The sequence below is a fragment of the Pinus tabuliformis genome, chromosome 1_2, assembly GCF_031772625.1.
Source record: "Pinus tabuliformis cultivar Carrire ecotype Pingquan chromosome 1_2, CPIR1, whole genome shotgun sequence".
Lineage (NCBI taxonomy): Eukaryota > Viridiplantae > Streptophyta > Pinopsida > Pinales > Pinaceae > Pinus > Pinus tabuliformis.
This window is the reverse complement of record NC_142298.1, coordinates 1,303,101,002-1,304,254,434: the sequence shown is the minus strand read 5'-3', so window position 1 is coordinate 1,304,254,434 and position 1,153,433 is coordinate 1,303,101,002. Positions and strand designations below refer to the sequence as shown.

Genomic DNA, 1,153,433 nt, shown 5'->3' with positions numbered 1-1,153,433 from the left:
AAAGGCTACATTGATCTTTGGAGTCACCAGCTCTGGTTCATTGTCCAGTTGGTTAATGTCTAAGGCTTGAAAGTTTGCTTCTGTCATTAGTTTGGCCAAACCTTGCCCTTTTATCAGTTTTGTAGGTTTTATTTCAATATCAAATTCCAAGATGTTGGCAATCCATTTGCCTCTTCTGCCCTCTAGGTTTTCTTGAGTGAGTATGTCTTTCACAATGGGACTTGGCACATAAGCTATAACATGGGAGTATAGGATGTAAATCCTAAAGTCTTTGATGGCCTTGACCAAAGCATAAGCTTGCTTCTCCATGATCTGATATTTCAGGGGTGCATCTCTAAGAGCTCTACTAAAGAAAGCAATAGGTTTTTCATTTCCTTGGTCATCTTTCTATAATAGGACAGCAACAATGGTATGCTGGGAGGCAAAGGAGAAAATGATAAATTCTCTGTCAAATTGAGGATTTGTTAAGACTGGTGTTTGGGTAAGGGCCAACTTTATGCCTTCAAAAGCTTGATTTGCTTCCACTATCCATTTTACTTTTGAATCCTTCTTTAGCATGTTATTTAGTAATCTGATCAACTCTGCTAAGTTTGGGATGAACCTCCTTAAGAAGTTAATCTTTCCCAAGAAAGCTTGTAATTCTTTGATATTTCTTGGGTGGGGCATTTGTAAGATAGCTTGTATCCTGTCTGGGTCAATTCTAATGCCATCCTTTGAAATGATGTGACCTAACAGCTTACCTTCTTCTAAACCAAACAGAGATTTCTTAGGATTTAAGGAAATTCCGTATTTCCTACATGTTAAGAATATCTGTCTCAAATGCTTCAAGTGTTCTTGGTTAGATTTTGAGAAAGGTGTGAGGTCATCTAAATAAATAACAAGGAAGTCATGAATCTCTTTGGCAAAAGCAATATCCATTGCTCTTTGAAATGTAGCCCCTGTATTTTTCAATCCAAAAGGCATTTTTACATATTTGAAGGTTCCCCATGGGGTTGTGAATGCGGTTTTGTCTTGATCATCAGGGTGTACTAGGATCTGATTAAAGCCTGAGAATCCATCAAGTAGTGAAATCCTGGAAGCCCCTACCACTCTTTGGAGAATGTGATCCATCTTAGGTAAGGGATAATTATCCTTTAGGGACACTTGATTTAAGTTCCTTAGATCAACACAGAGTCTTATCTCACCAGTTTTCTTTCTTGTGGGCACCAAATTTGAAATCCAGTCTGAAAACCTGATAGGTGCTATGATACCCGCTTTAAACATTTTTTGTACCTCTTTCTCAATTGAAGGGAGAAGCATAGGATTTATCCTTCTCAATTTTTGCTTGAATGGCTTTTGATTAGGCTTGAGAGGGATGGTGTGTTGGATAACGGAGGTGTCATAGGATTTTAAATCCTCATAACTCCATGCAAAGACATCTTGAAACTCTTTGAAGAGGTCAATGTATTTAGGCTTCTGATTAGGAGGTAAGGATGCAGACAATTTTATTATCTTGGGCTTTTCAACAGTTCCAATGTTGCATTCTTCAATGGCAGCATTAAGGGGCTGCATTTTTGGTTTTCTAGGGACATCATTTGAGTCAAAAATATCCTCCAATGGAGTTAGGCCTGTTGGAAGAAAATTGTCTTTCAATTGTATTACTTCAGCTTCAGCATCAGCCACTTCTTCACAACTGATTTGTTGAATTTCTTGTATGTTGTCTTTGTTAAAAATGGTTGGATGTAGCATTTGGTTAGCTGTTTTTGGCGATACAGCTATTTGGTCTTGTTGACATATGGTTTGTGACTCACTTACAGCCTCTGCATCAATATTTAGTCCTGAAAATTCTTGCTGTAAAGTCAAAAAATTGTTTATTTGTGTGTCATCCTCAAATACTTGCCAATCCTTGCATTGTTTGGGACAGAAGGCCTGTGTTTAATTTCAGCTGTAAAGCAGTGCTTGGGTTCAAAAGGTAGTTTACATGTGCTTGCAAATGTTGCCAAACTGTGAGCATGGAGATTGTGAGTTCTAGAAATTTTGGTAATTTGAAATTCAGTGAAGGAACTTAGTATTTCAACAGCAGCAGACCTATAAGATCTCAGTCTTTTGTCATTAGTGACAAAATTTCCCTTCACTTGTTGGATAATTAGGTCTGAATCCCCCATGACTGAAAGTTTTGTGGCTTGTAAGGATTTTACTAGTTTGAGGCCTAGCAAAAGAGCTTCATATTCTGCCATATTGTTGGTGCATCTGAAATTTAGTCTATAGGCTCGACCTTTTGCATGATTGTTTTGTTTGTTATGTATCCAAACTCCTGCTCCTGCCCCTAATTTGTTGACTGACCCATCAAATTCAATGAACCATAGGATTTCTTGGTCAAGGGAGGAATTGTCAACCACTATGGGGCTAGGCATCAACAACTTGAGATCTTGGCTTACACTTGGTTTTTCTTCTTGAACAATTTTGTTTATTGATTTCTCAACCATTATTTCCAGAGCAGTAGTTTGTTCATTTATATCCTGATCTTGTTTGAATGTCTTAGTTTCATCATCATTTGTAGAACCTGTATTGTCATTGAAGAGAATATAGGAGTCTATGTCAGAATGGACAGCATATATGGGAAAGTTTTGAGGTTTTTCTTCACTGCTTACCATGTATTTCATCAGTGTTTCTCTGTATAGTCTCTTTGGTTGCCCAAAGACAGATATGGTGGCATAGGACATGTCTAATTGAAGAGAACCTTGAAGTTTAGCCCCCCATGATCTTGATAACAACATTCCATATTTAGGTGGAATATCAGCAACTACAACATCCATCAAGATTGTCTTATTGGGGTATTGAACAAGTGAGACACAAAGATCCTTTATCAGGCCTAAACACTTGACTTGGCTGGAGTCAAATGAGAACAGGTCCTTGTATGGTCTTGTAATATCTAGATTTAATCTTTCCATGACCGATTTGGGCATCAGGTTGTGGGAAGCACCTGAGTCAAACATTGCATTGTGTAATATCTTATCATGAACATGCAGGCTGACATAAAAAGGTAAGATTCCTGTAACTGCTGTCTTTCCATCAAACTCTGGGCCGAAAAGTAGTTCTGGAGTGTCATCTAGCACATTAACATCATCTTTGTTGTGAGTAAGCTGAAGGGATCTCTTGATTTGTTGTTTATAGATGTCATGTTTGGCCAACTCTGAGAGAGGAATGGCTATTTTCAATTTCCCAATTTCAGCTTCCAAGTCAAAAGGTTTTTCAGATTGGGTTTTGGTGTTCTGGTTAACAACCTTTTCCCTTTCTATGGATTCCTTAGAGCTTTGTTCTTGATTCACATTTTGATCTTGGGGTTTGTCCTTTTTACTCACCTTTTGAGAAATATTGTTGGGTTTATGCTGCAAGGATGATGTCACCACTGGCTGTTGATTTGAGGGAGATGCTTCAGTTATTTCTTCCACTGTTACTTCTTTTGTGATTGGATCAGTTTTATCAATTGGCTCTGTGACAATAGCCTTTTCAGGTTGTGGAGTTCCCTTTGTTTTGTCAGGCTGTGTCACGTTTATTGTTCTACTTCTCAATTTATATTGCTTATGAACCTCATAAACAGCTGTATCATAGCCTTGTTTGAAATCAAATGACTCACCTGATTTGGTTTGGAACTGCTTGATATCATCATCCTTATGATCTTCTTGTGTTAAAAAAACTTGATTCCCACTGTCAAGACCCATTAGGTTGATGTGAGGATTGTCATTGGGCTCACTAGATGTGGAAGCCTCAGCATAATTCTCTTGGAAAGGAGGTCTGACATGTTGGTCAGGATCAGTTCTTCCCACATTGGGATTTTGATTCTTTCTAAAGTTTTGGTTTCTTACATTGCTTGTTTGCCCTTCCCATGATGCCTTTCTTTCTATGGTTTCCACTCTATCCCCAAGTCTATCCATACCTTTGATGATTGCATCTAACTTCTGCTCAAATGCTGAAGGTTCTTCCTTAAAGGTAGTTCTTCTTTCAGTTCTGGCTCTATTTCTCTTGGCAATCAGATTTGCCTCTACACTTACTGATATGTCTTGCATGTCTGCCAAAGTTGCAGGGGCTCTTTCTCTTAATTGATATGCCATATCAGCATCAAACCCATCAGGGAACTTTATTAGTGCTAAATCAGGTGGAGGTCTAAGGTTTTGAGGAATAGCACTATAGATAGAATTGAATCTTGTGCAATAGTCCGAGACAGTTTCTTGTGGACCTCTCTTTATGGTGTCATATTCAGATAAAATATGTAGAGGGTCTTTTTTCTTTTCCCATCTGTTTAGAAAGGATTGGTAAAGAGCAGCCGAATTAGCTATAGAGTTTGCAGCCAGTGCTCTGAACCAAGTTCTTACTTCACCTGTCAGACTTTGTACAAAAATTTTCATTCTCACATCATCATCATCTATCTCATAGTTTTCAAAGTAATCTTGCATTTTCTTGGTATGTTGTAAGTCAGTGTATGTACTGGTTCCATCAAAATAAGTGATTTTGCCTTGGTAATCCTGAGGCATGGCCCCAGGATTGTTGGGCAACTAGAGGGGTGCATAGCGATTAGCCATATTTGGTGGGATAAATGGGACAACTGGAACAACAGGGAGAACAATAGCAGTTTGTGTGTTAGGTGTTGACAATATATTTTGTGAAGTGGATGATGAAGAGGGGGAGGAATGAGTTGTATGGAGGTGAAAAGTTGGATTAGAAGGGGTGGGAATAAAGGTGTGCTGAACTGCCTCAGGGCTAGATTCAGGAGATTGCTCTGGTTCCTTTTGGCTGTTCTGAGTTTTATGGATCAAATTTGGATTGTCGAAGATAGGAGGAGGATTTGGGTCAGGATTTGACCTGGTGTACCTAGTCTTCCTTTTGGGAGCCAGCTTCTGAACTTCCTTTTGGTATTTTAGGATATTTTTAGAACTATTTCAAGGGACTGCTCAAGCTGTTTCTAGAACCACTGTCTAAAGACAGACAACAGTTTGAAAAAATATGCTCGTTCCCAGTGGAGTCGCCAATTATGTTACCACCCAGGTTGTTCCCTTTGACTCCCAAGGGAATACGGCCGGGGTAACCACTAACCAAGCTTTGGATTACAGTTCCTAGCCAAACTGTAATCAGAGAGGGCTCTCTCTTTAGGATTTATCTCTGTTCTGTGAGGATTTTAGGCTAGTTATGAGTTCAGCTTTTGTTTAAGGTTTTGGTTGTGAACTGTTGATTGAGAAGGGCATGAAATGTTTGAGGGATTTTAGTCCATTGGGCATATGGAGTCAGAAATTGAGTAGGTCCTGATGTCTGTGATGGAGAAGGATTTACTGTAGAGCTAGACAGCTATTCATGATACAAATTTTGGTTTATAAATGAAACAGAGTGAAATGGAAACTTATATATAGTGTGAGTGTAAGTTAAGAAAGGCCATTTCTATTCAGTAGCATCTAAGAATTACTGCTGTCAAAGATTTATAGTAATTTGGAGCATTTAAGAATTCCAATTTAACAGATAAACCTGAAGAAAACATTTATAACAAGGAAAGATTGAATTCAGGGTGTCTCCATGGACAAATCCTGAGTTATTCTTCTTCTTTCTTGTTGAGATCATACCACATATATGAGAAATGAAACATACAAAATAAAACACAGACAGAGATAGAGAAACTTATTGTATCAAGCTATAGCACTAGAATTCTTGCAGCATTCAATGGTTCCAACACAGCATACATCAGAAAGACAATCTCTGAAATCCCGAAAGCTTCTTTGTATTATCTCCAAAAATACAGCCGAGTTCTCTTTTTGAACAAGTAACAACAACCTCTGCAAGTTTATGCGAGGGGGAATATATACAATCGGTTCTACAAATATCTGAACCGCTGAGTCATTTTGATAATTAAATACGCTCACCAACTTTACAAAATAGCAGATAAAGAAGTTATTACTGCTCTTAAATACAAAATGAATGCTCTTTAATTCTGTCAGAAGTCCTTTTTGACCTTTGGAGGCCACTGAGTCGGTTGAGCGTTCTGCATAAATGCTGAATGATGTGTCTTTATGCTTTGTCATGCTGTAGCTTTCTCGGCCCTGTCATCTGTAACTGTCAGTGTTGCTTTAGTGGCCGAATCTTTCTGCTGAGTTGGCTCAGTCCATCTTTCTTCAGTCATGCTGGATGCATCGGATTTTCCTGTACATGATGACTTATGTTTTTTGATGAAAAACTTGACCAAAGGCCCTTGATTACAGTATCAACTGTATCATTTTGGTCCACCATTCCTGAGTGGGCAATTGATGTCTCAAAATTGCATCTAAGGTCTCATCTGCCTCTGTATATTTGTAGAAATTTGGAGGCACTTCAAATAGATGCTTGATCTCATTCATAATAAAAAATAAATTCTCTACTCTATCATAGAGATTTTGCCCAGATGTTGGCCCTGTTTCTTCTGAAGTACTTGGTCTTACAGTGATCTGATCTGTAGCAAATGTGTTGACCCTCTTTGCATAGTTCTCATGTGAAAGTAGCCTCCCTGCGCTATTCAGTAAGCTAGGAAGACCTCTGCTTTGTAATGCTGCAAACTTGTCCATGAACCTGTTGACTTCTGTTTGAATGTCCTGGGTTCTTCTGTCTAATGTTTGTACCAGGCTTTTCAATGTGAGGACCCTCTTTATCAGCTGGATGGTTTCAGTTCTATTGGAGATTCCCATTGCTGCCAGCTGAGGGCCTGTACGGTTATTGAGCACATTAATCATTCTATTGGCTACCTCAGGCATGTTGCCTAGAGATGCCCTTGCTCTCTGGACTTCTCTGTGTGCTTTTCCTATGAGCTCCATTTGCCCATGAATAGTCTCAATGTACTGCCACTGATCTGTGATTGATTGGCCAATGTTGGCCCATAAAACTGTCTTAAGCTCAGCTATCACTTTGTCAAGGGTGAGCTCCTTCTCCAACTCCTTTATCTTCTCCTTAAGGGCCTTTATTTCCCTTCCTTTTTCTGCTACATTTTGTTTTGACTTGTCATATTTTTCATTGAGCTTAGCCAAATTCTCCCTGGCTTCATTTAACTCTGCCATTTGGGCTTCTAAGGCCTGAATTTCATTCTTCAGCTTCTGCATATCAAGGCTTGGAGCCTGCTCTGTTGTTGGTGCAGGTGCTGATGTCGATGGTATTGCCTGAGCTGTCTATTCTGTAGGAGGAGCACTAGTTTGAGGGGGTTCCTCAAGGTTGATTATTTGTGGAGGGGGCTGTGATGTTTGGCCTACTTCCCTCTGTTGTAGGGCTGCCTGCAGTGCCGCCTCTGATTCTCCCAATTTCTCCTGTGTCTGGATCAGCTGTTTGTATAATGATACCAGCATAGTTGCTGCATCTTGGTCATGTCTCAGTTGGGCAACCTCTTCTGTCTGGGGATGAAGAGTTGCTGGGATTTCGATCATTTTTGTCAATGCTGCCATGTCTGCATCTCTCAATTTCAACAGTGCTTGTACAGCCTTGATGTCCTTGGGATCATGCCCAAGTTCTATGATTATATCCTCTAAAGCTTTGATTCGGTTGTCCTTTGCTTGAGAGGATGCTTTCTCCAACTCAAGTTGGGCAGCTGTGTTGTTTAGGCTATTTTTCAGCCTAAGTTTTACCAATGTTTTGTCTGCCAAGGTGGCATACACCATCTCACCCGTTTGCTTATGCAATTCAATCTGATCCATAGGGTGGATGTCTTTTGCAAAGACCTCAAGGTTGGTCTTTATATAGTCTGCAGCTGACTGTGGCTGCAGCATAGTTGGCATGAAATGACTCATTACCATTTTGCCCTCATATACATCGTATGCAGACATTAACCTTTGTTGGTTTGTAGGAGCCATTTTCAACAAGTGATTGTAGAGCTGTATCTTGAGTGGCTCATTCCTCCTTTTGATATCAATAAATTGTTGTTTGATGCCTGCTTCAGCTCCCCTTTGGTGGCTTGAGGAGCTAACTTCTCCTCCAACTGTCCTTTCATGTTCCTGGTGAAAGGAACTTGCAGATGCTTCCATGCTTGGTGGGCCCATGCCCAAAGATTGCCCAATAGGCATTTCTTCCTCAGAGAGGGGATTCATTCTGTGCCTTTTCTGCCCTTGACTTGTGGATGTGGTGAGGGGAGTCTCCAGCTCTCTATCCCTCTTCTTCCCTTTTTCTTCTTGTTGTGGGGTTTGTAGTACTGAGGCCTCCACCGTCTTTTCTTGCCTAGGGGGCAGATTCTCTTGAGCCTGTTGCTCAGTGGATATTGGGGCTTCAGGTATTTGTTCTTGCTGCTGTATTTGCTGCCCCTCTTTTTGCCCTTCTTCTTGCTGTTCTACCTGTTTTTCTGCTTGCTTTTCTGCCATAGGAGGTGGTTGTTCTTGCTGATGTGTTGTTGAAGATGATGCAGCTGCTCCAAGCTGCCTTTGGTATGAAGAGGAAACCTGTCCACAAGTTTCCAAGTCAGCCTCCTTTTCAATATTCTTTGCTTCTCTTTGTAGCATTTGCTCTCTAGTAATTTCCTCTTCTAGGGTGCCTTCTTCCCAACTTAGTAGATTGGCATATTTCTCAATATGAGGCAATTTAATGTGAGCATAGCCACCCAATTTATGTTTTATCCTCCTGAGAGAAATGAAATGATTAGGGTCATAAGGTACCCATTTGAAACTAGTTTCTAATCGGAGGCCCTCTAGGATCATATCTGCTTCCTTCCATCCCTCCTCCCTTATGTTGTAAAGAAAAGGGCCTAGCTGGTTCCTGACTTTTAGCTGCACTTTCTTGTTTTTACTATGGAAATGGATGTGGTCCGCATTTCCAAACTGCCTGAAATATTCCAAGGCAAATAGTCTCATAGGGACATATCTTGGCAGCCTATAAGGGTTCAGCTCACAGCCATATACTCTGATCACTGTATGGTGTTGGTAAAAGTACCAATCACCAATGTTGTAGGACTTAGAGAGATGGAGAATTCTTTGCATTTCCTCGGTTAATCTTGGAGGAGGAACACCATATAACAAAGTCATTGCTGGATGAATGAAAAGGTCTATGAATTCACAGTATGTGTATGGTGAACGGGAGGTGCAATGAAAAACTGAGGTCCAAAACACAACCGACCTTGGGTTTCCCTGGGCATCAAGTTTCTTGAGAGGAATAGGGAAACTGTCAGGTTGATAAAATAAGAACAGATGATATATGTATGAGGTGTATCTAAACACCTTTTCCCTTTCTAGATTCATTAGTTGCTCATGAATCTTGTTTGCAATATATTCAGCATAGTCATAGTGCACAGCAGGAGGCTTCCCAGGAGAAACTATGGACAACATGGCCATTATGGTATCATCAACATCTTCAACTCCCTTGTAGCCCAGGACATAGCTAATCAAATCTACCAGCATCCTCCCCAAGTCATTGAGATATGGATGTCCAATAGGAGGTGTTCTCAAAGCTTCAGAGCTTGGCTGAATGAACAACTGATTAATTTTGATGATTTGGGCACTGGACAAGTTTCCCCCCTTCTTTAATAAATCTAACATGGAGAGAGGAGTCAATGGTCTTGCAGAATGAAAGTTGAGCATTTGATTTATGGCCTCAGGGGTAATATGAAACAAGACTGAGCCTGTGGGATTAAGAACAACTCTCTGACATGGATCATAGCATTCACAGCATCTATGGATCAGGTCTGGAAGGGCATTGACTTGAGGGAGGTCGCAAATGGGCAAGTTGGAGTCCCAGATCCCTAAAATATCAGCTCCACTGAGGTGTTGAGCTTTTAATTCATTTAGCATATGAATATTAAACTTAGAATTTATTGGGAACCAGTCTAACATCTGATAATCTATATCTCCTAGGGCCTTCCATTCTAACTCTCTTTGTGGGGCATTCAGAGGTTGAATATTCAGGGCTACTGGTGTTTCCATGGTCAAGTAGTGCTATGACTTGTATTAGAACTGATGTTACTAAACAGAGAAACACAGAGGAATATCTCTTGGAACAAACAGGTGAATTGCAGAGGAAAAGAGGGTAAATGGCAGTGGCAGCAATTGAAATACTGTACAGAGGACTGATAGAGTAAATGCCAAGCCTGAAAAACTTTCTTCACGGTGGATTAGAGTGGCTGGGTCTTGAGTTCACGAATGCGCGAACTAACTGTGTTTTTAGGTAAATTTAGCCAAATGCAGGTTCTACAAAGGAGTTTTCGACCCAACAATTGAAAATAGGTACTGGTACCAGGGATTGATTGGTAAATACAGCGTTTTCTCAGTCTTTTTAACTAGCTTTGGAGAATTATGGAGAAAACCAGGCGCAGAGGGAATAATATGGATAAATACCTTATGAATTGCCGGCAATAGTTACAAATGCAGGTGTAATGGACGCGCCCACGGTCTTTGTAGCGATTTCTGCAGGTTGGCGCTTGTTTGGTCGTAAAATGCATGCAGGGGGAGCAATAGTTGTTTTTGCAAAAAGTGAGAAAAAACGCAATTTTCGGCGAAAATATGGACTTTTGGGTCATTGGCGCCTTTTTTGGATGACGTCAGCATGACGTCATCAGGTGGGGTCAGGGTCGGGTGATGTCAGCATGACGTCATCGGGTGAGGTGGCAAGCTGTGAGTGGTCCACGGGGATGCGTAGGTGGCGGACATGTCAGAGTGCTGGCGGGCGAGGGCGGTGATGCGGCGGTGAAGTGGCCTGATGTGGGCATGACGTAGCAATGGCGTGGGCGCGGTGGGACCAGCGGTAAACCAGAAGCGGTAAATGGTTTTTCTTAGACCGCTATTGATACGGTCGTGGATTTGTTAGAGGGCGACCCGAGAGATTATGGGGGCGACGGGTGGCAGAGGCCTGACGTCACCCTCTGACAGTTTCTCAGGCGATAAAGGCAGTACATCGGGACCGACCCGATATGGATATGGGCCGTCGGATGAAGATCCCCGGATCCGATGGTTGACGGGTCATTGAGATGTCAGGGCGATACGGCAGCGGGCGGGAGAATAAAATAATATTCTTTTGTGAAATGCGCGCCCGGCGGAAACTTTAGAAAAGTGGGTTTTTGACTGTGTTACGGGAAAAATGTATTAAGCGAAGGTTTATTAACAAAGCCAGATTAAGGTTATTAATCCAAGCGGATCTTGGATTAATCCCAGGATTAACTTTTTGGCGCTCTATGGGTCGCACTCAATGGTTTAGCGCTTTAAACCATTCAAAACCAAACTTAGAGCTATAATGCTCGGGGAAGGGATACATAGGTATTTTGGGGTTTTTTGTATAATTTTACATAGTAATAGGGGAATAGGGTGTATAGGGATTTAGATAGTAAGGAGTTAGGGGTTAATATGAGTGAAAGAGGTGGATTGAGAAGTGGAAACACTAAGTTTTATATGGAATCAACTTAGTTTAGGAAGTAGATCAAAATGAAAAGAATTTTAGATAAGAAATGTGGCTTTTAAAGAAACAAGAACCAACACAAGACCTTGGTTACTTTCATGAACACAACTGGTGTAGGAATGTTAGCAATGAATGTGAAGGGGGGAAATTAGGAAGTTAGACATGCTCCATTGAGTTGCTGCAAAATGATAGAGGAGAGGACCTTCTCTATCCAGTGATGTTTCCTTTATGTTAGACCAGCAAAATTCAACTGAAAGGAATAACATTTCTGCAACCCCATCTACTTACCTAGCATTTTTTGTTTCTTCATGGAGGGTGCACTTGGAATTGCAGACCCTCATGTGCCTTTTCTTTTCTTTTGGCTTTTTCTTTTGATTTTCTATCTAGAACTACCCTTATTGCTTCCAAGGCCCCAGATTAAGCAGTTGGGAACCTTAATTCTCTACCTAACTATTGGTCTGCCAAGATTAAACAGTTTGGACAGACTTCTTTCTCTATGCTACAACAGAAAATTGAAACATGGCATGATCCAGATTAGGTTGTTGGATCACCCATCAAAATTGGGTCAACATTAAGCTATGTACACACATTGTCTTCTTTTGGAAATATGGGATCTTTGCATCACCAAAGCAGAGCATATTTGGAACTTTCATTTGCCAATCATGAAATATGAAACCTATTGGTATAGGTATCTAACAGGTAGCACCACCTATCACCATCTCTTTGGTTACTATAAAACAATGCAGTAAGCTCATTTCCAAAACTAGGAAATTTGCTTTCCTGATGATACGCCCTCAAGGAAAGAAGAAGACGGTGGCCGTGGCCTCCAGATAGGGCCCCTCTGCATGACAACTACAGATGGACAAGGTCGTGGAGGAGTACAAGGACATCTTCACCTCCCCCGTAGGAGTTCCTCTGCACTATCAGGTCAAGCACTCCATTGATCTGACCCCAAGTGCACTGCTACCCAATGGACCAATTTATCGGCGCTCCGTTCTGGAGAACTATGAAATCAAGAGTCAGATTTAGGAGCTCCTATAGAAAGGTCACATCTGTCCAAGTTCATCACCTTGTGGGAGCCCGATCGTGTTTGTACAGAAGAAGGATGGGACTTGGAGACTCTGTATTGACTATCAGGTGTTGAACAAGACCACTGTCTGTAATAGGTACCCGATCCCACAGATTAATGACCTCCTGGACCAACTAAAGGGGGTGAAATATTTCAACAAGATCGATCTAAAGTTAGGATATCACCAGGTACCAATCAAACCCTCTGATGTGTGGAAGACTGCCTTCAAAGCCAAGGAGGGCCTTTTCGAATGGTTGGTTACGCGTTTCGGATTGACGAATGCTCCTGCAACCTTCATGAGGCTAATGGATGACATCTTGCGACCATTCACCAACTCATTTGTAGTGGTATACTTGGATGACATTCTGATCTTCAGCCAGAGTTGGGAAGAGCACCTCCACCATATCTGATAGGTTCTCTAAACACTGCAGCAACAGAAGATTTGTGCCAATTTGGAGAAATGCACTTTTGGCATGACCCAGGTTCAATATCTAGGATACATTATTGATGAACAGGGGGTGCATGTGGATCCAGCCAAGATCCAAGTCATTCGAGATTGGCCATCTCCAACCACTCTGACAGAGCTTCGCAACTTTCTAGTTCTTGCCAACTTCTACCACAGGTTCATGTTGGGGTTTTCTCATACACTTGGCCCTTGAGTCAAGTCACCAAGGGAGGAGCGAAAGCGAAATTCTTTTGGTCTGAATCTCAACAGAAGGCATTCATAGAATTGAAAGATCGCCTCTGCACAGTACCAGTGCTCGCGTTACCAGATTTACAAAAACAATTTGAGGTCGAGACAGATGCCTCTGACTATGCTATTGGGGCAGTCCTTACTCAACACGGGCATCCAGTGGCATATCACAGTGAAACACTTTCAGACACAGTTCGGAAGTATCCCACTTACGATAAAGAGATGTATTCCATTGTGCAGGCCTACCGATAATGGAAGCATTACATTTTGGGGAAGGAAATGGTCATCCACACAGACCACCGACCCCTGCAGTTCATACAGACCCAAGGGAAATTGCAGAATAATCGCCATCAGAAGTGGTCTACATACCTACAACAGTTTCGTTTAAATATCAAGTATAACAAGGGTAGCACCAATAATGTTGTATATTGCCTTAGTCGACCACCGATCATGGCGTTAACCACTGTGCTCAACTCTTGTGGGCACGAGACTTTTGATTGGCCACTTCTCTACAAAAGAGACCCAGAATTCGGCAACACATACCAGACACTCTTGGAGGGTTGGCATGTTTTAAATTTTCACCTCCAGGATGCCCTGTTATGCCACCTGGGTCACCTTTGTGTTCCTTCAAGCGAGCATGCCAAGATGATTTGGGAAGCACACTACAGTCGGGCTGTTGGGCATTTCAGGGTCGAGAAAATGGTGGCAGTACTGCAAAAGTATTTCTATTGGCCAAATCTTCGACAGGATGTTGGGAAGTACATCAGATCATGTACTGCCTGTGCCATTACCAAAACGACCATCAAGAAGCAAGGCCCCTATGCCCCACTGCCTACCCCTAGTCAACCTTGGGAATCCATCTCCATGGATTACATGTCAGGCCTTCCTTCCACTAAGCATGGAAATGACTGTGTTTTTGTGGTCGTCGACAAGTTCTCGAAGATGGTTATTATGGAGGCCTGCAAGAAGAATATCACAGCAGAAGCCACTGCTAAACTCTTCTTTGAACGAGTGTGGGTGCACTTTGGGATCCCATAGTCCATCATCTCAGATCAGGACAGTTGGTTCCTCAGTACATTTTGGTCCAGTCTTTGGTCAATGCTGGACACCAAACTCACTAAGTCCACAACCTTCGATCCTCAAACTGATGGCCAGACAGAGATTGTCAATAGGATGATTGTGCACATTCTGTGCATGTACAACTCAAAGCATCCACACACATGGGAATAGAGCCTCCCCTATGTTCAGCACAGCTACAACCGAGCTCTTCATAGCTTGACTGGCCACAACTCTTTTCAGGTGGGCTTGGGATTCTAGCCACTATGCCCCATTGACGTTGCCATGCCACTTGCAGCTACTCACATAGATTTGGCTCATGTCCAATCTGAAACAGATAAGGCAACCAGCTTCATTGAGCACATCCAACATATTCGCCAACAGGTCCATGACATTCTAGATAAATCGAATGCCAAGTTCAAGTAGCGACATGATCAACATCGGGTGCCACACAAGTTTCAGGTGGGCAACAAAGTCTGGTTGCATTTGCAAAAGGAACGCCTTACTGGAGCCTATCAGAAACTAAGACCACTCCAATATGGTCCTGTTGATGCCCCGAAAATCGTTGTATCAACATTTGGGATAACCACCCGGTCCGGACCTTAATATAGCTCCTTTTCTGTTTGGAATGGTGGCTCCGACTGGATATAATGGGACCAGTTTCCCAATAATGAATAAAAGGGGTGGATGAATGATTGATTATCTAATCTATATATAGGTGAATAACTTAATCTATTAGCAAAAATAAAAGAACTACTACTAATCCTAGGAACTATTATTCTTTGAAATGTAGCGCTTGATGATCTTTGTCTATTGACAGGCATATAGATGACTCTATCTAATAAACATAGACATTTATTCATTCAATGATTACTTTGTTTGAATAGTTAAAAAAAGTGATTAACAAAATATTTCTACACTTATCATTTATATTATCGATACATATATGATCAAAAGGAAAGCATACTATAAACATCCAATAATGGAAGGAATAAAGAATACTGTTTAAAACACATGCATATATCCGATAATAGCAAAAGCGATCAAATGACAATTCATATAAAAAGAATGAACTCAGACATAGATAATAGTACCATATGAGCTGCTAATCACTCCCAATATCAATCACTATTTGAAATTCTTCTTCCGACTCAGAAATACTTTTAAACAAAGACAGTAGTGCACATCCGCATAAAAGCTTCTTTGTCAAAATGAGAATGATTGGCCTAGTTTTATAAAAGAATATGCCTGAAGTACAGTAGTGTAACTTCAGGTTTTAAGTCATATACAAAACTTACGACCCTTTCTAAATACATGAAAGGGTCTATAAATACTTAATTAAGCTAACTACCTATGAAACTAAAATCCTAGTTAATTGGTATCATTTGATTCTGAATATCTCCTTCATGGAAATCTGGCAGGCGGCGGCATGAATCATCATTTAGGCTATTTGCCTTTAAACCTGAGCTGGCATATCGCAAGAATTGGCTCCACTTCTGGTGGTCTGTTGAGACGAGAATTGAGTTGGGCAGCATAGATGGCATCCTGTATATCGGGAATGATATACCCAATTGCATCTGTGAGGCATTTGAGGGCGGCTCTCTGGCTGTATGGTTTGACTAAGAAGAACCAATAGGTGTCCCATGTCAAACTGTTAATTCCTTGCGATTAAACTCCCATTTTTCTCTAGTTCTAGATAACATGACTGCTCCAATGTTTTAGTTGCTGTCAATTTACCTGGAGTACATTGAGAAATCATGTTAGAGAAGTAGAGAGTATTATTAACCAATTCAACCAAATTACTTGTGGTTAATTTGCATCTTGAAATTGCTCTCTCTGCTTTCATTAACTAGGACTACCATTCCGTAAATAATATCTCCTTATGTCATTCCAGGATTTTTGGTAAATTAGCCACCTATCCCTGATCGGTGTCTTGCCACTCAAGAAAATTAGTTAGTGTTTCATCGGCTTGATCCAAGTCTGTTCTAGCTTTTTCCGATTTTTCACTTATTGATGTCGTCAAATCGCATAACGGTTCCGCCTGGGCGATTTGTTGACATAAAATCTTTATCTGTGTTATCAATGCCTTGTTTATCTGTAATGCCTCTTCTCTGAATTCAGCTAGCTGTGGAAGATTCTTTGTTTTCTCTAGCTGGGCTGATAGTTGAGCAATTTGCTCATCTTTCAACTTCAGCATTTTTTCATTCACTGCTTTTAGTTGTGCCAATGCCTCAGATAGCTCTTTCTGCTTTTGAACTGCACTATAATCAATCCTCTGTTTCTCTTCCTGCAATTGTTTAGTCAATTGATTATTTATTTGCTGTTGTGTAAACAATTGTCGTTCTGCTTGCTCCACCTTTTGCTGTGCCTCCGATAGTTGTGCTTGTAGTGAAAAGATCTCATGGTCTTTTGCTTTTAATAAATTACTCACCTCTGATGCCTTTTCTATTGTCGCTGCCGAATAGGCTCCAGCATATTGGGATAGTTTTGTTAGGTCATCAGAGGGGTCAAATTACTCTTTCTAAACCACGTTGCCCGTCACTATTTGTTTAGGGAATAGGGAAGGTTGATCAGTCCTTCTCCTTTTCCGCTGTCGTTTTACCACAGCCTTGTGTCTTCGGCTATAGAAGACATCTAAGGGAGGAATTTCTTCTGCTTGCAAAATAATTTGATCGGAGGGATCTTTAGGGATTATCTCTACTTCTTTAGAACTGGGTAGGCCGTTGGTTCCACTTGGAACCTGTTTTGAAGTTTTCTCTTGTGTGTCAGCCACTTTTGACGTCTCGGCTTCCTTAGAGCACTCAAGATTGCTGATGATTGAGTCGAATTGCTGCCATTCCTGGAGCAATTTGGGGTCAATCTGAGCATCTACATTCACCTCTATGCTGCTCTGTTCTTGCTCTTTCATCTGGGTTTCCTCTTGTTTTTTCATATGCACTTCCTCCTGTTCTTTTGATGTAATAGGAGGTTCCTTAGTGACTCGTTGCTTAGGCTCGCTTGATTCTGTCATTGGGGTTGTTGCTAACAGATGTAGAGGCAGAATTTGCAATCTCTGTTCTCTAAGTTTGTTGAATTCAACTAACCCGTCATCTTTATATTCCATTCTGGCCAGCGATTTAACTTGGGACATTGACTCGGCTGAGGAGAACAGGTCATCGAACTTATCTTCTTTATGATAAAACTTTGTCAATTTTGCCTGTTCAAGTGCATTATAGGCGACTTTATTTGGATCAAATCGCCTATTAGGAATAGTTGCTAGACTTAATGCCTTCATTTTTTTAGCTTCTTTCTCTGCATGTTTAAAGTCATGCAGAGTGTAGACATCGCATCTTAGAGGAAAAGAGGGCCAAACCTGCTTCTTATTTTTCTTTAGAGTTTGTGTAACTCCTTCGGACATAATCTGATAGGCTATCTCCCTAGCCAACAGTTTATTAGGTATGTACAAAGGGAGGACATGAGGTTTAGCTTGGCTGCCGAAAATTCTTATATAAGTAAATTTTTCCTCTCTGAACCATCTTCCTATGAATGTCAAATCAACCCCTGCTTGGTAGGAAATCTTAGGAGCAGGTTTATCAAAAATAGAGTAGTGAATGGGTAACATAAAGCCATTGCAGACTTGGTATAAATGGTGCTTATAGTAAGTTTTCCACAACTTCTGATGGCATATGTGAAAGGGCATGGGGTCTTGTGGAGTCCACCTCCATCCAAGCACGGGAAATTCATAATTAAAACATAGGGTGTCCAGGATATAAGCACTGTAGTAGAATGGGGGAATAAGCCTTTGAGTGACGCGGGTTTTGCTTCTAAAATCAAGAACTACGGTTGCTAGCTTATCTGACAGTATAGTTGCCCAATCCATTATTTCACTATTACATGCCGCTTCCATCAAAGGAACCATTTCTATAGTGAAATTAGCGAAATCATGTAATCCCCACAACCTACACATCATTATCCCAACATAACAATAAGGAGAACACAGAGAATCAACAGAGTACTTACCCGAAGACTCATGCTTGTGTTTTGCTAGATTCTGCCTCCAATCCCGAATGGGTTCGGATTCAATTTCATTCTCTTCTCTGAATTTCTCCAGGAATGCCTTGTTGTACTTCTTCTTTGGTACAGGCAAATGATACATTTGCCTCAAATCATTAGGTTGAAATGAACCGAAGATTCTCCCATCTATGGTGCAAAAGGTTCTGTCTGTGATTGGGATTTCCTCAATTGCCCACCTCACTACATCTGTATATGGGAGAATTTGTTCTCGGGCTGCTATCCGATGAAGGAAAGAGTCGGCTAAATCCTTTAGAGTAGCATCAAATTTTCGAGTGGTATCTACTGTGGCTTGTACTGCTGTCACTTTGGGTTCTTCGGCTTCAATCAAATTATAGGTACTTTGCCAAGTAGTTTTACCGATTCCTAGACATGTAGTGTCGGATATCAATCCTTTTCTTTTAGTTCCTGGATCAGTGATGAGTTGTCTTGTGGCTGGCGAAGTGGAGGCTATTGCAGTCTTCTTAGACTTCTTCCCCGTTTTGCTTAAATCTACTGCTTCGGAAGAGTTCTGCACAGAAGTGAAAATGAACGTAATACAGAGAATTGGTAGCGCAAACCAAAATTGAGCGAGATATATTAATCAATGCATGATGAAGGATTAACTTAAAGTGGCCGCGGATATAATCTGTGAAAAGATTTTTTAGACTTACTATTCCATTAAATGGCCGTTAAAACCTGTCAATCCTTTAAATGCCCATCATATCGTTTATTGGCCGAATGATTTGTTTAAGCGTGCCTTGGATGTTTTGGGGGTTGAGCGCAGGTGAATCGCTATTGGGAAGATGAAGCCTTTAATACGAATTAATCGTAATATCCTTTCTTTATCAATTCTTTGAAATTTGCGCTTTTAGCTTTATCGCAATCGGCCATGGGGAAAAACTTAAATCGTTATATTGGTTCCTTTTGGAATCCCCGATTGCTGATAGCGATATCACATCGCATCGGGAGTATTAACTGAGAACTTTGAAAAGCATGCATGGTACATCTCCGATCGCCGATAGCGATATCGCATCGCATCGGAGCGAAAGGGACTTTTGTTATGATAACTCGTTATTGCCGATATCCGATAGCCTTTTGCGTGTTGTCGCGTCGGAGAAAACCAATGGGTCTTTAAGTTATGCCTCCTTTGTCATTGCGACATGCGATCTGGAGATTACTTTATCGCAATGATAAAAGATTACTCATTTATATATTATAAGACCAATTAATTAGTTTTACAAAAAGGTTTTGTAATGTTTTCATCTTGCTTTTGGATCTTTTTGAATAATACTAAGTTGGTACCAATTAAAATAAAAAGGGGCCCATTTCATATTATAGTTTTGAGAATAAAAATGATATGAAATGGGGGTTTGTTGTAGAGCACAACAATTGCCTATTCGCTGGAAGAAACAGTTATCTCTGAAAAGTACGGAAATACTTAAACTTTTTCAAAATAGGAATCTCATCAAAGGGGAAAATTCTATATAACTAGGTATATATGCATTCCAAATAAAATGAAACCATCTTTGCTAATTTCCTCTCTTGTTTAAAATTAGATACATTCTAAGTTTTAAATTGGCCTCTATTGGTTGATAATGATAAAACAAAAAACCTTTCCAAATCAGCTTTTGGAATTGACTCCTTTGTCATAGGTAGAGCCTCTGCTACCAGCAAACGTTCATAGTTTCGACAGGGATACCTTTTAACCATGTTATTGTCCATTGTCCCATTCATTTCAGAGTATGATTAACAGAATGAATTCAAAACATGCTTTTCACATTCTGCATTTCTTTTCTACTTTTCTGTTATTTTGTAAGATAAAAAAGTCGTTGTCCTGGTTTGGTGACCAGCTGAGTGACAATGCCATTCACTGGTAGTAATTTAACCGAACAAGCTGGCTCATGATGAGACCCCTTGTCTTATAATCCTAAGACATTACCCTGTTTTGGTCTGCAGTATTGGTAATGTCGGTTAAACTATTTCCCTATGATCATGGTAAGTAGGCTTGTAATAAGACCTCTTATCTTTTATATCAAATATTTTAGAATTACACTCTGAGTAATCATAAGCTTTGGTGAGTGGGACGGACAATTTTCTCCTTAAGAGTAAATGGATGACAGGGTAAGAGTTAAAGATGCTGAAGTTGGATTAGTTCCTGTTTTGATATTGATAACCTTTTTGTGACCAATTTGAAAACAAAAATGATTTACAATACTTCTAAACTTTGAGAAGCATTCACAAAAAATTGAAGTGTGGTTTCAGAATGCAATTATACCTAGTTTCCTAGAAATTATCCCTTTTGTTTAAGACTTCTATTATTTTAAAAGCAAATATCAACACTACTTCTTTTGAACAACTTTTAAATACAGCAAAGGTCAATGGAAGATACCTTACAACTTTATTTTCTAATGGTCCTACAAACTACAAAATTCTATTAAACTAAAAAGGAGAAGGGGTTACCTCCTCAATTGAAGAATTTTTTTAAGATAAGGCCATTAACAGGGAGAGAATCTCTCAAACCTGATAAATCTTGTAATATGAAGGTCGAATGGCCTATCTTCTCACAGATCTGAAATGGCCCAAGCCACATCTTCTGGAACTTGGTGTGTTTTCCCTTATCTTCATGGGCTTTGTCCCATTTCAGAACTAAATCACCGACTTGAAATTGTTTTGAACCGGATGAGGCTGAATCAAAGGATGACTTGATAATTTGCTGATGTTTTGCATGAATAACCTTGGCTTTTTCTCTTTCCTCTTCTAATTTTAGAATTTGGTCATGTCTAAGTTGAATAGAAGAAGAAGGGCTTTCCTCAATAAACTGAACTAGGGCTAGAGAAGGAAGGACAAGATTTGTTGGTAGCACTGTTTCTTTTCCATACACGAGATTGAATGGAGAAGAACCTATGGAAGGCTTCTGCGTTATCCTATCAGCCCATAGTGAAAATATTAAGGATTTGTGCCATTTTTTATGATTCTGTTCGATAGTCTGCTTAATAATTTTAATCATATTTTTATTTGTGGATTCTGCTAAACCATTACCCTGGGGATAGTAATTAGTAGAATATTTTAATTTAAATCCTCTTTTAATAGCGAAATCAAACATAGCATTGCCTGAGAAGTAAGATGCATTATCAAAAACAAGAGCATTTGGGACACCAAACCTGGTAATGATGAATTGATCTATGAATTCTATAATTACCTCAGAATTTGTTATCTTTAAAGGAATTGCTTCAACCCACTTAGTAAAATAATCAGTAGCGGTAAGGATATACTTATGCTGTTTGGAAGAATGTGGAGTAATTTCTCCAATGATGTCCAATCCCCATCGCTCAAATGGTTGTTCAATGTTGACTGGTTGCAAAGGGAAAGCTGGTTTTCTTTTTCTTCCACTAGAAATTTGACAATTTCGGCATTTCCTTACATATTCATGAGTATCTCTAAACAGAGTGGGCCAATAATATCCAGCATGAATGATTTTGTGGGCTATTGTGTCAGCTCCAAAATGTCCTCCTGCTGGTCCATCATGTAATTCCTGCAAAACCTTTTGTGCTTCAGGTTTTTCTAGGCATCTTAATAAGATTGAATCATAATTTTGCCTAAAAAGCACATCATCAATAATTGTGAAATTTTTTGCTTTTAATCTAATGGCCCTTTTGTTTTTGTAAGACAGGTTAGGAGGTGCATATCCATTTTTCAAATAAAAAATTAAGTCAGCATATTGTGATTCAGAATCAGTAATACTTATCTAGTTGATCTCTTCGGTTTGATCTGTATCACCTGATTCTTGAATGTTGGATGCTCCTGCCAATAACCTGCAAAAACCTTGGCCTCTAACAATCTTTGCTGGTTTAATTTCCAAGTCATATTCTTGAAGTGTTGTAACCCAATTTTCCCTTTTTTCACCTAATTCCCTTTGGATTAATAGTTGCCTTACCACAGGGAAAGGAACTATAACTTTTGTATGGGCTTTTAAAAGGAAGGGTCTGTAATGTTTGACAGCTTTATATACAGCAAAGGCTTGTTTTCGTACTTTAGAGTAATTCAATTCAGCACCCTGAAGATTTGAACTATAGAATGAAATGGGTGCTTCTAAGTTGTGATTGTTAATCTGTGTGAGTACTGCTGCATAAGACAAATCGGATGCGATAGTATACAATGTGAAATGATTAGAAAAATTAGGAGTATTTAAAGCGGGGGCATTGATTATTGATTGTTTGATTAAATCAAATGCTTCCTTTTTTGCTGATCCCCATCTAAAGACTTAATTTTTCTTAATCATAGTTTGAAGTGGCAAAATGATTTGAGAAAAGTCTGGAACGAATCTTTTGACAAAATTGATTTGGCCTAGAAATGACTGCATGGATTTTTTATTATGAGGGAAAGGGATTTCAGAGATTTCTTTAATCCTATCCAGATCAATATAAATGCCATCTTTAGAAACAATAAAGCCTAAGATCTTTCCTTGGTCAAGAGCGAAGAAGGATTTTTTGGGATTAAGTGAAATACCTTACCTTTTTCAGCGTTGAAAGATTTGATTTAAATCATGCAAATGATTGGATTTCTTTTTAGAAAATATAGTAATATCATCTAAGTAGACAACTACTGTTTTACTAATCAACCCTTTAAAAGCTATATCCATCGCTCTTTGGAATGTGGCTCCTGCATTAATAAGTCCGAAAGGCATTTTCTGATAAGCATAAGTTCCCCATTTTGTTCTGAATGTGGTTTTGAGTCGGTCATCAGGATGGACCAAAACTTGGTTATATCCTAAAAAACCATCTAAAAAGGACATCAACTCAGAGCCTGCCACTGATTGGAGTATCTACTCCATAGTAGGTAATGGGAAATTATCTTTTAGGCTCGCCTTATTCAAATTTCTGAAATCTATACAAATCCTGATGTCGCCATTTTTCTTTCTGACAGGCACCATATTGGAGACCCAGTTTGAGTGCCGAACGGGAAAAATAATCTTAGCTTTCAAGAGTTTATTGAGTTCTGATTTTATTTGACTCTCTAAGTTCGGATGTATTTTTCTCAACTTCTATTGAATTGGTTTCTATTCGGGAAGCATTGGAATGGTATGTTGGATGATGGATGTATCGTATGTCTTTAAATCGTCATATTTCCAAGCAAAAACATGTTTATTTTTCTGTAACAGTCTAATGAATGCTTCCTTTTCTTTGACGGAAAGTCATAATCCTAAATTAATGTTTTGAGGATTTTGCTCAATGCCAAGGTTTATCAATTCAAACCTTAAGGTGGAACTTTGGAGCTTTGTATTGGTCACAGGTTTAAACCTGTCTTTAATATCATAAAGATCCTCAAGCTTCACCATAGGCTTTGGGATTGAATTTTCCTCGTGTTTACCTCTCATTTGAAGGTCATGCTCGTTTTCCTCAATGATTTGATCATCATAGGACTTTTCAGAAGTTAAAAATTGTAATATGTCTTCATCGTGGTTGAATACTCTCCAATTAGTGACAATGTCAGGAATTGATGGCATAAAAAGTAATTCTACTGAAAATCTATCTAGGCTATAATCTTCGGAAGGTAGGAGCTTGGAAGCACCATTGGCTAGCAAGTCGGCTGCTGAATTTTGAGACCTGGGGATGGAAGAAATATTGAATGCAGAAAAGTGGGAGGTGAGTTCCTGTACCAGCGACTGATAATGTTTGAGATGGCTAGAAAGACAATGAATTGTATTCCTTACCTGTTTAATAATAATTTCAGAATCTCCAAACACTTTCAAATATTGAACCTTGAGGCCAATCGCTTTATATAGTCCTTGGACTAAGGCCTCATACTTAGCTGTATTATTCGTGCATTCAAACTCCAACCTACAGGACAACATTGTTTTTTCTCCCTGAGGTTTAACCAAAATACATCTTGCTCCCGAGCCCTCGCTAGACTTAGACCCATCAAAATATAGTGACCAAAATAAAGAAGTATTAACAATTTTATTTACAGTTTCCTCAGTATCATTAAAACATCTTGACCTATCTGTTTGTGAATAATTTTTGATCTGAGATGTAGAATTGTTTACTGAGAAAGGAGATAGTTGGGCAGTGAAGTTGCCAAAGAATGACTCAGATGAATAATTCCCCAAAATGCTGTTATTAAATGCTATTGGTTGGTTTTCTTGTTCAAATTCTGTAACTGTATGGGTCATTTGTTTCTCCCGATCGATTTTTATTTGATTTGGCTTTCCCTATAGGGAAGCCACATATGGGACCAATCGGTAGAAATATACCCATGGAGATTTTCAGACCAATCCCTACTCAAGATCAAACCATAAAATTCAGGTATATCGGTGATTAAGATATCAATTCTTTGAACTACTCTAGGATCAGCTGATAGCCTGATAGTTACTGAGTTGATTTCCCCTAAAACCTGTACTTTAGTCCTGTCCAACTGCATAATATGAATAGCGGACTTTTTGGGTTCAATGTTCAGTTTGGAACAAACTGAAGCTGGCATTATATTAGAGGATGCCCCTGAGTCAATCAAACAGTTGTGTAGGTTTCTATTGTAGATCTCGTAGGTTAGAAGGAAAGGTGGAGTATAATAATTTGATCTATCTCCAATCAGAACTACATCAGTAGCTTCGACCATACCAGAAGATGGTTGACCTGCATCATTTGCAGCTTTAGCACTGGGAAGGGGTGAAGTAGGAACAACATTTAATTCTTTGAGAAGAAATTTTTGCTGATGTTTCAATTTACTAAGTTCAAACATGGTAATGTTTGCCTTAGTCTTTTTCATGTCATCAACAATATTGTAATCCATTGAATCAGATACTACCAATGTTTTAGATGTTGACGGAATATTTGAGGTTGAAGGTTGGTTTTGTGGAACTGTTGCGGGTGGCTTCTTTGGGGGTACCTTTTCCTTTGTTGTAGTAGCACCTGCACTCCTTTTCTTTGAAGTTGTCTGAATAGGTTCGGAGGTACTTTTACTCCTAGTAGTGACAGGAAACGCTTCTTCTTCATTTTCTGTATCGGAGTTAGGTAATATAAAATCCCACATTCCATGACATTCAACAACTTCCTCCTCTTCATCAGTTGGTGAGACTGTTTCTTCTTCTCCTTCTTCAAGATCTGAATCTGCATTAGATATAACATTCGGTGGTTTTGATTCAGTTTTCTTGTAATTCTTAAAGGGCCTTTTGGTTGAGGTTTCAGCTACTTGTTTTTTGATTTCAACCATTTCATTTGACATAGTTTTGAGGACCTTTTGTAGACCCTCCATGTCATATGGATCTTTAAGAGTTTTCTTCTTTGAATCATCTTTAAAAGAAACCTTTTTGGTTTTTCTATCTTCAAGAGCAGCGTTCTTCTCTAGAGCATTAATACGTTTCTCCACAGCAAGTGCTTCTTTCATGTTTTTAGCTAAAGTTGGTTTTCCAGCCCTGTCTACAAAAATAGCTATATTGGTAGGTAGGGCAGTTATATACCACTCGCTTCTGATTTGCTCACTTGGTTTGGAGGCTGTTGGGATTTTATTCAAGAGTTTATTGAATCGTGCATTAAATTCTTTAATCAGTTCCCTATGCTCTATCCTAAGATTGGAGAGACCATTTATTAATGTAGCTAAAGACCTATCATCACCATACTTAGTAAGAAATTGTTCTTGGCAAGTCGTCCAACTGGTAATTGAACCAGAAGGCAAGGAAAAATACCAGGATCCTGCTGATCCTTGCAAAGTATAAGGGAAAATCCTAATGACAACATCTTGCTATGTTACTCCCTTCAAATTAACCGCTAACATGAAGTTATTAATATGTTCCTCAGCTTGTGCTCCATCATCTGGATTAAACTTGGGTAGCCATTTCTCAGGAGCATTAGGTAATGCATGTAATGCTGCAGGCATGTTGACTGCACCAGGCCTGGTCCATGGATCTGCCATTGTAACCGCAGTAGTGGATGATACTACTGTTGAACTTCCAGATGTCTAGGAAGGAGTTGATATTGAGGATTGCATAGGTTGGGATGTTAAAGTTGCTAATCCCTGATGAACAACAATGTGTGATGAGGGAGTGGATGGTTGACTTCGCACTGGGGAAGGTGAGATGGAGGATGTGGATGAAAGTTCTTCACTGTCAGATCCTTCAGTGTTTTTCTTCGCCTTTTTCCTTTTGGGTAAAGGGAACTCAGTAGGTTCAATACCGAGCTTTCCACTCTGAAGTCTGGTGAGAGGGTGAGGTAAATTGAATTGCGAAGTCGCACTGCTTTGAGATACCTCAGATTTCTGTGGTGATATTGAGAAGCTCTGAAGTTTATGGATGAGAGACTGAACTTCAGGAGATTCAAGACTTAATTGTTCTGGAGTATTATGAGTTTGAGCAGTGGTAGTTGATTCCTCTTCTTCTTGTTTGGATACTGGAGGACCAGCATGCAATTGGGAAGTACGAGGTGATGTGGAGGGAGAATTACTCTTAGAATGGTCTGTAGATTTAGGTTTGCTTGCCATTCAAAGTTGGGCCCTCCTTCTAGCGCCAAAAATGTTGATGCCCCGAAAATCGTTGTATCAACATTGGGGATAACCACCCGGTCCAGACCTTAATACAGCTCCTTTTCCATTTGGAATGGTGGCTCCGACTGGATATAATGGGACCAGTTTCCCAATAATGAATAAAAGGGGTGGATGAACGATTGATTATCTAATCTAACGATAGGTGAATAACTTAATCTATTAGCAAAAATAAAAGAACTACTACTAATCCTAGGAACTATTATTCTTTGAAATGTAGCGCTTGATGATCTTTGTCTATTGACAGGCATATAGATGACTCTATCTAATAAACATAGACATTTATTCATTCAATGCTTACTTTGTTTAAATAGTTAAACAAAGTGATTAACACAATATTTCTACACTTATCATTTATATTATCGATACATATATGATCAAAAGGAAAGCATACTATAAACATCCAATAGTGGAAGGAATAAAGAATGTTGTTTAAAACACATGCATATATCCGATAATAGCAAAAGCGATCAAATGACAATTCATATAAAAAGAATGAACTCAGACATAGATAATAGTACCATATGGGCTGCTAATCACTCCTAATATCAATCGCTATTTGAAATTCTTCTTCCGACTCAGAAACTTTCAAACAAAGACAGTAGTGCACATCCGCATAAAATCTTCTTTGTAAAAATCAGAATGATTGGCCCAGTTTTATAAAAGAATATGCCTGAAGTACAGTAGTGTAACTTCAGGTTTTAAGTCATATACAAAACTTACAACCCTTTATAAATACATGAAAGGGTCTATAAATACTTAATTAAGCTAACTACCTATGAAACTAAAATCCTAGTTAATTGGTATCATTTGATTCTGAATATCTCCTTCATGGCAATCTGGCAGTCGGCGGCATGAATCATCATTTAGGCTGTTTGCCTTTAAACCTGAGCTGGCATATCGCAAGCATTAGCTCCACTTTTGGTGGTCTGTTGAGATGAGAATTGAGTTGGGTAGCATAGGTGGCATCCTGTATATCGGGAATGATATACCCGATTGCATCTGTGAGGCATTTGAGGGTGGATCTCTGGCTGTATGGTTTGACTAAGAAGAACCAATAGGTGTCCCATGTCAAACTGTTAATTCCTGAGATTAATCTCCCATTTTTCTCTAGTTCCGGATAACATGACTGCTCCAATGTTTTAGCCGCTGTCAATTTACCTGGAGTACATTGAGAAATCATGCTAGACAAGTAGAAAGTATTATTAACCAATTCAACCAAATTACTTGTGGTTAATTTGCATCTTTAAATTGCTCTCTCTGCTTTCATTAACTGGGACTGCCATTCCGTAAATAATATCTCCTTATGTCATTCCAGGATTTTTGGTAAATTAGCTGCCTATCCCTGATCGATGTCTTGCCACTCAAGAAAATTAGTTAGTGTTTCATCGGCTTGATCCAAGTCTGTTCTAGCTTTTTTCGATTTTTCACTTATTGATGTCGTCAAATCACATAACTGTTCTGCCTGGGCAATTTGTTGACATAAAAGCTTTATCTGTGTTATCAATGCCTTGTTTATCTGTAATGCCTCTGCTCTGAATTCAGCTAGCTGTGGAAGATTCTTTGTTTTCTCTAGCTGGGTTGATAGTTGAGCAATTTTCTCATCTTTCAACTCCAGCATTTGTTCATTCGCTGCTTTTAATTGTGCCAATGCCTTAGACAGCTCTTTCTGCTTTTGAACTGCACTGTAATCAATCCTCTGTTTCTCTTCCTGCAATTGTTTAGTCAATTGATTATTTATTTGCTGTTGTGTAAACAATTTCCGTTCTGCTTGCTCCGCCTTTTGTTGTGCCTCCGATAGTTGTGCTTGTAGTGAAAATTTCTCCTAGTCTTTTTCTTTTAATAAATTACTCAACTCTGATGCCTTGTCTATTGTCGCTGCCGAATAGGCTCCAGCATATTGGGATAGTTTTGTTAGGTCATCAGAGGGGTCAAATTCCTCTTTCCAAACCACGTTGCCCGTCACTATTTGTTCAAGGAATAGGGAAGGTTGATCAGTCCTTCTCCTTTTCCACTGTCGTTTTACCATAGCCTTGTGTCTTGGGCTATAGAAGACATCTAAGGGAGGAATTTCTTCTACTTGCAAAATAATCTGATCGGAGGGATCTTTAGGGATTATCTCTACTTCTTTAGAACTGGGTAGGCCGCTGGTTCCACTTGGAACCTGTTTTGAAGTTGTCTCCTGTGTGTCAGCCGCTTTTGATGTCTCGGCTTCCTTAGAGCACTCAAGATTTCTGATGATTGAGTCGAATTGTTGCCATTCCTGGAGCAATTTGGGGTCAATCTGAGCATCTACATTCACCTCTATGCTGCTCTGTTCTTGCTCTTTCGTCTGGGTTTCCTCTTGTTTTTCATATGCACTTCCTCCTATTCTTTTGATGTAACAGGAGGTTCCTTAGTGAGTCGATGCTCAGGCTCGCTTGATTCTCTTGTTGGGGTTGTTGCTAACAAATCTAGAGGCAGAGTTTGCAACCTCTGTTCTCTAAGTCTGTTGAATTCAACTAACCCGTCATCTTTATATTCCATTTTGGCCAGCGATTTAACTTGGGACATTGACTCGGCTGAGGAGAACAGGTCATCGAACTTATCTTCTTTATGATCAAACTTTGTCAATTTTGCCTGTTCAAGTGCATTATAGGCGACTTTGTTTGGATCAAATCGCCTATTAGGAAGAGTTGCTAGACTTAATGCCTTCATTTTTTCAGCTTCTTTCTCTGCATGTTTAAAACCATGCAGAGTGTAGACACCGCATCTTAGAGGAAAAGAGGGCCAAACCTGCTTCTTATTTTTCTTTAGAGTTTGTGTAACTCCTTCGGACATAATCTGATAGGCTATCTCCCTAGCCAACAGTTTATCAGGTATGTACAAAGGGAGGACATGAGGTTTAGCTTGGCTACCGAAAATTCTTATATAAGTAAATTTTTCCTCTCTGAACCATCTTCCTATGGATGTCAAATCAACCCCTGCTTGGTAGGAAATCTTAGGAGCAGGTTTATCAAAAATAGAGTAGTGAATGGGTAACATAAAGCCGTTGTAGACTTGGTATAAATGGTGTTTATAGTAAGTTTTCCACAAATTCTGATGGTATATGTGAATGGGCATGGGGTCTTGTGGAGTCCACCTCCATCCAAGCACGGGAAATTCAGAATTAAAACACAGGGTGTCCAGGATATAAGCACTGTAGTAGAATGGGGGAATAAGCCTTTCAGTGACGCGGGTTTTGCTTCTAAAATCAAGAACTGCGGTTGCTAGCTTATCTGACAATATAGTTGCCCAATCCATTATTTCACTATTACATGCCGCTTCCATCAAAGGAACCATTTCTATAGTGAAATTAGCATAATCATGTAATCCCCACAACCTACACATCATTATCCCAGCATAACAATAAGGAGAACACAGAGAATCAACAGAGTACTTACACGAAGACTCATGCTTGTGTTTTGCTGGATTCTGCCTCCAATCCCGAATGGGTTCGGATTCAATTTCATTCTCTTCTCTGAATTTCTCCAGGAATGCCTTGTTGTACTTCTTCTCTGGTACAGGTAAATGATACATTTGCCTCAAATCATTAGGTTGAAATGAATTGAAGATTCTCCCATCTATGGTGCAAAAGGTTTTGTCTGTGACTGGGATTTCCTCAATTGCCCACCTCACTACATCCGTATATGGGAGAATTTGTTCCTGGGCTGCTATCCGATGAAGGAAAGAGTCGGCTAAATCCTTTAGACTAGCATCAGATTTTCGAGTGGTATCTACTGTGGCTTGTACTGCTGTCACTTCGGGTTCTTCGGCTTCAATCAAGTTATAGGTACTTTGCCAAGTAGTTTTTCCGAGTCCTAGACATGTAGTGTCGGATATCAATCCTTTTCTTTTAGTTCCTAGATCAGCGATGAGTTGTCCTGTGGCTGGCGAAGCGGAGGCTATTGCAGTCTTCTTAGACTTCTTCCCCATTCTACTTAAATCTATTGCTTCAGAAGAGTTCTGCACAAGAGTGAAAATGAACGTAATACAGAGAATTGGTAGCGCAAACCAAAATTGCGCGAGATATATTAATCAATGCATGATGAAGGATTAACTTAAAGTGGTCACGGATATAATTTGTGAAAAGATTTTTTAGACTTACTATTCCATTAAATGGTCGTTAAAACCTATCAATCCTTTAAATGCCCATCATATCGTTTATTGGCCGAATGATTTGTTTAAGCGTGCCTTGGATGTTTTTGCGGTTGAGCGCAGGTGAATCGCTGTTGGGAAGATAAAGCCTTTAATACGAATTAATCGTAATATCCCTGCTTTATCAATTCTTTGAAATTCGCGCTTTTAGCTTTATCACAATCGGCCATTGGGGAAAACTTAAATCATTATATTGGTTCCTTTTGGAATCCCCGATTGCCGATAGTGATATCGCATCGCATCAGGAGTATTAACTGAGAACTTTGAAAAGCATGCATGGTACATCTCCGATCGCCGATAGCGATATCGCATCACATCGGAGCGAAAGGGACTTTATCGCATCGCATCGGAGCGAAAGGGAATTTTGTTATGATAACTCGTTATTGCTGATATCCGATAGCCTTTTGCGTGTTGTCGCGTCAGAGAAAACCAATGGGTCTTTAAGTTATGCCTCCTTTGTCATTGCGACATGCGATCTGGCGATTGCTTTATCGCAATGATAAAAGATTACTCATTTATATATTATAAGGCCAATTAATTGGTTTTACAAAAAGGTTTTGTAATGTTTTCATCTTGTTTTCGGATCTTTTTGAATAATACTAAGCTGATACCAATTAAAATAAAAAGGGGTCCATTTCATATTATAGTTTTGAGAATAAAAATGATATGAAATGGGGGTTTGTTGTAGAGCACAACAAGTCCTTACACCATTACTAAGGCTGTGGGAGATAATGCATTTGAGCTCAGCATTCCGCCATTCCTTGGCCTGCACCCAGTGTTCAATGTGGACTGCCTTTGGCCATACTTTCCACCATTGCTAGACACATTCGACATTGCAGAATAGCTCACACCCACAGAATTAAATCCAGACTGCATGGAACAAGCTACAACTGATCGGATCATGGAAACATAGATCAAGAACACTCGCCAATAGAATATCCAACTGTATCGAGTTGTCAAAGCAAGCCAACTCCTTCACCAGGGCAAGTGGCTCACCAGGGACCAAGTTTAGCAAAAGTTTCCTCATTTCATGGAGGAACTCAACGCAATGGGGACCATTGCTTCCTAAGGGGGTAGGAATGATCTAGGTGGATATTGGTGGCCACTTGCCAAGTCCACCTGGACCCCCACCATTGTTTCTCTCAGCATTTTTAGTTTCCTTAATTGTAGCACAACTTACTATTTTTAGCAGGTTTTTGGATCCTGAACTTCTGCAGCCATTTTGAGGCCCTAAACGACTTTTTTTGGGAAATTTGGGGGAAAATGTGTCCATGGACCGATGTTTCCCTTCCCAAAGTGATTGTGCTCAGATATATATTTCTAACGAGCTATTGTACGCATCAAACGGAGATCGTATGCCAAAGTTACGACCCCAGGAAGTTGATGTACCAATTTACCCAAACGGGCCCTCAGTGTGGCATTTCATCTTCTAGGGTTAGGTTTTGGAATGTTAAGGGTTTTCCATTGTTTCTCAACAATAAATAGGCCTTGGAGCCTCATTGTAACACAGTTCAGAGGCATGTAGCCACCACATCTCTTCTCAGAAATAAGCTACCATCGCCCTAGCTGGTTTATTTCCACTACTGTTTTGTAAGCATATTTCAGTATTTTACATTTATGAATTGAAGTATTATTTCCACTGCATATCCGTATTTATGGTTATCTATGTAATTTGTTGCGTTCCTGTTTAAGTCTGGATGCAACAAAGTATAGAAAACTTGTAGGAAGTCTCAACTAACTGACTACTACCATACCAAACATTTAGTTTTCTATTGGAATCATCTCCAAGTTTATGAAAAAGCCTTGTGAGGGACATTGGTTTGCTGCAAAAAGAGTTCTAAAGTACTTGAAGGGAACTCAAGACTTTGGACTCAAGTATACATAGGTGGGCGACTTTAGCTTGATTGGATACTTTGATTCAGACTTTGATGGAGACAAATAAATTGAGGTATCCACTTCTGGTTATGCTATGAGTCTTGGATTAGGAGTTGTCTCCTAGAGATCACACAAATAGTCAGCTCCAACAAATTCCACAACGGAGGTAGAATATGTGGCAACAACTGAGGCAACAAAAGAAATTTTATGGCTCAAGAAAATTTTGGAATATTTGCAGGTAAAACAAGTACATTCGACTCCACTCATGATTGAAAACACCTTTGTAATAAATTTTGCCAAGAACCCAAAGTTCCATGATCGAAAAAAGCACATCAATACAAAATATCATCTGATTCAACATCATGTTGAGGCCAAAACAATCCATCTTCACCATTGTTCCACTAATGAGCAGATTGCAGACATCTTCACCAAAGCGCTTGGAAGAGAAAATCTTGAAAGATTCAGAACGATGTTTGGACTCACCAACATCCATTCATATTAAGGGGGGAATGTTGACACCTAATCATAGGGATTGGGTGAACAATTGTAAATAGTGTAAATAATAAATAAGGGAAAATGAAGAGTCATCGGGAGATGAAACTGAAGAGTCACTCCCTCATGTATATAACTATGAACAACCGAAATGAATAAATATATTCTCATTTCAGGAGTTACCTCCTGGCCTGACAATTCTCTCCACCTAGATTCAATTCTTATTAGTGACAAGTTAGACCCTTAATGAGTATATTGTTGTAATGACCTTAATTCTCGCGTCAACAAAAATTCTATAAAATCTTGTTTACCCTAGATACAATCCACAAAATCAAGGGAAGTACTTTGTGGGTTTCACTGAGATATGTATTTCATGGACAAAAGATGATGTTCTCATAGGCACATATTCAACATTCTTACATATACACAAGTGACACAATTACATACAACAAGTGTATGTGGCTGTGTCTCTTGTGTGTGTGTGCATGCATCACTTAGGTGGGTGTGTAGGATATGCATGCAAGTGTGATGCTTATGTATGGGTGTGATATCACTTATGCATGTGACTATGTCTTATGTTGAATACATTATTTATATGCGTGAGCATGTCAATTATGCGTGTACATGTGCCACTTATATATGTGAGCTATTTAGATTTTTGTGTGAATGCATGCTTATTTATACCACTTATGTACATAAGTTAGTTGCACAAAATTTCATTTCAATAATTCAAAAATATTTTGTTTCACAAAATATTGAAAGTTGGAAAATCACTATGTATGCTAAAATAAAATCTTAAATACACATTAATTTAATCTTTCTCTATGCGGGGGATATGGGTCTTAGTCCATTACTAAGAATCACTATGTGTGTTTTCTAATGGCATATCAAACATATGAAATAAATATCATATGCATATGTTATGGATTTGATCAGTTAATAAATAATTGTAGATTATATCTTAAGAATTTTAATATCCTAACATTTACCAATTATAATAGTAGGATAATAAATAACTCACTAAATTAATTATTAATAGTCATAAATTCAAATCTTTAATGAATATCATATAAAATCCACAAATATAAAATAAATAATTATATAATAATACTGAAATATTTATAATTAATAAATTCCATACACATATAAGTGTCTATTTTTTTCATCCTTAAAAGTTGGAGAAACTAAAAAACAAAAAAATATAATAATGAATATAAATTGCAAGTATTAAAATTTATATAAATATTTTTAATAAAGAATGATATCTTTTTTAAAAACCAAAATATAAATCTTGTTGTCATATAAAATATTTTCAACACAAACATAAAATATTCAAACTTCACCCTAAATTGTCTTATAATCTTCCACTTGCCAATTCTCTTTTCTCGATTTGAAGATAAATACAAATTTCAAAATGGCCTCCACTTAGATTGTTGTTGCCATTGTATTAGATCCATTTGCTACAAATGAATATAATATTGGCTAGAAAATAATTAAAATAAAAAACCTTATTCTACCACAGTGCAAAGTGTCACCGAGTCACTTAGAATATACCTACAAAACCCCTCTTCTAAACCTTGGCTCTGTAATTTCCTTGAACCTTTAAATTCACTCTATCCCCCCATAGTTTTAAATAAATGCATCTCTTATTACATAAATGCATGAGTATATGATCCTCATATCTTATAAAATCTATTTATAAGATAGAACCTTGAAGCAAGCCAATAAAAGCTTCAATGTATTCTTAACAAAATCCCTCATTTGGAAGTATGGCATTTGCTTTAATAATTTGAAGATATTATCCTCTTGCCTTATCTTAATTTATAAGATATAACCTTGAAGCAAGCCAATAAAAGCTTCAATGTATTCTTAACAAAATCCCTCATTTGGAAGTGTGGCATTTGCTTTAATAATTTGAAGATATTATCCTCTTGCCTTATCTAAATAAATTAATGAAAAGAAATGAATCTTCCTAACAAAAACACTAAATCCAATGTGCTTGGGACATTGAACTATTAAAATTGGGAATCCATGGCCTGACATTAAAGCCCTCCATTTAAATATATATTTCAAAAGGGGTCTTTACATCTTTTTATCATGTTTCTATTCTATTTATATTATAATATAATATAATATAATATAATATAATATTATATTATATAATATTATATTTTTAAATATATAATATAGTAATCTCTCCATTTTAATATATTTTGAAAAAAAGTCATTATATCTTTTTTATCATGTTTGTTTCTATTCTCTACATAGATAATATAATTTAATATAACATAAAATTATACAATAGGAAAGAATATATATGGTAGAATATAATTTAATATAACATAAAATTAAACAATAGGAAAGAATATATATGGTAGATTTTGTATTGGTTTATATTTATATATAATTATAATTTTCAATTTTATTAAAGAAAAGTGAAGAAAAAATATATAATTTAATTTTATATTTATTTATATATAATTATAATTTTTAATTTAATAATCTATTTATTATTTAAATAAATTTTAAATAAATATATAGATAGATGATATAAATGTTACAAAAGGTTTACACCATTTTCAATTTCAATGTAATTAATTTATGATAAAAATATTTGTTTCATAATATCTAGACTTAAAGGATGTGATGAAAAAATAAAAAGTTATAAAATGACATTAAGAGATAGAAATGCTCAATATGTTGTCAATTATAAAAGACTATTTTAAATAAAGGGATATTGTAGTAATATTAAGACAAGGTATACTATGTCTAGAAATTGATAGTCTATATTAGATTCCACTAAAACATTATGGTTGAAGGACACTTTATAAACTTATTTGATGCATAATGCGATTATAGAAAAGAATTAATGAATATTGTGAATGCTTTATCGTAGAATGCTAGTGTATAAGTTCCCCATAATGCATCTGATATTATTTTGAGAATAATAGTAATATATTCAACTTCAATTTGTCATTAATTAATGGAACAATTCAACACATGAATGATATGAAAAAATTCATAAGAAAAGTTAAAAAGAAGAAGAAGAAAACATAGGAAATGTTTCATGTTTCTCCCCTCATCACTCTTCTCCCAAAAAAAACACCTCCAACCTCACCATCACAAATGTTCCTCCCTCATAAATTTGTGAAAATAATTGAATTAGTTGATGGTTTATTCCAAACAAATCTAATATGGACCACCATAATTCAAATCATCCATATTTCCATATTTGCTCAATAAGTCTCAGTATTGAAACTTGGCTTAAATTGAACATGTGATTTCTTAGTAAACCACAACACATATAACACTTGTATTTCACTAATTATTGAAGTTTGTACCATCATCAAAATGTTACATGATTGTAGGTTTTAACCTTGTACAACTAATTACTACAAATAGATTCTTAATAATACAAAAAAGATGCAATGGCAAGCGCGCTCACATGCACACACACACACACACACACAAATTTACCCTGGAAACCTAATATGGGAAAACCAAATATTAGAGAGAGAGAGAGAGAGAGAGAGAGAGAGAGAGAGAGAGAGAGAGAGAGAATATTGTCCATAAACCATGCAATCATCATCTATAAATTCTCAATCCATTTACCCTAGATTAGAATAGAACCATAGTTCCTTAACTATAATTAAAAAGCATGGGCTAAACTACCATGTTCCATGTTACCCACAAAAAGTGGGTGACCCCTAGGAGAAAATTTTCTCTTATTCATATCTTCCAGTTAGTATCCAACAACCCCTAAGAGCCACCTAGTAGTCTATGTGACATGTGTTGGGCATCCAAATTAGCATACACTTTCACTCCGTTTTAACCTTTATCCTCATTTTGTCACCTCATTTCATCACATTATCATTATATTTCCATTACCATATAGGTTCATGTTTTCATTTTCCAAAGTTAATTATTTTATGAATTTAAAGTGAATTTATGAATAGAAGTTATAAAGATAACATGTATTTGCTTATACATAAAGGTGGAATGAGTTTGGTGACATGTGTAGGTGATTTGGAAGGTTCCAAGACACTCTTATGTGGCCTCCAAGACTCAAATTCGAATTCTCTTGAAGATGTGAAGGAGATTTGGGATAAGGGTCAAGCATATCTCATGGAGAAATATCATGGATAAAGGAATATGTGTCTCATATTGGTTGTAACCATATGAAGGATTTTTGGATCTAGGAGGGATTACTGGATCCTCATTAATGAGTTAGTTGCTTATGTTTTTGTATAAATAAGAGTACCTCCTCCATTCCAAAGGGAGGACTGTTGGAGCATGTATCCTAACTTATGATGGAATAGAATAAAGCTTTCTTTCTATAATTTTAGATATAAATTGTCTTAATGTAGTATATGAATTTATGGAATAGTTTGTCACTTTGTTCTTAAGAGAATTGAGCTCACTCTAAAAGGATCAAAGAAACATTTTATTTCATTATAGATTTTATTTTCATTTAATTACTTAGATGTTTGAATATTTTTCATTATTAATATATTAATTTTAGTTTAAATCTTATCAGCATATGAAAGGACAAACAAGGGTCTAAGTTATGCTCTCTTCCATTTGATATGAGATATAATTGAAATTCATTTTCTTTTTCTAGTTTCAAGTGCTTTTCTAAATTTCCAGTTTTCCAACAATTGCATTAATGATGAATGAAATTTTAATGAAGAATAGCAAGCACCTCCTTAGTTAGGAGCCTCTTCTATTATTTGTTTATGCATCTTAAGCTATTGTCCATTAGTGATTTTTGATTTTTGTTCATGAAGTAGTATTTTAGAAGAAGGACAAATCTGGTTCCCCTAGGTTAAGAGCCACTTCTCTTGCTTATTACATAATGAATTAGAAATTACTTAGTTAAATTTTCTATTTGTAATATGCACTTCTAATTAGTTTATAATTGCATTCCCTTCAGTTTCCACTTCTAAATTTGATTATAGTTGCATCTGAGGTCCCATATATTTTGGTTTGCTTCTAAGTTTTACGAAACCCCGGGTTGACAATTAAATAATAGGGATTTAACAGACAATTAAATCACCCAACAGTTTTGAGCCATTGTCGGGGAAGCAAACTTAGATATAACTAAGTTAGGAGGATTGTTTAGAAAACATTTTCTTTTAAGGTAATTTTCATTTGGGGTTAGATGCATTTAGGCAATTTTCATTTAATTTTATTTGCATTTGCATATAGAAAACAGAGAACATTATAATCAAGAACCCCCATTCATTAAAAATAAATAAAAAAACCAGTTGTAAAAACAAGATCTGAAGAGCTTCGTGCTATGATAGTTAAAGAAAAAAAATAAAAATAAAGATCACATTCAAATTTGGTTTCAACTAGTCAGTCATCATCATCATGTCCAAGAACTCAATACAGTTTACTTTTCAAACTTGGATATGAACCTACTCATGATCTTGTTGCACAAATGGATGCATTGGAAATTCTCTTCTTTTGTTGAAGCAAGCGCCGATCATTCTAATTAATTAAATCAAAAGAAAAATTACATATTGTACATAAAACCCGATCCTTTACAAGAATTCGGGAAAAAGGAATTCCTACCAATGATCAAGACCCCCCAAGCTACTATAGTGATCACCCAACTTTTGAGAAATAAACATGGAAAGTCTACAAAAGCCCCCACCCACACTTCCGGATAAAACATACTTCCTAAAGCCAACCTACGACCATAGACACCCCCGACCATGCAAATTCCACACACCACGAAAGAGGGAGAAAATGCGCCAAACCAGACGAAAGGACCGAGCCCACTTGGCCCCACAAAAACAACATGATCGATCCCAACTGTTGATCCTGGCTGTTGGATCCAATGGCCAGAAATCATATCGCGCGGCCTAACATGACTGAGAGATAGTGTGCGATCGAAGGTGGTTTCAAAGTCAAACAACCTGCCATGTGTTACAATCTCTATGGAATCGCTCCCGAAACTGCAAAACCATAAATCGCTTATGAATCACGTGCTGTAAAACCAACCATGTCATGGTTTGCAAGCTCGAAAGCGGAAAGGGGGAGAATTCTAGCTGCCGTAAAAATGAACCATGTATTCTGTTTATTCCCGCTACAAAACCGGACTCCTATATTGTGCTTATTTGGGAAAAGACCATGCAACTTATCTGCCAATGAACTGAGAACCTCGTTCAATTGACTCCAAGATAAAAAGAGACAAACATTTGCTTGCCTTTCTACCGAGTACATACAGATAGGAAAAATAAAACTAGCCAGAGAAATCAATTCATGCTATTCAACCTGGCCTGATATCTTAACACTTCTTTGTCTTTTACAGCTTGTTCTTCGCAAAGAACCTTTAAATGGTTTTGAGGTATCTCCTGCCACTTTTTCACCATTCCGCCATCAGCATTATTCACCCCTTGGTTGGCCAGAAGGTCTGCTAGTTTATTGGCAGATCGACGAACATGGTTGAAACTCACCATTCGAAGCTCCTGGAGGTGAACGTGGATTCTTTGGTAGACCTGGATTAGTTTCCAGTGAGTGGAGACTTTCTCTGGCTGAGTACCACAATTGATTTCTTTCACAGAGTTAATGAGAATCTCTGAGTCCGCTTCAACAATGACATTTGAGCCATGGTACTGGATCAGAAACTCTAGACATTGTTCCAGAGCCATTAATTTTTCCATATTATTTGTGGCTCTTCCCAAATGGCAGTGGAAGATAAAGATAATGCTGCCCTTATCATCTCTTAAAACTCCTCCAAAACCAGCTATTCTCGGGTTACCTTTTGAAGCCCCATCGATGTTATATTTCAGATAGCCTTTCGGTGGAGGTTGCCAGAAATCCTTCTTTGTATCCATAGTTATGTTCTTTTTTATCAGTCCTTGGGGAATAATTCCTTTCATTCCTAGTTGTCTGAGAATTATGAGCTCAGTCTCAGAAGGGGTATTTTTAGGGAGATTGCGAACTATGATACTAACTGTCTCCCTGAGCTGTTTTAAGATCAGATCAAATAGTCTTAGAGGAATAACCTTTTCATTCTTAAAAATTATTTTATTTCTTTCTTTCCAAACATTCCAGATAATGAGGCTTGGCGTGAAGGCCCAGGCCAAAGGGAACTCATGCTCTGAATAGTTTCCTCTCCACTTGTTTAGGTTATTTGTGATACTACTTCTGTCCCTATCTATCTGATGGAAAATGGTAGAGAAAAAATCCCACAACTAGGTGGTGTGAGAGCAACTGTTAAGAATGTGCTCCATGGCCTCCTCCTACTCTTCACAGAGCTGACATCTGGAAGGCCCCATAACCCCCCTTTTCCTAATGTTGTTCCAAGTTAAAATTTTCTTATGATGAACCAACCACATGAAAAGGTTGATATTTATCCAACCTTGGTGGTTCCAGAGGTGCTTCCAGGTATTTTTTGGAACACTGGAATCAAGCTCAAGAAGAATACCTTTAGCTTCCTTAAGGTTAAAGGTGCCTTTATTGTTATTGTCCCATCTCAATTGATCCTGCCCCTCTGTTACTAAAATCATTATTTGTTTAAGCAAGCTCCCAAGAGCCTCTACTTTAATTTTAATGGGGCTATCATCTCTGCAATCAATTTTCCTCCAGCTTCTCCACTTTCCAGAGTTTTGAGCAGGATCCTAGAAATCCTTAACTTTGTTTAACCCTTGGCAAACTATTTCCTTCTTGAGGCTTAAAAATTCCTCTATTAACAACGTTGATTCTTGTTGCCATTTGTCCTCCCAAAAGAGTGCAAGATCTCCTGCTCTGATTTCCAAAAAACTATTTTTTTGAACTAGGCTTCTATTTTCCCAAGCTTTGTTCCAGATGTGAGATCCTTTTACATTTCCAGACATCCTTATGAGATCATTAGTATGCCAAGAGCTGGCATATTTCTCTTTCTAGATCCTTTCCCACTGGGTTGTTGGCTCCTGAACCCATCGCCACCAAAGCTTGGCTCCAAGCACTTTACTGAGCATCTCTTGATCATCCAGGCCTAGACCCCTATGACTCTTGGGTTTACAGATTTTTTCTTGAAACTAGGGCCCACTTCTTCTTTGTTTCTTCCTTACCCTAGAGAAAATCTCTTTATATATTCATAAATTTCTCTAAAACCCCTTTGGGAGCTGGGAGGGCTGATAACATAAAAACCAGGATGGATTGCAAAACCGCCTTTGTCAAAACCAACCTGCCTGCCAAGTTCAAGACTCTGAAGGTCCAATTTTTGACTCTGTCCTACATATTATTAAGCACCTATTCCCAGGTACTCTTGTGCATAGGTCTGGCTGTGAGAGGGATTCCAAAATACTTTGTGGGGAGGGAATCCCTTTGGAAGCCAAGAATTCCTGAGATATTTCTCTCAATAGCAATATTAGTGTTAAAGAAGAAGATTTTTTATTTAGAGAGATTGACTTCCATACCTATAGCCATGGCAAATTCCTTCAGGATTTGATTGTAGGCTGAAGCTTCTTTGACTGTGGGGATTCCTTGCAGCATGGTGTCATCTACAAATTGTTGGTGAGTCAGAGCTTGACCATTCTAAGGTAATTTAAGACCTTTGATTTTTCCCGAATCCTTGGCATGCTTAATGGATCTGCCAAGTCCTACCATCATGAGAATAAAAAGAAAGGGAGAGAGCGGGTCTCCCTACCTGAGGCCTCTAGAAGGAATGAAAATCTCTAAGGGAGAGCCATTCACCAAAATTGAAAAGCTGGATGAAGTCACTAGAGCCATAACCCATCTAACCCAGTTGTGATCGAAACGAAAAGAAGTGATAACCTTCTTGATGTAAATTCAATTCACCTTCTCATATGCTTTGGAAATATCCAATTGCATGATCATCCCCACCTAATTTTTACTAGTGAGTGTGTGAAACACCTCATGGGCTTGAATAATGTTATTTAAAATTTGTTTGCCCTCCACATAACCTGCCTGTTCCTCTGACACTAAGTAAGGAAGGAGAGGTCTTAGTCTATTAGCAACAACCTTGGATATTATCTTGTATACTACATTACATAAAGCTATGGGTCTGTAATTATTTGTAGTTTGAGTTGACTCCTGTTTGGGGATCAGGGAGATGAAGGAGGTGTTTAGGGCTTTCAGGATGGCTTTGCTACACTTGGAATCCTCCACCACATTAAGAATATCCTGTTTGAAAATATGCCAACAAGATTTTAAAAAATCTACATTGAAACCGTCTGGGCCTGGTGCTTTTCAATTCTACATGTCTTTGAGAACCTCGCTTACTTCCTCTTCAGTAACAGGTCTATTGAGGTTAAAATTGTCCTCTCTAGACACCAACTTAGGGATATGCCTTATAATTTCCTTGATGGATTTTTCCTTGTTTGGATTGTTTTCTCGAGTGATGTTTTGGAAATGCTTAACAAGCATAGCTTCAATATTCTTGTGAGTGTTCTGAAGCTCCCCATTCTTGTTCTTTATCGAAGAGATTCTGTTGTGTGCTCTATTAGCTATGGTGGATCTGTGGAAAAATCTTGTATTCCTCTCTCCTTCCTTGAGCCATTGAACTCTAGACTTTTGCCTCCAAAATATTTCCTCTTGTTTGCATAAATTTTCCCATTCTTGATGATGTTTGTCAGCCTGATCACTTTTGACTTTGTCAAAGCCGTCTTGGATCAATGCCTGGTTGAGTTCCTAAATTTTGATCTCCAAAGATTTTTTGTTCACAAAAATGTTTCCAAAATCCTTCTTGTTCCATTCTTTGAGCCTGAACTTGACATGTTTTAGTCTTTTATGAAGGAGGTACATTTGTGATCCTTGTAATTGCAAGTCTTCAGACCACCATTTTTCAATGTTACTGATGAAATCCAGGTGGGAGAGCCAAATATTCTTGAATTTGAAGGGCCTATTTCTGGGAGAAACCATACCCTTGATTTCCAGTTGAATCGGCTAGTGATCAGACCCTCCGAAGGGAAGGATTCTTGTTGTTATTTCTTTGTCTATAATCATCAGCTCCTCCAAAATCATGAACCTATCTAATTTAGAGGCTACCTATGCCTCACCTCCTCTTTTGTTGTTCCAAGTAAAAAAGCCATTGCTTAATTCTGAATCAACCAATTTCATATCCTTTGTGAATGATTGGAATGCTAAAGAGTCTTTGGCTAGCACTCTGGTTCCTCCTTTTTTTCCGAAAGAGACTTGATCATATTGAAATCACCTCCCAAGATCCAAGGAATCCCATCTTGTCTATTCCTGAGATCTATTAGGGAGTCTATCAATTTGAGTTTGTCATCTATTTTTTGAGGGCCATAAACATTTGTGACCAGGAAGGTTTCCGAAACCCCCACTAGTTGCATGACCACTGATAAGTAATTTCTGGATGCTTCAACATCTATTATGCTGATTTTCTAGGGATTCCAAAGAGTTAGAATGCCCCCCGCTGTGCTTTCAGCTTTAACTTCTAAAAACTCAAATCTGTTGAGCCATTTGCTATGAATTTGTTTTATTTTCTGAATGGAACATTTGGTTTCCTGGATGAAGATCATATCCAGCATTTCTTGTTTCATTCTGTAACTTAGCATTCTTTGTTTTCTTTTACTACCTAGACCTCTAATATTCCAGGATGTGAACTTCATAATTCAAGATTTGTAAAGGAGTAACTAGTTAAGTCTTTCATCTTACCTGAGTCTATCATTAACTTTCCACACTCCATCAAGAGGTCCTTATGCTTTTTCCTACCTCTTTTCTTTCTTGCATTTCTGGTAGCTAATCGTGGAGTTGATTTAATTCATGCCTTTGTACTCCTAGTCATCAATTGTTTTTCCTTTATCTAATCCATTTTCTTGAGTTTTCCATAAAAACAATTGTTGAATTTTGTTGCAATCTTCTTGGGGTAGTGAATCTATCCCTCCCATGGTTCCCTGCATCAAGAACCCTTCTAGATCTAGGTGCTCCTTTTCTAGAATTTCTTGAAGTTCATGGTCCTCTAGATCTATTTCACTCTAAGTCATTTCCTGATCCATCTCTAGTTCTGTTTCACTCATCATAATTTCTTTCTTATTACTAATCTCTTGTGTTGTGTTGTAGTTTTCTTCCTTTTCCTTTTCATTAGGGCTGTCCTCCATAGATTGATCTTCATTTTTCATTTCTTCATTCTCTTCCAATGCTTGATACTTATTTTGACTGGCCTTTTGACCCTCATTAAAAAGATTCTTTGGTCCTTTTTTGCCTCCTTTTCCTCTACTTACCACTTTCTCAAAGCTCTTTGTGTCCTTCATTGCATTTTGTTTGCTTCTATTGTCTACTCTACTAAGAGGGCAATCTCTAAACAAGTGTCCATGTTCATGGCATTTACAACATCTAAATGGGATATGCTCATAGTCCACTGTTTGCACCCAATCCTCATCAAAAACTTCCAGGATGACTTCGACCAGAAGGGCTCCTGATAGATCCATTTCTACATAGATTCTTGCATAGGAAGTGTATTTTCCCCTTCTTGTGGCTTCCAAAGCTTTGACAAAATGACCTAGTTTGTTGCCTATGGTAGCAAGCGATTCAGTTTGCCAGTAATCAAGAGGTAGAGAATAGAGCCTTACCCAGACAGGTACCGAAGTGAAAGTCTATTGCTCTGGAACAAATTTCATCATCCAGGGCCGCATATAGAGGCCAGCTGCTGCATAAAAGTAGGGTCCTCCTTCGAATATTCTGTCTTTGTCTTCGATACTTGTGAACACCACGGTGAAGAATCCCTTTGACCCAAGATGCAGATTGATGCTTCCTTTGGGTTTCCAGTGGTACTTGATCCACATCTGTAAAGCCTTTTCCATGGGCCATAGTCCCATGAATTTGCAGATTATAGTGTAAGTCCCCATGTGTTCCTTGTGTGCCTGCAGTGTAGGATTGTTTAGCACTACTCTAGGAGTAGTCTCCATTTTGGGTCTGCATGGTCCCTTTTGTTTATTGTCCCTTGTTCTCTGGCTTTTGTCTTCTTCCTCCTTGTCTTTAGTGCTAACATTTTCCTTGGGCCTGACCCCATCTGTCTCCTTTTCATTATTATTTTTTTCCTCTTCCCCAGAACCTCTGACATTACCCAGTGGGGATTTGCCTCTACTGGCTACGGCCTCCTTGTAGGAGGGAGTGGAGCTCCCTCCTCTGTGGCCCTCCATTAGGAGCAACACTGAAACACTTAGAAACCGTAGCTACGCATTTTTCTCCCGCCCTCCGATTCACCGACTCCACCACCCATTGGAAATTCTCTTATACTTAAGAGAATGTTTGATTTATTTTTCAATAGAATAGGACTAACAAATAAAAAACAAGTTTTTGTGATTTTTAGGACAAATTTGTAATTTTGTGGTGTAGTAAGAACCACCCATTTACTAACCCTTGGCACGAAAAAATTACAATAAAACAAACGGTTGTGAACAAAGTGCACAAGCGAAGATTGAAGAGCGATAATTTCAGGTGTGAGATTGTTTCTTTTCATTTTATTTTCTACATCCAAATTTAAAAAAAAAATGATTAATGAAATCTCGAGTATGCTCTCCTCTTGTGCTTTGTGTGACTTGGAGGATCAGAAAAAGAATTTTCATGTTAGTATATCTTTTGTTAAAAAAAAAAAAAAATTTCTCTTTCATTATTTGTTTATTTTAATATATATATATATATATATAGATATATAGATATATAAAATGGAATACAAATTTTTTTAATGTTTATATATATATATATATATATATATATATATATATATATATATATATATATATATATAAAGTGAACATAACACATGTAAATTAAAAAAAGAAAACAAAAGAGATTTGCTTATTTAAACAAATTTGAAATAATTAAATAAAAACACAAAAAACTTAAATGAGAATAAAGTAAATTTAAAAAAAAAATTCATGGAAGCCAACAAAACGAATTTCTGCAAATGTTATGTATGATTTTGAAAAAAATGAAAGATAATTGTGCATTTTCCTCAGTTTGAAAAAAAAAGAATTTCACCTGGCAGTTACCTGAGCAGAGACAAAATTTGAAGACGTTAAAAACATCATTTTTTAAAACGCAGTTTGTGACCAAATGAGAATGAATTTCAAAAATATAAAACATGGTATTTTCTTAGAACGGGGTGAATTATTTTTAGCGCGAGATATTTTCTCAAATTTCGTAACCGTTTGAGATATTTTCAGGGTTCTCTGGAGCCTTATTTGACAGATTGTTTGAAAAAACGGTTTTCAATTAAAAGCAGCAACAACCAAGCCCACAGCCACGGCCATCTAATGGCCTAGCCACAGAGCCATGGCCAACCACCTAGCAGCATTGCCAAGCTGCAGAGAAAAAAAATCAATCAATAAATAAATAAAATTGATAAAAATAAATAATTAAATAATTAAATAAAAAAAAAATATTAAGAAAAAAAGTTCTTACTGCAAAAATTTCCAGAAGTGATATATCTCCATGTCTACAACCTATAAAAAAAAAATAAAAAAAAATCATAAACATTTCTCAATCTTTTATAGAATTAAAGTTGGTTAAAAAATCTACTTTCTAGGCAAAAAGGATGAGTTCAAAAAATATGAAAAATGATTTGACAAATATTTTGGAATCCCATTTTCCTAAAAAACTTGGAAATGATGAATTCAAAAGATAGAAAGAAAGAAAGAAATTATTTTAACGTCCACGAGGCTAAAGAGAACCATGGCCAGCCACCCAGCAACGTTTCCAAACTGTAGAGAAAAAAAAATCAATCAATAAATAAAAAAATTTGATATTTATCTTGTGGTATATGTAGATGATCTTTTGATGACAGGGAACAATGAGAGCTACATTTAATCCATAATGAAGGAATTGAGGAAAGATTTTGAAATGACTGATTTTGGCTATGTTCATTACTATATTTGTATTGAAGTAACTCAATGTCCGAAGTCTATATTCCTGTCTCAAAAGAAGTACATTGGGGATCTGTTGAACAGGTTTACATGACTGAATGCAATCCTCTAACTACTCCATTGGACCAAAACTTAAAGTTGACATCTATTGAAGGAAAAGAATTTGAGGATGCAAAAAAGTATAGACAACTTGTAGGAAGTCTCAACTAACTGACTACTACCATACCAGACATTTCGTTTGCTGTTGGAATCATCTCCAAGTTTATGCAAAAGCCTTGTGAGGGACATTGGTTTGCTGCAAAAAGAGTTCTAAAGTACTTGAAGGGAACTCAAGGCTTTGGACTCAAGTATACACAGGTGGGCGACTTCAGCTTGATTGGATACTTTGATTCAGACTTTGATGGAGACAAAGAAATTGAGGTATCCACTTCTGGTTATGCTATGAGTCTTGGATCAGGAATTGTCTCCTGGAGATCACACAAATAATCAGCTCTAGCAGATTCCACAACAGAGGTAGAATATGTGGCAACAACTGAGGCAACAAAATAAATTCTATGGCTCAGGAAAATTCTGGAATATTTGTAGGTAAAAATTTCCTGGAATATTTGTAGGTAAAACAAGTACATTCGACTCCACTCATGATTGAAAACACCTTTGTAATAAAGTTGGCCAAGAACCCAAAGTTCCATGATCGAACAAAGCAAATCAATACAAAATATCATCTGATTCGACATCATGTTGAGGCCAAAACAATCCATCTTAGCCATTGTTCCACTAATGAGCATATTGCAGACATCGTCACAAAGCGCTTGGAAGAGAAAATCTTGAAAGATTCAGAACGATGTTTGGACTCACCAAAATACATTCATATTAAGGGGGGAATGTTGACACCTAATCATAAGGATTGGGTGAAGAATTTTAAATATTGTTTAATAATAAATAAGGGAAAATGAAGAGTCATTGGGAGATGAAACTGAAGAGTCACTCCCTCATGTATATAACTATGAACAACCAAAACGAATAAGTAGATTCTCATTTCAGGAATTACCTCTTGGCCTGACAATTCTCTCCACCTAGGTTCAATTCTTATTAGTGACAAGTTAGACTCTTAATGAGTATATTTTTGTAATGACCTTAATTCTCGTGTCAACAAAAATACTATAAAATCTTGTTTACCCTAGATACAATCCACAAAATCAGGGGAAGTACTTTTTGGGCTTCACCGAGATATGTATTTCATGGACAAAAGATGATGTTCTCATAGGCACATATTCAACATTCTTACGCATACACAAGTGACACAATTACATACAACAAGTGTATGTGGCTGTGTCTTTTGTGTGTGTGTGCATAAGTGCGTGTGTGCATGCATCACTTAGGTGGGTGTGTAGGATATGCATGCAAGTGTGATGCTTATGTATGGGTGTGGTATCACTTATGCATGTGACTATGTCTTATGTTGAGTACATTATTTATATGTGTGAGCATGTGAATTATGTGTGTACATGTACCACTTATATATGTGAGCTATTTAGATTTGTGTATGAATGCATGCTTATTTAAATACCACTTATGTACATAAGTTAGTTGCACATAATTTCATTTCAATAATTCAAAAATATTTTGTTTCACAAAATATTGAAAGTTGGAAAATCACTATGTATGCTAAAATAAAATCTTAAATACACATTAATTTAATCTTTCTCTATGCGTGGGATATGGGTCTTAGTCCATTACTAAGAATCATTGCGTGTGTTTTCTAATGGAATATCAAACATATGAAATAAATATCATATGCATATGTTATGGATTTGATCAGTTAATAAATACTTGTAGATTACATCTTAAGAATTTTAATACCCTACCATTTACCAATTATAATAATAGGATAATAAACAACTCACTAAATTAATTACTAATAGTCACAGATTCAAATCTTTAATGAATATCATATAAAATACAAAAATATAAATAAATAATTATATAATAATACTGAAATATTTATAATTAATAAATTCAATACACATATAAGTGTCTATTTTTTTCATCCTTAAAAGTTGGAAAAACTAAAAAACTAAAAAATATAATAATGAATATAAATTGCAAGCATTAAAATTTTATATAAATATTTTTAATAAAGAATGATATCTTTTTTAAAAAACAAAATATAAATCTTGGTGTCATATAAAATATTTTCAACACAAACATAAAATATTCAAACTTCACCCTGAATTGTCTTGTAATCTTCCACTTGCCAATTCTCTTTTCTCGATTTGAGGATAAATACAAATTTCAAAATGGCCTCCACTTAAATTGTTGTTGCCATTGTATTAGATCCATTTGCTACAAATGAATATAATATTAGTTAGGAAATAATTAAAATAAAAAAAAACCTATTCTACCACAGTGCAAAGTGTCACCAAGTCACTTAGAATATACCTACAAAACCCCTCTTCTAAACCTTGGCTCTGTAATTGAAACCTTTAAATTCACTCTATCCCCACCATAGTTTTAAATAAATGCATTTCTTATTACATAAATGTATGAGTATATGATCCTCATATCTTATAAAATCTATTTATAAGATAGAACCTTGAAGCAAGCCAATAAAAATTTCAATGTAATCTTGACAAAATCCCTCATTTAGAAGTATGGCATTTGCTTTAATAATGTGAAAATATTATCCTCTTGCCTTATCTAAATAAATTAATGAAAAGAAATGAATCTTCCTAATAAAAACACTAAATCCAATGTGCTTGGAACATTGAACTATTAAAATTGGGAATCCATGGCCTAACATTAAAGCCCTCCATTTAAATATATATTTCAAAAGGGGTCTTTACATCTTTTTATCATGTTTCTATTCAATATATAATATAATATTATATATTTAATTACATATTTTTATCATGTTCCTATTCTATATATTCTATAATATAATATAATATTATATTATATTTTTAAATATATAATATAGTAATCTCTACATTTTTATATATTTTCAAAAAAAGTCATCATATCTTTTTTATCATGTTTGTTTCTATTCTCTACATATATAATATAATTTAATATAACATAGTAGGAAAGAATATATATGGTAGATTTTGTATTGGTTTATATTTATATATAATTATAGGGGAGAAAAAATATATAATCTAATTTTATATTTATTTGTATATAATTATAATTTTTAATTTAGTAATTTATTTATTAATTAAATAAATTTTAAATAAATATATAGATAGATGATATAAATGTTAGAAAAGGTTTACACTATTTTCAATTTTGATGTAATTAATTTATGACAAAAATATTTGTTTCATAATATCTAGACTCAAAGGATGTGATAAAAAAAATAAAAAGTTAGAAAATGACACTAAGAGATAGAAATGCTCAATATGTTGTCAATTATAAAAGACTATTTTAATAATAAAGGGATATTGTAGTAATATTAAGACAAGGCATACTATGTCTAGAACTTGATAGTCTATATCAAATTCCACTAAAACATTATGGTTGAAGGACACTTTATGAACTTATTTGATGCATAATGCAATTATAGAAAAGAATTAATGAATATTGTGAATGCTTTATCGTAGAATACTAGTGTATAAGTTCCCCATAATGCATCTGATATGATTTTGAGAATAATAGTAATGTATTCAACTCCAATTTGTCATTAATTAATGGAACTATTCAACACATGAATGATATGAAAAGTTTCATAAGAAAAGTTAAAAAAAAAAAAAAAAAATTAGGAAATGTTTCATGTTTCTCCCCTCATCGCTCTTCTCCCAAAAAAAAAACCTTCAACCTCATCATCACAAATGTTCCTCCCTCATAAATTTGTGAAAATAATTGAATTAGTTGATGTTTTATTCCAAACAAATCTAATATGGACCACCATAATTCAAATCATCCATATTTTCTCAATAAGTCTCAATATTGAAACATGGCTCAAATTGAACATGTGATTTCTTAGTAAACTGCAACACATATAACACTTGTATTGCACTAATTATTGAAGTTTGTACCATCATCAAAATGTTACATGATGATTGTAGGTTTTAACCTTGTACAAGTAATCGCTACAAATAAATTCTTAATAATACAAAAAATACGCAATGGTACGCGCACTCACATGCACACACACACACACACACACACAAATTTTACCCTGGAAACCTAATATGGGAAAACCAAATATGGGAGAGAGAGAGAGAGTATTGTCCATAAACCATGAAATCATCATCTATAAATTCTCAATCAATTTACCCTAGATTAGAATATTATTTGGTTGGTCACGGTGTTAAGTCTTGGCCCTTTCTCCTTATTTCCTTGGCCCCTCAAAGAGCTAGATCAGGTCAAGGAAGAGGTATGACCTGAGTTAGCTCTACTTGGTAAGGTGATGGTCCTCCCTAAGAACCATAGTTCCTTAACTATAATTAAAAAGCATGGGCTAAACTACCCTGTTCCATGTTACCCACAAAAAGTGGGTGACCCCTAGGAGAAAATTTTCTCTTATTCATATCTTCCATTTAGTATCCAACAATCCCTAAGAGCCACCTAGTAGTTGATGTGACGTGTGTTGGGCGTCCAAATTAGCACGCACTTTCACTCCATTTTCACCTTTATCCTCATTTTGTCACCTCATTTCATCACATTATCATTATATTTCCATTACCATATAGGTTCATGTTTTCATTTTCCAAAGTTAATTATTTTATGTATTTAAAGTGAATTTATGATTAAAAGTTATAAAAATAACATGTATTTGTTTATACCTAAAGGTGGAATGAGTTTGGTGACATGTGTAGGTGATTTGGAAAATTCCAAGACACTCTTATGTGGCCTCCAAGACTCAAATTCGAATTCTCTTGAAGATTTGGAGATTTGGAATAGGGGTAAAGCATATCTCATGGAGAAAAATCATGGATAAAGGAATATGTGTCTCATATTAGTTGTAACCATATGAAGGATTTGTGGATCTAGGAGAGATTACTAGATCCTCATTAATGAGTTAGTTGCTTATGTTTTTGTATAAATAAGAGTACCTCCTCCATTCCAAAGGGAGGACTGTTGGAGCATGTATCCTAACTTATGATGGAATAGAATAAAGTTTTCTTTTATAATTTTAGATATAAATTGTCTTAATGTAGTATATGAATTTATGGAATAGTTTGTCACTTTGTTCTTAAGAGAATTGAGTTCACTCTAAAAGGATCAAAGAAACATTTTATTTCATTATAGATTTATTTCGTTATAGATTTTATTTTCATTTAATTACTTAGATGTTTGAATATTTTTCATTATTAATGAATGAATTTTAGTTTAAATCTTATCAGCATATGAAAGGACAAACAATGGTTTAAGTTATGCTCTCTTCCGTTTGATATGAGTAATAATTGAAATTCATTTTCTTTTTCTAGTTTCAAGTGATTTTCTAAATTTCTAGTTTTCTAACAATGGAATTAATGATGAATGAATTTTTAATGAAGAATAGCAAGGACCTCCTTAGTTATGAGCCTCTTCTATTATTTGTTTATGCATCTTAAGCTATCCTCCATTAGTGATTTTTTATTTTTGTTCATGAAATAGTATTTTAGAAGAAGGACAAGTTTGGTTCTCCTAAGTTAAGAGCCACTTCTCCTGCTTATTACATAATGAATTAGAAATTACTTAGTTAAATTTTATATTTGTAATATGCACTTCCAATTAGTTTATAATTTCATTCGCTTTAGTTTCCATCACTTATCTTCTAAAGTTGATTATAGTTGCATCTGAGGTCCCATATATTTTGGTTTTCTTCTAAGTTTTGCGAAACCTCGGGTTGACAATTAAATAATAAGGATTTAACAGACAATTAAATCACCCAACATTTTGGCGTCATTGTTGGGGAAGCAAACTTAGGTATAACTAAGTTAGGAGGATTGTTTAGGAAACATTTTCTTTTAAGGTCATTTTCATTTGGGGTTAGATGCATTTAGGCAATTTTCATTTAAGTTTATTTGCATTTGCATATAGAAAACATAGAACATTAGAATCAAGAACCCCCATTCATTAAAAATAAATTAAAATATCCAATTGCAAAAACAAGATCTGAAGAGCTTCGTGCTATGACAGTTAAAGAAAAAAAAAAACTAAAGATCACATCCAAATTTGGTTTCAACTAGTCAGTCATCATCATCGTGTTCGAGAACTCAATAGAGTTTACTTTTCAAACTTGGATATGAGTCTGCTCATGATCTTGTTACACAAATGGATGCATTGGAAATTCTCTTATACTTAAGAGAATGCTTGATTTATTTTTCAACAGAATAGGACTAACAAATAAATAAACAAGTTTTTGCGATTGTTAGGACAAATTTGCAATTTTGTGGTGCAGTAAGTACCACCCATTTACTAACCCTTGGCACGAAAAAATTGCAATAAAACAAACGATTGTGAACAAAGCGCACAAGCGAAGATTGAAGAGCAACAATTTCTGGTGTGATATTGTTTCTTTTCATTTTATTTTCTGCATCCAAATTAAAAAAAAAAAAAAACGATTAATGAAATCTCGAGTATTCTCTCCTCCTGTGCTTTGTGTGACTTGGAGGATCATAAAAAGAATTCTCATGTTAGTATATCTTTTGTTAAAAAGAAAAAAAGTTGATTCTTCTCTTTCATTATTTGTATATATATATATTAAAATGGAACATGAATTTTTTTAATGTTTCTATATATATATATATATATATATATATATATATATATATATATATATATATATATATATATATATTAAAAGTGAATAGAACACATGTAAATTAAAAAAAAAACAAAAGAGATTTGCTTATTTAATCAAATTTGAAATAATAAAAATAAATAAAAACACAAAAAACTTAAATGAGAATAAAGTAAATTTAAACAAATAAAAAAAACATGGAAGCCAACAAAACGAATTTCTGCAAATGTTATGTATGACTTTGAAAAAAATGAAAGATAATTGTGCATTTTCCTCATTTTGAAAAAAAATGAATTTCACCTAGCAGTTACCTGAGCAGAGACAAAATTCGAAGACGTTAAAAACGTCATTTTTTAAAACGCAGTTTATGACCAAATGAGAATGAATTTCAAAAATATAAAACATGGGTTTTTCTCAAAACGATGTGAATTGTGTTTAACATGAGATATTTTCTCAAATTTCGTAACCATTTGAGATATTTTCAAGGTTCTCTGGAGCCTTATTTGATAGATTGTTTGAAAAAAATGGTTTTCAATTAAAAGCAGTAGCAACCAAGCCCACGGCCACGACCATCCAATGGCCCAGCCACAGAGCCATGGCCAACCACCTAGCAACATTTCCAAGCTGTAGAGAAAAAAAAATCAATCAATAAATAAATTAAATTTATAAAAATAAAAATTTTAATAATTAAATAACAAAAAAAAAAATTAATTATGAAGAAAAAAAAATCTTACTGTAGAAATTTTGAGAAGTGATATATTCTCCATGCCTGCAATCTACAAAAAAACAAAAAAAACAAACATAAACATTTCTCAATCTTTTATAGAATAAAATTGGGTTCAAACATCTACTTTCTAGGCAAAAAGAATGAGTTCAAAAGATATGAAAAATGATTTGACAAATATTTTGGAATCCCATTTTTCTAAAAATCTTGGAAATGATGAATTCAAAAGATAGAAAGAAATAAATAAATAAATTATTTTAATTTCCACAAGGCTAAAGAGAGCCATGGCTAGCTACCCAGCAGTGTTGCCAAGCTTAGAGAAAAAAAAAACAATCAATAAATAAATAAAATTGATAAAAATAAAAATTTTAATAATTAAATAACAAAAAAATATTGATTACTAAGAAAAAAAAATTCTTAATGTAGAAATTTCTAGAAGCAATATATTCTCCATGCTTACAGCCTACAACAAAAAAATATGAAAAAAAAATCATAAACATTTCTCAATCTTTTATAGAATAAAAATTGGTTAAAAAATCAATTTTATAGGCAAAAATGATGAGTTCAAAAGATATGAAAATGATTTGGCAAATATTTTGGAATCATATTTTCCTAAAAATCTTGGATTTATATTAGCCACTTGTCAAACTGTTGTTTCAATTTTCATTTTTAGAATAATTAGAATTTCCAAAGTTCCATTAAATTAATAAATGTGACTTGTGATCTATTGGTATATTATTCAAATTACATAATAGAGGTCATGGGTTCAAATCTTGTGGGGATTGGAATTTGTTAATTATTCTGTAATTTTGACACAACATTAATTGAACAACAATTTTGCCACCACATGGCAGCACAACATTGGCCAATATTTCACATTCATTGCCACATCATTAGTCAAACAGTCAAAATGTCACATCATCCATTTGCCATGTCACCCTATGCCACATCACTATTACATAGTCACCCTCCATCTGCTAGCTCATTTTTGAACACTAAAAATGGATCAAGAAGAAGAACAATAAGGGTGCTTCATCTACAGGATTATTGTTTTGCAAAATGCCTTGAAGAGAATCATGTAGATGGAAGATTGTATCCTGTAGACATGCGTTTTCGTTTCATAAAGTATTTTTATATGATCAAGTTTCTTTGAGTCTTGCAAGTACAGAAGTCAACGAAATCAAAAACTAGAAAACTTTATGTCATGGCTCAGCCAAAGAAGATAGACAAGATTTTTAGATGCAGGAAGGGCGCAATCCTACAACTGAGAAACCTTATGACAATCTTTAATGTTTCATCCAAATTTCAAATAAGCACAACTTTCTCATACGACATTGGATTTTGATGATTCATGCATCATTGGAAATATCTCGACAATATATACACAATGAGAAGGATATCATCAGAATTTGAAACATTTAAAGAATGAATAAATTGCTGACAAGATATAGCACGTAAAATGAAGCACTAGTTTAGACATAGGTATAAATTCTTTCGGTTTTTCTTTCACAGAATTGTTTTTTTAGTACCAATTCTCATTTTCTTTTTGTAAATTTCATAAATATAGAGATTAATCACCTCTCTCTTATGATAAATTTACATTTCATTGCAAAAAAAGTACTAAGTTTTTGCAGGTTCTAGGAAGATAAACAAATGACCACAAGCAAACATTGTCTTTTAAAGATGATGCAGGAGAATCTAGCACCCTTAGTCAAAGGGAGGAATCCAAAGCGGACCGAAGAGGAGCGTGTGGACCAGGGGAGAAAAAAAAACAAACAAACAAAAACAAAAACAAAATCTGTTTCAAAATAGATTTAAAGATGGAAAAAGATGGATAAAAGTCTCGAGGAGACTTATCAATATATATTATGCCATATGCATGCATGTACCAAGAGCTTTAGGGCTTTTGTAAGAGGAAATCATGGAGAAATTGATCGGATCCTTCCGTGATCCGATCCAACACTTCTTATATATACAAACCTACGCGTTCAAGAGGGATATAGGGTAGTAGATAGACAAGATGTAGTAGAGAGGAGAACTGTTGTTAAGGCTGAAATGCCTTAGAAATTGTAACTGTGCTGTGTTAATCTAATATGCGTGTGTTTCAGTGTTGATTGTGTGTTGTATGTATTTCATATATGTATGTGTGTTAATGGCTTGGAATCCAGTGTTCATATGTGTGTGCCGAGGGTTTAAATCCCAATTTTGATGTAATGACTGACCATCAGGCGTGATGGTGATCCATTGATTTAACCAGGTTAATTGTGTAATGAAATTTATGTGTGCATGGCATACTGTGGCGGAACTATGTTTTAACACTGAATTACTTCAAATGGCGGATGAAATCGCAGAGGAGTAAAGAGCTTTATCACATTGGCAGAACCATTACAATGGTATTGGAACTAACCTTTCAATATAGCAATAGTGAAATGTGAATTAAATCAAAACCGTCGAATCGAGGGTCCAGATCGACAGTTTATAAGTGATCGGTGATCACATGTCAGAGAGGTCAAAGAGCAAGGAAGAGGGATGGCCAATACACCGATGGCGATATCGTTGATAACCTAATTGGTGATCAGAGGATTTGGATCTTCGAAGGAGTATCAAAGATTGGTGCAGCGAAGAGCGATAGGAGTGGACCTGCCAATATTTATAGAGGTGGGTCTATAATTGTTGAAGTCCAGTAGGTGTTCTAGAGCGGAGGTTTCATGGGTTTTCCCATGTATTTCGTAATTTGTGTTGCCTGAAGGGTTAAGGCTTGAATGCCTATGTGTAATGATTCTGATAATATTAAAAAGCTTCAATATGTGTGGTGGTCTAATTGTAAAGGCTTATAGCCTCAAACGCTTCTGATAATGCTTGTGGGCCATAAACCACAGGCCTCAGGATCAATTTCTTTAGGGAAAGGGATTTTGATTAAACCCCCAAAATCTCATTCTTATCAAAAGACCCCATTTGAAGCATGAGGACATGCTTTTGGGTAATCCAAGGGGGAGAATGTCATCATATCTATAAAATCATTGAAAAGCCTCTCAAAGACCACATTTCTTTCACAAGAAAATGTTAAAGTAGCAACAAAGATGAAACAACAATGCATGAGCACATGATGTCAGATCAGATCCAACACTTGCAAGCCTTTCAGATGACATTGTCTCCATTGTATCCATGCTTCTTCAGTCAATAAAACATTCACCTCATTTCCCTTTACATTCATCATTATGTTCCTCCTTTTTTATTAAATAAAACCTTCATTGCATTCTCACTTTTTCAGTCAATAAATTTTCCTTCACAGTCATTTTCCTCCCTCACTTTCACTAACCTGTAACCCATCAATAAAAACATTCAGCTCCTGTACAAAGCTAATTCATTCCATTTCCTTTTCATTTTTCCAAGTAAACCTTGATCCACTGCAAAATTTCTCATCCATAATCCTTCAAAATTATTTTTTCATGCTCGATTTAGATGATGGAGGATTCCTTAAGGCCTCCCTTCTAACAAGTCTTGGCCTATCGACATCAACACATTATCTAGGTTCAAGGTTATAGTTCTTAGTAGTACCTTGAGGCTTGTATGCCTTAATGACAGGCTCTCTTGCCAACAATCATGGGAATACACCAAGGCCCCTTGATTGTTTGATCTTGCAAGTGGCTCGACATCATCTCATCATTCGCCCTTCGCAATATGTACTTAAGTACCTTGCCACTCATTGAGATTAATGGTGAGTTGCCTCGCATAGGTTAACAACATGAATCAATTGTCGATAATCCAATGACTTCTCTTCATGCTCGACATCGACACATTTATTCACATGATTACAATTGTATCAGGTGTTGTAACGATTGATGACTATATCATTTTAACAGTTTGCAACAGATCAATTTGTTATAGCAGCAATAAAGATCCAAACCTTGTTGTCAGCAAAGAGAATACAGAACAAGATCCATATTCGTTTGTTTACATACTCCATGATCCAACAGCATTAGCAACCACACTCTTTAGCATCCACAAATACATTGAGGGTAAGTGAAGGTATTTGCTTTTCCAATTTTTAGTCATGCAATTCCTTAAAATGCTTAAAATTGTAACTTTGGAAAGTTCCTCACTTCTTTTTTCACATTGTCATATCTCTAGTTGGAGGGGGAATTCATGTTCATACCTCATATTCACATTTTGCTATATATATCACATTCATATTCCATTATCACCTTTCATATGTCATATATGTCCTTTATACACATGCCATCCTAACCAACATACTTTTCCAAACAACTACTATTGCATTATGATTCAAAACGTTACATGTTTTGCAAATGATGATCATAGAATGAATGGTTGATTAAATGTTTTCAAAGTCTTTTGATGCAACACAAAAATAACAAAAGTATTGTTACACAAGAACCAATACTAATAAAAGTTGGTTTCCACACAAGAACCAACCAAAGTAATATGTTGCAATCAAATATTTTTCAAAAGGACACTTTGCAAAAGGAACAAATTTATCAAATGATTATGTGAAGATGAAAGAAGAATTAACATTAGCCAAAGTTCATATAAAAGGAAGACAATTCAAAAGATCAAATCATGATTAAAGTAAATCAATGCAATATATTGCATGAGGACATGCAATAACTTAAGTTGGGGGGTATGTTGGGCTGCCAAATTAGCATACACTTTCACTCCATTTTCACCTTTATCCTCATTTCATCACATTATCATTATATTTCCATTACCATATGGGTTCATGTTTTCATTTTCCAAAGTTATTTATTTTATGTATTTAAAGTGAATTTATGATTAAAAGTTAGAAAAATAACATGTATTTGCTTATACCTAAAGGTGGAATGAGTTTGGTGACATGTGTAGGTGATTTGGAAGGTTCCAAGACACTCTTATGTGGCCTCCAAGACTCAAATTCGAATTCTCTTGAAGATTTGAAGGAGATTTGGGATAGGGGTCAAGCATATCTCATGGAGAAAAATCATGGATAAAGGAATATTTGTCGCATATTGGTTGTAACCATATGAAGGATTTGTGGATCTATGAGGGATTACTGGATCCCCATTAATGATTTAGTTGCTTATGTTTTTGTATAAATAAGAGTACCTCTTCCATTCCAAAGGGAGGACTATTGGAGCATGTATCCTAACTTATGATGGAATAGAATAAAGTTTTCTTTCAACAATTTTAGATATAAATTGTCTTAATGTAGTATATGAATTTATGGAATAGTTTGTCACTTTGTTATTAAGAGAATTGAGCTCACTCTAAAAGGATCAAAGAAACATTTCATTTGATTATAGATTTTATTTTCATTTAATTACTTAGATGTTTGAATATTTTTCATTATTAATGAATGAATTTTAGCTTAAATCTTATCAGCATATGAAAGGAAAAACAATGGTCTAAGTTAAGCTCTCTTCCATTTGATATGAGTAATAATTGAAATTCATTTTCTTTTTCTAGTTTCAAGTGATTTTCTAAATTTCCAGTTTTCCAACAATGGCATTAATGATGAATGAATTTTAAATGAAGAACAACAAGGACCTCCTTAGTTAGGAGTCTCTTCTATTATTTGTTTATGAATCTTAAACTATTGTCCATTAGTGTTTTTTTTTATTTATGTTCATGAAGTAGTATTCTAGAAGAAGGACAAATCTGGTTCTCCTAAGTTAGGAGCCACTTCTCCTGCTTATTACATAATGAATTAGAAATTACTTAGTTAAATTTTATATTTGTAATATGCACTTCTAATTAGTTTATAATTGCATTCCCTTCAGTTTCCATAACTTATCTTCTAAAGTTGATTATAGTTGCATCTGAGGTCCCATATATTTTGGTTTTCTTCTAAGTTTTACGAAACCCCCGGGTTGACAATTAAATAATAAGGATTTAACAAACAATTAAATCACCCAACAACGTGTCATTCATATCTTCACCACCCGCATTAGTCATATGTATTATCAACCATTTTCTAAGAGCACATGTTGGAAGGCAGGCTTCTCATCAAAAGGTGCTTTATTCATTTTTTAATTGAGTGATCATGGTTGTTTGTATTTGGACATTTTGACATGGATTATCAAGTAACTTAGAGGAAAGAAGGGTCTTGGTCGTGATCTTGTTTCCCTCACTTTCAATCGAGGGTTAATTTTCAATCCTAGTCCAGTGGGACCTCCCCTAATGGCCCTTTGGGTGTAGAAATTTCACCTGTATAACAAACCACCATATGTAATGTCCTAAAGCATAATACTTGTTCTACTTCTACAAAACATTAAGAGGAAGCATAATCGAATTCATCAGCAACATGAAGTAGAAACATGCATAACTGATCAAGAGAAATAATCACACATAACACAAGATATATCTAGGGGAAAGCACCAGCATAAAACCCTAACCATGTATTATCAATCAAGTGGAAATCCTCTTCACAATACAAAAAGAATTAGCTCTCAAGCTATTCAACTCTCAATGAACTATGAAGATATGAAGATATGTCTCTTGAACCAATCAAGCCCTGTATATAAAGGCTTTACTATGGTCCAATCCCTATTTCCTTCCGTAGTTTGCTTAGGAAATAATAGAAAAAGCATATGCAATTAATTCCAAACATACCAAGTTAACCAATGGTCCAACTACGCAATCCTTGAGGACACTAGTTCCTCAACCATGCAAAAACTACTTACTAGAAATAGTCAAGCATATGATAGTACACTGTCCCACATCTAATCTCAACTAGGTCTCTGACAGAACTAACATGCAACAATTATCCATGAGTGAATCCTCAATTATCTAAAATAATAGTTTTCACATGCATGCAAGCATTAACAAACTATATTTTATTATTTTAGCAACTTGTTAAAATAATATAACTGGACTTGACTAGTTAGAACTAAGTCAATTTATTCTCTCATTATAGAACTCATACTTATTCCCTCAATTAGTGGAGGAAATTAAGGATAAATTCCTAAATCAGTGGGACAACTCATGTGCATGCTCACAAAGACTTCAAATTCGAATTTCCTTAACTAATTAACTCAACTGAATTAATTAATATTTCCAACTGCTGTTGAGACCAGAATTAATTTTACTTCCTATAGATAGACTAGGGACTACTATAAATAGGAAGGGACCCAGAAATGCTATTTTTAGCAATTTCACCTCTCACCAAATGTGGTCAATGACCTCACTGGCCAAACTGCTATTTTTAGACATGCTATTTTTAGCAGGTCTATTTTTAGCACATTCTAAATTTAACATTTCTTGTTGCACATTTTTCAACACTCCCTCTCAACGAGAAAGTCTTTCTCTCGATCCCAATCTTGTAACTCTGGAATGTTTTGCATGCAACACATCTACTCGGTCCACTTGCTCCAACAACACTTGGAACAAAAACACTCCCAACTGACCACTCTGTTGGACTAGGAACATATTTTAATGTTGAAGCTCTACTTGATGCTGGTAAGTGCACCCTCTCTGACATCTGTGCTACTGCAACATTTCCATACATCTCGCACCATTGCACACCTCTCTGTGCCACCTAGCACTATGCAAAACACTTGTGCCTCTTGCATTGTCGCAACCTGCTAGCTATGCGTTGTCCTGGGATTCCCTGCACTATCGCTCTCTTTGCTGCTCCATTTGCATCTGCCTCTACCCAATCAGTCAGTTCCTGCTACTCCATATTGGGGTTTCTATAGCAAGGTCTCATCCAAAAGGTTGGGCACCTCAAGGATCCTGCCCCTCCTCCTTGGGACGATCACTCGATATCGCCCCACCTCCTACCTGGAGGTATGGCTACATGTGATCCCTCAGCCCACCTGGCTCGAAGTTTCCCCCTACTAGAGGTCTCTGCATGAGTAGATGTCTCTACTCATTCTCCTCTTAGCTTCTCTTGTTGTGGCTGCTCCACAACCTCCTGAAGCTGCTACACCAATCGTGGCTCCTCCACAATCGTCTGAGACTTCTTCTGACTCTACATGTTGAGAGGTAATATACCCTCCCTCTCAACGACCAAGTCTCCATCAGTTGCCCTACTGCTCAAGGCTTTGCATGCATCTTGAACCTCAAGAGCATACAGGTTCTTGACCCGTGAACCAATATGCTTCACCTATCAAGTGATGATGTGTCTAAGGAAAACCTTTCCCTTACTAAAGACTACATCATAGCCTCTGTCTTCCAACATTGCAATCGACGCCAAGTTTCTCTTTAGTCCTGGTACATACTTGACATCGGTCAAGGTAAGGCAAGCTCCATGCTCCCTCTGAAAGATAACCGTGCCTACACCTGAGACACTATACTTCTCATCATTACCCATCACTATGAGTATCTAGGGATATTTCTCCTCCAAACTACTGAACAAAATCTTATCGCCGATCATGTGGAAAGAAGCTCCACTATCAAGAAACCAACCGCTTCCCACCATGGATGAAACCATGCATGCGACGAGTGTGAAATCCAACTCAAACTATGAAGCAAGTGCCTCACCTTCAGATTGTTCCCTGGATCGCTTCTTGGATTTCCTCCATGGACAATTTGCAGCATAATGGCCCACCTCATGACAACGAAAGCATCACACTTTCAATTTTTCAATCTTCTTCCCATCATTGGAAGAACTGGATTTGGAAAGCGAAACCTTCTCCTTCCCCTTCTTTGCCTTACTCGCTAAGGCACAATTCTCCTCATCATGCATGGATGAAGAATTATCTCTGGTGCTCCGTCTGATCTCCTCTTGCATCAAATCCGATCATAGTCATTCCCAATCGGGTAGTTTCTCCATTCCATTTACCAATTCCTAGTAGCTATGCCAACTCTTAGGAAGGGCAAGGAGTGCTAGACTCACCATATCCTCATCCAATGTCATGACCCCTACACTTGCAAGCTCATCCATGCATGCGATGAGCTTGGTCAGATACATAGAGATCGTCTCATCCCTTTCACACTTGATCTTTCGAAGTTTGTCCTTTAGTGCCAACTTCCTCTGATCACTACTGTTATGATGTAAATATTTCAATGCTTTCCACATTGCATGCGGAGTCTCCTTCCCATGGAGGCTCGAGACAATGTGATCTTGCACTCCCTCCAAGAGAATTCTCCTAGCTCTAGCCACACACTTCCTCCATTCCACCTACTCAGTGTTGTCAGTAGGCTTAGGGATTTCTTGATCAATGAAATCCTTAAAACCATTATCTTCCAAAACTACCTCCATGCAATCCTTCCAAGCTATATATTTTGAGCTGCCATCAAGGGCATACTCAAGCCTCAAACCATAGAACACCATCGATGAAGTAGATGTGATAAGGACTTGAGATCTATATCCCAAATAATAAACTTCAAATTTCTCCTACTAGTATATTGTTCTTTCTTGATCACTTGTACTCCCATACCATGTAGAAATTTCACCTGTAGAAAAAATTGATATATGCAATGTCCTAAAGCATAATACTTGTTCTACTTCTACAAAACATTAAGAGGAAGCATAATCAAATTCATGAGCAACATCAAGTAGAAAAATGCATAACTGATCAAGAGAAATAATCACACATAACACAAGATATATCCAGGGGAAAGCACCAGCATAAAACCCCAACCATGTATTATCAATCAAGTGGAAATCCTCTTCACAATACAAAAAGAATTAGCTCTCAAGCTATTCAGTTCTTAATGAACTATGAAGATATGAAGATATGTCTCATGAACCAACCAAGCCCTGTATATAAAGGCTTTACCTTTGGTCCAATCCCTATTTCCTTGCGCAGTTTGCTTAGGAAATAATAGCAAAAGTATATGCAATTAATTCCAAACATACCAAGTTAACCAATGGTCCAACTACGCAATCCTTGAGGACACTAGTTCCTGAACCATGCGAAAACTACTTACTAGAAATAGTCAGGCATATGATAGTACACTATCCCACATCTGATCTCAATTGGGTCTCTGACAGAATTGACATGCAACAGTTATCCATGAGTTAATCCTTAGTTATCTAAAATAATAGTTATCACATGCATGCAAGCATTAACAAACTATATTTTATTATTTAACAACTTGTTAAAATAATCTAACTGGACTTAGCTAGTTTGGGAAAATATGCCACCAAGAACGCATTAATGAACTAGAATTGGAGGGAAAGATCGAATTTGAATTCAAAAAGCACTATAAAATACAAAGGGCTGCCTAGCAAACAACACTTGGTCATTTGCGAATTGAGCGATTTAGCAAAGCCCTGAGTATTGTGAGTCGAGCATTGATTAAGCCCCTGAATTCACATGTGATAGATTGTTGCAAAGCTATAATGATAGCAACTAAGGATGGTATGGGGATAAAAGAGGTGACCGTCGGTGGGGCCGCGCAGGCCCTAACTATGGGGGATGTTCCAGAAGGTGTCGGGATTGTAGCAAAGATCTCGAAATCACTGCACACGCCAAGAACCAAGAATGATAAACAAGAAATGGCTCTTGTACGCATGTCCCCACCGAACCTGCTGCGTAGCTGTTATCAGGAAATCTAGTGTCTATATAGAGCTGCTAGTCCCACTAAGGTTGGTAGCTACCTTAGAAACAAACAAACTAAAACCACTTTTGTTTTCCTTTATGAGAAGTAGATAAGAGGGGGAAGAAGGAGACCAACCTCTGTCTTGCGCTTGGTTCCTTACTTGATTCCTCTCCCTTCTGATAGAACTTTGCCGCTTGCTTCCTCGTTTACCCAGCTTCAAAGAGCACCTGTAGAATCAAAGAAGTATAACACTATCCAAGAACAGAGATCTACTATCATAAACAATATAGGATCAGATATATATTGACCACACAAATGCATATATCTTCAATCATACAAGAATGTGGAGGAAAACTCGAATAGCTTTATTAATAATCAAGAGTAGAAAAGAGGATTACAACCGATTTTTCTAACCCAACATCATCCTCTCAGCAAGAAATCCCTTCTTCACCTCATGAAAAGCTTAGATCACCCAACACTATGATGTTACACCAAGAAACCAGCAGCACTTCCTTACAAGATATAAAATTCTAGCCTCTGGATCTCTGGGATGAGGGATCCATATATAGATGTTTGCAAGGGGGGTGAGTCAGCTTTTGAGATTTGATTAGTTTCCTCTCTCTGATAGTTCTTGATTCCACTTGGAGATTGATGATCCCTTACTCATCCCTGGGCGAATGCAGAGAGGCAAGTGTCACAGGAGAAGTTTCTGGAAGATTCCATGATCCTCCACCTTGCAGATTGACCTTGCCATTTGTCCACTCTCACCCATCACACCCCATAGAAGGTATTTTCAGTATGCATCGCACCTCCCGTGTGTATTTAGGTGGGATGCAATGCACTTTTACCATGGAGCAGGTGATATGGTCCAGTTTTGACTTGTTCTGAGTAGTTTTTCATGGAGAACTTCTGGGAGAAGATGTAATCAGTTGACCTTGTCCTTTTAGGGGTTGGAACAACACTTTTAGGGACTTAAGAGCCCTTGGTTTATGGACATTTATGATTGGGGTTGCAGTGCCCAAAAATGTCTATAACAGTTTCCCCCTAAAGCATGAAGTCGTTAATCTGTTGATGTCGGGTGAAATGCTTTATCATGAGGATCTGAAGTTTTTTCGAGTTGGAAGGCGACCTGTAATAAGATACAATACAATACATTATCTTCATAATATTTTCATGATCTAGTTGAGGTGGGCATTCCCATGCTCAAATTTATATTTTCATTTTCATGTACATAAGACAAACAATCGTCTGAGTGTAGACTGATGATTCTGGTAGAGCCATCATCCCTTAGATTGGATGATTATCTGTGCAGTAATGATGTACATTTGATGTCTTTATTTTCCTAAATATATATCACAGCCCAGATGGATGAAACTAGATCCGGGGTCTTCAATCTCATTCGATCTTCACTCAAAGTACAAGTCGATCCATGTGAGAGATGTTCTGGAGTTGAACATGGAAAGACATCGCCTGATTACCAGCCAATGATGTAAGCTGTTAACAGGCACAAGAGGAATCACCGATAATGATGATGACCCTCAAGGTACTACAGTACAATTTACGTGGTGTGAATAAGGGACTTGGCATCCAACACCACGCAAAATCTTTCGGTCGAAGGCCATTGATGTAAACCTGTCGCCAGAAGTGAGAAAATTGCCATTGAGGCATGCAAGCTTCAAAGTACTGAAAGGGTTGTTCCTAGATCGACTTCTTGGATAATGAGCTGATGTCAACAAGAAGCGATCCGTCATAGGAGGGCCTTAGTGAATCCCACAACAATGACACGGAACGGAGCAAATGATTTTAATGGAGGTGAAAACGATCTGATGATATAAGGTTTAGGGTGGCTGTCATGAAAGGATGAAGCATAAATGTATTGCAGTGGATGAGACACAGGTGAATTCTCTGAGCGACTTCTCTTGAACATATCGGCGACACTAACATGATGGATTGGTAGAGTTAACCCCAAATATGGATGGTGAGATGGACCCATGGTGATGTGACTAGCGAATGGAACAACCCAACCCGACTCGGATGCGGAGTGAAAGTGTCATGTTCAAGAGCGACTTACTACCAATAAAGTTTCTTCAAGTTTTCTTCCCAAATTTTCCCCAGTAATTGCTGACCAGTACCTCTTTATTTTTTTCAAGCTTGAGGAGGATAACATATGCTTGTTCTATAATTTTCCCTTCGGGCAAACCCATCGCTATGTTTTAACGAGCCTAGCGGTAGTGAAACTCGTTCTTGTCTGTATGGACAAGTTTGTCGCTATTCGGTTTTAACGAGTTTAACGACAAGGATAACTTGGTCCTTTTCAATTTTAGAGAGTCTGAAAAAGGGACATAAAGAAAACTACAATAATCCTTTTTCGTCATATAATCCCTTGAGTCCGAAAAAGTATAAAACAATACAAAAGGGATGAATTTTCGGTACTTTTAATGAGCCGAACAAAACAAGCACTCGATCTTTTTGTGTAATAATCCCTCAAGTCCAAAAAGATTAAAATCTAAAGGAGGGATAACACTTCCGGTCACTTTAACGAGCTGGAGAGGCCAATTGCTCGACAATCTTTTCATATTTTACGAGTCAGTTGAAAAGAGCTTAAAGGAGACTCATTTTTTGAGGAACGAGTGATAAATTTTGGTAGCAGCTAATTCCAGGTAAGGTTTGGAATTTTCCAATCACGGCAGTGTCACAAGGATGGCTAACAGCATCACTCTTCGCCGCTGTTCCTCAAAAAGGGTAAACAATCAAATGTGGGTGAATGATTGGCCAATACAGAGTGGAGGTGATGATGAGAACACGACCAAGGCTTCAAAGGCTGATGATAATACATTCACGATGGTTATTTACCGGAAATTGGTTCATTTTTTAATTAGCTTAAACTTTGGGGGAACATTTGCTCATTGCTTATGTTTATTTTTTAACGAGCTTGAATTATGCGTTAAAACTGCTCGATCCAGTTGTATAATAAGGATGTCTCATCTAAAAAATGGCATTTTTTAAAGCTTTGCCCCACATCCTTTCTTTATGAAAGTTAGGAAACAACCAATCCTACGAGTTTAAAGGGTTAGAGGACCTACAAATTTAAAAAAATAAATGGTCGCTCTTCGCTTGCATGCCAAAAGGTTTGCATGCCCCCAGGTATAGTGAAGTAGAGTTTCCAGGTTACCCCTCAATTTGCAGACAAAACATTTGTTTTATCGAGAAAGGCCTATCCTTTAACAAAGGTATCTTATTCCGGTCTAACCCCATTTTCCTAAATGGACGGGTGTGTCAACTAGTCATATATCCTTCGTGGAAACCTACCCTATACTTAAGGTTTTCCGGTCGAAACAGGCCAGGGTGCATGCCCCCTGGGTTTCTGTCATATCCTCCGAATCACTTGCTTTCATCAGGAGGACGGACTGGGGATTGATGAGACATTCCTTGCGTGAAAAGACCATTCAGGGATGGTATATGACTATTTTCTCTGTGTGAACCGGGGAATGAAAGCTGGTCTACGAGCTTGACCACTCTTCCTTCATGCGGAAATCACATTACTCTAAAGAGTGAGGAGACAATGGCTCCCATGCAATAAATATAGTCGCGTCCAAGAAGTAGATTATAATCCAGGGGTCCTTGGACTACCATTACATTCATGTGAATGGTTTTCCTTCTCAATGTTATCAGCACATTGGGAAGGATCCCTAATGGTCGACTGGTTCCTTTGTCAAAGCCCGTTAGATTTCTCATTTTAGGAAAAAGCGATGGCGAACCAAGCGCTTCCAAGCAGTTGAGGAAAGGATACTCACAGAAGCCCCTTCATCTATGATGGTACCGGCCATGACCATTCTATATATTTGAGCAATGATTCGAAATGGTACACTAGCCAGTAAGCGGGGTCTGCCTAATAGATTCCAATCGAAGGAAACAACTAGGTTGCTTGGAGGTGGGACTGAATAGACAGTCGGATACGACTCTGACGAAATTCCTTCCTGCGGTAAAGGAATGGGTAGACTGCCCCCATGTTCATCGGAGTCTGTGCTTACGAAGAGAATTTGGATGGTGTCGTTCTTGTTCTCTTCGGTGAATGTATCATCTGAAGATGGATCCTCTGAAGGCAAGACTGGGTCAACTGCTGCCTTGACCTTTTGACTTTCATCTGGTGTGGATTCAGATGGTTTATTTTCAATGATAGATGCTTCGCCTGACCATAATAGCGTGTCAGCTGTATTTTCAACTAGTGACGGACTCGGCAAGAGCTTCTTATATCCAGGTGGAAGCCGTAACAGTGAAACCGGACGGTCATCCAAAACTCTTTTAGCCTCATCTAAGAAGGGACAACGGTGGACGGCGTGATCGCCTTCACACAGTTTACAAGGAAATTTACATCTTCCTTTTTGTCCAGGGGCTTCACTTTCACTAGTTGACGGTGTACTTTCAACATGATCATCAGAGGTTGATGACACCGGATTGTGCAAACGAGGAGACCATTCCCTTAAGATCCGAGGGATGCAAGGACAATCTCGATGATAGTGGTCTCCTTTGCAAATGACACATGGCGATTTAGGCCTGGACGGTGCAGTGTGTGGATTTTCGTTAGACGATGCCTGGTCGCCCTTTTTTGCCTTTGGTTCCTTCTTCTTCTTCTCCTTCTTCTTCTCAGTTACTTAATTTTTGGCTTTACCGACTTTATCAAATGAAGAGGAAGGAGGAGAGGGAGAATTGGACGAAGTAGAAGGTTGGGGGGTAACTTTGGTATCATTTAGTTGCTGACTTGATTGTTCAGGAATCATGGTGTTCTGAACAACGGAGGTCTAGAAGAGCCATACAGGCAAGCCGATTGTCAATCCTGGAAGCGACAATGTGGCCATATGGGTGCACCAACATCTCCCTAAGAGGAGAAAGTACTAGGATTTCCTCCAAGGGGAACTCCTTGGTTGGTGGACTCCATTTTTCTCAACCTAATACCAACGTAGGAAAGGTGATTTTTATTCCGATTAAAATAAATTTTAGACGCTTTGACACATCTTGTTTTTTCAATTTTTAAGAGTCGAGAAAAAACAAAAGATGACTCTAGTCGCCTTAGATTTTTAATGAGCCTGAAGTGACAAGTGTTCAGATGGACCTTTTCCTTTAAGGAGTCTAAAAAGGAACGAAAGAGACTGCTGTGGAAATCTAGACAAAGGGATTACCAAACCAATCACAAAATTGCAGAATACTTTTTGCGGTACGGCAGTCAATCTTCTCGAATGCTGTGTTCAGTGCATTGCGATCGATAGGGCGACAGACATGGCTTCCTATGGATAAAGGATAAAGCCTATTATGGTCTCCCAATATATACTCGACGGTACATGGGAGCACAAGTCCGTACTGGCACTTATCGTCTCAAAGTGGAGGAATCACCCAACCATCAATGAAAACAACAGTTACCAGGCTTTACGACGCTGGAATATGTCTCTAGCCTAGACTTCTAAATGTTGTGCATTAGGTTCCAAAGCATTTTTAGATTCATTAAATTTATTTTACAGTTGATCTTGATTAAGAAATTTGCCTTTCAGGTTCACCACATGATGTAGATGTACAATTCCTAAAATTCAATCTAAGATGATAAACAATCGTTTAGTCTTCTTTTTGCAATGAAAATCCTAGCTACTAAGGAAAGAGAGATGATATTCTTTCAACATAGAGCAGAGAGCGCACAATATATGCACTATCCTAAATCAAACCAACAAATAGTCTAAATGAAAATGCACATGCATGTATTTTTTTTCAGCCTTCTTAATGTGTGAATGATAAAAAGAAAGCTAAGTGCAAATCTGAATTATTTTTCAAAGCAACATTACTAACAAGTTTCTTTTCAAGACAAAATGAAGGCAATGATGATACTTTGTGATTCAGAATTGAAAACTTGCTTTCGACACTTGAAAAACTACTAATTCAAATAAAATACAAGAGTAACAGTGTAATCGACTATCAAGAACAATCGGATTCTCTTCTATGACTGAAAATGACACTTGCGACACTTTCAAATCAAGAAACGCCAATTCAATTACGCTACTTCTTTGTAAAAGAGAACTAAAAATGGCTAAAAACACATAAAAACATTTACAGTTCTTTGCACAATGGAGGCGGAATAATTGCAAGGAAGGGGGTTTCAACAGAGGTATACTGACTACAGACAGCAAAACTCCTGAATAGAGATGAAAAGAGTGAACACAGAAACCAAAATCTAAGAGCAGAAGAGGTCTTGTCTGATCAACGCACCTGTAACACAGGGAAAGTGAGATGCAGCGCACCTACTACACTCGGGAAGTGTGATGCATCCAGATTCCAAAGAATAGATAGTGCGATGGTCCAGGGACAAGACTTCAACTGGGTTCCGGGTCACAGTTTGCATCTCAGTTCAGGGATTTAGGCCGAGCAAGTGGTAATCAGTAAATAAATCACAGGGGTAGATCTAAGGAGGTTACTAGAACCACCACAAGGGCAATTAGAGAGCTTGTAAATCGATTGTTCAGTTCATAAAAAAAACCCAGAGATATACTGAAGTAGCATTGATCTACTTTGCACTTGCATAGCAAATGCAGTTCGAAGGCTAGCTGGCTTGACTTCAGGCTCCGTCTGTAAGTTCATAAAGCAAACAAATATAGACAAACAAACAATCTATTCGCTCCCCAGCGGAGTCGCCATTTTGTTATCGGGAAATATAGTCTCTATGCAGAGCTGCTAGTCCCACTAAGGCTGGTAGCTACCTTAGAAACAAACAAACTAAAACCACTTTCGTTTTCCTTTATGAGAAGTAGATAAGAGGGGGAAGAAGGAGACCAACCTCTGTCTTGCATTTGGTTCCTTACTTGATTCCTCTCCCTTCTGATAGACCTTTGCCACTTACTTCCTCATTTACCTAGCTTCAAAGAGCACCTATAGAATCAAAGCAGCATAACACTATCCAAGAACAGAGATCTACTATCATAAACAATATAGGATCAGATATATATTGACCACACAAATGCATATATCATCAATCATACAAGAATGTGGAGGAAAACTCGAATACCTTTATTAATAATCAAGAGTAGCAAAGAGGATTACAACCGATTGTTCTGACCCAGCATCATCCGCTCAGCAGGAAAGCCCTTCTTCACCTCATGAAAAGCTTAGATCACCCAACACTATGATGTTAAACCAAGAAACCAACAGCACTTCCTTACAAGATAAAAAATTCCAGCCTCTGGATTTCTGGGATGAGGGATCCAATATAGATGTCTGCAAGGGGGGTGAGTCAGCTTTTGAGATTTGATTAGTGTCCTCTCTCTGATAGTTCTTGATTCCACTTGGAGATTGATGATCCCTTACTCATCCCTGGGCGAATGCAGAGAGGCAAGTGTCACAGGAGAAGTTTCTGAAAGATTCTATGATCCTCCACCTTGCAGATTGACCCTGCCATTTGTCCACTCTCACCCATCGCACCCCATAGAAGGGCTTTTCAGTATGCATCGCACCTCCTGTGTGTATTTAGGTGGGATGCAGTGCACTTTGACCATGGAGTAGGTGAGATGGTCTAGTTTTGACCAGTTCTGAGTAGTTTTTCATGGATAACTTCTAGGAGAATATGTAATCAGTTGACCTTGTCTTTTTAGGGGTTGGAACAACACTTTTAGGGACTTAAGAGCCCTTGGTTTATGGACATTTATGATTGGGGTTGCAGTGCCCAAAAATGTCTATAACAGTAGCAAACTATCGATGGAGGAGAAATGGAAAGCTGTCACTATAAAAACAGGTGAAGAAGAAGAAGATATGCATGCCCTTATCATCACAGAGGAAGAAGATGAAGTCATGGAGGTGGATACTCAACCTACGCACTCTATGACAAAACTACCTGCCTATGTCGCCCCACAAAAAGGGTTCCAAAGTGCCCAAGGACCTAAACGAGACCAATAGTTCACTCCAGACCCCGCTCCTCCTAGATGGAATTATGTTTGAAGGCACACACCTAGGTCACGTTCCGACCATGAAATTTGAATATTTGGACCTCACTGACTGTGAAAGGTTCCCTCACCTTGAGACCGAAAACCTCATGAAGTAGAACACCACAGGGGTGGTAACAACATTAGAGTCGTGGAAGTGGTTGCGCGGTGTGGAAAATGCCGAGCTACTAAACCTACTATGGGTGCTGAATTTCCATCGTGCCCCAATAACCATTTTTATCATTAGGCAGCTACTCTGCCTGGTGCATGATGGGTATTTATGGCTAGAGGAGCCCATCCCCATCACGACAGACTTGATTCATCATGTTTCTTGACTTCCTTAAAAAGGAAATGACCCCGGGACCATATTAGAAGGGAAGGGTAGTGGTTTGGCCCTCGCGGAGGCCATGAAGACGAAGTACAATTTGGAAAAGAAGAAGAGGGGCTACGCCATCCCCAGCATCAAGGGCAAAGCAGTACACGTGGAAACCCAAATCCTAGTAGGAAAAGTTATGCGAAAGTGTCGCGCATACGAGGTACCTACGCCAGTGATCGCACTGGCCGAGTAGTGCACGGAGGGGGTCCAGTTTAACTGGTCTAAATTCCTCTGCAATTTTTTTTTATAAAATTGCCATGAAGCCCTGGAACAAGGAAAAAAATCCCACTATGCATGGCTGTTGTTGTCCATAGTGCTTGTAGCAGGTGAATTTCCAAAGGACAGTCAGTTCCCCATAATTGACAGAGATTTACCAGAGGCCGAAAAGTATGCTTCGCTCTAGGCCACAAAGGATGCTACAAGGATACGTGACAACAAGATATTTTCGGTGCTCATGGAGATGAACATCCAAATTTGGTTCAACCATAAGCCACGGTTGTCACCCATGGTTTACAATAGTCTGCAGAGTTTTGCAGAATTTAAGGTAGACATGCATAACATATATATGAGGGCGCACAAGGATCTGATGAAGTAGGGGACAAAGCTACCCTTTGTAGCCACTAACGACAACATTTTCAATGTCTTGGAGGCATGGCCTCCAGAATGGCACACCCCAGACATTGCAAAACTCGAGAGGTCGGTAGCACAAAAGAAGAAAGACGATGCCAAGCTGTGCATCGCACAATTGGCCGAAAAGCGACGGAAGGAAACAGCAGCAGCAAAAGCGCAAGAAGCGGCACAGAAAGAAACCGAGCAGGAAAAGGCCATAGTAGCAGCAACATCACAAGAAGTAGCCACAAAGGTGGCTGAGGGCCAAACAACACCTTCGCAAGGATAGGCAGTAGAGGAAGCAGAAACAAAAGAAGGAGGCGTGGACCCATGAACCACGTCCACATAGCTGAAGCACCAACACCCAACAGAACAGGTAGGATCATGGAAAAAGGTTAAGGCTTTGAAATTGTCCATTAATTTAATCACCCTAACTGAGGGTGATCTGCATGACATCAGTGAAATGGTGAGCGATGTCACAAATGAGGCTCTACAAGATTTCATGCAGGAGAACCAGATTGTGTTGGGGTTCCTCAAAGCACACTTGCAGGACTTACAGGCACACCCCCCTCAGGTTGGTACCCTTTCGACCAACCTCAAAGTTGGATCCACGGCAGCAGAGCAGATGTTGCGCGCATGGACGACGAACATAATAGTCTTGCCGGAAGGGGCTTTAGGGACATCAAATGAGGCCGACAAGTTTTTGGTTAGCATGATGAAATGTCTCAATGTTAATCTAGCTGCCCTTCCGCACGAGACATTATATCTATTGTAGGATGGGATAACGATAGAGCTATGTGCTAGGGAGAGTCACATGCTCCAAGTCCTCAGCGAGCAAAAGATAAATATGGAACAACTCAGCTTGCAGTGTGACAAATTGGTGTCGCAAAATCAACAGCGGGTGCAAGTGATAGGTGACGCTTTCCGAAGTGTCCGGAGCTATCCATCCCAGAAGATCTACCAGCGGAGGTGCATATCCATAGGTTAGTAGCAGAAGTCTGTGAGGCCAGGGAAGAAACTAAAAAGGTTCAGCTGGAGCTTAATCTTTAGATCATTGAGATGTGGTTAAAGGTGCAGCCATCCACTTCCCTGAAAGTCAGAGAATAGCGCACTAGGGCTATCACAGTGGGATTGGAGAAAATCAGAGGTGTGGTGCAAGACTGAACCTGCATGTTGGAAGAATCACTTGAGGTCCTCATAACACTGTCGGAGGACACCAACATCTAGTGCTTAGAGACAGAGGCATGAGAACTCCAGCAACAGTATGACAATGTTCAAGGAACTGCATAGGTAGTGGTCCTCACCCAGCATCTTGTGAGGATGCAGCAGGATAAAGTACTGAAGGAGCAGGTGGACGCGGCACGACACAAGAAGGTAGTTCTAAAATCATGCGTCTAGCTTTGGATCAACGAGGCCTTGACAATCACAGTAGACATCGAAAGAAAGCTCACACACATATAGGGGATGCACACATTAATGTAGAAAAGCACTCCAGACATAGAGGTCTTAGAACAATGCATGCAGCAAATCTAGCAAGAAGTAGCTCAGTGCACTGCTGACCTCCACGGAGTTCAAGAACAGTTGGAGGGACTCTGTGCAAAGATCACCACGCCGACAAAGTGACTCGAGGGAGAGTCACAATGTTTGTGTTGGGGGCTTGTTGGGCATGGAATCCCCCTAAGGCATGTTTTGGGGCTCAAAACCCAAGTTTTAAATGAATCTTGTTGTAAATCTTCGTGAATTGCGGGCGTAGAGCACCAAAAGTATGATAGAGTCACAGGGTTGTCCGCCCTAGTTTTGTAATGTAATGTCGGCTTGATAGACCTACCCTTTGTCCGCGAACCATGGGATTGTATAAATAGAGTGAGGCTCTAAATGTAAGAAAAAAGAAGAAAAAGAGAGATAGGGGAAGAGTCTAAGTGACTAAGTGAAGTGTGCCTTTGGGTCGTAGTGTAGGAGAAGGCTCTGCAGCTGAGTGCACAAAAGCCTAGTAGTCCACAGCTGAGTGCGCAGACCCTGACAGTTGAGTGCATAGGATGGAGTGAAGTCTGTAACCAAGGAAGGAATCAATAAAGAGAAGTTTTATCATAATTTTGTGTATTTGTTCTTGGGTTAATGCATGTTTGATATAAATTGCAAATATAATTTTTATTTACTACGCACACCTGTATGAATGGTTTATGTTGTTAAGTATAACTTAAAGCATGCAAGTAGGCTACAATAATCAACTAACATTGTAATACTAGTAAGATCTTGGGTGATAACACAGAGCGTGATGCTCAACCCCTGAGTAGGGCTGCGCGAAGTCAATATATCAGGTGGCGAAGGACGGGAAAGTTCACGAAGGAACTTTCACACAAGGTCAAACTGCAGACCACTTAAACTCATCAGACATCTCCAGGGTGCAGAAACCTAGTTCTAGCACCCTCCCATACTACTTCGGGTGAGACCTCAGTCAGTGGTCCACGAACTATTACCAAAAGGGCCAGTATTACCGAGATTTGTTTGGCTAAATTAACTCTGAACCTGGATCAAACCCCAATAAGCCAACACACGACTCCCATTGTCTTCATCAACGAGCCCTATCTATCTTCAACAATGCCCCCTCCAAATTACTTCATCAATGACAACTTTGTCTTCTTAGAAGGTGTCATCACTGCTCTTCATGTCACCTGTTGTCACTCAAGGCATTATGAGTCTTCATTTGTCCTAACTGACAAATAGAAATGACTTTTGAAGCCATTTTTCAAACCTCAGAAACCCACAAAGCTAAATTGGACCCTCTCCATTGCATAGTACTACGAACAAGCTTTGTAATGATATATGGAAGTCTCAAAATGGACTTCTGGATCAGAAGATATGGCCTGTTAAAGTTCATAGATTTTTTTGCCTTTAAAGTGAAGGAGAAAAGCATATCGGAGGTCTGGGAGGTCATCAAAATCGCAAATCAGTGTTATTTTGAAGTATCAAAATGGAAGAGCAACAATATTTGTGATCAGCAACCACTGATATCACAAACCACAATCGAAGGTTCCTGCGATCTTGCATATCAGCAATTGCACATTGCAGAGGTCCTATGTAAATCACAATTGGAGTTCCTGTGATCTATGTTAGAAAATTATTTATTACGGAGCAATGGAATACATAAAATAATGCAGAAATATAAACACATAAAATGCATAAAACAAGAGAGACACAGATATACGTGGTTCACCCAGTTTGGGCTACGTCCACCCCAAACAGCCAATCCTTCCTTTCTATTATCCAGCAAAATGAAGAGACACAACCTACAGCAAATCCGTTGTAATATCCTCTGTTTTCTCTCACAGTCTCAGCTCTCTGTTTCTTGCTCACACAAAATACACGTCTATCACACAACCTCAAATACAATGCCCTCATACAAAGAGAGGGGTTGCCTTCTAGGGAAAGAAACCCTAAACTAAACATAAGTTCTACTGTCAGATCATCCGCCTAATGAACGGCCCAGATTGACTAGAAATTACTATACTTTTACAAGGCAATTTTACATTTATTTTTGGCTTCGGGGGCGCTGTCCCCGAGCCCCCGCCAGGGGACCGCTGGCCCCCGGACCCCCTAGCCGGGGGGGATGGTCCCCCTCGGACCCCCGCGAGGGGGACAAGTCCACCCTGCTGTTATAGACATTTTTGTGCCTTACAGCATTGAGCATGAAATGTCCATAATCTAAGGGATCCAAAGTCCCTAAACATGTTGTTCCTACCCCTAGAGGAACAAGGCTAACAAACCACAGCAATTCACAGAAGTTCTCCACCTGAAATTGCTCAAAAACAAGTCAATTCAAGATCATGTCAACTGCTCCACTGACCATCTGCGCTGAATGTCAATGGCTCCACTGGCTACCTGCGCTGAATGTCAACTCCAACACTGGCTACCTACGCTGAGCGAGATTGGACATGTGGCAGACTCATTCCTCAAGGTGGCAGAACCCAGGAAGCTTCCAAAATGACACTTCCCTCAGGGAATTCGACTGGTGATGAGTAAGAGGTTCCAAATCTCCAAGTGGAAGCAATAACCTCCAAGTGGACTCAAGAACTAACAGAGGGAGAGGACACTAGTCAGATCTCAAGCTGACTCATCCTCTCTCCAAAACATCTATATATGGATCTCTCCTCCATGAGATCCAGAGGCTAGAATTTTGTTATTGCAAAGAATTGCTGTTGGTTTGAGACTGGAATCATTGGGTGCTTAATGCTTTGAAGGGAGGTGAAGATAGGAATTCCATTCTGCTGGGAAGGAGATGCTGGATTGGAGCCCTCTGGGTTGTATCTCTTCCTGAACCTTGTTATTTATCAATAAAGCTATCTTGGTTTTCTCCTATATACTGATGTATCTTTGATGTATGATTGCATTAGTGTATTTGATTTATTTCTAATCCTGAATCATTTATGAATATGAATATCTGCCTTTGTGTTGTGTTCTTCTCTTGTCTCAAGTAGCTGTTCTCTTGTCGCAAGTAGCTGTTCTCTTGTGATCTTGCAGGAAGGCAAGTAGCTGTTCTCTTGTGGTTTTGCGAGGAGGCAAGTAGCTGTGAACACCCAAAGAGAAGAGGATCTAGATCGAGGGACAAATGGAAGACACCGGTAAGTCCATTGATCTCTCTTCTTTCCCATTTCATAAAGGAAGAAACCAGAATCGCTGTCTTTGTTTGTTGCCAAGGATAATTTTAGGGGCGAATGTTCGCCTTTTGGCGAAATTAAGGGATTTTAAATTTTTAGTGGGCGAATATTTTGTATCATATTACATTTTTACAAATCACCTCAAATAGCCCACCTTATTTTAAGGGAGAGGGTAAAAAAGGTAAATTTAGCCCTTGAAATTAGGACTTACAACCTTCCATTCGCCCATTTTCAAGAATAGGTTTTATTTAAGTGAATCCATTCGCCCATTTTCAAGAACAGGTTTTATTTAAGTGAATCCTATGGGCCAAATACCATTTTTATAAAAGAGGTATGGTAAATTAATAAAAATATAAATAAATGAGAGGTATGGTAAATAAATAAAACATTTTTTATATTTACTCCATAAGTCACCTTATATACATGTAAGGGTGTAAAAAAATAAAAATATAAGTAAAATGGAGGTATGGTAAACAAATAAAACGTTTTTTATATTTACTCCATAAGTCACCTTATATACATGTAAGGGTGTAAACAAATAAAAATATAAGTAAAGTGGAGGTATGGTAAAAAAATAAAACGTCTTTTTATACTTACTCAAAAGGTATGGTAAATAAATAAAAATATAAAGAAACTAGACGTATCGTAAATAAATAAAACCTCTTTTTATATTTAGTCCATAACCCTCGTTCTATTTATGAAGGCTCAAGAAAGAGGTTTTATTTAAGTGAATCCTATGGGCCAAATACCATATTTGTAAAAGAGGTATGGTAAATTAATAAAAATATAAATAAACGAGAGGTATGGTAAACAAATAATTTTTTTTTATATATTTACTCGATAAGTCACCTTATATTTACGAACACTCAAAAAATGGGTTATATTTAGGTGAAACCTATGGCCAAAATACTATGGGACAAATACCATGGACTAGATTGTTATTAATACCATGCAAAAAACCATTATTAACCCTAATATTAGAATTAATAAAAACAAAAATGGCACATGGTATTGACCCATGGTATTCACCAAAATGGCACATGGTATTGACCTATGGTATTCACCAAAATGGCACATGGTATTGACCCAAAAATGGGTTATATTTAGGTGAAACCTATGGCCAAAATACTATGGGACAAATACCATGGACTAGATTGTTATTAATACCATGCAAAAAACCATTATTAACCCTAATATTAGAATTAATAAAAACAAAAATGGCACATGGTATTGACCCATGGTATTCACCAAAATGGCACATGGTATTGACCTATGGTATTCACCAAAATGGCACATGGTATTGACCCATGGTATTCACCTGGAATGTAGCCTATTTAAATGGGGGAATTAAACTAGCATGTAGCCTATGCTAAGATTCACTAGGACTTTACAAAGTTTTATTATTTAGTGAAAGACTCGCCAAGATCTTACAAGATTTTATAATTGAGTAAAATATTCGCCATGCCGGGTGAGAGATTCGCCAAAAAATTATATATACATATTATATTATTGATAAAATCGCCTTCCATTTTTCCTATATACCATGGAGATTCGCCCATTTATTATATTTATAAATTTAGGGGGGGTTCTTAAAATTTTCCCTATTTGTTGCTAAGGCACTGTCACACCTTAGGTGGATAGGATCGTCCTGCATAGGCATTTTTCCCCACAACACCCGCATGGAGGGGTGTACAAAACTTCCTGGGGTATACATCCGGCTGAAACAAAGACCTCTGAACAATCATGCTCCACACACACAACAATCTCCCACTTGGAGAATGATTGTAGCAACTCCACCGCTGCTTCATTTGCTGGACAATGACTCCTCTTTGGACCTGGATGTTTCTCATCTTCATCATCATCCTTGAAGACTAATTGAAACTGAGCATGTTCTCAGTTTCTCCCTGGTTACAACTTTTGTTAGCATATCTGCAGGATTCTGGCTAGTGTGTATCTTTTCCAGCTTCAACTCTCCATCTTCCAACACTGATCGTATGAAATGATACTTGAGCTGTATGTGTTTAGTCCTGGAATGAAATGTCGAGTTCTTTGCAAGATGAATGGCACTTTGGCTATCACTGTATAACGTGCCCATATCATGCTTCTTACCCAACTCACCCATAAACCTTTGTAACCAAATCATTTCTTTACTAGCCTCTGTAGCAGCAACATACTCTGCTTCTGTTGTTGAAAGTGCAACAACACTTTGGATTTTTGAAACCCAACTGACAGTTGTTCCTCCAACAGTAAATACATATCCTGTAGTGCTCCTCCTGTTATCTCTGTCACCTACCATATCTGCATCAACATATCCTTGTAGGGAGATGTTTGAACCACCAAAGCATAATGCTTGATTTGTGGTACCTTTCAAATATCTGAGAATCCATTTCACTGCCATCCAATGTTCATTTCTTGGATTGTTCATGTACCTGCTTACAACTCCTACTGCATGTGCAATATCAGGCCTTGTGCAGACCATTGCATACATTAAGCTTCCAACTGCTGATGCATATGGAACTTTAGACATATAATCCATGTCTTCTTGGGTCTTTGGGCACATTTCCTTGCTAAGTTTGAAATGGCTAGCAAAAGGTGTACTAACTGGTTTTGCATTGTGCATGTTAAATCTTTTCAACACCTTTTGTATGTACTCATTCTGAGACAATGTTAATTTACGGTTTTTCCTGTCTCTAGTTATTCTCATACCAAGGATTTGTTTTGCAGCTCCCAAATCCTTCATTGCAAATGAATTTGCCAATTTTCTTTTGAGCACATTTATTTCCTGCATGTTAGATCCTGCAACAAGCATTTCATCTACATACAATAACAATATAATATAGCTGCCATCATTTTGCTTTTTCAAATAAACACAATGATCAGAGTGACATCTAGTATAACCTTGTTCAGACATAAACTTGTCAAATTTTAGATACCACTGCCTTGGAGCCTGTTTTAAGCCATACAAGCTCTTCTTCAACCTGCACACTAGTTTCTCCTTCCCTTTCACCTCATATCCTTGTGGTTGTTGCATATATATCTCTTCCTCCAAATCCCCATGGAGAAAGGCTGTCTTTACATCTAACTGCTCAAGATGCAAATCTTCAGCTGCTACAAGACTTAAAATAGTTCTGATTGAAGTCATTTTAACAACAGGAGAAAATATTTCATCAAAATCAATACCTTTCTTCTGTGCAAACCCCTTCACCACAAGTCTAGCTTTATACCTCTGTTTTCCTCCATATTCTTCCTTCAGCCTGTAAACCCATTTATTCTGCAATGTTGTTTTACCTGCAGGCAACCTGACTAAGTCCCAAGTCTGGTTATGTGCTAAGGAGTCCATCTCTTCTTTCATGGCTTGCTCCCACTTCTTCCTGGTTTCTACCTACACTGCTTCTTCATAACATTCGGGTTCACCAGAATCAGTCAACAATAAATAATATAATGAAGGAGAGTAACGTTCAGGGGGTCTACTTATCCTGGTAGATCTTCTAACACCACTTTCGGGTGTTTGGGGTGCCTGTTGCTGTTGTGGTGGTTGCTGTTGTTGTGGTTGTTGATTATTATTATTTTCAGGCACCTTTACTTTTTCAGTGATTTCGTCAAGAACTGTGTATTCCTTGTTTTCTTTTTCTTGCTTCTTTTCCTGCAACTGATTCTTATACAAGACCTTTTCATTGAATATTACATCTCTGCTCCTAATGATTTTATGATTTTCATAATCATATAAGCGATAACCAAAATCATTAACACCATATCCAATAAAGGTACATTTCTTTGACTTTGCCTCAAGCTTTGTTCTATTTTTTTTATCAATATGGACAAAGGCCTCACAACCAAAAGGCTTTAAAAAAGAGTAGTTTACCTTTTTACCTGTCCATGCTTCCTCCGGAACACCACCATCCAAGGAACTTGAAGGCCCTCTGTTCATTAGATAAACAACAGTATCTACAGCATCTGCCCAAAATTGTAAAGGCAATCCTGCATGCAATCTCATGCACCTTGCACGCTCCATGATTGTTCTGTTCAACCTTTCTGACACACCATTTTCTTGTGGTGTTCTTGGAACTGTCTTCTCTCTGCGAATTCCGTGCTCTGAACAGTACCTATCAAACTCTTTGCTACAATATTCACCTCCATTATCTGATCTAAGACACTTCAATTTATTTCCTGTCTCAATCTCAACCAAAGCTTTCCATTTCTTGAAAGTATCAAATACATCAGATTTATTCTTAATACAATAAATCCAAGTTTTTCTAGTTACATCATCAATAAAAGTAACATAATAACGAGAGCCACCAAGAGATGATACCTGAGCAGGTCCCCATACATCTATATGCACAAGCTCTAATTTTACATTCTTCTTTTCTTTCCCAACTCTAAGAAATCTGACTCTCTTCTGTTTTCCATAAATGCAATTCTCACAGAAGTCCAAATCAACATTCTTTAAACCCGGCAACGAATTCCTTGAGTGAAGAATCTTCATCCCCTTTTCACTCATGTGTCTGAGCCTATGATGCCATAATGCTGCATCTACTCCTTTGGAAGTTAAAGCATTAACAGAGTTAGAAATACCATTGCATAAATACAATATACCAACCTTTTCGCTTTTTTCTATTACAAGGGCTCCTTTGGTTACCTTCCAAGCTTTATCTGTGAAAGTTGTCACACAACCTTCACCGCTTAACTGCCCTATTGAAATCAGATTTTTCTTTAGATCTGGAACATGCCTTACCTCCTTTAATAGCCATTGGTTTCCATTCTGCTGTTTTACAAGAACCTTACCCATTCCAACGATTTTACAGGGTTTATCATCACCCAAATGAACTTGTCCAAAATCTCCTTGAACATAGTCATGAAAGTATTTATTATCAGGTGTGGCATGGAATGAAGCCCCTGAATCTACCACCCAGGAATCAGTAATATTTTCGAAAGAAAGAATCAAAGCATCTTGTAACACCTCACCTGTCAAATTTGCTTCATGATTGTTTTCTTGCTATGCATCTCCTTATTTTCCATTCCGAGATCTACAGTCTTTCTTTAGGTGTCCTTTCTTTCCACATTTCCAGCACACTATCCCCGATCTGGACTTGGATCTGCCTTTCCTTGATTTACTGCGATATCCTGAGCTCTTTCCTCTTTCCATTTTTCTTCCTCTAGACTCTGCACTCAAAGCATTTCCCGATGTCTCACCAGAGCTTTTCCGTCGCATTTCCTCGCTAAGGATAGCACCAACAACATCATCAAACTTTAAAGTACTAGATCCAGAAACGGAGTTACTAATGGCCATTACCAAACCATTCCAACTTTCTGGTAATGAGCACAAGAATAACAGAGCTCTAACTTCATCATCAAAGTTTACCCCTACAGAACTTAACTGACTTGTAACTGTATTAAAATCATTTAAATGGTTTGCAACAGATCCACCTTCCGACATATTCATATTAAATAGTCGTTTCATAAGAAATACCTTGTTTGAGGCCGAGTGTTTTTCATATAGTTTCGACAACGTCTTCATCAAACCCTCTGTCGTGGTTTCCTTCGAAATGTTGAAGGAAACTGACGCAGCAAGGCACAACCGTATTGTTCCGAGTGCCTTTCTATCGAGAAGGTTCCATTCTTCATCTCACATACCCGTCGGCATCTTTGTTTTTCTGCCCAATGGTAGGTATGGATCTTTCTGATACAGATAATCTTCCATCTGCATCTTCCACAGCGAGAAGTTTTGGCCATTAAATTTCTTGACCCTAAACTTACCATCTTTTGCCATTGCTCCCACTCGAACCAGGAACCCTTCTTTCCTGCGAGTTTATCAGCCAAATAGACCTTCGGCTCCGATACCAGTTGTGAGAAAATTATTTATTACGGAGCAATGGAACACATAAAATAATGCAGAAATATAAACACAGAAAACACATAAAACAAGAGAGACACAGATATACGTGGTTCACCCAGTTTGGGCTACGTCCACCCCGAACAGCCAGTCCTTCCTTTCTATTATCCAGCAAAATGAAGAGACACAACCTACAACAAATCCGCTGTAATATCCTCTGTTTTCTCTCAGAGTCTCAGCTCTCTGTTTCTCGCTCACACAGAATACATGTCTATCACACAGCCTCAAATACAATTCCCTCATACAAAGAGAGGGGTTTCCTTCTAGGGAAAAAAACCCTAAACTAAACATAAGTTCTACCGTAGATCATCCACCTAATGAACGGCCCATATTGACTAGAAATTACTATACTTTTACAAGGCAATTTTACATTTATTTTTGGCTTCGGGGGCGCTGCCCCCGAGCCCCCACCGGGGGACCGCTGGCCCCCGGACCCCCCAGCCGGGGGGAGTCCCCCCCGCGTGGAGGGGTGTACAAAACTTACTGGGGTATACATCCGGCTGAAACAAAGACATCTGAACAATCATGCTCCACACACACAACAATCTAGGCATTTTGGCGATCAACGGGTCTAGGGCATTGTAAATCGGTGATCGGTGTGACATCAGGGTTATAACTCCAAAACATTGCAATATCGCAATGTTGTGATATGATAGTGGAAAGCATTGGGAGGGCCGAAAGATATTTAACAAAGGATTGTTGTGAAAAACCAAAGGCAGATGAGCTCTTTCTCTCTCCTCCAATAGGGCCACGTGGTAGCATAGGATTTCTCCCAATAAAGACACATGGCAGCTAATGTTAACATGACATCATGGTATGGAGGAAACGTGGCATGCAGATTTAGCATTTTAAGGGGTCAAATGGGGCCAAAACAGGATGACAAGGGTCACCACTCACAAGGTGACACGTGTCCATATATGACATCATCTCGCAAATTGGAAATTGGTGGTCCCCGCTTATCGAAATCGTAAAATATAGGAGGGTGGAACTAGATACATGGTTTAAAGTTGCGATCGTCAATCTCAGATATTCAGCTAAGCACTAGGTCACTGCCCCCATATGAGAAGGAATGCAAATAGGAGTTGAACCATACAGGTCCTAAACGGGATTGAAACTCACATGTTTTATGTTGTGTTTAAGTGTAAGAGGTTGATGGTGAGAACCCCTTATTCAATGATAAAATAGTATTATGGGGCATCTCAGGGCTCTGATAGTGTTTTACACGGAGTCTGGAAGGGAGGATGAATTGACAGTTGACATCTAAGTCTGTTATGGCCATTACGTGTGTCACTCCCGGTTTCTACAAAAGAAGAATTAAAGTGGTTCAAGCAGAAATCAATAGGGAACTCACCGAGAGAATGAGACATAATTTAACAGAGACACAATTGCAAACAGAGGCTAGAAAAGAGGAGTGGAGTGGAGATATTTACAGGACCGCCATTTCAGTTCATTTCCAAATTCTATTTTTATGTTTTTGATCGATTTCGTTATTCTGTTTTAGTTCCAAGAAAGGAATCTTTCTATTGAAATAATGGGAGACAATAGAGCCAGCATGCTGAGACAGCTAGCCATGTTGGCAGCTGGAAGTTCTCGTGAGATATTTTGTAATTCTGTGTTTCTCCCTCTCCTTATAAAAGGGAGGAAGAAACACTTAACACAAGTTTTGAATTCTGAAGAAAAAACCACATGTTATTTCTGTGATTGTATTACTTCAAGATTTGCATCTTCCACAATATTAATGAAAGGTTGGTGATTTCTACATTTGGGCACTATGATATGTTTTCCCATTTGTTAAATTCCATTATGTTTATGTTTCCTCTCTGTGTTGTAGCTTCCAGAAATGTTTCATATGATTTTACAGATTCATTTGTGTTTACTTGTTAATGCACATGCCTGTATGTGACTTTGAGATTATATCTTTAAATTGCACTCCATGAATCATAGCATCCATTTCCCCTTTATCCATTATGTCTACCTGTAATTAAAACAAGTGTAGAACTCTTGAAGCTCCAAGCTCTATGTGATAAATATAGAATTCTCGAAGATTCAAGCTCTATATGATGAGTTATTCTATCTCCCTTTCTTCTCGCATTTCTCTACTAAATTTTATTAAGTTGTAGGTCCTCGAATAACTCATCCTCCACTAGTTTATACCTATATTCCTGTGTGTTGTATATGTGAAAGGATACCATAAATACATGGCTTATGTCATTGGATGAAGGAACCAATCCATGTTCTTTATTGTATATTTATATTTACTATGCGTATAAAATTTATATGATGTCTTTGGTTTCCTGAAGATCATAGAAGACACATAAAATGTAGATGTTACCAGGCACTGGTCTTGTAAGCAATCCAATGATGTCTCTGAAACCAACAACATCCCTTGGTGTCATTATCGAGGAACGTATTGAAGGATTTTTCCCCTGGGATACGACAAGTTAAGCACTTTTTGTGTAGGTGACAAAAAACGTTCTGATTGTATCCTCATCACCTTAGGGACTCCACAAATCTCATTGTCATTTATCATCCTGCCTTTTAGAAAGCCCCACTGTTATAGACATTTTTGTGCCTTACAGCATTGAGCATGAAATGTCCATAATCCAAGGGATCCAAAGTCCCTAAATGAGTTGTTCCTGCCCCTAAAGGAATAAGGTCAACCAATGACAGCTTCTCCCAGAAGTTCTCCACCAAAAACCACTCAGAAACAGTCAATTCAGGATCAATTCAGAAGCTCTTCTAGCTGCCTGCGTTGCAGTGCACCCCAGTACACTAGCTAGGTGCATTGCAACACACCTAAAAGCACTACCAGAGTGCGCTGAGCGAGAAATGCCAAATGGCAATTTCATTCCGCGAGGTGTACAAACACTCGAAGCTTCCAGGATCTTCCTCAATGACACTTGCCTCAATGAATTCGACTAGTGATGAGTAAGAGGCTCTCAACCTCCAAGTGGAAGCAAGAACTGACAGAGAGAAGCCACAAGTCAAAACATAAGTTGACTCATCCTCTCTGCTTACATCTATATATGGATCTCTCACCCAGAGGTCCAGGAGGCTGGAATTTTGTACTTTGCAGAGAATTGCTGTTGGTTTGAGATTGAGATTAGTACATTGGGTGATTTATGCTTTGTTGGAGGAGAGGAAGGGATTCCTTTGCTGGGAGGTAGATGCTAGATCAGGACTCACTTGGTTGTATCTCCTCTTGGACTTTCTTATCATATCAATAAAACTATTTGAGTTTCTCCTATATGCTTGTATATCAATGATGCTTTGTTGTATTTGCATATTTAGTTTATATCTGATCCTAAACTAGTTATGAATGTAAATCTATGTCTTTTGTGTAGTTTTCCTCTCTTGTGATCTTGCAGGAACTGGGTGAAGCTGGACCAGTGAAAGAGCAGGCAGCGGGAAGCGAACAAAAGAGAGAGCGATTGGATCGACAAACTAGCGGAAGACACCGGTTAGTTACATCCTTCTTCTCTATTTACATTTCATAAAGAAGAATACGAAAATAGTTTTCCTTGTTTGTTGCTAAGGCACTATGACACCTTAGAGTGGGATAGGGGCATTCCGAATTGGATACTTTTCCCAACAACAAATTTGCGACTCCGCTGGGGATCGTATCTAGTTAGTTTATTTGTGTTTCTATTGTTGTTCTTCTCATAAACTCAAGAGTGTCGAATCGAACTGCATTTGCCATTTTCAAATGCAAAGTAGAGATCTGCTGCTCTAGTCCATTCGCTGGGCCTGTTTATGATCTGAACAGCTGATCCACAAGTGCTCTAACAGCCCTTTGTGATAGATCTTAGTCCTCCTTTAAATCATCCCTCTAATTGTACCTAATTGATAACTTTTATCCGGCCAAAAACCGTAGATTAAACTGCAAACCGTGACCCAGAACCCAGAAACAATTCTCGTTTCTGCTTCAGCGCAGACTCTGTGAAGAGGTTCTGCATTTCAACGCAGGTCCCGAGAAGGCTACCTGCGCTGAAGTTCAGTTTCTCTGTGCTGAGGGTGCGCTGATCAGCCTTTGCCTTGTGCAGCTGTGGTTCCCTGCTTCCTTTTGCTCAGTTTTATCTCTGTTTTTTGCAGCTTGTTATCAGTGTGTGTACCTATCTGAAACCCCTTTTCTTTGCCTCAATTCCGCCTCAGTTGTATAAAGAAACTGTATTTGTTCTTTGTGTATTTGTTACATCATTTGCAGTTTCCCATTACAAAAGTAAACTAGTCATACTGTCGCCCTTAGATCTAGACCTGTCGTAAGTGTCGTTTTGATCTTAGGAGTGAGTTTGTTTGTTGTTCACAGTTGATTACGCTTTTACTTTTGTCTTTTGGTTTGAATTTATGAATTTCTAGTGTTGAAATAAGTGTTTACTTCAAAATCATAAGTTTCGTAATCATCTTTTTGATTTCGAAAGAGGCTTGTTTGTGTTTTTCACTTGAAATCGAATTCAAATTTGTACAACAGCTTTCTTTTTAGGCATCAATATAAAGAAAGTGAAAAAAAATACATGCATATGTGCATTTGCATTTTAACAGTTTGTATGTTGATTTAGGAAAAGTGCATTTACAGTGTGCTCTATGCTCTTTGAGAAAAGATGGTGTCTTTCTTTTCCCCTTGTAGCTAGGATTTTCATTGTTGAAAAGATATAAAAGCTTGCTTATCATCTTTAGACTGCATTTAGGAATTGTATCATACATCTTGTGGTGATCCAAAAAGGCAAACTTCTAAGAAAGATCAACCTAAAATAAATTGAATGAACTTAACAACGCTTTGTAACTTAACGCACAACATAGAGGTCTGGGCTAGAGACGTGTTCCGGCGTCGTAAAACCTGGTCACTGGTCGCCTCACTGATGGTTGGGTGATTCCTCCTGAGAGACGATAAGTACCAGTACGGATTGTGCTCCCACGTACCGTCGAGTATATATTGGGAGACCCCTATAGGCATAAAACCTTTATCCATAGGAAGCCGTGTCGGCCGCCCTACTGATTGCAATGCACTGAACACAGCATTCGGGAAGATTGACCGCCCGTACCTTAAAAAGTATTCTGCGGTTTTGCGAAAAGTTTGGCACACCCTCTACCTAGAACTCCAGAGCAGTCCCTTTCGTTCCTTTTCAGACTCCTTAACGGAAAAGGTCCATCTGAGCACTTTTCACTTCAGGCTCATTAAAAATCGAAGGAGACTAGAGTCATCTTTTGCTTTTTCTCGACTCTTTAAAATCGAAAAAGCAAGTTGTGTCTAAGCGTCGTTAAAATTTATTTTAAACTGAACAATCACCCCTTTTTCCTGCGTTGATCTTTAGGTTGAGAAAATGGAGCCCACCAACCAAGGAATTCCCCTTGGTGGAAATCCTAGTCCCTTCTCCTCTTGGGGAGATGTTGGTGCGCCCCATATGGCCACATTGTCGCTTCCAGGACTGACAATTGGCCTGCCGGTCTGGCTCTTCTCAACCAATGTCGTTCAGAACACCACTATTCCTAAACAGTTGAATCAACAATTAGACGAGTCCAGAATTTCCCACCAACCTTCTACTTCCTCTAATTCTTCCTCTCTTCCTTCCTCTTCGCGTGACGGGACTGGTAAAGCTAAAAACCAAGTTCCTAAGGAGAAGAAGGAAAAGAAGAAGAAAGAGAAAAAGAAGAAGGAGCCAAAGGCAAATAAGGGAAAACAAGTGGTGTCTAATGAAAATCCACACACAACACTGACTAGGCCTAAATCGCCATGTGTCATCTGCAAGGGAGACCACTTTCACAAAGATTGTCCTTGCATCCCTCGGATACTAAGGGACTGGTCTCCCCGTTTGCACAATCCGGTGTCATCAACCTCTGATGGCCATGTTGAAAGTACACCGTCAACTAGCGAAAGTGAAGTTCCAGGACAAAAAGGGAGAACAAGACCTCCCTGTAGACTGTGCGAAGGTGACCATGCCCTCCACCGTTGTCCCTTCTTAGACGAGGCTAAAAGAGTCTTGGAAGATCGTCCGGTTTCACTGTTACGACTTCCTCCTGGATATAAAAAACTCTTGCAAAGTCCTTCGTTAGTTGAGAATCCAGCTGGCTCGATCAAGTGGTCAGTTGAAGCGTCTATCATTGAGGATAAACCGACTGAATCCATACCAGACAAAAGTCAAAAGGTCGAGGCGGCAGTTGACCCAGTCTTGCCTTCAGAGGTTTTATCTTCGAATGATACAGTCACTGAAGAGGATAAAGATGACACCATCCAAATCCTCTTCATCAACACAGACTCCGACGAACATGGGGGAAATGCACCCATTCCTTTATCGCAGGAAGGAAGTTCATCAGAGCGATACCCGGCCGTCTATTCGGTCCCACCACCAAGCAACCTAGTTGTATCCTTCGACTGGAACCAACTAGGCAGACCCCGTTTGCCAGCAAGCATACCATTCCAAATTATCATTCAAATATACAGAATGGTCATGGCTGGCACCATCATTGATGAGGGGGCGTCTGTGAGTATCCTTTCCTCTATTGCTTGGAAAGCGCTTGGTTCGCCACCACTTTTGCCTGAGATGAGAAATCTGACAGGCTTCGATAAAGGAACCAGTCGACCTTTAGGGATCCTCCCCAATGTGCCTATCACATTGAAAGGGAAGATCATTCAAATGAACGTGATGGTTGTTCAAGGACCCTTGGATTATAACCTACTCCTTGGACGAGACTATATATATTGCATGGGAGCCATCGTCTCCTCACTCTTTAGAGTAATTTGTTTTCCGCACGAAGGAAGAGTGGTCAAGCTCGTGGACCAGCTTTCATTTCCCGGATCACACATTGCAAAAAATCATATACCATCCCTAAATGGTCTCTTCACGCAAGAAATGTCTCAACCCACGGTCTGTCCTCCCGATGAGCGCGAGTGATTCGGAAGGATATGACTGGAACCCAGGGGGCATGCGTCCTGATCTGCTTCAGCAGGAAAACTTTGGGTATAGGGTAAGTTTCCGCGGGAGAATATGACTAGTCCGTACCCCGTCCGTGATTGGAAGAGGGGTTGTTCTAGAATAAGATTCTCTTGTCAAAGTTATGTGTTTGGCGCTCGTTGTCACTCACCTTTGTCTACCTCGGTAGACATCGCCGAAGAAGTGTTTTGTTTGAAAGATTAATAGAACAATCTTTGGGTGACCTGAAAGAGGTAGGCCTCTCCCGGTTAAACAAATGTTTTTCCTGCAAATTGAGGGGTAACCTTGAAACTCTATTTTATACCTGGGGGCATGCAAACCTTTTGGAGTGCAAGCAAAGAGCGGTTATTTATCTGTTTTTTGGGTTAGTCGTTTCCTAACTTGCATAAAGAAAGGATCCGGAGCAAAGCTTTGTAAGGCGCAAGCTCCATAAAAAATGGAATCTTAAATGAGACATTCTTATCATATGACTGGAATCGGGCAGTTTTAGCGCATAGTTCATGCTTGTTAAAAAATAAACATAAGATCGAGCAAGTGTTTCAATCCGCGTTTAAGCTCGTTAAAAAATGAACTACCCGGTAAATAACCACCGTGAATGTAACATAATCAGCCATTAAAGCCTTGGTCGTGTTTGCACCATCACCTCCACTTTTCCATTGGCCGATCATTCACCTCCATTTGATTGTTTACCCATTTTGAGGAACAGCTGCGAAAAGTGATTTCACTAGCCATCCCTGTGACACTGCCGTGCTTGGAAAATTCCAACCCTTACCTGGAATCAGCTGCTACCCATCTTATCGCTCATTCCTCAAAAGACGAGTCTTCTTTAAGCTCTTTTCATCTGACTCGTAAAATATGAAAAGATTGCCGAGTTTTGGCCTTCCAGCTCGTTAAAGCGACCAGAAGTGCTATCCCTCCTCTAGATTTTAATCTTTTTGGACCTGAGGGATTATTGCACAAAAAGATCGAGCGCTTGTTTTGTTCGGCTCGTTAAAACTATCGAAAATTCATCCCTTTTGTATTGTTTTATACTTTTTCGGACTTAAGGGATTAGATGACGAAAAAGGAACTTTGGAGTTATCTTTATGTACCTTTTTAGACTCTCTAAAAATGAAAAGGACCGAGTTATCTTTGTCGTTAGACTCGTTAAAAAACATTAATAGCGACAAACTTGTCTTTAGACGAGAACGAGTTTCACTATCGCTAGGCTCATTAAAACATAGCGATGGGTTTGCCCGAAGGGCAAATTATAGAACAAGAATATGTTATACTCCTCAAGCTTGACAAAAATAAAGAGGTACTGGTCAGAAATGATTGGGGAAAAATTGGGAAGAAACTCAAAGAACTTTTATTGGTAGCAAGTCGCTCTTGAACATGACACTTCCACTCCGTGCCTGAGTCGGGTTGGGTTGTTTCATTCACCGGTCACATCACCATGGTCTCGCCATACCATCCACCTTTGGGGTAAATGCTACCAATCCATCACACAAGTGTCGCCGATATGTTCAAGAGAAGTCATCCAGAGAAGTCAACTGTGTCCCATCCACTACCATACATTATACTTCATTCATTCATGACCGCCACCCTGAACCATATATCATCAGATCGTTTTCACCTCCATCAAAATCATTTGCTCCGTTCTGTGTCACTAATGTGGGATACATCAAGGCCCTCCTTTGACGGATCGCTTCTTGTCGACATCAGCTCATTATCCAAGAAGTTGATCTAGGAACACCCCCTTCAGTACTTTGAAGCTTGCATGCCTCAATGGCAAGTTTCTCACTTCCGGCGACAGGTATACATCAATGACCTTCGATCGAAAGATTTTGCGTGGTGTTCGATGCCAAGTCCTCTATTCACACCACGTGAATTGTACTGCAGTACCTTGAGGGTCATTATCATTATCGGTGATTCCTCTCGCGCTTGTTAACAGTTTACATCATTGACTGGTAATCAAGCGATGTCTTTCCATGTTCGACTTCAAAACATTTCTCACATGGATCGACTTGTACTTAGAGTGAAGATCGGACGAGATTGAAGACCCTGGATCTAGTTTCATCCATTCAGGCTGCGATATATATTCAGGAAAAATAAATACATTGACATGTACAGCATTGCAGCACAGATAATCATCCTACCATAAGGATGATGATTTCATCAAAATCATCAGTCTACCATCAGACGATTGTCTGTTCTATGTACAGAAAAATGAATTTATAAAGATGAGCATGGGAATGCCCGCCTCAGCTAGATCATGAAAACAGTATGAAAAATAATGTATTGTATTGTATCTTATTATAGGTCTCCTCCCAGCATTGAAAGAACTTCGGATCCTCCTAATAAAGCATTTCACCCAATAAACGGCCTCATACTTTAGGGGGCCACTGTTATAGACATTTTTGTGCCTTACAGCATTGAGCATGAAATTTCCATAATCCAAGGGATCCAAAGTCCCTAAATGAGTTGTTCCTGCCCCTAAAGGAACAAGGTCAACCAATGACAGCTTCTCCCAGAAGTTCTCCACCAAAAACCACTCAGAAACAGTCAATTCAGGATCAATTCAGAAGCTCTTCTAGCTGCTTGCGTTGCAGTGCACCCCAATACACTAGCTAGGTGCGTTGCAATGCACCTAAAAGCACTACCAGGGTGCGCTGAGCGAGAAATGCCAAATGACAATGTCATTCCGTGAGGTGTACAGACACTTGAAGCTTCTAGGATCTTCCTCAATGACACTTGCCTCAATGAATTCGACTAGTGATGAGTAAGAGGCTCTCAACCTCCAAGTGGAAGCAAGAACTGACAGAGAGAAGCCACAAGTCAAAACATAAGCTGACTCATCCTCTCTGCTTACATCTATATATGGATCTCTCACCCAAAGGTCCAGGAGGCTGGAATTTTGTACTTTGCAGAGAATTGCTATTGGTTTGAGATTGAGATTAGTACATTGGGTGATTTATGCTTTGTTGGAGGAGAGGAAGGGATTCCTTTGCTGGGAGGTAGATGCTAGATCAGGACTCACTTGGTTGTATCTCCTCTTGGACTTTCTTATCATATCAATAAAACTATTTGAGTTTCTCCTATATGCTTGTATATCAATGATGCTTTGTTGTATTTGCATATTTAGTTTATATCTGATCCTAAACTAGTTATGAATGTAAATCTATGTCTTTTGTGTAGTTTTCCTCTCTTGTGATCTTGCAGGAACTGGGTGAAGCTGGACCAGTGAAAGAGCAGGCAGCGGGAAGCGAACAAAAGAGAGAGCGATTGGATCGACAAACTAGCGGAAGACACCGGTTAGTTACATCCTTCTTCTCTATTTACATTTCATAAAGAAGAATACGAAAATAGTTTTCCTTGTTTGTTGCTAAGGCACTATCACACCTTAGAGTGGGATAGGGGCATTCCGAATTGGATACTTTTCCCAACAACACCCACACCCACTCAGATACCTCTCAGTAGAAAACCCCTTCTATATTTGACCCAAAGAAATTAATTTTCAAGAGGGTCTAGAAGGAGAAAATTGTTGATCAGTGGTTATCATTGATGTCAACCCAAGCAACACTAGGGGCTACCTTGATCTTGCATGGGAATTTTGACTTGACAAATTACTCTATTATAAGCCAAGGATATTCTATATGTATTCTACTCGTCGAGATGTTTCCATTGATATATTGAACACCAATTAATTCTTCATGATTTGAGAGATATTCATGTTTGAAGTTAGTAACCCCGGTTAATGGGCTAAAACCATATGGGGTTATGGAATAACACTCGTAATTGGTTGTGGTAATTCAATAGTCAATAATTAATAATGTTTTTTTCTCCTAAAATTGCTCCAATTTTCACTTGTTAGGACCCTCTCAACTCAAGACATTCATGTAAATAATGACCCTCATATCCTCTTCTAGTAGGGATTTTGTGTCTTCAAACATCTCATTGTGTAATTTTCGCTATAATGTTTTTTCTGCAAAGCTTGAGAAGATGAAATTAAAAACCATTTGATCTGAAATCTTTGTGAACCTCGTTACCAAATTTTAGATCTTGGTTCACTATAGTTTCAAAGATATGATATGAGGAAGTTAGGGTTTTTGCAGGCTCCCGAATTCCATGTGAAACAAGTGACATTGGGAAAATTTTCATAACTTTCCCTTTGAGAATTAGATTATAATTTTGTAAATAGTGACAAATATAGGACATACTGTAGTTTTTTGAGTATTTTTTCAAGGTCGAAGGTTGCAACAGGGACATGTGGAACTTCGTACAAGTTTTCTCTATTGAATCTGTCTATAATCTGGTCATCATGGGATATTGGGCATAACTCATTCTTTAAGAATCCAATCTTAATCAGACCTGTGGGGTTGGAAATAGGACTCATAGGGCTACCCCAGGACAACATTTTAGACCCTAGTGATCCTAAATTACATATATACAACATATTCAATATCGAGCGCCTAGAAGGCAAGAAAAAACATGCATTCAAGGATCACTGCAGTAAGGACCACACATAAACAGTCAAGGGTAAGTTTCCTACAAAAAGGTATGTATGATTAGTGTTTGCATTTTAATTTTGAATATCATCATTGACATATGTTTTTTCAGTTCAACATAAGTATATACAAGGTCATGCTATATCTCTATGTCTCCATATGTCACAATTAGTTTTGATACCACATTTCGGATGTCCTATTCTTGATACTACACATTTGATGCTACACCAAGTCTACTAAATCTATATGATGTTGTAAGTTCATGTTACTTTCCTTGTCATAGGTTATAGAATGGTCTATGTTGTTGTACTTAGAGCTTGGTCCATCACAAGTCTAGGGTTTGTCATTAGTTTTTATTGTATATATCTTTAGGTCAGTTTTGGATATAGTCTTGCATAGAGTCCAGGGCTATATCAAGAGTGGGAGTCTTTGTCTACTGCTGCAACAATTCAACAACAACAGTGACAAGCACACTTCAAGTACACATTGTAATTTTAATTTGTATTTATTCATTATTATGCATTTACATGTGTTTTGCAGGTAGAGGTAAGTTGAAGGGTATTTTGTTTTGTTTTGGGTTTGGTTTTGCTGGGAAAATTTTGCATAGATTCAAGAATAGCATCAAGCAAGAATTCAAGGGATGAATTATCAAATCAAAGGAAGCATTACAATGGGACGTACTTTGAAGACATGAAAACCATCTTCATGAAGAAGTATCAAGGCCAAGAGTCATCATTGTAAAGTTTTAAAAGAGTCATTTTTCCTAGAGTCGAAGAAGCACTGTTGGGAGGTATAGGAGTCACTATTGGGATGATGTCATGGTTGGGTTTCAGGTCATAAAGTTATTGGGTATTTGGTCAAGTACATGAAAATAATTGTACATGTTATTGTATTATGGAATGTTGTCTCTCGTTTCGGAATCCATAGTCTTGTCTTATTTCAGTCATTATATGGTGGAAGGGAGGTGTTAGGTAGGTGTATGAAGTCACCTACAGGTTGGTGCTTGTGAACACTTCAAGGTGGTAGGGTGCTGCTAGGGAAAGTTGTGGCTTACTAGGGTGTTGGGGTATCCATTCAGTTGATTATTGAATAAACCAGGGCGTTGGGGCATCCTTCCAGTGGGAGCTGGAGAAGAATTATTTTCAAGAATTCTAGGAATTTGTTGCTTTCAATTCAGTTGGTGCTGAAGATTAAAGAATTTATTAGAAAAGTGTTAGGTGGTTTTTGACCTGAAGGGGGTTTTCCACCTAAAATTCTTGTGCCTACCGTGTTCTTTAATTTACTGATATTACTACATAACTTTAATAATAATTGAAGATTAACTAATGCTCTAAATTTAAAAGTGTTAATTGCTAAGGAATATTGATTCACCCCCCCTTTCAGTATTTCCAACAATTGGTATTAGAGCTTGGTTCCTTCAATAGCAATCTAACAACTGGAAGGAGATCATGGAGTATACTAAAAATATAGTTCCTTTGTTCAATGGAAATAACTATGCACTTTGGAGTGGAAGAATGCAGGTCCATTTGTTGGTGCAAGGATATGAAGTATGGGAATCGTTGAAAAAGGCTTTACACCGACCCATGATGAACAAGGTAAGAAAAATATGGTATATGATTCAAGAGCTAAAGATCTTATTATCAGTGGGCTTATCGAATCTATTTATCTTAAGGTATTGAGTTGAAAAAATGCTAAAGAGGCATGCGGCAAGCTTGAAAATATATATGCAAGTGACTCAAAGGTGAAAAAAGGAAAGCTTCAAATTTTCAGGGCAAATTTTGAGCAACTCAAAATGAGGGAAGATGAAGATATTGCTGCATACTTTCAGTGTGTTGATGAAACAACAAGTACATTGGAAAGTTTGGGAGAACCTACTTAAACAAAAAATTTGTCTGAAAGATCCTCAGAACCTTGCCAGCAAGATTTAACCCTAAGGTATCCGTCTTGGAAGATAGATCAAATTTGACCAATATCAGCATAGATGAATTGCATGGAATTCTTACGGCATATGAAATGAGAATTGAAGAATAGGATGGCACATATCACTTAGAAACAACCTTTTTTTCATCCAAGAAGAATGGTAAGGACAAGAAGACTCTGAAAGAAAAAACTTTCAATTGTAAGGATGAGGAAAATGAAGATGAAAAAGAATTCTCAAATAAAGAGTTTGCCTACCTCAGGTGGAAAATGACAACAGGTAAGGGAAAATTCAAAGGTAAACATCCATTAATATGTTTTTATTGTGGTGAGGTTGGGAATTTTGCAGCCAAATGTCCTCACAAAAATGAGGTTGTTACAAAAGAAAAGAAAAGTCCTATGAAGTTCAAAAAGAAAGGCAAGAAGAAATGGTTTAAGAAAAGTTTCTTCTCCAAAGAAGATAGCTCCTTATCCAAAGAAGCCAGTGATAATGAAGAAGAATTCAAGGGAAGAGTATTGTTTATGGCCAAGCACAATAAGCAAGAGGCACATGATGAAGAAGGAGATGAAGAAGAAGAAATGACTGAGGTTGAATTTCAAAAGAAGTAATTAGGGTTATCAAAGAGCTTAAGGTCGAGAAGAAGCACGTCAACACTCTTGAAGACGAATTAAAGATAGAAAGGGAACAGGTACTAAATCTTAAAATCAAGGTTAAGGAATACAAACGAATTGAAGAATCGCTTAGGAAAGAATTAAAGGAAAGAAACAAGGAAAGAGAAGCATTGGAAGCTGAAATCATTTATTTATGAAAGGAAGTAAAAAATGGAAAAAAACTTCAAAAATATGCCAACAACTTTGAGGCTTTGGATGAACTCATCAACAACCAGTGATCATGCAGCGAGAAGACCGAACTTGTTTATAAAGAAAAAATCGAAAAGGAGTCAAGTATTTCTATGAAAACTAGGTAAGATGGATATGCAAAATCTACTGTTGGGTGTAGGATCCCCTAAGAGAAGTTTTGGGGCTTAAAGCCCAGATTTTGACCAAATCTGATGTAAATACTCCACGTTTTGTGGGCGCGGAGTGCAAATATTGTAAATGATTCATAGGGTTGCCCACCCTCATTTTTGCAATTCAATGTTGGCTTTAGAGATCTACCCATGGTTTGCAGACCATGGGATTGTATAAATAGAGCGAGGCTCTAAGTTGTAAATCACCAAAGAATGAGAAGTGGAAGTAATAGATGGAGAATTGACTCTTATCGAAGTGTAGAGTCAAGTCGTTGGATTGTAGAGTAGGAGAAGGCTCTGCAGTTGAGTCCATAGAGGCCTAGTAGTCTGCAACTGAGTGTGCGAACCCCTGCAACTGAGTGCGCGGGGCAAGTCAAGTCTGTAACCTTTGGAGAAGTAATAAAGAGAAGTTTTATATCATTTCTATGTATCTTTTTCATGTTTTTTGCATTGAATGTATCATATATAAATTGCATTTCTATTGTTTATATGATGTGCAAACTTATATGAATGTGTTGATAAAGCGAATATAAGATTAAGTATCTATTTACACGAAGATAACTAACTGTTATAAGAAGATAAGTAAGATACGCAATGTAACTTGGGGAAGTAGTGCAGATCGCTACTAGGGAAGCGCAAAATCACCTCAGTCCTTGCTTAGGGCTCGCGAAGGCGATTATAACAGATTGTGAAGGCATTGCAGGTCAAGATAGTGCATGAAGCAACTTGCGTGAAGGTATTCACAGTTGGACTAAAACAACCCCTCAGACATCTCAAGGGTGCGAAAACTTGGTTCCAACATCCCCCCATACTACTTCGAGTGAGACGTCGGTCTGCACTCCGCGAGCTGTTGCTGAAATGACCAGTAGTGTAGGTATTTGTTTGGCTAATTAACTCTAAACCTAGGTTAGGCCCCCTCAAGCCAACAAATGGTTTCGTTTCCGTGACTAGAATCTTCATAGAGATGTTTGATTTCATATCATTCGAATCCAACTAAGAAGGAAATTGAAGGTTGGTTGGATAGAATAATTCACGAGTTCATGGCGTAGGAGAATAGGAATCCACAACTAACAAAATAAAAGTGGTTAGACTTCTACCTATACACAGAGATCCATGAAATCTTCTTCACGTCTTTCCCTACTGAGTTGTATGAGTGGATCGCGGAGATAGCAGATAGCCAAGGAAGGTGGAGACTCAACAATCCTATTGTGTGGACCCCAGAGTTGGTGCATATATTGGAAGCATTAGAGGATAAGATTGTGCATGTTGTTGATAACTGGCACGATCTAATTATAAGAGGATTCATTACTAAGTTTGCGATAGATACTTCAGTCAACTATAGTGAGGCAGAGCGACGCTTTCTCAAAGGACCGCGAGGTAAGTACATAAAGTCTCTGAATACTTGGATTAAAATGTTATTGTGTGAAAAGAGGTTTATGCAATTACCTTGATGTCTGAAGCTACGTGAAGTGGAAAAACCTACAGAAACAAAGGAAGTAAGGGACCATAGAATAGCCCTTTGATTTCACCTCCGCAAGGGGGCGAGGAAAAGCTTGCGAAGGTCTCGCCACGAAGTGCGATCCATTTGATAAGGAAAAGGATCTTTTGCATACCACCCCCACCCACACCACCACCAGTTTCACCGCCTTCACCTCCATCTTCGCCTGTACCACCTCTGCCACCACCACAAGTCAATATGCCAAGCGCGATAAAGTTGCCTGCATTCAAAGGAGTAGGAAATAAAGATCCATACCAGTTTTGGTTTGTGATAAGAGCCATATGGGAAGTACAGGGAGCTATAGATGATAATATAAATAAAGTGACACTGGTCAGTGCTCTGCAGGATCACGCACTGACCTAGTATATTAAGCATTCTAATGACAATCCGAATGCGAGAATCACGAATATCCAAATTTCTCTAAACAAAGAATTTAGCAAGCCGAAGTCAGAAGTGCAGTCGATCATTGGATTCAAAGAGATCATAATGATACCAGGTGAGACTCCTTGGGAGCTGGATCAGAGACTGAAGTGCATGATTCGCGAATCTAATATGACTTTGACGGATGGACAACATCACGAATGATTTGTAGCATCGCTAACACTGCATTTGAGGAACACAATCTTGCAACAAAGGTTAATGACTCACGCAGAGGCCTTGGAGATTGTGATGAGGCTACATGAGACCCCGATCCAGGATCCTAACTTAGGAGTTCAGCAGATCCACGCACAGTTGAAAAACTTGTGCCTTGAGGTACAGATTCTGAAACAGGATAGGACAGCCTGACCAGAAGTTCGCAAAGAGGTGTGGTGCATAAAATGCAAGGGTCATGGTCATGATATGAACCACTGCCCTGTGTTCATGAATTACCTCACAGGAGGAGGACTAATTCCATTAAGGCCAGAAGCGAAGCAGGACCTAGCAGGACACCTGCTTTGTGGTGCGCGATTTGTCAAATAAGAGGAAATCATGTTATGGACAACTGCCATTTGTTACAGAAGTACTCGCAAAATTCACAACAGTTGTTCTATAATTTTTGCAAATAAGTTTGACACAATGAGTGCACTTGTAGAAGGTATGAACTGATGATGGATAGAACTCCCACCTAAAGAGTTCAGGCTGAAACGCGGCCCCCAGATCTGAATGCAGGAGTGGTGTGAACCAAATTTCAGGGGCACGAACGAGGTCGAGGTGGAGGAGGACCTAAAAGAGGTTGCGGGTAGCTGATATGCTACAATTGCGGAGGGCTAGGACATTATGCCCATGATTGTACGAACCCAACGCATCCATCATGCCCATATGGTACCTTGTTTGATCATGAGACGGAGGATTTTCCTACACTGATAGTTAATATACGTGACAAGGGAGTGCTACCACCTCCCCCGACTTAGAACTTGCAGATGATGAGGTTTGAGCCACACGAGGAAGACCCAAATGTGAACATTGTGCTCCGAAGTGGAATCGCGATGAGAGATGATAAAGTAAAACAAGTCAAAGATAGCACTTGCATTCGCAAGGCTCCGATGAAAGAAACCGAGTTTGATTTGGAGCGCACTAAGGAAACCTTCATGGAATCTAAGAGATTCATTGATGCTCCACTTTAGAAAGAAAATATAGACTAGATTCGAACATGGACCCATCTATGCTTACGACATTCCTGGAAACATGCATGAAGGTACTGCAAGACAGTAAGGATGTAAAAGGATTGGAGGAACTCATTAACAAATGTGTTGGGACCGTGCCAGGAGAACTATGCGTAATCCAGAAGATTGGAAAACACAAGACTAGGACAGGAGAGAAAAGAGGCTAACCATGTAGACTGGAGAATATGAGATGGACCAAGTAATTATGGATTTATGATCGAATGTGAAAATTCTACCAAAGTAGACATGGGAGTGCATGGGGAGGCCTATGCTGCAATGGTCTCCTATCCAACTACGAATGGCAAACCAGAAAAAGATAATACCTATGGGGAGATTGTAGGGAATCACCATGCATATTAAGGGAGAGAGCATGCTAGCAGACTTTGAAGTAATAGAGATTGTTGATGACAGTAATCCCTACCCTGTGCTCTTAGGAATCGATTGGGCCATTGACATGAACATGGTGATTAATTTGAACAAGCGCAAGATGATTTTTGGGAATAAGTCTCTGCATGTAGTTATACCCTTGGACCCTACAAAGGGATCGTGCTATACAGAGCTGGTGCGTGACTATGAAAGTGATGATGATTTGGAATACATCTACAAGATAACCGCACGAGAGAAAGACTAGGTAAATCCCACTGCAGAAGAACAGATCTCATGGGAGCGTGAAAGCTCCTGTATGTCGGATTCTGATGAGGAGATAGAGCGATCGTAGAACTAGTTACACGAGGTAACCATGCTAAACTGTAATATGATGACAAGATCATTGCACTGCGTATCTACTAAAGTGAGGGGTCTACCTACTTATGATGGGTTAAGTGAGGTAGATACTTTCCTAGATAAGTTTGAAAGGGAGTTGCTGGAAAAGCAATGTTTTCAGGCCTTGAATTGGGTATTGTGCGCTACACGCGCAAGGTGGTGGGGTACACACAAAGGGAGATTTGAGGACTAGTTCAAATGCAGAAGAATGATGTGCACGTGGTTTTGGAAGCTTGGAGTGCGATTGACAGATAAATGCAATGGGAAAGTGTTATCGGGAAAACTAGTGTCTATGCAGAGCTGCTAGTCCCACTAAGGCTGGTAGCTACCTTAGAAACAAACACACTAAAAACTACTTTTGTTTTCCTTTATGAGAAAAAGATAAGAGAAGAATAAGGAGACCAATCTCTATCTTGCACTTGGTTCCTTGCTTGATTCCCCTCTCTTCTGGTAGGTCTTTGCCACTCACTTCCTTGTCTACCCAGCTTCAAGGAGTACCTGTAGAATCAAAGTAGCATAAAACTATCCAAGAACATAGGTATTTTACCATAAACAATATAGGATCAGATGTACATTGACCACACAAATGCATAAATCATCAATCATACAAGAACGTGGCAGATAACTTGAATAACTTTATTGATAATCAAGAAAGAGCAAAGAGGATTACAACCGATTGTTCTGACCCAGCATCATCCTCTCAGCAAGAAAGCCCTTCTTCACCTCATGAAAAGCTTAGATCACCCAACACTATGATATTGCACCAAGAAACCAACACCACTTCCTTACAAGATACAAAATTCCAGCCTCCAGATCTCTGGGATGAGGGATCCATATATAGATGTCTGCAAGGGAGGTGAGTTAGCTTTTGAGATTTGATTAGTGTCTTCTCTCTGATAGTTCTTGATTCCACTTGGAGATTGATGATCTCTTACTCATCCCTGGTCGAATTAAGAGAGGCAAGTGTCACAGGAGAGGTTTCTGGAAGATTCCATGCTCCTCCACCTTGCGGATTGACCTTGCCATTTGTCCCTTCTCGCCCATCGCACCCCATAGAAGGGCTTTTTGACATGCATCGCACCTACTGTGTGTATTCAGGTGGGATGCAACGCACTTTGCCTATGGAGCTGGTGAAATGGTCCAGTTTTGACCAGTTCAGAGTAGTTTTTCATGGAGAACTTCTGGGAGATGCTGTAATCAATTGACCTTGTTCTTTTAGGGGTTGGAACATCATCTTTAGGGACTTAGGAGCCCTTGGTTTATGGACATTTATGCTTGGGGTTGCAGTGCCCAAAAATTTCTATAACAGTTGCCCCCTAAAGCATGAGGTCGTTAATCTTTTGATGTCAGGTGAAATGCTTTATCATGAGGATCCGAAGTTTTTTCGAGCTGGAAGGCGACCTATAATAAGATACAATACAATACATTATCTTCATATTATTTTCATGATCTAGCTGAGGCGGGCATTCCCATGCTCAACTTTATAAATTCATTTTCATGTACATAGGACAGACAATCATCTGAGTGTAGACTGATGATTCTGGTAGAGCCATCATCCCTTAGATTGGATGATTATCTGTGCAACAATGATGTACATTTGATGTATTTATTTTCCTGAATATATATCGCAGCCCAGATGGATGAAACTAGATCCGGGTTCTTCAATCTCGTTTGATCTTCACTCAAAGTACAAGTCGATCCATGTGAGAGATGTTCTGGAGTCGAACATGGAAAGACATCGCCTGATTACCAGCCAATGATGTAAGCTGTTAACAGGTGCGAGATGAATCACCAATAATGATAATGATCCTCAAGGCACTGCAGTACAATTCACGTGGTGTGAATAAGGGACTTGGCATCATACACCACGCAAAATCTTTCAGTCGAAGGCCATTGATGTAAACCTATCGCCGGAAGTGAGAAACTTGCCATTGAGGCATGCAAGCTTCAAAGTACTGAAAGGGTTGTTCCTAGATCGAATTCTTGGGTAATGAGCTGAAGTCGACAAGAAGCGATCTGTCATAGAAGGGCCTTAGTGAATCCCACATCAATGACACGGAATGGAGCAAATGATTTTAATGGAGGTGAAAACGATCTAGTGATATACGGTTCAGGGTGGCGGTCATGAAAGAATGGAGCGAAAATGTGTTATAGTGGGTGAGACATAGGTGAATTCTCTGAGCGACTTCTCTTGAACATATCGGCGACACTGACATGATGGATTGGTAGCATTAACCCCAAATGCGGATGGTGTGATGGAACCATGGTGATGTGACCAGTGAATGGAACAACCCAACCCGACTCGGATGTGGAGTGAAAGTGTCATGTTCAAGAGCGACTTGCTACCAACAATGTTTCTTCAAGTTTTCTTCCCAATTTTTCCCCAGTCATTGCTGACTAGTACCTCTTTATTTTTGTCAAGATTGAGGAGGATAACATATGCTTGTTCCATAATTTTCCCTTCGGGCAAACCCATCGCTATGTTTTAACGAGCCTAGCGATAGTGAAACTCGTTCTTGTCTGTTATGGAAAAGTTTTTCGCTATTAGGTTTTAACGAGTTTAACGACAAAGATAATTCGGTCCTTTTCAATTTTAGAGAGTCTGAAAAGGGACATAAAGAAAACTCCAAAAATCACTTTTCGTCATCTAATCCCTTAAGTTCAAAAAAGTATAAAATAATGCGAAAGGGATGAATTTTCAGTAATTTTAACGAGTCGAACAAAACAAGTGCTCGATCTTTTTGTGTAATAATCCCTTAGGTCCAAAAAGATTAAAATCTAAAGGAGGGATAGCACTTCCGGTCACTTTAATAAGCTATAGAGGCCAATGGCTTGGCAATCTTTTCATATTTTACGAGTCAGTTGAAAAGAGCTTAAAGGAGACTCGTTTTTTGAGGAACGAGTGATAGATTCAGGTAACAGCTGATTCCAGGTAAGGTTTGGAATTTTCCAATCATGGGAGTGTCACAAGGATGGCTAACAAGATTACTCTTTGCAGCTGTTCCTCAAAAGGGGTAAACAATCAAATGGAGGTGAATGATCGGCCAATACAGAGTGGAGGTGATGATGAGAACACGACCAAGGCTTCAAAGGCTAAAGTACTACATTCACGATGGTTATTTACCGGAAATTGGTTCATTTTTTAATGAGCTTAAACGTTGGGGGAAAGACTTGCTCATTGCTTATGTTTATTTTTAACGAGCTTGAATTCCGCGTTAAAACTGCTCGATTCAGTCGTATAATGAGGAGGTCTCATCTAAAAATGGAATTATTTCAAAGCTTTGCCCCGCATCCTTTCTTTATGCAAGTTAGGAAACGACCAATAATGGTTGTTCTTCGCTTGCACACCAAAAGGTTTGCCTGCCCCCAGGTATAGTGAAATAGAGTTTCGAGGTTACCCCTCAATTTGCAGACAAAACATTTGTTTTATCAAGAAAGGCCTACCTTTTCAGTTTACCCCTCAATTTGCAGACAAAACATTTGTTTTATCGGGAAAGGTCTACCTTTTTCAGTTTACCAAAGATTGTTCTATCTGTACCACAAAAAAAACACTTCTTCGGCGATGTCTACCGAAATAGACAAAGGTGAGTGGCGTAGATGCCTCCACTCACATAACTTTGACGAGGGAATCTTATTCTAGCCTAATACCCTTTTCCCAAACGAACAGGTGTGTCAAACTAGTCAGATATCCTTCGCGGAAACCTACCCTATACCTGAATTTTTCCTGTCGAAACAGGCCAAGGTGCATGCCCCCTAGGTTTCAGTCATGCCCTTCGAATCACTCGTGCTCATGAGGAGGACAGACTGGGGATTGATGAGACATTCCTTGCGTGAAAAGGCCATTCAGGGTTGGTATATGACTATTTGCTATGTGTGAACTGGGGAATGAAAGCTGGTCTACAAGCTTGACCACTCTTCCTTCGTGCGGAAAACACATTACTCTAAAGAGTGAGGAGACAATGGCTCCCATGCAATAAATATAGTCTCGTCCAAGGAGTAGATTATAATCCAGGGGTCCTTGGCCTACCATTACGTTCATGTGAACGGTTTTCCTTCTCAATGTTATCGGCATATCGGGAAGGATCCCTAGCGGTCAACTAGTTCCTTTGTCAAAGCCTGTTAGATTTCTCAATTCAGGAAAAAACGATGGCGAACCAAGCGCTTTCCAAGCAGTTGAGGAAAGGATACTCACAGAAGCCCCTTCATCTATGATGGTACCGACCATAACCATTCTATATACTTGAGCAATGATTCGGAATGGTACACTAGCCGGTAAACGGGGTCTGCCTAGTAGATTCCAGTCAAAGGAAACAACCAGGTTGCTTGGAGGTGGGACCGAATAGACGGCCGGATATGACTCTGAAGAACTTCCTTCCTGCGGTAAAGGAACGGGTAGACTGCCCCCATGTTCGTCGGAGTCTGTGTTTACGAAGAGAATTTGAACGGTGTCGTTCTTGTTCTCTTCGGTGACTGTATCATCTGAAGATTGATCCTCTGAAGGCACGACCGGGTCAACTGCCGCCTCGACCTTTTGACTTTCATCTGGTATGGATTCAGATGGTTTATCTTTAATGATAGACGCTTCGGCCGACCACAAGGGCGTGTCAGCTGGATTTTCAACTAGTGACGGACTCGGCAAGAGTTTCTTGTATCCAGGAGGAAGCCATAACGGTGAAACCAGACGGTCATCCAAAACTCTTTTAGCTTCGTCTAAGAAGGGACAACGGCGGACGGCGTGATCGCCTTCACACAATTTACAACGAAATTTATATTTTCCTTTTTGTCCAGGGGCTTCACTTTCACTAGTTGATGGTGTATGCTAAACATGATCGTCAGAGGTTGATGACACTAGATTGTGCAAACCCGGAGACCAGTCCCTTAAGATCCGAGGGATGCAAGGAAAATCTCGATGATAGTGGTCTCCTTTGCAAATGACACATGGCGATTTAGGCCTGGTCGGTGCAGTGTGTGGATTTTCGCTAGACGATGCTTGGTTTCCCCTTTTCGCCTTTGGCTCCTTCTTCTTCTTCTCTTTCTTCTTCTCAGTTACTTGATTTTTGGCTTTACCAGCTTCATCAAGCGAAGAGGAAGGAGGAGAGGAAGAATTGGATGAAGTAGAGGGTTGGGGGGTAACTCTAATATCGTTTAGTTGCTGACTTGACTATTCAGGAATCACGGTATTCTAAACGACAGAAGTTGAGAAGAGCCATATGGGCAAGCCGATTTTCAATCATGGAAGAGACAATGTGGCCATATGGGGTGCACCAACATCTCCCCAAGAGGAGAAGGGAATAGGATTTCCTCCAAGGGGAACTCCTTGGTTGGTAGACTCCATTTTTATCAACTTAAGATCAATGTAGGAAAGGTGATGATTATTCCGTTTAAAATAAATTTTAGACGCTTTGACACAACTTGTTTTTTCAATTTTTAAGAGTCGAGAAAAAAAAAGATGACTCTAGTCGCCTTCGATTTTTAATGAGCCTGAAGTGACAAGTGCTTAGATGGACCTTTTCTATTAAGGAGTCTGAAAAGGAATAAAAGGGACTACTCTAGAAATCTTGACAGAGGGATTACCAAACCAATCGCAAAACTGCAGAATACTTTTTACGATACGGTAGTCAATCTTCCTGAATGTTGTGTTTAGTGCATTGCGATCAATAGGGCGGCAAACACGGCTTCCTATGGATAAAGGATAAAGCCTATTGTGGTCTCCCAAAATATACTCAACAGTACGTGGGAGCACAAGTCTGTACTGGCACTTATTGTCTCAAAGTGGAGGAATCACCCAACCAACAGTGAAAACAACAGTTACCAGGCTTTACGACGCCGGAATACGTCTCTAGCCTAGACTTCTAGATGTTGTGCGTTAGGTTCCAAAGAATTTTTAGATTCATTAAATTTATTTTATGGTTGATCTTTCTTAAGAAATTTTCCTTTTAGGTTCATCGTGTGATGTAGATGTACAATTCCTAAAATGCAATCTAAGATGATAAACAATCATTTAATCTTCTTTCTACAATGAAAATCCTAGCTACTAAGGAAAGAGAGATGGCGTTCTTTCAACAAAGAGCATAGAGCACACACTATATGAACTTTCCTAAATCAAAGAAACAAACAATCTAAATGCAAATGCACATGCATGTATTTGTTTTTAGCCTTCTTAATGTGTGAATGATAAAAAGAAAGCTAAGCGCAAATCTGAATTATTTTCCAAAGCGACAATTACTAACAAGTTTCTTTTCAAAACAAAACGAGGACAATGACGACACTTTGTTATTTGGAATTGAAAACTTGCATTTGACACTTGGAAAACTACTAACTCAAATCAAATACAAGAGTAACAGGGTAATCGACTATCAAGAACAATCAGATTACCTTATATGACTGAAAACGACACTTGCAACATTTTCAAATCAAGAAACGACAGTACAATTACGCTACTTCTTTGTAAAGGAGAACTGAAAATGACTCAAAAATACATAAAAGCATTTATAGTTCTTTGCACAATGGAGGCAGAATAACATCAAGGAAATGAGTTTCAAACAGAGGTGTACTGACTACAGGCAGCAAAGCTCTTGAATAAAGCTGAAAAGAGTGAACACAGAAATCAAAATTTAGGAACAAGGCCTTGTCTGATCAGCCCACCTGTTACACAGTGAAATTGAAATGAAACAGACCTACTACACTCGAGAAGTGCGATGCATTTGAAGTTCACAGAACAGACAGTGTGCTGGACCAGGGACGAGACTTTGATTGGGTTCCGGGTCACAGTTTGCAGTTCAGTTCAGGGATTTAGGCTGAGCAAGTGGTAATCAGTAAATCAATCACAGGGGTAGATCTAAGGAGGTTACTAGAGCCACCACGAGGGCAATTAGAAAGCTTGTAAATCAATCGTTTAATTCATAAACAAAACCCGGAGATTGACTGAAGCAGCGTTGCACTTGCATAGAAAATTCAGTTTGAAGGCTAGCTGGCTTGACTTCAGGCTCCGTCTGTAAGTTTATAAAGTAAACAAATGTAGATGAACAAACAATCTACTCGCTCCCCAGTGGAGTCGCCATTTTTTTATCGGTAAAACTAGTGTCTATGCAGAGCTGCTAGTCCCACTAAGGCTGGTAGCTACCTTAGAAATAAACACACTAAAAACTACTTTCGTTTTCCTTTATGAGAAAAAGATAAGAGAAGAATAAGGAGACCAACCTCTGTCTTGCGCTTGGTTCCTTGCTTGATTCCTCTCTCTTCTGGTAGGTCTTTGCCACTCGCTTCCTTGTCTACCCAGCTTCAAGGAGTACCTGTAGAATCAAAGCAGCATAACACTATCCAAGAAAATAGATCTTTTAGCATAAACAATATAGGATCAGATGTACATTGACCACACAAACACATAAATCATCAATCATACAAGAATGTGGAGGAAAACTTGAATAGCTTTATTGATAATCAAGAAAGAGCAAAGAGGATTACAACCGATTGTTCTGACCCAGCATCATCCTCTCAGCAAGAAAGCCCTTATTCACCTCATGAAAAGCTTAGATCACCCAACACTATGATATTGCACCAAGAAACCAACAACACTTCCTTACAAGATACAAAATTCCAGCCTCTGGATCTCTGGGATGAGGGATCCATATATGGATGTCTACAAGGGAGGTGAGTTAGCTTTTGAGATTTGATTAGTGTCTTCTCTCTGATAGTTCTTGATTCCACTTGGAGATTGATGATCTCTTACTCATCCCTCGTCGAATTCAGAGAGGCAAGTGTCACAGGAGAGGTTTCTGGAAGATTCCATGCTCCTCCACCTTGCGGATTGACCTTGCCATTTGTCCCTTCTCGCCCATCGTACCCCATAGAAGGGCTTTTTGACATGCATCGCACATACTGTGTGTATTCATGTGGGATGCAACGCACTTTGCCTATGGAGCAGGTGAAATGGTCCAGTTTTGACCAGTTCTGAGTAGTTTTTCATGGAGAACTTCTGGGAGATGTTGTAATTAGTTGACCTTGTTCTTTTAGGGGTTGGAACAACATCTTTAGGGACTTAGGAGCCCTTGGCTTATGGACATTTATGCTTGGGGTTGCAATTCCAAAAAATTTCTATAACAGCAAGATAAACCACACACACATCTAGCCAGGTGGATTCGACATATGGAAAACAACCTACGTGGATGCACATGAACTTTGCGTTGGGAGATATGGTCAATAAGAATGTGTTTGGGTAGGGGGTGGGAATTGTGCAAACGGCTCCTCAAGTTGGAATGAAAAAATGTAGAGAGAACGACCATGCAGAAGGTTATCCATGCACAAGCATTTAACAAAGTGTGTGGAGTGCTAAAAAGGTATATAATACACAACAAAGTGATTGGGACCTGCACGTACCAACAATTTTATGGGCTTGTAGGGCGAGGTGCAAAAAACTGATGGAACAGACGCCTTCTAGGCTGGTCTATGGAGTGAACACTATAATGCAGCTAGAGTATATCATGCCTAGTCTGCGCATAACAGCGCCCATGGATATGACGGATTGCGGAGCCTTAGAAGACGAGATCGTGCAGTTGGAAGAACTCGAAGAAGAACGCTTCGGACTTGATGAGGAGATTCAGCAGAGTGATCTTAGGCTCCAAGCACTCATGAATGAAAAAGCTCAGTTGAGGGAGAAAAGTACCATGCTTGAAGAAGAAGTCAAGAAGCTTGAAAACTGAATAAAGAAGGACTTTCTTGATAAGGAAACTGTGGTGATAAAACATGATGCACACGATTACGTTGACAAATTTGGGGGCTACCACCAAGAGTTGATCAATGTGATGCCTTGGATCATATCGTATATTACTAAAGGGATCATCGATGGTGGCGCGATGCAGATGGTAAAGTGTCGATGCAGATAGTAAAGTTAAAAGGTAGACTTTTCCTAGGAAAAGTGATTGATGGTCGGTTAAAGCCATATAGAGGTGGCCCGGCCACCTGACTAACTGTGGGAAGCATAGTTTTAGCACTCTGGGCCATTGACAAGAGGCGTGGGACTATAAAATACTCTACTCGAGAGCTGCGCGATGACAGGAGTGCGCACAGGAGCGAAGCGTCACAAGGTCCGCCATAGCACAAGGGTAGTTGTGCTGTTATGCTCTTGACCTGTGAGAAGATACTAGAATACCAAATATGCGAAGAAATATAACCTAGAATACAGAACAATGAGAAATAATAGCATGTATTTTATTATTCAGAAAGGAAAGAAATGTTCACTTGCCTCTTGGAGGGGGAAACCTCCAATAAAGTAGGGCTTGATTACAAAATAAGACATGACACTCCTCAATGGGGAGTCTCTATCCTTTATATAGGATTCATAAATGCAATACTATGGGTCAGTACCATGGTTCTTATTAATACCATCTATCTAATACCATGGACCATTTTCAACTAACTGTGGTCCCTTCTTTAAATGTGGTTCAACCACTTATAATTATTAATATGGGCTTTGTTGACTCTTTAACTAACTATAATTATGACTCGACCCTATTACATAAATAAGGGGATTAGGGTTGGAACCTAACATTTGCTACCGCACGGGTTGGCTGGAAAGTGACCGTTATAGTCACTATTCATGATGTGATGCTTGGTTTGAGACCAAATGGAGTGGGCGGCAGGCATTTAAGGCAGGCTTTATGGGCTATATTTGGGAAAATCTGCTGCCAAGGGAGCATTAATGAACCGGATTTGGGGGGAATGGTCGAATTCGAATTCAAAAGGTGCTATAAATTACAAAGGGATACCCAGCAAACAACACTTGGCCATTTGATAATTGAGCTATTGTGCGCCCAGAGATCTATGAACCCAGATCTGTTTGATCTTTTGAAGTCGAAGGCATTGTTTGAGAACTTACCTGAGCTATTGAGAGATTTGTGGAACAACAGTATGACCACACCAGAAGAAGCCATGGATATTAGTGAAATGACCGCTGAAGAGGCCACGCAGGCCATGACTATAGGAGATGCCCCTGAGAGTGTCGGGATAGTCGAGGAAATCCCTAAATCGCCACGCATGCCAAGACCCAAGAAAGATAAGCAACCCATGGTCCAGGCGCGCGTGTCCCCTAGAAAATTGCTCTGAACTAAATTTACCATGGAAGAAAAGGGGAAAATGGTTAATCTGGAAACTAATGAAGAGGAGGAAGACCTTGAGGAAATCCTTGTTGAAGAGTAGGAGGATGAAGACGTGGAGGTGGAAACCAAGGGCGTGGACCCTCTAACTAGGTTGCCCATGTATGTTCCTCCGTGGAAGCGAAAGGCAAGGGTGCCCAAGGACCTAGATGAGAGCAAGATCTCTCTATAGACTCCACTGTTACCTGACGATATCATCTTTGAAGGATCACACTTGAGACATGTGCTGAGTCTAAAGTTTGAATATTGTGTTCTCGTAGACCATGAAAAGTTCCCACACTTGGCAACTGCATAGCTCATGAAGTTGAAGAAAAACACTATGTTGGGAGTCATAGAGTTGGAGCTGAACAAGTGGTTGTGCGGGGTAGAGAAAGCAGGGTTGTTGAACCTACTCTGGGTGCCGCATTACCATCGCACCCCAGTAACTATCTTTGTCATCAGGTAGCTACTCTTCTTGGTGCATGATGGGTGTTTGTGGCTGGAGGAGCATGTCCCCATCACAAACCACTTGTTTCATAGAATTACCTGACTCCCTTGCAAGGGGGAGGACCCAGTGGATATTTTGGATGGTAAGAGCACCAACTTTGCCATCGCGGAGGCCATGAAGGAAAAATTTAAGCTAGAGAAGAAGAAGAGAGGGTACCCAATCTCCAATATCAACAATAAGGTAGTCAAAGTTGCAAACCAGATATTGGCTATTAAGGTTATGCGGAAGTGCCACGCAAATGAGGTGCCCACGCCAATGGTAGCACTTGTCGTGTAGGAGGGCATCTAGTTTAACTGTACGGAGTACCTGTGCAAGGAATTCTTGGAGAATTGCCACGAGGCACAGGAACTGGGGAAGACCTTCCACTATGCATGGCTTCTATTGTCCATAGTGCTGGTAGCTTGGGATTTAGGATAGCTAGTTCCCCACAATTGCATCGGATATTCTGGAGGCAGTGAAGTACACTTTTCTATGGGCCACTAAAGACGCACAAAGGATCTGAGACAATAAGATATTCTAGGTGTTCATGGAGATGAACATTAGAATGGGATTAACTACAAACCATGGTTATCGCCCACTATCTACAATAGCCTACAAAGCTTCAAGGATTTCAAGGTTGTTATAGACATTTTTTGGCACTGCAACCCCAAGCATAAAATGTCCATAAACCAAGGGCTCCTAAGTCCCTAAAAGTGTTGTTCCAACCCCTAAAGGAACAAGGTCAACTTATTACAGCTTCTCCCAGAAGTTCTCCATGAAAAACTACTCAGAACTGGTCAAAACAGGATCATTTCACCTGCTCCATAGGCAAAGTGCGTTGCATCTCACCTAAGTACACTCAGTGGGTGCGTTGCATTTCAAAAATCCCTTCTATGGGGTGCGATGGGTGAGAAGAGACAAATGGCAGTGTCAATCCGCGAGGTGGAGAAGCATGGAATCTTCCAGAAACTTCTCCTGTGACACTTGCCATTCTGAATTCGACCAAGGATGAGTAAGAGATCATCAATCTCCAAGTGGAAGCAAGAACTCTCAGAGGGAAGACACTAATCAAATCACAAGCTGACTCATCTCCCTTATAGATATCTATATATGGATCCCTCATCCTAGAGATCCAGAGGCTAGAATTTTGCATCTTGTAAGGAATTTCTGTTGGTTTATTGAGGCAACATCATAGTGTTGGGTGATCTAAGCTTTGCATGAGGTGAAGAAGGGCTTACTTGCTGAGAGGATGATGCTGGCTCAAAACAACTGGTTGTAACTCTCTTGGCTCTTTCTTGATTATCAATAAAGCTATTCAAGTTTTCCTCCATACTCTTGTGTCATTTATGTTTCATGCATTTGTATGGTCAATTTACATCTGATCCTAGATTGTTTATGATAATAGATCCATGTTCTTGTATAGTGTTATGTTGCTTTGATTCTACAGGTACTTTGTGAAGCTGGGTATACAAGGAAGCAAGTAGCAAAGGACTATCAGAAGAGAGAGGAATCGAGCAAGGAACCAAGCGCAAGACAGAGGTTGGTCTCCTTTATTCTTCTCTCATCTATCTTTCATAAAGGAAAATGAAAATAGTTTTACTTTGTTTGTTTCTAAGGTAGCTACCACACCTTAGTGGGATTAGCAATTATGCATAGACACTTTTCCCTGTAACAAAATGGCGACTCCACTAGGGAACGACTAGGTTGTTTGTTTATCTACATTTGTTTATTTTATAAACTTACAGACGGAGACTGAAGTCGAGCTAGGTAGCTTTCGAACTGCATTTGCTATGCAAATGCAAAGTAGATAAATGTCGCTTCAATCAATCTCTGAGTTTTGTTTATGAATTAAACAATCGATTTACAAACTCTTTAATTGCCCTTGTGGTGGCTCTAGTAACCTCCTTAGATCTACCCCTGTTGTTGATGTACTGATTACCACTTGCTCGGCCAAAATCCCTGAACTGAACTGCAAACTGTGACCCGGAACCCAAGCAAAGTCTCGTCCCTGGCCCAGCGCACTCTCTGTTCTATGAATCTAAAATTCAGGGCACTTCCCGAGTGTAGTAGGTGCGCTGCATTTCAAATTCACTATGTTACAGGTGCACTGATCAGACTAGGCATTGTTCCTGAATTTTGGTTTCTGTGTTCATTCTTTTCAGTTCTATTCATGAGTTTTGCTGCCTATGGTCAGTAAACCTCTGCTTGAAGCCCCTTTCCTTGCTGATATTCCACCTCGATTGTGCAAAGAACTGTAAATGTTTTTGCGTATTTTTTGAGTCATTTTCAGTTCTCCTTTGAAAAAAAGTAACGTAATTGTACTGTCGTTTCTTGATTTGAAAGTGTCGCAAGTGTCGTTTTTAGTCATAGAAGAGAGTCTGATTGCTCTTGATAGTCGATTACCCTGTTACTATTGTATTTGATCTGAATTTGTAGTTTTTTAGTGTCGAAAGTAAGTCTTCATTTCCAAATCGCAAAGTGTTGTCATTGTCTTCATTTTTTATTTTGAAAAGAAACTTGTTAGTAATTATCGCTTGAAAAGTAATTCAGATTTGCTCATTAGCTTTCTTTTTATCATTCACATATTAAGAAGGTTGAAAACAAATACATGCATGTGCATTTGCATTTAGACTATTTGATTGGTTTGATTTAGGACAGTGCATATAGTGTATGCTCTTTGCTCTTTGTTGAAATAATTTTGTCTTTCTTTCCTTAGTAGCTAGGATTTTCATTGCACAAAGAAGATAAAAGACTGTTTATCATCTTAGATTGCATTTTAGGAATTGTACATCTACATCACATGGTGAACCTGAAAGGCAAATTTCTTAAGCAAGATCAACTATAAAATAAATTTAATGAATCTAACAACCCTTTGGAACCTAACGCACAACATCTAGAAGTCTACGCTAGAGACATATTCCGGCGTCGTAAAGCCTGGTAACTATTGTTCTCACTGTTGGTTGGGTGATTCCTCCACTTTGAGACGGTAAGTACCAGTACGGACTTGTGCTCCCACGTACCGTCGACTATATTTTGGGAGACCACAATAGGCTTAATCCTTTATCCAAAGGAAGACGTGTCTGCCGCCCTATCGATCGCAATGCACTGAACACAACATTCGGGAAGATTGACTGTCGTACCATAAAAAGTATTCTACAGTTTTGTGATTGGTTTGGTAATCCCTCTGCCTAGATTTCCAGAGCAGTCCCTTTCATTCCTTTTCAGACTCCTTAACAGAAAAGGTCCATCTGAGCACTTGTCACTTCAGGCTCATTAAAAATCGAAGGCGACTAGAGTCATCTTTTGTTTTTTCTCGACTCTTTAAAATTGAAAAAACAAGTTGTGTCAAAGCGTCTAAAATTTATTTTAAACGGAATAATCATCACCTTTCCTACGTTGGTCTTAGGTTGAGAGAATGGAGTCCACGAACCAAGGAATTCCCCTTGGAGGAAATCCTAGTCCCTTCTCCTCTTGGGGAGATGTTGGTGCACCCCATATGGCCACATTGTCGCTTCCAGGATTGACAATTGGCTTGCCTGTATGGCTCTTCTCAACCTCTGTCGTTCAGAACACCACAATTCCTAAACAATCGAGTCAGCAACTAGACGATTCCAGAGTTACCCCCCAACCCTCTACTTCCCCCAAATCTTCCTCTCCTCCTTCCTCTTCGCTTGATGAGGCTGGTAAAGCCAAAAATCAAGTACGAGAGAAGAAGAAGGAAAAGAAGAAGAAAGAGAAGAAGAAGAAGGAGCCAAAGGCGAAAAGGGGTAACCAAGCGTCGTCTAGCGAAAATCCACACACTGCACCGACCAGGCCTAAATTGCCATCTGTCATTTGCAAAGGAGACCACTATAATAGAGATTGTCCTTACATCCCTCGGATTTTAAGGGACTGGTCTCCTCGTTTGCACAATCCGGTGTCATCAACCTCTGATGATCATGTTGAAAACACACCATTGACTAGTGAAAGTGAAGCCCTAGGACAAAAAGGAAAATATAGATTTCCTTGTAAACTGTGTGAAGGCAATCATGCTATCCACCGTTGTCCCTTCTTAGACGAGGCTAAAAGAGTTTTGGACGATCGTCCGGTTTCACTGTTACGACTTCCTCCTAGATATAAAAAACTCTTGCTGAGTCCGTCACTAGTTGAAAATCCAGCTGACCCGCCCAGGTGATCGACTGAAGCATCTATCGTTGAAGACAAATCATCTGAACCCATACTAGACGAAATTCAAAAGGTCGAGATGGCAGTTGACCCGGTTTTTCCTTCAGAGGTTCTATCTTCAGATGATACAATCACCGAAGAGAACAAGGATGACACCATCCAAATTATTTTCATAAGCACAGACTCCGATGAACATGGGGGAAATTTACCCATTCCTTTACCGCAGGAAGGAAGTTCATCAGATTCGTACATGGCTGTCTATTCGGTCCCACCTCCAAGCAACCTAGTTGTTTCCTTTGACTAGAATCAACTAGGCAAACCCCGTTTACCAGCTAGTGTGCCATTCCGAATCATTGCTCAAATATATAGAATGGTTATGGCTGGTACCATCATAGATGAAGGGGCTTCTATGAGTATCTTTTCCTTGACTGCTTGGAAAGCACTTGATTCGCCATCGCTTTTGCCTAAGATGAGAAATCTAACAGGCTTTGACAAAGGAACCAGTCGACCGTTAGGGATCCTTCCCAATGTGCCCATAACATTGAGAGGGAAAACCGTTCATATGAACGTAATGGTAGTCCAAGGACCCCTGGATTATAATCTACTCCTTGGACGAGACTATATTTATTGCATGGGAGCCATTGTCTCATCACTCTTTAGAGTAATGTGTTTTCCACACGAAGGAAGAGTGGTCAAGCTCGTAGACCAGCTTTCATTTCCCAGATCACACATAGCAAATAGTCATATACCATCCCTAAATGGTATTTTCACACAAGGAATGTCTCATCAATCCCCAGTCCGTCCACTTGATGAGCGCGAGTGATTCGGGGGACATGACTGAAACCTAGGGGCCATGCACCCTGGTCTGCTTTGGCAGGAAAACTTCAGGTATAGGGTAGGTTTCCGTGAGAGATATATGACTAGTCTGTACTCCCGTCCGCGATTGGAAAAGGGGGTTAGAATGGAATAAGATTCCCTCGTCAAAGTTATGTGAGTGGAGGCGTCTGCACCGCTCGCCTTTGTCTATTTTGGTAGACATCGCCGAAGAAGTGTTTTGTTTGCGGTGTGAATAGAACAATCTTTGGTAACCTAAAGAGGTAGACCTTTCCTAATAAAACAAATGTTTCGTCGATAGAGTAAAAGGTGACCTTGAAGCTTTATTTTATACCTGGGGGCATGTAAACTCGTAGGATTGGTCGTTTCCTACTTGCATAAAGAAAGGATGTGGGGAAAAACTCTAAAAGTTGTCGTTTTCATATATGAGACATTCTTATTATACGACTGGATTAATCGAGCAGTTTTAACGCGGAATTCATGCTCGTTAAAAAATAAACATAAGCAATGAGCAAATGTTTCCCCCAGCGTTTAAGCTCAATAAAAAAATAACCAATTCCTGGTAAATAACCATCGTGAATGTAGTGCTTTAGCCTTTAAAGCCTTGGTCATGTTCCCATCATCACCTCCACTCTGTATCGGCCGATCGTTCACCTCCATTTGATTGTTTACCCCTTTTGAGGAACAACTGCGAAGAGTAATCCCGCTAGCCATCCTTGTAACACTGTCGTGATTGGAAAATTCCAAACCTTACCTGGAATCAGCTGCTACCCAATTTTATCACTCGTTCCTCAAAGACGAGTCTCCTTTAAGCTCTTTTCAACTGACTCGTAAAATATGAAAAGATTGTCGAGCCATTGGCCTCTACAGCTCGTTAAAGGAACCGGAAGTGTTATCCCTCCTTTAGATTTTAATCTTTTTGGACCTGAGAGATTATTACACAAAAGGATCGAGCGCTTGTTTTGTTCGGCTCGTTAAAAGTATCGAAAATTCATCCCTTGTGTATTATTTTATACTTTTTCGGACTTAAGGGATTAGATGACGAAAAAGGATTTCAGAGTTTCCTTTACGTCCCTTTTCAAACTCTCTAAAATTGAAAAGGACCGAGTTATCTTTGTCGTTAAACTCGTTAAAACCTAATAGTGACAAACTTGTCCATAGTAGACAAGAACGAGTTTCACTATCACTAGGCTCGTTAAAACATAGCGATGGGTTTGCCCGAAGGGAAAATTATAGAACAAGCATATGTTATCCTCCTCAAGCTTGACAAAAATAAAGAGGTACTGGTCAGCAATGACTGGGGAAAAATTGGGAAGAAAACTTGAAGAAACTTTGTTGGTAGCAAGTCGCTCTTGAACATGACACTTTCACTCTGCATCCAAGTCGGGTTGGGTTGTTTCATTCATCGGTCACATCAACATGGTCCCATCACACCATCCACATTTTGGGTTAATGCTACCAATCCATCACGTCAGTGTCGCCGATATGTTCAAGAGAAGTCACTCAGAGAATTCACCTGTGTCTCACCCGCTGCAATACATTTATGCTCCATTCTTTCATGACCGCCACCCTGAACCTTATATCACCAGATCATTTTCACCTCCATTAAAATCATTTGCTCCGTTCCGTGTCATTGATGTGGGATTCATTAAGGCCCTCCTATGACGGATCACTTCTTGTCGACATCAGCTCATTATCCAAGAAGTCGATGTAGGGACACCCCTTTTAGTACTTTGAAGCTTGCATGCCTCAATGGCAAGTTTCTCACTTCTGCCGACGGGTTTACATCAATGGCCTTCGACCGAAAGATTTTGCGTGGTGTTCAACGCCAAGTCCTTTATTCACACCACGTGAATTGTACTGCAGTACCTTGAGGGTCATTATCATTATTGGTGATTCCTCTCGCGCCGGTGAACAGCTTACATCATTGGCTGGTAATCAGGCGATGTCTTTCCATGTTCGACTCCAGAACATCTCTCACATGGATTGACTTGTACTTCGAGTGAAGATCGAATGAGATTGAAGACCCTCGATCTAGTTTCATCCATCCGGGCTGCGATATATATTCAGGGAAATAAAGACATCAAATGTACATCATTGCTGCATAGATAATCATCCAATCAAAGGGATGATGGCTCTACCAGAATCATCAGTCTACACTCAGACGATTGTCTGTCCTATGTACATGAAAATGAATTTATAAAGCTAAGCATGGGAATGCCCACCTCAGTTAGATCATGAAAATATTATGAATATAATGTATTGTATTGTATCTTATTACAAGTCTCCTCCCAGCTTGAAAGAACTTCAGACCCTCATGATAAAGAATTTCACCCGACATCAAAAAAGATTAACGACCTCATGCTTTATGGGGCAACTGTTATAGACATTTTTTGGCACTTTAACCCCAAGCATAAAATGTCCATAAACCAAGGGCTCCTAAGTCCCTAAAAGTGTTGTTCCAACCCCTAAAGGAACAAGGTCAACTGATTACAGCTTCTTCCAGAAGTTTTCCATGAAAAACTACTCAGAACTGGTCAAAACAAGATCATTTCACCTGCTCCATAGGCAAAGTGTGTTGCATCTCACCTAAGTACACTCAGTGGGTGCATTGCATTTCAAAAAGCCCTTCTATGGGGTGCGATGGGCGAGAAGAGACAAATGGCAGTGTCAATCCGCGAGGTGGAGAAGCATGGAATCTTCCATAAACTTCTCCTATGACACTTGCCATTCTGAATTCGACCAAGGATGAGTAAGAGATCATCAATCTCCAAGTGGAAGCAAGAATTCTCAGAGGGAAGACACTAATCAAATCACAAGCTGACTCATCTCCCTTACAGATATCTATATATGGATCCCTCGTCCGAGAGATCCAGAGGCTGGAATTTTTCATCTTGTAAGGAATTGTTGTTGGTTTCTTGAGGCAACATCATAGTGTTGGGTGATCTAAGCTTTGCATGAGGTGAAGACGGGCTTACTTGCTGAGAGGATGATGCTGGGTTAGAACAACAGGTTGTAACTCTATTGGCTCTTTCTTGATTATCAATAAAGCTATTCAAGTTTTCCTCCATACTCTTGTGTCATTTATGTTTCATGCATTTGTATGGTCAATTTACATTTGATCCTAGATTGTTTATGATAATAGATCCACGTTCTTGTATAGTGTTATGCTGCTTTGATTCTATAGGTACTCTGTGAAGCTGGGTATACAAGGAAGCAAGTAGCAAAGGACTATCAGAAGAGAGAGGAATCGAGCAAGGAACCAAGTGCAAGACAGAGGTTGGTCTCCTTTATTCTTCTCTCATCTATCTTTCATAAAGGAAAATGAAAATAGTTTTACTTTGTTTGTTTCTAAGGTAGCTACCACACCTTAGTGGGATTAGTAGTTCTGCATAGACACTTTTCCCTGTAACAAAGGTGGACTTCCATCATGTATACATCAGGACAGGCAAGGACCTGCAAAGAAGTGGAATGAACTGTCAGACCTAACCACGAATGATGTTATATTCACCGTGCTTGAGTCGTGGCTGCTGAAGTGGCACGCTCCAGCCATATTCGTGACGGAAACAGAAAATTTTGCTACACAATGGAAGAAGGAGGAGGCAAAACTACAAATGACACAGTTGGTAGAGAAGAAAAGAAAAGAAGCAGCAGCAGCAAAGGCATAGAAGGCACGAGACACCACGAAGGCAGTAAAAAAATAGCACAAGGTAGCCACAAAACAACAATAGGTAGTAGAGAAGGAGCACGAGGGCCATAAGTCATCATCGCCCAAGGAAGAGCCCAAGACAGACGAAGGTGGTGTAGATCCAGAAGTAACATCCACACAGTTGAAGCACCAGTGCACAAGAGAGCAAGTGGGGCCGCAAAAGAAGTCGAAAACTTCCAAGACTTCTTTTGACCTGATCACCCTCACCGAAGGAGATCTCCATGATATAGGGGAGATGGTGTGCAACGTCACTGCAAAGGCCCTCCAGTAGCTCATAGAGGAGAATCAAAATGTGTTGGGGGCCCTCTGGGCACAGATATAAGTGTTTCAAGTGCGCACTCCTCAGGCTAGTACTCTCTTGACCAGCCTTGCAGTAGGAATGACCACGACTGAGGAAATACTGTGCGCCGGCATGACCAACACCATAGTGCTGCTAGAGGGGGCACTGGTTACAGAGAATGAGGCTAACAGGACTACGGTTAGAGCGTTGAAGGGAGTAGGGATAAACATGGTTGCGCTCCCTTAGGAGACACTCTATGTCCTACAGGACGGAGTGACTGCAGAACTACAGGAAAGGGAGGGCCGCACACTACAGGTTTTGAGCGAGCAGAAAATTAATATGGAACAACTTAGCCTGCAGTGCGATGAGGTAGTGGTTTAGAACTGGAAAATGGTGCAGGTGGTTGAGGAGGCCTGCCAGATGGTCCCTGAGTTGTCCATCCCAGCAGAGGCACACATCTAGAGGTTAGCATCAGGGATGCGTGAAGCACGAGAAGAAATGGCTAGGGTTTAGCTGGAGCTAAACCTTCAGATTGTAGAGCTGCAGTTGAGGGCATAGCCTTCAACTCCTCCTGAGGTAAGGGAACAACACGCCAGTGCCATTACATCGGGGATGGAGGAGATCAGTAGTGCAGTAAAGGACTGCACCAAAATGTTGGAAGAGTCATTCAAGGTCCTCACCACTCTATAGGATGATCTAAACATAAAGAGCTTAGAAGCAGATGCGCGTGAGCTGCAAAAAAGATATGATGATATAAAAGGGACCATGTATATTGTGGCCCTTACATAGAGGCTCACACAGATGAAATAGGCCAAAGCACTTAAGGAGTAGGTAGACGCAGTGCGACATAGAGAAACGATTTTGAAGGCATGCATATAGCCTTGGATCGATGAGGCATTCGTCATTACAACCTCGATTGAAGCCAAGCTCATGCAGATGTAGGGAATGCAGGAGTATATACAAGGAAGTAGTTCATATACAACAGTCTCTAAACAATGCGTGCAGGAGATACATTAGGTAGCTGCTCAGTGCGTTGTGGATCTTGTTGCAGTTCAGACAGAGTTGGGAGGTCTCTACGCGAAGATCTCCGCACTGACAGAGTGACTCGAGGGTGAGTCACGATGTTTGTGTTGGGGGCCTGTTGGGCGTCGGATCCCCCAAGGGAAGTTTTAGGGCTTAAAACCTATATTTTGACCAAATCTGATGTAAATACTCTGCGTTTTGTGGGTGCAGAGTGTGAATATTGTAAATGAGTCATAGGGTTGTCCGCCCTCATTTTTGTAGGTTTTACCCCGTACAAAAATTACCTGCATACGAATTCTAAAACACAGAAAATAAACAATGCGAGATCATAACACATAAAACACATATACATAGAGATTTTCCCCTAGATCCCAAAACTGGGACTACCAGCTTGATTTTTCATTATAATCCTTTCAATGTTAAAATACATATTTATACATGCCGAAGCATCCAATACCATGGACTGAAAAACCATCGTGTCCAATACCATGGACCGAAAACCATCACGTCCAAAAACATGTGCAAAAATCATGCACAAAACCATAGGTGGGTCCACCCAACCTAACATAGGGTCCAAAACCAAAATTTTCCGAGGTGTTGCCCTAGACCCCATAAAGTGGGGTTACGGGTACACCTCAAACCCCATGTGACCCTCCCCGTCTAACCCTTGGTTAACTACGTGGGATAGTCGTGGAAAGAATATAACACAACCCAACACTCTCCCACTTGTTGTTTTCTTTCCATAGGCGGCCACAAGAGAGCTTAGTCATTTTTCCAGCCTTGAAATGCCCATTATCTCTCTACACCAAGAGAACTTCTCAGAGCTCACTGATTTTGTCAATGCATCTGCAGTATTCTTCAAACTGTCCACCTTTACCAACAACACCTTTTTGTCTTCTATCATATCCCTCACAAAATGATACTGAACATCAATGTGCTTTGTCTTTGAATGATATGTCGGGTTCTTTGCCAAGAAAATTGCACTTTGGCTGTCACAGTCTATCCTTATAGCTTCCTGTACTAACCCCATACTTGAACACAATATCTGCAACCAAACTGCTTCCTTGCTTGCATGAGTTGCTACCATGTATTCTGCCTCTGTAGTTGATAGTGCCACTACAAATTGTTTCTTACTCATCCAACTGACTGCACCTCCAAATAGGTTAAACACATACCCACTCATAGATCTTCTCTAATCTAGATCTCCAGCCCAGTCTGCATCAACAAAGCCATGAATATCCAGCACTCTGTCCAATCCTAGTCTTCCTTGGTAGCACAAACCATAATCACTAGTGCCACGCAAATACCTGAAAACCCACTTCACTGTTGTCTAGTGCTCCTTTCCTGTTTTTGACATAAACCTGCTCAATACTCCCACTGCATGTGCAATGTCTGGTCTAATACAAGCCAATGCATACATCAAGCTACCAACTGCACTTGCATATGGAACACGAGACATGTCCTCTTCCTCTTCTTATGTCTTGGGACACTGTTCAGCAGATAACCTCACACCTACAGGAATAGGAACCTTCACCGGTTTACTATCCTGCATATTAAACCTCTGCAGTATTGTCTCAACATACTTCCTCTAGTTTAACCAGAGCTTCCTCTTTGTATTGCCTCTTTTAATTTCCATGCCCAAAATATAGTTTGCAACACCAAGATCTTTCATGTCGAATTTGGAGGAAAATTGGGTCTTCAAATCTTAGATAATTTCTTTGTCATTTCCAACCAGCAACATATCATCCACATACAAGACCAAATAAATAACATGGTCACCAATTAATTTAAAATACACACAATGATCTGCTTTGCTTCTGGTGAAGCCAAGTCCCCGTATAAATGTATCAAATTTCTGATACCACATCCTTGGTGACTGTTTTAACCCATACAGAGACTTCTTTAACTTACACACCAGTTCTTTCTTACCCCTCACCGCAAAGCCTTCAGGTTGCTTCATGTAGATCTCCTCTTCTAGATCCCCATGAAGAAATTTTGTCTTCACATCCATCTGTTCTACCTCAAAATCAAAAGTAGCAACAACAGATAAAAGTAATCTAATAGAAGTTACCTCGGTAACAGGAGAAAAAATATCACCAAAATCAATTCCCAGCACCTGGGAATAACCTTTTGCTACCAACCGAGCTTTGTATTTCTCCACTTTTTCTTCTACATTTGTCTTCTTTTTGAACACCCATTTGCTGCCAATGGGTTTCCTTCCAGTCAGAAACTCCACCAGATCCCAAGCCTCATTTTTGTGCAAAGATGCCATTTCATCAACCATGGCCTCTTTCCAGAGTTTTCCATCCTCTGAATCCACAGCTTCCTTCATAGTTATCAAATCGCCATCAGTAACAGACAAAGAAAAATTTGAACAGAAAGCAGATGGACTATACCTTTCTGGCTGCATTCTTTCTGGAACTGATCTTCTCACAGCTAGAGTTTGTGGCTCTTCATCTTCTGATTCCTCCTCTACTATAGAGTCTGATTCTTCCTCCTTTAGCTCAAACTCTATCTTATCAGGTTCCTTTGGTTGGACTTCATGTTTAATAACATATTTTACCTCTAAACACCACATCTCAACTGTACACAACCTTCTGTGTGACTGGGTTCCAAAGCTTATAACCCTTTAAACCATCCTTATACCCATAAAGATGCACTTTTCAGATTTACTATCCAACTTGGTTCGTTTCTCCTTTGGAACATGTGCATATGCATCACATCCAAATACCCTCAGATGTGAAAGAGAGGGTTTCTTACCAGTCCATACCTCTTGTGGAGTCTTATCCCCCAATGTCGATGAAGGTGACCTATTGATCAGGTAACATGCAGTATCCACTGCCTCTGCCCAGAATTCTTGTCCTAACCTGGCACCACTGAGCATGCTTCTTTCCCTTTCCATCAAGATGTTGTTCATTCTTTCTGCAACTCCATTTTGCTGAGCTGTATATGGAGTAGTCTTCTGCCATGCTATACCACACTTCTTGCAGGATTCTTCAAATCCCTTACTGTTAAATTGGCAACTAGGGAAAAACTCCATGTGGGTCGGCTTATTTATGGCAGCTGATATTTTTATTGGATCCCTCTCGTCGAGAGGTGTAGGATTGATTCAAAGATCATCCGATTCCGATAAGTATTTATGGAGATATGAATTTACTTTGTTTATGTAATTATAGTCAAGCCGACCAGCTCTTATGTAGGCTCTAGAAGCCCAACCGACGTGTCTATTCATCATCCTTGTTTTGGTATAAATAGATGAGGATTTGATATTATTTGCACACACATGTATTCTTGAGGTGATCTCCTCTCCACGTCTTGGGTTTTTGGAGAAGGAGAGAACCAAAAGAATACGCTGGCCTAGAAGGAGCCCTAGCTGCAAGATGATGCCCTTATCCTACGTTGAGCATGGAGACAAGTCATACGCATGGAGACAGTCATTACACAAGACAGTCAACATATCTGCTCCATTGGAAGAGCCGCAGTACAATCTTGACGTTGTTCCGCAGGCACTTATACGCTGTCATCTATATGTACAACAATGAAGAATATATATACATTCGTTGCCATGACTATATCACAATATACGCACAATCATGTAAATGCCCTAAACTCTATGAAGATATACGCACAGCATTCAACGGATACATACGCAGCTATGAACAACATGAAAACCTCAAATCTAGCCGCAATGCTTAATACGCTGGTTAGGAAGACACTATGTACGTTGGACATATATACGCTAGTTATGAAGACACTCCACGCAGATGTGAAGACTTAATCCAACACAGTTCATGAAGACCTTTGGACGCTGTTCATGAATACGCTGTTCTTAGAAATATTTATACGCAGTCAAAAGTCAAGAAGATCCGCATTTCAGATCTAGGGTTCAGTGCATCAGAATCTGGGCTAGTCTACTCTCAGGATAGTTATGATCTGAATATTTAAATGATAAAGCGAAGTTTCTATCTCATTCTGGGCATACCTCTCGGATAAATGAAGCAACAGAAACTGCTATGGAAAAGACGCAGCCAAAGGCAGCATTACCAATGAATCTTTATACACAACAAGACACACTCATGGATGGAAACTTTATACGCAGTTGTGGAAACATTTATACACAGGTCCCAGGATCTAACTGCTATAATAATGTCTAGCTACAGTCAAAGAGATCTGGCCCTTATGGTAATCTGTAGCTGTCAAAAGGAATACCAATACAGATAGATGCATCGCATGACAAAGAGCAGCCTCAACATCTGATCTCGCATGATAAGGATCAGTCTCGGCATATAGATCTCGATGGTTTTCTTGTGGCAGTTTAGATGCGATGAACAACAGTAACTCAGATTACCTAAAGAAGATCTACTCTTTTGCACGTTGTCTCGGCTTAATGAGGATTAATGAGGATTACGTTGGGTGTCATCTCAGTCTCTCATATGTATATGTTATTGTCTTGGCATAACCACAATGATGAAGCAGGTTTCAGTATTGATCAAGAGCTTCTCGGCATACCTGTAAAAGGAGACATACAGTGTCAATAATCATCACAGTATTCAGATCTAGTATTCTTGATATGAATAAGTATCTCAAAGGCAATCAAGATGATAAGGATCATAAGTAGTATGATCATTACAGTCTCAGCATGATGAAAGAAGCAATAATCATCAAGTCAAGGAGAGTCAGCTTTGGCTAGGAGCAGTGTATAGGATCATGATCTCACAATGATCTCATCCTACAATAATGTACAGTCGTGATCTTCATAGGTGCAGAGATCATCTCAGTAATAATCTCAAGGAGAAGTCATGGTGCAGCAATGATGCTCTCAAGAACCTTGCGTAATGAAGTTCTTGATGCAGTAGTGATGATCTCTGAGGTGCTGCAAGGATGATGATCCCAACAGCATGATGATGAATGAGACAACATGATGATGAATGATGATGGGCATGTTAGTAAGGAACAACATAGTGTTTGATGGGAGCAGCTCAGTGACCAAGTGTAGCACAATGACGGGTGCAACATGAGTACGAGCTGCAACACTATGAAAGGTGAAGCAGTCACCTTGAAGAATCAGTTGAAGCAATATGTCTTCAACTGATCTCATGCAGATATCAAAAGTCAAAGTGTTGACTTCTATTGTAAATGTACTATCTCTCTCTCTCTCTCTTTCTCTGCTGAACTTTGAAGAACATAAAAGAAGAATTGATCAAGGGTTTCCCCACATTGGGGTTTGTCCCTGGCTTGCGCCACATCCTGTGTCCTCTTGTCTTGGCTTGTCTTCTGCGTTTTATATTTATGTTCTATCTGCAGTTTATCGTAATGCTGATGTGATTGCTAACTGTGAAAATTTAAATAAATTGCTCTAGCATAGAACATACCTAATCTTAACATGGTATCAGAGCTGAGGTGAAGACAATGCCCAAGCAAGAGTGAAAGAGCAATCACCAAAGACAGTTGGGACAAGACAGAAGGATCAATGGGTCCCTCATAATTCACTTAGGGTGAAGTCAAAGTAGAGAATTTTATCAGAATGGCGCAGCGGAAGATTCTGATGGTCCATCTTAAGATCACTCCATTGGGAAGTTCGGATCTAAGGGTGGAAGGAAAGGCGGATGCCTTGTTGAAATAAGTTCGGTCGTTATGCAAAGGAGTGTCCGAATGGCAGAGACACATCTCCTAATGAAGATAACAATCATTCCTGGGACATCTTCAATGATCAAAAGAATGACTGGTAATGCAGGTCATCAAGAAAAAGATCGACTCTTCCACAAAAGCAAGGAACCCCAAAATCTCTTTTATGTACCTGATCAAACCTGATGTCCATCTCGGAAATGGAAGTCAAAGGTTATAGGGTGGCACTTATCGATGGAATGGTACGTCTTTGAAAATAGATTTTTTAAAGATGTTTTTGAGTTCAGGGTTGTATCAATTTGCAGGAAGTCCACTAGGGACCATGTCCATTAACTCAGCACCGGAGGTCTGTGAGTCAGATGGTGACTAGGATGCCTGAATTCAAAAAGAAGCATGAAGGTACATGTTTGAAATGTATCGAAGGAAAATATCATAAGGGGACCATTCCCCTCATGCAGCAGGTTCACAAGTTTGGAACAACCCGAGGAGTTTGAGAATCATGATCAAGGAATCTCATGTATTCAAGTGGAAGAAAGCCATCTATGGCTTGAAGAAAAACACGTCAGGCATAGTATGAGAGGATTGATAGCTGTCTAATGCAGCTCAGATTCACTAGGAGTGAAACCGATCCAAACCATTACTCGAAGGTTGTGAATGATAAACCTCTTTTACCAGCACCTATGTCTGACAGGTGCAAACCCTCTCATTTATAGGAGACAGAGGGAGTTGGATTTTGAATGTGAGAAGATAAGCTACAAGCTTGTGACTGCCTCAAGGATCTTAACTTTCAGAAGTTATATGGTAATGATGTCGGACCAAATTTGGGAAATGCCTCTGAGTTTTATAAACTCATTCGCATTGATGTTCTTGGAGAACCTCTGTCTGGACATCTGTGTTGCAGTTAGCATGGTGAGCTCATATTTGGTTGGGCCTCACTAGATTGGTGCAAAGAATATTCTAAGATATCTTCAGGGCACAATATCTCATGAATTGAGATACACTGCCGGAAATATGAAACCACATGATTATTTGAATGATGAGTGGGCAGGCAGTATGGAGGATCACTAGAGCACTTCTCAGTGTTGTTTCTCTTTGGAATCTGCCTCAATATCCTGGATGAGCAAGAAGCAGAAGTCGGTGACTCTGAGTGGAATACATTGCTGATAGCATGGCCTTCTGTGAGGCAGTCTAGTTGTTGAAGCTCTTCAGTGAGCTGTTTGTACACGTGATGAATGCCACTGTGATTCTCTGTGACAACCAGAGATGGGATTCAATTATTGAGGAATCTCGTATTTGACAATTGCTCCAGTAGATAGACATCAAATACTGCCTTACCTGGGATATGGTAAGTCAATGATCATGGAGGCTCCATCGCACTCAGATGATGTACAGGACAGAGCCTTGAGGAAAGATCAAATTTGTGATTTTCTCGAACGACTTGGAGTCGTCAAGAGACCTTTGTAAAAGGGTCCTGCACGTTGCATACATTGAGCTCTGGGAGCTTTAGGGGCTTGCAGTTATATTGGAGCAACATACGTCCACAGGGTGACTCACCCTCCCCTGGTGGTGCGCACTGGAACAAGATGATTCGCTCTCTTGTGGGACAAGATGATTCGCTCTCTTGTGGAACAGGATGATTTGCTCTCCTGTGTAGCAGGATTGATGTGTTCTCCTGTGAGGCCTGGATTGATGGGTTCTCCATGGCGGCCTGGATTGTTCTCCATGGCAATTGTAGCAGGATTGATGTGTTCTCCTGTGAGGACAGGATTGATTAATTTCTCCTGTCGAGGCATCCTACCCATGCAGTCTGGGACTCATGGGAAGTACCTCTCATCTGATCAATGAGCAGGGAAATGAAATTAGGGACCATAGTAGTACCGATGGATGCATCATTGTATCTACCGTACTCCCTACGCTAGGATGTCCTCCATTGATCTGGGATCAATAGTACTGGTCTGGGACTAGTGGTAGGAGTTGTACATACTATGACGCTGACTTCGGGTCGGCTGAGACTGGTCTGGGACCAGTGGTACATACTCCGAGACTGACTTCGTGTCAGTGCAGGACTGGTCTGGAACCAGTGAGAGTGGTACATACTATGACGCTGACTTTGGGTCAGTTGAGACTGGTCTGGGACCAGTGGTACGCACTCTGAGTCTGACTTCGGGTCAGTGGAGAATGGTATGAGACATTCTCGATCAATTCTTCTTCTTCATAGTCCAACAGAGCCAACAGAGCAGAGCTAGCAGAGCCAACAGAGCTTAGCAGAGCAGAGCTAGCAAAGCCAGCAGGGCTGAGCAAAGATGGGCAGAGTAGTGCAGGGCACTGATGGCAGAGATAGTACAGTCGGACATATGGATCAACAGATGGAGTTCCCCCTAGTTGAGAGGGAGTGTTAAATTGGCAACTAGGGCAAAACTCCATGTGGGTCGGCTTATTTATGGCAGCTGATATTTTTATTGGATCCCTCTCGTCTAGAGGTGTAGGATTGATCCAAAGATCATCCGATTCCGATAAGTATTTATGGAGATATGAATTTACTTTGTTTATGTAATTATAGTCAAGCCGACCAGCTCTTATGTAGGCTCTAGAAGCCCAACCAACGTGTCTATTCATCATCCTTGTTTTGGTATAAATAGATGAGGATTTGATATCATTTGAACACACATGTATTCTTGAGGTGATCTCGTCTCCACGTCTTGCTTTTTGGAGAAGGAGAGAACCAAAAGAATACGCTGGCCTAGAAAGAGCCCTAGCTGCAAGATGATGCCCTTTTCCTACGCTGAGCATGGAGACAAGTCATATGCATGGAGACAGTCATTACACAAGACAGTCAATGTATCTACTCTGTTGGAAAAGCCGCAGCACAATCTTGACGTTGTTCCGCAGGCACTTATACACTGTCATCTACATGTACAACAATGAAGAATATATATACATTCGTTGCCATAACTATATCACAATATACGCACAATCATGTAAATTCCCTAAACTCTATGAAGATATACGCACAGCATTCAACGGATACATACGCAGCTATGAACAACATGAAAACCTCAAATCTAGCCGCAGTGCTTAATACGCTGGTTAGGAAGACACTATGTACGTCAGACATATATACGCTAGTTATGAAGACACTCCACGCAGATGTGAAGACTTAATCCAACACAGTTCATGAAGACCTTTGGACGCTGTTCATGAATACACTGTTCTTAGAAATATTTATACGCAGTCAAAAGTCAAGAAGATCTGCATTTCAGATCTAGGGTTCAGTGCATCAGAATCTGGGCTAGTCTACTCTCAGGATAGTTATGATCTGAATATTTAAATGATAAAGCAAAGTTTCTATCTCATTCTGGGCATACCTCTCGGATAAATGAAGCAACAGAAACTTCTATGGAAAATACGTAGCCAAAGGCAGCATTACCAATGAATCTTTATATGCAACAAGACACACTCATGGATGGAAACTTTATACGCAGTTGTGGAAACATTTATACACAGGTCCTGTTATCACTCAGGTTGTCCTTAAGCTCCAGAAAAGGATACGGCCGAGGTAACCACAAACCAACTTTGGACTGCAGGTTCTAGCCAACCTGCAATCAGAGAGGGCTCTCTCTTTAAGGATTTAGCTTTGTTTGAAAAGGATTTTAGGCTAGGTCTCGAGTTCAGAGGGTTTTTGTTTTGTTTTTGGTGGGAAAATTGATTTTTCAGATAGAGAGGCAGAGCATAGTCTAAGGGTTTCGAACCATTGGGCGTGGAGTCGAGGAGAAAAACTACTGGTGCTTTTCCTTAATAACAGTGAGGGAAAATGGAGCAAGATAGCTGGGCATGAAACAATGTTTCAGGTTAAAGGGATGGAAAGAAATGCTAAGTAATGAGAGGCAATTAAGAATCTCTCAATTATGCTTAACAGGGGAAGATAACTAGGCGCTACCTAGGGGCATTTAAGAATCCCTAGATAGTTGGCAAACACAGGTGAATTGGGGTAAACATGAGCCAGAAGGAATTCATATTCATAACCAATTCAATCAGAAGAAAACATAAAGAAATAGCAGAAATTGAGCATCGAGAGTATTTAAACTAATTCTAGGCTATTCTTTCTTCCTGCTACTTAGATAGTGGTAAACAATAAACATAGGTAAGATGCACTTATTGCTTCAGGCTACAGCACAAGAATTCCATCTTCATATTTCCGTAAACATTCATTCACAACAGACAGTTTGCTCTCCAAGCTTTCGGCAATCTTTGATTATGGAAAAACTTAGGTATACACAGCGAGTCTCTAGTGAACTTCTCAATTGACCAACCCTTAAAACTATACAGAGGGTGGTATATATAGGGCAAAACTATCTACAGAGTTCTTTATTACATTTTGACCTAATCAGGTCATAATTAACTAACCTAACTCTACCAGAAATAAATGCATGCAATAACTCGGGCTGCGTTGTGGGCGACCATATCAAAACTGAATAAATTATGTAGTCCTTGGTGCAGTATCTTTTGAAATAAATGTGCATGGGTTTCTACTTTTTTGCTGTCCTGTGCTTTGAATGCCTTAATAGTGATTTGAGGGTAAGGATGGGTTGATGATGCCTGATTTGACTTTCTGGGGGCTTCATTAATATACAGGTGCTTCGAGCCCCTAAAAAATCTTTGCTGATACACTTTGGCGTCCTTTCTTCCTTCTGATACTCTTTGACAAAATCTGGACTGCTGTTCTGATGTGCTGCGGGTCTAATCACGCATTGATGGCCACTGTTCGGCCTCTGTATCCTCTGAAATTGTTTTCTGCTCCTTTCGGTATGCTCTGCGAAGAAAATGGATCATTTTATGGCCTTTCGAGCTTCCTCGGGACTGCGTGACAAAAGATTCCCTGAAGATTCTCCATTTCGGCCTAAAAAATCCTGCGATGAGCGATTTGCGCAAATCGCTCATCAAAAACTGCCTCAGAATCAGATTCCGGGCTCCGAAGTGCGATTTTCGCGCCTTTGCGCCCAAAAAGTGCTGATGACGTCAGCTTGATGTGACATTGTACGGCGGGTGACGTGGGATGTGATGTCACGGGCGGTAAGCGGTTTTGGGGCACACCGCTTATGGACGCCGGTGGTTTTGGGGGGAGAGGGCTCCGCCACAGCCCGACGCTTGATGCGTGGTGAGAGGTACGGCGGTAATACCGCCCAACTCCCGGACGCTAAACGTCGGGCAGGTCGGGGATGGGACGGCCCGCCCACCATTGATCTGTGGGGCGGGCGATCCAACGGCTAGCGGGGAGTGTGATATGACGGAGGGATAAGGGGTGACATATGCGCAGGAATATTCCTTTAATTTTTTGTGCGGGTGGGTTTAAACTTAAGAAATGGGGGTTTTTATGTGTTAAAAAGGCACAGGTTGATATATTTACATTCGGACTTAGGGACAAGGGTGGAATATGGGTTTCTTGACAAGCGGGGTTAATATTTTATGTACAGAACGTAGGGAACAGGTGCAAAAAATGGGTTTTTTTAAGGTTTTTAATGGGTTTTTGGGCTAGGGGAGAGGTTACTAGCTGACCAGATGTCAAACTAGCTCCTTAATGACTCGGATAGGCTAAAGACAGCCCTAGATGGACTGTGATTTCCTGGACTCAGTAGAATTATGGCTATAATGCCCGGGAGGGAGTATTTACATAAGGGAGTTTTATATACATGATTTTAATAGGGAAAGGGAAAAACTGATAGGGAGTTTATATAATAAAGTTAGTAGTTAATATGGAGATGAACAGAGGGTGCTAAGGTATGAGACCTTAGGCTTTGTTGGGAAAAGAAGGCTCACAGAAGATGAGTGAGCAATCCTTGGGTGAAGCAGATCCTCACCAAGGCGAATGTCATGGAGATGATGAAACTGAGAGGCTCAAGGAGATCTTGACCTCTTGGGGGATGTTAGTAAGTGACTTGGGGGAAAAGAGAAGAAGGGGAGGTTAGTGAAATCCAGCTTGAGTACCTCCTTTGAAATAAAACTGCCTGATAATTGTGATCTGAAAAGATAAGACATTGCGAGACACAAAATTTATCATCAGTCATCATTCTGCCACCAAACAGCTACCTACCCAGTCTATTGTCCTAACATTCTTTCTTCTTTTCTGAGTAGGGTGCACTTAGACTTGCAGACCCAGAATTACAATTTTTCTTTTGAATGTTTCCTATCTAAATCTACACTTATTTCTTCCAGGGCCTAGATTAAACAGTTGGGTCCCTTTGGTTCTCTACCTATCTACAAATCTAACCAAGATTAAACTATTTGGACAGATGCATTCTCTATATTCTACAACAGGAAATTGAAACCTAGGGAGACCAAGATTAGACTGTTTGGACCTCCCTTAAATGAAAACTCTTCACAACTGGAACAACTCATCAAAATGGGACCTCGGCAGTGGCATTTGGACTAGCACACTCTCATGGTATCTTCTGGAAATATGGAACACTGCAGCTTGCCAAGTATGACATATTTGGCATGTAAAAATTTCAATCATGAAAAATGAAACCCTGTTGCAACAGGAGGCTAACAGTGGCTCCACTTGGGGATGGCCTTCCCTTGTGGAAGGCCAAGAACAGCAGGTCAGACTGCCTTGTTTTTCAACTGCTTCTGTACTTAAAAAAAAACCTTTCCTCTTGGCTGGATGCTTTATTGTATATATTACGACAGGGTTGAAGAGCTTAGGGCCTTCACTTCGGGCTTCAACTGCATCAAGCTGCTATACAAATAGAAAAATCAAATCCTACCTACCTACCCTAATCAGCACTTGTTTGCTGGCTAGGTATAATGAAACAACCAGTGCAACCACTTGAGCACCAGCAAAAAGAAGCAAACGGTTTGACTGATAGTTGGTGAAATCAGAAACATTGTCTGGTCATGTGCTCCAATAATCACGATTGTGACATATGAAGGTATTTGCTGAATGTCTTGGTCTTCATAGAGACAATATATTAAATATTTTGAGTTGAAAAGATCCTCCATGTAATCAGCTACAGGATCTATAAAAGCATTATGTGTGAGAGTTTCTTCTAGACTAGCTTTGTCTGATGGAACAGTTTCATCCTCAGTAACCACCTCTGCAGCCGGTACATCTTTCTTTCTCTTGAAAGCATGATTATCTTTAATTTGTAAGTCAAAAGGTAATCCAATTTCCTTGGGACTAGGAGAAGGAAGATTTTGGAAGAACTCTTTAGGATTAGGAAAATCATACGACCGAATTTGAGAATGCAAAAATTCAATCTCAATCTCATGCTCTTCAACCACTAGGTCTAAAAGACACATTCTGATCTGGGGCTGCTCTATTGTTTTGACTTTCAACAGCACAAATCTAACAAAATCTTCATCAAGCTCATATTCTGATAATAACTTTCTGAATTCATTTGTAGCTTGCTCTGTTGCAAGATCTCCCATACACCCAGTCATTTGACCTGACTATTAACACTGTGGAACGGGATTATTTGGTTGTAAAGCCACTCAAAACTTTGAAAAGTTTCCTCTCAGGTTCACTCCTCCAGTGGAGCCTTGATTATGCAGATGATGTGGAGCCGCCAGGTGGATGATCAACTTTGGAGTGCCTGATCTCTGTCCACCATCAAAGATCAGAACTAGGCTTGAAAAAATGGTTGTGAAGGTTTGGTTCCTCCTAGTGGAGCTTTCCAACTTTCTTTGTGACACTTTGTGAAATTATCTGAGGAAGGTCCCCAGCGGAGTTGCCATTATGTTATCACTCAGGTTGTCCTTAAGCTCCAGAAAAGGATACGGCCGAGGTAACCACAAACCAACTTTGGACTGCAGGTTCTAGCCAACCTGCAATCAGAGAGGGCTCTCTCTTTAAGGATTTAGCTTTGTTTGAAAAGGATTTTAGGCTAGGTCTCGAGTTCAGAGGGTTTTTGTTTTGTTTTTGGTGGGAAAATTGATTTTTCAGATAGAGAGGCAGAGCATAGTCTAAGGGTTTCGAACCATTGGGCGTGGAGTCGAGGAGAAAAACTGCTGGTGCTTTTCCTTAATAACAGTGAGGGAAAATGGAGCAAGATAGCTGGGCATGAAACAATGTTTCAGGTTAAAGGGATGGAAAGAAATGCTAAGTAATGAGAGGCAACTAAGAATCTCTCAATTATGCTTAACAGGGGAAGATAACTAGGCGCTACCTAGGGGCATTTAAGAATCCCTAGATAATTGGCAAACACAGGTGAATCGGGGTAAACATGAGCCAGAAGGAATTCATATTCATAACCAATTCAATCAAAAGAAAACATAAAGAAATAACAGAAATTGAGCATAGAGAGTATTTAAACTAATTCTAGGCTATTCTTTCTTCCTGCTACTTAGATAGTGGTAAACAATAAAAAGAGGTAAGATGCACTTATTGCTTCAGGCTGCAGCACAAGAATTCCATCTTCATATTTCCGTAAACATTCATTCACAACAGACAGTTTGCTCTCCAAGCTTTCGGCAATCTTTGATTATGGAAAAACTTAGGTATACACAGCGAGTCTCTAGTGAACTTCTCAATTGACCAACCCTTAAAACTATACAGAGGGTGGTATATATAGGGCAAAACTATCTACAGAGTTCTTTATTACATCTTGACCTAATCAGGTCATAATTAACTGACCTAACTCTACCAGAAATAAATGCATGCAATAACTCGGGCTGCGCTGGGGGCGGCCATATCAAAACTGAATAACTTATGTAGTCCTTGGTGCAGTATCTTTTGAAATAAATGTGCATGGGTTTCTGCTTTTTTGCTGTCCTGTGCTTTGAATGCCTTAATGGTGATTTGAGGGTAAGGATGGGTTGATGATGCCTGATTTGACTTTCTGGGGGCTTCATTAATATACAGGTGCTTCGAGCCCCTAAAAAATCTTTGCTGATACACTTTGGCGTCCTTTCTTCCTTCTGATACTCTTTGACAAAATCTGGACTGCTGTTCTGATGTGTTGCGGGTCTAATCACGCATTGATGGCCGCTGTTCGGCCTCTGTATCCTCTGAAATTGTTTTCTGCTCCTTTCGGTATGCTCTGCGAAGAAAATGGATCATTTTATGGCCTTTAAGGCTTCTTGGGGACTGCGTGACGAAAGATTCCCTGAAGATTCTCCATTTCGGCCTAAAAAATCCTGCGATCGCTCATCAAAAACTGCCTCAGAATCGGATTCCGGGGCTCTGAAGTGCGATTTCTGTGCCTTTGCGCCCAAAAAGTGCTGATGACGTCAGCTTGATGTGACATTGTACGGCGGGTGACGTGGGATGTGATGTCACGGGCGGTAAGTGGTTTTGGGGCGCACCGCTTATGGACGATGGTGGTTTTTGGGGGAGAGGGCTCCGCCACAGCCTGACGCTTGACGCATGGCGGGAGGTACGGCGGTAATACCGCCCATCTCCCGGACGCTAAACGTCGGGCAGGTCGAGGATGGGACGGCCCGCCCACCGTTGATCTGTGGGGCGGGCGATCCAACGGCTGGTGGGGAGTGTGATATGACGGAGGGATAAGGGGCGGCATATGCGCAGGAATATTCCTTTAATTTTTTGCGCGGGTGGGTTTAAACTTAAGAAATGGGGGTTTTTATGTGTTAAAAAGGCGCGGGTTGATATATTTACATTCAGACTTAGGGACAAGGGTGGAATATGGGTTTCTTGACAAGTGGGGTTAATATTTTATGTACAGAACGTAGGGAACAGGTGCAAAAAATGGGTTTTTTTAAGGTTTTTAATGGGTTTTTGGGCAATGGGAGAGGTTACTAGCTAACCGGATGTCAAACTAGCTCCTTAATGACTCAGATAGGCTAAAGACAGCCCCAGATGGACTGTGATTTCCTGGACTCAGTAGAATTATGGCTATAATGCCCGGGAGGGAGTATTTACATAAGGGAGTTTTATATACATGATTTTAATAGGGAAAGGGAAAAACTGATAGGGAGTTTATATAATAAAGTTAGTAGTTAATATGGAGATGAACAGAGGGCACTAAGGTATGAGACCTTAGGCTTTGTTGGGAAGAGAAGGCTCACAGAAGATGAGTGAGCAATCCTTGGGTGAAGCAGATCCTCACCAAGGCGAATGTCATGGAGATGATGAAACTGAGAGGCTCAAGGAGATCTTGACCTCTTGGGGGATGTTAGTAAGTGACTTGGGGGAAATGAGAAGAAGGGGAGGTTAGTGAAATCCAGCTTGAGTACCTCCTTTGAAATAAAACTGCCTGATAACTGTGATCTGAAAAGATAAGACATTGCGAGACACAAAATTTATCATCAGTCATCATTCTGCCACCAAACAGCTACCTACCCAGTCTATTGTCCTAACATTTTTTCTTCTCTTCTGAGTAGGGTGTGTTAGAGTCGGTCTAGTAGCCCCCCACCAGAGATCAAAACTCTTTGCATTTCATAATTAGGTGTCTCATCAGTGTGGTCATGTTGCATCCCATTAGGCATGCCATAACCCTAGTGGAGAAGCTTATGTCTTTTATTCCCCTCTTGTTTGGCACTGCTGGATCATGTTTTCCTGAGTAAATAAAATCTTCACAAGGTCATTTCCCTGTTTTCAATGTCAAGGTCTTAGGTCTAGGGTTGAGTCAAGCTTTGTATTGAGATGTCATAAAGGACCAGCAGGCCAGAGGGATGTCCGTCATAAAGCATCATTTTGATAACTCTTATCATTGTACAGCTAATTTTTACCTTGTTTTCAAAAACCCTGTTTTTGAAGACAAAGGTCATTATCTCATTTTTGTAAAAAATTGTAAAAAATTCAAATTCTCCGAAAGTTGGCATGCGGCCTTGGTCTCCTTTGCCAAGACATCTCCAAAGCTATCCCTGCAAAAATTTTCAAGAGAAATCATCATTTCAACCAATCTATTTTGAAAAAGGAAACCAGAAGTCAGCAGCAATTAATTCAAAAAGTGTCATTTCAAAAACATTATAAAGTGGGTTTTGGGCAAATTAAATTCAAAAGTGAGCCTATAAAAGCCCCTCCCTCCTCATTGGTAACTCATTTGCCTCTCAACACTTCAAGAGAATACTTGTCAAGTCGATTTCAAAGTTCATTGGGCGAATTGGGCAATTACAGTGGCGCGCTACGCATCAGAGGAGGCGCGCTACGCGTTGGGGGCGCGCTACGCATCAGTGCGCATTTTCCAGTGCTAAATAACTCAGGCGCTACGCGTTGGAGGCGCGCTACGCATCAGGCTGGGCGCGCTACGCGTTGGGTTTCTTGCTCAGGAAATCGCCAGCAAGCCACCAAAACTACTTCTCTCTCAAAATCTTTTCAGGTAGGCCTCTAATCCATGGTGATTTTGGTTTGGCTAAGATGAATGAGCAATGAACATGCAAAAAATGCCATGCTAATATGAAGTAAAAACCCTACCTTGCTGTATCAAATTTTAAAAATGCAAATGTGCTAGGGTTTCATTGAAATTTGCTGCCCAAGGTTACCCATTTTCCATTCCTCTTTCCCCATATTTTCCTCACCATTTTCCTTGACATTTTTCCATGCAAATCATATAATTTCCCTATTAAAAATCATTAAAATCCCTAAACCCTACTAATTCCTAAAACCCTATGTAAATTTTCTAAACCCTACTTCCCATTAAAATCCCACAAATTATGATTATATGTTCCATGTTCCTTTCCTAAAATTTCCTTTCACATTTGTTTTCCCTAATCCCCTCAATGTTCCCTTTTCCCTAACATTTCCCATGTGTGTTTGTCCCCTTGGTAACAGCATTTAAACAAGTCAAAACAGCAGTTCATTGGGTGCACAGTCAGCATTATTTTTCAGTCACTTGCCTCCAAAACCATGTCAGAAACCAAAACAGATTATGAGCAAAGTGATGACCGTGAAACAACACCAGAGGTAGAGGTGCCAAGGAGGCATCACAGGGGTGGTAAAGGTGGTTAGCATGTCAGGGAGGAGCCCACCTCTTTGGCTTATCTACAAGCTTGTCCACTTGCAGTGTCATGTTTCCGATATCAATCATGCTATGAATATTGTGAGAGAATCTCCCAAATTCAACACCACAAGGAATTGGCCCGCTTGTTTGTCCTACATTTGCACAATGGGCATGTGAATCTTGCAGGAGTGGACTTCATATTGTCACCCGAGATTGTTGCTCAAGCAACAGGGATACCCAATATTGGAGAAGAGTGGAACAAGCGCCAGCAGTTGGACAGATCTCATTATGAGCCATATATCAAACCTGTATATATGAGGCACCTAACTGGTGTTTTTCCCTTCAGATTCTTAAGAGACGAGTATGCACCTTTGATGAGGATCATCATTCGCTATTTCACTTGCGAGGGCAGATTTTCACGTTTATATTCGTACCATATCCGTTTGTTGATGCATTTCACACGGGTACGAATGATGAACATTCCATTCTTCATGTGCCGAAATATAGAGAGGATGGTGCCTTTGGTGCAAAGAAAGAGCCCAGCACAGCAACACAAGAGCATCTATCATTATGCACTGATCAAGATTGTGGTCATGCATCAGTTGGCACAACAGGGTATTCCATGGGAGGATTTCATTTCTCGTGACTTGTTCACAGTGCCACAGCCACCTCCTGAGGTTGTTCGTGATGAGGGAGGGCCTTCACATTAGTTTGATATTCCAGAGCCCAAGCATGTCAGCACTCCTCCTTATGTTACATATCAGAGAGGCCACAGGGTCTTATTTGCATCTGCACGGCGAGTATTATGTCCACATCAGGTGGAAGGGGTCTCGCCTTCTTCATCAGCACAGTGAGTGTTATCTCCACATCAGGTGGAAGGGGCCTCGCTTTCGACAGCAGTACAGGTACCAGAGAGAGGCAAGCAGCCCAAGATTGATGAGGGGCCATCAGGTGTTCCATGCATAGATGTTGTTGACCTTGATATCATTTCTCCTAGCCTGGAGTCAAAGGAGATCATCCAGCAACTAAGGGCTGAAAATGACTTGTTGCAGCAAAAATTGGAGATGGAAAATTGGACAATTACTTATTTAGAGCAGCGCAACAAGCAATTAGAGGATGAACACTCTCTTGATGAGTTGCGGAGGATCCATGAAGACCGCAACTTGGCTCGCAAGAGACCCGATGATTTGACACCCATTGAGCGAGAGGCTATGCTCATCCGGGTCAATACTCATTTGGAAAAGTTGCTGGCCAAGGCAAACACGGAAAAAGGCATGCTCCGACACATGAAGAATCACTATTGGGCTCGAATGCATGTGTGTAAAGCAAGAATGAAGGTGCTCAAAGGACAGTTGGCCAAGGCACTGAAACGGAGGAAAAGGCCCGATCCCCTTCATATTTTGGCTGAGGCTTCCTTGGAGGAGCATGGCACTAAATGACACACCTTCAGCTCAAATTTCAGAGAATTTGGAGCAATTTTGGTCATTTTTTAATTTTTTGGTCAAAAAACAAGTTTTTGCCCTCAACGCGTAGCGCGCTGTGCGCTACCCTGAAGATGGGCAAGTCCATTTCTCAAAAACTCAGCATTTTTGGATTTTTCATGACAAATTACACTTGCTCAGCAATTTCCAAGACATTTCATCAAGTTTTGAGCCCTTAGAAGGTCAAACAACATGCAAAAAATGACTTTCTGCCACTTTTTGGACACACAGGAAGTAGTCTTGGGAGATTGCAATTTTGGAGGGGCAAATGGACACCAAATTGAGACATTCCACTTGGGTTGGAAAGTATACATCTAGACCTTTCCAACAAGCATACTTTTGCCTCATTTGGATGCCGGGAAGTGCCTCAAACTGTGGCTCAAAGGCGCACTACGCGTTGAGAATTAGGGCGCTACGCATCAGGGAAATTTGCCAGATTTTCACCTACAGCTCAGCAAAACGCAGATTTGACTAGTTTTGACTTTTTGGAGTGATTTTTCATCCTCCTTGATGTAATTGATGTAATTTTATGATGTCATGGCACTTATTTATCTCTTCTAGAAGATTCATTCATAAAAAGTCAAAAATTTAATGAATGAATTGGTTTCCTAGCTTATAGAGGCAAGTTGTTTTGATTGCCTAGATTGTAGTGCTCAGTTTAGAATTGGTTGAAACATCTCCTAGGATGATGAGCTCAACCCCTAGAGGAAAGGAAAGGTGTTAGCTTGCCTATATTATGTATTTTCTTAGTCATTTTCATGGTTGGACTCTAGAGGGATAAGCTTCTATTGTATTACACTTTGTATCTCTGCAATTTCGGCAAAGGAAAGACCAGGGCTTTGCAGCACTATTTGGGATTCCTGTGGTTATTTGTGTTGATGGTGTGCTTTTCTCATGTACTTGTAAGTGTGTTATGTGTATCATTTTCCCACTTTTATTTTCTGCACATTAAGTAAATGAAGTGTTAAGGTAGAATTCATAATTTATATGCTCTGCCTTTAAGTTTGCTTAATATCTATGTTTTCCTCTGTCTAAAGAGAACTCTCGAAAGTTTCTTGCTCTCTTTAGCTCCTCATCGGTCATTCCTATCCATTCACTTAAATTAAAGGCATCAAGACAATCTCCTACCTTGCCCCAAAAAGACCTCTGCAAAAGCTGTGTCCCATTCCCGCACCCAAAATTGCTCTCCCCCTGTTTTCCACCAAAACCCTAAAAATCTGAAATCAAACCTTCTCAATCAGTTTACTAGCCTAAAATCAGTGTTCTTTATTGGTCATCTCCGCCCTTTGAAGACCTTTTGCTGAGATAGACCCGGAGAGAGCCCTCTCCTGCCCCGTAGGGCTAACTACGAGGCTAAGTGGTTTGATGTTGCCTTGGATTTTGTCTTTTTAAGCCTGAGGCCAAATTCAAGCGCTAACAGGGTGCACTTAGACTTGCAGACCCGGAATTACAATTTTTCTTTTGAATGTTTCCTATCTAAATCTGCACTTATTTCTGCCAGGGCCCAGATTAAACAGTTGGATCCCTTTGGTTCTCTACCTATCTACAAATCTGACCAAGATTAAACTGTTTGGACAAATGCATTCTTTATATTCTACAACAGGAAATTGAAACCTAGGGAGACCAAGATTAGACTGTTTGGACCTCCCTTAAATGAAAACTCTTCACAACTGGAACAACTCATCAAAATGGGACCTCAGCGGTGGCATTTGGACTAGCACACTCTCATGGTATCTTCTGGAAATATGGAACACTGCAGCTTGCCAAGTATGACATATTTGGCATGTAAAAATGTCAATCATGAAAAATGAAACCCTGTTGTAACAGAAGGCTAACAGGTCCCAGGATCTAGCTGCTATAATAATGTGTAGCTACTGTCAAAGAGATCTGGCCCTTATGGTAATCTGTAGCTGTCAAAAGGAATACCAATATAGATAGATGCATCGCATGACAAAGAGCAGTCTCGGCATCTGATCTCGCATGACAAGGATCAGTCTCGGCATATAGATCTCGGTGGTTTTCCTGTGGCAGTTTAGATGCGATGAACAACAGTAACTCAGATTACCTAAAGCAGATCTACTCTTTTGCACATTGTCTCGGCTTAATGAGGATTAATGAGGATTACGTTGGGTGTCATCTCATCATATGTATATGTTATTGTCTTGGCATAACCACAATGATGAAGCAGGTTTCAGTATTGATCAAGTGCTTCTTGGCATACCTGTAAAAGGAGACATACAGTGTCAATAATCATCACAATATTCAGATCTAGTATTCTTGATATGAATAAGTATCTCAAAGGCCGTCAAGATGATAAGGATCATAAGTAGTATGATCATTACAGTCTCAGCATGATGAAAGCAATAATCATCAAGTCAAGGAGAGTCAGCTTTGGCTAGGAGCATTGTATAGGATCATGATCTCACAATGATCTCATCCTACAATAATGTACAGTCGTGATCTTCATAGGTGCAGAGATCATCTCAGTAATAATTTCAAGGAGAAGTCATGGTGTAGCAATGATGCTTTCAAGAACCTTGCGTAATGAATTTCTAGATGCAGTAGTGATGATCTCTGAGGTGCAGCAAGGATGATGATCCCAACAGCATGATGATGAATGAGACAACATGATGATGAATGATGATGGGCATGTTAGTAAGGAACAACATAGTGTTTGATGGGAGCAGCTCAGTGACCAAGTGTAGCACAATGACGGGTGCAACATGAGTATGAGCTGCAACACTATGAAAGGTGAAGCAGTCACTTTGAAGAATCAGTTGAAGCAATATGTCTTCAATTGATCTCATGCAGATATCAAAAGTCAAAGTGTTGACTTCTATTGTAAATGTACTATCTCTCTCTCTCTCTCTTTCTCTGCTCAACTTTGAAGAACATAAAAGAAGAATTGATCAAGGGTTTCCCCACATTGGGGTTTGTCCCTGGCTTGCGCCACATCCTGTGTCCTCTTGTCTTAGCTTGTCTTCTGCGTTTTATATTTGTGTTCTATCTGCAGTTTATCGTAATGCTGATGTGATTGCTAACTGTGAAAATTTAAATAAATTGCTCTAGCATAGAACATACCTAATCTTAACACTTACTGCAAAACTCTCCACCATTATCTATCCTCAACACCTTTATCTTCTGCTCTGTCTGGTTTTCCACTAGAGCCTTAAATTCTTTAAACCTATCAAAGACTTCAGATTTCTTCCTAAGGAAATATATCCATGTATTCCTTGAGAAGTCATCTATAAATGATACATATTATGTAGACTTACCCAGTGATGGAACCTTCATAGGTCCAAACACATCATTGTGCACAAGCTCTAGTATGTGTTTTGTCCTCTTACCACCAGAGGGGAAATTCACTCGATTCTGCTTCCCATATACACAATTTTCACAGAAATCAAAATCCGGAGAGCTATTACTCATACCTTCTACCATAACTTTACCATGAAGTATTTGAAGGCCCTTCTCTCCAATATGTCCAAGCCTTTGATGCCATAGCATGGTCTTCTCTCTAGAGACCGCTAGATTTTCTGCTCCACTTTTAGGAACCATAGAACTATTGCACCCATCAATAAGAGTGCTACCTTGCAGCTTGTACAGAGTTCCAATCCTAAATCCTCGCACCAATACTAGTGCTCCCCAAACCATTTTGCAGGTATCCTTCTCGAACACTATTTTTACACCTGCATCATCCAGCTTTCTTACATAAATTAGATTTCTAGCTAATGCAAGAATATGTAGAACACCTGGAAGCGTTCTAACCCTTCCACCTTGCAACTTCAACTTTACTGTTCCGTGACCAATGATTCTAGTCTTCCTGTCATCCCCCAAGAAGACATCAGCACCATCATATTTCTCATACTGGCATAACCACTCTCTATGGGGAGTGAAGTGAAAGGATGCACCTGAGTCAATCAACCATGCCTCATGATCTGCATGTGTACTTGAAGAAGCCAAGTACACGTCCCCACCTTCATCTGAGGTGGTTTTTTCCTCTACAGAAGGAGCTTCATCAGATCCCTTTCCTTTGTCAGGAGCTTTAGATTTACAGTCCCTTTTGAAGTGGCCTTCCTTTCCGCATTTCTAGGACACCACCTTTACAAGTTTTCCTAGAGATTTAGATCTCCCTCTAGATTTAGATCTCCCACTCGATGACTTATTTTTGTTTCTATTCTAGGACCATCCTCGTATAGACAAGGCATCACCATTTTGGCTCTCCATATTTTTCCATCTCATCTCCTCCGTTAGCAAGGCTGAGATTATTTCATCAAACTACAATGCAGTTGCATTGCTACCTACTGCAATAACTAGACTATCCCACGAATGTGGTAGAGAACACAACAAACTGATGCACTTATCTTCATATGAAATTTTAATATCAACAGATGCTAACTGACTTACCACAGTATTAAAATTGTTCAGATGCTCTGTCACCGAGTCTCCATCTTTCATCCTCAGGTTATACAGCTTTTTCCGCAGGAACATTTTATTCACCAGAGACTTAGATTGGTACAAAGTCCCTAACTTGTCCCACAAAACCTTCGCCATAGCTTCCCCTGATACATTCAAAAATACTGAATCTAAGACACATAATTGTATTGTGCTCTTTACCTTCCGATCCAACTTCTTCCATTATTCATCGGACACTCCCGTTGGTTTAGTACCTGGATCTAACATGATCCACTGATCTTTATCCACCAACAGATCCTCCATCTTGAGTTTCCACAACTCAAAACTCTGACCATTAAATTTCTTGATCTCTATCTTTCCACTGCTCGCCATCTTCTTTCACCACTAGAATCGATCTCGCAGATCTCCCACTGAACAGGGTCTACCACAGGCCCAAGAAAAACCCATCAGGAATAAAGGCATCCCCTTGAAGCCAAATCTGCTCTGATACCAAATTTAGGTTTTAACCCCATACAAAAATTACCTGCATACGAATTCTAAAACACAGAAAATAAACAATGCGAGATCATAACACATAAAAAACATATACATAGAGATTTTCCCCTGGATCCCAAAACCGGGACTACCAGATTGATTTTTCATTATATTCCTTTCAATGTTATAATACATATTTATACATGCCAAAGCATCCAATACCATGGACCAAAAAACATCGTGTCCAATACCATGGACCAAAAACCATCATGTCCAAAAACATGTGCGAAAATCATGCACAAAACCATAGGTGGGTCCGCCAAACTAACATAGGGTCCAAAACCAAAATTTTCCCAAGGCGCTGCCCTGGACCTCATAAAGTGGGGTTACGGGTACACCTCAAAACCCATGTGACCCTCCCTCTCTAACCCTTGGTTAACTATGTGGGCTAGTCGTGGAATGAATATAACACAACCCAACAATTTTTGTAATGCAGTGTCAGCTTTAGATATCTACCCATGGTCCACGAACCATGGGATTGTATAAATAGAGCGAGGCTCTAAGTTGTAAATCATCAAAGAAAGAGAAGTGGAAGTAATAGATGGAGAATTGCATCTTATCTAAGTGTAGAGTTGAGTCATTGGGTCATAGCGTAGTAGAAGGCTCTGCAGTTGAGTGTGCAGAGGCCTAGTAGTCCACAGCTAAGTGTGCGGACCCCTGCCGCTGAGTGAGCAGGGCAAGTCGAGTTTTTAACCTTTGGAGAAGTAATAAAGAGAAGTTTTACATCATTTATGTGTATCTTTTTCCTGTTTTGTGCATTGAATGTATCATATATAAATTGCATTTCTATTGTTTATATGATGCACAAACTTATATGAATGTGTTGATAAAGTGAAGATAAGATTGAGTATCTTTTTACACAAAGATAACTAACTATTATAAGAAGATAAGTAAGATACATGGTGTAACTTGGGGAAGTAGCGCAGATCGCTGCTAGGGTAGCACGAAATCACCTCAACCCCTGGTTAGGGCTACACGAAGGAAATTATAATAGATCGCGAAGGCCTCGGAGGTCAAGATAGTGCACGAAGAAACCTGCACAAAGTTATTCATAGTTTGACTAAACCGACCCCTCAAACATCTCAAGGGTGCGGAAAATTGGTTCCAGCATCCCCCCATACTGCTTCGGGTAAGACCTCAGTCCACACTCCACGGGCTGTTGCCGAAAGGGCCAGTAGTGTAGGGATTTTTTTGGCTAATTAACTCCGAACCTGGGTCAGACCCCCTCAAGCCAACATTTACTAAGAAGGTAGATATCCCAGCTAGATCAAGAGATCAAGATTCGAAGGAACAAACTTGGAAGGCAATTCCTCGAAGAAGATTTCCTCCTAGGTATCAACCTATCTTTTATGGTCATTGTTATTCATGTGGAAAGCTTGTACATAGAGCTACAGAATGTCACATGTATGTTTAGAATGAATATAATTCCAGGAGATCTCTCAGAAATGGATATTCCAGAACTCAGCAGAATATCAATAGATATGATCATTTGAGAGATGACGTCAAATGTTACAAATGTAACAATGATGGACACCTAGCCAAAGACTGCAGACTTGGAATCTCTTCAAAGGAATTCTCAAAAATTCAAAATGAACAAGTATGGAAAAGGAAGACTGAAAGGTGTCCTCTCTCTCTCAAGGCTCAAAACAATAGAAATGTATGGTATGTTGACAGTGGTTTCTCAACGCATATGACTGTAGATAGAAATAAGTTCATATTCTTGAAAGAAAAGAAGGATGGAACAATTTCCTTTGGAAATGACGGGTCTTCAAACGTCATAGGAGCAGGTACAGTCACTCTTGGAAGCAAGGATGCATTAGCAAAGGATGTGTTCCTGGTTGAAAATATGAATCAAAATTTTCTCAGTGTTGGATAGATGTGTGATCAAGGGCACACGATGTTATTCAACTCGAACAAATGTGAAATTAGGAAATGAAAGTTTGGTAAAATTGTGACTACAGGAAGCAGAGCTCCAAATGACATATATATTTTGGATGAGACACCTAAAGGGTTTTTCTTGGAAAAATAAGATGAGAGATGGTTATGGAACAAACGAATGGGACATGCAAATTTCAACAATTTGGTCAATATCAGTAAAAAGGAAGTAGTTAGAGAAATGCCAAAAATCTCAAAACCTACCAATACGATATGTGATTCTTGTCAGCACGACAAAAAGACAATAGTCGAGTTCAAGGCAAAGGAACATTTTGCGTCATGTCCATTGGAATTGATAAATATTGATCTATGTGGTACTATGAGAACACAAGGTTTAGACGGTGAATTATACTTTATGTTAATGATAGATGATTACACTAGAATGCTAGCCATCAGTTTCCTGAAGCAAAAAAATTTAGGCATTCAAATGTTTCAAAATATACAAGGAATTGGTCAAAAATGAAAACGATTTGAAGATAAAATGTCTAAGATCAAATAATGGCGGAGAATTCACGTCCAAATAATTTCAGCAATACTATGAAGAACATGGAATAAAAAGGCAATTCTAAATAGCTAGAAAACCACAACAAAATGGAGTAGCTGAAAGAAAAAATAGAATTGTACAGGAAATGGTTAGAACCATGTTAAAAGACTCAAACTTAGACGATAAATTATGGGTTCAAGCAATTGATACTTCCGTATTCAGTATAAATAGAGGCCCTCTCAGGAACAATTGTAACATGATTCCGTATAAACTATGGAAAGGAAGACTAGCTAACATCAAATACTTCAAAATATTTGGAAGTAAATGCTACATCAAAAGAGAAGACAAAAAGTTAGGCAAGTTCAATTCCCATGTTGACGAAGGTATTTTCGTTGGTTATTCATGCAAAAGAAAGGCTTATAGATGCTACAATCTGAGGCAAAAAAAAATAGTTGAAAGTATAAATGTTACTTTTGATGAAGACTGTGAGATCGTCTCGTGAAGAAAATATAAGGGGCTTTAGGTAGAATATGTGAACGATGAAGAAGAATCTCCAGAACAAGACCAATCAAATAAGGAAATAATAGTCAACCAAGAAGAAATAAGAAATGATTAGTAGGATGTACAAGAAGTTTCTCCAAAATTTTCAAAATAATGGTATCAAAAGAATCATCCATTGAATCAGATCACCGGCAACATAAATGAAGGAATTGGAACCAGAAGAAGTTGACAACTTCATTCATCACAACAAGCCCATCGTGCCCTTTTAGCAACTTTTGAGCCTAGTAATTTGAGGAAGCTAGTGACAATGAACACTGGGTAACATCTGTGAATGAAGAACTTGATAAAACTGAGAAGAAAAACACTTGGTAATTGGTTCCACAACCAAAGAATAAAAATGTTATTGGAACTATATGGGTCTTCAAAAACAAAATGAATGAGGACGATAGGTTACCAGGAATAAAGCAAGATTAGTTTGCAAAGGATATGCACAAATTGAAGGAATTGATTTTGAAGAAACATTTTCTCCCATTTCTAGAATGGAAGCTATCAAGATGTTTCTCGTATATGAATGCTCGATAAAAATCAAGGTCTAACAAATGGATGTTAAGTTATCCTTTCTAAATGGTGAATTGGAAGAAGTTTACACTGAACAACCCGAAGGTTTTTTTCTCACTGAAAAAGAAAAATAAGTTTGCAGATTAAAGAAGGCACTATATGGTCTCAAGCAAGCTCCTACGGATTGGTATGCATATCTTGATATCCATCTACATCAACAAGGATTCAAGAAAGGAAGCGCTGACAAAAATCTCTATGTGAAAGTGGATCAAGATAACCTAATGATTATCAAGGTATATGTGGATGATATAATCTTTGGAAGCAATGATGACAGATTAAGTAAAGACTTTGCCACAAAAATTCAAAGTAAGTTTGAAATGTCTATGCTTAGCGAGCTATCATAATTTTTGGGGCTTCATATTTTTCAGTAGGATAACGGAATGTTCATATATCAAACCAAGTACATCAAGGAAATGCGCAAAAATTCTAGATGGAATATTGCAAGCCAGTCCTTACCCTGTTGATAACAGGTTGTAAGTTAAGCTTAGAATATTCATCAAAGGATGTTGACCAAAGGTTGTATAGATCCATGATTGGTAGTCTCATACATGTGACAACCTCCCAATCTAATGTGATGTAGGCAGTCGGACAAGTAGCAAGATTCAAAGAAGCACCAAAAGAATCTCATATTATTGTCGTCAAAAGAATTCTTCGATATCTTAAGGGCACAACGGAATATGATCTATGGTATCCCAAAGGAAATGATCTGGTTATCCAAGCTTATACAGATGCATATTGGGCAAGAAGTGTTGAAGATCGTAAGAGTACCAGTGGAGCAGCATTCTATCTAAGTGGTTTTCTTGTTTCATGGTTAAGTAAAAAGTATTCTTCAATCTCATTATCCACAGCAGAAGTAGGATATATCGCAGCAACAGCTTGTTGTACACAATTTCTCTGGATGAAGAAAACTTCGCAACATCTTCAAGTCAAGTTTGATGAGCCTATTCCCATATTTTTCTATAACACCGGCACCATCAATATCTCCAAAAATCCTGTGATGTATTCAAAAAATAAGCGAATTCCGATTAAATATCATTTCGTGAGAGAGAAGGTTTACAAAAAGAATATCAAGCTTGAATATGTTGGCACAAAGGAAAGAAATTTCAACATATTTACCAAACCATTACCTCGTGAAGCATTTGAGTATCTTTGCTAGAATCTTGGGATTCTCCCAATTTTTCATTAGAATCTCTCTCTTATCAAATCGAGTAGAAAGGGGAGGAGAGGTGTGTACAGGTCCGTAGGATGGTTGTTTGTTAGGGGGAGTTACCATTTTCCATTGATGAAAAAGGGGGAGAGAAGGTAGTAGGAAGAGGTGTCATGATCACAGGGGGAGTACTTGTGTTGCCATCAATTCCAAAGGGGTAGATTGTTGATCAGTGGTTATCATTGATGTCAACCCAAGCAGCACCAGGGGCTACCCTGACCTTTCATGGGATTTTTTACTTGAAAAATTACACTATTCTAAGTCAAGGATATTCTAGATGGATTTTTAATTGTCAAGATGTTTCTGTTGATATATGGCATGCCAAGTAATTCTTCACAATTTGAGAGATATTCATGTTTGAATTTAGTAACCCTAGTTAGTGGGCTAAAACCCTATGTGGTTGTGGCATGACACTCATAATTGGTTGTGGTCATTGAATAGTCAATAATTAATAATGTTTTTTTTTTATCATAAAATCCCTCCAATGTTCACTTGTTGAGGACCCTCTCATCTCAAGACATTCATATAAATAATGACCCTCATATCCTCCTCCAGTAGGGATTTTGTGTCTTCAAAAAGGTCATCGTAGAATTTTCGCTATAACTTTTTTTTATGAAGCTTCAGAAGCTAAAATTAAAGCCCATTTGAGCCAAAATCTTGATGCACCTCGTGATTGAATTTCATATCTTGGCTCGCGATATTTTTGGAGATATGATCTGAGGAAGTTAAGGGTTTTGTAGGCTCCAAAATTTGTTAGAAAATTATATATTATGGAGCAATGGAACACATAAAATATTGCAGAAATATAAACACATAAAAAATGCATAAAACAAGAGAGACATAGATATACGTGGTTCACCCTTTTTGGGCTACATCCATGGAGAAACAACCAGTCTTTCTTTTATTATATTATCTAGCAAACTAAAGAGATACAACCTATAGTAGATTTGTTGTAACACCCTCTTCGCTCTTAATCTCCTCTCTCTTCCTCACTCAGAATACAAATCTATATAGATGCAATACAATTACCTCATATATATTGAGGGGTTGCCTTCTAGGGTAAAAAAACCTAAATGAAACATAACTTCTACCGTCAGATCATTCTCTTAATGAACTATCCAGATTGACTAGAAATTACTAAACTTTTACAAGGAAATTTTACATCTATTTTTAGCTTCGGGGACGCTGGCCCCGAACCCCCGCTAAGGGACTACTAGCCCCCGGACCCCCCAGCCGAGGAGGATTTACCCCCACGGGGTGGAAAAGTGCCCCCCACGTGGAGGGGTGCACAGTCTTCTTGGGGTATACATCCGGTTGAAACCTTTGAATACAGAAGATAATCAGGCTCCACACCCAACAATCTCCCACTTAGAAACTAATTATAGCAACTCCACCACTGCTTCATTTGCTAGACGATGACTCCACTTTGGACCTAGCTATTTCTCATCTTCTTCATCATACTTGAAGACCAATTGAAACTGCGCAGATTCTCAGTTTCTCCCTGGTTACAAATTTTGTTAACATATCTACAGGATTCTGGCTAGTGTGTATCTTCTCCAGCTTCAACTGTCCATCTTCCAATGCTGACTGTATGAACTGGTACTTGAGATGTATATATTTATTCTTGGAATGAAATGTAGAGTTCTTTGCAAGATGTATGGCACTCTAGCTGTCACTGTATAACCTGCCCAACTCCTGCTTCTTACCCAATTCATCCAGAAACCTTTGTAACCAAATCATTTCTTTACTAGCCTCTATAGCAGCAACATACTCTGGTTCTGTTGTTGAAAGTGCAACAACACTTTGGATTTTTGAAACCCAACTGACAGCTGTTCCACCTATAGTAAACACATACCCTGTTGTGCTCCTCCTGTTATCTCTATCACCTGCCATATCTGCATCAACATATCCTTGTAGAGTAATGTTTGAACCACCAAAGCATAATTCTTGATTTGTGGTACCTCTCAAATACTTAAGAATCCACTTCACCATTGTCCAATGTTCGTTTCTTGGATTGTTCATGTACCTGCTTACAACTCCCACTGCATGTGCAATATCAGGCCTTGTGCAGACCATTGCATACATTAAGCTTCCAACTACTAATGCATATGGAACTTTAGACATATGAGCCATTTCTTCCTGAGCCTTGGGACACGCCTCCTTACTTAATTTGAAATGGTTAGCCAAAGGTATACTAACTGGTTTTGCATTCTGCATATTAAACCTTTTCAACACCTTTTCTATGTACTCTGAGACAATGTTAATTTGCGATTTATTCCTGTCTCTAGTTATTCTCATACCAAGGATTTGTTTTGCAACACCCAAATCCTTCATTGCAAATGAGTTTGCCAATTTCCTTTTGAGCACATTTATTTCCTGCATGTTATAACCTACAACAAGCATATCATCTACATATAATAACAATATAATATAGCTGCCATCATTTTTCCTTTTGAGATAAACACAATGATTAGAGTGACATCTAGTATAACCTTGTTCAGACATAAACCTATCAAATTTTAGATACCACTGCCTTGGAGCCTGTTTTAAGCCATACAAGCTCTTCTTCAACCTGCACACTAGTTTCTCCTTCCCTTTTACCTCATATCCTTGTGGTTGCTGCATATATATCTCTTCCTCCAAATCCCCATGGAGAAACGTTGTCTTTACATCTAACTGCTCAAGATGCAAATATTCAGCTGCTAATAGACTTAAAATATTTCTAATTGAATTCATTTAACAACAGGAGAAAATATTTCATCAAAATCAATACCTTTCTTCTGTGCAAACCCCTTCACCACAAGTCTAGCTTTGTACCTTTTTCTACCTCCATCTTCTTCCTTCAGCCTATAAACCCATTTATTCTGCAATGTTGTTTTACCTGTAGGCAACTTGACTAATTCCCAAGTCTGGTTATGTGCTAAGGAGTCCATCTCTTCTTTCATGGCTTGCTCCCACTTCTTCCTAGTTTCTACCTGCACTACTTCTTCATAACATTCTGGTTCACTAGAATCAGTCAACAATACATAATATAATGAAGGAGAGTATCATTCAGGGGGTCTACTTATCCTGGTAGATCTATTAAAACCACTTTCAGGTGTTTGAGGTGATTGTTGTTGTTGTGGTTGTTTTTCTGGCTATTGATCATTATGATTTTCAGGCACCATCACTTTTCCTGTGATATCGTCAAGCACTATGTATTCTTTGTTTTCTTTTTCCTATTTCTTTTCCTGTCGCTGATTCTTATACAAAACTTTTTCATTGAATATTACATCTATGCTCCTAATGATTTTGTGATTTTCATATCATATAAGTGATAACCAAAATCATTAACACCATATCCAATAAAGGTAAATTTCTTTGATTTTGCCTCAAGCTTTGTTCTATTTTCTTTGTTAATGTGGACAAAAGCTTCACAACCAAAAGTCTTTAAAAATGAGTAGTTTACCTTTCTACCTGTCCATGCCTCCTATGGAATACCACCATCCAAGGAACTTGAAGGCCCTCTGTTTATTAGATAAACAACAATATCTACAGCATCTGCCCAAAATTGTAAAGGCAATCCTACATGCAATCTCATGCACCTTGCATGCTCCATGATTGTCATGTTCATCCTTTTTGACACACCATTTTATTGTGGTGTTCCGGGAACTGTCTTCTCTCTACGAATTTCATTCTCTGAATAGTGCCTATCAAACTCTTTGCTGCAATATTCACCTCCATTATCTGATATGAGACACTTCAACCTTTTCTCTGTCTCATTTTCAACAAAGCTTTCCATTTCTTGAAAGTATCAAATACATCATATTTATTTCGAATACAATAAATCCAGGTTTTTCTAGTTGCATCATCAATAAAAGTAACATAATAACAAGAGCCACCAAGAGATGATACCTGAGCAGGTCCCCATACATCTGTATGCACAAGCTCTAACTTTTCGCTCTTCTTTTCATTCCCAACTCTAAGGAATCTGACTCTCTTCTGTTTTCCATAAACACAATTCTCACAGAATTTTAAATCAAAATTCTTCAAAACTGGCAAAAAATTTCTTGAGTGAAGAATTTGCATCCCTTTCTCACTCATGTGCTCGAGCCTATGATGCCACAATGTCGTATCTTCTCCTGTAGAGGTTAAAGCATTAACAGAATTAGAAATACCATTGCATAAATACAATGTACCAACCTTTTCTCCTTTCGCTATTACCAGGGATCCTTTAGTGACCTTCCAGGTTTTATCTGTGAAAGTAGTTACGCAACCTTCACCTCCCAACTGCCCTATTGAAATCAGATTTTTCTGCAGATATGGAACATGCCTTGCCTTCTTCAATAGCCATTGATTTCCATTTTACTGTTTTATGAAAATTGTACCCATTCCAACGATTTTACAGGGTTTATCATCACCCAATCAAACTTGTCCAAAATTTCCTTGAACATAATCATGAAAATGTTTCTTATCAGGTGTGGCATGGAATGAGGCCCCTAAATCTACCACCCAGGCATCAATAATATTTTCTAAAGAAAGAATCAAAGCATCTTGTAACACATCACCTGTTACATTTGCTTCATGATTAGTTTCTTGTTGCGCATCTCCTTCTTTTCCCTTCCAAGACTTGCAGTATTTCTTCAAGTGTCCTTTCTTCCTACATTTCCAGCACATTATCCCCAATCTGGACTTGGATCTGCCTTTTCTTGACTTACTGCGATATCCTGGGCTCTTTCCTCTTTCCATTTTTCTTCTTCTAGTCTCTGCAGTCAAAGCATTACCTAATGTCTCATCGGAGCTTTTCTGTCACATTTCCTCGCTAAGGATTGCACTGACAACATCATCAAACTTTAAAGTACTAGATCTAGAGACAGAGTTACTAAAGTCCATAACTAAACCATTCCAACTTTCTAGCAATGAGCATAGAAATAACAGAGCCCTAACTTCATCATCAAAATTTACGCCTACAGAACTTAACTGACTTGTAACTATATTAAAATCATTTAAATGGTCTACAACAGATCCACCTTCTGACATCTTCATATTAAATAAACGCTTCATAAGAAATACCTTATTTGAGGCCGAGGGTTTTTCGTATAGTTTGGCCAGTGCCGACATTAAACCCTCTGTTGTCATTTCCTTTGAAATATAAAATGCTATCAATGTTGCTAGGCATAGCCATATTGTTCCAAGTGCCTTTCTATCCAGAATATCCCATTCCGTGTCTATCATACTTGTCGACTTCTTTGTCTTTCCGCTCAATGGTAGGTACCGATCTCTCTGATACAGATAATCTTCCATTTTAGGGAAAATTTTAAGAACCCCCCCTAAATTTATAAATATAATAAATGGGCGAATCTCCATGGTATATAGGAAAAATGGAAGGCGATTTTATCAATAATATGATATGTATATATAATTTTTTGGCGAATCTCTCACCAGGCATGGCGAATATTTTACTCAATTATAAAATCTTGTAAGATCTTGGCGAGTCTTTCAATAAATAATAAAACTTTGTAAAGTCCTAGCGAATCTTAGCATAGGCTACATGCTGGTTTAATTCCCCCATTTAAATAGGCTACATTCCAGGTGAATACCATGGGTCAATACCATGTGCCATTTTGGTAAATACCATGGGTCAATACCATGTGCTATTTTTATTTTTATTAATTCTAATATTAGGGTTAATAATGGTTTTTTTGCATGGTATTAATAACAATCTAGTCCATGGTATTTGTCCCATAGTATTTTGGCTATAGGTTTCACCTAAATATAACCCATTTTTTGAGTGTTCTTAAATATAAGGTGACTTATGGAGTAAATATAAAAAAATGTTTTATTTGTTTACCATACATCTCGTTTATTTATATTTTTATTAATTTACCATACCTCTTTTACAAATATGGTATTTGGCCCATAGGATTCACTTAAATAAAACCTCTTTCTTGAGTCTTCATAAATAGAACGAGGGTTATGGACTAAATATAAAAAGAGGTTTTATTTATTTACGATACATCTAGTTTATTTATATTTTTATTTATTTACCATACCGGTTTTATTTATTTACGATACGTCTAGTTTATTTATATTTTTATTTATTTACCATACCTTTTAAGTAAGTATAAAAAGACATTTTATTTATTTACCATATCTCCACTTTACTTATATTTTTATTTGTTTACACCCTTACATGTATAGATGGTGACTTATGGAGTAAATATAAAAAATGTTTTATTTATTTACCATACCTCTCATTTATTTATATTTTTATTAATTTACCATACCTCTTTTATAAATATGGTATTTGGCCCATAGGATTCACTTAAATAAAACCTATTCTTGAAAATGGGCATTCGATTCACTTAAATAAAACCTATTCTTGAAAATGGGCGAATGGAAGGTTGTAAGTCCTAATTTCAAGGGCTAAATTTACCTTTTTTACCCTCTCCCTTAAAATAAGGTGGGCTATTTGAGGTGATTTGTAAAAATGTACTATGATACAAAATATTCGTCCACTAAAAATTTAAAACCCCTTAATTTTGCCAAAGGGCGAACATTCGCCCCTAAAATTATCCTTGTTCCATTTGCATCTTCCACAGCTAGTAGTTTTGGCCATTGAATTTTTCGACCCTAAACCTACCATCTTCTGCCATTGCTCCCACTTGAACTAGTAACCCTTCTCTCCTACGAGTTTATCAGCCAAACAGACCTTCGGCTCTGATACCAGTTGTTAGAAAATTATATATTACGTAGCAATGGAACACATAAAATATTGCAAAAATATAAACACAAAAAAAACGCATATAACAAGAGAGACACAAATATACGTGGTTCACCCTGTTTGGGCTAGGTCCACGGAGAAACAACTAGTCCTTCTTTTATTATATTATCCAGCAAACTGAAGAGATACAACCTACAATAGATCCGCTGTAACACCCTCTTCGCTCTCAATCTCCTCTCTCTTCCTCACTCAGAATACAAATCTATATAGACGCAATACAATTCCCTCATATATATAGTGAGGGGTTGCCTTCTAAGGAAAAAAACCCTAAATGAAACATAACTTCTACTGTCAAATCATCCGCCTAATGAACGGCCCAGATTGACTAGAAATTACTAGACTTTTACAGGGAAATTTTACATCTATTTTTAGCTTCGAGGGCACTACCCCCGAACCACTGGCCCCCGGACCCCGCAAGGGGGATAAGTTCCCCCCGCACCCCCCCACGTGGAGGGGTGCACAGTCTTCCTGGGGTACACATCCGGCTGAAACCTTTGAATACAGAAGATAATTAGGCTCCACACCCAATAGAATTCCATGTCAAACATGTGACGTTGGGAAAATGTTCATAACTTTTTGTCTAAGAATTGGATTCAAATTTCATAAATAGTGACAGAAACAAGATGGACTATAGCTTTTTGGGTATCATGTTTAGGGCCGAAGTTCACAACAGTGACACGTGGCACTTCGTATGAATTTGGTCTACCGAATCAGTCTATAATCCAGTCATCATGGGAGATTGGGAATCTATTTCTTGAAGACTCCAATCTTGATCAGACCTCTAGGGTTGGAAAGCAGACACATAGGGCTACTACAAGACAAAATTTTAGACCCTAGAGATATGAAATTACATAGATACAACATATTCAATATCGAGCTCATAGAAGGCAAGAAAACGCATGCATTCAAGGATCATTGTAGTAAGGACCACACATAAATAGTCAAGGGTAAGTCTCCTACATAAAGCTATGTATGATTAGTGTTTACATTTTAATTTTGAGTATCATCTATGACATATGCTTTTGCAAGACAACATAAGTATATACAGGGTCCTGGTTATATCTGTATGCCTCTATATGCCATAGTTAGTTTTGATACCACATTTCGGATGTCCTATTCTTGATGCTACACTATGTTTGCTAAATATATATGATGTTGTAATTTCATGTTACTTGCCTTGTCATAGTTGATAGAATGGTCTATGTTATTGTACTTAGAACTTGGTCCATCACAAGTCTAGGGTCTATCATCAATTTTTATTGTTTATATCTTTAGGTCAGTTTTGGATGTAGTCTTGCATAGAGTCCAGACCTATATCAAGAGTGGGAGTCTTTGTCGACCGTTGCAACAAGTTAACAAAAAAAGTGACGAGCACACTTCAGGTATGCATTGAAATTTTAATTTGTATTTATTCATTATTATGCACTTACATTTGTTTTGTAGGTAGAGGTAAGTTAAGGGTATTTGGTTTTATTTTGGGTTTGGTTTCGCTGGGAAATTTTTTATAAATTCAAGTACAACATCAAGCAATAATTCAAGAGCTGAAGTATCAAATCAAAGGAAGCATTGCAGCGGGACATCCTTTGAATACATGACAACCATTTTCATATTGAGAATAAGTATCAAGGCCAAGAGTCATTTGTAAAGGAGTCATCATTGTAAAGTTGTAAAAGAGTCATTTGTAAAAGAGTCATCATTGTAAAGATTGTAAAAGAGTCATTGTTCCTAGAGTTGAAGAGGTGGTGTTCGAAGGTATAGGAGTCACTGCTGGGACGATGTCATGGTTGGGTTGCAATTCATAGAGTGATTGAGTATTTAATCAAGTACACAAAAATAATTGTACATCTTATTGTATCATGGATTGTTGTCCCTAGTTCGGGAATCCACGGTCTTGTCTTATTTCAGTCATTATAGGGTGGCAGGGAGGTTCTAAGTAGGTGTATGAAGTCGCCTATAGGTTGGGGCCTGTGAGCACTTCAAGGTGGTTGGGTGGTGCTAGGGCAATTTGTGGCTCACTAGGGTGTTGGGGAATCCATTCGGTTGATTACTGAAGAAACTAGTGCATTGGGGTGTCCTTCTAGTGGGAGCTAGAGAAGAATGATTTTCTAGAATTCTAGGAAGTTGTTGCTTTCATTTTAGTTGGGGCTGAAGATTAAAGAATTTATTAGAAAATCGTTTGGTGGTTTTTCACCCGGAGGGGGTTTTTCACCCGGAGGGGGTTTTCCACCTAAAATTCTTGTGCCTACTATGTTCTTTTATTTATTGTTATTACTGCATAAACACTAATAATAATTTAAGATTAACTAATACTCTGAAAATATTTAAAAGTGCTAATTGCTAAGGAATACTGATTCACCCCCCCGGTATTTCCAACAAATACTCCTACTACTTATGCTACTGCCTCATCATTCTTTGAAGCTTCCTCCTCCATCTCCCAACACATTGCCATCCACTGCTTAGATTTTACTCCTAAGGTCCTTACATACCCTGTAGAAGATGAGCTAGAGCATTGTTCCCCCAAATCATAGATTGAAGATAAATAAATATTAGTTACTACTCCTTTCGTTCAGCTCCTCCTCATGCTAAAACTGAAAAAGGTAAAGCTATCCTCAATAATAGAAATATCCACTATACACTCAGTCACACTACTCTCAGCCTAGTTACTCCAACCATTGTGGTTTTGGCCCAAGTTCTTCTTGTAAATCTTAATCCTCCCCCATTAATCTAGATGGTTGTTACGGGCTTCTTACTAAATAAATATGCCCCTCTTGATTTACCTCACCCCTAAGTTCTATGCCTCAGGACTACCTAAAGCTTTTGCCTAGGTTCTATGAGGAAGATGAAGGCACTGCAGAGAGACACATTGAAACCTTTTGTGCTTTTGTTGAGAATCTAAATGTTGAACAATTGGATGTGGTCTTGAGACTCTTTATCAAATCCCTTGATGGAGAAACTAGAAAGTGGTTTAAAGCCCTACCCAATGCATCCATCACCACAAGGGGAAGAACTCGAAAGCTCTTTCACACAAAAGTGAGGTGAACAAACAGATCATGAGTATGTCTTCATAGAGTTCAATTCTATAAGGAAGAAGCCAGAAGAGGACATTTCAAAATTCATAAAAAGATTCAATAAGGAGTATAATAAGTTAAGAAAAATCTTTCGGTGGAAATCATAATCAGCTTGTTGACATAAATCCTCCTCAAGCTGATGCTCGTGTAGTATTTGTGGGAGCCCTTGAGTCCAAATTTGTCTTTACCCTAAGGGAGAGGAAGTATCATACTTTCGATCAACTCCACATGGATACTCTTCAGGTGGAAGTAAATTTCACCTCGGTAGGGAAGTCAAGAGGAAATAATAATCCTCATGAGAAGGAAAAGGGGAAAGAAGAAGCATCCTCCTCTGGTCAAGATTAAAAATTACTAGATATGAAGTGGGAAGAAATGGATAAGCTCATTAAGAGTTTTTTGCACAAAGTAGTGAAGCTTGAGGTTGAGAACAAGAATCTCCCTAAACAGAATGCTCAAGGTAACAACCGAGGTTATAACCCACAGTACTAAAGTCCACCATTGCAGATACTACAAAGGGAAAGAAAATATCAACTCGATCATATCCCTCCTCCTTTGTATTTAGAAAATGATCCAAATGAACGAACACCAGATACACATGAGACACAAGAAATCTTGTATTCCTCCTCCTTTGAAGAGGAACATGAAAACATGGCTCACCATGAGATGTGCCCAGATAAATAAGTAGTAGTAAATGAGGAGGTCATAGGGGATTATTGTAAACAATTTGTATATTTCATGCAAGCACAGATACATTGAGAGTATGATCTCAAATCTTCATAAAATAGGTCAAGGGAAACTGAACAGCAAGAGGAAATTTCTCCCCAAAATATTCCCCAAGTATTAAATAAAGGAAAAGGGAAGCTAAACCCTGACTCTTCTAAAGTAAAAGCCTCCTTAAATAAGGAATGAAATAGCTTTGAGGAACATAGAAAAGAGAAGGCACCCATTTTGATGAAAACTACCAGCAATAAAGAAAGAGAGGTAGAGATGGGAGGCGTAGAAAAGGGCCAGTCTGCATTCAATCTTCAGAAGGAACTCAAGAAGGTAAAGATCCTTGTTCCCCTAACTAAACTTCTAAAACAACCCACTTATAAAGCTGAAGCCTTCTAGTTCATACTCCCATCCATCGCAATACCGACCCATGATTGTTTAAACCTTCAAGAAGAAAGACCAACGGTTATTTTTGGGCCTCATGTTTAAGAACTTGATTCTTCCATTACACCCTTCTATGTGACCCTAGTAATCCATGACCTCTTATTGCATAACTGTATGTTGGACTCTAGAGCCTCACATAAACTCATGCCTTTAGCCGTGATGGAGTAACTTGGCTTGCAGATCACCAGACCCTACAAGGACCTATACTCCTTTGACTCTAAGAGAGACAAATGCTTGGGAATGATAAAAGATCTAGTGATAAACTTGTCTTAGATCCATGTGAAGAGTTTAGTGATGGACATAGTAGTGGCAGATATTCCCCCTAGATTCAGCATGCTCCTATCTAGGTCTTAGGGTTCCAAGGTGGGGGTCTCTATAAAATTCGATCTAACTTATGCCACTATTCCCACTTTTGGAGGCGAAGAAAGGAGGTTATACAGAGAGTACAGATTTGTAAAGACCGTGACCCCAGCTAAAGACTCTACAAATTCTCCTGTATATGGAAAAGAAAGTGACCTCTCTTGCCTGGCCTTAGAAGAATATGATACCATCTTAGAAGAAATGCAGGTACATCTAACGATTTGGTTAGACGACCAACATACAGATAACAACAATGTATGGAAATTATACTTTGATGGAGCTAATTCAAAAGAAGGAAATGGAGTAGCAGTATTGTTGGCAAGTCCTAAGGGAAACTTGATACCCCTCTCATTCAAGCTAGATTTTGAGGCAACCAACAACGTGGCGGAGTATGAAGCATTAATCCTTGGGCTGCAAATAGTAAGGAATATGAATACTGAATGCTTAATTGTGCATGGAGATTCTGAGATGACTGTAAAGCATATCCAAAATCAGTGCCAAGCCAAACACCCAAGATTGAGGACTTACTAGAATGAAATATGGGATTTAATTGATAATTTCTTCCTGACCTTTAATATCCAATTTCTTTCCAGAGAAGAAAACAGAATGGATGATTCCCTTGATGTAGTAGCAAGAAACTTTAAATCTCCTCAAAATCTACTTCTCAAGTACGAGGTGGAGGTCAGGCACAAAACCTCTATACCCGATAATGTCAAGCATTGGTAGGTATTCGAGGACGATGAGCAATTCAAGTGGTTTATATAATTAGTTGTGGAGTTCACTAGCTCAACTATTGACCAGGAAGAGGAAAAGGAGGCAAATCAAGAACCAAATTCATGGGAGAACATGGTGGCCGGATAGAAAATTCTACAGTTGGAAGGGAATACTATTCCTTGTGGGCTAATTCCACTAGAAAAATTATTTAACCAGAATGACATAAAGTCCCAAAAAATGGCTCCATAGATGGATGAGCAAGTAGAATATTACAATATCAGCCTAGAAGATGAACCCCAGATGGTCTGGCTATCAAAGTGAATCCCCTCATGATACAAATAGAGGTATTTAAATATTTTCAAAATCTATAAGGATGTTTTTGCTTGGTCTTATGAGGATTTAAAAGCATTTGATACTAACGTCATACAACATAAGATTCCTTTGAAGAGTGGAATAAAACCATGCAAACAAAAGCTCAGGTAGATTAATCCACTCTTACTCCCATGTATTGAAAAATAAGTGAGGAAACTTCTACATGAAAAAATCATAGTGCCTTTAAGGTACTCGGAGTGGGTGGCCAACCTAGTCCTAGTTCGAAAAAACAATTGGGAAATAAGGTTATGTGTATATTTTTGTAACCTTAATAGGAAATATTTGAAAAACAATTATCCACTTCCCAAGATGGATTACATATTACAAAATTTGGTGGGATCATTTAGAATTTCCATGATGGATGGGTTCTCTTGTTACAACTAAGTGGCAATCCACCCCGATGATCAAAAGAATATTGCTTTCACCACCCCTTGGGGGACTTTCATGTATGCTTGCATGCCTTTCGGTCTTGTGAATGTAGGGGCCACTTTTCATAGAGCTATGGATAAAGCTTTTGTAGGGGAGAAAGACAAGTTTGTAGTGGTATATTTGGATGATAACACAATCTTCTCTAAGACCAATGAAGAACACATCCTCCACTTGAAGCTCACCTTGGAGAAATGCAAGAGGTATGGTTATCTTTAAATCCCAAGAAGTCTTAGTTTGCCTTTAGTGAGGAGAAGCTACTAAAACACATAGTATCACAAGAGTAAGTGAATATTGACCCTAAGTGAGTTAAAGCTATTAGTAAAATTTCACTACCTAGAAATAAGAAAGAGGTCCAAGTATTCTTGGGAAGAATCAATTTTTTGAGAAGGTTCATACCCAAGTATGTAGAAATAGTGAAGGGTATCATTGATATGCTAAAAAAGGAGAATAAAGTCAAATGGAGCCCTAACCCTTGAGAGTCTTTTACCAGAATCAAAGAACATTTTGTTGGAGCACCAGTAATAGTCAACCCTGACTACTCTGTACCTTTTTATATCTTTTCTTTTGCTTCTTCACATATTATTGTTGCAATTATACTATAGAAGAATAAAGATGGTTATGAGAACCCCATGGCCTTATTTAGCCAAGTCCTAAGGGATGTTGAGCTAAAATAAAACATCTTGGAGAAATAAGAATATTCACTAGTAAAAGCTCTGAAGGCATTTTGAGTGTATGTGCTACAGTAAGAAATCACAAGATTTGTCCCAACGACAATGGTCAAGGACATCCTTGTGCAAGGAGGCAATGAATTAAAAAGAGTTAGGTGGATAGAAAAGATACATGAATATGATTTGGACATAAAGTCTACTAAGCTCATAAAAGGTTAGGGGTTGGCCAAGATTTTATTAGAATCTAACCGCCAAGCTTTGGGAATAAACCTGATAACAGAGGAAGGCAGAACATAAGTTCAGCAAAATGGGGTTAAAACATCACAGAAAAAGATCTGTGCTAAATATGAGGAGTCACCTTGGTAGAAGAATATCATCCATTACCTCTTGTTCCTGAGGTGACCACTAGGGATAGATAAATCTAAGTACAGGACTTTGAGACTACAAGATCAAAAGTATATCATATCCAATGGCCAACTCTACTAGAAGGGCCCGACAGGAGTTTTTCTATTATGCTTAATGGAGGGTGAAACCCATAAAGTGATTGAAGAATTTCATGGGGAAGTTTGTGGAGGTCACTACATCTGGAAGACCACAGCTCAAAAGATCCTCAAGGCGGGATTCTACTGGCTTACATTGTTTGAAAATGTGCTTTTACAAGTCAGGTCTTGTTAGAATTGACAAGTCTTTGCTGAGAGACAAAAACTCTCTCCTTTTTTCTTGATTCCAGTGCACATGGACGAACCTTTCAGGCAGTGGGTACTAGACTTCATAGGAGATATAAACCCACCTTCTAGTGGCCAGTATAAGTGGATATTAACGACCACAAATTATTTCACCAAGTGGGTAGAAGTCATCCCAGATAGAAATTCTAAAAACTTAGTGATAATTAAGTTCATGGAGGATAACATATTATCACGTTTTGATTACCCCATCAAAATCATCATTGAAAATGTCCAGGTCTTCAAATTGGAAAAATTCAACAACTTTTGTCAGAAATTCAATATCATCATAGGGAACTCAACTACTTACTATACCCAAGGAAACGGTTTAGCTGAGTCCTCAAATAAAACTATGGTGAGAGTGTTGAAGAAGACTGTCACTAAAAATAAGAGGAATTGAGACACCCAATTGAAATTTCCACTCTCGGCCAACCGAGTAACTCCAAAATGCTCCACTGGAAAATCGCCTTTCGAGCTTGTGTATGATAAGGCTGCAGTCTTCCTAATCCAATTAGTAATGCGAGTGGTGAAGTTACTACAAGAATATGAGGAGGAGCCAAGTGCTTTAACGTGAAGGATAAACCAACTGGTTGAGCTTCATGAAAATAGGGAACAGGTGGGGGTTAAATTGAAAAATTACCAACAAAAGATGAAATATCTATTTGATAAAAATGCCAAGGATCAACCTCTTCAGCCAAGAGATTTAGTTCTTTGATGGGACATCCGACAAGAGGAAAAGGGTAAACATGGAAATTTTGATTTCCTTTGGTTTGAACCTTTCAAAATTTTAGAATAAAAAGGAAATAATACTTACCTACTCGAGAATCTGGAAGGTGAATCATTGGAGCTACCAGTAAATACTGGTGTGTGTTGTAATTATCATATGAAATTTCTAGTTTTTTGTTTAAAAGTTCCACTTTCACAAAATTTTCACTTGTTTAAGATGACTCCATTCCCAATGGAAAGAAGGCTACTAGTTTGCAGGTTCTCAACACCATGCCATCAAGGCACTGCCCCCAATTGGAGCCAATGTTGTCACTCACTGCATTGTGAGTTTTCAGTTGTCCCAAGTTCCAATTAGTCGTGAATTTTGAAGCCATTTTTCAAACTTCAAAAGCTCTGAGAGCTAAATTGGACCCCCTCCATTGCATATTTCTCGAAATGAGCTTTCCAACAGTATATGGAAGTTTGAAAATGGACTTCTAGATCAAAAGATATGGCATGTTAAAGTTCACAGGTTTTGTTGCCTTTAAGGTGAAGGAGAAAAGAATATCAGAGGTCTGGGAACTCATTGAAATCGCAAATTGATGTTTTTTCTAAAGTAGCAATAGGGAAGAATCGTGAGATCAGCAATTAGTGATCACCGATATCGCAAATCGCAATCGTAGGTTCCTGCAATCTCGCATATCAGCGATTGCACATTGCAGAGGTCCTGTGTAAATCACAATTGGAGTTCCTACAATTTAGGCATGTCAGCGATCAGTGGGTCCAAGGCATCACAAATCGGAAATCTATGTGACGGTAGGGTTACAACTCAAAAACATTGCGATATCGCGTTGTTGCGATATGATAGTGGAAAGTGCTAGGAGGGCCGAAAAATATTTAACAAAGGATTGTTGTGAAAAATCAAAGGCAGGCGGACTCTTTCCCTCTCCTCCAGTAAGGCCACATGGTAGCATAGGATTGTTCCCAAGAAAGAGACATGGAAGTGAACATTAGCATGATGTGGTGGTACAGAGGACATGTGGCATGCATATATAGCCATCATCTCGCAAATCGACGATTGGCGGTCTCTGCTCATCGCAATACCAAAGGAGAGGAGGGTGCAACTAGAGACATGGTCTAGGAAAGTTGTGATCGCCGATCTCCGATATTCGACTAAGCACCAGGTCACTACCCCTAGTCATATGAGAAGGAATGCAAATAGGGGTTGAACCATACGGGGCCTAAAGGGGATTGGAACTCACCTATTTTATGATGTGTTTAAGTGTAAGAGATTAATGGTGATAACCCTTGATTCAACGATAAAAAAAATATTATAGGGCATCTCAAGGCTCCGATAGTTTTTACAAGGAATCTAGAAGGGCGCATGAGTCGGAAGATTTGATCTGAGCCTGTTATGGCCATTACGCGTGTCACTCTTAGTTCCTACAAAAGAAGAATTTAATCAGTTCAGGAAGAAAGCGACAAGGAATCCACTGAGAGAATGATTCATAATTTATCGGAGACACGGTTGCAACTAGAGGCCAACAAAGAGGAGTGGAGTGGAGATATTTACAGGACCATCATTTCAGTTCATTTCCGAATTTTGTTTTTCTGTTTTTGATTGATTTCATTATGTTGTTTTAGTTCCAAGAAAGACATATTTTTGTTGAAATAATGGGAGGCGATAGAGCCAGTGTGCTGAGATAGCTAGCCATGTTGGCAACTGGAGGTTCTCCTGAGATATTTTGTAATTCTCTATTTCTCCCTCTCCTTATAAAAGGGAGGAAGAAACACTTAACACAGGTTCAAAATTCTGAAGAAAAAAACACATGTTATTTTTGTGATTGTATTACTTCAATATTTTCATCTTTCAAATTATTAATGAAAGGGTGGTGATTCTTACACTAGGGTACTATACTATGTTTTCCCTATGTTAAATTCCATTATGTTTATGTTTCTTCTATGAGTTCATAATTGTAGCTGCTCGAAATGTTTCATATGATTTTATAGATTCATTTGTGTTGACTTGTTAATGGACATCCCTGTAGGTGGCTTTGAGATTATATCTTTAAATTGTGCTCCATGAATCATAGCATCCATTTCTTCTTTATCCATTATGTATACCTATAATTCAAACAAGTGTATCACTCTTGAATCTCCAAGATCTATGTCATCAATATAGAATCCTCAAGGTTTCAAGCTTTATATGATGAGTTATTCTATCTCCCTTTCTTCTCCCATTTCTCTACTAAAGTTGATTACGTTGTAGGTCCTCGAATTACTCAAGCTCCACTAGTTATATCTATATTCCTGTGAGTTGTATATGTGAAAGGATACCAGAAATACATGGCTTATGTCCTTGGATGAAGGAACCAATCCATGTTATTTATTGTATATTTGTATTTACTATGTGCATAAAATGTATATGATGCCTCTGGTTTCCTAAAGATCATATAAGATACATCAAATATAGATGTTACAAGGAACTGGTCTTGTAAGAAATCCAAGGTCATCTTTGGAAACAACAACATCACCAAAACAATATCTCCAAAGTCACCTCATGATTTCTTCAACGCATCATGGTCTCCAATAATATCTCCAAGACCTTCAAGGTGTCTTCAATAGGCAGCCCAAGTTTTGCACCTGCTCTAAGCCTCTTCAAGGGCTTCTTCAAGAACTCTCCAAGGGAGTCTTCACAATGCTTCAACAACAAGATATTTCTCCACAAGCTCTTCAATAGGTGCTCCAAGATGTCTACAATAACTGCTCCAATGGACTAATACAATTAGTCTCTAAATGCACCAGATGTTCTTCAAGGCTACTTTCATGAGTACTTTTCTATTCATGAGTGCACAAAGGTTTCAAGTTTGAAGTGTCACACATAATACTGCTACAGGTATGAGATATAATTGGTCCAAACCTCCACCGATCAAGTCACCATAGTTCTGAGCTTATGTATCCCACAGTTCCACAGGTCGAGCTATGTAAGCCACTAATCTGAATGGTATGCAAACTACAAATCTGAATTGTAAGCCACAGGTGATTCTCCTTAAAGTATTCACAGATCTGATGTGTAGTTTGAGCTCCACAAGTTACTGTAACTCCGAGCCTTTAAGCTACAAGTCCGAAATATTCTTCAACCTTATTATCTCTAAGCCTCCTCTAGTAGTCTTAAGAAATAACAGTCCTTCACACTTTTATATTAAGATCTGGGCTCCACCAAGACTGCACTCTCCATGAATTTGTGCTCCACTGAAAATGAAATGTCCCACAAATATGGGCTTCATCGAAACTAAAATGTTCCTAGATCTGAGCCATTGGTATTCTACAGATCTGATTTCCGAGCTCTAGAATAGATATCCCCAAACAATTTGATTATTCAATTTCTTCTCAGTGTTCCTAGTTCACGAGTTATGAACTATAATAATTCTCTTTAATAGATCTTCACCAAATCAATGAGTTTAAATGAAGGTTTAGACTTGTGTTTATATTGATTTCGTTTATAACTGAAGGGACATGTCTATTTGAAGTGAGGCTGACTTGTTTCAACTATCCACGTCAAAAAATTATTTTTCTTTGTATTGGTATCAAAGGTTTGTATCAAAAGATTTAACATGAAATGACGTGAAAATCTTGTGATATAGGAAATTTCCAACGAGACTGATGTGATATTATATTAAAAACGTTATGATAAAACCAATTGGGTCCACAATCATATCGACAATCACAGATTAGGTCTTATTGGAGGTTCCATTCAAAAGTCCGGATAAAGAGGCGGATGTGATTAGATAATTAAATCATTAAATTAAATCAATTCGGGTCTGCATATCAGAAGTCGGAGATCAGAGGTCCATATCACATATTGAAGATCAGAGTTGGAGATCAAAGATTAGAGATCAGAGTTGGAGATCAGGGATTAGAGTTATGACACATAATAAAATATGTTGATATAAAAACCTCGATATGATATTTATCTAGCTTGGTTTTATTATATGTGTTGTGATATATTCTGATAATGGATTATTAAGGTTTCCAAAATCTATTACTCTGATAACACTACTTTTTCCTTTTGGCTCTTTCTCTTGGGCATATGCGATCTTCTCTTGGATATGCTCCTCCTTGGCTTATCTTGGCTCCTGCTCTTGGCTTCTGATGGCTTTCCTTTGGCTCCTGATGACTTCTCTTTGAACCACTTCTCACTCTTCTCTTTGGTATTGCTCCTCTTGCGCCTTGGGTCCAAAGCTTCTTGGGATTTTGTTTGTATATATATATATATATATTCGTTACTTATGATATATTAAATCCATATGGCCATCAATGACAAAACTAACATCTCACCAATATCCCCCTTTGGCATCAATGGCAAATGGGGTGCTCAACAATTTCTTAATAAATGTTACTACCTATTTGAGGGACATTTCAACAAAAGTTATGTTTCCTTGACCTGCTTCTCTTTCTTATCGTGTTTATTGGACAGTTTCTTGTACAAACCCCCCAAGCCTGTGCTCCCTTTTCTATCATTATCATGCTACTCAGTCACCTCTTTCACTTTGTTCTATAATTATCTATTGGGTCCCTATAATACTAGTAATTACCCCATTACTATTGTAGTTGTACCACTTATTAATATTTTTGTGCCCCTATTTTCCCCATATTGTTATTACTGTGCCCCATAGAATCCCTCTATTATTATTTTTGTGGCTTTATATTATTATTGTTAGGTCGGCTGGGTTATATTGTGACTCCTTAGACTCCTATATATAGAAAGGAGGTTTTGTCATTTGTATCATCCAAGAATTGTTCATTTATGTAATGTAAAGGAGGTTGCCCCCTCGAAGAGGCTGAATTTTAAGGCGTTGATCTATCTTTTCTATCTTTTTCTTAAGCTGGTTTCATAACATTTGGTATCATAGCTTTGGATTCTAGGGTTTCGCTGCTCCAAACAGGTCATCGTGGAATGTTCGCTATAACTTTTTTTCTACGACGTTTCAAAAGCTAAAAAAAAAAACCATTTGAGAAGACATTATGTTGAAGCTCGGGTCCGAATTTCAGAGTTTTTCATGCTATATTTGAGGAGATATGATTGGAGGAAGTTGGTCTTTTTGCAGACTGCTGAATTACATTCCAAACAGGTGACCTGGGGAAAATCATCATAACTTTCTCTCTGAGCATCGGATTGAAATTTTGTAAGAAGGTAAAGAAAGAGGACGGACTGTAGTTTCTTGTATATATTTTTCAAAGCCAAAGGTCAAAACAGGGACACGTGGCATGTCGTACAAGTTCGCTCTACTGAATTAGTCTATAATCAGGTCACTGTGGGAGATTTGACATAAATCTTCATTGGAGAATCCAATTGGGGTCAGAATGGTGGCATTGGAAAGAGGACATAGAGGGATACCATAGGTCGCAATTTTAGAATTGGATGATCCGAAATTACAGAGATACATCAAAGGCAATATCGAGCTCCTACAAAGTGAAAAAAGGTGTGTAGATTTTTTAAATTTTTGCTTAAGCTTGGTTTGAAAAATTATTTTGAAGGAATTCAAAGGGCATAGTAGAGAATTAGTATCGGTAACTGAAGCCCCGAGGAAAGAAAATGCAAACATCTAGTAAGCAATCTGAAATCTCTAGCATGACTCATGAAGAAGAGGAAGAAATGCTACATGATATATCAAAATTACAAGACGAAGTGCAACAAATTTCACTCTCACAAAAGCTAACAGAAGCTAAGATAAATGGAGTGGAATCTAAGATAAAGGGCGTGGAAGCAAAGATTGACGATTTGAAGATAGATTTGAAGGCGTATTTGACAAAGTTTCTACAAGAAATACTTACTAATGGTGAAAGGGGAGGAAAGGAAACTCATGATGCAAACAAAGGAAATGTTAATCATGATTTCATAGACTCTAATGTTGGATCGAAGACGCACCATATTCCAAAAATAGATATGAGGAAGTTTGATGGCAAGGATCCCGCAACATGGATATTATAGATGGAGCAATTTTTTGATCTCAATAATGTACAAAACGCACAAAAGGTACGTATTGAAACATTATATTTGGAACCAAATCAGTTTGTATGGTATCAATGGCTTTGCCCTCGTAAACAATTTATCACTTGGGCAATTTTTACAGAAGAATTGATAACACATTATGAGGATACAAAAAGCAACACTTTTTTTAGCCAATTGATAAGTCTCAAACAAAAGGGTTCAATAATAGAGCACATTGAGGAGTTCCAAAAATTGAACATAAGGGTAAAAAATATTCCAGAGGAGCATAGGATTGATGTGTTCATAGGGTCTTTAAAGGATAATATCCAACATGATGTTCGCCTTTGGGAACTTGATTCATTAGAGAAGGCATTCAGGTTAGCAAGAAAAATGGAAAGCAAAATTATGGCAACCAGGAAGCATACCACTCACAACTATAAAGATGGAAGTGTTGTTGCCGCTAGTATTCCACAACCTATAAGGTTGACACCACAACAATTGGAAGAAAAAAGATCAAAAGGGATTTGTTACAGTTGTGATAGCAAATAAACTAAAGGTCATAAGTGTGCTAAGAAGAAATTATTCTACATAGATTGTGAAGGGGAATAAGAAAAGGAGAAAGAAAGGTCAAAAGAAGAGGATATACTCCAGGAACAAAGCCTAGATGAAGAACAAATGAATCCGACCATATCTTGTAATGCATTGGCGGGAATTACCACTCCTCAAACCATCAAGAAAGAAGGACAAATCAAGAAGAAAAAGGTAATAGTGTTGATTGATTTAGGAAGTACCCACAATTTTATTCATTGTAAGGTAGCAAAAGAATTGAATTGCTTCTTATATCCAGCACCAGAGTGTCAAGTGATGGTTGCAAATGGAGGAAAAATAAATTGCTCTAGAAAGTGCCATAATATCAAGCTATCCATGGGAGAATATGTATTGACTAGCCCAATGGTTTCCATTCCAATGGGAGGTGCTGATGTTGTATTAGGAGTCCAATGGCTACAATACTTGGGTACAATAGCTTTTAATTTTCAAGAACTTTTCATGAAATTTTCTATGGAAGGAAAGGAAGTTGAATTAAGGGGTATTGCAGGGAAACCGAGAAAGATAATCAACTCTAACGGTATGACAAAGCTTCTAAAAAAGGAACGAAAAGGTGTAATTACACAATTATGTTCGCTAGATGTTTCCACATTGGAATCATCTATTTCTCTAGGTCTCCAAAAAGTATTGGATAATCATTCCAAGGTATTTGAGACTCCCAAAGGTCTCCCACCTATTCGTGATCATGATCATTCTATTCATCTGATTATAGGAAGTGTTCCTCCAAACATCAGGCCATACAGATATCCCTATGCCCAAAAGAGTGAAATTGAATGTATGGTTGCAGAAATGCTAGAGGCTGGTATAATTCAACCGAGTTAAATTTCTTTCTCTGCTCCAGTAGTATTGGTGCACAAGAAGGACGGATCATGGTGCATGTGTCCGGATTATAGGGAGCTCAACAAGCTCACTATTAAAGATAAGTTTCCCATTCCTGTCATTGATGAATTACTGGATGAAAAGCATGGATCAATTTACTTCACCAAGTTGGATCTTCGTTCAAGATATCATCAAATCAAAATGGAGACTGAAGACATTCCGAAAACAACATTTAGAACTCATGAGGTTCATTATGAATTTTTGGTCATGCCTTTTGGCCTTACCAATGCACCCTCAACATTTCAAGGTTTGATGAATTCAATTTTCAAACCATTCCTTAGAAAATTTGTGTTAGTATTTTTTGATGATATACTAATCTACAATAAGTCTTTGAAGGATCATGTTGAACATGTTGACAGGGTGCTACAACTATTAGAGGAGAAACAATTATATGCAAAAAGATCCAAATGTTTCTTTGGAGTACAAGAGGTGGAATATCTGGGTCATATTGTATCTCATGAAGGAGTTAAGGTGGACCCTAGAAAAATTAAAGCCATTAAGGAATGGAAAATCCCCACATCCGTAAAGCATCTGCAAGGATTTCTCGAGTTGACAAGGTATTATCGCAAGTTTGTTAAGAATTATGGGAGAATAGCAGCACCTCTAACAACACTATCGAAGAAAGATCCATTTTCATGGACTCCAGAAGCAACAAAGGCCTTCGAACATCTTAAAGAGGAAATCTGCCAAGCACCTGTCTTAGCTACATTGGACTTCACAAAAACCTTTATTGTGGAATTTGATGCTTCAAGAAATGGAATTGGTGCTGTTTTAATGCAAGATGAAAGACACATTGCTTTTGAAAGTCGTCCAATCAAGGGAAAGTTTTTACACAAAGCTATTTATGAGAAGGAAATGTTGGCAATAATCCGTGCACTTAAGAAATGGCGACCCTACCTAATGGGAAGACACTTCAAGGTAAAAACGGATCATGATAGCCCTAAATACTTTTTAGAACAAATATTATCCTCTGAAGAGCAAAAAAAGTGGGTCACAAAGATGTTGGGTTATGACTCTGAAATCATATACAAAAAAGGGAAGCAAAATGTGGTGGCAGATGCACTCTCATGAAAGGATGAGGATGTGGAAGCATTGTTGTGTGCCATTTCTATTATCCAACTAGATTGGATAAACAAAGCAAGGGAGGAAGGGAAGAATGACGAAGAAGTGTGGGCACTTATTCAAAAGTTACAACAAGATTCCAGTATGTCGGATACATTTAGCTGGAAAAATGATTTGTTATGGTACGAAGATCGCTTATACCTCTGTAAGAATTCCCAGCTAAAACAAAAGATTCTTATGGAATTGCACACTTCTCCCTTAGGAGGGCACTCAGGATTTTTAAAAACTTAGCACAGGGTTAAGAAGGAATTTATTTGGGATGGCCTTAAATCAGATATTCAAAAGTTTGTGGCGGAATGTTTGGTTTTCCAACAAAATAAAGTTGAAACAATTAAGACACTAGGTCTATTGCAACCTTTATCCATTCCAAGCCCCAACGTTGGGAGGAGGTTTCAATGGATTTTATCATAGGTTTACCCAAGTCTGAGGGAAAGAGTGTCATCATGGTGGTAGTTGACAAACTTACCAAGTATGCACACTTTTGTGCATTATCACATCCATTTAAAGCCAGTACAGTTTCTACTGCATTTATGGAAACAATTCAAAAGCTACATGGAAACCCAAAGATTATTGTAAGTGACAGATATCCCATTTTCACTGGAAATTTTTGGACAGAATTATTTTCTTGTCTTGGTACTCAGTTAGCTCATAGCTCATCTTATCATCCTCAATCTGATGGGAAAACTGAGATAGTAAACAAATGTTTGGAAGGATATCTTCGTTGCTTTGTATCTAATAAATAGACATAATGGGTCAAATGGTTGCCTCTGGCTGAATGGTGGTATAAAACTTCCTTCCATACAGCAACAAAAATGACCCCATTTATGGCACTTTATGAGTATCAGCCACCATCCATCACATCATATTTAAGAGAAAATTCTAAGGTTCAAGCAGTGGAACATTACATCAAACATCAACAACAAGTCCTCCAACTCTTAAAGGATAACCTCATGTTGGCACAAAATAGAATGAAACAACAGGCAGATCAACATCGCAGCAAAAGAAGTTTTGATGTAGGTGATTGGGTATTCCTACAACTACAACCATATAAGCAAATGTCCCTCAAGCAAGCTAATAAGGATAATAAATTATCACCAAAGTATTGTGGTCCATACAAGGTGTTGCAAAATATTGGTACTATGGCATACAAATTGGAGCTTCTTGCAGCGTCTCGATTGCACCCAGTTTTCCATGTTTCATGTTTAAAGAAGGTTATAGGTGATAAGCTCCCAATTCAAACAATATTTCCAGAACTTGACGAGGAAGGAAAAATTATATTGGAACCAGAAGCAGTCACAGAAACAAGAACTCAACAGCTATGAAATCGATCAATTTCAGAGTATCTTATCAAGTGGAAGAACTTATTTGCTAAAGATTCCACATGGGAGGATGAGAATTTTATACAGAAACATCCAGAACTACTCAAGCGTTGAGGACAACACATTTTTGGAGAGGGGCATGTTGGGTCCCTATAATACTAGTGATTACCCCATTATTATTGTAGTTGTACCCCTTATTAATATTGTTGTGCCCCTATTGTCCCCATATTGTTATTACTGTGCCCCATAGAATCCCTCTATTGTTATTTTTGTGGCTTTATATTATTATTGTTAGGTCGGCTGGGTTATATTGTGACTCATTAGACTCCTATATACAGAAAGGAGTTTTTGTCATTTGTATCATCCAAGAATTGTTCATTTATGTAATGTAAAGGAGGCTGCCCCCTCGAAGAGGCTGAATTTTAAGGCATTGATCTATCTTTTCTATCTTTTTCTTGAGCTAGTTTCATAACATTATCCAATGATGATATACTAATCTGGGTTTGTTTTACTCCATCCGCCAAGTATTATAATATTTGGTTGTATATTCTTCTTTGCAGAGACTCAAATACCAGTTCAAATACTTTGTGGTTGTTTGTATATCCTTATTATTCAACTGTTGTCTACTTCCACAAATATCATTTCAAAATTTTAGCTCTATTTCAAAATCTTTTGAGATCAATCTTTACCAAGAAATAATTGCCTTTTTCTATTAGTCTGATCTCAACACAAGCATCCCATAATTTTCCAATGCTAGTGACTATCTACAATTCAATTGTAGATGATCAATCAGCTCCCCCTGCCTGCATAAACTCCTCTAGCTCTTCTATTTTCTTCAAAAGGGAAAGATTGTGGAGGATATCTTCAATCAATGGATGATTTTCTTCAATGGAGTTCCTTTCGGGAGATGATCTATCAGGAGATATGCCTCATAGCACGATTGTCCATATGTGACTCGTCAAGTGTCTCATAGGGCTCTTCAAACATATCATTTGCAAGAATAGTTCACAACCATAAGTTCCCCCTAACAGTATGCATGGCCTCTTCTTGGAAGAATATCATCATCAAAATCTGTTAAAGATGTATTCACCATATCAACAACATGTGTTGTTGTCTTGAGTGTTCAAAATGATTTCTTATCCAACCTGCTTCTTTCTCTAGACTTGTGTGACTTTACTTTCTGGATTGGTAGTTATGATTTAAGCTAGGTTAGGGACCCGATTCAAATTACAATTACGAGCCATATGAAAAATATTATGAAATTTGAAGAATTCAATTTTGTACATAAACGAGGAAACATAATTTCCTCCTACAAAATTTCTTCCGAGAAACTGATGGGGATAATTATATTTTCCCTTGTGGTATGCCCTACAATTCTTTTCCATGTATCCAAAATTTGTACAAGAATAGCAATAAACATGAAATAAATTTTGATCCCTGGGAAATTATGATTGCCTTGATGAACTTTTGGAAGCATTATGCCTTGGAATTCTTTGAAGGTATCCATTTTCTCTTGCATCCTTGACACTTTCTGCACAGTTTTGTCTCGATGTACTTCTAAAATTATTCTGACTTGGAAGCCTTTGATCAGAATTATTGTTTCTTGCATTCTTTACACCATATTCACATCTTATTAGGGCATGGTTTCTTCCAATGTCATATTAACGCTTCTCTTTTCCTTTGTTGGAACTGAGGATATCAATATTTCTTGCAAGTTTCTCCACATCTATGTTGTTTGAATCAATAAGAGTTGCTTAACTTTTGTTTGAGGATTCACCTATATAACTAAGACCTGTTTTATCAAATGGAGATCTATGATGGTTGATCATGTCATCCAAGGCTTAAGAACGTTTCAAGATTTTGTTCAACAATTCTACTTCTTTCCATAGTGAAACAATCTCTTCTTCCATTTTTCCAAAGTCATTATTTTTCCGAGCTATTTGTTTCTCAATTTCTTCCTTAACTCATGTTGCTTCATTAGCTTCTACTTTAACGGAGATGATAGCTAATTTCATATTGAAGACTTTTTCATTCTCCTTTGCTAGACTGATCTACATTCCTTCCTTCATCCTTGTTGCTTCACATGTTTCGTCTTTCAGTTTGGAGATCTCTTCATCCTTTTCTTCTAGTAGGATTTTCATGGCATTTATTTGGTTTTCTACATCATCAACTTGTCCTTCTATGAGTGCCAAAGCTTCCATCACCTTCTCATCTCCTTGTGCATGTTTCTTTGTTTCTTCTAGTTGAGATCTAAGGGAGGAGACCTCTTCCTTATATTGACCAATTTCTACTTCTAGTTTGTTCAAGATCTTGTGTCTTTGTTCAAGGTGGCTAGACAAAGTTTCTTCACTTTTCTTTGCCTTATCCATTTTATTTGTCATGGATATGAATTCTTCATGATTCTTTCTCTTGTTTTGATGAAAATAGTCCTTAAGCTTGGTAAGCTTCTCATCTCTTTCTTGAACTTGAAGCTTTAATGGTTTAACTTCCTTCCTTTCCTTTTCAAGGTCATGGTCACCATCTTGTGATTGCTTCTTGAGCGCCTCATTATCCTTTTTCAAATTTCTTATCTCTTCTAGGGAAGCTACAAGCTTCGCCATGAGATCTTCTTCGAAGTCATTTTTATTTTCTTCATCTTCTAGGTCTTCCTTGGCCTTGATGTCTTCACTCTTGTTTTCAGCTTCCTTATGTTGGAAATAATAAGCAAGGGGGGTTGAATCAATATTCCTTTTCAATTGTTTACTTTTACCAGTTATATCACATATATTTAGAACACAAAATGAACAATAAGAATAAATACTTTTATTAACCTCGATAAATCAAGTACAATGTTTGAGTAGGGATCCAACCCTAGATGAAGACACCAATCTTCAATATCTTAGGCTCCAACTTGTATTTTCCAAGCACCAACTTGATCTTTTGTGAGGCTCCGACTTCTAGGGCACCGGCCTTGTGTGTAGAGGCTCTAACCTCTAAATGCACCAACCCTTCTTTAGTACAGGCTCTAACCTGGTTTCTTGAGGATTCTGATCCTCTAGGGCTCCAACCCTATCCTTGAGGACACCAACCTTTTCTTTTCGAGGCTCCAACATCTTGGGCTTCAACCTTCAGCTTCACTTCGTTAAGATATATTCAATTGTACTTCATGGCTCCCAAGGTCTTCTTCACCGAGCCTTGTCAATCTTCGTCTTTACTATAGTCTCCACATTATGTCATCAATAACAACCTTGATCTCTTCACATGAAGGTGTCTCTGCTGTCCTTCATGGTACCCAATCAGATTCTCCAAGTCACCTCATGATGGTTTATGCATCATGGTCTTCAAAACAACTCCAAGAGTATCTCCAATGAATATTCTTCGCAGTCCAATACTTCACTGTCAAAAAACACCAAATGCTTCTCTATCCAAGGTTCCAAATACTTGACTGTTCAAGTGTCCAAATGCTTCACTGTTCACACTCACTGTTTCAAAATGATTACAGGTTCGAGCTTCAATTCATAAGTAGTTGTTTAAGAACTTGAAAGATATTCACCACCTAAATTTGTTGCTATAACCTTGAGACTGTAATTTCTGCAATCCTAAAACTGTGGTATCCTAGTTGTAGTGATAATTATCACTGGTCTGAGCTCCTTTGCACAAGTCTGCAATGTAGTCTGAGCTTGAGACTGAGATGAGGTGAAGTATGAATTGTTGTCCAAGTTTCAACAAGTCTTCAACAGGTCAGAGCTCCAATCTGCAATGTAAAGCTACAGGTCAGAGGTCTGGACTTCTTCCACTGGATGTTGGTTGTGATCACAATTCACAAGCAGAGGTCCGAGCTTCTAGAGCCTTCACACAAGACTGCCACATGTCTGAGCTACAGCAAGGGGTCTTCAATCGAACACAGTCAAAGTACAAGCATTCGAATATATCTGAAGTTACACCACCCAAACACTACTAGCATAGATTACACTTCTTGCTCCTCATTTCTGTGTGCACAGGATTAACAATTCAGAGATATGGGACCCACTCCATTGAACTTGGACAATCTTATGCATTCATAATAGATGATCCAGGAGGATCTATTGATTCAATTGTACAGGTGTTCAAGTGTTGTTCAATGTCGTCGTCGCCTCAGTTTATGGGTGTTATTCAGTTTCGACAGTGTTGGTTATGATCAAGTTGTTCAGGTAATGTTCATAGGTTTTCATGGCATTCAACGGAGATGGTTTAGTGCCTGGTTGTTGACTTGAGTTCATCGACAGTTCCCCAGGGTTTGGTCGACGACATGTTTTTTTTCGTTCGAAAAACAGGATTGGTGTTGACATGGTTGTGTCATCCATCACAAAGGTTTGATATGTCGTCAGGGTGTCGTCCATGGCATAGGTTCATCGTCAAGGTTGTCATTGCAAAGATAGTTGGAGTCGACGATAGACATGTGGTTTTATGTCACATTGTGATGAAATATTGTAAAAGGGTTTTTAAAATTCTAGACCTAAACCCTAATCCTACATCTAAATCCTAATGACCAAAACCTAACCTAAAAACCTAAATCCTATGATAAACCTATTGTATCAAATCCATTACAAAACCATATGCCAAACCTAAAATGCTACATTCAAAATACATTGAAAAATTATGTATTAAAACCTAAACCTAACCCTAAGCCTAAAGTCCTAACTCTCGGGCTATATGTTTTAACAAACATTACAAATAAAATGTTATAACAGTCCCTAACCGCAGAGGAGACCACAGCGGGACCGCAAACATGTGAACGCGACGTTGTAAAACCGTCGAGGTATGTGCTGGCAGTTTTGGAGTTGACTGCCACCTAAACTATTAACTAAACCACATCGGAATCGTGTCAATGTGAGCGCTGTAAACAAACCGCCAGAGTATATGTCACGGTGTTCAGAGGTTAGCCGTAATAGTCAGAGAACACAGACACATGAAGCGTCTACCCGCATTGTCAACTGGAACCACCGGCGTACTAACTGTGGGTTAGTTCAAATGTTCACATGAGGTGTCACCCTCCTCCACCCGGTTAGCTGCCAGCTAGCAGTTTCGGGCTATCCCAAAGTCATTTTTGGGTTTATTGTTGTTAAATTGTTTTAAATTAATTCAATGACCTTGTGACTAAACCCTAAGGTGTCCCTAGTGGATTAGACCAAACCATATGAACCCTTCAAGTCAGCTCATACACCTCAAAAGTAGTCAAGGAGGTTTCCATGTACTTGTAGGCCTATAAGAGGAATTTTTTCTCATTAAATAATAGCTTGGTGGTTTTGGGTTTTTATGTGCAGGTTCTGGAGGGATAGAGGTGATTTTGTTTTCAGTGTTTCGGGAGCATTCGGGGTCGGATTTGGAAAATGTAAGTGGCATTGGAAAGCTGGTTCAGAGGGCTACCTAATGGAAGTGATAATAATTACCTATGTGCACATTCAGTCTGGTCTTTTCTCTGTGTAATAAACACCTTCTTCTCATTCCTAATAAAAATAGTAACCCATCTTGAAAGCGGGCCCAGAGACGTAGTCCATCAGGGACAAACTCCATAATAAATCTTGTTGTCTAGTATATCTATGTAGTTGGTTTTTTCACTTTAGTTTTTCATCTTACTTATGGTTTATCAGACTTTAGTTTTTCATCTTACCTATGGTTTGTCAGTTGCCTAAAGTGTTTTGCTCAAACTGTTTGCCTTGATTCCCGTGTTTTCAATTAACATTCAACTCATTAATGGCTAATCAATTCTACATCAGTATTTAGTTTATGGTCATTTCAAATCAATAGATCCGCTCAAATTAACTAGCGAAACTAATATTCCAAGACAAATGCCAAAATAGCTCGATGCTCCACAGAGTCGAGAATGGTCCTTGATAAGATAATTCTCAAGAATTACCAACGTATATCAAAAGCAGATTCGAACTATGCTTGGCCGCAGAGATATCACAGTTAATTTAGCATTGATTCACCTCAATCTGGGCAACGATAAACCTAAAAAATGTGCTCAAAATATCACCCTTTAACCATATCGCTTACTTAGAAAATATCTCAGCGAAAACTTTTTTCAATCTCTACTTGTTGCCTCACGGGTCCTTGAATTGTTCCTTCACCAAATTTTTCTGGTCATCTTGTCTGAGTTCTCACTTCAGATATTTCTTCAGCTTTTTTTTTTTTCGAATGAAAACGTCCCCTTTTTATTTATACACATTGTTTGTGCCAAGGGACACATCAGTTGGATGAGAAGGCCAACCTGTGCGGCTAGGAGTGCTGGAACCGACCATTGTCGTAGTGAAAGAACTTATGCATGTTTTTAACCTCAACGATACGATTTTGTTGAAGGGCCCACTTGAACTGTATTTAAAGTTTTTATTTAAAGGCAACCGACTAGGAGAGTTTTATGTCATTTTTATGTAATTTTAAAGTCTAGTGACAAGTGAAAGATTTAAAGGATTTATTATTTTTATTATTTTTTTAATATGGGACATGTGGAGAGTTTAAGATAGATTTTAGTTTTAGAATATTAGCAATATCATATATTAGGAGTTATGGAAAGAATTTATGTATATGGAATTATAATTTATAAGGAATTAGGATTTCAAGAATTAGGTAGGAAAAGCTAGTTTAAGTTATATGCTTTTCATGTGACTTTTATTGGAACTAGGTATTATAGTCAAACATGGGGATTAAGGTTAGTAATTTAATGGTTCTTTATATTAGGCATGCCATCGTTTTAGCAATCCATTTTGGCATTAGGGTTTTATCATCATAGTTAGGGTTTCATGTTAGGGCTTCTAGGATAAGAACTAGGGTTTCTTTAGTCATCATCTTTAACAATGACATCAAGGTTTAGGGTTTCTATATCAAGGCTAGGGTTTCATGTTAGATTATTCAACCAATGTTAGATTATGGTTAGGACATTATTAGGGTTTTATCCATTTTCAAAAATTCCATATTGAAATCAATGACAACCTTGACTAACACCTTAAGGGGTTCTATATTTCCTTCTTGCTTTTCATCATCTTCTTGACTAGTAGTCATGGTCAATGCTCCTTTTGAGTGAAGATCTTGAAGTTTTTCCCACGTACCTTTTTCCGATGAAAATTTCTCCACTTTGTCTTTATAGAATTTGGTAGCCCATTTAATATTTCCTTCATCGCTTTTGTATTATATTCCTTGGATTATCCTTCCATCATGCTTTCAGTAATCATCGATTACAAAACTTCAATGCCTTCAGCCATTAATAAATTCCTCATTCTCATCTTCCATATATCAAAGTTTTCATTGAACAGTGGAACTTACCCAATTTGATTGTCTTCAGTTTTCATGGATGAGGAAGAGACATCACTAGAAGGATTGGAGGCTTTCTTCCTTGGCTTTGACATTTTTGTTCAAGGATCAACCTTTAAGTTGTTAGGATTTGAGTGAAGGTACTTGCTCTAATACCAATTGTTGGAAATACTAAGAGGGGGTTGAATCAATATTTCTTTTCAATTGTTGTTTTTACCATTCAACTCACTTATAATTAGAACACAAAATGAACAATACGAATAAATACTTTTATTATTCAGAGATAACAAGGACTCCAATCCTCTTCTTTATAATAAATCAAGTACAATAATAGTTAGGGCTCCAACCTATAGTTTTCCAAGCACCGACTTTGACTTACCAAGGCTCCAACCTTATCAGTTTGAGGCACCAACCTCTAGGGCTCCAACCCTTAGCTTCACTTTTTCAAGATAAGTTTAGTAATTATTCACAGCTCCCAATGTCTTCTTCAATGAGCCCTGTCTATCTTCAACAATTCCTCCTCCAAATTAATTCATCAATGACAACCTTGTCTTCTTAGAAGATATCACCACTTCTCTTCACATCACCCAAATGTTGGAAATAATACTCTGGGGGGGTGAATCAGTATTAGCAAATAAATAACTTTTTCATTTCCATAATCAGATTCATATACGCTACTTCAGTTAAGGAAACTCGCATGTACACGCAATTGTGTTTAATGCAACTAGCGTATACCCAACAAACTTATGATTCAATTAATTCATCATATGTTGATCTTTAAACAGTGCATCAGAACATCATTAACCATATAAACAGTAATCAAGTGCAGTAAAAACATAACAGATCATCACACATAAGAGACACACATGAACACCATGATATAAGGTGGAAACCCAATGCGGGACAAAAACCACCTGCTCTTGTTTTCTTTAAGATAAGAAAAACCTGTTTACAATCTTGTACTCGCACAGACTCATACCAGTACATAGGCACCCACCTGTAGAAGGCTACAACCTTCTCTCATTCTCCAGCTTCTACTGGAAGGGAGCTACAACCCCCTAGCTCTTGTACTAGTCAATACATTGACTAGTACGTAGGCGATGACCTACAGAAGGCTACGACCTTCACTTTTCTTCCAGGGACCATGTTTCATAAATTTTTAGACTGGATCCATCAATACAAAATCAGTCACCACTGCAATACGACCATCAACTATATCTACATCATCAATCTCTGAATCACCCAACAACTGAATCACTGAAACTCTGTCGTCAAAACACAGTCACCAGAACACAAAGAAGAACCGAGAACTCTGCAACAACCACTAGAACCAACATCAACCTCAAATATCAAATCTCATAATGTATACGCTACTTGGTTGTCTCGAACCAGAGTGTATATGCCCTTTCACCAAAGGGAACCAGCATAAAAATCTGAAAATAATTACTTATACCTTCGCTACAATTTTCTACTTCAGATATACCCAGATCATCAGATATAAAGGATAAGACACGCGTCAGTATTTAGATATGAACTATTCATGATCATACCATATAATGATAATCCATTTTAGTCTTCATGATCCCAGTCCACCAACCTTCATTCACCACATAGGTGCATCCTTAGCAAAGCATCACATACCCATAACCTGCATACTAGATCTGACACTTCATTAGGTATTTATCACTTGCACACTTGCACTTTGGCCTAATGATCTTCTTCTCCTTCTATAGGTTTAGGCCTCTTGTTTGGTCAATTTAGTGTGTCCTAAATTGCGATATAAATTTTCAATCTGGGAGTCGTAAACTGCTGAAGTGAAGTGCACTATATATTCAAGATAACTGATTTCTTACTTCTTTGTCGTTTTTTATTTTTGGTTTGTTTTTGGGTTTATCTTTTGTTGATTCCCTATGTGAGATGGAAAAATTAAAAGTCAAGTATGGATATAAGTGTTCAAGGCAATGGTGACCTCTACAATGATTTCCAAACTTCAAAGTTCTCAAAAAGGTTTTAAAACTTGCAATGATGAAATCAATTCCTAAGAGAAAATAAAAATGTACCTAAATTCTAATTAAACCAAATAGTGAGCTAGTGACTATGAAACCCGGTATCCTTGCTGCTGTATAAAAAGAAAACTGAACTCAAAGAAATTTAAAAACTGCAAGAAAAGTAAACTAAATCATATTACATCAACTCATATTCTGACCGCTCACCATTCGACTCACTCTGGCTATAGGAGGTAATCATAAACAAATTGAGTAATCTGATGTCTAAATTGCATAAAATGAAACTAAGATCAAACTACACATTCATACTTCAATCCCTCACCATTCGAATCGCTCTGGCTATAGGACGTAACTGAAATGGACATGAGTAATCTAATCACTAACTTGCAGAAAAATAAACTAATATAAAACTACGCATTCATACTTCAATCCCTCACCATTTGACTCGATCTGGCTATAGGAGGTAACTGAAAATGACATGAGTAGTCTAATATCTATTTTGCAGAAAAGTAAATGAACAAAACAAAACTTAAAGAAATAAACAGTGCTGGAATTAGAGCTTAAGAAAATAAATCAGCAGAAGGACAAGATAATTTCATGTCATTAGTCATTAAAAAGCTATGTGCAATTTCCCAGGCTGTCTATTAGAACCTGAAAGAAAAACACTGATCAGTTAACAGTCATTAGAAAGCACAAAAGAAACTATGGACAAAAATCAATATGAATACCATAAGCAGTGTAATATATACAAGCAAACGGTTATGGCATCAAGAACGTAAAGGAAGAAAGCATGAAACTATATAATAATTATAGAACCTTGGTGTACAGGGGCCCTCTGCAACCTTGGCCAATCAGCAATCAATCACAAATTGAGCTTAAAAACACTGTCTTCTCATGTATTAAAATACAGTCATAATATAAGAATAGAGTCACGGCACAGTGGGCTCATAAAACAGTCGAAATTACATACACAAATCTAGCTAATATGTGTATGATAACGCGTTATTTATAACTGAGGATGATACAACTACTTCCTAAAATCTGCGCTGATAAACAAACACGTGAATAACCACGCCTGGAAATCTAGCAATATGGTAGCTGTGAAAATTAAATCCAAGGAAGGTGGTTGTTAGATTTGGTTCATGGAGTAGTCCACATGTGTTAGCACACCTCCTGAGATTTAGGAATTTTCCATGCAAGTCTTCACTTGGTGAAAAACATAGTTCTGCCACCGTAAAACTCTTAGGTTGACCACTGCTTTAACTGTCCTTGACCATGGCCTTTTGTGAGGGATTCGGCTGAACCAAGGGGACACGTTCCATGTCCACATCATTTGCAGCTCACCCATGTGGTCGGATTCTCCAGTAGACACCTGTAACATAGACTTCAACAAAAAGGTTGCGGAAAGTTGAGCTGGCTGCAGAAAGTGACAAGATTCCGCAGCTAACTGAGTAAAAATCTAGATCAAACAACAGTCACAAGACATAGTTAGGAAACCATTTTATATGCTCCTTTTAAACTAATATGTAATGATTTGACAGCTTGGTGGTTCAAGTAACTGAAAAAAAGGCTAAAAAGGTGTATAGGGAAGATGCAAGTTTGGGACTCAACATACCCCCACTGTGAAGGTGTTGCATGTCCTCATGCAACCAAAATTTTGGTTATCCCCTTTAGTCCATGTGTTCTAAAGCTTCTGCTAGTACATCCAGTCCTCTTCTCTTCTTTCTTGGTGCTACCACCATCCTGGGCTTCCTTATCAAACATCTGAATTTGAGATTGATTAATTCCCTGCTCAACTTTCTGCATTTTTCTTTAGTTTCTTGTTCTTTTTCTGCCACAGTCCTAAATGTAGCATAGTATTATCATGAATGATTTTATCCACTTTTATTTGCTCCTTTAATGCTTCATTTTCTTGTTTAATGTGCCTGTTTAGAACCTCTAATTCAAACACTTCTCGTTTCAAGGATTGGACTTGTGCATCTTGTGTTATGTGAGGCAGAGTGGATGATGTGCTTGGGCCTGTAGCTGTCTTCTCTAAGGATTCGAGGTAATCATACACCTCTTGCTGACTTGGATCTATTTTGGGTGTTTTCCTTGGGCTGACTTCAAAGTCTTGTTGAGGAGGAGGACTGCTTTCTAATTCTGGATGAGAAGGACTTACATCAATATCTGGAGGACTGGTTTCAATATTTGGCTGAGGATGAGATGGACTACGACCAGCTAGAGGTTTCTCGAGTGTTCCCCACCCAAGTCGATGAAGTGGGGTCCTTTTACTTGTGTTTTCCTCCACTTTCCTTTAAGCCTGCTGCTTCTTCTTAAATACTGTGGGCTAGTACTCTCTTCTTCCATGCTCTGTTTTCCTTTTTCTTTCTTCTTGGTTGTAGTAGCTTGTTTTTGAAGATGCACTAGTCTCTCAGACAACATTTGATACTCTTCCTCTATAGATGGCTCTGGTGATTGGTAGACATCTTCTATGTTCCTTTTTCCTTTCAATTTCCTCTGTTTTTTGTCTTTAGTTCTTTCCTCCTTCTCTTTTTGACCAACTTCTTTAGTTTTGCTAATAGGAGAGTCTTAGATTATGGCACTTTTTTCTTTTCTCCTACTTCTTCTTGGTGTCTTTGGTGTATTGCTTTCAGGTGCCTCAGATGGCTCTTGAAAGTAATTTCTTACTAAAAACGTTCCCAGGTATCTTTGTTTTTCTTCAATTGGTCTTCAATGAGAATCCTCACAAGTCCATGATGATATAAATGAGGTTCTATTTCTCCTATGTTCTTTTGGACTGTGGTGCTTATCTTTTCAAGCTCAACAATAAGAAATAGGGCAGATTAAGGGTTTGATTCTCTAATAAGTTCATCAATAACCTAGTATGATACATGTACATTGCTCCAAAGCGGCCTTCACAAGTGATGAACTTTTGAATGATTAACAGTAAGCTGGCCCACTCTTCTTTTAATGCATGAACATGAATTCCTTTTGTAAATACAATAATGTCCATACCTGGGTTATGTAATATGATTCTCCATGCCTTCTCGTCCAAACTTTTGTTTTTAAACCAACGCTCACCTTCCTGGGGCAGGTCTATGGCAGCTGCTATTGATGCTTCAGTGACCGTGAACTTCAGGTCTCCAATTTCCACCATATGGTCATTGAAAGACCTTGCAAAGGCTTTTGTTACCTCCTTATTGTGGCCCTTAAATTTTTGAATGAAGCGTAGCCATTTTTCCTTCTTCAGCAAATCTTTTACTTGAGGGTATCCTTCTGAGAACTTAGGCCCTTCTGGTTCTACCCTTAATAATCGTCCCATCCTTTCCTCTGTTTGAAATTCAACTAAAATTCAGCTGCGTGTGAGGGTTTAGCAGAGGTAAGATGGCTAGGTTGTAGGGTTTGTGGAGAAAAAAATAGTGGTTGCAATTGGAAGAAGGATAACATGTAACAGGAGTGTTTAGGAACTGTAAGCGGAAACAGAGGATGAGCAGCCGAGGTGAGTTCACAAAATGGAGTGGAGACGTATGTGAACGAGGTGGTAATGTAGCCATGGTTTTAACAAAATGGTAGGGTAGTGAAGTGAAGTCAGAATTTTGAATTGAACGACTGCGTACGAGATGTTACACGTTTATGAAATGGCTGCGAAAAATGCGGTGGAGAGGAGCCGTAATGAAATAGGTCACATCTCATGATTACAAATGGAGTGTGAAAGTGCAGTCAACTACGAGTTAAACCCGAAAATTAATCATGAGACCGTTTAGGGAATAAATGCATGGTTTATGGAATAATGTCGTGGAATGGTAATGGAGCTATTGTGATAATAATTGCATATAGTGGAGCTTTAAGGTTTAATAACTATGCAAAATTGTGCTTTTGATTGCTATTTGAAAGAAATTTTTACTCGTACCTTGGAATCCTTGTCATTTGTTGTCCATTAGCTTTTAATCAACTGCTCCTTATTGATTTCTGTAGATGCTCCTTGTCTTCATAGCATATGCTCAGTCATACCTGCATTTTCAGTATTATTGCACTAACATCTTGACTATAAATTTGAAAAACAAAGTGGTGGCTGCAGAAACTGCTTCTGGCTGCTGAAACTGATTCCAGCTGCGGAAGATAACACATCACCCACTTGGCTGAATAAAGATAGTTAGATAATAACTAACTGAATGGAAATGGTCATGAAAGAGACTTTTATTGATGAAATGGAATGAAATGGATGAAATGGAGTGAGATGAAATGGAGATGGAGTGGGATGGAAATGAAGTGAAGTGAAAATGGGAAAGGAGAGATTTTTTTTATTTTTTATTTTTTTTTGAAAATATAGAGTGTCAGGTGTCCCTAATTTTCACTCTACATTTTCTGTATAAGACTGCCAATCAGTGATTGGTTTTCAGGCTTATACATTTTTTTTAACAGAAAGGAACAAAGGCTAGGCTGGTGGGGAAGAAGGATTCTTCTTCACCAGCCTTATTGCAAAATTCTCTTGAAACATTTTGACAAATTCCTCTCTTGAGAGTGGCTTATGGTAAATCTTTAATCTATGTCCATTCACAATAACAGTAGTTTGAAATTCATCAATGGTCTTGATTCTTACTGCTCCATTACTAAAGACTTTGTCAATCTGATATGGCCCAAGCCAATGGGTTTGAAATTTACCATTGAAGTCTTTAAACTTGGAATCAAATAGTAATGCCCAATATCCCTCTTGAAACTTTTTCTCTTTGATGTATCTGTCATGCCACTTAGCTCTTTGATGTTGAACTAGATCAGTTCTTAGGATTGCTTCTTGTCTAATCTCATCTAGCTCATTCAGCTGCTCCATTCTGTGCTTTTGGGCTTTTGATAGATCCATCCCCAACTGAACTGCCATCTTGAAAGTTTTTACTTGAAACTCAATGGGGAGCAACAATTCTTTTCCATAAACAAGTTCATAGGGAGAATGTCCTATTGTATTCCTCCATGTAGTTCTGTAGGCCCATAAGGCTTCAGGAAGCCTTTCTGCCCAATCTCTTCTATGTGTTATATATCTAGGGGGGATAATATGGGGTACCAAGGGAGGTACCCAAGGTAATAATGTAATAATGGGATGGGCCATAGTAATAAATAAGGTGGTTAACCCATATCATGTAAGGGACCACAAGTAGTTAATAATAATGTAATGGGCCCATGGTATTAGTTGATGGTATGAGGGAACCATGGTAATGACCCATGGTATTGTATGTATGAGGCCTATATAGAGGCTAGAGACTCCATGTGAAGGAATATGGTCAAGGATTATTGTATGAACGAGCATATGGCTTGTGGAGTGTTCTCCTTCCTTAAGGAGTGAATGTATGGTGTTTCCCTACCATAAGGGTTTGATCAATAAAGAATCATTTCATATTATTTCTGGGTTTATTTGCATTGTCTTATATTTTTATATCAGATCTATAATATTCTTGGGTCAGATCTATAACAAGTGGTATCAGAGCTATAACACTGTGTAGATGAACAGTTTTGGTGATGATACTTTCAATAACTTTGTTTGTAGACTCCACTTGGCCATTTGCTTGTGGATGGTAAGGAGTAGATTTTTTGTGCTTAATTTTGTATTCTTCCATCAGCTTCTCCATCATGTTGGATGTAAATTGACTTCCCTGATCTATCACAATTTCTCTTGGGACACCAAAGCGAGTAAACATATCCTCATAAAGAAAACTAACAACTGAATTTTCAGTAGCAGAAAGTAATTCTTTGGCTTCTACCCATTTAGTGACATAATCAGTGGATACCAATATATACTTCTTCTGTTTAGATGGTGGATTAATGGGTCCAATGAAATCTAAAGCCCATTTTTCAAAGGGTTCAATGAGTACCTATGGTTGTAATGACATTTCATTTGAAAGAGTCGATTTCCCTACTCTTTGGCAGCTGACGCAACCCAGGCCTCTGCTAGGCCACCCTACCAGGATCCTTCCTCTCTCTTCACGCATATGATGCTTGACTTCCTAAAAGAAACCATGGCCACGCGCACCTATTTACTTACACAACTCTCTTATTACAAATGTTATCGCTCGGTTTTTACCTTTCTGGTACAGAGTTACCATAGAGAGCTTTTTCCCACGCTATATTTTCCCTGCGCAATTAGTTTCTATATATATATGTGACAGGCAGATATATATTTTATGAACGGTTTCATAAACCCTGCAAGCAACCACATACAGCAATTAGGCAACTAACAATATTCAAAAGGAATTAACTTAGAGAATGTATACATTCACTTACGCCATGCGCTCCTCCATTTTGACATCGCCCCACTAATCATACATATGACAGTCATAACGAAGCTTCAACCATTATTAACGCCATTCGAATTACCACTAAATAGGATTACCAAAGAGTGCGCCTTACCTTCTATTTCCTCAGTGATGGTTATATAGCTGGCCTGATGTCATATACACAGTGTCATCTGGATATATCGCCCTTAGCCTGGCAATTTTTCCTTCAGTGCAATATGTATAGATATGTCTTCATTATATTATCCACCTCCAACGATGGTCACGCTTTGACCCTCTTATACAATCATAGTTATATGTATATAACAGTCACATGCATCCAGATTCAAGCATAAAATAAAGAACGAGTCGCAGCAGTTTTGGTTATCGGCGTTGATGACTGACCTGTCCGTTATTATAAACACCAGCTTATATCCTCCAACATTAGATATACAAGGACTAACCTCATCAAACGCTAACTGTAGGCAGTTCTCGTCCTTAAATTGTGAAGGTCGATGGCGCTACCATGTACACAGGCGCAGCTTCTTCAAGAATCAATTGCCACATCTATTCGCACCTCCACTTCCGATCCTCGTCCCTGTGGCGCTATGATTCGACTGTCAAATAGGCATCGCAACAATCTACTCTGATCTTCATCATCATTCATCATACAGTCAATACATATATCAACTGCGCACTAGAAACACCAATCGGCTTCTGCTTCCGCTTAGAGCTCTCACTCTCAAACTAATACGCTGACTGTGTATTTCTGTCGATGTATATTCATTTGTAACATTTCCCATCAAAATGACACGACTGTTATATTCCAACTATTCGTTCCTCCTCAGGTATCCGGATGCCTGGTCGCCTGCTCCAAAGTTTCAACCACGCTAATCCTTCTCGGACAATAAGGTTTCAACCTCAAATGCGCCAATACGTCCAGAATAAACCTCTGCAATTACATGGATAGAAATTGCAATTTATAACATTAGCCGGATCTCTTCCTTACAATCGGTGAACGCATGAACATATAACTACAGTTACATTATTCACTTCCACTTACGGTCCTCGGCCCCTGTCCTTGATACGGATATGAATGGTTAAGCCTTCGAACAATGATGCGTTCACATGAGGTATCGATGTTTGCTCTGCAGTTATTAAATCTTTGTCAAACGAAGGTTCAACTCTCGCGCCACATCTTCAAAATCTGCAAACCTTCAAATAGTATAAAGTCGATATTACAACATCAATCCTTTCAACTACGTACAGAGATTCTTCTATTACAGAGTTTATCATAAGAACGGATCCAGGACTCAACATCTTCCTACCAATTTGACCAAAATTACAATGCAAATCAAATTCTTCATAAATAAACCCAAATGAGATCAATTACAAAGATCCTTTACACGACTAGATTTTCAAATCAATGGTCCTCAACAAAAGCCCGTAGGCCCCCATGTCCACTCCAGACTCTCTCTAATTATATAAGGAAAACCTAATTGATACAAATACATGGTTTCATGAATCAATTCTGATTCTGAACCAGAAATCTCTCAACCTCTCCTAAAAAATCTCTTCAATTCCTCAACAAACCCTTCAATCTCTCAACATCCCTAAAAGATAGATTCTCATCCCTAAAACTTAGAACCTAATTCCAACTTAGGCTCTCTTATTAATCCTAAATAATATAGAAACTAATTTCTCTCACATTTACAATTTCTCACAAATAATTAATTAATCACTCAAAATAATATTAATATTTACATGAAATTTTAATATTTCTTCAAAACATGAAACCCCCCTAGCTTAAGTAAAATACAAGGTGTTTTTCGGAGACGATGCTCCTACATCAGACTCCCCATGTAAGAAAATTCATGACCACCTGGTCATAATTCTGGATAATTATTTCCTCCTGGATCCCAAATTTTATTTTGTAAATCTTCTGTGCTTGTCAATTGCTTTACTGCTGTTGTCATCTGCTGTTGTCTTCCAGGTTTCCATATTTTGTGTTGTAGTGCTCCACTTGCTCTGCTCTTGCAATCTTTCGCTGTCTTTCTCTTGTTGTCTTTCATTTTCTTTCTTGCTGCTGCTGGTCGTTTCCGGGATTCTTTTGTCATCAATCTTCTGATATTTTCAATCTCTCGGTCTAATAAATCTCCCGGTTGTTGATTTCTAACTGTTTGCTGAGCTAAGACGGCTTGCTCAATTTTTACTTTCTCTATCTGTACTGTCACTTGTTGTCTTCTTACTTCGTTGCTTGTTTCTGTTCTGACTTGTTCAGTCTTCATCGCCACCCAATCATCTATGCCCTCTTGTTTTCTAGAACAGAAAACTTCTTCTTCCTTCATTTGACTTCTCAATTGAGTCAAATGTTCTGCAACAATACCTGCATTCACAAAACACTTGTTAGAATAAAAATCAGAAGGCATCAGTGCCTTGTCCTCCTTTGCCAGCACTTCAGTATGCTGTCCTGAATTTTCCATCTCAACCAGCACATCAGTATGCTGATTCTCTTTGCCCAAAGAATCCTCTGAAGAATTCTCAAGACTGTCAACCAGTCTTTCTCCCACATCATCTGCTTCCATGATATCTTTTTGCACTCGTTCACTGTACTGAACTCTTTCTTCTGCCATTTCTCTGTCATACTCCGAATTTTCCAACAAATATTCTAGCAATGCAATTTCTTTGTAACATTGCTGAAGCATAACATCACCATCACTTACAGTCCCTGCATGCATACACAACTTGTCAGTTTGAAAACTACAAGTTTCAACAACCTTAACCGTTGGTTCATATACCAGCTCTTCCAGCTGATCCTCTTCTTCATTCACATGAACTTCCTCTTCAACAAAACCTGTAATCACATCACAACTGTCAGCTATAAAAACACAAGAGTTCACATTATCCAGTTGATCTGGATCTGCCCAGTAATTCAAGAAATCATCAATGATCTCCTCCTTTGTTTCATCAATGGAAACCTCCTTTTCTAACTCAGCTGCTCTGAGTTCTTCACGTCTCAAATGTACATCCATCATCTGCTCGAGCTTTCTCAGCTCTTCTGTTAACTGCATGGTTATCTGTCGATCTCTTTTCTGTTGTAGCTTATGCCACTTCACTTTCTTTCCCTTCAGTGGAAAGATCCATCCTCTATTCTGGTTTTCCTGCTCTTGCAGCCATTCCTCTAGTACCTGCAATTGCACTTTCATTACTGCAATCTCTCTTCCTCTGACTTCTGCAGTCATCTCATCGTTGTGGCATTCCTCTAAACCTCTTCTTTGATCCTCCATGATCATCTTCTCACTTGCCATGAGTTGCACTAGCCTCTGCAACAAGCTCTCCTGTCTTGCCGCCACTTACCTCACCAAGCTCTCCTCACTCAGTCTTTTGGTAAGTACTTGGTTCACTGCCTCTGGAACCTCTTTGAGCAATCTCCTCTGCTCACTCTTCAGGCTATCTCTTCAACTCACCTTCTTCTTCAGGACACTGCAATTGTCCTCCTTATTCAGCCTTCAGCTGAATGCCAGGTTCAATGCCATTGTCTTTTCTGCAACCATAAATCTCAATCATAAATTTCAAATCTAAAAAAAAAATATCTCACCTTCAAGATCCTATTGATCTCGCTTCATCTCCCACCTGCACGACATCTCTGTGCTGCAACATTCATCAGTCTCAAAATCTGATCTTATCACATGCAATTAAAAAAAACTTCCTCCTTCAAACAGAGCTATTCCGGCTTTGATACCAAAAATGACGCAGCCCAGGCCTCTGCCAGGCCACCCTACCAGGATCCTTCCTCTCTCTTCACGCATATGATGCTTGAATTCCTAAAAGAAACCATGGCCACGCACACCTATTTACTTACACAACTCTCTTATTACAAATGTTATCGCTCGGTTTTTACCTTTCTGGTACAGAGTTACCATAGAGAGCTTTTTCCCATGCTATATTTTCCCTGCGCAATTAGTTTCTATATATATATGTGACAGGCATATATATATTTTATGAACGGTTTCATAAACCCCGCAAGCAACCGCATACAGCAATTAGGCAACTAACAATATTCAAAAGGAATTAACTTAGAGAATGTATACATTCACTTACGCCATGCGCTCCTCCATTTTGACATCGCCCCACTAATCATACATATGACAGTCATAACGAAGCTTCAACCATTATTAACGCCATTCGAATTACCACTAAATAGGATTACCAAAGAGTGCGCCTTACCTTCTATTTCCTCAGCGATGGTTATATAGCTGGCCTGATGTCATATACACAGTGTCATCTGGATATATCGCCCTTAGCCTGGCAGTTTTTCCTTCAGTGCAATATGTATAGATATGTCTTCATTATATTATCCACCTCCAACGATGGTCACACTTTGACCCTCTTACACAATCATAGTTATATGTATATAACAGTCACATGCATCCAGATTCAAGCATAAAATAAAGAACGAGTCGCAGCAGTTTTGGTTATCAGCGTTGATGACTGACCTGTCCGTTATTATAAACACCGGCTTATATCCTCCAACATTAGATATACAAGGACTAACCTCATCAAACGCTAACTGTAGGCAGTTCTCGTCCTTAAATTGTGAAGGTCGATGGCGCTACCATGTACACAGGCGCAGCTTCTTCAAGAATCAATTGCCACATCTATTCGCACCTCCACTTCCGATCCTCGTCCCTGTGGCGCTATGATTCGACTGTCAGATAGGCATCGCAACAATCTACTCTGATCTTCATCATCATTCATCATACAGTCAATACATATATCAACTGCGCACTAGAAACACCAATCGGCTTCTGCTTCCGCTTAGAGCTCTCACTCTCAAACTAATACGCTGACTGTGTATTTCTGTCGATGTATATTCATTTGTAACATTTCCCATCAAAATGACACGACTGTTATATTCCAACTATTCGTTCCTCCTCAGGTATCCGGATGCCAGGTCGCCTGCTCCAAAGTTTCAACCACGCTGATCCTTCTCGGACAATAAGGTTTCAACCTCAAATGCGCCAATACGTCCAGAATAAACCTCTGCAATTACATGGATAGAAACTGCAATTTATAACATTAGCCGGATCTCTTCCTTACAATCGGTGAACGCATGAACATATAACTACAGTTACATTATTCGCTTCCACTTACGGTCCTCGGCCCCTGTCCTTGATACGGATATGAATGGTTAAGCCTTCGAACAATGATGCGTTCACATGAGGTATCGATGTTTGCTCTGCAGTTATTAAATCTTTGTCAAACGAAGGTTCAACTCTCGCGCCACATCTTCAAAATCTGCAAACCTTCAAATAGTATAAAGTCGATATTACAACATCAATCCTTTCAACTACGTACAGAGATTCTTCTATTACAGAGTTTATCATAAGAATGGATCCAGGACTCAACATCTTCCTACCAATTTGACCAAAATTACAATGCAAATCAAATTCTTCATAAATAAACCCAAATGAGATCAATTACAAAGATCCTTTACACGACCAGATTTTCAAATCAATGGTCCTCAACAAAAGCCCGTAGGCCCCCATGTCCACTCCAGACTCTCTCTAATTATATAAGGAAAACCTAATTGATACAAATACATGGTTTCATGAATCAATTCTGATTCTGAACCAGAAATTTCTCAACCTATCCTAAAAAATCTCTTCAATTCCTCAACAAACCCTTCAATCTCTCAACATCCCTAAAAGATAGATTCTCATCCCTAAAACTTAGAACCTAATTCCAACTTAGGCTCTCTTATTAATCCTAAATAATCTAGAAACTAATTTCTCTCACATTTACAATTTCTCACAAATAATTAATTAATCACTCAAAATAATATTAATATTTACATGAAATTTTAATATTTCTTCAAAACATGAAACCCCCCTAGCTTAAGTAAAATACAAGGTGTTTTTCGGAGACGATGCTCCTGCATCAGCAGCTGTCACACCTTTTGACATATTATTTTGTATCTTTGAAGAGAGAAGGCCAATAATATCCTAAAGAAAGGATTTTATAGGCTATCCTTTTGTCAGCAAAGTGTCCACCGCATAGTTCATCATGACATGCCTTGAAGATGTCAGGTATTTCATCTTCCCTAACACATCTTCTGATCACACAATCTGGCCCTGTTTTAAACAATTCGTTAGAAATCCATGAATATTTTGAACTCTCCTGAATAATTCTTCTTTTTTCACTAGGAAATAGATGTGGAGTTAGCTTCCCCGTAACCAAATAGTTAGCAATATCTGCATACCAAGGAGTCTTAGTAGTTACTGCAAATAAATATTCATCTGGAAACTTATCCTCTACAGGAGAATCTTCGTTAGTATTTTGGATCCTAGACAAGAAATCAGCTACTGTATTTTGTTTCCCTGGTCTATCCAACACAGTAATATTGAATTCTTGTAAAAGTAAGAGCCATCTTGTAACTCTGCCATTAGTAACAGGTTTTTTCATTAGATATCTAATCGCAGAATGATCAGTATGGACAAAAGTCTCATAGCCTGTTATATAATGTCTAAACTTATTGATTGCATGAACAACAACTAAGAACTCTTTTTCAGTCACAGTATAGTTCAACTCAGTGGGAGTAAAATTTTTACTGGTATAGAAAATGGCATAAAGAACTAAATCCTTTTGATCCAACACAACTCCTAGAGTTGTATCTGAAGCATCTGTAGAAATATGGAAAGGAAGTTTCCAATTTGGCCCTCTCAAAATGGATGCTTCAGATATTCTTGTTTTCGAAGTTTCAAATGTTGATTGATAATCATGATCCCATTTGAATTCACAGTCTTTTGTAAGCAATTTGAAGAGTGGAGATGCTATTTTGGTGAAGTTTTCTATAAATCTTCTATAGTACCCAGTAAATCCCAGAAAACTTCTAACATCTTTTTGACAATTTGGAATAAGCAACTTGGAGATGACTTCAACTTGTGATCTATCAACTTTAATCCCATCCCCTGAAATGTGATGTCCCAAAACAATACCTTCAGTAAACACCATAAAGCATTTTTCATGACTCAATGAAAGTTTTGTTACTTTACATCTTATAAGTACTTTTTCCAAATTCTCTAATGCCTCTTCAAATGAATCACCATAAACTGTAAAATCATCCATATAAACCTCTACACAATCATGGATTAGATCAGAAAAGATTCCTAGTACTGCCCTTTGAAATGTTGTGGGTGCATTACATAATCCAAAAGGAAGCACTCGGTAAGCAAAAGTTCCCCATGAACAGGTAAATGTGGTCTTATCTTGATCTTCAGGTGCTACCTGAATTTGATTATAGCCACTAAAACCATCCAAAAATGAAAAGTACTTTTTGCCTGCTAGAATATCTAATACTTGATCAATAAAGGGTAAAGGAAAGTGATCCTTCAAAGTTGCTTTATTCAGTTCCCTGTAATCAATGCATACCCTCCATTTACCATTCTTTTTAGGTACTATAACCAAAGGGGAAACCCATCATCTATCTGAAATTGGATAAATGAAGTTTACATTGAGTAGTTTTTGGAGTTCTTCTTTCACTATCTCCCTAAGGTTTGGATTCATCCTTATATGAGGTTGTATGATTGGTATATTGTTTTCCTCGATGTAGATGTGATGAATGCAAGTCTTAGGGTCAATACCTTTCATATCAGTATACTCCCATGCAAATGCAGTAGAATGTTTTTGCGAGATTTTGGTTAGCTCTCTCTGTTGTGATTTTTCCAAGTTTTTGTTGATATTCAATGTTTTACCTGGAAAGATCTCAATGGCGGAACTACCAAACTCTTCCATAGAGTAAAGAGACATTTCTCTAGATGATAGATACTCAATGTCAGAATCTAACTGAAATTGTGTGTGGTCATATTCTGAATATGTTTCAAAGTTTTCTAATGTATTCAGAATTTGACTATCTTCACTGATTTCAGAAATGGTAAAGACAGGTTGTATAGTGTCCTCATCATCGACCCATTCATTATCTCCTACTTCTGTAATTTCTTTTGCTGGAGGATACAGATTGAATTACTTTGTCGAATTACCATCAAAAATATACATATCCCCAGATCTACAACTGATAAAAGCATCAGCTGTGGCTAGCCAAGGTCTTCCTAAGATGAGTGGGTGCCCTCCTATATTACTCTTGGGAGTTAAAATCATGAAATCTACTGGATATTCCCAAGAATCTAAGGAGACCAAAATGTCTTCTAATACACCATCTGGTTTGATAATTGATCAATCTGCAAGTTGCAGTAGAGTAGGTGTAAAAAGAAGATTAGGAAGTTTTAGCTGTTCCATAGTTTGTCTACTCAAATGTTGATAGCGACCCCTAAATCAATCAAAGTATTTGGAATTCCTACCCCATTGATATGTGTTTTGACAATTGGACTACCAAGATCTACATACTTCTGCATGGTAATTTTTCCCATCATGATATCTGCAATCTTTCCTACCAGGTGGATTCTTCTTGTATCTCTTGGTTTCCTTCCTAGTCTTTTGAGACTCAACTCCTTTATTGTTTTTTCTAGAATAGGAATCTCTCTAATGGCTTGTAGCAAGGGAATCTTGATACAGATATTCTTTAATTCATCTAGGAAATCATAGTCAGGCAACAAGATTTGTTTTTCCACCCCTTTTTCAATTTGTAATATTTCAAGAAAAGGAGGTGTGGATGAAGATGCAGGTTGCTCAACTATAGGAGTTGTGGGGGTTGACTCTTTTTCTTTTTCTTTTTGAGTGCTTGGGTTTTGAAGAGATGCTTTAGAACCTTTATTGGCTTCAAGAGAATCTTCCTCAGAAATGCTTTGCTTTTAAGCATCTATAGAAGGCTTTTCTAAAACTCCACCAGATCTGAGTTGTACATCATTGAGAGGAACAATCATATAGGTAGGAAATTGTTGTCCTTCTACCATGTAAGCATTTTGAGGGTTTTTATTATTGGGATTTGGCAATGGCTGGGAAGGTAGTTGATTTCTCTTTTGTTGGAATGGAAGTAAGAGTTGGGAATTTGGATTTTGTTGAGAAGATTGTTGTTGTTGTGGAAATGGCAATGAAAGTTGTGGATTTTGATTTGGAAGTTGTGGAGCTTGTTGGTTTTGAAAAGATGGAGGATATTGATAAAATTGAGCAAATCTCCCATAAGGATTTTGCATACCTTGTACCCATGATTGAAATGGATTTTGAGGTTGGGACCAAGGTTGTTGCTAAGGATTCCAATTTGGTGGGGGTTGAAAGTTCGTGGGGTTGTTAAACCCTTGATTTTGTTGCCCCTGCCAAGGTCTCCTTGAAACAAAATAGAGGGACTCAATTGAATTTGGGTCTTCTTGAAAGACAGCTTTGAGCCCAGGAATTGAAGGACAATCCTTGGTCTCATGGCTTTCTGAACAAATCACACATGTTTCTACAACTTTTGCATCCAAGGGGCATTCCCTTAGAGCATGTTTCTTCCTACATTTTGGAAAAAAGATGGCTAAAGCTTCAGCTTCTTCTTTCTGCTTGTTTTGTATCTTAAGGGTGTCTAGTTGCTCACTAAGACTCCCTAAAATATCAGTTTTAAACTCATCAAGCATGTTGCCAATCTCAGCCCCACTTACTGATCTAGTTGCAGATTTGTTTGCTCTAATGAGAGAAGGATCTCTAGGCCCTTTTCCAGTTTTAGATTTTCCCCTTGAGAGATGGACACATAGCTCTGCTATATCATGAAGTGGAAGTTGAGATATATCTCCTTTTCCCATCATGTTCAAAATATCTATCCATTCATCTCTAATGGCTTTTAATAGAAGGGCTTTCAAGGTTTCCTCATCTAGGTTATTCATTTTTGCTCTTTTCAGGTTGTATTGAAATCTTTCAAGCAAATCCTCCAAGTTTTCATCTTCTTTTTGCACCATTTTGAATACCTCATCCTTATGAATGGTGGGCATACAATAGTCCAGGTATCTATCCAAAAATGTTTGTTTCATATCATTCCAAGTCCTAATAGATTGAGTGACTAATCCCATGAACCATTTTAGAGCAGCTCCCTTCAATGTTGAAGGAAACAATTTGAGTTTTTGAGAGTCTTCCATATAATCATAAGTTCGGCATACGACTTCAAACTCAAATAGAAATGTTTCAGGATCCTCACTTTGCAACCCATAAAAGTTTGGGAGGACAGATGGTGAGATGTTTTTCATTGTTGTTCGGGATTCCTCATCAACTATAGGAAATCCAAATGAGTTATCTCCATCCCTATTTCCCCCGTTGTTACCTCTACCTCCTCCATTGTTTCCTCCTCCTCTACCTCTACCTCTACCTCCTCCAAATCTGTTTACTACTTCCTTTGTCATGATAGTTTCCTCAGAGATTTCAGAGTCCTCTGGTTCTTCTACTAATGGCGAACGAGGAGGAATTTCTCCCTTTTCTTCTTCAGGTGATTCTACTTCCTCAAATACGATGTGTTTTCCTGTAGAAGTAAAGAAAGGATCTTTTCCTAACTCAGATTCGGTAGATAGTGTGGGAGAGTCTCCTAATTCAGCTACTGCCTCTTGAATTCCAGGAATCCTAAGGCTAGGAGTGTGAGTTGGAGACGATGAAAGTGTATCTTGTCTATACCTTGAAGTAGATGGAGTTGTAAAAATCAAACTCTTGGCCCTAGCTATAAACCTTCCCCTAGAATCTCTCGCTCTATGCATGTCATTTTCTTTTTATTTTTCTTCAAGTCGGGCTAATAATTCTCTTTCTGATCTTCCAGATCACTCTAGGTGCAAGAAGAGAGCATAGTCAAGAAATTATTGAACCAATAACTCTCTTTTTTTATCCTCCAGGTCACACTAGGTGCAAGAGGAGAGCATACTTTGAGAAGTCATCAATTTTTACCTTCCTTGAAATTTTCTTGTTTTTTTTTAAGAAATTGGCTACCTAGTTTCACTTCCCCGGCAATGGCGCCAAAATGTTTGGTCAATTTAGTGTGTCCTAAATTGCAATATAAATCATCAATCCGGGAGTCGTAAACTGCTGAAGTGAAGTGTATTATATATGCAAGATAACCGATTTCTTACTTCTTTGTCGTTTTTTATTTTTGGTTTGTTTTTGGGTTTATCTTTTGTTGATTCCATATGTGAGATGGAAAAATTAAAAGTCAAGTATGGATATAAGTGTTCAAGGCAATGGTGACCTATACAATGATTTCCAAACTTCAAAGTTCTCAAAAAAGTTTTAAAACTTGCAATGATGAAATCAATTCCTAAGAGAAAATAAAAACGTACATAAATTCTAATTAAACCAAACAGTGAGCTAGTGACTGTGAAACCCAGTATCCTTGTTGCTGTATAAAAAGAAAACTGAACTCAAAGAAATCTAAAAACTACAAGCAAAGTAAACTAAACCATATTACATCAACTCATATTCTGACCCCTCACCATTCGACTCGCTCTGGCTATAGGAGGTAATCATAAATAAATTGAGTAATCTGATATCTAAATTGCATAAAATGAAACTAAGATCAAACTACGCATTCATACTTCAATCCCTCACCATTCGACTCGCTCTGGCTATCGGAGGTAACTGAAAATGACATGAGTAATCTAATCACTAACTTGTAGAAAAATAAACTAATATCAAACTACGCATTCATACTTCAATCCCTCACCATTCGACTTGCTCTGGCTATAGGAGGTAACTGAAAATGACATGAGTAGTCTAATATCTATCTTGCAGAAAAGTAAATGAACAAAACAAAACTGAAAGAAATAAATAGTGCTAGAATTAGAACTTAAGAAAATAAATCAGCAGAAGGACAAGATAATTTCATGTCATTAATCATTAAAAAGCTATGTGCAATTTCTTGGGTTTTCTATTAGAACTTGAAAGAAAAACACTGATCAGTTAACATTCATTAGAAAGCACAAAAGAAACTATGGACAACAATCAATATGAATACCATAAGCAATGTAATATATACAAGCAAACGATTATGGCATCAAGAACGTAAAGGAAGAAAGCATGAAACTATACAGTAATTACAGAACCTTGGTGGACAGGGGCCCTCTACAACCTCGGCCAATCAGCAATCAATCACAAATTGAGCTTAAAAACACTGTCTTCTCATGTATTAAAATGCAGTCATAATATAAGAATAGAGTCACGGCACAGTGGGCTTGTAAAACAGTCGAAATTACATACACAAAGCTAGCTAATATGCGTATGATAACGCATTATTTATAACTGAGGATGATACAACTACTTCCTAAAATCTGCGCTGATAAACAGACACGTGAATAACCACGTCCGGAAATCTAGCAATATGGTAGTTGTGAAAATTAAATCCAAGGAAGGTGGTTGTTAGATTTGGTTCATGGAGCAGTCCACAGGTGTTAGCATGCCTCCTGAGATTTAGGAATTTGCCACGCAAGTCTTCACATGGTGAAAAACAGAGTTCTGCCACCGTAAAACTCTTAGGTTGACCACTGCTTTGACTGTCCTTGACCATGGCCTTTTGTGAGGGATTCGGCTGAACCAAGGGCACACGTTCCATGTCCACATCATTTGTAGCTCGCCCATGTGGCCGGATTCTCCAGTAGACACCTATAACATAGACTTCAAAAAAAGGCTGCAGAAAGTTGAGCTGGCTGCGGAAAGTGACAAGATTCCATAGCTGACTGAGCAAAAATCTAGATCAAACAGCAGTCACAAGACATATTTAGGAAACCATTTTATATGCTCCTTTTAAACTAATATGCAATGATTTGATAGCTTGGTGGTTCAAGTAACTGGAAAAAAGGCTAAAAAGGTGTATAGGGAAGATGCAAGTTTGGGACTCAGCACCTCTCTCAATACCATGGTCCAAAACCACGTAGGATCGATACCTTGGACCGAATACCTGGGGTCAATACCTTCGACCAAATACCATGGATCAATACCAATACCATGGTCCAAATACCACGGACCAAAACTTAGTTTTCCAACATGTACGCGCATTTCTTTCTGTGAAAGTGTGTGTGTACATTATACACGCCTTTGTATATAGTGAACCTGTGTGTATATGCGGCTTGGTCAATGGTGAACCTATGTATACCTTTCATTTGTTGTTTGCCTGCTATACCGTGATCTTTCATCTGAGATAGTTTCCATCAAGGACAACACTTGTGTCAAACCTGTATCATAATTCCAACAATCTCCCCCTTTGGACTTGATGGCAACAACCACACCAAGTCACTCTCCCCCTTTGACATCAAGGGCAAAGGGTGGACCGAGATATTCTCTCCCTTGATATACATTTTGCTATCCATACTCCTCTTGAGTACATGCTAAAATCTCTAATTGAGCTCCCCCTTTGTACATGTTAAGATGTATCAATCCATCCATGCTCCCCCTGAGCACATGCCAAGTCTGCAAAAATATTTTTCAAAAGAATAACATGACTCTACAACTCAACTAAGTGAGTAAATCTTCCTATCACCAATGACTCATACATACATCAATCTCCCAACTAAGTGGGGATACACCACTTTGACTCATCCACCCAACCAAGTGGGGGTATACCAAATCTTTATACATTGTTGAAATAGAAATTATTACATCATCCTTCCCATGCATTTTGGGGGTACAAATTAGGTCTTTGCAATACCTTTACACCAAATGATATTCATGACTTTTATAACAAAGACCAGCAATCTAAACAATACCATGATAGTCATTAGCAACTATCGTACACCATATATGATCTGCACCATAAGCATCTGTCACCAGCATCCAGACCTGTAACCTGCAATACCATTCTCTTGGTCAACCAACAATAAGTAGCAAGATGTATCATTTAGCCACATAAGCATCATCACCAAAGACTTCTTTTTTTTTTCTCGGTAAAAAGGCTAATCTATTAAATATGTACAGAGTTCAAAATTACAACAGGTGAAACCAGTAAGCTCTTGCCCTCACAGGGGCATCAGACAGAGACAGAAACTAAGACTGATAAAAACCAAGACATAGTTCCCCACAGCAAGCCCGCGCAGGGGTTGTAAACTGAAATACCAAGACTGCCCATAGACGAAGGCCCTCGCAGGGGCCTTAGACAAAAAGATGCCGACCAAATCCTCCCGCGCAGGGGAGACAATTCCTGCTTTCGTTAATAACACAAAATACCCAACAGCTATAACACCCCAGAAAACACTAACTGAACAGATAACAAAACAGAAAACGATAACTGGACCTTGAGCGACCTGGTGAAGCATGAGCACTGGCGCCGTCATTCGTTCGGTTCGTCCGGTTGCTCTTCCACAATTGGGCACCACCCATAGTAGTCCGGCTCAGCTTCAGTAGGAGAGGTCGCTGCCTCTTCCCCAATTTCCACGCTTGGAGCATTCTGGGTATGCTTGGCTTTTTCCTTGTCAGTAACCCGGCCTTTTGCTTCCTGCTCCGTCTCAGCTGTCGGAGCCTGCTCTGCTTCCCCTGGGTAGTCTTGCATCCCTTGCTCCCGAGCATCTATGGGGTCATCAACCTCTGGAGGATTCTCAATGAACAGAATGGAAACATGCGCGCTGATGCGTGGGTTTATTGTTGAGCTGGTGAAATTGAAGATGGTAGAACCAAAAGCTGGCAAGGTGGCCGAGCCTGAAGCCCCTGCATCCATGTGTTGACCTGAGTGTAGGGGGGTGGCTCCGATGGAGCTTGCAAGATTGCAGTGGCAACAATGCCCAACACTATCCCTTTCAGGTCTGCGCGAGTCCCCTGGTGAGCTCCAGTATTGTAGCAATAATGCTACAACTCCTCGGGCTTCCTGTCTCTCATTTTATCAACCCGGTAGTTCGTACAAACTTGGAAGCGATGGTGCTGTATGCACAAGTACTAGCTCTTGTCGCAGCTGTCACTTGGTCAGCTGGCACAAGTCCGCTAGGGCTCAAGCCAACTTCTATAGGCTCACAGAAGAAGCTTTATCAACGATGGACGAAAGCTAGCTCAAAGGAGACTAATCTACTTGACAAAAATGAACTGAAAGCAAATCAAAGCATGTAAACCTAGGAAACCCTAATTTAACTAGTCTAACCTCTATAATGCAAAGAATGTGAAGGAAACTTCTACCAATGCTGCTGTTACCTCTAATAAGTGAAAATGCATGGATCTAAGCTGCTTGCATCATAAAAGACATGTTTTTGTATTTTTCCTTTAAGTGTGTGGAATGATTGTGATTGTGTGCTAATTAGGGTTTGGTTGTGCAGATGGAATGGAGAAGGAAGGAGAACGTGGGACAGGTTGGGAAGGCTAGGAGAGGTCCCTAGGGATCCTTAGCATCCATCCACAGAGGTTCCTCACATTCAGGAGCTCAGCAACCGAGTGAGTGGCCTCCTACAGGATGTCTGCAGGGGATCCTACAGGATACTTAGAGGTTTCTACAGGATGTCTATAAACTGCTACAGGATGACCTACCGTGAGTGTTTGGCGTGATGGAGGAGTGATGAAATGGTAGGGGGAGATGTGTAAGGTAGGAATGAGGCTGGTGATGGCTCTAGAAGTGGAGGAATGAGATGAGAAATGAGTGTAGGGAGTAGGTTGGAAGATAGAGGGCTAGGTCAACAAGAGGCTAGGAAATGAAGTTACGTGAGGAGTGGAAGACTTTGGGAGATAACAGAGCGGGGTAAAGGTCGAGGAGATGTGTTGCATGCGTGATCAAGATGGAGAATGAAGTAATGGACGAGAGAGGGCAGTGCAAGTGAAACAAATGCTTGTGACTGTTACCAAACCGAAAATGCATTACCCTAAACTACCTGTGCTTGTAAATTCAATGAACATCAATCCAAAACGCGAAGGAGAATGTGCATGAAGCTGTGGTAAAGGAGTGTGGTGCAGGTGTGAATGACAAGGAAGCATCTAACATAACGTGACTGTGTTTGCAGCAATCATGAAATAAAGAAATGCGTGTTTTTGGTGGTTAGTCATGGACTGCACCCCAATCCCAAATGAGATGGTAGTGAGCCTTAACAACCTTTTTGTTGGAGCTCCAATGGACTATATCTATCCTCTGCTACACTAAACAAGTGGAAACAAAGTCATCATAAGCAACTCCTATCTAACTCATGAAAAAGACCAACTTAACAACCTGTAATTCGAATTGCATGTGCAAATGAAAAGCTCAAAGTGCTGAAATGAAATGGAAACAACACTACAGCAGAGGGGATCTATGGCTCTCAGGTTGGGCCCTAACCTGAGAGCTATAGTCTCCTTAAGAAAACTCAGAACTAGATCACAAACTGCCTTCTTTATTCATAATCTGATGTCATGCCAAATTGGCTTACAAAAAGGAACGAAAACTGAACTGTGCTCCAAAATTACAATAGCAATACGAGAGTTTCAACAACCTATCCAAGGCTAAGGCCTCTATACTTATACAAAAACGATGATCCAACAAGTATCCTTGATTTTAGGAGCTCGGCTGTCCAACTTCGAGTTTAACTGCTGATCCTGTAGGACAGTCATAACTACTGTTCTTGTAGAATAGTTATAACTGTTGTTCCTGTAGGACAGCTGGCTGCTTCTTAAGCTCGGAGGGGAGATGGATTGGAGCTCGGAGTTCTTGGTGGGAATCACGAGGAATGTCCCCAAGACCGTGGACATCCTCTCCTAAAAGTCAGTAGTGCCACCTCATTGTTTCCTTGTCTCCTTTTCGTTGTCTTTTGCTCCCTTTTAATGCCAAAACCTGGAATCACAATGCATTAGTCACATAGATAGAGTGCCTACCCTTCTTCCTACAAAAAACATGAATAAACTAAGAAATGCATGCATAAGCAATAAAAAATGAATGGTTTGAGCAAGTAGAATAGGCCAAAATGAGCCCAAATTGTACCAAAATTGGGGCTCATCATCACCCCCCAGCTGAACCATTTGCTCATCCTTGAGCAACTTAGTCAAGATCCTCATCCTTCATGGCTTTCACTGCTCCCCTTACATCCCAAGCTTCTGTGGTGATGTCTTCTTAGTCGATATGAAACCCTGCTGCGTTTTCCACTTTTTCCCATTGTGCCTGGTCATCCTTTCCTGTACTTCCTTCAACCAATCCTAGCAGCAATGGAGGGCTGAGTTTAAGGCCAATCCAGCTGGCCTGAAGTCTTTGCATGGATTTCTTGTAAAGGTCCACTCTTGCCAATGCTTCCCTCATTCTGGTCGGGGTATGGTATTCCCGGATCTTCAAACTATGTGCCAAGGCATGCCACCTACGTGCACAAGCCTGGGCAGCAGTTTCTCCCAATAATCTGTCCATGTCTTCAAAGTGGGCTATTGATTGGGCTTGCTGGTCCATAAATTTCAAGGAAGCTGTGGGATCATTGGATAACTGTTGGCGGGCTGAGATGAGGGCAATCGGATCCTCTGGTTCTGCCCGAATGTACAGTGGCTCACTCACTTCTCGGCTCATGACCGATTTTTCTCCAGTGGCTCTCTGATCCTCATGATTCAGCCACGAAGCAAAAGCCATCAACTGCAGATCGCCCAAGGCGATATTGGGATCCCAAGAGACTTCATTAGGCAAAACTAGATTGTGGATGTAGAATTCTGCTAGCTTGGCTTTGTCCCCTGCTGAGCTAGTATTGCATATTTTAGCAAATTGCTGTGGGTTATGGATTTGCTCAATACCTCTTTGTGCTAGTGTGTTTATCTAGAACTGTAGCCACTGATCCTTTAAGTACAACCCATAAGACTTTGCAGGATGTCTGCACTGCAGGGCCTCCATGGCCCAACTGGCCATGCAAGCCAATTGTGTTTCCTTTTGTTGCAGCTGTTCCTTTAAGGCTTGCACTTCAATTCTTATCTGCTGTTCTTCTTCCTGTAGAAGTGTCTTTGGCCCTTCAAGATTGGTGGTCAGCTCCTTCTTGCCTTCTTTTTCACTTGTGATGCCCTTGGAGGATGTTTCTGCCCCTGCCTTGAGTTCTTGTAGCTGCAACCTTAACTTCTGGTTTTCTTCCTGTAGAAGTGCCTGCTGGCAACTAGCCACATGTTTGGCCATGGTGAAATCGCTCCTGACCTCCCTGAGCTGATCTTGTAGAGGGCCTATGTCCCCCACCCCCTTTGATTTGGCAATTTGCATCCATGTATGGGAGCGGACTCTTTCTTTCTCTAATTAGTAAATTTTTGTGGGATGACCTTGCCCGCCTCCAAGAAGGTATAATATGAATTCAGATTGGGCGAAGGGCTAGGATCGGGTATATGTTCTCTTGTTGTTTCTTCAGGTAGTTCTGCCTCCTCCGCCCTTGGTGATGAGGGTCCTCCTTCTTCTCTTTGTTCGGTTTCCTGTAGTCGAGCCAAGGTATCCTGTAGGACGTTTTCAGCTTCCTGTAGCCTGGTTTTCTCGTCCAACAGGTCCACTCGGTCTTGCCATGTGCTCTTCTTCGGGCTTCCCTTTTCGTAGGTAACTGTGACCTTTGAGGGGGATTTTTCTTTGGGCGAAGAAGGGGTGTCCTCAATGACAATTGGGCTGCTGGACTGCTGCTGTGGCTTCCCTGTTTTTATCCGAACACTTCTCCGTGCTTTGAAGTAGAGAGGAGGGTCCCTCTTCCTCTTTCCTTTTGGCTTAGGTGGCGTACTGAGGCCAGCTAATACAGCCGCTGCCTCTCTGGCTAAAACATCCACCTTCTGCTTCTCAGATTTTGGTTTTGCATGGCTTCCTGTAGAAGCCTATTTTTGCACTTTTGTGCTTCCTGTAGAAGCTGTTATCGGGCTTCCTGTAGAAGCCTTGGTTTTTGCTTTTGGGCTTCCTGTAGAAGCCTGCTTCTCACTGATCTTCGTGCCTCCTGTAGAAGCTCGCTTCTCCTTTCCTGTAGTGGTAGGTGTCTTTACTTTTACTTGCTTTGCTGCAGGGGTTTGATCCTTTTGTTTGCTTGTGAGTGCTGAAGAGGTAATTGGGCTGACATGGCCTGCCCCAACTTTGTCTCTTCTGCTTTTTGACCTTCTTTCTCGTGCTGACAGGATGGGGGAGTCAGCTTTTTCTTCAGCCTTCTTTTCCTCAGCCACCGCTTCCTCGTCTTCAGTGCTGGAGGAGCCACTATCTTCGATCAACATTTTAATGTCCCCATCTCGTGTTAGATTCCTAAACGACTCCCAGGAGAGGGGAACTTTATATGAGTGCAGTGCATCCTCCACAAGCAATTTTATTAACCCATGATGGGCTATCTGATCAGGGATGCCCTGTCTTAGCTTTGTAGCACACTCCATTAGGGACTGCAGGAGATAATAAGGGATGCTTAGTTTTTGCTCTACAGGAAGGTCAATTCCGTGTCTTAACTCAGTGAGGAGCCGGAAGTGATATGCATACACGATACTGAACCGGCCTTCACAAGTAATATATTTCATAATGTGCAAACTGACTTCGTTCCATGGTGGTGACAGGCTGGTCCTCCTCACCCCGTTTTTATCCTCAGAGAATTCTTCCTCAGGTGGGAAGAACTCCTTCTTTGCTTGCTGGCTCTGCTTCCGCTCTTCTTTATCCCACGGCAGACCCATGGGCAGTTCTGTGATTCGACTTATATGCTCTGGGGTGAGTTGGAGGCTGAGACCTCTGAAGCTTACTGTGGCCAGTGTCTGGGACTTAGGCTGCAGAGCCTGCAAGAATTCCTCGGCTACTTCATCATCGTAGCCCTGTAGTTTATCACAAAAAGGCATCCATTGTGCTCTAGTGAAGAGCTCAACCACTGCCGGATTTCTTCTTAGTGTATTTGAATCAGTGGGCTCTCGCCTGATAAACCCACCAGGCATGATGAACACAGTGGTTTTGACCAAAGGCGGTAGATACAAAGGAAATTCGGTCTTATAGACAGAGCATGCAATGAATTCACAGACCACAGTCTAATTATACTGCTATCCTGTAGAAGCGATAGTAGAGGCACGGCAATCCAATATTTTTTTATGACCAGACTGTGAATAATGACCTTGCCACCTTTGAAAGCCAATTGCGGAAGGAGTTTCAGGGTTACCTCTTTTCTGCCACCTTTTCTTACGTGAAGACTTCACCTTCCTGTAGAGACTGCTTTCCTGTAGATACTGCTTCCTGTAGGACTGCGTTCCTGTAGAAACTGTTCCTGTAGGAGCAGTGCGCAGACTTCGGGGGGAGCTATAGTTGGACAGCGGTTGAGAGGTGCCTTACAAGCGTTCAGGTAGCCGAGAGCTTGGCGTATCAACATGCAGAGGTAATCAGAGGAGCTACTCGAGTTTTGAAGTGAGGTTGATGGATATACATGCTTAATCGAGCCGATTAGATTTTGAATCGGCGCAGCTCGTGGCGCGGGGGGTGAGCTGTCCCCGCCGGACCGTTGGGTGACGTCACCCATCATCCGCCTGCACATTCGCTTGCTGCCGCATTCATTCCCATAGATCTGCCGCCGCCCTTTTCGGTTAAACTCGTTTCACGGTTGACGGGACTAATCTTCACGTGCGTGCTACGTGTGTCTTTTGTCGTGGCTGCCACCTCATCATCTGACTATCCTTTCACTAGCCGATGTGGCCAGTCAACTGGCCTTACGGCCGCTCAACCATTCACCTTTATGCCATGCAAAACAAATCAAAGTAATATCCATGCGATTTGATGGAGAGAAGGATTAGAACACTTACCTGCGCGCGGCTGCACATGATTTCCAGTTTGTGGACGATGGATTTACCTGCTGCACGCGGCTTACACAGACCCGGAGGCACATGGCTACTGGTTGCTGACGCTGGAGTGGATGGTCTCGCGTTCATGCGCCCGTGTTTTATCTCGGATGGCGGTGCTGTGGACGGTATTCACTCGAGCAGGTTGAACTGTTACAGGATCCCCGCGAGGGGTCTTGTCACAGTCCTTTCTCCTTGGGTACATGCTGCATGCTGGTGGTTCTGGCTTCTCGATCACGATCCCAGCGCTTCTGATGCATAATGTGGATGTGGTATGGCTCTCGGTGCTTGGTTTTTCTTTGACAGATGTTTTTTCACGAGAACTCATTGCTTTGTTGTGCTGCTGCAGGGATCTTGGTTGCATGGCGAGGAGGATGGTGGAGCAAGATAATAGCAATGTTCAGGGGTGCCATCAGTGGCATGCCTGCGTTCAATCCACTCCTCAGTCGCTAGATCTTCACTTGAAACACATTTCGGCCGTCGCAACCTTCTACATGAAGTTTCCTGTAGAACACAGAGCTTCCTGTAGAAATTTTGCACTTTCCTGTAGAAGATCCGCGTCTTCCTGTAGGAAGACTGTCTGTTCCTGTAGAAAACTGTATCTTCCTGTAGAAGATCCAAATCATGATAAAAATTGCACATACCTTGAAAAGCATTGTTATTCTTGGAGGAGGTGTTGATGACATCCTTTGATAGCATGATGAAGGCCCCTGGCTTGGAGTGGAGAGGCTTCTTCTCCTCCATAGAACATCTGCATGCAAAACTTTTATTGTGCTTATTGTTTTTTTTTCTCTCTTTTTTTTTGAAAAGATAGCAGGGGCGCCCCAAAGAGGTTTTCACCCTTGCTACCTGCCCTGAGCGCCTCAAAGAGGTTTTCACTCAAGGATCTTTTTTTTTTTTTTAACTTTCTTCTTTTTTTTTTTTTTTTGAAAGACAATAGGAGCGCCTCAATGAGGTTTTCACCCCTACTGCCTGCCTTGGGCGCCTCAGAGAGGTTTTCACCCAAGGATCTTTATTTTTTCTCTCTTTTTTCTCTTTTTTTTTTTTTTTTTTTTTTTTTTCTCTTCAGGGTATGCCCAAAGTGGAGGCAGAACCCTTCTCTATGACCAAAACAGATTTCTCCATAGTGCTGATAAACTCTTGTCTTGAGAGAGGTCTTCTGTAGATCTTCAATCGGTGCCCATTGACAAGCATGGGAATGGCTTCCTCATCAATGGTTCGAATGAGGACAGATCCATTGTCATGGCACTGTTCCACTACATATGGTCCTAGCCATCTGGTTCTCAACTTCCCCTTGAAATCTTTGAATCTGGAGTCATACAACAAAGCCCAATCTCCCGGCTGGAACTGCTTGTCATGGAGATGTTGATCATGCCACACCTTTCTCTGAAGTTGAACCACTTCTGAGTGAAGGAGGACCTGCATGCGGTGCTCATCCAGTCCATTCAGCTGCAATAACCTTTCTTGCTGTGCATGGCTGAGATCTAGGTCCAGCTGAGCTGTCATCCTCAAAGTGTTATACTCAAACTCAATGGACAGCAAAGCTTTCTTCCCATAGACCAGCTCATAAGGTGTGAAGCCGGTGGTGGTCTTCCAGGTGGTGTTGTAAGCCCATGTCGCCTCAACCAGGCGATCTGCCCAGTCCTTTCTGCTGCTGCTCACCACTTTGGTCAAGATCCCTTCTAATGCTCTATTGGTGACTTCCACCTACCCATTTGCTTGAGGGTGATAGGGGGTGGAAGTCCTGTGCTTGATCTTGTGATGAGCTAGAAGATCTTCAATCAAGTTGGATGTGAACTGGCTCCCCTGATCGGTCACCAGCTCTCTTGGGTAGCCAAACTTGTAGAAGATGTTCTCTCTTAAGAACTCGACCACCTTCTCTTCTGTTGCTGCTTTGATTGATTTAGTCTCTGCCCACTTTGTCAAGTAGTCAGTACACACAATGATGTAGGATCTCTGCCTCGAAGAGGGATTGATTGGACCCATAAAGTCCATGCCCCACTTCTCAAATGGCTCAAGAGTCACTTGAGGTTGGAGAGGCATCTCATCCCTTTGGGTCGGTTTCCCCATTCTTTGGCATTGGTCACACTGGCTGACATATCTTCTGACATCTTGATGAAGTGTGGGCCAATAGTAGCCTGCTTGTAGGATCTTGAAGGCAGTTCTCTTTGCTGCAAAATGTCCTCCACAAGGCCCGTCATGACAGGTGAGGAGGATGTCAAAGACTTCCTCTTCCCTTACACAACGCCTTAAGATCTGATCAGGGCCAAGCTTGAACAGGTTGCCCCCGATCCAAGTAAATGAGGCACTTTTTCTGATGATTTTGCTCTTCTCTTTTGAAGAGAGGTGCGGAGGGAACTGAGCTGAAACAAGGTAGTTCGCTATATCAGCAAACCATGGAGAGAGTACTGAGATAGCAAACAGATGCTCATCAGGCATCTGGTCATCCACCATCCCATCTTCATCTGCAGACAAATCCAATCTAGACAAGAAGTCAGCAACAACATTTTCTCTTCCTGGTTTATCAACAATGGTTAGATCAAACTGCTGCAATAAAAGTAACCATCTAATAATACGAGCATTCACATCGGGTTTATTCATCAAATATCTAATAGCAGCATGGTCAGTATGTACAAATGTTTGATACCCGGTAATGTAATGACGGAACTTGTTTAGTGCATGGACTACAGCTAAGAACTCTTTCTCGGTTACAGTGTAATTCAGCTCTGCTTTGGACAAGTTTTTGCTGACAAAGTAAATGGCATATGGAAGTTTTTCCTCAACTTGTCCTAAAGCTGCACCTACGGCTTTGTTCGAGGCATCAGTGTGGATGTGGAAAGGTAGGGCCCAGTTTGGACCTCTCAAGATTGGTGCTGACACCAACTTGTCCTTTAACTCATTCAAACTCTTCTGACAATCGTCAGTCCACTTAAACTCCACATCTTTTGCCAACAGGCCAAACAATGGCGAGGCTAACTTGCTGAAGTCCTTAATGAATCTCCGGTAGTATCCTGCTAATCCCAAGAAACTCTGGACATCCCTTACTTTTTGAGGAGGTGGAACCCCCTTGATGAGAGCAATTTTGTTAGGATCCACCTGCAATCCTTGGGAAGAAATGGTATGGCCTAGCACGGTCCCTTCAGTCATTAGGAATTCACATTTTTCAGGGTTGAGGGACAAGTTCATCTCGGTGCATTTGGTTAGGACTTTCCCCAGGTTGGACAATGCTTCCTGGAAGTTGGCCCCATAAGGAGTAAAGTCATCCATGTATATTTCCACTGCATCATGGACCAACTCCGAGAAGATGCTCAAGACAGCTCTCTGAAAAGTAGCAGGAGCATTGCATAGCCCAAAGGGAAGGACTCGGTAGGCAAAGGTACCCCAAGGACAAGTGAAGGTGGTCTTATCTTGGTCTTCCAGGCTGATTTGGATTTGATTGTACCCGCTAAACCCATCCAGGAAAGAGAAGAACTTCTTTCCTGCCAGTCCATCCAACACTTGATCTATGAAAGGTAGAGGGAAATGGTCTTTTTTGGTAGCTTTGTTCAGCTCACGGTAATCTACACAGATCCTCCACTTCCCATTCTTCTTGGGAACCAACACTAGAGGGGACACCCATTCACTATCTGAGATGGGGTAGATGAATCCGGCATCCAACAGTTTCTGCAATTCTTCCTTGACAATGTCCTTAAGGGCTGGATTCATTCTCCTCTGGGGTTGCCTAACTGGTTTACAATCCTCTTTGATGTATATATGATGGGTACAGACCGAGGGATGGACTCCTTTCATCTCCTTATAGCTCCAAGCAAAAGCATCTAAGTGGCTGGCCAATAGGCTACACAACTCCTTCTCCTGGGAAGGAGATAGGGAGGAGCTGATCTTTAATGCTCTCTCAGGGCCGAACTCCACACTTTTGACTCTGGGAGTGACAGGGCTGGTTGTACAAAGGTCCACTGAGGTGCTAGCTTGGGCATCCTCCACCAACTTCTCTAAAGATAGTGCACTGGAAGGTGGATTCTGGATCAGGGTCTCAATCAAATCATCCTCAGTTGGAGGATTTCTTCTAGTGGTATCTAGGGTACACAGAGGTGCTGAATACACCTCGTCTTCTTCTCCTTCCTCCAACCAGAGTGGTAAATCATGCTCTAAAGAAGGTTGGGCAAGAGGGTATAGGACTAGTTGCTTGGACATGGGACCATTTTTGATGGTCATGTTTCCTGCCCGACAACTTATGTAAGCATCTGCAGTAGCTAACCAAGGCCTTCCCAAGATGAGAGGATATCCAGTAAGCTTTGCCTTTGGTTGCAGAACCAGGAAGTCTGCAGGATACTCCCAAGAGTCAATAGAGACCAAGACATCCTCCACAATCCCTTCGGGAGTCACAGTGGAGCGATCTGCTAATTGCAGTACTGTCGAGGTCTTCCTCAAGGAACCTTGAAGATTGAGCTTGAGCATGGTATCCCTGGTCATTACATTAATGGCAGCCCCCAGATCAATCAGGGTGTGGGGTATGATGGTGCCATTGATGTGGACATCTACTACAGGACTTCCAGGATCTAAGTACTTTGGGCAGATGACTTGTCCTAGCATAAGGTCAGACAGTTGTCCTATGACATTGATAGTTGAAGCATCTTTCTTCCGTCTGCCTGGATGTTTGAAACACTTCTCCTTAACCATCTTGTTATAGATTGGCACATCCTTGATGGCCTGGAGAAGGGGTATCTTCACACACAACTGCTTGAGCTCTCCCAGAAGCTCATCTTCTTCCAGGTTGGGTTGTGTGGTGGCTGTAAGTCTCTCAGGAAAGGGTGGAATAGGCTTTGGTTCACTTTCCTAATGGTCTTCCTCATCCTCTGGGGGAGGAGGTTGGCGATCTGGAAGAGTCTTCCCAGATCTAAGATTGATCTCCTGGATCTCCACAGCATAGGTAGGGCATGAGGTCTCCCCAGTATATACCTGCTGAGCCTGTCTATTGTTGGGGTTCGGGTTCGGTTGAGCAGGCATCTGAGGTTGCCTTGGAGGAGCAGGAGGTAAAGGCTGAGGTTGAACTGGTGGTGGAGGCAAAATGGCAGGAGGAGTGTTGTATTGGGGCCTCCACCCCGACTGAGGAGCACTCCATTGAGGCTGCGACTGGGTATGTGAGTGATATGGATGAGAAGTAGGTTGAGTAGGGTACTGAGGTGGATAAGACCATGGAGGAGGCATGGACCAAGAAGGATGAGCAGGGGGACCCCAGGAAGGCATGGGAGTCGAGTGGTTGGGGTTGTAATAAGCTTGAGATGCCCCTTGCATCCCCTGCTGATAAGGTCTAGATCCTTGAGGCCTCCTTTGGTTGATGAAGTAGAGAGGTTCAGTGGGGGCTTCAGTCCCTTGGTACATGGCTTTAAACCCAGGTAAGGTGGGACACTGATTGGTAGGATGGTCCTCCTCACAAACAAAACACACTTCAACCGAATGCAATGGGCATTCGTTCTTAGGATGTCTTCTTGTGCACCTAGGGCAGAAGACAACCAGGGCTCTCTTAGCTTCTTCTTTCTTCTGCTGGATCCTGAATGTGTCCAGCTGCATGGCAATGGTCTGTCTCACCTCACTCTTAAGATCTTCTAATTGGTTTGTAAACTCATGTTTGGAGAAAGGGACACCAGTGGAGAGGAGATTTCCTCTACCTCGTTTCCTAGCTGCCCTAGAATGATTTCTAAACACAGTTTTGATGTCCTCATAAGGCAGTTGGTAAATGTCCCCCCCAGCTAACATGTGAAGGGTATCTAAGAGTTCTTCAGGTACTCCTCGGAGCAGAACCAACTTAAGGGATTCAGGGTCAAGTGTGCACCTGGCCCGCTTGTAACTAAGTTGGAACCTTTCCTCATAATCCTCTAAAGACTCATCGTTTCCCATGGTCATCCGAAAGATTTCCCCTTTCGTTTCCTTGGACCTACAATAATCCCGGTACTTGGTGTTGAAGGCTTGCTGCATCTGAGCCCATGTGGTGATACTATTCCCAGGCAAACCCATGAACCAGCGTAATGCTGCATCCTTGAGAGTGGAAGGGAAAAGTTTTAGCTTTTGTTCATCTTCAGTATAGTCATAGGTTCTACAGAGGACAGCAAACTCAAATAGGAAGGTATCAGGATCCTCAGTGGTCAGTCCATGGAAGTGAGGCAAAGCAGAGGGGCTAATGTTTTTCATTTTCATCTCTCCATTGGTCTCTCGGATGGGGAAAGCTCCTTCTATTCTCTCATCTTCTCTCCTATTATCAGCCATGGCTTCAGATGGAGTGGTCTCTAACTCTTCTTCTTCTATAGGGTCTTGGTATATCTCAGGACGTTCACCTATAGGTTCCTCTGGGTCACTGTCACCACCGAAGAGTGAAGAGTGACTAAGTGATGTGGTGGGGGTGTTAGGTAGGAATTTGCCTGATCTATCTCGGTTCCTACGAGGCATGAAATGGGAAAGACTTTTCTTTTTTTTGATTGCTTTTGATTTTTCTTTGGTACCTGCAAAACTGAAACAAAGTGATCTACAACTAACTATATTGCTCAAATGAAATTGCAGAATTGGAAAGCTAATCTAGGAAAGCAAGAAAAATTACTCTAAGAAAGCAAGAAATATTAGTCTAGGAAAGCAAGAAATATTAATCTAGGAAAGCAGGAAATGCTATCTTAGGAAAGCAGGAAATGCTAAGCTACTTTTGCAGAATGGAAATGAAATAAACTACTGAGCAGAAGTAAGAGTACGAAAGTAGAAGAAAAGCAACAATTACTAATACTCTGACGCTTCCCAGGCAATGGCGCCAAAAAGATGGTGAGCTCCAGTATTGTAGCAATAATGCTACAACTCCTGGGGCTTCCTGTCTCTCATTTTATCAACCCGGTAGTTCGTACAAACTTGGAAGCGACGGTGCTGTATGCACAAGTACTAGCTCTTGTCGCAGCTGTCACTTGGTCAGCTGGCACAAGTTCGCTAGGGCTCAAGCCAACTTCTATAGGCTCACAGAAGAAGCTTTATCAATGATGGACGAAAGCTAGCTCAAAGGAGACTAATCTACTTGACAAAAATGAACTGAAAGCAAATCAAAGCATGTAAACCTAGGAAACCCTAATTTAACTAGTCTAACCTCTATAATGCAAAGAATGTGAAGGAAACTTCTACCAATGCTGCTGTTACCTCTAATAAGTGAAAATGCATGGATCTAAGCTGCTTGCATCATAAAAGACATGTTTTTGTATTTTTCCTTTAAGTGTGTGGAATGATTGTGATTGTGTGCTAATTAGGGTTTGGTTGTGCAGATGGAATGGAGAAGGAAGGAGAACGTGGGACAGGTTGGGAAGGCTAGGAGAGGTCCCTAGGGATCCTTAGCATCCATCCACAGAGGTTCCTCACATTCAGGAGCTCAGCAACCGAGTGAGTGGCCTCCTACAGGATGTCTGCAGGGGATCCTACAGGATACTTAGAGGTTTCTACAGGATGTCTATAAACTGCTACAGGATGACCTACCGTGAGTGTTTGGCGTGATGGAGGAGTGATGAAATGGTAGGGGGAGATGTGTAAGGTAGGAATGAGGCTGGTGATGGCTCTAGAAGTGGAGGAATGAGATGAGAAATGAGTGTAGGGAGTAGGTTGGAAGATAGAGGGCTAGGTCAACAAGAGGCTAGGAAATGAAGTTACGTTATGAGTGGAAGACTTTGGGAGATAACAGAGCGGGGTAAAGGTCGAGGAGATGTGTTGCATGCGTGATCAAGATGGAGAATGAAGTAATGGACGAGAGAGGGCAGTGCAAGTGAAACAAATGCTTGTGACTGTTACCAAACCGAAAATGCATTACCCTAAACTACCTGTGCTTGTAAATTCAATGAACAGCAATCCAAAACGCGAAGGAGAATGTGCATGAAGCTGTGGTAAAGGAGTGTGGTGCAGGTGTGAATGACAAGGAAGCATCTAACATAACGTGACTGTGTTTGCAGCAATCATGAAATAAAGAAATGTGTGTTTTTGGTGGTTAGTCATGGACTGCACCCCAATCCCAAATGAGATGGTAGTGAGCCTTAACAACCTTTTTGTTGGAGCTCCAATGGACTATATCTATCCTCTGCTACACTAAACAAGTGGAAACAAAGTCATCATAAGCAACTCCTATCTAACTCATGAAAAAGACCAACTTAACAACCTGTAATTCGAATTGCATGTGCAAATGAAAAGCTCAAAGTGCTGAAATGAAATGGAAACAACACTACAGCAGAGGGGATCTATGGCTCTCAGGTTGGGCCCTAACCTGAGAGCTATAGTCTCCTTAAGAAAACTCAGAACTAGATCACAAACTGCCTTCTTTATTCATAATCTGATGTCATGCCAAATTGGCTTACAAAAAGGAACGAAAACTGAACTGTGCTCCAAAATTACAATAGCAATACGAGAGTTTCAACAACCTATCCAAGGCTAAGGCCTCTATACTTATACAAAAACGATGATCCAACAAGTATCCTTGATTTTAGGAGCTCGGCTGTCCAACTTCGAGTTTAACTGCTGATCTTGTAGGACAATCATAACTACTGTTCCTGTAGAACAGTTATAACTGTTGTTCCTGTAGGACAGCTGGCTGCTTCTTAAGCTCGGAGGGGAGATGGATTGGAGCTCAGAGTTCTTGGTGGGAATCACGAGGAATGTCCCCAAGACCGTGGACATCCTCTCCTAAAAGTCAGCAGTGCCACCTCATTGTCTCCTTGTCTCCTTTTCGTTGTCTTTTGCTCCCTTTTAATGCTAAAACCTGGAATCACAATGCATTAGTCACGTAGATAGAGTGCCTACCCTTCTTCCTACAAACAACATGAATAAACTAAGAAATGCATGCATAAGCAATAAAAAATGAATGGTTTGAGCAAGTAGAATAGGCCAAAATGAGCCCAAATTGTACCAAAATTGGGGCTCATCACCCCCTCCTCTGGATGAGCCTCGGCGGCTTAGCATCCGCTGTCGGGGTCTCACCATAGTGGGATGAGACTTCCAGCAAACAACCAAGTGAACCAGACTATCAACTGCAAGAGCCAGCCACGTGATGGACCCGTCCGTCTGAGCAGGGACCGCTTCAACGACAGAGAGGCCGACCGAATGCATCACAACCAACATTCCTTGCTCCAGCCCAGTTTTATTCTCCTCATCCTCACCTACCCTGCTCGGGAACTCCTCCTCCATTACTGCTGCCTTGCTCTGGATCGAGTGCACTCTCCGGGCATTAACTGCCCCAGGTCCCTTCGCCTTTAACCTTCTCCGTCCTATCCAGCTTCGCGCTTGGGATGCCACGTGATGGCTGAGGGGCGGCATGTGGCCAGCCCCCGACTCCCGTCCCATCGCCTTAATCACCCGCATCCGGGGGAGTTTCCTCCTTTTGGACCAGTCGAGAGCATTCTTGGGCTTCCTCATGCGGTAATATAGCATTCAGCTGTCCTGTGATTAGAGAGTGATTACTTCCCACTCCAACATTGGCCATGAAGTCCGCTATCTTGTTGCCCTCCCTCTTTGTATGAGTGAAGGTGATAGCTCTGTTGCTGTGAAGCTTCTGTTCTATTGCCTCCAGTCGTGCTTCTAACCTCCAGCTGGTGGCTATTTTTTTGGCCTGAGATCCATTTAGGATTTTTTTGGCCATATTGATGAGGATTTGGGAGTCTCCTTCGACCTCCAGAGGGTGGAGGTTGAGCTCCCCAGCAAGTTGGAGACCCTGCCATAACCCTTCCAATTCAGCTGAGTTGTTGGTGTCCCAACCAATATTTCCATAGTAGAGTGCCATGGGAGCCCCTTCATGATTCCTGATTATTCCACCAAAGCCTGCTGACCCAGGATTCCCCTTAGAGGCTCCATCAAAGTTGAGTTTGAAAGTGTGCTTTGGCGGAGGCTTCCATTCGACTTGTTTTTCAGTGCTGGCTGCAGGGGGGTTCTGCTGGTACATGCTTTTGGTACATCTGATCTGCCAATTGTCCATGATAGCTTTCTCGTTGGCTAGGGAAGGCCAATCCTCCTCCTTCCAGGGTCTTAGCATCATAGTTTCTTGGATATTTTTGCAAAGCCTATGCCAAATATTGTCCATTGAAGAGCGTTGGTTTTTGAAAATGCGTTTGTTTCGCTCCTTCCATATACTCCATAGGATTAGCCCAGGAATCAATCGCCAAAGATGATTGAGGATGTTGCTCTTATACGGGTCCTTTTGCCACTGTCGTATGGAATTCGTAATTTCATCTTCAAGCCTGCATCTTCTTTGACATCGAAAGCTTGCTTTCTCCCATAGCTGGTTGGCGAGGGGGCAAGAGTCCAACAAGTGTTGGAGCGTTTCCTCATGGGCACAGCAGTTGAAGCAGATGGAGGGTCCATGGAAATTTCTTCTTCGGAGCTTGTCCCATGTAAGGATTCTCTGATGCCCTACCAACCAGAGAAAGTGACAGATCTTAGGCCAAGAGCCAGAGTTCCATATTTGGCCCCAGATCGGATCCTGAGGAGCAGAGTCTTTGCAGATTATTTTGTATGCTTCAGACGTAGTGAACGCTCCTTTTGGTAGATAGCCCCACCTTAGGATATCTTCCCTTTCGTCACACCTGATTTTCCTTTTGCTGAGCTCCGTTTCCAAAGCTGTGGATGTCTGGCGATTATCATTTGTGAGGATTTGGTTGCCTGGTTTCCAGGTTCGGTAGCCTTTCTCCACTTCCTGGGTCCAAAATTGCCTGATTTTGACTTGCTGTGTTTCCTCCTCCATGTTGTGTAGGGGCTGGTTCAGAGCATTACTGAGGGTGGGCATTTGATTCCATGCGTCCATCCAGAATCTAGCATTATTGCCATTTCTTACCTCCCAGAAACTGTGCTGCTGGATCATCTTATAATGTTCCTTGGCAGCATTCCATATTAACGAACCTTTGTCACTGGGCTCCAATCTAATAAGCTCTTCCTGGGGTCGCTGGTTGGCATACTTTGCTGTCCATAAAGTGACCCATGGCTTGCCTGCATTGGTGAGCCACTGCCACCAGATCTTGGCTCCCATGATGGCGTTGCTGTGCTCCGGATCCCTTAGACCAATTCCTCCCTTTTCCTTTGGCTTGCATACTGTGCTCCATTTTACCAGAGCCCATTTGCGATTGGTTGCATTGCTCCCCCAAAGGAAATCTCTCTGAATTTTCCTTAGTCTTTTTAGGACCCATTTTGGCGCTGCCAGGATGGAGAAAAGGTACAGCGGCATAGCTTGAAGAATGGCTTTAATAAGTACCACCCTGCTGACTAGGTTCAAAGTTCTGTGAGTCCATTGATTGAGACGAGATTCAAGTTTTTCAATTAAATTGCGCCAAGAGGAGTGATTGATGGCGGAGGTAGTGAGGGGAGCCCCAAGATACTTAGAGGGGAGGGTGGCCATGGGGAATCCCAGAATGCAGATTATGGCCGACTTGACTACCGGGGGTGTGTTGAAGAAGAAAATCTGCGACTTGGAGCAGTTGATGCTGGTCCCTGAGGCTTCTGAAAAATCAGTTAGGACTGCTTTGAAAATTGAGGCTTCTTGAACAGATGGGTACCCAAACAGCATCGTGTCATCAACAAATTGCTGATGGGAAGTAGCTGGCAGGTGGTGAATGGAGATACCCTTAAGCTGGTGCGTATGGAGGGCATTCTTAATGTGACGTCCCAGGCCCTCAGCCATCAAAACAAAGAGGAAGGGGGAGAGTGGGTCACCTTGCCTGATACCCCGGGAGGGGGAGAAAGGGCGAGAGGGGATCCCATTAACTAGGATGGAGAAGCTAGTGGAGGAGATAAGGCTCATAACCCATCGAATCCAAGTGGGGCTGAATCCAAAAGCAGATAACATTTGCTGAATATAATTCCAACTAAGTTTGTCGAAAGCCTTGGAAAGATCCAGTTTAAGGAGCATACCTGCCTGCTTTGAATGCTTGAGAGTGTGGGTGATCTCATGCGTGTGGATGATTCCGTCCAAAATCTGTCTTCCCTCCACATAACCTGATTGTTCCGGTGAGATGAGCATGGGCAGGAGGGGCTTTAGCCTGTTTGCAATGACTTTAGAGATGACTTTGTATATAACATTGCAAAGTGCTATTGGCCGGAATTTGTCCGGTTTGAGCGCGTCCTCTTCTTTTGGTATCAGGGCTATGAAGGTGGTGTTGAGCGAGGGAAGCAGCCAATGAGCAACTCTCGACTCCTCCACCACCTCCCAAACTTCCGGCTTTATCAAATCCCAGAACTTGTGAAAGAAAGTAGTGGTAAAACCATCCGGGCTGGGAGCTTTTCCATCTTTAAGCTGAGTCATTGCATTGTCCACTTCCTGCATTTGAATTGGGCTAAGGAGGAGTTCATTATGCTCTGCTGTGATTAATTTTGGTATATTGCAGGTAATTCTTTCAATTGCCTGATGTCTGTTGATGTCAGGTTCTTGGTGGACCTGCTTAAAGTGTTCGAGGAGTATCTTCTCAATTTCCTCATGTTGCTCCACCTTTTCTCCTCCTGATTTTTGAATGTAAGGGATATTGTTGCCCATTCTGCATTGCACTGTTGTTCTGTGGAAAAATTTGGTATTTCTTTCTCCCTCTTTTAGCCATCTGATTCTTGATTTCTGTTTCCAGTATATCTCCTCCTGCTTTCTTCTTTCTTCAAGCTGATTGTGGATGCTCTGCTCCTGTTCGAGGGTTCTCTCTGTGTGCCCGCATTCACCAAAGACTTCTAACCATAATGCCAACAATTCATTATTCGAAGCATATGCTCCCCCTGAACCTGTGCCAACCAACATATACCATGACCGAACCATATCAGACTTATTTTCTTGACTCTGTTCTGCTACTTTTTCTTTAGAGCTCCATATACGCGACTTTACAGCCTTTAACTCGCATATATACATGGATTCTCTTCATAATAGTTGCGTATGCAAATTGGAATACTAAAGGTTTACACTTTCAGCTTCCCTTGGCTCTGTTATGTCTTCTAACTGAGTTATGCCACATCTTTCTGACACTAATTTTGTCTTCTTCAATACCTTGGATTGAGATGATGTATGCCCCTTTTGCTTTGGTGTCCAAATTTTTCTCCTGCATTCCTTTACTTTATGTCCAAACTTGCTACATGCATAACATCTTACATGTTTCATATTCCTTTTATTGCAATCAATAGATTTGTCACCAAGCATATTGCAAGAAAAACAATATCCCTTAAAGTACCTAGAACGTGATGATCTTTTTGTATGATGGTCTTGAACCATTCTACTTCTGCATTTGGCTGCAACATGTCCAAGATTATGACATTCATAACATTCAACATTATTCATCGGAGGAAATAACCGTCTATCACTTCCATAGTTAGGAGCAAAAGATTTTCTTTGAAGAATTTATTTCCTTAGTCCATTGCTAGGATTGACCTCTTATCTCCTTGTTGAGCATTTCAGGTTTTGCATTAGAGTTCCTTGCCTCACCCTGTGAGTTAGATTCACCTTCAATAGTTTCATAAAAACCAAGACCAGTTTTAATAGCAGGGTGATCTTTGACTACTAAGAATATAATCCAAAATCTTAGTACTGTCTTGATATCGTAACAATTTATCATTTTCTTCTAATTTACCTTTTAAGATATTTACCTCAACCTGATGTTGTTCTTCCTTTTCCAGATATTGCTTCTTTATGTTTTCTTTAGCTTTTCTTCCTTTTTCCACTTGTTACCTTAATTCGAGCACTTCATGTTCTTGTTCTTCAAAAGCTTCTTCATTCTTCTTCTTTGATTCTTCAAGATCTTCTTTTAGAGAGAGGATATTAGATTCAAGTCTCTAGATTGTTATGCTCTGATCTTTTACTACATCCTACAACTGCTCCCTTACTCTGGTTATTGTCTCCAGCTGGACTTTTAATTTGGTAACTTCTTCTTTTTCTACGTCATTATTTTCATATGCCATGAGAAGTTTAATTTCTTGATTATCTTCATTACTATTGGATGAGTCATCACTATTATCATGAGTATAATAACTTCTATTACCTTATTCAGATATCTTTCCTTTGTTATGAGGGCATCTATCAGCGTAATGACCAACTCTACCATAAGAAAAACATTTGAAAGGTAGCTTACCTTTGAACCTTCTAGATGCCCGTTGAAGCTTATTGACAAAATTTACCTCATATGCTTCTTCTGAAATGTATCCTGATTCATTGAGTTCTTCTTTTCCCTTTGTTGATACTTTAAATGTGGCTTCTCTCATATCTGATGGTCCTCCTTTTCTCATTTCAAAAGCAATTAAGATTCCATGAAGCTGCGTCATAGAGATATTCTACATATCCTGCTTTTTTTCTATGGTAGACACTTTGGGTTCAAATTTAGCAGACAAGGATCTCAAAACTTTCTCAACTAAGACAAATTCCTTAATTTCTTCACCCAGATTCTTCACACAATTGACAACCTCATCTATACATAGGAAGTAATTAGTTATGCTTTCATCACTATGCATCTTAAGAGTTTCACACTGAATTCTGAGAGTTTGAAGCTTAGCATGTTTTACCTGAGCATCTCGTTCATAGCTTAGAATGATTTTGCCCCATATTTCTTTGGCTGATTTGAGTTGCATGACCTTGACAAACTTTGATTTTTATAAACTTCCCAATAATATAGTAACAACTTTGGCATTGATTTCATATTGCTTTCTACCTGCCGTATCTGTAGGAATTTCTGATGGAAATGTATATCCTCCTTCCACAATATCTGAAATATCTGTTCTAAGCGATTGTAGATAGGTTGTGGTTCTTATCTTCCAGTAAACAAAATTTCTCCCATCAAATATTGGTGGTCTGATGTATCCCTCTCTTTCTTGATTACTCATGATGATATATCTTCCTTCAAGCGATCGATATTCTTCTAAAGGACCTGCTCTGATACCAATTGTTGGAAATAATACTGAGAGTGGCGAGGGGGTGAATCAGTATTAGCAAATCAATATCTTTTTCATTTCCATAATCAGATTCATATACGCTACTTCAATTAAGGAAACTTGCGTGTACACGCAACTGTGTTTAATGCGACTAGCGTATATCCAACAAACTTATGATTCAATTAATTCATCATATGTTGATCTTTAATCAATGCATCAGAACATCATTAACCATATAAACAGTAATCAGGTGTAGTAAAAACATAATAGATCATCACACATAAGAGACACACATGAACACCATGATATAAGGTGGAAACCCAATGCGGGACAAAAACCACCTGCTCTTGTTTTCTTTAAGATAAGAAAAACTTGTTTACAATCTTGTACTGGCGCAAACTCACACTAGTACATAGTCACCCACCTGCAGAAGGCTATAACCTTCTCTCATTCTCTAGCTTCTACTAGAAGGGAGCTACAACCCCCTAGCTCTTGTACTAACCAATACATTGACTAGTACGTAGGCACCAACCTACAGAAGGCTACGACCTTCACTTTTCTTCCAGGGACCACGTTTCATAAATTTTCAGACTGGATCCATCAATACAAAATCAGTCACCACTGCAATATGACCATCAACTATATCTGCATCATCAATCTCTGAATCACCCAACAACTGAATCACTGAAACTCTGTCGTCAAACCACGATCACCAGAACATAGAGCAGAACCGAGAACTCTGCAACAACCACTAGAACCAATAGCAACCTAAAATATCAAATCTCATAATGTATACACTACTTGGCTGTGTCGAACCAGTGTGTATACGCTCTTTCACCAAAGGGAACTAGCATACAGATCTGAAAATAATTACTTATACCTTTGCTGCAATTTTCTACTTCAGATATACACAGATCATCAGATATAAAGGATAAGACATGCGTCAGTATTTAAATCTGAACTATTCATGTTCATACCATATAATGATAATGCATTTTAGTCTTCATGATCTCGGTCCATCAATCTTCATTCACCACATAGGTGCATCCTTAGCAAAGCATCACATACCCATAACCTGCATACTAGATCTCACACTTCATCAGATATTCATCACTAGCACACTTGCACTTTGGTCTAATGATGTTCCTCTCCTTCTATATGTTTAGGCCTCTCTCAATACCATGGTCCAAAACCACATAGGACCAATACCTTGGACCCAATACCTGGGGTAAATACCTTGGACCAAATACCATGGACCAATACCAAAATACCATGGTCCAAATACCACGAACCAAAACTTAGTTTTCCAACATGTACACGCCTTTCCTTCTATGAAAGTGCATGTGTACATTATATGCACCTTTGTATATATTGAACCTACATGTATACGCGGCTTGGTCAATGGTGAACCTGCATATACCTTTCTTTTGTTGTTTACCTACTATATTGTGATATTTCATCTGAGAGAGTTGCCATCAAGGACAACACTTGTGTCATACCTATATCATAATGCCAACAGCAAACAAATATCTCCAAAGTCACCTCGTAATTGCTTTAATGCATCATAGTCTCCAATAATATCTCCAATACCTTCAAGGTGTCCTCAATAGTGTCTTCAATAGACAGCCCAAGTTCTGCACCTACTCTAAGCCTCTTCAAGAACTCTCCAAGGGAGTCTTCACAATACTTCAAGAACAAGATATTTCTCCACAATATCTTTAATAGGTGCTCCAATATGTCTACAATAACTTCTCTAGTGGATTAATACAATTAGTCTCTAAATTCCCCATATGTTCTTCAAGGCTACTTTTAGGACTACTTTTATATTCAAGAGTGCACATAGGTTTCAAGTATGAAGTGTCACACATAATTCTGTTAGAAGTCTAAGCTATAATTTGTACAAACCTTGACCAATCGAGTCAAAACAGTTCCAAGCTTATGTGTCTCATTGTTCCACAGGTCAAATAATGTAAGCCACAAATATAAATTGTATGAAAGGTACAAATATTAATTGTAAGCCACAGGTGATTTTCCTTAAAGTAATCACAGATTAGATGTGTAGTCTTATCTCCATAGGTGACTATAAATTTGAGCCTTTAAGCTATAGTTATGAGAATTTCAAAGTACAAACTTCTACTGATAATTGTCTGCTAGTGGTGTAGGTATTTCCTATCCATAGATAGTTCAAATATTTCTTCAACCTTTTTATCACTAAGCCTCCTCTGGTAGTCTTAAGAGATCACAATCCTTCACACTTTTATATTAAGATCTGGGCTCCACCAAGACTACACTACCCATGAATCCACACTCCACCAAAACTGAAATGTCCCACAGATATGGGCTTCATCGAAACTAAAATGTTCCAAAATCCGAGCCACATGTCTTTCCAATCTCTAGAACAGATATTCCCAAACAACTTAATTCTTCAATTGCTTCTTGGTGTTCCTAGTTCATGAGTTGTGAACTGTAATATATCTCTATAATAGATCTTCATTGAATAGATGAGTTGGAAAGAAGGTTTAGACTTGTATTTATAGTGATTCCATTTATAACTAAAGGGACACATCTATTTAAAGTGAGGCCAGCTTATTTCAACTATCCACATCAAAAAAATAATTTTATGTGTATGGGTATCAAAGGTTTGTATCGGAAGATTTAGCATGACACCACATGCAAAACTTGCGATATAGGAAAGTTCTGATGACACGGACGTGATATTATATTAAAAACATTATGATAAAACCAATCATAGGGTCTCATCTGTTAATCAAGGTTGTCATTGATGTCAATATGGCATTGGCTGAGATGGAAAATATCCTTGAGATGCCTAATGAACATCTTGAAACCCTAGAATGTGATGATAAGTTTGAAGACAATAGATGACTGTTACCAAATGATGATGTCAAAACTCTTGTTTGATAAGAATGTCATCAATTAATATGTCGATTCACTAATAAAGAAGTCTTAAGAAGTGCTAAGTACCAAGTATTTAGAAGCCCTTGATGACATATGGAGGACTACATTTGATGATGTCATACTCTTGATGAATGACCACAATTGATGATGGAACTTGATGAGGTCTTGATAACATGGTTGGAGATCATTTGATGGTTGGAAGACTATTTTGGGGTTCTCTTAATGATGTTGTTGTTCAAATTGGCAACTAGGGTCAAGCTCCATGTGGGTCATCTTATTAATGGAAGCTGATATTTTTCTTGATCCCTCTCATTGAGAGGTGTAGGATTGATCTAAATATCATCCGATTCCGATAAGTATTCACGGATATATGAATTTATTTGTCTTATGGGACAATTCGTCAAGGTCAACCAACAACCAAATAAACCCCACTTGTGCTCAACGTTTTAGTATAAATAGAGGTGGCCTTCAAGTCATTTTCAACACACTTGTGATCTCTTCCTCTCTACTTGTCTTTGGGTTTTACTAGGAGGAGAGATCCTAAGGGATAATTCTGCCCTAATCTAGAGGGCAAAAGCCGAAACAACTAGAACTACCAGAACTATCGGGAACTGCCAGGAAGAGTCGGAACATCTGGAACTGCCGAAACTGCTGGGAACATCCAGAATTGTCGGAAACTGTCGGAACTGCCAGAACTGCTGGAACTGACGAAACTGTTGGGAATAGCTAGGAAAAGCCGGAACTGCTGGAAAAGATAGAAAAGCCCGGAATTTCCGAGAACTATTGGGAATAGCCAGGGAAATCCGGAACTGCTGAAACTGCCATGAACTACAGGGAACTGCTGGGAACTACCAGAACTGCTAGAACTTTCAGGAAAAGCCAGAACTGCTGGGAAAAGTCAGAACTGCTGGAAACAACTGGAATTGCCGGAACTGCCTGGAATAGTCGAAACTACCACAATAGCCACAACATCTGTCTCTAAAGGAGAGCAACATGCAAGGGACAATTAACTAGCATTGGGATAGTTGTATGGTACTTAGCAACAAATACACCAAGCATGCAAGGGATAGCTAGCATGCAACAGCAAGCATGCTAAGGACAACAAGCATGCTAGGGACAACAAGCAAGCAAGATGCAACCAACACATAGGTCAGTATGGAAACATGGTGTAGCAATGGCACATAATGAAATACAGTGATAGGTACAATCATGATTAATGAAGCGTGATGAGATGCAACATAGTGGTGATGGGTGTAGCATGGTGCAGCGCGGTGAGGTGCAGCATGATGATGAAATGCAGCACAAAAATAGGTGAATGAGTCACCTTGGAGAATCAGTTGAAGTAATATGCCTTCAACTGATCTCATGTATCATCTTCTTAGAGATGATTTATGCTCTTATCTAGATAAGTCAAAGTTGTGACTTCTATTGTAAACATACTCTCTTTCTCTCTTTGTTGAACTATTGAAGAAAATATAAGAAGAATTGATCAAGGGTTTCCCCACATTGGGGTTTGTCCTTGGCTAGCGCCACATCTTGTGTCCTCTTTCCTTGGCTTCTCTTCTACGATTTATGTTTATGTTCTATCTGCAGTTTACTTTAATGCTGATGTGATTGCTAATCCGGAAAAGATATTGAGCTAATTTTGAAAATTGAAATAAATTACTCTAAGCATAGAACATACCTAAAATTAACATGGTATCAGAGTTTAGGTGAAGAAAATTCCCAAGAAAGAGTGAAAGAGCAATAATCGAAGACAGTTGGGAAATGAAAAAAGGATCAGTGGATTCTTCATCCCTCTTCAATTTCACCGAGGGTGAAGTCGAAGCAGAGAATATTATCAGAATGGCATAGTGGAAGTTTCTGATGGCCTACCTAAAGATCACTTCATTGGGAATTCTGGATCTAAGGGTGGAAGGAAAGGCAGATGCCTTGTTTGCAATAAGTTTAGCCATTATGTGAAGGAGTGTTTGAATGGCAGAGACACATCTCTTGATGAAGATAACAATCATTCCAGGTACATCTTCAATGATCAGAGGAATGACAGTAAATGCAGGTCATCAAGGAAATGGCTAACTCTTCAAAGAAAGCAAGGAACCCTAGATATGAAGAATCAAATGTTGTTTTTGATAAGGTAAAGAAACATTATCTTGTATTGTCCCTCTCCTTCAGATTCTTTGGGAATCTGGCTTATTGATTGTAGTGCTTCAAGGCACTTCATCGGATAGTAGGGTCCACTCTCTAATTTGGTAGAGATGGAAACAATTGTGGGATTATACTTGGAGCCGATGCCACCTATCTCAGAAAGGGTGTAGGGAATGTTACCCCTCAATAGAATGAGGGTAACTCGATTCATTTACAAAATCTCCTTTATCTACCTGATCGCAAGAAGAACCTGGTGTCCATTTCAGCAATGGAAGTCAAAGGTTACAGGGTGGCACTCATCGATGGAAAGGTACGTGTTCGAAAATAGAATTTTCAAAGATTTTTTTGAGTTCAAGGTTGTATCAAGTTGTAGGAAGTCCACTAGGGACCATGTCCATTAACAAATACCACCGAAGGTCTGTGAGTCAGATGGTGACAGGGATACCTAAATTCAAAAAGAGCTTGAAAGTACATGTCTGAGATGTATTGAAGGAAAATCTTACAAGGGAACCATTCCCCTCATGTAGAGAGTCCACGGGTTTGGAACAACCCAAGGGGTTTGGGATTCATGATCAGGAATCTCATGTATGCAAGTGGAAGAAAGCCCTCTATGGCTTGAAGCAAAATTCCCCAGGTGTAGTATGAGAGGATTGATAGCTATCAGATGAAGTTGAGATTCACTAAGAGCGAAGCCAATCTAAACCATTGTTTAAAGGTTGCGGATGATATACCTCTCATACCAACACCTTCTAAGGATGACCTATTTCAAACAAGTGAAAACCCTCCCACTTGCAGAAGTAAGAGGGAGTTGGATTCCGGATGTGGAATGGTAAACTGCAAGCCCATGACTACCTCGAGGATCTTAAATTTCAGAATTTATATGGTGATGATGCCAGACCAGATTTGGGAAATGCCTTTGAGTTCCATAAACTCATTTGCATTGATGTTCTTGGTGAACTTCTGTCCAGACATATGTTTTGCAGTTAGCATGGTGAGCTCATATTTGGTTGAGCCTCACTGGATTGGTGCTAAGAATCTTCTGAGATATCTTCAGGGCACAATCTCTCATGGATTGAGACATATTGCTAGAAATATGAAGCTAGATGATTACTCGAATGCTGACTGGGCAGGCAGTGTGGAGGATCACTAGAGCACTTCTCAACGTTGGTTCTCTTTAGGTTATGCTTCGATATCATGGATGAGCAAGAAGCAGAAGCTGGTTTCTATAAGCACCAGTGAGACCAAATACATAGCTATGAGTATGATCTCGTATGAAGCTGCCTAGTTGTGGAAGCTCTTCAGTGAGCTATTTGTACACGTGATTAATACCATTGTGATTCTCTATGACAACCAGAGGGGGCATTTGATTATTGAGGAATCCTATATTCGATGATTTCTCCAGTAGATAGACATCAAATACTACCTTATCTGGGATACGGTAAGTCGATAAGCGAGGAGGCTCCATCACATTAAGACTGATGTACGGGTCATAGACATTTTGTCAAAGCCTAGGGAAAGGTCAAATCTATGACTTTCCTGAAGGACTTGGAGTTGTTGAGAGACATTCTTATAAGGGTCCTGCATGTTGCATGCATTGAGCTCTAAGAGCTCTGGGGGGCTTGAGGTACTTACTAGAGCAACATACAACCAGAGGGCGACTCACCCTCCCCTAGTGGTGCACTATGTATAGGATGATAGGTTCAACCTTCCCCTATGATACCCTGTGGCGACTGCGGAACAAGATGATTAGTTCTCCTGTGGGCCAGGATGATTAGTTCTCTCGTGGCAATAGTGAAACAGTATGATTAGTTCTCCTGTGGGCCGGGATGATTAGTTCTCCCATGGCGACTGTGGGGAAGGATGATTCATTCTCCTATGGATAGGATGATTAGTTCTCCTGTCGAGGCATCCTACCCATGCAGTTTGGGAATCATGGGAAGTGTTAGCGCTTGAAATTTCACCCCAGGCTGAGAAAGGTAAACCTCAAGGCCACATCAAACCATTTAGCCTCGTAGCTAGCCCTACGGGGCAGGAGAAGGCTCTCTCCGGTCTATCTCGGTAAAATCTTCAATGGATGAGATGACCAATATGGTAACACTGATTTTAGGCTAGTAAACTGATCAGAAAGGTTGTTTTGGGGTTTTTAGGGTTTTTGGTGGCAAATTGAGGAGAGGGCAATTTTGGGTGCGGGGATTGGACACAGTTTCTGCAGGGGGGTCCTTGGGGTGAGGTAGGAAACAGTATTGATGCCTTAAATTGAAATGGATGATCGGGAATGAAAGATGAGGAGCTAAAGAGAGAAAACAATGACTTTGAATTCTCTTTAGACAGTAGAAAACATTGAAATTAAACAAATTTAAAAGCAGAGCATGGCAAGCATGAATTCTTACTTTAACACTTCATTTGTTTAATGTGCAGAAGCAAAAGAAAGGAAATGATTCACATAAACACACTTACAAGAACATTGAGAAACACACCATCAACACATGAGTCCACAAGAATCCCAAAGAGGACTGCAAAACCCTGGTCTTCCTTAGCCAAAAATTGCAGAGATACAGTGAAATAATACAATGATAGCTTCTCCCTCAAGAGTCCAACCATGAAAATGAGCAAGAAAGTACATAATATAGATGATCTAACCTCTTTCCCTGCCTCCATGGGTCGAGCTCACTATCCTAGGAGCTGTTTCAACCACTTCTAAACTAAGCACTACAAACTAGGCAGTCAAAACAACTTGCCTCTATAAGCTAGGAAACCAATTCATTCATTTAATATTTACCCTTTTCATGAATGAATCTTCTAGAAGTGTTACATAAGAGTAAAAGTGTCTTAAAAGTACAATAATTACATCAAAGAGAATCATAATTCACCCCAAAAAGTCAAACTGAGTCAAACTGCGCTTTTCTGAGCTGTACAGTGCATTTTTGGAAAAATCTGCCTGACAGGTCGCGCGCCCCTGCCTGACGGGTGGTGCGCCTTTGGAGCCACTTTTGGGGCACTTTCAGGTGGCCAAATTGAGCAAAAGTAGGCTTGTTGGAAAGGTATATGAGTATACTTTCCAACCCAACTGGAATTTCTGAATTTGGAGTTCATTTTCCCTGTCAAAAATCAAATCTCCCAAGACTGCTTTCTGCAATTCAAAATAGTGGCAGAAAGTCAATTTTTACTAGTTTTTTGACTTTCTGGAGGCCCAAAACTTCACCAAATCTCAAGTCCATCCATGAGAATATGTAACTTTGCATGAAAAATCTGGAAATGCTGAGTTTTTGTCAAATGGAGTTGCCATGATGTAGGGTCGCGCGGGGGGTGAGACCCGTTAATGGAGAAAACCTGTAATTGGCATAAAAAATTCACAAATGACAAAATTTTCTCCAAATTTCTTGAAATTTGGGCTGGGAGTCCCCAATCAAGTACCATGCTCAGTCAAAGAGGATTTGGCCAAAATTTGGAGTGGATCGGGCGTTTTCCTTCGTTTTTGTGTTTTGGCCAACCGTCCTTGGAGCACCTTCGTTCTCGCCGGTATTTTTGACATTTCTTTAAAACAATGACACCTGTGCAAAACGTGAAGGAGTTTTTCCTTCCTTGGCATGTTATGGACAAAAACCTCTCTCAGTTTTCCAAAATTCATCTTTTATTGCTCTGAAACATCATTTGAGTGCGACTTGTCCTGATGTGTGAAACAAGGAATTTTGTCGAAATGGAGCGAAATGAAGGGAATAGGGGGCTTCTAAATTCTTGGGGAAATTTTTGGAAGTATGGAGGGATGTTAGGAAGCAGGGAAAAGTGGAATATCAGAGATTAAGTGAGGGGAAGGGGTCCAAAAGGGCAAAACACAGGCCCAACCTAGAAAATTGCCAGGTTGTAGCTAGAAACTAGGGTTTGTGCAAAAATGAGGAATTTGGCGGATCTAAGGGATGGGAAGTGTTTGATAAGTTACTTTAAGGATAGGGGAAGGTGTATGAACATCAGGAAACAAGTTTTGCTGATGATTTGACCGTCCAAGAGAAATTGCCTTCAAAACCCTAGGAGAGGGAAATGACCTTGCCTGGGTGCAACTGAAGCATGAACAAGGTGTAACATGACCCAATGGAACCTAATATGATGATGACAACTCTCTGAATGATGATACACTTAGCTGAATGATGACATGGTTTCAGGGGCAAAGTGACTGAAATGTACTGCTGCTTCTGCTTTGAAATCTGTTGTTTTAACTGTTTTGAAAAGCTGTTTCAAGGGGACAAGTAGTACAAGGGAAATGTTAGGGAAGGGAGACTTGGAAGGGAAATTGGGAAAAATATATGAAACAGGGGTTAAAGAGAGGAATCATGACATCAACATCATCATACAATTTCATTTGCAAGGATGTTATGGAAGGTAGGGTTTAGGGTTTGATTTTTGATTTTTTAATATTTTTGGTAGGGAAATTAAATAACAGTGATAAGGGAGTAAGAAATGGGAGGTGAGAAAATGTAGGAACAATAGGAATGAAAAGGAATACCTTAAAACAGCAAAACAAACCCTAGAAACTTTGATATTTTCAAGCAAAAGCACATGGAGTCTTTACTTGCAAATGAAGGCTCTTAAAATATTATCATGATCTTCTCAAGCTTTAGCAAACCATAATTTATATGATTGAAGGCCTACCGGACAAGTTTGAACAATTTGTGGTCGCTTGGCAGCTTGCTGGTGATTTTCTGTGGAGGAAACCCTGATGGGTCGTGCGCACTGCCCAACGGGTCGCGCGCCCTCAACGGGTCGCGCCTGTGTAATTTTTACACTGCTGGAGGTGCCCTGACGGGTCGCGCGCCTTCAACGGGTCGCGCGCCAGTCTCAATGGGTCGCGCGCCTCCCAAACTCACCGAATTCACTCAAACACTCTTGCAACTAATTTCTCTATCACTTAGATGCACAATGGAGCTTGATGGAGGGAAATAGAGCCTTTATAGCCTTGCTTTGAACAAATTTCATGTCACAACCCACTTTCTAATGTTTTTCCATGACACTTTTTAAACTTTGAATGTTGTTGTCCTTTTGGTTTCCTGTTGTCCTGAAATTGATTGATTTGATGCTTTTCTTTGATAATTTTTGCAAGGATAGCTTCTGAGGGATCTTGGCAAGGGAGCGAGGGTTACATGCTGTCCTTTGAAGTCTTTTGAAATTTCATCACTTTTTACAAAAATTTGAAAAATGACCTTGGCTTTAAAAACAGAGTTTTTAAATCCAAGGTGAGAATTAACTGTACAAGATAAAAAAATTCGAAGAAACATCTTTACAATCATCCCTCTGGCTTGCTGAACACTTATTGACCTTCAGAAACATGACCTTGAAGACAAACTTGACCAAAACCCTAGACCTAGAATTTTGCTCTCAAGACAAGACAAGTAACTTTGAAAAAGTTTAATGACTGAAACAACTTGATCCAGCAGTGCCAAGAGGGGAATAAAGACACCAGCTCCTCCATCAGGGTTATGGCATGCCTAATGGAATGCAATAGGATGACACTGATGAGACACCTACTTATGCAAATGCAAAGAGCTTTGATCGCTGATGGAGGGCTACTAGACCGACTCTAACATTGGCTCCAATGGGGATGGTAGCTCCCTGGAGGTACCAAGAACCTGCAGAGCTTTGGGAGAGCAGACCAGTGCTTTCATCCATTGGGCAATGGAGTCAAAAACTCAAGCTGAAATGCATAACTGAAAGCTGATTACTTGACAACACAAATTGACTCTCACTCAACTAAAAACTGACTCAATACTTAAACACAACCAACAAACTAGAAATGATGCTCAAAGTGGAGCTTATTTTTCAAAACCTACTCTAACAATTTCATTCATCACCTGATCAAGTGAAATGAAACAACCAATGCAACCAAGTAAGTATCCCATCTGCTGTTCGAATTCTCTGTAAGTGCTCACTTATGAACAACAAGAGAGAACTACTGAAAGGCAACTCCCGTGACAACTTAGAAACAGATCCATTGAATGATATGAATTCTCTATCCGCCTCCAAAAACACTGCATAAGGATCTTGAAATTCAAGCACACTGGAACTTAGCTCATCCAATGGATTACTTCTTTTTTCCTCATACCATGAATGCAAACTTTGATATGAGCCTTGTGACGAGACCTCTGCTGAAAATGACAAAGAAACCGGCTGCCGGATCAAATTCATATCAGCACATGTTTCAAGCTCATATGTAGTCAATGGAGAAAGAATTTGACTGCAAACCTCATCCAAAACATCAGCTATTGGATCATGAAAAACTTGAAAAGACTGCTGCACTGTATCCATTGAAATTGTATGACATCCTTCTAGCTGTTCATATTTTTCTTGAGAGATTTTACGAAGATTCTGCCTTATAAACTGAAATGCTTCGAAACAAAAGGGTATAGAATCTTCCTGCATCAGCAAATCATGTATTTCGTCTTCCACAACTTCATCTGTAATCTGCCCTTCAATTTCATTTGGTGGCTGCAAATCTGATGCTACAAGCTGCTCAAGAAGTTTGTTATCTGTCTCATCCTCAACATTAACACTGAGAGATTGCTGATTTGTTATAGGCTGTTCATTTGAAGATTTACTATGCAATCTACCCTTCAAAAACTGAAATGATTCAAAACAGAATGGTACGGAGTCACCTTGAATCATTAAATCATGTGTATCCACTTCCAAGTCTTCAGCTGCAACTTGACAATCAATGGCTTTCGGGGGTTTCAAATCTGAATATGTGAAGTCTTGAACAAAATTTTCATTGCTCTCAAGATGATTCAAATCAAGACTTGTTGACATTTGATTTCTAATTGCATGGTAGTTATCTCTGATGAACTGAAACGAATCAAAACAAAAAGGCAAAGATCCTTCACTTACTTCAAACTTTGATGCACTTTCCTCGTCAATGTTATAGCTGATATGTGATGGCTGAACATTGTATTCAAGCTGCTGAAAATGAACTTTTTCCTCCCACAAACTGGCTGCTGATTTTTCTGCAAGATTAGCTTCTGTTTGGAGAACATAATCATCATCATACTGATCAAACCGAGGCAAATCATCAGTATAAAACATATCATCAAGCATGCAGGTCATATCAACAGTTCTTTCTTCGCCAAGGTGATCTACAAAACAATCATTATCAAATCTATGACGACTAGGATAAGAAACGAAATGTTTTGGATCAGCAACTTGTTCTTCTTCAATCAGCGTGTCATGAGCTTGAAAATCATAATCATTCCTTGCGCTGATCTTGTCCATCATCTTTTCCACTGCACTTACCAAAATGTCAAGCTTCACCTCTAGAGATGTTGATTCGGCCGGATCTATGTTTTTCATCTCTTCTTCTTTCAACCTTGCCCGTCGGATCAGCAGATGAGCCTCTACATTTACTGCACTGTTTTGCATCTCGTGAAGTGTTGCCAGGTTCCTTTCTCTCAGCTGAAACTCCATCTCCGGATCAAAAGCACCCGGATAGTGCAAGAGAGCAGATCTAGGAGTAGGCCTTATATCAACTGGCATTGAATAATAAACTTGATTAAATCTGGCTGAAAACTGTTGTACTGTCTCCCCTGGCAATCTTTTCAGCTGGTTATACTCTTCTACAATCAAGAAAAGGTTCTGCCCGATCATCCACCTGTCGAGAAAAACTTTGACAAACTGCCGGAAATCTGAGATGCTTGCATCAGGCAGGGTTTTGAACCAACTCTTAACTTCAACTTGCAAAGAAAGAGAAAAAAGCCTTATACTGACATCTTCTTCATCAACTTCAAAAAGATCTAGAAAATTCTCAAAATTCTGGACATGTTGCTCAGCGTTGACATTCTTATTTTGACCATCGAACCTCGGCAAGTATAGATCATAGTTTTTGGGGAAAGCATGGAGAACAGAAGGTAAAACAAGAGGTTTATACCGATCTGGAAATTTACAAGGTGTATGGGTATGTACAGCAGGTATATAATCGGTCTTGGTCTTTTGAGGTTCATCAATCTGAAAATGGTCATCACAAAATTCGAAAAAAGGATCCTGATCAAGCTCAAAGGCATGCAAATCTTTGGTATTCACAATCTTCAAAGGGAAAGAATCAACTACAGGCCGAGGATCTTTTCTCAAGCATAGTATACTTTGCAAAGCCTTCTTAACATTCTTGGGAAAAGAGAAGAAATAATTTATGACAAGGAACAAAATGTCTTGGATGAAATTCCAACTTGAGTACCTGATCTGTCCATGTTGTCCTTTCATGTTTTTGCTGGTCGGGATCATCTTCCAGTGAAGTCTTTGGATCTGATCTCGAAACTGATTTAGAGTCGTCGGGTGAATGATTTCAACCTGTCAAGTGTCTGATCGTTGTCCACCGTCAACAATCAGATCTGAACTTGATACATGTACTGGGGTGAAATGCAATGAAGTGCTGTATTCACAAGCTCACGGAGATTGACTGAAGCAGCGTTTATCTACTTCCGCTTATGCAAAGAAAAAGCATTTCGAAGGCTACCTGGCATAACTTCAGGCTCCGTCTAAGACTTATGAAACAAACACATCAATCCACAGACAAGTTTGTTCTCCCTAGTATGGTCGCCAGTATGTTAGCGCTTGAAATTTCACCCCAGGCTGAGAAAGGTAAACCTCAAGGCCACATCAAACCATTTAGCCTCGTAGCTAGCCCTACGGGGCAGGAGAAGGCTCTCTTCGGTCTATCTCGGCAAAATCTTCAATGGATGAAATGACCAATATGGTAACACTGATTTTAGGCTAGTAAACTGATCAGAAAGGTTGTTTTGGGGTTTTTAGGGTTTTTTGGTGGCAAATTGAGGAGAGGGCAATTTTGGGTGCGGGGATTGGACACAGTTTCTGCAGGGGGTTCCTTGGGGCGAGGTAGGAAACAGTATTGATGCCTTAAATTGAGATGGATGATCAGGAATGAAAGATGAGGAGCTAAAGAGAGCAAACAATGACTTTGAATTCTCTTTAGACAGTAGAAAACATTGAAATTAAACAAATTTAAAAGCAGAGCATGGCAAGCATGAATTCTTACTTTAACACTTCATTTGTTTAATGTGCAGAAGCAAAAGAAAGGAAATGATTCACATAAACACACTTACAAGAACATTGAGAAACACACCATCAACACATGAGTCCACAAGAATCCCAAAGAGGACTGCAAAACCCTGGTCTTCCTTAGCCAAAAATTGCAGAGATACAGTGAAATAATACAATGATAGCTTCTCCCTCAAGAGTCCAACCATGAAAATGAGCAAGAAAGTACATAATATAGATGATCTAACCTCTTTCCCTGCCTCCATGGGTCGAGCTCACTATCCTAGGAGCTGTTTCAACCACTTCTAAACTAAGCACTACAAACTAGGCAGTCAAAACAACTTGCCTCTATAAGCTAGGAAACCAATTCATTCATTTAATATTTACCCTTTTCATGAATGAATCTTCTAGAAGTGTTACATAAGAGTAAAAGTGTCTTAAAAGTACAATAATTACATCAAAGAGAATCATAATTCACCCCAAAAATTCAAACTGAGTCAAACTGCGCTTTTCTGAGCTGTACAGTGCATTTTTGGAAAAATCTGCCTGACAGGTTGCGCACCCCTGCCTGATGGGTCGCGTGCCGTTGGAGCCACTTTTGGGGCACTTTCAGGTGGCCAAATTGAGCCAAAGTAGGCTTTTTAGAAAGGTATGTGAGTCTACTTTCCAACCCAACTGGAATTTCTGAATTTGGAGTTCATTTGCCCTGTCAAAAATCAAATCTCCCAAGACTGCTTTCTGCAATTCAAAAAAGTGGCAGAAAGTCAATTTTTACTAGTTTTTTGACTTTCTGGAGGCCCAAAACTTCACCAAATATCAAGTCCATCCATGAGCATATGTAACTTTGCATGAAAAATCTGGAAATGCTGAGTTTTTGTCAAATGGATTTTCCATGATGTAGGGTCGCGCGGGGGGTGAGACCCGTTAATGGAGAAAACCTGTAATTGGCATAAAAAATTCACAAATGACAAAATTTTCTCCAAATTTCTTGAAATTTGGGCTGGGAGTCCCCAATCAAGTACCATGCTCAGTCAAAGAGGCTTTGGCCAAAATTTGGAGTGGATCGGGTGTTTTCCTTCGTTTTTGTGTTTTGGCCAACCGTCCTTGGAGCACCTTCGTTCTCGCCGGTATTTTTGACATTTCTTTAAAACAATGACACATGTGCAAAACGTGAAGGAGGTTTTCCTTCCTTGGCATGTTATGGACAAAAACCTCTCTCAGTTTTCCAAAATTCATCTTTTATTGCTCTCAAACATCATTTGAGTGCGACTTGTCCCGATGTGTGAAACAAGGAATTTTGTCGAAATGGAGCGAAATGAAGGGAATAGGGGGCTTTTGAATTCTTGGGGAAATTTTTGGAAGTAGGGAGGGATGTTAGGAAGCAGGGAAAAGTGGAATATCAGAGATTAAGTGAGGGGAAGGGGTCCAAAAGGGCAAAACACAGGCCCAACCTAGAAAATTGCCAAGTTGTAGCTAGAAACTAGGGTTTGTGCAAAAATGAGGAATTTGGCGGATCTAAGGGATGGGAAGTGTTTGATAAGGTACTTTAAGGATAGGGGAAGGTGTATGAACATCAGGAAACAAGTTTTGCCGATGATTTGACCGTCCAAGAGAAATTGCCTTCAAAACCCTAGGAGAGGGAAATGACCTTGCCTGGGCGCAACTGAAGCATGAACAAGGTGTAACATGACCCAATGGAACCTAATATGATGATGACAACTCTCTGAATGATGATACACTCAGCTGAATGATGACATGGTTTCAGGGGCAAAGTGACTGAAATGTACTGCTGCTTCTGCTTTGAAATCTGTTGTTTTAACTATTTTGAAACGCTGTTTCAAGGGGACAAGTAGTACAAGGGAAATGTTAGGGAAGGGAGACTTGGAAGGGAAATTGGGAAAAATATATGAAATAGGGGTTAAAGAGAGGAATCATGACATCAACATCATCATACAATTTCATTTGCAAGGATGTTATGGAAGGTAGGGTTTAGGGTTTGATTTTTTGATTTCTTAATATTTTTGGTAGGGAAATTAAGTAACAGTGATAAGGGAGTAAGAAATGGGAGGTAAGAAAATGTAGGAACAATAGGAATGAAAAGGAATACCTTAAAACAACAAAACAAACCCTAGCAACTTTGATATTTTCAAGCAAAAGCACATGGAGTCTTTACTTGCAAATGAAGGCTCTTAAAATATTATCATGATCTTCTCAAGCTTTAGCAAACCATAATTTATATGATTGAAGGCCTACCAGACAAGTTTGAACAATTTGTGGTTGTTTGGCAGCTTGCTGGTGATTTTCTGTGGAGGAAACCCTGATGGGTCGCGCACACTGCCCAACGGGTCGCGCGCCCTCAACGGGTCGCGCCTGTGTAATTTTTACACTGCTGGAGGTGCCCTGATGGGTCGCGCGCCAGTCTCAACGGGTCGCGCGCCTCCCAAACTCACCGAATTCACTCAAACACTCTTGCAACTGATTTCTCTATCACTTAGATGCACAATGGAGCTTGATGGAGGGAAATAGAGCCTTTATAGCCTTGCTTTGAACAAATTTCATGTCACAACCCACTTTCTAATGTTTTTCCATGACACTTTTTAAACTTTGAATGCTGTTGTCCTTTTGGTTTCCTGTTGTCCTGAAATTGATTGATTTGATGCTTTTCTTTGATAATTTTTGCAGGGATAGCTTCTGAGGGATCTTGGCAAGGGAGCGAGGGTTACATGCTATCCTTTGAAGTCTTTTGAAATTTCATCACTTTTTACAAAAATTTGAAAAATGACCTTGGCTTTAAAAACAAAGTTTTTAAATCCAAGGTGAGAATTAACTGTACAAGATAAAGAATTTTGAAGAAACATCTTTACAATCATCCCTCTGGCTTGCTGAACACTTATTGACCTTCAGAAACATGACCTTGAAGACAAACTTGACCAAAACCCTAGACCTAGAATTTTGCTCTCAAGACAAGACAAGTAACTTTGAAAAAGTTTAATGACTGAAACAACTTGATCCAGCAGTGCCAAGAGGGGAATAAAGACACCAGCTCCTCCATCAGGGTTATGGCATGTCTAATGGAATGCAATAGGATGACACTGATGAGACACCTACTTATGCAAATGCAAAGAGCTTTGATCGTTGATGGAGGGCTACTAGACCGACTCTAACAGGAAGTACCTCTCATCTAATCAATGAGCAAGGAAATGGGGTTAGGGACCATAGTAGTACTATTGACAGACACATCGTTGTATCTACCATACTCCTTATGCTAGGATGACCTCCATTGATCTAGGATCAATGAAACTAATCTGGGATCAGTATGAGTGGTTTGAGACACTCTCTTGTGATATTGATCTAGGATCAATAAAACTGACTTTGGGTCAGTAAGAGTGATGTGACACACTCTCTTTAGATAAAATTGACTTTGGGTCAATAGAGAATGGTATGAGACATTCTCGATCGATTCTTCTTCTTCATGGTTCAGCAGAGCAGAGAAAATCAGAGCGAAGCAAAGCAGATATCAATAGAGCAGAGCAGTGCAGGGCACGATGGCAGAGATAGTACAGTCGGACATATGGATCAGTGGATGGAGTTCTCCCTAGTTGAGAGGGAGTGTTAAAATTGAAAACTAGGGCCAAACTCCATGTGGGTCATCTTATTAATGGAATCTGATATTTTTCTTGGATCCCTCTCATCGAGAGGTGTAGGATTGATCTAAATATCATCCGATTCCGATAAGTATTCATGGAGATATGAATTTATTTATGTTATGGAACAATTGTCAAGGTTGGTTGGCAACCAAATAAACCCCACTTGTGCTCAACGTTTTAGTATAAATAGAGGTGGCCTTCAAGTCATTTTAAACACACTTGGGATCTCTTCCTCTCTACCTGTCTTTGGGTTTTAGTAGGAGGAGAGATCCTAAGGGATAACGTTGCCATAATCTACAGGGCAGAAGCCGGAACTGTTGGAACAACCGGAACTGTCGAAACTATTGGAACTATTAGGAACTATCAGGAACAGCTGGAACATCCGGAACATCCAAAACTACCAGAACTGTCGGAACTGTCGAGAACTGTCGGAATTGCCGGAACTGCCGACAACTACCAGAACTACCAGGAACTGCCAAAACTGCCAGGAACTGTTGAAATTGTTGGGAATAGCCAGGAAAAAGCCAGAACTACTGGAAAAGCCAGAACTACCAAAAAAGCCAATACTGCTGGAAAAACCAAAAAAGCTGAGAACTACTGGGAACTTCCAGAATTGCCGGAACTGCCGGAAAAGCCAGGAAAAGTTGGAATTGTCGGAACTACCACGAACTACCAGGAGCTGCAAGGAATTACCAAAACTACGAGAATTGCCGGAAAAATTTGGAACTATCAGGAAAATATGGAACTCCCAGGAAAATTCGGAACTACTAGAACTGTCGGGAATTGTCGGAACTGCTAGAAATAGCTGGATTTGCTAGAACTGTCGAGAACAGCCAAAACTATCGGAACTGTCGGGAATTGCCAGAACAGCCAAAGTATCTGTCCCTGAAGGAGAGCAACATGTAAGGGACAAATAACTAATTTTGGGATAGTTGTATGGTACTTAGCAGCAAATACACCAAACATGCAATGTCACAGTTAGCATGCAACAACAAGCATGCTAAGGACAACAAGCATGCTAGGGACAACAAGCAAGCAAGATGCAGCCAACACATAGGCCAGTATGGAAACATGGTGCAACAATGGCACATAATGCAATACAATGATGGGTACAGTCATGATTAATGAAGTGTGATGAGATGCAGCATAGTGATGATGGGTGCAGCATGGTGCAACGCGGTGAGTTGCGGCATGATGACGAAATGCAGCACAACGATAGGTGAAGGAGTCACCTTGGATAATCAGTTGAAGTAGCATGTCTTCAACTAATCTCATGTATCGTCTTCTTAGAGATGATCTATGCTCTTATCTAGATGAGTCAAAGTGTTGAATTCTATTGTAAATGTACTCTCTCTCTCTCTGTTGAACTATTGAAGAACATATAAGAAGAATTGATCAAGGGTTTCCCCACATTGGGGTTTGTCCCTGGCTAGCGCCACATATTATGTCCTCTTATCTTGGCTTGTCTTCCACGATTTATGTTTATGTTCTATCTGCAGTTTACTTTAATTCTGATGTGATTGCTAATCTGGAAAAGATATTGAGCTAACTGTGAAAACTGAAATAAATTGATCTAAGCATAGAACATACCTAAAATTAACAGTTGCACTATGGATGCACTAGTATATGATGACATAATTGATGCATCATGCTACATGGATGTTGCACTCCTACATAATGACTCTATGATCCTATGATGACATTGATAATAATGAATAAGCTAAAGAATGAAGAAACCACGTTGTCCCAAACATTCTTCATGTTGTCTCAAACCTTTTATGCATAAAATTTAAAGATAGTCACAAAGATAAAACATTTTGGAAACCTTGGAGGCATCCTTTAACAATGGATCCTAGACCATCTTAAAGAGGATTTTTTCCTCTTTCTAACGAGCATTTATTTTCCCCGAAACTCCCAATAGTTTGTGAGATATTGAATTTTTAAGTTAAGGAAATTATTCCTAGCAGTGGGCCGACCTACACTCAGTCATACTAGTCGGCCTCACTTCAAATAGACATGTCTCTTCAGTTATAAACGAAATATCTATAAATAGACGTCTAAACACTTCGTTTTGATTAGAAATTTAGGCAAGAATTCATATATATGAAGTACAGAAGAAGAAATAAGGCTGAGGAGAACAAGGAGACTGTTATTTAGGATGGAAAAAAAGGACAATTATGTTTCAACATAAAATCATTGTCGAAGTTCCAGTGGTTGAAGCTATCGAGGTTGCCATGGTCGAAGCTATCATAGTTGTCGTGGTAAAAGTTGTCATAGTTGTCTTGGTCGAAGTTGTCGTAGTTTCCGTGATCGAAGCTGTCGTAGTTGTTGTTGTCGAAGCTACTATAGTTGTTGTGGTCAAAGTTTCCATAGTTTTTGTGGTTGAAGTTGTCGTAGTTTCCGTAGTTGAAGTTGTCATGGTCAAATTTGTCCTAGTTGTTGTGGTCACAATGTTTAATTATTGGGATTGGAAAAATAGAGCTTGTTGAAGTCTTCTCTTGGGAACATAATAGGGTAGAGTTGGAGAAATTTGTGAAGCAATATATTGAAGATTTGTGGAGATCATTGAAGACCATGATGCATTGAAGCCATCACGTGGTGAACTTGAAGAAGTTTTGTTTGGGTAACATGAAGAGCAATGGTGACACCTTCATGTGAAGAACAAGGTTGTCATTGATGACAAGACATGGAGATTAAGGTGAAGGGATAGTAGAAGATTGACAGGGGTCGTTGAAGAAGACATTGGGAGCCGTGAAGTATAACCAAACATACCTTAACAAAGTGAAGCTATAGGGTTGGAGCCCTTGGGGTTGGTGCCTTGGAAAGTCCAAGTTGGTGCTTGGCAAATATAAGATTGGTGTCCTTGGAGTTGGTGCTCCTAAACGCAAGGTTGGTGCCCTAGATAAGATAGGATTGGAGTCCTAGAGGATCGGATTCCTCAAGAAACCAGGTCAAAGCCTGTAACGGAGAGGGGTTGGTTCCCTAGGGGTTGGAGCCTCTAAATGCAAGGGTGGTGCCTTGAGAAGATAGGGTTAGTGCCCCAAAGGTTGGAGCCTCACAAAAGTCCAAGTTAGTTTTGGCAACAGTTTGGAGGCTAGGAGATTGAAGATTGGTGTCATCATCTAGGGTTAGAGACCTATATACATTGTACTTGATTTATTGTGAAAACGAAATTAATAAAATAATTTATTATTATTGTTCATTTTGTGTTCTAAATATAAATGATCTAACTGGTAAAAGTAATAATTGAATAGAAATACTGATTCACCCCCCTCTCAGTTTTTCGAACAATTGGTATCAGAGCCAATACCTTCACTCAAAGCCTATTAGCTTGAAGGTTGATCATTAGAACACAAATGGAGAAGCCAAGGAAGAAAGTATCCAATCCTCCTAAATATATGTCTCCCTCAGCCACTGAAATTGAAGTCAATCAATTTGTGAAGGCTCCATTATTCAATGGAAACTTTGATATATGGGAAGCAAGAATGAGGAATTTCTTAAAAACTCAAGGCATTGAAGTCTATAAATCAGTGATTGTTGATAGCATGATCGATGGAGAATCTAAGGAACATAATACAAGAGCAATGAAAGAAATCTTGAATGGGCTACCTGATTCTATGAAGGCCAATTTTGAAAAATGTTCATCAACAAAAGGAATATTGTTGAATTGAGGCTTCTGTGATCCATATTATTTATAAGTAGAACTTCGGCATAAATCACATAAAGAGAGACATTTTTCGACGTGTTTCGAACCAACTAGTGTGGCTCATCGTCAGGATAAGTTGAAGAAACAGATCCAGTTATGCATGCTAAATAGTCCAAGCAGAGCCTCCAACGACTATCTTGATCAACGGCTAATTTTGACTTAAGGATTGTAGTCAAAAAGTCAAAATGATAATTTAATGGGAGTTATTTAGATTATATAAAAGAAATAATTATAGATGTTGATTCTGTTATTAGTTTAATAAGAATTGTGACTTATAAGGGAAATAGTTATATTAAGGACATGACTTATCTATATATATATATATATATATATATATATATATATATATATATATATATTTGTATATATAAAAATATAAAATATAAATATATGTGAGGCAATTTTAGCATGATAGGTAGTTATAATACCTATATATTATTAGAAAGTTAATAATAAATAAATAAATAAATATATATATATATATATATATATATATATATATATATATATATATATATATATATAATAAAAGTTAGTTGAAAGGTATAATATAAAATGTAAATTAAGGGGAAAGGGTCAATATATAAGGTAGGCTAGTTAGTTATAATAACTAGAAACCTTTAAAAGAAATAAATTTAAATGGTGATAACTTCTTGGTCGGTTAAAAATTTTCTTATTTATATAAATTTAATGGTAATTAATTAGATAAAGGACCTTCCTTTCATAAAAATATTTATAAGGTGATTTAAGGTGATAGTTAGTTATAGTAATTATATAGTACTAATCCTAAAAAATAAAACTGAATAAAACTAATTAAGAACGTGAAAAAAAAAAAAAAAAAATAATAATAATAATAATAAATAAATAAATACATAAATAAATTATTAAAAAATAATAATAATAATAATGATAATGATAATAATAATAAATAAATACATAAATAAATTAATAATAATATTATATAATAGCTAGGATCATATTAATATAATAATAGTTATGATCATATCCATTAATATCTATCAGGAAGAAGTAAATAGAAAGAGCGCCTAACATAAAAAAGAAGGAGAAGGACCGGAAAAGGCCTAAAACAAGAAGGAGAAACCCAAACGAAAGCAAAGAAGATGAGAAAGTGCGGGGGGAGGGAGAGAAAGACTAGGATGAAAGGGCGGGGATCCAACATCTATTGATCTTCCAGCCGTCATCTCTATTGAGATTGTTCGGCCTTCTTTCAATCTCATATTGAGATTGAAAGAAGGCCAAACAATCTCAATAGAGATGACGGCTGAAAGATCAGTAGATGTTGGATCCCCGCCCTTTCATCCTAGTCTTTCTCTCCCTCCCCCCCGATTTCTCATCTTCTTTGCTTTCGTTTGGGTTTGTCCTTCTTGTTTTAGGCCTTTTCCGGTCCTTCTCCTTCTTTTTTATGTTAGGTGCTCTTTCTATTTACTTCTTCCTGATAGATATTAATGGATATGATCATAACTATTATTATATTAATATGATCGTAGCTATTATATATTATTATTATTAATTTATTTATGTATTTATTAATTTATTTATTATTATTATTTAATAATTTATTTATGTATTTATTTATTTATTATTTTTTTTTCACGTTCTTAATTAGTTTTATTCAGTTTTATTTTTTAAGATTAGTACTATATAATTACTATAACTAACTATCACCTTAAATTACCTTATAAATATTTTTATGAAAGTAAGGTCCTTTATCTAATTGATTACCATTATATTTATATAAATAAGAAAAATTTTAACCGACCAAGAAGTTATCACCATTTAAAATTATTTCTTTTAAAGGTTTCTAGTTATTATAACTAACTAGCCTACCTTATATATTTTTATATATTGACGCTTTCCCCTTAATTTACATTTTATATTATACCTTTCAACTAACTTTTATTTTATATGTATATGTATATGTATATATATATGTATATATATATATATATATGTATATATATATATATATATATATATTATTAACATTCTAATAATATAGGTATTATAACTAACTATCATGCTAAAATTGCCTCACATATATTTATATTTTATATTTTTATATATACATACATACATACATATATATATATATATCTATATATATATATATATATATATATATATATATATATATATATATATATATATATATATATATAAGTCATGTCCTTAATATAACTATTTCCCTTATAAGTCACAATTCTTATTAAACTAATAACAGAATCAACATCTATAATTATTTTTTTTATATAATCTAAATAACTCCCATTAAATTATCATTTTGACTTTTTGACTACAGTCCTTAAGTCAAAATTAGCCGTTGATCAAGATAGCCGTTGGAGGCTCTGCTCAGACTATTTAGCATGCATAGCTGGATCTGTTTCTTCAACTTGTCCTGACGATGAGCCACACTAGTTGGTTCGAAACGCGTCGACAAATGTCTCTCTTTATGTGATTTACGCCGAAGTTCTACTTATAAATAAAAGGCATATTGGATAAACTTCATGATCTTCACATAAAAGGAGCGTTGACAATGATCTCTAGTCAAGAAAATGATGGAAAACAAGAAACAAATCCAGAGCCCATCAAGGAAGCTGAAGATAAGAGTGATAACATCAAGGCTAAAGAAGACCTAGAAGATGAAGAAAATGAAAAATATTTTGAATAATATCTCCTCACTAAGATTATAGCTGCCATGAAAGATATTAACAATTTGAAAAAGGAAAATGAGGAACTTACGAAGAAAGCACAAATTGGTGACCAGGACAAGACAAGGAAGGAATTTAACCTTATCAGGTTTCAAGTACAATAAATAGATGAGGAGCTTGCCAAGATTAAGGAAGAATTTCATCAAAACAAGAGAAAGCATCATGAAGAAGTCATATCCATGAAAAATCAATTGGATAAGGCAAAGAAACATGAATATAGCATGTCAAGCCACCTTGAACAAAGGCATAAAATCTTGAACAAAATTGAAGAAGAGATTGGTCAATACAAGGAAGAGGTCTCCTCCCTTAGATCTCAACTAGAAGAAGCAAGGAAACAAGCACAAGGAGCACAAGTTGATGAAGCAAAAAAGGAAAGAAACACCATGATATGCCAACTAGAAGAAAAGGATGATGACATCACCAAGTTAAAATTAAAAATCACTTCCCTTAAGGCCCAATCATGTGAAGCAACCAAGATGAAGGAAGAAATGGAGATTCTTCTATTAAAGAAGGATGAAGAATGCAAGAAAATGAAGGAAGAAATTGTCTTTCTTAAAACTTGCTGAATAAGAACTTGAAAAGTTGTCAAACCCTAGATGACATCATAAGTTATCAAAGGTCTCCCCTCGATAAATCACATCTTGGCTATGCAATTGAATCCTCAAGAAAGAATGATGCAAACCCTAATCCTTCAAACAAAAAGAATGTGAGTAAGCCTGGAAGAAATGTTGATGCTCCTAGTTCCATCAAAGGCAAGGAGAAGAGTCAAGACAACTATGGATGAAACCCTCCTCCGAAAAGAAACACAGATGGTGTCAAGGATGCAAGAAGAAATGGTTATCATCAAAGGATCCCAAGGAAAACAGACTTCAAAAGTACATCAAGGAAACCTTATTCTTCCAGGTACCAAAATATATTTCTTGGTTATTGCTATTATTGTACAAACTTTGCGCACATGGCAAAAGATAGTAGGGTATATCACAAAGATAAATATAATGGTCCTTGTCAATCTCTGAGAATTAATTTTTCAATAAGAAGTCATGAGTTATTATTCATGAACATCATAGAGTGCTTCAAGTGTCATAACATTGGACATATGGCATGTGATTGTAACTTGACTTGGGCCCCTACACAAGCTAGAACCGTGCCAAAGAAGAAAGTTACACAAGTATGGAGAAGGAAACAAGTTGAATCTAGAAGTCCCTTGAACACTCCAACCAACAACACATGTTGTTGACTTGATGAAGTTATCCTTGATATTCCTAATATTTTATGGGGAGACACTGCCAAAAGGAAGACCATGCATACAGTTAGGGGAGCTTATGATGATTAAGTATTCTTGCAAAAGCTATCTTTGAATCGACCTTATGAAATCCTTAATGAGCTATATTAACAATAATTCTTTGATAGATCATTTCTCAGGAACACTCCATTGAAGAAAATGATCTCTTATATATCCAATGGATTGTTGTTGAAGATGTCTTCCACTTGATCACTAAGCAAGTAATCTTTCCTGAGCTAGAGGATCTTGTGTAGACAAGGGGAGTTGGTTCATCACATAAGGGAATGTAAGAACATCAATCATTTCCAGAAAGAAGAACGCCATGACAGGGGGAGTAACATACCTATGAAGGACTACTATGCATGGAAAAGAAGTAGCTTGACAGGGGGATTATTTTGGCACCCTGTTTACCACTGATGTCAAAGGGGGAGAAAATTATGGAAGTACAAGAATATTGCCATCAATGACAAAGCGGGAGATTGTTAATCAAGGTTGTCATTGATGTCAATATGGCATTGGCCGATATGGAAAATATTATTGAGATGCCTAATGAACATCTTGAAACCCTAGAATGTGATGATAAGTTTGAAGACAATAGATGATTGTTTCCATATGATGATCTCATTACTCTTGTTTGATAAGAATGTCATCAATTAATATGTCAAGTTACTAATAAAGAAGTCTTAAGAAGTGCTAAGTACCAAGTATTTAGAATCCCTTGATGACATATGGAGGACTACATTTGATGATTTCATACTCTTGATGAATGACCACAATTAATGATGGAACTTGATGAGGTCTTGATAACATGGTTGGAGATCATTTGATGGTTGGAAGACTATTTTGGAGTTCTCCTAATGATGTTGCACTATGGATGCACTAGTATATGATGACATAGTTGAGGCATCATGCTACATGGATTTTTAACTCCTACATAATGAATTTATGATCATATGATGACATCGATAATAATGAATAAGCCAAATAATGAAGAAGCCACACTATCCCAATCGTTTTATGCATAAAATATAAGGACAGTCACAAAGAAAAATTATTTTGGACGCCTTTGAGGCATCCTTTCAAAATGGATCCTAGACCATATTAAAAAGGATTTTTTCCTCTTTTTAAAGAGCCTTTATTTGCCCCGAAACTCCTAATATTTTATGAGATATTGAATTTTTAATTTAAGGAAATTATTCCTAGCAGTGAGCTGATCTACACTCAGTCATACTAGTCAGCCTCACTTCAAATATACGTGTCCCTTCAGTTATAAATGTAATCTCTATAAATATATCTCTAAAAAATTCATTTTGATTAGTAATGCAGGCAAGAATTTATAGATACAAAGTACAAAATAAGAAAGAAGGTTGAGGAGAACAAGGAGACTGTTGTTTAGGATGGAAAAAAAAGACAATTATGTTTGGGAATAAAATATTGTCGAAGTTTCCATGCTCAAAGCTACCAAAGTTGCCATGGTTGAAGCTGCCATAGTTGTCGTGGTCAAAGTTACTTTCGTTGCCATGCACGAAGTTGCCGTAGTTGCTGTAGTTGTCATAGTTGTCGTGGTCAAAGTTGTCATAGTTTCTGTGGTCAAAGCTGCCATAATTACCATGGTCTAAGTTGCCATAGTCGTTGTGGTCGAAGCTATCATAGTTGTCGTAGTTGAAGTTGTCATGGTCAAAGTTGTCCTAGTTGTCTTGGTCAAAGTGTTGAATTATTGGGATTGAACAAATAGAGCTTGTTGAAGTCTTCTCTTGGGAATAGAATAGGGAAGAGTTGGAGAAATTTGTGAAGCAATATATTGAAGATTTGTGGATATCATTGAAGACCATGATGCATTGAAGCCATCATGTGGTGAACTTGAAGAAGTTTTGTTTGGGTAACATGAAGAGCAGTGGTGACACCTTCATGTGAAGAACAAGGTTTTCATTGATGACAAGATGTGGAGACTAAAGTGAAGGGATAGCTGAAGATTGACAAGGATCATTAAAGAAGACATTGGGAGTCATGAAGTATAACCAAACATACCTTGATAAAGTGAAGCTATAGGGTTGGAGCCCTTGGGGTTGGTGCCTCCGAATTGACAAGGCTGGTACCTTGGAAAGTCCAAGTTGGTGCTTGGAAAATATAATATTGATCTCCTTGGAATTAGTGCTCCTAAACACAAGGTTGGTGCCTTGGATAAGATAGGATTGGAGACCTAGATGATCGAAGTCCTCAAGAAACCAGGTCAGAGCTTGTACCAGAGAAGGGTTTGTGCCCTAGGGGTTGGAGCCTCTAAACGCAAGGTTGGTGCCTTGAGAATATAGGGTCAGTGCCCTAGAGGTTGGAGCCTCACAAAAGTCCAAGTTGGTGCTTGGCAACAAGTTGGAACCTGGGAGATTGAAGATTGGTGTCTTCATCTAGGGTTGTAGCCCTATATGCATTGTAGTTGATTTATTCTGTAAAAGAAATTAATAAAATCATTTATTCTTATTGTTCATTTTTTGTTCTAAATACAAATTATCTAACTAGTAAAAGTAACAATTGAAAAGAAATATTGATTCATCCCCCTCTCAGTATTTCCAACATTATGGGAGGTGCCATTCAAAATCTCTGATAAATAGGTAGATGCGATTAGATAATTAAATCATTAAATTAAATCAAGTCGAGTCCTCATATCGGAAGTTGGAGATCAGAGGTCCATATCGCATATCAGATACCAGAGGTCCATATTGCATGTCAAAGATCAAAGATTGGAGTTGGAGATCAGAGATCAGAGTTGTGACACACAATAAAAAACGTTGATATGATATTTCTCTGGCTTGGTTTTATTATATGCATTGTGATATACTTCGATAATGGATTATTAAGGTTTCTAAAATCTATTACTTCGATAACACTGCTTTTTCCTTTTGGATATTTCTCTTCGGCATATGTTGTCTTTTGTTGGATCTGCTCCTCCTTAGCTTGCCTTGGATCCTACTCTTGGCTTTTGATGACTTTTCTTTGGCTCCCAATGGCTTCTCTTTGAACTGCTTCTCACTCTTCTCTTTGGTACTACTCCTCTTTCTCCTTGGATCCAACACTTCTTGGGATTATTTCTCTCTCTCTCTCTCTCTCTCTCTCTCTCTCTCTCTCTATATATATATATATATATATATATATATATATATATATATATGTATGTATGTATGTATGTATGTATGTATGTATGTATTTGGTGCTTATCATAAATTCAATCCATATGGCTATTAATGACAACACTGACATCTCAACAATCTCCCCCTTTGTCATTAATGGCAATATACTCATTTTCCTGGATCCTCTCCTTTTTGTATTCTCTCCCCCTTTGGCATCAATGGAAAATGGGGTGCTCAACAATTTCTTAATGAATTTTACTGCCTATTTGAAGGACATTTCAACAATAGTTGTGTTTCCTCGACTTGTTTCTCTTTCTTATCATGTTTCTTCTTTCGTTATTTCTTAGATAGTTGCTTGTACAACTCCCCCTGAACCTATGCTCCCTTTTCTATCATTATCATGCTACTCAGTCACCTCTATCATTTTGTTTTATAATTCTCCAATGGTGCTATACTGATCTAGGTTTGTTTTACTCCATCCATCAAGTATTATAATATTTGGTTGCATATTCTTCTTCACAGAGACTCAAATACTAGTTCAAATACTTTGCAGTTGTTTTTATATCCTTCTGATTCAACTATTGTCTTCTTCCACAAATGTCATTTCCATATTTTAGCTCTAGTTTGAATCTTTTGAGATCAACTTCATTTTTCTATCTTTACCAAGCATTTACTGCTTTTTCTATCACTATGATCTCAAAATAGATAGATTTTAATTTTCCAATGCTAGTGACTGTCTATAATTCAATTATAGATGATCAATTAGCTTCCCTTGCCTTCATAAACTCCTCTAGCTCTTTTGTTTTCTTCAGACAAGAAATATTGTTGCAAGTGGAAGAAATCTTCAATCAATGGATGATTTTTTTCAATGGAGTTACTTCTGGGAGATGATCTATCAGGAGATATGCCTCATAGCACGATTGTCCATATGTGACTCACCAAGTGTCTCATAGCGATCTTCACAGATAGCTTTTGCAAGAAAATTCACAACCACAGGCTCCCCCTAACAGTATGGATGGTTTGTTCTTGGTTTTTAAAATATATCGTACGCGTATCAAACAGTGCGAGAATAATGGAGTGATTATCTTCACTTAATTGAAATGTCCCTTTCACTAAATGTAATTGCCTTGTCTTTGTGCATGCATCACCTATAACTAACGCGGTTGCGCTTGGCTATAGATTTTCTGAATTTCCTGAGAGCTATAGCACTTCTATAACAAACGTTTAAACATATTTTGTAGTTGTAATCACGGTCAAGTATAATTTATTTTTATGGGGTTGTCTAACTGTGTTAATTTTTTTTTAATTGGAATCTAGTGAATTTTAATAGTTCAAAAAATGTCTTTAACTACATATATAACTCTCAACTTCGATCTACTTCTACGAGGGCAATCTACTGTACTGCCGCGAGGGTTATCCTTTTCAAGGTTATTTTTCCCATCTATCTCTTGTTGCAAGGATGATCTACTACCGTGAGGGCGAACTGCTAGGCAATCTATTACTGGGCTAGGCGATCTACTGTCGCGCGATCTATGAGAGGAAGCATTGCTATTGGGCGATCTATTGCTAGATCTGGGGCTTCGTCTTCAGATCTGACTGCTTGAGCATGATGGTGATTTGAACCATTGTAATCGTGATGATCTTCGGTGAAGTCTTCCACCCTGGGATGCTTGGCATTGATATTCTTATGAGCACTATTAATGAGTCTCACCACGATCTCCTGAGCTCTCTGCTTGGTGATATGGACTTCATTAAATGAAAGAGGGACAAAATTGCAAGAAATACTTTGACTCTGATTCCATATGGCTCCCAGCTTTGCGAAGATAGTGGTTGGCTCAGCCCTGTCCACCTCTAGGAGGTAAGCTCCTGCCCATATCGTCAGTGAAGCCCCAAATCCCACTATCCAGGTGGTCTAGGCCTCACTCGATGAGGCTTTGAAGTTTTCTGAAAGTGCCCTAATCTACCAGTTCAATGGTTTTTGGCCGTGGCTGACAGCTCTCCACAGTTGGATCTCGGAGGTATGGAAGCTTGTCATTTCTGATGAAATTAATATCTACCCCTATGCTAGGGGTTTCTTTATAGTGGATTTTGAAAACCCTGAAAGCAGACAATGTATTCTAGATTCTGGCCCTTGGTTTTGGGAAAACTCAGGCCTATTCATGAAGCCATGGAACCCATCATTCAATCCCTCAACAACAGTCATAACCTTAGCACCAGTTTGGGTGAGATTGCCAAACCTACCCTTGCATCTCTGGAATTTCTCCTCGCTAAAAGCCATTGGAAATGCAATTGGTAAATTTTACTGCAGGTACCCAAAAACAAAGGAATATGCCAGAACCACCTATGCACGCATCTGTGTGGAAATGGAATTTAGCGCCAGATTCCCTGTTGAAATAAACCTAACAAGTAAAGACTTTGTGGAACCAGAAACCTAATTATGAAAGTGTCCTCTTTAGATGTCGATCCTGCTTTGAGATAGGTCATCTAACCAAAATTTTCCCAAAAGCCTCCCAGGAAAATTGTGCTACAAAGAATCACCACAAATCTACATGGTGGGAAGGAGCACATAAAGAACATTACACTGTCATCAAGGAAGAACATTCTTTAGAAAACTCTGGATCACAAGAAATCGGGCAAGAAAGAAACAACTCTCAAGACAAGCATGGTGAAAGCCCTGCCCAACAACAAAAAGTGAACTCAACAACCCCTCAAGCATAAACAGTTATGAGGATTCAAATACCACACAAAATAAATCTTCATTTAACAGCAAAGCAGATCTCCCAGAACAAACTTCTTCTCCGAAGATCTTCAAAAGGATGAACCCAACAGATTGTGAAGCTAAGACACCAAGGTCCCAAGAACCAAAAGAGATGAAGGAGATGCAAGATTAAGGAAGTTGGAAGACCGTAGAGAAAAAAAAGAAAGTTACGGCACCAATCTCGCCAAGAATGACGAGAAGCAAAACAATTAAGAACTAAGAAAATTATAGGTCCGATAAACCAATTTGGTCTCAGTGGACGTTAACCACCACCACCACCATCATCATCATCATAAAAATTTTGTCAAAGATGTATTCATTATATCAACAACGTGTGTTGTTGGCTTGAATGTTGAAGAGGATTTATGATCCAATCTATTTCATTCTCTAGACTTGTGTAGCTTTCTTTTTTGTCTTAGTAGTTATGCTTTGAGCTTCGTTAGGGACCCAATTCAAATTACAATTACGAGCCATATTGATATGACAAATATTATGACATTTGTAGCATTTTTTTTTGTACATAAATGGGGAAGCATAATTTCCTCTTGCAAAATTTCTTTCGGGAAACTAATGGGGACGATTATATTTTCCCTTGTGGTATTCCTTACAATCCTTTGCCATGTGCCCAAAATTTGTACAAGAATAAAGATAACCATGAAATAATTTTGGGACCTGGGAAATGGTGATTGCCTTGATGCACTTCTGAAAGCATTCTACCTTGGAATTCTTTGATGATATTTATTTCCTCTTGCATCCTTGACACTTTCTGTACAGTTTTGTCTCGATGTACTTCTAAAGTTATTCTATCTTATAAGCCTTTTATCAAATTTATTGCTTCTTGCAATCTTGACACCATATTCACATCTTATTAGAGAAAGGTTTCTTCCAATGTCATCTTGACTCTTCTCTTTTCCTTTGCACGAACTGAGGATATCAATATTTCTTACAAGTTTCTCCACATCTTCTATTCTTTTAAGGAATAAGAGTTGCTTCACTTTTGTTCGACAATTCACCTGTATAACCAGGACCTATTTTATCAAATGGAAATATCTGATGGATGAGAATGTCATACAAGGCTTGAGAACTTTTCAAGCTTTTGTTCAGCAATTCAACTTCTTTCCTTAGTGAAACAATCTCTTCTTCCATTTTTCGCAGTGATCATTTTTCCTAGCTAGTTGTTTCTCAATTTCTTCCTTGACTCATGTTAATTCGTTTGCTTCTACTTTAAAGGAGATGATATCTAATTTAATTTTAAATATTTCTTCATTCTCCTTGCTAGATTGATCTGCATTTCTTCCTTAATCCTTGTTGCTTCACATGTTTCGGCCTTGAGAAAGTTGATATCTAATTTCAGTTTGGAGATCTCTTCATCCTTTTCTACTAGTTAGTGTTTCATGCCCATTCTTTCCTTTTCTGCATCATCAACTTGTCCTTTTATGAGTGCCAAATCTTCCATCACCTTCTCAGCTCCTATTGCTTGTTTCTTTGTTTCTTTTAGTTGAGATCTAAGGGAGGAGACCTCTTCCTTGTATTGACCAATTTCTTCTTCTAGTTTGTTCAATATCTTTTGTCTTCGTTCAACGTGGCTTGACAAATTTTCTTCACTTTTATTTTCTTTATCCAATTGATTTGTAATGGATATGACTTCTTCATGATGCTTTCTTTTGTTTTGATGAAATTCCTCCTTATGTTTGGTGAGCTCCTCATCCCTTTCTTGATCTTGAATCTTGAATATGTTAACTTCCTTCCTTGTCTTTTCAAGGTCATGGTCACCATCTTGTGATTGCTTCTTGAGCTCCTCATTCTCCTTTTTCAAACTTCTTATCTCTTCTAGGGAAGCTACAAGCTTCGCCATGAGATATTCTTCAAATTCATTTTTATTTTCTTCATCTTCTAGGTCTTCCTTGGCCTTGATGTCTTCACTCTTGTTTTCAGCTTCCTTAATGGGTTCTAGATTTCCTTCTTTCTTTCCATCATCTTCTTGACTAGCAGTCATGGTCAATGCTCCTTTTGAGTGAAGATCTTGAAGTTTGTCCCACATACCTTTTTCTGATGAACATTTCTCCACTTTGGTCTTTATAGCATCTGGTAGCCCATTCAAGATTGCCTTCATTGCTTTTGTATTATATTCCTTGGATTCTCCTTCCATCATGCTTTTAGTAATCATTGATTCCCAGACTTCAATGCCTTGAGCCATTAAGAAATTCCTCATTCTCATCTTCCATATATCAAAGTTTCCATTGAACAATGGGGCTTTCCCAATTTTATGGTATTCAGTTTTCATGAGGAAGATACATGATTAGAGGGATTGGAGGATTTCTTACTTGGCTTTTCCATTTGTGTTCTAAGGGTCAACCTTCAAGCTGTTAGGCTTTGAGTGAAGGTACTTGTTCTGATACCAATTGTTCAAAATACTGAGAGGGGGGTGAATCAGTATTTCTTTTCAATTTTTATTTTTAGCAGTTATATCACTTATAGTTAGAACACAAAATGAACAATAATAATAAATACTTTTATTAATCATAGATAACAAGGTATCCAATCCTTTACAATAAATCAAGTACAATAATAATTAGAGCTCCAACCCTAGATGAAGACACTAATCTTCAATTCTCCAGGCTCCAACCTATAGTTTGTCAAGCACTAACATTAGGGGAATTTTGAGGTCTAAAATGGGCCTCCTGTAGGTTTTAACCCTATACAGAAATTACCTGCATACGAATTTTAAAACAAAGAAACTAAACAATGCGAGAGCATAACACATAAAACACATATACACAGAGATTTTCCCCTGGATCCCAAAACTGGGACTACCAGCTTGATTTTTCATTATATTCCTTTCAATGTTACAATACATATTTATACATTCCGAAGCATCCAATACCATGGACCGAAAACCATAGGTAGGTTCGTCCAATGTGGGTTAGTCGTGGAAAGAATATAACACAACCCAACAATCTCCCACTTGTTGTTTTCTTTCCACACGGGGCCACAGGAGAGATTAGTCATTTTTCCAGCCCTGAAATGCCCATTGTTTCTCTACACCAAGAGAACTTCTCAGAGCTCACAGATTTTGTCAATGCATATATAGTATTCTTCAAAGTGTCCACCTTTACCAACAACACCTTTTTGTCTTCTATCATATCCCTCACAAAGTGATATTGAACATCAATGTGCTTTGTCTTTGAATGATAAGCAGGGTTCTTTGCCAAGAAAATTGCACTTTGGCTGTCACAGTCTATTCTTATAGCTCCCTATACTAACCACATACTTGAACACAATCTCTGCAACCAAACTGCTTCCTTGCTTGCATGAGTGGCTGCCATGTATTCTGCCTCTGTAGTTGATAGTGCCACTACAGATTGTTTCTTACTCATCCAACTGACTGCACCTCCAAATAGGTTAAACACATACCCACTTGTAGATCTTCTCTAATCCAAATCTCCAGCCCAGTCTGCATCAACAAAGCCACGAATATCCAACACTCTGTCCAATCCTGGTCTTCCTTGGTAGCACAAACCATAATCACTAGTGCCACGCAAATACCTGAAAACCTGCTTCACTACTGTTCAGTGCTCCTTCCCTGGTTTTGACATAAACCTGCTCAATACTCCCACTGCATGTGCAATGTCTGGTCGATTACATACCATTGCATACATCAGGCTACCGACTGCACTCCATATGGAACACGGGACATGTCCTCCTCCTCTTCTTGTGTCTTGGGACACTGTTCAGTAGATAACCTCACACCTACAGGAATAGGAACCTTCACCGGTTTACTATCCTGCATATTAAACCTCTGCAGTATTGTCTCGACATACTTCCTCTGGTTTAACTAGAGCTTCCTCTTTGCCCGATCTCTTTTAATTTCCATGCCCAAAATATAGTTTGCAGCACCAAGATCTTTCATGTCAAATTTGGAGGACAATTGGGTCTTCAAATCCTGGATAATTTCTTTGTATGTTGGTTGATGTACTGATGTTGATTTATCATTTGAGCTAAGATTGCATCCTGTTACCATTGGAGTACATATAGGTTTAGAATCTTCCATTCCGTACTTTTTCAAGATTTGCTTGAGATATTTGGTTTGTGAAAGAAAAATACCATCTTTAGTTTGTTGAACTTGTAGACCAAGAAAATAAGTAAGTTCACCAAGCAATGACATTTCAAATTCTTGTTTCATTACTGAAGCAAATTTTTGACTCATGGATTCTTCATTGCTACCAAAAATGATATCATCAACATAAACAATAATAATTAGCAATTTATCATTTTCAATCTTTGTATATAAATTGCTATCTGCAGAACCTTTTGTAAAACCTTGTTGGTGTAGATATTTGTCAAGGCGGTAATACCAAGCCCTTGGAGCCTGTTTCAGACCATAGAGAGCCTTTTTGAGTCTGCATACAATTTTTGCATCATTCCAAGAATGAATCCTTCTAGTTGTTCAATATAAAATTCTTCTTCTAAATCTCTATTAAGAAACACTGATTTTACATCCATTTGGTATACTTTGAATTTACGAAAACTGGAAAGAGCAAAAAACATTCTTATGGCTTCAAGTCTAGCAACAGGTGCAAAATTTTCTTCAAAATCTATACCTTCTTGTTGAGCATATCCTTTACAAACAAGTCTAGCCTTGTTTCTACTGGCTTCTCCATTTTCATTCAACTTGTTCTTAAATATCCATTTAGTTCCTATAATATTTGTATCATGAGGTCTAGGAACTAATTCCCAAATGTCATTCTTTTCAATTTGCTCAAGTTCTTCATCCATGGCCTTGACCCAACATTCATCTTTGCATGCTTCATTTACATTTTGAGGTTTAGTGGAGGATAGTAACGCTGGGTGGCTTGAGGTCCCTATAATAGTTCTTCTTGTTTGTACACCACCGTCCCTTTCTCCTAAAATTTGAGTTTCTGGATGATTTTTCTGAACATACCTGGACGAAGTCTTTTCTTTTACCATTATATCTTCTTCTGGTGCTTCATTGGTTCTTCTTCAATATAATATTGATTTGATGTGGGAAAGTAATCCCCATATTCCTCATTGTCATAATCTTCTGTTGATTTTATTTGTTTGGATTTTTGCATGCTTCATCAACTACAACATCAATGCTTTCAACAATTTTCCCAAGTCTTTTATTATAACATTTATATCCTTTCTTTCTGGAAGAATAACCAAGAAGAATCCCTTCATCTACTCTAGGTTCAAACTTACCAAGTTTTTCATCAGTCATTTTGATAAAAAATTTGCTTCCAAAAAATTTAAAGTATTTTACAGTAGGAGTCTTACCATACCAAAGTTCATGTGGATCTTGAGTGCTATTTACCCAAACATTTTCTTTGTTGAGAATAGCCACGGCAGCGAATGCAGCTTCACCCCAGAAGGTTGCAAGAGTTCCAGATTCATCTAGCATGGCTCGATCCATTTGTTAAACGTTATGTTCATCATTTCTACCACACCATTTTGTTGAGGTGTTCTTGCAGTGGAGAATTCCCTTTTTATTCCATGTTGTTCATAGAAGTCAAAGAATTCATCCGATATAAATTCCCCTCCTCGAACAGATCTGAGGCATTTGATTTTTCGATCCGATTCATTTTCAACCAAAGCTTTGAAGGCTTGGAACTTTTCAAATGCTTCATCTTTAGCTGCTTTCCAATGACTTTCACGTGGGTTTTGCATAAACCGAGCAATAAGGCCAACGACAAAGGAAAGGTCAAGTCGATTATGGGTTAGATACAAAAGTTTTCCTACAAGTTGACTGTATAAGGTAGCATCAACTTCAGGAGAAGTACAAGTGACTAAGAGTTTGACTCCAGACTGGAAGGGAGAAGAGGCTAGCTTACAGTCTTCCATGTGAAAATGGCGTAGAATATCACAGGCATACTTGGACTGGGAAAGGGAAATACCCTCCTTGGATTGCAAGACTTGAAGACCAAGAAAATAATGTAAGTGTCCTAAGTCTATCATTTCAAATTTCTTTTTAAGGCTGGACTTCACATGGTTTATAAGGTTGGGATCACTACCGGTAAGGGTAAGATCATCAACATAAAGAACGAGAATGATAAGAGACTTGCCCACTTTCTTGGTGTAGATAGTATTGTCAGAATGACACCTAGAAAAGCTAGATTCTAAAAGAAAGCTATCCATTTTGGCATACCAAGCTCGAGGAGCTTGCTTGAGACCATAAAGGGATTTCTTAAGCTGACATACAAGGCTGGAGTCTTTTTTTATGAAGCCAATGGGTTGTTCCATGTAGATTTCTTCATGCAAGTCCCCATGCAAGAAGGCAGATTTAACATCCATCTGATGGACTTCCCATTTGAACGAGGCAGCAAGGGAAAGAACAAGGTGGATAGAGTTCATTTTGGCAACAGGGGAGAAGGTTTCAGTATAGTCAATGCCTTCAACCTGTGAAAAACCTTTAGCAACAAGACGAGCTTTATGTTTATCAACTTTCCCATCTGGTTCATACTTGGTTCTATAAACCCATTTGCATCTAACAAGTTTTCGTCCCTTTGGTAGAGGAACAAGATCCCATGTCTCATTTGCCAATAATGAATGATATTCTTCATTCATAGTTGCTTCCCAATCTGGATGGCCTGAAGCTTGCGCAAAGGTGTCCGGATCATAATTTACTGGAGCTTGAGCCAGTAAAGAAGAGGTTCTGTCAAACTGAGAATGTGTGCGTCACTGATCTGTAGGATCACCGACAAGATCACCTGTTGCATCTCGAGTAGCACAAACCCATTTTGGAAGCTGAGGAGCTGAAGGAGGATCCTGAGATGGTGGGGGAGGATTGTTGTTGCACAGTAATTTGTCACCATTGGTCACCATCCCTGTTACCCCTTTTCCGTACTTTGGAGGACTCATTCCGGGACCTGTGAGCAGTGACATAACCTAAAAACACTTGCATTATGTTCCCCTAAGTATGGACTTCATGTGCCCTGAAGACACCTCCTGCAAAATATCCCTGAAAAGTGCCCTTTTTCCATTAGCACGGTCCACAATGTACTACCCGCGCCAATCAATGAGATCCTCAAAAGAGGGTGCAACCATTGGCGCTCTGTCTTAGAATAACACCCGCGCCAACCAAGTTTGGAAAAGATTTTTAACAAACACGCACCCAGATGTTTTTTCCGTTCAAGTCATGAAGTCTTTTGAGGATAAAGCTCATCTTCTAGATGTCGAGAGTCATCATCTATCCTTGACATCTATCCACAGCGGCTTTTTGGAGATAATGCCAATCCATAATGGGTGTCCTGGTGCATTGTATCTCCCTCCCCTTCTCCATCTATAAAAGTCTTTCCTCATGCATTTGACAAGCTAGTTTTTGGAGTAATGCTAGAAGTGATAATGCTTGTCTTGAGTGATAGTAAGAGTTTTGGAGCATAGGGAGGTTATGCTGCCGGAACTCTGAGAGAGAGAAGGTCTATTGCAAGACATGTATAGCTGCTCGCCCAGCCAGAGGAGAGGTTCAATGTCAGAACTTTGGTTGTATCTTTCTCTGTTGATTATTCATTAATAAACGACTACCATTATGGTTCTGATCTTATTGTTCATTATGATAATATTTGATCTATTTCCTTTCTGACTGAAATATAGTTGTATTTAGTGGATTTTATGCTTGTATTCGCTTTGTTCTTTGCATGTGCAGGTATCCATTGGCGGGGATCGCAAGGATCGTGACCTGCCGGAGCAAGGGAACGGGAGTATCAACTCTTCTATGACACTAGCGTTGGACTCCAGGTTGGTTCTGTTAGCGCTTGGAATTTCACCTCAGGCTGAAAAAGGTAAACTCCAAGGCAACATCAAACCACTTAGCCTCGTAGCTAGCCCTACGGGGCAGGAGAGGGCTCTCTCCGGTCTATCTCAGTAAAGATCTTCAATGGGCGAGATGACCAATAGGGAAACACTGATTTTAGGCTAGTAAACTGATCAAGAGGTTTAAATTGGGATTTTTAGGTTTTTGGTGGAAAATTGGGGAATGGCAATTTCGGGTGCGGGGATTGGACACAGTTTTCGCAGGGGGTTCTTTGGGGCAAGGTAGGAAACAGTATTGATGCCTTTAATAGAGATGGATGGATGAGAATGACCGATGAGGAGTTAAGGAGAGCAAGCAATAACCTTGAATTCCCCTTAAACAGTTGAAAACATTGATATTAAGCAAACTTAAAAGCAGAGCATGACAGTCATGAATTCTACTTTAACACTTCATTTGCCTAATTTGCAGAAGGAAAAGTAAGGAAATGATTCACATAACACACTTACAAGTACAAAGAGAAACACACCATCAACACATGTGACCACAAGAATCCCAAAAAGGACTGCAAAACCCTGGTCTTCCTTTGCCAAAAATTGCAGAGATACAGTGAGTAATACAATAAGAGCTTCTCCCTCAAGAGTCCAACCTCTCCAACCCCTGAAAATGACTAAGAAAATACATAATATAGGCAAGCTAACACCTTTCCTTGCCTCTAGGGGTCGAGCTCATCCTTCTAGGAGCTGTTTCAACCAATTCTAAACTAAGCACTGAAAACTAGGCAATCAAAACAACTTGCCTCTATAAGCTAGGAAACCAATTCATTCATTAAATTTTACCTATCTTATGAATGAATCTTCTAGAAGAGATAAATAAGTGTCTAAACATCATAAAATTACATCATTTACAACAAGGAGGATGAAAATCAACTCCAAAAAGTCAAATCCAATCAAAACTGTGTTTTGCTGAGCTGTAGGTTGAATTCCTGTGCAAACTGCCTAATGGGTCGCGCGCAATTCCTGGATGGGTCGCGCGCCTTTGGAGGCACTTTTGAGGCACTGCCAGGTGTCCAAATGAGGCAAAAGTGGGATTTTTGGAAAGGTCTAAATGTCTAATTTCCAACCCAAGTGGAATTTCTGAATTTGGTTGTCATTTGCCCCTCCAAAATTGCAATCTCCCAAGACTGCTTCCTGTGTGTCAAAAATGTGGCAGAAAGTCATTTTTTGCTTGTTTTTTGACTTTCTGGAGGCCCAAAACTTGGTGAAATTTCTTGGTAATGGCTGATCAAGTGTAACTTTTCATGACAAATTCAGAAATGCTGAGTTTTCCCAAAATGGAGTTGCCAAACGAAAGGGTCGCGCTGGTGGAGAAAACCTGTGTTTGGCACAAAAAATTCACAATTGACAAAATTTTCTCCAAATTTCTTGAAATTTGGGCTGGGAGTCCCCAATCAAGTACCATGCTCAGTCAAAGAGGCTTAGGCCAAAATTTGGAGTGGATCGGGCCTTTTCCGTCGTTTTAGTGCCTTGGCCAACCTCCTTGGATCTAGCGATTGTAATTTTAACATTTCTTTAAAACCATGACACCTGTGCAAAAAGTGAAGGAGGTTTTTCTTCTTTGGCATGTTGTGGACAAAAACCTCTCTCAGTTTTCCAAAATTCATCTTTGATTGCTCTAAAACATCTTTTGAGTGAAACTTATCCCGATGTGTGAAACAAGGAATTTTGTCGAAATGAAGCGAAATGAAGGGGATAAGGGGTTTCTAAATTCTTGGGGAAATTTTTGAAAGTAGGGAGGGATGTTAGGAAGCAGGGGAAAGTGGAATCTCAGAGATTGAGTGAGGGGAAGGGGTCCAAAAGGGAAAAACACAGGCCCAACCTAGAAAATTGCCAGGTTGTAGCTAGAAACTAGGGTTTGTGCAAAAATGAGGAATTTGGGGAATCTCAGTGATGGTAAGCATTTGATAAGGTACTTTAAGGATAGGGGAAGGTGTATGAACATCAGGATACAAGTTTTGCCGATGATTTGACCGTCCAAGAGAAATTACCTTCAAAACCCTAGGAGAGGGAAATGACCTTGCCAAGGCACAACTGAAGCATGAACAAGGTGTAAAATGACTCATTAGACACTAAGATTATAATGACAACCCTATGAATGATGATAGACTCAGCTGAAAAGTGACATAGACCGACATTTGGACAACTTCAGAAGGAGTGAAAGCAAACCCTAGACCTAATGCCTAGTGACCAAATTTTGCTTGAAAACTCTTTGAAATGACAAAATTTGACCTTAACACTCTGAGACCACTTTGTAAGAGCATATTTGATCACTGGAGGAAGGCTGGAAAGACTGACACTAACAGGTTCTCATAATCCACTTTCAGTTTGCAACTAGGAACTTGCATGGTAGCGTTAATTGATTGTTGCTAGACCCATTTTGGGCTAGTGGGATCGTCTCTGTCCGCAGAGGGGATTTACCTCTCCAATAATTGTCATCCTCACTTTCATCATCTAAAGAAGAAATGTTTTCAAAAGTAGAAGAGATAGGGAGAGGTGGCACATCCACTGGACTAGGCTCGCAGGCCGATATATTTTCATCAAATTTTACATCTCTTCTAATGATAACATTTTTGGACTTAAATGGAATAAGTCTATAGCCTTTGACATCTTCAGAATATCCAACAAAAGTACATTTTTCACTCTTAGGTTCTAAAGCTTTATGCTTTTCATCTGGAATATGGGCCCACGCTTCACTTCCAAAAACACGAAAGTGACTTACATCTGGTTTGATTGAGCTCAATGCTTCTTCTGGAGTGATATTCTTTAAAGCCTTAGTAGGAGTGCGATTTATTATGTAATTTGCACAGTTAATTGCTTCTGCCCAAAAACTAAGACCAAGTCCTTTAGATTGTAGCATACAATTAGCCATTTCCTTTAAGGTGCGATTTTTCCTTTCAGCTACACCATTTTGTTGTGGAGTATATGGAACAGTATGTTGCATTTGAATTCCATTCTTAGTGCAAAAGTTGATGAATGTGTTTTTAACATATTCTCCGCCATTATCAGATCTTAGCTTAAGAATTTGATGTCCAGATTGTTTTTCAACAAAGGCCTTGAAGGCCAAAAAAGTGTTAAATACTTCACTCTTGAGTTTTAAGAAGTATACCCAAGTGCATCTGGAGAAATCATCAATGAAAGTTAAGAAATACTTGCAGCCAGAGAATGACACAATTGGAAGTGGACCACATAAATCACTATGCACAAGCTGTAAAGGGGTTGAGGCGTGCCAAGAGGCATGTTTTTCAAAACTGTCCCGATGATGTTTTCCGAGTACACATCCGGAACAAACACCATCTCTGCAAGATACCATAGGAAGACCTGTCACCATATTTTCTTTACATAGATGCTGAAGGGAGTAATAGTTTAAGTGACCAAATCATTCATGCCAAAGTTTTCTCACTTCATCGTTATGAGAAACAAATACTGAGGGAAGATTTAATGACCCAAAGTTGTGAAACTTATACAACCTTGTAGAATAATCAGCAATGCCAGTAGCTAAAATGTTTTTAGGATCTCTTAGGTCCTTGATTACAACATCATGAGGTGAAAATTCAACGATTTTACCTTCACCTGAATGAGTTATCTGATATACAGATAGAAGGTTGCAGGATAAGGTTGGAACACATAATACATCATTAAAATGACCATTGTCTAGATGAACAGTTCCAGTCCCTACAACACTAAGAGATATATCATCACCAACATATATATTTTTGGTGTTACAATCATTTAAAGAAGAAAACATGGCTTTGTTTTTGGCCATGTGATAAGAAGCTCCAGAATCAATGAGCCACTCATGAGAATGAGAAGAAGAAGATACATTTAATGCATAACCAGATCGAGATGATTGACAACCACATGCAGAAAGTGCCATTCCTGAAGATGAAGTTGAAGTTGAAGAATGCTCCATATGGATGTTATGTTTCTTCATCGCTGCTTCCAAGGCTTCCATCTTCTTAAAGCATTTGGATTCTAAGTGGCCATCTCGATTACAAAAGTTGCAATGTCTATTAGTCTTCTTCCATTTGTTTTTATTTGTCTTATCATTTTGTTGAAATGATTTTTCATTTTGAGGCTGAGATTGCTTAGAACCCTTGTTTGGTTTAGGACCATTCTTTTTAGGATATGACTTCTTAGGATTCTTTGAATTTGGTTGCTGCTGGGCGGCTAATGCTTTCTTGGAAGAGTTTCCAAGATTAAGAAGACCAAGGTGTAAGAGTTTTTCTTGTTCTCTTATTAAAGAATCACAAAAAGAGTCAAAGGAAGGGGACTTGTAGTCTGTTCCTTGAGAAATGAAGGCTTCTCTTGTAGAATGGAAGGTGGAAACAAACATAGAGTAGGTTGGCCGCAACTTAGTAAGAACGGAATAGATAAGGTTACTATCTTCTTTCTTAACTTTAACACCTTCCAAGAGATATCTAAGGGTCTTGAACTTGGACAAGAAATCTTCAATGAAAGAAAAATTATTAGGGTCCAATGTAAGCAACTCATTTTCAAGTTGATGGGCTCTAAGTTCATTTTTAATCCCAAAAACTTTATTGATTTGTTTCATTGCTTCATCAGGAGTATCAAGTTCTGTAATATGGAATCTAAGATCTGGAGAAATAGACATCCCTATCAATCCATGTGCTTGATCTTGCCTATTTTCCCATTTAGCAACCTTATCTTAATCCTTCGATTTCTTTTCTTGGCCTGAGGCTATTCTGTAGAGACCTTTACTTCTAAGTAAATCTTCAATGTAGGACAACCATTGGAAGTAGTTGGTGCTGTCAAGGGTAACTTGGTATTGACTTTCCATTTCAACAGAAACTGAAACTAAAGATGCTGAAACTAAGTGTTCCAATGGATAGATCTCGAAAAATTAGGCTGGTTAAAAAAAACGGCTCTGAAAATGGCTTCCGGATGAAGAAGTTATGGCTTTTTGAAAAAAAGTTGATGAAGTTGCCGACGAAGTGCGGGAATGTGCGGAAATGAAAAAGTCTGCCCCCACAAAATGGAAACTTGAACCCAAGACCTCTACTCTCTTAAAATATCTTTGAACCAATTGAGCTATACAAAAAAATTGATAGAGAGAGAGAGAGAGAGAGTTTCCATTTCAACGGAAACTGAAGCTAAAGATGCTGAAACTAAGTGTTCCAATGGATAGATCTCGAAAAATTAGGCTGGTTTAAAAAAAATGGCTCTGAAAATGGCTTCCGGATGAAGAAATTATGGCTTTTTGAAAAAAAGTTGATGAAGTTGCCAACGAAGTGCGGGAATGTGCGGAGAGAGAGAGAGAGAGGGAGAGAGAGAGAGAGCGGGGCGGGGGGGGGTGCTTTGGGTCACGTGCCTGCTTTGAGAAAGCTCTTTTTCCCTACAAAACAAAAAACACAAAACCCAACACGGACATGCAAAGAAAACGAACCTTACGGCTCGAAATTAGCTTTAGCCGAAAAACTAAATATTTTAAAAAATGAACCTTGCGGCTCAAAGTTAGCTTTAGCCAGAAACTAAATATTTTTCTCAATGTTTCTGATTTTCCGAGATCACACTAAGGCACAGGGAAAAGAGCATACGCCTGAGAAAAATCCTTCCTTTCGGTTTCTGATTTGCCTAGATCGCACAGAGTCGCAGGGAAAAGAGCATATGCAGAAATGAAAGGTATAGATCCGGTAATAAAAATGGCTAAATAAACCGAAACCGAAATAAACAGAGAGAAAATAATTGTAAACTGCAAATAAACAATGTATACCTCCAGATCTTAAGGGGTTCCTCACTGGAACAGATGCTCCCAACACAACAGAGCAGTCCTCTCGGCCCGAAAGCAGTCAGAAACAGTAGATCTGGGAAACAGCAGTCGGATGCAGTTCTACCGGCTTCAGATTTGGATCACCAACGAACGCGACCCTCAAATAGCTCTGATACCATGTAGGAATTTACAGGGTAAGTTCCTTAGACAGAACACCAAAGGACACCGCTCACAACCAGATCGCAGATCAATACACCAGTATTTTTGACGTGGTTAAAACCCTCAAAGAGGGAAACAGTCCATGGCCTGAGCCAACGCGGCCACTTCAGGCAATTTATTAATGAAAGAATGAAAATTTACATATGTTTCTCTCATGCACGGATTACCCTATAAATGACCCTCCATGCGCTTTAAATAGAAAACATGGACCAATCGAGTGTCAAGCCACGGATCAAGTGTCGGTAATACCAAGGAGAGAATGAACCGTCGGATCACTACATATCGTGACCGTCGGATTGTAAGTTACAAAATGTACAAGGTAAAGAAACACACTTTACCTAACTCTATACTAGACCAAGTTGTACTTAACTATTTCCTATGTGTCGGAATATCCTAACACTTTTCTTATTTGAGAAAATCTTAGATGTCCCAATATTCTATGCCACAACCATTTTCATCATTTTTTCTTAGATAACACTGTTGTTGTCCTCTTTTGAGTATGCATAAGTTGTTTGGAGTTCTTGTACCTTTGATCACAATCTCTCTTGTATCAAGCTCACGAATAACACATATGTTTGATCAAAACACCACTTCATTTCCTTGATCACACATTTAATTAACACTCAACAGGTTATGCTTTAAACCATTTACATACGTAACATTTCCAGCTTTAACCTTTTCTTTCAAGAGAACATAACCTTTATCTTTTATGACAGCTGGAGTGTCATTTCCAAATGAGACATTCTTTTCCTTTTCTAAGGCATTATATGAGTGAAGTTTCTCTTTGTCACCCGTCATATGTTTGGAGCATCCACTGTCGATGTACCACTAATTTTCTTGTCCTTTTGCATACAAGGCGATACCACATATTTCTATTTGAGGTTCCTTCCTTCTCCATATCTTGGGATTTAATGGCTTTTTCGTTTTTTGAGATGTTTGCCTAAATTTTCTCTTGCATTCAGATTCTTCATGACCAAATTTGTTACAAATTGAGAATTCTATTTCATTTTCAAGAGGAGAAAAGTTATTATAGGAACTTCTCTTGATCCTTGTTACTTCCTCTGATTTCGTGCTTCTCTAGTCATGATGGTTTTGTAAGCAATGCATTGAAAAACTTTGTGCCCAAAATTATGACATGAAAAACATTGCCCATTAAAGAAGTTTTTGCGACTATCGAATCTATTTACCTGTTGATTGTAGTTTCTATTGATATTCATCTTTGGAGAAAATTGAGTATAATTTGCCTGAGGTTGGTTGTGGCTTCTATTGATATTCATCCTTGGAGCAGATTGAGTATGATTTACTCGGTGATCAGTTTTATTCCTTTGCTGACGATTGGCACACTGTTCACTGGTCTTTGCTGCATCAAGATAGTTTTTGGTGGAGGTTGACGGCTTCTGTGATTGAGATGTTTCTTCAGTATATCCAAGACCTATTTTTATCAGAGGAGAACATCTGAACTTTGATAATTTCATTTAAAGTTTCTGATCCTTTAGCAAATCTAAGATTGAGAGATTTTGTTTTCTCAAGATCTTTTCTTAGACCCATAATCTCACATTCTAGTTTTTCATTGTGTTTTTCTTTTTCAGCAAGTTGGTATGTCAAGGTATCTATGATCATATTCTTTTCTTTTGAACATATTTTGAGTTTAGAGATTTCTTCATGAAAGTTTTCCTCTTCTAAAGCATCCCAAAAATCATCATTTTCATAAGCCATGAGAAGTCTATAATCATCACTATTAGATAAACCATCATTATCCTCTTCTAAACTATCCCAAAAATCATCGCTATCATAAGCCATGAGAATTATGTAATGTTGACAAGTTTCATCTTCATCACTATTAGATAAACTATCGTTATCTTCATGAGTATAGTAACTCCTTCTATTCACAACTTGTTTCCTATTCCCTTTTGCATATTCCTTTCCTTTTTCATATTTATCTTTATGAGGACATCTAGCAGCGTAAAGACCGACTCTACCACAAGCAAAGCATTTGAAAGGTAGCTTACCTTTGAACCTTTCAGAACCTCGTTGAAGCTTCTTGACAAAATTTACCTCATTGTCTTCTTCTGAAATGTGTCTTGATTCATTGTGTTCTTCCTTTTATTCTCCTTTTGCTGAAGTTTTAAATGCGCCTTCTCTCATATCTAATGGACCTCCTTTTCTCATCTCAAAAGAAGTTAGGATTCTGTGAAGATGTGTCATAGTGATATTCTGCAGATCCTGTTTTTCTTCTATGACAAACACTTTTGATTCAAATTTAGCATAAAAGGATCTCAAAATTTTCTCAACTAAGGTAACTTCCTTTAGTTCTTCACCCAGATTATTCATACAATTAACAACCTCATTTATACATAAGAAGTAACTAGCTATACTCTCATCACTATGCATATTAAGAGTTTCATATTGAATTTTGAGAGTTTGAAGCTTAACACGTTTTACCTGAGAGTCTCCTTCATAGCTCTGAACAATTTTGTGCCATATCTCTTTGGCTGATTTGAGCTGCATGAGTTTGACAAACTCTGATTCTGACAAACTTCCTAATAAAGTATTGACATCTTCGACATTGGTTTCATATTGCTTTTTACCTGGCGTGTCTCTAGGAATTGTTGTTGAAAATTTATATCCTCCTTCCACAATTTCCCAAACATCTATTCCAAGAGACTGTAGATAGGTTGTGGTTCTTATTTTCCAATAAACAAAGTTGCTCCCATCGACGATTGGCGGTCTGATGGATCCCATGCTTTCGTGATGATTCATCTTGATGGATCTTCCTTCAAGTGATCAAGCTTCTTCTGAAGGACCTGCTCTGATACCAATTGCTAGAAATAATACTAAGAGGGGGGGTGAATTAGTGTTTTCAATTCAAGAATTTTTCTTTTTCATATCAAATTTATATACGCTACTCTAGAGAGGGAAACTAGCATGTACACGCAACTAACTTTAAGGTAACCTGTGTTTATGCAGTAAACTTATGATTCAATTAATTCATCATATGTTGATCTTTAATCAGTGCATTGGTACTTCATCAATCATTAAACAGTAACCGTGTGTAGTATAAACATAATAAACTATTACACATAAGCAACACACATGAAAACCAAGATTTAAGGTGGAAACGCAATGTGGGTGAAAACCACCTATTGTTGTCATCTTTGTCTTCTTTTAATAATAAGAAAATTTGTTGGGCATGGAATCCCCCCCAAGGCATGTTTTGGGGCTCAAAGCCCAAGTTTTGACCGAATCTTTTCATAAAGCTCCGCGAATTGCGGGGCAAAAAGTATGATAGAGTCACAGGGTTTTCCACAGTTATGAAACTAGCTCACAAAAAGATAGAAATGATAGATCAACACCTTAGAATTCAGCCTCTTCGAGGGGGAAACCTCCTTTATATTACATAAATCAAGAATTCTTGGATGATTCAAATGACAAAACCTCCTTTCTATATATAGGAGTCTAAGGAGTCACAATATAACCCAGCTGACCTGACAATAATAATATAAGGCCACAAAAATAACAATAGATGGATTCTATGGGGCACAGTAATAACAATATGGGGACAATAGGGGCACAAAAATATTAATAAGGGGTAAAACTACAATAGTAATGGGGTAATCACTAGTATTATAGGGACCTAACATGTCCCTCTCCTTTAAAAAAATGTTGTCCTCAACGCTTGATGAGATACTCCGAAATTGATCAATTTCGTAGCTATCGAGTTTTTGTTTCTGTGACTGCTTCCAGTTCCAATATAATTTTCCCTTCCTCGTCAAGTTCTGACAATATTGTTTGAACTGAGAGCTTTTTGCCTATAACCTTCTTTAAACATGAAACACGGAAAACTGGGTGCACTCGAGAAGCTGCAGGAAGCTCCAATTTCTATGCCATAGTACCATTTTTTTGCAACACCTTGTACGAACCATAATACTTTGGTGATAATTTATTATCCTTCTTATCTTGCTTAAGGGACATTTGTTTATATGGTTGTAGCCGTAGGAATACCCAATCACCTACCATTGGCATTATGGCACAGGTTTGGCTCGATGACATAAGTGTTGTCCTTGATGGCAACTCACTCAAATAGCAGATCATAGTTCAGGCTTTCAGAATGGTAGAAAATGACATGCCCGCAGATTCCTTTTCATAAAGCCACAGACATACGCAGGTGCACTGAACAAAAGGTGCGTGCATATACGCAGGTGTACCGATCAAAATGTGCAGGCGTACAGTACACGCACTTTCATGCAGAGAAAAGCGTGCACACGTGGGAAATCTTATGGTTGGTCCATGGTATTTAGTCCGACATTTTTGAACTTATGGTTTTGGTCCGTGGTTTGGCATCTAAAGTATTGAACCCAAGTATTAGGTCCCTAGTATTGGATCTCTATGGTTTTGGACCATGGTTTGAGTAAGGCCTAGACTATAAAAAGGAAAGGAGATGATTTGGCTTGAGCACTGATGCATTGAATATCTTAAGAAGAGTAAGATCTGAAATACTAGTGTTCGGTTGGTGAGTTATAGCTGGACCTGAATCAAGAAGGAACCTGAGCATTATAAGATGGTTAAGATCTACTGATGGGTTGAGATCTCTTTGGCGCATGATCAGATCTGTAAATCTGATAATCTGGGTCTGATTAAGAAAAATGATAAATTCTCTATACCCGCAGGTCCAGCACAGTGCAGGTGCGTATACCCGTAGGTTCGACACAGAGGAGGCGCAAATATACGCAGGTTTGACATAATGCAGGCTCGACAAAGCGCAGGTGCGAATATACACGGGTTTGACACAATGTAGGCGCAGATACCCGCAGGCTCGACACAACGAAGGCACGGATACCCACAGGTTAAGGAAGTAAATACTACGTACATACGCAGGTTTATATTGGTGAAGTTGCAGACTTTTCTTGAAACATGTTTTAGCTGCTTTTGTCTATTACTACAGTGTTCAGGGTTCTGAATTGGTGTCTGGTTACTGGTACTGTGTTCTGAGAAGTTATTGGTTGATTCAGTATTTGTAAAAGGAAGTTGGTTGATTGCAGATCTTTTTGATGTTTGATTAATGTTCATGGATCCAATCTGAAAATTATGAAACGTGGTCCCTAGAAGAAAAGAGAAGTCTTCTATAGGTCAGCACCTACGTACTAGTACCTCAACTAGTACAAGAGCTAAGGGGGTTGTAGCTCCCTTCCAAGAGAGTCTGGAGAACGAGAGAAGGTTGTAGCCTTCTGCAGGTTGAAGCCTGCGTGCTGGTATAAGACTGCACTAGTACAAAATCATTGTAAAAAGAAGTTTCTAATTGAAAGAAGATAGAGACATATTGCAGTAGGTGGTTTTCACCCACATTGGGTTTCCACCTTATATCTTGTGTTCTTTTGTGTGACTGACTTTTTGCCAAGAAGAAAAGGAGGATCTGCAGAAAATCACTATGACGCAGCTTCACGGAATCTTAACTGCTTATGAGATGAGAAAAGGAGGACCATCAAATATGAATGAAGTCGCATTCAAAGTATCAGCAAATGAATCAGGATACATTTCAGAAGGAGAAGATGAGGTAAATTTTGTCAAGAATCTTGAACGAGGAACTGGAAGGTTCAAAGGTAAGCTACCTTTCAAATGCTTTTCATGTGGTAGAGTTGGTCACTACACTACTAGATGCCCTCATAACAAAGGAAAGATGTCTAAAGATGGTAATGGAAGCTATTATACCCATGTTAAAAGTAATAACTCATTCAATAGTGGTGAAGACATTAGAGGTCTCATGACATATGAAAATAAGGATGTAGAAACAGAAGAAGTTACCAGATTAAAGGAACAATTGGAGTCAGTAACCAGAGTAAGGGAGCAATTGCAGGATGTAGTAAAAGATCAAAGCATAACAATTCAAAGACTTGAATCAAAGATCCTCTCTCTAAAAGAGGATCTTGAAAAATCAAAGAAGCAGAATAGAGAAGCTCTTGAAGAACAAAAACATGAAGTGATTTAATTAAGGCAACAAGTGGAAAAAGGAAGAAAAGCTGAAGAAAGCATAAGGAAGCAGTATCTGGAAAAGGAAGAACAACATCAAGTTGAGGTAAATATCTTAAAAAGTAAATTAGAAAAAAGGATAAACTATTACGATTTCAAGATAGTACTAAGATTTTGGATGACATTCTTGGTAGTCAAAGATCCCTTACTATCAAAACTGGTCTTGGCTTTTATGAATTTGTTGAAGGTGAATCCAGCTCACAAGGTGAGGCAAGGAACTCTAATGAGAATTCTGAAATGCTCAACAAGGAACAACCAAGGAAAGAAATTCCTCAAAGAAAATCCTTTACTCCTAACTATGGAATTGATAAATGATTATTTCCTCCTTGTAGCTTCATCACCCGGATTATCCACAGTTTCTTGTTCATTCTGCCAACGTTTCAAACCCCAAAGGGGGTCCATCATCAGGACAAAACCGAAAGAATAATATTGAATGTTATGTATGTCATAATCTTGGACATGTTGCAGCCAGATGTAGAAGTAGAATGATTCAAGACCGTCACACAAGGTCATCACATTCCAGGTACTTCAAAGGATATTGTTTTTCTTGCAATATGTTTGGTCACAAAGCAATTGATTGCAATAGAAGGAACAAGAAACATGTAAGATGTTATGAATGTAACAAATTTGGACATAAAGCAAGGGAATATAGGAGCAAGATTCAAACTCCAAAGCAAGAGGATTATACATCATCACAATTCCAGCTATTGAAGAAGACAGAATTAGAGACAGAACGATGTGACATAACTCAGTTGGCTGACATAACAGACACAGGGGAAACTGAAAGTGAAGACCTTCAGTATTCCATCTTGCATATGTTGATATAATAAAGATAAGTTGTGTATATACATGATCTAGAGGCTGCAGAGTCGCGTATATAGAGCTCAGAAGAAAAAGGCAGCAAAACAGCTCAGGAAATGGTTCGGTCATGGTATATGATGGTTGGCACAGGCTCAGGGGGAGCATGTACTTCAAATAATGCATTGTTGGCATTATGATTAGAAGTCTTTTGTAATGATGATTAATGATACATTTTACTAGTTGATCAATAGAATGGTATTGCAGGTTATAGGACTGGATGTTGATGCTCATGGTGCAGATCATATATGGTTTATGATAGTGGCTAATGACTATCATGGTTTTGAATAGATTGCTGGTCTTTGTTATAAAGATCTTGCATGTGCTCAGGGGGAGCATGGACGGATTGGTACATCTTGGCATGTATAAGGGGGGAGCTCAATCAGAAACTTCAGCATGTACTCAGGGGGAGTATGGACAGCAAAAGATATACCAAGAAAGAGAATAACTTGGTCCACCCTTTGCCCTTGATGTCAAAGGGGGAGAGTGACTTGGTGTGGTGGTTGCCATCAAGTCCAAAGGGGGAGATTCTTGGCATTATGGCACAGGTTTGGCTCGATGACATAAGTGTTGTCCTTGATGGCAACTCACTCAAATAGCAGATCATAGTTCAGGCTCTCAGAATGGTAGAAAATGAGATGCCCGCAGGTTCCTTTTCACAAAGCCGCAGACATACACAGGTGCACCGAACAAAAGGTGCGTACATATACGCAGGTGTACTGATCAAAAGGTGCGGGCGTATAGTACACGCACTTTCATGCAGAGAAAAGTGCGCACACGTGAGAAATCTTATGGTTGGTCCATGGTATTTAGTTCGACATTTTTGAACCTATGGTTTTGGTCCGTGGTTTGGCATCTAAAGTATTGAACCCAGGAATTGGGTCCCTATTATTGGATCTCTATAGTTTTGGACCATGGTTTGAGTAAGGCCTAGACTATAAAAAGGAAAGGAGATCATTTGGCTTGAGCACTGATGCATTGAATATCTTAAGAAGAGTAAGATCTGAAATACTGGTGATCGGTTGGTGAGTTATAGCTGGACTTGAATCAAGAAGGAACCTGAGCATTACAAGATGGTTAAGATCTACTGATGGGTCGAGATCTCTTTGGCGCATGATTAGATCTGTAAATCTGATAATATGGGTCTAATTAAGAAAAATGATAAATTTTCTATACCCGCAGGTCCAGCACAGTGTAGGTGCGTATACCCGCAGGTTCGACATAGAGGAGGCGCAGATATACGTAGGCTTGACACAGCGTAGGCGTGGATACTCACAGGCTCGACACAGCGCAGGCGCTGATATACGTGGGTTTGACACAGCGCAGGTACAGATACCCGCAGGCTCGACACAGCGGAGGCACGGATACCCGCAGGTTAAGGAAGTAAATACTGCGTACATACGCAGGTTTCTATTGGTGAAGTTGCGAACTTTTCTTGAAACATGTTTTAGCTGCTTTTGTCTATTACTGCAATGTTCAAGGTTCTGAATTGGTGTCTGGTTACTGGTACTGTGTTCTGAGAAGTTATTGGTTGATTTAGTATTTGTACAAGGAAGTTGGTTGATTGCAAATCTTTTTGATGTTTGATTAATGTTCATGGATCCAGTCTGAAAATTTATGAAACGTGGTCCCTGGAAGAAAAGAAAAGTCCTCTATAGGTCAGCACCTACGTACTAGTACCTCAGCTAGTACAAGAGCTAAGGGGGTTGTAGCTCTCTCCCAGGAGAGTCTGGAGAACTAGAGAAGGTTGTAGCCTTCTGTAGGTTGAAGCCTGCGTGCTGGTATAAGACTGCACCAGTACAAAATCATTGTAAAAAGAAGTTTCTAATTGAAAGAAGATAAAGACATATTGCAGCAGGTGGTTTTCACCCACATTGGGTTTCCACCTTATATCTTGTGTTCTTTTGTGTGACTGTCTGCTCTACTTTTCTGTTCCTACTTACTGTTATAAGGTTCTGACACACAGATTAATGATCAACATCTAAAGAATAAATTAAATTATAAGTCTGGAAGGTATACGCAAGTTTCATTAGTCTGATTTGCAAATCTTTGTATAAATTGAAAAAGAATTTGATAATACTGATTCACCCCCCCCTCTCAGTATTATTTCCAACACCTACATCAAAACTTCTTTCGCTGCGATGTTGATCTACCTGTTGTTTCATTCTATTCTGTGACAACACGAGGTTATCCTTTAAGAGGTGGAGGACTTGTTGTTGATGTTCGATGTGATGTTCCACTACTTGAACCTTAGAATTTTCTCTTAAATATGATGTGATGGATGGTGGCTGATATCCATAAAGTGCCATAAATGTGGTCATTTTTGTTGTTGTATGGAAAGAAGTGTTATACCACCATTCAGCCAGAGGCAACCATTTGACCCATTGTTTCTGTTTATCAGATACAAAACAACGAAGATATCCTTCCAAACATTTGTTTACTATCTCAATTTTCCCATCAGATTGAGGATGATAAGATGAGCTATGAGCTCACTGAGTATCAAGACAAGAAAATAATTGTGTGCAAAAATTTCCAGTGAAAATGGGATCTCTATCACTTATAATAATCTTTGGGTTTCCATGTAGCTTTTGAATTGTTTCCATAAATGCAGTAGAAATTGTATTGCCTTTAAATAGATGTGATAATGCACAAAAGTGTGCATACTTCGTAAGTCTATCAACTACCACCATGATGACACTCTTCCCCTTAGACTTGGGTAAAACTGTGATAAAATCCATTGAAACCTCCTCCCAACATTGGCTTGGAATGGATAAAGGTTGTAATAGACCCGGGTTCTTATTTCTTTCAACTTTATTTTGTTGGCAAACCAAACATTTCGCCACAAACTTTTGAATATTCGATTTAAGGCCATCCCAAAAAAATTCCTTCTTAACCCTGTGGTAAGTTTTTAAAAATCCTGAGTGCCCTCTTAAGGGTGTTATATACCTAGGGGGGGATAAAAGAGTTATAACAAAGGGAGAAGTGTGCAATTCCATAAGAATATTTTGTTTGATTTGGGAATTCTTACAAAGGTATAAGCGATCTTTGTACCATAACGAATCATTTTGCCAGCTAAATGTATCAAATGTACTAGAATCTTGTTGTAACTTTCGAATAAGTGCCCACACTTCTTCATCATTCTTCCTGTTAGAGCCTAGATTTACCTCAAGCTAAAAAGGTAGGATCCAGGACCAACATCAAACCACGCTCAGCCTCGTAGCTAGCCCTACGAGGACAGGAGAGGGCTCTCTCTGGGTCAATCTCAGCAAATGATGATCTATGGGGCTTGAGATGACTGAAATATCTTCTAATGTTAGGCTAGGTATGAAGTGCAAGGATTTGATTTGATTTTCTAGGGATTTTGTTGGAATCAAGGGAAAGGCAAATTTGGGTCTGGGGATGAAGGCCAGTTTTGCAGAGTTCTAATTGGGGCAAGAAAGGCAATCGTTTTGATGCTTTGATTTGCAAAGGTGGAGAGTTCAGACCGGTGAGAAGCTGAAGAGGGCAAGAGGGCATCAAGAATCCTCTTCAAACTGAAGAAAACATTGAAAATTAAACAAAACTGAAAGGCAAAGCACAGTAATCTAATGAATTCTACCTTTGTTCACTCATTTGTTTAATTTCATAAGCAAAATCGAAAGGAAATGGTACACACAAATATCAATGAACTTATAGATTACATAGAGAAGAACACCATCAAAACACAGAGTCACAGGGATCCCAAAAAGTGCTGCAAACCCAGGTCTTTCCTTTGCCAAAAATGCAGAAATCAGATGTACAATAGAGTGCCAAACAATCCCAAGTGTCCAATGCTGAAAATAATTGAGCAATTACATGATATAGACAAGCCTAACTCCTTCCCATGCCTCTAGGGGTCGAGCTCATTATTCTAGGAGCTGTTTCAACCATATCTAAACAAGGCACTGAAAAATAGGCAATGAAACAACTTGCCTCTATATAAAAGGAAACTGATTCATTCACTGTCTTTTCACCTTTTAGTGAATGAATCTACATGGATGAGTATCAATGTTCCAAAATTATATCAAAGTCATGAATTTACATCAAAATAAGTCAAAAGTTACATGAAAAAGTGAAACTAATCAAAACTGGGCGAAATTCTGAGCTGCTGAGTGAAAAATAGGCCAAATTTCCCTATGCGCCACGCCTGAAACCTGTATGCGTAGCACAACTTTGAGGCTGATTTTTAGGGTCTTCCCGAAGTCAAAATTGAGCTCAAGATAGCTCGTTGGAAAGCCCTGCCTGTCTACTTTCCAACCCAGGTGGAATTTTTAGATTTGGTGTCCATGTTCCCCTCCAAACATCCAATCTCCCAACAGTGCTTCCTGTGAGTGAAAAAGGTGGCAGAGGTCATTTTTTACGTGTTTTTGACCCTTTAGGCAATCCAGAACTTGATGAAATTCTTAGGTAATTCATGAGCATGCATAAATTTTTATAACAAATCCAGAAATAAAAATTTTTCCTCTAGAGGACCTCCCAATTATAAGCGTGCACCAAGTGGCGCTACGCGTTGGGCAGGAAAATCTGTTTTGAAGCCAAAAAATTCAAAATTGACAACATTTTCTCCAAATTTGTTGAAATTTGGACTAAAGGTCCATCATCAAGTATCATGCTCATCCAAAGAAGCTTTAGCCAAGATTTGGAGCCTATCATGCCTTTTGCGTTGTTTTAGTGCCCTCCTTAATCTTGCCTTCAATATTTTGATCCTTGCTTTGCAAACATGAGTTCGTGCCCAATAACAATTTTTCATGTGCCTGAGCATGCCCTTATCTTTGTTTGCCTTCGCCAAAAACTTCTCAAGATGAATATTGACCCTCTCAAGCCAAATCTCTCGATTAGCCTCTATCTCCTACTCCAATGAAGTGAACTCTATCCTCTTCCTTTGGGCCGCTTGGTGGTTTTGCTTAATGTTTTGTAACTCCATGACTGTATGCTAATCCTCCAGTTGTTTGTTTCGCTGCTCCAAATAGTTTATGACCCATTGAGCTCTCTGCAACTTGTTGGTCAATGCATCTATCTCGGATCTGTCCTGTACCTATACCTGTGCTGCTGATGATGGCAATGAGACCCCTTCCACCCCAGGTGGAGATAGTACTCGTCGGGCTACTACAAACAATCCTCTCATGCCTCTCTGATAGGTGACATATGTCGGCACACTAGTAGTCTCTGCCTCCTGACCTCCATACTGATGTGAAGGTTCACCCGCATCATGGACAACCTCCTGATGAGCTGCTGAAGCTGTGAAGAACTCACGGGAAATGAAGTCTTCCCATGTGATATCCTGCAAGCCAAGCTGATGTACAACAATGATCTTGATGAGCACATAATGGTAAATGTTATTGTACTGCTGTTCAGGAGTCTTATTTTGTACAAGAGTATTCATCCTCTCAATGTTTCAGCACATGAAATATGGAATTCTCATCATCTTCACTCTCGTGAAATGCATCAATAATCTGATATAGTATGCATAGAGGAGTGAGAAGCGGCCCTCACAACTGAAGTATCTGATAATGAGTCTCATCAACGGCGCATATGATTCTTTCAAAAACCGGAATGGGAACACCCTGCTAAGCTGTTTCACATAGCAGGCCTGATGTATGGTTCATAATGTACTTTTTCTACCTGTTGTCTTTTGTTCCACTCCTCACCTACATTCGGTATTCCTGTTGCTTGAGAAATGGTCTCTGGTGTCAAGGTGAAATTTACACTAGCAAGAGTTACCTGACCATTATGCAAATGTAAAACAAACAACCGAGCCAACTCGTGATGATTCTGAATCTGAGAAATCATTTCACAATACTGAAAGCATGACTGTTGTTGGAAACAAGCCATGGCAAGTGGGCAAGCCTGCAATTCATTCAATGAGGTGGGATCTTCTCTGACGTCTCTGCCACCCTTACGAGGCCTCCTCGGTGCATGAAGTTCTGTGGTAGAATCACTGTCTTGTTCATATGATAACTCAATGTCTGTGATGGTGTTACAAGTCTATGCTAAGTGAATGTTTGACTTGTTGAAAATGAGAATTTGGTGCTTTGTTTCCAATTGCCAAATGTGTGCCAAATAGGAAAGGACTGTGGGAAATATGGACAGTGGGTGTATGTAATTACAGTCAAAGTAATAACAGTCACTTGACTGTATTTAGGAATCTGGGGTTTGATATGGAAAAGTGAAATTGTAGGGTTTAGGGATAGGGACAAGTGGGGAATGAGTGACTTGGGATCATAAGGGAATAGGGGATTGGAAATGATAATATGATTACAGTGATAGGAAAGGGAAACAAGGGATAGATTATTTTGGCACCAAAGTCAAATTTCAAAACTCAAATTCAAACCCTAAGAGCAGTTTTCATAAGAGGATAGGGTTTGAATTTCAACATTTAAATTCTCCAAGTCAAACTTCAAAACCACACCAAACACTATTCAATAGTAATTGTAAGGTCAATCAAACTTACTCAAGGCAAATGGGAGCGAAGGCAATGACAAAACTGGTTGTTGGCTCTGTGCGCCGCGTGCATAACCCAGTGCGCCGTGACCTGTATGTGCGCCGCACACGTTGTAATTAACACGGTGATGTGCGGCTCTATGCGCTGCGACCTCCCGGTGCGTCGCGACTACCTCCCAACGTGCCGTACAACACTCCAATACACAATCCCAACCTCAAACATAAATTTTCGCTCCTCCACGATTTTCCTTTGGGTCTTTGACAACTTCTTATGTGCAAATGACATTTGAATGGTGGAAATATCTTGTATAGTCATGAATTTGATTTTTGTTTTGCAACAACCCACTTTCTTATGTTTTGAATTTGGCACTTTTCACCTTTAATACAAACTCTGTTTTTTGTTTCCATTTTGACTTGAATGATGAAACTTTGTCAATTTTTTTAGGGATGGTTGGCATTGGATTTCGGCAAAGGATGACTAGGGCTGCACCTGAAATACTCCATGACTGAAAAACTTTAAAAATTGCATATTTATTACAAACAATAAATTTGACGATTTCTTCTTCAAAACAGAGTTTTGAAGAAGAATCATTTTCAAGCATTATTGATAATGAAAATTTTGGAATGGAAACTTATTAGGAACATCCTCATGTGCCTGCTGGCATTATTGGACACTTTGAAGACAAAATTTGCAAAATCCTAGACCTAATGACTGAAATGACTCTTAGCTGATCAAAAGACCATTCATAATGACTGTAAAATTGGCTTTGATGAACTTTGATGATCAGATATGAACCAACAGGTACATGACATGAGAGAAGTATGGGGACAAGACCCTTCCGTCAGAAGATTGACGCTCCTAATGGAATGCAGATGATAGGACTGAATGAGACACCTAAGATGAAATGAAATAAACGAGATTTTGATCTTTGACGGAGGGCTGAACAAACCGACTCTAACACTTCCATTCCTCCCTTGCTTTGTTTATCCAATCTGGTTGGATAATAGAAATGGCACACAACAATGCTTCCACATCCTCATCCTTTCTTGAGAGTGCATCTGCCACCACATTTTGCTTCCCTTTTTTGTAGATGATTTCAAAGTCATAACCCAACATCTTTGTGACCCACTTTTGTTTCTCTTCAGAGGATAATATTTGTTCTAAAAAGTATTTAAGGCTATCATGATCTGTTTTTACCTTGAAGTGTCTTCCCATTAGGTAGGGTCGCCATTTCTTAAGTGCATGTAGTATTGCCAACGTTTCCTTCTCATAAATAGCTTTGTGTAAAAACTTTCCCTTGATTGGACGACTTGCAAAAGCAATGGGTCTTTCATCTTGTATTAAAACAGCACCAATTCCATTTCCTGAAGCGTCATATTCCACAATAAAGGTTTTTTGTGAAGTCCAGTGTAGCTAAGATCGGTGCTTGGCACATTGCCTCTTTAAGATGTTCGAAGGCCTTTGTTGCTTCTAGAGTCCATGAAAATGCATCTTTCATCAATAATGTTGTTAGAGGTGCTGTTATTCTCCCATAATTCTTAACAAACTTGTGATAATACCATGTCAACCTGAGAAATCCTCGCAGATTCTTTATGGATGTGGGGATTTTCCATTCCTTAACGGCTTTAATTTTGCTAGGGTCTACCTTAACTCCTTTATGAGATACAATATGAACTAGATATTCCACCTCTTGTACTCCAAAGAAACATTTGGATCTCTTTACGTATAATTGTTTCTCCTCCAATAGTTGTAGCACCCTGTCAATATGTTCAACATGATCCTTCCAAGACTTGTTGTAGATTAGTATATCATCAAAAAATATTAACACAAATTTTCTAAGGAAGGGTTTGAAAATGGAATTCATCAAACCTTGAAATGTAGAAGGTGCATTGGTAAGGCCAAAAGGCATGACCAAAAATTCATAAGGACCCTCATGAGTTCTAAATGCTGTTTTCGGAATGTCTTCAGTCTTCATTCTGATTTGATGATATCCTGAACGAAGATCCAACTTGGTGAAGTAAATTGATCCATGCAATTCATCCAGTAATTCATCAATGACCGAAATGGGAAACTTATCTTTAATAGTGAGCTTTTTGAGCTCCCTATAATCCGGACACATATGCCATGATCCATCCTTCTTGTGCACCAATACTACGGGAGCAAAGAAAGAACTTTGACTAGGTTGAATTATACCAGCTTCTAGCATTTCTGCAACCATACATTCAATTTCACTCTTTTGGGCATAGGGATATCTGTACGCCCTGATGTTTGGAGGAACACTTCCTGGAATCAGATGAATAGCATGATCATGATCACGAATAGGTTGGAGACCTTTGGGAGTCTCAAATACCTTGGAATGATTGTCCAAGACTTTTTGGATATCTAGAGAAACAAATGATTCCGATATAGAAACATCTAGTGAACATAATTGTGCAATTACACCTTTTTGTTCATTTTTTAGAAGCTTTGTTATACCGTTAGAGCTGATTATTTTTCTCGGTTTCCCTGCAATACCCCTTAATTCAACTTCCTTTCCTTCAATAGAAAATTTCATGAAAAGTTCTTGAAAATTAAAAGCTATTGTACCCAAGGATTGTGACCATTGGACTCCTATTACAACATCAACACCTCCCATTGGAATGGAAAGCATTGGGCTAGTCAATACATATTCTCCCATGGATAGCTTGATATTATGGCACTTTATAGAGAAATTTATCGTTCCTCCATTTGCAACCATCACTTGACACTCTGGTGCTGGATATAGGAAGCAATTCAATTCTTTTGCTATCGTACAATGAATGAAATTGTGGGTACTTCCTGAATCCATCAACACTATTACCTTTTTCTTCTTGATTTGTTCTTCTATCTTGATGGTTTGAGGAGTGGTAATTCTAGCCAATGCATTACAAGATATGGTTGGATTCATTTATTCTTTATCTAGGCTTTGTTCCTGGAGTATATCCTCTTCTTTTGAACTTTCTTGCTCCTTTTCTTCTTCCTCTTCACAATCTATGTAGAATAATTTCTTTTCAGCACACTTATGACCTTTAGTGTATTTGCTATCACAACTGTAACAAAGCCCTTTTGCTCTTTTTTCTTCCAATTGTTGTGGTGTCAACCTTATAGGTTATGGAAGACTAGGGGAAACAATACTTTCATCTTGATAGTTGTGAGTGGTATGCTTCCTGGTTGCCATAATTTTGCTTTCCATTTTTCTTGCTAACCTGAATGTCTTCTCTAATGAATCAGGTTCCCAAAGGTGAACATCATGTTGGATATTATCCTTTAAAGTCCCTATGAACACATCAATCCTATGCTCCTTTAGAATATTTTTTACCCTTATGTTCAATTTTTGGAACTCCTCAATGTGCTCCATTATTGAACCCTTTTGTTTGAGACTTATCAATTGGCTAAAAAAAGTGTTGCTTTTTGTATCCTCATAATGTGTTGTCAATTCTTTCGTAAAAATTTCCCAAGTGATAATTTGTTTACGAGAGCAAAGCCATTGATGCCATACAAGCTGATTTGATTGCAAATATAAAGTTGTAATACGTACCTTTTGTGTGTTTTGCACATTATTCAAATCGAAAAATTGTTCCATCTGTAATATCCATGTTGCGGGATCCTTGCCATCAAGCTTCCTCATATTGATTTTTGGAATATTGTGGGTCTTCGGTCTAACATTAAAGTCTATGAAATCATAATTAACATTTATTTTTTTCATCATGAGTTTCCTTTACTACCCTTTCACCATTAGTAAGCATTTCTTGTAGAAACTTTGTCAAATCTGTCTTCAAATATTCCATCCCTTTCTTCAAATCATCCATCTTAGCTTCCATGTCATTCATCTTAACTTCTACGCCTTTCTTTAAACCATCCACCTTAGTTTTTACATCTTTCTTTAAACCATCAATCTTAGATTCTGTTACTTTTTGTGCAAGTGACACTTGTTGCACTTGGTCTCGTAATTTTGATATATCATGTTGCATTTCTTCCTCTTCTTCATGAGTCATGATAGAGCTTTCAGGTTTCTTACTAGGTGTTTTCATTTTCTTTCCTCGGGACATCAATTACCGATAATAATTTTTTACTATGCCTTTTGAATTCCTTCAAACTAATTTTTCAAACCAAGCTTATGCAAAAATTAAAAAAAACTACACACATTTTTTCACTTTGTAGGAGCTTGATATTGAATCTGATGTATCTCTGTAATTTCGGATCATTCAGTTCTGAAATTGTGAGCTGCAGTAGCCCTCTGCATCCTCTTTCCAATGCCACCAGTCTGATCCAAATTGGATTCTCCAGGGAAGAGTTATGCCAAATCTCTCACAGTGACCTGATTATAGACTAGTTCAGTAAAGCGAACTTGTACGACGTCCCACGAGTCACTGTTTCGACCTTTGGCTCTGAAAAATATATACAAGAAACTACAATCCGTCCTATTTCTGTACCTTCTTACGAAATTTCAATCCGATGCTCAAAGAGAAAGTTAAGACGATTTTCCCCAGGTCACCTTTTTGGAATGTAATTCAGGAGTATGAAAAAAGACCAACTTCCTCAGATTATATCTCTGCAAATATAGTGCAAAAAGCTATGAAATTTGGACCCAAGGTTCAGTGCGATTTTGTCTCAAATGGGTTTTTTTTAACTTCTGAAATGTTGCAGGAAAAAAGTTATAGCGAAAATGCCACGATGACCTATTTGGAGCAGCGAAACCCTAGAATCCAAAGCTCTGATACCATATGTTATGAAACCAGCTTACAAAAAGATATAAAAGATAGATCAACGCCTTAGAATTTAGCCTCTTTGAGGGGGAAACCTCCTTTACATTACATAAATCAACAATTCTTGGATGATTCAAATGACAAAACCTCCTTTCTATATATAGGAGTCTAAGGAGTCACAATATAACCCAGCTGACCTAACAATAATAATATAAAGCCACAAAAATAACAATAGAGGGATTCTATGGGGCACAGTAATAACAATATGGGGACAATAGAGGCACAAAAATATTAATAAGGGGTACAACTACAATAGTAATGGGGTAATCACAGTATTATAAGGACCTAACATCTACCCTAGTTTTGTAATGTAATGTTGGTTGGATAGACCTACCCATGGTCTGTGGACCCTGGGATTGTATAAATAGAGCGAGGATCTAAGTAGAGAAAAAGGAAAAAGAGTCTAAGTGATTGAGTCGAAAGTTGAAGTGTGTCTTTGGGTTGTAGAGTAGGAGAAGGCTCTGCAACTGAGTGCGTAGAGGCCTAGTAGTCTGCAGCTGAGTGCGCAGACCCCTGCAATTGAGTGCGCAAGGTGAGGTTGAGTCTGTAACCAAGGAAGGAATTAATAAAGAGAAGTTTTGTTATAATCTTGTGTATCTGTTCTTGGGTTAATGAAGAATTAACATAATTTGCAAATATAATGTTTATTTACTGTGCACACCTATATGAATGGTTTATATTGTTAAGTATACTTAAATCACTCTAGGCAAAGCTAATTGACTAACGTTGGAATACTATTGAGGTCTTGGGTAATAACGCCGAGCGTGATGCTCAACCCTCGGGTAGGGTTGCGTGAAGATAGTATATCAAGCTGCAAAGTACATGAAAATGCATGAAGCAACCTGCATGCAGGGTCAAACCGTGGACCACTTGAACTCTTCAGGCATCTCCAGGGTGCGGAAACCTGGTTCTAGCACCCTCCCATACTACTTCAGATGAGACCTCAGTTCGTGCTCCTTGGACTGTTGCCAAAAGGGCTAGTAGTATCGAGATTTTTTTGGCTAACTTACCTCTGAACCTAGGTCAGGCCCTAATAAGCCAAAAAATGGTTGCGTTGCCGAGACCGAGATTTGCATAGAGATGTCTGATGTCATATCACTAGAATCTGACAAAGAAAGGAATTGAAGAGTGGTTGGACAGAAAGATTCACGAGTTCACAATGTAGGAAAACATGAATATGAAATTATCAAAGGAAGAGTGGTTAGATTGCTACTTATATATGGAAATCCATGAAATCTTCATTGAATCCTTCCCCTCTGAGTTGTACGAGTGGATCGCGAAGCTAGCAAACAATCAAGGAAGGTGTAGGCTCGAAAAACCTATTGTGTGGACTCCAGAGTTGGTACGCAAACTGGAAGCATTGGAAGATAAGATCGCACGTGTTGTGGATCACTGGCTCGATCGAATTATAGGAGGATTTATCACCGAATTCGCGGTAGATACTCCAGTCAGTGATAGTGAGGTGGAGAAATGCTTCCTTAAAGGACCGCGAGGTAAGTACGTTAAATCTTTGAACACTTGGACTAAAATGCTACTGTGTGTAAAACAGGTTATGCGAATAAATTGATGTTAGGGCTACACGGAGTGGGAGGATCTACAGAAATTAATGCAGCGCAGGACTAGAAACTAGCCCCTTGATTTCACCTCCACGAGAAAGCAAGGAAGAGCTTGCGAAGGTTTCACCAAGAAGTATGATCAGTTTGATAAAACAATGAATTCCGTGCATACCACTTCCACCTACACCACCGCCAGTTACACCATCTTCACCCTCGTCTTCACCCACACCACCTCCGCCACCACAGAAGTTCAATATGGCAAGCACAATAAAATTTTTGGTGTTCAAAGGAGTAGGGAATGAAGATCCCAACCAGTTTTGGTTCGTGGTAAGAGTTGTGTGAGAAGCGTAGGGAGTCATAGATGACAATATAAAGATAGAAACGTTGATCAGCGCTCTACAGGATCGCACACTGACTTGGTACATTAAGCATTCCAATGACAATCTGTACGTAGGGATCACAGATATCAAGCTGCACTAAACAAGGAATTTAGCAGGCCAAAATCAAAGACACAATCGATCATCAGATTTAAGGAAATCGCAATGCTTCCAAGCGAGACCCTCTGGGAGCTGGATCAAAGACTAAATTATACAATTCATGAAGCCAATATGACCTTGACGGATGGGCAACACCATGCATGGTTTATAGCATTGTTAATGCCGCATCTAAGGAACGTGTTGTCGCAGTAGAAGCTAACCACTCAAGCCGAAGCCTTGGAGATCACAATGAGACTGCACAAGTCCCCGATACAAGATCCTAACTGATCCAAAAATGGATCCTGGATAAACCTCTAAGTCTAAAAGACTTCATATAAGAGGTAAAAGGTGCCAAATGGCACAAATCCTTTGTAAATAAAAGCAAAATGAAAGTCGCAAGATGCTCTCGGAAATAATCTCATGCAGAGACCCCTTCATTTTGAATCCAACGCAACTTGAATGGGCGAAAACAAAATTAAGATGAAAAAGTTATCACTTAAGGAAGATGCCCAGTTTCTTTGAAAAAGAGGCAAAATCCTTCAAAAAGGCAAAAGACCCTTATAAGGGAAAATCACATCACATGAGGCCAAGACTTAAAGTCGAGTGGAAGGCACCCCCAATCAGCGACCTCTGATGATTAGATCGGTGGGTCGGATCGGAGGCAAGCAATGTATACCCAAGGTAAAGGTCTCAGGCCGATGCGATGGTGCGATCGCTGAAATCAGCGGATCGCAGTTGCCAGTGACAAGCAGAGGCAATTGGAGGCTTAACATGCTATGGGATCGAATCGATGTGATACTGCGATCACCGAGATCGGCAGATCGCAATCAGCAAACACAATGGAGCGGGGCCTTATGTGTGTGTGTGAGTGTGTATATATATATATATGCAATGCGATATGTCGATCGCCGATAATCGAATCGGCGAATCGGTGTAGGCGATGGTTGGACCCGATGGACTTATAAATGCCTCTGTATAATATTTCAAGTCCGATAAGCAGGATTTTTCCATGTTTTAACGCATATTTAAAATACGACGGGAAACCTTGGACAGGGCCAAAGCAACTTGTGATACGCCGTTATGGCACAGACCTGATAAGATTATGGACGCGATTTCATAACATTTGGAGTCTGGCTAAACGACCAAAGATGTGTTTTTTGTGCGTTTCTCTGTGTATTGCATTATGTGTCCATTTCTACATAGGAAGGCAAAACGACCAGTTTTCTGGTGCGCTGGTCCCTTTCCATTGGAAACCGCCATCACACTTATGCGTTATGAAGCTCAGAGAGCCACAGAGTTGCACAAAATGATTATGCGTAGAGAAAACGACTGTGGAAGCCACAGAGATAGAAGATGCTCCTAAAATACCAGAGAGCCAAGTGAAAAAGCCAATTTTCCATCAGGGAGCTCACAGCAGAGCAAAGAACCGCAGAGCTGAGAGCTAGAGCCGAGAGCTCATACTGTACATCCCACAACCACAGAGCTAATAGAAGGCATAAATCCGCCAGAGGATGGGGTGATTATAGGGGATGTTTCCTCAGGATGAGGAAGGGACAGAGAGCTCGAATGATCGAGCTGTAGAGAGCCACGAGAGCGTGGAAGGCTGGACAACAAGCGAAGGGACAGAGAGCTCGAGAACTTGAGCACTAAAAAGCCAGAGAGCTCAATTGACAACAATGCATTGTTGTTGAAGGTTGTTGGAGTTGCATGGAGGTCGAGAAACTCACAGAGGCATGTAGAGGTCGAGAGAAAGAGCTCAAAGTAGCCAGAGTAGAGAGCCATGAGCCACAACCAGAGCCGAAGAGCCAAAGCGAGAGACGAGAGCTAGAACCAGATCCAGAGCCAAAGAGCCAAAGTCAAAGAGCCAGAGCCAGAGTCAAAGCCGAGAGCCAGAGCTAGAGCCAAAGCTATAGCCAAGAGCCAGATCCAGAGCCAGAAAACTAAGAGCTTCAGAGCTAGGGATGAGATGGTAAAGTAAGCCCATCATGTTCTGTGTAAACCAATGGAGTTGAGTCAAAGACTTGTAAAATAATTGCTGCCATAATCCCAAAAAGCCTAGTTGAGTTGACTAAAGCTCACAGAGATGTAGCCCAAGAGTTGTGGGCGATCCCCTAATTAACTTGTTGTTATATGTGTGCTTTACTTGCTGCATTATTTTTTGTTCTTTGTATTTAAAATATTAGCATAAGAAACAGTAATTACAACACTTAACAGTAAAAAAAATAAATAAACACAAGCATTTCGAGCACATTTTTAATTCTGCATTGGTTAATCAATAAGACTTGCGAAAATTTAAAACTTTGAAAGTGGAAGAGGTTCTTGTAATTTACACAAGAAGCATAAGTGCCCCATTTTCAAATCAGGTGGCATCAGAGCTCAATTTTGATTGACCTCACCTTCAAAGAAGGTTATATCATCATGCTTGATTGACAGAGCAAAGATTGCTTGTCTGAAAAGTGTTTGGGCAGTCAAGGATTGATTGTCTGATTGATGTATGCTTGTTGCAAATTGACTGTTGTTTGAATTTACAAAGGTGAAGGGAAAGATACTGATAGCTAAGTCCAGGGGAGAACAAGAAGGAAGAAGGGCTAAAGGCATTCTCCTTATCCCGAAGGACCTCAAGACAATCATTGAAGCATAAGAGGTATCTTGCAAAAGGATTTTTGTCTTTTGATTTATTGCATTTCTTTGCTAATGAGATGCAAGTTGCAGGATGGAAAAAGTTGAGTAGGCAGACTCACTTTATTGCTACAAACATTATGTTCATTTCAGCTTCGAAAGTACATTGTACTTAAGCGAAAATTGAGGGATAAAATGCATGCATGAGCTTGAGATGCATGAACACAGGGATGATGATTTCTTTGTTTTTGAACATGTATGTGTAATTAACTTGTAGGGTTAACTGCTTTGACATGCATGTGATGCCATGTTGACTTGGGAGAAGTTAACTTGGTCTTTAAATGGAGATAATGATGAAGTGTTTCATCTTTTGAAAAAGAGTCCTAATGGTTTTTTTCTACATGCCTGACTTGAAGGTTCATTTGTTTAAAGGCATGTTTTGTGGACTTGTATCTAGTCCATCATTTCTATGCATATGTAAGACATGGAGGTGTTCACAAGATGTGAAAATCTGCTTTTTTTGTTGAAGCAAGCGTTTAGTCCATCCAGTTGTTGTCTGTATGCTTGTTGTTGTTAGCAGTTGTTGTTGGCAGCTTGTCAAACAGGTACAGATGAATTTTTTTATGGAGCAGATGTACTTCACATTTGTTGAGCCACCTTGGATCAATGACCAAGGCAAAGAAGCTCAAACTACCTTCTATGACCATTTCAGCAGAAATTCTGCGGGAAGGCAAGAAGGAAGACAGTTCTTCCTAGGAATACTAGCCCATCCAAGAAGGAAAGTGGTCAGAAACTTTGGTTCAGAGGCACTATGCAAAGGAAAGTGTAGGGAGGCTAAAAGAAGAGGGTGAGTCAATCTCATTTACTATTCAGATCAGTATATCAATCTGTTGGAGACCAAAAGTTATTTTAATGGGAAGGCGCAATCCAAAAATGGATCCTGGATAAACCTCTAAGTCTAAAAGACTTCATATAAGAAGTAAAAGGCGCCAAATGGCACAAATCCTTGTAAATCAGAGGAAAAATAAAAGTTGCAAGCTACTTTCGAAAATAGTCTCATTGCAGAGACCCCTTCATTCTGAATCCAACATAACTTGAATGAGCAAAAACGGACTTCAGATGAAGAACTTATCGCTTAAGGAAGATGCCTAGTTTCTTTGAAAAAGAGGCAAAATCCTTCAAAAAGGCAAAAAACCCTTATAAGGGAAAATCGCATCGCATGAAGCCAAGACTTAAAGTCAAGCGGAAGGCATCCCCGATCAGCGACCTTCGATGATCAGATCGGCGGGTCAGATCAGAGGCAAGCAGTGTATACCCAAGGTAAAGGTCCCGGGCCGATGTGATGGTGCGATCGCCGAAATCGGCAATCACAATCGGTGGTGACAAGTGAAGGTAGTCGGAGGCATAACATGCGACGGGACCGGGTCGATGTGATACTGTGATCACCGATATCGGTGGATCACAATTGGCAAACACAATGGAGTGAGGCCTTATATATATATATATATATATATATATATATATATATATATATATATATATATGTTTGTGATGCGATATGTCGACCACCAATGATCGGATTGGCGAATCGGTATTGGTGATGGTCGGACCTAATGGACTTATAAATGCCTCTGTGTAATATTTCAATTCCAATAAGCAGGATTTTTCCATGTTTTAACGTATTTTTAAAATATGAAGGGAAACCTTGGATAGGGCCAAAGCGACTTGCGATACTCCGATAAGGTGCAGACCCGATAAGATTATGGACGTGATTTCATAACATTTGGAGTCCAGCTAAACGGCCAAAGATGTTTTTTTCGCACGTTTCTCTGTGTATTGCATTATGTGTCCATTTCAGCATAGGAAGGCAAAACAACTAGTTTTCTGGTGCGCCGGTCCCTTTCCATTGGAAATCGCCATCACACCTGTGCGTTATGAAGCTCAGAGAGCCACAAGGCTGCAGAGAATGATTATGCACAGAGAAAATGGCTGTGGAAGCCACAGAGCCAGAAGACGTTCCTCAAAGACCAGAGAGCCAAGCGAAAAATCCAGTTTTCCTTCAGGGAGCTCACAGCAGAGCAAAGAGCCATAGAGTTGAGAGCTCACGCTGTACATCCCATAGCCCCAATGCTGATAGAAGGCATCGAGCCACCAGAGGATGGGGCGATTGCAGGGGATGTTTCCTGAGGATGAGGAAGGGACAGAGAGCCTGAATGATCGAGTTGCAGAGAGCCACGAGAGCATGGAAGGCTGGACAGCAAGCGAAGGGACAGAGAGCCTAAGAACTTGAGCACTGAAAAGCTAGAGAGCTCAATTGACAGCAGCATATTGTTGTTGAAGGTTGTCGGAGTTGCTTGGATGTCGAGAAACTCACAGAGGCATGCAGACACCGAGAGAAAGAGCTCAGAGAATCCAGAGCAGAGAGCCATGAGCCACAGCCAGAGCCGAAGAGCCAGAGCGAGAGCCAAGAGTTAGAACCAGAGCCAGAGCCAAAGAGCCAAAGCCAAAGTCAAAGCCAAGAGCCAGAGCCAGAGCCAAGAGCCAAAGCTAGAGCGAGAGCCAGAAAGCCAAGAGCTTCAAAGCCAGGGATGAGATGGTAAAGTAAGCCCATCATGTTCTATGTAAACCAATGAAGTTGAGTCGTCAAAGACTTGTAAAAGAACTACTACCATAATCCCAGAGAGCCTAGTTGAGTTGACTAGAGCTCACAGATATGTAGCCCAAGAGTTGTGGGTGAACTCCTAATTAACTCGCTGTTATGTGTGTGCTTTACTTGCTGCATTATTTACTATCGTTTGTATTTAGAATATCAACATAAGCAACAGTAATTACAACACTTAACAGTAAAAAATAAAAACACACAAGCATACACCTATTTCAAGCACATTTTTAATTCCGAATTGGTTAATCAATAAGACTTGGGAAAATTTAAAGTTTTGAAAATGGGAGAGGTTCTTGTAAGTTAGACAAGAAGCCTAAGCGCCCCATTTTCAGATCACTAACCTGAGAGTTCAACAGATCCACGCGCAGTTGAAAAAATTGTGCCTTGAGATGCAGAGTTTGAAACAAGACAGAGCAGCTCGCCCAGAAGCGCGCGATGAGGTATGGTGCATAAAATGCAAGGGCCAGAGACATGACAAGGACCATTGTCCAGTCTTCGTGAACTACTTGGCGAGAGGAGGACCAATACCATTGAGACCGGAGGCACAAGCAGGACTGAGCGCGACACCTGCATTATGATGTGCGATTTGTCAAATAGGAGGGAAGCATGCTACAGATAACTACCATCGATTACAAAAGTATACATAGAATTCCTAGTAGTTGTTCTGTAATTTCTGTAGGTCAGTAAGCCACGACGAGCGTACTTGAAGAAGTTATGAACTGATGATGGATCGAAGTCCTACCTATAGAGTTTATTCGAAACACGGGCTCTCAATCAAAATGCAGGGATGGTGCGCACTGGATTTCAAGGGCGCAGATGAGGTCGAGGTGGAATGGGACTAGGAAGAGGTTGCGACCAACGGATATGTTACAATTGCGAAGGGCCAGGGCATTATTCCCGTGATTGTACAAATCCAACGAGACCATCATGTACTCAGTTTAATCATGAGACGAAGGACTGTCCCATGCTGATAGTAAGGTTGCGCAATAAAGGAGCACTCCGACATCCCCCAACTCAAAACCTGCAAATGATGAGGTCTGAGCCACGCGAGAAAGACCCTAATGTAAATATCGTGCTCCGGATAAGTATCATGATAGGAGATGACAAAGGAAAGAAACCCAAAGAGAGTGCCTGGGTTCACAAGGCTCCAACAAAGGAACTAGAATTTGATTTAGAGCACGCTAAGGAGACATTCATGGAAGCTAATAAGAGCTTCGCGAATGCCTCCACTTCAGGAAGTAAAAACAAACTGGAACTGGAAGTGGACCCAATGATGCTCACTACATTTTTGGAGACATGCATGAAGTTGTTGCGCAACAACAAAGTTGTAAAGGGGCTGCAAGAACTTATCACTAGATGCACTGGAACCACGCAAGGAGAACCGCGCATAGTCTAGAAGCTCGGGAAGCACACAACGTGAATAGGAAGGGAAATGAGATTGACCGTGCAGATCGGGGAATATGAAATGGATTAAGTGATTTTGGATCTAGGATTAGACGAAAACGTCCTACCAAAGCAGACATGGGAGCGCATGGGCAAGCCTATGCTGCAATGGTCTCCTATTCAATTACGAATGGCAAACCAGCAAAAGATCCTACCTATGGGAAGATTGCAAGGGATAATGGTAGATATCGAAGGTGCGAGAGCGCTAGCAGATTTCGAAGTAATAGAGATTGTTGATAACAACAATCCCTATCCCGCGCTACTGGGAATAGATTGGGCCACTGACATGAATGGAGTGATAAATCTAAAGAAGCGCAAGATGATTTTCGAGAAAAAATCTCTGCGCGTGGTGGTAACTTTAGAACCTGCAGAAGGATCGCACTACACAGAGCTAGTGCGCGACTACGATAGCGACAATGATCTACACTGTATCTACAAGATAACCGCGTGGGAGCAGGACTGGATAAATCCAACAGCGGACGACACTCTCGTGGGAGCGCGAAAGCTCCTGTAGCTAAGATTCAGATGAGGAAATAGAATGATGGCAGAATCGGTTACACGAGGTAACCACGCTCAACTGTAACATGATGACAAGGTCGTTGCGCTGCATGGCAACAAAGGTAAGAGATCTGCCTATGTATGACGGGTTGAGCGAGGTGGATGATTTCTTGAATAAATTTGAGAGAGAAGTACTGGAACAACAACGTTTCGACGCTCTGAAATGGGTACTGTGCGCTACGCCTGCAAGATGGTGGGGTACACATCAAAGAAGTTTTCAAGACTGGCGCGAACGCAGAAAGATGATGCGCATGCAGTTTGGAAAGCCTCAAATGCAGATGAAAGCCGAGTATGACGAATGAAAAAGCCCGCGCGCCCAACTTTCCAGATGGATATAGGCGTATGGTGTGCAACCTGCACGAACGCACACCGTCCTCACGATAGGAAACACAACTGTCAAGAAAGAGCGGGCAAGACAATGGCGCGAATGACCCCTCCGGTTGGGACCAGGAAGTATGGTAAGACCAAGCACAAAGAAGCATATTCACGCAGAAGCTTTTGACAAAATATGCAAGGCACTGAATGCGGTCCACCATGTGAAACGAACTGATTGGGACCTATGCGTACCGACGGTTCTTTGGGCTTAAAGGACCATGTGCAAAACACTAACCGCGTGAGCACTTCTGAAGCTGAAGTATGAAATAGATGTTGTAATTCCTATGGAGCATGCAAAGCCTAGTCCACACATAATAGCACCCGTAGATACTATGGTTCGCAAAGCCCGGAAAGGAGGGATCACACAGCCACAAGAAACAGAATGCATGGGACTTGAGGAAGAAATCTAGCAGGGAAACCTTAGACTCCACAAAATTGAAGAAGAAAGGGTACAGTTAAGGAAGAAAATTTCTTTGATGGACGCGGAAGTCAAGAAGATGGAGGATGAAATGAAGAAAGATTTTCTCAGCAAAAATACTAGAATGGTAAGGCAGGATGTGTGTGATCACGACGACGGGGTTACGACCTATTGCTGTGAATTGATTAGTTTGATGCCTTGGCTTGGACCGCATATTGATAAACATAATGACCAGGGTAGCACGTTGCAAGTAATAAAGTACGTAATGTCGACCATAATAGTAAAAGGTAGAGATTCTCTAAGCAACATTATGAATGATCGGATGAAACTTTTCACGGGTGGTGTGACCACCTGACTAGCTGAGGGAAGGACAATCTTAACACTCCAAGTAGTTGGAAGGGAGCGTAGGATTATAAACTATTCTGCCCGGGAGATGCGTGATATTGGAGATGCGTTCAGAAGCAAAGAGTCACAAGGTCCGCGATCGCGCACGGGGTGCTGTGCTCTTGCGCGGGTTGGCCAAAAGTGGACCGTTGAAGTCACTATTCATGATGGGATGCTCAACTTGAGGCCAAATGGAGCGGGCAACAGGAATTTAAGACATGATTTATGGGAAAAATCTAGGAAAATTTGCCACCAAGGGAGCATTAATGAATTAGATTTGGGGGGAACGAACAAATTCAAATTCCAGAAGTGCTATAAAATACAAAGGGTTGCCTAGCAAACAATGCTTAGTCATTTGCGAATTGAGCGGTCGAGCGGAACCCTGATCGTTGTGAGCCGAGCGTTGATTAAGCCCCTGAATTCACGAGTGAGATTGCTATATAGATAAAATGGAAACAACTAAGGATGGTATGGAGATAGCAGAAGTGACCGTCGGTGAGGCCGTGTAGGACCTAACTATGGGGGATGTTCCAGGAGGTGTTGGGATTGTGGCAGAAATCCCGAAATCACCACGCACGCCAAGACCCAAGAAGGAAAAACAAGCAATGGCTCCCGTACGCATGTCCCCGCGGAACCCGTTGCGCAACAAACTGTCGATGGAGGAGAAGGGGAAAGCCGTCACTATAGAAACAAACGAAGAAGAAGAAGATTTGCAGGAGCTTATCATTGCAGAAGAAGAAGATGAAGCCCAGGAGGTGGATACTCAACCTACGCACTCTGCAACAAAACTGCTCGCCTATGTCCCCACACGAAAAGGGACAGCCAAAGTGCCCAAGGACCTAGACGAGACCAAGAGCTCGCTCCAAACCCCGCTCCTCCCAAATGGCATTATGTTTGAAGGCATGCACCCAGGCCGCGTACCGAGCATGAAATTCGAAGATTGGGACCTCACTGACCACGAGAAGTTCCCTCACCTTGAGACCAGAAACCTCATGAAGCAGAACACTGCGGGGGTGGTGACAACATTAGAGCTGCGGAAGTGGTTGCATAGAGTAGAAAAGGTCGGGCTGCTCAACCTACTCTAGGTGTCGCGTTTCCACAACGCCCCAATAACCATTTTCGTCATCAGGCAGCTGCTCTGCCTGGTGCATGATGGGTGTTTATAAATGGAGGAGCCCATCCCCATCACGGGAGACTTGATTCATCGTGTCTCCTGGCTGCCATACAAAGGAGAGGACACCGCGACCATATGAGAAGGGAAAGGCAGTGATTTGGCCATCATAGAGGCCATGAAGAAGAAGTATAAGCTAGAAAATAAAAAGAGGGGCTACGCCATCTCCAGCATCAAGGACAAAGAAGTACGTGTGGCAACCGAAATCCTCGCAGGAAAAGTTATGCGCAAGTGCTGCGCAGACGAGGTTCTTGTGTCGATGGTCGCACTGGCCGAGCAGTGCATGGAGAGGGTCCAGTTTAACTAGTCTGAATTCCTCTGCACAAAATTTTTAGACCGCGAAGCCCAGGAACAGGGCAAAACATTCCACTATGCATGCATGTTGTTGTCCATAGTGCTCGTAGCTGGGAAATTGTCGGAGGATAGTCAATTCCCCATAACTGATAGAGATTTACCAGAGGCCGCGAAGTACGCTTCGCTCTGGGCCACAAAGGATGCTAAAAGGATACACGACAGCAAGGTCTTCTAGGTGTTCATGAAGATGAACATCAGAATGTGGATCAACCGTAAGTCATGGTTGTCACCCACAATTTACAACAGTCTACAGAGTTTTGCAGAATTTAAGGCAGACATGCATAACATATATATCAAGGCACGCAAGGACCCGACTAAATAGTGGACAAAGTTACCCTTTGTAGCCACTAACAATGCCATTTTCAATGTCCTAGAGGCATGGCCATTGAAATGGTGCACCCCAGACATTGTAGAAATCGAGAAGTCGGCAGTGCAAAAGAAGAAGGATGAGGCCAACCTACGCATCGCACAGTTCGCTGAAAAATGAAGTGTTAAAATTGGCAACCAGGGAAAAACTTCATGTGGGTCATATTATTCATGGCTAATAATATTTTTATTAGATTCCTCTCGTCGAGAGGTGTAGGATTGATATAAAGATCATCCAATTCCGATAAGTATTCATGGAGATATGAATTTATTTTGATTATGGAATTATTATCAAGCCGACCTACAACTCATGTAGGCTCAGAAGCCCAACAGTTGCATCTATTCACCCACCAACGTTGTGTATAAATATAAGAGGACTTTTCCTCATTTGAACTCACTCATCTCATCACAACTCTCTCTCTACTGCGCATATATGAGTCTCTTCTCTACTGCGCTGAAATGGGTCTCTCTCTCACACACATGTGAAGCCGGAAGCTGTTGAATTTGAAGCTGCAACTGCAGAAGTAAAGATTGACTTGCGTGGCCTAGAAGATCTCCTCTTTGGAACTGCATTGTAGGTTCATATGAACCTCCTTTGAAAGCCGCAACTTTTGGTGGTGGAATGAAGTCAATCCGACGAACGGTTTGCAAGATATCGACTGCCCTAGTTTGAAGCTGGAAACTGCTGAAACTGAAGCTGCAACTGCAGAAGTAAAGATTGACTTGCGTGGCCTAGAAGATCTCCTCTTTGGAACTGCGTTGTAGGTTCATCTGAACCTCCTTTGAAAGCCGCAACTTTTGGTAGTGGAATTAAGTCAATCCGACAAACGGTTTGCAAGATATCAACTGCCCTAGTTTGAAGCCGGAAACTGCTGAAACTGAAGCTGCAACTGCAGAAGTAAAGATTGACTTGCGTGGCCTAGAAGATCTCCTCATTTGAACTGTGCTGTAGGTTCATCTGAACCTCCTCTGGAAGCCGAAACTTTTGGTGGTGGAATGAAGTCAATCCGACTGTCGGTTTGTGAGATATGGTCTGCCCTAGTTTGATAATGAAGCTGCTAATGCTGATGCTACTGATATAGGGTTTGCTACTGCTGATATGAATCAGATTTATTGTACTATTTCTCTCTGTTGAATTATTGAAGATAAAAGAAGATTTGATCAAAGGGTTTCCCCACACATTGTGGGGTTTGTCCCTGGCTAGCCGCCACATCTTGTGTCTCTTGTCTTGGCTTGTTTTCTGTCGATCGTTTAATGTTCTATCTGCACTTTACTTTATATACATGTGATTGCTAATTGGTGGAATATAATAAGAAAAAGAAGTAAACTGTTATAAGCATAGAACATACCATAACTTAACATGGTATCAGAGCTGAGGTGAAGACAAAGCCCGAGCAAGAGCAAGAGCAATCATTGAAGAGAAGATTGACAAGGCTATCCTAAAAGAACTATGGGGTCCTCAACACTCTTTCCTGCCGAATACAAGCTCTGTGAGAAAGCTGACTATCACGGATGGAAGATGTCTATCGATCTAACCCTTGAAGATCAAGGAGTGCTGGACCATGTAAGAGGCAAAATTGTTGAGCCTTCATCAAATGCATCTGCTGCTGCCTGGAACAAATGGAAAAATGAGAAGTCAAAACAAAGAAGATCATCCGGGACTCTATGGCCTACATCTATGATCTAGACACCTCCAAGGAAATCTACGACAAACTGGTGAGTTTATTTAAAGTTAATGATGCAAATCAAGTTTTGTTTCTTAGAAATAAGTTGAGGGAAATCAAGAAGGGTAAAGATGAAAGTATGCAAGCATACTTCTTAAGAATCACCGAGATCAAGAACGATCTCCTATCTATTACTGACAGAGAAATGGCACTCACAACTCTTGGAGGATTGCCATTTGAATGGTATGTGTTCAGGACTATTCTTTTGAACTATAATGTAATTCCTGGTTTCGAGGAATTAATGGCTAGATGCATTCAAGAAGAAACAAGGGAAGAAATGCAAGAAATGCCCATGCCTAAAGGTCCTCCTGCTGCCTTTTCTTCTCATGCAAAGAAAAGAAATAATTCCGGGACTAAAACAAAAGGAAAGGCTGGACCTAAGGTTAGAAGAAAATGACTATGTTACATTTGTGATAAAGCAAGTCACTATGTATGAGATCATGAGCATCATGATAAATGAGATCATGGACATAAAGGGCAACATGAGATCATGGACATATAGGATAGCATGATGATGATGCACACTAGTTTGAGCAGCATTATGATGGATAAAATCATGGACATGGGCAGCATGATGATAATCATGATTAGAGAAGCATAATACAGTATGCAGTGGTGTAACTCGAAATCCCTCTAATGGCAATCAAAGGTATGACAAATTCAACAGCAAAGGTAAGAATAGAGCTGGGAATCAAGGAAGAGGACAAGCATTCAAGAAGGCTAGAAATTCTAGGATGTATTAAATGCACCTGACCTCAAAAGGAACCTAGTGTCCATCTTGGCAATGGAAGACAGAGGCTACAAGGTAACCTTCAACAATGGCAAGGTTTGCCCACCTTCATTACAAAGCTCTACCCGATGTAAGACAGATGGTAACAGGGATGCCTGAATTCCAAGTAGAGAAAGAAGGTGTATGTCCGGGATGTGCCAAAGGAAAGCTCAAAAGGAGACCATTCCCCTCAAGCCAAAGCAAGACCTCCGATATATTACAATTGGTTTACTCAGGCATACCTGAGGTTGGCATTAAGAGGGAGACTACTACACCACATACTCCTGAGCAGAATGGTGTGGTGGGAAGGAAGAACCACACGATGATGGAAGCTGTTCGGGCCATGCTACATGATCAAAGTCTTCCTAAGTTTCTATGGGCTGAAGCTGCAAACACTGCCGTATATGTACAAAATCGATGCCCTCATCAAGCATTGGGTTCCAAGACTCCTAAAGAAAAATTCACCGGTAAGAAACCTGATGTTTCTCATTTTAAAATTTTTGGAAGCCCTGTATACTTTCATGTGCCGAAAGAGAAAAGAAATAAATTGGGAGCATCTGGAAAGAAGGGAATTTTCGTGGGCTATGGTGAAAATACTAAAGGCTATAGAATCTATGTAGCCGGTCAAAGGGAAGTCATAATTAGTCATGATGTCACCTTTGACGAAGATATGGCTCTCAGCAAGGTGATCAATCTTCCGACTTTGAGGAGCTCTCAAGAAGCCGACACCAGGGAACCGAAAGAAAAGGATGATGAATCTATGCCTGATGTAGAAGAACCCATGGATCCGATTGATCCTCCTCCATATGAGCCTTCCTCTTCTAGGAAGAGGCCTTCATGGCTTAAGGGGTTACTTGATGATGCTGAAGGACATGCTGCACCCCGAGGAACCTTTCGTGAAAGTAAGAAACCTAATAGGTATCAAAGATACCTGACCATCATGAGCACGATCATACAAAATGAGCCTTCGTCATTCTTAGATGCCATCAAGCATCAAGTATGGAAGGATGCTATGACCAAAGAATATGAGTCTATCATAAAGAATGATGTCTGGGAAGTAGTTCCCAGACCCCAGGACAAGACTGTTGTTACTTCCAAATGGCTTTACAAGATAAAGCATGCAACAGATGGAAGCACGGTAAAGTATAAGGCTCGTTTTGTTGCTCGAGGTTTCTCCCAAAAGGAAGGTATAGATTATGATGATATATTTGCACCTGTTGCCAGATATACGACCATCCGCTCGATCATAGCCCTTGCCGCTTCACAAGGATGGAACCTACATCAGATAGATGTCAAGACTGTGTTCTTGCATGGCTCGATCAAAGAAGAGATCTACGTGGAGCAACCCAAAGGATTTGAGATTTATGATCGAAAATCTCATGTATGCAGGTTGAAGAAAGCTCTCTATGGGCTGAAGCAAGCACCCCGAGCATGGTATGAGAGGATCGATAGCTACTTGATGAAGCTGGGATTCACTAGGAGTGAAGCCGATCCTAACCTTTACTTTAAGGTTGAAGATGACAAGCCTCTCATACTGGTGTTGTATGTGGATGACCTCTTTCTAACAGGTGCAGACCCTCTCATTCACAAATGTAAGAGGGAGCTGGCCTCTGAATTTGAAATGAAGGACCAAGGACTTGAAGTGTGGCAGGAGCCAAGGGAAATTTTCCTAGCTCAAGGAAAATATGTGGTAAATATATTGGAAAGATTCGGTATGATGGACTGCAAGCTTGTGACTACCTTGAGGATCTTAACTTTTAGAAGTTATATGGTAGTGATGATGGACCAGACTTGGGAAATGCCTCTGAGTTTCAAAAATTCATTCGCATTGATGTTCTTGGTGAACCTCTGTCCGAACATATGTTTTGCAGTTAGCATTGTGAGCTCATATTTGGTTGAGCCTCACTGGATTGATGCCAGGAATCTTCTGAGATGTCTTCAAGACACAATCTCTCATGGATTAAGATACACTGCCGGAGATGTGAGACTACTTGGATAGACTGATGTTGATTGGGCAAGCAGTGTGGTGGACCGTAAGAGCACTTCCGGGTACTGTTTCATCTTGGGATCTGCTTCGATATCCTGGATGAGCAGGAAGCAGAAGTCGGTGGCTTTGAGCACTGCTGAAGCAGGATATATTGTTGCTAGCATAACCTCGTGTGAGGCAGTCTGGTTGCGAAAGCTCTTCAGTGAGCTGTTTGGATTTACATTGGATACCACTGTGATTCTCTGTAATAACTAGAGGTGGGATTCGATTATTGAGGAATCCCGTATTCGTCAATTGCTCCAGCAGATAGACATCATCTGGGATATGGTAAGTCGATGAGCAAGGAAGCTCCATCACATTAAGATGATGTACAGGTTGATACACCTTGTCAAAGCCCCGAGGAAAGATCTAATATGTGATTTTCCCAAACGACTTGGAGTCGGCAAGAAACCCTTGTACAAGGGTCCTGCATGTTGCATACATTGAGCTCTGGGAGCTATGAGGGCTTGCAGTTCCTACTGAAGCAACATATGACCACAGGGTGACTCACCCTCCCCTGGTGGTGCACACTGGAACAAGATGATTCGCTCTCTTGTGGGACAAGATGATTCACTCTCTTGTGGAACAGGATGATTCGCTCTCCTGTGTAGCAGGATGATTAGTTCTCCTGTGAGCCCTGGATTGATGTGTTCTCCATGGCAGCCTGGATTGATGTGTTCTCCATGGCAATTGTAGCAGGATTGATGTGTTCTCCTGTGAGGCGTGGATTGATGTGTTCTCCATGGCAATTGTAGCAGGATTGATGTGTTCTCCTGTGAGGCGTGGATTGGTGTGTTCTCCATGGCAATTGTAGCAGGATTGATGTGTTCTCCTGTGAGGACAGGATTGATTGGTTCTCCTGTCGAGGCATCCTACCCATGCAGTCTGGGACTCATGGGAAGTACCTCTCATCTGATCAATGAGCAGAGAAATGAAGTTAGGGACCATAGTAGTACCGATGGACGCATCGTTGTAACTACCATACTCCCTACGCTAGGATGACCTCCATTGATCTGGGATCAATGATACTGGTCTGGGACCAGATTGGTCTGGGACCAGTGGTAGGAGTTGTACCATACTATGACGCTGACTTCAGGTCGGTTGAGACTGGTCTGGGATCAGTGGTACATACTCTGAGACTGACTTTGAGTCAGTGGAGGATGATATTGGTCTGGGACCATTGGAGTTGTACTCACTATGACGCTGACTTTGGGTTGGTTGAGACTGGTCTGGGACCAGTGGTACATACTCTGAGACTGACTTTGAGTCAGTATGATACATCCTCGATCATTTCTTCTTCTTCATAATTCAGACAAAAGCAGAGTAGAACAGAACAATGCATGAGCAGAGCAGAATAGAACAAAACAATACAGATCAGTGCAGGGCAGAACAAGACAAAGCAGAACAGGCAAAATAGAGCAAAGCAGGGCAACGGTCAGGCTATACAAGGCAGTGCATTTGATGGATGAATAGTAACGACCGATAGACAGATTGCAGATGAAGTTCTCCATGGTTGAGAGGGAGTGTTAAAATTGGAAACCAAGGCAAAAATTCATGTGGGTCATCTTATTCATGGCTAATAATATTTTTATTAGGTTCCTCTCGTCGAGAGGTGTAGGATTGATATAAAGATCATCCAATTCCGATAAGTATTCATGGAGATATGAATTTATTTTGATTATGGAATTATTATCAAGCCGACCTACAACTCATGTAGGCTCAGAAGCCCAACAGTCGCATCTATTCACCCACCAACGTTGTGTATAAATATAAGAGGACTTTTCCTCATTTGGACTCATTCATCTCATCACATCTCTCTCTCTCTACTGCGTAGATATGAGTCTCTTCTCTACTGCGCTGAAATGGGTCTCTCTCTCTCACACATGTGAAGCTCGAAGCTGTTGAATTTGAAGCTGCAACTGTAGAAGTAAAGATTGACTTGCGTGGCCTAGAAGATCTCCTCTTTGGAACTGCGTTGTAGGTTCATCTGAACCTCCTTTTAAAGCTGCAACTTTTGGTGGTGGAATGAAGTCAATCCGACGAACGGTTTGCAAGATATCGACTGCCCTAGTTTGAAGCCGGAAACTGCTGAAACTGAAGCTGCAACTGCAGAAGTAAAGATTGACTTGCGTGGCCTAGAAGATCTCCTCTTTGGAACTGCGTTGTAGGTTCATCTGAACCTCCTTTGAAAGCCGCAACTTTTGGTGGTGGAATTAAGTCAATCCGACGAACAAATTGCAAGATATCGACTGCCCTAGTTTGAAGCCAGAAACTGCTGAAACTGAAGCTGCAACTGCAGAAGTAAAGATTGACTTCTGTGGCCTAGAAGATCTCCTCATTTGAATTGTGTTGTAGTTTCATCTGAACCTCCTCTGGAAGCCGAAACTTTTGGTGGTGGAATGAAGTCAATCCGACTGTCGGTTTGTGAGATATGGTCTGCCCTAGTTTGCTAATGAAGCCGCTAATGCTGATGCTACTGATCTAGGGTTTGCTACTGCTGATATGAATCAGATTTATTGTACTATTTCTCTCTACTGAATTATTGAAGATAAAATAAGATTTGATCAAAGGGTTTCCCCACACATTGTGGGGTTTGTCCCTGGCTAGCCGCCACATCTTGTGTCTCTTGTCTTGGCTTGTTTTCTGTCGATCATTTAATGTTCTATCTGCACTTTACTTTATATACATGTGATTGCTAATCGGTGGAATATAATAAGAAAAAGAAGTAAACTGTCATAAGCATAGAACATACCATAACTTAACATGAAGGAAGGAAACCACAGCAGCAAAAGTGCAGGCAGCACGGGACGTGGCACAAGAAGTAGCGGAGCAGGAAAAGGTCGCAACAGCAGCAGTAGCACAAGAAGTAGTCGTGAAGGCGGGCGAGGGCCAAACAACGCCTCCACAGTGGCAAGAAGTTGAGGAAGCAGAAACAAGAGGAGGTGCAAGCCCACGAACATCGTCCACACAGCTTAAGCGCCAACACCCAGTAGAGCAACAGGGTCGTGGAAGAAGGCCAAGGCCTCGAAATTGTCCCTTGACCCGATCACCCTAACCGAGGGTGATCTGCATGACATCGGCGAAATAGTGCACGATGTCACAAATGAGGCTCTCTAAGATTTCATGTAGGAGAACCAGACTATGTTGGGGGCCCTCAGAGTGCAGTTGCAGGAATTACAGGCGCACCCCCCTGAGGTTGGTACCCTTTCGACCAACCTCGCAGTCAGATCCACGACAGTAGAGCGGATGTTTCGTGCACGGATAACGAACACAATAGTGTTGCTGGAAGGAGCACTAGTGACATCAAATGAGGCTGACAGGCCTTCGGTTAGCACGCTGAAAGGTCTCGGTGTTAATCTAGATGCCCTTCCACACGAGACATTATATGTGTTGCAGGATGGGATAACTATAGAGCTGCGAGCTAGGGAGAGCCGCACACTCCAAGTTCTCAGTGATCAACAAATAAATATGGAACAGCTAAGCTTGCAGTGCGACGAATTGGTGTAGCAAAATCAACAGCTAGTACAAGGGATGGACGACGCTTACCAAAGCATACTAGATCTGGCCATCCCAGCAGATATACCAGCGGAGGCGCGGATCCACAGGTTAGCAGCAGGTGTTTGCGAGCCCAGGGAGGAAATGACAAAGGTTCAACTGGAGTTGAACCTTCAGATTGTCAAGCTGTGGTTAAATGTGTAGCCATCCACTCCCCCGGAAGTCAGAGAACAGCGCGCTAGCGCTATCACATCGGGATTGAAGGAAATCGGAGGTGTAGTGCGAGACTACACCAGCATGTTGGAAGAATCACTTGAGTTCCTCACAACTCTGTAAGAGGACCCCAACATCCAGCGCTTAGAGACAGAGGCGTGAGAACTCCAACAGCAGTATGACAGTGTCTGAGGAACTGCGTAGATAGTGGTCCTCACCCAAAGGCTTGTGAGGATGTAGCAGGCTAAAGCACTGAAGGAGAAGGTGGACACAGCACGCCATAAGGAAGCAGTCCTAAAAGTGCGCGTCCAGCCTTGGATCGACGAGGCCTTCACCATCATGGCAGACATCGAAGGCAAGCTCGCACACATATAGGGGATGCACACATTGATGCAGAGAAGCACTCCCGACACAGAGGTCTCGGAATAGTGTATGCAACAGATCCAGCAAGCAGCTTCTCAGTGCGTTGCTAACCTCTGCGTAGTTCGAGAAGAGTTGGAGGGACTTCGTGCAGGGATTGTCGCACCGACAGAGTGACTCGAGGGCAAGTCACGATGTTTTTGTTGGGGGCCTGTTGGGCATGGAATCCTCCTCAAGACATGTTTTGGGGCTCAAAGCCCAAGTTTTGCTCGAATCTTGTTGTAAAGCTCTGCAAATTACGGGCGTGGGGTGCGAAAAGTATGATAGAGTCACAGGGTTGTCCGCCCTAGTTTTGTAATGTAATGTTGGCTGGATATAGCTACCCATGGTTCGCGGACCATGGGATTGTATAAATAGAATGAGGTTCTAAGCAGACAAAAAGGAAGAAGAGTCTAAGTGATTGAGTCGAAAGTTGAAGTGTGTTTTTGGGTCGTAGAGTAGGAGAAGGCTCTGCAGTTGAGTGCACAGAGGCCTAGTAGTCTGTAGCTAAGTGCGCAGACCCCTACAGCTGAGTGCGTAGGGCGAGGTCAAGTCTGTAACCAAGGAAGGAATTAATAAAAAGAAGTTTTGTTATAATTATGTGTATCTGTTCTTAGGTTAATGAAGGATTAATATAACTTGCAAATATACTGTTTATTTACTACGCGCACCTATATGAATGGTTTATATTGTTAAGTATGCTTAAAGCACTCAAGTAGGCAAAGCTAATTGACTAACGTTGGAATACCTGTGAAGTATGGGAAAGTGCACAAAGCAACCTACACGCAGGGTCAAACCATGGACCACTTGAACTCATCAAACATCTCTAGAGTGTGGAACCTTGGTTCTAGCACCCTCCCATATGTTATTCTAGGTTGTCATTGATGTCAATATACCAATGTTTGTTGTTAGAGTCGGTCTAGTAGCCCTCCATCAACGATCAAAACTCTTTGCATTTGCATAAGTAGGTGTCTCATCAGTGTCATCTTATTGCATTCCATTAGGCATGCCATAACCCTGACGGAGGAGCTGGTGTCTTTACTCCCCTCTTGGCACTGCTGGATCAAGTTGTTTCAGTCAATAAACTATTTCAAGGTTACTTGTTTTGTCTTGAGGTCAAAATTCTAGGTCTAGGGTTTAGGTCCAATTTGTCTTCAAGGTCATGTCTCTAAAAGTCAATAAATGCCCAGCAGGTTAGAGGGATGATTATCAGAGTGTTTCTTTAAAAGATTTCATCTTGTACAGCTAATTTCTACCTTGGATTTAAAAACCCTGTTTTTAAAGACAAAGTCATTTTTCTCATTTTTGTAAAAAGTTGTAAAAATTCAAAGTCTTCAAAAATCAGCATGCAGCCTTGGTCCCCTTTGTCAAGATTCCTCAGAAGCTATCCCTGCTTTCAAGAAGAAACATTAGTTCAACCAATTTCAGGACAAAAGGAAACCATAAAGTCAATAGCATTCCAATTTTGAAAAAGTGTCATGATAAACATTAGAAAGAGGGTTTTGAAATAAAATCAATTTAAAACAAGAATATAAAGCCTCACTCTCCCTCCATTAGTCTTCATTGTGCCTCAAAGCAATAGAGAGAATTGTGTTGAAGAGAATTTGGGCGAATTTGTGAAGTCTGAGTGCGCGCGACCTATTGAGACTGGCACGCGACCCGTTGGGTGAACGCGACCCATCAGAGTGCCTTTGCCAGTGCAAAAATTACACAGGCGCGAGGGCGCGCGACCCGTTGGGCAGTGCACGCGACCCGTTGGGGATTTCTCCACAGAAATTTGCCAGTGAGCTGCCAAACGACCCCGGAATTTTTCAAGCTTGCAGGTAGGCCTCCCATCATCAAGATTATTATTTGCTAGAGCTTGAGAATAGCATGAGAATATTTTTAAAAAGCCATCCTTTGCAAAATAAAGACTCCGTGTGCATTTGCTTAATAATGTCAAAGTGCTAGGGTTTGTTTTGCTGTTTTAAGGTCATCCTTTTCACTCCTAGTTTTTCCTACATTTTCCTACATCCCATTTCTTACTCCCTTATCATTTTTATTTAATTTCCCTACCAAAAATACTAAAAGCCCTAAAACCCTACCCCTATTCCTAAAAAGTCAAGAATCAAGCCCTAAAACCCTACCTCCCATAACATCCTTGCAAATGAAATTGTATGATGATGTATATGTCATGATTCTTCCCCTTAAATCCCTATTTCATATATTTTTCCCAATTTCCCTTCAAAGTCTCCCTTCCCTAACATTTCCCTTGTGCTATTTGTCCCCTTGAAACAGCATCTCAAACAGTTAAAACAACAGATTTTAAAGCAGAAGCAGCAGTACATTTCAGCCACTTTTCTCCTGAAACCATGTCAGAAACCGAAACCGATTATGAGCAAAGTGATGACCATGAGTCAGCCTCAGAGTTTGAGGTACATAGGAGGCCTCACAGGGGTGGTAAGAGCGGTCACCATAGGAGAGAGGAGCCCACCTCTTTGACCGATTTGCAGGCTTGTCCAATTGTAGTCACATGTTTCCGCTATCTGTCATGTTATGAGTTTTGCGAGAGGATCTCTCAGATTCAGCATCACAGGGAGTTGGCTCGCTTGTTTGTTTTGCATTTGCATGATGGGCATGTGAACCTTGCAGGGGTGGATTTTACATTGACACCCGAGATGATTTCTCTAGCAACAGGGATACCTAATGTTGGAGAAGTGTGGAACAAGCGCAAAATATTGGATAGTTTTCAATACGAGCCTTACATTAAACCTGCATTTATGAGACACTTGACAGGTGTATTTCCTTTCAGATTTTTGAAGAATGAGTATGCTCCTTTGATGAGGCTTATCATGCACTATTTCACCTGTGAGGGCAGATTTTCACGTGTGTATTCATACCATATTCGCTTGTTGATGCATTTCACACGGGTACGGATGATGAACATCCCTGTTTTCTTGTGCCAGAATATTGAGAGGATGGTGCCCTTGATGCAGAAGAAAAGCCCAGCACAACAATATAGGAGCCTCTATCATTATGGTTTGATCCAGCTCGTGGTCATGCATCAGTTGGTTCAGCATGGCATCCCATGGGAGGAGTTTATCGCTCGTGAGTTTTTCACAGCACCACCACCACATCCTGAGATTGTTCATGAGGAGGGAGGGCCTTCACAGCAGCATGATATTCCTGAGACCAGACATGTCAGCTCTCCTCCATTGGTCACATACCAGAGAGGCCACAGGGCCTTATTTGCAGCAGCTCGGCGAGTATTTTCTCCACATCAGGTGAAAGGGGTCTCGCCGTCTTCATCAGCTCAGCGAGTGTTATCTCCACACCAGGTGGAAGGGGCCTCGTCTTCTTTAGCAGCACAGGTACCAGAGAGAGGCAAACAGCCCAAGATTGATGAGGGACCATCAGGTGTTCCAGGCATAGAGGTTGTTGATCTTGACATCATTTCTCCTAGCCTAGAGTCAAAGGAGATCACTCAGCACCTTAGAGCTGAAAATGACTTATTGCAGCAAAGATTAGACATGGAAAATTGGACCATCACCTACTTGGAGCAGCGCAACAAGCAACTTGAGGAGGAGCACACTCTAGATGAGTTTCGGAGGATCCATGAGGACCGCAACTTGGCTCGAAAGAGACCCGGCGATTTGGCACCCGTTGAGCGAGAGGCTATGCTTCTTCGCGTCAATGCTCATTTGGAGAGGTTGCTGGCCAAGGCCAACTAGGATAAGGACTTGCTCAGGAACATGAAAAATCATTATTGGACGCGGATGCACGTATGCAAGGCAAGAATGAAAGTGCTCCAAAGACGGTTGGCCAAAGCACAAAAACGAAGGAAAAGGCCCGACCCCCTCCACATCTTGGCTGAGGCTTTTTTGAAGGAGCATGATACTAAATAACTCAACTCCAGCACAAATTTCAAAAAAAATTTGAGGATTTTGGATCAATTGTGATTTTTTTGGCAAAAAACAGGTTTTCTCCACCAATGGGTCGCGCGCCGCGTGCAACCCTTTCGTTTGGCAACTCTATTTTGGGAAAACTCAGCATTTCTGGATTTGTCATGAAAAGTTACACTTTCTCAGCCATTGCCAAGAAATTTCACCAAGTTTTGGGCCTCCAGAAAGTAAAAAAAAAAAGCAAAAAATGACTTTCTGCCACATTTTTGACACACAGGAAGCAGTCTTGGGAGATTACAATTTTGGAGGGGCAAATGACCACCAAATTCAGAAATTGCACTTGGGTTGGAGAGTAGACATCTAGACCTTTCCAACAAGCCCACGTTTGCCTCATTTGGACACCTGGAAGTGCCTCAAACGTGCCTCCAAAGGTGCGCGACCCATTCAGGAATTGCGCGCGACCCATCACGCAGTTTGCACAGGAATTCAACCTACAGCTCAGCAAAACGCATTTTTGACTGGATTTGACTTTTTGGAGTTGATTTTCATTCTCCTTGTTGTAAATGATGTAATTTTATGATATTTTGACACTTATTTATCTCTTCTAGAAGATTCATTCATAAGATAGGCAAAAATTTAATGAATGAATTGGTTTCCTAGCTTATAGAGGCAAGTTGTTTTGATTGCCTAGTTTTCAGTGCTTAGTTTAGAATTGGTTGAAACAGCTCCTAAGATAGTGAGCTCGACCCCTAGAGGCAGGGAAAGATGTTAGATGGCCTATATTATGTACTTTCTTGCTCATTTTCATGGTTGGACTCTTGAGGGAGAAGCTCTTATTGTATTACTCACTGTATCTCTGCAATTTTTCGCAAAGGAAGACCAGGGTTTTGCAGTCCTTTTTGGGATTCTTGTGGTCACATGTGTTGATGGTGTGTTTCTCTTTGTACTTGTAAGTGTGTTATGTGAATAATTTCCTTACTTTTCCTTCTGCAAATTAGGCAAATGAAGTGTTAAAGTAGAATTCATGACTGTCATGCTCTGCTTTTAAGTTTGCTTAATATCAATGTTTTCAACTGTTTAAGGGGAATTCAAGGTTATTGCTTGCTCTCCTTAACTCCTCACCAGTCATTCTCATCCATCCACCTCTATCAAAGGCATCAATATTGTTTCCTATCTCGCCCCAAAGAACCCCCTGCAGAAACTGTGTCCAATCCCCGCACCAAAATTTGCCCTTCCCCAACTTTCCACCAAAACCCTAAAAATCCCAAATTAAACCTTTTGATCAGTTTACTAGCCTAAAATCAGTGTTTCCTCATTGGCTATCTCGCTCGTTGAAGATCTTTACCGAGATAGACCAGAGAGAGCCCTCTCCTGCCCCGTAGGGCTAGCTACGAGGCTAAGTGGTTTGATGTTGCCTTGGAGTTTACCTTTTTCAGCCTGAGGTGAAATTTCAAGTGCTAACATATTGGCGACCATACTGGGGACGAACAAATGGCTTGTTGATTGATGTGTTGGTTTCATAAGTCTTAGACGGAGCCTGAAGTTATGCTAGGTAGCCTTCGAAATGCTTTTGCTTTGCATTAGCGGAAGTAGATAAACGCTGCTTCAGTCAATCTCCGTGAGCTTGTGAATACAGCCACCTCGATCGTATTTCACCCCAGTATATTTGTAAACTCTGAACTTTTGGATGATTAGTTAAGAGTTTTCACAGGCTGATTGGTTATTTGTTCCTTGATTTCCAAACTGGCTTCCAATTCTGGTCGTATATTCAAATCTCATTCATGTCCAGCTGTTTTTGAGTATCTTGAAGACATTGATTTTGACGAGAGTTTCGAGTTGTCCTTGTTCAAAACTAAATCTGAAAGTGCACTTGATTCCCTAGTTCCCAATCCTGATTTTGCAGCTGCCCTTGAAATTGAGAGACACAATAGATTGGTTGACAATTTCATCCTAAGATCTCTTCAGTCAGATATTCACGCTACAAATCTTGCTGAGTTCGTTGAAACTATATCTGTTCATATCGGATCCACTATCACGGCGCATGAGCAGTCCAATCCTCCTTTTATCTCTGTTTCTCCTATAGTCACTTATCCGGAATCTATAGTTGGTTCGCCCTCTACATCCCATACCACTTCTCCTCCTCATACTCCTCATACTACAGCTACACTCACTCCACCTGCTACTCCTAGACCTAATCTATCTAAAGCAATGGCTGCCCGATTTGCTCCTCTTGCTCTTCCCCAAAATTTGCATGATATGCCAGCCGATTATCAAAGTAAAATTCCCATGTTTGATGGCACTCCACAAAGTATCTCTGCTCAGCAACATATTGACAAAATGACGACTTTCTTTGATCTATATGAGATAGATGAAGAAGATGTTACCATGCGATTGTTCGTGCAAACATTTGGAGGAGAAGTTAGAAAGTGGTTCAGAGGGTTGACAGCTAGAAGCATTCCCACCTTGGAAGCACTTCAGAGCCAGTTTCTAGATCGATGGGAAATCAGAAAGGATCCACTTCAGATCAATGCTGAGTACAACAATCTCAAACGTAATCATGGTGAGTCGGTCCAAGACTACATTATCAGATTTAACACAGTGTACAATGCTATTCCAGAGGATTTGCGGCCATCTAGAAAATCAGCACTTCTTAAATTCCCGGATGGTTTTGATCCGGAGATGGCTTATTCATTGCGAGATAGAGATCCGCCTACCTTGGAGGATATGCAGAAAATTGCTGTTAGTGTTGAAGCGAATTTGAATGATAAAAGAGCAAGGATGAAGGCAGAAAAGTGAGTCACAATCAAAGAGGAAGCTTCTACGTCTGATCAGCTTCTTCGCAAGGTAGTAACGATGCTCGAAAATACTCATCTCAACAAGCCGGAACCGCAGATCCGTAATCCTACTTTCAGAGGTGCACATAAGCCACAATATAGAATCAAGCAGCGTGAAACAAAGGCACAAGAGGCAACAGTTCAGCAGCAAATTAAACCTCCTTTTCAGCGGAATTTTGTTAGCCAAGAATCAGAGGATGAAGGTGATACGGTGGGAGAGGAAAATCACTTCTTCACTCCTTATGATCTACCCACTTATGTTACAGAAGAAGAAGAGTTGGTAAGTCACTCCATCATCCCTCAGGATGAACATTATATCTTGTCAAATGATGCAGCACTTGAAGAAGAATCGGAAGAGTATCAAAGAGGGTATCTAAATGCTTTATCCGCTCAGCAGAGACAATTAAGAAACCGAGCTGTTCCCATAAATCCCATTCAGAAAAGGAAAGATACTTCAGCAAAGAATGATTCAGCTTCCCCACACACAAAAGGAAAAGACATAATTGATCCTTCAACAAGTCAATCATCATCAGCAAGCAAGATAGATCAGCCATCAAGCACACCGAGAGATAAAATTGAAAAAAGAGAGGTTCCGGCTAAAGAAGGTGAGAAGGTTTCAGTTTTCAGTTTGGAGAATGAAATTTCAAAGTTGAAAGTGTCCATTCCTTTAACGGAAATCATGAAGAACAACACTTACCGAGGTCAAATTTCCAAGATGCTGAATTTTGATCCAATGCTAGACACGGTGAATGTAGAAGATGATCAGCCGGAATTGATTTTTGGGCCTGCTTTAAATGGTGAGTCTCCCGAAAGTGATGTTCCTCCATTCTATATCAGTCTGCGATTGCATGAATATGTTTTACATAATGCCATGTTTGACTCGGGAGCTTCGCATAATTTGATGCCGAAAGCAATTATGGAAAAGCTGGGACTAGACATCACAAGGAAATATCATGATTTGTATTCATTTGATTCCAGCCGGGTAAAATGTATTGGTTTGATCAAGGACTTGGTGGTGAGCTTAGATCAAATCCCAGCAAAGAATGTTTTGATGGATGTGGTGGTGGCGGATATTCCTCCGCGATTCGGGATGTTGCTTTCTAGATCTTGGGGAGCAAAGCTCAAAGGTACACTTCAGCTCGATTTTTCCTATGCTACAATTCCGGTCTTTGGTCAGATGAGGAAGTTATATCGGGAACAAAAGATGAAATACATGATCACTAGTAAGGAAAAGCCAGTTAATCATCCTGTAAATTATGTACATACAGATTTAGAGTCATTTGTTTTGTTTGCGGAGAATTTTAATGAGATAGATAGTCAGTTAGTTCAAGCAGAAGATATACCAGACATTTCAGAAAATTTCAGAGAAATTTTGAGAAAGGAAAGTGAAGAAAGGTCCGCTGTCATGAAGCCAACAGCTGAGATCAATGGGCAGCAAACAGAAAATGCACAGACATCACATTTTCAGCACTTAGAAGACGATGAGGATGGTCTTTGGACCATGGATTTTGATGGCGCGGTGGGCAGCGATGGTGCTGGTATAGGTGTGTGGATTCGAAGCCCATTTTCAGTCCAAAACCAAGTCCCCAGCAAGGTACGGGTATGTTCATACAAATTGGCATTTGATTGTTCAAATAATGAGGCGGAATATGAGGCTCTCATTGCTGGTTTGAAAATCCTTCGGAAGTTGAAGGCAAAGAAGATAGCGGTATATGGCGACTCCGAGTTGGTTATAAAGCAAGTGAAAGGTGAATTTCAGGCCAAACATCCTCGTATGCGAGCATATCGAAATGTTGTCCTAGATATCTTAAAATTGTTTTCTGAACATACTTTGACATGTGTGCCCCGTATCCAAAATGGTGTTGCGGATGCGTTGGCTAAGGCGGCAAGCAATTTAAAAATCCCCATGAATTCCAGCAATAAGTTTGAGATTTATGTGAAGCACCGTCCTACAGTGCCAGATAATCAAAGATGTTGGCAAGTTTTCCAAGATGACGAAGAAATCAAGGATTTTCTGCAAGTTGGGGGTGATTTCAAAGACATCTCCATAGACACAGAAGCTGAGGAAGTAAACACAATGGATGTATTGCAGCTTAAAGACAATTTCATTCCTAAAGGATTAATTCCTTTGGAAGAGCTGTTCGATCAAGATGATGTGGCTCGCAAACCAACCTTGAGACCAACAGAAGAAGGTGTCGAAGAGGTGAATCTTGGAACAGCTGAAAATCCAAAGATGGTGAAACTATCGAAAGCATTGTCGCCAAAGGTAAAGAAAGAGTATATCAGATTGTTGTCTTCATTTTCTAATGTTTTTGCATTGGATTATTCAGATTTGAAAACTTATGATACAAGTATCATTCAGCATACCATCCCCATAAAGCCAAATCAAAAGCCTTTCCGACAAAAGTTGAGAAGAATTAATCCTAAGTTGCTGCCATTGATCGAGAAGGAAGTTAACAGGTTGTACAAGTCTGGAATTATAGTGCCAATCAGATTTTCCGATTGGATTTCCAACTTGGTGCCCGTGAGAAAGAAAACCGGTGAGATCCGCTTGTGTATAAACTTTAGAAATCTGAACAAGGTGTCACTAAAGGACAATTATCCGCTGCCCAAGATGGACCATATATTGCAGCGAGTAGTTGGGGCACCAAGGATGTCACTACTTGATGGTTATTCTGGCTACAATCAGATTTTGGTGCATGAGGATGACCGTGACAAGACTGCATTCACTACTCCATGGGGAACATTTCATTATGCCAAGATGCCATTTGGATTGAAAAATGCAGGTGCCACCTTTCAGCGGGCGATGGATATGGCCTTTGCTAATGAGAAGGATGTCTTTTTGGTCGTTTATCTTGATGATTTAACTGTGTTTTCTAAATCTGATGAAGAGCATTTATATCATTTAACAATGGTGTTTTAAAAGTGCAGAAAATATGGTATCTCATTGAATCCGAAGAAGAGCCTTTTCGCTAAGAGCGAAGGCAAGCTGTTGGGCCATATCATTTCTAAAGATGGCATTCGTATAGATCCTGCACGTGTGGAAGCAATTCAGCAATTAGAGCAGCCCTGAAACAAGAAAGAGATTCAGTCCTTCAATGGCAAGTTGAATTTTCTGCGCCGCTTCATTCCGAATCTTGCCGAGCACCTCAGAGAAATAACCAACATGCTCAAAAAGGACAGCCAGCTCAAATGGACCGAAGAGGCGGTAAAGTCTTTCAATTTGGTAAAGTTAATTTTATCTTCAGCCCCAACTCTAATCAGCCCGGACTATACACAAGATTTTATTTTATTTTCATTTGCTTCTGAGCATACGTTGGCAGTCGTGTTGATGCAAAAGAGAGATGGAGTTGAGAAGCCCATAGCTTTTTTCAGTCGTATCATAAGGGATGGAGCGCTGAAATATAATATCATTGAAAAACAAGCATTGGCACTGGTAAAAGCTCTGAAAGATTTCCGGGTGTACATACTGAATTCTCATATTTTGGCATTTGTTCCCAACGCAGCTGTTAAGGATGTTTTGGTACAAGCGGAACCGGAAGGAAGAAGGGGTAAGTGGATCGCTGCACTATTAGAGTATGATGTGGAAATTAAGCCTACCAAGTTGATCAAGGGTCAAGGTCTTGCTAAGTTGATGGCTGAAACAAATCTCCATGTCCTAGACATCAATTTGATTGCTGCCTTGTCCGATGAAGAGGAAGAAAATTCAGCTTTACAGGTATCCGATATCTTTGTTTCCTCTCCTTGGTATGCTGATATTGTATATGTGCTTCAAAATTTGTCTTCACCCCCTGGGATGCCTCGAAATAAAGCTAGGACATTGAAATTAAAAGCTGCCAAATTTTGCATCATCAAATCTGCACTTTATTGGAAAGACCCCGATGGCATATTGTTGAATTGTTTAGTCGAGGAAGAAGCTAAGAGAGCTGTAGAGGATTTTCATAAAGGTGACTGTGGGGGTCACTTGTTTTGGAAGACCATGGCTAATAAAATCCTAAGGGCAGGTTTCTATTGGCCTTCATTGTTTTCTAATGTATATAAAGCAGTTAAGAGTTGTCATGAATGTCAAATTTTTCAAGGAAAGCAGAAATTACAGTCCTTACCTCTCAAGCCCATTGAAATTAGTGCACCATTTCAGCAATGGGGCTTGGATTTTATTGGCGAAATCCACCCAGCATCTTCCGGGCAGCATCGATGGATATTGACCGCCACTGATTACTTCACGAAGTGGATTGAAGCCATTCCCACCCGGCAGGCTACGAACTCGGTAATTATTTCTTTCCTTGAGAATAACACATTGTCACGTTTTGGCTGTCCACATAAGTTGATTACAGATAATGCAGCAGCGTTTAAATCAAAGAAAATGGTTGATTTTTGCTACAAATATAACATCAGCTTGGGGCATTCGACCGCCTACCATCCGCAAGGAAATGGGCTGGCCGAATCTTCGAATAAATCTCTAGTAAACATCATAAAGGAATTGCTGGAAATCAATAAGAAGCGCTGGCACAAAAAGTTAGTAAATGCATTATAGGCTGATCGTGTAAGTCAAAAGAAGTCAATTGGTATGTCACCCTTTGAACTGGTTTACGGGACGGATGCAGTGTTTCCTACTTCACTTAGTATTCCGGTAGCAAAGTTGCTTCAAGAAGCTGATAGTGAGGAGGATCCTATGCAACGGTGGATTAGTCAAATGATTCATTTACAGCAGACACGAGAGGAAGTTCTTCAAAATTCCCTTAAGTTGCAAGAGCGCATAAAGAAAATCTATGACAGAAAAGCAAAGCCGGATGATTTCCAGATAGATGATGTTGTTTTGAGGTGGGATGCCCGAAATGAAGACAAAGGGAAACATGGAAAGTTTGATAATTTATGGAAAGGTCCTTACAAAATTGCAGCATACCGTGGTCCAAATGCCTTTCTTCTCAAAGAAATGAATGGTGATGATTGTCTCGGTGGGTCGGTAAATGGCCGGCTGCTCAAAAGGTATCATGTTTGAGCATTTTCTGCTCTAGTCATTATCATTGTAATTACCATTTTACTTTCATTCTGCTGCAAGTGTGAACTGATCTTTCATCTTTAGTCTGGGGCCCGTGGTGAAGGCTATAATTCTGAAGATGGAGATTAGTTGGTGTGAGTTTTTCAGGTTGTTTTAATCAGTCCATTTTCTGCACAAAGTTGAGTTAGTTTGTGTCAAAGTTAGTTCGATTTTCAGTCAATTGTCAAAGTCAATAAAGTTGTCCAAATTTGGGTCACATGTGTAAATAATGACTCCATTGCCCAATGATTATAAAGCACTGGTCTGCTCTCCCAGAGGTCTAAGGTTCTTGGTACCTCCAAGGAGCTACCATCCCCATTGGAGCCAATGTTAGAGTCGGTCTAGTAGCCCTCCATCAGCGATCAAAACTCTTTGCATTTGCATAAGTAGGTGTCTCATCAATGTCATCTTATTGCATTCCATTACGCATGCCATAACCCCGATGGAGGAGCTGGTGTTTTTACTCCCCTCTTGGCACTGCTGGATCAAGTTGTTTCAGTCAATAAACTATTTCAAGGTTACTTGTTTTGTCTTGAGGTCAAAATTCTAGGTCTAGGGTTTAGGTCCAATTTGTCTTCAAAGTCATGTCTCTAAAAGTCAATAAATGCCTAGCAGGTCAGAGGGATGATTATCAGAGTGTTTGTTTAAAAGATTTCATCTTGTACAGCTAATTTCTACCTTGGATTTAAAAACCCTGTTTTTAAAGACAAGGTCATTTTTCTCATTTTTGTAAAAAGTTGTAAAAATTCAAAGTCTTCAAAAATCAGCATGCAGCCTTGGTCCCCTTTGCCAAGATTCCTCAGAAGCTATCCCTGCAAAAATTTTCAAGAAAAAACATTAGTTCAACCAATTTCAGGACAAAAGGAAACCATAAAGTCAATAGCATTCCAATTTTGAAAAAGTGTCATGATAAACATTAGAAAGAGGGTTTTGAAATGAAATCAATTTAAAACAAGAATATAAAGCCTCACTCTCCCTCTATTAGTCTTCATTGTGCCTCAAAGCAATAGAGAGAATTGTGTTGAAGAGAATTTGGGCGAATTTGTGAAGTCTGAGTGCGCGCGACCTATTGAGACTGGCGCGCGACCCGTTGGGTGAGCGCGACCCATCAGAGTGCCTTTGCCAGTGCAAAAATTACACGGGCGCAACCCGTTGAGGGCGCGCGACCCGTTGGGCAGTGCACGCGACCCGTTGGGGATTTCTCCACAGAAATTTGCCAGTGAGCTGCCAAACGACCCCGGAATTTTTCAAGCTTGCAGGTAGGCCTCCCATCATCAAGATTATTATTTTCTAGAGCTTGAGAATAGCATGAGAATAATTTTAAAAAGCCATCATTTGCAAAATAAGGACTCCATGTGCATTTGCTTAATAATGTCAAAGTGCTAGGGTTTGTTTTGCTGTTTTAAGGTCATCCTTTTCACTCCTAGTTTTTCCTACATTTTCCTACATCCCATTTCTTACTCCCTTATCATTTTTATTTAATTTCCCTACCAAAAATACTAGAAGCCCTAAAACCCTACCCCTATTCCTAAAAAGTCAAGAATCAAGCCCTAAAACCCTACCTCCCATAACATCCTTGCAAATGAAATTGTATGATGATGTATATGTCATGATTCTTCCCCTTAAATCCCTATTTCATATATTTTTCCCAATTTCCCTTCAAAGTCTCCTTTCCCTAACATTTCCCTTGTGCTATTTGTCCCCTTGAAACAACATCTCAAACAGTTAAAACAACAGATTTTAAAGCAGAAGCAGCAGTACATTTCAGCCACTTTGCTCCTGAAACCATGTCAGAAACCGAAACCGATTATGAGCAAAGTGATGACCATGAGTCAGCCTCAGAGTTTGAGGTACATAGGAGGCCTCACAGGGGTGGTAAGAGCGGTCACCATAGGAGAGAGGAGCCCACCTCTTTGACCGATTTGCAGGCTTGTCCAATTGCAGTCACATGTTTCCGCTATCTGTCATGTTATGAGTTTTGCGAGAGGATCTCTTAGATTCAGCATCACAGGGAGTTGGCTCGCTTGTTTGTTTTGCATTTGCATGATGGGCATGTGAACCTTGCAGGGGTGGATTTTACATTGACACCCGAGATGATTGCTCTAGCAACAGGGATACCTAATGTTGGAGAAGTGTGGAACAAGCGCAAAATATTGGACAGTTTTCAGTATGAGCCTTACATTAAACCTGCATTTATGAGACACTTGACAGGTGTATTTCCTTTCAGATTTTTGAAGAATGAGTATGCTCTTTTGATGAGGCTTATCATGCGCTATTTCACCTGTGAGGGCAGATTTTCACGTGTGTATTCATACCATATTCGCTTGTTGATGCATTTCACACGGGTACGGATGATGAACATCCTTGTTTTCTTGTGCCAGAATATTGAGAGGATGGTGCCCTTGATGCAGAGGAAAAGCCCAGCACAACAATATAGGAGCCTCTATCATTATGGTTTGATCCAGCTCATGGTCATGCATCAGTTGGCTCAGCATGGCATCCCATGGGAGGAGTTTATCGCTCGTGAGTTTTTCACAGCACCACCACCACATCCTGAGATTGTTCATGAGGAGGGAGGGCCTTCACAGCAGCATGATATTCCTGAGACCAGACATGTCAGCTCTCCTCCATTGGTCACATACCAGAGAGGCCACAGGGCCTTATTTGCAACAGCTCGGCGAGTATTTTCTCCACATCAGGTGGAAGGGGTCTCGCCGTCTTCATCAGCTCAGCGAGTGTTATCTCCACACCAGGTGGAAGGGGCCTCGCCTTCTTTAGCAGCACAGGTACCAGAGAGAGGCAAACAGCCCAAGATTGATGAGGGACCATCAGGTGTTCCAGGCATAGAGGTTGTTGATCTTGACATCATTTCTCCTAGCCTAGAGTCAAAGGAGATCATTCAGCACCTTAGAGCTGAAAATGACTCATTGCAGCAAAGATTGGACATGGCAAATTGGACCATCACCTACTTGGAGCAGCGCAACAAGCAACTTGAGGAGGAGCACACTCTAGATGAGTTGCGGAGGATCCATGAGGACCGCAACTTGGCTCGAAAGAGACCCGGCGATTTGGTACCCGTTGAGCGAGAGGCTATGCTTCTTCGGGTCAATGCTCATTTGGAGAGGTTGCTGGCCAAGGCCAACCAAGATAAGGACTTGCTCAGGAACATGAAAAATCATTATTGGGCGCGGATGCACGTATGCAAGGCAAGAATGAAAGTGCTCCAAAGACGGTTGGCCAAAGCACAAAAACGAAGGAAAAGGCCCGACCCCCTTCACATCTTGGCTGAGGCTTCTTTGAAAGAGCATGATACTAAATAACTCAACTCCAGCACAAATTTCAAAAAAAATTTGAGCATTTTGGGTCAATTGTGATTTTTCTGGCAAAAAACAGGTTTTCTCCACCAATGGGTGTCGTGCCGCGCGCGACCCTTTTGTTTGGCAACTCCATTTTGGGAAAACTCAGCATTTCTGGATTTGTCATGAAAAGTTACACTTGCTCAGCCATTGTCAAGAAATTTCACCAAGTTTTGGGCCTCCAGAAAGTCAAAAAACAAGCAAAAAATGACTTTCTGCCACATTTTTGACACACAGGAAGCAGTCTTGGGAGATTACAATTTTGGAGGGGCAAATGACCACCAAATTCAAAAATTCCACTTGGGTTGGAGAGTAGACATCCAGACCTTTCCAACAAGTCCACTTTTGCCTCATTTGGACACTTGGAAGTGCCTCAAAAGTGCCTCCAAAGGCGCGGGACCCATTCAGGAATTGCGCGCGACCCATCAGGCAGTTTACACAGGAATTCAACCTACAGCTCAGCAAAACGCAGTTTTGACTGAATTTGACTTTTTGGAGTTGATTTTCATCGTCCTTGTTGTAAATGATGTAATTTTATGATATTTTGACACTTATTTATCTCTTCTAGAAGATTCATTCATAAGATAGGAAAAAATTTAATGAATGAATTGGTTTCCTAGCTTATAGAGGCAAGTTGTTTTGATTGCCTAGTTTTCAATGCTTAGTTTAGAATTGGTTGAAACAACTCTTAGGATAGTGAGCTCGACCCCTAGAGGCAGGGAAAGATGTTAGATGGCCTATATTATGTACTTTCTTGCTCATTTTCATGGTTGGACTCTTGAGGGAGAAGCTCTTATTGTATTACTCACTGTATTTCTACAATTTTTGGCAAAGGAAGACCAGGGTTTTGCAGTCCTTTTTGGGATTCTTGTGGTCACATGTGTTGATGGTGTGTTTCTCTTTGTACTTGTAAGTGTGTTATGTGAATCATTTCCTTACTTTTCCTTCTGCAAATTAGGCAAATGAAGTGTTAAAGTAGAATTCATGACTGTCATGCTCTGCTTTTAAGTTTGCTTAATATCAATGTTTTCAACTGTTTAAAGGGAATTCAAGGTTATTGCTTGCTCTCCTTAACTCCTCACTGGTCATTCTCATCCATCCACCTCTATCAAAGGCATCAATACTGTTTCCTACCTCGCCCCAAAGAACCCCCTGCAGAAACTGTGTCCAATCCCCGCACCAAAATTTGCCCTTCCCCAACTTTCCACCAAAACCTTAAAAATCCCAAATTAAACCTTTTGATCAGTTTACTAGCCTAAAATCAGTGTTTTCTCATTGGCTATCTCGCTCGTTGAAGATCTTTACCGAGATAGACCGGAGAGAGCCCTCTCCTGCCCCGTAGGGCTAGCTACGAGGCTAAATGGTTTGATGTTGCCTTGGAGTTTACCTTTTTCAGCCTGAGGTGAAATTTCAAGTGCTAACATTTGTGATGGAAAATTCTTTGATACATGATTGCCCATTGATCATAATGCACATAGTGATGAAAGTTTGATATATGATGATATGATGAGATGGAGGTCAATTGAATAGCGAATGATGTAGGAGGTCAATTGAACAGCAATTGAACAACAATTGAATAACAAATGATGCAGGAGGTCAATTGATCAACAATTGAACAACAAATGACGTAGTAGATCCAGTAAAGCAACAGGAGCAAGAAGCCAAAGAGTAAGATGAAGAGTTTATCAAAAGCCATCAAAGAAACAAGTCATCGGAGCAAGAGAAGCAGGTTATCACATATGCCCAAGGGTAAGTGTTATTGAAAGAACATAGAGCAACAACGATAATAGAGGAGTAAAGAAGAAAACTATCGAAAGAGCAGAAGAGTGAAGAGAATCCACAAGAGCAACAGCTATTGGAAGAGCGGGAGTAAGAAAGTATGCACTTCCTTGATCGTGGCTGAAGTCCCGCACTCAATCCTAGCCGTCGATCTCATAGTCAACCCTTAGATCACGGTCAACTGCGGGGTTTAAGGCCGGTTTTAATCCATGTGCCAGTCGAAGTCCCACAAACTATCGATTGCAACAACAATGTGGACCCGCTACACCATTATAATACGTCCTAAATAAATATCGCATTCGTCGCATATCACAGGTCTTGAAGAGATGTAACGATGGTAAAACCTCCAATTGTGATATCATATTGCAGACCCACCGCACCACTATAACATGACTTTATACGATTTCACATCCGCAGTATCGTTAGTTTCTAAGGGATGTCAAACCGCCAATTGCGATAAGGTTGTGGACCCCACGAGTTTATTAACAACTGCTTACGATCATATCGCATCCACTCCGTCGACCGTAGGAGATCGACTATGTTATGAGAAGACTTCCGGAAGTTGCGATTGCAATTAAAGGCGATGACATGGCATGTGGGACCTCCATATGGGTAACATATCTCGAGCATCTATCACAGAGAAGAGGTAACAGTTCACAACTCGTGAACTTAAAGGAACAAAGAAAGTTGAGAGGTCAAGTGAATGAAAGAAGAAGTCGAAAGGTCAAGAAGCCAAAGATCTGGCAGACGATGAAGGTACAAAAGAAGCCAAAGATCGAGTAAGAGAAATGTGTAGGAGCAGGACAGAAGTAAGCCATAGGTCCAGCAGGACAAGAAGAAGCCGAAGGACGAAGCAATTCTGTTGATTGGAATAATATTTGAAAGGCTCGTGCATGTGATGAATTAATCAAGTACATAACACAACCTGAAGAACAATTTTGTGAAGGGGAAAAATAAAGTTTCATCTGACATCGTTGAAGGGAGCAGTAGCCAGCATCAACATTGAAGCATTTGTGAGTTTGTTTCTGGGAAGTAAGAGATCGCGATAGTAAGAACAGTGAGAAGCAGTCACGCTTGAAACAATTACCACAACAGTAAAGAACAAAGGCCTGAAAACATAGAATTGCATTTGTGCATACATTGAGGCTTAGTGCAGATATCTTATTGGAAAGCTTCAACAAATCTTGGAAACATTACTGGAGATCATGATGCCTATTTGAAATCATCATGAAATACCTTTGCAGACTTTGCTAGAGCAATATGAAGAATTATGAAGACCCCTTCATATGAAGACAAGTTGTCATTGATGTAGCAGTGAAGGTGTAGATAGATAGAATTTAGTGAAGATGATGTTGGGAGCAAAGAATAACTACCAAACATATCTAGACAATATATACCAGAGGGTTGAAGCCCTTAGGGTTGGTGCCTCAAAATTGGAAGGATTGGTGTCCTTGGAGTTGGTGCTCCTAAATCCAAGGTTAGTGCCTTAACAAGACAGGGTTGGTGCCTTGGAGGTTGGAGCCTCACAAAAAGTCCAAGTTGGTGCTTGGCAATTAGTTGGAGGCTATATACACTATACTTGATTGATTGTAAAGATTATATTAATAAAAGCATTTGTTCCTATTGTTCATTTTGTGTTCTAAATATAAATGATTTAACTGACAAAAAATAACAATTAAAAAGGAATACTAATTCACCCCGGTGAGACCTCAGTTCGCGCTCCGCAGACTGTTGTCGAAAGGGCCAGTAGTCTTGGGATTTGTTTGGCTAACTTACCTCTGAACTTGGGTTAGGCTCCAATAAGCCAACAAAATTTGTTTAACATCTTGTACTAGTGCAGACTCATACCAGTACATAGACTTCTACCTGCAGAAGGTTACAACCTTCTCTTATTCTTCAGCTTCTACTAGAAGGGAACTACAACCCCCTAGCTCTTGTACTAGCCAATATGTTTACTAGTACGTAGGTGCCAGCCTACAAAAAACTCCACTCTTCCACCAGGGACTACGTTTCATGAATTTTCAGACTGGATGCTCCTGGCACATATCAAAACATATGAAGACCTTGACTCATCAATAACCCATCAAAGATTTAGAAACTCAAACTTCATCAACCAACATGTAGTTAATCTGAAACAATCAGATCACTGTCATCAGAACACTGCGCTGAACCCAAAAACCTGTATCAACATTCAAAACCAACTGAAACCTCAAAAATTCATGTGTCAGACTGTATACGCTACTTCAATGAAGAAAACTTGCATGTATATGCTACTTCCTTCAGCCCAACCTACATATACCTCTAAAGATTCTGAATCATAAAATATTTGAATCACAAACTGTGCCAACCAACAGTGTATTGAACATCTATTGTCAACTTACAGAACTTTACACAGGCAGGCAACATAAAACACTTCTTCTCACTTATAGAATCAATAAAATATCAACCTATTTATGCATTTAGATTTACATTCAGATCTAAGAAGACTTCATTGACGGACAATAGTAAAATAGCAGTAGCAATAAATCAGCGACACTAATATGATAGATTAGTCATCTCTAAACATCAAGCCTTTCTTTTGTATACACTACTTCGAAGAACAAAACTTGCGTGTATACACTCTTTTGCCGAGACGAATCTGCGTACAGATCTGCAAATATTGACTCAGAGCTTTGCTGCAATTCCAGACATCAGACAAACCCAGAATATGATAGATAATGAATAAAACAGAAGCAAAACATCAGATCTAGCCTCAACCAATATTAGATCATTCAAGAATTAGTCATTTCAGTTCTCATGATCCTGATCCAATATTGAACTCAAGGTGCACATAAATATTTCAAATCTAGTCCCAAACATAACCATGCAACATAAAATATACTTCAGATAGAAGTATTCCTTAGAATTTTATTCACTTGCACATCTGGCCTTATGATCCTCTCTTCTTTATATAGTTTTTGGCCTTTCTCAATACCATGGACCAAATCCACTTAGGACCAATACCTTGGATCAAATACCACGGACCAAATATCTCGATCTAAATACCTAGGGTCAATATCATGGTCCAAAGATACCTTGGACCAAATACCTCGGACCAAATACCTCGGACCAAAACCATGGTTTTCAACATGTATGCGCTTTGCCTTCTGTGGGAATGCGTGTGTATGTTATACGTTGTTTCTGTTCTAAGTACTTGAATCTACATGTATCTCTTAAACTGCTTTTACATCATCTCTTCCTTCAATTTCTTTATTCTGATCAATAGACCTTAGTTCCATCTTCCTGATCCTCTATACCACTGCCCTATTGCCTCTGAATATTCTTGTTAGCTTCTTATCAAATCTGAGTTGACTTGTAGAGTTGCCATCAAGGACAATACTTGTATCATAATGCGAACATATAGGGTATTAATGATAGTCACTATATGCCCGTGGAACCTATTGGCTATTGTGATACACATCCGTGATTTGTAGAAAATAATGGTGCCATAAAACATTACCCTAAGAGTATTGCATTGAGATTTTGATCATAGGTCTTCATAAGGAGTTTTTACAAGATAGCCATAAAACATTACCCTAAGATGTGGCAACATTTACAGCCATAAAACATTACCCTAAGATGTGGCAACATTTACAGCAAAATCAATGCATGGTTTGAGCAACACATAGCTGCAATTTATTCTGTTCGCATGAATTACATGTTAACTATCATAATATTCTGTGTGCTTGTATTTTAGGTTACTTGAGATACAGCAATTTATCATTGAGCTAAGATATAGTCTAACCATGATAATGATAACCTAACCTAACTACATGGATATTTCCCAATTTTAGTTTTAGGAAAGCTCATCTCCAAAAGTTATGGTGAATTTTATATTTACCTTTCATGCAAACATTTGCTTTTGGGTGGGGAAGGTGTGGTGGGGATTCACGGTGGTTCATTTCGATATGATATTTACTTGATGTATGCTTTACCGCTAGTTCCTTTCATTTATTTCTGATTATCTAAATAAAGTTCAGATCCTAACTGTAGGGATTGACAAAACTAAACTTTTGGATTGAGGAAATGCCAAATATGCAATGAATATCAGTTCATTTACTAGAAAAAATCAAACATAAGGAAAACAGGCTCACATCCCTAAAAGACAATATATCTAAAATAATGAGTAAGAATATGAATGAATAACATGATAACAATGTCATGTGATGGTTACTAGTATCATTGACTGGTGATAATGGTTGATTGGTCCTGTCTTTTTTAGTTAGGATGTGCCATTTCATTTATTATATTATTATTATTGTCATTATTTACTATATATACAAAATCTCTAGTTTTTCATTTCTTTCTTAACAATGAATTCAACCAAATAAAACCAAAGGCTGTCTCATATTGAGTAATCAGTAGAGACAATATGAAAAATAAGAATAGAAGTGATAAGGCAACCCACAAGGGTAACTTCTGTTCAAAAACTGACTGAATTTGCTTAATGGGGCATCATAGGCAAACTGTTAATACATAAGAGGAAGGTAATTCCTCAAAAATCTGGAACATGTGAATAGATTTCAGATATCATAGTACCTGAAAGTATAAATATAATCTTCCAGTAATTTAAATCATTCCACAGATTAGAATTACAATGGTAAAACGTGCAAACTTCAACCTAATTTACAAGGATACAGAATCCTCATTTTATTGAGATCAACCGGCAGTTCAGTATGCTGTTAACAATCATAGATCAACTGTTAGTTTAGCATGCTTTCTGTAACCAAGATCCTGTGTCTGTTGAGGGAATTCCTAATTAGGTTCTCCAAATGTCTTCCAGTTATGTACTGCACTGGCAGTGGCTTTCAACTGGCTATAGAACTTCTGTAATCTCTCTTCCTCTTCAATAGATATTTTCATATTCTGAGAAACCTGCAATTCACGAAATAGCCTTCATAAGAAAAATGACAGATAAATAGCAACTACACAAGCTGTAGTTTTCTTTTCAACTAAAATCTACAAGCATGTCGAAAATGAGCAATTTATATTTTTTTTTTTCAGAATAAGGTTGGGCGTGTTGAAATTTGGCAGCTCAGGGAGAAATTCCCTCCTTGGGAAACCCCTTCTCACCCTAAGGATACCCCTCTAGCCCTTAGAAGAACTTAATTTGCACATGGGAAAATTATTATTTTAATGCTGGACTATGTTACATCAAAAAATACAAATCGGCCTGGAAGATGAAATTTGTTCACCACAACCTCATATAAATACACCCTAAGGTCACATCAATTGGATCATCACATCACATCTTCTCTTCATCTGATTGGTTCATACAAGTGTGAAATTGCAGGGCTGAGTTCACACATGCGAAGGAGAGAGAGAGTTAATCTGTTGACCAGCGTTGACTTCTGTTTTTGGGACAGTTTGAAACTTTGACCAGCATTAACTTGGATGGTTTTGACCTCATTTGACTGATTTTTGGATATGTCTGGAAGGCCAAGTTGACTGGGACATTGACTGAATATTTCTGTGCACTCTGACCAGCGGTGACTGCAGTTTCTGAGCTAGGGTTTCCACAGATCAACTCTTTGACTTTGACCGAATTTGAAGGCTGTTTTGAGGACTGTTTTGACTAAGGTTGACTGAACAGAAGAGGCCGAATTCTTTGCTTCATTGACCAAATTTTTCTGGGCGCTTTGACTGTTGACTGTTGACTGGTTAGCGCAGGGTTTACTGCTGTTGACTTTGACAGAAAATTGCAGATTTGACTTTTGACCAGATTGCCACTTTGATACCATACATGTTGGACAGTATTGTCATTGATGTCAAAGTGATTGTCAAAGCATGGGCAAAATTGTTTGACTTTGAGATATTGTCATTGATGGAAGGACAAGCATGGTTGACGAAGGAGTCATTGTTTCGACCATCCTTCAGTAACTGAAAAGGCATGATGTCATAATTAACTTGCACACAACCTTGGAAGATCTTTATATGGGAAGCTCATTAAAAGTCTGGAAGGAATAGAACTCCTGGTAAAAGCAAATCACAAAGCAAGCATGTGAGCAGTGCCCTAATGCCAAGTATAAAGAGGAAGGCAAGTTTATTACGGTTGCAACGCTTCCTATTGGATCTGCAGGTAGCTTGCATGATCTCCTCACAAGCTCTCAAACAATTGGCAACCTTCTATCACTTGACAATCGACCTTCCTACAACTCACAACAATGGTACCAGTGTCCCCTTTGTTTGTTGTTGTGATCTATCTTAGTCAGATCACATTTAATTCTTTCAAACCTCTGTGCACACTGTAGGCTTCAGAGTATGGTCTTGCGTGTCTGAGAGATCGTCTGCTTCGCTTTCCAGCCAACACAGGCATTTTGGCATTCATATAGTGCAGAAATCAATACTGGCTTTAGGCATGTGGAATTCACTGCAAAAGTTGTTCACATTAACATAGGATTGCTTTTTTTGAATGGGTGAATGCATCAAGCATGGGTTTGATTAGTGAAACAATGGAGTCTGATCTGAACTTGCGATCTATAAAAACGTATTTATGATAATATCGACTTGGACAGTAAATTGAACTGCTCACAAGATAACTCTCGGACTCATGCATAGATTGAAGAACCACTTGCTCAATACAATCTGTACCCATGCGTTTTCAGAACAACGATCTCCACTAGCAATGTCTTAAGATCAAGTTCGCTCCCCTATATACATGACGGTTCAATGTGATTTAAACATGTATAAATAGAAACCGGTACTCATTTGCTCATAAAATTTGGCCAAGAAAAAAACAAGAAGATTATGGATCACCTGAGGTGAACTAAATGAAGAAACAGTGAACTCGGATCATGAAGAACGAAAAATGATGTGGGCTCATGGTAAGAATGAAGAGTTAACAGATTTGAGCATTTGAAGGTGACATGGTCGAGTTATGTGCTCCATGGTTGGCATAGTAATTACAAGGTTCTCCATTTGTGGATGGTCTCAATTTCAAGTTCTGTAGAGAGTTTTGTTGACATGTAACTCGCAACATATAACCTCTGAAACCGGATTCGTCATTTTTTGGCCACGTGTCCGAATCCGGCGAATTGGATTCGATTCGCCCTAAATCGTGTTCGTATTTCGTGACACGTCGTGTCCGAATGGGACACAATTGAATCTAGATCATGTCCCATTCAGACACAATGTGTCACGAAATTTGAACACGAATCCGGCAAATCAAGACCCGTGCGGCCATAAAAGGGCGAAATTGCTCATGTTTTTATCATTTTGTCTCATTCGTTTTGCAAGAAGTGAGCTATGGGTTCGTTGTTAGAAGTTTGGAGCAAGGAGCCAAGGGTTTGGAGTGTTTTCAACTATGAAACCGGATTCGTCCAAAACTCTGGACGAATCGCGAATCGGACGAATCGGACACGATTCTGTCCTGACACGTGTCATGATGGCAGGACTCGTCGTGTCCTCTTGTGGCACGTCGTGTCCAGGGGCGTGTTCTAAATTCGAAAGTGTGTCACGATTTTCCTGTCGAGTCCTAGTTTGCGGATTCGTTTTCGGATCTGCTGCTAGGTTAAAACTTAAAAGGGGCGTGTCTCTCCCAGTTGACGGCAAAGGATTCAGTCAGACTTCAGTGTATTTGGCAAAGCCGCAAAGGATTGCATCATTGCTTTGTTGCAGCGAGGAGCGGACCGCCCAAGTCCACAGTCCACCCAACGTCCAGAACTTGAGGTAAGGCACAGTTTATTCAAAATCACGTGGTTTATATCGCATTCAATCAGCAGGGTTTCCTACAGGATATCGAAAGTTCGAAACTGATTTTCAATTTGTCATTACGTTCAGCTGTTATTTTAGACATTGCATGGTCGTTGACTCGTTACCTTACTCGCCAATGCATAGAAATTATAATGCCATATATAACGCTGTGATCGATGCTAACAAAATCGCAGAGATACCATGCCAAATGCCAAGTTAATAATCTCTTTACCTTTCTCTGTATATGAACCCTGAACATTTTTTTGACACTGCCTCTAGCCTCAAATGCTTGTATATGTAGCATTTCGACTTTGAATAATAGAAAACATTGTCTATAAACTGATGACAAATTACAATCGATTGCCATCAGATTTAATACAGAGGCTGAATGATTGCCGGACCTTCTAGGCACATCCCATCTCGAATAACCTGTAAGTTAGCTGAATGAAAACAAGCAAAATCATTCAAACGCACAACTCACTAAAAGCTTTTTCGGATACATTAGGTAATTTTAGTTACAAGGTCTTTTAGACAACGTTCTTTTAACTTCAGACAACAAAAAGCTTTTTTGCACCTGCACCTAAGCAAACACATTTTATTGTACCAAATTAAGAAGAATTTAGTAGCAGAAAACAGTTTGTCTCAAGGGAGCAGAGAAGATATTTGACATTTGTCCATCCATTCTCTGCTCCGTTCAGGGATGGATAATCTGATTTTTATACAGCAACATAGAATACTAATTCAAATACGATGGGCAGTATGCTTGGAATCTACAATATTTGATATATCATATGAAGCAGTATCAACATATAAATAGACGATATATCCGGTTTTATTGAAGAAAGATGCAATATCTTAAACATGTGAAAGCATTGCCTGTAGAGGAACTACATTGTCCAGACATTTATTTAAATTTTGTATGTACTATGCATGCTAATAGCTATAGATGAAGATCTATGTTTGAAATCAATAAATTTGTATCATTAATTAAAATTTGTGTAAGAAATATGCCAATAACTAATTTTTAATATATATATATATATATATATATATATATATATATATATATATATATATATATATATATATATATATTTTAATAAAATAATATATAACGTGTCCTAACGTGTCCTGTTCCGGGGGTTAGCGTGACCCGAATCCGACACCACGAATCCCGAATCCCCGTGTCAGGTGACTTAGGTTTTCAAGGAGATTGAAGCAATAAGTAAGTGCATTTCCTCTCTATTTTTTTGCATTTGTATTACAACAGTTTGTATATGCATTTCTTTTACAAATCTGTGCATGTTTTGTTTAATTTTTTTTATAGTATTCATGGCTCAATCAAGGGCAGCAGGTAGGGCGCAATGAAAGGGGAAAAACGACCCCATTGGAGATGCCCCTCCTCCCCCAATATGATCATAGTCTGCTGCAAGTAATGTCAGTGTTTTTAAAACCGGAACCGGTGACCGGACCGGTCCACCTAATGAACCGGTTTACCGACCGGAACCGGTCTAACCGGGACTGGTTTGGTCTAAACGAACCGGTTTTTAAAAATACATTAAATAATTAATTTTTAATGAAACAAAACTATTTTTAAGATGTAAAACCATGATTCCAAGCCAATAGAGACAAAATATGCAAAGTTTGCTCATTTATATACCATGCAAAGGTGAATATATCAAAATGGCACCGAGTGCAATACATATCATCGACAAAATAGCAAAATACATAAGAAATGAGGCTCTAAATGGCCTATAAAGTCCAAAAACAATGCTGCAAGCTATGAGGCCATTGGCCTACTACAAGTCTACAGTGTACACATGATCAACCATTAAGTCCATCACCACTACTAGACACAGGATCATCATCAGGAGCTACATAGACATCATCTGGTTCAGAGTCTGAGGATGCCTCTGCCTCATCTGCAACATCAGTATCAATGCCACCAATGACAATAGAAGTGGACCTAATGGAAGCACGAGTTTTTCGACCTGCACGACTAGTGCCTTCCATTGGTTCCTTGCCTTTCCTTGATGCCGCTACTGATCCTGGTTCTGATGCCGCCACATAATCTGCCTCATCCTCCGCTAAAGCCATGTCGATATCAAAATCAGCCTCAAACACAGGATCTTCAGTCTCCTCCACCCATTCTGATGTTGGATCAATATCGTCCAACACAATGGGATCTAGATCAGGTGATTTGCTCATCATTTGGTTCCTCCTCAGTCGAAGGTTGTATTGCACAAAAACAAGATCATTTAACCGTTTTTGTTCCAAACGGTTTCTCTTCTTCGTGTGTATGTGCTCAAAAACAGACCAATTGCGCTCACAACCTGAAGCACTGCAAGTTTGACTGAGGACTCTAATTGCAAACCTTTGCAATTGAGGACACTGGCCACCAAATGACTCCCACCAATGTGCTGCAAAGAAAAAGACAATAATTAGTAACTTAGTTTATAATTTGAATTGTAAAGAACGTAAACAATTTTAACTTGAAATGAAAAACAAAATGGAAATTGGAATTGCTTACCTGGTTGGTCCACATCTCTTGCCATCTTTGCCAAGTTTTTGCCAAAAGTACCACTTGCTTGATTGAAAATAGTAAGCTGTCTATGTATATCCAACTGGTCTACATGGTTAGGGACCATGCGCTCCAAGCAATCAATCAATCCAGCTCTGACCTCCCCATCATGTTGATCTCCTAGCCGATTTTTATAGTGATACCTTGGGTTCAAAAAATACCCGGCTGCATGTATAGGACGATGGAGTTGATTGTTCCATCTGTTATCAATGATCTCCCATATACGGCCATATTTAGCTAACCTGTCATTGTAAGCTGCCCGTATCTGCTCCTTTGCCTGATCCATAGCTTCATAAATGTAGCCCATGGCCAATCTTTCCCCATCCACCAACCTTAGCACCTTAACAAGGGGCTCGGTAATTTTCACAAGCTCTACAGACCTTTTCCAAAAATAAGTGTCTAACACTTTCTTTTTGGTGTCTTTTCCATCTGGTCTACGAGCCCACCGAGATTCAGACCATTCATCAGAGGAAAACATTTTCTGCAAGTTTCTATGTTGACCATTGAGACATTGCAACGTGAGGAAGTGAGTTGCAAATCTCGTAATTGCAGGCCTAACAAGCTCTTTGCCTCCAGTGTGTTTCCTCATTAGGCTCAATACCCATGAGTGGTTGTAAATGTATTTTGTAATGCACTTGGCATGCTCTACAGTGTTTTTTACCCACTCCACCTTGCCTATATCCTCAAGCATGAGGTCTATGCAATGTGCAGCACATGGAGTCCAAAATATGGTGTTATATTTGGCCTCAAGCATCTTTCCAGCAAGAACATAGTTTGAGGCATTATCAGTGATGACCTGCACAACATGCTGCTCCCCAACTTCCTGAATAATGTTATCCAAAAGCTCAAATAGAAGGCTTGCATCCTTTACCCTATCAGATGCATCAACTGATTTCAAAAACATGGTTCCTTGAGGGCAAGAAACAAGGAAATTAATGATAGTGCGGTTCTTTCCATCGGTCCATCCATCTGACATAATGGAACAACCTGTTTTGACCCATGACTCTCTAAACTCAGCCAAATACTCATCAATGGAAGATATCTCTTTTTGCAAAAGAGCTCCCCTCAAGTCATGCATACTAGGGCCTTTGAAGCCCTTTCCTGCAGCTATAACAGAGTCCCACATAGCTTGGTAATAAGGTGAGCGAGCAGCATTAAATGGGATATCTGAATCATACCACCATCTAGCAATGTATTGGTGAGAAGTTTCTTTGCATTGTTTTTTCCAATGCTGATCCAAAGTGGGTTGAGAACTTGGCTGGGAGGAAGTGGGATTAGATTTAGAAGAGGCAATGTTGGCAGAAGATGAGAAATAACTTTGGATGTTTGGTCTCTTTGCTCCTTTTGATGGTTGGCCAACTCCAACAGAAGGATGAACATAGTGAAAGGGGTCATTGGTGGAAGGGATAGAAGTGGAGTCTTGAATCTCATAATCATCATACCCACTCTCTTTCATAAGATTCATGGCTTCCATTAATTCCCTCTTCCTTGCAATTTCATCTTGGATGGCCTTCTCCCTAGCCTTATCCTCATAAAATTTTTCAAGCTTGGCAATGTATTCTGCCCTAATAGGACCTAACAGTTCTTTTGGTGCATCACATGGCTTTACTTGGCCTCTTACCCCAGCCAAGTGTTGTTTCAACCTAAGAATACCCCCACCTCCAATAGATTTATGGCATAATTTGCATATCATTTTTCCCTCAATTACATCACAATGAACCCATGCACTGTCCTTTCCTTTTGGAGCCATGTTTGCTTGAAATAATAACAATTTGCAAAGAAATCTGCCATTTAAAAAAAAAAATTGCAGCTAAGGAACATGGAAAACCAATGATAAATGTAGGAAAAAAAATGCACATGCAAGCTACAAAAATTGATAGCATAGAGCTAGAGAGTTCATAGGCTTAGCTTAGATGATAGATCATTGAAGTGAGAAGTTTATAGCACAAAAAAAATAATTCATGGACAGCAGACCCAAATGAGGAATTATCAAGTGCAAATCCTTACCTGGAAATGCAAAGTAGCTCTCTTAGCCTCCTCTTGATGATGGCAACTCCACTGGCAGCTACACACTATCTCCAAAATAGCTCCAACTCCAACTCCAAGATGACTACTTCAGCAAAAACTCCACACTCTCCAAGCTCACAAACAAACTCACAAACACTCACAAACACTCCAAATCAGTTGTGTGACACAAATGAGAGTGAGAGGGGTGTCTTATAGCAAGTGTGAGGGTGTTTTTGGAGGGAAAATCCCTTTCCCTCACCCCCAAAACCCCTAAACCGCCCTCATTTCCAAAAAACCGCTGCGCTTTTTGCTTGACCGGCGGCCTGTCCATAAACCGGCCAACCGGCCGGTTTTTACCGGTTAGGGCATGTTTCCGGGCAAATGGTGCTTTAAACCGGGTTTTTCCACCGGTTCCGACCGGCCAGCCTTCCAACCGGCCGGTTAGGCCGGTAACCGGTTTTTTCCACCGGTTTTTAAAACTATGAGTAATGTTGAGGGAAGACTTCCTCCTAAAGGCTAAAGATAACATTGAGAAATATCTCTTGTGGAAATATGTCCCAAAAGAGGATGGGCCAAGCAGCGAGGGGAAGGGAGGAGGCAATGTGAATTGGAGATGCAACTTTTTCCACAATACTTTCTTTCACAAGCACATATTTTCGTGCGAAATACCTGTTGTCACACAGATTGTCACGACAACGCTCAGACCGGGAGCTGTCACCCAAATCCCCAATCTCTCCGTTTAAGCCTGTCTCTCGCAGCTAAGGGGGGTAGACCCTATGGAACAATGGATGAGCAACTGTGGACCAGTTGGGTTGGGAGACACGAGGGGAAACAAGCACTTAATTGATTTTATTAAGTTTATAGTTAATGACTGAATGATTATTTATCAAATGCTTGTAGAAATATGAACTCATTAACAATCATTTACCATCAAATAACTCAAACAAAGATTAACTTTTACCAAATGCGAGATAATCGATAAACGCTCAATGGCTTAACGATATTCCAACAATTAAACTTCAAGAAAGATCAAATGCTTTGAGTGATCATAAAATTTAAATGCTGACTAGTTACCACTTTCATATAGCTAACTTTAGATGAACATTTAAGCGCATTTAACTATAAAGAAGTGGAACATAGATACCACAAAAATGAATTTTCAATTTTTGTTAAGCTTTTTCAAAAAAAAAATTATTTTTATATTTTTTTATAAAATTCTAAGTCAAAATAAAACAAAACTAAAATCCTAAATAAAAATAAAAACTAATGTAAACTAAAGTCTAATCTAAAATCTAAAAAGAACTTTTAGATGCCCTTTTTTATACTTTTACTATTTTTATATTTATATTTTATTATTATTTTTTTATAATTTTAAAATAAAAAAATAAAAAAAAAGCCTAAATCTACTCTAAACTAAATTTCTAAAAATGAAAAGGAATATTTTTTTTTAAAACAATTTATGATTTTTAGGATTTTTTAAATATTATTTATTTATTTATTTTAATTTTTTAGATGTTTTTGTTACTTTGATATTTTTGAGCCTAAGTTTAAATCAAAAGACAAAACAAAATCAGAAAAATAAAAGTGAAAACAAAATCCAAAAAACCCTTTTTTTTAATTTTCTTTTTTATATAATATCAAAACTTAATCAAAACAACAAAAAATAAATAAAAATAAAAAAATAAAAAATCAAACTAGAACTTAAACTAAATGAAACTTAAACAAATTAAAACATCAATCCTAACCTCATGACAATACATGCCAATATATATACAAAATCAAAAAATAACCTAAACCTAACTTTTTTTTTTTTATTTTAATATTGAATAAAATAAAAACTAAACGAAATCAAAATTCTGCCAAATGAAAAAAAATGAAATCAAATGAAATTTAAAAGGAGATTGCATACGCCGACTATATACAAACTAAATAAAAGGCTAAAAATGAAATTCGAAATGCTTTACGTTTTTAAGTTTGGAATTAAAATGAAACGAAAGTTACGAAACTAAAAATGAAATAAATTAAAAAAGACCAAAACATAACCAAAAAAAAATTCTAATCCTAAACTGAAATCAAAGGTATGCCAACTTAAATCCTACGCAGGTAAAAAAGAAAAAGAAAACCTGAACAAAAAAATTCGAAACGCATTTTCTTTTTGTTTTTGCAGGTTTGATAGCTTGACAGGAGAGGGAGAGCAGCGTGAAGGAGTTCGAGCGGATTTGAGCAGCGTTTGTTTTGCAAGTTAGTTCGATGGCAGAGAGTGGAACAGAGGGGATGGGCAGCGTGCTGACGGTGACTACGCAGAAAAAAAAAATACGCAGGTGGACTGAACTGTGGAAAGGCAACGACTGTCGCGTGAGAAAAGAAGGAAGGGAAATGCGTGGAGGATGCTGGCAAATGGAGGAATGCCACAGAGATTTGGCAGGTCGTGGGTATGGGAATAAATCGATGAGCAGTGGAATGAACGCAGGTATGTGGAAGAAATAATTTTTGTTTTTGTTTTTTTTGAGAAAGATGGATGGAAAAGAGAAATGAGACAGCGTGGAGAAGCTGAGATGCAGGTTGAATTTGAAGCTTGCTGCATGGGTAGCAGGGTGAAGAGGTAAGGAGAGGGGATGAACTTACAGCAGGCTAAATGTGGGCCGGACAGGCAATACGTAGCTGAAGAAGGGACTGTGGAGGAATGGAGAAGGACCAAGGGTTTAGTATGGAAGCATGAGGAGAAAAACTTGAGAGAAGGAGCTGATAGTGTGTGAAACGTTGGGCAAGCCACAGGAGCTGAGCAGCATTTGGAGATGTCTATGTGGAGGTTTGACAGCAATCCAGCCTGCTAAAAAAAATTTTGAAATTTTTTTCCTGGAACAAAAATAAACCCTGAGCAACAGGACTGTACACCTGCAAAAAAATGTTTCTGAAGCAAATGTTCCTGCTAGAGTTGATCCTGAGGCCAGATCTTACCCTCCAAGGCCTAGATCTGGCTTCAAGATTGAATCTCACCTTAAGATCTGTAACCTACAAATGGCGGAAACAGAAAACCAAGAAGTAAAATGTGCCAGAAACAAAACTGAAAACCCTAAAACCAGCGAAAAATTTATAATATTTACAGATTTTCGACTCTTAATGAGCCAGATTTGTCAATAATCCACAGTAATATTTTCAAAATTTAAATTTAATGTGAGATACTTCAGAAAACCCTTCTTGCATTTATAAGAAAAATTCAAATGATAAGCCCGAAATTAAAACTCACTGGGCTCTTTCAGAAAACGCAATCCAGGAGTTGGTTGGTTCAGCCGAGAACTTCCCCTAACACCCGGTAAACTCAAAACTAAGATTTCCTGCACAGCTTAAAATCAAACCATTAACATAGAGGGAAAAAACAATAGTGAAATCCAGATCAAATGGAGATACCTGCCATTATATTTCAGAATCTGAACTATCATTCAAACCCCAGAGATCAGACAAGATACCTGTGCTTAAATCAATCTTCATCAAGCTATTATCAATGACTGAAAATAAAATTATGCAGAAAAATAAAAGATCTTACAGCATTTCCAGAAGAGTAACACCAGCAAGATTTTCAACCCCAAAGTCTTTCTTTATTGCACAAAAAATGACTACAAGAGAGCTTTCTTTAGCCCCAAACTCCCAGATCTAGTCTGATCTCAAATGACCCCTAACACCCTATTTAAAGGAAAAAATACCAACGGCTAGTTCGAGTGATCCATGTCAAACTAATCTCGACCATCAATAAGGATCAAAATCCTTTTCAATCTCATCCATTGAAATTTTAATTGCATTTTCATATATTAAAAATCAAAATCTTGCATTTATTTCCTCAAAACTTGTGACTTATTATTATTATTTTTTTTAATTTACTTTTTAATTTATTTTTTAAAATTTATTTTTAATTTTTAATTTTTTTAATTTTTTAACTTTTTATATTTTATTGCTTTTCTATTTTTTATTTTTTATTTTTGCATCCTCGAACTTAGCCCTTTGGAAAAATCACCTAGGACCTAGGACTTATGATGGGATTAAAACATTTTCTAACCCTCAAGACACTTTACATCATGACTTTTACAATTTTACATCTCAAGGGGGGAAAACCCATTTGACATAGACTCTCAGAGACCACCCAATTTTGCTATACAACTATAATCTCGCAGATCAAGCAATTTGTAATAACCTAACCAAACTGTTAGAGTTATTTCCAAATTACTTTTACATAGACTCAACCAAGTACACTAGGAGTCCCCTAAGATTCTAATGACAAAATCCATTCCGGCTTTGGGGTTAGGCTAAAGGAAAACTCTGCCGATCATGGATCGGTGAGACAAAAAACCTCTCGGAACGTAGATTATCACTAGAAAATTAGGTTTGCCTAGGCAATTTACATACATGACTCAAATCTGCTAAGATTATTTACAATTTACACATGCAGATTGGGTTTACAACATAACATGATCAGGTCGATGATGACTATCGAATGGCATAGACATGTCGATCTAGTGCTGTCCCTTTATGCGAAAAAGGGGTGTACTGCTATGGGTAGTTAACACGTAGTGGTCAACATCTGGCTCTATTTGAGGACACATTGCTGCACTATAGGAATGTGGGAATCCAGAATCTGCATCGATGCAACGCACAACAAAACATAAGTAGCGTCCATCCAAAAATCATCATATAACATTAAGCACAAGAAAGATATAAGCTCTTCATTTATTAACTATTCTAACAACATGAAAAAGTAAATCTAATCCTAAAACAGAAATGAAAATGTTGAAAAAACAAGGAGTAGGGTTAGAAATACAGAGGAGGCCCCATGGCATCAGATGTGTTCAATATAGTGTATACTGAGCATTTGCCTGCTTTCAGGCAAATCTGTCCGTTGCTTGTCGGAGTCCAATTCTGCATATAGTAGGACTTTTCCCTATCTGAAAATCAAGTTGCTCGCGACCGTCTGATGCATCAAATCTTCTTCTCTGTTGACACCTAATCTTCATGATTGGGAATTTTATGTAAATAAATAAATTGGGAAGGTGAACGGTCATCGAGAGATGAACTGAACAATCAGTCCCTATTGTATATAACAATGGGTTACCTATGGAAAAAAATACGAATCAGTTTTTTCTGCCTTTGGAGAGTTACTGCCTGGCCTGACATGGTATCAGAGCCAGTTCTAAAAATAGTTGTAACTCCCTTCATCTCTACCACTGCCTCTGTCTTGAAATAGTCTGGCACTGCCTCAGTGCTGAGCACTGCTCTGCGTTTGTCCATTGTCTGACCAGATATAGCGCTGCTCTACCTTTGACATGCCCAGAGATGCGTTGGTGCCTCTATGCAGACCTGTCCGAGCTCATTTTGCTCTCTGCATTTCTATGAATGTTTCCACCGTTCCATAAGTTTTTCTAAAAAAAAAAAAAAAACGTTGTCTCATATGTGCACTGTCTGTATGTATTTTTCAAAATGTTGTCTCATATGTGCACTGTCTGTATGTATTTTTCAAAACGCTGTCTCATATGTGCACTGTCTGTATGTATTTTTCAAAACGCTGTCTCATATGTGCACTGTCTGTATGTATTTTTCAAAACGTTGTCTCATATATTTAAAGCGCTGTCTGTCGTTCTCCAATTCGGTCATTTCCGCCTTCAAGTTCTCAGATTCAAGGGAGCTCAATTCTAATGCATCACTCCATTCTCATTTGAATTTGGCTTGATTTTAAATACATTTAACATCGAGATGTTGTGGTGTGCGGCGAAGCTTGGCGCCCGCTCCTCCTCAATTTCTTTCCATCGCTAGTCCTGAACGAGATTCGGCCTGTCGAAGTTGCCACGACCGCTGCGTGTGTTGAACGGGATTCTGCCTGTCGGAACCATTTTCGCCACGATAAGTGGGATTTATTTTTCACATATGCATACTTTTACGAAATACAGTCGTAATCATCATTGATCATTCTGTATGTAGATATTATATAATTTGGTGAATTTCTGTGGAGATTAAAGTTGCGTGGCGATGCAGAATGAGATTTTCCTCTCGTAGGTTTGGCCTCAGCCTTGCTTCTCCAACCTGGAGCGATACTGCAGGCCAGGAGCGATTCCGTAGTCTTATCCCAAGTTACATTCGAGACTCTTCTGTTGCTGTCGTTGTTTATGATGTTGGAATCCGACAGTCATTCCTCAACACTGCCAGATGGATTGAAGAAGTACGCACAAAGCGAGGTAGTGATGTGATTATTGTGCTTGTTGGAAACAAAACAGATCTCGTTGACAAAAGGCAAGTCTCAATTGAAGAAGGTGATGCAAAATCTCGGGAATTTGGGGTGATTTTTAATGAAACTAGTGGAAAAGTTGGATTTAACATTAAGGCCTTCATATAACTCGGTTCATCAAATTGCCTATATATGTTAAGCCTCCTCCATATACACCTTCCCATATACCACGACAAAATAAATAATACCCCTGTTTTTTAACATATCTAAGTACAATTTCACTGTACATCAGTAGAAGTATTTGTATCAGCAGAAGTTTTTTTATCAGCAGAAGCATTTTATCAGCATAAGTTTTTTTTATCAGCAGAAGCTTTTTATTAGCATAAGTTTTATTCAGCAGAAGTTTTTTTATTATCAGCAGAATTATTTTTTGCAGAATGCACTCAATCATCTCTATGGTAGGAATAGTTCTCACTGGCAAGGAGAACTATCCTGAATGGTCCCGGATGATAAAACACACCCTCATCTTCAATGAGTTGTGCAAAGGAGTGTGTGTCGGATAAGGAGACAATGACCCAGTGCAGCCTACATCAGACAAAGAGCTCGTCATTTGGGAAAACAAGAACAACAAAGCCTATGCATTAATCGCAGCATCTGTAAATGAAGAAGTAAGTCGCCATATTTCATCATATTCAACTGCCTTTGAAGCTTTACAAAAGCTGAAAGAACTCTATGACTCACATTCTGCACTTGAAGTTGTTCAGCTCATGATTAAACTCTTCACTCTTGAACTGAAAAATAATGATCCTCTTGCTCTTGCATCTGAAGTAAAATCTATAATGCATGATATCAAATCCACTAAGGTTGAGCTGGATATCCCTCTTATTACTTTTCTCAAGGCACTCTATCCTACTTATTCCAATTATCTTGAGTCTTTACAAGAAAATGGAAATCTTAAAGATATAACCTTTGACTCTCTTGTGAAAAAGTTTGCTGAAAGAGAGAAAGCCTTTGGAAAGAAGACAGTCCCTGAATCTTCTGAAGAGACTGTTTGCCTTGCTCATAAAGAAAAGCATCCTGCTCAAGATTCTACAAGAGGAAGAGGTGGACGAAGAGGAAGATGAAGATACTTCAGAGGCAGGGGGGCAGACATTCTCAAGGAGAAAAGGCAGATCTGCATTGCATTCGCTGCAAAAGAAATGGATCACATGATGCTTCTACATGCAAGCTACCATGGGACAAAATTGAGAATAAAAGAAACCAGCAGAAAGGTAAAATTGATGATACAGACAAAGGTAAAGCACCTAATCCGCTCACTATATTGAGGCACAATGTAACATTGGAGTAAATGAAGATTTGTTTAATGCTTCACTTGCTTCTTCGAAAAATGATTGGTTGCTTGATTCAGGAGCAATCTGTCATATGACTCATAGGAAAGATTTTTTTGAAGATTTCACTGACAATGTTGATGGAGCAGTATACTTTGCAGATCAGTCAAAAATCAAGCCATCAGGGCTTGGCACAATCAGGCTTAAACTGCCTGGTCTTCCAAACTTTCTTCTGGATCATGTTCTATATCTCCCACAGCTCAAGAGAAACTTGTTGTCCTTGGTTCACATCCGTCAGCAAGGTCACTCCATTCATATGTTTGATGGCAAACTTGAGGTAAGAAAAGCATCTAACCACTCACTTGTCATGAGGGGAATAGAAGAAGAAAGACTTCTCAAACTGCAAGGAACCTCTGCTCATGCACAACATTTCTCATATATTTCTCATCATGAAGAAGGTACACTTCCATCAAGTTTATTATGGCATGCTAGATTTGGACATTTAAACTATGACAGTCTCCGCTTATTGAAAAAAATGGTGTTGCTGGTTTGCCTACAATTCCTAGAAAACATAAGCAATGTGATGCTTGCATTCTAGGAAAGCATAGCAAACAGTCTTTTCATGATTCACATTCAAGAGCACATAGGAAGCTTGAACTCATTCATTCAGATTTATGTGGTCCAATGCATGTTCCTTCTGCAAATGGAAATAAATATATCATGACATTTATTGATGATTACACTAGAATGTGTTGGGTTTATTTATTGAAGAACAAATCTGATGCTTTTCAAACATTCAAGAATTTTCATAAATGGATTGAAAATGATGCACAATCTCATATTGGGTCTATTCGCACTGATAATGGAAAAGAATATACATCAAATGAATTTGAACATTATCTTCGCCAACATGGGATCAAACATCAAACAACTGTGCCTTATAATCCCCAACAAGATGGTGTAGCTGAAATAATGAATAGAACAATCTTGAATATGGTACGATCCATGCTTTTCTTCAAAAATGTAAAGATAATGTTTTGGGCTGATGCTGTTCTATGTGCTGTATATATAAAGAATAGATGTCCATCTAATGCTATCAGAAACAAGACTCCTTATGAATTGTGGTATGGACATGTTCCTTCGGTAAAACATCTCAGGATCTTTGGTTCCACCTGTTATGCTTTGATACCAAAGGTACATAGAAACAAACTTGGTGCTAGAAGTCGTAAGTGTATCTTCCTGGGGTATTCAAACACATCTAAAGCATACCGCCTCTATGATGAAGTAAATAAAAAGTTTGTTGTATCTAGAGATGTCATTTTTCTTGAATCATCCAAATCTGACAATGTTGTTGAGCGGCAACTTAATCGCTTGGATAGATTTGCAAAAACGAAATCATTTCAAGAATTTGATAATCAGATTCCACATCTTGAAGGGTGGATACCTATACTAGATCAACATGTGGAATCTTCTTCTAAAGAACAATCTCCCCTGCATGAAATTCCAACAACGGATGATGCTTTAAGTGATGTAATTGATAGAATTGGGAGACTCAATCTTGATTCAGTCCCAACTCAATCAACAGAGTAGCCTGGACCATCTCAGAAAGGTCCCCCAAAGTGGCTGACAAAGACACTTGAAAGTGTTCATCCTGATGAAATTGGAAAAACAGGAACTAGAAATTCAAACCGACAAAATGGAGGTAATGTCGATGACTCTAATTCACCTGTTGATATGGATGTTACTTATGATTGTGAATTGAACTTCTCTACAGATTTTGAACCAACTTCCTTCAAAGACGCTACTTCTCATGATGAATGGAAAGAACCGATGCAAAAGGAGTATGATGCTTTCATAAAGAATGGCACTTGGAAGTTGGTTGATCCTCCATTTGGAACCAAACCAATTGGCTGCAAGTGGGTCTACAAGAACAAGTACAAAGCTGATGGCTCACTTGACAAGCACAAAGCTAGGCTTGTGGAAAAAGGTTTTGCACAGAAGGAAGGGGTCGATTATGAGGAAACTTTTGCCCCCACAGCAAAATGGGCCACCATCCGGACACTCTTTGCACTAGCAGCTCAGAACGGTTGGAAAGTCCATCAAATGGATGTAAAAACTGCATTCTTGAATGGAGATCTAAAAGAGAATGTTTTTATGTCCCATCTTGAAGGATTTGCTGTGAAAGGACATGAACATAAAGTATGCAAACTTGTGAAGTCCTTGTATGGCCTCAAACAAGCACCGCGAGCCTGGTATGAAAAACTAACTGAGCATCTTCTGAAACTCAACTTCAATCATTTTGATCTTGATGATGCAACTTTGTTTGTCAAGAAAGTTGGCAAAACAGTTGTGTATCTTGTGGTATATGTAGATGATCTTTTAATGACAGGGAACAATGAAAGCTACATTGCATCCATAAAGAAGGAATTGGGGAAAAGTTTTGAAATGATTGATTTGGGCTATGTTCATTACTATCTTGGCATTGAAGTAACCCAACATCCAAAAGCCATATTTCTTTCTCAAAAGAAATACATTGGAGATTTGTTAAACAGATTTGGCATGACAGAATGCAATCCTCTTTCTACTCCAATGGAACAAAACTTAAAGCTCACATCTATTGAAGGAAAGGAATTTGAGGATGCAACAAAGTATAGACAACTTGTAGGAAGTCTCATCTACCTCACTACTACCAGACCAGACATTTCATTTACTGTTGGAATCCTCTCCAGGTTCATGCAAAAGCCTTGTGAGGGACATTGGTCTGCTGCAAAAAGAGTTCTACGGTACATGAAGGGAACTCACGACCTTGGAATCAAGTATACACAGGTGGACGACTTAGCTTGATTGGATACTCTGATTCAGACTTCGATGGAGACAAAGGAACTGGGGTATCTACTTCAGGATATGCTATGAGTCTTGGATCAGGAGCTGTCTCCTGGAGATCACGCAAACAATCAGTTCCAGCAGATTCCACAACAGAAGCAGAATACGTGGCAGCAGCTGAAGCAACGAAAGAAATTGTGTGGCTCAGGAAAATTCTTGAAGATTTGCAGGTAAAACAAGTACAATCAACTCCACTCATGATTGATAACACCTCTACAATAAAGTTGGCCAAGAACCCAAAGTTCCATGATTGAACAAAGCATATCAATACTAAATATCATCTGATTCAACATCATGTTGAGGCCAAAACAATCCATCTCCGTCATTGTTCCACAAATGAGCAAATTGCAGACATCTTCACCAAAGCACTTGGAAGGGAAAAGCTTGAACGATTCAGAATGATGCTTGGACTCACCAACATCCCTTCAGATTAAGGGGGGGAATGTTGACACCTAATCTTCATGATTGGGAATTTTATATAAATAAATAAATTGGGAAGGTGAACAGTCATCCGGAGATGAACTGAACAATCATTCCCTATTGTATATAACAATGGGTTACCTATGGAAAAAAATACAAATCAGTTTTTTCTGCCTTTGGAGAGTTACTGCCTGGCCTGACATTCTCGTTTTCTTTTTCTTGCACTTTTTCTTCGTGGCAGGTTGTATCACTGATGACGTGGAACTTTCTACTTCAAATCTCTTAGATGAAGTATGTAAGATATGCATGACATGTCTTTCTTCATTCTGCATCTGCCCTGCCAAGGATGATGGATCAATCTCACAGGTGCCATGCGTTATAACTTGATCTTCTATGACTGGTGGATTAACCGTATGAGCATCAACCTGATTATTAATTTCCTTTTCATCCAGGTCACCTTCATTTATCCAATTTTCAATGGAACAAAGGACCTCATAATAAGATGGAGCTTGTTGTAACAGATAAGGAGGCTCCTGATCTATTGATGTTCCCTGGTTTCTTTCATCCTCTGACAGCTGCTGAAATTTCTGAACCTAAATTGTAATGGCATCCATCTGACTGGAGTGTTCATCCTTCATAGCACTGATTTCCCTGGCATGGTCTTCCTCCATGGTCAATAACTTATTTTGCATAAAATTAATTTCTCTATCATGATTAACTTTCATGGTCATCATATTTTCCTCTAAGCCTGATAACTTGCTTTGCATAAAACTAATTTCTGTGTCATGATTAGTTTTCATGGCCTCAATTTCCTTAACATGCTGATCTTGCATGATCTCCATCTCCTTATTACGTTTTTGTAGGTAGTGAATAAAGTTCTCACATCATTGGCATAATTAGTTTGATTGATCTCCATATTTTTTACCAACCGCATTAGTTCTTGTATAATTTGCCTCTGATTTTCCTTTTCATTGATTTCACAATTTGTCCCTTCTTTTCCACTATCCTGGATTTGATCTGCAATGGTACAGGTGGATGACACATTCTGATATGAAGAATTGTCTTGAAATCTTTCATCGACAGTTGGACCTTTTATAAGATTACTTTCATTCTGTTGCACAATTTTAGGGGCACAAGGCGAGTTATCTAGATCACCATATATATCTTTAAAAGCATTGTAAATGTCTTGTAAAGAAGTGAAATAGTCTTCAGGACAATTATTAAACCAATTCAAAGCATCACCCTCTAAAGAAAGGACAAATAGACGCATTTTGACATCTTCATGATCATGTTGAGGAAGTCTACAATACATGACCATTATACGATAAAAACTCCATAAATGCCTTCTAACAGCGACTGAACCACCACCCGAGAACAAAGGTAATTTAGAAATGGCCACTTCCGGTAAATCATGTAGATCATCAGTAAAATGACATGGTTTAAACGAATAATCCATGATGAATAACAAGGGACCAAATCGATGATAGAGAGAGTTCCCCGTGCAAGAAAATCAAGAGATGAAAGAAGTGGAGTCACCACTTGAACAATGAATCTAATTCTAGGATCCAAAAAGCAACAAACAAGCTGATATGAGAGAGGCTTCTTGTTTGGGAAAAAATAAATGAAAAGAAATGGAGTCGCCACCCAAACAAGAAACGAACTAAAGAGTAGGTGTTGATATGACGAAAGATAATGTGAAAAGATCCAAATGATGCCAAAAAATGTTGACTCTGCCAGCTCAAATGAGAGATGAGAAAGATGAAGGAATGATGAATGTCGAATAAACCAAGGACAGAAAAAACTCTGTCCCCAGCAACGGCGCCAAAAAATGTTGTCGCTCAGATTGTCACGACAACGCTCAGACCGGGGGCTGTCACCCTGATCCCCGATCTCTCTGTTTAAGCTTGTCTCCCGCGGCTAAGGGGGGTAGACCTTATGGGACAATGGATGACCAACTGTGGACCAGTTGGGTTGGGAGACACAAAGGGAAACAAGCACTTAATTGATTTTATTAAGTTAATAGACCAGTGCCTTATGGAGTTAATGACTGAATGATTATTTATCAAATGCTTGCAGAAATATGAACTCATTAACAATCATTTACCATCAAATAACTCAAACAAAGATTAACTTTTACCAGATGCGAGATAATCGATAAATGCTCAATGGCTTAACGATATTCCAGCAATTAAACTTCAAGAAAAATCAAATGCTTTGAGTAATCATAAAATTTAAATGCTAACTAGTTACCACTTTCATATAGCTAACTTTAGATTAACATTTAAGCACATTTAACTATAAAGAAGTGGAACATAGATAACACAAAAATGAATTTTCAATTTTTGTTAAGCTTTTTCAAAAAAAAATTAATTTTTATATTTTTTATAAAATTCTAAGTCAAAATAAAACAAAACTAAAATTCTAAATAAAAATAAAACCTAATCTAAACTAAAGTCTAATCTAAAATCTAAAAAGAACCTTTAGATGCCTCTTTTTATACTTTTACTATTTTACTATTTATATTTTATTTTTTATTTTTAAAATTTTAAAATTAAAAAGAAAAAAGGAAAAAAAAAGCCTAAATCTACTCTAAACTAAATTTCTAAAAATGATAAGGATTTTTTTTAAACGATTTATGATTTTTAGGATTTTTTAAATATTTTTTATTTATTTTTTAACTTTTTTTTGTTACTTTGATATTTTTCAGCCTAAGTTTAAATCAAAAGACAAAACAAAATCAGAAAAATAAAATTGAAAACAAAATCGAAAAAACCTTTTTTTTTAAATTTTCTTTTTTATATAATATCAAAACCTTAAAAAAAAAAAATCAAACTAGAACTTAAACTAAATGAAACTGAAACAAATTAAAACATCAATCCTAACCTCATGACAATACATGCCAATATATATACAAAATCAAAAAATCAAAAAATAACCTAAACCTAACTTTTTTTTTTTGATTTTAAATATTGAATAAAATAAAAACTAAACGGAATCAAAATTCTACCAAATGAAAAAAATGAAATCAAATGAAATTTAAAAGGAGATTGCATACGCCGACTATATACAAACTAAATAAAAGGCTAAAAATGAAATTCGAAATGCTTTACGTTTTTAAGTTTGGAATTAAAATGAAACGAAACTAAAAATGAAATAAATTAAAAAAGACCAAAACGTAACCAAAAAAAATTTTCTAATTGTAAACTGAAATCAAAGGTATGCCAACTTAAATCCTACGCAGCTAAAAAAAGAAAAAGAAAACTTGAACAAAATTAATTGAAACGCATTTTTTAGTTGTTTCTGTTCGAGCGGATTTGAGCAACTTTTGTTTTGCAAGTTAGTTCGATGGCAGAGAGCGGAACGGAGGGGATGGGCAGCGTGCTAATGGTGATTGCGTAGGAAAAAAAATACACAAGTGGACTGAATTGTCGAAAGGCAGTGACTGTCGCGTGAGAAAAGAAGGAAGGGAAATGCGTGGAGGATGTTGGCGGGTGGAGGAATGCCGCAGAGATTTGGCAGGTCGAGGGTATGGCAATAAATCGATGAGCAGTGAAATGAAAGTAGGTATGTGGAGGAAATCGTTTTTGTTTTTTTTGAGAAGGATGGATGGCAAAGAAAAATGGGACAGCGTGGAGAAGCTGAGATGCAGGTTGAATTCGAAGCTTGCTGCATGGGTAGCAGGGTGAAGAGGTAAGGAGAGGGGATGAACTTACAGCAAGCTAAATGTGGGCCGGACAGGCAATACGCAGCTGAAGAAGGGACTGCGGGGGAATGGAGAGGGACCAAGGGTTCATTATGGCAGTGTGAGGAGAAAAACGTGAGAGGAGCTGATAGTGTGTGAAAGGTTGGGCAAGCCACAAGCGTTGAGCAGCGTTTGGAGATGTCTGCGTGGAGGTTTGGCAGCAATCCAACCTACTAAAAAAAATTCGAAATTTTTTTCTGGAACAAAAATAAACCCCGAGCAGCTGGACTGTACACCTGCAAAAAAATGTTTCTGAAGCAAATGTTGCTAGAGTTGACCCTGAGGCCAGATCTTACCCTCCAGGGCCTAGATCTAGCTTCAAGATTGAATCTCACCTTTAGATCTACAACCTGCAAATGGCAGAAACAAAAAACCCAGAAGTAAAATGTGCCAGAAACAAAATTGAAAACCCTAAAACTAGCTAAAAATTTACAATATTTACAAATTTTCGACTCTTAAGCAGCGAGATTTGTCAATAATCTACAGTAATATGTTTAGAATTTAAATTTAATGTGAGATACTTCAGAAAACCCTTCTTGCATTCATAAGAAAAATTCAAATGGTAAGCCCAGAATAAAAACTAGCTAGGCTCTTTCAGAAAACGCAATCCGGGAGTTGGCTGGTTCAGCTGAGAACTTCCCCTAACGCCCGGTAAACTCAAAACTAAGATTTCTTGCACAGCTTAAAATCAACCATTAACATAAAGGAAAATAACAATAATGAAATTCAGATCAAATTGAGATACCTGCCATTATATTTCAGAATCTAAACTATCATTCAAACCCCAGAGATCAGACAAGATACCTGTGCCTAAATGAATCTTCATCAAGCTATTATCAATGACTGAAAATAAAATTACACAGAAAAATAAAAGATCTTACAGCATTTCCAAACGAGTAACACCAGCGAAATTTTCAACCCCAAAGTCTATTTTTATTGCACAAAAAATGACTACAAGAGAGCTTTCTTTAGCACCAGACTCTCGGATCTAATCTGATCTCAAACGACCCCTAACACCCTATTTAAAGGAAAAAATACCAATAGCTAGTTTGAGTGATCCATGTCAAACTAATCTCAACCGTCGATGAGGATCAAAATCCTTTGCAATCTCATCAATCGAAATTTTAAATGCATTTTAATATATTAAAAATCAAAATCTTGCATTTATTTCTTCAAAACTCTTAACTCATTATTATTTTATTATTTTATTTTATTTTTCAATTTTTTTATTTACTTTTTAATTTATTTTTTAAATTTTAAATTTTATTTTTATTATTTTCTTATTATTTTTATTTTTATTTTTTTTCTTGTTTTTATTATTTTTATATTGTTTATATTTTATATTTTATTGTTTTTATATTTTTTTATTTTTGGATCCTCGAACTTAGCTCTTTGGAAAAATCACCTAGGACCTAGGACTTAGGACTTATGAGGAGATTAAAACATTTTCTAACCCTCAAGATGCTTTACATCATGACTTTTACAATTTTACATCTCAAGGGGGAAAACCCATTTGACATAGACCCTCATAGACCACCCAGTTTTGCGACACAACTATAATCTAGCAGATCAAGCAATTTGTAATAACCTAACCAAATAGTTAGAGTTATTTCCAAATTACTTTTACATAGACTCGACCAAGTACACTAGGAGTCCCCTAAGATTCTAATGACAAAATCCATTCCGGCTTTGGGGTTAGGCTGAAGGAAAACTCTGCCGATCATGGATCGGTGAGACAAAAAACCTTCCGGAACGTAGATTATCACTAGAAAATTAGGTTTGCCTAGGCAATTTACATACATGACTCAGATCTGCTAAGATTATTTACAATTTACACATGCAGACTGGGTTTACAACATAACATGATCGGGTCGATGATGACTGTCGAATGGCACAGACATGCCGATCCAGTGCTGTGCCTTTATGCGAAAAAGGGTGTACTGCTATGGGTTGTTGACACGTAGTGGTCAACAAGGCCATTTGTTGGCTTTACCAAGTTGTGGAGTTGGAGCTTGTACACAAGTTTCTTTACAAAGAGGAAAGAAATGGAAAAAGAGTTTGCTGTTGGTATGGCAAATCTGGCTGCAAAATAAAAAAATCCAAGAATCATGACCCCCTTCCATTTTTGAGTTAAGGCACCACGAAATTTCCATTTGCGAGTTCTGTTAGGGGACAAGCAGCAAAAAGAAAGGCAATTTCACTTGGTCCAATGGACAAGATTTTTCAAAAAGAGAAACAGGAAGACCTTGATCTCACCATTGCCTTCTTCTTCTATCAAAACTTCATATCCTTTAATGTTGCATGCTCACCTCTATTTATTGAGATGTGTCAAGCTCTAACTCATGGGTCTCCATCATGATATGTGCCTCCTGGTTCAGAGAAGCTTAGAACCACATTGTTGACAAAGGCAAAAAAAGAGGTGCAAAAAATGCTTGAGCCTATTAAAGCATCATGGCCAACATCTAGGGTTAGCATTGTTTTTGATGGATGGACAGACCCAGCACAACAACCACTCATCAACTTCATGGTGTCTTCCTTGAATGGTCCAGTTTTCTTGAAAGCAGTGGATACACTTGGAGAATACATGGATGCACAATTTATGGGTGAGTTGTTTATTAAGTTATTGAAGATGTAGGTGTTGATTCTTGTGTGCAAATCATCATAGATAATGCACCTGTTTGCAAAGTTGCTGGCATGATTGTGGAAGCTAAATATCTACAAGTGTTTTGGACACTTTGCATTGTCCATTCATTGAACTTAGCACTGAAATCTATTGCTTTTGATGTGCTTTGGATTGGTAACATTATTGAGGATGCACAACATATCCGTAACTTTGTGCAAAATCATACAAATGCCCTCGCTATCTACAAGGAGTACATCAATATATCATTGTTGAAGATTATTGATACACGGTTTGCCTCTTCATTCATCATGTTGAAGAGGTTGAAGGAGGTCAAGACCGCTCTTGGGGCCATGGTTATTTCAGAGTTTTGGTCTTTTTGGAGAAAGACAGATCAACTAGCCTCTAGAAGAGTGAAGGACACAGTGCTATATGATGCTTGGTGGGAGAGGGTAGATCTAATTATTCAGATCATGGACCCTAGCATTTCTTTGCTTCGATTTGCAGATACAGACAAACCCATCCTAGGAGAGGTTTATGAGGGATGGGATTCCATGATGATTGAGTATGTGAGGAGCATTATTCTACAGAGTGAATGCCCCGAGTATGAGACATCACCAGAGGCCTTCCGTGGTACTATACAGGATATTCTTGTCAGCAGATGGGACAAGAATTGCACACCTTTACATCGTTTCGCTCACTCGTTGAACCCAAAATACTACAGCCATGAGTGGCTGAATGGTGGACCTTCCCGCAGATTCCCTCCTCACATGGATGGCGAAATCTCATAGGGGAGGAAAAATGCATTAAGACAGGTTTTTCAGGATAGAGCATTGTTTGATGAGGTGGAGGAGGCCTTTGCAAAGTTTTCCACTGGCACTGGTCGATTTGCAGGATATGATGTGATTAGAGACGGGGGCAAAGAAGCCCTATTCTTGGTGGGAAAATCATGGGGCAACAAGCCCTCCTCTACAACAGTTAGCCATGAGGCTCCTCTCTCAGGTGACTTCATCCTCTCGTTGCGAGAGGGATTAGAGCACATATGGGAATTTGTATAGAGTTAAGAAGAGCAGGCTTGAGAAATTTAGGGCAGAGACAATGGTGTATGTGCACACCAACCTTCGGCTTATTTACAGGCAAGAGGGAAGAGTGGTTGAAGGGAAAGACAAAGATGTGGGATGTCTTTCTTGATGATATGGGTTTGGATAACAGTGTTGAGCTGGCATTGGCCAACATGGATCTCATTGATCTAGTGCTAGACCCTGTTAGATTTGATGATGGTTATATTGTAGAGGGGTCATCCTCCACACCAGCAGATGTGGAGATGACTATGGATATAAGGGAGGAGGAGGATATAAAGGAGAGCAGTGGTGACTATGATGATGAGGACAGTGATGTTGATTCTGATGATGACTATGAGGATTGATGACTCATGAGTCAAGAGGTTTGTATACATGTAGTTTTTTTGTATTTTCTATTTCTATTTTCCATTGGCATTGCAATACCTAAGTAACACATTTGATTTTGATGACTTAATGAGAAAACTACAGCTGTCAGTGTCTTTATCTTACTATCTTGTCTTTCTCCTATTGGATCATTGATAAATTGAATATGTATTATGATTTATCATTTATGAATTTAGAATTTATGATTCATTGATTTATCATTTATGTGACATGTATTTGAATTTCGTATGTACTATGCATGCTATAATGTTACTATCTTACTTTGTAAATAGTAAAACTTACATCTAGATTACAATCTATGTTTGAAATCAATGAATTTGTATCATTAATGAGAATTTGTGTAAGAAATATCTAATTTTTAATATATATATATATATATATATATATATATATATATATATATATATATATAACATATCCTAACGTGTTTGGTTCCGGGGGTCAATGTGTTTGAATCCAACACTCAAATCCCCGTATCCAACGAATCCCTGTTGACACCTAATCCTTGTGATTGGGTGAATTTATGTAAATAAAAAAATTAGAAATATGAACAGTCATCGGGAGATGAACTGAACAGTCTCTCCCTCATGTATATAATGAAGATCTACCTTGTGGAATAATATACGAATCAGTTTTTGCTTTTTGGAGTTACTGCCTAGCCTGACATGGTATCAGAGCCAAGTTCCCAAAATAGTTGTAACTCCCTTCACTGTTGCTGCTGTGGGTTGTACACTGGTTTGTCATATGCATTTTTATTTCTGAACGCTGGTCTGTCATATGCATTTTTATTTCTGAATGCTGACCTTGGCTGTCATATGCATTTTTATTTCTGAACGCTGGCCCCTGAACGTAGCCTGAACGTTGCCTGTTCATAAACATTCACCTGAATGCTGGTAGCCTGCTCCACGTAGCCTGAACGCTGCTAGCCTGCTCCACGTAGCCTGAACGTTGTCATGACTGAGCGTTGTGCGTTAAAATTGTTTTTGAAGGGCCTGCGATTTTGTTTCTCCATTTGCTTTGTTGTGGCGGTATGCACTGATTCACATCAAGCATTTCAAACCCATTCAGACCACAACCTTTCATTGCCTCTCGGTCCTATCTCCCGGTTGCCTCATTAATTCCGATTTTTGACAGCTCTATGTTGTAGAGAAAGCGTTGTTTTCTGTTGGGTATCTGTTAAATTTAGAATTTTGGAAGAAAACCGCGCATTCAGAGCAGAGTTCTGTAAAAAGATCAAATCAATCGAGGTGCAGGAATGGAGCCGGTGAGTTCTGTCAAGGAAGTAGCATTGAGAAAGGGTCGGGCCCCTCGACTGATGGTTACGTGATACCTTGTGGAGTTGCGTGGAAGGTGCTGGTGTATAATTAAGGAAGTACATATTTATGCTTCCGTTGCTCCCAAAAACATATGAAGCTCGAGCTCGGCCCCTCGCGTGAGCGCCAAGGGCATTCAATCAGCGGCCACTGATTCGAAGTCAAATGCGCTAATCCACCGGCCGATATTGAAGAGACCGGCCACTGAAAGCGGCATCCTGATATTGGTAGCTGTATTTGAAGTCCTCTTTGAAATCCCTATGAAGTCTGATTTTACATCTTTGTATCTTAATTTAAGAAGACCGAATTGTTTTCTGTATGCAAAACAAGTGATACAAGCCCTTTCTTGAAGTCTGAGTTTCGAAATTTGTATTGTCCTCATATGAGATACTGTGATACACTTGATTCTCATACACAATAACTAAGATCTAGGACTCTTCTGCTTCAAAATTTGAAGTTCATTCGAAAGGTATGATTAAAACATAAACGCAAGTCTCCCTTGAAAGTTGAGATATAATACAAGACTTAAGTTCTAAGGAAATTTGAGATGTATGATTTGATACAAACAAAGGTGTGACAATGCGAGATATTGAACAGTAATTCAATTACTCCTGGACTATGATGTGTCAGGCTTTTTAGTGGACACAGTGTTTTATGCTGTTGAGGGTATTCTTTTGGACTTAGTGCAAATGAATTTGAATTGACATTTGAGTTTGCTGTCTAGTCACATCATAAGTATATTTTTTTTCTCCATTAACAGTAAAAGTTTTGCAGCAGAAGTTTTTTTTGCTACAGTATGCATTCAATCATATCCATGGTGGGAATAGTTCTCACTGGCAAGGAGAACTATCCTGAATGGTCCCGGATGATAAAACACAACCTCATTTTCAATGAGTTGTGGAAAGGAGTGTGTGTCGGAGACGGAGCCAATGAACCAGTACAGCCTACCTCAGACAAAGAACTCGTCATTTGGGAAAACAAGAACAACAAATCTTATGCATTAATCACAACATCTGTAAATGAAGAGGTGAGTCGCCATATTTCGTCATATTCAACTGCCTTTGAAGTCTTACAAAAGCTGAAAGAACTCTATGACTCACATTCTGCACCTGAAGTTGTTCAACTCATGATTAAACTCTTCACTCTTAAACTGCAAAATAATGATCCTCTTTCTCTTGCATCTGACGTAAAGTCTATAATGCATGATATCAAATCCACTAAGGTTGAATTGGATATTCCTCTTATTGCTTTTCTCAAGGCACTTTATCCTACCTACTCCAATTATCTTGAGTCATTGCAAGCAAATGGAAATCTCAAAGATATAACCTTTGACTCTCTTGTGAAAAAGTTTATTGAAAGAGAGAAAGCTTTTGGAAAGAAGATAGCCCCTGAATCTTCTGAAGAGGCTGTGTGCCTTGCTCATAAAGAAAAGAATCCTGCTCATGATTCTACAAGAGGAAGAGGTGGTCGAAGAGGAAGAGGAAGATGTTTCAGAGGCAGGGGGTGCAAACATTCTCAAGGAGAAAAGGCAGATTTGCACTGCATACGCTGCAAAAGAAAGGGACCACATGATGCCTCTACATGCAAGCTACCATGGGACAAAATTGAGCAGAAAAGAAACCAACAGAAAGGTAAAATTGATGATACAGACAAAGGTAAAGCACCTGAATCTGCTCACTATGTTGTGGCACAATGTAACATTGGAGTAAATGAAGATTTATTTAATGCTTCACTTGCTTCTTGGAAAAATGATTGGTTGCTTGATTCAGGAGCAACCTGCCACATGACTCATAGAAAAGATTTTTTTGAAGATTTCACTGACAATGTTGATGGAGCAGTATACTTTGCAGATCAATCAAAAATCAAGCCATCAGGGCTTGGCACAATCAGGCTTAAACTGCTTGGTCTTCTAGACTTTCTTCTGCATCATGTTCTATATCTCCCACAGCTCAAGAGAAACTTGCTGTCCTTGGTCCACATCCGCCAGCAAGGTCACTCCATTCATATGTTTGATGGCAAGCTTGAGGTAAGAAAAGCATCTGACCACTCACTTGTCATGAGGGGAATAGAAGAAGAAAGGCTTATCAAGCTGCAAGGAACCTCTGCTCATGCACAACATTTCTCATACAATTCTCATCATGAAGAAGGTACACTTCCATCAAGTTTATTATGGCATGCTAGATTTGGACATTTGAACTATGACAGTCTCCGCTTGTTGAAGAAAAATGGTGTTGTTGGTTTGCCTACAATTCCTAGGAAACTTAAGCAATGTGATGCTTGCATTCTAGGAAAGCATAGCAAACAGTCTTTTCATGATTCACATTCAAGAGCACATAAAAAACTTGAACTCATTCATTCAGATTTATGTGGTCCAATGCCTATTCCTTCTACAAATGGAAATAAATATATGATGACATTTATTGATGACTACACTAGAATGTGTTGGGTTTATTTATTGAAGAACAAATCTGATGCTTTTCAAACATTCAAGAATTTTCATAAATGGATTGAAAATGATGCACAGTCTCATATTGGGTCTATTTGCACTGATAATGGAAAAGAATACACATCAAATGAATTTGAAAACTATCTTCGCCAACATGGGATCAAACATCAAACAACTGTGCCTTATAATCCCTAACAGAATGGTGTTGCTGAAAGAATGAATAGGACAATCTTAAATATGGTACGATCCATGCTCTTCCTCAAAAATGTAAAGATAATGTTTTGGGCTGATGCTGTTCTATGTGCTGCATATATAAAGAATAGATGTCCATCTAATGCTATAAGAAACAAGACTCCATATGAAATGTGGTATGGTCATGTTCCTTCGATAAAACATCTCAGGGTCTTTGGTTCCACCTATTATGCCTTGATACCAAAGGTACATAGAAACAAACTTGGTGCTAAAAGTCGTAAGTGTATCTTTCTGGGATATTCAAACACCTCCAAAGCATACCGCCTCTATGATGAAGTAAATAAGAAGTTTGTTGTATCTAGAGATGTAATTTTTCTTGAATCATCCAAAACTGACAATGTTGTTGAGTGGCAACTTGATCGCTTGGATAGATTCGCAAAAGCAAAGTCATTTCAAGAATTTGATAATCAAATTCCACATCTTGAAGGGGGGATTCCTATACTAGATCAACATGTGGAATCTTCTTCTGAAGAACACTCTCCCCCGCATGAAACTCCAACAACAAATGATGCTTTAAATGATGTAATTGATAGAATTGGGAGACTCAATCTTGATTCAGTCCCAACTCAATCAACGGAGCAGCCTGGACCATCTAAAAAAGGTCCCCCAAAGTGGGTGACAAAGACACTTGAAAGTGTTCATCCTGATGAAATTGGAAAGACAGGAACCAGAAATTCAAACCGGCAAAATGGAGGTGATGTAAATGACTCTAATTCACCTGTTGATATGGATGTTTCTTATGATTGTGAATTGAACTTGTCTATAGATTTTGAACCAACTTCCTTCAAAGAAGCTGCTTCTCATGATAAATAGAAAGAAGCGATGCAAAACGAGTATGATGCCCTCATAAAGAATGGCACTCGGAAGCTGGTTGATCCTCCATTAGGAACCAAACCAATAAGCTGCAAGTGGGTCTACAAGAACAAGTATAAAGCTGATGGCTCACTTGACAAGCACAAAGCTAGGCTTGTGGCAAAAGGTTTTGCACAGAAGGAAGGGGTCGATTATGAGGAGACTTTTGCCCCTACAGTAAAATGGGCTACCATCCGGACACTCTTTGCACTAGTAGCTCAGAACGGTTGGAAAGTCCATCAAATGGATGTAAAAACTGCTTTCTGGAATGGAGATCTAAAAAAAAGGTTTTTATGTCCCAGCCTGAAGGATTTGCTGTGAAAGGACATGAACATAAAGTATGCAAACTTGTGAAGTCCTTGTATGGCCTCAAACAAGCATCGCGAGCCTGGTATGAAAAACTAACTGAGCATCTTCTGAAACTCAATTTCAAACATTTTGATCTTGATGATGCAACTTTATTTGTCAAGAAAGTTGGCAAAACAGTTGTATATCTTGTGGTATATGTAGATGATCTTTTGATGACAGGGAACAATGAAAGCTACATTGCATCCATAAAGAAGGAATTGGCGAAAACTTTTGAAATCAATGATTTGGGCTATGTTCATTACTATCTTGGCATTGAAGTAGCCCAACATCCAAAGTCCATATTTTTTTCTCAAAAGAAATACATTGGAGATCTGTTGAGCAGGTTTGGCATGACAAAGTGCAATCCTCTTACTACTCCAATAGAACAAAACTTAAAGCTCACATCTATTGAAGGAAAAGAAGTTGAGGATGTAAAAAAGTATAGACAGCTTGTAGGAAGTCTCAACTACCTAACTACTACCAGACCAGACATTTCGTTCGATGTTGGAATCTTCTCTAGGTTTATGCAAAAGCCTTGTGAGGGACATTGGTCTGTTGCAAAAAGAGTTCTAAGGTACTTGAAGGGAACTCAAGACTTTGGAATCAAGTATACACAGGTGGACGACTTCAGCTTGATTGGATACTCTGATTTAGACTTCGATGGAGACAAAGAAATTGGGGTATCAACTTCAGGATATACTATGAGTCTTGGATCAGGAGTTGTCTTCTGGAGATCACGCAAACAATCAGTTCCAGCAGATTCCACAACAGAAGCAGAATACGTGGCAGCAGCTGAAGCAACAAAAGAAATTTTGTGGCTCAGGAAAATTTTTGAAGATTTGTAGGTAAAACAAGTACAATCAACTCCACTCATGATTGACAATACCTCTGCAATAAAGTTGGCCAAGAACCCAAAATTCCATGATCGAACGAAACACATCAATACTAAATATCATCTGATTCGACATCATGTTGAGGCCAAAACAATCCATCTCCGCCATTGTTCCACAAATGAGCAAATTGTAGACATCACCAAAGCGCTTGGAAGAGAAAAGCTTGAACAATTTAGAATGATGCTTGGACTCACCAACATCCCTTCAGATTAAGGGGGGGAATGTTGACACCTAATACTTGTGATTGGGTGAATTTATGTAAATAATAAATTATAAATATGAACAGTCATCAAGAGATGAACTGAACAGTCTCTCCCTCATGTATATAATGAAGATCTACCTTGTGGAATAATATACGAATCAATTTTTGCTTTGTGGAGTTACTGCCTGGCCTGACAATCCCCATGTCAGGGTACTTAGCATATAACCGATTTTGTATTGTGAGGTTCTTAGTTTGTGGGAAGCCTCAGTCTCAAGCTCTGTGGAAGTTCTTTCAGTTTTGACATGTGATACAAAACAGATGGGTTGGCACTTAGGTCAAGAAAAGCGAAGTTCTTTTGTATAATATGCTACGAGCGATTGAGTGTAGGTCGAGTCATACATACTCACACAGCAATTGGTCAAGTATCTCGCGCTTCTCCCTTTGGAGTTAGTTCTTTTGGTGGCCAGTGGAAGATTTGGATTTGCAGACCTTTGTGACAGACCTTAAATCATCCCTAATCTCTATTTTCAGTCTTCCTTAGAAAACATTTTGGAGTATAGTTTGAAATTGTTTTGAGTCTTAAGAGATCTTTGAAAGCAATTTCCCTGGAGTATACTTGATGGCTTCACGTAGCAAACCTTTGAAGCAATCCTAAAGACCTTTTGTAACAACCTTGTTGAAGAATTCTTAACCATTTGTTGAAGCAGACCTTTAGAGCAGCATGTGAAGAATCTTTGGAGCAGTTTGAAGAGAAAATTATTGTAGCAGTGTTTAAGTCATTTGGATGATGTTTTGAAGCAGTGTTTGAAGTCTTTGAAGTGGTTCAAGGTTGGAGCTTTGTGAAAGACCATGTTGGAGCCTGGATTGATATTTGAGGATTGGAGTCCTCATACAAGGTTGGAGACTTGAAGAAACTGGAGATTTTTGTTGTAGAGGTTGAAAAGGTGTTATGAATAAATATAAAATAAAGTAAATGATAATAACCATAAATAATTATTAGTTAATTGATAATTACCTTGAAGAGTCATGTCTAAATGAGACATGACTCTCCATGAAGAGACACCTGCTTGGTATATAAGCAAGCCTTTCATTCTCATTGTAAATCATTCTTATTCTTATTCACACATTTAATCTAAGTCACCTGACACAGGGATTCGGGACACGTAGGATTCGAGATTCGTGGTGTTGGATTCGGACACGTTGACCCCCCGGAACATGACACGTAGGATTCGTTATATATTATTTTATTAAAAAAAAAACAATATATATATATATATTAAACATTAGATATTTCTTACACAAATTTTAATTAATGATACAAATTTATTGATTTCAAACATAGATCTTCATCTATAGCTATTAGCATGCATAGTACATACAAAATTCAAATAAATGTCAGCGGTACTAGTCACATAAATGATAAATCTATTAAAAATTTAAATCATGATTCATAATTCATAATTGAAAGACAACTTACAACTACAAGATAGTAAGATAAACACACTGACCACTGTAGTTTTCTCATTAAGTCATCAAATCAAAATGTGTTACATAAGTAGTGCTGGTGCAATGCCAATGGCAAATAGAAATAGAAAATATAAAACAACTACAGGTATACAAGCCTCAAGGCATCAATCAGCATTAGAATTAGCATCAATGTCCTCATCATCATGGTCCCCACTGCTCTCCTCTGTATCCTCCTCCTCCCCTGTATCCATAGTCGCCTCTGCATCTGCTGGTGTGGAAGATGACCCCTCTAAGTCATCAAATCTAACAGGCTCTAGCACTGGATAATTGAGATCCATGTTAGCCAATGCCAACTCAACACTGGTGTCCAGACCCATATCATCAGGGACAGTGTTACTTGGGAGCGGGAGCATAAACGGGGAGCGGGAACGAAAACGGGAGCGTGAGAGACTTGGTTTGGTGCTCTTGATTAAATACGAGTTCCATACCCTAATACATGACAAAATTCAATGGAAACATTGCAATCCCCCAATCCTAAAATCCTGAAAAACTAATAAGTCTGTTGGATTTTGAATGAAATCTAAAATTCTACTTTCTCCATATGAAATCCAATGAGGCCGGAACCACTCTCAAACATCTCGAGTCATTTTATGGTAATGTTAAAAATTTAAGTAAAAGGATGAAAATGATGATTAAGGAGAATGTCACTTTTACTTTAAGAATTTAACATTACCATGAATAGCATATGAATACTAGGGCCTAGACAAGATCACGAAGCTGCCAAAACACTTGCCAAATGAAAATATGCGTGGCTGTAATGACCAAATGCGGCCTTTTCATACCCGCGCAGGTCACTTTTTGAGCCTAGCGAGTCCTAGAAACAGGACACGATTCCCAAAATCGTGACACGCAAATGAAAATCGGGACACGACCTCGGATTCAACGAGTCAGAAAAGGACACGACGTGTCATTGGATTTGGACACGAATCAGGGCAAAATTGCGTTGGACACGCTGGATTCGGGATTCGAGGGGCCTCTAAGACGAATCCGGTTATTATAATATTTGTATTCGTTGATGAGATTAACCCCTTATTATTTATAATTACAACAAATGGAACCTTATTATTTCTAATTACCTCAAATGGAACCTTAGGATGTATTATCTTTATTAAATTTCACTTAATATTATTTTATTTTATTTTACTTCACTTTAATGTAAATTCTTGACTAATATTTTCTCCTTATGTAACCTTTTATAACAATACCCGCTTTGTACTTATAAATATTTTCAATAATTTTATGACTTGAACTTTTTTTTTAAATATCCCTTTATAATATAATACTTCTCTTTATATATCTTTTATTTATAATATTTCTTTTTCTTTTTCTTTTTGAAAAGCTACAACCCTAGTGAAACTTCGCTATTCACCTCTTTGGGGTATAATATAAAATATATGTCCACTTATGTACTTTTGACTCGGTTAATGTTCTCCAAGTAAAAAGTAAAACATACCTTTCACGTAAAGAGATTTTGTATCCCTTTTGTTTTTCCTTTTACTTTAGAATACCATGGGCAATTACCATAGGTTGTTTCTAAAACCTCGGTTAATGTTCTCCACGTAAAAAGTAAAATGTACCATTCACATAAAGGGATTTTGTATTCCTTTTGTTTTTTTTGTTTTTTACTTTTAAAATACCATGCGCAATTACCATGGGTTTCTAAAACCACGGGCTTGTAAACCGAATTAGAATAATATTATCTATTTGTTATGAAACCAGCTCAAGAAAAGATAGAAAAGATAGATCAATGCCTTAGAATTCAGCCTCTTCGAGGGGGCAACCTCCTTTACATTACATAAATGAACAATTCTTGAATGATTCAAATGACAAAACCTCCTTTCTATATATAGGAGTCTAAAGAGTCACAATATAATCCAACCGACCAAACAATAATAATATAAAGCCACAAAAATAACAATAGAGGGATTCTATGGGGCACAGTAATAACAATATGGGGGCAATAGGGGCACAAAAATATTAATAAGGGGTATAACTACAATAGTAACGGGGTAATCACTAGTATTATAGGGACCCAACATGCACCTCTCCTTCAAAAAAGTGTTGTCCTCAATGCTTGAGTAGTTCTGGATACTTCTGCATAAAATTCTCATCCTCCCATGTGGAATCTTCAGCGGATAAGTTCTTCCACTTGATAAGATACTCTGAAATTGATCGATTTCGTAGCTGTCGAGTTCTTGTTTCTGTGACTGCTTCTGGTTCCAATATAATTTTTCCTTCCTCGTCAAGTTCTGGCAATATTATTTGAACTGGGAGCTTGTCGCCTATAACCTTCTTTAGACATGAAACATGGAAAACTGGGTGCAATCGAGAAGCTGCAGGAAGCTCCAATTTGTATGCCATAGTACCAATCTTTTGCAACACCTTGTACGGACCATATTACTTTGGTGATAATTTATTATCCTTCTTAGCTTGCTTGAGGGACATTTGCTTATATGGTTGTAGTTGTAGGAATACCCAATCACCTACATCAAAACTTCTTTCACTACGATGTTGATCTGCCTGTTGTTTCATTCTATTATGTGCCAACACGAGGTTATCCTTTAACAGTTGGAGGACTTGTTTTTAAAACCACGGGCTTGTAAACCAAATCAAAATAATATTATCTATTTGTTATGAAACCAGCTCAAGAAAAGATAGAAAAGATAGATCAACGCCTTAGAATTCAGCCTCTTCGAGGGGGCAACCTCCTTTACATTACATAAATGAACAATTCTTGGATGATTCAAATGACAAAACCTCCTTTCTATATATAGGAGTCTAAGGAGTCACAATATAATCCAGCCGACCTAACAATAATAATATAAAGCCACAAAAATAACAATAGAGGGATTCTATGGGGCACAGTAATAACAATATGGGGGCAATAGGGGCACAACAATATTAATAAGGGGTATAACTACAATAGTAATGGGGTAATCACTAGTATTATAGGGACCCAACATGCCCCTCTCCTTCAAAAAAGTGTTGTCCTCAACGCTTGAGTAGTTCTGGATACTTCTGCATAAAATTCTCATCCTCCCATGTGGAATCTTCAGCGGATAAGTTCTTCCACTTGATAAGATACTCTGAAATTGATCGATTTCGTAGCTGTCGAGTTCTTGTTTCTGTGACTGCTTCCGGTTCCAATATAATTTTTCCTTCCTCGTCAAGTTCTGGCAATATTGTTTGAACTGGGAGCTTGTCGCCTATAACCTTCTTTAAACATGAAACATGGAAAACTGGGTGCAATCGAGAAGCTGCAGGAAGCTCCAATTTGTATGCCATAGTACCAATCTTTTGCAACACCTTGTACGGACCATAATACTTTGGTGATAATTTATTATCCTTCTTAGCTTGCTTGAGGGACATTTGCTTATATGGTTGTAGCCGTAGGAATACCCAATCACCTACATCAAAACTTCTTTCACTGCGATGTTGATCTGCCTGTTGTTTCATTCTATTTTGTGCCAACACGAGGTTATCCTTTAAGAGTTGGAGGACTTGTTGTTGATGTTCGATGTGATGTTCCACTGCCTGAACCTTAGAATTTTCTCTTAAATATGATGTGATGGATGGTGGTTGATACCCATAAAGTGCCATAAATGGGGTCATTTTTGTTGCTGTATGGAAGGAAGTGTTATACCACCATTCAGCCAGAGGCAACCATTTGACCCATTGTGTCTGTTTATCAGATACAAAGCAACGAAGATATCCTTCCAAACATTTGTTTACTATCTCAGTTTGCCCATCAGATTGAGGATGATAAGATGAGCTATGAGCTAACTGAGTACCAAGACAAGAAAATAATTCTGTCCAAAAATTTCCAGTGAAAATGGGATCTCTGTCACTTACAATAATCTTTGGGTTTCCATGTAGCTTTTGAATTGTTTCCATAAATGCAGTAGAAACTGTACTGGCTTTAAATGGATGTGATAATGCACAAAAGTGTGCATACTTGGTAAGTCTGTCAACTACCACCATGATGACACTCTTTCCCTCAGACTTGGGTAAACCTGTGATAAAATCCATTGAAACCTCCTCCCAACGTTGGCTTGGAATGGATAAAGGTTGTAATAGACCCGGTGTCTTAATTGTTTCAACTTTATTTTGTTGGCAAACCAAACATTCCGCCACAAACTTTTGAATATCTGATTTAAGGCCATCCCAAAAAAATTCCTTCTTAACCCTGTGGTAAGTTTTTAAAAATCCTGAGTGCCCTCCTAAGGGAGAAGTGTGCAATTCCATAAGAATCTTTTGTTTTAGCTGGGAATTCTTACAGAGGTATAAGCGATCTTTGTACCATAACGAATCATTTTGCCAGCTAAATGTATCAGACGTACTGGAATCTTGTTGTAACTTTCGAATAAGTGCCCACACTTCTTCGTCATTCTTCCATTCCTCCCTTGCTTCGTTTATCCAATCTGGTTGGATAATAGAAATGGCGCACAACAATGCTTCCACATCCTCATCCTTTCTTGAGAGTGCATCTGCCACCACATTTTGCTTCCCTTTTTTGTAGATGATTTCAAAGTCATAACCCAACATCTTTGTGACCCACTTTTGTTGCTCTTCAGAGGATAATCTTTGTTCTAAAAAGTATTTAAGGCTATCATGATCCGTTTTTACCTTGAAGTGTCTTCCCATTAGGTAGGGTCGCCATTTCTTAAGTGCATGGAGTATTGCCAACATTTCCTTCTCATAAATAGCTTTGCTTAAAAACTTTCCCTTGATTGGACGACTTTCAAAAGCAATGGGTCTTTCATCTTGCATTAGAACAGCACCAATTCCATTTCCTGAAGCATCACATTCCACAATAAAGGTTTTTGTGAAGTCCGGTGTAGCTAAGACCGGTGCTTGGCACATTGCCTCTTTAAGATGTTCAAAGGCCTTTGTTGCTTCCGGAGTCCATGAAAATGCATCTTTCTTCAATAATGTTGTTAGAGGTGCTGCTATTCTCCCATAATTCTTAACAAACTTGCGATAATACCCTGTCAACCCAAGAAATCCTCGCAGATGCTTTATGGATGTGGGGATTTTCCATTCCTTAATGGCTTTAATTTTGCTAGGGTCTACCTTAACTCCTTCATGAGATACAATATGACCCAAATATTCCACCTCCTGGACTCCAAAGAAACATTTGGATCTTTTTGCATATAATTGTTTCTCCTCCAATAGTTGTAGCACCCTGTCAACATGTTCAACATGATCCTTCCAAGACTTGCTGTAGATTAGTATATCATCAAAAAATACTAACACAAATTTTCTAAGGAATGGTTTGAAAATTGAATTCATCAAACCTTGAAATGTTGAAGGTGCATTGGTAAGGCCAAAAGGCATGACCAAAAATTCATAATGACCCTCATGAGTTCTAAATGTCGTTTTCGGAATGTCTTCAATCTTCATTCTGATTTGATGATATCCTGAACGAAGATCCAACTTGGTGAAGTAAATTGATCCATGCAATTCATCCAGTAATTCATCAATGACAGGAATGGGGAACTTATCTTTAATAGTGAGCTTGTTGAGCTCCCTATAATCCGGACACATGCGCCATGATCCATCCTTCTTGTGCACCAATACTACTGGAGCAGAGAAAGAACTTTGACTCGGTTGAATTATACCAGCCTCTAGCATTTCTGCAACCATACGTTCAATTTCACTCTTTTGGACATAGGGATATCTGTACGGCCTGATGTTTGGAGGAACACTTCCTGGAATCAGATGAATAGCATGATCATGATCACGCATAGGTGGGAGACCTTTGGGAGTCTCAAATACCTTGGAATGATTGTCCAGGACTTTTTGGAGATCTGGAGAAATAGATGATTCCGATGTGGAAACATCTAGCGAACATAATTGTGCAATTACACCTCTTTGCTCCTTTTTTAGAAGCTTTGTCATACCATTAGAGCTGATTATCTTTCCTGGTTTCCCTGCAATACCCCTTAATTCAACTTCCTTTCCTTCCGTAGAAAATTTCATGAAAAGTTCTTGAAAATTAAAAGCTATTGTACCCAAGGATTGTAGCCATTGGACTCCTAGTACAACATCAGCACCTCCCATTGGAATGGAAAGCATTGGGCTAGTCAATACATATTCTCCCATGGATAGCTTGATATTATGGCACTTTCCAGAGCAATTTATTGTTCCTCCATTTGCAATCATCACTTGACACTCTGGTGCTGGATATAGGAAGCAATTCAATTCTTTTGCTACCTTACAATGAATAAAATTGTGGGTGCTTCCTGAATCAATCAACACTATTACCTTTTTCTTCTTGATTTGTCCTTCTATCTTGATGGTTTGAGGAGTGGTAATTCCCGCCAATGCATTACAAGATATGGTCGGATTTATTTGTTCTTCATCTAGGCTTTGTTCCTGGAGTATATCCTCTTCTTTTGACCTTTCTTGCTCCTTTTCTTCTTCCTCTTCACAATCTATGTAGAATAATTTCTTCTCAGCACACTTATGACCTTTAGTGTATTTGCTATCACAACTGTAACAAAGCCCTTTTGCTCTTTTTTCTTCCAATTGTTGTGGTGTCAACCTTATAGGTTGTGGAAGACTAGGGGCAACAACACTTCCGTCTTTATAGTTGTGAGTGGTATGCTTCCTGGTTGCCATAATTTTGCTTTCCATTTTTCTTGCTAACCTGAATGCCTTCTCTAATGAATCAGGTTCCCAAAGGCGAACATCATGTTGGATATTATCCTTTAAAGACCCTATGAACACATCAATCCTATGCTCCTCTGGAATATCTTTTACCCTTATGTTCAATTTTTGGAACTCCTCAATGTGCTCCATTATTGAACCCTTTTGTTTGAGACTTATCAATTGGCTAAAAAAAGTGTTGCTTTTTGTATCCTCATAATGTGCTATCAATTCTTCCGTAAAAATTGCCCAAGTGATAAATTGTTTACGAGAGCAAAGCCATTGATACCATACAAACTGATTTGGTTCCAAATATAAAGTTGCCATACGTACCTTTTGTGTGTTTTGCACATTATTGAGATCGAAGAATTGCTCCATCTGTAATATCCATGTGGCGGGATCCTTGCCATCAAACTTCCTCATATCGATTTTTGGAATATGGTGAGTCTTCGATCCAACATTAGAGTCTATGGAATCATGATTAACATTTCTTTTGTTCTCATCATGAGTTTCCTTTAGTACCCTTTCACCCTTAGTGACCATTTCTTGTAGCAACTTATTCATATTTATCTTCAATTCTTCCATCTTATCATCCATGCCATCAATTTTAGCTTCTACGCCTTTCTTTAAACAATCCATCTTAGCTTCTACACCTTTCTTTAAACCATCCATCTTAGCTTCTACATCTTTCCTTAAACCATCCATCTTAGACTTTGTTGCTTTTTGTGCAAGTGACACTTGTTGCACTTGTTCTTGTAATTTTGATATATCATATAGCATTTCTTCTTCTTCTTCATGAGTCATGCTAGAGCTTTCAGGTTCCTTACTAGGTGTTTGCATTTTCTTTCCTCGGGCATCAGTTACTGATAACAATGCTCTATTATGCCCTTTGAATTCCTTCAAAATAAATTTTCAAACCAAGCTTAAGCAAAAATTTAAGAAAATCTACACACCTTTTTTCACTTTATAGGAGCTCGATATTGCCTTTGATGTATCTCTGTACTTTCCGATCATTTAGTTTGAATTTGTGACCTGCAGTAGCCCTTTGTGTCCTCTTTCCAATGCCACAAGTCTGACCCAAATTGGATTCTCCAAGGAAGAGTTATGCGAAATCTCCCATAGTGACTTGATTATAGACTAGTTCAGTAGAGCGAACTTGTACGATGTGCCACGAGTCACTGTTTCGACCTTTGAATCTGAAAAATGCATACAAGAACTACAGTCCGTCCTCTTTCTGTACCTTCTTACGAAATTTCAATCCGATTCCCAGAGAGAAAGTTATGACGATTTTCCCCAGGTCACCTGTTTGGAATGTAATTCAGGAGTCTGCAAAAAGACCAACTTCCTCAGATCATATCTCCGCAAATATAGCGCAAAAAGCTCTGAAATTCGGACCCAAGGTTCAACGTGATTTCTTCTCAAATGGGTTTTTTTTGCAACTTTTGAAACGTCGCAGAAAAAAAGTTATAGCGAAAATGCCACGATGACCTGTTTGGAGCAGCGAAACCCTAAAATCCAAAGCTCTGATACCAAATGTTATGAAACCAGCTCCAGAAAATATAGAAAAGATAGATCAACGCCTTATAATTCAACCTCTTCGAGGAGGCAACCTCCTTTACATTACATAAATGAACAATTTTTGGATGATTCAAATGACAAAACCTCCTTTCTATATATAGGAGTCTAAGGAGTCACAATATAATCCAACCGACCTAACAATAATAATATAAAGCCACAAAAATAACAATGGAGGGATTCTATGGGGCACAGTAATAACAATATGGGGGCAATAGGGGCACAAAAATATTAAGAAGGGGTATAACTACAACAGTAATGGGGTAATCACTAGTATTATAGGGACCCAACACTATTCTTCACCACTTAATGAAGAATCAAAATAATATTATCTATTATTCACGTAAAAAGTATAACTTACCATTCACGTAAAGAGATTTTGTATTCCTTTTGTTTTTCTTTTACTTTTAAAATACCACAGGCAATTACCATTGGTTTCTAAAACCACGGGCTTCTCCACGTAAAAAGTTTTAAATATACTTGGAAAGCTTCCCTCTTATCTTTATTATGCACTTTTTATCAATAATGTAGAACCTTTTTTATATATATGAATGTTTTCCTTAAAAATTTAATTATTTATTTTTAAATCTTTTTTTTTAATCTTTATATGTACTTATTTTATTTTCTTTATTTTCTTTTTCGGAATTTGATTTTTTTCTATATATTTTTTTTGAATGGCCAAATGGTTGATAGTGAAATGGAGAAACTCCAAATTCTTGTAGCGAAATGCTTCAATGTCAACAATGTTGATGAATTTGACGGTCAAAGACCTGGATCGAAGAACACGACTCTATGCAACGATGGAGCGGCCAGAGGATTGATTGCTCTGATACCAAATGAAGCGAACAAAGTTCCTTCTACAAATTAATTACTCCAGAAGATTTGGAATATAAAGTTATCCATAAGGATACAAATATTATATATTAAAAGTGTGAATAAGAATAAGAATGATTTACAATGAGAACGAGAGGCTTGTTTATATACCAAGCAGGTGTCTCTTCATGGAGAGTCATGTCTCATTTAGACATGACTCTTCAAGCTAATTACCAATTAACTAATAATTATTTATGTTTATTATCATTTACTTTATTTTACATTATTTCCTATATATTTATTCATAACAAGAGGATTGAAGTACTCACGTTCTATATTAATAAAATTATTTTTTATTATTTGAGTGTTTTGGTATATTGTGCTTCTAATCAAAGAAATATCCTGATTCCTAACTAGGTGATTAACATTGAAAGAAATACCAATTCGCTCCCCCTCTCAGTATTTCCAACAATTGGTTTTATAGCAAGTTCCTTTAAGCACAACCTAACAACTAGAAGGTAGATCCTAGGAACAAAATGGAAAAGTGAAGGAAAGGCTCCAAATCTTCTAAAGATATCTCCTTGTAAGTCATGAAATCAGAAGTAAAACAGGCTGGAAAACCTCCATTGTTCGATAGAATGAATTATGTATCATCAAGCAACAAAATAGAGTACTATTTGATGGCTCTAGGATATGAGGTATGGGAATTAGTAGTTACTAGAACCACAAAGATAGAGGAGTCAAAATAGTACAATACAAAAGCAATGAAAGCAATCTTGAGTAGTCTATCAAATTCTATAAAAAGTGAAGTGGGTCAATGTACTTCAGCTAAAAGACTCTAGGAAAAACTACAAAAACTCTATGGAGAATTTGGCTTTGTGCCTACTAAACCAAAACTAGAGTATGTGGAACAAGAGCACAAGGATGATCATGAATCAAAGGAAATAGATGAAGGCACCAAAAACATGAAAGACAATGAAGATGAAAAATACATTGAAGTAAAAGTTGAAGTAAACCTTGAGGCAGAGTTTATGGCTACTCTAGAAGCAATAAATATATTGAGAAAATAAAATGAAGAACTTAAGAAGAAATTGCAAATGTTGAAAAAAAGAATCATGACATTGATAATACAAAGGAAGAAGTCATCCCCTTGAAAGTTCAGCTAGAAGAAATGATGAAGATTTAGCAAATGAAGAAAGAAGAAGATTGTGAGGGCTTGAAGAAGAGATCGTTCCTTGAGGAATGAAGTTGAAAAGCTCAATAAGAACTTGAATTTTTTTCAAATATTAGATGGTATTCTCAATTGTCAAAGATCACCATTTTACAAATTAGGTCTTGGCTATACAAGTGGGACTTCATGCAAAGATGATGAAAGCCCTAAGTCACCTAAAAGCAAGATAAAACCTGAAATCTATATCCTTCAGAGATTTAGTCCTAGTGAAAGGAAGAAAGGAAATCAATATGTGTTTGGAAGAATCACTTCACCAAGAAGCTATGCAGATGATCTCAAGGGATTCATACACAATGCAAGTAGCAGTAAGGATCAGCAAAGATCTAAGCCTCCTCCAAGGTAGAACAACTTCAAAATATCATAAAGAGAATGCTACTCATCCAAGTGCATAAGGATGTTCTCTGGTCATTGTTATTTTTGTACTAATTTCAGTCATAAAGATAGAGATTGTAGAGCATACTACAAGAATGACTGCAAAGGTTGTTCAGAAATTGTAGTTGTGGTCAGTATTTTCATCATCAAAATCAAAGGAGAAATAAATTGGTTTCCAACTGTCCATGTCAGCCCTAGTTTGACAGGTCGGCCCCACTTCTTGAAGGGGTTTACCATTTGACCCAAGATCAAAGCCCCACTTGTTTGGTGTGAAAATTCCGAAGTCTGGAATCCTACTACAGTAACTGATATTATCTCTTCTATTTGTTAAATAAATTAAACAAATTATTTGCAATTTCTTACGACAAATATCGAAATAAATACACTACAGCCTTCACAAATTAAATACCGTAGAAAAATAAATGCAAGGAAAATTAAAGAAATGCTAGCACACTTTGCAACACATTAACAAAATTATTTTTGAACAATCGTCCTTGAAAAAACCCAACTTGGGAAACCCGGTGCAGTAGATGAGGGTTTCTTTATTATTCTTGAGCAGTAATTCATGTACAAGATATCAGACAACAAAAATAAAGAAAGAAACACTGAGAGAAATTTAGCATTAAATTTCTCACTCTCTCTGTGTGAAGGATCTTTGGAACACTTTGAAGAGAAATTTATTGTAGCAGTGTTGATGTCATTTGGATGATGTTTTGAAGCAGTGTTTGAAGTCTTTGAAGCGGTTCGAGGTTGGAGTCTTGTGAGAGACCAAGTTGGAGCCTGTATTGATATTTGAGGATTGGAGTCCTCATACAAGGTTGGAGCCTTGTGAAAGACCAGGTTGGAGCCCGGACTGGTATTTGAAAATTGGAGTCCTCATTCAAGGTTGGAGCCTTGAAGAAATTGGAGAGTTATGTTGTACATGTTAAAGAGGATTGGAGTCCTCAGTTTCTATTTTAATAAAATTATTTTTTATTTTTTCAGTGTTCTGGTATATTGTGCTTCTAATCAAAGAAAAATCTTAACTGGCTAATTAACAATTCAAAGAAAAACTGATTCAACGACCCTGTTCCCACCCTCGACCCTCCACCCACCCCCCCGGGCCCCTTTTTCAGTATTTCCAACAATAGAATGAAATAGACCATGAGCATAAAAGAGTTATATGCAAAAATGTAACTGTCATTTCATTAACTGCGGTGTGCACTTTTACAATAGCATTGTCTCTTTTACAGCGTTCCATGACATCATTACCTTCTATTAATAACATTGTTAATGGCACCTATTAGACTTGATTCCTAATGACTGGTCTCTTATAAAACATGACTTTATTGCATTATTGAAGCCTTAAACTCTAACAGAGCAGTGCATAAAAGCATGTTCGCAGAGATAAATAACTATATAATACTAGAATACATGTCAATCATGAACAATTACTGAATGAGAAACTTACAAACTAGCTTACCTGAAATCCATTTATATTCTTTAAAATAGTCTTAGTTGACGACTCACAAACTGAAAGTCTGTAATGCAGACTTTCATTATTATAAATTTGCATAACAACCCACAAAACTGCACATAGATGTTTTAAGTGCTCGGATTGAGATTCAGAACCTGCAATCAAGTTAAAAAAACATTACTAGTTGCCCCAGCACAAAGAAGAGTCTACAATAGGATGTGGTTGTAATAGAAAGCAAAAAGAACTTTTAAAGAAAATACCTTCTGATACAGATGATTCCAAAAGTTCAAACACCAAACTTGTAAGCTTCTCATTTCTAGAGAACAGAAAAATACATGGCAGGATATAGTATCTATAAGGAACTTTTAATTGTTGGGTCTCCTCATTCATCATGTGATCCTGTTTGTTGTAAATGAAGAGTCAGATAACAAATAAGTACAAGTAGATGAGTTTAAAAAGAAAATCTCTTATTAAAATGCATTAGTGTTTACAGACTAGTACCATTCATAGGAAGTATCTAATTCAGTCATTTCTTATATGGAGTTATTATATAGGAGAATGAAGATTGAAACTCAATTTTAATATGGATGTTATAAGCTCGATACTTGTTGCCTGGAACCTACATTAAGAATCGTATCCATGGTCAACCACCTTCTTCATAATAACTTTGTATGAATAGTAATTAAATAACAAAATAATAACTATGTTACCGGATCCGTTAGGCCCAGCGGCTGGATCCACGGATCCCCGGATCAGAGACAGATCCGGATCCGGATCCACGAAGATCCACCCCGCCCAACATTTGTCTGTCTATAATATGGTTTGACGTCAGCACATATTTCCAAATTCTATCTCAGCGCAGAATCTAGAAAGAAAATATCAGTGGATGAATAACCTGATATTGGAAAAATCAGTCGTGCGGGAGTTCATTAATCTGTGTGTAATATGGTTTGACGTCAACACATATTTTCAAATTATATCTCAGCGCAGAATTCCAGAAAGAAAATGTCAGCTGATGAATAACGCTATATTGGAAAAATCAACCGTGGGAATAATTAACAAGGGAGTTCATTAATTTCAAGATTATAAACCTGCGGTTAACCATTGAATAAACTTTATTTCAAGATTATAAGATACTGATGTTGGGATATTCTAATTAAATTATATGTTTATTTTAAAAGTTTGATGAAGTAAGTTCTATAAAGTAACTTCATTTAATTTAAATATACGAACTATTAAATTATATGTTTATTTTAAAAGTTTCATAAAGTAAGTTTATTTAATTTAAATATAATAACTAGTAATTAATGTTTCAATATTATGATACATTAATTTTAATATATTAAATTAATAATTATTTTTTCCATCTGAAATTAATAATTATTTTAAAAATATTATATAGAAGTTTTATATTTAAAATTTTAAACAGAAATTATAATTTTTTATTTTTTTATACAAATTTAGTTAATATTTATAAATAATATATTAATTCTGATACTATTTATCTAATATATCTAATATATATTTTTATAGGTACTCTATATAAAAATTATATATTTAAAAATTAATATATGTTTTTATTTTATTTTTATATAAATTTAATTTTTAAAAATTATAAAATATTTTATATTGTTTGTACCTGCCGTATCCGGATCCTGGCTTTTCAAAAAACTGGCGGATCCGTATCCGAATCCGGATCCGGATCCGAATCCGTATCCGAATCCTGGTAACTTAGAATAATAATTAGAAAAATTGTCCGTCTTAGTACTTGATGGGGCGTGGACAAATGGCTTAAAACCATCTACCTAATTTCGCTATCATCATGATGTCATAAAGAAAGCATGCTAAACCCAAGGACCGTGTTCATTCTCCATGAGCTTAATAGTGTGCATGGGCCCAAGTGGAGCCTGTGACATAATCAATGTTATTGGAACAGAACTGAACTGATCTGAACCAGCAGGTCTGACTGGTTGGAGGGCAGCACTGGTTTGGACCGGGCTCCTAAAACATTTTTGGCCGGTTTTATAATGGAACTGGCCGGTTCAGTACTGAATCGACCATTTTCACTGAACCAGCTGGTTCAGTAAAGTTGCATACAATGCAGCACGTGGACCCTGTTATGCATTTTTTTCTTTTTCTTTTTTAAATTTCTCTTAGCCCACAGTTTGTGCCTAATATTCAATTCTGTGGCACTAATATTGCCACACAATTCATGATAATGTAACATTGCCATCATTGGATTTCATACGGAGAAAGTAGAATTGTAGATCACGCTCAAAATTCAGCAGATTGAACAGTTTTTCAGTGTTCTAGGATTGGGGGAATTGCAACATTTCCATAGAATTTTGTCATGTATGAGGGTATGGAACTAGTATTCAATCAAGAACACCAAGCTCTCTATCTACCTTGATGTTAGTGGCACTGGTTGTCAAACTCCTCTATCATGATCCTACTAAAAATGTACCCATCAGTCAAACAAAATCTAGAATTGACATGCTAAGCATTTTCTATCTTATTTAATGCTTAGAGGGTGATATTGATGATGAAGATCCCTATATATGCAAGGATTTGGATGATATATAGGTATTTGTTGTAGCGTGATTTCTTTGTATGCTATAGGCCATCTATGGCCTGTTTTTTGATATATTTTTGGTTAAAAAATGCATTGCATTGTCTGTTATTTTGGTTATGTGTATCCTTACATGCTATATAAATGAGAACTTTCGTCTATTCGCGTATGAATGGTTTCGATTCAAATGGATGCATATGAATATAAATATTTTTTTTTAATTTGTATATTTTGTGTTTTTGGTTAACCAGTTTTTCTACTGATTCCGGTCCGGTTTTGATTGGTTCCCAGTCCGGGGAGTCTATCGGTTCGATGGCTGATCTGGTTCTAATAACATTGGACATAATAGCTTGTATCATAATTACAAAAATGGGGCAAGCCTCACCAAGGGAAAGAAGTCAAGAGTTCAAATCAGCTCAGGAAAATCTCGACAGCTACATCAGTATAGAAAAAGCCAATCTAGCTCTTTTCTGGCCTTTTATAACAAAGGGAGTGAGTTTATCTGCAGGAAGTGTATGCCTAGGCCAAATCCAAGTCTGTGAGTGTAACCAGTGATTACCTCTCAAAATGCATGGGCATTTGATCTGCCGCAATAGCAAAGGCAACAATTACAGCAAGTTTTCTTGAGCTTCAAAATGGCCCTGTTTTGGTAAAGTCCCACGAATGCTAGCTGATCTTTAAGACCCAATTGAACAAGCTAAGAAAAGAATAGAGTTAGCAGAGCACTTATATGGGAAGACAAGAACCACACTTGTGTTCAAATCCCTTAAACAAATATGAAGCGCATGACAGCATTGAAGTGATCCGCACTCGCTGTCAAAGAGAAGATAGATTTGCTGTTATTAAATCTAGTTCCTGCAGTTTCAAGTTGTCCACCATATATGGCTCAAAGTATTTTTGCACATTTAGAAAAAGATGATTCGAAGAAATCACAAAAATTAGTCTAAAGAAAACTCACATTATTGTCCAACTGTACAAAATCTCAATCATTGTGCTACAAGTGAGCTAGAGGTAGACCAAACAGAAGATATTACAATCATGCAAATAGAGATAATGCATAACCATAGAAGAAGACTGAATTTTGTTGACTGTAGACAAATTGAGGTGCTCCTAGTTGTCAGTTTTTATAGCATCGGATTTGTTCTACCCACAAAATTTGGTGGAGAGGCTAGAATACATGAAATCTCCAACACCTAGAAATCGTTTATGGAAATTCCACCTAGAAGTGTCTCAGACTCTCAACTAGATTAATAACCAATTTTTAAATATTTCCTAAGTCTAAACTTAGGGAATATGGTTAATTAATCAGTGTTAATTGAGATAAGGTGAGAATTATCTAGAAACTCACACAAATCGATCCAGAGATGACCCAAGCCATTGATTAAGTTTTAATCTTGGCTGTTGGTGCTCATTTGATTATAAAAGGAGGTCGATGTGGTGATGGAGAATACACAAGTGCAGATACTCAGTTGCCCAAGCAGTTCGATTTTCTCAACAACAATAACTCAGCAAAGAAGATAGAGTCAGTGGGTGAGTAGTAGGTGGAAGAGGAGGGTAGCAGCGTTCGGGGAGGACAGTTTCCAATCCTCGGAAGAGGCAAAGGAAGGAAGGCTGAAATTCTCACAAGGTTAGAGTAAGTTTTGCGCAAAGGGTGACGCAGGAGGCTCAACGCAGAGGCTAGGTAGGTAATTTCACAGGCAGAAATTAGTTGTGGGGTGAGAGCAAATTCTCACAATAATTTTGCCAGTATTTTCCTCAGATTAGATTCCCAGTTGTTTATCTAAAGTATTGTACTCAAAATTGTTGTTGAAGAATAATAATAAAACCCTAATCCACTGCACTGGTTTTCCCGCATTAGGATTTTCCGAGGACAATTGTCTAAAAGTAATTGTGTCAAAACTCTTGTGTGTGTCTAGAATTTCTCGGTTTTCAATCATTTATTTTCCGCAGTATTTTTATGGTGAAAATTGTGGTTTAATCGTTGTTTGTCGTAGCAAATAAACCCCATAATTAAATTTAGATTTAGAACAATAATTTCCACTTACAGGAATAGATAAAAATTTCACATTCTATCAGAGCACAGTTGATTAGTTGGAGAGTCCAGAAACGAAGGAGAGGAATTTCGTTGCTCAGTAAGGGCAGCAAGCCAAAATTCCCAAGGGCAGCGCAGTCTTTTTGCCAAGAGGCGAGTTGCTTGAGGAAGTTTGAGTTTTCTGAGAAAGGGGTAGAAAATTTTGATCCTTCCAGTTTGAGTGATTTCAGAGGCAGAGGGAGCAGCTCAATGATTTCGTTTGGCAAATCTCTACCAAGACACAAAAGGTTTTGCAGTAGATTGTTATTGCAGAACCAGTGTCAGCTAAAAGAGGAATAGTACTGTTAAAATTGGCAACTAGTCCCAAACTCCATGTGGGTCATCTAATTAATGGATGTTGATATTTTTCTTGGATCCCTCTCATCAAGAGGTGTAGGATTGACCTAAGATCATCTGATTCTGATAAGTATTAATGGAGATGAATTTATTTGTGTTATGGGACAATTCGTCATGGTCGGCCAGCAACCAAATAAACCCCACTTGTGCTCCAAGTTTTAGTATAAATAGAGGTGGCCTTCAATTCATTTCAACACACTTGGGATCTCTTCCTCTCTACTTGTCTTTGGGTTTTAGTAGGTGAGAGATCCTAAGGGATAATGCTGCCCTAATCTAGAGGGCAAAAGTCAGAATTGTCGGGAAAGCTAACACAGAGGGCAGAAGTCGGAACTGCCGAATAGTCAAGAAAGCTAACGCAAAGGGCAAAAGTTGGAACTGTAGGAACTGTTGGGAAAGATGACGCAGAGAGTTGAAGCAGGAACTGCCGCGAACAACCGGAACTATCGGAATAGTCGGGAAGCTGACATAGAGGGTAGAAGTCAGAACTGTCGGGATCAGCCAGAACTGTCGGAACAGCCGGGAAGTTGATGCAGAGGGTAGAAGCCAGAACTACCGAGAACAACCGGAACTGTCGGGAACTGCCAGAACAGTCGGGAAAGCTGATGCAGAGGGTAGAAGCCGGAACTGCCAGGAACAGCCGAAACTATTGGGAACTGTCGGAACAGCCGGGAAAGTTGATGCAAAGGACAGAAGCCGAAACTTCCAGGAGCAGCGAGAACTATCGGGAAAGTTGACGCAAAGGGCAGAAGTCGGAACTGTCGGAGTGTTTATCCGGGGTTTCAGCTGGAGCATTTGTCTCCGAAGGAGAGTAGTATGCAAGGGACAAGTATGTATTGCTACACCTAGCATGCAAGGGACATCTGGCATGCAACAACAAGCATGCTAAGGACAACAAGAATGCAAGGGACAACAAGCAAGAAAGGTGCAACCAGCACATAGGTCAGTATGGCAACATGGTGCAGGGATGGCACATAATGCAGTACAACGATGGGTACAGTCATGATTAATGAAGCATGATGGGGCGCAGCATAATGATGGGTGCAGCATGGTGCAGCACGGTGAGGTGCAGCATGATGACGAAATGCAGCACAATGATAGGTGAAGGAGTCACCTTGGAGAATCAATTGAAGTAGCATGTCTTCAACTGATCTCATGTATCATCTTCTTAGAGATGATCTATGCTCTTATCTAGATAAGTCAAAGTGTTGACTTCTGTTGTAAATGTACTATCTCTCTCTCTCTGCTAAACTATTGAAGAACATATAAGAAGAACTAATCAAGGGTTTCCCCACATTGGGGTTTGTCCTTGGCTAGTGCCACATCTTGTGTCCTCGTCTTGGCTTGTCTTTTGCGATTGATGCTTATGTTCTATCTGCAGTTTATTTTAATGTTGATGTGATTGCTAATCTAGAAAAGATATTGAGCTAACTATGAAAATTGAAATAATTTGCTCTAAGCATAGAACATACCTAAAATTAACATGGTATCAGAGCTGAGGTGAAGACAAAGCCCAAGCGAGAGTGAAAGAGCAATCACTGAAGACAGTTGGGAAAGGACAAAAGGATTAATGGATTCCTCATCCCTCTTCAAATTCACCAAGGGTGAAGTCGAAGCAGAGAATATTATCAGAATGGTGCAATAGAAGCTTCTGATGGCCCACCTAAAGATCACTTCAATGGGAAGTCTGGATCTAAGGGTGGAAGGAAAGGCAGATGCCTTGGTAGTAATAAATTCGGCCATTATGCGAAGGAGTGTCTGAATGGTAGGGACACATCACTTGATGAAGATAACAATCATTCCAGGGACATCTTCAATGATCAAAGGAATGACAGGTAATGCAGATCATCAAGGAAACAGGCAACTCTTCAAGAAAGCAAGGAACCCTAGGTATGAAGAATCAAATGTTGTTTTTGATAAGATAAAGAAGCGTTATCTTGTATTGGCCCACTCCTTCAGATTCTTGGGAATCTGGCTTATTGATTGTAGTGCTTCAAGGCACTTCGTCGAATAGAAGGGTGATCTCTCTAATTTAGTAGAGATGGAAACAATCATGAGATTATACTTGGAGCCGATGCCACCTATCCCAGAAAGGGTGTAGGGAATGTTACCCCTAGATTGAATGAGGGTAACTCGATTCATTTACGAGAATCTCTTTATGTACATGATCGCAAGAACCTGGTGTCCATTTCAGCAATGGAAGTCAAAGGTTTCAGGGTGGCATTCATCGATGAAAAGGTGCATGTTTGAAAATAGAATTTTTTAAGATGCTTTCACTCATGGGTTCAGGGTTGGAAATTTGTATCAAGTTGCAAGATGGTCCATTGGAGCCCATGTCAGTTGTCACATCTCATCTATAGCACTAGAGGTTTACTTATTATGGGGCCCTACCCGATGTGAGTCAAATGGTGACAGGGATACCTGAATTCAAGAAGAGCATCAAGGTACATGTCCGAGATGTACCAAAGGGAAATCTTACAAGGGGACCATTCAACTCATGTAGCAGGTCCACAGGTTTGGAACCACTTGAGGAGTTTGAGATTCATGATCGGGAATCTCACGTATACAGGTGGAAGAAATCCCTCTATGGCTTGAAGAAAAACACCCCGGGCGTAGTATGAGAGGATTGATAGCTGTCTGATGAAGTTGAGATTCACTAGGAGTGAAACTGATCCAAACCATTGCTTGAAGGTTGTGGATGATAGACCTCTCATACCAGCACCTTCTAAGGACGACCTATTTCTGACAGGTGCACACCCTCTCATTTGCAGAAGTAAGAGGGAGTTCAATTCCAGATGTGGAATAGTAAACTGCAAGCCCATGACTACCTTGTGGATCTTAAATTTCAGAGGTTATATGGTAGTGATGTCGGACTAGATTTGGGAAATGCCTCTCAGTTTCATAAACTCGGTCACATTGATGTTCTTGGTGAACTTATGTCCGGATATATGTTTTGCAATTAGCATGGTGAACTCATGTTTGATTGAGCCTCACTGGATTGGTACCAAGAATCTTCTAAGATATCTTCGGGGCACAATCTCTCATGGATTGAGATACACTGCCGAAAATATGAAGCTGCATGATTATTCGAATGCTAACTTGGCAGGCAATGTGGAGGATCACTAGAGCACTTCTTAGTGCTGGTTCTTTTTGGATTCTGCTTCGATATCATGGATGAGCAGGAAGCAGAAGTCGGTTGCTATAAGCACCGCGGAGACCGATACATAGCTACAAGTATGATCTCATATGAAGTTGCCTGGTTGTGGAAGCTCTTCAGTGCGCTGTTTGTACACATGATGAATACCACTGTGATCCTCTGTAACAACCAAGGGGGCATTCAATTGTTGAGGAATCCCATATTCGATGATTGCTCCAATAGATAGACATCAGATACTGCCTTATTTGGGATATGGTAATTCGACGAGCAAGGAGGCTCCATCGCATTGAGACTGATGTACAGGTCGCAGACTTTTTGTCAAAGCCCCGAGGAAAGGTCAAATTTGTGACTTTCCTAAACAGCTTGGAGTTGTTGAGAGACCTTCTTATAAGGGTCTTGCATGTTGCATGCATTGAGCTCTGGGAGCTCCGGGGGCTTGGGGTACTTATTGGAGCAACACGCGACCATAGGGCAACTCACCCTCCCCTAATGGTGCATTGTGTATAGGGTGAATGGCTCAGCCTTCCCTGTGATATCCCGTGGCGACTGTGGAACAGGATGATTAGTTCTCCCATGGGCCGGGATGATTAGTTCTCCCGTGGTGACTGTGGGACAGGATGATTCGTTCTCCTGTGGACAAGATGATTAGTTCTCCTGTCAAAGCATCCCACCCATGTAGTCTGGGACTCATGGGAAGTACCTCTCATCTCATCAATGAGTAGGGAAATTGGGTTAGGGACCATTAGTAGTACTATCAATGGATGCATCGTTGTATCTACCGTACTCCCTATGCTAGGATGACCTCCATTGATCTAGGATCAGTATGAGTGGTTTGAGACACTCTCTTGTGATATTGATCTGGGATCAATGAAACTGACTTCATGTCAATAAGAGTGGTATGACACACCCTCTTCATATGGAACTAACTTCGGGTCAGTAGAGAATGGTATGAGACATTCTCAATCAATTCTTCTTCTTCATGGTTCAGCAGAGCAGAGCAGAGCCCAATAGAAAAAAGCAAAGTAGAGTAGTACAAGGCACTGATGGCAGAGATAGTACAGTGGGACATATGGATCAGCGGATGGAGTTCTCCTTAGTTGAGAGGGAGCGTTAAAATTGGCAACTAGGGCCAAACTCCATGTTGGTCATCTTATTAATGGAAGCTGATATTTTTCTTGGATCCCTCTCATCGAGAGGTGTAGGATTGATCTAAAGATCATCTTATTCCGATAAGTATTAATGGAGATATGAATTTATTTGTGTTATGGGACAATTTGTCAAGGTCGGCCAACAACCAAATAAACCCAAATTGTGCTCAACGTTTTAGTATAAATAGAGGTGGCCTTCAAGTCATTTCAACACACTTGGGATCTCTTCCTCTCTACTTGTCTTTGGGTTTTAGTAGGAGGAGAGATCCTAAGGGATAATGCTGCCCTAATCTAGAGGATCGAAGTCGGAACTACCAGAAAAGCTAACGCAGAGGGCAGAAGCCGGAACAGCCAGGAAAGCTAACGCAGAGGGCAGAAGTCGAAACTGCCGGAACTGTCACAAAAGTTGACACAGAGGGCAGAAGCCAGAACTGCTAGAACTGTCGAGACAATCGGAACTACTGGGAACTACCAGAACAGTCGGGAAGCTGACGCAAAGGGTAGAAGTCGGAACTGCTAGGAACAACTGGAACTGCCAGGAACTACCAGAACAGTCGGGAAGCTGACACAGAGAGCAGAAGCCGAAACTGCAGGGAATAGCCAGAACTGCTGGGAAAGCTGACGCAGAGTGCAAAAGTCGAAACTGCCGAGAACAACCGGAACTATTGGGAACTGTCGGAACAGCCGGGAAAGCTGACGCAGAGGGCAGAAGCTGGAACTGCCTGGAACAATCGGAACTGCCGAGAACTGCCGGAGTGTTTATCTAGGGTTTAAGCCGGAGCATCTCTCTCCGAAAGAGAGTAGCATGCAAGGGACAAGCATGTATTGGTATAGCTAGCATGAACTGCCGGAGTGTTTATCCGGGGTTTAAGTCGGAGCATCTGTCTCCGAAAGAGAGCAGCATGCAAGGGACAAGCATGTATTGGTATAGCTAGCATGCAACAACAAGCATGCTAGGGACAACAAGCAAGCAAGGGACAACAAGCATGCTAGGGACAACAAGCAAGCAAGGGACAACAAGCATGCAAGACAGCCAGCACATAAGTCAGTATGGCAACATGTTGCAGCAATGGAACATAATGCAGTACAATGATGGGTACAGTCATGATTAATGAAGCATGATGAGATGCAGCATAGTGATAATGGGTGCAGCATGGTGTGGTGCAGCATGATGACGAAATGCAGCACAACAATAGGTGAAGGAGTCACCTTGGAGAATCAGTTGAAGCAGCTTGTCATCAACTGATCTCATGTATTCATCTTCTTAGAGATGATCTATGCTTTTATCTAGATAAGTCAAAGTGTTGACTTCTATTGTAAATTTACTATCTCTCTATTTCTTTGTTGAACTATTGAAGAACATGTAAGAAGAATTGATCAAGGGTTTCCCCACATTGGGGTTTGTCCCTAACTAGCGCCACATCTTGTGTCCTCTTGTCTTGGCTTGTCTTCTGCGATTTATGTTTATGTTCTATCTGCAGTTTATTTTAATGCTGATGTGATTGCTAATCTGGAAAAGATATTGAGCTAACTGTGAAAATTGAAATAAATTGCTCTAAGCATAGAACATACCTAAAATTAACAAGCACACTATATATTCTTTAGCATAACCATGGACAAAAGTAACATTCTGGAGACTTCATATTTGTCTTCCAGATTGGAGGGCGAATTTGCTTGCTTATCAGGATCAGCTTCATAGGGTGTCTGGTATATAGACAGTGGAGCATCAACTCACATGACAGGGGTTAGAGAATATTTCTCTAGCTACAAGGAAGAGTAGATGGACTACCAGATTACTATCGGAAACATGATGAAATGTACTCCAATAGGGAGAAGTACCATAGATTTTCAGAGGGAGTCAAGAGTAAGCACTAACGCTACAGATGTATTGCATGTCTCACGATTGGGTATGAAGTTGATTTCAGTATCCCAATTACAAGATAAGGGGTATGATATTCACTTTGTAGGGAAGAGAGTGTATGTCAAACACCCTAGCTGGGAAAAGGTAAGACAGATTGGAGTTCGAAGTAACAAATTGTACCAATTACGAATTGATTGCCCAATGGCGCTAATAGGCAGTGACAGTAGCAGTGGGAAGGAGATGAATGAGTTATGGCATAGGAGAATGGGCCATCTACACCATGGAGCACTCAGGATGCTCAGAGAAATAGTAATAGGGGTTCCAAAACTTGTCACGGAACACAATGATGTGTGTAGAGGATGCCTACTTGGGAAGTATGCTAAGGCAACATTTCCAAGAAGTGACAACAGAGTTGATGGCATGTTAGGACTCATACATTCATATATTTGCGGTTCGATGTCCGATAGATCTCTATTTCGTCACCTTCATTGATGACCATTCCAGGAAAAACCTGGATCTACTTCTTAAAGACCAAAGATGAGGTCTTTGATCGTTTCAGGGAATTTAAAGCTCTCGCAAAGAATGCGACAAGGAAGAAGATCAAGGCGCTTTGCTTAGATAATGGTGGGGAATATATTGATAAAGACTTCACATATATCTATGTGAAGGAAGGCATCAAGAGAGAATGGATAGCTCCATACAATCCACAACAAAATGGTGTAGCGAAGTGAAAAACAAAACAATTTTTGGAGTTGCAAAGGCCTTGTTATATGACCAAGATTTACCCATATTTCTAAGGGCAAAGGCATGTAACACGACAATATATATCTAGAATAAGACTCTTCATAGAGCATTGAGGAAGAAAATGCCTAAAGGAATTTTCACAAGGAAAAAGCTAGAAGATAGTCACTTCAGAATTTTTCGCAGCTTTGCTTTTTGCCACGTGCCAGATGAGAAACATACCAAACTGGATCAAACTGCAAAGAGGGGGTTCTTTGTTGGGTACAATGAAACCTAAAAAGCATACAAGATCTACATTCCTAGCAATAGGAGGATTGTAGTAAGACAAGACGTGAAGTTCATGGAACACTGAGCTATCAAGAGATCTCGTGAGATGCATGCAAGTGATCAAAATGAGTCAGCATAAGCTCCTTTGGTCCAGCAGCAGGGGTAGCCAATGGGACAGGCAAGACGACAATCACACGTATCGAGTACTGTGACCAGTACTAGTATTTCCTCAAGTGTATGAAATTCGAGGAGTTCTCAGCAGATTGAGCAGTAGGGGCAAGATGAGCAGGAGCTAGTTGAACATCCCACGACTAGTGGTCGAGCCAGCAGAGAGGTTCGTTAGAATTGATAGATGCAGAGGAGTTTATTGGAACTCCTAAGACAAACAAAAGACAGCATAGATAGCCTGACAGGCACTAACCATTGGTGGCTCAAGTTGCAGAACCTTCCAACTTTCAAGAGGTCACACAACATCAGGTATGGGTAGATTCCATGGTAAAAGAGTATATTTTTATCATGATGAATGATGTTTGGGAGGTAGTGCCAACGCCGGAAGACACATCAATTGTAGGTTCTATATGGATCTAAAAGATCAAATATGTTGCAGATGACAGTGTGCAAAACTACAAGGCTAGGATTGTGGCAAAGGGATGCACATAAAGAAGGGATAGATTATGAGGAGACCTTTGCCCTACTTGCCAGATACACTTCTATCCGGTCAGTTATATCCCTAGCAACTTAGATGGGATGGCAGATTCACCAGATGGGCGTCAAGACAACCTTCTTGAACGAGGTGAGAGAGGAGGAAGTGTACATCAGTGTTGATAATATCGGTATCGGGAAAATATCAGCGAGGGTCCAGAAAATATCTTATCGGCAATATTGGCAAATATCGGCAAGCATAAAAAATGCATAATATATTCATTTTTTTCAAATTTTTAAACATATAAAGCAATAACAACATGAAATAAACACATTGGCACATAAATATGAAGAAAACACTGATATATATGATGTCAAATAGAAATGATATATCAAAGGCGATACCAAATCCTGTTGATCCCTGATAATTGTCCATTCAAGGACCCAAATGTGGAGAACCAATACAAAATAACATCACATATATAAAAGTATCTCATCATCATGAGTTACATGTAGCATAACAAATAAAACTAGCAGCTATCTATCTACTACCTTCTCCCCCTTTTACGGGAAAACATGATGGGCTGTTTGCTAGGCCTGCCCCTAGTAATAGAAGGCCCTGACCCTGCCTCTGCACCTAATGTCAAATAATGACTGCTAGGTAGGGAGCTATGCTCTCCTATATTTATAGCAGATGGTGTTGATGCTGATGCTCCTGCAGTGTCCTCCTCCTCCTCCTCCTCCTCCTGCTCCTCCTCTAAGTGCTGCTGCTCCTCTGACTCCGAGTACTCCTCTTGCTGCCCCTGCTCTAATGGATCATCTGCCACTAGCTCTAACCATGAAGGTGACTCCTCCAATATGGGCTCCTCAGACTCCACCCTCCACGAAGACAATACATCAATATTGTCTAAGGAAATGGCATCTGAATCCATTGGTGATTCTATTTGCCTCACTCAAAGTCGGATGTTATAATGCACATACACCAAATCGTTGAGGTGTGCGAACTCCAACCTGTAAGAGTGTCAAAAAAAGTAATGAGTCTTGACTCTTGACTCTTGACACTTGAAGGTCATAAATTAAAAGTTAAAAATTACAATAAGTGTAATTGCTCAACTGAAGGTTTGAGTTCAAAGTTATACCTGTTGCGCTTTTTGGCATGTATTTTCTCAAATACACTCCAATTATGCTCACACCCTGAAGAGCTACATGTTTGACTCATGATTCGTATAGCCAATTTTTGCAAATTTGGTGCCCTTGCACCATAGCTTCGCCACCAAATATCTACAACAAAATAATGAAATAAAAAATTCAAAAACTTAAAAGTTAAAACATAATTAAATTTAAAATTCTAATTTCTAATGAGTGATGACTTGTCACTTACGTGGCATGAAGAGGGTCCTTTCCCTAATAGCATCATCAAAGCCAAATAGGCCAACACAATCCCGATAAGACTGTATCTCGCGATTGATTTTGCTACGAAGCTCAGGATCAGGTACCATCCTCTGAATACAGGAATGGAGCCCTTCCATCACCTCGCCATTAAAATCAAAGTTGCATTTATATGAAAATGCGGGGTTGAGGAAGAGTGCTGCTGCATGAATGGGTCGATGAAGCATCCTTGTCCACCGACTATCGATCACATCCCATAACATCATCTGCCTATCAAGGCCAGCAAAACCCTTGTCTGCATAATAGGAACGAATGGCCTCCTTGGCCCTATCCATGCCCTCATACAAATAAGGCATTGCAGGCTTCTCTCCATCCACCAATCTAAGAACCTTTACTATAGGTTCACTAACTGCACATGCTTCTTCTACTCCATGCCAAAATGTCTTAGAGTACACCATTTTTGCAATGGCTTTCCCATCAGGTCTCCTGTTGTATCTACAATTATGCCAATCATCTGACACAAACATTTGCTTCAACTCAAACTGACATCGAAGCAAAGACTGAAGAGTAATAAAGGTTGTGGCAAAACGTGTGATGGCAGGACGCCACAACTCCTTGTTTCTAGTGAACCTCCACATAAGGCTAAGAACAAAAGCATGGTTATAAATAAACTTGGGGATGCTCCTAGCCATATCAACTGCCTCCTTGATGAAGTAGAGTTTCCCCATATCCTCAAGCAACAAATCGAGACAGTGCGCTGCACATGGAGTCCAGAACAATGTGGGATGCCTCTTCATAACCATTCTGTCGGCAGACACATAATTAGCTGCATTGTCTGTTATGACTTGCACCACATTCTGCACACCAATCTCCCGAATGAACCCATCTAACAACTCACATATCGTTGCTACATCTTTGATATGTTCTAATGCATCCAACGATTTAATAAACATGGTACCTTTAGGACAATGTACCAAGAAATTTAGAAGGGTCCTACCCTTCCTATCTGTCCAACCATCAGACATCACTGTGCATCCAGTGACTTCCCATGTCTTTCTCAACTCCGCCAATCTAGAGTTGATGTCCTGTTTTTCTGCTTGAAAAATTGGCCACCGCAACTCCTCATATGTGGCACTTTTGTACCCTGGGCCCATAACAGCAATAGCATCACACATTGGCTGCCAAAATGGATTGGTTTTTGTGATGCTGGGAGGTAAGTCGCTCCAAAAAATACACCTCCCCATGACTCTATCTACTTCTTGCTTCTCCTTCTTTTTAACAAGCGATTTTATGCTAGGTTGTGCTCCAGCTCCTGTTCGTGGAACAAAAAATGATGACCTCACACTCACACTAGCAGTAGCATGTGATGGTGTGCCAGTTGTGGAGCCCCTCCCACTAGGGCCACTAGGCCCACTACCCTCAACACCAAAATCAGCGGAATATATCCCAAAAGATCTACCTGCACGTTCAGCTTTGTTTCTTTCCGCCTCTTCCTTCTTTTTGTCCTTTTCTTCAATTGCCTCAAGAGCTTTTTGTATAAGCTCCGGACTAGAAACTGTACAAACCCCAACATCATGTCCACTGAGTCTAGCAAGATGGTATTTCAGTTGTGTAATCCCACCTGTCATCTTGGTCCCACACAATTTGCATGTAAGATATGCACGATTTGTCCCACCATCAGGGCTCCCATACTCCCAAAATGGGTCCAAGGCTTTTGGCATATTTGTATTTTGTAGTGGGCTAACTCAAAAGGAAACCTAGAGCACCAAAAAAAATTTGGAATTAGTAACTTAATAAGTAATACAAAATTACAAATAACCACATCATTTTACAAAACAGTTTTAACTTTTTTTGCTACATTATTTGCAAATTTGCAATTTTGCAATGGGCATGAAAAAAAGAGCAGACTTAAAAGTTAAGAGGGCAGTGAGCTTGTATCATGCAATAATTGCCACTTTAACCAAAGATGCCAAGCAATGAAAGAGCCTAACAATGCAAAATTGCAAATGATATGCCAAGGAAATGAGGTGACTGTATATCACTTATTATATCACTGTTACTTAATTAATAATTATACCACTGCTGTAGGTGCATTATTAGACCTCGGTATTCAACCTCCTAGCAGTGACCTCCTAGCAGTAACCTCTTTTGTATTTGTATTACCTTGACAGTGATATGAACCTGATGATGACTTGACAATGATACAGGCCTGATATAGATGTGACACATCACAGTGAGCTTGACTCTCCTGACAACAATGATCCTCTAAGTAACTCGATGATGATGTATGGCCATAATAGTGGCATGGAGAGTTTCTTAAGTTAATAGTTCCAATCTGATGTGAAATAGAAATGGATTTTCAATCTGTTTTAGTGAGATCAGCCATTTACTTCAATTATTATTCAAAATGCACTTCAACAAGAAGGTAAAAAAATTGTCATGTGAAGGAATTGTCTAACTGTTCTATTTTTTGGACCTATTTTGGTCATATATTCACTGGTTTTGGTCATGATTTTACTGATTTTGGTCATATATGGATCAAAAAATTAGAACAGGTAAACTAGTTCGTTACTTAATTATCCACTGTCCAGTATTTTCATTCCATTCTAATCTACTGTGAAGCTGTTTCTTTTTCTCTAGGAATAGGATAGCCTTCCCTTCCATCACCAATTGAAGAATCTTAACAGTGGTAATAATTTGACACTAACAGTGATCTATGATGGCAGCAATGAAAACATAGTGACAAACCTTGATGACTTGTGCAATCTTTTGAAACAGATGTAGCAATTAATGTTTGGAATATATGTTTGTTCTGAGAATCACTATGTTTTGCAAAGAGTTTCAATGCATCTCTCTCCTACACACTATGATGATAAATTTAAAACCCTTGCATTTTGAAATGGAAAACAAAAACCAAGCAAAATGATTGTAGGGAAGAATGAGATGTCTCACTGTTCTTGGCACTTGCAGCTTAGAGAAATCTTCGTTGTTGGTGGCAAATTGGCAATAATGGCTATGGAACGTTCAAACCCTCCTTGGCAGCAACCACATTCCTTCTCCAGCGCTCAGAAAAACAAAATGACATGAAAAAAACCAAAAATCGAATTTTATAGGCCGTGCGGAAAGATTTCACTGTCACCGGACGATATTTTCTGTTGTCGCGCGATATTTTCCAAAATATCGGCGATATATCGGAAATTGCACGATATTTTCAAAACCTTAAAACATCGTGATATTTGGTCGGCGATATTTCAGCTCGCCGAAAATATCACGATATTTCCGAATATTGCCGATATCTCGGCGATATTATCAACACTGGTGTACATAGAATAACCAGAGGGCGTTGAGACTCATGAGAGGCGCACTCATGTGTGCAAAGTCACAGACTGAAGAAAGCTCTATACAAACTCAAGCAGGCTCCCAAGGCATGGTATGGTAGGATTGACATCTACTTGCAGTAGATGCGATTTGTCAAGAGTGACACAGATCCCAAACTTTACTATTTGATAGTAGAGGGTGAGCCACTCATCCTAGTTTTGTATGTGGATGATCTCTTTTTGACAGGGTCATCAGAGCTCATAGAGGATTGCAAGAGGAACCTGGCAGCACAGTTCGACATGAAGGATTTGGGGTTGATGCACTTTTTCCTAGGATTGGAAGTGTGGCAAAAGGATGGGGAGATCTTCCTTAGGCTAGGAAGATACGCTACAGATATTCAGATATTCTGAAGAGGTTCAGAATGCAAGATTGCAAACCCATGTCTATGTCCACGATCACCAACAAGAAGAAGATAGATGCATCAGATGACAAGGATGTCGACCCCACTTGTATAGACAACTTATTGGATCTCTCATGTATCTCGTCAATACTAGACCAGATATTTGCTCCGTAGTCAATACCCTTAATTAGTTCATGGTAGAGCCAAAGAGGGTAAATTTGGGTAGCAACAAGGCACATTCTAAGGTATGTGTGTGGCATAGTCGAGTATGGGTTGAGATATACCTGAGGAGATGATGTCAAATTATGTGGATTCAGAGATGTTGATTGGGTAGGTGGTTCAATGGACAGGGAAACTACCTATGGGTACTGCTTTAGTGTTGGATCAAGGATGGTTTCTTGGTGTAGTAGGAAGCAGAAGTCAATGGCACTGAGCTCTGTAGAAGTAGAGTATATGGTAGCAAGCACATCTACGTGCGAAGATATATGGCTTCAAAAGCTACAAGTGAGCTTGTTTAGGTAGAGGATGGAAGCAACTAGTGTCTACTGTGATAATCATAGTTGCATAAAGCTCTCTCAAAATCCAATGTTTCATGACTGATTGAAACACAGATATTCGATGTCATTTCCTCAGAGATTGTGTACAACATGGAGCATTTCAGCTATAACATGTTCCCACAGAAGTGCAGGTTGAAGATATACTCATGAAAGCTCTAAGAAGAGCTAAGTTCATTTATTTCAGAGAACAAATGGGTGTGGTGGTGAACACATTTCAGTGGTAGAGGCAGATTACCTTGGATGATTCTCAATTGCAGCAACAACAAATGAGAAGGAGTTGTAGTGCAGATGTAGTGTTGGCAACAGTACAGTAGGGTAAACAACATAGATGTCACGTATATCAGAGATGCGCAGTGGTCGGTGGGCAGCAACAACCAAACATCAACAGCATGACAGGAGATGACGCAGAGACAGGGTGTTGTGGCAGGATGTGCAGCACTAGAAAACATTCCTCCCTAAGAGGGAGTGTTAGTTTTTATAACATTCAATGTGTTCTAGTCACGAAATATGGTGGAGAGGCTAGAATACATGAGATCTCCAAAACCCAGAAATCGTTTCTGAAAATTCCACCTAGAAGTGTCTCAATTATATTATTAACCGATTTCTAAATATTTCCTAGGTCTAAATTTAAGGAATATGGTTAATCAATCAGTGTTAATTGAGATGAGGTGAGAATCATCTCGAAACTCACACGGATCGATCTAGAGATGATCCGAGCCATTGATTAAGTTTTAATCTTGGTCGTTAATGCTCCAACCATATACACGAGTGCATATACTCATTTGCCCAGGCAGTACGATTTTCTCAATAGCAATAACACACCAGAGAAGAAACATCTAGAGGGTGAGTAGAAGGTGGAAGAAGAGGGTAGAAGCATTTCGGGAGGAAGGTTTACAATCCCCGAAACAGGCAAAGGAAGAAGGCTGAAATTCTCACGGGTCAACATAAGCTCTGTGCAGAGGGAGATGCAGGAAGGTCAGCGCAAAGGCTAGGGAGGTAATTTTGGAGGCAGAAATTAGCGTGGGGTGAGAGAAAATTCTCACAATAATTTTTCCAGTATTTTTCTCAAATTAGATTGCTAGTTGGGCATCTAAATTAGTGTACTCAAAACTGTTGTCGAAGAACAATAATAAAATGCTCATCTGCTGCATCGATTTTCCCGCATTGGGATTTTCCAGGGACAATTGTCATCCACGCAAAGAACAGAGGGAGTGACACAGAGGCTCCCAGAGGCTGCGTAGTGCCTCAGAGGGCTGAAGTAGAGGGTCCTGGGGCTGACGCAAGTCAGCAGGAGGCTAACGTAGAAGCTAGGAGGGCTAGCGATAAGCTTCAGTTGTGCTGGAGAGGGTTTCGTTGGGCAGGTTTTCTGAATCCATGTTTCTGGATATAGAGGTGTTGTTGTCGTGTATTTTCTCTGTCGGGTGAGCCGGATTAGTCACCCAAATGTACTCAGATAGACTGCATAATACTATAACCCTCTGAATCATTGCACTGGTTTTACCACATTGGGTTTTTTCGGGGACATTGCTCCAAAAATAACAGTGTCACTTGTGTGCTTGTTTTCTTTCAGTTGATGATTTGTAGACGTTGATATAGTAGTTGTGTTTATTTTCAATATTTACATGGTAAATAACTTGGTAAGTAATTAAACAAGTAGGAAGAAATAAACCAGATAGTACAGGAAGAATATCTAACGCGTTAAACTTAGAAATTCCAACATGGTATTAGAGCATGGTTGCAAATCACAGGATAACTAAAGGCATTAGCAGAGTAGAGCATTTGCAGCAGAATCAGTTGAGTGACAGAGCTGATCATTGCAGAAGGTGACAGAGGAAGGAGTGACGCAGAGTGACTGCGTCATCATTCTGGGCCAAAGAGAGGCAACGTAGAGGCTAAGGGAGGCAGCGCAGAGGCTAAGGGAGGCAGAATCAGGCTCACGCAGAGCCACGTAGAGGCTAGGTGCGCTGACCTAGTTGGCTAGGAGAGCTGATTTGAAAGTGTCGGGATTGCGCAGAGCCAAGTGGCTCAATCCTTCAGTTTTTGGGGCATAGTAGGTTGTGGGTAATTTTTAGAGCAAAGCTGGTGGGGCACTGAGGTCAAAACAATACCTAACAGGGCAAGACCAAGGAGGAGGGAGTTGCTGCTGAGGCGGATTTCTAGCCAAGAAATCTGGATCACTGGTGCAGTTGCATAGACGATCAGAGTGGGCCAACTCGACGTTGGCAGAAGGATTTCCAGGATAGAAATTGGGACTCAGAGGGAGTCCAGAGGAGAACTTCCAAACGGGAAATAGAGGGACTCAGCAGGAGTCGAACAGAGGACTTCCAAGAAGGAAGTAGAGAGACTCGGAGGAGTCAATAGAAGCGCAACAAGATGGTCGTGAATGGGCTGAAAGATCAGGACAGGCTGGAAAGAGCGTCCAACTTTGTGGTTTGGAAGGCCAGGATCTTGTCCATTCTAGACAGACATCGCATCATTGGCTTCGCCCTTAGAACGATGGCTATCCCAGTTGACCCGGTGGCTAATGATAGGTACGAGGAGGCAATGGCTAAGGCAAAGTGCATCATCCTTGATGGGGTCAAGGCTCATGTGGTACCACATATTGCCGAGAAGGAAACGGCAAAGGAGATGTGGGACACTTTGAAGACATTGTATCAGCAGACTTCCGTGCAGAGGAAGATGCTCTTGGATAATCAGCTAAGGGCATACTAGATGTAGAAGGGAGAGTAGATAAATGTCTTCCTCAGTCGGTTGAAGGAGATTTGTGACCAGCTAACTTCTATAAGGGCCACGCCAGATGAGGAATTGATGGTGACAACCACACTGAACACAATCTCAGGGGATTGGGAAGTATTTGTCCAGAGCATACTGGGCAGGACAAAGCTTCCAGATTGGGAAGAACTGTGGGCGGCTCTTCGACAAGAAGAGATCAGATGGCTAACCAAGGCGGGGAGTAGCGGCAAAGGGATCAGGATTAAGGAGGAAGAAGAGGATGCGACTCTAGCATCTGCGGGAAAGCAGGAGAGGAGGAAGAAGAAGGACCTCTCCAAGGTCAAGCGCTTCCATTGTGGGGAACTGGGTCATTTTGTGATCCAGTGTCCGAGGAAGAAGAACAAGGGACAAGTTTCTGAGATCAAGGTAGCACCAGTGAGGGCAGAGAAAGAAGTCGAGGAGGATGACAATTGTGCCATGAGTGCTCATGTGCCACTTGAGAAGTGGGGAGACATCAAGCTGTAGTCAGGAGGACTACAGGCGATGAGGGGCAGGATTTTTGAGGCACCCAACCTCTTGGATTGTACCTTGCTACGGGAGCCCTAAAGAGGAGTAGCATGACTGGCAGATGTTAGTACAGACGGATGTGGATGAAGCAACGGAGAGTGCTATAGTGCAGGAGTCCCTTGGCAATGCTAGCCTAGCTGTTGCACCAGTGCGAGAGGCACGAAACTGTTGCACCAGTGTGATGGCACAGAGAGGTGTGCAACGGTGCGAGAAGTAGGGAGTTGTTGCAGCAACGCAGAGGTCAGTAGAGAGAGCACTTGTTAGCGACAGAGGGAGCTTCAGCATCGAGAGTGTTTCTAGCCTGACGGGGATGTCTAAGTTGGGTAGATCAGTTACTTACTTCTCAGTCACTGAGTTGCAGTGCAGTAGCAGTATCCAATAACACGATACAACATGAGGAGAAGGGGATGCAGTGCAGATGCAGTGATGGGTCTATGGACCAGCAGCAGCACGGACACAGAGGGAGTTGTTGTATGGATGCAGCAATGGCAGTGGCAGGGCCATGGGCAACAGTACAGGATGCAGCAGTGCAGAGGATGTTCGGCAAGGAGGCCAAGCATTAGCACAGGTACCGGTGCTGAATGATCAAAGTGATGCTTAGTGAGGAGTATTACTAGAGCACAGTCTTCGCTAAGAGGGAGTGTTGATTTGGGGTAGCATCAAATGTGCTCTAGCCATGAAAATCGCTGGAGAGACTAAAGCACATGAGATCTCCAAGACCTGGAAAGGGTTTGGACAGATTGTACCTGGTTTGGGAGATATTAAAATAATTAATATTTTTAATGGATTTCCTAAGTCTAAACTTAGGAAAAATAAAATATTAATGGGTATTAATATAAAACTGGGTTAGAAGGTTCCAAAAGTCATGAATCAAGCCAAATCTAATCTTAGCCGTTGATTAGAGATTTAATCTCGGTCGTTGAAGGACCAACGAGAAAAGTATAAGAGGAGGCTTGAGGGTTAGTTGGAGAACAAACCAGAATGATTAGTCATTCATTTTGCTAGAGTGGGGTTGCTAAGCAAAGTTGAATCAGTGATCAACAGCGAGGGGCAGTGAGTACGAGGCAGAGAGGTAGGGACAATATTGGGAGACTGGCACAGAAGCGGAGAGAGCTAGAGTAGCAGTCAGTCCAATCTACGCAGAGCCTAGCAAAGGCAACGCAGAGCCCAGAGACACTGCATCATCCAAGTAGAGGGCAAAGGGAGTGATGTAGAGGCTCCCAGAGGCTGCGCAATGCCTCAGAGGGCTGACTCAAAGGGTCCTGGGGTTGATGTAGTTCAGCAAGAGGCTGACGCAGAGGCCACAAGGAACAGCGATGAGCTTCAGTTGTGCCGGAGAGGGTTTCGTGGGACAGGTTTTCTGAATACCTGTTTCCAAATAGAGAGGTATTGATGCCGTGTATTTTTCTCTGTCGGGTGAGCCGAATTAGGCACCCAGATGTACTCAGATAGACTACATAATAATATAAACCTCTGAATAGCTGCACTGGATTTCCAACATTGGGTTTTTCCGGGGACATTGGTCCAAAAATAACGGTGTTACTTCTGTGTTTGTTTTCTTTCAGTTGATGATTTGTAGATGTCGATACCATATTTGTGTTTATTCTCAGTATTTACATGGTAAATAACTTGTTAAGTAATTAAACAAGTAGGAAGAAATAAACTAGATAGTACAAGAAGAATTTCTAACGGATTAAACTTAGAAATTCCAACATAAATAGCATGTTTATCATTAACAAGTAGGAGAAATATACCAAAAGAATACAGATAAAATTTCTAACAGAGAGACTTAGAAATTTCAACAAGTTGAAGGTTCGAGATGGATTTACAAGGTCAAGTTTGCTGCAAATGGCAATGTAGAAAAATACAAAGGCAGGTTCGTGGCTAAGGGGTATCCTCAAAAGGAAGGGATAGACTACGAAAAAACCTTCGCCCCAATAGCCAGGTATACTTCTATTAGATCTGTGATATCCCTTGCCGCACAGATGGGGTGGGAGATTCGGAGGGTAGAGGGAGTGACATAGAGGCTCCCAGAGGCTACGTAGTGCCTTAGAGGGCTGATGCTGAGGATTTTGAGGCTGACGCAGGTTAAGGAGGTTGACGCAGAGGCCAGAAGGGCCAGCGCTGAGCTTTAGTTGTGCTGGAGAGGGTTTCGTGGGACAGGTCTTCTAAATACTTGTTTCCGGATATAGAGGTATTGTTGCCACGTATTTTTCTCTATCGGGTTAGCTGGATTAGGCACCCAGATGTACCCAGATAGACTGCATAATAATATAACCCTCTGAATAGTTGCACTGGTTTTCCCACATTGGGTTTTTCCAGGGACATTGGTCCAAGAATAACGGTGTCACTTGCATGCTTGTTTTCTTTCAATTGATGATCTGTAGATGTTGATACTGTACTTGTGTTTCTTTTCAATATTTACATGGTAAATAACTTGTTAAGTAATTAAACAAGTAGGAAGAAATAAACCAGATAGTATAGGAAGAATTTTAACGGGTTAAACTTAGAAATTCCAACATAAATAACTTGTTTGTAATTGTTAATTTATGGTATGTTCTATGCTTAGTGCAGTTTACTTCGATTTCTTCTTAGAGCCACTGTTTAGCAATCACATAAACATAAAATAAAATGTTGCTAGAACATTAATAGATCGAAAGAAAACAAGCCAAGATAAGAGACACAAGATGAGGTGGCTAGCCAGGGACAAACCCCAATGCGGGGAAACCCTTTGATCAATTCTCCTTTAATCTTCAATAGTTCGGCAGAGAGAAATAGTACAAATTCAGAAATCGGTAATTTTATGACAGCAGTAGTAAACCCTAACCAGCAAAGTCAAATCTGGTCAAAGAACGTGAAGTTGACCTTCAATATATTTGGTCAATTTCTCGATCATCTAGTCTTCCAACAGCAAGAAGAAGAAGCCCTCAAACAACCCCAAAAAACACACTCAAATAGCAGTCAACTGTAATCAGCCTATTGCCCCAAACTAGGGCAGTGAACCCTGGTCAAACCATAGGTCAAATGCCTTGGTTTTTGTGCCAGAATTTGCGGCCTGCCTAGGAGAGGCAACCCCACCAAAACCGCAGCCCTGAATTGCCCATGCTAGTCAATGTTGGTCAAAGATATGACCTGCTGCTTCTGCATCATCCAAAACTGCGTCTTCCTTGCCTCTCTGTTGCATCCTTCTCCCACGTTGGTTGTTCCTTGTTAACCCAATGCTAAGGAGAAAGGGAGAAGAATGAATGAGATGAGATGGTGAAATAATGCCTCCACCTATCTTGTATTTATATGAGATGTTGAACTTGTGTGCCGCACATTTAGCTAGTGGTCGACCTTGACAATTTGTCAAGTAATTACAAATAAATTCATATCTCCATAAATACTTGTTAGAATGGGATGATCGTTAGATCAATTCTACACCTCTCAAGGAGAGGAATCTAGGAAAAATATCAGCTGCCATAAATAAAATGACCCAAATGGAGTTTGGCCCTAGTTGCCAATTTTAACACTCCCTCTCAACTAGGGAGAAGTCGATCTGCTACTCTGTTTGACTATTGGTATTATCTCTGCCATCAAATGCACTACTCGGCTCTTCTCTGCTAAACTATGAAGAAGAAGAAATGATCGAGGATGTATCATACCATCCTCCACTAGCCTGAAGTCAGTCTAAGAGTGTGTCATACCACTCCCATTGATCCCAGATCAGTACCATTGATCCTAGATCAATAGAGGTCATCCTAGCATAGGGAGTACGGTAGATACAACGATGTGTCCATCGATAGTGCTACTAATGGTCCCTAATCCCATTTCGCTACTCATTGATCAGATGAGAGGTACTTCCCATGAGTCCTAGACTGCATGGGTAGGATGCCTTGACAGGAGAATTAATCATCCTGTCCCAAAGTCGCCACGGGGTATCATAGGGGAAGGTTGAACCTTTCACCTTGTTGATCACTACGTGTCAATGACCCATAGCAGTGTCGTTCAACTATCATCATCAGCCTGAGCATCATGTTATATTGTAAACCCTTTCTGCATATGTAAATTGTAAATAATCTCAGTAGATCTGTGTCGTGTATGTAATTGCCTAGTTAAACCTAATTTTCTGGTGACGATCTACATTTCAGGAGGTTTTTTGTTTCACTGATCCATTCTCAGATGGTCGGCAAAGTTTTCCTTCAGCCTTACCCCAAAGCCGGAGTGGATTTTGTCACTGGGATCTTAGGGGAGTCCTAGTGTTCTAGATCGAGTCTGTGTAAAAGTAATTTGGGAATAATCCTAACTATTTGGTTAGGTTATTTTATTACAAATTGTTTGGTTTGTTGGATTATATATGTGTCGCAGAATTTGGTAGTTTGTGAGGGTCTTTTGCAAATGGGTTTCCCCCTTGAGATGTAAAAATGTGAAAATCACGATGTAAAATGTCTTGAGGGTTAGAAAAATAATTTATCCTCTCATAAGTTAATTATTTAAATCTTCTAGCCAAAATTAATTAAAATCCTAAGCCAGAAATTTAATTAATTATAGGTCCTAGGTAAATTTAAATTTTCCAAAGGCAAAATTCGTGGGTCCTTTAAAAATTAAATTTTAAGAGGTCCAGGGACTAAGGTTAATTGATTATTTTGCTAAATTTTAAGCCTTTGGTCCCTGAAGTTAAGTCAAAGTCAAAATTTTGAGGAAATTAATTCAAAAATTTAATTTTTGAATTAATTAAAATGCATTTAATTGAAAAATTCGAAATTTCCTCAATAATTAAAATTTCGACGGATGAGATTAAAAGAAATTTTGATCCTCATCAACGGTCGAGATTACTTTGACAAGGATCACTCGAACTAGCCGTTGGAAGATTTATCTTTAAATAGGAGGTCAGTTGTCAGTTGAGATGATCCGATCTCTGGATCGTGTACTAAGCTCTTAACCTCTCTTGTATACATTTTTGAATTAATGCAAAAGTCTTTGGAGTTTCAATGTGCTGTAGTGTTCCTCTTCATGAATTTATGGTAAAATTGTTTTAATTTCTGCTTAATATTATGTGAAAACTATCAATCAATAGCTCTCTTAGAATAATCTGAATACAGGTACGTTATTCAATATGTTTGATCTAGGGTAACATTTTTAATTTTGATTGAAATTGCATGTATCACTATTTCTTTAGAATTTTATTGTTGTTTTATTTCTCTACTTGATTTGATGGTTGATCTAGTGTTTGCAGAAGATTTCTCAGGTTCTCATTTAGCATTTGGGGATAGTCCTCGATTGGACCATTCAACTCTCAACACACATTTTTTGAAAAGCCTACTTCATATAAGTCTCAAGATTTATTTAATGATAATTTTTTTTTGCATTGTGTTTTTGCGCTAGTACCTCTCTAAAATTTCAAAATCTTTTAAATATTTTGTGAAAATTTTGATAGATCTGGGAGCGGAGTTGGACTCATACTCCTCAGATCTGATAGATCTGTAAATTATTTGTATAGATCTGTTATTTACTTGTGTTGATCTGAAATTTTGTAACATAACTTTGAATTTTAACACTTGGCTTTCTGAGATTTCCTCTATTTTTGTACATATTGGGTATTGAGTTTTTCTCTTTTCACTTGTGCAGGAATAGATATGAGAAATTAGCCAAGAAATTTTTTAGATCTGAGCTAGATCTAAACCCTGGAGGGCAAGATCTGAGCTCCAAGATTATTTACAGGAATAGATCTGAGAAATCAGCCAAGTAAATCTTTAGATCTGAGATTTATCAAGCAGATCTGGGGGTTTTGAGACAAATCTAGGCCCTGGAGAGAAATATCTTATCTCAAATCTTTTTACAATATTAGCCATTAAAAATTTTGCAATAAATCTGAAGTAAAATGTTTTTTTTCAGAACAAAAGTTTCAAGTTTTGGGACTCCTAAGCCCAGATCTGCCTTCTCCTAGCCCAATGCTAGTTCTATTGGGCCTAGTACTAGCTCTCATTGGCCCTAGATTCCCTTGCTCCATTTCTGATTTGAATATTTGATTTTCTGAAGATAATCATTGGTGAATTTTTGCAGACAAATTGGTAAAAAATTGTGTTGCAGATATTGAAATTTTTTTGATAACTTGGGCAAGTGATCTTCAAGGCCTAGGGCCTAAGGTTTTGATCTCTAAACCATCTTTTTCCTCACTATTTTCTACAGCAGTCAGATACCTTTCTAATAGTGGTGAAAAACACATCTAAGTGATTTGAAATTAACTAAAAATTTGTTAAATACATTAATAAGTCATTTATGTTTGATGTGTATCAAGAATCTAGATCTACATTTTAGGTCATTGTTATCTCTGAATAATTCTGTTTCTGAAGTCTGAAATATAATAGTGGAAAAATTTCATGTGGGTTAGTCTAAAATTAGTTCATAAGTTGTCTAATACATTAAGGAATTAATTTCTTGAGTTGGGCATTTATCATTAAGCTTATTTCATGTTTTAATTGTTGGCTGTAATAAGTATATCAGATTTGATATAATTTCATAAACCACATTACAACAGGCTGAAATTTTTTTATAATTCATGCGGGCAAGTTTGGAAAATTTTGGGTAAATTTTTGGCATAAAGATATCATTGATAGCTTACTATTTTCATTGTCATATTGTTGTTGTCATAAAGTTTTTCTTACTGCTGTCCTAAAAATTAATTTCTGAAAATTCAGTACTCTGTCATGGAATTGTGATAAAATGCATGTCCTTTGTTTTGTAAACTGAGTATTTTTTTGAGCATCTGTTGACATTGATATCGAATTGCAAAGTGGTTTTTGTTCTCTTTGAGCTAAATTGTATCAAGAAGATTTGAAATAAGTTGGTGTTTTAACTATAGTATCTTCAAGAGTTTATTTTCTAAGTCTTCATCTAGAAAAAGGCGAGCATTTCATTTGGGTAATTGAGGGCTTTTGTGGCATAAGTGTTTTCCCATTCTCGAGTCTAACTTCATCTCATTTTCTGGTGCATTTGCATATAAGTTAACTTTGCATATATAAAATTTACTTCTAAGCATAAGCTTGGTCGATAGACAAATAGATCTCCATCCTTCTTTTCTTGAGAAACCTATTTTAATAGTACTTAAAACAATGACCTTGCAGTCGTCAAAGCCACAGTTCTCTGCAGCGCCGGAGGCACCGGGTATGTTAGAATTTCAGGAGAGGTATCGTTAATCACAACTTACTGTGCTTCCCCTGATCTTCTCTCTGCCAAATACTACGAAATCAGGCTCAACACAAAAAGGATTGAAGGGTTAACATTTAAATAGGCATTTAACTAAAATCAACCAAGATTCTTGCATCTCACATTAGTTTTAGGATCTGCATTTCATATAAAATAGTCATTCATCTAAGCAGCAATTGCTAATCAATTACTTGGTATTAATTTCCCTAGCAAGATTGTTGACTGCATAAGGCACTGGTAGCAATCGTTTAAAATCTAATCAAATCCTATAAGTCTTGTTAAATCTTAAGCAAGTACTTGATTGCTTCATTGTGTCTCCAGAACTGGTTGGTTCCCAACTAGTTCTTCTTCATTCCACTTTTCCATAAGGTCCACCCCCCTTAGCCTGTTGTAAGGAGACAACTTAAACGGAGAGATTGGGGATTAGGGTGACAGTCCCCGATCTAAGTTGTTGTCGTGGTGCCTAGACATTCTGTGCGAAAACACACCCTATACATAGTGCACCACTAGGGGAGGGTGAGTTACCCTGTGGTTGCATGACACTCCAAGAAGTACCCCAAACCCCCTGGAGCTCCCAGAGCTCAATGTATGCATCATACACAACCCTCATAAGAGGGTCTCTCAATGACACCAAGTCATTCTCAGAAAATCAAGAATTTGACCTTTCCCAGGGGCTTTGTAAAAATGTTGGCGACCTGCTCATCTATATCGATATGTTGGAGCCTTATTTCTCCCCGCTACACCATATCTCGGATATAGTGGTACCTGATATCAATATGCTTAGAGAGATCATGAAACACGGGATTCTTTGATAAACGAATCCCACTCTAGTTGTCACACAAGATCACAGTAGTATCCAATGTAAATCCAAACAACTCATTGAAGAGCTTTCGCAACCAGACTGCCTCACAAGAGGCCATACTCGCAGCAATGTACTCTGCCTCAACGGTGCTCAAAGCCACTGACTTCTGCTTCTTGCTCATCCAAAATATCAAGGTAGATCCCAAAGAAAAACAACACCTGAAAGTACTCTTTCGGTCCAACACACTACCTGCCCAATCAGCATCAATATATCTATGTAACCTCACATCCCCGACAGTGTATCTCAACCCATGAGTGATTGTGCCACGAAGGTATCTAAACAAATTTTTGGCACCAATCCAATGTGTGTGATGAGGCTCAACCATATGTTGACTCAACGTGTTTACTACAAAGCATATATCCGGACGGGAGTTCACCAAGAACATCAATGCTCCGATGAGTTGACGATACTCGGTAGCATTTTGTAAAACAGGTCCGGTAGCGCTACTGCTTAACTTCTTGAAGTCACATCCATCAAGGTAGTCATGGGCTTACAGTCCACCAAACCGAATCTCTCCAATATATTCACCACATATTTTCCTTGAGATAGGAAAATCTCCCCTAGCTTCTGCTAGACTTCTAGTCCTAGGAAATAGTGCATTAGCCCTATGTCCTTCATTTCAAACTCAGAAGCCAACTCCCTCTTACATTTGTGAATGAGAGGATTTGCACCTATCAAATAGAGGTCGTCAACATACAACACCAATATGAGAGGTTTGTCATCTTCAACCTTAAAGTAAAGATTAGGGTCAGTTTCACTCCTAGTGAATCCCAGCTTCATCAAGTAGTTATCGATCCTCTCATTCCATGCTCAGGGTGCTTGCTTCAGCCCATAGCGCGCTTTCTTCACCCTGTACACATGAGATTCTCGATCATGAATCTCAAATCCTTCGAGTTGTTCCACATAGACTTCCTCTTTGATCGAACCGTGCAAGAATGCAATCTTAACATCCATCTGATGTAGGTTCCATCCTTGCAAAGTAGCAAGGGTTATGATCAAGCGGATGGTGGTATATCAAGCAACAGGTGCAAATATCTCATCATAGTCTATACCTTCCTTCTGAGAGAAGCCACGAGTAACAAAACGAACATTATACTATTCAGCACTTCCATCAGCTCCATGCTTTATCTTGTAAAGCCATTTCGAAGTGACAACTTCTTTGTCCTGGGGCCTGGGGACCACATCCCAAACATTGTTCTTCATGATGGACTCGTATTCCACAATCATGACATCCTTCCATACTCGATGCTTGACAGCTTCTGCGAACGTCTAAGGCTAATTTTGAATGAGCGTCCTCATGATGGTCAAGTATCCCTGAGACTTGGTCAGCTTCTTACTTTCACAGAAAGTCCCTCTGGGTGCAATGTGTCCCTCGGCCTCATGAAGTGTCCCCCTGAGCCATGAAGGCCTCTTCCTAGAAGAGGAAGGCTCTTGCAGAGGGGGATCAATAGGACCCATAGGTTCTTCCACATCGGGCATCGTCTCGTCTTCCTTTTCCTCCGGTTTCTTGGTGTCAGCTTCTTTAGATTCCCTTAGAGTAGGAAGATTGTCAGCTTTTCTAAGAGCCATATCTTCGTCAAAGGTTATATCATAGCTAAACTCGACTTCCTTGTGACCAGCCACATAGATTCTATAGCCCTTAGTATTCGCTATAGCCCACGAAGATTCATTTCTTTCCAGATGCACCCAATTTATTTCTTTTCTCTTTCGGCACATGAAAATATACAAGACTTCCAAAAATTCTAAAATGAGATACGTCAGGTTTCTTACCGGTAAACATCTCTTTAGGAATCTTGGAACCCAATGCTTGATGAGGGCATCGGTTTTGAACATACACGGCGGTATTCGCAACTTCGGCCCATAGAAACTTCGAAAGCCTTTGATTATAGAGCATAGCACAGACAGCTTCCACAATTGTACGATTCTTCCTTTCCGCCACACCATTCTGCTCAGGAGTGTATGGTGTTGTAGTCTCCCTCTTAATGCTAGCCTCTTTGCAAAAGTCATGGAACTCATTAGATTCATACTCAGTCCCATTATCAGTCCTTAAGATCTTGATCTTCATTTCGGTTTGATTCTCGATCAAGGCTTTGAAGTGACGAAACCAAGAGAACACTTCATCCTTCTTTTTCAAGAAGTATATCCAAGTCTTGCGTGAATATTGTCTGTAAAAGTGGTAATATAAATATCCTCCCAAGGAGTTCACAGGCATCAGACCAGATATGTCTGAGTGAACCAACTGCAATATATCAGAGGTCTTGCTATGGCTTAAGGGGAATGGTCCCCTTTTGAGCTTTCCTTCGACACATCCCGAACATACACCTTCTTGCTCTATTTTGAACTCTGGCATCCCTGTCACCATTTGTCTCACATCGGGTAGAGCTTTATAGTGAAGGTGACCAAACCTCTAACGCCATAGTTCGGATTGAAGGGATGTGTCACAAGACATGACACCCAGCGGACTTCCTCCGACCTGATATAATGAATCAACTCAAAACCCAAGAGTGAAAGCATCTTTAAAATTCTTTTTCTATACACGTACCTTACCATTGATGAAGGCCACCTTGTAGCCTTTGTCTTCCATTGTCGAAATGGACACCAAGTTTTTTTTGAGAATAGGTACATATAGGACTTCTTGCAAATGAATTGTATTAACCTGATTCAATTAAAGAATGACATTCCCTATGCCTTTCATAGGATATGTTGAGTTGTCCCCAAGAACAATTTCCAAGTTGGTCTCCTTCTCTATTAGATTAGAGAGAGCTTCTTTGTAACCAGTGAAGTGCCTTGAGGCACCACTATCAATAAACCAATTTCCCAACGAGTCTGGGGGAGCAGTAGTAGAGAGGGCCACTAGTAGATAATATTCATCTTGCTTATTGTTAACAACGTCACATTCATAGCTAGAGTTTCTTGCTTTCTTCGAGGGTTGACCACTTCCTTGATTTCCGACATTCTTCTTTCCACTGAACCTGCCATCCTTTGATTGCCTTGAGAGTGATTTTGATCATTGTCATGATGTGAGTCCCTTTTATCAAGGCACTCCCTTGCATAGTGGCCCATTTTCTTGCAATTGTAACTTCTTCCTTTTCTTCCACCCTTCAATCCGGCCTTTCCTTTAGATTTAGCTCCGGAATTGTTGCTCCTTTTAGCATAGAAGAGAACGCAGTGGGATTGCCTCTAAGTGCAAGCATTTCCTGCTCTTCCATCCTTGTTTCTTCTTGAATGCATCTCACTATCAGTTCCACAAATCCAGGGATTACATTATTGTTGAGAAGAGTGGTTCTAAATATGTACCATTCAGATGGGAGATAGGAGATCATTCTTCATCTCAGTGATCCTTAAGAAGTATGCTTGCATACTCTCATCTTTTCCCTTCTTAATTTCCTTCAGCTTATTTCTAAGGAACAAAACTTGATTTGCATCATTAACTTTAAATAAGCTTAGCAGTCTATCGTAGATTTCCTTAGAGGTGGTCAACTCGAAAACATAGGCCACCAAGCGTTTGTCGATAGAGTCCCAGATGATTTTTTTTGCTTTGACTGCTCCCTTGGTCCACTTGTTCCTAGCAGCAACAGATGCATTTGATGGAGGCTCAATGATTCTGCCTCTCACATGGTCCAACACTTCCTACTCTTCTAATGTTAGATCGAGAAACATCTTCCATTCGTGATAGCCAGACTTATCGAGCTTGTCTTCAATGGGGAAGTGTGATGAGGACCCCATGAAGTCTTTGAGATAGCTTCAACAGCCTTCGGTGATTGCTCTTGCTCTTGCTCTTGCTTGGGCTTTGTCTTCACCTCAGCTCCGATTCCATGTTAATTTATGGTATGTTCTATGCTGAGTGCAGTTTATTTTGATTTCTTCTTATTAGCCACTGTTTAGCAATCACATAAACATAAAGTAAGATGTTGATAGAACATTAATGGATCGACAGAAAACAAGCCAAGACAAGAGACACAAGATGTGGCGGCTAGCCACGGACAAACCCCAATATAGGGAAACCCTTTGATCAGTTTTTCTTTAATCTTCAATAGTTCAGCAGAGAGAAATAGTGCAAATTTAGAAATCTGTAATTTTATGACAATAGCAATAAACCCTAACCAGGAAAGTCAAATCTAGTCAAAGGTGAAATTGACCTTCAATATATTTGGTCAATTTCCCAGTCATCTAGTCTTCCAATAGTAAGAAGAAGCAGCCCTCAAACAGCCCAAAAAAACACAGTCAAACAGCAGTCAACTGTAATCAGCCTACTAAACCAAACTAGGGCAGTCAACCCTGGTCAAATCGTAGGTTAGGATGCCTTGGTTTTTGTGCCAGAATTTGCGGCCTACCTAGGAAAGGTAGCCACACCAAAACCATAGCCCTAAATTGCCCACGCTAGTCAAAGAGATGACCTGCTACTTCTATGTCCTCCAAAACTGCATCTTCCTTGCCTCCTTGTTGTGTCCTTCTTCTCCCACGTTGGTTTCTCCTTGTTAACCCAATGCTAAGGAGAGAGAGAGAAGAATGACTGAGATGAGATGGTGAAATGATACCTCCACCTATCTTCTATTTATATGAGATGTTGAACTTGTGTGTCACATATTTAGATGTTGGGCGACCTTGACAATTTGTCAAGTAATTACAAATAAACTCATATCTCCATAAATACTTGTCGGAATGGGATGATCGTTAGAACAATCCTACACCTCTCGACGAGAGGAATCTAGGAAAAATATCAACTGCCATAAATAATATGACCCACATGGAGTTTGGCCCTAGTTGCCAATTTTAACAGTAATTAACAAGTAGGAGAAATAAACCAGAAGAATACAAATAAAATTTCTAAGGGATAAACTTAGAAATTTCAACAAGTTGTAGGTTCGAGATGGAATTACAAGGTCAAGTATGTTGCTGATGGCAGTGTGGAAAATTACAAAGGCAGGTTCATGGCTAAGGGGTATGCTCAGAAGGAAGGGATAGACTACCAAGACACCTTTGCCCCAGTAACCAGGTATACTTCTATTAGATCTGTGATATCCCTTGCAGCACAGATGGGGTGGGAAATTCAAAGGGGAGTGGGAGTGACACAGAGGCTCCCAAAGGTTGCGCAATGCCTCAAAGGGCTAATGCAAAGGGTCCTGGGGATGACGCAGAGGCCAGAAGGGCGAGCGTTGAGCTTCAATTGTGCTGGAGAGGGTTTCGTGGAACAGGTTTTTTGAATACTTGTTTCCAGATATAGAGGTATTGTTGCCGTGTATTTTTCTTTGTCAGGTGAGCCAGATTAGGCACGCAGATGTGCTAAGATAGACTGCATAATAATATAATCCTTTCAATAGCTGCACCGATTTTCCTGCATTGGGTTTTTCCAGGGACATTGGTCCAAAAATAACTGTGTCACTTGTGTGCTTGTTTTCTTTCAATTAATGATTTTTAGATGTTGATACTGTACTTGTGTTTATTTTTAGTATTTACATGGTAAATAACTTGCTAAGTAATTAAACAAGTAGGAAGAAATAAACCAGATAGTATAGGAAGAATTTCCAACGGTTTAAACTTAGAAATTCCAACATAAATAACGTGTTTGTAATTAACAAGTAGGAGAAATAAACCAGAAGAATAGAGATAAAATTTCTAATGGATAGACTTAGAAATTTCAACAACTTGTAGGTTCGAGGTGGATTTACAGGGTCAAGTATGCTACAGATGGCAGTGTGGAAAAATATGAAGGCAAGTTCGTGGCTAAGGGGTATGCTCAGAAGGAATGGATAGACTACAAAGAAACCTTCGCCCTAGTAGCTAGGTATACTTCTATTAGATCCGTGATATCCAAAGCAGCACAGATGGGGTGGGAGATTCCGAGGGTAAAGGGAGTGACGCAGAGGCTCCTAGAGGTTGCGTAGTGCCTCAGGGGGCTGATGCAGAGGGTCCTGGGGCTGACGTAGTTCAACAGGAGACTGACGCAAAGGCCAGAAGGGCCAGCGTTGAGCTTCAGTTGTGCCGGAGAGGGTTTCGTGGGACAGTTTTTCTGAATACCTATTTCCGGATATAGAGAGATTGTTTCCATGTATTTTTCTCTGTCGCGTGAGCCAAATTAGGCACCCAGATGTACTCAAATAGACTACATAATAATATAACCCTCTGAATAGATGCACCGGTTTTCCTGCATTGGGTTTTCCTGGGGACATTGGTCAAAAAATAACGACGTCACTTGTGTGCTTGTTTTCTTTCAGTTGATGGTTTGTAGATGTTGATACTGTACTTGTGTTTATTTTCAATATTTACATGGTAATAACTTGTTAAGTAATTAAACAACTAAGAAGAAATAAACCAGATAGCATAGGAAGAATTTCTAATGGGTTAAACTTAGAAATTCCAACATAAATAACTTTTTTGTAATTATCAAGTAGAAGAAATAAACCAAAAGAATACAAATAAAATTTCTAATGGATAGACTTAGAAATTTCAACAAGTTGTAGGTTCAAGAAGGATTTACAAGGTCAAGTATGCTGCAGATGGCAGTGTGGAAAAATACAAAGACAGGTTCGTGGCTAAGGGGTATGCTCAGAAGGAAGGGATAGACTACGAAGAAACCTTCGCCCCAGTAGCCAGGTATACTTCTATTAGATCTGTGATATCCCTTGCAGCACAGATGGGGTGGGAGATTCACCAAATGGATGTCAAGACTGTGTTCTTGAATGGGTGATAGACGAAGAAGTATACGTTGAACAACCAGAGGGTTTTGAGACACATCAAAAGAAAACTCATGTATGTAGGTTGAAGAAAGCCTTGTATGGGCTTAAACAAGCACCTAGAGCATGGTACGGTCGAATTGATGGTTACTTGCAGAAGATGGGATTCGTCAAGAGTGACGCAGATCCCAACCTCTACTATCTGACTATAGAGAATGAGCCTCTAATTCTGGTGTTATATGTCTGTGACCCTTTTCTGACAGGTTCATCTAGGCTCATCAAAGGTTGCACGAAAAACCTAGCTACAGAATTTGACATGAAGGATTTGGGACAGATGCATTATTCTATGGGGTTGGAAGTTTGGTGGCAGAAGGGTGAAATTTTCCTTCGACCAGGGAGATACTCTACAGAAATTTTAAAGAGGTTCAGAATGCAGGATTGTAGACCCATGGCTACTCCAATGATTACCAACTGGAAGAAGATTGATGTGTCTGAAGATAAAGAAGTAGATCCCACCTTGTACAGGCAGATCATAGGGTCCCTGAGGTATCTGGTCAACACCAGGCCAGATTTTTGTTATGCTGTCAACACCCACAGTCAGTTCATGGTGGAACCGAGGAGGGCACATTGGGCAACGGCCAAGCATGTTCTCAAATATATACGAGGAACAATCGAGCATGGATTACTATACACTCGAGCCAATGATATCAAACTGATTGGGTTCACTGACATAGATTGGGCTGGAAGTTCAGTAGATCGGAAAAGTACCACTAGGTACTGTTTCAACATTGGATCAGAAATGACCTCCTGATGCAGTACGAAACAGAAGTTTGTAGCTCTGAGCTCAGCTGAAGCTGAACATATGGCGCTAACACATCATCGTGTGAAGCCATATAGCTTAGAAAGTTGCTTGTGAATCTATTCAGGAGAAGGATGGAAGCGACCAACATTTTGTGTGATAATCAGAGTTGCATCAAGCTCTCTGAGAATCATGTTTTTCATGATCGGTTGAAGTGTTGATTTGGGGTAGCATCGGATGTGCTCTAGCCATGAAATTTGGTGGAGAGGTTGGGGCACATGAGATCTCCAATACCCAGAAATGGTTTGGGCAAATTCTAAACAGATCAGGAGATATTAAAATAATTAATATTTTTAATGGAGTCCCTAAGTCTAAACTTAGGGAAAATAAAATATTAATGTGTATTAATATGAATCTGTGTTAGAATGGTCCAAAACACATGGATCAAGCCAAATCTAATCTTAGTCGTTGATTAGGGACTTAATCTTGGTCGTTGAGATGTCAACAAGAAAAGTATAAGAGGAGACTTGAGGGTCACTTGGAGAGCACACCAGATGATCGGAAATTCTATTCTCTAGAGCAGGGTTTGCTAAGAGAGATAGAATCCGTGATCGGAGAGCAACTGAGGGGCATTGAGTACAAAGGACAAAGAGACAGAGATAGTGTCGGGAGAGCAGTAGAGCAGCCTGACAGGGTGATGCAAGAGCAGCCAGTGCTCACGCAGAGGTAGCTAAGTGTTGCCTAGAGCACCAGAGAGGCCAGCGTAGCTGACGCAGAGGGTGAGAGAGCTAATGCAGGGCCCCTCGGGGCTGACGCAGGGTTAGCGCTAGGCAAGGGAAGGCTGACGCAGTCCAGATAGGCAGACATTGGGGTTTCTGGTGCAGATTTGTGTTGAGTAGCTGCCGAAAGGATTATCCGGGGTTTCAGTGAGGAGATTTGTCAGAAACTGAGAGGTATTACTGCCAAGGAAATTCTCTGTTGGGTAGGCCAATTTCGACACCCAGATTGTACTCTGATATTGCTTAATAAGAAAACCCTCAAATAGCTGCACCAATTTTCCCACATTGTGTTTTTCTGGGGACATTAGTCCAAAAATAATGGTGTCATATGGTGTGTTTGTTTCTGTTTCTTTTAGTTGCTGATCTGTATTATGTTGAGCATGCATAGTGTTTATTTTCAGTATTTACATTGTAAAAAACTTGTTAAGGAAAATAACAAGTAGGTAGGAATAAATTAAATAAAGTGCATGGAGGGTTTCTAACTCAGTAAACTTAGAAACTTCAACACGAAGCACGTCGACATCAACTGTCACTTTATCAAACACTGTGTCAAGCGAGGTGTTGTATAGTTACTATACACTCCAACAGGAGAACAGGTGCAGACATTCTCACCAAGGCTCTAGGAAGAACAAAGTTTGTTTATTTCAGGGAGAAGATGGGGATGATTGAGAATCCGTTTTAGTAGCAGAAACTGATAGTGCAGTACTTATGAGGGAGTTGCATTACAGATGCAGTAGTGACAGTGGCAATGTCATGGGCAGCAGTACAGGTTGCAGCAGTGTAGTGAATGAAGCGCAGCAGACCGAGCATCACCAACGCAGAGGATTGATGTCGTCGATCAATGTCATACTTCTATTAAAAAGTATTGCTAGAGCACATTCCTCGCTAAGAGGGAGTGTTGATTTTTGGGTAGCATCGGATGTGCTCTAGCTTCGAATTTTGTGGAGGGGCTAGAATGCACAAGATTGCCAAGACTCAAAAATCATTTAGAGAAAATCCACCCAGAGTGCATGTTATTCAAATAATTAATTTTTTTAATGGTGCCTAAGTTAAAACTTAAGAAATTAAAATAATTGAAGTGAATTATTGTAAATATGGGTGAGATTAGATCACGGCCATTGATATCTCAACAAGAAAAGTATAAATGAAGACTTGAGTCATTTGGAGATACACCAAGAAATTACTCTATGCCCGAGGGAAATCGATTCTCAAGAAGAGTGAGTTCGATTTCAGAGGGAGAGTTCTAGGGAGAAGGAAGAGGAGGGCATCAGCATCAGTCGGAGACTGAGGAGGAGGGGACACAGTGTATTAGAGGGACAGCATAGAGGGACAACGCAGCAAGGGACGCAGTCCTCACACAAAGATGACGCAGAGGTGATGTAGTGGAGGTTGGAGGATCTCTTGAGTGTCAGAATTTCTCCAAAGGGTAGAGGAAAATTATCTCAAGTGTTTTCACAAAGGTTTCTCTATGTTCTGCAAATCATTTCTTGTAAAGATATTGTTGCTAAAGAATAATAAATAAACCCTCATCTGTTGCACCAGTTTTTTCGCATTGGGTTTTTCTGGGGACTATTGTCCAAAAACAACTGTGTGGATGTGATTGATTCTTGTGCTTGTATTTCACTATTCTTTTCTCGATGCTATTATGTGACAACTGTAGTAGATTTTACTTTTATGTTCGCTGAAGGATTTTGTAAATAACTTATTGTGGAAAATAAGTGGGAGAAATAAATCAATTATTGTAGTAGAATTTCAGGTTATAAATTTTCACACTAGTTCCTAGGTCAACCCCCACGGCCTTAGCCATCAAACCTAGAAGACCTTGACATCATTGACCCCATCAGCACATCTCCCTCTCTCACTCTCTCTCTGTAACGACCCATCTATAAATATAAAGAACGCAAGAATAATAGCAGGTATACGGTACATGCATATGATAGCTACATATGCATGTGTCGCATACACCACGCTAGTATTTTATACTAAATTGATTATAAGTGCTAAATATCATGACACTTCTTTGAATAGAGGCTCTACTCATTCATCAATATTGCTTAATGTATGGATAGATCTTAAAAGAGGACTATATATATTATATTCCAGATTATTGATAAAAATTATATTAATAAATTAATCAAATAAATTTTAAAATATATATAAGTAATTAATTAAAAAGGGATCTAAGTATAAGTTATAATGTTATATTAAAGAAAATATATAATAAAACATAATGTTTATAATGTAATGTGATATATTAAATTATAATGTGATATATATACGATATAGTGTTATATTAAAGGAATATTTTAATAAAAGTATAGTATGATTTCAAAAACATAAATCATGTACATCCTCGACCTTAAAAGAGATAAGGGAGGAATACGTAAGAAAGGGCGTGTCATCAACAGGTTGAGCGGTGGGTTGCAGATGGAAGAGCGGCCACCGCCAAACAACAGAATAAAACCACAGGACATGGATTTCTGAAGGGGGACAAAAAAAACCAGAGGGAAGAATTCTGAAGGAGAAGGAAATCATCCACAGGAAGAGCTTGAGTGTTCTGAGGTTCTGGGCACAGGGGAACAGTCAGCTTCTGTTAAGAAGCTTACTGGATTGAGCAGCCAGGCCCTGCTCAGTTTGGCTGGGTGGATTAGGTCTTTTGGACACTGTAGCAGCGCAGCCAAAGGCATCTTCAACCGCAGCGGCGCAGGTAGGTACCTCAGCAATTCGGTTAATTGATTTTGTAAGATCTCGGGAAATTGTTTACAGGTTCATTATATAAATTCCTTATTGTTGTTTTCACATATGTTTACAGTCTTTACATGTGGTATCAGAGCGTAGGTTAAAACCCTTTCGACCTTACCGGCCCTACGCATTGTGCAATTCTCTGAGTTTTAATTTTGTTTGGATTTTCTGTTGAAACTGCTGCATAGAAATTCCAACCCTGGTTTTCATGTTTTCTATCAAGCACCTTCACAAATGCTATTATAATCATCCACTGGGATCCTTCTTTGAAAACTGCTCATCTGAGAAGATGATGGTGCACCAGTTTGCTTCTGCAAGCTTTAAGTTTCTTATCAGGAAAATGACATGAAGTTCCATCAAGGTTACAACTGTCAATTATGATAGATCCTTCCATCTGATTATGCACAATGCCCTGCTTTCCATTTCCTGATGAACTTACAGATAGTTCACTTATGAGCTTCATTTGTTGTTCCTGTGCAAAATTATTTAAACCTCTTTTCCCAAGCACACTACCATCTTTGGTTTTCAGTTTTGAATCTTTATCCAGGCTATTCCAAGATGTCCTCAAAACACCGACCAGTTTCTCTTTATTTTTTTGTTCTATACTTCTCCGAGTTTGTTTTCTGAATAATGATGCCCTCTTCAGCAATATCTTGTTGTATACCTCCTTTGCAGGGACCTTTTACCATATTGCTCAATCCAATAGCAGGTATCTTCCTACTTGGCCAAAACCTTAGTTTCCTCTTATATTGATTAGAAACCTCCCCTCCTTTGCCATCCAAACAACTGAAATCTTCAGGAGAAGGCCCTGAGAATTGTGAGTGGAGACTTGAAGGTGCTGTTTGGGCATATGCCTATTTCCAGTGGCCTTCAAATTTGTCGGTCTCTATCTACAATTAGCAGACAGGAAGAACATTTCATTTAACAAGGACGAAGGCACCTTTACGGCTAGAGCCATTCTTGAAGCTCGCTTCTATTCTTGAACCATCGTGTTGGTACTGTGGACGTCAAGTTAACCATCGTATGACCCCGTGAACGAGTCTCCTGTAGCAGAACCTCGCGTATAGTATACAGAGAGTGATATAAAATCTCGTAGCATATAACACCTTTGGTTCCAACACAACGCGTAATCTATTATATGTCCAAGTGTCTGACATAATTTACGTAGGTGGTGAAATCTGGTTAGGACAACAAAAGATTTCGTTGTTATATCTGTATGGTTGAATTACGAACTATATGGGATTGTTTGTATGGAACTATAGTAGTGTGGGTCTATGAATGGAATTTACTATATATTATATTGCTCAGTTTAATTTGTCGTGCCATTAAGAAGGCTGATCATAGCGTTGGGGAAAATCCCGAACACCCCTGTCCATAAGTTTAGGGTCATTACCTGGTTACTTATCCTGTGGAGAGTAATGATTTTTGCATGGCATACACTTGTGGACGTCATATATGTTGTCCTACGTATCTGCGTACCGTGTCAAGTATCAAGTTAACCAGCTAAGTGATGAGCCACGGGGAATATCATAAAATAACCAGATGCCAACACCTCCATAAAATATGCCGACGTGTTATTTTAGGGACGCGCATACCAAATTTAATTATCATGGAATCCTGAAAAAGCTTAATTATATTAATTATAAGCAAATTATACTTGAATTAAATTATTAACAATCAATAATAATCGATATGAATGTCAATATATATATATATATACATACATATATATATATATATATATATATATTGATATTTTCAGAAATACATCCGGGACCCAATACTGAAAACAGTGCAACAAGGAGCCCTCCCTTAGTAACTTGGTTCCGTTGATACCTGAGCGTACACGATGTTCATCATCAAGTTTGTGGGAGATACGTCATATAGCTTATTCATATTTAGATTAGTAATATACGAGCTGTTAATTGATTAATAAAAATATAACCTAGATTATGTTTTAGGCACCACTAATCGTATAACGTAAATGGCTGGGATTTAATAATCTTCAGCGGGAATCGCGCATCACGCATGGAATACGAACTGCATAGTACAGAGTGGATGGTGGCTTGATCTTTTAAAATTATTCAGTGAAAGAAAAAATCGAATGCTTAATATCAGGGCTGCCGCAGATATAATAATAGATATAATTTTGATTTATCTTCTATTTAATAAGTTATGATATTTTTATTTAATATTTGAATAATAAATTATTATATTTTTACTAAATTTTTATATAATACCACGGTTATTACATTTACCCTCATAAATCTAATCTTATCGGAATCCTCTCCAATACTTCAAGAGTGAAATCAAGAAAGGGAAATTCATAAGTAACATTTCTCTTATGGAGAATTGGGTCAAAACCAACACACCATTATCAATAAAATGTCACTTATATCATTAATTTGCTAAGTGAACAAACTTAATTAATTATTTAGCTTACTTGGTTGAAAATGGCATCCTCTTCTTAACGAGAAAAGCAAGGACAACACTACTCAAAAAATCCAAAAAAAAAAATCTTTTATAAAATTGTAATGAATATGTTATAGTTATAATTGATATTCTGATAGTATACATCTAAGTAACATATTCAACATTGTAACTATGTGTGTCCTTCTGTAGAGGTAATAGTTTGAGGCGTGATGAGTGTGTTGACGATGTTCATTATAACGAGATATTTAATATTTAAATATTTAATTTTGTGAATGTTACTTAGTAATTAATTTTGGATGATCTACCCTAGGCATTAATAACTATACACTTCTGCATTATTTCATATTAGGAAATAATACCTTGCATTAGGACAAGGAGATCGCGAGACCACCCTCCTTGACCTCGGTACCAGTAAGATCTGCCTAGCAGATAAAAATAACAAAAAAACTATACCCGTTTATGAATGTGAAATTGCGAAAAGAAAACTATATGTTAAATTCAAATATCTACCTCAAATTTTTATAGAATTTTATTATGTACACAGGAAACATTACAATGATAAAGACATATGAGCGACGACGACGTGATTGGGCAGCATCACCGTCATTAATGCCACCACCATCGCCATCATCATCCCCATCGCCACCACTATCACCATCGTCTCCACCAAGACCATTATCAACACCAATCGCTCTGGCACCAGAGTTGACCGTGATAATGAACTCATTGGAAGCCTTATTGGAGACATTAAAAGAATCAACTAAGGCTAAGACCAAAGAAGAACTTCAACCCTTAGCTACTAGTTCAACGGAACCAAAGAATTTTGAGCACAAAAGATCAAAAGAAGATATTTCTAGGGAGCTTCAGAAAATTAAACTCCCAGAATTTTCAGGAGGTCGAGCAGGTGAACGCGCTGAGGCATGGTTAGAAGGAATGAACAGATGCTTTAGATTAAGAGAATATTCTTCTTCGGCAAAAACAAAAATTGTTGTATTTCAATTAAAGGAAAGTGCCTTGATTTGGTGGGGAAATCTGGAAAAGCAACTGCACCTTACATCGGATAATGTTCCTTGGGAACTATTTGAGGAAAGATTCCGCGCAAAGTATTTACCTCCATACTTTCAACAACAGCAAGCCAGAGCCTTCCATACCTTAGTACAGGGTAATAAAACAGTGGAAGAGTACAAGATAAGGTTTATGGAGCTTGTAAAATACATTCACTACTTAGATTCTGATGAACGTCAAGCTGAACGCTTCATATTTGGGTTGAATCCTCACATCAGAGCCTTGGTGAGCATGTGGAAACCATCATCAGTAGCTGAGGTGGTAGAATGTGGTCGTTATGCAAAAGAGCACCTTGGAATCAAAAAAGATGTAGGGCCAGCAGAACCTTTACAATCAAGATTTCCAGGAAAGACTCCCCGAAATTTCTTCAGAGGAGGTAGCTCGAGGCCACCTTACAATAATAGATTTACTCCAAGAAATGTGGGAACAAGAGCTCCCATGGCAATAAACACTATAGCCGCTAAATCATCAAACACCAATCTATGGGCATCTCGTGGAAATTCTAGTAGAGGAAGAAATTCGAGAGAAAATAACATGAGAGGACGCTAGAAATTCAGAGGATCAACGCAGCTTAATTGTTGGGGATGTGGAGGACCACATTTTCAACGTGATTGTCCAGAAGCTTCGTCAAATATATTGCAGAGGACTGAAAAGGAACCAATATCAAATAATCAAGGTAATCATAGAATTCATGCAGCAGTCAGCAACGACCAAGAAGCACATCAATTCACTGTAGTGGAATCTTCAAGTATTATTAATGGTATAAAACTCGAAATCTTATTTGATACTGGTGCCACATATAGTTTCATTTCGTCATATGCATTAAACAAATGTGGGTTGACATCTCGCAAACAAAATGATTTCAAACCGGTGGAAATGGCCTCAGAAGAACTCCAATCTGTGGGCTTAAGTGTGGATCAATGCAAAATTGACCTAGGGGTCTATACGACTAAACTGAAAGTTTATGTCACAGCCTTAGGAACTTATGATCTTATCATAGGTATGGATTGGCTAAAAGCTCATCAAGCTTGGGTAGACTGTTATAGGAAAATAATTCTAGGTATAAATGATGAAGGAGAAGTAATCCAAATTCAAGGAATCAAGAGAAAAGTATCTTTACGCTACATATCAGCAATGAAAATGAAGCGTTGTTTAAGGAAAGGTTGTCCGGCATATGTAATTCAAGAAGTAAGCAAAGAAAAAAGACCATCCTTAGAACAATATCTGGTGTTAGCCGAATTTCCGAATGTATTTCTAAAAGAACTACCAGGATTACCCCTTGTAAGAGAGCTGAATCTCACTATTGAATTAAAACCTGGTACCCAACCGATCTCTAAAACACCTTAGAAAATGACAACTCCAGAACCTCAAGAATTGCAAATTCAATTGAAGGAACTATTGGATATAGGACATATTCGACCCAGTGTATCACCTTGGGGTGCTCCTATAATTTTTGTGAAGAAAAAAGATAGATCTTTAAGATTATGCATAGATTTTCGAGACTTGAATCGAGCTACAGTAAAGAATCAATATCCTATGCCTCGAATCGATGATCTTTTCGATCAAATGAAAGGAGCTGCTGTCTTTTCAAAAATTGACCTTCAATCAGGCCACCATCAGCTAAGGATTTCTGAAAACGATATTTGTAAGACTGCATTCCGGACAAATTTTGGACATTACGAATTACTGTGGTACCATTTGGGTTAACAAATGCACTAGCAATATTCATGAACCTTATGAACAGCGTTTTCCGCGAATATCTTGACCAATTTGTACAAGTCTTTTTAGATGATATTCTCATCTATTCCAAGAATAAGAAAAAGCATGAAGATCATTTACGGATACTATTGTCCTGCCTTAGAAAACATCAGTTGTATGGAAAATTATCCAAGTGTTCATTCTTTCAGGAAAAGATTCATTACTTAGGTCATCTATTCCAAGAATAAGAAAGAGCATGAAGATCATTTACGGATATTATTGTCCTGCCTTAGAAAACATCAGTTGTATGGAAAATTATCCAAGTGTTCATTCTTTCAGGAAAAGATTCATTACTTAGGTCATATCATATCAGGTGAAGGGACTTCAATAGACCCTAAGAAGGTAAAAGCAATTATGGAATGGCCAATACCGAAAAACACACATGAAATACGAAGCTTTATGGGTTTAGCCGGTTACTACCGAAGATTTGTGGAGGGATTCTCCAAAATGGCAAAGCCGATTACAACTCTTCAGCGTAAAGGTGTTAAGTATGAATGGACTGAGGAATGTAATAAAGCATTCTCTGAACTCAAAAGACTACTCACCATTGCACCAATCCTAAAAATTCCTAATACGGACAAGGATTTTACGGTATGTACTGATGCGTCCAAACAAAGGCTGGGTGCAGTATTGATGCAGGACAGAGGAGTGGTAGCATATGCTTCCAGAAAGTTAAAAACTCATGAAGAACTCTATGCTACTCACGATTTAGAATTGGCCGTTGTAGTGCTAGCTTTAAATATTTGGAGACACTATCTAGTGGGACGAAGTTTTGTACTTAAAAGCGACCATCAAAGTCTACAATATTTGTTCACTCAAAGAGACTTAAATCCCAGACAAAGACGATGAAGTGAATTCCTAAGTGAATATGACTTTGGAATATCATACATTAAGGGAAAATAAAATGTAGTAGCAGATGCTTTAAGCAAAAGACCTCGGATATTTTCTCTCATACCTATCAAAGTAGACTTAAGACAACGAATACTGGAACATCTCATAAAAGATAGCTGGTATTTAAAGGTGAAATCTAGTCTTGAGGGTAAAAAGCCAAAAGAATCTAGTTTGAAGGATATGAACTAGAAAATGATGGAATCTTACGATTTCATGGAAGGATGTATATTCCTAATAATACGGATCTTCGAGCCACTATCCTTAAGGAAGCCCACAGAGCAGTATATTGTGCACATCCTGGAGTAGGGAAAATGTATGCGGATACCAAGAAACTCTTCTTCTGGTCGAGCATGAAACGTGATATCGTTCAATTTGTTGCAAAATGTTTGGAATGTCAACAAGTAAAAGCAGATCATTGTCACCCAGCGGGTCTCTTACAACCTCACGACATTCCTATGTCTAAATGGGAGATCATTTCTATGGATTTCATCACTAGACTACCTCTTACTTCTCAAAGACACAATGCCATTCTGGTAGTAGTGGATAAATTAACAAAAAGCACCCATTTCATCCCCGTAAGAGATACTTACGATGTTGTTAATGTAGCTCGAGTATTCATAAATGAAATTATCAGATTTCATGGAGTACCTAAGAAGATTATATCTGATAAATATTCACGATTCACTTCAAAATTCTGGACTTGCATGCAGTCAGCCTTAGGAACTCAACTAAATTTAAGCACTGCTTACCATTCCGAGACTAATGGGCAAACAGAAAGGGTAAATCAAGTACTTGAAGACATGTTGAGAATGTATGTTATGGATCAGCAATCACACTAGGAAAAGTACTTACCCTTAGTCAAATTCGCATACAATAACAATCACCACAGTTCGATTGGAATGCCTCCATTTGAAGCATTATACGGCAGATCTTGCAGAACACCGTTAAGTTGGGACAGGTTAGAAGATCGAGTGATGATAGGACCAAAATTAATCCAAGAAATGGAAGAACAGGTAAGACAAATTAGACAACGATTAAAGGAAGCACAAGATAGACAAAAGAGTTATGTTGATGCTAACAGAACTGATAAGAAGTATGAAGTAGGGGATTAGGTTTTCATCCGCATCAAACCAAATAAAAGTAATATTCGATTTGGAAAAGGGACGAAGTTGTCACCCCGATTTATTGGACCATTTAAAGTCCTGGAAAGAGTTGGACCTGTCGCCTATTCAAGAAATGGAAGAGCAAGTAAGACAAATTAAACAACGATTAAAGGAATCACAGGATAGACAAAAGAGTTACGTTGATGCTCACAGAACTGATAAGAAGTATGAAGTATAGGATTAGGTTTTCATCCGCATCAAACCAAATAAAAGTACTATTCGATTTGGAAAAGGGACAAAGTTGTCACCCCGATTTATTGGACCATTTAAAGTCCTAGAAAGAGTTGGACCTGCCGCCTATTGTCTTGCCCTGCCACCTAACCTGCATAAAATGTATTTCACGTATCTATATTAAGACATTATATAGTTGATCAATCTCATAACCTTCAATGGAAGGAATTGCAGGTATCGAACGAGGGAATCGTATCAGTGGAACCATTACGTATACTAGAACGTAGGGTTTGACAGCTCAGGAATCGCCTGGTAGACCAAGTTAAGGTCTAATGGGACAAGTATAGTCCTGGATCAGCTACTTGGAAAGATACAGAAGACATATGTCAAAGATACCCAAATCTGTGTCAATTTTGAAGAACTTTAAACTATGTTTAGTATATATTTACTTCACTGCGAATCATAGACTCAGAACCATTTTGAATGATTATATATAAACGTGAAATTTTTTGACGTAATCTATGTTTAAATTCTGTTGGTACATGGATACCAAAACGAAATATGTTATTGATCTTACTAAATTATAGTTGTCAAAGTAAATTTTAAGACAATTAAATGATTTTACTTCTGATAGGAATTAAGATATTATAAATCTGTTTTATTTATACATGTCAATATGATCAATTGAATAGAAATCAAGGAATAATTACATTGTAAATGAAAGTCAATGACCTGAATAGAATATGGCAAAATATGCTATACTGTAGTTGACATATGTGAATTATACATAAGTTATTTTGAATATGCTAATGCACATTTTATAAATGCATGGATAAGTGTATGATTGCAGATAATAAATAGTTACCAAAATGACCACGTGATGACAGAACCTCAGAATAATTAAGGCTCGAAGATATTCTATGATAGGGTATTAACCCTAATTCTACTGGGAGGGGTGGAGGTGTTGCCCACTGGTTTTCCTCTGAACCCTAGAGTCATGGGAGGACTATGCAAATCACGCTCCCCTAGACATGTGATGATGACTATCAGATGCCTACTTGGAATTAGGTCAATATAACTGACGCTATCACCCTTAGAGTTTATGAATGGTTAGGTCAGTAAAACTAACGCCATGGCATACTCCAGTAGAGGACGGATAGGATGGGAGCGGAAGAGATTAGGAAGGATATGATGATTTTAGAATAGCTTGGGAACTTGGATAGGGCAAGGCATAACCAATAAATTCATAAACCTAAAAATATTTCAAAACACCAATTTTATAGTCTCCTTATAAGAAGAATATACTAATTTCTATTACAAGTAATCAGATAAGATAAAAACTCTAACTTCGGGACGAAATTTTCTAAAGGGGGAGTGTATGTAACGACCCATCTATAAATATAAAGAACACGAGAATAATAGCAGGTATACGGTACATGCATATGATAGCTACATATGCATGTGTCGCATACACCGCACTAGTATTTTATACTAAATTGATTATAAATGCTAAATATCATGACACTTCTTTGAATAGAAGTTCTATTCATTCATCAATATTGCTTAATGTATGGGTAGATCTTAAAAGAGGACTATATATATTATATATTCTAGATTATTGATAAAAATTATATTAATAAATTAATAAAATAAATTTTAAAATATATATAAGTAATTAATTAAAAAGGGATCTAAGTATAAAGTTATGATGTTATATTAAAGAAAATATATAATAAAACAATGTTATATATTAAAACATAATGTTTATAATGTAATGTGATATATTAAATTATAATGTGATATATATACGATATAGTGTTATATTAAAGGAATATTTTAATAAAAATATAGTATGAATTCAAAAACATAAATCATGTACATCCTCGACCTTAAAAGAGATAAGGGAGGAATACGTAAGAAAGGGCGTGTCATCAACAGGTTCAGCAGTGGGTTGCAGATGGAAGAGCGACCACCGCGAAACAACAAAATAAAACCACGGGACATGGATTTCTGAAGGGGGACAAAAAAAAACCAGAGGGAAGAATTCTAAAGGAGAAGGAAATCATCCACAGGAAGAGGTTGAGTGTTTTGAGGTTCTGACCACGGGGGAACAGTCGGCTTTTGTTAAGAAGCTTACTGGATTGAGCAGCCAGGCCCTGCTCAATTTGGCTGGGTGGATTAGGTCTTTTGGAAACTGTTGCAGCGAAGCCGGAGGCATCTTCAACCGCAGGGGCACAGCATATTCAACCGCAGCGGCGTAGGTAGGTACCTCAGCAGTTCGGTTAATTGATTTTGTAAGATCTCGGGAAATTGTTTACAGGTTCATTATATAAATTCCTTACTGTTGTTTTTACATCTGTTTACAGTCTTTACACTCTCTCTATCTCTCTTAACAAGTTCTTTTCTTTCATTGTCCACCTTTCGAGTCTTGGAGAAACTTACTATTTTTTATATCATCCTACCTTCATCACAGTTTTATACATATATGTATGTTTCTCTATTTGTATTATTTTTGGCCTTTTCTAGGAGTTGCGCTAGCATTTCCGCATTATGTTCATACTGGTTGTACTCTTCAGTCCCACTGACCTACATTTGTGGTCATTTGTCAGTCATTGCTGAAATTATCTTATCTTATGATATGATTAATCCCAAAACATTACTCAAATTGTGGCATTACCTAGAAGTCCATATTTTAAATGTTGAGGAAAAAGATCAACCGATTTTTTAACTGTCTGCACATGAGCAAAGATAAAAAGAAGAAATCCTTTGGTTCCAAGTAGAGATAGTGATCCTTCATCCAATCAACAGAAAGATGGAAGCCATTAAGAACATCCCTGGGTTAATGCCTATCAAGAAAACAGTTTTCATACCAATAACAACAGAAATGAACCATACAATAAGTGGAAAATCAGAGATATGCCTTATATGAGTTCTGCTGGAAAACTTACATGACTGATATTTATCATATACTCATAAATATACCGGGGCAAAACATCAACAAACTGTACAGGTAGTTGCACCATTTTTGTGCTAAGCACTACCACCACCCTAAGCAAGGCACAAGTGATGTCAAGAGGTGGATTATGGACCTGCAATTTCAACGAAGTAGTTACAAAGCATCAGCAAGACATTTGTTATCAATCGTATTGAGATATACTATGATAATCTTATTAATATATAACGAACAACCACAAAACTTAAGTCATTCGTGAATACTATACTCAAGAGGAATTAAAAAACTAGAGATTCTTGAGACACCAACTTTGTTGACATCATCTGAACATTTTCCACAAGTTTATAAAGAGAGAGATCCTGAATAATGAAAAATAATAAAACTTACACAATCTAGGTATGATTGCCATAACTACCAATATCTGGGATAGAAGCACAATAAGTCCTTTTAACTAAAGGATTTTTTATATCCATGTAGCTAGGAATAGAAAGAAAATAATATTTGCATTAGACTTACAAGTTCTTGAAAGATTGTAGGCTGCACAAGATGCAACACAAGACTTTCATCACCCATTTCAGAGAGACATAAACAAACAATGCGGGTAACAGCCTTGTATCTTGCAATCCCCAGACCCAGAGCTCTCTCACTTTCCTTACTTTCAAAAGATACTAGTGGATTATCTGATAAGACATCAATAATCATGAAAAACAAAAAGATAATGTCAGATCTATAAACAAACTCAGGCTAATGTTCTTAAAAAGTAAAGGACAAATAGAATAAAGCCAAGTCATAAAAGCAATAAGCATGTACAAAAAGATAAAAAACAAATGAGAAAATAGAATTCAAAATTAGAACTCAACACTTCACTATGACATCTACCAGTATTCCCATCTTAAAATGAAACAAGTGTTGATTTGTGGTAGCATCAGATGTGCTCTAGCCATGAAAATTGGTGGAGAGCCTAACGCACATAAAATCTCCAAAACCCAAAAATCATTTTGGGAAATTCCATCCAATTGGAGAGATATTAAAATAATTAATATTTTTAATGGAGCTCCTAAGTCTAAACTTCGGAAAATTAAAATATTAATGGGTATTAATATAAGACTGGGTACCCCAGATGCGGGTGTCGAATCAAGAAGGACGAGCATGCCACATGCTACGCATGGGCTGCCTCGTGTAAATCCCACGGCTCCCCGAAGAAGGCCGTCTTATGGCAATTGAGCCCCCCAAATTGTTAATGCATTCAATGCCGGAGAGGAGAGGTAGATGGAGGAGCAAGGCGGAGTTAATGAGCGCCTGCAACGAGGGAATGGAGAAGAATATTACAGGCTTGATGGGTCGAGCAGGGTATTCTGGTCTGAGGAGAGTTGGTGGATGCGGAAGCACAGCGAGCTTCGGTCGAGGACGTTTTCATTACCTGGTGGCCTGGAAATTATTCTTTGCCGCCATTCGGGTTGCTGGGTTGGAAGGAGACGGCAATTTGCGAATTTGCCGCGACAATTCTGGAAATGGAATTGTCGGTTTTCAAGGGAAGGAAGCCAAGGTGAAAGCTGGGCAACTGAGAGCGAATTGGAAGGAAATTGCTTCTGCTACCAATTTCAAGCTCACCCCCGAGCATACCGAGGAAGCATTAGACTTACCATGGTTAAATTTCGAGAACGACAGCCATGCAGAAGGGGTCCATCGAGAGGGTCCTCCTCAAGAACCCCTGCAGCAGATGAGCATCACCACTGCTGCTGCTGCTATTGTCACAGGAGAGCTCGAGCAACCCCGCTACCCATCAGACAATTTGTGGAGGTCGGGAGTTCCAGTGAAGGGAAACCGGAGCTCCCTTCCTTTGGCTCTGTGGTATTCACCCTGCCAAGCACTGAGGACAACGCAGGCGTTAATGCCCACATCTCAATCCTGTTTACCAAAATTCCGGAAGGCGGTGAGGATGAAAACCCCCAGGACCCGCAGGAGAAGCAATTGGAAGGCCCGGGCAAGGAAATTGACCTCGGAGAACAATCGACTACCGGAAAGGAAACCGCTGTGGTGCCTCCAGCGTCTGAAGCTGGAAGCTTGGGGGAAACAAGCTTGCACGACCGCTTTCCTCCAGTGGGGCCACCCCCCCCAGGTGTGGACGAGGAAAAATGGCGGAAAATGTGGGAAGGACGCGCAGAAGGCGATGGGTGGGCTTATGTGGTTGAAGACACGAGCCTCTGTGAAGAGGCGGATGCACACCTCGCGGCCCTCCTTCCATCTTCAGCTCGTCTCCAAGCTTAACGCAGCGGCGGGTAATGTCTTGATTTTGTTATTGGGTCATGTTTACTGGCATTTGCTTCTTCTATCTCTGTCATGTTTAATTCTGTTGAGTCTATGGTCAAGTCTATGGTCAAGCCTTAACTCTGGGAAGTCGAATTTGATAACTGACACCAGTGACTCAGTCATGTTTACATCTGTCTGGTATAGGGGTCGGTCTATCTTAGCGGTTAGCCCCTGCGTGGGCAGTAATGTGTCTGGTCTTCAGGGAATTTGATAAATTTGGCTACTGTTTTGAGAATATGGTTCGGTGCTGCCCCTGTGTGGGAGCTTTTATTCTCATGGATAATTCTGTTTGGTTTTGGCGAAGCTGCCCCTGCGAGGGAGCTGTAAGGTCTACAGTCAGGATTCCCAGGGTGACTCTTCAGGCCCTGGAAGGCATGTCATGCAGTTTGTAATTTTTCTTGTACATATAATATAATGCTTAGCTAGTTTTTACAGAGAAAAAAAAAATATAAGACTGGGTGAGAACGTTCTAAATGATGAGAATCAAACCAAATCTAATCTTAGTCATTGATTAGGGACTTAATCAACGACTAAAGTATAAGAGGAGGCTTGATGGTCAGTTGGAGAAAGACCAGTAGATACTCAATATCTCAACGAAAACCGATTCTCAAATAGAAGGAGATCGATTTTCAGAGGGAGAATGGCAGGGTGGAGGAAGAAGGGGGGATTAGCAGCAGTCAGGGGAGCTCAAAAGAAGTGACACAGGGACTCCGAGAGACAGCGCAAAGGGAGACACAGATCAGAGAGATGCAGGGATGATGCAGAGAGGGACTAGAGCCACGCAGAATGACGCAGGGCTGACACAGTAGTGAAAGGAAGCTCTCCAGGCTGTCAGAAAGTCTCAAAGAAAAGTCTCAAGTGTTTTCTCCTAGTGTCTATGTAAGTTTTTCTGTAAAAGTGATTGTTGTTGAAGATTAATAAAACCCTCCTCTATTGCACTGCTTTTCCCGCATTGGGTTTTTCCGAGGACAATTGTCCAAAAATAATTGTGTTGATGTGATTGATTCTGGTGCATATATTTATTTTTGTATGATGGTGTGATATCTGCTATAGAATTTATTTTAATATTTACAGAAGGGATTTCATAAATAACTTATTGGAAATAATAAGTATGTTAAATAAATCAGTTACTGCAATAATAGAATTTCTGTTTAGAAATTTTCACATGGTATGAGAGCAAAGATTTGGTGACAGAAAGGGAAAATATATTATGGGTCAAGAGCATGACGCAAAGGCATCCACTCAAGGGGACTCGTGCAAATTATCAAAAGAATGCACAAGAGACAAAAATTACGATTATTCTATGTTGGCTTCCAGATTGGAAGAAGAAGTAGCTTGCGTAGCAAACTCTGCCTCCTCAGGGGTTTGGTATATAGATAGTGGAGCTTCCTGGCATATGACAGGAATCCGATAATGTTTTTCAAATTATCAAGAAGAATGAATGAATTTTCAAATCACCATGGGGAATAACACAAAGTGTACTCCAATAGGGAAAGGTACTATAGCTTTTCAAACAGAAACTGGAAAACGGTTTTGAGCTACCAATGTGTTGCATGTGCTAGGACTGGAGATGAACTTACTTTCTGTATCTCAACTTCAAAGCAAGGGCTATGACGTTTTCTTCATTAAGGAGAAAGTATACGTCAAACACCCGAGCTGGAAAAAGAAGGTCCAGATCGGAATCAGAAGTAACAGGCTGTACAGGTTGCAAATAGAATCACCAATGGCACCGATAGGTAGTAATGCAGACAAGGATTTGAATGAACTATGGCATAGAAGGATGGGACATTTGCACCATGGGGCTCTGAGAATTCTCAAAAAAACTGTAACAGGAGTTCCAGATCTTAGTACTGAACGAGGTGATTGTTGATTGGGGGTAGCATCAAATGTGCTCTAGCCACGAAATTTGGTGGAAAGGTTGGGGCATATGAGATCTCCAATACCTAAAAAGGGTTTGGGAAGATTCTAAATAGTTCAGAAGATATTAAAATAATTAATACTTTTAATGGAGTCCCTAAGTCTAAACTTAGGGAAATTAAAATATTAATGTGAATTAATATGAAACTGTGTTAGAATGGTCCAAAAGACATGGATCAAGCCATATGTAATCTTAGCTGTTGATTATGAACTTAATCTCGATCGTTGATATGTCAACGAGAAAAGTATAAGAGGGTCACTTGGAGAGCACACCAGAGTGATCAGTCATTCTATTCTCTAGAGCGGGGTTTGCTAAGAGAGATAGAATCAGTGATCAGAGTTGCAGCTAAGGGGCATTGAGTACAGAGAGACAGAAAGCCAGAGATAGTGCCGAGAGAGTAGTGCAATAGCCTGGGAGAGTGACGCAGTAGCAGCCAGAGCTCACGCAGGGTCACGGAGAGGCAGCCAGGCGCTGTGCAGAGCTTCAAAGAGGCCAACGTTGTTGATGCAGAGGGCCAAAAAGCTGACACAGGGCCTCCTAAGGCTAACGCAGGGCCAGTGCTAGGTAGAGAGAGGCTGACGCAGTCCAGAAAGGCAGACGTTGGGGTTTCTGGGGCAGATTGGAGCTGAGGAGCTGCCGTAATGTGTTTCCGGGGTTTCAGCGGGGATAATTGTCTCAAACTGAGAGGTATTACTGCCAAGGAAATTCTCTGTTGGGTAAGCCGGGTTTGGCACCTAGATTGTACTCTGATATTGCTTAGTAAGAAAACTCTCAGATAGCTGCACCGGTTTTTCCAGGGACATTGGTCCAAAAATAACGGTGTCATTTGGTGTGATTATTTATGTTTCCTTCAGTTGTTGATCTGTAATATGTTAAGCATGCACTAGTGTTTATTTTCAGTATTTACATTGTAAATAACTTGTTAAATAATAAAACAAGTAGGTAGGAATAAATCAGATAAAGTGCATGGAGGGTTTCTAATTGGTAGACTTAGAAACTTCAACAATAATGTATGCACAGGGTGTGCTCTGGGCAAGTATGCCAAAGCAACATTTCCAAGAAGTAACAATAGGGCCAAGAGTGTACTAGGATTGATACACTCAAACATCTGCAGAACAATGTCCACAAAAGCTCTTAGTGGTGTTGAATACTTCATCACCTTCATCGATGACCATTCCAGGAAGACTTGGATCTACTTTGAAAACCAAAGATGAGATTTTCGATCGATTCAAAGAACTCAAGGCTCTATTGGAGAATCTGACAGGAAAGAATATAAAAGTGTTGCGCTTAAACAATGGTGGAGAGTATGTTGACAAGGACTTCACCGATTTTTGCGATAGGGAGGGCATTAGAAGAGAGTGGACAACTCCCTACAATCCAGAACAAAATGGAATAGTAGAAAGGAAGAACAACACTATTTTGGAAGCAGCTAGGGCAATGATGTATGATCAGGATATGCCAAAATTCTTGTGGGCAGAAGCATGCAGCATGGCAGTCTACGTCCACAATAGAACTCTTCATAGCGCATTGGGTAAGATTACTCCAGAGCAGGTTTTGATCGAGAAGACACCTGAAGTTAGTCATTTTAGGATATTTGGGAGTTTAGCATATTGTCATATACCCGAGGAGAAGAGGAACAAGTTAGATCAAACTGCAGAGAAAGGGTATCTTGTGGGATATAGCGAGAATGCTAAGGCATATAGAGTTTATCTTCCGGGGAGCAGGAAGATAGTAGTTCAGCGAGATGTAAAGTTCATGGATGATAGAGCTTTCAGAAAATCTCGAGAAATACCATCTAAGGAGCAGTCAAAAGATGAGTCGTTGGTCAAACCACTTCAACCAGCGGAAGCTAGTACTAGAAATTCTCCTTCAAAACAGGAGGAATCACAGGAAGAGGAAGAGTTGACAGATGCACCTACTACAAGAGGAAGAACGAGTCGGGAACTCCGACAGATTCTACAGGATGCAGAAGAATTCATCAGTGCACCCAAGAACAGTGAAAGGGAGCGAAGAGAGTGAAACAGATACTGGGCCTTAGTAGCTCAAGTTGGGGAACCCTCCAGTTTTCAGGAGGTTGTTCAGCATCAAGTATGGGTGGATGAGCTGGTAGAGGAATATAGCTCCATAATGGTGAATGATGTCTAGGAAGTGGTGCCTAGGCCTCAGAAACGATCAGTGGTAGGTTCGAGATGGATCTACAAGATCAAATATGTTGCAGACGACGGTGTGGAGAAATACAAAGCCAGGTTTGTGGCTAAGGGATATGCTCAAAAGGAAGGAATAGACTACGAAGAGACCTTCGCCCTAGTAGCCACGTATATATCTATTAGAACCGTGATATCTCTTGCAGCACAGATGGGGTAGGAGATTCATCAAATGGATGTTAAGACGACATTCTTGAATGGGGTAATAGAAGAGAAAGTATACATTGAATAGCCAGAAGGCTTTGAGATGTTGGAAATACTGATGGGGGAGGTTGAATCCGTATTCCTTTTCAATTGTTATTTTTACCAGTTAAATCATTTATATTTAAAACACAAAATGAACAATAGGAATAAATGCTTTTATTAATATAATCTTTGCAATAAATCAAGTATAAGGCTCCAACTTGTTTCCAAGCACCAACTTGGTCTGTTGTGAGGCTCCAACCTCTAAGGCACCAACCCCAAGGGCTCTGACCCTATCATGTCAAGGCACTAACATTGGATTTAGGAGCACCAACTCCAAGGACACCAATCCTTCCAATTTTGAGGCACCAACCCCAAGGGCTCCGACTGTATCTTGTCAAGACACCAACCTTGGATTTAGGAGCACCAACTCCAAGGACACCAATCCTTTCAATTCTAAGGCATCAACCGCAAGGGCTCCAACCCTCTGTTATATATTGTCTAGATATGTTTGGTAGTAATTCTTTGCTCCCAAAATCTTCTTCTCTGAATTGTGTCAATCTACAATTTCACTGTAGTCTCCATGCTACATCATTAATGACAACCTTGTCTCATAGAAGGTATCACCATTTCTCTTCATTATACCCAAGCAAAATCTCCAAGTCACATCATGATGACTAATACATCATGGTCTTCAATAGTCTCCACACAACTTGAATGTGTCTACAATGAACTGCACTAAGCTCTGCACAAAGACAACTCTTTGTTTCAGCCCTCTGTCCTAACTGTCACAGTAACTGCTTCGGGAGTGAGGCTTCAGGACTAACTGCTTCGGGAGTGACTTCTTCAAAGGAGTGACTGTCGCAGTTTCATATTGTGTGTTAAATTAAAAACAACCCTGTTCATACTCAAATAATCTTCCTAGATCCGCAGAGCATCCTTTTGAACTATTATCTGAATCACTGTCAAACACAGGTCCGAGCTTTTCAATAAATAACCCAATGAGCATAATGTTTGACCTTCGACTTCCTTCTTCTTCCGCTGGACCTTTTGGCTTCCTTCTTCGCTCGCTCGACCTTTGGCTTCCACTTTTGTTCACTTGACCTTTGGCTTCCTTTCTTATGCTAATTCGCATGTTTTGAATTGTCATCCTTCTCTGTGATAGATGCCCGAGATCCGTTGCATGAAGTGAAGCATTTCAACTTGTATATATATGAGTTTTGTCGATAACCAAAAGACACGTTCATTGGGAGGAGAGGTCGACTTATGAGTTTGCACATTAAAAGATTTTATTGGAGAGGCCCTTTTTTTAAATATTCATCCAAGGCTATACCCACATGGAGGTCCCACATTAATCGCAATCACAACATTCATGAAAATTGAAGTTATTCATTTAATCCCGCAATCACAATTTTCATGAAACCCACATTAATAGAGGTCCCCACACGTCATGGCTCTAATCTCGCAATCGCAACTTCATGAGAATCCCACAATCACAAAATCCAATATCACTCATATTCACATATCACCCTATAGTGGATGCGATATTTAATAAACCATTTTTAATAAGTCTGTCGGGTCCACACCTCTATCGCAATTAGCGGTTTGACATCCCTTTGAAACTTGTGATTACTGTGGATGCGATATTTTATTAAATCATGCTATAATGGTGCAGCGGGTCCGTAATGCTATCCCAGTTGACGGTTCGAGGGTTTATCGCAATCGCAGTTTTAGTGTGACATTCCTTTAAGACTTGCGATGTGAAGGTTCAGATACACGCAGATGCGATATTGCAATATTTCGATTACCATAACCTGTTTTTAGGTCTGCAATACATATCGCAGTCAGGGGATTCAACGTGACACATAATAAAATGATAAAGCCGCCGATAACCCGCCGATATAATTCCTCCAATGCAATGTTCCTCTTTTTTCTTCCGATAGCACTTACCCTTGGGCATATGCGAAAACCTGCTTCTGTTGCTCCGTAACCTGCTTCTTTGATGGCTTCCGATGAACTCTTCCTCTCACTTTTTGGCTTCACGATGGCTTCTCCTCTTTACTCTTTCTCTTTCTCTTTTGATGGCTTCTGATATCTTTCCTCCTTGGTTCCATTGTTTCTATTATGTCTGTATTCAATCCTTGGATCCTCCATGAGCAATATTATGATCAATGGGAATCAATGGGAAACCACACATGTCACAAGAATTTTCCATCACAAACACTGCCATATTGACATCAATGACAACCTAGATTAACATGAGACACATGAGAAGAAATCTCATGTATGCAGATTAAAGAAAGCCTTGTATGGGCTTAAACAGGCACCTGGAGCGTGGTATGGTCAAATTGATGGCTACTTGCAGAAGACGAGGTTCGTCAAGACTGATGTAGATCCCAATCTCTATTGTCTGGTTGTAGAGAATGAGCCTCTGGTGCTAGTATTATATGTGGATGATCTCTTCCTGATAGGATCATCCAAGCTCATCGAGGACTGCAAGAAGAATCTAGCCACAGAATTCGACATGAAGGATTTGAGACAGATGCATTATTTCCTGGGCTTGGAAGTTTGGCAGCAGAAGGGTGAGATCTTCCTTCAGTAAGGGAGATATGCTACAGAAATCTCAAAGAGATTCAGGATGCAAGACTATAGACCAATCGCTACTCCAATGATCACCAACTAGAAGAAAATTGATGCGTCAAAAGACAAAGATGTTGAACCCACCTTGTACAAGGGACTCATAGGATCCCTGATGTATCTGGTCAATACCAGGCCAGACATTTGTTACGCTGTCAACACCCTCAATCAGTTCATGGTGGAACCTAAGAGGGTGCATTGGGCAGCAGCCAAACATGTTCTCAGGTAGCATTGAATGTGCTCTAGCCATGAAAATTGGTGGAGAGGCTAAAGCACATGAGATCTCCAAAACCCAGAAATCATTTTGGAAAATTTCATCCGGACGAAGAGTTTGTTGAAGTTTCTAAATCTACCAGTTAGAAACCCTCATGCACTTTACTAATTTATTCCTACCTACTTGTTATGTTACTTAACAAGTTATTTACAATGTAAATACTGAAAATAAACATGCTCAACATATTACAGATCATCAACTTAAGGAAATAGAAACAAGCACACACAATGACACCGTTATTTTTGGACCAATATCCCCGGAAAAACCCAATGCAGGAAAACAAGTGCAGCGATCTAAGGGTTTTCTTATTATCTAGGTGCCAAATCCGGCTTACCCAACAAACAATTTCCTTGGCAATAGTACCTCTCAATCTGAGACAAATGTCTTGGCTGAAACCCCAGATAAACCTTCCGGCAACTCCTCAGCTCCAATTTGCCCCAAAAACCCCAGCGTCTGCCTTTCTGGACTGCGACAGCCTCTCTCTGCCTAGTGTTGGCCCTGCGTCACCCTAAATGGGCCTGCGTCAGCCTCAGGAGGCCCTGCGTCAGCCTCAGGAGGCCTGCGTCAACCTTTTGGCCCTCTGCGTCAGTAACGCTAGCCTCTATGAAGCATTGCGTAGCTCCTGGCTACCACTGGGTGAGCCATGGCTGCTACTATGTCACTCTCTCTAGCTCCTGCTTTGATCTCCCGGCACTATCTCTACTTCCCTGTCTCTCTATACTCAATGCCCCTCAACTGCAACTCCGATCACTGATTCTATCTCTCTTAGCAAACCCCGCTCTAAAGAATAGAATGACTGATCATCTGGTGTGCTCTCCAAGTGACCCTCATGCCTCCTCTTATACTTTTCTCGTTGACATATCAACGACCGAGATTAAGTCCCTAATCAATGGCAAAGATTAGATTTGGCTTTGATCCATGTCTTTTGGACCATTCTAGCACAATTTTATATTAATCCACATTAATATTTTAATTCCCTAAGTTTAGACTTAGGGACTCCATTAAAAATATTAATTATTTTAATATCTCCTAAACGGTTTAAAATCTGCCCAAACCCTTTCTGGGTATTGGAGATCTCATGTGCCCTAACCTCTCCACCAAATTTCGTGGCTAGAGCACATCCGATGCTACCCCAAATCAACACTCCCTCTTAGCGAGGATTGTGCTCTAGCAATACTCCTCACTGAGTATTACTCTGATCATCCGGCATCGGTCACTGTGTTGATGCTAGGCCTACTGCCCACCATCCTATGCACTGTTGTATCCTGTACTGCTACCCATGGTTCTGCAGCTGCATCTGTACGACAGCTCCCTCTGCATCTGTGTTGCAGCTGGTCCTTTCTCCCATCATTGCATCCGCACTGTAACTCCTCTCATCATGCTACATCATGATGCCCACTGCTGCACTGCAACTCAGTTACTGAGAAGTAAGTAACTGATCTCCCAACTCTGAATTCTTTGTTGGGCTAGAGACCCTCCTGATGTTGAAGCTCCCTCTGCTGCTGACAAGTGCTCCTTCTCTGACCTTTGCGTTGCTGCAACAACTCCCTGCATCTCGCACCATTGCACCCCCCTTTATGCCATTCTACACTGGAGCAACACTCCCATGCCTCTCGCATTGTTGCAGCCTGCTAGCCTCGCGCTGTCTCAGGATTTCTACACTGTGGCTCTCTCTGCTACTCCATCCGTATTCGTCTCTACCTACATCAGCTAGTCCTTCTACTCCTCTTCGAGGCTCCCGTAGCAAGGTCTAATCCAAGGGACTGGATACCTCGAGGATCCTGCCCTTCATCGCCTGTAGTCCACTTGACTACAGCTATATGTCTCCCCACTTCCGCTCAAGTTGTGTGTGTGCACTCATGGAACAGTCATCGTTTTTCTCCACTTCCTTCTCTGCCCTTGTTGGCACTGCCTTAGTCTCAGAAGAATCTCCCTTACTCTTGTTCCTTGGACACTGGGTCGCATAATGACCCAGCTCCCCACAGTCGAAGCACTTGACCTTGAAGCGATCCTTCTTCCACTCTTCTTGCTTTCCCTTAGATGCTAGGGCAACATCTTCCTCCTCTTTGACTTTGATCCCCTTACTGTTGCTTCCCGCCTTTGACTATCGTTTGATCTCTTATTGATGAAGAGCCGCCCACATCTCATCCCAAGGTGGAAGTGTCCCTTTGCCCATTATACTATGGATAAATACCTCCCAGTCTTCTGAAACTGCATCCAGGGTTGTCCTCACCATCAATTCCTGATCCGGCGTGGCTTCTATAGCAGTCAACTGATCTCGGATCTCATTCAGTCCTTCGAGGAAGGTGTCAATCGGTTCTCCTTTCTTCATCTAATATGGCCTCAACTGATTTTCTAGTAACATTCTTCTCTGCACAAAAGTATGATGGTACAATTTCTTTAGGGCCTCCCACATCTCACTTGTTGTTTCCTTCTCAGCAATGTGTGGTACTACATGGTCCTTGACCCCATCAAGAATGATGTTCTTGGCCCTTGCCATTGCCTCCTCGTACTTGTCATTCTCAGCAGGGTCGACTCGGATAGCTATCGTCTTCAAGGCGAAGTGCTTGACACGATTTCTATCAAGTACAGATAAGATTTTGGCCTTCCAGACAGCAAAGTTTGACGCTCCGTCCAACCTGTCCTGGTCTCTTACTCCGTGTAGTGCCATGATGCTCTTCTACTTCCCTCCTGGAAGTTATCGATGAGACTCCCTCTAAGTCTCCATTTCCTTCCTGGAAATCCTTTTGCCGACGTCGAGATGCCCCCTACTCTGATCGTTTGTACAACCGCACCACTGATCCCAATTTCTCAACTAGAAACCCTCGATAGCAACTCTTTCCTCTTGGCCTTGCCCTATCAGTACTATTCTGACTACAGTATCTCACCAGCTCCACTCTGCAACTTTCCCACAGCCTCCTAAACCCTAGCAACCTAAAGATGAGAGCTCCTAGACTCTGCGCAATCCCGACACCAGCAACCCGGCCTCCTCAGCCAAATGCGTCAGCTCTCCTAGCTTCTGCATGAGTCTTCTTTTGCCTCCATTAGCCTCTGCGTTGCCTCTTCCTAGCTCACCCTTGATGATGCAGGCACTACATCACCCTTCCCTTGTTGTTGCTCTACTAGAAACAACTTTTGTCACTCGGGACAGTTGTTTTCTGCTGCTATTGCTCCACTCGGCTGATGCCCTCAGTTCTCCTAAGATCTGCAACCATGCTTTGATACCATGTTAAAGTTTCTAAGTCTACCAGTTAGAAACCCTCCATGCACTTTACTGATTTATTCCTACCTACTTGTTCTGTGACTTAACAAGTTATTTACAATGTAAATACTGAAAATAAACACTAGCGCATGCTCAACATATTACAGATCATCAACTAAAGGAAACAAAAACAAGCACACACAATAACACTGTTATTTTTGGACCAATGTCCCTGGAAAAACCCTATGCGGGAAAATCGATGCAGCTATCTGAGGGTTTTCTTATTAAGCAATTTCATAATACAATCTGGGTGCCAAATCCGGCTTACCCAACAGAGAATTTCCTTGGCAGTAGTACCTCTCAGTGTGAGACAAATGTCCTGGCTGAAACCCTGGATAAACCTTCTGGCAGCTCCTCAGCTCCAATCTGCCCCAGAAACCCTAGCATCTGCCTTTCTGGACTATGTCAGCCTCTCTCTGCCCAGCGCTGGCCCTGCATCACCCTGAATGGGCCTGCGTTAGCCTTTTGGCCCTCTGCGTCAGCAACACTGGCCTCTCTGAAGCATTGCACAGCTCCTGGTTGCCTCTGCGTGAGCCCTAGCTGTTACTGCGTCAATCTCTCTAGCTCCTGCGCTGATCTCCCAGCACTATCTCTGTACTCAATGCCCCTCAGCTGCAACTCTGATCACTGATTCTATCTCTCTTAGCAAACCCCGCTCTAGAGAATAGAATGACTGATCATCTGGTGTGCTCTCCAAGTGACCCTCAAGTCTCCTCTTATACTTTTCTCATTGACATATCAACAGCCGAGATTAAGTCCCTAATCAATGGCTAAGATTAGATCTAGCTTGATCCATGTCTTTTGGACCATTCTAACAAAGTTTTATATTAATCCATATTAATATTTTAATTTCCCTAAGTTTAGACTTAGGGACTCCATTAAAAATATTAATTATTTTAATATCTCCTAAACAGTTTAGAAACTGCCAAACCCTTTCTGGGTATTGGAGATCTCATGTGCCCTAACCTCTCCACCAAATTTCGTGGCTAGAGCACATTTGATGCTACCCCAAATCAACAGAGTTATTAAAATAATTAATATTTTTAATGAGTTCCTAATTCTCAACTTAAGAAAATAAAAATATTAATGGGTATTAATAAAGATAAGGATGAGAAGCTTCTAAAAGATAAGGATCAAGTCTATTTTAATCTTAACCATTGACTAGGGACTTAATCTCGGTCGTTGCTTCATCAACAGAAAAAGTATAAGAGAAGACTTGAGGGTGAGTTGGAGATACACTGAGGGAGACCAGTCAGTTCCATTTCTAGAGCGGGGCTTGCTGAGAAATTCGAACTAAAAGACTAGATTGCAGCAAGAGGTAGTGAGTATGTAACAAAGAGGCAGGTACAATGCCGGAGAACCAGTGCAGAGATCAAAAAGGCAGATGTAGGGCCACTCAAAAAGATGCAAAGGCAACTAGACTGCACAGTGACTGGAGGGCCTGCATGGGTGATGCATAGAGGCCAAGTGTTGACGCAGTGAGGCAGAGTGCTGATGCAAAGGGTCTAGGAGTTATGTAGAGGATAGTTGAACTGATGTTGAGCCTAGGGGAAGTGCTGGAGGATTTATCTCTGTTGGGTGAGCCAGTTTGATACCCTAGTTGTACTCAAGAAAAGATGATTATCTCAGATTCCAGCCTTGATGAAAAATTGAAGAAGAAATTAACCCCCTCTTGTGAAACCATCCCTAGAATCTATGGATTACCCAAGATCCATAAGGAGGGGGTCCCCCTTAGACCAATAGTTAATACTATTGGCTCCCCAACCTATGAGCTTGCTAAATATGTCGCTAAGATTCTAAAACCCCTGGTTGGAAATACTGACTCCTTCATTAAAGACTCGCACGACTTTGTGAACCTTATTAAGAATGAAAGAATGGAAAAGGACGACATCCTTGTGAGCTTTGACGTGGTTTCCTTATTCACGAAGATTCCTCTTGATGAAGCCATTCAGGTTATAAGAGGTGTCACTGATCCAGAGACCGCAAAGCTGGCTGAAGTCTGCTTAAGGTCAACTGTATTCACATTCCAAGGAACATTTTATGAGCAGACATCTGGTGTAGCAATGGGATCACCCCTCTCGCCAATTGTGGCCAACTTATACATGGAATACTTTGAGAAGAAGGCCTTGGAATCTTATCCTTTAAAACCAGCTTGGTGGAAGCGTTTTGTCGATGACACCAATATAAAATGGACCCATGGTAAAACAGAACTCGACAAGTTTTTTAATCACCTTAACTCCATCTCCCCTGATATTAAATTCACTATGGAGCTTGAAGAAAATATGAGCATTCCTTTCTTGGACATTCTTATCATCAGAAAAGAGGATGGCTCTTTGGGCCATAAGGTTTTTAGGAAGTCAACTCACACGGAGAGCTACCTTCATGCAGATTCCCACCATCACCCAGCCCAAAAGCTTGGCGTTCTGAACACTCTTGCCATTAGAGCCCTCCGAATTTCTGACTCAGATCATATAAATGAAGAAAAGAGGCATTTGGTTTCAACTTTCAAAAATATAGGCTACAAGGATCATGAGATTAAGAAAGCCATAAAGAGAGCTAAAAGGAGGTTGTCATCTCCCAAACCTAAAGAGGAGAATCAACCTCAGGATGGTAAGGTTTTTCTACCTTATATCCATGGGGTCACAGATAAAATGGCAAAGATCCTAAGAAAGAAAAACATTATAACTCAATTCTCAGCTCCTGGTACCATCAAACAAAGTTTAAAATCTGTTAAGGATGATATTGACAAGCAACAGCTTAAAGGAGTCTATAAAATAGACTGTTCATGTGGAAAAAGCTACATAGGTGAAACTGGTCGCTCCCTCCAGACAAGACTGAAAGAACATGGCGCTGACATCAGTAATGGAAGATCTCGTACCTCAGCCTTGGCAGAGCACTCCTCGAAGACTAAACACCACATCTGCTTAGAAAACGCATCAATTATCGCAAGAGAAGAGCAGCATCAGAGACGGAAAATCAGAGAAGCCCTCGAAATCTTGAAGCATCCTTGTAATCTGAACAGAGACAGCGGTTTGGAGATTAGCAGAAGCTGGCTTCCACTGATCAGTGAAATCAAGAAGCGTCTGCCCGGCCCCAGGTAAGTTGTCAAATAGGTAAGATAGTTATTAATATAGATATTAATATAAGTCTACATATGAATTTAAATATTATTATAGATAGTAACATTGTTTTGATTTTAATATTGATTTTGTTATTAGGTTATTTTATTCTATTTAAGCTCTTTTTAATATAATTACTAGCATGATTTTAATATAATTTAGACTTTAAGGTTTGTTTTAATATAGTTGAGATTTTAATATAGAATTTAATAGGGAATTTAGGTTATTTTAATTTTAATTTATTTAGTTATCTTAATATTAATTTATTTAGATATTATTATAGATTAGGCTTTATTAATATAAATTCTTTTATATATATTAAGTTAGATAGATTCTAGGTTATATAATTATTAAGTTATATAGTGATCTAGTTTTATAAAATATAAAGTTTCATAGGCATTAGGTTATTTAAATATTAATGTTATATAAATATTAGGTTTTATGATATTATTATTAAAATATATATTAGTTTTGAGATAATAATATTAATATAGTTTTTAGTTATATAAATGTTAATGATATTAATATTTTAGTTTTTAGATTTTGATATAATTATTAGGTCTTATTGATATTAATTCTATTATATATATTAAGTTATATAGATTCTAGGTATATAAATATTAAGGTTTATAGAGTGATCAGGTTTCATAAATATTAAGTTAGACAGTTATTAGGTTATATAAGTATTAATGTTACATAGATTTTATGATTTATGACATTAGCATATTTTTTAGTTTTTTTATTTTAATATTAATTATAGATTTTAGGTTATTTATAGATTTATGATATTAATATTAATTTATATTTTGGTTTTTAGATATTATTATTAATATTGATTTTAGTTTAAAGTTTTTGTTTTATAGATATTTAATAATTGATATTAATTTATAAGAATTAAATAATTGATATTAATTTATAAAAATTAATTTTAGGTTTCATTTTAAATCTCTCTTGCCGCCCTGTGCTGCTCCTTTATTATTCTTTCCCTCATTAGTATTTATTTCTTCCATCTGGCTCTTCTTTTATCATCTTTCTCTTTCCCTGATAATGGATCCAATTTGGGATTCGAAACGTTGGTGTAAAAATTCCATTACTGTGGGTTCTCCGGTCAAAAATTCAAAAAGATGATTAATAAAATCCTCCTCTGTTGCACCAGTTTTCCCACATTGGCTTTTTCCGAGGACAATTGTCCAAAAATAACTGTGTTGATGTGTTTGATTTTTGTACATGTATTTGTTTCTATATAATGGTGTGATATCTACAGTAGAATTTATTTTAATATTTACTGAAGGGTTTCGTAAATAACTTATTGGAAAATAAGTAGGTAAAATAAATGAGTTGTTGCAGTAATAGAATTTTCACATGGTATCAGAGAAAAGAATCAGAGAGAGGATGGAAAAATCAATTATGGGTCGAGATCATGATGGAGAGGCATCTATGTCAGGAGACTCGTGCAGATTTTCATAAACTTGCACAAGAGATAGTAATTTCAATTTCTCTATGCTGGCTTCCAGATTGGAAGAAGAAGTTGCTTGTGTAACAAGCTCTGCATCATCAAAGGTATGGTATATAGACAGTCGAGCCTCCTGGCATATGACAGGAATTCGGGAATGTTTCTCAGATTATCAGGAGGAAAGGATGAATTTTCAAATCACCATGGGGAATAAGGCAAAGTGTACTCCAGTAGGAAAGGGTACCATAGTTTTTCAAAAAGAAATGGGAGAGCGGTTTCGAGCTGCCAATGTGTTGCATGTGTCAGGACTAGTGATGAACTTACTTTCCGTATCACAACTTCAAAGCAAGGGCTATGACGTTTTCTTCATTAAGGAGAAAGTATACGTCAAACAGCCGAGTTGGAAAAAGAAAGTGTAGATCGGAATCAAAAATAACAAGTTGTACAGGTTATAGCTAGAATGACCAATGGCACTGATAGAGCACTGAGTAATGGAGAAAAGGATTTGAATGAACTATGGCATAGAAGAATGGGACATTTGCACCATGGGGCTCTGAGAATTCTCAGGAAAACTGTAACAGGAGTCCCAGATCTTATTAGTACAGAACAAGATGATTTACACAAAGGATGTGCTCTGCGCAAGTATGCCGAAGCAACATTTCCTAGAAGTAAACGCAGGGCCATAAGTGTACTAGGATTGATACACTCAGATATCTGCGGACCAATGTCCATTAAAGCTCTTTGTGGTGTTGAGTACTTCGTCACCTTCATTGATGACCACTCTTGGAAAACTTGGATTTATTTTCTCAAAACCAACTATGAGGTCTTCTGTCGATTCAAAGAATTCAAGGCTCTGGTGGAGAATCTGACAAGGATGAAAATAAAAATTTTGCGCTTCGACAATGGTGGAGAATATGTCGATAAGGACTTCACCGATTTTTGGTCTAGGGAGGGCATCAGAAGAGAGTGGACAGCTCCTTACAATCCGAAGCAAAATGGAGTTCGCAGAAAGGAAGAACAGGACTATCATGGAAGCAGCTAGGGCCATGATGTACGAAAAGGATAATGCCAAAATTCCTGTGGGCAAAAGCATGCAGCACGAAAATCTATGTCTAAAATAGTACTCCTCATAGAGCATTGGGCAAGATTACTCCAGAGAAAGTCTTCACTAGGAAGACCCCTCAAGTCGGCCATTTCAGAATATTTGCGAGTTTAGCGTATTGTCGTATACCCGAGGAGAAGAGGGAGAAGTTAGATCAAATTGAAAAGAAAGGATATCTAGTGGGATATAGCGAGAACGCCAAGGCATATCGAATCTATCTTCCAGGAAGTAGGAAGGTAGTAGTTCGATGAGATGTGAAGTTCATGGAAGATAGGGCCTTCATAAAACCTCGAGAAATGCCTTCCGAGCAGTGAAAATATGAGTCGTTGGTCAAACCACTTCAACCAGCGAAAGCCAAGAATTCTCCTTCAAAACAGGAAAGATCACAGGAAGAGGAGGAGCTAACAGATGCACCTACTACCAGAGGAAGAACAAGCCAGGAACTTTGACAGATTCTTGCGAGATGCAGAAGATTTCATCGGTGCACTGACAAACAATAAAAGGGAGCGAAGACAACGAGATACATATAAGGCCTTAGTAGCTCCGGATGGGAAGCCTTCCAGTTTTCGTGAGGCCACTCAACATCAAGTTTGGATGGATGTGACGGTAGAGGAATACAACTCTATAATGGTGAACGATGTCTGGGAAGTAATGCCTAGGCCTCAGGACAAATCAGTGATAGGTTCGAGATGGATCTACATGATTAAATACACTGTAAAAGGCAGTGTGGAAAAATACAAAGCTAGGTTTGTAGCTAAGGGGTATGCTCAGAAGGAAGGAATAGACTACAAAGAGACCTTCGCCCCAGTAGCCAGGTATACATCTATTAGAACCGTGATATCTCTTGCAGCACGAATGCAATGGGAGATTCATTAGACGGATGTGAAAACGACATTCTTGAACGGGGTGATAGAAGAGGAAGTATACATTGAACAACCAGAAGGCTTTGAGACACATGAGAAGAAGTCTCATGTATGCAGATTAAAGAAAGCCTTGTATGGGCTCAAACAGGCACCTAGAGCATGGTATGGTCGAATTGATGGCTACTTGCAGAGGATGGGGTTCGTCAAAAGTGACGTAAATCCAAATCTCTACTATCTGGTTATAGAGAATGAGCTGCTAATCTTAGTATTGTATGTGGATGATCTCTTCCTGACAGGATCATCCAGGCTCATCAAGGACTGCAAGAAGAATCTAGCCACAGAATTCGACATGAAAGATTTGGGACAGATGCATTATTTCCTGGGGAGTTTGGCAGCAGAAGGGTGAGATCTTCCTTGGACAAGGCAGATATGCTACAAAAATCCTGAAGAGATTTAGGGTGCAGAACTATAGACCTATGGCTACTCCAATGATCACCAACTAGAAGAAAATTGATGCATCGAAAGACAAAGATGTTGATCCCACCTTGTAGAGGGAGCTCATAAGATCCCTAATGTATCTGGTCAATACAAGGCCAGACATTTGTTACGCTGTCAACACCCTCAGTCAGTTCATGGTGGAACCTAAGACGGTGCATTAGGTGGCAGCCAAACATGTTCTAGCCATGAAAATTGGTGGAGAGGCTAAAGCACATCAGATCTCCAAAGCCTAAAAATCGTTTTGGAAAATTACATCCGAATGAAGAGTTATTAAAATAATTAATATTTTTAATGAGTTCCAAAGTCTCAACTTAGGAAAATAAAAGTATTAATGCGTATTAATAAAGATAAGAATGAGAAGCTTCTAAAAGATAAGGATCAAGTCTATTTTAATCTTAGCCGTTGATTAGGAACTTAATCTCGGTCATTGCTTCATCAACAGGAAAAGTATAAGAGAAGACTTGAGGGTCAGTTGAAGATACACTGAGAGAGACCAGTATGTTTGATTTTTGGAACGAGGCTTGCTGAGAAATTCGAACTAGAAAATTGGAATGCAACAAGAGGTAGCGAGTACGTAACGGAGAGGTAGGTACTGTTAGGATATTCCGACAAATAGGAAATAGTTAATTATAACTTGGTCTAGTGTAGAGTTAGGTAAAGTGTGTTTCCTTACTATGTACTTTTGTAACTTACAATCCGATGGTCATGATATGTTCTAGACATGAAGTGATCCGACGATTCATTCTCTCCTACGTATTACCAACACTTGATCCGTGGCTTAACACCCGATTGGTCCATGATCTCTATTTAAAGAGCATGGATGGTCATTTGTAGGGTAACCATTCATGAGAGAAGCTTATGTAAATTTTCATTCTTTTAGTAATAAATTTCCTGAAGTGGCCGTGTTGGCTGAGGTCGTGGACTGTTTCCCTCTTTGAGGGTTTTAACCACGTCAAGAATACTAGTGTATTGATCTATGATCTATTTGTGAGTGGTTTCCTTTAGTGTTATGTCTGAGGAACTTACCTTGTAAATTCCTACATGGTATCAAAGCTATTTGAGGGCCGCATCCGTTGGTAATCCAAAACTGAAGCCGGTACAACTGCATGCGACTGTCGTTTCCTAGATCTATTGTTTATGATTGCTTTCGGGCCGAGAGGATTGCTCTATTGTGTTAGGAGCATCTGTTCTAGTGAGGAACCCCTTTGTTTCACGCGAAAAGGTTTCTGGTAGCCCTAGCTACGTCTTTTTTAAGCTCTGGAGGTATACATTCTTTATTTGCAGTTCTAGCTATTCATCTCTCTGTTTATTTCGGTTTATTTAGCTCTCTATTTTTTATTACCGGATCTATAGCTTTCATTTCTTCATATGCTCTTTGCCCCACGACTCTGTGCGATATGGGCAAATCAGAAATAGGAAGGAAGGATTTTTCTCATGTGTATGCTCTTTCCCGCCGCGCCTTAGTGTGATCTCGGAAAATTAGAAACATTGAGGAAAATATTTAATTTCCAGCAAAAACTAACTTCAAACCATGAGGTTTGTTTTTTTTGCATGTCCATGTTGGGTTTTCTGGTTTTGTCTTGTAGGCAAAAAAAGAGTTTTTTGAAGTACACACCCCAAAGCATCAGTGACTTAAAAGAGGAAAAAAAAAAAACCCAACTTCCTCTTTTCAAAAAATTACTAACCTTTTATACTAGCTCACTTGGTCCAAAGCTACTTTATGAGAATAGAGATCTTGAGTTCAAGTATTTCTTTTTGTTGAGTTATTTTTTCAAAAAGCACATGTACCTTATGTTTTAATTTTTAAAGTTACTTTATGTAAAAGTGTTCTCATCCATTATAAAAAGTGAGTCACTTATAATTCTAAAGTCTCTTTATCTTTTATTTAAGTTACAATTTAGTGGGTAGCTCATAAAGTACCATTGTAAAAGTGACTTTCACTTATTTATAAAAGTGAGTCACACAAAATCTTTTTTTTTAAGTGAGCTCATTAGATTAAGTTTGGAAGAGGGGGGGACATTATCATTCATTTCTGCACATTCACACACTTCGTCAGCATCTTCAACAACTTTTCTTCAAAAAGCCATAACTTCTTCTTCTGGAAGTCGTTTTCAAAGTCGTTTTTTTTTAATCAACCTAATTTTTCGAGATCTTTCCATTGGAACACTTAATTTCAGCATCTACAACTTCAGTTTCTGTTAAAATGGAAAGTCCAGGGTGGGGGGGGGGGGATTTTTTTAAATATAACATTATCATTCATTTCTGCACATTCACACACTTCGTCAGCATCTTCAACAACTTTTCTTCAAAAAGCCATAACTTCTTCTTCCGGAAGTCATTTTCTGAGCCGTTTTTTTTTAATCAGCCTAATTTTTCGAGATCTTTCCATTGGAACACTTAGTTTCAGCATCTACAGCTTCAGTTTCTGTTAAAATGGAAAGTCCATGCCAATTTATTCTTGACAACACCAACTACTTCCAATAGTGGTCCTACATTGTGGATTTACTTAAACGTAAAGGTCTTTACATAATAGCCTTAGGCCAAAAAACCCAAACCTCAAGATGAAGATAAGGCAGCCAAATGGGAAAATAGGCAAGATCAAACATGTAGGTTGATAGGGATGTTTATTTCTCCATACCTTAGATTCCATATTGTAGAGCTTGATACTCCTAATGAAGCAATGAAACAACACACTAAAGTTTTTGGAATTAAAAATGAAATTAGAGCCCATCAATTCAAAAATGAGTTGCTTACATTGGACGTCAATAATTTTTCTTCCATTGAAGATTTTTTGTCCAAGTTCAAGACCCTTAGACTTCTCTTGGAAGGTGTTAAGGTTAAGAAAGAAAATGGTAGTCTTATCTATTCCATTCTTACTAAGTTAGGACCAGCCTACTCTAAGTTTTTTTCCACCTTCCATTCTATTAGAGAAGGTTTTATTTCTCAATGACAAGACTACAAGTCCCCCCCTTTTGATGCTTTTTGTGATTCTTTAATAAGAGAACAAGAAAATCCCTTAAATCTTGGTCTTCTTAATCTTGGAAACTCTTCTAAGAAAGCCTTAGCCACCCAGCAGCAACCAAATTCAAAGAATCCAAAGAAGCAGTATCCTAAAAAGAATGGTCCTAAACCAAACAAAGGTCCTAAGCAATTTCAGTCTCAAAATGAAAAATCATTTCAAAAAAATGATAAGGCAAATAAAAACAAAGGGAAGAAGACTGATAGACATTGCCACTTTTGTAATCGAGAAGGCCACTTAGAATCCAAATGCTTTAAAAAGATGGAAGCCTTGGAAGCAGCAATGAAGAAGCATAACATCCATTTGGAGAACTCTTAAACTTCAACTTCATCTTCAGGAATAGCATTTTCTCCATGTGGTTGTCAAGCATCTCGGTCCGGTTATGCACTAAATGTATCTTCTTCTTCTCATTCTCATGAGTGGCTCATTGATTATGGAGCTTCTTATCACATGGCCAAAAACAAAGCCATGTTTTCTTCTTTAAATGATTGTAACATCAAAAATATATATGTTGGTGATGATAGATCTCTTGGTGTTTTAGAGGCTGGAACTATTCATCTAAACAATGGTCAATTTAATGATGTATTATGTGTTCCAACCTTATCCTGCAACCTTATATCTATATATCAGATAACTCATTCAAGTGAAGGTAAAATCGTTGAATTTTCACCTCACGATCTTGTAATTAAGGACCTAATAGATCCTAGACAGATTTTAGCTACTGGCATTGCTGATAATTCTACAAGATTGTATAAGTTTAACAACTTTGGGTCATCAAATCTTCTCTCGGTATTTGTTGCTCATAATGATGAAATGAGCAAACTTTGGCATGAGTGATTTGGTCACTTAAACTATCGCTCCCTTCAAAATCTATGTAAAGAATATATGGTGACACGTTTTCCAATGGTATCTTGCAGAGATGGTGTTTGCTCTGGATGTGTACTCGAAAAACATCATCAGGATAGTTTTGAAAAGCGTGCCTCTTGGCACGCCTTAGCGCCTTTACAACTTGTGCATAGTGATTTATGTGGTCCACTTCCAGTTGTTTTATTCTCTGGCTACAAGTATTTCTTAACTTTCATTGCCGATTTCTCCAGACGCACTTGGGTATACTTCTTAAAACTCAGGAGTGAAGTATTTAACATGTTCTTGGCCTTTAAGGCCTTTATTAAAAAACAATCTGGAGATCAAATTCTTAAGCTAAGATCTGATAATGGTGCAGAATATGTTAACAACAAATTCATCAACTTTTGCACTAAGAATGGAATTCAAATGCAACATACTGTTCCATATACTCCACAACAAAATGGTGTAGCTGAAAGGAAGAATCGCACCTTAAAGGAAATGGCTAATTGTATGCTTCAATATGAAGGACTTAGTCTTAATTTTTGGGCAGAAGCAATTAACTTTGCAAATTACATAGTAAATCGCACTCCTACTAAGCTTTTAAGCTCAATTAAACCAAATGTAAGTCACTTTCGTGTTTTTGGAAGTGAAGCATGGGCCCATATTCCAGATGAGAAACATGTATTTTTGTTGGATATTCTGAAGATGTCAAAGGATATAGACTTATTCCACTTAAGTCCAAAAATGTTATCATTAGAAGAGATGTACAGTTTGCTGAAAATATATCGACCTACGAGCCTAGTTCGGTGGATGTGCCAGCGCCCTCTATCCCTTCTACTTCTGAAAATATTTCTTCTTCTGATGATGATAGCGAGGATGACAATCCTCCCCCACCTTCTCAGGATCCTCCTTCAGCTCCTCAGCTTCCAAAATGGGTTTGTGCTACGGTGCTCTTGTCGATGATCCTACAGATCAATGACGTACACGTTCTTAGTTCGATAGAGCCTCTTCTTTACTGGCTCAAGCTTCAGTGAATTATGATCCTGACACCTTTGCAGAAGCTTCAGACCATCCAGATTGGGACGCAGCTATGAATGAAGAATATCGTTCATTATTGGCAAATGATACATGGGATCTTGTTCCTCTTCCAAAGGGACGAAAACTTGTTAGATGCAAATGGGCTTACAGAACCAAGTATGGACTAGATGGAAAAGTTGATAAACATATAGCTCGTCTTGTTGCTAAGTGTTTTTCATAAGTTGAAGGCATTGACTATACTGAAACCTTCTCCCTATTTCCAAAATGAACTCTATCCACCTTGTTCTTTCCCTTGTTGCCTCTTTCAAATGGGAAGTCCATCAGATGGATGTTAAATTTGTCTTCTTGCATGGAGACTTGCATGAAGAAATCTATATGGAACAACCTACTGCCTTTATACAAACAGACTCCAGCATTGTATGCTGGCTTAAGAAATCCCTTTATGGTCTCAAACAAGCCCCTTGGGCTTGGTATGCGAAAATGGATAGCTTTCTTTTAGAAACTGGCTTTTCTAGGTGTCATTCTGACAATACTATCTACACCAAGAAAGTGTGCAAGTCTCTTATCATTCTTATTCTTTATGTTGATGATCTTATCCTTACTGGCAGCGATCCCAACCTTATAAACCATGTGAAGTCCAGCGTTAAAAAGAAGTTTGAAATGAAAGACTTAGGACACTTACATTATTTTCTTGTTCTTCAAGTCTTGCAATCCAAGGAAGGTATTTTCCTTTCCTAGTCCAAGTATGCCAGTGATCTCCTATGCCATTTTCACATGGAAGACTATAAGCCGTCCCCTTCTCCATTTCAATATGGAGACAAACTTTCAGTCAATTGTACTTCCCCTGAAGTTGATGCTACCTTATACCGTCAACTTGTAGGAAAACTTTTGTATCTGACCCATACTCGTCTTGGCCTTTCCTTTGTTGTTGGCCTTATTGCTCGGTTTATGCAAAAACCCACATGAAAGTCATTGGAAAGTAGCTAAAAGAATACTTCATTATGTTCGAGGTACCGTTCAGTTTGGGATTCATTACAGTGCAGAAGCATCTCCTCCATTGGTTGGTTTCACTAATTCCGATCGCGCTGGTGACCCTGATGATTTAAGTCTACAACATGTTATGTGTTCACTCTTGGTTCAGGACCTATTACATGGGCTTGCAAGAAACAAAGTGCCATTTCTCTTTCTTCAGCAGAAGTAGAGTATCGTGGTGTCGTAGAAGCTAGTAAGGAAGCCCTGTGGCTTCGTTAGATCCTGTCAGAGTTTGGCTTTCAGCAGCAGCATCCGACTACACTTTGGTGTGATAATCAAAGTGCCATTCAACTATGCAAAGATCCAGTCCAACATTAGCGCAGCAAACACGTTGAACTACACATGCACTTCATCAGAAAGCTCATTCATGACCATGTTCTTGAAGTGCAATATTGTTCAACAGATGATCAAGTTGCAGATATCTTTACAAAGGCTCTCACAGAGGTGAAGTTTACTAAACTTCGATTTATGGTTGCAGTTCAGGAAGTTGTCACTAAGGGAGGATAGGCCCTAATGCCTCCTTCCTTCTCCTATTGTGTCATATTTGTACATCCTTCAATCCTATCCCAAGTTGTTCTTAAGGGGAGATGTTAGGATATTCCGACACATAGGAAATAGTTAAGTATAACTTGGTCTAGTGTAGAGTTAGGTAAAGTGTGTTTCCTTACTATATACTTTTGTAACTTACAATCCAACGGTCACGATATGTTCTAGACATGAAGTGATCCGACGGTTCATTCTCTCCTCGGTATTACCGACACTTGATCCGTGGCTTAGAACCTAATTGGTCCATGATCTCTATTTAAAGAGCATGGAGGGTCATTTGTAGGGTAACTGTTCATGAGAAAAGCTTATGTAAATTTTCATTCTTTTATTAATAAATTCCCTGAAGTGGCCGCGTTGGCTCAGGTCGTGGATTGTTTCCCTCTTTGAGGGTTTTAACCACGTCAAGAATACTGGTGTATTGATCTGTGATCTGTTTGTGAGCGGTGTCCTTTAGTGTTCTGTCTGAGGAACTTACCCTGTAAATTCCTACAAGTACAGTGTCGGAGGACCAGCGCAAAAATCAGAGAGCCAAACGCAGAGCCACTCAGAAAGACATAGAGGCAGTTGGACTGCACAGTAACTGGAGGGCCTGCGTGGTTGACGCAAAGAGGCCAAGTGCAGACACAATGAGGCAGATTGCTAACACAGAGGGTCTGGGAGCTGCGCAGAGGATAGTTGGATTGACGTTGAGCCTAGGGGAAGCGTCGAAGGATTTATCTCTGTTGGGTGAGCCAGTTTGGCACCCTAGTTGTACTCAAGAAAATATCATTAATAAAATCCTGCTCTGCTGCACTGATTTTCCTACATTGGGTTTTTCCAAGGGACAATTGTCCAAAAATAACTGTGTTGATGTGTTTGGTTCTTGTGCATGTATTTGTTTCAATATAATGGTGTGATATCTGCAGTAGAATTTATTTTAATAATTACTGAAGGGATTTCGTAAATAACTTATTGGAAAATAAGTAGGTAAAATAAATCAGTTGTTGCAGTAATAGAATTTTCACACAGTCGAGCATGGACTATTGTACACCAGAGGCAATGACATCAGGTTGAGTGGCTTCACTGACACAGATTGGGCTGGAAGTTCAGTAGATCGGAAAAGTACCACTAGGCACTGTTTCAACATTGGATTGGGGATGACTTCCTAGTGCAATAGGAAACAGAAATCCGTAGCTTTGAGCTCAACTAAAGCAGAATATATGGTTGTTAACACAGCTTCGTGAGAAGCCATATGGCTTAGAAAATTGCTTGTGAACCTATTCCGTAGAAGGATGGATGCGACCAGGATCATGTGTGATAATCAGAGTTGCATCAAGCTATCTAAGAATCCAGTTTTTCAAGATCAATTGAAGCACATTGATATCAGGTGTCACTTTGTTAAACACTGTGTCCAACGAGGAGCTGTACAGTTGAGCTACACTCCTACAGGAGAACAGGTGGCGGACATCCTCCCCAAGGCCCTAGGAAGAACAAAGTTCGTTTATTTCAGGGACAAGATGGGGATAGAAAAGAATCCATTTCAGTAGCAGAAATGGATAAGTGTCAGGTGTTGCATTGCAGCAATTAGCAGTGTTATGGGCAGCATGGGCGGCATATTGAGAGGGAGCTGCAGTACAGATGTAGCAGTGGCAGTGTCATGGGCAGCAGTACAGGAAGAAGTAGTGCAGATGATGTGAGGCAGCAAGCCAAGCATTAGCACAGGTACTGATGCGGAAGGATAATGTGATGTTTTAGTGGTGGAGCATTACTAGAACACATTCCTCGCTAAGAGGGAGTGTTGATTTGTCGTAGCATCGGATGTGCTCTAGACATGAAAATCAGTAGAGAGGCTAAGGCACATAAGATCTCCAAAACCCAAAAATCGTTTTGGGAAATTCCATACGATTGGAGATATATTAAAATAATTAATAATTTTAATGGAGCTCCTAAGTCTAAACTTAAGAAAATTAAAATATTAATGGGTATTAATATAAAACTGAGTGAAAGCCCATGGGGCTTTGGCATTGGATTAACGGTGAATGGGTGTACTATTAATGCACTCCTTGCGATAGGTCACCTGTTCAAATCCCCCGTGGGTGCTTAGGTGGTATTATATAGAAAAAATGTATATAAAACTGAGTGAGAGGGTTCTAAACGATGAGGATCAAGCCAAACCTAATCTTAGTCATTGATTAGGGACTTAATCTCGGTCGTTGAAGACCCAACAGGAAATGTATAAGAAGAGGCTTAAGGGTTAGTTGGAGAAAGACCAGCAAATACTCAGTATCTCAAGCAAAATCGATTCTTAGGAGATCGATTTTAAGAGGGAAAGTTGCAGGGTGGAGGAAGAAGGGGCATTAGTTGCAGTCAGAGGAGCTCAAAAGAAGTGACGCAGGTACTTTGAGAGACAGTGCTGACGGGGGCGTAGATCAGAGAGACACAGGGTTGACGCAGAGAGGGACAAGAATTGCACAGAGCCACACAGAATGACGCAGTGTTGATGCAGTAGTGAAAGGAAGCTCTCTAGGGTGTCAGAAAGTCTCACAGAAAAGTCTTGGGTGTTTTCTCCCAGAGTCTATGTAAATTTTTCTGTAAAAGCAATTGCTGCTGAAGATTAATAAAACCCTCCTCTGTTGCACCGGTTTTCCCGCATTGGGTTTTTCCAAGGACAATTGTCCAAAAATAACTGTGTTGATGTGGTTGATTCTTGTGCATATATTTATTTCTGTATAATGGTGTAATATCTGCAGTAGAATTTATTTTGATATTTACTAGAGGGATTTCATAAATAACTTATTGGAAATAATAAGTAGGTGAAATAAATCAGTTACTGCAGTAATAGAATTTTTGTTTTGAAATTTTCACAAGTTGTGAATCAATAAAACCATAGTCGTGATACTCTCAAGTACTCCCCAATATTAGGATGATGGCCCTAGGTCATGTCTTCCAACTCTGTTTGAGTATTGACTAGCCAATACTGACAAAATTCTAGTGTATTGGTGATTACTCATACAACAAGTATCCCGAATCAATCTTCCCATATGCATAAGTAATTTTCCCTTACATTAAAATGAACTTTTTGGAATTTTTAATACTGTTGAATATGTTGACACACTTGTTCGCAACAAGTCTGACCTTATAAAACTGAGTGTTTATCTACAGCACATATTCATGGATAACATCTGGGATGACTTCTTTGTTACAGAGTTCACCACTTAGCATCAATGGTTTATATGTTATGGGGTGGACTCGTGAGCTGGTGCATGAAGCAGCATCCACAATTTGTTGAGTTCCCTTGAAACTTGGCACATGGTGGGGTGTCTTTATTATTGAGTTCGAAAAGGTTACTTTCACACAGGTAGATGTAGTGCAGTGAATATATCGAAAGTACATATGGATAAATGATTCAGCAAAGCAGATACCCCATTCTAACAGATTCAATGCAGTATTCAGTGTAATTATGAGAGGTTGAAGACCCAAAGGATTGTGACCTAAGTCACCTAAGACGGGGACACAAGAGAAACAGGATACGAGGATTCAAGTGTCCAACACAAGCACGTTGAACCCCCCGGAACAACACACGTTAAGACATGTTCTATATATATATATATATATATATATTAAAAATTAGATATTTCTTACACAAATTCTCATTAATGATACAAATTCATTGATTCAAACATAGATCTTCATCTAGATGTAAATTTTACAAAGTAACATTAAGCATATAAATACAATTGTGACAGATTCATCGATCAACAAGAGAAAGACAAGAAACTGCAGTTTCTCATTAAGTCATGAAAATCAAAATGTGTTACATAGGTAGTAGCAATTCCAATGGCAAATAGAAATAGCAAATACAAAAAAACTACAAGCCTCAAGGCAGTAGGTAGATCATGAGTCATCAATCATCATCATCAAAATCAGCATCATTGTCATCATCATGGTCACCACTGCTCTCCTCTGCTACATCATCCTCCTCTCTATCCCATGTCATCTCTGCATTTGCTGGTGTGCAGAATGACCCCTCAACAGTGTCACCATCACTAAAAGTTACAGGCTCTAGCATTGGCTCATTAAGATCCAAGTTGGCCAATGCCAACTCAACACTGTTGTCCAAATAAGATGAATCACCTCTAAAATGCTCCCAAACCCTTTGTTATTCGCTCCCACACACCCACAGCAAGAGACACAGAAAAAAGAGAGGAAGAAATGACCCAAAACCAACCTTTATGGGACATCAAATCAAGGGACACGTGTCCCAAAATCGGGACACGATGGACTTGTTCCCCGGACACAACCGGACATGAGGGACACAATTGAAGGCCACGTGTCCCACTGAATCATGTCCAATTAGACCGATTTGGGACACGCATAGGGTTTAGATGTTGAAGTTTCTAAGTCTACCAATTAGAAACCCTCCATGCACTTTACTAATTTATTCCTACCTACTTATTCTGTTATTTAACAAGTTATATAAATGTAAATACTAAAAATAAACACTATTGCATGCCCAACATATTACAGATCATCAACTGAAGGAAACAAAAACAGGCACACACAATGACACCATTATTTTTGGACCAATGTCCCCGGAGAAACCCAATGTGGGAAAACCGGTGCAGCTATCTGAGGGTTTTCTTATTAAGTAATTTCAAAGTACAATCTGGGTGCCAAACCCAGCTTACCCAACAAAGAATTTCCTTGGCAGTGGTACCTCTCAGTCTAAAACAAATGTCCCAGCTGAAACCCCGGATAAACCTTTTGACGACTCCTCAACTCCAATCTACCCCAGAAACCCCCGCGTCTGCCTTGCTAGACTGCGTTAGCCTCTCTCTGCCCAGCGCTGGCCCTGTATCACCCTGAACGGCCAGGAGGTCCTGCGTCAACCTTTTGGCCCTCTGCATCAACAACGCTGGGCTCTCTGAAGCACTACGTAGCTCCTACCTGCCTCTACGTGGCCCTGCGTGAGCCCTAGATGCTACTGTGTCACTCTCTCTCACTCTTGTGCTAATCTCCTGGCACTATCTCTGCCTCTTTGTACTCAATGCCCCCCAGCTGCAACTTCGATCACTGATTCTATCTCTCTTAGCAAACCCCGCTTTACAGAATAGAATGACTGATCATCTGGTGTGTTCTCCAAGTGACCCTCAAGCCCCCTCTTATACTTTTCTTGTTGACATATGAATGGCTGAGATTAAGTCCCTAATCAATGGCTAAGATTAGATCTGGCTTGATCCATGTCTTTTAGACCATTCTAACACAAGTTTATATTAATCCACATTAATATTTTAATTTCCCTAAGTTTAGACTTAGAGACTCCATTAAAAATATTAATTATTTTAATATCTCCCTAACTGTTTAAAATCTTCTCAAACCCTTTTTGGGTATTGGAGATCTCATGTGCCCTAACCTCTCCACCAAATTTCGTGGCTAGAGCACATCTAATGCTACCCCAAATCAACATAGGATGAATTTGGTTTCTTAGATTGTGACCAATGTGAGTTAACAGTATCATATTTTGTGAAAATTTCTGAATCTAACACATTAGAAACCCCTACTGCAATTATTGGTTTAACATCTCCTATTTGTTCTTTGCATTAACAAGTTATTTAATTACATAAACATCGATGTAAACACTATTGCAGCCTACACATACATACAGATCACGAACTGAAATAAACTGAGACAATAACACAAGGGACACCGTTATTTTTGGACAATCGTCCCCAGAAAAACCCAATTCGGGAAAACTGGTGCAGCATATAGAGGGTTTGTATTATTAAGCAAATTCTTGAATACAACTAGGGTGTCAAATATGGCTCACCCAACAGAGAAAAATCCTAGCAAAAGTACCTCTATCCAGAGACAGATATTCCGGCAAATTTAGCAACTAGATGATCAAACCCCACAGTGACCCGGTTGTTCCCAGTGCTGGACAGCGATGGGTGCTCCAAGCTCTGCGCTGGAGCTGCATCACCCCAACAATGAGCCTCCCTTGCTCAGAAAGTCGATTTTGTTGATCCACTCCTTCTCTACCCCACTGAAACTTCCTAGCCCTACCTCTAAGGGACTGTGTCATCCTCTACGGCTTTTGCGTCACCTGTGCAAGCCCCTACGACCTCTACGTCACCCTCTTAGGGACTGCACTGCCTATCCTGGCGTTGCTCTGCCTCTCTACTATATATTCTTCGGCCTCGGACTGAAGTACCATTGCCGAATTGCCCCTCACTGCAACTCAGATCACTAGCTCGATTTTCTTAGCAAACCTCGCCCCAGAAAAATTGAACTCTTTGATCTCTTGGTGTATCTCCAACTGACCCTCAACCCTCCTCTTATACTGTTCCTATTGATGAATCAACGACTGTGATCGAATCTCTAATCAATGGCTAAGATTAAAACAGGCTTGATCCTCATCATTTCGAACCTTCTCACCCATATTTTTACACATTAATATTTTTTTTCCTAAGTTTAGATTTAGGAACCCATTAAAAATATTAATTATTTTAATAACTGCTCATCTGGGTGGAATTTCTCCAACCAATTTCTAGGTTCTAGAGATCTCATGTTCTAGCCCCTCCACCAAATTTCGGAGCTAGAGCACATCTGATGCTACCCAAAATCAACATATTTTGCATGAATTGATCATAGTCCTAGACACCCTTTGGTGAGATATGCATGAGGTCATATTTTTAAGCAAATTTAAGTTGTTATTTTTAGCAATTTCTATTTTTAACAGCATCTATAGTTAGCAGTCTTCGGAGACTGATCCAATTGCTGATATGATTTCATATTGAGAACCCAGTTGGAGGATTTGACAATGGTGTGAATTTCAGCAGATTCCAAGGACAAGCTATTTTCAGCGATGTTATTTTTACCAGCTGGCTAGATATTTTGGGACCAGTGTGGTGAACAGCATCAATCTCTGATTTTAGGACATTCTGACCACTACGATTTTTGGGAACCAATTGTTTCTGCATGGTCTATATTTAGCTTAGCAGGCCCAAATGAAAATATTGGCTATTTTTAGACAGTGTTGAGCCCAAGGAGGATTAGATATGATCTTAGTTGAGGAGTGCCTGGTCTAGAGGAGCTGACATTGTTAGTTTTAACGTTCCGCCTTCCTAAAATTAGCCTAGTTCATCCTACTATTTTTAATCCTCACTTACCGCATAACTTAAGGCTTAATTTCAGAGGATTCTCTCCTTAGGAAATTGATAGTGTCTATGTTAGGCATGAAAAGAGTGCATTAAAAGAATGCCACAAACAAGTGTAGTTTATCTTATGGGCGGTTATTATGGAAGGAAGAGGGTATTTTGGAGTGGTGGTTTCTTCATACACAGCTATTTCACTCAAAAGAGTGTTATATTTGAAGACTGGTATTTTTACTCCCCTTGTATTTTCTATCTTATCCTCTCTCCTTCATTCCTTAGTCTGGTTCTGCATATTGTAACCAGCAGGGAGAAGAAAAACAGAGGTTTATTGTGTGAGATGTGAGAACAAAAACAGAGGTTTTATGTCTTTGACTAGATACTGATGACCATAGTCTTTGACTTGTCACTCTTTAATATTCTTGACTTTGAGTAACTTCAATTTACTATTTTTTACTTTGAGTAATTTCAATTTACTATTTCAGCCTTAAGTAGCTACTATTTTTCTCAGCCTAATTACATTCTAGAATGACGAATTTAAATCAATGTGTCAATATCTTACTATTTCTGTTTCATTTATGGTTTATGAACCAATGTATTTCATTAGTAAATCTAAATCTAGGTCATGTTTATAAAATTTACAAATTTAATTTTAGTACTATTTTATTGTTTACTATTTGCACTGCACAATGATGAATTTGCATGGGATGAATTGTGATTGTTGGGAGTTTATCATTATCATTTTTATTTTTATATTTTTAGAAATGTGAACCCCTACTCTAGGGACCTCACCATCCCCCCCCGCCCACCCCTGAATTTCCCCAAATTTTGGCAGTGCTTCCACACATCACCAAGTGCATCCACCCTCTCGTGCTCCCCCTGTCCTGGAAACTTGGTGGAACATTGCACTATAACCTACTGGCAGAGTCTAAAATGGCACATGATGAAAGAGCAACATTTAAGTTTACTTTATACTCAACTCATAGATGTTGTATGCTGATGGTGTATTCCAAAATGCATATATATTTATAGCCCTGTTACTACAAAATTTAGCACCCTAGTGCAAAGCCTTGCTAAGCAACCTACATTGAGAGCAACAATGGAAATTTACCACTGTAACCTCAACAATTACTCCCCTTGTTTCTATTGTTGGATATAATACCCGCAAGGGAAGCTTACATGGTTTAATTTTAGCAATGAAGTAAACCCAACAATTACTCCCCTTGTTTCTATTGTTGGATATAATACCTGCAAGGGAGGCTTACATAGTTTATTTTTAGCAATGAAGGAACCCGAATAGAGTCAGACAAAATACCCCTAAGGGTTCTACAACAAGATTCACCCAAGGACATGTATGCAACAATTAGGGTTTTGGGTGATATAAGGTATAATTTCAAGAGAGTGAGTTCAAAGGTCACTATGGCTGAATCTAGAGAGCTTAGTTTGACAAATAGAGGTTCAAATAGATTACCAAAACCATGAAATCAAGAAATTACACTTTGTTTTTATAAACTAGGGTTTCAATCAACAATTTACATCCTGAAGATATCGTATAATATCAATGATAAAATATCCCCATGGTCTATGATAAACAACTCGAAAGTTAGGGCTAAAAAATAAGTAAACAACAGAATAAATTATAGCACTTTTCTGTGGTGAAAAACATATGTAACATCAAGAAAACCCTGGACGTCAACCCTAATTTGTGGCTGAAAAATGCATGTAAAATCATATTTCCACTTTTCCAAATGAATGCATACAAATCCTAATCCTAGGACAATAAGCTCTAAGAAAAATAATGCTGCAAAATGATGATGTTTTTGTTGTTAGTGTCAGTCTTTCCAGCCTTCCTCCAGTGATCAAACGTGCTCTTACAAAGTGATTTTGAAGTGTCAAGGTCAAATTTTGTCATTTCAGTAAGTCTTCAAGCAAAATTTGGTCACTAGGCATTAGGTCTAGGGTTTGCTTTCACACTTTTCAAAGTTGTCCAAATGTCAGTCCATGTCATCATTCAGCTGAGCCTATCATCATTCAGAGGGTTGCTATCATCATATTAGGTTCCATTGGGTCATGTTACACCTTATTCATGCTTCAGTTGTGCCTAGGCAAGGTCATTTCCCTCTCCTAGGGTTTTGAAGGCAATTTCTCTTGGATGGTCAAATCACCGGCAAAACTTGTTTCCTGATGTTCATACACCTTCCCCTATCCTTAACGTACCTTATAAAACACTTCCCATCCCTTAGATCCGCCAAATTCCTCATTTTTGCACAAACCCTAGTTTCTAGCTACAACTTGGCAATTTTCTAGGTTTGGCCTGTGTTTTGCCCTTTTCGACCCCTTCCCCTCACTCAATCTCTGCGATTCCACTTTCCCCTGCTTCCTAACATCACTCCCCACTCTCAAAAATTTCCCCAAGAATTTAGAAGCCCCCTATCCCCTTCATTTCGCTCCATTTCGACAAAATTCCTTGTTTCACACATCGGGACAAGTCGCAGTCAAATGATGTTTCAGAGCAATCAAAGATGAATTTTGGAAAACTGAGAGAGGTTTTTGTCCACAACATGCCAAAGAAGAAAAACCTCCTTCACTTTTAGCACAGGTGTCATGGTTTTAGAGAAATGTCAAAATTACAATCGTCGGATCCAAGGAGGTTGGCCAAGGCACTAAAACGACGGAAAAGGCCCGATCCACTCCAAATTTTGGCCAAAGCCTCTTTGACTGAGCATGGTACCTTATTGGGGACTCCCAGCCCAAATTTCAAGAAATTTGGAGAAAATTTTGTCAAATGTGAATTTTTTGTGCAATTTGCAGGTTTTCTCCATTAACGGGTCTCACCCCCGCGCGACCCTTCATCATGGCAACTCCATTTTGCAAAAACTCAGCATTTCCAGATTTGTCATGAGAAGTTACATATGATCATCAATGGACTTGAGATTTTATGAAGTTTTGGGCCTCCAGAAAGTCAAAAAACAAGCAAAAAATGACTTTCTGCCACATTTTTGAGTTGCAGAAAGCAGTCTTGGGAGATTGCAATTTTGGAGGGGCAAATGACCACCAAATTCAAAAATTCCAGTTGGGTTGGAAAGTAGACTCACAGACCTTTCCAACAAGCCTACTCTTGCTCAATTTGGACACCTGGAAGTGCCCCAAAAGTGGTCCCAAAGGCGCGCGACCCGTCAGGCAAATTTCTCCAAATTTCAATGTACAGCTCAGAAAAACGCAGTTTGACCCTGTTTGACTTTTTGGGGTGGATTATTATCCTATTTGATGTAATTATTGTACTTTATTGACACTTTTACTCTTATGTACCTCTTCTAGAAGATTCATTCATGAAAAAGGTGAAAATTAAATGAATGAATTGGTTTCCTAGCTTATAGAGGCAAGTTGTTTTGACTGCCTAGATTTTAGTGCTCAGTTTAGAAGTGGTTGAAACAGCTCCTAGAAGGATGAGCTCGACCCCTAGAGGCAAGGGAAGAGGTTGGCTTGCCTATATTATGTATTTTCTCAATCATTTTCATGGTTGGAGAGGTTGGACTCTTGAGGGAGAAGCTATCATTGTATTATTTCACTGTATCTCTGCAATTTTTGGCTAAGGAAGACCAGGGTTTTGCAGTCCTCTTTGGGATTCTTGTGGATTCATGTGTTGATGGTGTGTTTCTAAATGTACTTGTAAGTGTGTTATGTGAATCATTTCCTTTCTTTTACTTCTGCACATTAAACAAATGAAGTGTTAAAGTAAGAATTCAAGCTTGCCATGCTCTGCTTTTAAATTTGTTTAATTTCAATGTTTTCTACTGTCTGAGGGGAATTCAAAGTTATTGTTTGCTCTCCTTTGCTCCTCACCTGTCTTTCCTGATCATCCACCTCAATCAAAGGCATCAATACTGTCTCCTACCTCGCCCCAAAGAACCCCCTGCAAAAACTGTGTCCAATCCCCGCACCCAAAATTGCCATCCCCTCAAATTGCCACCGAAAACCCTAAAAATCCCAAAACAACCCTTTTTATCAGTTTACTAGCCTAAAATCAGTGTTACTATATTGGTCATCTCATTCATTGGAGATTTTACCGAGATAGACCGGAGAGAGCCTTCTCCTGCCCCGTAGGGCTAGCTACGAGGTTAAATGGTTTGATGTTGCCTTGAGGTTTACCTTTCTCAGCCTGAGGTGAAATTTCAAGCGCTAACATACTGGCGACCATACTGGGGAGAACAAACTAATCGTTTGCTCATTGACGTGTTATTTCATAAGTCTTAGACGAAGCCTGAAGATACGCCAGGTAGCCTTCGAAAACGCTCTTGTTTTACATCAGCATTAGTAGATAAACGCTGCTTCAGTCAATCTTCGTGAGCTTGTGAACATAGCGCTTCATTGGCACTTTATCCCAGTATATTTGCAAACTTTGAACTTTAGATGATAGGTTGAGAGTTTTCACAGGCTGAAATCATTCACTTGGTGACTCCTTTCACTGAAGAATCTAGCAACTTGTGCTTCATGGTGACTTCACTGCAGAGAGATCAGTAGCTTTGAGATTTCTCAAGATGGATCGGATTGCAAGAAGATATGCTCCCTTGAGCCGAGATCACATTCCAGGTTTTCCGAATAAGATGCCCAAGGTAGATTGGTCAAGGAATCTGCCCACATTTAACGCTGATGGTAAGAAGGATGCTGCTTTACATCTGGTTAGATTTCATATGCATATTCGCAAGTTAAAGATCAATTTTCCTGAGGACTGTTTGATGAAAATGTTTATGGCTACTTTGGAAGATGAAGCCCGATCCTGGTATGAAAGTTTGCCATCTGCTTCAATTTATTGTTTAAGGGATTTTCATACCGTGTTCTTTGAAAAGTATAAAGAATCATATCCATCTTTGATTTTAGTTCAGAACTGTTGTAGCCATGTACATAATTTTATTGAAAGCCTTGAGACGTATTATGAAGATGATAATTTTATGGACGTTGAGATCATGGAGGCTCTGTATGAGAATCCATTTCAGCAGCATAAAGAAAACTTAGAGGATACTTGTCCAAATGATCAGGATATTTTGCAGCAGAATCAAGATCAGCAGGTTGAAGATGGTCATATGGCTGTAATTGAGGAAAGAGAAGAGCTTGTTTCAGATCTGTCCACAGAAGAAAACCAGGTTGCAGAATGTGATAATGTTAGGACAGCTATTTCAGTTCTAAATTCAGATTGTGATGACCAAGCATACCTTGTGCCGAATCCTGAAAAGGAGAGTTTTGTTGTTGAGATCATGGATAAAGTTCTTGATCCAAATGTCCTTATGCCATCAGAACAGAGCCTGCAAGAGGAGGTAATTCAGCCAGCTCATGAACATCAAGATGAGATCTTTGTTCAAGTAAGTGAAAACTCTTCTTTCAATCATAATTTGGATAGTTTGATTGCCATGTCATATGAAGATGATCAACAATGTTTCCAAGTTTCAGAAGATCAGGACTGTCATTCAGATTTTTCATGTTTTGAAATGTTATTTCAAGAAGACAAGACTTGTTTGAGCAAAGGGAAACAGAAAGTCTTATCTCCTTTGTCTGAAGAGGAGATAGATCAGCTTTTGAAAGGTCATGCTACAACCCAAGCTAAAGCAAATCGGCAGTGTGCACATGGTCACGAAAGTGTTGGTGAAACTTCTTCCTCTTTTGAAAATGATGACAATCTTGTAATTAGTTTTATAGATCAGCAAACAGATAATATTTTATTTCATGAAGATGATGAGGCTATCATGTTTGATGATCTTGAGGATTGTTTTCTGTTTAAAAATGACCTAGACCATGAAATTGAGGAATATAAGCTTGAGAGAGACAATATGTCAAAATTTCTCACGGTCAAGGAATTTACAGCCAACACTCATATGGCAGAAGCTTATACTTCTTTGTGCCTTCCTATCAATCAACAACCCACTGTTCTTTCAGATCAGAATGAAGCAAGTACTTATATTTTTGCAGCTGGATCTCCAAACAAGGTAGTGCTTCAGGATTATCAAGATCCCTTTGGCATTCTTCTGCAAGCATTAGAAAAGATAAATGTTGCCTGGTTCATTATCATAAGCTTTGGTTTCAGTGGTTATTTTGAGTTGCCTACAGGTTCATCGTTTCGCCTGCTCGAGATAAGCGAGAGCAGAAATTTGGTATGTAGCCATCTGCTGGATTGGTTACATTGGAAAGCTCATTATACATGATTGTACATATTTCATTAGTATGCAGGTGATTGTCATCATGATTCCAAATCTTGATGGATTGCTGCCGTTTTTCCAAAAGCTTTGTAAAGTTTTGTTTTAAGTCGGTCATGAGTCATTTGTGTTTGGTCTGTTGAGTGAGTTTTTTCAAGTTATTTCAGTTTGCCATCGAGTCGGTTTGAGTCAAGTTTCAGTTAAGTTTCAGTCAGTTTTCAATCAAGTTTTCATTCAATAAATGAGTCAAAGTCTTGTGTCGTTTGCCGAAATAATGACTCCATTGCCCAATGATTGAAAGGCACTGGTCTGCTCTCCCAGAGGTCTAAGGTTCTTGGCACCTCCAAGGAGCTACCATCCCCATTGGAGCCAATGTTAGTGTCAGTCTTTCCAGCCTTCCTCCAGTGATCAAACGTGCTCTTACAAAGTGATTTTGAAGTGTCAAGGTCAAATTTTGTCATTTCAGTAAGTCTTCAAGCAAAATTTGGTCACTAGGCATTAGGTCTAGGGTTTGCTTTCACACTTTTCAAAGTTGTCCAAATGTCAGTCCATGTCATCATTCAGCTGAGCCTATCATCATTCAGAGGGTTGCTATCATCATATTAGGTTCCATTGGGTCATGTTACACCTTATTCATGCTTCAGTTGTGCCTAGGCAAGGTCATTTCCCTCTCCTAGGGTTTTGAAGGCAATTTCTCTTGGATGGTCAAATCACTGACAAAACTTGTTTCCTGATGTTCATACACCTTCCCCTATCCTTAACGTACCTTATAAAACACTTCCCATCCCTTAGATCCGCCAAATTCCTCATTTTTGCACAAACCCTAGTTTCTAGCTACAACCTGGCAATTTTCTAGGTTTGGCCTGTGTTTTGCCCTTTTCGACCCCTTCCCCTCACTCAATCTCTGTGATTCCACTTTCTCCTGCTTCCTAACATCCCTCCCCACTCCCAAAAATTTCCCCAAGAATTTAGAAGCCCCCTATCCCCTTCATTTCGCTCCATTTCGACAAAATTCCTTGTTTCACACATCGGGACAAGTCGCAGTCAAATGATGTTTCAGAGCAATCAAAGATGAATTTTGGAAAACTGAGAGAGGTTTTTGTCCACAACATGCCAAAGAAGAAAAACCTCCTTCACTTTTAGCACAGGTGTCATGGTTTTAGAGAAATGTCAAAATTACAATCGCCGGATCCAAGGAGGTTGGCCAAGGCACTAAAACGACGGAAAAGGCCCGATCCACTCCAAATTTTGGTCAAAGCCTCTTTGACTGAGCATGGTACCTTATTGGGGACTCCCAGCCCAAATTTCAAGAAATTTGGAGAAAATTTTGTCAAATGTGAATTTGTTGTGCAATTTGCAGGTTTTCTCCATTAACGGGTCTCACCCCCGCGCGACCCTTCATCATGGCAACTCCATTTTGAAAAAACTCAGCATTTCCAGATTTGTCATGAGAAGTTACATATGATCATCAATGGACTTGAGATTTTATGAAGTTTTGGGCCTCCAGAAAGTCAAAAAACAAGCAAAAAATGACTTTCTGCCACATTTTTGAGTTGCAGAAAGCAGTCTTGGGAGATTGCAATTTTGGAGGGGCAAATGACCACCAAATTCAAAAATTCCAGTTGGGTTGGAAAGTAGACTCACAGACCTTTCCCACAAGCCTACTCTTGCTCAATTTGGACACCTGGAAGTGCCCCAAAAGTGGTCCCAAAGGCGCGCGACCCGTCAGGCAGAGGCGCGCGACCCGTCAGGCAGAGGCGCGCGACCCGTCAGGCAAATTTCTCCAAATTTCAATGTACAGCTCAAAAAAACGCAGTTTGACCCTGTTTGACTTTTTGGGGTGGATTATTATCCTATTTGATGTAATTATTGTACTTTATTGACACTTTTACTCTTATGTACCTCTTCTAGAAGATTCATTCATGAAAAAGGTGAAAATTAAATGAATGAATTGGTTTCCTAGCTTATATAGGCAAGTTGTTTTGACTGCCTAGATTTTAGTGCTCAGTTTAGAAGTGGTTGAAACAGCTCCTAGAAGGATGAGCTCGACCCCTAGAGGCAAGGGAAGAGGTTGGCTTGCCTATATTATGTATTTTCTCAATCATTTTCATGGTTGGAGAGGTTGGACTCTTGAGGGAGAAGCTATCATTGTATTATTTCACTGTATCTCTGCAATTTTTGGCTAAGGAAGACCAGGGTTTTGCAGTCCTCTTTGGGATTCTTATGGATTCATGTGTTGATGGTGTGTTTCTAAATGTACTTGTAAGTGTGTTATGTGAATCATTTCCTTTCTTTTACTTCTGCACATTAAACAAATGAAGTGTTAAAGTAAGAATTCATGCTTGCCATGCTCTGCTTTTAAATTTGTTTAATTTCAATGTTTTCTACTGTCTGAGGGGAATTCAAAGTTATTGTTTGCTCTCCTTTGCTCCTCACCTGTCTTTCCTGATCATCCACCTCAATCAAAGGCATCAATACTGTCTCCTACCTCACCCCAAAGAACCCCCCGCAGAAACTGTGTCCAATCCCCGCACCCAAAATTGCCATCCCCTCAAATTGCCACCAAAAACCCTAAAAATCTCAAAACAACCCTTTTTATCAGTTTACTAGCCTAAAATCAGTGTTACTATATTGGTCATCTCATCCATTGAAGATTTTACCGAGATAGACCGGAGAGAGCCTTCTCCTGCCCCGTAGGGCTAGCTACGAGGTTAAATGGTTTGATGTTGCCTTGAGGTTTACCTTTCTCAGCCTGAGGTGAAATTTCAAGCGCTAACAGTTGTAACCTAACCCTAATTTACCCTAGAAAAAAATTATGGGTTTTCTTTTTATTTTATGAGATTGGCACAAGATATAAGACTAGTTCCTTTCGCAATCAAGGGCTAATGGGGTCTAGGAGTACAAGATGGAAATGATTTCAAGGAGAATGTGGAAGAAAAGTTTGTGTTCATTGTACCCTTATATCCTAGCATCCTTTTATCTTCTTCAGAGATTCAAAGAGAGAAAGCTAAAGCAAGGTTCCTCAAGAGAAACTTGATAAAAATATTGTTCAAGGAGATTTTTGAGCCATAAAACATCAACAAAACTTTCGTCAAAATTTCATTATACCCTAATTCTTCAACAAGTTCAAGATGAAAAAGGATAACTTACAATAAATTAGCACATATCATCAAACAATAACCAATGATCTTTCAAGATAGAAAACCATCCAAACACATACTCACAAAATCAAGTGAGATCTACATCATGGTTACAATAACCATAAGAGTATTAGAGTGGGCCACATCCAATGTTAAAGCATCGAAGTACTTCACACAAGCATCATCTTCAAGTGTCTTCTGAGCTAATGATTTCTAAACAAGCTACAATGTTCAGGCATTAGGTGCTTCCAACCATAAGGGGAGGAAAATTTCCTAGGCGAACCCATCAATCAGTAGTTGTAGGTGACCAATGACATGGTGTTCGGTCTACTTCATGAAGGATTCCACTGTCTTTTATCAGCTATGAAGTTCACAACATCCTTGAGTGTTATAATGTGAAAAGGGAGCAAATGTGAGACCTATGTTACCCCTTTCCTTGACCTATTTTTACACCTCTCATGTTAACATTTCTCATCATTAATTTTACATATATAGCTTGGATTACAAGCTTTCATTTATTCATGATAATACTTATTCACCCTTTAAAGATGAAGTAGATCTTTGTTCATCAAGGTTGGAATATTCAAAGTTCCTTTCATTTAGACAAATCACGGTTTAGACAGAAATTGGGTGAGAGCTAGTGAGGAGGTGCTCAGGCTAGGCTTTTGACGACAAACTTTTTTTATCCTAACCACTTTTGTGGATTTGAACACTTGGCTCTGTTGATTTCTAGTGGCATCGGATGTGTTCTAAGTCTCAAACATTGCAAGGAGGCTTATACACATGCATTCTCCAATACCCAGAAATCGTTTTGGGAAATTCCACCCAGATACGATTTTATTAAAATAATTAATTATTTTTAATGGGACCCTAAGTCTAAACTTAGGAAATTAAAATAATTAATGTGTATTAATCTAAACTGTGGGTGAAACTTCTAAAAGAACGCAGAGATCAAGTCAATATGATCCTAGCCATTGATTAGGATCTAATATGGGTCGTTGATTGATCAACAAGAGGATTATAAGAGAAGTCTTGATCGACACTTGGAGAACACACTAAGGGAGTTCAAAAGATCGAATTTCTGAAGCAGAGAAGTTGCCGGAAAGAAATTCAAAGTGAGCTTTTGCAGTGAGGGGCAGAGATAGTATCTGAATGGAATTCTTCCCGATCGGAGAATACTCAATAGAGAAGACAGAGGGAGATCCAACAGTGGCAGCGCAGAGCTAGAGAGGTTGACGCAAGGCCACGCAGAGGAAGCACAGAAGCCAAGAGAGAATTTGAAAATTAGCGGAAGGAATCGATTGCAGAAGTCGAAAGTCGAGGTGTGAGACTAGGAGGTGAAAATCGAATTTCCTGAGCAGCAGATTGATCAGCTGGAGGAGTGATATTGTCGCCAAAGGGTTTGACGTTGGGCTAATGCAGAGGTAGCACAGAGGCAACGAGGGGCAATCATTCAAGGCCTAGATCAGTCAGGATTTCCATTGATAGGGTGACGTAATCTCACTTATTCTTTTGTCAGTGACATTCTCTGTAACTGGATTATCGAAAGGGCATCCAGTGATTGTATTCAGATTTACTACTACATAATAATAAAACCATCAGATCTGTTGCATTGGTTTTCCCACATTGGGTTTTTTCGGGGACATTTGTCCAAAAACCACTGCGTCACTTGTGTTGTATCTTTTTCTTACTCAGTATCTTGTTTTTGCATTATATTTAATTAAGTGAAGGCTACAGCATATATATGTAGATATTTGCGGTAAAAAACTGCAAGTAAATTAGTTGTTGTAGTAGGATTCCAGTTTAGGAATTTTCATAGGCTCATGCTTTTTCTTTAATTCCTATTTCATCAACCTCTTAGGGATACAAGACCCTACTCAAAGTATGAGAAATACAGGGGACCAGTATAGGCGACAAATAGCAATAACCTGAAGATGGGATGTGGATACATTGGGAAAATGGAACATGTTAAGTATTTAAGTCATGGAATGCTACAATCATTACATCCTCCTAACTGTCGTTCCTAGACAATGAAAGAAAAGGCCTACAGGAGGGTCACATTTGACTAGGAGCAAGTAATAAACACCAAGGTGAAGCATAACAAGTGTACAGCCTGTTGCACATGTTTTGTCAAAATTCCAAGGAAGCGGAAGTGCCCCATTTTTTCAACATGATAGGGTCATCTATCAACAGTTTACATGTTGTAAATACATTCTGCAAGTTATATGATGTAAATGATCCTCGTAAGACCTTAAGTATATGTGACAACCTAGGTAAGCCTATAATTTTGATGATGAATTTCATCCTAGGAGGTTTTTAATCTCACTAATTACTTGTGTTTCTAGACATGGCAAATCAGAAGAGTTTTTTCCCTCCAGCTTAAAACCCCAAAGCTATGGTGAAATTTATTGTCGGGATTTTAGGTGAGTCCTAGTGTTTTTAGTCGAAACTGTTGTAAAAGTGATTTGGGAATAATTTAAGCTAGTTGATTTAATTATTTTATTCCAAATCACTTGGTCTACTAGATCATTTTGTGTCGCAGATGGGTTATATGTCTTGAGGGTCTAAGCCAAATGTGTATTCACCCTTTGAGGGTTGTAAATGTAAAATCTGATATATTAGAGGATGAAAAAATAATTAAATCCCTTCATGTGTAAATTAATTAATTTTTCTAGCAAAATAAAATTAAACTCTAAGCCAGAAAATTAATTAATAGTCAAAATTAAATTGTCCTAGGAAAAATAATTCTCCAAGTGCAAAAATCCATGGGTCCTAAAAAATCAATTTCTAAAGGTCGGTCCTCCACCACGAGAATATTGTATATTTCAAAAAAATTTGGACCCTTGGACCTTGGTAGTTAAGTCAAAGTCAAATTTTTGAGGAAATTAGCTCCAAATAATTAATTTTGAGCGAATAAAAATGGAATTAAATGATAAATTCGAAAATTCCTCAAAAATAAAAAATCAAGGGCCAAGATTAAAATATCTTTAAGTGTTTCTCAATGGCCAAGATTATTTTGACAAGAATCAAAGAAACTAACCATTATTTTTGCACATGGAGGATAAATCTATAAATTAGAGAGTCATTTGAGTCTCTAACATCTTGATCTTTGGCTAGAAAATTATTGTTGAAGCAACTTTGTAACTATTGACCCGCTGGGAACTATTTTTTAAATCATAATAAACACCTTGGGGTGCAATTCAAGGTGTTCTTGCTTATTGATTTGTGGTATATGCTGACTAAGAGCATTTCTATGTTGTGTTGAATATTGGTAAGATTTTCTTTTCCCATTACATCGAGATAAAACCATGTTATTGATAGCTTTGGGCTAATCTTAGGTGGTTTTATTCCCCATGTGATCTAACAAATTATTCTTGAGATAAATTCATAATGCTTGCAGGTACTTCAGTCCTTGGCCTCCAAGTTCACAAACTTGGGCAAGGATCATTGTTGCTTGGATCCCAAATATTTATATGGTGGATTAGATCTTCGCTAAGGCAATAATATACATTGGGGTTTCTAAAGTATTTTTAGCCATTCTTCAAAGGAAAAACTCCATAAAAAATATTTTTCCCAAAAATTTAAAAAATTTATAAATCTAGTAAATAATTTTGTAGATCTAATTTGTAAATTATTTTTTCTAACTTGGGTTTTGGGGATTTTTAGTATTTTGTATATATTTGGGGTTTGGGTGTTGTATTTTCATTTCTACAAGTTGGATCAAAGGATCAAGTGGAAGAAGAGATAGATCTAGGCCCTTCAGGTTAAGATATAGTCTTTGAACAATTTTGCAGGGTTGTTCACTAAATATTTTGCGGCAAAATTCAGATCCGATGAAGAAAAAAAATGAGGGAAGGGTTTCAGTTTTTTGGCCTCCCCAGGACTAGATCCAACCTCTCCAAGCCCAGCATCAACTTTCTCTTGGCCAGCGTCACCCCTAGAGCCCCCAGCGTCATAACTTTAGACCCTTTTAGGCTTGGAAATAGCCTTTAGGGCCTTGACCTTCCCTATTTAGCCTTGCATCAAGGGTATTAGGCCTTTTTAGGCCTAGCCATGAGCCTAAGAGCCCTCGACCTACCTCCTTCACCTATACAACAACCTTCTATGTTTTTCGTGGGCTTTTTGGCCCTTAAGCACTAGCCTTTTTTCCCTTTTTGGCCAGCATCTAGTCTTCAGGCCTTTTCGTCCTCCAGCATTAGCTCTTTTCAGCCTCCTCTTGTCATTTTAGTGCCCAATCTGCCTTCCTAGCCTCTTTATCCCCCAACGCTAGCCTTCCTTGGCCTAGCAATGCCCTTGGTTTTTTTCTTCCCTAATCTGCCCTAAGCCATCATCTGAATTTTTTAAGACTGATTCCTGGTTTTGCAAGTTTAAAGTCTCCAAAATTTTGATTTTCAAGTGGCATCTTCATCCAAAATTTTTGGGCCACTTGGGCAAGTGCTTCTACAAGGCTTGAGGCCTAGGGTTTGACCTCTAAACCCTAGTTTTATCTCTGTTTTATTACAGCAATCAAATCAGAAATAATTAAGCCCTAAAATCATATGTTGAATGGTCAAAATAATATGTTGCAGTGCGGATGCAGTGTTGACAGTGGCAGGGTCAACAGCAATACAGATGCAGCATTTGCACAGTAGTTGATGGACAATGGGTCAGACATCAGCAGCACAGAGGATGATGTTATGAAGTCAGAGTGATGCTTCAGTAGATTGCATTGCTAGAGCACATTCCTCATTAAGAGGGAGTGTTGATTTCTAGTAGCATCGGATGTGCTCGAAGTCTCAAAATTTGCAAGGAGGCTTAGACATATGCATTCTCCAATACCCAGAAATCGTTATGGAAAATTCCACCCGGAGACAGTTTTATTAAAATAATTAATTATTTTTAATGGAACCCTAAGTCTAAACTTAGGAAATTAAAATAATTAAGGGGTATTAATCTAAATTGTGGGTGAAACTTCTAGAAGATGGCAAAGATGAAGTCAATATGATCCTATCCTTTGATTTTGATCTAATCTAGGTCATTGGTTGATCAACGAGAGGATTATAACAGGAGGCTTGATGGGCACTTGGAGAACACACCAGAGGCAGATACTCAGTTACTCGAGTAAGATCCATTTTCCCGCTGGTCGAAGTTCAGCAAGAGAAAATCAAATCAGAGGGAGAGTTGCAAGTGAGAAAGAGAGACAGGGCATCAACATCAGTCGGGAGGTACAAGGCAAGAAGACAAAGAGCAGGGAGAGCTAGCACAGAATTATGACGCAGAAAGAGGCAGCGCAGGGCAGATTGACGCTAGGACTGCGTGAATAGTTTAACGCTAGGCCAACATGAGGAAAAGTGACGCAAGAAGACGCGGAGGGATTCAAAGGGCTAAGGAGCATTTCTCCTAGATTAGACATTTGTCAGGAAGCGTCTGTAAATTTTCTCACTTCTATTATGTTGGTTGCATATTGTACAAGAGATTTTTGCTAAAGAATAATAAAAAAACCCTCATTTGCTGCACCGATTTTCCCACATTGGGTTCTTCTGGGGACGATTGTCCAAAAATAACTATAATTGTGGTTATTCTTGTGTTGTGATTGCATTCGCTTCCAAAATTTTTATTTGAGAAGACTGCAGTAGAAGTTATTTTTATACTCACTGTAAGAATATTGTGAATAACTTATTTATGAATTAATAAGTACAAGAAATAATATTATCATTGCAGTAGGATTTCTATTTTGAAATTTTCACAATAAGCTCACTCACTTATAAGCACTTGAAATCATAAATTGTCTTAGCAATAAGTCTCTTGGTCATATTGGTATCTTGTTGATGTGATTGAATTTGGGCATCTAATTTTTCATTAAGATAATTTGGCTCATCTAAAGTATTGGATATTGTTGAATATTGGCATCTTATAGCTTTGTGAAGTTTACACTTGTATCTTTTTAAGATTTTTCTTGTTTAGATTGTTATCTTGATAATTGTTAAGTACTCTTTGCTTTAAGACAATTCACACTAAGTTCTTACGTATCTTAAACAATCCTAACTCAAGATAATTTCACTCATCATCATTGCATAAGCATCTTAGATCTAGCTTGCATTAAAACTTACCTCCTAGCATAAGGTAGGTTGATAGGAATCTAACGCAATCCTTCTCACCTAACTTGAGGGGCTTGGCAACTCTTCAGTGGTTAACACGGTGACCTTGCAGTCGTCATAGCCACAGTCTCTGCAAAGTCGGAGGCGTCGGGTGATAGGAGCACAACATAAGGTATCATTAATCAGGCCCTAGCCTGCTTATTGTTGGCCTCCTTCCCACAACCTACCTTGGAGCCTAGCTTCAAAATAGTTAAGGGAAGGCCATACATAGAATAGGCATTGTTGACCACTACCGGTCAACTCCCCATGCAGTACACCCCCACTTTTCTTGGCAGAAAGGGGCAGCACTTGATCAGCGTGTCCGTGCCATCCTGCAGTCATCAACAGCTTAATCATTTTGATTGTAAACCCAGTCTGCATATATGAAGTGTAAATAATCTTAGCAGACATGAGTCATGTATGTAAATTGCCTAGATGGACCTAACTTTCTGATGGTAATCTACGTCCCGGAAGGTTTTTCGTCTCACCGATCCATGATCGGCAGAGTTTTCCTTCAAACCTGACCCCAAAGCCGGGATGGATTTTGTCATTAGAATTTTAGGAGAATCCTAGTGTGTTGATCTGCTAGATTATAAGTGTGTCGCAGAAACTGGGTGATTTGTGAGGGTCTGTATTAAGTGGGTTCGTCCCCTTAAGATGTAAATTGTAAAAGTCATGATGTAATGTGTCTTGAGGGTTGAAAAATGTTTTAAATCCCCTCATGAGTCCTAAGTCCTAGGTCCTAGGTGATGTTTCCGAAGGCTTAGTTCGATGATCCATCTGAGAAAATAAATAAAAATTAAAAAAATGAAATAAATAAAAAAAAATAATAAAAATTTAAAAAATAGAGCGAAAACCCTAAATAATAAAATAATAATATTTTAAGTCAATGCATGCAAAATATCATTTTTTAATAAATCGACAGATGAGATTAAGAGATGTCTTGATCCTCATCGACGATCGAGATCATTTCGACATGGATCACTCGAACTAGTCGTTGGGATCATTTCCTTTATATAGGGTGCTAGGGGTCATTTCAAAGAGATCTGATCTGTGAGTCTGGTACTGAAGAAGCTCTCTTGTAAATCTGTTTTTGGTTAATAAAAGAAGACTTTGGGGTCCATATCATGCTGGTGTTACTCTCTTGAAATGCTGTGAGATTGTTTAATTTTCTGCATATTTTCTTTTCAGCCATTAATAATAGCTTTTTTGTAGAGTATTGTGGGCATAGGTATCTTGTCCACTTGCTAGGGTTTGAGTGTTGTTAGGGTTTCTGAAGTAATGGCAAGTATCTCCATTACTGTTTGAGATCTAGCAGCATTTTTGCCCTCTTTATTGACGGTTGTTTTGAGCTGTGCAGAAAGCATTTTCTGAAGGAATTTTGTGGGCGTTCGGGGAAGTTCTCGGCTGAACCAGCCAACTCCCGCAAGCATTTTTCGCTGAGCCCAGTTGGATTTGATCCTGGGTCTATCATTCAGTTTTATTTTCTGATTTGCATGAGAGATTTTCTGAAGTTCTTCACAGTGAAAACCTTAAATTTTATTTTTAAAATGTTTTCTGTGCTTATTGATGAATCTGGCTATTAAGGGGCCAAATCTGTAAATTAATCAGTTGTCGTAGGGTTTCAATTTTCTCTGATCTAGGGTTTCAAATTCTTGCTTTATGCAGTTTTCATTAGGGTTTTGTCTTTTTTTTTGCAATTACAGGGGCAGGGTATCTCCAAGGGAATGTTCTCTCAGCGTCCATTTCTACTAAGGGCGTGATTGCATACGATCAGCAAATGCCAAAACACTGTTGCCTGGTGACCGAAACTTTCAATACGCTGTCTGCCGTAAGAAGATAACCACGTGTCAGCTGGGTAAAAAGAATCACTCTTTGGCGGCTTTCCAAAAAATAAGGCATCGATTTTCTTTGTTTATCCACGGGCGTGCCTGCATAGCAAGACTTCTGGCGTGAACTTACTCTGCTCCAGTGTTTCAATAGATAGAAATTCTTCAGATCACCGCCGTCGACTGTTCACACGGAGTTTTCGTGGGTATCGGGCTTCACACATCAAACCGCGGCATGAGGTAGGATATACACGCAGAAAACGTTAGGAAAGCAGTGTGTTTTGGGGCAGCCTTTGACGTGACCGATCAGGAAAATCGCATTTGTTTGTCGTGGTCATACAATATGTACTGAGGTTCTGCGTGGTTACGTCCAGGTAAGCATTGTTTCATTTTTATTGCTGCCTTCTGCTATCAAAGCTGCCCAGGTAAAATCGTTTCCTTTTTCACGCAGACGAAGCATGAAAATCGAATTTTGTTTTGGGCATATGTGTCGGGTCTTTTGATTGCTCGTTCTTTTGCATCATATGTTATACATAGCACCGTAGTCATAATTGCGTTGTATGTGTTTTATTCCTTAGGGTTTTTGCTATAGTTCTGTTTTATATTTAAAGTAGATTTTAATATTATGTTTTAGATTATAGATTGTAATTAGATTTTAATTTTTTTTCTTAGTTTAAGTTAGGTTTTATTTAGATTTTAATATAGTTTTAAAATTTTGCTTTTAATAAAAAATAAATAAATAAATAGAAATAAAAAAAATATAAAAATATAAAATATAAAAAAAAAGATTTATTTATAAAAAAATTTAGCCTTAGTTTTATTTTTATAGTTAGGTTAATTTTTAGGTTTTGCTTGATTTAAAAAAAAAAAAAAAAAAAAAAAAATCGAAAAATGTATAAAAAATTTGTGGAAAATTTTCTTCGTCAGATCCAGTTATTTTCGGGAATTATCATCTTTCATGCTGAGATCTAAAATTTTCAAGTCGAGATGCGAATATGATGTCTGGTTAATGATTTACGATTCTCTTGGTGGTTTTAAGCATTTATCTTCTCAAAATTCTCAGTTGCTAGATATCGTTTTGGTTATGTGATTTAGCTGATACCTTTTGATGACAAATGATTGCTGTTCACGGTTTATGTTTCTATATCATCTAACAAGTAATCGTTTTAATAAAAATCTCTTAAGGCACTGGTCTGTTAAGCTAATCAAATCATTTTAGTGCTTATCTTAATCATGTCTCGTGTCTCCCAACCAACTGGTTGACAGTTGGTCTCATCATCTCACAGGGACTACCCCCCTTAGCCGCGGGAGACAGGCTTAAACGGAGGGATCGGGGATCAGAGTGACAGCCCCCGGTCTGAGCGTTGTCGTGTCAATCTGCGCGACAACATTTTTTGGCGCCGTTGCCGGGGACACTTTGTTCTCGGTGTTTCAACAACTTTTTATCATTCATCGTCCATCTTTCTATTATTCGTTTGAGCCGGCAACACCAACATTTTTTGGCGCCGTTGTCGGGGATACTTTTTCTCGGTGTTTCAATCGACAGTCATCCTTCTCCATTTTTATCTTTTCATCTGGCCCGGCAGCGCCAACATTTTTTGGCGTCGTTTTTCTGTTCCTGGAGTTTCATCAACATTCATTTTCTCATCTTTCTCATCTCTCATTTTGAGCTGGCAGATTCAACCTTTGGGGTTATCATTTGGATTTTTATTGCCTTATTTTTCACCATATCAACAGCATCTTTTCGGTTTGTTTCTTGTTTGGGTGGCGACTCCATTTTCTCATTTTGCCCAGACAAGAAGCCTTCCTCATATCTGCTTGTTGGTTGATTTTTGGATCTTAGAATCAAATTCATTGTTCAAGTGGCGACTCCACTGTTTTCATCTATTGATTTTCTTGAGCAGAGATCTAGTTCTATCATCTATCTAATCCTTTATCATTCATCATGGATTATTCATTTAAGCCATGTCGTTTTACTGAACGTCTCCATGATTTTCCGGAAGATGCCATTCCTAAGTTACCTATTTTCTCGGGTGGTGATCCAATCGCTGTTAGAAGGCATCTAGGCTTGTTTACTCGCATCATGATCATATATTGCAGACCCCCTCAGTTTAATCATGAAGATATCAAAATGCGTCTATTTGTCCTTTCTTTAGAAGATGATGCTTTGAATTGGTTTAACAATTTTCCTAAGGATTCTTTTACTTCTTTAAAAGACATTATCAATGCTTTTGAAGATAGATATGGTTATCCGGACAGCTCGCCTTCTGCCCCTAAAATTGTGCAACAGAAAGAAAGATTTCAAGATCAGAATGTGTCATCCACCGGAAATATTGCAGATCAAGTTCATAACAATGAAAAGGAGGAGCAAAAGCAAATAATACAAGATTTAATGATGCTGGTGAAAAATATGGAAAGCAATCAAACTAGTTATATCAATGATGTAAGAACTTTATGCTCCCATCTGGAGAAACGTAATAGGGAGATGGAGGTCACACAAAATCAGCATGCTAAAGAAATTGAGGCCATAAAAACTAATTATGAAACAGAAATTAGAATCATGCAAAGCAGGTTGTCAGTCTTAGAGGAAAATATGGTGACCATTAAAGCTGATCATGATAGGGAAATTGACTCTATGCAAAATAAGTTATTAACTATGGATGAGGAAATGACTATCATGACATTCAATCATAATAATCAGTTGGCTGACATGCAAGCGAATCACAAAGAAGAAATAAATTCCATACAGCATTGCTTGATGAACATAAAGGAAGAAAATGTTAAAGTAATAAAAGATATGCAAGAACACCATGCCAGACAAATCAGTGATATAAAGGTTCAACACTCTAGTCAGATGGATGCCATTAGAATACAAGTTCAAAGGTTTCAGCAATTGGAAGATAAGAGAAACCAGGGAATATCAACAGATCTAGAGCCTTCTCATTTGTTACAACAAGTTCCATCTTATTATGAGAAGGTTATTGATTCGATTGAAAGATGGTTAATTGAAGGTGATCCAGATAGACTTAAAAACGACAAAGATCAGACGCAAGATAAAGAAAGACATATCACGCATACTTCATCTGATAGTTTTGAAACAGAAAGTTCCAGCTCATCAGTAATTCAACCTGCCAGAAAGAAGAAGCGCAAAAGAAAGAAAATGAGACGAAGATTTGATGCATCAGACGGTCGTGAGCAGCTTGATTTTCAGATAGGAAAAAGTCATACCATATGCAAAATTGGACATGGCACATCCGACAAGCAGCCGACAGATTTGCCTGAACGCAGGCAAATGCTCAGTATACACTATATTGAACACATCTGATGCCATGGGGCATCCTTTGTATTGTATTTCTAACCCTACTTGTCATTTCAGCATTTTCGTTTCGGTTTTAGGATTAGATTTGCTTTTCTAGATTAGTAAATAAATGAAGAGCTCATATCTTTCCTGTGCTTAATGTTATATGATGATTTTTGGACGGACGCTACTTATATTTTGTTATGTGTTGCATGGATGCAGATTCTGGATTCTCACATTCCTACAGAGCAGCAACGTGTCCCCAAGTAGAGCCAGATGTTGACCACTACCGGTCAACTCCCCATGCAGTACACCCCCTCTTTTCTTGGCAGAAAGGGGCAGCACTTGATCAGTGTGTCCGTGCCATCCTGCAGTCATCAGCAGCTTAATCATTTTGATTGTAAACCCAGTCTGCATATATGAAGTGTAAATAATCTTAGCAGACATGAGTCATGTATGTAAATTGCCTAGGTGGACCTAACTTTCTGATGGTAATCTACATCCCGGAAGGTTTTTCGTCTCACCGATCCATGATCGGCAGAGTTTTCCTTCAAACCTGACCCCAAAGCCGGGATGGATTTTGTCATTAGAATTTTAGGAGAATCCTAGTGTGTTGATCTGCTAGATTATAAGTGTGTCGCAGAAACTGGGTGATTTGTGAGGGTCTGTATTAAGTGGGTTTGTCCCCTTAAAATGTAAATTGTAAAAGTCATGATGTAATGTGTCTTGAGGGTTGAAAAATGTTTTAAATCCTCTCATGAGTCCTAAGTCCTAGGTCATAGGTGATGTTTCCGAAGGCTTAGTTCGATGATCCATCTGAAAAAATAAATAAAAATTAAAAAATTAAAAAAATGAAATAAATAAAAAATAATAATAAAAAATAGAGCAAAAACCCTAAATAATAAAATAATAATATTTTAAGTCAATGTGAATGCATGCAAAATATCATTTTTTAATAAATCGACGGATGAGATTAAGAGATGTCTTGATCCTCATCGACGGTCGAGATCATTTCGACATGGATCACTCGAACTAGCCGTTGGGATCATTTCCTTTATATAGGGTGCTGGGGGTCATTTCAAAGAGATCTGATCTGTGAGTCTGGTACTGAAGAAGCTCTTTTGTAAATCTGTTTCTGGTTAATAAAAGAAGACTTTGGGTTCCATATCTTGCTGGTGTTACTCTCTTGAAATGCTGTGAGATTGTTTAATTTTCTGCATATTTTCTTTTCAGCCATTAATAATAGCTTTTTTGTAGAGTATTGTGGGCATAGGTATCTTGTCCACTTGCTAGGGTTTGAGTGCTGTTAGGGTTTCTGAAGTAATGGCAGGTATCTCCATTACTGTTTGAGATCTAACAGCATTTTTGCCCTCTTTATTGACGGGTGTTTTGAGCTGTGCAGAAAGCATTTTCTGAAGGAATTTTGTGGGCGTTCGGGGAAGTTCTCGGCTGAACCAGCCAACTCCCGCAAGCATTTTTCGCTGAGCCCAGTTGGATTTGATCCTGGGTCTATCATTCAGTTTTATTTTCTGATTTGCATGAGAGATTTTCTGAAGTTCTTCACAGTGAAAACCTTAAATTTTTATTTTTAAAATGTTTTCTGTGCTTATTGATGAATCTGGCTGTTAAGGGGCCAAATCTGTAAATTAATCAGCTGTCGTAGGGTTTCAATTTTCTTTGATCTAGGGTTTCAAATTCTTGCTTTATGCAGTTTTCATTAGGGTTTTGTCTTTTTTTTTGCAATTACAGGGGCAGGGTATCTCCAAGGGAATGTTCTCTCAACGTCCATTTCTACTAAGGGCGTGATTGCATAACGATCAGCAAATGCCAAAACGTTGTTGCCTGGTGACCGAAACTTTCAATACGCTGTCTGCCGTAAGAAGATAACCACGTGTCAGCAGGGTAAAAAGAATCACTCTTTGGCGGCTTTCCAAAAAATAAGGCATTGATTTTCTTTGTTTATCCACGGGCGTGCCTGCATAGCAAGACTTCTGGCGTGAACTTACTCTGCTCTAGTGTTTCAATAGATAGAAATCCTTCAGATCACCGCCGTCAACTGTTCACGCGGAGTTTTCGTGGGTATCGGGCTTCACACATCGAACCGCGGCATGAGGTAGGATATACACGCAGAAAACGTCAGGAAAGCAGCGTGTTTTGGGGCAGCCTTTGACGTGACCGATCAGGAAAATCGCATTTGTTTGTCGTGGTCATACAATACGTACTGAGGTTCTGCGTGGTTACGTCCAGGTAAGCATTGTTGCATTTTTATTGCCGCCTTCTGCTATCAAAGCTGCCCAGGTAAAATCGTTTCCTTTTTCACGCAGACGGAGCATGAAAATCGAATTTTGTTTTGGGCATATGTGTCGGGTCTTTTGATTGCTGGTTCTTTTGCATCATAAGTTATTTTTTTTCCAAAGGAAAAAAAACGAAACTTTTTATTGAGTTTATAAAAAGTTTACACTGCAAATGCCGGAGCATCACTTGTCATCCAGAGTGACTATCATAACTGATTTACAAAAATTACTGCCTTATGCCAGAGCATATTTCTTTAAAGTGCTGGGACTGTCTTTGAATTTCCCTGCTTTAAAATCCTTTATGACTGAAAACTGAAAACGTAACAATGCACTTATCAAAAAGAAAACCTTCAGGAACGTGTCTCCACAGCGCAGAGGAAAAAACAATCCGCCACCATAGCCGAGAGATAATAAAAGCCGAACAACCGGAGCTGTAGGAATTTTAAAATGTATATGAGAAAAAGAAACAAAAATTTCTGCCACAGAATCAGAGGAATTGGTTATAAGGCGGCTGATCCGATCTTCTGATTTGGCCTTGCTCATCTTCTTCTATTTTCCAGCTGCCTAAAATCTGCTGAAGACCGTCTTTAGAGAGTTTATCCGCTGTGTCATTCCTTTCCCTGTAAATATGACATAGTGAGAAACTGTTAAAAAAAGATTTAAGTCTCTGTATTTCTCCCAAGATTTGTTTTAAGACCTGATTTCTGCATGAACTTTGACCATTTACCCATCTGATCACATTTTGGGAATCACCGAAAATTTGAATTGTGAGGGTGTGCCTTTGGATGAGCCAGCAGATGAGGAGTTTTAGAGCAAGCAGTTCTGCAAGATTATTTGAGCCTGTTCCTAGTCCCACAGAGGCTTTAAGAATGTGCGTTGGAGATTCTTGGATGACTAGGCCTGCTCCTGCTATATTGTTTTGGGATGCCCCATCGAAAAAGGCCCGTGGTATTCCTTCAGCTAACTGCACTTCTGGAACATTCCTTTGGGAGTGGACTACCTTAGGTTCGGGAATACTGGAAAAGATGGCAGTACTCTGAGTGGCTGTGATGACTACGGGGGTTTCCTTGTCCTGAAAGATGCTCTTGTTCCTGGCAATCCAAACTCCCCAGCTGATGATTAGAGGAAGGTTGCGCATGTTCCCATGGGGATGTGAGTGCCACCACTTCTGCCAAGCTTCTTGCACACTGTTACCTTCCCATTCAGGCTTTTTGTTCAGAAGATTTCCTGCCTCGCTCCATATCTTAAGAGTTTCTGGGCACTTTAGAAAAAGATGCGTTATGGATTCTACTTCTGATTTGCATAAGGTGCATCTCCCAGGCCCATGCATGAATCTGGTCTGCAGGATGTCCCAAGTAGGAATTTTACTTCTTAAAATGCACCAGAACAGAATTTTTGACTTTGGAGGGCTCTTGAGTTTCCATAGCTGTTTCGACCACCATTCCGGCTCTCCCCATCCTTTCCTTGTCATAAGGAAGTTATATCCGTTCTTTGGAGCATAATACCCAGAGTCTGCATGAGCCCAAATTAATTCATCCTGTCTGTCACTCAGCCTAACATTAGATCTGAAGAGTTCCTGGGTATAAACTCTCCATTCATTCCACCATCTTTGCTCCAACTCCAAGTCTTCTCCATTCTTCCAGGCTTGGGCCCAGATGGATGAATAGCCTGGTTTCTCCACTTGGCTTAGAAAAAGGAGACCTTTATCTTCTAACTGCTGAATCAGGCCAGGGGAGAGAGCATAGTCACCATTGCAGCCAACCCAGGGGTCCTTCCCGATCTTGACCTTTTCACCATTCCCAATCTTCCAAGCTAGTCCTTGCTCGATCACCTTAAAGGACTCCAATGTAGCTTTCCATATGGCAGAAGTATTCTTTTGGATCTTGACTGGGTTCCTGATCCATTCTTCCAGAGGGGTTGGATCTCCTTTGCATCATATGTTATACATAGCACCGTAGTCATAATTGCGTTGTATTTGTTTTATTCCTTAGGGTTTTTGCTATAGTTCTGTTTTATATTTAAAGTAGATTTTAATCTTATGTTTTAGATTATAGATTGTAATTGGATTTTAATTTTTTTTCTTAGTTTAAGTTAGGTTTTATTTAGATTTTAATATAGTTTTAAAATTTTGCTTTTAATAAAAAAATAAATAAATAAATAGAAATAAAAAAAAATATATAAAAATATAAAATATAAAAAAAAAAGATTTATTTATAAAAAAATTTAGCCTTAGTTTTATTTTTATAGTTAGGTTAATTTTTAGGTTTTGCTTGATACTTTAAAAAAAAAAAAAAAAAAATCGAAAAAAGTATAAAAAATTTGTGGAAAATTTTCTTCGTCAGATCCAGTTATTTTCTGGAATTATCATCTTTCATGCTGAGATCTTTTTCAAGTCGAGATGCGAATATGATGTCTGGTTAATGATTTACGATTCTTTTGGTGGTTTTAAGCATTTATCTTCTCAAAATTCTCAGTTGCTGGATATCGTTTTGGTTATGTGATTTAGCTGATACCTTTTGATGACAAATGATTGTTGTTCACGGTTTATGTTTCTATATCATCTAACAAGTAATCGTTTTAATAAAAATCTCTTAAGGCACTGGTCTGCTAAGCTAATCAAATTATTTTAGTGCTTATCTTAATCGTGTCTCGTGTCTCCCAACCAACTGGTTGACAGTTGGTCTCATCATCTCACAGGGACTACCCCCCTTAGCCGCGGGAGACAGGCTTAAACGGAGGGATCGGGGATCAGAGTGACAGCCCCCGGTCTGAGCGTTGTCGTGTCAATCTGCGCGACAACGGGCATATAATTAAAATCAACCAAGATCACTGCATCTCACATAGGTCCTAAGATTTGCATATCATATAGGTTAGTTAATCATTAAAACAACGGGTGTCCATCCGATCACTTGATTTCAATTTACCATAAACAAGAATTGTTACTCCACTAAGGCACTGGTCTCATACTTTAAATCTAGTCTAATAATTAATCTTGCTAAATTTAACCAAGTAACTAGGTCATTCACCTGTGTCTCCCAAACAAGTTGGTTTCCAACTTGTTTTCCTTCACCTCATTCCATAGGGACTACCCCCCATAGTCTGTTGTTGGGAGATAGCTAAAACGGAGTGGGCAGGGATCAGCATGACAACCCCCGCCCTGAGCGGTTGTCACGGTGCCTGTACAATTAGGGCGACAACACAACCAATAGCGGTTTGTTATCCAATTCAACCTATGATTTACTAGAATGCATCTAAACATTAAATCAAAACACTTGGATACAATGATGGTTAATGTACGCCATAATAGATTGCCCACCTTCATCAGATGAGTAGGCTAGATGAAAGAAAGCATTGACAAGAGAGTAGATGAGAGGCATCTAAGGCTAGCTATTTGTGGATCATGATAGGATTTTTGGCTAAAAAGTTGAAACAATTGGAGAAAATAATTTCTACTAGGGGTTACCCACATGGGTGGATAACAAGCCCCATTAACACTTTCCAGTGATTTGTGAACATTAATATAGTTTCTTTATTTTCCTTCTATCAAATAATTACCACTTCATTTCTTTGAAACCAATATCAAATTAAAGCTAAAGACACTACACATCCAAAATAAGAATCAAAAAGTTGGGCATGAACTTGGAGAGAAAAAGCATTATAAGTAAGAGACTATGTTTGCAATCCATATTAATGTCACATTTTCACTCAACTAGCTATAGAACAAATCAAAACATATGGTTGCACCAATATAAACAGACTTTTATATATTTACTTTAATAGGCCTTTAGACAAACTTTACTCTACATAAGCATCATAAAGCCAAAAATATCAATATCACTTACCATGATTAGCCTTGCAAGACATAATAAGTGTAAGCAAGAAGTTAAGTTGATATGCCATCTTGATATGACCTTTGCAAAATGATGCTTGCAGTACTTGAATTATGCGTATCATTATACTCAAATCCAATTGATGATCTGAAACACAAAAAGTTGAAAAAAATCAACCAAGTGAAAAGGATAATCAATCTTAACTTAAATAACAAAAATACTAAAGAGAACCTATAAAACTAAAAGACAACAAGAACAAAAAATACCAACAAATGAAACATAGCATGACAATAGTACACTAGAACGAATCACTATTAACATATGTAAATGATATGAAATGCAACTACGAAAAAAAAGAATATCAAGGAATATGCACTTTTACATAAATTCACGTCTACGTATATATATATGCAAGAAAATATAAATATATGTATACATACATACCTATACATGTACCTAAATATATATGTATGTGTATCCATATCCTTGTAATGAAGCATGAAAAATATTAGTACTTTAATATTAAATGTGTTATACATTTCAACTCTACATATAAACCAACTTGCTCTTTGCTTCTTGGATAAGGTGCCAAACCTCTACTTTCCTTCTTGCTAATCATTAACATAAAAATTACCAGCATTTAACCACACACCTACCAACGTTATAAATGTTAAAATTTGGGTACCAGAGAACAAGTGGTTCCCTAAGGCTTTGAGCTTTGGCCTAGGGAAAAGTGTCCAGATTTATATGTATTTTCCTTCTAAAGTGACTCTATAAGTGGTAAAGTCAATTTAATTTAGAAGTGATTTTATAAGCGGTAAAGTTACATTCTAATTTAAAGGTGACTTTATTAAAGTCAATGAAAAATTAGAAAGTGAAAACGTGACTATGGAAATAAAAGGCTAAGTGGGTCTTTATTTAAGTGGGTGAGTTAAAAAATAGAAAGTTAGAATTAAATACACATTTATTCTCATCCCTAGATCTAAATGAATCTTAGCGATTAGATCTTAGGGTAAACCAAAAGGTCATTTAGAGAATAAAAGGAGAAGAGAAGAGGAAAAGATCAATTCATTCTTTCATGAGCATTTGAGAGAAAGAGAAAAGAAAGCAAGGAGAAAATTTATGAGCAATGAGGAAGTGAAAGAAAGCATCAAGAAGACATTTCAGCAAATCTGAGCAACAGCATTTATTGGCAAGCATCCCAAGGTTTCTTCAGCTTCTTCAGTTAAAGTGATTGGTGTGTGCCATGCCAAGGTGTACAAGTTCTCATTCGAGCCCCTAATGGCATAGAGTAGCAGCACCTGAGACAGGACTGACAACAGATCTAGCAGTTCAGAGTTGTATGAGATTTGGCACCGCAGGATGGGGCTCGTGTATCATGGGGCCTTGAGTACATTGCAGGAGATCACCACTGGTACGCCAGATTTCAGTTTTGATCACCTTGATGTATGCAGAGGATGTGTTATGGGGAAGTTTACCAGATCCCCTTTTCCCAGCAGTGACAGCAGAGCGACCGAGATCCTTCACTTGATTCATACCGATGTGAGTGGTCGGATGTCTCATGTATCCTTGAGTGGCTATGAGTATTATGTTTTATTCATTGATGACCACTCCAGGAAGACCTGGATTTATTTCTTGAAGACCAAGAGTGAGGTCTTCAAGCGGTTTCAAGAGTTCAAAGCTCTTTTGGAGACCCAGACAAGTAGGAAGATCAAGGTCCTCAAGTCAGACAATGGAGGGGCTTATACCCTTGGTGAGTTTGTTGATTTTTGTGCTGAGGCAGGCAACAGGAGGGAGTTCACAGTTTCTTACAACCCCCAACAGAATGGGGTTGTGGAGAGGAAGAACAGATCCATTGTAGGGGTTTCCAAAGCCATGCTTCATAATTAGGGGTTACCTTTATTTTTGTGGGCAGAGACCTACAACATTGTTGTGTACTTGCAGAATAGGAGTCCACATCGTGCCTTGGGGAATGTGACTCCAGAGGAAGCTTTTTCTGGGAAGAAGCCTGATGTTGGGCACTTTCATATCTTTGGGTGCCTTACATATTCCTATGTCCCCAAGGAGAAAAGGACCAAGCTAGAGCCCACTACAAACAAGGGCATCTTTGTGGATTATAACAAGACCTCGAAAGCTTATCAAAATTTATATTCCTGTGCAAAGGAAAGTGATTTTCAGGCGAGATGTGAAGTTTGAGGAGGAGAGAGCTTTCAGGAGGTCACAGTCTGGAGTCACCAGACCCTCAGAAGCAGTTGAGCCAGTCATAAGGATCCGGTGCTCAGGGATCAAGACGTACATCGATTACAGTGTCCGGTCCATCAGTGAGCAGTGGCTCTCAGACTTAGGTAGGTGGTTCTTTGGGCTGCATGCAAGGAAATCTACAAGGCAATCTGCAGAGCAGTTCACAGGGTAGTCCACTAATGGACAGTTCGCACAGTACTTCAACATCTACAGGCACAGATTCAGGCATGAGGTCAGTTGGCAGGCCTTCAGGAGTTCAGGCTTCTGATGATAATGAGGATTCTTTCACTCTGGTGGGAGAAGAATGCTCAAGGAAGAGGAAGCCCAAGTGGCTTCAAGATACCTTGCGTGAGGCCACATCAGTTGTTGGGCCAAAGAGACAGGTTAGAGAGAGTAAAGCACCTAGGCAGTTATGTAGTTACATGGCATTGGTAACAAGCATTGTTGACACCGAACCTTCTAGTCATGAGGAGGCAGCAAGCCAGCAGCTCTGGAGAGAGGCCATGATGGAGGAGTATTCTTCTATTATGAAGAACGATGTTTGGGAGGCAGTGTCGAGGCCTGAAGATAAATCAGTTGTTACTTCCAGATAGCTCTACAAGATAAAGCATGTTGCAGATGGAAACATCGAGAAATTCAAGGCTCGATTTGTGGTGCAAGGGTTCTCACAGGTATAGGGAGTTGACTCTGAGGAGACCTTAGCTTCCGTAGCTCAGTATACATCTATTCGCTCCATTATATCAATTACAGCAGAGATGGGTTGGAAGATCCACCAGATGGATGTGAAGACTGCATTTCTCAATGGCTTCATTCAGGAGGAGGTTTATATTGAACAGTCGTAGGGCTTTGAGGTGCATGGGAAGGAGTCCCATGTATGCAAATTGAAAAAGGCACTCTATGGCCTGAAGCAAGCTCCTAGAGCTTGGTACTCGAGGATTGATACATGATTGTAGCAGTTGGGTTTCACAAAGAGTGTGGTTGATCTGAACCTATACTTCATTGTGGTGGGTGAGGAGCCTCTCATTCTGGTGTTGTATGTTGATTACTTAATCATCATTGGTGCAGAGAGACTCATTGAGGGTTGCAAGAGAGATCTTGCTTCAGAGTTTGAGATGAAGGATATCGGCGTGATGCATTATTTTTTGGGATTGGAGGTGTGGCAGGAGGAGGGGCATTTCTTCCTGGGACAAGGGAAGTACATTGTGGATATCCTTAATAGATTTCACATGGAGGATCACTAACTGGAAGAAGCTTCACGCTTCTGATTCTGAATTGGTGGATCCTACTCTATACAGATAGATGATTGGTTGTTTCATGTATTTGGTCAGCACTCAACCAAATATATGTTTTGCAGTTAAAACTATGAGTCAGTTCATGTGTGAGCCCAGGAGAGTGCACTAGGTGGCTGCAAAACACATTCTTCGTTACTTGCAGGGGACTGTTGATTTTGGCCTCGATTATAGACAGGGCGATGGAGTGAGACTGGCAGGGTACACGGATTTAGATTGGGCAGGTTGTGCTTCAGATAGGAAGAGTACTTTCAGGTGTTGTTTTGGGTTGGGTTCGACAGTTGTGTCATGGATCAGCTGAGAAATTGAACCAGCGGTCTGGTGAGCAATCAGGAGGCAACCAGTAATGAGCAGAGAGGAGGGATCAGCCACTGAAGATCAGCGCTAAGGTAGGAGAGGTAGACGCAGAGGCAACAAAAGACTACGCAATCACTAGCTGGGCCTGTGTGGGTGACGCAAAGAGGCCCAGGGCTGATGTAGAAGGTTGGGGAGCCACACAGAGGTTAGTCGGGCTGACACTGGGATTGGGAGAAGTGCTAGAGAATTATTTCTCTCTATGGGTAAGCCAATTTGGCACCCTGTTGTACTGAAGAATAGTTGAATAATAAAAACCTTCCTTGCTGCATCGCTTTCCCGCATTGGGTTTTTCCAGGGACTATTGTCCAAAATAACTCTGTCAATGTGTTGATTCTTGTGCATATGTTTGTTTCTGTATTACAGTGTGATATCTGCAATAGTATTTATTTTAATGTTTATTGAAGTAATTTCATGAATAACTTATTGTGGAATAAGTAGGAAAAGTAAATCAGTTGTTGCGGTGATAGAATTCTCATATGGTATCAAAGCGAGTAATCAGAGACAGAAATGGAAAATCAGTTATGGGTCGAGACCACGATGCAGAGGCATCCACATCAAGGGACTCACACGGATTTTCAGAAGACTACACAAGAGAAAGAGATGTCGATTTCTTTATGTTAGCTTCCAAGCTAGAATAAGAAGTGGCATTATGACTAGTGCTGCATCATTAGAAGTATGGTATATAGATAGTGGAGCCTCGTGGCATATGACAAGAATCAAGGAGTGTTTCTCAGAATATTGAGAAGAGAAGATGACTTTTAGATCACCATGGGAAACAAGGCAAAGTGTACTCCAATAGGGAAGGGTACCATAGTCTTTCAGACAGAATCGGGAGAACGGTTTCGCGCTACAAATATGTTGCATGTACCAAGATTGGGGATGAACTTACTTTCCGTGTCGCAACTACAAGGAAAGGGCTATGACATCTACTTCATTAAGGAGAAGGTATACGTCAAACACCCGAGCTGGAAAAAGAAAGTGTAGATCGGGATCAAAAGCAATCAGTTGTATAGATTACAACTAGAATCACCAATGGCACTAATAGGCAGTCATGGACACAAGGACTTTAATGAACTATGGCACAGAAGAATGGATCACTTGCACCATGGAGCTCTGAGAATTCTCAGGAGCACTGTAACAGGAGTTCTGGATCTGAGTACGGAACGAGATGATGTATGCAGGGGATGTGCTCTAAGAAAGTATGCCAAGGCAGCATTTCCTAGGAGCAAACACAAGGCCAAGAGTGTACTAGGATTGATACACTCAGATATCTACGGACCTATGTCCGTCAAAGCTCTCAATGGTGCCAAGTATTTCCTTACCTTCATTGATGACCACTCAAGGAAAACTTGGATTTATTTTCTGAAAACCAAGGATGAGGTTTTCTGTCGATTCAAGGAGTTCAAGGCTCTGGTGGAGAATCTGACTGGGAAGAAAATAAAAGTTTTGCGATCAGATAATGGTGGAGAATATTTCGATAAAGACTTCACTAATTTTTGCGCTAAGGAGGGCATCAGAAGAGAGTGGACAGCTCCCTATAATCCGGAGAAGAATGGGGTAGCAGAAAGAAAGAACAGGACTATTGTAGAAGCAGTTAGGACCATGAAGTATGATCAGGATATGCCAAAATTCCTATAGGCGGAAGCATGCAACATAGCAATTTATGTTCAGAACAGGACTCCTCATTGGCCATTGGGCAAGATCACTCCAGAGAAAGTCTTCACAGGGAAGACACCTGAAGTCAGTCATTTCAGGATATTTGGGAGTTTAGCATATTGTTGCATACCCGAAGAAAAGAGAAAGAAGCTGGATCAGACTACGGAAAAGGGATATCTGATGGGATATAGCAAGGATGCTAAGGCATATAGAACCTATCTTCCAGAGAGCAGGAAGGTAGTAGTATGATGAGATGTAAAGTTCATGGAGGATGTTATGAATATAATTCATAACAATTAAATAAATAAATTAAATATAAATATTAAATAATTAAATATTAATTAGGTTAAATAGTCATTAAGTTAGGTGAAAAGGCATGTCTAAAAGACATGCCCATTCACAAAAGGTCACCTACTGAGGTATAAAATCAGGGCCTCATTGTAGCATTCAAGGCATCTTATATCACTTATACATTTTATATATATTAATAAATTATTATTATTAAATACCTGTGTGTATTTTTACATTCAAGTTTCCAAGCTATCAATTGTCTTGCTTCAGCCATAGTTTTTATGTTACAGAGGACAGGGCTTTCAGAAGATCTCGCGAGATGCCTTTCGAGGAGCAGTTAATTAAGCCTCTTCAACCAACAGAAGTAAAGAATTCTTCCTCAGGGCAGAAAGATTCTCAGGATGAGGAGGAGGAGCGAATAGAAGCACCTACTGGCAGAGGAAGAACTAGCAGGGAACTTCGTCAGATTTTGTGAAATGCAGAGGACTTCATCAGTGCGCCAAGAAACAATAAGAGGGAGCAAAAACAACCACATAGATATCGGGCATTAGTAGCTCAGGATGGAGAGCCTACCAGTTTCAAGAAGGTAGCTCAACACCAGGTTTGGCTTGATGTGATGGTGGAAGAATACAACTCCATAATGGTAAACGATATCTGGGAGGTGGTGTCAAGGCCTCAAGACAGATCAGTGGTAGGTTCAAGATGGATCTACAAGATCAAATACGTTGCAGACGGCAGTGTTGAGAAATACAAGGCCAGGTTTGTGGCTAAGGGGTATGCTCAAAAGGAAGGGATTGACTATGAGGAGACCTTCGCCCTGGTAGCCAAGTATATATCTATTAGAACCGTGATATCTCTTGCAGCCCAGAAGGGATGGGAGATCCATCAGATGGATGTCAAAACGAAATTTATGAACGAGGTAATAGAAGAGGAGGTATACATTGAACAACCAGAGGGATTTGAAACTCATGAGAAGTCTCATGTATGCCGATTGAAGAAAGCCTTGTATGGGCTGAAACATGCACCGAGAGCATGGCATGGTCGAATAGATGTCTACTTGCAAAAGATGGGGTTTGTCAAGAGTGACACGAATCTGAATCTCTACTATCTGGTTGTAGAGAACGAACCGCTAATCTTAGTATTGTATGTGGATAATCTCTTTCTAACCAAATCATCCAGACTAATTTGGGACTGCAAGAAGAACCTAGCCACAGAATTTGATATGAAGGATTTGGGACGAATGCAATACTTCCTAGGGTTGGAAGTTTGGCAATAGAAGGGAGAAATCTTCCTTGGGCAAGGGAGGTATGCTACAGAAATCCTGAAAAAATTCGAGATGAAGGACTGTAGACCTATGACTATGCCAATGATCACCAACTAGAAGAAGATTGATGCATCAGAAGACAAGGATGGCAATCCCATCGTATACAGGCAGCTCATAGGGTCCCTAATGTATTTGGTCAATACCAAGCCAAACATTTGCTACGTTGTCAACTCCCTTAGTCAATTCATGGTGGAACCAAAGAGGGTGCACTGGGCAACAGCCAAACATGTTCTCAGGTACTTACAGGGAACAGTCGATTATGGACTCTTGTACACCAAGAGTAAGGATATCAGATTGAGTGGATTTACTGATGCAGATTGAGCAAGAAGTTCAGTGGATCGGAAAAGTACCTCTGGGTTTTGTTCAACATTGGATCGGGAATGACCGCCTGGTGCAATAGGAAACAGAAGTTTGTGGCTTTGAGCTCATTTGAGGCATAATATATGGTGGCAAGCACAGCTTTGTGTGAGGCCATATGGCTTAGAAAATTGCTTGTGAACCTATTAAGAAGAAATATGGAGGCAACCAGGATCATGTGTGATAATCAGAGTTGTATCAAGCTCTCTCAGAATCCATTGTTTCATGATAGGTCGAAGCATATTGATATCCAGTGTCACTTTGTCAGGGACTGTGTCCAACAAGGAGCTGTATGGTTGAGCTACACTCTACACGAGAACAGGTAGCAGACATCCTCACCAAGGCCCTCGAAAGGACAAAGTTTGACTACTTCAGGGAAAAGATGGGGCTGGTAAAGAACCCATTTCAGTAGCAGAAATGGGAGTAATAACAACAAATTTGTAGAGGGAGTTGCAGTACGGATGCAGCAATGGCAGTGCCAAGGCCATGGGTAGCAGTACATGATGCAACAGTGTAGAGGTTGTTGGGCAACAGGCCTAGTATCAGCACAGGAACCGATGCTAGGTGATCAAGGTGATACTCAGTGAGAAGTATTACTAGAGCACAGTCCTCACTAAAAGGGAGTGTTGATTTGGGGTAGCATCGAATGTGCTCTAACCACGAAAATTGGTGGAGAGGCTAAGGCACATGAGATCTCCAATACCCAGAAAGGGTTTGGGCATATTCTAAACAATTTGGGAGATATTAAAATAATTAATATTTTTAATGGAGTCCCTGAGTCTAAACTTAGGGAAATTAAAATATTAATGTGAATTAATATAAAATTGTGTTAGAATGGTCCAAAAGTCGTCAATCAAGCCAGATCTAATCTTAGTCGTTGATTAGGAACTTAATCTTGGTCGTTGATGTGTCAACAAAAAAAGTATAAGAGGAGGCTTGAGGATCACTTGGAGAAAACACTGAGGCAGACCAATCAGTTCAATTTCTGGAGCAGGATTAGCTAAGAAATTGAACCAGTTGTCTGGTGAACAGTCAGGAGGTAGCAAATATGGACCAAAGAGGAGGGATCAGCCACTGAAGATTAGCGCTAAGGCAGGAGAGGCAGACGCAAGGCTTTTAAGGCAGACGAAGAGGCAACAGAAGACTACGCAGTCACTAGCTGGGCCTGCGTGGGTGACACAGAGAGGCCCAGGGCTGACGCAGTCAAGCAGGGCTAATGCAGAAGGTTGGAGAGCCACGCAGAGGTCAACCGAGCTGACACTAGGATTGGGAGAAGTGTTGGAGAATTATTTCTCTTTGTCGGTAAACCAGTTTGGCACCCTGTTGTACTGAAGAATCGCTGAATAATAACAACCTCCCTTGCTGCACTGGTTTTCCCGCATTGGGTTTTTCCAAGGACTATTGTCCAAAATAACTGTCAATGTGTTGATTCTTGAACATATGTTTGTTTATGTATTACAGTGTGATATTTGCAGCAGTATTTATTTTAATGTTTATTGAAGTAATGTCATGAATAACTTATTGTGGAATAAGTTGGAAAAGTAAATCAGTTGCTACAGTGATAGAATTCTCACATGTACAACAGGTTTTAGGCACGATTTTCGAGGCAATCCATATAGCATTTAATGTTGTTTTATTGATAGAAAAAAAATTGTTTTAGCAGTTTGCCGGTTGGCACGATTTTCGAGGCAGAGTTCAAGCACGGAAATTGAGATAAGTTGTAATTTGTAATTGCTGGAATTTTCACTGTGTATTTCAGTTTCTCTGTAAAATCATTTTTAGAAATAAAGAAGAGCTCTCAAACTAGTTTTCCCCCAGAGTTGTAGGGGGGTTTTTCCAGGGTCACATTGACCAAAAATCATTGTGTTATTTTCTATGTGGGGCTGTCATAATTTAGTTGTGTTTTATTTCTGCAATTTCAGTAGTTGTGAAATCTCTAAATTTGTGTTTTTAGAAAATATTGTCATTTCCAAATTTTAGAATTTTTATCATGCTTGGATTTAAAACTAAATGCAGGGAGTGATAAGGAAAACTAATAACCGGAGTGGGTGTTGAAATTCTTCAATAAAAATAATTCATTTAATACCCTAAATATGTACTTCGATTAGGAACTTGATAAAATCTAATGCCATAATACAAGACATGCAAAACAAAAGAATGCAAAGTGAAATAAAGACAAGTATTTTAACTTTGTAGTCCTCCTTTAAGCCAGAATGTGCGCTTTAATGGCACCTTCTAGACCTTCCAACTCAATTACTTACAACATAGTGATCCTCATAACACTTACATCATGTAGACATTTTATAAATCGGGAGAATTAATGCAACTTTAGAATTTTCACCTCTTTCCTGGAGGCTTCCCACATCTTAACAATATGAATGTTCAGTGTTGGGACAGCTCTCAATAATTGATAAAAACAACACAGATAGAAGACAATATTTACCCCAACCAACAATGAAATCTAGGAGAAAAGATATTGTTAACCCCCTATAGCACTTGTGCAATAAGAGGGTTGATCCAATGAAATTCCATCACACTAGACTTATTACCCACCAAAATGGGTAACCCATAAGAAAGAAAATTTCTCCTACAATTGGCAGCGATTGGGTCAGCCAAACAACCAACAGCCCCTACCAACCACCAATAGATGATTATAGGCCATGTGCCTTCACCATTTGCATACCATGTGCCTCTCGCCATCTGACATTAGCACCTGGATGAAGGTGGGCTACTATCGAAAGGGTACTTTGATCATTCTGCAATTGAATGCTTATACTTGTTTGTTTTGGACATTTAGTATGGATAACTAGGTGATCTGGAAGATTGACAGACCTTGACCGTATTTTTGTTATCTCACCATACCAAGGGGGTTAATCATTGACCCTAGTCTAGTGCGACCTCAAGGCCTCTTTGGGCTATAGGAGGGGCACTACTTGGAAAGCCATGATTGAGATTGCAAGTTCCATTTTCTCTATGCCATACTTAATCTTTGACCCTCGTCTAGTGGGACCTCAAGGCCCCTTTGGGCTTATTACCCACCATTTTGAGGGTGATATCCCTAGGAGAAATTTTTCTTCATGATGAGCCTCAGCCGGCAGCCAGTAGCCACTTGATGCCTCCTACTAGCTCGTTGTGCCATTTCTCTACCACATGAACTAGCCATGTGGTCCTTCACCCACCTGTATTGATCATATGTTTGAAGGGAGGCCTCCCAAATCTAAAGGTAAGTCTTGTCATTTGGTAATTGAGGATTGGGTTTACTTATCATGGATGCTTCTGGCCATGGATTGATGGGTCGATTTGGTGGAAATAGCGGGTCACCACATGTTGAAAATAAATATGGACATAAACAAAGCAGCAACACACACGAAATACACACAGATTTTTAGTCAACTTAGACCCAGGCAAAACCCCTTCAATCTTCTCCAAGGAAAACCTGTTAGAGAGCTCTTCAAATTTATTTATCTTTCAAGTCCAAGAAAAATACATTTGTAGACAAAACAAAACAGCAAAATACAACTTACCTCTTTAGCCCAAAACTCCTTGAAAACTATGACCACTTTCCCTCGATTTCCATGCCCACTTGAAGTAGAAAATATGTATTGTACGGATACGACTGTAAGGATTGTCCTATACAAACTGTACGGAATGTATGGATTTCCATGCCGCTGTACAAATTGTACAGATTCTTTTTTCAAAAAATAAAAATAAAAAACTTCTCTCGAATGGCGTGCAGCTCACAGCATTCAATGTTGTTTGTACTGTACCTTTTGTTGTCTTCTAAACCTTGATTTCCATGCCTAACTTTATCAATAAATCACTCTTTCAACTTCCTGCAACAAATTTCTCCTTCAGAACTTTTCTCCAACTCTCAACCTCCTTTCTCCAATCTGCTCATGAAGAATGAATGTAGTCTCTCTTTTCTTTTCCCCCTTTTGTTTCCCTAAATGACTTTTGGGCAACCCTAAAATCTAATGGCTCAGATTCATTTAGATCAAAGGATGAAAATAAATGTGCATTTAATTCTCACTTTCTATTTTTTAACTCACCACTTATAAAGTCACTTTCACCACATTGACTTTACCACTTATAAAGTCACTTTCACTTTATAAAGTCACAGTTAGGAAAATAATTATTTTGGACACTTTTCCCTAGGTAGAGACTAACCCATAGGAAACCACTTGTCCAAGGAACATTAAAAATCAACACTCCCTCTTATCGAGGAAAGTGTTTCTTTCCACACCCATTTGTCCCTGAAATAGACATGCTTGCCTCTTGGCAAGGACTTCATGAGAACATCAGCCACTTGCTCATCTGTTGATATATACTCCAGCGTCACTGCCCCTTTCTGAAGATAGTCCCTGATGAAATGATATTTGATGTTAATGTGTTTTGACCTGTCATGAAACACTAGATTCTCCGTGAGTTTAATGCAACACTGATTATCACAGTGAAAACCATCAGTCTCAACTCCTTATCAAATAGGCCATACAACAACTTGTGAAGCGAAATGGCCTCACAACTAGCCTGGCTAGCAGCCATATACTCAGCCTCAAAAGAGCTCAAAGAAACCGACTTTTGCTTTCCACTAAACCACGACACAGATGTTAAACCCAATTGGAAGCAACACCCTAAAGTGCTTTTCCTATTAGAGGCACTGTTAGCGCTTGAGATTTCACCCTAGGCTGAGGAAGGTAAACCTTCAAGGCAACATCAAACCATTTCACCTCGTAGCTAGCCCTACGGGGTATGAGAAGGCTCTCTCCGGTCAATCTCAGTAAAATATTCAATGGACAGAGATGACCAATACAGTGACACTGATATTAGGCTAGTAAACTGATTAAAAGGTTGATTTGGGGGTTTTTGGGGTTTTTTGGTGGCAAATTGAGGATCTGCAATTTTAGGGTGCGGGGATTTGACACAGTTTCTGCAGGTGGGTCTTTGGGGCAAGGTAGGAGTTTGTGCTGATGCCTTTAGCTGAGATGGATGATCAAGGAAGAAAAAAGAGAAGCTAAAGAGGGCAAACAATGACTTTGAATCCTCTCTAGACAGTGGAAAACATAAACATTAAACAAATTTGAAAGCTGAGTATGGCAAGCATGAATTCAAACTTTATCACTTCATTTGTTTAATAAGCTGCAGTAAAGAAAGAGATGGAACACATAAACACACTTACAATTACAATAAGAGAACACACCATCAACACAAGAGTCCACAAGAATCCCAATGATGTCTGCAAAACCCTGGTCTTCCTTTTCCTCAAATTGCAGAGACACAAGTAAAATATACAATAGGAGCTTCTCCCTCAAAAGTCCAACCATGAAAATGAGCAAGAGAAGGCATAATATAGATGATCTAACTCCTTTCCCCACCTCTAGGGGTCGAGCTCAACTTCCTAGGAGCTGTTTCAACTAATTCTAAACTGAGCACTAAATAATAGGCAGTGAAAACAACTTGCCTCTAAAACTTAGGAAACCTATCCATGCATTAAATATTTACCATTTACATCAAAGAATCTTCTAGAAGTATTCAAGGAGAGTAAAAGTATCTAAGTGCCATGAAAATTACACAAAAATCCATCATTTAAATGCCTCAAAAGTCAACCAAGATGAAAACAGTGTTTTGCTGGCCGAACTGGTCAAAACAGGCAAATTTCCCTGACAGGTCGCGCACATCACTCTGACTGGTCGCACACATTCACAGCTCTGTTTGAGGGCCTTCCTGGTGTCCAAATCAGGTGCAAGATAGCTCGTTGGAAAGGTCTGCGAGTCTACTTTCCAACCCCACTGGAATTTCTGAATTTGGAGTTGATTTGACCCCTCAAAAGTCATTTCTCCCAAGACAGCTTTCTGCAACTCAAAATAGGGGCAGAAAGTCAAAATTTGCATGTATTTTGAGCTTTTGGAAGCCCAAATCTCCATAAAATCTGAAACCCATCCATAGGCAAGTGTATTTTTGCATAACAATTCCAAAAATGCAAAGTTTTCCCCGTTCTGAGTTGCCCCCATGTATGGTCGCGCGCGGGGTGAGACCCGTCAAATGGCCAAAACCTGTAAAATTCCCAAAAATGCCAAACATGCTTCAAAACTCTCAAAATTTCTTGAGTTTGCTGCTAGGAGGATGCTAATGAGTATCATGGTGAGTGAGAGAAGCCTCAGCCAAGATACGGAGCGGGTTGGTCTTCTTCTTCCTCTTACGGGCCTCGGACAACCTCCTTTGGAACATCTTCATTTTCGCCTTGCAAACATGCATCCTCGCCCAATAGTGATTCTTCATGTTCCGTAGCAACCTCTTGTCCTCATTTGCCTTCTCTAACAGCCTCTGCAAGTGTGCATTCACACGGATAAGCATGGATTCCCTCTCCTTGGGCAGCAAGTCACCGGGCCTCCTACGGTTGATGACTCGGTCACTTCGAATCCTCCACAGCTCATCCAACTCTTTCTCATTCTCAAGTTGCTTGTTGGGCTGCTCAAGATAGTTTATTTTCCATTGGGCCATGTCGAGCTTCTGCTGTAACAAGCGGTTTTCCGCCTCTCTCTGTCGGATGATCTCATGCAAATCTGAAGTGGGGGAGCGAGCATCAAGATCAATGCTGTCAACCTGTGTGTCACCGGCTCTCTCCTCCTCTGTCATGGGTTGTTTGCCCTCTCGTACTGCTGATGGAGAACGCGAGGCCCCTTCCACCTGGTGTGGAGATAACACTCGCTGACCTGTAGATGATGATGGCGAGACCCCTTCCACCTGCTGTGGAGAAAGTACTCGTCGAGCTGCTGCAAACAAGGTCCCGTGACCTCTCTGGTAGGTGACCTGAGGTGAGGAAGCAACCTGTCTCGGAACAATGATCTCGGGCTGGTGAGATGGACCTCCCTCCTCATAAATGACCTCTGGCTCTGGGTGTGGCTGTGATGGCACTGTAAAGAACTCATGAGAAATGAAGTCTGCCCATGGAATGCCCTGCTGACTCAACTGATGGGAAACAATGAGCTGGATGAGACCATGATGGCACAAACTCCTATACTGCTGAGCTGGAGACCGCCTCTGAAACACGGACACCATCCTCTGAATGTCCTGGAAGAAGAAAACCGGGATGTTCATCATCCTCACTCGGGTAAAGTGCATCAACAGGCGAATGTGATAAGAGAAGACCTGTGAGAATCTCCCCTCACATGTGAAGTAATGCATGATAAGCCGCATGATCGGAGCATACTCCCCCCGGAGGAATCTGAAAGGAAAGACCCCCAACAAGTGGCTCATGAATGCTGGCCTGACATATGGCTCAAAATAAACATAATCCAGCATTTTGCGCTTGGGCCACACTTCACCCACATCTGGTATCTCGGTAGCCTCTGAAATCACCTCCGGAGATAGCACAAAATTCACCCCTGCAAGAGTGACCTGCCCATCATGAAGGTGCAAAACAAATAAGCGGGCCAACTCCCTGTGATGCTAGATCTGAGCAAGCCTCTCACAAAACTGCAAACATGACATGTATCGGAAACAATTCACTGCCAAAGGGCAGGCCTGTAATTCTGCTAAAGATGTGGGCTCTTCTCTCTTATGATGACCACCTTTGCCACCCCTACGAGGCCTCTGCTGTACCTCAACCTCTGTGGAAGAAGACCGGTCATCACCTTGCTCATAGGTTTCAGTGGTTGACATGGTGCTTTTGAGCAAAGTGGAGAAAATAGACAAAGTTAACTGCTGCCCTGTCTGCAAAAATGCTGAGAAGTATGTTGTTTTCAAGGGGGAAAAATCATGAAGGAAATGTTAGGGGAGGGACTTTTTTTTTTTTTAAATAGGGAATGGAAAATATGTAAAAACAGGGAATTTTCAAGGGACAATTCACAAAATGTTAAGCATATAATCTCATCTACATCATCGGGAAATCATTTGCAAAGAAATATTTTTATTAGGGAAAACATGTATGAGAATAACAAAGGGAAAGGACATGCATTTCAACAGGGGTATGGGACAGCATTGTTCATTTGATTTTTTGTCTTCTAATGTACATCATAAGGTAAACTCTGTTTTCAAAGGGATTCATGTACATTTAGTCATAGAGGAACAAGGCTTCTTTTACATTTGGTCATAAGGGAAAAGGAATTTTATTTAAACAGGGATATTAGGGATAAAAGGGAAAACAGGACTTTGTCTTTTGGGAGACACAGCAACATTCCTTTGTAAACAATATTCAGAGCAGTATGTCTTTTTATAAATATATGCAGCTGCATTTCTTTGTTTTTGTTTTGAATATACACAGCCATCTTTTCTCTGTTTTTTCTTTTTTTTTTGTTTTATTATTTTACCATTATATTGCTCTTTTCTTTTTACACAACATTTTTAAATCCTTGCTGTGTTTATTTTTTGTTCTTGCTGTGTGGAGGGCATTAGGGTTTTGGGAATGTATTTGAGAAGGGGATAGGGTTAGAAATTGGGAGATAGGAGATTTAATACTCTTTGCAAATGAGATAAGATAGAGACATATCATAACAATTGTGAATTTAATGGGAAACAATGGAGGGAATAAATGGGAGTTTAAAACCTTGAAAAAACACCAACCCTAGCACTATGCCTACATTGACAAGCAATAACTAAAATCCATTTCCCTTTACCTCCTTGGTAGCAAATATCTACGAACACAAGCCCATCATTCATATTTCAAGCATCCAACAGGTTAATAGACCCTACCTCGATCAATTTAGCAAGCAAGAGGGCAATTTGAGAAAATTTGAAGTGGTTCTGTGAGTGACAGGCTGAGTGGTCGCGCACAGGCTTGGACAGGTCGCGCACAGCCTGACTGGTCGCGCCCGTTGAGTTTTTGCACTGCGGAGGGGCACCTGATAGGTCGCGCACTGCCCAACAGGTCGCGCACGCCCTCTGACAAGTCGCGCACCTGAAAATGGTTCAAATTTGCTACCCTTTGCCTCCTTTCGCCTTCTTCGCCCTCTCACTCTTCTTTGCAAGCTCTTAGATGCACAATGAGGGTGTTCTAGAGGGAATTTGACTCTTTATAAGCCTAATTTGAAAAAATTTACTTACCAAACCCACTTTCTAATGTTTTATTTTGGCTCTTTCTTTTAACACTGTTTTGAGTTTACTTTTGTCCTGAATTTGACTTTTTGAGTGCTTTAACTCCGTTCTTTTTGCAGGTAGACCATCTGATGGACTCTGGCGAGGAGACCAGGGTTATTGCCGGCATTGTGAAGAATTTTTGAAATTTCCTTATTTTTTACAAAATTGACATGACCTTGGCTTTAAAAACAGGGTTTTTAAATCCAAGGTATAAATGAGCTGTACCTGATGAAAATATCAATGAAACATATTTACATACCTCCTTCCGGCTTGCTGGGGACCCATGGACCTCTGACTCATGATCTTGCAATGACATTTGACTGAAACCCTAGACCTAAGACTTTGGACTTCAAGACAAAACAAAACAACCGTGACACAAGTTCATTAACTGATATGACCTGATCCAGCAAAGCCAAGAAGGGAACAAGGACCAGCTCCTCCATCAGTTTTATAGCATGCCTAATGGAATGCAAAACTGACATCGATGAGACACCTACTTATGCATATGCAAAGAGTTTTTTGATCACTGATGGAGGGCATCGTGACCGACACTAACAGGCACAACTTGCCCAATCTGAATCTGTGTAACCTGCCAACCTCACTCCATCTCCCTGCCTATAGTCCAGACCATAATCAACAGTCCCTTGCACGTAGCGAAGAATGTACTTTGCATCTACCCAGTGCGCCTTTCTGGGCTCAACCACGAGCTGGCTAAGTGTGTTCACTGCAAAGCATATATCTGGGCTAGTGTTGACCAGATACATCAAGGACCCAATAAGCTGTCTATACAATGTGGGATCCACCAAACTAGAATCTGAACCATGAAGCTTCTTCCAGTTGGTGATCATAGGTGTAGACATGGGTCTAGAGTCTGCCATGTGAAATCTGCTCAACACATCCACAGAATACTACCCTTGCCCTAGAAAGATATGCCCCTCCTCCTGCCACACCTCAACCCCCAAAAAGTAATGCATCAGCCCAATGTCCTTCATCTCGAACTCCATAGAAAGATCCTTCTTGCAACCACTAATCAGTCTCTTTTCCCCAGTAATGAACAAGTCATCAACATACAACACAAGAATGAGAGGATCATCCCCTACAACAATGTAGTATAGGTTTGGTTCTGCATCACTCCTCGTGAAACCCATCTGTTGCAAGTATCAATCCTCGAATACCAAGCTCTCAGAGCTTGCTTAAGTCCGTAGAGTGCTCGCCTCAACCGACATACATGGGTCTCCCGCCCAAGTGCCTCAAAAACCTGTGGTTTCTCAACATACACCTCCTCCTCTATAACTCCATTCAAAAATGCGTCTTCACATCCATCTGATGGATTTGCCAAACCATTTCTGCAGCAATAGAAATAAGGGACCAGATAGAACTGCATTGAGCTATGGGAGCGAAGCTCTCATCACATTCGAATCCCTCTATCTGTGAGAACCCTCTAGCCACAAACCTGGCCTTGAACTTCTCAATGTTGCCATCCACAACATGCTTGATCTTGTAGAGCCACCTGGAAGTCACAACTGACTTGCCCTCGGGCCTAGGCACCAATTCCCAAACATTGTTCTTAATGATAGAGGCATACTCCACCATCCATAACTCCTGGCTGGCAACCTCCTCATAGCTAGTAGGCTCAGAGTCAACATTGTTGGTAGCCTTGGCTACATAACTGTAAAACCGCTCAGGTGGCACACTCTCCCTGTTCACCCTCTTCAGAGGACCAACGGACTCCGCTTCCTTCAAGGTGTCTTGAAGCCACTTAGGCCTCCTTTTCCTGAAGAAGCTGAAATAAAATTTTCAGAATAAAACACATGGGACTGTCAACACACGCTGAAAATAAATATGGACATAACCAGACTAGCAACACACATAAAAATACATATATTTTTGGTCAACTTAGACCTAGGCAAAACCCCTTCAATATTTGTCGGCGAAAACCTGTTAGAGAGCTCTTCAAATTTATTTATCCTTCAAGTCCAAGAAAAATACATTTGCAGACAAAACAAATAGCAAATACAACTTATCTCTTCAGCCCAAAACTCTTTGAAAATTGTGCTCACTTTGCCTCAATTTTCGTGCCACTTGAAGCTGAAAATATGTATTGTACAAATACGACTATACAGATTGTCCCATATAGACTATATGGATTTTTTTTTCAAAAAAAAATCAAAAGCTTCTCTCGAACAACATGAAGCTCGCAACATTCAATGTTGTTCATATTGTACCTTCTATTGTCTTCTAAACCTTGATTTCCATGCCCAGCTTTGCCCAGAAATCACTCCTTCAGCGCGCTGCAACAAATTTCTCCTTCAGAACTTTTCTCCAGCTCTCAACCTCCATTCTCCAATCTGCTCATGAAGAATGAATGCGGTCTCTCTTTTCTTTCCCCCTTTTGTTTCCCTAAATGACTTTTGGGCAACCGTAAGATCTAATGCCTCAAATTCATTAGATCAAAGGATGAGAATAAATGTGCATTATTTCTAACTTTCTATTTTTTAACTCACCCATTAATAAAGTACCCGCATTGTACTTTATGTCTAAAGTGACTTTTCACTTTATAATTTAACATTGACTTTACCACTTATAAAATCACTTTCACTTTATAAAGTCACGCTTAGGAAAAGAATTATTTTTGAATACTTTTCCCTGGGTAGAGACTAACCCATGGGAAACCACTTGTCCAAGGTACATTAAAATCAACAACAGTCATGTCATGACACAGTGGGCATCCGCATGTTTCCCTGGCTCCGTGGGTGGAGGAACAACGCTCTGTGATGTGGATACTGTGTTTTCTCTAACACTATAGACTGACAACACGGAACCATGAGGCCACGATCTTGACATAGCGGGAGACACAAGAGAGGCCATGGTTTGATGTCGGGAAAAGCTGCGGGTGAGGTCACAGTCAACGGATGTGACTCAAACGAGGGTGACGTCACGATCAATAGACGTGACTCAAGCAAATCCGTTGGCGTGTATTCGTTTTAAAAAAATCGATTTTATATGTTCAATAAAAAACGGTATAGTATAATAACTAAAGTTTAATTAATTAATTAATAAATAAATTATTTTAAAATATATATATATATATATATAGATATAATTAAAAAAATATGTCTTGATAAAAAAAACCAAACAAAATGGCAAGCAACAACAATAACGATATGAAAAAAATTCAAGAGGACATCAGCAAGTTAAATAAACGTTTGGATAACGTCGAGAAGTCAGTTAGTAAGCAGGACCAACTGGCCAACAATATCTCTTACTTTAAAAATTTGATGAGCCAGCGTTTCGGAGGGACTGATCCACCTTCAACTACACAGAGTCCCAAGAGTTCAGAAGGTGAGACTTCTCTAAAGCATGAATTCCTGAGGCATGAGAAGTAGCAAATACCAGAAATTCACTTCGAAGGAAGCCAATATTATACTCAATCTTCCAAAAGGAACCATCTCAAGATCAAAAATGAATTACCTAAGTATGATGGTAAGAACTATAAGGGCATCGTCATATGGGTAAATAAGATGGACGTGATTTTTTTAGCAAACCCTCCGCTCGACGAGCAAGAAAGATTCATGATTGCATCCAACTACTTAGAAGCAGCAGCATACGATTGGTTTTTGTGGTGGTCATCTAAATGTATGGGTTGCTTGTTCAATTGGTAAAACCTTAAAAACACCCTGCTAAAAAGGTTTCATGACATGGAGGAGGATGATGTCTACAAGAGATTCGTTCATCTGAAACAAAAAGGACCAGTGAGTGAATACACTCATGAATGGGAAGTATTAGCAGTAAGGCAGAGAAGATTCTTAGATGAAGAGCTGTTAAAAATGTATCGTTGTGAAATGAAGGAAAATAGCAATCTAGTATCGAAAAGAAAAAGGATGACAAATGCTGGAAGTGCAGAGACAAGTATTACACAAGACACAATTGCACAACGCAAAAATTGTACAATTGTGAAGCCGAACAAGAAGAAGAATCTTCAGAAGACAACTCTGACGAAGAGGACAATGAAGAAAATGCAAACCCTAGACCAGAATCAAAAGAAGATATGCCACGAATTTCTTTAGCGGCCATCATAGGGATAGCTCAACCACAGACACTGAAGCTTAAAGGTCACATCAAGAAGCAAAGCGTTATCGTTCTAGTAGACTCAGGAAATACACCACTTCGTAGATGTCAATGTTGCAAAATCGCTGAACATTTTTGCTTACCTAGTAACAGATTTAAAAGTTATGGTAGAAGATGGGAAACGTATAGATGGAGTAGGCGAGTGCCATAAGGTTAAGTTGCAATTAAGCGAATATGCGATGGGGTCCAATTTTTATACAGTTCCACTAGGAGGAGTTGATATCGTTTTAGGTGTACAATGGTTACAAACACCAGGCACATATTCAGCGAATCACATAAAGTAGTTCATTAAATTCAAGTGGGATGGAAGGAAATATAAGTTGTTCGAGTTTCAAGCACCACCAACACAAGTCATCTCTGCTCAGCAGATGATGAAATTTATTCGCAAGGGGGCACCAGCATTTGTCGCACAATGTTAGCAGTTGGAGTTATTGTCGATGGAAGGGACTCACCAGCCATCAGAAATTTCATCCTTGATTCAGAAATACGAGAAGGTTTTTCAAGATCTACCAATGAAGTTACCCCCTAAAAGGCAAATTGAACACATTATCAAAGTCAAACCAGACTCAACACCAGTAAACGTTAAGCCATATCGTTATCCCCATCACCACAAGACAAAAATAGGGTGCTTAATACAAGACCTGTTGAAGCATGAAATCATTACAAAAACTAGACGTCCATGCATTGCAGCTGTAGTATTGGTCAAGAAGAAGTATGCATCCTTCAAATTATGTATAGATTACATAGGGTTAAACAGAATCACTATTAAACATAAGTTTATGATTTCGTTCATTGATGAAATGTTAGATGAACTACACAGTGCAGAATACTTTTCCAAATTAGATCTAAGATCAGGCTACTACCAAATACGAGCAAGGCTAGAAGACGTCAAAAAGATAGCATTCAGGACTCATGAAGGGCATTATGAGTTCAAGGTCATGCCATTTGGATTAAAAAATGGGCTAGCCACCTTCCAAGAAAACATGACTGAACTCTTTCACCCTTACCTTTGGATGTTTGTATTGATTTTCTTCAATGATATTCTGGTCTACAGTAAGAAGTAGAAGGAACATCTCGAGCATCTGGAAGAATTATTGTCTGTATTGGAGAAGAACCAGTTTTACGCCAAGCTATCAAAGTGTATGTTTGGGAAAAAGGAAGTTGATACCGAGGACATGTTATATCCAGAAAAGGAGTCCAAGTGGATCCCAACAAAATCAAGGCAATCAAAGAATGGCCCAAACCCAAGAACATATCCAAGCTAAGAGGATTTTTAGGTTTAACCGGGTATTACAGAAGATTTATAAAAAACTATGCACATTTGATAGCACCCCTAACCAATTTGTTAAAGAAGAATGCTTTTTAGTGGAATAACCAAGCAGACAAGTGTTTTGAGAATTTAAAGGAAGTAATGTCAACCACACTAGTGCTAGCAACTCCTGACTTCTCCAAACCATTCATAGTTGAATGTGATGCTTCTAGGTTCGGCATTGGAGCCATATTAATTTAGGACAACCACCCTATAGCATTTGAGAGCAGGAAACTTAATAAACAAGAAGACTTAAAATCAACATACCAAAAGGAGATGCTCACCATCATACACGCTTTAACAAAGTGGCACCAATATTTGCTTGGAAGTAAATTTTCAATCCCAACCGACCACAACAGTCTTCAGTTCTTACTTCAGCAGAAGACATTATCAACAGAAGTGGATGGAGAAGTTGTCATCTTTCGACTTAGAAATATTGCACAAAAAGGATGGGAGAATGTCGTAGCTGATGCACTCTCACGTAAGGATGATGACCACACAACATGTGCCGCCATGATAGTTGTTCTGGAATGATTGGACGAAATACGAGCCGAATATGCTAAGGATAAGGATTGTGACTCCATGATTAAGAATATCAGCCAGTGTACCAACTTCGAGTGGAACAATTATATCTTATGGTACAAGGGTAGAATTTACCTAACACTCGCATCCAAATTTAAGGTAAGAATACTAAAAGACTCTCACAATTCACCTGCAGCCAGACATGTCGGATTCTACAAGACTTACTACAGCACCCGACAGTGATTCTATTGGAAGGGTATGAGCTAGGAAATTCAGAAATATGTTGCAGAATGTGATATTTGTCAAAGAAACAAGAGAGAAAATGTTCCAGCTCCAAGATTACTACATCCACTACACATTCCAAATCAGAAGTGGGAAGAGATTTAAAAGAATGTCGAATGAATTAATTAATTTTAAGCAAGCAGAAGCTCAATAATAATACAATGAATTTACAATAATAGAAACATCAAGTTTCTATGTAGAATATGGAAACAATCAGTTTCAGCTAAGAAACTGCCTAAAAGAATAAAGATAACAGAATAGATGAGTATTAAATACTAAGTAGGAATAGGATACTAAATAGGAATATTCTAATACCCTCCCTTAATACTCAATCTATTTACAACACCAATAGATCCTCTGAATTTTACAAATTTATCAGGACCAAGAGGCTTGGTGAAGATGTCGGCACGCTGCTCTGTTGTGGGAACATATTGCAACTGAACTGAGCCGTCTTCAACAAGCTGTCAAATGTAGTGGCAGTGAGTTTCCACATGCTTTGTTCTTTCATGAAAGACTGGATGTTTGGCAAGTTTGAGCACTCCCTGATTATCACAAAACAAAGACGTAGGCCCTGTCTGGGAGACATGCATATCTGCAAGCATACGTCGAAGCCAAACTGCCTCACAGGATGCCTTAACTGCTCCCCGATACTCTGCTTCTGTTGAGGAGAGAGCCACTGCCTGTTGCTTCTTACTAGTCCAAGTAACAGCACCTGATCCTAGACTAAACACATACCCAGCTGTAGATTTACGGTCATCAACCGAACCGGCCCAGTCAGAATCAGTGTAACCACTGAGTATAGGATTGGAACTGCGAGTATATAGGAGGCCATAATCAGATGTACCACGCACATATCGTAGCACACGCTTTGCTGCTATCCAATGATCAGCTTTAGGTGCTGACATAAAGCGGGAGATATAGCTTACTGCAAAACTGATGTCAGGTCTGGTGGCAGTAAGATAGATGAGACTGCCCACTAGTTGCCTGAATAAAGTTTCATCCACAGGAGGAGAGGATGACTGAGATGATAGTTTGAGCCCTGGTTCCATAGGAGTCGTGGCCAGTTTGCAATCCTGCATTCTGAATCTGTCCACAAGATTTTTGGCATACTTGGACTGAGAGAGAAAGATATGATTTTCAGTCTGCCAAACTTCAACCCCCAGACAGTAATGAAGAAGTCCCAAGTCTGTCATCTCAAAAGTTCTGCATAAATCTTGTTTGATCCCATGGATCAAATGTGCAGAGCTGCTAGTAATGATTAGATCATCCACATATACAACCACAAGCAAGATATCATCACCAGTATGCTTGATATACAGGTTTGCATCAGATGGACTCCGCTGAAAACCCTGATCTGTCAGATACTGATCAATTTTCATGTACCAAGCCCGAGGAGCTTGCTTCAATCCATAGATTGCTTTAGCTAATCGACACACTTTCTGTTCTTGACCAGCAACCTTGAATCCTGGAGGCTGCGTCATGTAGACTTCTTCTTGGAGATCACCATTTAGGAAAGCACTCTTTACATCCATCTGATGAACTTTCCAATTGAACTGCGCTGCGAGAGCAAGGACAAGCCTTATGGTACTCATCTTGGCTGTAGGAGCAAAAGTCTCTTCATAGTCGATGCCTTCCTTCTGTGAGAACCCTCGAGCCACAAGACGAGCTTTATACTTGTCTAGGGTGCCATCAGCTTTGTATTTCACTTTATACACCCATTTGCAGCTTATGGGTTTTTTTCCTGCAGGAAGATCAGAAAGTGTCCATGTGTGATTCTTCTGAAGACTCTGAAATTCGACTTCCATAGCCTGTTCCCACTCAGATGTACCCTTAGCCTCTGAATAGGTTTGAGGCTCAAAAATACTGTGAAGGTTAGCCATAAGAGCAAAATTGACTGTAGACTATTGTTTGTTCTTATGTCTAGAAGTTCTACCTTCAAGAAGCTCATCATCCCGGAGATCACCAATGGTTTTAGCCCACCATTTGGGCCGAAGAGTAGAGGAACCAATATCAGGAGGAGATGAAGAAGACTCAAGATCAATAGGAGCAGCAAGAGGAGGGTTATTTTCTGGAGGAAGCTCAGATAGAGTGTTATCAAATACTGATGCTACATCATCCCTCCCATCAGGTGGACCGACCGGAAGAAGAACACTGTGAGGCTGATCCTCAGAACACTGCTTAGAAGAAGAAGACTAAAAAAATCCTATGTCTTCATCAAATACCACATCCCGACTGAAGCTAAGACGACCGGTGGCTATATCTATCAGCCTATAGGCCTTGTGATGATCACTGTAACCTGTCATCATGAGTTTCTGGCTTTTGGAATCCAACTTAGAGCGCTTAGCAGGTGGAATCCAAACATATGCAACTGAGCCAAATACTTTGAGGTGACTGATCTTAGGCTTACGGCCAGACCAAACCTCTTCAGGAGTCTTCCCTTTAACAGCCTGAGTAGGTGATCGGTTAAGAAGATAAACAGCAGTAAATACTGCTTCAGCCCAGAATTTGTTTGGAACACTCCTGTGTTGTAACATGGAACGAGCCATTTCAACAACCGTGCGGTTGTGACGCTCGACAACACTGTTCTGCTGAGGAGTGTAAGGTGTGGTTAATTGACGTTTGATGCCATGAATATCACGGAAGTTGGCAAAAGCTGAGGAACAAAATTCCCCCCCATTGTTGGTCCTAAGGGTCATGATGTTACAACTAGATTCTTTTTCAACTAAGATTTTAAACTTCTGAAAGGTACTAAGAGCATCAGATTTATTTTTTAGAAAATACACCCATATCTTTCCACTGAAATCATCTACAATAAGTAAAAAATATTTGCAAGCAGTGATAGAAGTTGTATTCATAGGACCACAAATATCAGCATGAAGTAACTGGAGTACCTTAGATGCACGCCAAGATTCTCCATCTTTGAATGAAGACCGATGTTGCTTTCCCGCTTGACAGGCGCTGCATACCCCTAACTGCTGAGTCTGAATATCAGGTAATCCTGACACAAGTCCCTCCCGAGAGAGCTGAGAGAGATACTGCATATTTAGATGCCCATATCGCTGATACCATAGAGTGCTGATGGGAGAGACACGTGCTGCTAGAGCCACTTCTGGAGAGTCACCGGTGTCAAGTAGCCTGTATAGACCATGGTCCTCTAGGCCAACAGCAACTGTTAGACTAGTCTCCCTGTCAATAATGGAGCACTTGTGTGCACTGAACACAACATCAAGCTGAGGAGAATTCCTCATAATCTGGCTAACAGATAGCAGATTAATTTCCATACCAGGAACATAGTATACATTCAGAAATATGAGTGTGCGCCCACCAGACTGAATTTGAACTGTACCTCTGCCAGCTACTTTGTACTTTTCACCTCCGCCAAATACCACGGAATCACTGAAAGGTGAGAAGTCAATAAACCAGTCACGCCTGTGAGAGAAATGGCGTGATGCACCAGAATCAATGTACCATGCAGAGGAAGGAACATGATCTGAAGACCTTTTAGCCATAAAGGCGTAAAAGGTAGAATCTGTCTGCTCGGAATGTTCTACAACATTTGCTGTCTGATGTGGCCCTCCCTGTTTCTTCTGTTCAGAAGCAATCCTCTGTCAGCAATCTTTCTTCATGTGACCGAACCTGTGACAATAATTACATTGCACACTTTTCTTCCTAGCAGGATCAAAAGGATGAGAAGAGCCTTTCTGCTGAAAGGACTGAGAGGACTGATATTTTCCAGCAAATGCATTTTCCGAGGATACTGATGAAGCACCACTACCAAACTGCAGTTTCCACCGATCCTGCTGCAGAAGTTTGGTACAGAACTCTGGAAACTTCAGATCAACATTTGTGGTGGTAATGTTGAGTGTTTCTATGAAGTGTTCATAAGATTTCGGTAGACTTTTCAAAGTAATGACTACCATATCTTCTTCCTCCATGGTCCGACCAATGGCTTCGAGTTGATCTCGAATGTCTTTAATTTTGTTGAGATGTTCCTGTAAAGACATATGTTCATCCATCATGATGGAGAACAACTGATTTTTGAGAAAAAAGGCTCTGCTTTTGTCAGATGTCTCGTGCAGTTCTTTCAACTGTTGCCAGATTTCGGCAGCTGTCTTGCCAGAAGGAATCTGTGGTAACTGATCATCAGCGACAGAGAGCTTGAGAAGCATAACAGCCTCTCGATTTCGATCATCAAATTTATCTTGATCGGTACCAGCTGTACCGGGACGAAGCTCTTTGCCCAAAATGAGCTGATCAAGACGCCTGTATTCAAAAATGGTCAACATTCTTTGTTTCCAAATGTTATAGTTGCTGCCATTAAAGCGTTGATTTCCTTCTAACATCAGATTGGTGAGCGTGGCCATTTTCCAAAAGACAATACAGAAGTCCAGCAAAAATATATCTCCACAGTCTAGAAAAGGTAGCAATAGAGCAGGTTCCACTGCACAAAAATTAACTCAGTTCTTTGCTAGATAACAGTTTAGACAGTCCTGAATTTTTCAAAAAAAAAACTGTCTCAGGCTGAATTTTTCACACTCTGTTCTAGAAAAGAATATGTGCCAGTGTCAATCAACACCATGCCTCAGATCTGTATCAGTCCACAGATATGTCGGCTTCAGCTGTTATAAGTCGGCTCCTTCACAAGTGTGACGTTGACATTTCTCAACACATACATATAAAGCTTGGACATTCGTATGAGGATTTATATAGCATTGAGGATCAAAATATCCGACGAAGAAGAATTAATAATTCAGATCTGCGGAGGGGATCTATTTTCGGATCCTTTGAAAGTTCTGTCGAGATTTTCCATGACAAGAGGTTGCATGCATCCGCATAAAATTAAAGCTGAAAATACGTAGACTGAAAATACGTGAGCCGTCGTTTTGATAAACCGAGAATGCCGTCAAAGTTTCACGTCTCGGCCTTTCGATTTAGCTTTCTATTCCTTCCTGTTCCGCTTTCGTGCAGACTTCTTTGCATACGATTGACCAATAGAAAAGACGAGGACCACGATGAGACCGGTGTCTGGAGCACATCACTGAGAGGCAAACAGCCCCCCAACCCAGCGACACAAGGCTTCAAACGACAAATAGACTGCTGCCCATAACACCACGATGCAGCTCCTGGGGTTTCTGATCGTGCAATTGATTCCGGAAAGCCGTCGAAATTGACGTGTATTACGAGAATGATGCAATAAACAAGATCATCAAAGAGCTTTGTCAACAAACTTATCGCGGGCAAGATAATATAGGTATTCGTTCAGATACGGAAGGTGCGAGCACCCGATCTTATAGTTACTGGGTTGTAATGCAAACTGGCCAGCCAGAAAACGAATCCCGCGCCCCCGAAACGGTCACCGCCACAAAGTTAATTCCTCAGAAAAAATAATAATGCAGGGAAAGAATCCATTTCTGTATCGAGATAGACGACTATAAGCTTTTATCACAGTGAGCAAAGCCGAGGCTAAGACTCAGTGAAGGCTACCTGGCTTACAGAGGGCTCGACCTTAGAAAGGAATGAAAGAAAGAACTCAAGAGATTAGGATGCAGAGAGAATAACTGTTCAAGAAATCTCTTAACCAGGCTCTGATACCATAAAAGAATGTCGAATGAATTAATTAATTTTGAGCAAGCAGAAGCTCAATAATAATACAATGAATTTACAATAATAGAAACATCAAGTTTCTATGTAGAATATGGAAACAATCAGTTTCAGCTAAGAAACTGCCTAAAAGAATAAAGATAACAGAATAGATGAGTATTAAATACTAAGTAGGAATAGGATACTAAATAGGAATATTCTAATAAGATTTCGATGGACTTTATTGAAGGACTACCTTCATTTGACGAGAAGGATAAAATATTTGTAGTAGTCGACAGGCTCACAAAATATGCCCACTTTATGGCGGCTATTAAAAAGACAGACACAACTAAACAAATTGTTGATGTGTTCTGTAAAAATATTTACAAACTACACGGGTTTCCTAAGGTCATCGTCTGCAATAGAGATGTAAGATTTAAGGGAAAATTTTTGAAGGAATTATGCCACCAAACAGGGATATCCCTCAACATGAGTTCAGCCTATCACCCCCAAACAAATGGGCAAACTGAAATTGTTAATAAATGCTTGGAAACATATATGCATTGTTTCGTTACAGATAAACAAAACAGATGGAAGCAGTGGCTACACCAGGCAGAATGGTGGTATAATACCACGTACCACACGTCAGCTAAGATGACACCCATCCAGGCCTTATATGGTTACAAGCCACCCAAGTGGAAAGTCTTTGCACTCCTTGATTCTAGGGTACTAGCAGTTAAAGACCACCTAGGAGAAATTCAAAGGATCATTAACTTACTAAAAGAAAATCTAACCATGGCTCGTAATAGAATGAAACAACAAGCTAACCAACACCGCTCTGAAAGAGAGTTCGAGGAGGGAGATTGGGTCTTTGTTAGACTCCAACCTTATAAGAAACTATCACTAAAACAAGAAGGGAAGAATAAATTATCACCTAAATATTATGGACCATATCAGATAATCAAAAAAATAAGTAGCATAGCTTATTGCTTAAAGTTACCTGATAATTGTCGAATCCATAATAACTTTCAGGTATCAAGTCTCAAGAGAGTATTAGGGCAAAACCAAATAGCACAAACAGAAATACCTGAGACAGATGAAGAAGGAAGAATAGTCCTCAAACCTGAAGGTATACTCACTACCCAAGAAAAGGTTTTACGATCCAAGATAATAAACGAATTCCTCATCAAATGGAAGAGGTTACGAGAGGAAGATTCGTCATGGGAATCAGAACATTTCCTGCATCAACATCTAGACCTACCTATGCTTTGAGGACAAAGCATCTTAAGGGGAAGGCAATGTTATGAATTTATATTCATAAAAATTATTAAAATATAATAAATGACTAATTATAATCAATTAATTAACAATTAATTAGTTAAATGAAGAGACATTAGTCCAAAGGGACATGTCTCTCTAAATAGGCATGGCAAGTCAACTCCTATTAAAGGAGCACCGCCTCAACCTTGTAATCATCATTCGGATGTTATCAATTAATAATATATATTACATTTAGGAATCTGTGTGTATTGTTACAGTCAAGTAGCAATTTTGAAATCTATATTTCTAACACCTTGTCCCCACCTTCAGTTAGGCCTAGAATGATGCCCCGGAGGTTGAAGCAATTAAAAGACAAGATGAAAACCACAATTGGCCACATTTAAGAGCAAATTGTACCACAAAATGCAAAAGATGGTCGAGACAAAATAATCAGCACGTGAGCAAAAGCCAATGCATGAGCTCTACCCCAACCATGACCGTCACCCTAATTCCATAGGCCCTAGATGAGTCTCCTTTATCATTCAGGAACACATGATTGTCCCAACCCCTGGAGGGCAATGAACCACCCTACCTAATATAGAAAATTTCGCATCTTTTCCTTGGACGATATTTTTGGAGATGGATGAATTTTGACGTATGGATTTGGGTTATTTATCTTGTCTTTGAGCTTTGTCTTGTAAACAAAATGTTGGTTGGATATACTCTATGACCTTGTAAGTAAATTTTGATGTTACTATTCTTCTTGTTGCATATTGCTAAAACTAGGGCTAGTTGCTGCATGATTGAAATGTGGAATTGAGCATGTTTTAGCTAATTTAATGTATGGGCCAATGTTACAAGAATGAAATGTCATAGAGATTATTTGTCTTGATCAGCTTGCATCGTTTGCTTTGAAGTATAAAAGCTTGAAGGTCACTTTTCTTTTCTTTCTCTCAACATTGGATGAAGCTGACTTTTTGGGCCTCCTTGATCAAGAAACCAAGTTCTTATCATCATCCTTGACTCCACATCCCCAAGTGAATTAGGCATTGGTCCTTTAAAGGGGTGATAATTCTAACCCTCTTTTTACCATTTTCCCCAGGTCTAGCCCCATTAGGTCACCTAGGGCATCAATTTCCCAAGAATTGACCCAAGGAAAAACTTCGATCTCCTATAAGCTATTTCGTTGGTGGGTCCCCTCCCTCTCTTCCGAATTTGAGGTAATTCTAACAGTGGAATCTTCGAGAATCCCAAGCCCTAGTTCTAGGATCGAATTTTGCCTAGGCATCCCCAAGGCTAGACCTCAATAGGATCAATTCAAATGTTTGAATTAAATATTCTTGTTTGGTCCTTTCCCCTCACCTTGTCCGGGATAGGAACATCATTGGTTGTTGCATTCCATCCCCGAACTTGGATTGGGTCCACTTGGCCCCGTGTTGTCCCACTTCTCAATAAATATTATTTGTCAAGGGCCATTTGGGAATCCAAGTTTCCAAAGGATTATAGGGATTGAGAACCTTGTTTATAAGCCTCTCTGTCTATGTTGCAGGAAACGTGGGGTAGGAGGGCGTTTCCGTACGGAAACGAGTACGAAACGCTGAAACGCGTTTGGTACGGCCCTGAAACGCGTTTCAGGCCGTACTGCCACTTTCACGAAACTGAAAGGTGGCCAGTACGGCTTGAAACGCGTTTCAGGGCCGTATGACCCATGTTTCAGCATTTACTTGTGCTTTTTTTACTTTTTTATTTTTTTAATTTGTTTTCTAATCTATTCTTACGTTAGCCTAGTGACTTCTAGTTGCTTCCAGATCCCTGTCTAAAGTTATAAAAGTGAGCTTTTGCCTTAGTGTTGATATGCAGATCATGGTAATGTTAAATTTTTAAAATAAAAGTGATATTCTCCTTTATTTTTCATTTTCATCCTTTTACTTAAATTTTTCACATTACCATGAAATGACTCAGGATGCTTGAGAGTGGTTTCGCCCTCATTGGATTTCATATGGAGAAAGTAGAATTTTAGATCTCACTCAAAATCCAGCAGACTTATCTGTTTTTCAGGATTTCAGGATTGGGGGTATTGCAATGTTTCCATTGGATTTTATCATGTACTAAGGTATGGAACTTGTATTTAATCGAGAGAACAAAGCCCTCTATGCAGGGGAGACTCCCAATAATCAAGAGAATGTAGGGTACTAGGGTATGAAACTTGTATTTAATCAAGAGCACTAAGGTCATTCGACTATGTAGGAGGAGACTCCCAATCAAGCACGAGACAAAAAATTAGAAATTTCTCGTGGCTGATTTTGGATATTTCTATTTTCATTATGTGATTATTCATGAGTAAATGTGATGTAAATTTAGATACTTATAGTTTATGCATTGACAATTGACAATTTTATCATAATGTAATAAATTAGAATGTATCATATATGCTTTATGATTGCACATATTTCTTAAATGTCCTAATATATATATATATATATATATATATATATATATATATATATATATATTCGCGTTTCCCGTTTCCAAAATTTGGGGAGGTCGCGTTTCGTATCGCTTCCTGTTTCGGAAACTCGTACCCGTTTCCCCGTTTCGTGCAACCTTGCTATCCGTGCTCCCTCAACCCTCCAATCCTCACCCCTTACCCCTGGTGGACCAAGTCCCTTGCTTAAAGAACAAGCAAGTTCCATCCTTGACTCCATCCTCGAGAAAGGATTTTCAGGGTCACTTCTCACCTATCCATTGACATATACTTTACAAGTGATCCCTACACTACTGGGACTCCTCCCATCGATGAAAGTCCGTAAAGAGCAGGGAGACTTTGACGTGGTGACAATGGGCTAAGCCTCCATCATTGCCCTTAACCTAGCAATTGCTCATTTGAGTAATAACATTTCTAGCACCATTGTCGAGGATCGAAACATGTGTGTTGTTTCCCATACGACATATTGACATATCATTATTGGCAACTCCATTAGAAGAATGAATCCCTAGTTCTTCATTCAACTTCAAAGTTAATGTTGGTAGGGTACATAGAACAGCCAGAGGGCTTCGAGACTCATGAGAGGCGCACTCATGTGTGCACACTGAAGAAAGCTCTATACGGACCCAAGCAAGCTCCCAGGGCATGGTATGGTCGGATTGACGGCTACTTACAACTGATGGGATTTGTCAAGAGTGACGCAAATCCCAACCTTTACTATTTGATGGTAAAGGGTGAGCCACTTATCCTAGTTTTGTATGTGGATGATCTTTTTCTGACAAGATCATCAAGGCTCATAGAGGATTGCAAGAGGAACCTGGCAGCATAGTTTGATATGAAGGACTTGGGTTTGATGCACTATTTGCTAGGATTGGAAGTGTGGCAAAAGAATCGGGAGATCTTCCTTGGAAAAGGAAGATACGCTACAAATATTCTAAAGAGCTTCAGAATGTAGGATTGTATACCCATATCTATGCCCACGATCACCAACTGGAAGACGATAGATGCATTAGATGACAAGGATGTCAACCCCACCTTGTATAGATAGCTTATTGGGTCTCTCATGTATCTTGTCAACACTAGGCCAGATATTTTCTTCGCAGTCAATACTCTCAATCAGTTCATGGTAGAGTCAAAGAGGATATATATATTATTTAATTTTAAAAAAATGGGTCTACTAAGAAAAAGAAGAACAAAATGGCGAGTAATAGTGGCGATGCGAATTCAAAGAAGTTTCAAGACAAACTCGATAGAATGCACAAACGCCTTGACAATGTCGAGAAAAAACAAGATGAATTCGGAAAAGGCTAGGAAAAGTTAATTAGTAGTCAAGACCAAATGGCGAATGATATCAAAGAATTGAAGAGCATGATGAACCAGTGTATGGCAGGAGCCAATCCACCTTTTAATCCCTTAGCCATACAAAGTCCAAAGACTCTGGAAGGCGAAATTTTTCCAAGTCATGAATTTTCGTCAATGCACGAAAAGCCAAGAATACCGCATATACAGTTCAAAGGAAGTCAATACCATACAAATTTTCCCGAAAGAGACTACCTTAAAATTAAAAGAGAATTACATAAGTACAATGGTAAGAACCATAAGGGCGCCATTGTATGAGTAAATAAAATGGACACCATGTTCGAAGCAAACCCGCCAATAGGTGAACAAGAGAAGGTCATGGCCACATCCAACAACCTAAAAGCTGAAGAATATGATTGGTTCCTATGGTGGTCTAATACATGTGCGGCTTGTTCGTTCAATTGGGAAAATTTTAAAAATGTCTTACTAAAAAGGTTCCATGATGAAGAAGAAGATGATGTTTACAAAAAAATCTTTCACCTCAAACAAAAAGGATCAGTAAGCGAATACACCCACGAGTGGGAAGTATTAGCTATAAGGCAAAGGGGATTCTCAAACGAAGAGCTACTAAAAATGTACTACTGTGGCCTTAAAGAATATATTCGGGAAGAACTAAAACTATGTAAACCCAAAACCATTAAAGAATCTAGACATGCAGCGATAATCATTGAACAAAAATATAAGCTCCATAAAACACCATATGCCAGTAAAGAAAAATCAAACAACTACTCAAAAGGTAAGTCAACTAAGTCATCTTCAAAAAAAATTGGTAAGTACGTTCGATCACCAATGCGCAATGGAGGAAAACAACAGTCCAATTTCAAAAGAAAAAGGGATGGAAAGTGTTGGACATGCGAAGATAAATATTCCCCAAGGCACAGGTGCACTACGCAAAAACTTCACAACTGCGAAGATGAACAAGAAGAAGAATCTTCAGAGGATAGCTTCGACGAAGAAAACAATGAAGAAAACAAGACCCCTAATCCAAATCCAAAAGAAGAACATATGCCAAGAATTTCTCTGGCAGCTATCACAACGATAGCTCAACCACAAACATTGAAGTTTAAAGGAGATATCAAGAAACAAAACGTTATCGTTCTAATATATTTAGGAAGTACGCACAACTTTATAGATGTCAATATCGCAAAAAGACTGACCATTTTTGCCTATCCCATAGCAGATTTAAAAGTTATGGTGGCAGACGGAAAACGAATAGATGGAATAGGATGTTGAGAAATATAGGACATAAGGAATTAAAAGATTTCTCTGCTTGATAATTGCTTGTGATGTACTTTTTACTTGTTAGTTTATATTCTTCTCTTTGTTATGTTATTTTTGTGTTCTTTTCATCAGACAATTACCGATATGCACAATAGAAGACAAATGACACATTATGGAGGATACTTTTCATAGACAACTTTGACCTTTTACGATGTGTAACATGACTTCATTGCATGACAATGACTATCATTTTATGACTAGATGACAAATAATTCCTAAAGACTCTCAATGAGAGTCTTGACTCGAAAATAAAATCTCTTCCTCATGAAACCCATGAAGCAAGCAATCCAATAATTTTATTTTTCTTCTTTACATCTCCTTACATAATCATAATTACATGTCATTGTGAAGACCGAACCTAGTTACACTTTTCAACACTCCCTCTTAACTACAGAGGTATTCATAATGGTACTTGGTTATTCTCAATCTGAAGAATTTCGTATAAGAAGAATTCGGATTGGTAACTCAATCTGAAGAATTTCGTATAAGAAGAATTCGGATTGGTAACTCATTTGTATAGCATCATATCAACCAGCATTGTCACATAGCAAGGCCTTGACTAACAACACTATCTCTCCACAAGATCTGAGCTCAATGCTGGGGAGACCAATAATTTATATAATATAGACATACTCATCATTGTCTCTCCCGTAACATAGCCTACCCGGGTACTCAGGGTGTGTTCCATTAGGACTATTCTTATCTTGGATTCCCAATCCTCAAAGAATATTGGTCCTCTACAATCTCTATTCTCTTGGATGCCCTATCTCATCCTCAAAGAGTATTGGATGCCAAATAATTACCCAATCCTCCATTTTGTCTTCCCAGGTGAAGACCAGAATGATGTGTCTATCTCTCCCTCTTAAATAGGGAGGACATATTCCAATAAAGGAACGTACTCATTCCTATAAGAGGAATGTACCTAAGCACCCTCTTGGCTTAGGAATTTCCAAGTATTTCGAAGTAAGAAACTTTCCAGGTTCCCTCTTAATTAGGGACCTACAGCAGCTTCTCAAGTGGAGATGATGGGACAACCAGCGGCTTGAAGAACTCCTCTCTTCTTCAATGTCATGAATTTGTTTTGTCAAGGAGTCTTCATCTTTTGGGACTTCTTCATAAGGCATCGACCATCCATCACTTTCACTCATGAGTCAGTCATGTCCTCATTCCTTTTATTAGAAAGTGATCCATCAAGTTTCCATCTAGCTTCGCTTCATGTCATGCTGCCAGTGTTTTAAAAATCGGCCGTTTCGAAACCGAAACGGCCGAGTTGATCCGAGTTGCAGCTGGAGGGAGTGACCCAGCCTTGGAAACGGTCTGGTTGGCCAAGTCATGGGTGACTCGGCCAACCCGGCCGGTTCCGATATGACTCGGCCGAGTCACAAGGGAACGGCCAGGCACACGTAAACCGCATTAAAATATTCATTTTTTTGGGATTTTTCACCTAGCTGACATATGCGGGCTGTGATTCTTGATTTTCCATGGCCACTTCTTCCAGCATTTGATGTGCTGCTTCTTTCTCGTTTAACACAGATTGTTTTTGAACACAAATTCACAGAGATTGCAAGCATACTCACTGTCCTTACTGGTTGGCATGGAGACAATATACCCAATTCCTTTCCAAACCCAAAGAAAAGGCTCTCCACACAGGCCACTTTGTACCCACATTTTATAAATAAATCAAGAGTGCCCAAGCATACTACTGAAAGTTCAACCAGACATTGCCTAAAGTGACTGTTACTTCCCTGGTGATCTGCCGGAGTTGAATTGAAAGAAAGCAGTTGAAGGGGTGACAAGCTTTACAGAGCTCTGCTCCAATCCAGACATGCCTAAAGGGACGGTTACTTCCCAGGTGATATGCTGGAGTTGAATTGAAAGAAAGCAGTTGAAGGGGTGGCAAGCTTTACAGAGCTCTGCTCCAATTCTGACTCTCCAAACCAGAGTTACCAAAACCTATGAATGGCTCCATAATCTCACCTTCGTTACACTTTGATGTCAAGATCAATTCAAAGTGCCAGCTATTCGTTAACTGAGCAGTGTACAAAGGTACAGGAGTGATAATGTCAATTGAAAATTTCCCCCATCTATATGATCTGCGCCTCATTTAAAATGCAGCATGGAGGGCATGCATTCAAGGATGACTTTTGTTATAAAAACTATTGTATCGGAAGGAGGATATTCCTCATTGTTTTTAAAACTCCACCATTCAATTTTGAAGCATTATTGATGAGGCTATCTACCAAAAAACTATGCCCCATTAGATCATGGAAATACTTACATTTCCATAGCAATATGATTCCTTTTGGATTCTCAAAATATGCCGAGCAAGTTTGCCATCAGTCAGAGTAGTCACATTATTCATAAGTTTGATGACTAAAGAAGGATCCCTGATGACAATTATATTCTTGATGCAACTTGGGTCCAGGAGTTTTAGCCCTTTAATGTGAAGCTTCAACATGGTTACGTTATGTTATTCTTGATGTCCTTTCAAAGCTGAATTCTTGATCTTCATGTGGATCAAGGATGATTGTCTCAACAATTGTTACCATTGGGTTGCCCTTTAACTCTTTATGAAACGAAGAATATGATTGTGTGGTGATTATTGCAATTGTTTGAAGTCTACCTCCTTTCAAAGCTAGCTTTTTCGTCTTTGTGAGGGTTGTTGGAATGTTGAGATTCATCAAGTGGTTTACCCCATAAGGAGATCAACTATCCAATCTTTCTCTTGTTGATCTAGAAATAGGGTGTTATGGCCTTTAATTCCCCACACTTTGATGGTTTTCATCATTAATCCACATGCCTTTGCAGTTGTGATCCTTGGGTTATCAAGTTCTTGTTGAAAAATAGTTTTATTTCAAGACAACCACACTTTCCATCAACAAACTTTGATAGTGCTTACCAATCTCTCTAAGAATTGGTTTGTTTGGGAATGTCCCGTTATATTTCCTATGCTAGCTTATTAACATATCCCTCCATGATTGGGGGAATAACCCCCTAGTCTTCCATCTATATTATAATGTTGTGTGTTTGGATTCTGGAAACATGAATGAAAATCTTTAAAATTATGTTTAAAATATTAAAAATTATGTCTTTTAATAAATAAAAAAAATATTTAATGTATTTTTTACAACGACCGAGTCATTGAAATCGAGCCGGCCGAGTCATTACCGTTTTGGAGTCGGAGTCGGAGTTGATCCTCGGCCAAGTCGGAGTCGGAGTCGGAGTCTTAAAACATTGCATGCTGCTTTCTTCATGCCATATTTTCTGGAAGGATCTTACATCCTTCTATATGGTCTTTCTAGAAGTCATCCACAGATCTTCCCCTTCGCAATCCTACATAAGCCCATCCAGAGATGAACACTTAAATGAAAAATTACCTTTGTGATGGTCTTTCATCATCACATTTTCCTGTAGGTATCAACGTCGTGCATACATGTTGACACATCCCCAAAGATATCCATTGTCAAGGGTCTCTATCTTTTTCTAAATTTCATCAGTCTTTATATCTTTCCAGGAAATATCCTAGTCAAATATTCTTGGTCTTTGGATGTTGAATTCCTTCTACCATTGTTACATATCTCATGATCTCTTCCCCCTTTTCCTCACTTCTTCATTCCTAGGAGCTTCCAATCAGAGTTCCTTGATTGTAGTCAACCCCCTTATGCTTCATATGAGAACATATTATGTTGATTTCATCTAGTGTGACTTATGCCTTTTTGCAACTTTCAGAGGACGAGATGCCATTTTCTTTGATCATGTTTCCCAAGATAGAAATAGCGATCCATATAATATGCAACCATATGACATGAATTTCATAATAACCTATGTAAGCATACATACCTCATCTTTCTTTTGGGTCATCCAGACTTCCTGTAGCAACTTCATTTGAACGAAGGAGCTTTATCCTTTAGACCTGCTTGTGAAAATTCCTAATCCTCAAGGAACCCCTACTGCAGCAAATCTGAATCAACTTCACCTACTCGATTTTTAAATTACATTCATCAACATATTATTCTAAACATTGAAGCAAATTACTTCTGCAGCCTACACTAATTAAATATTTGATCTCATGAAATAGAAAACAGAGAAAAAAAGCAGATACATAGGACACAGTGATTTTTGGACAAAATAGTCCCCGGAAAAACCCAATGCAGGAAAACCGGTGCAGCAGCTCTGAGGGTTTTGTATTATTAAGCAGTAGTTCTAAATACAAATGTTGGATGCCCTCCCGACAAACCAGTGATAGAGAAATACAATGGCAGAAAATTTGAATGAGTTTTACCTCACTTCACCCGGCAAATTCTGGTTGATCCAGCAGCAAAACTCGCTAACCCCGACTAATTTTGTGCTACACCTGTGTAGGCCCTGTGTCAACACTACGTTGTCTCTTCAGCCCACTTCGTCAGCGTTCCTAGTTGTTTCGGCAGTTCCCCTGCAGTTCTAACTTTCTACGTGGAAGGCAGCTTTCTACTCTACGCTAGCCCTTCTGGCTCTGCATCAAGGCTAAGTGGGCCCAAACTGGCCCAGTGTCAGTCCTCTTAGCTACTACACTGCTTGCACAAGCTTCTCTCTGCCTCTCTGTCAGTATTCCCGAACTATCCCTGCCCCTTTACTGCAGGATTTCCCCAATTGATTTTCCTCCTAAGAACTACTTGTGAAAAATTCTAAACTAAAATTCTACTATAGCAACTAATTTATTTCACCTACTTATTCGTCACAATAAGTTATTTATGAAATCCCTTCAACAAATATTAAAATAAATTATACTGCAATTATCACATAATTACATATATAAAAATACATGTACAAGAACCAATCACATCAACACAGTGGTTTTTCAACAATTGTCCCCGGAAAAAACCAATGCAGGAAATTTGATGCAACAGATGAGGGTTTTATTAATCTTCAACAACAATTGCTTTTACAAAGAATGATTTTACAGAGAAACTGAAAGAAAACACCTGAGACTTGCCCTTTTCAACATTTTGACACTTTGGAGACCCTTCTCCCACTCCTACGTCACACTCTGAAATAAAGAAACTTTGTTCTTCCTAGAGCTTGGTGAGGATGTCTGCACCCTCCTCTCCTGTAGGAGTGTACCTCAACTGTACTGCTCCTCACTGGACACAGTCTCTAACAAAGTGACACCTAATATCAATGTGCTTCGACCGATCATGAGATACTGGATTCTCAAAGAGTTTGATGCAACTCTGATTATCACACAAGATCTTGGTCGCTTCCATCCTTTTCCTGAATAGATTCACAAGTAGTTTCATAAGCCATATGGCTTTGCACGAAGTTGTGCTCGCTGCCATATATTTTGCTTCAGCTGAGCTCAGAGCTACAGACTTCTATTTCCTACTACACCAAGAGGTCATTCATGATCCAATGTTGAAACAGTACCCAATTGTACTTTCCGATCTACTAAACTTCCAGCCCAATCTGCATCAGTGAACCCACTTAACCTGATGTCATTGCCTTGGGTGTACAATAGTCCATGCTCGATTGTTCCTTGTATATACCTGAGAACATGTTTGGTTGCTACCAAGTGCGCCCTCTTGGGTTCCACCATGAATTGACTAAGGGTGTTGACAGCATAACAAATGTCTAGCCTGGTATTGACCAGATACATCAGTGACCCAAGAAGTTGCCTGTACAAGGTGGGATTAATGTCCTTATCTTCTGATGCATCAATCCTCTTCCAGTTGATGATCATTGGAGTAGTCGTAAGTCTACAATCCTGCATCCTGAATCTCTTCAAGATCTTTGTAGCGTATCTCCCTTGTCCAAGGAAGATCTCACCCTTCTTCTGCCAAACTTCCAACCCTAGCAAAAAATGCATCTGTCCCAAATCCTTCATGTCAAATTATGTGGCTAGGTCCTCCTTGCAGTCTTTGATGAGCCTAGATGATCCTTTCAAGAAAAGATCATCCACATATAACACTAGGATTAGAGGCTCATTCTCTACAACAAGATAGTAGAGATTAGGGGCTGCGTCACTCTTGACGAACCCCATCTTCTGCAAGTAGCCATCAATTCGACCGTACCATGCCCTAGGTGCCTATTTAAACCCATACAAGGCTTTCTTTAATCAGTATACATGAGATTTCTTCTCATGTGTCTCAAAATCCTCTAGCCTCTAGTTGTTCAATGTATACTTCCTCTTCTATTACCCTGTTCAAGAATGTCGTCTTGAAATCCATCTGATGAATCTCCCACCCCATTTGTGCTGCAAGACATATCATGGTTCTAATAGAAGTATACCTAGCTACTGGGGCGAAGGTTTCTTCGTAGTCTATCCCTTCCTTCTGAGCATGCCCCTTAGCAACAAACCTGGCTTTGTATTTCTCCACACTGTCGTCTGCAGCATATTTGATCTTGTAGATCCATCTCGAACCTACCACTAACCTGTCCTGAGGCCTAGGTACCACTTTCCAAGGATCATTGACCATTATAGAGTTGTACTCCACCATAGCATCTACCCATACTTGATGTTTAACGGTCTCCTTAAAACTAGAAGGTTCCCCAACCAGAGCTACTAGGCCTAGGTACCACTTCCTAGGCATTATTGACCATTATAGAGTTGTACTCCTCCACCATAGCATCTACCCATACTTGACGCTGAACGACCTCCTGAAAACTAGAAAGTTCCCCAACCTGAGCTACTAGGCCCTGGTATCTGTCTAGTTGTCTTTGTTCCCTTTTATTATTCCAGGGTGCACCAACGAAGTCCTCTGCATCCCATAGAATCTGTCGGAGTTCCTGACTCATTCTTCCACTGGTAGTAGACACATCTATCAGCTCTTCCTCTTCCTGAGATTCCTCCTGTTCTAAGGCTTTGTCTTCAGGAGAATTTATGGTACTAGTTTCTGTTGGTCGAAGTGGTTGGACCAACAACTCGTCTTTTGACTACTCCTCGGCAGGCATTTCTCGGGATTTCCTGAAATTTCTGTCCTCCATGAACTTTACATCCCGCCGAACAACTACCTTCCTACTCCCTGGATGACAGATTCTATATGCCTTAGCATTCTCTCTATATCCCACAAGATATCCTTTCTCAGCAATTTGATCTAATTTCTCTCTTTTCCTTGGGTATATGGCAATACGCTAAACTCCCAAATATCCTGAAATTACTGACTTCAGGTGTCTTCCCAATGAAAACCCTTTTCGGAGTGATTTTGCCCAATGCCCTATGTGGAGTCCTGTTCTAGACATAAATTGTCGTGTTGCATGCTTTGGACCACAGGAATTTGGGCATATCCTGATCATACAGCATTGCCCTAGCTGCTTCCACAATAGTCTCGTTTTTCCTTTCTGCTACCCCATTCTGCTCTGGATTGTAGGTTGTTGTCCACTCTCTTCTGATGCCTTCCTTAGTGCAAAAATCGGTGAAGTCCTTGTCAACATACTCTCCACCATTGTCTAAGCGCAACACTTTTATCTTCTTTCCTGTCAGATTTTCCACTAGAGCCTTGAACTCTTTGAATCGACCAAAAACCTCATCCTTGGTTTTTAGAAAATACATCCAAGTCTTCCTGGAATGGTCATCGATGAACATGACGAAGTATTCGGCACCCCTAAGATCTTTTGTGGACATCGGTCCGCAGATGTCTGAGTGTATCAATCTTAGCACACTCTTAGCTCTATTGTTACTTCTAGAAAACGCTGCTTTCGCATACTTGCCTAAAGTGCACCCTTTGCATACATCATCTCGTTCGGTACTTAGTTCTGAAACTCCTGATACTGTTTTCCTGAGAATTCTCAGGGCCCCATGGTGTAAGTGTCTCATCCTCCTGTGCCATAGTTCATTCAAATCTTTGTCTCCATTGCTACCTGTCAGTGCCATTGGTGATTCTATCTATAATCTGTACAGCATGTTACTTTTGATTCCAATCTGGGCCTTCCTTTTCCAACTCGGGTGTTTGACATCTACTTTCTCCTTAATGAAGAAAAGGTCATAACCCTTGTTTTGAAGTTGAGATACAGAGAGTAAGTTCATCCCCAATCCTGGCACATGCAGCACATTGGTTACTCAAAGCCGCTCTCTTGTTTCAGTTTGAAAGACTACAGTACCTCTTCCTACCAGGGTACAGTTTTCCTTATTTCCCATGGTCATCTGAAAATTCATTCTTTATTCCGTATAATTTGAAAAACATTCTCAAATTCTTGTCATTTGCCAGGAAGCTCCACTGTCTATGTACCAAACCTCCGAGGAGGCAGATCTTGGTAGGCAAGCGACTTCTTCCAATCTGGAAGCTAACATAGAATAATCATGATTCATGTCCCTTGTGCATTCTTCTGCAAAGTTGCGCGAGTCCCTTTGAGTTGATGCCTTTGCATCATGTTCTTGACACACAGTCGATTTTTCTCTCCTGTTGTTAGATCTCTGTCGTTATAGATCTAACCCAGAAATATATGATAATAGAAATAAACCCAAAAACTACAAGATAGAAATGCTTCTTTATTGATCAAACCCTTAAGGTAGGGCAACACCATACAATCACTTCTTAAGGAAGGAAAACGCTCCACAAGCCATATGCTTGTCCATACAATATTCCTTGACATCTCTCAATGGGGAGTCTCTAGCCTCTATATATGATTCATACATACAATACCATCGGTCATTACCATGGTTCTCTCAATAACATATATCTAATACCATGGGCTTACCATATAACTATGACCCATCCCATTATTAGATTATTCCCTTGGGTACCTCCCTTTGTACCCCATACTATCCCCCCTAGGTATAATACATCTACTCTGATACCATGTGAAAATTTCTAAACTGAAATTCTATTGCAACAACTAATTTATTTCACCTACTTATTCTTCACAATAAGTTATTTACAAAATCCCTTCAGCAAATATTAAAATAAATTTTACTACAGCTATCACATAATTACACAGAGAAAAATACATGTACAAGAACCAATCACATCAACATAGTTGTTTTTGGACAATTGTCCTTTACAAGAAATGATTTTATAGAGAAACTAAAATAAAACACCTGAGACTTTCCCTTTGCAACTTTATGACACTTTGGAGACCTTTCTCCCACTCTTACATCACCTCTGCGTCACTCTGCGTGGCTCAGCGTGGCAATGAGTAGCTATGCGTCCCTTTGCATCATTCTGCATGAGGGCTACATCTCTCCTCTCGACTGTGTCTCTCTGTGCACTGTCTCTCACTGTCCCTGCGTCACCTCCTCCTCAGACACAGCCTGCCACTGATGCCCTCCTCTTCCTCCACCTTGCAACTCTCCCTCTGAAATCGATCTCCTCTCTTGAGAATCAATTTTCCTTGAGATATTAAGCATCTGTCGGTGTGTCTCCAAATGATCCTCAAGTCTTCTCTTATACTTTTCCTGTTGATGAATCAACGACCGAGATTAAGTCCCTAATCAATGGCTAAGATTAAAATAGACTTGATCCTCGTCTCTTAGAAGCTTCTCACCCTTATCTTTATTAATGTCCATTAATATTTTTACTTTCCTAAGTTTAGACTTAGGAAACCATTAAAAATATTAATTATTTTAATAACTCCTCATCCGGGTGGAATTTCTCAAAACGATTTATGGGTCTTGGAGATCTCATGTGCCTTAGCCTCTCCACCAATTTTCATGGCTAGAGCACATCCAATGCTACCAAAATCAACACTTCTCACCTCAAAAAATCAATTTCCTCAATCTGTGTATTTCCAAATGAACCCCAAGCCTCCATTTTATACTTTTCATGTTGAGTCTTCAAAGGCTAAGATTAAGTCTCCAATCAACGGCTAAGATTAAAACATGACTTGATCCGCCTTCTAGATCATTGTCACCCATATTTTGATTAATACCCATTAATATTTTAATTTCCCTAGGTTTAAACTGAGGAACCCCATTAAAAATATTAATTATTTTAATAGAATACAAGTCGGGTGGAATTTTACCAAATGGTTTATGGGTTCTTTACAACTCATGTGCCTTAGCCTCTCCACCAATTTTCAAGGCTAGAGCACTTCCAATGCTACCAAAAACTAACACTCCCTCTTAGCAAGGAAAGTGCTCTAGCAACAATGTCCACCTACATGTTGCTCTGTTTTTGAAGCACCTCCTTTCTGCATTGTTGTTGCCACAAACATTGTGTTGCTACTGCTACTGTATTGTTGCCCATAACCCTGCCACTGTCACTGCTACATTTGTACTATAGCTCCCTCTCAAACATTGCATCTGCTATGCTGCTAGCACTACCACTGCTAACACTGCATTCATACTGCAACTCAGTTGCTAAGAGAAGCAACTAAAAATCATCCAAAATTTAATGAACTTAACTGCGTTCAACATAATACAATGAATGTTGGAATCTGACTATTGTTGATTCTGACCCTCTGAATCTTTTGCGCTGATACTGACTTTTGCACTGCTACCAACCTTGCTCTACATTGATCAGTATCTGGATTCTAGTCCCTAGCTACTGCATCTATCTTCCAAACAATCCACTGCATCATTTGACACTAAGTCCATCTCGCTACCTTTGAATCTTGGGCTCCCGTAGTAAGGAATTGATCCAAAAGGTGGACTCCTCAAGGATCCTTTCTCACATTTAGTCCTCCCGACTACATCTTATAATCACCCCATCTCCCTCCTGGAGATGCGTGAGCACTCATGGCAAACTCATCCTCGTTGATTTTTGCTAAAGTAGCCTTAGGATCATGTTTCTCATCCTTGTCTTTTTCCTTCAAAGGACACTGGGATGCATAGTGACCCATCTCGCCACCATTGAAACATTTCACCTTCGAAATGTCCTTCTTTCGCTTCAGCTCTTGTCGTCCCTTCGATGCTAAAGTTGTGTTCTCCTCGTCCTCCTTTGTCTTTGTGCCACTCCCACTGCTGCCATTGAGGTTGACCTTCACTAGGTCCGTCCTTAACTCCTCCTATTGAAGAGCTGCCCACATCTCCTCCCATGAAGGCAGTTTTTCCCTACCCAATATGCTTTGGACAAAAACTTGCCATTCATGTGAGACTCCATTCAGGGTTATCCTCACCATCGCGGTTGGGCGAGGAGTAGACCCCACTGCAGCAAGTTGGTCTCTAGTGTCCTGAAGACGATGAAGATAGAGGTTCACCCTTTCTCCTTTCTGCATCAAAGTTCTCTACAACTTCTGCTCCAAATATATCTTTTGTTGTTCGAAAGATCCTTCATACAGAGAAGACAAGGCTTCCCACATCTCTCGGGTTGTATCCTTGCCCTGCAAGTGTGAGACCACATGATCTCGAACTCCATCAAGAATGAGCCTCTTTGCCTTCCCCTGCTCAACCTTGTACTTTTTCTTTTGATTATTGTTAGCAGGAACAGCTACAACATTATTTGCATAGGCCTCGAGATCATATTCCTCCAGAACAGCGAAGATTATGGTCTTCCATATGACATAGTTGGAGGCTCCATCCAACCCGTCCTGATCTCTGAGCCCATGCGATGCCATCTCACCCAATTGTCGAACTAACTCCTCTAGTCACTACTTAGCACTGCTCAGTTGCTCAGCAAGTGAGAAATTCGAATTTTCTAGCGAAAAGTTCTCTGAGGACAAAATTCCCCTTCTATATATCATTGTTCTTTTCCAGTCGATTTCTGCCCCAGCAGAAACTACGCCCTTCAAGCATTGTGTTGAGGCTTTGTGTCACTCCCTCTGCCTCTACAAACTCACAAACTAGAAATCGTACATCTCTCTCGTCTCAATCAGAGAGACATTTCCTCGGATCTACTTCCGGGCAAGGACTGCACAATACCTTCAAGGGGATTCGAATTGCTGCCAAGTGCAGCTTTCGGCCTTACACCTCAAAACTGGATCTGCTCTTTTTGTTTCAAAGTCAATGCTCTGATACCATGTGAAAATTCCTAATCCTCAAGGAACCCCTACTACAGCAAATCTGAATCTACTTCACCTACTTGATTTTTAAATTACATTCATCAAGTTACTCTTTTAAATACTGAAGCAAATTACTTCTGCAATGTACACTAATTAAATATTTAATCTCATGAAACAAAAAACAGAGCAAAGAACAAGATACATAGGACACAGTTATTTTTGGACAAAATAGTCCCTGAAAAACCCAATGCGGGAAAACCAATGCAACAGCTCTAAGGGTTTTCTATTATTAAGCAGTAGTTCTGAATACAAATGTTGGATGCCCTCTCGGCAAACCAGTGACAGAGAAATACAATGGCGCAAAATCTAAGTGAGTTTTACCTCACATCAACCGGCAAATTCCGACTGATCCGACAGCAAAACTGGCTAACCCTGGCTACTTCTACGTTGGTCCTACGTAGGCCCTGCGTCAGCTCTGCGCTGTCTCTTCTTCCCACTCCGTCAACTTTCCCAGCTGTTTCGACAATTCCCCGGCAGTTCCGACTTTCTGCATGGAAGGCAGCTTTCTCCTTTGCACTTGCCCTTCTAGCTCTGCGTCAAGGCTACGTGGGCCCAAACTGGCCTAGTGTCAGTCCTCCTAGCTACTGCGCTGCCTCCACAAGCTTCTCTCCGCCTCTTTGTCAGTGTTCACGAATTATCCTTGCCCCTCTGCTGTAAGATCTCCCCAATTGATTTTCCTCTTCAGAATTTCTCACCTAAGAAAATTGATTTCCTCAATCTCTCTGTGTGTATTTCCAAATGAACCCCAATCCTCCATTTTATACTTTTCCTGGAGATGCTACCAAAAACTAACACTGCTTCATCATTATGTCATCATACTATCATCCCTTGAATCCCACGAGTTGGAATTCTTGATAACATTTGCTTCCTTTCTAGATCGGTGAATCCTCTAATAAGGATTCCATCAGAGAAACTTGAGGGCCTTTCACATCCTCACCTAGCAGATGTTTCCTTATTGACTATTGTATGATGATCCCAATCGAAGATGACCTTTACCTCTTTCTATAAGTATCACTTGAGATTTCAATGAAGTTTCCAAGAGCTCATGTTCTTTGTAATCAACAGAATTTATTCCAGACATTCTTTTTGTTTCCCATGTCAAGAGCTCTTGCTGCTAATGCTTCTATCACGATGTTATTTTCTAATCTGATGCATCCTATCTTATTTACCCTACTTCCTATCTATAAATTACAAGTGACAAGTACCTTCTAATGAAGAATATCATCTCAGTCATAGTAGAGATCTTTTACTTCTTCCTTCTTAAGATTCTTTGACTCAAGTTCTTTCACTTCCTCGGTAATATGTCCTTCTTCCTTATCCCTCTTGTCCTTATTACATTTAGGACAATATCTTCTATAGTACCCATGTTCCTGACAACCATAGCATATTACCTTAGCCATGTTCTTCTTTTTCTTTTGAGGACCAAACTTTCCAAATTTTCCTTTTCTTCTTATCATAGCATCATATGCTTGATTCTGCTCATTTGGTCTTACATCAACCTTTGCCTTTAGTCTGCTTTATTCGATCTTACAGAGTGACCATAGATCTTGAAATGGTGTAGTCTCTTTCTTCATGTATAAACTTGAAGTGAAGTTACCCCATTCTTCCGATAGTGCACACTACATTCAGTACCACTGTGGTCATCTCTCTATCAAACATGACTTCTCCTGGCTCTTGCAGTTGATCTCGAATTTCTGATATCCTCATGAAGTATGAGGTTATTCCATCTTCCTTGGACATGTTTAGTTTGTAGAGTTCTTGCCTTAATGAGATTACTTCTCTTATAGTACTTATAGAAAACAACTCTACCAATTTGTCATATATAGCTTTTGCAGTCTCCAAGTTTCATACATATGGGATTAGAGAGTCTTTTATAGATTCTATAAGAATCCTCTGGGCTCTCACTTCTTCCTTCATGAATCTAGCATGCGCTTGAGTATCTTCCTTTGGAGGCTAAGTTATTAACCCTTTTATGTGATCCATGACCTCATTCTTAATAAAATTTAAGTCTATCCTTTTCTTACATGCAAGGAAATTTGCAGCCCCAACCAATTTATTGCTTTCCTTGCAAAAAGACATTTTGTTGTTATCAGAGATAGTCATAGACTTACTTGAGAAATTTATGCTTGCTTCCTCCTTAATCTTGATGTTGATATAGAGGATTTGCTTCTTGAGAGATTGATGAGAGAGAGCTTGATTCACGATCCTTCTTGAATGTTTTAGTCTTCCTTTTCTCTTGAAGATGGTTTCAAGACTCTTGTTGGAGTAGATTTCTTCAATCTAGGGTTTTGAAGATCGTTCCCTCGGAAGCCCTTGGATGTACTATGATTCTTCTTCGAGGCTTGATGTCTTCTTGATTGAATGCCCTTTCTTGACTTCAACACCTAACCTCTCATACCATGTTGAGAAATCCAGGACATAATGAGTTAAAATATTTCTCTGCTTGATAATTTCTTGTGATATACTTTTTACTTCTTAGCTTATATTATTATCTTCGTTATGTTATTATTGTGTTATTTTCATCAAGATAGTTACCAAAATGCACAATAGAAGACAAATGACACCGTATGTAGGCTAGTCATCCAGGGCCAAAACCTCTCACCTCTTGAGAGGAAAACCCGATCAAAATTCTTCTTATAGATCTTCAATTGACGAATACCAAGACCATGACAAAGACCCTTGACTCTAGTATCCTCCCAAGAACCTTGTCATTAACCTTGATGTTCTGCCTCTTCCCTTTCTCAACTTTCTTCTTGATTTTGAACTGCTCTCCTCGGCTTCCTCTAAAGAAACTTGATCTCTATCCTTCACATTACTTCTTCTCGGCTCCTTTTAGAGGATCTCGGTCTCTAGGCCTGTGAAAATTCGGTGATGCTGAATCCTACTGCAATAACTAATAATATTTCTTCTATTTGTTAAATTACTTAAACAAATTATAAAATTTTGTGGAAAGTAAATACAAGGAAAATACAAACACATATATAACCACAATGACAGAGTTATTTTTGGACAATTGTCCCCAAAAAAACCCAATGTGGGAAAACCGGTGCAACAGATGAGGGTTTCTTTTATTAATCTTCAACAACAATTTTCGTACAAGAAAAAATAGAGGAAGAGTTACTGAGAAAAATTTACTAGTGAATTTCTCACACTCCATAGCATTTCTCTGACTCTGAAGAGGACCTCCTACCCCTTTCGTTGGCCTTTTTGTGTCACCCTCTACGCAATGACTGTGTAGGCTCTGCGTCAACCCTTCTGCGCTGATGATCTGCGTCTCTCCTCTACGCTACCCCCTCTAGATTTTTCTTACACTCTCAGACTATGCTCATGCCCTCTCTCTCCTACCTGCAACTCACTCTTTGATTCGATTTTCTCTCGCTGAACTTCAACCACTGAAAAAATCGATTTGATTGAGCAACTGAGTATCTGCTCTTGTGTGTTCTCCATATACCCATCGACTTCTTATAATCTTCTGTTGAAGCACCAACAGCCAAGATTAAAACATAATCGATGGCTAAGATTAACTAGAAATCAATCCATGTCTTCTTCAAGAAGATTCTCACCATGGCTTAATTAATACCCTTTAATTAACCAGATTTCCTAAGTTTAGATTTAGGAACCATTAAAAAAAGTTAATTATTTTAATTAAGTTGTCTCCCAGTGGTATTTCCAGAAACTATTTTTGAGTTTTGGAGAACACATGTATTCTAGCCTCTCCACAAAATTGTGTGGCTACAACACATCCGATGCTACAAAAATCAACAATGCCTTCACTAGTCTCTTCTAGAGAACCTCGGTCTCTATTATCTTGGTCACCTAGAGAATCTCAGTCACTTAGGTTTACTGTAGATCAGAAACCCTAGTCTCTTCTAGAGAACCTCGGTCTCTATTATCTTGGTCACCTAGAGAATCTCAGTCTCTTAGGTTTAACGTAGATCAGAAACCCTAGTCTCCTTAAGAGAGACCTATGTTGTTGAGAAATCTAGGACACAAGGAGTTAAAAGATTTCTTTGCTTGATAATTACTTGTGATATGCTTTTTACTTCTTAGCTTATATTCTTCTCTTCGTTAGGTTATTATTGTGTTCTTTTCATCAAGACAATTACCAATATGCGCAATAGAAGACAAATGACACAATATGCAGGCTAGTCAGCCACGGCCAAAACCTCTCACCTCTTGAGAGGAAAACCCGATCAAAATTCTTCTTATAGATCTTCAATTGACGAATACCAAGACCATGACCAAGGCCCTTAACTCTAGTATCCTCCCAAGAACCTTGTCACTAACCTTGATGTTCTGCCTCTTCCCTTTCTCGACTTTCTTCTTGATCTCGAACTTCTCTCCTCAACTTCCTCTAGAGAAACTTAGTCTTTGTCCTTCACATTGCTTCTTCTCGGCTTCTTCTAGAGAATCTCGGTCTCTAGGCCTTCACTAGTCTCTTCTAGAGAATATCAGTCTCTATTATCTTGTTCACCTAGAGAATCTCGGTCTCTTAGGTTAACCCTAGATTAGAAATCCTAGCCTCCTTAAGCGAGACCTATGTTGCTTCTCTTCAGTCCTTTTTGGTTCCTTCTTCCTTCGCTTGTGGGAGAGTTTATAGCCCAATATAGACCCCAGAGGAATCCTTCCTTCATTGATCCCAAAAGAGTCCTTCCTTCGTTGATCCCAGAAGAGTCCTTCCTTCGCTATCCCCAAAAAAAACCTGCCTTTGCTATACCCAGAAGAATCCTTTCTTCGCTATTCCAAAAGAATCCTTTCTTTGCTATCCCCAGAAGAAACCTTCCTTCGCTATATCTTCTTCGCACTTCTATTGTTAGGCTCTACTTCGCACTTCTTCTTGATCGAATGCTTGTCGAGTTACTTGCCTCTAAGTGAAGCTGAGTGTGGCTACTTATACACCTCATCTCACGTCCCTTAGGCCGACATGATCACAAGTATGAAAGCTAACTTCTTCTAGCAAGTTCTTTCATCATTGCAGGTTGACTTGAAGAGGATAAGTGACAAGGTCTTGGAGGATACTTTTCATAGATAAGTTTGACCTTTTACAATGTGTAACATGACTTCACTAGATGACAATGACTATCATTTTATGACTAGATGACAAATAATTCCTAAAGACTCTCAATGGGAGTCTTGACTCGAAAATAAAATCTCTTGCTCATGAAAACCATGAAGCAAACAATACAATAATTTTATTTTTCTTCTTTACATCCCATTACATAAAATCATAATTACAAGTCATTATGAAGATCGAACCTAGTTACACTTTTCAACATAGGAAAGTGCCATAAAGTTAAAATGCAACTGAATGAATACAAAATGGAGTCCACTTTTTATACAGTCCCTTTACGAGTAGACGTCATTTTAGGAGTACAATGGTTGAAAACACTAGGGACATATTTGGCAAATCACCAATAATAGTTCGTTAAGTTCAAAATGGATGGAAGGAAATATAAGTTGTTTGCATTCCAATCCCCACCTACCCAAGTCATTTCTACTCAACAAATGAAGAAGCTTATTCACAAGGGAGCCCCAATATTCGTCGCACAATGTCAACAGTTAGAGTTATTATCAATGGAAGGGGTTCACCAATAGTCTGAAGTTTCATCCCTAATCCAGAATTATGACAAGGTCTTTCAAGATTTACCGATGAAATTACCCTCTGAAAGGAAAATTGAACATATCATTGAAGTCAAACCAGATTCAACACCAGTAAATGTAAAGCCATATCACTACCCCCACCATCATAAATCAAAAATAGAATGACTGATACAAGACATGTTAAAGCATTCTATGCTGCACCAGTAGTATTAGTCAAGAAGAAAGATGGATCTTTTTTGTTGTGTATAGATTACAGAGGATTAAACAAAATTACTATTAAACACAAATTTCCTATTCCATTCATTGATGAGATGCTAGACGAACTCCATGGCGCGGAATATTTCTCAAAGATAGATTTGAGATCAAGCTACTATAAAATTAGAGTGAGATTAGAAGATGTCAAAAAAATTGCATTTAGAACTCATGAAGGGCACCATGAGTTTAAGGTAATGCCATTTGGTTTAACAAATGTGCTAGCCACCTTCTAGGCAACCACGAACAAACTCTTCCATCCATACTTGCAAAAATTTGTATTAGTCTTCTTCGACAATATCCTCGTTTACAGTAAAACGTGGAAGGAGCACCTCAAGCATCTATAGGAAGTACTTTCCGTATTAGAGAAGAATCAATTTTACACCAAGTTATCAAAATGTACCTTTGGGCAAAAGGAAGTTGAATACCTGGGACACATTATATCCAGGGAAGGAGTCAAAGTGGACCCCAAAAAAATCAAAGCAATTAAAGAATGGCCCAAACCCATAACATATCAAAACTAAAAGGATTTCTAGTTCTAACTGGCTATTACAGAAGGTTCATAGAAAACAATGCACATTTGACGGCACCCCTGACAAACTTGTTAAAAAATAACGCTTTTCAGTGGAATAACTAGGCAGATGAATGTTTCAAGAATCTAAAAGAAGTGATGTCAACTACACCGGTACAGTACTGGCAACTCTAGACCTATCCAAACCATTTATAGTTGAATGTGATGCTTCAGGGTTCGAAATTGGAGCAGTATTAATGCAAGACAACCATCCTATAGCCTTCGAAAGCAGAAATCTTAACAAATGGAAAAGCTTGAAATCAACTTACCAAAAAGAGATATGTGTCATCATACATGCTTTAACTAAATGGCAACAGTACTTGCTTGGAAGTAAGTTCTCAATCCGTACCAATCACAATAGTCTTCAATTCCTACTTCAACAAAAAACATTATCAACAGAACATCAAAAGTGGATGGACAAATTTTCAGCATTTGACCTAAAAATATTGCACAAAAAGGGAAAGGAAAATTCGTAGATGATGCACTCTCATGGAAGGATGATGACAACACAACATGTGTTGCCTTGGTAGTTGTTCCTGACTGGTTAGACGAAACACGAGCTGAGTATGCCAAACGTTTGCACTCAGTCAATATGCCAATTTTGAATGGAAAAATGACATATTATGGTACAAAGGTATAATTTACCTAATCCCATCATCTAAATTTAGAATGAAAATTCTAAAGGAATCTCAGTTCTCCGACAACTAGGCATGTCGAATTCTTCAAAACCTACTACAACATTCGGCAATCATTTTACTGGAAAGCTATGTGTAAGGAAACCCAAAAGTATGTCGTTGAATGTGATGTTTATCAGAGAAATAAGGGTGAAAATATTCCAACTCCTGGGTTACTACACCAGTTACACATCCCAAATAAAAAATAGGAGGAAATCTCGATGGATTTCATTGAAGGACTTCTTATGTCTGATGGTAAAGACAAGATATTTATCATAGTGGATAGACTCACCAAATATGCCCACTTCATGCCAATCAGAAAAACTCACACCCAAGCAAATTGCGAAAGTGTTTTCTAAAAACATTTACAAACTACATGGTTTTACCAAGGTTATTGTCAGTGATACAGACACAAAATTTAAAGGCAATGTTTGGAAAGATTTTTGCCACCGAGCAAGAATATCTCTCAACATGAGTTCGGCTAATCACCCCCAAACAGATGGTCAGACTAAAGTTGTAAATAAATATTTGGAAACATATCTCCGTTGTTTCGTCACCGACAAACAAAAAAAATGGTTTCAGTGGCTATACCTGACAAAATGGTGGTACAATACCACCTATCATACATCAACTAAAATGACTCCCTTCCAAGCCCTATATGGCTATGAACCACTCAGATGGAAGGCTTATGTGTTGCACAATTCTAAAGTTCAAGCAGTGAAAACCTACTTAGAAGAAAGCCAAAGAATCATTAACTTGTCAAAAGAAAATCTAACATTGGCACAGAATAGAATGAAGCAACAAGCCGACCAAAACCGCACCAAAAGAGAGTTTGAAGAAGGAGATTGGGTTTTTGGGAGAAGCAATTATCATTAAAACAACAAGGGAAAAATAAGTTATCTCCTAAAAGTATTATGGACCATACCAAATAATCAAAAAAATAAGTAGTGTGGCTTATGGATTGAAGTTACCAGACCATTGTCGGATTCACAACACATTTCATGTATCAAGCCTCAAAAAGGTAAATGGTCAAAATCAAACAGCGCAAACACAAACACCATAGACTAACGAAGAAGGAAGGATCATATTAGAACCTGAAGGCATACTTTCCACCAGAGAGAAGGCACTACAGTCCAAGACTATCAAAGAATATCTTATCAAATGGAAAAGACTACCTGAAGAACGCTCATCATGGGAGACAGAACATTTTCGCCAACAGCACCCAACATCGCCTATGCTTTGAGGACAAAGCATTTTAAGGGAGAGGCAATGTTATGAATAAAAATATTCATAACTTATATATATATAATAGTGAAATTCCTGAAATCAGGAAATTAACAATTGATTCAGAATCATCTGATTCTGATGAAACATTCATTCCTGATATTAAAATGTTCAGTTTGAATTCCTCGGGAGAGATACAAGCAAAGATTGCAGCAGTCAAAGCTGATCTAGCACAGTTAGATCCAGTTCAGTTTACGGCAAGAAGAAGATTGACTGAAAAACTTGAGAATCTTGAGAAACAACTGCCATCCAAAAGGAAAGAAAGATTTTCAGAAGAAGAAAGAGATGATGATGACTTCATCGAGAAAGAGTTCGATTCAATGTTCAGACCTTTGCAGATTTCCGTATCTCCAGGTATGAATCAAATTGATGCTCTTAAAAAGAAGATCACAGATTTGGAATCTTCAATTCATCATACAAGGTCAGAAATGATACAGTTGTCATCCAAACTTCAAATACTTATTTTTGATTATGATGATTGTAATTCTAAGTTAACAAGCCTACTGATGAAAAATGTGCCAGTTATTGAAGAGATATCCCCAAAGAAAAATGTTGAGCTTTTTAATGTTATGGGCATCGGAGATAGAGTGGTTATTCCAATAAGAATTAAAGTCCCTAGCATTAAACCTTATACTTTGGATGCTCAAATAGATTCTGGTGCTATGAGTAGCTGCTGCAAATATAAAGCCATTCCTCATTATTATTGGCAGCCTACTAAACTCCAATTCAGGGCTATCACTGGTGATTTAATGGAAATAAGTCATATAGCTCCTGAATTTCCTATTTTCTTGAATGATGTCCAGGTTTTTGTCACTTTGTATAGTTTTGATACTGGTGCTGATGTTCTGTTAGGACAAGATTTTCTGAAAAAATATTTGCCAGTCACTTTTGGACAGGATTATGTTATATTCTCCACCACCGCTGGTCCTATCACAGTCCCTGCTTCCAGTGATTACAAAATTAATGTGCAGCCTGAAGATCAGGATCCTCTCCAGTATAGTCTGCAAGATCTGACCAAGATTAATAAGATCGTAAAAAATGCAGAGTTACATGGTCCCAAAACTTTGCAACAAATTTCTGATAAACTTCGTGCAGATTGTACTTCCAGTAGGCCAGATGCCTTTTGGGTAAGAGAAAAGTATTTTGTTGCACTACCTTACTGAGAAGGATATATTCCTAGGCCACAAAAAGCCAGTGCAAATCATATGAGTCCAAAAGAGCAAGAATTATGCAAAGCAGAAATTGAACAATTGTTAGAACAAAAGCTTATTGAACCCTACAAGAGCCCTTGGGCCTGCCCGGCTTTTTATGTCAATAAGCATAGTGAACAGAAAAGAGGCAAGAAAAGGCTTGTGATTAATTATAAGGCCTTGAATGATGCTCTTCTTCCTATTCGATATCCTCTGCCTAACAAAGAATTGTTACTTGCTAAGATTGCTAATGCTAATGTGTTTAGCTATGTTACCGAATCCGGCAGAGGCAAGAGGAATGTTGCCGGATCCACGGATCTGAAACGGATCCGGATACGATACGCACAAAATACGGCAAAAATACGTATGTTATAAAAATACAGTTTTGGAAACGGAAAACTTTTGCAGGATACGGATCCCGCTGGTGGCTGCCGGAAACGGTATATGGTCGCCGAAAAGTCAGCGAAAAGCAGATATTTTTTTAGGGTTCGATTGTCGGTTTGAGGTTTAAATATTATTTTTTAATGTGTATATTATAATGTGGTCGCCCTCTGTCATACCCTGCTCCGCTTTTGTCCGCATTCACTTCTGTTCGCTGCTCCCCCTGCACGCAGCACAGTGACCCTCAGGTTTCAGCAGCACGCAGCACTGTTCAGCCCGCACACAGTCGCAGACTCGCAGTGAATCAGCGTAGTCGTCGGGTAGTCGCGGTCACAACGTATTTGAATTTTTAATATTCATTACACTGTATTTAATTTAAATTTCTGCGTGGGATAATAATAAATATATAGTTTAGACCAATGTTTAATATTATTTTTTGTGATGTATAATATATATTATTTACAAATATAAATTTAATTACAAATTTCGAATATGAATTATGTAATATATAAATTTATAATATATATTATATGGAAATGTCAAATATAAATTTAACTTATTATAATTTATAATATTTACAATATTTACTTTTAGTAATTTTAAATTTAATTTATTTAAATTTAATTTTAATGTTAATGTATTTAAATTTAATTTATTTAAATTTAATTTTAATGTATTTAAATTTAATTTTAATGTTAATATATTTAAATTTAATTTTAATGTATTATGTATTTAGATTTAATTTTAATGTATTTAAATTTTAATTTTAATTTTAATGTATTTAAATTTAATTTTAATGTATTTAAATTTTTGTACATGGCGTATCCTTGCCGTATCCGGATCTTGGATTTTCAAAAAACTAGCGGATCCGGATCCATATCCGTATCCGAATCCGTATCCGTATCCGAATCCTGGTAACTTAGGTGTTTAGCAAGTTTGATCTTAAAAGTGGATTTTGGCAGATTGGTATTATTCCTGCTGACAGGTATAAAACAGCATTCACTGTTCCTCATGGCCAATATCAATGGACTGTGATGCCCTTTGGTCTGAAAAATACTCCATCTGAATTCCAAAAAAGGATGGAAGACATTTTTGGTGGGGTAGAGTACATTATTGTATATATTGATGATTTGCTTGTATTTAGTAGAGATGTAAATATGCACAAGATCCATTTAGAACAATTCTACCAACTTGTATATGAGCATGGATTAGTACTTTCAGATTCAGAGGAGAAGTTTCAGATTGGGAAAGTCAAGATTGATTACTTGGGTTTACACATAGAAAAAGGACATGTAGAACTCCAGCCACATGTACTAACCCATCTATTGAAGTTTCCTGATATAATTGCCGATGTAAAGACCTTGCAGAGATTTCTTGGATGTCTGAATTATATAAGAAATTTTTATGCCAAACAATCAGAGGATACAAAGATACTGCTGAACAGACTAAAGAAGAAAGTTGTCAGTTGGACAGATGAAATGACAGCAGCAGTAATTAGTATTAAGAGTAAGCTTAATGATTTGCCAAAACTCAAGCTTCCTGATACTAATCTTCCTTTTATACTTGAAACAGATGCTTCTGATCACACTTGGGCTGCCGTTTTGTTACAAAAGCATGGAAGAAAAGAATTGGTTTGTGCCTATTCCTCAGGATCTTTTGATGATACAGAGAAAAAGTATCCTTCTTCTCATAAAGAAATACTTGCAGTAAAGAGAGGAATAAAGAGATTTCACTTGTTCTTGAAAAGTGTTAAATTTATTGTCAGAACAGATCTAAAGCATATGAAACAGATGTTGGCAAACAAAAGATTGTTAGAACAAGGTAGTACCAGAGTACTAAGATGGGCACTATGGCTTGAAGGTTTTGACTTTGATATTATTTACAAATCTGGTGCAGAAAATTATCTTGCTGACATGCTTACCAGAGAAGGTGCTCAAGAAATCAAGGAGATCAAGATGTTCAGACCACTCAATCAGCATGAAGCCTCTACAAGTCAGTCCAGTCATATTGAGTCTAAAAGAGTTAAGTATGTCACAGTCTGTAGTAACTGTCATTATGAGTTTTGTCTAGAGTGTCTATCAAAACAAGTCCAAGTCTTGCCATTATGCTTAAGACAAATCATTTTGCAAAAATGGTTTGATTCTGAGGAGTCTAGATGGTCATATACAAAAGAGTTACCATATAGGATTAGGCCATGGCGTGTATATTATGCATTGTCTAGGGAACCAGATCCTGTTTATTTTGGGTGTATTCAAAATACTGACTGGACATGGTCAGACTATTTTTCTATTCACCAGAGAGCTAGGATACATGGTTCGGTTAAGGTCATATTTTATGCTGCAGCTATAGATCCCTCTAACAATTGGTGGAGTCCATGGTTTAAGCTATTCATGTTTAGGTATTTGCCTAGAGCTAAAAGTATTTTTGATAGGACTTTTGCTGAGTTTGTCAGAATTTTCCATTGGGAAATGCATGTAGCTGTCCAGAATGATTATGTCTTAGAGTTTGAATTCATCCACAAACACACAATTGTCATTCCTAATGAAGAAGATGAGTCCTTTAAGCTTTCTGTCAAATTCAGAGGATTGATATCAGTGGACCCACAAGACAGGCCAACATTCATGTTCACATTCCCGTTCTTTTGTTGTACCAGAGATACAGCACCATATTGGCTAGATGAATCTATCCCATACGAAGTGCTTGCTCCAAATAATGAAGAACTAATTGAAGAATTGGTAGAACAAGACCAAATCAGACTTGGCCATAATAATCCAGCTGCTCCAGATACACATGCACATGATTATGATGACAGAGCTAACAGCGATTGATTGAAGGGATCAATCAAATGAAATCCTTTCATATCCTGCTTTATTTGTACATATACTGCTCTTTGGTTTCCGTGGGATTTAGTCCGAATAAAATCTCCACTGTGTAATTACTTTGTCCTGCTTTATTTGTACATATACTGTTCTTCGGTTTCCGTGGGATTTAGTCCGAATAAAATCTCCACTGTGTAATTACTTTTGTATAAGAGCCGATGTCCTAGATTCCGGCCATCTTTTCATTTCAGAGGTGTCATGATTCGGTCCCCATATGGCTTAGCCTCCAAGGGACGAGATAACAAGTGGTAGTCCCCACTTGCCCGAATCTTTAGAACTATTCATTACCTTTTGTACAAAGTTCTTTCGTGATAGACATCTTGCATGATGATCTAGCGAAAGTTTGATTCTTCTGGTTTCAAGTTCCCGGTAAAAGCTTTCACCGGATGACCTGCTAGGATATTATAAATACTAGCATTGTAAGCTCATTGAGGGGCATTAGAGTCTTGAGAGTTTGGAGAGAGTCTGAGTCTGAGTAGTGTTAAAGTCTGAGTGAAGTCTCCCTGCTCTGCATCTGCGAGAAGTTTTCTCGATCTGCTTGCACCACGGAGTTTAACTCTATAGTCTGTATTGTGAGTTCGAGTTCTTTGAGTTTTAGACGAGACGAGATCTCCCTGCTCTGCATCTGCGAGAAGTTTTCTCGATCTGCTTGCATCACGGAGCGCTAGTCTCATATCTGGATTCTGTAATTATCTGAGAAGCGAATATATCTGTTACATCTTTGCTTTGCACATCTTTGTATATATATATATATATATCTTAATTAAATAAATAAATATATATAATTAGATATATATATATAATTAGATATATATATATATATATATATATATATATATATATATATATATATATATCTTAATTAAATAAATAAATATTAATAATTAAACAAATTAATTAAATTAGTTGCCCATTAATTATGACAGGGCACTTATGTCAAAATACATGATCTTTAACCCTTATGACCAGTCAACTCCTATAAAGGAGAACCGCCCAAGGGCTTGTAAACCATCATCGAATATTGAATAATAAAATATCTTGTTTTACATATAAATGTGTATTTCATTAGCGAATATAAGTGAACAAAAAAATCCTTGTTCCACTACATCTGGCATCCATGATCTTCATGTTTTTGCTTTGATGATTGCTTAACGAGAAAAAGATAAACTAAGAAGATAATAATATCACAAGTAATTATCAACATAAGAAAATCCTTTTGCCTTTCCGATTTTCTAACACCCATTTCTCTAGCATGCTCAACCCTCATTTCCTTAATCATTTGAGTTAATTCCTTGATTGGGTCATGCTTTGCCTCCTTTATTTCCTTTCCCTTAGTTTTGACTAGACCCATTTCAAAACCAAGAATTTCTGACTTACCAGATGCCTTCTTATCTTTTTCTCACTCTTCGACAATCGCTTGAGCAATGGCTAAATGTGATCTGTAAATTGTCGTGGATATTTCACGGGACAGTTCGTCACAAAAGATCTGATAATATTATAATAAAAATTTGAGATTCTACACTATTACAGTTTTATTAAACTTTAAGATTTGTAAACTTAACTGTAATTAGTGCATGCATGCGAATAGAAATTATGCAGAAAAGTAGAGAACGACAAAATAATTTCACACACACACACATAAGACACAAGATATGGTCTCTAGCAAACCCTTTTGGGAGAAAAACCCTACTAGAATGAGAGGTCGTTTCGCTCTCTTTCTTTGTCTGGAAATATGGCTGCAGATACAAAGAAGTATTGCCTGTGGCCCGTGGATGCTACCATAGTTGCGGGGGAGCGCCCCCGCCCCCCCGCCCTGAACCCGCTCCCGAATCGTGCTCCAGGCGTGAGCAGCTCAGGAGCGCGCTCTCGAAAAAAAATTTGCGCTCCCTACCATTTTCGGGAGCGCTGTAGGGAGCGGTCACTCCGTCGCTCCCGGAGCGAAATTTTAAGCCCAGGAGCGATCGGAGAGCGATCGCTCCCAAGCATTAAAAAATCGCTTCGAGAGCGTTTCGAGCGGCTTCGGGAGCGATCCGGCGGAAAAAATTCCGCGGACCTAAAAAAAAAATTAAATTAAAAAAAAAAATGTTTTAAAAGCCCAATGGGCCTAAAAAAACTTCATTATCACTTCATTGAGTTGAGTTTGTTGGAGAGAAAGAGCAAAGGAGCAAGGAGAAGCGAGGAGCAAGTGCCGAGGAGCGAGGAGCAAGCCTGTAGAGGTAAGTAACTTAGTAATTTAGTTAGTTTAGTTAGTTTAATTTAGTTAGGTAGTAATTTAGTTAATTTAATTTAGTTTATTGAGTTTAAAAATCAATAATTTAAATTAAATTAATAAATTAAATTAATTAATCCCAATAAATTAAATTAATTTGCAGATTCAAGAATCAAAACCCTACAAACATCAAACACCATGGACCTGGCTATATTTCTTGGCATTTTCCTCTTCTTGGTCCCTTTTATGGTTATTATGGTGCTGGAGAGTAGGAAACGGAGGGGCCAAACTGAAGAGGGGGATGAAGAAGCTGGAGAAAGTCGAATTGGTGAAAACCCCGGTGAGGAGGAGCTGGAGGAGGGTGAACATGACCCTCAAAAAACTAAACAAGACCAAACCCCATTGTGGAAATATGTTAACAGGGCTGAAACAGGGAGAGGGGGTGGAACCACTAAATTTCATTGCCCCCATTGCAACACTAATTACATAGGTTCATACACCCGTGCTAGAAGACACCTCTGCGGGAAAAGGCCATGGGATGGAGACAAACAAATAGGAATCAAAACTTGTACAGTGGTGTCAGCGGCGGATAGAGCCAAATACATAAGGGAAGAGGAGGAAGCCCAATACAAATCAAAAAAATCAAGGGGTTTCTTTGAACCAAGCTCACAATCACAAAGAACTCCTTCAGCATCCTCCCAAGGCAGTGGATATGGAGGCACAAGGTCATCATCTTTAAGGCGTAGAACCATATCAGATTTCCTTGATGAGGGGTGTACGAATGATGTGGATTCAAAGGTTTACAGGTTTCTCTATGCATGTGGGATACCATTCAATGTTCTTCACTCACCTTATTGGCACGAAATGGTTTCTGCCATAAATGATGCTCCTAAAGGATACAAGAGCCCTGGGTATGACAAGGCAAGAACCGTTGGCCTTGATCATGAAAAAGCAAAAATATCACATTCTTTGAATAGAATGACAAGTTCTTGGACTGACCATGGGGTGTCCATTGTATCTGATGGATGGACAAATGTAAAACGCAAGCCATTGATAAGTGTTCTTGCTGTGTCTGTTAGTGGTCCCATCTTTCTAACTGCACATGATTACTCAGACAAGTTCAAGACCGCCATCAACATTGCAGAAGCATTACTTGAAACAATTTACCGTATTGGGCCATACAATGTCATCGAAGTCATCACTAATAATGCTCCTAATTGTAGGGCAGCAGGAGAAATTATTGAGGATAAATACCCCAACATATTTTGGTCTGGATGTTTGGTTCACACATTGAACCTTTTGTTGCATGATATTGTCAAGAACAAAAATGAACAATACCAATGGATTGGTGATTTGTACAAGAAAGGCAAACAAATGATAAAATTTATTATAAATCATAGCAATACCCATGGCCTTTTCCGCAGTCACTCGAGATGGGAGTTGTTGAAGATTGCGAAGACCAGATTTGGTAGTTATTACCTCACCTTCAGGCGCCTTTTGAAGGTAAAAGAGTCATTGGCTAGCATGGTATCAAGTCCACATTGGCAGGTATTAAAGGAAAGGGCTACAAATGCAGCTGACAGGGGAGGTTTTGAAATGGTGGAGGAGGCCGCTCTTGATGGTCAGTTTTGGACAAGTGTGAGGCAAGTATTGGATTTCACCAAGCCCATTTATCACATGCTTCGGTTTGCAGATACAGACAAACCAGTGATTGGCGAGGTGTATGAGTAGATGGATACCATGTTGGGGCAAATAAAAGATATTGTTCATAACAGAGAACCGACTTGTACAAACTGATTCACGATTGTGTGTGTGAACGATGGAATAGACTTAATCTTCCACTACATTGCTTGGCGTATATCCTTACGCTAAAATACTTCTCTACATCTTGGTTGGGCCAACCTGCAGCAGGGGGTGGGGTTAGGACCAAACCCCATTTAGATCCAAAGGTAACTAGAGGATATTTGCAAGCATTAGAAAAGTTGGTACCTGCCAAGGAGGAATGTGCAGTTGTGCGCCTTGAAATAGGCAGATACTTCAGTGGCATTGGTTTGTATGGTAACTTCCATGCAATGGACGACAGAGATAGATTTGATACTCTCACATGGTGGGAAACATATGGTGGCCAGGGAATTTTGCCAAAATTGGCAAAAAAAGTTCTTTCACAGGCTTTAAATACTTCTTCTGCAGAGAGGTGTTGGAGCACTTATAGCTACATACATAATGTGAAAAGAAACAGACTCAATGAAAACTGAGCAGAAAGCTTGGTTTATGTGCACTACAACTTGAGGTTGTTGAGTCATTACTGTGATCAGGCTGATGAGAATGCCACATATAAAATTTGGGACAATCACCCAAAGGATGATAATTTGGAGGATGGCATTGTACATATTGAAGAACTAGAAGAGGAACTTGTAAGGGATGAAGATGAAGCAGCTGCAGCAGCCATGCCACCTCCACCTCCACCTCCATCATCCAGTAGCAGTGCTCAAGGTCCGAGTCTTGTTCCTTTGTTGTCGCCACCTCCATCTACACCCTCACGTGGACGTTCTAGTTCTGGTTGTCGGTCTGTGCTGGAGACTCCTAGAAGACCACCACGACCTGCTTATACTCCTGGAGACTCTCGTGGCAAGGGCCACATGTAGATTTACAGTTTACTTGTCTTTTTTAGTTTCTATTAGACTTTAGTTTTCATAACTGTTGAGTTTTGAGTCCTTGACTCTTGACTCTTGACTCTTTCATATCATAATGATATTTTTTGTAAACAATACATCACTGTGACAATGAAAATTTGAAGTTTGAAGTTGGGCCTTGGCAATTATAACTCATTGGTAATGATTGTGAATTATGAATATGATGCTTCGTGAAACACTAAAATTGTTTCATTTCATTTCATTATTCATGTTTCATTTTATAAATTTATAACATTTCATATCATGTTAACAGTTAGAAGTTAGGACTTAGAAATATCTAAGATATTACTTCTTGTAATGGTTAAACTTAGCTTACAAGTACAACTTTGGTGATCATTGATGATGAATGTTATTGAATTTTCAATTTTGAAAGCTTGAAGTTGAAACTTTAAGCTTGAATTTGATGAATCATGATTCATGAGACTCAATATGTTGCAGTTGTAATATGTATTTTACTACCTTGTGGACATGGTTGATGACGATTATAATTTCTAGATGATTGATGTGATATGGTTCAACGATCAATCTATGTTTTTTTATGTTTTTTATGTCTAATTCATCATTCTACATGTTTTTGTTGACATATATGTATCAAAAATTTAAAAATATAAAAAATATATATATTTTTAAAAATCGCTCCCGGATTCGCTCCCAAACCGGGAGCTTTTGAAAATGGTCGCTCCCGCTCCCAAGCAACATTGGCTGCTACAGTGCACAAATCCTCTTTGTGTGTTCTACCTCCTATCTCTCCTAACTATCTTTGCTCAGCTATGGAACAAAAAGCTCTCGAAAGAATGGAATGCCTCTTCCTCCTAGTGGCCCAGTTATAACACAGCCCAATAGCCTACTAGTGGTTAATTTTGACTACATCAACTTTTAAATAGAGTTACAATATAGACTCTTCTAGAGTCCTTTACATCATAATCATGTGGATAGCCCACTTTCCATGAATAATGGGGGCTGACGTGACATCTTCCCAAACTATAGGTGCGAAAATATGAAGGTCAACTTCTGAGTGGCATAACTTCTGCATACGGACTTCGATTGACGTGCTTCTTGCGCTGTTGGAAAGCTCTTTGTGTGTAAAATAGCATGACATGGTGTGGCGCTAAAGAAACAAAATTTTACCCCCAAAAATGTCACTTGATTGAAGTGAATAGAGTTCCTTCTATAAATTAATTACTCCAGAAGACTTGGAACATAAAGATATCCATGAAGATACAACTATTATATATTAAATATGAATAAGAATGAATGATTTACAATGAGAACGAGAGGCTTGCTTATATATTTGGCAAGTTTCATGGAAAGTCATGTCTCATTTAGACATGCCTCTTTAGCCTTATTACTAGTTTAACTAAACATTATTTATGATTATTATCATTTACATTATTTTACATTATTTCTTATATATTTATTCATAGCATTGCCTTCTTCCTCAAAAAGCTCTGTCCTCAACACTTGTCGATGAAAAAGGCTTGATCTCTTTTTCGGCTTCGAATGTCTCTCTCTCAGAACAAGCATCTTTGTTGATACAAGCTGATATGATCTTCTAAGTGACAAACAAATTTGTCGCACTGAGAAGGGATCAAACCATCCTAGATTAATTTTCTGTGGAATATTCTGATCACTGGAATTTTGCAATGTTCCACCAAGGTTCCGGGACGAGGGGGCGAGGGAGCGAGGGGGCGCGGGAGCGGCCTATGCAAAAGCTCCCTACCATTTTTTAGGAAACGTGGGGGAGCGTCAGGGTCTTAAAAATTTATAAATATAAAATATAATTTATTAATTGAGTCCACTATGAAAATTTGGTTTGAATTGAAAAGCTGCAAAGCATGATCATTGATATGAATATCATTTGACATTATCCAAATTTATAATATCATATAAAATAATAAATTTAAAATTCTAATTCAGCTTGGTCAAATTCTAATTTAGATTTTGGTTAGACAGAGGGAGAGCTTCAGCTTGATAAGGTAGCCACTGAATTCTGTGAAAAGGTAAATGAACAGATCAGGAACACTGCATTGGCAGTAGAAGGGGCAACTACAATGGGTTGTCCAACTGTATTGGATCCAACAGCTAGAAAGTTTGTTATATTATATATAATATAGACAGTACACCATATGCTGAAAGAAGAGTTTTAGTTCCAGGAGAGATGAGAAGATCACATGAAAGAGTTTCTGACAGTTTACTATCAAATGACATTGACTGCAGGATGACCATCTGCAAACCAACTTGGGTGACCAACGATGGCATGGATAATTTGTCTACCTTATTAGAGCAATGCCATGCAGTTCAAACTTCAAATTAGCAGTGTATTTCAGGGTGAAAATAATTTTCACACCTGAGAATTCAAGCTAAGCAACTGTGGTCTATGTAAATTTTGTAACTGTATAAATTCATATATAACGACAGTTCCTGAGATTTCTTGCTGCCCATAGTATTTTGTCATGCTTGCAGTAAACACATGTTAGTCTATAGTCCACCCAATTATTTCCCACATGACATAGGTGCTGCTTCCATAGTTTGTATGTCAAATGTCATGCAAATTAAAAACACAAACTGAATGTCTCATATTCTTTGCCTATCACTCCAGTTATCTCCCCACTGTAATCCAGCCATCACTTGAGAAAAAAAGGAGAAGTTTTAAAAGGGAAAATTCATGTACGTGCTATATGGTCCAACAAATTTCCATGATACTGACCCTCTAAAATAATGCTTGTTGAAACCAAAAGACAGCACAAGATGTTATCCCCATACAGAACATGAGTAGCTTTGTACCACTTTAGGTCTATTAAATCATAAACTATAAGCAAGGCCATTTTTTTGGGAGCGTGGGGAAACGTCCCCTCAGGGAAGGGAAACGTTTCCCTGGCACGTCCCCCTGAGTTTCCTCCATTTTGGGAGCGTGGGGAAACGTCCCCTACTCGTCCCCAAGTCCCCGGAGCGCGGGGGAGTGAGGAAACTAGACCCCTAAGGGGGGGGGCGAGTCCCCGTGGAACACTGGAATTTTGTAATGACTTGTCAGCATAAGACGGGATTGATGTTAGGTCATTATTCTCTGGAACATCAGTTTGTTGTTTTTGGTCTGAATGGTTTCGATACGTAGCTTGGTTGAGTTGCCTACTCTCATGATTCGGATTTCGATATGGGACTTTACATTCCCTTATTAGGTATGTGGAATTTTTTTGATTTACTTCAGGGGATGATGTTGTTGAGTTCGTTACCAAACCTTCACTTAGGGTGTTTATCATCTGAACTGCAACATCCAAGCATGTCTTTTCTTCAATTTGCTTGTCTTCTTCCTGAGTTGTGACATTCACTGGATCGGTATTTGTTGTTTTGTCATCAACTTGAATTCTTACATTTGAAGCTTCCTTCTCGATAAGTTGTTGTACCTTGTTTTCTAATGACTTCTTATCCTTCTTAAGTTTCTTAATTTGCGTCAGTAATTTTTCACTATAGTTTTTAAGTCGAGAAACTTCTTCATTTTTGTCAACAGTGATTCTGTCAATTTCGTTTTGCATATCTTGTAATACTTTTTTACCTTCTTGAGAAATTACTTTTGAAATATCTGATATCTACTAGCGTTACTGAATTTGTTTTCAGCATAACATCTTGGAGTGTTATTTTCTTCTTCTTGTAAGAAAATGTTAGAAACTTTTTCTTCGTATTTAAGATGACAGATCCTACCGTTTCCATCCAGGGTGATCCCAAAATAATATCACCTTGATTGTTCCATAGGGTCTGAACTGAGAATTGCGATACAAATGTATAATCTTCAATGTTTAACTGTAAATTGTCTATGTCATATATTTTATTGCAAAAAAAGCCTAATTTTTCAGTTATATTTGACTCCAGGATCACTAGTTGGTTTGCAATTTTAGGTGTTATATAATTTGCATCTTCTGCTGGAGAAATAGAAATAATAACATCTTTTCCTACGAGATTTCCTTTAATGTTAAATAACGCTTTACCATCTCTGGGTAAGGTTTTTGGGAATCTTATGGCCTTCATTTTTGTATTAGACTCCATTTTTGCTTCTTGAATATTAAATACTTTTTAAATCATTTTTTTTTAAATAAATCCCTTTTTTCTATATATTTTTTTCCAAATATTCTCCTCTTTTAAATAGCCTTGACTCTACTAATTTCCTCTTAATTTTATATATATATATATATATACAAAACCCTTTTTCTTTTCTCTCTTTTTATATATATATATATATATATATATATATATATATATATATATACAAAACCCTTTTTCTTTTCTCTCTTTTTTTTCCTTTCTTCTTTTTCTTTTTTCTTCTTCTTCTCTTCTTTTTTTTTGTTCACCCTTTTAATAATTTTTTTTATATAATAATAATTTTTTTAATATATAATTATAAATTATATATATTATATAATTTTAATATATATATATATATATATATGATTTGACTTTTTTTTTCTCAAATACTCTATGATACGCTAAGCACCCTTCTGATTTTTCAAAAAACACTTTTAAACATCCCTACCCACTTGAATTCACCTTATCACTTAAAATTCAACAAGCCTTCATACTTACACCTCTTTTTGATTTTATTTTTAACCAAAATAATATATTAACTTTATATTATCTCGTATCTTGTACTTAATATATTCCCTTGATTTTTATTTTTATGTTTTTTATTGGACACTTAGTTCTTCACGATTATATTTTTCCTTGATATAACTTAATTATATCAGCAAGTACTTATAATTATAAATATTTGTTTCTTGAAGGTAAATACTAGATGCGTCGTGACTCTTGAGTCTTCAGTGAGCACCTTTGGTTCCTTTTACCTTTGGGTTTAGTTGACGTCTCCCCTGTGAAAGTTCACAGTTGTACTATGACACGGTTGTTTTTCTTTCGACTAAGGGGAATATAGTTTGTAAACCTTTGCTAAAATCCCTTCCAATCTGTTAATGAGATGGTGGCAGTAGGGTGTAAAACAACTTGAGGGCAGAAATGGTGTGGGTGATTGTCGGAGAACATTAAACAGGACAATAGCTACATCACCTACATGCAGGCTCAACGTCATCAATGATGGTAGATTGGCTGCCTATGGCAGCTGTTGTTGGCTGTAACTGCACCAGTGAGGTGGTTGACAGGCACTAGAGAGGAGGTGATGGGGGTTTTTAATTTATTTCCAATGTATATTGAGTATATTTTTTACTTTTATTTTTATATTTTTTTTTCCAATAGGATATCTTTTCCTTTTTACTTAATTTTATGTTCTTTTTATTTCGAATATATATATATATATCCTCCTTTTTTGTTTTTTTTTTAATCAAATGGCCAAAGACCTGGAAAATGGAGAATCTCCCAATGTGTAGCGAAACGCTTCAAGTATGACAACAAAAAGGTTGATGGCGATTGATGGCCAAGGGCTGATGACTGGAGAACGAGCTTTGTACAGCAGTGAAGCAACCAAAGGATTGACTGCTCCGATACCAAATGAAGTGAACAAAGTTCCTTCTATAAATTAATTACTCCAGAAGACTTGGAATATAAAGATATCCACGAGGATACAAATATTATATATTAAATATGAATAAGAATGATAATAAGAATGAATGATTTACAATGAGAACGAGAGGCTTGCTTATATATTAGACAAGTGTCTCTTCATGGAGAGTCATGTCTCATTTAGACATGCCTCTTCAGCGTAATTACTAGTTTAACTAAACATTATTTATGATTATTATCATTTACATTATTTTACATTATTTCTTATATATTTATTCATAACATTTATGCCTCAAAACGCCCCCAAAGGTTTCAGACCCAGTTTTGCCAAACTGGGCCCTACCAATAAAAATAGTGATGTGAGTTGATTCCTCCACTTTTTCCACTCCAAATGCATTGAGATAAATGACAAACAATATAATGATCCTATTTGGATCAAAGTAAGTCGGTTTCGCACGTCTAATTTCATAATTTGTATCAACACAAAAGGCTTCAAGATATTGCTCTAATAGACCCCTGTCTGGAGGCTTATAATCCCAAGTCATTTCTTTGATAATACCATTGAACCTTTGATTAAATTCTTCAACTGTTTTATTCTCATTCTTCTTAATGTTGTTGATGGCTTTGAACAGATATCTTCCTTCTTTCTTATCCCCATATTTACCCTTAAATGTATTAATGTTAGCTTGCAGAGAATCAAAGGAATTATCATGGTTATCTAAGTACCACTACAATGCATCATCTTCCAATGAAATGACAAAGAGTTGCATCTTAACATCTTCATTATTATAGGCAGTTGTGTAAGCATGTCTTAGCAGGAACATCAGCAGTGATCGAATTGTTGCCCTGAAACATAGGAATCTTGTCCAAACCAGCATCTGGAAGATTATGAGGATACCCCTAGATATTGGCAAAGTTGCAAGGCCTGTAAAAATCCATGATGTCCTGACTGACAAGATCAAGGAAAAGCAAGTGGATATCATGAAGGGATTCCTGTCCGAAAAAAGATCAAATGCTTACTAGAAGGTAATTTGCTTAACCGAGCTCTTAGAGCCTTTTCAAGATCGGGAGCAGGGTTAGCAAAGTTACCAGGATTTCTTCTAGTATAATCCCCTTTAAATGGATGAATTAGTAGAGTCGCCACCCAAATAGGGAACTAACCCAAATGTCCAGGTGCTAAGGTGCAAATAGAAAGGTGAACAAAGTGATGAGAAGATTAGTGAAAATATGAAGAATGAGAAGATGAAAAGATGACGGAGAGAATGTCATTAAGGCGTTGAGAAGAATGTCCCCGGAGCAAGTTAAATGATCTTTATCGTGAAAGACTAGTGCCTTAAATGGAGTCAATTACTTGTTTAAGACAAATTATTTACCATATTATCAGACGAACAATTGTTGCTTGAGGATGCTTCATTATCCTAAATGCGACGCAAATCCTATAATCTAAGTGAGATGCAGAATCTTGGTTGATTTAAAGTTATATGCTTATCTAAGTGTATCCTTCCTCTTAACTGTTTTGAAGCTAGTCTCTATAGTATGTTGTGAGAGAGAAACCAAGAAGAAGCAAGATAAGGCTTGATTAACGATACCTCCCCATAGGTTCTAACCACCTCATGCCCCTAGCTCTGTAGAGACTATGGCTCTGACGACTGCAAGGTCATTGTGTTAACCACTAAAGAGTCTCTAAACTCCTCAAGCTATATGGCCTATCTCTCTATCAACAAAGCTTATGCATGGAAGTTCATCAATTAATGCAAGAGAGTAATCCTAAAATGAGTGCTCTTAAGGTGAGATTATCAAGTTTCATAAGTACTTAATTACAATGATATTCAATTATGAACAAAGGAGTACTTAAACAATAGATAAGTGACGATCTCAACCACAAGAGAAAGTGCTCAAACCTAACGGTGGCAAAAATGTTGCCGGTAATACCAATAGACAATTGCTCAAGAGATAAACAAGACAAGATCAATGCTACTTAACGAAATTAGTAGTCTTCAATATTATAACAATGAATCACCACTATGCCAATTATGATTAAACTTGATTATAAAATCCACAAGAAATATCAAATTCGACAACGAGCAATGTATCAGATATCCAACAATGTCAATTACAGCAATTAGCCAAATTTATTACGTAATTATCAACTTGATTAGAGCACTTATGTGTGTCAATGCAAGAGTGCAAAAAAGATGCCAATGGTGCAGAAAAGAAATATGGATCAGCCAATAAACATATGATTGTAACAAATAAGAAAATCACCCAATTACTGAATTAAACACTTATCCAAAATCCACAAGATGCAAGAGACAAGAGTTAGGTGAAGTTAGATGTCTTTCAACCACTTTTAACACCACTGCAATTTTTGTATCAGATCTTATGTAGTAAGTTTCAGACCTTGGATTTTCATTACAGCTTTACAAAAATGATCAAATACGCACAGAGACGCAAGACAAATGAGTGCAAGTGACAGTATAATGATGAAATATGATTACCAATGAGTTATTATGCCACTGTTATGAAATGTAGTCACTGTTGTAAGTGTTTTTATGTGGTTGTAGCAAACATATCAGATCGAAATAAACCAAACAGCCCACAAAAAACTCACTTATATGTGCACTTAAATTGACTTAGGCTTACTTCTCAATGCATTACGCAAATTACTAATGAATTTGGGCTTATTACAAATGTTTTTAGGCCTTAATTATATTGCTTTCGTAAAATACTTCAGAAAATTAAATTAGGGCAGTGATGAAAATGGAGGGCTAGAGAGCAAACCAAGAGACCTAGTGACCTTCTAGATGGCTAGGGAGGCTTCCAAAGGACTTGAGAACCTACAACCACCACATTAGGTCTAAAAATGTTGCAGAACAAAATGTTAGAGATAATGGTTGAATGAGGGTTAGGAAGAGAGGCTAAGACTAGGAAAACCCAAACCAAGGCTAGAGGAGGCAAACAAAGGCAAAGAAGCAGAGGACGAGGCCTTAGTATGATAATTCTATCACTGCAACAACTGGTTTATTTTACCTACTTATTTTCCCAATAAGTTATTTATGAAAATCCTTCAATAAACATTAAAATAAATTTTGTTGCAGATATCACACCATAATACAGAAACAAACACATGCACAAGAATTAACACATCGACACAGATATTTTGGACAATAGTCCCCGAAAATACCCAATGTGGGAAAACCAGTGCAGCAAGGGAGGATTTTATTATTCAACAATTCTTCAGTACAACTAGATGCCAAACTGGCTTACCCAACAGAGAGAAAAATTCTACAGCACTTCTCCCAATCTCAACATCCTGGCTGACCTCTTCATAACTCCCAGACCCTCTGCGTTAGCCCCTGCCTCTCTGTGTCAGCGCTGGGCCTCTCTGCGTCACCCACGCAAGCCCTCCGATGACTGCGCAGACTGTTGCCTCTGCGTCTGCCTCTCAAACCTCTGCGCTGATCTTCTGGTGTTGTTCCCAACTCTCTGTTCCGTACTCACCACTTGTTGCTGCTGTCTAGACCACTAGTTCGAATTTCTCAGCTAACCCCGCTCCAGAAATCAAACTGACTAGTCTCCCTCAGTGTATTCTCCAACTGACCCTCAAGCCTCTTCTTATACTTTCCTCGTTGTTCCATCAACGGCCAAGATTAAATCTCTAATCAACAACTAAAATTAGATTTGGCTTGATCCATGACTTTTGGAACCTTCTAACCCAGTTTTATATTAATACCCATTAATATTTTATTCTTCCTAAGTTTAGACTTAGGAACACCATTAAAAATATTAATTATTTTAATATCTCCCAAACCGGGTACAATCTATCCAAACCATTTCTGGGTCTTGGATATCTCATGTGCTTTAGCCTCTCCACCAATTTTCATGGCTAGAGCACATCCGATGCTACCCCAAATCAACACTTAGAAGGCCCCGGCATGGAAGAGGAAACCCCTTAGGGCTCACATCAAGCCTAGAAGGGTTAACGTTGGGCAAGGGAAGGCCCTTGAGGGCCTACGGCTAAGAAAAATGGGAGGTTGAGGGCTCCTAAGGCCAGCCCAAGGCTGCAGCCAAGCAAGAGGGAGGGGGCCCAGGCCCCTAGAGGGCTAGACGGCTGAGCCAGAGGGGGGTGGAGACCTCTCTCAAGCTGCAGCTACAATTTAAAGGGGGATCGAGGACCTTTAGGTGCCATGGCAAACCCTAAAAGGGTTACGGCCAAAGGAAACAGGGGGGCCGAGGGCCCTAGGAGGCCACGAGTCCTCACAGCAAGGCCAAAAATGGAGGACAACTAGGCTTTCGGGCCTAAAAGAAATTTTGATCCCCTGCAAACAAAATTTTTTCCACAAATTCACCGCAAAATGTTGGATGGCTTCCTTCTTGGGTTGGACGTTGTGCTTGGAGGAAGCTGGGAGGCTTGATCTCACCCTCAAGGGCCTATATAACCTTCCTTGCTTAGTTGAATTGATCCAGGTGGATATTGGTGGCCACCTGCCAAGTCCACCTGGACCCCCACCATTGTTCTTCTCAGCATTTTCAGTTTCCTTAATTGTAGCACAACTTAATATTTTTAGCAGTTTTTCGGGTCCTGAACTTCCGGAGCCGTTTTGAGGCCCTAAACGATGATTTTTGGGGAATCCGGGGGCAACATGGGTCCACGGAATAGACCGATGTTGCCCGTTCCAACAATGATAGTGCTCGGATAGATCTTTCTAACGAGCTATTGTATGCGTCAAACGGAGATCGTATGCCAAAGTTACGACCCCGGGAAGTTGATGTACCAACTTACCCCAAACGGGGCCCATAGTTTGGCGTTTCATCTTCTAGGGTTAGGTTTTGGAATGTTAAAGGGTTTTTCCACTGTTTCTCAACAATAAATAGGCCTTCGAGCCTCATTGTAAGACAGTTCAGAGGCATGTAGCCATCACATCTCTTCTCAGAGATAAGCTACCATCGCCCTAGCTGGTTTATTTCCATTTCTGGTTGTAAGCATATTTCAGTATTTTCCATTAATGAAATGAAGTATTATTTCCGCTGCATCTTTGTGTATATGGTTATCTCTGTAATTTGTTGCATTCCTGTTTAAATCCGGATCAGTGGTATCAGAGCGGTCTTCTTTTTCTCTGTTTTTCTTTGCATGTCCCCAACAAGGTCGGGATATAAGGAGTTAGGGCTTGAACTGGTTGAACCTTTGCAAGACCAGCCTCGCAAATCCCGACGGCCTCCCATGGCGGATGAAAAGAAAGACGAGGGGGTAGGAGATCCCATCAAAATCTTGCTCGAAGAAGCCCTCGAGCGACAACGGAACGCGATGATGGACAGCTTTGCCCAGATCCTTCAGCGGCTACCCAGAAGCAACGCATCGGCTTCCAGCAGCTACTCTGGAAACGCCACACCCTTTAAGGTACAAGTTAATTTTGAAATCCCCATATTCGAGGGTCAGATAGACGCAAATGCCGTAAATAAATGGTTAAATCTGCTAGAGGTTTATTTTTCTGTTCATGAATTTTCGAGTCGGGAAAAGATTGTTTTTGCTCTTCTCAAAGCAGCCCCCCACATCAAGGACTGGTGGGAAACGGGAAACCTACTGTGAGCAGAAGGATGAAGGTACTGGCTCACTATTTTCAGCCGCACCCACCTGGGATTCGTTCCGGGATGCCATCAAGGAGCAGTACTAGCCTGTTGGAAGCTATGAGGATGAATACATAAAGTGGACCACGCTGCGGCAGGGAAGGGACCAAGACGTGCCAGAGTTCACCAATCTTTTCCATACCCTTCGCACAAAGTTGGGTATCAAGGATTCGGAGCAACATTTGATACTCAAATACCGTGGCTGCCTGCACAAGTACATCCAGGAAGAAATACAATTCCTAAACATCTCCTCGCTCGGCGCCGCATACCGATATGCCGTCAAGGTCGAGCAGAAGTTTAAACAAAAGAAGCGAGACTTTGGATCTGCGAATCCAAAGCAGGGGAAAGGTGCCCCTAAACCACAGAACAAAGGACAAAGCCAAGGCGGGACAGCCCAAGACAACCAGTCGAAGCTGCAAGCAAAGAACAGCGCCGCGAAGCCGAGAAAGGACACTGGAAAATGGTGCGAGTTCCATAAGAGCTCCACTCACAACACAAGTGAGTGTTGGGCCAAGCAGTCACTGGTGGCTGAGCTAAAGGTTTCAGAATCAGATGCATGTTCCGACTCTGAGTCAGAACCCGAGAAGGGGAATGAAAAAGGGAAGCAGATCATTGATGCGGATCCCAGCGCCACTGTTGCTACCGCAAAGATCCAGAAAAATGAACCCGAAGATCCAGAGGAGGAGGAGCGTCTCTTCCACTCCCAGATGTGGGTAAAGGGCTCCCCGATACAGTTCATTGTTGATAGCGGGAGTCAAAAGAACCTCATTTCCGCAGAGGTCGTGAAGCGGTTGGGCTTACCGACCACAGCACATCCACAACCATACACCATTGGGTGGCTTCACCAAGGACGAGATCTTCGCGTGAGCCAGCAATGTCGCCTTCCATACAACATCAAGCCCTTCACGGATGAGGTATTGTGTGACATTGCTCCCCTTGAAGTTTGTGATGTATTACTAGGACAACCATACTTGTGGAAGCGACATGTTGTGTATGAATCAAGGCCCCGTGCTGTTATTATTACATTGGGAAATAAGTTGTACAGGACACCAGAGGTAGCACCACCTACCGCCATCTCTTTGATTACTGCAAAACAATGCAGTAAGATCATTTCCAAAACCAGGAAATTTGTTTTTCTGATGATACGCCCTCAAGGAAAGAAGAAAACAGTGGTCGCGGCCTCCAGACGGGGTCCCTCAGCACGACAACTACAGATGGACAAGGTTGTGGAGGAGTACGAGGACATCTTCACCTCCCCGGCAGGGGTTCCTCTGCACTGTCAAGTCAAGCACTCCATCGATATGACCCCAGGTGTGCCGCTACCCAATGGACCAATTTATCGGCGCTCCGCTCTGGAGAACGATGAAATCAAGAGGCAGATTCAGGAGCTCCTGCAGAAAGGTCACATCCGTCCGAGTTCATCGCCCTGTGGGAGCCCGATCGTGTTGGTACAGAAGAAGGATGGGACGTGGAGACTCTGTATTGACTATCGGGCGCTGAACAAGATCACTGTCCGTAATAGGTACCCGATCCCGCGGATTGATGACCTCCTCGACCAACTAGAGGGGGCGAAATATTTCAGCAAGATCGATCTGAAGTCAGGATATCACCAGGTACCAATCGAACCCTCTGATGTGTGGAAGACTGCCTTCAAATCCAAGGAGGGCCTCTTCGAATGGTTGGTTATGCCTTTCGGATTGACGAATGCTCCTGCAACCTTCATGAGGCTAATGGATGACATCTTGCGGCCATTCACCAACTCCTTTGTAGTAGTATACTTGGATGACATTCTGATCTTCAGCCAGAGTTGGGAAGAGCACCTCCACCACATCCGACAGGTTCTCCAAACACTGCGGCAACACAAGCTATGTGCCAATTTGGAGAAATGCACTTTTGGCATGACCCAGGTTCAGTATCTGGGATACATCATTGATGAACAGGGGGTGCATGTCGATCCAGCCAAGATCCAAGTCATTCGGGATTGGCCCTCTCCAACCACTCTAACAGAGCTCCGCAGCTTTCTAGGTCTTGCCAACTTCTACCGCAGGTTTGTGTTGGGGTTTTTTCATATTTCTTGGCCCTTGAGTCAAGTCACCAAGGGAGGGGCGAAAGCAAGATTCTTTTGGTCTGAATCTCAACAGAAGGCATTCAGGGAGTTGAAGGATCGCCTCTGCACAGCACCAGTGCTCGCGTTACCAGATTTACAACAACCATTTGAGGTCGAGACAGATGCCTCTGACTATGCTATTGGGGCAGTCCTTACTCAACATGGACATCCAGTGGCATATCACAGTGAAACACTTTTAGACACAGTCCGGAAGTACCCCACTTATGATAAAGAGATGTATTCCATTGTACAGGCCTGCCGACAATGGAAGCATTACATTTTGGAGAAGGAAACGGTCATCCACACAGACCACCGACCCCTGCAGTTCATACAGACCCAAGGGAAATTGCAGAATGATCGCCATCAGAAGTGGTCTACATACCTGCAACAGTTCCACTTGAATATCAAGTATAAGAAGGGCAGCACCAATAATGTTGCAGATTGCCTCAGTCGACCACCGATCATGGCGTTAACCACCGTGCTCAACTCTTGTGGGCACGAGACTTCTGATTGGCCACTTCTCTACAAAAGCGACCCAGAATTCGGCCACACATACCAGACACTCTTGGAGGGTCGGCATGTTCCAGATTTTCACCTCCAGGATGCCCTATTATGCCACCTCGGTCACCTTTGTGTTCCTTCAAGCGAGCGTGCCAAGATGATTTGGGAAGCACACTACAGTCGGGCTGCTGGGCATTTCGGGGTCGAGAAAACAGTGGCAGTACTGCAAAATTATTTCTATTGGCCGAATCTTCGACAGGATGTTGGGAAGTACATCAGATCATGTACTGCCTGTGCCATTGCCAAACCGACCATTAAGAAGCACGGCCTCTATACCCCGTTGCCTACCCCTAGTCGACCTTGGGAATCCATCTCCATGGATTACATGTCAGGCCTTCCTTCCACTAAGCATGGAAATGACTGTGTTTTTGTGGTCGTCGACAGGTTCTCGAAGATGGCCATTATGGTGGCCTGCAAGAAGAATATCACAGCAGAAGCCACTGCTAAACTCTTCTTTGAACGAGTGTGGGTGCACTTTGGGATCCCACAGTCTATCATCTCAGATCGGGACAGTCGGTTTCTCAGCACATTTTGGTCCAGTCTCTGGTCAATGCTGGACACCAAACTCACGAAGTCCACAGCCTTCCATCCTCAAACTGATGGCCAGACAGAGGTGGTCAATAGGATGATTGTGCACATTCTGCGCATGTATAACTCAAAGCATCCACGCACATGGGACGAGAGCCTCCCCTATGTTCAGCACAGCTACAACCGAGCTCTTCACAGCTCCACTGGCCATAGCCCTTTTCAGGTGGGTTTGGGATTCCAGCCACTATGCCCCATTGATGTGGCCATGCCACTTGCAGCTACTCACATAAATTCAGCTCATGTCCAGTCCGAAACAGATAAGGCCACCAGCTTCATTGAGCGCATCCAACATATTCGCCAGCAGGTCCATGACATTCTTGAGAAATCAAATGCCAAGTACAAGCAGCGACATGATCAACATCGGGTGCCACACAAGTTTCAGGTGGGCGAAAAAGTCTGGTTGCATTTGCAAAAGGAACGCCTTACTGGAGCCTATCGGAAATTGAGACCACTCCGATATGGTCCTTACACCATTACTAAGGCTATGGGAGACAATGCATTTGAGCTCAGCATTCCCCCATTCCTTGGCCTGCACCCAGTGTTCAATGTGGACCGCCTTCGGCCATACTTTCCACCATTGCTAGACACATCCGACATTGCAGAACAGCTCAAACCCACAGAATTAAATCCAGATTGCATGGAACAAGCTGCAGCTGATCGGATCATGGACACACAGATCAAGAACACTCGCCAACAGAATATCCAACTGTATCGAGTTGTCAAAGCAGGCCAACTCCTTCAGCAGGGCAAGTGGCTCACCAGGGAACAAGTTCAGCAAAAGTTTCCTCATCTCATGGAGGAGCTCAACACAATGGGGACCATTGCTTCCTAAGGGGGGAGGAATGATCCAGGTGGATATTGGTGGCCACCTGCCAAGTCCACCTGGACCCCCACCATTGTTCTTCTCAGCATTTTCAGTTTCCTTAATTGTAGCACAACTTACTATTTTTAGCACTTTTTCGGGTCCTGAACTTCCGGAGCCGTTTTGAGGCCCTAAACGACGTTTTTTGGGGAATCCAAGGGCAACATGGGTCCATGGAATGGACCGATGTTGCCCGTTCCAACAATGATAGTGCTCGGATAGATCTTTCTAACGAGCTATTGTATGCGTCAAACGGAAATCGTATGCCAAAGTTACGACCCCGGGAAGTTGATGTACCAACTTACCCCAAACGGGGCCCATAGTTTGGCGTTTCATCTTCTAGGGTTAGGTTTTGGAATGTTAAAGGGTTTTTCCACTGTTTCTCAACAATAAATAGGCCTTCGAGCCTCATTTTAAGACAGTTCAGAAGCATGAAGCCATCACATCTCTTCTCAGAGATAAGCTACCATCGCCCTAGCTGGTTTATTTCCATTTCTGGTTGTAAGCATATTTCAGTATTTTCCATTAATGAAATGAAGTATTATTTCCGCTGCATCCTTGTGTATATGGTTATCTCTGTAATTTGTTGCGTTTCTGTTTAAATCCGGATCATGAATAGCCTAAAAAAAAATTTGCTACTTCAAACCCTTGAGCTATTACCTGCAAAAAATGAATCAAAGAATGCCAAACCCCAAATATATATACAAAAATATAAAACCGCAAATGCTACAAAATAAATTGGGTTAGGAAATAATTTACAAATTATTTACAAATTTACAATATTTACAAAATAATATTGAATAAATAGCAATAGAAGATTTAATTTTGAAAAATAGATATTGGCCAAAACCCTCCTGCAAAATCAATTACCACAACAAAACCTCAGAGCCCAAACATAGTCGACTCTTCCCCACAGTCTGTGAACTTGGAGTCCAAGGGCTAGCATACCTATCAATCTCTATAATTTTTATCGAAGTAAAACTGTTAGATCATATGGTGAATTAGATCACCTAAGATAACATGTATCAATAGAATGTTCTTATCGCCGACAAATGAAATAACAATTATTTAACAATATTCAACACAATATAGGATCACACATAGCTAACACATACCACAGATCAATAGAGAAGAACACCATGAACTGAACCCCAAAATCTTTCTATTATGATAGAATAATATTCTCAGCAACTCAATAACAGCGTTCAAGAATTATATGATTCAAAGATATCAAATTGAAGCTCAATAGCATCTTTATATAGAAAAACCCCTTCAAGTGGAAAATAACAGCTAGTTTGCTTGATCCTCGTCAAAATAGTCTCGACCGTTGAAAATAGCTTGATTATCTTTTAATCTCCACTGTCGAATTTTAATTTTTAGGTAAAATTCGAATTTTTCTTAAAACCCATTTCTAATTAATACAAAAATTAATATTTTGGATTAATTTACTCAAAAAATTGACTTTGACTCAACCACCAAGGTCCAGGGGCTCAAATTTTCTTAAAATATCTAGTTTTCCACTAGTGGGGGACCTCCAAAAAATTACTTCTCCTTGACCCACAATTTTTTTATTATTTTCCGGTTGGAGAGATTAATTTCTCTAAAATTATTTTTTGACTCAAGATTAATTAATATTCTGACTTAGGATTTTAATTTAATTTAGCTAGAAAAAATAATTATTTGACACTAGAGGGGATTCCACCCACAAATACTTTTAGCTGCGGTGTCTAAATATGAAGGACCATGCACTAAAATAATTTTTACATCAAACTATTACAATATCAACCCTTAAAAAGGGAAAACACATTTAGACTCATATCCTCAATAATTTACTCGATTTTGCGACACAATATGATCTAGTATCGACGAAGTGTGTTTGTAATAAAATAATGTAGCCAAATGTGTTTAAATTATTCCCAAACATACTTCTACAACAACTTGATATAACACTAGAACTCACCTAAGACCTTGTCAATGAATTCCACCCTTGCTTTGGGTTTTAAGCTAGAAGAAAAACTTTGTCAATTATTTGTATTTAGAAACACAGATAATTGGGTGAGGTTAAAAAAACTTCCTAGGACGAAATCATTTGCCAAAATCGGAGGCTTATCTAAGTGTTGTTACATAATTAAATGGTCATACTAGCATCATTTACAACATAATTTGTAGAAATTGGGTTTACAATGATACAATAGGGTTGGCTAATGACTTTGAACTCTGAAAAAAATTCTTCATATATTTGCATTCTGCTTCCTTGGACTATTGACAAAGTGTGGTCAACAGTTCCCATTTTTACTTTCCGGCTAATTATTTTTGAATTTTTGCCAAAATTTAGAAAATATGGATTTTGAGAGGTAAATACACATTTTTTGACCCTCAAATGTGTCTAAACAGAAAGTTGAGGTGTAGAGGTATAATTTTGAGTACTCATACCACCTACAACTTCTATAGACAACACTTACTACATTTTACATCAAATAATTATTAAAAATCTTGTCCAATGGGATATTTTTAGCAATTAAAAACTGACACTTGAACAACCAAATTTCGCAAAACTTTAGAGATGACCTAGTATGTTAATATACAATGAATCTAGACACTAGGACTCACCTAAAACTTTAACATGACACCGCACTCTAGCTTTGGAGTATATCTGGGAGAACAACTTAACTGATTATATGTTTAGAAAAACACAAATAATGAGCTAAGGGAAAAAAAACCCTCTAGAGTGAACTCACTTGCTAGTAAAGTCCTAAGCTACCTAGGCCTTTTACATGACTCTTTTTCATCATACTAGAATCATTTTTACAATACCCCCCGTAGAGTTGTGGAATCTGAATAACAAACTGAAGAGCAAGAGATGAATTCTGGAATTCTGACATGATATGATGGTGCTGGAATGCTTCAATTGTACTTGGATCATGGAGTCTTTGACAAATCCTCAAATGCAATTTGAGTGGTTAACAAAGCTCATAAAGTAAACAGCAGCCTTTCCAGCTTTATTCCCTTGCAATCAACAGTCATATTGGGAGTCTAGGACCTTCAATCTCAGTAAAAGCAATGTTAAGTAAAGTAAAAACTAGTCAAAGAGTGAAAATGTCTTTTGGCCAGCAGTTATCATGGAAAGGAAAAGTTCAACTTAAAAGGAAAAAACAGCGGTTGAGGTAATAACTGAGAAGCAGAATTTTCTGAAAGACCAAAAAAAGCCAAAAAAAATAGTAAACAGCAAAAATCAAAGCAAAGAGAGACAAAGCATTTGAAAAGAAAAAAAGCTAACTGGCACACAGTTTTCTGGCCTTTTCTGGCTTTACTTCTCTCCTTGAACAAGCAGGTCAACTAGATCTTAAGAAAGGAAATAATTTGTTACATATAGATTTCAGAGAAGCAGTAGAGAAGTTCGACAGTTGATTTTTTTAAACACTTTGGTAGCAGCAGACAGCCCCTTACTTTTCCATGCTCCAGTTCTCAGACAACTATCTCAACCACACGCGAAGGAACTCATGGCAGCCTATCTCCTAGGACTCATTAAAGTGCAACCAACTTCTTGGGTAATCTGTGATTTTATTCAATTATGTTTGATCTAAATTTTTTGAATAATTTTTTATGCAGTGTGATGATAGTTTAGAGTGCACTTGTTTTGAATTAATTCACTTAACGAACACATTCATTTCTTACATGATATTTAATTTTATACTTGCTAGTATATTAAAAAATCTGATCTCAACCATTCTAAATTTGTTTCAGATTTAACTCACCTTTGATTACTCATGAGCAGATCAAAAGTGAGATTTTATGGTATGCAAATCAAATTGAAGTTTTACAAGGAACATTCAGTTGATAACAGCATACATCATCTAGGGACACGCCCTAACACTGGAAAATACCTGTTCAAATGGAATGACTTTCAACTGCGACAGGGTAGACTGTCTAAAAGTGTCATGCAGGTTTGTGCATGCAGATTTGAGGGGTAACAGCCCCACAACAGATGTTGACACAAAGATATGTGTTTCCTTGAATAGGGGAGAAATTTAACCCATATAGAGAGTCGAGACACTCATTTTCACTAGTATATATTTCCTTGTATAAACTGCAAATTACATAAAATCATAAATGAAACAAAAAGAAACAAAACAGCTACTTTGTTCAACTACAATTCAAATAGATTTAACCAAGTTTAACTAGCTTTGACCTATCAATTTGAATTTCAGAAAGCATGCAAGGTTTACTCAGTCAAGTGATGTACAGATGAGTCTCAGAGCAGGAATAGAAGCTGAGGCAACTCAGCAAGCTTCCCAAGTCACCAAAATTTCTTGTTGCTTTACAGAAAAACAAACAAAAATACCAACAAGAGGTATAGAAGAATGTATAAGAAAACAAAGAACCTAATGGAAGGCGTACATCATCACTAATGTAGGAACAGAAAACTAAATGAGGATAGCCACTCAGTAACTTACACATGCAGCAACGGGCCAAAGATTCAAGGAATGTCAAAGAGAAATTGGAATAATAATAAATAGAATCAACTGCAAGCTCCTGGCAATCTTTTGGAAGTTTTACGAAGGGACCATAGACCACCTTTACTGCAAAAACATATTGTAAAGAGATTAAAATGCTATAAATGTAAGGAACACAAACCTAGTTTTCCACCAGTTCAAATTAGCAGCTGCATTGCACCTTTATTTTGGCATGTTGATAGATGCATACTGAAAAATGGCATAAACATTGGCTGTAATTCCGTATATTCTGCATGCAGCATAGAATCTACAGGAGCGGAACGACCAATATGAAGAAGAACCCTCAATACAGCCTGCGAATTTGCATTTAACTTGTCATTTAGGAATTGAATAACACATGACAGAAGTGACAATGAGCACAATAAAGAAATAAACATCTCCCCTCAGAAAAAGAGATCTGTCACTACAATTTTTTTCAAAACAATCTATATATTGGGAGAAGTATAAATATTAATCATTTCTATGAAATTCTGACGTAGAATACAAGAAAACTACACTCGAGACTAACTAAACAGTGTTTGGAATTAGAGCATGATTTCAATTTAACAATTCCCAAAAAGATAAGAATCATGCTGAAACAACAACCAGAAACTACATCCAAGATACATCTATCTAAACCCAAAAGATTTATAAATATAGGACATTCTAATGAGCCACAGGAAGTAAGCCGAAAAATACAGCCACATAAATATGACAATGAGAGCAAATCTAGATAATATCAATTAAGAAAAGGGAAAGAAAACTTTGAGGTGGGGATATTCTGGTTATCAATGCCATAAATTTTCATATTTTATGCAATAATTCTGAGTTGCCCCCAAGTGGTCAATGCTTTGATCTGGACTCATCATACAGCGCCAATGGAAATACCGGGGTGCAAATATTTATAAAAACTTGGGAGGTTTTTCTGACCATGGTTTAGACCTAAAGCTCCTATTTCATATTGCTATGTAAAAATTGTAATATGATTTTATGTAACTGTAGTTAATTAGGGAAAGGTCACGATCAGAAGATCATGCCCTTCCATGAAAAGGCACCTTAGGCTGTATATAAGCCAGGCATCCCTCTATGTAAAATTCATCTAATCATTCAAGTATTAATAAATATATGTATATATTTTTCTGTCAAAACTGAGCTTATATGCTCCATTTGGTATCAGAGCCAGTTGTTGCTGCAACTTTTGTTCGTTTTTCGATGCCAACGTGCAAACCACCACCCTTTTCATTGTCCATTCCATTCTGGTTCCTGCCTTGCTCCGCCACCTGCTCCCTGCATTCGCTTGTCGCCTGCCATCATTCCCCGACATTTCCGTTCCCTGCGTCATCTCCGGCAGTCCAAGATACGATATAGTTGTTGACCGACTATTCCCCGCCATCCTAACCGTACGTGTCACTTTTACATTGACCCCATCGCCCCAATTACAACCACACCCGCTCATTCACAAAACCCCCATTATATAATTCAATACGTATTATATATATAACAATCATAAAATTGATAAATTATCTAGTTATATATTACCTATTATATAGTTGTAATAACTTGATAATATATATATATGTGAGGGTCAAATTAAGGAAGAAGGTTAAGTTGGAGAAATATACACCACCACATACCTGATCAACATCTTCTTCTATGACGATAACTGATTTAAAAAAAAAATTGATAAATCTTGAGAATAAAGTCACCGGACATGCCAAAGACATCAAGGAGCTCCAAGACACAACGAAAAGAATAGAGAATCAGCTCAAGCAGAATCATAACGAATTTAAAAGGGATCATGCAATCCTTTCAAATAAGATCGATCGAAATCATAATGCAGCAATGTGAAAATTTGGATTCCCAAATTTCTACTGCAACAACTGATTATGTTTCTTCTATTTGTTAATTGTTGAAGTTTTTAAGTCTACTTAGTTAGAAACCCTCCATGCACTTTATCTGATTTATTCCTACCTACCTGTTATGTTACTTAACAAGTTATTTACAATGTAAATACTGAAAATAAACACTAGTGCATGCTCAACATATTACAAATCAACAACTAAAGGAAATAGAAACAATCACACCATATGACACCATTATATTTGGACCAATGTCCCCGAAAAAACCCAATGTGGGAAAACCGGTGCAGCTATCTGATCTGAAAGTCACTCGTGAGTGATCTCAGTTAATTAGTTAATGAAAAGGTATTACAGACTCATGTGCTGGTGTGTGTGTCTATGTTACTTTAGGCAACGGATCGATCAGATTGCAAAATACACAGAGATTGAAAAATGGAAAACAGTAAGAGAAATACAGTAAGCAAATACAAGAACACAACAAATTAATAAGGAGTTCACCCTATTCTCCAAGGCTATGTCTCCAATCCAGCTCTCATTGGTGGCCTTCTTTTATTGTGTTTTTAAAGCAAAGATTTACAGTGAGAAGCTCAATTTGAGTCTCCTGAAATAGATAATGCTTGGTAGGGTGGTTCTTGGATTCCCCAAGCCACTAGAGTGCACAGACTCTTTCCTTACCAAATCTTGACCTCTCTGGTCTTTAATGGGAGGAGCCCAATGTGGTGCACAATTCCCGACAGATCCTCACAGGGATTGCTTGAACCTCTCAAGCTTTCTGTTTGCTCGATGTTGCTGCAGGTCAGCTCGGCTTTCTGTTTTTCTGCCTCTTGCTTCACTGTCTCTTCTGTCTCTTGGTCTCACTGTCTCTTTCTTTCTTACAGTGCTCGCTCTCGCCCCCGTCTTTCTGTCTATTCATTCATGGCTTAAAGCCAAGACGTCTTTGACTGTTCGCTTCCTCTTCTGCCTCTTCGGTTCGTCTGCTGCTATTCGCTTGGAGTACCCTGCCTCTGCATCATCGCCAACATCTCACAGGGAAGTGGCCACTTGTCCTCTCACGAACTGTGCCAGCTTCTCCTCAACGGTTCGGTAATTCAGTTACACTGTGGAATGACTCATCCGCCAACTCGGTGATCAAATTAGACTTTAGACTTTTGTATGCTGCGGCTTAATTCCCCCGTCAAATCCGGTTTCCCATGGGGCACAATCTCTGTCGTCAAATCTGGAGCCCTCAGATCCTATAGTGTTCGCTCTTATCGCGCGGTTGACTTGCTGGACCGTTAGCCCGCGATGAGAGGCGGTTTTCTCTCTCATCCGCCGGACATGCGTCGTGCAATGAATGGAATCACTCGTTCTCTACCAAATCCGCTTACCGCCCCAAAGTGCCTCCGATATACCGCCCGCTTTGAAGCGCAGGACCCGCCTTTTGCCTTAGCGCTTTCCCTACAGTTTCTCGGCTTCCCATGCGACTGAGCGCTCGGGGCTTCTCCTTCTCGACGGGTTTTGCCCAGCGATGCGCGATTAGTGCCAAGCGCGCATCAGAAATGGCCTTCGTTTCCTGATCCGATCTTCCTAATTGCCAGTTTGCCTCCTGTGCGGTCTCCAAGGGCCTCAGTCAGCACGCTTTAGCCGAGGTCCTCGTCGTTCCTTGCTGGCTACAAACTACCACTGTCTAGTGGTCTTCCTGATAGCTCTTTGTTCATAAAGTTTTGATGTCTATCCTAATTTGATACAGTCATAGCACTTCGCTAGTTTTCATGGATCCAATTCGGATCACGACCTTCCCACTGAAAAAGCTTTTGGACCACCAAAAGTTGGTTTTCAAGCATCAACTAAGTGAGGGTACAATTGTCTTACTTGTCCAATCTCTATCCATTTTGCACTGCTCGGCTTTGAACCCTTGAGCCCAATTCTAAAGTACTCAACATCTCCTCTGCGCATCGTCCTCACCTTCCTATCCAGAACTGTGTATTCCTGCAATTCATTAAGATATTCAAGTAGCAGGTCATCAATATAAGGCAATTGACTCTGCTCTTCGGGATCCTCAATTAGTGAAGGTTCAAACAATCTCAAACAATCTGCATTTACGACTGAGTAGATGTGCATGTAATCTAGTAGATCAAGGCGAAAAGCATTCTCACCAAGCTTCTCATGTATCTTGAAGGGTCCATACCTGATAGGCTTTAGCTTTTTACCTTCACCTTGCATCCTATCATTGCTGATATACAGCCAGACTTGGTCACCAACTTGGAAACTATGCTCCATCCGATGCTTGTCATGCCTTGCCTTGTATTTGGCTTGGCTCTTTTCCAACTGTTCCTGTACTGCCTGGTGGATCTCTTCGAATTGTTCAATGAACCTAGTTGCCTTGTCCACATCACTGTGTCCCTCAACTATGGTGTCTTTACCAAAGACAAAATCCAACGGAGACCTTGGGGTGAAACCAAAATAGGTCTCAAAAGGAGATCTCTGTGTAGAAGAATGTTTTGCTTTGTTGTAAGCATGTTCCACATAACATAAATGTTCATCCCAAAGCTTAGGATGTTTGCTGCAATATCCCCTGAGTAACTAGATCACTGTCTTTTTGACTACTTCTGTCTGGCCATCAGTTTGTAGATGAAAAGTTGTGCTTTTCTTTAGTTTGGTGTCCATTAGTTCCCACAGACTTGACCAAAACTTCTCCACAAATCAGGTGTCTCGATCAGATACAATGGAAGTGGGTAATCCAAAATGAACCCATACATGTTCAAAAAATAGTTTTGCAGTTTGTTCCGCTGTAATCTGTTTATTACAAGGTATCAAAATACACATTTTGCTAAACCTATCCACAACAACATATAGATAATCATGACCTTTCCTAGATTTAGGCAGTCCTCCAACAAAATCCATGGAAACACTTTCCCAAGGGTGAGAATGAACTGGTAATGGAGTGTACAAGCCTAGTTTTATATTGTTGGGCTTGCTTTTAGCACACATAGTACACCCTCTTACATATGTAGAAAAGGTCTCGTTCATTTTTGGCCAATAACAAAATCTTTGCAGCTGTGCAACTGTTTTACTTACCCCAAAGTGACCTGATATTAGAGAAGTGTGTGCTTCTCGAATTATCTTTACTCTTTTAGTTTGTGGAATGCATAACTTCCCACAATGGTATAAGAGTTGGTCCTTTACATGATAATCCAATTCTTCTACTCGTTTGCCTTGACTTAAAGTTGCATATACATCTTTAAAGTTTATATCTTGAGCATATTATTCAATGTAACTCTCATGTAACACAAAATTATGCTTAAGTATAGTAGATGCATTTATAATGGGTCTAGATAACATGTCTGCAACTTTATTGTGTATGCTCTATTTATATCTGATGACTAAATGAAATTGTTGGAGAAAACCCATCCATCTATAGTGCCTTCATTGTTGCAACTTAGTTTGAGAGTGTAGGTATTGAAGTGGTTGATGATCAGTATGTATTACTGTCTCTTTGCCCATTAATTAGTATTTCCACTTCTTCACACTCTGCACTAATGCATACAATTCTTTATCATATGTCAGATAGTTAACTACTGTAGAATTAAATGTCTCAGAATGATAACATATGGGTTTATCGTGCTGTGTCAACACTGCTCCCATGGCATAGTCACTAGCATCCGTTTGGATCTCAAATGATCTTAGAAGATCAGGCAGTGCTAGTAAAGGTGTTGTACTAATCTTTTCTTTCAAGGTGTCGAAGGCTTTTTGCTATTTGCCTCCCCACTGAAACACCTTGTTCAATCCTGTTAAAGCATGTAAGGGAGATGCAAATAAGGAAAAGTTAGAAATGAACTTTCTCCAATATTGTGCTGCTCCTAAGAAGCTTCTAACTTCTGTAGAAGATTTGGATTTAGGCCAGTTTACAATGACTGCCACCTTAGAGGGATCTATATTCAATTCACCACCCCCTACTATATGACCCAAATAATTCAGAGATGTTTTGCCAAATTCACATTTTGAGAGTTTAACATAAAGTTTTTCTCTTTTCAAAACATCTACTGTCTACTTAGCATGCTTTAAGTGTTCTTCCTACGTTTTGCTAAATATCAGAATGTTATCCAGATACACAATAACAAAATCATCAAGAAAAGATCTGAGTACATCATTCATTAATCTCATGAAAGTAGCAGGAGCATTAGTTAAGCCAAAAGGCATAACTAGCCACTCATACAATCCCTGCTTTGTTTTGAAAGCAGTCTTCCATGCATCTTGTTCTGCAACTCTAACCTGATGGTATCCACTATGCAAGTCTAGCTTGGAGAAATAAACAGCTTCTTTCAATTGATCAAGAAGATCATCTATGCGAGGAAGGGGATAATGATTTTTGATTGTTATCTTATTCAGTGCTCGGTAATCAATGCACATTCTCCACGAGCCATCTTTCTTTCTCACCAAAACGATTGGTGACCCACATGGTGATGTGCTAGGTCTGATGAACCCTTTCTCGAGCAACTCCTGCACCTGCTTCTTGATTTCAGCATTCTCTAATGCGGACAACCTGTACATTCCAATGTTAGGCAATGGAGCATCTTGCTACAAAATAATATCATGAACTATTTCCTTTTTGGGTGGTAGACCTTTAGGTTCTTGAAACAAGATATCATACTCTGAAACAACCTTTTCTAAATCAGCGGCTTGTTTAGCATTACAGCCTTCAAATACATTAGTTTTATTAGGTTTCTTTTCCTTTACAACCATCAGTAAAAATTGTTTGCATGAATTTATCATTCGTTTCATCTGCCCTGAGTTTATGAGAGTATAATTATTCTTGAGCTTATGAGCTCTTACAAAGTATTAGATTCCATCTTTAACAAGTAGATACTTGTTCTCAGCTCTATAGAAAATAGTTTTTCTGTCATACAAGTAAGGACTTCCTCAAACAATTCCACCTATATCCAAAGGAATTATGTCTAACTCAACCTCATCTACAAATGCTGACCCAAAAGAAAACTTGAGTTTGCATTGTCTAGTCACTTGTAGTTGTGCTTTATCATTCAACCATCCTAATGGGTATGGTTTCTTGTGAGGTGTAGTTACTAATCCCAACTTCTTTACAATTGCTTCAGAAATTCAATTTACTTGTGAGCCACTATCAAACAAAGTATCAATCTTTTGATGTTTGAAAATAACTAGAATATGGAAAAGCTCATGTCTTTTTCTCTCATTTTCTTCATCAGTAATAGATTGTGCAGAATTACTAGTAGATGCTTCAGAATTTTTACCTTTTATACCTGTGGCTACAATGGTTGTTTCATCTCCTGAGTCCGACCCCAAATCTTTCTGAATAGCTGCAGCAATCTTCTTCTTCTTGCCCTCGAACTTCTTAGGTCTCAGCTTTGGATGCAGAATCCAACAGTGCTCATCATCATGCCCATCCTTTTTACAGTGAGTGCATGAAGCCTTGTTTTTCTGTGCAGTGTTAGCCTTCCTTGCTTTTCATTTCTACTTTCTTTTCTCCTTATTCTTGCTTGCAGTGGGTTGCGATGATCCCCCAACTTCTAGACTTCCATTCTTTCCTCTAGCTTCTAGATGAGTAGCTTGTACAGATATCTCATCTATACTAGTGGGATTAAACATGAGGATAGTGTGCCTCATGTAGCTGTGTAGACCACCAATGTACTTCAACAGAGTCTCAGGTGAGTCTAATGAGATTCCTAAAATCAATGCTCTCTTTTTAAATTCTTGAGTGTACACTTGCACACTTTGCCCTTTCAACTGTCGAAGAGTTTGCTAGACCATCATGGCTTGTTGCATATAGGCCAATGGATAGAATTGCTTTCGATTGCAGAAACAAATTCACTCCAGACAGAGATAGTCTTACCATGTCTTTTCATGTCAGTTTTGGATGATTCAAGAAAAATTACATCTCTAGATACAACAAACTTTTGATTTACTTCATCATATAGACGATATGCTTTGGAGGTGTTTGAATACCCCAAGAAGATACACTTATGATTTCTTGCACCAAGTATGTTTCTATGTACCTTTGGTATCAAGGCATAACAGGTGGAACCAAAGACCCTGAGATGCTTTACCGAAGGAACGTGCCCATACCACATTTCATATGGAGTCTTGTTTCTAATAGCATTAGATGGACATCTATTCTTTATATATGCAGCATATAGAACAGCATCAGCCCAAAACATTATCTTTACATTTTTGAAGAAGAACATGGATCGTACAATATTTAAATTGTCCTATTCATTCTTTCAGCTACACCATTCTGTTGGGGATTATAAGGCACAGTTGTGTGATGTTTGATCCCATGTTGGCGAAGATAGTTTTCAAATTCATTTGATGTGTATTCTTTTCCATTATCAGTGCGAATAGACCCAATATGAGATTGTGCATCATTTTCAATCCAATTATGAAAGTTTTTGAATGTTTGAAAAGCATCAAATTTGTTCTTCAACAAATAAACCCAACACATTCTGGTGTAGTCATCAATAAATGTCATCATATATTTATTTCCATTGCAGAAGGAACAGGCATTGGACCACATAAATCTGAATAAATGAGTTCAACTTTTCTATGTGCTCTTGAATGTGAATCATGAAAACACTGTTTGCTATGCTTTCATAGAATGCAAGCATCACATTGCTTAAATTTCCTAGGAATTGTGGGCAAACCAGCAACACCATTTTTTTTCAACAAGCGGAGGCTGTCATAGTTCAAATGTCCAAGTTTAGCATGCCATAATAAACTTGATGGAAGTGTACCTTCTTCATGATGAGAATTGTATGAGAAATGTTGTGCACGAGCAGAGGTACCTTGCAACTTGAGAAGCCTCTCTTCTTCTATTCCCCTCATGAAAAGTGAGTGGTCAGATGCTTTTCTCACCTCAAGCTTGCCATCAAACATATGAATGGAGTGACCTTGCTGGCGAATGTGGACCAAGGACAGCAAGTTTCTCTTCAGCTATGGGAGATAGAGAAAATGATGGAGAAGAGAGTCTGGAAGACCAGGGAATTGAAGCCTAATTGTGCCAATCCCTGATGGCTTGATTTTTGATTGGTCTGCAAAGTATAGTGCTCCATCAACATTGTCAGTAAATTCTTCAAAAAATTCTTTTCTATGAGTCATGTGGCAGGTTGCTCCTAAAGCAAGCAAACAATAATTTTTCCAAAAAGCAAGTGAAGCATTAAATAAATCTTCATTTACTCCAATATTACATTGTGCCACAACATAGTGAGCGGATTCAGGTGCTTTACCTTTGTCTGTATCATCAATTTTACCTTTTTGTTGGTTTCTTCGCTGCTCAATTTTGTCCCATGGTAACTTGCATGTAGAGCCATCATGTAATCCATTTCTTTTGCAGCGTATGCAGTGCAAATCTGCCCTTTCTCCTTGAGAGTGTCTGCCCCCCTGCCTCTGAAATATCTTCCTCTTCCTCTTTGACCACCTCTTCCTCCGGAAGAATCTTGAGCAGGATTCTTTTCCTTATGAGCAAGGCACACAGCCTCTTAAGAAAATTCGGGGGCTGTCTTCTTTCCAAAAGCTTTCTCTTTCAACAAACTTTTTCACAAGAGAGTCAAAGGTAATATCTTTGAGATTTCCATTTGCTTGCAATGACTCAAGATAATTGGAGTAAGTAGGATAAAGTGCCTTGAGAAAAGCGATAAGAGGAATATCCAATTCAACCTTAGCGGATTTGATATCATGCATTATAGATTTTACTTCGGATGCAAGAGCAAGAGGATCATTATTTTGCAATTCAAGAGTGAAGAGTTTAATCATGAGTTAAACAACTTCAAGTGCAGAATGTGAGCCGTAGAGTTCCTTCAGCTTTTGTAAGGCTTCAAAAGCAGTTGAAAATGGCGAAATATGGCGACTCACCTCTTCATTTACAGATGCTGCGATTAATGCATAAGCTTTGTTGTTCTTGTTTTCCCAAATGACGAGCTCTTTGTCTGAGGTAGGTTGTTCTGGCTCTTTGTCTCCGTCTCCAACACACACTCTTTTCCACAACTCATTGAAAATGAGGGTGTGTTTTATCATGCGGGACCACTCAGAATATTTCTCCTTGCTAGTGAGAACTATTCCTACAATGGATATGATTGAATGCATTGTAAAATATTGTATTATATAACACTGTGTACTGTAAAAAAATATACTTCTGCTGCCAATATATAAAATATTTTCACTTCTAGTGTTAAAGAAAAACTGCACTATAATGACAATATTTTGAAAAAAATGCAATTCTGTTAGCAATATGACAAAGGTGTTGCTGCAAAATTATTAGTTGCAGAGCAAGAAGTGATCCATCGCACTCAAAGTGGCGTGCAAGTAGAATCAACAGCATTAAATCATATAAACAGCAAGTAATTTTTGCGTGAGTCGAGTCAGATTCACGTCCCCACACTCATCACTTTCAAGACCGTCTCAGCCATTATTTATTATCTGTATTCTTCTTTAACTTGACCATCGTGCTGCTGAGCGGACTGAAGGCCATCTCTGCCATGTGTCAGGATGGAGTGCCGAAGCGTTTCGTTGTGGTATCCCTTGGCTTGCCTCTCCGTTGCTCATTCCACGCTACTAGAGATAGCCCAATCCGCTGATGGAAGTTCAGATCATAATATGAATCACAGTGGAAAGGAGTATGGCTCGGATCTGTCATACGAGAGTCTCACACAGCTGGAAAATGTAATGTGCGTTGCTCTAGCAGTTGTTGTAAACTCGTTATCAGTGAATGCATTTGTGAAAAAAAAAACAGCTTCCCGCAGGAACTCTAGCCACAATAGGGTGAAGGCATACATGTGGTAACCTCTGTCACATTTGTCGCAGAGCAGTATTTCATTTTCACAATAGCCCTTCACATTCTTCACGTTGCAGCTGCTCCAGTACGCTGCTCCAATACGCCCTTCCATACAAATGCGCTCACGATGGTCAAGTTAAAGAAGAATACGGAGAATAAATAATGGCTGAGATGGTCTTGAAAGTGATGAGCGTGGGGATGTGAATCTGACTCGACTCACGCAAAAATTACTTGTTGTATATATGATTTAATGATGTTGATTCTATTTGCACGCCACTCTGAGTGCAATGGATCACTTCTTGCTCTGCAACTAATAATTTTGCCGCAACACCTTTGTTATATTGCTAACAGTATTGCATTTTTTTCAAAATATTGCCATTATAGTGCAGTTTTTCTTTAACACCAAAAGTGAAAATATTTTATATATTGGCAGCAGAAGTATATTTTTTTACAGTACACAATTTTTTACAATACAAGATTTTACAATGCATTCAATCATATCCATTGTGGGAATAGTTCTCACTGGCAAGGAGAACTATTCTGAGTGGTCCTGCATGATAAAACACACCCTCATTTTCAATGAGTAATGGAAAGGAGTGTGTGTTGGAGACAGAGATAAAGAGCCAGAACAGCGTACCTCAGACAAAGAGCTCGTCATTTGGGAAAACAAGAACAGCAAAGCTTATGCATTAATTGCAACATCTGTAAATGAAGAGGTGAGTCGCCATATTTCGCCATTTTCAACTGCTTTTGAAGCCTTACAGTTATGCAACAATACAATTATGCACTAGGCGCAGAACAATTATGCAGCAATACAATTATGTAGTGGGCGCAGCAGGGCATTATACAACAATGATTATAAAAAATACCACATGGACAGTATGGCAGAGAGCCCAAACAGCGCAGAGAATAGCGGGACAGAATATGGCAAAAAACAAGGAGTTACAACACAAAAGCTAATTTTGGGAGCTGGTTCTAATACCATGTCAGACCAGGCAGTAACTCCTCAAAACAAATGAATTCGTATATTTCATTCGTTTAGCTTGGTCTTTATTATATACACGAGGGAGAGACTGTTCACTTCATCTCCCGATCACTGTTCATATTATTTATTTTTATTTACATTATATTCACCCAATCCTAATGATTAGGTGTCAACACTTTCATAAGCATTTGAGAGAAAGAGAAAAGAGAACAAGGAGAAAATCTCTGACTAGTGAGGAAGTGAAGGAGAGCAACAAGAAGACATTTCAGCAAATCTGGGTAGCAGCATTTATTGGCACGCATCCCAAGGCAAAATCGTATAGCGAGAAAAAGGCATAAATATTGAGGAAGAGGGACAGCACAGAAATCGAAGAAGAGGGACAACAGCAAGGGCATGAATTTCAAGGCTGCTTTGGGCACAAATTTCGAGGCATTCATACTGCTGAAATCCGTACGGTCCGTACGGTTTGTACAGCAAGTTTTGAGCACGTTTTTCGAGGCTAGCCATACAGCATTTAATGGTGTTTTATTGCTGTAAAAATTTATGTTTTCGTTATTTGCTGATTGGCACGATTTTTGAGGTGGATTTCAAACACGGAAATCGAGATAAGTTGTAATTTTGTGGTTGTTGGAATTTTTATTATGTATTTCAGTTTCTCTGTAAAAGCATTTTCAGAAATAAAGAAGAGCTCTCAAACTGGTTTTCCCCAAGAGTTGTAGGGGGTTTTTCCAAGGTCACATTGACTAAAAATCACCGTGTTATTTTCTGTGTGTGGCTGTCATAATTTTGATGTGTTTTATTTCTGCAATTTCAACAATTATAAAATCTCCAAATTTGTGTTTTCAGAAAAATATTGTTATTTCCAAATTTTAGAATTTTTATCATGCTTGGATTTAAAACTAAATGCATGGAGTGATAAGGAAAACTGATAACTAGAGTGGGGGTTGAAAATTTCTCCATGGTATCAAAGGTTGGTTGGCTGAAAAGTGCAGTTTGGGACAACAAAGTGAAAATTACAGCACGCTGACTTTTACACAGAAAACAGAAACCTTTACCACAAATTTGAAAATTTCAGTTTGGTAGGACAGTAAAACATGTCTTTGGGTTTGAGAGTTGAAGACAAGTTGGATGGGCAGAACAACTACAGTGCATGGAAGGAGAGAATCCAAAGCATCTTTGAAGTAGCAGAAGTCTGGGGCATTATGGTAAATACCACACAGAACCCAGTAGTAGTACCTGCAGACCCTGTACAATTGGCATAGTTTAACAAAAAGAATGCCAAGGCAAAAAGATTGATTTTGAAAGGAATCAAAGACCATGCCATTCCTCATATGAGAGGAAAGACTTATGCACATGAGATGTGGACAGCCTTGACTAGTCTTTAACAGAGCTCAAATGAAAACAAAAAAATGGTCCTAAAGGAGAAATTGAAGGCCATTAAAATGGCTAACACTGACAGCGCTAGAGCATACCTCACAAAGATCACTTTAGTGAGAGATGCGTTGGCAGCCGTAGGTGAGATCATTGCACCCACTGAGTTGGTCAAGATTGCTTTGAATGGTCTTCCCAAGACTTGGGAGAATTTCGTGGATGGCATTGTTGCACAGGAAAACCTTCCCGATTGGGAAAGATTGTGGGATGATTGCCTTCAGAATGAGATTAGAAAGAACCATCTTGGGGCAGCCAAACAGGTGGAGAAGGATGACAATGTGGCATTGTTAGCAAGAGGCAAGAAGGGTAGAGCAAAGAAGCAAGCTTCCAACAGTGGACGCAAAGGCAAAGGTAAAGGCAAGCAACAGAACAAGGAGAAGGACTATTCCAAAGTCAAATGTTGGAATTGTCAAAAGTTGGGACACCACGTTGTTGTGTGTCCGAAGAAGAAGAACAAGAAAGGGAAAGACAAACCCATGGCAACTTTTACAGAGATAGAGAACTTCTCAAAAAGCTTTGATCAGGTGTTTGGGTTCATAGCTTGTGAGGCCACTAGTGTAGCATCACCTGCCATACAAGTTCAGAGGGAGTGTGCATTCCCTGCTACTAGCAGAGCATCTTCTAGCATTCGGTATGTTGACAATGGTGCTTCCCGCCACATGACAGGAGTCAGAGAGTACTTCTCAGAGCTTTCAAAGGGTGATACTGATATGGAGGTAGTATTTGGTGATGACAACATTGTTAAGAGCAATTGGTGTGGGGACATTGACATTTGATACGGGACCCAAACCTCCCTTGAAAGTGTCAGATGTTCTATATGTGCTTGGAATGAAGAAGAACCTAATATATGTCTCAGCACTTGAGAACAAAGGGTATGATGTGTTGTTCAGGAGAGGGCAGGTGCTTATATATCCTAGGGGAACTCCAGCTTCTTCAGCTAGAGTGATTGGTGTGCGCCATGCCAAGGTGTACATGTTCTCATTCCAGGCCCTGATGGCGTTGAGTAGCAACACCCGAGACAGGACCGACAGCAGATCTAGCAATTCAGAGTTGTGTGATATTTGGCACCATAGGATGGGGCACATGTATCATGGGGCCTTGAGCACATTGCAAGAGATCACCACTGGTGTGCCAGATTTTAGTTCTGATCACCATGATGTATGCAGGGGATGTGCTACGAGGAAGTTTGCCAGATCCCCTTTTCCCAACAGTGACAACAGAGCGACCAAGATCCTTGACTTGATTCATACCACTGTGAGTGGTCGGATGTCTCATGTACCCTTGAGTGGCTATGAATATTATGTTTTATTCATTGATGACCACTCCAGGAAGAACTAGATTTATTTCTTGAAGACCAAGAGTGAGGTCTTCAAGCAGTTTCAAGAGTTCAAAGCTCTTGTGGAGACTTAGATAGGTAGGAAGATCAAGGTCCTTAGGTCAAACAATGGAGGGGAGCATACCCTTGGTGAGTTTGTTGATTTTTGTGTTGAGGCAAGCATTAGGAGGGAGTTCACAGTTCCTTAATACCCCCAGTAGAATGGGGTTGCAGAGAGCAAGAACAGATCCATTGCAAGGGCTACCAAAGCCATGCTTCATGATCAGGGGTTACCTTTATTTTTATGGGCAGAGGCCTGCAACACTGTTGTGTACTTGCAAAGTAGGAGTCCACATCATGCCTTGGGGAATGTGACTCGGAGGAGGCTTTTTCTGGGAAGAAGCCTGAGGTTGGGCACTTTTGTATCTTTGGGTGCATTACATATTCCTATGTCCTCAAGGAGAACAGGACCAAGCTAGAGCCCACTACAAACAAGGGCATCTTTGTGGGTTATAGCGAGACCTCGAAAGCTTATCAGATTTATATCCCTGCACAAAGGAAAGTGGTTTTTAAGTGGGATGTGAAGTTCGAGGAGGAGAGAGCTTTCAAGAGGTCACCGGAGTTAGAGTATCCAGAGTCACCAGACCCACAAGAGTAGCTGAGTCAGTCACAGGGATCCAATGGTCAGGGATTAGGAGGTACATCGATTACAGTGTTAGGGCTCAGTAAGCAGTGGCTCTCAGAGTCGGGTGAGTGGTTCTTCAGGCAGCATGCAGGGCAATTTGTAGAGCAGTTCATAAGGTAGTCCACTAATGGATAGTTCGCACGATACTTCAGCATCTACAAGCATAGATTCAGGCATGAGGTCAATTAGCAGGCCTTCAAGAGTTTAGGCTTCTGATGGTGATGAGGATTCTTTCACTCCGATGGGAGAAGTATGCTCAGGGAAGATGAAGCCCATGTGGCTTCAAGATACCTTGCGTGAGGCCACATCAATTGCTAGGCCAAAGAGACAGGTTAGAGAAAGTAAACCACCTGAGCGGTTATGTAGTTACCTGGCATTGGTAACAAGCAATGTTGACTCTGAGCCTTCTAGTTATGAGGAGGCAGCCAGCCAGCAGGTCTGGAGAGAGGCCATGAAGGTAAATCAGTTGTTACTTCCAGATGGCTCGACAAGATAAAGCATGTTGCAGATGGCAACATCAAGAAGTTCAAAGCTTGGTTTGTGGCGAGAGGGTTCTCATAAATAGATGGAGTTGACTATGAGGAGAACTTCACTCGCTCGGTATACATCTATTCGCTCCATTATATCGATTGCAGCATATATGGGTTGGAAGATGCACCAGATGGATGTGAAGACCGCATTTCTCAGTGGCTTCATTCAGGAGGAGGTTTATATGGAGCAGCTGCAGGGCTTTGAGGTGCATGGGAAGGAGTCCCATGTATGCAGATTGAAAAAGGCACTCTATGGCCTGAAGCAAGCTCCCAGAGCTTGGTACTCGAGGATTGATACATACTTGCAGCAGTTGGGTTTCACACAGTGTGAGGCTGATCTGAACCTATACTTCATTGTGTTGGGTGAGGAGCCTCTCATTCTGGTGTTGTATGTTGATGACTTGATCATCACTGGTGCAGAGAGACTCAGTGAGGGTTGCAAGAGAGATCTTGCTTCAAAGTTTGAGATGAAGGATATCAACTTGATGCATTATTTTCTAGGATTGGAGGTGTGGCAGGAGGAGGGGCATTTCTTCCTAGGACAAGGGAAGTACATTGTGGATATTCTTAGCAGATTACACATGGAGGACTGTAAACCCATGTCTACACCTATGACCACTAACTGGAAGAAGTTTCACGGTTCTGATTACGAGTTGGTGGATCCTACTCTATACAGACAGTTGATTGGTTGTTTGATGTATTTGGTCAAGACTTGACGAGATATATGTTTTGTAGTTAACACTAGGAGTTAGTTCATGTGTGAGCCCAGGAGAGTGCACTGGGTGGCTGCAAACACATTCTTTGTTGCTTGCAGGGGACTGTGGATTTTGGTTTGGATTATAGACAAGGTGATGGAGTGAGACTAACAGGGTACACAGATTCAGATTGGGCAGGTTGTGCTTCAGATAGGAAGAGTACTTCCGGGTGTTGTTTTGGGTTGGGTTCGGCAGTTGTGTCGTGGATCAGCCGGAAACAACAGTCAGTTGCATTGAGCTCAGCTAAGGCAAAGTATATGGCTGCTAGTTTGGCTAGTTGTGAGGCCATATGGCTTCGCAAGATGTTGTTTGGTCTATTTGGTCAGGCATTGGGACCTTCAGTAATTTACTATGATAATCAGAGTTGCATAAAACTCACGGAGAATCCAGTTTTTCATGACAAGTCAAAGCATATTGAGATCAAGTATCACTTCATTAGAGACTATGTCCAAAATGGATCTGTCAAGCTTGAGTACATTTCCACAAATGAGCAGGTAGCGAACATTTTCACCAAAGCCTTACCATTGGGCAAGCATGTCTACTTTAGAGACAAGATGGCAGTGGTGAGGAACACTTTCCTTGATAAGAGGGAGTGTTAAAATTTGGGTACCAGAGGACAAGTGATTCCCTAAGGCTTTGATCTTTGGCCTAGGGAAAAGTGTCCAAATTTGTTTTCTACTTTTCACCTAAAGTGACTTTATAAGTGGTGGATTCAATTTAATTTAAAGGTGCATTTGTAAGTGGTAAAGTTACATTCTAATTTAAAAGTGACTTTATAAGTGGTAAAGTTACATTCTAATTTAAAGGTGACTTTATTAAAGTCAATGAAGAATTAGAAAGTGAAAAAGTGACTACGGAAATAAAAGGCTAAGTGGGACTTTATTTAAGTGGGTGAGTTAAAAAATAGAAAGTGAGAATTAAATGCACATTTATTCTCATCCCTAGATCTAAATGAATCTCAGCCATTAGATCTTAGAGCTAAGTTGCACGAAACGGGGAAACGGAAACGAGTTTCCAAAACGAGAAGCGATACGAAACGCGACCTCCCCAAATTTTGGAAACGGAGAAACGCGAATATATATATATATATATATATATATATATATATTAAAAATATTTAAAAATTATTAATATATATATATATGTGCAATCATAAAGCATTAATGATACATTTACATTATATGATTATAATTTATTACATTTAAACATTAAGATTAAATTTACATCACATTTACTCATGAGTCATGAATGATCACATAATGAAAATAAAAATATAGGAAAATCCAAAATCAGCTATTATTTATATTAGTATATGAGGCTGCAAGTAGAATAAAGACTATAAGGCTGCAAGAACTATAGAGACAAGTCACAAAAGACTAATCATCATCATAACAATCCTCATCAAAAATAGAAGCAGCACAATGCTCAACAGTGGATGGTGGTGCTGAAGAAGATGATGCACCAATTCCACTCCCAGATTCGGCCTCAATATTCAGGGCAGCAAGAGAGAGATCCAAATCAGGATTTTCTGCATCCACATCCCATTCTTTAGAAGGACCACTGTTGTATTCTGGACCACTACGAGATGCAAGGCAAAGGTTGGAGTGCACATAAACAAGATCCTCTACTTTCTGTGAGCCCAACCTATTGCGCTTCACAAAATGAATAAAACCATAAGTGCTCCAATTCCTTTCTGCTGATGAAGAGCTTGCCACTTGTGAAAGAATACGAATGGCAAGGTTTTGCAAATGTACACCATTTGCTCCATGACAAATCCACCACCTAACTGGATTCATGGTGCTTCTCTCCTCCAAAGCTGATAAATCTGCATAATCATCTATTCCTGCAGCAAAATTGGCAAATTCCTCCTTTACCTCCCTATGTAGATGAGAAAGAAACATTCTCATAAGTGCTTTTTTCACCCCAGTAGCCACCTATCTATCCTTATGGGGTGCCTTCCTCTTCCCATTGCTTTTAGCAATAAGCTCCTCATCATAAAATTTGGGGTTCAAAGCATGTGCTAAAGTGTGCAATGGTGTATTGAAATTGTTCCACCTGTCAGCAATGATTTTCTTGATCAAACCAACAAAATGATCATCAACAAACAAAAGTTGTGGAGACTCCTGCGAAATGATTTCCATAGTTTTCTCAACCATGGAATCCGTGCCATCATATACCTCTCCCAAGAAAGGTTGGTCAGTCTCAGCACTCCAGAGAAGCTCAAACGCAGGGGTTGTGAACTTTAGCAAGAAATCTACCTTGCTCCACCAATTCTCATCAAGGCACAATCTACGCACCATAGATCCCCGCTCTGAATCTGCTTGTCTCCACTCAATCCAAAGTTGACTCACCACCATAGAAACTAATGCATGCTTAACCTCAACAAGGCGGCGCAACATCACGAAGTTTGAGGCATATCTTGTCTCGGCAACTTTTAACAACTCCAATTTGGAGTACTCTCGAAATATGGCCTGAGACTGGTGGTAGTTGGTGATGAATTTGATAATCTCCCTTGCTTCCCCTGTGAGTTCCTTTATCCAGGAAACTTTGTTGTCGATCTCCTCTAAGATCAGATTCAGATTATGGACAATGCATGGTGTCCAAAAGATGTGATCATACCTCCCCTCAATAATTAAACCTGCAGCTTTGCAAACCGGTGCATTATCCGTGATAACTTGCACCACCTTGTTAGGCCCTATTTGTTCAATAGCTTTTATAATAACATCAGCAATGTACTGTGCATCTTTCACCTCTCCTGAGCAGTCTTCTGCCTTGATAAACATTGCTCCTTTGGGGGAAGTGGCAATGATATTTATCAATGGTCTGCGCCTCATATATGTCCAACCATCTGAGACTATGGTAACCCCAGAGCTACTCCAGGAAGAACGAATTGGAGCTAAAATGTCCTCCACAAGGTCCTTCTCATTTTTGAGAAGCTAGGTTCTGACTTTCTCATAGTTGGGCCCCTTGTACCCTTGAGGAGCTTTGTTAACTGCCCTTATCATATCTTGCCAGTAAGGAGAGCGAACAAAATTGAATGGGATACCACATGCATAAATGCACCTAGCCACTCTGGAATTAGTTTCTTCTCTTGCTTGCACATTCACCAATCTAGCAATTCTGCTATCCTGAACTGAAGGGGATGCCCCTGGGCCTCTAGTATTTTTGGGTGCTGGTTGTTCATGTTGTTGAGTGTGACTAGCTCTCCTCTTTCTTGCTTCAGCTACAATCCTTGGCTCAATGTTAGATGGAGCTTGAGTAAGCTCATCATGCCTTCTCTTAGTACCATCCGCCTCATCTTGCTCTCTTTGATATGCCCTCCTTGCCAACGGATTTGATGTTTTTGTGCAACCTGAAATCCCCTGTCCTCCTCCATGCAATAGATGCGCCTTCATTCTTGGGTAAGAGCCCTTGTACGTATTATTGCAAAGATTGCATCGCCATTCCCATGAGCTACCACCTCCACATCTTTGAAGCTTCGTCACATGCCTCCAAAGAGGATAATATTCAGCCCTTGGGTTGGCCCTAGGGCTTGCACTTGCAGCTGCACTTTGGTTGGAAGCCATTGCTGCTAAAATAAATTAAAAAAACAAATCTGTAAATAATAAAATTTAAAAACGTTTTTCATATTTTTGGCTGTATAAACCCTGGAAAAATTGAAGAAATAGTAAGAAAAAACTAAGAAATGAATGTGGCTTACCCAAATTAATTTTCTGTGGCTGAAACTACCCTAAAATGCCAGAAAAGAGGAGAAATATGGCTGTAGCTGAGCCAAATCTGCTGCAAAAATAAATTTAAAAAACAAATCTATAAATAAAAAACGTTTTTCATATTTTTGGCTGCCTAAACCCTAGAAAAATTGAAGAAATAGTAAGAAAATACTAAAAAAATGAATGTGGCTTACCCAAATTAATTTTCTGTGGCTGAGACTACCCCGAAATGCCAAAAAAGAGGAGAAATATGGTTGTAGCTGAGCCAAATCTGCTGCTACTGAAATCTCCTGCTGAAATCTCTTTCTCTTGCTGCTGAAATCTCTTTCTCCTGTTGCTGAAATCTACTTTGGTCACTGCTCAAAACACCCTAGCTGAAACAACTGCCAGTCTCCAAGAGAAACGACTTGCTGAATAGTGTGATGAGAGAATGAGACAAACTACTCTTTTATAACTTTAGAATAGGTTTCTAGAATTTTCCGGAAACCTAAAAAAAATTTAAAAACCAATTTAAAAAAAAAAAATTAAAAAACAACACATTAAATTAGGGAAACGTGGCTCGTACGGCCTGGAAATACGCGTTTCCTGGTTTCGTTTCCGTTTCAGGGGGGAAACGACCCGTTTCCAGGCCGTACGGTACGCGTTTCCTGGTTTCGTTTCCGTTTCAGGGGGGAAACGACCCCTACCCCCACGTTTCCTGCAACTTAGTCTTAGAGTAACCCAAAAGGTCATTTAGAGAATAAAAGAACAAGAGAAGAGGAAAATATCAATTCATTCTTTCATGAACATTTGAGAGAAAGAGAAGAGAGAGCAAGGAGAAAATTTCTGAGCAGTGAGGAAGTGAAGAAGAGTAGTAAGAAGACATTTCAGCAAATTTGGGCAACAGCATTTATTGGCACACATCCCAAGGCAAAACCATACAATAGGAGAAAGGCACAAATAACTTGGAAGAGGGGCAGCAAAGAAATCAAGGAAGAGGGACAGCAGAAAGGGCACGAATTTCAAGACTGATTTGGGCACAAATTTCGAGGCAACTATACCACTGAAATCCGTATAATTCGTACAGCAATTTCTAGCCAAGTTTTTTGAGGTTGGTCGTATAGCATTTAATGTTGTTTTATTGGTGTACAAATTTATGTTTTGGTTGTTTGCTGATTGGCACGATTTTTGAGGTGGAGTTCAAGCACGGAAATCGAGATAAGTTGTAATTTGTGGTTACTGGAATTTTTTACTGTGTATTTCAATTTCTCTGTAAGCATTTTCAAAAATAAAGAAGAGCTCTCAAACTGGTTTTCCCCAAGAGTTGTAGGGGGTTTTTCCAGGGTCACATTGACCAAAAATCACTATGTTATTTTTTGTGTGTGGTTGTCATAATTTTGTTGTGTTTTATTTCTGCAATTTCAACAGTTGTGAAATCTCCAAATTTGTGTTTTCAGAAAAATATTGTCATTTCTAGATTTTAGAATTTTGATCATGCTTGGATTTAAAACTAAATGCATGGACTGGTAAGGAAAACTGATAACCGGAGTGGGGGTTGAAATTTCTTCACTGATTTGGGTTCCCGTAGCAAAGAATTGATCCGAGAGGTGGGCTCCTCAAGGATCCTGCCCAACTACAGTTCTAGATCTTCCCACCTCCCTCCTGGAGATGCCTGGGCTAGCAAACTCCTCCTCCTCGATCTTCATGGTTGCAACCTTCAGATCATGCTTCTCATCTTTAACCTTCTTTCCAAGAGGACACTGTGTTGCGTAGTGACCGAATTCACCACACCTTAAGCATTTGATCTTCGAAACATCTTTCTTCTTCTTCTGTTGCTCCTGCTGCCCCTTGGATTGGATGGTCACATTCTCTTCCTCCTCTTTGGGCTTTGACCCACTGTTGTTTCTTCCGTCAAGTTTACACTTGACCAAGTCTCTCCTCAACTCCTCTTGCTTAAGTGTTGCCCACATTCCATCCTGGTCTAAGAAAGTTGCCTTGCCCAGGATGCTCTGGACAAAAACTTGCCACTCCTCAGGAACTGAATTCAGGGCTAGTCCTACCATCACGGAAGCTTGAAGTGTTGACCCCACAGTTGCCAACTCGTCTTGGGTCTCTTGAAGCTTAGTAAGGAACGTGTCAATGTGTTCCCCCTTTTGCATCAGCATAGATCTCATTTTCTACTACTCGGAAGATCCCTGATATAACATCAACAAAGCATCCCACATCTCCTTAGCAGTGTCTTTGCCAACGATGTGACAGACTATATGATCCTTCACCCTATCGAGGATCATTCTCTTGGTCTTCGTCATTTCTCCCTTGTATTTTTTGAACAGATATGGATCTACGGGCCTTGCTACCACGTTGTCGACGTAGATCTTGAGAAAATGCTCATCCAAAAGGCACAACATCCTTTCCTTCGAGATCACATAGTTGCATGCACCATCGAACCAATCTGATCTCTCAATCCACTGGCTGCCATCTCTGCCAATCGAAAAAGTCGAATGACCTCCTTTCTCCTGTTGTTGCTCAACAAATGAAAATTCAAATTCCCTAGCTAGGAATTATCTAAGGAAGAAATTCCCTCAAGTGTCTCTTCTTTTTTTTGACGTCTTTCCGCACGGCAACTACCTACAGAAAAACTGTGCCACACCAAAAACCAGTGTTCACTGAAGCTATGTAGCACGAAAATTGTATGCTAGCACTTTGAATTATCAAATACATTTGATATGTAACATGATAATATATTTTTTATTAGTTGATGAATGAATGATTACAAGGCTATGATGGTGCTCCATAAATAGGAGTTCACTGGCCATGCCCATTTAGAGAGACATGTCTGTTGGGACTGTTGTCTCTTCATTTAGCAAATCTAATTTAATAATTGCAAATTGCCTTCCCCTTAAAAATGCTTTGTCCTCAAAGGATGGGTAATGTCGGGTGTTGCTGAAGAAAACAATCTGACTCCCAGGATGAATCTTCCTCTGGTAATTTCTTTCATTTAATGAGGTACTCCTTTATTGTCTTGGACCATAATGCTTTCTCTCTAGTAGCAATTATCCCTTCTGGCTCTAAGATGATTCTTCCTCCTTCATCGGTGTCTAGTAAATCAGTTTGAGCTATTTGGTTTTGTCCCGGTACTTTCTTGAGATTTGATACATCAAAGGTATTATGGATTCGACACTTATCTGGCAGCTTCAATCCATAGGCTACACTACTTATTTTTTTGATTATTTGATATGGCCCATAATATTTAGGTGATAGTTTATTTTTCCCTTGTTGTTTTAATGATAATTACTTATAAGATTGGAGTCTGACAAAGACCCAATCTCCTTCTTCGAACTCTCTTTCAATGCGATGTCGATCGACTTCTTGTTTCATTTGTGAAAATTTCTAAACAAAATTTCTATTACTGCAACAACTGATTTATTTCACCTACTTATTATTCTCAATAAGTTATTTACGAAATTCCTTCAACAAATATTAAAATAAATTCTACTGCAGTTATCACACAATTACCTAGAGAAAAAATACATGCACAAGAATCAATCACATCAACACAATTATTTTGGACAATTGTCCCTAGAAAAATCCAATGCGGGAAAATCGGTGCAGCAGATGAGGGCTTTATTAAGCTTCTATAGCAATTGCTTTTACAAGGAATGATTTTACAAAGAAACTGAAAGAAAACATCTGAGACTTTCCCTCTGAGACCATCTGACACGTTGGAGACCCTGCTCCCAGCTCTGCGTCACTCTGATTGACCCACCGTGGCTTTGAGTGGCTCTGCGTCCCTCCTACGTCAGCCTGTGTAGGCCTTGCGTCTCTCCTTTGGACTGTGTCTCTCTTTCTGTGTTGGCTTCCACTGCCACTGCATCACCTCCTCCTCGATCACTGCCTATTGCTGAGGCCTTTCTCTTCCTCCACCCTGCAGCTCCCTCTGGAATCGATCTCCTCTTCCTTGAGAATCGAATTTCCTTGAGATACTGAGTATCTGTCGGCGTGACTCCAAATGACCCTCAAGTCTTCTCTTATACATTTCCTATTGATGAATCAATGACCGAGATTAGGTCCCTAATCAACGGCTAAGATTAAAACAGACTTGATCATCGTCTCTTAGAAGCTTCTCATCCTTAACTTTATTAATACCCATTAATATTTTTATTTTCCTAAGTTTAGACTTAGGAACTCATTAAAAATATTAATCATTTTAATAACTCCTCATCTAGGTGGAATTTCTCAAAACGATTTATGGGTCTTGGAGAACTCGTGTCTTAGCCTCTCCTCCAAATTTCAACTCTAGAGCACATCCGATGCTACCAAAAATCAACATCATCCTATTACGTGTCATGGTTAGATTCTCTTTTAATAAGTTAATGATTCTTTGGTTTTCTTCTAAGTGGCTTTTTACTGCTGATACCCTAGAATCGAATAGTGCAAAATCCTTCCATCTGGGTGGCTCATAACCATAGAGAGCTTAGAAAGGTGTCATTTTAGACAACGTGTGGTAGGTGGTGTTATACCACCATTCCACTAGGTGTAGCCACTGAGTCCATTTATTTTTCTTGTCAATGACGAAGTTGTTGATTTTGGGTAGCATTAGATGTGCTCTAGCTCTAAAATTTTGTGGAGGAGCTAACGTACATAAGATCTCTAGACCCATAAATCGTTTGGAGAAATTCCACCCGGATGAGAAGTTATTAAAATAATTAATATTTTTAATGAGTTCCTAAGTCCAAACTTAGGAGAATAAAAATATTAATGGGTATTAATAAGAATATGGGTGAGAAACTCATAAGTGACGAGGATCAAGTCTATTTAATCTTAACCGTTGATTCGGGACTTAATCTTGGCCGTTGATTCATCCACAAGAAAAGTATAAGAGGAGGCTTGAGGGTCAGTTGGAAATACACCAAGAGATCAAAGAGTTTGATTTTTCTACGGCGTGGTTTGCTAAGAAAGTCGAGCTAAGTGATCTGAGTTGCAGTGAGAGGGGCAATTCGGCAGAGGGACTTCAGTCCATGGCCAAGAATACATAGAAGAGAGGCAGAGCACTAGCAGGAGAGACAGCGCAACTCCAGAGAGGGTGACACAGAAGCTAGAGGGGCTAACGCAGTTCCTTAGAGGCATCACTGGGGTTTTCTGTGGGGCACAGAGAGTAGCAATTCAGTGTATTGACTTCTGATCAAGAGAGGCTCACTGGGAGGGTGACACAGCTCTTAGAGGAGGTGACACAGTTCCAGCCCAGAGATTGGAGTAGCCATCACTGCCCAACACTGGGAACATCAACTGTCATCTGTGGGGTTAGATCATCTAGTTGTTGGATTTGCCAAAATATATGTCTCTGGATACAGGTACTTCTCCCAGGTTTATTCTCTGTTGGGTGAGTCAGATTTGGCACCCTAGTTGTATTCAGAAATCTGCTTAATAATACAAACACTCTATATGTTGCACCGATTTTCCCGAATTGGCTTTTTCCAGGGACAATTGTCCAAAAATAATGATGTCCGTTGTGTGATTGTCTCAGTTTATTTCATTTCATGATCTGTATGTATGTGTAGGCTGCAATAGTGTTTTCATCGATGTTTAAGTAATTAAATAACTTTTTAAATGTAAAGAACAAGTAGGAGATGATAAACCAGTGCTTGCAGTAGGATTTCTGATGTGTAGATTTAGAAATTTTCACATGGTATCAAAGCATTGCAGATCATAGGAAACTGAAAACACCATCCAAGAAGATCCAGAAAATTTGTTGCAGAGAAGTAGTTGCCCCGAATGACAGCGTTGTTTCAAAGGCAGAGGAGCAACTACAGGAGTGACGCAAAGCCAGAGGAGTGACGCAAAGGCTCACAGAGTACCTATGCCAGCATTTCGAGCCAGCAGAGGATGATGCAAAGCAAGAGAGGAGCCCACACAGTGACTGCTCTCTGGGCCAGCGCAAAGCCTGAGAGGCTCAATTCAATCAGTTTTCGGGGATGGAGAAGCAAAGCATATTCGATCACTAGAGCTGGTGGGACGTTGTTTGCATTGTTGCAGAACAATGTCTGTGGAGACAGAGCTTGTTGGAATTTCTAAGTCTAACTGTTAGAAACCCTTCATGTACTTTACTGATTTATTCCTACCTACTTGTTCTGTTAATTAACATGTTATTTACCATGTAAATACTGGAAATAAATACAAGTACATGTTCAACACATTACAGATCATCAATTGAAGGCAACAAAGCAAGTACACAAGTGACATCGTTGTTTTTGGACCAACATCCCCAGAAAAACCCAATGTGGGAAAATCGGTGCAGCTATCTGAAGGTTTTATTATTATGTCATTTCTGAATACAATTTGGGTGCCAAAACTGACTCACCCAACAAAGAATAATCTCGGCAGTAGTACCTCTCAATCGAAGACAAATGTTCTAGCTGAAACCCCGGATAATCACTCTGGCAGCTTCACAGCTCTAATCTGCCCCACGAAATCCTAGCGTCAGCCTCGAGGGAAAGCCTCAGCCCTTTCTGGCCGAGTGTTTGCCCAACGTCACTCTGGCTTGGCCTCCGTCAGCCTCTAGAGGCACTGCATCAGCCCTCTGGCCCTCTGCATCAACCACACTGGCCCTCTGAGGCACTGCGTAGCTCCTGGCTGCCTCTGCATGAGCCCTGGCTGGCCCTGCGTGAACCCCTGGCTGGTTCTGCGTCCCTCACTCTCAACTACTACGTTGATCCTCCTAGTGCTATCTTTGCTTCGCTGCTTCTGTATTCACTGCCCCTCAACTGCAACTTTGATCACTCTCTCGACTTCCTCAGCAAACCCAACCCCAAAAAGTCGAAATCTTGATCAACTCGGTGTATTCTCCAAGTGACCCTCAAGCCGCCTCTTATACTTTTCTTATTGACAAATCAACGGCCGCGATTAAGTCCCTAATCAATGGCTAAGATTAGATCTGGCTTGATCCATGACTTTTGGAACATTCTAGCATAGTTTTATATCAATTCACATTAAAATTTTATTTTCCCTAAGTTTAGACTTAGGGACTCCATTAAAAATATTAATTATTTTAATATCTCCCAAACTGTTTAGAATCTCCCCAAACCATTTTTGGGTATTGGAGATCTCATGTGTCTTAGCCTCTCCACCAGTTTTCGTGGCTAAACCACATCCGATGCTACCCCAAATAAACACTCCCTCTTAGCAAGGACTGTGCTCTAGCAATACTCCTCACTGAGTATCACCCTAATCATCTGGCATCGATCCCTGTGCTGATGCTCGGCCTGCTGCCTATCTGCAGCACTGCTACATCTTGTACTGCTACCCATGGCCCTGCCACTGCCACTGCCACTGTTGCATCCGTAATGTAACTCCCTCTCATCGTGTTGTATCATGCTGCCCATAGCGCTGTCACTGTTAAATGCTGCATTCCAACCCAGTTACTGAAAATTAAGTAACTGATCTCCCAACTCTGACATCTCTGTCAGGCTAGAGATACCCATGATGTTGAAGTTCCCTCTATTGCTAACAAGTTCTCCCTCTCTGACCTCTACGTTGCGGCAACTATTACATGCATCTCGCACCGTTGCACACCTCTCTGTGCCATCTTGCACTAGTGCAACACTCCCGTGCTTCTCGCACTGCTACCTCACGTTGTCCTGGGAATCTTGCACTGTAGCTCCCTCTGTCGCTCCATCTGCATTTGTCTCTACTAACATCCACCAATACTGATACTCCTCTTCGAGGCTCCCATAGCAAGGTCTAATCCAAGAGGTTGGGTACCTCGAGGACCCTGCCCCTCATCACCTGTAGCCGTCTGACTACAGCTCGATGTCTCCCCAATTCCGCTCAAGTGGTGTGTGTGCACTCATGGCACAGTCATGTCTGTCTCCACTTCCTTCTTTGCCCTTGCTGGCGCAGCCTTGGTCTTGAAGGCCTCTCCCTTGCTCTTCTTCCTTGGACACTGGGTCGCATAATGACCCAGCTCCCCACAATGGAAGCATTTGACCTTGGAGAGGTCCTTCTTCTTCTGTTTCTCCTGTTTTCCCTTAGATGCTAGGGTAGCATCCACCTCCTCCTCCTTGATTCTGATCCCCTTGTCGTTGCTGCCTTGCTCAGCGTTTTGATCTCTTCTTGGCGAAGAGCCGCCCACATTTCCTCCCAATCTGGAAGGGTTGCCCTGCCCAGTATGCTTTGGACAAACACCTCCCAGTCTTCTAAGACTGCATTCAAGGTTGTTCTCACCGTCAATTCTTGATCCGATGTGGCTCCTATGGAAGTCAGCTGATCTCGGATCTCCTTCAATCGACTGAGGAAGGGGTCAATCTGTTCTCCTCCGTTCTCCCTTCTGCATCTGGTATGACTGTAGCTGATTTTCGAATAACATCCTTCTCTGCACAAAAGTATGCTGGTACAATTTCTTTAGGGCCTCCCAAATCTCATTTGTCGTGTCCTTTTCGGCAATATGTGGTACTACATGGTCCTTGACCCCGTCAAGAATGATGCTCTTGGCCCTCACCATTGCCTCCTCGTACTTGTCGTTATTAGCTAGGTCAACTGGGATTGCTATCGTCCTCAAGGCGAAGTTCTTGACACGATTCCTCTCTAGAACGGATAAGATTTTGGCCTTCCGGACTACGAAGTTTGAGGCTCCGTCTAGTCTATCCTGGTCTCTTACCCCGTTCACTGCCATCTCACTGCTCCTCTACTTCCCTCTTGGAAGTTCTTGGTGTGACTCCCTTTGAGCCTCGATTTCCCTCCTGGAAACCCTTCTGCCAATGTCGAGATGCCCCCACTCCGATCGTTAGTGCAGTTGCACCACTGATCCAGATTTCTCGGCTAGAAATCCTCGGTAGCAACTCCCTCCTCCTTGGCCTTGCCCTATTAGGTATTGTTCTAACTACAGTACCCCACCAGCCCCACTCTGCAACTTAGCCACAGCCTCCTAAACCCCAGCAAACTGAAGGTTAGAGCTCCTAGGCTCTGCGTAATCAAGCACTGGCTAAAATGCTCCCTTAGCCAACTGTGTCGACCCTCCAGTCTCTGCATGGCTCTGCGTGAGCATTTTCTTCCCTCCTCAGTCTCTGTGCTGGCCTCTTCTTGGCTCAATCTTGATGACACAGGCACTACATCACCCCTTCCTTGCTGCTACTCTGCTAGGAACAACTTCTGTCACTTGGGACAACTGTTTTCTGTTGTTGCTGCTATGCTCGGCTGATGTCCTCAGTTCTCCTATGATCTGCAACCACACTCTTATACCATGTTGGTATTTCTAAGTCTAACTGTCAGAAACCCCTCATGTACTTTACTGATTTATTCCTACCTACTTGTTCTGTTCATTAACAAGTTATTTACCATGTAAATACTAGAAATAAATACAAGTACATGCTCAACACATTACAGATCATCAACTGAAGGAAACAAAACAAGCACACAAGTGACACCATTGTTTTTGGACCAGTGTCCCTAGGAAAATTGAATGCGGGAAAACCGGTGCAGCTATCTGTGGGTTTTATTATTATGCAGTTTCTGAATACAATCTAGGTGCCAAAACCGGCTCACCCAACAGAGAATAATCTCGGCCAGTGTTACTTGGGAGCGGGAGCAAAAACAGGAGCGGGAGCGACATTTTCAGAAGCTCTCGGTTTGGGAGCGAAACCCAAAGCGATTTTTTTAAAATATATATATATATATATATTATATTTTGTATATTTTGATACATATATGTCAACAAAAACATGTAGAATGATGAACTAGATATAAAAAAACATAGATTGATCATTGAACCATATCACATCAATCATCTAGAAGTTATTATCTTCATCAACCATGTCCACAAGTTAGTAACATACATATTACAACTGCAACATATTGAGTCTCGTGAATCATGATTCATCAAATTCAATCCTAGAGTTTCAACTTCAAGCTTTCAAAATTGAAAATTCAATATATAACATCTATCATCATTGATCACCAAATTTGTACTTGTAAGTTAAGTTTAACCATTACAAGAAATAATATCTAAGTTTCTAACTGTTAACATGAAATGAAATGTTATAAAATGAATTATGAAATGAAATGAAACAACTTTAGTCTTTCACGAAGCATCATATTCATAATTCACAGTCATTACCAATGAGTTATAATTGCCAACTTCAAACTTCAAACTTTCATTGTCACAGCGATATATTGTTTACAAAAAATATCATTATGATATGAAAGAGTCAAGAGTCAAGAGTCAAGGACTCAAGACTCAACAATTATGAAAACTAATAGAAACTAGAAAAGACAAGTAAACTGTAAATCTATTATCTACTACTGCATGTGGCCCTTGCCACGAGAGTCTACTGTATGAGTAGGTTGTGGTGGTCTTCTAGGAGTCTCCCGCATAGACCGACGACCAGAACTAGAAGGCACAGGCCCTCCACGTGAGGGTGTAGATGGAGGTGGCGACAGCAAAGGAACAAGACTCGGAACTCGAGCACTGCTACTAGATGGTGGAGGTGGCATGGCTACTACAGCTGCTTCATCTTCATCTCTTATAAGTTCCTCTTCCAGTTCTTCAAGATGTATAGTGCCATCCTCTAAATTGTCATCCTCTGGATGGTTGTCCCAAATTTTATATGTTGGATCCTCATAAGCCCGATCACAGTAATGACTCAACAACCTCAAGTTGCAGTGCACATAAACCAAGCTTTCTGCCCGGTTTTCATTGAGTCTGTTTCTTTTCACATTATGTATGAAGCTGTAGGTGCTCCAACACCTCTCTGCAGAAGAAGTATCTACAACCTGCGATAGAACTTTTTTTGCCAATTTTGGCAAAAGTCCCTAACCACCATATGATTACCACCATGTGAGAGCATCAAATCTCTCTTTGTCTTCCATTGCATGGAAGGTACCAAACAAACCAGTGCCACTGAAGTATCTGCCTATTTCAAGGCGCACACTAGCACATTCCTCCCTATCAGGTATCAACTTTTCTAATGCATCCAAATATCCTCTAGTTACCTCTTCATCTAAATGGGGTTTGGTCCTAACCCCACCCCCTGGTGCAGGTTGGCCCAACCAAGATGTAGAGTAGTATTTTGGCGTAAGGATATACGCCAAGCAATGTAGTGGAAGATTAAGTTTATTCCACCATACACACACAATCGTGAATCAGTTTGTACAAGTCGGGATCATTGTTATGAACAATATCTTTTATTTGCCCCAACATGGTATCCATCTGCTCATACACCTCGCCAATCACTGGTTTATCTGTATCTGCAAACCGAATCATGTGATAAATGGGCTTGGTGAAATCCAATACTTGCCTCACACTTGCCCAAAACATACCATCAAGAGCGGCCTCCTCCACCAGTTCAAAACCTCGCCTGTCAGCTACATTTGTAGCCCTTTCCTTTAATACCTGCCACTGTGGACTTGATACCATGCTAGCCAATGACTCTCTTACCTTCAAAAGGCGCCTGAAGGTGAGGTAATAGCTATCAAATCTAGTCCTCGCAATCTTCAACAACTCCAATCTTGACTGACTGCGGAAAAGGCCATGGGTATTGCTATGATTTGTAATAAAATTTATCATTTTTTCCTTTCTTGTGCAAATCACCAATCCATTTGTATTGTTCATTTTTGTTCTTAACAACATCATGCATCAAAAGGTTCAATGTGTGAACCAAACACCCAGACAAAAATATGTTGGGGTATTTATCCTCAATAATTGCTCCCGCTGACTTACAATTAGGAGCATTATCAGTGATGACTTCGATGACATTTTATGGCCCAATACGGTCAATTATTTCAAATAATGCTTCTGCAATGTTGATGTCAGTCTTGAACTTCTCTGAGTAATCATATGCATTTAGAAAGATGGCACCACTAACAGACACAACAAGAACACTTACCAATGGCTTGCCTTTTACATTTGTCCATCCATCAGATATAATGGACACCCCATGGTCAGTCCAAGAACTTGTCATTCTATTCAAAGAAAGTGATATTTTTGCTTTTTCATGATCAAGTCCAACGGTTCTTGCCTTGTCATACCCAGGGCTCTTGTATCCTTTATGGGCATCATTTATGGCAGAAACCATTTTATGCCCAATAAGGTGAGCGAAGAACATTGAATGGTATCCCACATGCATAGAGAAACCTGTAAACTTTTGAATCCACATCATTCCTACACCCCTCATCTAAGTTGCAGGAAACGTGGCCCTAGGGGTCGTTTCCTCCCAGGAAACGAAACGAAACCCGGAAATGCGTACCTTACGGCCTGGAAACGCGTTTCTGGCCGTATGAGCCACGTTTCCCCAAATTTATGTGTTGTTTTTTAAATTTTTTTTTTAATTTGTTTTTAAATTTTTTTTAGGTTTCCGGGATGTTCTAGAAACCTATTCTAAAGTTATAAAAGAGCAGTTTGTCTCATTCTCTCATCACACTATTCAGCAAGTCGTTTCTCTTGGAGACTGGCAGTTGTTTCAGCTAGGGTGTTTTGAGCAGTGAGCAAAGTAGATTTCAGCAGCAGGAGAAAGAGATTTCAGCAGCAAGAGAAAGAGATTTCAGCAGGAGATTTCAGTAGCAGCAAATTTGGCTCAGCTACAACCATATTTCTCTTCTCTTTTCTGGCATTTCGGGGTAGTCTCAGCCACAGATAATTAATTTGGGTAAGCCACATTCATTTTTTTAGTTTTTTCTTACTATTTCTTCAATTTTTCTAGGGTTTAGGCAGCCAAAAATATGAAAAACGTTTTTTATTGATAGATTTGTTTTTTAAATTTATTTTTGCAGCAAATTTGGCTCAGCTACAGCCATATTTCTCCTCTTTTCTGGCATTTTAGGGTAGATTCAGCCACAGAAAATTAATTTGGGTAAGCCACATTCATTTCTTAGTTTTTTTTCTTACTATTTCTTTAATTTTTCTAGGGTTTATACAGCCAAAAATATGAAAAACGTTTTTATTATTTACAGATTTGTTTTTTTAATTTATTTTTGCAGCAATGGCTTCCAGCCAAAGTGCAGCTGCAAGTTCAATCCCTAGGGCCAACCCAAGGGCTGAATATTATCCTCTTTGGAGGCATGTGACGAAGCTTCAAAGATGTGGAGGTGGTGGCTCATGGGAATGGCGATGCAATCTTTGAAATAATACGTACAAGGGCTCCTACCCAAGAGTGAAGGCGCATCTATTGCATGGAGGAGGACAGGGGATTTCAGGTTGCACAAAAACATCAGATCCGTTGGCAAGGAGGGCATATCAAAGAGAGCAAGATGAGGCGGATGGTACTAAGAGAAGGCATGATGAGCTTACTCAAGCTCCATCTAACATTGAGCCAAGGATTGTAGTTGAAGCAAGAAAGAGGAGAGTTGGTCACACTCAACAACATGAACAACCAGCACCCAAAAATACCAGAGGCCCAGGGGCATCCCCTTCATTTCAGGATAGCAGAATTGCTAGATTGGTGAATGTGCAAGCAAGAGAAGAAACTAATTCCAGAGTGGCTAGGTGCATTTATGCATGTGGTATCCCATTCAATGTTGTTCGCTCTCCTTACTGGCAAGATATGATAAGGGCAGTTAACAAAGCTCCTCAAGGGTACAAGGGGCCCAACTATGAGAAAGTCAGAACCTAGCTTCTCAAAAATGAGAAGGACCTTGTGGAGGACATTTTAGCTCCAATTCGTTCTTCCTAGAGTAGCTCTGGGGTTACCATAGTCTCAGATGGTTGGACAGATATGAGGCGCAGACTATTGATAAATATCATTGCCACTTCCCCCAAAGGAGCAATGTTTATCAAGGCAGAAGACTGCTCAGGAGAGGTGAAAGATGCACAATACATTGCTGATGTTATTATAAAAGCTATTGAACAAATAGGGCCTAACAAGGTGGTGCAAGTTATCACGGATAATGCACCGGTTTGCAAAGCTGCAGGTCTAATTATTGAGGGGAGGTATGACCACATCTTTTGGACACCATGCATTGTCCATAATCTGAATCTGATCTTAGAGGAGATCGACAACAAAGTTTCCTGGATAAAGGAACTCACAAGGGAAGCAAGGGAGATTATCAAATTCATCACCAAGCACCACCAGTCTCAGGCCATATTTCGAGAGTACTCCAAATTGGAGTTGTTAAAAGTTGTTGAGACAAGATATGCCTCAAACTTCGTGATGTTGCACCGCCTTGTTGAGGTTAAGCATGCATTAGTTTCTATGGTGGTGAGTCAACTTTGGATTGAGTGGAGACAAGCAGATTCAGAGCGGGGATCTATGGTGCGTAGATTGTGCCTTGATGAGGATTGGTGGAGCAAGGTAGATTTCTTGCTAAAGTTCACAACCCCTGCATTTGAGCTTCTCCGGAGCGCTGACACTAACCAACCTTTCTTGGGAGAGGTATATGATGGCATGGATTCCATGGTTGAGAAAACTATGGAAATCATTTCGCAGGAGTCTCCACAACTTTTGTTTGTTGATGATCATTTTGCTGGTTTGATCAAGAAAATCATTGTTGATAGGTGGAACAATTTCAATACACCATTGCACACTTTAGCACATGCTTTGAACCCCAAATTTTATGATGAGGAGCTTATTGCTAAAAGCAATGGGAAGAGGAAGGCACCACATAAGGATAGAGAGGTGGCTACTGGGGTGAAAAAAGCCCTTATGAGAATGTTTCCTTCTCATCTACATAGGGAGGTAAAGGAGGAATTTGCCAGTTTTGCTGCAGGAATAGATGATTATGCAGATATATCAGCTTTGGAGGAGAGAAGCACCATGAATCCAGTTAGGTGGTGGATTTGTCATGGAGCAAATGGTGTACATTTGCAAAACCTTGCCATTCGTATTCTTTCACAAGTGGCAAGCTCTTCATCAGCAGAAAGGAATTGGAGCACTTATGGTTTTATTCATTCTGTGAAGCGCAATAGGTTGGGCTCACAGAAAGCAGAGGATCTTGTTTATGTGCACTCCAACCTTCGCCTTGCATCTCGTAGGGGTCCAGAATACAACAGTGGTCCTTCTAAAGAATGGGATGTGGATGCAGAAAATCCTGATTTGGATCTCTCTCTTGCTGCCCTGAATATTGAGGCGGAATCTGATAGTGGAATTGGTGCATCGTCTTCTTCAGCACTACCATCCACTGTTGAGCATTGTGCTGCTTCTATTTTTGATGAGGATTGTTATGATGAGTATTAGTCTTTTGTGACTTGTCTCTATAGTTCTTGCAGCCTTATAGTCTTTATTGTACTTGCAGCCTCATATACTAATATATATAAAGGCTGATTTTGTATTTTCCTATATTTTTATTTTCATTATGTGATCATTCATGACTCATAAGTAAATGTGATGTAAATTTAATCTTAATGTTTAAAATTTAAATGTAATAAATTATAATTATATAATGTAAATGTATCATTCATGCTTTATGATTGCACATATATATAATAATAATTTTTAAATATTTTTAATATATATATATATATATATATATATTCGCGTTTCCCCGTTTCCAAAATTTGGGGAGGTCGCGTTTCGTTTCGCTTCCCGTTTCAGAAACTCGTTTCCGTTTCCCCGTTTCGTGCAACTTAGCCCCTCATCAAGGAAATCTGATATGGTTCTACGCCTTAAAGCTAGTGACCCTATGCCTCCATATCCACTGCCTTGGGAGGACGCTGAAGGAGTTTTTTGTGCTTGTGATTGTGAGGTTGGTTCAAAGAAACCCCTTGATTTTTTAGATTTGTATTGGGCTTCCTCCTCTTCCCTTATGTATTTGGCTCTATCTGTTGCTGACACAGCTGCACAAGTTTTGATTCCTATTTGTTTATCTCCATCCCATGGCCTTTTCCCGCAGAGGTGTTTTCTGGCACGGGTGTATGAACCTATGTAATTATTGTTGCAATGGGGGCAATGAAATTTAGTGGTTCCACCCCCTTTCCCTGCTTCAGGCCTGTTAACATATTTCCACAATGGGGTTTGGTCTTGTTTAGTTTTTTCAGCTGTTGAATCATGTTCACCCTCCTCCAGCTCCTCCTCACTGGGGTTTTCATCAAATCCACTTTGTCCCCCTTCTTCATCCCCCTCTTCATTTTGACCCCTCCTTTTCCTACTCTCCAACACCATAATAACCAGAAAAGGAACCAAGAAGAAGAAAATGCCAAGATATATAACCAGGTCCATGATGTTTGAAATTTGTAGTTTTGAATCTGTAAAATTTAATGGGAATGGAAATAGGAATGGGAATGACAAAAATGTATTTACTAATTTTATTTATTTCGATTCAAGAAATAAGTTACTAAGTTACTAACCTACTAAATTACTAAGTTACTAACCTACCGCAAATCCAAGACTCCTTGCAGGCTTGCTCCTTGCTCCTCGGCGCTCGCTTCTCGCTCCTCACTCCTTGGCACAAGCTCCTTACTCCTTGGCTCTCCTTGGCTCACTCAAGTCACAATGACTTAGAAAAAGCCCTCCATGCCCTTATATAACAAAAAATTTCTTAAAAAAAAAAAAATTACCGCGCGGATTTTTTTCCGCCTTATTTGCTCCCAGCGGCAGCGCGCGTCACTTCGGGAGCGAAAAATAAACCCCGGGAGCGATCAGGAGCAATCACTCCCTGATCGCTCCCAGGCTTTATTTTTTGCTCCCGAAGTGACAGGAGCGACGCTCCCGAAGTCGCTCCCTATTTTGGCAGGGAGCGCAACTTTTTTCCGGGAGGCATTGTGTCAGCCCTACGCGTCACCCACGCTGGCCCTCTGAGGCACTGCACAGCTCCTGGATGCCTCTATGTGAGCCCTGGCTGCCTCTCGTGAGCCCTGGCTGGTTCTGCATCCCTCACTCTCGGCTACTACGTTGATCCTCCTGGTGTTATCTCTGCCTCTCTACTTCTGTATTCACTGCCCCTCGACTGCAACTCTAATCACTCTCTCGACTTCCTCAGCAAACCCAGCCCCAAAAAGTCGAAATCTTGATCAACTCGGTGTATTCTCCAAGTGACCCTCAAGCCTCCTCTTATACTTTTCTCGTTGACAAATCAATGGCCGAGATTAAGTCCCTAATCAACGGCTAAGATTAGATCTAGCTTGATCCATGACCTTTGGACCATTCTAACACAATTTTATATTAATTCACATTAATATTTTACTTTCCCTAAGTTAAAAATATTAATTATTTTAATATCTCTCAAACTGTTTAGAATCTCCCCAAAAAATTTCTAGGTGTTAGATCTCATGTGCCTTAGCCTCTCCACCAATTTTCATGACTAGACCACATTCGATGCTACCCCAAATCAACAAAGTTGAGGTAGAGGGAGTCAATGCCTTGACAGATTTCTAGCCAACAAAATCTAGATCCGGTTTGCAGCAGCAAAGGAGGATAGGGGAGGAAGTGATTTGATAGTTGGCGGGAGGATTTCCGTGAAGGAAATCAAGGACTCAGAGGGAGTCTAGAGGAGCTTGATCCTTAGAAGGTTTCTTGAGCCAAAGAAATCCAAATCCAAGTCTTGCTAGATTGACAGTAGGAGAGGGAGAAGAGAACTAGTTCTATTTTTTAGCAAAGATGGCAGTAAATGGGTTGAGGAATCAGAACAGATTGGATTGGGCATCCAATTTTGTCATCGGGAAGGCCGGGATCCTGGCAATCCTAGACAAACATCGCATCAACGACTATGCCTTGAAGGTAGTTGTTGTGTCAGTCGACGTTGATCCTTTGAAGAAGTACAAGGAGGCCCAGGCTAAGGTCAAGTGCATGATCCTAGACGAGGTCAGAGATCAAGTAGTACCACACATTGCTGAAAAGAACACAGCAAGGGAGATGTTGGAGGCACTGACCACCTTGTATCAGGGATCTTCCATCCAACGGAAGATGCTGTTAGAAAATCAACTGAGACAGTACCAGATGCAAAAGCGAGAAGAGATCGATCCCTTCCTTCTTAAGTTGCAAGGGATTGGTGACTAGTTGACTTTCGTGGGGTCTACACAAGATCCTGAGTTCATGGTCAAGACTACCCTAAATGCAGTCACCGAGGACTGGGAGACTTTTGTCCAAAGTATCTTGGGCAGAGCGACTCTCCCCAATTGGGAGATGTGGGCAGCTCTTTGACAAGAAGAGCTCAGGAGGATGACCAAGACAGGGAGTAGCAGCAAGGGAGCCCAGGTCAAGGAGGAGGAGGAGGACGATGCAGCTCTCGCATCATCAGGACAGCAGAAGAGAAAGAAGAAGGACATAACCAAGGTCAAATGTTTCAACTGTGGGAACTGGGACATTATGCCACTCAGTGCCCTCGAAAGAAGGGCAAGGGGGAAACTTCTAAATCAAAGGTTGCTCATGACGAATGCACCATGAGTGCTCATGTGCCTCTGGAGAAGAGGTGGTTCTAGATGAGAGGACTATATGAGGGGGCAGGATCCTTGAGGTGCCCAAACTCTTGGATCACATACAGCTACAGGAACCCTTAACGACAGTAGCAAAATGGCGGGTGTCAGTTGGAGCGAGGTGTGATGGAGTGACAGTGGCATTGCTAGAGTGCCAAAGTCTGAGGCAACGCAATGGATTTTGTAGCAGTGCGAGAGGCATAGAGCAGTTTGCAACAACGCAGTGGCAGCAAAGGCTTAGCACAGATTAGCAGCAGAGGTAGCTTAAGGATCATGAGGCATCCATACGGACCAAGAGGTCAGTTTTTGGGTGAAGTATCAGTTGCTTACTTCTCAGAAACTGAGATGCAGTGTAGCAGTTAGCAGTGGCAGTGATATGGACAGCATGAGGCAGCATTTTGAGAGGGAGTTGTAGTACAGATGCAGTAGTGGCAATGGCAATGGCAGAGTCATGGGCAGCAGTCAACCCCCTAATTCACAGGCCACAACCTATAGGACGCTACTAAACCCTAATATCCTATTGCAACCAGAAGGATGCCCCAACGCGTTATAGATCAAGCCATAACCTGATGAGTACCCCAACACTCTATTTACCAATGGTTGTCGGAAAGGATGCTTTGTTGCCATGTTAGTTTATCAACAACACCCTGTGCAAGCCAAAACTTGCCCTAGCACCACCCTACCACCCTAAAGTGTTCTCAAGCCACAATCTGAAGGTGACTCCAATTACCTGCCTTACACCACCCTGCCACTTTGAAGAGTTGGAAAACCACATTTCACAATTTTCAGACTAGATCCCCATGTGCTCTGAATCAATCTAAGAAGCTTGTAATGAAGATAATAATACTTTGCACAATATGTATATCCGATCAAGTCTTGTTGCACAAAACTGCTCAACTGATCACTACCGGGTCAACCAAATGAACAATCACTACATATTGTTGAACACTGCTCATCACTGATCACTGTACATTATTGATAAATGTACATCATTGTCGCTGCTCAAACTGACCATGTCATATCCATTGTCACTGCACTGCTTATGAATGACTAATCGTCAAGAGCTCATAATCAGACTGCCACATCATTGAACAAATCACATTGTACTGGTGCAAGTGACAAATAAAAGTGTCTGAGAATGGCACAATCCTAGATGCCACAGGTAATCCCTATGACCTGCTACCACTACTTTCAAGGTTTGCCCACGGAGAGCTACTAGCATATGTTCCTTCACTGCTGAGCACTTCTCACACAATGTTATCCATCCATCACTACTTCAATAAGCTATACAAAATGGTGACATATCCTCAGAAATCTGTTACCCAGCAAGGTCATATTGTGTTACTCTAGTTATCCTAGGTTATCATAGCCATTGTCAACTCAAAGTTTACTTGTCAAAGACAACATATCAATACCTTGTTATGTCAGTCAGCCATCATTTTGCATGTAGAGTGTCAAGTCAAGTCAAAGTCAAAATGTCAACATATATGGCATGTCTATAAGATCTACTCTTACAAAGTCAAAGTCAAGGAAAAATGTCACCACACAAATCCAGCGCATTCTTTGTAAGTCAAATTCAGGATAGTTGTCATCACACATGTTATGACTTAGTGTCACTGGACTACCCCTACTCAAAACAGACCCTAAAATGTTTAGGAATGGTCCTCTACAAGCTACAGCAGCCCAGACCAAGCTCTAAAAATTGTTTCTTATGTCCTCTTTGCACAGGTTTATCTTTGGTCCTAGATTGGTTTTCTCAAAAACAAAACTTATGTAATAAGCTCTCTTTAATAGATAGTCAAGCATCAAAATAGGCCTGCAGCCTAGCCATGGTCTTACAGCCAAGCAAAAAATGAGAAACCCTTCCTATACACAGCCGAAGTTAGTAACTGGTATTTGTTGTAGAAAGTTGAGGGTTAGAAGGATTAGTGCTTTGTCCATACGAATCCAAGCCAAACAAAAAGTACTTGCTAATTAGGAGGCCTCGGTCTAGGCCTATGATGAAGATGGTCATGAAACAAATCTCATCAAAACAAAAAGGAAACATTGATTTGCACAGGTCTGAAACTTACCTCAGATCCTAAGTGTATAGACTTTTCATCTTCAACAAAGAGAGTGACCAACACTAAAAGGATCCTCCAAGAGGACCACCCAACAGAAGGGACAAACACACCTTAATTTCTGAAAATGCTTCGTTGTTTCTAACTCAGGAGTCGAAGTTCAATTTGTGAGCTATGCTCAAAAGATCATCGTTGAATTTGAGAGTTCAATAGGTCTTCTTTTATAGAGTTGGATTGGGTTAATGAGGGCTTCCAAGTTAGACATTAGAGGATATTTAGGATATTTTGTTGATTTTTTTGTAGCTTGCAAGGTACTCCAAGCCCTAGTGTTCGGGGTTTGGAGGGCAAAGCACCACAAGTAGGCTTGTGGGCTTCAAACCCAAGCATGGGGTTTTGCACCCATCGGGATTTGGGCAAAAACCATGAAAATTTTGAGAATCCGAAAATTTGAGGGGAGAGAGCTTGGCGTGCCGATTCCAACGCTTCGAAAATCACCCAATTCGGAGCTCTAGAACTTGAGATATGAATTTTTGAAGTTGACAATTAATTATGGACAGTCAAGTCATGTAGGCTTAGTCCAAGAGACATGTCTCTTCAACAAATTCGTGGAGCCCTCTTTATGTGTATATATACATATATAGATATAGATATATATATATATATATATAAGTGGAGTGGAGGACATTTCCTCATCCATTGTGCATCAAATCATAGAGATATATCCCTGTGGCAGCCGAGCTCTAGGACAGGACAAAACAAAGATGATTGAAGTCTGAGAATCAGAAAATTTGAGGTGATAGAGCTTGGCGTGCCGATTCCAACGCTTCGAAAATCACCCAAATCGGAGCTCTAGAACTTGAGATATGAATTTTTGAAGTTGACAATTAATTATGGACAGTCAAGTCATGTAGGCTTGGTCCAAGAGACATGTCTCTTCAACAAATTCGTGGAGCCCTCTTTATGTGTATATATAGAGGTGGAGTGGAGGACATTTCCTCATCCATTGTGCATCAAATCATAGAGATATATCCCTGTGGTAGCCGAGCTCTAGGAGAGGACAAAACAAAGGTGATTGAAGTCTGTTTGAAGGCCAAGTTGCTATAGAAGGACAGCCGCAGGGTCTGTGTAATATGCTGGGCAGATTTCATGTGTTTGGGTATTGTTTACAGGTCCTAAAGAGGAGCAGAAGGATGTTGCATTCCCTGGAGAAAATTTGAGGTATTTTGGTGTGGTTAAGAGGGAGTTTTGTCCCTGTTTATAAGGTTGCAGCCCTAGAGACCTGAAGTAATAGGCCGCAGGCCTAAACAGAAGTCAATTAAGGGTATTTTGGGGCTGGTTATTAGCCCTGAACAGCAGGGTGGAAGAGAAGGACTTGAAGGACCCTAGCCGCAGCAGAAAAAGGGACTGTGAAGGTGGGTTGTAGGGCTGTCGTGGCTCACAGTCATGCCCTAACCAGAACACAGAAATTACAGCAGTAAAACCCTCAGTCCAAGATGAATGCAGAGGTATGTTTTGATATGTTGAGTTGATTTTGATGCTAGTTTGGATCAGGGGTTTATGAGCAGCCTATGGAAGCCAAGTAGGAAGGGTCAACATGTCAGTTAGCAGCCCTTACTAGTGGGCAGATTCCACAGTGAAACTCAGTGACAGACCAGTTTGGGTGATGAATGTTGGAGGACTGTAGCAGCCACATGATTGGGGTGACATGTGTGAAAATTTCTAACCCAAAATTCTACTGCAGTAACTGATTTACTTCACCTACTTATTTCTCACAATAAGTTATTTATGAAATCCCTTCAGCAAACGTTAAAATAAATTCTACTGCAGTTATCACATAATTAGATAGAGAAAATAACAGTGATATACAAGCACAAGAACCAATCACATCAACATAGTTGTTTTTGGACAATTGTCCCCGCAAAAATCCAATGTGGGAAAACCGGTGCAGCAGATAAGGGTTTTATTAATCTTCAGCAACAATCGCTTAACAAGGAATGATTTTACAGAGAAACTGAGAGAAAACACACGAGGCAAGGTTCATCCCTCTTCTGGAAATTTTCTGACACCCTGGAGACCCTTCTCCCACTTCTGAGTCACTTATGTGTAACTCTGCATGGTTCTGCGTCCCTCTGCATTAGCCTGCGTGAGGACCGCGTCTCCTGCACTGCGTCTTCACTCTGCACTGTAATACCCCCATGTCACCTCCTCCTCAGTGACTGACTGCTGTTGATGCCCTCCTCTTCCTCCACCCTGCAACTCTCCCTTTGAAATCGATTTCCTTCTCTTTAAGAATTGATTTTCCTTGGGATATTGGGTATATGTGGGTGTGTCTCTTGATTAGTGGTTATAATTGATGTCAACCCAAGTAGCACCAAGGGCTACCCAATCTTGAAAGGGCATTTTGACTTGACAACTCATATTATTTTGCGTCAAGGATCTTCTCAATGGATTCTATTTGTCGAGATGTTTCTGTTGATATATGGTACGGCTCCCAGTTCTTCACGATTTGAGATTTATTTGCATTTGAAGTTAATAACCCCAGTTAGTGGGCTAAAGCCCTATGGGGTTGTGGAATGGCACTCATAATTGGTTGTGGTCATTGAATAGTCAATAATTAATAATAATAAAAATTGTTCCTAAAATCCCTCCAACATTCACTTGTTGAGGACCCTCTCAACTCAAGACATTCATATAAATAATGACCCTCAGATCCTCCTCCAGTAGGAATTTTGTGGCTTCAAACAGGTCATGGTGGTATTTTCGCTATAATTTTTTTTTCTACGAAACTTTAGAAGTTGAAATTAAAACTAATTTGAGCTGAAATCTCGATGAACCTTGTGACCGAATTTCAGATCTTAGTTCACTATATTTTCGGAGATATGATCCAAGGAAATTAGGGTTTTTGTAGGCTCTTGAATTCCATGTCAAATAGGTGGCATTGGGAAAATCCGCATAACTTTCTCTCTAAGAGTAAGCATCGGATTCAAATTTCGTAAATAGCCATAGAAAGAGGACGGACTGTAGTTTGTTTAGTGTTTTCAGAGCCGAAGGTCGCAACAGTGACGTGTGGCACTTCGTACAAGTTCACTCCACTGAACCACTGTACAATCAGGTCATCGTGGCAGACTAGGCATAACTCTTTCTTGAAGAACCAAATCTTGATCAGACCTGTGGGGTTGGAAAGAGGACTCAGAGGGCTACCACAAGACAAAATTTTAGACCCTGGAGATCAGAAATTACATAGATACAACAGATTCAATATCAAACTCCTAGAAGGCAAGAAAAATCACGCAATCAAGGATCTCTGCAGTAAGGACCACACATCAATAGTCAACGGTAAGTCTCCTAAAGCAAGGTATGTATGATTAGTGTTTACATTTGAAATATGATCATATCTACATATGTTTTGTTTCTAAGTGTAATTCACTTCAAAATGATGTAATAAGTTATGTTTCAGAGTTGCATGTAAAACTTCCAAGTTACATAGTTTTATCAAAAGCAAAATGAAAATTATGGTGGGCCACCCTATCATTATAAAGTTGAGTTTTATAGCCTATAAAGACCACTTCATTCCACCTCTCACCCTTATGTTCATTTCCAAAGAAGCTCTCATCCATCACAAGATAGTTTCTCAGCAATTTCGGAGGCAAAAACACTCCCAGGGGTCATCAGAACCATTTCGTTGCGTTTTCGCTGCATTTTCCCTGCATTTCGTTGTGTTTTCTAACCATTCGTTGTTTTTACTCATTTTCGCTGCGTTTTGTTGTAATTTCGCTGTATTTTCTTGTTTCAAGCCCTAATACTGGTTCTGAAAGGTTTCTTCAGCAAATGCAAGTATCTATCAGCCTCCTGCAAGTAAGTTGAACACTCTTCATCTCTCCATAGCCTTGTTTCATTTGATTTCATGTTGCAAAACCTATTTTGCTCCCTTCGCTACGTTTTTCTCTGTTTCATTAGTCCCTTGTATTTTAATTAACTAGACCATACCCTCTGCTCATTTTCCCTCATTCCACTTCCTAGGGGTCCCTAACACCCCTGCCCACCTCCCTAAATTTTCCTACCCCTCTTCCCCTTCCCTAAACCCTCCATCCCATCACATCTTTCCAATCCCCTGTTTTCCGAGCTAGGGTTTCACTTGCAAAACAGTCAAATAGAGGAGGAGAACAACACTTATAACAAAGGAGGTCAAATCTTGAGGTATGAACCCCTAAACACTAAGGAGCTAATGTCTTCCCCATTGTCCAAGCAGTGCTTTGAGAATGCAGAATGTTTAGGGTTTTGTGAGTTGGTTGAAAGGGTCAAATACCATGATAAATTGACTAGTTTGTTTGCCACTCATTTGAGGAGGGATAAGGTTATTATTGCAGGTGTCACATTCACTATTTCAACTAAGATCATAGCAGCAGCCACAGGGATACCTAATAATGGAGAAAAATGGTTTAAGAACTTAGATTTGGGCCTGCAAAACTATCAACCCTTCATCAAAGGCCACTACAGACAAACCATTAAGAAAGTTTTTCCTTTTGCACAGCTCCTTGACAAATTTGCTCCATTGATGAAGGTCATAATGAAATACTTTACATGTGAAGGAAGATTCTCAAGGTTGTACAAATACCATGTCAGATTACTCATGCATTTCACAGGAGTAAAGCCACTAAACCTAGCCTATTACCTCTACAAAAGTCTGGCTAAGATGGCAGAAAAGGTGCAGCATAGGCAGAGTGACCATGAAAAGAGCCTTTTCCACCATGCCCTCATCAAGATTATTGTACTGCATCAGCTGACTCAAAATAATATCACTTGGGAAACTTTCATTCAATCAAACGTTCTATTGTCTTCTACTAGTCAATCTACAAGCCCAAGTACATCATCAGCCCCACCCAAGCATGTGAAAGGCAGTTCTTCAAAGAGACCTGCAATTGAGAAGATACCTAGGCCTGAAGTAACTCAGACTTATCAGAAGGGAAAGAGGCTTGTGTTTACTCCACATCATGTGGAAGGGGCCAAGCTCACATCAGCAGCGTCAGCAAAACAGGGATTACAATCACAGCATGAGGAAACTTGTCATCTTGACACTGACATGGTTGACTTGGAGGCTAGTAAGGAGCATAAAAAAATGGAGCAGGTTGTAAAGGAGAAAGATGCTAAGATAGAAAGGCTCAAGGAAAATTTATCAAAGGAAAACTTCATGATTTCATTTCTAGAGCAGGAAAATCAACACTTGAAGGTAAAGCAACTACTTTTGGAAAAGCATGGTGTTGATGTTGGTAAAGAGGATATCAAGGGAAAGGCAGTGATGGATTCAGAAGTTTCAGAGGAAAATCAAGAGCAAGTAACAAGGAAAAGGCCAAGGACCAGATTCCTCAAAAGAGAACTTCAACAACAAAGAGAGCAGATGACTACTGTTGACCTAATTGAAGCAGAAATCAATGAAGATAGGGAATTTTGGCTTGACAAGGTAAATTGTCACCTGGAGAAGCTTCTCAAGAGGGCTAACAGAGACAAAAGATTGCAGAAACACATGGTTGCCCATTATTACACAAGAAATGCTAAGATTAACATCAAGCAATTGAAGGAGAAGCTCAATGAAACCCTAATCAAGCAAAACGGGAAGGAAATGTTAGATTTGCTTGTTGATGCCTCCCTCATAGCATAGCATACCACTTTTCTGACCTCACATACCAATTTTGAAGAGTTGTGGAGGAAATTTACTTTTTTGAGAATTTTTGCATATTTTAGCACAGTCATGGAGGAGAAAACGCAACGTGCCCCACATTGTGCTTTAGTTGGGGAGCTCCAAATGAAGTTTGGTTTGCATTTCTAGATTCCTCATGGTCCATACATCATTTTTTCCCCGAGGGGAACATACTTTTGACAAAGTTTAACAAGTAAAAAAGTCAAAAAATCATCATAAAACCACCTTTCTACCACCCTGATGGAGGCTACGCTGCGTTTTCCAGAGTACCTGTGGGAGAATGCAATTTTGATGGGCTAGGAGTAACCTTTTTGAGCTCCTGAAGAGTCCATTTTATAGCAGATATCCTCAGCTTTCCAATGATCTATCAAGGTCAAGGTTTGGACTTTAGGAAGGCCTTCAAAGACTAATTTTGCCACTTTCGCTGTGTTTTCCTCAGCTTCATTGTGTTTTCTCAGAAATTCGTTGTGTTTTTGTCTGTGGCAGTTTTTCTCTAGTTTGGTCAATTGGATTCGGATTTCTATGATGTAATTGATTAATCCTAATGTAAATATGATGTAATAGTGGGTAATTAGTCTTGTTAAAGTTGTTTTGATGTAAATTTAGCCTCATTTATGAGAGTGGTTGGAGTCAAAGTTAATTGGAGGAGTTGTTTTAACCTCCCTAGTCTTTAGGGTTTTGGTTGGAACACCTCATGGAGCAGTTACTAGAATCATGGATTCGACCCCTCAAAGCAGGAAGATGTTTTGGTCTTTATGTATCATTTTCTCAGGCATAGAACAAGTTGGACATCAGAGGAGAGAACTATTGTAGCTTGTACTTGGACATTTTCTGGAAATCAAAGGATACAATTTGCAGCTATTATCCACGAATACATATGTAGTAAGTTTGTGATGTTGTTTTTTCTCTGTTATAACTTTATATGAAAGATATTCATCTTCTCTTTCCATTCATTAGTTCTTTAGTGGTTTTCCTTAAAGTTTATAAACAGAATTCTTTGCATAAAACTCTATTTTTATGGGAATATCATTATGTGTTTCCTGTTTAATGAATTCATGTGTTCATGCTCATTAAGACCCTTTTGCATCTTCCAAACACTACACTACACATCACAGAATTATTGCTACCTTGCTCCTCCATATCTTTGTTGTTGTAACCCTTTGATCCTTTGACCTAGTTAGCTGGTTTTTCTCCCTTATACAACATCAAAACCCTAAAACTTTCAAGATCTACCTGAGACTAGCATACCTAACCTAAAATCTATTCCTTTTCCAGTCAATTCGTTGGTTGTTATCATAGAGAGAGCCCTCTCTGGTTTGGTAGGGCTAGCTACCAAACTGAAAGCTTGGTATGTGGTTACCTCCGTCTCAATTATATCTCTATGTCTCTATATGTCACAGTTAGCTTTGATATCACATTTTGGATGTCCTATTCTTGATACTACACATTTGATGCTACATATTCTTGATGCTACACCAAGTCTGCTAAATCTATATGATGTTGTAAGTTCCTGTTACTTGTCTTGTCATAGTTGATAGAATGGTCTTTGTTGTTGTACTTAGAACTTGTTCCATCACAAGTCTAGGGTCTATCATCAGTTTTTGTTGTATATATCTTTAGCTTAGTTTTGGATATAGTCTTGCATAGAGTCCAGCAGTGTTGCACTAATCACCAAAAAATTGCAATTATCGCGATCTTTTCAAAAAGAAGATAAAATCAAGGTCTTTTTTTTGCCAATTTTTATGAAAAAATCGTGGAAAAAAATAAAAATAAAAATAAATATCTATATATATATATATATATATATATATATATATATATATATATATATATGAGGAGGAGGAGGTGACCCAAGCTACCCCTATCACAAGTAGAGGACGTGGTCTACCTTCTGTAGCTCCTAGTTCTTCAGCGTCTAGAGCACAGCAGAGTCTACTGCCAACTCCACTGACATCTACATCTAGAGCAGCAAAGGAAATCAGTAGTATTAGACTTTTGTTATTTGGTTCATTTCATTGTATATGACATTATGACTCATGATATGAGATACATTATTATATTTTTTGTTGATATTTTGAGGTTGAGTTGGGAGTCATGAGTCAGGACTTACTATTCAAGACATGATTCACTGTTATGTGTGATGTGGCACTAGAAATGATATTAAACATCTTATATGTTAGTTCTTTTATCATATTTATGTGTCAATGTATTTATTTTATGTTGTAGATGGTTTAGATATTAAAAAAATTGAAAAAAAATGAATATTTTTATACCAAACGATTTTTTCCCGATTATTACCAATTTTTTCCTGATTATTACGATTTTTTCCGATTTTTTCCTCGCGCCAAATTAATCCCGATAACCATTAGTGCAACATTGGAGTCCAGGCCTATATCAAGAGTGAGAGTCTTTGTCTACTGTTGCAACAAGTCAACAACAAAAGTGACAAGCACACTTCAGGTACACACTGTAATTTTAATTTGTATTTATTCATTATTATGCACTTACATGTGTTTTGCAGGCAGAGGTAAGTTGAAGGGTATTTTGTTTTATTTTGGGATTGGTTTTGTTGGGCAAATTTTGCATGCAAGTAGAAGAAGATTCAAGTACAACTTCAAGCAAAAATTCAAGAGCAGAAGTATCAAATCAAAGGAAGCATTGCAGAGGGACATCCTTTGAAGACATGACAGCCATCTGTCTATTGTGAAGAAGTGTCAAGACCAAGAGTCATCATTGTAAAGTTGTAAAAGAGTCATTTGTAAAATTGACATCATTGGAAGAGTCATTATTGTAAAAGAGGCAATCTGCCTAGAGTCGAAAAGGCATTATTGGGAGGCATAGGAGTCTCTGTTGGGATGATGTCATGGTTGGGTTGCATGTCATAGTGTGAATGGGTGTTCGGTCAAAATCATTGTAAATAATTTTGTATCGTGGATCGTTGTCCCTGGTATGGGAATCCACACTCTTGTCTCATTTCAGTCATTATAGGGGGGCAGGGAGGTGCTAGGCAGGTGCATGAAGTCGCCTACAGGTTGGAGCCTATGAACACTTTAGGGTGGTAGGTGGGTCTAGGATGTTGGGGCATCCATTCAGTTGACTACTGAAGCAACCAGGGGGTTGGAGCATCCTTCCAGTGGGAGCTGGAGAAGAATGCTTTTCTAGAATTCTACGAAGTTGTTGCTTTCATTTCAGTTGAGGCTGAAGATTAAAGAATTTATTAGAAAATTTATCAAACTTTGACAAAAAATTAAATGGAAGAGGATGCTTACAATGGGCGACGTCATGCATGTTTCCTTTGTAGGTGAATTTGCACCTATCTCTTATTGCTCTTGTCCCAACATCCAAGTCTAGAGTAGCAGATTTATAGATAGTCAGTTAACAACATTTTGATTTGTGACTTTTGTCTACATCCCTTCCAATTCCTTGGAGTGACCTTGATTTGTAAAAGAATTATGCTCCACCAAGCCTATTTAAAGAAACACAAGTTCTTCTAATTTGTGAAGATGTTTCCCTATTATGAATTATGGAGCAGCATCTCTTTTTATACCACATCATTGTTTGTCAAGATTCTAATTTGTATGATTAAATAATAAATTACGTTAATATTTTTTCCTTCGCTCTCTTCATTACCCACTGAATTAGAATCAGTGATACACTTGAAATATAAATCTTAAGTTCTAAGTTTCTCATAGGAATTCCCCCTCTGGTTAGCAGATACTTACTCCAAAATGAGAGGAGTACTAGTGATGGGAATGTTTTTCCTGAGTGGCCACTCAGCCTTCCTCAGGACGTTTTCCAAAGGACAGCTTTCAGCAATAAGAAGGAGCATGCTCCCTAAATCACTAATGTAGCACTCCTATTCGGACTGTGCTTCCACAGTGGAAGCAAGAGGGACAAGAGCACTCCTATGCAACAAAGATGAAACCAACCCCCAAGAAAAATTTAAAATCTAAAACTCAAAGCACATTGATAAGCCACAAGTGGAATCTACTTTCTTACATTTGAGATGACATCAAACAATTTTATTCCTTGGTATACATAATGGTACTAGAATTGATAGCAACTGATACCATCAACCAACCTGGCTAAGCAAAAGTGTGGAATTAACTATCATGACTTGAATCTATCACTCTTAAAGACAATATGAATCACTAAACTCTCTCCCAAAAATAATTATTGGCATTGACAATTCAAAAAGAATATCGTTATTTTAACCAAAACTGATTATACAAAATGCAAGGATGCTATAACCCACACCTTGGATGCATTGGGGTTGTCATGCCTCAACTCCCATAACAGCTTCGGAAGCAAATTGACCCATTCCCTTTGAAATACTAGAAGAAGACTATCTCGTACATCCTGTATACAAAAATAATGTGTATTCTCTCCTTGATTATAAAAATTAGATGCAAAGGGGATTATGAACAAGCATGAAGAGAAATTATAATATGACACTCTCAAGTATAATGAGATTGGTAGTAAACAACATCAGTTGAAAACAAAAATGATTTTTCCAAACAAATTCCGATAGAATAAATGGGATAAAAGAACATCCCTTATCAATTTTGGCAATTATGAGTTTGATATCCAATGATAAGAGCATTACTTAGAAAATCAACCATAAAAATAGATCCATATGAAGGTATCCACTACAGGTTTCATAGAATATGTAATTTACATGAAAAAGCATGTTTTCAATTGAAGAGAGGCATGAGAGCTTCATTGTCGAATTTGTGTTACACTCTGCAAATGCTCGTGTAAAAGCCTGCATCAACAAAACAAAAATAAAAAATAAAATGAAATGACAGGTCAATAAAACAAGTGATTAAAATAAACCTAGCAACATTATTTAAAAGCCTTAGATATTCCCATACATCACATGCTTGACTCCAGCAAAAATTCACTAAAACACAAAAGACATTGCCGACTTAAACACCTTCCATAAAAAAGGAATCTAATCACTTTCTAGATATCCGTGAAAAAATTGCATTGAAATAAAATTGTAGACACAACGCTAGAGAACAGCAATCAGGGTAGGTTGATTGTAGATCATGATTGTTTTCTAATACAATAAATCCTTGGAGATGGTGAATCGAATAAAATCATTAGAGTTTTTTAGAAGGACTAGATTAATAATGCAAGTGTGCAGTCACAGTTTCTGATAGGGCATGAAAGCAACTATCCCAATTCTCAAGACACTAAAAATCAATACTAGGAAAGTGCAAAAGTTCAACCATAAGGGTAACAATTTATTCTCATTACTCTAAATTGGAAATCAGATACATGTGTTCATCAATTTTTGCGAGGCATAAAGTTTCCTCTTAATCAATCTCCAGTAGTTTCATACCCGAAAAATATGACAGAGGTTGTTGAAATCACACAGAAATTTGAAGCTAAATACCAGTCACTCTTCCAATATTCCAGAAATATCTCCCCTTAAAAAGGATTTTTTAATAATATAAGCCCTCGCAGAAATTCATGAGGAAACAACCTCTCCAGAAAAAATAATGCCAAAACTACATCCAAGAAATTCGGCAGGAAAAGCACCTTTGTAGAAAACACAATAACAGGACAAGAAAAAGATTCATGTAACACCCCATCCTTTAATCCCCCACTGACATTGTAATCAATCAGGTTAATGGCCTGTGTGGGCATGTAAATGTGAACCAGTTAAAAGACCCAGAACAATTTTAATTGTATTTTGAATGTAAAATGCCAACTAACTGATGAAGAGGTGGAGGCATGATAGAGACCATGAGAAGCCATGATAGAGGAAAGCCATAAAGGGGAGACATGGTAGCAAACCTAACCACAGATATATTCCCTGTCATTAAGCTATTTGGTTCAGCCAAATATTTTGAATATCTAAATTTGTCAATTTTACCCAAGAAATAACTAATGGGGAAGGAGTTGGTAGTAGAGCCACAACTCCCATAGTTATGAAGTTAGGTGGGATCTGTACCCAACTGTTCCATCCAAGGTATGGGCAAAGTACATTGAGAGATTTCTGGGATCTGACTAGAAGCTTCTGAACTAGCCATAAATTGGCAGACCTGACACAATATCAGGTCTGCCAATTGGGGGACAAGCAATCATTGGTCATTTGACCAACCACCATAGGAGAACAGAGGAGGCTCTCCAGTCTATACAAATGGGAATGTAGTGAGGGATCAGATAGATCCGATTCTGGCCTGAGAAATTTAATGGCAAGTCTACCAATCCTAAGCTATTGAGTGGTGTTCTAGATGCTTGTTGGATATAGGGCATTGAGCACTAAGATAGGGAAGGTCACCAAGGAACTGGTGGGTAGTGAAGGCACGCACTTTGTTCTGTGCAAGACAGCTGAAAAAAGACACCCATAGACATGCACACTATTGACACTTTGGGGTTTAAGGGGAACTTGCTGACTTTGAATTGATGAATGAGAGTGGCCTTCATGACTCCATTAAATATTTAGTTAAAAATTTCATCTCATGGCTTCATGGTCTAGGTCGGAGTGGCCAGCTACAAAGAATATAGTAAATTGAGCCTATGGTTAGTGTTAGGATATTCCGACACATAGGATATAGTTAAGTTCAACTTGGTCTAGTATAGAGTTAGGTTAGAGTTAGGTAAAGTGTGTTTCTTTACCGTTGTACATTTTGTAACTTACAATCCGACGGTCACGATATGTAGTGATCCGACGGTTCACTCTCACCTCGGTATTACCGACACTTGATCCGTGGCTTGACACCCGATTGGTCCATGAGTTCTATTTAAAGCGCATGGAGGGTCATTGTTCGGGTAATCCGTGCATGAGAGAAGCTTATGTAAATTTTCATTCTTTGATTAATAAATTGTCTGTACCCACGTTGGGACAGGCCGTGGACTGTTTCCCTCCTTGCACTCTGAGGGTTTTAACCACGTCAAAAATACTGGTGTATTGATTTGAGATCTGGTTGTGAGCGGTGTCCTTTTGGTATTCTTTCTGAGGAACTTACCTTGTAAATTCCTACATGGTATCAGAGCTATTTGAGGGCCGCGTCCGTTGGTGATCCAAATCTGAAGCCGGTAGAACTGCATGCGGCTGTCGTTTCCTAGATCTGCTGTTTCTGACTGCTTTCGGGCCGAGAGGACTGCTCTGTTGCGTTCGGAGCATCTGTTTCAGTGAGGAACCCCTTTCGTTTCACGCGAAAAGGTTTCCGGTAGCCCTAGCTGCGTCATTTTTCAGATCGGGAGGTATACAGTGTTTTTTTTGCAGTTTACTGTCATTTTCTCTCTGCTTATTTCGGTTTCGGTTTATTTAGCCTTTTTTTTCCCGGATCTATACCTTTCATTTCTGCGTATGCTCTTTGCCCTGCGACTCTGTGCGATCTGGGCAAATCAGAAACAGAAAGAAAGGATTTTTCTCATGCGTATGCTCTTTTCCCTGCACCTTAGTGTGATCTTGGAAAATCAGAAACATTGAGAAAAATATTTAGTTTTTCGGTTAAAAGCTAACTTTGAGATTTTTTTAAAAATTCTAGTTTTTTGGCTAAAGCTAACTTTGAGCCGTAAGGTTCGTTTTTCTTTGCATATTCGTGTTGGGTTTTGTGTTTTGTGTTTTGTAGGGGAAAAGAGCCTTCCCAAGGCAAGCACGCAAATCGAGGCCCCCCCCCCTCTCTCTCTCTCTCTCTCTCTCTCTCTCTCTCTCTCAAATATTTTGTATAGATCAATTGGTTCAAAGACTTTTTTAGAGAGTAGAGGTCTTGGGTTCAAGTCTCCATTTTGTGGGGGCGGATTTTTTCATTCCCGCACATTCGCGCACTTTGCCGGCAACGTCAACAATTTTTTTTCAAAAAGCCATAACTTCTTCATCCGGAAGCCTTTTTCAGAGCCGTTTTTTTTAAAACCGCCTATTTTTTCGAGATCTATCCATTGGACCACTTACTTTCAGCATCTTCAGCTTCAGTTTTTTTTCAAAAAATGGAAAGTCCATGCCAAGTCATTCTTGACAGCACTAACTACTTCCAATGGGTAGCCTACATGGGAGATTTACTTAGAAGTAAAGGTCTCTTCAGAATAGCCACAGACCAAGAGAAGAAACCCAAAGATGAAGACAAGGCCGAAAAATGGGAAAATAGACAAGATCAAGCACGTGGTTTGATAGGAATGTCTGTTTCTCCTGATCTTAGATTCCACATTGCAGAAATTGAAACTCCTCATGAAGCATTAGAAAAACTTGCTAAAGTTTTTGGGATTAAAAATGAAATTAGAGCCCATCAACTTGAGAATGAGTTGCTTACTTTGGATCCTAATAATTTTTCTTGCATTGAAGATTTCTTGTCCAAATTCAAGACCCTTAGATATCTCTTGGAAGGTGTTAAAGTTAAGAAAGAAGATGGTAACCTTATTTATTCCATCCTTACTAAGTTGGGACCAGCCTACTCTGTATTTGTTTCCACTTTCCATTCTACAAGGGAAGCTTTCATTTGTCAAGGCAAAGACTACAAACCCCCTTCCTTTGACTCCTTTTGTGATTCCTTAATAAGAGAACAAGAAAAACTCTTACACCTTGGTCTTCTTAATCTTGGAAACTCTTCCTCGAAAGCGTTAGCCGCCCAGCAGCAACCAAATTCAAAGAATCCTAAGAAGTCTTATCCTCAAAGGAATGGTCCTAAACCAACTCAGCCTCAAGATGAAAGATCATTTCAGCAAAATGATAAGACCAATAAAAACAAATGGAAGAGACTGACAGACATTGTAACTTTTGTAATCGAGATGGCCACTTAGAATCTAAATGCTTTAAGAAGATGGAAGCCTTGGAAGCCGCAATGAAGAAACATAACATCCATCTGGAGCCTACTTCAACTTCAACTTCCGGAACGGCACTTTCTGCATGTCATCGTCAATCATCTCAGTCTGGTTATGCATTAAATGTATCTTCTTCTTCTTCTCATTCTCATGAGTGGCTCATTGATTCTGGAGCCTCTTGTCACATGGCCAAAAACCAAGCCATGTTTTCTTCTTTAAATGATTGTAACACCAAAAATATATATGTTGGTGATGATAGATCTCTTAATGTTGTAGGGACTGGAACTGTTCATCTAGACAATGGTCAGTTCAATGATGTATTATGTGTTCCAAACTTATCCTGCAACCTTCTATCTGTCTATCAGATAACTCATTCAGGTGAAGGTAAAATTGTTGAATTTTCACCTCATGATGTTGTAATCAAGGATCTAAAAGATCCTAAACAGATTCTAGCTACTGGTCTTGCTGATGATTCCAAAAGGTTGTATAAGTTTCACAACTTTGGGTCATCCCATCTTCCCTCAGTATTTGTTGCTCATAATGATGAAGTGAGCAAACTTTGGCATGAGCGGTTTGGTCACTTAAACTATCGCTCCCTTCAGCATCTATGTAAAGAAAATATGGTGACAGGTCTTCCTATGGTATCTTGCAAAGATGGTGTTTGTTCCGGATGTGTACTCGGAAAACATCATCGGGACAGTTTTGACAAACGTGCCTCTTGGCACGCCTCAGCCCCTTTACAGCTTGTGCACAGTGATTTATGTGGTCCTCTTCCTGTTGCTTCATTCTCTGGCTGCAAGTACTTCTTAACTTTCATTGATGATTTCTCTAGACGCACTTGGGTATACTTCTTAAAACTCAAGAGCGAAGTATTTAGCACTTTTTTGGCCTTCAAAGCATTTGTTGAAAAACAATCTGGACATCAAATTCTTAAGCTAAGAACTGATAATGGTGGAGAATATGTTAAAAACGCATTCATCAACTTTTGCACCGAAAATGGAATTCAAATGCAACATACTGTTCCATACACTCCACAACAAAATGGTGTAGCTGAAAGGAAAAATCGCACCTTAAAGGAAATGGCTAATTGTATGCTGCAATCTAAAGGACTCAGTCTTAGTTTTTGGGCCGAAGCAATTAATTGTGCAAATTATATAATCAATCGCACTCCTACTAAGGTTCTAGAGAATATCACTCCAGAAGAAGCTTGGAGTTCCATTAAACCAGATGTAAGTCACTTTCGTGTGTTTGGAAGTGAAGCATGGGCCCATATTCCAGATGAAAAGCATAAAGCTTTAGAACCTAAGAGTGAGAAATGTACTTTTGTTGGATATTCTGAAGATGTAAAAGGTTATAGACTTATTCCATTTAAGTCCAAAAATGTTATCATTAGAAGAGATGTAAAATTTGATGAAAATAAATCGGCCTGCGAGCCTAGTCCGGCGGATGTGCCACCTCTTCCTATCTCTTCTATCTTTGAAAACATTTCTTCTTCTGATGATGAAAGCGAGGATGATAATCCTCCCCCACCTTCTCAGGATCCTCAACTTCCAAGATGGGTCCGTGCTACTCGGGATGCAGCAGGTGATCTTGCCGGTGATCCTACAGATCAGCGACGTACACGTTCTCAGTTTGAAAGAGCCTCTTCTTTACTGGCTCAAGCTCCAGTAAATCATGATCCTGACACTTTTGCAGAAGCTTCAGGCCATCCACATTGGGAAGCAGCTATGAATGAAGAATATCATTCATTGATGACAAATGATACATGGGATCTTGTTCCTCTACCAAAGGGACGCAAACTTGTTAGATGCAAATGGGTTTACAAACCAAGTATGGACCAGATGGGAAAGTTGATAAACATAAAGCTCGTCTAGTTGCTAAGGGCTTTTCACAGGTTGAAGGCATTGACTACACTGAAACCTTCTCTCCAGTTGCCAAAATGAACTCTATCCGCCTTGTTCTTTCCCTTGCTGCCTCTTTAAAATGGGAAGTCCATCAAATGGATGTTAAATCTGCCTTCTTGCATGGGGACTTGCAGGAAGAAATCTATATGGAACAACCCATTGGCTTCATACAAACAGACTCCAGCCTCGTTTGTCGACTTAAGAAATCCCTTTATGGCCTCAAGCAAGCTCCTCGGGCTTGGTATGCCAAAATGGATAGCTTTCTTTTAGAATCTGGCTTTTCTAGGTGTCATTCTGACAATACTGTCTACACCAAGAAAGTGGGCAACTCTCTTATCATCCTTGTTCTTTATGTTGATGATCTTATTCTTACTGGTAGTGATCCCAACCTTATAAACCATGTGAAGTCCAGCCTTAAAAAGAAATTTGAAATGACAGACTTAGGACACTTACACTATTTTCTCGGTCTTCAAGTCTTGCAATCCAAGAAGGTATTTTCCTTTCCCAGTCCAAGTATGCTTGTGATATTCTTCGTCATTTTCACATGGAAGACTGTAAGCCAGCCCCTTCTCCCTTTCAGTCTGGAGTCAAACTTTCAGTCTCTTGTACTTCTCCTGAAGTTGAAGCTACCTTATACCGTCAACTTGTCGGAAAACTCTTGTATTTAACCCATACTCGTCCTGATCTTTCCTTTGCTGTTGGCCTTGTTGCTCGTTTTATGCAGAAACCCCCGTGAAAGTCATTGGAAAGCAGCTAAAAGAATACTTCGTTATGTTCGAGGTACAGTACAGTTTGGGATTCATTACAGTGCCAAAGCAGCTCCTCTGTTAGTTGGTTTCACTGATTCTGATTGGGCTGGTGACCTTGATGATCGGAAGTCTACTGCCGGTTATGTCTTCACTCTTGGTTCAGGACCTATTACATGGGCTTGTAAGAAACAGGCTGCCATTTCTCTTTCGTCAGCAAAAGCAGAGTATCGTGGTGCCGTGGAAGCTAGTAAGGAAGCCTTGTGGCTTCGTCAGATCCTATCAGAATTTGGCTTTGAGCAACAGCATCCAACCACACTTTGGTGTGATAATCAAAGTGCCATTCAGCTATGCAAAGATCCAGCCCAGCATCAGCGCAGCAAACACATTGAACTACACATGCACTTCATCAGAAAGCTCATTCATGACCATGTTCTTGAAGTGCAATATTGTCCAACGGATGATCAGGTTGCAGACATCTTCACAAAGGCCCTCACAGAGGCGAAGTTCACTAAACTTCGATATATGCTTGGAGTTCAGGAAGTTGTCACTAAGGGGGGATAGGCTCTAGTGCCTCCTTCCTTCTCCTATTGTGTCATATTTGTAAATCCTTCAATCCTATCCCAAGTTGTTCTTAAGGGGGGATGTTAGGATATTCCGACACATAGGATATAGTTAAGTTCAACTTGGTCTAGTATAGAGTTAGGTTAGAGTTAGGTAAAGTGTGTTTCTTTACCGTTGTACATTTTGTAACTTACAATCCGACGGTCACGATATGTAGTGATCCGACGATTCACTCTCACCTCGGTATTACCGACACTTGATCCGTGGCTTGACACCCGATTGGTCCATGAGTTCTATTTAAAGCGCATGGAGGGTCATTGTTCGGGTAATCCGTGCATGAGAGAAGCTTATGTAAATTTTCATTCTTTGATTAATAAATTGTCTGTACCCACGTTGGGACAGGCCGTGGACTGTTTCCCTCCTTGCACTCTGAGGGTTTTAACCACGTCAAAAATACTGGTGTATTGATTTGAGATCTGGTTGTGAGCGGTGTCCTTTTGGTATTCTTTCTGAGGAACTTACCCTGTAAATTCCTACAGTTAGGTGGAAAGTGGTCCACCAATCAACAGTTTCAAGCAGCTATCGATATTGATCAGATAAGTTTCTTTTGTTTAAGACGTCAAATGTAATTCATTTTTATATAATGAAAAAGGATGTTCGTGATTATGCACTTGTAATGTCTTCCTGCTGAATTGACATCTTGGTCTACGTGCTACACTTTCATGGAATTAATTGGTGATTTTGGTTGTGTTGGCTATGTATTATTCATATGCCTACCTATTGAAGTTTAATGGGTTCTTATGATGTGTTTTTCATGACTATGGGTAAAGTGTTGATCAGTGGTTGTCATTGATGTCAACCCAAGCAGCACCAGCAGCTACCCCAATCTTGCATGGCCATTTTGACTTGACAACTTACTCTATTCTGAGTCAAGGATCCTCTAGACGGATTCTACTCATCAAGATGTTTCCGTTGATATATGGCACACCACGTAATTCTTCACAGTTTGAGAGATATTCGTGTTTGAAGTTAGTAACCCCAGTTAGTGGGCTAAAACACCATGGGGTTGTGGCATGGCACTCATCGTTGGTTGTGGTCACTGAATAGTCAATAATTAATAATGCTTTAAGCTCCTAAAATCCCTCCAACATTCACTTGTTGAAGCCCCTTTCAACTCAAGTCATTCCTATAAATTGTGACTCTCATATCTTCCTCATGCAAGCACTTTCAACGAATTATCTTGTGAGAGGACCTCTGTAATTTTTTGGCCCAAATGAGCTTCTAACGCAGGATTTGTTGCAAGGAGTTTAAGGTTTCATTGAGGTCTGGTTAGGGTACAACATTATGATCAAGTTTGAAGGTTTGTTTTGCAGCAAGTTTAGAGCTTTGGATTTGAGGATTTCGTTGCTTCAAACTGGTCATCGTGGCATTTCCGCTATAACTTGTTTTCTACGAAGCTTCAGAAGCTGAAAATAAAACCCATTTGAGCCGAAAACTTGATGAACCTCATGACCAAACTTCAGATCTTAGTTCGCTATATTTTCAATCTGAGGAAGTTAGGGTTTTTGCAACCTCCCAAATTCCATATCAAACAAGTGACCTTGGGAAAATCGTCATAACTTTCTCTCTGAGCATTGGATTCAAATGTCATAAACAGTGATAGAAAGAGGACAGACTGTAGTTTGTTGGGTATCATTTTCAGGGCCGAAGGTCGAAACAGTGACAAGTGGCACTTCGTACAAGTTCTCTCCAATGAACCAGTCTATAATCAGGTCATCGTGGGAGATTGGGCATAACTCTTTCATGAAGAATCCAATCTCGATCAGACCTGTAGGGTTCGAAAGAGGACTCAGAGAACTACCACGGAAAGAAATTTCAAACCTTGGAGATCCAAAATTACATAGATACAATAGATTCAATATCGAGCTCCTAGAAGGCAAGAAAAAGTATGCATTCAAGGATCACTGCAATAAGGACCACACATCAACAATCAAGGGTAAGTCTGCTACAGCAAGGTATGTATGATTAGTGTTTGCATTTGAATTTTGAATATCATCTCTGACATGTGTTTTGCAGGATAGTGTAAGTATTTTGTTTGTGTATTGGTTTGGGTCTTGTTCATTAATGCATGTGCAGGAAGGAGTACACTTCAGGACAACTCAGACACATACTAGAAGGACATGCAGCACCAAAGTACCATTACTTGAAGCAAGCATGACAGTACCTCAGCAGCTACAAGTGATTCAAGAAGTCGTGTCAAGTCAAGCGTCAGTTCTTGTCAAGAGTCAGTATTGTAAAATATCATCAATGTAAAATTGTAAAAAAGCCATTATTGTGAAAAGGTCAATCTGCCTAGAGTTTGAAGAGGCATTGTTGAGAGGTATGGGAGTCATTGTTGGATGATGTCATGGTCAGGTTGCAGGGCATAGTGTGATTGGGTAATTGGTCAAGATCAAGAAAATCATTGTAAATTATATTGTATCGTGGATCATTGTCCTTGGTACAGTAGTCCACACTCTTGTTTCATTTTTGGTCATTATAGGGTGGCATGGAGGTGCTAGGCAGGTGCATGAAGTCACCTATAGGTTGGAGCCTATGAACACTTCAGCGTGGTAGGTTGGTCTAGGATGTTGGGGCATCCATTCAGTTGACTACAGAAGAAAGCAGGGCGTTGGGGCGTCCATCTAGTGGGAGTTGGTGAAGAATGCTTTTCTAAAATGCTACGAAGTTGTAACTTTCATTTTAGTTGGGACTGAAGATTAAAGAATTATTAGAAAAGCATTCAGTGGTTTTTGACATGGAGGGGGTTTTCCACCTAAAATTGTTGTGCCTACTGTGTTTTATTGTTTACTATTGTTACTGGATAAACATTAATAATAATTGAAGATTAACTAATGCTCTCAAAAGATTTGAAAGTGCTAATTGCTAAGGAATACTAATTCACCCCCCTCTCAGTATTTCCAACAATTGGTATTAGAGCTTGGTTCCTTCAATAACAATCTAACAACTAGAAGGAGATCATGGAATATACCAAGAATAGAGTTCCTTTGTTCAATGGAAATAACTATGCACTTTGGAGTGGAAGAATGCAGGTTCATTTGCTGGCACAAGGATACGAAGTATGGGAAATCATTGAAAAAGGCTTCACATCAACCCCGGATGAACAAGGTAAGAAAAATATGGTATATGATGCAAAGGCTAAAGATCTTATTATTAGTGGGCTTATTGAATTTGTCTATCTTACAGTATTGAGTTCTAAAACTAATAAAGAGGTATGGGGCAAGCTTGAGAATATATATGTAGGTGACTCACAGGTGAAAGAAGCAAAGCTTCAAATTTTCAGGGCAAAATTTGAGCAACTCAGAATGAAGGAAGATGAAGATATTGCTACATACTTTCAGCATGTTGATGAAACAACAAATACATTGGAAGGTTTGGGAGAACCTATCGACACAAAAATTGTTGTCCGAAAGATCCTCAAAACCTTGCCAGCAAGATTCAACCCAAAGGTGTCTGTCTTCGAAGATAGATCGAATCTGACCAATCTCGGCATAGATGAATTGCAGAGAATTCTTACATAATATGAAATGAGGATTGAAGAAGAGGATTGCATATCTCACTTAGAAATAGCATTTGTTGCATCCAAGAAGACTAGTAAGGACAAGCAGACTCCAAAAGAAAAAACTTGCAGTTGTAAGGATGAAGAAAAGGAAGATGAAGAAGAATTTTCAGATAAAGAATTTGCCTACTTCACGCAGAAAATGAGAACAAGTACGGGAAAATTCAAAGGTAAACTTCCATTAATATGTTTTGATTGTGGTGAGGTTGGGAATTTTTCAGCCAAGTGTCCTCACAAAAATGAGGTTGTTACGAAGGGAAAGAAAGGTCCTAGGAAGTTCAACAAGCAAGGCAAGAAGAAATGGTTTAAGAAGAGTTTCTTCTCCAAAGAAGATAGCTCCTCATCTAATGAAGATAGTGATAATGAAGAAGAAATCAACGGAAGAGTATTGTTTATGGCCAAGCACAATAAGCAAGAGGCATCTGACGAAGAAGGAGAAGAAGAGATGACTGAGGTTGAATTTCAAAACGAAGTGATCAGGGTTATCAAAGAGCTCAAGGCCAAGAAGAAGCACGTCAACACTCTTGAAGACGAATTAAAGACAGAAAAGGAAAAATCTTAAAATCATGGTTGAAGAATACAAACGAATTGAAGAATCACTCAGGAAAGAATTAAAGGAAAGCAACAAGGAAAGAGAAGCATTGGAAGCTGAAATAGTCTCTCTATGAAAGGAAGTAAAAATTGGAAAAACTCTTCAAAACTATGCCAACAACTCAAAGGAATTGGAAGAACTCATCAGAAATCAGCGATCATACAGTGATAAGAGTGGTCTTGACTCTTGGTTACAAAGAAAAATCTGAAAGGAGTCAAGCATGAAAATTCCTAAATCTAACACATCAGAAACCCCTACTGGAATTACTAGTTTACAATCTCTTATTGGTTCTTTACATTAACAAGTTATTTAATTGCATAAACATCGAAGTAAACACTATTGCAATTTCATGGTTAAGTAAAAGCAATCTTCAATCTTGTTATCCACAACGGAAGCATAATATATTGTGGCAACAGCTTGTACTCAAGTTCTCTGAATGAAGTAAAATTTGCAAGATCTTCAAGTCAATTTTGATGAGCCTATTCCCATCTTCTGCGATAACACCAGTGCCATCAGTATCTCCAAGAATCTTGTGATGCATTCCAAAACAAAGCACATTTCGATCAAATATCATTCTGTTAGAGAGCAAGTCGACGAAAAGAATATCAAGCTTGAATATGTTGGCACAGACGAACAAATTGCTGACATCTTTACCAAACCATTACCTTGTGAAGCATTTGAGTATTTTCCCCAAATGCTTGGGATTCCCCCAAGTTCTCATTAGACTTTCTCTTATCTAAGTAGAAAGGGGGAGTGGAGGTGTGTACAGGTCCGCAGGATGAAAGTTTGTCAGGGGGAGTTGCCCTTTGCCATTGGTGACAAATGTAGAAATTTCTATTTTCCTACCCCGGTTTTCAGTTTCACCTTATTTCTCCCATATAGTTAAATGTCCATTCCCATATCCATACATTTAACACTGAAAAAATAAATTTTTGCCGAAAACACAAATTCTGGAAATTTTACAGGATGCTGGAAAATGCAGAAATAAAATTCAGCAGTTACAAACAGGCATTAAAACACATTTAAACACAGAGATTTTTGGTCAAAGTAACCCTGGAAAAACCCCCTACAACTCTTGGGGAAAACCAGTTCGAGAGCTCTTCTTTATTTCTGAAAATTGCCTTTTTACAGTGAGAAATATTCAGCAAAAAATCAGCAAGCAAATTTAGAACTTATCTCTTTTCCCGTGCCTCATAGCAATCTGGAAATTACAGCAAACAGGACAGCAATAAATGTTGTATGGCCTCCTCGACTTTCGTGCGCACTTTCAACATTAAATGTTGTTGTACGGCCAGCATTAAATGCGTTGTACTGACTGCAATAAATGCATTGTACGGCCTACAAGAAATGCGTTGTACAGCCCTCGTTTTGCGTGCAAAAAAACCAGCAAACTGCTCCTCGATTTTGTGCAAACCACTCCTCGAAAATCATGCCAAAATATGCCTTTCACTGTGTGCTAAATCAGCAGTACAAATCTGCTCAACTGCTGCCTTGGAATGTGTGCCAAGCTATTGTCTCCTTCTCCTCCCTGCTCAGAAATCTCTCTTGCTCTCTTGCTCTCATTCTCCCAATCTGCTCATGAAAGAATGAATGACCTTTTCCTCCTTTTTCTCCTTTAATCTAACCCTAAGTGACTTTTGGGTGATTCCTAAATCCAAAGGCTGAAATAGATTGAGATCTATGGCTGAGATTAAATGCTCATTTAAATCTCACTCTCTATTTTTTAATTCACCCTACTTTAATAAAGACCCACTTAGTCATTTATTTCCAAAGTCACTTTTCCTTTCTAATTTTTCATTGACTTTATAAAAGTCACTTTAAAAGTAGACTTTAGTAACTTTATCACTTAAAGTCACTTTTAAATTAGATTTAACTTTGTAAAAATTATAAAGTCACTTTAGGAGAAAAATTAAATTCTTTTGGACACTTTTCCCTAGGCCAAAGATCAAAGCCTTAGGGAACCACCTGTCCTCCGATACCAAATTTCAACAACAAAGGGGGAGAGAAGGCGGTAGGAAGAGGTGTCATGATCGCAAGAGGACTACTTGTGTTGCCATCAATGCCAAAGGGGGAGATTGTTGATCAATGGTTGTCATTGATGTTAACCCGAGCAGCACCAGGGGCTACCCCGATCTTGCATGGGCATTTTGACTTGAAAACTTACTCTATTCTGAGTCAAGGATCTTCTAGATAGATTCTACTCGTCGAGATGTTTCTGTTGATATTATGCACGCCACTTAATTCTTCACGGTTTGAGAGATATTCATGTTTGAAGTTAGTAACCCTAGTTAGTGGGCTAAAACCCCATGGGGTTGTGGCATGGCACTCATCATTGGTTGTGGTCATTGAATAGTCAATAATTAATAATGTTTTAAGCTCCTAAAAGCCCTCCAACGTTCACTTGTTGAAGCCCCTCTCAACTCAAGTCATTTCTATAAATTGTGACCCTCATATCCTCCTCATACAAGCACTTTCAACGAATTATCTTGTGAGAAGACCTCTGTAATTTTTCGGCCATGAGCTTCTAATGCGGGATCTGTTGCAGGGAGTTTAAGGTTTCGTTCAGGTCTGCTTAGGGTACAAAATTATGATCAAGTTTGAAGGTTTGTTTTGAAACAAGTTTACAGCTTTGGATTCTAGGATTTCGTTGCTTCAAACAGGTCATCGTGGCATTTTCGCTATAACTTTTCTTCTACGAAGCTTCAGAAGCTAAAATTAAAACCCATTTGAGCTTAAATCTTGATGAACGTCGTGACCGAATTTCAAATCTTGGTTCGCTATATTTTCGGAGGTATGATCTGAGGAAGTTACGTTTTTTGAAGGCTCCTGAATTCCATATCAAACAGTGGACCTTGGGAAAATCGTCATAACTTTCTCTCTGAGCATTGGATTCAAATTTCGTAAACAGTGACAGAAAGAGGACGAACTGTAGTTTGTTGGATATCGTTTTCACGGCCGAAGGTCAAAACAATGACATGTGGCACTTCGTACAAGTTCGCTCTACTAAACCAGTCTATAATCAGGTCATCGTGGGAGATTGGGCATAACTCTTCCTTGAAGAATATAATCTCGATTAGACCTATGGGGTTGGAAATAGGACTCAGAGGGCTACCATAGGACACAATTTCAGACCTTGGAGATCTGAAATTACATAGATACAACAGATTCAATATCGAGCTCCTGGAAGGCAAGAAAAAGTATGCATTCAAGGATCACTGCAATAAGGACCACACATCAACAGTCAAGGGTAAGTCTGCTATAGCAAGGTATGTATGATTAGTGATTGCATTTGAATTTTGAATATCATCTCTGACATGTGTTTTGCAATACAATGTAAGTATTTTGTTTGTGTATTGGTTTAGTTCTTGTTCATTAATGCATGTGCAGGAAGCACACTTCAGGACAACTCAGACACATACTAGAAGGACATGCAGCACCAAAGTACCATTACTTGAAGCAAGCATGACAGTACCTCAGCAGTTGCAAGTGATCCAAGAAGTCGTGTCAAGTCAAGCATCAGTTCTTGTCAAGAGTCAGTATTGTAAAAGATCATCATTGTAAAATTGTAAAAGAGTCAATCTGCCTAGAGTTGAAGAGGCATTGTTGGGAGGTATAGGAGTCATTGTTGGATGATGTCATGGTTAGGTTGCAGGTCATAGTGTGATTGGGTAATTGGTCAAGTACAATAAAATCATTGTAAATTATATTGTATTGTGGATCATTGTCCCTGGTACAAGAGTCCACACTCTTGTTTCATTTCTGGTCATTATAGGGTGGCAAGGAGGTGCTAGGCAGGTGCATGAAGTCGCCTATAGGTTGGAGCCTGTGAACACTTTAGGGTGATAGGTTGGTCTAGGATGTTGGGGCATCCATTCAATTGACTACTGAAGAAACCAGGGCATTGGGGTGTCCTGCCAGTGGGAACCGGTGCTTTTCTAGAATTCTAGGAAGTTGTAACTTTCATTTCAGTTGGGGCTGAAGATTAAAGAATTTGTTAGAAAAGCATTCGGTGGTTTTTGACCCAGAGGGGGTTTTCCACCTAAAATTGTTGTGCCTACTAGGTTTTATTGTTTACTATTGTTACTGGATAAACATTAATAATAATTGAAGATTAACTAATGCGCCAAGAAGATTTAAAAGTGCTAATCGCTAAGGAACACTGATTCACCCTCCTCTCAGTATTTCCAACATAAAGATGGAATGGCTTAGTGGAGCCTGTGACTTGTAGACTCTTAGTCTTGGTTATCTTTAATGTTTATGGTCGTTATAGCCCTTTTTGCAAGCAAGATAATATGGACATCCAAGATGGTTATTTGGTTGTGGAACACTCTAAGTGAGTCACAACCATGGGATATAGGTTAACTCCATACTGGCAAGAGGAGACTTGAAACTGTTTGTTCAGCATGTCATCCAGCAGCCCTATGATGATTTACCAAATAGCTAGCCTCAAAGTGATTCCATCAATGATCCAGTCAGTTCTTTATTTCATCTAGGTTACTCATCAAATGAAGGTGATTCATTTATTATTACGTATATTAATGGTTAAAACTGGTAAAAAAATTGATTAATAATTCCTGAAATGTTGATTAACTACCCCCCCCCCACCTCAGTATTTCCAACAATTGGTATCAAAGCAGTTTCGTTCAACCGCAACCTAATACCGAGAAGGCAAATCTTGGAGATCAAAGATGGGAAGATCAAGGAAGCACACCTCTAAATCTCTTACAGCTGATGAAGAGATATAGGTTGGTCCTATTGACCACTCTGTGTCAACTACCCTATAGCAGTGCACATTTTTTTCAAAGCATTCCATCATGTTTGAGCAGTCATACATCCAGAGATTATCATCATCTTTCAGTGATTTGGTCAAAGTTGTTAATCCAAATTCTGCAACGCTATGGGCCATCATTGTAAAAATGATTCTAGTATGTTTATAAATCCATGTAACACACCTAGGTAAACTTAAGAATTTTCAGCAAAGAGTTTCACTCTAGGGAATTTTTTGACCTCAACTAATTATTTATGTTTTTCCTAAACATTAAATAATTAGCGGAGTTTTTCTCCTAAGTAAAGTTAGAGTGGGGCTCGATGGTGATGTCTTAGGTGAGTCCTAGTGTATATAGTCCATGTATAATGTCATACTAGATCATATCTAAAGTCTTGCAGAATTTGGTTAAGTCTAAGTGTCTAATTTTAATTATTAAAATTTCCCACTGGTTGGGATTTAAGAAATATTTTGATATAAATTGTAAAATGTAATGTATATATAGATGTTGATGGGGGTATGAGCAATGTTGCATGAAGCGGAGACATTTTTTGGAAGCGGATCTCCAGAAGCGTCATTTCCCAAAAATCTAGGAAGCGAAATGTCTCAGAAGCGTCTCTTATATATATATATATATATATATATATATATATATATTACTTTTTTGCATTTATATTCAAAAAAACATCCAAAATACCAAATTAATTGTAGAAGACATGAAAACATGCATATTTTAACATAAATCAAGATAGATATGGCATCCATTGTACATCAATGATTAATTATTCCAGCATCAACCATCTAGAATCTATATTCCTCTTCTCTTGTCTAGCCTTTGCCTCTACTTTGATTCTCTAGGGATATTAGTCAACATAACCCAATGTTAATCAAATGGCCTTATTACCCACCATTTCGTGGGTGATATCCCTAGGAGAAGAATTTTCTCCAAGATGGTCCTTAATTGGCAGCCAACAGCCCCTTGCAACAACCAACTAGCTCGTTGTGCCATTTCTCCGCCACTTGATCCAGATCAAGTTGTTGAACACCATGCATCCTAGACATAGGGAGTGCGGCAACACACAATGCGTCCATCGGTAGTATTATGGTCCCGATCAACGTTTCCCAACACAATGGCCAGATAAGAGGTACTTCCCATGAGTCTCAGACTACATGGGTAGGATGTATGATGGGGCATCAACAGGAGAAGGTGAACCACTCATCCTATGCAGATGTCCATCGTACGGGAAGGTGAACCACTCACCCTACATACATGTGTCTGCAATCGTAGGGGAAGGTGAACCACTCACCCTGTACATAGCGCACCCCTAGGGGAAGGTGAACCACTCACCCTATGGTCACTCATAGCTCCAAGAAGTACCCCAAGCCCCCAACAGCTCTCAGAGCTCAATGTCCAACTCAAGCAGGACCCTCATGGGAGGGTCTTTCCATGACTCCAAGTCTCTCTCAGAAGGTTAAGAATTTGACCTGCCCCAAGGGCTTCGTGAGGATATCTGCAACTTGCTCATCAATCCTGATGTGTTGGAGCCTTATTTCTCTGTGTTGTACCATATCCTAGATAAAGAGGTACCTGATATCATTTTGCTTGGAGCAATCGTGGAACACGGGATTCTCTAAAAGGTGAATCTCACTCTGGTTGTCATAGAAGATCACAGTGGTATCTAGCGCATGCTCAAATAGCTCACTGAAGAGCTTCCACAACCAACAGCTTCACAAGAAGCCATACTAGTTGCAATGTATTCGGTCTCGACGATGCTTAGTGCAACCGATTTTTGCTTCCTGCTCATCCAAGAAATTGAAGCAGACCCTAATGAGAAGCAACATCCAGACGTGCTCTTACGATCCACCACACTACTATCCCAGTCAGCATCTGAATATCCATGCAACCTCAAATTTTTAGCAGTGTATCTTAGTCCATAATAGATTGTGCCTCGGAGATATCTCAAGATATTCTTAGCAGCAATCCAATGTATGTGATGAGGCTCTACCATAAATTGGCTCAATGTGTTCACAGCGAAGCATATGTCAAGACGAGAGTTTACCAAGAACATCAAGGCCCCCATAAGTTGTCTATATTCAGAAGGGTTTTCCAAAACGGGCGCAGCAACACTTCCACATAGCTTCTTGAAGTTGAGTTCCATCGGAGTAGACACGGACTTTCATTCCACCATCCCACATCTCTCGAGTAGCTTCACAATGTAATTTCTTTGAGAAAGAAGAATCTCACCTAGCTTTCGCCATACATCCAAGCCTAGGAAGTAGTGCATCAAACCTAAGTCCTCCATCTCAACTTCAAAAGCCAACTCCATCTTGCATTGATAAATGAGAGGGTTTGCACCTGTCATAAAAAGATCATCCACATAAAGGACCAAAATGAGAGGCCTATCATTTCAACCTTGAAATATAGGTTAGGGTTAGCATCGCTCCTTGTAAATCCCAGTTTCATAAGAAAGCTATCAATCCTTTCATACCAAGCCCTAAAGGCTTGCTTCAACCCATAGAGGGCTTTCTTCAACCTGCATACGTGTGTCCTTCGATCTAGTACTTCAAACCCCTCAGGTTGTTCCAAGTAGACTTCCTCCTTAAGAGAGTCATGCATGAAAGTTGTCTTAACATCCATTGGTTTAGGTGCCATTCTGACAATACTGTCTACACCAAGAAAGTGGGCAAGTCTCTTATCATTCTTGTTCTTTATGTTGATGATCTTATCCTGACTGGTAGTGATCCCAACCTTATAAACCATGTGAAGTCTAGCCTTAAAAGGAAGTTTGAAATGACAGACTTAGGACACTTACATTATTTTCTTGGTCTTCAAGTCTTGCAATCCAAAGAAGGTATTTCCCTTTCCCAATCCAAGTATGCCTGCGATATTCTACGCCATTTTCACATGGAAGACTGTAAGCCAGCCCCTTCTCCCTTTCAGTCTGGAGTCAAACTTTCAGTCACTTGTACTTCTCCTGAAGTTGATGCTACCTTATACCGTCAACTTGTAGGAAAACTTTTGTATCTAACCCATACTCGTCCTGACCTTTCCTTTGTTGTTGGCCTTATTGCTCAGTTTATGCAAAACCCATGTGAAAGTCATTGGAAAGTAGCTAAAAGAATACTTCGTTATATTCGAGGCACAGTTCAATTTGGGATTCATTACAGTGCCGAAGCATCTCCTCTATTGGTTGGTTTCACTGATTCCGATTGGGCTGGTGACCTTGATGATCGGAAGTCTACTGCAGGTTATGTGTTCACTCTTGGTTCAGGACCTATTACATGGGCTTGCAAGAAACAAGGTGCCATTTCTCTTTCTTCAGCAGAAGCAGAGTATCGTGGTGCCGTAGAAGCTAGTAAGGAAGCCTTGTGGCTTCGTCAGATCCTGTCAGAGTTTGGCTTTTAGCAGCAGCATCCGACTACACTTTGGTGTGATAATCAAAGTGTCATTCAACTATGCAAAGATCCAGTCCAACATCAGCGCAGCAAACACATTGAACTGCACATGCACTTCATCAGAAACCTCATTCATGACCATGTTCTTGAAGTGCAATATTGTTCAACAGATGATCAAGTTGCAGACATCTTTACAAAGGCTCTCACAGAGGCGAAGTTCACTAAACTTCGATTTATGGTTGGAGTTCAGGAAGTTGTCACTAAGGGGGGATAGGCTCTAGTGCCTCCTTCCTTCTCCTATTGTGTCATATTTGTAAATCCTTCAATCCTATACCAAGTTGTTCTTAAGGGGGGATGTTAGGATATTCTGACACATAGGAAATAGTTAAGTACAACTTGGTCTAGTATAGAGTTAGGTATAGAGTTAGGTAAAGTGTGTTTCTTTCCTATGTACATTTTGTAACTTACAATCCGACGGTCACGATATGTAGTGATCCAACGATTCATTCTCTCCTCGGTATTACCGACACTTGATCCGTGGCTTAACACCCGATTGGTCCATGATCTCTATTTAAAGAGCATGGAGGGTCATTTGTAGGTTAACCATGCATGAGATAAGCTTATGTAAATTTTTCATTATTTTATTAATAAATTGCCTGAAGTGGCCGCGTTGGCTCAGGCCGTGCACTGTTTCCCTCTTTGAGGGTTTTAACCACATCAAAAGTACTGGTGTATTGATCTGCGATCTGTTTGTGAGCGGTGTCCTTTGGTGTTCTGTCTAAGGAACTTACCCTGTAAATTCCTACAAAAACTTTATCATGCAAGATATTCTAGCAATTAAATACCATGAAGAGCTATGAAATTTAAATGCTAATCAATAATTCTAGATTTAAAATGATTTTCTTCAATAACCCAAATCTAGAAAAATTTATCTTTCTCCTATAGTCAATCTTTAGATATGATTCTGAAACATTAATCGCGTTTGACAATAGAGAAATCCATACCACAAAATTCTCTCTTTAAAATTTTTTACTTAACACAAAAAGAACACCAAGGAACGTAAGATTAGAATTTAATTATCCCTTAGGGAAATTTTTAATGTGCTAAACTTATGAAGCAAATTTAATGTGGCAAAATTTTAAAAAAAAATTAATGTGACCAAAGATAAAAATCAAAAGAACTTGATTGAATTGAATTTTTTAATGGGTCGTAGGCCACATAAAATTAAATGTTTTAAATGTAAAAGCGTAAATTATCCTTTCGAATTAATTCCTTAGTAATCTCAGAGTCACAAAAATGAAATTTTTTAAATTTTTTAGTTCTTTATTTTTTTTTCAGTTTTTTAAATGTTTTTTAAACAAAATCAAAATAAAAATAAAACAAATGGAAATAAAAATAATAAATAAATAAATTCAAAATCAATTAAAAAATGCAAAAAAAAAAAAACTAAATCAAAATAAAAGAAATTAAAGAAAAAAAATTGAAATCGAAATTTATCATGAAACGAACATAAACCTAACTCATACCACAACAAACAAGAGGAACATAAAAATAAATAAAAAAACAAAGTCGAAAAAAAAAATTGTTTGTGTATACAGGACTGGCAGTAGAGAGAGGATAGACGACGGTGAGGAGAGCGGCTGCAGATTTGAAGCTGCAGCGGGCAAGGGACGGCGAGGAAGGGAGACGTTGGAGAGTCGGAAGCTCAGGTAAGTCGATGAGGGTCGATGCCAGATGGAACAAAACTAGAGAAAGTCATGACAGCAGTGAGGGCTCAGCCTTAGGCAACAGCGAGGAAGGGGGCGCACAAAAAGGGAAAATTAAAATGCGTGGAGGAACAAGGAGGAAAGGGACGCCATGGAGATTTGATTCACGCGCAGGGTGAAAACGAAGAGAGCAGCACAGTGAGGACAAAGGATTTCGGGGCAGGGAGATAAGGTAACATTTGGAGGAAGCTGCAAGAAAACTCGAGCAATGAAAAAAATTCAAAAAATAATTCCAGAAGAAGATAAAACGTAGCCAGAAGCTGGAGGCCTCGGAAGGGGTTAGTCCCTTAGATTTTTTAAAACAACAAAAAAAAATTGAATCAGAAATTTTTACCCAAAAATTTGATGATTTAACAAGAAATTTATATGGAAACCCAGATCTAAATTTTTTAAAACCCTAGGACTGTAAAAATTTTGAATAATATCCCTTCAAAGTGATATTGAGGCCAGATCTTACCCTTTAGGGCTTAGATCTGCCTTCAAAGAAGAAATATCCTTCAGATCTGTACCCATAATGACAAAAACAAAACACCCAGAAACGATATATACAATAATAAAACCCAATTAAATAATTACAATAATTACAAGTTGAAGGCTCTAGGTAGCCAGATCTATTATTATACCGCACAAAAATTAAAAATAAAAATAAAATTAAAAGGATGTGCTAACTCGAAACCCTCATGCATCAGAAAAGGAAAATCTTATGATAAGCTCGGAGCTAATTTAGCTGGGCTCTTCAAGAAACATTGATCGGAAGTTGGCTAATCCAACTAAAAACTTCCCCTAATGCCTAAGGATCTAAATCAAGATTTCCCTACAAAACTCAATCCATCCATTAAAAATAGAGTGAGAAAATAATAAAAGAACATAGACAAATAGAGATACCTAGTATTACATTCAAAATTTAGATTATTATTCAAACCCCAATGACTGAGCAAGATACCTATACTCAAATCACTCTTCAGAAGCTATCTTCAATGGCTTTAGAAAAAATTATGCATGAAAATAAAGCATCTTACAGTACTCCCATGAAGAATAACACCAGCAGAAATTAACTCGAAAGTCTTTTTTTATTATCCAGAAAAAAGACTACACCAGAGCTTCTTGTTTAGCACACGACTCAATGATCGGATAGATTGATTGACAAATGACTTTCTATTTAAAGATAAATCCTCCAACGGCTAGTTCAAGTGATCCTCGTCAAAGTAATCTCAACTGTTGATGAATATCAAAATTTCTTTTAATCTCATCCGTTGAAATATTTTATTTTCAAGGAAATTCGAAATTTTCATTTCAATGCATTTTAATTAACTCAAAAAATAAATTTTTGAATTGATTTCCCCAAAAATTTGACTTTGACTTAACCCCAGGGATTAAAAGTTTAAAATTTATCAAAATAATTAATTAACCTTAGTCCCTGGACCTCATAAAATTTAATTTTTTAAGACCAACGAATTTTGTCTTTGGAGAATTTAAATTTACCTAGGACCTAGAATTAATTAAATTTCTAGCTTAGGATTTTAATTAATTTTTTGCCAAAAAAAGCCCTGCACTCAAAGGCATTTTGCCCTGACTCCATTTCTGCACTCATAAAGGATCAATCACATTAAAAAATGTTTTTTGCTATCTTAAAGGCAAAATTCTTCCATAAGACCTGTTGTCGCACAGATTGTCACGACAACGCTTAGACTGGGGGCTGTCACCCTAATCCCCGATCTCTCCATTTAAGCCGTCTCTCGAGGCTAAAGGGGGTAGACCCTATGGGATGAATGAAGACCAACTATAAACCAGTTGGGTTGGGAAACACAGCAAGGCAATTTAGCACTTGATTGATTTAGAAATTAATGTACCAGTACCTTATGGAGTTAATGATTAAATGATTATTTATTAGACGTTGCAGTAATATGATCTTTGTAAAACAATCACGTATCATCAAATAACCCAACCAATGCAAGATATCTGATAAACGCACAATGCTTTAATAATGATCCAGCAATCAAAATTTCAAAAGATAAATGTTTTAGATAACCACGCAAATTTTAAATGCTAATCAGAGATCACTTTCATATAGCTAATTTTCAAATGAACATTTAAGCATGTTTAACCACATAAAAATGATAAATATTAATCCCACATCAAAAATCCATTAGCCTTATCGAAATAGCCCAAAAATTGGAAATGTGACAAAATATGCTAAGGCTAAATGTGACACAAAAATATTTCATAAAAAAAAACAACAACAACAACAACTTTTTATATGATTTTTATATTTTTTTTTATTTTCTAGCTTAAAATGAAACAAAACTAAAATCTAAATAAATCCAAAACTAAAAAAAATTAAAATCCAAATTAAAAGAAACTCTTTGCGTTTTTTATAATTTTATAATTTTTATGATTCTTTATTGTTATATGATGATAAAATTCGAAATTTGAAACTAGGATAAAACTAAAATCTAAATTAAATCTAATATCTAATCTAAAGTCCTAAAAGAACCTTTAGATGCCCCTTTTGTATTTTTTTAATAAAAATTTAAAAGTTTAAAACAAAACAAAAATTGAAATCCTAACAAAGTTAAAATCTACTCTTCTAAAAAAAAGATTAAAAGGAACTTTTTTAACGTTTATTGAAATTTTTATTTTTTTTATATATTGTTATTTTTTTATAAAACTAAATTTAAATTAAAATAAAACAAACTAAAATTAAATAAATCTAACGAAAAAATTATTCTAAACTAAAACCTAACTATAATAAAATCAATAAAATGAATCTAACTCTAAGCCTAAAACCTAGTCGTATGACAATGAAGAAAATCAAAATGCGTTGAGCTTTTTATTGTGCAGGTTTGGACGTTCGACGGCGGCAGGAGAGCAGCACGCTGGTTCGATGGTGATAGGCACGTGAGGAGCTGCGAATGAGGGTTGAGTGAAAGTGGCAGCAAACTTGTAGATGGGCATGGGTGTGAGGGACTGCATGAGTGAAGCAGACAACAGATGGAGGAAATTGAGCTGCGTGTAGTTTGGGAACTGCAGATTTGGAGTAAGGGGCAAAAACAACGTGGGAATGGCTGCGGATGGAGTTGAGGATGAGAACTGCAACAGAATGAGGAAATGACAAAGGGACAGAGTTGCGGCAGAGGGGAAAGACAGCTGCTGCGTGGAAGATGGATGATACACGTGCGGATGGGCAAGCAAATATGCGTGAGGATTTGCAGGTGGAAAGATGCGAGGAGAGGTTACGTAGCTGTTGGTAGGTTGATGAATGAGGATTTGAAGATGTGGTTTGCTTCGGTAAGGATGAATGCAACTTGCAGATGAGTGCAGGAGGATGTGTGAGCACAATGAAACGCCGTGAGCAGAGTTTGGAATGATGATAGTGTGGCTGGGCAGTGTAGGAAGCTGGTTGCATGAAACTGCGTGAAAGGAGCAGCGATGAAATGCGACGGAAAGGATAGTAGAATGGAGGTTGCGTGGAGGATTGGAAGGGCTTGTAGCACACAAGTGAAGGTCTGGACAGCTCTCACCTCGAAAAATTTGAAAAAAATTCTACGAAAATGTAACCCCAGCAGACAGATAGCTCGGACATCGAATTTCTTCAGAAAATTTGAATATCTTTTGAAGAGTATCCATGCAAAAATGATGTTGAGGCCAGATCTTACCTTCCAGGGCCTAGATCTGGCTTCGGAACAAGACTACACCTTCAAATATGCAACCTGTAATGACATAAACAAACACCCAGAAACAAAATATGCAAGAAACAAAACTAAAAACCTTAAAACCAGTTACAATATTTACAGATTTATAGCTCTACAACAGCCAGATTTGTCAGTAATCCACAATAATATTTTCAAAATTTCAGATTTACTATGAGATACTTCAGAAATCTCGCATGCATTCAAAAGACAGATTTATATGATAGACCCAGAATCGAAACTGGTTGGGCTCTACAAGAGAATGCTTTTCGGGAGTTGGCTGGTTCAGCTGAGAACTTCTCCAAACATTCGTTGATCCTTACAATCTAGATTTTCCTGCACAACTCACTTCAACTATCAATAAAGAGGGAAAAAACAGTAGTAAAATCCAAATATAATGGAGATACCTGCCATTATTTTCAGAGAGTTTATTACCATTCAAACCTTAGTGAGTAAACAAGATACCTGTGTTCAACATCACTCTTCAACAAGCTATTACTAATAGCTTAAAATAAATTTATGCAGAAAATAAAGCAGCTTACAACATTTCAGGAGAGTAACACCAGCAAGATTTCAACCCCAAAGTCTTTCTTTATTGCACAAGAAAAAGTTTACAAGAGAGCTTTCTTCAGCACAAGACTCACAGATCGAATGATCTCAAATGACCGTAGCACCCTATTTATATACGGACTGTACTATACCGATTTCGTACGAACTATATTGATTTTCATACCACTATACGGATTTTTCAAAAAAAATCTCAAAAACTTCTCTCGAACGACATGCAGCTCACTATATTCAATGGTGTTCGTATTGTACCTTCTGTTGTCTTCTATGTCATGATTTTTGTTTCCCAACTTTGCCCAGAAATCACTCCTTCAGCTTGCTACAACAAATTTCTCCTTCAAAACTTTTCTCAAGCTCTCAGCCTCCTTTCCCCAATCTTCTCATGAAGAATGAATGCAGACACTCTTTTCTTTTCCCCCTTTTTGTTTCCTTAAATGACTTTTGGGCAAACCTAAGATCTAATGGCTCAAATTCATTTAGATCAAGGGATGAGAATAAATGTGCATTTAATTCTCACTTTCTATTTTTTTAACTCACCCATTAAATAAAGTACCCACATTGTACTTTATGTCTAAAGCCACTTTTCACTTTATAATTTAACATTGACTTTACCACTTATAAAGTCACTTTCACTTTATAAAGTCACACTTAGGAAAAGAATTATTTTGGACACTTTTCCCCATGTAGAGACTAACCCATGGGAAGTCACTTGTCCAAGGTACATTAAAAATCAACACTAAAACAGAGGCCCATTTTCTTGACAACAACATACCCGAAGCATCAGGCACATCAACCACAACTATGTCCATGACAATCATGATATCGGGGTACACAGACAGATGGACTTGTAAGTCCTTAATTAACCCATGAACTTCAATTTTCTTCGAATCCATGGCACATATGTTGTAGTAAGGCCTAGATATCCTTAAATTAAGTTGTTCCATGACTCTCTTAGTCATCACACAAGCAAAAGCACCAAAGTCAAGCATGCAGTTATATAACCGATAATTATTAACAAGCAAAGTAATGAAAAAAGAAGAATGCCATTTGTTATAGGATTCCATACTTTGCAAATACACAAGAGCATCCTGGTAGAAAGTCTCATGCATTTCCTCTTGAGTTGCATTCACCTAGGTACTACTAATAGCATTTAGTAACTTAGCCTTTTTGGAGGGGATCTTCATTATTTCGGTGACAAGGACCAAAACTTTAGACTTGTTAAACCAACCTCCTAAATCAATATTCATACCAGAAGTTGATCCAGGGTTAAGACTTCGAGAATTAACTTGATTATCATTTTGACTTCTTCTCTAATAAGTTAACCCCTTGTCCTTAGCGATTTCAAGAACTCGCTCACGAGTAGGCTCCTCAGTAAAAAGTTTAACCAATACATAAGTTTCTTGACCAAAGTTATTAATGCTATATGAAGATGTAAAAGGTTTGACAAGTTGACTATTTCCCTTGACCTTTTCCCAATTTTCCTGTGAGAGATGATATTCTTTACCAACCATGTTTATCTAATTACTTGTCCCAAGCATCTCATAATGCATGATTCTCTTAATAATAGGACAACTGGCTTCTTCATGAAGCTCATCACATGCTCTACTATAAGGTGGGATCTCTTCCACAAGATTATTCGTTTCAAGAGGGTGAAGAGGCACCTGCTCACTAGACTGACCTTTCTTCTGCCAATTATTTCGATTATTATTATTATTCTGACCCCTAGGTTGATGATTTTGCATTTGAGCTCTTTCCATTTGAATCAACCTAGACTGTAATATAGCTATTTCCTTAGCAAGATCAACAATCATCCTAGCTTGATTTAACTCCATATTTTCCAGCTCCTTAAGCAGTTTTTGCATAGGTTCTTCTTCGGCTTCTTTGTCCTTTCCTTTAGGTTCCTTTAATTTAACAACAGATCTATCAAACCCGGAATTTCAGGTTTGCCAGAAGCCTTCTTATCTTTTTCTAGCTCTTCCGCTGTGATTTGACAAGCCTAATAGTCACCAGGCTTGGACCTCCCAAGCTCATAAGAAGTGTCAGGACTGAAAGCATTGAGATAATATTCTATGAGCATTTTCTCAGTTGGTTTGTAATCAATAGATATCTCTTTAAGCATACCATTAAACCTTCTATTAAATTCTTCACACGTCTCATTTTCTTTCTTTTTAATGACGCTAATGGCTTTTGCTAAAAATCGATCTTCTTTCTCATCACCAAATTTCTCTCTAAAGGCATTAAGGAGGGAATCAAATAAATCAATGCTATAGTCAGGCCTATCCCTAAACCAATCCATGGCATCTTGATCAAGGGTCAAGACAAAGCATTTCATTTGCACATCCTCTTAATTATGAGCATAAGCAAATTTAGCCCACCAGGTTTGAAAAGCATATAAATGATTTCTAACAGATATTGCATTATTTCCTTGAAAAGCATGCAACTTGTCTAGACCATTATTAGGAAGGTCATGGGGATATCCTTGGATGTTAGCAAAGTTGAAAGGTTCATAGATATCCATGATGTCTAGAACGTGAGGATTCAAGAAGAGTGAATGGATGTCACAGAGAGCTTCTTGGTCGAGATCGTCAAGGAGTGCACCAGAAGAGAGCTTGTGTAATCTAGCTCTGAGAGCCCTTTTAGGATCTGGAGCAGGATTAGCCAAATTGCTTGGGTTCCTCCTAGTACACGCCCCTATAGAAGATGAAGGAAGTAGAGTAGCCACCCAGACAGAAATCTAACTTAGAGACAAAAGATGATATGATGAAAATGAGATGAAGATGAATGGGTGAAGATGAAAGGATCAAATGATGAGAAAAGATTGAGAGGACCAAGGACAAAAATTACGTCTTCGGCAACGGCTCCAAAAAATGTTGTTGCACAATGTGTTCAGGCACCGTAACAACGCTCAGAGTAAGGGTTGTCACTCTAATCCTTGCTCCGTTTAGTCTCTCTCCTAGACAAGTCAAGGGGAGTAGTCCCTAGGGTGAATGAATGAGGATAACCTGTGGAACACAAGCTCTAGGAGACTTAAGGATGAACAACTTGTAGAATATAGAACAAGTCCTCGTTAACCGAGATGGATAGATCAAACAATTAAGACAATAAGACACTACCACAAGATAGAAATGATTTTAGACCAGTGCCTTAATATTCAATTAACCATAAACCAAATTAAAACAAGTTATCCAGACTCCAAAGCAATTTATTAATGTGATGAAAGTGACGATCATGAACGATTAAATGTAAATGCTCAAAATTTTATTATGCAAGATACTCTAGCAATTAAATACCATGAAGAGCTATGAATTTAATTGCTGAGCAATGATTCTAGATTTAAAATTATTTTCTTCAATTACCCAGATCTAGAAAAAATTATCTTTCTCCTATAGTCAATCTTTAGATATGATTCTGAAACATTAATCGCGTTTGACAATAGAGAAATCAATACCACAAAATTTTCTCTTTAATATCTTTTACTTGACACAAAAAGACACCAAGGAATTTTTTATTACAATTTAATTATCCCGTAGATAAATTTTTAATGTGCTAAGCTTATGAAGCAAATTTAATATGGCAAAAATTTAAAAAAAATAATCATTAGTGTGACCAGAGATAAAAATCAAAAGAGCTTAATTGAATTTAAATTTTTAATGGGTCGTAGGCCACATAAAAATTAAAATTTTTAAATGTGAAAACGTAAATTCTCCTTTTGATTTAATTGCTTAGTAATCTCAGAGTCACAAAAATGAAATTTTTTAAATTTTTTAGTTCCCTAGTTTTTTTTAGTTTTTTAAATGTTTATTTAAACAAAATCAAAATTAAAAAAAAAATGGAAATCAAGACAAAAAAAATCAAAATCAATAAAAAATGCACAAAAAAAAACTAAATCAAAATAAAAGAATTCAAAGCATAAAATATAAAAAAATTGAAATTTATTATGAAACGAATCTAAACCTGACTCATAGCATAACAAATCAGAGGAACATAATAAAAATAAAAAAAATAAAAATAAAAATAAAAATAAAAATAAAACCAAGTCAAAAATTTCTTTGTTTGTGTATACAGGACTTGCGGCGGAGAGAGGAGAGACGACAGCGAGGAGAGCAACTGCAGATTTGAAGTTGCAGGCCAGCAGGGGGCAGCGAGAAAGTGAGACGCTGGAGAGCAAGAAGCTCGGGTAAGTCAATGAGGGTCGATGGCAGATGGAGCGGAACTGGAGAAAGCCACGACAACAATGAGGCCGCAGCCTTAGGCAGCAGCGAGGAAGGGAGCGCACAAAAAGAGGGGAAAATAAAAATGTGTGAAGGGAAAAGGAGGAAAGGAAAGTCATGGAGATTCAATTCACACACGAGGAAAACGAAGAGGGCAGCGCAGTGAGGAAAAAGGGTTTCGGTGCAAGGAGATAAGGTATCGTTTGGAGGAAGCTACAAGGAAACTCAGACAGTAAAATAAATTTCAAAAAAAAAATTCCAAAACAAGGTAAAACATAGCCAAAAGTTGGAGGCATCAGAAGGGGTTAGTCCATTAGATTTAAAAAAAAAAAATTGAATCAAAAATTTTTACCCAAAGATTTGATGATTTAACAGAAAATTTAGATGAAAACCCAGATCTAAATTTTTTAAAACCCTAGGACTGTAAAAATTTTGAATAATATCCCTTCAAAGTGATATTGAGGCTAGATCTTACCCTCTAGGGCCTAGATCTGGCTTCAAATAGGAAATCTCCTTCAGATTTGTACCTGCAATGGAAAAAACAAAACACCCAGAAACGATATATACAATGATGAAATTAAAAACCCTAAAAACCCAATTAAATAACTACAATAATTACAAGTTGAAGGCTCTAGGTAGCCAAATCTATCATTGTACTGCAGAGAAATTAAAAAAAAAAAACTTAAATTTTAAAAGGAAATGCTAACTCGAAACCCTCATGCATCACAAAACAAAAATCTTATGATAAGCCCAAAGCTAATTTAGCTAGGCTATTCAGGAAATACAGATCGGGAATTGGCTAGTCCAACTAAAAACTTCCCTTAACGCCCGAGGATCTAAATCAAGATTTCCCTACAAAATTCGATCCAACCATTAAAAATAGAGCAAGAAAATAATAATATAACTTAGACAAATAGGGATACCTGCTATTACGTTCAAAATTTAGATTATTATTCAACTCCAACAACTGAACAAGACCCCTGTACTCAAATCACTCTTCAGAAGCTATCATCAATAACTTGAGAAAAATTATACATGAAAATAAAACATTTTACAATATTCCCATGAAGAGTAACACTAGCAGAAATTAACCCTAAAGTCTTTCTCTATTATCTAGAAAAAAGATTACACTAGATCTTCTCGTTAAGCACACGACTCAAAGATCGGATAGATCGACTGACAAATGACTTTCTATTTAAAAATAAATCCTCCAACGACTAGTTCGGGTGATCCTCGTCAGAGTAATCTCAACCATTGATGAAGATCAAAAAAAAAATTAATCTCATCCGTCGAAATATTAATTTTTGAGGAAATTCGAAATTTTCATTTAAATGTGTTTTAATTAACTCAAAAAATAAATTTTTTAGTTAATTTCCCCAAAAATTTGACTTTGACTTAGCCCCAGTGATCAAAAGTTTAAAAATTATCAAAATAATTAATTTACGTTAGTCCCTGGACCTCTTAAAATTTAATTTTTTAGGACTGGCGAATTTTGTCTACGGAGAATTTAAATTTACCTAAGACCTAGAAATAATTAAATTTTTGGCTTAGGATTTTAATTAATCTTTTACCAGAAAATTTAATTAATTAACCTGTGAGGGGATAAATTATTTTTCCAACCCTCAAGGCACTTTACATCGTGATTTTCATATTTTTTACATCTTAAGGGGGAAAACCCATTTGTAATAAACCCTCACAAACTACCCATTTCTGTGACACATATAATCTAGCAGACCAAGCAATTTGTAATAAAAATACCTAACCAAATAGTTAGGATTATTCCCAAATTACTTTTACATAGACTCGATCTAAAACACTAGGACTCGCCTAAGATCCTAGTGGCAAGATCCATTTTAGCTTTGGGGTAAGACTGGAGGGAAAAGCCCTGTCAATCATCCGAAATGAATCGGTGTGACGAAAAACTTCCCAGAATGGAGATCTCACTAGAAAGGTAGGTTTACCTAGGTTGTTACATACATGACACAGTTCTACTGAGATTATTTACATTATACACATGCAGAATAGGTTTGCATAACATCTTGGAAGTCAGGCGGATGACGACATGGACACATCAATCAAGCGCTATCCCTTTTGCGAAAAAGGGGTTGTACTACTATGGGTCGTTGACACGTAGTGGTCAACAAGACTAAATAGGGAAATTTTCTTCTATATCTTTTTATTGTGAGATTGGGGAAATTAGTAAAAGTCAACTTGTGAAATCAAACTAGATTGTCCTAGTGTTGGATCTCCTTGCGACGCACTAACTTGTGAAATCAGGGGAGTGCACGAAGCCTTAGCTTCCTCCTATTGGATCTCCTTGCAGCCTTCTTTAACCCAACGAGGATAAGGTTGGAAGAGGACACAAACCTTAGTTAGACTTAATTTATTGCAATCACATATTTCATGTTGTGCACTCACACACTAAACTAACCTAAGTCCAAGTGAAATCTAATTTAACTAAAATCAACCAAGAACATTTCACAGCATTTGGTACTTGGTCATTTTTGCAATTGCCACATTTATTTTCAAAGCACATTTACTTTGGGGCATTTTCATTTCTGAGCTCAAGTACTCTCATTTCCAAGCAATCATCTTTCGTTTACTTTTGCATTTTCAATTTCCAAGTATTTACGTTTCAAGCACTTTACTTTCAAGCAATTGTCGCTTAGAGCATTCAAGTACTCTTTATTTGGCACTAATCTCTACTTGCTACATCTTTTGCTTTGAGAGTATTTCATTCATTGATTATCATTGCTATATCTCTTGTTTATGAATGATTATGGTCATTTATGCTCAAGGATTTTATTTACATGCTTTGATGTAACATGTTGTAATATACATATTGATGGTTGAATGTGTCTTGGTCAATCTTAATCAACTCCTACAACAAATATTTCTTATTTGCTAAAGCTTGTTAAGCCTTAGTAGCCTCATAGGGTCCACCCATCTAGCTGCTCAAAACAAGACTTGCCCCCAAGGCCACACCAAGTGGATTAAAGATATCTCCACATTAGCCCAGGTGTGGATTTAGGCGACAACTTCCCCCAAAAGCGAGAGATTATTTGAGAGGTCAAAAGTCACCTCCACATTTCTTTAACATGTATATACACCTTAAAAAAATAGCATCCCAAGTGAGTTTTAACTTTTATCATGTATATATATTAGGACCTGTATCTCTAACCCCTAAGTAAACCCAATGCTGTAAAGATTTGAGATCAGTAGCCATACTATCACAATAAATTTAAGTTGTTAAGTTGCACATTTGAGCATCATGAAGATAACATAAAAAGAAATATAGGACTAACATACATGAATCTAACCTCACATGTAGATACATCTTCCACATTAAAGTCAAAAGGTATTCCATAGCTATAATAATGAACACACACAGATGTATATATATATATGGATGGTGCAACAAAACTATGCTCAGAAATTATAATATATTTCAGTGCTATTTTTCTTTTAACATGAAATACAAACTAGCCCCTGTGTACCAACAACATCAGATGAGAAACCTTGACGACAGGTTGACCCATTACCTTCAATAGCCTTTCTTTCCAGTCTACAGATACATTCAGTATGAGATTTGGAATAAAAGGAACTAAGGAAACAACGTGCTTTTCAGAAAACCGTTTTGAGTATGCTGGCAGCATCTGCAAAGTGAATACAAAAACGCCATCAGAAAACACTGCCACTTCTTAACCAAACAAATAAAGTTACGGTTTACCCCAAAGTATATTTATTATATTGCGCAATATTACAGAGTAAGGAAATATAATACCAAGTGGTTAAAAACGTTATTATACTTGACAGACATCTGCCCCATAGCTTTATGTTTGGCATGTAATTAATAACACTTTCAACGTCTGTATCCCAATTAGACACATCAGCCTTAAAGATGCAACATAAATATCCAATAAAAATTTAATAGCAAATCCAGCATCTTTCGAAAAGCATACAATTCTGAGGTAAATTCTTGTTTATTTTTTAAGATTTGGGTGTTGGATCAGTCTATTCTCCTTCAAAAGAGGAGGATACAGGAATGCAAGCATTAACTTGAGCAATCAACAAGAAGACATTCTCAAAATGTCATATCTGAACAGTCAAAATAGAAAACAGTGATATTGCAACTTTTGTTTACTACAAGATATATTACAACTTTTGCTTACTACAAGATACATGTCTATATGTCCCTAAACCTATGGCTAAGCTATAGAAGTTTAAAACACCTAGATGTACATATCCTTAAAACTATATAACACCTAAAGTATTTTAGCTTAAAAGAAGCACTCGAATTATTACATCACATCAAGGGATTCAACTATCAAGTCTGTGCAGGATAAAGAATTAAAGGAGAATACTAGCTTCTGCCTTCAATAGGATACCATAGGAAAAATACATTATCTGTGAGGATTTCAAAGTGTTGACTAAAAATACTCATGATGCATGGACTTTGGAGAGGATTCCCACTTACAGAGTTATGCAGCCAAGTCCTATAGCAATGCACACAATTGTGAGAGACCACTTACCACTTAGAAGCTAAAGTATCAATAAATTAAAATCCAACTGAGATATTTTCTTACCTGTGCCTCTTAGATCCATGGTTTTTAAATTCAACAAAAATGGAAAGGATCATAGTTTTCAGAACCAGCCAGTTAAGTTCCAAACTACCTAGTTCAAAAATCAAACCATTCCAAAACCAGTACGCACCAGCCCTTGTTGGATGGTGTTGTCATTGATGTCAACCCATGGAGTTGACTGGGTTTGACTTTGACCAAAAACACCGGCCATTGATGTCAAATGGTTAATGAACGCTTCTTAGTAATTGTTGGATTACATCAAGATGGCAGTTATACTATTGGATGGTTGAAAACCCAAGTCCTAGGGTTTGGATTCCGTGGACTGAGGATATACCCCGACTTTGTCAAGGGTTTTTGATAGGTCAAATCATTGAGTTTGGGTTGGAGATATATGTCATTAGATTCTCGTCAAAAAGATGTTTCTGTTGATATGTGGTATGCCCTGAGAGGTCTCCTGATTTGAGAGATATTCACAATTGAAGTTGGTGACCTTAGTTTCTGGGCTAAAAACCCCAAGGGGTAGTGACATGACACCTCCTCCTATGGTTGCCAACATATGACATTGTCTATCACTGTAATCTCACCCCATATAAGTTACATACTATGTTGCATGGATTCCCAAACCCGTCCTAGGTTCTCGTGCCCTAGTACCAGATTTGGGTTTGGGTGCTTCTGAGAAGAACCCATAAGAACCGGGTTCTTCTATGAAGAATCGGGTTCTTCATTAAAAAAAATTGGGTTCTTTTGTCTTGACGGGTACGGAGAACCCTGATGATGGGTACTTGGAACCCCAAAATTGGGTTCTTTTGGGTTAATGAGTTTTTATTTTTATTTTTTAATAATTTAATGGGCTTCCCTTGAATTGGGCTCAAAGAAGGCAGAGAACTTAGTGTACGCTCATAGCACAATTCATCTCATATCTCGAAAAGACCCTGGATACAAGGAGTGTCCTTTCAAGAGATGGGACCAATACACAACGATGATATGTGTGTGGACAAGGAGATACAACCAGATGGCCTTATTGAGCTACCTCCAGTTGCTATGGATGAGCAAGAGCAGCCTCAAGATGAGAGTGATCCCTACGTGGAGACCATGTTAACTGAAGATCTGAGTGATGCTGATGACATGGCTTGAGGAAGCCATTGTTCACTATTAGAAATTTTTGTTTTAGTATTTTAAAATTTCCCAGTTCTTGTTTGGAGATGCCTTAAGACAAATTTTGGATGTAGTATGACAATGAACATATATCATGATTCTTATTAATATGTAAACTCCAATTTGCACTTAATATCAGACTAGAAATTATGAAACTGTGAATGTTGAATGTTCAATGATGTGCATGTTTAAATATTTAAAGTTTAAATCATAAATATTTTAGTTTTCTTGTTTAAAGTTGAAAAATATACAAATTCATATATATTATTTATAAAATATAATATTTATATATATATATATATATATATATATATATAGATATATATATATACCCCCTACGAACCCATGCACCCTGTTTCGAAAAATGATGTACCCGTCCCCATCCCCGCACCTGTACCCATCCTCGAACCCAAGTTTCCTGGCAACATAGATTACATAACTTCAAAAACCAAAGACAATAAATCAATCATTGACTTAATACACTCATCTGTCACCTACAAAACACACCAAAGAGGATTAGTGTACAATTACTTGGAATTTAATAAACAAGTTATTAACAATTACTAAATTAAATTACATTTATTAAACATCTAACTTAAGGAATAACATCAAACTACCTTCACTCACAAGGAGTTTCCCTTCCTTGATTTACGTGTGATGTAATCATTTTAATGGCAGCATTTACAAGTCTGATACTCTGATCTAATCCTTTTAATGGCAGCATTAAGTTACAAGGCTTACAAAATCATTTTCTTAATAATTAAAGCCCTGTAACGTCTACCTTAAAACCCCTTCCTAAGTTCTCCAACGGTCACTTAGAAGGCCCTCCTAAACTGAAGACAAATCTATATAAGGGAGACCTATTCACTCTCAAGACATGTCATATCTCAATGATTTTTCTTGTGACTAGCTCTGAAATATATTCCCGGTAAAGACAGCGAAGGTATTTTATGAACAGGACAGCATCTAGGGCTCTCAATATCTGAACATAACAGCCTAAATTGAAGGTAAATTTTTCTTTGTTTTTTGTCTTGATTTTACTTTGAATTATGATTCTCTGGGGAAAAAAAATTTGCAACTGGAAACCTTATCATCATGCACGTTAACTATGCATGACATATCTTTGAAATAGCTCTGAAATAACTCAGACCTGTGGATCTAAAGGGAGGACGATATTCTAGAAGGGTTTATATTTTTTTGGTATTTGGTGGTTCGTTGGGAATTTCTTTTCCAGGTTCAAGTAGGCACTTCGTCCTCTCTCTTACAGGCTAAATTGAAGGACTGGACCAAGCTCCAAGAATACTCCAAAACAGTGAAATTTTTCCTTGTTGAAATTTGTATGGAAATTGTTAAAAACAGCTCTTTAGGGCACAGGGTTGTCACCTAGGGCTTCATAGCTCTGAAATCGTGTTCCTTCAATGTACCTAACCTCAAACAGCACCTTGGTTAGCATGTTTCTGACTTTGACTACTACAGAATTAACAAGACTGCAAGTGATCTAGATTATTGACTTCACAACGACCATAACAGTTGACAATTTGACCTTAACTTGACATTCACCATTAAGACACTCAGACCTAGACATAACAAGTGTGTTGACACAATGACCATTGATATGACAAAGACCTATATTATGTGTATTATAGCAATGGCATTTAGTATAATAGTTCTTATCACTTTCTAAACAATGAAATCTCATAATGATGTAACATTCACGTAATGATTAGTGACTGGGCAGACTTGTGTTTTTCTTGAGAATCTATCACTTAACATGACTTAGCAATCTTTTGAGCAAAACATTGCTCTTGTTACCTTAATCACCGAGGACGTGACAGTAGTTCTATATCTGATCTATGACAGTTTGTCAGCGTGCATTAACTAAGTCTATTGAATGCAATAGATAAGCACCTTATAAACTTGACTGGCAACATGACAATTGCTTGATACCTTAACATGACAAGTAATATGACTATGTGTAATGGACAGCAAAGTAGTTGTGAACAAGTTTGTGTGACTGTTTGTATTCTCTATTCCTTTTGATGGCAGTAATGAGACTGTAATTTCTTATACAGTGAGAAGATAATCCACAGCAAGAATAATACATAAACTTTGACTTAACATAATTACATGACTTTGACAGTTGCTTAACATAACGATACCTTGATTATGAAGTAAGACAGGATTGACTTAGTGAACATTCTATGAAGTTTGACTTTGAAGTTTGACTTTAGTGCAACATGATAGTAATACATAAACATGACTTTCAGTTGCTACATTAATTGATTTGGATAAGAATTAACAATGACACATGGTTTGGAACAATGAGTTTACATCTAGTTGACAAGTGTCTTTGACTATACTTGACTAAGCCTCTATATGACCATGTTGTATTGCAAGTGTTATTTTTTTCACACCTAGATAAAACATTGACCTTGAATTGAAACCTAACTTTGGCATGACTAATTGACTTGACTCAGATTAAGAAACATTGACATATTCCATTGATGACCATGGGTATGACCTAGGAATTTGGGTACAATGACACAATTCTAACCTTGCAGGGCAGCAGGTCTTGAAGACATTATCATTCAGTTGTACAACATATTGATGTGAAGATGGATAGCAGGATTTGATCAGCTGAGCAGAAGTGTTTACACGTATGTCGTAGCTCTCCGAGGGCAAAGCTTGAGAGCATTGGTTGCAGGCCATAGGGATGACCTGACGCACCTTGGTTTGTGCCATCATTTGATAGCAGTGCTAGATGGTTGGAACAGTGAACCAGTGTGAAGTATGATTGTCTGCATATGAGCCTTGATGCTTGTTTATTCGTGACGTGTAGTGGTAGCCAATGTTTTGAGCTCTTGTTGTTGAGTAGTGATCAGATATGCAGTGATCTATGTGTGCAGTGACATTGATGTGCAGTTGAGCAGTAACAGTGATATGCAGTTGAGCACTGACTTTAATGTGCAGCGTTGTGCAGTGATCAGTGGCTACCAAGATTTGACAGATATACAACATCTTCCTCACATTTATTCTACATTGATTCAGAGTACAGAGGATCCAGTGTGAAAATTGTGAAACATGATCTACCGACTCTTCTGGGTGATTGGAGTCACCTTCAGGCTGTGCCCTGAGAACACTTCAGGGCAGTAGGGTGGTGCTAGGGCAAGTTGTGACTTGCACAGGGCATTGTGGCATCCATTCAGTTGTGGCTAATAAACTAACAGGGCAGCGAAGCATCCTTTCCAACAGCAGTTGTTAAATAGAGTGTTGGTACACTCATCAAGTTGTGCCCTAGTCTACAGGGAATTGGGGTGTCCTTCTGGTTGCAACAGGGTATTAGGGTCTAGTAGCGTCCTACAGGTTATAACCTGTGAATTAGGGGGTTGACACATCCCTCAGTTGTAGCTGAAATCTTGATGTAATCAATTTTCTTTTAACAGGGAGAAGACAATTACTAAAGGAGTGTTCGGTGGTTTTTGACCCGGAGGGGGTTTTCCACCAAAAAATCAGTGTCCTTTGTTTTATCTTTCTACATTGTTGTATGGTGTTCTCTATTGTTGATTATTGTTTATGATCATCTGAAAAAGAACAATAATAATAACTGAAAATTAACTAATGCTCTGAAAAGGATTAAAAAAGTGCTAATTGCTACGAAATATTGATTCACCCCCTCAGTGTTTCCAACAGCGCTCTGAACTGGTTTGGAATTGGTTGATCCGAACTTAAATAGGAACGCAACAAATTATAGATATAACCATAAATACAAATATGCACCATAAATAAAACCTCATTTATTTAATATCAAATACTGAAATATGCTTACAAACATAATGGAAATAAGACTAGCTCAGGCGGTGGTAGCTTATCTCTAAGAAAAGATGTGGTAGATACATGCCTCTGAATTGTGTTACAATGAGACTCAAAAGACTATTTATTATTGAGAAACAATGGAAAAACCTAAACGTCCAAAAACCTAAACCTAGGAGATGAAGTGCCAAAACTATGGGCCCCGTTTGGGGAAATTGGTACATCAACTTCCCAGGGTCGTAACTTTTGCATACGATCTTTGTTTGACACGCACAATAAATCGTTAGATGGATCTATCTGAGGACTACAACTTTCGAGTGGCAAACATCGGTTAAGGCCCCGTGTTTGCTCCGCTTTTCCCAAAAAAACGGCGTTTAGGGCCTCAAAACGGCGCTTAAAGTTCAAATCCCGAAAAACTGCCAAAAATAGTAAATTGTGCTACAATTAAGGAAACTGAAAAACTGAAAGAGACAGTGATGGGGGTCCAAGTGGAATAGGCGAGTGGCCACCAACATCCACCTGGATCAGTCCTCCCCCCTTAGGAAGCAATGGTCCCCATTGCGTTGAGTGCCTCCATGAGATGGGGAAACTTCTGCTGAACTTGGTCCCTGGTGAGCCACTTGCCTTGGTGCAGGAGTTGGCCAATTTTGACAACCCAATATAGTTGGATCTTTTGTTGGTGAGTGTTCTTGGTCTGTGTGTCCATAATTCGATCAGTTGTGGCCTGTTCCATGCAATCTGGGTTTAACTCTGTTGGTGTGATTTGTTCTACAATGTTTGATGTATTTAGTAATGGTGGGAAGTATGGTCTAAGGCGGTCCACATTGAACACTAGGTGCAGGCCAAGGAATGAGGGAATGTTGAGCTCAAAAACATTGTCTCTCACAGCATTGGTAATGGTGTAAGGACCATATCGGAGTAGTCTGAGCTTCCGATGGGCTCTGGTAAGGCATTCTTTCTACAAATGCAACCAAACTTTGTCACCCACCGAAACTTGTGTGGCACGCGATGTTGATCATGTCACTGCTTGTACTTGGCATTTGACTTCTCCAAGATGTCGCGAACCTGCCGGCAGAAGTGTTGGATGCGTTAAATAAATCTGGTCACTTTATTAGCCTCGGAAAATACATATGAGGATTATGTTTGTGTAGTCGCATGAGGCATGACAACATCAATCAGACCCAATGGTTTTAATCCTAGACCGACTTGAAAGGGACTATGACTAGTCGAGTTATGGAGAGCTTTGTTATAATTGTGTTGCACATATGGAAGACTCTCATCCCAGGTTCATGGATGCTTGGAGTTGTACATGCGAAGTATGTGCATTAATATCATATTGACGACCTCCGTCTAGCCATAAGTCTGGAGATGGAAGGCAGTTGACTTGGTGAGCTTAGTGTCCAATAGTGTCAAGAGGTTTGACCAGAATGTGCTCAAGAACCTGCTATCCCGATCTAATATAATAGTATGAGGGATCCCAAAATGCACCCATACTCATTAAAAGAAGAGTTTCGCAGTGTCCTCTGTTGTGATACTCTTCTTGTTGGCCACCAATATAGCCATCTTAGAAAATATGTCCACGACCACAAATACACAGTCATTACCATGCTTGGTAGAAGGGAGGCCAGACATATAGTCCATGGAGATGGATTCCCACGGTTGGTTGGGAGTAGGCAGAGGAGTGTACAGGCCTTGCTTCTTGATGGTTGGCTTGGCGATGGCGCAGGCAGTGCAGGATCTGATATATTTCCCAACATCCAATCGGAGTTTGGGCCAATAGAAGTACTTTTGTAGTTTCAGCTATGAAAGGAAAGCAAGGTATGGTTTCAGCTATATCAATACTTTCAATGCTGTTAATGGTTTTATTATTGTTTAGTGGTGCCTGGATATTAGCAGAAAATATGAATGTAGATGTGGGTGAAAAAGGACTTGATATATTCTGCAGTTTGTGTGTTTTGCTGATGATTGCATGGATGAGTAAAGTGTACAGATTCAGAACAAGGTGGAAAGATACCGGCCAAATGGGAAAATGGAACCCACATTTGTTTTATGGAACTTAAGCCTTTTGGTGGTCCAAAAGGTCTCAACAGGGAGGAAATGATCTGAAATTGATGAATGGATAGTCAAGGATCCAGAAAAGGCCAAAAAATCAAAGTTGTTGGATGCAAGTGAAATCAGCACCGTGGCGTAATGCTCAGAAAAACGATCGCAATGCAACTTGCACGAATGCATTTGGACTCCGAATGAAAGAGAAAGAGCTCGTTGAAGTTTGTGGGTCAGCAGGTAAAACTCGTATAAGTTTGTGGCTCAGCAAGTAAATGAGGCCTTGCAGGGCAAGTAGCAACTCCATAGTTTGACGTGACAGTCAACAAGTCAAAGTCAACTCCAGTTTGGGTGCAGATCTTCATTACATGGTGAAGGTATCAAGTCTCATAGCACAAACATGGTTTATGAAATATATAATGTGGTGTAAAGAAACCATATATTAAAACATGTTATGGTATTAAATTCATACCTTTGCTTTATACATCTGCCATTATATTAATCCGCCAACTATAATATACATCCTCCGCCATATTAATTATACATACCACCTTCGTTATAACTAACCCCGCCATACCAAAACCTCCGCTCCGCCAAATCATATGCTAACCAACCTTATCCACTATTAGCCATACCTCCGCCAACGTATATATGGTTATAATAAATGTTATGTCATGTTTAAAGTATATGGTTGGGAGGAGCAGGTCTGAAGGTTTGCCATATGGTTAATTTGCCACCGAAACATTAAAACCCAATGTATATGTTATATATTGTATGCGGTGGAGTGACAAGGATTATATGCATATGGTTGTGATATATGGTTTGGGTTTGTTTGAATAAGGATAGGGTGAGATTAATGTGGAGCGATAAGGGTTATTAATGGAATATTGTTTTGGAGTGATAAGGTTTATTAACGAAATATTGTTATGGAGGGATGTATTTGGTTAGCCAAAAAAAATTATATATATGTGGTAATGTAATGCTAAGGGGGAGATAGGGATAGAAGAGTTGTGACATTTTTGTGCAGCAAAGAAGAGCTTCACCGTAGCTTTGAAGACTTGGAGGCGAAATTTTGCAGGCTTATTCCAGAAGTTGTAGGAGGTTTTTTTCTAAGCCGTCAGTTGCGTCAGAATTCTGGGGTCGAGCAGAACTCAGCTGGACCAATTAGAGATCTTGTTTATGTAACTTTGATGTATTTTATTGGCTTTGAAGTTCTAATATAAAGGCTTCCCCGTTGAAGACCAGGGCCCAGAGATGTAGGCTTGAAGATAGCCGAACTCCGTTAACAATCTCTTGTGTCGCTTTTATTTTCATGTTTTGTTGTTCAATTTGCTGCAAATTTCTTATCAGTTCTTCATGCCTATGTGTTTAATGGTGTTTTTAAGAATCATGCATTAACACTATTTTAACCAATGTTGCGAACATCTCGATAACATCTCAATTTTATCACGAAATCACGATTTTTTGGCCTATCCGATGTTTTCCGATTTTTACGAATTTTTCCCATTTCTTACGATTTTTTGGTTTTTTGGACCCTTGTCGATTATATCCCGATGCCAATGTTCGCAACATTGATTTTAATAAAAAGTAAATCACATTTCAATTAAATATCTTTCAGGGGATCATTTGGTATCAGAGCAAGTTGTTGATAGTTGTGATTTGAAGTGTGCTAGATCACCAGGATCAAATCCAAGCTCGGTGAAGGAGAACTTGTTAAAGGAGATCCAGAATGGCTCGAGAAGAAGGACAACTCGACGAGGAGAGATGGTTGAAGAGGGAAGCGGTGATCATCCATTTGAATCTGATGCGAGTTTCATGGATGCTTTCATGACCTTGCAAGCTATGGTCGAAGAAATGTATCGAGAGTTTAAGAAAGCAAAAGGTGAAGACGCAAAATCTAAAGACAAAGAAGGACAACCATCACAATCTAGAAAAGAAGATGAAAGCAATCAAAAAGGCCCTATCACTTCTCTCTTGACTCCATCTGAAACTTCGAAACCGTTGTTGAAACTCGATGTTAAGTTCAAGTTACCCATGTACAATGGAGAAGTTGATGCCGAGAAGCTTGACAACTGGGTCAGGCAAATGGAGGTATATTGTAGCGTGCAACGGATCACTGAAGGTGAAGTCAAAACCAGACTAGCATCGCTTTGTTTAGCAGGCACAACATTGATCTGGTGGCAAAATAAGTTACAGAAAGGTACTCAGCATATCGGTAAGATTTTTCCATCATGGTTTGTGTTGATTTGTGGTAGCATCGGATGTGCTCTAGCCACGAAATTTGGTGGAGAGGTTGGGGCACATGAGATCCCCAATACCTAAAAAGGGTTTGGGTAGATTCTAAACAGCTCAGGAGATATTAAAATAATTAATATTTTTAATGGAGTCCCTAAGTCTAAACTTAGGGAAAATAAAATATTAATGTGTATTAATATGAATCTATGTTAGAATGGTCCAAAAAACATGGATCAAGCCAAATCTAATCTTAGCTGTTGATTAGGGACTTAATGTCGGCCATTGAGATGTCAACAGGAAAAGAATAAGAGGAGGCTTGAGGGTCACTTCGAGAATACACAGAGTGATTAGTCATTCTATTCTCTAGAGCAAGGTTTGCTAAGAGAGATAGAATCAATCATTGGAAAGCAACTGAGGGGCATTGAGTACAGAGAGACTGAGAGGCAGAGATAGTGTTAGGATAGCAGCACAGCAGCCAGAGAGAAAGACGCATGAGCAGCTAGTGCTCACGCAGGGCCACGCAGAGGCAACTAAGTGTTGCGCAAAGCACTAGAGAGGCCAGCGTAGCTGACGCAGAGGCTCACAGAGCTGACACAGGGCCTCCTGGGGCTAACGCAGGGCCAGCGCTGGGCTAAGAGAGGCTGACGCAGTCCAGATTGGGCACACGCTGGGGTTTTTGGGGCAGATTGGTGCTGAGTCGCTGCCGAAAGGATTATTCAAGGTTTCAACCAGTAGATTTGTCAGAAACTAAGAGGTATTACTGCCAAGGAAATTCTTTCTTGGGTAAGCCAGTTTCAGCACCCAGATTGTACTCTAATATTGCTTAATAAGAAAACCCTCAGATAGTTGCATCGGTTTCCCACATTGGGTTTTTCCGGGGACATTAGTCCAAAAATAATGGTGTCATATGGTGTGTTTGTTCTTGTTTCTTTTAGTTGTTGATATGTAATATGTTGAGCATGCACTAGTGTTTATTTTCAGTAATTACATCGTAAATAACTTGTTAAGGAAAATAACAAGTAGGTAGGAATAAATCAGATAAAGTGCATCGAGGATTTCTAACTAAGTAAACTTAGAAACTTCAACAATTTGATTTTATTATTGCACTTAGAAAGCAATTATGTCCATTGGGATATAAGGAAAAAGATTTAATAGAATGGCAAGGACTAAAAGTTAGGAAAAGCCATTCAGTGCAGGAATATACAGATGAGTTTCGTAAGAAGGCCTTGCAGCTAAATATTCCTTTGTATACTCAAGAAACTATAATGAAATACATACAAGGATTACTTGAGTATGTTCGCAATATTGTATTTATGTTCACTCCTACTAACTTGGATGAAGTGGCGGTACAAGAAACTTACATTGAAGCAGGTAAGTTGGCAGTTGGGGTATCATCAGAATCGACAACCAGAATGGAGAGCAAGGGAAAAGGGAAAGCGACGAAAGAAAACATCACCAAGAAGGAGGTTGAAAATCTCTCTTGTAAGAATTCCAAGAAAGAGGACCATGATGAGGATCACTGTTGGCAATTGCATCCTGAAATGAAACCAAAGTGGACCAGAAAAGGGAAGCAAAAGGTTGCGGCAACAACGAAATTGATAGACCTAGGGTCAAATTCAAGTGACGAGACGCAAATCACATTGTTGGTTATGAACGGTAAATTTGAAGAAGGTAATGATTCTAACAGTTCCAGAAGCAAGTTATTTCATATGAGGGTTGTTATGAAACATACAAAGATCGACACATTACTAGATAGTGGATCTCAAGCTAACCTAATTTCAGAAAACGTGGTTAAGCAAATGGGATTGAAAACCATAAAGCATCGTAAACCATATACTTTAATTTGGATGAGAAGAAATCATAAATTACGAGCAATTGAGCAATGCATGTAACCGTTTGCAATAAATTCTCTATTGAAGGATAAGGTGATGTGTGATGTGGTAAAACTAGATACATGTGGGATGATATTGGGTAGCCCGTATTTATATGATAGAAAAGTGATCTTTTACAGGGAACAGAATCAATATTACTTGTTCAAAAAAGGAATTGAATATGTTGTACATTCTAATCACACAAAAGCAGATAAATCTCTTTTTATAGTTGAGTAGTTAAAACAAGCAGCTTATGCTATAAAATTTGTTGTTGTACAATCTAAAGAACCTAAGCAAGAGATCATTAAAATTAATCACAAACAGAAAGACATGCTTGAGGGATCTAAAATTGTACATCAACAAGAGTTGCAGCATGATAAGTTGAGTTTTGTTTCAGCTATGAAAGGAAAGCAGGGTATGGTTTCAGCTATATCAATACTTTCAATGTTGTTAATAGGTTTATTACTATTTAGTGGTGCCTGGATATTAATAGCAAATATGAATGTAAATGTGGGTGAAAAAGGAGATATATTCTGCAGTTTGTGTGTTTTGTTGACAATTGCATGTATGAGTAAAGTGTACAGGTTCATAACAAGGTGGAAAGATACCGGCCAATGGGAAAATGGAACCCACATTTGTTTTATGGAACTTAAGCCTTTTGGTGGTCCAAAAGGTCTCAGTGAGGAGGAAATGATCCGAAATTAATCAATGGATGGTCAAGGATCCAAAAAAGGCCAAAAAATCAAATTTGTTGGATGCAATCGAAATCAGCACCGTCGCGTATAGCTCGGAAAAACGATCGCAACGCAACTTGAACAAATGCATTTGGACTCCGGATGAAAGAGAAAGAGCTCGTTGAAGTTTGCGGGTCAACAGGTAAATGAGGTCTTGCAGGCCAAGTGGCAACGCCACAGTTTGACATGACAGTGAACAAGTCAAAGTCAACTCTAGTTTGGGTGCAAGTCTTCATTACATGGTGAAGGTATCAAGTCTCATAGCACAGACATGGTTTATGAAATATATAATATGTGATATAAAGAAACCATATATTAAAACATGTTATGGTATTAAATTCATACCTCCACTTTATACATCCACCATTATATTAATCTGCCAACTATAATATACATCCTCCGCCATATTCATTATTGTTAAAATTGGCAACTAAGGCCAAACTCCAAGTGGGTCATCTTATTTATGGCCGCTGATATTTTTCATGGACTCCTCTCGTCGAGAGGTGTAGGATTGATCTAATGATCATCCAATTCCGACATGTATTCATGGAGATATGAATTTATTTGTAATTCTTGATAATTTGTCAAGGTCAGCCAACAAGATAAAGTGTGTGGCACACCCCCAGCTTAACCTCAACGTTGCATATAAAGGAAGAAGACATTGTGCCTCATTTCACGATCACTCATCTCTTCATCTTCTCTCTCCTAATCTTATTGGGCCAATGTAGGAGCAGCTTCTGTCACACGTGCTAGAAGGAGGACGCATTTTCTATTTTAGGGCAGCATTGGCTTTTCTGGGCAGTGTTGACTTTTCTGGGTTGCGTTGACCAAGGTGTGGGGCTACTGGGGAATGCATTGACCAAGCTTTGACCATATCTAAACTGTGCATCGTTGTTTGGGTGTTGCGTTGACTGGTTAGGGCTGACCACAGGCTGCTGATTTGTTGACTTTTGTTTTGACCATTGACTGAGGGTTGTTTTGGACTACTGATGTTTGTTGTTGAAGATCGAGTTCTTCAAGGTTGACTAGAGATCAAATTGGAGTTGTTTGACCAGCTTTGACTTTGTTGGTTGTTGTTATATTATTGTTGATATAAAATCACATATTTGTGATATTGTACTATCTCTCTCTGTGTTGAATTATTGAAGAATATAGAAGAATTGATTAAAGGGTTTCCCCACATTTAAGTTTGTCCCTGGCTAGCCGCCACATGTCGTGTCTCTTGTTTGGCTTGTCTTCTGTCGATTTATTCATGTTCTATCAACATTTTACTTTATGTTAATGTGATTGCTAAAATGTGAATTGACATTGGGCTAAAAAAAGAACATACCATAACTTACCATGGTATCAGAGCTAAGGTGAAGACAAAGCAAGAGCAATCACTGAAGATTGTAGGAAAAAGTCTTAAGACTTCATGGGTTCCTCATCACACTTCCCCGTCGAAGACAAGCTCCATGAGAAGTTTGACTATCACGAATGGAAGATGTATCTTGATCTGACATTGAAAGAGCAGGAAGTGTTGGACTATGTGAAAGGCAGAATTGCGTAGCCTCCATCAAATGCATCGGCTACTACAAGGAACAAGTACACTAAGGGTGAAGTCAAAGCAAAGAAGATCATCCGAGACTCTATTGACAAGCACCTTGTGGCCTACGTTTCTGAGCCGAACACCTCCAAGGAGGTCTACGATAGACTGGTAAGCTTGTTTAAAGTCAATGATGCAAATCAAGTTTTGTTCCTCAAAAATAAGCCGAAGGAAATTAAGAAGGGCAAAGACGAGGATATGCAATCCTACTTCTTAAGGATCACTAAGATCAACAATGACCTCCTATCAATTGGAGAAGTCATTTCTGACAGGGAACTGGCTATCACTACTCTTGGAGGGCTCCCATCCGAATCGTATGTATTTAGAACCACTCTTCTCAACAATAATCAAATTCCGAGATTTCAGGAATTGATGGCAAGATGCATTCAAAAAGAGACAAGGATTGAAGAGCAGGAAATGCATTCATTTAAAGGAAACCCCACTGCTTTCTCCTCTCATGCTAAAAGGAAAAATAATTTTGGGTGTAAATTCAAAGGAAAGGTCGGATCGAAAGGTGGAAAGAAGGGAAGATGCTTCGCTTGTAATAAATTTGGCCACTATGCAAGGGAGTGTCCAAATAGGAAGGACACATCTCATGACGATGATCAAAATCACTCCCGGGGCAATTCCAACCACAATCAAAGGAATGGCAGGTTCAATGGAAAAGGAAAGAGGAATGTCGGAAATCAAGGAAGTGGTCAACCCTCCAAGAAGGCAAGGAACTCCAGGTATGAATCTAATGTTGTTAACAATAAGCAAGATGAATATTATCTAATATCGACCCTCTCCACTACCTCTCCTCCAGACTCATTGGGCAATTGGCTTATTGATAGTGGTGCCTCAAGGAACTTCACTGGTTACAAGGAAGCTCTCTCTAATCTGATAGAGAAGGAGATCAACTTGGAGATTATTCTTGGAGATAACTCCACCCATCCCATAAAGGGTGTAGGGAATGTTACTATTCAATTAAATCAGGGTAACACAATTCATTTGCAAGAAGTCCTATATGTATCTGATCTCAAGAAGAACTTGGTGTCCATTTCGGTAATGGGAGACAAAGGCTACAAGGTGGCCTTCATTGATGGAAAGGTACGTGTGTGGAAAAAGAATTTTAAAGATGCTTTCACTCTTGGTTTTCGAGTTGACTCTTTATATCAAGTTGGAGGAAGTCCGTTGGGTGTCATGTCTTATGACACATCTCTTCAGTCCGAACTATGGCACCGGAGGTTTGCCCACCTTCATTACAAGGCTCTACCCCATGTGAGACAAATGGTAACAGGGATGCCTGAGTACAAAATAGAGCATGAAGGTGTATGTTCGGGATGTGCCGAAGGAAAACTCAAAAGGGGACCATTCCCCTCAAGCCATAGCAAGACCTCCAACATTTTGCAGTTGGTTCACTCTGACATATCTGATATGATGCTCGTGAACTCTTTGGGAGGATATTTATATTACCTCACTTTTACAAATGATTATTCTTACAAGACTTAGATATACTTCTTGAAAAAGAAGGATGAAGTGTTCTCCTGGTTCCGTCACTTCAAAGCCTTAATCGACAATCAAACCGAGAAGAAGATCAAGATCTTAAGGACTAATAATGGCACTGAGTATGAATCCAATGAGTTCCATGACTTTTGCAAAGAGGCTGGCATTAAGAGGGAGACCACAACACCATACACTATTGAGCATAATGGTGTGGCGGAAAGGAAGAATCAAACGATTGTGGAAGTTGTTTGTGCGATGCTCCATGATCAAAGGCTTCCAAAGTTTCTATGGGCCGAAGCTATGAATACTGTCGTATATGTTCAAAACCGACGCCCTCATCAAGCATTGGATTCCAAGGCTCCGGAAGAGATGTTCACCGGTAAGAAACCTGATGTCTCTCATTTTAGAAATTTTGAAAGTCCCGTATATTTTCATGTGCCGAAAGAGAAAAGGAGTAAATTGGGTGCATCTGGAAAGAAAGGAATCTTCGTGGGCTATAGTGAAAATTCTAAGGGCTATAGAATCTATGTGGCTGGTCAAAGGGAAGTCGAGATTAGTCATGATGTCACCTTTGACGAAGATATGGCTCTTAGCAAGGTTGACAATCTTCCTATTCTAAAGAAAACTAAAGAAGCTGACACTAGGAAACCGGATGAGAAGGAAGATCAAACGATGCCCAATGTGGAAGAACCTATGGATCCTATTGATCCCCCTCCGCAAGAGCCTTCCTCTTCTAGGAAGAGGCCCTCATGGCTCAAGGGGACACTTGATGATGTCGAAGGACACAATGCACCCAGAGGGACTTTCCGTGAAAGTAAGAAGTCGACTAGGTATCAAGAATACTTGACCATTATGAGCACCATCATTCAAAATGAGCCTTCATAATTCGAAGAAGCCGTGAAGCATCAAGTAATGAAGGATGCTATGAATGAGGAATACGAATCCATCATGAAGAACGATGTTTGGGATGTGGTCCCCAGACCCGAGGACAAAATAGTTATCACCTCAAAATGGCTTTACAAAATAAAGCATGGCGCTGATGGGAGTGCTGAAAAGTATAAGGCTCACTTTGTTGCTTGAGGCTTCTCACAAAAGGAAGTGTTGACCTAGATTGTCATTGATGTCAATATGGCAATATTCTAGGAGAAGCGAAGCAAGAAGCCATGAGGAGAAACCAGAGGAAAGCTGTTAAGTTATGGTGTGTTCTATGCTTATAACAGTTTACTTCTTTTTCATATTATATTCCACCGATTAGCAATCACATGTACATAAAGTAAAGTGCAGATAGAACATTAAACGATCGACAGAAAACAAGCCAAGATAAGAGACACAAGATGTGGCGGCTAGCCAGGGACAAACCCCACAATGTGTGGGGAAACCCTTTGATCAAATCTTCTTTTATCTTCAATAATTCAGCAGAGAGAAATAGTACAATAACTCTGATTCATATCAGCAGTAGCAAACCCTAGATCAGCAGCATCAGCATTAGCGGCTTCATTATCAAACTAGGGCAGACCATATCTCACAAACCGACCGTCGGATTGACTTCATTCCACCACCAAAAGTTTCGGCTTTCAGAGGAGGTTCAAATGAACCTACAGTGCAGTTCAGATGAGGAGATCTTCTAGGCCACGCAAGTCAATCTTTACTTCTGCAGTTGCAGCTTCAGTTTCAGCAGTTTCCGGCTTCAAACTAGGGCAGTCGATATCTTGCAAACCGTTCGTCGGATTGACTTCATTCCACCACCAAAAGTTGCGGCTTTCAAAGGAGGTTCAGATGAACCTACAGCGCAGTTCCAAAGAGGAGATCTTCTAGGCCACGCAAGTCAATCTTTACTTCTGCAGTTGCAGCTTCAGTTTCAGCAGTTTCCGGCTTCAAACTAGGGCAGTCGATATCTTGCAAACCGTTCGTCGGATTGACTTCATTCCACCACCAAAAGTTGCGGCTTTCAAAGGAGGTTCAGATGAACCTACAGCGCAGTTCCAAAGAGGAGATCTTCTAGGCCACGCAAGTCAATCTTTACTTCTGCAGTTGCAGCTTCAATTTCAGCAGTTTCCGGCTTCAAACTAGGGCAGTGGATATCTTGCAAACCGTTCGTCAGATTGACTTCATTCCACCACCAAAAGTTGCGGCTTTCAAAGGAGGTTCAGATGAACCTACAGCGCAGTTCCAAAGAGGAGATCTTCTAGGCCACGCAAGTCAATCTTTACTTCTGCAGTTGCAGCTTCAGTTTCAACAACTTCCGGCTTCACATGTGTGAGAGAGAGAGACCCATTTCAGCGCAGTAGAGAAGAGACTCATATCTGCGCAGTAGAGAGAGAGAGATGTGATGAGATGAGTGAGTCCAAATGAGGAAAAGTCCTCTTATATTTATACACAACGTTGGCGGGTGAATAGATGTGACTGTTGGGCTTCTGAGCCTACATGAGTTGTAGGTCGGCTTGATAATAATTCCATAATCAAAATAAATTCATACCTCCATGAATACTTATCGGAATCGAATGATCTTTATATCAATCCTACACCTCTCGACGAGAGGAATCTAATAAAAATATTATCAGCCATGAATAAGATGACCCACATGAAGTTTTGCCCTGGTTGCCAATTTTAACAAAAGCCAAGACAGTCAAGCCATTAGAGAGAATATTGAAAGTCATAGGAGGTATCAGAGCAGAGCTATCAAAGTAGGGAAGAAGTTCATTAGAAGGAACAAAGAGGAACACGCATCAGGAGGAGAAGCCAGCAGAAGAGCAGTTAACGGAGGAGCATCGCATGTAATATATGCCAAAGCAGAACTATCGGAATCCAAAGGGAAGACCGATCAGAGGAGCAAGAGAAGCATAGAGGAAGAGTCATTTGAAACCATGAGAAGCAAAGCGCGGAGAGTCATTACTTTGTGTAACCGCGTTCAACGGTTAACAAGCGGTTTTGTAATAGTGGCAGCGGTTATCGGGCAGACGCTAGGCGGTAAGTGGTATTTAGAGGAGAGCGGCCGATTCCATTAACCGAGCAACACGTAGCACTCAGGTGGAGAGTGAAAACCCCTTTTTCGGGTGGTCATTTCTCTTGCAAGTGGCTCACCCGAAATGCATGAAGACTGTTGGATCTAGCGCGGGTTGATAGATGGCGAAGGATCAACGGACGGTTTTGTGTTGGTCGGGTGTAATATCAACCGTTAGATGGGATGGTAAGATCTATGGTGGAGCATTGATCCGAAAAAGGCAAACATCGGAAAATGTGCAAAGGCTGTAAAAAAGGCAGAAAATGTAAGTTACGCATGATTATTGTGTATTTCTATTATATAAACATTATAATAGAAATAGCGCGGATATAAGGATTTCATGTGGTTAAATTCTATATAACCAATGTTATAGAGTGGAAAGGTTATATATATATATATATATATATATATATATATATATATCGGAGAAATCACATCGGCAGGTTCTATTAAGTACCACATTGAAACCCCCGACTGCGATATACAGTTGCGGACCCGATGGTCCTATTATATCGCGCCCTATTTTTATATCGCATCCGCATATCGGAACTCTCATAGTGCAAGTTATAAAGGGTTGTCACCCCCGAACCACCGATTGCAATATGTATGCGGACCCGCTGCAACATTATAATACGACCTATTGAAATATCGCATCCATTGAATCGCAATGTTCAAAAGAATTGACACCGTCGAACTGCCGATTGCGATAAAATTGCGGACCCGACTACACCATTATAGCATGACTCAATCAAATGTCGCATCCGCGGTAATCGCAATGTACAAAGGAATGTCAAACCGGTGATTGCGATAAGGGTGTGGACCCGCGGACTTATTAATAACTGTTTAATACCATATCGCATCCGCTCCATCGGCAGTTGGGAATTGGCCATGTTATGTGCAAACCTCCAGAAGCTGCGATTGCGATAAAAGAATGACGTGGAATATGGGACCTTTACATGGGTATAGCCTATTCTATATGATTTCCATGAATATGGAAGACTCTTCACTATGTTTTTAATATTCAATTCGGTCGGCCTTCTTCCACTAAACACGTCTTTCCATTGGTAAAACTCATATAAATCTACGATAAGACGTATCATTTCGAATGATCTACTGTGGGCATCAATCACAGAACACAACGGTAGTTCACAACTCGTGATTATGAAAAGAAGATGAAAGGACGAGTGAGCATAGATTGGGAAGCTGAAGCTCAAGCGACCGGAGGAGGGAAGCCAAAGGTCAGGCGTATCAGGCATATAAAACAGAGAACAAGGAAAGTTTAATGTTGCTGGGGAACTGTAAGAAACAAAGGAAGCCAAAGTTCTGGCAGAAGTGGAAGGAACAGGAGTACAGAAGTAAGTCATAGGTCTAGCAGGGTTGGGAGCAGAGAATTACAACCAAACATATCCAAACAGTGATAGCAAAGGGTTGGAGCTCTTGAGGTTGGTGCCTCAGAATTGAAAGGATTAGTGTCCTGGGAGTTTGGAGCCTCACAAAGAGTCCAAGTTGGTGCTTGGCAACTGATTGAAACCATATATATATATATATATATATATATATATATATATATATATATATATATATTGTACTTGATTTATTGCAAAGATCACATTAATAAAAGCATCTATTCCTGTTATCTATTTCTGTGTTCCAAATATAAATGTTTTTAACTGATAAAAATAATAATTGAAAAGAAATATTGATTCAACCCCCCTCTCAGTGTTTCCACTATGAAAAGATATTTCCACCTATTGCCCGATACACCACCATTCGCTCGATCATAGCCCTTGCTGCTTCGCAAGGATGGAACCTACATCAGATCTGTCAAGACCACATTCTTGCATGGTATGATTAAAGAGGAAGTCTATGGGGAACAACCCGAGGTGTTTGAGATTCATAATCAGGAATCTCATGTATGTAGGTTGAAGAAAGCCCTCTATGGGCTGAAGCAAGCACCCCGAGCTTGGTATAAGAGGATCGATAGCTACTTGATGAAGCTGGGATTCACTAGGAGTGAAGACGATCCAAACCTTTACTTTAAGGTTGAAGATGATAAGCCTCTCATACTGGTGCTATATGTTGACGACCTCTTTCTGACAGGTGTAGACCCTCTCATTCACAAATGTAAGAGGGAGTTGGCTTCCGAATTTGAAATGAAGGATCTAAGATTGATGCACTATTTCCTATGGTTGGAGGTCTGGCAGAAGCCAGGAGAGATTTTCCTATCTCAAGGAAAATACATGGTGAAGGTATTGGAGAGATTTGGTATGGTGGACTGCAAGCCCGTGACTACCCCAATGGAGCTTAACTTCAAGAAGTTATGCGGTAGTACTACTGGACCTGCTTTGGGAAATGCTACTGAGTATCGTCAACTCATAGGAGCATTGATGTTCTTGGTGAACTCCCATCTTGATATATGTTTTCCAGTCAACACATTCAGCCAGTATATGGTTGAGCCTCATCACTCACACTAGATTGGTGTCAAGAATCTTCTAAGATATCTTTGAGGCACAATCACTCATGGGTTGAGATACACTGCCAAAGATGTGAGGCTACATGGATATTTCGATGTTGATTGGGCAGGCAGTGTGGTGGACAGAAAGAGCACTTTCGGGTGTTGTTTCTCTTTGGTTTCTGCCTCAATCTCCTGGATGAGCAGGAAGCAGAAGTCGGTGGCTTTGAGCAACGCTGAGGCAGAGTACATTGCTGCGAGTGTGGCCTCCTGAGAGGTTGTCTGGTTGAGGAAGCTCTTCAGTGCGCTGTTTGGACATACATTGGATATTACCGTGATCCTTTGCGACAACTAGAGTGGGATTCATTTATCCGAGAATCCTGTATTTCATGATTGCTCCAAACATATCGATATTAGGTACCACTTTATCAGGGATATGGTACAGCGAGGAGCAATAAGGCTCCATCATATCGGTACAGATGAGCAAGTCGTCAATATTCTGACAAAGCCCCTAGGAATGGTCAAATTCTTGACTTTCCGAGAACGACTAGGAGTCGTTGAGAGACCCTCTTATGAGTGTCATGTATGATGCATGCACTGAGCTCTGGGAGCTCGGGGGGCTTGGGGTACTTCTTGAAGTGACGAGCGACCATAGGGCGATTCACCCTCCCCTAATGGTGAGTTGTGTACAGGGTGAATGGCTCAGCATTCCCCTGTGATACCCCATGGCGACTTGTAGGCAGGAAGAGCGGTTCATCCTTCTCTTGTCGAGGCATCCTACCTATGCAGTCTGGGACTCATGGGAAGTACCTCTCATTTGGCCAATGAGTAGGGAAATGAGAATAAGAACCATAGTAGTACCGATACACGCATCGTGTATCTACTGTACTCCCTACGCTAGGATGACATTGATCTGGGATCAATTGGAACTAACTTCAGGTCAGTAAGAGTGATATAACTCACTCTCTTTTGGAACTGATCTGGGATCAGTAAGAGTGGTATGACACACTCTCTGGGACTAACTTCAGGTCAGTAAGAGCGCTATTGAGCACTCTCTTTTATCTGGGACTGACTTCGGGTCAGTAGAGGATGGTATGATACATTCTTGATCATTTCTTCTTCTTCATAGTTCAGCAGAACAAAGCCGAGCAATGCAGGGCAGTGCATTTGATGACAGAGATAGTATCGACAAACAAATGGATTAGCAAATGGAGTTCTCGCTAGTTGAGAGGGAGTGTTAAAATTGGAAACTAGGGCCAAACTCCATGTGGGTCATCTTATTTATGGCAGCTGATATTTTTCTTGCATTCCTCTCATCGAGAGGTGTAGGATTTGATCTAACGATCATCCGATTCCAACATGTATTCATGGAGATATGAATTTATTTGTAATTCTTGACAATTTGTCAAGGTTGGCCAACAAGATAAAGTGTGTTGGTGTGGCACACCCCCAGCTTAACCTCAACGTTGCATATAAAGGAAGGAGACATTGTGCCTCATTTCACGATCACTCATCTCCAATGTTGCACTAGTCGTTATCGGGATAATTTCGGCGCGGGGAAAAAATCGGAAAAAATCATAAAAATAGGGAAAAAAAACGTAACATACAAAAATATTGATTTTTTTTCAATTTTTTTAATATCTAAATCATCTACAACATAAAATAAATACATTGACACATAAATATGATAAAAGAACTAATGTATAAGATGTTTAATATCAAATCTAGTGCTACATCACACATAACAGTGAATCATGTCTTGAATAGTAAGTCCTGACTCCTGAGTCCCAACTCAGCCTCAAAATATCAACAAAAAATATAATAATGTATCTCATGAGTCATATCATGAGTCATAATGTCATATACAATGAAATGAACAAAATAACTAAAATCTAATACTATTGATTTCCTCTGCCCCTCTTGCCAGAAAATGCCATAGCTTTCCCTTTCCCTCTAAATGTAGACGCTAGTGGAGTTGGCAGTGGACTTTGTTGTGCTCTAGAAGCTGAAGAACTAAGAGTAGGAGCTATAGGAGGTAGACCATGTCTTCTACTGGTGGCGGGCGTAGCCTGGGCAGGTGGTGTCACCTCCTCCTCCTCCTCCTCCTCCTACTGCAGCACTAACCAATCATCAACAGACTCCATGAGAGGCCTCTCAGCCTCAACCCTCCATGCAGCAGTGGTGTCAATCCCATCCAGGATGGCCTCCATATCAGTTGTCCTCTCAAGTTGCCTCACCCACAATCGAAGATTGTAGTAGACGTAGACCATGTCATTAAGTCGTTGGGACTCCAACCTGTACAAAGATCATGAAATAATAATTGTAAAAAAAATATTGTTTAATGAATTCAAAAAATTATTTGGAAATTTGCAATATTTTAAATTTTTAAGTGTTAACCTGTTGCACTTCTTGTTGTGTATTTTTTCAAATACACTCCAGTTGCGCTCACATCCTGAGGAGCTACATGTTTGGTTGAGGATTCGAATAGCAAGCTTTTGCAAGACGGGTAACCTGGCACCATACATTCTCCACCATGCATCTACAACAAAATTACAAATAAAATTTTAAATAAACATAAGAAAAAAAATGGAATTTGAAGAGACAATGAAATTTGAAACAAACTAAAAAATACCTGGCATTTTAATCGTCATAGCCATGTCAAAGCCAAATGTGCCACCTACCATCCTATATGTCTCAATTTCTTTAGAGATTTCTGTACGTTCTGCTGGAGATCGCACCATCCTCTAGACACAGGTTAAGAATCTATCCATGATCTCAACATCAAATATGCACCCACATGTGTAAGAAAATGCGGGGTTCAGGTAGATCCTTGCAGTATGAATGGGACGATAGAGTGTGTTGTTCCATCGTTCATCAATCACTCCCCATAGGAAGAGTTGTCTCTGAAACCCCTCATCTCCCTTATCATCATAGTAAGCCCGAATGGATTCTTTCGCCTTGTCCATGGCCTCATACAAATAGCCCATTGCGGGCTTTTCACCATCAACTAATCGAATAACCTTTACCAAAGGTTCAGTGACGGCGCACACCTCTTGCACTCCCGCCCAAAAGTCTTCCTGGTATGAAACTAGTCTGCATATGGCCTCTCCCTCTGGTTTACGGCTCATTGTCAAAGCACGCCACTCTCTGAAAGAAACATTCTCTTCACATCCCACATAGAATTCAAGAGGGATTGAAAAGATATGAAACTGGTGGCAAACCGTGTAATGGCGAGGCGCACCAACTCTTTGTTGTTGGTCAATTTTCTCATCAAGCTAAACAAATGTATGATTATATATAAATTTCGTAATGCTTTTTGATGACTCAACAATATCTTTGACAAAGGAAATTTTCCCTACGTCGTCCAACATCAAATCAATACAATGTGCAGCACAAGGTGTCCAAAATAAAGTAGGATGTTTGTCCATAAGCGTCCTGCCAGCAGCAACATAATTTGCAGCATTGTCCGTTATGACTTGGACAACATTTTCTGCACCCATCTCCAAAATAAACACATCCAGCAAATCACATAAAGTTTTTGCATCTTTGATTTGTGCAGATGCATCAACATACTTGATAAACATAGTCCCCTTGGGACAACTAAACAAGAATTTTATAAGGGTTCTCCCCTTTTGGTCAATCCAACCATCTGACATCATAGTGCATCCTGTTTGTGCCCATGATTCCCTAAAATCCTCCAATCTTTTGGTGCATTCAAGCTTTTCATTTTGAAGAATTCGGCCTCTAATGTCATGATAAGAAGGGATTTTGTACCCTGGGCCAACAGTTGTAATAGCATCAACAGCAGGCTGGAAAAATGGATTATTCCTTACAATGCTAAAAAGAATATCAATACAAAGGAGAAATTAGGCCAACAACATGTCAGTTTGTTCTTTCTCAGTTTTTTTAAGCATTGAAGTGATAGATGGTTGTGAACCAGGTGTGGTTCGAGGAACAAAAAATGATGAGGCAGCTACCGGGTTGGTTGATGCTGGCTTTGTTAGTTGCCTTTTCATTTCTGCTTTGGCCTCTCTAGTGTGGTCGAAATTTTCCAATGATCTCATGGCTTTTCGGATGATTTCAGGATTTGTATTTGTGCAAGGCCCTACATCAAATCCAGGGATTTGTGCACGGTGATACTTCAATCTATACACCCCTCCGGACATATGGTGCCCACACAACTTGCAAAACAAGTTTATTCTATCATTCCCTCCATCAGGTTCACCAAATTCCCACAGAGGATCCAATTTCTTTGGCATGTTTGACTTTGAACTTTGAAGTTGAAAACTTGAATGGTGATTTGGTGAACCTATGGCAAAATAAGGATTACAATTTACAAGTTACAAACTTACAATTTACATTGTACAAAAAAAAAAAAAAAAAATTACATATAGTTTAAGAAATTTGAAGTTTTAACAAACAAAATGAAAAATCAAATGACATTGGACAAATGTCAAAAACCCCATCAAGATTCAAATCAATTCAAAAATATTTGATAACTCATTGAATTCTTTTGATAAACAATGGGTTATCCAGATTCCAAACCCAACCAAAAACATAGAAAAAAACCAAAACAAAGTTACAAAACACAAAACGTTGGTGCCCATACCGGTTTTATGGAGAAAATTCGTCTCCTCCTTAGCTCACACTTCGTTTTTCTCCTCCAGTTAGCGGATTCAACTCCCAAATGACCAAGAGCTCACTCCAAGACTCCAAACCCCGTCGCGCGCCTGTCTGCTGTCCAAATGAAAAAAAAATCGTGTTTTTCTAGTTATAAATCGCACTACCCTACATAGCCACGATTTTTTCATAAAAATCGGCCAAAAAAAATTAACATTTTTATCAGGCGATTATATCGTGATTTTTTAAAAATCGCGATTTTACGATTTTATCGCGCTTTTTTCGCGATTAGTGCAACACTACTCATCTCTTCATCTTCTCTCTCCTAATCTTATTGGGCCAGCGTAGGAGCAGTTTCTCTCACACATGCTAGGAGGATGAGTTTTTTGTTTTAGGGCAGCGTTGACTTTTCTGGGTTGCATTGACCAACCTGCAGGGCTGATGGGGAATGCGTTGACTAAGCGTTGACCATATCTGATCTACGCATAGCTGTTTATGTGTTGCGTTGACTAGCATTGACTGGTTAGGGCTAACCGCAGGGGCTGATTTGTTGACTGTTGTTTTGACCATTGACCGAGGGTTGTGGGCTGCTGATGTTTGTTGTTGAAGACCGAGTTCTTCAAGGTTGACTAGAGGTCAAATTGGAGTTGTTTGACCAGCGTTGACTTTGGTAGTTGCTGTTATATTATTGCTAATATAAAATCACAGATTTGTGATATTGTACTATCTCTCTCTCTCTCTACTGAATTATTGAAGAATATAGAAGAATTGATCAAAGGGTTTCCCCACATTGGGGTTTGTCCCTGGCTAGCTGCCACATTTAGTGTCTCTTGTCTTGGCTTGTCTTCTGTCAATTTATTTATGTTCTATCAGCATTTTACTTTATGTTAATGTGATTGCTAAATTGTGAATTCAACGGTCGAGATTAAGTTCCTAATCAACGGCTAAGATTAGATTTGGCTTGATCCTCGTCATTTAGAACTTTCTCACCCATTTTATATTAATACACTAATATTTTAAGTTTCCTAAGTTTAGACTTAGGAACCCATTAAAAATATTAATTATTTTAATACCTCTCCATCCGGGTGGAATTTCCCTAAACGATTTCTGGGTCTTGAAGATCTCATGTGCCTTAGCCTCTCCACCAATTTTCATGGCTAGAGCAAATCCGATGCTACCAAAAATCAACAGTTACATACATATATGGTCTTACTAGCATCATCTACATTAAAATTTTGCATAATGGGTTTACAATTTTGACAAACTCACGACTAATGATGATGAATCTAGGATATTCTAAATGTTCGAACACGATGGAATTCCTTTGCGAAAATGTGTACTGCTATAGGGTAGTTGAAACTTGACACAGAGTCATCAATAGGTTCAAAGCCCAAGCCAAAACAAAATAGAGTTTGAGAATCTTTCATTCAGACTTGCAGAAAATCAAAAGCCTGACCTTCCATCTTTCCGTTTAATATGCAGGGATACTAGATTTCTGCAACGGTAACCAGCCTTCATGCAACATATCTACTCATAAAAGACAGACAAGATGCTAAAATATGCAGTAGGTAGAGAGTATGAGTTGTCCATAAAATGTGCGTAGAACATAGCCCTGGTGTTTCCATTATGGCTGTTTTTATGTCATTTTACTCATCAGGGAACTATGTTATCAGTGTGAGGCTATTATGGAGATAATTAATCTTGAAGTTAAAAGCTTTTTAGAAAGATGTGAGAGATTATCCTTCCGGCATTTTTATTTATTTTCATTGAACTAGAAACACAGGAAATGTTGGGACACACATTCTTTTAAAATATTATATTCCATTCTGAAAGTTTTGTCAGGACCTAACAGTCGTATTCTCTACATTCTGCCACGAAGCTAGCATATATGTTTTCCTTTATCTCAATAAAATATTCTTTATTTACCAAAACACAAGTATATTGTTCAATCTAATTGAAAAGATATGAAGTTATTGCCTTTTTAACTGCTCAGCGAATTTTCCTAATTTTTTTTATGATTTCCAAATTTTCATTTTTGGAACACTTGATGAGTTATTATTCAGACTGGCGTTTGCAATACTAATATATATTATAAACAGACATGCATAGTAAGCAAAGAACCATAAAGACAAAATGAGCATATTGGGGGTTTTCTTCAACATGCAACCACGCATGCTATACATCAAAGACCACATATGTAATTTCTAGAGAAAACATATGAGGAAAAACCTGGCCCTCTAATGAATTCTCCATGAATTGAAGAATTCTTTCAGTAGGAAGACAATTAATGGCAACCCAATTTGTAATCTCCAAAGCGATCTCACAAATACCAGTATTTAAGGTGACAAATCGTTCTTCAACCTGATTAAAGACAATCAAAAGGATTAGTTCTTTGAAAATAATATTTACATTGAGAGAAGCAGAGACAAGCAGACTCGAACAAGAATCAAAAAGCAATGAAAAATAATATTTCAAAGCATAAATTTGCACCTAACATAGTTTATGGATTTAAGTTTTTAGTCTTATGGACAAATATTTATAGAATTAAGTTCAGTCTTATGGACAAATAGTTTATGGATTTAATTTTTCCATCTTGTTAAATAAATATTATACCAGTCAATGGCAGACAACCCAAAATGTGACAATGGCATATATATATATATAGAGAGAGAGAGAGAGAGAGATGAGGGGAGGGGGGAGGGGATTGTTAGCTCAATTGTTAAATAAATATTATACCAGTAATGGCAGACAACCCAAAATGTGACAATGGCATATATATATCTATATATATATATATATAGAGAGAGAGAGAGAGAGATGTGGGGAGTGGGGAGGGGGGTGTTAGCTCAATTGTTTTGGACTGACAAATTTCATGCCAGAGATTGCTAAGAAGGGTTGGGTCTAAATCACTGTTGAAAATAATTGCAATTTTATTACAAAAGATTTGGAAAACATGACTTTTTGGCCTGGCTGATTACCATTAATTACAAAGCATTAGTAGGGGTATGGATGAATATTAGTCTGGCACACTCATAAATTATTGCTTTTTAAAATAAAATAAAATAATAATAAAAATTGTGTTCCAAGGGACCTGTTCAGTCTGGCTCTTATAACATTGCTTCTATCGCCCCTATCCCTAGCCTAATGATTTTTTCTGTCGACTGCTGATTTTTTTGTGCAGTTACGATAAAATCGCAATTTTTTCACCCTTGAAAAAATCAGCTAGGCCAAAAAATCATAGTTGAGATTCTTAAAAAATATATATATATATATATAGAGTTGAAATTTTAAAAATATTAAATTTACAAAAATGAGATATTGACGTAAAGATGTAAATTTTTTGAACATCTAGATGATATACCTACATCAATCACAAATGATGACATATTTATTGACATGCCCAGACATCTACACATTTTTTTATTTCTTGTGTATATTTTTTACAGCTTTGGCATGAAGAGCGTTCAACACATTTAAACACTTGATGATCAACTGTTAAACAGAGATTTTCAAAAAGGGATGGGACATGTTGCCTCAAAATCTAATAAGCTAGACCAAGACACCACATTGAGGTGGAGGCCACTGTTACCTCAGCACTTCACCTCCTGCTCTTTAATAGAATTTCACTACAGGGGGGGCTTCCTAGTGTAAGTCACCTAACAGATATTGTAAGGCAATGGCTCAAAGGTGACAGCTTTAATAGGCTCAGGTAGGGCACCAAACAAAGAACAAGGCTCAATCATTTGTGTTCTAAGGATTTTTACCAGTTAGATCACTTATAATTAAAACACAAAATGAACAATAAGAATAAATACTTATATTAATCAGAGATAACGAGGACTCCAATCCTCTTCTTTACAATAAATCAAGTACAATAATAATTAGGGCTCCAACCCTAGATGAAGACACCAATCTTCAATCCATTAGGCTCCAACCTGTAGTTTTCCAAGCACCGACTTGGACTTCCCATGGCTCCAACCTTGTCAATTTGAGGCACAAACCTCTAGGGCTCCAACCATATCCTCCAAGGTACCAACCTTGTCTCTATGAGGCTCCTCATCTGCGGCTCCAACCCTCAGCTTCAATTCATTTGAAGCAACAAAACTTATAGCTTATTGACTTAAAATGTAAAAATACACAAAGGTATTTCTAATAATAATTTATTATATATATAAAATGTACAAGTGATGTAGAATGTTACAATGAGGACCCGCATATACACTAGGCAAGTATCCCTTCACGATTGGGCATGTCTTTTAAACATGCCTTTTCTTGATGACTATTTAACATAATCATTATTTGATTATTTATCATTTACATTATTTGTATTTATTTTATTTTGTTATGAATTATATTCATAACATCGTCAAGATAAGCTTAGTAATTGTTCATGGCTCCCAATGTCTTCTACAACGAACCCTGTCTATCTTCAGCAATGGCTCCTCCAAATTACTTCATCAATGACAACCTTGTCTTCTTAGAAGGTGTCACCACTGCTCTTCATGTCACCCAAACAAATATCTCCAAAGTCACCTCTTGATAGCTTCAATGCATCATAGTCTCCAATAATATCACAAAGACCTTCAAGGTGTCTTCAATAGGCAGCCCAAGTTCTTTGCCTACTCGAAGCCTCTTTAAGGGCTTCTTCAAGAGCTCTCCAAGGGAGTCTTCACAGTGCTTCAACAAGAAGTTATTTCTCCACAAGCTCTTTAATAGGTGCTCCAAGATGTCTACAATAACTACTCCAATGGATTAATACAATTAGTCTCTAAATGTCCCACATGTTCTTCAATGCTATTTTCACGAGTACTTTTCTACTCAAGAGTGAAAAGGTTTCAAGTCTGAAGTGTCACACATAAGTATGCTACAGGTCCGAGCTCTAATTAGTCCATACCTCCACTAATCGACTCACCACAGTTCCAAGCTTATGTGTCCCACAGTACCACAAGTCGAACTGTGTAAGCCACTAATCTTAACGATATGCAAGCTACAAATCCAAACTGTAAGCCATAGGTGATAGTACTTAAAGTAATCACGGATCGGATGTGTAGTCCGAGCTCCACAGGTGACTGTAACTCCGAGCATTCCAAAGTCCAAACTTCCACAGATAATTGATTCTTCGTGTTTTAGGTATTTCCTCTCCACAGAGAGTCTGAATATTTCTTCAACCTTTTTATCACTAAGCCTCCTCCGGTAGTCTTAAGAGATCACGACCCTTCACACTTTTAGATTAAGAGCTGTGCTCCACCAAAACTGCACTACCCGCGAATCCGCGCTCCACCAAAACTGAAATGTCTATTCTGGGCTTCACCGAAACTAAAATGTTCCCATATCCAAACCACAGGTCTTCTATAGATCCGATTTCCAAGCTCTAGAACAAATATCCCCAAACAATTTAATTCTTCAATTCCTTCTCGGTGTTCCTAGTTCACGAGTTGTGAACTGTAATATATCTCTATAATAGATCTTCACCAAATCGATGAGTTGAAATGAAGGTTTAGACTTGTATTTATAGTGATTTCGTTTATAACAGAAGGGACACATCTATTTGAAGTAAGGCTGACTTGTTTCAACTATCCACATCAAAAAAATATTTTCTTTATATGGGTATCAAAGGTTTGTACCAGAAGCTTTAACATAACATGGCATGCAAAACTTGCAGTAGAGGAAAGTTCAGACGAGACGGACACGATATTATACTAAAAGCATTATGATAAAACCAATCGGGTCTACAACCATATCAGCCATTGGAGTTTAGGTCTTATAGGAGGTGCCATGCAAAAGTTTCGATAAAGAGGCGGCTGCGATTAGATAATTAAATCGTTAACTTAAATAAAGTCGGGTCTGCATATCGGAAGTCGAAGATCAGAGGTCCATATTGCATATCAGAGATCGTAGGTCCATATCATATCGGAGATCAAAGATCGGAGTTGTGACACAATTAAAAAACGTTGATATAAAAACATCGATATAATATTTCTCCGACTTGGTTTTATTATATGTGTTGTGATATATTCCGATAATGTATTATTAAGGTTTCCAAAATCTATTACTCCGATAACACTACTTTTTCCTTTTGGCTCTTTCTCTTGGGCATATGCGATCTTCTCTTGGATCTGCTCCTCCTTGGCTTGTCTTGGCTCCTGCTCTTGGCTTCTGATGGCTTTCCTTTGGCTCCCGATGGCTTCTCTTTGAACTGCTTCTCGCTCTTCTCTTTGGTACTGCTCCTCTTGCTCCTTGGGACTGCTCCTTGGGTCCAACGCTTCTTGGGATTTTGTCTGTATATATGCATTCAGTGCTTATGATATATTGTTAAAATTGACAACTAGGGCCAAACTCCATGTGGGTGATTTTATTTATGGCAGCTGATATTTTTCTTGGATCCCTCTCATCGAGAGGTGTACGATTGATCTAAAGATCATCTGATTCCGATAAGTATTCATGGAGATATGAATTTATTTGTGTTACGGGACAATTTGTCGAGGTCGGCCAGCAACTAAACTGCCCCCTCTTATGCTCCACGTTTTGGTATAAATACAAGTGCCTTGCAAGTCATTTGAACACACAACTCTCTTGAGATTTCTTCTTCTCCATTTGTTTTGGGTTTTAGTGGAAAGAAGAATCTCTAAGGGATAAATGTTGCCCTAAACGCAGTCCTAGATGATGCCCGAGCAGCTCTACGCATGACCTAGATCTAGGACGCAATCAGCCTTAATCCTCTACGCTGTCAAGAAAGAAAGCCCTCATCTACTACATTGTCCCAAGGGAGACCCTAACTGCAGTGATGGAGATGCCCTAAATACGCAGCCACGGAAATGAAGGCAAAAACCCTAGCCACAGGTCTAAGGAGAAGAGATGCCCTAATCTTAGTTGCTACGATGCCTAATGGAGATGATACCTAAACGTTGTCTTAGAGGAGAAGGCTATCATGGAGCTCTCACACTTAAAAGTTGACATAAGGAAGCCACCTCCAGCTATCCTTAACATTGTTCTCTAACTGTTGTTTTGATTGTCATAGATTGTTGTCAACACAATGGGACAGCAATGGTACAATCATACAGCAATGGGACAGCAATGGTCAACAGCATATGGTAAAGCAATAGGACAGCAATGGTCAATGGCATATGGTGCACAATAGGACAACAATGGTACAATGGTACAGCGATGCGACAACAAGGTACATGGTGCTGCAAACTCATTGGACAGCATAATGATGGGACAGTAGCATGTTGGGACAGCAACATGTTAGGACAACAGCATGTTGGGACAGCACAATGATTAGGACAACTATGACATTGTGCAGCAGTGGCACAATAGGACAGCAGCAACAGCAAGTACATGGTGACTGTACTTAGTGGTATGCTACATGGGACAACTGTATTTAGCGCAGCAAGTTCATGGTGCTGCAATAGTATGGCACATGGGACAGCAACAACAACAAGGTGAGACAAGCATAGTGTTGCAAGCACATTGGGACAGCAGTATGGTACTTGGTGCAGCGAGTACACAAAGCAGCAATGGTGCAGCAAGCATATGGTGATAGCATAAGGTGCAGCAGTATGATGTGTACAACATGGTCATAAGGTCCAGCATTGTGATGATGGGTGCACCATGGTGTAGCACGCTGAGGTGCAGAATGATGACGAGATGCAGCACAATGATAGGTGAAGGAGTCACCTTGGAGAATCAGTTGAAGCAACGTGTCTTCAACTGATCTCATGTATCATCTTCTTAGAGATGATCTATGCTCTTATCTAGATAAGTCAAAGTGTTGACTTTTGTTGGAAATGTACTATCTCTCTCTCTCTGTGTTGAACTATTGAAGAACATATAAGAAGAATTGATCAAGGGTTTCCCCACATTGGGGTTTGTCCCTGGCTAGCGCCACATCTTGTGTCCTCTTGTCTTTGCTTGTCTTTTGCGATTTATGTTTATGTTCTATCTGCAGTTTATTTTAATGTTGATGTGATTGCTAATCTAGAGGAGATATTGAACTAACTGTGAAAATTGAAATAAATTGCTCTAAGCCGATGTCTCCTATCCCGGAAAGGGTTTAGGGAACGTTACCCCTCAATTGAATGAGAGTAACTCGATTCATTTACAAAGATCTCTTTTGTGTACCTGATCGCAAGAAGAACCTGGTGTCCATTTCAGCAACTTGTTTGAAAATAAAGTTTTCAAAGATGCTTTTACTCATGGGTTTAGGGTTGGCAATTTGTATCAAGTTGCAGGGTGGTCCATTGGGGATCATGTCAATTGACATATCTCATCTATAACACCAGAGGTCTACGTATGGGGCCCTACCCGATGTGAGTCAGATGGTGACAAGGATGCCTGAATTCAAGAAAATCATTAAGGTACATATCTGAGATGTGCCGAGGGAAAATCTTACAAGGGGACCATTCCCCTCATGTAGCAGGTCCACAGGTTTGGAACAACCCGAGGAGTTTGAAATTCATGATCGGGAATCTCATGTATACAGGTGGAAGAAAGCCCTCTATGGCTTGAAGCAAAACACCCCGTGTGTAGTATGAGAGGATTGATAACTGTCTGATGAAGCTGAGATTCACTAGGAGTGAAACCGATCCAAACCATTGCTTGAAGGTTGTGGATGATAGACCTCTCATACCGGCACCTTCTAAGGATGACCTATTTCTGACAGGTGCAGACCCTCTCATTTGCAGAAGTAAGAGGGAGTTGGATTCCGGATGTGGAATGGTAAACTGCAAGCCCGTGACTACCTCGAGGATCTTAACTTTCAGAAGTTATGTGGTAGTGATGCCGGACTAGATTTGGGAAATGCCTCTGAGTTCCATAAACTCATTCGCGTTGATGTTCTTGGTTAACTTCCGTCCAAACACATGTTTTGCAGTTCGCATGATGAGCTCATATATGGTTGAGCCTCACTAGATTGGTGCCAAGAATCTTCCGAGATATCTTCGGATATCTTCAGGGCACAATCTTTCATGAATTGAGATACACTGTTGGAAATGTGAAGTTGCATGATTATTCGAATGCTGACTAGGCAGGCAGTGTGGAGGATTTCAAGAGCACTTCATGAAGCTGCATGATTATTCGAATGCTGACCAGTCAGGCAGTGTGGAGGATCCCAAGAGCACTTCTGAGTGTTGATTCTCTTTAGGTTCTGCTCGATATCCTAGATGAGCAGGAAGCAGAAGACGGTTGCTTTGAGCACCGCTAAGACTAAATACATAACTACGAGTATGACCTCGTGTGAAGCTACCTGGTTGCAAGAGCTCTTCAGTGAGTTGTTTGTACACATGATGGATACCACTGTGATCTTCTGTGTCAACCATGGGGGGGTCTAATTGTTGAGGAATCATGTATTCTATGATTGCTCCAGTATATAGACATCAGATACTACTTTATTTGGGATATGGTACGTCGATGAGCAAGGAGGCTCTATCGCACCGAGACTGATGTATAGGTCACAGACATTCTATCAAAGCCCCAGGGAAAGGTCAAATTTGTGACTTTCCCGAACGACTTGGAGTCATTGAGAGACCTTCTTATGAGGTCCTGCATGTTGCATGCATTGAGCTCTCAGAGCTTCGAGGGGCTTGGGGTACTACTGGAGCAACACGCGACCATAGGGCAACTCACCCTCCCCTAATGGTGCGTTGTGTACAGGGTGAATGGCTCAGCCTTCCCTGTGATACCTCGAGGCGACTTAGGGACAGCATGAATGGTTCTCCTGTCGAGGCATCCTACCCATGCAGTCTGGGACTCATGGGAAGTACCTCTCATCTGGCCAATAAGCAGGGAAATAGGGTTAGGGACCATAGTAGCACTATCTATGGACGCATCATTGTATCTACCTTACTCCCTATGCTAGGATGACCTCCATTGATCTGCGATCAATGTAACTGATATGGGATCAGTATGAGTGGTTTGAGACACTCTCTTGTAATATTGATCTGGGATCAATAAAACTGACTTCGGATCAGTAGAGAATGGTATGAGACATTCTCGATCAATTCTTCTTCTTCATGGTTCAGCAGAGCAATGCAGGGCACTGATGGCAGAGATAGTACAGTCTGGCAGATGGATCAGCGGATGGAGTTCTCCCTAGTTGAGAGGGAGTGTTAAAATTGGCAACTAGGGCCAAACTCCATGTGGGTCATCTTATTTATGGTAGCTGATATTTTTCTTGGATCTCTCTCATCGAGAGCTATAGGATTGATATAAAGATCATCCGATTCCAATAAGCATACATGGAGATATGAATTTATTTGTTATTGGACAATTCGTCAAGGTCAGCCAGCAACTAAACTGCCACCTCTTGGGCTCCACGTTTTGGTATAAATACAAGTGCCTTGCAAGTCATTTGAACACACAACTCTCTTGAGATTTCTTCTTCTTCATTTGTTTTGGGTTTCGTGGAAAGAAGAATCTCTAAGGGATAAACGTTGTCCTAAAAGGATGCCCTAAACGCAGTCCTAGATGATGCCCTAGCAGCTCTACACATGACCTAGATCTAGGACACATTCAGCCCTAATCCTCTACGTTGTCAAGAAAGAAAGCCCTCATCTACTACGTTGTCCCAAGGGAGACCCTAACCACAGTTATGGAGATGCCCTAAATATGCAGCCATGGAAATGAAGGCAGAAACCCTAGCCGTAGGACTAAGGAGGAGAGATGCCCTAATCTTAGTTGCTACGCTACCTAATGGAGATGGTACCTAAACGTTGTCTTAGAAGAGAACGCTGTCATGGATCTCTCACGCTTAAACGCTGAGGTAAAGAAGCCACCTCTAGCTATCCTTAACGTTGTTCTCTCACTGTTGTTTTGATTGTCATAGATTGTTGTCGTAACACAATGGGACAGCACTGTCTACAGCAATGGGACAGCAATGGTCAACAACATATGGTACAGCAATGGTCAATGGCATACAGTGCACAATGGGACAGCAATGGTACAATGGTACAGCAATGTGACAATAAGATACATGGTGTTGCAAACTCATTGGACAGCACAATGATGGGACAGCAGCATGTTGGGACAGCAGCATGTTGGGACAGCGCAATGATTAGGACAACTATGACATTGTGCAGCAGTGGCACAATAGGACAACAACAACAGCAAGTACATGGTGGTTCTACTTAGTGATATGGTACATGGGACAACTATATTTAGTGCAGCAAGTTCATGGTGCTGCAATAGTATGGTACATGGGCCAACAACAACGACAAGGTGCAGCAAGCATAGCACTACAAGCACATTAGGATAGCAGTATGGTACTTGCTGCAGCAAGTACACAAAGCAGCAATGGTGCAGCAAGCATATGGGTGACAGCATGGTGCAGCAGTGGCACAAGGTACATCAGTGCTAAACACCGAGACAATAGTGTAGCATAAGGTGCAGCAGCATGATGTGTACAACATGGTCATAAGGTCCAGCACTGTGATGATGGATGCAGCATGGTGCGGCACGGTGAGGTGCAACATGATGACGAGATGCAGCACAATGATAGGTGAAGGAGTCACCTTGGAGAACCAGTTGAAGCAGCATGTCTTCAACTGACCTCATGTATCATCTTCTTAGAGATGATCTATGCTCTTATAAAGTGTTGACTTTTGTTGTAAATGTACTATCTCTCTCTCTCTTTGTTGAACTATTGAAGAACATATAAGAAGAATTGATCAAGGGTTTCCCCACATTGGGGTTTGTCCCTGGCTAGCGCCACATCTTGTGTCCTCTTGTCTTGGCTGGTCTTCTGTGATTTATGTTTATGTTCTATCTGCAGTTTACTTTATTGATGATGTGATTGCTAATCTGGAAAAGATATTGAGCTAACTGTGAAAATTGAAATAAATTGCTCTAAGCATAGAACATACCTAAAATTTAACATATATTCAAACCATATGGCCATCAATGACAACACTGACATCTCAACAACCATATTATGTTTTTCCATTCTTTTAGATGCATCAACCTCTAGGGAAATGTTTCTCAGTCCTACTCAAGGACATGAATAAGAAGGTGCCAAATCCAAATGAACCAATGACAAGTTAGACCCAAAGAATGGAGATGGTATATAAAAGGGCTTATAATGTGTCATGGAAAGTATTAAGAATGGTGTAAGGGAGGATGAACATGATATTTCAATCCAAGTTTTCCAAGTAGTGCCTCTCCTATGACCCTAAGGCCTCAAGGGAGGTCCCACTGGATTAGGGATAAGGATTAATCCCTCAATAAGTTGAGAGAACAGATTTACAGTCGAGATTGGCCAATATTCCAAATCACCCCTTTATCTATACTAAATTCCCAAAACATCAAGTATAAGCACCCAATTGCAAAATGATCAAAGTACCTATTGAGTAGCAGCCCGCCTTCAAATAAAGAGGAAATGTCGAACAATGAGAGGTGCATGGCTCATGCAAATGGCAGAGGCATGTGGCATATCATCATTAAGAAGTGAATGTCAGGGGTTGTTGGATAGTTGCCTATCAAATATAGGAAAAAAGTTTTCTCTTGTGGGGTTACCCCATTTGGTGGGTAACAGGACACATATCTTGGCAAAAGGCAAGTCATCATGTGTCAACATGTCCAACACACTAACATCCAACACATAGGGCTTGAAGGATGTGTCCCAATTCCTAGCATAAGAGTTTTTGTAGTGTACATTAGGATAAAGTTACATTGTAAAGTAGTCATGTTACCATTTTATGTTGAGTTATGTCCTTGATGTTATCATTTGACAATGTAAACTTGGACCTTATAGTCCTAGTGATAAGATTTAGATGTATTAAAGTAGAGCAGCATTAATATCAATTTTAATGCATTTTTCAATTATTATTAGTCTTGACTTTGCTTAAATTCCTATAAGCCCAACACTTGACAATTTATTAACCTAGAAAATTATCTTAGATCTATTAAATAAATTCACAATTGGGGTTTTGACAAAAAAAATCCAACCTCGATCACACATTACACAAACAAATTATGCCCAATCAACAATTCTTCATTAATAACCATCAGAACCTACTTCGGCTCCCTTAATGGGAAAATGGCCCAAATTAAGAAAAATGCATACAACAAATCTGGATATGATCCAGCTAATCAAGTTGTTGTATTGGTTGATCTGGATCTCCTTGCGCACCTTAACACCTTCCTCAAACGCGACACACTTGTATAGAAGTCGCGACACACTTGTATAGAAGTCCTTCTCTACCCAACCAATGAGATGTCCCTCTCTCAATGTCTTATGCCCACTCAATGTTTGTGTATCTTTTCCCTTGGCCTATCCCTTCTTTTATAAGCTTGATTTATGACCAAATCCCTAACCGTAATATCCAATGTGTTCAACAATAGACATTAGATCTCAACTCACTTGAGATTAATCTATCTCATGTCCCCTAGTTCCAGTTCCCACTTACCAAACATGACTGCCTGACATGTCAACTCCAGCCCTTACTTTTTGCGTCCTTCGTCTCTTGCAACAGTCTCTTTGTCGCACTGCCAAAGTTGCTAGCTTTGGTCTTGGGATTGGACAACACCCTTGTTGGGCCCCTTTCACCTTCTTTTATATTTGTTTTTTTAAACTCCACTCGATCCACCCCTTTTGCAACCCACGTCATACAGGGGTTAAAATTTTATAAACTTAGATGTCACTCTTTCCCTGCATCCCTGCAATGCCTAGCACCTATGCGCAATTTTTGAGCTCGTACCTATTGAATAAAAAAACAATTGGATTTTTAACATAAATAAACATATTCAATAGAAGAATTACCAATCTCAATAACACATTGCACAAATATATTTTTCCAAAATCAACATTTTTTCATTAATAATGATCAAAACCTACTTGGGCTCCCTTATTAGGAAAATGGCCCAAACTAGGGAAAATACATACAACAAATTAAGATCTGATTCAGCTGATCAAGCCCTAGCCTTGATTGCTCTAGCACATTCCTTGTTACACACTAGCACCTTCCTCAAACCTGGCACACTTGTATGGAAGTCATTCTCCACACAAACACTGAGATGTCCTCCTCTCAAAGTCTTATGCTCAATCACAGTTGGTGGGTCTTCTCCATTGGCCTAGCCATTCTTTTAAAAGCTTGAGTATGACTGAATGCCTAACTCTAATCTCTAAAGTGACTGATGTTGAGATTAAATCTCACCTCGCTTGTGACTGATTGTTGAGATTCACAGTATATCTCCCTTGCCCAAGGAAAACCTACCCATTTGTCTATGATACCTCCAATCCTAGGAAATAATGCATCAATCCCAAGTCCTTCATCTCGAACTTTGCTGCTAAGTCCCTCTTGTAGTCCTCTATGAGCCCTAATGACCCTGTCAAGAATAGATCATCCACATATAGTACAAGAATGAGCAGCTCACCTCCTACCATCAAATAATAGAGGTTGGAATCTGCCTCGCTCTTCACGAAGGCCATCTGTTGCAAGTAGTTGTCGATCCAACCATACCATGCCCTAGGAGCTTGCTTGAGTCAGTATATTATCCTCTTCAACCAGCAAACATGTGTATCGTTCTCATGCATCTCAAATCTCTCTAACTATTCGATATAGACCTCTTCTTCTATCACCCCGTTTAAAAAAGTTGACTTGACGTCCATCTAGTGAATCTGCGACCCCATCTGCACTGCAAATGAGATCACGGCCCTAATAGAAGTGTATCAGACCACTAGAGAAAAAGTCTCGTCATAGTCTATGTCTTCCTTCTAGGCATAACCCTTGGCCATAAACTTAGCCTTATATTTCTCCATGTTGCCATCTGCAGCATACATGATCTTATATATACATCAAGAGCCAACTACTGACCTGTCCACTGGTCTAGGCACGACCTCCCATACATCATTAATCATGATGGAGTTGTACTCCTACCATCGCATCCTGCCACACTTGATGTTGTGTAGCCTCATGATAGTTGGAAAGCTCCCTGTCAATAACCTCTGTCACAAACACCTTATAACCATCTAGTTGCCTGCGCTCTCTAGTGCTTGCCCTAGGAGCTCCCACAAACTCCTCGCATCCTTTAATGTCTGAAGCACCTCTCTGTTTCTTCTTTCGACGGTGTTGGGTAGTGATCCAGGTGGCTCCAAAAAGACACACAGGACAAGAGGGTTTATGAACGCTCAAAAATCAAAGTGCTCAGAATAACTTCAACCTAGGACCAGAGCATAGATCTCGTCTTCCTGATCGCGGAGGTGCGAACGGTTCGTCAATCCGAGTCCAGATGATGAAGTTATCGCAAAAAGAGTTGCCTTGGTTCCTTTGAAAAAAGGAGGTTTTTCTCATAAAAATGGACTTAAAGCCTTTATAAGGCAAATCGCATCGGGAATTGTGTAAAGGGCGGACTTTAAGACCCCCGATCAGCGATTTCCGATATATGGGATCGAAGAAGTCAGATTGGCGATATCGGCGATGGAATGTCAGCATCGGCGGATCGGGTCGGCGAAACCCAAAGGCCGAGGACCAGGACCCCTGGGTGTAGCGAATGCGATTAGCAATCGTCGATATCAGCGATCAAAACGATCGGTGATCGTCTATTCCGACTTGCGATATAACGTGGACCCGACGGAATAATAGATCCGATTTGATAAAATTTGAGATCCGGGAATTTAGACTTTTCAGTGTATTCCCGTATATTTTTGGTTTCGGCCAAATCCGTTATGCGATGCGATAAGCGACTAAAGCGGACCTGATAGGGTTTGTAGGGCCAATTTAAAATATTTTGAAGTCCGGTCTTTTATGATTTTGGTCGGAATTTCCAATGTTTTCAGTATTTCTGTGTATTTCTGTTTTAACAGAAAAAGGCCATTTTGGAGGATTTTGTTGCACCGCCGATGCTTCTATGCAAACAGCTTCTATTCTAAACAAAACAACTCTGATTTCTAAGCGGCCTTGTCCCCAAACGTGTTATAAAACACGATGGGTGCAGAGAGCCGAGGAGGAGGGCCAGAGAGACAGTGCCAAAGAGTCGGCGTGCCAGAGAGAGCCTGAGAGTCTGCGTGCTAGAGTGTGCGCGAGAGCCTGAAATGCCGGAGAGCAAGTGAAGAGGTTGCACCCGAAGAATAGTCGCAGAATGAGAGGGCGAGGCTATGCAGAGATAGCTAGACTATGTTGTGAATTACGCAGAGAAGCCAGAGCAGCGCTTGAACCCCGTAGAGCCACAGAGCTTGATCAATCCAGAGCGCAAATAGCCATAGAGTCACAGCACTTGAAATTCTGGCAGATCACAGAGCTGCAGTGATAAGCCAGAGCGCTATAGGGCCAAATAGCCATAGAGCTGCAAAGTAAGAAGTCCATAGCAGTTATTCTTTTATGATCAATTCTTCTCTTTATGATCGGTTCTATTTCTTTTGATCGGATATTCTCTATGATCGATTCTTCTTCTTTGATCAATCTTCTTTGATTGATTCTTCTTTGATCGATTCTTCTTCTTGCAATCGATGTTGTGAAACCGATGTGTCAGCAAGCTTCAGCTTTTTATTGACAGCGATGTGTCAGATGTCCACATTCTTATGTGAGCAACTATCTTCTTTCATCGATGCCTTGAGATCGATGGTCTTAGCAGCTTCAGTAGTGAGACATCCACTTCTCAGATGGCCCGTGGTATGAGGTATATGGTTATTGACCATGTACTTCTTCTTTTACATTATGATGCATGGATCATTGATTGATATTGATGAAGGATCTTGTTTATTTCATGTTGTCATGATTCCTTGCTTCATGTTATGCAGAATCTTTTATATGATGTACTTGCTGTCATAACTCTTCATGTTATGTTTTGAGATCCCTTGTTGTATGTTGCTGGGATACTCTTGTTTATTACATGTCGTCATGCATGTGTTTTGATTTGACATCCCTTTTATGCCATGTTGGCAGGATGCTCACCATGCATTTTTTTGTATCATACTAATAGGAGCCTTTTGATTGAGAATTCTGGTTGTGGAATATCTCTTAGAGCCACTCCTGCGTGAGGGCATTTTTCCTTGTATGATCGCGACATCATCTCTTGTATACATCATCTTTATTGACAGCACTTAATGCAGCAACCTACACCATCTTAACACTAGGGCCCAAAGACGTACCCCCTCTTGGACGAACTCCATTATCAATGCTTATGTTTTGCTTATGTTTTCATGTGTTGATGATTGTTATGTTCCTCTTCTTTTCCACATGTAGATGTATTCATTAATGTTCTTTTAAAATGAAATTTTAACACATCACGAAAGTAAAAGGTCTTGGAAGGGTCCTTCTTCACACCCGGACCTGGATCAAGTGGTATCAGAGTGGTCTTTACATGTGTGAATTGCAACATGCACAATGGAACGTGCAATGACAGAGGATGAAAGAGCGATGTACGAGACCACGGTCAACATTTCCAAGAAAGTGGAAATCGTGTATGAAACTCTACAGAAAGAGACAAAGGAAAAGGAGCGATTGCAGCTTCAGTTGCAAGCCACAGAAGAGGCCATGGAGGAACTGAAGCAAAACAAGCATAATCTTCAAACAGAGAATGATGAATTGAAGATGCGCCTACATGAAGAGAAAGAGGAAAAACAAAGTTTGCTACAACAGCTGCAAGCAAAGGACGAGGCCTTGGAAAAGCTGCAGCGTAACCCATGTGAGGTAAAAAATAGTTCTCCATCTTCATGTATGTTCCCTGATGATGATTTTGCTATTTTTGAAAATCATACCACAGAAATTGGCTCCAAACTGTTGAAGAGAATGGGGTATGAAGGAAAAGGCTAGGGCGTTAATGGCCAAGGCATTGTAGACCCCATTAAAGTAGAGGAATTACCCCGTTAGGCAGGACTTGGGTATGTCAGGAAAGAAGTTGGGGAATGCGTTGAGACATTAAGTGAACCACCAATGACGGATGATGAGCAGCGCTCATCAGTTCTTTCCAAATTGAAAGAGAAGGTAAAAGCTGTTGATTTCCATTCGATTTCATCTTCTCATAGTATGATGTCTATTGGAGATTTGGAGATCCCAATTACAGGGACAAATATGAGTCTCCTTAGCAGGATGAGGCACGAGGAGAAAGAAGAACTTGGTGTTAATAACCACTCAACCTTTGGAGGTTGTGCATGAAAATCCATTTTCGGGTTCGAGATACACTAAAGGAGAGTGCTCAAAGGTGTTAGATTCGTTCGAGACATCGTCGAGGAAAGAGAATGATGGGAAAACATCCCCATCATCCCATGGCAGTTTCCATTGCAGGGAGAGAGCGGAGGCAAGCTCTCATCGCCATGTTGACATCAAAGACAGCAAAGGAAGGTATAACCACTTTCGATCTTCGAATGTTCATTTTGATTATGATCATGTTGCTAATAATGAACGAAGATCAAGGCATCAAAAAACATGTACTTTTTGTGGTTTACCTAACCATACCTTTTCCAAGTGTTGGAAAAGAATGGCAGCACTCATGAGGCGTGAAAGACCCTCTCAACAACATGAAAAGAAACAGGTTAAGCAGATATGGAGGAAGAAAGCCTACTGCAGTCATTGCGACAGAAATGGCCATCAAAAGGCCACTTGCTAGAAGCTCCATCCAGAGCAGCGCCCTAAAGACAAAGCGTCGGTGCGTGAACCAGGTAAAGTAGTTGTTCGACAAGCAAAACCACCTCAAGGAGGTGACCCATTCACAAAGATAAGTGAGAAATGGTTTCTAGAAATGTTGTCATTTCATGGTCATTCTTTTGTAAATCACTTGTTGAATTTTAAAATGTAAACGTGATGATATGCTCCATCACGTGGTCAGCAACAATGATGTCTGGTCATGTTTTGAGTCGTATTTTACACTCTAAAAGTGATGTTATGTTTCCATCACTTGTCAAAACAATAGTGTTTGGCTTTATGTATGTAAAATCATGTGTTGCTATGATGATGTGTTTTCCATCACTTTTTGAAACAACCATGATAGGTTGACCTTGTTGTCATAGCTGGGGTATTGCGTCCATCTTGTTGTAAACTTGACCACCGAGTATGTGTTATAAACTCATGGCAAGTGTGGGACGTTTGGGTCTTAGTTGGTCATGTCATTCAAAGCATGTAATTTGCAAAACAATGTACTACAGGTTGCAGAGGTAGCAAGTGTCGGTTCGTCGCTTAAGGCTCCAAAGAACAAAGGTGAAAGAGATGGAAGCGAGACCTTTTCAGGACGCTTGTGATGCAGATAGGGTATAGAGAAAGTGGCAGATTATTTTTCATGCTTTTGGAGGACCAAAAGCTCCTCAGTGGGGAGGATTGATCCAGGTGGCTCCAGAAAGACACACAGGACAAGAGGGTTATGAACGCTCGAAAATCAAAAGTGCTCAGAATGACTTCGAACCAGGACCAGAGCGTAGATCTCGTCTTCCTGATCGTGGAGGTGTGAACAGTTCGTCAATCCGAGTCCGGATGATGAAGTTATCGCGAAAAGAGTTGCCTTGGTTCCTTTGAAAAAAGGAGGTTTTTCTCATAAAAATGGACTTAAAGCCTTTATAAGGAAAATCGCATCGGGAATCGTGCAAAGGGCGGACTTTAAGACCCCCGATCAGCGATTGCTGATATATGGGGTCGGAGAAGTCAGATCGGCGATATCAGCACTTGCAAATCGGCGATGGAATATCGGCATCAGCGGATCGAGTCGGCGAGGCCAAGGACCAAGACCCCTGGGTGTAGCGAATGCGATTAGCGATCGCTAATATTAGCGATCGGAATGATCGGCAATCATCTATCCCGACTTGCGATATAACGCGGACCCAAAGGAATAATAGATCCGATTTGATGAAATTTGAGATCCGGGAATTCAGACTTTTTCAATGTATTCCCGTATATTTTTAGTTTCGGCCAAATCCGTTATGCGATGCGATAAGTGACTAAAGCGGACCCGATAGGGTTTGTAGGGCCAATTTAAAATATTTTGAAGTCCAGTCTTATATGATTTTGGTCGAAATTTCCAATGTTTTCAGTATTTCTATGTATTTTTGTTTTAACAGATAAAAGGCCATTTTGGAGGATTTTGTTGCACTGTCGATGCTTCTATGCAAACGGCTTCTATTTTGAACAAAACAACTCCGATTTCTAAGCACGCTTGTCCCCAAATGTGTTATAAAACATGATGGGTGCAGAGCGCCGAAGAGGAGGCCTAGACAGATAGTGCCAGCGAGCCGGCGTGCCAGAGAGAGCCCGAGAGTCTGCATGCTAGAGTATGCGCGAGAGCCTGAAATTTTGGAGAGCAAATGAAGAGGTTGCACCCGAAGAATAGTCGCAGAATGAGAGGGCCAGGCTATGCAAAGATAGCTAGACTATGTTGTGAATTACGCAAAGAAGCCAGAGCAGCGCTTGAACCCCGTAGAGCCACAGAGCTTGATCAATCCAGAGCGCAAATAGCCATAGAGTCACAGCGCTTGAAATTCTGGCAGATCGCAAAGTTGCAGTGATAAGCCAGAGCGCTATAGGGCCAGATAGCCATAGAGCTACAGAGCGAGAAGTCCAGAGCAGTTATTCTTTTATGATCGATTCTTCTCTTTATGATCGGTTCTATTTCTTTTGATCGATTATTCTCTATGATCGATTCTTTTTCTTTGATCGATTCTTCTTCTTGCAATCGATGTTGTGAAACCGATGTATCAGCAAGCTTCAGCTTTTTATTGACAGTTATGTGTCAGATGTCCACATTCTTGTGCAAGCAGCCATCTTCTTTCATTGATGCCTTGAGATCGATGGTCTGAGCAGCTTCAGTAGTGAGACATCCACTTCTTCAGATGGCCTGTGGTGTGAGGTATATGGTTATTGTCCATGTACTTCTTCTTTTACATTATGTTGCATGGATCCTTGATTGATATTGATGCAGGATCTTGTTTATTTCATGTTGTCATGATTCCTTGCTTCATGTTATGCGGAATCTTTTATATGATGTACTTGTTGTCATAACTCTTCATGTTATGTTTTGAGATCCCTTGTTCTATGTTGTTGGGATACTCTTGTTTATTACATGTCATCATGCATGTATTTTGATTTGAGATCCGTTTTGTGCCATATTGGCGGGATGCTCACCATGCATGTTTTTTGTATCACACTGATAGGAGTCTTTTGATTGAGAATTCCGGTTGTGGAATATCTCTTAGAGCCACTCCTGAGTGAGGGCATTTTTCCTTGTATGATCGCGACATCGTCTCTTGTGTACATCATCTTTATTGATAGCACTTAATGCAGCGGCCTACGACATCTTAACACCGGGACCTGGAGACGTAGTCCCTCCTGGACGAACTCCGTTATCAACGCTTATGTTTTCATGTGTTGATGATTGTTATGTTCCTCTTCTTTTCCACATGCAAATGTATTCATTAATGTTCTTTTAAAATGCAATTTTAACACATCACATAAGTAAAAGGTCTTGGAAGGGTCCTTCTTCACACCCGAACCTGGATTAGGTAGAGCTTCATGCTCCTCATCCTGCCCCTGTTGCTCCGTCTTCTTTGAACTCACTGGAGAACTTGCACTTGAGCTAGTGTTCATACTAGTAATTATACTTGTGGTATGTTGTCCCTGCGGTTGGTGCTCAACCCTTGGTGCTTCTATTGGCCCACTTTGATCATTTGTCGGCAACTCACAAGATCTTTTGAAGGCTTTCTCCTCTTGGAATTTAACATCCTGTCTCACGATGATCCTCTTGCTACTAGGAATATAGATCTGACGTGTAAAAACTGATAGCTTGTAGACTTGAATGTAAAAAAACACAAGAGGTATTTGAAATAATAATTTATTATATATATATAAAATGTATAAGTGATGATTGTTAAAATGAGGACCCACATGTATATACCTAAGCTGGTGTCCTTTCGTGATTGGGCTATCTTTTTAGGCATGCCTTTTCACTTAACCTAATGACCATTTAACATAATCAATATTTGACTATTTAATATTTTACATTTATTTTATTTATTTGTTATGAATTATATTCATAACAAGATCCTATATGCCTTGGACATTTCGCTGCACCCAACAAAATAGCCCTTCTCTGCAGTCTGATCCAACATGGTGCATTTGTCATCTAGCATGTGACAATAAGCTATACTGCCAAAGATTCTGAAATGCCCAACCTCTAGCTTCTTTCCTGTAAAAGCCTCTTCTGGTTCATTTTCCAAGAGAAAAGGTAATTAATGATTTACTCCAATGAGTACTAAAGCAAATGCCTTCAAAGAAATCCCCAAGTTAAAGGATTAACTTCTAGGTTTCCCTCTTGGTGTGATGGCTAGGGCATTAAATTTCTTGAGATTCCACCATGGGAAATCCAACAAGACTTGAGGATCACTAGAGACACTAAGGAAGAGTTATATCCAAGTAAAATTCAAAATGCCCTCCTCTAATGGATTTCGCACCAAGCCCTAGAGAGGCCTCTTTATCCTTAAAGGGGCAAGGAAAAGAGACGAAGAAAAGAGGAATTTTCAAGTTTAGGGTGATCACCAAGGATTTAACACCAGTGCCTAGCAATTGGGAGAATTGGAGTCAAAGATAATCTTGATAAGGCAACTCGCTCTTCAAGGAGACATAAAAGCAGCTTCGTTGCCCTTAATGAAGCAACTACACAACACTTCTAGATATTTATACTTCAACGGTAATTGATAATGTAGTTCCAAAGATACATATGCAAAGAATGCTCAAGGAATATTCATTCATCCATCATCTATTAGTAACACATGCAAAATTTCCTAATAGTTTCAATGCTTTAAATAATATTTCATCAATTAGGGCACATTAACAACCATGAGACAATATTCTATGAATTAGATATTAATCAAAATTACAAACATAGTATTAAAAAGCACTTACAAGACAATGAAGAACATATCCATCTATCACAATGCCAAAAAGAAGCTCCAAGGGAGATAGCAAAATTAACCAAACATCAAAATTCATCCAACTCATCCAAATTCATCATCAAATTGCAAGTCCGAGATTCTTAAGAAGAGATATCAAAAATCCAAAGTGTGATGCTAGGATGAGGCAAGGTCTCTCGTATTTATACAAGTGTTAAGAGTTCAAAATATGAAAGACAACCCCTTTTTTGCCTAATGTGCTAAGTAACCCACCCATGGTTACAAGCCAACCATGATAGCTCAAAAATTAAATCGAATTAGCCCTCTTAAGCCCATGCAAGGTTGACGTGGAGGCCTAGAGAAATGTCACATGGCTCGGGTTCGACAATGATTAGGTTCGGTTTGAGTTCGAATGTTTTGATGAGGTTCGTCATTAGGTTCGTATATATAATGAATTATACTATAAAATAGTAAGAAATCAACATCAGTAAACATCAAAAATGCTATCACAGACATGGAAACTGCAAGGATAAATTACAAGCTTGAGTTGCAACAGGAAATTATGATTTTTGATCTATGGACTTGGTCAATGGCTATGAGGTTTGATGAGGTTCGCCAAACCTCAAAAAAAAATTAAGGTTCGCCAAAATTCGAACCTCAAGGTTAAAGTTCGACAAACCTTGTGACATAGGCCTAGAGGGGCGGCGTTGAGGCCTCATGTGCTAAGGATGAGAGTGAGGGCCTCAAAAATGATGATGAAGAGGGAGATGTCCTCCATATGTTGCAGAACATCTCCAAACCCCCATTTGGGCTACGTGGGCTTCAAATGGGTCTCATGGGTTTCCAAGTGGCTCATAATCAAGTCAATGCCCCATCAATGAAGGCTAGAATGTAATGATCTAAGCCAATTTTTCCCTAGCTTGCCCTAGGGTTCCAATAACGCAAGGAACAATAATCAGATTGGAATTAAAATTCTCAATATATTTCTACAGATCCTCATGTGATGATCACCATTGCATTAACGGAACCAAACCACAATACGATTTTTTCCCACCATATAATTTTAACATATTGTTAATGGGTAGATCGAATCCAACCCACCATCACAAACAAGGTATATCCAATCCACAATTAAAATATAATTTTGGGTAATCTATATTATAACCCATTACTTGTTATGAATAAAATATATATAAAATAATATAAATAATGTAAACAATAAAAACACTAAATAATGATTATAATACTAGTAATTAGTTAATGAAGGAGGTATGTCCCTAAGGACATGACCTTCCATGAAGGGGCACATGCCTACGGTATATAAGTAGGCCCTCACTCTCATTTGTAACATCATTGTCATTCATACATTTTAATATATATTCTTGTATCTTCAATGGATATCTACATTTTCCAAGTCTTCTGGAATGTTTAACCTGCTATAACGAACCTTGTTCATAACATTGGTATTAGAGTTGTTCGGTCCTCTGGCCGCTCAACCGCTGCATAGAGCCAGTCTAATCCGGCCTTTGGCCATCAACCTTGCATCAACTTTTTTGTCGTGAAACTGAAAGCATTATCGCTATAGAATTTTTTGGAGTTTCTCCATTTCCTGATTTTGTCAGAGGTCCTTGGCCATTTTTAAAGAACAAAAAAAAAACAGCCAAACCTTTAGCCTCAAACAAAAAAAAATGTTGAAAAAAAAGAGAGCATATAATATAGAAAAAATAATTTAAAAAAAAAAACATAAGAAAATATATATATATAAAGTCAAAAAAAAGAGTGTATATATAAATTATATATATATATATATATATATATATATATATATATATATATATGTACATATATAAACAGAAAAAGACAAAGGAAAAATTATATACAAGAATTAAACATTGGGGACCAAAAATTAAACCGTTTTTGTTGCATCTGTACGGTCAGCTAACCAATAGCACACCACAACCACGGGCCCTCTTTGACTTCTACAGACCACCGTAACCCACCTACAACCATCACAGCTTACCTGCGGCAGCCACCTACACACACCACCACTGTCATCCTAGTCAAGCCCCACTTCCGTTGTCCAACCTTGACACAGAGATGTCGAGCCACTAGGCTCCTGCCACCAACTTCTTGTCGTGTCCCTAATCTATCCACACAATAGAAGGAACAAACACAAATCAAGAATTTTCGACGCCATTTTTTATAGTCTATACACATTTCTAATCAGTCGTATAGGGGTCGTTATACCGTCATATAATTCTAAGTATATTAAAAATAAAAATAAAAATAAAACCAGAAAACGAAAAACTAAATAAAACAATGTCCATACGCGATGGTGTTTAAATTCAATTGACTCTTAGTAAAAATTCACAGTCGTAGCCCCGGTCACATCCATACCTTGTCGTTGCTGCCATTTAATTTTGTAGCTTACGACACATCGAAACCAGTATACATCCACCCATAATTAATCCGTACATCGTGCTGCCAATTTTAAGATTTTGTACATGCCCCTCTTATTGTACTGTTAGTTGTACGAAATTCGACGTACTAAATTGTACAAGAAGATTAAGCATTGGAAATTATTAACAAGTTGTTGTATTGGTAGGATTCAAGCGTTTTCCAAAACGTCGCATCATACATCGCGACTCATATTAATTATAGGGATTCATATTAATTAAAGTATAATTCTATGGTATATGGTGGAGGCTAGCATTTGAATGAAAAAATCGACGTGATAAACAAGTTGAGAAGGAATTATATAAAGTGAACTAATTGTTTTGAAGTTGCTGTAATTAATTCTTTATATATATATTATAGAAGATATATATTTTGTTAAGAACAATCAAAGATTAAAAAGATTATAAGTCGTTTCTGGTAGACAAATCAAAGGAAATTCCCTCCATCAACTTCTCTCAGCCTGAGATTGAAAATCGCTACCAGATACTTGCAGAATCAGCACTCATATGCAGATTTAATGGGCTTTGGCCTCGCACAGCAGATCTTTACCAATGGGTCCATTCCTCTTGGACTAAAAAATGCAAGATTTTCTTATGTTCAAAAGGATTCTTCCTGGTGGTTTTTGACTTAAATGAAGACTACCAGAAGGCCTTAACGGGAGGCCCTTGGTTCTGGGGTTCGGCTGGGCTTTTTCTCACCCCTTGGTTTCCAGACTTCGACCCTTCTACAGCTGTCATCTCCAAGCTTCCCATTTGGGTCAAGCTCCCGAATCTTCCGACTCATTTTTGGCATTTCTCTGTCTTCTTAGCCATTGGAAATACTTTAGGACGCTACCTGGCTACAAATACCTCAAGAAAGGAAAATGGTCTCTACACTTACGGCAGACTGTGTGCAAAAATAGATATTAGCAAAGGACTACCGGATCAGATTAATCTCAAGTTTGGAGATTTCCATTGGACTCAACCATTGGATTACGAGAACACAGCCTTCCGTTGCTGCCATTGTCATCAAACAGGGCACCTCTAGAGTACTTGTTCCCAGTTCATTGATAAAAAGAAGAATCTGAATCGCAAGCCCAAACCCAAGAGATGGAACCCTTTTGAGCCTCCCCGTCCTTTGGACGATTTAGATTTCTCTAGTTCGGATGAGAAGGAATCTGAAGCAAATGTGCAGAATGATGAGGAAACTGAAGCTGATATGCAGAATGATGAGATTCCGATGGACGCTCCCTCGGTCGGTCCAGCGGTTCCCTCTGACCCTCAGATTTCTCAGAAACGTTCTCATTTATCTTCGTCCTCAGACTCTGATAAGGATATTCAGCCGCCAGTGCAGAATAGTCTTCAACTTGTTATGGCTCAGCCAAACTCCACTGGGTGGGTCAAAGTGAGCAAGAAAAAAGGCAAAAAATGTCGTATTGCAGGAATTAACCCCTCGGGGTAGCTTTCTCTGCTTAGTGCTATCCTTTTGTATTCCAGTGTTTTCTATGGCCCTTTCCTTGACTGTCTCTAAGGAGCGAGGTTGATAGCCTATCACCTCCGGCTCCCTTGCTTCTCTGCTTTGCTTGTATGCAAGCTTGTTTGTACTATACTTTTCTTATCTTAATAGAATTAGTCTTTATTCGGAAAATAAATAAATAAATAAATAAAAGAAGAAGGTATATTTTTTGATAATAATAAAAAAAGTCCTGGTATAAAGGATTATAATAGGAAGTTAATTGAGGATATTAAAAGTTGGATTTATAAATCATAACATTGCCTTCCTCTTCAAAAATCTTTGTCCTCAAAGCTTACTAATGAAAGGGCTTGATCTCTTTCCCTATTTCGCATATCTTCTCGTCTATGAACTTTAATCTTCCTTGAAACTAGACAATATAATGCTTTGAGTGATAAACAAAATTGTCAGACTGAGAATGGATCTGACCATCCTAGATTAAACTTCCATTACACTACCCCTATGACATAATAATGTTCCAATTAAAAAAATAAATGTCCCCGGCCCATGGGCCCTATGCCTCCTTAACGCACTGGAACTTTCTAACGAGTTGTGAGTCAAACGGTTGCAAGTCAAATCCTTAGGTCGCCGAGGATGTCGCCGATTTAATTCAATGCAGATTTCTTTGAAGGAGATGTGGATGAATAAACTCGAGAATGGGAAATTCATATGATTCATTCATACATTTTAATATATATTTTTGTATCCTAAATGGAGATATTTGTATTCCAAGGCTTCTGGAGTATGTAACCTGAAGAACAAACTTTGTTCGTTCCAACCTATGGGGATAAATAGGCTAATGAGTCCCTTTCGACCTCAATTCGGAAAGGATATTACATAGAAGATGACACATTCCCTCCCATGTCTCCCTCAGAAAGACATAACGTCCTTTGGGCCCTGGATTAGCTGCCAAGTGTCGGGTTCAATATGTAGCTAGGTGGGCAAGGTGGTCCAAGTACATCATCATCTCTGAATCACTGGGGCACAAGCAAGCAAATGGTGGTGTTGAAGAAGCTTGTGGTGCAGTAATCAATGATCTGCATGGATGGAGTCCCATGGCTTTGAACACTCACCCTACAAATGCCATTGTAATCTTCTGGAGGGCTTGGATGTCGTATAGGGAGGCCAAGTCCAAGATGAAAACCAACCTGCAATCATGTATATGCATCTCCTCGCCTTCCAATACAATAATTCATTACTGCAATTAAGTAAATAAGCTTGCTAATCAAGGGTAGAATTGGATACTTCATAGAGAATACATAATCTTGCTTGGTACTTAATCCTGGAACTCTTGATATTGTTTTCTTGAGAATTCGCAGAGCCCCATGGTGTAAATGTCCCATCCTCTTGTGCCATAGTTCATTCAAATCTTTATCTCCATTGTTGCCTATCAATGCCATTGGAGATTCTAGTTGTAATCTATATCAATGTTGCACTAATCGGGAAAAAATCGTGATTAAATCGTTTTATCGCGATTTTTTCAAAAAAAACAATAAAATCGAGCGATTTAATCGGAAATTTTTTTTAGCCGATTTTTTCGAAAAAAAATCATGGGAATTTCTTTTTTTTTATGAGGAGGTGACCCAAGCTACCCCTGTCACAAGTAGAGGACGTGGTCTACCTCCTGTAGCTCCTAGTTCTTCAGCTTCTAGAGCACAGCAGAGTCTACTACCAACTCCACTGACATCTACATCTAGAGGGACAAAGGAAATCAGTAGTATTAGACTTTAGTTATTTGGTTCATTTCATTGTATATGACATTATGACTCATGCTATGAGATACATTATTATATTTTTTGTTGATATTTTGAGGTTGAGTTGGGACTCAGAAGTCAGGACTTACTATTCAGGACATGATTCATTGTTATGTGTGATTTTAGCACTAGAAATGATATTAAACATCTTATATATTAGTTCTTTCATCGCATTTATGTGTCAATGTATTTATTTTATGTTGTAGATGGTTTAGATATTAAAAAAATTGAAAAAAAAAATGAATATTTTTGTACCAAACGATTTTTTCCCGATTATTATGATTTTTTCCCCGAGCCGAATTAATCTTGATAACGATTAGTGCAACATTGATCTATATAGCCTGTTACTTCTGATTCCAATCTTGACCTTCCTTTTCCAAGTCGAGTGTTTGACATATACTATCTCCTTAATGAAGAAAATGTCATAGCCCTCATTTTGAAGTTGAGATATGGAGAGTAAGTTCATCCCCAATCCTGGCACATGCAGCACATTGGTTGCTCGAAGCCACTCTTCTGCTTTGGTTTGAAATACTACAGTACCGCTTCCTAGGGGGGTACACTTTGCCTTATTTCCCATGGTGATCTGAAAATTCATCCTTTCTTCCTAATAATTTGAAAAACATTCTTGAATGACTATCATATGACAGGAAGCTCCACTCTCTATATACCAAACCTCAAAGGAGGCAGAGCATGCTAGGCAAGCAACTTCTTCTTCCAGTCTGGAAGCTAACATAGAATAATCGTGATCCATGTCCCTCATGCTTTCTTCTGGAAATCTACGTGAGTCCCTTTGAGTTGATGCCTCTGCATCATGCTCCTGACCCATAGCTGATTCTTCTCTCCTGTTGCCAGATCTCTGCTCTAATACCATGTGAAAATTTCTAACCCGAAATTCTACTGCAGCAACTGATTTATTTCACCTACATAATTACACAGAGAAAATAACAATGATATGCACAAGAACCAATCACATCAACACAGTTGTTTTTGGACAATTGTCCCCGAAAAAACCTAATGTGGGAAAACCGGTGCAGCAGACAAGGGTTTTATTAATCTTCAGCAAAAATTGCTTTACAATGAATGATTTTACAGAGAAACTAAGAGAAAACACCTGAAACTTTCCCCTAGAAACTTTCTGACACCCTGGAGACCCTTCTCCCACTTCTGCGTCACTTTTGTGTTACTCTGTGTGGTTCTACGTCCCTCTACGTTAGCTTGGGTGATTGTGTTACTCTGTGTGGTTCTGCGTCCCTCTACGTTAGCCTACGTGAGGGTTGCGTCTCCCCTCGACTGTGTCTCCCTCTGCGTTGTCTCTCAATGCCCCTGCATCACCTCCTCCTCAGTCACTGACTACAGCTGATGCCCTCCTCTTCCTCCACCCTACAACTCTCCCTCTGAAATCGAAGAAATTCTCTTTGAGAATCGATTTTCCATGGGATACTGAGTATCTGTCGGTGTGTCTCCAAATGATCCTCAAGTCTTCTCTTATATTTTTCCTATTGATGAACCAACAACCGAGATTAAGTCTCTAATCAACGACTAAGATTAAAACATACTTGATTCTCGTCTTTTAAAGCTTCTCACCCTTATCTTTATTAATACCCATTAATATTTTTATATTCCTAAGTTTAAAATTAGAAACCCATTACAAATATTAATTATTTTAATAACTCCACATCCGAGTGCAATTTCTCCAAACAATTTTGAGGTCTTGGAGATCTCATGTGCCTTAGCCTCTCCACCAAATTTCAAGGCTAGAGCACATCTGATGCTACCCAAAATCAACACCATGGAGTCTTGTCTATTGTTGTGGAGGTCCATGGCTCTCAACACACACCCCACATTTGCCAATGTAGCCCTCTAGAGGGTTAGGACCCCGTATAGGGAGACCAAACCCAAGATGGAGACCACCTACAATCTGGCATAAGATCGAATGCACCCCCTAGCCTTCCAGTATGACAAGTCAGCAAGGAAATCGAGTAAAAGAGCTTACAAACCATGATCACAAGTGGGAACTTCATAATGGTCTGCCCTTCAATAATAAGCATTGGCATGTGGTAATGTCTCCAAACTCCAAATGGGGTTAACCAAGTATCCCATTAGGTGGTTTCTACTTCTAAAAGGGATAATATGTCCAAGGTATATCCTTTAAAAGGTGGTGGTATATGATAAAGAGGTGAATGCAGTAGGGGATTAGAAGGGGCAGCCTTGGGCCAAATGTTGGGGTACAAGGATAGCTAGTAGAAGGGAAGCCAACACTTGGGTATATAATGTATAGGAGGGAGCAATCGTGGCGCATGAAGTGCCCCAACCTTGATTTTTCCACCCTTCTTTATATGTCTTTTCCCTTCTTATGAGTTTTCTTCAATTAATTGCTCAGGGCTCAAGGGGTAAGAGCATGATGTGTGAGATATAGCACAGGATACCCCCTTTAAGGTAGGGCGGTTCATTGCCCACCAGGGGTTGGGACAATCATGGGTTCCTATATGATGAAAGAGGCTCATAGAACCTATAAGAACCAGGGTGATGGTCACGATGATGGGGTAGAGCTCATGTATTGGCTTTTGCCCACGTACTAAAAGTGTTTGTCCCGACCATCTTTTGCATTTTGTGGTATGTTTTCCTATTGAATGTGGCCAATTTTGCTTTTGCTTTTCCTTTAAGCTGCATCAACCTTTGGGGCATCATTTCAAACCTAACCCAAGGTGTGGGCAAAGGGAAGGGGAGAGCTAGCCCTGTGCAGACCCAATGGAGGAATGTGAACCCAGGTGGGAGAAATGATGAATGGAGTAATAATGAGTGGAAAAGGGGTAATATATGTCGATGAGGGAGCGGGACCATGCAACCAAAATCAAGGTTTCCCTTGAAATACCATCCCTAAAGCCAAATGGTCAGTAAAAGAGATCTCATAGGACTAGAATTCAAGGTTAATATCCAAAAAGGGGTCTAGGGAACAAGAGCACAGACCTAATCGATTCTTTCCGCCGAATCCCCCCATTAATCCGTGCCCAGAAGTGTCCATGATAAGCAAACTACAATCCTCAATAATCAAATGACAAGGCATACCTTTAGGATTGGGAGGCCCACCTTCAAACATACAATCATGACAGATGGGTGAGGGACCACATGCCTGGCTCAAGTGGCGAAGAAGTGGCACAACGAGCTAGTTAGTGGTTGTTGGTTGCCAGCTGATAACCATCTTGGAGAAAAAATTTCTCCTAGGGATATCACCCACAAAATGGTGGGTAACAGACCCAATGGACAAATGTGGACCCAGATGAGGAAAATGTGAAAAGGGCTTGTAATGAGTGGAGGGGAGTGAGATATACGGTATCAGAGAGCGGGACCACGCAACTAAAATCAGGGTTTCCCATGCAATGTCATTCCTAAAGCTAATAGCCAATAAAGGAGATCCCACGGGACTAGGATATAGGATTAACCTCCTAGTTGAGGTAAGGGAACAAGAGTACAGTCGAAGCCCTTCCTTCTTCCAAGTTGCCCAACAATCCATGCCCAGGTGTGCCCAAGAAAAACAAGCATAAACACCCAATTACATAATGAAAAAACATACATTTGGGATTGGATGGCCCACCTTCGAACATATGATCATGACAGATGAGAGAGGGTACACAATCACTGGCTCAGATGGTGGAGAATAATAGCACATCATAGCTATCAGGTGGCTACAAAGGGCTGCTGGTTGCTGGCTGAAGACAAATCTAGGAGAAAATTTCTCCTATGGGATCACCCATAGGAGATAGCTAAAAGCTAAATCTCTAGCTAAGTGAAGATAGAAAATAAAATGCAAGTACAAGAAAGACATCCCTAAGCATGATTTATTACTGTTTAATGTGCAACTGACAGTTTAATGCCTCTGGAGAAAGACATTTTTTTAATTCTCTCATCTGCTAATCTGTATTCAAAGAATCTTACAAAGAACTAAAGTCACTGCCGTTCTGCTGTTCTACTTTCCATTTATTAATTCATCTCTACAATCCATCCCATGTTAGTCTGTTTGAAATACTGTAAAAAAGTATTCCCCTTTGCCAACACAATGATCTAATAATTCACATGTCAGATTGTTCCATGTGGACAAGACAATGATATGTCCTATCAGAACACCATGTGTAAATGACAAAGCTAACACTTAACTTTTGTACTAATGCTATTCTTTTGGAGTGATGATTATGTGACCAGTAAGATGAATTTGCTTAAAAGAGGCTAATATTGACTCTATAGTTACCCAAAAAACATCAATAGAAAATCAGACAAGGTATATAAACAGAAACCATGTATTTTAAGAAAACATGCAAATATCACTTGGAGAAAGATTCAGATTCCAGAATATCACAAAACAACAATAGAGAGATACAAGCCACAACTGACCTTGTGTGAACACTGAAGTGATGGACTAAGAGGAAACAGAATAAGCAACCGGTGTATTAGGAAAGGCAGCATAGCCTTGAGCCACTTCTCCATTACCACCTTGATTTGTATTGCTGATGTAGTTCCAGTTGATAATTCACTTGAATCATACGCTTCCATCCTTCTCATGCATTTGAATACAAGGTTCAACCCCTGAAGTATACAGACCATACACTCAAGACAAGCACTATCAGGAGAAGGCACTGAGCACACTGACGGAGCACACTCTGCCCAACCCTCGAGCAAAACTGGTACAAGCGCTTGCAAGCATTCAACAAGGACAGATATCCCTGAAGAAATGGAAAAATAAAGATTCAACTAATAATTTTAACATTTAACAATAGTGCCTTGTAATATTTACCAGATAAGAAAAAAATCACCTTCATGACGCGAACCAGGATTCAAAGATTGTCCTCTAGAAATTATAAACCATTTGACCTTCTAGTTGAAAAACCAGACTTTTAAGATTGAAATGGCACTGCCCTCAAGAACTCTTAATGAACCAACGCTTAAATTCAGAGAATTTCACTGTGAAGAATTATTCAACAGTAGCCAATGAACATAAACAGTGCCTCACAAGATATTAGTTCCTTTAACATACTCCTGCTATTCTATGTATGCAGAGTCCTTGATCTGTAAGTTGGACATAGACAAATAGTCAACCAGGCATATTAACACCTAGGTCTTTTTTAATCATTGTAATGAATTGCTGATTACTTTAACTTAAATCAAGAAAAATGTACCATGTATTGCATATTTATTAGCCTCACTTTAATAATGAGCATAATAGTTATGTTGCACCATGCTTCAAGGACCAGGGGTAGAGCAGACAAGAGAGGATATTTCATGGACAGCTGGACAGTGCCCCCTATTAAATTACCTTGTTGCTCAGAAGTTGTTCATCTTCAGCCTGGGAAAGCAACAGCAGATCATCTTCAGCAGAGGCAAGCGGTTATGGAGAGAGATGGCACACTTGTGAGCGTTATACTCATGAGGTCAATTTGCTTTCTGGACTCTCTCGTCTATTTATAATTTGCAGGATTTATTGTGGATTCAAGACACAGAGCGCATACCTTAAAACAACTTCTCTTGTTGTGTGTTCTTCCCTGGGTTGTGCATTTATCCTTGGAGGCTACACTTGCCATGTGGGGCCACACTAAACTAGGAGCATTTATTGCAAGGCAGGTGGATGCATTTGATTTAGAAGTTCCACTCCATGGGGAGCACTCCTTGAAGGAATTTAATTAACAGTGAAGGGCACACTCCCTGAGGCCATTCATGGCCACTTTGTAACCCGTTCCTCTCCTTGGCTCATAAGATGAAGGATGGTGCACTAGTCTCTGAGCCAGCAGTGTCGTTAGTGTGCATTTGAGTCTTCTGTAATAGCAAGTACTTGCAGCCTGTTTGTTAGCTGCCATTGTAACTGTAATAGATTTATGTGATTTCTGTGCTGAAAAAGGTACCAAGGAGGAGTTTCCTAGTGATATTTGCCTAAACCTAAGAACACAATGTGAGCCCACCTTTTTAGCGTAATTTTATGTGATTATTAAAGTTGTGAATTTTTAGTCACTTTATGAGGTTCTAAAAGTACATTGTTCCTTATAATATTAGAGTGAATTTATGTTTTTAAAGTGACTTTATGAGAAAAAGGTACATGGTACAAAAATATAGTTATTAAAGTGACTATAGGGGCTCATTAATGAAGGGGGAGACATGAGAGGGGGTCAATCTGAGATTAGATCTCCACCCTTGATCAACAGAAGCTGAGATCTAATCTCAGCCCTTGATCTTAGGGATAGGGCATCTCATCATTAGAGAGACTAAAAAGGGAGAAAAGGAAATGGAGGCTCATTCATTCTTCATGCGTAGAGCTGGAGAAGAGCAAGGAGAAGAGCAGAAGGCAAGGAGGGTGAGATAGCAAGCTTTTCACTGAAGGAGAGAATGCACAGCATCGATGTACAGGCACACATTTCCAGGCTGATACAGTGGCACGCAAACCGAGGTCAGTTTTCTTCAGCATGAAATTCAAGATTCAGCACAGTTTTTGAGGGAGTCAGAGCATTACTTGTGGTCTGACAGACCCAAATTTCAAGAAGAAAAAGTCAGGTCAGAGGGTGCGAAAATCGAGAAGCTTAAGTGCTGACAGAGGCATGAATTTCCAGGAGGAAATATTAGTCTAACTGGCACGCAGATTGAGGAGAAATCGCAAGTCTGTCATCACAAATTTCGAGAAGAAATTTGCAGATTTGTGGCATGATTTTCGAGGGGTCAGAGTGCTGACTGGCACAAATTCCAATATCTGGAAAGTCTGAACAGTGGCATGATTTTCTGAGCAGAGAAGGCTGACTGTGGCATGAATATACAGAACAGCAGTGCAAAAATCTAGGAAGCTGGCCTGAGTTTCAAAGAGGGAGATAAGTACTGCTGTGTTGTATTCAATGCTGTAATAATTCTATGAGAAAAGTAAAATAAAAATCCTCTTCCTACTGGTCTTCCCTTCGGGGTTTTTCCAAGGTGTAGTCGGCAAAAAATCTAGTGTCTAAATATTTGTGCATGCTTGTGAAATTAATAAATTATCAGCTGAGAGTGAAAGAGTAGTAGCAGCGTCAAGTGTTTTAAATTTTAATTGCAATTTTATATTCAAGTTTAAATCAACAATGAACATGGGGTTTGGGCATTAAACTTGATGAGAAAAACAACTTGAGACTGGGTGGGGCCACAGGGCATAAAATTTCCACATGGTATAAGAACACCAAGTAAACCTACAGTTGATAAAGTGCAACCAGCAAGCATAAACCAGCCTATATACCCAGAGATTTGTGGTTGAGATGGAGGTTGTTTGCTCAATTTTAGTGTTCAGAAGTTGTGTTGGTTGAGAGGGTCAAAGACTCAGATGGCCACTGGTTTGAGGGTGCAGGATAGGTTGAGTGGGGCTGAAATATTTGGTCCCTAGAAGGAGAGGATAGTCTTTTTGCTTGAGGAGTTTGAGTTGTGGGATATTGTAGAGAGTACAGTAGATCCAATTACTGATCTTTTTCAGTTAGCAGAATTCAACAAGCACAATGTGAAGGCTAAGAGGATCCTTCTAGATGCAATTAAAGACCACCTTATACCTCATGTATCAAGGAAGAAATTTCCCTATGAGATGTGGAAATCCCTGATAACACTTTACCAGAGCACCAATAGAACAGGAATATGGTGTCGTGTGAGCAACTAAGAAATACCAAGATGACCAAGACTAACATAGTGACCTCATGCCTTACCAAGATCACACAACTGAGAGATGAGTTCGCTGCAGTGGGAGAGGCTTTCCTTGAGGACCAATTGGTCAAAATGGCATTGAGTGGTTTTCCCAAGAAGTGGGATGGATTCATTTACGGAATTGTTGCTAGAGAGCATCTTCCATATTGGAGGAGGATGTGGGATGTTTCATCCAAGAGGAGTGCCAAGAGTGACAGCTAGCATGGTGGGGTTGACAAGGAGGAGAATGTGGCCCTCATAGCTAAGGGCAAGAAGAAACCCAAGAAGGGGTCTGCTAGTGGGACCAAGCAGCAGAAGGGGAAACCGAAAGTACAAGAGAAGGACATGAGCAAAGTGAGATTCTTTGCTTGTCAAAAGATGGGTCACTATGCCTTTCAGCGTCCCAATAAGAAGGGGAAGAAGAAGGGTGTTTCAGCGTTAGCTGAGATGAGTTTGCCACCACATTTGACTCGGAGTTTGCTTTACTGGTGACTCTTGCCACTAGTGCTACGTCCTCTAGTGTTTGTTTTGTAGAAAGTGGGAGCTTCTTGCCATACGACCGGAGTTAGAGAGCACTTTACAGATCTTACGGAGAATGATATAGATTTGGAGGTGGTGCTTGGAGATAATTCCAAGGTCATAGCAGCGCATGTAGGGATTGTATCCTTTCAGAGCGAGTCACAACCTCCCTTGAAAGTGACAAAGGTACTATATGTTCCAGGGCTGAAGAAGAATCTTATTTCAGTTTCTAGTATTGAGGATAGGGAATAAGTGGTGGTGTTATGGGATCGACATGTACTCACATATCCCAGGGATCTAGTATCACTTCTGCTAGAGTGATTGAAGTCTGCCATGGGAGACTCTACAGGTTCATGTTTCAGCCTACTAGAGCCTTAATGTCTATGACCAGTAGCAATGATTTTTGCAACCTATGGCAAAGGAGGATGGCCCACTTGCACCATGGAGCATTCAAGATAATAAGGCAAATAGTTACCGGTTTGCCAAATTTCAGTACTAAGCATCATGATGTGTGCAAGGGGGTGTGCTTTGGGAAAGTACACCAAGACTCTTTTCCCGAGTAGTGACAGCAAGGTAGAAGGTTTCCTTGATTTGATCCACACTGATGTATGTGGTCCTATGTCTTCCATCTCCTTGAGTGGATTTTCATACTATGTCACTTTCATTGATGACTACTCTAGACAGACCTGGATTTTATTTATGAAGTCAAAGGATCACATCTTCAAGAGGTTCCAAGAGTTTAAGGCTCTTGTGGAGAACCAGACACGAAAGAAGATCAAGGTCTTGAGGACAGACAATGGGGGCGAGTATACCTTGTGAAAATCGATGAGACCCAAATCCCTACTATAGCTAAATGATATTACTTCTCCTACTTGTTAATTCATGCAAGTTATTTACTGTGTTGCACTATAAATATCGAAGTAAATATGAATGAAGCCTTCACTAATTAAATTATATGTGGAAACAAGAACTGAGCAAGAAGAAATAACACACACACAAGTGACACTGTTCTTTGTGGACAAATGTCCCCGGAAAAACCCAATGTGGGAAAACCAGTGCAGCGGCTGAGGGTTTGTATTATTATGCAATAGTTTTTTAATACAATCTTTGGATGCCTTACTGGCTATCCGATACAGAGAATCTAACTGATAGAGAAATTAGTGAGAAATACCTCACACTATCACTGGAGATTCAATACTGATCCAGGCTCTGGATGGCAAGCCCCACACTGCCTCTATGTTGCCTCTGCGTCAGCCTACGCAATTCAGCGTCACAGCTACTAGGCTCTCTGACACCCTTCTTGTTGGTCAATTTTCCTCTGGAACTTCGACTCTCTACCCTTCCGGTCTCACACCCTGACTTCTGGCTCTAGAACTCGACTCTCCAGCAAATTCTGAATCTCCTCTCAGGCTCTACGCTACCTCAGCGTGGCTCTACGTTGCCCAACGTGGCTCTGCACTGCCTCTTCTGGATCTCTCTCTACCTCCTCTACAATGTATCCCCGGATCAGGAAACTCTCCAACCGGAAAACTATCCCTGCCCCTCACTGTAAGAAATCTCCTTGATGACCTCTCCGGCAACTGCTATGTTGCTCTCTTGAGAAAATCGATCTCTGATCTCTCACTCAATGTGTCTTCCAAATGCCCATCAAAGTCCTTTTAATCTTCTTGTTGAGTAATCAACAACCCAGATTAAGTTCTAATCAATGGCCCAGATCATATTGACTCGATCTCCGTCTTCTTCTAGAAGATTCACACCCAGTGTTATTAATACCCTTTAATTATTTTAATTTCCTAAGTTTAGACTTAGGCATCCATTAAAAATAATTAATTATTTTAATAAAATGGTCTCCGGGTGGAATTTCCCAAAACGATTTCTGGGTATTCTGGAATATGTGTCCTAGCCTCCCTGCAAATTTTGAGGCTTAGAGCACATCTGATGATACCAGAAATCAACATACCTCCAATGAGATGGAGTTTTGCATGAGCAGGAATCAAGAGAAAGTTCACAGTGACATATAACCCTCTATTGAGAAATCTAGGGCATGAATAGTTAAAGATTTCTCTGCTTGATAATTGTTTGTGATATACTTTTACTTCTTAGCTTATAGTCTTTTCTTCGTTATTTTATTATTGTGTTATTTTCATCAAGACAATTACCAATATGCACAATAAAAGACAAGCGACACAATATGTAGGCTTGTCAGCCAGGGCCAAAACCTCTCACCTCTTGAGAGGAAAACACGATCAAAATTCTTCTTCTAGATCTTCAATTGAGTACCAAGACCATGGCACAGACCCTTGACTCTAATATCCTTCCAAGAACCTTGTCACTAACCTTGATGCTCTGCCTCTTCCCTTCCTCAACTTTCTTCTTGATCTCGAACTGCTCTCCTCGGCTCCTTCTAGAGAAACTCGGTCTCTATTCTTCACACTGCTCCTCGACTTCCTCTAGAGAATCTCGGTCTCTAGGCCTTCACTGGTCTCTTCTTAGAGAAACTCGATCTCTATATATCTATCTCGATCACCAAAAGAATCCTTCCTTTGTTGGCCCGGAAGAAACCTCTCCTTTGCTTGCCCAGAAGAAACCTCTTCTTCGCTTGCCCAAAAGAAACCTTTCCTCTTCGCTGCCCTAGAAGACTCTCTCCTTCATTGATCCCAGAAGAAACCCTACTTCGCAATAACCAGAAGAATCTCCTTCATTTTACCTTCTTCACACTATTTTTGTTGGACTCTACTTCGCACTTCTTCTTGATCGAATGCTTGTCGAGTTGCTTGCTCTAAGTGAGGTCGAGTGTGGCTTATATATACACCTTTCGTCATGTCCTTTAGGCCGACATGATCTCTTCCTTTATTTTCACACATTTTATTCCCAGGAGCTTCCAATCAAACTTCCTCAATTGTAGTTAGCTTTCTCATGATTCATATGAGAACATATTATGTTGATTTCATCTAGTGTGACTTATGCCTTTCTGCAATCTTTCGAAGGAGGAGATCCCTTTTTCTCTTGATCATATTTCCCAAGATGGAAATAGTGATCCATATTATCTACAACCATATGACATGACTTTCATAATAACCTATGTAAGCATACATACCTCATCTTTCCTTTCGGTCATCCAGGCTTCTCGTAGCAACTGCATTTGAACGAAAGAACTTTATCCTTTAAACCTGCTTTCCTGATATCTCATCATACATTTCTTAAATCCCACAAGTTGGAATTCCTAATGAAACTCTTGCTTTCTTTCTAGATTGGTGAATCCTTTGATGAGGACTCCATCAGACAAACTTGAGGATCTTTCATATCCTCACCCAGCATTTGTTTCCTTATTGACTATTGTATGATGATCCCAGTCGATGATGACCTCTACTTCTTTCAATGAGGTTTCCAAGAGCCCTTATTCTTCATGATCAATAGAGTTTATTATAGACATTCTTTCTGCTTCCCATATCAAGAGCTCTTATTTTTAATGCTTCTATCACGATACTATTTTCTAATTTGATGCCTCCAATCTATAAATTACAAGTGAAAAGTACCTTCTAGTGAAGAAGATTATCTCAATAATAGTAGAGATCTTTTACTTCTTCATTCTTAAGCTTCTTTGACTCAGGCTCTTTCACTTCTTCAGTAATGTGGGCTTCTTCCCTATCCCTCTTGTCCTTACTACGTTTAGGACAATCTCTTCCCTATCATGGAGGAGTTGATGAGGCAGGCCGTAGAACCAACAATTGGTGAGGCAAAACCAGCAGATTCTAGAGGGGATGCAACAATTGATACATAACCAACACAGAAACCAAGTACATACACGTGCATACAAGCAGTACAACACCCACATGTATGATCAGTCTGACCATCCTACCATGCCTCACTCCTCGGATGAACAGGAGAAGGAGAAGGATAGTTCAGGGGTTGGACCATCATGTAGAGGTGGGCACTTAGAGGATGAGACCCAGAGACAATTTAGCTAGTGGAGACCTAGTTTTAGACATCAGGAGACTGATGAGGAGGTCGAACATGAGGCTGAGGGCATGCAGGGTTGTAAGGAGCACGTAGATACACACAGCGTGACACACGAGTCACCATTGTGGGAGTTTCCTTTGGTAGACTTGATTGACTTGGTGGAGACAGTTGGGAAAACACCCATAGGACCATCCATTGACGAGGTTCCAGTAAGCATAGAGGTACCCAGAGCTGTGACAGAGTTGCTAGAAGATAGCTACATACAACAGCATGGGGAGCACCTTGAGAAGCGTGAGTTAGATGAGGATGTTATGCTTGAGAAGGTACCTATGGTGGGGCAGCTCAAGGCTCTGGTTGAGTCCATGATGGAGGAGGATGGGCAGTCATCTTTTGGGTCTGCCATCAGCAAGGAGTAGATAGATGCATAGGCAGCTAGCAGAGTTGCAGTACTTCCATTCTATAGCTCTCTTCAGGCCTACGTAGATGGGGCCTGTAGTATTGCTAGGTTACCTCTGCACGTTGGAGGGAGAGTGCCTAAGTTACCTAGACAAATTGTATATGTTGACCAGGTCAGTGAGATGAAGTGACATGAGTTGCGTAGAGTGCAACACTCACATGATGGATTTGCTATGTATTCAGGGACTCTTGCATTTGATCCCTCTCATGGGGTTGGGTGGCAAGAGATGTTGAGTTGGTACCTGATAGGGCTAACTAGGTTTTCAGATACATCCATGGTTGGGGGCATAGTTCAGCAAGGACCGTGGTTTGCAAAAGGGGCTCGAGGGTTGGATCATCATTGAGATCTAGGTGTGATTCCCTATCACTCCATGGATTGGGTTAGTCATGGTATTAGCAAGATGGTGGATCCCGTGATTGGACTCACCCCCATTTTCATATTCCCACCAGAGTTCTGGATAGCTCCAGTGACAGGTTGGGCTGACAGGGGAGTAGACAGACTCTGTGAGTTGTCTTGGCATGTTGGTCGTGCATGGGGTCATTGGATGATCAATGTACCTTGGCAAGAGGTTGTCAGAGGAGGTGGCATCAACATGCCACCAGATAGTTCCTTGTATGGAGGGAAGGATTTCCCATGGATATATGGGGCACAGGGGTCACCGAGGAGTAGCACCCTAGTAGCACTCCCATAGGTACATAGGGAGATTCGCACGTTAGATCTCTCAAGGAGGATCAGGAAAGGAGATCCACTCATCTGAGGTTATGGAGATCAGAGAGTGGATACGATGATACTAACAGCATGTGTACTGATATTTATTAACTCAACTTTAGACCATGGCATCCAGGGATGTATAGGGGCATGCAGCAGTGTGCAGCAGCGCTATGTGGAGGGGTACGGAGGTGCATAGTGGCGTGTAGTGGTGTGCAGGGTCACATTGGGGTGTAGGAGGAGCGGTTCACATCGTAGTGCATTTCCTCATAATGTGATGAACGCATCGATACAGGAGGGATACCAGCTGATCTTAGGCAATGCGACAACATGTAGCAGGGTCCAGAGGTACACAAAGATGTGCAGCGGAGTACATTTGTATGCCAGGAGGCATGACGATACATGGGTATATGTAGTAGTGTGCGGGGCTACACTATGAACTGGGAGAGTGCTACTAGCAAGGAGACTACTTGACGAGAGCGTTAGGCATGCCATTGAGGGGGACATACCCAGGTTTGGAGAGCGGTTTGGTCACAGGGCCAGTCAAGAATGTCCACACGGGTTCTTGACCATACCCGCCGGAGCCCAGGCATCTCTCACTCATTGGCCTTGCAGACAGTTGAAGGGAGCCTTGTTGTGTCCGATGGAGGCCTACATTGTGGGTAGCAGGACTTGGGAGACTTGCTTGAGACGACTCTATGAGATTCAGTGCATCAGGGGCACGATAGGGATTCCTTGGTGGAGGAGCAGGGTCGGTACGTAAGTTGGCAGCTACGAGCTAGGAGATGAGATGATCTTATGCAGGGGTGGTATATCGTTCATCTCTAAGCCCACACTTGGGGAGTTGATCATGGGGGAGACATGTGCCTCTACTTCAGTAGGGCTTGTTGGGATCCTGCATGAGCAGGGGTGTTAAATTATGGTATGTTCTATGCTTAAGAGCAATTTACTTCAAATTTTCTTATTAGCCCAATATCAATTTCCAGAATTGCAATCACATCAACGTGATAGTAAAATGTACATAGAACATAAATGTAACCAGTAGAAGACAAGCCAAGACAAGAGACACAAGATGTGGCACCAACCAGGGACAAACCCCAATGCGGGCAAACCCTTGATCAATTCTTCTTATATTCTTCAATAATTCAACAAAGAGAGAGAGATAGTACAATTACACAAATCTGTGATTTTATGACAACAGTAATAAAACCCTAACCAGCAAAGTCAAAGCTGGTCAAACAGGTCAGAAATGACCTCAAGTCAACCTTAGTCAACTCGGCCTCCAATAGCGATGATAGGAAGCCCAAAACAGTCCAAGAATGATGGTCAAACAGTAGTCAACGCATGAGCAGCGCTGCGGTCAACCCTCAACAGTGAATGTTGGTCAAATGGATGGTCAAAATAGGTCAACGCTTGCTGTCCAGAACTGCGGCTTGCTTCGAAGAGACTCCCCACACTAATCTGCAATCAAAAATACCTCCTAACTGGTCGAAGCAGTCAAAGTACAACCCTGCTGCTCCACGGTCAACTCAAGTCAATGTTGCGCTAGATTAGACCTGCATCCTTCCTTCTTCCCACGTGTGAGTGACCTGCTCCTCCTATGCATACCCAATCAGACTAGGAGAGAGAAGAATGAGATGATGAGATGATGGAAATAATGCCACAAGGTCTCCTCCTTTTATATGCCACGTTGAGGATAAACTGGGGGTGTGAAACACTGTTTTGCTTGTTGGCCGACCTTGACAAATTGTCAAGGAATACAAATAAATTCATATCTTCATGAATACATGTCGGAATCGGATGATCGTTAGATCAATCCTACATCTCTCAATGAGAGGAATCCAAGAAAACTATTAGTTGCCATAAATAAGGTGACCAACATGGAGTTTGGCCCTAGTTGCCAATTTTAACACTCCCTCTCAACTAGGGAGAACTCCATCTGCTAATCCATTTGTCTGTCGATACTATCTCTGCCATCAATGCACTGCTCTGCTCTGCTGAACTATGAAGAAGAAGAAGTGATCAAGAATGTATCATACCATCCTCTACTGACCCGAAGTTAGTCCCAAATAAAAGAGAGTGTCTAATAGCACTCTTGCTGACCCGAAGTCAGTCCCAATGAAGAGAGTGTGTCATACCATTCTTACTGATCCGAAATCAATTCCAAGAGAGAGTGAGTTATATCACTCTTACTGACCCGAAGTCAATTTAAAATAAAGATAGTGACCCATACCACTCTCACTGACCCGAAGTCAGTTCCAATTGATCCTAGATCAATGTCATCCTAGCATAGGGAGTATGGTAGATACACGATGTGTCCATCAGTACTACTATGGTCCCTATACTCATATCCCTACTCATTGGCCAGATGAGAGGTATTTCCCATGAGACCCAGATTGCATGGGTAGGATGTCTCAGCAGAAGTATGAACCACTCTTCCTGCCTACATGTCACCACGGGGTATCACAAGGGAAGGTTGAACCACTCACCCTGTACATAGAAAACCACTAGGGGAAGGCTAAAGTTTAAACCACTCACCCTATGGTTGCTGCTCCAAGAAGTACCCCAAGCCCCTCGGAGATCCCAGAGCTCAAAGTATATATCATATAGGACCCTCATAAGAGGGTCTCTCCATGACTCCTAGTCGTTCTCAAAAAGTCAGGAATTTGACCTTTCCCAGGGGCTTCATCAAAATGTCGACAACCTGCTCATTAGTCCCAATATGATGGAGCCTTATTGCTCCTCGTTGTACCATATCTCGGATAAAGTGGTACCTGATATCGATGTGCTTGGAGCGATCATGAAATACGGGATTCTCTGATAAACGAATCCCACTCTGGTTGTCGCAGAGGATCACGATAGTATCCAACGTATGACCAAACAGCTCACTAAAGAGCTTTCGCAACCAGACAGCTTCACAGGAGGCCATACTCGCAGTAATGTATTCGGCCTCAGCGATGCTCAAAGCCACCAACTTCTGCTTCCTGCTCATCCAGGATATCGAAGCAGAACCCAAAGAGAAACAGCACCTGGAAGTGCTCTTTCGATCCACCACACTGCCTGCCCAATCAGCATCGGAATAACCATGCAACCTCACATCTCTGACAGTGTATCTCAGTCCATGAGTGATTGTGCCCCGAAGATATCTCAAAAGATTCTTGGCACCAATCCAATGTGAGTAATGAGGCTCAACCATATATTGGCTCAACGTGTTGATTGCAAAACATATATCCAGATGGGAGTTCACCAAGAACATCAATGCTCCTATGAGTTGACGATACCCAGAAGTATTTCCCAACACAAGTCCGACAACACTACCGCATAACCTCTAGAAGTTAAGCTCCATCGGGGTAGCCACAAGCTTGTAGTCCACCATACCAAATCTTTCCAATATCTGCACCACGTATTTTCCTTGAGATAGGAAAAATTCTCTTGGCTTTTGCCAGACCTCCAACCCTAGGAAATAGTGCATCAGTCCTAGGTCCTTCATCTCAAATTTGGAAGCCAGTGCCCTCTTACATTTGTGAATGAGAGGGTCTGCACCTGTCAGAAAGAGGTCGTCAACATACAACACCAGTATGAGAGGCCTATCATCTTCAACCTTAAAGTAAAGTTTCAAATCATATTCACTTCTAGTGAATCCTAGCTTCATCAAATAGCTATCGATCCTCTCATACCAAGCTCGAGATGCTTGCTTCAGCCCATAGAGAGATTTCTTCAACCTGCATACATAAGATTCCCGAATATGAATCTCAAACCCCTCGGGTTGTTCCACATAGACTTCCTCTTTAATCAAACCATGCAAGAACGTGGTCTTGACATCCATCTGATGTAGGTTCCATCCTTGCGAAGCAGCAAGGGTTATGATCGAGCGGATGGTGGTGTATCGGGCAACAGGTGCAAATATGTCATCATAATCCACATCTTCCTTTTGAGATAAGCCTCAAGCAACAAAGCGAGCCTTGTACTTTTCAGAACTCCCATCAGCTCCATGCTTGATTTTGTAAAGCCATTTCGAGGTGACAACTGTTTTGTCCTGGGGTCCAGGGACCACATCCCAAACATCATTCTTCATGATGGACTCATATTCTTCATTCATAGCATCCTTCCATACTGATGTTTTACGGCTTCTAACGATGTAGGCTCGTTTTGAATGATGGTGCTCATAATGGTCAAGTATCCATGATACCTAGTTAGCTTCTTGCTTTCATGGAAAGTCCCTTTGGGTGCAATATGTCTCTCGGCATCTTCAAGAGTCCCCCTAAGCCATGAGGGCCTCTTCCTTGAAGAGGAAGGCTCTTGCGGAGGGGGATCGATAGGATCCATAGGTTCTTCAACATCAGGCATCATTTCATCTTCCTTCTCATCCGGTTTCCTAGTGTCAGGTTCTTTATCTTTGTGTGGTTATGTCTTCAGCTTCTTTATCTTTCCTTTAGAATAGGAAGATTGTCAACCTTGCTAAGAGCCATATCTTCGTCAAAGGTGACAACATGACTTATCTCAACTTCCCTTTGACCAACCACATAGATTCTATAGCCCTTAGAATTTTCGCTATAGCCCACAAAGATTCCCTTCTTTTGAGATGCACCCAATTTGCTTCTTTTCTCTTTCGGCACATGAAAATACATGGGACTTCCAAAAATTCTAAAATCAGAGACATAAGGCTTCTTACCAGTGAACATTTCTTCGGGAGACTTGGAATCCAATGTGTGATGAGCGCATCAGTTTTGAACATACACGACGGTATTCGCAGCTTCGGCCCATAGAAACTTCAGAAGCCTTTGATCATGGAGCATGGCACGAACAGCTTCCATAATCATACGATTCTTCCTTTCAGCCACACCATTCTGCTCAGGAGTGTATGGTGTTGTGGTCTCCCTCTTAATGCCAGCTTCTTTGCAAAAGTCATGGAACTCATTGGATTCATACTCGGTCCCATTATTAGTCCTTAATATCTTGATTCTCTTCTCAGTTTGATTCTCGATCAAGGCTTTGAAGTGACGGAACCAAGTGAACACTTCATCTTTCCTTTTCAAGAAGTATATCCAAGTCTTGCGAGAATAATCATCTGTAAAAGTAAGATAATATAGATATCCTCCCAAAGAGTTTACGGGCATCATACCAGATATGTTGAAGTGGACCAACTGCAATATATCTGTAGTCTTGCTATTACTTGAGGGGAATGGTCCCCTTTTAAGCTTTCCTTCGGCACATCTCGAACATACACCTTCATGCTCTACTTTGAACTCGGGCATCCCTGTCACCATCTGTCTCACATCAGGTAGAGCCTTATAGTGAGGGTAGGCAAACCTCCAGTGCCATAGTTCAGACTTGTAGAGATGTGTTGCAAGATATGACTCCCAACGGACTTCAACTTGATATAAAGAGTCAACCCGGAACCCAAGAGTGAAAGCATCTATAAATATCTTTTTCCAAACACATACCTTGCCATCAATGAATGCTACCTTGTAGCCTTTGTTTTCTATTTCTGAAATGGACACCAAATTCTTCTTGAGATCAAGTACATATAAGACTTCTTGCAAATGAATTGTGTTACCCTGATTTAATTGAAGAGTAACATTCCCTACACCCTTTACGAGATAGGTGGAATTGTCTCCAAGAATAATCTCCAAGTTTGTCTCTTTCTCTATCAAATTAGAGAGAGCTTCCTTGTAACTAGTGAAGTGTCTTGAAGCACCACTATCAATAAGCCAATTGCCCAACGAGTTCGGAGGAGAGGTAGTGGAGAGGGCCAATATCAGATAATACTCATCTTGCTTATTGTTAACAACATTTGATTCATACCTGGAGTTCCTTGCTTTCTTGGAGGGTTGACCACTTCCTTGATTTCCCGCATTCCTCTTTCCTTTGCCATTGAACATGCGATTCCTTTAATTGTGGTTGGAGTTGCCCCTAGAGTGATTTTGATCATCATCATGTGATGTGTCCTTTCTATTTGGACACTCCCTTGCATAGTGGCCAAATTTATTGCAAACAAAGCATCTTCCCTTCCTTCCACCCTTCGATCCGGGCTTTCCTTTGAAATGACCTTTAGACCCAGAATTATTTCTCCTTTTGGCATGAGAGGAGAAAGCAATGGGGTTGCCTTTGCTTGAAGGCATTTCTTGCTCCACCATCCTTGTCTCTTCTTGAATGCATCTCGACATCAATTCTTCAAATCCCAGAATTCGATCATTGTTGAGAAGAGTGGTTCTAAATATATACCATTTGGATGGGAGCCCTCCAAGGGTAGTGATAGTTAGTTCCCTATCAGGAATGACTTCTCCAATCGATAGAAGATCATTCTTGATCTTAGTGATCCTTAAGAAGTAGGATTGAATATCCTCGTCCTTGCCCTTCTTAATATCCTTCAACTTATTTTTTAGAAACAAAACTTGATTTTCATCACTAACTTTAAACAAGCTTACCAGTCTGTCGTAGATCTCCTTGGAGGTGTTCAGCTTGGAAATGTAGGCCACCAGATGCTTGTCAATTGAGTCTCGGATAATATTCTTCGCTTTGACTTCACCCTTAGTGTACTTGTTCTTTGTAGCAGTCGATGCATTTGATGGAGGCTCCGGAATTTTGCCCCTCACATAGTCCAACACTTCTTTCTCTTCCAATGTCAGATCAAGAGACATCTTCCATCCGTGATAGTCAGACTTCTCACGGAGCTTGTCTTCAGCCGGGAAGTGGGATGAGGAACCCATGAAGCCTTTTGACCTTTCCAACTATCTTCGGTGATTGCTCTTTCACTCTTGCTTGGGCTTTGTCTTCACCTCAGCTCTGATACCATGTTAAATTATGGTATGTTCTATGCTTAAGAGAAATTTACTTCAAATTTTCTTATTAGCCCAATATCAATTTCCAGAATTGCAATCACATCAACATGATAGTAAAATGCATATAGAACATAAATGTAACCAGTAGAAGACAAGCCAAGACAAGAGACACAAGATGTGGCACCAGCGAGGGACAAACCCCAATGCGGGGAAACCCTTGATCAGTTCTTCTTATATTCTTCAATAATTCAGCAGAAAGAGAGAGAGAGAGTCCAATTACACAAATATGTGATTTTATGACAATAGTAATAAAACCCTAACCAACAAAGTCAAAGCTGGTCAAACAAGTCAGAAATGACCTCAAGTCAACCTTAGTCAACTCGGCCTCCAACAGCAATGATAGGCAGCCCAAAACAGTCCAAGAATGATGGTCAAACAGCAGTCAACGCATGAGCAACTCTGCGGTCAACCCTCAACAGTCAACGCTGGTCAAATGGATGGTCAAAACAGGTCAACGCTTGCTGTCCAAAACTGCGGCTTGCTTGGAAGAGACTCCCCACACTAATCCGCAGTCAAAGATACCTCCTCGCTGGTCAACGCAGTCAAAGTACAGCCCTGCTGCTCCACGGTCAACTCAAGTCAACGCTGCCCTAGATCAGACCTGCATCCTTCCTTCTTCCCACGTGTGAGTGACCTGCTCCTCCTACGCATACCCAATCAGACTAGGAGAGAGAAGAATGAGATGATGAGATGATGGAAATAATGCCACAAGGTCTCCTCCTTTTATATGCCACGTTGAGGATAAACTGGGGGTGTGAAACAATGTTTTGCTTGTTGGCCGACCTTGATAAATTGTCAAGGAATACAAATAAATTCATATCTTCATGAATATATGTCGGAATCGGATGATCGTTAGATCAATCCTACACCTCTCGATGAGAGGAATCCAAGAAAACTATCTGCTGCCATAAATAAGGTGACCCACATGGAGTTTGGCCCTAGTTGCCAATTTTAACAAAGGGATCTGTGTATAGTTAAGGCAGTTTTCTAGTGGGTATCCGGGCTTCAGACATTGTATTGGCACCTTACAGAGGGTGCAGATGGCAGACTTCATGGTGATGATTCATTGGAGCAGGATAGATCTGCATACACTGAGTCAGTCGCATGCATTAAACATCTGTCTATTAGCAGCATTCAGGGATTAGTTGTATGGCACATGGGGTTCCCAATGGACATCGATACTACACAGTGGCAAGAGGCAAGAATTGGAAGCGATGGGCTTTCAACTTGGCTTTGGGTTCCAGGGATCCATTGGGGCAATAGACCACCTTTCTCCGGAGGGATCACAGAGATGACAGTGACAGGACAACATCTCCCTTGGGAGGTCAGGTTAGGGATAGTTAGGATTATCACTCTGGGTCGAGGAGGACTTTCCTTGCTATTGTTTCGACCAGAGACTAGACGAGGATTGGTAGATGATGGCTTTGATGGGATGCCCTGGCAAGATCGTCTTCAGCACTATAAATTTGTCCTTTACTGGGGTTGAGACAGAGGATTATGGGACTGGATGGATCTGCAGGTGCATGAGGGGGTCGTAGTCATGCCCAGACTGGCAGAATGCCTACACATTGAACTCACTTCGAGATTAGTATGAGCATAGCAGTTGGGTCACAAACTTAGGAAAAAGGCTTCCCATTAGGGAAGGACATCTAGGTATTTGGTTGGGCCTCAATTTAGCAGTAGGCATGATACCTCTCAAGGACTTCCCAAGATGGGATAACACTTCACATGGGTAGTCTTATGACCAGCGGGATGTGCTTGGCCCCCCCCCACAAATTCTACACCATCAGGTTCCAAGAGGGGAGGATAGTGTATGAGTACTATGGGCAGTTGACCATGGTCAGAGTGGCACAGTGTCAACGTGGTGGTATCCTTTTGAGATTAGCATCGAACCCTGGCATCACAGTACTTGACAGTTCAGCTACCTTTGGGGGTGAGCTGGGTTTGACAGGGGGAGATCATTCTGACCTTCCATTGGATTTTAGTGATTCTTTATTGGCATGGGGGACTTCACCAGCATGGAGGGATGACCAACAGGGGGAGTTCAGGGGAAGCTCGTGCGGGCAAGGATTTATCTCCACAGGGGCTAGACCATATCTTTAGGTCCCCACCCTTCAAGTATATGAGATGGATGACTCAGCAGAGCAGTTGCAAAGGGAGACAGACAGGGCTTTATATGATCGTGTTTCTTTCTTTACTGATGGTATGCAGAGGGCTTCGAGTGCCTATACCAGGTTGGCCAGTGAGTGGAGCAATGGGTGCTTCACGCTGACCAGGACAGTTTGGGGTCCTAGTATCGAGGGACTCCATGACAAGATAGTGTTGGGGGCAGGGATGACTCAGTGACACATTTGGGACCGCGATATCGTTTGCAGTAGCCATGTGAGTAAGCTGATAGAGGGGCGCTTGTTCAGGCATTGCTTGAGGACAAGCAATTTTTGGTGGGGAGGTTGTCATGTCCCCAATTAATAATTTTGCTAAGGGAATTCTCAATTTTGCAATTTTTGGCAGTTAATAAATATTTGGCATATAAACTTACAAAAAGTGGGTGAAAAAGGAAAATTTATAAAGGTGCCATCACCAAACATTAGAAAAGCCAAGAAATTCAATGGGAAGTGGGGAGTGGGGACCACCATAAGGAAACACCCACTCCTTGGAGGAATTCGATTTGGGTGAGATAGGGAATGTCATGGGTGGAGCCCACGAGGAGCATGAGGGATGGCTAGCTATAAACTAGAGGTGAGGCTCTCATTTTAGAGGCATTTTGACATTTTGATAACTGATTGTCACTCTAGTTGTTTAGTTGAGTTACAAGTGCTACTTAGCACAAGAGCTTCCCAATGAGTGAAGCTCAACCTTTCTTCGAGGGACTTCGAGTGCCACCCTAAGAAGGATTTTCACTTGTTGTGGAGGATTGGAGAGGAGCATCAGACATGTACACGCTATTCCGGTTTAACGCAGTCATTGGGAGGATTAGTGTCAGATGTTGGGGTCTCTATTATTGCAGGGGTGTTCTTGCTCGAATTCTAGCCAAAGGAGGGAGATTTTGGGAGGCAAAAGGGAGTCCCTCACTAATGTATGAATTGTTGAAGCTTTCTACTGCGTCATCTCTTACGGGACTGCGCAGTTCTCTTGGGTGATTGTTGTATGGAGTGTTGGTTGGAGAATTTAGGGGTTGAGCTGCTAAGATTTCATTTGGAGGGAGATTGTGGGGTGATTGCTAGCATTTGGAGCGACAATTGATCATTTTCTGCTATAGGTAGAGTGTTCTGGTATTTGAGGAGGGCCAAGCTATTTGGGGTCAAATTTGGGTTTTCATGAGTTTTTGACAAGGATCACATCCCCAGATTTACAGAATTTTCTGGGAAGCTTTGTGGGGCCAAAATCAAGGTGCCAAGTCAGCCAACACTGCAGAAAAATTGGGCCAGCGCAGATTTCTGGAGGGACAAACTATTGCAGCAGTTGGGCAATGAGAGATTAATCACCTAGGGCTTGTAGCTTGCCTTGAGCAAGCCCAGGTGTACTCCTACCAATTTTATTGTACTCCAGCAGTTCATTTATAATAAAATTGGCCATTTTGGGTGTTATGGAGCATTTTTCTCTTCAAGGGTGTTTGCTGAAATTTATAGTGTTGTTATTTTTGTGCATGTATTTGATTCTCTTTGTAAAATTTCTATTTGGAATATTACATCCTCAATAATTGATTTTCCTTTGCCTTTCTCTTTCCCCTTTCTACAAGCAACTACATAATAAGAACCTTCCACGTCATTGCTTTGCCTTTCGGGAGTCTCCGGGTCCTCGAGTTCCGACTCCGACTCCAAGGCAGGGGATGTAGGTATAGTCAGCGTCGATATGTCGTACCCCGTAGTCCCATGCATATTTTCTTGTAGTTGTGGAAGAACGGAACTAAAAGGAATAGTACGAACCTTGGAAAGAACCACAGCAGTTACTGCAACATTTGGAGTTGGAGTTGTGTTCTTGGACGAAGGAGTGTGATGTGTTATTTCTTCATGATATTTGTAATCACCATTGACATTGACGTGTAATGAGGAGGAGGTCAATGGAGTTGAAGGAGAAGAGGATAGTGGGATTAATGAAAGAGGAAAAGGTTGTATTGAGGGGGCTCCCAATGGGGTGGAAGGAGACCTCAATGGGCTTGGAGTTGGAAGAGAAACTGATAGCGAAGAAGTGGAGTTGAAGTACGCGGCAAGATTGAAGGTGACTTTGATGGAGTGGATGTAGAGAGTAGTATTGAATTAGAAGACTTGATTGGAGTTGATGAAGAGGACAACATTAGCTTTTCAAGTTTATAAGTGACTTCATCCACGGGCAATGTAGGAGTAGAAGTCATTGTGATCGTAAATAATTGAGATTTATTGACACACTGACTTTGATTCTGATCGGGATTAGGGCGCGCTTCTCTAATTTCTTGAGATATAGAATTAACTTTATCATGTTCTTCAATAGTTTCTCCTAAGCTTGGAATGTCATCTTTATCATTATCGTAACCCATAATTGGCATAACCTCTTCGTGATCTTCTGCAGAATGTAGTGATTCTATTGAGAAATATAGGGCACGTAATAGATAACAATTTCTCCTTTTTATAGTTGCTTGTGATACTCTTTTATTCTCTTATTCTTGTATTCAGTTCCTTGTTAGTTTATTAATGTGTTATTTCATCAAGACAATTATCAATATGCAATATTAAAAGAGACAATTGACACAATATATAGGCTTCTCCAGACAGGACCAAAACCTCTCACCTCTTGAGAGAAAAACCCGACCAAAATTCCTCTTCTTAGATCTTCAATTGATAAGTACCAAGACCATGACACAGACCCTTGACTCTTGTATCCTTCCAAGAACCCTTGTCACCAACCTAGATACTCTACCTCTTCCTTTGCTCTGCCTTTCTCACACTGCGTTCCTCGGCTCCTTCTAGAGAACTCAGTCTCTATCCTTCTTACTGCTTTTCTTCGGCTTTCGCTAGAGAATCTCGATCTCGAGGTCTTTCCTAGCTTCCCCTAGAGAGACTCGGTCTCTAGGTCTCTACTCCGACCTCCCAGAAGGTTCTACTGCCCAGACTTCGCATTGCCCCAGAAGAATTTTCGTTGTCCCAGAAGATTTTGCTACCCAAAAGAAATTTCGCTATCCCAGAAGAATGTCCTTTTTGCTGACCCAGAAGAAACCCTAATATCATATTACCCAGAAGAATCCTCTTTCTTTCTTGACACTTCTCTTTCTCTTCCTTCTTCGTACTACTGCTTCTCTTCCTTCTTTCACACTTCTTATCTCAAGTGAGTCGAGTTCTTGTCTTCAAATGGAGGACGAGTTAAGGCTATATATACACCTCCTTCGCTGCCCTTTAGGCCAACTTGACAGCAGGAGTTAGGCCGACTTGATCTAGCACCTTCCTCATCGTTTGTAGGCCGACTTGAAGAGGTTTGGTGACAAGTTCTTGGAGGATACTTTACATAGATAGTCTTGACCTTTTACAAAGTGTAACATGACTTCATTTACATGACAATGACTCTTACATTTTATGACTATATGACAAATAAATCCTAAAGACTCTCAATTGGACTCTTAACTCAAAAACAAAAATCCTTGCTCATAAAACCCATGAAGCAAGAATTTCATTTTTCCTTATTTACATCTTATTACATTCATATTTACATGTCATTATGAAGACCAAACCTAGTTACACTTTTCAACACTCCCTCTTAACTAGGGAGGTATTCATAATGGTACCTTGGACTTTCTCAATCTGAAGAATCTCTTAAGAAGAATTTGGATTTGTAACTCATTTGTTATAACATCATACCAACCAACATTGTCATATAGCAAGGCCTTGACTAACAGCTCTATCTCTCCACAAGATCAGAGCACAATGTTGGTGAGACCATTGATTTATAGACATACTCATCATTGTCTCTCCCGGAACATACCCCACCCTAGTTCTCTTAGGGTATTCTCCATGAGGACTATTCTCATCTTGGACTCCCCAGTTCTCAAAGAATATTGGTCCTCCACGACTACTCTTACTGTTGGATGCCCTATCTCATCCTCAAAGAGTATCGGATGCCAAATGTAAAAGAATGTTCAATGAATTAATTCACATGGAGCAAACAGCTCAATGATAATACAAAGATATTTACAAGAATAGAAACATCAGGTTTCTATGTAGAATATCGAACAAACAGTTTCATCTAAGAAACTGCTAAAAGAATAAGAATAGAAACATCTAAAAGACTGAGCATTACTAAATAGAGATATAGAGATATATTCTAATACCCTCCCTTAATGCTCAATCTATTTACAACACCAATAGACCCGCGAAATTTTACAAATTTATCAGGACCAAGAGGCTTGGTAAAAATATCGGCGGGCTGCTCTGTGGTGGGAACATAGTGCAACTGAACTGAGCCGTCTTCAACCAGCTATCGAATGTAGTGGCAGTGAGTTTCCACATGCTTTGTTCGTTCATGAAAGACAGGATTCTTGGCAAGTTTGAGCACTCCCTGATTATCACAAAACAAAGAAGTAGGCCCTGTCTGAAAAACATGCATATCTGCAAGCATACGACGAAGCCAAACTGCCTCACAGGCGGCCTTAACTGCTCCCCGATACTCTGCTTCTGTTGAGGAGAGAGCCACTACCTGTTGCTTCTTACTAGTCCAAGTAACAGCTCCAGATCCTAGACTAAACACATACCCAGCTATAGATTTACGGTCATCAACCGAACCGGCCCAGTCAGAGTCAGTGTAGCCACTGAGAATAGGAGTGGAGCTGTGAGTATATAAGAGGCCATAATCAGAAGTACCACGCACATATCGTAGCACCCGCTTTGCTGCTATCCAATGATCAGCTTTAGGAGCTGACATAAAGCGAGAAATGTAGCTTACTGCAAAACTGATGTCAGGTCTGGTAGCAGTAAGATAGATGAGACTGCCCACTAATTGCCTGAATAAAGTTTCATCCACAAGAGGAGAGGATGACTGTGCTGAAAGTTTGAGCCCTGGTTCCATAGGAGTCGTGGCCGGTTTGCAATCCTGCATTCTGAACCTTTCCACAAGATTTTTGGCATACTTGGACTGAGAAAGAAAGATCTGATTTTCAGTCTGCCACACTTCAACCCCCAGACAGTAATGAAGAAGTCCCAAGTCTGTCATCTCAAAAGTTTTGCATAGATCTTGTTTGATCCCATGGATCAAATGTGCAGAGCTGCCAGTAATGATAAGATCATCCACATAGACAACTACAAACAAGATATCATCATCAGTATGCTTGATATACAGGTTTGAATCAGATGGACTCCGCTGAAAACCCTGATCTGTCAGATACTGATCAATTTTTATGTACCAAGCCCGAGGAGCTTGTTTCAATCCATAGATGGCTTTAACTAACCGACACACTTTCTGTTCTTGACCAGCAACCTTGAATCCTGGAGGCTGCGTCATGTAGACTTCTTCTTGGAGATCACCATTTAGGAAAGCACTTTTGACATCCATCTGATGAACTTTCCAATTGAACTGAGCTGCTAGGGCAAGCACAAGCCTGATAGTACTCATCTTGGCTGTAGGAGCAAAAGTCTCCTCATAGTCGATGCCTTCCTGCTGTGAAAATCCTCGAGCCACAAGCCGAGCTTTATACTTGTCTAAGGTTCCATCAGCTTTGTATTTGACTTTATACACCCATTTGCAGCCTATGGGTTTTTTGTCTACAGGAAGATCAGAAAGAGTCCATGTGTGATTCTTCTGAAGACTCTGAAATTCTGCTTTCATAGCCTGTTCCCACTCAGATATACCCTTAGCTTCTGAGTATGTTTGAGGCTCAAAAGTACTGTGAAGGTTAGCCATAAGAGCAAAATTGACTGTAGACTGTTGTCTGTTCTTATGCCTAGAAGTTCTACCTTCAAGGAGCTCATCATCCCGGAGATCACCTATGGTTTTAGCCCACCATTTTGGCCGAAGAGAAGAAGAACCAATATCAGGATTAGAGGGACCAATATCAGGAGGAAGAGAGGCAGGCTCAAGAGCAATAGGGACAGCAAGAGGGGGATTAGCTTCTGGAGGAAGCTCAGATAGAGTAGTATCAAATCTTGATGCTACATCATCCCTCCCATCAGATGGACTGACTGGAAGAAGAACACTGTGAGGCGGATCCTCAGAACGCTGCTCAGAAGAAGAAGACTGAAAGAATCCTCTGTCTTCATCAAATACTACATCTCGACTGAAGCTAAGTCGACCAGTGGCTATATCTATCAGCCTATAAGCCTTGTGATGATCACTGTAACCTGTCATCATGAGTTTCTGACTTTTGGAATCCAACTTAGATCGCTTAGCAGATGGAACCCAAACATATGCAACTGAGCCAAAAACTTTGAGATGACTGATCTTAGGCTTACGACCAGACCACACTTCTTCAGGAGTCTTCCCTTTAACAGCCTGAGTAGGGGATCGGTTAAGAAGGTAAACAGCAGTAAATACTGCTTCAGCCCAGAATTTGTTTGGAACACTCCGGTGTTGTAACATGGAACGAGCCATTTCAACAACCGTGCGATTGCGACGCTCGACAACACTGTTCTGCTGGGGAGTGTAAGGTGTGGTGAATTGACGTTTGATGCCATGAATATCACAGAAGTTGGCAAAAGCTGAGGAACAAAATTCCCCCCCATTGTCGGTCCTAAGGGTCATGATATTACAACCAGATTCTTTTTCAACTAAAGTTTTAAACTTCTGAAAGGTACTAAGAGCATCAGATTTATTTTTTAAAAAATACACCCACATCTTTCGACTAAAGTCATCTACAATAAGTAAAAAGTATTTGCAAGCAGTTATAGAAGCTGTATTCATAGGACCACAAATATCAGCATGAAGTAACTGAAGTACCTGGGATGCGCGCCAAGATTCGCCATTTTTGAATGACGACCGATGTTGCTTTCCTGCTTGACAGGCGCTGCATACCCCCAACTGCTGAGTCTGTATATCAGGTAATCCTGACACAAGTCCCTCCCGAGAGAGCTGAGAGAGATACTGCATATTGAGATGCCCATATCGCTGATGCCATAGAGTACTGACGAGAGAGACACGGCTGCTAGTGCCACTTCTGGAAAGTCACCGGTGTCAAGTAGCCTGTATAGGCCATGGTCCTCAAGGCCAGTAGCAACTGTCAGACTGGTCTCCCTGTCAATGATGGAACACTTGTGTGCACTGAACACAACATCAAGCTGAGGAGAATTCCTCATAATCTGACTGACAGAGAGCAGATTAATCTCCATACCAGGAACATAGTATACATTTAGAAATATGAGCGTGCGTCCACCAGACTGAATTTGAACTGTACCCCTGCCAGCAACAGTGTACTTTTCACCTCCACCAAATACAACTGAATCACTGAAAGGTGAAAAGTCAATAAACCAGTCACGCCTGTGAGAGAAGTGGCGTGATGCACCAGAATCAATGTACCATGCAGAGGAAGGAACATGTTCTGAAGACCTTTTAGCCATAAAGGCGTAAAAGGCCGAATCTGTCTGCTCGGAATGTTCTGCAACATTCGCTGTCTGATGTGACCCTCCCTGTTTCTTTTGTTCAGCAGCAATCCTCTGCCTGCAGTCTTTCTTCATGTGACCGAACTTGTGACAGTAATTACACTGTACACTTTTCTTCCTATTAGGATCAAAAGACTGAGATGATCCTCTCTGCTGAAAAGACTGAGAGGACTGATATTTTGCAGCAAATGCATTCTCCAAGGGCACTGATGCAGTACCACTACCAAACTGCTGTTTCCACCTATCTTGCTGCAGAAGTTTGGTACATAAATCTGAAAACTTCAGATCAACATTTGTGGTTGTAATGTTGAGTGTTTCAATGAAGTGTTCATAAGATTTTGGTAGACTCTTCAGGGTAATGACTACCATATCTTCTTCCTCCATGGTCCGACCAATGGCGTCGAGCTGATCTCGAATGTCTTTAATTTTGTTGAGATGTTCCTGTAAAGACATATGTTCATCCATCATGATGGAGAACAACTGATTTTTGAGAAAAAAAGCTCTGCTTTTATCAGATGTCTCATGCAATTCTTTCAACTGTTGCCAGATTTCAGCAGCTGTCTTGCCAGAAGGGATCTGTGGTAACTGATCATCAGCGACAGAGAGCTTGAGAAGCATAACAGCCTCTCGATTTCGATCATCAAATTTATCTTGATCGGTCCCGGCTGTACCTGGACGAAGCTCTTTGCCCAAAATGAGTTGATCAAGACGCCTGTACTCAAAAATGGTCAGCAGTCTTTGTTTCCAAATGTTATAGTTGCTGCCATTAAACCGTTGATTTCCTTCTAACATCAGATTGGTAAGTGTGGCCATTTTCACAAAGAGAAAAAGTAAGACACACAAGAACAATGTAGCTGACTGCTTATGCTGGTGAAGATTTAAAGAACAGACTTTCAACTGTCTAAAACAATAGTAATACTGCTCATACAGTTCTGAGAATACAGTTTTCCACAAGAAAATGCCGGTCTACCATAAGAGAATACGGATGCAATAAACAGATGTCACAGGTCTGAGTTTGTAATGAAGACTGCCAGGATCACAGGAAAAAAAATTCCGCTGATTGGTAACCCACTGCCGGCAACCAGAACCACAAATACAGCAAATATAAATGATGAAAAAATGAACCCACATGTGCTGTCTCAGATTCACACTTCTGCTGAATGGTAACCCACTGTCTGCAAACACCACGGATATATATATATACACGTCTCAGGTTTCAAAATGGCCCACACAAAAACATCTCAGCTACAGGTCATATGTTTTTGAAAAAAGGACCACGTGAGCTATGCACGTTCCGTCTCAGCTCAGCGACTGGTCATATGATTTGAAGTTTGAACCACGTGAGTTATCAAAACTGCACGTTCCGTCTCAGCTTGAATATAACCACGCATATGTGTTTTATAAACACGGGTTACGGTGCCGTCTCAGCGATTACAATGAACCACGGATTTTTATAACACGCGGATGACAGGTTACGTATTACGTATTACATCAGGTTACGTATCAGGTTAAAAAACACGGGTTTCAGATCCACGGGTTTGACTGAGACAATATAACGGCGTTTGCACAGGTTACAATGAACCACGGGTTTCAGATCAGAGCCACGGGTTTTCAGATCAGAGCACACGCGTATATCCACGCGAATTACAGGGTTTCAGATCAGAGCACACGCGTATATCCACGCGAATTACAGGGTTTCAAATATCCACGGGTTTTCAGATATATATCTAAGAGTTCTGAAATATATATATATCCACGAGTCTTAACTGTAATACCATCCACGGGTTTCAAATATCCTCGGGTTTCAAAGCGTATATCACAAGTTTGACAGCGTTTGAAAATATCACAAGCGTATATCACTTGTTTGCACAGCGTTTGAAAATAAAAAAATAGACAGTTGCCCGCAGATCAAATTTTCAGACCACGACTCTGATTTTTAAAAAACAAATAAGTTATAAACCGAGAGAAAACACCTGGATCACGATTGCTGACGATTGCTGAGGGATTCCACGATGTGGATCACGATTGCTGACGATTGCTGAGGGATTCCACGATGTGGTCGAAGAAAATAGCTGGATTCAATATTCCAAGCAAACTGGCCAGCCAAAAAAAATTCCGCTTCCACGAAAACAGTCGCCGCCACAAAGTTATTTCCTTAGTAAACTGATCATGCAAGAGAAGAATCCAATTCTGTATCGAGATGGACGACTGTAAGCTTTTATCACAGCGAGCAAAGCCGAGGCTAAGACTCAGTGAAGGCTGCCTGGCTTACAGAGGGCTCGACCTTAGAAAGGACTCAAGAGATTACAATGCAAAGAGAATTACTGTTTCAAGAAGAATCTCTTAACCTTGCTCCGATACCATAAAAGAATGTTCAATGAATTAATTCACATGGAGCAAACAGCTCAATGATAATACAAAGATATTTACAAGAATAGAAACATCAGGTTTCTATGTAGAATATCGAACAAACAGTTTCATCTAAGAAACTGCTAAAAGAATAAGAATAGAAACATCTAAAAGACTGAGCATTACTAAATAGAGATATAGAGATATATTCTAATAAAATGATTACACAATCCTCCATCCTGCCTTCCCAGGTGAAGAACAAAACAACATGTCTATATCTCCTTTTCAAAACAAGAGGATATATTCCATTAAAGGAATGTACTCATTCCATCACAAAGGAATGTACCTAAGCTTCCTACTTAGGAATTTCCAAGTTTCTTCCAAGTAAGAAACTTCTTTATCATGCTCCCTCTTAACTAGGGACTTTCCGCAGCTTCTCTTGTGGAGATTCTGGAACAACCAGTTGCTTGAAGACCTCCTTCCTTTGATGTCATGAATTTCTTCTTCGTTAAGGAGTCTTCACTTTTGGGGATTTCTACATAGGGCAGAGCTCATTTATCACTTTTATTCATGAATCAATCATGTCTTCAACTCATCAGAAAGTGAACCATCAAGTCTTCCATGTGTCTTTGCTTCATGTTATTTTGCTTTCATGCCATATTTTCGGAAAGACATTACACCCTTCTATATGGTCCACCTACATAAGCTCATCCAGATATTAAAAATAATCAATGAACATAAAAAATCAAAGTTAACTTTACCATGACATCTTCTTTTAAGTATCAACATCCTTCATGAAAATTGACACATCTCCCCCTCATATTCATCGTCAAGGGTCTCTTATCTTTTTTTGACTTTCATCAGAATCTTCACATCTTTTCGAGAGAACTTCTAGTCAAATCTTCTTGGACTTCGAATGTTGAATGTCTTCTATGATCTCTTCCTATCTCTTCACACTTTATTCTCGGGAGCTTCCAATCTTAGTTCCTGATCGTAGTCAACTTCCTCATGATTCATATGAAAACATATTATGTTGATTTCATCTGGTGTGACCTATGCTTTGCTACAAACTTTTGGAGGAGAAGATCCTTTTCTCATAGTAATCCATATTATCTGCAACCATGTGACTTCTACCATAACCTATATAAGATACATACCTCATCTTCCTTTTGGTCATTCAAACTTCCTGTAGCAGCTTCATTTGAACAAGGGAACTTTATCCTGTTATTCCTGTGATGTCATCAGACCTTCATTTCTTGAATCCCACGAGATGGAATTCCTACTAAAAACCTTTTGCTTTCTTTCTTGATTAGTGAATCCTCTAATGAGAATTCCATCAGAGAGAACCGAGGATGTTTCATATCCTCACCCGACATGTGTTTTCTTTATAGATTTTGTACGATGACTCTATTTTATGATGACCTTTATTTCTTTCTGTACATGTCACTAAGGTTTCCTAAGAGCTTCCTATTCTATTGTAAACAATAAGATTTATCTCAGACATACTTTCTTCTTCCCATGTCATGAGCTCTTACTTCTAATGCGTCTATCATGATGATATGATGATGTATTCTATCCTATCTATAATTTACAAGTGAAAATTACCTTCTTGTGAGGAAGAACATCTCAGTTATAATAGAGATCTTTTACTTCTTCATTCTTCGTCTTCTTAGACTCAGGTTCTTTCACTTCTTCGATGATGTGAGCTTCTTCCCTATTTCTCTTGTCCTTACCACGTTTACGACAATCTTTTTTATAGTGCCCTAGTTCTTGACATCCATAGCATCTTATTTTATCCATGTTCCTCTTTTCTTTTGAGGACCAAACCTTCCACATTTTCCTTTCCTTCTTGTTGTAGTAGCATATGCTTGATTCTGCTCACTTGGTCCAACATCAAACTTTGCCTTCAGTCTCGTTTCTTTGATCTTACAGAGTGACCACAGATCTTGAAATTAGTGTCTTTCTTCCCATATAAACTTGAAGTCAAGTTACCCCATTCTTCCGGTAGTGCATTCAGCACAACTGTGGTCATCTCACTATCAAACATTACTTCTCCTAATTATTGTAGTTGATCCTGAATTTATGATATCCTCATAAAGTATGAGGTTATACCATCTTCCTTTGATATCTTTAGTTTGTAGAGTTCTTGCCTTAGAGAAATTACTTCTCCCGTAGTACTTACAGAAAACAACTCTACCAATTTGTCATATATAGCTTTTGTTGTTTCCAACTTTGATACATATGGGATTAGAGAGTCTTTTATAGATTCTATAAGAATCCTCTCGGCTCTCACTTCTCCCTTCATGTATTTAGAGTATATTACTTTGTAGGTTTTGTTATCGATTCTTTGATGTGATTCATGACCTCATTTTCAATAAGATACAGGTTTGTCCTTTTCTTCCATGCAAGGTAATTTGCAGCCCCAACCAATTTATTTTTTTCCTTGCAAAAGGACATTTTAATATTATCAGATGTAGTCATAGACTTACCTGAGAGTTTGTTGTGTGCTTCCTTCTTGGTGTTGAGAGAGGATCTACTTCTTGTGAGGTTGATGAGAGAGAGCTTGATTCACGATCCTTCTTGAGTGTTCTATTCTTCCTTCAATTTGAAGAGCTTTGACTTCTTCGAGTGATGATCTTAGAAGAGCTTCTAGGGTTTTCGATCCTTCTTGTTTTCCTTCTTGAAGACGACTTCAATATAGTAGATGTAGATCTAGGCAATGTTGTAGGAAACATCCCCCCCCCGGATCTAATGCCCGAAGCGCGTCCCGTACGGATTCGGACAGGAAGCATCCCCGAAAGCGCGACTCCAAAATTCGGAAGCGCAGTTCCACCTGTTTTGAACGCTTCCTGGAAATTCTGGAAGCGTCCCTCCGAAGCGCGGCGCTTTGGAGGGCGATTCGTACGGTCCCGTACACACTTCCGGAAAAAGCACCGCGCTGTTTAGAAAATCGATTTTTTTTAATTTTAGGTGAGTTTGCATATTGGGGGTGGGTCCACCTTGGGTGAGGAATGAAGGAAAAAAAAAATATTAAAAAAATATAAATATAGCAGATGCTCCCTCATGGTAATGTTAAATTCTTAAAGTAAAAGTGACATTCTTAAAATGAAAAATAAAGGAGAATGTCACTTTTACTTAAATTTTTAACATTACCATGAAATGACTCAGGATGTTTGAGAGTGGTTCCAGCCTCATTGGACTTCATATGGAGAAAATAGAATTTCATATCCTATTCAAAATTCAGCAGACTTAACAGTTTTCAAGAATTCAAGATCAATGGGATTGTGGCATTTCATTAGATTATATCAAGTATGAAGGTATGCGATTAGCATTTAATCAAGAGCACCAAGCCCTATATGTACCCTAGTGTTGGTGGTGTTAATTGTTGAACTCCTTTGTCACGCCCTTAGCAAAAAATTACCTTTCAATCAAGTCAAAATCATCAATCAAGCATGTTAAGCTTTTTCTACCATATTTTAAGTCTTGAATTAGGTAGTTTGTTCAAAATTGGACAATGTTGACTAATATCCCTAGACAATCGAGGTAGAGGCAAAGGCTAGACAAGAGGAGAAGAATCTAGATTCTAGATGGTTGATGCATCTAAATGGTTGATGCTCGAATAATTAATCATTAATGTACAATGGATGCTATATCTATCTTGATTTATGCAAAAATATGCATGTTTTCATGTCTTCTACAACTAATTTGGTATTTGGGATGTTTGTTTTGAGTATAAATGCAAAAAAAATATTTAAAAAAAAAAATATATATATATATAGCAGATGCTTCGCTTCCTAGATTTTTGGAAAATGACGCTTCCGCGTCCCCGCTTTCAAAAAACATCCCCATTTCGTCCCCGCTTCGTGCAACATTGGATCTAGGGTTTTAGATTGATGAAGATCTAGATTTCTTACTTGGAGTACTTCGACTTGCTTTGATCCTTCTTTGAAGTTTGTCTCTTGTGTGCTCACTTCTCTTGACTACCCTTTCTTGTCTTCAGCACCTAAGGCTCTAACACAATGTTGAGAAATATAGGGCATGTAGTAGATAACAATTTCTCTTCTTGATAATTGCTTGTGATGCTCTTTTATTCTCTTATTCTTGTATTCAATTCCTTGTTAGTTTATTAATGTGTTCTTTCATCAAGACAATTATCAATATGCAATAATAAAAGAGACAAGTGACACAGTATATAGGCTTCTCCAACCAGGGCCAAAGCCTCTCACCTCTTGAGAGGTAAACCCGATCAGAATTCTTCTTCTTAGATCTTCAATTGATAAGTACCAAGACCGTGACACAGACCCTTGACTCTTGTATCCTTCCAAGAACGTTGGCACCAACCTAGATACTCTGCCTCTTCCTTTGCTCTGCCTTTCTCACACTGCTTTCCTTGGCTCCTAGAGAACTCGATCTCTATCCTTCTTACTGCTTCTCTTCGACTTTCCCTAGAGAATCTCAGTGTCTAGGTCTTTCCTAGCTTCCCCTAGAGAGACTCGGTTTCTAGGTCTCTACTCCGACCTCCCAGAAGGTTCATTCTCTTGCTGCCCTAACTTCACATTTCCTAGATGATTTTGCTGCCCAGAAGAAATATTGTTGTCCCAAAAGAATGTACTTTTCACTGGCCCAGAAGAAACCCTAATTTCGTATTACCCAGGGGAATCCTCTTTCTTTCTTCGCACTTCTCTTTCTCTTCCTTCTTTGTATTGTTGCTTCTCTTCCTTCTTTCCCACTTCTTCTTATCTCAAGTGAGTCGAGTTTTGTCTTCAAATGGAAGACGACTTAGGCTATATATACGCCTCCTTCGCTGCCCTTTAGGCCGACTTGAAGAGGTTTGGTGACAAGTTCTTGGAGGACACTTTACATAGATAATCTTAACCTTTTACAAAGTGTAACATGACTTTATTTACATGATAATGACTCTTACATTTTATGACTGGATGACAAATAAATCCTAAAGACTCTCAATTGGAGTCTTGACTCAGAAACAAAATCCTTGCTCATGAAACCCATGAAGCAAGTCAATAAAATAATTTCATTTTTCCTTATTTAAATCTTATTTCATAAAATTATATTTACATGTCATTATGAAGAACAAACCTAGTTATACTTTTCAACAGATTCTTCATGAATAATTTTTGTAGATTCATTTTTTTCCTCCCTAATTTCATCCTCATCTATCATATACCCACTTTGATTATCATTCTCATTCATGTCACCCTGAGAAGATACTAGTTCAACATGTACAACATCATTTTCTTGGTTAGAGCATTCTTTATCGGTAGTCTCTTTCATGTCAATGTATTCTTCCTTTAGATATGTTGCATATTCTCAGATGATTTTTTTTAATTTCTGAAACAATTCTCGAATTTCACTTAACTGCTCAATGATTTCAGGACATAAACTTAATGGCATATTGTGCAGCGGATAACGTCCAAAGGCTTGCATGGCTCTGATACCACTGAAGCAACAAAATTGTAGCTTGTTGACTTTAAATGTAAAATACGCAAATGTATCTGTAAATAATATTTTTATTAATAATATGAAATGTACAAGGATAATTCAAAGTTACAATGAGGGCCTGCTTATATACCTCGGCAAGTGCCCTTTCATGAATGGTCATGTCCATTAAGACATGCCTCTTCATTAACTAATCAGTAATTAACTATAATTATGATTATTATTTATTCACTCATATTTATTTTATTTTTATATAAATTGTATTCATATCACAATCTTTACAACAGTATCTTGATATATGACAATAAACAGTGACCTTGGATATCTTGGCATAACTGTAATCTCGAAGAAAGGACTGAGTCGATGATCTAAGACAAATGGTGTGAGTTGGAGATATGGTGTTGTCTTTGAAATGGCAGTAAATCATGGCATAACTATGATAGTGACCAAAATGCAATGACCTTGACATGGCAGTTGGTTTTGGCGTATGGCAGTGTATTCATAACAGTAATCTTTGATGGCAGTATATATTTGATGTTGCTTCTTCAGACAATGATATGGCAGCATCTCTCTAGAGATCTGATCGTTCAGTTCACAAACGTAGATGTGAACTAACTTGTGTTGGCCCTAGGAGGCCTGATGTGATTGATGTATCTCATTCTTATTGTACTTTGTATCTCAGCGGAACAATTGATGAACATCTAATAGAAGAAGAATCAGGTTGGGTTTCCCCCCTTGTGGGGTTTTGCCCTGGTCTCTGACCTAAAGCCTGGCGTCTCTATTGCATGGTTTTCTTCTGTTGTTCCTTACTGTTCCGCTGCACTGTTGGTGTTATTGTCCTTTCTACATAATTGTTAATGACGTTATGATGTTATCGGCTGAATACATATGTAAATGATGAAAAGTTTGTAAATGCATATATCTACAGCAAAAAACAATCTAGCCCTAAAAATTAACATGGTATCAAAGTTGGCCTGAAGAAATTTAAAATTGTTCCATTACCATTCTCAGCAATATTCTCTATGCCAATTGCTGAAATCTTCTTCGGCAAACTACTCTTGTATCCATGCAAAGTACCCAGTTTGTCTTTTTCCTGCAGAAATTTAGAGAATGACAACGTCATGTTGGGCTCTCCTGCTTATTAAAGAAAAGCAGGAATTTCGTTATGTCCTCTGCTAAATCAATAAATGATCTAATTCTATCATACTGCCTGGAGTATAACATGAATGAAATGTTTTACCAAGGAGCATCATGATGGCACCAATTTCTACAACTATGGCTGCTGGCAAGAAAACATAATAAAAAATTAGCAAGAAGGCAAGTAGACTTCTGGTTAGGGTTGGCAGGCAGTGATTTTTTCAACTGTTAATAAACAGGTCTTTGCAACCACTGTGTAAAATCCAAATCATCCTGAAAGTTGGAACATAATCAGTGCAGGATGTATGATTGAACCCCTTTGTCCTTCAGGATTTATTGATGTTGGGCAGCAATGTAACCATGCATAACAAATTTAAGGTCTGAGAATAGCTACTAGTTCCAGACGCACACTTAACTTGCACTTCCAAACTCACAGATGGAAGGCAACAAATTAATTTTATGTCAACCAAAGCCTCTCTGTTTAGGAGTAATATTTGGTAATACCTATATAACATGATCCAGTTATATACATGTTTATGAGGCTGCCCTATTATTGTATCCTTTTCTACTTCATTTTATTCTAGATTTAGCTTTGGGATTTTCTAGGAGTTGCATTTGCACTCCCACATTGTACTAGAACTGGTTGTATCTTTTAAATTTATCGTCATTCGTTGGACATTAATAAAATTATCTTATCGTATCTGAGACAACATTAATCATTCAAAAAGTTAAATGACAGCAGCTTTATATCATCCTCTTTAAACGATAGACTACTCAAAAGACCTGCTTTCATAACTAAACTATTCCGGATGGCGGCTTTAAATTATCCTCAATAACCCCACTGGTTGCCTCAAAATCCACACCAGCATACTGCTAAAGACGACCAAAAAAAGGCCTGATTTCAACACTAAATGGTTTCTGACTTACTCAAGTTTCAAAAGACTAAATTCTAGATTTTGTCAAAATATTGAAACTAGTATTACCCAAAATTGCAAAGATCAATGAGATCAAAAATTTGGTGGAAAAAACAACAACAACATAACGACATAACTATGCATGGGGAATGGTATGGTTAAATGATAATTTGATTACACTCTCTACCTTCATCATATTATCTCATTCAAATATGAACTCATTTTTCTCCTGTACCACCCTACTGAACTGGATCATCATTGACACTGGAAAGAAAATTAACAAAAAATAATCATACACAAGTTTCAGTGTAATACTTGATCAGGTGCCAGGTTCGTCAGCTGTGTACTTGACTGCAAACAAGACAAATAGCGCACTAAGCTGGTAAGAATATCCATTAGTTTGCCTTTGTCTTGGGTAAAACCACTAGTTTTTCCTAACAAGTCTGCAAAGTGTCGCAAAACCTGCACAACACACCACGAATCAGTTGTCAAACATCAAGACCCTTGCTGAAGAAAAAATATCTAAATCAATTACACTGACCCCAACACATCATTACAATGATAAATATACACTATCGGATCACAGATTTGTAAGAACCAATCCTTAATTTTCTTTCCTGAATAGTAATAGTTTGATCAAATTGTAAGATTAATTTCAATTTTAGAATTGAGATGTACCTTATGAACATAATTAAGGACAACAGTTGATTGGTAATGCTGTACGACAAGATCGAGGAATTTGAATGCCATTAAGCGTATGTCAAATGCCAACTGTGTCATTGCATTGAAAATATGTGCCATTATTATTGAAATAAGGGGTCCCATTGTGGCCTGTAAGAAAGCATTCAAATAGATGATCAGTATGAACGATCATCTTGTCTCTAGTAAGAAAATCAACATGAAGCACATCTTTTCTCATCTTAAATATAAACCTTCCAGGAATAACACTAAAAGAAAATGCACGAACAAGCAAAACTCCATACTAAAATAGAATAAAGCATAGAAATATTGTCGATTTTCATTAAATAATTTATTTTAATCTCTTATTCTAAGTAATCAATGCAAAAAAGCGTACACAACAGAAAGCTGTCCAAACCTTCAGCATGGACTTTGCCATTCAATGTGCATAAAAAAAAGTGGGATATTACATTTTCCTATCATTTTTTGTTGACTTCATGCATGAGAGAATAACTTAGAACCAAGGAGCAGTAACTGAGAACAATTGACAAGAGAATAGATATCATAAAAATTTGTAAAAACGAAACGCTTTTATTCGTAAGTTCTCAAAAACATATTATATTAAGCATAAACGGTGCCATTATGACATAACATGAAATGAATGGTGGTATATACTATATATTGAATAATGAATGAATGGTGGTTTACAATCCCTCATAACTGAGTGTGTGAACACACACACTCACACAATGACTAGTCAGGAGTGTGAAGGAAAATGACCCTCGATGAATTATTTATTAGTGTAAATACTATTATTTTATATTATGATCACTAGTACATATTTATGTATGTTACATTGCCTCCACCTTCAGAGATGCTTTGTCCGAAAAGCATTAATAAGAATAGATAATGTTATCAAAAAACATCATTCTCCCATGATGAGACTTCTACAAGTGAGCTTTTTTTATTTGATGAGTTACTTTGGTTATTGTTCTGAATAATCAATGAACGAATTAAATTGATTTACATGAGCAAATGAAGCTCAATAACTAATATAGAGATATTTACAGAAATAGAAACATCAAGTTTATATTAGGAAATAGAAACAACCAGTTTCTTCTAAGAAACTGCTAAAAAGATAAAAATAGAAACAGCTAATAAGAATGAGCATTAAACACTAAATAGCATTATTCTAATACCCTCCCTTAATGCTCAATCTATTTACAACACCAATAGACCCTCTGAATTTTACAAACTTATCAGGACCAAGAGGCTTAGTGAAGATGTCGGCGGGCTGTTCCGTTGTGGGAACATATCATAACTGAACGGATCCATCTTCAACAAGCTGGTGAATGTAGTGACAATGGGTTTCTACATGCTTTGTTCGTTCATGAAAGACTGGATTCATGGCAAGTTTGAGCACTCCTTGATTATCACAGAGCAAGGGAGTAGGACCTGTCTAGAAAACATGCATATCCGCAAGCATACGTCGAAGCCAAACTGCCTCACAAGATGCCTTAACTGCTCCCTGATACTCTGCTTCTGTTGAGGAGAGAGCCACTGCCTGCTGCTTCTTACTAGTCCAGGTGACAGCACCAGATCCTAGATTAAACACATACCCAGCTGTAGATTTACGGTCATCAACCGAACCGGCCCAGTCAGAATCTATGTAACCACTGAGTATAGGATCGGAACTTCGAGTGTACAGAAGTCCATAATCAGGAGTGCCACGCACATAACGCAGCACACGCTTTGCTGCTATCCAATGATCAGCGTTAGGAGTTGACATGAAGCGGGAAATGAAGCTCACTGCAAAACTGATGTCAGGTCTAGTGGCAGTAAGGTAGATGAGGCTGCCCACTAATTGCTTGAATAAAGTTTCATCCACAAGAGGTGAGGATGACTGAGCTGAAAGTTTGAGCCCTGGTTCCATAGGAGTCGTGGCAAGTTTGCAATCCTGCATTCTGAATCTGTCCACAAGATTTCTGGCATACTTGGACTGAGAGAGAAAGATGTTGTTCTCAGTCTGCCAGACTTCAACCCCCAAACAGTAATGAAGAAGTCCTAAATCTGTCATATCAAAAGTGCTGCACAAATCCTGTTTGATCCCATGGATCAAATGTGTTGAGCTGCCAGTAATGATAAGGTCATCCACATAGACAACCACAAACAGAATATCATCACCAGCATGCTTGATATACAGGTTTGCATCAGATGGACTCAGCTGAAAACCATGATCTGTGAGGTACTGATCAATTTTTATGTACCAAGCCCAAGGAGCTTGTTTTAGACCATAGAGTGCTTTGACTAATCTACAGACTTTTTGTTCTTGACCGGCAACCTTGAATCGTGGAGGCTGCGTCATGTAGACTTCTTCCTATAAGTCACCATTCGAAAAAGCACTCTTTACATCCATCTAATGGACTTTCCAATTAAACTGAGCTACTAAGGCAAGGACAAGCCGTATGGTACTCATCTTGGTTGTAGGAGCAAAGGTCTCCTCATAGTCAATGCCTTCCTTCTGTGAGAACCCTTGAGCAACAAGGCGAGCTTTATACTTGTCTAGGGTTCTGTTTGCTTTATTTCACTTTATACACCCATTTGCAGCTAATGGGATTTTTCCCTGCAGGAAGATCAGAAAGGGTCCAAGAGTGATTCTTCTAAAGACTCTGGAATTCAACTTCCATAGCCTGTTCCCACTCAGGTGTACCCTTAGCCTCTGAATAGGTTTGAGGCTCAAAAATACTGTGCAGGTTAGCCATAAGAGCAAAATTTACTGTAGACTGCTATTTGCTCTTATGTCTAGAAGTTCTACCTTCAACGAGCTCATTATCCCGGAGATCACCAATGGTTTTAGCCCACCATTTAGGCCGGAGAGTAGAGGAACCAATATCAGGAGGACATGGAAAAGGCTCAAGAACAATACGAGCAGCAAGAAGAGGGTTAGTTTCCAGAGGAAGCTCAGGTAGTGCATCATCAAATACTGATGCTGCATCATCCCTCCCATCAAGTGGACCTACCGGAAGAAGAACATTGTGAGGCTGATCCTCAAAACACTGCTCAAAAGGAGGAGATTGAAAGAATCCTCTGTATTCATCAAATACTACATCACGACTGAAGCTAAGACGACCAGTGGCTATATCTATCAACCTATAGGCCTTTTGATGATCACTATACCCTGTCATCATGAGTTTCTGGCTTTTGGAATCCAACTTAGAGCGCTTAGCAGCTAGACTCCAAACATATGCAACTGAGCCAAATACTTTGAGGTGACTGATCTTAGGCTTACGGCGAGACCAAACCTCTTCGGGAGTTTTCCCCTTAACAGCCTGAGTAGGTGATCGGTTAAGAAGATAGACAGCATTAAATACTGCTTCAGCACAGAATTTGTTCGAAACATTCCTGTGTTGTAAAATGCAACAAGCCATTTCAACAATCGTATGGTTGCGGCGTTCGACAACACTGTTCTGCTGAGGAGTGTAGGGTGTAGTTAACTGACATTTGATGCCGTGAGTATCACAGAAGTTGGAGAAAGCAGAAGAACAAAATTCCCCCCCGCTATTTGTCCTAAGAGTTATGATATTACAGCCAAACTCTTTTTCAACTAAGGATTTAAACTTCTGAAAGATACCAAATACATCAGATTTATATTTTAGAAAGTACACCCACATCTTTTTACTAAAATCATCTACAATAAGCAAAAAATATTTGCAACCAGTAATAGAATATGCATGCATAGGACCACAGATATCAGCGTGAATTAACTGGAGTACCTTAGATGCGCGCCAAGATTCTCCATCCTTGAATGAAGACCGATGTTGCTTGCCAGCTTGACAGGCGCCGCATACTCCCAACTGCTGAGTCTGAATATCAGGTAACCCTGACACAAGTCCCTCCCGAGAGAGCTGAGAGAGATACTGCATGTTTAGATGCCCATATCGTTGATGCCATAGAGTGCTGATGGGAGAAACACGAGCTGCTAGAGCTACTTCTGGAGAATCTCCAGTGTCAAGAAGCCTGTATAGACCATGATCCTCTAGGCCAACAGCAACCATAAGACTAGTGTCCCTGTCGATAATGGAGCACTTGTGCGCACTGAACACTACATCAAGCTGAGGAGAGTTCCTCATAATCTGGCTGACAGACAGCAGATTAATTTCCATACCAGGAACATAGTACACATTCAAGAAGATGAGTGTGCGCCCACCAGACTGGATCTGAACTGTACCTTTGCCAACCACTGTGTACTCTTCACCTCCGCCGAATACTACTGAATCACTGAAAGGTGAGAAGTCAATAAACCAATCACGCCTGTGAGAGAAATGGCGTGATGCACCAAAGTCAATGTACCAGGCCGAAGACGGGACATGATCTGAAGACCTTTTAGCCATAAAGGCGTAAAAGGCAGATTCTGTCTGCTCGGAATGTTCTGCAACATTCGCTGTCTGATGGGGCCCTCCCTGTTTCTTCTGTTCAGAAGCAATCCTCTGTCGGCAATCTTTCTTCATGTGGCTGAATTTGTGACAGTAATTACACTGCACATTTTTCTTCCTAGCAGGATCAAAAAACTGAGAAGAACCTTTCTGCTGAAAGGACTGAGAGGACTGATATTTGGCAGCAAAAGCATTTTCTGAGGAGGCTGATGAGGCACCACTACCAAACTGTTGTTTCCAACGATCCTGCTGCATGAGTTTGGGGCATAACTCCAAAAACTTCAGATCAACATTAGTGGAGGTAATGTTGCGTATTTCTATGAAGTGCTCATAAGATTTTGGTAGACTTTTCAGAGTGATGACTACCATATCTTCTTCCTCCATGATTCGACCAATTGCTTCGATCTGATCTCGAATGTCTTTAATCTTGTTAAGGTGTTCCTGTAAAGACATATGTTCGTCCATCATGATGGAGAACAATTGATTCTTGAGAAAGAAAGCTCTGCTCTTGTCAGATGTCTAGTGCAGTTCCTTCAAATGTTGCCAGATCTTGGCAGCTGTCTTGCCAGAAGGAATCTGCGGTAACTGATCATCAGTTACAGAGAACTTGAGAAGCATAACGGCCTCTCGATTTCGATCATCAAACTTATCTTCATCAGTGCCAGTTGTACCAAGACGGAGCTCTTTGTTCAAAATGAGCTGATCAAGACACCTATATTCAAAAATGGTCAACATTCTCTGTTTCCAGATGTTATAATTTGTGCCATTAAAGCGCTGACTGCCTTCCAACATCAGATTGGTTAGCGAAGCCATCTGCACGTTTCCCAAGACACAGAAAACACCAAAGAAATCCGGCACAGATTTTAATACAGATGTCGGCTGATCCTGGACAAAAGTCTGACAGGTGCTGGTGTAATAGAGAATAGAACCAGAAATCGGTCTGAGAAGCGGGTTCAAGAAAATATATATAGCACGATCTTTTACCAAAATAACTTACTCGGCAAGAATCCTCACAGGCTTTCAGCAGTACCCACAACAAACGAAGATACTCAAACTTGATATGTGATACGTGTTACGTCATCTGCCGTAAAAGCTCCACCACGCAGCAGTCTCTTTCACACATCCGCTTGGACTGAGAATGAGAATGAATGTGTACCCCCCCCCCCCCCGAGCAAGAATTCACGCCTAGCAACACAAGATTTTCCCACAAATTTGTCACTGTTTGTGGAGAAATTGCGGACTGCACGCAGTCAAAATTCGGCTCACCAGAAATGTCATAAAAAAAACAGTAATACAAGCAAGATTCAATTCTAGGAACACGGATCAATTCCCAATTATCAGCCCCTGCAAACAAACTCAGTCGAATGAGGCCCCTGGAAATCATATTTGGACTGATAAATTCGCACAGGAATGGATGCCTGCGTTCTGCGAATCGTGACCGTCAATTTCGTTGGCGATTCTGTCGTCGACTTCTTCAAATGAAATAGAAAAAAAAAACAAGAAGAAGAAGCGTCGGCCTCGGTTAATCGTCCCGGAGAAGCCCGAGTTTACCCTCTGCGTCCTTGTAATCCCGATTTTAATCAAACCTGCTGCACTGAACCAAATACCAATACCACCTGCACGCTGCGGATTATAATAATAATAATGATCATAATTTGAAATTTCTGAAGGGTGCTCACTGCTCACTGCCCGCCCTTTGGGGTTTGAAGGACCAGCGGCAAACAATAGTGAACGATTTACTATTTCCTCCGGTGGCTCGAACGCGTGATCTCTCACCAGATCCACGCACTTCAATTTTGGTAGCAAAAGTCGCAATGATGTCCCCCGTGCCTGAACCGAAGATAACCGGAAAGGCTTCCGCTGCCACGTTGCGCTTAAGAAACCTAAGCACGCAGCAATGACGAGAGCACCAGCAAAGAATGCAGCCGCTCGGCGTCTGCAGACAGATCCACAGGCTATAACCGCAGCAGCAAATGGTGGCGCCAAAAAAAAATTCCAGACTCTCGTGGTGGTCACGCTTGCAAACGTAAACTGCACACGCAGTAACTGAGGGTCCAACACCGTCGACGTCACAGATTCGAATCACTACGAAAGCCCAAAAAATAGACTCCAAAGTATATTCCAGTAATCAAGAAACCCTCGGAGTAGTCAGAATCCGCAGGCGCAAATTAAACAACGACGTCCAAAAACAATTGACCCCCAGAAAAAAATTTCATATTCCAAGAGCAATTTCAAAATGAGCCATAGAATTTTTCAAGCAATGAAAAATTATTTCGAAAGAAACTTGTGCTCTGATACCATAATCAATGAATGAATTGAATTGATTTACATGAGCAAATGAAGCTCAATAAGTAATACAGAGATATCTACAGAAATAGAATCGAGTTTCTATTAGGAAATAGAAACAACCAGTTTCTTCTAAGAGACTGCTAAAAAGATAAAAATAGAAACAGCTAATAAGAATGAGCATTAAACACTAAATAGCATTATTCTAATACTGAATTGAAACCTTTTTTTCCCGAGCCGTCAAGATATCATCAAGTTCTAAAATGAGCTATCCTTCCTCATCCAACATAGAGAGTTGAGTTTATACCTTGAGTTTTGTCATATCATCTTTTCAAATAGAAAACATGGAAGGCATTATGGAAGCACCTCTTGATTGATAGTTCCAAGGTGTTACCCCTCTGTCAATGGGGGTACATATATTTTTTCAGTGCATCATTCACTACCATTGTAAGCCCAAGGACATGACCAATGTTGCACGAAGCGCCCCCCCCCCCCTCAGTTCCAAGCCCCGAAGCGCGTCCCGTACAAAAGCGCCTAGGAAGCTTGGCCGGAAGCGCACTTCCGAAATTCGGAAGCGCCGCTTCCGAATTTTTTGCCGCTTCTTGGAAATTCGGAAGCGTGGTACGGAAGCACCGCTTCTAGGCTTCCGAAGCGTGCTTCATACGGCACTTCGGGCGTCAAAAGCGTGGCACTTCGGAGGAGGAAGCGTACGCTTCCAGAAGAGGCCGCGCGCAAGGCAAAAAATCTTTTTTTTTTTATTTTTTTTTAATTTATGTTAACTTAGCATAAAGGGGGTGGGTTAGGGTGAGGTTAAAGTGAGGTTAAGGTGAGGAATGAAGAGAATAAAGCCCCCATTCATTCCTCATTTTCTCACTTTGAGTTTATGAGAGTTGGAGAAGAGAAGAGAGGAGAGGAGAAGAGAAGAGAGGAAAGAAGAGGAGAAGAGAGGACAGCTTGGAGGAGTGAAGGAGGAGGAGCTTGGAGGACTTCATCTACAAGAGCTAAAGAGGTAAGTTCAAACCCTAAACTCCCTTATTTTTTTGACAATTTTTTTGTATTTTTCTCCTCTCTCTCCTACTCTTTCCCATTGTTTCTACTTGCTCCTTTACTTACAGGTTGTCCACCACCTATATCCATATTCCAAGATGGTGTTCTTTTGGCTTCTATGTATCATTCCACTCTTGGTTTTAATGATGGCAAAGGGGAATAGGAATAGAAGGGAAGAAACACAAGAGGACAATGGTCCCAATATGAGTGACCCAATGTATGATGAGGAGGAAGGGTTTGAAGAGGAAGGAGATGAACCTGAAGGGGACATTGAAACACAAGATGGGAAAGCCACCTTAACACCCTTGTGGAACTATGTGACCAAACTTGATGGGGGAAAGGGTGGTGAATCTTACAAATTTGTGTGCCCTCATGGTTGTCATGGAGGAAAACCATATTGTGGTTCATATACCCGTGTGAGGAGGCATCTTTGTGGGGTGCTGGATAGTGATGAAAAAAAGGGTCTTGTGGGGGTACAAATTTGCCCAAACATTTCAATTGAAGAAAGAAGAAAATACATCCAAATAGAGGAGGCTGCACAACAAAAAAACAAGAAACAAAAAACTCATTTTGAATCAAGTGCAACCTCTAAATTTGGTAGTTGCTCATCTCCTCATGGTACTTCTGCAAGCTCTGGAGGTAGAAGAACAATAGGGGATTTCCTTAATGTTGCTGGAAGGGATGATGTGGATGGAAAGATAGTTCGTTTTCTTTGTGCTTGCGGTGTACCATTCAATGTGCTTCGCTCTCCCAATTGGCATGAAATGGTAAAGGCCATCAATGAAGCCCCAAAAGGATACAAGGCCCCCAACTATGAGAAAGCTAGAACAGTGTTATTAGAAAGAGAAAAAGCTAAGGTTCAAAGAGCTTTGACACGTTTTACAAATGAGTGGGTAGATTCTGGAGTATCCATTGTATCAGATGGGACAAATATTAGAAACCAACATTTGATAAATGTTCTTGGCGTTTCTTCTAGTGGTGCAGTATTTATTACATGTCATGACTCCTCCTCCATCACTGCATCTGCACAAAACATTGTAGATCTCCTATTGAAATCAATCAAAGATGTTGGTCCGAATAATGTGGTTCAAGTGATCACAGATAATGCAGCAAATTGTAAGGCAGCAGGAAAAATTATTGAGCGTACTTATCCACACATCTTTTGGTCTGGGTGTCTAGTTCACACATTGAACCTTTTGATGCATGATATTGTGAAGCACAAAGAATGTGGGTGGATTACTGAGCTTTACAGGAGAGGGAAGCAACTCATTAAATTCATCACAGGGCATACAAGAGTAAACTACTTCTATGGCACTTACTCCAAGTTGCAGTTGCTTAAAATTGCAAAGACAAGATTTGCTAGTTATTACCTCACCTTTAGGCGGCTAGCGAAGGTGAGACAAGCTTTAACTAGTCTGGTGTGTGCTGAATCATGGGATGAAATTAACACTGACATAGATGGTGCTAATGCAGTCAAGGACACTGTTCTTGACAGTTACTTTTGGGCACAGGTTAAATATGTTTTGCAATTCACCAAACCAATTTATTACATGATCAAGTTTACAGAGTCAGATCGACCATTAATTGGGGAGGTGTATGAGCAAATGGATAGCATGTTGGGGTAGATTAAAGAAATTGTTGAGCCTAGAGATACCACCTTGTACAATTATATTCGTGCAGAGTTGGAAAACCGATGGGAAATGCTAAATGTTCCATTGCATGCATTAGCATATGTTTTGACACCTTAATACTATCATCCATCATGGCTTTCAACACCAGCACCTGGGGGGGGGAAGCAGGAGAAAACCACACCAAGATCAAGAGGTTCACAAAAAATATATGGCTGCATTGAGTAAATTAATCCCTGATGAGGAGGAGGCTGCATTGGTATGGAGACAAGTGAACAACTATACGCTTAACACTGGTCCATTTGGGAGCATGCATGCAATTAAAGATCGAGAGACTTTTTCTTCTCTTGAGTGGTGGAACATGCATGGAAGGGGTACTCCACTTCTACAGGCTTTGGCATTGCGGGTGCTATCACAGGTGGTAAACACTTCTTCTGCAGAGAGGTGTTGGAGCTCTTATTCTTTCATCCAGTGTTAAAAGGAACAGGTTGAGTTTAGACCGGGCAGAGAGCTTGATTTATGTTCATTACAACTTGCGATTGTTGTCCCATTACTGTGAAGATGCAAAGTCTAATAAAGACCTATTGATTTGGGACAAGAATCCAGAGGAGCCCAATTTGGAGGATGGAGTGTTGCGATTAGAGCAATTAGAGGATGCTCTTATCTAGGTATGTCCATTGTGGTATGAATTTTCCAATTTTTCTTTATAAAGCATTTCTCTAATTCATGTTTTTAATTTTTTGTTAACTAGTGTTTTTTATTTGCATGAATTTTTTCAGTGATTCCAAGATGATGATGATCGTGTTGATATGCCACCCCCACCCCCATCCGGTCCCTTGGTTCCTAGGTTCCATGGTTCAACACCAACAGCAGGGGGTTCTTCTTCATCAGTTTCAGTGCCACAACTTCCACAGGCACCATCTTCTTCATTGCCACCAAGTGGAGGCCCGCCGCCACGTTCTCTTTGTGGTGGAAGGAGGAGAGATTAGTAGATATATTCACAATCTACTACTTTTTGTCATAGATTACTCATTAGACTTGTAGGCTTGTGAATTTGAATTTTGAACCTTTTTTGTCTTGGCGATGACCAAGTGACATATTTTGTAAACATTATTATTTGAATTTTGGACATGACAAATGTTGACAGTTGCTCACTTGCTAGATAAATCATAATATGCTCTATATTTTATGTTTTATAATATGCTTAAATGTTTTATGTTTTATAATATGCTTAAAAATTTGATGTATGTTTGTAATAGCTAGAATATAGATGATTGTTGTACATACTAGTAACTACAATGGAATCATGTATGCCATATCTATCTTGATTTATGCAAAAATATGCATGTTTTCATGTCTTCTACAATTAATTTGGTATTTGGGATGTTTGTTTTGAGTATAAATGCAAAAAAATATAAATATATATATATAGCAAACGCTTCCGCGGACGCTTCGCTTCCTAGATTTTTGGAAAATGGCGCTTCCGCGTCCCCACTTCCAAAAAACGTCCCCGCTTCGTGCAACATTGGTCATGACTCAAAGCCATGTAAAAACCATGTGAGGCCTTGTATTATGTCTCCTGGACCTGTGTCTTGTCAGTTTGTAGGTGACCATGGCCTTGGTACAGTATTAGTCATGACAACACTCACAAGATAGTAATCTCTTGTGACCACTTTTACGTTTCTCGAGCCAGTTCATACTCCCCAATGCAAAGTGGTACAGGTGGTCAAAAAAGTCAACCTAGGCTCAAATTGTAAAGCAAGACTAGAGGATGCCATGTGACATGGAACTTTTCCAATCAAAGCATCTCATGAAAAGTTATGGCTTGGTCAAACTATGTCAGCAGTACAGAGAATATTCCTGGTGGATTTTTAAGTAGAGCGTTAGACAATTTCTTGCATGCATTACATCAAAAATGATCAGCATGAAGACACGAAGAAACCCAGGTGTCAAAATTCTAAGATCATGCAAGGCATTGGAGATCACAAATGAAGGCAGCATGATGTCATAGTCAACGGGTTATATTGCAACACCCCGGAGCCTAAGGCAAAACAGAGATGGACACATTACAAATCAAAATTGCTACCCACCATTTTGTGGGTGATATCCCTAGGAGAAAACTTTTCTCCAAGATGGTCCTCAACTGGCAACCAGCAGCCCCTTGCAACCACCAACTAGCTCGTTGTGCATTTTCTCTGCCACCTGGGCCAGTCAAGTGGTCCCTCACCCATCTGTCATGATTGTATGTTTGAAGGTGGGCCTCCCGAACCTAAAGATATGCCTTGTCATTTGGTAATTGAGTATTGTAGTTTGCTTATCATGGACACTTCTGGGCATGGATTAATGGGGGGATTCAGCGAAAAGAATGGGTAGGTCTATGCTCTTGTCCCCTAGACCCCTTTTGGATATTAGCCTTGGATTCTAGTCCTATGGGATCTCTTTTACTGGCCATTTGGCTTTATGGATGGTATTTCATGGGAAACCCTGATTTTGGTTGCCTGGTCTCGCTCCCTCATCCACGTATATTGCCCCCTTTCCACTCATTATAAGCCAATTCATCATTTCTCCCCCTTGGATCCACATTCTTCCACTGGGTCCACATAGGGCTAGCTCTCCCCTTCCCCTGTCCACACCTTGGGTTAGGCCTGGAATGATGCCCCAGAGGTTGATGCAATTGAAAAGAAAAGTAAAAGCATAATTGGCCACATTCAACAGGAAAATGTACCACAAAATGCAAAATATGGTCAGAACAAACACATTTAGCACATGGGAAAAAGCCAATACATGAGCTCTACCCCATCATCATGGCCATCACCCTGGTTCCTACAGGTTCTATGAGCCTCCATCATATAGGAGCCCGTGATTGTCCCAACCCTTGGTGGGCAATGAAGCGCCCTACCTTAAAAGGGGGTATCCATTGCTATATCTCACACATCATGCTCTTACCCCTTGAGCCCCAAGCTATTAATTGAAGAAAACTCATAAAAATGCAGAAGGCATACAAAGAAGGGTGGAAAAATCAAGGTCAGGGCACCTCATGTACCACGAATGCTCCCTCCTATACATTATATACCCAAGTGTGGGCTTCCCTTCTACTAGCTACCCTTGTACCCCAGCATTTGGCCGAGGTTTGCCCCTTCTCATTCCCTACTCCATTCACCTCTTTATCACATGCCACCACCTTTTAAAGAATGTGCCTTTTGCTTGAGCATGGACTGTCTGTACGGCTGATCTCAAGAAAACCAAAACCCCAACCTCAAATTCCCTCTCTACTCATCCTCTGTCAGCAAAGAGCTTTTTTTGGTTTTGTCTTTGAGAGCCTGTAATATATCTTGGCTCTCCTAAATCCAATCCTTGGCCCTTGGGGCCTTGCTATCTCCAAACATCACATCAACGAAAGATAATGCATCATAATCGTACAAAGCTCTAAATGGGGACATACCTATGGACATGTGGTACGTTGTGTTGTAGTAGTACTCGCCCAAATGCATCCACCATATCCATGCATAATGTTGGCTCGTCACATAGTTGCATCGATAGCCCTCCAAGCACTTGTTTACAATCTTCGTCTGCCCATTTGTCTAAGGGTGGTAACTAGTGCTCAGGGTGAGCTCCGTACCCACCCGCTAAAACATATCCTGCCAACCCCCCCCCACAATGAACCTGTTGTCCCAGTAACTGTTAATGGTCTTCGGAAGACCATGAAACCAAAACACCTCCCTGAAAAACAATTCAGTCACCTGTGAGGTCGAGGACCGGGCTGAAATAGCGAAGAAGTGGGCAAATTTTGCCAATTTGTCTACCATCACGTATATGTAGTCCTCGTCTTGGACTGTAGGCAACCCGGTGATAAAATCCATCGAGATACTCTCCCATTTCCCCTTAGGGATAAGGAGAGGCTATAACAACCCAGCAGGGTGAGTCTATTCACCCTTGTTCCTTTGGCATGTATCACAATCCTGGACGTGCCTCAAAACATCATCCTTAAGGCCCCTCCATGCAAAACGCTCCCTGATAGTCCTATGAGTTTTGGTGAACCCTCGATGTCCAATTAACAGTGAGTCGTGGGCAACTGCCATAATCTTATCCCTCAAATGGGAGTTGGGTACTAAATATATCTGGTCCCTGTAGTAGATCACCTCGTCCATCACCCTGTACCGATCATCCATAATTGTACCATCCAGGACCTCACATGCAAATCGGTCCTTGGAATACTCCACTAGCAATTGCGCCTTCCAGTCCGGCACCATGCTCATCAGCGAAATAGTGGTTGGCCTCCTAGACAAAGCATCTGCTACCACGTTGTGTCGACCCTTGACATACTCAATGTCAAAGTCATACGCCTGAATCTTGCTCACCCACTTTTGTTGCCTCTCCTGCAGCTGCTTCTGCTCCAAAAAGAATCTGAGGCTATTATGATCTGTTTTCACCTGAAACCTGTTACCCACCAAGTATTGTCTGAACTTGGCTAGTGCATGCATGATGGCTAGCATATCTTTGTTGTATATGGAGTATAGTCGCTCGTGGGGAAGTAGCTTCCAACTCTCAAAAGCTATCGGGTGTCCCCCTTGCATCAGGACCACTCCTACCCCCTCCCCCATTGTGTCATACTCAAGCACAAAGGGCTGCGTGAAATCTAGGAGTGCCAACACCGGGCAACTGCTCATCACATGTTTGAGGTGCTCAAAAGCCTTCTATGCTCCATTGGTCCACTCAAATGCCCCCTTCTTGGTCAAATCTGTGAGGGGAGTTGCCAATTGTGAGAAGCCCTTCATGAACTTCCTATAGTAAGTGCATATACCCACAAAACCCCTCAACTCTGTCAAATTCTAGGGCACTGGCCAATCCCAAATGGCCCTAATCTTCTCCTCATGCACTCTCACACCATCCTCCCCAATAATATGCCCTGGATAGAGCATCTTTGTTAATCTGAACTCACACTTCGACAGCTTGGCGAAGAACTATTGCTGCTCTAAAATGAGCAACACCACCTCCAAATGTTGCAAGTGCTCCTCCCAGGTCTAGCTATAAATCAGAATGTCATCAAAAAACACCAACACAAATCTCTGCAACTACCCACGAAAAACATGGTTCATGCAGGACTGAATGGTGGCAGGTGTGTTTGATAGCCTGAAATGCATAACCAAGAACTCGAAGTGCCCATAGTGGCACCTGAAGGCCATCTTTGGGACGTCTTGCTCAGTGTTGCAAGAACTGCCCCCCCCCCAAAGGATCCAGAGGCAGAACTGTGTCCTGTACGGATCCACCACCGATCCTTTGGCGGAATCACAATTCAGAAAATCGGATCCACGGTTCCACCTTTTTTTGGCGATTACTAGAAAATTGGATCTGTGGGGGCCCGATCTATGATTCCTACTGCCCGATCGGTGAATCCAGAAAGGATCGGATGCAAATCTGTGGAGGTTCGAGTGTGTATCCACCACGGATCGCAAGCGGATCCAAGAAAAGGTGGATGGTTCACACAGTTCCACGGGGCCTTTTTTTAATTTCAAATTGTTATGTGAGGAACTAAACTTTCCAAATACACCAAGGTGCCCCTTGATGCTCCCTAGATGCTCCCTAATGGTAATGTTAAATTCTTAAAGTAGAAGTGACATTCTCCTTTATCTTTCATTTCCATCCTTCTACTTAAATTTTTAACATTACCGTGAAATGACTCGGGATGTTTGAGAATGGTTCCAACCTCATCAGACTTCATATGGATAAAATAGAAATTCATATCCCATTCAAAATTCAGCAGACTTAACAGTTTTCAAGATCAATGGGATTTTGGCGTTTCATTGGATTATATCATGTATGAGGGCATGTGATTGGCATTTAATCAAGAGCACCAAACCTTATATGTACCCCAATGTTGGTGCTATTGATTGTTGAACTCCCTCATCATGGCCTTAGCCATTATGTACTCGTCACTCAAGTCAAAATCATTGATTAGGCATGTTAAGCATTCGCTACCATATTATAAGGCTTGGATTAACTTGTTTGATCAAAATTAGGCAATGTTGACTAAAATCCCTATAGAATTGAAGTAGAGGAAAAGGCTAGACAAGAGAAGAGGAATCTAGGTTATAGATGGTTGATGCTAGAATAATTAATCATTGATGTACAATGAATGCCATATCTAATGTAAAAATATGCATATTTCCATGTCTTCTACAACTAATTTGGTATTTTGGATGTTTTTTTAATATAAATGCAAAAAAATATAATATATATATATATATAGTAGACGCTTCCAAGACGCTTTGCTTCCTATATTTTTGGGAAATGACGCTTCCGCGTCCCTGCTTCCAAAAAACATCCCCGCTTCGTGCAACATTGGTCCTGCTTCCTCACTCTGATCTGGGGATACCCTGAACGCAAGTCTATCGTGGAGAAGAACTTGGCTCCTCTCAACTCATCCATCAACTCATTTATGCATGGAATGGGGTAGCGGTTCTTCAAGGTCTTCTTGTTGCGTGCCCAGTAATCTATGCACATGTGTAGTGTCCCATCCTTCTTCACCAGGAAACTGATGAAGTGAAGGGGCTAGAGCTAGCCCTAATATGCCCAAGTGCCAAGAACTCATGAATGGCCCGCTCAATCTCATCCCTGTAAGCCTTGGGATGTCTGTAGGGTGTGAGAATAATGGCCTGTACCCCGGGCTCCAGCTCAATCGTGTGCTCAAACCCCCGGTCAGGCGGCTGCCCTGGTGGTATGTCCCCAAACACTACCGAGTACCTGTCCAAAATGCTCTATATGTCAGGGTGTGGTGGCTTGGGATGACCATCAGCCTCAGAAATCCTCAACTCCACCGCCCACTCAATGTCAACATGCCTCAGGTCAACCTCAATCTGGTGTGCTCAGACTATCTGTGGAGGGTAAGAGTGCAAGCCCGTAAGGACAACCAAGTTGCCATTCGGCCCTGTAAACTCCATTTCCAACTTCCTCCAATCAGTAGTGACTCGACCACCCATCACCACATTGGTGTGTTGTACATCCACCACAAAGAAACGATCTATCACTAAATAGTTGCCCATGGTCACTGTCAGAGCGAGAGCATATCGTGTACACTGCATGGTCCTGTCCCCCAGCACAAGGATAGAGAACCCCTCAAACTCCTTAGTCGTGATCCCTCTCCTCTGCACCATCTGTGCATATATGAAGTTCTAGTTGGGCCCATTTTCGACCAAAACTTAGACACATTGTCCCTGCACTGTGCCTCTTATCCTCAATGTCAAAAACTTGGGTACCCCACATAAGGATGCAAGGACCCCTCTTGCTGGTGCGAAAGGGGCTCCCCCCGGTGGTGGTGGTGGTGGTGGTGGTGGTCCCCTCTCCATGTGTGCCACGCTATCATCTCCACCTACTTCCAACTCTACATCGTCCTCGTGGTCACTGTTAGAGAAGACCTCAATATAGTGGGCCTTGCCCACTGTGCATCTATGGCCTGGTGCCCAAAGTTCCTGACAAGTGAAGCATAGCTTCCCCCTCCAGAGGTCTCTCTGAGTCTCCTCATCCCACTGTCCACGCCATTGGTTGGTTCTCGGTGGTGCAGCCCTAGCGTCTCTCCCCCTTTGTTGGAACCCCTGTCTGGGTGGTACCTACGCTATAGCCCTGGGTAGAGCATCCTATAAGCCTTGTGCTCTCCCAACTGCGTACTACAAGTTGGTGGGCCTATTGGACTTCACTAATCCCCTCAGTGGCTCTGGTAGCCCCTCTACGAACATGAAAACCCTCTTGGCCTCTAACAGATCGGGCATCACCACTGACAATCTAAAAAACTCATAAATGTAGGCCTCAACACTCTTCGTCTGCTTGAGCCTTGTCAACTCCCCAAAGTGCTCCTCCGGGTCTCTCTTCTCAAAACGCTCCAACACCCTCTTAGTCAAATCCTCATAAGTTGTAACTCTTGCATGCCCCATCGTGGTTAGCCCATGGAACCACCAATCATGGGCTTCCCCTTCTAAATGCAATGTGGCAATTTTAATTGCCTCCCCCTCTACCATCTGATTGAGTTGGAAGTAGACATCTAACTTTTCAACCCATGCTCTCATTGAGCTCTTGGATGAGCCATCAAAAGTCGGGAGGAACAATCTCCTCATGGTGCACTAAAAATTGGTACCATGTGCGTAGCTTCCTCCACCTTGATCCTTGCTTCGATTGTTACCCTTCAACTGGCAAAAGTCCCTGAAGATAATAACCTCTCTAAAGTCAAGCCCATAAGACCGATACTCCCCAAAATAGTCCCCAATGGGCATCTCCTCTTGCCCTTGCGATCCTCCAGCATCAGATGCTAAAAACGTGGGGATAGTGGATTTGGGTGGTGTACTAGGAACAAGTGGTACATTGGAGCCATGAGCTGCGTGGTGCTGCAAAGTGTTGGAGCCTTCACCAAATTGGAATTCCCCTTAAATTCCTTTGCCCTTGTTGTTGTTGCAAGTTTGTTGCCTCAGTTCCTCAATACCCTTAGACAAATCCTGAATGGTCGTTAGAAGGTGTTGGGCAAACTCCTCCTCTTTACTCCTTTTGTCTCCCTTATTATCCCCCATGTTTGGCCTTTCAACCCCCAGTTGAACTATCACTGGATCTAGGGTAATTTGAAATTGCCTTTCTCTGCTCCTATACCTCTACCTTATACCACTATAATATTCCTAGATGAAATTTACAATGATAAACAAACCTAACATAGCAAAAACACACACACAAATTCACACCACATTAAACACCTAAGAAATGCCATAAATTGCGTTGAGTTGAGCCATTTTATTAATATAAGTGTTGGGTACAAGATAAGATCGGAATGCATGCACTACGGCTTACCCAAGGCAAGCTAACAATGCCTAGGTGATGAAATCAACTGCCCGAACACAAGTGTAGTTGTCCCCAACAAAGCTCTGTGTTGTCCCTTTGAAACCTGCACTGTTGGTTGCAAACAATGGCTGCTTGGACCTCCTCTAGTGCTCAAAAAATTCCGGGAAATTAGCCCCTGACTCTCCTCCAATAACCCACAAAAACCCACGAAGGAATTGGTCAAATCTTGACCTTGGAATTTCAGCCCAATTTCCCTTAAGACCCTCCAGTTGTCGAGTATTTTGACCCACCTATAAATGATGCTACTAAATGCCCCTAAAATGGCTAAGATATTCAGCAATTCTCCTCTTGAAACTCCTCCACAAAGCTTAGCCCCAAATTCCTCTTCCTCCTTGTGTCCCACATATGGCACAAAATAGAACTGAGTAGGCCCTAGAAGGTCTCCGCTGAACCCGCTCCACAAGCACGCTGCAATGCTCCCGGATAGATCTGAAAGTGATGAATACTCCCCTCTTAGTGCTGGCACTCGAGCACCACTGAAGCAAGGGTGAGATTCTCGCCTGAAAATCTCTTGTGCTCAACAGCTAATGCAGACTTGGCTTCTAGCTAAGTGTGTTAGTCAAAGTGAATGTTTAAATGATCAAACGATGCCCAAAATGAGTGCCTCCTCCTATTTTGTCATTATGCCTCCAATTTGCCCATGTGGGGCCCAACCATCGAACCCTTCATCCTTTCCCTCCAAGAAATGTGTATTTCCAAGAGGGGAGCATATTTCCTCCTTGGAGTGGTCCCCACCATCCACTAACCATTTGATTTTTCCCTTTTCTCCTAAGTTGGGCCCTTGCCTTAGCTCCAAAACTCAAGTGGGGTCTCGCAACCCACTTTTCCTAAGTGAAAGTGCAAAATATGACAAAATTGGCAAAATTGATATTTCCCCTTAGCAATATTGCTAAGTGGGAATATCACACATGGTATCAGAGGCTAGGTGAAAGAGAAACCATTAAAGAGACTTGAAGAAGCCAAGTTTTGGGAAATCTGCCTTGAGCATGTTGTTTGAACATCATCATGACACATTCTGATATCTCAGTGAGTAAATTTTATGCAGAGCTTGTCAAAAATTGAAGTGCCAAAGTCCAAAGTCAAGACTAGAATTTTAGTCCTGCAAGTTAAAGGAGTCAAGAGAAGGATTTGTTGAAGATCGAGTTTGTCGATGCAAGAAAGCACAAGGGTTTTGGAGGATCAAAATTTTGTCCAAGTGATGATTTTGTCATAGAAAAAGGCAAGATTTGAGGGTTGGCTTGTTTTTCTATGCAGACAGTGAAGAAGAAGGCCAGGTAAGGCCATCCGCAAGCTTGAAAAGAAGTTTGTAGCAGTCTGGTAAGGCAGTTGAATGTTGCCACAACGCTTGTATCTGGGTCGCAGGGTGGAAAGAGGCAAGACAGCAAGTTGACGTAGCCCTAGAGGTAGGGCCGCAGAGCAACAATAGAGGTTGAGGGCCTCAAACATTTAGAACAAAGAGGGTTGTAGCGAGAAAAAGTTTGACCAACACTAGAAGGCTAGTAGAGCTGAGACAAGGTATTGTAACTAGCACCGAACTGAAAGACCTCAAGGAAGACTAACAATCTATTAATTGATGTTGATCAAAAGAAGTCCCCATGTGAGCATTTGGGAAGAAGGATAGCTTGGGTAGTCTGTTGATTTTGGGTAGCGTCAAATGGGCTCTAGCCTTGAAAAATGGTGGAGAGGCTAAAGCACATGAGATCTCAAGTCCCAGAAATCATTTGGAGAAATTCCACCCGGATGAGGAGTTATTAAAATAGTTAATAATTTTAATGAGTTCCTAAGTTTAAACTTAGGAAAATAAAACTATTAATGTGTATTAATAAAATATGGGTGAGAAAGTTCTAAGTGACGAGGATCAAGCTAGTTCTAATCTTAGTCGTTGATTAGGGACTTAATCTCGACCGTTGATTTGTCAACAGGGAACGTATAAGAGGAGGCTTGAGGGTCAATTGGAGATACACCAAGTGATCAAATAATTCGACTTTTTGGGGTGAGATTTGCTGAGGAAATTGAGTTAGTGATCAAAGTTGTAGTGAGGGGCAATTTAGCAAGGAAATTTCATTCGAGGCTGAAGAATACATAGTAGAGAGGAAGCACAATGCCGAGAGAGATAGCGCAGGCCCTAGAAGGGTGGACGCAAAGGTCATAAAGCTGACGCACAGGACGCAGAGGGTTGACGCAATGGACGCAAAAGCCGCGGAAACTAACGTTGGGCCTCAGAGGCAGCGCTAGGGAAATTCTGTGGGGCATACTGGGTGCAGATCAGCATATTCTGAGCCGGGAGAGGGTGACGCAATTTTTGGAGGACTGACGCGGTTCCAGAGCAGTGCATGGAGCAGCTTTCGTTGTCCAGCATAGGGAACAGTCGGAGTCGATGTGGGGTTTGATCATCCAGTCGCTGATTTGTCGGAATATCTGTCTACTACCAAGGATATTCTCTGTTGGGTGAGCCATTTCTGGCACCCTAGTTGTATTCACAAAATCTGCTTAATAATACAAACCCTCTATATGTTGCATCGGTTTTCCTGAATTGGGTTTTTCCAGGAACAATTGTCCAAAAATAACGGTGTCCCTTGCGTTATTGTCTCAGTTTATTTCAATGCATGATCTATATATTTGTGAAGGCTGCAATAGTGTTTACTTCGATGTTTATACAATTAAATAACTTGTTAATGAAAGAACAAGTAGGAGATTGTAAACCAGTAATTGCAATAGGGGTTCCTAATGTGTTAGATTCACGAATTTTCACATGGTATCAGAGCGATTGCAGATCATAGGCGACTGAAGACACCAACCAATAAATCTAAGAATTTGCAGTAGAGAAGCAATTGTCCCGAGAGACAATGTTGTTCCAGAGTTGAAGAGGCAAGAGGAGTGACGCAGTGCAAAAAGTGTGACGCAGAGGCTCACGCAATGCTTGCATCAGCATTCTGAGCCAGGAGAGGAAGACGCAGTAGCTAGGAGGAGCCCATGCAGTAGCTGCATCAGCCATCAGGGCCAGCGCAGAGGCAGAGGAGGGGAAATCAAGCTCACGTAGAGCCACATCATCCTTTTGAGCCAGGAAGGATTGACGCAGTTGGCTGGGAGGAGAGAATTCAACCCACGCAGAGATTGTGCAGAACTTGAAGGACTCAGATTCTTCGAGTTGTCGGGGCTAAGGGAGCTGTGCAAATTTTGATTTGTGGAGCTGGTGGGCGTTCTTTATGTCGGTGCAAAACAATGTCTAAGGAGATTGAACCAAGGTAGAGGGAAGCACTACCTCGACAGATTTCAAGCCAAGAAATCTAGATCCAGGTTGCAGCAACAAAGGAGGATTGGAGAGGAGTGATTCGACGATTGGCCGGAGGATTTCCAAGAGGGAAATCAGGACTCAGAGGGAGTTTAGAGAAGAGGAGCAGAGATGGCAGTGAACGGATTGAGGGATCAGGACAGATTGGACGGGGCTTCCAATTTTGTCATCTGGAAGGCCAGGATCCTGGCAATCCTGGATAAACATCGCATCAAGGACTATGCCTTGAAAGTAGTAGCTGTCCCAATTGATGTTGATGCAGCTTGGAAGTATGAAAAGCCCAGGTGAAGGCAAAATGCATGATCCAAAACAGGGTCAAGGATCATGTCATACCACATATTGCTGAGAAAAAGACAGCAAAGGAGATGTGAGACACCCTGACCACCTTATACCAGGGTTGTTCCGTGCAGCGAAAGATGTTATTGGAGAATCAGCTGAGGTCATATCAGATGCAAAAACGAGAAGAGATAAATCCCTTCCTTCTCGGGTTGCAGGGGATTCATGACCAGCTTACTTCCGTGGGGTCTACTCCAGATCTAGAGTTCTTAGTCAGGATTGCTTTGAATGCAGTATCCGAGGAGTGAGAGATGTTTGTCCAAAGCATTTTGGGCAGAGAAACTCTCCCCAATTGGGAGGAGATGTAGGCAACTCTTCGACATGAAGAGCTTAGGAGATTGACCAAGGCAGGGAGTAACAGTAAGGGAGTTCGAATCAAGAAGGAGGAGGAGGATGCATCTCGCATCAGCGGGACAACAGGGCCTACAGAAGAGGAAGAAGAAAGACATCTCCAAGGTCAGTGCTTCAACTGTGGGGAGCTGGGAATTATACCTCTCAGTGCCCCAAGAAGAAGGGCAAGGGAGAAGCTTCCGACTCAAACGCTACTCTAGCAAAGGCGGAGAAGGATGTTGAGACTGATGACGATTGTGCCATGAGTGCTCATGCGCCTCTAGAGAAGAGGTGGGGAGACTTGGAGTTGTAGTCGAGAGGACAACAGAAGAGGGGCAAGATCCTAGAGGTACCCAAACTCTTGGATCATATCCGGCTATGGGAGCCCTTAAAGACAATAGCATGATGACAAGAGTCAGGTGGAGGTTGCAGTGGTGCGAGAGGCACAGAAGAGATTGCAGTAGCACAGTGGCAGCAGAGGGAGCACAATATAGCGGCAGAGGTAGCTTCAACATCATGAGGCTTCCAGACTGACCAGGATGTCAGGGTTTGGGTGAAGTCAGTTACTTACTTCTCGATAACTGAGTTGCAGTGCAGCAGTTAGCAGTGGCAGTGCTATGGGCAGCGTGATGCATCATGCTGAGAAGGAGCTGCAGTAGTGATGTAGTAGTGTCATGTGTAGCAGTACCGGAAGCAGCAGTGCAGTGGATGTGAGGCAACACGCCAAGCATCAGCACAGAGGACCGATGCATAGGATCAGTGTGATGCTTCTATGGTGAAGCATTGATAGAAAACATTCCTCGCTAAGAGGGAGTGTTGATTTTGAGTAGCAGTGGATGTGCTCTAGCCTTGAAAATTGGTGGGGAGGCTAAGGCACATGAGATCTCCAAGACCCAGAGATCGTTTGGAGAAATTCCACCCAGATGAGGAGTTATTAAAATAATTAATATTTTTAATCAGTTCCTAAGTCTAAACTTAGGAAAATAAAATATTAATGTGTATTAATAAAATATGGGTGAGAAAGTTCTAAGTTACGAGGATCAAGCTAGTTCTAATCTTAGTCGTTGATTAGGGACTTAATCTTGGTCGTTGATTTGTCAACAAGAAAAGTATAAGAAGAGGCTTGAGGGTCAGTTGGAGATACACAAAGTGATCAAAGAATTTCGATTTTCTAGGACGAGGTTTGCTGAGGGGCAGTGAGGGGCAGTTCAGTGAGGGTCAAAAATCGAGTTAGTGATCAAAATTGCAGTGAGGGGCAGTTCAGCAAGGGATTTTCATCTTAGGCTAAAGAATACATAGCAGAGAGTCAGCACAATGCCGAGAGAGACAACACAAGCCCTATAAGGGCTGACACAGAGGCCATAAAGTTGACGCAGAGGATGCAGAGCGCTGACGCAGTGAGATGCAGAAGCTACAGAAACTGATGCTGGGCCTCAGAGGCAGTGCTGGGGATATTCTGTGGGGCAGACTGGGAGCAGATCAGCAGATTATGAGCCGGGAGAGGGTGACGCAGCTTCTGGAGGACTGACGCAGTTCCAAAGCAGTGCTTGGAGCATCTTTCATTGTCCAGCATAGGGAATAACCGAAGTCGCTGTGGGGTTTGATCATCCAGTTGCTGATTTGTCAAAATATCTGTCTCCGGATAGAGGTACTACTGCCAAGGATATTCTATGTTGGGTGAGCCATTCTGGCACCCTAGTTGTATTCACAAAATCTGCTTAATAATACAAACCCTCTATATGTTGCATCGATTTTCCCGAATTGGGTTTTCTGAGGACGATTGTCCAAAAATAACAGTGTCCCTTGCGTTATTGTCTCAGTTTATTTTAGTGCATGATCTATATATTTGTGAAGGTTGCAATAGTGTTTACTTCGATGTTTATGCAAATAAATAACTTGTTAATGAAAAGAACAAGTAGGAGATTGTAAACCAGTAATTGCAGTTGAGGTTCCTAATGTGTTAGATTCAGGAATTTTCACATAGTCAAGACTTATATCCACAATGTATTAATTGTGCTCAGTGGTCAATGGTCTAGAGAATGATCTAAATAATCTAAGACTATCCACAATATGAATGATAACTCTCCAAACTTGACATGTAATTTGTATAAAAAGATTTGAAATTTACTCCAAAGCTAGAGAGAGTTGAGGAGAAAGGTTTGTTCATCTATAAAACAATAAATTCTAGTGATGAGACTCACAGGTGCTAAACGATCTTCAAAGGTTTCAGATGATATGATGGTACCCTGTAATGGAGCGATCTCAAATTATTTTCAATGAACAATAATTGGTTCCATGTCTATAGCGAGATAATTTTGCACATAACAAGTTTGTTGGACTTGCAAAGGATGTCAATGAATTTTGAAGTTTTGCGTGTTTCTAAAACCCTAGAATGAGACCAAGAGTGTCAAATGTTAGTGAAATACATTGTTCATCTTTCTATTAACATGAAGATGTCTTAGATCGCAGTTGAGCCTTTGGTGTCGCTGTTGTGAAAAGACTTGAAGGTTATGATTTAAATACCTAGGGATTGTGGACAAAACCCTAGAGTTAGACCTAGAGTGTTGAAAATCGATGAATCCATTGAATGAAGAAACCCTAGCTCATACAATTCATGCAAGAAAGGAAAGGAAAGTAACATGCATTAGTAGTTGATGATGAGGATGAGGATGAGCATTTCTAGATTGATGGGATTGCAGATGGATTTCAATGATTTCTTCAAGAAAGCAAGGATCAAGAGGAAGTTGACAATTCCCTACTATCCTCATATCAAAAGATAATTACTTCAGATCTTTCTTCCTTGATTATTATTATTGGTTAGCCTCTTGTCTTTGTATCTTTTTGCTTAGCTATAATTCTTTCTTCCATGGCCTCTTAGTGGGTTTTGCAGGTACATCGTGAAAGGATGCCAAGGCTCTGGCAGTAGATGGAAGCATCGAGAAGAACAAAGCACAGTTTGTGGCAAGAGGATTCTCGCAAGATCAAGCATAGACTCAACAATAGTGATTATTGTTCGAAAGGGAGAAATTGTACAGACATCTAGAACTGTGATTGATGACTAGAAGAACACCTAGTTTAGAGGGAGAAGATATTCAGGTAGCTTAGAAGGACGTCATGATGAATAAATATCAACCCATCATGATTATGCCGAGACCTGAGGGAAGTCAGTGGTGACTTCCAAGTGGATCTACAAGATCAAGCATGCGGTATTTGGCAGCATGGAGAAGTACAAAGAAAGATTTGTGACGAGAGGGTTCTCCCATAACGTGGGAGAGGACTATGAAAAGACATTTACTCCAGTTGTTAGGTACATCTCTATTAGAACTATTCTTTGTATTGCTTGAGGTTACATCAGATGGATGCAAAGGCCATTTTCCTTAATGGAGTAATTGAGGAGAAAGTGTACATAGAACAGCCTTAGGGCTTTGATGTGCATGAGAGGGAATCTCATGTTGGCAAACTGAAGAAGGCTTTGTATGAACTCAAGCAGGCACCTCGAGCATGGTATTCTCAGATTAATGGATATCTTATGAATCTAGGTTCATCAAGTGTAATGTTGATCCCAACCTTTACTACAAGGCTGATCTTGTTATTATATGACTTGTTTCTGTCAGGAGGAGAAGGACTCATGTCACAAAGGGAGCAATAGTGGCAGGAGGATCTGCTTATGTGATACAAGAAGCAGTTAGGATTACCTCAGGAAGCCTTGAGTCAGGTTAGTCAACCCTTAAAGTCTGCCTAGAAGAGGCTCATGCACCCACATGGAAAGCTATATAAAGAGGAACATTTTTCGTCCATAAGACACATGAGCATCGAACATTTTGGGAAAATATGAGGCAACATAGGAAGAGCGAAGTTCTGAAGAAGGCAACAAAGTATCTCTCTCTCTCTCTCTCTGTTTGGTTTTGGTCTACTCTTCTCTCTCTTGGTGGGAAAATTGTTCTATGGAAAACAAGGGTTTTCGCAAGTCTGAAGTTGTACATTAAGAAGCAGCAATCTTGTTTGAAGAAGAAGTTCATTGTCTTGGGTGGTTGGCCTGATCTTGGTGAGTTTTCTATGGTCTATGGTCTTGGAAGTCTCCTTGAATTGATTCTATAAGAAGAAATTTCTCTGGGGTTTCCCCTGTTGAGGGATTTTTCCCTGGCTTGGAGCCTATCTCTAGTGTCTCTATTGTTTGTATTGTGATCTTGTTTGGCATTTATCTTGATGATGATCAGAACTTAAAATTAAATAACTAATGTAATAAACATCACAAGAACTTGTCAAGTTAATGAGAAATCTATTAATAAAACCCTAATGAACCATTGCCCTAGATTTCTCAACATGGTATCAAAGCAAGGTTCGTTTGCATGAGGGCAGGAAGAAGATCACACATGGTTTCAAAATAAGAAAAGAAGGCCAATCATCTAAGGCCGAACACCTGGAAGGAAGAAAATCCGAATTTTGGGCACTTGTATAAGCCCTAATCTTAAAGACTAGGTCACAAGCCTGTGCAAGAAAGAGAAGGATTTTGAGGGGCATATAAACCATGTTCTACAGGACTGAAGGGCTAGTCCAGTAGCCTATTCAAGGCCAAGCATCCTGACAAAAGAAATACAGTTCTTGTTGAAGTTTCTAAGTCTAACAGCTAGAAACCCTCCATGTACTTTCTGATTTATTCCTTCCTACTTGTTCTGATTAATTAACAAGTTATTTACCATGTAAATACTGAAGAAAAACACAAGTACATGCTCAAAACATTACAAATCATCAACTGAAGGAAACAGAAACAAGCACACAAATGACACCGTTATTTTTGGACTAATGTCCCCGGAAAAACCCAATGTGGGAAAACCGGTGCAACTATCTGAGGGTTTGATTTATTAAGCAGTTTCAGAATACAATCTAGGTGCCAAATCTAGCTCACCCAACAGAGAAAAATCTCAGCAGTAGTACCTCTCCTTTGGAGACAGATGCTCCGGCTGAAACCCCAGATAAACACTTCGGCAACTCCTCAGCACCAATCTGCCCCACAAAAAACCCCAGCATCAGCCTCTAGGTACTGTGTTAGCCTCTTCTGCCCTCTGCGTCAGCTTTCCCGGCAGTTCTGGTTGTTCCCAGCAATTCCGGCTTCTGCCCTCTGCATCAGCTTTCCCAGCAGTTCCGGCTGTTCCCGACAGTTCCAGCTTTTGCCCTCTGCGTCAGCTTTCTCGGCAGGTCCAGCTGTTCCCAGCTTCTGCACTCTGCGTCAGCTTTCCCGAATGCTACACTAATCCTTCGGCACTATCTTTGCTTCTCTGCTTTTGTATTCACTGCGCTCAGCTGCAACTCCAAATCACTCTCTCAACTTTCTCATCAAATCCAGCCCCAGAAAGTCGAAATCTTGATCTCTTGGTGTGTCCTCCAAGTGACCCTCAAAACTCCTCTTATATTTTTCTTGTTGACAAATCAACGGTCGAAATTAAGTCCCTAATCAACGGCTAAGATTAGATCTAGCTTGATCCATGACTTCTGGATCATTCTAACATAGTTTTATATTAATTCACATTAATATTTTTATTTCCCTAAGTTTAGACTTAGGGATTCCATTAAAATATTAATTATTTTAATATCTCCCAAACTATTTAGAATCTGCCCAAACCCTTTCTGGGTATTGGAGATCTCATGTGCCTAAGCCTCTCCACCAAATTTCGTGGCTAGAGCACATCTGATGCTACCCCAAATCAACACTCCCTCTTAGCGAGGACTGTGCTCTAGCAACACTCCTTACTGAGTATTACTCTGATCATCCAACATCGGTCCCTGATGCTAGGACTGATGCCCATCATCTGTATTGTTGCATCTCGTACTGCCACCCATGGCTCTGCCACTGCCACTGTTGCATCTACACGACAACTCCCTTTGCATCCGTGTTGCTGCCCATGGCCCTACCACTGCCACTGCTACGTCTACACTGCATCCCCTCTCATCATGTTGCATCGTGTTGCCCATAGCACCGCCACTACTAACTGTTGCACTGCAACTTAGTTGTTGAGAAGTAAGTAATTGATCTCCCAACTCTAACATTTCTGTCAGGCTAGAGACATTCCCGATGTTGAAGCTCCCTCTGTCGCTGACAAGTGCTCCCTCTCTGACCTTTGCGCTGCTGCAATAACTCCCTGCATCTATCATTGTTGCACACCTCTCTGCCATCTTGCACTGGTGCAACACTCCCGTGCCTCTCACACTGTTGCACCTGCTAGCCTCGCGCTGTCCTGGGAATCCTGCACTGTAGCTCTCTCTGCCGCTCCATCCTCATCCGTCTCTACCAACATCCGCCAGTCCTGCTACTCCTCTTCGAGGCTCCTGTAACCAAGTATAATCTAAGAGGTTGGGTACCTTGAGGATCTTGCCCCTCATCTTCTGTAGTCCTCTTGACTACAGCTCGATGTCTCCCCACTTTCGCTCAAGTGGTGTTTGTGCACTCATGGCACAGTCATTGTCTGTCTCCACTTCCTTCTCTGCCCTTGTTGGCGCCGCCTTGGTCTTGGAAGCCTCTCCCTTGCTCTTCTTCCTCGGACACTGGGTCACATAATGACCTAGCTCCCCACAGTGGAAGCATTTGACCTTAGGGAGGTCCTTCTTCTTCCACGTTTCTTGCTTACCCTCAGATTCTAGGGCAGCATCCACCTCCTCCTCCTTCTTGATTCTGATCCCCTTGTTGCTGCTTCTCGTCTTGGTCACCCTCCTGATCTCTTCTTGGCAAAGAGCCGCCCACATTTCCTCCCAATCTAGAAGGGTCGCCTTGCCCAGTATGCTCTGGACAAACACCTCCCAGTCTTCTGAGACTACATTCTGAGTTCTTCTCACCATCAACTCTAGATCTGGTGTGGCCCCTATGGAAGTCAGTTGATCTCGGATCTCCTTCAATCGACCGAGGAAGGTGTCGATCTGTTCTCCCTTCTGCATCTGGTATGACCGCAGCTGATTTTCTAGGAGCATCTTCCTCTGCATGGAAGTATGCTGATACAACTTGGTCAAGGCCTCCCACATCTCCCATGCCATATTCTTCTCAACAATATGTGGTACTATATGATCCTTGACCGTCAAGAACGATACTCTTGGCCCTCGCCATTGCTTCCTCATACCTGTCATTGTCAGCTGGGTCAACTGGGACCGCTATCGTCTTCAAGGTGAAGTGCTTGACACGATTTTTGTCAAGTACGGATAAGATTCTGGCCTTCCAGACTACGAAGTTTGAGGCTCCGTCCAGTCTGTCCTGGTCTCTTACTCCGTGTAGTGCCATTCCGCTGCTCTTCTCGATGTGACTCCTTCTGAGCCTCGAATTCCCTCCTGGAAATCCTTCTGCCGATGTCGAGATGCCCCCTACTCTGATCGTCTGTGCAACTGCACCACTAATCCAAATTTCTCGGCTAGAAACCCTCAGTAACAACTCCCTCCTCCTTGGCCTTGCCCTGTTAGGTATTGTTCCGACAACAATACCCCACCATCTCCACTCTGTAACTTATCCACAGCCTCCTAAACCCCAACAACCTGAAGGTGAGAGCTCCTACGATCTACGCAGTCCAAGCACTGGCAAACTAGCTCCCTAAGCCAACTGTGTCAACCCTCCTGGGCTCTGCGTGAGCCTGTCTTTGCCTCCCTCGGCCTCTGCGCAGCCTCTTCTTGGCCCGAACTTGATGACGCAGGCACTGCATCACCCCTTCCTTGTTGTTTTGCTGCTAGGAACAACTTTTGTCACTCGAGACAGTTGTTTTCTGCTATTGCTACTCTGCTCGGCTGATGCCCTCAGTTCTCCTGTGATCTGCAACCACACTTTGATACCACATTGAAGTTTCTAAGTCTAATAGTTAGAAACCCTCCATGTACTTTCTGATTTATTCCCTCCTACTTGTTCTGATTAATTAACAAGTTATTATGTAAATACTGAAAATAAACACAAGTACATGCTCAACACATTACACATCATCAACTGAAGGAAACAGAAACAAGCACACAAATGACACCAATATTTTCGGACTTAATGTCCCTGGAAAAACCCAATGTGGGAAAACCGGTGCAACTATCTGAGGGTTTGATCTATTAAGAAGTTTCAGAATACAATCTGGGTGCCAAATTTGGCTCACCCAACAGAGAAAAATCTCGGCAGTAGTACCTCTCCTTCGGAGACAGATGCTCCGATTGAAACCCCGGATAAACACTCCGGCAACTCCTCAGCTCCAATCTGCCCCACAAAAAACCCCAGCATCAGCCTCTAGGGACTGCGTCAGCCTCTTTTGCCCTTTGCGTCATCTTTCCTGACAGTTTCATCTTTTGCCCTTTGCGTCGGCTTTCCCAACAGTTACGGCAGTTCTCGGCTGTTCCGGCTTTTGCCCTCTGCGTCAGCTTTCCCAGTAGTTCTTGGCAATTCTAGTTGTTCCCGGCAGTTTCGGTTGTTGCCCTTTGCGTCAGCTTTCCCGACTGCTGCACTAATCCTCCCCGCACTATATCTGCCTCTCTGCTTCTGTATTCACTGCCCCTCAGTGGCAACTCCAGATCACTCTCTCAACTTTCTCAGCAAACCCAGCCCCAGAAAGTCGAAATCTTGATCTCTTGGTGTGTTCTCCAAGTGACCCTCAAGCCTCCTCTTATACTTTTCTCGTTGACAAACCAACAGCCGAGATTAAGTCCCTAATCAACGGCTAAGATTAGATCTGGCTTGATCCATGACCTTTGGACCATTCTAACACAGTTTTATATTAATTCACACTAATATTTTAATTTCCCTAAGTTTAGACTTAGGGACTCCATTAAAAATATTAATTATTTTAATATCTCTCAAACTATTTAGAATCTGCCCAAACCCTTTATAAGTATTGGAGATCTCATGTGCCTTAGCCTCTCCACCACATTTTGTGGCTAGAGCACATCCGGTGCTACCCCAAATCAACAATTATGAGCATGATCTTTAAGGCATGATATCACATTTGAAGAAGACAAAACTCTCTGAGCCACCTCAAAGATACAAAGTTTTTAGAAGTTTGTACTTGTGGATAATCAAATCTCATTTTGTGGTCTAAATAAATCCTTGTTAGCCAATATCTTGATTACATGAGAAGAACAAAGTGATAGGAGGCCTTATAAGCCTAACTGGAGGGGTTAACATAAGGTTACAGTCACCCTGAAATAAGAGCCGAAAAAAATTTAGGGCACAAGTGCATTTGGAAAATTCAAAGTGTAGCCACTATCATTTTGTAGAGGACCAAGACCCATTCTACAGTATTGTACTCATAAGAGACCTAGACCAAATTGCTTGAAGATGCATTAGGTCTATCTTGGAGGGACATTCATCAAGTTACAGTGATCCTTATTAAAAGAGAAAATTCGCAATCATGTACAGTGGTATAGGATACATGATAGTGTAGTATATTTACATATGTTCTGAGTTGGAACAACCACATAAAGAAGCCGACAAGATCCCTATGGAGAAGAACATAATTCTGAGCATTCATATATATAGTCTTCAAAGTCTGGACAGTGTGAGAAGAAGTCAACCCCAGTGATTGTCAAAAGGAATTCATGTGTTCGTCATTCTGAAGCAAGGGTATATATATTTGAAGTCAAATCCTACGCAGCACCCTTGAAGTCATTCTAAGTACACTCGTTGATTGATTCAGTGTATATATATATATCAGTTCCTTTTTTCTTGAAAATCCTAGCAAAGGGTAATCCAAAGTCTACTTGGCAGCATACAAAGTTTATCTCCCTTGACAAATATACATTATTTGAAGGCTATCTAATTAACTAGATCTAGGATTTGGTCTACATTGATAAGCTACAGGCAGTGGAAGGAGATTCTCTTACATTAGTGATTTTATGACAAGTCTTTGTTGTATTGTCTTCATCTCAAAGGAAGAAGCAATCTACACCTACAATGTTTTACTAGTATGACAAGGAATATGTCATCTCCGAGAAATAGGTACCAGACCATTGTCATATAAGAAGAAGGAGCCTCTGAAAATGATAAGCTTAGATCGAAATGCTATAGCACCTGGATGGCGTTAAAGATAAAAGTTGCAGTACCTTTGTGAGCAAATACGAAGTCTGCACTCTTGAAGAACAGATAGAAGAGCATGGCATCCAAGAGCAGGCCTTGTGGCAACATCTATGATCATGAAGTACAGAGGTACATAATCATGAGGTATGTATAGTATATTCATTTGTTAAGAGTCAAACAAGAAATGTCTTAGGGCTTAGTTGCTCATATGGATATGGGGTTTGTAATTTTCATTAATATAAAGGTTGATATCTAGGATCGAGAAACCCTATGTAAACTCTAGTCATATGGGAACCCTAATCCTAACTTACTTGTTCCCTCATAGAAACCCTATTTCCTGGTTTCTAGGGCTTGTGTGTAGTTTAGGGTATATGATAAACCTCAATATGGATGGATGTAATGATTTCAAAAGCTAAGATTTGTATTTGAAAAACTCTAGGAGTCCATCCTCTTAGATTCCATGGAAACCCTAGAATCACTAATGGACATCATGCTTTTATCTTTACATATATTTGCTTGGTTGTGTTTGTTAATAAGTATTGTAGGAGCGTTATGAAGAAAGCAAAGGAAGATGGCTTAGGAAAGCAAATCTTGTGGTTTGATAAGCATGATAGAAGGAGGGAAATGGAAGGACCCTGAGAATGGTAACTTGGTAAACAAGTTGGATCCTTGGGGCACACTGATGCATATAGTTAGATTCATGTGAAGAATGGTCGTGTAAATATGGATTCCTGCTTGAGAAGGTCGTCATTATGAGTTGATATGACAGTATACTAAAGAATTCACTATACATCTATAAAGAAGTTCATGCAACAGCTCGTTGGTAAAGCTCACTTAAGGATCCTCCATTAGAAGACTTCATGGGAAGATTTCTTCGCCTAGTAGAAGAAGGACCATGATGATATTGCAAACATTTTCTACTCTCTCATATTTGGAACGAGCTTCCTAGAAGTTTGTTGGTACAGTTGCAACATGATCAAGTCTCATCTTCAAAATGGGAAGTAGTTTGAAGAAAGCTAGGTGATCAGCTGAAGTAAGAGACATGTTGGTAGTGATCAACATCCAATACGATATGAAAGACTATTGACTTCAAAGGGAGCTACAAATCCCGGACAAGATGATTTGATCTGAGGATGACAATTCCTAATGATTGGATATATGATAAAGGATGTTGATGAAGACAAGGCATGACATGTTGTAAAGAAGCTATTATAATCCGATGACTCAGATGGTTCGATATAGTTCTGCTACCGAAAGAAGATGCTTTGCAAGAAGATTTAGTGATAGACAAATATGATATGATTGAGATTCAACTGTAGAAATTGAGTGGATGACTTTGGTAGTCTAAGTCCTGTTACCCACCACTTTGTGGGTGATATCCATAGGAGGAAATTTCTCCTCGATGGCCCTCAACTAGCAGCCAACAGCCCCTTGCAGCCCCCATATAGCTTGATGTGCCACTATCTCCGCCACCTGAGCCAGCCATATGGTCCCTCGCCCATTTGTTATGACCATATGTTTGAAGGTGGGCCTTCCAACCCCAAAGATATGTCTTTTCATTGTGTATTTGGGCATTTTTGTTTACTTATCATGGGCACTTTTGTGCATGGATTAGTGGGGGGATTCGGTGGAAAGACTAGGATAGGTCTGTACTCATGTCTCCTCTGTCCAATTTGATGGTTAACTTTGTATCCTAGTCCCGTGGGATCTCCTTTACTAGATACTAGCTTTAGGGACTACATGGTGTTACACAATATTTTGTCACCGACCCCACATCCCCTAATCCCGAGTAGAGTCGGTCCCTGAATGGCATCTGTTCTGTGTCATACATCAAAATATGTGTCCACATCTTCCATATCACTCAAGAAGATTAACCATGCTCATTAATCCTGAAGTTGACCCTTTTTACCTATGTTTCAAGATCGTCGCAGGACATCAGTATCCTGTCTGCGACGATGGACCAGAGTGAACAAGAACCTCGCGACATCGTCGCAAGAGTACATCTGTTCTCTGCGACGGTCGAATTTTAGGGATCGTCGCAGGTCATCAGTATCCTGCCTACGACGATAGCCCAAAATGCACTAACGCCTTGCGACGTCATCTTTGAGTCTCAGTGTTTGACCTGCAACGACCCAGATATGGCGAATTAGTTCAAACAAAATGCTTCTGGGTGGTTCTGGAGCTGGTTGTTGGGTCAAGGAAGTTCGCCTCTCCTCATTTGAGATGGTGGTTCCGCCTTTTGAGTAACCTCCCTTGAAGATAAGCTTCCTCTCCCCTCATTTATGGAGGCTCCTCCTCTTATAAAAGCATCCTCCATGACTATGATCAGCTAGTTCGGAGTTCTTAGTGCTAGTTGAGTTTTGGTGTCCTAGTTCTTAGCCTGTTGGATTGATAGCTTACAGTTTGGCTTGTTGTGGATTGAGAGAGTAAAATGGTTTTATAAGAAAGAAGCCTTGTTGTGATTGCCTTAGTTTCATACTTGTGCTTTTTGGGTGAGAGAGAGAGTCATCAGTCTTTCTGGGGGACCTTTGTGAGTGAATTCTTATGGAGACACGCTGATTGGACCCTTCAAGCAAACTTGCTACGTCAAGGCGTGGCTGTAAGCATTACTATCGTTCATATTAATACAATCAATGGTTATTTCCTATATCATGTATGAAATGTATGTTGATAGCTTATGGTTCCTTGACTCTATAAGTAGATAGTTCGTCGTTGTGCTCTATTACGTGTTTTGTCGTTTTCTTATGCTGTTTCAGGTGCATCATTCATTAAGGAGAAGATAGCAATAGCTGAAGCGACATAACGAAGACTTCATCGAACACCGGTATAAGGTAGGCATCTTCAACGATAACTATTTAAGGAATTAGCTATTGTCTTTGTCTTGATGTGGCTAGACCCACTCTAGGGCTAAAGGGGTTGTCTCTGTCCGCAAAGGGAACTTACCTGTCTCACACATGGGAAACCCTGATTTTGGTTGCATGGTCCCGCTTCCCAATTCCATCTACATCACTCCCCTCCACTCATTATAACCCCATTCATCACTTTTTCCATCCAGGTCCACATTTGTCCATTGGGTCCACAAGGAGTTAGCTTCCTCCTCCCCATGTCCAAACCTTAGGTCGAGCCTAGAACGATGCCCCAGAGGTTGATGCAACTAAAAAGAAAAAGATATATATTTTGGCCACTCTCAATAGGAAATGTACCATAAAATGCAAAAGATGGTTGGGACATAAAAATATAGCACGTTGGCAAAAGCCAAACATGAGCTCTACCCCTATCATTATGGCCATCACCCTAATTCCTAGGGAACCTCATATTGGCCCCTTACATCATTAAGGAACCCATGATTGTCCCAACCCCTAGTGGGAGATGAATCGCCCCATCTAAAGAGAGTAATCACTGCTATATCCTACACATCATGCTCTCATCCCTTGGAGCCCCGATCAGTTATGAAGAAAAATAAATCAAAGGAAAAAGGCATATGAAGAAGGGTGAAAAAACAAAGGTCAGGGAAACTCATGTACCAAGATTGCTCCCTCCTACATTCATGCACCCAAGTGTGGGCTTCCCTTATTATGGCTAACCTTGTACTGTGGCATGTGGCTTGGAGCCTTTCCCTGATGCCCCATTCGTTCCACCAATATATCACATTCCACCTACCACTTGATGGATGCACCACGGACATGTCACCCCCTTTAGACGTAGAAACCACTTAATAGGGTCCTTGGTTAACCCCCTTATTGAGCTTGGAGACACTTGTACATGCTAAAGCCCACTATGGAAGGGCATGCCACTATGAAGTGTCCATTTGATTCCATGATTTGTAAGCTCTTTTACTCGATTACTCTAATGATTTGTTGTACTGGAAGGCAAGGGGACACATTGGATCTTATACAGGATTGCAGGTGGGTCTCCACTTGGGATTTGGTCTCACTATACGAGGTCCAAGCCCTCCAAAGGATCATATTGGCACGTGTAGGGTGAGCGTTGGGAGCCATGGGCCTCCATCATAGCAGAAAGCAGATTGCCACTTCATAGATCCCTCAGCACCATTCATTGATTGCTCATGTTACACCTTTTGAATGAGGATGATGCACCTGGACCACCCTGCCCAGTTGGCTTCACACTTGCACCACACACTTGGCAAACGTTCCAGGGCTCAAATGAGGATGTGTCTCACCATGGGAGACAGATGGAGGGCTTATGTCATCATTTTGGCCCTTACATATGGTATACAGGCATTATCGATCCACTTAGAGACCCATGAGGATGTCATTATGCCCCCACACCCATTTGGGGACACCACATTGGATTTGCTTGAGTATCAAGGGACCAACCCCTTGATCCCTGTGTTTCAAGACTATTTTCTCACATTGGCACACTTTGAACTCCACTGGGCCTCCTCAATGGCCCAACGACTCATTTTATCTACTATTTGCCCTCTTGAGAGGCTTCATTTGTATTATTGACCTATCTTAGTGGGCTTGATCTGAAATGGGGCACTAAAAGGCTTCTTGTCAAGCTTACAAGAACCTCTCCCACTCCAAAGCTTAAATATTCCCAAGACCTTATGATTAACTAATTGCGGAATTGAAAATACTTGAAAATAGGTGTATGCTTATGTTTGTCTTTAGACTGTTTATGTGCTTTGTGTTTTGTTGTTTATGTTGATATTTAAATACATGTGACAGTAAATAAAAGCAGCAAATAAAACAAACACATAACAGCAATATAATATGGAGTTCACCCAAACCTCTTGGGCTACGTCTCCTTGAACTCTAGTCAACTCAACTAGGCTCTCTAGGATTATGGCACCAATTCTTTTACAAGCTCCACACTCAACTCCATTGGTTTACACAAAAACAATGGACTTAGAATACCATCTTATCCCGCTCGCCGTCCATACTTCTGCAGACAGATCTAGGCTTCTCTGGACTAGATTCCTTCAATCAACGCTCTGAGCTTCTTGAGCTTTTGGCCTCTCTGACTCCCTCAGAATTATGTATTGTCTCTGGAATCCTTCTTCTATCTTCAGCACACTTTGGACGCCAGCAACAGCTGGATCATTTGATCTCTTTGTTGTTCTTGGCTCTGACTCTTCGACTCTTGAGCTCTCTGAGCTTCTCTCGGCCTTTGTGTGCCTCTATGGTTCGCTTGACCTCCAAGCGACTCTCAGCCTCTGCGCTGCCTCTCAATCGTGCTCTTTGGCTTTTGTGAGGCATTCTTCAACTCTGGGCTTCCACAGTCATTCCTCCGTCCCTTCGATCCTGAGGAATCATTCTTTTCCCCGACTCTGCCTCTTCATGCTTCAAAACGCATCCTTGTTACAGAAACGCCCGCCTACAGCGTGGCACAAGAATGATGGTTATTTCCAAATGGAAAATGAACCGACGACACAGGAAACCTGGTCGTTTTGGCCTTTCTGTGCAGAAATCCCGAAAATGCAATATAACGGAAATACACAGGTAAATGCCTCATGGAGCGTTTAATCGGACTTCAAAAATTATTGAATCGCCCCTAAAAACCTATCGGGTCCGTCCAAATATCGCTTATCGCAATCGCATAGCAAAATGGTCAAAAACCCAATACACAAGAAATACAAAGAAATCCCGCATTCCCAGATTTCATAACTTATGAAATCAGGTCTATAAACTCATCGGGTCCGGCCCTTATCGGCATATCGCTATCGCAAGTCGCATGGTGCATTGGCCTTTATGTCGGGGATCACCGATCGCCGATCACTGATCAAATCTGGACCATTGATCTTGCTCCTCGATCGGACGGTCGATATCGCATATCGCTATTGGCATATCGCATTGGTAACGGCCCTTTGGTATCGGGGATTCGCCGATCTCCCGATCGCCGATTAAATCTGGACCGTTGATCTGACTCCTCGATCCGACGACTGACATTGCACGTCGCGTATTGCTATCGCATATCACATTGGGAACGGCCCGGGGGTTCTTTCCATTGACTATGGACTGTGCCGACCTGATCCGCCGATCCAATCATCGGCAATCGCAATGTCGCATAATCGCAATCACCATGTCTGGAGTCCCGATATCGGGTGAAGGCCTACCTCCGATGCGATAAGTCGGAAGTCGTAATCAGGGTTCCTTCCACCTTTGCCTTAAGTCCTCCCCTTTGCACATTTGTGATGCGATTTCCTTAAGGAGCCTTTTATGCCATTTTTAGAAGAAATGCCTCCTTTTTCAAAGGACAAAGGCAATCTTCTTTCTGCGATAACTTCTTCATCCAAAGTCCATTTTAGCCCATTCAAATTGCAGTAGATTCAGATTGAAAAGATCTATGCAATGGGACTATTTTCAGAAGGATCCTTTGACTTTCATTTTTGAGTGAAAAGTCATCTAGGATCATTTTCTGATCAACGCTTGTCACCAAGTCATGTTACTACTATATATTAGTTTATTGTTTGTGGCTTAATTAGGCCATTTAGGCTATTCGAACTCCCTTATGGATTGTATAAATATATGAGAGGCTCATTCATCCCTCTCATGATCACTTGGATTGGTTTAGTATCTCTTGAGATTTTCGCACTTGCTTTCTTGGACGAAATTTTGGAGTTTCTTGATTCTTTCTATGCGAAGATGATGAATAGATATACTCTTGTCTCTCTTGTAAGTAAAATTTAATGCTATTTTGTCTTTCTTACTTGTCTAATGCATGAAATTTTTATCATTGTTCTTGAATGGGCCCTAAATAATGCGAAATTCTTCTTAAGTCTTGAATAATTGATATATTGCATGTGTTGCTCATAGAGTGAATGTTCGTAGAGGCACACTACAAGGTTAACAAGCCTTGAAACTTCATCTCCTTTGAAAATCGAAGTATAAATCCCTAAATGACCTTGTTGCTACACTTGGAAAGGCTAGCGAAAGTCATCTAGGGCTCGTTAGCATATAAAAATTCCTTATCTAGGCGTATCTTGACTCCATTAGGCCAAAGAAGCAAAGCACTGATCCTAGCATTCCTTTGGTGGTCAAATTAACCCTTCTTTTCTTTCTCTCTTCCAACTCTAGGCCTAATCCTAGAAGGTCTCCTAGGGCATCATACGAAATCATTTGAAGCCATAAAAAATTCTTGAAAATTGATCTAGAACTGCGTTGGGATCTTCTTGAGGGGTCCACCAATTTTGAGCTCAATCCAACGGTGGAATCCCAAGATATTGCAAGTCCTAGCTCGAAGATCGTTCTTCTCCCTAAGTTCCTTTGGGTTAGTGTCTTCATTTGGATCATTGCATTTAAATTCCAAAAAGAAAATGTATCCTTCAATCCTATTCTTGTCCCTAATCTAGTCAGGTATATCTTTTGTTGATCAATTCCACATCCTTGACTTAGTTTGGGCCCACTTGAGTTCTTTGTGGTCCCACAACTTTGTGACTCAAATTCCACAAGGATTGCATACAAACCATTTCTCCTTTGGGATCCTTAGGTCTAGGATACCTCTTGTGAAGGGATATTCTCCAAACCTAGGTCTATGTATCCCCTCTTCCCTTCTTAGAGAGCAAATCACCTTGCTTCCAAAATAAGCAAGCCAATTATCTGAGCCTTTCTTGTGAATAGGCTTTAGGAATCACTCCACCTCCTATCACTAATCTATCTATCCTCGTGATTCCTCTAATATTGGGACTCCTCCCATCGGTGAAATTTCGTAAAGAGCGGGGAGTTTTAGCTGAGGTGACAGTGGGCTATCGCTCCATTGTTTCCACTTGACATAGCAGTTGCTTGAAAGTTGATAGGATCCCCCCTAGGACCCTTGCTAGTTTGAGCAATAACATTTTTGGCGTCGTTGTCGGGGACACGAGACATGTGTCTTGTTCCCCATATAACAATATCAATATATCATTCTTGGCAACTCCATTGGAACAAATCCCTAGTTCTTCATTGAGCTTTAAGGTCAATGCTTATAAGGTGAAGCAAGCATGTCAAGGCAATTTCATTCACCCTGGCGACTCCCATGTCATTATTGACCCAGCAACATGTTGCCCACATACATTGCCACCATAGATATGACAAGGACCCCGCAATATCCTGCATCAGAATACATGAAGAATATGCCAATGTTTGATGGGGACTCACATTACATAGCCATTCACATTGTAAGGTTCATGAGGTATGTTTCAAGGCAAAATATAATTCAACCTTGTGACCAAATGGAATTGTGTGTCCTATCCATTGCCCCAAATACCGATTGGCTTGAGTCATGTGAGCCTAAAAGCATTCCTTCTCTCTCAATGTTAGTCGTGCACTTCCTCTTGCATGAAGGACCAGACTTGCAAACTAATGAAGACATATGCCATATACTGGAGGTGGATTTTCAGAACAGCGAAATTGTGTTATTGTATTGTTCTTCATTGGACCAGTTAGTTGACATATTTATCAATCATCTGTCAAGAAACAAATTTGTAAAATTTCATGACAAGCTCGATGTAAAAAGTTACTGAATTGGTCATAAAGGGGAAATGATAGAATAATAACAAATGTTAACGTACTTTTGCAACTAAATTTACTGTTATGCAGCAGGCTAGTTATAAAGTCAATGTGACTTTAGACTAGTAAATAAAGCATATGTCAGTTAAATGAGTTGAATAGATATTAAGGCATGCTACTGTACTTCTCGGAGTTATGTCATTATCTCAAAAGCAACATACATAAAGTCGTCTTCTATGATGAAATTATTGACTTGCATTGTGCACAATTTTCTTTCTTATTTTAATCTCTTTGCTCAACGGAATCAACATGCAGTGGTAACAAATTTTACACTCATAATGACCAAAAAAGGAAAGAATTGAACTTGTATCAAAAAAATTATGTATCTTAATTTTGCAGTTTAATATAAAGTACCCTCCTTAATGAATGTTAAACTCTTAGGAATGTGCAATACTATCATGTTTGTTTTCAAAGATCCTGTAATCATTTTTGTTTTCTATGCATCCAGAAATTGCTACTTGGAAAGAAAAGGGGCAAAAGAATAAAACTTCATCTGTAAAAATTATTCATTGTCTTCCTCTAAATGCTAAGGAACTTCACATCCATTTTCTTCTTATCAAATACGCAGCATTAACCCAAGACTGCAATTTTAATAACCCTTGTATATGATGATACTAACTAGCAACATAATCCATACCTAAAGGTGCAAAACCAGCAAACATCATATCTGTACCTCTTCGAGACATGGAAATATTGATGATTTAAACAGTAGAAACAAAGTCTCCCTTACACCCTTGTCAGCATCACTAATACGAGGGCTCAGTTTCTCAATTATTGCAAGTTTATGCAACTTTATTTCCTTCGGATGCCGTATAAACAAATCTTTTATTCCAGACAATGCATCTGCAGTACAAAAAAAACAGTAAGACATCTAAAGCTCTTGTAAAAGTCTTCATGCTTAGCATGAAATCATGCCCTAAAAAGATACCCATCTCAACTAGATATTTTAAATTATTAAAAACCTACAAGATATTTCACGACACTAAAAATCTAACTAATTGCATTGAAAGTGGAGACCATACAAAAATAAGAATGGAAAATGCAAACATGTTTACTATTCAAATGACCAGAATTGAGTTTCAATTGGCAGCACATAGCAAATGAAAGAAATGAAAACAGAATCACTATAGAGAACTCTATCTTGGTAAAAAAACTAGAAGACAACATCCACAACTAAAGTCACAAATAGTGAAAAGAATCTAATGCAAATCAACTCTCAAGCTGTTGAAGTAAAATTCAATATAAAATAAGGATGATAAACATTTAAGGTAGAATATTCTCAAATGTGCTAAATAAAAAATCCATAGAAAATTCTATCCAGAATAAGATCCAACCACCTCGAAAATTTATGTTTACCACATGGTTTCTTTGGGGGGAGCAGGGAGGGAAGAGAAGACTTTGTTTTTGTGACACATGTACTTTGCCAAGGGAAGCTGAAGTCCTTGGTATGTTTGAACAGTAAAGTTAAGGACCTGTTTTGGCAACTACATGATCATCAGGGCCATAAATGATAATGTGCCTTCACATATTCAAGTCCATCATCATATATGAATCAATATGAAGCAGAAAACTTAAGATGCGCAGAAATTATATATAAATATTTTATTAATAAGATGAAATTACAGATGATGCTATTACAATTGCGGATGCCGGGCTTATATACCGCCATGGACACCCTTTGGGGAAAGGGCATGATCTTATGATCGTGCCCTTTCATCTATTAAACTGAAAATTAAATAATAACCTAATCTAACTAATTTTTACATAACATTGCCTTCCTCTCGAAAGAATGCTTTGTCCTCAAAGTATACGTAACGACGGATGTTGTTGACAAAATGCTTCATTCTCCCAAGAAGCTTCTTCTTCGGGCAAGTCCTTCCACTTGATCAGATATTCCTTGATAGTACGATAACGAAGCTTTCTTTCTCTAGTAGACAAAATACCTTCTGGTTCTAAAATGACTCTTCCCTCATCATCTAGGGATGGAAGTGTTGTTTGCGCTGTTTGATTGTTACCTAGTGCCCTTTTAAGGAAAGATACGTGGAAGACGTTGTGAACACAACTTGTCTCTGGAAGGCTTAAACCATACGCAACTTGGCTAATCTTTTTGTTGATCTGATAAGGTCCATAAAACTTTGGTGCCAATTTGTTTTTTCCCTTCTGTTTTAAGGATAATTGTTTGTATGGTTGGAGCTTAACAAATACCCATTCTCCAACTTCAAACTCTCTTTCGGTTCTGTTACGGTCTGCTTGTTGCTTCATACGATTCCTTGCATTATTCAGGTTTTCTTTTAATATTTGGACAATTTTTTGGGTTTCTTCTAGTTGATCTTTAACGGCAAGTAGATTTGTTTGGACAATAGCTAGATCTTTCCATTTCGGGGGTTCATACCCATATAGGGCTTGAAATGGCGTCATTTTTGCTGATGTATGATAGGTGGAGTTATACCACCATTCAGCAAGGTGTAACCATTGAGCCCATTTATTTTGTTTTTCTGTAGCGTAGCAACGTAGGTAGGCCTCCCAACATTTATTGACAACTTCTGTTTGGCCATCTGTTTGCGGGTGATAAGCAGAACTCATATTTAGGTAAGTTCCTATATGGTTGAACAATTCCTTCCAGAAATTACCTTTGAACTTGGCATCTCTATCACTCACAATGACTTTTGGAAAACCGTGTAACTTATATATATTTTGGCAAAATATTTCAGCGATTTCTATGCTGAGTATGAATTCTTTATTGCCATAAAGTGAGCATATTTGGTGAGTCTGTCGACTACTACGAAAATCTTGTCCTTGCCTTCAGATACCGGTAATCCTTCGATAAAGTCCATTGAGATTTCTTCCCACTTCTGATTTGGAATGTTTAAGGGGTGAAGTAATCCTGGTGTCGTAATATTTCGCTTTTATTCTTTTGACATGTGTCACACTCTGCTACATACTTCTGAATATCACGATTCATTCCCTTCCAAAAGAAGGATTGACGTGCATTGTAGTAAGTCTTAAAGAATCCTACGTGTCCAGCTGACGGTGAGTCATGTAATTCCTTGAGTATCTTAAACTTAAACTTGGAATTTGTATTTAGATATATTCTTCCCTTTTACCATAGGATATCATTCTTCCACTCAAATTTTGAGTTATTGGGAAGGTTATTGATTATTGTTGTTACTTTTGGATCCTTGGCATACTCACTTCGAATTTCGTTAAGCCACTCAGGAACAACAACCGACATTGCAAGTAGTGTTGGTTCTTCATCTTTCCTGAATAAGGCATCTGCTACCACATTGTCTTTACCTCTTTTATGTAGTATTTCCAAGTCAAAAGCGGCAATTTTTTCAATCTATTTTTGTTGTTCTTCGGAAAGTGTTTTTTGTTGAAGGAGATGTTAGAGACTGTTATGGTCTGTTCGAATAGAAAACTTACTTCCCAAAAGATATTGCCTCCACTTAGCTAGTGCGTGCATGATAGCGAGCATTTCTTTGTTGTATGTGGATTTGAGGCGTTCTCTTTTATTGAGATTCCTACTTTCAAAAGCTATGGGATGTCCTTGTTGCATTAGTACTGCACCTATACCGAATCCAGAAGTATCACACTCAATGATAAATGGTTTAGAAAAATCTGGTGTTGCGAATACGGGAGCATTAGACATAATTTCTTTTAATTTTTCAAAACACCTTCCTGCTTCCTCATCCCATAGAAACGAATTCTTCTTTAAAAGATTTGTTAGAGGTGCAGTTATATGTGCATAGTTTTTAATAAACCTTCGGTAATATCCTGTCAAACCTAAGAACCCTCTTAGCTTGGATATATTAACAGGTTTGGTCCATTCTTTTATAGCTTTGATTTTGTTAGGGTCCACCTTTACACCTTCATGGGATATAATGTGTCCAAGGTATTCTACTTCTTCCTTTCCGAAGGTGCATTTGGATTTTTTTGCGTAAAATTGGCGTTCTTTAAGTAGTGTAAGAACCTTATCCAAAATTTGCAAGTGCTCCTTCCAAGTTTTACTGTAAATTAGAATATCGTCAAAGAATACTAATACAAACTTTCTGAGATGTGGGCGAAACAATTCATTCGTAGTTGCTTGAAACGTTGCTGGTGCATTGGTTAATCCAAACGGCATTACTTTAAATTCATAATGACCTTCGTGTGTTCGGAATGCGGTTTTTGATAGTAACCTGATCTTAGGTCCAATTTTGAGAAATACCTTGCGCCATGTAGCTCATCCAACATTTCGTCGATAAAGGGGATTGGAAACTTGTTTTTAATTGTTATTTTGTTTAATCCCCTATAGTCGATACATAGCCTAAATGACCCATCTTTCTTCCTTACCAACACCACTGGAGCAGCGTAAGGACTTTTACTTTTCGAGATGATTCCACACCTTAAGAGGTCTTGGATTAATCTCTCGATTTCTGTTTTTTGGTGATGTGGATATCGGTATGGCTTGATGTTAACCGGGTCTGATCCTGCCTTGACTTCTATTGTATGCTCAATTTCCCTATTAGGCGGCATCTTTAGAGGTAGGTCTTGAAATACTTCTTCATGTTTCCTAATTAGTTCTTGTATCTCTGGTGACTCTTCACTGGTCATACTTGCAGATAACATTTCTAACTGATGACATTGTACTACATAAGCAGGTGCTCTTCTTCGAATCATTTTCATCATCTGAGATGATGATACAATTTGATTTTCTGGTGCTTGGAATCCGTGTAGTTTGTACTTCTGACCTCCCCATTTGAATTTTATAAATTGTACTTGGTGGTTAGCGGCATAAGTACCTAAGGTTCGTAACCACTGGACACCTAAGACTACATCTACTCCTCCTAATGGTACTGTGAAAAACGAAGACTCTAAACTGAAGTCTTGAATTTGCAATTTAACCTTATGACATTTCCCCACCTTTTCAATCCTCTTACCGTCTGCTACCATTACCTTCATGCTTGGTAAGGGAAATGAAAAAATATTGAGTCTCTTGGCCATGGTTGCATCCAAAAAATTGTGTGTGCTACCAGAGTCAATGAGAACCACCACGTTGTTCTTCTTAATGTGTCCCTTTAACTTTAGAGTCTGAGGTTGTGATATACCTGTCATAGCTGATAACGACACTTGCGGAATACTTTCGTCATCTAATTCTGGTGAGAATTCTAGGGCATCTCCTGTTTCTTCTATGTCAGAATCTTCACTGTTTGAATCATTGGTTGCTTCACAATTATATAGGTTTTTTGGTTCTTTTCCTTTAGCACACCTATGTTTGGGGTCCCACTTTTCACCACAGCGCTTGCATTTACCCTCCTTTATCCTTTGCGCTTCCACATTAGATTTTTCATCTTCACGACGATGTGGTGGAACATATCTTGTATTTTTTGCGTCCGCATACTGAGGTGTTCTTCGTCTTGAATATGTTTTTTCGGCTTTTGACCAAAATATTTGTTCGAATTTCTTTTCGGCTATTTTTGCTTTTCGTCTTGCTACTTCTATTGATGAAATGTCATGCATCTCAAGTTCTACTTGTAAATGGGTTTTAAGTCCCGAGATGTATGACTGAATTAAACGAGATTCTGATAACCAGGCACTAGAGTTACTAAGGTCTCCCATTCTTGAGTGTATTCATCCACACTTCCTTTTTGTCGTAATTTGATGAGTTTTGAAAAGAACTCTTCTTCTTTTACACCTTGAAATCTTTTTAAAAAAGCATCTTTAAATTTTCTCCAGCTAATGACGTGTGTTGTTTTTTTCCACCACATATACCAGTTATATGCTTCTCCTTCCATTTTCATGGATGCATGTCTGAGCTTTTCGTCATCGTCAGTGATGTCATATATCTCAAAGTATTCTTCTGCTTTATTTATCCATGCAACATTGTTTTTTTCGTTTCCATCGAATTTAGGCATCTCAACCTTTGCCCTCTTCTGGTATGTGGCTAATGGTTGAGCAAAAAGAGGGTGTTGATTAGTAAGGGTATCCCAAAGTTGCTTGTTTGTAAAGGCCGTGTTACTTGCTTCTTGGTGGGGTGTCGCTGATTTTCTTGGGGATTCAACCTTTTCATGAGAATCTGTTGACTTTGTTGAATCTAATGAGAGGTGTTCTTGATTCTCTTCACTTTCTTTTAATAGCTCTTCGGGTGTACAATTCGACCTTTTACACAGAAGTCTCAGCATTGTTAAAGCATCTCTGATGTTTACTTCTGTTTGGACATGTTGACTTTCCATCTTTATCTCTATTTGATTTGTCGTATCTTGAAGATTTTTTATTTTGTCTGCTTGCTCCCCAAGCTTGCTCTCGACTTCATTTAATCTTTTACTGACCTCGTCGTGGTTGTTATTTATCTTATGCTCTGCGTCAACCAATTTTTTCTGGAAATCCGCCATTGTCATTGTCGACATTGAGCGGGTTTGCGGGGGCATGTATTTATCTGCCAGCTTAAGGGTTTTTTTTAAATTAAATTAAATTAATTTAATAATTTAATTTATTTAATAATATTTTTTTTTAATTATAAATTATAATAATTATAAATTATAATAATTATAATTTATAATTATTAACCTTATATATATATATATATATATATATATCAATTAAAGTTATAATATAACTTATAACTAAATTATATATATATATTATATATAAATTAAAATATGATATACATATAATTAAATCACGTTATAATTATTTTTTATATATAACATAAACGTCTGGACAGTCACGTCTTTTCTTTCACTGTTCTGAAACTTATCGAAACACTTTATAATTACTTTTCACTGTTCTGAACTTATCGAAACACGTTATAATTATTTTATATGTATATCATAAACGTCTGGACAGTCAACAGCAAATGGACGGTTTGCAGATGCGGCCGACAGTGGACGGCAGAACGGAACTGGACGAAGTTCGCGGACAAACAAGCGTAGAGGAAGAATGGTGTTGGACGTTGATTCAGTGGAGGAGAGCGGGAACAGATGTGCTGTTCAATGATTCTTGGGAGGACGTAAGCCACGCGACAAAAAAAGATGGGGTTACGTACCAGATAGGAAGCAACAGAGCGACAAGGAGCAACGGATCGATTAAGAATGGACAGATGGTGAGTGAAACACAGTGAGTGAAACTAACACAGGGAGGATTCGATGGCTCTGATACCAAATGAAGCAAAAACTTAAGATGCGCAGAAATTATATATAAATATCTTATTAATAAGATGAAATTACAGATGATGCTATTACAATTGCGGATGCCTGCCTTATATACCACCATGGACACCCTTTGGGGAAAGGGCATGATCTTATGATCGTGCCCTTTCATCTAATTAAACTGAAAATTAAATAATAACCTAATCTAACTAATTTTTACATAACACAATATCCTATTATCCATGTACGAAAAGAAGCATAAAAGGTCCTTTCAGGGTAAGCGATATACAAGATGCGGTTGAAGCTTTCCTAATTCCAAGATTTGGTCTCAACAATGTTTATGTTTGTAGCATCATAGGGGAACTTCCTCACAAGTTTAAGTGTCTAGACATGTGAAAGTCATCCAAAGTCTTTACCTTAGTAATTTACTTTAATTAAAGGAATCATTAAAGTTAATTTCCTTTTATAAAAAGTGAGTTTAATCTAATGAAAAGAAAAAGTTTTTACATTAGTGAATTAGATGAATCTTAACCGTTGATCTCAAGTGATTCAAACAGATCTCAGCTGATTGGGTAATAAAGGAATTTCATATAGTAATCAGGTCCAAGAAGACAACAAGAGAAATCTGCAGCAACAACATACAGGATGTACAGCAGATATGCAACGACAGCATGTGTGCAGACAAATGTGTGAGGCTGTACACTTGTAAGCAGGGTCCCAGACTGCACGAGGCAGTAGAGCAAGCAGCACATGCCACAGGAAGACCAGCAGGACCATATAAGTGACATACAAGCCGTGCGCAGGTCATATGTGTTGAGCGGGTTGAGCAGACAGCAGGCCGAGAGGTGCAGGTGCTGAGAAGGATTCATGCAGCAAGCCCAGAAGGTTGAGTCAGGAGTTTCTGGTGGAACTGTACAGGTTATACAAGTGCCCTGTAAAAATCAGAATTTTTGTTGCAGCTTGCATTTATTTTCTGTGAACCATTTTCCCAGGGAGCCCTTGTATGTTGTGATATTATTTTAATAAACAGCAAATTTGAAGGGCAGAAATATTTTATATGCATGTGAAATCAACATTTACTTCAGTTAGTTATTTTATTTACAGGTTAAAAATCCCACTGTGTGCATTTTATTCTATGAGATGTATTAAATTTCAGCAACAAAAAAATCACAAGGAAATTATTTGTCAAATTCTGGGGTTAGAAAAATTCAACATCGTATCAGAGCTTATACCCAAAGCGAGGTCAATTTCAAGTTTGTACAGCAGCTCAACCAGTAGTGAGATTGTTGTGTTAGTTTTTCTAAGCCCAGCAAATCGGTTTAAATTGATAATAAATTTTATACCCATAATTTAATTTTAACAGCAAAACCAAACCTGAAACTTATGCACAAGAAATATTGTTGAGCTTCCTGTGAAAATTCCTAATCCTCAAGGAACCCCTACAGCAGCAAATCTGAATCTACTTCACCTACTTGATTTTAATTACATTCATCAAGTTATTTTTCTGAATAATGAAGCAAAATACTTCTGCAGCCTATGCTACTTAAATTTGATTTGCATGAAACAAAGAAACTGAGCAAAGAACAACATACCTAGGACACAATTATTTTTGGACAAAATAGTCCCTGGAAAAACCCAATGCGGAAAAACTGGTGCACCAGCTCTGAGGGTTTATTATTATGCAGGAGAAAATTCTGAATACAAATCTAGGATGCTCAACTAGCAATCCTTTATAGAGAAAATACTGGACAAAAGACTGGTGAACTAATCTCACCCTGTCACTGGAGAATCAGTGACTGATCCTCAACTGTGGGAGGCTCTTTGTCACCTTCTGATGCCCTCTACATCAAACTGCATCACCCTGGGCAGCTTTTGCGTCACCTCTCCTGGCTATTACACTACCTCTCTGCTCTGGATCTTCTGCTGGCTGAGAATTCGAATTTCTTGCCTCCAGTCTCACACCTTGGCTTTTGACATTTGAACTTCAAATTCTCTCTGCAGAAACTCGACTTCCCCTCATTGATTGCGCTGCCTCTACGTAGACCAGCGTCAGCCCTCCTCTGGACGTCTTTTTGTCCTCTCTCTACCTTGTATTCTCCGGCAATTCCTTTTGCCGGATTCTCACTGTCCCTCTGCTGCAAGATCTCCCCAATCGATTTTTCTCACGAGAACTTCTCACTTCAGAAAATCACTTCCTCAATCTCTTTGTGTGTTTCTAAATGAACCCCAAGCCTCCTTCTTATACTTTTCCTGTTGAGACTTCAACGGTCGAGATTAAGTCTCTAATCAATGGCTAAGATAAAAACATGACTTGATCTACCTTCTAGATCATTCTCACCCATATTTTAATTAATACCTATTAATATTTTAATTTCCCTAAGTTTAGACTTAGGAACCCCATTAAAAATACTAATTATTTTAATAAAATACAATCTGGGTGGAATTTCGCCGAACGGTTTCTAGGTCCTTTAGAACTCATGTGCCTTAGCCTCTCCACCAATTTTCAAGGCTAGAGCACTTCTGATGCTACCAAAAACTAACACTCCCTCTTAGCGAGGAAAGTGCTCTAGCAACAATGTCCACCTGCATGTTGCTCTGTCTTTGAAGCACCTCCTTTCTGCACTGTTGCTGCCACCAACACTGTGTTGTTGCTGCTACTGTATTGTTGCCCATGACACTACCACTGCCACTGTTGCATCTATACTACAACGCCCTCTCAAATGTTGCATCTGCTATGCTACTAGCACTGCCACTGCTAACACTGCATTCGTACTGCAACTTAGTTGTTGAGAGAAGCAACTGAAAAAATCCAAAATTAACTGAACTTAACTGTGTTCATCGTAATACCATGAATGTTGGAATTTGACCGCTACTAGTCTCTGACCCTCTGAATCTTCTGCGTTGCTCCTGACTTTTGCAATGTGACATCTACACTGCTACCAACCTTGCTCTGCGCTGATCAGTGTCTGGTCTCCGGCTACTGCATCTGTCCTCCAAACAATCCACTGCATCATCTGACACTAAGTCCATCTCGCTATTGCTGAATCTCGGGCTCCCGTAGCAAGGCATTGATCCAAGAGGTGGACTCCACAAGGATCCTTCCCACATGTAGTCCTCCTGACTATAGCTCAATATCGCCCCATCTCCCTCCTAGAGATGCATGGGCACTCATGGCAAACTCATCTTCGTCAATATTTGTTGGAGCAACCTTAGGATCATGTTTCTCATCCTTATCCTTTTTCTTCAAAGGACACTGGGATGCATAGTGGCCCATCTCGCCACAATTGAAACATTTCACCTTCGAAATGTCCTTCTTCCACTTCTGCTTCTGTTGTCCCTTTGATGCTAGAGTTGCATTCTCTTCCTCCTCCTTGGTCTTCGTGCCACTCCCACTGTTGCCATTGAGGTTGACCTTTACAAGCTCCCTCCTTAATTCCTCCTGTTGAAGGGTTGCCCACATCTCCTCCCATGAAGGTAGTCTTTCCTTGCCCAATATGCTTTGGACGAAGACTTGCCATTCATCTGAGACTCCATTCAGGGCTATCCTCACCATTACGGTTGACTAAGGAGTGGACCCCACTGCGGCAAGCTGGTCTCTGGTATCCTAAAGACGTTGAAGATAGGAGTTAACCCCTTCTCCCTTTTGCATCAATGTCCCCCTCTAGAGACACTTCTCTAGGGATCAAATCTCTCGAGGTGCAAACCTGCTCTAGGGACATCTTTCGTTGTTCAGAAGAGACTTCATATAGAGAAGACAAGGCTTCCCACATCTCTTAGGTTGTATCCTTGCCCTGCAAGTGTGAGACCACATGATCTCGAACTCCATCGAGAATGAGCCTCTTCGCCTTCCCCTGCTTGGCCTTGTACTTCTTCCTTTGATCATTGTCAACAGGAACAGCCACAACACTTTTGACGTAGGCTTCGAGATCGTACTCCTCCAGAATAGCTAAGATTTTGGTCTTCCATATGACATAGTTGGAAGCACCTTCCAACCTATCCTAATCTCTGAGCCCATGCGATGCCATCTCACCCAACTGTCGAACTGACTCCTCTAGTCACTACTCAACACTGCTCAGCAGCCCAGCAAGTGAGAAAATCGAACTTTTTGGCAAAAAGTTCTCTTAGGAGAAAATTACCCTCCTATGTATCTTCGCTCTTTTCCGACAGATTTCTTCCCCGGTAGAAACTACGCCCTTCAAGCACTGTGTTGAGGCTCTGTGTCAGTCCCTCTGCCTCTGCAAGCTAATGGTTCGGAAATTGTACCTCTGTCAACTCTCTTAGAGAGAGATTTCCTCGGAATCTCTACTTCCCAGCAAGGACTACGCAATCCCTTCAAGGGGATTCGAATTGCTTCCAAGTGCATCTTTTTGCCTCTCTGCTCAGCGCTGGGTCTGCTCTTCCTTGTTTCAAAATCAATGCTCTAATACCATGTGAAAATTTCTAATCCTCAAAGAACCCCTACTACAGCAAATCTGAATCTACTTCACCTACTTGACTCTAATTACATTCATCAAGTTATTCTTTTGAATACTGAAGCAAATTACTTTTGCAACCTACACTACTTAAAATTGATTTGCATGAAACAAGGAAACTGAGCAAAGAACAAGATACATAGGACAGTTAGTTTTGGACAAAATAAACCCTGGAAAAACCCAATGCGGGAAAACCAGTGCAGGAGCTCTGGAGGGTTTATTATGATGCAGGAGAAAATTCTGAATACAAATCTAGGATGCTCCACTAGCAATCCTTTACAGAGAAAATACTGGACAAAAGAATGGTGAAATAATCTCACCCTGTCACTGGAGAATCAGTGATTGATCCTCAGCTCTGGGAGGCTCTGTGTCACCTTTTGTTGGCCTCTACATCAAATTGCGTCACCTCTCCTGGATATTACGCTACCTCTCTGCTCTAGATCTTCTATTCGCTGAGAATTCGACTTTCTTGCCTCAAGTCTCACACCCTGGCTTCCGACACTTGAACTTCGAATTCCCTCTGCAGAAACTCGACGTCCCCTGACTAACTATGTTGCCTCTGCATCAGCACTACGTAAGCCAGCATCAACCCTCCTCTGGATGTCTTTCTGTCCTCTCTCTGCGTTGTATTCTTCGGAAATTCCTTCTCCTGGATTCTCACTGCCCCTCTGCTACAAGATCTCCCCAATCGATTTTCCTCCTGAGAACCTCTCACCTCTGAAAATCGATTTCCAACTTCTAAATGAACCCCAAGCCTCCTTCTTATACTTCTCCTGTTGAGACTTCCATGACCGAGATTAAGTTTCTAATCAACGGCTAAGATTAAAAAATGACTTAATCCGCCTTCTAGATCATTCTCACCCAAATTTTGATTAATACCCATTAATATTTTAATATCCCAAAGTTTAAACTTAGGAACCCCATTAAAAATATTAATTATTTTAATAAAATACAATCTTGGTGGAATTTCACCAAACGGTTTCTGGATTCTGTAGAACTCATGTGCCTTAGCCTCTCCACCAATTTTCAAGGCTAGAGCACTTTTGATGCTACCAAAAACTAACACTTTCGACAAATTTTACACAACCAAAACATAAATCAACCACATAAATGTTTACACAGTTTTTTACCCTAGAACCAAACTCAGAAAAACCAGCATTCATGTTTTCTTTTTTTTCACCTTGCAGAGGAAAATCAGAAATTTATTACAGCAATAAAACTTAAAACATGTCCTGATAGCTACAAAATTGTGTCAAATAGATCTGTCTTGATCGCATTCCAAGCAACAGTTTTCTCCCTAGATCTGCATGCCAACAGAAAGTTCAGACTTGGAAAACAGCCTTGACCTGCATGCCAACAATTGCCCTGATTTTTGTGCGTACAGATTTTTATGCAACCTTATCACACATGCAATCTGCCTAGGTTTGCAATGCCTAGATGACTCAGTTTGTGTGGTCCCTTTTCCCTCTCTTTTTCTCACTGCTCCTTGGTATGTGTTGTTGCTCAAATTGTAAAAACAAGCTGCGACAACGATTAGGGCGGGGGGGTCACTATGATCCCCGCGCTCTCCGTTCTAGCTGTCTCCCTACAGCAGGCTATGGGGGGTAGTCCCTATGTGTAACGACCAAAAGTCGTATACGCAGTGGAAATATTTAAAATACTTCGTAGATAAAGACATCCATCGTAGTACAGTGATTGTAAATTGTATACTGTATAAAAAAATGAATGTAGGATAAGTACAAATGAGAATGAGGGTCCTGTATTTATAGCCAAGTAAGTACACTTTCTTGAACAAACATGTCTGTAAAGACATGCCTCTTTGTTTAACTAATTATTATTTAATTACACATTATTATGATTATTATTTATTATCTATTTTTATTTATTTTTACATAATTTATGTTCATAACATTGCCTTCCCCTTCAAAAAGCTTTGTCCTCAAAGCTTGTTGATGAAGGGTTTGATCTCTTTATCTGCTACGAATGTTCTCTGTTTGATCTTTTTTTCTGCTACAAATGCCTTCTCGTCTCAGAATAGATATGCCTCTTTGTTTAACTAATTATTATTTAATTACACATTATTATGATTATTATTTATTATCTATTTTTACATAATTTATGTTCATAACATTGCCTTCCCCTTCAAAAAGCTTTGTCCTCAAAGCTTGTTGATGAAAGGGTTTGATCTCTTTATCTGCTACGAATGTTCTCTGTTTGATCTCTTTTTCTGCTACAAATGCCTTCTCGTCTCAGAACAGTGATCTTTGTTGATACAAGTTGATATGATCCTCTAAATGACAAACAAAATTGTCGCACTGAGAAGGGATCAGAACAAAATTGTTGCACTAACATTAGTATTCTTCAGAACATCAGGCTGTTGTTTTTGTTCTAAATATGTAGCTTGATTGAGTTGTCTACTCTCGTGATTCGAATGTCGATAAGGAATTCTAGTGATTTGATTTTCCCTTATCTTGTTTGTGTCGTTTTCTTGCTTTATTTGAGGTACCAAATTTCCTTTAGCTATGGAAGTTGCATGGTTAATTTATGGATCTTCACTTGAATCTTTTGTTGCTGGAACTGCAATTTTTGAGCACATCTTTACTTCAACTAACTTGTCCTTTTCTAGAGTTGTGATATTGACAGGATCGGTATTTGTTGTTTTTCGTCTGCCAAAATTTCTACATTTGATGCTTCCTTCTCGATAAGTTGTTGTACCTTGTTTTCTAATGACCTCTTATCCTTCTTAAGCTTTTTAATTTGCGTCAGAATTTTTTCACTATGGTCTTTAAGCCCAAAAACTTCTTCATTTTTGTCAGTGGTGATCTTGTCTATTTCTCCTTGCAAATTTTGTAGTACTTTTTTACCTTCTTGAAAAATTATTTTTGAAATATCTTGTATGTCTTCTAGTGTTTTACTGAATTTGGTTTCAGAGTAAAATCCTAGAGTGTTTATTTTTTTCTTCCTGTAGGAAAACGTTAAAAACTTCTTTTTCGTATTCAGAATGAAGGAACCTAAGGTTTCCATCCATGGCGAACCTAGAATAATGTCACCTTGATTGCTCCATAGTGTTTGAACTAAAAATTGCGAAATAAATGTATAATCTTCAATGTTTAACTGTAAATTGGTTGTCATATTTTTTGTTGCCAAAACAGTGTAATTTTTCGATTATATTTGACTCTGGAATCACTAACTGGTTTGTGATTTCATGCGTTACATCATTTTTATCTTCAGCAGGGGAGATAGCAATAGTGACATATTTTCCCGCAAATAGATCATTTAATTCTAAAAAGCACTGAAACATAATTACGTGAAGTTTCTGGAAATTTTCCTTCATTACTGGTCTCCATTTTTTTTTTCTTTCTCGGGATGAGCCTTAGGGGTAAAAATAGCCTTCTCAATCCTTGTAATAATATTTTTTTCACTTTTTTTAAATAATAATAATATAAATTATTATTATTAATTTTTTTAAATAATAATTAAATAATTTAATTAATTAAATAATTTTAATTAATTAAATAATTTAATTAATTAAATAATTTTAATTAATTAAATTATATTAATCTAATTTATTAAATAACTCTAATGTAATGTTTATTGGGTTGATTGTATATGAATTAGGGTGTTGTAATATATCTACACCCTTTATACACACACCAAGTCGTATGGATCGATAAACAAGGAGACATGACTTATGGGGGCACCCAGCCGGCAAAGATTTTACGCCAAGGTCAACGGTGACAACGAATAGTAGCGTTGTTGATTGTTGCGGACGAGGCAATGCCGCACTGTTGACGGCAGCGCTGTTGACTGTTGCGGACCGGGGTTGTTGGGAGGTGCCGGTGGTTATCGCAGACTGTTATGCTGATCGAAAGCAATTGCAGGTGTTGTGGCTTTGGTGGCTAGTGTCGAGCGGTGGTTGTCCTTTAGCAGCTATTGGTGGAGCCGCAAGGGACGGTTGTGTGCAACAATGGCGATGATTGTGGTATGCAGGAGGGTGACGATCAATTGGTGGCCCGTCAGCGGAAGGTTGGTCATAAGCTGCGATGGTTGGTCTGCGAATGGCAGAAATGGCTGTAGGTTGATCGTCGGCGGTTGTCCCTCAACTATTTAGCGGTGGCAGGATTTGTCCTTTGCCTACAACGGTGAGTCGATCGAACTATTGATTGTGCTTTCTTTTCTACTGGCAGAGACCAACAATGATAGGGAAATCTAGGAAATGAGCAAGACAATCTCTAAGCTGCTAGACGAATAAGTATCTAGGATGAACGACAGGAAGGACAACACGAGAACGATGAGCAACGCGGAAATGGACGAACTGGACAGAGAGATGGATCAGCCGCACCAATTGGAAAATGGGCCAGGTTATATAAACATATGTAACGTGTATGGTAGACCAATCTAGTGAATTCCATCGTGTGTTATGAGTTAATGAAGTTACTGTCATTTATGTAGTTACTCTAGGGGAACTAGCTTCTGCTTTTTAATTTTTATTTTTATTTTTAATATTTTTTTCATATATATATATATATTCCTCTTTTTTTTAAATGGCAAAAGCCCTGATGGCAAATTCGGTGGAATGGAGAATCTCCAAGACTAGCGAAACGACTAAATCACGACGACAACAAGGTTGGCGATAGGTTGATGGCCAAAGGCCAAATCGGACGTGGCTCCGATACCCATGTAAAGAACAAAAGTCATATCGGAAATATTTAAAATACTTTGTAGACAAAGACATCCATCTTAGGAAAGTAACTGTAAATTGTATTTGCATAAAAGAATGAATGTAGGATGAGTACAAATGAGAATGAGGATCTTGTATTTAGAGCCAGGTAAGTACACTTTCACGAACAAGCATGTCTATAGAGACATGCCTCTTTGTTTAACTAATTATTATTTAATTACACATTATTATGATTATTATTTATTATCTATTTTTATTTATTTTTACATAATTTATGTTCTTAACACTATGAAATGTGAAGATTGAAAGACCCGTCGGCAACCGACAAGTCTGGGAGACACAACTAAATGGCCTAGCAACTTGGTTAATTTAGCAAGTTTAATGATTAGATTAGATTATCTTGAAAGACCAGTGCTTTAATGGAGTCAAATACTTGCTTAATATAAATTATTTACCAAGTAACCGGATGAATAGTTGTTGCCTTGGCATGTTTCACTATCCTAAATGAGATGCAACACCTACAATTTAAGTGAAATCCATAATCTTGATTGATTTTAAGTTAGATGCCTAACTAGATGAATCATTTCCCTTAGCTATTTCGAAACTAGTCTCTAGAGTAGGTTGTGAGAGAGAAACATGGGGGAAGAACACTGAGGCTATATTAACAATACCTCCCCTAAGGTTCTAACCACCCGATGTCTTCGGCGCTGCGGAGACTGTGGCTCTGACAACTGCAAGGTACCATGTTAACCCTTAAAGAGGACCTAGAATTTGAAAGCTAGATGAGAAGGTGGTCCTAAACGTCTTTCAACCAAGCATAAGCTTGGAGGTAAATTAATTAAGTGCAGGGCTAATCCTAGAATGCAAATGCAGGATGAGTGTTAGGATATTCCGACACATAGGATATAGTTAAGTTCAACTTGGTCTAGTTTAGAGTTAGGTATAGAGTTAGGTAAAGTGTGTTTCTTTACCGTTGTACATATTGTAACTTACAATCCGACGGTCACGATATGTAGTGATCCGACGGTTCACTCTCACCTCGGTATTATCGACACTTGATCCGTGGCTTGACACCCGATTGGTCCATGAGTTCTATTTAAAGCGCATGGAGGGTCATTGTTCGGGTAATCCGTGCATGAGAGAAGCTTATGTAAATTTTCATTCTTTGATTAATAAATTGTCTGTACCCACGTTGGGACAGGCCGTGGACTGTTTCCCTCCTTGCACTCTGAGGGTTTTAACCACGTCAAAAATACTGGTGTATTGATTTGAGATCTGGTTGTGAGCGGTGTCCTTTTGGTATTCTTTCTGAGGAACTTACCCTGTAAATTCCTACATGGTATCAGAGCTATTTGAGGGCCGCGTCCGTTGGTGATCCAAATCTGAAGCCGGTAGAACTGCATGCGGCTGTCGTTTCCTAGATCTGCTGTTTCTGACTGCTTTCGGGCCGAGAGGACTGCTCTGTTGCGTTCGGAGCATCTGTTTCAGTGAGGAACCCCTTTCGTTTCACGCGAAAAGGTTTCCGGTAGCCCTAGCTGCGTCATTTTTCAGATCGGGAGGTATACAGTTTTTTTTTTGCAGTTTACTGTCATTTTCTTTCTGCTTATTTCGGTTTCGGTTTATTTAGCCTTTTTTTTTCCCGGATCTATACCTTTCATTTCTGCGTATGCTCTTTGCCCTGCGACTCTGTGCGATCTGGGCAAATCAGAAACAGAAAGAAAGGATTTTTCTCATGCGTATGCTCTTTTCCCTGCACCTTAGTGTGATCTTGGAAAATCAGAAACATTGAGAAAAATATTTAGTTTTTCGGTTAAAAGCTAACTTTGAGATTTTTTTTAAAAAAAAATTCTAGTTTTTTTGCTAAAGCTAACTTTGAGCCGTAAGGTTCGTTTTTCTTTGCATATTCGTGTTGGGTTTTGTGTTTTGTGTTTTGTAGGGGAAAAGAGTCTTCCCAAGGCAAGCACGCAAATCGAGGCCCCCCCCCCCCCCCCCCTCTCTCTCTCTCTCTCTCTCTCTCTCTCAAATATTTTGTATAGATCAATTGGTTCAAAGACTTTTTAAGAGAGTAGAGGTCTTGGGTTCAAGTCTCCATTTTGTGGGGGCGGATTTTTTCATTCCCGCACATTCGCGCACTTTGCCGGCAACGTCAACAATTTTTTTTCAAAAAGCCATAACTTCTTCATCCGGAAGCCTTTTTCAGAGCCGTTTTTTTTAAAACCGCCTATTTTTTCGAGATCTATCCATTGGACCACTTACTTTCAGCATCTTCAGCTTCAGTTTTTTTTCAAAAAATGGAAAGTCCATGCCAAGTCATTCTTGACAGCACTAACTACTTCCAATGGGTAGCCTACATGGGAGATTTACTTAGAAGTAAAGGTCTCTTCAGAATAGCCACAGACCAAGAGAAGAAACCCAAAGATGAAGACAAGGCCGAAAAATGGGAAAATAGACAAGATCAAGCACGTGGTTTGATAGGAATGTCTGTTTCTCCTGATCTTAGATTCCACATTGCAGAAATTGAAACTCCTCATGAAGCATTAGAAAAACTTGCTAAAGTTTTTGGGATTAAAATGAAATTAGAGCCCATCAACTTGAGAATGAGTTGCTTACTTTGGATCCTAATAATTTTTCTTGCATTGAAGATTTCTTGTCCAAATTCAAGACCCTTAGATATCTCTTGGAAGGTGTTAAAGTTAAGAAAGAAGATGGTAACCTTATTTATTCCATCCTTACTAAGTTGGGACCAGCCTACTCTGTATTTGTTTCCACTTTCCATTCTACAAGGGAGGCTTTCATTTGTCAAGGCAAAGACTACAAACCCCCTTCCTTTGACTCCTTTTGTGATTCCTTAATAAGAGAACAAGAAAAACTCTTACACCTTGGTCTTCTTAATCTTGGAAACTCTTCCTCGAAAGCGTTAGCCGCCCAGCAGCAACCAAATTCAAAGAATCCTATGAAGTCTTATCCTCAAAGGAATGGTCCTAAACCAACTCAGCCTCAAGATGAAAGATCATTTCAGCAAAATGACAAGACCAATAAAAACAAATGGAAGAGGACTGACAGACATTGTAACTTTTGTAATCGAGATGGCCACTTAGAATCTAAATGCTTTAAGAAGATGGAAGCCTTGGAAGCCGCAATGAAGAAACATAACATCCATCTGGAGCCTACTTCAACTTCAACTTCCGGAACGGCACTTTCTGCATGTCATCGTCAATCATCTCAGTCTGGTTATGCATTAAATGTATCTTCTTCTTCTTCTCATTCTCATGAGTGGCTCATTGATTCTGGAGCCTCTTGTCACATGGCCAAAAACCAAGCCATGTTTTCTTCTTTAAATGATTGTAATACCAAAAATATATATGTTGGTGATGATAGATCTCTTAATGTTGTAGGGACTGGAACTGTTCATCTAGACAATGGTCAGTTCAATGATGTATTATGTGTTCCAAACTTATCCTGCAACCTTCTATCTGTCTATCAGATAACTCATTCAGGTGAAGGTAAAATTGTTGAATTTTCACCTCATGATGTTGTAATCAAGGATCTAAAAGATCCTAAACAGATTCTAGCTACTGGTCTTGCTGATGATTCCAAAAGGTTGTATAAGTTTCACAACTTTGGGTCATCCCATCTTCCCTCAGTGTTTGTTGCTCATAATGATGAAGTGAGCAAACTTTGGCATGAGCGGTTTGGTCACTTAAACTATCGCTCCCTTCAGCATCTATGTAAAGAAAATATGGTGACAGGTCTTCCTATGGTATCTTGCAAAGATGGTGTTTGTTCCGGATGTGTACTCGGAAAACATCATCGGGACAGTTTTGACAAACGTGCCTCTTGGCACGCCTCAGCCCCTTTACAGCTTGTGCACAGTGATTTATGTGGTCCTCTTCCTGTTGCTTCATTCTCTGGCTGCAAGTACTTCTTAACTTTCATTGATGATTTCTCTAGACGCACTTGGGTATACTTCTTAAAACTCGAGAGCGAAGTATTTAGCACTTTTTTGGCCTTCAAAGCATTTGTTGAAAAACAATCTGGACATCAAATTCTTAAGCTAAGAACTGATAATGGTGGAGAATATGTTAAAAACGCATTCATCAACTTTTGCACCGAAAATGGAATTCAAATGCAACATACTGTTCCATACACTCCACAACAAAATGGTGTAGCTGAAAGGAAAAATCGCACCTTAAAGGAAATGGCTAATTGTATGCTGCAATCTAAAGGACTCAGTCTTAGTTTTTGGGCCGAAGCAATTAATTGTGCAAATTATATAATCAATCGCACTCCTACTAAGGTTCTAGAGAATATCACTCCAGAAGAAGCTTGGAGTTCCATTAAACCAGATGTAAGTCACTTTCGTGTGTTTGGAAGTGAAGCATGGGCCCATATTCTAGATGAAAAGCATAAAGCTTTAGAACCTAAGAGTGAGAAATGTACTTTTGTTGGATATTCTGAAGATGTAAAAGGTTATAGACTTATTCCATTTAAGTCCAAAAATGTTATCATTAGAAGAGATGTAAAATTTGATGAAAATAAATCGGCCTGCGAGCCTAGTCCGGCGGATGTGCCACCTCTTCCTATCTCTTCTATCTTTGAAAACATTTCTTCTTCTGATGATGAAAGCGAGGATGATAATCCTCCCCCACCTTCTCAGGATCCTCAACTTCCAAGATGGGTCCGTGCTACTCGGGATGCAGCAGGTGATCTTGCCGGTGATCCTACAGATCAGCGACGTACCCGTTCTCAGTTTGAAAGAGCCTCTTCTTTACTGGCTCAAGCTCCAGTAAATCATGATCCTGACACTTTTACAGAAGCTTCAGGCCATCCACATTGGGAAGCAGCTATGAATGAAGAATATCATTCATTGATGACAAATGATACATGGGATCTTGTTCCTCTACCAAAGGGACGCAAACTTGTTAGATGCAAATGGGTTTACAGAACCAAGTATGGACCAGATGGGAAAGTTGATAAACATAAGGCTCGTCTAGTTGCTAAGGGATTTTCACAGGTTGAAGGCATTGACTACACTGAAACCTTCGCCCCTGTTGCCAAAATGAACTCTATCCGCCTTGTTCTTTCCCTTGCTGCCTCTTTAAAATGGGAAGTCCATCAGATGGATGTTAAATCTGCCTTCTTGCATGGGGACTTGCAGGAAGAAATCTATATGGAACAACCCATTGGCTTCATACAAACAGACTCCAGCCTTGTGTGTCGACTTAAGAAATCCCTTTATGGTCTCAAGCAAGCTCCTCGGGCTTGGTATGCCAAAATGGATAGCTTTCTTTTAGAATCTGGCTTTTCTAGGTGTCATTCTGACAATACTGTCTACACCAAGAAAGTGGGTGACTCTCTTATCATCCTTGTTCTTTATGTTGATGATCTTATCCTTACTGGCAGTGATCCCAACCTTATAAACCATGTGAAGTCTATCCTTAAAAAGAAATTTGAAATGACAGACTTAGGACACTTACACTATTTTCTCGGTCTTCAAGTCCTGCAATCCAAGGAAGGTATTTCCCTTTCCCAGTCCAAGTATGCTTGTGATATTCTTCGTCATTTTCACATGGAAGACTGTAAACCAGCCCCTTCTCCCTTTCAGTCTGGAGTCAAACTTTCAGTCTCTTGTACTTCTCCTGAAGTTGATGCTACCTTATACCGTCAACTTGTAGGAAAACTCTTGTACTTAACCCATACTCGTCCTGATCTTTCCTTTGCTGTTGGCCTTGTTGCTCGTTTTATGCAAAACCCCCGTGAAAGTCATTGGAAAGCAGCCAAAAGAATACTTCGTTATGTTCGAGGTACAGTACAGTTTGGGATTCATTACAGTGCCAAAGCAGCTCCTCTGTTAGTTGGTTTCACTGATTCTGATTGGGCTGGTGACCCTGATGATCGGAAGTCTACTGCCGGTTATGTCTTCACTCTTGGTTCAGGACCAATTACATGGGCTTGTAAGAAACAGGCTGCCATTTCTCTTTCGTCAGCAGAAGCAGAGTATCGTGGTGCCGTGGAAGCTAGTAAGGAAGCCTTGTGGCTTCGTCAGATCCTATCAGAGTTTGGCTTTGAGCAGCAGCATCCAACCACACTTTGGTGTGATAATCAAAGTGCCATTCAGCTATGCAAAGATCCAGTTCAGCATCAGCGCAGCAAACACATCGAACTACACATGCACTTCATCAGAAAGCTCATTCATGACCATGTTCTTGAAGTGCAATATTGTCCAACAGATGATCAGGTTGCAGACATCTTCACAAAGGCTCTCACAGAGGCGAAGTTCACTAAACTTCGATATATGCTTGGAGTTCAGGAAGTTGTCGCTAAGGGGGGATAGGCTCTAGTGCCTCCTTCCTTCTCCTATTGTGTCATATTTGTAAATCCTTCAATCCTATCCCAAGTTGTTCTTAAGGGGGGATGTTAGGATATTCCGACACATAGGATATAGTTAAGTTCAACTTGGTCTAGTTTAGAGTTAGGTATAGAGTTAGGTAAAGTGTGTTTCTTTACCGTTGTACATATTGTAACTTACAATCCGACGGTCACGATATGTAGTGATCCGACGGTTCACTCTCACCTCGGTATTATCGACACTTGATCCGTGGCTTGACACCCGATTGGTCCATGAGTTCTATTTAAAGCGCATGGAGGGTCATTGTTCGGGTAATCCGTGCATGAGAGAAGCTTATGTAAATTTTCATTCTTTGATTAATAAATTGTCTGTACCCACGTTGGGACAGGCCGTGGACTGTTTCCCTCCTTGCACTCTGAGGGTTTTAACCACGTCAAAAATACTGGTGTATTGATTTGAGATCTGGTTGTGAGCGGTGTCCTTTTGGTATTCTTTCTGAGGAACTTACCCTGTAAATTCCTACAATGAGAGATTACTTTTAGTGAGGATGTTAAATGTCTTAAGCACTTAGAGACAAATTACAATGATATTAGAACCATGAAGTACTTAAATCAATATATAATGACAATCTTCACTAAAAGAGGGGATGCTCAATGAAACAAGATAGAAGGCACCAAAATGTGTTAAGATCAATATAATTGCTCATGAAACAACCATAAACACAATGTTTCAACAATGCTAGAATGCCAATTAGATAATGACCAATAACAATAGAGTGCCAATGTGTTAATTAGATACAAGAAAGAGAGAGAGATTAAACACAATTAGTGATTCCTCTTATCACGATTATGACTATCAATTGACTTGATTAGCAAGAGTGTAAACTTTAGATATGAAGCTCACTTGCAAGTACACAATATTAGTATGCTTATTATCACAATAGATCCACAAGAAAAACCAATAGCAATATAGTTAATTATCCAATTCTCTAGCAATGAGACAAGCAAAGATATTCCTTAGAAACAATGTCACAATGAGAGAAAAGAGTACTAATCCACAATGAGATTTCTTAGAGCAATTAGCCAATCTTATTACCAATCCAATTTAACCTTTAGTTCAATTAGATTTGCCAATTATGTTCTTGAAACAATAAAGAGCACTGAAATGCAAAATGCTAATGCAAAAAATGACAAGACAATGGACATTAATGAACCCTTGATCAAACTTTAAGCCCAAAATCACTTTAACAATTAATGATTATGAATTTTATGAGTTCCTTAGTTATTTTCGTTGGATGGTGTTGTCATTGATGTCAACCCATGGAGTTGACTAGGTTTGACTTTGACCAAGAAACAACAGTCATTGATGTCAAATGGCTAATGAATGCTTCTTAGTAATTGTCGGATTACAGATGTCAGCTATACTGTTGGATGGTTGAAAACCCAAGTGGTATGGTTTGGGTTCCCTGGACTGAGGATGTACCCCAACTTTGTCGAGGGTTTTGAAGGGTCAAACCATTGAGTTTGTGTTGGAGATCTAGGCCATTAGGTTCTCCTCGAAAAGATGTTTCTGTTGATATGTGATACACCCTGTGGTTCCTCCTAGTTTGAGAGACAATTGAGTTTGAAATTGAAGACCCGATTTTGTGGGCTAAAACCCCAAGGGGTAGTGACATGACACCTCCTCCTATGGTTGTCAATATATGACATTGTTTATCACCATAATCTCACCAAATACAAGTTACGCAACTCGAAGAACCAAACACAATAAACCAATCATTGACTTCACAACCTACGTAGGACCATATGCACTAAGTCAATCATTGATTTTACAATTTCAGTGGAATTTAAATTTTTCCTAGACAAATATTAATAAGGGTTAGAAATTAATTAAATTAAAGGGTAAATTAATTAGGTTCATGAGAGCATCATCCTAGGAGACATTTTTTTAAATGTAACCATCACAATCCCTCAAAGTAAAATGTCTCCTCCATAAGGCCAACAACATCCTAGCTTAATATTTAAAGTAATCAATTAATAAAACTTTATTAGAAAAATCAATATATTCAACCTTTTTATAAGGCATACTTCCAACGTATACCTTATGAAGCCCTTAACTAGCCTAATCTAATACTATAAACTAAGACCTACTATAACCTTCCAAAATATAACAACTCTTACAATTAATCCTTGACAAAGTTCTGAAATTTTTTCAACCTGTTTGAAGAATTTTAAGGCAAAGAAATAACTTCGACCTACCTGTGGTTGGGACATCTAAGGCAAAAAAGGAATTCGAACTTCCTAAAGTACATGGACAGTCTTTTGGGCAGCGAGAATTAGTTTCTTGAGAAGTATTTTTGGATTTGGTTGGGATAAAGTTTTTACTACTGGCTCAGTCTACTCCTTCAAAATTAGCGAAGAGGTAAGTCAATTAATTTGAGTTCTTCTTGTGTATATTGATTATGTTTTGGACTTGATTGAGCTATGTCGCAGGCCTATGGAAACCTTTTTTTTCTTGCGTTAGGGTACATGTTTGGAACAACAAGGACCTGTTTGGGATTAGGGCTTGATCGCAGCAACTTTACTCCAAAGTTTAGTTCATTTTTTATCACAATTGATACTAGTTAAGGCATTACAGCGCTTCGTCCTCTCATTTAGACTTTTGGCCCTGTGGTTAGGGCATATCATAAGAACTTGCACTCTTGTTTCGGCCCCCCGAGCCTCTGTTTGGAATGGTACTCCCATGGCTGCAGAAGGTGCTCACAGGACACCATCTCCACCTTTGACGCGAGCCCAAGCTGCTGCTAAGGCTGCAAAAAAAGCGAGTACTCCTATTTCCTCTCACCCTGTATCTCATTCTTGCAGTTCTTTTCTTGAATCTACATCCACTATGAACACTTCCACCATACCCTGCACTCTCTCCCTGTCACCTCCCATCATAGCTACCACCGCTCCCTCTTTCCCTCCACCACCCTCCAATCCTTCCCCACCCTCTTCAGACTAGACTGATCCGCCTCATAAATATAATTGGCGCTCTCGTTTGCATCTTGATGGTCATTCTCCCTACTATACAGGGCTGGGACTCACCCTCCCTGGAACTATTGTTCATTCAACTCGTGGCCGAAAATCCTATCTGACTAACGCCATACAAAAGGTTGGGGCAGAAGTTGTCACTGGCAAACAATCCACCTTGGAAGGGGTTCTTAGAGCACTGAACACCCCGGGGAAGTTTCCCCCATGAAGTGCCTCTCCTTCAACTGCAGAGGTATGGCTAGTGCGTCAAAAAACTAGCCCTACGTAGATTATTCGAATCTAAGTCTGTGGACATCATTATGCTGCAAGAAACCCTGGGTGATGCTAATCTCATCACCATAACCTTGGCTCCCTTAAAACCTGGCTAGCACTTTTACTCCCTTGATGCAATGGAACGAGATTAGCCATTGGTTACAACCCTCGTACCATTAAGGTCTTATCATCATGGGGTGGATCGGGGTTTATCAAAATGGACATTTTCTCGGCCGATCTTGGTTTGAATCTTCGGGTCATCAACATATATGGACCCTGTCATCGACGAGAGGATTTTTGGCAGCGCTTACTCAACCTATCAATTACTTCACCCGATCATCTGATCCTAGGGGGTGACCTTAATTTCTCCTTGGGTTTTGGGGAATCATGGGGATCCCAAGCCCAAGTGGATCCTCTCTCAAGGTATCTAATGAATCTTTTGGAGCAGCATAATCTTTCAGATGTCCCCATGAACAAGCCCCTTCCTACTTGGAGGAATAGAAGGGTGGGGGAAGCAGCTCTAGCTAGAAGGCTAGATCGTTTGATGATTAAGGTGCCACTATTACAACTACTGCATAGATATAGGCAATGGGTGGGCTCTAGGGGTATATCTGATCACTCCCCCATATATCTGGAGATCTTAGGCCCCCATTCAAAGCCTAAGTCCCCCTTTAAATTCAATCACGTGTGGCTACAGGACCCAAGGTACACCAAGTTGGTCACTGAATTCTGGAAGGCAAACCCCATAACAAGACACAAATCTCTGGCTGAGGGGTTTTGTCACAATCTATCTCAACTCAAGCATCTATCCATCACCTGGGCCAAAAAAAAAGTACAGAGGGATGATTACACCCTATCTCGAATTGAGTCAGAACTGAGTGAGCTAACGAATGATTGTAACAAGGGGTTTACAACTGCAAATGAGAAATCCCACCCTATTGAGCTTGAGAAACAGAAGGACAACATATGGAAGGAAAGAGAGGAAACTTGGAGACTAAAAAGCAGGGCCATCTGGCTTCAGGCAGGAGATGATAACACAAAAAAACTTCAGAACTATGCCAAGGGAAGAAGGGTATCTAACACTGTTTGGAATCTGCCCCTACTTGATGGAGGTGTGGCAGACACCTTCAATAAGCTCTCCCTTCTAGGCACCTTTCATTTTCAGAATCTCTATAAATCCCCCCAAGGGACAAATCTAGCGGATATTATTCAAGTTGCTGGTCAATTTCCTCAATTTGTGGATAAAGAGATGGCAGACGAGCTCAACTCACCAGTGACATCTGTTGAACTTGAGGGGACCCTGAAATGGTTTAAAAAAGATAAAAGTCCAGGGCTGGATGGATGGACTATCAAATTCTATCTAGCCTTTTATGAACTCCTGGGTCAAGACTTGCTAAATGTAGTGGAGGAATGCAGGACCACTGGTAAACTATATGATGCCATTAATTCCACCTTCATTGCCCTTATCCCCAAGGCTGACTCCCCATCATCCTTCAACGACTTTTGCCCCATCTCCCTCTACAATTGTCTCTACAAAATCATTGCCAATAGGATCAGACCCATCCTCTCTCATTGTTAGGATATTCCGACACATAGGATATAGTTAAGTTCAACTTGGTCTAGTTTAGAGTTAGGTATAGAGTTAGGTAAAGTGTGTTTCTTTACCGTTGTACATATTGTAACTTACAATCCGACGGTCACGATATGTAGTGATCCGACGGTTCACTCTCACCTCGGTATTATCGACACTTGATCCGTGGCTTGACACCCGATTGGTCCATGAGTTCTATTTAAAGCGCATGGAGGGTCATTGTTCGGGTAATCCGTGCATGAGAGAAGCTTATGTAAATTTTCATTCTTTGATTAATAAATTGTCTGTACCCACGTTGGGACAGGCCGTGGACTGTTTCCCTCCTTGCACTCTGAGGGTTTTAACCACGTCAAAAATACTGGTGTATTGATTTGAGATCTGGTTGTGAGCGGTGTCCTCTTAGTATTCTTTCTGAGGAACTTACCCTGTAAATTCCTACATGGTATCAGAGCTATTTGAGGGCCGCGTCCGTTGGTGATCCAAATCTGAAGCCGGTAGAACTGCATGCGGCTGTCGTTTCCTAGATCTGCTGTTTCTGACTGCTTTCGGGCCGAGAGGACTGCTCTGTTGCGTTCAGAGCATCTGTTTCAGTGAGGAACCCCTTTCGTTTCACGCGAAAAGGTTTCCGGTAGCCCTAGCTGCGTCATTTTTCAGATCGGGAGGTATACAGTGTTTTTTTTTGCAGTTTACTGTCATTTTCTCTCTGCTTATTTCGGTTTCGGTTTATTTAGCCTTTTTTTTTCCGGATCTATACCTTTCATTTCTGCGTATGCTCTTTGCCCTGCGACTCTGTGCGATCTGGGCAAATCAGAAACAGAAAGAAAGGATTTTTCTCATGCGTATGCTCTTTTCCCTGCACCTTAGTGTGATCTCGGAAAATCAGAAACATTGAGAAAAATATTTAGTTTTTCGGCTAAAAGCTAACTTTGAGATTTTTTTTAAAAATTTCTAGTTTTTTGGCTAAAGCTAACTTCGAGCCGTAAGGTTCGTTTTTCTTTGGATATTCGTGTTGGGTTTTGTGTTTTGTGTTTTGTAGGGGAAAAGAGTCTTCCCAAGGCAAGCACGCAAATCGAGGCCCCCCCCCCCCCCTCTCTCTCTCTCTCTCTCTCAAATATTTTGTATAGATCAATTGGTTCAAAGACTTTTTAAGAGAGTAGAGGTCTTGGGTTCAAGTCTCCATTTTGTGGGGGCGGATTTTTTCATTCCCGCACATTCGCGCACTTTGCCGGCAACGTCAACAATTTTTTTTTCAAAAAGCCATAACTTCTTCATCCGGAAGCCTTTTTCAGAGCCGTTTTTTTTAAAACCGCCTATTTTTTCGAGATCTATCCATTGGACCACTTACTTTCAGCATCTTCAGCTTCAGTTGTTTTTCAAAAAATGGAAAGTCCATGCCAAGTCATTCTTGACAGCACTAACTACTTCCAATGGGTAGCCTACATGGGAGATTTACTTAGAAGTAAAGGTCTCTTCAGAATAGCCACAGACCAAGAGAAGAAACCCAAAGATGAAGACAAGGCCGAAAAATGGGAAAATAGACAAGATCAAGCACGTGGTTTGATAGGAATGTCTGTTTCTCCTGATCTTAGATTCCACATTGCAGAAATTGAAACTCCTCATGAAGCATTAGAAAAACTTGCTAAAGTTTTTGGGATTAAAAATGAAATTAGAGCCCATCAACTTGAGAATGAGTTGCTTACTTTGGATCCTAATAATTTTTCTTGCATTGAAGATTTCTTGTCCAAATTCAAGACCCTTAGATATCTCTTGGAAGGTGTTAAAGTTAAGAAAGAAGATGGTAACCTTATTTATTCCATCCTTACTAAGTTGGGACCAGCCTACTCTGTATTTGTTTCCACTTTCCATTCTACCAGGGAAGCTTTCATTTGTCAAGGCAAAGACTACAAGCCCCCTTCCTTTGACTCCTTTTGTGATTCCTTAATAAGAGAACAAGAAAAACTCTTACACCTTGGTCTTCTTAATCTTGGAAACTCTTCCTCGAAAGCGTTAGCCGCCCAGCAGCAACCAAATTCAAAGAATCCTAAGAAGTCTTATCCTCAAAGGAATGGTCCTAAACCAACTCAGCCTCAAGATGAAAGATCATTTCAGCAAAATGACAAGACCAATAAAAACAAATGGAAGAAGACTGACAGACATTGTAACTTTTGTAATCGAGATGGCCACTTAGAATCTAAATGCTTTAAGAAGATGGAAGCCTTGGAAGCCGCAATGAAGAAACATAACATCCATCTGGAGCCTACTTCAACTTCAACTTCCGGAACGGCATTTTCTGCATGTCATCGTCAATCATCTCAGTCTGGTTATGCATTAAATGTATCTTCTTCTTCTTCTCATTCTCATGAGTGGCTCATTGATTCTGGAGCCTCTTGTCACATGGCCAAAAACCAAGCCATGTTTTCTTCTTTAAATGATTGTAACACCAAAAATATATATGTTGGTGATGATAGATCTCTTAATGTTGTAGGGACTGGAACTGTTCATCTAGACAATGGTCAGTTCAATGATGTATTATGTGTTCCAAACTTATCCTGCAACCTTCTATCTGTCTATCAGATAACTCATTCAGGTGAAGGTAAAATTGTTGAATTTTCACCTCATGATGTTGTAATCAAGGATCTAAAAGATCCTAAACAGATTCTAGCTACTGGTCTTGCTGATGATTCCAAAAGGTTGTATAAGTTTCACAACTTTGGGTCATCCCATCTTCCCTCAGTATTTGTTGCTCATAATGATGAAGTGAGCAAACTTTGGCATGAGCGGTATGGTCACTTAAACTATCGCTCCCTTCAGCATCTATGTAAAGAAAATATGGTGACAGGTCTTCCTATGGTATCTTGCAAAGATGGTGTTTGTTCCGGATGTGTACTCGGAAAACATCATCGGGACAGTTTTGACAAACGTGCCTCTTGGCACGCCTCAGCCCCTTTACAGCTTGTGCACAGTGATTTATGTGGTCCTCTTCCTGTTGCTTCATTCTCTGGCTGCAAGTACTTCTTAACTTTCATTGATGATTTCTCCAGACGCACTTGGGTATACTTCTTAAAACTCAAGAGCGAAGTATTTACCACCTTTTTGGCCTTCAAAGCATTTGTTGAAAAACAATCTGGACATCAAATTCTTAAGCTAAGAACTGATAATGGTGGAGAATATGTTAAAAATGCATTCATCAACTTTTGCACCGAAAATGGAATTCAAATGCAACATACTGTTCCATACACTCCACAACAAAATGGTGTAGCTGAAAGGAAAAATCGCACCTTAAAGGAAATGGCTAATTGTATGCTGCAATCTAAAGGACTCAGTCTTAGTTTTTGGGCCGAAGCAATTAATTGTGCAAATTATATAATCAATCGCACTCCTACTAAGGTTCTAGAGAATATCACTCCAGAAGAAGCTTGGAGTTCCATTAAACCAGATGTAAGTCACTTTCGTGTGTTTGGAAGTGAAGCATGGGCCCATATTCCAGATGAAAAGCATAAAGCTTTAGAACCTAAGAGTGAGAAATGTACTTTTGTTGGATATTCTGAAGATGTAAAAGGTTATAGACTTATTCCATTTAAGTCCAAAAATGTTATCATTAGAAGAGATGTAAAATTTGATGAAAATAAATCGGCCTGCGAGCCTAGTCCGGCGGATGTGCCACCTCTTCCTATCTCTTCTATCTTTGAAAACATTTCTTCTTCTGATGATGAAAGCGAGGATGATAATCCTCCCCCACCTTCTCAGGATCCTCAACTTCCAAGATGGGTCCGTGCTACTCGGGATGCAGCAGGTGATCTTGCCGGTGATCCTACAGATCAGCGACGTACACGTTCTCAGTTTGAAAGAGCCTCTTCTTTACTGGCTCAAGCTCCAGTAAATCATGATCCTGACACTTTTGCAGAAGCTTCAGGCCATCCACATTGGGAAGCAGCTATGAATGAAGAATATCATTCATTGATGACAAATGATACATGGGATCTTGTTCCTCTACCAAAGGGACGCAAACTTGTTAGATGCAAATGGGTTTACAGAACCAAGTATGGACCAGATGGGAAAGTTGATAAACATAAGGCTCGTCTAGTTGCTAAGGGCTTTTCACAGGTTGAAGGCATTGACTACACTGAAACCTTCTCCCCTGTTGCCAAAATGAACTCTATCCGCCTTGTTCTTTCCCTTGCTGCCTCTTTAAAATGGGAAGTCCATCAGATGGATGTTAAATCTGCCTTCTTGCATGGGGACTTGCAGGAAGAAATCTATATGGAACAACCCATTGGCTTCATACAAACAGACTCCAGCCTTGTGTGTCGACTTAAGAAATCCCTTTATGGTCTCAAGCAAGCTCCTCGGGCTTGGTATGCCAAAATGGATAGCTTTCTTTTAGAATCTGGCTTTTCTAGGTGTCATTCTGACAATACTGTCTACACCAAGAAAGTGGGTGACTCTCTTATCATCCTTGTTCTTTATGTTGATGATCTTATCCTTACTGGTAGTGATCCCAACCTTATAAACCATGTGAAGTCTATCCTTAAAAAGAAATTTGAAATGACAGACTTAGGACACTTACACTATTTTCTCGGTCTTCAAGTCTTGCAATCCAAGGAAGGTATTTCCCTTTCCCAGTCCAAGTATGCTTGTGATATTCTTCGTCATTTTCACATGGAAGACTGTAAGCCAGCCCCTTCTCCCTTTCAGTCTGGAGTCAAACTTTCAGTCTCTTGTACTTCTCCTGAAGTTGATGCTACCTTATACCGTCAACTTGTAGGAAAACTCTTGTACTTAACCCATACTCGTCCTGATCTTTCCTTTGCTGTTGGCCTTGTTGCTCGTTTTATGCAAAACCCCCGTGAAAGTCATTGGAAAGCAGCCAAAAGAATACTTCGTTATGTTCGAGGTACAGTACAGTTTGGGATTCATTACAGTGCCAAAGCAGCTCCTCTGTTAGTTGGTTTCACTGATTCTGATTGGGCTGGTGACCCTGATGATCGGAAGTCTACTGCCGGTTATGTCTTCACTCTTGGTTCAGGACCAATTACATGGGCTTGTAAGAAACAGGCTGCCATTTCTCTTTCGTCAGCAGAAGCAGAGTATCGTGGTGCCGTGGAAGCTAGTAAGGAAGCCTTGTGGCTTCGTCAGATCCTATCAGAGTTTGGCTTTGAGCAGCAGCATCCAACCACACTTTGGTGTGATAATCAAAGTGCCATTCAGCTATGCAAAGATCCAGTTCAGCATCAGCGCAGCAAACACATCGAACTACACATGCACTTCATCAGAAAGCTCATTCATGACCATGTTCTTGAAGTGCAATATTGTCCAACAGATGATCAGGTTGCAGACATCTTCACAAAGGCTCTCACAGAGGCGAAGTTCACTAAACTTCGATATATGCTTGGAGTTCAGGAAGTTGTCGCTAAGGGGGGATAGGCTCTAGTGCCTCCTTCCTTCTCCTATTGTGTCATATTTGTAAATCCTTCAATCCTATCCCAAGTTGTTCTTAAGGGGGGATGTTAGGATATTCCGACACATAGGATATAGTTAAGTTCAACTTGGTCTAGTTTAGAGTTAGGTATAGAGTTAGGTAAAGTGTGTTTCTTTACCGTTGTACATATTGTAACTTACAATCCGACGGTCACGATATGTAGTGATCCGACGGTTCACTCTCACCTCGGTATTATCGACACTTGATCCGTGGCTTGACACCCGATTGGTCCATGAGTTCTATTTAAAGCGCATGGAGGGTCATTGTTCGGGTAATCCGTGCATGAGAGAAGCTTATGTAAATTTTCATTCTTTGATTAATAAATTGTCTGTACCCACGTTGGGACAGGCCGTGGACTGTTTCCCTCCTTGCACTCTGAGGGTTTTAACCACGTCAAAAATACTGGTGTATTGATTTGAGATCTGGTTGTGAGCGGTGTCCTCTTAGTATTCTTTCTGAGGAACTTACCCTGTAAATTCCTACACTCATCATATTTCATCCGAACAGTTTGCCTTTCTTAAACACCGACAAATTCATGAAGCCATTGGTACTGCCCATGAGGCCATTCACTCGATCAGGTCCAAAAAGCTTAAGGGCATCATATTAAAGATTGACCTGGCAAAAGCTTTCGATCGTGTTAGCTAGCTTTACATCAAAATGCTTCTCATTCACCTCGGCTTCCCGCATGACTTCACCACCTGGATCATGTCTTGCATTACCTCTGCAACATTCAGTGTTCTCATCAATGGGTCTGCTTCACATTTTTTTCATGCAGAAAGGGGACTCAGACAGGGTTGTCCCCTATCCCCCTACTTTTCTTGATTGTCATGGATGGCCTCAGTCGGCTCCTTGCACAGGGAAAAAGGAATGGTCGACTGTGTGGACTTAAAATAAATGACCTATGTTACCTCACTCATCTTCTATTTGTCGATGATGTCCCCATTTTCCTTTACGGTAGCATCTAAGACTCAGCTTCCTTTGCCAATATACTCTCCCTTTTCTCCCGGGCTACCGGTATGATGGCAAATCATGGGAAATACACTATTACATTAGCTCACACATCCATCCATGAATCACGATTTGCTCAACAACACTTCCCATACTGTATCCTCCCACTTCATCAGGGTTTCAAATACCTGGGTTTCTGGATCAAACCCCTCAGCCAAAAAATTGTTGACTAGATTTGGTTGGTCATTAAGTTAGAAAAAAGGCTTACAAATTGGAGTCATCGATTCTTATCCAGAGCAGGAAGACTAGTGCTCATCAAATCAGTACTGGAGGCTACCCCTGTTTTCTGGATGGCATTGGCATGGACACCCAGAAACATCCTTGCCCATCTTCAACAGATTTGCAGCAGATATCTTTGGAATGGTCAACAAGATAAGAACATTTTTGCTTGGGTTAGTTAGACTAAGATTGCTTTACCCAAGAAATGGGGAGGTTGGGGATTAAAAGACCTATATCTATTTGCACAAGCACTTGCTGCTAAAATGGGATGGACACTTCTTACTGGACAGAACCTCTGGACCTCTGTCACTTATCATAAATACATCTGGCCTCTTCAGATTATGGATTGGGTGTGACTGCCACGATGGTCGAGGATTGGTATATCTTCTGTCTGGAAAGCTCTGCTCCACTCCTTACCTATCATTCGCAATGGTTCAAAATCACGCACCAGTCTAGATCCCTGGACTGGGGGGGAGGCAGGCATCATTTGCCGAGAGAGTTAATTCACCATCTAAATCAGCAAGATATCAGAGTTATAGCACACATTGCTGATCAAGACAATACCACCATATTTGCTCAGGGCTGGAATACTGCTCAACAGCTCAATATCCCACCCCAGTGGTACCAATCGTGGCAAAATTACATCTCAGCACTGAGTGAATCTCACATCAGAATCAAGGAGGGACTTGACGAACTCATGTGGTGCCTTGCAAAGAATGGAGTATATACTCCAAAAGTTGGTTACCTCAGGCTGACTACTAACAGACAGCCGGAGCTGATTCATGATTGGTGGCAGATCATATGGAAGATAAACTCACCTCCGTGAACCAAGCTATTTTTCTGGTGCGTGCTCAGCAACAAAGTTCCCACTAGGGAATCCTTAACCCACCGTGCCATTCATGGACCACACTGGTGTGTCCTTTGTAAACAAGCATCTGAATCGACAGACCATCTATTTCTAAAATGTGGATCTACAACTAACCTTTCGCAGTCCATCTCCTCATCGATCCAATTTGCAGGCAAATGGGATGTGGATAACATTAACCAAGCTTGGAAAAGCTGGTGCAGCGCGCATCGCGGATCAAAGCTGATCTGTCTCCCTCTGCTCATTTGTTGGACTATCTGGCTGACACGGAACAGAATTATTTTTTATGAAGGTGTAGCCAGATGGCAGATTATTGCTGCAAAGATCATCTCTGCCTACCATGAACTGCCTAATTACATTAGGCCACACACTTGAAGATCACTGGCACCCGATCCCGTTGACAAATCTACCCCCTGGGCATACTTTGATGGTGTTGCACAGGATCAAGGGTGTGGGGGAGGCTTCCTACTGTACCTATCTTATCAGCGTCACTTCAAGGTCAAGATGGGACTCAAAGAAGGGACAAACAATTTTGCATAATTAATCACCCTCCGTCATTTACTGCATTTTTCACTTGGCCATGACTGCAACAATCTACAGATTTATGGAGACTGACAAATCACTATAAATTGGTTCAATAACATCACTTTGTGCCATGCACACGCTCTCAGAAATATTTTGGATGAAGTGAACATATTGAAATCTCAATTTAACTCCATCTCTTGTCATCGTATTTACAGGGAACATAACTACAGTGTTGACAGGCTTTCCAAGGAGGCCATGCTACTACCCAGAGGCCAGTGGATGATACAAGAGCAGAGGGGTACTGCCAAGTACCAATATTACCACAGGATGTATATCGATCAAGCATATCATAGGGCTGAGAGACACTAATCTTATTTTGGGACATGCACAGTTTTATAATTATCTACTTTGTATATATTTCAGTATGCATTTCATTTTAAGACTATATATTATGGACATCGCCCTGCTTGGTGTATGTATATTGTAGATAAACTCAGTTATGGCACTCTATTTTCTCAAACTCTCTTATGCTATCACCCTGCGTGGTGAAATATGAATGCTACTCAGCACCATTTTTGAATGGACATAGATATATTTTTTTGACTGATACACACCGAGATGGCCAAGGGTCAATGATGCATATGCCGCCAAGCATCTACTATATGTAATTTTTCAAAATTAATGAAAGATTACGATTTTTCCAGAGGAAAAGATATTATTCTAACATAAATAATCTTCGACATTTGGGACAATGTATTGTGCGATTTTTAAAAATCGATAAATATTGATCTCTTGCTTCACAAAACGGACATTTGGTCCAAAATGTAGAGTTGTGTATGGAATCAATAATTTCTGTATTCATCTTCAAATTAGACTTTATCTTTCTTCAGTGATGAACTTTCTTTTGTGTTTATCACTAAGCTTAAGGTTAAAAGGTAACCCTTTCCAATTTTTATAATAAAATATTAATCTTCTCTTCTTCTTTTTTTAAACCTTCAATACTTTAATCTTTCTTCCAACCTTATTATTGAATCTTTAATAATCTTTTAAAAGAAACCTCAAATAGTTTTTTAACTCTTAACTTTTAAAAGGTATTTGATTCCTTCCTTTGTATTTTAAAACCATTTTATATTAAAATCATATACCTTATCTAATGAAGTCAACTTATAAGGGAAAACTTTGGACCAAAATTTCACTCAATATATTAAAGTTGAATTTTCACTTAATATATTTTCCAACTTTACAAATGGTCCTTTTTTTTAAAAATGTCTTTGCAATTGAAAACCTGTAATAGTTAATGGTCACGACTTGAACAAAGAGTTGTGACGTTTCTATTTTAAATTTACTTTGTTTAATGGGTTCACACAATGATTTTTTTTAATCGATTTGTACTGCAGCGAAAAACGGGCAGCAAGTAAGCGGTTGGAATGGCAGTGGTAGCAAACGAATGCATCAACCGGGAGTCGAATTCAGCGGATGATTTGTGGTGGGTGTGGGAAGAGTCAGCGGCCAGAGCGGATGGTCGCGCGGCGATTAGATCATTGGTTGAATCAAGTCATTGATTGAATGCAAACATTGTGGGTTGTGAAAGGAATTGTAGCGGCAACAGAAGGGAGAACGCGGTAGTAGGGGCAATGGTCGTAGTGCTCGCAGAGCGGACGAACAGACTGGTGGCAAAACACCGACAATGACTATGACGGCCTATCGGGTTGCCATTGCAAGTGGAGTCTATCGAGCGATAGCGGAAAAAAACAGAAGCGGTGCAGGCTATAGCAAGAGAGAAAGCGGTTGTAGGTGATCGATAGAAGACAGTTGGAGTAACTACGAATCGATCGTGTCAACGACGGCGTGTTTGGTTGAAAAGTGGCAACGACAGTGGCTGAGGGCATCAGGGAAAACAAAAATTTAAATTTTTTATTTTATATATTATATTTTTTTATATAAATTTTGTTTTTAAATATATCACCCTTTGTATTTATTTTTTTATATATAACTCTTTTTTTCTTAAAAAAAATAAAAAATAAAAAAATCTATAAATCTTTTCTTTTCTTTATTAATATAATTTGCTCATTTTTACTTCTTTAATATATATCTTGAACTTGCTTCTTCTTCTTTGTTTGTTGTTTTTTTTGAATGGCCAAGGGCCTTTGACGAATCAGCGGATGGAGAAACTCCAAAAATATTATAGACAAACGCTTTCAGTTTCACGACAACAGGTTGGCGCAAGGTTGATGGCCAACGGTCGGATTAGACATGACTCTGACACCAATGTAACGACCAAAAGTCGTATATGCAACGAAAATATTTAAAATACTTCATAGACAAAGACATCCATCGTAGGATAGTAATTGTATATTGTATAAAAGAATCGATATAGGATGATACAAATGAGAATGAGGGTCCTATATTTCACTAATTATTATTTAATTATAATTATTATGATTATTATTTATTATCTATTTTTACATCATTTATGTTCATAACACTCGAGTTGCCTGCACTCACGCTGCCTGCACTCGTGCTACCTACACTCACGTTGCCCGCACTCAAGCTGCCCGCACTCGTGTTGTATTTCAAAGAGACTTGATGTGATGCTCCTTGGATGTGTCAAATGACTCTCCTCCACCTTATATTTATCCACAATACAAGGACTCCATCAAATCACATGTGTGGGCTTGACAACTTGTCACAAGGCCTCTAAACGCCTAACCGACCTTGACCAAACCATACATTAACTTCAAAAATTAATATCTCAACTTCCACAACTTGGATTTTGATGATTTTCGTTGCGCCAATTTATCTCAGTGTCCTCTATCATCTCCATCCATCACATGTAGAAATCTCCTCACGGTTTTGGCCCAACAACTATGGGTGCAAAACCCCATGCTTGGGTTTCAAGCCCACAAGTCACTTTTGTGGCGCTCCAAACTCCAATCCCCGAACCCTAGGGCTTAGAGTACCTCCCAAGCTACCAAAATCAACAGCAATGTTATGAAAAAAATATATATAAAAAATAATAATGAAAACTATAATAATGATTAATTAATTAGTGATTAGTATAGAAGAGACATGTTTCTAAGCACACGACCATTCGTGAAAGGGTACCTGCCTAGGTATATATATGGGACCCTCAGTTGTAATCATCTCATATCTTTTAAACAATTATATATAAATATTACTATCTTATAATGGATATTTACATATACCAGATATTCTGAGTATTCTATTGCGTTTATGAACTTTATTTGCAACACTAATCATGGCTTATAGCATCATTTGATCATTTATTATCATTTATTGTAATACTAGGGAGTTATTAAGGCTGACCTAGTCAAAACTGTACATGTAGTATCATTAGCCGATCTTGAGGGTAGTGTGGTACTTGAGTTATGTATAAATACATCGTGACTCTCATTTGTACACATGGTTGCAGGGAAGCATACCCCCCCTCAAATCGCTCCTGAAGTGCACTCCAAGCGGGCGTGACTCAACAGTGCTCTCTGGGAAAAAAAGAATTTGCTCCCTAGTTTTTTTGCAAATTTTTTGTCACAAAGATGTTCCATACACACAAAAAAAAAAAAATCAAAGAAATAAGAGTTTTTGAGTAGGGCAGCCTAATATTCAAGCCTATGGCCCTACTATTGATATGCAATGCAAATCATGGTAATGTTAAATTCCTAAAGTAAAAGTGACATTTTCCTTTATCTTTCATTTTCATCATTTCACTTAAATTTTTAACATTGCCATGAAATGACTTAGGATGTTTAAGAGTGGTTCCAACCTCATTGGATTTCATATGGAGAAAGTAGAATTTTAGATCTCACTCAAAATCCAGCAAACTTATTAGTTTTTCAAGGTTTCAGCATTGGGGGGGTTGCAATGTTTCCATTGGATATTGTCATGTACTAGGGTATGGAACTCATATTTAATCAAGAGCACCAAACCCTCTATGTACCTTGATGTTAGTGACATTGGTTGTCAAACTCCTCTATCATGACTCTACTAAAAATGTACCCATCACTCAAACAATGTTGAAATTTGATGACTAAAAAAGTTTCCAACAATCCCAACCCGGTTTTAATTTCACCTTATCACTCCCATTCAGTTAAATGCCCTTTCCCATAAACATGCATTCAACATATAAAATTCTGGAAATGAAATTTTTAGATTAAAACACATGGGACTGTCAACACATGCTGAAAATAAATATGGACATAACCAGACCAGTGACACACATAAAAATACACACAGGTTTTTGGTCAATTTAGACCCGGGCAAAACCCCTTCAATCTTCTCTAGGGAAAACCTGTTAGAGCTCTTCAAATTTATTTATCTTTCAAGTTCAGGAAAAATACATTTGCAGTCAAAACAAAACAGCAAAATATAACTTATCTCTTCAGCACAAAACTCCTTGAAAACCGTGCCCACTTTGCCTCGATTTTCGTGCCCACTTGACACTGCAAATATGTATTGTACGGATACGACTGTACAGACTGTGTTGTACGGACTGAACGGATTTTTTTCCAAAAAAAACTTTTTTTAAATTTCTCTCGAACGGCGTGCAGCTCACAGCATTCAATGTTGTTCGTACTGTACCTTCTGTTGTCTTCTAAACCTTGATTTCCATGCCCAACTTTGCCAAAAATCACTCCTTCAACTTGCTGCAACAAATTTCTCCTTCAGAATTTTTCTCCAACTCTCAACCTCCTTTCTCCAATCTACTCATGAAGAATGAATGTAATTTCTCTTTTCTTTTCTCCCTTTTGTTTCCCTAAATGACTTTTGGGCAACCCTAAGATCTAATGGCTCAGATTCATTTAGATCAAGGGATGAGAATAAATGTGCATTTAATTCTCACTTTCTATTTTTTAACTCACATTAAATAAAGTATCCACATTGTACTTTATGTCTAAAGTGACTTTTCACTTTATAATTTAACATTGACTTTACCACTTATAAAGTCACTTTCACTTTATAAAGTCACACTTAGGAAAATAATTATTTTGAACACTTTTCCCTAGGAAGAGACTAAGCCATGGTAAACCACTTGTCCAAGGTACATTAAAAATCAACAAACAAAATCCTGACTTGACATGCTACATTTTTTCTATCTTATGTTAATTGCTTAGAGGATGATATGAATGACAAAGATCCCAAGATAGGCAATAATTTTGATGATATGTAGCTATCTGTTGTAGCATGATTTTTTTGGATGCTAGAGGCTATCTAGAGCCTATTTGTCAATGTATTTTCGGTTTAGAGATGGATTGCACTCGATGCTATTTTGATTATGTGCACCCTTACATGCTATATAGTAGAACTTGTAACTTGCGGATGTGGTTGACGAAGATTATAACTTCTAGATGATTGATGCTATATGGTTTAATCCATGTTTTTATGTTTTTATATCTAATCCATCATTCTACATGCTTTTGTTGACAATGGAAATATATGCATCAAAATATATAAAAATATATATTATATAAAAAATCGCTCCCAATTCGCTCCAGACCTGGAAACTTTTGAAAATGTCACTCCCTGCTCCTGCTCCCAAGTAACCTTGTTTGTACATTATCACCTTGTAATGTTTTTGATCTCTCTCATAAAGTATTTTGCCTAAAGGCACCTACATCTTTGGCATTATTTTGTGATCAGAACTTCTATCTTTTATGTGCACTTGTGCATCTTGTGTAGTGCACTTGTGCTTGGTCATTTTCCCCACTCTAGAGCGCTAGGTTTAGTACAACTTTAAAAGTGAGAAGATCTTATGGAGTTTCATACAAGGACATTTTGCCTAGGGAAGCCATGAAAAGAAGTACTGAAACTATCAAGAAAGTATTTGTAAACTGATAAGATCAGTAGCAAGCTTCTCCTAGTAAGTGCTACTAAGTTACTGAGCTCAAATGTAAAGAACTGATCTAACCATAACAACTGCAAAACATTAGATTGTGTGGTCAAATAGATACCTTTGCGAACACTCGTATTATGATGAGTAGTCTGCATAAGAAGCTCTTTCAAGGTTTGCTGCTTCCTGTTGACAGCCAAGCCTTCTTTCTCTACAGTCAAGCTCTGCTCAGGTAGAATAATAGCTGCCCACACAAGTAAATCATCAAAAATTGGAAACTTGCATGCTGACATGTAATTTTGTCCAGTATCGCTGTCTAAGTAGACATCATGCATTGCAATTGTTATTAAGGTACTAGAAATAAATTTAATCAAACTGCCAGAATACATCCAAGGAGGATAAAATAATGCCTCAGAACCCAAGTTAGATTTGACAGATCTAAATTTAAATAAGCCATAATAGCTGCATCCAAGTTCACACAAAGAATCTACAAAAACTTCACCACATAAGCATAATGCTGATGAGAAAACATGTGAAATTTGGAGCAGGAAAGAAAATATTTTCATAATCAAATTTACTTTCCCTAAAAGACAAAAAATGCTCTTGTACTTACAACCACCAACCTAGCAACCTGACTACTAGGTGCGGTATCACCTCACCAAAAGGAAAAATATTCATCAACTAGGACCTTTAGGCTTTCTGGTTCCAGTAACTAGCTTTGGCTCAAGGGTCTTTGCATAAACTATGTATTGCTGAATTTAACTAGTAGTAAAGATGGACATAATGCCTCTTCATGCTTTTGGTGAACTTTACATATGATCTGGAATATGGTGAACTGTTTGATCATCTGGTTCATCTATCATTATATAAACCAAGTCAAACCTGGAAAAAATCAAGGAGGGTAGTGCTACATTGTACTTCAGTGGCTTTGATGTATCATGAAACCTGCCAGTAGGATTTGCAGCGGCTAATATAGAGGTATGGTCATTGAGAGTCATCTGAATGGCATATTCTTAAATTTTATTTGTCTGTTGCTCCCTTTTCAGAAATGGTTAATAATTTATATTAATAAAATGCCGCATAAATACAGCAGATATATAAATGCTTTCAATATGCTTTGATACAAAATTTGACTGATACAGTCTTTCCTCCTTATACAAAAATAGAATTGAAGGGGACTAAGCTTCCTTAAGAAACAACTAGTTTAGATCCTTAAAAAAGTATCCTGTAGTAAAACTATTTTGCAAAGCATCTAACAGAATTCAAGTGTTACAGTTTTAACTCTAGCTTCACCAGAAGCTGATTTCCTTTGGACCATTCTTCTTTCATCTGCTCTTGCTCCTGATTCAACTGCCATTGATTGACTGTGCCCTCTTCAACCAGAACATAAGAACCTTTGGAAGACTGTCTCTGAACAGTGGAATCAGAGGCCAAATTTTCAATTTTGCATTTCAACGTATTGTTTTCATTTTTCGGACTAGAAATATCTGTTCTATAAGTTGTCAAGGAACTAAAGATGAAGCTCATTTCTTGGTCCTATGCTTGGTTCTGGATGACTTGAAGATGCCTTAGCTGCTCCAATTCTGCCCTGTGCCTTGTTACCGATCCAGATACATGGATAACCCAGTTTGCCAGCCCGCAGCCCTACCATGATCCACAGATAGCCAGCCTCAAATGCCTCTGATCCATGATCTGGTCAGTATTCAGTGTTCACTAATCCAGCTTACTCATTCAACACAGGTAATCATCTATTGTCAAGTATTATAACCATGTTTGCATTCAAGTGCTTTCATTTAATGTCTAACGCATTCTAGTATGGATCACAGCTTGAAACTGGATTATAGACTGCTTCTAGTTGTGCACTTGTTCTCCTACTTCACCTTGGTGGTTACCATGTGTCCCTTGTCCCTAGACCAGTGTGGCGTTCCTTAGGGTTTATTGCCGCAAAATCTAGCAGGTCTTGTAGAGGGGTACCCTACAAGGCAAGCACCAGACCAAGTGACAACAATAAGGTAGTGGCCCATTGTCACCACAGCCACTACCCCCTGCTCTTTATGGATTTTCACCAATGGGGAGGAGTCTCCATATATAGGTCACCTATAAGAGGTATTCTAAGCTTACAGATTTAAGGTGACACAATAGGCTTCTAAAGGATGACTCGAACAAAAAGGAGGCAATTTGCATCGTTAGAGAGGCCAATCTAGGGCACGCTAGAGCTAGGGCTTGAGTAATAGTGTGTAAAATGGAATGGCCTGAGGTCAAGGTACCATGAAAGGTTTTCAACAATGTATGCTAGCAAAACAATGGCACACGAAACCTTCAAGAAGCCCTCGAGTTGAAGCATGAGAAATTATGGAGAAAAATGAAGAGATTATCCACCAAGAGGAATGATTTTGAGGCAACCAATACTACACTTGATGTTGAAGCCTTCCAAACCCTAAAATTTCTCGTCTAGCCAATTTCGCTCCAAGCCCTATTTGAGTGGCTTATCCTTGAAAGCGTTGAAAATAGAGAGATAGGAGAGTGAAAATCAATATATGGATAAGAGAAGGTTGATCACCTATTAGGCAAGGCCAGTGCCTAGTCCTTGGGTGGATGGAGTCTATGGATGTTAAAGATTCGCTAATCCTTCCAAAGGAGTAAGGATATTTTGATGCCCTAGCAACAAAACCCTAACTATTACCTTTGTGAGGGATCAATATTCACTTGGGAGAGCTAATTAAAAGATTCACCAAGGGAATTGTCATTCACATATTATACATGAGTAATGCATGTAATGATGATACCTAGCTTCTATACAATTTATCTTCAATAACAATGGTGCAGTAGAAAAGACCCTATATCATCAATACATTCCATACATTAGACATAAAATCATAAATTTATTCAATAACAAAGCTCACTTACAAGATAACATGCATGTACAATCCTTTTATTGATCCAAGATAACTTCTCCAAAGACAAGAATATAGCTCCAATAAACAAAATGCTCCATAGATCACATCTCTCCAAAGATACAAGAAAGCCAAAATCCCTCAAAGAGAGAGGTTGAATTAGTCCAAGTGATGATGATTGAAGTGAAAGATCCTCTCATGTATTTATATGAGGATAATGACTCATAGTATTAGCCTAAAATCCCTTACTAACAAGTTAAATCACAAGAAACCCTTTGTTTACAAGCCAACCCACTAGCTTTTGATAAAAAATGCAAAATAAGCCCACACGTGTGAGCCGCTAACCTTCTAGGGATGACGTCATGCATGAATAGGCTCCAAGTGACATCCCCTAGTGTTATGAGGTGTCCAATGTGGTGTACTAGCATGTAAAAATCGTCATTTGAGGATTGGCCCTCTGTGGTCCCAGAATCAGCTGGGGTACCACAAATTGGTCTCTATGGGTCTCCAACTGCTCATAATGTCCAACTACGCTCCAACTTTAAGGGCATCCCAAGTGCTACTAGCCCTCCCAAGTCTCAAAAGGTGAGAACATCCTCATATGGGCCCTGAATCAGTTGCCATCCCTCATAAGGTGCTAAGGTCGACCTGGGGGCATGCTGGGTCCAAGTGTGTCATCCTAAAGAATCATCAAATCCAGTGCAAAGTGGCACAACATCCTGGGTGCAAGGAGTGCTTTAGTACATGTGTGATATGTTGGTGCTACTAGGAGGCCCAAGAGTCTCAACGCTTCACTTGATAGTGCCAATATACTTCTTTGATGGCCTGGGTACCTGTGGGTAAGGTGCCTAGGACATGGGTTGTTGAACCACCTGACAATCAACAATAGATTCTAGTGAAAGCAACTAGTCATTAGGGACAAAAATCATTATTGCATCTAAGTGAACCATGCTTGAGTGTCATGGGCTATTTAATACTTCAAATAAGGATTCCCTTCCAAAATTTGGGCCTTGAACTCGCAATGGTGTTCTCTCCCTAGGTAGGAGTGGCCAAAGGACAAACCCTTTTAAGTGTTTCCAGCCCCTAAGGGTAAGTGACATTTCCTCAGTCCACCCTTCATTTGATAGGTGTTAGTGAATAATAATAATGATACTGAGGGGAGAAAACTTCATGGTCAAAGGGACAAGATGATGAGGGATCCATATCTTAAGAGTATAGATGTGAGGATGGAGCAATTGTGGATGCATGAGTTACCAAATCAACCTTTATTTTTTGACCTCTCTTGTGTGCCTTTTACTTTTGCTTCAATTTTCTTTGCATTACTGTTCATAGTGTTATGAATAATATATATATATAGTAAAAATAATAATAGACATAAACAATGATTAATTAACTAATAATTAGTAGGGAAGAGACATGTCTCTCCAAACATGACCATTTGTAAAAGGGTATTTACCTGCCTATATATATAGGACCCTCACTCTCAATTGTATCATCATTCTAATTTATACATTTTTAATACATATATTCTTGTATCTCAATGGAAATCTACATATTCCAAGTCTTCTGGTGTATTTAACTTGAAGAACGAACTTTGTTCGTTCCATTTGGTATCAGAGTTGTTCGATCCTCTGGCCACTCAACCGTTGCACAGCGCCCATCTAATCTGACCTTTGGCCATTAACCCGTCGTCAATTTTGTTGACGTCATAATCAGAGCATTTCGCTACACATTGTTGGAGATTCTCCAATTTACCCATTAGGCCTTTGGCCATTTAAAAAATAAAACAGAAAATAAGAAGAAAGAAGAAGAAATTAGTCACCAAAAAAATGATATATTAAAAAAATAAAATAAAACAATTAATAAAATAATTATTTTAAAATAATAATACTAATAACATATTAGAAAAAACAAAAAACAAATGGGTTATATAAAACAATAAAAACAAAAACAAAAACAAAATACCTTCGCCGAAGTTTTATAACACCACTAATGCAACTGCTGAAGTCTGTCGCCAGCATTGCTCGATAAACCTCGGTAGCCGGTAGCCCGATTGTTGGAAATAATACTGAGAGTGGGGGGGTGAATCAGTATTATCAGATCAATAAAACTTTTCAAATTTCATGCTCAGAAACATATACGCTACTTCAGTTAAGTGAACCCGCGTGTACACGCTACTGTGTCTAAAGCAACTAGCGTATATCAAGAAATCTTATGATTCAGTTAGCTTATCTTCAGTAAATGCATCAGAACATTATTAACCACATTGACAGTAAACAGGTGCAGTATAACAGAACAGAGCATCACATAAAAGCCACACACATGAACACCATGATATAAGGTGGAAACCCAATGTGGGTGAAAACCACCTGCTGCAATTCGTCTCTTTCTTCTTTAATAAGAAACTTCTTTTACAATGTACTGGTGCAGTCCTTTACCAGTACGCAATCTACAACCTGCAGAGAGCTACAACCCTCTCTCGTTTTCCAGCTACTTCTGGAAGGGAGCTACAACCCCCTCAGCTCTTGTACTAGCCGATCCATTTACTAGTACGTAGGTGCTGACCCTACAGAAGGCTACAACCTTCTTTCCTTCAGGGACCACGTTTCATCAATTTTCAGACTGGATCCATGAGTACAAAACAAACACTGTTTCAATACAATCATCAACTTATACTTGCATCATAATTCTCTAAATCACCCAATACTGAATCACTGAAACCCTGTCATCAAGAACACAGAGCACAAACCAGAGCCCAGAACTCTGCAACAACCACCAGAATCAACAGCAACCTGAAATATCAAATCTTATTATGCATACACCACTTCGCTATACCAAAACCGCGTGTATACGCACTTTCTCCAAAGGCAACCCGCATGCAGATCTAGAAATAATTACTTATACCTTCGCTGTCAGATCCGACCCTTGCCAAGCGTCCCGAACAGATAACCAGCAATACCAGATCTTCTCGCTTCGTCAGACACACATTGCTTCCCCCTTTGCCTAATGATCTTCTCCTTATATAGCCTTAGGCCCTTCACAATACCACGGTCCAAAACCATAGTAACACAATACCATCAACTTCAAAACTAGGGATCGACACGTCTGTCAAGACACCATGGTCCAAAACCATAGGCACAACTTCCAAGGACTAACCGCCACGGACCAAAGGTACATTTTCACATGTACGCGCTTTTACTGAAGCCAACCTGCGTGTATACGCTGATTTTCCTTAATGAACCTGCGTATATCTCTTTCTTGTCCTACTGTACTAAGATCTGTCCTCTGATTAAGTTGCCATCACTTGTACCTGCTTCTGAGTGAGTTGCCATCAAGGACAACACTTGTATCATAATGCCAACACCGATTCCTTGTCGTGCTCATCCCTCAATTCCCTACACCTAGCCCTGTCGTCTCCTGTGCGACTAGTTAGCCATTGTTGCAGTAGCATAGATGACCACAACCACCAAAACTGTTGTTGCAACAACCGTGGCCAACTCAAGTGTGTCGTGGAGCGGCTCCATTGCCAACTAGATTAGTTTTGTTCCACAGTTCATTCCACTGTGCATTAGTCCAGCGCCCACTACATCACCATCGCCAGCATTTCGTAACTTGGCAAATCACCAATCGTCAACCATCATTGTTGTTTGCCCTGTCTATATAAATCTTATAGTCATTTATGTAATCAACTGACACACCAACCAAATTGTTGTCGTCAACCTCAACAATTCTGACAAGCTTGTTGGTCGCTTGAGAGAAATATAGAAGTTGAATCTAGTCAAATTTCGGGTGGAAACGCAAGGGCACAATTCTATATTATAAGTCATGATTATTGGTTAATGTCATCGTGTTCTCAAAACAGTGAGAAAAGAGAATATTAATAAGGGGAGCCAAAAGTTAATAAAGTACATTAAATTTTAGATCAAGAAGGTACCCAAAAAAACCGAAAAGTAAAGATAGTTTTATTAAAAAAAATATTGAGAGTTTAAAACCCAACCAACTTTATTAAAAATACATGCAAGAATTATTGAAAAGGGAATATATAGATTTAGATAAAGGAGTCTTAAAAAAAAGGTAAAATAAAAATAAAGGGTATTTAACAACAACAAGAAATTAAAGAAGGATCCATACAAAGTTAAAAGAAGTGAAGAAAAAGGAAAAATGTATGGGTTTCTTTTCAAGGTGTCATTTTTGTTTAGAGGGATATTCTAATTGTCAAGGGTCATTCAGAAATCAAAATTTGGTTTGCATAAAATGTTGCAAAACTTTTACCTTAGTCGAATCTCTAAGTGATGCACAAAAACAATCAATTGCAAGAGATATAGAACAATTAATGGCAATATATAAGCGACAACATGTTGATTTTAATAAGGAAATGAAGAAAACAGAATCCACATTGCAAGTTGAAAGCCCATCATCACTCCTACAAAATGATGTAATCCAATGTACCAAGAAATTGCAGCTAGAAGATCAAGAGAAAGGCAAAATAGCCAAACTTTGGCAAAACAAGAAAGCATTACAATGGGTACATATAAATCTTGCGGATATGCATTACAAGGAAGTAATGGAAAAGAATGAAGAAATCTCTCACCTCAAGGACCACGTTGAAAAATTACTTGCACAAGTGAAGAAGACTAAGGTCACAAAGAAAGAACTCAAGAGGAACTTATCAAAACAAGAAGAGGAAACTTTACGTTTATAGAACCTTAATAAAAAATTATTAGAACATATCAGAGATCTAAAAGATGAAAAACTTAAAAGTCAAAACATTGAAAATAAGGTCGATGAATCAGAAACCAAAGAACTTTTACATCTGAGAAACCATAATCAAAATCTACTCACTCAAATTAAGAAACTTAAGGATAATAAGAAAGCATTAAAAGACAAGTTAGAGCAATTTACTCAAGAAGTATCGAAATCTCCAGTCATAAGAGTCCAAGTTGAAGATAAGGGAACGAGTGTCGATCCAGTGAAATCATAACTCAAGAAGAAGGCAAACTGGTTGAAGAAAAGACACACTTAGATGTTGCAGTTCAAATGATGAACAATGATAAACACCCCAAGGCTCTATAACCAACTCAACAATATCATCACCTGAAGTAAATCAAGATACCGCCACACACATGATAGGGGAAAGACAGACCAAAAGAACTCTTTATCTACATCCGAATCACAGGAACAAACATCTCAATCAATCTACGAATCCGTATCACTCTGAACATAAACAACAAACTTATGTTCCGAAGACTACTAATGTCAGTACAATTCAGTCTTGTGATAACAATTCACACGAAGTATCCAATAACCACAAGATTCCACAGAAGATTAATTTAGGATGGTCAAATCCATTCTCAGTGCGACAATTTTGTTTATCACTTAGAGCATCATATCGTCTTGTTTCGATGAAGATGACATTTCTGAGACAAGAAGACATTCGAAACGGAAAAAAGAGATCAAGCCTTTCATCAATAAGCTTTGAGGACAAAGCTTTTTGAGGAGGAAGGCAATGTTATGAATAAAATATATATAAAAATAGTAAAAATAATATAAATAATAATAGACATAAACAATGATTAATTAACTAATAATTAGTAGGGAAGAGGCATGTCTCTACAAACATGACCGTTCGTGAAAGGGTACTTACCTGGCTATATATACAGGACCCTCACTCTCAATTGTATCATCATTCTCATTTATACATTTTTAATATGTATATTCTTGTATCTCAATGGAGATCTACTTATTCCAAGTCTTCTAGAGTATTTAACTTGAAAAACGAACCTTGTTCATTCCACATAGCTCAAGGTTTAGAGCTTGCTTTGAATGATATAGCAGTTCTATTAACCTTAATAATGAGTTAGTTTATCGGTCATCAGGGTTGGGACATGTTACCCACCACTTATTGGTAGTGTATAAGGGAGAAAAATTTTCTCCTAGATAATCCTCAGCCCGCAACCCCTTGCAGGCACCAAATAGCTCAAAGTGCCATTATCTCCGCCACCTGAGCCAGCCATGTGGTCCCTCACCCACTTGTTATGATTGTATATTTGAAGGTGGCCCTCCAAACCCTGAAGGTATGACTTTTCATTGATATAGTTGAGTAATTTTCCTTACTTGTCATGAGCACTTTGGGGCATGGATTGGTGGGAGGATTTGGCGTAAAGAGTGGGCCAGGTCTATACTCTTGTCTCCACTGCTCGATTTCACGGTTAACCTTGTCTCCTAATCCCGTGGGATCTCCCTCACTGACCATTAGCTTTAGGGTTGGCACTACATGGGAAATCCCAATCTTGGTTGCATGGTCCCGCTTCCCGACACCATATACATCACTCCCTTCCACTCAATTTAGCCTCATTCATGTCTTTTCAAATCTGGGTCCACATGTGTCTACTGAGTCCACATAGAGTTAGCCTTCCCCCTCCCCCTGTCCACACCTTGGGTCGTGCCTTTATTGATCATTCGACCCTCTTGAGAGGTTTATTCTTGCACTATTCAGTTATTTGGTGGGCTTGTCACCAAAAGTATTGTTATTATGCACCTTATTTTATTTTAGGGGCATTATTAGTCCAAATTAGGCCATTTGAATCCCTTAGAGGATTGTATAAATAGAAGAGAGGCATTCTCTCTCATTCATCGTCACTTGGATTGGGTTATTATCTCTTGTGATATTTTCGCTATACTGTTTGGAGGACGAGTTTGGATGATATGAATGAATTTTGATGTTTGAATATCTCTCTCATCTTGGAACTTCTCTATTGGCATAATTTAATGATTGGATATACTCTTTTATACATGTAAGTGTTATTTTCATGTTTATTCTTGTTATTTACTTTTGTCACATGAATGTTCTTGGGATTTTCATTATACAAGTCTGAAATTTATTGCTTTTCTATAAGAATTGGTGGAAATTGTGATCATTTACAGCATTGCATCATGTCATGGGCCATGTATGAATGGGTGAATGTTCCTAGAGATATTTTATGTTAAATACATCTCGAAAAGTCATCATTTATTGCAAATTGAAGTATAAAGACCTTGAAGCAACTGCTCTCATGCCCTAATGCCATGCAAAGTTGTTTGAAGGCCTCCTTGATTGGGTGAACTCTTTCCAAACCATAAATTCTTATTGAATCTGTCTCTCCCAAAGGACAAGGCACTAATCCTCCATAGATGATCACTTTTAAAGCTTATTTCTCTCACCTCCCCTTCTTTTTCTAGGCCTAGCCTCCATAGGTCACCTAGGGCATCACTTTTCTCACGATTTAGCCATCAAAAGGATTCGATCTCTTGCCCACAACTGCGCTGGTGTGTCCTCTAGAAGCCCTCTAAATTTCACAAAATTCCGATAGTGAGATCATGAGGTATCTCAAGCCCTAACTCGAAGATCAATTCTTGCCCTTGGTTTCCCATTGGCTAGTACACTCATCAGGATCATAACATTAAATTATCAAAAGAATATTCTTTCTTTGATCCTCTTCCCTTGAGCTAATTGTGGGTCCATTGAACCTATTGTGATACCGCAACTTGTTGATTCCAATTTCACAAAGATCACATAAAAGCCAAGTCTCCATAAAGATCCCTAGGTCTAGGAACCATCTTGGCAAAGCATACTCTCATAACCTAGCCCTAAGGATCTTCTTGGCCCTTCCTGGAGAGCCCATCACCTTACTTCCAAAGCAAGCAAGCCATACAATTGAGTCTCTCTTGTGAATAGGCCTTGGGAATTACCTTTCATCATTTTCATTGACATACCCATTATCGTGATTCCTCTCATATCCAGTCTCCTCCCATCTTTGAAAGTCCGTAAAGAGCAAGGAGCCTTAGCTGAGGTGACAGTGGGCTATTGCTCCATTGTTTCCCTTGACCTAGTAGTTGCTCCATAGGATCCCCTCCTAGGACCCCTTCTAGTTTGAGCGGTAACATTTTTGGCGCTGTTGCCGGGAAGGAAGCAAATCTGCCTCCCTAGTGAATCATTGAGGAATTGATTCATAGACGACATTTCAAATATTCCTCTGGCGACTCCATTCATTGTCAAGACCCCTAGTTTGCTCGAAGGTGACAACATTCCTCCTATAACTAGGGCCACTGCAAGAAGGGGAGAACGAACTCCATCACCTGTTAGAACTACCCTTCTCCCTGAATTTGAAAAGATCGGTGATCCTACCCCAAAGATGGAAAGTGACTCTAATAGTGACCAAAACCAAGACCAACTTAAAATGACTAAGAGTCAAAAGCGGTTGGTTAGTGTCTTTGCTCCCTTGAACCTAATCAATACCCTAGATCGTTACCCGAGAAATATAGTAATTGGTTGCCCAAGTTCAAGGGTGATGCTACCATAAGTGCCTGTGATCATATCAAAGAATTCTACTAGAATATTTCTCCTAGGATGATATTTGATGAAGATAGGATCATGATGCTTTTTGCTTTGTCTCTTGAAGGACAAGCAAGAGAATGGTACCTATGTCTTCCCCTAGGGTGCATTGATAGTTTTGACCAACTTGAGGATATGTTCATTAAAAGATGGTCATGTGTTGCACAAGGATCCTTCAACATTGAGAAGTTCTCTCAAATAAGTAGGGGATGGGAAGACATTAGAGAGTTCATCTTAAGTTTGATAGGGTAGTTAAAGATATCCCCGATCATTTGAGACCCCCTGATGCTAACATACTAGATAAATTTATCAAAGTTGTGGGTGGCCACCTAACCTATGCATTAAGGGATAAGAAACCCAAAACTTTGGCTGAGGCTAAAGAGATAGCCATAGAAGTTGAACAAAACCTACGAATCTCCAAGATGGATGTGGATGAACACCCCAGGGATAAGGTTGAAGTCAAAAAGGGAAAATCCAAAGATCAACACGAAGAAACCCTTTTGGTGCTTCTCAAGAAAATGGAAAAGCTCAGCAAAGAAATGAATTCATGAGATAGGCTCTACATGAACAAGCTCACTGCCTTGGAAAGGGCCCAAAAATCAAGCTATATCCCAAAAGGGAAGCCTTTCCCTAGGAAGCAAAATGAGGAGGATAAACCGAGCTCATCTCAAGGTCTCAACACTTTGGCTCCAATATAAACAGCAGTAAATCACACACGCACAGAATATAGACAACTTTTTACATTTTTCAACCCAACTTCGTTATATTAAACAACATATAATACAACAGTCTAGGGCTCCTGTACCAGAGATAATGGCCCTTATACATCCACTAGTACAAGATACAAAATGGGGCTTGGTGTCAGTGCATCGACAACCAATCTACCAACGACAAGATACTCTGACCATCTAGCTGTCACATGCTCTCTCAGCTCCTCCCGATCGTACCCTGTCCCTGCCCAGTCCTTCAGCTCCCAATATACAGCTCTCGCCTCTATCAATGCTCCAAGTCCATCTGGCCACTGAATCTCCACTGTCAATATGCTCTCTAATTGTGCCTTAGTTCATCAAGGGAAGAACACATTGAGACTCTTGTTGAGTTGTTCACAGCTCCACTTGTGAACAACTCTCGATCTGTCCCCTACTCCTCAGCTACTCAGGGACTTTAGCCCCTTATGGTCTTCCTGCGCTGCACTGATGAAAACCAACATAGGGCATGGAGGGCTGCCACCTATCACAGCAAGATGTCATCTCCCACAATGAACACGGGCTAGGAGAACTACCATCATCTGTTGTAGAAGTCCTTCTCCACACACAAGTCTCGGCTCCACAAACTGCTCTTGGTTGATCAGACCCTACAGCTCAACAACTTCCTTTCTCGCAACTACCTTTGTCCATCAAGGTGTATAGCTCATCAAGCTCCAACTTGGACACTATCACGTTGTCCTCCACCAGACCATAAGTGCCCAATCACGTCCACACTTGGTCCACTCTCACGCTACCCTCCAACAGTCCACGAGTGACCAAGTCCACATTGTAGCATTTGCACCTAGTTAGGGCATTCTCACACCTAGAAGACCCTTACACACGGCTTCCCACAGACTTCTCCAACTATGCCCTTTACTCTGCAATAGAGGAGCTATTGCACAAATCTAGGCTCATCAATATGTCCTTACTTAGGACACCATCAACCCATCATACAAGAGTCCATCTGCAACTGTTAATTTTTGGTATGTTCTATGCTAGAGCAATTTATTTAAATTTTCACAGTTAGCAATCACATCACCATTACGATAAACTGCAGATAGAACATAAATATAAAACGCAGAAGACAAGCCAAGACATGAGGACACAAGATATGGCGCAAGCCAAGGACAAACCCCACAATGTGTGGGGAAACCCTTTGATCAAATCTTCTTTTATCTTCAAAGTTCAGCAGAGAAAGAGAAAGAGAGAGAGAGTACAATTACAACAGAAGTCAACACTTTGACTTGTCTAGATCTAAGCATAGATCATCTCCTATAACAATGAGATCAGTTGAAGACATTTTGCTTCAACTGATACCTATCATCGTGCTACATCTGGTCCTCTAGTTGCACCACTACATACTGCACCATGCTTCTGCCCATGTCCATGATCTTATCCATCATAATGCTGCTCAAACTAATGAGCATCATTATCATGCTGCTGCCCATGCTACTATATCATTGAACTACCCATGCACATGATCTCATAGTGCTGCCCACCATGCTGCTGCCTCTGCCTTCTCATTGCTTCATCATGCTGCGACAATTTGCCTCTGTTGATATCGGCCTTAACTGCTTGCTCATGTATCATGTTGCTCATACTACTGCCCATTATGCAGCTCATCATGCCGCTCATAATACCCTTCTGTTGCTTCAGTATGGAGGTCATATACATATCAGCCTTAGCTGCTTGCTATGGCTTGTAGCCTAGCAAAGCAGCTAGGCTATATTATTTCCATATAGGGTTTGCTCAGGGATATGACTAAATCCCATACGTTGAACTGGACAGCATGTTCCTTACACTTGCTGTCTTGACTGCACTCCATATATATATATATATATATATATATGATGTCTATATGACTCCATGATGAACAACGTATTCCTTCCTACCTGTGAGCCTTGACTGCTCAGCGTATCCATGACTGCAGCGTATATATCACTGCACAGCTTATCCATGACTACGTTCCATGTAGAAGACTGCGTTCCAATGACTGCATTTACATGCATATATGTGATTGCATTCTAAAATATATTGTGTTGACTGCGTGGCACTACGTTCCAATATATATTGTCTTTCCATTATTTATGCCCAGCGTATATATTCCTATGACCAGCGTTTCTATGCCCAACATATATATGTCCATTTGCGGCAGATAAATCAGAGTGGATATTGCTGCCATGACATCGTTATATATTAGTCCCCGCATATACGAAACAAGGTATTGCCATGACTGTGCTGTATATATGACATGCGTATATATAACAGTGTTGTGTTTTCCACATATACTTAACAGCGTATGAGTTTTCTGCATGTATGGGTTTCCATGACTGTGTGTATAGAGTGCCTTTATTGCAGCGTATAGATTATGTGGATAAGGTCCTCATTCCAACGTATAGATTTTCTACTTAACGTGTAGAGACTGCGTGGATAGGGTCTTCATTGAACAACGTATGAATTTCGGCTTAACGTGTAGAAACTACATGGATAGTGTCTTCATTGAACAGCGTATGAACAGCATATAATAAGTCTTTATGCCTTGCGTATAGCTGTGGTAGGGCTCCTTCCATTTGCGGCTTCACCATGAACAGTGAATAAGGTTATGACTGCGTTGGATTTAGGACATCATCAAACTAGGTCAATATATTCCTTTTTTGTGACTCTCCTTCTCCAAAAACCCAAGATGTGGAGAGGAGATCACATCAAGAATGTGTATAAATGCCATCAAATCTTCTTCTATTTATACTAAAACATATATGATGAATAGACACGTCGGTTGGGCTTCTAGAGCCTACATAAGAGCTGGTCGGCTTGATAATAATTACATAAACAAGATAAATTCATAACTCCATAAATACTTATCGGAATCGGATGATCTTTGGATCAATCCTACACCTCTCGACGAGAGGGATCCAATAAAAATATCAGCTGCCAGAAATAAGCTAACCCACATGGAGTTTGGCCCTAGTTGCCAATTTAACACTCCCTCTCAACTAGGGAGAACTCCATCCGCTGATCCATATGTACGACTGTACTATCTCTGCCATTAGTGCCTTGCACTACTCTGCCTAGCTCTGCTGGCTCTACTCAGCTCTGCTGGCTTTGCTCTGCTCTGCTCAGCTCTGCTGGCTCGGCTCTGCTCTGCTCAGCGCTGCTGGCTCTGCTCTGCTCAGCGCTGCTGGCTCTGCTGGCTCTGCTCTGCTCAGCTCTACTGGCTTTGCTCTGCTCAGCTCAGCTCTGCTAGCTTTGCTCTGCTGGCTCTGCTCTGCTCTGCTCATCTCCGCTGAACTATGAAGAAGAAGAATTGATCGAGAATGAGTCATATCATTCTCCACTGACCTGAAGTCAGTCTCAGAGTGCATACCACTAGTCCCAGACTAGTCTCAACTGATCCGAAGTCAGCTTCATAGTAAGTACCACTCCTACCACTGGTCCCACACCAGTATCGCAGTCTCAGAGAGTGTACCACTGGTCCCAGACCAGTCTCAACCGACCCGAAGTCAGCGTTATAGTATGTACCACTCTCACTGGTCCCAGACCAGTACTGCACTGACACGAAGTCAGTCTCGGAGTATGTACCACTGGTCCCAGACGAATCTCAGCCGACCCAAAGTCAGCGTCATAGCCTGTACAACTCCTACCACTAGTCCCAGACCAGTATCATTGATCCCAGATCAATGGAGGACATCCTAGCGTAGGGAGTACGATAGATACAACGATGCATCCATCGGTACTACTATGGTCCCTAACTTCATTTCCCTGCTCATTGATCAAATGAGAGGTACTTTCCATGAGTCCCAGACTGCATGGGTAGGATGCCTCGACAGGAGAACTTAATCAATCCTGTCCTCACAGGAGAACACATCAATCCTACTACAATCGCCATGGAGAACACATCAATCCAGGCTGCCATGGAGAACACATCAATCCAGGCCTCACAGGAGAACACATCAATCCTGCTACAATCGCCATGGAGAACACATTAATCCAGGCCTCACAGGAGAACACATCAATCCTGCTACAATCGCCATGGAGAACACATCAATCCAGGCCTCACAGGAGAACACATCAATCCTGCTACAATCGCCATGGAGAACACATCAATCCAGGCCTCACAGGAGAACTAATCATCCTGCTACACAAGAGAGCGAATCATCTTGTCCCACAAGAGAGCGAATCATCTTGTCCCACAAGAGAGCGAATCATCTTGTTTCAGTGCGCACCACTAGGGGAGGGTGAGTCACCCTGTGGTAGTATGTTGCTCCAGTAGAATTGCAAGCCCCCCAGAGCTCCCAGAGCTCAATGTGTGCAACATGCAGGAGCCTTCTTCAAAGGTCTCTCGATGACTCCAAGTCGTTCGGGAAAATCACAAATTTGATCTTTCCTCAGGGCTCTGTCCTGTACATCATCTCAATGTGATGGAGCCTCCTTGATCATCGACTTACCATATCCCAGATAAGGCAGTAATTGATGTCTATCTGCTGGAGCAATTGTCAAATACGGGATTCCTCAATAATCGAATCCCATCTCTGGTTGTCACAGAGATTCACAGTGGTATTCATCATGTGTACAAACAGCTCACTGAAGAGCTTCAGCAACCAGACTGCCTCACAGAAGGCCATACTATCAGCAATGTATTCTGCCTTGGTGGTGCTCAGAGTCACTGACTTCTGCTTCCTGCTCATCCAGGATATCAAGGCAGATTCCAAACAGCACTGAGAAGTGCTCTAGTGATCCTCCATACTTCCTGCCCACTCATCATTCGAATAATCATGTGGTTTCATATTTCCGGCAGTGTATCTCAATTCATGAGAGATTGTGCCCTGAAGATATCTTAGAAGATTCTTGGCACCAATCTAGTGAGGCTCAACCAAATATGAGCTCACCATGCTAACTGCAACACAGATGTCCGGACGGAGGTTCTCCAAGAACATCAACGCGAATGAGTTTATGAAACTCAGAGGCATTTCCCAAATCTGGTCCGACATCATTACCATATAACTTCTGAAAGTTAAGATCCTCGAGGCAGTGACAAGCTTGCATCTTATCTTCCCACATTCAGAATCCAACTCCCTCTGTCTCCTATAAATGAGAGGGTTTGCACCTGTCAGACATAGGTGCCGATACAAGAAGTTTATCATCCACAACCTTCGAGTAATGGTTTGGATCGGTTTCACTCCTAGTGAATCTCAGCTGCATTAGACAGCTATCAATCCTCTCATATTATGCCTGAGGTGTTTTCCTTCAAGCCATAGAGGGCTTTCTTCCACCTGTACACATGAGATTCCTTGATCATGATTCTCAAACTCCTTGGGTTGTTCCAAACCTGTGAACCTGCTGCATGAGGGGAATGGTACCCTTATAATATTTTCCTTTGGTACATTTCAGACATGTACCTTCATGCTTCCTTTTGAATTCAGGCATCCTAGTCACCATTTGACTCACAGACCTCTAGAGCTGAGTCAATGGACATGGTCCCCAGTGGACTTCCTGCAACTTGATACAACCCTGAACTCAAAAACATCTTTAAAAGATCTATTTTCAAACACGTACCTTTCCATCGATAAGTTCCACCTTGTAACCTTTGACTTCCATTTCTGAGATGGACATCAGGTTCTTCTTGCGATCAGGTACATAAAAGAGATTTTGGGGTTCCTTGCTTTCGTGGAAGAGTCGACCATTTCCTTGATGACCTGCATTACCATTCATTCCTTTGATTATGGAAGATGTCCCAAGAATCATTGTTATCTTCATCAAGCGATGTGTCTCTGCCATTAAAACACTCCTTTGCATAACGGCCGAACTTATTTCAACAAGGCATCCGCCTTTCCTTCCACCCTTAGATCCGAACTTCCCAATGAAGTGATCTTAAGATGGACCATCAAAATCTTCCGCTGCGCCATTCTGATAACATTCTTTGCTTTGAATTCACCCTCGGTGAATTATGAGGAACCCATTGATCCTTCTGTCTTGTCCCAACTGTCTTTGGTGATTGCTATTTCACTCTTGCTTGGGCATTGTCTTCACCTCAGCTCTGATACCATGTTAATTTTTGGTATGTTCTATGCTAGAGCAATTTATTTAAATTTTCACAGTTAGCAATCACATCACCATTACAATAAACTGCAGATAGAACATAAATATAAAACGTAGAAGACAAGCCAAGACATGAGGACACAAGATATGGCGCAAGCCAAGGACAAACCCCACAATGTGTGGGGAAACCCTTTGATCAAATCTTCTTTTATCTTCAAAGTTCAGCAGAGAAAGAGAAAGAGAGAGAGAGTACAATTACAACAGAAGTCAACACTTTGACTTGTCTAGATCTAAGCATAGATCATCTCCTATAACAATGAGATCAGTTGAAGACATTTTGCTTCAACTGATACCTATCATCGTGCTACATCTAGTCCTCTAGTTGCACCACTACATACTGCACCATGCTTCTGCCCATGTCCATGATCTTATCCATCATAATGCTGCTCAAACTAATGAGCATCATTATCATGCTGCTGCCCATGCTACTATATCATTGAACTACCCATGCACATGATCTCATAGTGCTGCCCACCATGCTGCTGCCTCTGCCTTCTCATTGCTTCATCATGCTGCGACAATTTGCCTCTGTTGATATCGGCCTTAACTGCTTGCTCATGTATCATGTTGCTCATACTACTGCCCATTATGCAGCTCATCATGCCGCTCATAATACCCTTCTGTTGCTTCAGTATGGAGGTCATATACATATCAGCCTTAGCTGCTTGCTATGGCTTGTAGCCTAGCAAAGCAGCTAGGCTATATTATTTCCATATAGGGTTTGCTCAGGAATATGACTAAATCCCATACGTTGAACTGGACAGCATGTTCCTTACACTTGCTGTCTTGACTGCACTCCATATATATATATATATATATATATATATGATGTCTATATGACTCCATGATGAACAACGTATTCCTTCCTACCTGTGAGCCTTGACTGCTCAGCGTATCCATGACTGCAGCGTATATATCACTGCACAGCTTATCCATGACTACGTTCCATGTAGAAGACTGCGTTCCAATGACTGCATTTACATGCATATATGTGATTGCATTCTAAAATATATTGTGTTGACTGCGTGGCACTACGTTCCAATATATATTGTCTTTCCATTATTTATGCCCAGCGTATATATTCCTATGACCAGCGTTTCTATGCCCAACATATATATGTCCATTTGCGGCAGATAAATCAGAGTGGATATTGCTGCCATGACATCGTTATATATTAGTCCCCGCATATACGAAACAAGGTATTGCCATGACTGTGTTGTATATATGACATGCGTATATATAACAGTGTTGTGTTTTCCACATATACTTAACAGCGTATGAGTTTTCTGCATGTATGGGTTTCCATGACTGTGTGTATAGAGTGCCTTTATTGCAGCGTATAGATTATGTGGATAAGGTCCTCATTCCAACGTATAGATTTTCTACTTAACGTGTAGAGACTGCGTGGATAGGGTCTTCATTGAACAACGTATGAATTTCGGCTTAACGTGTAGAAACTACATGGATAGTGTCTTCATTGAACAGCGTATGAACAGCATATAATAAGTCTTTATGCCTTGCGTATAGCTATGGTAGGGCTCCTTCCATTTGCGGCTTCACCATGAACAGTGAATAAGGTTATGACTGCGTTGGATTTAGGACATCATCAAACTAGGTCAATATATTCCTTTTTTGTGACTCTCCTTCTCCAAAAACCCAAGATGTGGAGAGGAGATCACATCAAGAATGTGTATAAATGCCATCAAATCTTCTTCTATTTATACTAAAACATATATGATGAATAGACACGTCGATTGGGCTTCTAGAGCCTACATAAGAGCTGGTCGGCTTGATAATAATTACATAAACAAGATAAATTCATAACTCCATAAATACTTATCGGAATCGGATGATCTTTGGATCAATCCTACACCTCTCGACGAGAGGGATCCAATAAAAATATCAGCTGCCAGAAATAAGCTAACCCACATGGAGTTTGGCCCTAGTTGCCAATTTAACAACAACTCCTTATGTTGTTGTCCTCTTGCCTAGGAATGTGTGCTTCCTATTGTAGCATCTGCCTACTAAGAAACTCGTCTTCTAGTTGCCACAATCATCCAACACGTGTAGACACTACATCCCTACATACCTCTCATCTCTTTTGGATTGATGTGCTTGTTGTCACCTTGGCTGCGTGGTACGCTTCTAACAATCCACGTTAGGCTCCTCCAAACAGCTCCTAAGGCCTCCTACAGCTACTCATCAATTGATCCAAGTCTAATCACTACAATGACCCAACACTCCTCCAAAACACTGCTCAAAATTATGTTTGCATATTGTTGTTGGTTGTTGTTCTGGTTAGGGCACTTGTTGCAGCCCTAAACTCCCTTGACAGTCCCCAAACAATCCACTAAAGGGTTGCAGCACACCCTTGAAGGACTCCTCCTTAGCCACGCTGCAACCTAGGATGGATGTCAAGCCTTGATCACCTCCTACACAACCCAGTTGTGGTGCTATGGCCTGTGGCCTACCACCACAGCACACCTGTAGCAACTGGTCCCCAAAACAATGCCTAATCAACTTCAAACTAGCAGAGTTTTAGCCCTCAAGGGTGTTGAATTTTCTAAGTCTATCCGTTAGAAAATTAATCTATATTCTATTGGTTTATTTCTTCTACTTGTAAATTCTGAACAAGTTATTTAAAACATTTAAATACCAAAATAAACACAATACAGTCACAACATCTACAGATCATCAGGTGAAAGAAAACAAAAACACAAGTGACACCATTATTTTTGGACAAATGTCCCCATAAAACCCCAACGCGGTAAAACCGGTGCAGCTATTCTGAGGGTATATTATTATGCAGTATTTCCTTAAGTACAACTGGGTGCCTCACTGGCTCACCCGACAGAGAAAAAATACACGGCAACAATACCTCTTTATTCGGAAACAGGTATTCAAAAAACCTGTCCCACGAAACCCTCTCCGGCGACTCTGAAGGTCAACGTTGGCCCTTCTAGCCTCTGCGTCAACCCCAGGACCCTCTTGCGTCAGCCCTCTAAGGCACTGCGCAACCTCTAGGACCCTATGCGTCACTCCCTCTGCCCTCTGTGTGGATGATGCAGTCCCTCTAGGCTCTGCGTTGTCTCTGCTGGACTCTGCATGGCTTGCTCTACCTACTGCTCTCGCTCTCTGCTTCTGCGTTGGTCTCCTGGCACTGTCTCTGCCTCTCTGCCCAGTACTCATTGCCCGTCGTTGTTGATCACTGATTCACTTTTGCTTAGCAACCCCGCTCTAGCAAAATGAATCACTGATCACTCTGGTGTATCTTCCAACTAACCCTCAAGCCTCCTCTTATACTTTTCTCGTTGGTCCTTCAACAGCCGAGATTAAATCTCTAATCAACAACTAAGATTAGATTTGGCTTGATCCATGACTTTTGGAACCTTCTAACCTAGTTTTATATTAATACCCATTAATATTTTATTTTTCCTAAGTTTAGACTTAGGAACTCCATTAAAAATATTAATTATTTTAATATCTCCCAAACCGGTTAGAATCTACCCAAACCATTTTTGGGTCTTGGAGATCTCATGTGCTTTAGCCTCTCCACCAATTTTCATTGCTAGAACACATCTGATGCTACCCAAAATCAACACTCCCTCTTAGCGAGAACTATGCTCTAGTAATACTCCTCACCGAGAATCACAATGATTATCTGGCACCGGTACCTATGTTGATGCTAAGCCTCCCCGCCCAACATCCTCTGCACTGTTGCATCCTGTACTGCTGCCCATGGCCCTGCCACTGCCACTGTTGCATCCGTGTTGTTGTTGGTCCATCCTCGCAACACTGCATCCCCCTCTCATCATGTTGCATCGTGCTACTGCATACTACTACTACATTGCAACTTAGTTACTGAGAAGTAAGTAGTTGATCCACCCAACTTCTGACATCCTTGTCAAGCTAGAAACACTCCCGATGTTGAAGCTCCCTCTGCCGCTAACAAGTGCTCCCTCTACTGACCTCTGCGTTGCTGCAACAACTCCCTGCATCTCACACCGTTGCACACCTCTCTGTGCCATCCTGCACCGTTGCAACACTCTCTGTGCCTCTCGCATTATTGCAGCCTGCTAGCCTCGCGCTGCCCGGGGACTCCTGCACTGCAGCACTCTCTGTCGCTTCATCTGCATCCATCTCTACCGACATCCATCAGTCCTACTACTCCTCTTCGGGGCTCCCGTAGCAAAGGTATAATCCAAGAGGTTGGGTACCTCGAGGATCCTGCCCCTCATCACCTGTAGTCCTCCTGACTATAGCTCGATGTCTCCCCACCTCTTCTCTAGAGGTACATGAGCACTCATAGCACAATCATCATCCTCCTCGACTTCTTTCTCCGCATTCGTTGGCGCTGCCTTAGAGTCAGAATCCTCTCCTTTGTTCTTCTTCCTCAGACATTGGCTCGCATAGTGACCCAGTTCCCCGCAGTGGAAGCACTTGACCTTGGAGAGGTCCTTCTTCTTCCTCTTCTCCACCATTCACGCAGATGCCAAAGCTGCATCCTCTTCCTCTTCCTTCTAGATCTGGTCTCCTTTGTTGCTACTTCCCATCTAGCTCAGTCGTCTAATCTCCTCTTGGCAAAGAGCCGCCCACAATTCTTCCCAATCTGGAAGACTCGCCCTGCCCAGTATGCTCTGGACAAATGCCTCCCACTCCTCGGAGACTGTGCTAAGTGCAGTCTTCACCATCAACCCTTGATCCGGCGTGGCTCCGATGGAAGTCAGTTGGTCCTAGATCTCCTTCAACCGACCGAGGAAGTGATCTATCTGCTCCCCCTTCTGCATCTGGTATGACCTTAGCTGATTCTCAAGTAACATCTTCCTCTGCACAGAAGTATGTTGGTACAATGTCTTCAAGGTGTCCCACATCTCCTTTGTCGTCTCCTTCTAGGTAATATGTTGGACCATATGATCCTTGATCCCATCAAGGATGATGCATTTTGCCTTGGCCATTGCCTCCTCGTACCTTTCATTAGCTACCGGGTCAACTGGGATAGCCATTACTCTCAAGGCAAAGCCCTTGATACGATGTCTGTCTAGAATGGACAGGATCCTAACCTTCTAGACCAACCATAAAGTTGGATGCTCTGTCCAACCTATCCTGATCCCTCAGCCCATTCAAGCCATCTCTCCGCTCTTCTCTGTTGACTCCTCTGAGTCTCTCTACTTCCCGCCTGGAAGTGCTCGGTTCGACTCCTGCTGAGTCTCTATACTTCCTGTCTTGAAGTTCTCGGTTCGACTCCTGCTGAGTCTCTCTACTTCTCGTCTTGAAGTTCTTGGTGCGACTCCTTCGAGTGTCTCTACTTCTCGTCTGCAAGTTCTCTTTTGGACTCCTTCTAAATCCCGATTTCCCTCCTAGAAATCCTTATGCCAACCATCAAGTTGCCCCTCTCCGATCATCTGTGCAACTGCAACACTGGTCCGAATTCCTTGGCCAGAAATCTGCCTCGGCAGCAACTCCCTCTGATCCGAATTGGATCCTAAAACACTCTCTAAGTTTTCATGAACTCTGTAAAATTCATGCCAAAGTTCAAAGTCTTACAAAGAACGAGTTTATCAGAAATATCCCCGAAACGGTTGTAAATTGTGGTTAGCGCAGAGCAACGAGGACCCTCAGTCAAGCGCGCAGACCGTCGGCCCATGGTAACGCGCACTGTCGCGAATTAGCAAAACGGGGGCCTTTTCGAGAAACGGGCGCTAATCGCATATCGCCGGGCAAACCCCTCAAAGAAGGAAAAACCCCGAGCAACCAGACCCGAAAAATTATAAAATGTAACACATACCACGCCGATTCCGTCAAAGGCGGGGTCCCACATAAACAGGCAGAATATCGGAAGGATTTCAAGCAGTAAGCAGTTTCAACCGAGTCCCGCCCGATGCCATAATGGGTGCCACGCGTCCGGCGGAAGTGAGAGAAAACCGCTCACATCGGACAAGTAAACGTCATGCTACTTATCCGCCCGATATGGACAATAACCATAGGATTTGAAGGCTCCAGATCGACGGTGGAGACGCAATCCGATGGATGACTGGATTCGACAGGGTAAACAAGCAAAGTTGTATAAGATTTGAAGTACAACGTGGACGATGTGTTGGCAGAAGATCGTGTTCGCGGGCATTTTTAGAGTTAATAGTAAAAACAATCGTTCGAAAACATCCAAGAGAACTGACACTCAGTTCGTTATGAAACAGGTGGCCACCTCCCTGTGAGGCATTATACAGTGATGATGACGCAGAACAGAGGAATTCAAACGGACAGAGGCAGGGGAACCAGAAAGTCGGGAAGTGGAAACGAACAGTCAGAAAGCAAATTGGCTTTAAAGCCACAAGCTGACAGAGAAAGGAGGAGGCAGTTAGCAAGTAAGCTAGAAGCAGAAAGCTGAGAGCAGAGAACAGAGAGAAGAAATCGAGCTGACCTACAGAAGCAAAAGGCAGCATTGAGACAGAGACAAAGAGAGCAGAGAGTCTGTGTACTCCAAAGAAGGCTTGAGAGGTTCAAGCGAACTCCTTTGTAAATACTTGTCATGTATTGAGTCTCAGATTGGACTCATACCATTGTGACCCATTGGAGGTCGAGAATCAGTAAAGAGAGTCTGTGTACCCCAGAGACTTGGAGAATCCAAGTACAGTCTTGTGCTCACCATTGTAAAAACTCTGCTTTTGAAAACATAATAGAGAGGCCACCACTGAAAGTTGGACCGGAAAACGTAGCCCAGGAGTATTGGGTGAACTCCTTATTAAACTTGTTGTGTTTACATGTTTGCCCATTATGTTTTCTCTAACTGCTTCAGTGCCTGTGTATTTTGCAATCTTATCGATCCGTTGCATAAAATAACATAGGCACATCCATGCACGAGTCTATAATACCTTACTGTTTGTCTTCAATCAATTTCGAATCAAGTGGTATTAGAGCTCTAGGTTGTTAAGGTTAGACAAGCTTGTGCTAGATTTTGTTGTTGAATGCTAACTAGGACAAAGCTCAAATTAGGAGAAGGAGAATTGGTTGAAACTAACCCAGAAATTGGAAAAGTCTACCCTAAGAGGAAAATGGCAGAAGAAAGTCCCTTGGAATCAGACTCCCAGTTCATGGATAGTTTCATGACCATGAGAGCCATGGTGGAGGAAATGTATAGAGAATTTAAGAAATGTAGAAAAGAAGATTCAGCAAACTCCAAACAAGAAGAATCTCTCCTCCATGACCATTCTAAAGGAAAAGGGAAAGAAGAAAAGTTTCCCACACCTCCTAATAGCCCGAAAAATAAAAAGAAAACATCTTTGAGTAAATTAGATGTTAAATTTGATTTGTCGATATATGATGGAGAGTTGAATGCAGAAGCTGGATAATTGGATTAGACAAATTGATGTGTATTACAGGGTGCAGAGCATTAACTCAGACAAAAGTAAGATTCAGCTGGCCGGCCTACGCCTTGGAGGCATCGCCTTGGTATGGTGGGAAAGTAGGACACAAGCTGACATGAAGAAGCATGGTAAAATTCTTTCTGTCTAGAGTGAATTTGTTTTTGCAATTAAAAAGCAATTCTATCCACTAGCTTATATGCAGCAAGCCATGATGAGCTGGCAAACTCTTCGCCAATTAAAAGGGCAAAGTGTACAAGGTTACACTCAAGAATTTAGAAAGAGAGCTTTGATTCTAGGAATTTCTTTAGACTCACCTGAAACTCTGCTGAAGTATATAGGTGGTCTACACAGCTATTTAAAGCACACCATTCTCATGTTTAATCCCACTAGCATAGATGAGGTATCTGTTCAGGCTACACATCTAGAGGCTAGAGGCAAGAATGTGAACCTAGAAGTTGGGGGATCATCAAAACCCACTGCAAGCAAAAGCAAGGAAAAGAGAAAACAGAAATGGAAAGAGAGGAAGACAAATGCTGTACAAAAAACCAAGTCTTCATGCACTCATTGCAAGAAGGATGGACATGATGATGAGCACTGTTGGATTCTGCATCCGGAGCTGAGACCCAAGAAGTTCGATGGCAAAAAAAAGAAGACTGTTGCAGCTATTCAAAAGGATTTGGGGTTAGACTCAGAAGATGAAACAACAATCGCAGTCGTAGGTATAAAAGCTAAAAATTCTGAAGCATCTACTAGTAATTCTGCACAATCTACTGATAATGAAGAAAATGAGAGGAAAAGACATGAGCTTTTTCATATTCGATTTATTTCCAAGCATCAAAAGATTGATACTTTGTTTGATAGTGGATCACAAGTAAATTTAATTTCTGAAGCAATTGTAAAGAAGCTGGGATTACTAACCACACCTCACAAGAAGCCATATCCATTAGGTTGCTTATGTGATAAAGCAAAGCTACAAGTGACTAGACAATGTAAACTTAAGTTTTCTTTTGGGTCAGCCTTTGTAGATGAGGTTGAGTTAAATATAGTTTCTTTGGATATATGTGGACTTGTTTTAGGAAGTCCTTACTTGTATGATAGGAAAGCTATTTTCTATAGCGCTAAAAACAAGTATCAACTCGTTAAAGATGGAATCGAATAAATTGTAAGAGCTTATAAACTCAAGAATAATTATACTCTCATAAACTCAGGGCAGATGAAAAGAATTGTAAATTCATGCAAACAATTTTTATTGATGGTTGTAAAGGAAAAGGAACCTGATAAAACTAGTGTATTTGAGCGCTGTAATGCTAAACAGCAAGCTGATTTAGAAAAAGTTGTTTCAGAATATGATATACTATTTCAAGAACCTAAAAGTCTGCCACCCCAAAAGGAAATAGTACATGATATTAATTTGCAGCAAGATGCTCCATTGCCTAACATCGGAATGTACAGGTTGTCCACTTTAGAAAATGCAGAAATCAAGAAGCAAGTACAGGAGCTACTCGAGAAAGGGTCCATAAGACCTAGCACATCACCATGTGGATCTCCTATTGTCTTGGTGAGAAAAAAAGATGGCTCATGGAGAATGTGCATTGATTACCGAGCATTGAATAAAATAACGATCAAAAATCGTTATCCCCTTCCTCGCATAGATGATCTATTAGATCAGTTAAGAGAAGTTGTTTACTTTTCCAAGTTGGACTTGCATAGTGGCTACCATCAGGTCAAAGATGCAGAGCAAGATGCATAGAACACTGTTTTCAAAACAAAGCAGGGATTGTATGAGTGGTTAGTTATGCATTTTGGCTTAACTAATGCTCCTGCTACTTTCATGAAAGTAATGAATGATGTAATCAGACCTCTTATTGATGATTTTGTCATTGTATATTTAGATGGCATTTTTATATTTAGTAAAACATGGGAAGAACATTTGAAGCATGTCAAGCAGAATCTAGATGTTTTGAAAAGAGAAAATCTCTATGTTAAGCTCTCAAAATGTGAATTTGGCAAAACATTTTTGAATTATTTGGGTCATATTGTAGGGGGTGGTGAATTGAAGATAGATCCCTCTAAGGTTGCAGTCATTGTAAACTGGCCTAAACCCAAATCTGCTACAGAAGTTAGAAGCTTCTTAGGAGCAGCACAGTATTGGAGAAAGTTTATTGCTAACTTTTCCTTGATTGCAGCTCCCTTACATGCTTTAACCGGATTGAACAAGGTGTTTCAATGGGGAGGCAAACAGCAGAAAGCCTTCGACACCTTAAAAGAAAAGATTAGTACAGCACCAATACTAGCACTGCCCGATCTTCAAAGACCATTTGAGATTGAAACAGATGCCAGTGACTATGCCATGGGAGCAGTGTTGATGCAACACAGTAAACCCATATGTTATCATTCTGAGACATTTAATTCTGCAGTAGTTAATTATCCCACATATGATAAGGAATTGTATGCATTAGTACAGAGTGTGAAAAAGTGGAAACATTATTTAATGGGCAAAGAGACAGTTATACATACTGATCATCAACCACTTCAATATTTACACTCCCAAACTAAGTTGCAGCAATCAAGACACTATAGGTGGATGGGTTTTCTACAACAGTTTCATCTAGTCATCAGATATAAAAAGGGCATACACAATAAAGTTGCAGATATGTTGTCCAGACCAATCATAAATGCATCTACTATCCTTAAGCATAATTCAGTATTGCATGAAAGGTACATTGAACAGTATGCTCAAGATATAGATTTTAAAGATGTATATGCAACTTTAAGTCGCGGGAAACAAGTAGAAGAATTGGATTATCATGTTAAGGACCAACAATTGTATCATTTTGGAAAGTTATGCATTCCACAAACTGAAAGAGTAAAGACAATTCGAGAAGCACATACTTCTCTAATATCATATCACTTTGGTGTAAGTAAAACAGTTGCACAACTGCAAAGATTTTGTTATTGGCCAAAAATGAATGAGACAGTTTCTAGATATGTAAGAGGGTGTACTATGTGTGCTAAAAGCAAGCCCAGCAATAGAAAACTAGGCCTGTACACTCCACTACCAGTTCCTTCTCATCCTTGGGAAAGTGTTTCCATGGACTTTGTTGGGGAACTGCCTAAATCTAGAAAAGGTCATGACTATTTATATGTTATTGTGGATAGGTTCAGCAAAATGTGTATTTTAATACCTTGTAACGAACAGATTATAGCTGAACAAACAGCAAAGTTGTTCTTTCGGCTTTTATGGGTTCATTTTGGATTACCCACTTCCATTGTATCTGATCGAAATTCCCGATTTGTTGGGAAGTTTTGGTCGAGTTTGTGGGAACTGATGGACATCAGACTGAAGAAGAGCACAGCGTTTCATCCACAAACAAATGGCCAAACAGAAGTGGTCAACAGGACAGTGATCCAATTGCTCAGAGGCTATTGCAACAAGCATCCCAAGCTTTGGGATAAACATTTATGTTATGTGCAGCATGCTTACAACCGCTAAACATTCTTCTACACAGAGATCTCCTTTCAAGACCTATTTTGGTTTCACACCAAGGTCTCCCTTGGATTTTGTTTTTGGTAAAGACATAGTGGTTGATGGACACAGTGATGTGGACAAGGCAACCAAGTTCATTGAACAAATCCAAGAGATTCACCAGGCAGTACAGGAACAGCTGGAAAAGAGCCAAGCCAAGTACAAGGCAAGGCATGATACGCATCGAATTGAACATAATTTCCAAGTTGGTGATCAAGTCTGGATGTATATCAGCAAAGACAGAATGCAAGGTGAAGGTAAGAAGTTGAAGCCTATATGGACCTTTCAAGATACTTGAGAAAATTGGTGAGAATGTTTTTCGCCTTGATTTGCCAGCTTACATACACATCTACTCAGTTGTTAATGCAGACAGCTTGGGACTATTTGAACCTTCATTGATTGAAGATCCCGAAAAGTAGAGTCAATTGCTTTCTATTGATGATCTATTGCCTGAATATCTTAATGAATTGCAGGAAGATACAGTTTTGGACAGGAAGGTGAGAACTACGCGCAGAGGGGATGTTGAGTACCTCAGGATTGGACTCAAAGGTTCAAAACCAAGCAATGCGAAATGAATAGAAATTCGGCAAGCGAGGAATTTGTACCCTCACTTGATTGATGCTTAAAAACCAATTTTTGGTGGTCCAAAAGCTTTTTCAGTGGGAAGGCCGTGATCCGAATTGGATCCTAAAACATCCTCTAAGTTTTCATGAACTCTGTAAAATTCATGCCAAAGTTTCAAAGTCTTACAAAGAATGATCTTATCAGAAATATCCTCGAAACAATTGCAATTTGCAGTCAGCGCGGAGCAACAAGAACCCTCGGTCAAGCGTGCAGACCGTCGGCCCATGGTAACGCGCACTGTCGCGAATTAGAAAAATCGGAGGCCTTTTCGAGAAACGGGCGCTAATCGCATATCACCAGGCAAACCCCTCAAAGAAGGAAAAGCCCCGAGCAACCGGACCCGAAAAATTATAAAATGTAACAAATACCGCGTCGATTCCGTCAGAGGTGGGGTCCCACATAAACCAGCAGAATATCGGAAGGACTTCGAGCAGTAAGCAGTTTCAACCGAGTCCCGCCCGATGCCACACAATGGGTGCCACGCATCTGGCGAAAGAGAGAGAAAACCGCTCACATCGGACGGGTAAACGTCATGCTACTTATCTGCCCGATATGGACGATAACCGTAGGATCTGGAGGCTCCAGATCGACGGCGGAGACGCAATCCGATGGATGACCGGATTCGACAAGGTAAACAAGCAGAGTTGTATAAGATTTGAAGTCTGATGTGGACGATGCGTTGGCAGAAGATCGTGTTCGCGGGCATTCTTAGAGTTAACGGTAAAAACAGTCGTTCGAAAACGTCCAAGAGAACTGACACTCAGTTCGTTATGAAACAGGTGGCCACCTCCTTGTGAGGCATTATACAGTGATGATGACGCAGAACAGAGGAATTCAAACAGACAGAGGCAGGGGAACCAAAAAGCCGGGAAGCGAAAACGAACAGTCAGAAAGCAGATTGGCTTTAAAGCCACAAGCTGACAGAGAAAGAAGGAGGCAGTTAGCAAGTAAGTTAGAAGCGGAAAGCTGAGAGCAGAGAACAGAGAGAAGAAATCGAGCTGACCTACAGAAGCAAAAGGCAGCATCGAGACAGAGACAGAGAGAGCAGAGAGTCTGTGTACTCCAGAGAAGGCTTGAGAGGTTCAAGCAAACTCCTCTATAAATACCTGTCATGTATTGAGTCTCAGATTGGACTCATACCATTGTGACCCATAGGAGGTCGAGAATTAGTAAAGAGAGTCTGTGTACTCCAGAGACTTGGGGAATCCAAGTACAGTCTTGCTGATATCTATCTGTTGAGTGAGACTCAAATTGAGCTCACTGTTGTAAAAACTCTGCTTTTGAAAACATAATAGAGAGGCCATCACTGAAGACTGGACTGGAAGACGTAGCCCAGGAGTATTGGGTGAACTCCTTACTAAACTTGTTGTGTTTACATGTTTGCCTGTTATGTTTTCTCTAACTGCTTCAGTGCCTGTGTATTTCGCAATCTTATCGATCCGTTGCATAAAATAACATAGGCACATCCATGCACGAGTCTGCAATACCTTATTGTTTGCCTTCGATCAATTTCGGATCACCCTCTACCTTGGTTTTGCCCTGTTAAGTACTGTTATGACCACAGTACCCCACCAGCTTCGCTCCCACAAACTACCCACAGCTTCCTTCACCCCAACAACTTAAGGATTGAGCCTCTTGGCTCTGCACAATCCCGGCACCAGTAAAACAACTCCCTCAGCCAACTGCGTCAGCCCTCCTAGCCTTTGCGCGAGCCTGCTTCTGCCCTCCTCAGCCTCTGCGCTAGCATCTCTCAGGCCCGGACTGATGACGCAGTCCCTCTGCGTCAACCCTTCCTCTGTCGCTTTCTGCAAGGATCAGCTTTGTCACTCTGGACAGTTGAATCTGCTACAAATGCTCTGCTCAGTTGATGCATTCAGCTTGCCTGTGATCTGCAACCACCCTCTAATACCATGTTGAATTTTCTAAGTCTATCTGTTAGAAAATTAATCTATATTATGCTGATTTATTTTTTCTACTTGTAAATTCTGAACAAGTTATTTAGAACATTTAAATACCGAAATAAACACAATACAGTCACAACATCTACAAATCATCAACTGAAAGAAAACAAACACACAAGTGACACCATTATTTTTGGACAAATGTCCTCGAAAAAACCTAATGCGATAAACTGGCACAGCGATTATGAGGGTATATTATTATGCAGTATTTCCTTGAGTACAATTGGGTGCCTAACCGGCTCACCCGACAAAGAAAAAATACACAGCAACAATACCTCTCTGTTCGGAAACAGGTATTCAGAAAACCTGTCCCACAAAACCCTCTCCCGCGACTCTAAAGCTCAGCACTGGCCCTTCTGGCCTCTGCGCCAGCCTCCTGTTGCACTGTGTCAACCCCAGGACCCTCTAAGGCACTGCGCAACCTATGGGACCCTCTATGTCACTCCCTCTGCCCTTTGTGTGGATGACGCAGTCCCTCTAGGCTCTACGTTGTCTCTGCTGGGCTCTGCGTGGCCTACTCTGGCTGTTGCTCTCGCTCTCTGCTTTTGCGCTGGTCTCTTGGCACTGTCTCTGCCTCTCTGCCCAGTACTCACTGCCCCTCACTGCTGATGACTTATTCACTTTTGCTTAGCAACCCCGCTCTAGCAAAATGAATGACTGATCACTCTGGTGTATCTTCCAACTGACCCTCAAGCCTCCTCTTATACTTTTCTCGTTAGTCCTTCAACGGCTGAGATTAAATCTCTAAGCAACGGCTAAGATTAGATTTGGCTTGATATATGACTTTTGGAATCTTCTAACCCAATTTTATATTAATACCCATTAATATTTTATTTTTCTTAAGTTTAGACTTAGGAACTCCATTAAAAATATTAATTATTTTAATATCTCCCAAACTGGTTAGAATCTACCCAAACCATTTCTGGGTCTTGGAGATCTCATGTGTTTTAGCCTCTCCACCAATTTTCATGGCTAGAGCACATCATATGCTATCCCAAATCAACAAAGTGCTCGACCTACAAGCAGTCTCCCTCGGCCTCCTCCAGCAATACTCGAACCCCTGTTCCAGCCCTAAAATAGTCCCTACGCCCTTCTTGTAGGTGTCCTCCTCTTGTTGCAGCTAGGGCATAGGCTGCCCCTTCCTCCACCAAGTCCTTCTCTAGAGAAAATGTTGCACGATTGGATGCCTTAATGCCTCTACATCACCCTCTATTTATACAAAAATGAGGGGCTCCTTCCAACATTACTCTAGGGCTATCCAACTTGTCAAGAGGCTTATTTAATGCACAAGTCGACCTTGACACATATGGTGTAAACTAACTCATGGCCTTCAAAAATTCACAACTTCTTGACGACAACTCGAAATCGGATGATTCTCATTGCGTTAGAATCTTCTCACCGATAGCTATCATCCTCATCCATCACATGTCGAAAACTCATCACGTGTTTAACCCAAACATCTATGGGTGCAAAACCCCAAGCTTGGGTTCTAAACCCACAAGCCTACTTGTGGCGCTTCGACCTCCAACCCTCAAACACTAGGGCTTGGAGTACCTCCCAAGCTACACAAAAATCAACACACCGATCCCTTGTTACAAGACACATGAGATTGAGAAGCCTCCTCCTATTCTCCCTTCACAAGAAGTATATATTCTCAAGCGACCAAATCACAAAGCAAGCAAAAAGTGGAAGCCTAAAAAATACAAGGTTGGGGATGTGTTCTTGGTAGATAAAAACCCAATACCCAACAAGATTCAGAGGAAAGTCGACAAATATTACTACTACATTGTCAAATTCAACGACAAACTTTGGTCGCAACTAATGAAGTTAAGTCGTATCACCTCGTTCCTTGACAATTGACATTGTATTATACGCATTCTAGAGTAGGATGCATTACATGCTCATTTCCTCATTACAACCAACATCATGTGATATTTTCCTGATAGATTAGTTGCATTTAGATTAAACTTGCATTTTTATGTTCTTGTTGATTTTATAGCCTAATACTAAGCATGGGTGATCATAAGACACCACAAAAACATGTTTCCCCGTGTGCTTGGTCTTTGATATGTGCAAGTAACAGGTCTACGGTACCAAGAGATTGTTGGTGTTCTCGTGACCTCTTGTTCGAGTAGCTTCATGCACCTCACGGAGAGCTCATGTCCCAATTGGAGCCAGATGTTACCCACCACCTGTGGGTAGTGTATAAGGGAGAAAAAAATTATCCTAGATGATCCTCAACCGACATCCAACGGCCCCTTGCAGCCGCCAAATTGCTTGATGTGCCATTATCTCCGCCACCTAAGCCATCCATGTGGTCCCTTGCCCACTAGTGTTTGAAGGTGGGCCTCTCGACCCCAAAGGAATGACTTTTCATTGATATAGTTAAGTATTTTTTCTTACTTGTCATGGGCACTTGGACATGGATTGGTGAAGGGATTAGGCGGAAAGAGTGCGTTAGGTCTATACTCTTGTCTCCACTGCCCAATTTCGTGGTTAACCTTGTATCCTAGTCCTATGAGATCTCATTTACTGGGCATTAGCTTTAGGGTTGGCACTACATGGGAAATCTCAATCTTGGTTGCATGGTCCCGCTTCTCGACACCATATACATCGCGCCCTTCCACTCATTTTGGCCCCATTCATCTCTTTTCCCATTGGGGTCCACAGAGGCTTAGGCTTAGCCTTCCCCCTCCCCCTATCCACACCTTGGGTCGGGCCTGGAATGATGCTCGAAGGTTGATGCAGCTAAAAAGAAAAGAAAAAGCATAGTTTGGGCACTCTCAACAGGAAATGTACGACAAAATGCAAAAGATGGTCGAGACATACAAATTTAGCACGTGGGCAAAAGCCAAACATGAGCTCTACCCTTTATCCATAGCCATCACCCTGGTTCCTATGGGCCCTAGATGAGCCCCCTCCATCATGAAGGAATCCATGATTATCCCAAACCCTGGTGGGCAATGAACTGCCCCACCTTTAAGGGGTATCCACTACTATATACCACACAACATGCTCTCATCCCCTGGAGCCCCGAGCAGTTATGAACAAAAATCAATCAAAGGCAAAAGGCATATGAAGGGTGGAAAAACAGAGGCCGAGGCAACTCATGTACCACGATTTGCTCCCTTCTACACTCATATACTCGAGTGTGGGCTTCCCTTTATCATAGCTACGCTTATACCATAACATGTGGTCTAGATGATTCCCCTACTCCCCACTACTCTCCATTACTATATCATTTTCCACCTACCATTTGAGGGATGTACCATGGACATGTCACCCCCTTTAGAGGTTGAAACCACCTAATATGGTCCTTGGTTAACCCCCTATTGAGCTTGGAGACACTTGTACATGCCAAAGCCAACTATGGAAGGGCATGCAACTATAAAGTGCCCCATTGGTTCCATGACTTGTAAGTTATTTTACTTGATTATTCTGATGATTTATTGTATTGGAAGGCAAGAGGATGCATTGGATCTTATGCAAGGTTGCAAGTGGGTCTCTATTTAGGGCTTGGTCTCCCTCTACGGAGTCCTAGCCCTCCAGAGGGCCACATTGGCACTTGTAGGGTGAACATTGAGAGCCATGGGCCTCCACCATAGCAAAGATTACCTCATCCCCGACAAAGCTCATTGATTGCTCGTGTTCCACCTTTTGGATGAGGATGATGCACCTAGTTCACCATGCCCAACCAGCTACACACTTGCACCATACACTTGGAAGATGTTCCAGGGTCCACAGGATGTCTCCTGTTGCAAAGAGAGGGCTTATATCATCATCCTAGCCCTTACAAATGGCCTACAAGCATTTTCGATCCACTTGGAGACCCGTGAGAATGTTATAGTGCCCCCACACCCACTGTGGAGCATCACAGGTTGTTGCTTGGAAAACAAGGGGCCAAACCCTTGTCCACTATGTTTGGAGTCCATTTCTACATCATGGCACCACTTGGACTTCATTAAGCCTCCTAAAAACCCCAACGACTCTCTTTATTGATCATTCGACCCTCTTGAGACACGTATTCTTGTATTATTGAACTATTTGGTGGGTTTGTCACCAAAAGTATTGTTTTTTTTTTTAAAATCTAGGATAATTGGTAACTGGTGAGAGTTATCCTGAACAGACCCAGGATCAAATCTAACTGGCTACCACTATAAACCTAGGCTACGTGCAACTGCTTGCAAGCCCCACAATAGCAGGAAACTTATGCCTCAACAAGAGCCGAGATGTTCGCTATGGGGTCGCCTACTCTTCTAGCCAAGACACAACAGGTCATATATATACTCAATGAGATTTGAACCCTCATCTTGTGGGTTTCACCCAGCGAAACTTATCGTTAAACCCCATATCACTGTATTGTCACCAAAAGTATTGTTATTATGCACATTTTTTTTATTTTAGGGGCATTATTAGTCCAAATTAGGCCATTATGTTGAGGACATACCTTGAGGTGGTTTACTTTGTGGTGTACTTCCGCCTTTTTGTCCTGCATTTGTCTTCCCTTTGAAGGGCTTCTTCTTCGCCATTAGAGCAAGATCTGAACTCTGGGGTTTCAGAGTCATCCGCCTCTCTTCCTCTTGCATCAAGATCCCTGTCAATTCTTCGAAATTGGGGGCTTTCTCTCTCGCATTCAAGCCTGTGATAAACATCTGATAGTCATCAGTCATACCATTCATGGTGATCGTGACGAGATCAGTGTTTGACATTGTCTCTCCTATGTCACCCAGCTTATCTCTGAGCTCCTTGATTCGAGAGATGAACACAACCACTGATTCATTCTCCTCCATTTTAATGGAGAGAATCTTGCTTTTCAAAAACAGCAGGCGATTTGTGTTTTTGATCTCGTACAGGTCCTTGAGAGTTTTCCAGATGTCGTTTGCTAATTTACATTCACGAATGTGAGGGATAATACAGTCTTTCACTGACAATTTTAACAACACTTTTGCTTTGTTCTCCCTCTTTCCTAGTCCTGGATTGTTTCTATTGTTCCACCTATAGCTAGGGTCAGCTTCAACTCATCACCGCTTGCAATCGCCCATGCGTTTTGCCCCTCCAACAGGATCTGCAACTTAAATTTCCAATTAGAGTAATTGGATCTGTCGAGCTTATTGCTCTCGTTCAGATATGCCTATGCCATCTGGTTATTCATCTTGATAAGTCTACCTCAAAGGAAACTTTGTCCTCCAGCAATTTATTTAAAAAAATGGATCTATCTCCAGATCCAGAGCAAGGATCTCTCAAAAAAATATTTGTGTGCCCTCTATTAAAATATATAAAAAATACAATTCCTTCAAAAAAAACAAAATCCCCCTTTTTGAATGCGCCCCAAAAAATGACCTCTCAAAAAATATTCTTTGATCAAAAAATCAACGATCACAAAAAACAATACCCTTCAAAAAGAAGATGGTCTCCAAACGATCAACCTTTAAATTTTGGCACAACACCTCGCACGCAGCGTCATCAAAATTACATGCAACTTCATGAAATTGGCTCAAAAATTACAGTGTCAACTACACCGTCGTTTGTAGAATCTTCACAACTCGCTATCAACGTGGAGCGTTCACGCACTTTAGCCTTGAGGGTCTCAAGAGACTTCAAATTCCCAAGTGACGCAGGGAGCTGACCCGTTAATTGATTGGAACCCAAATCCAAGTAATTCAGATTGCCCAATCCCATTGCAATGCTTCTCGTTAGTTTATTTTTATCAAGCAGCGAATTTTGTAAATTTTGAAGCGTTCCAAGCTTGCACTAATTCACCACCAAGATTCGCAATGCACAAGACCACTCTGGTCACACGGGTATCATCACAGAAGACGTAGTACCAGGTACAAGTAGGAACATTTGGAGTTCAAGAGAAGTCCCAGATTCGTTGCAGCTACACCATGCCTTCACTGCACCACATTCGCTGCTCTCTACCAACAGACAGCAGATTCGCCAACGACCTCCACGAATCACACAGCACACCAACAGATCCGAGATCAACTAAGTCGCAGCCACCTCTGGCTCCCACTGCTGCAAATCCACTCGATTTCCGACCCACGCCGCACACTGAGCTCGAATCCGATCAAAACTCCGGGTCAAACTCCACGTGAACAAAGCAGCGCGTTTTATGTCTTCAATTCCGCACTGATAGAAATTTCTCAAAGGAACACGCTGAAAGCGCGTGTTTCTCTCCATAAAGGGCACTGATCAGCACCTAAAGGCGCATTTTTTGAGCCAAAATGCGCGTTGATCAAGCAAAGAAAATCTTTCTCTGCCACCAAGAACAGACCCGCCACTAAGGGCCACACTACAGCGACCAGGCACTCTCAGTCACCAAAGCACTCTCGCTTTACCTCACTCAACCCTAAAGCTCTGATACCATGTTAAAAATGGAAGACAGCGACTTTATTCATCAAACTGAGCAACTCTCAGGTGAGGGCTTCACCTGGAGACTGCCTCTGGCAGAATGCTCTACATACTTCTCATTAACAATCAAGAATATATAGTTTACAAGCAAATAGGGAGGTTAGAACAACCACATAGAAAATAGAAACAAATTCCTAATCTAAGTCTCACACGTAACTAATGAATTGACTCTCTCCTAAAATACATTTCTCCATTAACTTTAACAGAGTGTATTCCTGTGTGTTAGATTGGAACACTATGCTAGTCCAAACAGCATGATAGTTTTAGAAGTCGGGGATGAGCAGTTAGAAGGTTGGGTTATATTGTGTGTTTGTAAAATTAATATAAATATCTCTTCCCCACAAAAAAGCATTGTGCTGACAGAGCAACATTGTTTATAGATCTAATTAAGCCTGGAAAAAATTACATCAATTTATGGTAAAACACTCTCATGCTCAAAGATGTAATGATCAACTACCTTTCGATTTTATTTCAATCTTCGTTGCATTTTTTGGCGGTGGCAACCTTCTTCCAACTTTGTGCTTTATTTTCTGCAATAGACAGAGTAAAAAGTTTAATCAATAAAAGACTGTACTTGGCTTCCATCATATGGTTATAATAAACAAACAGACAAAGATCAAGTGAAACGACCTTGAAGTCAGCACCAGTTCTCTTAGCTTTCTGGTTGGAGCGCACCATCTCCTCTTTGCTATTGTACGACTGTCTTAACCCTTTCCTTAAACCTCAATGTGAGTCTGAATCTATAAACCTCGCTAAAACCCTACAAAATTCATAACTTCTCAAATGAAATCCTGAGGAAATCCCACTTAATCTGTCTAATATTATGTCGTTGTAAGGTTGAAAGAAAAACAGTAGGAATGCGTTTATTGGAATTGCTATGCATGGACAGTATACCAGCAGGAATAACGATGTTAAAATAAGACGATTTCTTTCGAGTTAAGGAGTAATTGCTGTAGCTTCGGAGCACAGAAGTAGGAGTCGGTAGTATTGACCTTTCAGTTACGGAAATTCGATCACGGTACAAATTCGACCGTGCTATACGGGATACGACTGTCTTATTTTTCCAATTTTAAAAATAATCTCTCTGCCCTAGCCAGCGATAATGGCTGTTTTCCTCTGCCCTGCATCACCATGTAATATTTGTCGTTGTTTAACTCTCCGTTTCAAGCTGCCGCGTCCCGCACTGACTGCTGGCTAATGTGTATCACATATCCATTCCCACATCCGAGTTCTAAACACAAGCTTGGTTGAACTTCCTCAAGATGAACCCGATCAGCGAGCAGGGCATCTACAAGTGCAAATGAATCATCACAGGGCTCATAAACTTCTGAGTGGCGCCCGACAAGACGAATGTCTGCACTCTTCCTACATAAGGTAGAGGGGGAAACCAAACTTCGGATGTAGAGTATGGGCCTATGGAATGCGTATGGCCTATAGCGACTCAACAGCATCCACCGATGTCTACCCGACAGTCCGAAAAGGTAATTCACGAGAGTTTACAGGGCACCGCTAAAAGCTCCCTGCCCTCACACTGTTCACTGCTCGCTGCTCTCACTGCTGACCACACTGCTCACTGCTCACACTTCTGCTCACTGTTCACTGCTCTCACTGCTGCTCACACTGCTCACACTTACCATATATGAATCCAAATCCGGGGAGCGAACTAAACCTGTAGCAAACTTCCCTCGTGAATCCAAGAAGCGGTCCAGTAGTCATAGTTTAGATTGATTTGAAATTCTGACGGGTTTTTTGAGCGTCATGGGGTAAAAACCCTGGGCAACGTTCCACCATCTGTAGAACTTGATAACGGTGGAACTCAGCTATTCCTTTCCCGAGAGCCTTTTCTCCCCTGATGCCGTCCAGGATTCAGCTGGCGAGGTCCTTTGGCCCGACTTTGGCTACTGTGTAACCCGTTTACTGCGTCACCCGTTGCTCCGTTAGAAACAAACTACCAATAAATTTGCTTCATTGAGATCCATTAAAATTTCGATGTTAACTTAGGCATGTGCTCCGAAACTGTTACCAAGTTTAAGTTTTGTGTCTCCAAGGATTAAGGTAGGTCTGTAGAAGAAACTGGCTGCTCGCGGGCGACCAAGAGCTCTTCTCTGCGCAAGGGGGTCCGAAAAGAGCCAGCTTGGGTGCTGTTTTGGGTTTTGGCCGCTGCAACGTTCAAAACCTCGAAATGACCGGAAAACATTGACGGAAGGAAAGTTCGCAGCCCCTTAAACTTATGTTTCGAGCATTATTGTTGATATTTGGGTTGAGCTCTATTCACATAATTTTATTACTATGCGGATGCTACAAATCTGGTAAAAATCGTGTAGCAATGGTGTTTGAATAATGTTAAAAGTGCTTATATTTTACCACAAGTTTATAGTTACAATTCCCTCTTCGAGACACAAAAATGTACATTTCCTTACTTCTGCATGTCCAATTAATGACATAACTTCACATTTCAAACATGTATTGGATTGATATTTTAATGTTAATTAATGACATAATTTCACATTTTAAACATGTACTGGATTGATATTTTAATGTTTATTATTGAACGATATTTTGAATGATAAATTTGTTGACCTCACCCTTTGCAAGTATCAACAATTAATGACATAACTTCATATTTTAAGCATGTATTGGATTGGTATTTTCATGTTAATTAATGACATAATTTCACATTTTAAACATGTATTGGATTGATATTTTAATGTTCATTATTGAACGATATTTTGGATGAGAAATTTGTTGACCTTACCCTTTGCAAGTATCAACAACTCACTTGATGGAATGATGTCTTGATAACAAAAATATTACTCTTAAACCATGGTGAATGAATGATATAATCATTTGTATCTCATGAGCGATTTTCATTTTGGCAATTGAGTGCATGGAATAACAACATCTCTCGCATTGATATGTTTTTATGTTAATGAGATGTTCAATATTTTACTTTCCCAAATTAATCTACTTTATGAATGGTCTAAACGCATAACAAATCTATGATGTTTGCACTCAATCTCCTTAATTTAGGACAATGACTTTATAAGCAATAGCAACTCGTGGATAACTATTTAAGCATCTCCCTATGATATTGCTATAAAGTGCCTTTTGACCTAAATCCAACGTTACTAAAATTTACATAAATTATGGAACCACTTTGAAGAATAGGTTATTGTTGCTTTACATTTATGCTATTAACAATAACAGTTAACATGATCATATATCTCATTATGCACATTCAATTAACTTTAGTATATCATTGTGAAATCCCACTAGCGTGAATGGAGGGTTTCATTCTATAAGGCAACAAAGGTTTGAAACTTGAGTAGTTTGGAGGAGACACCAAAAATATCCAACCATGTTAAGGGTTGGCGTGGCCTAGGCCATGTGACATCCCTGGGTGATTTTGAAGGCTTGGATGCCCCTAGGTTGTGATTTCTTAGATCAAATGCAGTGATCCGAGTTGACTCAATTCTCGGATTTAACCAAGGTCTTTTACTTCTGTGATGTTGTTAGAATTGCATTTAAAAGAGCATAAAGGAACATATATGCATGCTATAAAGAAGAGGGAACATGACAAGAATCAGCAACATAAAACAAGAGATGTTGATAACGGAGTTCGTCCAGGAGAGACTGCGTCTCTGGGCCCTTGTGTCAAGATGGTGCAGGTCGCTGCATTAAGTGCTGGAAAGAGTGATGATGTACATGCATGTGTTTTCTCTATCATACAAGGAATATGCCCTTATGCAGGAGTGGTTCCAAGAGATGTTCTGTTGTGTGAACTCTCATTCAGAAAAGGACTCCTATCAACATGACATAATTTCACGTATGTTAATAATGAGCATCCCGCCAACATGGCATCAAAGGGATCTCAATTCAAACATACATGGCGACCCATAAGTATCCCATCAACATGACGACAAAGGGATCTAACTCAAAACATGACAATAAGTACATCTCACACCAAGAACAAAACAAGATCCCACATCAAAACATCAAACAGAGATCTATACAGCACAATGCATCTCAAGCAAAGGGACAAAGAAGTACATGATCACACTGCATATACCTCACTTCAAAGAGTTATCTAAAGAAGAGGATGATAAACTGTTGGATCTAGTTGTACCATCAATCTCATGGAAATGACTACTCATACATTGAATGTTGACACCTGCACTCCACTTTGAAAAGTGGCCGAAAATGGAATGATAAAAAATGGAAAATCTAATTGCACCATCAGATTCGTGGCGTCGAATAGTGTAATATCAACTGTCAAATTTCTGAATTCTAACAAAGTGAAAATCTGGGGCTAAAAGAATTTTTTAGATTCCCCCTAAATTCCTCAAATATTCCCTCCTACGGGTCATCTGAAGATCTGTTGCTCATATCAAAATTATGTCTGCGCCATCAGGTTCGTGTCGCTGAGAGGTGTAGGATTGACATAAAGTTTGTCCAATTTGGACACTAGCAAAATTTTGCCCTCCTGAAAATTGGGCTCAATCATGGTTCCGCCTGCCTCTTTTCCATGCTCATGGTTCCACTTGCAATTCATTAAAAAATCATCTTGAAAAATGTGCTCTGTCTTGGCCTCCGGGCACTGAGGAAATGAGGGTTTAAATATTATTTCGTTGGTGGACTTTCCAACAGAATTCGTTAGCACGTTGGTTAGGCAGATATATTTGGTGCACGGAGGTCGGGGGATCAAATCCCGACCCCTCCAAACTTACATGCATTGTTTTGGCACATTATATATTTTTAAACAATGGTTATATTAAATGGGACGTGTTTTGTTTTGGGTCGTAGTCGTTGTAGCATTAATGTTTTGATTTATTTGTGGGCAGAGTAATGTGGGAGTTATTACATAAGTGTTAAATGGGGCCGTCGCATGGTGGCGGGCCGGGCGCGGGTTCGATACCCGTTAGCCTCTGTATGGTTGTTGTTATTAGGTGGGGGCGTGCATCGAGTCCACTGAAGGTGGCCCACCCATCGCCTATATTTAATGTTCGTTGAATAATGGAGTTGGGGCCGGTGGGGGTCATGGCCCGTCGGCCATTTTTAATTAAAAAATTGTTTTATACATATAAATAGACCGATGGGTGGCGGGGTGGTGGCTCACCACCCAGATATATATATATATATATATAGAGAGAGAGAGAGAGAGAGAGAGAGAGAGAGAGAGAGAGAGAGAGATTTCGATTTTGTCTAATATAAGAGTTATTAGACAAATTAAAGAGGCAACAATTTTGCCCACTCTCGGGAGCTAGGTTCCCACACCAGTTGACGGTGAATTTGTAGGACACTTAAACTTGGCCCACAACGCAACTTTGACCAAAACTTTGCCTGGCTCTTTCTCCCTCATACGAGCTTGGATTTGAGTGCCATTCATACTGTTGGAATCAGGACGATGAGCACTTTGATCCGGTGTTGGTTTGGGGAGTAATATGGCCACTTTGAATTTTGACCATTTTTTAGTCCTCTGAGACTTCTGCATGTGTCTGGAGCCACCTGGATCTATCCTCCCCACTGAGGAGCTTTTGGTCCTCCAAAAGCATGAAAATAATTTGTCACTTATTTGTACCCCATCTGCACTTGCAAGTATCTAATATGTCACCCTTCCTTCTCCTTCACCTTTGTCCTTTGGAGCCATAAGCGATGAGTCGACACCTGCACCCTCTATAAACTTGTAGTAAATTATTTTGCAAATCACATGCTTGATTTACAAGACCAACTAATGACCCAAGTATCCCATACTTGCCACTATTTTATAACACATACTTAGTGGTTTACATCAAATTGGAAACAATCCCCCAGCTATGAAAACAAGGCCAAAATATAATTGTTGCTTCAACAAGTGATGTAAAACACATCATCACTACAACACATGATTTACAAAAATAAGGCCAAACATTATTGTTTCTTTAACAAGTGATGGAAAACACAACATCACATGCAACTCAAAATAAGATCAGACATCATTGTTGCTTGAGAGGTGATGGAAAACACATCATCACTTTTACATTTTAAAATGCAACAAATGATTTACAAAAGCACGACCATGACAAGCTAACATATCTAGAAACCATTTTTCACTTATCGATGTGAAAGGATCATCCCCCTGTGGTGGTTTTGCTTGTCGAACAACTGTTTCCCCTGATTCATGCACCGACGCTTTGTCTTTAAGGCATTGCTCTGGATGGAGCCTCCAACTTGTGGCTCTTTGATGGCCACTTTTGTTGTAATGACTACAATAAGTCTTCTTCCTCCAAATCTGCTTTACCTTCTTCTTTGCCTATTGTTGAGAGGGTCTTTCACGCCTCATCCTTTTTCGTGCTGTTATTCTCTTCCAACACTCAACAAATGTATCGTTATGTAATCCACAAAAGGTACATGTTTTTCGATGCCATGTTTTACATTTATCTTTAACAACATGATTGTAATTGAAATGAACATTTGCATATCGATATTTGTTATGCCTTTCCTTGTCGTCTCTGGTGTAAGTATGGCGATGAGAGCTTGCCTCAGCTCTTTCCCTGCAACGGGCATTGCTATGGGATGATGGTGATGAGTTCCCATCATTCTCTTTCCATGATGATTTCAATGATGTCTGAGAAGGATCTGACACCTTTGAGCATTCTTCTTCGATGTATCCCAAGCCTGCAAATCGAGGTCTCCACACAACCTCCAACGGTTGAGTAATGCCTTGGCTATTAACACCAAGTTCTTCTTCCTCCTTGTACCTCATCCTGGTAAGGAGCCTCATGTTTGTCCCTGTAATTGGTATCTCCACATTTCCAATAGAAATCATACTATGTGAAGATGAAATTGAAGGGAAATCAACATCTTTTACCTCCACTGTTGAGTTGGAAAGAACTGATGAGGGCTTCTCATCATCTATTGTTGGTGGTTCACTAGCTGTCTTGACGCATTCCCCAACTTCCTTTCCGACATACCCAAGTCCTACCTAACAGGGTAATTCCTCTACTTTGATGGGGTTGACAATGCCTTGGCCATTAATGCCCAATCCTTTTCCTTCATACCCCATTTTCTTCAACAGTTTGGAACCAATTCCTATGGTATGGTTTTCAAAAACAACGAAATCATCATCAGGAAACATACATGAAGACATAGAATTACTTTTTACCTCACATGGGTCACATTGCAGCTTTTCCAAGGCCTCGTCCTTAGCTTGCAGATGTCGTAGCAAACCATGTTTCTCCTCTTTCTCTTCTTGTAGAAGCATCTTCAATTCAGCGTTATCTGCTTGAAGACTTTGGTTGTTGTGCTTCAATTCTTCCACAGCCTCTTTGGTGGCTCGCAACTTAAGTTGCACTCGCTGCTTTTCCTGTCTCCTTTTTTAGAGCTTCATACATTATTTCCACCTTTTGGGAAATTCTAAGCATGGTCTCGTACATCGCTTTGTCATCCTCCATTGTTGCACGTTCTGTTGTTCACGCTCACAATTTACATCCATGCAAAGACAGCTTTGATACCAAACTTGATCCGAGTTGACTCAACTCCCGAATTTAACCAAGATCTTTTACTTTTGTGATGTTGTTAGAATTGCATTTAAAAGAGCACAAAGGAACATATATGCATGCTATGAAGAAGAGGGAACATGACAAGAATCAACAACATAAAACAAGAGACGTTGATAACAGAGTTCATCCAGGAGGGACTGCATCTCTAGGCCCCGGTGTCAAGATGGTGTAGGCCGCTGCATTAAGTGTTGGAAAGAGTGATGATGTACATGCATGTGTTTTCTCTACCATACAAGGAATATGCCCTCACGCAGGAGTGGCTCCAAGAGATGTTCCGTTGTAGGAACTCTTATTCAGAACATGACTCCTATCAGCATGACATAATTTCACGTATGTTAATAATGAGCATCCTGCCAACATGGCATCAAAGTGATCTCAATTCAGACATACATGGCGACACATGAGAATCCTGTCAACATGACGACAAAGGGATCTCAATCAAAACATGACAATAAGTACATCTCATACCAAGAACAAAACAAGATCTCACATCAAAACATCAAACAAGGATCTATACAGAACAATGCATCTCAAGCAAAGGGACAAAGAAGTACATGATCGCATTGCATATACCTCACATCAAGGAGTTATCTGAAGAAGAGGATGATAAACTGCTCGATTTGGCTGTACCATCAATCTCATTGAATCTCATGGAAATGATTGCTTGCACATTGAATGCTAACACTTGCACTCCACTTTGAAAAGTGGCTGAAAAATGTAATGATCAAATGGAAAATTTGATTACACCATCAGATTCGTGGCTTTGAATAGTGTAAAATCAACTGTCAAATTTTTGCATTCTGATAAAGTGAAAATCTTGGGCTATAGAAATGTTTTAGATTCCCCCTAGATTCCTCAAAGATTCCCTCTTTTGGGTCATCTGAAGATTTGTTGCTCAAATCAAAAAAAATTCTATGCCATTAGGTTTGTGTTGCTGAGAGGTGTAGGATCGACATAAAGTTTGTTTAATTTGGACACAGGCAAAATTTTGCCCTCCTGAAAATTGGGCTCAATCATGGTTCCATCTGCCTCTTTTCCACACTCATGGTTCCACCTACAATTCATTAAAAAAATCGTCTTGAAAAACGCGCTCTGTCTTGGCCTCCGCGCACTGAGGAAATAAGGGTTTAAATATTATTTCGTTGGCAGACTTTCCAATGGAAGTCGTTGGCACGTTGGTTAGGCAAATATATTAGGTGCATGGAGGTTGGGGGATCAAATCCCGACCCCTCCAAACTTACATGCATTATTTTGGCACGTTATATATTTTTAAATGACGGTTATATTAAATGGGTGCATTTTGTTTTGGGTAGTAGTTGTTGTAGCATTAATGTTTTGGTTTATTTGTGGGCGAAGTAATGTGGGAGCCGTTACCTAAGTGTTAAATGGGTCGCCGCATGGTGGCGGGCCAGCCCACGTGGCTGTCACAGGTTCAATACCCACTGGCCTTCGTATGGTTGTTGTTATTAGGTGGGGGCATGGGTCGAGTCCACCGGAGGTGGCCCACCCACCTCTTATATTTAATGTACCCGTCGGCCTTCGTATGGTTGTTGTTATTAGATGGGGGCATATGCCGGGTCCACCTGAGGTGGCCCGCCCACCGCCTATATTTAATGTTCCATTGCATAATGGAGTTGGGGTTGGTGGGATTCATGGCCAATCAGCCATTTTTAATTAAAAATTTGTTTTATACATATAAACAGACCGATGGGTGGCGGGGTGGTGGTCCGCCACCCATATTTTATTTTATTTTTTATTTATTTATTAGATAGAGATATTTTTCGATTTTGTCTAATATAAGGGTTATTAGACAAATTAAAGAGGCAACATTTTGTCCCGCTCTCGGGAGCTAGGTTCCCACACCGATTGACGGTGAATTTGTAGGACACTTAAACCTAGCCCATAGCCCAGCTTTGACCAAAACTTTGACTGGCTCTTTCTCCCTCATATGAGATCGGAATTGAGTGTCATTCACACCATTGGAATCAGGGCAACGAGCACTTTGATCTAGTGCTGGTTTGGGAAGAAATCTGACCACTTTTAATTTTGACCCTTTTTTAGTCCTTTGGGGCTTCTGCATGTGTCTGGAGCCACCTGGATGAGGCGGGTCCTACAATTTGAGGTCACTCTAGAAAATTTGGGTTTTCCACTTGCGAAACCAAAACAATATAATAAACTCCGTTGATCTAATGTTTCACCTTACTCCTCAGCGACATCATCTGGACCGTTGATCCATGTGATCAAATGGCTCCTATACATTCTCGTCACTCCTCCACTCTTCTCTTTACTTAGATTTTACGCACTTCTTCAAGGTTTTCTGTGGTTCCCGGGTTTCTTCAAAGAATCTTCATCCTTCATTGTTTCCGCTGCTCAACTCTCTCTTGAACTTGACTTCGCGAATTCTCACTTCGTTGTCTCTCTAGAGCTCTGCTCTGATGCTTCAATTGGACTCGATGATCCATTACAATCCTTCTGAATCGTTCTCCTCTCTCTATGTATTCTATAGAACTCTGCCTGCAACTACAGTTACAGAACCTACGAACTCACCAATTATATGTAATTCAATCATTCATTATAACTTCACGCATTCACACAGTCCGAAATAGACTTCTGTATATATAAACATGAACAGTGATTACAAAATGAGACTCTCCATCTCTCATAGGCCTGTTCCTCGTTATCGGTGGCCTCTCTCTTTGACACTGCCCGTGGGCTTACATATATGCCTGTGAGTTCTGTTGAACTCATCCTAGTTTGACTCGTAGATCTATTGAATTAACTCCTACATGTACTCTATCCTCTATGTCCACTTCTAATTCATTAAATTCCTAAAAGCTCTCCCTCTAGTACCTAGAATCATGCAACTGTTTAAGAGTTGTAATTTACTTTGAACTCTTTTGTCATTACTACCCCCTCATGTTCTCATTTATTTGAGAGCCTTTACAACATCCTCGCATTATTTGATTTATTCCTATTCTATGCACTCAAAAGCCTAATATTACATTAATTCATCACTTAGGAATCCAACTTCCTAAAAAACACATGACCCCCTTTGTCTATCTAATTACAATGATTTTCTCTTGGGTGAATGCTCCTACATCAAGCAAGCCTTGCAAGACATCACTGACACTTGGTCTACTGTGATGAGACCAACTCTTTGACATGCTTGCGATGGTGAAGATGGTGAGATGATGCCAAGCTTGGTCGTCTGAGATGGTGTGCATGCACCTCATGGTGACATCTTGCTGAAGCAAACTCTTGTTTCCGTTGCAACCGGTGCATTGGTTAGGCCCCTTCATCTAACTCGTCTATTATCATGCGCATGGTCTTCTTGGGTGCGGCTGAATCGACAACACATTGATGCATAGTGTCTATGCTGATTTTCAAGTGTGTGCTGGTGGTTATGCGCATCAACTTGTCGAAGTACATGTTCAGCCCCAGTTGGACTTGCTTCTTGTCTACGCCTTGGTGAGTGTGTTGAATGGTTTGGATTGCATGCATGCGCTCAACGATATGCATGCTGCTGAATCCCTTACATGTGATCAACAACACTGCTTACCATGTTTGCTCTATGTTAGCTATTGGGATGGATCCTTAACTTGTATGGGCACAGTTTCATCAACGAGTGCATGTTGCGCCCACTATTGTTCATGTTCCTATTGTTACTCATTCATCTATCTGCGTCGCTTCATGTTCTTCCTGAGTTGCTGCTTTAGCACATGCAACTACTTCTTTGTTCCATATTTTGCCTTCGCGTGATCTTCATGTCGCGCCATTACTTCATATCCCGAGTCTCCAAAGTTGCTTTCATCATCAATGGACCATCTTGAGCTTGCAACCTTGTTCTTCCTCTATGTTGACAACAATCCTCCTCTTGCATTCGTTGCATTTGGTTTGTTGTCTTCAACTACTGTTCATGATGTTGATCATTGTGATGTTGTTGTTGTCATATCTTGATGTCCTTGTCTACGAACAACTTGATGTCTTAGTTTGTAGGCAAGCCCATGGACACTTGATCGACTGCATCCCCAAGTGCGCTATGAACGGTGTCTTCATCTCTGCTCTCCTGGAAACCATTGTACCTGTACTGTTGAGAGGAAGATGAACACTTGGGATACTTGGAGACATGGAAACACTCATGGCAAGCAATCTGTTAGTCGAAAACCAAAATGAACATGAGAACTGACTTGCAACATACCTGGGTGCATGATCATGAAGGTTGCACAATATCGGTTGGGAGGTCGAGAGACCGACTGCTAAGACTACACAAGGCATAGTCTAGGCTGCTAGGAGACTGACCCACTATTGGAACTCCGCAGTGCATAGTCCAATATGGTTGCTGACTGCTAGGATTACGCAATGCGCAATTCCAGCTGGGAAGGACTGCTGGAGTAGGGACAGATTTGCACAATTTCTTGGGCCAAGCAGCCATTGTCCTCTAGAAATATGCAAAATAGTCCTGGAGGCTAGTGTTGGGCAGGAATGTGCAAATCTGGAGAGGAAGGTCAGCCTTCCTTTCCCAGATTGCGCAATGCAGCCTTGGTGAAGGTAGAGCCCCGGCCAAGGTTGGCCCGACTCGCCGACGGGGAACTAAAAGCAAGTAAGTGAGTGAATTCATGGTGACATTAAGTGATAGCATAAGTGATTAACAATGCATGCAAAACATGAATGAAACATTCAACAAACAGATCAACATGCATGTGGGTGAGGCAGTTCGTTGGTTGGGCGAACGTTCATGCAGTTTCATGCATGTGACAATAGTGAGATAGCAACAAAAACTAAAATAGAGTTAGGACAAGTTAGTATATATGTAAACAACAAAAAGTGTTCAAGGAAATCAAGAAAACAGTAGTCCCACAAGCGAAAACACAAAAATTTGACAAAAATGCAGCATAAGGCATGGGAAGCAGGCTTACCCCAAAATATCTAAGCTGAATGTGTCGATTGCTCCTAGATGTGATGTGGGATGTCAGAGCTGCAAGGTTGATGTGAGGAATGAGCTCTATAGCGTCTAGTTGATGAGTTTTGATAACATAAAGGTTGTGACGCACGTGCCACAAATCTAGGGGAAGCGACACTTGGTGGGAGGTTTCGGAATTGCTCCTTGCATGCATCCTCCAACTGCTGAACATTGATCCCTAAAACAAGGGATGCCTTTGCATGTTGCCTTAGGAGAATCATCCCATGCATGCAAGTATGTTTTGCTCAGTCCCGAAGGGAACTGGTCAACTCAGTTGCACATGCAAGAGACTGCTCGACTGCTAGAGAAAAATGCGCATTTCTGGCTGGGAGTTGGGTTGGCTGCCCAGGAGATTTTCACAATTTCTGGGCAGAGTAGCTAACTATTGCCTAGATTTGTGAAAATTATGGGCTGAGCAACCTTGTTGGGGAAATTTGCGCAAATCCTGCTGGGAGTGTTAGCCGGCAGGATTGCACAATCCTAAAGCCCAGCAGGCTGCCAGAGAGGATTGCGCAATTTCTGGAGAGAAGGCTGGTCGCCCTCCAGAAGTGAGCAATTTTCAAGGGGAAGTTGCTCAGCCTACAGCTGGACCAAGTCTACGTGAACAGCTTGTGAGGGGAAAGGATCAAGCTGTGACCGACAGACTACCTTTGTACAAGAAAGACACTGAAGCTTGTGAACTTGACGAAGCAAGGCAAACTGTTGTGAAGGTTGGAAGGGAGGCTCCAAAATGAGGCTAAGGCAAAAATTTGGAGGGTGGTTGTAGCTGCTACAACACTACTCAAATCAAAGGACGAAGTATTTGAAAAGTTTGAGGAATTTAGGATTGAAGTAGAGACCTTAACTGAAAGAAGAATAAAGACTTTGAGATCTGATAATGGTGGAGAATACACTTCAAAATAAATAATTGCATATTACAAAGAAGCAAGAATTAAGAGGGAGCTTATTGTTCCCTACAATCCCGAACAGAGTGGAGTTGCATAAAGGAAAAATAGAACACTTGAAAAATGTATATTAACAATGATTTTTTTATCAAGATATACCAAAATTTCTATGGGGAGAAGCAACAATGATTGTTGTATAAGAATCCTCGACAATATGACACTTGAAGAAGAATTCACAGGAAGGAAGCCATGTGTGGACCATCTTTGAATCTTTGGATGTCCCTCCTATATCCACGATCTAAAGGACAAACAAAAGAAGCTAGATTCTACAAGCATTAAAGGGATTTTCATTGGTTACAATATTTCTTCAAAGGCATATAGAATCTACATGAGGGAAGGAAGACATATTGAAGTAAGCAAAGACGTTATATTCGATGAAAATCACGCCTACAAAATATCCAAGGATATTCCTATTGATTACGATGATGAAGATGTACCATTATTCAAAGAAGAAGAGCACCACGACAATCCTACTACAAATCAATAATAAGAAGAAGAAGGACCAAGTTAGCCTATTCAACCTGTGATCATACCCAATGCAAGGAAGAGGCCAAATTGGTTAAAAACTACTCTTGAAGATGTCGAAGGACATGGGGTTGTGAAAGGAAATTTTAGTGAAATAAAAAGTCAAAAAAGATATTATGGATATGCTGCATACATGACTAAACTAATTGTTACACAGTAATTTGTCACTGCCTTCATACCAGTCTTCCTACTGTGTCATGAGTCCAAATCATTCATGCTCATGCTCTCTGATGTTGTCAAATGACCCACTTTGCCAAAGTTTTTGCATCATCGCGACTGTTGTAAAAATAAACGCGCTGATGAGCGCTCCAAAACAGACCGAACGCGCTGCCATCGCGGAAGTACACGTGATTCCCACGATGGTCGAATTTCATGAGACAGCGCGACTGTTGATTATATTTGATCGCGCTGACATGACTTTCTCCGTTATGTAGTAGCGATGTCAGCGCTCCAGTACAGTTATTCACCTGCGATGATCCAGTCTGGGCGAGTTTGTTTTAACAGCCGGCCTTCCAGATGACTCCAGACCTGGTTGTTGGCCTTGTATATATCGCCCTCCCTTCTCTGGCATGTCTGTTTCGTCATTTGAGCCACCTTCCTTGGAGATAAGCTCATCTTCCCACCATTCATGGAGACTCCTTCCTATTTAAGCCTCCACCATTGCTATGAGCTGCTAGTTTGGAATTCGTAGTGCTTGGAGTGTTGCTGATAGTGTGTGAGCTTGATAGGTAGCTAGTGTGACAAGTGTGGGATTGTTAGAGAGCTTAAGGAAGGTTGTGAAGTGTTTTGATCTTGTGTAAACTTGTGAGTGAGAGAGTTTGTCTTGGGAGATCTATCTTCAAGGGCGAATGCTTGGGGAACTTGCTGGCTGGACCCTCTTGAGAAGGATTTGACGTCAGAACTATGGTTGTATTCTTCTTTGTTTATCAATAATAGACGACTATCATTATGGTTCCACTCTTATTGTCTTTATGATGGTGTTTGAGTTATATCCTTTATGACTGATATATAGTTGCATCCATTGGATTTTATGCTTGTGTTTGTATCGTTCTTTGCATGTGCAGGTGTCCGTGCACGAGGATCGTGGGGACTGTGACCAGCCAGAGCAAAGGAACGGGAGCGTCGACTCTTCTACAAGTAATAGCGTTGGAATCCAGGTAGGCCTTCATCATCGGTATTTAATTTGCAATTAGGAACCTGCGTGTTAGCGTTGTTTGATTGTTGCTTGACCCTATTTGGACTAGTAGGGATCGCCTTTGTCCATAGAGGGGATTTACCTCCACAACAATTTGGTGACTCCGTTGGGGAGTTTACTTTGTTGTTTGATTTGTAAACTTTAAACGGAGCCTGAAGCATGACCAGGTAGCCTTCGAAACGCTATTGCTCTGCATTAGCGAAGTAGATCAACGCCACTTCAGTCAATCTCCGGTTTGGTTTACGAACTGAACAGCTTGGAGCTGGCTTTTGTCCTTTTTTGTTCATTCTTTCCTTGAGCTTATTTTTGGTCTCTTTTCAAAGTTTGGGGATTCGTTCTCTGTTTCTTGGTTTCTTGTTTCGGTCTGGGAGATGCCTTGTTTGTTTAAAGATTGATTGTCTTGGTTTGGGAGTTTTTGGCTTGATAGTGGCCATTTTTGAACATCATCGCGGTTTATAATTAAACAGTCGCGCTGTCATCGCACAGCCCTTTCTGTGACCTCCTGATCATCGCGTTAATACACCAAACAGTCACGACGGTTCTGTAAATCAGACCATCGCGGGTAAGGCGTGTACTTCCGCGCTGACATCGCTTTGTTGCTACGCGTAGTTCTTTATCAGCGCATTGTTGCTGTGTATCACCCGCGCTGATTCCTGTAGAATTGAATTTCTTCAATTTTGCCTCCTGAACCTGTTGGTCTTGCTATCCCCTGCTGTTCTCACTTGGTTTATAACTTGTTTTTCACTGTCTGGAGATTGAAGCACTCTCTTGTGAGTTTTGTTGAGTGAATCTTGCCTTTTTGTTTTGTGACCTAGTTTTATTATTCCAAGTTTGTTGGATCAGCTTTGCTTGGTTACTGGTTTGAAAAGGTTCGTTTACTGCTTGCTATTGGTTTGGTGAAGCCTTCCTCTTTGCTTGCTTTTGCTTGGTTGTTTAAGTGATCGTTGTTGAACCAATCTTGACATTGTTTCGATTTCTTTTCACTACCCGAACACAGATCACAATTGTTTGGGGTCAACCGGTTTTTCACATTTGTTTGTTATCATTTCTCAAAGTTTGTTTAATGCACTTTGCCATCAACAAAAAAAAATCTCTTTTGCTTTGTATTAGTTAATGAGAATTAGAAGCTTTTCATTTTGATTAGTGATTAGTGATCTTGAAGAAAAGTTTGTGAATTTCCATTAGCTGCATTAGGGAAGCTATTTGTTGTTTTGTGATCATTTCGTTTGCGTGAAAGCCCTCAAACCCTCTCGTAACTAGCATTCATCGAATGGAATGACATATTTTGGCATATAGTTTGCATTTAGGCAATTTTGAGAGATTTCATACGGTAAGGCCTGAAAACCGAAACCTAATACAAGATCAACCTTAAAATGAACTGAATGAACCTAAAAACGCATTGGAACATAACGCTCACTATTTAGAGGTCTAGGCTAGAGACGTGCTCCGGCGTCGTTAAACCTAGTCACTTTTGTTTCACTTAAGGTTGGGTGATTCCTCCTTCCGTGACGCAACAATGGTCTAGCACGGATTTGAGCTCCCACGTACCGTCGAGTATATGGGGAGACCCCACTAGGTTGTCATCCTTTATCCATAGGAAGCCATGTCTGCCACCTTACAAGCTGTAACGCACCGAACACAGCATTCGGGAAGATTGACTGCCGTACGGAAAGTCCTTGGTTTTCATATGACTGCCAAGGTGTATATGCAGTTTTACGGATTTGTTTGGTAAACCTTTTTGCCTAGCTCTCCAGAGTAGTCACTTTCATTCCTTTTCGGACTCTCTAAAATAAAAGGTCCATCTGAGCACTTGTCACTTCAGGCTCATTAAACATTCGAAGGCGACTAGAGTCATCTTTTTGTCCTTTTCTCGACTCTTAAAAAATGAAAAGGTCAAGTTATGTCCTTGCGCCTAAAAATTTATTCGACCACGTTCACATCTACCCGATTAGATCTTGTTTGCGTTAGTTTGTGTAGGGTTTTTTGTGATGGCAACCTTCCCGGAGTATACCAACCCAGGCATCCCCTCTGATGGGAATCTTGGTCATTTCCCTCCTTTTGGAAATGTTGGTGCTCCTTACATGGCAACGTTATCCCTTCCTGGGTTAACTGTTGGGTTGCCTGTTTGGTTGTTCTCAACCTCTCTGGTCCCTACCGTCTCAACTGCTGGTCAATCAATTCCTCCACCCAAACAACATCATGTTGATTCTAAGGTGGACCTCTCCCCTTCTTCGCCTGTTTCTGCGTCCTCATCTTCTACTTCGCCTGGTGAAAGTCTGGATTCAAGTAACCAAGTGGCTAAGAAGAAGAAGAAGAAGACGAAGAAGAAGAAGTCTCATCAGCGAGAGGCTAAAAGTGCAGTGACTGCTCCAAATCCAACTCAAGTCGAGCCACCTTCTGCTCCTCGGCGGAAGGTCAAATTTCCTTGTAGATTGTGTAAGATGACCACCTTCTTCGTGATTTTCCTAGCATTCCCAGGATCCTTGAAGTATGGTCTCGCGATCCGGCTCGTCCCTCATCGTCCTCTGAAGTTCATGGCGATGCCATCCTATCAACTGAAAACATTCAGAAGAAAGGGAAGATTCGAATCCCCTGTAGACTATGTGAAGGCAATCATCCCCTTCACCTTTGTCCGCTCATGGATAAAGCTTCCGCTGTTTTGGAAAGTCTTACAGCTTCTCCACCCCAACTTCCTGTTGGTTATTAGAGGCTCTCTTCAGACCCTCTCCCTGTTGACAAAGAGATTGACTTAGATTATTCTCTTGTCCAGGCTCCTCTTCCCGAACCAGGCTGTGTCCAGACCAACCATTGGTCGAAAAGAGTGTCGACTCGGGTTCACCACCTGTTGACTACTCTGTTCCCGAGGAGCATCATGATTCTACTGCTCATGTTCTTCTCGTCTCGTCAGATTCTCCTGAGTCTCAGAACAACCCTCCTATCCTTGCTGATCAAGAGGGTCCTTCTTCGGTTCCTATAGAGCATGGGGGCAATCATACGATTCCCCCACCAAGCAGTTTGGCCATCTCCTTCGACTGGAGTCACCTGCCTGCTTTTCGCCTTCCATCCCATGTGCCTTTCCAGATTACAGTACTTGCCTATGATAAGGCAGTACCTAACACTATTTTGGATGAAGGTGCGTTGGTCAGTCTTATGTCGTCCCCTACTTGGCAAGCTTTAGGTTCCCCGCAGCTTGGGCCGGTTGCACAGAATCTGTCAGGATTTGATGGGGAAACCAGTCAACCTCTAGGGGTCCTCCCGAAATTTCCTATTACTTTGGGAGGCAAAACCATCGATATGGACGTGTTGGTTGTCCAAGGTGCTTTAGATTTCAGTCTTCTCCTTGGTCATGACTATGTTTATGCCATGGGGGCCCTTGTTTCTTCGCTTTTCTGTGTGGTTTTCTTTCCACACAGCGGAAGAATCGTGACTATAGATCAATTATCATTCTTTAGTCCCCCGGTGCCTCCTGCGCAGCTACCACCCCCTCCTGGTTTTTACCCACCGGTTGTGTCTGCCCACCGCAGGTCAACTACGTGGCTACCTACCCAGTGCCTGTATCCCACGATGATGCCGTCGTGCATAATGTCCTCGGGGCATTGGGTCCTGACTTCCAAGATGTTGTCCTTCCACCAGGAGTGACATTCTTGGAAGTGACGACTTCCTGTTCATTATGATGAAGTTCGGTCGGAGCATAGTTCGATTTCCTATGTCAAGCTCCTTAAAAAATGAAACTAGGTCTGGTCGGTGTAGGAATTTACAGGGTAAGTTCCTCAGAAAGAACACCAAAAGGACACCGCTCACAACCAGATCACAGATCAATACACCAGTATTTTTGACGTGGTTAAAACCCTCAAAGAGGGAAACAGTCCACGGCCTGCGCCAACGTGGCTACTACAGGCAATTTATTAATCAAAGAATGAAAATTTACATAAGCTTCTCTCATGCACGGATTCCTCGAACAATGACCCTCCATGCGCTTTAAATAAAACTCATGGACCAATCGAGTGTCAAGCCACGGATCAAGTGTCGGTAATACTGAGGAGAGAGTGAACCGTCGGATCACTACATATCGTGACCGTCGGATTGTAAGTTACAAAATGTACAACGGTAAAGAAACAAACTTTACCTAACTCTATACCAGACCAAGTTGAACTTAACTATTTCCTATGTGTCGGAATATCCTAACATCCCCCCTTAAGAACAACTTGGGATAGGATTGAAGGATTTACAAATATGACACAATAGGAGAAGGAAGGAGGCACTAGAGCCTATCCCCCCTTAGTGACAACTTCCTGAACTCCAAGCATATATCGAAGTTTAGTGAACTTCGCCTCTGTGAGAGCCTTTGTGAAGATGTCTGCAACCTGATCATCTGTTGAACAATATTGCACTTCAAGAACATGGTCATGAATGAGCTTTCTGATGAAGTGCATGTGTAGTTCAATGTGTTTGCTGCGCTGATGCTGGACTGGATCTTTGCATAGCTGAATGGCACTTTGATTATCACACCAAAGTGTGGTTGGATGCTGCTGCTCAAAGCCAAACTCTGATAGGATCTGACGAAGCCACAAGGCTTCCTTACTAGCTTCCACGGCACCACGATACTCTGCTTCTGCTGACGAAAGAGAAATGGCAGCCTGTTTCTTACAAGCCCATGTAATAGGTCCTGAACCAAGAGTGAAGACATAACCGGCAGTAGACTTCCGATCATCAGGGTCACCAGCCCAATCAGAATCAGTGAAACCAACTAATAGAGGAGCTGCTTTGGCACTGTAATGAATCCAAAACTGTACTGTACCTCGAACATAACGAAGTATTCTTTTAGCTGCTTTCCAATGACTTTCACGGGGGTTTTGCATAAAACGAGCAACAAGGCCAACAACAAAGGAAAGGTCAGGACGAGTATGGGTTAAATACAAGAGTTTTCCTACAAGTTGACGGTATAAGGTAGCATCAACTTCAGGAGAAGTACAAGAGACTGAAAGTTTGACTCCAGACTGAAAGGGAGAAGGGGCTGGCTTACAGTCTTCCATGTGAAAATGACGAAGAATATCACAAGCATACTTGGACTGGGAAAGGGAAATACCCTCCTTGGATTGCAAGACTTGAAGACCGAGAAAATAGTGTAAGTGTCCTAAGTCTGTCATTTCAAATTTCTTTTTAAGGCTGGACTTCACATGGTTTATAAGGTTGGGATCACTACCAGTAAGAATAAGATCATCAACATAAAGAAAAAGGATGATAAGAGAGTTGCCCACTTTCTTGGTGTAGACAGTATTGTCAGAATAACACCTAGAAAAGCCAGATTCTAAAAGAAAGCTATCCATTTTGGCATACCAAGCCCGAGGAGCTTGCTTGAGACCATAAAGGGATTTCTTAAGTCGACATACAAGGCTGGAGTCTGTTTGGATGAAGCCAATGGGTTGTTCCATATAGATTTCTTCATGCAAGTCCCCATGCAAGAAGGCAGATTTAACATCCATCTGATGGACTTCCCATTTTAAAGAGGCAGCAAGGGAAAGAACAAGGCGGATAGAGTTCATTTTGGCAACAGGGGAGAAGGTTTCAGTGTAGTCAATGCCTTCAACCTGTGAAAAGCCCTTAGCAACAAGACGAGCTTTATGTTTATCAACTTTCCCATCTGGTCCATACTTGGTTCTGTAAACCCATTTACATCTAACAAGTTTGCGTCCCTTTGGTAGAGGAACAAGATCCCATGTATCATTTGCCAACAATGAATGATATTCTTCATTCATAGCTGCTTCCCAATGTGGATGGCCTGAAGCTTCTGCAAAAGTGTCAGGATCATGATTTACTGGAGCTTGAGCCAGTAAAGAAGAGGCTCTTTCAAACTGAGAACGTGTACGTCGCTGATCTGTAGGATCACCGGCAAGATCACCTGCTGCATCCCGAGTAGCACGGACCCATCTTGGAAGTTGAGGATCCTGAGAAGGTGGGGGAGGATTTTCATCCTCACTTTCATCATCTGAAGAAGAAATGTTTTCAAAAGTAGAAGAGATAGGAAGAGGTGGCACATCCGCCGGACTAGGCTCGCAGGCCGATTTATTTTCATCAAATTTTACATCTCTTCTAATGATAACATTTTTGGACTTAAATGGAATAAGTCTATAACCTTTTACATCTTCAGAATATCCAACAAAAGTACATTTCTCACTCTTAGGTTCTAAAGCTTTATGCTTTTCATCTGGAATATGGGCCCATGCTTCACTTCCAAAAACACGAAAGTGACTTACATCTGGTTTAATGGAACTCCAAGCTTCTTCTGGAGTGATATTCTTTAGAACCTTAGTAGGAGTGCGATTGATTATATAATTTGCACAATTAATTGCTTCGGCCCAAAAACTAAGACTGAGTCCTTTAGATTGCAGCATACAATTAGCCATTTCCTTTAAGGTGCGATTTTTCCTTTCAGCTACACCATTTTGTTGTGGAGTGTATGGAACAGTATGTTGCATTTGAATTCCATTTTCGGTGCAAAAGTTGATGAATGTGTTTTTAACATATTCTCCACCATTATCAGTTCTTAGCTTAAGAATTTGATGTCCAGATTGTTTTTCAACAAAGGCTTTGAAGGCCAAAAATGTGTTAAATACTTCGCTCTTGAGTTTTAAGAAGTATACCCAAGTGCGTCTGGAGAAATCATCAATGAAAGTTAAGAAATACTTGCAGCCAGAGAATGAAGCAACAGGAAGTGGACCACATAAATCACTGTGCACAAGCTGTAAAGGGGCTGAGGCGTGCCAAGAGGCACGTTTTTCAAAACTGTCCCGATGATGTTTTCCGAGTACACATCCGGAACAAACACCATCTCTGCAAGATACCATAGGAAGACCTGTCACCATATTTTCTTTACATAGATGCTGAAGGGAGCGATAGTTTAAGTGACCAAATCGCTCATGCCAAAGTTTGCTCACTTCATCATTATGAGCAACAAATACTGAGGGAAGATTTGATGACCCAAAGTTGTGAAACTTATACAACCTTGTGGAATCATCAGCAATACCAGTAGCTAGAATCTGTTTAGGATCTCTTAGATCCTTGATTACAACATCATGAGGTGAAAATTCAACAATTTTACCTTCACCTGAATGAGTTATCTGATATACAGATAGAAGGTTGCAGGATAAGGTTGGAACACATAATACATCATTAAACTGACCATTGTCTAGATGAACAGTTCCAGTCCCTACAACATTAAGAGATCTATCATCACCAACATATATATTTTTGGTGTTACAATCATTTAAAGAAGAAAACATGGCTTTGTTTTTGGCCATGTGATAAGAGGCTCCAGAATCAATGAGCCACTCATGAGAATGAGAAGGAGAAGATACATTTAATGCATAACCAGACTGAGATGATTGACAACGACATGCAGAAAGTGCCATTCCTGAAGATGAAGTTGAAGTTGAAGAATGCTCCACATGGATGTTATGTTTCTTCATTGCGGCTTCCAAGGCTTCCATCTTCTTAAAGCATTTAGATTCTAAGTGGCCATCTCGATTACAAAAGTTACAATGTCTATCAGTCTTCTTCCATTTGTTTTTATTGGTCTTATCATTTTGCTGAAATGATCTTTCATTTTGAGGCTGAGTTTGCTTAGGACCCTTGTTTGGTTTAGGACCATTCTTTTTAGGATATGACTTCTTAGGATTCTTTGAATTTGGTTGCTGCTGGGCGGCTAACGCTTTCTTGGAAGAGTTTCCAAGATTAAGAAGACCAAGGTGTAAGAGTTTTTCTTGTTCTCTTATTAAAGAATCACAAAAAGAGTCAAAGGAAGGGGCCTTGTAGTCTTTTCCTTGACAAATGAAAGCTTCCCTTGTAGAATGGAAGGTGGAAACAAATACTGAGTAGGCTGGTCCCAACTTAGTAAGGATGGAATAAATAAGGTTACTATCTTCTTTCTTAACCTTAACACCTTCCAAGAGATATCTAAGGGTCTTGAATTTGGACAAGAAATCTTCAATGCAAGAAAAATTATTAGGATCCAATGTAAGCAACTCATTTTCAAGTTGATGGGCTCTAATTTCATTTTTAATCCCAAAAACTTTAGTGATTTGTTCCAATGCTTCATGAGGAGTATCAAGTTCTGCAATATGGAATCTAAGATCAGGAGAAATAGACATCCCTATCAAACCACGTGCTTGATCTTGTCTATTTTCCCATTTTGCAGCCTTGTCTTCATCTTTTGGTTTCTTCTCTTGGCCTGTGGCTATTCTGTAGAGACCTTTACTTCTAAGTAAATATTCCATGTAGGATATCCATTGGAAGTAGTTAGTGCTGTCAAGAATGACTTGGCATGGACTTTCCATTTTAAAAAAAACTGAAGCTGAAGATGCTGAAAGTAAGTGTTCCAATAGATAGATCTCGAAAAATTAGGCTGTTTTAAAAAAAACGGCTCTGAAAAAGGCTTCCGGATGAAGAAGTTATGGCTTTTTGAAAAAAATTTGTTGAAGTTGCTGGCAAAGTGCGCGAATGTGCGGGAATGAAAAAATCCGCCCCCACAAAATGGAGACTTGAACCCAAGACCTCTACTCTCTTAAAATAGCTTTGAACCAATTGATCTATACAAAAAATTTGAGAGAGAGAGAGAGAGAGAGAGGGGGGGGGGGGGCCTTGGTTTGCGTGCTTGCCTTGAGAAAGCTCTTTTTCCCTACAAAACACAAAACACAAAACCCAACACGGACATGCAAAGAAAACGAACCTTATGGCTCGAAGTTAGCTTTAGCCAAAAAACTAGATATTTTCAAAAATGAACCTTGCGGCTCAAAGTTAGCTTTGGCCGGAAACTAAATATTTTTCTCAATGTTTCTGATTTTCCGAGATCACCCTAAGGCGCAGGGAAAAGAGCATACGCATGAGAAAAATCCTTCCTTTCTGTTTCTGATTTGCCCAGATCGCACAGAGTCGCAGGGCAAAGAGCATACGCAGAAATGAAAGGTATAGATCCGGTTAGAAAAAAAAGCTAAATAAACCGAAACCGAAATAAGCAGAGAGAAAATAACAGTAAACTGCAAATAAAGACTGTATACCTCCAGATCTTAAAAATGACGCAGCTAGGGCTACCGGAAACCTTTTCGCGTGAAACGAAAGGGGTTCCTCACTGGAACAGATGCTCCGAACACAACAGAGCAGTCCTCTCGGCCCGAAAGCAGTCAGAAACAGCAGATCTAGGAAACGGCAGTCGGATGCAGTTCTACTGGCTTCAGATTTGGATCACCAACGGACGCGGCCCTCAAATAGCTCTGATACCATGTAGGAATTTACAGGGTAAGTTCCTTAGAAAGAACACCAAAAGGACACCGCTCACAACCAGATCACAGATCAATACACCAGTATTTTTGACGTGGTTAAAACCCTCAAGGAGGGAAACAGTCCACGGCCTGCGCCAACGTGGCTACTACAGGCAATTTATTAATCAAAGAATGAAAATTTACATAAGCTTCTCTCATGCACGGATTCCTCGAACAATGACCCTCCATGCGCTTTAAATAGAACTCATGGACCAATCGGGTGTCAAGCCACGGATCAAGTGTCGGTAATACCGAGGAGAGAGTGAACCGTCGGATCACTACATATCGTGACCGTCGGATTGTAAGTTACAAAATGTACAACGGTAAAGAAACACACTTTACCTAACTCTATACTAGACCAAGTTGAACTTAACTATTTCCTATGTGTCGGAATATCCTAACAGTCGGAGCATAGTTCGATTTCCTATGTCAAGCTCCTTAAAAAATGAAACTAGTACTGGTCGGAGCATAGTTCAATTTCCTATGTCAAGCTCCTTAAAAAATGAAACTAGGTCTAGTCGGAGCATAGTTCACTTTCCTATGTCAAGCTCCTTAAAAAATGAAACTGGGTCTAGTCGAGCATAGTTCCTGATCTTGTGTCAAGCTCGTTAAAAAATGAAACAAGGGTTATGAGGATAGTTCTTTTACTATGTCAACCTCATTAAAAAATGAAACAACTCCCTTTCCAAATCGAGTTTTTTGATTAAGATCTTGTAAAATCCAAGACGAGTCTTTCCAAGATCTCGAAAGTGAACCTTCATTCCATCCACTTTGTTGAATGCAATGAAGCTTGGGGGGCATGTACCTCATTTTGTGTCATTATGCTGGGGGCATGCGAACTTATAACAAGCATAGTTTTTCGTTTCAAGCTTGTGTAAACATGAAACCGAATCCAAGCAGAGTTCTCCATGGTTCAAGCTTGTGTAAAAATGATCCCATACTTGATGTACATCTCGTGATTGCCATTTTTATCCGCTCAATTCTGTTAGATGAGCCTTGGTTGTTTCATTCCATCGCCACCATCTCTTTGGCTGATCATATGCTTTCACTTGGTTGTTTATCCTTTCCTGAGGAACCGCAGCGATGAGTGGTTTTATTAGCCAGCCTCTTGACCATTACATGTTTTGAGCAGTTCCACCATTGCCGGAACCAATTGCTACCCTTTATACCACTCGTTCCTCCAGGACGAGTCTCCTTTAAGCTCTTTTCTGACCGTTTAAAGATGAAAAGATTGCCGAGTATTTTTCCCTTTTTGACTCATTAAAGAGAATAAAAATGGAGGTCTACTTTCAGCTCTTTTCCGACCGTTTAAAGACGAAAAGATTGTCGAGTTTTCCCTTTTAACTCGTTAAATGGAATAAGAGGAGGTCTGCTTTCAGCTCTTTTCCGACCGTTTAAAGACGAAAAGATTGCCGAGTTTTTCCTCTCGACTCGCTAAACGAAAAGATTGCCGAGTTTTTCCTCTCGACTCGCTAAACGTAACAGTTTTCATCATTGACTGGTAATCAGATGGTGTTCTTGCATGTTCGACTTCAACTCCTATATTCGCATGCTTGGACTTGTACTTTGTTCGGGTCGAGATGGAGCGCAAGACCCTGGATTTTGTCTGTTGAGATCCAGGTTGCGATTTTGTGGATTTTTATGATCATTACATGACCCATTGATGGATGGCTGCGCCCATACCTGACTCTTCATGGATGGCTGCAACCATACCTTTATTATCATCATGGTCTCATTAGCTGGGTGGTCGCGTCCATACCACAGACCCATTTCGTATGTCTTTTGGATGGCTGCGCCCATGCCTAGACTACATTTAATTGATTATCAGAGATATCAGTTGTACTTACGTGCAGGTTCTTCCCGGTGGTGTTCCAATTCAGTCAGTTTCATAAAGCATTTCAGCCCTCCCACTCTCTCGGGCTTCATGCTTTAGGGGGCATTTGTTACACAGTAATTTGTCACTGCCTTCATACCAGTCTTCCTACTGTGTCATGAGTCCAAATCATTCATGCTCATGCTCTCTGATGTTGCCAAATGACCCACTTTGCCAAAGTTTTTGCATCATCGCGACTGTTGTAAAAATAAACGCGCTGATGAGCGCTCCAAAACAAACCGAACGCGCTGCCATCGCGGAAGTACACGTGATTCCCCCGATGGTCGAATTTCATGAGAGAACGTGACTGTTGATTATATTTGATCGCGCTGACATGACTTTCTTCGTTATGCAGTAGCGATGTCAGCGCTCCAGTACAGTTATTCACCTGCGATGATCTAGTCTGGGCAAGTTTGTTCTAACAGCCGGCCTTCCAGATGACTCCAGACCTGGTTGTTGGCCTTGTATATATCGCCCTCCCTTCTCTAGCATGTCTATTTCGTCATTTGAGCCACCTTCCTTGGAGATAAGCTCATATTCCCACCATTCATGGAGACTCCTTCCTATTTAAGCCTCCACCATTGCTATGAGCTGCTAGTTTGGAATTCATAGTGCTTGGAGTGTTGCTGATAGTGTGTGAGCTTGATAGGAAACTGGTGTGACAAGTGTGGGATTGTGAGAGAGCTTAAGGAAGGTTGTGAAGTGTTTTGATCTTGTGTAAACTTGTGAGTGAGAGAGTTTATCTTGGGAGATCTATATTCAAGGGCGAATGCTTGGGGAACTTGCTGGCTGGACCCTCTTGAGAAGGATTTAACGTCAGAACTATGGTTGTATTCTTCTTTGTTTATCAATAATAGACGACTATCATTATGGTTCCACTCTTATTGTCTTTATGATGGTGTTTGAGTTATATCCTTTCTGACTGATATATAGTTGCATCCATTGGATTTTATGCTTGTGTTTGTATCGTTCTTTGCATGTGCAGGTGTCCGTGCACGAGGATTGTGGGGACTGTGACCAGCCGGAGCAAAGGAACGAGAGCGTCGACTCTTCTACAAGTACTAGCGTTGGAGTCCAGGTAGGCCTTCATCATCGGTCTTTAATTTGCAATTAGGAACCTGCGTGTTAGCGTTGTTTGATTGTTGCTAGACCCTATTTGGACTAGTAGGGATCGCCTCTATCCGTAGAGGGGATTTACCTCCACAACACTAATAGAAGTTGAACCAACTACATTTGAGGAAGTTGCTCATCAAGAAGTATGGAAGAAGGCTATGTAGGAAGAATATCAATCCATCATGAAGAATGGGGTTTGGGAAATTTTTCCTATACCAAGTGACAAATCGGTTGTCACTTCTAAATGGATATACAAGATCAAACACGTTGTTGATGGAAGCATAGACAAGTACAAAGCTAGATTTGATGCAAGGGTTATCTCTCAAAAGGAAGGCATATACTATGAAGAAACCTTTGCACCTACTGCAAGATATACTACTACCATCCTAGATCCATCTTAACTCTGGATCTATCAAGTGCCGAGAGGATCAAATCTCTAGAGATGCAAACCTCTTTTTTTAGTGCAAAACTTGAGGAAAGGTTTGCATCTCGAGAGATTTGATCCCTCTTGGTGCTTGATAGATCCATAGTTAAGATGGATCTAGGTTGGTTTTAGTTGTGTGTGGCCAAAGAAAATCTAATGAATATATGATTAATTTTATCAATAATATGTAAATTCATGTAATATTAATATAATCATTTTAAATATGCTAAATATGTCTCAGATCAATCTGGTCATTATAATTTTAAATTTTCTTAGTTATCTTAGTTTGTTGAGATGATAAGTATTGTTAATAACTTTAATGATGAAAATTTTGAATGTAAAGTGACAATGTAATAGTGTTGAATGATAGAAAATGTGAATAATAAGAATATAGTCAATTACAAATAGTCTTCATTGCGATTAATCTCAAATTATTTTCTTCTACTATTCTTATTGTCAACCTTGTTACTTTTGTCGTCTCCTCATAATGATTGTCATCTTTTCATATATGAAAAAGACAGGTTAAATTGTAAACCATTTAAATATTTAGCTCGAGCTATTCTAGTAAACATCATACTTTGTCTCTCTTTCTCTCCAATATTAATAGGTTGAATTACTATAACACAAAAATCAATGTACATTGTCAATAATTTTTTGTGCTTACACTGAAATCAATGCACAATGTTAATCCAATCACTTTAAAATTAATGTACCATCATAGATCTAATTACATCAAATCATAAATCAACATCTACACTGAAATTAATGCATGTAATGTAAGCAATCAAATAAGATTAGAAAACAACATTTACATTGAAATCAATGCATCTAATGCAAGCAATCAAATAGGACAAGAAATCAACATTTACACTAAAATCAATGCATCTAGTGCAAAAAATCTTCTTCCCTCTCTCCCCCTCCATCTATATCTATATATCGCTCCATCTCTCCTTCTTTGTCTCTCTATCTCGACCCCCCAAACACACGCGCTCTCTTACTCCATATATATCAATCCCTCTGTCCCTCCCTCCCTCTCTCCATATCTCTCTTCTTCCCTCTCTTTACTTTCCATATATATCTCTATCTCCCTTTGTATCTCTATATCACCCCCAAAACATACACTCTCTTTCTCCAATATATCTGTCTATCCCTCCCTCCTCCTATCTCCCTCTCTATTTCTCTCTCTTTGCCCCTTCTCTCCCTATCCCCCACTTCTATCTCTCTTCCCTCCTACTGTCCTCTCTCCCTCTCTCTCAATCTTCCTTATCACTCCCTCTCTCTCTCTCCACCTTTCTCTCTCTATTTATTTCTTCTCTCTCCACCTTTCTCTCTCTATTTATTTCTTCTTACCTCCCTCTCTCTCCCCTCCTACTCCATCTCTCTTTCCATCTCTCTCTCCACTCTCTCACATCCTCTCTCTTCCTTATTCTCTCTCCCTTTCTCTCTCACCTCTCTCTCTCTCTCTCTCTCTCTCTCTCCAACTCTGTTACTATATCCCTCCCTCTCTCCTCTCTCCTTCTCTCCCCCATTCTCTCCATCCCTCCTTATTTGTGTCTTTATCTCACCCCCAAAGATACACACTCTCTCTCCATTTATCCCTTGTCACTCCCTCTCTCCCTCCACTTCTCACTCTCTATGTATTTCTTCTTCCCTCCCTCTCTCCCCCTCCAACTCCATCTCCCTATCCCTCCCTCTCTCATCTTCTCTCCCTCTCTCTCTCCTCCTCTCTCTCAAGTCTTCTCTCTCATACTTTATCTCCTAGTCTCCTCTCTCTCTCTCTCTCTCTCTCTCTTTTCCCTCCAATCCTCTCTCTCAAGTCTAGTCTCTCATTCCTCCTATCTCTCCCTTTATCTCCTACCTCCCTCTCTCTTCCCCCATCACTCTCTCTCTCTCTTTTCCCTCAAATCCTCTCACTCCCTCTCTCTTTTCCCTCCAAACCTATCTCTTCCCCCATCTCTCTCTCTCTCTCTCTCTATTTTCCCTCCAATCCTCTCACCATCTCCCCCGCTCACTCCTTCTCTCTCTCCTCCCTCCATCTTTGTGTCTCCCTCTCCCTCTCTTACCCTTCTCTATCTCTGTCACTTATCTCTCTCTCTCTCTCTTTTCATTCCTCCTCTCCCCTCTCCTTCAGTTTATCTCCTTCTCTCCTTTGTCACCACCCCTATCTCTCCACCTCTATCACTCTATGTCTTTGTTCTTCCCTCTCATATATATCCAGAGTTAATATATGTCATGATATATTAATATATATTATAATATAACAAATTTAATAGTGTATCAATCCAAAGTTATTAACATTAATAATATGAATATTAGATTTAATAATAATAATAATAATAATAGTAATCTTTTAATATTAATATTAGGGTTCAGACTTCGCTGCCCTCCACCTCCCCGAGCTCTGCGAGCTGTTCGTGCTCCCATGGGCTGGTTGGCCTCACTAGGGCTACGCTCCTCTGTGCCCCTCTGCCATGGATCAGCTGGGCTTGTCCCAGGCTCCTCCTATCAATCTTTCGTCCTCCCCCAAAGCTGAAGATGTCACATTCAAGACCCTTCTGCCTTCATTGTCAGCCAAGAAGAAATTGAATGCTTCGAAGTTTGTTAAAAAACTGGAAAAAATTCCGGAGGTCTCCCTTCCTCCGGAAGGGCCGATCAAGGTTGCTCTGTTGCTGGCAGAAAGGGCCCTGGTAGGTCAGTTCACTGGCCTTTGGCCTTCTCCCAAAGTCACGGAAGCCTGGGTTTGCAGAAACTAGAGACCATTAATCAAGCAAAGTGTCACCTCGTATTTTCTAGGGCGAGGTTATTTCCTATTTGATTTTATCTCAAAAGAAGACAAGGATCTAATCTTTAGAAACGGGCCCTATTTTATGGGTCCTCAAGGTCTCTATCTAAACAGATGGAAGCCCGATTTTGATCCAGCTGAAGATGTTTTGTCGGCGGTTCCACTGTGGGTAAGGCTTCTGAATCTTCCTGTGCATTGCTAGAACTGGGACTCCCTCCAACATATTGGCAACGCGCTGGGAAAATTCATAGATTACACAAACACCAAGGATCAATATGACTGCGCTCGGATATGTGTGGAAGTAGATCTAGAAGTGGGACTGTCGGAGGCTATAAAGATAAATGTAGGAAGCTGGACTCGTGTGCAAAAACTTGACTATGAGCAGCTTCCTTTCAAGTGCTGCAAGTGCCAGAAATATAAACATTTTCCAAGAACTGCACAAAAAATGAAGAGGCGGTGCAAGGAAAGGAAGAAGGATGGAAGCAGGTCAAAAGGTCAAGGGCTAACCCTAAACTCCCAAACCCTCCTGGAGCTACAAAAGGAAAAGGGTTGCAACCTTCTTCTAGTGACCAACCAAAGGCACAAGAGAATGCGTTCACCCCTCTTTCCTTTACCTCAATCGAAATGCATGAAACAGAACAGCAGCAGAAGGAGGCAAATGAGAAAGAGATCCTTGAAAATTCCAAGCAAGGTGAGAGCACAGTAGTAATCCCTAAGGAAAAGGCTATAGATATGGAAGAGGAAGACCTAGATTCAGACGAATCTAAGGAGGAAGGAGAAATAGGAGACTCCCAAACATTGTCCCGTAGATCGACAAGAGGAAGGAAAATTGATCGATAAAAAAGAGAGTGAGAAACATATAAAGACAAACTCCAAGGCAGCCAACTAACGTTGGATAAGCTGCTAGCATAGACACCGAAGATTACAAGAAGCCATGGACAGGGGCCCAAAGGGGCCACCCATTCTCAAAAAGGTAAGTAATGAATATTGTCTCCTGGAATTGCAGGGGGCTGGGGAGCAAGCAAAAAGAAGAAGCAATGAGAAGTTTGACTAGAATAGAAGCCCTAGATATCCTTCTAATCCAAGAGACTAAGTTGGAGGAGAAAAGATTCCTCCAAGTAAGCAGGAACCTATGGAGAAAAAGTGGAGGGCAGGCTGTCTCAGCCCGAGGTGCATTGGGAGGGCTGGGAGCTCTCTGGAATGGAGACAAGTGGGAATTGGTCAATGGAAAGCAGAATACACACTTGTAGCTTATGCAACTCTTAAGCCAAGAAACAAGGGAGGCCTTTAGCCTCTTTAATGTGTATGTGCCGGTAAACGCGGGGGAAAAGAAGTCGTGTTGGGACTCAATCAAACTCATGGCTCAGGAAGAAACGTTGAGAAATATTATTATCGCAGGGGATCTGAATATAACCCTAAGCTCCTCCGAGAAGGGAGGTGGTAGCATAGTAAGAGACCCAAAGAGGGAATGGGTGGAGGATATCATGAAAGATTGGGATCTACTCGACATCAAACCTCTGAAAGGTAAGTATACTTGGTCAAATAAAGTTGGAACTTTTAGCACATAGAAATTTTGGGTCCATTCCTTTTCGATTCAGTGCTATATGGATAAGGTATCCAGACTTTATGGATAAGGTTAAAGAGAGCTGGAATCGGCCTGTCACAGGGTCCCCTTTCTTTGTTTGGGAAGAAAAATTAAGAAGAGTGAAGGCTGCATTGAAAATCTGGGCTAACTCTTCGAAACCCGGTTGATGAAAGGAGGATGGCCCATGCCTCCTTCAAGAAGCACCAACTGCAGATGGAAGAGGAGGAACCCATAGAGGAATCGACAGTCATAGAAGGAAATCTGCAACAAAAATTCCACAAAGCTTGTCTGCAAGAGGAAGAATGTTGGAGGCAGAAATCCTGTAGCCTGTGGTTGAAAGCGGGAGACAGGAATACCTCCTTCTTCCACAAATAGGCCCAAGCTAGAAGGTCCTTCAACACAATTTCTGAAATAAAAGAAGACCGCGTTACCCACTTCGAGAAACTATATAGTGAAGTCGAGGGAATGAGCCAGGACACTATGTTCTTGGATGTTGTCCCCTCCAAGATCTCTTCAAATATGAATCAACAATTGGAAGCTAAAGTCACCAGAAAAGAGATAAAGGTTGCGCTCTATGAAATGGGGCTGGACAAAGCCCCGGGTCCGAATGGCTTCACTGCTAGATTCATTCAAGTCTGTTGGCAAATAGTGAAGAAGGATCTGCACAGGATGGTATCCAAATCTCAGTGCTTCTAGAAAATTGGAGGAAGCATGAATTCTGCCTTTCTTGCCCTCATTCCAAAGAAGAAGGGAGCCAGCACCTTTAACAGGTTTCGTCTGATTTCATTATGCAACATTGGCTACAAGCTCATAACAAAAGTGATTGCAAACAAACTGAAGGTCCTCTTGCCCTCCATTATTCCTGAAAACCAAGGGGGATTTGTTCAGGGTTGGCAAATTGTGGACAACATAATCCTTGTGCAAGAGGCGATTCATTCTAGCTTGCGGCGGAAAGAAAAAGGTATGGTGATCAAGCTGGACCTTGCTAATGCGTTTGACTGAGTCTGTCACAAGTTTCTCTTTGGCGTGATGAACAAGTTTGGGTTTGGTCAGGAGTTTATCAGATGGGTCCGGGCATGCATCTCTGAGCCCTGGATTGCCCCTCTGGTGAATGGAAAAGCAACAAAATTCTTTAAAGCCTCTAGAGGGTTGCGCCAGGACTGTCCTCTTTCTCCTCTTCTTTTTGTTTTGCAAGCTTCAGTTTTGAGTTTTTATTTAGAAAAGTGCCAGATAGACCAAGAAATTATGGGTCTTAGGATCGCTCGAGGTGTCAAGGATATCAACCATGCATTGTTCGTTGATGATTCTCTTTTGTTGGGTGTTGCCTCGATGTACTCTGCCTCCAGATTCAGAAAATTGTTGGACGATTTCTGTGGGACTTCGGGCAACAAACTCAATGAAGGAAAATGCCATTTTTATGGCTGGAATATCTCCAACAGTGATCTCTCCTCACTTTCCAGATGTATGGGTTTCGCTGGCTCTGCTTCTTGGAACTCCTTCATTTATTTGGGCCTTCCTATCTTCCAAAGGAGGCACTCCAATAAAGATTGGCTCCTAATGGTCGAGAAATTTAAGAAAAAAATTGAGTCTTGGGGCTTCTCATGGCTGAACCTTACAGGGAAAACAATGCTTATTAACTCTGTCCTATCTAGCTTGCCCATCTTCTAATTCTCGGCCATGTTGGCTCCCTCCAACATCCTCAAGAAGATGGAGGAATGGATTTGAAGGTTCTTTTGGAAAGGAGGCGAGCAAAATGAGAGGAAGATCCCCCTTGTCAGTTGGGACAAAGTTGGCAAACTTATGCTAGAAGGAGGTCTGAATTTCAAGGATCTAAGGACTCAAAATATTGCTATGGGGGCTAAGATTCTGTGGAGATAAATAGCTCTGAAACCGGGCTGGGCCTGAAAGGCGTTATGGAAGAAATATTTCAGGGGTCAGAGGCTACAAAGCTTGGATGACCTCACCCACACTAGCAAAGGCTCTCAAATTCACAGGCTTTGCATGTAGGCCTTACCTCTGATACAAAAGCATTCCTATTGGATCCCGGGTAATGGTAAGCTAATTAATATTTGGACTGATAAAATCATGAGCAAAGAACCTTTGGGTGAAGTCTAAGAGCTCTCTGAGCTTCGAAGCTGGACGTTAAACAGTGGCATCAAAACTTTGTGGGATATTTCTAGCTGGAAGGATAATTCGTGGGTAGGCTGGAAGAAGCCTCAAATGTTGGATGCTCTAGATCAGGCGTGGTCATTCCTATTGACCAAGCTGAAGGGAATGAGCCCGATGAGCATCAGGAAACAAGACAAGAGAGGCTGGGGCTCTCTAACTGGTTCTTATACTGTTGCACAAGGCTATGCACAACTCAGAAAAATTCCCCACATCCCTTGCTGCCCAACGACTTGGCGAGGACTCTGGAGGCAGAAATGTGTGCCAAAAATCAATTTTTTCAGCTGGCTGTTGTGCCACAACAACATTTTAACTGAGGATAGACTGAAAAAGAAAGGCTTCCTGGGCCCTTCCAGATGTAATCTTTGTCTGGAAAATGAGGAAAATGCCACTCATTTATTGATTGAATGCAGGTTCGCCAAGAGTATTTGGGCTGATGCGTTTTCCTCATGGGGATCCTCTGTTCGTCTGCCAAACTCGATTGCTGGATACTTTGCTGATTGGGCTCATCTCTATCCCAGAAAACTCCCCAATAACAACTGGTTCAAGGCAGCTTGGATGGTTTATCCAAAATTCATTTTCTGGCAAATATGGATTGAGCGCAACCACATAATTTTTCAAGAAAAAGCGCAGAAGGGTAACCTTGTTTTGTCAAAAGCCAACGGCCTGCTCAAGGAATTTCTCAATGAGAAATTTGAGAAGCTGGGAAAAAATAATTTAAATCCTCAAGAATTGGAATGGGGGAGCAAGCTTGGCCTTTAGTTTTCTGAGGATGAGACACAGTTCCAAACTACGAAAAACTAGCAGATCAGGCTTGCTAAGGGCGATTTCCGCATTTGGCTTAATAATTGTGACAATTCTTCCTTGTTTTTTTATGGGGCCATCAAAGGCAATCTGGGAATTGCTAGGGCTGGGGGTGTCATCAGGAATGCGAATGACTGCATAGAAAACATGTATGCCTGGGGCCTGGGCCACAATACAAACATGCAACCTAAGGCCACGGCTTTATTGTAGGGTCTTAAGCATTTACAGGTTCTTGGTATTGAGAAAGCCAATATTCTTGGTGACTCCCAATTGATTCGAATTCTTGTGGATAACACGTCCTCGAGGGACTTTTGGCTAGCAAGAGTGGTTGCCAAAATAAGGAAGCTAGTTGGTTCCTTTCTTCAGGTGAATTTTTTCCACATTCTTCGGTAGAATAATAAGGAAGCGGATGCGGAAGCCAACAAAGCAATCCTCCTTCCTGCAGGCACCCGGATAAGAGACGGGGTTGAAGATTGGGATCCAATCCCTTAATTTTGTTTCTCATGTATTACTGTCTTTTACTTCAGTAGTTTGTCTTTATTCACAAGCATGGGGAAATTAGGGAAATAGGCCTGACTAACGGAGCTAAGAAGATTCAGAATATTAAGGTTAGGAAGTCAGTTTTTCTATACGTTGAGGATAGGTGGTTCATGGGCTTCTTAAATGTAACCGACAAGGAGGCTTTGGATTTCTTTTAATACAAACTATATCTGTTTTAGTTAAAAAAAAATTATTAATATTAGGGATAATAATGTTTTTTTGCATGGTATTAATAATAATTTGGCCCATAGGCTTCACCTAAATAAAACATTTTTTTGAGTTTTAGTAAGTATAAAGAGGTTTATGGAGTAAATATAAAAAGAGGTTTTATTTATTTATCATACCTCTAGTATTATTATTTTTTTTAACCATACCTCTAGTTTTTTTTATATTTTTATTTATTTACCATACCTATGTAGTAAATATAAAAAAAGGTTTTTATTTTTTACCATACATCTTTTTTGAGTGTTCGTAAACTTCTTTAAATTTTAAAGTTATATTGTGTTTAAACATAATAATAATTAGATGTATTTTTAAATAAGTCCGACATTATATTAGAAATGTTAAACGTTAAACATTACGTTTACGTTTACATGTTTACGTGTTTACATTTTTAGGTGAGATCTACCCCCATACTGGGTTGTAGAGCGCCTCTTCGCGCAATAATATCTTTGGTTTTGTTGCGTGCAACAATGGGATGGAATATCCACCAAATGGATGTAAAAACAACATTTTTGAATGAAACCATCAATGAAGAAGTATACATTGAACAACCTGAAGGCTTTGACATAAATGGAAAAGACACTCATGTTTGTAAACTCAAGAAGGCAATATATGGTTTGAAGCAAGATCCTAGGGCATGGTATGCAATAATGGATGCATACCTTCTAAGAATTGGGTTTGTCAAAAGTATTGTTGATCCAAATATCTATATCAAAATTGTGAATAATGAACCAGTCATTATTCTATTGTATGTGGATGATCTATTTATTACAGGTGTAGAGCAAAGGATACAAGAATGTAAGAAGTTGCTTGTACCCGAGTTTGAGATGAAGGATTTGGGACTTATGCATTATGACCTAGGTCTGGAAGTATGGTAGAAACCTGAAGAGATATATATATGGGGCAAGGAAAGTATATAATCAAGTTGTTGCAGAAATTCAATATGATATATTCCAAGCCCATGACTACTCCCATGATCACCAATCTCAAGAAGTTGAGAAGCTCTGACTCGAGTCTCGTAGATCCTACCACCTATTGTAAATTGGTGGGTTCTTTGATGTACTTAGTAAATAATAGATCATATATATGTTTGGTTGTGAACATTCGTAGTCAATTTCAGTTGGAGCCTTGTCATGATCATTGGATAACTGTCAAGCATATATTAAGATATCTACGTGGCACTATACATCACTGCCTAAAGTATGATAGCAAGGAAGTCAAGTTGACATGTTTTTACAGATTCTGATTGGGGTGGCAGTGAGACTAATGGAAGAAGAACTACTAGTGGATGTTTTAGTTTGGGATCTGTGATGATCTCATGGATGAGTAGAAAGTAAGATCCTATTGTTTTGAGTAGTGTTGAAGCTGAGTATGTGGTCGCATGTGAAGTAGGAAATGAGGCTATATGGTTGAGGAAACTTTTGTCAGAGTTATCTGAGAAACCTCTCAGTCCTATGATGGATAAATTGTGATAATCAAAGCAACATTAATATGTCTGAAGATAATGTGTTACATGCAAGGACGAAGCATATCAATAATAAGTACCACTACATTATAAATTTGGTACAAGATGGGATTGTGAAGCTACAATATGTCTCGACCGACGAACATGTAGCTGATATGTTAACAAAGTCTCTTCCTAATAAAAGAAAATGAATATCTTAGAAGCATGCTTGGTTTGGTTGATATCATTAATCTCATTGATGATAAGTGTTTGAAAGAGATTTGAGGATACATCTTGTGTAAATGTCGGGGAGGACATTTCGTCGGCCTATGTGTTCATGTCTAGTTCCTAAAGTAGGGAAGGTGGTGTTGGTCATAGAGTTCTAACCTTGTGTTACACATCTGGTTCCCTAGGTTTATAATTAACAAGTAAGCCTGATGGTACCTAGAGAGGCTAAAATCTTTAGTCCATCTTAGTCCCACCCGGATAGATTTCCCTGGTCAGAAATCTGGTCTGTGGCATCGTGTGCGCCTAAACTCTTCGTAGTTCTTGTGTTTTGAGATCTTCCTTGTACCTGTATATACATGTGTAAATTAGAAATACCTCCCTGGTTAAGAGGGAGTGTTGAAGAATGTAACTAGGTTCGGTCTTCATATTTATATTTGAGTCAAAGAATGAAAAATAAAATTTTATTATTATTACAATGACTTATTAAAGCATGGGTTTCATGCTTGGGTCATCATTGTATAGGTCAAAGTCCCCATTGAGGACTTCTAGGTTTTATATTGGGTCATTGTAGTCATTGTCCATTCAATGAGACCCTTCTTGGGCTTTTGAATCATGTAAAAAGAATTATTATTGAGTCAAATATGTAATTCGTCACCTCCACACCAAGTTGGCCCTTGCCTGATGAAGTCAGCCTACGAGAGGTAAATTCAACCCACAAAAGAGGTTATATATACAAGAGCAGTTCGATCTATTTGGACATCAAATCAACAAGTTCGATACATAAGAAGGAAGTGTAGAAAAGTGTGAAGTTCAAGGAGAAGAAGGAAGGATTGCAGAAGAAGAACAAGTCGAAGTTTCTGGGTTGTCTCTCTCTCTCTCTTTCTCTTATGTGAAGTTACTAGGCTATTTTTTGGGTCGAAGTTCTGCTATTGGGAAGGTCGAAATTCTGGATTTGTTGGGTCGAAATTATGTTGTTGCAAGGTCAAAGGTCTAGATCGAAGTTTCTAGAAGGAAGGGTTGACTTACTGGTTGGAGGAAGTCTATGTCTAGGTCGAAGAGTCTTGGATTATCTCATCTTAACTATTTTTTAACAAGATTTTTTGTTGAGTTTTCTATTAAAAAAAAAATAGAAAGGAGCAGGCTCCCATTACAAAAGGCCTTTTGGAGAAAGGCAAGCAAAAATAGGAAGAAGAGGAAGCACAGTCTCTAGTTCCCCAAGCCCTACATCCATAGTTTCCAGGATTTCCAACTACTTTCTTCTTATATAGCCGAATAAATTGATTAAGCATGTATTTATATTTACAACACATATGAAAACTTATGAAAATTGTGACAAAGAGCTGGAGGGAAGTGTGGTCATAGATCTTCTAATATTGGTTGACTGAAGGTTCCTGCTGGGATCGAATTCTCTTATCTTGGTAGTTGGAATTTTCACTTGTTTGATTGATTATTAGACCCTTAAGGTAATTTCCAGATTCCTCCATGTGCTTGCATTTGTCTTTGAGAGCTTCCATTTCTGTGTTCTGATCATTAAGTTGCTTCCTCAGTAGAGCATTCTCAGACTTTGACTGTATCATGTAATCCTTGATTGTCTCTTGTAGTTGGTCAATCATAAATTTATTGGCCCTGCAAACCACACATTTTTCATTTTGTGATGCTCTATCGAGCAAATTCACGTCCATGACTTCACAAATCACAAATCTATCACTCTTGGGAAATATGGAATAGTCGAACAGTTGCAAAGAAGAGAGGAGGGGAGACCAACAGAAGGGAGACTCGAAGGGAAAGGGGAGGAGGTAGGGAGGATGGAAAGAGAATGCATAGGGAGAAGAAGCATACAAGTAACCCCTGGAAAGGGAGAGAGAGGAGAATAATGACCATAACTTGGAGAAACAAGGGAAGATAATTTGCTGTAGGAAAGGCCAACATCACAGGAAGGTAGTCCCAGAGAAGCGCAACAATAGAGGCAGGAGGTAAAAAGCAGAGGGAGGAGGGAGCATAGAGCTAGCAGAGGGTGGGAAGATGCAACAAAGGATGAAGATAAGCATGGAGGGTGCACGAATAAATAGAGAGGTAGAGAGTAGGAATGAGAGGATATCCATTAGGAGATCATGGGAGTCATGTGAGAGCACGAGGAGCTTGGGAAACAAGAAGAGACAGTGAGGGAGGTCGAGAAATATTTTTTTTTGAGATTTGGAATCAGAGAATAATGAATTAATATGATATTAGTCAACCAACAATCCCTATGTCTAAGTGACATTGGTTGAATTTGTCTGCAGGGACAATTATGGGATTGGAATTTGAACATGATCATTCGAAATTCGAGACCCACCAGGAGGATGAGAAACTACTAAGTTGGCCTAAAATTCTGAATTTTTGTTGTTCTCTCTCATAATATGTTTAAATGAGACCTTTCCCATATTCACCAAATTTTTCCTTATTCTTTTAATGATTTGACTCAAAGCCTTGTTTGTCGAAGTGCTTCTCTCAACCATTGCTTGGATAATGATGGCTGAGTCTCCCAAAATTACTGGGTTCTGCATTTTCCTTTGTTTTAGTATCACTGTGCCTAATAACAATCCATAAGCTTCTGCTCTATTATTTGAACTTTCCCCAAGGCCTCATTCATAAGTAGTTGGATTAATACCACCTGAATCATATAGGATGCCTCTAGCTCCAGCTTTGCTAGGGTTTACCTTGGAAACACCATAAAAAAGGAGGCAAGGTCTATTTAGATTTTTGATTCACATGATGAATTATTTGCTTTTTAATCTTATTTTCCATTTCTGAATGTTAGGATTTGAAATGATGATGCTTGGCCTATTATGCCTGCTCATTGCATAATTAATCCAATTTCTCTCCTCTTGTTGGATCTGGTTGGTATCGATTGATTTTACTCCTTTTGATGATAAGAATTATATTGTCAGACTCCAAGTCCTCGGCAATACATCAATAATTCTTGGAGGTCGATCATTGAAAATTTGTTGGTTTCTTGCCAAGCAGAGCTGCCAGCATAGAAAGGAGGGTAGACTATTCTAATACCTTTTGATCGTTTCCTTTTTTTTAGGGAGTATGGGTATTCCCTTTTCCTAGTAGAGTAGACTTCATTGAAAGACTGTGATAGTTGCAAATTGGCCTCCAAAGGTCTTACAAGAAGGAGCCAACATTATTGAGCGAAGGAGCAGTCAAGGAAAAGATGTTGAAGGCTTTCTTCACTCATAAGACACATTGGACATCTAGAAGGGCCTGCAAATCCGTTTTTTTTTATTGTCAGCAGTTAAGACTTTACCTTTTAGAATTGTCCAGATGAACATTTTGACTTTTGGTAAACTTTCAGATTTCCACACAGTTCTCCAATGAGCCCATTCGTGATTATCTTATTGAGCTTGGATGGTCATATAACTAGATTTCACTGAGTAGTGCCCACCATTTGGGTCCCATCTGAATGTGTCTTGGGAATCAAGACTTAGAGGGGCAACTCCTTTTAGAAATATTACTAAATAATTCCATTGAGTTTTGAGGTATCGAGGAAGATTATGGATCCTCCATTATGCCTAATTCCCATCTTTCCATTATGAGATATCTTTTAAGGTGCTCATTCCATTTTCTCTCATCCAATCTCTTAAGTTTTGAAGGTTTGCTTGGTTGGCTAGGGGAGTGTTTCCCATAATGTTGTCATCCCAAATTTTGATGCTTTTTCCATTCCCGAGGGTCTTAGAAGAGTTCACCTTGATGAGAGGAAGAACTTTTTTGACCAAGTTCCATACTTGAGAGCAAGGCCTGATTGGGAAGCCTTCTTCTAGAAGGAGAGTTCTAGCATGATTCATATATTTAGCTTCCAAAACTTTCTTCCACCAACAGTCCTTTCCTGTGATAAACCTCCATGTAATTTTTGCTCCAAGAGCCAAGTTCAGGTGGCCTGGGAGTCTTATTGATAGGCCTCCTTTTTCATAAGGCAGGGTTACTTGATCCCATTTGACTAAGTTGAACTTTTTTGAGTCAAATTTCCCTCCTTGCCAGAGAAATCCCCTTATTACTAGCTCAATTTGCTTATGGATACTTGCTGGAGCTAAGATTGCTGCAAACTAGTAGATTGGAAGAGCTGAGAGCATGGATTTGATTAAGATCACTCTGCCTGCTAAATTGAGCCAGTTCATGCCCCAATTTTGGATTTTTTTTTTCATTTTCTCTATATGTTTATTCCATAATTCTGCCTTCAAGTTTTCTTTAGATATAGGAAGGCTGAGATAGTGGAAATGGCTCCATCTTGCTTGAAAGGGGATGTCCAATATCTGAGATATTCTTTGAAGAGTGCGAGGAGAGGTGTTCCAACCATATATTCTGCATTTTTTGTTGTTTAGGAGACCTCCTGAGGCTTCCAGAAAGTTATTGAGCACTTTTTTTTATCCTTCTAGCTACTATACATGAGGCTCCTCCCATCACTAGAGTGTCATCTGCAAATAATGAGTGGTTGATGCTTTTTACTCCAGGGGAGATTGCGAGGCCTGTTAATAAACGATCTCACCTGCACTTTTCTAAATATTTGCTCAAAGAATCAGCCATGATAATATAAAGAAAGGGTGAAAGAGGACAACCTTGTCACCTCGTGAGCTTTGGAAGAACTCACTTGGCCTACCATTGATCAGAGGAGCGATCCATGGGCCTACTATGCAGGCTTTGATTATGTCGATTATCTCTGAAGAGAATCCAAATTTCTTAAGAACAACAAAAAGGAAGGTTAGATTAACCCTGTCGAATGCATTTTCCATATCTAGCTTTAGTATCATACCTTGTTCTTTCCTCAATAAACTAGAGTGCAGGGCTTCTTGCACTATCATAATGTTGTCGAGAATCTGTTTGTTGGGCACAAATCCTCCTTGATTTTTGGAGATTAGATCTGAGGATAGGCTTTAATCTATTTGCTATAATCTTTGTGATGATTTTGTAGGAAGAATTGCACAAGCAAATCGGTCTGAATCTGTTGAATGAAGAGGCCCTTGCCTCTTTTGGTACAAGTGCTAAAAAGGAAGAGTTTGTGAATCCTCCTACCTTATGTTTCCTAAATACATTTCTTATCATTACGATAAGATTTTTTTATTATTATATTACAATTATTTCAATAGAAAGCAATGGTAAATCCATTTGGGTCTGGAGCCTTGTCTGGATGGAGGTCCCACGCAGCTGAATAAATCTCCTCTTCTACTTCTTTAGTGAGTTCTCTATTTATTTCTTCACTAATTTTTTTTTGGGATATGTTGTATGAGGGCTTCATAATCAGAATTTGTTGTGATAGTTGATAGAAGTTTTTTAAAGTGGTTGTGTGCTTCCTTCTTTATCTCATATTTCCCTCTGATTTCTTTGTCATCATCGTCCTTTATGATGTCTATCTGATTGTTAATTCTCCTCATCCTTATAGTATTATGAAAGAAGGTTGTATTTTTGTCACCTGCCTTCAGCCAAATGCTGTGAGATTTTAATCTCCACTCCTTTTCTTCAACTCTATTTTCTCTATACATTTTCCAATAGATTTGATTTTCCTGTAGTTGCCTTTCTTTTGTTTCTTAATGTTGTTATTTTGTCTCTTGGGCTAGCTCCATTTTTTTATTAGCTCTGCCTTTCTTTTTTTGTGTTTCTTTTTGGTTGCTCTTTGCCCAATTTTTGAATTCCTTTCTCAATGCTTTTAATTTGGTTTCACAGACATAGTTTGGAGAACTTATTAGTTGATTAGACCAAACCTTAGTTGCTATTTTTTTTACTTCTTCACTATCATTCCATATTGGGTTGTATCAGAAAGGTGTTGGGCCCAAGTTCCCCATATTCCCAAGAGTAATCATCACTTTCTTGTGGTCAGAAGTTGTGATGTGAATGGTTCTTGATTTAATAGAGCTGAAGATGTTGGCTATTTTATCCTAGACTAGTATGTGATCCAACATTTCCTTGATGTTATTTTTCCCTAACCTTTTATTACTCCATATCTATTTTCCATTGATGGGAGGAAAGTCCATAAGGTTTAGGGAGTCCATAGTGAGTTCAATAGTTTCCCTTGATGGATCTACATGAAATGATTCTATGAACTTCTCCAGTGTGTTCAGAAGTAAGTTGAAGTCTCCTCCAATTATAATGCTTCTATTTTGTACCTGTGGGAGAAAGTTTTTTTAGAGAATTACAACAAACTTCCTTGTGTCTGTAATGATTTGGAGCATAGACATTTATTATGCAGTATTATGCTTCTCTGTTTTTGTTCTTTAGATCTGTTTTGATCCAGTGTTGTTCTTTGAGTTGGTGGACTAACTCCCATTTCCCTTTTTTCCATAGAGTGCATATTCCTCCCAATGCCCTACAACTTGAAGTGTTGTGCCTTCGTAACTCCTTATTTTTTGGATCATTTCCCCTATTTATTTTTCACTTATTTTTGTCTCTTGGACCATGAGGATGTCTGGATTTTCCATTGCTATTTAGTCTTTAATAGCATTGTATTTCAGAGGGCTTCCTATTCCTCTAAAATTACAAGAGACTAGATTCATTAATATTTTGGTTGGGAGTAGAGGGACTTTTCCCTCTTGAAGGATGGGGGGTTTTCTCCTTGTTCTTTTCTAAAAAGGTATCCATAGGTTGTTGGGTACCCAAAGCCATCTCCGTAGTAGTAAATTCATCTCTTAGTTCTCTATTAGATCTTCTTCCAGGTCTTTTAGGATGGTCAAGGGAGGAGAGGGAGTCTTTGGACTGATTCCTAGTGATGATTCGATCAAAAGAGGGAGGAGGGGGGCTAAGAGATAGAAGGGGTGAGGAAGGGTGGGGAAGGGGTGGCAGGGGAGAAGCAGGTGGGGAGGAGAGGAAGGGAGAAAAATATCCTCAAGAGGACCAAAGGGGTTAGAGACCAGGAGGGAGGATGGGGAATGAGCACGGGCCGAGGGGAAGATGGGGAAGAAAGAGGAGTTCAGAGACTAGGAGTTGAGAGAGAAGGGATATGAGAGAGATTTTGAGAGGGGATTTGAGAAGGGATTGGAGAGAAAGAAGAGGGTTGAGAAGAAGGTTTATTTGTTGTCTTTTTCTTCTTTAGTTGTTTCCATTTTGGATCTTGAGCTTCTATTTCTTCATTTTTATTTTTTTATTTTATTTTATTTTATTTATTTATTATTATTATTATTATTTTTTAATTTTTTTTTTCCGGAATTAGCAAAATGGTTGTATTCATGGCATACCTTGCATTGAATGGTATTTGTTCGTATTCTAGCTGCTGAATGTGCGCCCAACTATCGAATTTGATATTTACTACTTCCGGAAGCCCTTTTCCTAGGTCAACTTCAACACATATTCTTGCACATGTATTCATATTCTCCTTTGGGGTTCGCTTCTGTCAATATATTTGCCCACTGCATTTCCTATTGCTTTAACCGATTCATCTCTCCAACAATGGAGTGGAAGGTGAGGAAGCCTCACCTAGACTAGCACAACATTCAACACATACAACTCTGGATCAAAATCCGGAGTCCACCTGTTTAGATAGAGGCCCCTAGTGTCCATGAAATATGGGCCATTCTTGAAGATCAGGTCTTTGTTTTGTTTTGTTTCAAAGTGAAAGATATAATATCCTCTTCCACAAAACCTGATAGAGGTTTTTCCACTAATGGATGAGGAACAATTTCGTTCTACCCACTTCTGGACAGAGCGGGGGGAAGGCCATAGACCTATGAACTGACTAACTAGTTCACACTCACAGAGAGAGAGAGAGCAGCACAACGAGGTAGGGAAGGAGGTAAAATGATTTCAGGTACGTCATATATTTTCTTAACAAACTTGGAGACTGATGGCCTGGTTCGAGGGGGACCAATGGAACAGAGTAGAGAAGCAAAGGAAACAACATTTTCATCTTACTGAGTTGAGAGAGATGCTAGAGAGGAGTCACCATCCGGAGGAGGCTTTGGAGAGACCATCAAATGCACAAACCCAAGGCCGATCCCGCCAGGAGCAGGAGGCCCCGTGAGCTTGAGAAAGAGAGCGGCCGCCGACTAGTTCAAATACATAGTGAGAAAAAAAAAATTAGAACTAGATAATTTTTTTAAGAAAAGTTTTCTATATTTTGGGAATTCGAAATTACAACATAGAAGCCATGAAATGAGGCCTTCGGATTGCTAAAAATTCTCATCTTAACTATTAAAGGAAGAATTTTGACTGGATTTTCACCTAGATAGGGGTTTTTCCCTGGCTGAGTGCCTACATCTTGTGTCTCTTGTTCTTGTGATCTTCATACACGCAAAATTTGGTAATTGCTTGATGAAAGATAATAAAATAAAGAAGTAAAAGAAGCCAAAATAATTCACAAGTAATTATCAAGAAAGAGAAATCTAACCTGAATACTACTAGCACTGATTTCTCAACACATCCCTCCAAACTTCATTATGTCCTCCTATTTGTTGGACACTTCCTGTGTAGTAGAAAACTTCCCAAGTGTTATGCAAAATTTATAATTGCAGACAAAAGTAATTTCCCTAGACCTAGTGGATTGGTCTAGAACAATAGAAGGCAAAGAATATAGAATTTTCCTTAGAGAAATTAAAGAATGGGAAAGGAGTGTACTTGGAATTCATTAGAAGCTTTACTTTCCTCCTTACTTGTAATCTCCAATCCTAACTTCGATTGCTATAATTAGAACCTGCACATAAAACTAAAGCAAGCCAAGGATCCACAACATATACGTAGCATAATTCAATTACTTTATTCAATGAATCAACAAGGCATTGAAATAAATGAATGTAAATATAGCACAACACATATAGGAAAACAAGATACTATTTGTATTACTAAGAATAGGAGAGAGTTTACAACCAAGAATAGTAGTTGATATTGTAGAGATCTCCCCAAGTTGACTTGTCCTTCCTTGTCACAAAGAACACGTCAATGTCACCCTAATGCCTGGAAATGTTAACTCCTTTAGGTTTAAGGCAGCAACATGAGGGCATAATCAATCTCCAAAAGCCAACCCTCATGCCATGGATGGCAGTAAATTTATAGGAGAGGGATGGTAGTTTAGGATTTACCATAATGAGCTTGATATACACTTATGATGGGAGGATGAACTCAAGGGATAATAGGGGAAGCCCTTAAGGTAGGATCAAATAGGATTCGAGCTTCTTATCCAAGATAGATGGTTAAAACAACCCCTGAAAGCTTCTGGAAGGGGAAGCTTCATAAATCTTTTTAATTTTCCCAAATTTCTAGAATCAACGCACCCTAAGCAAGGAGTAACTAGTGTTGACTAGTGCTGGTGCATAAGGGAGAAACCAGTGTTGAAAGCATATGGCTAAAGAGGTAGAGTTCATTGGGGCTAAAAACATTGATTTTGAGCATTTAATTCCAGAAACTCAGGCTTTTTGGAAAGTTCATGCTTAAGTCTTTGTGTAGGGATGATGACAACATGTTCACGAATGGGGATTAATCCAGTTTGTAGGACTATTGACCAGATGTGACAAAATGGACTATAACAAATTCCCCCATAAAGCACAAAGTTAGATAGCTGATGACTGAAGTGCTTTACCTTGTGAAAAGTATAGATCAAGATCATTATCTGTTACAATACATTTTCACCATGATATATTTGCTGAGGGAGGCATACCCATGCTCAACATATAGGCTAAGATTACATTTACAATGATTAAGAAGTTATGTCCATTGATGACAAAGTGTAGACCCATGCTTGGATGATTGTCTATATGATCATGGCCATCATGCTTTGTAATCTTGCATTAATACTGAAATCGCAACCCGGATGGATGGAACTGGATATGGGGTCTTCAATCTCATTCACTCAATCGTCCAATGTATGAGTCGAACCATGTGAATAAATGAGTTAGAGTTAAACATCATAGACACCATCTGATTACTAGCCAATGATGTAAGCCATTAACAATGCGAGAGAAACCACCGATGATGTTAATAGCTCTTAAGGTTCTATAGTACAATATGTATGGTGTGAATAAATGAATTGAAGTCAAACACCACACAAAATATTTTGGTCAAAGGTCAATGATGAAAACCTGTCGCTAAGAGCAAGGAAGCTTGCCATTGATGTATGCAAGCACCAAGGTATTAAAGGGAGTTTATAAGTCAAATTCTTGGATAATGAGCTGATGTCGACAAGAAGTGACCCATCACAGGTGGGCCTTGATATATCCTTGATCAACGACACAAAATGTGTATCAAGATTTGAGACAAAATGATGCTTAAGTGGAACTGATTCAGGAATGACAAACATGAATGAAGGCTTAAGAGTATCATAAAAGATATCAACTAAAGGACTTCTCTTGAACATACCGACGACACTTTATGGAGTTGGAAGTATTGACCCAAAATTGAATGTGAAGGCTTTTGATATGGCGTGATGAATCAAAAAGACAAATATATTTCCCAACCCAACAATCACGAAGATGAAGTGAAAGAGTGACATGTTCAAGGACGACTCACTACCATTAATAGGTAGAGTACCATGTTCCCATTTTCCCCAACCATTTATGATCAGTACCTCTTTAAGCTTAAGGAGGATAACATATGATTGATATGTAAGTTCATCCTTCGGATGAATCCCTCTAAGTATTTTTAATGAACCTTGAGAAGGAGTGGTTCAGCCTCATCATGTTCGACGAGTCCATTGTTGTTTGATGCTTTTACAAGTCCAACGATGGTCTGACTCGACTCCTTTTTCATGTTTAGGGAGTTTGAAAAAGAAGAAAAAAAGAAAACTCCAAAGTTTTATTTTTTCGTAAATAGTCTCTTAAGTCCAAAAAAGCAAAAAACGATACTCAGGAGAACCTCTTAGCCATGTTTGAATAAGGTCTTCCTTTTTTGTAAATATTCTATCTCAATCCGAAAAAGGATTAAACATATGTTTATGTTAACTGTGCTGGAAATCCGTCAACGAAGGGGATCCCTGATATGAAGTCTCGATCAGACCTCACACCAATTGGTGTAGGAGTCCCATCTAGTATAAAGTCCCGGTTGCCAAATCCTTACAGATTTGCCTTGGATCTAGCTGTTAGCACAGGAGAGTGATGCAATGGTGTCTTCAAAAAGTAAGGGAGTTGTGCCTGGTGAGTGTACAATTGCAACTGTGTCAAGGTTCTTCTACTGCACAGGGGGAAGAAAAGTGAGCCTCTAAGTGATAAGTAATAGTACCACTGAGGAAGGGACACACATGAACCATAATGCTCTGTCTAAGATTTAATGGAATAGTCCACAACAGATGTGACAGTCATTATAACCAACATCAAGGAAATATTTGTCTAGTATCCCACAGAATTGTCCATAAGGATGGGACAATGATAGCAACCATTACGACACCTTCTCAATAAGATAAGCATTGAAATAATTGAAATAGTTCAACTATATTAGTACATGTGAATGCAAACATGAAATAAAAATGTCCACAAAATAGTCTTCCATGTTGAAAAGTGTGCAACAAGAAATGCTTGTTGAGAATGCAACAAGATGATGGAGCTTAGTGGAAAGGAGTCGCCTTCACTAAGTGGGCCCGCAGGCAAATTATGGCGTAAGTTCTATTTTTGATCCCAGCAGGGATGATCACAGTATGAGTGATCACAGTATGGGTGACCACAGTATGGGTGACCACAGTATGAGTGATCAGAGTATGAGTGATCAAAGTCTATTTTTAGACTGGCTGTCAAAAATAGAAAAGTCAAATATTACTGTCTCATAATAATATTTGGACTATAAACTTGATCTCATTCTCTTGGAGCACTTCAGGATGAGCTACGGATGTGGTACATGCAGATCCCAGAAGGAAATACGTGGTTACCTATGGGATGACTAATATTTGCATGCAGGACTTCAGTTAGAACTCAAGTGAGTTGAGTTTAGTGGACTGGAGGTGCAGTTGATGGAATTGTGTTCAGTTTAACTTTGTTAAACTAGTTGTATTTAGTCTAACTTATCAATAGACTAGAGATGAGTTGGGTGAATTAGCTATTAATTAATTCACAAGTTATTAACTCATAATGCAACTATAGAATACATCAGTTAACTCAGTTGCATGTCAGTGCATGTTCAGTTCAACAGGGACATGTGTTAGAGGATCAGATTGCTATCAGTTGTGACTATAGCTGTGCATGATGATTTGCACAATCAAAGGGATTGAGTATGCCAATGAATTGGCCAATATCAAGAATTGTAGCCTGTGCTCATGTCCAACAGAGTGTGAGTGATTATTTGCAGGTCAAATACGAGTTTGGTAAGCCATTCTCATCAATTCTTGAGCAGGTATTGAGCAGTGGAGGCAGGCAAGCAGTGGAATAGATTTGGAGATCAGATCTTAGCTGTATTGTGTGTAACAGGTGGAGCTGGTACTGGATTGCTTGTGATAAGCATTGTACTTTGTAATGTTACATGGTCTCAATCATTAATATATAGATAGTATGGGGTTTTTAGTGAGATGCTTTCCTTGGGTTACATACTGTGTTAATGTGTGAATGCTCTTGATGTTTTATTGTTATTGATGCTGCTATATTGATGATCAATGTAGAGGAGGTTATGTATTATGCATGTTCTGCTTATAAGTGTATAATCTGGATAATTTCTGTGAATATGTGTCATATTATTCAAAATTTCTACATGGTATCGGAGCGAGCTGATTTGTAGAAGAAGTTCTACATGGTATCAGAGCTGCTTGATTTGTAGAAGAGATTTTTATAGGATATCAAGCGAGGATTGATCATCAGATCTATTATTCAAAAAGTGTTTACATTTTATTTCTTCAGGCAGAGTCTGTAATCAGGCCAGGTAGCCTCTGGATTCATCCTTCTTTTGGAAGGTGAGATATCCGGTGAATGCCCAGACAGTCAATCTCTGTACAAGAAATACTTTGTTCTCAAGAATTCTAGATCAGAAGCGGTTGAGTTTTGAGCTGGTGGAATTCGAATTTAATTCCAAAGCAAGAGATAAAACTTAGAAACATTTAGTGTGATAATGGAGACAGTATGCCCAGGTAACTCACGAAGTTCATCCAATGCCGGGATGAGCTGGGAAGTGTGGGGGTGACTGTTAGGATGAGGATGGTGAGTGTAGCACTCCTTGACCTTCCTAAGAGTTGGCATAGCTACCAGGACTCGGTGAATGGAAGGGAGAAACTGCCAAATTGGGAACGACTATGGTTGGATTTGATGCAGGAGGAGATTAGACGACGCACCAGAGACAGTTCTTCATCTATGCATGATGAGGAGAACTGTGCCTTAGCGAATAAGGCGAAGAGGGGAAAGGGGAAGGTTTCTCTTTCTGAATCCAGTTCTTCCAATGATGGGAAGAAGATTGACAAGGCGAAGGTGAGATGCTTTCGTTGTCATGAGGAGGGTTCACGGGTCAAGAACCTGTATGATCTTGAGGATCAAGATGCATGCAAAGCCTTGAGCAGCGAGGCAATTGATGGAGACTTGGTGGTTGAGAGGGAAGGTATGTTACCTCTCAACATGCAGAGCCAGAAGAAGTCTCAGACGATTATGGAGGAGCCACGATTGGTGCAGCAGCTTCAGGAGGTTGTGGAGGAGCCACAATAGGGGAAGCTGAGAGGAGATCGAGTAGAGACATCTACTCATCCAGAGACCTCCAGTAGGGGGAAACTTCGAGCCAGGTGGGCTGAGGGATCTCATGCAGCCATACCTCCAGGTAGGAGGTGGGGTGATGTGGATTGATCGTCCCAAGGAAGAGGGGCAGGATCCTTGAGGTACCCAACCTCTTGGATGAGACCTTGCTATGGGAGCCCCAATGTGTAGTAGCAGGAACTGATTGATTGGGTAGAGACAGATGCGGAGGAGCGGCAGAGAGAGCGACATTGCAGGGAATCCCAGGACAGCGCATAGCTAGTAGGCTGCAGCAATGCGAGAGGCACAAGTGTTTTGCACAGTTCTAGGTGGCACATAGAGGTGTGCAATGGTGCGAGATGCATGGAGATGTTGCAGTAGCGCAGATGTCAGAGAGGGTGCACTCGTCAACAGCAGGTAGAGCTTCAGCATCAGAGGGTGTTTCTATCCCAACAGGGAGGTCAGTTGGGAGGTGCAGTGCGGATGCAATGCTGGGAGATAGAACCAGCAGCAGCACGGATGCAGTCAGAGATCAAAGTGACAGAGGCTAGAGCAGTCAGATACTGAAGAGCACAGAGATGCAGAGTTTCAGTCGACAGAGGCAATAACAGTCAGAGACTTTGATGACAGAGCAAGTGGACCAGCCAGATGTGTTACATGGAGAACATTCCAGAGTTTCAGGATCGGGTTTGAGAGGAAGCCTTTCTTGTTGAGAGGGAGTTTTGAAAAGTGTGCAACAAGAAATGCTTGTTGAGAATGTTAGAAAATTATATATTACGGAGCAATGGAACACATAAAATATTGCAGGAATATAAACACAGAAAACGCACAAAACAAGAGAGACACAGATATACGTGGTTCACCCAGTTTGGGCTACATCCACCCCAAACAGCCTGTCCTTCCTTTCTATTATCCAGCAAAATGAAGAGACACAACCTACAACAAATCCGCTGTAATATCCTCTGTTTTCTCTCACAGTCTCACCTCTCTGTTTCTCGCTCACACAGAATACACATCTATCACACAGCCTCAAATACAATACCCTCATACAAAGAGAGGGGTTGCCTTCTAGGGCAAAAAACCCTAAACAAACATAAGTTCTACCGTCAGATCATTCGTCTAATGAACGGCCCAGATCGACTAGAAATTACTATACTTTTACAAGGCAATTTTACATTTATTTTTGGCTTCGAGGGCGCTGCCCCTGAGCCCCCGCCGGGGGACCGCTGGCCCCCGGACCCCCTAGCCGGGGGGGATGGGCCCCCCCGGACCCCCGTGGGGGGGACAAGTCCCCCCCACACCCCCCCGCGGGGGGGGGACAAGTCCCCCCCGCACCCCCCCGCGTGGAGGGGTGTACAAAACTTCCTGGGGTATACATCCGGCTGAAACAAAGACCTCTGAACAATCATGCTCCACACACAACAGAGAATGCAACAAGATGATGGAGCTTAGTGGAAAGGAGTCGCCTTCACTAAGTGGGCCCGTAGGCAAATTATGGCGTAAGTTCTATTTTTGATCCCAGCAGGGATGATCACAGTATGAGTGATCACAGTATGGGTGACCACAGTATGGGTGACCACAGTATGAGTGATCATAGTATGAGTGATCAAAGTCTATTTTTAGACTGGCTGTCAAAAATAGAAAAGTCAAATATTACTGTCTCATAATAATATTTGGACTATAAACTTGATCTCATTCTCTTGGAGCACTTTAGGATGAGCTACGGATGTGGTACATGCAGATCCCAGAAGGAAATACGTGGTTACCTATGGGATGACTAATATTTGCATGCTGGACTTCAGTTAGAACTCAAGTGAGTTGAGTTTAGTGGACTGGAGGTGCAGTTGATGGAGTTGTGTTCAGTTTAACTTTGTTAAACTAGTTGTATTTAGTCTAACTTATCAATAGACTAGAGATGAGTTGGGTGAATTAGTTATTAATTAATTCACAAGTTATTAACTCATAATGCAACTATAGAATACATCAGTTAACTCAGTTGCATGTCAGTGCATGTTCAGTTCAACAGGGACAGGTGTTAGAGGATCAGATTGCTATCAATTGTGACTATAGCTGTGCATGATGATTTGCACAATCAGAGGGATTGAGTATGCTAATGAATTGGCCAATATCAAGAATTGTAGCCTGTGCTCACGTCCAACAAAGTGTGAGTGATTATTTGCAGGTCAAATACGAGTTTGGTAAGCCATTCTCATCAATTCTTGAGTAGGTATTGAGCAATGGAGGCAAGCAAGCAGTGGAATAGATTTGGAGATCAGATCTTAGCTGTATTGTGTGTAACAAGTGGAGCTGGTACTGGATTGCTTGTGATAAGCATTGTAATTTGTAATGTTACATGGTCTCAATCATTAATATACAAATAGTGTGGGGTTTTTAGCGAGATGCTTTCCCCGGGTTACATACTGTGTTAATGTGTGAATGCTCTTGATGTTTTATTGTTATTGATGTTGCTATATTGATGATCAATGTAGAGGAGGTTATGTATTATGCATGTTCTGCTTATAAGTGTATAATCAGGATAATCTCTATGAATATGTGTCATATTATTCAAAATTTCGACATTCCAAACATTCATAGTTCATGCATGAAGAATGCGTTGACTTTAAAAGGCTTTTGTTATTAAGAAAAAGTTCCAAGATACATGTTTACAATGTACATCACTAGACCCAATAGTGGGACATTGGAGCCACTCCTTTCTCCTCAAAGAACTAGCTGATCTCTCTAATGCCTTGTAGGAGGAGCCAAGTTGAAAAGTCCTTTGCTCATATAATGAGGGTGTATATATAACCAAAGGAGTGATGCTTCCCCGTTGTGACCCTTTGACTACCATCATGACTATTCAACTTCTTATGACTTTTCAACTTACATGACTCTCCATATTCATGTGTGCCCTTTGGACTTCCACTTTACCATACATTTGAATATAATATACATGGTCCATAATGATGATATGGCATATGAACGCTCATGGCATGACATGACATGACACTGTTGAGATGGACTGCTTGGTGATATGGCAATGCCAAGCCATTGTTACTACTATGAATGATGTCTACTTGATAATACTATTGTCTTCCACCCCCCATGGCTTGGTGACAGGAATCTTTAATGATATCAAGTCTTGGGTTATGATTGCGAGTTGGTGTCCCTTTTCTTTGGGTTGATAGATCATCTTACATGCTCAACTATAATAATGTCCTTTGTATGTATTCCTCCTTCATCTCCTTCTTCATCATCCCACCATGTTCTTGTATCTACAATTCACTCATGACGAGACGACATCAGCCCAAAAACCTCCTAGCCTAAGATGGTGCATTTTGGTCTGGGGATTGAGCTAGAACTAAGTTACAAGTTGGGAAGGGAGGTTCAATGACTATGCATTGCGTAGTCCAAAAACCCAGGGCTGGGGATTCAAGCCTGTAATTATGTAATGCGTAGTTCAGGATGGGTTGAGGGACAATATTTGTGCAGTTATTGGAGACGTGAATCTGCTTGAAGGAGGGGCCACTATGGAAGATTTCTGTGCAGTTCTGGAGAGAAGGTTGCTTGATTTCCATGTAGTTCTAGGAGATAGTGGGTCAGGATCAAGGGAGGACCATTGAAGACAACTTCTACACAGTTTTGGAAAGGAAGGCTGAATGAAAGGATTACAAAATTCTGGAAGGGAAGGTTGGGTCTTGGGCTTAGGAAATGCAAATTATAGTAGCCCTTGGGGACAAGAACTGCACATTGCGTAGATCCATGGGTCAAGGTCATATCCTGCTGACAGGAATTGCACAATGCGCAGTCCAGGCATGCTGGGTAAAGCCAAGTTGAAGGGTCAGTAAGCTTCTTTGGAAAAGGCTAAGTGCTGGACCAGTGAGACTGATAAGTGTCGTGATGAAGCTTCTTCGGAAAAGACTAAGTGCTGGACCAGTAAGACTGAAAAGTGTCGTGATGAAGCTTCGACTATGTCCTAACACTTAGAATACTTGACAACTCAACAACATTGATAACCCATGACACATGAACAACACTTTCACTTGTGTGTGCCTGCTTCATGACTAGTTATGACAAGTGCGACACCTAAGGTAGACTTTATGATGACTGTGACAACACTTATGCGACAACATTCAAAACTTTGTGAATGAGTGCGACAAGTGTTTATATGGTTAGGAAAACTCATAAACACAAAGATGAGCCCTTGAAACCACTAGAATGAGCTTATGCATAAAGTGTGACAACCAACATGCAAAAAGATGACATCTTGCCTATCTTACGAAAGGGAGTGAAACACTTAGAGAAAACACATGCAATGACCTTCAGTGTTTGCGACCGGACATGTCATTGAAGACATAATGATAATATAATGATAAGCTGTCCTTCATACTACACTAATTGGTTCATTTCAACTTCATGAAATATGTGCCTTGGTCTTCGTACCTACCCTCCAAAGGGTTGTGAATCATATGGATTCTTCATGCAGTCCTAATATTTGATCTTCTATAAAACCCCATGGTTCCTTGGTCTTCTTATCTGATGATTATATTTTCTCCTCATCTCCTTAAGTGTCATCTAGCATGTCCTCCTTCTTCATCATCTCGCCATAGTGTAAGAGAGTACATGCATCTGCAACTCACTCTTGATGAGACGAAATCAACTTGAAAACCCCTATCCTAAGATAAGACACTTGGATTCATGAAATCGGCAAGGATTGAGGGACAGATCAGGGGAGAAAGCCCAGTGACTGCGCAATTGCGTTGTTCAAGCAGCTAAGGGTCAAGTGATCCAAAATGGATTTTGGATAGACTCCTAATTCTAAGTGTTCCTTATTGAGGAAAATGAAAGTCCAAGGAAGTTCCTAGAAATAGCCCCATTGCAGAGATCTTTTCATTCTAAATCTACTGCAACTTGCATGGGAAAAAATGAACTTATTATGTAGAAGTTATCACAGAAAGAAGATGCCCTTTGTTCTTTGGAAAAAGAGGCAAATCTTCAAAAAAATGGCCTAAAAGGCTTTACGAAGAAAAATCGCATTGAAGGAGGTCAAAGGCGGACTTAAGTGAAAAGGGGAAGCACCCCGATTTCTGATCCTCGACATATCGGGTCGGAGGCAGGCTTGTGTGTATATAACCTAAGGAAGAACCCCAGGCCGATGCGATATCGTGATCGCCGATATCGGTGGATCGCAATCGGCGTTGGCATAGGCCATGCCATATGGAAAGACCCCAGGTCCATGTGATACACGATTGCGATCAATCGCATCACAATATCGCATTAGATTAATACGATGGAGCAGGGCCATATATATATATATATATTTTTATGTGTCGATGCGATGCGACCAAACCCGAAAGTGTTGTAAATGCCACTGCATAATTATTTCAAGTCCGATATGAGCCACTTTTTGGGATTTTCTTTGTATTTGGGATTTTTAACAATAAACCAAAATACAAAGGAACCCGCGCCTATGCGACTTGCGATAACGATTTAAAGGCGGACCCAATGGAATATAGGGTAGATTTAAGGATATTTGAAGTCCGATAAACGACAAAATGACGAATTTTCTTGTGTAGTTATATGTGTAAACAGAGAACGCTATTTTTGGGGATTTCAAAGGCCCGATGGTCCCTTCCATTGTAGAACAGGTGGCCACCATCCCTGAAGGCGTTTAGCAATGATTGCTAACGCTTAGAAGGGGATTCGAGCAGACAGAGGTAGAGAGCCAGAGAGCCTAGAAGAGGAAACGAATGGACAACGCCGGTTGGCTTAAAAGCCACAGAATGACAGAGACAGAAAGGAAAGGTGCTGAGACAGGAGCATAGAAAGTGAAGCCAAAGCAGGAAGTGAAGGCAATTGAGAGCAGGAGCACAGAAAGAAAAAGGCAGAAGCAAAAAGAGGCTAAGAGAGCAAAAGCAAATGCGTAGAGCAGCTGAGGGAGTCACTTGGAGGTGAAGTGAAAAAGCCAGAGCGTTGTAAATTGCAGTGAGCCAAAGAAGCTAGAGCTGAAGAGCCAGAGCCAGAGCCAGAGCCAGAGCCAAGAGCCAGAGCGAGAGCCGAGAGCTTCAAGAGACGCGGATAAAATGGTATCAAAACCATTGTTTTTGTGAAAAACCAATGGAGTTGAGCCAAGGAGCTTGTAAAAGGACTTTACCATAATCCCAGAGAGCCTAGTCGAGTTGACTAGAGCTCAAGGAGACATAGCCCAGAGTTTTGGGTGAACTCCAAATTAATATTGCTGTCCATTTGTCTGTTTTAATGCTGCATTGTTTACTGTTTTATGTATGTGTTATATCAGCATAAACAACATATTTTAAACTACACAAACAATTTAAAATAACTACCAACATACACCTTATCGTCAAGCACACATTTAATTCCGCATTGGTTAATCAATAAGACTTGGGAATATTTAAGCTTTGGAAGTGGGAGAGGTTCTTGCTAGTTAGACAAGAAGCCTAAGTGCCCCATTTTTAGATCATCAAGCTTGATCATCGAGACTGCACAATACACAACTCAGGCTAGACTGAGGGAAATTTCTACACAGTCCTCCTTGAGGGAACAATTTGCACAGTGCCCACTAAGGGACAAAATTGCGTAGTTCAAGAAGGAAGTGGCTATTGCGGGATGGGACCTTGGAAGGACAAACTATGCAGTTTCAGGAGGCAAGGGGGACTAGGCAATTGAGAGGCTTGAGGGACAAAACTCCGCAGTTTTTGGAGGCAGTTACCTCTGACTGAGGGAAGGACACTAAAGGAAGCATCTGCATAGTTTTGGAGGCCAAGGGAGGCTGGGCTTTCTATGCATTGCATAGTTCCAGTGGAAAAAGGAACAACTTGAAGGTTGAATATGCGAAGTGCGCAGTTTGGGAAGGCTGGATGAGGCTAGATTGCTAAGTTGGCTAAATGTGGGATCAGTGGAACTGATGTGAGCTGTGATAGAAATTGACTGTGACCACACACTTGGACACTTAGTAATACAACATAGATCAGCCAAAACATATGAAAACATAATTCCCTTAATGCAACAACCTTTGCGGCAACTTACGACAAGTGCGTTTATGACGATAGACTTTGTGAGGATAATGAAGACACTTGTGTAATAGTGCGTGACACTTTGGAAATGATTGCGAAACCTGTCTATATGATGAGAACAACTCATTTTCACAAATATTTCCCCTTGAAGCAAACCAAAACTCCCCTTTGCATGACAAGCGATAATTTCCATGCCCAAAGACGACAATTGCTATATAAAGATAAAAGTGTGAACGACACTTGAGATTCAAGAAGGGAGCTTGAACTCATCAATTGACCAATAAGTGACTAAGGAATTACCAATCACAGGAGCCATTGTAGGCTCCAAAATTAGAGTGTAGGCCAAAATTTTGGAGGGTGTTGTGGTCGCTACAACACTTGGCGACACATTGGTAGAATCCAGCTTCTCTGTTTTGGTTAACTCTTTCGCGCAGAGCCTTGGTTCTTCGGGGAGTATTGATTCATGGTCCCCTCTATTCCTTATCGGTTGAACACAACATAAGATTCAACATAATCACAATGTTTCGAGTTGGGAAGGGTAGTGTAGCTCATCATCTTAATATTTTCAGAGTATAATTTTTTCATCTCTGGTGTTTCTCTAATGCCAGTAGGCCTGGATGGTACCCCGACGGAGTCATGTAGGAACACAAACATTGCTTCGCTGCCAGCGAGCCTGGACAATACCCTGATGAAGTTGCTTGCTTCACCTCTTTGCGCAGGAAACCTTTCTCTTCTTTCACCTTTATTTATTTATTTAAAGAGAACGGTGCATCGACGCTTATTTATTTTTGTGCAGAAGAGGGATCCTGACTTATTAAGATCAAAAGAAGTTGTTCCTTCAGAGAAGCATACAGATACCTCTGATTTAGATTTTCTCGTTTATATTTTTCCCCTCCTCTGCTTCTACTAGTTGGATAAGATTGAGAACACCAAAACAGAAAAACTTAGAATAGGCATGAGGTTTTCGGACTAGACGTGGGTTCATGGTTAGACAAAAACTCTCCTTATGGACAAATCATATTTTCCATCAGAAGTTCATCAGCTAAAAGATGTGACCAACACAAGGAAGATAGATAGACGGCTAGCCAAATGCTGAAGTGTCACAAGCCTCTTTATAGTTTGGCCACACACACACTAAGAAGCCAAAACAGGACAAGGAAAGACACTTATTCGCATGATGAAAACAAAAGGAAAAACTAAACAAGAAGGAAAACAAGATGAAAATAAGAAAACACACAATAAGGAAACATAACCAGAAGACGAGAGAACAAAATGGCTAAAGAAAACATGATGTAGAACCTGGATGAGAAAACAAGTGCAGAATGAGTGCAAGAAAGGGAAAATTAGGATGCAACTAATTCTACTCCTAACCTAACAGCTAGAAGGTCAGGGTCATGTATAATGAAATTTCCAGTGAAGCCATCATACTCATTCCCGACCTACATCCCCAAAGATATGAACAAGTAAAACATATATAAAGTGATGTGCAACAGAAAGCTTGAAAAACTTACACAAAAAAAGAAAGTTATTTCATGTGGGCAGAAAGGTGTGTCACAACCACTACTTTCATCCAATCCACATGCTTACCTTTTTTATGAATACCATTTTTCAACAAACCTTGAAAGCTTCTTGCGGATATGTCTTAATCTACACCAAGCTCCTGAGCGGGCAAGGGGAAAGATTGAAACTTGTTGTTTGCTATAGAGTTTTTGAGGTAAGATTGTTCCAGCCATTCGGTGATTGGATCGTAAAATTCATGATGGCCCTCTTGAAATCCTCAAGAGTTTAAAAGGGATGCTAGCACCACAAATGCACGAGACTACTTGGGACATGGTGAACAGAGGAGAACTTGATTCATGCAACAACTTGTTCATTCATTATCACTCAAGAGGATTTCTGGTGTGATTAGAGGACAAATTTGCAACATCAAATTTGCAAGAAGACCTAGGAACTAACCATTAAGGGATAAATTCGATAAGGATGATTCCTTCGGGAAAAGATAGTCCTTGAGATGATCAACTTCGCAATTCCATGACACTATGAGAGATGCATCTTCCCAACCCAAGTTTGATGTGAGATATTTTCATGAAGATGATTGAATTGTAATAGATTCTTGAATTCAGTCACAAGTAAAATCTTGAAAATTTGAAAGGTCACACTCAGAATACCATACATTTTTCACAAGGAAATTTACATCGAGTGAAACCATGCAGAGAGATGGATTGTGCGAGAGAAACTAGATCTAACTTAGTTCGGGGGACTTACCAAAGTCACAAGATCCTCACATAACCATCAATAGAAGTTGAAGTGTCCAGACTCCCTAGCAGGTCACTGAACTTCCTAGGATTGCAGATTTTCATTTTGAAGCTTGGACGAGATCATGCATGGTTTGAGGATAGATGTTATTGTTGGTTTAATTAAGACCACTGCTCATTGGATAAAAACCATCTTTGTCACATATTTTACCAAATTTTTCAAATTCAACAATTAGAATGCTCAAGTTAGGAGACTCCTATGATCACAAATTCAAAGATAAATGAATCGGTGAGATCTCATGAGCAATATTATTTGAAGAGTTGTCCTCATGCAAGAGAAGAGATGATGAGGAGTGGGAAGGGTTCTCTATGGTTCGACTGTTTTCAATTTCATGGACAACCTCACTGCCTTGTGTCAATCGAGGGTATAACTCATCGAATGAAGATAATGAAAAGCATGGAGTATCTCCATCACAAATAGACATATTGAAAATGACACGACACAAGGGATAGTGAGGTGAAGATGAAGTTTCAATATGAATATCTTCTCTAATTGAAGCAAATTATAGATCTAAATCAAAATCTTCATGAGAAACCAAAAGATCATACGATATGCTTGGGCATTCATCATGACATACGGAAATAGAGTTATCATCATTGGAATTATCATTGCCCAAGGCTGGGGGTTGATTGAAATAATTGATTGCATTGGATTCTCTACTGAGATTAGAAGACTGATAATCATTCAAGAATGGAAATGTAATATCTTGACATGAAACATTATGAAAAAGAGAGGGAAGATTGAAAGTGTCTTCAACTTTCTACTCCTCTACCTGTGTAATGTGATTTCTTTCTACCTGATCATAGTTTGAGCCAACATCTTGAGAATCAAGAGAATGTGAAAAACCAACGGTGGAGCAGATCGATCAAGCAGGTCATGGTACAAAGAGTCAAGATGTGTAGATGATAGAGGATAACATAAATTGTTAATGTCCAACCATAACCCCTTTGTTTATGTAATAAACCCAATAGGGTCGAGTCATAGTCATATTTAGTTAAAGAGTCAATAAAGCTTGTATTATTAATTGTAAGTGGTTGACCTGCATTTAAGAAAGGGACCATAGTACAAACATGCCATAATTAATAAATAAAGTGGTTAACCCATGTTATGCAAAGGACCACTAGTCGTTTGGTTGTTGGAGGTCATTTAGCTATAAATAGTCATAGTGAGAAGGGAAAGATCATTGAGTCTTATTTGTAATCGAGCTATGCTCTGCTAGAGGTTGCCCCGTCGAAGAGGCAAGTGAACATTGCTTTTATATTTGAATAATAAAATACTTGTTGTTTTCTCTCATTTTTATTCTGTGTTTTGGGTTGTATTTCTTCACATATTTGGTATTTTGGAATTTCTCGCAGGTGAATAACATAACAAGTGGTATTAGATCATTTTCTAGGGTCGGTTATACCTCCAATTTTTGCAGTTTTTTTAAGGCTAGAGACGTGTTCTTACATATTTAAACCACAAGATCTGTCATTGAGCGCATAAACCTGCAGATTTGGGGAGGCATGCACGTAGGAAATACAAGAGGTGGTCACTCTTTTTGGACTCCCTTGTAACCCCTATGGGTACCCCTTCGAGTAGTAGTGCATTAGACAAAACCGCGCATAGACTGCACTCCCACCTACCCTTTGGGTATCTCGGAAGCCCCTAGGATCCCATGAAACCTCGCCTTAGATAATCCGTAGGCCGTCTTGCTGCTAGTACACTGAGAACAACACTCGGGAGATTACTCGTGTGTACGGTAGGGTAGTCAGGTAGTACGACTAAGGGTATGGTTGATCCTCCTTAGTTAGTGCCCTGAAAGATTGGGTTGAGTACTATTGTTGGACCCTTATGTATATTGCAATACTTAGCACTTGACACTCCTTTATGACCATAGTTACCTCTGCTCTCTGAAGATTGCCCATTATCTTATCTTCTAGATCAGATCCACCAGTTGGGGTTTTACCACCATAGTACAATTCAGATCTAGCAGTTGAGGTTCTATCGTCACCGCTCTAATTAGATCTAACAGTTGGGATTCTACCGCCGTAGTACAACTCACATTCCGCAGTTGGGGTTTCACATGCAGATCCGAATCACTGCGCAGTGAGGCTTGTTGCTGCTATAGTCAAGGCCTGATTTTCACAGGACATTAGGCAGGATCAAGTTTTCTGGAATTCGGCCACTGCGGTATTGATCCGCAAGGAGTAAAACTCCGTTCAGAGTATAAAAAAAGACTTACAAGAGACTTAGCCCATAAGATTTAGGACATTGAGATGATCGCAGTGGTACCATTCACTAGTCAACCTCATTTTTTTGGCGGTCCCAAATTTTTTTCGGAGTGACTTCAAGTGACCGAGATCTGTGTATGGTAGAAACCAGAGCTCAAGTCATGACCAATGAGAAGATTGAATGCCTTGAAACAAGGTTGGATGCATTCAAGGACCAACAAGACACCATTAGAAAATCACTTGAACAATTCACCGAGAGCATGATGGGATATCATCAAGAGGTGCATAGTATTGATGAACACCTCGAAGGAGAATCTAGCCATCATATTCACTTCCATGGAAATCACCAACATTCCCACCCTCATCCACCCAAGTTGGACATGTATAAATTTGATGGCTCTAATCCGGCAGTATGGGTAGCACAAATGGAACAATATTTCACCCTGAATGATATCCATGATGATCAAACTAAAATACCTGTGGGAGCCCTTTACTTGGACTAAGAGAGATGGCAATGGTGGTAGTGGCATCTAAAATGTTATCCTAGGAACATAACTTCGCACATGTTCTCAAAATCCCTTTGTAGCCACTTTGACAAACAAACTATTTTTTTGGGTTGTCTCACTAAGCTCCGATAAACAGGCACAATAAAAGACTACACTGCAGCCTTTGAGACATTGGCCTTCAGAACGGAAGGTCTAGGAGATGAATTCTACTTCGAGTGTTTCATCATTGGTCTAAAAGAAGCCATCCAAGCACATGTTTGGATGGACCACTCACCTACATAGATAGACGCTTGCAAAAAGGCTGTCGAGGTGGAACTTGCCTTAGCTTACTAGTCTACTCGTCCAAATTTCGTAGCCAAGGGGCATTCCACCTAGGCTCAGGGCTCTACCCAAACACTTTTCGTTCAAAAGGTGTCTCCAGCAAAAATGGTTGAACAAAGAAAACAAGGATTGTGCTACTACTGTGATGCCAAATACTCCCCGGGGCATAAATGTAAGGAACCAAAATTCTTTCAAAGTGATGTTACGGATCACAACTCATTTGAGGAATCCCCACCCCTTGGGGGGGCCAGAGGACGAAGTTGAAGAAACCTAGCAGGACAATGATCTCATAGCTACGCTAGATGAGCCAATTATATTGCTACATGCTTTGGCAAGCATTTATGCGCCTCAAACTCTCAAAATCAGAGGCTTTCTTAAACATCGCCCCGTAGTGGTATTTATTGATAATGGTAGCACTCATAACTTTATCCATAAGTGAGTCGCCGAAGCTATTCATTTTTTTGTAAGGGCGGTCTCTAATTTCCAAGTCCTTATTGCTAATGGGGGGACAATGAAATGTGAAGGTCGTTGCAAAAATATTAAACTTCAGATGGGAGACTTCCACCTAAAGACCCACATGTTTGTGATTAATATGAGTGGTTGTGACATTGTCTTGGGTGCTGAATGGCTTCGCACACTAGGCCCAATCACAATGGATTTCTAGGAGTTATATATGAGATTTAAGTAGAATGACCACATTCATACACTACATGGACTATAGGCAGATGCTCCTTTTATCATCAGCTCGCATCGAATGGAAAAGTTGTTGAAAAAGGGCCATCATGGAGTCATCGCCCAGTTTAATGCCATCCAGGCCATTGAATCCACTACTCTTCATATTCATCCTAAGATGAAATAGGTCTTAGATAGCTACCAACAGATATTTGACAAACCTAAAGAGCTTCCACCCTCTAGAGGTGAACATGATCATAACATCACTTTGGTCTTGGGGGCCCAATAGACTAATGTGCGCCCATATCGATATCCTTTCGCACAAAAGAATGAAATTGAAAAAATAATCAAGGAACTCCTTGAAGCAGGTGTTATTCGTCCTACCATTAGTCCTTATTCATCACCAGTGGTCATGGTGTTGAAGAAAGATGGAGAATGGCGCATGTGTCCGGAATTTCTTCCCTATTCAACACCATCCGCTGGAAGAACTACATGGTGCAATGCTTTACCAAGCTAGATCTTCGCTTTGGCTATCACCAAATACACATGAAAGAAGTATACATTCCCAAGACTTCTTTCTGAACTCATGAAGGCCATTATGAATTCTTGGTAATGCCATTTGGTCTCTATAATGCTCCATCTACTTTTCAAAGCCTCATGAAACACATACTGAAACCATATCTCCTAAAATATGTCCTCGTTTTCTTTGATGACATTAAAAAAAAAAAATAGAAAAAAAATGAGTCCTCCCCGAGATGCTTACAAGAGACTTAGCCCATAAGATTCAGGACGATGAGCTGATCGCAGTGGTTGTTGGGCATGGAATCCCCCCCAAGGCATGTTTTGGGGCTTAAAGCCCAAGTTTTGACCCAATCTTGTTGTAAAGCTCTGAATTGTGGGCACAGAGCGCGAAAAGTATGATAGAGTCACAGGGTTGTCCGCCTTAGTTTTGTAATGTAATGTCGGCTGGATAGACCTACCCATGGTCCACGGACCATGGGATTGTATAAATAGAGCAAAGCTCTAAGTGTAAAGAGAGGAAGTAGAGAGAAGGAAGAGTCTAAGTAACTAAGTGAAGTGTATCCTTAGATTGTAGGGTAGGAGAAGGCTCTGCCGCTGAGTGCACGAAGGCCTAGTAGTCTGCAGTTGAGTGCGCGGACCCTGTAGCTGAGTGCGTAGGGCGAAGTCGAGTATGTAACCGAGGAAGGAATTAATAAACAGAAATTTGTTATCATTTTGTGTATCTGTTCTTGGGTTAATGAATGATGATATAATTTGCAAATATATTGTTTATTTACTGTGCGCACCTGTATGAATGGTTTATGTTGTTAATTACAACTTAAAGCATGCAAGTAGGCTAAAATAATCAACTAACAATGGAATACCAGTAAGATCTTGGGCAATAACGCAGAACGTCTTGCTCAGCCCCTAGGTAGGGCTGCAAAAATGTAGTATATCAGGTTGCGAAGTGCGGGAAAGTGTGTGAAGCAACCTGCGCACAGGGTTAAACCATGGACCAGTTGAGCTCATCAGACATCTCTAGGGTGCGGAAACTTGGTTCTAGCACCCTACCATACTACTTCGGGTGAGACCTCAGTCCATGCTCCGCGGGCTATTGCCAAAAGGGCCAGTAGTAACGAGATTTGTTTGGCTAAATTAACTCTGAAGCTGGGTGAGGCCCGAATAAGCCAACAAATGGTTCCGTTTCCAAGACCGGATCTGCATAAGAGATGTCTAATATCATATCACTGGAATCTGATAAAGAAAGGAATTGAAGAGTGGTTGGACAGAATGATTCACAAGTTCGCGACGTAGGAAAACAAGAATCCGCGGTTATCAAAGGAAGAGTGGTTAGATTGCTACTTATATACGGAAATCCACGAAATTTTCTTTGCATCCTTCCCCTTTGAGTTGTACGAGTGGATCGTGAAGCTAGCAGGCAGTCAAGGAAGGTGTAGGCTCAACAAACCTATTGTGTGGATTCCAGAGTTGGTGCGCAAAATGGAAGCATCGAAAGATAAGATCACACGCTCTGTGGACCATTGGCTCGATCGAATTATAGGAGGGATTATCACCGATTTCGCGGTAGATACTTCAGTCATCTATAGCGAGGCGAAACGACGCTTCCTCAAAGGACCGCGAGGTAAGTATGTTAAATCTTTGAACACTTGGATTAAAATGCTACTGTGTGAAAAGCTAGTTATGCGAATAAATTGATATTTGGGGCTACGCAAAGTGGGAGGATCTACAGAAACGAAGGTAGCACAGAACTAGAGTCTAGCCTCTTGATTTCACCTCTGTGGGAGAGCGAGGAAGAGCTCGCAAAAGTTTCACCAAGAAGTGCGATCAGTCTGATAAAGCAACGAATTCGCATACCACCCCCACCTACACCACCCCCAGTTTCACCATCTTCACCCTCGTCTTCGCCCACACCACCTCCACCACCACCATAGTTAAGTATGGCAAGCGTGATAAATTTGCCTATGTTCAAAGGAGTAGGGAACGAAGATCCATACTAGTTTTGGTTTGTGGTAAAGGCTATATGGGAAGCATAGGGATTCACAGATGACAATATAAATAAAGCAACGCTGGTTAGCGCTTTGTAGGATCTTGCATTGACGTGGTACATTAAGCATTCCAATGACAATCCAAATGCAGGGATCGCGAATATCTAAGATGCGCTAAACAGGGAATTTAGCAGGCCAAAATCAGAGACACAATCGATTATTGGATTTAAGGAAATTGGATGCTTCTAGGCGAGATCCCCTGGGAGCTAGATCAGAGACTAAAGTGTATGATTTGGGAAGCCAACATGACCTTGACGGATGGGCAACACTGCTCATGATTTGTAGCATCGCTAACACCGCATCTAAGGAACGCGTTGTCATAGCAAAAGCTATCCACTCAGGCCAAGGCCTTGGAAATCGCAATGAGACTGCATGAGACCCCGATATAAGATCCTAACCTAGGAGTCTAACAAATCCACGTGCAGTTGAAAAATTTGTGCCTTGAGATGCAGAGTTTGAAACAAGATAAGAAGGCTCACCCAGAAGCGCGCGAGGAGGTAAGGTGCGTAAATTACAAAGGCCAGGGACATGAGAAGGACCATTGTCCAGTATTTGTGAACTAACTGGCAAAAAGAGGACCAATGCTATTGAGACCAGAGGCACAAGAACGACCGAGCGCGGCGCCTACATTATGGTGCGCGATTTTCCAGATTGGAGGGAAGCATTCTACAAATAACTACCATCTATTACAAAAGTATACATAGAGTTCCCAACAGTTGTTCTCTAATTTCTGTAGGTCAGTAGGCCACGATGAGCGTACCTGTAGAAGTTATGAATTGATGATGGTTTGGACTCCTACCTACAGAGTTCAGACCGAAATAGGGCCCTCGATCAAAATGTAGGGATGGCACACACTGGATTTCAGGGATGAGGTCAAGGTGGAATGGGACCAGGAAGAGGTCGTGGAAGTTGATCTGTTACAATTGCGGAGGGCCAGGGCATTATGCCCATGATTGTATAAATCCGACAAAACCATCATGATTATATTGTACCCAGTTTGATCATGAGACGGAGGAATGTCCCATGCTGATAGCGAGGTTGCACGATAAAGGAGCGCTCCAACCTTCCCCAACTCAGAGCCTGCAAATGATGAGGTCTGAGCCGCATGAGGAAGACTTGAATGTAAATATCGTGTTCTGAAGTGGTATCACGACAGGAGATGACAAAGGCAAGCAACTTGAAGAGAGTGCCTTGGTTCGCAAGGCTCCAACAAAGGAACCATAATTTGATTTAGAGTGCGCTAAGGAGACATTCATGGAGGCTAAGAAGAGCTTCGCAGATGCCTCCACTTCAGGAGGTAAAGACAAACTAGAACCAGAAATGGACCCGTCAATGCTCACTACATTTTTGGAGACATGCATGAAGCTGTTGTGCGACATAAAAGCTATGAATGGACTGCAAGAACTCATCACTAGATGCGCTGGAACCATGCCAGGGGAACCATGCGTAGTCCGGAAACTCGGGAAGCACACAACGCGAACAGGAAGGGAGATGAGATTGACCGCGCAGATTGGGAAATATGAAATGGATCAAGTGATTTTGGATCTAGGATCAGACGCGAACGTCTTGCCAAAGCAGACATGGGAGTGCATGGGCAGGCCTGCATTGCAATGGTCTCCTATTCAATTGCGAATGGTGAACCAACAAAAGATCCTACCCATGGGAAGATTGCAGGGAATAACAATGGATATCGAAGGTGTGAGCACGCTTGCAGATTTCGAAGTGATAGAGATTGTTGATGACAACAATCCCTATCCCACGCTACTGGGAATAGATTGGGCCATTGACATGAATGGAGTGATAAATCTAAAGAAGCGCAAGATGATTTTCGAGAAAAAGTCACTATGCGTAGTGGTACCTTTAGACCTTGCGAAAGGATCGCGCTACACAGAGCCCGTGTGCGACTACGAGAGAGACAACGATCTAGACTATATCTACAAGATAATCATGTAAGAGCAGGACTAGGTGAATCCAACAACGGATGGCAGGATTTCATGGGAGCGCGAAAGCTCCTGCACCTCAGATTTGGACGAGGAGATAGAATGATGGCAGAACCAGTTACACGAGGTAACCACGCTCAATTGCAACATGATGACAAGGTCTCTGCATTGCATGGAAACAGAGGTAAGATATTTACCTATTTATGACAAGTTGAGCGAGGTGGATGATTTCCTGAACAAATTTGAAAGACAAGAACCGGAACAACAACGTTTTGATGCTCTGAAATGGGCATTGTGTGCTACGCCCGCAAGATGGTGGGGTACGCATCAAAGAAGTTTTGAGGATTGACATGAATGTAGAAGGATGATGCGCATGCAGTTTCGGATGCCTCAGATGAGGCTAACAGACAAGTATGAGAGACGGGATGATCCACGTGCACACCTCGTGAAATGGACCAAGGTCTACGGGGAAGAGCCACAACCTGAGTGGGTGCACCTATTCTGTCATACCCTGAATATCATACCCATGAATTGGTATACTGAGACAGAGCTCTGCCATGGCATGAGCGAATGGGATATCTTGCACGAGGGATTCCTATTAACCTTCATGTTTGAGGATCGTTGGTGGGATACTGTTGATGACGCACTGCAAGCAGTAAAAGCATCTATCTTAAAAATACCTCAGGAGCCAATGGAAGTGCTACAGCCGGAATGGGTGACCTAGCTGAGCTGCACGCTGGAGTGTTATAATGTAAACATTAAGGAGGATGATGAAGATCCACGAAAAATCAACATTCCAGAAACTGAAGGCTATCGTGAGGTTCAAGGACCATTGATTGAATATCCCGACATCACTGCGCCAGTAAAAAGAAAGCAAGTAAACATTGGGACGAAGGCTGCACCGAAGTATGCAACGCACGATGACTATTGGGATGATGCCACAGCGGATAAGGTTGCTGTGAGTACCAAGACTTATTCCTGACCAAGATTATGGACTTAAAGGGGATCATTGGCGATTTAGGGATGATGAAGATCACCCTAAAACCCGACGTGAAGCCGGTTAAGCAGAGGCCTTATCGCTTGAATCTGAAGCACAAGTAAAAGGTCTGCGTAGAACTAGACAAAATGCTCGCAGCTAGAATTATTGAGCCGGTGGAAGAATCCGACTGGGTAAGCCCTATGATAGTACAGGAGAAAAAGCAGAAGGGAAAGATATGAATATGCGTGGACCTCAAAAAGTTGAATGACACCAACGTACACGAACCATTCCCGACCCCGTTCACAAATGAAGCATTAGAAAATGTTGGCGGGCAAGAAGCACATTCTTTCACCAATGGGTTCTCAAGGTACCACCAGATCAAAATCGCGCTGGAAGATAGGAGAAATAGCACCTTCGCCACTGAATGGGGCTGATTTCAATACATCGTCATGCCATTTGGTTTAAAAACGCGCTAGCCATCTTTTTGCGCATAGTTGTTGTCGCCTTCAAAGAATATATCCACAAATTCTTGCAGGTCTATCTGGATGATTGGACTGTCTTTGGATTGGTTAAGCACCACATAGCAAGCTTACGCTTGATGCTGGATACTTGCTGACGACACTAGATTGTGCTGAACCTTAAGAAGTGTACATTCCTTTTTCCCTTTGGGAATCTACTGGGACATGTGGTCTACAAAAAGGGACTAGTGGTAGACCCTGCGAAGATTGCAGTAATTCTGAATTTGGAAGCATTGCGAAATGTTAAACAGTTGCGCTCTACCTTGGGGCACATAGGATACTATAGGAAGTTCATCAAAAGCTATGCCCAGATCACCGCGCCGATGGAGAAACTATTGGAAAAGGATGTCAAATTCTGTTGGAACGATGATAGCATGAAAAGCCTGGATGTCCTAAAGGGGAAATTGGCCTCCGCCCCAATCCTGGTCTTCCCAAAATGGGATGTGGAGTTTCATGTCCATGTTGACATGTCATGCATAGCGCTGGGAGCAGTGCTAACACAAGAGGGTGGAGAGGGCCTAGATTTCCCTATCACATTCGCAAGTTTCAGGTTGTCCAAAGTGAAAAAGAACTATTCCACAACTGAATGCGAGGGGTTGGATATGGTGTACACGCTCCAAAAATACCGACACTATTTACTGGGAGGACATTTCAAGATGTATACAGACCATTCCAAGCTAAAATACTTGGTCAATAAGCCTTTGTTGGGGGGGGAACATCTGTAGGTGGCTCTTATTGTTCCAAGAATATGACTTTGAGGTCGTGGTAAAGCTTGGACGCAGGAACGGATCACTTGTCGCGTATTAAGATGGGTGAGGAACCTACTAGTTTAGAGGAAGGATTACTTGATGCACAACTCTTTGTTGTGCACGTCGCAAACATATACTTCGAAGATATAATCCACTTCTTGACCACGAGGACTATGGCAAAGGAATACTTGTTCAACAGAAGAAGGAATTGGTGGTGCGTGCGGCGGATTTTTCTATCATCACGGGGCACCTATACAAAATTGTTGGGTTGTGTTATATTCCTTCCACGTAGTTAATAGGGGGTTTGAAGGGCACCCGTAACCCCACTTTATGGGGTCCGGGGCAACGCCCCGGAAAATTTTGGTTTTGGACCATATGTTAGGTTGGGCGGACCCACCTATGGTTTTGTGCATGATTTTCGCACATGTTTTTTGGACGCGATGGTTTTCGGTCCATGGTATTGGATGCTTCGGCATGTATAAATATGTATTGTAACATTGAAAGGAACATAATGAAAAATCAAGCTGGTAGTCCCAGTTTTGGGATCCAGGGAAAAATCTCTGTGCATATGTGTTTTATGGGTTATGCTCTCGCATTGTTTATTTTCTTTGTTTAAGAATTCGTATGCATGTAATTTCTGTACATGGTTAAAACCTACATTTTTGTTTCGTCCTCTTACCACCAGAGGGGAAACTCATCCGATTCTGCTTCCCATATACACAATTTTCACAGAAATCAAAATCCAGAGAGCTATTATTCATACCTTCTACCATACATTTTCAAGGAATACATGGATATATTTTCTTAAGAAGAAATCTGAAGTCTTTGACAGGTTTAAAGAATTTAAGGCTCTGGTGGAAAATCAGACAGAGAAGAAGATAAAGGTGCTGAGGACAGATAATGGTGGATAATTTTGCAGCAAAGAATTTGAAGAATTTTGTAAGAAGTGTGGTATAGCACAGCAGAAGACTACTCCATATACACCTCAGCAAAATGGAGTCGCAGAAAGAATGAACAAGATGTTGATGGAAAGGGCAAGAAGCATGCTCAATGGTGCCGGGTTAGGACAGGAATTCTGGGCAGAGGCGGTGGATACTGCATGTTACCTGATCAACAGATCACCTTCATCAACGTTGGAGGATAAGACTCCACAAGAAGTATGGACTGGTAAGAAACCCTCTCTTTCACATCTAAGGGTATTTGGATGTGATGCATATGTACATGTTCCAAAGGAGAAACGAACCAAGTTGGATAGTAAATCTGAAAAGTGCATCTTTATTGGGTATAAGGATGGTTTAAAGGGTTATAAGCTTTGGAACCCAGTCACACGGAAGGTTGTGTACAGCCGAGATGTGTTGTTCAGAGAGGTAAAAGATGTTATTCAACATGAAGTCCAACTAAAGGAACCTGAGAAGATAGAGTTTGAGCCAAAGGAGGAAGAATCAGACTCTGTAGCAGAGGAGGAATCAGAAGATGAAGAGCCACAAACTCCGGCTGTGAGAAGATCAGTTCGAGAAAGAAGGCAGCCAGAAAGGTATAGTCCATCTGCTTTCAGTTCAAATTTTTCTTTGTCTGTTACTGATAATGATCCCAGAACTTTGAAGGAAGCAGTGGATTCAGAGGATGGAAAACTCTGGAAAGAGGCCATGGTCGATGAAATGGCATCTTTGCACAAAAATGAGGCTTGGGATCTGGTGGAGTTGCCGGCTGGAAGGAAACCCATTGGCAGAAAATGGGTGTTCAAGAAGAAGACAAATGTAGAAGGAAAGGTGGAGAAATACAAAGCTCGGTTGGTAGCAAAAGGTTATTCCCAGGTGCCGGGAATTGATTTTGGTGATATTTTTTCTCCTGTTGCCAAGGTAACTTCTATTAGATTACTTTTATCTGTTGCTACTGCTTTTGATTTTAAGGTAGAACAGATGGATGTGAAGACAACATTTCATCACGGGGATTTGGAAGAGGAAATCTACATGAAGCAACCTGAAGGCTTTGCGGTGAAGGGTAAGAAAGAACTGGTATGCAAGTTAAAGAAGTCTCTGTATGGGTTAAAACAGTCACCAAGGATGTGGTATCAGAAATTTGATACATTTATACGGGGACTTGGCTTCACCAGAAGCAAAGCAGATCATTGTGTGTATTTTAAATTAATTGGTGACCGTATTATTTATCTGGTCTTGTATGTGGATGATATGTTGCTGGTTGGAAATGACAAAGAAATTATCCAGGATTTGAAGACCCAATTGTCCTCCAAATTCGACATGAAAGATCTTGGTGCTGCAAACTATATTTTGGGCATGGAAATTAAAAGAGATCGGTCAAAGAGGAAGCTCTGGTTAAACCAGAGGAAGTATGTCGAGACAATACTCCAGAGGTTTAATATGCAGGATAGTAAACCGGTGAAGGTTCCTATTCCTGTAGGTGTGAGGTTATCTGCTGAACAGTGTCCCAAGACACAAGAAGAGGAAGAGGACATGTCCCGTGTTCCATATGCAAGTGCAGTGGGTAGCCTGATGTATGCAATGGTTTGTACTAGACCAGACATTGCACATGCAGTGGGAGTATTGAGCAGGTTTATGTCAAAACCTGGGAAGGAGCACTGGACAGTAGTGAAGCGGGTTTTCAGGTATTTGCGTGGCACTAGTGATTATGGTTTGTGCTACCAAGGAAGACCAGGATTGGATAGAGTGTTGGATATTCATGGCTTTGTTGATGCAGATTGGGCTGGAGATCTGGATCAGAGAAGATCTACAAGTGGGTATGTGTTTAACCTATTTGGAGGTGCAGTCAGTTGGATGAGTAAGAAACAATCTGTAGTGGCACTATCAACTACAGAGGCAGAATACATGGCAGCCACTCATGCAAGCAAGGAAGCAGTTTGGTTGCAGAGATTGTGTTCAAGTATGGGGTTAGTACAAGGAGCTATAAGAATAGACTGTGACAGCCAAAGTGCAATTTTCTTGGCAAAGAACCCTGCTTATCATTCAAAGACAAAGCACATTGATGTTCAGTATCACTTTGTGAGGGATATGATAGAAGACAGAAAGGTGTTGCTGGTAAAGGTGGACACTTTGAAGAATACTGCAGATGCATTGACAAAATCTGTGAGCTCTGAGAAGTTCTCTTGGTGTAGAGAAGCAATGGGAATCTCAGGGCTGAAAAAATGACTAAGCTCTCCTGTGGAAAGAAAACAACAAGTGGGAGATTGTTGGGTTGTGTTATATTCTTTCCACGTAGTTAATAGGGGGTTTGAAGGGCACCCGTAACCCCACTTTATGGGGTCCGGGGCAACGGCCCGAAAATTTTTGGTTTTGGACCATATGTTAGGTTGGGCGGACCCACCTATGGTTTTGTGCATGATTTTCGCACATGTTTTTTGGACGCGATGGTTTTCGGTCCATGGTATTGGACGCGATGGTTTTCGGTCCATGGTATTGGATGCTTCGGCATGTATAAATATGTATTGTAACATTGAAAGGAACATAATGAAAAATCAAGCTGGTAGTCCCGGTTTTGGGATCCAGGGAAAAATCTCTGTGCATATGTGTTTTATGTGTTATGCTCTCGCATTGTTTATTTTCTTTGTTTAAGAATTCGTATGCAGGTAATTTCTGTACATGGTTAAAACCTACAAAAATGGGAAATGATGAGATACTGCAAAGGTACGTACTTGAATTTGAACGAAGTCAGATCCTCGCGGAAGCACATGGGGGCACTATAGGAGGATACTATGTAGGATGAGCAACAACACAAAAGATTCTCCACGCAGGGTTGTGGTGGCCAACCCTTCATCAGGATTCAAAAGCACACTGTAAGGCCTACGATATATGTCAAAGGACCGATAAACCATCGCGAAGGGACGAGATGCCTTTGCATCCACAAATGATGCTGCAACCCTTCGAAAAGTGGGCAATCGACTTTGTGGGACCTATCGAAACCCAGGGAAAAACAGGCGTGCGATACATCATCATCGCAACGGAGTACCTGACGCGCTGGGTGGAAGCGCAGTTAGTCAAAGACTGCACGACTGCTATGACTGCAAAGTTTTTGTTTGAACACATGTTCACCCAATTTGGCTGTTCGAAAATCTTAATGAGTGATAGCGGTACACATTTCCTGAATGAAACCATCATCGCGCTCACAGAAGAGTTCAAGGTGTATCATCAGAAAAGCATACCATATCACCCACAAGCCAATGGGACAGTAGAAGGGTTCAACAAAATACTGGAGACTGCACTAACCAACGTGTGTAACACGCAACGAAGCGATTGGGACCTGCGCGTACCTACAGTACTATGGGATTATAGGACAATGTGCAAGAAACTAATGGGACAAACACCTTTCCGGTTAGTTTATGGCGTGGAAGCTATCATGCCGATGGAGTATATTGTACCTAGTCTGCGAATAACAACACTCACAAATATGATGGACCGCGAAGCTCTGGAAGAAAGGCTCGTGCAATTGGAAGAACTTGAGGAGGAATGGTTCTTGGCTGGTTTTCATCAGTAGGTACAAAAGCAGTGTGAAAAGGCCTGGCACGATCGCCATATTAAGTTGCGCACCTTCAAGGTAAATGACTTAGTGCTCTTGTATGACAGTAAGTTTGAAAAATTCCCGGGAAAGTTCAGAATGCATTGGCTGGGACCATACTGTTATAGACATTTTTGGGCCCTACAACCCCAAGCATGAAATTTCCATAAACCAAGGGCTCCTAAGTCCCTAAAAGTGTTGTTCTAACCCCTAAAAGAACAAGGTCAACGGATTATAGCTTCTCCCAGAAGTTCTCCATGAAAAACTGCTCAGAATTGGTCAAAACAGGCTCATTTCAGCTGCTCAACTGGCTAAGTGCGTTGCATCTCACCTAAATACACTGTGTGGGTGCGTTGCATTTCAAAAATCCCTTCTGTGGGGTGCGATGGGCGAGAAATGACAAATGGCAGTGTCATTCCGCGAGGTGGAGAGGCAATGGAAGCTTCTAGAATCTTCTCCTGTGACACTTGCCTCACTGAATTCGACCAAGGATGAGTAAGAGACCATCAATCTCCAAGTGGAAGCAAGAACTATCAGAGGGAAGACACTAATCAAATCATGAGCTGACTCATCTCCATTACAAACATCTATATATGGATCCCTCATCCCAGAGATCGAGAGGCTGGAATTTTGCATATTGTAAGGAATTGCTGTTGGTTTCTTGAGACAAACATCAGATTGTTGGGTGATCTAAGCTTTGTTTGAGAGGGGTTCTTTGCTGGGAGGTTGATGCTGGGTCAGAAAAACTGGTTGTAACTCCTCTTGGCTCTTTTCTTGTTTATCAATAAAAGCTATTCGAGTTTTCCTCCATGCTTTTGTGTCATTGATGCTTGTTACATTTGTATGGTCAATTTACATCTGATCCTAGATTGTTTATGATTATAGATCCATGTCTTTGTATAGTGCTATGCTTCTATGATCTTACTGGTACTTTGTGAAGCTGGGCGTGCAAGGGAGCAGGTAGCTGAAGACTATCAAAGAAGAGAGGAATCAAATTAGGAGATTAGCGCAAGACAAAGGTTGGTCTTTTTGTTCCTCCCTATCTATAATTCATAAAGGAAAAACAAAAGTAGCTTTTCTCTGTTCGTTTCTAAGGCAGCTGTCACACCTTAGTGGGATAGAGTAGTTCTATATAGACACTTTTCCCTGTAACAAAATGGCGACTCCGCTGGGGAGCTAATTAGTTTGTTTGTTTATCATTCTTTGTTTTTTGTTTCATAAACTTACAAGTAGCATTCGAACTACATTTGCCATAACAAATGCAAAGTAGATAACTGCTACTTCAATCTATCTACTGGATCTGTTTATGATTTAAACAACTGATTCACAAACTATCTGATTGCCCTTGTGATAGCTCTTAGATCCTCCTTAGATCTACCCCTGATTGTTGCATTACTGATTGCTTTTTGCTCGGCCAAAACCCAAGAACTGAACTGCAAACTGTGAACTGGAACCCGAACAAAGTCTCGTTTCTGGCCCAGTGCAGGTACTGTTCAGAGAATCTGAATTTCAGTGCACTTCCCGAGTGGACAAGCTGCGCTGCATTTCAAATTCTCTGTGTTACAGGTGCGCTGATCAGATTAGCTCTATGCAGTTTTGGTTTCTGTGATTCATTCTTTCCAGTTCTATTCCTGAATTTTGCTGCCTGTGATCAGTATATGTCTGTTTGAAACTCCTTTTCCTTGCTATTATTCCGCCTCCTTTGTACAAAAGAACTGTAGCTGTTTTTGTGTGTTTGTTGAGTCATTTACAGTTCTCCTTTGCAAAAGTAGCATAATCGTGTTGTCGTCCTTTGATTTGAAACTCACGCAAGTGTCAATTTTAATCGTAGGAAAGAGTTTGATTGCTGTTGATGGTCGATTATCATGTTACTATTGCTTTTGGTCTGAATTTGTAATTTTCTAGTGTCGAGAACAAGTATTCAGTTCAAAATCGTAAAGTGTTGTGATCATCTCCATTTTTTGATTTAAAAAAAAAACTTGTTGATATTTGTCGCTTGAAAAGAAATTCAGACTTGTGCATCAACTTTTTTTTTAGCATTCATATACTAAGAAAGTCGAAAACAAATACATGCATGTGCATTTGCATATAGACAGTCTGATTGGCTTGATTTAGGAAAGTGCATTTAGAGTGTGCTCTTTGCTCTTTGTGAAAAGATTCTATCTTTCTTTTCCTTGGTAGCTAGGATTTTCATTGCACAAAGAAGATAAAAAAATTGTTTATCATCTTAGATTGCATTTTAGGAATTACATCTACATCTCGCGGTGAACCTGAAAGGCAAACTTCATAAACAAGATCAACTTAAAATAAATTCAATGAATCTAACAACGCTTTGGAACTTAACACACAACATTTAGAGGTCTAGGCTAGAGACGTATTCCAGCGTCGTAAAGCCTGGTAACTGTTGTTCTCACTGATGGTTGGGTGATTCCTCCACTTTGAGACGATAAGTGCCAGTACGGACTTGTGCTCCCATGTACCGTCGAGTATATTTTGGGAGACCCCAATAGGCTTAATCCTTTATCCATAGGAAGCCGTGTCTGTCGCCCTATCGATCGCAATGCACTGAACACAGCGTTCGGGAAGATTGACTGCCGTACCGTAAAAAGTATTCTGTAGTTTTGCGATTGGTTTGGTAATCCCTCTACCTAGATTTCCAGAGCAGTCCCTTTCGTTCCTTTTCAGACTCCTTAATAGAAAAGGTCCATCTGAGCACTTGTCACTTCAGGCTCATAAAAAATCGAAGGTGACTAGAGTCATCTTTTGTTTTTTCTCAACTCTTAAAAATTGAAAAAACAAGTTGTGTCAAAGCATCTAAAATTTATTTTAAACGAAATATTCATTACCCTTTCCTACGTTGATCTTGGGTTGAGGAAAATGGAATCCACCAACCAAGGAATTCCCCTTGGAGGAAATCCTAGTCCCTTCTCCTCTTGGGGAGATGTTGGTGCACCCCATATGGCCACATTGTCACTTCCAGGACTGAAAATTGGTTTGCCTGTATGGCTCTTCTCAACCTCTGTCGTTGAGAACACCACAATTCCTGAACAATCGAATCAGCGACTAGACAAGTCCAGAGTTACCCACCAACCTTCTACTTCCTCTAATTCTTCCTCTCCTCCTTCCTCTTCGCTTGATGGGGCTGGTAAAGCCAAAAGTCAAGTACCTGAGAAGAAGAAGGAAAAGAAGAAGAAAGAGAAGAAGAAGGAAAAGAAGAAGAAAGAGAAGAAGAAGGAAAAGAAGAAGAAAGAGAAGAAGAAGAAGGAGCCAAAAGCGAATGGGGGCAAACGAGCGTCGTCTAGCGAAAATCCACACACTGCACCAACTAGGCCTAAATCGCCATGTGTCATTTGCAAAGGAGACCACTATCACAGAGATTGTCCTTGCATCCCTCGGATCTTAAGGGACTAGTCTCCTCATTTGCACAACCCGGTGTCGTCAACCTCTGATGGTCATGTTGAAAACACACCGTCAACTAGTGAAAGTGAAGCCCCAGGACAAAAAGGAAAATGTAGATTTCCTTGTAAACTATGCGAAGGCGATCATGTCGTCCACCGTTGTCCCTTCTTAGACGAAGCTAAAAGAGTTCTGGATGATCGTCCGGTTTCACCATTACGACTTCCTCCTGGATATAAAAAACTCTTGCCGAGTCTGTCACTAGTTGAAAATCCAGCTGGCCCGCTCAGGTGGTTGGCCGAAGCATCTATCATTGAAGATAAACCATCTGAACCCATACCAGACGAAAGTCAAAAGGTTGAGGCAGCAGTTGACCTGGTCTTGCCTTCAGAGGTTCCATCTTCAGATGATACAGTCATTGAAGAGAACAAGGATGACACCGTCCAAATTCTTTTCATAAGAACAGACTCCAATGAACATGGGGGCAATTTACCCATTCCTTTACCACAGGAAGGAAGTTCGTCAGAGTCGTACCCGGTCGTCTATTCGGTCCCACCTCCAAGCAACCTAGTTGTCTCCTTCAACTGGAATCAACTAGGCAGACCCCATTTACCAGCCAGTATACCATTCCGAATGATTGTTCAAATATATAGAATGGTTATGGTTGGTACCGTCATAGATGAGGGGGCTTCTGTGAGTATCCTTTCCTCAACTGCTTGGAAAGCGCTTGGTTCGCCATCGCTTTTGCCTTAGATGAGAAATATAACAGGTTTTGATAAAGGAACCAGTCGACCGTTAGGGATCCTTCCCGATGTGCCCATAAAATTGAGAGGGAAAACCGTTCACATGAACGTAATGGTAGTCCAAGGACCCCTGGATTACAATCTACTCCTTGGACGAGACTATATTTATTGCATGGGAGCAATTGTCTCCTCACTCTTTAGAGTAATGTGTTTTCCGCACGAAGGAAGAGTGGTCAAGCTCGTAGACCAGCTTTCATTTCCCGGATCATACAGATCAAATAGTCATATACCATCCCTGAATGGTCTCTTCACGCAAGAAATGTCTCAATCTCCAGTCCGTCCACCCGATGAGCGCGAGTGATTCGGGGGGACATGACTGAAACCCAGGGGGCATGCACCCTGGTCTACTTTGGCAGGAAAACTTTGGGTATAGGGTAGGTTTCCGCGAGAAAATATGACTAGTCTGTACTCCCGTCCGTGATTGGAAGAGGGGGTTATTCTAGAACAAGATTCTCTTGTCAAAGTTATGTGAGTGGAGTACCCTCCTTCACTCACCTTTGTCTATTTCGGTAAACATCACCGAAGAAGTGTTTTGTTTGCGCTGTGAATAGAACAATCTTTGGGTAACCTGTAAGAGGTAGGCCTCTCTTGGTAAAACAAACGTTTTAACGGACTAAAGAAGGGGTAACCTTGAAACTCTGTTTTATACCTGGGGGCATGCAAACCTTTTGGAGTGCAAGCAAAGAGCGATCATTTATCTGTTTTTTGGATTGGTCGTTTCCTAACTTGCATAAAGAAAGGATGTGGGGCAAAACTCTAAAAGTTGTCGTTTTTATATGAGACATTCTTATCACACGACTGGATTAATCGAGCAGTTTTAGCACATAGTTCAAGCTCGTTAAAAAATAAACATAAGCCATGAGCAAATGTTTCCCCCCGCGTTTAAGCTCGTTAAAAAATGAACTATTCCCCCGGTAAATAACCATCGTGAATGTAGTACTTCAGCCATTAAAGCCTTGGTCGTGTTTGCACCGTCACCTCCACTTTTACATTGGCCGATCATTCACCCCCATTTGATTGTTTACCCATTTTGAGGAACAACTGCGAAGAGTGATCTCACTAGCCATCCTTGTGACACTGCCGTGATTGGAAAATTCCAAACCTTACCTGGAATCAGCTGCTACCCATTTTATCACTCGTTCCTCAAAAGACGAGTCTCCTTTAAGCTCTTTTCAACTGACTCGTAAAATATGAAAAGATTGCCGAGCCATTGGCCTCTCCAGCTCATTAAAGGGACAGGAAGTGCTATCCCTCTGCTAGATTTTAATCTTTTTCGACCTGAGGGATTGTTACACAAAAAGATCGAGCGCTTGTTTTGTTGGGCTTGTTAAAAGTATCAAAAATTCATCCCTTTTGTATTGTCTTATACTTTTTCGGACTTAAGGGATTAGATGACGAAAAAGGAATTTTGGAGTTACCTTTACATTCCTTTTCAGACTCTCTAAAATTGAAAAGGACCGAGTTATCTTTGTCGTTAAACTCGTTAAAAGTGTAATAGCGACAAACTTGTCTATAGACGAGAACGAGTTTCACTATCGCTAGGCTCGTTAAAAAATAGCGATGGGTTTGCCCGAAGGGCAAATTATAGAACAAGCATATGTTATCCTCCTCAAGCTTGACAAAAATAAAGAGGTACTGGTCAGCAATGAGTGGGGAAAATTGGGAAGAAAACTTGAAGAAACTTTGTTGGTAGCAAGCCGCTCTTGAACATGACACTTCCACTCCGTGTTTGAGTCGGGTTGGGTTGTTTCATTCACCGGTCATATCACCATGGTCCCATCATACCATCCACATTTGGGGTTAATGCTACCAATCCATCACATCAGTGTCGCCGATATGTTCAAGAGAAGTCATTCAGAGAATTCACCTGTGTCTCACCCACTACCATACATTTATACTACATTCTTTCATGACCGCCACCCTGAACCTTATATCACCAGATCGTTTTCACCTCCATTAAAATCATTTGCTCCGTTCCGTGTCATTGATGTGGGATTCATTAAGGCCCTTCTCTGACGGATCATTTCTTGTCGACATCAGCTCATTATCCAAGAAGTTGATCTAGGAACACCCCATTCAGTACTTTGAAGCTTGCATGCCTCAATGGCAAGTTTCTCACTTCTGGCGACAGGTTTACATCAATGGCCTTCGACCGAAAGATTTTGCGTGGTGTTCGATGCCAAGTCCTTTATTCACACCACGTAAATTGTACTGCAGTACCTTGAGGGTCATTATCATTATCAATGATTCCTCTTGCGCTTGTTAACAGTTTACATCATTGACTGGTAATCAAGCGATGTCTTTCCATGTTCAACTTCAGAACATTTCTCACATGGATCGACTTGTACTTCGAGTGAAGATCGAACGAGATTGAAGACCCCGGATCTAGTTTCATCCATCCGGGCTGCGATATATATTCAGGGAAATAAAGACATCAAATGTACACCATTGCTGCACAGATAATCATCCAATCAAAAGGATGATGGCTCTATCAGAATCATCAGTCTACACTCAGACGATTGTCTGTCCTATGTACATGAAAATGAATTTATAAAGCTGAGCATGGGAATGCCCGCCTCAGCTAGATCATGAAAATATTATGAATATCATGTATTGTATTGTATCTTATTACAGGTCTCCTTCCAGCACTGAAAGAACTTTGGATCCTCATAATAAAGCATTTCACCCGACATCAAAAGATTAACGACCTCATGCTTTAGGGGGCAACTGTTATAGACATTTTTGGGCCCTACAACCCCAAGCATGAAATGTCCATAAACCAAGGGCTCCTAAGTCCCTAAAAGTGTTGTTCTAACCCCTAAAAGAACAAGGTCAACAGATTACAGCTTCTCCCAGAAGTTCTCCATGAAAAACTGCTCAGAATTGGTCAAAACAGGATCATTTCAGCTGCTCCACTGGCTAAGTGCGTTGCATCTCACCTAAATACACTGTGTGGGTGCGTTGCATTTCAAAAATCCCTTCTGTGGGGTGTGATGGGCGAGAAATGACAAATGGCAGTGTCATTCCGCGAGGTGGAGAGGCAATGGAAGCTTCTAGAATCTTCTCCTGTGACACTTGCCTCACTGAATTCGACCAAGGATGAGTAAGAGACCATCAATCTCCAAGTGGAAGCAAGAACTATCAGAGGGAAGACACTAATCAAATCATGAGCTGACTCATCTCCATTACAAACATCTATATATGGATCCCTCATCCTAGAGATCGAGAGGCTGGAATTTTGCCTGTTGTAAGGAATTGTTGTTGGTTTCTTGAGACAAACATCAGATTGTTGGGTGATCTAAGCTTTGTTTGAGGTGAAGAGGGGCTTCTTTGCTGGGAGGTTGATGCTAGGTCAGAACAACTAGTTGTAACTCCTCTTGGCTCTTTTCTTGTTTATCAATAAAATCTATTCGAGTTTTCCTCCATGCTTTTGTGTCATTGATGCTTGCTACATTTGTATGGTCAATTTACATCTGATCCTAGATTGTTTATGATTATAGATCCATGTCTTTGTATAGTGCTATGCTTCTGTGATCTTACAGGTACTTTGTGAAGCTAGGCGTGCAAGGGAGCAGGTAGCTGAAGACTATCAAAGAAGAGAGGAATCAAATCAGGAGATTAGCGCAAGACAAAGGTTGGTCTTTCTGTTCCTCCCTATCTATAATTCATAAAGGAAAAACGAAAGTAGCTTTTCTCTGTTTGTTTCTAAGGCAGCTGTCACACCTTAGTGGGATAGAGCAGTTCTATATAGACACTTTTCCCTGTAACACATATGTGGTTAAGGAGGTCACAGATGGAGGTGTAGTACAGCTAGTCAAACTATATGGAAAGCCTTTCCTAGGCAAGGTGAATGGCAGCTGCTTGAATCGCTACACGAGTGGCCCGACTATCTGACTAATCGATGGAAGTACAGTCTTCGCGCTCCAAGAATTCAGACAAAGGTGTGGGACTATAAACATGTGCAGTAGATATCGGTATAGATGTAGAAAAGCAGTTCAGACACAGAGGTCTCGGAACAACGTATGCAACATATCCAGAAAGTAGTAGCTCAGTGCGCTATTGAACTCTGCGCAGTTTGAGAACAGTTGGAGGGACTTCGCACAAATATCATTGTGCCGAAAGAGTGACTCGAGGGCAAGTCACGATGTTTATGTTGGGGGCTTGTTGGGCATGGAATCCCCCCCAAGGCATGTTTTGGGGTTTAAAGCCCAAGTTTTGACCCAATCTTATTGTAAAGCTCCGCGAATTGCGGGCCCGAAACGCGAAAAGTATGATAGAGTCATAGGGTTTTCCGCCTTAGTTTTGTAATGTAATGTCGGCTGGATAGACGGATTGTATAAATAGAGCGAAGCTCTAAGTGTAAAGAGAGGAAGTAGAGAGAAGGAAGAGTATAAGTAACTAAGTGAAGTGTATCCTTGGGTTGTAGGGTAGGAGAAGGCTCTTCAATTAAGTGCGCAGAGGCCTAGTAGTTCACAGATGAGTGCGCGGACCCCTGCAGCTGAGTGCGTAGGATGGAGTTGAGTCTATAACCGAGGAAGGAATTAATAAAGAGAAGTTTGTTATCATTTTGTGTATCTGTTCTTGGGTTAATGAATGATTGATATAATTTGCAAATATACTATTTATTTACTGCGCGCACATGTATGAATGGTTTATGTTGTTAAGTATAACTTAAAGCACACAAGTAGGCTAAAATAATTAAATAACAATGGAATACCAGTAAGATCTTGGGTAATAATGCAGAGCGTGATGCTTAGCCCTTGGGTAGGGATGCGTGAAGGCAGTATATCAGGTTGCGAAGTGCGCGAAGCAACCTACGTGCAGGGTCAACCACGGACCACTTGAGCTGATCAGACATCTCCAGGGTGCGAAAACTTGGTTCTAGCACCCTCCCATACTACTTCGGGTGAGACCTCAGTCCGCACTCTGCAGGCTGTTGCCGAAAGGGCCAATAGTACTAGGATTTGTTTGGCTAAATTAACTTTGAACCTGGGTAAAGCCCCAATAAGCCAATAGTGGTACCATTCACTAGTCAGCCTCAATTTTCTGGCAGTCCCAATTTTTTCTCAGAGTGACTTCAAGCGACAAAAATCTGTGTATAGTAGAAACTAGAGCCTAAGTCATGGCCAATGAGAAGATTGAGCGCCTTGAAACAAGGTTGGATGCGTTCAAGGACCAACTGGAGACCATTATAAAATCACTTGAACAATTCACCAAGAGCATGACGGGGTATCATCAAGAGGCGCATAGTATTGATGAACACCTCGAAGGAGAATCTAGCCATCATATTCACTTCTATGGAAATCACCAATATTCCCACCCTTGGCCACCCAAGCTGGACATGTATAAATTTGATGGCTCTAATTTGGTAGTATGGGTAGCACAAATGGAACAATATTTCACCCTGAATGATATCCGCGATGATAAAACTAAACTACGTGTGGGAGCCCTTTACTTGGACCAAGAGAGATGGCAATGGTGGCAGTGGCATCTGAAATGTTATCTCGGGAACATAATTTGGCACGTGTTCTCAAAATCCCTTTGTGGTCGCTTTGACAATGAATCTATTTTTTTGGGCCATCTCACTAAGCTCCGACAGATAGGCACAGTAAAAGACTACATTGCAACCCTTGAGACATTGGCCTTTAGAAGGGAAGGTCTAGGAGATGAATTCAACTTGGAGTGTTTCATTAGTGGTCTCAAAGAAGCCATCCAAGCACATATTCGGATGCACCACCCAGCTACATGGATAGACACGTGCAAAAAGGCTGTCGATGTGGAACTTGCCTTAGCTGCCCAATCTACTCGTCCAAATTTCATAGCCAAGGGTTGTTCCACCCAGGCTCAGGGCCTTACCCAAACACTTAAGGTTCAAAAGGTGTCTCCAGCAGAAATGGATGAATGAAGAAAATAAGGATTGTGCTACTACTGTGATGACAAATACTCCTAGGGCATAAATGCAAGGAACCAAAATTCTTTCAAATTGATGTTATTGATCACAACTCATCTGAGGAAGCCCCACCCCTTGGGGGCCAGAGGACGAAGTTGAGGAAACCCAATAGGACAATGATCTCACAGCTATGCTAGATGAACCAGTTATCTTGCTACATGCTTTGGCGGGCATTTCTGTGCCCCAAACTCTCAAAATCAGAGGCTTTCTTAAACATCACCCCGTAGTGGTATTGATTGATAGTGGCAGCACTCATAACTTTATCCATAAGCGAGTTGCTGAAGCTGTTCATTATTTTGTAAGGGCAGTCTCTAATTTCCAAGTCCTTATTGCTGATGGGGGGACAATGAAATGTGAAGGCCACTGCGAAAATATTAAACTTCAGATGGGAGACTACCACCTAAAGACCCACATGTTTGCGATTAATATGGGTGGTTGTGAAATTGTCTTCGGTGCTGAATGGCTTTGCACACTAGGCCAAATCACAATGGATTTCCAGGAGGTATATATGAGCTTTAAGGAGAATGACCACATTCGTACACTACGTGGACTTTAGGCAGGTGCTCCTTCTATCATCAGTTCGCATCGAATGGAAAAGTTATTGAAAAAGAGCCATCATGGAGTCATCACCCAGTTTAATGCCATCCAAGCCATTGAATCCACTATTCTTCATATTCATCCTGAGATGCAATAGGCCTTAGACCGCCACTAGTAGGTATTTGACAAACTTAAAGTGATTCCACCCTCTAGAGGTGAACATGATCATAGCATCCCTTTGGTCCTGGTGGCCCAACCGCCTAATGTGCGACCATATCGATATCATTTCACCCAAAAGAATGAAATCGAAAAAACCATCATGGAACTCCTTGAAGCAAGTGTTATTCGTCCTAGCATCAATCCTTATTCATCACCAATGGTCATGGTGCTAAAGAAATATGGAGAATGGTGCATGTGTCCAGACTTTTGAGCCCTCAATAAGCTCACTGTCAAAGACAAATTCCCTATTTTGGTTGGTGATGATCTGCTTGATGAACTACATGGTGCTCAATTCTTTACCAAGCTAGATCTTCGCTCTGGCTATCACCAAATATGCATGAAAGAAGTAGACATTCCCAAGTCTGCTTTCTGAACTCATGAAGGCCATTATGAATTCATGTTCATGCCATTTGGTCTCTGTAATGCTCCATCTACTTTTCAAAGACTCATGAATCACCTGCTGAAACCATATCTCTGAAAATTTGTCCTTGTTTTCTTTGATGACATTCTCATCTACAACCTAACCTGGGAAAAACATCTTCAGCATGTAGACCTGATCTTCCAACTGCTCTGGAATCACAAATAATTTGTCAAATTGTCCAAGTTCTCTTGGCGTGGAAGAAGTTGAGTATTTGGGACACATTGTGGGTTGCGAAGGTGTCAGTGTTGATCCCAAAAAGATACAAGCAATGCAATATTAGCCCCAACCAAAAACCTTGAAGAGTTTGAGGGGATTCTTGGGTCTCACTGGATACTATCGCAAATTTATTTGCAATTATGGTCACATTGCTAGACCCCTCACTAACCTTTTAAAAAAAATTCATTCCTCTGGACTGATGCAACACAATAGGCATTTGTGGCTCTCAAACAGGCCATGTGTTCCACTCCAGTATTGGAACTACTGGTATTGGTGCTGTCTTAATGCAGGAAGGTCAAACCTTGGCTTTTCACCAGCCAACAACTGGGTAGGAAGCATCTGGGTCAATCTACCTATGAGAAAGAGATGATGGACATCTTACATGCAGTAGATACCTAGCGACCATACTTATTGGGGCAGCGTTTCCAAATCCGCACATACCATCAAAGCCTCAAATATTTTTTAGAGCAATGTCTATCCTCGCCACAGAAAAATAAATGGCTGGCCAAAATGTTGGGATATGATTATGAGATAATTTACAAGAAAGGGAGTGACAATGTAGTAGCGGATGCTTTATCGCGCTAATTTGAGGATGAAAGCACCCTGCTATCAATCTCTCTTCCCATACCAAAATTGATTGAAGATGTTATCACTCAGGTTGTTCCCTGCCTCCTGAAGGGAATATGGCCGAGGTAACCACTAACCAATCTTGTAGCTGCAGATTCTAGCCAATCTGCAACCAGAGAGGGTTCTCTCTTTGTAATTTAGCTTTGTTTTGAAATATTTTAGGCTAGTTATGATGCACAGAGTTTGGTTTTTTAGTTTGTTGGATGGTGATCTCAAATAGAGAAGGGATGCAAGTCCAAAACAGTTTATACTATTGGGCAATGGAGTCAACGATGGTGTACTGCTGAAAGTGTTTCTTGGGTAAATGGTAATGCTACAGAGCAAGATAGGTAGTTATGAAACAATTTTCAAATCTGGAAATTGATGGAATGAAGTCAGGAAATGAAAGGCAATCAAGAATCTTTCATTATGCTGGCAGAGGGAAAGTGCATGAATATTATCAAGGAGCAATAAAGAATTCCTAGGTAATATTCAAAGTGAAAAAATTCATATTTATGATTAATTCTGAAGAAAACATAATTAATAGCAGAGATTGAACATAGGGTGCATTTAAACAAATCCTGGGCTATTCTTCTTTTCTGTTACCAAGATTATGGAACATATATGAAATTTGCAAACACATAAAACATAAAACACAGTTTAGAATAACTTATTGATCCATAGAATGACATAGGAATTCTGTAGCAGGTCCCAGAACATCAAATCCACATCCAGACGGTCAGCAACAGTGAACTTCAACAGCTTTTGTATTAAAACAGTCTCAGAATTTACAGCGCAGTCCAGAGAGAAAATCACCAACCCCAAATGCATCTTATGGGGAGGTCTTTATACAAAAATGAGATACAAAATATCTTATAGATAATTCTTCATGCAATAACTTCCCTCACCAACTCTTTAGAAGAAGTAAATAAGAGAAATAAATGCCATAGTAAATGTTGGTCTGCTAGCTGTCCAATTTGTCAGAGATATTTGACTTTCTCGACTAAGTGAGTCGGATGATCGCTGTGTCTTTATTTTGCGTTTCCTGTGTTTGCTGTCTTGCTGTCTTGTCTTTAATGAGCTGCAGTTTCAAGATGACTTCCTCTTTCGGCTGTTTTTTCGCTTTAACAGGTGGCCCGTGTATGTGGAGTTGCTGACCTGTAGCTGACTCAAAAAGGAACAGAAATCAAATCACCTAGGTAAAATTTCCAACATTGCCTGCCACCAATCCTCTGTAGGCAGCTGATGTCTTTGTATTTTAATCAGTGTTTCATCAGCTTCAGTATATCTGTAAAAGTTGGGCTGAACCTCAAACAGGTGATTTATCTCATGTTCAATATAAAACAGATTTTCTAATTTGTCATAAAGACTCTGCCCAGAGGGAGGCCCTGTTTCTTCTGAGGTGCTTGAAGATGCTGTAATTTGGTTGGAAACATAATTATTTATCCTGGTAGTATACTGTTCACGGGTTAGCAGTCTCCCACTACTGGTCAATAAGCTGGGTAACCCTATGCTCTGTAATGCTGCAACATTTAGTTTGAAGTCATTTATTTCTTCTTGCATTTCTTGGCACTTTCTCTCTAGAGTCTGTACAAAATTTCTCAGGGTCAGCACCTTTTTCACTGTCAGAATAGTATCTGTTCTGCTACTGATATCCAGAGCTGCCAGTTGCTCTTTGGTATGAGTGTTCAGGAATTGAATCATTCTGTTGGCCTGCTCAGGCATATTTCCCAATGATGCTCTGGCCCTTTGAGTCTCAAATTGAGCTAAGCCTATCAATTCTATTTGTTCATGTATGGTCTGAATTGATTGCCATTAGTCAGTGACCGACTGGTCAATTTTGGCCCACAAAATTTTCTTGATTTCAGCTAGAGTTTTATCTAGAGTAAGCTCCTTCTCTAAGGCTTTTATTTTGTTGTCCAAGGCTTTTATTTCTCTTGTTTTTTCAGCCACTGTCATCTTGGACTTGTCATAGCTTGCCTCAAGCTTGGCCAACTTTTCTTTGGCATCTTTAACCTTTGTCACCTGAACTTCTAGCTCTTTGACTACTTTCATCATTTCTTCCATACTCATGCTAGATTTTGGTGCTGTTGTTGCTGCTGCTACTGTAGCATCTGTAGTTGATGTAGCTATTATGGATGCTGGAATGACAGGAGGAATTGTTGCTTCTTGTGTGGGAGGAACAGTGGCAACTGTTGGAGCTGTTCAGGTGGATGGGAGGTTGACTCTTCCTGCTTGCCCTGCAATGTTTTCTCCAATTCTTGCTCCATTTGAATTATCCTTTGGTTCATCTTCATCAACAGATCCATCATATCTTCACCTTCCTTTTCTTGTACAAGTTTTGTTGTTTGAGGGTGCATAGTTGCAGGCAGCCTCAATTGCTTTCTTAGTGCAACAATATCTTCTTCTTTTTTCTTTATGAGGGCCTGGATGCCTTTGGCATCCTTCTTAGGATCATGCCCTGTTCCACAATGATTTCCTCCAATGTCTTTATTCTGTTATCATTAGCCGAGGAAGACATTCTCTCCAAATCCAATTGAGTGTTTGTATTTTTCAATGATTCCTTCAGTTGATGGGCCAGCATTGCCTTGTCTGCTAGAGTAGCATAGACCATTTCACCTGTTTGCTTGTGTAGCTCAATTTGGTCCATCGGGTGTATATCCTTGGCGAGGACCTCCAGGTTTGTCTTTATGTAATCTGCAGCTATTTGTGGCTGTGGTATCTTAGGCTTGATTTGACTTAAAATCATTTCTCCTCCTTAAAGTCATAAGCTGCCATTAATCTCTGCTTTTTGTATGGTGTTGTCTTGAGGAATTGATCATACAGCTGTACTCTTAACAACTCATTTTGGGCCTTGATTTCCATGAAAGTTCCTTTAATACCAGGCGGTTGCTTGCTTTGCTGCCTTGAAGAAGACACCTCCATACCATGCTGCCTCTATTGCTCTTGTTGGAATGAGCTAGTAGGTGTTTGCTGGCTAGTTTCTCTCTCCCTCCTCGGACTCTCTATGACTTCTTTACTAATTTCCTCCTCAACTTGAGGATCAACTCTCTGTCTTTTGGCTTCTAGTTGCTGTGTTGACGCACTTACAGGTGCGGTCTCTTCCTTGTCCCGTTTCTTACTTCTTTCCTCATTGAGAGGAGTTTGCAATACTGAAATCTATGGTGCCTCAGTCTGCGGTGGAGGGACTTGCCCTTGACTCTGGTCCTTTGAGGTAGTTGGCTGTTCTGTCATTGTTTCTTGCTCTGCATCCATTACCTCCTTGCCTTTTGTTGTTCCTGTTGCTGGTATAGTCCTTTCTTGGGCAGCTTGTGAAGTTGCAGCAGTTGATGTGCCCTCCCCGACTTGTTGTGGCAGTTTGAATGTTACCTGCTCAAAAGAATCCAAGTCAAGAGTCTTTTCCAAATCTTTGACATTTTGCTCCATTATTTCTTCCTGAGTGAACTCTTCAAATAGTGTGCCTTGCACCCACTCATCTTGGTTAGCAAATTGTTCAATCTGTGGGATTTTGCAGTGTTCATAGGATGACAGCCTATATTTTATTTTCCTGGCATTGTTGAAACCATCTGGGTCATAAGGTACCCACCAAAAACTTCTTTTTAACTTGAGTTGCTCCCCCAATATTTGATCAGCGTCTTGCCACCCTTCTTTTTTGTTCATGACAAAGGGGCCTAGTTAGTCTTTGAATTTCAAGCGAGCCTTTTTCTTGGCACTATGAAAATGAGTTAAATCTGAATTGATGAGTTTCCTGTAATATTCCAGGGCAAACAGTCTCATTGGCACATATCTTGGCAACCTATAGGGACAGAGCTCACAACCATATATCCTAATGACAGTGTGATTCTGGTAAAAGTACCAGTCACCTATTTTGTAGTTCTTTGAAAGCTGCAATATTTTTTGCATGTCATAGAATAGCCTAGCAGGAGGAGTTCTCATCAGGAGACAAGAGACTGGATAGACAAACAGGTCAATGAACTCATAGTGAGAGTAGGGGGAGTTGTGGACTTCATGAAAGACTGAGGTTCAGAAAATCACAGACCTCTTTTCTCCTTTAGAGTCCAATATTTTGATGGGGCATTGAAAACAGTCTGGCTGATAATACATGAATAGATGATAGATGTAAGATGAGTATTTGGAGACTTCCTCCCTATCCAGTTTGAGCAGTTGGTCATGTATCTTATTGGCAATGAATTTGGCATAGTTGTATTTGACAGCAGGGGGTTGTCTTGGGGTAAATGCAGACAGCAAGACCAATATAGTATGATCAATATGTTCACTTGTTTTGAAACCCAGCACATAATATATCATATCCACTAGTAACTTGCCCACTTCATTGAAATGCACATAGAGAAAAGAAGGTGGCCCTGTAGGCTGGCGGTCTGCTCTCATGAATACTTTGGCAATTCGGGCTATCTCTGAGCTGGAGAGTTTGGGACCTTCATCAAGCAGAAATTTCATAGAAAAAGGGACCAGAAGCTGAGTTTGCTTGAAGTTTAGCATTTGGTTGATTGAGTTAGGAGTTATATGGAAGAGGATGCTCCCAGATGAAGACTTGACTGCCCTTTGAGTTGGGTCATAGTTCTCACAGTAGAGGCGAACTATTTCAGGGAAGACATTGACAGAAGGGAGGAAGTAGATGGGCAAGTTTGATTCCCAAATGCCATAAATGTCACTATTGTTCAGATAACTGTTCCTGAGCTGACAGAAGGTCTGCAGGTGGTTTCTGTCACCAACCAAGTCTTGAATTAAGTGGTCCCTATCAGCCAATGGTAATGCTTCAAGTTCCTTGTGAGGTGCATTGAGAGGAGTGATGTTCAAGGCTGCTGGAGTGGCCATCTTCAAACTCTCTGTGTTTGTAATTTGAAATTTGGATTTGTTCAACAACTAAATGGTGAAAACTGTCTTTAAGGCTTTGTCAGGGAGCCGTAGAATGAGCTTATCTAAAATTGACCTCACTGTGTAAAATTTATGGTCAAAAACAAATGTTGCAGGGTCTAGCAGGGTCTTTACATGAATTTGCTGGATTGCAAGCTCTGTGAGCAGAATGCAGAGGAAATGGTGGTCTTTGCAAAGGATTTTTTGATAAATTATCTTAATGCATGGGTAGTTTGGAGACTCTACAGGTGGAAACGGGCTCGAAATATGGCTTAAGGGCCTATTTGTAGAGGAGGGCATTGCTCGCCGGTTTGCTTTGAATCAATATCTCACATAGTGAATACAAGGTGGTGATTGATAGGCAGAAGCACTTTTGGATTTGAATTATAGATCTTAGGCGATTTTAACAGCAAATTTCGGAAAAAACAGGGCTTTTGGGCAAACAATGGGTAAATACCTGTTTTTGGTGGTGCAGAGGGCAATTAGCAGGTACAGCTCGAGTTGCGGGGTCAAACTATGGAGCCAAATTCGCAGGGTGATGGACTGTGCACGTTTGGTGGCTGATTGATCATAAAATTGCATGCAAGTGTCTCCACTAATGCATAACAAAAATAAACAAAAACTGTCATTTTCACGACTTTTAACAAGATTTGGAATTTTAGCGCTTTTTGGCACTTTTTGGGGATGACGTCACCATGCCATATTTTTGGCGCGTAGCAGGTACAGAGGGTGACGTGGCACATGACACGGTGGCCGGGCGGTGATGTCAGCAGATGATGTGGCAGTACTACAGAGGATTAGGGAGGCTACATGGACGCGACGTCATAGGGTGACGTGTACCTGACATCAGGGGGCAGGTGGTGGGCGGTAAGCGGTTTTCCCCGCACTGCCTTTGGCCCAGGGTGGTTTCGCAGGAGGGGGCTCTGATCACGCCGGGAGATTGACGCGTGGCAGGGGTACGGTAGTAATACCGCCCATCCCCCGGACGCTAACCTTCGGCAGATAAGGGCTCCCGATATCGCCGCCAGCCGTCAGATCTACGACGCGGGATCAGACGGTGGACGGGTGATGATCGGTGGCGGACGGTTTGTGATACGGGGCCCGCCATAATGTTTTAATGTTTCAATATTTGCGGGGTCAAAACTTTGATTGTGGGTTGATTTGCGTGGTGTGAACGGGCGGCTATGGTTATTAGTTTAACCAGATATTAAACTAATCCCATTATATACATGCGCGCGAGGTTATAAGGTATGGTTTATGTGGGAGGGTTAGCACGGTTATTTATTTAACCTGAAGTTAAATAAACCCCAAAGATTTTATGAACGCGGAAGGGTTAATAAAGTCCCAAATGAACCTAATATTCCCTGAACTTGTATTGTATGGCTATAATTGCCAATGGGTAGGGATATTTATATTTTTTTTTTGGGTTTTCTTATATAGTTTTTTGTAAAATAGGGGTAGGAAAAATGATTGAGGGAGCTAAATAATAAGGTTAAATGTTAATATGACTTTATGGAATGAAACTGCATGAGTAAATGCTAAGTTTATAGAGTGAAAACCTAGGTATAGGGAAGTGAAAGAAATATGGAATGATGATTTTTACACAAGAAATGTGGCTTCTTTTCACTAAGCAAACTTAGTGTTTAACTTAGCATTTCTCATAAAATGAAGTGAAGCTGGACTATTGGGCAGATCCCAAGGTCCTTGAGGGGATGTTAGCAAATCATTTCTGGGGTAATGATAGGGGAATTAGTCATGCTTCCACTGTTCTGCAACCAAACAACTGCCATGGTACTTGTGTCATTGATGAGATGAATCCTTCTTGACAAGGCAAAAAGTGATCATAAACTTGCTTCTGCAACCTGAAACTACCTACTCAGCCTAACACACCTAGAATTTTTTCTTCCTTTTGACTGGGTTCACTTGAACTAGCAAACCCTGAAGTTCCTCTTTTCTTTTGACTGCCCTCCTATCTAAATCTACCCTTATCTCTTCCAAGGGCCCAGATTAAGCAGTTGGGCTCCTTAATTTCTCTACCTATCTACTTATCTGCCAAGCTTGAACTGTTTGGACAGATATTCATTCTCTATTCTACAACAACAAATTTAAATATGGAGTGGTCCAGATTGAACTGTTGGGCCATCCATCAAGTGTGATAATCAACCGTATTTTCACATTGTGAACTTGCAAATAAGATAGCAGTGGCATTTTCACTGTCCACTTTCCTGGTCTTTGGGGTTCATTTCTATTATTTTTTCTGACCAATTCATTTTTCTTGCCCTTTGATTATTCTTTTAGGGCATACCCTCTTTTCATTTTTTAATTTTCTTCATTTGTTTACAAAATATGGAACCTTTGCAACATGAAAGGATGAACATATTTGGCTCTTCCACAGTCAATCATGAAAAATGAAACCTATTGGTATAGGAACCTAACAGTGGCTCCACTTGGGGATGGCTTTTCCAGGTGAAAAGTCAAGAACAACAGGTCAGATGGCCTTATTTTCAACTCTTGGTGTTATATGAAATTCCTCCTTTGCTGTAATGGTGTTTCTGCAAAATTTGAGTGTTTCTCATGCATTCATTCACTTAGTTGCAACTCTGTTTAGGTTACTCTGTCTGAATATTTAGTCACCATCTTCACAACTCCCAAGATTTCTTCTTGATCTCTTCTGGTAAATTGAAATATACACAAAAGATGGCACAATTCCTTGTCTTTCCCTCAAAATTTGCTGTATGTGATTCCCTATTATGTTGCTGTAATAAATTGCAGAAAATAAATAGTATTATGTACAAACTACAGTGCTGATTTCTTTAACAAACAGGATCAAAATAATGTTTCAACATTCGACCATTTATTGGTCCATCATCTGCCTCTGTGCCATCCAAGCTTTTCAGAAAATAGGTGTTGTTTCCTTGTACAGTCTGAATAACAAATGGTCCTTTCCAAAGAAAATCAAATTTTCCATGTTTCCCTTTATCTTCTCTTATAGAATCCCACTTTAAAACTTTATCCCCAATGAAGAAATCCTCTGCTTTGGTTCTTTTATCAAACATCTTTTTCAGTTTCTCTTGTAGAACCCGACCTCTCTGATATACTTCCTCTCTAGTTTGCTGCAAGTGAATAGTTTGATTGATCCTTCTCTGAATATCATTAGGTCCTGCTTGTATTTCTTGCAGCAACTTTATCACTGGTATTCCCAAAGATGAAGGGAATTTAGCCTCCATGCCATAAACCAATTCATATGGGCTTGTTCCAATGGATCTTTTGGTGGTTAGTTTGTCTGCGCATAGTGCATTTACTAGTTTCTTATGCCAATTATTTTTATTCTCCTCCAAGACCTTTTTGATAATGTTGATTAAGCTTTTGTTGGAAGACTCAGCCAAACCATTACCTTGAGGGTAATAGGCTGTGGAATGGCCCAAGGTAATGTGGTACTTGTGGCAAAAACTGATCATTATTTTGGATTTGAAGGCTGCTGCATTGTCTATAATGATCTTTTCTAGAGAGCCAAATCTAGACAAGATGTTGGTTTCTAAGAATTGCATGATGATTGAGTCATTGGCTTGCCTACAAGGGGCAGCTTCTATCCACTTGGTAAAGTAGTCTGTGGTAGTCAGAATCCACTTGTGTTGGCGAGAGGATGAAGGGTGGATTTCCCCTATGAAGTCTAAACCCCATTGCTGAAATGGCCTTTCAGTTGGAATAGGTTTGAGGGGCAAAGGGAGCAGCTTTTTCTTGCCTTCAAAGATCTGGCATTTGTGGCAGGACATTACAAATTTTTTCACATCAGCAAACAGGGAGGGCCAATAAAATCCAGCCCTTAGGATTTTATCAACTGTTGATTTCCAATACAAGTGCCCACCACAGTCCCTTGCATGAAATTCCTTAAGCACTTTGTCAGTTTCATCCAGTGTTAGATAATTGAGTAAAATACCTTCGTGATTTTTCCAAAACAGAACATTAACTATGATACAAAACTTTGAAGATTCATTTTTAAGAATCTCTTTTTAGTCGTGGATAACCCTGGAGGAGCTTGCAGGTTTAATAATACAAAACATATGTCAGCATACCAAGGTGATTGTAAAAAGGCTTGATTGATCTGTGGAGTCGCCATATCCTGTTTGTTATCCAATTCATTGATGTCAAGGGCTTGAAAATTAGTTTCAATCATCAGTTTGGCTAGCCCTTGTCCTTTTATCAGTTTTGTAGGCTTGATTTCAATGTCATACTCTAAGATGTTGGCTATCCATTTGCCCCTTTTACCCTCAATTCCCTCTTGAGTTAAAATGTCTTTAACCACAACATTTGGAACATAAGCAATAACATGTGAATAAAAGATATAAACTCTGAAATCCTTGATGGCTTTTACAAGGGCATAAGCTTGTTTTTCCATGATATGATATTTTAAAGGTGCATCCCTAAGTGCTTTGCTGAAAAAGGCAATGGGCTTCTCACACCCTTGGTCATCTTTTTGTAATAGGACAACAGCAATAGTGTGCTCAGATGCAAATGAAAAGATCATGAAATCTCTGTCAAACTTGGGGCTCGTGAGGATTGGTGTTTTTGTTAGGGTTGTTTTGATGTCCTCAAAGGCTTGTTTAGCTTCCACTGTCCATTTGACTTTGGAATCTTTCTTCAGCATATTATTCAATAGTCTTATTAGTTCGGTCAAATTGGGAATGAATCTTCTTAGGAAATTGATCTTCCCTAGAAAGGCTTGTAGTTCCTTAATGTTTCTTGGATGAGGGACTTGGAGGATAGCTTGAATTCTGTCCGGGTCAATTCTGATGCCATCTTTTGAGATTATGTGACCCAGGAGTTTGCCTTCTTTTAGGCTAAACAGTGATTTCTTTGGGTTCAATGATATGCCATATTTTCTGCAAATTAGGAACACTTGTCTCAAATGCTCTAAATGTTCTTGGTCTGATTTTGAAAAAGCAGTGAGATCATCAAGGTATATGACTAAGAAATCATGGATCTCTTTGGCAAAGGCTATGTCCATTGCTCGTTGAAATGTGGCCCCTGCATTTTTGATTCCAAAAGGCATTTTCACATATTTGAAGGTTCCCCAAGGTGTTGTAAATGCAATTTTATCTTGATCATTAGGGTGGACTAAAATCTGATTAAATCCTGAGAATCCATCTAGCAATGAGATTCTAGAAGCTCCCACTACCCTTTGTAGGATATGGTCCATTTTTGGTAAAGGGTAGTGGTCTTTGAGAGAGACTTTGTTCAAATTTCTTAAGTCAACACACAGTATTATCTCTCCTATTTTCTTCCTAGTAGGTACCAGATTTGAAATCCACTCTGAGAACCTGATAGGTGCAATGATTCCAGCTTCATACATTCGTTTAACTTCCTTTTCAATCAAGGGAAGGAGGATGGGATTCACCCTTCTAAGCTTTTGTTTAAAAGGTTTTTGATTCTCTTTCAAGGGTATAGTATGTTGGATGACCGAAGTATCATAGGACTTGAGGTCCTCATAACTCCAGGCAAAGACATCTTGGAACTCCTTAAACAAGTCAATGTATTTTAACTTTTGATCAGCAGGCAATGCTTTTGACAATTTTACCATTTTGGGATTTTTTGCGGTTCCAATGTTGTAGTCCTCAATTTCTGCATTCAGTGGTTGCATTTTTGGCTTTCTTGGGATATCATTTGAATCAAATATGTCCTCCAAGGGAGTTAAGCCTGTGGGCAGAAAATTATCCTTTAGTTCAATTACTTCAGATTCTCCTTCCGCTATTTCATCAAGGTCTGTTTGCTTCAGTTCTTGTAAATTCTTGTCATCAAAAATTGTTGGATGCAAAATCAGATTCGTTGTTTCAGCTGATATGCTTTGCTCACTTTTGTCTATTTGTTGTTGTTCATCAATGGTGCTTGTGTCAATGTTTATACCTGAGAATTCCTCTTTCAAAGTTAGGAAATTATTTATTTGGGTATCATTTTCAAACACCTGCCAATTTTTGACATTATCTGGGACAGCAGGTCTATGTTTGATTTCAGCAGTGAAGTGGTGGTTGGGCTCAAAAGGAAGCTTGCAAGTGTTGGCAAAGGTTCGCAAGCTATGTGCATGTAAATTGTGCTTTCTTGGCATCTTGGTGAGCTGAGATTCTAAGAAGGTGTCAAGTATTTCAATGGCTACACCTCTGTAAGCTTTCAACCTAAGATCATTGGTAACAAAGTTTCCTTTCATCTACTGCATAATTAGATCAGAATCTCCTAGAATTGTAATCTTGGTTGCACCTAGACGTTTAATGAGCTTGATTCCTAACAACAGGGCTTCATATTCGGCCATATTGTTTGTGCATCTGAAATTTAACCTGTACGCATGACCTTCGGCATGGTCATTTTGCATATTGTGTATCCAAGCCCCTGCCCTTGCTCCTAATTTGTTTACCGAGCCATCAAACTCCAACTACCATAAGATTTCTTGATTATGACTAGCCTTAAGAGTTTTGGAAGCTTGTTCAGTGGGCAGATTTGGCTCTTGTAACTCATATGATATGTCATTCTCCTTTGTTGCATCAATCATATCAACAGTTTTTTGATCTTGGGCACTAGATTGTTCATTCATGCTTTTTGTGTGTGCTATTTCTAGGAGTTTGACATCAGTTTCGGGACACATCCTAGCATTATATAAAATGAATGAATCCATATCGGAGTGCATAGAATATATGGGGAAGTTTTGAGGTTTCTCTTGACTGCTAACCACATATTTCATTAGTGTTTCTCTGTATAATCTCTTTGGCTGTCCAAAGGCTGAAATAGTGGCATAGGACATGTCTAGTTGCAAAGACCCTTGGAGTTTTGCACCCCAAGATCTGGACAAAAGCATACCATACTTAGGTGGAATATCAGCTACCACCACATCCATCAAGATTTTTTTCGCTGGATATTGGACCAAAGATACACAAAGGTCTTTAATTAATCCCAGACACCTAACCTGGCTAGAATCAAATGAGAACAAGTCTTTGTATGGCCTTGTAATATCTAGGTCTAATCTCTCCATCACAGATTTAGGCATTAGGTTATGGGAAGCTCCCGAATCAAACATAGCATTATGCAGCACCTTGTCATGAATGTTTAAGCTCACATAGAATGGAGGAACCCCTCCATCTACTGTTTTACCATTGACTTCAGGACCAAAAATCAGTTCTGGTTGGTCATCTAAAACATTGACTGCATCTCTATTCTCTGGTATTTGTAGTGACCTATTGATTTGCTGTCTGTAAAATTCATGTTTAGCCAATTCAGACAGAGGAATGACTATTTTCAGCTTGCCAATTTCTGTTTCTAAGTTAAAAGGTTTTTCTATCTAAATTTTTTTATTATGGACAGCAGAATTTTCCTTTTCAGCTGAATTTTCATTAACCTTCTCTTGATCATGGGTGTTGTTCTGAGGTACATCTGATTTGAAATTATTTTCAAGAGGGTGATTCAAATTTTCTTTTGAAGAATGGGATGTGAATGACTGGTTCTTTGAAGGCCGTAAGTTTGATATATCTTCCACCATGACTTCCTTTGGGTTTGGGTCTATTTTAGTGGAGGGTTCTATCAGGACAGCTTTATCCTTTGTTTTCTTTGGCTGCTTGGTATCCTTCAGCTTGGCAGGTTCAGGCACATCTATGGTTCTGCTTCTTAATTTGTACTGTTTATGAACCTCATAGATTGCTGCATCATAGCCTTCCCTAAAGTCAAATGACTCTCCAGATTTGGTTTGAAATTGATTGAAATTATGAGCTTCTTGGTAATCTTGGGTTAGAAAAAATTGTTGCTCATTGTTTAACCCCATTAGGTTGATTTGGGGGTCCTCTGTTGGTTCACTAGATGTTGAAGCCTCGACATAGTTCTCTTGAAATGGAGGTCTGATGTTTTGGTCAGGGCCAACCCTACCAACATTTGTATTTTGATTTTTTCTAAAGTTTGGGTTTCTTGTGGTGTTACTTGGTTGACCTTCCAAAGATGATTTCCTTTCAATAGTTTCCACCCTATCTCCAAGTCTGTCCATACCTTTAATGATTGCATCCAGTTTTTGTTCAAATGTTGAAGGCTCTTCTTTGAAAGTTGTTCTTCTTTCAGCTCTTGCCCGATTTCATTTAGCAATCAGGTTTGCCTCCACACTAACAACTATATTCTGCATGTCTGCTAAGCTTGGAGGGGCTCTTTCCCTCAATTGGTATGCCATGTCAGAATCAAATCCATCAGGGAATTTGATCAGAGCTAAATCAGGTGGAGGTCTAAGGTTTTGAGGAATAGCGTTATAAACATTGTTGAACCTGGCACAATAGTCTTGGACGGTTTCCTGTGGGCCTCTTTTCAAATTATCATATTCTGTTAAGATGTGTAAAGGGTCTTTCTTCTTTTCCCACCTGTTTAAGAAGGATTGATAAAGAGCTTCTGAATCAGCTATAGAATTTGCAGCAAGCGCTCTAAACCAAATTCTTACATCGCCAGTTAGACTTTGGACAAAGATCTTCATTCTCACATCATCATCATCTATTTCATAATTCTCAAAATAATCTTGCATTTTCTTAGTGTGTTGCTGGGATGTATAGGAGCCAGTACCATCAAAATATGTGATTTTGCTTTGATAATCCTGAGGCATAGCCCCTGGATTTCCAGGCAACTGTAGAGGAGCATAACGGTTTGCCATATTTACAGGGATAAATGGGGAAATAGGAAGAAGAAAACAGCTGGAACAACAGGGACAACAGTGGAAATTTGTGCAGTGGATGGGGGAGTGGAGAGGATACTTTGAGGTGTGGATGAGGAACTAGGAGAGGCTATTGAAATGACTGTTGCTCTCCCAGGTGTAAGCTCAGATTTTGTAGGATTTTGCTGAAGTATATGAAGATCTAAATCAACAGATTTTTCTAGATTTTCTTGTTTCCTAAGTGTCTTAGAGATTAAATTAGGATTTTCAAAAACAGCTGGAGGATCTAGATCAGGATTTGACCTGGTGTACCAAGTTTTATTCTTTGGAGCCAGCTTCTAACTTTGTGTTTTTGGTATTTTCTGGGAATATTTTTTAAAGATCACAATCTTTTTTGAGAATTTTCTGAAGGGAGTTCTTTTGAAATATGGGAAAGTTTGGGCTTTCCTTTAGATATGTTAAATCATAGAAACTGATCAAATCTTTGGGACAACTGTTTAAAGCCTAAAACTAGCCTGGAGATTGATTGAAGCAGCGTTTATTTACTCCTGTAAATGCACAACAAAAACAGTTTCAAAGGCTACCTGGCTAACTTCAGGCTCCATCTGTAGTTTTAGAAAATAGACAGCAGTAACAAACAGTCATTCAGATCCCCAGTGGAGTCGCCAATGATGTTATCACTCAGGTTGTTCCCTGCCTCCTGAAGGGAATACAGCCGAGGTAACCACTAACCAATCTTGTAGCTGTAGATTCTAGCCAATCTGCAACCAGAGAGGGCTCTCTCTTTGTAATTTAGCTTTGTTTTGAAATATTTTAGGCTAGTTATGATGCACAAAGTTTGGTTTTTTAGTTTGTTGGATGGTGATCTTAAATAGAGCAGGGATGCAAGTCCAAAACAATTTATACTATTGGGCAATGGAGTCAATGATGGTGTACTGCTGAAAGTGTTTCTTGGTAAATGGTAATGCTACAGAGCAAGATAGGCAGTTATGGAACAATTTTCAAATCTGGAAATTGATGGAATGAAGTCAGGAAATGAAAGGCAATCAAGAATCTTTCATTATGCTGGTAGAGGGAAAGTGCATGAATATTATCAAGGAGCAATAAAGAATTCCTAGGTAATATTCAAAGTGAAAGAATCAGAGCAAACATGAGTAGTTAAGAATTCATATTTATGACTAATTCTGAAGAAAACATAATTAATAGCAGAGATTGAACACAGGGTGCATTTAAACAAATCCTGGGCTATTCTTCTTCTCTGTTACCAAGATTATGGAACATATATGAAATTTGCAAACACAAAAAACATAAAACACAATTTAGAATAACTTATTGATCCATAGAATGACACAGGAATTCTGTAGCAGGTCCCAGAACATCAAATCCACATCCAGACGGTTAGCAACAATGAACTTCAATAGCTTTTGTATTAAAACAGTCTCAGAATTTACAGCGCAGTCCAGAGAGAAAATCACCAACCCCAAATGCATCTTATGGGGAGGTCTTTATACAAAAATGAGATACAAAATATCTTATAGATAAGTCTTCATGCAATAAATTCCCTCACCAACTCTTCAAAAGAAGTAAATAAGAGAAATAAATGCCATAGTAAATGTTGGTCTGCTAGCTATCCAATTTGTCAGAGATATTTGACTTTCTCGACTAAGTGAGTCAGCTGATGGCTGTGTCTTTATTCTGCGTTTCCTGTGTTTGTTGTCTTGCTGTCTTGTCTTTAATGAGCTGCAATTTCAAGATGACTTCCTCTTTCGGCTGTTTTTCGCTTTAACAGGTGGCCCGTGTATGTGGAGTTGCTGACCTATAGTTGACTCAAAAAGGAACAGAAATCAAATCACCTGGGTAAAATTTCCAACATTGCCTGCCACCAATCCTCTGTAGGCAGCTGATGTCTTTGTATTTTAATCAGTGTTTCATCAGCTTCAGTATATCTCTAAAAGTTGGGCTTAACCTCAAACAGGTGATTTATCTCATGTTCAATATAAAAAACATTTTCTAATTTGTCATAAAGACTCTGCCCAGAAGGAGGCCCAGTTTCTTCTGAGGTGCTTGAAGATGTTGTAATTTGGTTGGAAACATAATTATTTATCCTGGTAGTATACTGTTCACGGGTTAGCAGTCTCCCACTACTGGTCAATAAGCTGGGTAACCCTCTGCTCTGTAATTCTGCAACCTTTAGTTTGAAGTCATTTATTTCTGCTTGCATTTCTTGGCACTTTCTCTCTAGAGTCTGTACAAAATTTCTCAGGGTCAGCACCTTTTTCACTGTCAGAATAATATCTGTTCTGCTACTGATATCCAGAGCTGCCAGCTGCTCTTTGGTATGAGTGTTTAGGAACTGAATCATTCTGTTGGCCTGCTCAAGCATATTTCCCAATGATGCTCTGGCCCTTTGAGTCTCAAATTGAGCTAAGCCTATCAATTCTATTTGTTCATGTATGGTCTGAATTGATTGCCATTGGTCAGTGACCGACAGGCCAATTTTTGCCCATAAAATTTTCTTGATTTCAGCTAGAGTTTTATCTAGAGTAAGCTCCTTCTCTAAGGCTTTTATTTTGTTTTCCAAGGCTTTTATTTCTCTTGTTTTTTCAGCCACTGTCATCTTGGACTTGTCATAGCTTGCCTCCAGCTTGGCCAACTTTTCTTTGGCCTCTTTCACCTCTGTCACCTGAACTTCTAGCTCTTTGACTGCTTTCATCATTTCTTCCATACTCATGCTAGATTCTGGTGCTGTTGTTGCTACTACTGCTGTAGCATCTGTAGTTGATGTAGTTGTTGTGGATGCTAGAATGACAGGAGGAATTGCTGCTGCTTGTGTGGGAGGAACAGTGGCAACTGTTGGAGCTGTTTCAGGTGGCTGGGAGGTTAACTCTCCCTGCTTGCCCTGCAATGCTCTCTCCAATTCTTGCTCCATTTGAATTATCCTTTGGTTCATCTTCATCAGCAGATCCATCATATCTTCACCTTCCTTTTCTTGTACAAGTTCTGTTGTTTGAGGGTGCATAGTTGCAGGCAGCCTCAATTGCTTTCTTAGTGCAGCAATATCTTCTTCTTTTTTCTTTATGAGGGCCTGGATGGCTTTGGCATCCTTCTTAGGATCATGCCCTGTTCCACAATGATTTCCTCCAATGTCTTTATTCTATTATCTTTAGCCGAGGAAGACATTCTCTCCAAATCCAATTGAGTGTTTGTATTTTTCAATGATTCCTTCAGTTGATGGGCCAGCATTGCCTTGTCTGCTAGAGTAGCATAGACCATTTCACCTGTCTGCTTGTGTAGCTCAATTTGGTCCATCAGGTGTATATCCTTGGCGAGGACCTCTAGGTTTGTCTTTATGTAATCTGCAGCTGTCTGTGGCTGTGGTATCTTAGGCTTGAAATGACTTAAAATCATTTTCTCCTCCTTAAAGTCATAAGCTGCCATTAATCTCTGCTGTTTGGATGGTGTTGTCTTGAGGAATTGATCATACAGCTGTACTCTTAACAACTCATTTTGGGCCTTGATTTCCATGAAAGTTCCTTTAATACCAGGCGGTTGCTTGCTTTGCTGCCTTGAAGAAGACACCTCCATACCATGCTGCCTCTCTTGCTCTTGTTGGAATGAGCTAGTAGGTGTTTGCTGGCTAGTTTCTCTCTCCCTCCTCAGACTCTCTATGACTTCTTTACTAATTTCCTCCTCAACTTGAGGATCAACTCTATGTCTTTTGGCTTCTGGTTGCTGTGTTGACCCACTTACAGGTGTGGTCTCTTCCCTGTCTCATTTCTTGCTTCTTTCCTCATTGAGAGGAGTTTGCAATACTTGAATCTGTGGTGCCTCAGTCTGCGGTGGAGGGACTTGACCTTGAATCTGTTCCTTTGAGGTAGTTGGTTGTTCTGTCATTGTTTCTTGCTCTGCATCCATTACCTCCTTGCCTTTTGCTGTTCCTGTTGATGGTATAGTCCTTTCTTGGACAGCTTGTGAAGCTGCAGCAGTTGATGTGCCCTCTTCGACTTGTTGTGGTAGTTTGAATGTTACCTGCTCAAAAGAATCCAAGTCAAGAGTCTTTTCCAAATCTTTGACATTTTTCTCCATTATTTCTTCCTGAGTGAACTCTTCAACTAGTGTGCCTTGCACCCACTCATCTTGGTTAGCAAATTGTTCAATCTGTGGGATTTTGCAGTGTTCATAGGCTGACAGCCTATATTTTATTTTCCTGGCATTGATGAAACCATCTGGGTCATAAGGTACCCACCAAAAACTTCTTTTTAACTTGAGTTTCTCCCCCAATATTTGATCAGCGTCTTGCCACCCTTCTTTTTTGTTCATGACAAAGGGGCCTAGTTGGTCTTTGAATTTCAAGCAAGCCTTTTTCTTGGCACTATGAAAATGAGTTAAATATGAATTAATGAGTTTCCTGTAATATTCCAAGGCAAACAGTCTCATTGGCACATATCTTGGCAGCCTGTAGGGACAGAGCTCATAGCCATATATCCTAATGACAGTGTGATTCTGGTAAAAGTACCAGTCACCTATTTTGTAGTTCTTTGAAAGCTGCAATATTTTTTGCATGTCATAGGATAGCCTAGCAGGAGGAGTTCTCATCAGGAGACAAGAGACTGGATAGACAAACAGGTCAATGAACTCACAGTAAGAGTAGGGGGAGTTGTGGACTTCATGAAAGACTGAGGTCCAGAAAATCACATACCTCTTTTCTCCTTTAGAGTCCAATATTTTGATGGGGCATTGAAAACAGTCTGGCTGATAATACATGAATAGATGATAGATTTAAGATGAGTATTTGAAGACTCCCTCCCTATCCAGTTTGAGCAGTTGGTCATGTATCTTATTGGCAATGAATTTGGCATAGTTGTATTTGACAGCAGGGGGCTATCCTGGGGTAAATGCAGACAACAATACCAATATAGTATGATAAATATGTTCACTTGTTTTGAAACCCAACACATAAGATATCATATCCACTAGTAACTTGCCCACTTCATTAAAATGCACATAGAGAAAAGGAGGTGGCCCTGTAGGCTGGCGGTCTGCTCTCATGAATACTTTGGCAATTCGGGTTATCTCTGAGCTGGAGAGTTTGGGACCTTCATCAAGCAGAAATTTCATAGAAAGAGGGACCAGAAGCTGAGTTTGCTTGAAGTTTAGCATTTGGTTGATTGAGTCAGGAGTTATATGGAAGAGGATGCTCCCAGATGGAGACTTGACTGCCCTTTGAGTTGGGTCATAGTTCTCACAGCAGAGGCGAACTATTTCAGGGAAGACATTGACAGAAGGGAGGAAGTAGATGGGCAAGTTTGATTCCCAAATGCCATAAATGTCACTGTTGTTCAGATAACTATTCCTCAGCTGACAGAAGGTCTGCAGGTGGTTTCTGTCACCAACCAAGTCTTGAATTAAGTGGTCCCTATCAGCCAAAGTTAGTGCTTCAAGTTCCTTGTGAGGTGCATTGAGAGGAGTGATGTTCAAGGCTGCTGGAGTGGCCATCTTCAAACTCTCTGTATTTGTAATTTGAAATTTGGATTTGTTCAACAACTGAATGGTGAAAACTGTCTCTGAGGCTTTGTTTGGGAGCCGTAGAATGAGCTTGTCTAGAATTGACCTCACTGTGTAACATTTATGGTCAAAAATAAATGTTGTAGGGTCTAGCAGGGCCTTTACATGAATTTGTTGGATTGCAAGCTTTGTGAGTAGAATGCAGAGGAAATGGTGGTCTTTGCAGAGGATTTTTTGATAAATTATCTTAATGCATGGGTAGTTTGGAGACTCTGCAGGCGGAAACAGGCTCGAAATATGGTTTAAGGGCCTATTTGTAGAGGAGGGCACCGCTCGCCTGTTTGCTTTGAATCAATAGCTCACATAGTGAATACAAGGTGGTGATTGATAGGAAGGATCACTTTTGGATTTGAATTATAGATCTTAGGCGATTTTAACAGCGAATTTCGGAAAAAACAGGGCTTTCGGGCAAACAATGGGTAAATACCTGTTTTTGGTGGTGCAGAGGGCAATTAGAAGGTACAACTCGAGCTGCGGGGTCGAACTATGGAGCCAAATTCGTAGGGTGATGGACTGTGCACGTTTGGTGGCTGATTGATCGTAAAATCGCATGCAAGCATCTCCATTAGCGCATAACAAAAATAAACAAAAACTGTCATTTTCACGACTTTTAACAAGATTTGGATATTTTAGTGCTTTTTGGTGCTTTTTGGGGATGATGTCACGATGCCGTATTTTTGGTGTGTTGCGGATATAGAGGGTGACGTGGCACATGAAACGGTGGCTAGGCGGTGATGTCAACAGATGATGTGGTAGTACTGCATAGGAGTGGGGGGGCTACGTGGACGCGACGTCATAGGGTGACGTGTACCTGATGTTCGGGGGCAGGTGGCAGGCGGTAAGCGGTTTTCCCTGCATTGCCTTTGGCCCAGGGTGGTTTCGCAGGATGGGGATCCGATCATGCCGGGAGATTGACGCGTGGCAGGGGTACGACAGTAATACCACCCATCCCCCGGATGCTAACCTTTGACGGATAAGGGCTCCCGATATCGCTGCTAGCTGTGAGATCTACGGCGCGGGATCAGACGGTGGACGGGTGATGATCGGTGGTGGACGGTTTGTGATACGGGGCCCGCCATAATGTTTTAATCTTTCAATATTTGCCCGGTCAAAACTTTGATTGTGGGTTGATTTGCGTGGTGTGAACGGGCGACTATGGTTATTAGTTTAACCAGATATTAAACTAATCCCATTATATACATGCGCGCGAGGTTAGAAGGTATGGTTTATGTGCGAGGGTTAGCACGATTATTTATTTAACTTGAATTTAAATAAACCCCAAAGATTTTATGAACGCAGAAGGGTTAATAAAGTCCCAAATGAACCTAATATTCCCCGAACTTGTATTGTATGGCTATAATTACCAATGGGTAGGGATATTTATATGTTTTTTTTTGGGTTTCCTTTTATAGTTTTTTGTAAAATAGGGGTAGGAAAAATGATTGAGGGAGCTAAATAATAAGGTTAAATGTTAATATGACTTTATGGAATGAAACTGCATGAGTAAATGCTAAGTTTATAGAGTGAAAACCTAGGGATAGGGAAGTGAAAGAAGTATGGAATGATGATTTTTACATAAGAAATGTGGCTTCTTTTCACTAAGTAAACTCAGTGTTTAACTTAGCATTTCTCATAAAATGAAGTGAAGCTGGACTATTGGGTAGATCCCAAGGTCCTTGAGGGGATGTTAGCAAATTATTTCTGGGGGATGATAGGGGAATTAGTCATGCTTCCACTGTTCTGCAACCAAACAACTGCCATGGTACTTGTGTCATTGATGAGATGAATCCTTCTTGATAAGGCAAAAAGTGATCATAAACTTGCTTCTGCAACCTCAAACTACCTACTCAACCTAACACACCTAACATTTTTTCTTCCTTTTGATTGGGTGCACTTGAACCAGCAAACCCTGAAGTTCCTCTTTTCTTTTGACTGCCCTCCTATCTAAATCTACCATTATCTCTTCCAAGGGCCCAGATTAAGCAGTTGGGCTCCTTAATTTCTCTGCATATCTACTTATCTGCCAAGCTTGAACTGTTTGGACAGATATTCATTCTCTATTCTACAACAACAAATTTAAATATGGAGTGGTCCAGATTGAACTGTTGGGCCATCCTTCAAGTGTGATAATCAACAGTATTTGCACATTGTGAACTTGCAAATAAGATAGCAGTGGCATTTTCACTGGCCACTTTCCTGGTCTTTGGGGTTCATTTCTATTATTTTTTCTGACCAATTCATTTTTCTTACCCTTTGATTATTCTTTTAGGGCATAACCTCTTTTCATTTTTTAATTTTGTTCATTTGTTTACAAAATATGGAACCTTTGCAGCATGAAAGGATGAACATATTTGGCTCTTCCAAAGTCAATCATGAAAAATGAAACCTATTGGTATAGGAACCTAACAGAAGAAGCCCGAAAGGAATGGTTTTCACACCCCTCTCCCTCCCAACTTATTAATAACTTGAAAGGAAATCCTAGTTGCTTATTCCACTACTATTGGAAGGATCAAATTATTTGCCACAAGGATTGAGTGGTTATATCTGTTGAAATGTGGCAACAAGAATATTCTAATTTAATTTGTCCTTGAATTAAATTGTGAATTAAAATCGAATTTAGTCTTAACAGCTACTTGGATATAATTAATTCTGTTATTTTGACTTAATTAATTGGAGAAATTCAAGTTAGAAGTCTTTCTGAATTCATGCAAGAGTTATCCCTTAAATTAAGTAGATAAGCCTTACATTGAGGAGATAAGATTGAGTTATATTTGAGTTGTAATTAGTTAACTTAGTTTACTGAGTTAAGTCTAGTTAAATTAGTTCCAAATTGTTTGACGATCTAATAGAGAGTTAACAGTCAGTTGATGCATGCATGCACTCAACTAGTGTACTCCAGTTAACTAAAGATTCCATCATCAGAAACTCATGCATGCCTATTATGAGAAAGACTCAGCTGAGATTAAAGACAAGGACAGTGTACTATCAATTGCATGCGTTTTTTATAAAGAAAACTCATGCATGTAGAAGGAATCATTCCTTGAGGATTGCACAGTTCTGACAGTGTGTGAGATCAGGAGATCATCCACTTGGTAAATCAAGTTTTTCCACTTGGTTGAAGGAGATCATCCCAGAGGAACAACAAAAGGAAATAGGAGTTTGGAGGGAAGAGGAGAAGGCTTGTGAGAAGCCAGGATTGCCTGTGAGCATCTGTGAGGATTGTACTGAGAGCTGGCTAGCTGTGAGAGCTAAGGCTTTGTATAATTCCTATGTATTTCCACCTTGTATGATAATACAGATAGTGGGGTTTTTAGCTGAGGCTTTCCCCAAAGTATTTTCATGTGTATTGTGCATTGATTCTTCATCTTCTGGTTATATTGTTCAGCTTGATCTTTAAGCCTTCGCAAATTGATAGTAGAAGTAGGTTATAGTATTCTACTTTGATTTATATTGCATTATCGGGTTATCGTACAGAGCATATTTTTCTACATGGTATCAGAGCGAGATTTGTAGAGAAAATTCTGCATGGTATCACAGCCAATTTTATCAGAGTTGTGAACAGTATACTGAGAAGAGAACTCAAAGTTTGAAGTTTGGGGTTGTAGATGCAAATCGAATTCTTATCATACTTCAAGGTTGGCCAATGACGTTCTATGGCTTGAGACTCGAGTATGCCTTGGAATGTAGTTTGAATTACATGGCATGGAAAGATAGAATGGAGGCTGTATTAGAAGACAATGGCTTGAAGGAATTCATTGATCAAGAAATCCAAAAGCTAGCTTCAACTAATGCACAAGAGTTGGTTGAGTGGAAGAAGTGTGTGGTGAAGGCGAGACGGATCATCCTTGAGGGAGTTCGAGACCATATTGTCTTGAGTGTCCATGGGAAGGATACTCCATTTTCAATGTGGAAGACATTGAAGGACCCCTACCAGAACAATAGCGACCAGAGAAAATTGGCGCTCAAGATAAGCTTCAAAGAATCAAGATGGAGAAGGGTGATATTATTTCCACATATCTGAACAAGCTCACCACCTACAGAGATGAGCTTAGCAGTGTGGGAACAACTACTACCGATGATGATATGGCGAGCCTCGCTCTCCTTAGCCTTCCAAAGAGTTGGAATAGCTACCAGGACTCTGTGAATGGAAGGGAGAAACTGCCAGATTGGGAACGACTGTGGTCGGATCTGATGCAGGAGGAGATCAGGAGGAGCACATGAGATGGTTCTCCATCCAAGGATGATGATGAAGAAAATCTGGCCTTAGAAATTAAGGCAATGAAAGGGAAGGAGAAGGCTTCTCATTCCAAATCGAATTCTTCTCATGGAGGGAAGAAGGGTGACAAGTCTAAAGTGAGATGCTTTAAGTTTCACGAGATGGGACATTATGCAACTAATTTCCCATCGAAGAAGTCCAAGAAGGGATCCTCGGAAGGATCAGAAGGTGAGGTATTAGCCTCTTAGTTCTAAATGGACTTTACCCTCATCACATGCATGGTGTTATCGATGATGGCTTGTTTATGGTATCTTGACAGTAGAGCCTCATTCCACATGATCAACGATAAAAGTTTATTTAGTGCCTTGGAGGAGAAAGACCTCAAGATGCACATAGAGATGGGTGATGATGGAAAGTATAGTGTTTTAGGAGTGGGCATAGTTGCTTTTCAAAGGGAGCATGGACCTCCTATCACCTTGACAGATGTGATGTATGTGCCTGGACTGAAGAAGAACTTGGTATCAGTCATGATGTTGGAGGACAAAGGCTACAATGTTGTCTTCAGTAAAGGAAAGGCGTTCCTAAGACACATAGCCATGGGTTAGACCAAGAGGATAGGGATTTGGGTGAAGAATCTCTATAAACTGGAGGTAGATGATTGTGCAACATTGAGTATGAAAGCAGAATTAGTGCAAAGCCAAGACATTGGCAAGTTGTAGCACAGGCGGTTGGGCCATCTGCATCATGGGGTTTTGAAGATAATGCAACAGATATCTACGGGACTTCCCAAAGGTAAACTTGAGCAAGTTGACACATGCAAAGGTTGTACCTTGGGAAAGTACACCAAGTCTTCCTTTCATGATCGAGACAACTGAGCAAAGGCTATCTTAGAGTGATTTCATACTGATGTGTGTGGACCATTCTTGATGTCATCCACAATGAATCAAAGGTATTATGTGATTCTCATTTATGATTATTCTCGTAAATGCGGGATTTATTTCATGTAGAAGAAGGACCAAACCTTCACAAAGTTTTGTGACTTCAAAGCTTTGGTCGGGAAAGAGTCAGGGAAGAAGATCAAGGCCTTGAGAAGTGACAACAATGGAGAATATGCCTCTCAAGAGTTTAAGGACTTATGTGCAGCGGAAGGAATTAAACGAGAGTTGATGGCACCTCACAACCCATAGAAGAATGGGGTGGTCGAGAGGAAGAACAAAACTATTGTAGGGGCAGCACAGGCAATGCTACATGAACAAGGCCTACCACTTCACTCGTGGGATGAGGAATGCAACACAATGGTCTATTTGCAGAATAGAAACCCCCATCGCATACTTGGGATGAAGACACTAGAGGAGCTTTCTTCGGTAAGAGACCAGATGTGGGTCACTTTAGGAACTTTGGCTCATCAGTATATTGCCATGTGACAAAGGATGCATGGAAGAAGCTTGAGCTGACAACAGAGTTGGGGATGCTTGTGGGGTACACTGATACACCTCACAACTATCGGGTGTACTTGCCTACCAGTCGGAGGATAGTGGTTTGCAGAGATCTCAAGTTTGATGAGCAGAAGGCCATGCGAGTTTCCCTTGAGAGGGAACTCCAACTACAGGCTATGGAGGAACTATTGGTTCCTAAGGAGGAGGAGCCTCAGACTGATGTGGAACAACCGCATAGAGGTTCCAGGAGTGGAGACATCCACTCAAGCAGAGTCTTCCAGAGATGAACGAAAGCTTATAAGAGAAGCTGATAGATTGTTGAAGGATGAGAGAGAGAATGTGGGAGCACCATCTTCTCAGCACAGACAGAGGAGGTCACCTGAGAGGTACACTGGATACATGGTCCTTGTTGGGGAATGTGTTGAGACTGAGCCATCTTCCATTGAGGAAGTAGTGCAACAACCGATTTGGGTTGATGATATGGTGGAGGAGTATGACTCCATAGTTCGTAATAGTGTTTGGGACATGGTTCCTGTTAGCGCTTGAGATTTCACCCTAGGCTGAGGAAGGTAAACCTTCAAGGCAACATCAAACCATTTCACCTCGTAGCTAGCCCTACGGGGTATGAGAAGGCTCTCTTCGGTCAAACTCGGTAGATCTTTCAATAGGATGAGCTGACCCAATTAGGAACACTGATATTAGGCTAGTAAACTGATAAGGAAGTTTGATTTAAAGTTTTTGGGGTTTTTGGTGGCAATTGGAGGGAGTGCAATTCAGGGTGCGGGGATTGAGCTCAGTTTTTGCAGGTGGGTCTTTGGGGCAAGGTAGGAGCTTGTGATGATGCCTTTAGCTGAAATGGATGATCAAGGAAGAAAGGAGAAAAGCTCAAGAGGGCAAACAATGACTTTGAATCCTCTCTAGACAGTGGAAAACATAAACATTAAATAAATTTGAAAGCTGAGCATGGCATGCATGAATTCAAACTTTATCACTTCATTTGTTTAATAAGCTGCAGTAAAGAAAGAGATGGAACACATAAACACACTTACAATTACAATAAGAGAACACACCATCAACACAAGAGTCCACAAGAATCCCAATGATGTCTGCAAAACCCTGGCCTTCCTTTTCCTCAAATTGCAGAGATACAAGTGAAATATACAATAGGAGCTTCTCCCTCAAGAGTCCAACCATGAAAATGAGCAAGAGAAGGCATAATATAGATCATCTAACTCCTTTCCCCACCTCTAGGGGTCGAGTTCAGCTTCCTAGGAGCTGTTTCAACTAATTCTAAACTGAGCACTAGATAATAGGCAGTCAAAACAACTTGCCTCTAAAACTTAGGAAACCTATCCATGCATTAAATATTCACTATTTACATCAAAGAAACTTCTAGAAGTGTTAAAGGAGAGTAAATGTATCCATGTGCCATGAGAATTACCCAACAATCCATCATTTGCATGCATTAAGAGTCAACCAAAGTAAAAACAGTGTTTTGCAGGCCGAAATAGTCAAAATGGTGAAATTTCCCTGAGTGGTCGCGCCCCTCCCTTGGAGTGGTCGCGCACATTGGCAGCTGTGTTTGAGGGCCTTCCTGGTGTCCAAATCAGGTGCAAGATAGCTTGTTGGAAAGGTCTATGCGTCTACGTTCCAACCCCACTGGAATTTCTGAATTTGGAGTTGATTTGACCCCTCAAAAGTCATTTCTCCCAAGGCAGCTTTCTGCAACTCAAAAAAGGGGCAGAAAGTCAAAATTTGCATGTATTTTGAGCTTTTGGAAGCCCAAATCTTCATAAAATCTGAAACCCATCCATAGGCAAGTGTATTTTTTCATGACAATTCCAAAAATGTAGAGTTTTCCCCGTTCTGAGCTGTCCCCACGAGTGGTCGCGCGCGGGGTGAGACCACTCCAACGGCCAAAACCTGTAAAATTCTAAAAAATGCCCAAAAATGCTTCAAAACTCTCAAAATTTCTTGAGTTTGCTGCTAGGAGGAGGCTAATGAGTATCATGGTGAGTAAGAGAGGCCTCAGCCAAGATACGAAGCGGGTTGGTCTTCTTCCTCCTCTTGCGGGCCTCGGACAACTTCCTTTGGAGTATCTTCATTTTTGCCTTGCAAACATGCATCCTTCCTCTCTTTTATGATGACCACCTTTGCCTCCCCTACGAGGCCTCCGCTGTACCTCAACCTCTGTGGAAGAAGACCGGTCATCACCTTGCTCATAGGTTTCAGTGGTTGACATGGTGCTTATTGAGCAAGGTGGAGAAAATAGACAAAGTTGACTGCTGCCCTGCCTGCAAAATGCTGAGAAGTATGCTGTTTTCAAGGGGAAAAAATCATGAGGGAAGTGTTAGCGGAGGGACTTTTTCATAAGGAATGGGAAAATATATAAAAACAGGGAACTTTCAAGGAAAAATTCACAAAATGTCAAACATGTTATCTCATCTCTCATCATCGGGAAATCATTTGCAAAGAAATATCTTTATTAGGGAAGACATGTAATAGGGTCACCAAGGGAAAGGACAATACATTTTACAACAGGGGGTAAGGGATAGCATGTAATACAGGAGATGGGGAAGCACTGATTACTAGCATCAACAGATAGCTCTTAGATTTTGTCCTTTGACTGTACATTATTAGGCATACTCTGTTTTTCCAAGGGATTGATGTACTTTTGATGCTAAGGGGAAATAAGGAATTAATTTACATTTGTCATAAGGGGAGGAGGGCTTTACTTAACAAATTCAAAAGAGAAAGGAGATGCATTGCATCAAGGGTATTAGGGGGATAGAAGGGAAAAGGATGCCTAGGGTTAGGTTTTGGAGACACAGCAACATTCTTTTGCAAACAGTATTTCAGAGCAGCATGTCCTTTAATAAATATGTACAGCTGTATTTGCTTTGTTTTTGTTATGAATAACACAGCCTTCTTTTCACTGTATTTGTGAGGACTATGCACAACAATAAGTTTCTTTTGTTCTTGCAATGGCTTGGCTATACATAGTAATCTTTTCCTCTATTTTTTGTCTTTTTGTTTTATTATTTTTACCATTGCAATTGCTCTTTCCTTTTACACATCACTATTTTGATTCTTGCTGTGTTTATATATATATATTTTTTATAATATTGCTGTGGGGAAGGAATTAGGGTTTTAGGTATAGGGAATGGGGAATTGATATTGCAAATGTGATGAGATAGAGACACATTATGACAATTGTAAATCTAATAGGAGTAATGGAGGGAATAAAGAGGAATTAAAAACCTTGAAAGCAAACACCAACCTTAGCAAAATTGCCTACATGAACAAACAATCACTAAACCTATTTCTCTTCATATTTTTGATGGTAAAAATGCATGAACACAAGCTCATCATCCATGTTTCAAACATTCAATACATTAGAGAGGCCTACCTCGAGCAATTAGCAAACCAAAACGCAATTTTGAGTGGATTTAGGAAGGTTCTGTGAGTGGGAGCCCGAGTGGTCGCGCGCAAGCTCCGAGTGGTTGCGCACGTTAGAAATTTGAACTGTGGAGGAGGCGCCGAGTGGTCACGCACCGCCCAGGTGGTCGCGCACACTGCCCGAGTGGTCGCGCACCAGAAATCTCCTTAATTTTTCTGCAATTCGCCCTCTTTCTCTCTTTCCGCCCTCTTGCTCTTCTTTGCTAGCTCATAGAGGCATAATGAAGATGTTTAGAGGGAAATTTACCTCTTGTAGGTTCAATTTGAAAAAATTAATTTACAAAACCCACTCTCTAATGTTCTATTTTGACATTCACTTTTAACACTGCTTTTGGAGTTGCTTTGTCCTGAATTTAGCTTTGGAGTGCTTTAACTCCGTTCTTTTTGCAGGTTGACCATCTGATGGACTCTGGCGAGGAGACCAGGGTTATTGCCGGCATTTTGAAGACTTTTGAAATTTTCCTTATTTTTTACAAATATTACATGACCTTGGGTTTAAAAACAGGGTTTTTAAATCCAAGGTATAAATGATCTGTACCTGATGAAAAATATCAATGGAACATATTTACATACCTCCTTCCGGCTTGCTGGGGACTATTAGACCTCTGACTCATGACCTTGCAGTGATTTTTGACCAAAACCCTAGACCTAAGATTTTGGACTTCAAGACAAAACAAAACAAGCGTGACACAAGTTCATTAACTGATATGACCTGATCCAGCAAAGCCAAGAAGGGAACAAGGACCAGCTCCTCCATCAGTTTTATGGCATGCCTAACGGGATGCAAAACTGATACTGATGAGACACCTACTTATGCATATGCAAAGAGTTTTTTGATCACCAATGGAGGGCTCAAGACCGACACTAACAGTTCTGAGACCAGAGAAAAAGTTAGTTGCGAGTTCCCATTGGCTTTACAAGGTAAAGCAAGCTGCTGATGATGGGACGATCATGTTGCTGCATTATATTTCGACAGAGGAGCAAGATGCTGACATTTTGACAAAGGCATTGTCAAAGTGTAAATTCGAGTTCCATAGAGACATGATCGGGGTGGCAGATAATCCCTTTCTTGTTGAGAGGGAGTGTTGAAATGTGTCAACAAGAATATTCCAATTTAATCTGTACTTGAATTAAATTGTGAATTAAAATCGAATTTAGTCTTAACAACTACTTGGAAATAATTAATTAAGGTATTTTGACTTAATTAGTTGGAGAAAAGAAAGTTAGAAGTCTTTCTGAAGTCATGCAAGAGTTATCCCTTAAATTAAGGAGATAAGCCTTAAATTGAGGAGATAAGATTAAGTTATATTTGAGTTGTAATGATTTAACTCGGTTTACTGAGTTAAGTCCAGTTAAATTAGTTCCGAACTGTTTGAGGAACTAATAGAGAGTTAACAGTCAGTTGATGCATGCATGCACTCAACTAGTGTACTCCAGTTAACTCAAGATTCCCTCATCAGAAACTCATGCATGTCTATTCTGAGAAAGACCCAGTTGAGATTAAAGACAAGGATATTGTACTATCATTTTCATGTGTTTTGTTATAAAGAAAACTCATGCATGCAGAAGGAATCATTCCTTCAGGATTGCGCAGTTCTGACAGTGTGTGAGATCAGGAGATCATCCACTTGGTAAATCGAGTTTTTCCACTTGGTTGAAGGAGATCATCCCAGAGGAACAACACGAGGAAATAGGAGCTTGGAGGGAAGAGAAGAAGGCTTGTGAGAAGCCAAGATTTCCTGTGAGCATCTGTGAGGATTTTACTGAGAGCTGGCTAGGTGTGAGAGCTAAGGCTTTGTATAATTCCTATGTATTTCCACCTTGTATGATAATACAAATAGTGAGGTTTTTCGCTGAGGCTTTCCCCAAAGTATTTTCATGTGTATTGTGCATTGATTCCTCTTCTTCTGGTTATATTGTTCAGCTTGATCTTTAAGCTTCCGAAAATTGAGAGTAGAAGTAGGTTATAGTATTTTGAATTGATTTATATTGCATTATCGGGTTAACTTACAAAGCAAATTTTTCTACATGGTATCAGAGCGAGATTTGTAGAGAAAATTCTACATGGTATGAAAGCCAAGTTTATTAGAGTTGTGAACAATATACTGAGTAGAGAATTTGAAGTTTGAAGTTCAGGGTTGTAGGTGCAAATTGAATTCTTATCATAATTCAAGGTTGGACAATGGCATTCTATGGCTTGTGACTCGAGTATGCCTTGGAAGGTATCTCAAATTACATAGCATGGAAATATAGAATGGAGGTTATATTAGAAGACAATGGCTTGAAGGAATTCATTGATCAAGAAATCCAAAAGCCAACTTCAACTAATGCACAAGAGTTGGCTGAGTGGAAGAAATGTGTGGTGAAGGCGAGATGGACCATCCTTGAGGGAGTTAGAGACCATATTGTCTCGAGTCTCCATGGGAAGGATACTCCATTTTCAATGTGGAAGACATTGAAGGACCTCTACTAGAACAATAGCGACTAGAGGAAATTGGAACTCAAGGATAAGCTTCGAAGAATCAAGATGGAGCAGGGCGATACTATTTCCACATATTGAAACAAGCTCACCACCTACAGAGATGAGCTTAGCAGTGTGGGAATAACTACTGCCGATGATGATATGGTGAGCCTCACTCTCCTTGGCCTTCCAAAGAGTTGGAATAGCTACCAAGACTCTGTGAATGGAAGGGAGAAACTGTCGGATTGGGAACGATTGTGGTCAGATCTGATGCTGGAGGAGAACAAAAGGAGCACATGAGATGGTTCTTCATCCAAGGATGACGATGAAGAAAATTTGGCCTTATCAAGTAAGGCAAGGAAAGGGAATTGGAAGGCTTCCGATTCCAAATCGAATTCTTGTGGTGGAGGGAAGAAGGGTGACAAGTCTAATGTTAGATGCTTTAATTGTCACGAGATGGGACATTATGTGACTAATTTCCCACCGAAGAAGTCCAAGAAGGGATCCTTGGAAGGATCGGAAGGTGAGGCATTAGCCTCTCAGTTCAAAATGGACTTTACCCTCATCACATGCATGGTGTCATCGATGATGGGTTATGTATAGTATCTTGACAGTGGAGCCTCATTCTACATGATCGACGGTAAAGTTTATTCAGTGCCTTGGAGGACAAAGACCTAAAGATGCACATAGAGATGGGTGACGACGGAAAGTATAATGTTTCAGGAGTGGGCATGGTTTCTTTTCAGAGGGAGCATGGACCTCCTATCACCTTGACAAATGCAATTTATGTGCCTGGACTGAAGAAGAACTTGGTATCGGTCCCGATGTTGGAGGACAAAGGCTACGATGTTGTCTTCAATAAAGGAAAGGTGTTGCTAAGACACATAGCCACGAGTCAACCAAGAGGATAGGGATTCAGGTGAAGAATATCTATAAACTAGAGGTAGATGATTGTGCAGCATTGAGTACGAAAGAAAAATTGGTGCAAAGCCAAGACATTGGTGAGTTGTGGCACGGGCGGTTGGGCCATTTGCATCATGGGGCTTTGAAGATAATGCAACTAATATCTATGGGACTTCCCAAAGGTAAACTTGAGCAAGTTGACACATGCAAAGGTTGTACCTTGGGAAAGTACACCAAGTCTTCCTTTCATGATCGAGACAGTCGAGCAAAGGCTATCTTAGAGTGAGTTCATACTGATGTGTGTGGGCCATTCTCGATGTCATCCACAGCGAAGCAAAGGTATTATGTGATTTTCATTGATGATTATTCTCGTAAATGTTGGATATATTTCATGCGAAAGAAAGACCAAACCTTCACAAAGTTTTGTGAGTTCAAGGATTTGGTCGAGAAAGAGTCAGGGAAGAAGATCAAGGCCTTGAGGAGCGACAATGATGGAGAATATGTCTCTCGAGAGTTTAAGGACTTATGTGCAGCGGAAGGAATTAAACGAGATTCGACGACGCTTCATAACCCACAGTAGAATGGGGTGGCCGAGAGGAAGAACAAAACTATTGTAGGGGCAGCATGGGAAATGCTGCATGACCAAGTCCTACCACCTCACTTGTGGGATGAGACATGCAACACAACAATCTATTTGCAGAATAGAAGCCCGCATCACATAATTGGGATGAAGACACGAGAGGCCGGTAAGAGACCAGATTTGGGTCACTTCAGGATCTTTGGCTCATCGGTATATTTCCATGTGACAGGATGCACGGAAGAAGCTTGAGCCGATAGGAGAGTTGGGTATACTTGTGGGGTACATTGATACACCTCACAACTATCGGGTGTACTTGCCAACCAGTTGGAGGACACTGGTTAACGGAGATCTCAAGTTTGATGAGTAGAAGGCCATGCCAGTTTCCCTTGAGAGGGAGCTCCAACTACAGGCTGTGGAGGAATTGTTGGTTCCTAAGGAGGAGGAGCCTCACACTGATGCAGAGCAGGTGCATGCAGAGGTTCTAGGAGTGGAGACATCCACTCAAGCAAAATCTTCTAGAGATAGACGGAAGCACACAAGAGAAGCTGACAGATTGTTGAAGGATGCGAGAGAGAATGTGGGAGCACCATCTTCTGAACGCAGACAGAGGAGGTCACCTGAGAGGTACACTAGGTACATGGCCCTTTTTGGGGAATGTGTTGAGACCGAGCCATCTTCCTTTGAGGAAGTAGTGCAGCAGCCGATTTGGGTTGATGCTATAGTGGAGGAGTATGACTCGATAGTTCGTAACAGTGTTTGGGACGTGGTTTCGAGACCTGAGAACAAGTTAGTTATGAGTTCTCGTTGGATTTACAAGGTAAAGCAAGCTACTGATGATGGGAGGATCATGTTGCTGCAGTATATTTCGAGAGAGGAGCAAGATGTTGACATTTTGACAAAGGCATTGTCAAAGTGTAAATTCGAGTTCCATAGAGACAGGATCAGGGTGGCAGATAATCCCTTTCTTGTTGAGAGGGAGTGTTGAAATGTGGCAACAAGAATATTTTGATTTAATTTGTACTTGAATTAAATTGTGAATTAAAATCGAATTTAGTCTTAACAACTACTTGGAAATAATTAATTAAGTTATTTTGACTTAATTAGATGGAGAAATTCAAGTTAGAAGCCTTTGTGAAGTCATGCAGGAATTATCCCTTAAATTAAGGAGATAAGCCTTAAATTGAGGAGATAAGATTGAGTTATATTTGAGTTGTAATTAGCTAACTTAGTTTACTGAGTTAATTCCAGTTAAATTAGTTCCAAACTGTTTAAGGAACTAGTAGAGTTAACATTTAGTTGATGCATGCATGCACTCAACTAGTGTACTCCAGCTAACTCAAGATTCCCTCATCAGAAACTCATGCATGTCTATTCTGAGAAAGACCCAGTTGAGATTAAAGACAAGGAAAATGTACTATCAATTGCATGTGTTTTCTTATAAAGAAAACTCATGCATGCAGAAGGAATCATTCCTTCAGTATTGTGCAGTTCTGACAGTGTGTGAGATTAGGAGATCATCCACTTGGTAAATCGAGTTTTTCCACTGGGTTGAAGGAGATCATCCCAGAGGAACAGTGCAAGGAAATAGGAGCTTGGAGGGTGTTAGAGTCGGTCTTAAGCCCTCCATCAGCGATCAAAACTCTTTGCATTTGCATATGTAGGTGTCTCATCAGTGTCAATTTTTGCATCCCATTAGGCATGCCATAACCCTGATGGAGGAGCTGGTGTGTTGTACCCCTCTTGGCATTGCTGGTTCAGGTCATTTCAGTCATTAAGCTCTTTCAAGCTTGTCTTATCTTGTCTTGAGGTCAATTTCCTAGGTCTAGGGTTTTGGTCAAATATGTTTACAAGGTCATGTGTCTGAAAAGTCAATGAGTATTTAGCAAGCTAGAGGGATGATGGTAAAAGTGTTTCTTCAAGATTTCTTATCTGGTACAGCTAATCTTCACCTTGGATTTAAAAACTCTGTTTTTAAAGCCAAGGTCATTTTCCAAGTTTTTGTAAATAAGTGATGAAATTTCAAAAGTCTTCAGCGAACAAAATGCAACCCTGGTCCCCTTGCCAAGATCCCTCAGATGATCTACCTGCAAAAAGAATCAAGTCAAAGCACTCAATGAGTCAAATTCAGGACAAAAGAAACCAAAAAGTCAGTGTTATAAAGTGTCAAAGAGAAAACATTAGAAAGTGGGTTTGTGAATGAAATTTTTTCAAATGAAACTTATAAAACCCCAAATTCCCTCCTATCACTCTCATTGTGCATCCTAGACGCTTGCAAGAGAGGTTTGAGAGAGTGATTGAGAGAAAGGAGCGAATACAGAGCGAGTTCGGGCATTGGATTGGTGCGCGACCCGTCAGGCCAGGTGCGCGCGACCCGTCAGAGGGTCTTCCGCAGTGTAAGACTACAACGGGCGCGACCCGTCAGAGGTGCGCGACCCGTTGGGCGTGGTGCGCGACCCGTCGAGCTGTCTCTCTGCAAATCAACTTTAAATTTGCTCAAACGCTCTCCAAGCCACAAATTCGTTTGAGGTAGGTGTTCTAAACTTGAAATGGTTGCTGGTTATGATTGGTGGATATCATGAAACATGTTTTAATGATCGAAATTGTGCAAGTGAAACCTCTTCATATTACTGCAATGTTAATGGGTAAAATGTGCTAGGGTTTGTGTTGTTTCAAGGTGTTTTCCCTTTGTAATTGTTTCCCTCCTTCCCCTTTCCACTCACACTTGTATGTATGCCTATCTTTCTCCCATGCTATTTTATAAATCAAATGCAAACTCTCCCTTCTCCCTAATAACTAGAAGTGTAAACCCTACCCCTCTCCCAAAGCATTCCAAACCCTAATCTCCCTCTACCATATGCATGTGTAAAACAATAGAAAATGTTGGTGAATATGTCAACAGTTTTGTGCATATGTTTCCCTATCTTCCCCTATTAATGCTGCATGTTTTTATATCCCCATATGTTCACTTTCATATATATTTTTCCCATATGCAGTGATTTTTGCAAATGATTTCCTAATATCCCTGATTTTAAATATGTACTCCTATATGCATAATGGTTTGCAACATTTTCCTTAAAAATTCCCTGTCATATTTATATATTCCCAATTCCTTGTAAAAAGGTCCCTCCCCTAACATTTCCCTCATGTCTTTTTCCCCTTGAAACAGCATAGAATTCAGCACTTTTTACAGGCAGAGACAGCAGTACAGTTTGTCCACTTTGCTCCTAAACTATGTCAGAAACCGAAACTTACGAGCAAAGTGATGACCATTCATCATCTACAGAGGTTGAGGTACAGAGGAGGCCTCGTAAGGGTGGTAAGGGTGGACATCATAAGCGAGAGGAGCCCACTTCTTTAGCAGAGTTACAGGCATGTCCTATGGCAGTCACTTGTTTTCAGTACATGTCTTGTTATGAGTTCTGTGAGAGGATTTCTCGGATTCAGCACCACAGAGAGTTGGCCCGCCTTTTTGTTTTACACCTCCATGATGGACATGTTAATCTGGCAGGGGTGAACTTTACATTGACACCCGAGGTGATCTCACATGCTACAGGGATACCTAATGTTGGTGAGGTGTGGAATAAGCGCAAGATGCTAGATATTGTTCACTTTGAGCCTTATGTCCGGCCACCATTCATAAGACATTTGGCGGGTGTTTTTCCATTCAGGTTTCTCCGGAGCGAGTATGCTCCCATCATGAGGCTTATTATGCACTATTTTACCTGTGAGGGCAGATTTTCATAGGTGTACTCATATCACATTCGCCTTTTGATGCACTTCACCCGAGTGAGGATGATGAACATCCCTGTTTTCTTCTTTCGGAACATTCAGAGGATGGTGCCCATGTTGCAGAGGAAGACCCCGGCACAGCAGTACGGGAGCCTTCATCATTATGGTTTGATTCAGCTAGTAGTATTGCATCAGTTGACTCAGCAGGGCATCTCATGGGAGGAGTTCATCTCTCGTGAGTTTTTCACAGTGCCATCACAGCCACATCCTGAGGTTGTTCACGAGGAGGGAGGACCATCACACCGGCATCACATCCCTGTCACTAGACATGTTAGTTCCTCATCTCAGCTCACTTATCAGAGAGGCCAGAGGGCCTTGTTTGTAGCAGCTCGGCGAGTACTATCTCCACAGCAGGTGGAAGGGGTCTCGCCTTCATCTTCAGCTCAGCGAGTGTTATCTCCACATCAGGTGGAAGGGGCCTCACTTTCTTCACCAACACAGGTACCAGAGAGGGGCAAACAACCCATGATTGATGAGGGTCCATCAGGAGTTCCCGATGTTGAATTTGTTGATCTTGAGACCAGTTCTCCTAGCCAGGAGGCAAAGGAGATCATTCAGCATCTCAGAGCTGAAAATGATGCTTTGCAGAGGAGATTTGAGGGTGCCCAATGGACCATCACCTACCTGGAGCAGCGCAACAAACAATTGGAGGAGGAGAAAGCACTTGATGAGCTATGGAGGATTCGTAGTGACCGAACCTTGAACCGTAGAAGACCCGGTGACCCATTGCCTGCTGACCGAGAGTCTATGCTCATCCAGGAGAACGCACACTTGGAGAGGATGTTGGCTAAGGCCAACCAAGAGAAGATGTTTCTGAGGAACATGAAAAACCATTACTGGGCAAGAATGCATGTGTGCAAGGCCAAAATGAAGATGTTTCAAAGGCGGTTGTCCGAGACCCTAAAAGGGAAAAAGAAGACCAATCCACTCCGTATCTTGGCTGAGGCTTCACTCAAATATCATGGCACTCAATAGCCTAGCCACAGCTCAAATCCCAAATTTTTTTGAGAATTTTGGGTAATTTTGGCATTTTTTGGTAATTTACAGGTTTTGGCTCTTTAACGGGTCTCACCCCCGGTGAGATCCTTCATCATGGCAACTCCTTTTCACAAAAACTCAGCGTTTCCTGATTTGTTATGCAAAGTTACATATGCCCATGGATGGACTTGAGTTTTTATGGAGTTTTGGGCCTCCAGAAGGTCAAAATACATGCAAAATTTGACTTTCTGCCACTTTTTTGAACTGCAGAAAGCTGTCTTGGGAGAATTGGTTTTTTACAGGGCAAATGAACTCCAAATTCAAAAATTCCAGTTGGGTTGGAAAGTAGACTCACAGATTCCAACAAGCCCACTTTTGCTCAATTTGGCCACCTGAAAGTGCCTCAAACAAAGCTCAAAAGGGGCGCGACCCGTCAGGCAGGGGGGCGCGACCTGTCAGACAGTTTTTTGCCAGATTGCACTGTACAGCCCAGAAAACGCAGATTTGACTCAGTTTGACTTTTTGGGGTGGAAGATGATTATCTTTGATGTAAATATTGTAACTCTAAGACACTTTTACTCTTGTTTAACACTTCTAGAAGATTCATTCATGTAAAGGGTAAAAATTAAATGTATGAATTGGTTTCCAAGTTTATAGAGGCAAGTTGTTTGACTGCCTAGTTTGTAGTGCTTAGTTTAGAAGTGGTTGAAACAGCTCCTAGGATAGTGAGCTCGACCCATGGAGGCAGGGAAAGAGGTTAGATCATCTATATTATGTACTTTGTTGCTCATTTTCATGGTTGGACTCTTGAGGGAGAAGCTATCATTGTATTATTTCACTCTATCTCTGCAATTTTTGGAAAAGGAAGACCAGGGTTTTGCAGTCTTCTTTGGGATTCTTGTGGATTCATGTGTTGATGGTGTGTTTCTTAATGTTCTTGTAAGTGTGTTTATGTGACTCATCTCCTTTCTTTACTTCTGCACATTAAACAAATGAAGTGTTAAAGTAAGAATTCATGCTTGCCATGCTCTGCTTTTAAATTTGTTTAATTTCTATGTTTTCTACTGTTTAAGGAGAATTCAAAGTATTATTTTCTCTCCTTAGCTCCTCACCGGTCTTTTCCATCCACTCATCTCAATCAAAGGCATCAATACGGTCTCTTACCTCGCCCCAAAGAACCCCCTGCAGAAACTGTGTCAAATCCCCGCACCCAAAATTGCAATTCCTCAATTTGCCACCAAAAAACCCAAAAAAACCCCAAATCAACCTTTTTAATCAGTTTACTAGCCTAATATCAGTGTTACCTTGTTGGTCATCTCATCCCATTGAAGATCTGCCGAGATTGACCGGAGAGAGCCTTCTCCTGCCCCGTAGGGCTAGCTACGAGGCTAAATGGTTTGATGTAGCCTTGAGGTTTACCTTTTTCAGCCTGAGGTGAAATTTCAAGCGCTAACAGAGGGAAGAGGAGAAGGCTTGTCAAAAGCCAGGATTTCCTATGAGCATCTATGAGGTTTGTACTGAGAGCTGGCTAGCTCTGAGAGCTAAGGCTTTGTATAATTCCTTTGTATTTCTACCTTGTATGATAATACAGATAGTGTGGTCGTTAGTTGAGGCTTTCCCCAAAGTATTTTCATGTGTATTGTGCATTGATTCTTCTTCTTCTGGTTATATTGTTCAGCTCAATATTTAAGCTTCCACAAATTGATAGTAGAAGTAGGTTATAGTATTCTTCTTTGATTTATATTACATTATCAGGTTAACCTACAGAACATAGTTTTCTACATGGTATCACAGTGAGATTTGTAGTGAAACTTCTACATGGTATTAGAGCCAATTTTATCGGAGCTGTGAATAGTATACTGAGAAGAGAATTCAATGTTTGAAGTTCGGGGTTGCAGGTGCAAATCGAATTCTTATCATACTTCAAGGTTGGACAATGGCGTTCTATGGCTTGAGACTCGAGTATTCCTTGGATGGTAGCTCGAATTACATAGCATGGAAAGATATAATGGAGGTTGTATTAGAAGACAATGGCTTGAAGGAATTCATTGATCAAGAAATCCAAAAGCTAGCTTCAACTAATGCATAAGAGTTGGCTAAGTGGAAGAAATGTGTGGCGAAGGTGAGATGGATCATCCTTGAGGGAGTTCGAGACCATATTGTCTTGAGTCTCCATGGGAAGGATACTCCATTTTCAATGTCGAAGACATTGAAGGACCTCTACCAGAACAATAGCGACCAGAGGAAATTGGTGATCAAGGATAAGCTTTGAAGAATCAAGATGGAGAAGGGCGATACTATTTCCACATATCTAAACAAGCTCACCACCTGTAGAGATGAGCTTAGTAGTGTGGGACTAATTATTGTCGATGATGATATGGTGAGACTCGCTCTCCTTGGCCTTCCAAAGAGTTGGAGTAACTACCAGGACTCTATGAATGGAAGGGAGGAACTGCCGGATTGGGAACGACTGTGGTCGAATCTGATGCAGGAGGAGATCAGGAGGAGCACACGAGATGGTTCTTCATCCAAGGATGATGATGAAGAAAATTTGGCCTTAGCAAGTAAGGCAAGGAAAGGGGAGGGGAAGGCTTCCCATTCTAAATCGAATTCTCTCATGGAGGGAAAGGGGTGACAAGTCTAAAATGTCATGCTTTAATTGTCACGAGATGGGACATGATGCGACTAATTGCCTATCGAAGAAGTCCACGAAGGGATCCTCGGAAGGATCAGAAGGTGAGGCATTAGCCTCTCAGTTCAAAATGGACTTTACCCTCATCGCATGCATGGTGTCATCGATGATGGGTTGTGTTTGGTATCTTGACAGTGGAGCCTCACTCCACATGACTGGCGATAAAATTTTATTCAGTGCCTTGGAGGAGAAAGACCTCAAGATGTGGATAGAGTGGGTGACGATAAAAAGTATAGTGTTTCAGGAGTGGGCACGGTTACTTTTCAGAGGGAGCATGGACCTCCTATCACCTTGACAGATGTGATGTATGTGACTAGACTGAAGAAGAACTTGGTATCGGTCGCAATGTTGGAGGACAAAGGCTATGATGTTGTCTTCAGTAAAGGAAAGGTGTTCCTAAGACACATAGCCATGGGTTAGAACAAGACGATAGGGATTCATGTGAAGAATCGCTATAAACTAGAGGTAGATGATTGTGCAACATTGAGTACGAAAGAAAATTTGGTGCAAAGCCAAGACATTGGCGAGTTGTGGCATAGGCGGTTGGGCCATTTGCGTCATGGGGCTTTGAAGATAATGCAGCAGATATCTACGGGACTTCCCAAAGGTAAACTTGAGCAAGTTGACACATGCAAAGGTTGTACCTTGGGAAAGTACACCAAGTCTTCCTTTCATGATCGAGACAGTTGAGCAAAGGCTATCTTAGAGCGAGTTCATACTGATGTGTGTGGACCATTCTCGACGGCATCCACAACAAAGCAAAGGTATTATGTGATTTTCATTGATGATTATTCTCGTAAATGCTAGATTTATTTCATGTAGAAGAAGGACAAAACCTTCACAAATTTTTGTAAGTTCAAAGCTTTGGTTGAGAAAGAATCAGGGAAGAAGATCAAGGCCTTGAGAAGCGACAACGGTGGAGAATATGTCTCTCAAGAGTTTAAGGACTTCTGTGTAGCGGAAGGAATTAAACGAGAGTTGATGGCACCTCATAACCCACAACAGAATGGGGTAGCCGAGAGGAAGAACAGAACTATTGTAGGGGCAACACGGGCAATGCTGCATGACCAAGGCCTATAACTTCACTTGTGGGTTGAGGCTTGCAACACAACAGTCTATTTGCAGAATAGAAGCCTGCATCGCATACTTGGGATGAAGACACCAGAGGAATCTTTCTCTGGTAAGAGACCAGATGTGGGTCACTTCAGGATCTTAGACTCATTGGTATATTGCCATGTGACAAAGGATGCACGGAAGAAGCTTGAGCCGACAACAGAGTTGGGGATACTTGTGGGGTACACTGATACACCTCACAACTATTGGGTGTACTTGCTTACCAATTAGAGGACAGTGGTTCACAGAGATCTCAAGTTTGATGAGCAGAAGGCCATGTAAGTTTCCCTTGAGAGGGAGCTCCAACTACAGGCTGTGGAGGAACTGTTGGTTCCTAAGGAGGAGGAGCCTGAGACTGATGCGGAGTAGCCACATGCAGAGGTTCTAGGAGTGGAGACATCCACTCAAGCAAAGTCTTCCAAATATGGACGAAAGCTCACAAGAGAAGCTGACAGATTATAGAAGGATGCGAGAGAGAATGTGGGAGCATTATCTTCTCAGTGCAGATAGAGGAGGTCACCTGAGAGGTACACTGGATACATGGCCCTTGTTAGGGAATGTGTTGAGATAGAGCCATATTCCTTTGAGGAAGCAATGCAACAGCTGATTTGGGTTGATGCTATGGTGGAGAAGTATGACTCCATAGTTCGTAACCGTGTTTGGGATGTGGTTCTGAGGCCAGAGAACAAGTCAATTGTGAGTTCTTGTTGGCTTTACATGGTAAAGCAAGCTGCTGATGATGGGAGGATATTGTTGCTGCAGTATATTTCGACAGAGGAGCAAGATGCTGACATTTTGACAAACGCATTGTCAAAGTGTAAATTCAAGTTCCATAGAGAGAGGATCGGGGTGGCAGATAATCCCTTTCTTGTTGAGAGGGAGTGTTGAAATGTGGCAACAAGAATATTCCAATTTAATTTGTAATTGAATTAAATTGTGAATTAAAATCGAATTTAGTCTTAACATCTACTTAGAAATAATTAATTAAGTTAATTTGACTTAATTAGTTGGATAAATTCAAGTTAGAAGTCTTTCTGAAGTCATGTAAGAGATATCCCTTAAATTAAGGAGATAAGCCTTAAATTGAGGAGATAAGATTGAGTTATATTTGAGTTGCAATGAATTAACTCAATTTACTGAGTTAAGTCTAGTTAAATTAGTTCCAAACTGTTTGAGGAACTAATAGAGAGTTAATAGTCAGTTGATGCATGCATGCACTCAACTAGTGTATTCCAGTTAACTGAAGATTCTCTCATCAAAAACTCATGCATGTCTATTCTGAGAAAGACCCAGTTGAAAATAAAGACAAGGACAATGTAATATTAGTTGCATGTGTTTTCTTATAAAGAAAACTCATGCATGTAGAAGGAATCATTCCTTGAGGATTGCGTAGTCCTGAAAGTGTGTGAGATCAGGAGATCATTAACATGGTAAATTGAGTTTTTCCACTTGATTGAAGGAGATCATCCCAGAGGAACAATGCAAGGAAATAGGAGCTTGGATGACAGATCTTTGCCGCTTCTCCTTCATCTACCCAACTTCAAAGAGCACTTGTGGAATCAAAGCAGCATAATACTATCGAAGAACAGAGGTCTACAATCATAAACAATATAGGACCAGATGTATATTGACCACACAAATGCATATATCATCAAACATACAAGAATGTGGAGGAAACATTGAATAGATTTATTAATAATCAAGAATAGCAAAGAGGATTACAACCAATTGTTCTGACCAAGTGTCATCCTCCAACATGAAAGCCCTTCTTTCACCTCATGAAAATCTTAGATCACCCAACACTATGATATTCCAACAAGAAACCAACTGCACTTCCTTACAAGATACAAAATTCCAGCCTCTGGATCTCTGGGATGAGGGATCCATATATAGATGATTGCAGGGGGGTGAGTCAGCTTCTGGGATTCTGATTAGTTTCCTCTCTCTGATAGTTCTTGATTCCACTTAGAGATTGTTGATCTCTTACTCATCCCTGGGTGAATTCAGAGAGGCAAGTGTCACAGGAGAAGTTTCTGGAAGATTCCATGATCATCCACCTCGCAAACTGTGTCTGCAATTTGTCCACTCTCGCCCATCGCACCCCATAGAAGGGATTTTCAGTATGCATCGCACCTCCCGTGTGCATTAGGTGGGATGCATCGCACTTTCACCATGGAGCAGGTGAGATGGTCCAATCTTGACCAGTTTTGAGCATTTTTTCATGGAGAACTTCTGGGAGATGATGTAATTAGCTGACCTTATTCTTTTAGGGTATGGAACAACACTTTTAGGGACTTAGGAGCCCTTGGTTTATGGACATGTTTGATTGGGTTTGCAATGCCCAAAAATGTCTATAACAGTTGCCCCCTAACGCATGAGGTCGTTAATCTTTTGATGTCGGGTGAAATGCTTTATCATGAGGATCTGAAGTTTTTTCGAGCTGGAAGGCGACCTGTAATAAGATACAATACAATACATTATCTTCATAATATTTTTCATGATCTAGTTGGGGTGGGCATTTCCATGCTCAGCTTTATAAATTAATTTTCATGTTCATAAGACAGAAAACCGTCTGTGCGGTAGACTGATGATTCTAATAGAGTCATCATCCTTTGATTCAGATGATCATCTGTGCAGCAACAATGTACATTTGATGTCTTTATTTTCCTAAATATATCGCAGCCCGGATGGATGAAACTAGATCCAGGGTCTTCAAACTCGTTCAATCTTCACTCGGAGTACAAGTCAATCCATGTGAAAGATGTTCTGGAGTCGAACATGGAAAGAAATTGCCTGATTACCAGCGAATGATGTAAGCTGTTAACAGGCGCGAGAGGTATCAACGATAATGATGATGACCCTCAAGGTACTACAGTAAAATTCATGTGGTGTGAATAAGGGACTTGCCGTCAAACACCACGAAAAATCTTTCGGTCGAAGGCCATTGATGTAAACCTGTCGCCGGAAGTGAGAAACTTTCCATTGAGGCATGCAAGCTTCAAAGTACTGAAAGGGTTGTCCCTAAGTCGACTTCTTGGATAATGAGCTGATGTTGACAAGAAGCGACCCGTCGTAGGAGGGCCTAAATGAATCCCACATCTACGACACGGAATGGAGTAAATGATTTTGGAGGTGAAAATGATCTGATGATACAGGGTTCAGGATGGTGATCATGAAAGAATGGAGCGTGAATGTATTGCAGCGGATGAGACACAGGTGAATTCTATGAGCGACTTCTCTTGAACATACCGGCGACACTGACATGATGGATTGGTAGTGTTAACCCCAAATGTGGATGGTGTGATGGACCAATGGTGATATAACCAGTGAATGGAACAACCCAACCCGACTTAGATGCGGAGTGAAAGTGTCATGTTCAAGAGCGACTTGCTACTAATAAAGTTTCTTCAAGTTTTCTTCCCAATTTTTCCCCAGTCATTGCTGACCAGTACCTCTTTATTTTTTTCAAGCTTGAGGAGGATAACATATGCTTGTTCTATAATTTGCCCTTCGGGAAAAATCTTCGCTATGTTTTAACGAGCCTAGCGATAGTGAAACTCGTTCTGGTCTGTATGGAAAAGTTTGTCGCTATTCGGTTTTAACGAGTTTAACGACAAAGATAACTCGGTCCTTTTCAAATTTAGAGAGTCTGAAAGGGACGTAAAGGAAACTCTAATAATCCTTTTTCGTCATATAATCCCTTAAGTCCAAAAAAGTATGAAACAATATGAAAGGGATGAATTTTCGGTAATTTTAACGAGCCGAACAAAACAAGCGCTCGATCTTTTTGTGTAATAATCCCTCGGGTCCAAAAAGATTAAAATCTAGAAGAGGGATAGCACTTCTGGTCACTTTAATGAGCTGGAGAGGCCAATCACTCGACAATCTTTTCATGTTTTACAAGTCAGGTGAAAAGAGCTTAAAGGAGACTCGTTTTTTGAGGAACGAGTGATAATTTCGGGTAGCAGCTGATTCCAAGTAAGGTTTGGAATTTTCCAGTCATGACTGTGTCACAGGGATGGCTAACAGGATCACTCTTCACAGTTGTTCCTCGAAAAAGGGTAAATAATCAAATGGAGGTGAATGATCGGGTAAAACAGAGTGGAGGTGATGATGATAACACAACCAGGGCTCAAAAGCTGATGATAATGCATTCACAATGGTTATTTATCAGAAATTGGTTCATTTTTTAATGAGCTTAAACTTTGGGGGGAACGTTTTCTCATTGCTTATGTTTAATTTTTACCGAGCTTGAACTCCACATTAAAACTGCTTGTGATAATGGTCATTATTTTAATTTCACCGTTAATCACTTTGTTCCTTCAAAATTTGTACTGCTTGTTCAATTGCTTCATCAAACCGATTAGAAATGGACAATATATGTTTCAAAATGAGTTAAAACACTAATATTTCACTCGAATTACGTGAAAAGTAATTTAAAAGTGGTTTTTTACCCCTCATTTTACCATTTCATTTGAACTTTGGTTTGTTGGAGCTCTGGAGGTGCTTTCCCCCCTTGATTTTCACCAGCTAATTTCGGGAGATTCTGTGGATGATTCTCGGCGCCATTTGGACCAAGTAGGAGCTAAACCTGAGCCCTTCAGTTGCATTTTGAATTCTGTGGATGTTTCCCTATTTTTTTGAGCCTCTGGGGTTTGAAAAATTCGCCTGGCTCCATCACACCCTTTCTATATCGAAAGGTGCAATGCATATTGGCTTGGCCATTGGCCAGTCAGGATGCATCCCACCCAGTACACTACTGGGGGTGCGATGGGCGCGAGAAGGGAAGTTTTTGCACTGTTTTCTCATGGAATTTTTGCCTGTTTTTTGCCAAATCAGGATCCTGACTCTTCTCTTGCTTGTTTTGCAGAGATTTATCGGAGCAAAATGGTTGTTACATGGCGAGAACGCGAGCATGAAGAAGAGGACATGCTTGCTTTACATGATCCGGTTACGGTAACTGCACTGCGGAACTGTGGCCTGTTCAAGTTCTTCCGCATTTCTAGCATGAGGCAACAAATCAACTTGTTGCAATATTTTCTCGATGCATGGGATCCTACCAACCAGGTGTTTCAGATCAGAGGCAAATCTATCCCCTTGACTGTCGTGGACATCTATTTTTTGACCAGTTTATCGAGGCGTGGTGCCCCTCTTTCACTATCAGGTTCCACCCGTGGGGGCGAATCCGTGAGAGATTATATTCACCGATTTTGCAAAGAGCGATCTCAGCCGAGTAGGGACGACAAGATCAACATCCGAGATGTCGATGACCGGTCTTTGAGGACCATTCTGTTCACTTTTACTAGACTGGCTGGTAGTGCGGCTCCTCACGTGGCTAACAGGTCCTATATGCAGTATGCCTTGGAATGCTTTGAACCAAAGGTGTTCAACTGGTGTGACGCAGTACTCCCTATGATGAAAGAACAACTAACCAAGGTAAAAAACATAAAATTGAATAACTTCGGCTATGGTTCTATTTTGATCACTTTCGCCTTGGAAAAGATCCCACTGATGCAGCCGCAGTACAACTCACTTGGCTTACCTCTACCAAATGAGCCATGGATGCACAGATGGGTCGACCTTATGGCCCGACATGCTGGTCAGTCCCAGGTTTCCTTTTCTGATACCTTTTTCGAGTGGTTCAACCGTCAGGAGATGGTTTTTTCCGAGTATCCATATGCTGGTATGGATTTCCGGGGTGACCCGAATTTGGTGTTGCCAGCTGGTGAGCAGTGGGGTGTTATCGGTAAATTCTCTGACCATATCTCTGTTCATCGTTTCTTTTTATAATGTTCTTGTGCTTTCTTCTATCAGGACTAATCAAAACTCATGTGCTCATGCAAATGTTGGACCAGTTTGGCCAGTAGTACGTCTGAGAGTACCAGCTGCCGCTCCAGCAGGAGAGGCTGTGGGGAGAGCTATCCTTCGCAACCTTGATGTGGCTGAGACTCTTTCAGCATTGCAGGATCAGGTCGAGGGCCTCACTCTTGGTATTCTGGACGTGAGGACCGACGAGCTGCCCCTGAGGTTGCAGCGACATACTACTAGCATGCCGAGTTGATGGACTAGGCTTTTACGCATGATTGCACAGGTGGTGACTTGTTATCACTAGCATCATTAGACTAGGGTGCCCCCTAGCATTTTGAGTTTTGGGTCACTTGACCGATTTTGTCCTGGTTACAGAACATTATGTATGAACCATAAACAATTATATATATATTTTTGATTTTCGGAGCTTCATTTTGGTTGAGTTACGTGATCTTGATGCAAATATTTGATGAAATGCTTCTTTTTTACAAATGTTGCAAATGTCTATCTAACACATAATTTGCCAATGAGTCTGTTAATGTGTTTAAGTTTTTGGAAATATGCTGATATTGAATAGAATCAAACTGCCTTTCCAAAATCTTGACCCTTAGGAACATGCAATAGATAGCTGGATTCCGTATGGAGTAGATACCGATGAGCTGTAGGATGACGAGTTGTGAGTCTAGCCTAACGACTAGCCGGCTTATGCCATGCATAATGGAATCATAGAGGAGCTCTATCAACGTGCTGTATTCAACAATATTGTTTGTTGACCGACCAATACATACCCCTCTGAAACTCACTAACTCGCTGCTTGGATCGAAGATGGCCCAGGTCGCAGAAGATAGGTTCTGCGAACTACGACTCGCTCCATCGGCATATCCAACAAATGATTCCAACAGGTCTGACATCTGCAACAAATGTAAAAGCGGATCACTTAACCAACACAATTACCCTTAGCGAAAACAAAAATGTAACAAAAGCATAGGGGTTACTATCTTGAGTCAAGCATAGTAACGCTTAAGGTACAACCCGTTGTGAGGTTGCGCCAGCAGAATCCCATCATAATCTACTAACTCGTAGGCTCCTTTTGTTAATACACGCTTAACAATATAGGGGCCCATCCATAAGGATTTGAACTTACCTGCTCCCAATTTATCGGATTCTTGGTCGTAAAGTAAGACCAGGTCACCTTCTGAGAAGACACGAGGTTTGAAATTCTTGTCGAACTACACCTTGACTCGTTTCTTATGGGCTTCGTTAGCCAAAGCGGCATCATGACGGGTTTCATCCAATTGGATTAGTTCCAAAAAATGAGCCTCTTCTTCAGAAGTTCTGGGGAGAAGGTCGACTGCGAGTTTGAGGGACGAGATTTCACACTAAACCGGTAAGATTGCTTCCAGGCCATACACCAATTGAAAGGGTGTAAACCCGGTTGCATTCCTCACCGATGTCCAGTATGCCCACAAGGCCAAGTATAGGATCAGGTGCCAACTCCTTTTGTGGACTCCAATCATCCTTTGTAGCATCCGCTTCAGGACCTTGTTGATTGCCTCAACTTGTCCGTTAGCCTGCGGATAATACAGAGTAGAGCTATCGTGGGACAACCCTAACTTGGCAGCCAACTCAACCATCAATTGATTGCGAAAGTGCGATCCATGATCCGTGACTATGGCCTGTGGAACGCCGAATCTGGAGACTACATGATTGAAAAAAAGAGGGCAGCCGTTTTGTCGCTGTTGTTTAATGTAGGCATCGCCTCGACCCATTTGGTAAAATAGTCTACTACGACTATGATATACCCACACCCCTTGGCCGAAGTGGGGTTACATGTCATAAAATCTATGCCCCATTTGGAAAATGGCCCAACAGCAACTACTGGTTGCAGAGGTGCGGGTGGTATTCTGGTTTTTCGATCAAAGATTTGACATGCATGGCAACTTCTGACTGCGGTTATGCAATCTTTAAGCATCGTTGGCCAGAAGTATCCTGTTCGTAAAATATTTTTCGCCGTAGCATAACCAGATTGATGTCCCCCACACGCGCCTGAACGGCAATCATTCAAGACTTTTTCGACCTCCTCATGGGTGAGGCACCTCCTCAGAACTGTGTCGACACAACGACGGTAAAGTGTATCACCGACGATCATGTAGTCTTTTGCTTGATATCGAATGCGTCGTTGTTCCAAGCGGGAGGTATTAGACCTATATGTTTGGGTTTGGAGATAGATTATTATGTCTCCATACCACGGATTGCTTGAAGATATCAGAAACAAAGATTCGTCCACAATTACTTCTTCTGATGTTACAACGTTGGACGACGATGGGAGATCGCATAGTAACTCTGCAAAAACCAGGGATTTCTTCGATTTGGATTTTATAAATTCTAGATCAAACTCTTGTAGAATTGCTATCCATTTTGAATATTTGCCCCCAAGAAACTGTCGCGACAATATATAAGTCATGGAGTTGCAATCTGACAGAATGGTAGTTTTTCGAAAGAGGATATAATGTTGAAATCTCTGTATCACTTGAACAGCTGCGTGAACTAGCTTTTCAACGTAGGAGTACTTGCTTTCTGTATCATTTAAGTTTCTACTTAAATAATATATAGGATGTTCAATTCCATTGTATTCTTGAACTAAAACCATTGCGATGGTCGTATTCGCTGCAGCTAGATACAGGTTAAAGTCTTTTTGATAATCAGGAGCGTACACTAATGATGCTTTTATTAGGGATTCTTTTAGAGCATCAAAGGAAGCTTGCGTGACCTGATTCCAGATGAAGGGTACTTCTTTTTTCAATAGACGAATATAACCTTTAGCAAGTTTGGCATAATTTGGAATGAACCTCCTCATAAAGTTTTCTTTCCCTTGGAGTTTCTGAATCTGAATCAAATTGGAAGGTGGAGGCAAATTTATGATTGCCTTAACCTTACATGGGTGGAGATGAATCCCATCCTTTGAGACCACAAAGCCAAGTAAACGACCAGAACTGACACAGAATACACATTTGTGTGGATTGAGTTGTATCTTGTAGTGTCAGCAATGTAGAAATATCGCTCTTAAATGCTGCGGATGATCGGTCCGCTTTCGCGAATGAGCCGGAAGTCGTCGAGATATGGTTGAACGATGTTTTTGATGTCATGGAAGGCATAATTCATTGCCCTCCATAATGTTTCCCCTACGTTCTTTAAATCAAAGGGTAGCTTGCGATATTCAAATGTGCCCCACGGACAAATAAATGCAGTCTTTGACTGGTCATGTGGGCGGATATTTATTTGATTATACCCGGAAAATCCATCCATAAATGAGAAGATTTCACATCCGACGAATTCATCAATTATCTGGTCAATGAAGGGTGTAGGGTAGTTGTCTTTCGGACAAGCTTGATTTACATCCCTATAATCGACACACACTCTAATCGTTCCTTGTTTTTTCATTACAGGAACAATATTCGATACCCAATCAGTTAGAGGAACTGGGTAAATAAAACCAGCATGGAGAAGTTTTTCAACTTCTGCCTTGATGGCAACGGCTTTCTTGGGGTGCACCTGCTGTAGCCATTATCATATCGGTTTGACATCTGGATACATCTTAATTTCGTGTTCAACTATGCTCGAGTGAATGCCTGGTATTTCATCATACGACCAAGCAAAGACATCTCTCAATTCGCGAAAAAGGGCGTTATATATTTCCAGTTCTGAAGGAGAACAAGATTTACCGACATGAATATTCTCTACAACATCTATTTTGGTCGAGATATTTATGGCGATAGTCTCTTCAATATTGGACAAGTTTTGCTCGGAATCCACCGTGTTTACAGTATTTGATAAAAAATAAAAAACAGAGGGATGATGAAGGTCACTAGTAGTATCTTATTGGTAACCCAGAAGATGGGAACGATGGTGGTAATCTTCCCATGGTTCCCCGTCAATCATCATTGACTGAACAATTCCTTCGTCTGTATAATGTATTTGCGACCAAGGATCTAAAGGGGTACCATATTCCTTAGACCTATCTATCCAAATGCTTGATGAGCGTTGATTTGGGTTTGCCTCCCATGCTGAAAACATTGATTGCTACAAGATTTCTATTGGGCTTGGAGGCAATACCCGCAGATGATCCGTTTTAATATCGTTTTCAGAGATCTTTTGAATAGAAGATATCATATTGCAGGTTCCCACTGTTGCCACTTCCGTCAGATTGATTGGAGGTGGTAGGGAAAAAGTCCCCATTAATATAGGGTTTTTAGTAGTCCTACTCCGATATTTTGAAGCGAGTGAGGGCTTCCGTGGATCATCAGAATGCTTCCCGTAACTTGTGAACTGTTGGGGAGAAATGTCTGTTGGTCGACGATTGTAATTCCTCCTTGAAAGGGAAATGCAATCTTCCTGAAATAGGTCGACACAACGGCTGCCATAGCATATATCCAGGGCCTTCCCAGTAGGATGTTGTAATTGAGGTTTCCGTTAATTACTTCAACATCTATTTCTACTATTTTGCCCCCCAGTTCGACTTGCAAGTTACTTAAAATCCCGTATGGGGTGTATGTTCATCCATCAAATGCTTTTAATGTTGTCGAAGATCGCAACAAGGGTGGAGATCCTAAAGTTTTCCAGCAACTCATCGACATAATACATGTAGATGCCCCCTCATCAATAATTGTTCGATGAACAGTTTTGTTGAGGACTTTCACTTGAATGAGGAAAGCTAGTTGAGCTGGTAATTGAGGGTCATATCCTTTGTGATTAAAGGACACAAGATTGGAATCCGTTGGGTCAATCCCACCTATTGTTGATAATAAAGCCTGCTTTTGGGAGGGGCAATTTTGCAGTACCTCAAGTGTCGACATAGCGGATGGTGATTGGGCCAGATCCTCCACTATATTATAATGCTGTGCTGCTCTAGCACGAGGATTAAAGGTCGATTTGTGTACTACTCCCTTTGGCGGCTTTATCATTAGTTCAGGAATGATGGGTGGCACAACTTCAGTCGAAGTTGTTGTCGAACTACTGGGTTGATCATTGGCCTTGTTGTCTGACAGCTGTGGATTCTCGTAATCTTTATTCCTTGTTGATATCAAAGCATCGTTTTGTTGCTTTGAAACTGACAACATTAGCACTTGGGACGGGGAAGCATTGTCACTAGCAACCAGATTTGTTCCTGGATTTGGAAACGGATCAGTTAATACTACCGAGGTTTTTGAATTCTTGAAGAATTTTCTAAGCTCAGCTTTATACGGACACTCTCTTGTCCAATGATCCTCATCACATATTATGCATGGACGATTCGGTTTCCTTTCTCTAGAAGGGTTTGCAGAAGATTTTTCAGGGGATGACTCTTCCTGTTTTTTCTTCTTCCCTTTCTTTTTCTTCTTGCCTCCTGGTTGCTTGGTTTCTTTGCCTTTGTCAGTCGACATGACATTTACTTCTGAGGTGATAAGTTCTTCATTTGCATTCTGACCTGAAACCGTACGGGCCTTTTTCGACTTAGCCTTTACGGTTTTCATGCTGGTCGTTCCTATCACATCGTCCTCGGCATGAGAGTCTTTGTTTGATTTAGGAGAGGGAGGAACGGAAAATTCCGGTCTAGAGCATCAGGGATTTTATTGTATAGTGTGCCAGACTGAGTATATATCAAGTCTAAATATTGCGCACGAGCAATTACTTGCTCTTCAGTGAGGACTCCTCCCTTTGCCACATCTTCCGTAATAGAAGGTAATAATGAATTAATAAACCATTCAGCCAACAACTGATCAGGGACATATGTTTTTACCATTCTACGATGACGCCGCCACTCATGAATATGATCGGATATGTGAGTGGCTGTCGTTTACTTGAAATTGGTAAGAAGCTCTGTTCCCGTTTCGTACCTTATAGGTAACTGAAAATGGGTTAAAAGGTTGTGGCTAGGGCGCTGAAGTTATCAAATGAAGCTCTAGGAAATTCAATATACCACTTTGCTGCCAGACCAGTTAACGTTCATTGAAAAAGGTGAAGCCTGATCGAATCATCATTTAGAGTGTTAGATGAACACCACAGGTGAAAGGTCATCACATGATTCGACGGGTCTTCACCCAGATTTCCATTAAATTTAGGAATATCTGATGGAAGTTTATGAGGAATCGCTGGCCACCAAGGGGCATAAGCGATTGGATTGTTTGTTAGCCGTTTAGATTTGGTAACTCTAAAGTTGCCACGAAGGGCAACTGTTGATTCAGGTTCGGCGAAGCATACCTAGGATAAGATGGGATCGCCTGAGCAGTGGGTCTTTGCATACCAGCATAGTGCATTTGATGTTGATAACTTTGATAAGGTTGATGGGCATAACCATTATGAAATGGTTGATGTTGTCCGTTTTGAATATACGGCTGCCCATTACTTGCAAAGACTTGGCGCTCAGATCCTTGGTAAACTTGTTGGAATTGTGGTTGTTGATATTGCACCAGCCATGGTTGTGAGACCATGTGATGTTGCCCAATACTGGCTGTTTGACCGAGATGAGGGGTAATGGTACCTGCTTGAGCCTGGGTCACTCCAGTTAAGGAGCCACTAACAGATGATTGTGGTGGTGTCACAAGGACAAGGGGCTATGGATTGCGACCTGACAGACTTGAGGTTAGCATACAACATGTAATGCTTGTACTTGCGACACCATCACAATAGCTGGTGTAGTGGGAATGTTTGACATAGGGAAACTTTGTTGCATTGAGTATACAACTCTTGGTTGTTGAGGCAGTATTGGCATCCAACCACAGGATGTAATTCCAGCATAATCTAAATTCTGTTGGGAACTCTCGTATGTTTGACCTCTTGGAGGAGACAATGAACGGGCATATTTCCCTCCATACGGTGATAATTCGATGCTTAAGGGGATTATTTTCCTTTGAAGACCGGACTGCCCAAATTGACATTGAGAAGGATCAATTCACTGAGACTCAACATAAGAGATTCCAGATATTATTCCGGATGAAAAAACAGGAACAGACCATACCGTCAAAATAGCCCCTGGATGGATCCCATCCAGTGATTGAGAGCTAGTTGCGACAGATGGTACGCTGGTGAACATTGTCGGAGTAGTAGCAGGAAGTGTCGCTGCTGTGTTAGATGACACAGTCCTAGATGTCGACGGTTGTTCAGACATATCTAGTCTATCCAAAAGGTTTCCTAGTGATTCTATAGGAACTTCCGATAACGGTAGACTAATTTCTGATGAAGAAGGATATATAGTGACCCCTACTCCAAATTGCGATGGCGTACTAGATGGTGGATCCTCCACAATCTCTTCTATAGCAATCAAACCGGGTGGAAGAGGTAGACTTTCAAATCCATAAAATATTTCTGGTGCCGAAGAAGGTATAGATTCTGCAGCGACTGATGTTTGGGGAACAACACCTTCCGAATCAACTATGGATGGAGCCGGTTCAAATATAGAAGTGTTTACCCTCACACTAGGATCAGTTCTACTGTCCTCTTGTGGCTGCGGAACTTCTTCTGTAAAGGCAGGGGTACCAGAAATGTTTGGAGTAACCGGAGTCTCCGAGGGTGTCAGAACACTTGTTCCAACCTGACTAGGGGACTTTGAGCCGGTTAAACGAGTTCGCTTTGTCCGGAATAGTTTTGATTCTGGGGACAAAGACGGTTGACTCGTAAGCCTCCGTGAATGATGGGGTTTCAATTGAATTTCTTCCACGATTGCAGATTACTCGATCAACTAAAAATTAAGGGGAAAATGTTTCTGAATTAAATGAATTTTAGATGCTTTGACACAACTCGTTTTTTCAATTTTTAAGAGTCAAGATAAAACAAAAGATGACTCTAGTCGCCTTCGATTTTTAATGAGCCTGAAGTGACAAGTGCTCAGATGGACCTTTTCCTTTAAGGAGTCTAAAAAGGAATGAAAGAGACTGCTCTGGAAATCTAGACAGAGGGATTACCAAACCAATCGCAAAACTGCAGAATACTTTTTACGGTACGGTAGTCAATCTTCCCGAATGTTGTGTTCAGTGCATTGCGATCAATAGGGTGACAGACACGGCTTCCTATGGATAAAGGATATAGCCTATTGTGGTCTCCCAATATATACTCGACGGTACGTGGGAGCACAAGTCCGTACTAGCACTTGTCGTCTCAAAGAGGAGGAATCACCCAACCAACAGTGAAAGCGACAGTTACCAGGCTTTACGACGCCGTAATACATCTCTAGCCTAGACTTCTAGATGTTGTGCGTTAGGTTCCAAAGCGTTTTTAGGTTCATTAAATTTATTTTACAGTTGATCTTTCTTAAGAAATTTGCCTTTCAGGTTCACCGCGTGATGTAGATGTACAATTCCTAAAATGTAATCTAAGATGATAAACAATTGTTTAATCTTCTTTTTGCAATGAAAATCCTAGCTATTAAAGAAAGAGAGATGATATTCTTTCAACATAGAGTAGAGAGCACACACTAGATGCACTGTCCTAAATCAAACCAACAAGCAGTCTAAATGAAAATGCACATGCACGTATTTGTTTTCAGCTTTCTTAATGTGTGAATGACAAGAAGAATGCTAAGTACAAATTTGAATTATCTTTCAAAGTGACAGTACTAACAAATTTCTCTTCAAAAACGAAAGGAAGATAATGACGACACTTTACTATTTTGAATTGAAAGCTACTTTCGACACTTGAAAAACTACTAATTCAATTCAAATACAAGAGTAACTGTATAATCGACCATCAGGAACAATAGAATTCTTTTCTTTGACTGGAAACGACACTTGCGATGCTTTCAAATCAAAAGACAACAGTTCGACTATGCTACTACTTTGTAAAAGAGAACTGAAAATGGCAGAAAATACATAAAAACATTTACAGTTATTTGCACAATGGAGGCGGAAGGATGGAAAGGAAGGGGGTTTCCACAGTAGTATACTGATCACAGTCAACAAAACTCCAGAATAGAGCTGAAAAGAGTGAAGAAAAACCAAAACCCGGAGGCAAAATTAGCCTTTTCTGATCATCGCACCTGTAACACAGGGAAACAGGGATGCATCCCACCTACTGCACACGGGAGGTGCGATGCATACAAGTTTCCTTGAAGAGAGGGTGTGATGGTACCAAGACGAGACTTTACTTGGCTCTTGGTCATAGTTTGCAGCTCAGTTTAGGGATTTAGGCCGAGCAAATGATTTACAATAAATAGAAATCACAGGGGCTAATATAATGAGGCTACTAGAGCCACCACTAGGGCAATTAGAAGGTTTGCAAATCAAATTTTCAGTTTATAAACAAAACCCAGAGATAGATTGAAGCATCATTGATCTACTTTGCACTTGCATAGCAAATGCAGTTCGAAGGCTAGCTGGCTTGACTTCAGGCTCCATATGTAAGTTTATAAAACAAACAAATATAGACAAAAAAAAAATCTATTCGCTCCCCAGTGGAGTCGCCATTTTGTTATCGGGAAATATAGTGTCCACTCGGAGCTGCTAGTCCCACTAAGACTGGTAGCTATCTTAGGAACAAACAAACTAAAACTACTTTCGTTTTCCTTTATGAGAAGTAGATGAGAGTGGAATGAAGGACACCAACCTCAGTCTTGTGCTTGGTTCCTTGCTCAGTTCCTCTCCCTTCTGATAGATATTTGCCGCTTCTCCTTCGTCTACCTAGCTTCAAAGAGCACCTGTGGAATCAAAGCAGCATAATACTATTGAAGAATAGAGATCTACAATCATAAAAAATATAGGACCAGATGTATATTGACCACACAAATGCATATATCATCAAACATACAAGAATGTGGAGGAAAAATTGAATAGATTTATTAATAATCAAGAATAGCAAAGAGGATTACAACCAATTGTTCTGACCCAGTGTCATCCTCCAGCATGAAAGCCCTTCTTTCACCTCATGAAAATCTTAGATCACCCAACACTATGATATTACAACATGAAACCAACAACACTTCCTTACAAGATACAAAATTCCAGCCTCAGATCTCTGGGATGAGGGATCCATATATAGATGATTGCAGGGGGGTGAGTTAGCTTCTGGGATTCTGATTAGTGTCCTCTCTTTGATAGTTCTTGATTCCACTTGGAGATTGATGATCTCTTACTCATCCCTGGGCGAATTCAGAGAGGCAAGTGTCACAGGAGAAGTTTCTGGAAGATTCCATGATCATCCACCTCGCAAAATGTCTCTGCCATTTGTCCACTCTCGCCCATCGCACCCTATAGAAGGGCTTTTCAGTATGCATCACACCTTCCGTGTGCATTAGGTGGGATGCATCGTACTTTCACCATGGAGCAGGTGAGATGGTCCAGTCTTGACCAGTTCTGAGCAGTTTTTCATGGAGAACTTCTGGGAGATGATGTAATTAGTTGACCTTGTTCTTTTAGGGTATGGAACAACACTTTTAGGGACTTAGGAGCCCTTGGTTTGTGGACATGTTTGATTTGGGTTGCAATGCCCAAAAATGTCTATAACAAGAAGGCTTGTGAGAAGCCAGGATTGCCTGTGAGCATCTGTGAGGATTGTACTGGGAGCTGGCTAGCTCTGAGAGCTAAGGCTTTGTATAATTCCTATGTATTTCCACCTTGTATGATAATACAAGTAGTGGGGTTTTTAGCTGAGGCTTTCCCCAAAGTATTTACATGTGTATTGTGCATTGATTCTTCTTCTTCTGGTTATATTTTTCAACTCGATCTTTAAGCTTCCGCAAATTGATAGTAGAAGTAGGTTATAGTATTTTGCTTTGATTTATATTGCATTATCGGGTTAACCTACAGAGCATATTTTTCTACATGGTATTAGAGCATATTGTATCGAGTCTCCATGGGAAGGATACTCGAATTTCAATGTGGAAGACATTGAAGGACCTCTACTAGAACAGTAGCGACCAAAGGAAATTGGCGCTCAAGGATAAGCTTCGAAGAATCAAGATACTGTTTCCACATATATGAACTTCTTTCATATATTGATATTCAAAAGGGGGCATGCATGAAACCTACCTCTCCAGACTGAAATTCATGCTAAAAATCATGTTTTATCCCTTCAAAATGACTCACTGCCCCTCCTGTAGAAGCCTGCTGTCCCTCCTGTAGATTTCCTGTAGGTGCTCCTATAGAAAACGCCAAGAGCAAAGATAGGGAGGAAATCGATGGAGGATGGTGGTTACGAGGCTGTGGGGGCACAAGAAGGCTATTGTGGCTGAGTTACGAGGAGAAAATGAAGAAAAGGTGGTGAGAATGCATGGGGAGGAGTGCTTATTGCTTTTTATGGCTATTTTCGGTTATGAGTGCTGAGCTGGTGATCCGAATTGTATCCTAAAAACACTCTCTAAGTTTTCATGACTGTTTCAAATTATGCCAAAAAGATTCAAGTCTTAGAAAAATCAAAGCTATCAGAAGGAATCCTCATAAAAATTGTAGTTGTGGCTAGAGCGAAGCAACGAGGACCCTCAGTCGAGCACACAAACCGTTGGCCCATGGTAACACGCGTTGGCGGAAACTGGAAAAACCGGAGGCCAAATCAAGAAACGGGGGTGGTTTCTGATACATGACTAGTGCTAAAGTCCCCCTCAGTGAAGGAAAGCCCCGAAGCGCCTGGACTTGAAAACGCTATGAAATGCGGAAAAGTAATGCGTTCGGTTCTGTAGCGTGGGATTCCACAAACCGACAGGATATTAGAAGGCCTCAAGATGGTAAGCAGTTTTGACTAAGTCCTGCCCGATGCCACACATCGAGCGACACACGTCCAGCGGATGAGAGAGAAAACCGCCCGCATCGGGCGAGTAAATGCCATGCAACTTTCCCTCCCGATACGAATGACAACCTTGGAATCTGGGGGACCTAGATCAACAACTGAGGCACGTCTCGATAAATGATCGGATTTGGCGAGTCAAAAAGCAAGATTACAGGGGATTTGAAGTTCGACGTGGATGATGAGTTGGAAAACAATTCGTGTTTCATGGGAAATCTTGAAGAAAATGGAATTAACGACCATTCAAAAATGATTCAAGGAATCTGACACCCAATTCGTTAGGAAATAGGTGGCCACCTCCCTGTGAGGTGTTACCCAGTGATAATGAAGCAGAGTAGAGGAATTCAAACGGACAGAGGTATGGAAACCAAAAGGCTAGGAAGCAGAAACGAACAGTCAAAAGAACATACTGGCTTTAAAGCCATGACCTGACAGAAGCAGAAAACACACAAGAAGGTAGATAGCTAAGAGCAGAAAATAGAGAGTAGAAGTCGAGCTGATGTGAAGGAAACATTGAGCTAGACAGAGCCAGAGAGAGTCAGAGAGTATATGTACTCCATAGAAATCTTGAGAGGTTCAAGCAAACTCCTTGGCATAGGCCTGTCATACTACTGTGACCATCAGAGGTTGAATTTTAGTAAGGAGAGTCTGTGCACTCCATTCCTATTGACTTTAATCTATTTAGTGAGACTCGAATTGAGATCACTGTTGTAAAAACTCTGCTTGAAAACAAAATAGAGAGGGCACCACTGAGAGCTGGACCAGGAGACGTAGCCCAGGAGCATTGGGTGAACTCCTTATTAAACTTGTTGTCTTACATGTTTTCCTGTTATGTTTTTTGTAACTGCCTCAGTGTCTGTGTATTTTGCAATCTTATCGATCCATTGCATAAAGTAACATAGGCATGTCCATGCACATGAGTCTGTAATACCTTTAATTCTTTGTCCTAGATAAATTCGAGATCACGCTGTATCAGAGCTCTAGGTTACTAAGGTTAGACAAGCTTGTGCTGGATTTTTTTGTTGAATGCTAACTAGATCAAAGCTTAAATTAGGAGAAGGAGAGTTGGCTGAAACTAACCCAGAAATTGGAAGAGTTTATTCTAAGAGGAAAATGTCAGAAGAAAGTCCCTTGGAATCAAACCCCCAGTTCATGGATAGTTTTATGACCATGAGATCCATGGTGGAGGAAATGTATAGGGAATTAAAGAAAAATGGAGATGAAGATTCATCAGAATCCAAACAAGACAAAGGAGTATAAGAATCTCTCCTCCATGACCACTCTAAAGGCAAAGGGAAAGAAGAAAAATTTCTCACACCTCCTAATAGCCCTGAAAATAAAAAGAAGACATCTTTGATTAAATTAGATGTTAAAGTTGATTTACCAATATATGATGGAGATTTGAATGCAAAGAAACTGGATAATTGGATCAGACAGATTGATGTTTATTGCAGAGTGCAGAGAATTGATTCAGACAAGAGTAAGATTCAGCTGGCTAGCCTATGCCTTGGAGGCATTTCCTTGGTATGGTGGGAAGGCAGGACACAAGCTAACATGAAGAAACATGGTAAGATTCTTTCTGTCTGGAGTGAATTTGTTTATGCAATTAAAAAGCAATTCTATCCACTAGCCTACATGCAGTAAGCCATGATGAGCTGGAAAACTCTTTGACAACTAAAAGGGCAAAGTGTACAAGGTTACACCCAAGAATTTAGGAAAAGAGCTTTGATTCTAAGAATTTCTTTAGACTCACCTAAGACTCTGCTGAAGTATATAGGTGGTCTACACAACTACATGAGGCACACTATCCTCATGTTTAATCCCACTAGCATAGATGAGGTATCCGGTTAGGCTACGCATCTAGAAGTTAGAGGTAAGAATGGGAACCTAGAATTTGGGGGATCATCCAAACCCACTACAAGAAAAAAAAAGGAGAAAAGAAAACATAAATGGAAAGAGAGGAAGACAAACACTGTATAGAAAAGAAAGTCTTCATGCACTCACTGTAAGAAGGATGGGCATGATGATGAACACTGTTGGATTCTGCATCCGGAGCTGAAACCTAAGAAGTTCTAGGGCAAGAAGAAGGAGATCGCTGCAGCTGTTCAAAAAGATTTGGGGTCAAACTCAGGAGATGAAGCAACAATTGCAGCCACAGGTATAAAAGGTAAAATTTCTGAAGCATCTACTAGTAATTCTACACAATCTACTGATAATGAAGAAAATGAGAGAAAAAGACATGAGCTTTTTCATATTCCAGTTATTTCCAATCATCAAAAGGTTGATACTTTGTTTGATAGTGGCTCACAACTAAATTTAATTTCTGAAGCAATTGTAAAGAAGTTGGGATTACTAACCACACCTCACAAGAAACCATATCCATTAGGTTGGTTATGTGATAAAGCAAAGCTACAAGTGACTAGACAATGTAAACTTAAGTTTTCTTTTAGGTCAGCATTTGTAGATGAGGTTGAGTTAGATATAGTTCCTTTGGATATGTGGAATTGTTTTAGGAAGTCCTTACTTGCATGATAGAAAAGCTATTTTCTATAGAACTAAGAACAAGTATCTACTCATTAAAGATGGAATCGAATATATTTTAAGAGCTCATAAGCTCAAGAATAATTATACTCTCATAAACTCATGGTAGATGAAACGAATTGTAAATTCATGCAAACAATTTTTATTGATGGTTGTAAAGGAAAAGAAACCTGATAAAACCAATGTATTTGAGGGCTGTGATGCTAAACAACAAGATGAATTAGAAAAAGTTGTTTCAGAATATGATATATTGTTTCAAGAACCTAAAGGTCTGCCGCCCAAAAAGGAAATATTTGACATAGGGAAACTTTGTTGCATTGAGTATACAACTCTTGGTTGTTGAGGCAGTATTGGCATCCAACCACAGGACGTAATTCCAGCATAATCTAAATTATGTTGGGAACTCTCGTATGATTGACCTCTTGGAGGAGACAATGAAAGGGCATATTGCCCTCCATACGGCGGTAATTCAATGCTTAAGGGGATTATTTTCCTTTGAAGACCGGACTGCCCAAATTGACATTGAGAAGGATCAATTCCCTGAGACTCAACATAAGAGATTCCAGATATTATTCCGGATGAAAAAACAGGAACAGACCATACCTTCAAAATAGCCCCTGGATGGATCCCATCCAGTGATTGAGAGCTAGGTGCGACAGATGGTACGCTGGTGAACATTGTCGGAGTAGCAGCAGGAAGTGTCGCTGCTGTGTCAGATGACACAGTCCTAGATGTCGACGGTTGTTCAGACATATCTAGTCTATCCAAAAGGTTTCCTAGTGATTCTATAGGAACTTCCGATAACGGTAGACTAATTTCTGATGAAGAAGGATATATAGTGACCCCTACTCCAAATTGCGATGGCGTACTAGATGGTGGATCCTCCACAATCTCTTCTATAGCAATCAAACCGGGTGGAAGAGGTAGACTTTCAAGTCCATAAAATATTTCTGGTGCCGAAGAAGGTATAGATTCTGTAGCGACTGATGTTTGGGGAACAACACCTTCTGAATCAACTATGGATGGAGCCGGTTCAAATATATAAGTGTTTACCCTCACACTAGGATCAGTTCTACTATCCTCCTGTGGCTGCGAAACTTCTTCTGTAAAGGCAGGGGTACGAGAAATGTTTGGAGTAACCGGAGTCTCCGAGGGTGTCAGAACACTTGTTCCAACCTGACTAGGGGACTTTGAGCCGGTTAAACGAGTTCGCTTTGTCCGGAATAGTTTTGATTCTGGGGACAAAGACGGTTGACTCGTAAGCCTCCGTGAATGATGGGGTTTCAATTGAATTTCTTCCACGATTGCAGATTACTCGATCAACTAAAAATAAAGGGGAAAATGTTTCTGAATTAAATGAATTTTAGACGCTTTGACACAACTCGTTTTTTCAATTTTTAAGAGTCAAGATAAAACAAAAGATGACTCTAGTCGCCTTCGATTTTTAATGAGCCTTAAGTGACAAGTGCTCAGATGGACCTTTTCCTTTAAGGAGTCTGAAAAGGAATGAAAGAGATTGCTCTGGAAATCTAGACAGAGGGATTACCAAACCAATCGCAAAACTGCAGAATACTTTTTACGGTACGGTAGGCAATCTTCCCGAATGTTGTGTTCAGTGCATTGCGATCAATAGGGCGGCAGACACGGCTTCCTATGGATAAAGGATATAGCCTATTGTGGTCTCCCATTATATACTCGACGGTACGTGGGAGCACAAGTCTGTACTGGCACTTGTCGTCTCAAAGAGGAGGAATCACCCAACCAACAGTGAAAGCGACATTTACCATGCTTTACGATGCCGGAATACATCTCTAGCCTAGACTTCTAGATGTTGTGCGTTAGGTTCCAAAGCGCTTTTAGGTTCATTAAATTTATTTTACAGTTGATCTTTCTTAAGAAATTTGCCTTTCAGGTTCACCGCGTGATGTAGATGTACAATTCCTAAAATGTAATCTAAGATGATAAACAATCGTTTAATCTTCTTTTTGCAATGAAAATCCTAGCTACTAAAGAAAGAGAGACGATATTCTTTCAACATAGAGTAGAGAGCACACACTAGATGCACTGTCCTAAATCAAACCAACAAGCAGTCTAAATGAAAATGCACATGCACGTATTTGTTTTCAGCTTTCTTAATGTGTGAATGACAAGAAGAATGCTAAGTACAAATTTGAATTATCTTTCAAAGTGACAGTACTAACAAATTTCTCTTCAAAAACGAAAGGAAGATAATGACGACACTTTACTATTTTGAATTGAAAGCTACTTTCGACACTTGAAAAACTACTAATTCAAATCAAATACAAGAGTAACTGTATAATCGACCATCAAGAACAATAGAATTCTTTTCTTTGACTAGAAACGACACTTGCGACACTTTCAAATCAAAAGACAACAGTTCGACTATGCTACTACTTTGTAAAAGAGAACTGAAAATGGCAGAAAATACATAAAAACATTTACAGTTCTTTGCACAATGGAGGCAAAAGGATGGAAAGGAAGGGGGTTTCCACAGTAGTATACTGATCACAGACAACAAAACTCCAGAATAGAGCTGAAAAGAGTGAAGAAAAACCAAAACCCGGAGGCAAAATTAGCCTTTTTTGATCATCGCACCTGTAACACAGGGAAATAGGGATGCATCCCACCTACTGCACATGGGAGGTGCGATGCATACTAGTTTCCTTGAAGAGAGGGTGTGATGGTACCAGGACGAGACTTTACTTGGCTCTTGGTCATAGTTTGCAGCTCAGTTTAGGGATTTAGGCCGAGCAAATGATGTACAGTAAATAGAAATCATAGGGGCTAATATAATGAGGCTACTAGAGCCACCACTAGGGCAATTAGAAGGTTTGCAAATCAAATTTTCAGTTTATAAACAAAACCCAGAGATAGACTGAAGCATCATTGATCTACTTTGCACTTGCATAGCAAATGCAGTTCGAAGGCTAGCTGGCTTGACTTCAGGCTCCATATGTAAGTTTATAAAACAAACAAATATAGACAAAAAAACAATCTATTCGCTCCCCAGTGGAGTCGCCATTTTGTTATCGGGAAATATAGTGTCCACTCGGAGCTACTAGTCCCACTAAGACTGGTAGCTATCTTAGGAACAAACAAACTAAAACTACTTTCGTTTTCCTTTATGAGAAGTAGATGAGAGTGGAATGAAGGACACCAACCTCAGTCTTGTGCTTGGTTCCTTGCTCAGTTCCTCTCCCTTCTGATAGATATTTTCCGCTTCTCCTTCGTCTACCTAGCTTCAAAGAGCACCTGTGGAATCAAAGCAGCATAATACTATCGAAGAACAGAGATCTACAATCATAAACAATATAGGACCAGATGTATATTGACCACACAAATGCATATATCATCAAACATACAAGAATGTGGAGGAAAAATTGAATAGATTTATTAATAATCCAGAATAGCAAAGAGGATTACAACCAATTGTTCTAACCTAGTGTCATCCTCCAGCATGAAAGCCCTTCTTTCACCTCATGAAAATCTTAGATCACCCAACACTATGATATTACAACATGAAACCAACAACACTTCCTTACAAGATACAAAATTCCAGCCTCGGATCTCTGGGATGAGGGATCCATATATAGATGATTGCAGGGGGGGTGAGTCAGCTTCTGGGATTCTGATTAGTGTCCTCTCTCTGATAGTTCTTGATTCCACTTGGAGATTGATGATCTCTTACTCATCCCTGGGCGAATTCAGAGAGGCAAGTGTCACAGGAGAAGTTTCTGGAAGATTCCATGATCATCCACCTCGCAAAATGTCTCTGCCATTTGTCCACTCTCGCCCATCGCACCCTATAGAAGGGCTTTTCAGTATGCATCGCACCTTCCGTGTGCATTAGGTGGGATGCATCGCACTTTCACCATGGAGTAGGTGAGATGGTCCAGTCTTGACCAGTTCTGAGCAGTTTTTCATGGAGAACTTTTGGGAGATGATGTAATTAGCTGACCTTGTTCTTTTAGGGTATGGAACAACACTTTTAGGGACTTAGGAGCCCTTGGTTTATGGACATGTTTGATTTGGGTTGCAATGCCCAAAAATGTCTATAACAAGAAGGCTTGTGAGAAGCTAGGATGGCCTGTGAGCATCTGTGAGGATTGTACTGGGAGCTGGCTAGCTCTGAGAGCTAAGGCTTTGTATAATTCCTATGTATTTCCACCTTGTATGATAATACAAGTAGTGGGGTTTTTAGCTGAGGCTTTCCCCAAAGTATTTTCATGTGTATTGTGCATTGATTCTTCTTCTTCTTCTGGTTATATTTTTCAACTCGATCTTTAAGCTTCCGCAAATTGATAGTAGAAGTAGGTTATAGTATTCTGCTTTGATTTATATTGCATTATCGGGTTAACCTACAGAGCAGATTTTTCTACATGGTATTAGAGCGATATTTGTAGAGAAAATTCTACATGGTATCAGAGCCAATTTTATCAAAGCTGTGAACAATGTACTGAGAAGAGAATTCGAAGTTTGAATTTCGGTGTTGCAAGTGCAAATTGAATTCTTATCATACTTCAAGGTTGGCCAATGGCATTCTATGGCTTGAGACTCGAGTATACCTTCGAAGGTAGCTCGAATTACATAGCACGGAAAGATAGAATGGAGGCTATATTAGAAGACAATGTCTTGAAGGAATTCATTGATCAAGAAATCCAAAAGCCAGCTTCAACTAATGCACAAGAGTTGGTTGAGTGGAAGAAGTGTGTGGCGAAGGTGAGACAGATCATCCTTGAGGGAGTTCGAGACCATATTGTATCGAGTCTCCATGGGAAGGATACTCGATTTTCAATGTGGAAGACATTGAAGGACCTCTACTAGAACAATAGCGACCAAAGGAAATTGGCGCTCAAGGATAAGCTTCGAAGAATCAAGATACTATTTCCACATATATGAACTTCTTTCATATATTGATATTCAAAAGGGGGCATGCATGAAACCTACCTCTCCAGACTGAAATTCATGCTAAAAATCATGTTTTATCCCTTCAAAATGACTCACTGCCCCTCCTATAGAAGCCTGCTGTCCCTCCTGTAGATTTCCTGTAGGTGCTCCTATAGAAAACGCCAAGAGCAAAGATAGGGAGGAAATCGATGGAGGATGGTGGTTACGAGGCTGTGGGGGCACAAGAAGGCTATTGTGGCTGAGTTACGAGGAGAAAATGAAGAAAAGGTGGTGAGAATGCATGGGGAGGAGTGCTTATTGCTTTTTATGGCTATTTTCGGTTATGAGTGCTGAGCTGGTGATCCGAATTGTATCCTAAACACTCTCTAAGTTTTCATGACTGTTTCAAATTATGCAAAAAAGATTCAAGTCTTAGAAAAATCAAAGCTATCAGAAGGAATACTCATAAAAATTGTAGTTGTGGCTAGAGCGAAGCAACGAGGACCCTCAGTCGAGCACGCAAACCGTTGGCCCATGGTAACACGCGCTGGTAGAAACTGGAAAAACCGGAGGCCAAATCAAGAAATGGGGGTGGTTTCTGATACATGACTAGTGCTAAAGTCCCCCTCAGTGAAGGAAAGCCCCGAAGCGCCTAGACTTGAAAACGCTATGAAATGCGGAAAAGTAATTCGTTCGGTTCTGTAGCGTGGGATTCCACAAACCGGCAGGATATCAGAAGGCCTCAAGGTGGTAAGTAGTTTTGACTAAGTCCTGCCCGATGCCACACATCGAGCGACACACGTCCAGCGAATGAGAGAGAAAACCGCCCACATCGGATGAGTAAATGTCATCCAACTTTCCCGCCCGATACGAATGACAACCTTGGAATCTGGGGGACCTAGATCAACGACTGAGGCACGTCCCAATAAATGATCGGATTTGGCGAGTCAAAAAGCAAGATTACAGGGGATTTGAAGTTCGACGTGGATGATGAGTTGGAAAACAATTCGTGTTTCGTGGGAAATCTTGAAGAAAATGGAATTAACGACCATTCAAAAATGATTCAAGGAATCTGACACCCAGTTCGTTAGGAAATAGGTGGTCACCTCCCTGTGAGGTGTTACCCAGTGATGATGAGGCAGAGTAGAGGAATTCGAACGGACAGAGGTATGGAAACCAAAAGGCCAGGAAGCAGAAACGAACAGTCAAAAGAACATACTGGCTTTAAAGCCATGACCTGACAGAAGCATAAAACACACAAGAAGGTAGATAGCTAAGAGCAGAAAATAGAGAGTAGAAGTCGAGCTGACGTGAAGGCAACATTGAGCTAGACAAAGCCAGAGAGAGTCAGAGAGTATGTGTACTCTGTTAGCTCTTGAAATTTCACCTCAGTCTGAGAAAGGTAAACTCCAAGGCAACATCAAACCACTTAGCCTCGTAGCTAGCCCTATGGGGTAGGAGAGGGCTCTCTCCGGTCTATCTCGGTAGAGATCTTCAACGGGCGAGATAACCAATAAAGAACACTGATTTTAGGCTAGTAAACTGATAAAAAGTTTGATTTGAGATTTTTAGGATTTTGGTGGAAAATCGGGAAAAGGAAATTTTGGGTGCGGGGATTGGACACAGTTTTTGCAGGGGGTTCTTTGGGGCAAGGTAGGAGACTGTATTGATGCCTTTGAATTAAGTGAATGGATAGGAATGACCGGTGAGGAGCTAAAGAGAGCAAGAAACCTTCAAGAGTTCTCTTTAGATGGATGAAAACATAAATATTAAGCAAACTTAAAAGCAGAGCATGACAATCATGAATTCTACTTTAACACTTCATTTGCCTAATTTGCAGAAGGAAAAGTAAGAAGATGATTCACATAACAAACTTACAAGTACAAAGAGAAACACACCATCAGTACATGTAACCACAGGAATCCCAAAAAGGACTGCAAAACCCTGGTAATACAATAGAGCTTTCTCCCTCAAGAGTCCAACCATGAAAATGACCAAGAAAGTACATAATATAGGCAATCTAACATCTTTCCTTGCCTCTAGGGGTCGAGCTCACTGTCCTAGGAGCTGTTTCAACCAATTCCAAACTGAGCACTAAAATCTAGGCAGTCAAAACAACTTGCCTCTATAAGCTAGGAAACCAATTCATTCATTAAATTTTTGCCTATTTCATGAATGGATCTTCTAGAAGAGATAAATAAGTGTCAAAGTATCATAAAATTACATAATTTACAACAAGGAAGATCAAAATCTACTCCAAAAAGTCAAATCCAGTCAAAACTGCGTTTTGCTGAGCTGTAGGTGAATTTTTGTGAAAACTGCCCAACACGTTGCGCCTTGATCCTGAACGCGTCGCGCGCCTTTGGAGCTGCTTTTGAGCCACTTCCAAGTGTCTAAATGAGGAAAAAGTGGGCTTGTTGGAAAGGTCTGGATGTCTACTTTCCAACCCAAGTGGAATTTCTGAATTTGGTGGCCATTTGCCCCTCCAAAATTGCAATCTCCCAAGACTGCTTCCTGTGTGTCAAAAAGGTGGCAGAAAGTCATTTTTTGCTTGTTTTTTGACTTTCTGGAGGCCCAAAACTTGGTGAAATTTCTTGGAAATTGCTGAGAAAGTGTATATTTGCATGAAAAATCCAAAAATGCTGAGTTTTCCTGAAAAGGAGTTGCCCATCGAAAGGGTCGCGCGCGGCGCGCGACGTGTTGGTGGAGAAAACCTGTTTTTGGCACAAAAAATTCACAATTGACAAAATTTTCTCCAAATTTCTTGAAATTTGGGCTGGGAGTCTCCAATCAAGTACCATGCTCAGTCAAAGATTCTTTGGCCAAAATTTGGAGTGGATCGGGCCTTTTCTGTCATTTTAGTGCCTTGGCCAACCTCCTTGGATATGGCGATTGTAATTTTGACATTTCTCTAAAACCATGACACCTGTGCAAAAAGTGAAGGAGGTTTTTCTTCTTTGGCATGTTGTGGACAAAAACCTCTCTCAGTTTTCCAAAATTCATCTTTGATTTCTCTAAAAAATCTTTTGAGTGAAACTTATCCCGATGTGTGAAACAAAGAATTTTGTCGAAATGAAGCGAAATGAAGGGGATAAGGGGCTTCTAAATTCTTGGGGAAATTTTTTGAAGTAGGGAGGGATGTTAGGAAGCAGGGGAAAGTGGAATCTCAGAGATTGAGTGAGGGGAAGGGGTCTAAAAGGGAAAACCACAGGCCCAACCTAGAAAATTGCCAAGTTGTAGCAAGAAACTAGGGTTTGTGCAAAAATGAGGAATTTGGGGGATCTCAGTGATGGGAAGCATTTGATAAGGTACTTTAAGGATAGGGAAAGGTGTATGAACATCAGGATACAAGTTTTGCCGATGATTTGACCGTCCAAGAGAAATTGCCTTCAAAACCCTAGGAGAGGGAAATGAACCTTGCCTAGGCGCAATTGAAGCATGAACAAGGTGTAAAATGACTCATTAGACATTGACATGATAATGAAAACCCTATGAATGATGATAGACTCAGCTGAATAGTGACATAGATTGGCATTTGGGCAATTTTGAAAAGAGTGAAAGCAAACCCTAGACCTAATGCCTAGTGACCAAATTTTGCTTGAAGACTCTCTGAAATGACAAAATTTGACCTTGACACTTCAAAATCACTTTGTAAGAGCACACTTGATCACTGGAGGAAGGATGGAAAGACTGACACTAACATACTCCATAGAAACTTGAGAGGTTCAAGCAAACTCCTTGGCATAGGCTTGTCATACTACTGTGACCATCAGAGGTCGAATTTTAGTAAGGAGAGTCTGTGCACTCTATTCCTACTAACTTTAATCTATTTAGTGAGACTCGAATTGAGATCACTGTTGTAAAAAATCTGCTTGAAAACAAAATAGAGAGGGCACCACTGAGAGCTGGACCAGGAGACGTAGCCCAGGATCATTGGGTGAACTCCTTATTAAACTTGTTGTCTTACATGTTTTCCTGTTATGTTTTCTGTAACTGCCTCAGTGTCTGTGTATTTTGCAATCTTATCGATACATTGCATAAAGTAACATAGGCATATCCATGCACATGAGTCTGTAATACCTTTAATTCTTTGTCCTAGATAAATTCGAGATCAAGCTGTATCAGAGCTCTAGGTTACTAAGGTTAGACAAGCTTGTGCTGGATTTTTTTGTTGAATGCTAACTAGATCAAAGCTTAAATTAGGAGAAGGAGAGTTGGCTGAAACTAACCCAGAAATTGAAAGAGTTTATTCTAAGAGGAAAATGTCAGAAGAAAGTCCCTTGGAATCAAACCCCCAGTTCATGGATAGTTTTATGACCATGAGATCCATGGTGGAGGAAATGTATAGGGAATTAAAGAAAAATAGAGATGAAGATTCATCAGAATCCAAACAAGACAAAGGAGTATAAGAATCTCTCCTCCATGACCACTCTAAATGCAAAGGGAAAGAAGAAAAATTTCTCACACCTCCTAATAGCCCTGAAAATAAAAAGAAGACATCTTTGATTAAATTAGATGTTAAAGCTGATTTACCAATATATGATGGAGATTTGAATGCAGAGAAACTGGATAATTGGATCAGACAGATTGATGTTTATTGCAGAGTGCAGAGAATTGATTCAGACAAGAGTAAGATTCAGCTGACTAGCCTACGCCTTAGAGGCACTGCCTTGGTATGGTGGGAAGGCAGGACACAAGCTAACATGAAGAAACATGGTAAGATTCTTTCTGTCTGGAGTGAATTTGTTTATGCAATTAAAAGGCAATTCTATCCACTAGCCTACATGCAGTAAGCCATGATGAGCTGGAAAACTCTTTGACAACTAAAAGGGCAAAGTGTACAAGGTTACACCCAAGAATTTAGGAAAAGGGCTTTGATTCTAGGAATTTCTTTAGACTCACCTAAGACTCTGCTGAAGTATATAGGTGGTCTACACAACTACATGAGGCACACTATCCTCATGTTTAATCCCACTAGCATAGATGAGGTATCCGGTTAGGCTACGCATCTAGAAGTTAGAGGTAAGAATGGTAACCTAGAAGTTGGGGGATCATCCAAACCCACCACAAGAAAAAACAAGGAGAAAAGAAAACATAAATGGAAAGAGAGGAAGACAAACACTGTACAGAAAAGAAAGTCTTCATGCACTCACTATAAGAAGGATGGGCATGATGATGAACACTGTTGGATTCTGCATCCGGAGCTGAAACCTAAGAAGTTCTAGGGCAAGAAGAAGGAGACCGCTGCAGCTGTTCAAAAAGATTTGGGGTCAAACTCAGGAGTTGAAGCAACAATTGCAGCCACAGGTATAGAAGGTAAAATTTCTGAAGCATCTACTAGTAATTCTACACAATCTACTGATAATGAAGAAAATGAGAGAAAAAGACATGAGCTTTTTCATATTCCAGTTATTTCCAATCATCAAAAGGTTGATACTTTGTTTGATAGTGGCTCACAACTAAATTTAATTTCTGAAGCAATTGTAAAGAAGTTGGGATTACTAACCACACCTCACAAGAAACCATATCCATTAGGTTGGTTATGTGATAAAGCAAAGCTACAAGTGACTAGACAATGTAAACTTAAGTTTTCTGTTGGGTCAGCATTTGTAGATGAGGTTGAGTTAGATATAGTTCCTTTGGATATGTGGAATTGTTTTAGGAAGTCCTTACTTGCATGATAGAAAAGCTATTTTCTATAGAACTAAGAACAAGTATCTACTCATTAAAGATGGCATCAAATATATTTTAAGAGCTCATAAGCTCAAGAATAATTATACTCTCATAAACTCATGGTAGATGAAACGAATTGTAAATTCATGCAAACAATTTTTACTGATGGTTGTAAAGGAAAAGAAACCTGATAAAACCAATGTATTTGAGGGCTGTGATGCTAAACAACAAGCTGAATTAGAAAAAGTTGTTTCAGAATATGATATATTGTTTCAAGAACCTAAAGGTCTGCCGCCCAAAAAGGAAATAATGCATGATATTAATTTGCAGCAAGATGCTCCATTGCCTAACATCAAAATGTACAGGTTGTCCTCTTTAGAGAATGCAGAAATCAAGAAGCAGGTACAAGAGCTGCTCGAAAAGGGGTTCATCAAACCTAGCACATCACCATGTGGGTCTCCAATTTTTTTGGTGAGAAAGAAAGATGGCTCGTGGAGAATGTGCATTGATTACCGAGCACTGAATAAGATAACGATAAAAAATCATTATCCCCTTCCTCGCATAGATGATCTATTAGATCAGTTGAAAGAAGCTGTTTATTTTTCCAAGTTAGACTTGCATAGTGGCTATCATCAGGTCAGAGTTGCAGAGAAAGATGCATGGAAGATTGCTTTCATAACAAAGCAGGGATTGTATGGGTGGTTGGTTATGCCTTTTGGCTTGACTAATGCTCTTGCTACTTTCATGAGAGTAACGAATGATGTACTCATACCTTTTCTTGATGATTTTGTTATTGTATATCTGGTTCACATTCTTATATTCAACAAAACGTGAGAAGAACATTTGAAGCATGTTAAGTAGACTCTAGATGTTTTGAAAATAGAAAATCTTTATGTTAAACTCTCAAAATGTGAATTTGGCAAAACATCTTTGAATTATTTGGGACATATAATAGGGGATGGTGAATTGAAGATAGATCCCTCTAAGGTTGCAGTCATTGTAAACTGGCCTAAACCCAAATCTGCTACAGAAGTTAGAAGCTTCTTAGGAACAACACAATATTGGAGAAATTTTATTTCTAACTTTTCCTTAATTGCAGCTCCCTTACATGCTTTAACAGGATTGAACAAGGTGTTTAAGTGGGGAGGCAAACAATAGAAAGCCTTCGACATCTTGAAAGAAAAGATTAGTACAGCACCAGTACTAGCACTGCCCAATCTTGAAAGACCATTTGAGATTGAAACAAATGCCGGTGACTATGCCATGGGAGCATTGTTGATGCAGCATGGTAAACCCATATGTTATCATTCTGAGACATTTAATTCTGTAGTAGTTAACTATCCCACATATGATAAAGAATTGTATGCATTAGTACAGAGTGTGAAAAAGTGGAAACATTACTTAATGGGAAAAGAGACAGTTATACATATTGATCATCAACCACTTCAATATCTACACTCCCAAACTAAGTTGCAGCGATCACGACACTATATATGGATGGGTTTTCTACAACAGTTTCATTTAGTCATCAAATATAAAAAGGGAATACACAATAAAGTTGCAGATATGTTGTCCAGACCAATTATAAATGCCTCTACTATACTTAAGCATAATTCGGTATTGCATGAGAGCTACATTGAACAATATGCTCAAGATGTAGATTTTAAAGATGTATATAGATTGGATTATCATGTTAAGGACCAACTCTTGTATCATGTTGGGAAGCTATGCATTCCACAAACTGAAAGAGTAAAGATAATTCGAGAAGCACACACTTCTCTAATATCAGGTCACTTTGGTGTATGTAAAACAGTTGCACAGTTGCAAAGATTTTGTTATTGGCCAAAAATGAATGAGACAGTTTCTAGATATGTAAGAGGGTGTACCATGTGTGCTAAAAGTAAGCCCAGTAATAGAAAACTAGGCTTGTACACTCCACTACTAGTTGCTTCTCATCCTTGGGAAAGTGTTTCCATGGACTTTGTTGGAGGACTGCCTAAATCTAGGAAAGGTCATGACTATTTATATGTTGTTGTGGATAAGTTCAGCAAAATGTGTATTTTAATATCTTGTAACAAACAGATTACATCTGAACAAACTACAAAGTTGTTCTTTTAGCATGTATGGGTTCATTTTGGATTACCCACTTCCATAATATCTAATCGAGATACCCGATTTGTTGGGAAATTTTGGTCAAGTTTGTGGGAATTGATGGACACCAGGCTGAAGAAGAGCACAACTTTTCATCTGCAAAAAAATGGCCAAACGGAAGTGGTCAACAAGATAGTGATCCAGTTGCTCAGAGGCTATTGTAGCAAGCATCCCAAACTTTGGGATGAACATTTATGCTATGTGCAGCATGCTTACAACCGAGCTAAAAATTCTTCTACACACAAATCTCCTTTTGAAACATGTTTTGGTTTCACACCAAGGTCTCCCTTGGATTTTTCCTTTGGTAAAGACATAACAGTTGATGGACACAGTGATGTGGACAAGGCAACCAAGTTCATTGAACAAATCCAAGAGATTCACCAAGCAGTACAAGAACAACTGGAAAAAAGCCAAGCCAAGTACAAGGCAAGGCATGACAAGCATTGGATGGAGCATAATTTCCAAGTTGGTGATCGAGTCTGGCTGTATATCAACAAAGATAGAATGCAAGGTGAAGGTAAGAAGCTGAAGCCAATAAGATATGGACCTTTCAAGATACTTGAGAAAATTGGTGAGAATGCTTTTCGCCTTGATCTACCAGCTTATATGCACATCTACTCAGTTGTTAATGCAAACAACTTGAGACTATTTGAACCTTCATTAATTGAAGATCCCGAAGAGAAGAGTCAATTACCTTCTATTGATGATCTGTTTCCTGAATATCTTAATGAACTACAGGAAGATATAGTTCTGGACAGGAAGGTAAGACCTACGCGCAAAGGAGATGTTGAGTACCTCAGGATTGGACTCAAAGGTTCAAAGCCAAGCAGTGCGAAATGGATAGAAATTGAGCAAGCGAGGAATCAATACCCTCACTTGATTGATACTTAAAAGAAAACCAACTTTTGGTGGTCCAAAAGCTTTTTCAGTGAGAAGGCCATGATCCGAATCGGATCCTAAACACTCTCTAAGTTTTCAAGACTGTTTCAAATTATGCCAAAAAGATTCAAGTCTTAGAAAAATCAAAGCTATCAGAAGGAATCCTTGTAACAGTTGCAGTTGTGGCCAGAGCGGAGCAATGAGGACCCTCGGTTGAGCGCGCAGATCGTTGGCCCATGGTAACACGCATTGGTGCAAACTAGCAAAACCGAAGGCCAAATCAAGAAACGAGGGTGGTTTCTGATATGCGATTAGCACAAAAGCATTGATCGCGTATTACACGACATCCCCCTTAGTGAAGGAAAGCCCCGAAGCGCCGAGACCCGAAAACGCTATGAAATGCGGAAAATTAATGTGTTTAGTTCTGTAGCGTGGGATTCCACAAACCAACAGGATATCAGAAGGCCTCGAGGCAGTAAGCAGTTTTGACTGAGTCTCGCCCAATGCCACACAACGAGCGACACGCGTCCGACAGATGAGAGAGAACACTGCCCGCATCGGACAGGTAAACGTCATGCAACTTTCTCGCCCGATATGAATGACGACTGTTAGATCTGGGGGGCCGAGATCAACGACTGAGGCATGTCCCGATAAATGACCAGATTTGACGAGTCAAAAATCAAGATTACAGGGGATTTAAAGTTTGATGTGGACGATGAGTTGGCAAACAATTCATGTTTCGCGGGTGATCTTGAAGCAAACGGAATTAACGACCATCCAAAAATGATTCAAGGAATCTAGCACCCAGTTCGTTAGGAAACATGTGGCAACCTCCCTGCGAGGCGTTACCCAGTGATGATGACGCAGAGTAGAGGAATTTGAACGAATAGAGGTAAGGAAACCAGAAGGTCGGGAAGCGGAAACGAACAGTCAAAAGAATAGACTGGCTTTAAAGCCATGACCCGAAAGAAGCAAAAAAAACACAAGAAGGTAGATAGCTAAGAGAAGAAAACATAGAGTAGAAGTCAAGCTGACCTGAAGGCAACATCGAGCCAGACAGAACTAGAGAGAGTCAAAGACTTTGTGTACTCCATAGAAGGCTTGAGAGGTTCAAGCAAACTCCTCGGCATAGGCCTGTCATACTACTGTGACCATCAAAGGTCGAATTTCAGTAAGGAGAGTCTGTGCACTCCATTCCTAATGACTTTTATCTGTTTAGTGAGACTCGAATTGAGCTCACTGTTGTAAAAACTCTGCTTGAAACATAATAGAGAGGTCACCACTGAGAGCTATACCAAGAGACGTAGCCCAGGAGCATTGGGTAAAATCCTTATTAAACTTGTTGTCTTACATGTTTTCCTGTTATGTTTTCTCTAACTGCCTCAGTGTTTGTGTATTTTGCAATCTTATCGATCCATTGCATAAAGTAACATAGGCACATCCATGCACATGAGTCTGTAATACCTTTAATTCTTTGTCCTGGATAAATTCTAGATCAGCCGACAAGGTGTATGTTGGCCATATTCAAACCATTGGTCCCCACCTGCTTGGTCATCATGGCCCCTCCTCGTAATCATCCCTCATTATTGCATCGGATTTCACACTTCCTCCCACTACCTGTCCTTGGCATCTTGTGCTTGAGTTAACTGTGCGCACGTGTGGGTGACATCTCGGATAAGTGGAGTCAACTAAATGAAGGTGGCCAAGTTAACTGGCCACCTTTCCCTTGTTCAATCTCAACCATCTCGTTGCCTTCGTATGACTCCTAATTACACAAATGCAAATAGAGGAGTGACTTAGTTACTTACCTGTGATCCGAGTGTATTTGCTGTGAGGTGTTGTGGCTTTCTCTGCTGCATGCCTTCATTTCCCTTTATGCATGTTGTCTCTGCTTGCTGATGTGTGGTTGTGTGCTTGTGCAGGTTCTTCTCTTGCTGGAGCTGAGCTTCATGTGCCTTTTCAACCTTCATGTGTGCACTCTCTTGCTGCTGGTGCTGGACTTCTATGGGATCAGCTGCTATAGGAATTCCTACAGGAGCTCCTGTAGCTGCTTCTCCCCTTGAAACTTCAGCTTTTTCCTGTATTTGGAGCTCTAGAATAATGCCAAAGGTGTCATGAATGATGGAGGGATAATGGGTAAGCTTCTAAGTAAGGTTATTGGTGCCTTTTCCTTTTTTTATTTTTGTTTTTCAATATTGGAAAACTATTTTTTCTGTGGTTTTTTCTTAGATAGGAAAAAAATGTTGCTTGGGGTGTGATGCAGACTTGGAAATGATGGCAAGGAGGCTTGAAGGTGGTAAGAGGGATGATAAGTTCCTCATGAATCTCTCCTGGTCATCAAACTGCCTTTTGTAAACACTTTTGGCTCTCTGTAATTCCTATAGGAGCCTCTTGTAGAAAACACAAATCCTCCTGTAGAAAACACAGTTTTGGAAGAAAAAGGTGCAGTGGGGTGAAAGAGATGCCAAAAATTATGGAGGAAGGTGTGGAGAAGATGAGATGGGTGCTGGTATGAATGTCAGGGTTCCCTTGGCACCTCCTCCTGCAAAACTGCAATGCAATAATTTTTTTTTTTTAAAGAACTAGGGTACCTCAGAGAGGTTTTCACCTTAATTGCCTACCCTGGGCACCTCCAAGGGAGGTTTTCACCTAGGGATATTATTCTTTTTCCTCTTTTTTTGACATCATCGGGTCGCCTCAGAAGAGATTTTCAACCCAATGATGGGACTCAAGCGCCTCATGGAGGTTTTCGCTTGAGTCCTTATTTTTATTTTTTTTCTTTTCTTCAGTGAGTGGGTGAAGTGGAAGCTAAGACATGCTCCACTACCATCACTTTTTTATTCAAATCTTCAATAAACTCTCGCTTGGAGAGGGGTTTCTTGTAGACTTTCAATTGATGTCCATTGACAAGCATGGAGATGACTTCATCATCAATGGTTCTGATCAGAACTGAACCATTTTCATTGAATTTCTCCACAGTGTAGGGTCCAAGCCATCTTGTCCTCAGCTTGCCTTTGAAATCTTTGTATATGGAATCATAGAGTAGTGCCCAATCTCCCTCTTGGAATGCTTCTCCTTGATGTTTTTGTCATGCCATATCTTTCTCTGAAGTTGAACTACCTCTATATGGAGAAGGGCTTGTAGTCTGTATTCATCCAATCCATTGAGCTATAGTAATCTCTCTTTCTGTGCATGGTTGAGGTCTAGGTCTAGCTGAGCTGCCATCCTTAAGGTATTGAATTCAAATGCTATTGATATCAAAGCCTTCTTCCCATAGAATAGTTCATAGGGTGTGAACCCGATGGTGGTCTTCCATGTTGTGTTGTAGGCTCAAGTGGCCTCAACTAATCTGTCTGCCCAGTATTTTTTTGCTGCTGCTCACTACCTTGGTTAGGATCCCTTCTAATGATCTGTTAGTAACCTCCACTTTCCCATTGGCTTGTGGATGGTAAGGGTTGGAAGTCCTGTGCTTGATCTTATGATGTGTGAGTAGGTATTCAATCAGGCTAGAGGTGAATTGACTGCCTTGGTCTGTGACCAACTCTCTCGGATACCCGAACTTGTAGAATATGTTTTCCCTCAAAAAATCAACTACTTTTTCCTCTATCACTGCTTTGATTGCTTTTGTCTCTGCCCACTTGGTCAGGTAGTCGGTGCATACAATGATGTACTGCTTCTGCTTTGAAGGGGGGTTGATGGGCCCCACAAAGTCAATGCCCCACTTCTTAAATGGCTCAAAGGTCACTTGAGGTTGCATGGGCATTTCATCCTTTGGAGTGTGTTTCCCCATCCTTTGACATTGATCACACTGGCTCGTGTATCTCCTCACATCCTGATGAAGAGTGGACCAGTAGTAGTCTGCTTGCAATATCTTGAAGGCGGTTCTTTTTGCTGTAAAATGACCTCCACAAGGCCCTTCATGACAGGTCAGGAGGATGTCAAAGACTTCCTCCTCCCTGACACATCTTCTCAAGATCTGATCTGGGCCAAGTTTGAAGAGATTTCCTCCAATCCAGGTGAAAGGGGTGCTTTTCCTTACTATTTTGCTCTTCTCTTTTGAGGATAGGTGTGGTGGGAACTGTGCTGAAACCAAGTAGTTTGCCATATCAGCAAACCATGGAGAGAGTACTGATATAGCAAATAGGTGTTCATCCGGCATTTGGTCATCTACCATTCCTTCTTCACCTGCAGGCAAATTTACTCTAGACAAAAAGTCAGCAACAACAGTCTCTTTACCAGGTTTATCAATAATGGTCAGATCAAACTGCTGCAGTAAAAGCAATCATATAATAATGCGAGCATTTACATCTGGTTTGTTCATTAAATATCTAATTGCAACATGATCAGTGTGCACCAAGGTTTGATAGCCTGTGATGTAATGTTTGAACTTGTTTAAGGAATGCACGACAGCTAAGAGTTCCTTCTCGGTCACTGTATAGTTTAACTCTTCCTTTGACAAGTTTTTGCTTATAAAGTATATGGAATAAGGTAAATTTCCATCAATTTTTCCTAAGGCTGCTCCTATTACTTTGTTTGAGGCATTTGCATGAATGTGAAAGGGTAGGGCCTAGTTTGGGCCTCTGAGAATTGGGGCAGTCTCTAGCTTGCTCTTCAAGGTATCTAGGGCTTCTTGACAGTTTTCCGACCATATGAACTCAACATCCTTGCCTAGGAGGCCAAACAACGGAGAGGCTATCTTGCTAAAGTCTTTAATGAATCTCCTGTAATATCCAGCTAAGCCTAGGAAGCCTCTGACATCTCTCACCTTTTGAGGAGGTGGGACCCTTTGGATGATGGTAATTTTGTTGGGGTCCACCTGCAGTCCTTGTTGAGATATTGCATGACCTAGCATGGTCCCTTCAGTCATAAAAAATTCTCATTTTTTCAGACTAAGGGACATGTTCATCTCAATACACTTATCTAGAACTTTTCCTAGGTTAGATAAAGCATCCTGAAAGTTAGAGGCATAAGGAGTAAAATCATCCATGTATATTTCTACTGCATCATGAACCAGTTCAGAAAATATACTCAATACCGCTCTTTGGAAAGTGGCTGGAGCGTTGCACAAACCAAAAGGAAGGACTCGGTATGCAAAAGTACCCCAAGGACAAGTGAAAGTGGTCTTATCTTCGTCTTCAAGGCTGAGTTGAATCTGATTGTACCCGCTAAGCCCATCTAGGAAAGAGTTTTTCCCTACCAGATCGTCTAACACTATCTATGAAAGGTAAAGGAAAATGGTCCTTTTTAGTGGCTTTGTTCAATTCTTGATAGTCGACACAGATTCTCCACTTACCATTTTTCTTTGGAACTAGCACCAAAGGAGAGACCCATTCACTGTCAGAGATGGGATAGATGAACCCTGCATCAAGCAATTTCTACAGTTCTTCCTTAACAATATCTTTAAGCACTGGGTCCATCCTCCTTTGAGGCTACCTGACTGGCTTGCAATTTTCCTTGATGTATATATGATGAGTAGATACTGAAGGGTGCACTCCCTTCATCTTCTTATAACTCCAGGCGAAGGCATCTAGATGTTTTCTCAGTAGGCTGCATAGCTCCTTCTCCTGGGAAGTAGATAGGGATGTATTGATTTTCTATTTTCTTTCTGGGCCGAACTCTATATTTTTGACACGGAGAGAAGTAGGGTTGGTCACACAGAGATTAGTTGAGGGGTTGTTTTGGGTCTCTCTTACTATGTCTTCTAATGGTGATGCACTAGGAGATGGATTCTGAATCAAATTTTCAATCATATCATCCTCATATTGTGGTTTTCCCCCCATGGCGAGTTATAATGCACAAAGTGGTGCAGAATAAACTTCATCCTCATCTTTCTCCTCTAACTAGAGAGGTAGATCATGTTCTAGCAAGGGTTGGTCAGGAGGATATAGAGTTAACTGCTTGGACATGTGCCTGTTACACAATAATTTGTCACCATTGGTCACCGTCCCTGTTACCCCTGTTTCCGTACATTGGAGGACGCATTCCGGGACCTGTGAGCAGTGACATAGCCTAAAAACACTTGCATTATGTTCCCCTGAATATGTACTTCATGTTCCCTGAAGACACCTTCTGCAAATTATCCCTGAAAAGTGCCTTTTTTCCATTGGCGTGGGTCCACAGTGTCTTACCCGCGCCAATCACTGAGATCCTCAAAAGGGGGTGCGACCATTGGCGCTCTGTCTTAGAACAACATCTGCGCCAACCAAGTTTGGTAATGATTTTTGACAAACGCGCACCCATATGTTTTTTCCTTTCAGATCACGAAGTCTTTTGAGGATAAAATCCATCTGATAGAGGTCGAGAGTCATCATCTATCCTTGACATCTATCCATAGCGGATTTTCAGAGATAATGTCAATCCACAATGGGTGTCCTGGTGCATTGTATCTTCCTCCCTTCTCCATCTATAAAAGTCTGTCCTCATGCATTAGACAAGCTAGTTTTTGAGTAATGCTAGTTGTGATTATGCTTGTCTTGAGTGATAGTAAGAGTCTTGAAGCATAGGGAGGTTATGCTGCCGGAAGTCTGAGAGAGAGAAGGTCTATTGCAAGACATACATAGCTGCTCGCCCAGCCAGAGGATAGGTTCAACGTCAGAACCTTGGTTGTATCTTTCTCTGCTTATTATTCATTAATAAACGACTACTGTTATGGTTCCAATCTCATTGTTCATCATGATAATGTTTGGTTTATTTCCTTTCTGACTGAAATATAGTTGTATGTTAGTGGATTTTATGCTTGTTCTCGTTTCATTCTTTGCATGTGCAGGTATCCATACGCGGGGATCGCAAGGATTGTGACCTGCCGGAGCAAGGGAACGGGAGTATCAACTCTGGTACTGGGGAGGAGCTATTTGTTGTTTGATTCATAAACCTTGGACGGAGTCTGAAGCACGGCCAGGCAGCCTTTGAAACGCTATTGCTTTGCATTAGCAGAGTAGATCAACGCCACTTCAGTCGATCTCCGGTTTGGTTTATGAACCGAACGGCTTGGAGTTTGTCTTGCATGTTAGTTTTCTCTTGCCTGTTTGTATAAATGAGCTTTCTGGGTCAGCTTTAAAGATGTTTCTGCTCTTAGACCTGTCTGAGTACTGTTGACCAGACCCTGGGCTGTTGTATTTATTTTTTGGGTCAGCAAACGCGGTTGGCGCGTTTTTTCCTCTGACAGTCGCGCCAGTTGGCGCATGTTGCACAACAACAACTCGCGCCAATTCCTGAATAGCGCAGGTTGCAGGCTGACAGTCGCGCCAGCTTTGTGAATTTTGCCAGTTTGTTTGTTGGAAGCTCCTTAAACTCAGATTTTTGTCTTTATATATCTTTTCCAGATTCTGGAAGTGTGTTGGACCTCTGTGTGACTGGTTGTTACCTTTATCCTTCAGGTGTTTGCTTATTTCTATCGATTTTGTATCCCAACCCTAGAGCATCTAGTGGCTTTACATGTCGAGCCTTCTGTGGGAAGTTTTGGTTTGATTATCCAGTCAACTTTTTGGTTGTTTTCCGCACTTGTCTAGTAGTTGTTAAAGCTTGTTATTCCGTGCTTCTGGGCAATTCACTTCTAGCTTGTTTGGATTTTGCTTGACTTCATTTGAACTTAGATCACATGGTTCATTGAAGGTCTGTGCGCTTTTCGTTGTTTTGATAGTTCATCTTGGTATTTCAGATTTGGTTCTCCTTGCATTGAGTGAATTTTGTTTGTTTATGCTTGTTAATATCTCTTGAAATTTGTTTAAATGCATTATGCCATTTTAAAAAGAGAAAAAACAAAAGATCTTTTTGAATTCTATTAGTTAGCATTTATTGTTATTTGTTGCTTTTAAAAAGAAAAGAAAAGAAAAAGTTTCATTTCTTGTTATTAGCTGCATTAGGATCTTTGTTGTTTGTTTATTGTTCATTTTGTTTGTTTGAAAATCTCAACTCTCCTATAGTTAGAATTCATTGAACGAAATGATATAATTTTGGCATATAGTGTGCATTTAGGAAATTTTGAGATATCGCATACGGTAGGACCAAAAAATTGAAACTTAATTGAAGATCAACTGTAAAATAAACCGAATGAACCTAACAACGCATTGGAACCTAACACACATATTCTAGAGGTCTAGGCTAGAGACGTGTTTCGGCGTCGTAAAACCTGGTAACTATTGCCTCGTTGATGGTTGGGTGATTCCTCCTGAGAGACAATAAGTACCAGTACGGACTGAGCTCCCGCGTACCGTCGCGTATATACGGGAGACCCCACTAGGTTATCATCCTTTATCCATAGGAAGTCGAGTCTGCCGCCTTATAGGCCGTAATGCACTGAACACAGCATTCGGGAAGATTGACTGCAGTACGGGAAGTCCTTGGTTTTCATCTGATTGCCAAGGTGTATAAGCAGTTTTACGGATTGTTTGGTAAACCTTTTTCCTAGAGTCTCCAGAGTAGTCACTTTTGATCCTTTTCGGACTCCTTAAAAGAAAAGGTGTCTGTGAGCGTCTTGTCACTTCGTGCTCATTAAACATTCGAAGGAGACTAGAGTCATATTTTGTCCTTTTCTTGACTCTTAAAACATGAAAATGTCAAGTTGTGTCTTTGCGTCCTAAAATTTATTCGGCTACGATAACATTTACCCAATTAGATTTTGTTTGCGTTAGTTTGAGTAGGGGTTTTGTCTCGGTAGGTTTCTTAGGTTTTGTGAAGTTTCATCCTGGCGGAATTACCAATTTTGTCTTCTGCCAAGATTCTGGTTGTGAGTCTTCCTGTGGTTCCGAGTATAAAACCACTTAGTTCTCGTGCCCCAGGCGACGAGACTTACCAGTTTCATTGGAACCCTACTTGGGAACCTTCTGAGGACAGTGTCCCTTTTTGGGACTATACTTCTCCTCGTGTGTCAGTCCCACCTTCTTCCTCTGACATGGAGGATTCGTCCCCTACAACGACTGATGAGTTCGTTGCGACGAGCGGTGAAATTCCCACCGCAATGGACCCTATACTTGTCAGTAGCACTCCCACTACTACAAACCTACCACCAGGCTATAAAGCATTAAGGGATACCTTGCCCTCTGGAACTCCTTTCACGGGTTCTATTTGGTCACCACTCACTTTTCCTACCACGGAGCCTTTTACTCCGCAAAGTCGCAGTACATCTGTTACCTCAATCACAACCGCTCCAACGGTCTGTGCAGCCTCTTCGACTCCTATTTTTAGTCGTCCTTCGGCTTCCTTATTCGGAGTCTTTGATCCCATGTCAAATGTACCAATACAGGGGCCATACGATCCGTATTTGTCGTCTCAACCGGTTGTTGAGGTATCAGTTCCATTGTCAATTGATTGGGGCTCCACCTCTTTTCATGGTGGTCAAGTTTCATCTGCGCAATCTCCAAGACAACCTCCTCAAGACCAACAAGGGCAATCCTTCCATGGAAACCCTTTCGCTTCTGGTGGCCCGTTTTTCTCTTCTTATGTTCAACCTTCTAGTAACTCAGGTCAGTCTTCTGTTCAACAAGCCCAACCTGGTATCCAGCAAGGTTATCCTACTGGACAAATTGGTCAATCAACCGTTAACCCAAACCAACCCAATGTCCAGTATGGTTCAATATCTGGACAAGCTGTTCAACCACAGGGACAGCCTACCGTCCAGTATAGTCAACCTTCTGGGCAAGTCGGTCAGCCTCAAATCCAATCAGGCTAACCAACTGCCCAGCCCACTCAGGCATCTGGTTCGTTAGGACAACCTTCAGTTGTGCAGCAACAACAACTCCATTCCCAGCAGGTACAACCTTCTGGGCAGGGAGGTCAATCCCAATATCAACAAGGTTATCCTTCCTGCCAGATAGCCCAACCTACAGGACATCTTTCTGGTACTGCTCAACCTGGTTTTTCGCCCCAGGCTGGACCCCAACCCCCGTCTGGTTTTCAAATGCAAGCTGGGGTTCAATCCCAACCGCCTTATCAACCTCCGCCTACTCCTCAAACTCAGTTTGGAGTCCAGCCACCCTATGGTTACCAGCAACCTCAAGGGCAACCTCTGTTTGCCCCGTACCAAAATTACCAACAACTGTAGACGAATCCTTATTATCCACAACCATATGGTGCTTCTGCAGGACCGATTGGTAATCCATGGAGCGCTGGGGGGAAAAACCCAAATCCTTACGGACAAAACCCTATGGGGCCAAATCCGTCGGGACCAAGCCCTTGGGGGTAACCGCCAGTTGGTTGGAACCCTGGCACTCCATCCCAACAACAGCCCCAGATGTCCTTTAATCCGCAATTACCTTTCTTAGCGACTTTAGAATTATCGGATGTGTCTAAATTGACTAATGATCCTATTCTACATAATCCATATTGGCCTCCGGTTCCAACAAAAATTCCCGTGACTGTCCAAAATTCGATGGTAAGCCTAATGAGGATCCACAAGCTCATGTCATGACTTATCACCTATGGTGCTCATCCAATTCATGGCTTGATGATTCAATTCGGCTTCGCCTTTTTCAAAGGACTCTCACCGGCTCTGCCGCTAAGTGGTATATTGAGCTCAATCGCGGATCCTTTCAGGATTTTAACTCCTTGGCTATGGCATTCCTCACTCATTTTCAGTTGCCCGTTCGATATGAAACAGGTACACACCTCCTCACATCCTTAAGACAAACGACGGCTACGCATATCTATGATCATATCCATGAATGGAGACGGCGTAGACGTATGATAAAATTTTGGATTCCCGACCAGCTTCTTACCGATTGGTTTACGACTTCGTTCGTTCCTCCAATAGCTCGGGATATCGCCATGGGGGCGTGTGTCACTGAAGAGCAAGCTATCGCGCGAGCTTAGTAACTTGACTTGGTTTACTCTCAGTCAGGTACATTGTATGATTATCTGCCTGATGCCCCTAGACCAGGAACATCCAAAGCCCCGCCAACACCAACTGTTGATGGTATTATTGGTACTGTTAGTTCATCCTCAAAGAAAAATTCCGCGAACCCTGGGAAGCAAAAACCACCTGTTTCGAATGAACCCACCTCCCAGGTAATACCCACTTCAAATGTTACTTCCGAGGTCAATGCCGTCCAATCCACCACGACAGACAAAGCCTCGAAAGCAAAGAAGAAAGGGAAAGCAAAGAATAAGCCAGATCAACCCAAGCAGGAAGCCCCTAAGCCTCCGCCCGAGGATGGTGCCAAACGCAAACCCAAGTATCCTTGTCTTATCTGTGATGAGGATCACTATACCAAAGACTGCCCGAGGCGGTCCAAAGTTAGTCGTTTGTTGAAAGGCGCTCCCGGGACTCCTGCGGTGCTTAAAGAACCCTTTCCCTCATAGCAAACTCAAAAAACTCAAATGGTGGCTGACCCATATCAGCCTCCCTCTTCCTTCGGTTCTCAAGTGTTTATGGCTGGAACGATACCTATCAATATCAGTACTCGAACAAAAGATTATCTGCCATCTACCGGGAAGGAGCCTGAGATACCCTCTAGTGCTCCTCCGTTCAGTTCGGGTCCGCTCCATATTGAAAGACCTACTACTGAAACGCCTCTTCGACCCCCTCCAAAAGGAGTACTCCGGAAATCTTCTTACAACCCAAATGCTCGTGCTGCATAGCACTACAATATCGTTGAGGACTTAGCGCAGACTCCGTCGGCTATGTCCGCTTTAGAAGTTCTCTAGAGCTGCCCTTCTTAGACGAAGTCCTTGCTATCCGCTATTGGTGGCATAGACCCGACAGATTCGGATTTAATTACTTTTGACTTAGAACGCCATACCCAGAGACTGCCTCCTCAAATCGCATTCCTTATACAGGTTATCATTGATTCCAAAACAATTCACCGTACAGTCATCGATGAAGGTGCTTCAACTTGCATCATGTCTGTCGCCTGTTGGAAAGCTATTGGATCTCCTACCCTGAGTCAGTCTCCCACAACCTTGGAAGCCTTTGATGGAAGAGCCTCTCGTCCTTATGGTATACTCCAACGTTTTCCCATCACTTTAGAAGGGAAGACGGTCGAAATGGAGGTTGAAGTCGTTGATGCTACTCTTACCTACAACCTCCTTCTCGGACGTAGCTGGATCTACGCGATGAAAGCTGTTGCTTCATCTTTGTTTCGTATCATCCGTTTCCCTCATCAAGGGAAGATTGTTACTGTAGACCAGCTATCTTTCTTCGCTTCTTCTTCTGAAGGTAACATCCCTTTTGTGGAGCATACCTCGAAATTATCTGAGAGTTTGGGAGCCGGACTTTTCAAAGATCCCGCCCTTATGGGTGTTTTTCCGCTCCCACCTCCTAACGTCGCTTCTGTTAATATGATCACTACTTGTTCGGATCCGTGGATCATTCCTCCCACCGACCAAGTAGATTCTTGGGGCGATAAGATGCCGTTGAGTCCTGCCGAACTCAACTACATTGAAATTATTGCTGCATCGGCTCCCTCTTCCGAACTTGATCTTTCGAGCACAGTTCTCCATTCATTCGATCCATCCTCAGGGCTTGTAGATGAGGCTTCTTTGGATCTTTTGCAAGAAACATTCTCGTCCGATGAAGCCATTATTGAGACTATGTCTCTCGAGGAACTTCCTTGGCATGATTTTCACCATTGTTCCTCGTTTCTCCCTGCACCTCAGGATATTCTCACTTGCCTTGAGCGGTTTGCTCCCTGTCTCCCACTGCAAACACCTGTTCAGATTTATCAGGTGTCTTCTGAAGGAATATGGCAAATATTACGCAAACCCAGCCCATCGACATCTCTATCAAACCAGGGGTTGTCGAGCATCTTCATATTGGAGTCACTTGTACTCCCGAGGAGATTCAACTTTATTCCAACCTCTTTCGCGAATTTCGTGACGTTTTTGCATGGTCCTACGAAGAAATGCCCGGCATTGATCCTAGCATAGTGGTGCATGAGATAATCACGTACCCAGGTGCTAAGCCTGTTCGTCAACGTTTACGCCCCGTACACCCCCGAAAGGCTACAGCGATTAAGGCCGAGGTAGAGAAACTTCTTAAAGCCGGTTTTATTTATCCTATTCCGCTCACAGATTGGGTTTCCAATATCGTACCTGTGACTAAAAAACAGGGTACAATCCGCGTTTGTGTTGATTATCATGATATAAATCGAGCCTGTCCTAAAGATAATTTTCCCACACCATTCATTGATCAAATTATTGACGAGTGTGCCGGAAGTGAAATGTATTCTTTCATGGACGGCTTTTCTGGCTATAACCAGATCAATATTGCTCCCGCTGATCAACACAAAACTGCCTTTATCTGCCCGTGGGGCACTTTTGCCTATAAGAAGCTCCCTTTCGGTCTTAAAAATGCCGGTGCTACCTTCTAGCGTGCAATGTCCTATGCGTTCCATGACATTCGACACATTGTACAGCCTTACCTGGATGATCTCCCTGTTCATTCAGCTAAACGTCAGGACCACCCTAAACACCTTCGCGAAATCTTTCTTCGCTGTCGATACTACCGAATCAGACTTAATCCTCACAAATGTGTCTTCTGAGTTGAATCTGGCAGACTTCTCAGGTTTGTCGTTTCGCGAGAGGGTATACGTTTGGATCCCCTTAAAGTCGAGGCTATAGTGAATCTTCCTCCCCCTGCTTCTTTGCAGCAATTGCAGAGTTTGCAGGGTAAAGCCAATTTTTTACGTCGTTTCGTTCCAAACTATGCCGAGGTGGCCAAAGGTTTTACACGATTACTAAAGCGCGATGTCCCTTTTCATTGGGATACCACAGCTCAGGAATCTTTTGAGCGTCTCAAGGGCCTCCTTGTTTCTGCTCCATTGCTCCGTCCTCCCAATTATTATCGCGACTACACCTTGTATTTGGCTGCCGCCGACACCACTATCGGCATGGTTCTTGTCCAAACTGATGATGATGACACTGAGCATGTTATCTATTATCTCAGCCGCAACCTTTTAGACACGGAAACTCGATATGCTTATGTCGAGAAGTTGGCATTGGCCGTCGTTTGTGCTGTCCAACGCTTCCGTCATTATATTCTGCTGCGTACTACTACTGTGATTTCTGATTGCAACCCCATGACGTATATATTGTCACGCCAGTTGCTGGGGGGCAAGTACTCAAAGTGGATTGTTATCCTCCAAGAGTTTGACTTGGAATTTACCACTGCCAAGTCCAAGAAATCCCTTGTATTTGCTAAGTTAATTTGCTCTTTGCCGTCTTCTTCCCCGACCTCTCACATCAAGGATCAAATTCCAGATGAGACCCTATTCCTCATTAGCACCCTCGATCCATGGTACGGAGATATAATCATATATCTGCAAATGTCCTCCTTTCGCCCGGGCATGTCCAAAGACGCTCGGCGAAGGATTCGTCATCAATCTCAACCATACCGTATCATTGGCGATACATTATATCGCCTTGGCGCCGACTCTGTTCTCCGCCGTTGTCTTACTCTCGAGGAAGCTGAGCGGGTCTTGAATGACTGCCACTCTGGTGCCTGTGGCGGTCACATGTCCGGATATGCTACTGCCCAAAAAATCCTCCGTGCTGGTTACTTTTGGCCCTCTATCTTTAAAGATTGCATCCTTGCCATACGTTCTTGTCATGAGTGCCAGATATACCAATGGAAGACGCGAGCGCCTCCTGCTCCGTTGCACCCTGTTGTCGCCGTCAGCCCTTTTTCCAAATGGGGCATTGATTATATGACCTGTAACCCTCGCTCGGCCAGGGGGCATGGGTTTATTATCGTTGTCGTCGATTACTTTACTAAATGGGCCGAGGCGATGCCTACATTAACTGAAGACGGTCACACAACGGCGCAATTTTTATTTAATCATGTTATTTCGCGATTCGGTGTCCCTCAAGCCATCGTTACTGATCACGGGAAGCATTTCCGTAATCATATGATGTCGGGATTAACAACCCAGCTAGGCTTGCAACACGATAGTTCAACTCCGTACTACCCTCAGTCCAATGGCCAAGTTGAAGCTATCAATAAGGTTTTGGTTACAATGCCTCAACGTACCGTTGGCATGCATAAGTCTAACTGGCATTTGATGTTGTTCCCTGCCTTGTGGGCCTACCGAACCTCTATGAAGGATGCCACTGGTTTCACTCCATTCCAGCTAGTTTATGGACTAGAGGCTACCCTTCCGATTGAATGTGAAATCCCTTCATTAAAGTTAGCTGTCGAGCTACTTCCCAACACCACTTCGTTAGAAGAACACCTTCTTTACTTAGAACGGCTGGATGAAACTCGTCGCCTGGCCTCCTTGGCCATCGAAACGCAAAAGAAGCGAGTCAAGACTCGCTTCGATCAGACCGTATGTCCACGTTCTTTTGTTGAGGGAGACTTAGTCCTGCTCTATGATCAGGCAAAAGATAAGCTAGGAGCAGGAAAGCTCGAGTCTATGTGGCTAGGCCCTTACATTGTCAAGAAAGTTCTGCAGAAAGGGGCCTACGAGCTGATTGATTATGAAGGAAACCCTCTTGGGAAGCCCCGAAATGGGCTTTATTTGAAAAAGTACTATGCGTAATGCTGGTACATTTTATTTTGTACATACATGTACTTTAGCTAGTGTGTTGTGTGTGCGTGTGTCAGTTTTAAGGCGTAACTGCCACTTATTGTGTTTCTCGCTTCTTATGCAGATGTCGAATACACCTTATGTTGGTTTCGCTGATGGTGCCTGCCGCAGTACTCGCAACTTGTCCTATGCGGCGTGGGTGATCTACGATCCTCATGGCGAACTGATAGACTGTCAGGGTGTGTGTTTGGGTCGTACTACTAGCAATGTTGCCGAATACTGTGCTGTAATCGAGCTACTTGCTGAAGCAATTAATCTCGACATTCGTGCATTGGTAGTGAACCTGGACTCTCAACTTGTCGTCCACCAGCTCAACGGGCAATATTCCGTCAGAGACCATCGCATTTTAAGGTTGTATTTACGTGTGAGATTGTTAGAAAGGAACTTTGATTTTATCACATATCAACATATTCCACGACAATTAAACACATTATCTGATGCATTGGCCAATCATGTATTAGATAGACATTTGCGTAATTTGTAACTAAAACATTATACAAGCAAGCACATGAAAAACACAATAATAAACCATAGGCATATGTATATATATACGTGTGGGTCATAATGTTTGCGCCCCGCTCATTACATAATCCAAAAAATAATACATGTCCAAAACTCATACAGCCGCTGACAACATGTCTCTCAAAAACGTGCAAAAATGAAACCTAGGCGTCTAATCACAGTGATGCTCATGATAGCATGTCACCGCTCGCACCAAACGTCTCAACAGACGATGGACGCGAGTAGATACTCCCACCGTGTGCCTCTGGTACGCTCTAGGCACGTCTGCCAATCTGGCATAATCTGGAATCCCTCGAGTAAGTGCCTCAAGGTTCTGAACTAGATCGTCACCCGCATCACCCTCTACCTGAGGGTCGGCTGCAGGTTGTGCTCTCCGTGCGTTATGAGGCAAGTCAGCTGGTTGCTCTGCACCAACATCTGCATACATATATATAGCTGTTGTCAGAGACAGGCATGTATTGCAAAAAAAAAACTTAAATACATAAAAATATCAAAACACAAAGAGTTCTTACCTAGATCCTCGTCCCAGTCCTCTCCTGCAGGCAATGGGAGGTCTGGATCTCCAGTAAAATCCGTGCCCGCATAGGGCCAGTCCTCGATGACAATCATCTGGTGACGGAGCCAGATAAAGAACTCGGGCCTCCAGGCCATCTGCTGGCCCCCTCATCCTCTGGGCATGAGTTCTGCCCATCGATTCAATCTCGGCTCTCGTGGCACTAGATCTGCCACTATACCTCCCTGTACCCAGAATATCGGCAGTCGCTCCAGGAAGAAAGTTACTACGATAGATCCGTAGCCGACTTTTTGTTCCCATCACGCTTACACTTGGTAAGCTGCCTTTTGATGTTTGTCGTCACTGCCGTGGCCCAATCAAACAGTGCAGGTTGGAGACACTCAGTTGCCAGCAGCAAATGATTTTTGCTGGCCTTGTGGGGCGCCTGTACCCCAGCTGTCCAGGTGATAGTGAACAAAATCACTCATAACACCAGGTCGGGAACCGTGATAATATCTACTTTGGCATTGTTTGATCCAAATTGTGCCCCAGGACAAACTCTTTCCATCACCTCTCCCATCTTCTCCCCGGAAGGCCTGCTACCAGTCAAGATGGGCCGTGCACCTCGCCGCGATAGACCAGTAATAAAGTAGACATCGGAAACATCTAACTCCAATGTCTGGACTTTCAGGCGAAATACCTGATCCTCCGTATCCCAAGCATCCACGATGAATCGCAGCAACTCAGGTTGTGCACGTAAGTATGAGGTGAGGAAGAACTTTTTCAAGCCACAGTCTCTCAGAGCATCCATGCATGCATCATCCTCCATTGCCATGGCATCCACGGCATCATGCTCTCTTTCTCTCCATTCTATAGCCATTCCGACGAATCCCTGCAACCACAAAGTCAAAATTTTCATCATTAGATCATTGGTGAAATCAAAACTGAGGAAAATTTGCAATTTCAACGGTCAAATATGCGGGAGATTTAAGTCGCGCGATTGGCGCGACTGTTTCTAAAACAGTCGCGCCAAGGTCGCGACCCCTTTGGGCAGAAAATCCCGTTGGCGCGATCCCGAGCGGAAAACTCGCGCCAATGGCGCAGCCCTATGAAATTGCAAATCCTCTTGCAGAGGACTAATCTATGGATGAAAAACTGAAAGAATGGAATGAAAACAAAGCTAAGGATGAGGCCTCTTACCTGCTTCAGACGGCGGCTTGAATGATCTCCTGGATTGATCGCAATCAGCAGTTGAAATTTGCACCCAAAACCCTCCAATGGTAAGCTCACAAGGTAAAAAGTGAAAAGTAAATTTATTTTTTACCATTTCACTATTTATAGCATTTTTTGACCTAAAAATACATTAGAAGTGATATTTTTTGAGTTTTTTTGGAATATTTTTATGTCAAAGTGGGTTTTACGCTGTTTTTTGTATGATGACAGGGGTTGGTGCAACTCAAAGCAATGAAACGAGCTCCTTTTCGACTTTTTCAAGCTCGGTAAAACATGAGAAAAGGTTACTTTAAGGTCCGCTTTCAGCTCTTTTCTGACCATTTAAAGAGGAAAAGATTGCCGAGTTACTCCTCTAGACTCGTTAAACGTTAATAAGGGGCGGTCGTTTTAAGTTCTTTTTGTCGACCGTTAAAATATAAAAAGATTACCGGGTTTTTGTCGTTTCAAACTCGTTAATGGTTACGAAACGACATGGTTTTGATCGCTTTTTTACTTTTTCAGGTCGAAATCACTATTTATGAAAAGTACTCCTCGATCATAATGGTCGGGCGGTTCTTTCAGGCATTATTTTATACTTTTTCGGGCCCGAGAGACACAACTTTACGAAAAAGGACACCTCTGGAGTTTCCTTTTCTGCTATCTTTTCAAACTCTCTAAACATGAAAAGACGCCGAGTTCTTCCTTTGTCAGACTCGTTAAAACCTGATGACATCGGATTTTGTCGAAATGACGTACCACAAGCATATGCTATCCCCATCAAGCTTGGTAAAAATAATTGGGGTACTCGCCAGAAATGGCAGGGGAAAAAAGGAACCATAATTACCATCGTGTCGGCAGTATGTCGCTCTTGAACATGGCACTTCTCTGCTTTCGTGTCTGGGTGGGGATATCTCATCTCATATTTTTCACTTGCTTCCGTGGACTTGGGTACTCCTATTTGACCTCTCATCCGCTCCTTGCCTTGTCATCATGACCTCTGATACATTGATGTCAAATACTGCCAATTCCATTGACGTGCCGCCGATATGTTCAAGAGAAGTTGACCTCTGCAAAGAAACAACCTCCCTCTGATAGCTCGCACAATCTTGATTCACAACATTATCTCTCTGTCTCGTGTCGATGATGTGGGAAACATTATGGCCCACCTTCGATCAAGGTCACTTCCTGTCGACTTCAGATCATTATCCAGGAAGCTGATCTAGGGACTCCCTTCCGGTGCCTTGGAGCCTGCATGCCTCAATGGCAGGTTCTTCGTGTTCGACGTGAGGTTTTCATCATTGGCCTCCGATTGAATGATTCTACGGGTGTTCGACGTCAGATCACTAATTCACACGCCGTAGATTGTACCTATAGTACCTTGAGGGCCATTGTCATTATTGGTGGTACCTCTCGCGTCTGTTAACAGTTTCCAATATTGACTGGTAATCAGACGATGTTCATGCATGTTCGACTTCAGCTCATATATTCGCATGCTTGAACTTGTACTTCTGTTCGGGTCGAGATGGAGCGCAAGACCCTGGATTGTGTCTGTTGTAATCTAGGCATGATTCTTGATACATGACTCATTCACTGGATGGCTGCGACCATACCTGAGTCAATTCATTGATCCTAACCAGATGGCTGCGTCCATACTATGGATCTAGATTATCATGTACTCTCTTATGGATGGCTGCGACCATACCACGTATATCATGTATTTGAGCTATCAATTGTATCTCTCAATGCAGATTCTCGGCGACAACTACATGTGTTCTTGTAAAGCATTTCACCCCTCTCTCTCTCTCGGGCCTCATGCTTTAGGGGGCATCTATTACATAGTAATTTGTCACCATTGGTCACCGTCCCTGTTACCCCTGTTTCCGTACATTGGAGGACGCATTCCGGGACCTGTGAGCAGTGACATAGCCTAAAAACACTTGCATTATGTTCCCCTGAATATGTACTTCATGTTCCCTGAAGACACCTTCTGCAAACTATCCCTGAAAAGTGCCCTTTTTCCATTGGCGCGGGTCCACAGTGTCTTACCCGCGCCAATCACTGAGATCCTCAAAAGGGGGTGCAACCATTGGCGCTCTGTCTTAGAACAACATCCGCGCCAACCAAGTTTGGTAATGATTTTTGACAAACGGGCACCCATATGTTTTTTCCTTTCAGATCATGAAGTCTTTTGAGGATAAAATCCATCTGATAGAGGTCGAGAGTCATCATCTATCCTTGACATCTATCCACAGTGGCTTTTCAGAGATAATATCAATCCACAATGGGTGTCCTAGTGCATTTACCTCTCCAACAATTTGCTCAGGAGGAATCACCCAACCATCATCATCATCATTGCTACCAATGGTGACAAATTACTGTGACAAATTACTGGAGAGGTAAATCCCCTCTGCGGACAGAGGCGATCCCACTAGCCCAAAATGGGACTAGCAACAATCAAATCACACTACTACGCAAGTTCCTAGTTGCATATAAAAAGTGGATTATGAGAACCAACCTGGAGTCCAACGCTAATGTCGAAGAAGAGTTGATACTCCCGTTCCCTTGCTCCGACAGGTCACAATCCTTGCGATCCCCGCGTATGGATACCTGCACATGCAAAGAACGAAACGAGAACAAGCATAAGATCCACTAACATACAACTATATTTCAGTCAGAAAGGAAATAAACCAAACATTATCATGATGAACAATGAGATTGGAACCATAACAGTAGTCGTTTATTAATGAATAATAAGCAGAGAAAGATACAACCAAGGTTCTGACGTTGAACCTATCCTCTGGCTGGGCGAGCAGCTATGTATGTCTTGCAATAGACCTTCTCTCTCTCAGACTTCCGGCAGCATAACCTCCCTATGCTTCAAGACTCTTACTATCACTCAAGACAAGCATAATCACAACTAGCATTACTCAAAAACTAGCTTGTCTAATGCATGAGGACAGACTTTTATAGATGGAGAAGGGAGGAAGATACAATGCACCAGGACACCCATTGTGGATTGACATTATCTCTGAAAAGCCGCTGTGGATAGATGTCAAGGATAGATGATGACTCTCGACCTCTATCAGATGGATTTTATCCTCAAAAGACTTCATGAGCTGAAAGGAAAAAACATATGGGTGCGCGTTTGTCAAAAATCATTACCAAACTTGGTTGGCGCGGATGTTGTTCTAAGACAGAGCGCCAATGGTCGCACCCCCTTTTGAGGATCTCAGTGATTGGCGTGGGTAAGACACTGTGGACCCGCGCCAATGGAAAAAGGGCACTTTTCAGGGATAATTTGCAGAAGGTGTCTTCAGGGAACATGAAGTACATATTCAGGGGAACATAATGCAAGTGTTTTTAGGCTATGTCACTGCTCACAGGTCCCGGAATGCGTCCTCCAATGTACAGAAACAGGGGTAACAGGGACGGTGACCAATGGTGACAAATTACTGTGTAACAGATGCCCCCTAAAGCATGAGGCCCGAGAGAGAGAGAGGGGTGAAATGCTTTACAAGAACACATGTAGCTGCCGCCGAGAATCTGCATTGAGAGATACAATTGATAGCTCAAATACATGATGTACGTGGTATGGTCGTAGCCATCCATAAGAGAGTACATGATAATCTATATCCATAGTATGGACGCAGCCATCTGGTTAGGATCAATGAATTGACTCAGGTATGGTCGCAGCCATCCAGTGAATGAGTCATGTATCAAGAATCACGCCTGGATTACAACAGACACAATCCAGGGTCTTGCGCTCCATCTCGACCCGAACAGAAGTACAAGTTCAAGCATGCGAATATATGAGCTGAAGTCGAACATGCATGAACATCGTCTGATTACCAGTCAATATTGGAAACTGTTAACAGACGCGAGAGGTACCACCAATAATGACAATGGCCCTCAAGGTACTATAGGTACAATCTACGGCGTGTGAATTAGTGATCTGACGTCGAACACCCATAGAATCATTCAATCGGAGGCCAATGATGAAAACCTCACGTCGAACACGAAGAACCTGCCATTGAGGCATGCAGGCTCCAAGGCACCGGAAGGGAGTCCCTAGATCAGCTTCCTGGATAATGAGCTGAAGTCGACAGGAAGTGACCTTGATCGAAGGTGGGCCATAATGTTTCCCACATCATCGACACGAGACAGAGAGATAATGTTGTGAATCAAGATTGTGCGAGCTATCAGAGGGAGGTTGTTTCTTTGCAGAGGTCAACTTCTCTTGAACATATCGGCGGCACGTCAATGGAATTGACAGTATTTGACATCAATGTATCAGAGGTCATGATGAAGAGGCAAGGAGTAGATGAGAGGTCAAATAGGAGTACCCAAGTCCACGGAAGCAAGTGAAAAATATGAGATGAGATATCCCCACCCAGACACGAAAGTAGAGAAGTGCCATGTTCAAGAGCGACATACTGCCGACACGACGGTAATTATGGTTCCTTTTTTCCCCCGCCATTTCTGGTGAGTACCCCAATTATTTTTACCAAGCTTGATGGGGATAGCATATGCTTGTGGTACGTCATTTCGACAAAATCCGATGTCATCAGGTTTTAACGAGTCTGACAAAGGAAGAACTCAACGTCTTTTCATGTTTAGAGAGTTTGAAAAGACAGCAGAAAAGGAAACTCCAGAGGTGTCCTTTTTCGTAAAGTTGTGTCTCTCGGGCCCGAAAAAGTATAAAATAATGCCCGAAAGAACCGCCCGACCATTACGATCGAGGAGTACTTTTCATAAATAGTGATTTCGACCTGAAAAAGTAAAAAAGCGATCAAAACCATGTCGTTTCGTAACCATTAACGAGTTTGAAATGACAAAAACTCGGTAATCTTTTTATATTTTAACAGTCGACAAAAAGAACTTAAAACGACCGCCCCTTATTAACGTTTAACGAGTCAAGAGGAGTAACTCGGCAATATTTTCCTCTTTAAATGGTCAGAAAAGAGCTGAAAGCGGACCTTAAAGTAACCTTTTCTCATGTTTTACCGAGCTTGAAAAAGTCGAAAAGGAGCTTGTTTCATTGCTTTGAGTTGCACCAACCCCTGTCATCATACAAAAAACAGCGTAAAACCCACTTTGACATAAAAATATTCCAAAAATACTCAAAAAACATCATTTCTAATGTATTTTTAGGTCAAAAAATGCTATAAATAGTGAAATGGTAAAAAATAAATTTACTTTTCACTTTTTACCTTGTGAGTTTACCATTGGAGGGTTTTGGGTGCAAATTTCAACTGCTGATTGCGATCAATCCAGGAGATCATTCGAGCCGCCGTCTGAAGCAGGTAAGAGGCCTCATCCTTAGCTTTGTTTTCATTCCATTCTTTCAGTTTTTCATCCATAGATTAGTCCTATGCAAGAGGATTTGCAATTTCATAGGGTTGCGCCATTGGCGCGAGTTTCCCGCTCGGGATCGCACCAACGGGATTTTCTGCCCAAAGGGGTCGCGACCTTGGCGCGACTTAAATTTCCCGCATATTTGACCATTGAAATTGCAAATTTTCCTCAGTTTTGATTTCACCAATGATCTAATGATGAAAATTTCGACTTTGTGGTTGCGGGGATTCGTCGGAATGGCTATAGAATGGAGAGAAAGAGAGCATGATGCCGTGGATGCCATGGCAATGGAGGATGATGCATGCATGGATGCTCTGAGAGACTATGGCTTGAAAAAATTCTTCCTCACCTCATACTTACGTGCACAACCTGAGTTGCTGCGATTCATCGTGGATGCTTGGGATACGGAGGATCAGGTATTTCGCCTGAAAGACCAGACATTGGAGTTAGATGTTTCCGATGTCTACTTTATTACTAGTCTATCGCGGCGAGGTGCACGACCCATCTTGACTGGTAGCAGGCCTTCCGGGGAGAAGATGGGAGAGGTGATGGAAAGAGTTTGTCCTGGGGCACAGTTTGGATCAAACAGTGCCAAAGTAGATATTATCACGGTTCCCTACCTGGTGTTACGAGTGATTTTCTTCACTATCACCCGGACAGCTGGGGTACAGGCGCCCCACGAGGCCAACAAAAATCATTTGCTGCTGGCAACTGAGTGTCTCCAACCTGAATTGTTTGATTGGGCCACGGTAGTGACGACAAACATCAAAAGGCAGCTTACCAAGTGTAAGCGTGATGGGAACAAACAGTTCGGCTACGGATCTATCGTAGTAACTTTCTTCCTGGAGCGACTGCCGATATTCCGGGTACAGGGAGGTATAGTGGCAGATCCAGTGCCACGGGAGCCGAGATTGAATCGATGGGCAGAACTCATGCCCAGAGGAGGAGGGGGCCAACAGATGGCCTGAAGGCCCAAGTTCTTTATCTGGCTCTGTCACCAGATGATTGTCATCAAGGACTGGCCCTATGCTGGCATGGATTTTACTGGAGATCCAGACCTCCCATTGCCTGCAGGAGAGGACTAGGACGAGGAGCTAGGTAAGAACTCTTTGTGTTTTGATATTTTTATGTATTTAAGTTTTTTTTTTGCAATACATGCCTGTCTCTGACAACAGCTATATATATGTATGCAGATGTTGGTGCAGAGCGACCAGCTGACTTGCCTCATAACGCACGGAGAGCACAACCTGCAGCCGACCCTCAGGCAGAGGGTGATGCGGGTGACGATCTAGTTCAGAACCTTGAGGCACTTACTCGAGGGATTCCAGATTATGCCAGATTGGCAGACGTGCCTAGAGAGTACCAGAGGCACACGGTGGGAGTATCTACTCGCGTCCATCGTCTGTTGAGACGTTTGGTGCGAGCGGTGACATGCTATCATGAGCATCACCGTGATTAGACGCCTAGGTTTCATTTTTGCACGTTTTTCAGAGACATGTTGTCAGCGGCTGTATGAGTTTTGGACATGTATTATTTTTTGGATTATGTAATGCGCGGGGCGCAAACATTATGACCCACACGTATATATATACATATGCCTATGGTTTATTATTGTGTTTTTCATGTGCTTGCTAGTATAATGTTTTAGTTACAAATTACGCAAATGTCTATCTAATACATGATTGGCCAATGCATGAGATAATGTGTTTAATTGTCGTGGAATATGTTGATATGTGATAAAATCAAAGTTCCTTTCTAACAATCTCACACGTAAATACAACCTTAAAATGCGATGGTCTCTGACGGAATATTGCCCGTTGAGTTGGTGGACGACAAGTTGAGAGTCCAGGTTCACTACCAATGCACAAATGCCGAGATTAATTACTTCAGCAAGTAGCTCGATTACAGCACAGTATTCAGCGACATTGTTAGTAGTACGACCCATGTTAGGATATTCCGACACATAGGAAATAGTTAAGTTCAACTTGGTCTAGTATAGAGTTAGGTAAAGTGTGTTTCTTTACCGTTGTACATTTTGTAACTTACAATCCGACGGTCACGATATGTAGTGATCCGACGGTTCACTCTCACCTCGGTATTACCGACACTTGATCCGTGGCTTGACACCCGATTGGTCCATGAGTTCTATTTAAAGCGCATGGAGGGTCATTTTTCGGGTAATCCGTGCATGAGAGAAGCTTATGTAAATTTTAATTCTTTGATTAATAAATTGCCTGTAGTACCCACGTTGGGACAGGCCGTGGACTGTTTCCCTCTTTGAGGGTTTTAACCACGTCAAAAATACTGGTGTATTGATCTGTGATCTGGTTGTGAGCGATGTCCTTTTGGTGTTCTTTCTGAGGAACTTACCCTGTAAATTCCTACATGGTATCAGAGCTATTTGAGGGCCGCGTCCGTTGGTGATCCAAATCTGAAGCCGGTAGAACTGCATGCGCTATCGTTTCCTAGATCTACTGTTTCTGACTGCTTTCGGGCCGAGAGGACTACTCTGTTGCGTTTGGAGCATCTGTTCCAGTGAGGAACCCCTTTCGTTTCACGCGAAAAGGTTTCCGGTAGCCCTAGCTGCGTCATTTTTCAGATCGGGAGGTATACAGTGTTTTTGCAGTTTACTGTTATTTTCTCTCTGCTTATTTCGGTTTTGGTTTATTTAGCCCTTTTTTAACCGGATCTATACCTTTCATTTCTGTGTATGCTCTTTGCCCTGCGACTCTGTGCGATCTGGGCAAATCAGAAACAGAAAGGAAGGATTTTTCTCATGCGTATGCTCTTTTCCCTGCACCTTTGTGTGATCTCGGAAAATCAGAAACATTGAGAAAAATATTTAGTTTTTCGGCTAAAGCTAACTTTGAGCCGCAAGGTTCATTTTTTAAAAAATATCTAGTTTTTTGGCTAAAGCTAACTTCGAGCCGCAAGGTTCGTTTTTTCTTTGCATATTCGTGTTGGGTTTTGTGTTTTGTGTTTTGTAGGGAAAAAGAGCTTTCTCAAGGCAAGCACGCAAACCAAGGCCCCCCCCCCTCTCTCTCTCTCTCTCTAAAATTTTTTGTATAGATCAATTGGTTCAAAGCTATTTTAAGAGAGTAGAGGTCTTGGGTTCAAGTCTCCATTTTGTGGGGGCGGATTTTTTTCATTCCCGCACATTCGCGCACTTTGCCGGCAACTTCAACAATTTTTTTTCAAAAAGCCATAACTTCTTCATCCGGAAGCCTTTTTCAGAGCCGTTTTTTTAAAACAGCCTAATTTTTCGAGATCTATCCATTGGAACACTTACTTTCAACATCTTCAGCTTCAGTTTTAAAAAAAAAATGGAAAGTCCATGCCAAGTCATTCTTGACAACACTAACTACTTCCAATGGGTAGCCTACATGGAAGATTTACTTAGAAGTAAAGGTCTCTTCAGAATAGCCACAGACCAAGAGAAAAAACCAAAAGATGAAGACAAGGCTGCAAAATGGGAAAATAGACAAGATCAAGCACGTGGTTTGATAGGGATGTCTATTTCTCCTGATCTTAGATTCCATATTGCAGAACTTGAGACTCCCCATGAAGCATTGGAAAAACTCGCTAAAGTTTTTGGGATTAAAAATGAAATTAGATCCCATCAACTTGAAAATGAGTTGCTTACCTTGGATCCTAATAATTTTTCTTGCATTGAAGATTTCTTGTCCAAATTCAAGACCCTTAGGTATCTCTTGGAAGGTGTTAAGGTTAAGAAAGAAGATGACAACCTTATTTATTCCATCCTTACTAAGTTGGGACCAGCCTACTCTGTATTTGTTTCCACTTTCCATTCTACAAGGGAAGCTTTCATTTGTCAAGGAAAAGACTACAAGGCCCCTTCCTTTGACTCCTTTTGTGATTCCTTAATAAGAGAACAAGAAAAACTCTTACACCTTGGTCTTCTTAATCTTGGAAACTCTTCCAAGAAAGCGTTAGCCGCCCAGCAGCAACCAAATTCAAAGAATCCTAAGAAGTCATATCCTAAAAAGAATGGTCCTAAACCAAACAAGGGTCCTAAGCAAACTCAGCCTCAAAATGAAAGATCATTTCAGCAAAATGATAAGACCAATAAAAACAAATGGAAGAAGACTGATAGACATTGTAACTTTTGTAATCGAGATGGCCACTTAGAATCTAAATGCTTTAAGAAGATGGAAGCCTTGGAAGCCGCAATGAAGAAACATAACATCCATGTGGAGCATACTTCAACTTCAACTTCCGGAATGGCACTTTCTGCATGTCGTTGTCAATCATCTCAGTCTGGTTATGCATTAAATGTATCTTCTTCTTCTCCTTCTCATGAGTGGCTCATTGATTCTGGAGCCTCTTATCACATGGCCAAAAACCAAGCCATGTTTTCTTCTTTAAATGATTGTAACACCAAAAATATATATGTTGGTGATGATAGATCTCTTAATGTTGTAGGGACTGGAACTGTTCATCTAGACAATGGTCAGTTTAATGATGTATTATGTGTTCCAACCTTATCCTGCAACCTTCTATCTGTATATCAGATAACTCATTCAGGTGAAGGTAAAATTGTTGAATTTTCACCTCATGATGTTGTAATCAAGGATCTAAGAGATCCTAAACAGATTCTAGCTACTGGTATTGCTGATGATTCCACAAGGTTGTATAAGTTTCACAACTTTGGGTCATCAAATCTTCCCTCAGTATTTGTTGCTCATAATGATGAAGTGAGCAAACTTTGGCATGAGCGATTTGGTCACTTAAACTATCGCTCCCTTCAGCATCTATGTAAAGAAAATATGGTGACAGGTCTTCCTATGGTATCTTGCAGAGATGGTGTTTGTTCCGGATGTGTACTCGGAAAACATCATCGGGACAGTTTTGAAAAACGTGCCTCTTGGCACGCCTCAGCCCCTTTACAGCTTGTGCACAGTGATTTATGTGGTCCACTTCCTGTTGCTTCATTCTCTGGCTGCAAGTATTTCTTAACTTTCATTGATGATTTCTCCAGACGCACTTGGGTATACTTCTTAAAACTCAAGAGTGAAGTATTTAACACATTTTTGGCCTTCAAAGCCTTTGTTGAAAAACAATCTGGACATCAAATTCTTAAGCTAAGAACTGATAATGGTGGAGAATATGTTAAAAACACATTCATCAACTTTTGCACCGAAAATGGAATTCAAATGCAACATACTGTTCCATACACTCCACAACAAAATGGTGTAGCTGAAAGGAAAAATCGCACCTTAAAGGAAATGGCTAATTGTATGCTGCAATCTAAAGGACTCAGTCTTAGTTTTTGGGCCGAAGCAATTAATTGTGCAAATTATATAATCAATCGCACTCCTACTAAGGTTCTAAAGAATATCACTCCAGAAGAAGCTTGGAGTTCCATTAAACCAGATGTAAGTCACTTTCGTGTTTTTGGAAGTGAAGCATGGGCCCATATTCCAGATGAAAAGCATAAAGCTTTAGAACCTAAGAGTGAGAAATGTACTTTTGTTGGATATTCTGAAGATGTAAAAGGTTATAGACTTATTCCATTTAAGTCCAAAAATGTTATCATTAGAAGAGATGTAAAATTTGATGAAAATAAATCGGCCTGCGAGCCTAGTCCGGCGGATGTGCCACCTCTTCCTATCTCTTCTACTTTTGAAAACATTTCTTCTTCAGATGATGAAAGTGAGGATGATAATCCTCCCCCACCTTCTCAGGATCCTCAACTTCCAAGATGGGTCCGTGCTACTCGGGATGCAGCAGGTGATCTTGCCGGTGATCCTACAGATCAGCGACGTACACGTTCTCAGTTTGAAAGAGCCTCTTCTTTACTGGCTCAAGCTCCAGTAAATCATGATCCTGACACTTTTGCAGAAGCTTCAGGCCATCCACATTGGGAAGCAGCTATGAATGAAGAATATCATTCATTGTTGGCAAATGATACATGGGATCTTGTTCCTCTACCAAAGGGACGCAAACTTGTTAGATGTAAATGGGTTTACAGAACCAAGTATGGACCAGATGGGAAAGTTGATAAACATAAAGCTCGTCTTGTTGCTAAGGGCTTTTCACAGGTTGAAGGCATTGACTACACTGAAACCTTCTCCCCTGTTGCCAAAATGAACTCTATCCGCCTTGTTCTTTCCCTTGCTGCCTCTTTAAAATGGGAAGTCCATCAGATGGATGTTAAATCTGCCTTCTTGCATGGGGACTTGCAGGAAGAAATCTATATGGAACAACCCATTGGCTTCATACAAACAGACTCCAGCCTTGTTTGTCGACTTAAGAAATCCCTTTATGGTCTCAAGCAAGCTCCTCGGGCTTGGTATGCCAAAATGGATAGCTTTCTTTTAGAATCTGGCTTTTCTAGGTGTCATTCTGACAATACTGTCTACACCAAGAAAGTGGGCAACTCTCTTATCATCCTTGTTCTTTATGTTGATGATCTTATTCTTACTGGTAGTGATCCCAACCTTATAAACCATGTGAAGTCCAGCCTTAAAAAGAAATTTGAAATGACAGACTTAGGACACTTACACTATTTTCTCGGTCTTCAAGTCTTGCAATCCAAGGAGGGTATTTCCCTTTCCCAGTCCAAGTATGCTTGTGATATTCTTCGTCATTTTCACATGGAAGACTGTAAGCCAGCCCCTTCTCCCTTTCAGTCTGGAGTCAAACTTTCAGTCTCTTGTACTTCTCCTGAAGTTGATGCTACCTTATACCGTCAACTTGTAGGAAAACTCTTGTATTTAACCCATACTCGTCCTGATCTTTCCTTTGCTGTTGGCCTTGTTGCTCATTTTATGCAAAAACCCCGTGAAAGTCATTGGAAAGTAGCCAAAAGAATACTTCGTTATGTTCGAGGTACAGTACAGTTTGGGATTCATTACAGTGCCAAAGCAGCTCCTCTATTAGTTGGTTTCACTGATTCTAATTGGGCTGGTGACCCTGATGATCGGAAGTCTACTGCCGGTTATGTCTTCACTCTTGGTTCAGGACCTATTACATTGGCTTGTAAGAAACAGGCTGCCATTTCTCTTTCGTCAGCAGAAGCAGAGTATCGTGGTGCCGTGGAAGCTAGTAAGGAAGCCTTGTGGCTTCGTCAGATCCTATCAGAGTTTGGCTTTGAGCAGCAGCATCCAACCACACTTTGGTGTGATAATCAAAGTGCCATTTAGCTATGCAAAGATCCAATGCAGCATCAGCGCAGCAAACACATTGAACTACACATGCACTTCATCAGAAAGCTCATTCATGACCATGTTCTTGAAGTGCAATATTGTTCAACAGATGATCAGGTTGCAGACATCTTCACAAAGGCTCTCACAGAGGCGAAGTTCACTAAACTTCGATATATGCTTGGAGTTCAGGAAGTTGTCACTAAGGGGGGATAGGCTCTAGTGCCTCCTTCCTTCTCCTATTGTGTCATATTTGTAAATCCTTCAATCCTATCCCAAGTTGTTCTTAAGGGGGGATGTTAGGATATTCCGACACATAGGAAATAGTTAAGTTCAACTTGGTCTAGTATAGAGTTAGGTAAAGTGTGTTTCTTTACCGTTGTACATTTTGTAACTTACAATCCAACGGTCACGATATGTGGTGATCCGACGGTTCACTCTCACCTCGGTATTACCGACACTTGATCCGTGGCTTGACACCCGATTGGTCCATGAGTTCTATTTAAAGCGCATGGAGGGTCATTGTTCGGGTAATCCGTGCATGAGAGAAGCTTATGTAAATTTTCATTCTTTGATTAATAAATTGCCTGTAGTACCCACGTTGGGACAGGCCGTGGACTGTTTCCCTCTTTGAGGGTTTTAACCACGACAAAAATACTGGTGTATTGATCTGTGATCTGGTTGTGAGCGGTGTCCTTTTGGTGTTCTTTCTGAGGAACTTACCCTGTAAATTCCTACAACCCAAACACACACCCTGACAGTCTATCAGTTCGCCATGAGGATCGTAGATCACCCACACCGCAGAGGACAAGTTGCGAGTACTACGGCAGGCACCATCAGCGAAACCAACATAAGGTGTATTCGACATCTGCATAAGAAGCGAGAAACACAATAAGTGGTAGTTACGCCTTAAAACTAACACACACACACACAACACACTAGCTAGAGTACATGTATGTACAAAATAAAATGTACCAGCATTACACATAGTACTTTTTCAAATAAAGCCCATTTCGGGGCTTCCCAAGAGGGTTTCCTTCATAATCAATCAGCTCGTAGGCCCCTTTCTGCAGAACTTTCTTGACAATGTAAGGGCCTAGCCACATAGACTCGAGCTTTCCTGCTCCTAGCTTATCTTTTGCCTGATCATAGAGCAGGACTAAGTCTCCCTCAACAAAAGAACGCGGACGTACGGTCTGATCGAAGTGAGTCTTGACTCGCTTCTTTTGCGTTTCGATGGCCAAGGAGGCCAGGCGACGAGTTTCATCCAGTCGTTCTAAGTAAAGAAGGCGTTCTTCTAACGGAGTGGTGTTGGGAAGTAGCTCGACAGCTAACTTTAATGAAGGGATTTCACATTCAATCGGAAGGGTAGCCTCTAGTCCATAAACTAGCTGGAATGGAGTGAAACCAGTGGCATCCTTCACAGAGGTTCGGTAGGCCCACAAGGCAGGGAACAACATCAAATGCCAGTTAGACTTATGCATGCCAACGGTACGTTGAAGCATTGTAACCAAAACCTTATTGATAGCTTCAACTTGGCCATTGGACTGAGGGTAGTACGGAGTTGAACTATCGTGTTGCAAGCCTAGCTGGGTTGTTAATTCCGACATCATATGATTACGGAAATGCTTCCCGTGATCAGTAACGATGGCTTGAGGGACACCGAATCGCGAAATAACATGATTAAATAAAAATTGCGCTGCTGTGTGACCATCTTCAGTTAATGTAGGCATTGCCTCGGCCCATTTAGTAAAGTAATCGACGGCAACGATAATAAACCCATGCCCCCCGGCCGAGCGAGGGTTACAGGTCATATAATCAATGCCCCATTTAGCAAAAGGGCCGATGGCGACAACAGGGTGCAACGGAGCAGGAGGCACTCGCGTCTTCCGTTGGTATATCTGGCACTCATGACAAGAACGGACGGCAAGGATGCAATCTTTAAAGATAGAGGGCCAAAAGTAACCAACACGGAGGATTTTTTGGGCAGTAGCATATCCGGACATGTGACCGCCACAGGCACCAGAGTGGCAGTCATTCAAGACCCGCTCAGCTTCCTCGAGAGTAAGACAACGGCGGAGAACAGAGTCGGCGCCAAGACGATATAATGTATCGCCAATGATATGGTATGGTTGAGATTGATGACGAATCCTTCGTCGAGCGTCTTTGGACACGCCCGAGCGAAAGGAGGGCGTTTGCAGATATATGATTATATCTCCATACCATGGATCGAGGGTGCTAATGAGGAATAGGGTCTCATCCGGAATTTGATCCTCGATGTGAGAGGTCGGGGAAGAAGACGGCAAAGAGCAAATTAACTCAGCAAATACATGGGATTTCTTGGACTTGGCAGTGGTAAATTCCAAGTCAAACTCTTGGAGGATAACAATCCACTTTGAGTACTTGCCCCCCAGCAACTGGTGTGAAAATATATACGTCATTGGGTTGCAATCAGAAATCACAGTAGTAGTACGCAGCAGAATATAATGACGGAAGCGTTGGACAGCACAAACGACGACCAATGCCAACTTCTCGACATAAGCATATCGAGTTTCCATGTCTAAAAGGTTGCGGCTGAGATAATAGATAACATGCTCAGTGTCATCATCATCAGTTTGGACAAGAACCATGCCGATAGTGGTGTCGGCGGCAGCCAAATACAAGGTGTAGTCGCGATAATAATTGGGAGGACGGAGCAATGGAGCAGAAACAAGGAGGCCCTTGAAATGCTCAAAAGATTCCTGAGCTGTGGTATCCCAATGAAAAGGGACATCGCGCTTTAGTAATCGTGTAAAGCCTTTGGCCACCTCGGCATAGTTTGGAATGAAACGACGTAAAAAATTGGCTTTACCCTGCAAACTCTGCAATTGCTGCAAAGAAGCAGGGGGAGGAAGATTCACTATAGCCTCGACTTTAAGGGGATCCAAACGTATGCCCTCTCGGGAAACGACAAACCCGAGAAGTCTACCAGATTCAACGCAGAAGACACATTTGTGAGGATTAAGTCTGATTCGGTAGTATTGACAGCCGAAGAAAGATTTCGCGAAGGTGTTTAGGGTGGTCCTGACGTTTAGCTGAATGAGCAGGGAGATCATCCAGGTAAGGCTGTATAATGTGTCGAATGTCATGGAACGCATAGGACATTGCACGCTGGAAGGTAGCACCGGCATTTTTAAGACCGAAAGGGAGCTTCTTATAGGCAAAAGTGCCCCACGGGCAGATAAAGGCAGTTTTGTGTTGATCAGCGGGAGCAATATTGATCTGGTTATAGCCAGAAAAGCCGTCCATGAAAGAATACATTTCACTTCCGGCACACTCGTCAATAATTTGATCAATGAATGGTGTGGGAAAATTATCTTTAGGACAGGCTCAATTTATATCACGATAATCAACACAAACGCGGATTGTACCCTGTTTTTTAGTCACAGGTACGATATTGGAAACCCAATCTGTGAGCGGAATAGGATAAATAAAACCGGATTTAAGAAGTTTCTCTACCTCGGCCTTAATCGCTGCAGCCTTTCGGGGGTGTACGGGGCGTAAACGTTGACGAACAGGCTTAGCACCTAGGTACGTGATTATCTCATGCACCACTATGCTAGGATCAATGCCGGGCATTTCTTCGTAGGACCATGCAAAAACATCACGAAATTCGCGAAAGAGGTTGGAATAAAGTTGAATCTCCTCGGGAGTACAAGTGACTCCAATATGAAGATGCTCGACAACCCCTGGTTTGACAGAGATTTCGATGGAATGGTTTTGCGTAATATTTGCCATATTCCCTTCAGAAGACACCTGATAAATCTGAACAGGTGTTTGCAGTGGGAGACAGGGAGCAAACCGCTCAAGGAAAGTGAGAATATCCTGAGGTGCAGGGAGAAACGAGGAACGATGGTGAAAATCATGCCAAGGAAGTTCCTCGAGAGACATAGTCTCAATAATGGCTTCATCGGACGAGAATGTTTCTTGCAAAGGATCCGAAGAAGCCTCATCTACAAGCCCTGAGGATGGATCGAATGAATGGAGAACCGTGCTCGAAAGAGCAAGTTCGGAAGAGGGAGCTGATGCAGCAATAATTTCAATGTAGTTGAGTTCGGCAGGACTCAACGGCATCTTGTTGCCCCAAGAATCTACTTGGTCGGTGGGAGGAATGATCCACGGATCCGAACAAGTAGTGATCATATTAACAGAGGCTACATTAGGAGGTGGGAGCGGAAAAACACCCATAAGGGCGGGATCTTTGAAAAGTCCGGCTCCCAAACTCTCAGATAATTTCGAGGTATGCTCCACAAAAGGGATGTTACCTTAAGAAGAAGAAGTGAAGAAAGATAGCTGGTCTACGGTAACAATCTTCCCTTGATGAGGGAAATGGATGATACGAAACAAAGATGAAGCAACAGCTTTCATCGCGTAGATCCAGCTACGTCCGAGAAGGAGGTTGTAGGTAAGAGTAGCATCAATGAATTCAACCTCCATTTCGATCGTCTTCCCTTCTAAAGTGATGGGAAAACATTGGAGTATACCATAAGGACGAGAGGCTCTTCCATCAAAGGCTTCCAAGGTTGTGGGAGACTAACTCAGGGTAGGAGATCCAATAGCTTTCCAACAGGCGACAGACATGATGCAAGTTGAAGCACCTTCATCGATGACTGTATGGTGAATTGTTTTGGAATCAATGATAACCTGTATAAGGAATGCGATTTGAGGAGGCAGTCTCTGGGTATGGCGTTCTAAGTCAAAAGTAATTAAATCCGAATCTGCCGGGTCTATGCCACCAATAGCGGATAGCAAGGACTTCCTCTGAGAAGGGCAGCTCTGGAGAACTTCTAAAGCGGACATAGCCGACGGAGTCTGCGCTAAGTCCTCAACGATATTGTAGTGCTGTGCAGCACGAGCATTTGGGTTGTAAGAAGATTTCCAGAGTACTCCTTTTGGAGGGGGTCGAAGAGGCGTTTTAGTAGTAGGTCTTTCAATATGGAGCGGACCCGAACTGAACGGAGGAGCACTAGAGGGTATCTCAGGCTCCTTCCCGGTAGATGGCGGATAATCTTTTGTTCGAGTACTGATATTGATAGGTATCGTTCCAGCCATAAACACTTGAGAACCGAAGGAAGAGGGAGGCTGAGATGGGTCAGCCACCATTTGAGTTTTTTGAGTTTGCTGTGAGGGAAAGGGTTCTTTAAGCACCACAGGAGTCCCGGGAGCGCCTTTCAACAAACGACTAACTTCGGATCGCCTCGGGCAGTCTTTGGTATAGTGATCCTCATCACAGATAAGACAAGGATACTTGGGTTTGCGTTTGACACCGTCCTCGGGCGGAGGTTTAGGGGCTTCCTGCTTGGGTTGATCTGGCTTATTCTTTGCTTTCCCTTTCTTCTTTGCTTTCAAGGCTTTGTCTGCCGTGGTGGATTGGACGACATTAACCTCGGAAGTAACATTTGAAGTGGGTATTACCTGGGAGGTGGGTTCATTCGAAACAGGTGGTTTTTGCTTCCCAGGGTTCGCGGAATTTTTCTTTGAGGATGAACTAACAGTACCAATAATACCGTCAATAGTTGGTGTTGGCGGGGCTTTGGATGTTCCTGGTCTAGGGGCATCAGGCAGATAATCATACAATGTACCTGACTGAGAGTAAACCAAGTCAAGGTACTGAGCTCGCGCGATAGCTTGCTCTTCAGTGACACACGCCCCCATGGCGATATCCCGAGCTATTGGAGGAACGAACGAAGTCGTAAACCAATCGGTAAGAAGCTGGTCGGGAATCCAAAATTTTATCATACGTCTACGCCGTCTCCATTCATGGATATGATCAGAGATATGCGTAGCTGTCGTTTGTCTTAAGGATGTGAGGAGGTGTGTACCCGTTTCATATCGAACGGGCAACTGAAAATGAGTGAGGAATGCCATAGCCAAGGAGTTAAAATCCTGAAAGGATCCGCGATTGAGCTCAATATACCACTTAGCAGCAGAGCTGGTGAGAGTCCTTTGAAAAAGGCAAAGCCGAATTGAATCATCAAGCCATGAATTGGATGAGCACCATAGGTGATAAGTCATGACATGAGCTTGTGGATCCTCATTAGGCTTACCATCGAATTTTGGACAGTCACCGGAGGCCAATATGGATTATGTAGAATAGGATCATTAGTCAATTTAGACACATCCGGTAATTCTAAAGTCGCTAAGAAAGGTAATTGCGGATTAAAGGACATCTGGGGCTGCTGTTGGGATGGAGCGCCAGGGTTCCAACCAACTGGCGGTTGCCCCCAAGGGCTTGGTCCCGACAGATTTGGCCCCATAGGGTTTTGTCCGTAAGGATTTGGGTTTTTCCCCCTAGCGCTCCATGGATTACCAATCGGTCTTGCAGAAGCACCATATGGTTGTGGATAATAAGGATTCGTCTGCAGTTGTTGGTAATTTTGGTACGGGGCAAACAGAGGTTGCCCTTGAGGTTGCTGGTAACCATAGGGTGGCTGGACTCTAAACTGAGTTTGAGGAGTAGGCAGAGGTTGATAAGGCGGTTGGGATTGAACCCCAGCTTGCATTTGAAAACCAGACGGGGGTTGGGGTCCAGCCTGGGGCGAAAACCAGGTTGAGCAGTACCAGAAAGATGTCCTGTAGGTTGGGCTATCTGGCCGGAAGGATAACCTTGTTCATATTGGGGTTGACCTCCCTGCCCAGAAGGTTGTACCTGCTGGGAATGGAGTTGTTGATGCTGCACAACTGAAGGTTGTCCTAACGGACCAGGTGGCTGAGTGGGCTGGGCAGTTGGTTGGCCTGATTGGATTTGAGGCTGACCGACTTGCCCAGAAGGTTGACTATACTGGACGGTAGGCTGTCCCTGTGGTTGAACAACTTGTCCATATATTGAACCATACTGGACATTGGGTTGGTTTGGGTTAACAGTTGATTGACCAATTTGTCCAGTGGGATAACCTTGCTGGATACCAGGTTGGGCTTGTTGAACAGAAGACTGACCTGAGTTACCAGAAGGTTGAACATAAGAAGAGAAAAACGGGCCACCAGAAGCGAAAGGGTTTCCATGGAAGGATTGCCCTTGTTGGTCTTGAGGATGTTGTCTTGGAGATTGTGCAGATGAAACTTGACCACCATGAAAAGAGGTGGAGCCCCAATCAATTGACAATGGAACTGATACCTCAACAACCGGTTGAGACGACAAATACGGATCGTATGGCCCTTGTATTGGGACATTTGACATGGGATCAAAGACTCCGAACAAGGAAGCCGAAGGAAGACTAAAAATAGGAGTCGAAGAGGCTGCACAGACTGTTGGAGCGGTTGTGATTGAGGTAACAGATGTACTGCGACTTTGTGGAGTAAAAGACTCCGTGGTAGGAAAAGTGAGTGGTGACCAAATAGAACCCGTGAAAGGAGTTCCAGAGGGCAAGGTATCCCTTAATGCTTTATAGCCTGGTGGTAGGTTTGTAGTAGTGGGAGTGCTATTGACAAGTACAGGGTCCGTTGCAGTGGGAATTTCACCGCTCGTCGCAACGGACTCATCAGTCGTTGTAGGGGAAAAATCCTCCATGTCAGAGGAAGAAGGTGGGACTGACACACGAGGAGAAGTATAGTCCCAAAAAGGGACACTGTCCTCAGAGTGTTCCCAAGTAGGGTTCCAATGAAACTGGTAAGTCTCGTCGCCTGGGGCATGAGAACTAAGTGGTTGTATACTCGGAACCACAGGAAGACTCACAACCGGAATCTCGGCAGAAGACGAAATTGGTAATTCCGCCAGGATGAAACTTCACAAAACCTAAGGAACCTACCGAGACAAAACCCCTACTCAAACTAACGCAAACAAAATCTAATTGGGTAAATGTTATTGTAGCCGAATAAATTTTAGGACGCAAAGACACAACTTGACCTTTTCATGTTTTAAGAGTCGAGAAAAGGACAAAAGATGACTCTAGTCTCCTTCGAATATTTAATGAGCACGAAGTGACAAGACGCTCACAGGCACCTTTTCTTTTAAGGAGTCCGAAAAGGATCAAAAGTGACTACTCTGGAGACTCTAGGCAAAAGGTTTACCAAACAATCCGTAAAACTGCTTATACACCTTGGCAATCAGATGAAAACCAAGGACTTCCCGTACTGCAGTCAATCTTCCCGAATGCTGTGTTCAGTGCATTACGGCCTGTAAGGCGGCAGACTCGACTTCCTATGGATAAAGGATGATAACCTAGTGGGGTCTCCTGTATATACGCGACGGTACGCGGGAGCTCAGTCCGTACTGGTACTTATTGTCTCTCAGGAGGAATCACCCAACCATCAGCGAGGCAATAGTTACCAGGTTTTACGACGCCGGAACACGTCTCTAGCCTAGACCTCTAGAATATGTGCGTTAGGTTCCAATGCGTTGTTAGGTTCATTCGGTTTATTTTACAGTTGATCTTCAATTAAGTTTCAGTTTTTTGGTCCTACCGTATGCGATATCTCAAAATTTCCTAAATGCACACTATATGCCAAAATTATATCATTTCGTTCAATGAATTCTAACTACAGGAGAGTTGAGATTTTCAAACAAACAAAATGAACAATAAACAAACAACAAAGATCGTAATGCAGCTAATAACAAGAAATGAAACTTTTTCTTTTCTTTTCTTTTTAAAAGCAACAAATAACAATAAATGCTAACTAATAGAATGCAAAAATATCTTTTGTTTTTTCTCTTTTTAAAATGGCATAATGCATTTAAACAAATTTCAAGAGATATTAACAAGCATAAACAAACAAAATTCACTCAATGCAAGGAGAACCAAATCTGAAATACCAAGATGAACTGTCAAAACAACGAAAAGCGCACAGACCTTCAATGAACCATGTGATCTAAGTTCAAATGAAGTCAAGCAAAATCCAAACAATCTAGAAGTGAATTGCCCAGAAGCACGAAATAACAAGCTTTAACAACTACTAGACAAGTGCGGAAAACAACCAAAAAGTTGACTGGATAATCAAACCAAAACTTCCCACAGAAGGCTCGACATGTAAAGCCACTAGATGCTCTAGGGTTGGGATACAAAATCGATAGAAATAAGCAAACACCTGAAGGATAAAGGTAACAACCAGTCACACAGAGGTCCAACACACTTCCAGAAGCTGGAAAAGATATATAAAGACAAAAATCTGAGTTTAAGGAGCTTCCAACAAACAAACTGGCAAAATTCACAGAGCTGGCGCGACTGTCAGCCTGCAACCTACGCTATTCAGGAATTGGCGCGAGTTGCTGTTGTGCAACATGCGCCAACTGGTGCGACTGTCAGAGGAAAAAACGCGCCAACCGCGTTTGCTGACCCAAAAAATAAATACAACAGCCCAGGGTCTGGTCAACAGTACTCAGACAGGTCTAAGAGCAGAAACAGCTTTAAAGCTGACCCAGAAAGCTCATTTATACAAACAGGCAAGAGAAAACTAACATGCAAGACAAACTCCAAGCCGTTCGGTTCATAAACCAAACCGGAGATCGACTGAAGTGGCATTGATCTACTCCGCTAATGGAAACCAATAGCGTTTCAAAGGCTGCCTGGCCGTGCTTCAGACTCCGTCCAAGGTTTATGAATCAAACAACAAATAGCTCCTCCCCAGTACCAGAGTTGATACTCCCGTTCCCTTGCTCCGGTAGGTCACAATCCTTGCGATCCCCGCGTATGGATACTTGCACATGCAAAGAACGAAACGAGAACAAGCATAAAATCCACTAACATACAACTATATTTCAGTCAGAAAGGAAATAAACCAAACATTATCATGATGAACAATGAGATTGGAACCATAACAGTAGTCGTTTATTAATGAATAATAAGCAGAGAAAGATACAACCAAGGTTCTGACGTTGAACCTATCCTCTGGCTGGGCGAGCAGCTATGTATGTCTTGCAATAGACCTTCTCTCTCTCAGAATTCTGGTAGCATAACCTCCCTATGCTTCAAGACTCTTACTATCACTCAAGACAAGCATAATCACAACTAGCATTACTCAAAAACTAGCTTGTCTAATGCATGAGGACAGACTTTTATAGATGGAGAAGGGAGGAAGATACAATGCACCAGGACACCCATTATGGATTGACATTATCTTTGAAAAGCCGCTGTGGATAGATGTCAAGGATAGATGATGACTCTCGACCTCTATCAGATGGATTTTATCCTCAAAAGACTTCGTGATCTGAAAGGAAAAAACATATGGGTGCGCGTTTGTCAAAAATCATTACCAAACTTGGTTGGCGCGGATGTTGTTCTAAGACAGAGCGCCAATGGTCGCACCCCCTTTTGAGGATCTCAGTGATTGGCGCGGGTAAGACACCGTGGACCCACGCCAATGGAAAAAGGGCACTTTTCAGGGATAATTTGCAGAAGGTGTCTTTAGGGAACATGAAGTACATATTCAGGGGAACATAATGCAAGTGTTTTTAGGCTATGTCACTGCTCACAGGTCCCGGAATGCGTCCTCCAATGTACGGAAACAGGGGTAACAGGGATGGTGACCAATGGTGACAAATTACTGTGTAACAGATGCCCCCTAAAGCATGAGGCCCGAGAGAGAGAGAGGGGTGAAATGCTTTACAAGAACACATGTAGCTTCCACCGAGAATCTGCATTGAGAGATACAATTGATAGCTCAAATACATGATGTACGTGGTATGGTCGTAGCCATCCATAAGAGAGTACATGATAATCTAGATCCATAGTATGGACGCAACCATCTGGTTAGGATCAATGAATTGACTCAGGTATGGTCGCAACCATCCAGTGAATGAGTCATGTATCAAGAATCACGCCTGGATTACAACAGACACAATCCAGGGTATTGCGCTCCATCTCGACCCGAACAGAAGTACAAGTTCAAGCATGCGAATATATGAGCTGAAGTCGAACATGAATGAACATCGTCTGATTACCAGTCAATATTGGAAACTGTTAACAGACGTGAGAGGTACCACCAATAATGACAATGTCCCTCAAGGTACTATAGGTACTGTTAGCGCTTGAAATTTCACCTCAGGCTGAGAAAGGTAAACCTCAAGGCCACATCAAACCATTTAGCCTCGTAGCTAGCCCTACGGGGCAGGAGAAGGCTCTCTCCGGTCTATCTCGGTAGATCTTCAATGGGATGAGATGACCAACAAGGTAACACTGATATTAGGCTAGTAAACTGATTCAAAAGGTTGATTTGGGGTTTTTAGGGTTTTTGGTGGCAGATTGAGGAATTGCAATTTTGGGTGTGGGGATTTGACACAGTTTCTGCAGGGGGTTCCTTGGGGCGAGGTAGGAGACAGCGTTGATGCCTTTAACTGAGGTGGATGATCAAGAATGAAAGATGAGGAGCTAAAGAGAGCAAACAATGACTTTGAATTCCCTTTAGACAGTAGAAAACATTGAAATTAAACAAATTTAAAAGCAGAGCATGGCTAGCATGAATTCATACTTTAACACTTCATTTGTTTAATGTGCAGCAGTAAAGAAAGGAAATGAATCACATAACAAAGCTTACAAGAACATGAAGAAACACACCATCAACACATGAGTCCACAAGAATCCCAAAGATGACTGCAAAACCCTGGTCTTCCTTAGCCAAAAATTGCAGAGATACAGTGAAATAATACAATGATAGCTTCTCCCTCAAGAGTCCAACCATGAAAATGAGCAAGAAAGTACATAATATAGATGATCTAACCTCTTTCCCTGCCTCCATGGGTCGAGCTCACTATCCTAGGAGCTGTTTGAACCACTTCTAAACTAAGCACTACAAAATAGGTAGTCAAAACAACTTGCCTCTATAAACTTGGAAACCAGTTTATACATTCAATTTTTACCCTTTACATGAATAAATCTTCTAGAAGTGTTAAACAAGAGTAAAAGTATCTAAAAAGTATCACAATTACATCCAAGAGGACCATCATTAACCTCCAAAAGTCAAAAAGAGTCAAATTTGCGTTTTCTGGGCTGAACAAGTCAATTCTGGCAAAATCTGCTCAACGGGTCGCGCCCCCCTGCTCAACGGGTCGCGCCCCTTTGGAGCCCTGTTTGGGGCACTTCTAGGTGTCAGAATCAGGTGCAGGATAGCTCGTTGGAAAGGTCGCTGAGTCTACTTTCCAACCCAACTAGAATTTTTGGATTTGGAGGTCATTTTCCCTATCAAAACTTAATTCTCCCAAGACAGCTTTCTGCAACTCAAAAAAGGGGTAGAAAGTCAAATTTTGCATGTATTTTGACCTTCTGGAGGCCCAAAACCCCATAAAAACTCAAGTCCATCCATAGGCATATGTAAATTTGCATAAAAAATCTAGAAATGCTGAGTTTTTGCAAAAAGGAGCTGCCATGACAAAGGGTCTCACCGGGGGTGAGACCCGTTGAGGAACCAAAACCTGTAAATTTCCAAAAAATGCCAAAATTACCCAAAATTCTCAAATTTTTTTGGGATTTGTGCTGTGGCTGAGCTAGTGAGTGCCATGATCTTTGAGGGATGCCTTAGCCAAGATACAGAGTGGGTTGGTCTTCTTCCTCCGCCTAAGAGCCTCGGACAACCTCCTTTGGAACATTTTCATTTTGGCCTTGCATACATGCATCCTTGCCCAATAGTGATTCTTCATGTTTCTCAGCAGCTTTTTCTCTTGGTTGGCCTTAGCCAACAGCCTCTCCAAGTGGGCATTCTCCTGAATGAGCATTGACTCTCGGTCAACAGGCAATGGATCACCGGGTCTTCTACGGTTCAAGACTCGGTCGCTACGAATCCTCCATAGCTCATCAAGTGCTTTCTCCTCCTCTAACTGTTTGTTCCGCTGCTCCAGGTAAGTAATAGTCCATTGGGCACCCTCAAGTCTCCTCTGCAAAACATCATTTTCAGCCCTGAGATGCTGAATGATCTCCTTCGCCTCTTGGCTAGGAGAACTGGCCTCAAGATCAATGACCTTGGTGTCTGGGACTCCTGATGGACCCTCATGAATCATGGGCTGTTTTCCCCTCTGTGGTACCTGTGCTGGTGAAGAAAGTGAGGCCCCTTCCACCTGATGTGGAGATAACACTCGCTGTGCTGATGATGAAGGCGAGACCCCTTCCACCTGCTGTGGAGATAGTACTCGCATGGCTGTTGCAAATAAGGCCCTTGGGCCTTTCTTATAGGTGACCAGAGGTGTGGAGCTGACATGTCGGGTGACCGAAACATCAGGCTGCTGAGATGGTCCTCCCTCCTCATGAATGACCTCATGATGTGGCTGAGGTGGCACTGTGAAAAACTCACGAGAGATAAACTCCTCCCATGAGATACCTTGCTGAGTCAACTGATGTGAGACTATGAGCTGGATCAAACCATAATGACATAAACTCCTGTATTGCTGGGCCGGGGTCTTCTTCTGCAACATGGGCACCATCCTCTGAATGTTATGAAACAAGAAGATCGGGATGTTCATCATCCTCACTCGGGTGAAATGCATCAAAAGGCGAATGTGATATGAGTACACCTGTGAAAATCTGCCCTCACAGGTAAAATAATGCATAATAAGCCTCATGATGGGAGCATACTCGCTCCGGAGAAATCTGAATGGAAAAACACCCGCCAAATGTCTCACGAATGGTGGCCGGACATAGGGCTCAAAGTGAACAAAATCTAGCAACCTGCGCTTAGGCCACACCTCACCCACATTCGGTATCCCTGTAGCCTATGAGATCACCTCGGGTGTCAATGTAAAGTTCACCCCTGCCAGAGTGACATGTCCATCATGGAGGTGTAAAACAAACAAGCGGGCCAACTCTCTATGGTGCTGAATCCGGGAAATCCTCTCACAAAACTGATAACAAGACATGTACTGAAAACAAGTCACTGCCATGGGACAAGCCTGTAATTCTGCCAAAGAGGTGGGCTCCTCTCGCTTATGATGTCCACCCTTACCACCCTTACGAGGCCTCCTCTGTACCTCAACCTCTGTAGATGATGAATGGTCATCACTTTGCTCATAAGTTTCGGTTTCTGACATGGTTTAGGAGCAAAGTGGACAAATTGAACTGCTGTCTCTGCCTGCAAAAAGTGCTGAAATCTATGCTGTTTCAAGGGGAAAAAGACATGAGGGAAATGTTAGGGGAGGGATCTTTTAACAAGGAATGGGAATATATAAATATTATAGGGAATTTTTAAGGGAAATTTTGCAAATCATATGCATATAGGAACACATATTTGTAATTGGGAAATCATTTGCAAAGATCATTACATATGGGAAAAACATGCATGAAAGTAAACATGGGAATATATGTATACATGTTTAATAGGGGAAAAAGGGAAACCATGCACAAAACATGCTGACATATTTACCAACAGTTTTTGTTATTTTGCACATGCATATGGTAGAGGGGAATTAGGGTTTTGAATTTTTGTTTTTTGATGCTTTGGGAAAGGGGTAGGGTTTTCATTTTTAATGGCTAGGGATGGGGAAAGATTTGTATTTTATTTATAAAATAATATGGGAAAAAGGGATGAACATATAAGTGTGAGTGAAAGGGAAAGGAGGGAAACCAACCAAAGGGAAAAATAACTTGAAACAACACAAACCCTAGCACAATTTGGTCATGAACATTGCAGCCATATAATGTCCTTTCACTTGCATGATTTTGAGGTTATAATACAAGCATCAGGGTTTACATTCATCACCAACCACAAAAGAATGTTGAAAGAGCCTACCTCGAACAAATTAGATGATTTGGAGGAAGATTGGGAAATTTCCTTGAAGTTTGCAGCAGGCCGGCTCAACGGGTCGCGCAGGCCGCCCAACGGGTCGCGCCCCTCCCAACGGGTCGCGCACGTTGATTTTCTGAACTGCAGAAGGGCTCTGGACGGGTCGCGCACCACCCAACAGGTCGCGCACCTCTCTCGACGGGTCGCGCCCCTCTCTGCTGCCCGAAATCGCTGTAATTTTGCTCCTTTCTCTCAATCACTCTCTCTATCTCTCTTGCAAGCGTTAGAGTGCACAATGAGGGTGAAAGGAGGGAATTTGGGCGTTTATAAGTCTCATTTGAAAAAATTTCATTTACAAACCCACTTTCTAATGTTTTTCCTTTTGACACTTTATAACACTGATTTTTGGTTTCCTTTATCCTGAATTTGACTCATTGAGTGCTTTGACTTGATTCTTTTTGCAGGTAGATCATCTGAGGGACTTTGGCAAGGGGACCAGGGTTACTGCTGCCCTTTTGAAGACTTTTTGGAATTTCATTGTTTTTACAAAAAGTTAACATGACCTTGGCTTTAAAAACAGAGTTTTTAAACCCAAGGTTTAAAATGAACTATACATGATGAAAATATCAAAGAAACATGTTTACAATCCTCCCTCTGGCTTGCTAGGCACTCAAGGACTTTCAAAGACATGACCTTGCAGAGATAAATGACCAAAACCCTAGACCTAGGACCTTTGACCTCAAGACAAAACAAGACAAGCTTGAAAGAGCTTAATGACTGATATGACCTGATCCAGCAAAACCAAGAGGGGTATAAATAAACCAGCTCCTCCATCAGGGTTATGGCATGCCTAACGGGATGCAAAATTTGACACTGATGAGACACCTACTAATGCAAATGCAAAGAGCTTTGATCACTGATGGAGGGCTTTCAAGACCGACACTAACATTGGCTCCAATGGGGATGGTAGCTCCTTGGAGGTACCAAGAACCTCAGACCTCTGGGAGAGCAGACCAGTGCTTTCAACCATTGGGCGATGGAGTCATTATTTCGGCAGACGACACAAGACTTTGACTCATTTATTGACTTAATCCTGACTAAAAACTGACTGAAACTTAACTGAAACTTGACTCAAACCGACTCAATGGCAAACTGAAATAACTTGACAAAACTCACTCAACAGACCAAACACAAATGAATCATGACCGACTTAAAACAAAACTTTACAAAGCTTTTGGAAAAACGGCAGCAATCCATCAAGATTTGGAATCATGATGACAACCACCTGCATACTAATGAAATATGTACAATCATGTATAATGAGCTTTCCAATGTAACCAATCCAGCAGATGGCTACATACCAAATTTCTGCTCTCGCTTATCTCGAGCAGGCGAAACGATGAACCTGTAGGCAACTCAAAATAACCACTGAAACCAAAGCTTATGATAATGAACCAGGCAACATTTATCTTTTCTGATGCTTGCAGAAGAATGCCAAAGGGATCTTGATAATCCTGAAGCACTACCTTATCTGGAGATCCAGCTGCAAAAATATAAGTACTCGCTTCATTCTGATCTGAAAGAACAGTGGGTTGCTGATTGATAGGAAGGCACAGAGAAGTATAAGCTTTTGACATATGAGTGTTGGCTGAAAATTCCTTGACCGTGAGAAATTTTGACATATTGTCTCTCTCAAGCTTATATTCCTCAATTTCATGGTCTAGGTCATTCTTAAACAGAAAACAATCCTCAAGATCATCAAACATGACAACCTCATCATCTTCATGAAAGAAAATATTATCTGTTTGCTGATCTATAAAACTAATTACAAGACTGTCATCATTTTCAAAAGAGGAAGAAGTTTCACCAACACTTTCGTGACCATGTGCACACTGCCGATTTGCTTTAGCTTGGGTTGTAGCATGACCTTTCAAAAGCTGATCTATCTCCTCTTCAGACAAAGGAGATAAGAATTTCTGTTTCCCTTTGCTCAAACAAGTCTTGTCTTCTTGAAATAACATTTCAAAACATGAAAAATCTGAATGACAGTCCTGATCTTCTGAAACTTGGAAACATTGTTTATCATCTTCATATGACATGGCAATCAAACTATCCAAATTATGATTGAAAGAAGAGTTTTCACTTACTTGAACAAAGATCTCATCTTGCTGTTCATGAGCTGGCTGAATTACCTCCTCATGCAGGCTCTGTTCTGATGGCATAAGGACATTTGGATCAAGAACTTTGTCCATGATCTCAACAACAAAACTCTCCTTTTCAGGATTCGGCACAAGGTATTCTTGGTCACCATGATCTGAATTTTGATCTGAAATAGCTGAGTTGACTGCATTACATTCTAAAATTGAATCTTGGCTATCTTGCACGCTGTCTTCTTCTGTGGGCAGATCTGAAACAAGCTCTTCTCTTTCATCAATTACAACCATATGGCCATCTTCAACCTGCTGATCTTGACAAGTATCCTCTAAGATTTCTATGTGCTGCTGAAACGGCTTTTCATACAGGGCTTCCATGATCTCAACATCCATAAAATTATCATCTTCATAATATTCCTCAAGGCTTTCATTAAAACTATAGGCATGCTTGCAACAGTCTTGAACTAAATTCAATGATGGATAAGAGTCCTTATATCTTTCAATGAACATAGCATGAAAATCCTTTAAACAATAAATACAAGCAGGCGGCAAACTTTCATACCAGGATTGAGCTGCACCTTCCAGAGTGGCCAAAAATATCTTCATCAAGCAATCTTCAGGAAAATCCACCTTCAACTTGCGAATATGCATATGAAATCTAACTAGATGTAAAGCAGCATCCTTCTTACCATCATCATTAAATGTAGGCAAATTCCTTGACCAATCTACCTTCGGAATTTTATTTGGAAAACCTGGAATGTGATCTTGGCTCAAGGGAGCATATCTTCTTGCAATCCGATCCATTTTGAAAATCTCAAAGCTACTGATCTCTCTACATCGAAGTCACCATGAAGCATAGGTTGCTGGATTCTTCAGTGAAAGGAGTCGCCAAGTGAATGATTTCAGCCTTGTCAGTGTCTGATCGTTGTTCACCATCAACAATCAGATCTGAACTTGATACATGTACTGGGGTAAAGTGTCAATGAAGCGCTATGTTCACCAGCTCACGGAGATTGACTGAAGCAGCGTTTATCTACTAACGCTGATGTAAAACAAGAGCGTTTTCGAAGGCTACCTGGCGTATCTTCAGGCTACGTCTAAGACTTGTGAAATAACATGTTAATGAGCAAATGATTAGTTTGTTCTCCCTAGTATGGTCGCCAGTATGTTAGCGCTTGAAATTTCACCTCAGGCTGAGAAAGGTAAACCTCAAGGCCACATCAAACCATTTAGCCTCGTAGCTAGCCCTACAGGGTAGGAGAAGGCTCTCTCCGGTCTATCTCGGTAGATCTTCAATGGGATGATATGACCAACAAGGTAACACTGATATTAGGCTAGTAAACTGATTCAAAAGGTTGATTTGGGGTTTTTAGGGTTTTTGGTGGCAGATTGAGGAATTGCAATTTTGGGTGTGGGGATTTGACACAGTTTCTATAGGGGGTTCCTTGGGGTGAGGTAGGAGACAGCGTTGATGCCTTTAACTGAGGTGGATGATCAAGAATGAAAGATGAGGAGCTAAAGAGAGCAAACAATGACTTTGAATTCCCTTTAGACAGTAGAAAAGATTGAAATTAAACAAATTTAAAAGCAGAGCATGGCTAGCATGAATTCATACTTTAACACTTCATTTGTTTAATGTGCAGCAGTAAAGAAAGGAAATGAATCACATAACAAAGCTTACAAGAACATGAAGAAACACACCATCAACACATGAGTCCACAAGAATCCCAAAGATGACTGCAAAACCCTGGTCTTCCTTAGCCAAAAATTGCAGAGATACAGTGAAATAATACAATGATAGCTTCTCCCTCAAGAGTCCAACCATGAAAATGAGCAAGAAAGTACATAATATAGATGATCTAACCTCTTTCCCTGCCTCCATGGGTCGAGCTCACTATCCTAGGAGCTGTTTGAACCACTTCTAAACTAAGCACTACAAAATAGGCAGTCAAAACAACTTGCCTCTATAAACTTGGAAACCAGTTCATACATTCAATTTTTACCCTTTACATGAATAAATCTTCTAGAAGTGTTAAACAAGAGTAAAAGTATCTAAAAAGTATCACAATTACATCCAAGAGGACCATCATTAACCTCCAAAGTTAAAAAAGAGTCAAATTTGCGTTTTCTGGGCTGAACAAGTCAATTCTGGCAAAATCTGCTCAATGGGTCGCGCCCCTTTGGATCCATGTTTGGGGCACTTCCAGGTGTCAGAATCAGGTGTAGGATAGCTCGTTGGAAAGGTATCTGAGTATACTTTCCAACCCAACTAGAATTTTTGGATTTGGAGGTCATTTTCCCTATCAAAACTTAATTCTCCCAAGACAGCTTTCTGCAACTCAAAAAAGGGGTAGAAAGTCAAATTTTGCATGTATTTTGACCTTCTGGAGGCCCAAAACCCCATAAAAACTCAAGTCCATCCATAGGCATATGTAACTTTGCATAAAAAATCTAGAAATGCTGAGTTTTTGCAAAAAGGAGCTGCCATGACAAAGGGTCTCATCGGGGGTGAGACCCGTTGAGGAACCAAAACCTGTAAATTTCCAAAAAATGCCAAAATTACCCAAAATTCTCAAATTTTTTTGGGATTTGTGCTGTGGCTGAGCTAGTGAGTGCCATGATCTTTGAGGGATGCCTCAGCCAAGATACGGAGTGGGTTGGTCTTCTTCCTCCGCCTAAGAGCCTCGGACAACCTCCTTTGGAACATTTTCATTTTGGCCTTGCATACATGCATCCTTGCCCAATAGTGATTCTTCATGTTTCTCAGCAGCTTTTCTCTTGGTTGGCCTTAGCCAACAGCCTCTCCAAGTGGGCATTCTCCTGAATGAGCATTGACTCTCGGTCAGCAGGCAATGGATCACCGGGTCTTCTACGGTTCAAGACTCGGTCGCTACGAATCCTCCATAGCTCATCAAGTGCTTTCTCCTCCTCTAACTGTTTGTTCCGCTGCTCCAGGTAAGTAATAGTCCATTGGGCACCCTCAAGTCTCCTCTGCAAAACATCATTTTCAGCCCTGAGATGCTGAATGATCTCCTTCGCCTCTTGGCTAGGAGAACTGGCCTCAAGATCAATGACCTCGGTGTCTGGGACTCCTGATGGACCCTCATGAATCATGGGCTGTTTGCCCCTCTGTGGTACCTGTGCTGGTGAAGAAAGCGAGGCCCCTTCCACCTGATGTGGAGATAACACTCGCTGTGCTGATGATGAAGGCGAGACCCCTTCCACCTGCTGTGGAGATAGTGCTCGCCTGACTGCTGCAAATAAGGCCCTTGGGCCTTTCTGATAGGTGACCAGAGGTGTGGAGCTGACATGTCGGGTGACCGAAACATCAGGCTGCTGAGATGGTCCTCCCTCCTCATGAATGACCTCATGATGTGGCTGAGGTGGCACTGTGAAAAATTCACGAGAGATAAACTCCTCCCATGAGATACCCTGCTGAGTCAACTGATGTGAGGCTATGAGCTGGATCAAACCATAATGACATAAACTCCTGTACTGCTGGGCCGGGGTCTTCTTCTGCAACATGGGCACCATCCTCTGAATGTTATGAAACAAGAAGACCGGGATGTTCATCATCCTCACTCGGGTGAAATGCATCAAAAGGCGAATGTGATATGAGTACACCTGTGAAAATCTGCCCTCATAGGTAAAATAATGCATAATAAGCCTCATGATGGGAGCATACTCACTCCGGAGAAATCTGAATGGAAAAACACCCGCCAAATGTCTCACGAATGGTGGCCGGACATAGGGCTCAAAGTGAACAAAATCTAGCAACTTGCGCTTAGGCCACACCTCACCCACATTCAGTATCCCTGTAGCCTGTGAGATCACCTCGGGTGTCAATGTAAAGTTCACCCCTGCCAGAGTGACATGTCCATCATGGAGGTGTAAAACAAACAAGCGGGCCAACTCTCTATGGTGATGAATCCGGGAAATCCTCTCACAAAACTGATAACAAGACATGTACTGAAAACAAGTCACTGCCATGGGACAAGCCTGTAATTCTGCCAAAGAGGTGGGCTCCTCTCGCTTATGATGTCCACCCTTACCACCCTTACGAGGCCTCCTCTGTACCTTAACCTCTGTAGATGATGAATGGTCATCACTTTGCTCATAAGTTTCAGTTTCTGACATGGTTTAGGAGCAAAGTGGACAAATTGAACTGCTGTCTCTGCCTGCAAAAAGTGTTGAAATCTATGCTGTTTCAATGGGAAAAAGACATGAGGGAAATGTTAGGGGAGGGATCTTTTAACAAGGAATGGGAATATATAAATATTACAGGGAATTTTTAAGGGAAATTTTGCAAATCATATGCATATAGGAACACATATTTGTAATTGGGAAATCATTTGCAAAGATCATTACATATGGGAAAAACATGCATGAAAGTAAACATGGGAATATATGTATACATGTTTAATAGGGGAAAAAGGGAAACCATGCACAAAACATGCTGACATGTTTACCAACAGTTTTTGTTATTTTGCACATGCATATGGTAGAGGGGAATTAGGGTTTTGAATTTTTGTTTTTTGATGCTTTGGGAAAGGGGTAGGGTTTTCATTTTTAATGGCTAGGGATGGGGAAAGATTTGCATTTCATTTATAAAATAATATGGGAAAAGGGATGAACATATAAGTGTGAGTGAAAGGGAAAGGAGGGAAACCAACCAAAGGGAAAAATAACTTGAAACAACACAAACCCTAGCACAATTTGGTCATGAACATTGCAGCCATATAATGTCCTTTCACTTGCATGATTTTGAGGTTATAATACAAGCATCAGGGTTTACATTCACCACCAACCACAAAAGAATGTTGAAAGAGCCTACCTCGAACAAATTAGATGATTTGGAGGAAGATTGGGAAATTTCCTTGAAGTTTGCAGCAGGCCGGCTCAACGGGTCGCGCAGGCCGCCCAACGGGTCGCGCCCCTCCCAACGGGTCACGCACGTTGATTTTCTGAACTGCAGAAGGGCTCTGGACGGGTCGCGCACCACCCAACAGGTTGCGCACCTCTCTCGACGGGTCGCGCCCCTCTCTGCTGCCCGAAATCACTGTAATTTTGCTCCTTTCTCTCAATCACTCTCTCTATCTCTCTTGCAAGCGTTAGAGTGCACAATGAGGGTGAAAGGAGGGAATTTGGGCTTTTATAAGTCTCATTTGAAAAAATTTCATTTACAAACCCACTTTCTAATGTTTTTCCTTTTGACACTTTATAACACTGATTTTTGGTTTCCTTTATCCTGAATTTGACTCATTGAGTGCTTTGACTTGATTCTTTTTGCAGGTAGATCATCTGAGGGACTTTGGCAAGGGGACCAGGGTTACTGCTGCCCTTTTGAAGACTTTTTGGAATTTCATTCTTTTTACAAAAATTTAACATGACCTTGGCTTTAAAAACAGAGTTTTTAAATCCAAGGTTTAAAATGAACTGTACATGATGAAAATATCAAAGAAACATGTTTACAATCCTCCCTCTGGCTTGCTGGGCACTCAAGGACTTTCAAAGACATGACCTTGCAGAGATAAATGACCAAAACCCTAGACCTAGGACCTTTGACCTCAAGACAAAACAAGACAAGCTTGAAAGAGCTTAATGACTGATATGACCTGATCCAGCAAAACCAAGAGGGGTATAAATAAACCAGCTCCTCCATCAGGGTTATGGCATGCCTAACGGGATGCAAAATTTGACACTGATGAGACACCTACTAATGCAAATGCAAAGAGCTTTGATCACTGATGGAGGGCTTTCAAGACTGACACTAACAGGTACAATCTACGGCGTGTGAATTAGTGATCTGACGTCGAACACCCATAGAATCATTCGATCAGAGGCCAATGATGAAAACCTCACGTCGAACACGAAGAACCGGCCATTGAGGCATGCAGGCTCCAAGGCACCGGAAGGGAGTCCCTAGATCAGCTTCCTGGATAATGAGCTGAAGTCGACAGGAAGTGACCTTGATCGAAGGTGGGCCATAATGTTTCCCACATCATCGACACCAGACAGAGAGATAATGTTGTGAATCAAGATTGTGTGAGCTATCAGAGGGAGGTTGTTTCTTTGCAGAGGTCAACTTCTCTTGAACATATCGGCGGCACGTCAATGGAATTGGCAGTATTTGACATCAATGTATCAGAGGTCATGATGACAAGGCAAGGAGCAGATGAGAGGTCAAATAGGAGTACCCAAGTCCACAGAAGCAAGTGAAAAATATGAGATGAGATATCCCCACCCAGACATGAAAGCAGAGAAGTGCCATGTTCAAGAGCGACATACTGCCGACACGACGGTAATTATGGTTCCTTTTTTCCCTCACCATTTCTGGCAAGTACCCCAATTATTTTTACCAAGCTTGATGGGGATAGCATATGCTTGTGGTACGTCATTTCGACAAAATCCGATGTCATCAGGTTTTAACGAGTCTGACAAAGGAAGAACTCGGCGTCTTTTCATGTTTAGAGAGTTTGAAAAGACAGCAGAAAAGGAAACTCCAGAGGTGTCCTTTTTCGTAAAGTTGTGTCTCTCGGGCCCGAAAAAGTATAAAATAATGCCCGAAAGAACCGCCCGACCATTACGATCGAGGAGTACTTTTCATAAATAGTGATTTCGACCTGAAAAAGTAAAAAAGCGATCAAAACCACGTCGTTTCGTAACCATTAACGAGTTTGAAACGACAAAAACCCGGTAATCTTTTTATGTTTTAACGGTCGACAAAAAGAACTTAAAACGACTGCCCCTTATTAACGTTTAATGAGTCAAGAGGAGTAACTCGGCAATCTTTTCCTCTTTAAATGGTCAGAAAAGAGCTGAAAGCGGACCTTAAAGTAACCTTTTCTCATGTTTTACCGAGCTTGAAAAAGTCGAAAAGGAGCTCGTTTCATTGCTTTGAGTTGCACCAACCCCTGTCATCATACAAAAAACAGCGTAAAACCCACTTTGACATAAAAATATTCCAAAAATACTCAAAAAATATCATTTCTAATGTATTTTTAGGTCAAAAAATGCTATAAATAGTGAAATGGTAAAAAATAAATTTACTTTTCACTTTTTACCTTGTGAGTTTACCATTGGAGGGTTTTGGGTGCAAATTTCAACTGCTGATTGCGATCAATCCAGGAGATCATTCGAGCCGCCGTCTGAAGCAAGTAAGAGGCCTCATCCTTAGCTTTGTTTTCATTCCATTCTTTCAGTTTTTCATCCATAGATTAGTCCTCTGCAAGAGGATTTGCAATTTCATAGGGCTGCGCCATTGGTGCGAGTTTCCCGCTCGGGATCGCGCCAACGGGATTTTCTGCCCAAAGGGGTCGCGACCTTGGCGCGACTGTTTTAGAAACAGTTGCGCCAATCGCGCGACTTAAATTTCCCGCATATTTGACCGTTGAAATTGCAAATTTTCCTCAGTTTTGATTTCACCAATGATCTAATGATGAAAATTTTGACTTTGTGGTTGCAGGGATTCGTCGGAATGGCTATAGAATGGAGAGAAAGAGAGCATGATGCCGTGGATGCCATGGCAATGGAGGATGATGCATGCATGGATGCTCTAAGAGACTGTGGCTTGAAAAAGTTCTTCCTCACCTCATACTTACGTGCACAACCTGAGTTGCTACGATTCATCGTGGATGCTTGGGATACGGAGGATCAGGTATTTCGCCTGAAAGACCAGACATTGGAGTTAGATGTTTCCGATGTCTACTTTATTACTGGTTTATTGCGGCGAGGTGCACGACCCATCTTGACTGGTAGCAGGCCTTCCGGGGAGAAGATGGGAGAGGTGATGGAAAGAGTTTGTCCTGGGGCACAGTTTGGATCAAACAGTGCCAAAGTAGATATTATCACGGTTCCCGACCTGGTGCTACGAGTGATTTTGTTCACTATCACCCGGACAGCTGGGGTACAGGCGCCCCACGAGGCCAGCAAAAATCATTTGCTGCTGGCAACTGAGTGTCTCCAACCTACACTGTTTGATTGGGCCACGGCAGTGACGACAAACATCAAAAGGCAGCTTACCAAGTGTAAGCGTGATGGGAACAAACAGTTCGGCTACGGATCTATCGTAGTAACTTTCTTCCTGGAGCGACTGCCGATATTCCGGGTACAGGGAGGTATAGTGGCAGATCCAGTGCCACGGGAGCCGAGATTGAATCGATGGGCAGAACTCATGCCCAGAGGAGGAGGGGGCCAGCAGATGGCCTGGAGGCCCGAGTTCTTTATCTGGCTCCGTCACCAGATGATTGTCATCGAGGACTGGCCCTATGCAGGCACGGATTTTACTGGAGATCCAGACGTCCCATTGCCTGCAGGAGAGGACTGGGACGAGGAGCTAGGTAAGAACTCTTTGTGTTTTGATATTTTTATGTATTTAAGTTTTTTTTTTGCAATACATGCCTGTCTCTGACAACAGCTATATATATGTATGCAGATGTTGGTGCAGAGCGACCAGCTGACTTGCCTCATAATGCACGGAGAGCACAACCTGCAGCCGACCCTCAGGTAGGGGGTGATGCGGGTGACGATCTAGTTCAGAACCTTGAGGCACTTACTCGAGGGATTCCAGATTATGCCAGATTGGCAGACGTGCCTAGAGCGTACCAGAGGCACACGGTGGGAGTATCTACTCGCGTCCATTGTCTGTTGAGACGTTTGGTGCGAGCGGTGACATGCTATCATGAGCATCACCGTGATTAGACGCCTAGGTTTCATTTTTGCACATTTTTGAGAGACATGTTGTCAGCGGCTGTATGAGTTTTGGACATGTATTATTTTTTGGATTATGTAATGCGCGGGGCGCAAACATTATGACCCACACATATATATATACATATGCCTATGGTTTATTATTGTGTTTTTCATGTGCTTGCTTGTATAATGTTTTAGTTACAAATTACGGAAATGTCTATCTAATACATGATTGGCCAATGCATCAGATAATGTGTTTAATTGTCGTGGAATATGTTGATATGTGATAAAATCAAAGTTCCTTTCTAACAATCTCACACGTAAATACAACCTTAAAATGCGATGGTCTCTGACGGAATATTGCCCGTTGAGCTGGTGGACGACAAGTTGAGAGTCCAGGTTCACTACCAATGCACGAATGCCGAGATTAATTGCTTCAGCAAGTAGCTCGATTACAACACAGTATTCGACGACATTGTTAGTAGTACGACCCAAACACACACCCTGACAGTCTATCAGTTTGCCATGAGGATCGTAGATCACCCACGCCGCAGAGGACAAGTTGCGAGTACTGCGGCAGGCACCATCAGCGAAACCAACATAAGGTGTATTCGACATCTGCACAAGAAGCGAGAAACACAATAAGTGGCAGTTACGCCTTAAAACTGACACACACACACACAACACACTAGCTAGAGTACATGTATGTACAAAATAAAATGTACCAGCATTACGCATAGTACTTTTTCAAATAAAGGCCATTTCGGGGCTTCCCAAGAGGGTTTCCTTCATAATCAATCAGCTCGTAGGCCCCTTTCTGCACAACTTTCTTGACAATGTAAGGGCCTAGCGACATAGACTCGAGCTTTCCTGCTCCTAGCTTATCTTTTGCTTGATCATAGAGCAGGACTAAGTCTCCCTCAACAAAAGAACGCGGACGTACGGTCTGATCGAAGTGAGTCTTGACTCGCTTCTTTTGCGTTTTGATGGCCAAGGAGGCCAGGCGATGAGTTTCATCCAGCCGTTCTAAGTAAAGAAGGCGTTCTTCTAACGGAGTGGTGTTGGGAAGTAGCTCGACAACTAACTTTAATGAAGGGATTTCACATTCAATCGGAAGGGTAGCCTCTAGTCCATAAACTAGCTGGAATGGAGTGAAACCAGTGGCATCCTTCACAGAGGTTCGGTAGACCCACAAGGCAGGGAACAACATCAAATGCCAGTTAAACTTATGCATGCCAACGGTACGTTGAAGCATTGTAACCAAAACCTTATTGATAGCTTCAACTTGGCCATTGGACTGAGGGTAGTACGGAGTTGAACTATCGTGTTGCAAGCCTAGCTGGGTTGTTAATTCCGACATCATATGATTACGGAAATGCTTCCCGTGATCAGTAACGATGGCTTGAGGGACACCGAATCGCGAAATAACATGATTAAATAAAAATTGCGCCGCTGTGTGACCGTCTTCAGTTAATGTAGGCATCGCCTCGGCCCATTTAGTAAAGTAATCGACGACAACGATAATAAAACCATGCCCCCCGGCCGAGCGAGGGTTACAAGTCATATAATCAATGCCCCATTTGGCAAAAGGGCCGACGGCGACAACAGGGTGCAACGGAGTAGGAGGCGCTCGCGTCTTCCGTTGGTATATCTGGAACTCATGACAAGAACGGACGACAAGGATGCAATCTTTAAAGATAGAGGGCCAAAAGTAACCAGCATGGAGGATTTTTTGGGCAGTAGCATATCCGGACATGTGACCGCCACAGGCACCAGAGTGGCAGTCATTCAAGACCCGCTCAGCTTCCTCGAGAGTAAGACAATGGCGGAGAACAGAGTCGGCGCCAAGACGATATAATGTATCGCCAATGATACGGTATGGTTGAGATTGATGACGAATCCTTCGCCGAGCGTCTTTGGACACGCCCGGGCGAAAGGAGGACGTTTGCAGATATATGATTATATCTCCGTACCATGGATCGAGGGTGCTAATGAGGAATAGGGTCTCATCCGGAATTTGATCCTCGATGTGAGAGGTCGGGGAAGAAGACGACAAAGAGCAAATTAACTCAGCAAATACAAGGGATTTCTTGGACTTGGCAGTGGTAAATTCCAAGTCAAACTCTGGGAGGATAACAATCCACTTTGAGTACTTGCCCCCCAGCAATTGGCGTGACAATATATACGTCATTGGGTTGCAATCAGAAATCACAGTAGTAGTATGCAGCAGAATATAATGATGGAAGCGTTGGACAACACAAACGACGGCCAATGCCAACTTCTCAACATAAGCATATCGAGTTTCCGTGTCTAAAAGGTTGCGGCTGAGATAATAGATAACATGCTCAGTGTCATAATCATTAGTTTGGACAAGAACCATGCCGATAGTGGTGTCGGCGGCAGCCAAATACAAGGTGTAGTCACGATAATAATTGGGAGGACGGAGCAATGGAGCAGAAACAAGGAGGCCCTTGAGACGCTCAAAAGATTCCTGAGCTGTGGTATCCCAATGAAAAGGGACATCGCGCTTTAGTAATCGTGTAAAGCCTTTGGCCACCTCGGCATAGTTTGGAACGAAATGACGTAAAAAATTGGCTTTACCCTGCAAACTCTGCAATTGCTGCAAAGAAGCAGGGGGAGGAAGATTCACTATAGCCTCGACTTTAAGGGGATCCAAACGGATGCCCTCTCGGGAAACGACAAACCCGAGAAGTCTGCCAGATTCAACGCAGAAGACACATTTGTGAGGATTAAGTCTGATTCGGTAGTATCGACAGTGAAGAAAGATTTCGCGAAGGTGTTTAGGGTGGTCCTGACGTTTAGCTGAATGAGCAGGGAGATCATCCAGGTAAGGCTGTACAATGTGTCGAATGTCATGGAACGCATAGGACATTGCACGCTGGAAGGTAGCACCGGCATTTTTAAGACCGAAAGGGAGCTTCTTATAGGCAAAAGTGCCCCACGGGCAGATAAATGCAGTTTTGTGTTGATCAGCGGGAGCAATATTGATCTGGTTATAGCCAGAAAAACCGTCCATGAAAGAATACATTTCACTTCCGGCACACTCGTCAATAATTTGATCAATGAATGGTGTGGGAAAATTATCTTTAGGACAGGCTCGATTTATATCACGATAATCAACACAAACGCGGATTGTACCCTGTTTTTTAGTCACAGGTACGATATTGGAAACCCAATCTGTGAGCGGAATAGGATAAATAAAACCGGCTTTAAGAAGTTTCTCTACCTCGGCCTTAATCGCTGCAGCCTTTCGGGGGTGTATGGGGCGTAAACGTTGACGAACAGGCTTAGCACCTGGGTACGTGATTATCTCATGCACCACTATGCTAGGATCAATGCCGGGCATTTCTTCGTAGGACCATGCAAAAACGTCACGAAATTTGCGAAAGAGGTTGGAATAAAGTTGAATCTCCTCGGGAGTACAAGTGACTCCAATATGAAGATGCTCAACAACCCCTGGTTTGACAAAGATGTCGATGGGCTGGGTTTGCATAATATTTTCCATATTCCCTTTAGAAGACACATGATAAATCTGAACAGGTGTTTGCAGTGGGAGACAGGGAGCAAACCGCTCAAGGCAAGTGAGAATATCCTGAGGTGCAGGGAGAAACGAGGAACGATGGTGAAAATCATGCCAAGGAAGTTCCTCGAGAGACATAGTCTCAATAATGGCTTCATCGGACGAGAATGTTTCTTGCAAAGGATCCGAAGAAGCCTCATCTACAAGCCCTGAGGATGGATCGAATGAATGGAGAACCGTGCTCGAAAGAGCAAGTTTGGAAGAGGGAGCCAATGCAGTAATAATTTCAATGTAGTTGAGTTCGACAGGACTCAATGGCATCTTGTCGCCCCAAGAATCTACTTGGTCTTTGGGAGGAATGATCCACGGATCCGAACAAGTAGTGATCATATTAACAGAGGCGACGTTAGGAGGTGGGAGCGGAAAAACACCCATAAGGGCGGGATCTTTGAAAAGTCCGGCTCCCAAACTCTCAGATAATTTTGAGGTATGCTCCACAAAAGGGATGTTACCTTCAGAAGAAGAAGCGAAGAAAGATAGCTGGTCTACGGTAACAATCTTCCCTTGATGAGGGAAATGGATGATACGAAACAAAGATGAAGCAACAGCTTTCATCGCGTAGATCCAGCTACGTCCGAGAAGGAGGTTGTAGGTAAGAGTAGCATCAATGACTTCAACCTCCATTTCGACCGTCTTCCCTTCTAAAGTGATGGGCAAACGTTGGAGTATACCATAAGGATGAGAGGCTCTTCCATCAAAGGCTTCCAAGGTTGTGGGAGACTGACTCAGGGTAGGAGATCCAATAGCTTTCCAACAGGCGACAGACATGATGCAAGTTGAAGCACCTTCATCGATGATTGTACGGTGAATTGTTTTGGAATCAATGATAACCTGTATAAGGAATGCGATTTGAGGAGGCCGTCTCTGGGTATGGCGTTCTAAGTCAAAAGTAATTAAATCTAAATCTGCCGGGTCTATGCCACCAATAGCGGATCAAATTCCAATGATTTTTGCTGGCCTTGTGGGGCGCCTGTACCCCAGCTGTCCGGGTGATAGTGAACAAAATCACTCGTAACACTAGGTCGGGAACCGTGATAATATCTACTTTGGCACTGTTTGATCCAAACTGTGCCCCAGGACAAACTCTTTCCATCACCTCTCCCATCTTCTCCTCGGAAGGCCTGCTACCAGTCAAGATGGGTCGTGCACCTCGCCGCAATAGACCAGTAATAAAGTAGACATCGGAAACATCTAACTCCAATGTCTGGTCTTTCAGGCAAAATACCTGATCCTCCGTATCCCAAGCATCCATGATGAATCGCAGCAACTCAGGTTGTGCACGTAAGTATGAGGTGAGGATGAACTTTTTCAAGCCACAGTCTCTCAGAGCATCCATGCATGCATCATCCTCCATTGCCATGGCATCCACGACATCATGCTCTCTTTCTCTCCATTCTATAGCCATTCCGACGAATCCCTGCAACCACAAAGTCGAAATTTTCATCATTAGATCAGTGGTGAAATCAAAACTGAGGAAAATTTGCAATTTCAACGGTCAAATATGCAGGAAATTTAAGTCGCGCGATTGGCGCGACTATTTCTAAAACAGTCGTGCCAAGGTCACGACCCCTTTGGGCAGAAAATCCCATTGGCGCGATCCCGAGGGGGAAACTCGCGCCAATGGCGCAGCCCTATGAAATTGCAAATCCTCTTGCAGAGGACTAATCTATGGATGAAAAACTAAAAGAATGGAATGAAAACAAAGCTAAGGATGAGGCCTCTTACCTGCTTCAGACGGCGGCTCGAATGATCTCCTGGATTGATCGCAATCAGCAGTTGAAATTTGCACCCAAAACCCTCCAATGGTAAACTCACAAGGTAAAAAGTGAAAAGTAAATTTATTTTTTACCATTTCACTATTTATAGCATTTGTTGACCTAAAAATACATTAGAAATGATATTTTTTGAGTATTTTTGGAATATTTTTATGTCAAAGTGGGTTTTACGCTGTTTTTTGTATGATGACAGGGGTTGGTGCAACTCAAAGCAATGAAACGAGCTCCTTTTCGACTTTTTCAAGCTCGGTAAAACATGAGAAAAGGTTACTTTAAGGTCCGCTTTCAGCTCTTTTCTGACCATTTAAAGAGGAAAAGATTGTCGAGTTACTCCTCTTGACTCGTTAAATGTTAATAAGGGGCGGTCGTTTTAAGTTCTTTTTGTCGACCGTTAAAATATAAAAAGATTACTGGGTTATTGTCGTTTCAAAACCGTTAATGGTTACGAAATGACGTGGTTTTGATCTTTTTTTACTTTTTCAGGTCGAAATCACTATTTATGAAAAGTACTCCTCGATCGTAATGGTCGGGCGGTTCTTTCGGGCATTATTTTATACTTTTTCGGGCCCGAGAGACACAACTTTATGAAAAAGGACACCTCTGGAGTTTCCTTTTCTGCTGTCTTTTAAAACTCTCTAAACATGAAAAGACGCTGAGTTCTTCCTTTGTCAGACTCGTTAAAACCTGATGACATCGGATTTTTTCGAAATGACGTACCACAAGCATATGCTATCCCCATCAAGCTTGTTAAAAATAATTGGGGTACTCGCCAGAAATGGCGGGGGAAAAAAGGAACCATAATTACCGTCGTGTCGGCAGTATGTCGCTCTTGAACATGGCACTTCTCTGCTTTCGTGTCTGGGTGGGGATATCTCATCTCATATTTTTCACTTGCTTCCGTGGACTTGGGTACTCCTATTTGACCTCTCATCTGCTCATTGCCTCGTCATCATGACCTCTGATACATTGATGTCAAATACTGCCAATTCCATTGACGTGCCGCCGATATGTTCAAGAGAAGTTGACCTCTGCAAAGAAACAACCTCCCTCTGATAGCTCGCACAATCTTGATTCACAACATTATCTCTCTGTCTCGTGTCGATGATGTGGGAAACATTATGGCCCACCTTCGATCAAGGTCACTTCCTGTCGACTTCAGCTCATTATCCAGGAAGCTGATCTAGGGACTCCCTTCCGGTGCCTTGGAGCCTGCATGCCTCAATGGCAGGTTCTTCGTGTTCGACGTGAGGTTTTCATCATTGGCCTCCGATCGAATGATTCTACGGGTGTTCGACGTCAGATCACTAATTCACACGCCGTAGATTGTACCTATAGTACCTTGAGGGCCATTGCCATTATTGGTGGTACCTCTCGCCTCTGTTAACAGTTTCCAATATTGACTGGTAATCAGACGATGTTCATGCATGTTCGACTTCAGCTCATATATTCGCATGCTTGAACTTGTACTTCTGTTCGGGTCGAGATGGAGCGCAAGACCCTGGATTGTGTCTGTTGTAATCCAGGCGTGATTCTTGATACATGACTCATTCACTGGATGGCTGCGACCATACCTGAGTCAATTCATTGATCCTAACCAGATGGCTGCGTCCATACTATGGATCTAGATTATCATGTACTCTCTTATGGATGGCTGCGACCATACCACGTACATCATGTATTTGAGCTATGAATTGTATCTCTCAATGCAGATTCTCGGCGGTAGCTACATGTGTTCTTGTAAATCATTTCACCCCTGTCTCTCTCTCGGGCCTCATGCTTTAGGGGGCATCTGTTACACAGTAATTTGTCACCATTGGTCACCGTCCCTGTTACCCCTGTTTCCGTACATTGGAGGACGCATTCCGGGACTTGTGAGCAGTGACATAGCCTAAAAACACTTGCATTATGTTCCCCTGAATATGTACTTCATGTTCCCTGAAGACACCTTTTGCAAATTATCCCTGAAAAGTGCCCATTTTCCATTGGCGCGGGTCCACAGTGTCTTACTCGCGCCAATCACTGAGATCCTCAAAAGGGGGTGCGACCATTGGCGCTCTGTCTTAGAACAACATCCGCGCCAACCAAGTTTGGTAATGATTTTTGACAAATGCGCACCCATATGTTTTTTCCTTTCAGATCACGAAGTCTTTTGAGGATAAAATCCATCTGATAGAGGTCGAGAGTCATCATCTATCCTTGACATCTATCCACAGCGGATTTTCATAGATAATGTCAATCCACAATGGGTGTCCTGGTGCATTGTATCTTCCTCCCTTCTCCATCTATAAAAGTCTGTCCTCATGCATTAGACAAGCTAGTTTTTGAGTAATGCTAGTTGTGATTATGCTTGTCTTGAGTGATAGTAAGAGTCTTGAAGCATAGGGAGGTTATGCTGCTGGAAGTGTGAGAGAGAGAAGGTCTATTGCAAGACATACATAGCTGCTCGCCCAGCCAGAGGATAGGTTCAACGTCAGAACCTTGGTTGTATCTTTCTCTGCTTATTATTCATTAATAAACGACTACTGTTATGGTTCCAATCTCATTGTTCATCATGATAATGTTTGGTTTATTTCCTTTCTGACTGAAATATAGTTGTATGTTAGTGGATTTTATGCTTGTTCTCGTTTCGTTCTTTGCATGTGCAGGTATCCATACGCAGGGATCGCAAGGATTGTGACCTGCCGGAGCAAGGGAACGGGAGTATCAACTCTTCTTCGACATTAGCGTTGGACTCCAGGTTGGTTCTCGTAATCCACTTTTTATATGCAACTAGGAACTTGCGTAGTAGTGTGATTTGATTGTTGCTAGTCCTATTTTGGGCTAGTGGGATTGCCTCTGTCCGCAGAGGGGATTTACCTCTCCAACAGTGCCCGTTCTTTATGATCATGTTCCCAGCTTGGCAGCTAATGTAGGCATCGACGGTAGCCAACCAGGGTCTTCCTAGAATGAGAGGATACCCAGTGAGCTTTTCCTTTGGCTGGAGAACTAAGAAATCAGTAGGGTACTCCAAAGAATCAATGGAGACCATCACATCCTCCACAATCCCCTCAGGGGTCATGGTTGAGTGGTCTGCTAGCTGCAGCAATGTCATAATCTTCCTCATGGAGCCCTAAAGGTTAAGTTTGAGCATTGTATCCTTTGTCATCACATTAATGGCCACCCCAGATCAATCAAGGTATGTGGGATAATTGTGCCATTGATGTGGACATCAACTACTGGGCTTCCAGGGTCCAGATATTTTGGACAGATTGTCTGCCCCAACATCAGGTCGGACACTTGTCCTATGACATTGATGGTTGGGGCATCTCTCTTGCGCCTGTTAGGATATTCCGACACATAGGATATAGTTAAGTTCAACTTGGTCTAGTATAGAGTTAGGTAAAGTGTCTTTCTTTACCGTTGTACATTTTGTAACTTACAATCCGACGGTCACGATATGTAGTGATCCGACGGTTCACTCTCACCTCGATATTACCAACACTTGATCCGTGGCTTGACACCCGATTGGTCCATGAGTTCTATTTAAAGAGCATGGAGGGTCATTGTTCGGGTAATCCGTGCATGAGAGAAGCTTATGTAAATTTTCATTCTTTGATTAATAAATTGCCTGTAGTACCCACGTTGGGACGGGCCGTGGACTGTTTCCCTCTTTGAGGGTTTTAACCACGTCAAACATACTGGTGTATTGATCTGTGATCTGGTTGTGAGTGGTGTCCTTTTGGTATTCTTTCTGAGGAACTTACCCTGTAAATTCCTGGATGCCTAAAGAACTTCTCTTTGATCAACCTATTGTAGATAGGCACATCTTTTATGGCTTGGAGAAGTGGTATCTTCACACATAAATGTTTCAATTCTCCCAGGAGTTTAGTCTCTTCTGGGGTAGGCTGGATTGTCATGGATAGTATCTAAGGAAAGGGTGGATTTGCTTTAGGTTCGCTTCCCTCTATATCTTCCTCAACCTCCCTGGGTGGAGGCTGGCTATCTAGGAGAACTTTCCAAGATCGCAAGTTAATTTCTTGAATCTCCACAACATAAGTTGGGCATGATGGTTCCCCACTATACATTTGCTGAGCCTATCTATTGTTCAGGTTCGGATTTGGCTGGGCATGCATTTGGGGTTGCCTTGCTGGAGCTAAGGTAACAGTTGTGGTTGGGCAGGTGGTGGAGGCAAAAGAGTGGGAAGAGAGTTGTATTGGGGCCTCCACCCTTGATGAGATGAATTTCACTGAGGTTGCAGCTGAGCATAGGATTGAAATGAATGGGTGGCTGGTTGGGCATGATATTGAGATGGGAAAGACTAAGGAGGAGGCGTGGACAAGGAAGGATGAGCAGGGGGCCTAAAGAAGGTATGGAGGTGACTTGGTTGGGGTTGTAGTATGCCTGCGATGTCCCTTGCATCCCTTGCTGGTATGGTCTAGGTCCATGCGGTCTCCTTTGGTTTATGGAATAGATCTGTTCAGTGACTTCTTCGACCCCTTGGTATAAAGCTTTAATTCCAGGCAAGGAAGGGCACTTATCTGTAGAATGATCTTCTTCACAGATTGAACAAACCTCTATAGAGTTCAGTGAGCATTCATTCCTAGGATGCCTCCTAGTGCATCTATGGAAAAAAATGACCAAAGCCCTCTCTGATTCCTCTTGTTTCCTCTTGATATGTAAGGTATCCATTTGCATGGCAAGAGTTTGCAGCATCTCACTCTTGAAGTCTTCCAGCGTGTTTCCAATTTCACCTTTAATGGATGAATTGGAAGCAAAGGTACTGGCTATGGGTTGACTCCCCCTACCTTTCTTTCTGGCTGCTCTAGAATGGTTTCTAAAAACAATCTTTATGTCCTCATAGGATAGTTGGTAGATGTCTCCCCCAGCTAGTAGATGGAGGGTGTCTAAAAGGTCTTCCCGAATTCCCTTGAGCAGGACCAACTTCAGAGACTCAGGGTCAAGTGTACACCTGGCCCTTTTGTAACTGAGTTGGAACCTCTCTTCGTAGTCTTCCAGGGACTCATCACTTCCCATGGTCATTTAGAAGATTTCTTCTTTAGTATCTTTTGACCTGCAATAGTCTCGACACTTGTCGTTAAAGGCTTACTACATCTAAGCCCAAGTTGTGATGCTATTTCCAGGTAATACCATGAACCAGTGCAATGCTGCGTCCTTGAGAGTAGAAGGGAACAGTTTCAACTTTTTCTCGTCTTTTGCATAGTCATAAGTTCGACAGATGACATCAAACTCGAACAAGAAGGTGTCAGGATCTTCTGTAGTCAGACCATGGAAGTGAGGTAGGGCTGAAGGACTTATATTCTTCATTTTGGTGTCCCCATTGGTCCCCCGAATGGGAAAGGTACCCTCTATTCTCTCCATTTCCCCTAGCATTTTTGTTTTCAGCCATTGGCTTAGGAGGAACATTTTCTTTTTCTTCTTCCCCTATAGGTTCTTCAAATATTTTTGGCTGTTCACATAAGGGTTCTTCTTGAGTGCATCCACCAAAGAAGAGAGAAGGTTTGCTGTGTGAGGCAGTGGGGGTGTTGGGAAATTTTTTTCCTGAGTTATCTCTATTCCTACGAGGCATGAAAGGAAATCTTTTTGGTTGGTTTTTGTTTCTTTTTCCACACACTGAAAATACCTTCAGAAACTGAAATTGCGATTGAACAAAAAAAATTGCAACTAGCTGAAATAAACTTGCTGAATGGAAATTTGCATAATTTAAAAGGAAACCAAGGAGATGCAAAATTGAAAGAAAAGAAATGAATATTCTACTTTTGCTGAAAATAAACTATTAGCAGAATGTTGCAATAGGAAATAGAAGAAAGCAGTAATCACATAATACTCTGATGCTTCCCCGGCAATGGCACCAAAAAGTGGTGAGTGCTAGTATTGCAGAAAGAATGCTGCAACTCTTGGGCTGCCAACTTTACTTTTATCAACCCGGTAGTTCGTAACAAACTTGGAAGCATCGGTGCTGTATGCACAAGTACTAGTTCTCACTGCAGATTGTCACTTGGTCAGTGGGCGCGAGATCACTAGGAGATCAAGCCAACTTCTATAGATTTCAGAAGAAGCTCTATGGGTGATGAAAGGAAAGAAAGATTACTCTACAGAAGCTATTCTAATTACAGGAAGGAAAAAGGCTGGAATGCAAAGCAAAACCTAGTAAATCCTAATTAACAAGCTAATTCTACTTTTGCCAAAAACACTATGAAAACCATGAAATAAATTCCATTACCTACTCAAGAAAGTGAAGAACATCTAACCATGCTATTTCTGGAAGTAAATAAGCAGAAAACATATTTTTGGATTTTTATGTGTTTTTATGTGAATTTAACATACATATAATTTATTGTGTGTGGCGAACAGGTGGCATTAGAGGGCGGCTTTGGAGCTTGGGATGATGTAGGATGGTGTGGATGGGTCCTAGGAGGTCTTAGGTGGCCTTCTGGAGGCTTTTACCACACTCAGCCTTCAAAAGAAAGGCTTCAGGAAAAACTACAGGAGGACACAGGAAAACTACAGGAGGAAAACAGGGTAACTACAGGAGGCCTATAGGAGGAGGCCGAGAGCAGTTTCCGTTGTTTTGAGGGTGTGAGAGTGGGCGGAAAAGGTGGATGAAGGTTGGAATGAGGCGTTAGGGCACCTAAGGTCTACCATGATTCACCAGGAGAGAGAAATATGATTGGGTTTTCTCAAAGAGAGAGGAAGAAGTTCTATGAAAAAATGAAGGAAACTAGGGCAGAATTGAGGTGAGGCTTGGGAGACCTATAGGGCATGAATTAGATGGAGGGTCTGATTTCTAGTAAGCTAGCCTACTGCATAGAAACCAAGAAAATCAAGAAACTATTTAAATGAATGCATTCTAGGAGAAACAGAGTTTTGCATTGAAATGGTCTAAACTATGATGCATAGAAGGAAATGCTGGGAAATGTTGTAAGAAAGGAAAGCATGCGAAAGGACTATTGTAAATAAAGAAGTGAACTTGATGGAGAAGATCTAAAGCAAAATAGAACTGGACTATCAACCTACTAGAGAGCTGCAAACACTAGAAGTCCTAGGAATGAGGGAAATCTGTGTTTTTGGGGCAACAAGAGAGTATTTGCCTCAAATCATGGTCCCAGAGGGAGGAAGACAGGCCAAGGAATTATTTCTAGCCTTTTGAATCTTCTCTTGATCACTGATTAACCTTCTACAGAAAGCACAAATGGACGCAAACTACTGAATCAACAAAAGCAACCTATTCTTAAGCATAAAAGAAATACATCTAACAACAAACTAATCTACAACTGAAGCAAAGCATACAAATACAAGTAAAGAGGAGCCTGGATACTTGGATTGGGCCCTAACCCAAGATCTTCAGCCCTCTAAGGTAACTCAGTGCTAGCTCAAAAAGGATTCCATCTTTATTATCAAAAGAAATAGCAAGATTACATAAAACTATCACATAATAATAAGCTCGAAATTTGAGTAGAGTTTACATAAGCAAAAAATCTGACCCTAGTGAGGCCCTAGGCCTCTTTACTTATACATCTGAAGCTACGAACAACTTCCTTAAAATCAGGGAGGCTTGAATCCCAAAACTCGAGATAACTATCAATCATCCTCCACTTGCTCGGCTGCCTTCTAGTGCATGATTTGACTGCTTGTACTCTGAGATAAATGAAGGGGAATTCGAAGTGAGGAGTAATAAATGAGGGGGATTCCCTCCTATAAGTCCTCTCCTCTATCTACTTCGAGTTATTTCTTCCATTTGACCACTAGATCCTTGACTTTGACCTTGAAATCCATCAATAATCTGCATTAAATACATGTTAGACCACATGGCATCATAACTAACTCAACTCACTCTATAAGCATAAATATAATTAGAAAATCATACAATAAGCTAAGAGAATGGTTGATTTGACTAGGTTAGGAGGTAAAATGAGCCCATATAATTACCCATTTATGAGGCTCATCAAAATCGTCCTTATCATCTCTTGGATTGTTGCAATTCACTATACTCTTTTCCCCTTGGATTGTTCAACCAATTCTCTACAAGCTTCAATTCAACGGTAATGTTTTATGTGCCTATATTGCACTCTTGCAAGTCCTCTCACAATAGTTCTTGTAATTCATTACTTAAAGTATTTTCAATCCATTTCACTATTTCTTGCACATATTCATTATCTGTATACACAAAACAATTATTTAAAAAAAAATACGAGACTTTGAAGTCTCCTTTGTTTCTTCTAGCATCTCTCCCTTATGCAACGCTAAAGCTTCCAAGTTTCCCATCAAATCTTCACCTGCTTCATTCACTATAACAACATCCTCATTAATATCCACACATTTGTTCATCACCTTTGGGTTGTTCTTCCATGGTTTCATTTTCCCATGGCACATAGCCTTCATCTTGACTATCCTTTGTCTTCCTTCCAACCTGTATAACAATACTTAATGATTATTTCTCCTCTCTACATAGAAAAAAATCAATGCTTTTTCTTTCATGTAGAATAAATCTTACATTCATACACCAATTGCTAAAATCAAAATCGGCATGGCCTGTGTCCTGCATTAACACCTCGACCATCATATGTTGATTGTCCACATTGCTTGTAAGACTCTCAACTAGTCTCTCATTAACATTTTATTCATGTTTGTTTTCAGTTTCCAAATGGACCATGAGAGTTTCATCTAGTCTCCTTTCAACATTATCATTCTCTCTTTCTTCAAGGTTTACTCCTTGTTTAATTTCACAAAGAACTTCTTCTTCAACAATTTTTCTTTGTTGCAACTCAACTCCTTTGATATTTTCTTCCAAATAAACATTTATCTTCAATTCAAACTCCTTGAGTTTCTCCATCAACTCAGTGTTTTATCTCTGTCTCACATTCACCTGCAATAAATTCCATTTTACTTTCTTTCGGAGAGTCCATCTATAACCCTGGTCTTCCTCATCTTTCTGTAGCAGTCCTCTCATCATCTCTAGCTTTAATTTAATTTCATCTACTTCTCTATCAAGTTTGTCCTGAATTGATCTATTATGGATTCTCTCTGAACCTTTACTATGGCTCTCAGTAGTCACAAATCTCCTTCTTCTATGAGCTTCTCTTTGCTCACTATGAGCTGCAAACAAGCCACTACAACAAGCTAACTCCATCAACTTGTTTGTAAATACCATACTAAGCTCACCCATGCCTAGCCTTCTCCTAGTATTTTTGTTGACTCCTTCCTATGAAATCTTCATCTGAGCACTCTCTACTCTTTTGGATTTTGCATCCAATTTACTCACCTTCGTCCTCTGAGAACTTTTCTTGTCCTCCTTATCTATTGCAAGGTTATCAATAACTCTCTATGTTCTTGGTTACAAACATCAATTGTAAGCACCATCACTACTGCTTGTAATCAATAATTGATTAACACAAGGCCATTACCTTACTGTCCAAATCTCTGCTAAACATGCATCATTGTTGGTGCAGTCTTCTCTGCTAGCTCTACCTTCAATGTTATAGTCTTCTAATGTCCTTCACTAAGAAATATTTGTTTTCTAATCTATCTTCAAAACAAATTTGATCTACTTCCTACCAAATTATATTTTATTCCATACATTTTCTTCTTCAAATTTCCATCATGCAATCATTAATTTTCAAATTCAATAAGAATTAAAAAAAATTTACCTCAATTAAATTTTAAAATTTGATTCTGCTCCATGATTTTGCTGTGGACTTTGAATTTTACTAGCTTCCTTTCTTTTAGATTTCCATTCTTCAGTCACTCAATCAGATTTATCAAATCTGATTCTACTCCATGCTCTGAATTTCATATCCAAAACTTTGCTTGCTTGTTGAGTTGTTCTAATCTCATCACTAAAGAATGTTCAGAATCTAATACCACTCTATGGAAGTTAAGTCATCTTCAACGCCAATATCCCCTATCTACTCCACACACAACTCCATATTTACATCCAGTTCAACAATATTTCATGAAACATCTAACATATGCATTCAATATAAGAATATGAATTTATTATGATAAATTCCATGATATATTTTTCTCTCACCTCCCACTCTTTTTCTCACCTCATTTCATAAATCCAATTACATATGTTTCAATTTAACAAATGGTGCAATGGGTAGGCCAAACAAACATTTAAAAATTGAACACGCGATCCTGAAAATGTTCTATGCAATCACTACGGAATGATTCCGTAGCGTCTGTTTTCCAATTTCCATCATTACGAAATGATTCTATAGCACCCACTAAAATTTTGTATTGCGGTTTCAAGGAAGATGAAATAACTTCGACTCCTTCCCATATTGACTCCCTACATCTCTAACTTGCTCCTTGACACAATGAATTTTTCACGTGCCTTTGTTCATTATAAATACCATGGAACCACTATTCCAAAACACAGAAACGCATTCCTTCTATAGACTTTAATACTGAAATAATGAGAAACCCAAAAGACAAATAGATTATCAAAACGATTGAAGTTGCATGGTTTAATTTTTTTTAATATAAATTAGTCCAATAAGCAACAGATTCTCAGAATGACCAGTATTGAAATGAACATATGCATAGGTATAGAAACAATGAGTTCACAAGCAGAAATAAAATTGGTTAATCATAGGAATTTGATTCAATCTCAACCATTTAGCAAGCACACAAATTACAGTCCAAAATTTATGTTCATTTATGCCACTAGCACAGAGAAATTGTAACACCCTCCTCCCACATTTACCCAAGTTAACTGGTTTACTGGGGTAAACATGTGACGATAGGATATTATTATCTAATTCAAATCCCCATGTATGGTTAAGGAAGTGGAACTGAAAAAACACAATCAATATGACCTTCCACACATGTTGCAAAACCTTCAGCAGCCAACCAACCCTTCTAGGTGACCACCTCCTGAGATAACTTGATATTTCACTGCCCTAGAGCCTCAATCACTCCCATGACATAGACATGCATGCGATTGGGACCCTCTAGTCGCTCCCACATCAAGGGCATGCTAGAAACTATGGAATTTTTTAACTAGTTCTGAGCTTGCGACCCTAGATTTTGTGCCACATTTTCAGAGCCAAGACTCAGGCCACTACCCAAAACTCCATGAAACTTCAAGAAATGAAATATAACATCAGAACAATGATACTAATGCAAATACTTGAACATAGAATTGAATGGACCCCTACTAGCCATGACATACATTTCATTAATCGTGTCACAAATATGCATTCTACAGGTCATAACTATAGATCTAAGCATTAGGGTCTCATACTTATCTGATAATTACTAAGAAGCGTTGTTTCCTTATCACATAAGTTTCATTATCATCTATTAGGTCATATGTTGGTTGCTCATTCATTTAAAAATCAAAACACGATGAGAGCCATACATCATCACTGTCATAAAACAAACTCATAATCAACATATAAACAACAGAAATAACAAGGATAAAATAGCCATAAAATCCACATATAAACAAGTACATTTACAAATGAAATACCAAGTATAAGGGACTCTTATTAATGAATGCATAAGCCAACCAGGTATGGGACTTCCATGAACCACTTGACCATAGATTGCCTAAACCAAATCTTTGTTTCAGTCAATCACCCCCATGCCATATTCTAAGCATGATTGTGGGACTCATAACCAAAATAAACCAGGAATTCTAGAGGCTAAACGACCTCACCCTCATCAATAGATCTAGGATTTACCATAATACACACCAGATCACTAGGCCTTAAACAAGCATGAGTGCCATCACATTTATCCACCTACACTGTGAGGAATTTTCCTCTCCTAGTCTCTAGGCTTTACCGTAAATCTCGTCGTATAACAATCAGGAATATCTAGGCCTAATTTTTGGCACTATGGCATAGGTATTGTCCTTGATGGCAACTCACTCAGATGATAGATCATAGTTCAGCAGGTTAACAACACAGAGTTACAGATCAGACTTCATAGAATGAGGAAAGAGAGGTATACGCAGGTTCACCTTGACAAAGTAGCATATACATGCAGGTTAATAGACCAAAAGGAGCGTATACGTACACATGCACTTTCACAGAATGAAAGGCACGTATATCTTAGAAAACTAAGTTTTGGTCCAAGGTATTTGGTCCATGGTATTTTGGTCCATGGTATTGGTCCAAGATATATGGTCCGAGGCATTTGGTCCAAGTTATTGGTCCTAAGTGGTTTTGGTCCATGGTATTGAGTAAGGACAAAGACTATAAAAGGAGGAGAAGATCATTAGGCAAAGGTACTTAAGTATTTGAATATCTGATGAAGAGGAAGATCTAGTATATAGGTTATTGGGTTATGGTGCATAGTTGGATTTGAACCAAGGATGAACCTTAGTGCTTGATGAAGGATAAGATCTAATGACGGGTCAAGATCTTAAGGCTTGAAGTGAAGTATATTTATGTGGTTTTGATCATTTATCTAAATAACTGGCACATGTTGTAGTATGTAAATATGATGATCTAGGTATAACTGAAGTCTGGAATTGTTGTAAAGTTTAAATCATCATTTACAGATCTATACGTAGGTTCAATTTAGAAAAGGCATGTATACACGTTGGTTCTACATGTCAAAACAACGTATACATCTTAAATTTGAATTGCAGAACTGTACACAGGTTTGCCTTGAGAAAATAGCGTATGCACGCAAGTTTGACACATGGAAGTAGCATATACCTCATAAAATATGTTTTAGTTGCTTCTGTTTGCTGTTGCAATGTTCTGGGTTCTGGTTACTGTATTCTAGTCACTGTATTCTAGTTACAACATTCTGAAAAGTGATTTATTGATTCAGTTGTGGTTGGTGCAAAGGAGATTGGTTGATGTAGATATATTTTATGATTGAATGATGTTATTGATGGATCTAGTCTGAAAATTTATGAAACGTGGTCCCTAGAAGAAAAGAGAAGGTTGTAGCCTTCTGTATGCCGACACCTACGTACTAGTAAACATATCAGCTAGTGCAAGAGCTAGGGGGTTGTAGCTCCCTTCCAGGAGAAGCTGGAGAATGACAAAAGGTTGTGGCCTTCTGCATGTAGAAGCTTGCGTACTAGTATAAGACTGCACCAGTACAAAAATTGTAAAAATAAGTTTCTTATTAAAAAGAAGATAGAGACGATTGCAGCAGGTGGTTTTCACCCACATTGGGTTTCCACCTTATATCTTTTTTTCATGTGTGTGATTGTCTATTCTGTTTTTACTGCACCTGGTTACCGTTTATATGGTTCTGATGCACTGATTAAAGATCAACATATGATGAATTGACTGAATCATAAGTTTGTAGGATATACGTTAGTTGCCTTAAATACAGTTGCGTATACACGCAAGTTCCATTAACTGAAGTAGCGTATATGACTCTGATTATGGAATTGAAAAATTGTTGGCTTGCTAATACTGATTCATCCCCCCTCTCAGTATTATTTCCAACAATTGGTATCAGAGTAGGTCCTTTAGAAGAAGCTTGATCGCTTGAAGGAAGATCCATCATCATGAGTCATCAAGAAAGAGAGGGATCCATCAGTCCACCAATCTTTGGTGGAAGCAACTTCGTTTATTGGAAGGTAAGAACCAAAACCTATCTTCAATCTCTTGGAACAGATGTCTGGGAAATCATGGAAGGAGGATATACATTTCCATCAGCAATTCCTACATATGCAACAGGTAAAAAGAAATATGAAACCAATGCCAAGGTTGTCAATACACTATTGGGAAGTCTATCACAATCATAATTTTTCAAAGTTATGCAGCTCAAATCCACTAAAGAAATATGGGACAAAATCATTCTAAGCTATGAAGGAGACTCTTAGGTAAAACGTGCAAAACTGCAAACTCTTAGAATTCAATATGAAACTCTCAAAATGCATAATGATGAAAGTATAGCTAGTTAATTCTTACGTATAGATGAGATTGTTAATTGCATGAAGAATTTGGGTGCAGAGATAAAAGAAGTTACTTTAGTTGAAAAGGTTTTAATATCTTTGTCTGCTAAGTTTGAATCAAAAGTATATGCCATAGAAGAAAAGCAGGATCTTCAGACTATTACTATGACACAACTACACAGAATCTTGACTGCTTTCGAATGAGAAAATGAGGTCCATCAGATATGAGAGAAGCCGCATTTAAAGCTTCAGGAAGAGAAGAACTCAATGAATCAAGACTCATGTTAGAAGGAGAGGAAGAAGCAAACTTTATCAAGAACCTTCAACAGGGTTCCGCAAGATTCAGAGGTAAAATACCTTTCAAATGTTTTGCTTGTGGAAGAGTCGGTCATTATACTGCCAAATGTCCTCATAAAGATAAGCTTGATAAAGGTAAGGAATCAACAAAATGGAATAGGAAACAAAGTGTAAGTAATAAGAGCTACTATACGCATGAAGATAGCGATGGTTTATCAATTAGTGATGAAGATGAAAATAGTAATGAGTATAGACTTCTAATGGCCTTTGAAGATAATGATTTCTTGGATGCTTTAGATGAAGATGATCTTTATGAAGAAATCTCTAAACTCAAATTTTTTTTAGAAGAAAAGAATATAATTATAGATACTTTGACATTCCAACTTGCTGAAAGAGAAAAACACAATGAAAAACTAGAATGTGAAATTGTGGGTCTAAGAAAGGATATTGAGAAAACAAAAGCTCTCAATCTTAGATTTGTTAAAGGATCGCAAACTTTAAATGAAATTATCAAAGTGCAGCGTTCTCCTCTGATTAAGACAGGTCTTGGATATACTGAAGAAGCATCTCAAGCACAGAAGCTGTCAACCTCCACTAAAAGCTATCTTGATGCAGCAAAGAGAAGTGAACAGTTTGACAATCGTTAGCAAAGGCATAAAGTAGATCACCAGGTAAATCAGGCTCAATATACCTCAAGGATGAACAAAATCTGCAACCAACCTCAGGTAAATCATACTCAATCTATTTCAAGAATGAATATCAATAGAAACTACAATCACTAGGTTAGTAGATTCGATAATCGCAGGAACTTCTTTAATGGTCAATGTTTTTCATTTCATAACTTTGGACACAAAGTTTCTCAATGTGTTGCTTACAAGACAATCATGACTAGAGAAGCACGAAATCAAAGGAATGTGATAGGGATCATGAAATGGACCTACAATAACTTTTCTCTTCTTGAAAATGAAATAGAATGCTCTATCTGCAACAACTTCAGTCATGAAGAATTTGAATGCAGGAGTAAATTTCGACAAACATCTCAGAAGGAGAAAACTCCATTAAATCCCAAAATATGGAGAAAGAAAGAACCACAAACAGAAATATGTGGTATAGCCTTGTATACAGAAGGACAAGAAAATCACTGGTACATCGACAGTGGATGCTCAAAACACATGACAGGTGACAAAGAAAAACTTCAGTCATAAAATGCCTTAGAAAAGGAAAAGAAGGTCTCATTTGGAAATGACACTCTTGCTGTCATAAAAGGTAAAGGCTTTGTTCTATTTAAAGAAAAAGTTAAAGCTGGGAATGTTATGTATGTTGATGGTCTAAAGCATAACCTGTTGAGTGTCAGTCAAATGTGTGATCAAGGAAATGAAGTGGTATTTTGATCAAATGGATGCGTTGTTCATGAGCTTGATACAGGAGAAACTGTGATCAAACGTATAAGAAATCCAAACAACTTATACATACTCAAGGGAGGACAACAACAATGATATCTAAGCAAAAATCATGAACACTGCCTATGGCACAAAATATTGGGGCATCTAAGCTTCTCTCGAATAAGAAAAGCATGCAGATTCTAGGATGTGTGTCATCTTCCTGATATCATCATTCTATAAAATACAATATGCAAATCATGTCAATTTGGTAAGAAAACCAGATCGCACTTCCCTGAAAAGGAAGGATCAGCTAGTAAGCCTCTTGAACTTGTTCATACTGATTTATGTGGACCATCAAGGAAAAAGTCACCTCGTGGAGAAGAATACTTTATATTGTTCATTGATGATTTTTCAAGAATGTGTTGGATAGGACTTCTAAAGCATAAAGATGAAGCATTTGAAAAATTCAAAGCCTTCAAAGCTTTGGTTGAAAATGAATCAGATCGCAAAATCAAATGCCTCAGATCTGAGCCAGGAGGGGAATTTACCTTGGATGATTTCTTTGAATTTTGTGAAGAACATGGAATAAAAAGGCAATTCTCCACTGCAAGGACTCCTCAGAAAAATGGAGTGGTAGAAAGGATGAACAAAACTGTTCAACAAATGGCTCGTGCTATGCTAGATGAGTCTGGAACTCCTGCAACCTTCTGGGGTGAAGTTGCATTCACTGCCGTCACTGTTCTCAACCAATCAAATGTTCAGGTAAACATCACTCAAACTCCACATGAACTTTGGTATGGTAAGACTCCTACTGTAAAATACTTCAAAGTTTTTGGAAGCAGATGTTACATCAAAAGGACTGATGAAAAACCTAGTAAGTTTTAACCAAGAGTAGATGAAGGCATTATCCTTGGTTACTCTTCCCGAAGTAAAGGATATAAATGTTATAATAAAAGACGGGAAAATTGTTGAAATTATTGATGTTGTGGTTGATGAAGCATGCAAAAATCCAAAGCAAATAAAAACCGAAGATTGTGAAGAAGATGAGGATTATCCTCCCACATTAAATCAGATTAATTCTGAAGAAGAAACCAATGAAGCAACAAAAGAAGAGATAACGGTAGAAGAAAAGACTCCTTCCAGGTATGTTCAGAAAAATCATCCAGAGACTCAAATTTTGGGACAGAAAGAGGCAGGTGTGCAGACAAGAAGAAATATTACAGAAGCTTCAAGCTATCTAACATTTTCATCCTCCACCGAACCTCAAAATGTAAATGAAGCATGCAAAGATGAATGTTGGGTCAAGGCCATGAATGAAGAACTTGAGCAAATTGAAAAGAATAATACTTGGGAATTAGTTCCTAGACCTCACGATAAGAATATCATAGGAACTAAATGGATATTAAAAAATAAGCTAAATGAAAATGGAGAAGTTATTAGAAACAAGGCTAGACTTGTTTGTAAAGGATATGCTCAACAAGAAGGTATAGATTTTGAAGAAACTTTTGCACTTGTTGCTAGACTTGAAGCCATATGAATGTTCCTTGCTCTTTCTAGTTTTTAGAAATTCAAAGTATACCAAATGGATGTAAAATCTACCTTTCTTAATGGAGACTTAGAAGAAGAAGTCTATTTTGAGCAACCAGATGGATGCATTCTTGGAAATGATGCAAAACTTTTATGCAGACTCAGAAAGGCTCTCTATGGTCTAAAACAAGCTCCAAGGGCCTGGTATTACCGTCTTGACAAATATCTCCATCAACAAGGTTTTTTAAAAGGATTAGCTGATAGCAATCTATATACAAAGATTGACAATAATAAATTGCTAATACTTGTTGTGTATGTTGATGATATCATTTTTGGTAGCAATGAAGAAGCCATGAGTCAAAATTTTGCTTTGGTAATGCAGTAAGAATTTGAAATATCCCTGCTTGGTGAGCTTATATGTTTTCTTGTTCTACAAGTTCAACAAATTAAAGATAGTATTTTTCTATCACAAACCAAATATCTCAAGCAGATCTTGAAAAAATACAACATGGAAGATTCTAAACCAGTATGTACCCTAATGGTAACAGGATGCAGTCTTAGCTCAAATGATGAATCAGTAGCAGTACATCAACCAACCTACAGATCCATGATTGGCAGTCTACTTTATCTAACAGATACCCGATCAGACATCATGCATGCAATAGGAATAGTTGGAAGATTCCAAGCAAATCCAAAGGAATCACACATTCAGGCAGTCAAAAGGATTTTCAAATATCTTCAAGGCACATAAAATTTTGGTTTATGATATCCTAGAGATATAGATATTACACTTCATGCATATACAGATGTAGATTGGGTAGGAGCGTTGATGATAGAAAAAGCACTAGTGGTGGTGCATTCTATATGGGTTCCAGATTAGTGTCTTGGTTCAGCAAGAAACAAAGTTCAATTGCATTATCTATAGCTGAAGTAGAATATGTGGCTCCTGCATCTTGCTGCACACAACTCCTTTGGATGATGCAAACATTGCAAGACATTCAGATCATATGTACTCCACCCATCTCCATTCTATGTGATAATACAAGTGCCATCAGTATTTCAAAGAATCCAGTCATGCATTTCAAGACCAAGCACATACCCATCAAATATCATTTTCTACGTGAACAAGTTCTTGAACAAAAGGTCAAATTGGAGTATGTTCCCTCCAAAGAACTGGTTGCTAATATATTCACCAAACCACTACCCAGAGAGACATTTGAATATCTCAGACAGAAGCTGGGAGTAGTTGATGCATCATCCTGCAGTTAAAACTTATCTGCGTCAAAGAAAGGTGGTTATACGTGAGTTTCATGAAATGTAGTCATGTACATACGCTGGTTTCTATAGATACAGTCGCGTATATGTTGGTTTGAGGAAAATAAGTGGGCCAGACTCAGGATGAAAGGAGTCTGATATGGTTAAGTGAATTAACTGCTCTTCTTGATGATGGTTACATTCTGTGGATGACATGTGGAAATATGTTGGCTCTCATAAGTTGTTGATAACTTTATGTATATATGATTGATGATGATGCCTAGATAACTCTTCTACTATATCAAATGATCAGATTTGTTAGTGATCATCTGGCACAGGTTCAGGGGGGCACATACTTCTAATAATGCATTGTTGGAATTATCTTAGAAGATCTTGGTACAAATTCACACAATTGTTTTTGATTCAGGTGGAACAGGTTCAGGGGGAGAACATTGTTGCTGGTCTGGATACTGATTGACAGATGCTGCTGATGATAGTTGCTGATGGCTATCATGGTCTTGTCTCAGATATTTGGTCTCTATTATTTATGTCATGTATATATTTTAATTTAAAGGTCATGGAAAGACCTATTTTGTTACCCCACTATGCATGGGATGGATGATGTAATGTTCTTGTTTTAACATGTTAGGATATTCCGACACATAGGAAATAGTTAAGTATAACTTGGTCTAGTATAGAGTTAGGTAAAGTGTGTTTCTTTACTATGTACATTTTGTAACTTACAATCCGACGGTCACGATATGTAGTGATTCGACGGTTCATTCTCTCCTTGGTATTACCGACACTTGATCCGTGGCTTAACACCATATTGGTCCATGATCTCTATTTAAAGAGCATGAAGGGTCATTTGTAGGTTAACCATTCATGAGAGAAGCTTATGTAAATTTTCATTCTTTTATTAATAAATTGCCTGAAGTGGCCACGTAGGCTCAGGCTGTGGACTGTTTCCCTCTTTGAGGGTTTTAACCACGTCAAAAGTACTGGTGTATTGATCTGTGATCTTTTGTGAGCAGTGTCCTTTGGTGTTCTGTCTGAGGAACATACCCTGTAAATTCCTACATGGTATCGGAGCTATTTGAGGGCCGCGTCCGTTGGTGATCCAAATCTGAAGCCGGTAGAACTGCATCCGACTACCGTTTCCTAGATCTACTGTTTCTGACTGCTTTCGGGCCGAGAGGACTGCTCTGTTGTATTGGGAGCATCTGTTCCAGTGAAGAACCCCTTTCATTTCATGCGAAAAGGTTTCCGGTAGCCCTAGCTGCGTCATTTTTAAGATATGGAGGTATACAGTGTTTATTTGCAGTTTACAGTTATTTTCTCTCTATTTATTTCGGTTTCGGTTTATTTAGCCTTTTTTATTACCGGATCTATACCTTTCATTTCTGCGTATGCTCTTTGCCCCGCGACTCTGTGCGATCTGGGCAAATCAGAAACAGAAAGGAAGGATTTTTCTCATGCGTATGCTCTTTTCCGCTGCGCCTTAGTATGATCTAGGAAAATCAGAAACATTGAGGAAAATATTTAGTTTCCGGCTAAAGCTAACTTCGAGCCGTAAGGTTCGTTTTTTTTTGTATGTCCGTGTTGGGTTTTGTGCTTTTTGTTTTGTAGGGAAAAAGAGCTTTCTCAAAGCAAGCATGCAACCCAAAGCTTCAACCCCCCCCCTCTCTCTCTCTCACACACACACAAACTTTTTGTATAGCTCACTTGGTTCAAAGCTAATTTATGAGAGTCTCTCTCTCTCTCTGTCTCTCTCACTCTCTCACACAAACATTTTGTATAGCTCACTTGGTTCAAAGCTAATTTATGAGAGGAGAGTAGAGGTCTTGAGTTCAAGTCTCCTTTTTGTTGGAAAGGGGGCGTTTTTTTTTCATTTCCGCACATTCCCGCACTTCGTCGGCGACTTCATCAATTTTTTTTAAAAAAGCCATAACTTCTTCATTCAGAAGCCGTTTTCAAAACCGTTTTTTTTGAAACAACCTATTTTTTTGAGATCTTTCCATTGGAACACTTAGTTTTAGCATCTATAGCTTCAGTTTCTGTTAAAATGGAAAGTCCATGCCAAGTTATTCTTGACAACACCAACTACTTCCAATGGTGGTCCTACATTGTGGATTTACTTAGAAGTAAAGGTCTCTACAGAATAGCCACAGGCCAAGAAATCAAACCGGAAGATGAAGATAAGGCAGCTAAATGGGAAAATAGGCAAGATCAAGCATGTGGGTTGATAGGGATGTCTATTTCTCCAGATCTTAGATTCCATATTGCAGAACTTGATGCTCCTGATGAAGCAATGAAACAGATTACTAAAGTCTTTGGAATTAAAAATGAACTTAGAGCCCATCAACTTGAAAATGAGTTGCTTACATTGGACCCCAATAATTTTTCTTGCATTGAAGATTTTTTGTCCAAGTTCAAGACCCTTAGACTTCTCTTGGAAGGTGTTAAGGTTAAGAAAGAAGATAGTAACCTTATATATCCATTCTTACTAAGTTGGGACCAGCCTACTTTGTGTTTGTTTCCACCTTCCATTCTACAAGAGAAGCCTTCATTTCTCAAGGACAAGACTACAAGTCCCCTTCCTTTGATTCTTTTTGTGATTCTTTAATAAGAGAACAAGAAAAACTCTTACACCTTGGTCTTCTTAATCTTGGAAACTCTTCTAAGAAAGCGTTAGCCGCCCAACAACAACCAAATCCAAAGAATCCTAAGAAGTTGTATCCTAAAAAGAATGGTCCTAAACCAAACAAGGGTCCTAAGCAATTTCAGCCTCAAAATGAAAAATCATTTCAACAAAATGATAAGACAAATAAAAACAAAGGGAAGAAGACTGATAGACATTGCAACTTTTGTAATCGATATGGCCACTTAGAATCCAAATGCTTTAAGAAGATGGAAGCCTTGGAAGCAGCAATGAAGAAGCATAACATCCATTTGGAGCATTCTTCAACTTCAACTTCATCTTCAGGAATGGCACTTTCTGCATGTGGTTGTCAAGCATCTCGGTCTGGCTATGCACTAAATGTATCTTCTTCTTCTCATTCTCATGAATGGCTCATTGATTCTGGAGCTTCTTATCACATGGCCAAAAACAAAGCGATGTTTTCTTCTTTAAATGATTGTAACACCAAAAATATATATGTTGGTGATGATAGATCTCTTAGTGTTGTAGGGACTGGAACTGTTCATATAGACAATCGTCAGTTTAATGATGTATTATGTGTTCCAACCTTATCCTACAACCTTCTATCTGTATATCAGATAACCCATTCAGGTGAAGGTAAAATCGTTGAATTTTCACCTCACGATGTTGTAATTAAGGACCTAAGAGATCCTAGACAGATTTTAGCTACTGGCATTGCTGATGATTCTACAAGGTTGTATAAGTTTCACAACTTTGGGTCATCAAATCTTCCCTCAGTATTTGTTGCTCATAATGATGAAGTGAGCAAACTTTGGCATGAGCGATTTGGTCACTTAAACTATCGCTCTCTTCAGAATCTATGTAAAGAAAATATGGTGACAGGTCTTCCAATGGTATCTTGCAGAGATGGTGTTTGTTCCGGATGTGTACTTGGAAAACATCATCGGGATAGTTTTGAAAAACGTGCCTCTTGGCACGCCTCAACCCCTTTACAACTTGTGCATAGTGATTTATGTGGTCCACTTCCAGTTGTTTCCTTCTCTGGCTACAAGTATTTCTTAACTTTCATTGATGATTTCTCCAGACGCACTTGGGTATACTTCTTAAAACTCAAGAGTGAAGTATTTAACATGTTCTTGGCCTTTAAGGCCTTTGTTGAAAAACAATCTGGACATCAAATTCTTAAGCTAAGATCTGATAATGGCGGAGAATATGTTAAAAACAACTTCATCAACTTTTGCACTGAGCATGGAATTCAAATGCAACATACTGTTCCATATACTCCACAACAAAATGGTGTAGCTGAAAGGAAGAATCGCACCTTAAAGGAAATGGCTAATTGTATGCTTCAATCTAAAGGACTTAGTCTTGATTATTAGGCAGAAGCAATTAATTGTGCAAATTACATAATGAATCACACTCCTACTAAGGTTTTAAAGAATATCACTCCAGAAGAAGCATGGAGCTCAATTAAACCAGATGTAAGTCACTTTCGTGTTTTTGGAAGTGAAGCATGGGCCCATATTCCAGATGAGAAACATAAAGCTTTAGAACCTAAGAGTGAAAAATGTATTTTTGTTGGATATTCTGAAGATGTCAAAGGATATAGACTTATTCCACTTAAGTCCAAGAATGTTATCATTAGAAGATATGTAAAGTTTGGTGAAAATATATCGGCCTACGAGCCTAGTTCGGCGGATGTGCCACCTCTTCCTATCTCTTCTACTTTTGAAAATATTTCTTCTTCAGATGATGAAAGCGAGGATGACAATCCTCCCCCACCTTCTCAGGATCCTCCTTCAACTCCTCAGCTTCCAAAATGGGTCCATGCTACTCGGGATGCAGCAGGTGATCTTGCCGGTGATCCTACAGATCAGCGACGTACACGTTCTCAGTTCGAGAGAGCCTCTTCTTTACTGGCTCAAGCTTCAGTGAATTATGATCCTGACACCTTTGTAGAAGCTTCAGGCCATCTAGATTGGGAAGCAGCTATGAATGAAGAATATCATTCATTATTGGCAAATGATACATGGGATCTTGTTCCTCTACCAAAGGGATGAAAACTTGTTAGATGCAAATGGGTTTATAGAACCAAGTATGGACCAGATGGAAAAGTTGATAAACATAAAGCTTGTCTTGTTGCTAAGGGTTTTTCACAAGTTGAAGGCATTGACTACACTGAAACCTTCTCCCCTGTTGCCAAAATGGACTCTATCCGCCTTGTTCTTTCCCTTGCTGCCTCTTTCAAATGGGAAGTCCATCAGATGGATGTTAAATCTGCCTTCTTGCATGGGGACTTGCATGAAGAAATCTATATGGAACAACCTATTGGCTTTATACAGGCAGACTCCAGCCTTGTATGTCGGCTTAAGAAATCCCTTTATGGTCTCAAGCAAGCTCCCCGAGCTTGGTATGCCAAAATGGATAACTTTCTTTTAGAAAATGGCTTTTCTAGGTGTCATTCTGACAATACTGTCTACACCAAGAAAGTGGGAAAGTCTCTTATCATTCTTGTTCTTTATGTTGATGATCTTATCCTGACTGGTAGTGATCCCAACCTCATAAACCATGTGAAGTCTAGCCTTAAAAGGAAGTTTGAAATGACAGACTTAGGACACTTACATTATTTTCTTGGTCTTGAAGTCTTGCAATCCAAAGAAGGTATTTCCCTTTCCCAGTCCAAGTATGCTTGTGATATTCTACGCCATTTTCACATGGAAGACTGTAAGCCAACCCCTTCTCCCTTTCAGTCTGGAGTCAAACTTTTAGTCACTTGTACTTCTCCTGAAGTTGATGCTACCTTATAGTGTCAACTTGTAGGAAAACTTTTGTATCTAACCCATACTCGTCCTGACCTTTCCTTTGCTGTTGGCCTTGTTGCTCGGTTTATGCAAAACCCACATGAAAGTCATTGGAAAGCAGCTAAAAGAATACTTCGTTATGTTTGACGTACAATTCAGTTTTGGATTCATTACAATGCCGAAGCATCTCCTCTATTGGTTGGTTTCATTGATTCCGATTGGGCTGGTGACCCTAATGATCGGAAGTCTACTGCAGGTTATGTGTTCACTCTTGGTTTAGTGCATATTACATGGGCTTGCAAGAAACAAGGTGCCGTTTCTCTTTCTTCAGCAGAAGCAGAATATCGTGGTGCCGTAGAAGCCAGTAAGGAAGCCTTGTGGCTTCGTCAGATCCTGTTAGAGTTTGGCTTTCAGCAGCAACATCCGACTACACTTTGGTGTGATAATCAAAGTGCCATTAAACTATGCAAAGTTCCAGTCCAACATCAGCGCAGCAAACACATTGAACTGCACATGCACTTCATCAGGAAGCTCATCCACGACCATGTTCTTGAAGTGCAATACTGTTCAACAGATGATCAAGTTGCAGACATCTTTACAAAGGCTCTCACAGAGGCAAAGTTCACTAAACTTCGATTTATGGTTGGAGTTCAGGAAGTTGTCACTAAGGGGGGATAGGCTCTAGTGCCTCCTTCCTTCTCCTATTGTGTCATATTTGTAAATCCTTCAATCCTATCCCAAGTTGTTCTTAAGGGGGGATGTTAGGATATTCCAACACATAGGAAATAGTTAAGTATAACTTGGTCTAGTATAGAGTTAGGTAAAGTGTGTTTCTTTACTATGTACATTTTGTAACTTACAATCCGACGGTCACGATATGTAGTGATCCGATGGTTCATTCTCTCCTCGGTATTACCGACACTTGATCCGTGGCTTAACACCCTATTGGTCCATGATCTCTATTTAAAGAGCATGGAGGGTCATTTGTAGGTTAACCGGTCATGAGAGAAGCTTATGTAAATTTTCATTCTTTTATTAATAAATTGCCTGAAGTGGCCGCGTTGGCTCAGGCTGTGGACTGTTTCCCTCTTTGAGGGTTTTAACCATGTCAAAAGTACTGGTGTATTGATCTATGATATATTGTGAGCGGTGTCCTTTGGTGTTCTGTCTGAGGAACTTACCCTGTAAATTCCTACATGACATGTATAAACAATTGGTATATCCCCACTTGGTTGGGTGGATGAGTCAAACTTGGTATATCACTAATTGGTTGGGAGATGGATGTATGTATGAGTCATTGGTGATAGGTAGGTCATTTATGATGTATGTATAGAGTCATGTTCTTCTTTTAGAACATCTTTTTGTGGACCTTGCTTATATTCAGGGGGAGCATGGGCTTGATCATGGAGCTCAATCAACATATTTCAGCGTATCAGAGAATTCAGCATGTACTCAGGGGGAGCATAACCCTTTGCCCTTGATGAAAAAGGGGGAGAGTGACTTGGGGTTTCCATCAAGTCCAAAGGGGGATATTGTTGGCACTATGACACAGGTATTGTCCTTGATGGCAACTCACTCAGATGACAAATCACAGTTCAGCAAGTTAACAACACAGAGTTACATATCAGACTTCACAGAATGAGTAAAGAGAGGTATATGTAGGTTCACCTTGAAAAAGTAGCGTATACATGCAAGTTAACAGACCAAAAGGAGCGTATACGTACACACGCACTTTCATAGAATGAAAGACGCGTATATCTTGGAAAACTAAGTTTTGGTCCAAGGTATTTGGTCCATGGTATTTTGATCCATGGTATTGGTCCAAGATATATGGTCCGAGGTATTTGGTCCAAGGTATTGGTCCTAAGTGGTTTTGGTCCATGGTATTGAGTAAGGCCTAAGACTATAAAAGGAGGAGAAGATCATTAGGTAGAGGTACTTAAGTATTTGAATATCTGATGAAGAGCAAGTTCTAGTATACAGTTATTGGGTTATGGTGCATAGCTGGATCTGAACCAAGGATGAACCTTAGCGCTTAATGAAGGATAAGATCTAATGATGGGTCAAGATCTTAAGGCTTGAAGTGAAGTATCTTTATGTGGTTTTGATCATTTATTCGAATAACTGGTGCATGTTGTAGTTTGTAAATATGATGATATGGGTATAACTGAAGTCTAGAATTGTTGTAAAGTTTAAATCGTCATTTACAGATCTGTACGCAGGTTCACTTTAGAAAAGGTGCGTATACACGTTGGTTTTGCATATCAAAACAACATATACATCTTAAATATCTCAGAACAAATGATCAAAGAAGTACATGACAACAACACTTCATATACCTCAACTCTGATGCTGGTTGAAGAATAGAATACTCAGTTGCTGGATCTGAATGCACCATCGAAATTGTGTGTAAGATCGACTATCCAAATTATGAAATATGACATCATCACTCCAATATGGAAAATGGCCAAAACATAGAAGGCTCAGCTGCAAAAAATAACTATACCATTGAATTTGTGTCATCGAGAGGTGTAAAATTGACTATCCATTTATCAAATTCTATCACCAGCAAAATCGGGTCCTATAGGAATATTTTAGATTCCCCCATGATTCTCCAAAGATTCCCTCCTCTGGGTTAACTGGAGGTCTGCAACTCAAATCAGAAAACTGGTCTCGTAATTGAGATCCTCGCAAAAGTCTGAGAAGAATGAGTATAAAGTTGGTTGCATTCTGGATCTGGGAAATTTCAACCTCCAATGAATTAGGAAGATTCCCTCAACAATGCCTCTATCTGGACTCCCTATCATACACTGGTGTGTTTTCTATTTGTGCTTCTACATTTGTAACAACTACATGTTGTTCCTTGTAGTCTTGAATAATGGGTTTGACTTGAGTCCTTTTGACCTTCTTTTTATGGGGTTTCGCCTGGGTGGCTGCATGCTTTGCTCCAGGGGTTCTTTTTGAGTTCCTCCCCATTTTTAGGACCCTTATTTGTTGGCGAAGTTGTTTAATTACATTAAGCAGTCTCTGCTGTTCCTTTCGTAACTTTTTAATTTCATTTGTTTTCTTAGAAGGAACAACTGTTTCTTTTGGGCCTGGGCTTTGTGCTTCAGGAATTGTACCCTCACCTTGGCCAATTTCCATATTTCCTGCTTGGAACACTTCTTCAATGTTCTCATCCTGCTAATTAGGTTTTTCAGGGGAGGAAACCCTGGTTTGTTCTGCTATTTCCTGGGCAGCTTCTTCTTCTACTTCTTCTTCATCGTTCATTTCTTCGGGTGTACTCTGACTGGGAGCAGAGTGTTCCTGAGATTGTTCTTCTTCCTCCTCCTCATCACCCATCTCCCCAGATACGCTCTTATCATGAGCAGAGTGTTCTTGGGATTGTTCTTCTTCTTCCTCCTCATCACACATCTCCTCAGATGCACTCTTATCATGAGCAGAGTGTTCCTGCGGTCCTTCTTCGGTATCGGGGTTGAGTGGGCTATGGGGTTGGACATACTCGCCCATATTGGCCAATATTTGGGCCAATTCATCTTCTTGCAGAGGGTTTTGCAGTGGGCTTTTTCTGCGTTGCTCTGCTTCTTCCCCTTCTTCCTGACCGGATTGCTCAGTTTCCTCTTCCGGTTCCTCTTCTTCGTTTTCTTCTAATTCTTCTTCATTTTCCTCTCCTTCAAGTTGTGGGGGTTGCTCGTCTCCTGAGTCGTGTATTTCTACAGGCTGGCTATTGTTTCCTTGGGAATTTCCCAGCATTCCTCTGCTTCTTGCCAATCTGATAGATTGTCTTCGTTTCAGTGGTCTAATTGATGTTCTAGCAATGTGTTTTCGTTTTGGGGCTGGTAAAGCCAGTCCCCCATCTATCGAGAAAATCAATTCTTCCCAACTACTCTGCTATTGGGAAAGACTGTAACTGACTATCAACCGAATTAAACCATGATGGCTTACTACTGATTCTACATGGCGAGATTTTCTTATACTTCGGGCAACATCATGCAATAAAAAATTTAAGTACGCAAGAAAATTCATAGCACATTTTTGTTTTAATACAGCTAACAGTTTGAGATGGCGTGGTCTTACCACGTCTTTTCTGCCATCGCAAGTGATGTAGCTTTGGATAATTCTAGCCAATTCTGCCCAAGGCTCTCCCAGGGTTGTCGGCAGGACTCCTTTTCCTTTGACAGTAAGGTTCTGCCCTTCATCCTGGAAGATGGTTATAACGTCTTGCAGTCTCACCTTTTTCAAGGTCCATACTGGTCCAATGGCTGGCAATCCCGAAACTTCAACAATTATCTCATTTGTTACTACTATTTGTCTCCCTATCACCATGGAATGATCTTCCTGCAAATTCTGCAGAAATTCAATTGCCACCGTCTCGTTAGATTGCTGTAGACGGTTAAGGTAGGCTATCCATCCTGCCCTTACTAAGATTTCACGTGCAACGTCAGAGACCATTAACACTTGTGGCTCGCTGCAAATTGATCTACCTCCCATCTTGTTCAAGCTTAGCACACTGTAAAAACACAGAGATGACGATGGAACAACAAGCTGTTCAAATTTTAGCTTACTATTAAAAAAACACAGAGAAGACGATGGAACAACAAGCTGTTCAAACTTTAACTCACTGTTAATTTTTACAGAGAAAAACACAGAAATGGCATTGGAACAGCAAGCCATGCATGTTGGGAAATACAATACCATTAGACTTGCTATTCCCGAGTTTTGATGGAGTCATAATACCTCCAAATAATGAGTTGACACGTATGCCAGTGAATTATGGAGATCACCCATGCCCCCCTGAATTGTGATAGGTCGTCCTCGGTTGTCAAATAAAGGAGAAGCATGTTGAATTGCAGTCGTATAGTGCAATAAAGCAACAACGTATAGATATATGACATGTTTACAAAAATGAGCGGATTACTGAAATCGAGGTTTATGATGGAAATCGCTAATAAATATGGAAATGTCATGATATGATGCAAAAAATAAAGGATAGGACAGCTGACGTAAGTAAAAGTTCTTATGCGATCATTATCCACTTTAACCATTATGATTGATTTATAAATGATTTTCATGTATCAAAGGTTCGAAAAGGTTATATAACATAACCTGATTTGGAATCACTATAAAGATATAAGAAGAAGGGTTTATAATGACTATTGGTGTACAAAAAATATGACTTCAATACCATCAGCAGAGGTTGCCCACAAGTGTCCATAACCTTGACAGAGTTTCTTATTTCACCCTTGGAACCATTATCCTTTGTGTATGCCTAGGAAAGTGCTGTGTGATGTCAGAATGGAGGCCATTGTGCTGGCTTGGTAACCAGATGAATCACAATGCCATTCACCAGGAAGGAGTGAAAGGTGGGCAGGCCGGCTCATGATGAGACCTCCTGCTCCAAGGACTTTTTATTTTTCTGATGTGTCTCTTGGATCATATCCCTGGTATGGTGGCCATAGTGGGAATGCCACTTCACTTTCTTCCTTATGATCATGGTAGGCTGGCTCTTGATGAGACCCCCTATCCTTCCTCTGACAAATCATGTTAGTAATCATATAGATATGCATCTTTTATTTTTATTTCTTTTCTTTTATATATCACTTTCCTATTTATATGCAGAGGGTGGTTCAGCACTCAAGAGTAGGGATGGTGGAAGAAGTCTGAACATCTCAATAGAGGAAAATATGCCCTTATTCTTATTCAATAATAATAATCAAAGAGAATTATGGGGATTTCGGAAGAACCATCATGATAAAAATAATCAATCAAATTGGTGTTAGTGAAAGTAAAGACAACAAAGTGATATAAATAGTTGTGTCCTTTCCTCTTTTCTTTTATCAATTCAAAACAATTTCTTTAAAGATAACGATTTTTCTTTGGTTTGTTGATCTCAGTATCCTCTAGTTTTTATATTCTTGCATAAATGTATAACTGTGCCTTAAATGACCCATTATTCACAAAAATCCTCTAAATGATGAAACACACACAAACGCAAAACAAGAAAAAAGAATGCACTCAAAAAGTGTTGTTCCTTTAAAAAGAGCAGCAAAACAATATGGCGGAAGTGCTGTTCCTTCGGAAAGGAATAGTAATAATGTAGAATTGTTGTTCCTTTGGAAAGGAACAACAGAAATGAAAGTGTTTTTCCTTCGGAAAAGAACAAAAAAAATGCAGAAATTTTGTTCCTTCGGAAGGGAACAACAGAAAAACAGAAGTGCTGTTCCTTCGGAAAGGAACAACAAAAACACAGAAATGTTGTTCCTTCGAAAAGGAACAGTAGAAAATGAAAGTGTTGTTCCTTCAGAAAGCAACAATAGAAATGTAGAAATGTTGTTCCTTCAGAAAGGAACAACAGAAAAATAGAAGTGTTGTTCCTTTAGAAAGGAACAACAAAAATGCAGAAAAGTTGTTCCCTCGAAAATGAACAGCTGAAAATGAAAGTGTTGTTCCTTCGTAAAGGAACAACACAAATGCAGAAATTCCGTTCCTTTGGAAAGGAACAACAGAAAACGAAAGTGTTGTTCCTTCGGAAAGGAACAACAAAAATGCGAAGATGTTGTTCCTTTGGAAAGGAATAGCAAAAATGCGAAGATGTTGTTCCTTCAGAAAGGAATAGAAAAAATGCAAAAATGCTATTCCTTCGAAAAGGAACAGCGAAAAGGCAGAAATGCTGTTCCTTCGGAAAGGAACAACAAAATGCAAAAATGTTTTTCCTTCGAAAAGGAACAACAAAACGACAGAATTGTTGTTCCTTTGGAAAGGAACAACAAAATGCTAAAGTGCTATTCTTTTGGAAAGGAAAAACAAAAATGGGAAAATGTTGTTCTTTTGGAAAGGAACAACAAAATGAAAAAGTGTTGTTTCTTCGAAAAGGAACAACAAAACAACGAAAATGTTGTTCCTTCAAAAAGGAACAACAAAATGTAAAAAAATGCAGAAATGAAAAAATCTGTACAGAAAGTAATTTATACAAGCAGAACAGAAAAAATTTATGTACAAAGTTTTAAAAGCAATGAATTTACTTAATGAACCAAAACCGAGGAAGAATTATTTTCCTCAGCAAGAATCTGCATATTCGAATCTTCCCGGAGTTGCTGGTAGAAGGATTCCTGAGTAATTGGTTTATGGTACAGTCACGCTCAGTGGCCATTTTCTTTAAAGGTATGTCCAGATCCGTCAATAGTAGTCAGAGTAATAGTGCCATTGTCGTGCACTTTATGGATTTCATACATTCTGAGCCATCGATTCTGAAGTTTTCCTGAAAAATCCTGAAACCTGGAATTGTATAGGAGTTCTCAATCTCCTTCATGGAAGATTTTCTTTTTGATCAGGGCATCATGCCATTTTGCTCTCTACTATTGGATTAATGCAGTGTTTTGAAGAGCCAAGAGCCTAATTTCATCTAGCTCGTTAATTTGTTGTAATCTATTAGTCTGGGCCTCATTTAAATCTAGACCGACCTCCTGTGTTGTTCTTAACGTTTGTATTTCAAACTCTATTGGAAAGATGGGTTCCTTTCCAAATACTAGCTAATATGGTGAATAGCCAGTGGTATTTCTCCACGTTGTTTGGTATTCCCACAAGGCTTCTGGAAATCTTGAAGCCTAATCACGTCTATGTGACGCAATGGTTTTTGTTAATATTGCCTCTATCACTTTATTCGTGCTCTCTACTTGGCCATTTGCCTGTGGGTGATATGGAGTGGTAATTTTGTGCTGAATGTGATAATTTTTTAACGTTGCAGCAATTTTATTACCTGCAAACTGTGGTCCTCCGTCTGTGATTATGTCTCTTTGGAGGCCGTATCACACAAATATTTGGAACAGGAAATGAATCACAGAGTCCTCTGTAGCTCTTGGAAGTGCCTCTGCTTCAACCCATTTGGTAACATACTTTGTTGCTACCAGAATATATGTTTTCTGGTTTGATGATGGGTTGATCAGACCAAAAAAATCGAGCGCCCAACGCTCAAATGGTTCGATTACTAGCTGTGGATTTAAAGGCATTTCATCGGATTGTCCAGAGTGTCCTACTCTTTGGCAATTGTCACGGGCTTGAACAAATTTCTCCACGTCTTTAAAGATTGTGGGCCAATAATGCCCTGTTTGCAGAACTTTCTGACCAGTTCTTTGATCTGTGAAATGTCCGCCACATGGTCCATCGTGAAAAACTTTCAAAATGTCAAATATTTCATCTTCATGGATGCATCTTTTGATGTGCATATCTGCCTCTGTATGAAATAGGTAGCCCCCAATCCAAGGAAATCAGGTACTATGTTGCACAATCTGTTTTTGTTCATTAGGGGTCAGATGCTTTGGTAATTTGCCTACTGCTAAATAATTTGCAACATCAACATACCAGGGTGTCTTGACAGTAACAACAAATAAATGTTCATTTGGAAATTGATCTTCGACTGCTGCTGCATCCATTGGCTTTGACATTTGTGAGAGAAAATCAGCTACAAGATTCTCTTTCCCAGATCGATCTTTTATTGTGATGTCAAATTCCTGCAATAAAATCAACCATCTTGTTACTCTACCATTTGTAATAGGTTTATTTGCTAAATATTTTATGGCAGATTGATCTGTATATAAAAAAACAGGATATTCAGTGATATAATGCCTACATTTATTTACAGCATGTATTACAGCTAAGAATTCTTTTTCAGTAACAATATAGTTTAGCTCAGTAGAAGACAAATTCTTGTTGATATAATAGATTGCATATGGTTTTTTGTCTTCTTCTTGCCCAAGGACTGCTCCAATAGCTGTGTCCGAAGCGTCTGATGAAATTTGAAATGGCAGGTCCCAATTTGGGCCTCTGAGCACTGGGGCTGTTGACACAAGCTTTTTCAGATCCTCAAAAGCACGATCACATTTATCTGTCCAAACAAAATCAACATTCCCTGTTAGTGCATATAGAGGTGCAACTATTTGAGAAAAATGTTCTATAAATCTCCTGTAATAACCAGAAAATCCAAGAAAACTGTGTACCTTTGTCTGTGTGGTAGGAGTAGGTATTAACAAAATTATTTGAATTTTGGTCGGATCTACCTGTATTCTAGCCGCTGAGATATAATGACCTAGGATGAGTCCTTCAGTCATCATCATATAGCACTTTTCATGGCTCAAGTAGAGCCTGGTGGCGATACATTTTTGCAGCACCTTTTCTAATGTGTCTAGTGTTGGGTCAAAATCATCTCCATATGGTGTGAAATCATCCATGTATACTTCGAGCCCTTCATTTATTAAATCTGAAAAGATGTTGAGGATGGCCCTTTGAAATGTGGTAGGGGCATTGCATAGGACAAAGGGTAGGACTCTGTAGGAAAATGTTGCCCAAGTACATGTAAAAGTAGTTTTGTTTTGGTCTTGAGGGGCAATCTAAATTTGATTGTATCCACTGAAGCCATCCAAGAAAGAAAATAATTTCTTTCCTGCTAATGTATCTAATACTTGATCAATGAATGGAAGGGGAAAGTGGTCTTTCTGGGTTTCTTTGTTTAATTCTTTATAATCTACACAAATCCTCCACTTTCCATTCTTCTTTGGCACCACTGCTAGCGGAGAGACCCACTTGCTATCGGAGATCGGATAAATAAAGTTTACATCTAAAAGTTTTTGTAATTCATCTTTCACAATGTCTTTCACGTGAGGGTTGAGTCTCCGTTGGGGTTGGCAAATAGGTTTAACATCTTTTTCTGTAGAAATGTGGTGCGTACATAGCTGGGGATCGATTCCCTTCATGTTCGGATAATCCCATGAAAAAGCTTCCTTATATTTTTGTTAGAAAATTATATATTATGGAGCAATGGAACACATTAAATATTACAGAAATATAAACACAGAAAACACATAAAACAAGAGAGACACAGATATACGTGGTTCACCCACTTTGGGCTACGTCCACGAAGAAACAACCAGTCCTTCCTTTTATATTATGTAGCAAACTGAAGAGATACAACCTACAGCAAATCCGCTGTAACACCCTCTTCACTCTCAATCTCCTCTCTCTTTCTCACTCAGAATACAGATATACATAGACATAATAGAATTCCCTCATATATAGTGAGGGGTTGCCTTCTAGGGAAAAAAACCCTAAATTAAACATAACTTCTATCATCAGATCTCCGCCTGATGAACGGCCCAGATTGACTAGAAATTTCTATACTTTTACAAGGCAATTTTACATCTATTCTTAGCTTCGGGGGCACTGTCCCCGAAACCCCCCACCAAGGGGGACTCCCCAAAGGTCGTAGCCACCCTGCCATGGACGCCCCCTGCAATGAATATTTTTCGGGCGGTGTTACCACCCCATTTTGAATTGGGGTCCAATGTGGCGATACCTTTGAATACATAAGATAATCAAGCTCCACACCCAAAAATCTCCCACTTGGAGACTGATTATAGCAACTCCACCGCTGCTTCATTTGCTGGACAATGACTCCTCTTTGGACCTGGATGTTTCTCATCTTCTTCATCATACTTGAAGACGAATTGAAACTGAGCATATTCTCAGTTTCTCCCTGGTTACAACTTTTGTTAGCATATCTGCAGGATTATGGCTAGTGTGTATCTTTTATAGCTTCAACTCTCCATCTTCCAACACTGATTGTATGGATTGGTACTTGAGCTGTATGTGTTTAGTCCTAGAATAAAATTCTGAGTTATTTGCAAGATGAATGGCACTTTGGCTATCACTGTATAACGTGCCCATATCATGTTCCTTACCCAATTCACCCATAAACCTTTGAAACCAAATCATTTCTTTACTGGCCTCTGTAGCAGCAACATACTCTGCTTCTGTTGTTGAAAGTGCAACAACACCTTGGATTTTTGAAACCCAACTGATAGCTGTTCCACCTACAGTAAATACATATCCTGTAGTGCTCCTCCTGTTATCTCTGTCACCTGCCATATCTGCATCAACATATCCCTATAGAGAAATGTTTGAACCACCAAAGCATAATGCTTGACTTGTGGTACCTTTCAAATATCTGAGAATCCATTTCACTACCATCCAGTGTTCCTTTCCTGGATTGTTCATGTACCTGCTTACAACTCCCACTGCATGTGCAATATCAGGCCTTGTCCAGACCATTGCATACATTAAGCTTCCAACTGCTGATGCATATGGAACTTTAGACATATAATCCATGTCTTCTTGGGTCTTTGGGCACATTTCCTTACTAAGTTTAAAATGGTTAGCAAAAGGTGTACTAACTGGTTTTACATTGTGCATATTAAATCTTTTCAACACCTTTTGTATGTACTCATTCTGAAACAATGTTAGTTTTCAATTTTTCCTGTCTCTAGTTATTCTCATATCGAGGATTTGTTTTGCAGCTCCCAAATCCTTCATTGCAAATGAATTTGCCAATTTTCTTTTGAGCACATTTATTTCCTGCATGTTAGACCCTGCAACAAGCATGTCATCTACATACAATAACAATATAATATAATTGCCATCATTTTTCTTTTTTTAGATAGACACAATGATCAGAGTGACATCTAGTATAACCTCGTTTAGACATAAACTTGTCAAATTTTAGATACCACTGCCTTGGAGCCTGTTTTAAGCCATACAAGCTCTTCTTCAACCTGCACACTAGTTTCTCCTTCCCTTTTACCTCATATCCTTGTGGCTGCTGCATATATATATCTTCCTCCAAATCCCCATGGAGAAAGGTTGTCTTTACATCTAACTGCTCAAGATGCAAATCTTTAGCTGCTACTAGACTTAGAATAGTTATGATTGAAGTCATTTTAACAACAGGAGAAAATATTTCATCAAAATCAATACTTTTCTTCTGTGCAAACCCCTTCACCACAAGTCTAGCTTTGTACCTCTGTTTTCCTCCATCTTCTTCCTTTAGCCTGTAAACCCATTTATTCTGCAATGTAGTTTTACCTGCAGGCAACCTGACTAAGTCCCAAGTCTGGTTATGCATTAAGGAGTCCATATCTTTTTCCATGGCTAGCTCCCACTTCTTCCTGCTTTCAACCTACATTGCTTCTTCATAACATTCGGGTTCACCAGAATCAGTCAACAATAAATAATATAATGAAGGAGAGTATCGTTCAGGGGGTCTACTTATCCTGGAAGATCTTCTAACACCACTTTCAGGTGTTTGGGGTGCCTATTGCTGTTGTTGTGGTCATTGATTATTATTATTTTCAGGCACCTTTACATTTTCAGTGATCTCATCAAGAACTATGTATTCCTTGTTTTCTTTTTTCTGTTTCTTTTCTTGCAACTGATTCTTATACAAGACCTTTTCATTGAATATTACATCTCTGCTCTTAATGATTTTGTGATTTTCATAATCATATAAGCGATAACCAAAATCTTTAACATCATATCCAATAAAGGTACATTTCTTTGATTTTGCCTCAAGCTTTGTTCTATTTTCTTTATTAATATGGACATAGGCCTCACAACCAAAAGGCTTTAAAAAAGAGTAGTTTACCTTTTTACCTGTCCATTCTTTCTCTGGAACACCACAATCTAGGGAACTTGAAGGCCCTCTGTTTATTAGATAAACAACAGTATCTATAGTGTCTGCTCAAAATTGTAAAGGCAATCCTACATGCAATCTCATGCACCTTGCACGCTCCATGATTGTTCTTTTCATCCTTTCTGACACACCATTTTCTTGTGGTGTTCTTGGAACTATCTTCTGTCTGCGAATTCCATGCTCTGAACAGTACCTATCAAACTCGTTGCTACAATATTCACCTCCATTATATCCCCTTCTCACTCATGTGTCTGAGCCTATGATGCCATAATGCTGCATCTGCTCCTTTGGAAGTTAAAGCATTAACAGAGTTAGAAATACCATTGCATAAATACAATGTACCAACCTTTTCGCCTTTTGATATTACCAGGGCTCCTTTGGTGACCTTCCAAGCTTTACTGTGAAATTTGTTACACAACCTTCATCACCTAACTGCCCTGTTGAAATCATATTTTTCTTTAGATCTGGAACATGCCTTACCTCCTTTAGTAGCCATTGGTTTCCATTCTGCTGTTTTATAAGAACCTTACCCATTCCAACAATTTTACAGGGTTTATCATCACCCAAACGGACTTGTCCAAAATCTCCTTGAACATAGTCATGAAAATATTTCTTATCAGGTGTGGCATGGAATGAGGCCCCTGAATCTACCACCCAGGAATCAGTAATATTTTCAAAAGAAAGAATCAAATCATCTTGTAACACCTCACCTGTCACATTTGCTTCATGATTGTTTTCTTGTTGTGCATCTCCTTCTTTTCCCTTCCGAGATCTACAGTCTTTCTTTAGGTGTCCTTTCTTTCCACATTTCCAGCAGATTATCCCCGATCTAGACTTGGATATGCCTTTCCTTGATTTACTGTGATATCTTGAGCTCTTTCCTCTTTCCATTTTTCTTCCCCTAGACTCTGCACTCAAAGCATTACTCGATGTCTCACCAGAACTTTTCCGTCGTATTTCCTCACTAAGGATAGCACCGACAACATCATCAAACTTTAAAGTACTAGATCCAGAAATCGAGTTACTAATGGCCATTAGTAAACCATTCCAACTTTCTGGCAATGAGCACAAGAATAACAGAGCTCTAACTTCATCATCAAAGTTTACCCCCACAGAACTTAACTGACTTGTAACAGTATTAAAATCATTTAAATGGCCTGCAACAGATCCAACTTCCGAAATCTTCATATTAAATAAACGCTTCATAAGAAATACCTTATTTGAGGCCGAGGTTTTTCATATAGTTTCACCAACGCCTTAATCAAACCCTCCATCGTTGTTTCCTTCGAAATGTTGAAGGCGACCAACGCTGCGAGGCACAACCGCACTGTTCCAAGTGCCTTTCTATCGAGAAGGTTCCATTCTTCATCTGTAATACCCGTTGGCATCTTTGTTTTTCCACCCAATGGTAGGTACAGATCTTTCTGACATAGATAATCTTCCATCTGCATCTTCCAAAGCGAGAAGTTTTGGCCGTTAAATTTCTCGACCCTAAACTTACCATCTTCTGCCATTGCTCCCACTCGAACCAGGAATCCTTCTCTCCTGCGAGTTTGTTAGCCAAAAAAAGAACTTTGGCTCTGATACCAGTTGTTAGAAAATTATATATTACGGAGCAATCGAACACATAAAATATTGCAGAAATATAAACACAAAAAATGCATAAAACAAGAGAGACACAGATATACGTGGTTCACCCAGTTTGGGCTACATCCATGGAGAAACAACCAGTCATTCCTTTTATATTATGTAGCAAACTGAAGAGATACAACCTACAACAGATCCGCTGTAACACCCTCTTCGCTCCCAATCTCCTCTCTCTTTCTCACTCAAAATATAGATATACATAGACACAATACAATTCCCTCATATATAGTGAAGCGTTGCCTTCTAGGGCAAAAAACCCTAAATTAATCATAACTTCTATCGTCAGATCTCTGCCTAATGAACGACCCAGATTGACTAGAAATTACTATACTTTTACAAGGCAATTTTAAATCTATTCTTAGCTTCAGGGGTGCTGCCCCCGAAACCCCCCGCCAGGGGGGGGCTTCCCCCCCCCCCCCCACCCTGACCCCCCCTGCAGCGAATATTTTTCGGGCAGCGTTGCCACCCCACTTCGAACGGGGGTCCAATGTGGCGATACCTTTGAATACAAAAGATAACTAGGCTCCACACCCAACAATTTTCTCAGTAGTTGGACCAACTTTTCTTCTTGTTCAGGAGTCAGGTTATTATTGATGTTCAAGGTTTTTCCTGGCTCAATCTCTATAGTTTTGCTGTTTGAAACAGAGGTAGTGGCTATTGTTTGATCATGGGTGTCTTTGAGAGGATCTTCTTCTAGTTCATTGTCAAACGCTGCCTCTATCATGTGACATTGTACATGGGATCTGGGTTCAGCTTGATTAATGAAGTTGTTGATAACATCATCCTCTGTTTGATCTTTAAAATTGAGGGCATCTTCTATGGTTAATGGGGACCTAATGTTTTCTGTGAGGTATGATACAGGATGTTTATTAATTTTTATTATTGTTACACTTGGCTGGGCTGGAGGGTATAGAGCCAAATTCTTGATATTACTCCCTCTAGTTATGGTCATACTACCTTGTCGGCAGCCAATGTAAGCATCAACAGTCGCAAGCCAAGGTCTGCCTAAAATTAACGGGTGTCCATCGAGTCGGTTTTTGGGGTTTATTATGAGAAAGTCAGCAGGATATTCCCAGGAATCAACGGATACCATGACATCATGTAGTGTACCTTCTGGCCTGACTACTGATCGGTCAGCCAGTTCTAATAAGGTGGAGGATGGTTCTACTGATGTAATGCCTAGCTTTTGACAAGTAGTGGTTGTTAAAATATTAATTGCAGCCCCTAAATCAACTAAGGCATTTGAAAAGGTTTGTGCATTGATTTGGACTGTCACTATTCGATTTCCTAGGTCTTCATATTTGACAAGTGCTTCTCTTCCTGATAACAGATCAGATAGGGTGCCAACTACTTGGACTGTTGGGTTATTTGTTATTCTCCTCCTTGGTTTTTTAATACATAGCTCCTTAATGGTTTTTGCATATATTTGGATATCTTGGATAGCTTGGAGGAGTGGGATTTTTATATACAAATTCTTTAGTTCTCCCAGAATATAAAAGTCAGGATGTTCTATAGGGCGCGGTATGATTAATCGTTCTGGGAATGGGGGAGAAGATGTGGTTGCTTGGTCATGAATCTGTTGTCTGACCACATCTTCTTCTTGTAATGGTTGTTTATGGGTAACTGATTTTCAACATAAGCATGTTTTTCTCCCTCGGTTTCTATAATGCGTCCAAACCTTAATTGAAGGTCATTGCACTCCCTTAGATCGGTTTCTAGTTTTGGTGTTTTGATTATTTGAACGGATTGAACCGATTTGTTATTTGGGTTTGGGTTGGGTTGAGCTGGGAGTTACGGTCTTAAGTTGGACTGCGGATTTTTTTGTAGGGCTGATAGGGTAGGTTGAGGGAGTGGAATGGTTCCTACTAGCTGATTCATCGGTCTTTGCCAATTTATCTGCTAGGCTTGACTCTGCGAAGTGGGAGGGGACCATTGTGTTGGATATGCATTGTTTTGCCAATATGGTGAAGCGTAGGAAAAATTAGGCCAATTAGATTGGCTTGTTTGGTTCGGCCATGGAGATGATGAAGGAAATGGTTGTTGTGACCAATTTGAGAAGGTAGATTGACTTTGCCACATTGTATTATATTGCTGAGCATGATATTGCGGAGGCCGGAAAGAGGCAAATGGATCGGAGGACATCCCTGATTTTCGCAGCTACCATTGACGACGTTGATTGAGTAGGTACAATGGTTCTGATTCTTCCTCCACTTCTTTGTATACTGCTTTCAAACTAGGAAGTGAGGGGTAGTTCTCTGTAGAGTGGTCTTTTGTGCAGATAGTTCATACTTGAACTACATCTAGTGGGCACTCTTTGTGGCTGTGTTTCTTTATGCATCTGGGGCAGAATATTGCCAAATTTTTCTTTGCTTCTGCTTGTTTCTGTTTCGCTTGCATAATATCGAGTTGCATTGTCAGAGTCCCCAATATATCAGTTTTGAAATTCTCCAATAAATTTCCGATTTCTGCACGAGTTACTCCTCCAAAGATCTTGTTGTCCCTTGTGAACCTGTCATGTTCCGCTGGTTTTAGCCTTGTGCTGCCTCGCGAACTCCTGATACATAAGTCAATAATGTCAGCAAAATTTTCTTGATAAATGTCTCATTTTCCCATAATATTTAATGTTTCAACCCATTGTTCCTTCATGCCTTTAATTAATGTTGTTTTTAATACATTGTTAGGTAAGGGTAATGATGCATAAGGAGATCTTTGAAGATTATACTGAAAACGTTCAACATATTCTTCTAATGTCTCATTAGGTCTAGCTACCATCTGAAATATTTCATTTTTTAACTCTCTAGACCTACAATAATCCAGATTTTTTTAAAGAAAGCACCTTTCATCTAATCCCAGTCGTTTATGAAACCTCCACCTAATCCCATTAACCATCGTAAAGCAGCCCCTTTTAATGTAGAGGGAAATAATTTCAGCTTTTTTGGATAGGTGGTATAGTCGTATCCCCTGCACAACATATTGAATTCAAACAAAAATGCGTCTGGATCTTTCAATGTTAGGCCATGGAATGTAGGGATGTGCTAGAGAGGAATGGCCTTCATAGGTGCATTAACTACAATATCTACAATGGGATATTGCAGTGTGGAGGTTTGGGGGGTTTGCTGGTTCTGGGCCATTTGGTCAAATATGTGCCAATAACCTTTTGGGATTTCTAGGAGGGTATTCCTAGGCTGGCTAGAAGGAGCAGGAATGGCCTTAATAGGGATGGCCTTAACAACACTTCCTTTGTCTGGGATGATGAGAGTTCCTTACTGAACTAATGTTTGGGGGGATTTTAGCTCTTCAGGTTCTTCAACTTCATTCTGGGTGATTTTTACAACACTTCCCTTATCTGGGCTGCTTAATGGCTGAACTATTCCAAGAGGAGATCTTGGTTCTTCAGTTTCCCCTGTTTCTCCTCTTCCTTCGCAGAGATTACTAAGGTTCCCTTCTTGCAATGATTTTGGGCTAGAATTCTCAATTTCTTGAAAATATTGCTCCTCTGTTTGGCTGTGCACCTCAGCAAAGGCTACAAATGGTGATTCTATGGCCTGAAGGGAACTAGTAGGCTGTCTAGAAGCAACTTTTCTAGGTCCTACTGAAGGTTGAGATTCTACTTTTTTTAAGGATTTCAACTATAAAGGTCGATCGGCCAAGGGTCACCAACCCTTTAGCTTTATCAGACTTGGGTAGTGGTTTAAGATTCTTTTGAGGCTTGTTCTGCTTAGTCATGCACACAAATCAAATACTTATTTCTACCCAAAATAACAACAAAACTACAGGAAAGCGGGCAGGGGAGTAGAGCTATTACATGCTCCATATGCAGGTTCTTACCTTCCGTTTTTAAAACCCAACTCTCTCCTAGCAGGTACTTACACTACTCTCTCTTTAAAAGAAACAAATGGCTACACTCTTCCCCGGAAACGGTGCCAAAATGTTGAGTAGTAAAAAGGGTCTTTTTAACCTCTATTTACCCTACATTAATTATCAATCTAGGTGTGATTTGTTATCTCAAGAGTGTACTCAGTCCGAGGCATTCACTTGTCAAGAGTAATGCTAGTAGTATAGTGCTTTTACAAAAGTAAACAAATGCTGGAAACAAACTCTAAATGGAATGACAAGAAACTTAAATGCTTTGCAACTAGATCATTCAATTAAGAAACTTCAACAATCATCAGTCAAGGATGCAGTAATGATAACTCTTTCCTTTGTAAACTGATGCAAATGAAAATCAATCAAAGAGAAGATCTCCAATCTGGGAACTAGACAACAACAGTCAATGTTCGCTACAGTTGCAGATCATTCTTTTCACACCGACGCAAATACCTGAAATGACAATTCAATTAATAGAAAAAGGAATAGCAACTAATCTATTGAAAAGACCAAACAACAGAGCTTAACCTACAGGAATGAATTAAGCAGCAATCGTAACCGAAAGGAATTGAACAACAATATTTAACTAGTGAATGAATTGAACAGTAATCCAAGAACGAAACGACAAACCTAGATAAGTCTATGAAATATTGAACACAAACTTAATCAAATGTAAACACATAGCGAATCTAGAATGATGGAATCAGTAATCTTCATTTAGCATAATAAGTATTAACCACAGTTATAAGGGAACAACAATTGTAGTTGCAATGGAACAGTAACCCGAATGAACAACAATCACAATTATAGGTAAACCGTAGCTAAATGAACAACAATACCAATCTATAAATGCACAACAATGTTACTCTATAAATGAACAGTAATGTCAATCTGTAAATGAATAGCAATGTCAATCTGTAAATGAACAACAATGTCCGAATTAGACAACGTGATATGATTTCAGAATGAACAGCATAACATTTTCAGTTGCAAATAATAATCTTACTATTCAAATACGAATTCAATATAACAGAGCAAGTAAATGAAATGTCAAGGAACAACAGATTACTGAATAGAGCAAGTAAAGGAAATCAAACCACACACGACTTGTAATCGGAAAATAATGATACAGAAAGCAAGTGATCCACTAGGGTCGGGCCCTTAGCCACCAGGGACGCACTGCTGCAGTTACTCCAGAATCAAATAACGGAACAACAACGAAGTTTATGTATTAATCATAAAAACAGAGTTACAGTGATCGCTCTTTAAAGAGAGTCAATGATCAAAGTTCAAATTGCAACAACAAATTTTATAAATCAACAATAATCCGCCCCTTGGGCTAGCAGCGCTGTCCCTTTTTATAGTGGCCAGGCGGAAATACCAAAAATATAGATATCCTTAAGGTAGCGATCCCTCAGGATCAAAGGATCCTGAGGGATTCACCATATCTTTAATCTTTAGTTATCTTTTCATCCTCTTGTGCTGATATTGTGTTTCTTCTTCCTTTTCCTGGCCCATGCGCTCCAATCTCGATTTCCTCGTCTGGATGCGGTTTCCTGTCAAAGGGACAGTAGTTGGTTTTGCCTTGTCTTTTCCTCCGAAATGGTGATCTTCCATTTTCTTCATTTTCTGCATAGAAAAAGGCAATAATCAGTCATTTTACATTAATCACAAATCCCTCTAACTTTATCATAATCCCTTATCATATGACCATTTTAGAATGTAAAGAAGTTATGAATTAAAGGAAAAGATAAAGAAGTAAGTGGCAATTACATACCTTTTCTAATTCTCAACAGGTACTAAAGCAGGTTTACACTGATCCATTGTGAATTTCTTCAACAAATCCCTAACATACTTTCCTTGAGTAGCAAAAGTTTGGCCAGAATCCCTCCAGACTTCAAGACCCAAACAATAATATAGTTCTCCAAGGTCTTTCATTTCGAATACCAGTGACAACTGCACTTTAATTTCTTCAACCAATTCATTAGAATTTCCAAAAACAATCAAATCATCAACATATAAGGAAATCAACACAATCTGCCCCTTTGAATCAAATCTAGTATACAGATTTGGGTCATTTTTACTTCTCTTATAACCATGTTGTAAGAAGAAAGAGTCTATCTTTTCATACCAAGATCTGGGAGCCTATTTCAATCCATACAATGCCTTCTTTAATTTACAGACAAAGTGTTCCTGCCCCTTTTTAATAAACCCTTCTGGTTGAGTTAAATATACCTCTTCTTTCAACTCTCCATTTAGAAAAGAAGATTTCACATCTAGCTGGTGTAGGCTCCAATGGTACTTAGTAGCTAGAGCTATTAACATTCTAATGGTATTTAACTTAGCTACAGGAACAAAAGTATCCTCATAATCAATTCCTTCTCTCTTTGAGTACCCTTTGGCCACCAACCTAGCTTTATACTTGTATACACTACCATTTGCTTTGAACATAGGTTTAAATAACCATTTACAACCTATGGGTTCTTTTCATTTTGGCATTCCAACTAATTCCCAAGATTCATTTTTAATTATGGACTCATAGTCTTCTTTCATAGTTGACCTCCGTTCATCATACTGATTTGATTCATTATAATTCATGGGCTCAAAAACATTTAAAATACTAGTCAGAAGATCATAATCGTTGTACCTTACAGCTAAGTGAGTCTGCCTAATTGATCTCCTTGGTAGTGTACTTTCCTCAATTCTACCTTGTGTGATTTCCTGCTCACCTCTTAATGGACTTCGACTACTGAATGTATCCACATCACTAGGTTCCTCTTTTTGCTGCTACTATAAATGACTATCTTTGGCTTCATCATTACTATCATCAATCAATAAAGGCATGTACCACTCTTTATAGCTTCTATCCTTATTCCCTTAATCAACATGTTCATGAAAGATAACATATCTACTCACAAACACCTTGTGAGTAGATGGATTAAACATCTTATATGCTTTGAAATCAGAACAATGCCCTACCAATATGCACTTTATAGCCTTAGCATCAAATCTATTCCCATCTTCCTTTGGAATGTGTGCAAACTATTTAGAGCCAAATACTCTCAAGTGACGGATTGCAGGTTTGAAACCATACAAAGCCTCAAATGGATTCTTGAGATCAAGAAACATAGTTGGACTTATGTTCTTTAAGTAAACTGCAGTGCTAATTGCTTCTACCCAAAAACCATTGGATAGGTTCTTACCTTTTATCATGCTATGTGCACACTCCACCAGAGTTTTTTTATTCCTCTCTACAACCCCATTCTATTGTGGAGTGTGGGGTACTGTAAATTGTTGTGTTATCCCATGATCTCTGCAATATTTGATGAAGTTTCCAAGTCTGTATTCTCCCCCTTGATTTGAGCAGAGAAGTTTGATTACTTTCCCTGTCTACTTTTCAACAATATTTCTGAATTCTTTAAAATATTCAAAAGCATGATTTTTCCTTCTAAGAAATTATACCCAATAATATCTTGTGCAGTCATCAAAAATAGCAAAAAATAATAAGCTCCACCTAAGGACCTTGTCTGCATGGGTCGACATATATCAGTATGCACAAGTTCAAGTATATATTTCTTTCTCCCATTTAAACTAGAGGGAAATTCATCCTTGTGCATTTTCCCAAGTGCACAAACTTCACAATTAATATGTTCATTCTTTAAAATATGAATTGCATCAACCATACCTTGTTTTCGTTGCATCAATAATCATGAAGGTTCATGTGACCAAACCTTTGATGCCAACGATTCTCTATTGTCATAGTCATTGAAGTTAAAGATTGATGTGGCATTCTTGTAGCATTCAACTTATAAAGGCCTTCAACTCGTACTCCTGATGTGACCGTCTTCTGATGATCCAACAAAACCTTTATAACACAGCAATTTTTAAAAAATTCTACCTTTAAATTCTGATATGCAATCATGGAGACATAGATCAAGTTATTTTTAATACCAGGTACATACATGACATTCTGGATGAGCCTTATATTACCATTAGCCAATATCATAGGAATATCTCCATACACTCTAATTTGATATGCTATGTCATCTCTAAGGTAGATGTTAGTGCCATTGGTGGTCTTCTTAAAATTTTCATACCAATTTTTATTGCCTGTCATATGAGTGGATGCTCCAGAATCCACTAACCAAGTTTCAGCCTCATCAGTCTCAGCAGAAAGAGCAGCATCAAACACAAATAATTTAAGATCATGATTATGATATTCACCAACAAAAGGCCCTGTATGCGTCGTGTCTATGTCTACTTTCATCAATCTTATTTTTATAACAATCTCTAGCAATATGACGAGTTTTTCCATATTAAAAACACTTAATTCTTGAATCATTTCTAGTAGATGACATACCTTGAAATGGATTTTTCTAGAATGGACCACTGCTTTTATGTTCTCCTCCTAGTTTCCCTTTGAAGAATTTTTTCTTCACCACCAATGCCAGATCTTCATTCTGAGGTTTCAGATTCATACACCTCTCTTCTTCCTTCATCAAGATCCCTGTTAAATATTCAAAGGTGGGATATTTCTCCCCCGTCATAAGCCCTGTAATGAACATTTGATAATCCCTTATCATACCATTTAAGGTAATTATGACGAGATCTATATTGGACACTTTCTCCCCTGTGTCATTCAACTTGTCTCTCAGTGTTTTGATCCGTGAGATGAATGTAGCAACATATTCATTCTCCTCCATTCTGATGTAGATAATCTTACTCTTCAAAAACAATAGGCGATTTGTATTTTTGGTTTCATACAAATCCTTGAGCATCACCCAAATGTCATTAACAATTTTACATTCTCGAATGTGAGGGATTATGTTGTCTTTTACCAACATCTTCAACAACACCTGCGCTTTATTTTCCCTCTTCCCCCAATCTTGAATCAATGTAGCTGTGGCACCACTAGCTGTAATTGAATTTGTTTCATCTTTGTTTGCAATTGTCCACATACTGGAACCCTCGATGAATGTTTGAACCTTGAACTTCCAGTTGGCGTAATTTGTCCCGTCAATCTTATTTCTCTCATTCATGTACGTCTCTGCAATGTGATTATTCATTGTGACAAAACCATGACTCCACTAACAGATCCACTGGTCCAATCCATAGATCTGGTAATCTAGCACCTGATCTGGGGATTCAACACTAGATCCTCTAATACTGGATCTACAAATCAAACTCTAGATCCTCCAACAGTCGATCTACAGATCTAACTCCAAATCCTCCAACAAATCCCAATCTGGGTGCTACAGATCCAACTTCAAACAGATTCCCTTCAAAAACATGCTAGACAGGACCACCAACTCAAGCACTTCTGGTCTTGGGCCACCTCTAATAGAAAAAAAACATCGACGCCCTTTCACTGCACTGCAAGTCGTGTTGACAAAAAACCAGCATAAACCAGCACCATTTTTGGATCAGCAAGGGTTTGACCCCTAAAACCAGTGTTGATCAACACTATTTCATAGTGTAGAGCTAATGCTGATCAACACAGGTTTGACCCCTAAAACCAGTGCTGATTTGGCTTCCTCCAAATTTAAGTGCTCTATCACAAAAGCAATTGAACCAACCACCAAGGCTCTTAGCCACCAAGGTTTACACGCTCTCAACCACAAGGGCTCTCAGCCACTAAGGCTCTCAATCTAGCCACCAAGGCACACTCACCACATACCCAATTCTTGGTGCTTTGATACCAAGTTAAAAAATGGAAAGATAAAACTGGTTTGAAACTTACACACTGGAAACTAGTAGTTCATAGGTGAGCAAGGTACATCTGGCGAATGCCCAAGTAGTAAGATATATCTCATTAATCATTAAATCATAAATATATAAGTTTAATTTCAATTTATGGAGATAAAACCATCTCCTAGAAAATAGGAACTAACTCTAATCTATGACACACACACGTAACCGTGAAACAAACTTTCTACATTAATTTTTGGAGGTAGTGCAATTGGTAATCCGAGTTATGTGAAATCGTTGAAACTCGAGAGACCCGGGTTCAAATCCCCCTTTTTACTACCTGGTTTAAGGAGAGGAAGATAGACCGTAATTTTACGTGTCAGGGGAGCTACTAGGTTCCTCTGAATCACTAAAAAACAAATAATATATATATATATATATCTATATATATATATATATCTATATCTCTATATATATATATATATATATATATATATATATATATATATATATATATATATATATAACAACCCTAATACTCATTTTCTTCCTTTGGCATCTCCACATATATGATGGGATGGATAAATAAAACCAATTACATATACCGTATATTATTTTCTTGTAACGTGATTATCAAAAGCCTTCATGTTTCATTTGAGGATTGAAAAATTAGAGTAAGCCAAACAAACCATTTGAAGGAGAGATTGGAAGTTATCTCAATTTATTTTGAAAGCCAAAGTTTAATTGGATGAAAAATGCACTATGAATTTTGATTTACAAATTTTGGAGATCTGTGATTATTACATTCATGAAATATTTGTACCAATAATATAAACAATATATATATATATATATATATATGTGTGTGTGTGTGTGTATGTAGATATATATACATATATATATGTGTATGTATATGTATATAGATATGTCTACACACACACACACACACACACACACACATATATATATATACATATATACACATATATACACACACACACACAAATATATATATATATATATATATATATATATATATATTATGTAGTTTATAAATCTCAGAGAGAGGTGACCACTATGTCCATGAAATATTTGTATCAGGTAGATCCATCCCAAGGGATGACTTCTTGCGAACTCAACCACAGAGCTTGACCCCACAAGTATATGGAGAATTGAACCCTTAACCCCTCAATAGTAAATATGCTTAAACTAACCCTAGCATATATATATATATATATATATATATAATGATGATGATGATGATGATGATTAACCTCCACTAAGACCAATGCGGGCTATCGAACCTCAAGAAGAGAAAAAAAATATAACTGTGATTCTTCAAGTTTCTGTAATAAAAAAGAAGAGAAAGAAGTGCTCCAAGATTGCTATAGTTGGGCTGGCTTAATAAGTCAAGAAGATTGGAGGTGTGGTAGATATTAGTGAATTGAGAGCGGATGTGGGTAAGAATCGGGAAGTCTAAAAGGAAGCCTTTTTCATCTTCCACCTTCTTAGTATCGCAAATCTGACAAATTCTATCATTCCAGGGAGTCTTGGGAGTAGTCCACCGCCTGATTTCACTTTGAAGCTCATGATAATTAGTTCTAATCCTAGCGATGTTCATTTTTTTCTTAGTGTTGGTCAACACAAAGAGATAATTTTGGTTATCAAGGTGGGGTTGATCACCTCCTTATAGTATATGAGCTTCCTTTTACCCTTCAACGCCTTATCATCCCATAACTTGTCCTTAAAATTAGAGGTAATAGTATCTTTGAGACTTTCCTTGCTTCCCATGATGATCTCCCCTTAATCCCCCAATGGTTGAGCCAAGATTGGGCATCCTTATGCCACCCGTGCTTGAGGCAAAGGTGAGGGTTTGGACTAAAGTTAGAAGCATTTTTTGGGAGCCTCTTGGATTACATGTTGTAAAGCTTCTTCTTATACATCAGATATCTAAACATAGTCGTACTTTCAATGGGGGACAAGCCATCTTTGATCAAGAGGATATAATAGGGAGTATTTCCTTTGATATTTAGGTTGTAGGTTATTAATTTATTTTGAATAATCTTAATCATTCTCCACAACTCTCTAGATATATTTTAGGCCCACACTTCACATCCATATAAGACAACATGGGTGATGATAGTCTCAAAGAGGAACCTTTTTTTACTCCAAATGCAAAATATCGACCAACTTACAATTGTTTTCAAGCTCATAATAAGCTTTCCAGCCTCCAATAATCCTTTTCTCGATGCCATAATTCTAGTTGAGCTGATGAGGAAAGTCAATACCCAAATATTTGTAAGAACAAACCTACTCTAAATAATGGTTTTCATAGACGAAATTACCATTTGTGATCTTTTTTTATTTAATGATCATGACTTTAGTCTTTTCGGTATTAATTGTCATACCCATCTTGGCGTCGTAGACATGAAGAGTCCTAAGCTGCTTGTCTAGGTCATCATGGATTTTTGCAAGAATAATGATATCATCAACATAAAGGAGAAGAGTAACGATTATACCATCAAGATCAGTGCCCTTGCAACTTGCAGTTTCTAGACAATCCTCAAGCTTATCGATGTGAATGCCAAAAATGGTAGGAGATAGGGGACACCCTTTCTTAAGCCTGATATTGCATTTAATATCTTTAGACCACCCTTCATTGGTCCTAAGCTTGGTAATGATAGTCTTGTAGAGGTAGATCACAACAATCCACAATTTAGGAGGAACCATGATCTCTTCAAGTCTCTCCCAGAGCTTATGTCGAGGAACAATGTCGAAATATTTTCTAAAGTCCACGAAACAACAAAAGAGATCGAATTTACTATTACGACTGTTATAGTGTTTTCTTCTAAAATATGTACGAAAAGAACCCACTTAAGATTGTGGATGAAAAACAATCTCAACAATATAAATAGTTGTTAAACATTGTAGATCTGCAGCAACTAATAGAAACAAAACCTGCCAAAATTCTGATCTGTGCCACAATCATAGTTAAACAATAGAAAGAAATAGTAATAACTCCAATCATCCAATGGAACCAGATATACAAAGAATAGTTTTTATTATAATACCTCTGAAGGGAACAAATAGATGCTACCAGTCCCCCTCAATGGGATGGGTTCTTGGCTATCCTCAAAAGTCTTCAGCTTGTGTAGAGTCTATCTCTTCTATAATGTGTAAACCCATCGAAAATATGGTGTGCGATAATGAAAATAATTAGAGTTACAACAATAAAAATAATCAAAAGTGAATAATGAATGAAAAACCCTCCTACTTATAACAAAATATTGAGTTATCCTTGAATAATGAGAAATAATAAAATATTATTAACCTCATTCTTGGAATAACCACTTGGAATATTTTATTATATTTGGATAGGAGGGAAAAAGTATTTAAACTTTTATTTAGAAATAATAAATAAAAAAATGATTTATTTATCATCTCAAGAAATTAGTTAAGGAATAATAAACAAATCATGATTTATTTAATTATTCCTAAGGTATTTAGTCAAATTTGACAAAGAATAATAATTAATTAGTGATTAATTAATTATTCTTAGTGAAAAATAAGATAATTAAGGATTTCTCTGTTTATTTTTCATGATTGTTTCAAATATGACAATGAATAATAATTGAACAAGGGTTTAATTATTTATTCCTAGAAGACAATCAAATAAATAGTGATTTATTTAATTATTCTTCTTGGGTTTAACTATAAATTACTTAATAAAGGAGGTTTATTAAGTATTTTCTCACAGTGAAAGCAATTTTACTATGGTAAAATTGGCTTTACATGGTGTACTTCGATCGATCTAGTGAATTAAGCTAGATGATCAATTTTTTGGTGATAACAACGACATTCCTCTACAATGATCCTGAGAGTGATAAGATGGTCAATAGTCGAGTGATGTCTCCTAAAACCAGTTTGCCCTTTATGTCTTTTACCATGGTTTTCAAGCCAAAGGCTAACCTTCTTTTTCAAAATGAGCCCATATAACTTGGATAGGATGTGGCTAATCATAATAGTCATGTAATTAGAGGAAACACTTTTATCCCCATTCTTAAATATAGTTACAATAAGGCTTTGCATCCAAATCTTAGGGAACCATGCTGTGTAGACAAATTGAGAAGATTGTGGAGATAACGAATGAGGATAGATCTTCCCATTTTAAAGATCTCAGCTTCATATCCTTCAATATCTTTAACTTTCCCATTAGCAAGCTTATTAATCCCAGACTCAACGTCTTTCGGGGAAAATATATCTTCCTTAATAGGAGTGTTTAAGATGGTGTCCATGGTGTTCAGAGATTCATACAACTTCTTAAGATAATCATCCCAATATTCTAGGAGGATATAATGAGTATCTTTAGTCTTACAAACAAGCACATTCTACCAAAAAAATTTGGGTGCACCTTTAGAAAGGTGGAGAAGATGCTCTTGTCTCTTATTAATATATGACCTCTTCTTCCACTTGATGAGATATTTGTATATAATTATATTCCAAAGCTTAATGATTTCATTAGGAGCATCTTTATCACTTTTCTGGCAATTTTACAGTCTTTTTCATACCACGGATTGGAAGTTCTATTTTTCTACTTATATGAAGTCTCATTAGAGAAATTGCTAATGGTAATGGATAGGGTAGTAGTAAAATGGTAATAAATTTGATCAACGTTGTTATTATAAGCCAGGGAGCCTAAATCCCTTAAGAAAAGGTCCAAATTACTTCTATCAAATTGAATGTGTCTTTTGCTTTCACTGGTTTCCTGCATGTGGGTGGTACACATAACAAGATTGAGGGATAAAGATAAAGGTTTGTGGTCAAAGTCAGGATTGTACCTGTTAAGTAGCTCAAATTTTGTAATATGGTTGAGGACATGGGTGTCAGAAATTGCATAATCCATGACACTACTACCCAACACATGGAAACAAGTCATCTGACCTATAACAACCCTAGTTAAAAAATCATGTAAAAATATATTAGACCATGGTTGATGGGACACATATTCCAAGGTGAATGGTGGGAAAGACATCCTAGTGGGTGTTAATTTCGGTTATTATGGCTAAAGGAAATTGGAAAAGGCAATGACAAAGGCTTTGGAGAGGCAAAATAACATTTATTGGCATTTTATTTATGAAAACAATGGAAATTAGGGGAAAAGGAAGGTGAAAGGTCACAGGTTGCATGTGAGGAGGAAAATGAAGGAAAATAATGGAAAATGAAGAAAATAGAAGCATCATTAATGAAAAGGCTTCTGAGGACCAGCGGGAAAACAAAACTTTGTCAGTGAAGTTTGGTCAATCCATTTTTGGTGCAGCTCTCTTCTATTCTCTCCCTCATACTCTTAGATACTTAGATTTTTCTTGGAGCACTCTTGGAGAGCGTGGCATACTTGGATTTTTGGAGTAGGAAAGCATAAGAGGGCATCAGGATAAACAACTACAATGGATTTGGCTTACAGGTACCGAGTTGCATGTATGTTTTCCTCACTAGTTTTGGCATGCATGGCACATGCATGTGGTTTCTTCGTTATGATCTGTCATTGGCATGGGGGATTTCCAGGATTGACATTGGATTTGCCTAGCCTTGTCATTTCCTAGATAGCCATGTTGTTGTGGGTTCATTTTCTTTGTTTTATGGTTGGTTCTCATATTTCCTTAGCTTGGGTTGAGTTATTAGTCCTAGAGCCTTGGTTGGACAAATGCTCTAGAGCCCTTGCTGGGTTGAGTTACTAGTCCTGGAGTCTTGGTTTTACAAACACTTTGGAGCTCGGTGATAGTTGTGGGTTGAGTTACTAGTTCTAGAGCCTTGGTTGGAACAAACGGTCTGCAGCCCTGGAAGGCTTGGATAGAGACCAGTATGATGATGGTTTTGTGATGTCCGATTGTCAGGGGGAATCAATATTTGATGGGTTGAGGTGGATGGCCTTTGGAAGCCCTGGATGGTTTTAGATTGATGTGTTCTATGAGATCCCACATTCATTCTTGGAATATGGCATGTGGTTGAATGCCTAAAGAGAGATTTGACTCATCCATTCTATGGTTAGGTGGAACGTGGAAGTCCCATCCCGGGTTTGGATTTGGAATCATCAATATGAGTTTATTTATCCTTGTATTTCTATGAGTATTATACTGGTCTATATGTGGATTATATGGTTGTGATTTCCTTGGTATTTCTATTGCTATTATGCTGGTTATGTATGTGTTTTATTTTAGTAGCTATGTATGGATCTCATCATGTTTTTAATGGTAAATCACTGAATAATGTATCTATGACCTAATGAATGAAATGGTAGCTAATGTGTTGAGGCATCAATGTCTCTTAGTGATTCTCAGCTAAGTATGAGACCCCTATGCTTATATCTGTTATGTGCACCTATAGATTACATATTCACAATATGTTTGACGAAATGCCTGTCATGGCTAGTAGGGGTCTAGTCAAGGTCTTATTCAAGTAACTTCATTTGTACTGTCATTTCATTGTTATCTTACTGTTCTGAAGGTGCCATTCAATTCTAGGCAGTGACCTGGGCTCTGGGTCTGAAAAAGTTGGTCAAATCTGAGAGACATTGGCACAACACTAAGAAAAATAGTCCCTAGACACTAGCATGCCTTGTCATGAGAGCTTCCAAAGCCTCTTGGATGCTGGCAAGCCTATAGCATGGGAGCGTCTAGGGGTCAAGTGGTCCAAAATCTAAGTGGGACCCAGGGGTTGGTTGGTAGAAAGGTTGGGTAGGTTCTTGAGGGTCCTAATGCTAATGTTGAATGTCTGTATGGTGTGTTTTCATCGGTTCCACTTCCTTAATGTAACTTGGGAGGTAAAAACATATCATAGTGGCCTCTTGTCACATGTTTACCCCGGGTGACCAGTTTCTTGGGTAGATGTGGGAGGATGGCGTTACATGACTGAAGAGAGGCAACTTGTTAATACCATTACAAATGATTAGGTCCTGGGAATTACAAAGTTTGAGGAGCTCAGTGCCGAATAAGTTCTCAATTATGTCTTTAGAGTTTCTCTTGAATCTATTAGCTAAGTTACTATCTTCGTTAATCCACAAGGGGTCAGGGTTAGAGTTGTTACTTAACATAATATCTTGGTTAGTAGTGGCTTTAGCATTAAAGTCCCCAAGCAAAATGATATTAAATTCATTCCTTGGGTTGTAAATGTCTTTTTCTAGGGTATTGAAAGGACAATTCTTATCCAAGTATTTTTTGTTATCGGATGTAGAGTTGATAGGAGTGAAATAGCTTACTGCAAGAAAGATCCTATTGGTGGTAGAATCAGAGATATCAATCCAAATGTGTTGATTGAAGGGATAAATTTTATGAAGCTAGATGTGAGAGGAAACAATGTTCCTTATATAATAGGTTGTATCACCAATACCACTCCAGGAAGATTTCTTATTCCAAGGTGACCAAAGAGTGAATTTGTCAAGGTGAGGGACCCTAGATTCGTCATGTTCCCAAGTTTCAACTAAAAGAATAAGATCAATATCATTCAAGATCCAACTTAACATAGGACCTTTACACCATGAAAAACCATGACAATTCCAGAAGAGGATCCAGAGTGATGGAAATCCCTATTTATCACTTGTGTTTTGGACTCTATCTCTAATAATAACTTTCCTATTCCTAATGATTGTCCATTTACCTTCTTTTCTTGCCTCCTTGACCTTTTGGACTTATTTCCTAAGCTCATCTTGGTATTCTGGAATGAGATCTTCATTTATAAATATTTATGTTCTTTTTAGGCTTGGGGATTTCCTGATTATATCCAATTTATGATCATTACAACTGACCTTGACATAGATTAGTCTGTGTTTATGCTCAAGTATATTTCCTAACCTTATTTCTACTGTGAGATAAC

General features: G+C 40.1%; 2 protein-coding genes across 4 annotated transcripts; both read right to left on the bottom strand.

Moving 5' to 3' along the window:
* Positions 1-333,540: 333,540 nt before the first annotated feature.
* Positions 333,541-876,958, bottom strand: LOC149211001 (uncharacterized). 3 transcript variants are annotated; one of them, XM_089396849.1, is made up of 22 exons: positions 876,750-876,958; positions 875,621-876,643; positions 875,357-875,486; positions 875,184-875,256; positions 836,858-836,980; positions 795,965-796,134; positions 754,541-754,693; positions 754,178-754,324; positions 752,814-752,904; positions 718,690-719,018; positions 688,033-688,164; positions 659,772-659,885; positions 626,317-626,403; positions 625,896-625,997; positions 575,706-575,838; positions 575,486-575,611; positions 491,368-491,502; positions 431,746-431,909; positions 431,225-431,365; positions 380,262-380,400; positions 380,008-380,156; positions 333,541-333,998 (listed from the first exon to the last, which is right to left on the bottom strand). In XM_089396849.1, exons 3-22 carry the CDS (start codon positions 875,402-875,404, stop codon positions 333,879-333,881), a joined length of 2,676 nt encoding a protein of 891 aa, XP_089252975.1. In that variant the 5' UTR covers positions 875,405-875,486; positions 875,621-876,643; positions 876,750-876,958; the 3' UTR covers positions 333,541-333,878. The 3 variants fall into 3 exon arrangements, with proteins under 3 accessions (XP_089252975.1, XP_089252973.1, XP_089252974.1); XM_089396847.1 differs by having other exon boundaries at positions 875,621-876,958; XM_089396848.1 differs by having other exon boundaries at positions 875,719-876,958.
* On the bottom strand, positions 338,502-341,255 carry LOC149211002 (uncharacterized). Its single transcript, XM_089394512.1, has 2 exons — positions 339,346-341,255; positions 338,502-339,235 (listed from the first exon to the last, which is right to left on the bottom strand). Exons 1-2 carry the CDS (start codon positions 341,144-341,146, stop codon positions 338,640-338,642), a joined length of 2,397 nt encoding a protein of 798 aa, XP_089250638.1. The 5' UTR covers positions 341,147-341,255; the 3' UTR covers positions 338,502-338,639.
* Positions 876,959-1,153,433: the final 276,475 nt, after the last annotated feature.

Bases quoted from the DNA above. Each gene is read 5' to 3' on its own strand.
- LOC149211002 (XM_089394512.1), bottom strand. From the start codon at position 341,146: ATGGCTCCAAAAGGAAAGGACAGTGCATGGGTTCATTGTGATGTAATT. The intron at 339,236-339,345 runs GTAAGCAATTCC...TTTTCTTTGCAG, and splicing joins AAGAGATGTGGACCAACCAG to CACATTGGTGGGAGTCATTT.
- LOC149211001 (XM_089396847.1), bottom strand. From the start codon at position 875,404: ATGGTGCGCTCCAACCAGAAAGCTAAGAGAACTGGTGCTGACTTCAAG. The intron at 754,325-754,540 runs GTACATCTCAAT...TGTGTTGTGCAG, and splicing joins TCCTTAATTATGTTCATAAG to GTTTTGCGACACTTTGCAGA. The intron at 752,905-754,177 runs GTATTACACTGA...AAATTTCTGCAG, and splicing joins CGAACCTGGCACCTGATCAA to GAAAAAGACAAACTGGGTAC.